We start from the raw sequence: 1088627 nt of genomic DNA, 5'->3' as shown, positions 1-1088627 counted from the left end.
AAGGACAGGCAGCGAACTGTAGTGGAACTAACATCAGACTTTAATGCTGAGTAGAGTACAAATGTGTATGAACACACGGTGCACCAAACCATCCCAATGATTGGCTTCCACAACTGACGACCCATTCATGTACCAATGTTAACACCACAACATCAGGAATTACGACTGAAATGGGCATTTGACTATCGGTTCTATATGTGGGCACATTGGCAGTGCATTGCATGGTTGATGGATCCTGATACCTTCTTCATCATGCTGATGGTAGGGCGCGAATCTGTTATCTTCCAGGACAACAGCTCCTTGACACATGTACTGTGGAATGGAGACGAGTGGGCAGAAGCTCCATTATGCTCTGGGTAGTATTCAAGTGGGCATCCATGGGTCCAGTGGAGTTCGTACATGGCACTATGACAGCCAAGGAGTATTGTACACTGATTGCAGACCACATACACCCCTTCATGGCGATTATGTTTCCCAATGGCAGTGGCATTTTTCAGCAAGATAATGTGCCAAGTCACATGGCCACCAGTGTGATGGAGTGGTTCAAGGAACACAGTGACGAGTTCCAGCTGATGTTCTGGCACCCCAACTCGCCAGATCTGAAACTAGTCGAACACATCTGGAATGTGATTGAATGTGGCATCAGAGCTCATCGCCCCCTCCCCAGAATTTATGGAAATTAGATTACTTGTGTGTGCAGATGCGGTGCCAACTCCCTCCAGCAATGTTCCAAGGCCTCATTGCTGCCATGCCAGAAACATGTCGCCACGGCCGTCCATGCCAAAGGTGGACTTACTGGCTATTACATAGATGGTCATAATGTTCTGGCTGATCAGTGTATGTGGCCTCCAGTAACTCTCATTGTGCTGTGGAAAACGCTTCATCGTTTTTTTCTGTTTTTCTTATTGTTAAACACCGCTTATCAAGATGTGGCCACTGACGAAAGTTTTGCAGTTGACTGAAGATTTTCACGTGGCATCATTTTTGTGGGATCTTAGTAATTCCAAATATAATCGCAACAAGAAGAAGTTGGTAATCGAAGAGCTTGTCAAAAAATAGACAACATCAGCAAGTGATATAAAAAAAGATGCTCCTTCTACTTTCACAGTCGAAACTAAATTATAGCTGAAATGAGACCCCTCCACAAAAAGCACACGTTTCCACCAACGTCTCCTCTTTCGTATTGTTTTCTTTTTTTTTCACTCCCATTATCATTGCACAAGCTGATAACCCAATAACGTCAGCCATATTTAGCAAATATCGAGAACAAGGCGTTTATGGCTGTAACAAGACGAAGTATCTAGACTGTCTGTATACTTTGTCTAGCTGCATGACTACAGACAGTCCCTTTACAATGTCTACCGACAATCGCTCGATTTTGTATACAAGCATGTACTTACTTTTACTCTCAGGACGGCGGCAAAGTGCGGGGCTGCCCGTGGCGCCCAGATGCTAAGGTGGCAGGTAGCGGTTCATGTCCCAGCGAAGGTAGAAACATCTGCATCAATAACGCGGCGCTAAACCACCTAAGCTCGATGTCACATAACTGCCCAGCTGTTCAACGGTAACGAACCAGTTTGGTCCCTTTTAAATACCGCTTCCCCCAGCAGATTTCGCGGTAAAAGCGGAGTTAGTGTGTCATGCCATGTAGTATGGAATCGGGTGATGATCCAGTTGTCGTAATCTGGCTGAAATAGTCCCTGCAAGCTGGCCCAGTGTCGGCAGTTGCGGCCTGTCGTCGCAGAGGCGTTGCCAAGCTGCTGACCATACAGCCTACTGGCGGTCACCGACCGACTTTGGCGGTGACATGATTTCGTCCTGGTGCTGCACTGCTGGTTCAAAGTACGGTTTCTAACATCACACTTTATAGTCAGTTCACGCTAGCCCTCAACGGACCATCAAGTCACATCACTGTGATGTGAAGGTGTATTCACACTGGTCGTCACATCACGTCAGTTAGCTTAAGCCTAGTACCGAACGGTGAAAGTGAGGTTATGAGATACCCCTGTGATACAAAAAGTCAGAGTAAGTTATGGAAACTGAGAAACTAGAAATGATAAACTTAATTAATGAGAAAACGAATTTTATAAAATATGTTCTTGATCAATTTTGTGTAGTAAAATACTGAGAAATGAAACAACATTTCAAAACATCGAAATTTATTTGGTATCGAAAACATACACTTTCAAACACATCAAGCGGTATTCATAAAGGAACAAATAGAGTCTGTTTGCCTTATCCAATACGTTTTTTTCCTTGCACAAGTAGCAACGTCATAAAGAACTGTGTTTCTCTCCTTCATTAGAGCTGACAGTTAAAATGTCATTTAATGAAAACTGCTACCTCAACTTACATTCTTATTTTTACACAGTGAAGGTGTCAGCTCTGTCCTGTTATTGTAAAAACTAAATAATTTTTCACTCTCAGATATCTGACAGTGCCTGTGAAACAACACTCAATGATAAAAAATATGCACGTCATCATGGAACATTTGCAATTTGCCTCGAAGCACAATAATAAAATAAAGATTAAAAAGATACAAAAGCACAAAATCCACTACAATAACGACGTTAGGTGTGGAGAAAATATGCTAAAATTCGAAGTTCACAGACGAAGAGACATTTTCCGCTACCAGCAGCATTCCCATCAAAACTTTCTTCCCGAAACCTCGACGGTGACGTGATGTGATGTCACAGAAGGACAAGGGCCTGTGTGAATATCACCCACTTGAAATGCATTGTGGAATGTTTTGACATAACATGGCAACAAGTGTGAATTTCCCTTTATATTGAACAAAAATAGAAACTAGAATTTAAGGTTACACTGAGGACGATGTAATTAAAGACAGAGCATGATCTTAGGTTGGACAAGGATGGTGAAGGAAACTGGCTGTGCCCTTTCGAAATCTTTCCTGTCATTTGCCATAGCTGAATCCAGAAGCAAATACAGTGCCACAACTACCTCACTTCAGTTTTACACAATATAATATGGGACTGAATAGATATAGTGGTTTAGAAGAATGAACTTTAACGCTATTTATACTAGAGCTGGTCAGTGAACTGCAACTCAGATCTTCGACTAGTGTACTCCCTCCACTTATCTCCAGCGCCATCAAAGGAGAAGAAACACATTAGGTGATCATTTGATGGAACGACAGCGAATGGACATAGGCAGGATGCTTTTTAATATACTTCATGCATCTTACAAAGAAACAGGTATGTTAAAGTTCACATAGATGTGAAGGCGAAATTAACAACCACATGTAGTGATAACTTTTATTTAGCAGATCAACATGAATGTGATTTGACAAGAATAAACATGTCATACAGTGAACAAATATCAAACTCCATGTATCAATAACTTTATCAAACCTCCAACCCCCCCCCCCCCAAAAGTGGAGAGCACCTAGGTTATAGGGATATGTGTGGCTGGTGTATGATGCCTGGGCATACAATGTGTAGTGCAGGACTGCATTACTTATGGAATAAGAGGATTTCTGGTGCACTTTTGATTACAAATTGATATCAAATTGACTGTGCAAAGTAATTAATTGATCAATTAAATCCTCCCCTCACCCATGATAATTTCATGTGCTGTCCCAGTTGGTATGTGTCCCATTCCCCCATCACGTTCTGTGAAATCGCTCAGTCAGTGTTGGACTGGGAGAAACTCATGACAGTCAAACACATTGCACTGAGCAATTTAAGGCATTGGAATATTGTTTAAACAGTTCGTGGGGGGTACTGTTTATTTAAGCAAATTGCGGAAGCCAAGGTATGCGGAATATTGTTTATTTAAACAATTTGCAAGTAGACTCAAAATAAAAATAATAACTCTGCACAGGACACTCTCCCCACAGCTACAAGTTGAAATAAATACCTCTTCTTCAGCTACAAATCAAAATACATCTAAAGACAGACAAAAAATATCTCTAAATATATCGCCTAAATCAACTAAAGCCAGTTGCACATACCGCAAATGGACTCTAAACCACTTCTGCACCCAATAAAAAGATCGTAAATACATCTAAATATTGCCTACAAAACAATAGCTCATAAAAAACGGCTCGCTGCATAATGAGAGCTGTAGTTTTTTTTGCAGATGACACAGGAACTACCACGTTTTGAAACGTTCGAGATGTGTCACAGGAAATAAATCATCTGAACAGACGCAGGAATTCGAAGCACTGTCCTAAAGATGAGAATAACCACCACGACACGCTGTTGTACCCGAAAAAAACACTTACTGTATTAATAATAATCACTTCACTATCATGCAACCCGCCGCCATGTGTGCGTGCTTTTGTGAATGGACTCGCTACCGCTGTCCGATACTGAATGAAGTCCCGGCCGGAAGTCGGACCCTGGCTGTTGTGACATCTCGGATCACGCCGCCGCAACCGTCGAAGACTTCCAGTACAAAGGTTTGCTGGACACAGCCCAGGCTCGGACAAAGAAGTGTGATGTCACGGATCACCCCTCCTTACAGTGAAACAAGCGATTTCTGGAAATTTTGGTCAAAGTTTGAATCTCATTGGCTCCTGAAAATACCCTTTGGAACTCTCCATCAACTGTCCTTCCCGATTGGGTGCCCATTCAAAACGATGCCCTCTGGTCGGCTGCCTTTGAAGTGCGGTGAGTCTATAAGCCACTCATCCACCTCCCTCATCCTCATTCTGCTCCTGTCCCCTGTGGACGCTATAGTTCTGTGTCAGTCAGTGCATGTCCGTATTTGAAAATGAAACGTAGCAGCAGCAACTCTAGCATTAGCGGAAAGTGCCGTAGATTTGTAGAAGACGAACTACCACATAAGAAAATAAATAATTTTCAGTGATCTGTGGCTATGATGTTGAAATTGAGAAAATTTCGAGTGTCAAATTCTACAGAGCATTTCTCGTCAGTAATTCCGTTTTGTTTTTTCTTTTTTTTTTTTTTGTCCCTCTTGTTACAGCACAGCTCCAGAATTTCATTTTGGAGTGTGAGGCGGGACTGGGAAAACAGGACGCTGGACCATGGCGAACTCTCCCTGTTGAGGTCCAGCCTCTCGTGGAAAATCCACAACCAGTACTGCATTGCTAGTATTTAAAAAAATTCATCGCAGTAATGTAGTTTGGTTTGATGTTCAAAATTTCTTATTTCTTGCTTGTTCTTGTTACAGCTTACATGGCGGAAATACAGGCTGATCTGGTGGCAATGTTGGAGGCTGGAAAGAAAAAAAAAAAAAAAAACAACAACAGCAGCAACACGGTGCGGGAAAGCCTGCAGCAAAGAATACTCAGCAGTAACGGTGGCATAGGTATAGAAAAAAATCTATCTGTAGTAGCTGTGTAATCTTACTCCATGTGTGTGTGTGTGTGTGTGTGTGTGTGTGTGTGTGTGGACTCGCATTCGGGAGGACGACGGTTCAATCCCGCGTCCGGCCATCCTGATTTAGGTTTTCCGTGATTTCCCTAAATTGCTCCAGGCAAATGCCGGGATGGTTCCTTTGAAAGGGCACGGCCGACTTCCTTCCCCGTCCTTCCTCAATCCGATGAGACCGATGACCTCGCTGTTTGGTCTCTTCCCCCAAAACAACCCTGTGTGTGTGTGTGTGTGTTTGTGTGTGTGTGTGTGTGTGTGTGTGTGTGTGTGTGTGTGTTTCAACATTCAAAAAAATTATCCCTCGTCTTGTTACATCAACAATTATAGAGAAGCTTGACCTGGTATGCAGGCAGCTGGAGACTTTTCACCAGCAGCAACAGATACTAGAACAGCCTCCAGCACACAATGAGACACCAGAACAGCCTTGTAAGTAGAAAAAAAGTTCTGCAGTGCTAAAATATTTGTCGTTTCTGTCTGTAGTGTAGGAGGTTTTTCTCTAACAAATGGGTATATATCTTTTTGTTGTAGGCGAGATGGGTGGGTGGCTCCATGCCGATTCTGACAAAGATGGGATCCCTGTATGGGTCAGAGAACAGAAGAGGTGCAAAGGCGCTGTGAACTGGTCCTTTTTAGAGGAGGATAACTTTCCTGAACGGGTGATGTAGACACACAGTGGTGTGGATGAAATGCTTGTGCCACGGACCTGGAGCAAAAAACGTATTTTTTTATACTCACTCACTCTGCTTATAACCACGTGATCGTCTGTATTTCTCTCTGGAAAGTTGTACTTAATTTTTTCATTATTCGCCCATCTACAGTGGTACTATATCCACAGCCACAGGACGTCATGGTGCAGATGCTAGAGGCAGTCAAACCAAGGGCCACGAAGCGTGGCCAAATGAGGCACACATCACGATGGACGGCGCAGGAAGCTGTCGCGGCCGCCGCTCACCCAGCTCTTGTCGCCGCTTCAGCACCTCTCTGGCATCAATGGATAGGTCATCAGGAAGATCAATGGGCGCCTGCCCCTCAAGGTAGTGGGTCAGGTGTGCAACAACAGCAACACTCAGAGCCATTACCACAGCCAGGCTGCTCACACTGGCCTGATCCAGTAAAACCGCTTCCACCTTCTCATCTACATCTACATCTACATCCATACTCCGCAAGTCACCTGACGGTGTGTGGCGGAGGTAGCTTGAGTACCTCTATCGGTTCTCCATTCTATTCCAGTCTCGTATTGTTCGTGGAAAGAAAGACACTCGGTATACCTCTGTGTGGGCTCTAATCTCTCTGATTGTATCCTCATGGTCTCTTCGCGAGATATACATAGGGGGGAGGAATATACTGCTTGACTCCTCGGTGAAGGTATGTTCTCGAAACTTCAACAAAATCCCGTACCGAGCTACTGAGCGTCTCTCTTGCAGAGTCTACCGCTGGAGTTTATCTATCATCTCCGTAACGCTTTCGCGATTACTAAATGATCCTGTAACGAAGCGCGCTGCTCTCCGTTGGATCTTCTCTATCTCTTCTATCAACCCTATCTGGTACGGATCCCACACTGGTGAACAGTATTTAACCAGTGGCTGAACAAGTGTACTGTAACCTACTTCCTTTGTTTTCGGACTGCATTTCCTTAGGATTCGTCCTATGAATCTCAGTCTGGCATCTGCTTTACCGACGATTAATTTTTTATGGTCATTCCATTTTAAATCACTCCTAATGCCTACTCCCAGAAAATTTATGGAATTAACTGTTTCCAGTTGCTGACCTGCTATATTTTAGCTAAATGATAAAGGATCTTTCTTCCTATGTATTCGCAGCACATTACACTTGTCTACATTGAGATTCAGTTGCCATTCCCTGTACCATGCGTCAATTCGCTGCAGATCATCCTGCATTTCAGTACAATTTTCCATTGTTACAACCTCTCGATATACTACAGCATCATCCGCAAAAAGCCTCAGTGAACTTCCGATGTTATCCGCAAGGTCATTTATATATATTGTGAATAGCAACGGTCCTACGACACTCCCCCGCGGCACACCTGAAATCACTCTTACTTCGGAAGACTTCTCTCCATTGAGAGTGACATGCTGCGTTCTGTTATCTAGGAACTCTTCAATCCAATCACACAATTGGTCTGATAGTCCATATGCTCTTACTTTGTGCATTAAACGACTGTGGGGAACTGTATCAAACGCCTTGCGGAAGTCAAGAAACACGGTATCTACCTGTGAACCCGTGTCTATGGCCCTCTGAGTCTCGTGGACGAATAGCGCGAGCTTGGTTTCACACGATCATCTTTTTCGAAACACATACTGATTCCTACAGAGTAGATTTCTAGTCTCCAGAAAAGTCATTATACTCGAACATAAGACGTGTTCCAAAATTCTACAACTGAATGACGTTAGAGATATAGGCCTATAGTTCTGCACATCTCTCCGACGTCCCTTCTTGAAAACGGGGATGACCTGTGCCCCTTTCCAATCTTTTGGAACGCTACGCTCTTCTAGAGACCTACGGTACATTGCTCCAAGAAGAGGGGCAAGTTCCTTCGCGTACTCTGTGTAAAATCGAACTGGTATCCCATCAGGTCCAGCGGCCTTTCCTCTTTTGAACGATTTTAATTGTTTATCTATACCTCTGTCAACTATTTCGATATCTACCATATTGTCATCTGTGCGACAATCTAGAGAAGGAACTACAGTGCAGTCTTCCTCTGTGAAACAGCTTTGGAAAAAGACATTTAGAATTTCGGCATTTAGTCTGTCACCCTCTGTTTCAGTACCATTTTGGTCACAGAGTGTCTGGACATTTTGTTTTGATCCACCTACCGCTTTGACATAAGACCAAAATTTCTTAGGATTTTCTGCCAAATCAGTACACAGAACTTTACTTTCGAATTCATTAAACGCCTCTCGCATAGCACTCCTCACACTACATTTCGCTCTGTGTAATTTTTGTTTGTCTGCAAGGCTTTGCCTATGTTTACGTTTGCTCTGAAGTACCCTTTGCTTCCGTAGCAGTTTTCTAACTCGGTTGCTGTACCATGGTGGCTCTTTTCCATCTCTTACGATCTTGCTTGGCACATACTCATCTAATGCATATTGTACTATGGTTTTGAACTTTGTCCACTGATCCTCAACGCTATCTGTACTTGAAATAAAACTTTTGTGTTGAGCCGTCAGGTACTCTGAAATCTGCTTTGTGTCACTTTTGCTAAACAGAAAAATCTCCCTACCTTTTTTAATATTTCTATTTACAGCTGAAATCATCGATGCAGTAACCGCTTTATGATCGCTGATTCCCTGTTCTGCGTTAACTGTTTCAAATAATTCGGGTCTGTTAGTCGCCAGAAGGTCTAATATGTTATCGCCACGAGTCGGTCCTCTGTTTAACTGCTCAAGGTAGTTTTCAGATAATGCACTTAAAAAAATTTCACTGGATTCTTTGTCCCTGCCACCCGTTATAAACGTTTGAGTCTCCCAGTCTATATCTGGTAAATTAAAATCTCCATCCAGAACTATAACATGGTCGGGAAATCTACTCGAAATATTTTCCAAATTTTCCTTCAGGTGCTCTGCCACAGCAACTGCTGAGCCAGGGGGCCTATAGAGACATCCAATTACCATGTTTGAGCCTGCTTTAACCTCCTCGCCAGAATCAGCGTCGACGAAAGGTATGTGTGTCTCACCACATATCCCTTTGCTCCTTGCCGCGTAATTAAATGGTTCAAATGGCTCTGAGCACTATGGGACGTAACATCTGAGGTCATCAGTCCCCTAGAACTTAGAACTACTTAAACCTAACTAACCTAAGGACGACACACACACCCATGCCCGAGGCAGGATTCGAACCTGAGACCGTAGCGGTCGCTCGTTTTCAGACTGAAGCGCCTAGAACCGCTCGGCCACTCCGGCTGGCGCCGCGTATTCAGAATAATTGCTGGAGCTCATCCAAGATCATCCTGCAGACACTTACTTTAAGGGGCTAGAGATCTTCACTGTAGCCTCACAAAATATACATATATATATATATATATATATATATATATATATATATATATATATATATATATATATTCACTTATGGAATTTGTTATTAACAAACCGAACGAATTCAAAAGTAATAGCAGTGTACATGGCTACAATACTAGGAGAAAGGATGATCTTCACTACTCAAGGTTAAATCTAACTTTGGCTCAGAAGGGGGTAAATTATGCTGCCACAAAAGTCTTTGGTCACTTGCCTAATAGTATCAAAAGTCTGACAGACAGCCATATAGCATTTAAAAGAAAACTAAAAGAATTTCTCAATGGCAACTCCTTCTACTCATTATATGAATTTTAGGATATAGTAAAAGGGTAATTTCCCCAACACCTACCACAAAAAATGTAATATTTTGTGTAATGTAATATCTTGTATAGACACCTTTTATTAACCTGACACATTCCACATCATTACGAAGTATCGTATTCATAATCTATGGAACAAGTACTAATCTAATCTCTAATCTAATCTAATCTTCCCATCTCCATGATCAACCAGATGGATCTCATCTCATAGTAGTATAATAGTGATGATCCTGTGGCTAGTGATAGTTCGCTCTCCTGTCCTTTTACTGAAGGACATGAGATCAGTGGCCTCATGACACTCAGTGGTTGCTAAAATCTTTAAGGGCGAGTTTCTTTCAAGAACTGGGAATCCAGCAGGAGCGTACCGTGACCCACCCAGTTTTCTGGAAGTGTGCCTTCCTGAGTTGGAAGCAGAACTCCTCAAAATTCTTAGCGATCAGTGCCGTTCTCTGCTGTAAGTTAATGCATCCACCCAAACAGCAAGGCAATGTGGAGGAAAATAGTCTTCAATACATCTGGGAGGGAGGGTGGGACCTGCATAATGGCGTGATATCGCAGGGCACATCAATCGCTGAGTCGTTTTGTGAATCCATCTTGAGCGCTATAATGGATCGGTATTTCGGGATGGAAGAGAGAAGGTCAGCTAAGGCTACCAGCTTAATACCGCACCTGGACGTCCACATATATGTCTGTGGTCCGATAAATGGAGGATTAAGCTATATCAAGGCCCCTAAAGATATAGCTGATAAGAAGGGATGTATTAATGTCATAAAGGAAAAGGATAAGGTTTCTTTTGCACGATTAATCCTAACTTGAGAGAGAAATACTAAACAGAATCCAGAGAATACAGGTAGATACCATGTGCATAAAGGTGTTATCCCCAGAGTGTATGACTTTGATGGTATTGAGTCGTCATCAAGATCCAGACATACCTAAATTTGAGGCACAGAATACCGGAATATCGGTTCACGTTTATGGTCTGGAGAAACACAAGTCAAATGAACAGCATGAGCAGGATTAACATACAGTCGTTGCCCCCCCCCCCCATTTCTAAAAATTTTCCAGCGAGCGTAAGCTATATGTAAACATGCTGCTGTTCTCCGATGAAGAAAATAAGAAGCAAGGAAATTGTCATTGCTTTTGGATCTTAGACATGTCCTGACTCCTTTTCTATCAATTGAGTAAGCACAAGTGTAAAAAGCATATTTGCTTAAGATGCCTCAATGCCTTTTCGACAAGTGACATTTTAGCAATGCATCTAGTAGGCTGAGTTCAAAGGGCCATGTTATTAAGCCTACTGAGGACATGAAATTCGTACAGTTTAAAAATGTTCATGACCAGGAGCAATGCCCGTTTGTGGTGTATGCTGGCTTTGAATGCCCCCTCGCTCCTGTGACCCACTATGAAGGTCACCCCACAGCCTCAGATTTTAACTTTACAGAAAAACACGTGCCACATACAGCTGCATACCAAATTGTACTGTCCCTATGATTTGAGTTTTAACTGCTACAAATATTATGTTGGGGATAATCCTGCAGTTTGGCTGCTCAATGAGCTCGAAAAACTTTCATTGGAAGTTGATAAGCTTTACAGCACCAGCATTCCCATGACCAAATCGAAGGAGAATGAAGATTCGTACAAGAGTGCAGTTGACTGTCATATTTGTGGGCTGTAGTTAGACTGGAATGCGGAAACTCCTCGTAGAGATCACTGCCATCTTATGGGACAGCTCACAATACATGCAACTTGAAGTACCAGTTACCGAGGCACATTCCCGTTTTCTTACCTAATTTAAGCGGGTATGACACTCACTTTCTTGTTGAGCACTTGGCTAATTTCGGTAAGAAGATGATCAGGTTGGTGTCCTGCCTGAGACTATTGAGAAATACATTTCATTCTCCAAACTAATGACGCCAAGAATTACGCCAATTTCCTTGACTCGCTACCTTTTTTGCAGGCACTACTATGGAGGATATACATATCACTCGAGCTGCATTTCCCGACAAGGAAAAGTTTCAACTTGGGACTAGGAAGGGGGTTTGCCTATATGAATATCTGGGCGGTATGGTGAGACTGAACGAAACCAGGCTACCCAACACAACTGTATTCTCCAGCAATATCACAAGAGATGCCATAACAGGTGCAGAGTCTGAGCATGCCATGAATGTCTGGTGGGAATTCAATATCACCACTGTAGGAGAGTATGCATGACTTACATGGATTCAGATGTGCTGTTGCTTGAGGATGTTTTTGAGAAATGCTAGAGTCTATGCATGACCACATAGTCTCTGGATCTCACCTTTTATTACATAGCACCAGGGTTGTCTTGGGCCCAATACTCAGAAAATGAAGCGCAACATCGAATTATTGACTGATCCTCACTTGTTTCTTTTCTTAGAGCGAGGGATCCATGAGGGATTTCGTTAATATGTCCATAGGCATGCCAAGGCAAATAACCCTGGATGGCTGACAGGTTCAATGCATCCCTTGATTCAAGTTACGTCATGTACTTGGATGTGAATAACTTATATGGGAACACCATGCAACAATCACTGCCATTTGGCAAGTTTCAGTGGGTGCCCAAAGACGAATGCAGGGGATTAGGTTAAAAAATCAACGGTATGGTGGCGGATTCTGATTTGGGGTGTATGTGGTGCAGGCAGAACTCACACACACTATTAGTTTGCACGCTGTGGATGCCGATTTACTAGAGCAACTAGTTCTGCGAGGAGCATCCACCCCAAAACTGATGATGAATCAGTGGAGATATCTTATTGATTATTGTAATCTCCAGCAGTGTCTCAACTTGGGGATGGACCTTGTCAGAATCATCTGGGCTATCTACTTCTGACACTCCCTCTGGTTGAAGGAGCACAGTGATCTGAATACGAGACAGAGAGCTTTTGAGACGTGAGACTTTGAGAGAGATTTTTATAAATTAATGAATAATTCAATTTTCGGCAAAACAATGAGAATTTGAGGGAATAGAATGAAATTTTGATTAGAACCGTATGCGGTGGGCGATGGAGCGTAAGAAAACGCATCGCCAGACCATATTTTAATTGGGGGAGGCTCAAATGGTTCAAATGGCTCTGAGCACTATGGGACTCAACTGCTGTGGTCATCAGTCCCCTAGAACTTAGAACTACTTAAACCTAACTAACCTAAGGACATCACACACATCCATGCCCGAGGCAGGATTCGAACCTGCGACCGTAGCAGTCGCACGGTTCCGGACTGCGCGCCTAGAACCGCGAGACCACCGCGGCCGGCAATTGGGGGAGGGGGAGTCGCAATATTCAATGACAACTTTGTTTCTGTGGAGGTTGCGAAGGTTGCAGTAGATTTCACAAAACTGAGTATGTGGTGATGTGCATACTAGACCTATACAAACTTCACATGTACTGATTCTACTATGAGTTTGCAAAAACTCATTTTGCAGATCCAGGGTTACTTTATGTGGATACAGATAGCTTCAGTATTGGATGAAGCACAGTGATCCATATGAAGTAAAGAGGCCCCATGGCAATGAATTCTAAATGTCCTCATACCGCCAATAGTCTTTGTTCCATAGAACAAGAAGATTATCGGTCTTATGAAAGACGAGGTGAATGGATTGACGATTGTGGAGTTTTTAGGTCTGCGTGCAAAAACGTATGCATATCACATATTGGAAGCTGCCACCAAGAGGTGGATTATGGGTGCGCGTCATGTGGCATCAAAAGCCCTCTTCACCGAAGGCTATTTACAGTGCCTGTACAGTGCTGTTTGTGGTGCTGCATTGCAGCCGCTACATATGGTGAGACAAACCAGTATTTGATCGAGAGGACATGAGGTGTACGCTGTACTGCGCTCTAAAATCGGCCTGTCGCCTCATGGCATTACAAGGGTCATTTGTGATGACAGGATTGAAACTCGCCCATATTCACACTATTCACTTGTTGCAAGAGATGAGGCAGGTGACTCTGACTGAGAAGGAGAGAATTAGACTGAGTGTAAATGTGACAGAACAGAATTGACCTTTACCATAGTGTATGTAATTGTGTAATATATATATTTGTGTGTGTGTGTGTAAATACTTATTTACGCACACTATGTGTGTACACGCATGTAAATATTCGCACACCATGTGTACTAAATAAAAATGTTTGCAAATATAGATGTACACAATGTAAGTGCTGATGAAGGAATAAATGTGTACAATTGTTAGAAAAATATGTACCTTGCATGTCAGAGGAAAACCAAATGTAAATCTTGTATCTAACACCTCATGTGTGTGTGTGTGCGTACACAGGCAAGCAAGCGCGCGCTTCTTGTACATCTGTAAATAGAATAGTTCTTAAGTTTCATCTGCTGCAAGCTGTCCATGTCAGACTAGTTTTAAGTGCTCATAGTTCACAGTCCATCAGAATTATTGTTCATCCATGAAACTGGTGCTCTTGGGACTGTGTAATTTAGTCGTAGTAAAAGTATTTCTGCATTACTTTTTAAGACTACATAGTTCACAGTCCTTCAGAATTGTTATTGTATAATAATGCACCAATTACGCAACTCTGCAGACGTAAATGCCGAACGTAATACAAATGTGTAAAAATAAATGTGCATCGAAATGCAAAGAAGACTTTGACAGTATCAAAGAGGCACTTATCAATGCACCAATTTTACATCAGCCGGATATGTCAAAGGATTTCTTTATTGCAACAGATGCATCAAATTATGGGCTCGGAGCATGCCTGTTTCAAATAGAAAACATCAACAACAAGCTAGAAGTCAAGATGATTGGATTTGCAAGTAGGATCCTAACCAAATGTGAACGATCCTAAACTGTGACCGAACTTGAGGCACTTGCCGTAGTATTTGCCTTTAAAAATTTAGATACTATGTTTACGGGGAACATGTCAATGTTTTATGTGACCACCAAGCTCTGAGTTTCATGTTAACATGCAAATTACTGCACGGGCGCTTAGCTCGATGGACTCTCGCCTTGCAAGAGTATGACTTTGAAATTAGACATGTCCATAGACCAGATAATGTAATTGCCGACGCATTATCTAGGCTACCACGAGGATTACCAGCATTTGCAGCTCTAGTAGAAAGTTCTACAGAATATAAAATTCTTCTTATAAAGGACAAAGCTAATAGACAAAAATATTTAGCGTTGTGGAAAAGGGTAAAACAATGTCAAGAAAAGGATCCGATATGGAAGAACATCAGGGATGCATTGTGACAGCAAGATGATAGTGCTTTCCACCAATATTACTAGTTGAACAATGACATTTTATTTTACAAATCTGACAATCCTAATAGTAGATGGCGAGTGTGCATTCCATCAGACCTGCTGGATGATTTAATTTGGTTAACGCATCGGGCATGGGGGCACTTCGGCATTATTAAGTGTACTATGAAGATAAGTCAGTATTGCTATTACCCAAATTTAAAAAGAAGAGTTCAAGAACTTATCAGAACCTGTAAAATATGCCAAAAGGTCAAACAGAGCAATATTTGCAGAGATATTGCACTACACCCTATTATTGCAAAATGTCCGCGGCAGATTGCAGCCATCAACATTGCAGGACCCCTACCAACTGCCAGAGGAGGAGTGAAATACGTGCTTGCAGTGTATGATTTATTTTCAAAATACGTGAAAATGTACCCACTTAGGGCACCGACTGCCAGTAGTATTGCAAAAAGATTGACAAACGATTACCTCAAATCTGTCGGGTGCCCATCGATGGTCATAACAGATAATGCCACGTATTTAACTGGAGAGAGGTGGAAGAACCTTATGGATGAATATAACATCAAACATGTTCTAATTTCAAAGTTTTCACCGAGCAGTAACCCGGTTGAAAGAACTTTCAGGGAACTCAACCGGTTCATTCAAACGTACGCCCACAACAGGCACACTAAGTGGGTGGAATACCTAAATAGTTTCATGGAAACGTATAATAATTTACCACATATGACAACTGGTTTCACGCCCTGTGAACTAATGAATGGACAGAAAAACGAAGTGGACGAATGGGTTAATCCAATACCGAAGATCGAAGAGGAGCAATTAACTTATCAGAAGAAACTAGATACAGCTCTACAGAATATAAATCGCCAAGCAGAGCTCCGCAAGGCGAAGTTTGACAAAAAATTTACTAAGACACAACAATATTGTATCGATGAGTTAGTATTGTTGAGGACGCATCCGAAGGCATCGATAATCAAAAAATAATAATAATAATAATAAATGGCAATTACTGTATGAAGGACCATATAAAATAGCTAATATCTACATCTACATCTACATTTATACTCCGCAAGCCACCCAACGGTGTGTGGCGGAGGACACTTTATGTGCCACTGTCATTACCTCCCTTTTCTGTTCCAGTCGCGTATGGTTCGTGGGAAGAACGACTGTCTGAAAGCCTCCGTGCGCGCTCGAATCTCTCTAATTTTACATTCGTGATCTCCTCGGGAGGTATAAGTAGGGGGAAGCAATATATTCGATACCTCATCCAGAAACGCACCCTCTCGAAACCTGGCGAGCAAACTACACCGTGATGCAGAGCGCCTCTTGCAGAGTCTGCCACTTGAGTTTGCTAAACATCTCCGTAACGCTATCACGGTTACCAAATAACCCTGTGACGAAACACGCCGCTCTTCTTTGGATCTTCTCTATCTCCTCTGTCAACCCGATCTGGTACGGATCCCACACTGTTGAGCAATACTCAAGTATAGGTCGAACGAGTGTTTTGTAAGCCACCTCCTTTGTTGATGGACTACATTTTCTAAGGACTCTCCCAATGAATCTCAACCTGGTACCCGCCTTACCAACAATTAATTTTATATGATCATTCCACTTCAAATCGTTCCGCACGCATACTCCCAGATATTTTACAGAAGTAACTGCTACCAGTGTTTGTTCCGCTATCATATAATCATACAATAAAGGATCCTTCTTTCTATGTATTCGCAATACATTACATTTGTCTATGTTAAGGGACAGTTGCCACTCCCTGCACCAAGTGCCTATCCGCTGCAGATCTTCCTGCATTTCGCTACAATTTTCTAATGCTGCAACTTCTCTGTATACTACAGCATCATCCGCGAAAGGCCGCATGGAACTTTATCTAATAGGTCATTTATATATATTGTGAAAAGCAATGGTCCCATAACACTCCCCTGTGGCACGCCAGAGGTTACTTTAACGTCTGTAGACGTCTCTCCATTGATAACAATATGCTGTGTTCTGTTTGCTAAAAACTCTTCAACCCAGCCACACAGCTGGTCTGATATTCCGTAGGCTCTTACTTTGTTTATCAGGCGACAGTGCGGAACTGTATCGAACGCCTTCCGGAAGTCAAGGAAAATAGCATCTACCTGGGAGCCTGTCTCTAATATTTTCTGGGTCTCATGAACAAATAAAGCGAGTTGGGTCTCACACGATCGCTGTTTCCGGATACCATGTTGATTCCTACAGAGTAGATTCTGGGTTTCCAAAAACGACATGATACTCGAGCAAAAAACATGTTCTAAAATTCTACAACAGATCGACGTCAGAGATATAGGTCTATAGTTTTGCGCATCTGCTCGACGACCCTTCTTGAAGACTGGGACTACCTGTGCTCTATTCCAATCATTTGGAACCTTCCGTTCCTCTAGAGACTTGCGATACACGGCTGTCAGAAGGGGGGCAAGTTCTTTCGCATACTCTGTGTAGAAACGAATTGTTATCCCGTCAGGTCCAGTGGACTTTCCTCTGTTGAGTGATTCCAGTTGATTTTCTATTCCTTGGACACTTATTTCGATGTCAGCCATTTTTTCGTTTGTGCGAGGATTTAGAGAAGGAACTGCAAGTCGGTCTTCCTCTGTGAAACAGCTTTGGAAAAAGGTGTTTAGTATTTCAGCTTTACGTGTCATCCTCTGTTTCAATGCCATCATCATCCCGGAGTGTCTGGATATGCTGTTTCGAGCCACTTACTGATTTAACGTAAGACCAGAACTTCCTAGGATTTTCTGTTAAGTCGGTACATAGAATTTTACTTTCGAATTCACTGAACGCTTCACGCATAGCCCTCCTTACGCTAACTTTGACATCGTTTAGGTTCTGTTTGTCCGAGAGGTTTTGGCTGCGTTTAAACTTGGAGTGAAGCTCTCTTTGCTTTCGCAGTAGCTTCCTAACTTTGTTGTTGAACCACGGTGGGTTTTTCCTGTCCCTCACAGCTTTACTTGGCACGTACCTGTCTAAAACGCATTTTACAATTGCCTTAAACTTTTTCCATAAACACTCAACATTGTCAGTGTCGGAACAGAAATTTTCGTTTTGATCTGTTAGGTAGTCTGAAATCTGCCTTCTATTTAACTTCCATATTCAGGGATGCTGCAACGGCCTTATGATCACTGATTCCCTGTTCTGCACTTACAGAGTCGAAAAGTTCGGGTCCGTTTGTTGTTATCAGTAGGTCCAAGATATCTCCACGAGTCGGTTCTCTGTTTAATTGCTCGAGGTAATTTTCGGATAGTGCATTCAGTATAATGTCACTCGATGCTCTGTCCCTAAACATCTGAGTGTCCCAGTCTATATCTGTTAAATTGAAATCTCCACCTAAGACTATAATACGCTGAGAAAATTTATGTGCAATGTATTCCAAATTTTCTCTCAGTTGTTCTGCAACTAATGCTGCTGAGTCGGGAGGTCGGTAAAAGGAGCCAATTATTAACCTAGCTCGGTTGTTGAGTGTAACCTCCACCCATAATATTTCACAGGAACTATCCACTTCTACTACACTACAGGATAAACTACTACTAACAGCGACAAACACGCCACCACCGGTTGCATGCAATCTATCCTTTATAAACACCGTCTGTGCCTTTGTAAAAATTTCGGCTGAATTTATCTCTGGCTTCAGCCAGCTTTCTGTACCTATAACGATTTCAGCTTCGGTGCTTTCTATCAGCGCTTGAAGTTCAGGTACTTTACCAATGCAGCTTCGACAGTTTACAATTACAATACCGATTGCTGCTTGGTCCCCGCATGTCCTGACTTTGCCCCGCACCCTTTGAGTCTGTTGCCCTTTCTGTACTTGCCCGACGCCATCTAACCTAAAAAACCGCCCAGTCCACGCCACACAATCCCTGCTACCCGTGTAGCCACTTGCTGCGTGTAGTGGACTCCTGACCTATCCAGCGGAACCCGAAACCCGAACACCCTATGGCGCAAGTCGAGGAATCTGCAGCCCACACGGTCACAGAACAGTCTCAGCCTCTGATTCAGACCCTCCACTCGGCTCTGTACCAAAGGTCCGCAGTCAGTCCTGTCGACGATGCTGCAGATGGTGAGCTCTGCTTTCATCCCGCTAGCGAGACTGGCAGTCTTCACCAAATCAGATAGCCGCCGGAAGCCAGAGAGGATTTCCTCCGATCCATAGCGACACACAACATTGGTGCCGACATGTGCGACCACCTGCAGATGGGTGCACCCTGTACCCTTCATGGCATCTGGAAGGACCCTTTCCACATCTGGAATGACTCCCCCCGGTAAGCACACAGAGTGCACATTGGTTTTCTTCCCCTCTCTTGCAGCCATATCCCTAAGGGGCCCCATTACGCGCCTGACGTTGGAGCTCCCAACTACCAGTAAGCCCACCCTCTGCGACTGCCCAGATCTTGCAGACTGAGGGGCAACCTCTCGAACAGGACAAGCAGCCATCTCCGGCCGAACATCAGTATCAGCTGGAGACAGGGCCTGAAACCGGTTCGTCAGACAAACTGGAGAGGCCTTCCGTTCAGCCCTCCGGAATGTCTTTCGCCCCCTGCCACACCTCGAGATGACCTCCCACTCTACCACAGGTGAGGGATCAGCCTCAATGTGGGCAGTATCCCAGGCAGCCACAGTCGTAGTCCGATCGGGGGATGCGTGGGACGAGCTGGTCGTCCCCGACAAACCCCCATCCGGACCCCCACAGTGATGCCCATTGGCAACAACCTCAAGCTGTGTGACCGAAGCCAACACTGCCTGAAGCTGGGAGTGAAGGGATGCCAACTCAGCCTGCATCCGAACACAGCAGTTGCAGTCCCTATCCATGCTAAAAACTGTTGTGCAAAGAACGTCTGAACTAATCTACAGAGAGTACAAACAAATCGACACAAAATTTAAACGGTTATTAAAATACAAGATTGCCTAGTAAATGCAGTAATGCTGCTAATTGCGCACTGCTGACACACTGCTTGGTGGCGGAAGGAGACTACGCGATTTTACACTATTTAGGTACTAAAACGCGATGCTACAACTCTCAAATACTATAATACGCCCGAAATTTATGAATTTGAACAATGCAAGTACCAAACACACGCAAAGAAATTAAGAATTAAACTAAGTAACAAATGAGTGAGCTAGGAGTATACGACTTGCTGCTGCAGCTGCTTATCCAACGGCGGCAGGGAGCACAATGGCTGTGACCAACCGGCACTGGCCGGTCAAAACAAAAACAGAAGACAGACGACTACGCGAATTTACACTATTCAGGTACTAAAACGCGATGCTACAACTCTCAAATACTATAATACGCCCGAAATTTATGAATTTAAACAATGCAAGTACCAAAAACACGCAAAGAAATTAAGAATTAAACTATGTAACAAATGAGTGAGCTAGGAGTATACAACTTTCTGCTGGCAGCTGCTTATCTAACGGCGGCAGGGAGCACCCACATGAGGGGTGCTATATACTAGAGGATGTCAATACAGGAAAGAGGAAAGGACTGTATTGTCATAAAGACTTAAAAGAATATTTGCAATAGGAAAACCAATTTAATGTTGGAATATACAAAGGAGCAATCAGAAGTGCAAGTGCACTACCACATAACTGTAAATATAATGTTTATGGTAAAATAATTAGCAGTAATAATTTGATAATATTATGTATGTATTAGTTTATAAGCTTTCATGTCAAGTATTACACTGTAATGTTCTTGAATTATTTGAACAAGGAGTAGAGAATCACCATAATAAATGTATTTTTACTCTAAAAGGGATCAATAACTTGATAAACACTTGAGTGTTATTGCATTAAATGTGAGGCGTTTTACCTTTCTATACGTAGGATAGAAATGATTAAAATGCTTAAATAATATATTTGTTCGTGTGTAAGAATGAATGTAACAAAAATATTTTCATAACATTGAGTCATGTAGTCCCACACACGTAGTGAGTGTTGGTGGTGTGTGAGCTGTGTGACTGGAAAATAAATAAATAAATAAATAAATAATAAAATAAACTGCTTTCACCACTAGTGAAGCGAAATCTAAATGTGTACTGATTTACGTAAACGGTTTCATTACAAAGTCATTTAAAATGCTCTTAAGAGCAACATTCCGGTTAGATAAACCGAACATGGACATCTGTCCCAAAAACATGGTAAATAACAATCCCAATAAAAAAAAGTAAAAAATAGAAATATATAAATATACGTATCTGTAATAAAAATGGAAATGTACTGTTATCTGGACAGTTCAGTAATGATCTCATGGTCAAGATAATGTAGCAGATTCTGAAAGTTTTATATTGTCTCATGTTTATGTGACAGTGTAAAATTTTAAATTTTGTTATTCAGTCATGGTAATATGAACTTACGTGCAAGTGTACCAGACCTCATTATTTGAAAAGTGTCATTTGCATACAGATTGTCTGTTAAGTACTCTGGAAAACTACTGACAGGCATCAGAACAGTGAAATGTGTTTCGCAGGAACTAGTGGACGCGTGAAGAACTGTGATTTACATTGTGAATAATGATGAACAGTGATAAAAACTGTGATCACGTAACCTTATGAACGCTCTTGGAGTGTCAAAGTTAGCAGCAACGCTATGAACGTTGAGTACTGTTGACTGTATTAATAATTAACTTGAACTGATGACTTTTAGTAGTTTGATATGAAGCGTCTCCGCATGCCAAATTTAATGTGACTGACTGTACAGCCAGCAGCGCGGCAAAACAATAATGCAACGTTGGCTACGCTGCGCGTCGCGAAAATATTTACATTCCGCTTAAGTAATCGAAGCACACTACAGACACTTGTATGATTAACGGTGCAGTGTTCAAAATGTGCATATTGTGATAAACTTACCTGTGAATCACTACATTGTGTTGAACAGTGTCAAAATAAGGAACATACTCCAAAAACAGTCTAATTCCATCCGTGTGAATGCGAGTGAAATGGACACTAATAAACTTTTCCACAGGATGAGAATAGTAATTATCTTGTCACTGATGCTTATATTTTGACATTTCATGTACCCGTCTTAAACTGAGGGACGTGGGAAAGGAGAAACAAGACCTGCTGCAGCGCGACTTCTAGCCAGCAGCAGATCCAAACCACGATACAGCCGACGGCAGCCGACGCCCCACCGACTCGGCCGGGGGCGGTCCAGCAGCAGCCACTACCTGTCTGCGGTCCAACGGCTCGACACGGGGGCGGTCTTACGACATCAGCAGCAAATTCTTATGGCATTCGATAAATGAGTGACTTTGGAAATTATGATATACCACCATGAAGAAACATTCATTATCTCAGATGCTAACAACAGAGTCATAAATTTGCATTTGTGAAATCTTCTCGGGTGATCAGCCGAGTAAAGGCGTCGTCTTCTCGCAACGTTTCGAAGGATTTCGTACCCATCATCTTCAAGCGAAGTGTCGAGATCCTGTTTTTTTTTTTTTTTTTTTTTTCCTTTATTGTAATTTTTATCACCTTACATAAGGCGGGCTGGCAGCAGCTGAGTACGCCGCTCTTCAGCCTTGAGATTTACAATAAGTAAGAAATAGAGGGGACACAGAGAATACAATCAAAAATGGCGGGCAAAACAATGTAGACACCAAAAAACAAAAAACACGGAGCCGTTCACGCCTGATGAGAAAACATCACTGACACTAGTGGACACGGCGCACAAAACAGGGACGATGGCGATGGTACACGTGAACAGTGGCGGCGTTCTGGCGAACAAACACTAAACACAAACGAAGACACACACACGAGACACTAATGGCGATGACCTCCGGCGCGCGAATGTTCACTATGCGTGTGCGAGTCCGGGGACCTGCCAAGAGAGGAGGAGGAGGAAGGGGAGTGGGAGAGCGAGAGGGGAGAGCAGAGATGCCACGGGCAGGGGAGAAAGGGGGGAGGGAGGAAGGGGGAGGGGAAGCCCGGGGGAAGAGCGGTGGAGGGAGGTGACGGGGAAAAAGGAAAGAGAAGGGAAGGGAAGGGAAGGGAAGGGAAGAGAAGGGAGGGAGGGTGCCTAAAGGAAAGGACACAGGAAGTGGGGGGGCAGGGTCAAAGTTGATAGGAGGGGTAGATGGAGGGGAGGAGGACATCATCAGGGAGGGGGAGCTGGCGGAAGCCACCTTGGGAGAGGGTAAGGAGGGTGGAGAGATGGAGACCAGGTGGGACGTGGGCATACAGGCGCGGCAGCGGGCGGGGGTGGGAGAGGATTGGGGAGACGAGCGGGTGAGGAGGGTCGAGTTTACGGGAGGTGTACAGGATCCGTATCCTTTCAAGGAAAAGCAGGAGGTGGGGGAAGGGGATGAGATCATACAGGATCCGCGTGGGGGAGGGGAGACGGATGCGATAGGCGAGGCGGAGAGCATGGCGTTCAAGGATTTGGAGGGATTTATAAAAGGGAGGGGGGGCGGAGATCCAAGCCGGATGGGCATAACAAAGGATAGGGCGGATGAGGGATTTATAGGTGTGGAGGATGGTGGAGGGGTCCAGACCCCACGTACGGCCAGAGAGGAGCTTTAGGAGATTGAGTCGGGAGCGTGCCTTGGCTTGGATTGTCCGGAGGTGGGGAGTCCAGGAGAGGCGACGGTCAAGGGTGACGCCAAGGTACTTAAGGGTGGGAGTGAGGGCGATAGGACGGCCATAGATGGTGATGTAGAAATCAAGGAGGCGGAAGGAAGGGGTGGTTTTGCCTACAATGATCGCCTGGGTTTTGGAGGGATTGACCTTGAGCAACCACTGGTTGCACCAAGCGGTGAACCGGTCAAGATGGGATTGGAGAAGGTGTTGGGAGCGCTGTAGGGTGGGGGCAAGGGCAAGGAAGGTGGTGTCATCGGCAAACTGGAGAAGGTGGACAGGGGCTGACGGCGGCGGCATATCCGCCGTGTACAAGAGGTACAGAAGGGGGGAGAGGACGGAGCCTTGGGGCACACCGGCAGAGGGGAAAAAGGTGTAGGAATCTGTGTTATGGACGGTGACATAGGAAGGACGGCGGGAGAGAAAGGATCCTATCAGACGGACGTAGTTAATGGGAAGGGCGAAGGTTTGGAGCTTGAAGAGGAGACCGGAATGCCATACGCGGTCATAGGCACGTTCGAGGTCCAGGGAGAGGAAGATTGCGGAGCGACGGGAATTAAGTTGTTCGGTAAGGAGATGAGTGAGGTGAAGGAGAAGGTCGTCGGAAGAGAAGGACGGCCGAAAGCCACACTGGGTAACGGGAAGGAGGCGGTGCTGGCGGAGATGCTGGTGCATGCGGCGGGTGAGGATAGATTCCAGGACCTTGCTGAAGACCGAGGTAAGGCAGATGGGGCGGTAGGAGGAGACGGCTGACGGTGGTTTGCCAGGTTTAAGGAACATGAGGATACGGGAGGTTTTCCACAGGTCGGGGTAGTAACCGGTGGACAGGACTACATTGTAGAGCCTGGCCAGAGTGGAGAGGAAAGAGACAGGAGCTTCACGAAGGTGACGGTAGGTGACACGATCGTGGCCAGGAGCGGTGTTGCGTTTCGTGCGGAGTGTAGCAATGAGATCCTGTGTAGTGATAGGGGCATTGAGTTCCGTGTGTGCAATGTTGTCCAAGTACTGGAAACCAGGAGCGAGGGGAGGGACAGATGTGTCAGTTCGATCGCGGATATCCGGGAAGAGGGAGTAATCGAACTGCGGATCATCGGGAATGGAAAATACATCGGAGAGGTAGGAGGCAAAGTGGTTGGCCTTACTAAGGGAGTCAGGGAAAGGGTGATCATCATGGAGAAGAGGATAATAAGGGGAGGGCTTAGTTCCAGTAAGGCGACGGAAGGCCGACCAGAACTTGGACGAGTTTATTGGTAGGGTAGCATTTAAACGGGTGCATGTCTGTCGCCAGTCCCGGCGTTTCTTAGCCGCGAGCAAATTACGAATGTGTCGCTGGAGTTGCCGGTGGCGTCGTAGTGTGTCCGGGTCACGCGTGCAGAGGAAGGCACGGTAGAGACGACGGGATTCACGGAGGAGGAGGACGGCCTGTGGGGGTAAGGTAGGACGGTGGGGGTGTATGGCGACAGTAGGGACGTGGGCCTCCACGGCCTCAGACAAGGTCTGCTGGAGAAAGGAAGCGGCATGGGTAACATCGTCAGGGTGGTGGTAGGTGAAGGGGTGGCTATCGACCCGGGTGGAAAGGGTATCCCGGTAGGCATTCCAGTCGGCACGGGAGTAGTCATGGACATACTTAGGGGGAGGGTCATTACGAGGGTCGGGGCGGGGGCGACGACCGTCTGAAACGGTGAGGAGGACAGGGAGATGGTCGCTGCCAATAGGCTCCAGGACATCCACCATTATGCGGCCAAGGAGGTTGGGGGAGGAGAGGATAACATCAGGAGTGGAGTTGGATTCGGGACGGGTGTGCTGGGGGATGGGAATGAGGTCGCCTTGAAGGGAGGAGAGGAACCGATGCCACTGCCGTAACTGGGCGGCGGAACGACTATGGATGTTAAGGTCGGCGGCGATCACGTAGGAGGAAAAGGTACGATCGACGTGGGAGAGGAAGTCGAAGGGAATAGGAGCGTTGGGGCGGACATAGATGGTGGCGCAGGTAACGGTAAGGCCGGGGAAGAAGAGACTAAGGATCAGGTGTTCGGTGGGGTCGGGAAGGAGAGGTTGGAGCCGAACGGGGATCTGGCGGTGGTGACCAATGGCAACTCCGCCACGCGCAATTGGGAGGGGATTATCGGAGCGGTGGAGGAGGTAGGGTGAAGTGTGAATGGTGTGGTGGCGTTGGAGGAAGGTTTCATTAAGGAGGAAGGCATCCACGCGGTGGGTGGCAAGGGTGTGCAGGAAGAGGTTCCTGTTGGCGGGTAGGGAGCGGATGTTGTTGAAAAGGATACGTTGCTGTCGCGCCATGATCGGGATTTAAACGAGGGTGTCAAGGCGGGAGAAGGTGAAATGGGCCTGGTTGTTGGAGTAGGTGGCGTACATCTTGAGTTGGAATACGGAACGGGCGGCAAGGGAGATCTGCTGGAGGGTGTGGGGGCGCTGAAAGGGATGAACATTCTGGAGGACGATGGTTAGGAACGAGATCCTGTGTTGCGCGGTCCTATAAAGGCTCCTGGACCAGTGACTGATTCCGGGCGCCGACCAATCAGGTACCTGCGGAATCGGCCGCCGCGCCAGTGGTGGGGGGGTTCGCGGCGCGGACCGGGCGTCGAGTCCCTGCCGGTTCCAAATACGTCTGTGGCCGCTACCGTCTTCGTGCCGGAGCGTTCTCATCTAATTTTAGTTATTGCGGGATTCCACGCTGTACTGAGTTGGAAACCAGTGTCTCGATTGATCAGGTTGCTGTTCAACCGAATTTCTACAGCCTCTTTGAAAACTGAATCCCAAAATCCTTTAGCGTCACACAGCTTCTTCGTACCCTCAAAGGGGAAGGTGTGTCCTTCGTTAAGGCTATGTTCCGCTACCGCCGATTTTTCTGTCTGACCAAGGTGTACATTTCTAATGTGTTCGGAGCGCCTCTGCGTGATGCAGCGCTGCGTTTGTCCGATGTATTTCATACCACATTCACATTCAATACTGTATACGCCCGGAGTCTGCAGTCCTAGGTGGTCTTTGACTGAGCCAAGTATGTCCTTAATTTTACTTGGGGCATGAAAAATTGTCTTGATGTTGTGTTTCTCCAGAATGCGGGCAATCTTGGCTGTTGGCGGTCCCGCGTATGGTAGAAATGCCAGGCATCTGGTCTCATCTTCTTCTTCTGGTGTGTCTACCTTCCTGCTCTTGTGTAGGGCGTGCGAGATTTGCGTCTCATTATAACCGTTGCTGCGGAAGGTCTTCCTTAGGTGTTGTAACTCTGCAGGTAGGCTGTCATCATCACAGATAGACTTGGCCCTGTGCACAAGTGTGTTAAGCACTGAGTTGCGTTGTGCTGGGTGGTGGCAACTCTGTGCATGAAGGTATAAATCCGTATGTGTCTTCTTCCTATACACAGCGTGACCCAAGGTGCCATCAGGGTGCCTCTTGATTAGAATGTCAAGGAAGGGCAAGCTTCCGTTTTCCTCCACCTCCATGGTGAATTGTATGTTGCTGTGTATGCTGTTGAGATGTCTCAGGAAGTCTTGCAGGTTCTCTCTGCCATGTGGCCACACGACAAAAGTGTCATCCACATATCTGTAAAAGGCTTTCGGTTTCAATGGGGCGGTGTCCAGGGCTATGTCTTCAAAGTGCTCCATGTAAAGATTAGCGATGCCTGGAGCTAAGGGGGACCCCATGGCTACACCATCCACTTGTTCATAAAATTTGCCTCCACACTTGAAGTAGGTGTTTGTTAACACATGCCGGAACAGCTTTATTGTGTCCTCACTAAAGCGTGTTTCGAGCAGCGCTAGGGAGTCTTCCAGCGGTACTCGTGTGAAGAGTGAGGTGATGTCGAAGCTGACAAGAAGATCTTCTTTATCCAGGCGAAAGCCTTGTAGTACCTCCACAAACTCCGCCGAGTTCTTGACATGGTGCTCACAGTGACCCACGATCGGTTTGAGCAGTTGTGCTAGGTACTTGGCTAAACCATATGTCGGTGAGTTGATGGTGCTCACTATGGGTCGCAATGGAACTCCGTCTTTGTGGATCTTAGGGAGCCCATATAGCCGTGGTGGTGCCGGTGCTCTGGGGTACAGCTTCCTGATGACGTCCTTTTCCAGTCCAGAGTCATTGAGCAAGGCGATGGTCTTGCGAGTCACGGAAGCTGTCGTGTCCTTGTCCAGTTGCTTGTAGGCAGTATCTTGTAGCAGTGAGTTTATCTTCTGCCAATAATCTTCTTTCCTCAGTATCACCGTGGCATTGCCTTTGTCAGCAGCTAGAACGACAGTGTCCTCATCCTCACGTAGGGCCTTAAGAGCCTTCCATTCAGCAGACGTTATGTTGTTCTTGGGCATTTTTGCCTTCTCCAGGACCCTGCACGTCTCTCTCCTAACTTCCTCAGCTGCCTCCGTAGGGAGGCCGCGCACGGCTTGCTCGATGCTGCTGATAATGTCTCGCTTAGGTAGTGTCCTGGGTACTGGAGCAAAGTTAAGTCCTCTCTACAGCACTGATATTGTGGTCTCGTCCAGTTCTTTGCCTGCCAGATTGATGACAGTCTTGGCATTGGTTGTGTGGTCGGCATGTTGCCGGGCTCCAGACAGTCTGGTGAACTTGCCACATTGTTTTTCCGTGGCTTTTCTCTTGTGGATCTCACTGCTTGCATATGTGTTTCCGTCGATCCACTCCCATGTGTGTGGTGGGAGATAGGACGCCAATCGAAGGTGTTGAGTAAGCAGCATCCTTGCGTTCTTATCTAACTCCTGCCTGGTGACCCGTATGTGTTCGCGCACCAGGGCCGCACCGGCTCGTTGTAGTATGCGTCTGGATCTTGTTGTGCTAACAGGGTGTCGCAAGTTGGCAAATTTCGGCAACACTTCTTTATCTCGACACCGTTGTAAGAAGGCCAGTCTGCTAAGCAGCTTGCCCGTCTTGAGTCGTAGTTTCTGTAGCATCTGGTAGCTGCGATGGATATCCTCCCCGTAGAGGTATGTTAAATGTGATTTGAGACTTTCTCGGCGTATTCCATTCGTGAAATCTTCTCGGGTGATCAGCCGAGTAAAGGCGTCGTCTTCTCGCAACGTTTCGAAGGGTTTCGTACCCATCATCTTCAAGCGAAGTGTCGAGATCCTGTGTTGCGCGGTCCTATAAAGGCTCCTGGACCAGTGACTGATTCCGGGCGCCGACCAATCAGGTACCTGCGGAATCGGCCGCCGCGCCAGTGGTGGGGGGTTCGCGGCGCGGACCGGGCGTCGAGTCCCTGCCGGTTCCAAATACGTCTGTGGCCGCTACCGTCTTCGTGCTGGAGCGTTCTCTTCTAATTTTAGTTATTGCGGGATTCCACGCTGTACTGAGTTGGAAACCAGTGTCTCGATTGATCAGGTTGCTGTTCAACCGAATTTCTACAGCCTCTTTGAAAACTGAATCCCAAAATCCTTTAGCGTCACACAGCTTCTTCATACCCTCAAAGAGGAAGGTGTGTCCTTCGTTAAGGCTATGTTCCGCTACCGCCGATTTTTCTGTCTGACCAAGGCGTACATTTCTAATGTGTTCCGAGCGCCTCTGCGTGATGCAGCGCTGCGTTTGTCCGATGTATTTCATACCACATTCACATTCAATACTGTATACGCCCGGAGTCTGCAGTCCTAGGTGGTCTTTGACTGAGCCAAGTATGTCCTTAATTTTACTTGGGGCATGAAAAATTGTCTTGATGTTGTGTTTCTCCAGAATGCGGGCAATCTTGGCTGTTGGCGGTCCCGCGTATGGTAGAAATGCCAGGCATCTGGTCTCATCTTCTTCTTCTGGTGTGTCTACCTTCCTGCTCTTGTGTAGGGCGCGCGAGATTTGCGTCTCATTATAACCGTTGCTGCGGAAGGTCTTCCTTAGGTGTTGTAACTCTGCAGGTAGGCTGTCATCATCACAGATAGACTTGGCCCTGTGCACAAGTGTGTTAAGCACTGAGTTGCGTTGTGCTGGGTGGTGGCAACTCTGTGCATGAAGGTATAAATCCGTATGTGTCTTCTTCCTATACACAGCGTGACCCAAGGTGCCATCAGGGTGCCTCTTGATTAGAATGTCAAGGAAGGGCAAGCTTCCGTTTTCTTCCACCTCCATGGTGAATTGTATGTTGCTGTGTATGCTGTTGAGATGTCGCAGGAAGTCTTGCAGGTTCTCTCTGCCATGTGGCCACACGACAAAAGTGTCATCCACATATCTGTAAAAGGCTTTCGGTTTCAATGGGGCGGTGTCCAGGGCTATGTCTTCAAAGTGCTCCATGTAAAGATTAGCGATGCCTGGAGCTAAGGGGGACCCCATGGCTACACCATCCACTTGTTCATAAAATTTGCCTCCACACTTGAAGTAGGTGTTTGTTAACACATGCCGGAACAGCTTTATTGTGTCCTCACTAAAGCGTGTTTCGAGCAGCGCTAGGGAGTCTTCCAGCGGTACTCGTGTGAAGAGTGAGGTGACGTCGAAGCTGACAAGAAGATCTTCTTTATCCAGGCGAAAGCCTTGTAGTACCTCCACAAACTCCGCCGAGTTCTTGACATGGTGCTCACAGTGACCCACGATCGGTTTGAGCAGTTGTGCTAGGTACTTGGCTAAACCATATGTCGGTGAGTTGATGGTGCTCACTATGGGTCGCAATGGAACTCCGTCTTTGTGGATCTTAGGGAGCCCATATAGCCGTGGTGGTGCCGGTGCTCTGGGGTACAGCTTCCTGATGACGTCCTTTTCCAGTCCAGAGTCATTGAGCAAGGCGATGGTCTTGCGAGTCACGGAAGCTGTCGTGTCCTTGTCCAGTTGCTTGTAGGCAGTATCTTGTAGCAGTGAGTTTATCTTCTGCCAATAATCTTCTTTCCTCAGTATCACCGTGGCATTGCCTTTGTCAGCAGCTAGAACGACAGTGTCCTCATCCTCACGTAGGGCCTTAAGAGCCTTCCATTCAGCAGACGTTATGTTGTTCTTGGGCATTTTTGCCTTCTCCAGGACCCTGCACGTCTCTCTCCTAACTTCCTCAGCTGCCTCCGTAGGGAGGCCGCGCACGGCTTGCTCGATGCTGCTGATAATGTCTCGCTTAGGTAGTGTCCTGGGTACTGGAGCAAAGTTAAGTCCTCTCTACAGCACTGATATTGTGGTCTCGTCCAGTTCTTTGCCTGCCAGATTGATGACAGTCTTGGCATTGGTTGTGTGGTCGGCATGTTGCCGGGCTCCAGACAGTCTGGTGAACTTGCCACATTGTTTTTCCGTGGCTTTTCTCTTGTGGATCTCACTGCTTGCATATGTGTTTCCGTCGATCCACTCCCATGTGTGTGGTGGGAGATAGGATGCCAATCGAAGGTGTTGAGTAAGCAGCATCCTTGCGTTCTTATCTAACTCCTGCCTGGTGACCCGTATGTGTTCGCGCACCAGGGCCGCACCGGCTCGTTGTAGTATGCGTCTGGATCTTGTTGTGCTAACAGGGTGTCGCAAGTTGGCAAATTTCGGCAACACTTCTTTATCTCGACACCGTTGTAAGAAGGCCAGTCTGCTAAGCAGCTTGCCCGTCTTGAGTCGTAGTTTCTGTAGCATCTGGTAGCTGCGATGGATATCCTCCCCGTAGAGGTATGTTAAATGTGATTTGAGACTTTCTCGGCGTATTCCATTCGTGAAATCTTCTCGGGTGATCAGCCGAGTAAAGGCGTCGTCTTCTCGCAACGTTTCGAAGGATTTCGTACCCATCATCTTCAAGCGAAGTGTCGAGATCCTGCTGCTGCTGCTCCTTTGATGACTTCCTCACTGTGAGGAGGTTCGGGTGGAAGTTTGTGGCCTGTTGGCCTTTACTCCCCTGGGAATCTCTTCGAATCTTCGTACTGTACTTGTAGGTTTTTCTTGACTGGCAAGGAGTGCCGATGACCTATCTTCTGTACTTGTCGGTATGACGGTTTTTCTTCTTCTTCTTGGCTGTTGCTGAGGGCTCTCCCTCGGTTGGGGTGCTGGGTACAGTGTGCCCTGCTTCTTCGTATTCTCCGCTGGCCAGAGCGAAGATAATGTAGCGCATTTGCCACTCGGTAAAGATAGGGTAGGAATTTATCAGGTTGTAATCCTCCCTAGAAAGGCCGACAAGGCCTTCTGGATACCCTATTGGTTGGTGTGGGGGTGGAGGTTTAGGACGGTTAGGTGGAAGGAAAGGGTAAGGGTTGTCGTGGTGGGGGTACGTGCCATCGCGAAGCGATGCAGCGATCTTCTGCGTAACAGCGCTTGCGCTGTACATGTCTGGAAGCGGGAGGAATGGGACTTCCTCCCACTCCCCTTCTTGCGCTGCTGCTTCGTGGTCCGTCTTGGGCTGTGTTGCCTCCCCTTCGGCAGGCACGTCGGTCTGCGTGGCCACCGTCGCGACCTTCTTCTCTCGTGGAGGAGTCGTCTGGGTGGCGGTGTCGACTGCTGTGGCGGAAGCTGCTTTGGCTGAGCGAAGCTCCTGCGTCAGCTCAGCAATCTGACGCCGAGCCTGGCCCAGTTCCGCCCGCATGATCGCCCTCTCTTCCGCCATGGCGGATTTGAAGGCGGACATGGCGTCTTGTACGGCGTCGTTAAGGCGCCTGGAGACGACGTCTTCTGTGCAAGTGACCACCTCTTCGTGTGTTGTGGTCACTTGCTTCTGCGTCTTCTTCTCCGGTCCGCGCCAGTTTCTTCTGTAGGCGCAGGAACGGGCGTTGGCCGCGTGTGCGCCACCGCAGTTGGCGCAGGTGCAGGGGACGTCCTTCTGCTTCTTGCAGTCACGTGTGTCGTGTGCTTGCGCACACTTCAAGCACGCGACTGCTCCGCTGCAATGCTTAGCCACGTGGCCAAGCTTTTGGCAGCGAAAGCACTGCAATACAGTCTTCCGCTTCTTCTTGCCGGATGTTCCTGCTAACGTGAGCAGCAACTCCGCCAAGGCAGCAGCTTTGCGTCCACTTCCGCGTCCAGGCATCTCGAGTGGCAACAGCGACAATCAGCTTATGCGCAACTCTCCGCGGCGTGAGCGGGAATGTCGAGATCCTGTGTTGCGCGGTCCTATAAAGGCTCCTGGACCAGTGACTGATTCCGGGCGCCGACCAATCAGGTACCTGCGGAATCGGCCGCCGCGCCAGTGGTGGGGGGTTCGCGGCGCGGACCGGGCGTCGAGTCCCTGCCGGTTCCAAATACGTCTGTGGCCGCTATCGTCTTCGTGCCGGAGCGTTCTCTTCTAATTTTAGTTATTGCGGGATTCCACGCTGTACTGAGTTGGAAACCAGTGTCTCGATTGATCAGGTTGCTGTTCAACCGAATTTCTACAGCCTCTTTGAAAACTGAATCCCAAAATCCTTTAGCGTCACACAGCTTCTTCGTACCCTCAAAGAGGAAGGTGTGTCCTTCGTTAAGGCTATGTTCCGCTACCGCCGATTTTTCTGTCTGACCAAGGCGTACATTTCTAATGTGTTCCGAGCGCCTCTGCGTGATGCAGTGCTGCGTTTGTCCGATGTATTTCATACCACATTCACATTCAGTACTGTATACGCCCGGAGTCTGCAGTCCTAGGTGGTCTTTGACTGAGCCAAGTATGTCCTTAATTTTACTTGGGGCATGAAAAATTGTCTTGATGTTGTGTTTCTCCAGAATGCGGGCAATCTTGGCTGTTGGCGGTCCCGCGTATGGTAGAAATGCCAGGCATCTGGTCTCATCTTCTTCTTCTGGTGTGTCTACCTTCCTGCTCTTGTGTAGGGCGCGCGAGATTTGCGTCTCATTATAACCGTTGCTGCGGAAGGTCTTCCTTAGGTGTTGTAACTCTGCAGGTAGGCTGTCATCATCACAGATAGACTTGGCCCTGTGCACAAGTGTGTTAAGCACTGAGTTGCGTTGTGCTGGGTGGTGGCAACTCTGTGCATGAAGGTATAAATCCGTATGTGTCTTCTTCCTATACACAGCGTGACCCAAGGTGCCATCAGGGTGCCTCTTGATTAGAATGTCAAGGAAGGGCAAGCTTCCGTTTTCTTCCACCTCCATGGTGAATTGTATGTTGCTGTGTATGCTGTTGAGATGTCGCAGGAAGTCTTGCAGGTTCTCTCTGCCATGTGGCCACACGACAAAAGTGTCATCCACATATCTGTAAAAGGCTTTCGGTTTCAATGGGGCGGTGTCCAGGGCTATGTCTTCAAAGTGCTCCATGTAAAGATTAGCGATGCCTGGAGCTAAGGGGGACCCCATGGCTACACCATCCACTTGTTCATAAAATTTGCCTCCACACTTGAAGTAGGTGTTTGTTAACACATGCCGGAACAGCTTTATTGTGTCCTCACTAAAGCGTGTTTCGAGCAGCGCTAGGGAGTCTTCCAGCGGTACTCGTGTGAAGAGTGAGGTGACGTCGAAGCTGACAAGAAGATCTTCTTTATCCAGGCGAAAGCCTTGTAGTACCTCCACAAACTCCGCCGAGTTCTTGACATGGTGCTCACAGTGACCCACGATCGGTTTGAGCAGTTGTGCTAGGTACTTGGCTAAACCATATGTCGGTGAGTTGATGGTGCTCACTATGGGTCGCAATGGAACTCCGTCTTTGTGGATCTTAGGGAGCCCATATAGCCGTGGTGGTGCCGGTGCTCTGGGGTACAGCTTCCTGATGACGTCCTTTTCCAGTCCAGAGTCATTGAGCAAGGCGATGGTCTTGCGAGTCACGGAAGCTGTCGTGTCCTTGTCCAGTTGCTTGTAGGCAGTATCTTGTAGCAGTGAGTTTATCTTCTGCCAATAATCTTCTTTCCTCAGTATCACCGTGGCATTGCCTTTGTCAGCAGCTAGAACGACAGTCTCCTTCATGCACAGAGTTGCCACCACCCAGCACAACGCAACTCAGTGCTTAACACACTTGTGCACAGGGCCAAGTCTATCTGTGATGATGACAGCCTACCTGCAGAGTTACAACACCTAAGGAAGACCTTCCGCAGCAACGGTTATAATGAGACGCAAATCTCGCGCGCCCTACACAAGAGCAGGAAGGTAGACACACCAGAAGAAGAAGATGAGACCAGATGCCTGGCATTTCTACCATACGCGGGACCGCCAACAGCCAAGATTGCCCGCATTCTGGAGAAACACAACATCAAGACAATTTTTCATGCCCCAAGTAAAATTAAGGACATACTTGGCTCAGTCAAAGACCACCTAGGACTGCAGACTCCGGGCGTATACAGTATTGAATGTGAATGTGGTATGAAATACATCGGACAAACGCAGCGCTGCATCACGCAGAGGCGCTCGGAACACATTAGAAATGTACGCCTTGGTCAGACAGAAAAATCGGCGGTAGCGGAACATAGCCTTAACGAAGGACACACCTTCCTCTTTGAGGGTATGAAGAAGCTGTGTGACGCTAAAGGATTTTGGGATTCAGTTTTCAAAGAGGCTGTAGAAATTCGGTTGAACAGCAACCTGATCAATCGAGACACTGGTTTCCAACTCAGTACAGCGTGGAATCCCGCAATAACTAAAATTAGAAGAGAACGCTCCAGCACGAAGACGGTAGCGGCCACAGACGTATTTGGAACCGGCAGGGACTCGACGCCCACTGCACTGCACTTTCCTAACGAGCGGTCCTATGCTCGTGGTTTGGCAGGGTGAGCGTTTATCGCTATTCCTGCAGAACATGTCTTGCTGAGATTTAGAGAACTGACTTACTTTTGAGCCGGCCTTTCGGATGCATGGCATCCTTTGACTGTTTCGAGGTTTTAGTCTCGCAACAGGTCAGGCCAACGTGTCGTCGGCCTGCGGTGGATGTTGTGGCCCAGTGCCTGTACGAGCCTGTTCTGTGACCTATTGGTCTCCTGGTAAAACTGTCTTGCCGTCTGACGAAATCTGTCCTTGGGCAGTGGGATCCCGGTCTGCTCATGTAATTGGGCTGTCGGGTAGCGCCATGGCAACCGGAGGGCGAGCCGAAGTGCCCGGTTCTGAACCCTCTGGAGCTCGGCAATGTGAGTCTCGGCTGCATTGCCCCACACCACGGCTGCGTACTCCAGTACTGGACGGACCAGTACTAGGTACAGGGTGATTCCGTGGCGGGGGGGAAGCGTCGAGGTCGGGTTAAGTAGAGGGTATAGGGTCCGTAGACGTCCCATAGCCCTACCCTTTATGTCCTGGATGTGTGGGCGAAACGTTAGCCTCTGATCGAGGGTAACCCCGAGGTATCGAGCTGTCTTGCACCACGGGACGGGGCCTCCCGCGATCGTGACCGGCTCAAGATCAGGTGGAAGCAGTCGTTTGGTGAACACGACTGCTTGGCTTTTTGCGGCATTGAATTTGAGCCTCCATTTTGTGGACCACCTTCCAAGCTCTTCGCAACCAAGCTGGAGTCGGCGCCTCATTTCAAGAACGTTCATGCTGCGGACGAGTAGCGCCGTATCGTCGGCATATAGCGCCAGCGACACTTGCGCCACCCGTGGAGCGTCAGCAGTGTAGAGGGAGTACAGCAGGGGTCCGAGTACGGACCCCTGTGGCACTCCAGCCCGAATTGGGCGTTGGGTGGACGCTCCCTCCTCCAAGCGCACGTGGAAAGTGCGGTTCTCCAGATACGATTTGAGTAACACCGCGTGTGGCGTCGGGACCCCGTGCACAAGAAGTTTGTACACGAGGCCGTCGTGCCACACCGAGTCGAATGCCCTGGAGACGTCCAGGAATACCGCCCCTAGGTATTCCCGGGTCTCCAGGGCTCGCATGGCCTCCTCCACTAGTCGCAAGAGTTGGTGTGCGGTGGAGTGGCCTTTGCGAAAACCGAATTGCTCATCTGGAAGCAGGTGTTCGGCTTCCACGTGCCTGAGGAGCCGCTTTGCATATATGCGCTCGAAAACCTTAGACAGCGTGGGCAGAAGGCTCACGGGACGGTAGGATGCCGCTTGTCTGGGGTCCTTGTTTGCCTTGGGGATTGCTACCACTTCCGCATGCTTCCACGCGGAAGGGTAGATCCCCGTACGCAGGATCATGTTGAATATGTCGGTCACGCTCTGGTGGGCCCCTGCTGGAAGATCGCGCAAGAGGATGCCGACAATGCCGTCATCCCCTCCCGCCTTTTTGGAGCTTAGTGTCCGCAGCTGCTCGGCCACTTCTTCCACCGATATCGGTTCGATTTCGTCTCCCTCTTCCCTGGCTGCCAGGAAAGTGGGCAGTTGCGTTTGAACTAGGCGGACGTGCTCCACGTCCACAACGTCTTCCATTGGGGTGAAAGACGCTGCGAAGTGGTCAGCCAGCACGTTTGCCTTTTCATCTGGGTGGCTGATAACGTCGTGTCCTACCTGGATAGGTGGGACGCGACGCCGACGTCTCAGGAACGACTTCGCGATGCGCCACGCATTGCCGTCTGCAGGGTCTAGTGTTGCCACTAGGTCTGCCCATTCCCTGTTGCGGTTGGCCTCCACCGCTGCCTTTATCTCGCGGCGCATGTGATTTAGGCGTGCTTTGGTGCGAGGCTGTCGTGTCAGTTGCCATTCTCTAAACAGTCGGTTTTTCTCCCTAATCGTCTCCCTGATTTCTGGCGGGAGGCGATGGGAGTGTACCGGTGGACGCCGTGGGGGCGTCGGAGCAGCTGCCTCCGCGGCCCTGAGGATTTCTTGGGTGAGGTGCTGCAGCGCAGCGTCTGTGCCGACTGCAGCAGGATCTGGTGCACCATCCAGGAGAGAGAGGACCTCCTCTTGGTAGCGCTCAGTGTTCATGCGCCTAAAGTTGGGGCGTCGTGGTGGAAGGGCAGCGCCAACGATATCGACTTCGTATATCACCGGCACGTGGTCTGAAGATAGCGCGCAGCGTGTCGAGGCAGAGATGTGGTGCCCAATGCCCTTTATCAGGGCAATGTCCAGCACATCCGACATCAGCCCTTGTCGAGTGGGGAATATCGTATGCTCGTATGGCCCCAGCGCTATGGCGTCGTTTCTCTGAGCAGCCCTGAGAAGGCGACGGCCACTGGCATTTGTGAGGCGGGAGTTCCATTCCGAGTGCTTCGCGTTGAAGTCACCCGCAATGAAAACTCGCCCACCGGCCGCCAGCAGTGCGTCGACATCCTGGTCGGAGATGATCGCCCGAGGACGCTTGTAGGCCGCAATGAAGGTGATCTGACCTATGGCTGTGGATACACTGACCGCTGTAGCTTCCATGGCTACGAGGTCAGGGAGGTGGATGGAGTGGTGCTTGAGAGTGCGCCGTACGTAGACTGCCGTCCCGCCTCCGGCGGTCGGCCTGTCAGACCGGTAACAGGCGTAGTTTGCTGCCCGGACTTGGACGCCGGGCTTAAGGTGAGTTTCACAGACTAGACAGATGTCAATTGCCTCTTCCTGTAGGAAGTCGCGAAACTCACCTTGCTGCCTCACCAGGCCGTTTGCATTAAATCCGCAAACTGAAAGACCAAGGATGTGCGGATTATCCATGGTGGTTTGGTGTTGGGACGGTACTGGCCTGAAGGGCCGCCGTGACTGCCTGGACAAGTATGGGCAGTTGATGTAACATCGAGTTTAATGAATGCAGAAGTGCATTCAGTTGGGTCCCATCCACTCCGGTGTTGCTGGGGTGTTCTGGGGCAGTCCTCGTTGTAGATGAAGCCTCCGGTGTGGGTGTGGCAGTTGCCACAGGTTCGCCCACCTGCGCCGCTACTTGCCTAGCTTGGGGGGGAGGGAGGGGGCGTTTAGGGCCCCTTCTGCTGCCTTGGGTGTCCGCAGGGGACGGTTGGGGGCCAGCTGTGGCAGCTGGCAGCGGTTTTACTACCGCAGGCGCTTTCGTGGGGTTGGGGGGTGGTTGCTGCTGCCGCTGGTGGGCTGAGTCTGTGCCCTTTGCAGCTGCAGCGTAACTTGTCCCCTGTTGAATCGGCCGTGACGCGGCTCTCCGGCCGCGACCACGATGGTTTGTTCTCCTGAACAGGTTGCAGCCCCTGTAGCTCGCTACATGGGGTTCGCTGCAATTGCAGCACTTTGGTGGCTCTTCTTTGGGTTTCTTGCACTCTCTACTTTGATGCGACCCCGCGCATTTCACGCAGCGGGCCGGCATCGTGCAAAAGTTAGCCACGTGGTCGAGGCCCTGGCATGAAAAGCACTGGGCCCTCCTTCCTTTTGCTCTGAGCGGCTCTACCTCTACGTTCACCGTCGCTACCGTCTTCAGTTGGAAGATTTTGCGTGCCTCAACGCTATCGACCAGCACGACCAGGAACAGAGGCATGTCCCTCCGCGTCCTGGGCGATTTCATGAGGCCCGCAGAGCGTACCCCGTATCCCAAGGAGGTAAGTTCCTCCTTGAGGTGCGATGGTTCCATACTCATGGGGAGGTGTCTGAAGACTACCTTTAGGAGAGGAAGTCGCTCTGCGTCGTGTGTGTAGCAGAACAGGCCCTCGTCCCTGATCTTTTTCATGGTAGCTCGGTAGTCTTCCATGTTGGCTAGCGTGATTCGCAATAGCTCACGCCCTGCTGTCTTGACCTTGGGAGGTGCGGACACACCTTCATTGAATTTGGCTAGGAAGGCGTGAAAGGTGCCCTTCCATAGAATGTTAATTGGAGGAGGTGCCGCCCTTTTTGGCGGAACGGTTGTTGCCTCCATGGCATCGTTCTCTGCCTCTGCCGGCTCGCGCTCGAACGAGTTTGCCGTCGGAAGCGGCTGCACCTGCTCGAGCTTTCTTGCTCGGGCCGTGTGCCTCCGCTTCGGGACGACAAACCCCTCTTCGTCTTCTTGGGCGGCGTCGTCGTCCGCTGTGGCGCCCTCAGGCGCGATTGGCTTCTTCTTCTGCTGGGACCTGTGGGCATAAGAAGAGTCTGCGGACGTTTCGTCGTCATCCGCTGGTCTTTTTCTAGATGGTACTGCTACTTCCATGGCTTCCTCCTCTAGAATGAGTGTCTCTAGATTTGCCTCTGGAATGGTCGCATCCTCTCGAGATTCTGCTGGCAGGTCAGCAGCCTCTTGATTGGCCTGTACCGTAGGGGGGGCCAGCATGGCGGTGGGTGCTTCGGACGCCACGCCTGGTGGCTCTGCTCCCTTCGGGGCCGCCTCCGGCAGTGCAGTGTCCTCTTGCGTGGACACGCCTGGCGGGGCTCCCGGCGGTACCCTGGCCTCTTCACTGGCTGCGCCTGGCAGTGCGGCGGGGAGATCGTACTGTAGGAACCTGATGTAGGCCCTTTCCGCGGCCTCGCGTTCCGAGGCGCTTTCGGGTTTGGCCGCGCGGTTTAAAACCGCGAAAAGCTCGACTGCTGTGAGTGGGCGATACCCTGGCGGAGGAGCAGCCGCGGAGGTCGGGGCGACGGAGGCCGCCGCCAGAGCGTGCTCTGACGCGGCGACCAACGCCGCGATGTTCGCAGCGATGTTATTGTCTTCCATGAGGAGGACAGGAACTCTTATCGGTAGGTTCTAAGCGAGTGAGCGCGGACTGGTCCCACGCGAAGGGGGTCCTGACTCACGGCGTGCCCTAACAGTCCCTAGGCGCAATACAAATTGATACTGATCAATTTGTATTGCAGCCACGATATCGGTAACACACAATTTTGCCGCTAAACGTACTCGCGAGCGAGTCGTTAGCTGGAGAAGTCCGCTACCGCTTCTGCCACGTGGCCACCTTCGACCCGCGTGCCTTGACAAAGGCGCGCGGAAACAAAGGCGCTCGTGAACAAAGGCGCGAGACGGACAAAGCGCTGCGGAGAGCCCAAGCGACCTGACGCTCCGGCGGCTCAGCGCAGACTCGGGGGTGGGACTCGACGCCCGGTCCGCGCCGCGAACCCCCCACCACTGGCGCGGCGGCCGATTCCGCAGGTACCTGATTGGTCGGCGCCCGGAATCAGTCACTGGTCCAGGAGCCTTTATAGGACCGCGCAACACAGGATCTCGACACTTCGCTTGAAGATGATGGGTACAAAACCAGGTCACCCACCACCTCCCTCCGATCGTCGCGGAGTTCACTCGGAACTACGAGGAACTCTTCGAAATGCTAAAAGCAGCAATCGGGGGAGGCAATTTCAAAGCAAAACCTGCTGGTGGTGACAAAATAAAAATAACATTACTCACACTCGAGCACTACAACACAACAAAAACACTTCTCAACAGCAAAAACATACCTCACTACACTTTCCCCACAACAAAAACACGAAACAGAAACATAGTCATCAGAGACCTACCGAGACGAGTGGCCCCCCAGGCGATCAAAACGGACCTGACTGCCCAGGGGTACATCGTCAAGGCGGTCCAACAGATGGGAAACATAGGCAGCAAATGGCCCCTGTATCAGGTCACACTGCCAGACGTCCCACAGAACAGAAGGGACATTAAGACGATCCTGGCGGTCCCTGTGACCACTGAACCACTGCGCCGCAAAAACAAGACGGTGCAGTGCTTCAGATGTCAGGGCCTCAACCACATTGCGGCACACTGCTCAATGGCAGTGAGGTGCAGAAAATGCGCCGAGGCCCATGACACACGAACGTGCAACATAAAACACACGGACCCGCAAATAAGGTGCGCGCTGTGTGGCAAAAACCACACAGCGGGCTACCAAGGTTGTGCGGTCCATAAAAGACACACACAGCAGGCAAAGGGCGGAAAGGCCGCCCCCCACACACGAAAAGAAAACACCATGAACCCATCGAGACACACAAGAAACCGAAACATTACAACACACACAGACAAGGCCTGGGGAAAACCAAGGCCGGACACACCGAGGGCGACATATGCGGAAGTGGTTTCTCCTCCGAGGAACCATGAAAGCGTGGCCCAATCACCACAACACCAGACACTATCACAAGAACAACACCGGGAAACACACAGCAACAACGACCAGGTCCACCATGACGGGGGAAGATCTAGGGAACCCCACACACACTCCCCCCCCATGGATCAGTTGTTAGGCGTAATGGTGCAGACCATGAACCTCGTCATGGAAATGATGAAGGAATTCAGGGAAGCCCAGAAGCAGAACACACAGATCCTCGTCGCCCTTCAGGCAACAGTCCAGCAGTCGCTCCCCTCTGCGACTTCCTCAGTAGTATCAAAACCCCAACATGAATAGACGACCGAATATTCAAGGCCTGACAATGTGCGTCTTTAACGCAGACGGCATTGTTAATCAAGAGGTCGAGTTCCGAGAACTCATGAAGGAGTTCTCCATCGACATATGCATGATGGGGGAAACCCACCTAAAGCCAGGAATAAAAGCGACAGTTCCCAACTACGTTACCTACCGTAAAGACAGGCCAACCCAAGGCGGAGGAGTGGCCATATATGTAAAAAGAGGGATCCCCCACCACCAGGTATTCTTACCAGCTACCAACAAAATCGAAGCAGTGGCGGTGGAAGTAACCACTGCCACTGGACCCCTAACAATTGTCGCAGTCTACCGACCCCCACATGACCAGATAGATGAGGGAGACATAGCTGCTCTAGGGCAAATTGAAGGCAAACTCATAATAGGGGGAGACTTCAATGCCAAACATCCTGACTGGAATTCTAGAGTAACCTCCAGAGCAGGCGCCAAACTGCAACAACTAGCGCGCACCCACCACTTCGAAACATGGGGTCCAGTCGAGCCCACACATTTTCCAAAAAATGGAGCCAGGCCCGACGTGTTAGACATAGCTCTCACTAGGAGGATCGCAGGGTTTGTGGCCGCAAGGACAATCAACAGAATGTCCTCCGACCACAACCCAGTGATTCTGGAGGTCGATGTGGGAGAATGGGTAGCACTCCCACGGTACCAGACGTCGTACAAACGTACAGACTGGGAGCGATACCAAGAAACTGTCGCCTCTGATATCGCTCGCGCTCCGCCACCTACTGCGGAAACAGTAGAACAAGCGCTACAAGACCTAACAGGCACCATCTTGCAGGCAGCGGAAGAAGCCACCCCTCCACAAAGGGATGGCCCTCCGCCGCAAATACAGCTCCCGGAACACTTGCTAGCTCAAATTCGACACAAGAACAGAGTGGCAAAAGAGTGGAAGATCACCAGAAACCAGGCCACCAGGAGGCTGCTCAATCGTCTACAGAGAGAACTAAAGGTAGCGCTCAATGAGCACAGAAACCAGCAATGGCAAAACCGCCTCACAGCTCTCAAAGTAGACGACCATACACTATGGCAAGCGACCAAACAGTTTACAAAACGACGCGCTAGGATGCCGCCACTGCATGGCGAGCGTGGACTGGTCTACAGCCATGCTGGAAAGGCCAACGCCCTCGCCGACTCCTTCGAGAAGCAGTTTCAAACGGCAGAACCCCAGGATGAAGAGCATGAAGAGGTAGTTAGTCGTCAACTGGCCGTCTTCCTCAATGCTGAGGAGGACCCAGAGGACGAACCCATACTTTTTGCCCCCGAGGACGTGGCAAGAGTAATCAGGTCCCTACCTACAAAAAAGGCGCCAGGGCACGATAGTGTCACAAACCAGCTAGTCAAAAAACTCCCACCCACAGCGATCACACACCTCGCGAACGTCCTCAACGAGATTACTCGTTCCCGTATTTTCCCAGCTTGCTGGAAACATGCGGAAGTGGTCGCGATACACAAACCAGGGAAAGACCCTCTATTCCCGCAGCACTACAGGCCGATTAGCCTCTTGCCAACTCTCAGCAAGATCTATGAGCGCCTCCTGCTAAGACCCATACAAGAACATATTACCAGAGAGCAAATTCTGCCGGATTTCCAATTCGGATTCCGGCAGAACCACTCTGCCCCGCAACAGGTCATGAGAGTGGTTGAAGCAGCCACGGAGGGCTTCAACCACAGAGGCTACTGCGGGATAGTGCTACTAGACGTAGCCAAAGCCTTTGATTCAGTATGGCATAGAGGGCTACTCTACAAGTTGTACACACAAGGGTTTCCTGGGAGTATAGTTCAGCTGATCAAGAGCTATCTCACCAATAGGACTTTCTCCGTCAAAGTAGAAACTGCCACCTCCACCAGAAGGCGTATTCGTGCTGGGGTGCCACAGGGATCGGTCCTGGGGCCCGTATTGTACAGTTTGTACACTGCGGACACTCCAACGGCCCCCCTGGTGCATACTGCGCAGTACGCTGACGATACAGCCTTCTACACGAGAAACGCGAACAAGGACCTGGTCATTCGTAGGCTACAAAGGGTTTTAGATGACACAGAAACCTGGGCCCGTCGCTGGCGCATCACCATCAACTCGGAGAAGACACAGGCAATGCTGATTACCCGCAGGCTCGGAAGGCGCGTACCTCCTCAACGTCCCCCCCTCCACCTTCACCTAAATGGAACCCAACTCCCCTGGCGCAGAACCGCCAAGTACCTTGGTGTAACCCTGGACTCTCGACTTACGTGGAAACCCCACATAGACGAGGTCCACAGGAAGGTCTGCGCCAGAATGTCCATCCTATACCCTATCCTGAACACAACCAGCTCCCTTCCTTGCCCAGTAGCAGTAAATGTATACCAGGCCCTGATCCGGCCGGTAATGGAGTATGCGTGCCCTGTCTGGGGATACGCGGCAAAGCAGCACCTGGACAAACTCCAGAGGCTGCAGAACCGCGCCCTCAGAAGGGCATTGCACCTACCTCTCGGATTCCCTACGGACGACTTGCACGCCGCAGCCGAAATCCCACTCCTGAGAGAGCGTTTCCAGGATCTGGCAAGGGCCTTCTATGAGGGTTCTTCCAGATCCGGAAATGCACTCATCCACTCCCTAGGTCGGTATGACATGTCCCGCGATAAGCATAAGCGCCCTATGACGATCTTCGACGACTAAGTCGAAGAGAAAAATCCCAATATCCATTCCCAAATCCTGCTCCTACCCAAACCACTACAATTATCTCGCCAAACCTCAGGCAAGTACCAGACTCACACAGAACAAACATCACATTTCATAGACACCAAAAAAAAAAAATACAGAAATAATCATACACACAAGTACACAGGGGAGTAAAAGCCGAAAGGCTACAAACTCCCCCTCACACTTCTCCAAAGAGGAGAAAGTATTAGATGTAAGCAGCAGCACAGGATCTCGACCACTACCACACCAGTCTGCGCTGAGCCGCCGTAGCGACAGGACGCTCTGGCTCAACGCAGCTGCTATCGTCTCGCTCGCGCTATTGTTCTCGCGCGTCTTTGTCTGCGCGCCTTTGTTAAGGTGCGTTGGTCAACGGCGTCCGCGTGGCAAAAGCAAAAGCTTGTCTCTCCTGCTGACTACTCGCACGCGGGTCGGTTAGCGGCAAAATTGTCGTGTTATCTGCTACTGGCTGTGGCACAAATCGATTCAGGAATCGATTTGCGTCACGCCTAGGGAACGTTAGGGCACGCCGTGATCCAGGACCCCCTTCACGTGGGACCAGTCCGCGATCACTAGAGTTAGAAATCTCCACCTTTTCTCTCTCAACTACAGGTGCCCCATGGACCCGAAAAATAGCTGCCTAACCGCCATGGAGGATTCCGCCCCGACAGATAGCGCTCTGTCGGCGGCAACTTTCGCCGCACTACCCGCCTCCGGCGATACCACGTCCACGGTCGACGCTTCTTGCGCCCCCCCAGGCTACCGCCCCATCTCTGGCGTTGAACTGTTTGCGATTATCAATCGCATGACAAAGCCAAAAACAGTCGAAGAACAAGAAGCCGCGGCAAAGGCGTACGTGATGTTCCAGCACTACGAGATAGCTGCCATCACGGGACAACAGCCGCAAATAGATTTCTCCATTCTGCCGGGTTTACTGCCGCGCTCGGCCATAGAAGAGGTGATTGTTCCGCCGGGAGCCCTGCCGGGTGTAGCAACTCAAGATGTTGCTGCTCCGGCGGAGGCGGCCCCGAGTGGTGTTGCGACACCAGACTTGGCTACTCAAGAAGCCAGTGCGCTGCTGATCGCCCCAACGGACAATTCCAGTCAAGAAGCCGCTAGTGCGCCAGTCCTCGCCGTGCAGGGACTGACTGACAGCGACCACCCAAACCCAACACGGCACCCAACAACGCCAGTTATACTAGAAATTCCTGAAGCCAACCTGGGGACACTTCTATCGGCAGAAATGCCGATGGAAGTGCAACAGGCATCACGGAAACGACCGGCCACCTCTGACTCTGAGGAACAAACCGCAGCAACCGCGCCTGAAGGGCGCCAAACAAAAAAGAAGGCTGCTGCTGCAGACGCCCCCACAGCGCCCCCTGCAGCCGAGGAAGACGGTTTTACCGTACCAAACCGGCGGCACACTGCCAAGCCCAAAAGGCTTGAGAAGGTGCTCCCCCCACCTCCAGCCACATCAAATCGGTTCGCAGAGGCAACCGAAGATGTCATGGAAGCGGAACCCGCCGCCCCAGCACGTAAACAGACTCGCCCCCCTCCAGTAGTCATGAAGTGGGACGATGAATTCATGGACTTCCGCCGCATGATTAAAGATGTGGCGGAAATAAAGTCATTCAAAGTCCAAGCGAATGACGTCTATAAGGTGTTCCCAACATCCATAGACGAGCACAAAAAGCTCATGGACTTTGTTAGGGGTCAGGGACTCCATTGCTATACCCACAACACCGAGTCCCTGAAGCTACTAAAGGTGGTTATACGTCACCTGCCAATCAAGATGGACCCCACCCACCTTAAACACGAACTCGCGGAGTCGGGTTTCTCCGCGCGCACGGTAGAATTAATGACATCGCCGCGCACGCACAAAAAGATGCCGTTGTTCCTTGTCGTCCTAGTGGACAACGAGGACAACAGGAAAATCTTCCAACTCGACAAAATTGCGGACATCGACGTTTCAGTCGAACTACTCAAGGCCAAAGGCAAGAGGCTTCAGTGTTACTCTTGCCAAGGCCTAGACCATGTTGCACACAACTGCACCATGCCCGCGCGTTGCGTGAAGTGCGCAGGTGCACACCAAAGCCGTGATTGCGTAAAAAAGCGCGACGAACAGCCCAAATGCTGCAACTGCAGTGAACCGCATGTTGCCAGCTACAGGGGCTGTAACGCTTTCAAACTCCGCAAGCGTGGCAAGGCTGCCAAAAAAGTGCAGCCAGGAGTCAGTTTTGCGTCCGTTGCCGGGAGACGGGCTGCTGAACAGCAGGCCCCGCCTCGCGGTGAACGCCGCCTACCCACCCGCAACCTGCAACCACCTACCATCCCACAGCCGGAACCCAGTACTGCTGGGCTGCCCCCACCGCCCCCCCCCCGACCCGCCCCGAAAATGGACAGGCTGCCCCTGCTGCGCAGACACCCGTCGCAAAACAGTGCCAGCCTAGTACAGCCCCAGCGCCACCCGCCCCTGCGGCCGCGAGCGCTATCACCGAAGATCTGCAGACGCTACTCCAAACATTAAACGGAATCATGACACAACTACCCAAGCTAGTCACCGCAGCTGCGACGGCCCTCCAGGCCATCGCCCAGCCCCCCAGTCATGGATAACGACCATACCCATGGCCTGACTATTTGCGTTTTCAACGCAAATAGTCTTGTACCGCAGCAGGGTGAATTTAGGGAATTTCTACACAACGAGGCAGTAGATATCTGCCTCGTCTGTGAAACATTCCTAAAACCCGGTGTGCACGTCAGGGTCGCAAATTACAGCTGCTACCGCACCGACCGGCCGACCCACGGCGGCGGAACGGCGGCGTATGTCAGGTCGTCCTTGCGGCACTACCCGGTGAAACTGCCACAACTCGAGCACATTGAAGCCACCGGCGTGACCGTCAACACGTCTGTCGGCAAGATCACCTTCGTGGCGGCATACCGGCCGCCGCGGGGTGTTCTGCAAGAGGCCGATTTCGACACCCTACTGGACATGGAGGGGAGGCTGTTCATCGGGGGGGACTTTAACGCAAAGTCCGCCCACTGGAACTCCCGCCTCACAAACGTCAGCGGGCGCCGACTTGAACGCGCCGCCCTCAGACACGGCGCCATCATTCTAGGGCCCTACGACCCAACCCACATCCCAGTGCACGGACAACCAGACGTTCTCGACGTTGCTATACTGAGGGGGGTCGATCGGTTTACGACTGCCGAGACGAGGACGGCTTTGTCATCAGATCACTTGCCAGTGATCTTCGACATAGACGTCGTCGGCGCGGCGGTGCGGGCCGGTCGTCCATCCTTCAAAAAGATCAACGTCGAGCACTTCCAAACCGAGGTACGGGAGTACCTCACAGAGGCCCCTGATCCGGAGGAGGTGGGGGCGGAAGCCGCCATCACCTCCCTAAATCAGGCGCTCCTGCGAGCTGCAGAGACTGCCACACCTGGTCGCACTCGTCAGCCGCAAGACAGGTCGCGACGCCTCCCGCAAGAAATACGGGAGCTTATAGTGGCGAAAAACCACCTCTTCCGCGAGTGGCAAATAACGCGACAGCCAGAAACGAAACGCCGCGTAAACCGCATGCGTCGTGCCATCACTGCGGCCGTCCGCGAACACCGCAACCAAGCATGGGCCGACCTTGTCGAGTCCCTCGACCCGGACGACGGCAGTGCATGGCGCGTCGTGAGAGGTTTTCTGCGCCGCAGGCAGCGCATTCCTCCCCTGAAACTCGGTCAGGACCACTTCTGCGAGCCGGACGCCAAGGCAAGTGTCCTAGCGGACACCTTTGAGGCAAACTTCCGACCCGTGGTAGAAGACATTGATGTGGCCCACGTCCGTCTAGTGGAAGAACGTCTCCCAGTCTTCCTCGACGCACGAGAGGAGGGTGACAGCATACAGCCCATCACCGCCGAAGAAGTCGCATTGCAACTCCGATCGCTCAACGCCCGGAGGGCAGGTGGCATCGACGGCATCCCGAACTCACTCCTTAGGAATCTTCCTCAGGAGTATGAGCAATACCTGGCCACAGTCTTTAACGAAATCCTTGCCTCGGGTGTCTACCCCTCGGTGTGGAAACATGCCGAGGTGGTGGCCATCCCGAAACAGGACAAGGACCCCCGGTCGCCATCCAGCTACAGGCCAATCAGCCTCCTTCCATGTCTCTCGAAGGTTTTCGAGAGACTTTACGTGCGGCGACTTCTACAACACGTGGACCAGGAACGCATACTGCCAGACGAGCAGTTTGGTTTTCGTGGAGGTCACTCCACGACCCACCAGCTGCTCCGCCTCGTGGAGACGAGGGAATACCTTGGGGCGGTATTCCTAGACGTCTCACGCGCCTTCGACTCCGTGTGGCATGACGGCCTCGTCTACAAGTTGTTTGTACTCGGGGTACCGACGTCACACGGAGTGCTTCTCAGGTCCTACCTATCTGGCAGAACCTTCCACGTCCGGGCAGAACAGGGAAGGTCCACCAACAGACCCATACGTGCCGGCGTACCGCAGGGGTCGGTACTCGGCCCCATACTTTACTCGCTCTTCACCGCCGACGCTCCGCGTGTGAACGGAGTAGAGTTGGCCCTCTATGCGGACGACACTGCTCTGTTCACCCGGAGCATGAACGCGCATACCATGGGGCGTCGCCTCCAGCAAGGATGTGAAGCGCTTGGTGCTTGGGCCACCATGTGGCGCCTTAAATTTAACGCTGGCAAGAGCCAGGCGGTGGCGTTCACGAAGCGCAGAGTGCCGCCAAACCTAGAAGTCCTACACATCGCGGGAGGCCCCATCCCGTGGTCAAAAACAGCGACCTACCTCGGAGTGAGACTAGACCAGCGGCTCACCTGGGCCCCACACATACAGTGGATCAGAAACAAGGCGATAGGGCGCCTTCGTGCACTCTATCCCTTGTTAAACCCGGAGTCCACATTGCCCTCACGTCACGGCATCACGCTGTATCTGACACTGGTACGCCCAGTGTTAGAGTACGCGGCCGTGGTGTGGGGCAATGCCGCCGACTCCTCCATACGAACGCTACAACGCGTACAAAACAAGGCGCTGAAGCTTGCGCTGGGCCTTCCCAAGTTCTACCCCACCACCTTTCTCCATGAAGACACGGGTATCCTGACGTTGCGGGACCGATTCCGAGTCCTAGCACGTCAGTTTTACCAAAAAGCGGGCCAATCCCGCAATCGGCTCATTCAGGGCTTGGGCCAGCAGCAACACCACCGACCAACTACCCGTTGGCCGGACCTGTTGCGGGAATAACCCTTCCCCCAACAACACCAGGACCCACGAGATGAACACCGAGAGGACCCCCAACAACGGTTAGGAAGTCTTTTCTAAAACATCTATTCCAGGTTCTGCAGGAACAGCACACAAGTGCTTACCCTGCTCACACACGTGCCTCAGGTAGGCACGCCAGTAACGGAGTCGGAGTCGGATCTCGACCACTCGCTGAGTAACAGTCGAGGGTTGAGCATCGCTCCTCTCACTCGCGTACTGTCAGCCATAGGCCCCCGCTTGCACGGGAGTACAAACAGGAGTGTACACCGGCTTTGTTTTTATTAAAACATTGACGGGCACTTGCGTCGAGGTCTTAGCACGGACGGCACTGGGAGAAAATTTTGCATGGCGTCGCCTGGCAGAGTTGTCGTGTCTTCTCGTCGTTGTGGTATGCCGAGCTTGGGTGGCGCCTTGGGGTCGCGGCGGTCTCTTTCCGCTGACGACACGAGGCGCGCTTTCTTGTTGCCGCGGGCCGCTCGGCCGGCCGTCTCGAGCGCATCAGCTGCCGCAGAGTCAGTCTCTGCCCCCCCCAAGGTTAGGGAAAACGTGGGCCAGGACCTGGGAGCCGGCCGCGGAACCGCAGAGAAGGTTTCCGCCGCCGCCGATCAGACCTCCGCGTCCACAAGGAGAATAGGGCCAGCAATGCAGCCGGGCCACCTAACGGTGTCAACGATGGCTGTAACTGGCACCCCCCTGGCAGCAACCCCCCTCTCCGTTCCGGACGTGGCAAATAACACAGCAAAGAATGCCACGCTACACAGAACACCAACATCCTCATACAGTGTCAGTACTTGCAATCCCACCCCTCCTAACCTCGTCCTACCCCCGCTCCTGCTTGCCCACGCCACCAACACACTACCTGAATTCCTTGAAACCATGAAAAATGGCAAGCAGACGACCCGCCTGCTGACCAAAATCCTCCCCAAACCCACCCCCTCGTCTCAGTCGTCCACCCGCTCCAAATACCTTAAATCCCCCCCACACAAGTCCACCACATCCAACCAGCGGCGTGTAAGAAAGGACAGGAAGGAGAAGCACTCCAAGGGGAAGAAGAAATCCACCACCCCCACCCCAACCACTTCCACACCCTCTGAGGAGCCAGCGCCCCCGACAGCACCCGTCGTCGCACTGGGAGGGGTCCAGGAAACACCGGCACTGGAAGGGAACCGCGTAACCGGGCAGGACTCGGATGGTTTCGTGCTGGCGAAGAAAACGTTTCGCCAGCCGAAGCTTCCGCCAGCCCGGGGAGTGGAACCCACCCCGAACAGGTTTCAGGCGGTTGCTGATGAGCCAGAGACAACAGAAATCACAACACAAACACAGAACCAAGTCGCCCACCACCTCCACCCGATTGTAGCTGAGTTTGCACAAAGCTATGAAGAGCTCTTCGAGCTGTTGAAGTCAGAAATCGGGGGAGGCAGTTTCCAGGCGAAACCTGCAGGTGGAGACAAGATCAAAATCACACTGCACACACTTGAAAACTACACCGCAGTCAAAACACTCTTTAAAAACAAAAACATACCACACTACACGTTCCCCACAACTAAAACAAGGAACAGGAACATAGTAATAAGAGACCTCCCAAGACGAGTGTCCCCCCAGGCAATCAAAACAGATTTGACTGCCCAGGGGTACGTCGTAAAGGCGGTCCAGCAGATGGGCAACATCGACAGCAAGTGGCCACTATACCAGGCCACACTCCCGGACATCCCTCAGAACAAAAGGGAGATAAAGATGGTTCTGGCTGTGCCTGTCACCACCGAACCGCTTCGCCGTAAGAACAAGACGGTGCAGTGCTTCAGGTGCCAGGGCCTGAACCATATCGCCGCCTACTGCACCATGCCAGTAAGGTGCAGGAAGTGCGCCGAGGCCCACGACACCAGGACATGCACACTCAAGCACACGGACCCACAAATAAGGTGCGCGCTGTGTGGCAAAAACCACACAGCGGGCTACCAAGGTTGTGAGGTCCACAAAAGACACACACAACAGGCAAAGGGCGCAAAGGCCGCCCCCCACACACATAAGCTAAACACCATAAAGCCCCCCAGACACACAAGAAAACCAAACACGACAACACACACAGACAAGGCCTGGGCTAAACCAAGGCCGGACACACCGAGGGCGACTTATGCTGAAGTGGTTTCTCCTCCGAGGAACCATGAAAGCGTGGCCCAATCATCACAACACCAGACACCATCACGAGAACAACACCGGGAAACACACAGCAACAACGACCAGGTCCACCATGACGGAGGAAGCTCTAGGGAACCCCACACACACTCCCCCCCCCCCCCCATGGATCAGTTGTTAGGCGTAATGGTGCAGACCATGAACCTCGTCATGGAAATGATGAAGGAATTCAGGGAAGCCCAGAAGCAGAACACACAGATCCTCGTCGCCCTTCAGGCAACAGTCCAGCAGTGGCTCCCCTCTGCGACTTCCTCAGTAGTACCAAAACCCCATCATGAATAGACGACCGAATATTCAAGGCCTGACAATGTGCGTCTTTAACGCAGACGGCATTGTTAATCAAGAGGTCGAGTTCAGAGAACTCATGAAGGAGTTCTCCATCGACATATGCATGATGGGGGAAACCCATCTAAAACCGGGAATAAAAGCGACAGTTCCCAACTACGTTACCTACCGTAAAGACAGGCCAACCCAAGGCGGAGGAGTGGCCATATATGTAAAAAGAGGGATCCCTCACCACCAGGTATTCTTACCAGCTACCAACAAAATCGAGGCAGTGGCAGTGGAAGTAACCACTGCCACTGGACCCCTAACAATTGTTGCAGTCTACCGACCCCCACATGACCAGATAGATGAGGGAGACATAGCTGCTCTAGGGCAAATTGAAGGCAAACTCATAATAGGGGGAGACCTCAATGCCAAACATCCTGATTGGAATTCTAGAGTAACCTCCAGAGCAGGTGCGAAACTGCAACAACTAGCGCACACCCACCACTTCGAAACATGGGGTCCAGTCGAGCCCACACATTTTCCGAAAAACGGAAGCAGGCCCGATGTGTTAGACATAGCTCTCACTAGGAGAATCGCAGGATTTGTGACCGCAAGGACAATCAACAGAATGTCCTCCGACCACAACCCAGTGATTCTGGAGGTCGATGTGGGAGAATGGGTAGCACTCCCACGGTACCAGACGTCATACAAACGTACAGACTGGGAGCGATACCAAGAAACTGTCACCTCTGATATCGCTCGCGCTCCGCCACCTACTGCTGAAACAGTAGAACAAGCGCTACAAGACCTAACAGGCACCATCTTGCAGGCAGCGGAAGAAGCCACCCCTCCACAAAGGGATGGCCCACCGCCGCAAATACAGCTCCCGGAACACTTGCTAGCTCAAATTCGACATAAGAACAGAGTGGCAAAAGAGTGGAAGATCACCAGAAATCAGGCCACCAGGAGGATGCTCAATCGTCTACAGAGAGAACTGAAGGTAGCGCTCAATGAGCACAGAAACCAGCAATGGCAAAACCGCCTCACAGCTCTCAAAGTAGACGATCATACTCTATGGCAAGCGACCAAACAGTTTACAAAACGACGCGCTAGGATGCCGCCACTGCATGGCGAGCGGGGACTGGTCTACAGCCATGCTGGAAAGGCCAACGCCCTCGCCGACTCCTTCGAGAAGCAGTTCCAAGCGGCAGAACCCCAGGATGATGAGCATGAAAGAGTGGTCCGTCGTCAACTGGCCGTCTTCCTCAATGCTGAGGAGGACCCAGAAGACGAACCCACAGTTTTTGCCCCCGAGGACGTGGCAAGAGTAATCAGGTCCCTCCCTACAAAAAAGGCACCAGGGCACGACAGTGTCACTAATCAGTTAGTAAAAAATCTCCCACCCACAGCAATCACACACCTCGCGAACGTCCTCAACGAGATTACTCGATCCCGTGTTTTCCCAGCTTGCTGGAAACATGCGGAAGTGGTCGCGATACACAAACCAGGGAAAGACCCTCTATTCCCGCAGCACTACAGGCCGATTAGCCTCTTGCCAACTCTCAGCAAGATCTATGAGCGCCTCCTGCTAAGACCCATACAAGAACATATTACCAGAGAGCAAATTCTGCCGGATTTCCAATTTGGGTTCCGGCAGAACCACTCTGCCCCACAACAGGTCATGAGAATGGTCGAAGCAGCCACAGAGGGCTTCAACCACAGAGGCTACTGCGGGATAGTGCTACTAGACGTAGCCAAAGCCTTTGATTCAGTATGGCATAGAGGGCTACTCTACAAGTTGTACACACAAGGGTTTCCTGGGAGTATAGTTCAGCTCATCAAGAGCTATCTCACAAATAGGACTTTCTCCATCAAAGTAGAAACTGCCACCTCCACCAGAAGGCGTATTCGTGCCGGGGTGCCGCAGGGATCGGTCCTGGGGCCCGTATTGTACAGTTTGTACACTGCGGACACACCAACGGCCCCCCTGGTACACACTGCACAGTACGCTGACGATACAGCCTTCTACACGAGAAACGCGAACAAGGACCTGGTCATCCGTAGGCTACAAAAGGTTTTAGATGACACAGAAACTTGGGCCCGTCGCTGGCGCATCACCATCAACTCTGAGAAGACGCAGGCAATGCTGATTACCCGCAGGCTCGGAAGGCGCGAACCACCCCAACGTCCCCCCCTCCACCTTCACCTAAATGGAATCCAACTCCCCTGGCGCAGAACCGCCAAGTACCTTGGCGTAACCTTGGACTCTCGTCTTACGTGGAAACCCCACATAGACGAGATCCACAGGAAGGTCTGCGCCAGAATGTCCATCCTATACCCTATCCTGAACGCAACCAGCTCCCTTCCCTGCCCAGTAGCAGTAAATGTTTACCAGGCCCTGATCCGGCCAGTAATAGAGTATGCGTGCCCTGTCTGGGGATACGCGGCAAAGCAGCACCTGGACAAACTCCAGAGGCTGCAGAACCGCGCCCTCAGAAGGGCACTGCACCTACCTCTCGGATTCCCCACAGACGACTTACACGCCGCAGCCGAAATCCCACTCCTGAGAGAGCGTTTCCAGGATCTGGCAAGGGCCTTCTATGAGGGTTCTTCCAGATCCGGAAACGCGCTCATCCATTCCCTAGGTCGGTATGACATGTCCCGCGATAAGCATAAGCGCCCTATGACGATCTTCGACGATTAAGTCGAAGAGAAAATCCCAATACCCAATCCCTAATCCAGTTCCTTCCCATATAACACCAATCTTTTCGCCTACCCCAGGCAAGTACCAGACTCACTCACAACAAACATCACAAGTCACAGACACCAAAAAACTATAGAAAAATCACACACACACGTTCACAGGGGAGTAAAAGCCGAAAGGCTACAAACTCCCCCTCACACTTCCCCAAAGAGGGGAAAGTAATAGATGTGAGCAGCACAGGATCTCGACACTTCGCTTGAAGATGATGGGTACGAAACCCTTCGAAACGTTGCGAGAAGACGACGCCTTTACTCGGCTGATCACCCGAGAAGATTTCACGAATGGAATACGCCGAGAAAGTCTCAAATCAAATTTGCATTTTCCAGCATATTTTATTACATTCAGGTCAAGCCTGACTGTTAAAAGTAGGTGACTGTATTTTCTTGAAGTCCCTTGGACGGTTTTATTCCCGGTTTTCCGAGTCTAGTGAACCCAAATGGGGGGGGGGGGGGGGGGGCGGGGATAAGTTAATCCGGGAAGTATCCGCAGCAATTTCCGAGATAATACAGTCACTGAAGTCATTTAAAGTACTCGATCAACTATAATTTTATCATGTCTAAAACAACATTGAAACTAAACATTAGGCATCTTGAGAGTAGCAAATCTACGTGGATTACGTGGACTGATAAAAAAATATACAAAAGATAAACTAATTTTTTTTCTCAGCCCAAGGGGCATTGTAACATCCACGAGATAAATTTTTGGCTACAGTGCGACGAGAGGAAATTGTGCCTCTAACAGTTATAAACATTATCTATTCGACGTATGAAAAAACAGTGAAAACGAATGAAAACGATGATAAATATTAATTATTTATATAATATTCTATGATTTAATTGGACATATCGATGTGTATCATACAAAGAAAATGATAATTGTAATTTCCTTTTAGGATCTGCGTCTGTCTTCCTTTGTTTTTACCTTTTGTTGTTTGGCTTTTGTAGGTTTCGGACGCATATCAAACTGAGGTCTGTTAAGAAACTGTAATTATTTGTTAATTATTGCTTGAAAATAGAGTTCATTATTATTATAAACATGAGTGAATAATTATTTGTAACTTGAATTCCTCTCTCAGTAAGCATTATCTGTGTTAATTATTTCTTTCCGCTGCAAGCAGCGCAGCCATTGATGATAGCGATTTGTATCGCGTTTTTGTCTGTGTTTTCCTTAGAAACAAATCAAATGTTTGCTGGATGAAGTCTAAATAGTGCACAATACGAAATTAGATTTTATAGCGTTTAATAATCATTTTAAATATTTACTTATTTGCTCTAACAATAGAAAGTCTCTATCAGTTGTCTGCCGCCATCTTAACAATTATCTCAGAGGCAAATTCAAATTACGCAACTCTGCAGACATAAATGCCGAACGTAATACAAATGTGTAAAAATAAATGTGCACCGGTGGTTCCGAACTCATTTTAATGAAAATTATTCGAATCAGATTGGTTCTTTAAAAACAGTGCTCATAGCACGATCGTTATAACAAACTTTTCTAGCTGATGTATGGAGCCGAAATTAATTATGCACGAGTTGCGAAGAATATTGTTTCAGGTAACATACGTCAGTGTAGTGCGCGGCTGATATTCGGTGGTTTTAATGATCATTTTGCTGAAGATAACTGCTTCCATCATAATCCATAGTTGTATAGAATCCGTTGTATGAACTGTGATTTAGTGACACTTACACAACTTACAGACAACACTTTAACACGACATTAACTTGGAGTTCTTTAGCAACTTGATCAAATCTTTAGCAGGGAGATAAATTATTTAGTAATTACTCAATGTAATAAAATAAGCTTATCATTTCCATTTACAAATTAGTTAAATACTAAACCACTGAATAACACAGCGAACGCCACATGCTGCAAGACGCCAGTGAGTGGGCAACAGATAATCACACAGTCATGTAGAACTAGAGCACACACTGCAGTGGGCTCAGGGAAATTTGCAAAGACTCAGATTCGATTCTCACTTCTATAGGTCCCAATTTAATTATCTCGTTCCGTTTTGAGCAGTTTATAACGATGATTGGTGCCAGCTCCTTGAATTTCTGTGGGTTGAGTAGACATCCTTCCTCTTCATAATTAGAAGCATGGAACCTCACGTACATGTCATATGCTAGACCATACACATTTCTCTCTTCCATAAGTCTGAATCGCAAATATGATGGATCTGTGTGTCTTCAATTGAACGAAGATTTAATAATCCATGTCCATCCACTTGGCATCGGGAGCAATGGATACTCAAAAAGCTCACATGAATGAAATTTTAATGATAGAAATACACCTCCATTCAGAACTTTTAAAAGGTTCAAACGCTGCTCATCTGATACAGTGATGTGTGGCATTTTCCGTATTATTTATTGATAGTGACCTCATTCTCCTCGTTAGCTCCTTGAATATATGAGTTGCTGTCAGATGTGCTCTACACTAGAAAACGTCCCTCTGTAATATTCATAATAACTCGCTGCATGTCGCCAAAGTACCCCATAAGCAGTTTTAGAGGTATACATGCAGTAAATCTTTTGCAAGCTTCCGCTGTTCTACCAACTGGCTCGTCCATGAACCATCTAGCATTTTCTAAATGGTTCAGATCTGAGGGAGATGCTGAGACATACGTTTCACGAGATGATGCTGTGTCTACTTTGCATGTGCAGTCAAATCTCAGTCCCATTAAGTTCATGCCATGTCTCATGAAACAGGAATGCTAAAGCATTGTATGTACCATCCTTTTTTCATAAATTATCCATCCAGATATATGAAACTATTGCACAGAAGGGTTGAAGTATATTGGTGTTGGATGACAATCCTAAGTTCATCGTTCTTGTTAAAATCTGTTGAAGCATAAGGTTTATGCGAGAAATATTCCTTGCGTATAATATGACTGTCATATTCCACCGGTTAGTTATGTTGAATGATGTCACTGCAAGCTTTCAGACCCACTGTTTTAAAAAAACTCGTAGTTCGCAGGTGTTATAACCTTGTTTTCTGTTGTGAAGTGCCACACTGTGGGATGTGTGCTGTGATTTTATACTTTATACCCATTCTGTTCTTGCTAACAATACAGGGCTGCCGCGATCCATGACTTGTTGAAGATCACCACCACTTCCGACTCCTGGAAAGTCCTGGTTGGTTGAAGGTCATCGTTGTAGCTTCCAAGTTTCTGCATGTTCGATGTCACTGCTATCCTGCTTTAGATGTAGTCATAAAATTACTTCCTCGCCCCAAAAGTCAATAAGATGATTATCATGGTCCACATTACGCAGCTCCAGATAGTCCAATGTGTGGACTGTCACTAGGAGGTACACACCGTTGCTTGGAGTCTCAGTTATCTTATACCCAGTTCCAGCTCATGGGAAGAATCGAACATTGTATGAATAATCTACTGTCGAGAGAAGAGTTTTTTGCAATGTTACATTCAACACGGATTGTACTGACAGGAAGTATATGTACCTACTGGTCGGGTATGTGAAATTTTTTAGGATCCTTCTTCAAAACCTGTCCTTTTGTGAAATCTAGTAATCGTCCCACTGAAACTTTTTGGTTAAGGCCAATCGGTGCATTCGCTGTCTTTATTTCAGATTTGAGTATATGATGTTTGCACATAGGACAATCGATTTTCCAGATGGTTTTAAGATATCGTTTAAATCATCTGTATCATATGCACCGGGTTCTATTGCCACATTTTATTTTCGTCCATCAATTTCCAGATGAAGTGTATTGTTAGCCTCTGCGATATTCGGAAAGCTGTTGTACCTCTCCAGTGCAACCAATGTAGTACTCCACATTCCATTGCTTAAATCAATCGGTGGGCAGTAATCTGTGGGTAATTCAGACGATCGTTCCTATAAAGTCAAAGTATGCAACACTAAATCAGAATCTCAACTGATGAGTGGATGCTTAATACATATATATATATATATATATATATATATATATATATATATATATATGCTTCTTCATATATGTTAGGGGAAACATAGATATGTTATAATTTAAGATTTGGCTGACTTAAGGAAGGCTGTGGTTTACGTACCAGTTTGTGCAGTTCTCTAACTACTGTCTCCATTCTTATTCGATTATACTTTTCTCTCTAAGCTCAGAAATTATTGAAACAACCTCGTTCGAATGAACAGTATTACTGGCAGCAGCTGATGTCATTAGCAGTCGTAATTCAATCTATTAGCTCATTGGGATCATCACAGTAAATATTATTCGGGGTCGATTGCTGACTCTTTTATGCCATATGTCAATACATCTACATCTACATGAATACTCTGCAAATCACTTTTAAGTGCCTGGCAGAGGGTTCAGCAAAACACCTTCATACTAACTCTCAATTATTCCAATCCCGCACAGCGTGCGGGAAAAAAACGAACACCTATATCTTTCTGAGCGAACTCGGACTTCCGTTATTTTATTATGATGATCGTTTCTCCATGTGTAGGTCGACGTCAACAAAATATTTTCGTATTCGGAATAGAAAGTCGGTGATTGAAATTTCGTGAGAAGATCCCGCAGCAACGAAAAAAGGCTTTGTTTTAGTAATGTCCGCCCCAAATCCTGTGTCATTTCGGTGATGCTCTCTCCCCTGTTTCGCGATAATACAAAATGTGCTTCCCTTCTTTGAATTTTCTCTTCAGTCCTATGTAGTATGGACCCCATACCATGCAGCGGTATTCTAAAAGAGGACGGACAAGCATACTGCAGGCAGTCTCTTTAGGAGATCTGTTACATTTTCTAAGTGCCCTGCCAGTCTTTGGTTAGCTTTCTCCACAACATTTGTATGTGTTCCTTCCAATTGAAGTTGTTCATAATTGTAATTCCTAGGTTGTTGTTGTTGTTGTTGTTGTGGTCTTCAGTCCTGAGACTGGTTTGATGCAGCTCTCCATGCTACTCTATCCTGTGCAAGGTTCTTCATCTCCCAGAACGTACTTCAACCTACATCCTTCTGAATCTGCTTAGTGTATTCATCTCTTGGTCTCCCTCTTCGATTTTTACCCTCCACGCTGCCTTTCAGTATTAAATTGGTGATCCCTTTATGCCTCAGAACATGTCATACCAACCGATCCCTTCTTCTAGTCAAGTTGTGCCACAAACTCCTCTTCTCCCCAATTCTATTCAGTAACTCCTCATTAGTTATGTGATCTACCCATCTAATCTTCAGCATTCTTCTGTAGCACCACATTTCGAAAGCTTCTATTCTCTTCTTGCCTAAACTATTTATCGTCCATGTTTCACTTCCATACATGGCTACACTCCATACAAATACTTTCAGAAACGACTTCCTGACACTTAAATCTATACTCGATGTTAACAAATTTCTCTTCTTCAGAAACGCTTTCCTTGCCATTGCCAGTCTACATTTATATCCTCTCTACTTCGACCATCATCAGTTATTTTGCTCCCCAAATAGCAAAACTCCTTCACTGCTTTAAGTGTCTCATTTCCTAATCTAATTCCCTCAGCATCACCCGACTTAACTCGACTACATTCCATTATCCTCGTTTTGCTTTTGTTGATGTTCATCTTATGTCCCCCTTTCAAAACACTGTCCATTCCGTTCAACTGCTCCTCCGAGTCCTTTGCTGTCTCTGACAGAATTACAATGTCATAGGCCAACCTTAAAGTTTTTATTTCTTCTCCATGTATTTTAATACCTACTGCGAATTTTTCTTTTGTTTCCTTTACTGCTTGCTCAATATACAGATATAACATCATTGGGGAGAGGCTACAACCCTGTCTCACTCCCTTCCCAACCACTGCTTCCCTTTCAAGTACCTCGACTCTTATAACTCCCATCTGGTTTCTGTACAAATTGTAAATAGCCTTTCGCTCCCTGTATTTTACCCCTGCCACCTTCAGAATTTGAAAGAGAGTATTCCAGTCAACATTGTCAAAAGCTTTCTCTAAGTCTACAAACGCTAGAAATGTAGTTTTGCCTTTCCTTAATCTAGCTTCAAAAATAAGTCGTAGGGCCAGTATTGCCTCACGTGTTCCCATATTTCTACGGTATCCAAACTGATCTTCCCCAAAGTCGGCTTCTACCAGTTTTTCCATTCGTCTGTAAAGCATTCGCGTTAGTATTTTGCAGCCGTGATTTATTAAACTGATAGTTCGGTAATTTTCACTTCTGTAAACGCCTGCTTTCTTTGGGATTGGAATTATTATATTCTTCTTGAAGTCTGAGGGTATTTTGCCTGTCTCATACATTTTGCTCACCAGATGGTAGAGTTTTGTCAGGACTGGCTCTCCCAAGGCTGTCAGTAGAGCTAATGGAATGTTGTCTACTCCCGGGACCTTGTTTCGACTCAGGTTTTTCAGTGCTCTATCAAACTCTTCACGCAGTATCATATCTCCTATTTCATCTTCATCTACATCATCTTCCATTTCTATAACATTGCCCTCAAGTACATCGCCCTTGTATAGACCCTCTATATACTCCTTCCACCTTTCTGCTTTCCCTTCTTTGCTTAGAACTGGGTTTCCATCTGAGCTCTTGATATTCGTACAAGTGGTTCTCTTTTCTCCAAAGGTCTCTTTAATTTTCCTGTAGGCAGTATCTATCTTACCCCTAGTGAGATAAGCCTCTACATCCTTACATTTGTCCTCTAGCCATCCCTGCTAAGCCATTTTACACTTCCTGTCGATCTCATTTTTGAGACGTTTGTATTCCTTTTTCCTGTTTCACTTACTGCATTTTTGTATTTTCTCCTTTCATCTATTAAATTCAATATCTCTTATGTCACCCAAGGATTTCTACTAGCCCTCGTCTTTTTACCTACTTGTTCCTCTGCTGCCTTCACTACTTCATCCCTCAAAGCTATCCATTCTTCTTCTATTGTATTTCTTTCCCCCATTCTTGTCAATTGTTCCCTTATGCTCTCCCTGAAACTCTGTACAACCTCTGGTTTAGTCAGTTTATCCAGGTCCCATCTACTTAAATTACCACCTTTTTGCAGTTTCTTCAGTTTTAATCTACAGTTCATAACCAATAGATTGTGGTCAGAGTCCACATCTGCCCCTGGAAATGTCTTACAATTTAAAACCTGGTTCCTAAATCTCTGTCTTACCATTATATAATCTATCTGAAACCTGTCAGTATCTCCAGGCTTCTTCCTTCTTCTTCTTCTTTCTTCTTTGCGGATGGATCACTTAGGACCACGCGTAATCAACATTTGTTGGCCTTCCTTTTTGTCCAGTATTCCTTCATAAACAACGAATGGGCTAGCTTTCGTTGTGTAGACCATGTATGTCGGTTAGTTTTTCTCTCTTCTTCCTCAAAACCCCGTGTGTTTGTGATTTTTCTGATTTCATTTCTATCATGTAGATTTGGAGACCCTAATTCTCTCAGGTCTTTTTCCGTCTGTTTGTACCAGTTCGCTCTTGTAGTTTTGTTCTTTAAAAAGTATGGATTTTGTGCGTTAACCTGTTTGAGTCCATTCTTTCTAAGTGCCCCATGCTTTGGATTCTTCTCATGCGCATTGTGTCTGTTATTTTGGAGATATTTTTATATATTTCTGCATTGGGTTTTGGATAATGTACCCCATGTTTAGTTCTTGGTCCTAGGATTTTCCTCATTATCTTACGTTCTTTCACTTCTAATTCCTCTTTTAGTGCTCTGTGTTGAAAGTTTAGTGTCTCAGATGCGGAGAGAGCTTCGGGTCTAATTACTGTTGTATAGTGTCGTATTTTGCAGTTCCACGAGAGACTCTTTGTTGTAAATATTTTTGTTAACTGAAACGCCGTCTCCATTTTCTGGACTCTTGATCTGACAGATTTCTTTTCATTACAATTTTCTGCAATCCATTCACCTAAATATTTAAATTCTTTTACTCGAGAGATGTAGTTATTACCAATTTTGAGATCAGAAAGTGCATCTTTGATGTAAGTCGTAAATTTTGTTTTTTCAAACGAAATTTTTAATCCTATTTTAGCTGCCTGTTCTTGTAATAATGCTAGCTGTTTCTGTGCATCGGTAATGTCTTGTGCGATCAGTACCATGTCATCAGCAAATGCTAAACAGTCTAATTCTATGCCCTTATGTCTTGGTCCCAGTCTGTGTGCTGGTGCACCTGCTTTTTTCCATTCTCTAACAACTTTTTCAAGAGCACAATTGAAGAGCACTGGGGACAGTACAGCCCCTTGTCGTACTCCTGTGTCTATTTCAAATTCTGTGCTCAATTCTCCCATAAATTTCACTTTGGATTTGGTCTCCGTGAGTGTTTCTTTTATGATGTTGTTGTCTTTTGATCTAGTCCAAATTCTGCTAACACTTCAAAAAGGCATTCTCGGTCTATACTGTCATATGCTTTTTTAAAGTCGACAAACGTGATGACATAACTTTTGTTTGAAGTACTATGTAAATATTTCATTGAGTTTTTCAAGTTAAGGATTTGTTCTACGCATGATCGACCTTTTCTGAACCCACCTTGGTATTCGCCTAGTTTTGAACCCAGCTGAGGTTCTGCGCGGTTTAGTAGGGCTTTAGACAGAATTTTGTATGTTATTGACAATAAAGAGATTCCACGATAGTTGTTGGGGTCTGTTTTACTTCCTTTTTTGTACAGAGGATGTATGATTGCAGTCTTCCAATCTTTGGGGATTTTTTCAGTTTTCCAGATTTCATGTATAATTTGTTTTGCAATAAGATTTTCTCCTGCATTTTTCCATAATTCTGCGATGATTTGGTCTTCTCCTGATGCTTTGTTATTTTTCAGTGACTGAATTATCTCTTTAATCTCTTGTAAACTTGGTGGCTTTGAGTCTGGGTTTCGTTGTGTACGATGTAACTCAAATTTTTCTGCAGGCTTTTCACAATTCAGTAATTTAGAAAAGTATTTTGCAAGAATTTCACAGTTTTCGGTGTTGGTATGAGCCATTTCCCCATGGTCATTTTTGAACTGGAGTGATGGAGGAGAGTACTTAGTTAATTTTTGTTTGAATACTCTGTAGAAATTTCGGGAATTGTTTTTCTTGAAATCATTTTCTTTGTCTTGCAATTTTTTGTCTTCGTGTTGTTTACGGACTGTTCGTATTGCTTTTGTGACTGTTTTCCTGGTATCTTTGAGATCTTCCAGGGTCTTTTGATTTTTGTTGCACAAGCAATTTTGTCACGCCTGTTGTCTGAGATTTATCAGTTGGTCACACTCATCTGTCCACCATGGGTGTTTACGTGTTCTTGTTTGCGGTGCTACAGTTTCAGCTGCATTTAAAAGTCCTGCTTGCAGTTGTTGCCAATTTTTTGGTTTAAATTTTGCGTTTCTTCTGTAAATTGTTCATTGCCATTTATCTTTTGTACATCATATTTACGGTGTGGAGATTTCTTAGTGAATTTTCTTTTTTCTGGAATGACATCTAGGGAGAATTTTGTTGGGTAATGGTCGGAATCTAGGTCTAGTCCATTAAGGACTTTAAGTTTCATGATTTCTACTGAAATTACGCGGGAGATCATTACATGATCCAACTGATATTCACCTAGTAATGGATTAGGTGAGATCCAAGTTTTCGTTTTCGAGGCTCTTTTCTTGAAAAATGTTGATTTGAAAAATAGGTCATGGTTTTTGCAGATTTCAATGAGTCGCATGCCATTCCGGTTGGTCTGTGTATGCCCTGACCATTTACCTACCCAATATCGATATTTCTTTTCTTTACCGATTTGTGCATTGAAATAGCCCATAAGGATTTTGACATGGTTATTTGGGATTTTTTGGAGAATATTATCTAATTGGTTCCAGAATTATTCTACTTCTTCTATTTTGTTTTTGTTAGTGATGTTAGTTGGTGCTGCATGTCCGTTGATTAGGGTGTATATCTTATTAGCTGATTTTATTGTCATCGTGGAGAGCCGATCCGAGTAAGATTTGAAAGTTGCGACTGAATCAAGTATTGATGTATCTACTATAAATCCAGTTCCAAATTGTGGACAATTTGCCATGGCTCGTTTTCCAGGTTTTCCTTTGTATATCCTGTATCCTTCCGAATCAAAAGGATTTTCATCTGTATATCGTGATTCCTGAAATGCAATAATTTTGATTTTACGTTCTCTGGATTTGTCCAGGATGTTTTTTAGTTTTCCCATTTTAAGAGAGAATTTACATTAAATGTCATTAGCCAAATTCTAGATTTTGGTTTGATTTTGTTATTACGGGGTTTTGAGGTACTCCGATTTACCTCCATGCACACTTCTGTGGTCTCCCCAGAATCCGAATAGACCACTTGCGGCTTTTCAACCGTGGGATTTGACCCACTGGGGTAATTTGTCTTTGAAGGTGCTGTATCCATGTTGATTTAATTGGACTGGGTTTGTGACTGAAATTGAGATTTCAGTCTGGTTAAGCTCAGAGTTCCACTTCTGAGTTTTATAGATCAGCCGCCACTAACATGTGGAACAGACGCTGTAGGGTTACCGCCACTAACCTGTGGGACCGTCGTACCCTTTGTCCAAATAACCTTGGACGATAGCTTTTATAGTATCCCAAAAAGCAAGGTTGCCTCTTCCGCCATTTCCGCCGTACCGATGATCTTCATCTCCGCCTTCACTGCCGTTGAGGTCTTCACCGTGTCCCTGGCAAGGGGCCCTCACGAGGTACTATCACCCATCTACCAAGGTTTTTTTATGAGGTGTTACTCCTCCCCCTCCTCCTTTTTCAACCGGGCTTGGGACCGGCTATGGCGGAGTTCAGGCTTCTTCCACGTATACAACTTTCTTTTATGATTCTTGAACCAAGTGTTAGCTATGAGTAAGTTGTGCTCTGTGCAAAATTCCACCAGGCGTCTTCCTCTTTCATTTCTTAGCCCCAATCCACATTCACCTACTACGTTTCCTTCTCTTCTTTTTCCTAATGTCGAATTCCAGTAACCCATGACTATTAAATTTTCGTCTCCCTCCACTACCTGAATAATTTCTTTTATCTCATCATAAATTTCATCAATTTCTTCATCTGCAGAGCTAGTTGGCATATATACTTGTACTACTGTAGTAGGCGTGAGCTTCGTGCCTATCTTGGCGACAATAATGCGTTCAATATGTTGTTTGTAGTAGCTTACCTGCACTCCTATTTTTTTTTTATTCATTATTAAATCTACTCCTGCATTACCCCTATTTGATTTTGTATTTATAACCCTGTATTCGCCTGACCAAAAGTCTTGTTCCTCCTGCCACTGAACTTCACTAATTCCCACTATATCTAACTTTAACTTTTCCATTTCCCTTTTTAAATTTTCTAACCTACCTGCCCGATTAAGGGATCTGACATTCCATGCTCCGATCCGTAGAACGCCAGTTTTCTTTCTCCTGATAACGACGTCCTCTTGAGTAGTCCCCGCCCGGAGATCCGAATGGGGGACTATTTTACCTCCGGAATATTTTACCCAAGAGGACGCCATCATCATTTATCCATACAGTGAAGCTGCATGCCCTCGGGAAAAATTACGGCCGTAGTTTCCCCTTGCTTTCAGCCGTTCGCAATACCAGCACAGCAAGGCCGTTTTGGTTAGTGTTACAAGGCCAGAACAGTCAATCATCCAGACTGTTGCCCCTGCAACTACTGAAAAGGCTGCTGCCCTTCTTCAGGAACCATACGTTTGTCTGGCCTCTCAACAAATTCCCATCCGTTGTGGTTGCACCTACGGTACGGCTATCTGCATCGCTGAGGCACGCAAGCCTCCCCACCAACGGCAAGGTCTGTGGTTCATGGGGGATATTTAGTTGAATTTACAGCCTTTAGATTTTACTGATTTATCGTTTAATCGAAGTTTAATGGATTCCTTTTAACACTCATGTGGATGACCTCACACTTTTCGTTATTAAGGGTCACTTGCGAAAATTTTCCCCATGAAGATATCTAAATCGTTTTGCAATTGGTTTGATCTTCCGATGACTTTAGTACTCGATAAATCATCTGCAAACGACCTAAAACGTCTGCTAAGATTGTCTCCTAAATCGTTTATATAGATAAGGAACAGCAACGGGCCTATAACACTACCCTGGGGAACGCCAGAAATCACTTCTGATTTACTCGATGACTTGCCGTCACTTAATACGAACTGTTACCCCTCTTTCTGGAAATCTCGAAACCAGTATTCCATATTCCATAACCCTCAGTTTCACTACAAATCACTTGTGTGGTGCAGTGACAAAAGCTATCACCAGTGCTATGTCGAACGTCTAATAATAATGGTTTTATAATGTCTCTGTATTTCAGAGTGTGTTGGTTTCCTGCTTTCCTGTATACACCGGTCAAATGTATTATTTCACTATACATCTCCAGATCTTTAGGTGAATAATTCACAGTTTTTGAAGGTTTTAGGAAAATGAGGCTCTGTAGACCTGGTGTTCTTTGAAATTCCGTGTCCCCTCTCTGTACCGTTTTTTCATTTAAACTTATAGGCTGTGTACCCAACATGTATGGCTTTTCACCACTGACAACGAATGTTGTTTCTATACTAGCATTTCTGTGATGGTTAACGGGGGAGTGCTGCGCCTCTGCTGTCGCCACGGCCGCTGCCAGTAGCTAGCAAATGGATCCCGGAGCTTTGCCGCATGCGACGTCCAGAGGACGACACTCTGCAAGAAATCTGCCGCAAAATGGTTACTGGATAAAAGTTTGTTATCGGTGTGATAGAAAGTGAAATAGATTGAATCTGCACTACCATTACATTCATGTCTTCAGCATTCAGTTGGAAGAGGCTAGAAAATTTTTTTTGCGCTAGCTAGTTTCGATCCACAGACATTGCAGACAGAAACAACGCACGGTACCGCTATACCATGTCTTAAACAGTGTGTGGTTTCTCTTATATGGGACAAGACTTCCTCCAGGAAGTGCCGCAGTCTACAGTGTTGCCAGATTGTGCACATTGTCGGACTTAGAGAATTAGCGAGTTGGCCAGTTTATTTGTCCCATGTCGCGATCGGCGCGGACTTAGCCTCTGCAGCGGCCGGCCACCGGTCGAGTTTTATGTCAAAGAGTGTACATGAGTGGAGAGAGGAAGTTGTTATTGAATGCCACTTCCTACGACTATGTACACGAGCCGGGAGAGGGAGTTGTTCAATCCCACTTCTGACAACAATGTACAGAAAGGGGGTGAGGGAAGAAGGTTGTTGTACCCGGCTTATGACGACAACGTACAGGTGGTCGAGAGGTCAGAACTTGTTAATGGGTATCCAGGCTGGACGTTAAATGACAAAATAGGATATTTGGTCAAAGGAAGAGAAAATATATTTCAGTGTATGGGAGGACGACGGTACAAACTCACGACAGGTCAACCTAATTTAGGTTTTCCGTAACTTCCCTAAACCGTTTAAGGCAAATGCCGGGATAGTTCCTCTGAAAGGGCACGGCCGACTTCCTTCTCCATCCTCCCCTAATCCGAGCGTGTGCCCTGTCCCTATCAACTCGTTGTCGACGGGGCGTTAAACTCTAGTCTCTCCAACGTACGGGATACGAGGACAAACAACTAAGTTTGCAACGGAAGGGGAGGTGATTCATTTTAAGCTATGTTGGTGGCCAGCCATGCGATGAGAGCCGGAGGATCTGCTCCCCGAAAAAGATGTCTGTTCTGCTCGAGGTCTGGATCACACGAGAGACTGTGTTCTGCACTGCAGAATCCTCCAGTGTACACACACAGGTCCTGTATCCCATGCACGCTATTGGCAAAAACCGATTGCGTTAATTATCTAGCAATTTTAGCGGGGGGCCTCAAGGCATGACTGGCACTGGGCACAACTGCCTCAGTCCTAAAAGACAGGTAACTTGTGTCACATAGGCATAGGGGAAGTTGCTGTGGGAGAAAATGGTTCAAATGGCTCTGAGCACTATGGGACTTAACTTCTGAGGTCATCAGTACCCTAAAACTTAGAACTACTTAAACCTAACTAACCTAAGGACTTCACACACATCCATGCCCGAGGCAGGATTCGAACCTGGGACCGTAGCGGTCGCGCGGTTCCAAACTGTAGCGCCTAGAACCGCTCGGCCACTCTGGCCGGCTGCTGTGGGAGGAAACTCGTAAAGATTTGACTGGGGCTTTGAAATAAATTTTTAAACCAATTCCCTAAATACTCCTTGACTACGGGCGACAGTCACCAGCCCATAGCTTTTTCTTTTCGGTTAGGACGTTCAATAGTCTCAGAAATAGTGAAAGAAGTGTGCCAGGCAATATGGACTGCTCTACAGCCGAAGTATTCACCTACTCCCACAAAGAGATGTGGAAGAAATCTGAAGAAAGATTTCTAGAACTGTGGGGGTTTCCGAACTGCCTTGGAAGCGTAGAGGGAAAGATTAAAATGCCCGAAGAGTAGTGGATCTCAGTTCTTCTGTTCTGAACAATTCTTATCGCTAGTTCTCCTGACGATCGTTGATCCATACTACAAGTTTACAGTAGTTGATATTGGAAGTTATGGACGTCACAGTGGCAACACTATTTTTGAGAATTCAGCTTCCTATCAAGAGTATATCGAGGGCAAAAGTATTCTACCTCCAAAGCCACTACGGGGACAGTCATCCCTGTTCCTCGTGTTTTCGTTGGTGAAACTTCAGATTTATTTACTGAGACGATATCCAAAACCTGCAGTAATCAACAACGCAAAGAAGAAGCAATTCAATGCCTGGCTCAGCCGATCACGTCGTGTAGTGGAAAATGACTTTGGTATGTTGGCAATGAAATGGCGCGTATTTTTAAGAGCCATAGAAACCGTTGTTGAAACTGCAGAACATATTGTTAAAGCGGCTTGCTGTTTGCACAATTACGTTCTATCAAGTAATAACAAAGAATACCCACCTTCTGAAAGTGAAGAAGAGTACAAGCCAATACATGCATTCGTAGATATTGGATCAAGGCCACCTATTACTGCAATTCAAGTTTGTGAACATTTTGCTGATTATTTCAACAGAAGATAAGCTACACGACATGGACATAAATTCGATTACCTCAGATTTAATTACAAATTATGTTATAAACATATTATTATGCGATTACTTTTGAATACCTACCAAGTGTTTCGACCAGTTTGTCAGCACAACGCATTTGTGTCAAAAGCAATGGAGTTATGATAAATGCGAAAGAGCCATTATGTGAGAACAGAAAGACTTGTAGGTTCTTTAGAAAAGTCAATGTTTTGTGTATTCCATTTACTACAACAATTGGTTTACAAAATATTATTATTATTATTTCTATACAAGTATAAATTACACAAGTATTTGCACCACCAAATGCAGCGGGCTCACGGAAATCAGCGTGGGCGGAATCTACTGAAAGACTATGAGAGACATGTGTTCGCTGTTGCTCATCGAACTCCGCGAGCTCAGCCTCCGCAAATAACTGTGACTGTTATACTTTAAACTTAGCTTGTGATCTAACTGTAAGACGTTTGTATGTTTTTGCATAGCTTAAAAATAAATGATCAACTACCTCATGCTTATCCTTGTACTGATGTTTCTTTTGCAAGTAACTAATTATACAATCAAAATCAGCACTTGGTCCCTGCTTTCTCATTTTTGTAGCGGTTGCCTTCTTTCGTGCTGAAGATGGTTCCAAAACCTCTGTGCATTGATCCTGAGATCCTCCTTCATACTCATGTGTTAGCAACTCTGCTGAGAAAAAATTAAGGAGTCTGATGAGTGTTCACCTGACTGTGAGTGTCTTTTGGTGTCACTTGTGACTGCCTCTCTTGAGCAAGGAATATATGATGTTGATCGTGCTTCCAGAGCACAGTCCATGAACCTCATGTGTTCACTCCACGGCCATGATCTGTACCGTTTCAAGCTCTGGCCAGTGGTACCTTTTACCATCTTCTTGTGTCTGACGTAGGCATCTCTCAAGTTCCTCCACTTCGTTTTCAGGGTCTCGGATGCAAATGAAAAAAATGTACCGGTAATGTATTCTTGTAGAAGGTATAAAGAAAACAATGATTGTGGCAGATATCTGAACCGGAAACAATTACATTCAAAGAGGTCTCTAATGTTAACATCATATGAAAATGCCTCTTATGACATGCTACTATTCCCATTAAATATGAAATTCTCTTTCCGTATATGGTCCTCTAGTATTGTGCATTCATCCTGTGACAGTTTTCAATCATTCTAGTCAGTAATTTTTTTTTTTTTCATCAAAGATTTTTTTCCCATACTTGGCAAGCTGACAAAACCAGAACGGTAGAATTTACACCTGAAGTAGAACATTCTACCATTTCATGGCAGTAAAACAAATGGGTATTAAAATATCGAACTATATAAGCAATTGTATGATCCATGTGAACCCTTAACAAGCTGAGCCTGTCATACCCATGGAGACATACACTGTAGTATCTCATAAGGCAATTAACTGCAGAGCAAGATATATCGCATTTTCAATAAAGAGCTGTTTCGTTGTTACTACAATATCACATTTGAGTAACAGAATACCTTTAAAGATAACTAAGCGACACCTCTGTGAAGAAACATACAATATCCTATTTCTGTGTTACCCATACAAAACTCAGTCGGCAAATTCTTTAGTGATTGTAAATGTTAAGCAAACAACAATGTTTTGGATCATTTGCAAAATTATGTGAAATATATTTCTCATAATGTCGGAAATATTACTTTGATTTGTATTATGAAAAAGTTGTGTGGAATAGCATCTCCTGTTATTGGCGTTAAAACATTCATGGGAATAACACACGACCTGAAAATATACGACGTGGGGAACGACAATTAATTTTCGTTTAAATGGAACACAATTTTCTCTTTCCACTTTCTATGTGTAGTTTTCCATTTTGATGGCATTGTTGGTTACATACTTCCAGATGCTTTAATTTGTAATATACACTAGATGAATTCCAGTACTTGATAATACACTTTACTACACTTTTGTTTCTGTGGAACTTAAAATTTTGCAAAAATATTTGCCATTTTGATACAGTTTAGCAGCTATATCCCTCCAAGCTTCAGCCTTCTTCAGAATATTCTTGTAAATAAGATCGCGTGTCTGATACAAAAAGTTGTACTCTCTCACCTCCTCTATAAGCCTTTCTGTGTCCATGATGCGTGCAGTACGAGCTGCAAGACAAAAACTGCCTCACGCCGCTGCTTCCTATGTGACAACAGAGCAGTTGAATGTGCCAACAGTGGCAAGCAGCCGTTCCGGCTTGCGGCGAATCGGTTAATTTGTGACAACCCGGCGGCGGCCGGTGCGGTAGGCCGGTTGCCGGTGCGTTAGAGCAGCACTCCCTTCAGGGTCGCAGGTTCGAATCCTGCCTCGGGCATGGATGTGTGTGATGTCCTTAGGTTAGTTAGGTTTAAGTAGTTCTAAGTTCTAGGGGACTGTTGACCTGAGATGTTAAGTCCAATAGTGCTCAGAGCCATTTGAACCATTTTTGTCGTTGAAGTATTTCATGCTCAGTTGTTGCGATAATAACTTTTTACCTCGATGGGAGTCTGTTTTTATTGCAAGGTCAGGCACAGACGGGAAGTCCGCGTCTAGGCCTTGAGAGAAAAGCAACAAACTATTAGATTGAGATCTGGTATTGTTTATCACAGTACAAGTGGGATTAGACGACTTGAGCCCCCAAGCGCGTACACAGTCGTAATTACACGATTAGCACTTGTGTTGCCGAAACACTGGGAAGCTGTGTGACTTGTCAGATGGCGGAACGAAGGGAATGAACTTTTTTTTGCTTTCTCTTTCTCTTCTTTCTCGTCCCTCTACAATCTCTTTCTCGACCTTTTATTCTTTTTCTGTTCAAGCCATCTGTTTTTCGTAAGTGGTAGTTGCCTGTAACTGATACCTCAGTGCACGAAGCTACGATGTATTATGTGATGCACTGTAGTAAGACTTATAATGACGAAGGATCTGTTGTATCCTTGTAAGTTGTTAAGTGAGGGTATAATGATTTAGGTTGTTGTCCTCTAGAGGGCAGGAAAGTTTTGTTGATATTAAGATATTTATAAAGTTATTTGTTGAGGTTATTTGTGAGCAGACAAGAGGCTATTTGGTTAAGATACTTAAAGGTAATTACGTGCAGGCAAGAGTTCCTGTGGCAGTAGTTTTAAGCGATGTTGTTTCTGTTGTGTAGATAATGTTTTGCGGTGGAAGTTGAGGAGGATATCTTTACCAATAATGTGCAGATGATTTATGTTTTACGGTGTATTTTATGTTGTCGCCTCCAGACGTCAGAGTAAAACCGTTAACCATTTTTCATATTACCTCGCAGCGAGTTTCCAATTGTGCCAATGTGTTTTTGGAGTCTTTTTAAGTTGCAGCTTCTGTCACCTGTGAAAGCTTGCTTTAAGCAGAGTTTGCATCATGCAAACATGTGGATCGGCACAGATGTCGCCATGCGATAAGCCAGCCTCAAAAACACGCAACCACTTCTCTTCGCTTTCTTCGTCTTGTCTGTCGTAATTAAGTCTGGTTTTCATGTGGTGTAGGTTTTCAGTGAGTATAGACAGTGTTGACCTTTGTACAAAATTGTTCCATCATCTTTTCAAAGATCTTTTGTCTACTGCCTGCGTTTTAAGTTGCAAATTTTCTCTACGAATTTGTTTTGGACATTGTACTTGCTCAGTTGATTAATTTATAGAGTATAAGTTTTACGTGGTTGTAAGTAAACGTTAATAGTTTGTAGGTGAAGGATGGCCCAGGTGTATTTCTATTTGTATTCTGTGGAGAGTTTAGGTACTTCTGAAGATTTTTGAGGTGCTTAAAGGTACACCTCTCCCATCTGCCGTGTAGATCTTTATCGTGTGATGAATTAAGCTGTTTGCATTATTCACCTTTGTTATAGACCTTGGATGTACTGTAGATCTCTTTTGTTGACAAGGATTTATGCATTAACTTTACGTTACTAAAATTTTTCTACAATGCTACTTTTTTACAAGCGAGCTTTGTTGAATGTTTCTTTTTGTTCGAATCGAGAACGTGCAGCCTCTCTTTGCAGTGTCTATTCTATCAGTCGTTTATTGTTCAATGGGTCGTTATAGCTTATTTCGAATTTTATCTATCTTTTGTAACTAATGTTCCACTGCTATGCAGGCACGGTAATTCCACTGACGGTTCAGAAGAATTTATTTCCGTTATTTTCTTGCAAGGCGCTGCTCATAAGGGTTAAAAATAACCGTGCGTTTTTAATTCTCATATACTCCGAACTGGCCGTTTTCCATCAGTCTCTCTTAATAGAACTTCCCTGACTTGTGCCCAGTGAAATTAACATTTACTTTTTTCTTACCTACGTGTTTTAAACGGTGTATTAAGTCCTGCATGACTCACTACCGGAATTTTCGTCGCCTTGGGGCGACTTTTTTGTAGTTTGGGTGCAGACAATCCAACGATTGGCCAGTGTTTTCTGAATTTTCTGAAAATCGACATAGAGATGGAAATTGTCATGCTGTTCCCGTTTGAAAATTAAAACAAGTATTGTACTAACGATCTGAACCGAGCTTTCTTAAACATTGTTTACAATGCTGCCTTGCATTTGGTTTAGTCATACAAAAGTTAATATCCCTTCAAGTACAAATTTGGTGCCGCTCTGTGCCGATTGTTATTAATTTTTAACCTACTGTCAGATAGCATTGTCTTCCTCTGTTTTTACGCACACTTAGCGTCGTACCGCTGGAACATATCACCAGTTCTATTTTCAAATACATTATGCGTATTTCAAGCTCACTTTAGCAGTGCTGCTGCAGAGCCATGCAGAGCCTGCCTTTCTTTACCTGAAATTTTACGAATAGAATGAGGATATTCTTAGTTGTTTTGTCGTGGTTGGTCCGGCCGGAGTGGACAAGCGGTTCTAGGCGCTTCGCATTCGGGAGGACGACGGTTCAATCCCGTCTCCAGCCATCCTGATTTAGGTTTTCCGTGATTTCCCTAAATCGTTTCAGGCAAATGCCGGGATGGTTCCTTTGAAAGGGCACGGCCGATTTCCTTCCCAATCCCTCCGTCTCTAATGACCTCGTTGTCGACGGGACGTTAAACACTAACCACTACCATCTAGGCGCTTCAGTCAGGAACCGCGCGACCGCTACGGTCGCAGTTTCGAATCCTGCCTCGGGCATGGGTGTGTGTGATGTTCTTAGAGCCATTTGAACCATTTTTGTCGTGGTGGACACACATTTTATTTGGCTCTTCTAGAGTTTTGTCTGTGTATTTCTCCATACCTATAACTTCGTTTCACAAGCTTATTTTATGCCACTGAAGGTCCGCTGGTATCTGAAAACTGTAAACTCTAAGAGCAGTTGACAAGACGGATATTTTCCTTGAACTTTGTTATTTTAGAAGAAAAAAATAAGGATGTAATCGACCCTCATTTTCAACTGATAATCCATCGAGTGAGTTCTGTTTTTGTCCTTCATTTTTTCTAGTTGTAATTTTAGTTTCGAAGGACAGTTTATTAATAATTATTGCATTGTAACAGGTTTGTAGAACGTCGTGGTTGAGTGACACTACTGGGGAAAATATTAAGTCTATGTTTTATTCTGAGAACTAGATGTTGTACTTTCTTGATGTATTTTCATACTGTATCTCCTTACATTAATGGCAGTTAATGTGTTTTCCTGTCAAAGGGACTTAGTTAGAATGGTATTGAATCAGTGGATTGTGGTTTTGCCTAAAGTTGGTTGATGAGGTAATGAGCAGTATTCTTGCATAAGGTAATGTATATTAACGATTTGGCACAGATTTGTTCCTTCGAGTACTTTTGCTTTATGTTCTTTTTGTAACTGTAATGTTGTGAGATGACACATGTTCATGATTTTATTTTGTGGTTCCGGGAATTCGATAAGCATTTGAAGTTGTGATTTTTCTGCAATTAATGAATTAAGTTGAAACTGTAATATGACTAAGAGGAGAAGGAGATTCGTGTTTAACGTCCTGTCGACGTCGAGGTCATTGGGGACGAAGCACAAGCTCGGGTTAGGGAAGGATGGGGAAGGAAATCGGCCGTGCCTTTTCGAAGGAACCATCCTGGCATTTGCCTTAAGGGGGGTAGGACGTCAAACGGGCCGACTTCGAGAAGGAGAGGCACCACAGGACATTTTAATTTGCTCTGTATAAATTTAAAAATAAATTCATAAAACTTTATCAGCATGACCAGGAAGAACTCAGGATTCACACTCATAGCAGTGGAAGTTCAAAAACACGAAAAAATAATATTTTTTAAATGTGAAATTTCATGATTTTTTTCATTTACTGTTGGCTGCATTTGTTGCTATAGGTACACTTTTCTTCATAAGTAAGAGAGATTCTTCGATGAATTTTGCACAGCTTACAAACCATACTTACAGGTGTATGAAACTCTAGAATGTATCTAATCCATGGAAAAATGAATGGGCTGTTACGTTTTAAACTTCGTGTTTAGAGAAAACTCGAATTTTATAGTTAATTATCTCAATTTTTACCACAGTTTTTAACAGAATTGGGAAATTCTAGAGTTTCGTACACCTGTAAGTATGGTTTGTATGCTGTGCAAAATTCATCGAAGAATCTCTCTTACGTATGTAGAAAAGTGTACCTACAGCAACAAATGCAGCTAATACCAAGTGAAAAAATGATGAAATTTCACATGTAAAAAAAATTGTTTTGTTATGTTTTTGAACTTCCTTTGCTATGAGTATGAATCCTGAATCCTTCCTGGTCATGCTAACAAAGTTTTATGAATTTATTTGTAAAAGTATAGACAGTGTAAATTAAAATGTCCTGTGGTGCCTCTCCTGCTCCAAGTCGGCCCGTTTCACGTCCTACCCCTGTTGAGTGATTTAGGGAAATCATGGAAAACCTAAATCAGGATGGCACAAATCGGGTTTCAACCGTTCTCCTACCGAATGCGAGTCCAGTGTGCTAACCATTGCGCCACCTTGCTCGGTTTATGACAAGGAAGCCCTTAGGTGTATTCGCTTCACAAATATTTTAAGTTATACCAGAACCTCATTTTGCAGTTGGACAATATTATGTGGAATCTTGATCTGCAACATACTAGAAATATAGAAGATAGCCATTCATCAAACCAATGTTTGTTGTTGTGCAAACCAGTAAATCAGTAACCACAACAACATATCAACCTTGTTAATTTTCCTTTGCCTCAATTATGCCTAATTAACGTACATGTAAAACTGTCTGCATAATTTTAACTATGTGATGTGGAAGCACTGTTACACCGTGAGGCAATTTAAAATGGTTTCAAGTGTCATTGCTTTTCTGAGATTTTCACTATTATTTGGCTGTACTGGCCAATACCATCAATGAAGTATCATAGTCGAGGCAGCGGCATTTTATCAGATACTGTAGGTATTTTATCTACCCTTTTTCGATTTAAAATTGATGAATAGCTTTGACCTACGTGTAATGTTGCACTGGTGCTTTCTCACTGTGTATTCCTAAGTATGCCATGTTCTGAAGGACTACTACTGTATGAGGTAATTTAAGGTGTCTTAAAGTGAGTAGGCACAATTTTAATATTAGCTGGCTTTGACGTGTAGCCGTTGCTCGCTCTCATTTAATCCGTAATTCCAATATCTTGTCGGTGTAAGAAAAGGTTTTGTACTTTTATTTTAACATTGGTTAATGAAAATAAAAGTTTTCGTGTGATTTGTGGTACATCATCTCTTCACCTTGCTAAATGCTTGCTACATTTTACTGAAACTGTGTTAATATGTTGTAGCCTGTCGGATTTTGTGCAGCTGCTACCCATAACAACAGCTGATGTAGCAAGATTTTATCTTTTGCTATTACTCTTTTTCAGATATACTTAATCCAGTTCTAACAGATGACAGGTGTTAATGTTGTGCAGGAAGCTCACTTATTATGTTTTTAACGAGGGTTGGAACTTAAATAGTGGCAACTATTTATTCACAACCGATACAAAAGAATTACATGTGAACTGCCTTTCGAATCACTGAAACAGTTCCGAAGCGAATGCCACGAAGTGGTTCCTTCACCTTCGGAATCAAATCAAAGTCACAAGGAATTAAGTCAGGGGAGTATGGCGAATGGTACAGTACTTCCCAGTCCTATCGACCGAACAGGGCAGCCACTGGTTGCGCTGTATGCGTCCGCGCATTGTCGTGCAAAATGATGGGTGGGTTGCGCAGAAAGTGTCGCCGCTTCTTTCGCAAAGCTGGTCGCAGGTGATGCTCCAAAAACGAACAGTAATACGACTTTAGTTCTTATGACTTTGATTTGATTCCGAAGGTGAAGGAACGACTTCGTGGCATTCACTTCAGAACTGTTCCAGAGATTCGACAGGCAGTAGACCGCCCCATTCGCACATCAAAAGAACAGGTTCTGCTAATGATACACTACGCCTTCCACATCGCTGGCAACTACTTTGAAGGACAGTAACAGGTGCGAATATGTAACTCTTTTGTATCGGTTGTGAATAAATAGTTGCCACTATTTAAGAATTTAGTATTCTGTCATGTTGTTGAATTTTATGTTTTGGTATTAGTTCCTCTATGTAGCAGTCAGATTCAAATTTGCCAGACAACACAAACAAGTACACATTTCTAGGAGCACCTGCAAACTATTAAAAGATCAGCGCTGATTCAGTTCGACCATTATCTACTTCGCATGCCACTGGGCATAGTATTGCAACAGTAAATTAATAATATATGTGTTTCCTGCACCTAACAAAAACGATAATAGTCCATTCCTCTTTTGTGGAGATCTCTGGCACGATTTTAACTTCCTTTATTTTAGGGTAGGATTATATGGAGAGTGATGATTTCAGTTATTACGGAAGGTATTGTATTTCTGCACAAAATTTAAATATTTAATATTTTGCTATACTTATCGGATGAAATTTGATAAACTTGACTACATGTAAGTTCACTCCCACTTACACTAAATGAAACAATTATAACAGATCCCTCCCATGGCTTTAAGGCCTCTACTACGGTAAATTGTCTTTCCAGGAAGTGGCTGACACCCTTTTGTAAGCAACATGAGTCACCACTCCTCTGGAAGAGAGGAAGGAATGTACAGGGTGGCAACCAGTCAAGGAGTATTTAGGGATTTAGTTTTAAAAAAATTATTTCAAAGACTTCAGTCAAATCTTTTATAAGTTTTCTCCCAGAGCAACTTCCGCTGTGCTTACGTGACACAAGTTGCCTGTCTTTCAGAACGAGGCATTTCTGTCCAGTTACAGGTGCTGAAAAGATACGCCATGAGCCCTCTGCTGAAAGTGCTAGCTAATTCACGCAATAAGTTTCAGCCAACAATGGACGTGAGATACAGATTACGTGTGTGGACGCTGGAGGATTCTGCAGTGCAGAACGCAGCTGCTTTTCTCTCTTTTTCTGGCCCAGACCCCGAGCAGAGAAGACGTCTTTCATTGGAGGCAGAGCCTCTGCTTCTGTGCCCCGTGGCCGGCTGTCAACATAACACGAACCGCCTCCCCTTCCATTTCCCATTCATTTAGTTGTTCGTCCCCCTAGACTGGCGTACACCTGGTAACTAGCCCCCTAGGGGCGCCCCTTGTATCCCATACATTGAAATATAGTCTCTCTCTTTGACCAAATTCCTATTTTGTCATTTAACGTCCACCCTGGACGCTAATTGACAAGTCCAGACTGTCGCTTTGCTTACACAGCACGTACCATTCGCAAAATCTCTATGGGTGAAAAACTCTCATATACACACATCAAAAAAATTTTGCGTCACACAGGTTCCCAGAACTCCCGAAGACAGACGTTGACTGTGGAATTTGTATCACAGACACAGTCCCTTTGACTGTTCAGAGATGTCACTAAACCCGCCCAAAGATGTAAACAACCATGCATGAGCAGCGCCTATTAGACGGAGGGGGTCCGACAGCCGATCCGTCCCAATCATTCCACCACGAAAGAGGTACACGGCTCGTGTTGTCTGTAAACCGTGCCTAGACGGTCAATACCGCGGTTCGATCGCGTCCGCATTGTTACTTTGTGCCAGGAAGGGCTCTCAACAAGGGAAGTGTCCAGGCGTCTCAGAGTGAACCAAAGCAATGTTGTTCGGACATAGAGGAGATACAGAGGGACAGGAACTGTTGATGTCATGCCTCACTCAGGCTGCCCAAGGGCTACTACTGCAGTGGATGACCGCTACCTGCGGATTATGGCTCGGAGGAACCCTGACAGCAATGTCACCATGATGAATAATGTTTTTCATGCAGCCCAGGACGTCGTGTTACGACTCAAACCGTGCGCAATAGGCTGCATGATGCGCAACTTCACTCCCGATGTCCATGGCGAGGTCCATCTTTGCAACCACGACACCATACAGTGGGGCACAGATGGGCCCAACAACATGCCGAATGGACCGCTCAGGATTGGTATCACGTTCTTTTCACCAATGAGTGTTGCATATGCCTTCAACCAGACAATCGTCGGAGACGTGTTTGCGGGCAACCCGGTCAGGCTGAACGCCTTAAACACACTGTCCAGCGAGTGTACCAAGGTGGAGGTTCCCTGCTGTTTTAGGGTGGCATTATGTGTGGCCGAAATACGCCGCTGGTGGTCATCGAAGAGACCGAAACGACTGTACTATACATGAATGCCATCCTCCGATCGATAGTGCAACCATATTGGCGAGGCATTCGTCTTCATGGACGAAAATTCGCACCCCCATCGTGCACATCCTGTGAATGACTTTCTTAGGGATAATGACATCGCTCGAATAGAGTGGCCAGCATGTTCTCCAGACATGAACCCTATCGAACATGCCTGGGATAGATTGAAAAGGGCTGTTTATGGACGAAGTGACCCACCGACCACTCTGAGGGATCTACGACGAGCCGGCCCTGTGACCGTGCGGTTCTAGGCACTTCAGTCTGGAACCGCGCTGCAGCTACGGTCGCAGGTTCGAATCCTGCCTCGGGCATGGATGTGTGTGATGTCCTTAGCTTTGTTAGGTTTAAGTAGTTCTAAGCCTTGGGGACTGATGACCTCAGATGTTAAGTCCCATAGTGCTCAGAACCATTTGAACCATCTATGGCGAATCGCCGTTGAGGAGTGGGACAATCAGGACCAACAGTGCCTTCATGAACTTGTGGATAGTATGCCATGACGAATACAGGCATGTATCAACGCAAGAGGACGTGCTACTGGGTATAAGAGGTACCGGTGTGCACAGCAATCTGGACCACCATCTCTGAAGGTCTCGCTGTATGGTGGTACAACATGCAAAGTGTGGTTTTCATTAGCAATAAAAAGGGGTGAAAATGATGTTTATGTTGATCTCTGTTCCAATTTTCTTTACAGGTTTCGGAACTCTCGGAACTGAGGTGATGCAAAACTTTTTTTGATGCATATATAGCTTAGCATTTGTGCAGTCAACTGGCACTAACTTTAGTAGAAAAAGGAATTATATTATTTGTGATACTTACGCATTACGCAATCCAATTAAATAGTAGTGTTCATTTTATTTTGTAATTTATTTTCCCTTCTACACAGATCGAGCTAACCACCACGAGCAGCAGACAGAGATACTGGACGCCACTACGCTTCTGGAAGTGAAAAGTGAAAAGCAAGAGATGAAAAGGAGAGAACGACACATGCTGTTATATCTAAAACACGTAAACAGTCTGAATTTTTTAATGTTCAGAATGATTTTGCCGAATATACAGAAAATGAAGTACAATAAACAAAAGCTTTAGTTGATTATGAAGATGACAGTTATACTACAGAAGATTCATCAGGGTATGCAACTTTTTCCGGTGTAGTTACGTTTTCCACAAGTGATACAGGAATTGAACAGACGGCAAGTCTTCCCAGTCCAGCCATATCGTCTCCAAACCAAACTGAATTGAAAAGCATAGGAAGTCCTATCGGCCCAGTGACCTCACCTTCAAGACAAAGAGAAGTGGGAAAGATGTTACAGGCTTCTGATGTTGCTGCATCTTGTACAAGTGGAACACAAAGTGAAAGTAAAATGTACACTCCTGGAAATTGAAATAAGAACACCGTGAATTCATTGTCCCAGGAAGGGGAAACTTTATTGACACATTCCTGGGGTCAGATACATCACATGATCACACTGACAGAACCACAGGCACATAGACACAGGCAACAGAGCATGCACAATGTCGGCACTAGTACAGTGTATATCCACCTTTCGCAGTAATGCAGGCTGCTATTCTCCCATGGAGACGATCGTAGAGATGCTGGATGTAGTCCTGTGGAACGGCTTACCATGCCATTTCCACCTGGCGCCTCAGTTGGACCAGCGTTCGTGCTGGACGTGCAGACCGCGTGAGACGACGCTTCATCCAGTCCCAAACATGCTCAATGGGGGACAGATCCGGAGATCTTGCTGGCCAGGGTAGTTGACTTACACCTTCTAGAGCACGTTGGGTGGCACGGGATACATGCGGACGTGCATTGTCCTGTTGGAACAGCAAGTTCCCTTGCCGGTCTAGGAATGGTAGAACGATGGGTTCGATGACGGTTTGGATGTACCGTGCACTATTCAGTGTCCCCTCGACGATCACCAGTGGTGTACGGCCAGTGTAGGAGATCGCTCCCCACACCATGATGCCAGGTGTTGGCCCTGTGTGCCTCGGTCGTATGCAGTCCTGATTGTGGCGCTCACCTGCACGGCGCCAAACACGCATACGACCATCATTGGCACCAAGGCAGAAGCGACTCTCATCGCTGAAGACGACACGTCTCCATTCGTCCCTCCATTCACGCCTGTCGCGACACCACTGGAGGCGGGCTGCACGATGTTGGGGCGTGAGCGGAAGACGGCCTAACGGTGTGCGGGACCGTAGCCCAGCTTCATGGAGACGGTTGCGAATGGTCCTCGCCGATACCCCAGGAGCAACAGTGTCCCTAATTTGCTGGGAAGTGGCGGTGCGGTCCCCTACGGCACTGCGTAGGATCCTACGGTCTTGGCGTGCATCCGTGCGTCGCTGCGGTCCGGTCCCAGGTCGACGGACACGTGCACCTTCCGCCGACCACTGGCGACAACATCGATGTACTGTGGAGACCTCACGCCCCACGTGTTGAGCAATTCGGCGGTACGTCCACCCGGCCTCCCGCATGCCCACTATACGCCCGCGCTCAAAGTCCGTCAACTGCACATACGGTTCACGTCCACGCTGTCGCGGCATGCTACCAGTGTTAAAGACTGCGATGGAGCTCCGTATGCCACGGCAAACTTGCTGACACTGACGGCGGCGGTGCACAAATGCTGCGCAGCTAGCGCCATTCGACGGCCAACACCGCGGTTCCTGGTGTGTCCGCTGTGCCGTGCGTGTGATCATTGCTTGTACAGCCCTCTCGCAGTGTCCGGAGCAAGTATGGTGGGTCTGACACACCGGTGTCAATGTGTTCTTTTTTCCATTTCCAGGAGTGTATTTTAACCGAATTGGTGAGTGGCCAAACAACTTTGACAGAGATTATTGGATTATGAGAGGAAGTACCGAAGTTCGGCATATGAACAGTAGTTTTTTGTCTACAATGAAAATATATGAGAAGGAAAATAAGGAAGGATTCTGCGGAAAGTCGTTTTTCAAGTATAAACATAAATTAACGAATAAAACTTACATGAGATATTGGTTGTGCTATTCAGAAACCAAAGGACGACTGTTCTGTTTTGTTTGCAAAGTGCCAGATTCTGACGGCTCGCCACGGTTTACGAAAGACCGATAGATGACTCGAAGAATGCAAATATTTTGCTGAAGAGACATGAAGAAAGCAGTTCGCATAGAAAAGCGATAATTTCCCTATTACTTCTAAAAAACAACTATTCATATGTCGATTCTCAACTTGTAAGCCAAATTGAAAGCGAACAAAAGAATTGCCGAACACTCTTAGAACGAATTGTTGCAGTTATAAGTTTTTCAGCCGAACCAGGGCTAGCGTTAGGAGGTAATGATGAAATTGTTTGTTCACCCCATAATGCAAATTATTTAGGGTTACTGGAATTACTAGCCAAATTTGATGTGTTTCTAATCCAACATATACGTATTCATGCAAATAAAGGAAAGGGACATACGTCATATTTGGCAAAAACAGCGTGCGAGAAATTTATCCATCTATTTGCATCAACCGTCCGCAGCTCGCGTTAGTGTTCTCGCTTCCCGGCGGGGTCAGGAATTTTTCCTGTCTCGAGATGACTGGGTGTTGTTGTGTCGTCTTCATCATTATCATTCTTCCCCCTTATGGTCAGAGGAAGGCAATGGCAAACCACCTCCACTAGGACCTTGCCTAGTACGGCGGTACGGGTCTCCCGCATCATCCCCTAAGCTACTCGGAGTAGGGGACCTCATCATTATCAATTGCATCAGCCATACTGGAACATATTATTTGCGAAATTAAGGAACTCAGATACTATGCACTCTGATTGGATTGTACTTCTGATGTATCTCATGTAGATCAAAAAAATGGTTCAAATGGCTCTGAGCACTATGGGACTTAACATCTGAGGTCATCAGTCCCCTAGAACTTAGAACTACTTAAACCTAACTAACCTAAGGACATCACACACATCCATGCCCGAGGCAGGATTCGAACCTGCGACCGTAGCGGTCGCGCGGTTCCAGACTGTAGCGCCTTTAACCGCGTGGCCACACCGGCCGGCGGATGTAGATCAACTGACTCTGATAGTGCGCTATGTCCTGTCATCCGGACCAGTGGAAAGATTTGTGAAGGTTTTGGATATGGAAGGTCATACTGCTGAACAACTCTTTTTTAACGGAGAATGACATTAATATCAAAGATTCTCGTGGGCAAAGCGATGGCAATGTCAGTAATATGAGTGGCAGGCACACCGGCTTAGAAGCACGAACTAAAGTATGCTTGAATATATTCCCTGTTTTCACATTCGCTAAATTTGGTTGAAACTTCCCCTTTTTGAACAATTTTACACGACTGTGCTTAAACTGACACACAATATTTTGTTAGCGCAACGCAATCTGACTTTCAGAATTCCCTACAAAAGAATGGCCCTGACTAACATTAAACTATACCTTTCACAAATCACTTACCTCACAAAAATCTTCGTTACTCCCACTACTGCAATACAGCAAGCGCCACTACTGCCAGCTAAATAAAAGATTCAAACTATGGAAGGCACTAACTACTGATAGGGATAGTTAGCAAATGAAAGATATTAATAGAGAACAAACAATGTATTTACCTTGATATCATCATATATAAATATAGCAGTTCATGACAAATTTCAAAACTCCGCCATCTCTCTCCCCACATCCACCACTGCTGGCGGCTCACCTCCAACTGCGCAACGCTATGCGCTGTTCACATCCAGCTGCCGCTGCCCAACACTACAATGGCAGACAACAATGCAAACTACCCACAGACTGCACACAGCACAGCCAGTGATTTTCATACAGAGGTGGCGTTACCAATAAAAAACCTAAACAGCCTACTTACATAGCCCCCATGCTACCCACAAAAAATTGTACAAATTCTTTTGGGCACTGGCCAATACATATTTGTTAAAATTTTTTTTCACAATTACAATAACAAAGAAATCAAATGCACACACTTATTGATACAATGTTGGTCAAAAGCTAAAATTTTCTTACAGTCCATAAAGACAGTCCTGATCGTTCATCACATTGCAGTGTTTTTCTCAAAGTCTGAGCAGTAAAAGAAAATGCACACGGAAGTAGTGGATTTCCATGCAGTCTTGAAGAAGTATCGTTGTCCTTCCAACGGAAAGACAGTGCTGACTCTCGACATGCAGACAGGTCATGGGCCACAACAGAGCAAACCCACAGCGGAGTCAGTCGACGTTTTGAAGAGTATTGGTGGGTAGGTCATCACAGAGCAGACCCACTGTAGTCCTGGTAGAGATTACGGTATTGGTGGGCCACCAGAGGTGCAGACCCAATGCAGTCCTTGTAGAGATAATGGTACTGATGGATCGTCAAAGACGTAGACCCACTGTAGTCCTTGTAGAGATAATGGTACTGGTGGGTCATCAAAGATGCAGACCCACTGTAGTCCTTGTAGAGATGGCCAGCAGCCATCTGTTGTGACTATGCAGGTGCACAATCACCATTGAAGAGTCTTGCGGATAATAGAGCAAGTCCATAACCACCACTTGTGCACTCACAAAGTTTTTGAATTGTCCTGAGAACCAGCAATGCTGTTATCTAGTCCCTTGCTGAATTATTAACACATGTGCAAACACTAACAGTCCCTACTTCTCACATATTCTCCATATACTATGACCAACAGAAATGTGTGCAGTGAAATGAATGCTTACAAGTTACTTAGTTTGATAAACTGGTGTCAATTACAATTTTATAACATAAGAATACAATTACAAAGATACAAAATACATCATTAAAGAACATAACAATACAGATAAAATTTGTAGTACAGGCTTTACAAAAGAATCAAAATAACATATACAACAGTGTTACAGGGATTATGACATAAGTAAATACATAAAAGATCAGAATAACTTTTGAAACATCAACTTTACACATGAGCATTAAAACAAAACAGAATAAATAATGTCTAAGCATATTTACAAGGTAAATAACATATTATTAATGCCAATTATATTTGAGGATAACAGTATTCCTCATCATAGTGAATGTAGCTTAGTATTAGAAAAATTCTACAACATAAGTCTTATCAGATAAACATATAAATACAGGAAAAACATAAATAAACAAGGGAACACAAACACATAGTGGGATAACACAAGGAAAGGACAGGGTTTCTTTTACTGCAGTATTTTGCAAACAAAACTTTCTTTACTTCTCGGAGATCTCCCTTCGTTCCTCACTATTTCCAAAAAGTCCTATCTATACCTGTTTTCTGTATTCTAACCATATTTCTTTCAAAATAATTATGGCTCATTGTACAATACTCATTTTGGCCCAAATCTTTTTTTATATACCTTGTCAATGCATTGCTTCCAATTCATCATAGTTAGTTTCTTATATAGTCTACCCCCTCTTAAGCTAACTTAAATCTACTGAGCTCAGATGCTAAACTAAGGGACGAGGCAATGCAGTAGCACAAAACAATTAACACAAACAGCAATGATCAAAAATACAAATGGCGAAGCAAGCAACATAAATTACAACTAACATAAGGCAATGAGCAGCAAACAAGAAAAATAAATCTGGCTTAGCAGAGTAACACAAATTAAAATTCAGTAGCACTATGCCTGGCAAACAGCAGCAGCAAAAAAAAAAAACTTATCTCTAAACATGACATAGCTCAAGCAGAAAAAATATTACACTAAAAATGGCCATGTCTAATACCTATGTCACATCTTAACACTAGAGTGATGCATCACGATAACTTACTCTACCAAAAAATTACCAAGTAGTTGAAAAGAAAGTTATGTATGCAGTTCCTGTTACTAGTCCCTTCTTATTGTTCTTTCCAGTCCAAGAGCTCCTTTTTCGAAGAATGTGGATCATAAAGTAATTATTTAATAGATCTGTTGACAGAAAGTGTTCACATTAGCAAATGCATTTAATTTTATTTTATGAAACCAATGCTGCAAGACAGCTGGAAACTAGATATCAAATGAAATAAGCAATTACGCAAACCAAAGCATAAAAATATCATTCAATAGTCATGTGACATTTCATAAGTTAGTAGAAATTCTCTCAACTCTCGTAGAAAGACACTTATCCTAATCAGGTGTGCAGTTGTAAGAATGTTTCCAAGTTATTATTAGCGTGTCGTATTTACGATGCTTTCTACAAAGGAATGTCAATAGCGAGGATAAAAATGGCCTCCCTTTTTTTTTCTACCACCTAATGGCTTTTTCTCAAGGCGGCTGGCACACCTGGCCGCTCACAACGAATTACGTCACGGTCACTTACCTTTCATACCGAAATATTTACGACAGCAGTTTTCGCTACAGTGACAGTCTCATATAAAAAATTCACAGGTCGAAAATTTGCGTTACGAATGTGTAGAAACAAAATCCTATAAATATAACAGTGTCCAAAAATTTTTCGCCGGCATTGTGATACATTCACGCATTTACACAATTTCCTACCTCTTAAAGTACGATTCTTGGTTTCCAACATCCTTTTTCACAAGTCAGTGTCCCTAACCGCTACTCATTACTCCTTACCATATTACACATATATATATTCGTCGACGCTTCTTTAATATTTCATTATATGAAATATGTAGCATAATCAAATTCCTCATATAGCATCAGCTTCTTGACCATAAACATACCTCAGCAGCATAATACACATCGTCGTCGTAAAAATAACATCATAACACCTCAGTCAACTCTCAAAATCGTCGTAGCTTCCTCCAATAGTTTCAAAACCTAAAAAAATTCTCTGCTCATTTCAATAGTGTCATCAACCTCAAACGTGCTTTAAAAATCATGATCCCATACCAAATACATCATTCAAAGCTCTCATAGTACCACAATGGCTCCGAAAAAATATGAACAGTTCACAAAGTACTGACAAAATACAATTTCATAAGTGTGAAATTATTCAACTGTGTAATTACGTAAACATCTGTCACTAATATAGTAAAAAAAAATGTTTGCTTCTCTCAGGTAAATAATCAGATAGCTGTGTAATTTGTGTGTTAGAGAAATATGGTACCGATGTGTAAAGTTGTATAAGCAAATACCACATTAGCTAGGGTTCCTTGTGCTTGCCAAACACATGGTACACAAAGTAAGCGTGTACCCCCCTGAGGATTAATGTAATTATACCCTGAGGTGTTACAGATTACAGCAATGGAATGAAATGTGTCACGGAAAACCTTTGTATCATTGTACTCCAAATATCTTTAAAAATAAATGTTTTAAGTACAAAATTAATCACTCAAATGCGTGTCCCGTAGCGCTAAATGTGCGTCTTGCTGTAAGATAATTCTGTGGAAGTGTCGTAGTTATCGTCCTCTGAAAGCTAAGTTCTGCAGAGGTCAATGTACTTACCTCACGATACACAAAATGAAATACTTTGCGAATAGATATCTTAGTTATTACGCTTATTGCCGTGATGAAGAAAGTACTGTGCTGTAACGTATTGTTGTGCTACGAAAAAGGCTGTCTCATTGTAGCTATACCAAAAAAGTTGCTACTAAAACACGTTTTACTTTCCAGAATAATGCAGAAAAACTGTGCAGATATAAAACAGAAACACTGCAAAAGCAACATTGTAAAGTGTCACTCATTAGTAGCGTCGTGATAAAATCGTGTAGCTGTCACATAAACTAACCACTGTGTCATCTGGTATCTCACTGAAAGTACTTTAAATCCAGAATGTATTTTCAAGTAAACCAAAATGTTGCATTAAAATCTCATTAGAAGTACCAGTATGTGTCCTAAGTATGTAAGCCTGATAGTCGTTATGTAATCGTGCAACTAACAAGCAAGAATGTACAAATACAACACTGTGTCGTCTGCTCACTATAACAATGCATTCGTAATTTTTGTTTAAATAAGTTCTCTTGGTTCTTGACTGGATATTTAACTTCAAACATTGTTGCATATTAACAGATTCTAATTCTGACAAAGCATACTAGTAATGTAAAGTGAAAAGTTTTATGGCAAAGACAAAGTTAAAAAGCAGATTATCTTTCAATAAACGGTTTTACATGTGAAATATGGTGTAAACCTTTACTCTTCCTAGTACGCAGAGTTTCAACTTGAATGCAATTGTCATGCGGTGTACGTCGGTAAAGAATGCTAAAATTTTTCTCAAGGCTAGCGTCTTATGTTATTTTTCTCGGAGCCAGCGGGCGCACGCGGCTGCCTGCTTGTGCGAGTCATTGTCTGTCTCTTTGTTGGCGCGCGTCGTTATTGGGATTTGGAGACCTAACTTCTACAAATTCACTCTGACGAGAAGGCCCTGCTCTGTTCGAATCCCGCCAGTTCTGATGCAATTCAGATCTGTCGTTACGATCATATCGTCTGTCGTCATGTCGATAGTTCCTGTAGTTTCTTTCTTGTCCGTCACGTGGTGAAGAATTTCTCCCTGAATCGTAACTGTGCGCTGAACTGTTGCGACAGAAGTTATTCTGCCTCCCTTTTTTTTTTTTTTTTTTTTTTTAATGAGCAGCTTATAGTCAAAATCATCGTGTCGGCGAGTCGCATATCGGTCATTGTTAAGTCGTGTCGGCCGTTCCATCTCAAAATTCGGTGCACATTGCCAGTTTCTTTCATAACTTCCGAAATGCCCTGTGTTATTATTTTGTGGTTGTTCCGTATTTCTAAGTCCCTCTTCCCGTGTTGGAGCGCGAGTGTCCTCTGAAATACGTAATTCTTGTATTACCTGTGTCAGCTGATCTTGTACTTCCCGGATTTCTCTTTGGTGTTGCGTATTAATTTGATTCAGATTTTGTTTCAGTTTCCTAATTTGTTCGCACTCTTCTGTCTCATTAAAGACTACCGGTTTTGTGTCATTCAGATTATAATCTACCTTCGTAGATAAATTATTGAACTGATCCGAAAGTTCGGCTACTTTCTCCGATAGTGAACACATTTCCTCAGTGTGTTTTTCTGAACCAAGTTTCAGAGTGTCCATTTGTGTTGAAATCGAATCTACTGTGTCCTTTAAGTTTTCTTGAGTTTTTGCAAGTTGCGTAACCGAATTGGTAGATGCAACTGAGTCAATTTTAGCCGACAAGGTCTCATGATTTTTATGAACAATGGTTTGCAGTTCTTTTATGGCTGCTTCGTGATTCTGTAATGCATTTTCATGCCGCGAAAAAATAGGTTGAAAATGCTCACAAATTTGAGTTTTTACGTCATTACAGACTTTTTGACATTTCGATTCAATGTTATGTAACTCAGTAGTTAAATCTTCACGTGTTTGTTCAAGAGTTTGTTCCAATGAGTCTAACTTTTGAAGATTTTGTTCCATTGTGTCTAACTTTTGAAGATTTTGTCCCATTTGTTTCTGATTTTGTTCCAGCGTTGTGTCTAACTTTTGTAGCCTTTGTCCCATTTGTTGCATTAACTGTAATAACAATGCACTGGTGTCTGAAACATGTTCCACAGTGCTTTTCGGCAGTGAAGTTGCACCGGCAACATTTACATTTTGACAAGCAGAAAATGTGTCTTGATTTATTTGCGAAAACGGTGAGGACCCAAAACCTGAATCTACAGTATTTGCAAAATTGTGTCCTGTCATTCCCGATTCCTGAGGCGAGCTGTTGCCGACCGATCGATCGATAATGCTTCCCTCTTCACTAATTGTTTCACTGTCCACGCCATTATTTGCCGCCCGCTCCATTTCCCTATGCACTATTACCAAATTACTACTTCGAACATCAGTTAATTCATTACTCGGTGGCGCTAACACACTGCTTTCGTTTTCACTGTCATTTCTCAGTTTACTTTGGAGCCTAGTATTACGTTTTTCACACGCCATTATTGTCACAGTATTTCACACGACAACACAGAAAAACACAATTTGAAGAGCAAAAATAAGAGAACACATTAACATAACACTGAAAATAATATCTAGTTAATTGCAGCTGCGAAATACTTGGTGCAAATGTACATGCATGCCACAACTGTTTTACTGTACAACAATGAAAAACTACAACTACAATGGAAATTCTCTCTATAATTACGCACTGGCAATAAACAAAAGCTACACTAATTACACAAACTACAAGAAAAAAATCAGAAGATTCCAGTAAGGTATCCTGGCAGGGTCGCCATATGAAACTTCCCCTTTTTGAACAAATTTACACGACTGTGCTTAAACTGACACACAATATTTTGTTAGCGCAACGCAATCTGACTTTCAGAATTCCCTACAAAAGAATGGCCCTGACTAACATTAAACTATACCTTTCACAAATCACTTACCTCACAAAAATCTTCGTTACTCCCACTACTGCAATACAGCAAGCGCCACTACTGCCAGCTAAATAAAAGATTCAAACTATGGAAGGCACTAACTACTGATAGGGATAGTTAGCAAATGAAAGATATTAATAGAGAACAAACAATGTATTTACCTTGATATCATCATATATAAATATAGCAGTTCATGACAAATTTCAAAACTCCGCCATCTCTCTCCCCACATCCACCACTGCTGGCGGCTCACCTCCAACTGCGCAACGCTATGCGCTGTTCACATCCAGCTGCCGCTGCCCAACACTACAATGGCAGACAACAATGCAAACTACCCACAGACTGCACACAGCACAGCCAGTGATTTTCATACAGAGGTGGCGTTACCAATAAAAAAAACCTAAACAGCCTACTTACATGGTCACCAAGTATGCTGCAGAATATTGTACAGAAGCATCAATTTTCTTTGATTTCCTTGAAAGCCTCTATTCATTTTTCCCGTTTCTACCTATCGATGGGGCCTTCTTTTGAAAGCACTGAAAAATGACAGTACCAAAATTCCAATTCTGAAAAGGTTATCGGACACTAGGTGGTCGGCCAGAGCTGGTGCTAACAAAGGTGCTTTTATTTGGTTTTCATACGTCAAACAAGCTTTGAATGAGATATCTACTTATATGTCGCAATCAGACTTACGGACTGGTTTTGAAAATGAATAAGTTGCAAACAGGAATGATGTGCGTCACATGGAACAGAATCCTAGAATGCTTTCAAGCGACTGACGTTTTGCTGCACTCGTCTGATCAAGATCTAAGGACCGGATATGCACTTTATAATTTCTTACATTAATATATCCGAGGAATGAGATTCACATTTTCAGAAATTGAGGCACAAACCAAATACCTGGCTAGCTGTGAAGAATATCCGCAACAAACTTCAAGATGACACAAGCGAAATACAAAGTACGACCATTTTAGTGGGTCAACTACACTCGATGAAGTTGTAGAAAATCAAACACCTGAGGAACATTTTGAATTTCAGGTGTTTACTGTGATAACTGACAATGTACTGGCTGCATTAGCTAAACGCATGAAAAATACTATCTCCTGACTAGAGGTTTTGGAATATTACAGGACATTAAATTTCTTACAGCCAAAGAGATCTTGAAAAGAACTCCTAATATGGTGAATGCTTACCCAGATGATTTAGAAGAGTCGCTAGGCGACGAACTGGTACAGTTTATTGAGCTGCTGAAAACGGATATCGCTGCTGCCATTGACAGAAAAAAGAACGGAGCTTTGGAACTACAAATTTACAAATTTTTAATGGAAACTTATTTAGGATCGTGTTTTCCAAATCTAGTAATAGCCTTACGCCTGTACTCATCTTTAATGATCACCAGCTGCAGTGGACAACGTTCTTTTTCAACGTTAAAGCGCATTAAAAATGAATTAAGAAATACGATAGGACAGGAACGTCTAAATGACCTCAGCATAATGAACATTGAATACTATTTACTCAGAGACATTGATCTAACTTGTATTATTTCTAAATTTGCCGAAATTAAATCGAGAAAAGTTTATTTGAACGATCCTGTTTTATTTTATATCCTAAACCATACGGCCTAAACAAACCAAGAGCCCCTTGTCAGAATTTGCTATAGGCCCCACGCTTACTTTGATTTGAGGGTGGAAGTGCCTCATGCTCCAATATATCGCGAATAGTTCTCTATCATAAGCACTTCATTTCATTTGCCCTAACTGTAATTTTTAGAACAAAAAAAGTTAACGGCTGTAAATTATAGCCGGCCGCGGTGGTCTCGCAGTTCTAGGCGCGCAGTCCGGAGCCGCGCGACTGCTACGGTCGCAGGTTCGAATCCTGCCTCGGGCATGGGTGTGTGTGATGTCCTTAGGTTAGTTAGGTTTAAATAGTTCTAAGTTCTAGGGGAGTTATGACCTAAGATGTTGAGTCCCATAGTGCTCAGAGCCATTTGAAGGTACGGGGGGGGGGGGGGGGCAGCAGCACTGCCTCTGTGAGGCTTGCCTTCAGATCACAGAAAGCTCTGTTCGTTTCTGGAGTCCATTTGAGCACTAATTTGCCATTCATGTTATGACTACAAAATTCGTTCATTAGAGGTGTTTGAATGGAGGCTGTAACCAGAAGATCACTGTGATAAGAATTCACCATGGTCAAAAATAATATTGATTGTAGGTAATCTGTTGATTTCAGTGGATGATGTAAAATGGATAACTTCTCTGGTAATAGGTGGATATCGTCAGCCGAGAGCCAATGGCCGAGGAATGTTACTTCAATTTTGCGACTGTCTTTTCTTAACGCTATTATGTGGCTATATAACCTCTATTGTACTTTGTGCACATGTGTATCATGAACCTGAGAGTGAGGAAACAATATCAGGATATCGCCCAAACATGCAAAACAAATGCCAGTCCCTGTGAAACTTCATCAATTAAACATCTGCAAGTGCGAGCAGCGTTTTCTGTTCTGAATGACATGAACACAAATTCAATAAGGTCACAACGTATAATCACTGCTGTTTCTTGTACATTCCTAGGCATTACTGGAATTTGACTATACGCTTTGTGGCACTCCAGAACCGTGAAAACTATTGCACCTTCCAAAGTATATAGGATTAGTAGGATATTAGGAACGGGGTATGTTGAATCATAATTTTTTTCGTTCTTTTTTTTTATACACGTGAGCTTTATTACGCAACGCCAAAGGTAAATTAACGATTTGTTTTGTGGCAAAGATAATGTTTTGATTCATCTACACCAGGGCCTCCCAACCTTTTCAGCTGGCGGACCCCTTCTTCAGTCGAAAATCCATGGCGGACCCCTAGTCAGTCAAGAGCACAGTAACTTTAAATTCCAGAGCAAAACCCATGGGAACTGAAAGCTTCTTAATGCAAGTGCCATGTTCCCAATGCGCCCCCCCCCCCTGAAGTATCAACAGTCTTTGGCTTAGAGATGAAAGAAAACAACTTGAAATTAACGATCCAATTTGAATTCCCACTGTATCCAGACACTTACTAGTGGATTTACTCCCTTTGTTCAACGTACTATAGCCTGATTAATATTACTTGGTAACTGACATTTCACACGTTGGAGCTGCCTTCCTCCACGAGCAATCGACGTCACGTCCAAACTGTTCGCTGTTGACAAGCTGCCGCATGTGGTCTGTTCACTTCCACTGTTTGGCTACTGTTGTGTAAGGAGTATGCATATTTCATAACAGTCATGCGTGTGTGTGTGTGTGTGTGGTTTTTGTGAAATCTGAAGGAAAATGTTCAAATGTATGTAAAGTCTATGGGACTTAACTGCTGAGGTCATCAGTCCCTAGTCTCACACACTATTAATCTAAGTTTAACTTCCGCTAAGGATAACACACACACACACACACACACACACACACATGCCCGATGGAGGACTCGAACATCCGACAGCGGGAGCCGCACCAATGTTTTGGTTTGTGTTGCCGACTGTCAAATACTATTGCCAAAGATCGAATGTTATTGCCAACTTTCGAGTGCTATACACATGTTTTTCACAGGAAAAAAATAGTGATGAATTTGATTTTCACATTTTTATTCGATAATATTACTCATTATTTTACACGATTTGGTGAAAGGTGGCCGCGGACCCCCTAGAAAGAGCCGGCGGACCCCAAAGGGGTCCGCGGACCACACGTTGGGAAACCCTGATCTACACGAAAAAAAGAAGAAATACGCTCTTCAGTTTATTAATTCCTGAATCTTCATCTGTTTGTTTCTATAAGTGGTAGCGTGCAGACGTATGCTTGGATCCGTAGTACCAGCATCGTTCAAAAAATTGTATCTCAAAGTGTTATAAAAAAAGTTATTAGAAAGGTAAAATTAATTTGAATATGTGAGAGGTGTGTCCCTGTCTGTTCATCATTTCCCCCACCGCCGAGATCCTGTATCAGGAGGTTCGGAGCAGACAAGAGGAATTTGCTCTAGCAGCGGAATAGCGATCCTGCATCGGGATTGTTATAATCAAGACTACGCACAATGGAATTAATGTGAGGCAGTAAGTAACGCAGATTATGAATATTGACCTTGAATGTATTGATACTGAAGGTCTTTTGATATTGGTATCAGTTAAAGTTTACCCAGGACATGTGAACAAATTTATAAATTACCTTCCAATTTCTTCCAACTATTATTTCCAATCAATTTTTCCAGTTATTCAAACAGCAATTATTAATCAGTTTCGATTATTTGCCCACCAACATTTGCCACTATTCAGGGGGAGCATGGGTACAGGATACCTGTATGGTACAGCTCTAGCATTAAGTCCATGGTAATCACCGCAGGAATGCCACTAGCCGCTCTTCTTGTGGATCAGATGTAGGGGAATGCCCACAGAATGTGTAAACAACATACAACTCGCGTTAGAACCATTTCCTCAAATATTTCTTTACTTTCTGTTAGGCACCCTGGTACAGTCCTACAGACGCATTGTGGAACAGGTGGACCTGGTGTCATACACATATAGTGCATGTTATTGTGCTTAACACCACCTCTGTTGCACCAACGAAAAATCCACAGTAACCACAATATTAGTGTTACGGCAGAGCTGTGTATTTACATTACCGACTCCTTTTACCATGCCAGATGCAAAATGTTCCTGAGTTCCCATCATCCTGTGACCATCGCTCCTGTTTATTAAGCAATGGTTCGTCGAGTCCACAGTAAGTGCGAAATGTGAAAGGAAATGTACACCTAAGATAGACTAAGTGAGGTCTGCAACCACAAAATTCCATTTGACATGAGAAGAAAAACCTGTAGCAATCAACAAATTCTTCTGGCCATGAATGAAGATAATAGAGTTGTTTACATCCATTTGATGTAGAGGCTGATTAAACGTTATATCAGTTGCACAGGGAGTGTGCTGACCTCTGAGCCGGTGTCGATAAAAAAACCAAACCAGAAATTTTATCAGAAATATGTAACTGGTGTGATGCTGTATTGCACACTGGAGTTAGTGGTGACTGAGCTGTCTGAGCAGGTGCTCTACTACTATAGATGGTGTGTTTGCTTTTGTACTGCGGTCTGTGACCAGTTGTGAGACAATGCTCCTTTTGTTGTTGGTGCTGTTTGTAGGTGACGTGGATTTGTCACGTCTAATACAGTTCACCCTTGCTATTTGGGCAGTTGCACAGTGCACTGCGCTTTCCACCTTGAGACCTAAAATGTCTGTGATATCAGCAGATGTCAGTAGAGCCCACCTAGACATGGCTGCAATGTTGAGACTGAGAATTAGAACTTCGTGAACGTGACAGTAGTAGGGCAAAGTTCATTTGTGCGCGGTTCGTTAGTGTGGGTAGCTTACATTCAGGGGGAAACTTGATCGATTTACGACCCCTTTCACCTTCTCTTAACCTATTGTTCTGTTAATTGATTTATGACCCCCTAGCAATAATCTTTCCTTCTGAGAAACACATCTACTCCTCCCCCTCCTCCTCTCCCACCCCTCTGTGAAACCTCCTCACCGATACAAACACACCTTTGATATCAAGTAAATCGAATAATTAATTAAATCGATAAATTAATTAACCCCTCCCCCTCTGGGAAACCACCCAACTCTCCCCTCGAACTCCCCACCCAATTCCCCTCCCCTATCTGGAAACTGGAGGTTAAAAGCACTCAGTTCTGAAGAGGAAGGATCTCACGACAGGAAATTCAATTTCATAGCAAAGGATATACTGTTTATTCATAAAATTCAATTCGCAGTGGTAGACTCTCTCCTGCTCACCATCACTGCTGTTTCGGAAGATACAGGTCTTGTAAAATACATTGAAAAGAAGTAATTAAATAGATCACTTTCTCTTCTGTCTGCACAAAATTGTGTCAACCTAACTCACCGCACGTAATCGCATTGTTAAAAATCTCTCTATCCTGTCTTTGCACCAACTGCTGGACAGATGCACCAGCTGCTTCTTGTATTTCTGCTCACTGGCCGCTTTGCCGAGCTGTGCCAGCTCCAGTGTCTGAGAGGTCACACATTGCCCACTCAGGCCCCGCGACCACTGTTGGCTGCTGCACCACCAGCCATCTCATGTATTACCACACACACAGTGCCAGCTGGTGCGGCGTGCAGAGTGGAGGTCGCCCTAACCCCTGAACAAAGTGTCAAGCGACAGCAACTCTTTGATATTGACGCCTGAGAAATTTCTGTCGAAACACATGCTCTCACCCCCACCCCCCATTCTCTCAAGTACCACTGCTGCGCCCACATGTGCTGTCAGTCGCGGCTGGGTCGAACGGCAAACAAAGCAGCGTTTACCTGCGAAACACCCAAGCCTTCCCCTGCACGTCATCATTCATTGCTGTTTCAGAAGATGCAGGTCTTGTACAACACATCGAAGAGAAGTAATTGAATAGATCGATTTTTTTCCGATTACACAAGGAATGCTATCATGGAACACTCACCACACGTTATTACACAGTCACTGATTGCACTGAACATATCTGGCGAAAAAAAAGCTACTGGTCACTTCACTGACTGTCGGGTCAATCGCACCACACCGTGCACACCAATCATCAGGGACTGCCGCAGCTGTGGGGCCACACCAACCTCCATAAACAAAGCATCAGGCACGAGGGAGCAGTAACTGCTGCGCAGAAGCAAACCCATTTCTGACGTTCTGCGCATGACGTCACTAAGGAACAGCTCTTGGCGCGCGCGAAGTGTACGTCTGAGCTTTGTGTTGTCGTGGTTCGTCCGTGTTGTGTTTCGTGCGTGTTGTCGTTTCGGTTTGGTTATCTTTGTGCAGTGAGTGTTTGTCCGAAGTATTAGAGTGTGTGGAAGCAATGCCAGGTTGTGCTGTTGTTGGCTGTAACTCTCACAATCGCAATACAAAAGGGACTGAAATAGTGTTGCATTGTTTCCCACGTGATGAAAGTCTGCAAAAGGTTTGGCTTTCAAAATGCTTTAGGAAAGATCCCGTGAACGTAGGGAACGCTAGAATATGCTCTCGTCATTTCAAGAAAACGGATTATATCCGGGACTTACGTTCAGAACTGTTAAATTTACCGCGGAAACTGATCCTTAAGAGTGATGCGTATCCGTCTTGCAATTTGCCTTGTGGTAGTAACGCCAGTGATAACACACCGATTGCAATAGAAGAAAGGAAAGAACATTTTAACAAACGTGAAATTCGTAGAAGAAGCCTAGAGACTTTAAAGAAGCTCACACCATTGAAGAGGAATGTTGACAAGTATACATTTACAGATGAAGTTCTTTGTAGTGATCCACATAAAGTCACTTTACAGAATTCTGTAGCGTCACTACAGAGGAGAAATGCTCATCTAAGGAACATGTGCATGAAATTGCGAGCACGTAATAAATATCTTAGAGGTCAGCTGTCCTCAATGAAACGACGTCTGCACGAAGAAGAATTTAATAAAAAGGAACTTGTGTCTCGTGAAACTAATCAAATACTGGGCAAAATATTTTCACCCAATCAAATTAGAAGCTTGTTGCATGGTTCAAAACGGGTTCGATGGGGCAAAGAGGACATTTGTAAGTCTATTACTTTACGTGCTCTGTCGCAGAAGAGTTACAATTTCCTCAGAGAAAAACTCGGATATCCTCTACCTGCAGTGTCAACCCTGCGTTCTTGGATTAATCGCAGTTTCAGTTGCCAACCAGGAATTTTGAAGGATGTTTTAGTGATGATGAAAATGCAGGCTGCAACACTGACTGACAGGGAACGTATTTGTGTTTTGTCATTTGATGAAATGAACATTGACAGTAGAATTTGTTACGATCAGCAAGATGACAGGATTCTTGGACCTCACAGTAATGTCCTTGTTGTCATGGTCCGAGGCTTGTTTGCAACGTGGAAGCAACCTATCTATTTCAATTTTGACGTTCAGATGACAGCAGCACTCTTGAACGAAGTAATTGTTTCCCTGGCCAGCATTTGCTACAATGTTGTGGCTGCAGTAGCAGACATGGGTGCAAAGAATAGTTCTGTCTGGAAGGAGCTTGGCATTACTCATGAAAATACTTGTTTTCCACACCCGTGTGATTCTCTGAGACGTGTGTGGGTGTTTGCTGACGTTCCCCATTTGCTCAAACTCTTAAGGAACCACTTGCTGGATCAAGGAATAATGTTGGAAAACAAGGCTGTGACAAAAACTGTGTTCGAGAAACTGTTAGTTCTGGACAGTGGCGAGATGAAAATATGTCCCAAGTTATCTCAGCAACACATTACAGTGAAGGGCAGAGAGCGACAGCGAGTACGCTTAGCAGCTCAGCTGCTATCAAATACAACTGCACAGGCGATTCGGTATTTGATGCCTGAAGAAGGACACGCCAGTGATTTCATACAGATGGTGGATGAGGCTTTCGATGTACTTAATTCAAGGACAAAAGAAAGTAATAAATCACTAGCCTGTGGATTTGGTGTCAATTTTCAAGCCCAAGAACAGTGCCTACGTAAATTTTCGAAGTGTTGTGAGAAGATGCGTGTTGGCAACTCAAAGCATCTCCTACCCTTCCAGAAAGGATTTTTGAAAACTGTTCGGTCACTTTTGGGTCTGTTCAGTGACTTAGCTGTTTATAATATTGAATATATTCTTACAGCAAGATTAAATCAAGACTGCTTGGAGAACTTTTTTTCTCTTATAAGAGGCCTTGGACGTTTTTATGATCACCCATCGCCAGTCGAGGTAAAGAGCCGGATAAGACTGTTGTTGTTGGGAGCAAACGCTCACGATATTCCACTTTCAAATGCATCGTCTGTTGAGCCAGATGAAGAAGGAAGATTCGTGACTGCAACTGTTTTTGGCAATATCCTGCCTGATATGTCTGAGGCGTTGGCAATGGTTGAAGGAGAGAAGGAGATAGAAGATTTAGATTTTGGAGTAGGAGAATCCGATGTGCCTCCAATGTCACTGGCTTCTGATTGTAGCACTGAAGGATTTAAATATCTTGCTGGATATGTAGCTTATCGATGCAGACAGTATGACAGATCACTGGCCACACCCACTGGAGAGTTACTGACACTGCCTGAGGAGACATCGAGAGGATGGCTGGGCATGGTTTCTCGTGGGGGTTTGCTTGTGCCTTCAGAAACGTGGCTCGAAACAATTAGCAGATTTGAGTTAATTTTTGCCCAGATCCATGGACACGACAGTTTGTCCAGGGAAACTGGTGTCATCAAGAACCTGTGCGCTATACTTACCGAGCGATTCCCCACTATTCACCCAGAAATCATTAAGATTTACGCTAGGACGAGAACCTTTATCCGACTGCGTTGGCTGTCTGCAAAGGACAAGTCGAAGAAAGCAGTTGCCGCTCAGCAACGGAAAGCAAGGAAGTGGTATTTGTCATCGCTTTAGAATGTAAATAAACATTATTTGTGAAAGTTAAATAATATATAAACTTAGTGATAGAAGTGAAGGTCCTCTGTGTGTTTCACAACTAGCAAGACTGTACACTGACAGTGTCAAGGATTGGCTTATTGTTTCCCACACTACATACCAACTTTGCTGAACGGCGGACTCGGTAAGTTAATTTACCACTATTTCCTGTAAATCGTATTTTGCAGCACTTTTTTTGATTCAATGCTCTTTTATAAAAGCGAATTTTAACAACTAGGGCAAACATTATACAGCCACCTTGATAAAAATATAAGCCAAGGTTTGAGGTGTGAGAAAATTAAGAATGTGTGTGTGCGTGTGTGTGTGTGTGTGTGTGTGTGTGTGTGTGTGTGTGTGTGTCAGTTCAGGTAGGTAATTCAAATGCTTCCTACAAATAAGGCAATTGCATAATTTCTTGAGTGAAAATGAAAGTGTTTTTGTAGACATGATGTAAACAGAATATAAATGAGCGTTACATAGAGCTTATCTACAAGTTAACACTTTTCCCAGAGCCAAAGTTAGAAAATTGAATGCTCATTTCGAACGTTTACTTCGTAGAGAACTGCAAAACAGACTGTACTTTGCACTTATTTTTGTATAGTTTGATCTATAGACGCTTGATTTTATTAAAGTCAGCACTCAGCAGTGTCTGTTTAAAAGCTGGACAAGTTACAGAATATAGCAGTAACTTTCTAGAAATAGCAGAATAACAATTTACCTTTTACTGTTTCTGTATAAACTGAAACATTTTACAAATACATCGCTTAAATGCGTGGGCTGCGTCTTGTAGCGCTGTTCAGAGGCAGCGGCGGTTCCTTCGTGACGTCACAGCCTCAGCCAATGGCAGGACAGAACGCTTACTGCTCAACCTTATTTTTTTACGGACCTTGGCATCAGGTAGCAGCATCACTTTGAAATTTGGTATCAGACTCACTTCCTGCTTCTCCCTCTCCCTCTCCTGATTTCTGTCTCAAGTGGTTGCTTCCTGTTAGTGTGAAGTATGCAAACACACCCAAACCAAGGTATCCATCCTACCCCTCCTGCCTTCCATCACCATCCCCTGCCCCTATTGCCAATCATGTAGACCTGGCGTTAGTAGTCGGTACATCCGTTTCTTCTCATACTTCCACTGCTATGAAACCTGTAGCAGATGGAACAAAGACATTCAAGAAGAAATGAACAAAGTAGTGGATACCTGGTAAACCACGAGCTGTGGATGTGTTGGAAATATTCCCTCACTCTATCAGACTGATTGACTAATTAATTTAGTCGATAACCATTGTGTATGTCCAGATTTTCCTTGCATCCTGTTGGTGGGTACTTGGACAGATATATTTGGCGGTATTCGATCCCACAACTGCCTGGTTTCCAAACCCTGCTCTTCCCTCTTCTGAATTTTTTCCCCTTGCCATGTAGTGGTGGATACTGGCACAGGTAGGTCATTTGCTAGGAAGTCCATTCCATTGGAAGTTACTGAAAATTTCAAATGTTAGCTCAGTCGGATGCTATTTTCCTTAAACAATCTGTGAGGAATTGGTGTTAACAATACCACTATCGGAAACAATAAACTGATCAGTCAGGACTTTGATGTTGTGATTGGGTTTTTAACGTGGTATATAATCCCTAGGTTGGCTTTTTCAGCTACATTAGGACGAATAAGGGTGAGGAAGGACCTGCTACATGATAGGATAGACACAACACCAAATATCAATGCAAGATAGAGTCCACTGCAATGTACTGAGAAGCACTAAACACAACATATTTAAACTACGATCCAAACCATAGTAGTAACTGTAATGGTTAGATGTCACACTCGTACATCCCGCGCACTCATGTCCTGATGACCACATGTAGTGCCCCAGGCCAGAGAATCGCGCAGCGCCATGTACGCGCCATGTACGCGCATCTCAGCGATCGCACTAGGTCTTCAACCAGTCTCAGCCTGCCAGAGACTAGCTCCCAACGATGGAGGGTGTCTGGGAATGATGAGAGTGGTAAGAATTCGGATGATATCAATACCTCCAGTGCCAAAATTTATTAGATACTGAATCCTCTCAAGTATCAACGTAAAAATCAGAGAATATGCACAACACACAAGATCACGAAGGCTGCCCTACATACACTGAGTATTAGATCGCTATTCACCCATCTAGACGGCGACGTGTTGTACCCCACCCGACCTGTTCACAAGCCTTGGTAACGGCTTGCACTTTAAATTGCAAATGTTAATCCGTTCTGGCCACTGGATACCTCGGACACACGCCCCACATACTTGACGGTGTCACCCCAGGAAACCTGGCATATATTTATCTCTGTAATTACAATTAAATATTACGATTGCAGCCCCAATCTGGTGACATTTGACAATGAGTATAGTATCAGAAATACCTCCTCCCGATGGCTGTGGCTCTGGGATGAAACCCACTTTGAAATATTAATATTTATGCGCTCCTTAAGACTGGATATAAGTTTCTACGTGAAATCTTTCATCCCCCTTACGGATATTGCTGCGCTGAAATCGCAGTTTTCTATGTCAAATCAGTATCTCCCTTATGATCGTACATAGTCATTTTCTTTGCACATGTTTGAACACTGACCACAGTAACTTTACATCCTAACAAATACTTATAATATCTGCTGATCACAACGATTATATAACACATCCCCTACTAAGTATAACACTTCGCCAAAAACTTAATTCTGGTGACACCAAACAATAATGAACGAAAATCCGCGATCGATGGACATGCTCCATTTGTTTTCTTGTGATTGATACCAGTGTGTCTTAGGAAGATAGATGCAATGACCATGTTACTGAAACCTGTCATAAAAAGTGATCGTATTAACCGACTGAAAGTGTGGATGCACTTCGCCAGTGGTGTAAGCTCGTAATAAAATCACCCTTCTCGTCGAATTTAGAAGTAGGGTTAAATGATTTATAAAAATATTTAATTATGAAAGCATTTTTAATGCTAAATCTTTCAAATTTGATGTTTGAGGTCTCAGAAATGAAAAAATTAGCGTTTCACAGTTTTCTTGGAAATTCATCCCCTAATGAGGTGAAATGGGACCAGACTGATTCACAGATTCATCATTGCCCAGCCCATTCCGCTACGGATTGAGACTTGGAATTAAAGGAGGCTGTGGATCTAAGATTGTTTACATGTCTTAAGAAGGGATTGTTCAGAATTCCACTCCTAAGGGGGTGAAATAGGGTATTAAAGGCCTTTTGAAAATATTTCGCTATTAAGAAACTCTGAAGCCAGAACAATGAAAATAGGTGTTTGGTTTCTTGGTAGAAATGAAAATGTTTCAGCATTTTGGAAATTCAACCACAAAGGGGTCAAATAGAGTGTGAAAGGTTTTCTGAAAATAAATGTTTATTAAAGAACTAGTAAACTATTTTTAAAGTTATCTATGAAAATTAGTATTTCACCTCCTGGTTAGAAATAAAAACAACACCCTTCAGAGTTCTTGGAAATTCAAACACTAAAGGGGTCAAATAGGGGATGTAAAGCTTTATGCAAATATTTAATTAGTAAAGCATTTTTAAAGTTAATTGTGTGAAAATGGTAATGTACCTGTTAGGTTGGCTGATGGAAAATTATTCTGTTACGTAGCTTAGTGCATATTATGCCAATTTAAATTCGGATTTTATTACAGAAGATATCTCAGGTCACCAATTAATTGCCCTGAACATTTGCTTGGAAAGAAAACAGTTGATGGAATAGACTCAGTTCAGGAAAAAGTAATGAAATTTTGATATACCTCGATAATTCTTGATTAATTCTGTAGGAGAAATGTTGGGAAATGTTGTTAAATATACTAAAAACCATATGTGTGAACTAACCTGGCCTAGAAGAGGCTCAGTAGAGAATTGGATAAATAGCAGGTGAGTTATTGAACACCAAGAATTCCTTTTACTGTACATTTATTTCATGACAAAATCTTGAAAATGGAAGCGCAGGAACAATTTATATTTAACGGAAAAACCTTAACCTACCAAGGAGTGTTGATTCTGAATATTGCTGTTAAAATGGTCTGAAATGCATACATCAGTAACACGATCATCTGAAACTGGGAGTCTCTGGGAAAGATCGATTACACGCACATACATTTGGACTAACAGAGAAAGAAGTCATTCAGCTATTTGATAAGGGAAACAAGATCTAAATTGGGTTTAGGAGAGAATAGCCTCAACGGTTGAAAACCTTAAACAGAAAATTATTATCAAATTTATAAGAAATTAGGTGAGATTGCAATTAAGAACAGTGAACAGAACTATATCCTACGAAAAATTCTTTCAAATGGAAGGAGCCACTGAAAATGAATAATAACCATGTGGGTACCAACTACAAAGAAAAACTGACATGGTTTCTGCATCGATGATTTCAGCCGTAAATAGAAATATTAAAAAAGGTAGGAAGATTTTTCTGTTTAGCAAAAGTGACAAAAAGCAGATTACAGAGTACCTGACGGCTCAACACAAAAGTTTTGTCTCAAGTACAGATAGTGTTGAAGACCAGTGGACAAAGTTCAAAACCATCGTACAATAGGCGTTAGATGAGTATGTGCCAAGCAAGATCGTAAGAGATGGAAAAGAGCCACCGTGGTACAACAACCGAGTTAGAAAACTGCTGCGGAAGCAAAGGGAACTTCACAGCAAACATAAACATAGCCAAAGCCTTGCAGACAAACAAAAATTACATGGAGCGAAATGTAGTGTGAGGAGGGCAATGCGAGAGGCGTTCAATGAATTATAAAGTAAAGTTCTATGTACTGACTTGACAGAAAATCCAAAGAAATTTTGGTCTTATGTCAAAGCGGTAGGTGGATCAAAACAAAATGTCCAGATACTCTGTGACCAAAATGGCACTGAAACAGAGGATGACAGACTAAAGACCGATATTCTAAATGTCTTTTTCCACAGCTGTTTCACAGAGGAAGACTGCACTGTAGTTCCTTCTCTAGATTGTCGCACAGATGAAAGAATGGTAGATATCGAAATAGACGACAGAGGGATAGAGAAACAATTACAATCGCTCAAAGGGGGAAAGGCCGCTGGACCTGATGGGATACCAGTTCGATTTTACACAGAGTACGCGAAGGAACTTGCCCCCCTTCTTGCAGCGATGTACCGTAGGTCTCTAGAAGAGCGTAGCGTTCCAAAGGATTGGGAAAGGGCACAGGACATCTCCGTTTTCAAGAAGGGACGTCGAACAGATGTGCAGAACTATAGACCTATATCTCTAACGTCGATCAGTTGCAGAATTTTGGAACACGTCTTATGTTCGAGTATAATGACTTTTCTGGAGACTAGAAATCTAATCTGTAGGAATCAGCATGGGTTTCGAAAAAGACGGTCGTGTGAAACCCAGCTCGCGGTATTCGTCCACGAGACTCAGAGGGCCATAGACACGGATTCACAGGTAGATGCCGTGTTTCTTGACTTCCGCAAGGCGTTCGATGCAGTTCCCCACAGTCGTTTAATGAACAAAGTAAGAACATATGGACTATCAGACCAATTGTGTGATTGGATAGAAGAGTTCCTAGATAACAGAACGCAGCATGTCATTCTCAATGGAGAGAAGTCTTCCGAAGTAAGAGTGATTTCAGGTGTGCCGTAGGGGAGTGTCATAGGACCGTTGCTATTCACAATATACATAAATGACCAGGTGGATGACATCGGAATTTCACTGAGGCTTTTTGCAGATGATGCTGTGGTGTATCGAGAGGTTGTAACAATGGAAAATTGTACTGAAATGCAGGAGGATCTGCAGCGAATTGACGCATGGTGCCGGGAATGGCAATTGAATCTCAATGTAGACAAGTGTAGTGTGCTGCGAATACATAGATCCCTTATCATTTAGCTACAAAATAGCAGGTCAGCAACTGGAAGCAGTTAATTCCATAAATTATCTGGGAGTACACATTAGGAGTGATTTAAAATGGAATGATCACATAAAGTTGATCGTTGTAAAGCAGATGCCAGACTGAGATTCATTGGAAGAATCCTAAGGAAATGCAATCCGAAAACAAAGGAAGTATGTTACAGTACGCTTGTTCGCCCACTGCTTGAATACTGCTCAGCAGTGTGGGATCCGTACCAGATAGGGTTGATAGAAGAGATAGAGAAGATCCAACGGAGAGCAGCGCGCTTCGTTACAGGATCATTTAGTAATTGCGAAAACGTTACGGAGATGATAGATAAACTGCAGTGGAGGACTCTGCAGGAGAGACGCTCAATAGCTCGGTACGGACTTTTGTTAAAGTTTCGAGAACATACCTTCACTGAAGAGTCAAGCAGTATATTGCTCCCTCCTACGTATATCTCGCGAAGAGACCATGAGGATAAAATCAGAGAGATTAGAGCCCACACACAAGCATGCTGACAATCCTTCTTTCCACGAACAATACGAGATTGGAACAGAATGGAGAACCGATAGAGGTACTCAAGGTACCCTCCGCCACACACCGTCAGGTGGCTTGCGGAGTATGGATGTAGATGTAGATTTAATAAAAATTCACTACACGAAAGACCAAAAAATAAAACAATAAAGCACGAGAATTTACTTAAGCAAGGAAGCTGGTTCAGTTGCTAGCATAGAATACTGAACTACGAACTCGCTTAACCAAACACGTGGTAAAGGCTACAAACCATGCACAAAGAGAAACTTTCTCAAATCTGCACAACACACGGTGTCCTTTACCTTTATGTGACTACCAAATATAAAAACCATATACACTTATAGAAATGAATTACACCGTTTATTCACGAATAGTCACACTCATAGATCCATGGGCCTTCATTCCCCACAACCCTAACGTTAAAGTGCCTGAAGAAAATACTGCTATAAATTACAAAAACAGTGAAATGATTCTCAACTCGTACCTATGGGAGTTATCCTGAGCCCGCATCTCGTGGTCGTGCGGTAGCGTTCTCGCTTCCCACGCCCGGGTTCCCGGGTTCGATTCCCGGCGGGGTCAGGGATTTTCTTTGCCTCGTGATGGCTGGGTGTTGTATGATGTCCTTAGGTTAGTTAGGTTTAAGTAGTTCTAGGGGACTGATGACCATAGATGTTAAGTCCATCAAAAAAAAAAAAGTTATCCTGATTTACTCCCTAGTGACTGACATCTACTAAGAAATAAATTAAGGATTCAGTTATGCTGAAAATTATAACACTAAGAACTATAACTAGATGTTACCTCTTCGGCGGTTCTGAGTGCAGTGAGGCTGCCTACTAGTCACCTACAGTCTCTATCACAGGCCAGAAGCCAGTGCACAGATAACATGCACTGTCTACCAGTGCCACCTTAACAAATGCAACGGATAATCGCTCGCCAGTGTCTCTCTGACCCAGAGTAGTTCTCCTTTGCTATACACAAAAGTTGGGTAAGCTGTCCCTACATTCAGAGAAACTTACCCAAGTCCAAAGACATACAGATACTCCAGCAGAAGACAAACACACTTCCAAGCAGACAACCAGAGAGGGGGAACAAGAAAAACATAGGTGAAAATGCAAATATATAATGATTGACTTTCTGTATCACATTAAACTCTTAATATGTATCTGCCTAATGTATAAAATGATTTCGACATGAAATACAATTCAGATATGGTAATTTAGTATTGAAGAATGACCATGGCTGCATAGCTGTCAGATATAGCATCCAGCTGATCATCTTTCTCTCAGTTTAAATGTATAGGAGTCCCCACACTTAAGTGATGCAGTTTAGAAATTTAAAATTGGGATCAATCCTGAAAGTCAATGAAGTGACATATATATATAGACACGCTTGATACATCCTGCCCACTGAGAGAAAAATGAGCAAGGAGTGACCTAGCCATGGAAGGACGTTACCAAGCATTTTTCTACTAACATACAACAGCATAACTGATGAATCAACAAAAAATAATAACAAATTTGTTAAGCAGATTGAACATATCCAACACATGAAAACTAATTTACATTGTAATTAATCACTAGTGTCTAAATTCTTTATTTAGCTGTGGTTTTTGTAACTGTGAAGATTAATTTAGGCTCCCTATCTGCCAGTGAAAATTATGCATGGTACATGATCAGTCCCATCCTTAATGAACAGTTAAACACAAAAATACCAAAGAAATTTATTTAAAGCCTGTAATAATAATAGAAATACATCGATTATATAAAACAAAAAATACTTCAGAAGAACATCAATATGCAGGCATGATGTGAATTGCTTTGGACCAATGACACACTGACAAAATCATAATAGTAATAAAATACATCGATTGTGCAACACATGATACATGAGAAAGAATGACACTAAGCAGGTATAGTACAAATTGCATTCATAGTCATATTCTATTGTAATTACAGTGAAAGAATGAACTTTATTTCACAACTTTTTCTAGTGTCTTATTCTGACTAGTAGTGATTTGCATGTCATTTTCTAGCACCAGTGCCTGTTTTTAGAGAAATCCTTTCGTTAGTAAAATTAAGTCATGAAAAATAGCAGAAAAATTATGTGTTGTGTGAAGTATAACATACCATAATATGCATAAACAAATGAAGAAATGTGGACTATTATACAGGGTGAGGCATTTAAAACTGTTTGTCGGAATATTTGGTGAAATACACTTCAGATTAAAAAAAGTGGTAATAAATGTTGTTCACCTAGAAGACGAACATCCATTAACATAAAGCTCGACCTCTCTGCACCACGCCCAGAGGCAGGAGAGCGGGTGACTTTGAAATATGAAATAGGAATCCCTATTGTTTTATTGCAGATTTGGATTATCCGTGAAAAAATGTGGAACTTTCTTTAGTTTCATGGTAAATGGCGCTGTAATCGGCACTCATGAATATGGGGTGACAATCGGTGCAAAACGGTACTATCTCACAAAAATACACATCCATTTAGGAAAATCAAAGTTCATTATTTGATACATGGGAGAATGCTATCACGTGACAATGTCTACCCTCCCGCATTGCATTCTTAGGCTATATTCGGCGTTACCCAGGAACGACGACGTGGACATAGTAGTAATCCCTTTGGGATGCTTGATTTTGATGAGTCCCCTTGCCCATCACTATCTCGGAGTGCTTGATTACTGTGAGTCAACTTGCCTCTCGCTATCTCGGAGAGCTTGATTACTGTGAGTCCTCTTGTCTCTCACTATCTTGGGGTGCTTGATTACTGTGAGTCCCCTTCACTCTCACAAGTGTTTCAATGCAGCAAATGTTCGAAATGTTGTCTGTTGTTTCTAATGCACATTACAATTCTGTGTCTGAATTACAATCCGACATGTATTAGTGTCTGTGCACTAATGTTTGCACATTCATTGCGAATTCGGTAATGCATATCTTCAGGGGTAGTTCGTACATCCATGTAAACTCTCTCTTTTAGCATCACCGCAGGAAAAGATCGGCAGAAGTCTAATCGGGTGAATGTGCAGGCCACGTCTGAGGACCTCATCATCCAATCCATCGACCTAGATAGTTTCGATTCCAAACTTCTCGAACTAGTAGTGACTAATGCGCTGGGTATTCATCGTATTGAAACCACATATCCAGTCTCGTTTGAAATGGAACACCGCCCATAAACATGGGTAAAACATTATCCACAATGTCACTGTACATTTGACCAGTCAGATTACCTTCTATGAAGTATGAACTGATTACTTGCATACCTAAAATACCGCACCAAACATTGAACAACGTGGGCGCTGATGTTCAACTTGTCTTACCCAATAGGGATTCTCCACTGATCAATAATACATATTATGTGGATTCACTCGACCATGGTTCGTAAATTTTGATTCACCAGAGAAAAGTATCTGTGAAATGAAATTATCATTGACTGCCAGTTGTTCCTGTATCCAGTTGCAGAAATTCAGGCGATTGTGAAAATCGTCACCATGCAGTTCTTGATCCAGCGATAAATGAAATGGGCGCCATTCGTGTGCATGCAGTATGTGTAGAACACGTCTTTGCGAAATTCCTGAACCTCACGCAATTTGCCGAGAACTAATGTGAGGATTTTCAGCAATCGCAGCTAAAACGTTCACTGTGTTATTTTCGTTTGTCACAGACCGCAGTCAGACTCTTTCTCACACTGGAGTCGCATTCGGGAGGACGACGGTTCAATCCCTCATACGGCCATCCTGATTTAGGTTTTCCGTGATTTCCCTAAATCGCTCCAGGCAAATACCGGGATGGTTCCTTTGAAAGGGCACGGCCGATTTCCTTCCCCGTCCTTCCCTAATCCGATGAGACCGATGACCTCGCTGTCTGGTCTCCTTCCCCAAACAACCCAACCCAGACTCTTTCTCTAGGTTTAACACTTCCCGTTTCAGTACACAGGTGGACAATACTGCCAAACGTAGTTGCAGACGGAACATTCCTATCGGGGAACAGAGTAGTATACCTTTGACAAGCTTTGTCAACATTTCTATGAGCCTCAAAGAAAACGGCAATGACATTGACCCACTCTGCTAACATTAATATCGTGGAGCAATTGCGATGAGATGTGTATTTTTTTTCTTTATTGTGATCTCATTCCCCTGCTCCATATGAGCAGGGGAGGGCTGTCAGTGGCACAATCCGCCGCTCTTCAGCCAAGTGACATGACAACTAAGACAAGAATAAAATGTTACATATAAAGCAATAAAACAGGGAGACGTAAAACAGAGTAAGGGGAGATAATGGAGGTAAAAATACACTGACATGGAGACGTTCATGGGGGGACAATTCTTAAAACACAAAGAAGACACTGACGGCACACGCACAGTTTAAAAGTCAGCCACAGCATTAAAACACTCCAGAACAATGCACTTAAAACCCAGTTGAAGCACACATGATGAATAATAAAACTGCCAGGTAGGACCTGCCAAGAGAGAGGCCGGAGAGGATGTAAATGGAGGGGCGAGCAAGGGGCAGCAGGGGAGGTGGCTGGATGAAAAGAGTATGGGCATCAGCGGGTAAACTAAGTGGCAGGAGGCTGGTGCGGCAGGAGATGAAGAGGGAAGACAAGGTAGGAGGGAGTGCAGAGACACTAAAGGGGAGCACAAGAGAGGGAGGGGGAGTAGGAGGGGAAAGCCACTCAGGAGAAGGAAGGAGGGGCAGGAGAGGGAGCCCTGAGGAGGAGGCAGGAGGAGATGGGGTTAGAATTGGTAGGAAGGGTAGATGTCAGGGCGAAGTTCATCACCCAGGAGGGGTAGATGGTGGAAGTTGCGTTGGGAAAGGAGGTGGAGGGTGTGGATATGGAGAGAGGGTGGGACACAACGGTAAAGGCGCGGCAACAGGCTGGGGGTGGAGAGGAAGGGAGACAACAGGGGATGAGGGGGATCAGTGCGGCGGACAATATATAGTGTGCAGGTGTGTTGAAGGAAAAGGAGAAGGTGGGGGAAGGGGATGAGGTCGTAGAGGATGCGCGTGGGGGACAGAAGGCGGATGCGAAAAGCAAGGCAGAGCACATGGCGTTCGAGGATTTGGAGGAGTTATAGAACCTGGGAGGGGCGGAAATCCAAGCTACACTGGCATAACAGAGGATGGGGTGCAAGAAGGATTTGTAGGTGTGAAGGATGGTGGAAGGATGCAGACCCCATGTACAGCTGGACAGGAGTTTCAGGAGGTGGAGTCTGTTGTGAGCTTTGTGTTGGATGGTAAGGAGATGGGGAGTCCAGGTGAGGTGGTGGTCGAGGGTGAGGGCAAGGTATTTGAGGTTAGGAGTGAGGTGGATAGGACAGCCATAAATGGTGAGGTAGAAATCATGGAGATGGAAGGAGCGGTGGTGCAGCCTATGATGATCGCCTGGGTCTTGGACAGGTTGATATGGAGGAACCACTGGTTGCACCAAGAAGTGAATTGGTAAAGGTGGGTTTTGAGGGTATGTTGGGACCGTTGAAGGGTAGGATAAAGGACTAGGAAGGCGGTGTCATCAGCAAACTGGAGGAGATGAACAGGCAGGGAGATTGGGGCATATCAGCAGTGTACATGAGATAGAGAAGAGGGGAAAGGATGGAGCCTTGGGGAACGCTGGCAGAGGGACATAAGGTATAGGAGTTGGAATTGTGGATAGTCACAGAGAAGGGACGATGGGAGAGGAAGGAAGCAACGAGACGGACGAAGTTGATGGGGAGAGCATAGGTCTGGATTTTGAAGAGGAACCTGGGATGCCAGACACGGTCATAGGCGTTCTGGAGGTCAAGGGAAACAAAGACAGTGTAGCGAAGGGAGTTAAGTTGGAGGGAAAGAATACTGGTAAGGTTAAGGAGCTGGTCGTCGGCGGGAAGGAATGCCTGAAGCCACATTGGGTAAGGGGAAGGAGGTGGTGCTGGTTAAGGTGGCGGTGAATACAGTAAGAGAGTATTGTCTCGAACACCTTACTGAACATGGAGGTGAGGCAGATGGGACGATAGGAAGAGGTATCAGAGGGGGGTCTGTTGGGTTTAGGAAACAGCAAGACACAGGAAGTCTTCCACAGGTCGGGGTAAAATCCAGTGGAGAGGAGGACATTGTACAGGGTAGCAAGGACAGCCAGGAAGGCTGGGGGGAATTCCTCAAGGTGGCGGTAGGTGACGCCATCATGACCAGGGGCAGTGTTGCGTTTGAAGCAGAGGATGAATGTGATCTCATGTGTGGTGTGGGAGTGTTGACGTCTGAGGGGGTAACCAATCCAAGTACTGGAAGCTAGGGTTGAGCAGTGGGACAGAGGTGTCAGTGCAGTCAAGGACGGTGGGGAAGAGGGAGTAATGAAAATGGGGATCGTCGGGAATGGAGAAGACCTCGGCGAGGTGGGAAGCAAAATGATTAGCCTTACTGAGATTGTCAGGGAAGGGTCGATCGTCATGGAGGGTGGGATGGCTACCAGTAAGGCGATGGAAGGCGGACCATTACTTGGAGGAGTTGACAGGGAGGGTGGAGTTGAAGTGTGTGCATGTCTGGCGCCAGTCCTGGCGTTTCTTTGCTGTAAGGAGGTTCCAGATGTGTCGCTGTAATTCCCGGTGGCGGCTGAGTGTATCCCGGTCAAGTGTGTGGAGGAAGGAGCGGTAGAGCCTGTGGGATTCACGCAGAAGAAGGACAGCCTGTGGAGGAAGTGTAGGGCAGTGAGGGTGGATGAGTTTGGTAGGGACATGAGCCTCCACAACGTCAGTGATGGTCTTCTGAAGGAAGGAAGAGGCATGGGAGGTGTCAGTAGGACGGTGGAAGGTGAGGGGGTGGCTTTCGACCTGTAAGGCAATGGATTCCCGCTAGGTATCCCAGTCAGCATGGTGGTAGTCATGGACAGATTTTGGAGGGGCAGCTGGGGGGCGGGGGGGGGGTGGCTGGTGGGGTGGGACAGGCAGAGGAGATGGTGAGAAGGACAGGGAGATGGTCACTACCAATGGGATCAATGATGTCAATGGCAATACGACCAAGGAGGTTGGGGAAGCGAAGATAACACTGGGGGTGGAGTTACTTTCAGGACAGGTGTGCTGTGGGAGAGGAACGAGGTCTCCATGGAGGGTGGCAAGGAACTGATGCCACTGCCGAAGGCTGGGAGGGTCACCACTGTAAATGTTGAGGTCAGTGGCAATCACATAAGTGGAGAAGGTACGGTCAACATGGGAAATGAAGTCGAAGGGGAGAGGAGCTGCGGGGCACATATAGATAATGTCACAGGTGATGGTGAGGGAGGGAAAAATAGGCTGAGGAGGAGGTGTTCAGTTGGGTCATTGAGGAGGGGTTGTGACTGGACAGGGAGATGCTTGAGGCGGCCTATAGCGACCCCACCTCGGGCAAGGGGAAGGGGATTGTCAGTGTGGTGAAGGAGATAGGGGCAGGTGCAGACAACATGATGGGGCTGGAGGAAGGTTTCATTAAGGATGAAGGAGTCAACCTGGTGATGGGTTAGGGTATGCATGAAGAGGTATTTGTTGGCAGGGAGGGAGTGAATATTGAGGTAGAGCAGACGATACTGGTGGCACACCAGGAGGTCGGAGACGGGTAGGAAGTGGGATGAGGAGAGTGGGGCTTAAATGAGGGTGTCGAGACAGGTGAAGTTAAAGTGGGCCTGGTTGTGGGAGTAGGTGGCGTAGGTGTTTAAGTGGAAAACAGAGTGGGTGGCGTGGGAAATCTGCTGGAGTGTGTGGGGGCAGTGAAAGGGGTGGATGTTGTGCAGGACGATGGTGAGGAACTGGATGATGTCTTCTGCTGTAGGGGCAGGGCGGAGGGAATTATTGGGGTGGATGGGCGTGTCGATGGGGCGAATGGGGACAGCGAGCTCAGGGTTGGTGGGTGGGGGTTTGGATTTGCGTTTGGAGGAATAGGTGGGGTGAGGTTCATTGCAGGTGTTGCAGGAAGGGGGAGAGGCGAGGTTGGGACACTGTTTAAGGAAATGGGAGGCTTTAAATGGGGGCAGGTAAGGGGTTCTTGCAGTTTTGGGTGAGGTGGTCGTTGTACAGGAGACAGTGCTGGCAGTGGTAGGATTGGGGAGGGGAACGGGACGGATCAACAGGGTGGCAGTAGTTGAAAATCAGGGTTCCCTGTGTGAGGAGGTGGTTGACGGAGAAGGCAGACTATGTAAATATACGTATGAGGAAGTAGGTCCAGAGGAGTTGTAAATACGTCAGGCTGAGCGGATTTCCAGGGTGGGATAGGTGTTGAGTTCCACCAGCACCTCAGCCTCTGTTACCACAGGGCTGAGGTTCGTGATCACGGCAGTGAAGGTTGGCGGACGACGAGGGGGTGGGGGCTGAGATACGTAGAGTCTGAATCATTGAAGTAACATGCACAGTCTGACCACAGACTGAGTGCGTGATCACAGTCTGTGCTTGATTTGATAGTGGGAGGTGTCACATGATGGCTTTATCAAAAATATCAAATAGTTACTTCGCCTGTCTTAATCGGATGTATTGTTTTTCAACAACTGTCACCTCGTTTCCATGTTTACCAATTACAGCGTCGTCTGTCATGAAACGAAAGAAATGTTTCATACAAAAGTTAATATTTTTCACTGAGAATCCTAACTGCAATTAAAAATAGGGGGTTCCTATTTAAGATTTCAAAGCCATACCCCTGCAGCCCCCCCTGGTTGGTGCAGGGGGGTCGAGCATTATGTTAATGGATGTCCCTCTTCACAATGAACGTTTATTACCACTCTTTTTTAATCTGATGTGTATCCCGCCAAATATTCAGACAAACAGTTTTAAATGCCTCACCCTGTATAGTATTGTGGATGATGACAACTAATGTTCTTCATTTTACATCAATCAAGAATTGCCCTAATGTAAAATAAATTGATCAGTGATTATTAAAAATGAATGACCTATGTGAGAATGAAAATTCACTGAAGTCTCTTTTCTTTACTCAATTTCTCAAGTTCAATCCTTTCATTCTAAAATATTATTTGAGATTTAGTGATTGTGTTAAGTGAACAGACTAATAGTCACTGTACACACATATAGGCTATTTCATTTTATTCCTACACTGAATATTTCACTCGTCACTTACACAACACAAGGAGCCTGGGGAGACGGTCAATTCTTATTGGAGTAATTGAGGGACAGCGGGGCTCGATGTCGCCACTGTCAGTGATTACTGCCATCGACTTGATACATTAACCACATCATTACTCCAACCTATTCTCAGATGACCTCCCCTCCCCCCCCCCTCCCGTATCTTTGTCCAGCCATTGTTTCACTGGCTCTTGTGGGAATGGCAGACGATGTTCGTGCGTTCAAGATGCATGCAGAGGTACATCAGCGCGCCATGTGCCATGCCTCTGAGTTGGAGAGACATGCCTGCCTTCAGCTCATGGCATGTGAGGTGAGTCACGCATAGCTGCTGGTCGCATTTATCCGACAACCACTGACATTCCATATATAGATGGGGTGTTGCGTCACCAATGAAGATAACGGAGGCACCCAATGTCGCAGATAACTCCTTTTAGTGTCACAGACTTATTCTTCCACACCCTAGTATTTTCTGGCCGTGTGGTAACCATGCATACCTCTCGATGGGAATTGCGTTTAGAACATCACGCACATGCGCTGCTCACATTTTTCATTTACTGTATATACACTGATCAGCCAAAAGATTATGACCACTGCATTTGAAAAGATAACAGAAGAATGTAAGCAGAGCATGGATTGGGGATCATCCTAGCGAAGATATGGTCTGAAAATTGAGATAACCGACTTTCACATAGATTATTATTATGCAGAGCCTGTGAACGAGTATCTCGAAAACGGCGAAGCTGCTCGAATGTTCATGTGCTACTGCCATGAGCATCTATGGAAAGAAGCAGAAGGACAGTGAGTCTACCACTAGGCACTAAATGGTTGGACATCCAAGACTCTTCACACAACGCAGGGTTTGGAGGCTTGTCTGCTCTGTAAAGTAGGACATATGATGATCTGTAGCATCTCTGCTGAAAAAGCATAATGCTGGTGCATGCACAAGTGTTTTGGAGCACACTGTTCATCGTACATTGTTGAACATGGAGCTCCGCGACAGACCACTCCTGCGTGTTCATGTGTTCAACCAATGACATCATCAGTCACGATTGCAGTTGGCACGGGACCCTCGGGATTCGACCTTGATCGACGAAAATGTGTCGTCTCTTTGAGTGGATCATATTTTTGTTTCATTAGGTCGATGGTCGTCCCCACAAACTCCATCATCACAGTGTACGGTGGCTCAAAACATATACTGCGATATGGATGCTGGCTGGTGGGAGGAGTTTTATGCGATGAGGGAGACATTCGCCTGCACTTGCATACGACCTGTGGCAGTAATCAAAGACATGCTTGATGTCTTCCCTGACGGTAATGTCATCTTTCAGCAGTATAGTTGTCTGTATCTCCCTGATATGCAGGATCAGCGATGTATTTCATTCCAAAGATGAATAAACAAGCTATTAAGCACATTTATCACAATATTTTGTGTCATCAGTGTATGACTGGCTACCGTTCACATCCATAGAATCATACTGCAGCATGTATGTAGGCCTTCCAAAAGCTGATTAGGTTTATGCTATAACATTAAAAAGGAAAGATACAGCATTGTATACTTTTTTTATTCATACAGAGAACAGTCTGTAGAAGTAAAATATATGAAAGAAAAGGCATTTTACACACTTAAGAATTTGAAAAGTGATTAAAAGTCTATAGAAATTACTAAATAAGTGAAAATACTAATCGTTCTTTCTTTCAGTACATTCTGTATTAGTCTTTGTATAGTGTTCTTTAAGTGTATAAAGTTTCTTACTAAGATTGTGTACTTCAATTTTTAACTGATCATTTGTAATTGTGATCCCATTAACAGCATACCTTGTAAAGTATGAGGGAAAATATAAATTTCATTTGTGAAGTTTCCAAAACGGGTTTTCATATATGTTTACATTGGAATTATGCGATAAATTTGGGCAAGTAAAGTAAATACTTCATTTAAAACACAGCCACTAATTTGAGCAGTTCCTTTAGTGTTATTTTGCATATTATGTAAGCATATCATATGTTACAAAAAGTTCATCATTTCAATACTATTTCATTTTGAAATAGATAAGGATGAATAAGGATACAATACTGAAGACAACTATTTGCTCAGATACTGTAGTTTTCATTTATTTAAGATGTCAAGTTTAAATGAACATTACATAAATTTACAAAGTTGAAAATTTGTTGTTTAAGTGGACTAAGATTGAAATCCATTGTCTAGTAATTAAACATTTCCTGATTATGATAACAGTTAGGTTTTGAAAACTCTTTCATTTGAAAAAAAAATTCAGAGATTACTATGTAAACAAAGAGCATAATCTTTGTTTTCCAGATTTTTGAAATGTGAATTCGAACGTTATTTAAAGACTAAACAGAACCTTTTGTGGCAATAAAACCATAAACTCTAAAAACATATAATTATAAAAGATTAATTATAAATGTATTACAATTAAAAGGCAGTAATTTTCGGGAAGCTTGTAGCACCAAATCCTAACCCACATACGGATGTGAAGAGGTGCCAGTGGTAGTTGTTTTAAGTTGCACTTAAGTCTGCGTTAGTTCCTTGTGTCAGTTGTTAATCAGCTTTAAGACAGGTAATCTGTTTCATTTGACTGCGACATGTGCATGTTTTGACTCTTTTAAGTTCACCTCAGCTTTAGTTATGTAAACATAAGATTCAGTTTTCTGTTATCAATATGTGCAATGTTCTGGATGTATACAAATATCTGTCAGTTACAACAGATGGCTACAAGACCACACTAATTGTTAGTGCAGCATCTATGTCCCACACTGCTCCCACCAGTATCATTAAACCCATACTTTCAAACTGATCATTCTCCCTGTGTCACTCCCCGTATTTTCGCGTGTTATTTCCGGTACCTTTCCGATGCCACACGATCTTGTAACTCATCCTACAAACTCCTCCCCACCCTCCAAACTTTCACTGTTCCATCCCAATTCGCACCCACTAATTCCACCTCATCATCACGTCTGCCGTCCCCTTTCTTCATACTTACCCATCCTCAGACCTGCTATGCACGCCAATTTTAGTGAGTTTTCGCCTTTCGCTATCGTCGACTCCCTCAGATTTCATATTGTTTCTCCCTTTTCCATCCGTTTCATCCTTCTCGTGATTATCACAAGTATTCGGGTGTATCTTTGCGAATTTTTTCGCACGTAATTCTACGTTATTTACATAATTTTTCGCATTTTTTTCCATCACCACAGATCTGTGTTCCTTCCATCTGCGTCAATAGAGAAAAGTTTCCTTGTCCCTAATCAGAACCCAGTCCTGCATACTGTGCCTGTGTTGTTGCTTGGTTCATGGAATCCCCCCAACTGGCATTACCATCAAATTACCTATCTCCGTCTGCCACTCCTCCTTCCACAATGACCTCCATCTGTCCAAGATTCTGCCAATCCTTAGCCATCACCAACATAGTCCTGTAAAACCATATTAACCAAGTCCAAAACTCCTTACAGTACCTTCTCTCCATCCGAAAAATTCTCCTGCTAAGCAATCCCAAATTCCTGGAACACATAACACACACTGAAACTCTTGCCCTCCAGGAACTAGAGCAACATCCACAATGCCACCTCAAAAAGCTCTCCACTCTGCTCACTTCCCACTCCCAACTCGTAGTAGCACTGTTCCCCACCTCTACAAGAACCTCCAAGCCTCCTTCACATCCCCTCATAACTGACAAACTCTGTCTCACAGATCGGTTACCTTTACACCATCCTCCAAAACTCCCTCCCACCACCACACAGAATACAGAACCTAAACTAATCCGAAACACAGTCATGAACCTTTCATTCAGAAGCCTTAGCCCCACACAAATATCAGTCCTTTCCAAAGGCCTCACCTTTTGCCCCACTCCCAAATTCAATCATGTAGTGCTTGTTAAAGATCTTCTCTTCTTGTCCCGGTCCCTACAGTGGAAACACTTTTTCGCCATCAATCCTATCAGACTCAACCAAAGACCAATGTTGAACCCTGCCTAACTCAGTTTATTCTCCCAGCCAACCAGGATCCACCCCCACTGCCTCCAAAGCACCCCCTGTCAACTTTCCAGAATTTCTTAACCTTGAACCTTGCCTGACCATCATTCCCAAATCCCTCAGCATGCAAACCAACCTTACATCCGCAAACACTGATTTTGACCGTATAATCATACCTGCAGACCAGGGTGCGATTTGTGCTTCTACCAGTGGGGGGGGGGGGATGTCTTAGGGGGTTAGTAGAATTATATATGTTACTAGCTTGGACCATGGTGTTACGCATGGTTAAACAGCTATTTATAAATAGATGTTAATGCCAAAACTCACTATTGACACGTATGCATTATCAGAAAAGCCATCCCTTGTTATATCTTTAAAAGTTCATTATAGGTAAAGCTTATTTACAAAATCATCTACATGCGGGTACAGATATATGAGGGGAATTCAAAACATAGAAGCACATTTGTGAACAGTTGTACTTATTCTGATGATAGAAAACTGAAACATATTAATAGTGTTAATAGTAAGACTTATTAAAAACTTTCAGTGTTCGGCTCCACAAATTTACATTATATGTAAAGTTTTACTCCAGTGTGTGGGAAATAAACATCCTAGGTTGGGATACATAAACTAAAACCAGAGGAGGGGATGGTCTGATGCAGAGGGGGGGGGGGGGGGGAATCTCCCCCATTCCCCCCTGCAAATCGCACACTGCTGCAGACAAAGCTTCCACCACTGTTGTTTTGAACTGCGAGGATCACCTGGCAGAAGGACTCCACCAGCTGTCAGATACATCCACCTACAAACCTAGGCACAATGAACCCATCCCAGGAATCCGTAGGATCTCCAGTCACCATCAAATCCTTAGGACCATCCTAGAAACAGTCTCTGGAGTCCATCTCTCTGCTCACCCCTACCACTCCCTGCACTCCTACCTTCTACAAGCTTCCTAAAGTCGATAAACCCAACCACCCAGGATGCCCCATTGTGGACAGTTACTGTGCCCCAACTGAAATGAAATTAAATGTCCTGTGGAGTGGCCCTTCCAGTGGGTAGACCTGATTTCCTGGTGCAAGTCTTTTGAAGTGACGCCAATTCGGCGATTTGCGCATCTAAGAGGATGAAATGATGATGATGAAACGACACAAACACCCAGTCCCTGAGCAGAGAAAATCTCTAACCCAGCTGGGAATTGAACCTGGGCCCCCCAGCGTGACAAGCCGGCGTGCTGTCCATTCAGCTATGGTGGCGGACTGTGCACCCACTGAAAGAATCTATTCTCTTGTAGACCAACACCTTCAACCTATTACCTGGAACCTGGAACCGCTCTTTAGAGAGTGGTTATACAGAAACGAGTATTAGATGAAATTCTGTAATACGAAATGACCTAAAAGCCAAAAAACGGTAGTAGTATTTCGAAGTAATCGTTAGTTAAAGTTTTACAAAGAGTAGATATTCGAAATACAGGGTGTCCGAAAAGACTTTCCCTGATTACATAAATTGATAACTCAGGCTGGAAGTAAGATACAAATATGAAACTTGTGTCGAATTGTTTACAACTATCAAAGTTTTTTTTCTGTTTTAGGTTCGGAGTATGTAAGTAGTGGATGAGGTGCAGTGCCCAAGAAGCCAAGGTAACCAATCAGGAGAAGGCACAGTGTGTCCTGTGGTACAATGAGACACAATCACCAACCACAGTGCAGAGACACTTCCAGACAACATTTGGAAGGAATCCACCTGATGTCAAGAGCATTAAAACCTGGTATGAGAAGTTCAAGAACACAGGATCGGTTGCTGACCTTCCGAGGTCTGGTCGACGAAGAACCTCAGCAGACAGGGTGGAAGTTGTAAGGCAGTTTTTTCGAAGGCCGAAAAAATCGGTGCGCAGGGCGTCACATGAATTACAGATGCCAAAAAGCTCTCTCCATGACATTTTACACAAACGTTTATTGTTTCGTGCATACAAAGTGCAAATCGTTCAGGCCTTGTTGCCCAATGACAGTACACGTCGATATGACTTTGCGGTCGAAATGCTGTCACGTATTGAGGACGATGATGGTTATCTCAGACAAATTGCGTTTTCAGACGAAGCAACCTTTTTTGTCAGTGGAGTAATGAATCACCATAATGTGCGCATTTGGGGTTCGCAACCCCCTGGCGAGGTCATGGAGTGCACCAGAGGCAGTCCAAAGGTGAATGTTTGGCGCGTGATATTGCACGATCGAATTATCGGGCCATTCTTCTTCACTGAGGCTACCATCACATCTGCAGTGTATCTGGACATGTTACAACTGTATGCTGTTCGTCAGCTGTTTCAGTATCACCTCGATGTCTTGTTTCAGCAAGACGGTGCACCGCCCCATTGGGGTTTGGACGTCCGTACCTATCTCAATATGACCTTTCCTGGGCGATGGGTTGGTCGTGATGGGCCAACGGTTTGGCATCCACGCTCTCCTGACATAACCCCATTAGACTTCGTTTTATGGGGTTATGTCGAGGACGAGGTCTACCAAACACGTGTACCAGACCTTGAAACCCTGCTGCAACGGATAACCACAGTCGTTGAATCGATCCCCCCAGTGATGTTGGCTAATGTGTGGACGGAAATTGAATATCAGCTAGATGTGCTACGTGCAACCAAGGATTCTCATGTTTGAAGTTTACTGATGTGTGGAAAAAAAACTTCGATAGTTTGTAAACAATCAGACACCAGTTTCACATTTGTATCTTACTTCTAGCCTGAGTTATCAATTTATGTAATCAGGGAAAGACTTATCGGGCACCCTGTAGAGTAACACAAAGTAGTACAAAGGGAATCCAAGGAAGACATAAGAGAGCTGCATTTTGTTTTGAATGTAATACATTAACCAATGTGCAGCATTGTTAGGTCTCTTGAGTTTTTGTTTTCTTCAGTGGCGAGTGTGTTCGCATTCTTTCGTGGTAGTCGGAATTTTGGGATTAGAAGGCTAATTAAATTGCAATTTTCGATCTGGATTGGACATTGGAGTGGTGGAGAATAGATTATAGTGGGATAAATTCAGAGATGGAGTCAATCAGAGGTTTTTGGGTGTACAAACATTGATATTCAATGGTGATTGTACGTGTTAAATGAAACGATATGATCGTATACTTACGACTGTTAAGAGATTTATTGACAATACAGAAACTTTTATGTTGAATTAGTACTTTATTCGCTCTTTGCGAATTATTAAAGAGTATTAGGAACGAAAATAGTTTGGACCTTATCACACTAGTATCTTTGCCACTAATTGCTAATAAACGAGAAGTGAAAAATAGTGCCTGTTAAAAGATTAAACTTGTGCTGAACAGACATTGAAAGGATTCAAAACCATAATTAATAACATGTTGTGAGAATTGAGGAGCTTAGACATTGTAAGGCCCAAAGACATATTTATAATTTATTGGACATTAATGGCAAAGGACAGTTTCATGGGAAAGCATATCTTTGGTGATAGGTACACGAAAGAATGACTGTTATCATACTGAAACAACACACACTAGGATCAACTCTCCTTTCATTGACCCCCCGGTGCCGTCTCTCATTAATTCAAGAACTTAATTGTGTCAATAAAACAGAAATATACGAGACATTCGGAGTGTTTACTAAATTTTACTATCAGCTAGTGCATAGACAATAATATATGTGAACATTCAAGGGTTACTGAAGGAAGCTGATAAACCTTTTTACAAACAGATTTAATAGGATTCAACGAATGCATACAGACTGCTAAAGTAACTAAATCAAATTACTCAGGGAAACAAATTAGTAAAAATAGACTGGAACTCAATTGATATCTTACTCCAGAGTAATAAAAAAACTGTCTTTGGATCCATTGTGGTTGAAAGGGTATGAAATATCTCTGGAAAAACGCGATCAATTTTGAACTGCTAGTTCACACGACAAGATTCACAATGTGATTCAGAGATGTTTTATGCCTGACCCACACGGCAGGGACTGGTTCTTAACTAGCCGGGACAATATATACACAAACTTTTGAGGTCAGCTCCACTGCCAGGGGGCAAACGGCGAAGTGAATCTGTGCAGTGACGACGATGGTGGGTGTGCGGGCATAAACCTACCTTCCTATATAAAAGTTACCACCAATTTCCACCACCAGGTCACCACAGTTCCTGTCTGTCTACCACACGGTGCTCTACTTGTGGCTATAGATGCCAATTCCCTTTACAAAAACATCCCTAATGCCCATGGCCTCACCGTTATTGAACACTACCTTTCCCAACAACTGACAGATTCAAAACCAATAACCTCTTTCCTAGTTACCATGTCTAACTATCTCCTCACCCACAATCACTTCTCCTTTGCAGGTAATACCTAGACAAATCTGAGGTATGGCTATGGGCACCCAAATGGCACCATCCTATGCCAACCTATTCATGGGCCATCTAGAGGAATCCTAAACCCCTCACCGGGTTCAGATTCATTGATGACATGTTTGCAATCTGGATTGAGGGTGCTGACACCCTACCCACAGTGTTCCAGATGATTAACAACTTCTCCCCCATTTGCTTCACCTGGTTCTACTCAACCCAACAACCCACCTTCCTAGAGGTTGACCTCAAAGATGGCTACGGCAGTACCTCCATCCATATCAAACCTACTAACCGCCAGCAATCCCTCCACTTTGACAGCTGCTACCAGTTCCATACCAAGAAGTCACTTCCATACTGCCTAGACACCCGAAGTCGTCGCATCTGCAGTGATGTGCGGTCCCTCTCGAAATATACCGAGGGCTCACTAAAGCCTTCAGGGTCTGTAATTATACTCCAAACCATGTACAAAAACAAATCTCCTGTGCCTTATCTTTCCAGTCTCCCACGACTTCCCAAAGCCCAACCATTCAGCCACAGGGGGGCATTCCCTCCAAACGCAGTACCACCCAGGACTGGAGCAACTGAATTACATTCTCCACCAGGGTATCGACTACCTCTCGTAAAGCCCTGAAGTGAGAAATGTCCTGCCCACTATCTTTCCCACTCATCCCACAGTGGTATTCCACTGTCCACTGAACCTACACAATATACTCGTCCATCCCAACACAACCCCTTACCTCATGGCTCAACCCCTGTAATAGACCTAGATGGAAGATCTGTCCCATACATCCTTCCACTACCAACTACTCCAGTCTAGTCACAAATATCACCTATCCCATCAAAGGCAGGGCTACCTGTGAAACCTGTCATGTGATCTACAAGCCAAGCTGCACCATTGTGCTGCATTCTATGTAGGCATGATAATAAACGAGGGTAACTGACAAACTGTGGCCAAAAATCAAGTGGACCAACCTGTTGCTGAGCACGTTGCCAAACATGATATCCTTCATTTCAATGACTGCTTCACAGCTTGTGCCATATGGATCCTTCCCACCAACACCAGATTTTCTGAATTGCGCAGGTGGGAACATTCCCTCAATATATCCTATGTTCCCATAACCCTCCTGGTCTCAAACTTCGTTATTCATTGTCCTCACCCAACCAGCCCCTTTCCTGTTCCCATTCCAGCACTACACAACCCTCATTCCACCATCGCACCCAGTCTTTTTACTTCTCTCCTTTTCTGCTACCCCCCACCTCTCCCCTGATCTCTGTCTAGCCTCCCGACTGCACGTAACTGCCCTACCCTCTCTCCACCTCGTCCCTGCACACTCCCCAGCAGCATTGCACTGTCCACCACCCCTACCCTACAATCCCAGCCCCTCCCCATCCCGGCCTCCTCCTTACACCTACCCATTCGCCACTCCCATCATGCACTGGTGTTGGTCCTCACAATGTGGCTTCAGTTGCCTGAGACTTGGGTTGGGTTGTTTGGAGAAGGAGATCAGACAGCGAGGTCATCAGTCTCACTGGATTAGTGAAGGAAGTCGGCCATGCCCTTTCAGAGAAACCATCCCAGTATTTACCTGGAGCGATTTAGGGAAACCATGGAAAACCTAAATCAGGATGGCCAGACATGGGATTGAACCGTCGTCCTCCTGAATGCGAGTCCAGTGTGCTAGCCACTGCGGCACCCCGCTCGGTTGCCTGAGACTGCAATCATGTGTGTGTTAGTTGCGTTTGTGTGTGTGTGTGTGTGTGTGTGTGTGTGTGTGTGGTCTGTTTTTGACGAAAGCCTTACTGGCCGAAAGCTTTACTTGTGACAGTATTTTTGTTGTGCCTATCTGTCACTCAGCATCTTCAGCATATGGTGAGTGGCAACTTTCCTTTTTGTAATATTTTACAGTCTATCCTTTTTTTCCATTGATTGATTTGTCAGTTACAATATTTGTGGATGTAATTTTCGAAGAAAAACTAAACAAAAAATGAAAATGCAGATATTGTGTTTCAGTCATCTGCATAAAAGACGCACACCACATGGATGCTGATGCCAATTATTAACAGCAAATATTATTCAACACCATGAAAAAAGAATAATACTAATCATAGTGTGTAGGCTTTCACGGCCGGCGTCTTCAGTAATTAAAACTTCCGGGCTTAGAGGCCGTGGTCCAATAGTAGAAATACTTCTCCCTGACGTTTCGTTGCCAGCTGCGGGCAACATCATCTGAGGTGAGTCTACGACTGGCTGCTAGGCCGTGGAGGTCCTGTTTATATAGATCATGTAGAGGGCGCCACCACTCGTCACGTGTTGTCAACAGTAAAACTATCTCTGGCTGGCGTCATTAGGATGGAAACAGCCAGGATACTGCATAAAGCTAAGCCACCTAGCAGTAATCTGTCTCAAAGAGAAAAGAAAGCATTACGGGAGATTAATGCGGACAAGAGTATTATTGTACTTTCTGCTGACAAGGGAAATGCTACTGTGGTGATGAAGAGTGAAGACTACCACAAGAAGATCAGTGACCTTTTGGATCTTACCACTTATAAAAAGTTGAAAAAGGATCCTACAACGAAAGTGTTGACACTTACCAATCAATTAATAAAAAAGTCTTCTATTCCTTCAGAGGATAAAAAAGATCTTTGCAAAATGGAAGCTTATCGTCCTAGATTATATGGGCTACCTAAGGTGCATAAACCTAATGTCCCACTGAGACCGATAGTAAGTGCTATTGGATCCCCTACTCAAGAGCTGGCTAGTTATCTTGCCACCTTGATACAACCGTTTATTGGAAAACTGATCATCACATTAAAAACTCTATGCACTTCATCGAAAAATTGAAGGAGATTACCGTCAGCCCCAGTGATATTCTTGTCAGCTTTGATGTGGTGTCTCTGTTCACCATGGTTCCTGTCAACGAAGCTCTTGCTTGCATAACTGACAAATTTCCTACTGATATAGTAGCTTTGTTTAGACATTGCCTTTCCACGACTTATTTTCAGTACAATAATGAGTTCTATGAACAAATTAATGGAATGGCAATGGGTAGCCCTCTAAGTCCAGCCGTTGCTAATATTTTTATGGAATTTTTTGAACAGCAAGCACTGCAGTCAGCCAGAAAAAGGCCTTTGAAGTGGTATCGGTATGTGGACGACACTTTTGTCATATGGAATCACGGTGAAGAAGAACTGCACCGTTTTCTGAAGCATTTGAATAGCATCAATTCAAAAATACAATTCACTATGGAGACAGAAAGTAATGGACAGATTAATTTCATTTCAATAGCATCAATTCAAAAATACAATTCACTATGGAGACAGAAAGTAATGGACAGATTAATTTTTTGGACGTCTCTGTAATTAAACGAGCAGATGGGACTCTGGATCGCAAAGTCTACAGAAAAGATATGCATACCGATCGTTATCTTCATAAGGATTCAAACCATCATCCCAGGCAGAAGAGAGGTATTATCAAGACATTGGTGGACAGGGCTAATAAAAACTGTGAGCCAGCTTATTTGCAAGAGGAACTAATTCACTTGCGAGCCGCTTTCCAGAAAAATGGGTACGCTGGAAAGGAGATAGATCGAGTACTCTATCCCAGAAGAAAAATGTCCGAAAACGTGCAAAAACAACAACTATCAGTGGGGAAAGTTTTTCTTCCATTCATCCACAATATTACGGACCGTATCGGGAAAGTGCTGGCCAAGTTCAGAGTTGAAACAATCTTCAGACCCACCAAGAAGATTAGTGAATGCTTAAGATCGGCGAAAGATGCACGACACCCTTTAGCTACTCCTGGTGTGTATAAGATTCCGTGTAGTTGTGGGAAGGTTTACATTGGAACCACAAAAAGAAGTATCAATACTCGCCTAACTGAACATAAAAGGAACTGTCGACTGGGACACACGGACAAATCGGCTGTAGCGGAACATGTTTTTGGAATGGGTGACCTGTAGAGCACACAGGACAGAGCTAATTGTCTCCACTGTGGGTGCACTGTCGACTGGGAGATTTGAATGTGGACCTGAATGGAAACTTATTTCAAATCCAAATGGCACATTTGTAGATATGAGTTTCTTATCAGAACTTTATCAAATAAATTTCCCCCTCGGCTGTTAGAAACCTGACACACACTATACAAAACATATCCTGTACTTCAGCACATCATGCACACTAAAAAAGTTTTTTTAATACACCATCAATTGGATGCAAATGGATAAAGATGGGGGAGTAAATAATAAAAAAATAAATATTACATTTAAAAAATAACCCAGGGATAGTTACCATAACTGCAATGTTTTTTATTTTGCAAATAACGTATTAAACCCATCAACAATAAGTGATTGTGTATACTGGTGACACATCTTTAATACCAAGTACTGATTCACTGAAAGACTTGGCATAAGGAACCTATAGATTATTGAAATAGTCGAAACGTATCTTAAAAAATCGTGTTCAGTAGCAGAAACATAGCTATTTACAATGACTTTCAGACAGAACAAAAAGATAAATTCCTTTACTGTTAACAATGGGGACTCATGTCTAGAAGAAGTGGAATGTAGAACATTTCCAAATTCCGAAATTGACGGTAGGAAAAATATTTGTGTAGGAAAGCCATATAAGAAGATATGCTCAAGAAATATAAACACATTTTAGTGACAAAAATATTTGATACGCTAACCAGCCCAAAATTATTCAATATATACTACTGGATTTCTTCCCAAGCTTATCATGTCACGAAAATTATAAAATTTGTGCAAGGAAGTCATCAGTTCCATAGAGGAAATTTACATCGAGGAAGTCCTGTAAAATTAAACTTCAAGATTGCAACATATTAATGGTACCTCTGTTGTAATATACACTCTAAGACAAAAAAGATGTTGCAGTTCAAGCATAGTGTGTTTGACTAATAATCAAAAAGTTTTTGGTCCTGGGTTCAAACCTTCCAACTGCTTATATTTTGAATTAAGGTTATCAGCAACGGCAGCCAATGACTTCTGGCATAAGAAGTCACCCCCATTCTGCCTATAGCTTTATCAAAGAGGATGGAGAAGAGGGCAGAGGTTTGGGGCACTCTCTTGCCCGTGTGATGGGAAACTGCCCATAAAAGGTGGAAGAATCAGCAATAATCAATGGCATGAGGATGCAGAAACCAATGGAGACCACTGCATTAAAGACACATAATACGTATGCTAAGGACATGGGGCCTGAAAAAATGTCATGATAATCTCTACATTGGCGAAAGGTCTAGCCCCCGTTTGAATCTCCATGAGGGGACTATCAAGGGGAGGTGACTATGAGAAAAAGACTGAATAAACAATGACAGTCTAACGTTCTACGATTTGGGGTTTTGAATGTCAGACATTTGAACATGATACGTAAGATAGAGAACCTGAAAAAGGAAATAAAGTGAAGCGCAGAGGCCCAATCTAGATATAGTGGGAGGGGGGGGGGGTTGTCAGTGAAGTGAAATGGAAAGAAGACATGGATTTCTGATCAGACAAGTACAGGGTAATATCAATATCAGCAGAAAATGGTATAACAGGAGTAGGATTTGTTATGAATGGGAAGGTAAGAAAGAGTGTGTGTTACTGTGAACAGTTCAGTGGTAGGGTTATTCTTATCAGAATCGAGAGCAAACCAACGGTGACAATTATAGTTCAGATATACATGCTGACATCACAAGCCAAAGATGAAGAGATAGGGAAAATATGAGGGTATTGAATGGTTAATTCAGTATGTAAAGGGAGATGAAAATCTAATAGTCATACGGAACTGGAATGCAGTTGTAGGGGGAAAAAGGAGAAAGGGTTTCTGTAGAGTTTGGGCTTGGTACTAGGAGTGAGAAAGGAGAGAGAATAATTGAGTTCTGCAATAAATTTTAGCTAGTAATAGTGGATACTCTGTTCAAGAATCACAAGAGGAGGAGGTATACTTGGAAAAGGCTGGGGGATAAGGGAATATTTCTGTTATATTACAGCATGGTCAGGCAGAAATTCCGAAAACAGATACTGGATGTAAGGCACACCTAGGAGCAGATATAGAGTCAGATCACTATTTAGTAATGATGAAGATATACTGAAGTTTAAGAGACTAGTCAGGAGGAAACAATGAGCAATGAAGTGGGAATCGAAAATATAATGGAATAAGGAGATATGCTTGAAATTCTCTAAGGCTATAGATACTGGCATAAGGAATAGCTCAGTGGGAAGTTCAGTTGAAGAGGAATGGACATCTCTAAAAAGGGCAATCACACTAGTTGGAAAGAAAAACGTCGGTGCAAGGAAGGTAACTACAAAGAAGCCATGGATAACAATAGAAATACTTCAATTAATCGGTGAAAGAACGAAGTGCAAATATTTTCAGGGAAATTCAGAAATACATGCCACTTAGTAACGAAAGAAATAGGAAGTGCAGGAAAACTATGGCGAAACGGCGGTATGAAAATGTGAAGAATTCGAAAAAAATCTCATAAGGACACTCAGCATATAGAGAAGTCAAAATAACCCTCAGTGAAATTAAAAGCAAGGTTGGTAACATTCAGAATGCAATAGGAATTTCACTATTACATGCAGAAGAGAGAACATAGAGGTGGAAACAGTACATGTACACTGAAGGGCTCTATGAGGGGGAAGACTTGTATGATGATGTGATAGAAGAAGAAACAGGAATCGACTGGGAAGAGATACGGGATCTAATATTAGAACCAGAATTTAAAAGAGCTTTGGACAACTTGAGATTAAATAAGGCAGAAGGCATAGATAACATTCCATTGGAATTTCTAAAATCATTGGAGGAAATGGTTACAAAATGATTATTCGTGTTGCTGTGTAGAATATATGAGACTGGCGATATATCACCAGACTTTCGGGAAAACATCATTCACACTATTCCAAAGATAGCAAGAGCCGACAAGTGCGGGAATTGTCACACAGTCAGCTGACAATAATAATATACAGAAGACCGGAAAAGAGAATTGGAGATTGTTTAGATGTCGAACAGTTTGGCGTTAGGAAAGATAAGGCACCAGAGAAACTGTTCTGACGTTGCGTTTGATAAAGGAAACACGACTGAAGAAAAATAACGACACTTTCACTGGATTTGTCGACATGGTAAAAGTGTTCGATAATGTAAAATGGTGCGAGGTGTTCCAAATTATGAGAAAAATAGGGGTAAGGTATAGGCAAAGGCAGGTAGCATACCTTATGTACATGAACCAAGAGGGAACAATAACATTGGAAGACCAAGAACAAAGTGCTTGGATTAAAAAGGTTTTAAGACAGGGGTGTAGTCTATTGCCCCTACTGTTCACTCTGCACATCGAAGAAGCAATGACTAAATAAAAGGAAGGTTCAAAAGTTGGATTAAATGTCAAGACAAAAGGGTATCTATGTTAACATTCACTGATGACATTGCTATCCTCAGTGAAAATGAAGAAGGATTACAGGATTTGCTGAATGGAATGAATAGTCTAATGAATACAGAATATGGATTGAGAGTAAATCGACGAAAGATGAAAGTAATGAGAAGTAACAGAAATGAGAACAGCGAGAGAACTGAGATCAGGAATGGGGATCACAAAGTAGTTGAGGTTAAAGAATTCTGCTACCTAGGCAGCAAAATAACCCATGATGGGTGGTGCAAGGAGGACATAAAAAGCAGACTAGCATTGGCAGAAAGGGCGTTCCTGGCCAAGAGAAGTCTGTTAGTATCAAACGTAGGTCTTAATTTGAGCACTAAATTTCTGAGAATGTACATTTGGTGTACATCATTGTATGGTAGTGAGACATAGACTCTGGGAAATATGGCACAGATGATGATTGAAGTCTTTGAGGTATGGTGCTACAGAAGAATGTTGACAATTAGGTGGACTGAAAAGTTAAGGGATAAGGACGTTCTCTGCAAATTCGGCAAGGAAAGGAACTTATGGAAAACACTGGAAAGGAGAAGGGACTGTATGTTAGAACATCTATGAAGAGAATAGGGAATAACTTCCATGGTACAAGAGGGAGCTGTAGAGGGTAAAAACTGTAGAGAAAGACACAGGTTGGAATACATACAGCACATAATTGATGACATAGGTTGCAACTGTTACTCTGAGATGAAAAGGTTGACACAAGAGAGGAATTCGTGGCAGGCCACATCAAACCAGACAGAAGACTGATGACTCAAAACTGGTTAGAAATTGACATTCACACAGGTATTAACAAAAAATGCAAAATTGTGAACTTTGGAAGCCTATGGACAAAAGTGTGACACAACAGCACCAATTTCACCACACAGCTGGCAAGAATAGTAAACAGGGGACATACCGATACCAGGACATAAATTATTTGTGAATTTCATTCTGTGTACTCAGTTGGACAGTAAGTTTGTCACACAGACAGGTGCATGAGTGATACATACAGATGTCAGCAGCTGAGAGAGGACATGTAGTTAGATTCAAAGAAGCCAGCTGGAGTAATTAGCGAACTGCTCGACATTTGAATAGGAGCGACGCCACTAGTCGACAATGTTGGCAGGAATGGATGAACCAAGGCATAAAACAGTGCAACAAAGGCAGTGTTCGACCCAGAGGGACAACAGAACATGTTGACTGAGCAATTGTCAAAGAGGCACACAGAACCCCGGATTCACCTTTATCACTGATCTGATGTGTAACTGTTACATCTATGACCAAAATGTCAATTAATAGGCAGCTCACAGAAAGAGGGCTGAGCTCAAGGTGCCTCTTGCATCGACTACCATTCACCTCTGTACATCAACAAGCCTGTTTGCAGTGGTGTCAGGCAAATTAGGGCTGGAATCTCATTGACTGGAGTAGGACCGCGTTCATTGACGAGTCACACTACGAACTGAGCCCTGATGGCCAGCAAAGACGTGTCTGGAGACGACTCGGACAGTGGTTTGATACTAACCTGATTCGTCCACCACATGGCCTGGCAACCTAAATTTCAGTAACGTAATGCTCACATACAGACGGCGAGAGTTTGCACTGGTTGGATTCATGCTTCCAAACTCCACCTTGGCAAGCAACGTCTTCAGGTCTTTCCCTAATTGAGAACTTTGAGAGCATTATGGGCAGGGCCCTCCACACAGGTCGAGATTTTGACGATCTAACACGCCAGTTGGAGAGAATTTGTCATGATATCCCTCAATAGGACATCCAAAAACTCTGTGAATCAGCGCTAAGCTGAATAACTTCTAGCATAAAGGCCAGAGGTGGACCAATGCGTTATTGACTTGCCCAATTTGTGAAGCTCTTTCTCTTGAATAAATCGTCCAATTTTTCGGAAATTGTAATCGTTTGTTTGTCTGTATGTGCACATCACACCTACAATTTTCGTTCCATTCAAATAATTCCTTCTTGCTGGTGGGTTGTCCATCTCTGCAGAAATAGAACCACTTCTTAGAATGACATAAAATTTGAACACCATGTTACTGAGGCAGGGGGAACATCATTGAACAAAAAAATAATAAGTTAACCAAATGTTTAGCAATAAATGGTACTGTAAGAGTCTTAATGCAAATTGGGCCAGTTACAAACGACAAATGAATTGCAAAACGACGACTACAGTTTGAGTTGCACATTACACTATCCATACTATTTAATGTGCATGACCACACAAGTTTGGTAGTCAACAATTGTGCCACTGTTAGTTAGGTAAGCCCGTCCACCACAGCAAGTTCATATGACATCAGATGAGGAAAATCTGTTTTTAATTGTCCTGGGCCAAAAACTGCATAAAAAGCGAGATGACATTGGTTTCTAATTGTTGTGAGACTGGCCCAAGACATGTTCAATGTGCTGTCCAATGTCTTCTGGCACAAGTTGAAATTGAGAAATAGCATGTTCCACAACAGACGAGTTTCTTGGGGGTAATGTTCAGAATGTGTTGTGCAATACGTGTGCTCAGTTCAGCAACGTTCTTAACTGGAACACAGAACACAACATCTTTCAGATAGCTGCACACCCAGAACTCACATGAATTAAGATCAGGTGATCTGGACAGCCAGGCTGAAGGGAAATAGCAACTATACTAAATTACATTATCAGGACTGTAGGGTTGGTGCTCAAATGTCTTCCACTTCCAGTGGACGAGGTGGTCACCCAGACTGACTGGCGTCTTGCGTAGACCTGTGACAAGCACTGAACTTGGCACATCATTCCACAATGGTAGTTTTTGGCAGACATGCTGTCCCATACACATTCTTCATTCTCTGGTACATGCCTCACACTGTCTGCCTTTTGGCAGCTGAGAAAAGAATAACAGAATAGTGGTCCTGTTTCGACAAATTTGGTAATAACATCTCCATAGCTCAAGTTTCCACGTTTACTGCACGCACATTGGAAAGATAGAAATGCCACATTAATCCCTTGCCTGCATGTCACTGCATATTGGACTCACGTTCTGCTGCATACATACTGCAGCAAAACCCACAAATGGAGTCTTTTTATATAAATGTTTATAATAAGTGATATGAATGCTCTAAATGTGAAGTGAATATTAAATTTAATAACTGCCTGGTCAATGCTAATTACTTGTATGTCATGTCACTGAGATATTTTTTAGACATTACTCCTTGTGGCAAAAGCAAACCAACTGAAACTCATTATAGCCATAATTCTGCCAGACATGGTGTTACTTAAATGTATATCAAAAACTCTAATACATAAACCCACCAACAATCAAAAACGTGTGAACTATATTCAGTTTAATAAAAAACAACTTAATATCTACAAAGACATTGTGTATAGTATAAAATAAATAAACAATCTTATCTTTCTGGGGAACTTTGACAATAATAAACAATATAGTTTCAAATTAAAATACATACATTGCTCCGAAATAAATATTCTATATTACAGTACATGTTTATTCACATAGCTTCATTATTGTCAAGACCACAAATATGAAAGATAAATTAATTACATCGGACTTATTTTGCTTATAAAGCTGTTTACAAATTGCATATGTGACTCTCTGGAAAGCTATCTTCCAACTTCGATTCATGAAAGACAATGAGCAAAAATTCTCTTCATCATAAAGATGGTCGTGACACGAATGATGTTGACACTCGATAGGTGAAACATTAGTTGGCAAGATAAAAACTGAACGAAAAACACCAATTAACGTTGAGATTTCCTCCTAAACTAAATTCCATTATCGCCACAGTTTGTCTTATCTCAGCTATTCTAGATATTATTTTATCAAGAAACACCTTCCTCTCCTTCATATATCGTCACTAAAAATCTGCTACATGCGACTTTTTCCGCACCTGAATTTCTCTCTTTTTTATCTTTAGATTTAGCCATTTTCCATTGTTTCAGTTTTTCGCAAAACTCAAGCTTGCCGAGTTTCCAAATTCTGAGGAACTGTAATCGGCTTCCGCTAATGGAGCACAAATTGTCGCGACTCGAACGCCAGATGCGAAGTTAAATCGAGTTACGCTCTGTTATTCCGCTTGCGCGTCCCGCGAGTGAAAAGTTACATCCTGGGACACTACTTACAAGTACAATTTATACCATGTAGTGTTTTGAAGACAGTAAGCAACAACTTCTGCTGATAGTACTTGTTTCTGGTACACATAGGAAGAAGAAACTAATTGCTGACGTATTATTTTCCAAATAAAATTAAGTCTGAACTAGACTGCAATACGCATTTTACACCTCTATTGTAGATAACCTATACAGCCTTCTAGAACGTCAATGATATTTATCGTGTATTAACCGATCAGTTCCTATCTTCGGCGTTGTGGGCTTTGGTTTCAGTTCAAAGGCCTTTAAAAGTGAATTGTAGAAAACGACTACTCACTACAGTGATTTATGCTGCTCCGTGTATTGTACTCCTGTAGAAGAAATATTATACACAGTATGCGAACAAATATCAAAGATAGTTCGATAAGAACCCGAAAGGTTTCTGCGATATTATTTGATCTTGACAATACATTAATAACTACCAGGAAAAGTGATCAGCTGACGTGTGAAAAGGTACAGTATTTTTAAACGAAAACAAAGACGCATCTATATACCGGTTGTTCGAGGTTAATTTCCAAGCGACTCTACACAAGGATATCGATGTTGTCCGATAATCGATAGATAGTGGCGGAACTCGCGTTTGAGTGCTAGAAATAACTCGACCACGGAAGCTGATGGAGACGCTATGGAAACTCTAGACATGTGTTCCAAATATAGACTTCGGGGCGACGGTCAATGTGTTTTCGAAAATAGACTGACTGATAGGCAGCTTCTGCTAGTCGCTTAGCGGCCTGTGACACGAAAATCGTGCTGCTGATTTCGTTTGTTTACGCAGTTGTTTCGAAGTGAAAGTTTAAGCAGTGCAAACGGCGAACTTGTGTTTATGTTCTTCACGTAGTTTCCATTCATAAAAGTGTGTGAATACTTCCTCCATCATGTCGGGAGGGGTTCCAGAATCTGTAAAGAAGTGTGTAGCTATTCTCAAGGCGTCCCAGAGCGATACTGAAAAGTTTGCTGCCCTTTTTATGGTGACGAAACTTGTTAAAGCTAAAGATTGCAATACTGCCAGCAAAAGACTTCTGTTTGAAGCAATTGGTTTCCCGTTCTTGAAGAGACTGTTGCTAAGCCCGGACGTTCCTGCTGATTGTCCACCAACTGTTTACAAGTCAGTGGCATTGTCAGTCTTGTCAAGTTTCTGCTCAGATGCTGAACTCGCAACTCATCCAGAGATGCTTGCTAATATACCCGTGTTCTTGGATATCGTGCAACAAGCAGATGACGACGATCTTGATGATAATCTGATGGTTGTAAATGAGGCATACACATGCCTTCAGCATATAGCTGCACATGAACCTGGTCAGAAAGCTTTGCTAGATGCTGGTGCTATTTCCAAAATGTCTGAGATATATTCGCAGCAAAGTTTTCAGACTGATGAAGCCCTTAGTATATTAGTGACTCTTGTTAGCTGTGTCGGGCCTTCTGCATGGGACAATAATCCAAAACCATTCCATGCGATAGTGACTAAAATAGCGCTAGATTTTGAGACTGATCATAGTGAGCGGAAGTTTGAACTCTGTGGGGTGCTTCAGGCCTTACTAGCTAATTGCAGGAAGGAAATAATTGCTGCAACAGCCACTGAGGAAATATGGCCTGGAACTATTCAAAAAGGATTGACAGATATTTTGTCTAGCAAAATAGGTAAATCACAGAGAGACCCTGCTCTTAAACTTGCTTCAGTCATGGTAGAAATATTGGGTGTTGAGTGGACACTGACAGATGAAGATAAGCCACGTCAGTTCTTTATGCTCTTGGTTCAACTTTGCTCAATTGAGGTTAGAATGCAACTTGAGGACCAGAAATTTCAGGCTATTATGGCCAATGCAGATCTTGTTTCAGCTTGCTTCACTGTGTTAGAATTATCTATTTCATTTGTAGCATCAGACACACTTGAACTGGAACAGAAAGAAAAGCAGCAGCTGTATACAGCACTAAAAGGTGCATTTGCAGCTGTGATGAATGTTCTTTTGCAAGTGTCAAAAGACTTTCCTAAAAATAAGGACACTTTAGATATAAAAGCAAAAATGTTTATTTGTGCCATGGTGAGAGTTTTGTCTGCTTGGCTTGCACAAGAAACCTCAGCCATGAGGAATGCAGTTTATACATTATTACCTTTTATGTTAACAATAGCTAATGAAACATTTTATGCGTACAGATCAAGATATCTGACTGAGAAGGCCCAAGCCTCCCAGTCAGGAGTGACTGATATGGCAGCAGTTCAGAAAGATCCAATTAGTCAAGCAAATGTATTGCGTTTCATGCTTCCAGCTTTGTGTCATTTGGCTGTAGAAGAAAAAGCCCGAAAAATTTTGTTGGATGTGAAAGAAGATGAAGTATTGTATGAATCTTTTGCATTTCATTGGTCAATTGTACACTATAAAAAGCCACCTGTCCCTAAATCGGAGAGGGGCAAAGTAAAAGGTCCCGAACCAGAGTTAGATCCAAAAACACTGGAGGAGATGAAGGATTCCAGAGCAGCCATGATTAGTATTTGTAATATTTTTATGAATATAACTGTATTAGAACCAAAACTTGTCGAAGAAAGTACTTTGTTTGCCACATTACTGAAATTTATTTTTAATAATTTACCAGAACTGAAAAACATACCAGAAAATCTGGTCCTTCATGGCAACATGGCAGTTCTTGGTCTTTTACTTTTGAAACAACAGGCTAAGAAAGTGAAGAAAAATGATTTCACCATCTGTCGGTATATACAAGCTACAATTCGTTTCTTATGGGATGCATTTAATGTAGATGAATCAAATGATGCCACCTCACTTGTTGTTACTATGGCATATAAGAAGTATTGGATAGAACTCATGGAACTGTGGTTTTTAGGAATGCAGACTATGAGTGCCGTGTTGGCCCTTGTCCCTTGGATATCTGAATTTGCAATTGAAAGTGGATGGGCTCAAGGTATTATTGACACACTGAATAAAGTTAAAACAGGTTCTCTACCAGCAAATACCAAAGCAGCATATGAAGATTTCCTTTGTCGCCTTGTTGATGCAAACAACAGTGTTGCAAAAGTCCTTAAGAAACATGATGCACTGTCAGTATGCAGAACCCACAGATTTATGGAACTTGGAAAACGTCTTTTTGGGGATTAGTTGTCAGTTACTTGTAACTTTGTATAACTAAATTGTGTTGTGTCTTTTCTATAAAGCATTTTATTTTCTTTGTTACTGTAGGCATTAATAATGGGAAATTACAAATTCTGTAAAAATAGTATATATTTTTGTATTACTTTTCAATTGTGAGAGTTTTGTGATAACATGTGGAGATCAAAAAAGTGTCATTGATTGTACTTGCTTATAAATTCCAACACAACCACAATGCTTAATTTCACAAGAAAAACTTCAGTCTGGCTACTTTTGGGCGAGTCCTGGAGTACTACGATCTATGCCACTGTTGGATAGAGGTATTTTATGATCAGATTGTATACTATATGGCATGGGGTGTAATTACAATATCTAGTGTGGTGAATTCTGTAGGAATTTTTTGGGTAACACAAGTGTGCTGTGATAATATGAGAAACACTTTCCATTGACTGCTAGCATGAGAAATGATAGTGTAACCACTCACATTATTGGGAAAAAAGCCTGTAGTCAATCCCTAGTATCCAAATTAACAGTCTTAATCTAATGCATTGAGTAAAATAGATAAACATAGAGAAATGAGCTGTATGAAATGGTAACATGAAACATTTTGGTGTTTACTGTTTAAAGTGGTTACTGTTATAGTGGAGGACAGACATGATGTAATGAAGAATCAGCAAAGAATAGAACAAGCATTACAGGTGATTGAGCAGTGAAGTTAGACTGTGTGTGAACACCAAGACCAGTGAAATTAAAAATGTAATTGAATTGTGTGAAAGTGACTATATTCAGAGGGGAAAAAAAGGGAGTGGCTTGTAAGAGGGAAACATTTCTCACCTTCATTTGGTTTTGTTTAATATCATATTAACAATAAAAAAGTATTTCTAGATCAAGATCAAGTCCAAATCTAGCAATAATGTGAATAGGCATGTAAAGTCCAAAATACAAATAATCCTAGGTATGGGTTGGGGGGTACAACAATGGAGGAGAAGAACGTGTACTTTTCAGTTGTCAGATGTAGATAGAAACAGTAAAACTATACACTGACTCTTGACCTTCCATTACATTTGGTAAGTCCATTAAGAAAGAAATAGAAGTGTAGTGACAGGCCAGAGAGTATCTCAGTAGGCCCCTTGCATATCAGTTCTTGTGAACTGATATTTGCAGCTAACAGTAAGGGGTATTTGCAGGTACTGGTCTTTTGTAATTGCTGCCGTTATGAATTGCATACAGCCACAGTTACAGATACAGAATTTCACATCACTGACTTTGTTCATCCCACCATCAAGCACTAGTGCAGAGTCAACACCATATGTAGCTGTTCTACAAAGACTTCATACCTAGTACACACAGTTTTCCATTGTGCTAATTATTTTCTCCAAAATTAGTTCGAGGAAGGTAAGAGACTACCTGTGCTATGTCTTGAATATTGTTGGGAAACTTATGCCTTAGAATTTGGCCTGAAAATTATTGCTTGATCATTTTAAGGTTCTTTTCCTTTACATAAATGACTGACATTTAGACAGACATGTTTTTACTTGCCAGCAATGACTACTGCCATTTTACCAAAAGTAATCGGTGAAATTAGAGCCTTCATTCCTTACTTTCTTAATATTGATGGATATGAAATACAGTAAAGGAGATAAAATACATCATTGTCAAAAAGGAGATCAGATCATTCATAAAGAAGATTAAGAAGTGCAAATTATATAGGCAAGAGAAATTTACACAAAGATTAGTTAACAAACAACACATGAAAAGTTAGTGTTAAGAAATCTGGGAAAGAGAAAGAAGAATCGAGGAGGTAAAGGATACTAGAGCAGCAGTATAGAACATTGTTAGATGACTAGATTTAACGTAGCATGCAAAGAAGCATGGTGCAATATAAACAGAAAAATGACTGAGAGCAGAAGTAATTAACACAGACAGTGCTTTGGAGACTGATTGTGACTTTGGTGTTGAAAAAAACCCACTTTAAGGCCTTGACTAATTGATATAATTATTTTTGTATAGTCTGTTGTGTTTTAGAGACTGCATGTATACTCAATTCAGTTTTGTACTAATTCTGTGAAGTAATTGACTAATTATTCAGCCAAAATTATGATTGTTGTAGTCCTTTAGGATTCATATATGTGCACTCAGCTCTGCAGTATTATACTTGCACAATGCTTTTCCTAGCTTTCATCTGTACAGCTACCATCATTAGCTTATGCTCACACAAAAACCATATATAGGGACTTTTATATGGGCAGTATATTTCATGATGTACTAACAATATTACTATGCCAAGCATTAAGCATTTAGATTAAATGAATACACAGTCACAAGACGTATATACTAGTGATACACATTTCTATGTAGCAAAAAATCTTTGTATGACTAAGTGATCTCTGGCACTGATTTCATCTCACTGTATTTGAATATTATGAAGGTCTGGAGGTACACATGAGAGTGCTTACAGGTACTTCACACTCACTGCCCATACAACACAATACTTTTTCACCACAATTGAAACTTTTTACATTCAGGTCCTCCACTCTGTGCACATACAGTAGTATTTTAAAATATACTTCTGTTCAGAACAGTAAAACTGCTGCATTCTCAACTCTTTTGTGCTTTTTTTTTCTTGTCTTCTCCATATAATCTCTTCTTTTTGCATCCAGCTCCCTTTTCAGACCCATGAATGCATTTTTTTTTTTCACTAACTGGAAAGCTAACATCTATCCAGTGTGCTATCAACTTACTTCGTAAAATCTGTAGTATCTTTTGGTGTTATATTTGGTGTGACAGTTAATGATGTTAGTGCGAGACATTACTGAAATATTTGCCAATGGACACTACCACCAGTACTGACTAAGGGTTCCAACTGTCATTTAATTGTGTGGAACAAATTCACAAATTATGTTTGAATTTTTTTCACTAGGCTCAGAGAAAAGTTTGAGCATTCACATGTTTCACAGATCATAATACAATCTCTCTTGAGGCCGTTTTAAAATTGCAGTACATTTACTTAGTGAAAAACATTGCAACATAGACCATTAACATGCTTGTCTTAAGATACTTTCTTTGGTTCTAAAGACAGGATAATTCTGTGCTTTCTCAGCATTCACAGTTATTTAACGTTTGTAGGTGAAAGTTAATGATGTATCTCAGATGGATTAATGAATTTCAAGCAGAGCAATATTGACTTTATTTATTCACTACTAATTAAAATTATTTATTGAGGCAAGTTAAGATGATGCAGTTGATAGAGAATGCATTTATTCCCAAAATAGAAACAACATACACAGGACAATGACTTCCCTTAATTTGAAGCCGCTGTGGAACCGTATATACAGGAGACTACTTATGATTATGCTCTCATCTTCTGGTAGACCTTTTAACACGTCAATTAAAAACGGTTCAGATCCTACATCACTGACAATATCCAATGATACATACAGATGTTTAATAACAAAAATGTATGTAACAAAGTTATACTGGATTTTTAGGAGGCATTAAGATAGATGCAAAGCATATGGGAAAGTACCTACATTCATAAATCATAAAGTTTGGTAATTTAGCAACTAAAGATTTTCTTGAGGGGATTGACTGATATAGTTTTGTCTCTAGAACAGATGAAGTTGATGAAAGCAAAGCAGTGTGAGTTACACTCTCCATCTTCTCTCATAAGACTGTGCTGCATAAAAAAGAGGCCATTAAGGATGCACTCAAATAGTACAATTGAATTTTCTCATTTTGAGAGTAATGAAAGTGTGATCTGTTTTAGTTGCTAAAAAACATTCAACAGGCTAGATGGCATAAAATGCAGGCGTTTCTTTATTTAAGACAATTAGTTTTGATGGACTTTGCTTATCTTCAGGTGTTAAAAATATGTTTGTTGTGAAAACATGTCCATTTCACGCTGAACTTCACACCAAGTTGTCACGTGGATAAAAATCAGCACATTCTAAAAGGTTTGTCATAATGCAACGAGCATCTGTGATGTATATATGAACACATTTTCCACAATAAAAAGATTTTTAAGACCTGAAGATGACAGCAAAGTCTGTCGAAACCTGGTGTCTTAAATAAAGAAATATTTTATGTGATCTAGGCTGTTGGTAGGGATTGTGGATAGGTGGTGCTCAGTGGGAATGTGGATTGGCCATGAGATGTCCGCACAATTGTGATTCTGCTGTGTCTCAGGTGGTGCTATGGTTGACATACCTGCCTAGTAAGCAAGAGGTCCCTGGTTCGAATCCTGGTCCAGTACACATTTTCAATCATCAACGCTGATACTGCATAACGCCCTGCTGCAGCTGTCAGCAGTGATCCCTTTCAGTTTACAGTACATGCTTGGCACTGAGTCGAATGATGGTCTCTGGTCCCTGAACATCGTATCTCATTTCAAATAGCCAAAGACTGTATCATTAGAGGGTCGAACTTATGTAACTGAACATATAAGGATGATGTGCATTGTGATTCAAATGAAATGCTGTAAACCATAAACGTTTATGTTAAACAGGGTCTTGAAATTTGACGTATTTTGCACTTGATTTAGAAAAAAGGAATTCTGTGAAATGACTTTCATCATAGCTGTATATTAGTTTTCTGCCTGAGAAACACTGCTCACCAGTTTAAGTGAACATGAACCAATATATACACAATTCAGTAAAAAGGATGCTGACATCCATATGTAATCTGGAAATGGCCACTAGATGTCATAAGAGATGGATCCAACAGGTGGAGAGTAATGTGTTGTCTGTGGAGAAGCAGCAACAGCAAGAATGGATGGGCCAGGATAGTACAGTGACTTCGAACATGGTAGTCGTCGGATGTTGCCTGAGTAACAAATCTACTAGGAAGATTTAAATGTTTCTAAAGCTGTTCATGTTGACTGACTGTGATGGGATTATGTAGTTGTGAAGTGGAAATGCGAAGTAACAACCACACCAGGCAGACTTCATGCACTGACAGACTGGGACCATCTAGAGCATTGCAGAGGATGGTCAAAAAAAAAAAAGAGAGAGAGAGAGAGGTCACATGATATCATTGGAAGGAATCACTAGTGAGGTACAGAGTGCTACCAGCAGAACAGCTAGCAGAATGACCGTGCGTAAGGACTTTAAAAGAATGAGGCACAATGGTTGAGCAGCTTCTCACAAGCCACACATTTTGTAGCCAATACTGACACCTGAGGCGGTGAAAAGAGCAGCGTCACTGGACAATGAATAACTGGAAACGAGTAATTTAAAGTGATTAATCATGCTACACTATGTGGCAATCTGATGGAAGTGTTATGGTTTGGCGAGTGCACGGAGGTTGCCTGCCATCAGGTTTAGTATGGTGTTATGGTAAGGGGACCATTTCTTCTTCTTCTTCTTCTTCTTCCTCCTCCTCCTCCTCCTCCAGACCCCCAACCTGAATCCAATCGAACATCTTTGGGAGGAATTAGAAAGTCGACTTCACTCCAGACCCCAGCATCAAAAACCACTACCTTCTCTGGTCTTGGCTCTTGGGGAAGAATGTACTGTCAGTTGCTCCAAAGACATTCATATGTCTTGTTGAAAGTGTCTACAGCAGAGTTCAACCTGGCACAAAGGCAAAGGGGACACACATCCATATTAATGTTTACTAATATGTGTTCAAATACTTTTGGTCAGATATCTACATCTTGCACTAACAATATTTTTAATAAAAGAAGAGTATATTCTTAAGTTGCCGAAACAACTGAATCGGGAATGGGCATGGAAGTCATCTGTCAACTATTGAAAGCACTGCACACATAATTTACCCCTTGTGCTTCTCCTCACATATATGCAAGTTTGTATACCAGCAATTCAACACTGAATTGCTTCACAAGCTAGATTCATACCAAGTTTAAGTCTAATTCATGACTCCTGCTGTTGACTTTGTGTGTGTCAGCTCTGATCTCTTGTCTTTCCTTTGGTAGCTCATGAGTGGAAAATCCTCATGCCACAATTGTTGTTTGTACTTATTTTTTACTTTCATTCTGTTAGACTTCCTCATATCTTGTTGCATTGTATGATATCACTAAGAGAAGTACACGGGCCAATTTATCTTATCCAGTCATATTGCATTTGGAAGTATGAAGATAAATCACAATAAACTAGAGAGAAAAAAAATGTGTTGAATGTTTCATTACCCTTTCCAGAAATATTCAACTCTATGAATGGTGTTTCAGATTACTGAATAATTAGTGTACTGTAGAGGAAAGAGTTCTGACTTTCTCACAAAATATTTAGTTTCACAAAAAATACTCTGCTTTATTTAGTTTGAGTGGTATGTGACTTCTTGATAGCAGGAAAACCTTTACGTCCCCCTCCTATAGCTGAATCCCACTATATTTTTATCTAATGGATCATTGAGAGCCATGCACAGGCAGTTATCAAGAAACAAGATGGGAGGATGTTCATTTGCCATCTGCATAAATGGAGCTTTCCACTAAAGTACTTTGTACGAAAAATGTAAGTTGTTCAGATGCAATGATACATTTATGAGTTATTTTCAGACCATTCAGGTATTGCTTTCAATGGAAAACATAGGTTTACTAAAGAATGGAAAAACTGCATCAAATACACTTCTGCGACAAAGTTATGATACTCTGGTAAAATCTGTCCCATTTCCAAACTGATCCGGTCTTTCAGTGTTTGGCACTTGTCATTTGGCTAAATTCCAGTGTCTGAGCACACAAAGCTCCTTGTTAATAAAGCAATGAATACTAAAAAGACCTCCAGTTTAACTTCTAACTTTATTGTTTAAATGAGTCCCAAAATTTTTCTAAAGTTGACAATCTGTAACATGTTGTTTGATAATGAGCACCTGCAGTAATGCAACTGAAAGGTGCTACATCTAAAAGCAGCTTTGTTACCCAAGTGTTATCTTGACATCACATACAGATACTCAAAACTGAGCAACAGAGGTCTGCATCTGACATTTATGCTCGCTCATATTGCTCAGTGAATGCAGTTCTGCTTTAAGTCTGGCAGATGTCAATACAATTGCTTTGGACATGGCGAGCAAGTGCACTCAACTTCCTTGGTGCTCGTTTGAGCAGGCTCAAATGGTCAAAAAGTCTACTATCCTAACCTCAGTGGCCACTCAGTTCCCCATTGTAGGATCATGGCGCATATATGTGAGATGAAGGGGAGTGTGAAAGCAACTCCTTTTCCTGTGAAGAAAAAAAAAATCTGAGGAATTAACAACTACATCTAGAAAACATTACTTGCTTTGTAGGAGTAAACTGCCAGCATTTGAATATGCTTTCACTTGTTGACAATCAAGGTACTAATGAATGCAAGGCATTGCAATCCTTTCAGCATGCATAATGCTTTACAAATGTGTTGAACACAGTCCTGAAACGCATTTTTTATGATGATTATTTGATAAATGAGTTTGCTGTAATTAATTCCACAACTTATGCTGTCAAAGATACTGTCCACTTTGTGAAGAAAACTGTTGATGTGAATTTGATGCAGATAAGCTTGAAGCAAGAAATGGACACTAGGTAGGCTTGCACAGAATGCTACAGTCTGCAGTTAGGCAGTATGATTAAATCATGGAAATGCCTCAGGAGTGAAGCGTCTGTCTTACCAACTTACTAGTTATGACAACAACACTCAAAAAGAACTCATCACATTCTTAGAGTCATTCAAAGATGCAACAGAAGTGCTGGAAGGCAAGAAGTTTCTAACAGTTCAGTCTTTTTTGTTACGGGTACACAAATTGAAAAGTCATTGTAACACAGGGCCCAAAGATACATAGGTACATTTAAATTACTGTGGACCCATTTTCTTGTTTAACAGATTCTGTGTGTCCTGCAAATGAAAACTGCAAAGTGCCAATTTCAGTGGCACAAGAATCTATACAGTACAGCACAACTATCATATTATCGTCTATTACCTGCGGATGCTACGGGTGTCGAATGAGTGCTGTCTCTGTTTCGTAGGGGAGATAGCTAAAATTCAAAAGTTGCACAGAAGTGAAATGTGTCTGTGATTGACCTTCTGATTATTGAAAATGGTCTGTTTCTGATAGGGATGGAACACTAAATACTGTGCATCAAATATGAGATGAGATTCAGTTCCTGATAAGCTACAACAAAATTATGACATGGCAGTAATATCTCACTGTTTTTATAATGGCCACTGAGAGAATGTCAATCATGCTCAGCAGTCAAAAAAATGCTCTGTTTTCAGAGTGACTAGATTGTGGACCATGTCATACTCAATCTATCGATGAAATTGACTTTTATTTAACCTGAATGGATAGTGGTGACAATGACGATCCACCTGAGAGGTGGAAGCATAACAGCAGTCTCTTTCCCAATTTCCTAATTTAGCAAGAAGAATGTTTTGTGTTCCAGTCTGAAATATGACTAGTGAAAGAAATTTCAGTGCAGCTTGGAACCTTATCTCGGATGGACGAAGTAGACTTGAAACAAAATGAGTTGATTTGCTGTAATTACACTAACAGGGAATAATTTGGAGGCAATTTTGTTCTTGTTACATTTCTAATTCCTTAGACGATCAAGTTCACACATGTACATTTGAATCAACTAAGCAGGTGGTGTTATAAAAAACAGGAATGCTCTATCAGTACAAAAATTGGTAGTTAAGTTTTCTAATGAAACTGCAAATGATTCCAAATTTCTGTCATTGCATGAAACAAGCTATTTTCTCTTATGGATCACAATGATGTTGCGATTAGACACTACCACCCACACGAAGTAGTAGGATGGAAACAGAGCAACAAGGGTATTTTTGTAACTGAATGCATTAGTAATCCTGAGAAATTCATCAAAATACTGTGGGAAAATTTTGTACCAAATGAGCTAGTGAACAATAATCAGATGGTATACTGTAGGACTCCAGAGTGTAGTGTAGTGCTGTGAAGCAGTTTGTATATGTTTATTCTTTCTCCTGTCTATCAATCCATAGTGCAGTATTGTGGAGCTTATATACATATATTCTCTTTTGCCAAAAGTATGTAAACCTTCTGAAAGCGCACAATTTTATTTTGAAAAGTTTAAGGATATCTTTTAAACCAATTCCTATTGCATTCTTCATTTTATTAATTCACACATATATGAATCACAAGCATAATCTTAATTTGATGTCTGTAGTGTCCAACGTGAAAAAAATTACAATGGCAATGAAGACAGACAATGACTGAAATTGAAGATTAAGTAAGGAGTATCGATAAGTGCAAAGAATTGATGGATATGTCAGCTGTCACAATAATGACTGTGGGAGGGGGAGGGAGGAGGGGGGGGGGGGAGAGAGAGTGTATACACTGAGGCATTCTTGCAAAAGGTTTCTTTAACAAAAGTATTTAGATAGCTAAGTAGGACAGTGTTTCTTCATAGACATAAATGTGACAGCGTGCCTCTACACAATTTTGTCTTCCAAGAGTGGGTTCCAGTAATAACTGTGTATGTAATATCTGTTTGCCATTCAGTCTTAGCTTGAAAAGTTTTTACAGTAGTGACTAAGCAGATCAGCACCTTCCTGAAAATTTTCTCTATTCTAACATGATATTACATACTTTAATATTACTCAGTTTTCTTTACATGTAGTATTCAGATCTGCCGAGGTCTTCTGAACACACACAATAAAATAGCAAATAATTCAAATTTAGGAACAAATTAACAGTTTTGTTTAACATTCACAAACTATGGATTTAAAAACAAACAAAAAAACCTGAATGTCATACTAGTTAGAAGAGCTTTCCTTTCCATGCTGAAAGCAATCCAGTTGTCTCCAAGGCAATTGAATTTCAGGTTCTGGGAGAAATCTGTAAGATGAAGTTTAAAGTCTACAGGCAACACACAAAGTACATTTTAAGATACACAGTCATGTCTTGTACCTGCCAATTTTTTGGCTAAAGCTGCATCTTGACGATAACATTGTGAGAAATCAAAGAGAAGGCTGTATAATAATCAGCTCAAGCAATGAGAGCGAAGTGGTTAGTACAGCACTTGAATGCAAATACCTCACTGGCTCACTGTCAAGTTTTAGAAAATGGCTCTGAGCACTATGGGACTTAACTTCCAAGGTCATCAGTCCCCTGGAACTTAGAACTACTTAAACCTAACTAACCTAAGGACATCACACACATCCGATATTAAAATTTGATTTGTGAATTACACAGAGGGGGGGAAAAACAAGAACAGACTGCAACACAGTATTATTAAGATCCGAATTAAAGACATATGATAGATAATAAAGCTCATGCAGTGTTATCTGGCTGCAAGATGATTCATATTTATTTTCAATTAGCTGAATAATTATTAAAACGCTCACAACCTTCTTGCCATAAAAACACAAACAGAGTCTCTTGCTCTAGTTTAAAAAGTATATCTTCTCCTTTCTGAGAATATGAAACAATCTTCCATCAAAAGCTTCTTTGTGGGGTCAGCTCTTTGCTGAAAATTTCCTCTATTCTAACATGATACTACATACTTCAATGTTACTCAGTTTTCTTTACATGTAACATTTAGATCTGCTGAGGTCTTCTGAATACAACAATAAATAGCAAATACAGTAATTCAGATTTAGGAATAAATTAACAGTTTTGTTTAAGCGTTACAGACTATGGACTTAAAAACAAACAAAATAATCTAATGCCGTACTTAGTTAGTGGGGTGTTCTTTTCCATGCTGAAAGCAATCCAGTTGTGTCCAAGGCAACTGAAACTACTAATTATAGAGAAACTGCTTATTATAGTTGTGAACTAGGAAGTAATAAACAAATGCCTTGTTTTGATGACCATCAAGCTCAAACCTTGAGTGAAAGGGCAAAAATGGGAAAATGAAGTCAGGAAATGTTGGTTCGCCATTCATAATACAGTCAATCTTAATTAATGGTCTATATTTAAATTTTTACCTACTCTGACTCAGAATAACATACAAGCTAAATAAACCACAAACACTGTAAATTAACAGGTTTCAGAATACTTACAAGAAGAATATGATGTACCAAAATCAAAAGCTGAAGCATACACACGTATATTTCTGAAGAATTTCCAATCTTGTCCAGAAAATAGTGACATGAGTCTTGACCAATGGCGACTCTTTCTATGGACCCAAGCACTTGGCTCTACATATGCACACATATCAGGTTGGTTGTTACTAACTGTCCTATTCTGTCAAGAATTTTCACAGCAAACAAAGAAACTATGGCATCTGTAAATCCTTAATAATGATAATTAATATGAACATTATTATTCTAATTATTATTACTAATAATGTATTTTCAATTATAATATGTAACTTTTACTGATATATTCATTGAACACATTTTAATTATCCATTACAATTGTTTTCAGACAATGTATACAGGATGTGGCTTCAATTAAGAATGACATATCTACTTCCTGGTGCTGAGATCTGGGCTTTGCTGCATAAACTTCAGTCTCAGTATCATTTAGGTTTGATTACAAATGGAACATCTCGTGCTCAGTGGGAGAAGATACAGGGATTAGGTCTTCAAAACTGCTTTGACTGTATATTGGTATCTGGAGATCTGCCTTGGGAAAAACCGCAAAAAGCAATATTTTTAGAGGCATGCAAACAGCTTCAGACAGAACCAGAACACTGTCTCATGGTTGGTGACAAACTTGAAACTGACATCTGTGGTGCACTGTTGGCTGATATTGGAACAACTGTATGGGTTCCACTTACAGGACAACAAGAACTGGATCCACGACCAGACTTCATACTGAATTCCATACTTGAGCTGCCTGAAGCTTTGCATATGCTTTCTGGATCAAAGGCATTTTCCTACTCACACAGATCAGTCCCTTCTCCTGACATAAAATCAGAAAGTAGTAATGTATGCAACAGCTTGAGCTAGCATAATGTACAAGTTTGAAATTTCCTGCCTCAGTGTTGTGTGTAAAACCAAATGTTTTTATTATGACTCTTGAGTGAATAATGAATTTAGGATTAAGCAAAAATAACGTAATTCAAGTGAATACTTTTACAGGAAAACTAGTACAACAAGAAAGACAACTGTACACTCCAAACTGTGAAACTTGTCCTACTGCCAAAGGCTAATGCCAAATCCATTAACTCCCTTGGTAAATTCGTGAGAATATTAGGCCCTGCAGAATTCTTACATTTGAAGCATACCTACTAAATCACATCACTCGTATGAAAATCTCACAAATGAAGATGATAGCTGTACTGTGGGTGTGTTTCACACTGGACTTTACAATCAGTTTTCACAGCAGCCAGCAACATGCAGTGATTGTTGTACACTGCAAATATTTGATATATGTCCTGTTACGATACATTTTGCTATTAAAAGCAATTTATAAAGTACAGTACCTGTACACTGGGGCTTTCACTGGATAACGCACATGTGTTTAGCACAGACTTATGGTTTGTGAGCTTTATCATGCTGTATGATTATGTGCAATACAACCTACCTACTTAGTGTAGATTAAACAACTTCAACAATCTGCACTGATGAAAGTTAGGTTCACATCCAATTGATTTACCACCGCAAGTAAGAAAATGTCAATTATCTTGACTACTCATACACGTCTCAGACTGTAGATCAGTGCTCCAGCCCTGATACCATGGAATACAACAGAATAAATACGAAGTGGTTCTCTGTGCTTTGTCTTCTGTTAAATCTCAAATTTGTTAGCTGACCTTGTGACCTTGTTGACTCCAAGTTTACCTCCATGCCAACAGTGATGCCTGCAGGAAAGTGTAAAAGTTATTTCTCACTCATTTTTCACAAGTCTTTAGTATACTGCTGTCAATACTCTTATATTATTTCCTTCTGTATTTAGTGGAACACACTGTATAGGGAATACAAATTTTAGCTTCCACAAAAATATCTTTTTATATTCAAAATTTTTGTAGTCCTGTTAGCAACTAATTAAACCTACAGTAGAATGTAGTTTGGGTGAGAGACACAGTAACTCTGCCCTGTTAAATGAGCTGATGTTCTCAAAGCATTGTAGTCTCTCTGTGTGCTGGAACTGTCATACTCTAGATGTTACAAAACATACTCTGACCAATCCTCACACTTAATCATTTGGGAAACAGTTCAGTTGGTACATGCTGCCTCATAAGGGCCTTCTATTTGGTCATAGGAAACAGGGTTGGAAGGTAATGTGAAGAGTAAAGAAAGTGTTCATTTGTGAATGTCAACCACAAAACTGAAAAACTTCGAACAAGTTAATGTGATACAGAAAACTGTGGCAATTGTTAAGTACCTATTATTCAAAACAAATGTGGCCTTGTTATTAGAAGAGGTGTATGTTTCTATACGCATAATTAATGTACGAATGGTTAACAAAATAACTTGATTCTTAGCAAACATTCATCAGTTCAAATTTCTGTCCTGCTTCTGAAGAGCATTATAAAATCTGGATTTATTTCCACGGGGTTGACACTGTTTCATGCACTGAAGTTGTACCTGAGCCACACTTTGAATAGCAGGCAGGGTGCTGATAACCTCAGTACTTAGGGTCATAAGTCCACAGAAACACAACTTTGGATAGCAGCATCAGTCATACTTTAAAATACTGCTTGTCACTAAAATTGTGTGTACATAGAGACATATGCTTCATTTTTTTAGAGAAGCTTTTTTGGGCTTCAGATAATTGCCTTTATAAGACAGCATGTCAACTTATTTGTTAAAAAGCAACAATTTTGTGTGTGTTTTAATTATTTCATCATTTGAGGGAAAAAAAATCACGGACCATTTGTAATTTCCTACTAGAAGACTGCATGTGCCTTTATTTATACAAAATGTTTGTAACAGAGTAATATGTTTGTTACTAAATTTGTATAAATATATTTATATATATTAACTCTTTTAAAGGTGTTTTTAATAAATGAGATACCAAATTTAATATGTTTATTTGGATGACACTTTCCCTTACAAATTTGTTTACAGTGCAAATGGAATGTTCACAGAGAAGAATGTTGCCACATTTCAAATATCGTATTCTATTTTTGAGATAATCTTTAATTCATATAATCATGTATTTAAATGAATAATATGGAATATCAAAATTAATTACTTTACTACATCTAACAGCACAGAGCAGATTTTCTACTTGCTGGAGGAGAACAAGTGCCAACCAACAGTAATATGTTAAAAGTGTTTTCTGTAAACAGTGCTGCAAGACTTTAATGTGTTTAAATAATGGCACCACAAAACTACCAAATGACGTTGTAATGAATATTTTTCACAGGCAAATAGTTTCAGTCAAATGACTATATCTTCAAAACACAGATTAACATTACATCCAGCTTAAGGGAGTTTGCTGAGCATGAAAAACACAATTGTTTTTTTTTTTTTATTTGCAGTTACTGTCACCTGCATTTGTGTCTTTTATCTGATACATTTTCCAGCAGTCACCAAGACAAAAACAGAAAGTCTTATTACAGAGTTAAGCACATGTCTGGCCAACACAGTACCAAATTTAATTTACAAGGAAACTGCTTTGAAACTTTTGTCATGTTATTCTGCAACTGAAAGCTGGTTGCTTGACTCAAAATAGTTGCCTACAAATAAATATTCATTACAACTGCCTCTGGTGGTTTCAAGACATCGTTCTTTAGTAATTTAATATCTTGTTTTAAAATAATTATTGAGGCATAGGACACCCTCATATTAGAAATGAGGGCAAGAGGAATCATAAAAAAGAAGTGTTTTTGCTGAATTTTCACATTCTTCATAGTGGAGAAATAGTTCAACCCCCCCCCCCTCTCTCTCTATTTTTCCTTTGTCTCTCTGCTCTGAAGAGTAACTTAGGCAAAAGTTGAAACCACTGCAGAAAACACTTACCTTTCATGAGTCTGTCCACTACTCATCTCCTTGCGTGTAGAATGAATGGTAGCTTTTTTTCTAAACCATTAGTTTCATATATTTCAAAGTTACCAATTATTATAGTCCTACGATAGCCATCTTCTGTATTCAAGAGACTATTTCTGCTTATTGCCAGTCAGGAATGCAAATTATTCATCCAAGTTTTATTAAAATAAATGTCCACAAAGGAATAGTGCCATAAATATTACTGGTTTCCACTGAAGCCCATTTAATATCTTTCCTCAAACATTCAGATGAAATGCATATTTAGATAGTGATAGCATACATAGTTCTGTAGAGACAAATGTATTTACTGAATTGCAGCATCATGCTGCAACACATCAAAACTATCTATTTATGTATTAGGGAAACTGGATAAAACTAGGCCCAGATTGGTCAGTATTCACTATGCAAGATGTCCTGGACTTTCTACATGTATAAGCTATACCAAATCAGTACCTATTGCATGTTGATGAATTTTACGTATCACATAAAGTTTCTTTGGCTTCTGTATGGTTACAGGTTAATGTTCTCTATTGCAAGATAACTTAAAAAGGGTACAAACAATGAATGATCAATGCAACAACTTGTACAACATAAACTGTATGCAATGAATCAACATAGAACGTCATAACAGTGCTGCACTGAATACAGGTAATGAGCGCATCAGCAAAACAGGAAAGAAAATGACTTAACAGGGTCTGATAAAGAACACAGGGCCGGAAGAGTGGGTCTCCCAATCACACAAATGCCTGTTCCTGTAAGGTGTTCAAGAGTTTCCATACTTAAAGTGTTCATTAAGAAGTTAACGACTATGGATTCACAGTGTAATGTAACTGTGGTACAGGGTAATGGTGGTGTATAAACCATTTGGTATGTCAAGCACCTGAAATTGTTGCACCTTTTCCAAAAATGCAATGGCATCTTTCAAGGTTAGAACACGGCTATCTACAATGCACATTCTGTACAGAAATTGTAGAAAGAACAGTGTATAGGCTTTCACCACCTTGAGTCTTTCTTTAACTTCATGAGATGCCAACATTACTGAGAAATAATTGAGCAACACGGAATAGCATGTTGGTCATGTAATACAAAGTGTACAACTTTGCTTATGCCGTTTGCCGACAGGTGGCGACAACGGTAAGTAGCAGTCGAAAGAAACAGATCGCAGACGTCAGGCAGTTAGCTTGGACCTCGGTCAACACAACCTCATTCAAGTATTAGTTGATTTGTGCCTGTATCATAGAGTTGTTCTTGATTGAAAATGTCAGTTTATGAGCCTAATTCTCGTCATTTTCGGAGGTGTTACTGTTTTGTTTCAATATGAAGGAAAGAGTGGCTGAGGTCTCATCAAATACTCTCAAGTACATATGGTAAGGACGCTATTAGTGACAGAATGTGTCACGAGTGGTTTCAACACTTCAAGAATGGTGATTTTAACATCGTTGACCGGCATAGTGGTGGAAGAGAGAATGTTTTCGAAGATGCAGAATCGGAGACATTGCAGAGTGAAGACTCACGTCAAACTCAAAAGAATTGGCACGATTAGTGAGAGTGACACAGCAAGTCATTTCAAACTGTCTCAAGGCTATGGGCATGATTCAGAAAGAAGGAACTTGGGGTCCCGTGTGAGTTGAAACCAAGAGACGTTGAACGGCGTTTGTGTGTTTGTGAACAGTTGCTTCAGAGGCAAAAATGGAAGGGATTTATGCATCACATTGTGACCGGGGATGAAAAATGGGCTCATTACGATAAACCTAAATGCAAAAAATCATGGTGATATCCCGTCCATGCTTTCACGTCTATGACCAAACCGAATATTCATGGCTCCAAGATCCTGCTCTGCATTTGATGGGACCAGCTCGATGTCATGTACTATGAGGTGTTAAAACCAAGTCAAACAATTACAGGTGCTTGTTTTTCGAACACAATTAAGGCGTTTGAGCAGAGCATTAAAAGACAAACTAATAAGGTACCTCCTATCCTACTGGTGAACCCTGACACAGCAATACATACACCTGCCCTGGCAAAATTATGAACACTTCAGGATGAGTGGCAGACCTTGATCAGGTCAAGCGTATATGGCCTGAAGGTGAATAATCCTTACCAACAGATGTGAGTAATTAATTGTTACTCATGACTCAGGTGAGCCAGCACGAATTACCTTAGCTCTTGGGACAGGGCCCAATCGTCTTGCTGGACTTGAGCTTGCACAAAGGACAGGACTGCTCATTGTTGGAGGTTCCAATGTGAAACAGATGATAGAAATCTCTCAGGGAAATAACAACTCTGCTGTGCATTCAGTACATATGCTAGGTGCTCTTTAAAGATATGTAGTACATATGCCAGGTGCTCATTAAAGATGTATAGGAGTTTTTGACAGCAGCTACTGAACACACTGGATGCAGTTCTGATCAATGCCTGGTGCAATCATTGGCAGCTGATCCTCAACACAAATAAATGTAGTCCATGTTAATAGATGAAAAGATACCATACTGTTTGAAATGCAAGTTGAAACTATTCCACTTGCTATTGTTCTACTTCTTTTATTAATAATTTTTTTATCCTTCAGCTGATTGTACTTATGAAAGTATGGTATATTTCATGTACATATTTGAAGTGGGTAATATTTTGTTTCATTGAAAGCTTTATTACTTAAAAGAAATGGGGAACTGAAATTGTTATAACAACAAGTAATGGTGAAATCTGAGTGAACCAATCAGTAGTTACAAGAATACTTAACCCAATCATTAGAAAGCCTTGTGACATTCTTTCTAGTAACCAGTTTCAGTTTAATTAAAACAAACATGAAATATATTCATAATCACAGATCAATCACACACAAATTTACTTTTGCCTACTGAGCCACTATGCTTGTTAGATTCCAGGATTCGACTATATACTTTTCTGCCCTAATGCTTCTGAAGCGGATAACACTTCATTATTCAGTTAAGAACTTAATTAAAAATTTGCATAAATTAACAAAACTTCATACATGGCAACTTCACCTGAAAGTACACAATTCAACATGTAGGTATACAGAGTGCTAATCATATCGTACAGAAAACTTAACGTAAAAAATAATGAAATAGCCACCACTTGAGGATTGGTGCTTGGCACCCAGAAACCTGTAATAGAAAACAGTTAAGACTAGCTTTTGAGCTCTTGCTCTTTTTGTTTTTGTAATAAGAGTACATATATTCACACATGCACCCAAGTGTACGTGCTCACAGTAGCGGCATGTCTTGATTACTGAATACTGATTATTGAAAGCAGTTGCCTGTGTAGATGGAGGTGGGGAGGGGATAGGGAAGGACATTTGAGACAAGGAGGGGATAGCAGGGTTGTGTGAGACAGGTCTTTTGTCACATTACTCAGCAGCTGCACAATAAGATGAAAGGATTTCAGAGGGGGAGGGAGAGAACGAAAGGAGAGGAAGGTGGTGATGAACAGTGGGAGAGTAAGGAAGAGGGGAGGAAAAATAGATGGACAGAGAGAGAGAAAGAACTCACATGGGGGGAGGAAGAGAGGTGAGAGAAAGCATTACATGATTTGGATGGGGAAAGTGTGTTGTGGACTGAAGAGAAAGGGAAATGGTAAGGTGAGGCAGTGGGAAACAAGTTAATGGAGGTTTAGGCCTGAGGATTGTGAGTGCGCAGGATATGCTGGAGAGAGAATTCTCAGCATCATAGTTCAGAGAAACTTGTGCTGGAAGAGAGAATCTAAATGGTCCATGCAGTGAAGCAACTGTTGGAAGTTATTGTCGCAGTGTGCTGCATGGTCGGTGACTGGATAGTGAAGCTCATAGTTTGCCACAATCTGGCGATGGCTGTTCAAGTGAGTGGACAGGAGTTACTTGTCACATAGAATGCTGTACAGTTAATGCAGCATAGCTGATATAACATAGCTACACTCACACATGGTGCTGCCTTTTGTTGGGTAGGAGGTGCCTGTGATTGGACTGCTGTGGCAGGGGCTGGGTGAATGTAAGGAACAGGTCTTGCACTGCGTCCATCACAATGGAATGATCCATAGGGTGCAGGATTGGGAGCAGGACTGGAGAAGTGATGGACAAGAATATACTGTAAATTTGATGGTCCACAGAACACTACTTTGGGTCATGTGGGCATGACAAGACATGGAGAAAGCCTTGGTGGAGGATGTGGTTGAGGTTTCCGAGGCCAGGTCTTGGCCTAGTTAATACGATTATTGGTGTCAGAAGAGGAGATGGTGCGGGATATCTTTTTATGTGTGAGCTGGATAGGATATTGTCTGTCAATAAAGGCTTTTGTAAAGTTATCCACTACAGATGCAGCATACACAGGTAACAGGACAGGAACTTTGGAAACACTTTCTTGAAGTGTCTTGAATGTAGGTTGGGAGATTACGGACAATGATTTGGAGGTGTTGGTCAACAAAGGCAGTTCTGTTGGAACATTGTACCAGCTGCAATGGGATGTCCAGTGGGAGGACCTGTGGGGTTGGGTTCATGGTGTTTGGGAAGTAGTTAAAGGTACCCCAGTAGCTGAGTGGTCAGCATGATAGAATGTCAATCCTCAGGGCCCAGGTTTGATTCCCAGCTGGGTCGGAGATTTTCTCCGCTCAGGAAGTGGGTGTTGTTTTGTCCTAATCATCATCATTTCATCCCCATCAATGCACAAGTTGCCGAAGTGGCGTCAAATCGAAAGACTTTCATCTGGTGAACAATCTACCCGATGGGAGGCCCTAGTCACACGACATTTACATTTTAAAGGTAGAAATCTGTGTGTGGGGGGAGGGTTCAGGTTTTGGAATGGAACTAAGGCCTTGAGAATCTGCTGAAGGTCCTGTTGTACTTCTGGAATGGGATTATGGTTGTAAGGTTTATATGCAGAGGCATCAGAAAACTGGTGGAGACCTGCAGCCACACAGTCACTACTATTCATGACAACTGGTACCATAGAAGTGATGTTGGACTCACTGGGGAGGGATTTAGAAAAGGGAGATGAGGAATTCCTGAAGGACAACATGGGATGATTGAGTGGAAGGGGAGGAGGGATCACAGCTGGAATAAGGGTGTAACAGTTTGAAACAGTTCCACACATTCCTGTTCGTTCTACCCTGCCAATTCCAGAAACTCTTCTTTGTCCTAGTAGAACTCCAAGCACACACCCTCCTTCTGAAATCTTGTCTGGTGCAAGAGACCCTGCCTGATGGGCTTATTACTGAAATTGACATCTCATGCTGCCATCCATCCTACCACAAGAACCTTAACCTTCCATCAGTCCCTCACGCTCACTAGTATGGTCCTTCGTATCATACTATCCAAACTCAAACCATACTTTACAGCCTCTATCCCTTTTGCAAAATCCTTTTACTCTGTGACTATAACTTCCTTAATTCTATTACTACAACAGACACTCTTGCCCTTTAACAGTTGGAAGCATTCCCAGCACTATATGAGGAAGACGTCCCAGCTACTTCTGTCCTATACCTGCATGGGATTAGCTATACCGAAGAAAGAGCCTACTACTCTGATGTAGCCCCTCACAACTCCCCAACCAGGCCTTGCTAGCTTACTCCACCTTCTATATCCCCTAAAACATTTACATGTACATCCACAAAACACACTACCCCTAACCACCCATTCTGTAACACTGCTGTAACATTTCTACCAATACTTGGACCCCTGCAGAAATCTCAGTGCTTTCTAAATGCCTCACCTTTCACCCAAACCCTAAATTCAACCATGCTGCACTTATAAGTGGCCTCCTTTCCTTTATCCGTTCTCTGCAGTGGAAACATTTCTTCATCATACATCCCACTGACAACAGCCAATCAAAAACTCGCACAAAACCTTGTTTAAAACAGTTCCACAACCTCTCTCAAAATGTGATCCTCCTTTCCTTCCACCCAGCCATCCTCTGGTTATCTTTCAGGAATTCCCCACCTGGTCTCACCTACCTTTCCCAAATCTCTCCCCAGTGAGTTCAACATCATTCCTATGGAACACACAGACCTTATTATCCTTCTCACAGACAAAGGCTCCAGCACAGTGGTCATGAATCATAGTGACTATGTGACTGAGGGTCTCCACCAATTTTATGACACATCTGCATACAAACCCTATGATAACGATCCCACACCAGAAGTCCAACAGGAATTCCAATAGCCCATGAACAAACCTCTGCCTTTATTGACCAACATCTCCAACCTGATGCCCGTAACCTCCCATCCTACATTAAAAACACTGCTCACTTCCTTCAGTCCCTGTCCACAGTTCCTGTCTCATTGCCACCAGACTCCTTGTTGGTCACTGTGGATGTAACAGCCTTATGCAACTACATCCCCCATGCCCATTGCCTTGCGACGTATCCCAATATCCTGCTAATACCAAACCCACCACTTCGTTCCTAATCCTCTGAGACAACCAAATTATTTCACTTTTGAAGGACAAATCTATAATCAAATCCGTGGTACTGCTATGGGTACTCACATGGCACCATTCTATGCTAAGTTATTCATGGACCTTTTGAAGGAATCCTTCCTATCAAGTCAGCACCTAAAACCACTTGTCTGGTTCGGATTCATTGATAACATTTACATGATCTGGACTCATAGCAAGGCCAACCTTTGTTCCTTCCACCATTTCCTTAACACTTACTCCCAAATCCACGTCACCTGATCTTTCTCAACTCAACGAGCCACTTTCTTAGATGTTGATTCCACCTCTCTGATGGCTTCATAAATACATCCTTTCATATCAAGCACACCAACCATCAACAGTACCTCCACTCTGACAGCTGTCATCCATTTCATGTCATGTGAGAAAGGCTCTTCCATACAGCCTCACTATCTGTAGATCTACAGTGGAAAGCTGGAGTCGTCATAATATACTGATAACTGTATCAGAGCTCATCTGTAAACAGATCTGCAACATCTCTTCCTCTGACACCAGTAACCCTGTCAACTAGCCACCAACCAGCACTCCTGTAATCACCCAGAATCACCCTTCCTCTGAAAAGCATAACCACAACCTTTACCATGACTCTAACTAACTTTCATCATGCACTGAGAGGAGGGACAGCGTACCCAAAGCCCTACCCACATTACCCAAAATAATGTTCTTCCACCCACCCATCCTACAGAATATCCTTGTCCATCCCTACTCCAATCCTGCTCCCAGTCCTGAACCCCATGGGCCATTCCCTTGTGGCTGACACAGGTGCAAGACCTGTCCCATATATCCATCAGGGTGCAAAGCGATTCTAAAAAAAAATAATAATTGCTCTGATTTTTCCAGGTCAATTTTTGTATTTTTCTAGGGCCTTATTGTTTTTAGTACCTAACCTATTCTGATCAGTTATATGACGAAATCTGCAAACTTTGTCAATTTATAGGAACATAAGGGTGGCTATACTCTGAGTTAAAAGAAAAAGACTTCAAATCAAAATGGTTTATTTTAACCAAAAAATAAAAATGCCATATTTACAGGTAACATTGTTAATAATAATATTTACATTGGGGACTATCAGCTGCTGGGAGCACACAGACATAACAATAAAGAGCATTACCTACTTCAATAAAAATTACACTTTTTAGAAATAGAGCTGAAATAAAATTCAAATTTCAACAAAGAAATAATGGAAGGAACAGTAATATTGTATTTTGATGAGGGCACTACCATGAACATTAAGTGAAGTCACAAGCAGGTGTTTTTAGTGATAGATTCTTCAGTCTGAGAAGCCTCTTTCTTAGCAGTATCCATGAGTTTTGTTTTCATACTTTTTAGCACTCTTAGCTTTTCTCTGCTCACATTCTTTTTTCTCCCATTTCTTTTGAGGACTTCTCAGCTGTCCTTTCCTTTTCTACTGTTTTGTTGTACCTACTACGTCCATTGAAAATGTTAGCAAATGAGGATATCAATGATGCAGAGTGTCGCCTCCCAACTTCCACCCACCTGTGTTGCACTGTTCCTGCCGCAGGCTTTAGTTCAATGTTAACTAAACCAACAACTGCATGCCAAAAGCCCAATGGTTGGCTGTTAGTTTTCTAATGACACTATTTTATGCCTACTACAAAAGATCTATAATCAATCTTATTCATACATAACAGCAATCAGATCGATAAATGTTGACATTCTATGTAATTTTTCGGTATATATGCAAAACACGATGTATTGTATGTGCACCGATCATGCCTTAGTATCCTTGGTTCACAATAAATGGATCCAGATAGGCTACAAACTGTCCTAAAAGGAAGTCTTTGTGATCACATCATTTTAGCAAACAAGGGCATACTTACATTTGAACAGATGTAAATGTAAACCACACCAAATGCACAGCTCCTTGCTGGTCACAGAGTGTAACAAATTCCACACATCAACAAACCAGGGAAGCACAGCCAGGCTGCAGAAAAAGGCCTGAAGCCATTCTGCATCAACAACAACAAATCTCTGCACAACTCATCTGGGCTCAGCCAGGCTGCCCTGGCAAGCTGGCCACTGCATTGGACTGAGCGAGGGGAGGGGGAGGGGGAGGGGGGAGGGAGGAGATGTCAAAACAACGGTGGCAGGTGCTCACACAGCACTGAACTGAGGGTGAAAGGTCAGTGCAACACAGTATCAAGCCAAGCAGAAGACAAACAAATGCCTCTGCCGAAAATAAAATCAGATACCATGCCTTTTCCATAATTTTTAGGCAGAAGGCCAAAATTCCCCGAGTTTCCAGAACAAAAAATTACCCTGAGTTTTCCCTATTTTCCAGGTTTTTCAAGACATTGAACACCCTATCCGCCCACCACTTTCTAGCACAGTCCAGTCACGCATACATTTCCTACCCAATAAAAGGTAGGGCAATGCGTTAGCAGCCATTTTATATATCAGCTCTGCTGGAATTCCTGGACAGTATTTTACGTGGACATGACATGTAACCAACTGTCCACTTGCACGAATGACCACTACCAAACTGTGGTAAACCACAAACCTGACAGTTCAGGTGCCAAACATGCTGCGCACCACAACACTAATGACTTCAACAATTGCTTCACAACACAGGCCATTTAGACACTTATTTCCAATTTCTCTGAACTACACAGGTGGGAATTCTCTCTCGAGCATCTCCTGCATTCTCACAGTCCCCCTGATCTAAACCTTCCCTAACTTGTTTCCCATTGCCTCGCTTTACCATTTGCCTTCTCACTTCTGTTCACACCACACCTACCCCACTCAGATATATCCCCCCCCCCTCACCTCTCTCTCCCTTTTCCCACCCCTCTCCCTTACTCTCTCACCTCCCTGTCTCCATTTTCATAATCTCCTCCAGCTCCTTTCCTCCCCCCTACTCTCTGAACTCCTTTCCTCATGTTGTTCAGCTGCTGAGTATCTGGCCAAAGACTTGCCTCACACTACCGTTCTACTCCTCTTTGCCTTGTGCATCCTTCCCTGTCCCTCCCCAACTCCAACTTTCAACAATCAATATTCAATAATCAGTCTTGCCAATACCAAGAACGAGTATGTTTGGGTGTCTGGTTGCCTGTGTGAATGTGTCTACTCTTAGCAGAAAAAGAACAAGAGCAAGAATGAGTTAGGAAGCTAGTGTTTGCTGTTTTCTGTTACGTGTGTCTGTGCACCATCCTCTATTGGTAAGTGGTTGTCTTTCCCTTATTCTACCTATTTTTCATCCAGGGATATCAGTTATTGCTGTAGTGAGAACTTTTATATTTTTTGAACAAATTACCCTTCAGTTAAATCAAGCCATTTTTGGAACCTTTAGGTCATATATTCTATTAAATTTTTACACAGCCATTTTATAAACTATAATGCAATTATCCACATCACAAAAAATCATAACGCCATTCTTTACACAGAACTCCCACCTCAAAAATCCTCAGTCTGCGTCAACATTTGTACAATCAACACCTCTGTGTTAAAAATTTTGTGCAAGACAGTCAAGCAATTAACATCTTTTCATCACTCATTGAGATCCCATGTCTAACAATTGCATAATTAACACCTCCTCATATACGTGTGTGTGTGAGAGTTTGTGGGTATCGTCAGGCTTACACCTCGACGTAAGTGTGCACATGGTTATGATAATGTTAACAGTTTTGTTGTATTTGGATCAATAAAAATCAGTGGCTCATTTTGTATAACAACATTTATTACAGCCTCCATGATGCTAGTATCTTATTAACTATTAACTTTTCTATTGTGAATGACGGGGTATGTATGTCATGTTTTGTGTTATTTTTGGTGGACTGTGATTTGAAGGACAATTAGGCTCACTGTCATTAGTGTCAGTACTACTACTAGTGCTAATATTGTGTTGAGAGTGAATTCAGTGGATTACAAGGTAATGTTAGTTGCAAATGAACTGAGTACAGACGAAAGTAATGCTTTGCAATAAATCTTCTGTATTTTACATCCACTGGTTTTGATAGATAGCTTCAACTACAATGAAGGGTGAATAGATCTCATGGCTCATGACAGACTATTTACTGTTCGTGTCGCTTCTTCTGCGTAATCTTTCATTGATTGAATCAATGCCCGTTTGTATTGTAATATACCGTGAAATTTTGAACATTCGCCAGTGCAGCGATAAACTAGTACTGTTATTGTCAGATGTGAGCTTAAACTAAATTATTGTCTTTTAAAAATTTTAAGGACAGCAGGTCTATCCTCATTCAAAACAATCTTTCTCTAATTTCATTGTCCAATTATTTTCGGACACTTAAACAACTATATTTTCGTAAGTTGGTGGTACGAGTGTTTTGGATACATAACTTAATTTGTAGCAAATCAGCATTTGTGGTTCACAGTTCAGTCAAAGTATACATCACCCCTGAATTTCATTGTATATCAATGCAAATAAACACGCATTTTTGAGAATTTTTGGAAGCTACCATCGTCTTTTGCATAATCTACGAGCAATCAGTGTCAGTGACTTAGTTACTGATGCAGATTTTCTAACTAATATTTTGTATTACATCTAGTTTTCCCTGAAAGAGGAGTAATCCTATATATTATCTGCATTTATCATAAATTATCTTGGTTTTCGAGTTTGCTAACAAGTATAATTAACATCAGAACGTTTTAGGAAACTAGTAATTTCTACCATAGGCTTTTGTGTTGCCTTAATAGAAATCTCATTTAAAATCCTTTGTTCACTGCCTTGTAATGCATTGCACCAGCCAGAATGCTGTTCCCAAGCAATGGAAGGTTTCGTTGACATTCGTAAGCTGCTGGAAATCCCCCTGGCTACTGTCAAACTATCGACAGCCTCTGCGAATTGGTGTGTTGGAAGAGCTCCTGAGAGTTGTGTACCTGTGATACCTATACCAGTGGTACCTCAAGTACTGTCCTCTCCTGTGGATCCTGTCTCCTCTGCAGAAAGTACAGGATCTGTCATTACCCATCCACTTGACTACAAATGGCGTGTCAATGGTAGATCTAGGCATCCTGTACAGAGTGGACGGGGACCACGGAGGACTCATGGTATTGTACCGATCCCCCTAACCAGTAAGTTTGAAGTGTTGTCTTTCACTGAAACTGAGCTAGTGGGATTCACTTCACCTGTTATGTCTGTTGTCAGGAGGAGTCAACCTCAAAAGGGTTGTTGTTGTGGTTGTTGTTGTTGTTGTGGTCTTCAGTCCAGGTACTGGTTTGATGCAGCTGTCCATGCTACTCTATCCTGTGCAAGCCTCTTCACCTCCAAATGATTACTGCAACCTACATCCTTCTGTATCAGCTTAGTATATTCATCTCGTGGTCTCCCTCTATGATTTTTACCCTCCATGTTTCCCTCCAGTACTGAACTGGTTACCCCTTGATGCCTCAGAATGTGTCCTACCAACCAATCCCTTCTTCTAGTCAAGTTGTGCCACAAATTCCTCTTCTCATCAAATCTATTCAGTACCTCCTCATTAGTTACTTGATCTACCCATCTAATGTTCAGCATTCTTCTGCAGCACCACATTTTGAAAGCTTCTATTCCGTTCTTGTCTAAACTCAAAAGGGTAGGGGTCTATTAATCGTTGTCAATTCAAATGTACAGTGAATCATGGTAGACCTTAGGGAAATGGCAGCAAAGGGCAGGCCAGGACATCAGGGGCACTCAATGTGTAAGTCTGTGTGCGTCATTCAACACATTGAAGAGGCTATTCCAGCAGCCATTAAGCGAATAGGGTTCAACCAACTGCAGATTGTGGCACACACTGGAACAAATGATGCATGTCATCTGGGCTCTGAAGTCATTCTCGGGTCATTCCAGCGACTGGCAGAGAAGGCTGATAAGACCAGTCTTGTGTGTAGAGTTTCAACAAAGCTCACAATTTGCAGCATTGCCCCAGAACTGAACATGGCCCTATTGGTTCTGAGTCGACCGGAAGGACTGAACCAGATACTTTGAAAGTTCTTTGACAAGCTAGGCTGCAACTTCCTGGACTTGTGCCATAGGGTTGAAAACTGCAGGGTCCTCCAACTAGGTCAGGTGTGCACTACACATCAGAGGCTGTTACTCAGGTGGCTGACTACATATGCGATGCACACAAGGTTTTTTTTTAGATTAAGTGACTCTCCATCCAATCCAGATAATGATGGCTGTAGGAAACCCAGAAGTATCAGTGTAGGATTGAAAGAAATGCCCCCCACTGATAACAGTATTAAAATCCTAATGGTAAGCTGCCAAAGCATACACAACAAAGTGCCAGAGTTTGAAGCGCTCCTGAAAAGCAGAGAAGCTCACATAATATTAGGTACAGAAAGCTGGTTGAAACCTGAAATTGATAGCAGTGACACTTTTGAGGAAAATTTAAACGTGTATCGAAAAGATAAGCAAATGAGAAATGGAGATGGTATATTTGTCACAGTGGACAAGAAACTCAAATCCAATGAGATAGAAATTGAAGCTGCATGTGAGATCATTTGGGCATGACTCAGTATCAGGGGTGGGAATAAAATGATAACTGGATCCTTCTATTGCCCACCAGACTCATCTCCTGATGTAACTGAAAACTTCAGTTCACTTGTACATAAGTTTCCCAGTCCTATTGTAATCATTGGTGGAGACTTTAATCATCCAATAATTAATTAGGAAAATTAAAATTTTGTTAGTGGCGGGCATGATAAGACATCCTGTGAAACTTTACTGAATGACTTCTGTGAAAACTATCTAGAACTGATAGTTAGGAACCCCACTCATGATGAAAATATATTGGATCTAATAGCAACAAATAGACCTGACCTCTTTGAGGATGGCCACATCAAAACTAGTATCAATGACCATGAAACGGTTGTGGCAACAATGACTATCAAAGTACAAAGGACAACTTAAACAAGCAGAAAGATTTATATGTTCAGTAAACCAGATAGTCAGTAATGTCTTACCTCAGTAATGTCTTACCTCAATAAGGAACTTGAAACTTTCAGCACAGGTCAGGAGCATGTAGAGGAACTCTGGCTCAAGTTTAAAAGAATAGTTGACCATGCACTGGATAGATATGTACCCCATAGAATAGTTCATAATGGGAGGGAACCTCTATGGCATATAGTCATTGTAAAGAAACTTCTAGAGAAACAGATTACTGCATAATAGGTGTAAAACAAAGCATAGGGCTATAGATAGAGAGATGCTGCATGAAACGCATTTGGCTTTCAGCAGAGCAATGTGTGATGCCTTCAATGACTATCATAGCAGAATATTGTCAAATGACATTTCACAAAATGTAAAGAAATTCTGGCCATATGTTAAGGCTGTTAGTGGTAGCACAATTAGTCTCCAGTCTCTAGCAAATGAGTCAGGAACTGACATTGAGGGTAGCAAAGCAAAAGCTGAAATGCTGAACTCCATTTTCAAATGTTCCTTTACAAAGGAAGACCCTGGAGAATTGCCCCAATTTAATCCTCATATCACCGAAAAGATTAATGAAACAAGTATTAGTGTCAGTGGTTTGAGAAACAGCTGAAATTGCTAAAATTGAATGAAGCTCCAGGCCCCTATGGAATCCTTGTCAGATTCTACACTGAATTTGCAGCTGAGTTAGCCCCTCTTTTAACTATAATCTATAGTAGATCCCTCGAATGATAAACCATTCCTAGTTGCTGGAAAAAGAAATAGGTCACACCTGTTTACAAGAAGGATCGTGGAAGTGATCCACAAAATTACCATCCCATATTCTTGACATTGATCTGATGCAGAATCTTACAACATGTTCTGAGCTCAAACCTACCACACCTACACTTATTGTCAAAAGTACAATCATATGGGGTATCAAGTGAAATTTGTGACTGGAGTGAGGATCTTTTGGTAGGGAGGACACAGCATATTATCTTGGACGGAGAGTCACCATCAGATGTACAAGTAACTTCGGGTGTGCCCCAGTGAAGTGTGTTGGGAGGCATGCTGTAAATGTTGTATACTGATGACCTTGCAGTCAATATTAATAGTAAAATCAGGCTTTTTTCAAATGATGAAGTTATCTATAATGAAGTACTATCTGAAAGGAGCTGCATAAATATTCAGTGAGATCTTGATAAGATTTCAACATGGTGCAGAGATTGGCAACTTGCTCTAAATATTCCGAAATGTAAAACTGTGCACTTCACAAAATGATAAAACATAGTATCCTATGACCATAATACCAATGAGTCACTATTGGAATCTGCCAACTCATAAAAAATACCTGGGTGTAACATTTTGTAGGGATATGAAATGGAATGATCACATAGGTTCAGTCGTGGGTAAAGCAGGTGGTAGACTTCTGTTTATTGCTAGAATACTGGGGAAGTGCAATCTGTCTACAAAGGAGACTTCTTACAAATCATTTGTGAAAACAGTTCTAGAATATTCCTCCAGTGTGTGGGACCTGTGCCATATAGGACTAACAGGGGAATGGAGGAGTGGCATAGAAATACTGAAGGAACTGAAACAGCAGACTCTTGAAGACAGATGTAAACTCTCCCAAAAAAGTCTATTCACAAAGTTTAAAAAACTGGCTTTAAATGCTAACTCTAGGGATATACTAGAACCTCTTATGTATCACTCATACAGTGATCATGAAGATAGTACTAGAATAATTACTGCAAGCACAGAGGCATTCAAACAATCATTCTTCCCGTGCTCCACACGTGAATGGAGCAAGAAAAAACCCTAATAACTGGTACAATGGGACATAACCTGCACCTCATGTTGGTTTGCGGACTATAGATGTAGATGTAGACAATTTAAAACAGACATGTGTCTTGCTATGACATTAGCAACTGAAAGTGAGTGAGTGAGTAGCAGTTCTCAAAAAGACATTTCATTTCTTTCTGCTTGTTTATATTCTTGAATGGATCTCTCTGCTCCTTGACCTCCAAGCACAACCAAGCTGTGATATCCAAAGAACAAGTGCTCTGTCACAGCAGAAGGAGAGGTTTATTCGCTGCCACACCTTGCCAATGTCTGGAATTGATGTGAATTACACTATATCTGCACATACATAAAATGAGAACATGCACACTGAGACTTTTTCCCCTCAACAACTACCTAAACAATATTTTCAGCTCTCACAAACATCATTCATCAGCCTAAGAGGATAAGAGTGGAACATTTTATTCTGAATAATCTCATGTTACACTACAATCCACAACAGAAAGCAAATACACAGACTGGTAATTTTTCAGTTCCTATATAAGACATGAACCCTATGCCCATGGCCTGGCTGCTACCAATCACTTTCTCTCCCATCAGCCTAAGAGGATAGGAGTGGAACATTTTATTCTGAATAATCTCATGTTACACTACAATCCACAACAGAAAGCAAATACACAGACTGGTAATTTTACATTTCCCATATCAGACATGAACCCTATGCCCATGGCCTGGCTGCTACCAATCACTTTCTCTCCCAATGTCCTATCTACTCAATGATAATATCTTCAGACAACCATGCTGGGCTTGTTGCTGCCATGGAAGGTGCCCGCTGCTTACAATTCTGTTCATTGCACATTCAAAACTGTTAGCATGTATTAAAAGGAATAAACAATTGTTGATTCAAATACAGCCACGGGTTTGTTGTCATTATTCAAGGTCCCTCAAAGTGGTATTCTGCTTATCTGAAACACACCTAATACAATCTGCTCCCCCTCACTGCCAAAATATCCTATCCTATGAGAGGTGTGACCACCTGTGACAGCAGTCAAATTACGTATCAGCTCTGCTGAAATTTCTGCACAGAATTTGATGTGAGCATGCCTACAAACCAGCTATCCACACAAAGAGTAGAGTTGAGTACCCTGTGGTGGACATTACTTCTCAATATTTGACTTGATGCTGAAGCCATCTTGAAAAGCTAAGTACAATTTTTAAACTAATATGTAATGTTGCCCACCTTTAACGTAGGAAATCATTGCTTACATAATGATGGCTTGCCTCCCTACTTTTTAAGTTAGCAGGCTGCACATTAAACTATAGAAGCAGGCCATATAAACTTATTCATTACTGAGTGCCTGAAATTATTTGATGACATTACCTTCTAGCAATGATGATAAAGACAGACACAATATATTTCTTGTTACATGGCACTCATTTGATATACACCTGCAGAATTCTGCATTTTCAAGTTATAATGTTGTTGTAACAAAGGTTTGTGTGATATAAAAATCACAAATAAAAAATTACTAGTAGTTTATTTACATACCTTTAGTTACAAAGTATTATATTACAAAATTTATGAAAATCTTTTTGTGTAGCTTGGCAAACGCTTACCAACTCAGCTACTTATTTATGCATTATGTCATCTTCGAGGTCAAGTTCATTTTTATCCCAATCTTTCAGTTTGACACCAGTCATAAAATCATCCTGTAATACTTTCCATGTTTGGTTTACAGAATCCTCCTTGTTCTCATTCTCTTCCTCCTGAAAAATAAGTATGTTCTGTGAGATGTTTTCGATACAAAGACATGATCAGCAACTTGATCTCTATATAACTTCCCCACAGGTGCAAATGCCATTTCTGCAGTTTTCTATTTGTGGTAGAGAAGTACCTTTTCCTTCAGCCATGACAATCGACACACAAAATTAAAGTAAGTAAACAAGTTATACAGTATCATTTCAACCAATGCAATATTTTCTGAAGTGGCACAGTCCACGAGAGGGTACTAGAATAATTTTACCAAAATTCTGTACCATTAAATTACAAGAATGGATGCTGTAGTCAAAAAGCTCTTTTCTAGTTCAACGTGCATGTCAACCATAAACATCAACAGTGAAAATGCATAACTGAAGGTAGAAACCTGATACTGTAGGGCTTTGTCATATGATTTTTCAAATGAAACATACATGACACTTGATCCAGCAGACATTTAGTATGACACACACAAGACTAGTGGCATGAGTTGACTAAGATGTGTAGGCACTGGTTTTAGGTAAACTATGGTAGGTGGCATTTGCTGTGCAAACGAGTGTGTGCATAGCCGCACTGAGCAGCTAATGCTTCATTCAGCCCTCTTGCTGGAATCCTAGCTGACACACATGTATTTTATTGTGTTCTTAATTTTGAATATTTGCACATTTGTAATTTTACTGAACATCGTTACGAAGTCTGTGTCTTTTGTACATCAAGTGTATGAATTAATATGTAATATAACTGGTTCATGCTTAGGGCTTTTAGGGCTGTAAGTAACAGGAAAAGGTGGAGGGAAGTGCCTCCATGCCTGGGAGGTGAACATGCCAACTGAAACAGTTGGAAAGAGTGAAGTCAGAACACCAATACTAGAACAAAGACACAGTCTGTGGATAGCCAGTGACATGGAAGCAACAGGAGAGAAGAGAGAGGCAATGTTATTACGAAACTGTAATGAATGAGCCTCAGATGGAGCTTGGCGTTTATTTACGGTTGCATGGTAGATAGTCATATGCCTTAATTTATAATTCTGTTGCCTAGAAGAGTTTCTGCAGGAAAAGCCACAGTTGCATAATTCTGGCCAGCACTTCCACCACAGCAGCTCAACTCTTTAAACACCTTCTGGCAATGTAATGCACTACAACAGTGTTGTTATGTTTGGACCAGTTTTTCTTAATGTGTTCTGAATGTGTTTTCCAAAATTTTGTGGCATTTTAGAAGTCCCTACCCAGAGGTGAATTATTTAGTCTCACCTGTATGCTTTGTTAGCTTAGTTGTTGAATCTCTGTGCTTTAATCTAATTTATTAGACACAGTTGTCACACTTTCATCAGTGTCTACAGTAGAATTCTGCAGTGGGTGTTGACAGTATTTTGCCTGTGTAGTGTAGTTTTCCAGAGTCTTTAGTATGCATAGGGACTGTGATTGCTCTGTGCAGATGCAAGCCAAGTTGGTGACAGTTCGCTCTCAGCTCCAGGCTGCGCTGACTTCAGTCACACAGCTTGAGACTGCAGTGTATGAGCATCACTGCTTTGGGCCATCCGTGAGGATCCAACTGATGTACAGTGTAACCCCCGAGTCCACTGATCAATCTGCACTGGTGGCCAGCCCAGTGACTGCTCACATTGAGGTTGACCTCTCGGTCGCACTCAAGTGGGAGGTCGCCTTGGGGCATGGCATGCTGTGAAAGAGTTCCTGAGTGGCCGAAGATAAAGCCTCACTGGTTAGTCTGTCAAACAGGTTTTAGGTGCTGTCTGTGGCTGACACTGTCCCTCAGCTAGATGCAATCGCTTATCCTTTTCAGAGGAAATCTCTCAGCCTGCAAGATCTGAGCAGTCACAGAGGGTGGGATTACTGGTAATTGGGACCTCCAATATTAGGTGCCTTATGGAGCCCCTCAGGGATGTGGCTGCCAAGGATGGGAAGAAAGCCAGTGTGCACTCCATATGCACACCGAATGGAGTCATTTCAGATGTGGAATGGGTCCTTTCGGATGCCAGGAAAAGCAGAGGATGTAGCCAATTGCAAGTGGTACTCACACTGACAACAACGACATGTTGCTTTGGATTGGAAGAGACTATCTCTGGTTTCGGTGGCTATCAGAAGTGGTAAAGGCTGCCAGTCTTGCTTGCAAGGTGAAAGCAGAGCTCACCATTTGCAGCATAGTCAACAGGACGAACTGCGGATGTCTGCTAGAGCCGACTGGAGAGTCTGAATCAGAGGCTCAGACGGTTCTGTGACCTTGTAGGCTGCAGATTCCTTGACTTGTGCCACAGGCTGGTGGAGTTTCAGGTTCCACTAAATAGGTCAGGAGTCCATTACACACAGGAAGTGGCTACATGGATAGCTGGAGTGTGTGACATGGGCTGAGCAGTTGTTAAGGTTAGAGGGTGTTGCGGAAACACAAAAAGGACTTCAGTATCAAAGGGTGCAGGTTGAACACAGTAAGAATATAGGTCTAGGAACCATTGGTATAACACTTGTAAATTGTAGTAGCTGTGTTGGTAAAGTAGAGCTCTAAGCACTAATAGAAAGTACTGATGCTCAAATTATTACATGGACTGAAAGCTGACAAGGTGGGGCTAAGTTCAGCTGGAATTTTTGTGGAGGATCAAACAGTGTTCAGAAATGATAGGCTAAATATAGTTGGAGGTGGTTTGTTTGTTGCTGTTAGTAGTTTATCTTGTAGTGTAATTGAAGTAAATAGTTCCTGTGAGTTAGTATAGGTAGAGCACATCCTTAGCAACGGGAATAAAATAATAATTGAATCCTTTTACTGACCTCCCAACTCAGATGATACAAATGTTGAAAGGTTCAAGGAAAACATGGGTCTAATTTCAAACACATACCTGATTCATACAATTATAGTGGTGACTTCAATTTACCCTCAGTACATTGGTGAAAATACATGTTTAAATCTGGAGATATGTATAAAACATCATCCGAAATTGTGCTAAACACACTCTTTGAAAATTATTTTCAGCAGTTAGCTCATGAGACTACTCAAATAGTACATGGTTGTGAAAACACATCTGACCTCTTAGCAACATATATCCTGAGCTAATAAGGAGCTTCAAAATGGATACAGGGATTAGCGAACATAAGGTTGTCACAGCAAGACCAAATACCATGACTTCTAAATCCTCCAAAAATAAATGAAAATATATCTATTCAAAAAAGCAGCTAAAAATGCACTTTACACCTCCTGAGATATACTCTCCACTCCTTTCATATTAACAATGTAAGTGTAGATCAGATGTGGCTTGAATTCAGAGAAATAGTATCAACGGCAATTGAGAGATTTATACTAAATAAATTAACAAATGGGAGAGCTGATGCCCATGGTACACAAAACCGGTCATAACAATGGTGCAGAAAAAATGAAAAAAAGTCCAATTTAAATGAATGCAAAATCTCCAAGATTGGCAATCTTTTACAAACATTTGAAATTTAGCAAGGACTTCAATACGAGATGTGTACAATAGTTTCCACAATGAAACTTTGTCTCAAAACCTGACAGAAAATGCAAAGGGATTCTGATCATATGTAAAGGATGCTAGTGGCAAGACACAATCAATGCCTTCTCTGCACAATAGCAACAAAAATACTATTGATGACAGTGCTGCTAAAGCAGAGTTACTAAACACAGCCCTCTGAAATTCTTTCACCAAAGAAGATGAAGTAAATATTGTAGAGTTCTAATCAAGAACAGCTGCCAACATGAGTAGCTTAGAAGTAGATATCCTCAGAGTAGTGAAGCAACTTAAAACACTTAATAAAAGTAAGTCTTCTGGTCCAGGCTGTACACCAATTATGTTCATTTCAGAGTATGCTGATGCAATAGCTTCCTACTTTACAATCATATACAACACAACCACATGCTCTACTTAAGACCTACACCCAAAGTCTGGAAAGTTGCAAGGTTACACTAATATTCAAGAAGCAATAGGAGTAATCCACTAAATTACAGGCCCCTATCATCAACACTGATATGCAGCAGGATTTTGGAACATACACTGTCTTTGAACATTATGAATTACGGTGAAGAGAAGTCAATGTAGATTTAAAAAAACATCTTTCTTGTGAAACACAAGTAGTTCTTTATGTACACAGAACAGAGTGCTATCAATAAGTGATTTCAAATTAATTTCATATTTCTAGATTTCCAGAAGGCTTCTGAAACTGTATCTCATGAGTGGCTTGCAATCAAATTGTGCACTTATGGAATATCGTCTCAGTTATGTAATTGGATTCATGATTTCCTGTCAGAGAGGTCACAGTTCGCAGTAACTGATGGGAAGTCCCCAAAGGGAATGTTATAGGGCCTCTGCTGCTCCTTACCTACACAACCAATTCAGGAGACAATCTGAGCACCCGTCTTAGGTTGTTTGCAGATGATGCTGTCATTTATCGTCTAATAAAGTCATCTTAAAATCAAAACAAATTGCAAAATGATTTAGAAAAGATGTATGTGTGGTGTGAAAATTGGCAATTGACCCTAAATAATAAAAAGAGTGAGGTCATTCACATAAGTACTAAAAGGAATCCATTAAACTTCAGTTATACGATACATCAATCAAATCTAAAGGCCTAAATTCAGCTAAATACCTAGGAATTACAATTACAAACAACTTAAATTGAAAAGAACACACAGAAAATGTTGTGGGGAAGGTGAACCAAAGACTGCATTTTACTGGCAGAACACTTAGAAGATGCAACAGATCTACTAAAGAGACTGCCTACACTACTTCTGTCCGTCCTCTTTTGGAGTACTGCTGTGCTGTGTGGGACCCTTACCAGATGGGATTAATGTAGTACATCGAGGAAGTTCAAAGAAGGGCAGCATGTTTTGTATTATCGAGAAATAGGGGAGAGAGTGTCATGGGGTGAACTTCATTAAAACAAAAGTGTTTTTCACTGTGGTGGGATCTTCTCGTGAAATTTCAATCACCATCTTTCTCCTCTGATTGTGAAAATATTTTTTTGACACTGACCTACATAGGGTGAAATGATTATCATAATAAAATAGGGGAATTCTGAGCTTGCACAGACAGATATCGGTTTTCATTTTTTTTTCATATGCTGTTCAAGAGTGGAACAACAGAGAATTATTGTGAATGTGGTTTGATGAACCCTCTGCCAGGCATTTATGTATGATCTGCAGAGTATCCTTGTAGATGTAGATATGTGCCAGGTATATAACTTTGAACGTGTCACTTCACGTATCTTAAGATGCTATTCCTAAATCACAAACAGTTTCAAGTGTTCACTGAAGTGATTAACTTAATTTAATACAAAGTTATATTTGCTTAGATTTACTTAAAGAACTAATGCTGAGTATATTTTATTTGCTATGCATATCTGAACCTGAAAAGTGTTTGGCAAAGTATGTTGTTGGCCATACTAGTTTAAGGGCCTCACTCATGTTCTAGGTAATATACTGAATTATAATAAGTGAAGTTTATTTCAATATAGTGTATCTATATCTTACACGATGACCCATAGTAAGAGTTCCTGCTAAAGAGTGTGTAGTAAATAATTTAACAGTTTTAGGGTACTTAACACTTTAGACAGTGTGCACATTATTAATCACTCTAAGTTCATTAAATGACATTTGGTTAAGGTTTATGTGCTTGTACACAGTGAAGGTTTGACTAGAGCCACATTTGCGTATTGTAATGGGTTCAGGGTACCCATGTGTTAGTCACTGTGTGGTTCAAAAAATCTGTTAATTTTCATAACAACAACACAAAGCACGAAACTACAAGGTAATAAATACATTTTTTTTGGAAATGAAGGCATTCTTTATGTGTTTCAGCCTCCTTAATTCAAAACTGATACTCACACAAATCACATACACTGGCAATAATGATAATATATACGAAAACACCATATGAAGCTCAGAAGTGGTGCATCGCTTTCAACTGTTCAACTGCACCTTCAGCTGTCACTGCCACAGTTGTAATCATATGGATGACTGCCCATAATCAAATAGTAAATGATACAAGTGAATCCACAACTGGCCTAGAGAGGTCATCTCATAACCACAGGGCACAACAAGGTCTGTGCTGTGTGCAAAGCAGCCCAATATAAGCCTTGTGTACCGGCCCCTCGGCCTCACTTATGTTTACTTGCTTATTGTATGCTCACCTATGAGACTGTATACTGATGTGTTCTATAGTTATGAGGCTTTGTACTGTTCTATACTGCATTTAGTGTTATTGTACAGTTGTTCATTTGGAAGCAGAATAAAACTTGGTTGTTGTTATTTCTGATACTGTCTCTGTACAATGTTAGAGCAATCACACAGCAAAGTGGAAAGAGACAGAATATTCTTGTCACCTCTGCACATCAAACTGGGCATAATGAAGCAGTTTGTCAAGGCATTACCCGAGTGTGACAACTGTTTCACATGTCTCTGTTACAAGTTCCCCAACGTGTCACGCTACATTGAAAGAGGGTGTGTTCACTGGTCCTGATATTCAGAAACTAATGCTAGACGAAGATTTCCTTCATTCAATGAATGCTGTGGAGTGAGAAGCCTGGACTGCCTTTAAGTGTGTGGTTTAAAACTTCATGGGAATTGCTGTAAGTGAGCAAGAGGGTGAAAGATTCCAAAAAATTCCATCAGCACATCAAGACCATGGAACAACGAAATGAGAGAACTTGGGATGTTCAGATGATGGGTGAGTACTGCTGGATGCTTCACCATGAGCACATGGAAATGCCCCATACGAGGAAACGCAACACCATGACAACTAAGAAAGTATGGAATGAATGAGGTTAGTGCATGTTTTGTACCACATTCTCTGTATTCATCTGTCCACTGTGTGCATATTTCAATATGTTGTTGTTTTAAATTTTTATCCTACTTTAGCATCATTCATGGGCCATATATTTGTACTACTTCAATATGTGAGATCAATATTGGCAAAGTATACAATTGGTGCCAAAACTGTGGAATATGATACTTTGAGCATCATTTTTGAGTTCAAGAGGCAGAAAGACATAAAGAAAATCTACGTTTCCTAAAAAAGTTCTTTCACTGTTACATTGTGTAATATATTGATAAAATCTATGTGTCTGTGTACAATAAAAGTTCAGTGATACACCATAAGAGATTCTGGATCCCCATTCGTTAATACTGTACTGGTCATTAGCCAATTGAAGCTCACTACAGAATATAGGGGTTATGCAGTTCATCTGCTAGTACAAGTTAGTGTGACAAAATTTACTGCTTTATACACGCATATCAATAGACCAATGCAAATTGAAGATAAATGACTGAGCCTGCAAGTGCATCCTCATCTGAATTTACTTTAGTTTTGCATTTTGAAAATTGAGGTAATTTAAAGTTCAGTGCTAAAATTATTAAGACTCGTTAAGAAATCATCTGCTCAATACGAGTTGGAGACTGTTTGTGTTTATATTGCCACATACAATTACTATAGCTGAGGAAGATTGGTTTGAATCCTATTATTGCTTCAGATAATTCTTTTTAATTTGAGGCTATGTTAGGAAAAAACTTCATAGTCTGATTGCTCAACCCATTACATGCATGTTCACAGTCAACAAAAAAAGCCCTGTAAAAGGGTAACATTACTAGGATCTCAGTAACTGTGGCAACTATGTATTACTGTAAGGTAAGTCGCAGTAACATAAATGCACCAGGTTAGTGCTATAATATAATCAGCAGGTGTGATATTGCTACTATTTTAAATTTGTTATTTGCCATTGTTAAAACAATGGTACCTCAGAAACTGGCCAAGTACTTTGTTTATGGCAAGCTTTAAAATAAAGACAGAGTCATTCTTAGGCATATCACTGACTGCACAACATTCAAATTTTACCTGATCATTTACCTGTAAAAAAGCTCAAAAGCTGGCTCATGTCAATTGGTGGAAGGAAATGCTGAAAAATTCGACTGAGGAAATGCAAACACCTTATATGCAGCATCATAACAGCAGACAAATCTCAGTTATATTCCTAGGAGCCAAAAACTGTTTGAGTGTGAATCGAAACTAGCAAAAGCAGTTCCAGGAAAATCCTCACTTTTTTCTTTTTTTAAACAGGACACTGTGACCACTGCTTTAGAAGATCGAAGAACAGTTAATGCTGAGTTGTATACACAACAATTTCGATGTCTCAAGTCACTCACGAAATAAATTTTTTTAAAAAAGAAATCATTTTTATCTTGACAGTGCCATTTGTCATACAGCCCAACAAACAATTAGTTATTTGATCATTCAAAAACATCAAATTAATCTGTCAATGCTCAAATTATCACTTAAAACTTTTTTTGTTTCCTTATGTCAAACAAAAATTGTGTGGTCGGCAATTTTCATTGCCTCAGGAAATTGGTAAATCCTTGCAAAATCATGTTGTCTTTTACGTACCAACATCAAAATGATTCCAAACTTGATTCATACACATACTAAAGTGTATAAATTTTGAAGGCAAACTTTCTTACCACTAAAATATCTTATTTTCATTGTTTTTGTAAAAACTTAGAAGGCTGCCCTCATAGAGGTTGCTGGGCAACACTTTAGTTAGTATTCCGCTCAACCATATTGAGGACTCACTGATAAATGCCGTAGAATTCCCTCTAGATGTTTTGCTCTATGTCCATTGTCTCAGAATTACTAAATATAATTGGCAGAGAATAATCTGTTGCCCACTAAGTAGATTGGTGCTCATATAGAAAGGTCATTGGCGGGGTGAAGCACAGTAGCAAGGGGTGGTGTACGACAGTCGTTGCGCAGCCTTTGTCTGCAGAGCGCACTTAGGTGTATGCAGAAAAGATTTAGCACTGATTTTCATGTTAGTTTTGGTATGGTGAAGATACTTAGGTATTGTGTTTGTTATTGGTGGCATACGGCATACACATCAAATAATATGTTACCCAGTGACAGCGATAATCTTCCGAGCATATAAATTATTCTAGGGAGACTCAGAAGCGGAAACAGTGGCCCAATGCCACATCATCATAGTGTGGCCAATTGCCAAAGTAGGTGACAGCTCAAGTGTGCACTGGGGGAAAAAGAAAGAGCGCTCACTGGTGCAACCACAAAGTATTCTCTCTCTCTCCCTCTGTGTGTGTGTGTGTGTGTGTGTGTGTGTGTGTGTGAGAGAGAGAGAGAGAGAGAGAGAGAAAGTGCAGAATACATCATGCACCTGCATTCGTAATGACCCATCACTACACCCAATGTGAAAGGTCAATATTGTAACAAAAATTGACTTATAAATTAATGTTTATTGATCATGGAATCATTAAAGTTGTTAATATTCACATAGGACACTGTTCAAGTTTAACTCAGTCATAATAAATCTTCTTGTGGGATGTGAGTTATGAATCAGGTACACTATGTGAGCAAAAGTATCTGGAAACCTGGCTGAAAGTGACTTAGAAGTTCATGGCACACTCCATTGGTAATGCTAGAATTCAATATGGTGTTGGCCCACCCTTAGCCTTGATGACAGCTTCCACTCTTGCTGGCATATGTTCAGTCAGGTGTTGGAAGGTTTCTTGGGGAATGGCAGCCCATTCTTCACGGAGTGCTGCACTGAGGAGAGGTATCGATGTCGGTCGGTGAGGCCTGGCACAATGTCGGAGTTCCGAAACATCCCAAAGGTGTTCTATAGGATTTAGGTCAGGACTCTGCAGGCCAGTCCATTACAGGTATGTTGTTGTTGTGTAACCACTCTGCCACAAGTCATGCATTATGTACAGGTGCTCAAATGTGTTGAAAGATGCAATCGCCATCCCCGAATTGCTCTTCAACAGTGGGAGCAATAAGGTGCTTAAAACATCAATGTAAGCCTGTGCTGTGATAGTGCCATGCAAAACAACAAGGGGTGCAAACCCCGTCCACGAAAAACATGACCTCACCATAATAGAGATGGGCAAAGTCGTTCATCCTTGGGAACTATTTCACTGGTGATCGCTCTTTTTTGGGAATCATTCATTTTTAATCATTCACCATGCATTGTGCTTGGTATATGGTTCTTATGAAAAATTGAAAATTAGTAGCATAGGTGGCTGAAGATGGAAGGTGCCAAGAGGGGGCACTTGCCTACCCCCTGGAGTACAGAGTTTTTATTCATAACAGAATTCTCACACACATGTAATTTTAGTGATTCTGCAAAACATCTCGTTTAGCCAACTGTAGCATTATACGGCTGATCGCAGTGAAATAATATAAGGAGGCGCATAAAAACCCGGTCCTGAGTACTGACTGCTTGCCAATTATGCACTATTTGTTGACGACTATGAGCAGAATAGATAAACATGTAATAATTAGGCAGTGAAGAAATAACAAATAAGCTAATGCAAACAACTGCTTCCAAACAATAGATGACGACTGGTAAACGACAATGAGCAGTCTAGTACTCGGGATCAATTTTTCGTGTGCCACCGTGTACCACTGAAATAATATTGTAGGAGTTACCATATTCTCTTTACAAAAAGTGACACCATACACTCAATTACGAACGCGGGCTTCATTCGGTTGTGAGTCAGTCTGCCTTTCATAACAATGAACACACTCTTGTACCTTGGATCAAAAAAATGGCCACTCGTGTGTGCCGTGCCGACGTCCTTTGCATGTGTAATCACAAAAAATCTTGCCTTTTTATAAGCATTTCTTCTGCTCTTTATCGAAATAGTGAAGTAAGCTGATATGCTGCTTTGTTACCTGAAAAGATTTATGTATTACATACTATGTAATTTTTATGTAATTTACATAATCATAAAATACATTTTAATTACCAGTCATGGACGCTGAATAGAATACGAAAAGAACCAGAAGTTCAGAGTTCAGAAAAGATTTGAAACAGATCTAGAATGGGTGTGCAAAGCTAATGAAACAAACAACAACAACTCAACACTGAACAAACTATGAGCATTCTGCAGTGGAACTGCGACTAGTGGCCATGCAAAGATGGACAAGTCTGGCCGAGCGAGACCGAGACAGATGGGAACGGGACCGAGGCTGGAACGAGACCAGTCGACGTGCCATTCAGGAACGATACCGACCATTTCCCATTCTACTATAAGGAGAGCCGAGACCGAGACAGACGGGAACGGGACTGTGGCTGGAATGAGACCAGTCAACATGCAATTGCAGGAACAAGACTGACCGTTTCCCGTTCCTGGGAACTGTAAGTAGAAACCCAAAGCCGCGACCAAATTGAACTATGAAAAGCCGTTCCTTAGAATTCGTTCCTCGCTCATTCCGTTTATTTTCGTGAACCATTCCTTTGGACCCGTTAGTTCGTGAACGACTCATCTCTACACCATAACACCACCACCTCGGAAGTTTACTGTTGGCACTACACATGCTGGCAGATGACGTTCACCGGACATTTGTCATACCCACACCCTGCAATCGGATCGCCTCATTGTGTACCGTGATTTGTCACTCCACATAACATTTTTCCACTGTTCAATCATCCAATGTTTATGCTCCTTACACCAAGCGAGGCATCAGTTGGCATTTTCTGGCGTGATGTGTGGCTTATGAGCAGCCGCTCGACAATGAAATCCATGTTTTCTCACCTCCCACCTAACTGTCATAGTACTTGCAGTAGATCCTGATGCAGTTTGGAATTCCTGTGTGATGGTCTGGATAGATGTCTGCCTATTACACATTATGACCCTCTTCAGCTGTCACCGGTTTCGGTCAGTCAACAGACAAGGTTGACCTGTATGCTTTTGTGCTGTACATGTCCCTTCAAGTTTCCACTTCACTATCACATCAGAAACAGTGGTCTTAAGGATGCTTAGGAGTGTGGAAATCTCGCGTACAGACGTACGACACAAATGACACCCAATCAGCTGACCACGTTTGAAGTCCATGAGTTCCGCAGAGCATCCCATTCTGCTCTCTCACGATGTCTAATGACTACTGAGATCACTGATATGGAGTACTTGGCAGTAGGTGGCAGCACAATGCACCTAACATGAAAACATATATTTTTGGGGGTGTCCGGATACTTTAGATCACATAGTGTATAATAATTATTCCAGTTGGAGAAAAGAACAAAGAAGAGGAATAAGGGCACGTTAATAAAGATCAAAGGATTCAAACTTCAACACAGGAATTTTCCCTCTCAGAACAGGGAAAAGAGAAAGAAATATAATAAAACAACAAAGTTTATTTTCTCAAGGGCAGTTTTCACAATGTTTTGTTCCTATCAGCTCGAATAACACGAGGCTGGGTGAATGGATGGAGCGGCAAGACAGTGCCACAAACCTTGGGGTGTCAGTAATTCTGTGGATATTTACATCCTTCAGTCTGTGGTGCAGCCCACCCTCTCCCACCCCATGCATTCTCCCAGTGGTGTCATTCTCACACAAGCAAAGAGAGAACCTGTAACTGCAGTTTAAATATCAATAACTTTGGAAGTGCAGTTCAGTCTTGCGGCTTACAAGGGTTGTCTAATTGGTACTTGCAAATCCTTGCAATTAGTAGGACATTCAGGTTTGAATCCCGAGTCAATGGCAAATATTTTCAGTTGTCACAATAAGATAACTTATTGGATAATAATTATATAGAGAAGAAACACATTATGGTGTACCAATGTGTGCAAAACTCTAACTTGGGTGGGACAAATTGATATTGTGGTGAACAGCAGATACTGACTGCGAGAGTCAGACGTTCCGTGCTGCCAACGCATCTCTGTGTCTTACCAAGCCATAGATTTTGTTTTATGGACTCTTTGTGAAGGAAATGGAGAGATCAGACATGTGAGAGAAGGAGAGAGATTGTATTGTTGTGAGATGCCATTACTGAATATAGTAAATGTTCACATTACCGAATATAGTAAATGTTCAAATAGTTTTTTGCACAAAAAAAAATCCAATAACTAACATCCAGTATTCAAGGTGTGTATATCTCCATAAAAAAATTAGTTAATTATTATGGTACAGGTATTACGAGATGCAGATCACTCAGAGGTGATGTTTGGAATGATAGTGCAAACCTGGATTTTCCATGATCATAATTCATTGAGAGCTTATCTCCAAATTACTAAACTTTAACTTGCTATATTGTTGGACCTATCATCCAGACTCACTGAACAACATAGCACACAGTTGTGCCGAACAATCTGCGTAGTGAGTAAAGGTTTTAGAGATTTCAGGTGGAGCAGATAACGACAAGGAATTTCCGCAAGATTGCCACTGTGGAATACACCTCTTGCTCTCGTGTGGTATTTAAAATGAGTTATTTATATTTTCCAGGTTTTCAGCAGAATAAAGATAAAAGGAAATAAGGAACTAAGCTAAACCAACTAAAATCAATAATTAAAATAAAAGCACACATAAAGAATATTTACTAATAATAATAAATAAATAAAGAATATTTTAATTAAAAAATAATAATACATTACTTTGGCATCTGAGTACAGGATGTCCAACAATTAGCAGTTGTTGTATATATTGTATTTCACTATTATATGCATTACTAATCCTTATATTGTGTGTGTGTTTCATGTACAATAATTAATATTGGTGGAGTCTGGTCGTGTGAGCTGCTCAGTTCGAATCCCCACTGCAGAAATTCACAAATCCTTTAACTTTAATTTTGGAACTAGTTCAGCTGGTGTAAAGTTTGTGGTCAAATGAGGCAAACTGTTCATGATTTCCTCAAAGGTATCTTGTTTGTTTTGCATGGCAATAAGTTCGCATAAATCTGTTCAATTCACGAAAAACCCTCTCAGTCAGGTTCGTGCTCAGATTATATTTGTAAATCAAGATTTGTGTTATATTTGCTAGGGTTAATGTGTGCCTCCACATATATCCGGTAAAATTTGTAGCATTGTCAGATAAAACTGCATTCGGCTTCCCAACGCGACGATTCAGAATTGGTGCTGCTGTAGCAGTTTTCATTCAATAGAATTTTACACGTTTGCTAAATACATCCAAGAAAGCTACAATATATTTATAGCCTCCTTTAGCCCTCGGTAACAGTCCACCGATATCGACTGATGAAATAGCTAGCAGTTTTTCAGGAACGATCAAATGTAAGAGGCCTTTACTACCTGTGTTGTTCGGTTTTGTTTTCTGACACACAACACATTTTCTCAGTACCCTCCATACTTTCCTACATAAATCTGCAAAGTAACAGTACCTTCGCACTTTGTTTGCATATTTCGTGACACCAAAATGTCCCCAAGTGTTGTGAGTATTCGTTAATAATGTTTCCTCATATTCTTTGGGTATACACACACATCAGTTCTGATTCATATTGCTCTGGTGATGAAATAGTACATCATTCACTACCTTATAGTACTGGCTTATTTTATCTACTTGTGGATCTTCTAATTTCTGTCTAATGTTTATCCACCTTGGATCACTTTGTTGGAGTCTCGTCATATCTCCACGTAACTCTAAATAGTATCTTCAGTTTATCTGGTCTCTCATCAGTAATACTGGAAACTTGTCTTCATTTTCAACCAATATGATGCCTTCTTCTAATTTTTCTGGATGACAGGATAACGCATCTGCTATAATAGTCTCCTTTTCTCGGATATATACACAATACTAAATCGGTATTCCTGAAGAGCAGCCGTGCACCTTGCTAATCTCACATGTAATAGCTTACAGGTTTGTAAAATGCTACAGCTTGATGGTCATAATATACTGTGGTTCTTGCTCCATATAAATAATAATGAAACTTTTTGAATGCTCACACTACTGCAAGAGCCTCTTGTTCTGTTGTAGTCCTACTAGCCAAAGCTATTGGGCAAAAGGTGGGTTTGCCATTTATAATTTGAATCTGGAACAAACTTACACCCAAACCAACAGATGAAGCATCAGTCATTAATCCAAATTCAACTGACATATCACGATGATATAGAATCTTCGCATTGGACAAAGCTTGCTTGATTGCTTTGAATGCTTGTTGACGTTCTTCAGTCCACTGCCAATGCACATTGTTGCTTAACATATTTAATAATGGCCCAGAATTCATCAACTAATCTTCAATGAAAAAATGATGCAAAACCTAGAAATCCTTTTAACAGCCTTTTTGTTCTAGGAACAGGAAAATTTTTTATGCACTGATCTTCTTTTCATCGGGTAAAATACCTCTTGAATTTATTGAATGTCCTAAGAATTTTATTTTCTCCAGGCAGAAATGTGACTTTTGTAGATTCACTGTTAACCCCACACTAGAAAATCTCTCTCATACTCATATCAGTATATTCATATGTTCTTCCCAGGTATCTGTAGCTATAAGGATGTCATCAACAAATAATGTAAACTGACTCCTTAGTTCAGGTCCTAATGCTGCATCCAATGTGGATATGAATACGCCTGCATTGATATTCAAACCAAATGGAAGAACCTTGAATTGATAACTCCTACCAGCATATACAAATGCAGTATACTTTCTTGAATCTTCATCTAACGTGACTGCCAGTATGAAGCACGAAAATCAATTGTTGTAAAATACTTCACTCCTTTGAACTTTTGAATCAGCTCATCTATATTTTCTGGGTGAGTACATGCTGGTACAATAATTGTGTTAATTACATGTACATCAAACACTAGACGTACTTTTCCACCTGGTTTTGGCACAACGAGAAGCAGAGTGCAGTAGGGACTGTTTGAAGGTTCAGACATATTCCAGTCTAATATCCTCTGTATTTCTTGGTCCACTGCATTGCATTGTTTCCAAGGAACGGGATAGAAACTATAGCAGTACGTTCTGTGTGGCTTGATGTTTAGATGACGTGTAAACCCTTGACGATACCTGGTTGCTCTTCGAATACTCTCGTATACTTGCATAATAGAGCAAACAATTGTGTCCTTTGCTCTTTCTTAAGGTGCTCTGGCTCACTTGAGCTCTGTTGTATCTGCTCGGACACTTCTACTACATGCATTACTCTAATCAGACTTGTCTTGAATTGGCAGTGCTCTTTTATTATTAATTGTAACTTTGCCCCTCGGTAATATCTTCCATGTTTTCCCTCTTTCCTTAGAAAGTCTACCTGGGCTAGGGCTCCGTCGATCCAAAAATTTACCTTCCCGGTAGAGAAGTCTAATTTTGCGTTCTTCTCCCAGATAGTCTCTAATCCAATCACACAGTTGACTATTAATTCATCAACTACTAGGAACACGCATGTTATCGCTGCATTTCCTAGATTCAGTTTTAGCACCATCTGCAACCTCACGGGTTGGGATCGCATGCCAAATGCTCCTAGTATCTCGCAGTGTTGTGCAGGAAAAGGCAGTAACTGGGTATTCTTCATTAATTTATTAAATAGATTCATAGATACTGCATTTAACGATGCACCCGTATCCAAAACTACTGTTTCTGGAATACTCTCTATTATAACTTTAATGCAGATGTGGGTTCTGATAAGTATTCTTCGGTAGATGTGGTTGTCTCAGCACAAAGCTCCTCTTCTATTAACTTTCCTTCATTATATCTCTCATACGAACTTTCTGCCCATAGCCCCTATGCCTTTCCTCGACCGCTCCTCCGGGGCACGATTCAGTCAGAATTAGTTTTCCGAGCGCGATTCCTTCGCATGAATCACACCCTCTCTCACTTCTCTAATAATTGGTGTCTGTTGTCTCCAGTCATTATTCACTGCACAGAAAACTGCGTCTGTCTGTTATTGTTTTGCCAGTTTGTAGTGTTTGGATCTACATTATATCCTGGATTGTATTGTCTATCATGTCTATTCTGTCTATTTTTGCCATAACAGACATTATTCGCATTGACACTACGCTGGTTACGATGTTGGTCATAATTATTAAAATGCTGCGGGGCGTGACTCGCATTTGTTTCTTGAATTAGCTGATTGCCCACACGGCTGCCGTAGGCATTATTTGCCTTCGAGTACGAGCCGTTTCTATCTGCTCTTGCCTTAATATCTTCTTGGATCAAGTCAGTGGAGTCCAAGACTGACATAAATTCTTCTAAATCCCCCTCTGATGCATGTACTAATTTTTCTTGCTTCTCAGCCAGAAGTTTTGCCTTCATAATCCACAAAATATCCTTATGTGTTATAGTCTCATCCCAGTATCTTGCTTTGTTTAAAAACTTCTCACAGTATCACCGTAGACTTACAGATTTTGCACAGAAAGGTTCCAGGTTAAATACTTCTTTCCTTATTCGTTCTTGCATGCCATGGGACCAATATTTAGCAAGAAACGCCTTCTCAAACTCCTCATAAGCCTTGCACTTAACCATCATATCCATGGCCCATCACCTTGGATATAACCTGAAACGTAGCTAATCTTTTGTGCTTCAGTCCATGCCCTTGGTAATACTCCACAAAATCCTCGTATGAATACAACTGGGTTTATTGATTTTTTGTCAAGTGGGAATGGCTGAAATTGCCGATGCTTCAACAATTTTTCTTCCAATAGCATTGCAGCATACACATTATTAGCTTGTGGCACTGCAAGCATTCCGTTGTAAGTTACATTTCCCGTAGACGAAGCATGTCCGTTATCAAAATGATTTGTGGCTCAAGACCTGCATTCGCTCCGTTTCATGCAGCTCATTTCTACAATCTTTTACTGTCCCTCGAACCTGTTGCACATCTTTCGAAATATTTTCGACAGAATGGACTATTTCATCCTTCCATTGTTTGAAATTCACTCCTAATTGTTCTTGTACCTCCTTAAGCTGTCAATAGGACATTTGCTTACTGCTTCTTTTATGCTTTCGTCTCCACACTGCATCACTTGCTGTTCTTTAGCAGATGCCCATTGATCTAGTTTAGCTGAGAAATATTGTTGGTGCTTATTGAAATTTGCTTGTATCAACTGATCACACCCAGAAACTATGCTAGTCGTAGTTTCTGTTAACTCTCCTATGGAAAATTCTGCTTCCTCCTGCTTCGATCTAATGGTTTGCATTTCTTGGGTAATCTTTTGAATTTCAAGTGGAAACTGCTTTTTCTTTTTCTTTGAGGGAATAGAAAGAAATGAATACATGGATTAGATTCCGAAGATACCACAACAAGAAACCCAATGGCAAGATAAGATTTGAAGAGCATTAATAAATCTCACTGAAAAGGCAAGAAAAAGGAAGATAGATTTTAACAAGAGGATATTACGAAGACAAATCTTTTGCATTTGGGAAAGATGGCAATTAATGTACAAAAGACCATTTGAGGTAATTAGGATACCACATCCATCAGCATATCTATTAGGACATCCTGAAACAATAAATATAAAGGGATTATATCCCCATCATGATTTAAAAAAGTTTCATTCCTTGACATCCATGAGCATATCTATTAGGACATCTTGAAACAAGAAATATAAAGGGATTATATCCCCATCATGATTTAAAAAACTTTCATTCCTGAAGGAATGGCAGAGAAAGAAAATAATTTTAACTAAGAATAACATAATAATTTTTTTTAATATAATTTCAGATAAGCTTAGGATGACTCAACAGAAATGCATATGAGATGATTCATAGTGATTATGTAAATATGTATGTTTTGTTTCAGCAACATAACTTTTTGTTTTATTAAGGAGAAGTTAATTATGATGTTTCTTAATTTCAGTTAAGACTATAATTATTAGTGGATATCCATTTCAGTTTTTTATGAAAATGTTAATATTAGGTACATGAGAATATTCACGTCAAGAGCATATGGCTACATATATTCAAGGCAATGGCATATGACTACAGATGATTAAATATTTTAAAGATAAAAGTCAGTTCACTTGGTGGAGTTTTTACAAAATTTGGGTGAGATAGATTACAAATGAGAATATGAGGATGGACAATTCTGAAACAGGTTGAGACAGACATGTGTGATTGTTGTGGGATGTTTGAAATTAAGTTGTCATTATTTAAAGTAAGAATTATGACAACAGATTAAGAGAACTGACTGGGTTGAATTTATATAGATTCAGCGGTAGTAAATAAATTTGTAATTGAATTCTGTTAAAGTTAGAATCAGTTTTGAAGACTGATGTACATGCAGATTAGTGATGTATACTGTGAACAAGAATGAACTTTCAATGAAGATAAGATTTGAAGAGCATTAATAAATCTCACTGAAAAGGTAAGAAAAAGGAAGATAGATTTTAAGAAGAGGATATTACGAAGACAAATCTTTTGCATTTGGGAAAGATGGCAATTAATGTACAAAAGACCAGGTGCGAAATAAGTTATGAACACTGCTGGTGCAGCATCATAAAAAGGAACTAGCGAAGAGATGCAAGGGCGATTATCTGTGTACTAAAGAGTAAAGGTATACTCAAGTGCGGTATATATGATAACGATTATTGTGCTTCATTAAAATAGTATTTGAAGACACTAAAGGGAATTATCAGCAGAGTTTACCATGGACAACATGAGTGTGTTGATACGGTACTCTGATATTCATAAGTGACTATATAAAGGAGAAAATTGGTAAATGTGACAAAAGACTACCCGAATTCTGTGTAATAAGATAGGGTACTACTTCTTCCGAATCTCTGAATTCAGATCAGTAGCGTGAGAATGAGAAGTATAGGTACTAACCTGTTCTCGCACAGCACTTTTCCATCAGTAATGATTAGCACTGATACTTGTACAGGGAGATGTTACACGTTTACACATCACCGCCCTGTGAATGGCCATATGAGGGTCTGATTCAGCCTTTCTTTTACCTGAGGATCAACCCTGTTCCTGACCATCCCTACCATCCCACACACAGTAGCAAAAGGGTCATCCTCCGTGTCTCCCCATACCTGCCCTGCAACTTCCATGAGACATCGTGCTGACACCGCTACCAAGATATCTTCACCTTTGTTTATACCTGACTCCATCAATGCAAGAATACATTATATAAAGACACTTTCAGATCTGTCAGTTGAAATTTTAAATAATTTTTGTAAATTACTGGATGGAACATACGGTTAACTTAGCCCTGTTCCAGGTTTCCCATGGTTTCCCTTAGGAACCCTCGCCTGAATGGGAAGGCTATTCTGATCAGAAGTCCATGGCCACATTAGCCATTTACAGAGTTACTTAAACAATTAATGTCAAATTATTTAACCTTATGATCAGTAGTGAGTGATTATTAAAGCTACTCAGATTACATAAGCACAAAAGTTGTCAACTGCCGCAAGCACATTCCACTCAGTAATATTGTAGTAAAATAGTTGTCATTTTTATTGTAATTTTGACCCTGAATTGTCTAAGGAAAGAAAATTCATGCCCAAGAGGGGCATTATAGTGTACCAATGTATGCAAAACTCTAATTTGGGTGCGACAAACTTAGATTGTGGTGAACGGCATATACTGAGTGGTGAACGGCATATACCGAGTGCAAGAATTGGACATTGCTTGCTACAAATGCATCTCTGTGTCTTGCCAGACCAAAGATTTTGTTTTATGGACTCATTGTGAAGGAAATGGAGAGATCAGACTTGTGAGAGGAGGAGAGAGATTGTATTGTTGTGAGATGCCATTACTGTATAAAGTAAATGTTTAAATAGTTTTTTCACAAAATAAACTCCAATAACTAACATCAAGTATTCAAGGCGTGTATATCACCATACCAAAATTAGTTAATTATCACAGTATACATATTACAAGACGTAGATCGCTCGGAGGTGAAGTTTCGAACGACAGTGCGAACCTGGATTTTCCACGGTCATAATTCGTCGAGAGATTATCTCCAAATTAATAAACTTTAACTTGCTAAATTGTTGGACCTTTCATCCAGACTCATCAAACAACATAGCGCACAGTTGTGCCGAATGATCTGCATAGCAGGTAAAGGTTTTAGAGATTTCAGGGGGAGCAGATAACGACAAAGAATTTCCGCAAGCTTGCCACTGCGAAATACACCTCTTGCTCTTGTGTGGTATTTAAAATGAGTTATTTATATTTTCCAGGTTTTCAGGAGAATGAAGATAAAAGAAAATATGGAACTAAGCTAAACCAATAACTAAAAAAAGCACACATAAAGAATATTTATTTATAATAATAAATAAAGGAAGAATATTTTTAACTAACCAATAATAATATATCAAAACATCCAATTAATATTTCTTTCTTTTCTTCAGCAAAAATAGCAAAATACTATTACAGCAAAAGAATGAAACCACTCACTGAAAACTCCAACAAAAATGTTTTGTAATCAAGGAATATGACAATGAAACTTTATCATATATTTTAAGAAAGAAAGAAAAGGAATAGAGATTACCAGCAAGAAATATATAGCGAGGAGGATTCTTAGTGTAATGCACGTTACAAATATGCAACTTCTGAACTGTGTGTCATTTCTGCCCCCACTGAATTTTGTATGATTGTATTTGTTTCATTTGAGGTTATTAGTCACAGGATACTGTAATTTGTAACAGCTTGCTTGTTCTTATGTTGAAAATTTATGACAAATCTATGCAAACAATGTTAAATTTAAGGGTGTGATAAGTATGGTGATGACACTGATACAGAAACTTCAGAATACAAATGCAACTAAGAACACTGCACTGTCCATGCATCCCTACATTCTCTGTTATCTTGAAAAACATCAGATCATGATCTCAGAGAAATCAGTCTGTTGATGGTCACACGAAGTGAACCATCTGAGAGGCAACATGCAGTGAATTCTGAAAGAAATTCAGCAACTGCATGCCCATGAGATGGTAGTGACTCATGTTCAAGTGAAGTGAACACTTAAAACCTCAAGAACTTGTCACTAGGAGAGTTTAGGAGGAAAAAGCAAGCAATGGTTTCAGCAACAGAAGAAGACTCACGTTCCTTTAAACAATTTCATCCACGAGTTAAACTGCTCTGGTACAAAGAAGCAAGAGCTATTTGAGAAGAAGCCAATCCATCCTCAATGAGTACTTACGTTGAAGTAACTGTGCTTTACTTCTTTCAAGACGCCATGGGAAAATAGTAATAGTTTACAATGAAGATAATGCAACTGATGCAGTACAATGAATCACAATAAAAACTAAAAATAGTTATTACTTGTACCGTGTAACACTGATTGCTTAACAATGTATGTACATCATTATTTCACTACTCTTCAGACTTACTTTCAAGTTCGATTTTTGTTTTGGTAAACAACTGTACTGTTATACCACATTGGGCTGTGCTTATTGTAACATCCAAAACATGCATAGCACATAGTGAAGTTTGTAAAGAATTTAAAAGTTAATTGTAAAGAAACAGGAATGATTTCTTTTAAGCAGCTGTCCTCTCACCTGTTTCCAAATCCACATTACCACACTCAATGTGCAGCAATCATCACAACATCCTTATGGATTCTTGCCATAAATTGGAGTCTGACATCTAAGTTCACCATATCTAGATTTATGTGATTAAATCACTCCAGACAGACATCCATCCATAGAGATTTAATAGTTGTGACTGATTCCACTGGCATCAACAACAGTGAAATAGACCAATACCAGGTCCTTTTGTATATTTACTCACATTATAGTGCATTATTCAGCTGCCAGTCTTAGTACCAAAATCTGATAAGCTTCAAGCATAACTGCATTTTGTAGGAGTTTATTTATAGTGTGACCTCCATACACTCATGTGTCAACTGTGAACAGCAGATTAATGTTAACTATCAGGTAGTACACACAGCTGACATATTTTGAGAATAGCATCAGTACAGAAGAGCGATGAAGAGTGTCCTCAAATCAAGAAACACAGCATAACATGGGCTCTAGTTTCTATAAACTTCTGGATATTGTGAGCAAACAGTGCAAGCCATTTTCAAACAATCTGTGTCTGAAGAACTTATATTGATTTGAAGAAAGAAATTTTTCAGTTGCCAAGGATGTATTGACACAAAGCACTAAATATGTTCCATTATTCTAATGCAAATTGACATCAACAAAGTAGGTCTGTAGTTCAGTGCACTTGCCATGCGAGACTTCTTAAAGACTTCAAGGAGTTGAGTCTTTTTAAAATCATAATGGATGTTCCATTGACCTACAAAAGTCTGTTTATAGAAATGAGCAAGTTCAACACTGACTGTAATTGGTATACCATCAAGTGCAGCAGATGTTTCTCTATCATACATTTTTCAGTTGTTGTTCAGTTCTGAGAATCACTTATTTCTATTTTTGTCTTTTTCACATCTTTGTGATGGTTGAAAATATGAACTTTGTTGTCTTTTCCTTTGTAAGATCATTTTGGAAGAGAAAAGTTAGTATTTTATCCTCCTTATCATCTTCCATTTCACTGCCATCATGATAAACACACAACTGTCTAGACAATTTTCATCAACTAGTAGTAGATTCTATGTAGAACCAAAATATTTTAGTGATTATCGATAATTCAACGAGTAAGACACTACAAAAGTGTTCTTAGCCATAGTTTCTCCTCACTTCAGAGCAATTGCAGCTTAATTTTTATAGTTTCAGATCAACAAGGTATACGAGTAGTGGCTGAAACATTAGTCTGGCACCTACAACACACCATGAAGGAATTATCCGAATAGGAAGGAATTTGGTAGACGTAAGGTACACATGCAGACAAGCAAATGATAATAATTTCAGAAAAACTGGATGATTTATTCAAGACAAAGGACTTCACAAATTGAGCAAGTCAATAACATGTTGCTCCATCTCTGGCACTTATGCAAACACTTATTCAGCTTGGCATTGATGACAGCATTGTTGGATAGCCTACTGAGGGATATCACGCCAAATACTGTTCAATTGGCATGTTAGATCGTCAAAATCCAAGCTGGTTGGAGGCCCTTGCCCATAATGCTCCAAATGTTCTCAGTTGGGGGAGAGATCTGAAGACCTTGTTTGTCTGTAAGTGTACATAACATCTACTGATTTCCATCTCATTTGGATAATTCCTTCATGGCTCCCCCATCCCCCTCATCCCATTCAGATAATTCTTCAAGGTGGTGGTGTTTCTGAGGTTTCCCTTACATACAGATATAAAGAGTGTCCCAAAATAATGTACACCCTCTTTGAAACAGAATATCTCTTTAATTGAAGGAGACAGAAATACAATTTTTATGGGTAATAATCTAGAAGGCGGTGAAAAACATAACAATGCTTTCTTTTGTTTCAGGGTTGTTAGCAAACATGGAGTTATCGTTTGAACAACAGAAATGTGTGCTAAAGTCTTACTGGAAAACAGAGAATGTACATGCGGTACGCCGTCATTGGAGAGTTGAATTTGGGACACCATCACTGACGAGTAACAATTACAAGAATCAGAGATAAGTTTGAAGTCGAAGGAATCGTGCACAATATGAAGAAGGGACATAGCAGATGAAAGGGAAGGTCAACAGACAATGAGAGTGTTGATGCAGTAATCCAGGCATACACACGATCCCCGAAGAAGTCTGTGAGGCAATGTTATCATGAGACTGGGAACTGCAGAAGCAGTGTTCATAGAATTTTGTGGTCTCAAAAACTTTAAGCCTTACATTCCAAGACATCTCTATCCTCTTAACGACGATGATCCTGAGAGGTGAAGCAAATTTTGTGAGTGGTTCATTAACAGATGTGAAGAAGAGCAACATTTCCAAGATCGAATTCTTTGCTCAGATAAAGCGACATTTAAATCTGATGGAACAATTAACTGCCAAATTGTGTGTACTGGGCCACGGAGAATCCATATGTAACTGAGCAAAGGCATGACAATCTACCATGAGTAACAGTCTGGTGTGGTCTGTCTTCTAGAGTTAATCGGGCCGCACTTCTTTGACAACACTGCCACGGGTGACTCGTACTCGGAAATGGTAACTCCTGGTCTTAGCGTTGTCTTTGGAAATGAAGATTATTACTATCAACAGGATGGGGTGCCACCTCACTTTCACTTGGATGTGAGTGCATTTCTCAATCATACATTCCCTGTCAGATGGATAGGACAAAGAGAGAATGTAGAGTATCCCACTCGATCTCCAGATTAACTCCTCTAGACTTCTTTCTGTGGTGTACTCGCACAGAAAAGCCTGTGATGCTATTCTGTTGGAAACAATAAAGTTGGCATTTCGCTCAATCGTGAGTCGTTGTCGATGGTGTATTGCGATGGACGGACACCAGTTTGAACATTTACCACCTTAAGTCAGACCATGAGGAGCCTAACACAACTCATATTGTATTTCTAATCCCTTTCATTAAAGAGGTGTTCAGTTTCAAAGAGTGTATACATTATTTTGGGACACCCTGTATTACAGTGACACTTGAACATACAAAACATGCTTACCTTCATATCAGCTTCAAATTTGGCTGAACTGCCTTTCCCCATTAGCACATCTAAGAAGGCCTTTTTATCAACAGACTTCATAATTTTATCTTTTTTAACTTCAGAATGCTTGACTTCTCTAAACTGCTCATCCAGCTTTTTCTGATGTTGTCGCACTGCATTAAACAACTGCACCACCCCTCTGTGAACAATATAGTATTAATTCAAATAAAAATTCTTAACTGAAGTTTGATCATTTTTCGTTAGTTAGGTAGATTAAAAAATACATTCTCCATTAAAATACACATTGACACCAAACCATTTATAAAGATTTTGATATAAGGGATGAAATGCTATTGGGTATAAAGACAAACCTTACTGTACATAAAGTATTCTGAAACTATACCTGGTTCTAAAAGAATGGAAGATACTATTCTGTAAAAACGAAAAATGATAGATTTATTTATTTTTGAAGGTCGAGTCCTGTGAATCCTTATAAAGTCACACAATTAATTGGTAGAAGAATACCAAGTAAATTTTCTATAGTCTCGGGTAATACTTCAAAAACCCACATTTCCTTCTTAGTGTCAATTTCAGATGTTATGATTAATATGCTATTTCTGCTGGAGCAGGCTTCTATGCATATTGCAAATAAGGCAAACTACCACAAAGACATAATTTTAAAGAGTAGCACCCTTACAATTGTAAAAGATTTTTATTACTTTTTTATTTGTTTACTTAATTTCATTCAATTGAATATGTATCTCTGCCGCAAAATTCCACAATTTACAGAAAAGAAGAACATAAAAAAGGTGTTTGACAAGGTAGTGATCTCCCCCCAACTGCCTTACAGTTGCATTCTTGAAAATACTGTCCAAATCAGACAGAAAAACAAAAACTGTTTAGCCCAATAAGAATGGGAAACAAATTTAAAGGTACCACAGTTAACTGACTAGCTTTGACATCTTTAGATGTCTTGTATTCTGCCACGCACCAGCATTGTTCATGCATGCCATTTGGACAATGTGAGTCATTATCTTCATTAGGTGCCACCAGAGACTTCTCATCAAGTGTAATGGGTCCAGTAATTACATCAATGGCCTACCCCTCCCATGGTCAGTTCCAGGCGTTCTGTCTGCAGTCTGCTCCCACAAGCAGTGTTCTCAGTTATTCCCTCTTTGATCCGGTGCACCAAGTCAAGTGCTGGTGTTCTGTCTTCAGTCTGTTGCACCTGCACCTGGCCTGGTGCACTGGACTGTAGAGGGAATGTCTAAGAACTTTTCTAGCAGAAGTGGACCACAGAGGGAACACCTGGAACCATACCAGACCAAAAACGGAACACCAATGAAAGAACAGTTGCACTTCAGAAAAGAATATGCAAATTTCAGCAAGCAACAACAAAAATGCCTTTCACAGAACAAAAGGAAACATTGTTCTATGATGATGTTGAACGCAGCGGTTTTGTATGCAGCAGAAACACAAGTGGCAACTTCTCAGAGAGATTTTGGGCAAAAAGAGTGTCAGATAATACTGAGAACCACTTACGAGAGCAGCTTTCATTAAACAATTCAACAAATAAATTTAGTGTAAATTAGAAAAGAATCACAAACATTTTTTAAAAAATATGCATGATTTTGTGGTTGCCTCAAATGAATGGAAGTGAATGTGGTGACTAAAAGAGTACTCTAAGTCTTTTGAAACAAAACCCAAACCCACAGTGTACCGGTACACAAGCAACAAAAAAAGGCCTCCAAGTATTCAAAATCAAAGTCTGAAGATGCTTTCAACAGAGATCACAAAGTGATAACAGCTAGAGGAATAAATCCAAGTGCCTCGGAGGTAACTGCAGCACGTGTTTCCATCACTGGCATGCTGTCTAATGGATCAGTAAAGACCTGACCAATGATATCTGAGTCTGATTTCATCTAGAGTTTTCACAAATCCCAGGTGACCAGATGTTGGGAATGTTGTGGAAAATTTTCAGGATAGTTGTCTTTATGTCAGGTCAGATGGCGAACAACCATAACCACCCCATTGGACTACTGTCCCTCTTATACGATGCTCCATTAACTAATGAACTGAAATTCTCCTATGGTTGGTGCCTCCTCCTTCCTGTTTTTATGGTTTTCAGCAGTGCTGGATCTTCCCTCTGCTTGGCAGCACGTCATTTAACATAGCGATGACTGGGATTTCATCCATGCTGCTGTGATTCGCCAAAGAATTTCTTGAAACACAGTTGGCCTCCATGTGTTTGCATCAATTTTTGCATACCATTGTAATGTTGTAGTCCTGAAACCTCAGTGCCCATCTCAATAGTCAACTTGTTGGATCCTTCAGGCTAGTCAGACAGCTGAGAGAATGGCGGTCTGTTAAGACAGTGAATGGTTTGCTAAATAAATATGACTAGGACTTACTGATCGTCCAGACTCTTTCTAAGTTGTAGAGTATTTTATCTCAGCCTTGGAGAGTACTCTGGAAGCATAAGCTGTCATCTTTTCACCACCTTACTGAATTTGTACTTGAACTGTGCAGATCCAAAAACCACAAGCATGAGTGAAGTCCTGTCTCTGCTTGCTACTTACACACTGCCAGAACTGGAGGAGATAGTGCCTCCGTAAGGATAAGGAAAGATCTTTCCTGCATCTCATTCCTGGAAAATATGGCGCCTCCCAGCAGTTGTTCTAGCAAGGGGGAATGTATCTTTGTAAAGATGACCTCTATCAAAAGCGATGAAGAGAGACTTTTTCAGAGACCTGCGTTCTAAACACACTTCAACACGGTTTAGGTAGCTTAGATGTCCTTCAAACGTCTTCTAAAAAACAACATTGTCATTCAGATAGCAAAGATGTTTCCCATTTAAAGTGTTGTAGCATGTTATCCATCGTACGTTCGACGATGGTTGAAGGATTACATGGTGCAAATAGAATAACTTTAAACTGACAGGCCATCAGGAGTAGTGAAGGCAGTCATTTCCCAAACAGCCCTAACAATCCCATTTGCCAGTAGTCTCTCTGTATGCCCATAGCTGAGAAATACTTTGTTCCTTTCAAGGACTCTAATGTGTCATCAACTTGTGGCAACAGATAGACATCTCTCTACATGAATTTGTTCAGTCATCGATAGTCAACGCAGGAGTGCTATGTGCTCTCCTCCTCCTTCACAAGGACCACAGGAGAGGATTAAGGACTCTCTGAATGTTCACAGGTATCACTCCTGATTTGTAAGCACCTGAAAATTGACACAGAACAGCTATCACACGTCGACGTTGCTCCTCAGTCAGGCCACATACTATTGGCGGATCGATAGCAGTTTCCTTCACTGCAATGTCTCGTCGTAGCAAAGAGTAGTTCCTTGTCGATAATACTACGCTGCCCCCCTAGACTTGTTTGGCTATCCCTAAGCACATACCTTTAGGGATGAGTTGTGGCTGTTCATGACAATTAGTGATCCAAAGTCCTCCTTGACAATCTACAATACCTACGATTATCGCAGGCATGTAGATTTCTTTGGTGAGCCTGAGTAGCTTTTGCAATCAAAAAAACTCCATAGTTGCACCAAGCACCTCAACTGATGACAAGAACTCATCTCGTTGATGATGGCCAGATAGCATCTGCAATGGGAACATCCCCTAGCCTAATCTTTGTTATGTGTGTTTGTTGGAATAGCTCTGTCAATAAGGAGCTCTGATCTTTCACAGTCTATGACTGCTTGCGATTTATGCAAGAAGTCCCATCCGATAATAGCATCTTGTCTATGTTCTGCTAACACAACAAAACTGAAAGGCTGCATTCTGACACTGATAGCTATTCTTGCAATAAACATTCCTGTCAGCTGGATGTATTTCCCATTTGCAACCCTCCGCACAACTGCTTTTGTATCACAGAACATAGTCTTTTTTAGATGACAATGATAACCATTTGACATTACACACAAAGAAACCCATGAATCAACTAGTGCCTGGGCAGGTCAGCTGTCAAAGACAACCTCAATGAGATTTCCTGAGATATTAGGGACTGTCATTCATGGATGATTTTCATCTGTGTCAGCTTCACCTCCATGTCACCTCACTTAAGTTTTACTGAAGCTGGGTGATAGGTGAATGACACGTACTTCCATATGGCAACACGCTGAGAAGTAACCTTGTCCAGTGTACAGTGATGGGCTTCATCACACATGTTGATTGTATATTGTTTGCAGCTGAGTGGTGTGAATAAAATTGTTGCGATAGTTCACATCTGATGCCATATCAGTAATTGAAAACTGCCTTCCCTCCTTTGCTGCAGTGTACAACATATCCAGGGATCCCGCAGGTGAAAACATATCTGGGTGTTGTTCCCAGGCCTCCAAATGCCTGTTTTCCTGTGGTGCACTGTACTTGGCTTACCTGTCAGTTGCACCTGTGTTGGTTCAATGCTGGGTGGTTGTTTGTCAGTTGCAGCATAAGTTTGAGTTGGTCAAGTCCATTCTTCATGGTGTGCTCGACTAGTGATGGAGAATGGTGCCAAAGATTGATACACACCTTTTCAACACTCTCTGTTGTCTCATGGCTGCTAATCTCCTGTATAATCAGTTCAACATTACTAAACTATTTAGTATATGAGAGAGACAAGCTCATAGTGGTCTTCCACAACTGCCACAGGGAGCACATTTGGCAGTCTTTCATCCCACTCTTTCTCATTTCACTGACATCACTTGATGAATTCCTCTGTAACTGTGACATCCTTTTATGAGAAGAGCTTGGTATTTGTCTTCTGCAACTCTTTTCATGAAGTGTGAAATTTTGTTGGCTTCTATCATATTCAGATTTATACTGCGGCATAGGGCCAAAACATTCTGTATGTATGACAGTGTCATTTCCTCATGACATTGGGTCTTATCTTTCAATTGTTCTGCCTCTAAGCAGATTTGCTGCTGGCTGTCACTGAATGTGTTTCTTCAGTTCGACCTCGAATTTGTCCCAACTATTAAGCTTCTCTTCATTGTTTTTGAACCAATGCTGAGCTGTGCCATACAAATAAAAGTATACATTTGCCAAACACACCATGTTGTCCCATCTACTGTATCTGGTGACTCGGTTAAATCCTTTCAGCCATTATGTCATATCCTGCACAATGTCTTTGAAAAACACTGATAGATGCCTGAGATGCAGCTCACTCACTGCTGTTCTGGATGCTATCTGTCTCCTGAATGTACAGATCTTAGGAACAATGCACTGCCTGTATTTCAGTTCCTCTATGTAGGTGATGGCCTTTACATTGCCTAATTGGAGCCATGGTGATGTAGATGTTTTGAAGTACCCGACATCTCCATCAAACAATGTCACAGACAGCAAAACCACAATCAAGTGCAAATAGGAAAGTAGGATCTTGGATTAAGGGAAAACAGTTAGCAGTGAAAGCACATTTATTACTGACTACAACGAACAGCCTGTGGTATAACAGGTTACCCCACCCTTTCCTTGAAATCAGATGAAAGATGTTCATGTAAAAATGTTTTCTACGTATTTAGCATCTGAAGAATATCCACTGTGCGTGCTTTGATTTTGATTTCTGCAGAGACAATGCAAGAAGCATGAGCACAGGACATTGGCAAGACACGATGCTGCCACGAATCTCTACCTGCTCTAGAGGTGGCATTTATACTTCGGTGTCACAGCTTGGCAGTGTTTTGGAAAGCGCAAAAGAAGCACCTTACTGACAATGTAAACACTCAGAAGAAAAGGAAAGAGTTAATGTCAGTCTCTTATTTGTTATTCAGAAATTCAGTTCAGAAATTTTGTTCTGAGTAATAACAGATTTCCCATCGAACATTTTACTGAATACCAGCTTTCTGGAATATACAGTGTTTGTATAAATGGCTGCACTCCCTGTCCAGGAACTCATTTCTGTTCTGCTTGAAGTGGTTTATACAATCACTGTATATTCCAGAAAGCTGGTATTGATGCAAATACTGATTGTAACAGAACATACAACCATTACAAATATAAGGTATTTCGAAGTAATTCCAGAAACAATAAATACTAAGTAACAACTAATTGCTGGTGGTCAGGTTTGAAATAACAACCTGCAGCACACCATCCAGTAACACATACCATAGCTCACAACAAGATTACAGTTTTCTAATTTCTGCATGTACATACCAGGTTTTAAAAGCTAATTAATTTTCTATATTATGTTATGCAAGACATAACAATTATCCCGTTACTTACTTTGTTGCTATCCTGGCTAATGCCTTTTCTCTATTCTTGTCCAAAATATGTGGTTGTACCCTGCCTTTGTTCTCCCACAGTTTCTTCTGCAGGATAGAAGAGTTGATAAAAGCTTTACAGGCTATATGTGTCATTCAAATATAAAATAAACAATAAAACATAATAAAACACACTCTCTCTCTCTCTCTCACACACACACACACACACACACACACACACACACACAGGTGTTATTCCCACATGGAATTTCCCCCCCCCCCCACCTCTCTCTCTCTCTCTCTCTCTCTCTCTCTCTATATATATATATATATATATATATATATATATATATAAACAAAGATGATGTGACTTACCAAATGAAAGTGCTGGCAGGTCGACAGACACACAAACGAACACAAACATACACACAAAATTCAAGCTTTCGCAACAAACTGTTGCCTCATCAGGAAAGAGGGAAGGAGAGGGAAAGACGAAAGGATGTGGGTTTTAAGGGAGAGGGTAAGGAGTCATTCCAATCCCGGGAGCGGAAAGACTTACCTTAGGGCGAAAAAAGGACAGGTATACACTCGCACACACACACATATCCATCCACACATGTACAGACACAAGCAGACATATTTAAAGTTTGGGCAGAGATGTCAGTCGAGGCGGAAGTGAAGAGGCAAAGATGATGTTGAATGACAGGTGAGGTATGAGTGGCGGCAACTTGAAATTAGCGGAGATTGAGGCCTGGTGGGTGACGGGAAGAGAGGATATATTGAAGAGCAAGTTCCCATCCCCGGAGTTCGAATAGGTTGGTGTTGGTGGGAAGTATCCAGATAACCCGGACGGTGATGTACTGGCCGTGCACCAAGATATGTGTGGATGGATATGTGTGTGTGTGCGAGTGTATACCTGTCCTTTTTTCGCCCTAAGGTAAGTCTTTCCGCTCCCGGGATTGGAATGACTCCTTACCCTCTCCCTTAAAACCCACATCCTTTCGTCTTTCCCTCTCCTTCCCTCTTTCCTGATGAGGCAACAGTTTGTTGCGAAAGCTTGAATTTTGTGTGTGTGTTTGTGTATTTATCGACCTGCCAGCGCTTTCGTTCGATAAGTCACATCATCTTTGTATATATATATATATATACACACACACACACACACACAGGTGTTATTCCCACATGGAATGTTTCCCTCTCACTCTCACTCTCTCTCTCTCTCTCTCTCTCTCTCTCTCTATATATATATATATATATATATATATATAGAGGGAAACATTCCACGTGGGAGGATGGATATGTGTGTGTGTGTGTGTGTGCGAGTGTATACCTGTCCTTTTTTCCCCCTAAGGTAAGTCTTTCCGCTCCCGGGATTGGAATGACTCCTTACCCTCTCCCTTAAAACCCACATCCTTTCGTCTTTCCCTCTCCTTCCCTCTTTCCTGATGAGGCAACAGTTTGTTGCGAAAGCTTGAATTTTGTGTGTGTGTTTGTGTTTGTTTGTGTGTCTATCGACCTGCCAGCGCTTTCGTTCGGTAAGTCACATCATATATATATATATAAAGGAAACATTCCACGTGGGAAAAAATATATCTAAAAACAAGGATGATGTGACTTACCAAACGAAAGCGCTGGCACGTCGATAGACACACAAACAAACACACACACACACAAAATTCATATATATATCTAAAAACACAGATGATGTGACTTACCGAACGAAAGTGCTGGCAGGTCGATAGACACACAAACAAACACAAACATACACACGAAATTCAAGCTTTCGCAACAAACTGTTGCCTCATCAGGAAAGAGGGAAGGAGAGGGAAAGACGAAAGGATGTGGGTTTTAAGGGAGAGGGTAGGGAGTCATTCCAATCCCGGGAGCGGAAGGACTTACCTTAGGGGGAAAAAAGGACAGGTATACACTCGCACACACACACACATATCCATCCGCACATACACAGACACAAGCGGACATTTGTAAAGGCAAAGAGTTTGGGCAGAGATGTCAGTCGAGGCAGAAGTACAGAGGCAAAGATGTTGTTGAAATGTGTTTGAATTTCGTGTGTATGTTTCTGTTTGTTTGTGTGTCTATCGACCTGCCAGCACTTTCGTTCGGTAAGTCACATCATCCGTGTTTATATATATATATTTTTTCCCACGTGGAATGTTTCCCTATATATATATATGATGTCTGCTTGTGTCTGTATATGTGTGGATGGATATGTGTGTGTGTGCGAGTCTATACCTGTCCATTTTTCCCCCTAAGGTAAATCTTTCCGCTCCCGGGATTGGAATGACTCCTTACCCTCTCCCTTAAAACCCACATCCTTTCGTCTTTCCCTCTCCTTCCCCCCTTTCCTGATGAGGCAACAGTTTGTTGCGAAAGCTTGAATTTTGTGTGTGTGTTTGTGTTTATTTGTGTGTCTATCGACCTGCCAGCGCTTTCGTTCGGTAAGTCACATCATCTTTGTGGAAACATTCTACGTGGCAAAAATATATATAAAAACAAAGATGCTGTAACTTACCACATGAGAAAGCGCTGGTAGATAGACACAATAAAAAGCGCACACACACACACACACACACACACACACACACACACACACACAAGCTTTCGCAACCTAAGGTTACTTCATCAGGAAAGAGGGGAGGAGAGGGAAAGATGAAAGGATGTGGGTTTTAAGGGAGAGGGTAAGGAGTCATTCCAACCCCCGGAGCAGAAAGACTTACCTTAGGGGGAAAAAAGGACAGGTATACACTCGCACACATACACATGTGATTTACCACGTGATTTACAAACTGACATGCCTACACTGTGAAGCCTTCTATGTGGGAATGATCAGCAACAAACTGTCCATTCGCATGAACGGACACAGGCAGACAGTGTTTGTTGGTAATGAGGATCACCCTGTGGCTAAACATGCCTTAGTGCACGGAAAGCACATCTTGGCACAGTGTTACACCGTCCGGGTTATCTGGATACTTCCCACTGACACCAACCTATCAGAACTCCGGGGATGGGAACTTGCCCTTCAATATATTCTCTCTTCCCGTTACCCACCAGGCCTCAACCTCCGCTAATTTCACGTTGCCGCCCCTCGTACATCACCTGTCATTCAACAACATCTTTGCCTCTGTACTTCCGTATCGACTGACATCTCTGCCCAACCTCTTTGCACTTACATATGGCTGCCTGTGTCTGTAGGTGTGTGGATGTGTGTGTGTGTGTGTGTGTGTGTGTGTGTGTATACCTGTCCTTTTTCCCCCTAAGGTAAGTCTTTCCGCTCCTGGGATTGAAATGACTCCTTACCCTCTCACTTAAAACCCATATCCTTTCGTCTTTCCCTCTCCTTCCCTCTTTCCTGATGAAGCAACCTTGGGTTGCGAAAGCTTGAAATTTGTGTGTGTGTTGGATGAAGACTACAAGCTTGAAAAATGTCTCACATGGAAATTGCATATTAAATTATGCTGAGTTTATAATTGAACTATGCCCATAAAATCCTGGAGTACTGTAGATGGTGGTACAGTCACAATCAATGGTACATTACAGTACATCTTCTACTCCTGTTATATTTCATAACTTCGGCAATGCATATTTTTCAATGTGAGATTACTGATTAATACCCATGTCTGCCGATCTATATTTTCTATATCATATTATTTACTATCTTTTATTCTGAAAACCTTTAAAAAATTATCCAACATTCAAACGCAAGAAAATGTAATTATATCTCAATGTACTAATTCTACATAATTATTTTCTGTGATTAAGAATCAATGTGAATCATACTCTGTGAACTGCCTATATAAACGTATGTCTGGTTTATGTTCACACTGCGGTGTGCAGTAGGAGCTGGTGGTGAGATGTAATGGACAAAAGTTGAAATGTAACTACATCTAATGTACCATTGTGAAATATGTTATTAATGTTTCATGGAATGAGAAGAAAGTGTCTTTGACTTTTTGAAAGTGAAGAATACACAGCAGAGTAACTTTACCTAGCGTTTTATTTTACAGAAGTTACATTTTATACCCGAAATACATTTTGTGAGATCAGCTAATCATCATTATCGATGAATTTATTGAATGAAGGAATTACACCTACTGACTGCAAGAAGAAGATTAATATAGTGTTGTTAAGCACTTACAAGACCCAGGAAACCTCTTGGTGATCTCAAATCCCATTTTCTTTTTTAGGACAAAGAGTCACTATAGCAACAGTTACTATGGTATCAAACAGCAAGATGAGTGTTGTTTTCACTGCTGACATTCTACAAAAAATAGTGTTAGCAAAAATTGGTCTAGGCTCCTTGTCCTGCAATTAACTATACTCAATTCTATGTTTGGAGATGTCTGACAGAATTGCGCCTCAAATTTATTTTGCCAGCTATTTAATGTTAAAATAGTGTGGATTATAAAAATTGGTTTAAGAAGGCTTATTATTTTAGTAACAAATATTTGTTTTCGTATTCATCGTGTAGGAAACTTGTGTTTATGATTCGCATGTGTTGTCTATATTTCTAGATACAGTGAAGATTTGTTAGAAATTAGCAGAGCAAAGTCACTACTCGATTTATAACAAAATTCACTGTCCATTTCTTGCAACAATTTAATTTTTATGGTGTCTCAAATGATTGGCAAGTTTGACTTTTCCAAGCTCATAATCACAGGTTTATACTGTCTGGTGGCCCTGCAAGTAGAATATACCAAATCCATTGTTTAACTTCAAAGTTCAAGCCCTTTAATTTTGTGACACACATATGACCTCTGACACGTATTTTTTTACTGATAAACAATTTTCAAGTCAGTCTGTCATCAACGCCTTCACAGTGACCCTGTTTGTAAGAAGAGGGCAATGAAATGGTATTTTGAAAAACCATCGTATTTGTGAATCTGTTGTTTCAAATTTCTCCACATTGCCATTAATTACTGCTAGCCATTGGTCTCACAATTTTTTTGGGATATTACACCAACATATGCAGCCCAGGCAGATAATCTGTTAGCAGAGTAAATTACAAGTGGCATCTGATTGGAAAGAGTGCATGTACTGTACATTCACAAAAAACTGTAACAGGGATTCTGATACAAAATATTACACAGAATTGAAAACACAGTGTGTGCATAGATACACTAAAGCAATTTAAAAGATGTTTAACAAGCGAGACATAGATTCTAAGTTTTTGTAATGGACAGAAATGTGCTAAGCTTCTGCCAAATAACTCCAAGCTTGGTACTTGCAATCACAGTGCAACGGCAATGTATGTACCAGTGTCTGAGTTTCTGTGTTTCTTTGTAGCAACACACAGAATAAGATGAAATTAATAGCATGAAGGCTTAAGTTTTCATGAGTTGTTGAAATTAACAACAGAGCACAAAATAACATGAGCTGCTGGTAAGATCGGGGTAAGCAGTACGGAAGTAAGATCTTTGATAAGATATGAAACAAATTAAAATTCATGACACTTATTAAAGTTATTTGGAACTTGTAAATTCCTGCATATTTAATTTGAGCATTGTGAATAATTAGTTGCATTCAGACACCAATCCAGATGATTACAGAATGATTATGTGCCAGTTTCCTTCAATTTAAAATGAAAAGCTGTCACATCTAAATATAATTGGTTTAACTCAACTAATAATCCATAACAAGTTAATTATTAGTATTACACTGCATGACCAGAATAAAGGAATATCACTATAAGTAACATATTTTTATCAGCGAGTAAGGAAAAAACCATGTGAACAGTTTCACAACGGCCATACATACAGATGAACAACTGGTTGGTTATCATGAATATACTAAAAAAAGAAAAGAGAACTGTTTAGAGATTGCAGTGAAGTTGCCACATGACCTGATTCCTATTACAGGTTATCCTGTCTACGATACAGTGGGATACACACTACATGATCAAAAGTATCCAGACATCTATTAGTGTATATTAAGCTTCAGTGTGTCCATCCTTTGCCTTTATGATTGCCTGACCTCTGCTAGGGATTTAGCATTTTCTTCAGCGTAATAAGGGGAACACAAAACACAGTCGTACCATAACACCACCTGCCCCACACTTTGTTGATGGCAAGTAACATTCTCCAGGCATTTACCAAATGCTAACCCTTTGAGCAAATTGCCTCATGGTGTAGTATGATTCATCACTCCAAATCACTCATATCCAATCAAATGCTGTCCAGTGGTGTCAGTCTTTACACCATCTCAAGTGTCGCTTAGTACTGACTACAAAAATGGGTGGCTTATGTGGAGCTGCTTGACCATGTACCTGATATTTCTTAACTCCGTACACACAGTCACTGTACTACCTGGTCAGCTGGTAGTGCCTTGGAACTTAAGAGTAAGTGCTTCCACTGGATTTAAGAGCACATACGTTGTCAGCGGCTTTCCCATTGCATGCTGCAGTTGGTAATTGTATCTGTGGTGAATGATGGGAAGTGGGCATGATGAATTATGAGTCACATGATTAAACCAAATGGAGGAAACAACGAGAAAATACTGTTCGATAAATGTCATCATATGGAGTTTACAAAATTATGTGGTCGCATAATGGAATATACTGTGCAAAATGTTGACATTTAAAACAGAGTACTCCACAAAATTTAAACTGTATTCTTAGGTTAGTACTTAACCACAACCTCAGAAATGGGACAATTTGAAAATACCCCACAAAGTTTTCAAAACAATCACTGCGCGATGCTACAGATCAGTCTGTTACCACAGCCAGGTTTCCTCCAGGCATATTCACAGGCTTCACCAACTTACAATGAAACTATCACACTGGAATATGAAACAATGTTCCGAGAAATTCTGTAGTATTCCGAGAAAAATATACAATGCAAGAAATACATACAAAAACAGGTAAACAACTTTTTAATCAACAACAGCCATATCAGTAATCTTCAATCTAGCACTATCCATGTTGAAAACAAAAGTAATAAAGCCATATCTTCTGCCGAAACAAGTCAATAGATTCAGTGGTTCTCAGAGGCTACTGTATACTAAGACCTGTATCACCTGATTGGTTATAACCAATAGAAACAAAATGCCAACAGCAGCACACAGCGGAAGCGCCACTGACGCCATAAGGGCACTTATCACTCCCACTGATTTCATGTAACTTTTACAACCACCCTCAACAATGCTCAGCAGTTCCTGCCCATCAGTACTTGAGGTCTGCCTAGTCTATTGTTGTTTCTTTGCATTTCTAAATATAAAATTAGGATCATGTGAATGCAAAGAGCAGAACATTGAAAATAATAGGGAGCTGACAACAATTTCCTTACTTTTAATAAATGTAAATTGGGCCTCACCTTTAACTTTCTGGAATCCTTCATAGCATTTTTCTCAAATTTTACAGTGGTATCTTTTTCTTCTTTCTCAGCAGTATCGGTTTCTACTGAAGGTTTTTCCTTTTTTGCAACTTGTTGCAGCTTCTTTGCTTTAGCTAACACAATGGTTTTCTTATTTTTTGGCTTGTTTGTCTTCAGGATCTTGGCCATTGCATCAGCCCAGCCAGGGTTCCCACCAATGACACCTGTCCCCTCGGTTGCACTGTTGCTTGTGTCTGTTCCACAGTCACTGTCATTAATATTTTCAGCCATCTCGTGGTCTTCATCAAGTGAAGATATTTCAGCTTCTTCATCTTAAACAAATGTAAACACAATACTAAGAAAAGCAGAAAGACAGAAAGAAAAGCACCAGTAATTCATGTGAGGAAATGAGGGCTCATAGCTCCGTCGTTTTTAACTTTTAAAGGTATGGAAATATAAATTATAATTTTACAAAAACAATGTTAGTAGATCAGTGTTTTAGAGCAGAAAGTCAAATAACAGAAAATTCACTCAGAAACTGAATCCTAGGTAATACACGAGGGTGCTTTCTCCCCCTCTCCCTTAAGTGGAACAAAGTCTAATTAAGAATTAATTATTTGCTCTGAAGTGAGGTACAAGCTGCTATGTAATTTTTCTGACACAAAAACACTACATGCTGAAAGGGATTCTTATATAAGAAAATGTCATGAAACATAAACAGCTTGCTGCTGTGTTTCATCAGCTTTTCGTACATTTACTTTCACTGTTTAAATTGTCCACTACTTGCCTGCAGCTACACCACTACATTCAAAATTGAATGCCACGGAGAAGCAGTACCTCTTCTTGCCTATCTATACTATTTTCAAATGCAGTGCGGAAAAAAGCAACTGTTTACCCTGTAAGGAGAAGCCTCTTTGGGGAGAAGTTCCTCGGATTCAATACCAGTCATCCCAAAGATGAATGTCTTTCCATACCTTCTCACAGTGAAGAAAGTTGAGTGCTTGTCAATGTATTCAATGTTAACTGAACACACCCAATGAGATTCACGTAGCTGTGCCTCCTTTCGCTTTCCTTCTCTAACGACTGCAACTTTGTAACAAATGCATATAAAGAACAATATTCAAGAAACAAATCCCTAGCAGTCTTACAAATGTTTTGCAATAGATGATCTATTTTTCCTCGTAGTTCTCCAACTAAAATGGACTCTGTCATTTTAATTGCTTTGAATGAATATAGGTTGAGGAGCATTTTTTTCCCAAGGACGTGCAGCCTTACTGTATGGTATTCTGGAGGTAAAATAGTCCCCCATTCTGATCTCCGGGTGGGGACTACTCAGGAGGATGTCGTTATCAGGAGACAGAAAACTGGTGTTCTACGGATCGGAGCGTGGAATGTCAGATCCCTTAATTGGGCAAGTGGGTTAGAAAATTTACAAAGGGAAATGGATATGTTAAAGTTAGATGTAGGCCTAATGGGAATTAGTGTGGTTCGGTAACAGGAGGAACAAGACATTTGGTCAGGTGAATACAGGGTTATACATACAAAATCAAACAGGGGTAATGCAGGAGTTGGTTTCATAATGAATAAAAAAATAGGAGCGCGGATAAGCTACTACAAACAGCATGCTGAATGTATTTTAGTAGCCAAGATAGACATGAAGTACCCATCTACCACAGTAGTACAAGTTTATATGTCAACTAGCTCTACAGATGATGAAGAGATTGAAGGAATGTATGATGCGATAAAAGAAATTATTCAGATAGTTAAGGGAGACAAAAATTTAATAGTTATGGGGGCTGGAATTTGACAGTACGAAAAGGTTGGGTTGGGCTGGGTTGATTTGGGGGGAGACACCAAACTACAAGGTCATCAGTCTCCGGCAGTGCCCTTTCAAAGGAACCATCCCGGAATTTGCCTGAAGCAATTTAGGGAAATCATGGAAAACCTAAATCAGGATGGCCAGACACGGGATTGACCCGTCATCCTCCCGAATGCGAGTCTAGTGTGTTAACCACTACACCACCTCGCTCAGTATGTACGAAAAGGAAGAGAAGGAAAAGTAGTATATGAACATGGAGTGTGGATAAGGAATGAAAGAGGAAGCCATCTGGTAGAATTTTGCACAGAGCATAACTTAATCACAGTTAACACTTGGTTTAAGAATCATGACAGAAGGTTGTATGGAAGACTTCAGTTAGATTATATTAGGGTAAGAGAGAGGTTTAGGAATCAGGTTTTAAATTGTAAGACATTTCCAGGGGCAGATGTGGACTCTGGCCACAATTTATTATTTATGAACTGTAGATTAAAATTGAAGAAACAGCAAAAAGGTAGGAATTAAAGAGATGGGATCTGGATAAACTGAAAGAACCGCAGGTTGTAGAGAGTTTCTGGGAGAGCATTAGGGGACGATTGACAGGAATGGGAGAAAGAAATCCTTGGGTAACAGAAGAAATGTTGACTTTAATTGATGAAGGGAGAAAGTATAGAAATGCAGTAAATGAAGCAGGCAAAAAGGAATACAAACATCTCAAAAATGAGATCAACAGTAAGTGGAAAACGGCTAAGTAGGAATGGCTAGAGGACAAATGTAAGGATGTAGAGGCATATATCACTAGAGGTAAGACAGATACTGCCTACAGGAAAATTAAAGAGGCCTTTGGAAAAAAGAGAACCACCTGCATGAATATCAAACACATAAAAACAGGAACACATGCAGTGAAGGGACTAAGACGGACAGCGAACAAGGAGAATGGCTAAAAGACACACCTGACGCAGTTCCAAATCCTCACATACAGAGGCAAAACAAGAGGAGAAGAAATGCACTAAAAAAGGAAAGGAAACACAAGGAAAAGAGAACAGAAACCGAAGGGAAACCAGGAGGTAATCGTGACTGGCGGACCTCTTACCTAAAACCTGGGTGAGCCAGTCACCCAGCAGCACATTAAAACCCTCTCCCGAAAATCCGAGGCAACAAATTGGACAGGACACAAAACCGTAAGACCTTAACCACAGTCATTGCGTCGTCTTGCAAAATAGAGGGCAAATCCGGTGGCAAAGAAACCACTGCCCTCTAGTCAGAGAATAAAAGACAGTCAAGTAACATGCGGTGGACAGTAATCTGGATGCCACAAGCAAGTGCTGCAGATTTGGGGGTCCTCCCGCCAGAGTAAAAAACCATGCGTTAAGGGACTGTGCCCGATGCGGAGGCGAGTGAGGAGAACCTCATCCCGCCTGCATGACTGGTAGGACGTACGCCATGGCCGCGTGGTGGCCTTGACCAGACGCAGCTTATTTTCACCGACTGCCACCCACTCCTCTTCCCATTGACGCATAACACGAAAATGCAGGAGAGAGGTAACAGCATGGAGGGAGAGATGGAAAACCAGTCCTAAGCAAAGAAGGGAAAGCAGAAAAGTGGAAGGAGTATATACACGGTCTGTATAAGGGGGATGTACTTGAGGGAAATATTATGGAAATGGAAGAGAATGTAGATGTAGATGAAATGGGAGATATGATGCCTGCATGAAGAATTTGACAGAGCACTGAAAGACCTAAGCCAAAACAAGGCCCCGGGAGTAGACAACATTCCATTAGAGCTACCTTGGGAGGGCCATCCATGACAAAACTCTACCGTCTGGTGAGCAAGATGTACGAGACAGCCGAAATAGCCTCAGACTTCAAGAAGAATATAATTCCAATCCCAAAGAGAGCAGGTGTTGACAGGTGTGAAAATTATCAAACTATCAGCTTAGTAAGTCATGGCTGCAAAATACTAACACAAATTCTTTACAGACAAATGAAAAAAACTGGTAGAAGCTGACCCCAGGGAAGATGAGTTTGGATTCCATAGAAATGTTGGAACAAGTGAGGCAATACTGACCCTCAGACTTATCTTAGAAGATAGATTAAGGAAAGGCAAATCTACATTTCTAGCATTTGCACACTCAGAGAAAGCTTTTGACAGTGTTGACTGGAATACTCTCTTTCAAATTTTGGAAATGGTACTGGTAAAATACAGGGAGCAAAAGGCTATTTACAATTTGTACAGAAATCACATGGCAGTAATCAGAGTCACGGGCACGAAAGGGAAGCAGTGGTTGAAAAGGGAGTGAAACTGGGTTGTAGCCTATCCCCAATGTTATTCAATCTGTATGTTGAGCAAGCAGCAAAGGAAACAACACATAAATTTGGAGTAGGAATTAAAATCCATGGAGAAGAAATAAGAACTTTGAGGTTTGCCGATGAAATTGTAATTCTATCAGTGACAGCACAGGACCTGGAAGAGCAGTTGAACAGAATGGACAGTGTCGTGAAAGGAGGATATAAGTTGAACATAAACAAAAGCAAATAAAGGATAATGGAATGTAGACGAATTAAATCAGGTGATGCTGAGGGAATCAGATTAGGAAACGAGACACTTAAACTAGTAGATGAGTTTTGATATTTGGGGAGCAAAATAACTGATGATGGTCGAAGTAGAGAGGATATAAAATGTAGACTGGCTATAGCAAGGAAAGCGTTTGTGAAGAATCGAAATTTGTTAACACTGAGTATAGATTTAAGTGTCAGGAAGTCTTCTCTCAAAGTATTTGTACGTAATGTAGCCATGTACGGGAGTGAAACATGGGCAATAAATAGTTTAGACAAGAAGAGAATAGAAGCTTTCAAAATGTGGTGCTGCAGAAGAATTTTGAAGATTAGATGGGTGGATCACGTAACTAATGAGGACGTACTGAATAGAATTGGGGAGAAGAAGAATTTATGGCACAACTTGACTAGAAGAAGGGTTTGGCTGGTAGGACACATTCTGAAGCATCAAGGGATCACCAATTTAATAATAGAGGGAAGCGTGGAGGCTAAAAATCGTAGAGGGAGACCAAGAGATGAATACACTAAGCAAGTTCAAACGGATGTAGGTTGCAGTAGTTACTCAAAGATGAAGAAGCATGTGCAGGATAGAGTAGCATGGAGAGCTGCATCAAATAGAATCTCTGGACTGAAGGCCACAACAACAACAACAACAACAACAACAACAGGTTGAGAGGCAACAATTTTAAAATCACTACACTTTATTACAATATTTTACATCAAATAAATAGCTGCAATCCAAAAACACTGTTAATTACAAAGGCTGTTAGAAAAGGGGCACATCACGCCCGCATTATGCCAACAGCAACTGCCAGCCATATCAGAAACACTCTGATTATAGCTTGATACAGGAAACTTATAAAACAAGAAGCGAGCTTACATTAACAACTAACATAATGATTTCACAAGCCCAGAATCTGCCCCAGCTCAGGACCATACCACAATGGCAGTAACTATAATTCATAATATATTTTTTCACAAGTAAGAAAATTTTAAAAATCAACTTTAAATAAAATATAGTCAGAGCCACAAAATTACTCAGCCATTACTTCACTTGGTTGGTTGGTGGGGGTTGAAGGGACCAGATTACTTTACTTGAAAAGGCAACACACACAGTAGCAATAATGTCCAACAATAAACAATTAGTGAACAGTTGCCATGACAAGATAATAGGCCAATGATTGCTAATTTAAGGTTACTGAATGAAAGCATATTTGATAAACTTGGCACACTTAAGGTAACTTAATAAAACAGAAATCAAACAAAAGCTTTAAAAACAACCCTGACACACATATGGAAACAAAATACCTGTTCTTTGAAAGGCAAGCACACTGACATACCAAATTCATATAAGGCTAATAAAGCTCAGTGCCATCAGAAGCAGGACAAAAATACTACAAACAAAGCACAGGCAATGAAAAAAGTTGTAAACACTTACAGATGCTCACACACATCATGCTGAAGCAAAGCTCTATACTGTTCAACTACGTAGAATAACTTTCCATCAGTACACAACACCTTCTCAACGTGACAGCAACTAACGGTGTTTTGCATCGATTGTATTCAATTTTTAGCAAGCCACAAAAGTGTCAACACATTGCAATGAGGAACTTACTTCACACTGAATGCTGTATTTCCATGTAAGCCCATGAACAACGGCTTAATAACACATCACACTATTGCTCAGCTACCACTTCTGTGTACTACAATTTTAAAGTACATTTCAGTGCCACTCCACTTCATGCCTGCTGTACAGTCAACTTTGGTGAAGCACTGCAATCCGTTTGATGGTGAACCGCCACATTCATTGGCCCATCTAATACTGTCTCCACCAGACTGCATTTTCCACCTATAAGCTTTGGTGCTGCACGCTCGCCGCCTCACGGTGAGTAATACTATGTGGGCAATGGTAAGACTCTGTAATCAATTATGGATTGTCTAAACATCCCACACTAAACGCACCCATAAGGCTTAATCTGACTAAACTGGACCTGCATTCGCTTCCTCGTTTTGGTGTGCTGCAGTCAGAAACTGACAGGAGAGATGTTTCCTACAGTTTTACATGGACCTGCAAAACTAGGGAGAATCTTCTGGGTAATGCCCTGACAGGCCTTGGTTTGAGCTCCAAAATTCTGCACATAAACCAAATCCCCAGTATCGAAACTACACTCCTGATGTAATTTACCACCTGGGCTGCTTCTGATGTGCATGAGCGATGTTTCAATATGCCATGCTCCACATAGTGTTAATATCTGATGAGTCAACCTTGTCTGGCGCAGGTCACCAATCATCTACCAATTAGAAAGTTTCGAGTTGACCGGGTAGCCCAACATCATCTGAGCAGGAGTAGTTCTATGGGCTTCAAGAAATGCAGTATTAAAGGCTAAACTCAACCATCTCACTGACCTGTCAAAACGTGACTGACTCTTAGCATGGTATATATTTAAGGCTGCCCTTAAATTATGGTTGATCTGCTCGGCAAAGGATGGTTGCAGATGATAAGAAATGGTAGTTATCTAGTTAATGGCATAATCAATGCATTACCTCTCAAAAGATGTAGAAAGGAAGCCAGCTGCATTATCGGAGACAGATTAAGCCTGACAGTAAATGTCATGTTAACAAGGAGGCTTATATGGTGCTTCCCCCCCCCCCCTTCTCTCCACACCTTTTAGCAGATGGGAGGTTGAGATGGTCCATAGTTGATTTCAGAGAGTTCTGCTAGAGACCCACGATCTATTGCTCGCTACAAGCTGACAAGGGTGCATCGCTGAAGCTTACAGGAGGAAAAGCGGAGGTAGGTGGAGACAGTAGCGGACAAGCAAGTAAATCTGGTGATTTACCACTGAGCAGATTGCAATGCTTCATCGAAGCTGAGTTTACGGCAGGCACAATGGGGTGCTGGATCAAGATTAAAACTCGGGACCTCTGCCTTTCGCAGGCAAGTACCATCTGAGCAACCAAGCACGACTCACGACCCATCCTCAAAGCTTTATTTCAGCCAGCTGTGAAGACAGGTAATGTATCATGCTCGGGTAGCTCAATCTGTACAGGACTTGCCTGCAACGGGTAAAGTTCCCAAGTTCAAGTCTTGATCCAGCGAACAGTTTTAATCTGCCAGGAAGTTTCATATCAGCACACACTCCACTGAAGAGTGAAAAATCATCCTGGAAATATTTAGCTTTTTTTTCACCAGTCACAATTTCTAAGGTTGTGGTAAGGCTGGACTTACTGTTTTAGCTTCAGTTTTTGCAAATTAAATAAAATACCATGTACCATCTACTCACATCTAACTCACAATTCACTGTGTTCACTTCCCTTCATTTATCACGTGAAATGTTAGCAACAGCAGTATGCAACACAAGCGCCATAATACATTGTAAGTGCACTTTTACTGAAGTACCAAAATATGTATGATTGGCCAGAATATTAACACAACAATGGACTGAAATACTACAGTTTTGCTGTTGACCTCCTAGCCAAATGCAATTGTGACGCATTCTTAAACCGTATCATCAATGAGGATGAGACTGGTACTCAACCTCTAGAAAGAGAAATATACGACATTACATGCAGCAATATTATTATTTTTGCTAGTATTGGAAAACATGAACTCTAGCATCCTGGAACAACTCTACAGCTCTAATATTTGTATGATATAGATCTTGACTTTGTCAGTATGCAAAAAGCTGACAGCGGGAAAATTACAGCACAACCTTGGGGTCAACGGAAGCGTCCGATTCCACCCGTCGGCTTTGACCCGTAATGTATGTCTGTTGGGGTGTGTGACATCACAACGGCACAGAGTTTAGTTTGTGTGAGTGGCGTGTTTGTAGGTGTCATTTTGATGTGATAGGTGGTGCTCTCTGCTGGTGTGTTTATGTGTTGTGTGTTAGGTGATGTTTTTGGTTTAGTTTGCAGATGTGTCGTGTTTACAGGTGGCATATTGTTATGGTCGGTGGTTCTCTCTGGTGGTGTGGTTATGGGTAGCATGTTATGAGGCATATAGGGTTGATTTGTGTGGTAGAATTGCACGTGTGTCGTATCAGTGGTGACTGCGCTTTCAGCGGAATATTTTTCGGTGTGTTAACGATTTTGGTTTTTTTATGTCGACATTATTGTAGTTCTTTTTTCTGTTCGTCGTGTGTGAATTTTAGTAAATTGCTTTGTTTATGTCTTTGCTAGGTATGGATATGACGGACAAGGCAAACAGTTTTCAGTTGTTGGCGATGATGGAGGCAGTGCATTGTCTCTAATAAAATTTCTTCAGCTATTCTGCCTGTTGTCTGAAGTCATGAAGTGCTCAATGTGTCGTGAAGAAATGAGGCTTACTAGTTCCTGCGCCTCAGAACAGACGGCTATATGTGGAGATGTAGTAAGGATAACAACAGGTCAAGGGAAGTGTTTGATTCTAATTTTGATTTTCTAGGTTTTTTATTTTTTATTTTTTTTAGGATTAAGTGTGGTGATTGTGAAATTTTTGAGATTGAAGGCTGTGGGGGTCTTCTTATTTTAGTGTTTTTTGTTGTTTGGTGTAGTGGTGTGTGTGTTTATATTTAGTTTGTCCCCACCTAAAAAACCCCAATTTCCCCTGCTTGTCCTGTTAGTTTCATTAAATTTTTGGAGGAATATCTGTTTGCTGGTTTTCTCGATCTATTGTCATGTTTACCTGATGACGTCATAGGAGCGGTATGGGAGTTGTGAATGGTCGTTTCCCCCATATTGGTGATGTCATTGGTCAAAGCAGAGGGATGGAATTGGACGCTTCCATTATCCCCTTTGTTTAAGCATATTACATAAAAACAGCAGCAAAATGAGCAATGGACGTTTTCAAAGTAGTGGCATTTCTCCCAATGTACGGAACCTGTCTAAAGGACTCTAGAAGTAGACACTTCAAATCCACTGGATGTGAGACTGTTTGAGCAAGACTCTGCATCAAGGCCTTCCATGAACTTATAATCGCATCTGTCTATAAACCACCAGGCTCACATCCAGATGTAACCAAAAACTTTAGAGAAAAACAGACTTAGCTAATACAAGCCATACTGTCATCATTAATCATCCAGTAATCCACTGGGTAAATCACAATTTAGTAAATGGTGAGTCTGACAAGACATCCTGTGAAATGCTACTTAATGCCTTCCCTGAAAACTACCTTGAACACATGGTCTGGAAGACTAATCATGATGGAAATATATTAGACCTGATGGCAACAAACTGATTTGATATCTCTGAAGATTTCCATATTCAAGCAGGTATCAGTGACCATGAGCCACATTAATATTTGAAAATGGAGTTCAACGTATCTGCTTTTCCTTTGCTACCATCACTTTCAGTTTCTGTGTCTAAACACTAATTTTGGTGACACTGACAGCATTTAAATACAACCAGAGTTTCACGATTTTTGAGAGAGCTTTGAAGGCACCCATATTGAAGCTGGTATCAGTGGACATGGGGCCATTGCAGCAACTATGATTTCTAAAGTACAAAGAGCAGCTAAAACGAACAGAAACAGTTCTATCATCAGCAAACTAGATACAGGTGAAGTAGTGTCATATCTCAATAAGGAACTAGAAACAACTTCTGAGGAGAAGCAAGCAGAAGAAATGTGGCTCAGTTTTGGAAGAATAGCTGCCCAAACATTCAATAGATACTTACCTAGCAGAATAGTTCACGAATGGAGAAACTTCTAAAGGAACATAGCCTACTGCGTGATAGGTGTAAACAAAGCACATGGCTATAAATAGGGGATGTTGAGTGAAATGTGCTTGGTTGTCAAGAGGGAAACATGTGAAGTCTTCATTGCCTACCAAAGCAGAAACTTATCAAAAGCTCAATCACAAAATCCAAATAAATTCAGGCCATATGTAACAGTTGTTAGGGCACCAAAGTTGGTGTCTAGACACTCATGAATGACACAGGAACTGAAATAGAGGGTAGCAAAGAAAAAGCAGATCTGCTGGATTCTATTTTCAAATGTTCCTTTACTAAGGAAGATTCAGAAGTACTTGCCTCATTTAATCTCCACACCACTGCAAAGATGACTGATGTAGATATTATTATAGTTAGTGGCACTGAGAAATGGCTAAGATTAAACAAGGCTCCAGGGCCAGATGTAATCCCAGTCAGATTCCGTTCAGAATTTTCAGCTGAGTTAGCTGCATTTTAACCATAATATACTACAGATTCAACAACCAGAAAACTGTGCCCAGTGACTGGAAGAAAGCATGTCACACTAGTTTACAAGGAAAATAGGAGAACTGATCCACAAAACTACCGTCCTGTCTCAACAGTGGCCATCTGTTAAGAGTATCCTACAGCAGTGATGGCGAAAGATGATCCCTGATAGCTGTAAGTGCTCTTTCCAGCTTTTAACTGTGAAGCACAAATGTCTGCAGGTGAAAACAACAGTTGTCTACAGAGTTGCAACAACACTGAGACATTGCCACAGACATGTATACAAAATCATATTATGTGACTGGCTGTGATACACATTTGAATCAGCCATGCGAAGCCTAGTCCAGCTGTTAGGGTTTTTTTTTTCATCGACTCTACTATAGAACCTATTCTGAGCTCAAACAGATGACATCCTCGGTGCCAACCGACATGGACTCCAACAATATTGATTACGCACAACCCAACTTGCGCTTTTGTCACATGACATCTAAAAGGCAAGAAAATGAGGTGGATCCAATATTTCTTGATTTCTGAAATCCATCTGACTCAGTATCACACCAACAAACATTCACAAAAGTATGGTTGTATTGAATACAAATAAAGATTTGTGACTGGACTGAAGATTTAATCGCTTATGACGTCTGCATTGAGAACTGGTCACAATTTTTATACAACAAATATTATATGGTATTAAGTGTACGACTACATTGTAAGACACAAAGAGGGATTTTAAAAACAAAACACAACTGTTTTTGCTTTCTGTGTCCACTCTACAGAATATGTTTTCAATATAGGAGGAGGAGGAGGAGATTAGTGTTTAACGTCCCGTCGACAGCGAGGTCATTAGGGACGGAGCACAAGCTCAGATTAGGGAAGGATGGGGAAGGAAATCGGCCGAGCCCTTTTGGAGGAACCATCCCGGTATTTGCCTGAAGTGATCTAGGGAAATCACGGAAAACCTAAATCAGGATGGCCGGACGCGGGATTGAACCGTCGTCCTCCCGAATGCGAGTCCAGTGTGCTAACCACTGCGCCACCTCGCTCGGTGTTTTCAATATATACACAATATCACAAAAAATCTGTAGTGTCCATGTGGAATGGGAAATCTATTTGTGGGTGAGGGTGTGGGATAGTAGAACATGTTTGTAAGGATCCCTGCAAGGCCTACAACTTTTTTGTGTGGAAGGGCTAGCAGCCATGAATATTGCATATACTAAAAGAAATGATGCTCTGAGTTGCTCTGTGAGGTCTGCTTGGATGGTGCACAGTCTTTGAATAGCAAAGATTGGATCTGAGTAACGTTGCAAAACATATTTTCACACTATAAGTGTACAAACCAAGTACTGGATAGTTTCATCACATATCGTTGTTAGGTATATCTCAAACATGCCACAGCAATGACATGCAACAACTAAAACAAAAATCAACAAAACGTACAATGCTTTCATGGCTGTTAAACATGTTAAATGTAATTTCTGCACAAGGCATACATGTAGCCACTATAGCAAGATACCACAAAGTATAATGGTAAAGAAAACTAAACAGAAAAGAGTTCCGTTTCAGATAGGCCTACATTTTAATGTAGAAGAAGCCTCACCCACAATGGAAAGCAAACAAGAGTAGAATAATGATCAAGATTAGATACGTGATTCTGAAATATTTTGCCATTTGACAGATTGTTTAGTGTACGCTCCGTTTACAAGACTGGACCTGAATGTGGCAGCAAATTATTTCATTAGAGAGAAAAGCAAAACAATGTGCCATTTGAGGGAACTTAAAAGCTAGATTAAATGATGTTTGGACTGTGGGAGAGGAGCTGAGTTGGTTTTCTGCTATGCGGACACAGATGTTGGAAGTGAAAAAGACAATCTACCACAGGATTCCTTTTGCACATGCATGGAAATAGTTGAGATATTTGAATAGTGGGGGAGTGTTGAGGGTTGCAATCCGAATGTCTTAAATTAATATTTTTTCCAGGCATAACTCAGTAATATTATCTGTTATTCCATTGTTGACAAGTCGTTCCAAGTTTACAGTTCCTTGTGCTTATACAGAGGTCAATAAATGTTATCTGAAGTTCATCACGCAAATGTCTATTATTACATATAAACTGATAAGTTGCGTGTCTGAGGAATCCCCATAGCGCTCTAAATTTATCAGTATTGGTCACAGAATGAAAAGCTGTTTACCCCGATATCTTGGTCACTTGAGGTGTGATAACTGAATTGCGAATTGAATATGCCCGGTTCAAATTACGAAGTTGTCAAGGATGCGAGGTTAAAATGATAATGCGTTTGTACTCTAAAAAAGAACGTAATTAAAATGGTCATATATAAGCTGTTTGTGTTCAGAACTGTAAGGTTTCTCTCCACTCTCTGTGAACGGTTACGTCAACATGCAGTTTCATAGACGTACCCTGCAGGAGTAATCATCATATACCTTCATTAATTCGTGGCTCCTCCACAATTTCCGAAAAGCTCAGAAACGTCGCCATGTTGAGTCTGTCAGTATTTCCAGAAATTTACTACTAATTCTTTTTTAATCAGTTAAGCTTATTTCACGCAGTACAAACACCAGAAGCGCTAACACAAACATAACGTTTCCACCAAAACAATCCCACGTGCAGCACTGTTGATGTTGACACCGTCGCCATAACACCAGAGCTTTAAAACGAAGAGTCGTAATCAAAGTTCGTAACACAACCTATTCTGTCAATTTGTCATATGAGCTTACGCAAGCAAGGAAAACTTGCACATACACCCTTTCACCATCTCCCAGAAACACCATTTGTGTTTCAAACCGTGCAAAATGATTTCCCACTGCCACAGTACTCAAAATGCTGAAATAAGTTCCGACGGAGTAAATGCAATTGTCAGAACCTAATTCAAGAGCTCACAGATGCGTTAACGAAAATAACTCGGCCCCACAAACACTGGATACAAAAATGTAGTTCTCGTTGAAAACATTTAGGGGCGTCAAACATGAAAGTGTTGTTAATACAGGACGACGTGGCGATTGAAAAGCAATTGAGTGAGTAAAATTATTTTTGAATTTCTTTTTAGGAATATTATTTACTCATTATCGAAAAGTCAAATACAAGTATGCGAGATGAAAGGGCAGCTCGGTTGAGATAGCTGGCAACTGAAGACCTTTTTACTATCGTTCTTAATTTTTATTTTATTTTCGGGCGGCTAATATGTTAAGCATTTTATAATATAAAAGTGAAAACTTTCTGAACTAACGTTTTATTAATTAATCAGAACGTGCATAACATGAACTACATACCCCAGAACGCATAACCACCACCGACTAATTACAACGCAAAGGAATAAACAAATAATACTGTCGAAATCAATTTGTGTTTCTCAACATGTCCCTTAAATGGACATAGACATACAGTACGAAGTATAAATATACATTCACTCTTTCACTTATTTCGCAAAGGCCGCAGTTGCTTGCATATGTTTCATGTCTGGCATTGCTTAGTGGTTTTGTGAAATCATCGGTCAACATTTCTTCAGAAGGCAGATGTTCTGCATTAATAACACCTGACTTAACGTGCCTTTTTATAAAGTGATACTTTGTATCTATACGCTTTTATTTATTTATTTAGCATGTATTACATTGAACAAGCAATATTGGACTTGTCATAAACAGAAATAGGTTAACAATGAAGTACAAAACTTAATCACACACAAAAATAAAACAGTAAATTTACATTTTGTCAAACGATAATCAGGTTAAATTCATCACTACTAAAAATAGAATTCATACAAAATAAACTCTATACAATAGGCTACAGTCCTATAAAGTGCAACATAATAAATACAAAATATAAAACTTCTCACAGTTCCTCCTTTGAGGTGGTTAATTCCCTGGTTATTACAGGAATGAGATTACATAAAATTGACAATACATTTACATTCTAGTTGAAGATATTGTAAGTTTTAATCATAATTAATAATAAATGAAGAGACTAAAGTATTGAAGTTTTAAAGGAATACATAATACATAAAAAAATAAAGGCATCTCAGAACTTTTAACAAACAAGGTCACTACATTTATTGTCATGATTAGTTTTCCATTTCTTTGCCTTGATTTTCATAAAATTCATTTACTGAATAGTAACATTTTTCAAGTAAGTATTTTTAAGTCCTAATCTAAATTTTATAATATCTCTTAAAACGTTAATGTGTTGTGGCAGAGCATTATGAAGTTTAACCCCAAAATATCTTACATGTTTCTGAGTTCATGTTCTTTTTGTATGTTCTACATGCAGACCTTTCTTGTTCCTTGGGTTATAATTGTGACAGTCAGCATTTGTGTGGAGATTGCTTAGGTTTGACTTGGTTACAAGTACACGCCTGAATATGTATAGTGAAGACAAAGTGAGAATTCCTAATTTCTGGAGCAGTAGTCCTCAATGAGCTTGTGTGTGACTATGTGTAATTATTCAAACAACCCATTTTTGTAGGCCAAAAATGTCTTTTAAACTAGATTTTGAGCTTCCAGAAAGTTATCCCATCTGTAGCAACACAATGAAAATATCCAAAGTACGCCATTCTGGTGTCCTTCGGAGTGCTAACATTTGCTGTAACTCTCAAGGCTGAGTTGAGTCTGTATGAAAGGTATTTAACATGGTTTTCCCACTTTAAAGTTTCATCTATATGGAGACCCAGTACTTTTGCAAACTGTACTCTGTCTATTTCACTACCATCCAATTCCAGGATAATCCCCTCATCCTGAATTATTTTTGCAAAATGTAAGTAATTTCTTTTCTTTGCATTCAGTGACAGTTTGTACGCACAGAACAAGGTCTCAATACTTTTCAAGAGGTTATTTGAAGTAAATAATTCGACCGAAAGTTTGTCAATAGATTCTTGTGTAAATGAATGGCTCCTTTATTATCACCATATACTCTAAAAGACTTTAAAACCCTCTTAGATCTCCCTCAGACATAAAGTGCCTTAACCACAATAAATCTTGAACAGTTGATGCCAAGGTCATATATTCAGCTTCACCAGCAGAAAGTGCAATGTTTTTTTGTTTTATACCAGACAATGAAATAAAAGAGTGTTGCATTTGTATGCGTGAACCAGTTACAGAGTGCCTCTCATTTATTTGATTTCCCTGGTCTGCATCACTGAAGGCCATTATTTCTATGTTAACATCTCCAGAAACTTCTAGCTTGTAGTCCATGGTTCCCTTAAAATATCTAAGCAATCTTTTTACTGACAACTAATGGATCTTTATAAAATAATGATTATAACTGCCAAATAAATTTACAGAAAAACACATAGGTCTGCAGACTTGGGGTAGATATAGAAGACTTCCTATTGTCTCTCAATAAGGTACATTAATATCACCTGATTCGACTGCTTTGAAGTCCACACCAAGTTCAAGTGATGTTGACACTGGATTGGCTCCACTCTTTCCAAATTCCACCAGAACTTCTTTTGCACAAGATTTGTGAGAGATCCAAATTTTTCCTATGTCATGATTGCATGTACTTTCCATACCTGCACATTGGCTTATCTGTTCTAGATCCGTCATCTCAAAAAATCTCTTCAAAAAACTTTTGAACTGATCCAAAACACTTCTGTAATTTGAGAGTAATAGTGTGTCATCGATATATAAAGCTATGATAGTAGTTTGGCTCCATTCTATGAAAATATGTAGATGAATCAGTGTCTGATCTGTTCAACTTCAGTTTTCTTAACACCTTATCATTTTTTTATTCCAACTCCTATCAGCCTGTTTGAGTCCATAAACAGTTTCTTCAGGCTCCATACTTTTCCAGAATGACATACATTTCTTCATTTTAGTCTCCTTAAAGATAAGCAGTAATGATCTCAATATGATCGATCTCCATATACAAGAGAAATGTAATGGATGCCTGTCTGATCACTGACTTGAAGGTTTCCTCATAATGAACATCTTGAATTTGACTACATCCTTGTACTAACAGGCATGCCATAAATGTTTCTTGTGTACTGCTAGCCTCAGACTTTATTTTAAAGCCCCCTTAGTCTTGAGTGGTTTGTGTCCCTTCAGTGTCTCCTGGATAGCACTTCTTCAGATGTGTTATTATGAACTAGAGATCCAAATTATTTCTTCTTTGCTTTCTTCCATTCTTCGTATTTGTACCTTCAGAGGCTTCTTTTACGTCAATGTCTTCACTTGGAAGTACTCCTTTCAAATAGTAAGTAACATGGTCAGGCCATGTTTTGAGTTTTGGTTCTCTGTTTTATCTACAAGGTGTAACCTCTTGAACTACACTATGTGATCAAAAGTATCCGGACACCCCCAAAAGCATACGTTTTTCATATTAGGTGCATTGTGCTGCCACCTACTACAAGGTACTCTATATCAGCGACCGCTGTAGTCATTAGATATCGTGAGAGAGGAGAATGAAGCGCTCTGCAAAACTCACGGACTTCATACGTGGTCAGATGACTGGATGTCACTTGTGTCATACGTCTGTACGCCAGATTTCCACACTCCTAAGCATCCCTAGATACACTGTTTTCGATGTGATAGCATAGTGGAAACGTAAGGGCACACGTACAGCACAAAAGCGTACAGGTCGACCTCGTCTGTTGACTTACAAAGACCGCCGACAGTTGAAGAGAGTCGTAATGTGTAATAGGCAGACATCTATCCAGACCATCACACAGGAATTCCAAACTGCATCAGGATCCACTGCAAGTTCTATGAGAGTTGGGCAGGAGGTGAGAAAACTTGGATTTCATGGTCGAGCGTTCCGATGGCAGGGTGTGGGTATGACGAATGCCCGGTGAAAATCATCTGAGAGCGTGTGTAGTGCCAACAGTAAAATTCGGAGGCGGTGGTGTTATGGTGTGGTCGTGTTTTTCATGAAGATGGTTTGTATCCCTTGTTGTTTTGCGTAGCACTATCTCAGCACAGGTCTACATTGATGTTTTAAACACCTTCTTGCTTCCCACTGTTGAAGAGCAATTTGGGGATGGTGACTGCATCTTTCAATACGATCGAGCACCTTTTCATAATGCACGGTCTGTGCGGATTGGTTACAGGACAATAACATCCGTGTAATGGGCTGACCTGCACATATTCCTGACCTGAATCTTATAGAACACCTTTGGGATGTTTGCAACGCCGACTTCATGCCAGGCCTCACCGATCGACATCGATATCTCTCCTCAGTGCAACACTCTGTGAAGAATGGGCTGCCATTCCCCAAGAAGCCTTCTAGCACATGATTCAACGTATGCCTGCGAGAATGGAAGCTGTCATCAAGGCTAAGGATGGGCCAACACCATACTAAATTCCAGCATTACCGATTGAGGGCGCGACGAACTTGTAACTCGTTTTCAGCCAGGAGTCCGGATATTTTTGATCACATAGTGTATGTTTTGATTCTCAAAACTCTCGTCTTGAGCTTCAATTTCTACTGAAGCCATAAAAGGGTTCAATATCATTGTCTTCTGGTTTAACTTCTTGTTCAGTTTTTGAAGTATTGATGTCCTCAAGAACTGCTTCTTGTCCCAGTCCTTAGTGACCTTAGGCCCTCTGGCTTTGAACTTGGAAAATTCTCATCATCCAGGAATTTTACATCCCTGCTGTCAATTATCTGGCCAGTCTCCCAATTAATGAATCGATAGCTTCTGGTTGCCTGACAGTAGACTACAAATATCAACTTCTGTGACCAATACCACTTCTTGTGCTGAGGTTTTGGAATGTGAACCATTGTACAGCCAAAAATTCTCAAATGTGATGAACAACGCTTTCTCCAAAGCCAAAGTTCATGTGGCTTTTTATCTCCAAGTATGGTGGTTGGTGAACAAGTTTATATATATATGCAGCTGTACGCACAGATTCAGCTCAATACTCCTTTGATGTGTTAGCATCGAGCAATATGGCACTAGCTTTTTCAACCAATGCTCTATTAGCTGTCTCAGCAACACCATTTTGCCGTGGACTGTAACATACTGTAAGCTGGCGGATGATATCTTCAGAAGTCAGAAATCTTTTTAGTTCATCATTGACATACTGCTTCCCACTATCAGACCACAACTTCCTAATATTTCTACCTATCTGATATCCAGCATAGCTCTGAAGTTTTTAAATATCTGTGTTACCTCAGATTTTTCTTCAAGTAATAAATAAACCTGAACCTTGAATAATCATCAATGAATGTGAGAAAATAACGGTTTTCACCAACAGATGTCTCCATTTGCCCTCACAAATCAAAATGTACTAAGTCTAACATGTGTTTAGAATGCTTTTTGCTAGGCTTTAATGGAGTACATGACTGTTTTCTCATGATGCACAACTCACAGATATCTTTAAATACAATATTTTCATTTAGTCCCGTCGAAACTTTGATAATATCAACACACTTTTTCGATTCATATGTCCTAACCTGCAATGCCACAAGAATCCACTATCTTTTGTACAATAGCACTGTTTCATTTCACTTGTACTCAAATAGTAGATGCCACTCTTAGACAATGCTTTGGCTGTTAGTTCACCTTCTGCATTGTAGATGAATCCATCTTTTTTTAAGTCACTTTATGCCCTTTGCTCACAATTTTAGTAACCGAGGGCAAATTTACAGCTGAGTTTGGGATATGAATGACGTCAGATGCTTCTACTTCTACTGTTTTATCGCTGGTATAGAAGGTTAGATCAACAACATTTCCAGTAGTCTCTGCTACTTAGTCACTGGTCACTGAACTATTACGTGACTTGGCATTATGAAGTTTCCTTCCATCGTTAGTGATGTGGGTCGAGGCTCATATACTTTTCGTGAGACTGTTTAACATCTGCTGCAAGAAAAGCTTTCTTTTGCTGTGACCCTAATTACATATCTATCATCGTTATTTTTTAAGAGCTTCCTCCTTTTCCGTCCTTGCTAGAACAATACTTAGCAATATGATTCGGTTCCTTGCACTTTTAGCATTTAATAATACGTTTCTTAGGCCTCTGCTTATTCGTATGTAGAGCGGGTTCTTCATTTCCACTGACGTCTTCAGGTTGTAGCAGTTTCACTTTAATAGAATCTCCCGTGATACACATGCCCCTGGTTTCAAGTGCCAGGATAATGATCAGGTAATCCAGTCAACAGCAAAGTTCCTATCGACTCTTCACCCACCAAGAATTTCTTTTAATTTAACTTAAATGCGGTTGTTGTTATTCGATCACAGTAGCAGTCCACAGACTTGCATTTATCTAATTTGGTTGTGATTAATGATCTCAGTAAGCCCACTCTACATCAGAGTCCTGAGTCTTCAAATGCTTTTTCCAAGACCATCCAGACTTCTGGTGCCATATTCGTATCTCTTATATGGGAATAATTCATCTTGCCCAAAAAATTTATAGTCCAGGAGAGTGCCTTTTTGTCTCTCTTCTCCCAAGAATCGTACCATCTCGCTGGATCCAAAGGAGCGTTTTCAACAACACTCCACAGTTTGCCTTCATGGCAAATTTCGGCGTCGAATAATTTTCGTTCCCAATCAACTTTTCACCATTGGAAGTCCATTTGGGGCTGTACAACTCATTTTTCGCTCTATGTGAGAAAACAATAACAGCAGCCTGCACACACAAATGATCAGTCAGCAAAAAAAAGAATGATTGCCACAGGTGAAACTTCCAAACCGGCTCTGAATTACTGCACGCAACTTCGATGTTAATACTTACAAAATCTTACTTTCACACCTGTACCTGTGTTCATAACTTTTTTGAGCCTTTTTAATATAAAAGTGAAAGCCTTCTGAAATAACGTTTTATTAATTAATCAGCTCACACATACTACATACCCCAGAACACATAATCACCACTGAGTAATTACAACACAAAGGAGTAAACAAAAAAAAATGTCGACACAGTTTACATATCACAACATAATGCAAGAACATGAAGGTACCACTTTATCGGGAAGTAAGCCTTTTGCATCAACATTTAAGTTTCTTTTTTTCATTTTTAGAGTTAATCAGTGGACAGCTAATTGCTGCTGTACATATAATTTTGTATACAAACATGGTGTGTTGCATGTTAAAATAAATACAATGAAATCAGATAATGTTAGTAATGCCTACTTAAATATAATGTACTCTTATGGCATGTCTTCACTTGCAAATCTCCAACTAGAATAACCATAAAATCTTCTACATTGATAGACCATGTAGCAACAAATATAGATAGGAAAAAATGCTATACAGGGTGATTTTTTCTACTGTACAAACTTAAGGGAGTGATCGATGAGAGGATACGGAACAAAAGAAGTCTAATGAACGTATGTCTGGAAATGCATGGTTTCCATGCTAGAGACCATTTTTTCAGTCATAAACTGTTACAGAGGCTGTGGTCTAGTACACGATGTACCATGCAGCCACAGTTACAATATGTGCTGAAAATTGTTTCCTTGTGTATCAACACACACATGTATGCTCTGTAGCATGTTCTGTCTCACACATTCACATCAGCCAAGTTGCATCCTAACAGTGTCAAAGGCAGAATGAATATGCTGCTTCAGTGTCTCCACATCTAAAATGGTCTCTGCAAACACGAGACTTTTGAGATTGCCCCATAACCAGAAATCGCAGAGATTCAGTGAATGAGCAGGTCCTTTGTCCGATCCATCGACCAGGGAAGACATGAATGAGATGCATGCCAATGTTAACAGTAAAATGGGCTGGAGTACCATCATGTAGCAGCTACATAACCCTTCGAATCATTAATGGCACTTCTTCCAGCAAAGGAGGCGAAGTCACCCACAAGAAACGTGGCGTGACATGCGACGTGGACAGAAGACTGGTCCCAAAATATGGTCGCCATTTATCTGGGCCCGCACTTCCAGCTGCACCATACTATGCGGGTTCTGCATACTCTCTCACAGATGATTGTTATAAAAGCTGAAGATACAACTCCGCACAAAATGTAGTCTCATCTGTGAATAAGATGGATGACACAAATCTCAGAATTTTGGTTCCGTGGTGAAGAAGCCATTGACAAAACTGCTCCCAATGTGGAAAGTCTGTCGCTAGTAAGCCCTGCACATGCTGTAAGTGATAAGGGTAGTAATAATTGCCAGGGATAATGTTCTACATGGTAATATGGCTTACCCTGAAGTGGCGGGCTAACTGCCTGGTACTGACACGATGGTCGCCTTCCACAGTGTTATCCACATTTTCCTCCAAGTCTGGTGTCCAAGCATTTCGGATACATCACTACTGATTTCCTGCTTCCTGAAATGACCATGTTTCAACAAACAGCGAAACACTGTTGCAGACATTGAATGTTGTGATTGTTGCCGACAGGGAGAGATCTCCTGATACAATTTTGCTGCCCACCACCCATTGACATTTTCCTTTCCATAAGTAAACGCCATTTTGGTAAGATCTCGATTAGAATATGGAACTATTGTTGCAACACTGTACCACATCCACTACAAGGTGAGTCAGCAAGAGAAGTGAATTGGACACAACATTACCAATTACTATGGCAGGAGAAGGCGCTAGGGCATGACATATGAGGAACAACACCGCCCCCTAGTAGGAAGCCATACATACTGTAACTGCAGGTGCATGGTACAAACGTATTTGATTGCAGTCTCTGTAACAAAGCATGACTGAATAAATGGTCACGAAGATGGAAACCGTGCACTTCTGGATATTAGTTCTTCGACCTTTTTGTCCCATATCGTCTCATCGATCAATCCTAGAGTGTGTACACAGTGGGAAAAATCACCCTGTATACATGTTCCGTATCTAGGTCTATCAAATCGTCTGTGTCAAATGTTTAAGCTAAATATTTATGTAAAAAACCCTCTTAAATTAAAAGTGTACAAAAGTGTCTTCTCAATGTCAAACCTGCATGAATTTTCACAGGTTGCCACAGGAAACTAAAATTGTAAATGAACTTAATACTTTTAGCCAAAAGCTGAATACATAGTTACTGAGTAAAAGCTGTTACAATGTGAATGAATATTTACAATAATTATAGATAGGCACTTAATATTCATGGATAGCCCATACATTAAGCAAAACTATGTGGTATAATTAGAAATATTGTGAGAGTAATTCTAATAACTGTAAAAATTGTAAGAATCAGTTATGTTTATTTACTAAAAACGCACTTCCACCAATCTATGGCATCCCTACAATTTGTATTGTTCTACAGATGAATAAATGACTCTATATATCTCTATTTAACTATTAGTGTGCAGAACAGTCATCTTTCATTTATTGTCCAAGTAAGAGTATTAAAGCCAATTCGCACTAGATGGGAATGGAACATCACATGAACCTCCAGTGGTATTGATGCTGGATGTTACATCAGTTTGCTTGGCCCAATCCTAACGTTAAAGATGAGGTACTGAGATAAGCTGGGTTCACTCACACAACGAAAACGTCGCCACAGCTGTAGTCCAATCCATGAACGATGGCGGTCGCCCACGTCGAGAATCGGTCGGGGGTTGCATTGTTGCTGGATCTAAGTGACAGTTGCGATACACCCGTGCTTTGTGCTTGATGTAAGTGCTTATCCTGCGAATTATGTCTCTCACTTGCTCGAGTAGAATTTGTTGTTTATCACTACCATCAGCTGAGACTACTTAAATGCAATAAAAATTTATTACATAACTCGCTATGATCACGTATAATGCTCCCATTAGGTATGACATTCATAGCAGAGCGCTCAGAACACTGTTCAACGCTCACTGGCTGTCAGATAACACATAACGTAGGTCCGCAGAACGAGTGTATACTCTACTGCCGTCTTTTGTGCCTCCAGCTACGATCATACAGTTGCCTGTGTATACACCACCCAGTTTTATTGGCGCTATTTAAGAGATGCAACTTCTGTCATGCCACAAAAAGTCCAGATTGCCTGTACTTTGTTGCGCCACTTCCCTTAAACCACTACTCCATGGTGGTTGTATTTCGAAAAACGAGCATCCTGTTACAGTTATCATTTTGGAGTATTTACTGTTGTGCTCCATTCGATTGCAGTGAGTTTTCATTTTATCACTGACGAAAGTGAAGACAGAGGTCGACAGGTGCACCTTCGCAGCTTCTGAAACTACATGAACAACAACCTATATTTAATTTGCTGCAGTGGAGTCTGTGTGTGTGTGTGTGGTTGTGCCGTGTGTGTGTGTGTGTGTGTGTGTGTGTGTGTTTGTGGAGGGGGGGGGGCGCATGCGCACATACAATATTTGCAAACTAATGATGTATCCCGCAATCTAGAAAGATTTTTGGAGGAAGAAATAAATAAATAAACTAACTTATTACTGGTCTGTAACCAAAAGAACGAGTCATATAAATTTCGTAATTTGTGAGAGCAAGCACCGTATAAATTGTTGATTATTTGCGGGAAATAGCCCTTGAGTTTGACATGGCAGCTCTTTAATTGAAAATTAGTTCTTGAAAATTCCTACATCAAGGAATACAATAAGATTCTAAAAACTTGGAACAGTGTCATGTCTGTAAATGATATTTACATGCCTGGTGTTGGTTAGTGTGCCATAGCAGACAGTATTTTCAACTATGAGTGTTTTTTTTGTGAATGTGTTTATCGCCTCTGATTTAGCCCTGTGCGAAGTCTGTTTTTGGATGTAGCATTTGGGTTCCATCTTCCTTGTATTTAACTCTTTTCACAACTCCAATACCATAACCTCCATTATAACACTGATACCCATGCTTGTAAATTCAACTGACGCCATTTTGAAAGCTGTAAATCTATATAGAATTCTTGGGGTGTGGGTGTGATAGCTCACCATGCCAATATGGAAAGCTACAAGCTATGGTGTCAAATTAGTTGCCTGTGTCAACCTAGCTTTACCATCTGTGATACAGAATCGAAAATGAGGAAGTAAAATCGATAAACTTTATTACTGGCCAAAGCAAACTTCACAATGAATATTCTTGATCAGTCTTATCTGGTAAATTTCCGAGAAGTGAAATAACATCTCAAAACATCGACATTCACTTTAGAACCCCAAAATATACATACAAACACATCAGACAATATTTATAAGGGAATATACTGAGTCTGTTTACCTTATTCACATCGGTTTCTTTCCTATGTCAGCAAATAACGTAATTAAAAACTGTATTTTTCTCCTTCAAAAGAGCTGACTTTTTCACTTGATAAAAGTTTATTTGATGACAATTGCTTCATCATACATAATGTAGTCACTAGCTCTGTTCTGTTATTAATAAAAATAGCCATACAAGTGCAATGTACAATTTTATAATACACAAAGTTTGAAATTTTACATTACTGTCATTTGCATGGCTTGTTATTGACCTTGTCCTTTTGACACAGGGTTCTGTATGGTAACATTTGCATATTCAGTGACACAGTTTACATTCACACAGAGCGCTTGGTTCATGATATGATATGTTGTTGCAAATAAGGTGGTGACAACCTATAGTTTGCCATTCTGGTGATCATGTGTCTCATCTCGAAGTTCTCTATTATCCACGTCCTGTGAGTTATGTCACCTGTGCTGTAAAATTCTGAAGACACATAACCCTTTCTTCCATCAACATTTTTAGCAGACATTTCGAAGCGTTGTTGTCGAGTATATCAGGTTTGTCCATAGGTCTTCAGTAACGAAGGATTTCCTTGCCAGCAGGTACACGAGTCTGGATCATGTAGTTTTGGACACTACAATCTTTTTTTTTATATATAGGTCGCCTTTACTCTTTCTAGTGTCGTTAAATTTTTCTCTATGAGATTGGTCCGAAGATTTCTATGCCACACATAAAGTACTGCCGAGATTTTGTTTCTAAATAGTGCCTTTGCTGTCTCGAGGCTGAGGGACCTAAGGTATTCTATTTCATGGGGGGTCATTATTGCTTGCATTGCTTTCTGTGCTACAAATGTTTTGAAAAATTTTGCACTTGTTTGTACCATGACTCCTACATACTTGAAGTCTGATACAGTTTTCAGTTTTCTCCCCTGTATGAAGATCTCAGCCAATGCAGCAGCTCTTCCTCCATTTCTGAGCATCATCAATTCTGTTTTTGCCACATTTATTTAGAAGCCGCTACCAATCTTCCATACTGTTTGTTGTTTCTTGCCGCTTTGCAAATGTCCTTTGAGCCTATTACAATATCACCTGCATATATGTATGAGATTATACTATCCCTATGGAGTATTCTTACAATTTCTTCTGCTACAAGGATAAATAACAGAGAACTCAGTGGGTCTCCCTTAACTACTCCATTTGTTTCGATTATAGGCTCTTACAGGGAGAGTTTATCTGAGATCCTTATTTCAAACAATTGCAGAAGTCCACTAAAGATTTTTGCCCATATGTTGTTTATGTTTAGTGTTTCCTCCAGTTTTCTTCATCATTACCTTTCTGTTTATAAAGTCAAAGGCTTATGCGAAGTCTATAAATACTAAGTAGAAATTTTTTCTCCCTCCATGGCCTACCCAAACGCTTTTTAGCAGGATTTCTACTGTGGATAGAGATTATCTTCCTTTCCTGAATCCCATTTGGTTTTCGCGGAGATGTTTTTTGCTTTATTCTTTACATTATTACTTTTGTGAAGATTTCAAATGGTTCAAATGGCTCTGAGCACTATGGGACTTAACATCTATGGTCATCAGTCCCCTAGAACTTAGAACTACTTAAACCTAACTAACCTAAGGACAGCACACAACACCCAGCCATCACGAGGCAGAGAAAATCCCTGACCCCGCCGGGAATCGAACCCGGGAACCCGGGCGTGGGAAGCGAGAACGCTACCGCACGACCACGAGATGCGGGCATGAAGATTTTGAAAGATAACTTTTCTAGTGCTGTGTCCCTGTATTTGCTAGGGTTCTTGTGATCTCCTGTTCTTATTATTGTAAAATCTGAATAATTTTTAACTTTCAGTTATCTGGCCTTGCTTATTGGAGAACACTCAATGGAAAAACTATGTTGTCATGGGACATTGGCAATTTGTCACAAAACAAAGAAAAGTAATAAAATAAAGATTAATAAGATATAAAAGAGCGAGATAACCTATAACAGGTGGTGAGTGCTAGGAAAATAGGTTAACTTTCGATGTTAGCAGACTATGGCAAGGTTCCCTGGCATCATTACTGTCAATACTTCCATCCCCAGAAACAATGATGGTGACGCGATGTGGCATGACGCAACATGACATTGACAGACTGTGTTAACACCACTGTTTGAAATGCACAGAGTAATGTTTTCACATGATGTGACATGACAGCAAATGTAAATTGGTATTTACTGTATTTACATGGGAATTTTATTCGATCAAGAGTAGCTATAAATCTCTGAGGGCACAAATAAATTTTCTGTTTCCAATCATCTTGATATATACACTCAATAACGGAAGCAAAATATTATCAACATTATACCAAAATTATACTTTAACAATATTGGCTGTTCTGAAATAATATGAACCTCAAGAAGTCTGCACTCTTTGTTACAGTGCATTCGAATACATTGTGACCCTCCAAATGAAGTTTGATACAAAAAAGTGTTTGTAAGGAATTGCTGAAGACCAGAATGAGATTCCTATCCCACACGCCAGTTGCCTGCCAGTGTGGTAGTGGGAGGATGCAAAAGAAAGTTTGTGTTTCCTGTGGAAATAGTGCTTCATGTGTAGAGATCACTGAATCCTGTCCATGAAAACATATTTTGACAGTGGCGTTGTGGACAACAGTTCTACATCTGTGGAGTGAGCATAATTTACGGTGTGCGTCCCCAAACTCAAACTAGAATTGTCATGTGACTTCATTATTACCCTCTTTGTTAACATTTTATATTGAGACTGAGACTTTAATACACACTTATTTGCCCTGTCACAGGAGGATAATGTATGAACTTGTTGTCTTCCATACTGAGTTGAAATAATATGATTATGGAAAAGGTGTTTTCACTGGAACGTTCTGCAAAGATCTAATATTGTTACCATACTAGTATATTACAGGAAGAGATACTTTTCAAAAGAAAGTACAAAAAATGTCTAATGTAGTTCTCATGCTAGCAGGGAGGCACTTTATGTGTTGAACAATACCGCAACCTCGTACAATAAAGAGTTAATATAGTATTTCTGAGTATATATCCTTATAAGAGTTACATAAAACTAATTGTGTGGCAGTGTGCTGCCAGCCAATCTCTTGAAGGTGTGGCTGTAAAGTACACAAAGGCACGAAAACTTCATAAAAATTATCGATACAAATTGGAATAACTGATTTTTTTGTTTATTGTTTCAACTGCAATTTGTTTACCGTTTCCACTGCAACTGGTATTTAAAAAATATGTGTGTTCAGGCATGGTAGTTTCCTCATGGTAGTTTCCTTTGTGTGATGTTAAATAAACAATTATTTTTGGCACAAAACACAACTGGCGACACCAATGTGATCATGAGTACATAAGAATCACTCCAATTATTATTCAATTTTACTGTGGCAATTTATATATGCTTTTTTTTATGCAAACCCGCCGCTGATGACACCAATACGGAAATATTCCATGTGGCAGTGAAATACCACTTTCTGGAGAAAAAAATGTAACGATACGGTTTGTCCTGTGGAGTTCCCATTTATTACTGCAAATATTAGAAATAATGTGACAAAGTCTCATTAATTTTTGTCATCACTTGATAGATTTCATGTCGAAATCTTCCCCATATACAGGCTTAAAAACGGGTCTTAATACAGAATTTGCTGAATCTATCACACAAAGTCAAAAAATTACTGACTGTTAGTATTAGGAGACAAAAAGCCTTCTACTTTGCTCTGAAAGGTGCGTTCTCCTACCAGAATGTAAGTAACTAATGATTTCTTAAGAGGTACAATTCTTCAACGAATGCCAACCAATGCACATTCTATACCAGCAGCTAGTCAAGGTGTAAATCTCGATGCATTGGGTTCTATGGCTGACAAAATGGTAGAGATTACAAAGCTCAGTCATTTCGTATGAAGTACGGAAAATATCTCAGCTCCACCTCAGGAAAACTTCTGGAAAGACAACTTTTGGTGCTAATGACCCAGATTTCGAAGCTGCGAACTGGGACACAGTCGAGAAGCAGATCGAAATCATCGTGGCATGCACAGGAACCTTCCATGCGTTTGTATAAATTCAAACAGAATGAGAAGAAATGCACACCACCGTGTTCATTTATTCCTCAAATGTCCACTAATGCTCAGACAGAAAACTAATAAAGGCTACTACTCATTTGGGGCGGCAAAGAATGAAGAGTCTGAATCATCTCGCTACCTGATTGTAATGCATAGCAACATTCATCTTCTTTTTCTGCCGTCTGCAGGGCAGACATTTCCGTATGGCCAGCAACAGTATTAGATCACAAAAATATTTTGAAACCGCAACTCTACTCTGCAGACGGTTCTATAAAATACACATGTTGTGAATGACAACTGAACCTCGATATAGGTCTCCAGAGAAGATTTCCACGACCATTTCTTCTGTCGCCTTATTATTAGTGCCGATGTGCCCCAGGGCAGAGTAATAGGTCCACTGCTTTTTACGATTTACATAAATGATCTGGTTGATGATTTTGACAATGGCATTATACCGTTTGCCGATGATGCTGTAGTCGACAGGAAAGTAGTATCAGACGAAAGTTGAGAACAAATCAATGAGGATTTGCAGAAAATAAATGCTTGGTGTAATGACTGGTAGTTATCTCTCAATATTAGTAAGTGTAACCTACAGCGTATAACAAGGCGAAAATCCCCATTGATGTACGAGTACAAAATAAATGTCTAGTCTTTGGAAGCAGTAACATACGTCAAGTATCAGGGTGTGACTATTCGAAATGTTCTCAAATGGAATGGTCAGATTACATCAGTAACGGGCAAGGTGAACTCTAGATTGCGGTTTATTGGTAGAATCCTGAAGCGATGCAGTCCTTCAACAAAGGAAATTGCTCACAATACGTTAGTTCGTCCAGTCGTATTGTTCATCTGTATGGGACCCTTACCAGATGGGTCTGATTCAAGAGACTGAGAAGGTCCAAAGAAGAGCGGCAAGATTCGTGACTGGTACATTTAGCCATCGCGAAAGCGTTACAAATCTCACTGAAAGTTTGAAGTGGGACACACTTGCAGATAGATGACGCGCTAACCGGATGGGGCTGCTCACTAAATTCCGAAATCCGACCTTCGCCGAGGATGTAGAGCATATATTATTACCACCAACCTTCCAATCACGCAGTGATCACCATACAAAGATAAGGTAAATTAGAGCTCGTAGTGAGGCGTTCAGGCAGTCGTTTTTGCCCCGTGAGTGGAACAGAGTGGGCGAAATGTGACTTTGGCGCGAATGTGCCCTCCGCCACACACCTCTTGGTGGCTAGAGGAGTATATATGTAGATGTAAATGTTTTGAGAAATTATGGTGTGTTCTTGATGTTAAGTCTCAAAAGTTACTCGAGCGAAAAAATTTAATCGCCTGTACAGGCTCTGCACACATACCTACTTTCAGTTTAGAGCTATTGATTTACCCACAGCACAAATACCGAAATCTGCTAAAGAGATATCCCATAATTCTCACGGAGAAGCCTAATTACGATCTTTCTGTAGTTAATGTGCAGCACACAATTAAAACAACGGGATCTCCAGTGCATGCACGTGCCAGACGCCTGTCAGCGGTAAAATTAAGGTAAAACTTGAATTCCAGGAGATAATCGGCCATGGGCTATGTCGTCCTTCTAAAAGCTGCTGGTGTAGTCCTCTCTAGCTCGTTCCAAATAAATACGGAACTTCGCGTCCCTGTAGAGATTATAGAGCTTCAGATGATGCCACAATGCCAGGTGGCTACCAAATTCTTCATTTACAAGATGTCAACTGCTAACTCTCCAGTATATAGATACTCTCTAAAAAAGACCTTGTCTGAGCGTATCACCACATTCCTGCTACGCCAGAAGATCTGTCTAAAACAACTGTCATCAAAGCATCTGGACTTTTCGAACGTTTGAACATGGCATTTGCTCTACACAATGGAGCACAAATGTGCCAACGATTCATTCACAGCACTTTGAATGATTTGTCTTTTGTGTATTGATATTTAGATGATATTCTCGTTGTTTCAGCGTCAGATGAAGAATATATCATGCATTTCAAACAGCTTCTTGAATTGATGGATAAACATCAGTCCATCAGTAATGTGGGAATATGTATTTTTGTAGAGAAACGGATATTATTCTTGGGTTATTGTGAGTCAGGTTGAGGGATTTCTACTATTCGGAGAAAAAGTGAACATAATCAAGGGCTTCCCTCACCCTAGAACATTAGCAGAACTACATACAAATGTAACCACATACTGCAGAAATCTATCAACCTTTGTTTAACTTTTGCAAAAACACCAAGAGGAAGGATAATTGCCCTGTTACACGGCCCAACAAAGCACACAAATCCTTCAAGAAGTTAAAAGAAGATCCAGCAAACGCAGCTCAGATTGCTCATGGGTCAATTGTCTTCCCTAAGTTATGATGGTTGGTTCTTCCGACTATGTCATAGGTGCTTCCTTATAACAACTGCAATGAGGAACACCTAAACCAATTGCATTTTTCTCCAGGTCTTTCATTGACACACATTGTAACTACCGAACCAAGTATTGTGCATTGTTGACAGTGTGTTCAGCAGTGAAACACTTCTGTTATCTTCTGGAAGGCAGAGAATATGCAACATTTACAGGCCAAAAGTACAGAAAAAGCAATAAACAGGCAACTACACAACCTGGATTTCTTAGTTAATTCACCACAAATGTTCTATACCTTCCTGAAGGAGAGGGTGTTCCTGCTGATATACATTCCAGAATTGCAAACGTCATATTGCCAGTCACCATTTCATATGAAGATATTTCAGAGCCACAAAGCAGTGATTAAGAAATGGCCAAAGTGAATAATTCAGATTCCTGTTCCCTAGCATTTATAACAATATTGTTATGTGATGGATCACGGCTACTTTGTGATCGTTTCACAGGTAAACTCAGGCCATATATTCAACATACTGTTAATAAGTCTTCCATGCACTACATGACTTGGCTCACTCTGCAATCAAAGGTAGAGTGGATAACGTCTCATTTGACCTTCATTGCAACAAGATGTAAACCTGTGGGAAAAGACGTAAGATCGCAGTCAACGAGCACAAATTTCAAAATATACAGGCGCTTATGACCTTGCTGTTTAGCGCCCTCGGCCCTAAATCATCATCATCAAAATATACAACCAGAGCGTGTCGAAATTTCAGAGAAGTGGTCTGTTGCTGCTTGCATAATCATATTCATCTAGTGGGACGAATACTTGCTTTCAAAGCTTCACCTGTCTCTTAACAATGATCGACAGGTCTACACTTGGTCAGACACAGTTCCACTGGAGGACACCTCTGCAGAAAGTGCTGCTAGCACTCTGTATTATCATGGATCACATGTTTTGGAGTTCCAGAAATCGTCATCACCAAGAGAAGACGACAATCTAAGTGCCAAATTGTTCACTCGCCTCATGATGATCTAGGTATTCACCGCATCAAGCGTCAAACAGCAAAGTGGAATGGTGGTGCCGCAATATCAAGGCAGCATTAAGAGTGCGACTCTCAGATGGCTGTGTTGCCAACTTACCAACAGTTTTAATGGATCTCCATGCTTGTGTGAGTCCAGACTACAAAACCACTATTGCAGAATGACTTACGGCCTGACAACTAGATTTACAGCTGATTCATCAGATTGCACAGCAGTGGAGCGTAACATTCCAACTGTCATTTTGAACTTGAAAATGTTCAACATCATGCTATAAATAAGACATGATGCATAGAGAAAACCCCTATAACATACAGGAAGTTGAGTGAAACAGTTTGAGTTTAACTGACAACGCCTTCTTTGATGAAGCTCAAAGCAAGAAAATAACTTTTGAGCGTACAAGTTGTGTGGGGAGATTAGAGTGGCAGTTCTCCGCCGCAGAGCACGTGACTGGCGTTTGCTACGGGGTGTGGCGAGCGGCTAGCGATTATGCGGCCTTGGAAAAACCCGAGTGGAAGCTTGGCAGGGGCGCGTATCACTGTGTTTGCGCACTTGGACGAATTTTTACACCAGATTAAAACTGATAGAAACAGAACTAAGACTGACATGGAGGTGTGAGTTGGCACTCCTGGACAGAAAAATATGTAAAGCTCAATTATCTATATGCACCATAAAATATGTTGTTGTTGTTGTGGTCTTCAGTCCTGAGACTGGTTTGATGCAGCTCTCCATGCTACTCTATCCTGTGCAAGGTTCTTCATCTCCCAGTACCTTAGTGTATTCATCTCTTGGTCTCCCTCTACGATTTTTACCCTCCACGCTGCCCTCCAATGCTAAATTTGTGATCCCTTGATGCCTCAAAACATGTCCTACCAACCGATCCCTTCTTCTAGTCAAGTTGTGCCACAAACTTCTCTTCTCCCCAATCCTATTCAATACCTCCTCATTAGTTACGTGATCTACCCACCTTATCTTCAGCATTCTTCTGTAGCACCACATTTCGAAAGCTTCTATTCTCTTCTTGTCCAAACTAGTTATTGTCCATGTTTCACTTCCATACATGGCTACACTCGATACAAATACTTTCAGAAACGACTTCCTGACACTTAAATCTATACTCGATGTTAACAACTTTCTATTCTTCAGAAACGATTTCCTTGCCATTGCCAGTCTACATTTTATATCCTCTCTACTTCGACCATCATCAGTTATTTTACTCCCCAAATAGCAAAACTCCTTTACTGCTTTAAGTGTCTCATTTCCTAATCCAATTCCCTCAGCATCACCAGACTTAATTCGACTACATTCCATTATCCTCGTTTTGCTTTTGTTGATGTTCATCTTATATCCTCCTTTGAAGACACTGTCCATTCCGTTCAACTACTCTTCCAAGTCCTTTGCCGTCTCTGACAGAATTACAATGTCATCGGCGAACCTCAAAGTTTTTACTTCTTCTCCATGAATTTTAATACCTACTCCGAATTTTTCTTTTGTTTCCTTTCTGCTTGCTCAATATACAGATTGAATAACATCGGGGAGAGGCTACAACCCTGTCTCACTCCTTTCCCAACCACTGCTTCCCTTTCATGTCCCTTCAACTCTTATAACTGCCATCTGGTTTCTGTACAAATTGTAAATAGCCTTTCGCTCCCTGTATTTTACCCCTGCCACATTCAGAATTTGAAAGAGAGTATTCCAGTTAACATTGTCAAAAGCTTTCTTAAAGTCTACAAATGCTAGAAACGTAGGTTTGCCTTTTCTTAATCTTTCTTCTAAGATAAGTCGTAAGGTTAGTATTGCCTCACGTGTTCCAACATTTCTACGGAATCCAAACTGATCTTCCCCGAGGTCCGCTTCTACCAGTTTTTCCATTCGTCTGTAAAGAATTCGCGTTAGTATTTTGCAGCTGTGACTTATTAAACTGATAGTTCGGTAATTTTCACATCTGTCAACACCTGCTTTCTTTGGGATTGGAATTATTATATTCTTCTTGAAGTCTGTGGGTATTTCGCCTGTCTCATACATCTTGCTCACCAGATGGTAGAGTTTTGTCATGATTGGCTCTCCCAAGGCCATCAGTAGTTCTAATGGAATGTTGTCTACTCCCAGGGCCTTGTTTCGACTCAGGTCTTTCAGTGCTCTGTCAAACACTTCACGCAGTATCTTATCTCCCATTTCGTCTTCATCTACCTGCTCTTCCATTTCTATAATATTGTCCTCAAGTACATCGCCCTTGTATAAACCCTCTATATACTCCTTCCACTTTTCTGCCTTCCCTTCTTTGCTTAGAACTGGGTTGCCATCTGAGCTCTTGATATTCATACAAGTGGTTCTCTTCTCTCCAAAGGTATCTTTAATTTTCCTGTAGGTAGTATTTATCTTACCCCTAGTGAGACAAGCCTCTACATCCTTACATTTGTCCTCTAGCCATCCCTGCTTAGCCATTTTGCACTTCCTGTCGATCTCATTTTTGAGACGTATTCCTTTTTGCCTGCTTCATTTACTGCATTTTTATATTTTCTCCTTTCATCAATTAAATTCAATATTTCTTCCGTTACCCAAGGATTTCTATTAGCCCTCGTCTTTTTACCTACTTGATCGTCTGCTGCCTTCACTACTTCATCCCTCTTCTTCTACTATATTTCTTTCCCCCATTCCTGTCAATTGTTCCCTCATGCTCTCCCTGAAACTCTCTACAACCTCTGGTTCTTTCCGTTTATCGAGGTCCCATCCCCTTAAATTCCCACCTTTTTGCAGTTTCTTCAGTTTCAATCTACAGCTCATAACCAATAGATTGTGGTCAGAATCCATATCTGCCCCTGGAAATGTCTTACAATTTAAAACCTGGTTCCTAAATCTCTGTCTTACCATTATATAATCTATCTGATACCTTTTAGTATCTTCAGGATTCTTCCAGGTATACAACCTTCTTTTATGATTCTTGAACCAAATGTTAGCTATGATTAAGTTATGCTCTGTGCAAAATTCTACAAGGCGGCTTCCTCTTTCATTTCTTACCCCCAATCCATATTCACCTACTACGTTTCCTTCTCTCCTTTTTCCTACTGACGAATTCCAGTCACCCATGACTATTAAATTTTCGCCTCCCTTCACTACCTGAATAATTTCTTTTATCTCATCATACATTTCATTAATTTCTTCATCATCTGCAGAGCTAGTTGGCATATAAACTTGTACTACTGTAGTAGGCTTGGGCTATGTGTCTATCTTGGCCACAATAATGCGTTCACTATGCTGTTTGTAGTAGCTAACCCGCACTCCTATTTTTTTATTCATTATTAAACCTACTCCTGCATTACCCCTATTTGATTTTGTATTTATAACCCTGTAGTCACCTGAGCTAAAGTCTTGGTCCTCCTGCCACCAAACTTCACTAATTCCCACTATATCTATCTTTAACCTATCCATTTCCCTTTTTAAATTTAATAAATAAATAAATAAATAATAAATAAATAAATAAATAATAAATTTAATAACCATAAAATATATAATAGTTTAAAAGTTATTGTTGTCTTAAAAACTGCCAATTTATGAAAGTTCGAAAGCTAATATCTCGGCAATGCTTTGGCCGATTATTATAAACAAAATGTTTACAGATGCGGCTAGTAGAGTTGCATCGAGCATTCATGGAGCATGTAGCAGAATATGAACCATTTTTGAATGTGGGATCGGAATACGATATTTGACTGAGAGAAACTGTGTTTTTGGTAATAAATAAATATAAAGAGTCGAAATAAGTGGCAGCATTCTAAAGTGTAAAGAGCTAGGTGTGTAATTAAGAATACAATTTTATTTGTTTATTTATGTTTAGTATGAAAAATCCAGGAAAAGCAAAATCACGCCACAAGAACATTATTTGAGAAAAAAACGGCGGCAGATACAAAAAATTGGCCTTTAATTGTTATTGCCCGGAAAATTTCCATATTTTCAATGTATCATATGTGTTTTTATATTTAGTTTTTGAATACTAGCATTCTTTTTTTTTTTGCAAACGTTGTTTTTATTTAGGCAGTCGTTTCGAGGGTGTATAGGGCGGCCATCTTTGAGGGTGTTGAGTTGGAGCGACGGTAAGAGCCGGACGTGCCACCCATCTGGGGGTAGTATTGGGTTGGTAGCCCCAATCGGAGACAAGTATGTATGTAGGGATGTTCAAAAACGATCAAGTTCACCGCAATATAGTGATTCAGGACAGAAGACAACATTTATTTTCTGAACTGTGGGTAGACTGTCGAGTGCTGTGATTGTGACATACGAATTTTTATAGTGAAGTGATGATGATGATGTTTGTTTTGTGTGGTGCTCAACAGCGCGGTTATCAGCGCCCATACAAATTCCCAACCTTTGCTCAGTCCAATATTGCCACTTTCATGAATGATGATGAAATGATGAGAACAACACAAACACCCAGTCATCTTGAGGCAGGTGAAAATCCCTGACCCTGCCATGGAGTAAACCTGGGACCCTGTCCTCGGGAAGCGAGAATGCGACTGCGAGACCACGAGCTGTGGACTATAGTGAAGTGTTGTACCATCAGTTACTAACAGCTATGTTTACGTAAAAGCCCCTCGGGGTGCATGTTCAGTATATAGTCAATAAATTGAAGACTATTTGTGGAAAATTAGAAATAAACTACTTATTCAAATTGTAAAGCAATATGAGTGACTCAGTATTTTAAATTTCGCCGCAATACCTGCCTGCATTGCCTTTTTTAATATTTCATTTCAGCTTGAAAATTGAGTTTATGGCAGGTGTGAGCTGGCTACCTATGACATCTTTGGGGCCATTCAATTAAGCCGAGTGTTGAGTGTAACAAATATATATATTTTCATGCCATAGCACGTGGAGGCTCGAGCTAACTATTCAGTCTAAACTAACTTTTTCATCAAAAATCATCGAACAACACCAAAACCAACTATGTAGATATTTTCATCATTTTCAGCGAATTTTTACAGTGCATTTTTTTTGAAGTGAAGAAGACTGGGAACAACACTTTGCCGATCATGAGCAGTACACTGAGTCTAATGTCGACCACCAAAGCTGGAGCTGAAGTGCTGCTGGCTGCCAAACATCGACGTGCCGACTCTGCTGCCACACTCAAGAGCTAGGGCCACTTCTGCTGTCAACCTGCAAGCCGTTCCACGCCACACCACACAGCACCTCACAGCATGGCAGCCAACAACTTCAGGCAGCAGTTGTCATGCAGCAGCAGTCTCAACGAAGCTAAGTGCTGGCAGCAGGCATGTTAATTTCTCAGTTTTCTGTCTCACAGCCAGTTTAGCTATGGAGTCCGAATTTAGCGCAGTGGTGATAAAGAAGTCAGCTAGTGATGTTGAGTCTGTAGGGAGTGGGAGTGATCATCAGAGCCCTAACAGACAAGGAGAAGAAGCAGAAGCTAATGTAATGGCTATGCTTACATTAATAATGAGCCAAATGGGGGAACTTAGAACTGAATGAAAAACTGATATGGGGGATTTCAAGACTAAATTAAAAACTGATATTTGGGATATGGACAGTTCTTCAGGGGCAAAAATCAGAGAATTAAATGATCAATTGGGGGATTTATTAGAAAAAATTGAGGAGGTAGAAGGAAATTTGAACGCTAAGATTGATGCAGTTGATGTTGAATTAACGGGTAGAATTGATTCAGGCAGGCATTTGTGTGACACAAGGAATGATGAGACAAGGCAAGCTCTGACTGATGTGGATTGGAAGATTGTGGCTAGTTGTGGTAAAACCAGAACTTTATTATTAGGTCAACTGGAAGGACAGCTAGCGACCTAAGAAAGGAAATTGAAAATGTGGCTGCTGTTACTGTAAAGAGTAATGTAGAAATTGACCAAGTTAACAGTAGATTAAGCAATATAGAATTATGTGGGACTAATGGAAGTATAGGGTGGCCTATGGTACAAGTGCCAAGCAGTAAGACTTTTCAGGGGAAAGAAGTACCATACTGTAGATTTTTTGGCAGCATGCAAGGATTGTTATATTGATGGTATGAGTGACAACAGCAAAATAAACTGGTAAAAAGATTGTTGGAGGGTTCTGATCAGACATGGGCAAATCAATGTAGTGAACAATTTAAATCATATAGCATATTTGAACAGATGTTTCTAAATAGGCATTGGAACCAAGGAAAACAACGCAGATCACAAAGTGATTTTTTGAATGGGCCAGTTTACAGAGGAGGTAGGCAGACTATGAGAGAATTTTGTCAGGAGGAATTAAGAAGGTTATTATATTTGGATAAGCCATTGGGAATTTTGACTGAGATTTCTACTCTAAGGAGGAGGTTACATGAAAATGTACAGTGGGAACTGACACTTTGTCCAACAGATTCTATAGAAAACGTATTGGATTTTATTAAGGGGATGGATGAAACTATGTGCTAAAATATAAACTCATGGGGTAATAATTCAGGAAATAATCAGAGAAAAAAAGGAGATTGAAAAAATAATGTGAGTTGGGGTAATAACTACCATAATTCAAGCAGGGAAGAAAATCAGAATGGTAACTGGAGAGAAAACAGAGAAAGGTTTAATGATGATGTCAGGTCCAGAGAGGTGCGTAGGGAAATAGAAACAGGAGTGATCAAAGGCCAATGCAAGAACAGAGCGATGGGAGAGGAGAAAGTAATGCAAAGGGACTACAGGGACAAAATTCTTTAAACTGATATTTGTTCGAAATGGGCAGAGGTGCACCACACAAGACAACAAAAGGTGTAGTGCTTACTGTATGGGCTGCGTAATTTCTACTAAGAAAAGATCGAAAAAAAGGACAATATTTAGAGGACTTCAAGAAAAATTGCTGGTCTACCTTCTAACTGTTTATGTTTTGTTACTTACAACCTTTGGCTAGTCATGTCAGCATCATGGCAATGCTGATGAATAAAGGTAAGTTTATTTCAGTTAGGGTATGAAGTGCTGCCACATAAGATAATGTAGGGACTCGTTCACTTCGATTTTTCTGTAATCATACGTAGAGTTTATTTTTGTGTATTGTTTCGTTTCTGGGAGCGCAGACTAAATTTGCGTTTTCTCCAGGTATTTGCGTTTTCTTCAGGTAGTTTCATGAATATTTCTTCTTACAAATGGGTGCTGTAGTTTCTTTCATTGGGGCGAATGTAGTGGCGTGGGAAATGGGGACATAAATGAGGCTCACCAGTGGTATTGTAGGATCTGCAGTAGAGATAGGAAAATACTGGAACAGGAAGGGAAAATTGCAGCTCTTCAAGCTGACCTAGACAAGGCAAGGGAGGATCTGGACAGGTTAAAGAGGGAGAAGGGTGAACAGAGGAGGGAAGTGGCAACAGGTAAAAGGGGGAACAGGCAAAGGAGAGCATCAGACATCTTTGTCATAAATCTTGAAAATAGATTTGACCTGTTGTCTCAGTCAGAATCGGATGAGCCTCATGTAGCTGAAGCTGTAGAAAGGGCACAACAAGCTTTCAAGGACTTGAAAAAGGTAGGGAAAATTGCAAAGAGAAAGAAAGTTCTGTTTTTAGGTAGTTCCCATGGTAGAGGCGTTGGCCAACTACTGCAGGAAAATCCAGAGTACCAGATCACAAACTTTTTCAAGCCTAGTGCAGATCTGGGTCAGGTAACAGAGGATGTAGGTTCTTTATGCAAGGATTTCACAAAAGAGGATGCCGTGGTTATAGTGGGTGGTTCGGGAAATAGCACTGACAGAGACTCTGAATATTCCATAGAGAGTGACCGGTGAAGATAGCATCAGCAATGAAGCATACGAGTGTGGGATTTGTGTCTGTGTCGAGACGCCATGATCGGCCTCATTTGAACTCTTTTGTAGGTAGGGTGAACTTGGAGTTGGAGTGGTTGCTTAGGACAGATATAGGGCACATATTGGTTTGATTCCTGTGGATGCTATCGATAGGTGGGACTACACTAGACATGGCCTTCACCTCAATAGGAAAGGCAAGGGAAAACTGTCTGGGTTGATGGCAGAAAACTTAAGGGGGGACACTGTCACAAGTGGTAAAATACCAGTGGTCACAGGTGTCAGAGGGATGCCTTTTTTAGCATAGGGAAGGGGGAAAGAAAACGAGTTTTAAGAGAGATTGGCAGACACACTCAGTTTGAGAAAACAGATGAACAGGAGTCAGATTTTAGCATACAACCTCCATTTAAACAATGTTTAATAGAAAGTAATCAGAAACTGCCAGTTCATCTTCGCCAAAGCAGTTATAATCCCATTAACATGCAGTCTCAGTTATCTTTATTACACGAGAACATTCCGGGACTTAGAAATAAAGCTAATGAACTACTCATTTGTATCGATGAAATGAATTCATCTAACCAAATTGACATAATCTGCCTCTCTGAACATCAAGTGACCACTGGTATAGATATGTTAGACATTTCAGTATTGAAGCTAGCTTCCTACTTCTGCAGAGTAGATATGGATGGAGGAGGAGTTGCCACATTTATTAAAAACTGTCATAAATTTAAGAACATTGACATTAATAAATTCTGTTTAGAGCAGCATCTAGAAGCATGTGCAACAGAAGTAGAGTTCCATAACAGATCCTATATAATAGTAACTATTTACCGAGCACCTGCAGGAAATTATAATTTATTCATAAATCATCTAGAAGCTCTTTTGGGTTATTTAACAGGAAGAAACAAAGAAATTTTTATTGCTGGTGACTTTAATACAGATTTTCTAATGCAATCTTCCAGTAAGCATTTACTGCAGTTAGTATTGTTGTCTTTCAATCTAACTCACACTGTAAACTTTCCAACTAGGATCACTAAATCCTCAAGGACAGCCATTGATAACATTTTTATAGACAAATCAAAGGAACAAAACCATATCATAAAACGTGTAATAAATGGACTATCAGATCATGACATGCAGCTCCTTATTTTAGATGTAAATTCTAAGCAGATTATCAAGACCGCTAAATCTGAGTACAGGAGAGTAGACATTCAACCAAAAATTGAGTGTTTTAGAAAACTACTCAAAGATATGAACTGGAAATATGTTTATAGTGCTCATGACATGAATGAAAAATATAACACATTCATGAACAATGTCAGTACCATGTTTGAAAACTGTTTACCTCTAAAAGTTACTCAAATTAAACAGAAGTCTATGATAAAACCGTGGATCACACAAGGAATAGAATTTCCTGTAAGACAAAAAGGAAAATGTATCTGACGACCAAAAATAGCTCCAATGCTGATGATTTAGCCAAATACAAGGAATAGTGTAAAATATTTTTAAAAAAAGTAATTCAAGCAATTCAGATATCTAAACAAATGCACTGCAAGAAGAAGATAGCAATGTCAGGGAACAAAATTAAAACAATATGGGATATAGTCAAAGAGGAGACTGGTAGAACCAGAAAGGGACAGGAGCAAATAGCACTAAGGGTAGATGACACATTAGTAACCGATGGGCATAGTGTGACAAATCTATATAACAAGTACTTTATATCTGTTACTGATAGAATGGGATTGCGAGGATCAGTAAATAATGCCCTTGAATATCTGAAACCAGCCTTTACAAATAGCTTCAGGTACATGAATACGTCACTCACTTCACCAAAAGAACTAACTTCTATAATAAAATCTTTAAAAACAAAGCATTCTAGTAGTTAGGATGAAATATCAACAAAGTTAATTACAGCAAGTTCTTGTGAGTTTAGTACAATTCTAAATTACTTGTGTAACCAGCCAATTATAACTGGGACATTTCCTGACTGGCTAAAATATGTAGATGTTAAGATAACTACAGACTGATTTCACTTTGCCAGCATTCTCAAAAATTTCAGAAAAAGTAATGTACAGGCAGCTTCTCAACCATCTGACCACAAATAACATATTATCAAGAACACAGTTTGGATTTCTGAAGGGTTCTGATATCGAAAAGGCTATTTACACCTACAGTGAAAATGTACTTAATTCATTAAATAACAAGTTACAAGCAGCAGGTATTTTCTGTCATTTGTCAAAGGCATTCGATTGTTTGAATCACAACATCCTTTTAAATAAATTTGAATTCTATGGTTTCATGGGCAGTGCTGCAAAATTGTTCAAGTCATACCTCGCTAACAGGAAACAAACGGTTTCAGTGCAAAGGGCTAGTGAATTAAATCATCAGTCATCATCAGAATAGGAAGAAATGACATGTGGTGTCCCACAAGGATCCATCTTAGGGCCATTGCTTTTTCTTATGTAGATTAATGATCTCTCATCAGTTACAGTGCCAAAAGCATAGTTCGTTTTGTTTGCAGATGACACAAGTATGTCGAGTGTAGTTCTAGAAAGATCTGCTAATGATATTTTCATGAATATTAATAAATTGTTTAAAGCCAACTCACTGACATTAAACTTCGAAAAGACTCACTATATGCAATTCAGAACCCATAAGAGGTTTCCACCTAGCATATGCATAAAGTATGAAGAATAGCAGATAGAAGAGGTTGACAGGCTTAAATTCCTGGAATTACAACTTGATAATAAATTCAGTTGGGAGGAGCACACCACAGAACTGCAGAAACGCCTTAACAAATCTGTATTTGCAATTCGAGTATTAGCAGACATAGGGGCCATAAAAATGAAAAAGCTTGCATACTTTGCCTACTTTCATTCCATAATGTCATATGGTATAATATTTTGGGGTAACTCTTCAAGTCAAACAAAAGTTTTCAGAATCCAAAAGCGTGTAATACGTATTATTTGTGGAGTAAATTCACGGACGCCCTGTAGAAACCTCTTCAAAGAACTGGGTATACTAACTACTGCCTCTCAGTATATTTACCCCTTAATGAAATTTGTCCTAAATAATATATCTCTTTTTCCAACAAACAGCTCAGTTCATACATACATTACCAGGAACAAAAATGATCTGCACAAGGACTTAAAAGCACTTACTTTAGTTCAAAAAGGGGTCCACTACTCAGGAACACTCATCTACAATGATTTTCCAGCAAACATAAAAAATTTAGCTACAAATAAAGATCAGAGCCTGAAAGACTTACTAGTGGCCAACTCCTTCTACTCCATTGACGAATTTTTTAATAGAAACAAATGATGTATATATTCATACTATTAGTATTGTTATTTTATCTTTTAAAAAAATTGACATGTTCCATATTCACGAGGATCTCCTCAACATGGATATGTGGAACGAAAAGCAAATCTAATCTAATCTACCATTGAGAAAAGCAGTTTCCACATCATACTACTTCATGTTCACATCATACATTCCTGCCAAACGAAAAGAATGCGAATTGACTGATACCAAACGAGAATTGAAAAGGTTTCTCCATAATAACTCCAGGTTTCTGAGTACCCTTTTGCACACAATCTAGCTTTGCATCACATTATGCAACCATCTGCTTTAATTTTAATTTTGTAAATCCACTTTGAACCAACAGTGTCGTGATCTACAGGTAGATTCACTAGACCCAGGTATTATGCTCATGTTCAGAAAAAAAGAACACCTTGAACGACTGAAGGTAGGATGTTCATATTCACAGGACATGTACATATTATTCTGCATAAATTATGAGCATTTTAGTCACCTTAGTTCAGCATGTGTCATGTTGCCTAGTAGGCACAAGGTCTGCCGTGGTCTCTGATGGCTTGTTCCATGTGTGATGGCACCAACACATATAAGGCGCAAATGGTGTTCTATGGTATAGTCATCTATGTTGTATTCGCCTGGTTCCCAAGTTCTTATGTGGTGGTTGGCATTGGGTCACAGTGCTGCACCCATTTTTTCACCATATCCCACACATTTTCAATTGGTAACAAGTTCGGTGAGCTGATAGGCCAGGGCAAAAGGTTGACATCCTGTGACACCAAGCAGGCAGGTGTTCATGCAGCATCGTATGGTCATGCATTGTCTAGTTGAAAAATGGCGGCTGGGGTGGTGTGCAGAAAGGGTATGGCTACAGATCGCAGGATATCATTCATAGAGGCCTCAGTGCCTTGGACATGCACCAACTATGATTTGTGGTAGTACCCAATAGCACCCCACACCATAAGGCCTTAAGTTGGCATTGTACGTCTTGTGCAAATGCAGTCACTGCTGCAAATCAACATGTGGCCATCATTTTCAAATAAACAGATTTTTCATTTGTCCAAAAACACTATTCCTGTCCCCAGTGATGTCGTTGCGTACACCATTGCCATCTACCATGTATCTGCACATTCAACAGAAGTAGGCAGAGAAGTGGACGACGTACACATAACCCATACCATAATAAGCGGCGACGGACTGTCAGCCCTGATAGTGTACAATATGTTACACAGCTCTGTCCTGCAATGCCATTCGTATTAGATGTCAGTTTCTCAGGCGACGATCTGGGTGGTAAACCTGAACCATCTTGTTGTATTCTACAGGCTTCTGTGAATCATTCTGCACACACCTGCGGCACTGCTGAAGTACTTCGTCTCACATGAGCAGCAATTTCCTGGTTGGATGCCTCACATTCTCTCATGTGAATAATGCGCCCTCTCTTAGATTCACTAATTTGGTGGTACGGTTCGCGCATATGTCTGTGAGGCATCCTGCACGTTTCCTCAAGTCACATTGATCCATTACCTCCAGTTTACACCGATAACAAGAGCTGCAGCCACATTTTACCAGTAGGTGGTCTTGCGTGGGGATTATGTCCTATCTCTAGTCGTTTAGGGTTATATATTTATTCTGAAAATGTGTGCATTTAGCGCCAATGAAGATATATCATCTTTCATTGCTTCATAACACTTTTCAGAGTCTCTGGATGCCATCGCCTCCCTGGAATTTTGCGGTTCATCAATGACTGCTGCATAAGCCACGAAGTTTTGGAAACAAAATGGAGGGCAAAGTTCATAACAGTTTCTAAGAGCCTTTCCTGACTCAGCAGCTTTCTCAGTAGCATAGGGTCCTTGATCTTGCACAAATTCCGCTTCATTTTCAACAGGCTGTTGCAGTTCACTTGCTTCTACATCTGTCAGGTAGTTGTACTCACATATAACGTTGTTGGACCTTAGTTCTGTACGATACTCTGCGACATTTCCAATGAAAACCACATGTCGCGAAACAGTTATCTTCCTTTTTAAGGATCATACAGCCTATAATTGTTACTGTAACTGCTGTAACCACCCATGCGCATCTTCTTTGATTTACTTTGAAATTTGAATCGAAACTGTCCGGGAGTATGCACAAAGTATTCAGCACCAAATCTTGCAATTACGCGCTTATTGTAGTATCGTCCAACACAAAACAGTTCCACTCACCTTTCTGTGATTTCTTCTATTGCAGTCATGTCCACACGCCTTCCCTGTTAGAAAAATGCGCAACGTTCGTCAGCTAGAAAAGTTGTAGCGGAAACTAACCGCTCTTCACATCTGTACTGACAGCATCAAAATGTTTTTCTGTATCAGGTTAGCTAAGTGATTAATTGAAAGACATTTTGCGAATAAAAGCTCCAATATATTGCGACTTGTTTGATACAAAACACAGCCAAGCCCTAGCATGTGTTTGTTACAGTTACATCTTAAGTTACAGTTTCGCAATTCACATGCACTCACACTCACTCATAATAGCCAGTTTACAGTAATTAATCAAACCAGTTACTAAAAGGATTAACAAACAGATTGTCTGTGAAAAAATGCTCTCTTTGTAGAATTTGACTACTACGGTCGCGCCTTGTATTAAGAAGCCACGCAGATTTTGCTTATTCAAACGCCACAGTTTACATATCAAAATCGGAGTTTCACTAGTCCATCTTTTCCACACATTTTCATCCACTTTGCGGCACTTCATGGTCAAGTTTCAAACATTAATCCGCAAAATTTTCACATCTATTCAGAGCTCCTTATATCCATGTTCAAACATGATCATGGTGGAGATTCGAACTGAACGTAGGTTTCACAAAGCAATTCTCTTAGCCTGGAAAATACGCGCGAACGTACTGTAGTCGTCTGCTTCACTGACACACATCAAGGTCAATCCAATATTAGTATTAAACCACGCAGTCCTGCATCTTTTACTTTTGATCAATTACAAGTTAATAGCTTTTTTGAACAAATCATAAACTCTGCAAATATCAGAATACCACCCTTTTTAAATAACAAAATTATCATTAAAATGTTTCTTGTTTTCCCAGTCCTATAAACTGGCTACTTGCACTTTACAATTTCCCCTGAACATGATTCACTCTCTCTCTGTGCACAGTTATCATACTAACTTGTACTCATTTAATAGACATAACAATATTAATTTTTATCTTACGTTCTATTCACACCATCACTCACACTAATAAACAAATTAGCAATAATTAATGAAAGTCGCAATAATCGCAATAAATACAGTTCCCAAAGATCCAGTTTTAATTACTTGATAATTTCGTAGACCATAAGATGTTGATACCTTTCAGCCACAGCTGAAACTACTTGCAGCTCACTATTGGATCCGAATGTATCTGTCACGTGATAATCGAGACTTACTGTACCTTTCTGCTCGCTTCCGTTTCTTATTTACATAGGCGAGATGCAAGGTGCCACACCTCAATCTCTTCATATGCTTCAATAATGTTTTCTTCGTGAACCATTTCTCACATAGCGCCTCCTCACAATTGGGCTTACATAGACAGTGATTTAATGTATAGACTGCCCGCAATGTGTCTGGAAGGCCAGAATCGATGAGCATTGTGTGAGCACCTTCCACTGTAGATCTGAGTACAACTAAACACATGTATGGAAAAACGGGCTAACCAACAAATGTAAAAGCTTAGTAGAAAGCTTAGAGATAAGGGTTGCCATCTGTTGCTGGATACGGGAACTATCAAAATAGACATTGGTCTAAGGATATCTATGGATGATACCAATGTCAACGATGGTTGTTCCCATACCTAGCAACAGATGGCAACACATGTCTCTACGTTTTTAGATTTGAGGGTTAGCCTATTTTTCTGCGCATGTCTTCAATTGAACTTACGACAGCGACGCCGTAGTGTGCTGATGTTGGCAATGACCATTGAATGCTGGGAATTCTTAATAACCAATCGGGACATAGATGCCGACAGTTGATCAGATTTTTGCCGGTAAGCTAATTTACGTTCACAATGAGCACAATTATTTTGATAAGGCCGATCAGAACTTTCAGTTCCATGAAAAGGGACAAACAATGGTCAGTGGTTTTAAATTCAGAACTTGCCTAGTGCACACATTGTAATGTGTATGTCTTTCACACAAATAGTAGGAGATCCTAAAAGTGTTCCACCAACGGAAAAACCTCTCGTAAACTGCTTGACTGAAGCGTTCATTAATGTCGTGTAAATACTACCGGGCATCACATGCATTATTTCTGTGTCTGTAGCAGAATGCGCACAATGTATTAGTGATATGTTAAATTTGCTACGAAAAATGATGCCTTTAATGTAGAATCACCAGACAGACAGCTCATGTAGAAACTGTCTTCGGAAACCTAATCACACACGATCACAGAATAATCCTGTCTGTTTTCCATCAATAAAAGAAGTAATACTATTCCCACTATAAAATCATATGTAGTTTTGCCGCAAAACTGTAGTAATTATTTTGTCATGACTGGGGAGACATAAGCAAAAAAAAAAAAACATTGAAAAGTTTGTGACAAGCAACGTTATAATCAACGGGACCCTAGAAATTCGTTACCAAGATATCACTACTCTTTGAAAACCCAACCATACAGAATGATGGGAATAGTCTTTTGTATTGCCCATAAAGTAAATAACTAATGGTGTTCCTGCTTTATGGTTGACAAGTTCTTGAATTTATCTTTGTCTGCCCAGTAAATTAATTATCCTCATAACGTGAACATTTCATAACAAAATGTATGTGTTAATATGAAGAGACAGGCATCAAAAGGTGCAAGTTCACTTAAAAGTCTCCTTGAAATGATTATGAAGTTGATCATTAAAAAACTCTGTTCCATTACCAGAACTAATAACTTCAAGGTTATTCCTTATATGCCTTTACACAAACTGCTGAAACTCTAAGAACACAGAAGAGGTATCACTCTTGGTCTTGAGGAAATATACACACCTATATGAAATACAGTCATCTTTAAATACAATAAAATAATTAGCTTGACATAACGAAGTGTGTGGCATCTTTCCACATACATCAGCATGAATAAATTTTTCTGGAACAAAGGCAAGAGTCTGAAAACTTTATCTAAATCCTTTTCTGTGCAGTTTACCATGCTGACTTTACATAAAGCATTTGATTTTATTTCTGGATCACATCACAGTCAGCTATTTTCTTCAAATTTTGGAAATTTATATGTCCTAACCACCTGCGCCGTAACAGACCTAAGTCAGATGATGCACAGTTTGCTTGTTCCACACTGCCCACACAAAATAACATTCTGTAACACTGATTTTCAGCTTTTACATCACTTGTCACTAGCCTCATACTAAGTACCTCAATCTTATTGTTGTTAAATGTGACTTCCAAACCTTTACTGGCTACCGCTCCCACTGAAAAAATGATTTTTCTTCCCAAACCAGGTACTTACAATGTTTTCGCAAGTGCGTGAGGTTCCCATACTCTATTTAGTGGTGCATTTAACTTGACTGATTCAAACCAGTTACATACAATGTATCCTCCAGTGTACAAGGTTCCCATACGCCATTTACTGCTGCATTTAACTTGACTGATCCAATACTTTCAGCGCAGGCAACTGAATTATGTCCTATCTGAACAGGAACGTCGAACAGCCCTAGTGGGTTAATCATTAAATACCATTCCTTGTGCGACCTCATTTGTTTGGAAGAAGCACCATCAGCAAGCTAAACATTATTACAATTAGCAGCCAAAATGTTCATGATTTCTGCAGTGAACGCATGTTTAGCTTCTTGGTTTTCTCTTGACGATTGCATCACTCTTTTCTTGCACTTTTATTATGACAATAATAGCATTCAACATTCATTTTATTCATAGAACTTTTGCTGAAATTGCTTTGCAAACACTGATCCTGATATTTATCCCTTACCATTAACAGCAGTGAAAGCAGTTTCCATTTCTTCAGTCTATGACAAACGTGCCTCTTCTTTCAGTAACTTTACTGGTAAATTATCGAAATTATATCTGCTTTGTTCAGACGAGTCCCAAGCTGTAACAAACAAATCATATTTTACTGGAAGTCCGTCTAAAACTTTGGCAATTTTGTCTGTATTTCCCACTCGTTCACCAACATCTGCAAGAGCTGTGCTAATGCTTCAGCTTTATTAACACTTTCTGCATACTATCATGGAGTGACATATTATAACTAAAGAACTGTTGTTTCAATGCTACTTTATTTGTTACAGATCGCTCTTCACGAATTGTCTTATGCCAATTCCACATACCGTTTGCTGTAGCACATGACAAGACAGTTTGCAACTGGTCAGATTCCATACCAGACGAAATAAAACGCACAAATTTTGCTTTAAGCTCATCCACAAGTTCTGGACATGTGTGCCTTCAAGTAGTCTTACTTTACTTCTGTCAGCGATGTGGAATAATTTCTCAACTAGGAAGATAATTTCCATTTGATACATCCATAACTGAAAATTATATCTGTCAAATTTTTTGATCTGTAAAGCTGAGTTTGATCCATCTTCTTCCTTTTCACATTCCAAGTAAAACCCTTGATGTAAGTGAACACAGTGTGGCGTGCAGTTAGATTGCAGTATTTTACAAATCGTGGGCAGGACTACAACAAAACCAATTTCTTATTATTAGCGTAATATGAGGTTTCATTTAATCGCTGCCTCTCCCAACTAAAGACAGTTATTCTGCTAAACAAATCTCCACCTGGGAGCGTGTAGCAATATTGTCTGTCAAGCAGTGTAAATGGTATTAAGTCCATGCACAAGAGTGATCTCATACAATTTACCGAACTGTTTTTCAAGGTGGCAAAACTTTTCCTTAGGCAGAATAAACAGGTCTTACACACAATACCACAAATGCACAACACTAATGTGTTCATTCTTGTCAACGAAATACTAGGGGTTCATACCTTAGCAGAGAACAATTTTATCACGTAAGATGCTGTTTGCGTTATATTTAGAGATTATTCACAATCTAAGTCGAATTCATTATTTCTGAGTGGGTTCTGGGCCACCAATACACAATTATTATGGTAAAAATTGACCATCAAGTTTCATGTCTGTTTAAAAGTATGATTTAAAGTTGCCGCTGCAGTATTTCACTAAGATGGTGGCTAACATAAGACAATCACTTATAGAATCTGGTTCAGGCATTGTTTTACTGTCAACAAATAATATATATCTTAAATCTTTTCTCTACATTTATTATATGCATTAACATTTAAAAGTATTTCTTAATGTTACTCACCTATTATTCTGCATTGACCAATAATGCATACTGAAGATCAATAGCGCTAATGGCTGCACTCCTTTGTAGCTGATCAGAAAAACTTAACATTTATATATGACGAGAAGGACAATGAAATAAAACTCCAACAAAGTAGATTCTTTTCAGTGACACAAACTCTGTTTCTGAAATATTAAATTAACAACAAAAAACAGTATTTTACCGACCTCAGTGCTTCAAGACATCAGTCACGTCCGATCATTACAACAGTTCGAATAAGAAGAAGGAATTATTCTAGAAGAAACATAGGTAGCAAAATATGGAGATTTTCATTGCTTTCTTCCATAGGCTTTGTCTGAGAGACAGGTTTTCACAGAATATTAAATTGTCACTGATAATAATTATTTATCAGTTTAGTAACAAAGACCTTTTCTATTAATATCTCGAGAATGTTCACTCAGATTCCACACACAATAATGTTGTATATTCTGAATAAATATATGCATGGATATTACAGCATGTTGGATACTTGATTGACGTGAAGAAAATAAAATGTTACCTCAGTAAATTAACAAGTTCTTCTGTGCCCATAAAGGCTGTAATCAAGTTATAACAACATATGATTAACGAGTTTTATTTCTCGAATAAAACGAAGGCACTTGAAAACTCATGACACAGAGCATTTCTGTGAAAAAAAAGAAGAAATGTAGGTACAGGAATAAAAGACCGTATATTGGTCAGAAGCGGCAAAGATAGTAAAACATCATGCATACAAAGACATTTTATCAGAATAGCAAACCACAGACATACATTACTAGACTGACAAAAGCGCATCTCTTACTGAAGCCTGACGTGTAGTGAGGTAAGATGGCGTCAAGATGATTGTGTATGATACTAATGATTTTCTGGAACGAAGAGATGCTGTGAGCTGTGCGAGGTCGTCTAAACAAGTTCAGCAGTTGAGCAAATATTTGCATACTAGTTGACTTTTCACACATTGTAGAACCGTGTTATGAAAAGAACAACAAGTTACATATACAGACGTTAGGCTGCAGTTTTCGTAATAACACTCAAATGAATAAAGACACATGTTATCAATGGCAGATAGCGCATCTAATTATAGGAGCATTTCCATAACTAGTAAACTATTCGAAGAAAAGCCAAAGTTGGCCAAAACTGGTTAAAAACACATCATTAAGCTACGTCTAATACGTGTAGTACAAAAACAAAAATACGTAAAGTGTTACTTGTTATGCTTGCATTGAGACACGTTACTTTTCTTGTATCTTCCGTCTGCTGTACGAAAAATTACAGCCATACACGACGCATGTACTGACCATTATGTCAAAACTCTTAAAGGTGGCGTACTTATATCAATTTATCACCGTTTATTACGACTGCTTTATCAGTAATCATCAGCTGTTTACACGTCCTTCGCGCCAGCCACTGTATTGCGATTCTAAAGATCTACTTCAGTGATACCAATGACAATTTATACAATGGTATCAGTCTAGTAATGTATGCCTGTGAAACAAGCAATAGTAAAAGTAACCACGTTCCGATTATAATCTGAAAAGCGCGCGTAAGTATCACAGACAGCGATTATCATCATCTCTGACTTTATCATGCGCTTTCCTGTGTAACACTCAGAGGTAACAGCGGTCAAATTTCTACTTACAAGGGGAGTCCGCCAATTGTGAAATTCAGATTCGATTCATACTGCGCATAATAAAAGCTCATGGCCAGAGGTGTAATGTGGCAAAGCACCAAGATGCACTTCTCAGACGTTTCGAGAAAATCGACAGTTAAAAGAAACCGTTGCGGTGAAATACTCTCTACGATTGATAGTTTTTTTACAGCGACGTGGCGCAGCGGTAAGCGCTCGGGTTCGTAATCCGAAGGTCGCCGGATCGAATCCCGCGCCGTGCAACTTTTTTTTATTATTTGTTTTTTTGTAATTCAAATGTATATATACACACACACACACACACACACACACACACACACACACATATATATAATTCCCGGCAATCAGTTGCAACAATTATGCATATAATAAGTTGTTGAAAGTCGTTTGTCGTGGAAAAATAAAACTTGAAATAAAACACAATATCACAAATAATATTCAAGTGGATACAATTTATTGATAAGTTCGGTATACACTCGCACGTAATTAACAATTAGTGACCAGAAGTAGCTGGAGTATCGCACGAACCAGAGTGATAGTTATCATAGAAACATGGAAAGCAGAAAACAGCACGACATCGAGCACATCTGATAAACGATGCGTTTTTATAAGAACACTTGTTTTTTAAATTATCTGTTGGGAAACACACCTGATTGACATTCTGAAAAATTGTTCTATCGTTCGTCAGGTTTGATGCATACCACGCGTATCGTATCATATCGGCAAAAATCGGAGAAGACAATTTGGTGGTGGACGATCGATGGATTGGATTTATTTCAAGTGTATATATATATATATATATATATATATATATATATATATATATATATATGTGTGTGTGTGTGTGTGTGTGTGTGTGTGTGTATACATTTGAATTACAAAAACAACAAATAATAAAAAATGTTGCATGGCGGGGGATTCGATCCGGCGACCTTCGGATTACGAACCCGAACGCTTACCGCTGCGCCACGCCACTATTAATCGCACCGCAACGGTGTCTTTTAACTGTCGATTTTCTCGACAACGGCTGAGAAGTGCATCTTGTTGCTTTGCCACATTACACCTCTGGCCATGAGCTTTTATTATGCACAGTATGAATCGAATCTGAATTTCACAATTGGCGGCCTCCCCTTGTTAGCTGAACGCATTGTGCTAAGTGCATTTAACGTTGATGCAGTGCAGGCACCACTTAATCGCGATTAAGCTTTAACCGTGATGAAGGGACCCTCTGTTATTTTGCGTTTTATTGATGGTGGTGCAGTCGACCATTAGTGTAAAACCAATAGAAGGTGTGTTTTTGTCTTTCTTCAATTTCCTGTATCCCCAAATTGCCTCGTTAATCTGGGTTTATTTTGTAACTCCCTGGGCAGACTATACCGACATCGATTAAATAGCAAGATAACCTAGGGTTCCAAGGTCACAGTTAAAACTTAATCCTATTAAGATGTCTCTTATGCTGCACCAGCGTTAAACGCAAGCTTGCAAGATACTTTCAGCTAACCCCAATTTAACCACAGTCAACTCCATGTGTTGTAGAGGAAACCGCTCATGATAGGGTCAGAGTTAATGATAATCGCTGCCTGCTGTATTTACGCATACCATATTCATCAGTTTTTTTGGTGTAACATGAGTGTTACAGTGCTACGGAGAGCAGTTAAAGAAGACCAATTTCTCAAAACTTGAAATTGATACCCTTGACAAGGGCACTTATCAACCAGCTGATGTGAAGAAAAGGGAAGTAGTTGAAACCCTGAAAGTCATTCTTCCAAAACAGAGGAATAGTGAAGGCTGCTCATGAGCCCAAAAAAGTAGGCCACATTTGGTCATGGTCAACCAGAAATAATATTATTACCTCAGACAAACGGTAATAAATACTCAGTTTCTGAGCTTTGGCCTCATCTTTACATTGCTGTACATCAGCTACGAGACTTTACCTGCAATGTGCTGGTACTGCTCGTCAAGATGACTTCCGCCTTCAGGACTGCTACCTGCCACTGTGAGTTGCCGACTATACAACTACTGATGAGAAGAGTTGGAGGCTTCTACCTCCAGCTTTCTGAACCAAATTGATGGTGTTTGGCGCACTGTCCACCTGTCACAGTACCTAAGAGATGCACTAACTGCTGCTGACTGACTAGTACTAGTCATTGACATTCCTAATCTTATTTGGTGGAAGGTCTATGCTGCTGCTCATCTCCACACCATGCAGAGCTGTTGAGAGATTACCTGAGCACATCTGATCAGTGTCTATGAGAGTCCTCTGGTAAAAACATATCTCCATCCTGGGAAGCAACCCCTGCTGTACAGGCTAGCCGATCACCAATGCAACCAGCCAGCCAGCTGCTTGACACCGCAGTTACGGGAGCTGGACACAGCAGTGCGAGTTCGGGCAGAGATTGCTGTGGTAGCATCAGGAAGTCCCAAAGCCATGCAGTGCACTACCCCTGGCCTGGGCGCCAGAGAAGACTGCTTTAATGTAATAAATTCTTGTTCCACTTATGTCGGATTGTTAGCATGCAGTGTACCAATGGACCTGCTCCACGGCACTCTTGCTCCTTTATCGCACCACAGTAGAGATCCAACCCGGAGCCATGCAATATGTATTGTATCTTACCCACTTGGCATTCACTGCATCTCAAAATTTGTGATTCCAGTTTAAACAGGAAGAGCGTATAAGCCATTGGTCTCCACTGAAGTCGCCAGAAAACTTCTTATTACAAAACTTATAGATGGCATCCGTAGAATTGCCACGTAGATTCAGATGATGATGGTCATCATCATCATCCTTGGTGTCTACCCACACTGAGAGAACAACTTGACATCTTTGACTTTCTTTTAACTTTCCTCTTAGTGTTGGTGGTAAGATTCCCCTTTTGCATTGCTCCTTGTTGTTGAAGCGTCACTTGAATAGCTTGTATGTTTAGAAGCATAAAAGATTTCCAGCTTTTTCTTTTAAGAAGAACTTTTCACATTTTCGGTTTTGAGATGGTAGTTGAAATTTTGGCACAGCTTTTATATCCTTAGGCGAGAGTGAGATGGGACCAAATGAGGAATGTGACTTGGGTTGAGGTTCACCTCCACCAGCAGACTGAATATGGGTGTCAACACTATATGAAAGAGGCCTAAATGCTAGATCAACTGTGGCTATATTTGCAAGCAGTTGAGGCCCACACTGAGCTTCAGGTTACACTTTTGTCAGTTACCGTTTGGTCCATGAATAAAACCAGCTTCTGTAAGTACTGAGTTGTTATAAGGATAGATACGAGTGCCACAGAAACCACTCAGTGCGTTACTCGTGATTGCTGCTCCAATGCGTACTTTGGTAAAGAGTGCAGCGACTTCATAGTGCAGCACAGTTCTAACCTCATTATTGGAAATCCGCTTGTCAATTTCTTGATTGTAGAAAGTTTGAAATGGCTTCGTGAAAGCAATATCCAGTAGATGCACCCAATGTGGGCTATGAGGTGGAAGGCAGACCATTATGATGTGATTTCCTGTAGCAAGATTTATGACTTCTAGGTTCCTTTTGTGTAACTGGGTCTTCTGCAGTAGGCTTCACAAAAAAGGCAAAATGCTTCATACACTTACAAAAAAGTCACATTGAATCCACACTGATGGGTGAATCCTGGAATAGCTCCAGGACGAGTTTCCTTTATTAGCTTCAAGTCCCACTTTTTCTGTGGGAAACTATCATGAGAGGGACATATTGTCTGGCAGCTGATATATATAGGCAATTGTGGTGGTAAGCTTTCCCCTCTCTGCTAGTGACTCTTTTAGACTGCCAATTTTCCTATCGTACAAATCACTTTCACCAGTTTTCTTTGGATGTTTGTGATTCCAGTTTCATCTACATTAAATTTTCTGGCAGGTTTGAACTTGATTTACCAAGTTCTACTCTGAAAAGGCAGAGACATGACCTCACTTTTTCTTGAGCTCTTGTCAGTGACTGTGGTGTTCTTATTGTTAACTGGGAACAATTTCATTTCAAAAACAAGTTCATCTACTTTCACCTGCCATGTTCACTGGTTTAGAAAAGACATAGGGCAGATTGTTCCTTAAGGCAAGTTGGAACACCATCCGCTTTACATCATTTCAAGTCAAACCAAAGAAATTCTTTTCCATTTCCACACAGTACTTGGTCAGCTCTTTCTCTACCTCAGGTATCAGCATTGGTTTCCTTCCAAGTTTCGTCTTTTCCTCTTCATTGTCTGCTTTTGCACATATTTTAATGTACTCTAGAATCATTGATGGGTATTTCAAGCATCTTTGACACACTCAGCATTTCTATACCTTTTTTCTTGACAGCCCAGCATGCAGCCACAAGGTTTGACAAGTATCTTCTCCTTTACCCTAGGCGTCTTGTGTATGAGCCATACAACAACAAAAATGAGGAATTTAATATAGTACAGTCAGTTTTAAGAAGAAAATGAGTTTGGATAACAATGAGATAGATCAATTAACAAATTAAAATAGGTGTTTCCAGTAACATTGAGGGGCAATATTAGGTCCAGATAAAGGGCAATATTAGGGACGCACTTCAGTCAACACAAACATACATGACAGACCTTCAAAACAACTTTTCTCACTATTATTAATACAACTGAAATCCTTATTTAAACGTACTTCCTAGAGATATAAATGAAATTATTAAATGTAAACACTTACCTGCTAGTTTCCTTGATTCACTGCAGTCAGTTAAAAATGTTTGACACGGGCTCAAACACTTCCGAAGCCATATTGCTTCCGCTATCACTCCACAGAAGCTTGCAACTGGCACTGGCTGTGGCACAACTGCAGAAGCTCAAGGCTAGTACAGCAACTCACAGGTTGCAGAGATAGCAGCTTGGCAATACGAGTAAGTGATATTAGGGGCAGGGGTTACATTTGGGACACCTACCCTGAATATATCAAAAAGCAGTACCTAATGTCCCCATCCCATTAATAGGCCTCTGCAGCATGCTCTTGAATTCAGATCACAAATAATTCACATTACACATTAATGCAACTGGAAAAATTTAGTTTGGCCTGATGAGGTAACACCAAAAAATGATCCCGTATGACCTTGTGGAATGAAAGTAAGTGAAGTATGCCAGCTTTTGTATTTATATAGATTACTTATATCTGACAACATCCGCATTGCAAATAATGATTTTTGTTTAGGCACTTCAGCAGTTCTGTGGTATGCTCCTCCCAGTTGAATTTATTATCAAGCTATAATCCCAAGAATTTAACACTGTCAATTCCTTCTGTCTGCTTGTCGTCATGTTTTAGGTACATGCTTGGTGGAAAGCTCTAAATTAAACAAAGTAGGCTTTTTAAAAAAAAAAAAAAAGTTAAGTGATAAAGAAGTGGTAATTAACCTCTTAATAACATCCATGAAAATTTCATTCACTGATCTTTCTAAAACTATACTTCATTTGCTATTTATAGTAATGTTTGCATCATGTGCAAACAAAATGAATTTGCCATCTTGTTTTGTTACAGATGGAAAGGTCATTGATGTACCGGGTGATCAAAAAGACAGTATAAATTTGAAAACTGAATAAATCACGGAATAATGTAGATAGAGAGGTACAAATTGACACACATGCTTGGAATGCTATGGGGTTTTGTTAGAACCAAAAAAATACAAAAGTTCAAAAAAATGCCCGACAGATGGCACTTCTTCATAATAAGCATAACAAACTAAGACAAAGCAAAGATGATGTTCTTCACAGGAAATGCTCAATATGTCCACCATCATTCCTCAACAATAGCTGTAGTCGAGGAATACTGTTGTGAACAGCACTGTAAAGCATGTCCGGAGTTATGGTGAGGCATTGGCGTCAGATGTTGTCTGTCAGCATCCCTAGAGATGTCGGTCGATCACGATACACTTGCGACTTCAGGTAACCCCAAAGCCAGTAATTGCACGGACTGAGGTCTGGGGACCTGGGAGGCCAAGCATGACGAAAGTGGCGGCTGAGCACACGATCATCAACAAACGACGTGCGCAAGAGATCTTTCACGCTTCTAGCAATATGGGATGGAGCGCCATCCTGCGTAAACATCGTACGTTCTAGCAGGTGTTTATCAGCCAGGCTGGGGATGATGCGATTCTGTAACATATCGGCATACCTCTCACCCGTCACAGTAGCAGTTTTGCTGTCCAGCACCATCTGTTGGACATTTTTTGAACTTTTGTATTTTTTTGGTTCTAATAAAGCCCCATGGCATTCCAAGCATGTGTGTCAATTTTTACCTCTCTATCTACATTATTTCATGATTTATTAAGTTTTCAAATTTATACTGACTTTTTGATCACCCTGTATGTAGGTAAAAGTAAGGGACTTATTTGGGGCCTTGTGGAACACCACATGCAAAGAGCTCCCAGTTGTGTAATGGCAGTTTCCTCTTGGCACCTTTTGATTCCGTCAAAGAATAAAATTTGAGCCATTTTACAATGTTTCCTGTTACACTATAATATTCTAATATACTTGAAAGGAGATCATGAAACAGATCTTGATTTTGTCAATATAAAGACATAAAAATTTTGAAGTTTTGGAGAAGAACAGCGCCTGAGTAGTCTAATAGGAGGGAAGATATTTTTAAGTACTGGTACCTGCTTTTTTCCTTATATACAAAAACATGCATATAGTAATTTTGAAGCAATTACCAGCATAAGTATATTAACACTAATCATAACTTATTGCCAGTATACTTTACAGAGGCAGTTTCATGATGGGATTTATGAAACATGCTGTATGAATCAACAGAAGAACAACAGTGATGTTGTCTTTTTTTATTATTCAGGTTGTCGCTCTATATTCTGGTCTAAATGATAACAACAAGGCCCTATGTGACATGAAAAAGGATCTGAGAATTGCTTAAAAACACGTAATAAAATATACCTTGCTAGCCACTTTCTGCAGATAATCGAATTCTCTAGATTGAAGGACTTTATTTTTTACTGCACATAGATAACTGTTGTTATATGTTAGAAATATATGTTTCCATTAAGTAATGGGAGATACAAATGTTCTATTAGTGCATGTGAGTGTTTTTAAAGTTCTAATTTCCTGTTAAATTTAACTTGACTATGCACAAATAGTTTATAGCAGTTTCAGAACTGTTGATTATCAACACAATTTTTGGTAACTGCTTCACTTTAATAATGCATATCTGGAGTCATTCCACACACCTGATGGGTTGTAAAGTGTATAACAAAAGGAAGTCACCACTCTCCTCTATTTCCACACTCCCTTTACACATCTGTTGATTTCTTTACTTGGACCAGAATCTATTTTTTAAACTATGCACATTGTTAATTTCTTATGTTTGCACAATTAAGAGGGTAAAAAGACAATTGTTAGCTTATCAAACATAAATTACTCATAGCCAGCTTCACTTTGCGAATAAGTAATATATGAATGTTTTGTGGTTTCTCCTGCTGTTAATTCATTAAACATTGTGGCCAAGTTCACTTGGTGTTCCCTCTCCATTAATGTTAAGGTTTTCATCACATAGGATAGTAAGATACTATGGCATAGAAATTGAAACAGCCAGTTAGTCTACAAAAACGGGCTCCATCATTAGTCATTTGGCTACATGACTTTCTCTCAACCACACACTAATGCACTAAAAAATTTACAACAGACCCTTGGACTGTCTGACACATTCTGTTCCTCACTATATAATCCTCCCCAAACTTCAGTATTCTTGCGTGCTTTATGCAGCTAAGTAACTAAGCATTTTATCTCCACAGGACATCCCATGGGTTATTCTGCCACAAAACTATTGGCTATGACAAAATCCTTTTGGAATTCGAGTTTTAAGAAATCTTAGAGATACATTTAGCAGTACCTTATTAACCACGATGGAAATTTTTAACCAGAATAAGCCATTCACTTAAGTCATTTCTGTACTTCCTTCACAAAAAAATTTACAGCTGGTACCACATTGAGTGACTATTGTATCAGTTTAGCAACTTAATTTTAACCCAGTATGCCTGCAATTCATCAGGGGGCATGTATGCACTAACACCATTTTACATATGCCTGTGTGCCTAAGGTGGAGCAATATGCAACATAGGATGCTATATTTGACAGAGAGTGGTCATGCAGCCAACACTTGCGTGCATGCATCTCTGCACCATTTCTTTGTGTACAGATACCATTGTGTAACAGCAGCCTTTAATTGTAAAACTCAATTGAAGATGGCTACTTGCTTGTCAGCTGAAATATTATGGCAAGAAATAGACATAATTTGTATGCAATCTTGAAATCTCTTGCTTTACTATTCTAGCTTACCTCAAGGCATGCTATGCAGCACAGTTTTCACAGTATAATAGAGTGCAAGAAAATCAAAATTTTATTTCTCAATACTTTCTTGACTTAGCTCATTGAATTTGTTTCAATGAGATCACATTTTTCCCCTTGGAATAAAAATTCATTTCCATTTATAAAAAATACAGTTTAAACCTCTTCATTTGATGATAATTTCTTGTCTCCATGCTATTATTTCACTTTTGGAAACTGAAAATGTCACAGGCAGCTAAATATAGGGAATAGGCTGGGTGGGGTGTATTCCATAGCTCCAAGTGAATATACTTGCCTCTACAGCGGCTTGGGTGTGATCATGATCACTGTGTTTGTGCAAGGACACTTTGTTTTTCTTGGCCACCTTAGTTTTAAATGGTCTATGAAAAACCGTAGCTTTGAACAGTCTATGAAAATGATGACTCCACATTTCATTTGCAGTCATTCAATGACACCAGAAGTCCTTGGATTACACTCCCTTTATTGAGTATTTGTCTGTGTCAACATACACAGTACACATCTCACACACATTTTTCACTGAGTGAAGTTGCAAGACTACCATGTGCTCTGTCTGCAGGAGATTACATATGATCCTAGAGTGAGTTTCTGGTTCCGGGCTCCTCAGAAGATCATTGGATATGTATTATGTGATCTATTTGCAGTAATGATGATTGTACAGTTGTCTTCTGTTCAGTGCCACCTCCTGTGTATTTAGCTGGTAAGTTACTTTAGGAGATTATATACATAAACAAATTGAAAACCCGTGATGGAATAAGAACACTATGTACCATAGATTGCAACTACACTATCTACCATAGATTGCAACTAAACACACAGGAGTGGGGCACTGAACAGAAGACAGGCACATTTAAAACTAGAACACACACACACACCACGGCCACAGCCTCTGTAGCATCAGGGCACAGTGGCCCGACTGATATATTACCACTGCATAGTACTCAACTTTGCTCCACTGATATGAGTGACAGTAATAAATTTTGATAGCTATGAGAAAAAACAAATATGCACTGCATTTGTTCATTTAAACAAAATTCATACAAAAGTCATTTCATTGTGATAACCAGTGGTCACTCCTATCACCAAAAATTTCCTACTACTTACCCAGCCACCAGTGTAAAACAGCCTTATTCAAATATCTTGTGTGTTACATCATTGTCAATAATTATCACTGAACTGAACTCAAAGGAATGGCACTTTAAACATTTTGTTTGTGAAAAAAGTGAAAACATTTTCTATAGACACCTAGTGTCACAATTTTTTCCCCATAAGTACGAGCAGAATTTGATGAGTGTATTCACTATTTGTGTCAAGCGTAGGGCAGTGCTTATGAGGTGAAGAACTTTTTTCAATATAACCAGTGGTACACACAGCTATGTTGGTACTATTTGCATCTTGACTGGAGTTGCATATGGACTCTGTGGTTTACATGCACCTAACAATCCTACTACTTGGTGTTATTTGTCCGTTAAACACTGAGTGAAGTTGCACGGCCACCATGTGCTCTGTCTGCAGGAGATTACATGTGATCCTAAAGTGAGTTCCTGGTTCTGGGTTCCTCATAAGAAAATTGAATGTTTATTATGTGATCTGTTTGAAGCACTGATGATTGTGCAGTTGTCACAGTCCACATGTGTGTCCTGATGTATGCTTGAGGACACAACTACTCCAGTCAAGGTTCCCTGATATTGAGTGCAATCTGTAAATGTGAGTTAATAATTGCTGGCTTCAAATCCCATTTCATTTCAGGATAGCTGTGCTATTAGCATAAATGGTTGCTCATAAGTGATGTAAATTTTTAAAATAGTGTTAACACAATAAGAGACCCTTTATGTTACACCCATTTTAAACCATTTAGTTGCCATCAGCAATCCTCTAAACAGGTTTAAGTTGCCAGTTTTATTTTTCTGTGACTAGACAATATAAATGAAGCACATAAAATCTAATGTTAACTCTTTATAGCTTGGGTTCACAGTCATGTAAAATTTTGTGAACATCATGCTCACTTCTGATTGTAAAATTATTTCATTCTACAAATATATAATTTTACACTTAAAAGGCAATCACAGTGTAATTTATGAATTCTGATAGTCTGTGCATCATCTTTCAATTTTGTGTCATTTATTGATGAGAAGATTCGAGGAGTCTGAAGATTGTTATAATTGCTTCTTCTGAAAATCTTTTATGTGTGTCTAAATACTGAACATACTTTTGCCATTTGAAATTACCTTTTCTGTGTGAAGTCGTCTTCGATAAAGTACATTTCTGCATTGGGTAGCGATGGCTGAGAGCACCTGGATGTTATTCCTCGTGAGTCAGCTTTCTGAACGTTCTGTAGCCAAGAACTGAATAGGTTTCTGGTAGGTAAGAAGTTTAAAGAAGGGTAGTGTGCCGTCTTCTTGTATACAAACGTTGAATTTATGGCTTATAATTCAGGTGCTCAAAAAACTCTTCCACAATCCCTATGAATGTATCTTCAATGTACTTTAATGGTAAAGGGATATTTTACACATCTTTTAGCATTAGCAGTTTCTATCAGCAAAATAATGAGGACTTTTGTGTGCAGAGAAATGTAACTGATAAGTTTTGATGGAATAAAATCTCATCAGTGATGATAATACTTCACTAACTATGCTTGTAGTTATTTGATGGTTTCTGTTAACTGCAGAAACCCACTTTGCAACATATTCCCAAGTTTTGGTGGTATTCTTTTATGGACATTTTACAATGTGTGAAAACAAGCAGAAATACCCTAGTTACCATTGCTCACTGTGCACTGGTAGACTGTAATATTAGGGACTTAATTGTAGAATGCCCTTCCTTAATTCGCCATTAAAAGTTTATAAGTGGATTAGTTACATAGAACTGAAAATTGTGAGATGAGGTCAAAGGGAATGATGAATGCACAATAAGTATACATAGTAACCATGCATTTATTCAAGCATGCATGATACTTTCTGAAATGGACTTTACTCAACCCATCTGCCATCAAGGTTTTCCTACAAGCCACTGGCTAGCAGTCTGTTATAATGGCTCAAAAAGATTAAGTATGGTAACGTAAGGTCTTCAGGATATAAATGATATAACTGTGTGTTGATTTTCTCTGTCTTGTTTAGTGTAACATGTAAACATTCATGGTGTATTTCTTAACAGATTCAACAGTCAAAAGCAGGTAAGTGCAACAATGCAAATCTTCATTCAATGTAAAAATAAATAAATAAATAAATAAATATTAGACTATGGTTCATTTTCCGAAACTGACGTAACTTCAGTAACAAATGACACCAACACCTATCACTTACCCTGAAAGCAATTATGTAAGAAGAACCATAGAGAGCAACAACATAATATTTTGAAGTGTACAAAATTATATTTTTTGGACTATGATAGTTCTCTTAAGAAAATGCTTGAACTCATTACATTAGCATCTGAGTGCACCAACACAACAATGAATTGTTGAAATCACAAGGAAAAAATTTAGAGATCCCACCACCCTCCTAATTTTCCAGGTTTTCCCTGTGGACATAATTATTTAAGTTATGTTTAGTCTCAATTGTGTATGTCTTTCATTATGTGACACTATTATATATACTGATCCAAACATTCTGAACACCTGCATAATAACCAGTATGTCCACCTCTGGCACAGATAACAGCAATGTCACATCATGGCATGAAAGTAATTAGGGCTTGGTAGGTTGCTGGAGGGAGTTGGCACCACATCTGCACACACAAGTCACCTAATTCCTGCAGATTCTGGGGAGGGGGCTGATGAGCTACAACGTCATGTACATTCACATCTCAGATGCATTTGATCGGGTTTAGATCTGCTGAGTTGGGAGGCCAGTACATCAACTGACATCAATTGGAACTTGACACTGTCTTCCTCGAGCCACTCCATCACACTCTTGGTCTTATGATATGGTGCATTATCTTTTTGAAAAATGCAACTGCCTGTGGGAAACATTATTGTTGTGAAGGGGTGTACATGGTCTGCAACCATGTGTATGATACTCCTTGACCATCAAGACACCTTGCATGAGCTCCACTGGACCCATGGATGCCTACATGAATGTTCCCCAGAGCTTAGTGGAGTCGCCACCATCTTATCTCTGTCCCGCCGCAGGTGTGTCAAGAAGCTGTTCCCTTGAAAGACAATGCATTTGTGCCCTCCCGTCAGCATGATAAAGAAAGTATAGAGATTCATCAGACCCTGCAATGCTCTTTTACTGGTCCAACATCCAGTGCCAATGGTCACATGCCCATTTCAGCTGTAGCTGCCGATGTGGTGTTAACTTTGACACATGCGTGGGTGGTCAGCTGCAGAGGCCCGTTGTTAGGAGTGTTCGGTGCGCTGTGTATTCAGACCCACTTCTGTCCAGCGCTGAAGTCTGATGTTAGTTTCGTCACAGCACACCACCTGTCCTATTTTACCAGCCTGCAACATCTAACACCTGTAATAACAGGTGGTCGCCCAACCCCACAATATCTAGAAGTGGTTTCACCACACATTGAAGACACTCACCAAAGATAGTTGTTCTCAAACACCTGACAAGTTGAGCAGTTTCCAAAATCAAAATGCTCATGCTGAGCCTCTGGGGCCATCACAATCTGCCCTTGGTCAAACTCAGACAGATAACGGGCCTTCCCTATTCTACACACGCACATGTGCTCACTGATACTACATGCACCATGCATGTGTCTGACTAGCAGTTATTCCTCGCCAGGTGATGCTGCTATCACCTGGATGGGTTTATATCGATAGCAGATCAGTGGTCATAATGTTCTGGCTAATCAAATGTACTATGCTACATATAAATTTTGGATCTTGTGGTTAGTGAATAGCACAATTTCTATATAAATTAACATTCCTATGCTGGAGTAAAGTGTATATTTAGTGTTTTGTTTACAAATTTGAAGAATATTTTTCCTCTCTTTTCATAGTACAACTGCTCTTTCATCTACTTTTCCTTTTGTAACTTGTTATAAACATTTTACAGGAATTATTGCATAATTTCATGTCAATGACTCATTCAAGAGTTGAAAAACATGCAAAGAAAAACCAGTTACAACTGAAGATGGATAGTAATTCTGGCTTCTGTGCTGAGATTATGAAGTGTCATACTGGAATATAATCAAATGTTAGTTTTCATAAAAACATTTTATTAGACTTTTTACATAAATATGGAGTTAAGTTGTGTAAAAATAATTAAGTCAAGCATCCTAGGAACAATATAAAACTGCACCAGTTATCTTAATACTGCAACAACACACAGCAGAAGACTGCAGAATATTAATACTGATTATGACCTAAAAATTAAAAATGTTCAACAAAGTCAGGACTGAAATCCTGAAAGTAAAACCGAAATAAAGCTAAAATGATAGCACTTAAAAATTACAGATATTGGTAAAACCATCCAAACTTCAAAAGCTGCCACTTAGTGTAAGCCTAAGTTTTCAGAATCAAAAGTTCATCAGGAATGGGGAGAGCATGAAATGACAGAATTAGTAAAATGTGATAAAGATAAGACTAAGTGGCACACAATTTATGACTAGATCCTGCAGGTACAATGAAGTAGAATATAGCATACAGTATTCAAATTCTTGGGAAGCATTACAATCTTCTGTCTACTGGTCATTCATTGATGGTCCCAGGAATCTCAATACTCTATGCTGTGTTCCTCTGTACTCTTCACCAATCTTTCCTCTCTTCTCTATGCTCATTTTTCTAAAATGTGAACCTATGTTTTCTGGTTTCACATTCTGCATCTTGTTTCTGATTGCACTTAACTTATGCAGCTTCCAACATGAAATAAGTGCTACTGGAAACTAAAGAGTGTAATGAAATGTTTAGTCAAATCGCAATCCTTCATTTTGTGAATACAACCATTTTAGAGATGCACGACACAATATGTTTTGTTTATCAAGGAATTCAGTGACCTGCCTAGTGATAATAGCACTCACACATCGCTTAACTTACACTCAGTGACCATTTCAGACAAACATAAAATTTGTGAACCTTCTGAATTTTTGTTTATAGAAGTGTGTGCAGTCTGATGCCCTAACTGCAGATCCATTAAATGCTCAATATCCTGCAGCTGACAATCTGAGTTGTTGTGGATAAGGTATCTACTGCTGTTACCTGTACTACTGCTACTAATGTTATTAGGATCATTCACACACGAAAACTTTCCTAATTGTTCATCTGTGAAGCCATCTTGGTCACATTCCACCTGAGACTGCAGTTTACTGTTTTTACATTCTGTATCCAAAGAAAAGTCTATTTTAAATGGATGTAACCACAGTTCCTCTTCTAAAATATCCTGTGAAGTAGTATTTGCTGTGAATGGGTATGCACACATATATTCAACAGCCATTTCAACGCCACTGGACAATGGAAAGAAGTAGTTCTCTGGATCAATGTCCAATTTTCTTAGCTCTGACCTGTATTCTTGCAGCAACAGGTCATCGTCAAACGGATCACATATTCCTGTCTCTTCAGGGGATGTCTTTCCTGTAATACTGTTTATAACAACATTACACTTAGGTACATTTGTATTTTTACAGTTTTTGTCCCTAACAAATGATCTGTAAGGCGGCTCCTTTTCCGGGAACTTCTCCTCATATACATCTTCATCCTCCACATCTAGCTGTTCCATCAATTTTTTCACTTCTTGAATCATCTTTACCTGTGAAAAGATAAAGATAGATTTAATTTATTACATGAGAAAAAAGGTACAGCAGAACATAAGGATTCATGCAAGAACAATGTTTATGCAAATAGGCTACCAGTGCAGTAAGTAGAAATAAAAATCTGTCCACTTAACAAAAAAAGATGGTACTGCCATCATAAGAAGGAGAATCTAATTACCTTACAATATAAACATGAGGTTTTGTTTTAAGACAATGAAATTTGTAGTATGTTCCATTTACAACAACAAAAAAAGGCTCTGAGCACTATGGGACATAACATCCATGGTCATCAGTCCCCTAGAACTCAGAACTATTTAAACCTAACTAACCTAAGGACAACACCCAGTCATCACGAGGCAGAGAAAATAACTGACCCCGCCGGGAATTGAACCCGAGCGCGGGAAACGAGAACGCTACTGCACGACCACGAGCTGCGAACTCCATTTACATAATTTAAATTGTCAAATCCCTGGCTAACAGGATGAGGATTTAAAAAACAACAAGTAAAATAAATGTGCTCCTGTGGACTGCTAGTTAGACAAGAAGATGCAGCACTCTTGAATATGCTGTGTCAAAAACAAACACGACTTGTTCCAAATACTCTGCATTCATTATACGAGGGCCGTTCAGAAAGTAACCTCCGGTTGATTTAAGAAAATACACCAAGTTAAATAAAAATATTTTAATATATACATCTTACAACTACATCTTTGCACTATTTTTCTACATAGTCTCCATAGCGATTGAGGCACTTATCGTATCTCTTGACAAGCTTTGGAATTCCTTCTGCATAAAAATCACCCGCTTGTGCCTGGAGCCAGCCTGTGAACTTACGGTAACCCAATCTTGCTGTCACTATCTCGTACAAGAGAGTCTTAGAAATCTGTGGAAAACCAGTAGACAACTCCGACATTGAGAAACGTCGATTTTCACGAACTTTTGCATCAACTGTCTGAACGAGTTCGTCAGTCACCAATGATGGTCTACCACTCCTCTCTTCATCATGAACGTTTTCTCGTCCACTTTTAAATAAACATACCCATTCACGGACAACTCCTTCACTCATAACTCTTGGTCCGTACACGGCACAAAGCTCACGATGAATAGCTGCTGCAGAATATCCTTTGGCTGTAAAAAACCTTATGACAGCACGCACTTCACATCTGGCGGGGTATTCTATTGCAGCACACATTTCAAACTGCCACAAAAACTAAACTAGCGCAGGTACGACGTTCACTCGACCACGGCTTGATGCCGACTGACCTGTTGAGTGCGTGAACGCACAGATGGCGTCGCTACTCCCCCCACAACCCGCACTGTGACCAATCGGAGGTTACTTTCTGAACCGCCCTCGTATTTGTTAGTAACAAGTGAATATTTGTTGAAATCTAACAAAAATATGTATAAATCAATAATTATTTACTAGCAGATAGTTACTGCTGGCACCATCATAAGGATTATCGTGGCTATCTCTAATACTGACAATATTTCAATAAAAAAATGTCATTTCTTCAGCATCAAAACAAATAATGAATAATTGGAATTGAGGCTGCTGTACACTAGAAAAAAGTAATATATCACCTAGAAAATGCTGATGTTATGCACTTTGTGGGCATACTTATCAGAGTAGTTGGTCACACTGGTTCTAATGATTTTATGAAATTTGTTGATTTCACTATTTATGCAGTCTCTGGCACTATCATGAAAATGAAACTAACAGTGACTAAAATCACGTAACATTGTAAATGTAGTAATTCAAACATTAGGTTGACACATGCATTCCGTGAGTGTATGCATTACAGCTGAATAGATTATGCATTAATCAGCAATATGTTTAAGACAACATTAAGAATGACAGTTTTAGAGTTTTTTTTATTCAGACTTCTTTTGTTAGATGACAGTGTACATAAATGTGATTATGCCACAAATGATGTAAAGTGTTGAATAGTGCAGCCTCACATATCACTTTGGTAAAGTGATGTTTCATCCAATGTCTACCTAAAAAAAAAAAATGATGGCTGCGACAGTTGAAAGTATTTTTATTAGTTAAGTAGTTTATAATCACAAACTGTTTGGAAGGTGGTTGTGGTGTTACTGCTTGTGCATGTAAACTGTTACAAATGGACCCCACGCATCTTCAAGGAGGGATACTGCTGGCAGTTTACATCCAAAATGGATATATTGAAGTTTACCGTGCATTGTGATATCGGGTGGTTTGGCAGTTACCCCAGCTGCTGCGGAATAGGAGGAATTGCCAAAGACAAAACTTTTTCAATTTGTTTTCAGATTTTAATTTTTCTGTTTCTTCTTGTTTTTTTCTTGTGCTTTCATACCACACTGGCACAGGGTTGCTGTGGCTCTTAATGGATTTGGCACAGGTAGCTGGATGCCCTTCCTTTCGCCACCCGTTACCTGCCCAGGACAGAATATGTGTTGGTTGCAGTGTTAATTTAGAGGAGGGGACCAAACAGCGAGGTCATCGATTCCATCAGAATATGTGTAACCCAACTGTGTGCACGTAGTGTTATTGATGTGAAAATGGACAAAAGTCTTCTAAATGTGCGAGGCAGACTTGGGTACCAGCCCTGTAATCACCTAGTTAGATGTGGGGAAACTGCCTAAAAATCACATCCAGACTGGCTGGCACACCAGCTCTCACTGTTAATTGGCAAATTCAATCTGAGGCCAGAATGCCTCCCTGTCCCAGAAGTGACACTTTAAACAGCGTGGCTTTCTGGGTGGATAAATTTCACTTTTGCTGCTTGTCAGGTTTATTTATTTTTTATAGCTTACCATAAAAATATTTACAATTATCTCAAATTCCAAAATAATATCCAAGCCACAACTGTAGTCTACTGATACCTGCATCACCACCATGAACTCTGTTGGATTACGAGGGAAAACTCTCAGAGGGTTCTTGAATTAAATAGTGAACAATCTGCTTCCCCGTGCCACAGTCACAACTTGGAGAAGTTATTTTCTTCCTTTTGTACAGAGAATTGGCACACTTTCCAGTGTTGACTCTTATTCAGTTAAGAATCAGCCAGATCTTTCATAGCAATTCAAAGCAAGGTGGGTGGTTGATATCCGTGACATCTTTAGTTGTTCTGCAGTAGCATTAATCTGCCATGTGAGTCTCCAGCCATTATCAATTAACATCACTGCAGTTGCTAGGGATGGGTGACGAGAGCGAAGCCTTCCTTTGCTAATGGTTGGAATATCCGAGTGAACAGGGAGATAAGAATTTTACTGTAATTTTTTGTGCTCCCATACAAGTGCACTTTCCTGCTGCAAAGATGGAGATGGGTAGCCATAAAGTTGGTGCGGGTCTGATTGTACTATTATAAGGTACATGATACGGTTGAACTGTGTGTCACCAAGTTATGTGCTCCCAAGGTGAGGAGAAACATTCCACAAAAAGGTGAACCAATCCCAGAGTTGAAAAAACGAACAATGATGCACAGGATCCCCATGATGATGTATCACACAGTTTCTAGAGACTGTTATACAAAGTTTTGATTTTAGCAGCTGTTCTTAATAGATGTTGTTTGTGACTGAGCATTCTATCAACTGTGATGCCTATACATTTTGCATTCCTGTTATGTCTGTGAGACAGTTCATATCACAGGTCAATGATGAAATATTTTAGTGGCAGCACTGTGCACCCCTTTTTGGGCTAAAGTCAACCTTAATGTGTAATAATAAATGTCATTTTTTCTTCTGGTATTTTAATTATACACATAATTGTTCCTTTTCAACTGTAGTTTGTTATGTACAACAAACTTCATGATACACACACACACACACACACACACACACACACACACACACTGTCAAGCAGTAGCCAAAATACCTACCTCCTTAACCAGATGCCTACAAGATAACCGTGGGTGCACCTCATACAATTCTTGTACCATGTTTTTGAGCAATGAAAATTGACTGAAAATATGCAACATATGTTAACTTAATAATTTCTCTCTCCCTAAGATTTGCAATGATTCAAAGTGCAAATGTAGCTGGCCTGAGTTGTTATAGAAGATCAAGAATATGTTTTTTCCACTTCAAATCCTCATCAATGTGAAATATGGGCACCTGAAAATTTTGAAGCTTTCACGCTACAGTCCAATCAAAATTGCTTGACAGTTGACCTCCACGCTTTGGATCTGGTTTCCTCGAACCAGAGCACTTAGCGTCACACCCCAACTGTTTTCCATTGCCAAACTGCCATAACAGTTGGTCGGTTCACTTCCAGTTCCTTGTCCAGCTTCCTTTCTTGTGTGTTCGGATCTCAAATCATGGGTCTGGCACTTTTATTTCATCACACACGATAACTGCATTGAAAACAACACAAACACACACACATATTTCATACGTGCCACTAAACAAGCACTACTTGATACTTCCATATAAGACCACAATTCCTTGTCAATACACAGTTATCGAAATCACAGCTTACACGTGATAAGCTTTGCAAGACATTACATGAAGCTGAATTTTTGAAGGCTGCTATTCATGATAGCAACCAGGTCAGCACAGTTATAGATATAACAACTTCACCCAGTGTTTTTAATAGTTTGCGTGTCATTTTCATTACCTTATTGACTTTTTTACTTACTCTTATTTTTCTTCCTATCAATCATTCCTTTTTCATTTGGAATCTACCTGTTCTCCTATAATCTGCAATCCAGTGCCAACATGGACTGCTTACTGGTTAGTAATGCAGCAGCTCGTGTAGCCAGTGTGAGGATAGTTTCAGGTAGCCAAAGATAGCGAGAAATTACATTTTCCTTTTAGTGCTGAAACTGAATTTTTTCTGTCTTGAGTTCACTCATAGATGTTAGCTTTAATCACCATGAACAAAGCAATTATGATTTTATTTCTGCCACAGATTGTTGACCACCATTTTCTGAGACACATTGCACATCAAGAGGTTGTGAGTAGTTTAGGACAAGAGTTTAAATACAGGGCTACAAAAAGCATTGCTTGATGCAGTTTAATTATTGGTCACTTAAAATCAGCTGTTGATATAGCATCTCACATTTCCGACATACCTTGTGGTGGCAACTTCCAACATTACTCCGCATTACACATTACCAGCATTTGTGAAGTGACCTGTCTTGTTTGTGTCACCTACAACTGAGCGGTAGCCGGCAGCTGACATGACAACACTGCAGCAGTAAGTGAAAGACATCAACTATCAAGTAATTTTAATAATAGTAAACTTATTTCCTCTGCTTGTTTTACATATCACTAATGTAGTATCACTTGAGGTGTAGAACTGAATACACTTCATCTTTTTAAAACTGAGAGACAGACCATTTGCATAAAACCATTCAGATAGTTTTAAGAACACACCACTTCTTTTCTTAGTGTATGTATGTTTGGATTGATTGCAAAATTTGTGTCTGCTGCAAAAAGAACTAATTGGGGAAAGTCATCTGAAGCTTATCAACCTGCTGGAACTGTTGGAAACCCATATGATTTGGAAGTGACAAAAATGACTTCAAATTATTTGCCTTTGGACATCTTTCAATACTAGTAGACAATAACAGCAATCAGACAGAAAAAATATCATGACAGACAACAGGGAAAGAAGAATGAGATTTTATGGGCATATCCACAGACTCCCAACAACAAGACTCACTCGGAAGATCATGATTTATGTAGAACAACTCAAAACCATTTCCTGGGTCCAGTAAGTCAAAACTGATTTAGGGAGGCTCATGTGAGTCCAGATGGGAAGTACTGCAAGAGAATTAAGTCACCACTAGACCAAGAATAAAGTGGACTGAAGAAAGAAAAAGAATCCACAGATAAAACATGAGAGCTGCTTGGACACTCCAAAGACTGAATCCTAATAGCGTTGAGGGATCTGATAGGGTCCAATCATAAATAATAATAATAATAAATTAAAAACAATAGTGGACATAAGATTGAACCTTGTGGAACACCATAAGTGATGTCTCGCAAGCCAGAAGACTCTCCTCCACATACTTTGGTTTAAGTATTAATTACAACTTTCTGCACTGTGTTTATCAGAAACAACATCAACTGATGGGCTCTACCTCACTATATTTAGGAGGATACTGTCATAAGCCATAGACAGGTCACAGAAAATACCAACGGGTGCTTTTTTGTTATTTCATGATTTTATAATTTTATGAGTGAACATGTAAAAGTAACTCTTAGTTAAGCAACTCTTCTGTAATCCAAACTTTTACTTCTCAACTCCGTGTTTACCACATCCAGAGTGTGTGTGTGTTTTTAAAGTTTCTACTTCTGTTCCATCAGGTCACTCCTGATGCTATAGTTTCTGTCTTTAGTGGGGCTGTTCCCTGCTCCGCCCACTATGATCATCTCATCCTTTTTGTCACAATCCTTACACAACTTCCCTACATCCTCTGTCACCTGGCCAAGGCTTGCACTTGGTTTCATGATACATGTGACATGGAACCCTGTCCCTAAATTGTTCTGTATCATCTGGCCTACAATCATGTCAGGACTACAGTTTAGCAGCACATTTTTTTTCCTTCCAATCTCTTTTGTTAGCAATCTACAGTTAGTTTCTACCAAAAGTCCACTACACCCTACTACGACCCACAGCTGGATGAGGCTCTTCCACCCCTACTTCCAGTAACAAGTCAAACTTGCTGAAAACTGTAAGCTCAAATGTAGTTGAAGATGTTAAAGAGGTCTTTCCATTTGTTGCTTTTTCCAATTTTCCACAGTCTTTCCCCTCTTCAACTTATTTCGTTGAAGTTTTGCGTGATCTAATTCCGCATGAATGGCACAAATCCTTGATCCTTGTTTAACGAAGCTCTCCTGTTTTTTCATAACCCACTGTTCCATGAGAGCCTCATTGAGTTCTCCATTCAGTTTCTCTTTATGATCACTCCAATGGAACTTCAATCCACAATGTCCAAATACAGCTGCCTTATTCCCCAACAGCAACGTCCAGAGTTATCATGCATTGCAACACAAATTTTAAATTTAAAAACTGACGTAAATTAAATAACACAGTTGAGACAACATAAATGTTTGCTATTTATGAGCTGCAAAAATTAGGCTTACAGATATACACTTCGGGTGTACGATATAACATCCAAACTTACTTCTTCCTGCTTAAAACAAAAACTCAACACTCACTTCACTGCAGTTCATGTTAATTAAATTATTCACAAGTAAATGTCATGTTCAATCACAGCTTAACATGAGTATTACTTGATATTTGACAATGTTTTTATTGGTAAATCATGGTCTACTTTACACGATGCGATACTACATGACAATTGACATACAAAACAGCATATAATGAAATCATCATTAAATTGTATGAAGTCAGTATAAAGAGACATGCCTGTATATAAAATCTGTTTCAAACAATTACTTTTTCCTGTTAAAGTTCCCATAAGAATAAATACACATCTGCATGGAATGGAAAATGCACTGTACTCAATTGTGTTTCACAAGAAGAGTGTGTACTTCCTTCCAGGGATTCCCATTTGAGTTCAAAGAGAATTTCCGTATCCTTGTGTGTTGATCAAACCTACCAGTAACAAATCTAGCAGTGTACCTCTAAATTGTTTTGATGTTTTCCTTTTACACTGACCTTGTGGAGAACCCACACTTGTAGTACTCAAAAATGGACTGCACAAGTGTTCTGTGAGCAATCTTCTGTACACACAAGCTACACTTTCCATGAATTTCACCAATAAATTTAAGTATCATCTTTTAAAGCCACTCCCACAGATCAGGATAGAATCCCTGTCTCTGTAACCTTCAGTTCCATCTTTCTAATTGTGCACGGTTCAACATTCTGAACCATACATCAGAGCTGGTCTTATCGCGTCTTTGTATATATCTTTCCTTCGACCTCTATAGGCATTTTTCGCATTGCAGATGACTCATGTTAGTGGCTTCCACTTCAACCACCCAGTTTTTATACAGTTTTCAATGTCTTTATCTCTAGAAGCTGTGGGTGTTATCATCATCTAAGGAACTTTAACTGATTGGATGATGTTATCAGTGCACGGTCCAGATGCTGTTACGCTTTCAAACTGATGACCATTCCTGAGAAGTTGCAATACATATTTTCAGTTTTGGCCCTTACTTACTGGAAGGTGATTGGAACCTGCTTTTGATGTTTACCGCTCTTTGAAACATTGTTCCACCAGCCTGTCTTTGCTAATATCTAGTACTTCTTTAGCTATTGTTATTATGTAGCTGCAGAAATCATCCCAGAAAGTATCAATGCCTTTCACGCAGATTACATTAAGGATTACACAATGCTATCTGGAAATTTTGGACAAATTGCACAATCATGTCAGACAGTCGTAAGTGCTAAATGCAGTCTATATTAAGTCCACTGATTTCAAATCTTGCAGGAGCATGTAGACTCTTGTGAAAGAATACTTATCCCTAAATTGTTACACACATTTCCTAAATAAATCTGCAAACACTAGCTTATTTAGGTGAAACAGCAGAATGTTCAGCAAGGAATTTTAACCAGGTCAACAGACTTTTTGAGTGAAGTCATGAAAGGAGTTCTCACTATGCATGATATGAGCAGACGTGTCTTCACCAGTGAACCGAGTGCCAAGTTTCATATTTTACACAAAGTCCAAGAAAAAGAAAAAGAACAACATGAATGTAGATTCCTTCTGCATATGCTGTCAGGAAAATGGGCACATAAACCAAGACTGTTAACTGATGATGAACCTGTAGGGTAGGTGAAGACAATGAATTGTTGCTTCTCCAGTGTGTATACGCAGACAAGGAAAAAAAAAAAAATTCCTGGATTTTTCCCGAATTTCCCAGTTAAAAATAAATTTTCTCCCGGGTGAAAATACACTTTTTCCGTGTTAAGTGACAGTATAATTTCCCGTGGAACTGTAAAAGTTATACATCCTTTGAATAGCTATGGTTTTATACACTGGCGTAGAATTTCTCGGCACTATAGGAAAAGAAACTTGGGAGGAGGGGGCGGATACATTTTGGAAAGATCGTTGATGTGTAGCAACACGTACACTGCACATTTTCATATTACGAAAGTATAAATGTGAATTCCACTAAATACCGCATGTTACTTTCCGAAGCATTGAAATCAAGATTGCGATGCACTTTTGTAAGCCAGTCACAGCTCATGTCATGTGATCTCTCGCCATCCGATGACAACGGATATTCAGAGCACAGGACACATGATGTCAGCCAACAGGAACATCACTGTTAAGTAGCATAAACACACAAATAGGAATAGTTAATCGTTTAAATTATTATACACAAGTGTTGCAACAAGGAAAGCAAAGTTTTCACGTATAATATTGGTCTCTAAGATTTGTGGGGACGTAGAACCACTGGCTCATCCCACAATAATATCGCTACCCTACGGCAGCGAAAACAGCTGTATGTTTACCAGATCAGTTCTCTGTAGTGCATGCTCTATGCTACACACATTGCGTGTACGCTGCGAGAATAAAAGTATTCATAGTAAGTGACGGGAGAGTGTGTGATTATTTATCATCATAATTACCACGCCCGTTCTCCACTGCCTATAGATTAAGAAGCTCCAAGAGAAGCTAAACTTTCACATATAATGTTGATCTCTTTTGAATGTGTTACACTTTGAGACACATAACACAAATGTAATCTTCTGGGCTCAAAAGTCTTCTAAATGGCCTGTCCTCAAAGAGTTGAATTTTAAATGAGAGTCAAATGCTCTGTGATTTAAGAAATCAGTTTCAGCAGTTGCCAGAGAGCGCCAGATAACAGGCGTCACCGCTCTTGTGCAGCTACAATGACGCAGGAAGCCCGTATGTTCGTACGTGTAACACATCTAAATCACTAACCGTAAACACAGGTCATGTGGAGACTACCCACTACAGCTCAGACTGCTCTGCGCATCTACCCCGGATCTACAGTATTTCCGAACACCCCCGCCCCAAGCGTTTGAGATAGAAGGCCAAAAATTTAAAAAAATTGACTTTTCAAGAAATGTTCATATTGTGGCACACATCTTTCTGAACAGTCTGGTACATAAAACACAAATGTTTGAGGAAATGTAAGACATGATATTTGGTCTTCAGTGCGCCAAAGCGCAGTGACGTTTCTTCTATCGCATGTCACTGTATTTTGCTCTGTGGAATTCGAACGTGTGCATTTTGTAATGGATGTCATCAAACTATATTCACGACAGTGGGAATTAAAATGTCCTGTGGTGCCTCTCCTGCTCCCAGTCGGCCTGCCCCTCTTTAAAAAAATAAATACAAATAGTAACAAAAGGCTGGTGTGATTTCTCAATCTGATTACGTCTATTTTGTCACTGTCTGCTAGATGAAATGAAATAGGCCTGTCTAATATTGCAGCAGTTGTAACATACACCAAATAAACGAGACTGTTTTGGTACAAATGGTCATTTTTATAGCACGACAGAATATAATTTATGAAGTACCAATATCAGATGCCTATTAGGCATACTACAAGCAAAAAGCTTTAGATTCGGAAATAGTTTTACATTTCATTCATATGCTCCAGCTTCTCAAGCGTGAGATCGAAAAGTAGTAGTACAAAATTTTTGTGTAAATTTGGAATCGTCATATTCTTCCATAATTTGTGTGGTGTCCCCATTTCTTCTCCTTCCTCATTCCAACAAACAATCTTGTCATCGCTAATTCTGTAATTATCCCTGCCAGTGTTAAAACTCATTTTCTGGATAGCTTCACTAACCCTGCCACAATCACTGGTTTAGTTATCCCGCATTTATTCTCTGATTAGGCATTATTACGTGTCCGTACAATGTGTTTTTCGCGCTACTCCCAGAATTGACCTTAAGCAGCTGCTAGGTGGGGACTACTAGTAAGTGTAGTGATCTGGCCAAAACTTTTCTGTCAAAATTTCATTTTCTTGGATTCAATGAGAAGATAATATGTAATCTTTCTTAACTGTTATTCCTGTTTATCGTTTATTTGCACTCTGGTAGTCTGAATCTATGGATTTTGCTAGTAATTATGACAAAGCTGATCATTCGCAAACCCTGTCAACCACATAACAAACAACGATTGGCTTTATTCCGCTCAGCTCATATAGCCCCGTGCGCTTTTGTCTGCAGGAAAGTTTATTTCTAGAGGCAACCAAGATTCCTCTGGCAGAGACATCACATACACTACGCATGCATTCAAAAATCAACTTTGATTCATTCAGAAATCAACTTGGAATATGTTTAAAATGTTAAGAAATCAACAGCAATGTGTTTCAAAATCATATGAATAATCGATATACCAACGTGCGCTGGATGCTAGATGCTTTGTGAAACAAGGTTTTTTCCCGTCAAGAATATGAATTTGGCGTCCCCTCCCTGAAATTGCTGCCTGTGACAGACATCCCAGTTTGCCCCTCAACCCCCCACTAAGGACCCTAGATCCAGGCTTCGTGCGTGTGCATGAACTGGTAGCTTGGGCGCATCTAAAATTTTTACGGGTAGCATCTGTCTGCTTGCTGCTACTGCTTATACAGCTAAGAGCCACACTTCAGGAGCCAGAAGCGGGTGAAGGTACTACTCATACACGACTCAACTGTGCATGCGCATGAGCCCGCTCGCAACTGCTCAAATGAATCTAATGTAAACAGTTGTGACGTCACGCTCATCGGAGGCAATCTGTTGTTATGAAGCATTGTTGTATATGGCGCATTTCCTTTGCAACTTAAGTTTTAATTTCGTAATTTCTCTCGTTCATGTTTTACTGCTGCAGTATTATTCTGTAGTAACGGGATACAGTAATATTCTTTCCACAATGAGATTTTCACTCTGCAGCGGAGTGTGCGGTGATATGAAACTTCCTGGCAAATTAAAACTGTTTGCCGGACCGAGACTCGAACTCGACACCTCTGCCTTTCGCGGGAAAATGCTCTACCAACTGAGCTACCCAAGCACGACTCGCGTCCCGTCCTCACAGCTTCACTTCTGCCAGTACCTCGTCTCCTACCTTCCAAACTTTACAGAAGCTCTCCTGCGAAACTTGCAGAAGTTTCAGTAATATCCTTTGTTAGAGTACTGGTTCTTACCAGCCAAAATTACAAACATTTAACTGAAAACTAAAACAATGAAAAATTCCGAATTCTAAAAAATTCCCGGGTTTTTCCTGGATCTCCCGGGTCGTATACATCCTGTTCTTATGTCTTAGAAGTATTCATCACAAAAACTTATGTTTCAAATGAGATAAGGCCATTTATTCCAAAGTCAAGGCCAAACACTTTCTTTCTGTGACAGACACAACGAGGCAAATAAAATTCAGATTTTTTTATAGCCCCAAGTTTCACAACGTCTGCAAACTGCCTGTTGAAATGTAACAATTCGTAGCAGTACACTTGCCTTGACATCTTTGCGAATACAAATAAATCAATATTTTTGATCAAACAAAAGAATTAAAAAATTGGTAGTTGCACCCAGAAAGATATAAGCAAGTATGTCCACTCAGCCACCAGGAAGAAGTAGTTCTGGAAGCTATAGAAAAAGATGGAAAAAAACACCATGAATTTGAAGTTGGAACGGGATTTTTGCCTAGACCATGAAATGCAGTAATTATCTGTAATTTCACACTTCTTTTATGAAAAAGATTTTTCCAATTATTATTTTTTAAAGTGCAACTCATATTTGGTTGTTTATCATGACATAAATAATTTATTTAGCAACATATTCCACATTTAAGATTTAAAAGACAAAGCGCATTAAAAAATTAGACCCCAAAAATAAATGTCTGTTGCAGGATTAATACAACTTGTTTAAAAGCTCTAATTTTCCCAAGAAAAAGAAGTCTATCTTGCTTTTAAAAAATGTAATTTTGGCAATGCTATTTCCAAAAATGTTAAGGGTTAAGTGTAAAGAGTCTCTGTTAATATCTGAAACTGAGCCACTTCTAGAACTATGGCTTTTAAAATAAAAGCATCAGGCATGTTATGTGATAATAAAAATTTGATTTGATTTGCCAGTTGAAAACAGTTTAAATATCTCCTGTACCAATTACATCATAGGAAAGTTCCTACCACATTTACTATGTCTACCATCAACTGAAAGTAAGAGAATGCTTCAAATGAAAGAGGAAGATTGTAATGTTTTTGTCATAAACGGGTGCAAAATTTTAAATACGTCATATTACACAGCATTGCTTCTAATCTGTCAAAATGGATGTTTCCAAACTTTTACATACAATGCTAAGAAATAATGGCAAGATCCTCAATCAATCCAAGAAAAAACATGTCACTGGTGGAGAGATTTGAAAGTAAATATTAGATTTTAGAATTATTTGCATCATTTAAACAATACTTCAATAAAAATAAATATGCCTGTTATAACATATTTATGTAAAGAAACAATATAACTTAATCTTTGTATGAAAGTGAACCACGTACGGAATTACTCTGTTAAAGAAAAAGAACAATGTGAAGAAGCAGGCAACTGGGATGCTTCTAAGTGGGATGGTGGAACTATTGCCACAGAACAATACTTTGTCAGTTGCTGTTCATTTCTGGGGTAAGGTTCAAAGCAAGTGTGTGAAAGCCCAGAAGATCATCATATCAGGAACCAGCCTTTTACTGACATAAAAAGTGATTTCCAACCAATCCCTTGCAGCAATAATGCCCTTGGCTGTGGGCTGTTTTTCATGCAAGAAACCATAGATAGGTTGCATCAGCCAACTGAGTGAAAATGGCCTGTTGGAATTTACCAGCATCTGTTGACTACAGAAGAATACTTGTTTCCTTCATAGTTACGAAGACTTTGGTATTGTATTTAGCACAATACCATAATGAGAGGAGGTCTAACTGCTATATTACTGCCATAGGTCAGGGGGAAAGGTTGTTATGTACAACTTTAATGGTAACTAAAGCCAGAAGAGTCACCATAGGTTTTGTGACAATACATTTTCATCCAGTACACATATAACCTTTAAGAAATACCACAAAAACATCATAAGGTCAGAAACATTACACCATGTATGGTTCACAAGACTACTGATAAGATTAAAATGACACACGCCATTTTAGCTACTGGGATATGGCAAGCTTCAGTCAACAGACAATATGGAATCTTTGTGATTAAACCTAACAGAAGTTATAACAACAAAGATAACTTCCTTCTAATCGTCTTTCAGCTCCTTGTACTTGAGAAGGAAAGTTTGTTTTGAAATGATGGGGCGTCTGAACAAGTCTCACATTTCTATTACAGCATCTGAGAGGCAAACTCAAACAATGGAAACTCCAGATTGGAATGTCAACTATGTAAGGAAAAGCTAAATTGCTACTCACTGTAAATATGACACGTTTAGTTGTAGACAGGCACAATGAAAGGACACTTTTACATTAGCTTTCGGCCAAAACCTTTGTCAGAGAAAGAAACACACATACAACCATTCAAACAAGCAACCACACCTCATGCACACATGACCGCCACTTCCAGCAGTTCGGACTGGAATGCAACAGTCTTGTAGAATGGAAGCAGCAATCTGGACTGGGCAGGGAAGGGGAAGGGACAGCAGGGTGGCAGGGATACAGATGGAGAAAGAGAAGAGCACTGTTTGGCATCGTGTGCAGGGACTAGGCTTAGTGACGGGAGGCTGTGGAAGTTGGGGAGTGGGGGGAGGAGGGAGCAAAAATGGAGAGGAGCGGGGAAAGATGGTCGGGTGCAGTGGCAGAGGGTGGCACACAAAGAGAGTGGAAGACAAGAACAGGGTGCAGATGATACGACAGAGTGAGTGGAACCTGTTGGGTGGGAGGTGTGGCAACTGTAGGCTGAGGCTGTGCAGTTCAGAAAAGCTGGTGGCAGATGGGATGATCCAAATTGGTCAGATAGTGAAGCAACCATTGAAATCAAGCATGTGATGTTCAGTTGCATGTTGTATCACATGGCGATCTACTTTACTATTGGCAACAGTTTGGCAGTGGCTATTCATGCTGGTGGACAGCTGGTTGATAGTCACACCCATATAAAAAGCTGCACAATGTTTGCAGCAGAGCTGGTACATGACACGGCTGCTTTCACAAATGACCCAGCCACTGATGGGATAAGCCTGGAAAAGAAATACTGGGTGGGTGCATTGGGCACGTCTTGCAACTGGGTCTTCCACAGAGATGTAATCACTGTGACAAGTGTTAGGCTGGTGATAGCATAGGGATGGACTAGGATGGTGGAGGTTGGGTGGGGGACGAAACACTATTTTAGGAGGGGTGGCAAGGATAACGTAGGTTGTTCCTTATTTAAGGGCTTGATGCATGATGATAGCTAATCAAAACCCTGATGAAGGATGTTCCAGCCTGGATTGGTACTGGGTGATGAAGGGGGGTGCTCTTTTGTAGCTGATTCTTGGGGTGGTGGAAGGATTGGGGGTGTGAGGGGAAACAGCGTGGGAGATGTGTTTGTGGGCTATGTCTGGAGGATAGTGCCTGTCCGTGAAGGCATTACTCGCAGCATACTGGGCAAGGGAGTTCTTGTCACTGCAGATACGCATATCCAGCGTGGCAGGCTGTATGGAGGGATTTCTAGATTTGGAAGAGATGTCGGTTGTCGAAATGCAGGTACTGTTGGTGGTTGCAGGGTCTAATGTAGACAGAGTTCTTGATGGAGCCATCAAAGAGTTGATCAATGTTCAGGAAGGTGACACACATGTTGAGGAGAACCAGGTGAAATGGATGGGAGAGAAGGTGTTGAGGTTGTTTAAGAACGAAAACAGATGTCTTGGAGTATCTTCAGCGACAGGAAATCCTTTGGCCAGTATGCTGATGGTCTCACCAAGCCCTTCACAGAAAGGCAGTGTCCCCCAATCTTAATCTGCAAACAGATCTCCCGTACCATTTCCCCTCACACCCTTCAATCCTTCCACCACCAACAAGAACTGAAGAATCACCTACAATGGAGAGCCCTTTTCATCACCCAATAGCACTCTGGACTGTAACAATTGAACCACATCCTTCGTCAAGGCTTTGAACACCTATAATGATGACCTGACGTTAGGGAAACCTACTCAAGGTCTTTCCCACCCCTCCTAAAGTGGTGTTCTGTCTCCTGCCCAACCTCCACAATATCCTAGTCCATCCCTATGCCACTCCAATTCTCAATCCTTGCCACAAGGATCATATCCCTGTGGAAGAACCAGGTGCAAGACCTGCCCAATCTCATCCACATTCCAGTACTGTCACAGGCTTATCCTAACCTATCACAGGCTGTCACCTGTGAAAGCAGCCATGTCATATACTGGGTCTGCTGAAGTCATTGCACAGCTTTTTATACCGAAGCGCCAAAGAAACTGGTATAGGTATGCAAATTCAAATAAAGAGATAAATTAACAGGCAGTGCTGCGGTCGGCAACGCCTATATAAAACGATAAGCGTCTTTTGCAGTTGTTAGAATGGTTACTGGTGCTACAATGGCTGGTTATCAATATTCAAGTGAGTTTGAAAGTGGTGTTACAGTCCGCACATAAGTGATGGGACTCAGCACCTTTGAGGTAGCGACGAAGGGGCATTTTTCTGTATGACCATTTCACGAGTATACCGTAAATATCAGAAACTGATAAAACATCAAATCTCTGACATCACTGCGTCCGGAAAAAGATCCTGCAAGAACAGGACCAATGACAACTGAAGAGAATCATTCAACATGACAGAAGTGCAACCCTTCCGCAAACTCTGGTACTGCGCATCGCGGATTTGGAATACGCGCCAGACGGCATGGATGTCGAAGACCCCTAGAGATCTCCGCACCATCGCGCTGTAAGCTGTGGCGGGCGCGCGCCTCCTGGCCCACGTTTAATGTGAGGGCGCCACAGTGGAACACATGGTCCCAGTGGCCAACAGCGGTGCCCCCAATCATGTATTTAAGCACCTGTCTCTCGCTCAGCCAGTGAGTCTAATCGTTGCGTGCATCTTGACATATTGCCTCGACAACAGACAGCTTGTTTACCGTTCTTTATTTTCATTACTAGTGGATGTCTTGCATTCGTTTGGTTGTCTCTGTCTCCCCATTGCTTCTTGCACGTTGTCGTCGTAAGGTCTCTCTCGATCGTCCGTCGTCGTTTTGTGTCCGTCCTTTCCGTTCGTTTGTTTGTTCGCGGGCCGCTCTCCATTTCGTCCCGCCGTGCTTTCTCAGCCACCCCGCAACCGGAACAGTCACTGTTACAACAAAAACTGCTGCTGATTTCAATGCTGGGCCATCAACTAGAGTCAGCTTGCGAAACATTCAATGAAACAGCATCAATATGGACTTTCGGAGCCGAAGGCCCACTTGTGTACCCTTGATGACTGCACGACACAACGCTTTACGCCTCGCCTGGGCCTGTCAACACAGACACTGGACTATTTATGACGAGAAACATGTTGCCTGGTCGGACAAGTCTCGTTTCAAATTGTATTGAGCAGATGAATGTGTACGGGTATAGAGACAACCTCATGTATCCACGTACCCTTCATGTCAGCACAGGACTGTTCAAGCTGGTGTAGGCTCTGTAATGGAGTGGGGCGAGTGTAGTTGGAGTGATATGGGACCCACGATACATCTAAATACAATGTGACTTGTGACACGTACGTAAGCATCCTGTCTGATCACCTGCATCCATTGATGTTCAACGTGCGGATGGACTCAGGCAATTCCAGCAGGACAATCCAACACCCCACAAATCCAGAATTTCTGCAGAGTGGCTCCAGAAACACTCTTCTGAGTTTAAACACTTCTGCTGGCCACCAAATTCCTCAGACTTGAACATTATTGAGCATATCTGGGATGCCTTGCAATGTGCTATTCAGAAAAGATCTCTAACCCCTCTTACACTTCAGGATTCACGATGTCAGTTCCCTCCAGCACTACTTCAGACAATAGTCGATTCCATGCCACATCATATTGTGGCACTTCTACATGCTCCTGGGGGCCCTACACAATATTAGGCAGGTATACCAGTTTCTTTGGCTCTTCAGTGTATATTTGGTAGGACTACCAACCAGCTGTCCACCAGGATGAATGACTTGCCACCCAGCTGTGGCCAAGAGCAAAGTAAACCACCCTGTGGCACAACATGCAGCCGAAGATAACATGCTTGATTTCAATGGTTGCTTCACTACCTGAGCCATCTTACACCGCCACCTTTTCTGAACTGCTCAGATGAGAGTTATCCTTACAACACATTCTTCGCTCCCGAAATTATTCTGGACTCAACCTACAGTAACAGAGTGTCCCTACACTCTCCATTCCCCCTGTCTTATCATCTTTTCCTTATTCTCATCTCCCACCCTCTGCCAATGCACTCACCCTTCTTTGCTACTCTCATTTTTCACTCCCTGTTCCCCTACCCCTCTCCTTCCCAACACCATGCCCCACAGCCGAAGGTCTAGTTCCTTCACACTCTGTCAGACAATGCTTTCTTCTCCCCCCACTTGTACCCTGCTATCTCTTCCACTTCTCCACCCCCTCCAGACTGCTTGCTTCTGTTTTATGTGGCAAATGCATTCCAGTCCAAGCTACCAGAGGTGGTGGTCGTGTATGTGAGGTGAGCTTGTGAATGTATGTGTGTTTCCTTTTCTGACAAAGGCTTTGGCTGAAAGCTGATGTGTAAGTCTTTTTCATTGGTGCCTGGATGGAACCCAATACGTCATAGTCACAGTGAGTAGCAAGAGAAAATCACTAATGGGAGACTGTGAGCTCTAACAACCAGTTAGGACATCTTAATTGGTCATTCTCCCTCGCCACACACATCCTTAGTGGTGCATAGTAATTCACTGCAGTCACATTCAAGAAGGCAGCAATTTGAGGAACGGCCATCCAGATTTAAGTTTTCCATGGTTTCCATACATCATGTAAGGTGAATGCCCACTAGGTTGGTTTAAATTGGTCAGGACCAATTTCCTTCTGGATCCTTCCCAATTCCAAACACATCCTTTGCCTTTAATGACACCTCTGTAAACAAGGCATTGAACCACAGCCTTCCATTTCTTTCTTTCTTAGTAGGAAAAGAATGGGTGTAATCATTAATACACAACATCCACTTCATTCAAAATGTTTTGAATATGACATCTGATAAGATGACAAATAGCTTTTGGGATCTAGAGATAAGTGATATTAGTAAGTAATAGAACAAACACTGGCTCAGAGGCAATGGTGTTCTTCAAGAATTTTTGAGGTATTATTTCCATGAAGATAGATACAGTGTCATATATTTATCTCAGAAGAAGAATGTCTTTCTTTGCAGAAGCCTTAAGACAGGAGAAACACACCTACACTATTTTCAACATAGGTTTCAAAGGAACGAATAACTGAAGACAACTGGCCAGAAAGGACTGTTGTGTGGTGTGGCAGACATCTAATCTCTATTCCACTTCTCTCCAAGTGTTTTGCAGCACCGCAGGTATAACGTTTGCAACAGCTACATGTTTGCCATGGTGCAGATCTGGCAAGTCTTGAACTGGTATCTGGTAGAATTGATTTTTGATAAATGTCAACAGAAAAAAATAAAAGTGGCATTATGTCTGGGCTTCTAGGGGGACAAGCAATAAATGGAGTATCTCTCCCAATCCAGAGATCAGGAAACTCATGATCCAAGAAATCCCTCACAATGTTTGCAAACTGGCATGGTATGCCATCTTGTTGCAAGATCACATCACGTCGAAGTAGTGGTACAACATACAGCTCCAACATGTCTACGTACGTTGTTGCGATAACTGTAGGCTCCACAAAGAACAGGTCTATAACCCTATCCTTCAACAATCCACACCACACATTCACTTTCAGAGAGCCACATTTGCACTCTACCACTACTTGAGACGGGGAGGGGAGGGGGGTTTCAGTTTCCCACATGTGTCAATTGTGTGTATTTACTATGCCAGAAGTGCGTAGTACTGCCGAAGAAACTGACACAATTGAGAAATGCTTCATTTTCATCCATTTTTGCCAGAATTGTCTCCACAAATGTTTCTGTCATGGGGTGTACTCAGGCCTGATTTTATGATGAAGCTGCAGTTGGTGTCCTCAGGCTTGATTTTGCGAAGAAGCTGCAGTTTTCACACCCAAAGGTGCAACCTTTTATGGATGACATCATGTGCAGTTGAACGAGGTAACTGTAATGGCCTACTTGCTTGTCAGGTTGACTTATGAGGGCTCCAATGGGACATGAATTAATTCAAAAGTAGTCTCTGGAACTGCATGCTCAACATGGTGGCCCAAAATCAAAAGCAAAGTCCCAATTTCCCAAAGCCACTTGTTCCCTTTCTTGATTGTTAAAATGGGAACATCATCAGTTGGCTACAGTCCATATTTATGTCGAAAACAACAACGTACCTGTGTAACAGACTTTAGGTGCATAAGAGAAAGTACCTTCTGCAGTCTGTAGTGGAGTCCACACAGCTGCTGACATGCGTTTATGTGAATAAAACAGTTACGCGCATGCACAAGCCGTACAAACTGCCACAGGCAAACACAGGAAATATTCTGAGTTACCATACTTGTAGACACAAACCGTCAATAAATATCTCAAATACCTTTCACATTATTATATCTTAGATTGTTATATGTTTAATCCAGACACCCTGTATAGGACTTGTTATTTCATTAAGCAACAGTAGAGATCTGATATGAGCCTCATAACAACAAATAATAATAATTGTGTGTGACTCAATGGTAAAGTGCAATTCTTTGACTGGACACCACTCAGACAGCTTGCATGTCCCTAAACTGCTCCAGTTATCAAAAAAGGGGACCTACAGTTTAACATGGAATCTGATACATGTGTCATTCTTGGCAACTTCTTACATCATTGGGAGGTAAAGATTAGATTAAAAGTAGAACGAAATTTCCTTTACTCTGGCCAGGATTCAACTCCACAACCTCTCAGTTTCCAGGGGTTTTAATTGATTCAAAATGTGAATACGAAAATGGTTTTTATTAATGTCTTTACTTATCCAGCAATCATCTCACAAAGATATGGAATTTGTCATCACAATACAATGAAAATAAATAGCTCACAATATACACAAGCAGAAGATATAACTACTATACTTTTAAGAGGATAACATAGGTGGTCAGCTGTGGTCTTGACAAAGGAACCATCATGAAATTTGCCTGAAATAGTTAGGAAAACCATGGGCAACATAGAATGGCCAGTCATAGCAAACTCCATTCACCCGAATACGAGGTCAACTTCTACTCAGGTGCAAAATATAAATGTATAACACATAATGAAAAATATGGTGAACATCTTACCTTATCCAGTTTGCCTTCATATTCAGACATGCACAGCTTTATTACATTCTTTATCCCACTGTTTGATAAAGTATTATTTTTTATTATTGTGTTTACAATATCATTAGTGAACTGGAGGGTTGCATCATTTCTGGAAAAGAAAATGTTTTTCATAATATGGTAGGATGACATGCATCTGCAGGTTAATTAAAAAAAATAGATACATAAATTGCACAGTTTGGTAGCAATGTCTTGCTATCTAAAAGATGAATGCATTCACACTAAAATCTTTAACTTGGCTGTGTTTCATTTGTACCATGCTAGTGTACATTGGGAATCTGCAATTGAAGAGAGTGTGGATTAATGTTACCTGGCGATGAAGTCAATTGGGTGAGTCTCCCATCCCTCTCCCCTCAAAGTTTCATAAGGGATGCTGAGATAATGCAAATTTGCCAAGGGCATTACTAGCTAAGACAGAAAAGGCAGCAGATGATATGGACTGGCATCCAATACTCCCACTCTCCCCCCCCCCCCTCCACAGCACACACACATAAAACCAGACCACCTTCAACACCAATTTTTCACTTCTGAAGACAGGAATCCTGACATTTAGAAAATTCTGAGTAATAAACAAGTATAGTCAACTCTAATTTACTCTATATCTGTGTGCCCTTAAACTGAACAACAAGAAGAAGTAATAAACTGATGAAATGTTGCATAGAGAGACAATAATGTGTTACACAGTAGAGCCTTGCTGGCAGACGGCCCATCACAAGGTTACCGTGAGTGAGGAAGAGCGCGAATGCACTTAAATACCGTAGCTGCCTACATGACAACTGAGTGAACACTTGTCCACAGCCATGTGGAGGGCACAGCCAAGTGAGTCCTTGTTCGTGGCACGCAGATGTCATGTGCTTGCAATTAACTGCACAAAGGTTGTGAGTTAGCAGTCAGAACATGCACAATGTGCTTCCCTTACAAGAGCTGGGTTAAATTTATTTGAATGACAAATAACAAATACAGACAAAAATTATTATTTTTTATTTGTGACAAACATATAGCAGTATTTATCCAAAACATTATTCACTTACAAGAGTAAAAACTTTTATTTGCCATCTGTGAATAAAAAGCTTTATGAATAACAGATAAACTAGCAATCCAATGATATTAATTGCTTCAATTCTATATCATTTATGTACTTTTTGTTGCTTTTAAATTATTTTTCAGAACAACTCATTCTTTCAAACATCTCACCAGAAACTTTATTTGATTTCCAAATACTTGCCACTGTGAAAAAGAAAATACATGCTACATATGCAAAGAGGATATTGGTGTGTTATTTCTCCCGAAAGTGTCTATTTCATGACAACAAATATTCAGCCATTATTGAGAAACCATCAATCCAGCTGCAGTTTTTGGTAAATAACTAGTTATGATTCCATGTTAGTTTCACTTCCCAAATCACATTCAAAATAAAATTTTCATTTCTTGTCGTAGCATTATTCGAAATGCTTGACCAAATTTCTTTGGCTATTAGATGTCTGTAGTTTGTTGTTAGCCTCCCTTGGTTTTGGGCAACAATACAGATGAACTATGGGCTAAATCTCAGGTAGGACATAGCTACAATAATTGCAGCTGATGTAGAAAAGTGAAAAAAGTCTTCCAATTGTCGACTGACACTTTCTTGATAAAAAATGTTGTCAATGTGCTGCAATATTAAGAACTTACGTATTCTAATCCAGCGAACCTTACAAAATTTTTGAGTATCAAAGTTCTGTGTAAATGCATAGATACATGGAAGATCAAAAAGCTATTCCATATTCAAACAGAAAGGTAACTCAGAGTTAATCCTAAAACACTTTTGGATGACTTTGGATGTCCAGTAGCGTTCAACAAATGTTTTAGGAGATTTTTAGATTTAGTGTGTTGATGTTTGTTATTGGCAACTGAGTTCTAACTTTGTTCACTCATTTTCTAGCACTATAAACATTAGCAAATTGTGTAATTATATTAATGAGACACCCCCACCTGACAGTGTTAGCAATCTTGGTACAATGGAGGAAAATGCTGCAGATTAAGTGTTTCTTTTGACTGCGTTCTTATATTTGGCTACTTACGTACAGTGCCCTTGCATGTTAGCAGACGGAAGTGGGAGGGGGGGAGGGAAGTACTGCCAAGTGCAGAGTCAGTGGAATTGGGCTGCATCAATACTGAAACTGCTAAGGCCATTCACCTATGAAGTATTTCTGTGTTGAATTTGTTCTGCTGTACAGTAAGTAAGGCTGTGCTCAACCCAAAGGTTAGTTTGGACACTGCAGTGCTTCACTAGGCATGGTGCGGTATATTCAACTTCCCCCCCACCTCTGAACCAACTTGTGCAGTTCAACATGTACTCCAAAACATGGTGCAAACTTCACTTGGCATTTTCTCATTTTACAAATGAAAGAAGATATTAGTAACAGAAAAAAAAAAACTGTAGGACCAATGGAGGATCAAACACAAAATTTTCAGTTTTGTAGACTGGAACTTAATGCACTGAGTCACATTTAGGAACAGTCAATTAATAAGTTATTCATATGTAGAAACTGCACTGAGTCAAGGGAACAAACAACTTCAGTACAAGAAGTAAACAAAGAATATAGAGTGGCATTCTATGTGATTCATTAAAAAAAAAAAAAAAAAAAAAAAAAAAAAAAAAAAAAAAAAAAGAGAGAGATATTTTTGAAAGCAATTTTTTTTCTTGTTTTTTCCCCAAAGACATATGATTAACATACTAGACTTAACAACATGCTTAAAAAGCTCCACGTCTTCATTTCTTATGAGCTATAACACCAATACAATGTACAATCAAACAAAGGAAAATCCAGGATGGAATGTAACAATATAATGAAAAGGATAGTTGCTACTCACCATATAGCAGAGATGCTAAGTAGCAGAAAGGCACAACAAAAAGTCTGAAAGTTAGCTTTCGGCCAACAAGGCCTTTGCAAAAAGTAGGAAACATACAAACATGAACACACACACACACACACACACACACACACACACACACACACACGACCTCAGTCTCTGGCTGATAGAGCGAGACTGTGAGCAGCAGGGCATTATGGGAGAGGCAACCGGGTAGGAGTAAGGAGGAGGCTGGGGTGGGCAGGGGGAGGGATAGCAGGGTGGGGTTAGGGATGGTAAAGTGCTGCTGGGAGCGTGCCGGGATGAGGTGGAGAGGGGGCAGCTAGGTGAAATCAGAAGGTTAGACAGAGGGTGGGGGGGTGGGGGAGAGAGAGAGAGAGAGAGAGAGAGAGAGAGAGAGAGAGGGGGGGGGGGGTAGTGGAAAGGTGAGAACTAAAAACACTGGGTGTGTTGATGGAACAGAGAACTGTGTAATGCTGGAATGGGAACAGGAAAGAGGTTAGATGGGTAAGGACAATGACTAATGAAGGTTGAGGCCACGAGGGTTATGGGAATGTAGGATGAATTGCACCTGTGCAATTCAGAAAAGCTGGTGTTGGTGGAAAGAGTCCAGATGGTACTGGCTACAGGCTGTTAAGCAGTCATTGAAATGAAGGGCATCATGTTGGGTAGCGTGCTTAGCAACAGGGTGGTCCCATTGTTTCTTGGTCACAGTTAGTCAGTGGCCGTTCATGCGGACATACAGCTTGTTGGTTGTCATGCCCACATAGAATGCAGCACAGTGGTTACAGGTCAGCTTGTAGATCACATGACTGGTTTCACAGGTAGCTCTGCCTTTGATGGGATAGGTGATGTTTGTCACAGGACTGGAGTAGGTGGTGATGGAAGGATGTGTGGGACAGGTCTTGCATTACAGGGACATGAGCTGTGATGCATGGGGCTGGTAGTAGGGGTTGTGTAGGGATGGATGGTAATATTGTGTAGGTTCAGCGGGCAGCGAAATACCCCTGTGAGAGGAGTGGAAAGGATAGTGGGTAGGGCATTTCTCATTTCAGGGCACGACGAGAGGTAGTCAAAACCCTGGTGGAGAGAGTAATTCAGTTGCTCCAGTCCTGGGTGGTACTGAGTTATGAGGGGAATGCTCCTCTGTGGCCAGACAGTGGGGTTTTGGGAGGGGTTGGGTGACTGGAAAGGTAAGGCATGGGACATATTTTTTTTGTACGTGGTTGGGAGGATAATTATGATCTGTAAAGGCTTCAGTGAGACCCTTGGTATATTTCGAGAGGGACCACTTGTCACTATGGATGCGATGGTGACGGGTTGCTAGGCTGTATGGAAGGGGCTTGGTAAGTTTGATATGGTCAGAGGTACTGATATAGCCGTATTTGAGGTGGAGGTCAACATCGAGGAAGGTGGCTCTTTGGGATGAGTAGGACGAGGTGAAGCAAATGGGGGAGAAGGTTTGAGGTTCTGGAGGAATGTGTATAGGGTGTCCTCAGCCTCAATTCAGATCACGAAGAAGTCATCAATGAATCTGAGCAAGGTGAGGGGTTTGGCATTCTGGGTGTTTAGGAACAATTCCTTTAGATGGCCCATGAAGGGACAGGATGGTGCCATGCGGGTACCTGTAGCCGTACCCCAGATTTGTTTGTAGGTAACGTCTTCAAAGGAGAAGTAATTGTGGATGAGGATATAGTTGGTCATGGAGACTAGGAAGGAGGGGGTTGGTTTGGTATCCATCAAGCATTGGGAAAATTAGTGTTCAATAGTGGCAAGGTCATGGGCATGAGGGATGTTAGTGTAAAGTGAGGTGGCATCAATAGTGATTAACAGTGCACCATGTGGTAAAGAGACAGGAACTGTGGGGAGTCAGTGGAGAAAATGGTTGGTATCTTTTATGTAGAAGGATAGGTTGTGAGTAATGGGCTGAAAGTGTCGGCCTACAAGAGCAACAATTCACTCAGTGGGGGCACAGTAATTGGCCACAATGGGGTGTCCTGGGTGGACTTTAGGAAGCATGTAGAAGGTAGGAGTGTGGGGAATGGTTGGAGTGAGCAGAGAGATGGACTCTGGGGAGAGGTTCTGCGAGGGGCCTAAGGATTTGAGGAGAGATGGAGTTCCTGCTGGATTTGTGGAATGAGGTCACTGTGGCAGGGTTTGTAGGTGGGTGAATCTGACTGCTGGCAGAGTCCTTCTGCCATGGTACCCTTGCACTTCAAAACAACAGTCAGCCTTTGTCAGCAGGTAGGATAATACGGTCGAGATCAGTTTTTAGGTGGTGGATTGTGGATCCTTCTGCAGATGTTAAGGTTAGTTTGCATGTTGAGCAATTTGGGAATGATGGTGAGACAAGGTTAGAGGTTAAGAAAGTTAACAGGGGGTGATTTGGGGGGCAGTAGGGTTGGGTCATGGGTTGATGGAGGATCAGGCAAGGTTCAACATTGGTCTTTTGTTGGGTCTGATTGGTAGCGTTGGTGGCAAAAAAGTGTTTCCACCGTTTGGTCGGAAGAAAGAATTAAGGTCTTTAACAAGTCCTGCACGACTGAATTTGTGGGTGGGGCAAAAGGTGAGGCATTTGGAAAGGACTGATATTTTTGTGGGCTAAGACTTCAAGAGGAAAGGTTCACAACTATGTTTCCAGTCTGTTTAGGTTCTGGATTGTGTGTAAAGGTGGAAGGGAGTTTTGGAGGGTGGTGTAAATGTAGTAGGTCTGGAAGACAGGGTTTGTCAGCTATGAGGTGACATGGGGGAGATTTGGAGGTTGTTGTAGAGGTTGTGGACAGTGGTACTCCAAAGTCGGAGTAGGAAGTGAGCAGAGTGGAGAGTTTTTTTGAGGTGACATTGTGCATGTTGCTCTAGTTCCTGGAGGGCAAGAGTTTCAATGTGTGTTACGGGTTCCAGGGATTTGGGATTGCATAGCAAGAGAATTTTACAGATGGAGGGAAGGTACTACAAGGATGCTTGGGCTCGGTTGATATGGTTCGCAGGACTATGATGATGATGATGATGATGATGATGATGATGATGATGATGATGACGACGATGATTTGGGTTAAGCAGGGTGCTTGACATCATGGTCATCAGCGCCCTCACAAAGTCAGCATGTAAATCTCAAGGGTTAGGACGGAGACTGTACCCACATGCAGAGCAGTTTATAATGTATTAAAGTCTGCTGCCCTTCCCCACCATCCTGACAGTTCACAAAATTTCACTAGCATAGTAACACTGGAATCGGTATATGCGAGGATGGTGGGCAGATTGCCAGCGAGACTGAAGGCTGCCCTAATATCAGTACATAGGACACGCGTAGCCACAATATGCAGAACTGAAAGTGGCAGACCACAAACTTCACAGACTGGTGGATCCTCCTGCCAGAAGAGGGAGCCATGTGTTATAGGGCTATGCCCAACGCACAGACTGGTAAGCAAAACCTCCTTCCAGCAGTGAGGCTGACATGAAGTCCGCCAAGCCTTTGTGGTCGATTTGAGCGACTGCAGTTTGTTGTCTGTCACCTGCAACCATTCAGCCTTCCACTGATGCATGATTGCATCTGTCAGAAAATGAGATGATGGCATGCAATGGGATGGGACACTGATGGAAAGCACTATCACAACATACTTCGTTGGTGGCTTTGTCAGCTATGTCGTCGTCGTCCTGTATCCCAATGTGACCAGACACCCAACAAAAGATCACCTCCTTGCCACGGTAAGGATTCATGAATGAACTGAATCAGCAGGTCTACAGGATACATTGGGTGAAGTGCTTGCGGTGCACTACGAGAGTCAGAACAGACAAGAAACCATGTACGGTGATGTCTGTGAACCCTCTCCAGTGCCATCAGATGTAAATTGTTGTGGAAGACACACTTTAGAACCCTACTAGGGAAAACAACAGAACAACTGAGAGCATTCTCTTGCTGGGATCCATATGTATAAACAACAATAAAACAGTGGTACATACCTAAAATGGATGAAAAAAACATGGAGTGCAAGTTTTCTTGTACAGTGTCAAGTTTAAAATCACTTTGGGCCTCCGAAGACGCCAAGGTGGCAATGAATTCCCATTCCTGGCTGTATATTTTGATGCCCAAGAGACCCAGAGCCTTGAGACAGTCTGTAGCACGTATACCAAATGGCTTTGTTGCATGGGGCCAATTCCTGAACAGCCGTTCAAAGGTGCGTTGGGCCACTGAACTAAAAGTCAATGCATGAGGTGATGCTGAGATTTTCAGCACCTGTTGAGCTAAAAGGATATTTTGCCGAAACCAGAGTGGTGGTTCACCAGCCTCTGCACACACACACACACACACACACACACACACACACACACACACACACACACACACAGAGAGAGAGAACTGGGCTGGTCCAAAAGGCTCCAGTCGATATCTGAATGCCCTGATGGTGGACAGCATCCAACATCCTGAGGTAGGGAAGGACGGGCCGGTCTGTAGACCACACTGCCATAATCTTAGCGTGATCAAACGAATGCCCTATAAAACTGCAGGAGGCGGGATCTGTCAGCTCCCCATGTTTTTCTGCTACAGCACTTCAAAATATTCAATAACTGGAAGACCTTTGTTCATAGTTCTTTCAGGTGTGGGAACCAAGTTAATTTCGAATCAAATAATAAACCCAAAAAGCGTACAGTGTCTTGAAAACATAAAGTATTGTCCCTATTGTGAGCACTGGTTGGTTAAAACTCCAATGAGCACGGTTAAAATTGACACATGTAGTCTACTTGGGTGAGAACCGAAAACCAGTTGTCCGGGTCCAGGTTTCCGGCCTCCTAATGGTCAGTCATAGCTGCCTCATCGTTGTTGTAAGTTGAGAGGAGGAGTAGAAGATTGCAAAGACATCCAGAAACAAAGAGCATTTGACAGGGCTCCTGACTGTGGAGGAAATGCCACTGATAGTGGTGGCAAACAATGGGAGACCCTTCTCCTGAACATAGCAGTCAGACATGGCATCACCAACGTGATAACGAAAACACCGGTTGTCAAGAAAGGATTGGATCAGAAGCGGCAGACGTCCACATAGTCCCATTCATGAAGTTGGCGAAGAATGTTGTACCTCCAAGTAGTGTCATATGCTTTTTCGAGGTCAAAAACCAAATGTTTTTGGTGTAAGAAGAATTCCTGTATCGCCATCTCCTGTAGAATTAAGTTGTCAAGGGTGGAACAAGGCGGCAGTTGACCATGCGTTCAAGACTCTTCCCATGCAACTGGTAAGGGCGACACTACGGTAACTGTTAGGGGTGCTACGGTCCTTGCCTGGTTTCCACAATGGTATTAATATTGGCTCCTTCCAAGTTGTTGGGTACTGTCCATCAAACCAGATCTGACTGAAACAAGAGAGGAACTGTCCTTTCATTTCAGGGCACAGATGACAAAGCATAGCATCAGGTGATGGCTGCAGACAAGGCTGATTCCAGTTCCCACATGGAGAACGGAAGGTTGTAGACTTCCTCATTATGCGAGAAGAAATTAAGCTTCCTCATCTCTGCAGTCCTACAGAACACCTGAAAAGTGGGAGCTTGTCTGGATGATGTAGCAACAGTAAAGAAGTGTTCAGCTAAAACCTGAGCCGTGTCTTCTGGCGTGTCCACCAAGACCCCATTACTTGACAAGGTCGTAAGGGGATGTGTACTGCCCTTGCCTGAAATCCACCTTATTGATTCCCATACTTGCGCAGTGGAAGTGGATTGATTACTGGAAGTCATGAATTCCTCCAGGAACCCCTCTTCTGTTCTTTTGTCACTCACCTCGCATGTGCACTCACAGATCTGAAGGCATGAAGATTGTCTGTAGTTGGACAGTGTTTGAAGTTCCGGAGAACTGTTTGTCTGACCCTGATTGCCAATCGACAGTTGTCATTCCACCAAGGTACAGGCTGTTGTCTGAGGTGGTTACTAGACCTGGGGACAGACACTGTGGCAGCCCGTTGGATCTCACAAGTGATATGGGCCACTGCCTCCTGTGCACAATCCTTTTGTTCAAAAATAGCCTGTTGACTGTACTGTAATCAATTTGCCCTTTGTATCACCCATCTGTGTGGTCTCCTGTTGGCCACCGTGCTAGTCAGCAGACAGATCCACATTGGGAAGTAGTCACTATAATGTAAATCTGGAGCCACTTCCCACTGAACTGAGTCTGCAATAGCTGGGGAACAAAAAAAATGTCAATGGCTGAAAAAGATGGTACAAATGTGGAAAAGTGTGTCATCTGACCTGCATTCAGAAGGCAGATATTCTCAGAATGGATGAGTCGCTCGATCATCTGAACCCTGTAGCAAGTGTTAGCTGAGCCCCACAGTACATTGTGTGCGGGAGTGCCTGGAAGAGTTCTGCCAGTGTGTCTGCATCCAAAGCATCATTAGAGGGCAGATACAAAGAACACACTGTGATATTAAAGGGTGCGAGAACTTTCACAGCAATTGCTTGCGTGGTTGTGGTAAGAGGGACTGGAGAGGAGTGGCATCTGTCATCAAGGAAAACAGCCACTCCACCTGTAGCACTGTCTCCAGTAGTATCATCCTTCCTGTAGTCCCATAATGCAAGTGTGTCAGTGACTTTAAGATGCATTTCTTGTAAGCAGATGCAGAAAGGTTTCTCCCGGACCAGTAGCTGCAATTCTTCCAAATGTGAGCGATATACATTCAAATTCCACTGCAACACCGAAGTCCCTGTAGAAGCCATTGTTTAGCGATAGTTGTTCTTTTCTTTCTCCCTCAGAGGTGGTGTTTTACCAGGGTGGTCAAGGGGAACGTTAGGGGGTTCCTTGCTCTCCAGTTCCTCTGACTGGAAGACCATATCCTCATGAGCATAGTGCCCATCAGAAATAGAGACAGCTCACCGGTCTACTGCTTTCTTGGACTTAGAACTATTTCTCAAAGGATGTTTGTCCTTACTGACAGGAGGAGGTGGTTGCCTGGGTTGCGAGGATGGCTTAGTTGGCTTCTGATGTTGGGTAGTGGTATGTGGCTTAGATGGTAAGCCTATTGCTGGATGGCTTCTGAATGACTTCAGTTTCAAGTGGAGCGTTTCCCCCACAGGTACATCGACAAGTGCATGTGCTCATACTTGAATCTGTGGTCTGAGTCTGTGTGGAGGCATCACATTTAGTGACTGGCGTCTTAAGGGCTGATGCAAAAGAAGTAGCAAAAACTGGTTCTTGCATAACTTTGAAAGCTTTTTTAGCTTCACATACGGTATACGTCTCTATACTTTCAACTCCTGAATTTTCCTTTCCTCATAGTAAACTTCACACTTTCGGCACCACACCGGGTGATTCCCGGAGCAATTTACACATTTCGGAGAAAGTGTACAAGAATTGCCTGACACATGAGCCGAGCCACACAGAGCCTTTCCATTTCAATTACATCCCATAGTAGTATGGCCAAATCTTTGACATTTGTAGCATGTATTGGGTTAGGAAAAACAGACAAACCTTAAGATGGATATAGCCTGCAAGGATAGTTCAAGTAATTCTGGAGTATTAACCGTGAGAATAAATGTTGCCAATTTTTCCAATTTGCCATTGACTCTCCTCATATAGTTATGCATTTCCGTGATGCCCATATTTTTCCATTCTTCACTTAACTGCGCAGGGTCCACCTTCACTATATCGGAGCAGGTAACCATGCCCTTACTAAAGTTAAGGGTGTTATGCAGCTCAGCCTCGACTGGGTAGTCACCTAAGGCCTTACGTCCCAGAAGCTTAGATATTTAGTTGGAATTAGCAGTTTCAACTAAAAGTGTTCCATTACGAAGTCGTTTGACACTTTTCAGAGACCCAGCAATACCTTCCAATGCCTTGTGAATATAGAAAGGGGAGATCTTCTCAAAGTTCTCCCTGTTCACTTGATTACAATGAAAGCGTTACGGCACACTAATGTTCTGTTACTATGATTCTGAGACTTCTTTTCGGGAGGACTGACCAACTGAGCTCTTTTGAGGAGTGGGTGTAGGTACTACCTGACGGTAAATCTGTCCCATCAGAAGTAGTAGTTTGATGAGACCATTCCATAGGGATCCCATGAGACGCTAGGGAAACAAAGGTCGACCCAGGCAGAAACCTGGAAGCCTTATACAACAGGGGGGCGGCAGATGCCCCAGAGGGTGCCCGCTAGAGATTGTTTTACCTCAACAGCCATTCACCTCATCAGCACATAACACACACCTTGAGGGCTTTTTTTATACAGGTGTATGCCTTCCTCATGGACCAGGCAGTAAAGCCAAGACCCCCATTCTCCGAAACACACAACATTCCACTGCTGCGCTGCACAGTGGTGGCTGAAGCATGCCCAGAGCTTATGGTGACAAGAGGGCTGGCAGCAGTTAACGGACTCCAGCTCAGGAACTCAGGGGTCGCCAAGCTTGTACTCGGCAAACGAATGTTGAGCCCCTGAGGGGAGGACTACGTTGGTGAGGGGCAAGCATTGGCAGAATCTGAACAGATGGAGGTCATTGAGGAAGGACTCAGCTGGAGGTAGGTAATTTGACAGTAAGGCCATTTTGGGGGATACCATGAGCCAAGCAACAACGCAGGAACAGTATGTGGGACTGGGTTCTAGCTAGAGATAAGGAAACATTCCTGTATTGGTGTAGATGGAAGGAGCAAGAATCCATGGTGTGGAAAAAATGCGTAAAAATATGTAAATAATGTAGAATTATGTTCAAAAAAATTCACATAAATACACTCAAATATGTGAAAAAAATTATGAAAAGAAAAAAAAATAACGGATGAAATAAGGGGAAACAAGGTGAAATATGAGGCAGTATGCCAACGGTGAGAGATGAGAACCAATTGAAATTTTTTTATATCAGTAAAGTGGATTGCAGGTTTGTGGGTGGATAAAGGTCAAACAGGAGATGGCAGAAGTGACTAGGTTAGAAGAAATTAATAGGTGTGAACTGGAATAGAGAGGAGAAGGAATGGGAGGTGTGGTGGGGTTGGCAGGACGAGATATAAGTTCGTGTGGCACAGGAAAGGTGCAGCAAATAACACACAAAAATATGCGAGGGTGACGCAAGGAGAATGATTAATATGAAGGTATATGATTAATTATATCAGTGGGTGTAGTGTGGGACATAAGATGCTGCATCAATGATCAGCGTGATCTTGTAGCCGACTGCTGTGCGCGGCTGAGACGATTGATACAGTGTGGCTCGTAAGTAGAGTGTGACGTGCAGTTTGTAAGGCAACAAGAGAAACACAGGAAAGAAGAGAAAGAAGGGTAGACACTGAGTATAGAAATGCATTAGAAAATAGTAACAAAGGAAAACAGTACTGGGTTACGATGGAAGAAAAGCCGTCAGGCAAAATCAAACAATTGAAAAATACAGGATGGACTGTAACAATATAATGAAAGGGATGGTTGCTACTCACCGTATAGCGGAGATGCTGAGTTGCAGCAAGGCACATCAAAAAGACTGTCTGAAAGTTTGTCAACAGAGGACAAGATACACTAACACACACATGACCACAGTCTCTGGCAGCTACAGCCAGACTGCGGACAGCAGGGCATTATGGGGGAGGAATTGGCTGGGGTAAGGAGGGGGCTGGGGAGGGCAGGGGGAGGGATAGCAAGGTGGGTCAGGGATGGTTAAGTGCTGCTGGGAGTGTGCAGGGACGAGGTGGAGAGTAGGGCAGCTAGGTGCAGTCAGGAGGTTAGAAGGTGGGCAGGGAGGGAGGAGGGGTAGCAGAAAAAGAAGGAACTAAAGAGACTGAGGAAGTTGGTGGAACAGAGGGCTGCTTAGTGCTGGAATGTGAACAGGGAAGGGGCTAGACAGGTAAAGACAATGAGTAATGAATGCTGAAGCCAGGAAGGTTATGGGAACGTAAGATATATTGCAGGAAGAGTTACCACGTGTGCAATTCAGAAAAGCTGGTGCTTGTGGGAAGGATCCAGATGGCACAGGCTACAAGCTGTGAGGCAGTCACTGAAATGAAGGTTGTCATGTTGGGCGGTGTGCTCAGCAACATGCTGGTCCAATTGTTTCTTGGCCACAGTTTGTCAGTAGCCGTTCATGCGGACAGAGAGCCTGTCATGCGCACCTAGAATGCAACACAGTGGTTACAGCTGGTTCAGAATCATTGACGACATCTTCGTGATCTGGATAGAGGCTGAGGACACCCTATCCACATTCCTTCAGAACCTTAACACCTTCTTCCCATTTGCTTCACTTGGTCCTACTCAACCCATCAAGCCACCTTCCTTGACATTGACCTCCAACTCAAAGATGGCTATATCAGTATTACCGTCCACATCAAATCTACCGACCATCAGTAATATCTCCACCTCGACACATGCCACCCATTTCATACCAAGAAGTCCCTTCTATACAACCTAGCGACCTGTGGTCGTCACATCTGTAGTGAATAGCGGTCCCTCTCGAAATATACCAAGGGTGTCACTGAGGCCTTTACAGATTGTAATTAACCTCCCATCATTGTACAAAAACAGATCTCCCATGCCTTATCTTTCCAGTCAGCCAACACTCCCAAAGCCCCACAGTCTGGTCACAGAGGAGCATTCCCCTCATGACTCAATACCACCCAGGACTGGAGCAAATGAATTACATTCTCTACCAGGGTTTCAACTACCAATCGCCGTGCCCTGAAATGAGGAAAGTCCTACCCACAATCCTTCCCACTCCTCCCACAGAGGTATTATGCTGCCCACCAAACCTACAAAATATTTTTGTTATGCCCACACAACCTCTGTTCCCAGCTCTTTGCCTCATGGCTCATATCCCTGTAATAGACCTATCCTATCAAAAGCAGGGCTACCTGTGAAACCACTCATGTGATCTACAAGTTAAGCTGCAACCACTGTGCTGCATTCTACGCGAGCATGACAACAAACAAGTTGTCTGTCTCCACGACACCAACAAACTGGGGCCAAGAAACAATGGGACCAACCTGTTGCTAAGCATGCCACTCAACATGACGTCCTTCATTTCAATGACTGCTTCACAGCCTGTAGCCTGTAGCCAGTGCTTTTCACCATATAGTGGAGATGCTGAGTTGCAGACTGCCAGAAAATGAGCATTCAGCCAAAAAGAGCATGCACGTATACACATGAGCACGCACGCGCCTCGCCCACTACACACACACACACACACACACACACACACACACACACAGTCTCTGGCTGCTGAGGCCACACTGTGAGCAGCTGCGCATGATGGAAGATGCAACCGGGTGGTGGAGTAAGGAGGAGGCTGGGGCAGGTAGGGGAAGGGAAAGCAGGGTAGGTGTGGGGAATGGTAAAGTGTCCTTTGTGGGAGCATACAGGGACGAGGTGGAGAGGGGGTGTGGTGGGGTAAAAAACTATATGTGATAGAACAAAAACAATGGTATTTTTGGATTCATGTGAACAAAGTCGATATAAAACAAGTGTCATAATCAAAAAAGGAAAATCATTGTTGACCTTTGTTATTTAAGTTGCAAATAATTTATATGTGAATAAATTAATTTGAATGATCTACTTATCCCAATAATTTTCCAGATAGAAATTTATTTGAATAATGCCTATCTCTGCGTACACTACACCTTGCACTTCATCCATTTTTCCAGTCGCTGCAGTTAATATTAACAACTGTAACAAGTCCTATTAGTACATTTGCCCAATTTACTTAGAAGATACTACATTGTACCTGGAATGAAGTTTATTTGTTAATTGTCAACAAATTTGACAATTATAATCGGTTTACATGGTCGTCAACATAAATCTTTTTTATTTGTTCTGTCCAAAATATGTCTAAATTTCAGTACTATTTTTACAGCAAACTGAAATGCGAGCATTATTTCATCAGATATTCTCCCACACTAATTTACCATCTCAAAGCTAAGTCAATGACCATCAGTAGCATTCAATATCAGTCATCACTTTAAATTTCACAATACGTGGTGACATTCAGTTACTTTGATAATCCTTGGTGAATCTCAGGTATGCAGCATACACTTTATCCATAGAAAACATGGAAAATCGACAGCTAAATAGAAATTCTGATTCTAAATGCATTCCAAAGCTTGTCGAGTCCATTACTGTCACCCGACTGCGATGAAGCCATTTATAGTCCATGTTTCCTTGGCCACATGGCAGGATCACTCACCTGAGTGCTTGTCCACAACATACTGAGAGATGAAACTGTTTCCACAATGCATGCAAAGTGAGTGATGGGTAACGGGTGCTGCTCACAAGGTTTCACCACATGGATGCTGTGCTCTATTACACAACACATTACTACAGAAGATATCATCAATGGAATAAGCCAAGTAAGCCTGCATTTTAGTATATTCAGACTCCTACGGCACACACTTACAGTTCACTCAAGGTTTTAAGGAAGAGACTATAGAGCAGAATTACAATTTAATGACCCTGTTTGAAATTTTAGGTGTAACCATTAGAAAATGTGGCAGAGCTCTGACTGATACAATTTATCTGGCATTCAGTTCCTGGCAGCTGTGGACCTGGATCAAAATTTACTTACAATTTAAAAATGTGCTGAATGGTATTCACTGTCTTCAGAAAATATATTTTTGCATTTGGGAATTTTTTCTTTCGTGGCATGGTCTTTCATGGTTCAACAAATGTAAGAAATTAAAAACTCTGCTTAAGGCGGAAGATGATGTGGGTGTCCAATGACAGTTGCAATTGAAGTAAATGTGTTTCATATTCAGACAATTACTCAAGAAAAAGCCAACAGCATTTACCAGCACATGCAGCAGCATTTACCAGCACATGCAGGGTACTTTTAGGATTGGATTAGCACCTCTCTAAGATCTTTAAATTAAGGACTTCATAGTAGTGAAGCTTGCAGAAAACAGAAGCCAAATTTTCTTAATCAGAAATAAATGTTATTTAGAGTTCTGTCAACAGATCTTTACAGATTTATCTACAGCACATCAAAAATGAAACTCATACCTCACAGCAAACAATGACTAAACAAATTTTGCCTACTGAGAAAGCAGCTGTTCTGCTTTTATGACCCTTGTCCAACAACATCAAGAGAGAAATTATTAAACAAAGGAGGGGACGAAAACCAAGCTCCGAGTCTCTAGAAATGACTATGTTCGCATAAAAACACCCCTAAAAAGGCGTTTCAGCAAGACTTTAAGAGACTGCACTTTTACAACTTTAAGAAACTACTTTGAAAAGAAGTGAAATTAAATTTATGATAAAGCAGAAACTTATGTAACTTTCCAAAAGTTGTAAGTGTTCCTTATACTAAAAATTATTATTGTAATGTGAAGTTTTACAAATCTGAAATTCAGGTATGGCTATGTACATATGCACACAGAGGAAAACACTATCAATATTACAAAAAAAAAAAAAAAAAAAATGCAACTGGAGTAAATATTATATATGCAGCATAAGGAACAAATGTTGCCACAATACATACATCATCTTACCTGTCATGATCTTGACCTTATGAAAGAGGAAATGTCTTTGAACAAGCACACACAAAATCTATAGAGTATATGTGCTTCATTCTCATAAAAATCATCACAAAGAACAGGATGAAGAAAAAGAAAATAAATGCAACAAAGTGAAGAATGAATGTTCATACCACTTTAAAGAGATGTCTGAAATTAAAGGAACTAATAGCAGGATGAAGAAGAATCCGCAAGTCTTATCAGTTTTTCAATAAAATTTTATGGCATGTGACAAGCCAGCATTCTTTTTCTTTTCTTTTCTTAACAATAATTTCCATCAACAAAAGAAGAAATTTTAATTGTCTTCTCCCTTTACAATACCCCCCCCTCTTCCACCCCCACCTCTCACTCAGAGATATGAGGAAGAACAATACACTAGTGAACTCTTAATCAAATTACAAAGTGAGCAAAATAATATCCTTCCAAAATTTTTTCACTCATCAGCCATACTTATGTTAAATAAAGCTTAAATCGAAATAAAATAAACTGCTTACATTTCATCTTCATTTCTTCTGATGATGGATATGTCACTTTCTTGATTTGTTCTTAAGTCTGTGTTGAGAGTATGACTCCTATTTTGTTCAGGACTAGACCCTCTACTTTCACCTGCTGAAGATATTCCGCCATTGTATGCAGAATCACAACTGGATAGCTATCAAAGGGGGGAAAAGCCAAAATTATATATTTTATCACATTATATTATTCTTGCAAAAATAAAATAAAAGCTATTTCACCCAGCAAAGATCATACTGTGCATAACAAATGGTATTAATAACTATGGGTTTTAAAATTAAAATCACACAACTCTTGCCTATTTAAACCAACTATGCACGACATATTTCCACTTTAACATAAAATTCTTTTAGGGAAAATATTATGACAGTAACGGCATTCTCTTTGGCAGATGGAGGTATATCTAATAACATATAACCTTAGGCCACATTAAAAAATGATTCTGCAGAAACATCAAGCATGTCTTGTAAGGTTCAGTACATGACCCACTTCTCTTCTTGACAGATATAAATCATTTATGAAAGACACAAAAGGACTCTTCAAAACCTATGGGCATGCTGATTACTCCAGTATACTGATAAATAGCCAGAATGCATTTGTACCAGAAACAGACTTGTAATTAGTTCACTGCAAACAGCCAATACTTCATCTTAGAAGCACTCAAGAATTCAAAATAAATAAAAATTACTTACAGGTACACAGTTGTGCAGAGAAACAGAAAAATTTGAAATAATTACAAAAACTTTATTTGATGCTCAAAACTGTGTTCTACAACAGTGGAAATGGCATTAGCCACCAATGTTTAAAAATTATGCATTTAAGGGCTGTCCATTTCACCATACACATTCAATAAGTCATTTCTTAAGATTTTGCACCTTGCGGCGCAATGTGTTCTCCGTTATTTTCACGATGTTTTCTTAAGTCTGGGCAAGGTTCTTTGGTTTCGTATGGAATACAGTGAACTCCATTTGTTCCCACAAAAAACAGTGACAGAATGAAAGGTGTGGAGATAGGGGTGGCCATGCGATGTCAGCATTCCCTGAAATTATGCGATCCTCAAACTAACGTTTCATTGCAGCCATAGAGAGTTGGGCATTGTGGGAGGTCGCTCCATCTCTTGAAACCTGGTGTGCCGAATGCCATGATCTGGAAGACAATGGATCTGAAACTCCAAAACTGTCACTACCATGTTGACAGGATGTGCTCACAGACCTAATACTGACAGTGGAGCATGCCTTCATCTTCAAAGACGTAAGGATCTCTCAGCCCACAGCATGACACTGCACCCACACAGTAACTTTAGCACTGTGTAACGAACACTGGTGAAGCAAAGCAGGATTTGTATGAGCTTAGTAATGCATGTTCTGCTTATTCACATATCCACTTGGGTGAAAATGGGCTTCATCTGACATCAAAAAATTTTCAGTTAAGTTAGCATCCTTTAACCAATCGTTTTTCACAAAACTGTAAGTGCAGTACAGAAGCATTAGGTTTCAGTTCTTGGGCAATCTGAAGTTTGTAACAATGAAATTGAAGTGTATGGAGTATTTTTTGTACACTCCGACATCCAAGACACAATGACTATACTATTTTTTGCACCAAACAAAGAGGACACCTTACTACTGCAGCTTGAACAGCGGCAATGTTGTCTGGGGTACATACAGACAATACATGTACACTGCGGTTTGTCATCCAAACAAGACACAGCCAGGGCAAAGGCACCACAGGCACAAACATGTAAGCTGGTGCCAGTGCCCTAGACACTCATCACTTGCTGGCCAAGTACAATCTGTCAATAACTGGGCAAAAAATGACAGAAGCCGACTCAGAACATAGAAGAGCAGCTCTTATCCACTTGGTTACAGATCATCATCCAGCACTGACTCTGACAAGTAAATCTTAGACGTGAATAGACAGTTGTTGTAAATTGCATTTGCTATGTACTGTGAAGTTTACCTACGATTATTTGCACTTAGCCACTGAGAGCTTTTTCTGTGTTATAATTGTTAGTTTTGTTTACATTTTAGGCATAAATTTCATGCAAGTGTAATCTTTATTTTTTTGACTAGACTTAGCGGTTCAAAGTTAAATTAATTCATGCCTGTCATATATAATTTAGGTAGTTAATTAAAACTTTCGAAAGTAACAAAGTTTGTTTGCATTAGTGTTTAGTTACACATTAGTACAGGCTACGAAACTTCAGTGCTCTTGTGCCAAGTTATTCTCTGCTTTTGTGTAAATTTTTCTATCAAAACATGTGTGACAAACGTGGTGGTTGCCATAGAAATCTGAAGGAGGGGGTTTTCTGTGAAGACTGTAGGTTATGAGGCGAACATAGCAGCAAGGAAACTGGGGTTGATAACGAGGTTCTTCCATGACAATGTAGGTTATGTAGAAAGGGCGGGCAAAAAGTTGTGCCCTTAAGGCTGAATTAGAAAATGTGAATTTGAAATTTTGTAGGCTATGTGAGTAAGAAGAGATGTGGTGCTGGGAAAAAGTAGCAAGCAAAGGTCGAAAAAGGGAAACTGCTGAAAAACTTTAGGAAATTTAGTTAGCAAATCAATCTGGCTTGCTACCTGAGGTAGTGGAGGAAGGGCCTCAGCCAGATGGTTGGGACCAAATCAGAATAGGAAAAGAAGAATTCTGCTTCTATGTAGCAGTCATGGGAGGGGTGTAGGCCAGCAGCTTCAGGGTACAGGGTACTAGGTCACAAGTTTTGTGAAACCAAGTGCTAGCCTTAGCCAGGTGGCAGAAAACTTAGGTCAGCTATGTAAGGTATTTGAGAAGGAAGATCAGGTAATTATAGTTGGAGGAGCATGAAACAGCCTGGCTACGAATCCAAGATACAGTATTAGGAGAGACCTGGAGAAAATAGGAGCAGAAACTGGGCACTCAAATGTGGAGTTTGTGGAGGTCTTTCAATGCCATGGTCGGCCCTGGGTAAGGAATGTTAACACAGAGCTGAACAGATACTCCAGACACTGGCAAAACCTCACATAAGTGTTGTTCCATTTGATGCTATTGGTAGGTGGGGACACCTCCACATGGCCTGCACCTAAATAGGAATAAGTGGGCCAAAGTTACACAAGGGATGATCCCTGTGGTTAATGGGACCAGGCAGACAGGTTTTTTAGGTTAAAGCCAAAGTCCAAACAGACAACATTCAAGAAAAATAGAATAAAAGAAGCTTCATGTACACTAAATAGGGATAAATCCAAGGGTAGTGTCAATTTACTTCATCAAAATATAGGAGAATAAAAAATAAAGTAAATGAGCTGTTAGTGCGTGTAGATGATCTCAAAAATAAGAATGGGACTGATATACGTTCTGTATCTGAACACCGTGTAACTGTGGGGCTGGAAAGTGTCAGTATAAATGGGTATAATTTAGCATCTTACACTTGCACATCTAGCAAGGATAAAGGAGGAGTTGCCATTTACACAGAATAAGGTATAAGTACAAAACTGCAGAAGTAAGCAAATTTTGTGTCAATCAGCACTTTTAAGCTTGTGCATGTGAACTACAGCAAGATAATGTAGTGTTGATATTAGCAACAGTGTACAGGTCCCTATTAGGAAAATCAGAGCTATTCATAAAAATGTTTGACTCCCTATTACGCTGTCTGTCAGGGGAAAAAAACAAGTTATTAATCTGTGGTGATTTCAATGTAAACTTTCTAAGCAATTCTGATACGAAAAGTGAACTAGAAGTGTTAATAATGAAATATAACTTAGAATCAGTGATCAACATCCCTACACGTATGGCTCAAGACAGTAGAACTCTAGTAGAGAATGTAGTTGTACACCAGAGGATGTAAAACTAACACACACTTTCCCTGTGACAAAGGGATAATTAGACCATGATACACAATTGATTAACTTACAAAACCTAGTAGGGTGTACAGTTCAGTAACCATTAAATAAAACCGAAAGGCTGGTCAACCCGTTATCTATAGAACACTTCAGAGAAAGTTTAAGAAATGTTAACTGGGGAGCTGTATGTAATGAGCCAAATGCTAATGATAAATGCAACATATTTCTTGATAAATTTATATCCATTTTTGAATGCTGTTGCCCCAAAAAATTACTGATGCCCCCCAAAAATTACTGAATATAACACCAAACAGTTTTCAAAGAAACTTTGGATTACTACAGGTATTAAAGTGTCTTCAGGAAGAAAATGAAAATTGTAAGACACAGCAAGAATTAGTAAAGACCCAGAAGTAATTTTACACTATAAAAATCATTGTAACATACTGAGAAAAGTTGTCAGAAAATCAAAAATAAGTATATTAGTGGTGAAATTAACAACTAGGGCAATCAAATCAGTATGGAATATTGTTAGAAGAGAGACAGGAAAAGTAACCACTGGGGTAGGTAGTACTACTATTAAAGAGAATGAGACCATCTTAAATGACAATACACAAGTAGCTAATGTATTTAACAACCATTTCTTAAGTGTAGGTGAAAAAATTTGTGAAAATAGTTTAAAAGAAAAAGCCAAGCAGTGCATGGAAGAGTCAGTTTTGAGAAATCCTTGTCAGATTAATTTTCATCTAACAACCTGTTGTGAAATAAGGAAAATCATTAAATCTTTGAAAAATAAATGTTCTGTTGGGGTAGATGACATCTCTAAAAAGGTATTACAGCAATGTGGAGCAATTACAGCTGATGTTCTGAGTCATATCTGTAATACATCACTAACTCAAGGCATTTTCCCCAACAGGTTAAAACATGTAACTGTGAAGCCTCTCTCCAATTTTCTACTGCAAGGAGTACAGTTCCTTCAATAAATGTAACACATCAGTAGAAGTCAGTAGCCAGGGTAGAGCATACTAAGTTTTTGGGTGTACATATAGATGAGAATCTTAATTGTAAATTTCATATTTTGGATCTCCTTAAGCAACTAGGTTCAGCAACTTTTGCAATCAGGATAATCGCTAATTTTGAGGATACAGAAATTAGCAAACTAACATAATTTTCATACTTTCACTCTCTGATGCCATACAGAATAATATTTTGGGTAATAACACAACACGCAGGCAAAAAGTATTCACTGCTCAAAAGAAAGTGGTTAGAATAATGTGTGGGGTTCATAGTTACACATCTTGTAGGCATCTGTTTAAAAGGTTAGGAATTCTTACAACAGCCTCACAGTACATTTTACTCAGTAATGAAATTTGTTCTCAATGACATGGACCAGTTTGAAAACAACAGTGACACTCATGATTATAATACCAGAAGAAAGACTTACACTATCCTTTACTTAAGGGGCGTAGGACCTATAGATTTATTATTCCTATTTAAGAATTCATCTACGGTATAAAAGGAGCTGTCAAGGAGATATGATTTCAATTTATTTTTGAAACTATTATTGCTGTCTGTCAGACATTTGATTTCTTCTGGTAATTTATTGGAAAGTTTTACAGTAGCATATTTTACCACTTTCTGTGCCAAAGATAGGTTAAGAAGGGGGTAGGACATCAAACGGGCTGACCTGGAGCAGAAGAGGCACCACAGGACATTTAATTTCCACTGTCTATACTTTTACAAATAAATTCATAAAACTTTGTCAACATGACCAGGAAGGATTCAAGTTTCACACACATAGCAGTGAAAGTTTAAAAATACGATGAAATAAATTTTTTTACATGTGAAATTTCATCATTTTTTCACTTACTATTGGCTGCATTTGTTGCTGTAGGTACACTTTTCTTCATAAGTAAGAGAGATTCTTCGATGAATTTTGCACGACGTACAAATCATACTTACAGGTGTATGAAACTCTAGAATCTATTTAATTTATGAAAAAATGAATGGCCTGTTACTTTTACAGTTCATGTTTAGAAAAAACTCAAATTTTATACACAATTATCTCAATTCTTACCACAGTTTTTAACAGAGTTGAAAATTCTACAGTCTCATACACCTTTCAGTATGGTTTGTATGCTGTGTAAAATTCATCGAAGAATCTCTCTCACTTATGAAGAAAAGTGTGCCTACAGTAACAACTGCAGCCAACAGAAAGTGAAAAAATGATGAAATTTTACACGTAAAAAATATATATATATATTGAACTTCCACTGCCATGTGTGTGAATCCTGAATCCTTCCTGCTCATGCTGACCAAGTTCTATGAATTTATTTGTAAAAGTATAGACAGAGGAAATTAAAATGTCCTGTGGTGCCTCTCCTGCTCCGTCGGCCCGTTTGATGTCCTACCCCCTTCTTAACCTATCTTTGGCACAGAAAGTGGTAAAATAAGCTACTGTAAAACTTTCCAATAAATTACCACAAGAAATCAAATGTCTGACAGACAGCAAAAATAGTTTCAAAAATAAATAGAAATCATACCTCCTTGACAGCTCCGTTTATACCATAGATGAATTCTTAAATAGGAATAAATAAATCTATAGGTATAATATATGCATTTTGTGCCATTTAAGGGAATGAGGTAGGTAATAAAAGTTTAAGCTTAAAAAAAACCTTGACTCGTGCGCATTTCTTATGCACTTGACATGTTCCATATCATAACGGTTACCATGAGATTGATCAATGGAACATGTAACTAACTAATTAACCAGCTATTACACGCAGTGTTGCAGACTTAATCATTCAACAAGTCACAAATATAAGTAAACCTTTCTAACTCATTTGTGTGACTTTGTTACTAATTTGTTGGAGTGCTGTAGAATCTTCGTTCTCCCATCCTGTTACCCGACCCTGAGACATAACTGTGTAATAGTGGCAGGGAGGAAATTGTCTTAGCAATGTTCTGCACCAGGAGCCATATCACAGACTCACAGACTTGGCCTACTGTAATAACAGTGACAATTCAGCCTCCACAGCAGTGCCAACGAGGCCTTTACAAAACTGGCGACAAGTATTTACAAAACCGGCAACGAGGTGGCAGATTCCCAAGCCAGAAGCAGTGGTGATAATGGCTGGCATGACTTTTGCTTCAAATTTACAGTGTTCTTATTTATCTTGTTTCTACTAACCCAACACTGCACATTTGATTTTATTTTTTGTTCTAGTTGTGGGAGCATGTCATGTGACGTCACCTATGCCTGCACTGACTTCGGCTCCAAATACACAGAACCTGCCAATTGTATCTGTTCCTACTGATCCATTGCCTAATGTGGATGTAAAATCACCACAGTATCTTAGGATTTTCCTTCAATATCAGATGCAGTCACTTCAGAAGCTGATCGAAATCATGACAATTCTTCACACATCAGGCAGCAGCTCAAACAATAAGCAGCACAGAAGATTTGACAGAGTATATTTTACAGTTCAGGGCCCACCTACCAGTCCGCCAAATATCAGCACTGTGACAAAGGCTTACTTCCTTTCCATCATTGGTGTATCAGTTTACAGAAGTCTTACAAAACTCTTCCCTACATCATGGCAGGAAGACGTCCCCTTTGCAACATTAGTCAGTGCATTAAATAAATACTGTGAAGACCGTAGCAACATTGAAGCTGCCAGGTTTAAGTTTCTTCATTTAAAGAAGCAGCCATGACAAACATATTGTCAGTGGGTGACTGAATTACAAAGGCTTAATGTACAAACGCAAGTTCCGGTGAGAAAGTGGACAATATTACAGTGACTATATGATCAGGGATGCAGTCACACAGAATGTGTCAGATAATAGGATCACAGAACAGTTTCTGAAATATTCTGATCCTGCTTTTGAGCAGGTATTGCAGATCATTGATTACCAAGACTCTTGTGATTTTGCTGTAGACAATTTTCAGTAGTCTGGTAAAGTTTGTGCTGCAGAACAGAAAGGCAGAAATAGCTCTAGTGCTACACGGTCCCATAAACAGCTACACTTGACGGCACACAAACAGCCTCACGCACAGAATGCCATAACACATCAACAGCTTAAGCGCAAGTCACGCTTCGCTCACCAATAGCGTGGTACAAAATCTTGTCCTCAATGCTATACAGCACATACATGTGAACACTGCCCATCACGCCAAGTCACTTGCTACTCCTGCCACCGAACTGGTCACGTACAAAGTTTTTGCTTAAAAAGACAAAAGTTCCCGGGTAACAATGTGAAACAACTGTGCCCTATTGTGCACGTGCATGTTGTAAATTCACAACAGGTTGCTCCCACGGAACTATTGTGTGCAGTTATTCAGATCACTAGTTGCCCTGTGTAATGTTTCTCTAATAAACTGTATGTATCTTTAATGATTGCAGGCCATACAGTAAAACGTCAGTTGGATATGGGTCCATCAGTGTCCTTGTTAAGCTATGAAATTTATGAACTGTTAGGCAAACAGAACCTGTGTCAATCTACAAATACGCTTATAGCGTACAATGGCCAGAACATTCCAGTGATAGGAACACTTAACATTGCAGCCACTTATCAGCATCTGCGGATGACAGTTTCCTTTTAAGTGCTACAAAGTAGACAATCACCTAATATTTTTGGTCTTACTGTTTGGACAAAACATTGTGGCCAATGCGCTAGCTGTGTCTCATTTCAATTCAAGTGAAAGTGTTGCTCAGCTCTGTGATGAATTTCAAGAATTATCCTCAGACAGTTGTGTATACTTATTCATCACCTCGCCCTCATGAACTCACGGATCGCTTAGGCACAGGTCGCTATTCTCCAAAAATTGACCTTTGCCATGTCTACCTTCAGATTCCTCTCGATGAATCTTCACAAAATATGTTCGTCATCATTACACATTTAGGACTTTTCAAGTTCCTTCATTTCCCTTTAGTAGCGCACCAGCACCTGACATTTTCAAACACTACCTAGAACAGTTGACTGCTTCCGTATCTTCATGTACAAATTACCTGGACAATATTGTAGTTGCTGGCCGCACAGCAGAAGAACATCTTACCAACTTGTGCACTTTATTTCAAGTTCTGTCTGGGGCCGGACTCAAACGTAATAAAGAAAAATGTGTCTTTTTTCCAGACGTAAATAGAATATTTCGATAATGTTGTAAATTCTCGAGGTGTTCATTCAACACAGGCACATTTGCAAGCAATACGTGATCTCAAACTACCTCAGAATGTCAAAGAATTGCAATCTATCTTAGGAAAGCTCACTGCCTTTGGCGTAAAATGTTCCATTTGTTTGGTCCTGAGACTGTTATATAGCCTTTCAGAAACTGAAAGCAGCATGGCTCAGTGATCGACGCTTGACTCATTTAAATCAACAAAAACCTGTCATTTTGGCCACAGATGCAACATCCTATGGAATTGCTGCTGTTTTGTTACAGCAGATTGTAACATCAGACAGACCTATTGCCTTTACTTCCAAGCTTCTGAACAAAGCTCAGCAGAACTATTTCAAAACAAAAAAGGAAGCTCTAGCCATTATTTTCCGAGTGACTAAATTTCACCAGTACTTATATGGCCAAAAATTCTGTTCGGTCACAGACCACAAGCCTTTACAGTCACTCTGCAATCTGGCCAAACCGATTCCTATTCAGTAATAGTAAATCTGGGCTCTTCTTCTCTCCCACTACCAGTTTGAGATCATTTATCGGCCTATTTTTAAGCAAGTGAATGCAGATGCTCCCTGACGTCTACCAATGGGACCTGATGCTGACTTCGACACTTCTGAAGCAGCATATTTCCAAACTGATGCATAAGAGACTGACATTGTTGAGCAGCTTCCCCTGGATTATTGCACAAAGTAGCACAAGCGACTTCTTTCGATCCTGATTTGCTAATTTCGCCCCAGTGCAATTCCACTGGAAGGCTTTATCACGCACATTGTTAGCCCAATTGTTAGTCAATATTTTGCATGTTGACATGACCTTTTGGTTGTTCACGGAGTCATTTTGCTTCACACAGAGTCACGACATTTGTGTGTGGTGATACCAGAAGTGCTTCAATGACATGTACTCAACTTATTGCATCAAGGTCATTGGGGTGTTGCCCACACAAAACAATTAGCATGCAGACATTGCACATGGGTTGGCATGGACATGAAAATAGAATGGATTTCTGAACAGTGTCAAACACGTGCAGAATATCAGGCCACCCCTCCACAGTGTTTTTTCTGAGTAGCCCAAGGCAGAGGCATCTTGGCAGCATGTGCACATAGACTTTTCTGGCTCTTATTGGAACTCACACTAGTTAGTAGCTGTTGATGCATATAGTTTGTTGTTCTCATGTCGTCAACAACATATTACTCCACTTTGCAAGCATTTCAGTCCATATTCCGATTGAAGGTCTACCTGAATTGCTCATCACGAACAACAGACCTCAATTTCCCTCTGCAGAATTTGAAGATTTCTGTACGGCAAACGGCATACGCCATCTCATCTTAGCACCATTCCACACATACGAATTGTGAGGCTGAACAATTTGTCCACAAGTTCCAATAGCAAATGGAGAAACTTCGTTTGCATCATCCATGCGAACAAACCTTGCTATGCTTCTTTTCCATTTATTGCTTTCAGCTCCACTACGGCCCTTTGCCTGCAAATTGTTACATTGGCAATGCGACCGCACGCTTTTGCATTTGCACCATCCCTCACTGTGCTTGGCACCAACAGACTTCAGTCAGCCAACATACTGGATTAATCAACCTGTGTTTAACAGAACCTGCGGCAGAAAGAAGACATAGGAGTGTGGCGTCATTACTAATTCACTTCGTTCGGTGTGTTTCAGATCCGAGGTCCCGATGGATTGCAGAAGCGGCCCCTAAATCAAATTCGCCCTTGTCGCTTGCATAGTTCTGCCACTTCTCATATGGTCACAGATTCCTGGCCTTCCAGGTCGACGCAAACTGAGCGTCATCCATCAGAGTGGGGTCATGCGGCACTGTTTCCAGACCTCAAGCCAATGGACATCAATCTGATGCCACATCCGTCCATTAGCGGATGTCTGGCAGAGCCTGCCACCCCACCACCACTGGATCAGCCCTGCGCCAAAGCCTACCACGTGGCCTCCAGTCAGGAAATACCGTTGCAGATTCATACCATCAAGAAGATGCCCTTCCGATGGGTGCTGGGATGGACCATCTGTGTCATTTTTTGGCCAGTCTTCCCTCGCAGTCTCAAGATGGATGTCGGGGTGCAAACAGCGATTCGGCATTGGCTACGGCAACGGTCATCATTCCAACACTGGTTCCAACACCCACATCTACCCCTCACTGTCGGTATGTTGCTCAGCTGTACATCACGATGGTGTAGTGGTTTGGGGAGGAGTGGTGCTGTGTCATCCGAACAACACACAGCCAAGGGAAAAGATGCGAGCTGGTGCCAGTGCCATAGAGACTCATCAACTGTGCGAGTTCCACCAGCACCATGGGTGGCACTGAGGATGAGGGTACCATCTTCACCTTGAGCTACTGACGATCAATTACAATTCCCCAGTGACCGGACGACAAAGGACAGAAGCTGACTCAGAAGACAGGAAAGGGGGTCTCACCCAATTGGTTGAAGATCAACGTCAAGGGCTGACTTAGACAGGAAATGTCATTTGATGAAGTCTTAGAAGTGAACGGACAGTAGTTGTAAATTGCATTTGCTATGTACTGTGAAGTTAACCTACCATTATTTGCACTGGCCACTGAGGGCCTTTTCTTGAGTTATATTACATGCAGTGTTGCAGATTTAATTGTTCAACAAGTCACAACGATAAGTAAACCTTTTTAATTCATTTGTCTGACTTTGTTACTAATTTGTTTGAGTGTTGCAGAACTTTCATGCTCTCATCCTGTTACCCAATCCTGAGGCTGTGTAATAGTGGGAGCGAGAAATTGTCTTAGCAGTGTACTGCACCAGAAGCCACTTCACAAACTCACAGACTAGGCCTGCCATAACAACAGTGGCAACTCGGCCTCCATAGCAGTAGCGATGAGGCCTTTACAAAACTGGTGATGAGGGTTTACTAAACACTGGACTTGATTTTCCCAACCCAAATCAGTCAAATGAAACTCCTTGTGTGAAATTTCTATGCACCCACACGCATAACGAACTGAGGGGCCACCACCATGAGGATTAAGTTAGCCAGAAAGCTCAGCTCTATTGGTTTTGCATGTAGATGTTTCTCACAGTGTTTTGATCTCCACAGAGGTTTGGTTGCACACTTTCACTCAGTACAGCTTAAAAGGAAATCAAAAAAGTATCTTTTGCACAGAGGTGTGCAGAAAGAATGTTAAGTGACATTGATAACCAAACATCTTGCAGAAGACCCTTCAAGGACCTTTGCATTTTTGCACTCATATGCCAATACATTTACTCGCTAATGGTATTTGCGGTTAATAATAGTAAAAAAGGAGAATTTAAGAATAACTGGGAAACTTACAAATACAATATTAGAAATAAAAATAATTTCCAAACAAACTATTGCATTCCTGTTCCAGCCTGACAATGGAGTTTAAAATTCTGAGCCTCAAAAATGAAATAACACAGTTAGTAGCCCCTCCCATAATTTATCATAATAGCAGGAGTTGGGAATGTAAACTCTAGTTAACATTAGTGTTCCTATTAAATAAGATTTTCAGCTTCTTCAGTATATAGAAAGTTGGCACTATTCTCTAAAACCAATAATTTGATACGACTTTCCTGAAGAAAGGATGATTGCTATGCAGAGGTGGTGGTCATCTTTTTCCCTGTAAATTATGATAATTTAGATTAATGTAGACCTAAGTAGGTAGCGAGGTGGTGGAGAAGTGTATCCTGTCTGACTAATATGTAATTCCAGTTCAATGCAAGTAACTGATTGGTGGTTTCCTCCTCGTGAGCATATTTATGTGTACAGGGGCACAAATTTTGTGCGCTACATCATTCTGTGACTAATTCCTTATTAAAGTACTTGTGTCATCATCACTACTTACCAACTGTTTGTGCGTAGTGTCAATTTCTCAGCACAAAGAAATCTAATCATCAAGCAACACAGTATCAGTTATTAAACTCACATTTCAATCTAACTGCATCGAAAACATTATTGCTGAAATGAAGGCTGTCATTGAGTCGCCATATACATCTAGCTGAATTGCAACAAGCAGAAAGCAGTTTTCGGTCATTACACTGTGCAGAAATCCAATATAAGTTCACAGATACCCTTTCTGCTCCAAATGTTAGTCTTCAGACAACAGAACAGAATAAGATTTTAGAAATGAACTCAACACATCACTAGAAACAAAACATGACTCAATACCCTTAGTCCAGATTAAATACTATCAATTTGGCCAAAATGAATGGAGTTACACTATTATAGCTGGAGACTATGAACAACCATAGGAAAAGTTTGGAAAACACCTATCTACATCTGATATAATATAGGCATACAAACTTCAGCCCAACTCATCATGCAGCCAGGAAACAATTCTCACCATAGTTATGACTGATCAGCAACATGCACTTGGGGTGTTTTCTTTTTCTTTTTTTATCTTTTTTTTTTTTACACAATTTTCTTGTTACATGAAAGAAAATATCACATATTTTTTAACATAACAATCACTACTAAGGCTGTAATCACAATGAACAACTTCAGAATTCCATTTACATAAGAAACTGGTGCCTCGTTTGACACCACTGCTGAAGAGTCATTTTGACATCATCATCAATGTTGTTGTGCTGGTTGCCTAAATGCCCCCCCCCCCCCCCCCTTAAAACTTCAGGAAAGGACGAAATCCTAAAGGACCTGTTTTCATATAAATTTGCATACAACTTTCTACTCCAAGTCATAAGAGACAATAGATGGTCACCCACTTTGGACTTTGTCATGAATATCTTTAAATACCCGAACCTATTTTCTTACCATTTCATCACCCATAGTGTTTTCTCCAGAAACTGTGTCGATGCATTTTGATCATATTCACTTCTTTTACATACATAAAACAAATCACTACATGTATTTCACACTCAGTGGGATTTTCAATTAAGTGTAATACTTTACAGAAGCACAAATAAACACCCAAAAAGATGAATGGTTCCATTATGGCATCTGTGGCCAGCCAGTAGATTCAAGTACTCAGCGAGCATGTACAGACTGCCAACAGCAGCATTGCAGTGGCCATATATAAACATGGTACTTATTTAAATAGCACACTTCATAGTTGTGGGTGGCTGTATTTGGGCATTTCCTTGAAAATAATCCACTAGCTTCTAACAGAACGTAGCTGACATGCAGTGCCTCCTGTGTAGCCACTCTATAATCTTTGATGGGCAATTGTCCACATCTTATATGATAGAATGTTGATAATTATTATGTAAATTGAAGGTGGATGGGGCAGAAAGGAAAGGGAAGACACTACTAATGTCAGCTGCATCTGGAATTTGTACAGAAACAGTCGCAACAAGTGAAAATGTGTGCAGGACCGAGGTTTGAAACCCGGATCTCCCACTAACTAGGCACTTACGTTAATCACTATGCCAGTTAACCACTATGACAACCAGACATAGTGCTTATTGCAATTGCATAGACTATCTCTGAAGTCCCTCAGCCAACCCACATTCCCACCTAGTGTCACCTATCCAGAGCCCATGTCCATGTCCTCCTTGTTCGCTACTTTGAGATTCCCACAGAAGGTCGAACGTTATTGTGCATTGGCACTGAAGGTGGTGGATTCATTGCCAATCAAGACATATTAATTATAAAGGGTGCGGCAGAACCAACTAAGCAGTTTCTAGTGATTACCGCTGGGGCTGTGGTGGGGGTAGGCAGTTGCGCGTGGTCTGCCTTTGTTCAGTCGTTGACCCCATTTCAGTAAACAACACAGTCTGGACCAGTGCACATCATGGCTTTGCCATTCACAGTTATTATGAAAACAACAGTTCTATGATTGCTACACAACGAGCTTTTTGGCGACAGTTCAACATTCCACACAAAAATGCCATTCCTAATGCAAACACAATTTGGTCTTGGGATCGGCAGTTGTAGGAAACTGGTAGCACACTAAGAATAGATACACATGGCCGACGCAGATCCATCAGAATGCCAGGAAATGTGCAGCGGGTGAGAACAGCAATTCAACAACCGCCGCAACGTTCTGTTCGATGACATGCTGTTGCATTTGGGATTTAAGACCGCAGTTTGAGAATAATTCTGCAATGCGATTTGAAGTTCCATCCTTTCAAAATAGTGATTGCTCAAGAACTACACCCAGCAGACTACGCCAACTGTCAAAATCTGTAAGAGCCAATGGTTGCTCAGATCTCTCCAAATGCAGCTTTCTTCAGTAGTGACAAGGCACATTTTCATCTTAGTGGGTGCATTAATAAGCAAAACTTTCGCTACTGGGGTGAAAATAAACCCCAAATTATTCATGAAAGACCGCAACATTCTCCTGAAGTGACAATGTGGTGTGCCATATCACAATTTGTGCATGGTAGGCCCTTACTTTTTTGAGGAGGAAGAAGTGACAGTGACAGTGAATTCCACACATTATGTTTCAATGTTGCAAAATTTTCTGCAACCCAGAATGGATGATATTGTTGAAGAACATGGACTGGGGGACTTGTGGTTCTAACAGGATGGAGCTACTGCTCATACAGCTCGAATTTCACTTGCTGTTTTGAGAGAAATGTTTCTGTGACGGCTGGTCTCTTTGAGGGGTGATGTCAGGTGGACTGTGCGGTCACCAGATTTGAGCATTTGTGACTACTTTCTTTGGGGATATCTGAAGGAAAAGGTTTTCAAAAGCTGCCCTCACACCCTACCAGAGTTAAAAGAGCGGATTACTGATGAAGTGAATGCCATACCCTGCGATATGTGTGCAAGAGCTGCTCGAAACTTCATGGATCGTCTGCAACAATGTATTGATGCTAACGGCCACCAATTTGAGGACATTATTTTCAAAACTAAATGAATGTAAAATGGTATATTGTACTAATTTAGAAAATAAAAACATTTTTTCTCTATACATCCAGATTTACTTTATATTGCTCCTTAAAACTGCTTAGTCAGTTCTGCCGCACCTTGTATGAATGCATGGTGTCTCTTCTTTTGGACATGTTAGAACATGACGAATTAATTATATGAATGCGTGATGTCTGTTTTTTTGGACACATCATTTCAGTTTTTACAACACAGGGAAATGTGTGGTACTAAAATGATTAAATTAGCAGATCATATTTCTAAATTTCTTTGTGTTGTTTAAGAATAAATATCCAAATCAAATGAACATGCCATGGTAACATGAAAAAGTTTCAATAATTGACAGATTTCCTATGAAGACAAAAATTACTTCAGCTTTTCTTTTTCATTCATTTGGGATTGAAACATTAACATAATGCAATACAGTAATGCAGGCACTATAAAATATCCACTAAACGTAATAATGAAGAACTGGAGATAAAATACCTCACTTGCCACTTTTCCCTTTCCTTTCCTGAATGTGTAATTTGGCAGGAACTGTACTTCTTGATCTGCATTCCAATTGCTTTGAGAATCAGAATCTGCGGAATAAGCTGAAGTCTGAGTCGAAATCTGGTCTACCACCTTGAATATAAATTAATTTTAAATAAACACATTTGTTTTAAATCATTGTTCAAGAATAATGTCTTGATAACAAAATAATGCCGATAAAGGACACATAACATGTTAAAGAGAACGCTTGAAAATTCTTGTAAATCCCCTGTATTCGAGGATGATAATTTTTTACAGGTCCAGCTTTAATTTTAATAGCTGCTTTCTGAACTCCCCAAAGTGAGCTACAAAATTTTCAAGATATCCATTAATATAAACGTAAATATATGATTACTTCTTGCCTCCTTTAGGTCTTTCATAGATTAGTCAGAAGTCAGGCTATTATTTTATTTTTAATGTACAGGATGTTTCACAATGTTTTGATGATTTCAAATTTGAATAATATGTGTTAAAAACAAGATACAGCAATGGTGGCACTGTCCATTAGTACTGCAGAGTGCCAAGTTTCATCCCATATGCAGGTCAGTAATCAGCTTCTACTGGTAGAAGCAACAGCATGCATTTGCAGTGGTGTGCTATTTTCGTTACGGTGAATCCAACGTGCCTTTCCTACAAATTTCAGGATTCAGCTGCGATATCCAATTGCTGTTCATGGAACAATATTGAGATTGACAAGAAACTTCCATGCAACTGTCAGTGCATTGAATCGAAAGTCAACTGGCCCCCAGAAAACCATCAGAAATCTCAAAATACATGTGTAGTAGTTTACCGGCAAGTCCCAGTCATTCGTTACAAAAACTTGGTTCCAACAAGATAGCGCGACATGCCAAACATCCAACAAGACCTTGCAAGTTCTCCATGAAACATATGGTAACCACATAATTTCCAAACATGCTCGTGTTGAATGGCCACCTAATTCAACTGATTTAACCATGCCAGACTTGTATTTATGTGGTTATTTGAAGTGAGAGTGCACTCCCTCCCTGGACAAGAAGCTTTTAACAGTTAAACGATGGAATTCACAATGAAATTTCCAGAATTCCAATTACAAATATGTGTTCAAAAAACTGGGTGAAATGCCTCAGTTATTGCGTAGCCACAATGGTCATCATTTGTCTGAAGCAGTATTTCATAAGTAAGCTTGAATAAGTCATCTTGTGTAAAATGATCAACCACGCTTTGCAATTAGTTTGTGTGTTTACAAATTTTAAATCATTAAAATATTGTAAAACAGTCCTAGTTTACAAATAATTTTGAAATACTTCACTATTTTTCTCATAATTACTCATGTAACAACAGTGCAGCATTAGTTGCTCAACAATAAAATGACACAACATTCACACACATTCTTCTGTCTTGTGTTTGATGTACATACAACAATATCGGCAGTTTACATGTTGTTGAGTGTGATTATGATCTTGCTGTTGGTAAATTTGTCAGAATAACTAATGCCCAAGGACAGAATATTTAAGTTGAAAACTTCAAGAAACTGTGCAGTTAAATTCCTGATCCATTTCTGAATGTTCACGTACAGATAAAGTTATCTTCATAAATGAAAGTACGAAAAGAACGGTTTTTAACTTCACTGACAGAGATGTTTCAGCAGAAATGATAATATTTGTACTGTAAAATAGCTTACTTAACTTTCATTAATTGTTACAAGAACAATTTATCCCAAAACATAAAATGTGGCATTTTAAGGAAGACACACCAACAACCACTATAAAATATTCAAATGATGAACAATCTTGTAGACTTCACAACTGCTACAGCCTCAACATTGTAATGTGATTAGGGGATGATCAAGAATGAAGAGTGAGCTAATACAGGTAATTCAACACAAATTCAGCAAAGAATCAGGTAATAGGAGAGTGAGGATGCAAGGAAAACAATTACATATGTAAAATGGGGCCAGCGGAAGAAAACAACGGGAAGTAAATTGATTCAGAAGAGCACAGCAAGAGAGAACACTGGAGGAATAGCAATAGTGTTGGAGGAATTTGGAGGATTGGGTGCAAAGGAGGGTGCAGGTGGACAACATTTGTGAGATATCAGGATAGTAATAGACTTAAACATGTGTACATTTCATATCAACAATATAGGAAAAGATAAACTGCTACTTACCGTAAAGAACACAATCAATTAAAAAGACACATACACTATGTGATCAAAAGTTTCTGGGCACCTGGCTGAAAATGACTTACAAGTTCGTGGCGTCCTCCATCGGTAATTCTGGAATTCAATACGGTGTTGGCCCACCCTTAGCCTCGGTGACAGCTTCTACTCTCACAGACATACGTTCAATCAGGTGCTGGAAGGTTTCTTGGGGAATGACAGCCCATTCTTCATGGAGTGCTGCACTGAGGAGATGTATCGATACTGGTTGGTAAGGCCTGGCATGAAGTTGGCATTCCAGAACATCCCAAAGGTGTTCTATAGGATTCAGGTCAGGACTCTGTGCAGGCCAGTCCATTACAGGGAGGTTATTGTCGTGTAACCACTCTGCCACTGGCCGGTGTATTATGAACAGGTGCTTGATTGTGTTAAAAGATGCAATCGCCATTCTCGAATTGCTCTTCAACAGTGGAAAGCAAGAAGGTGCTTATAACATCAATGTAGGCTTGTGCTGTGATAGTGCCATGCAAAACAACAAGGGGTACCAGCCCCTTCCATGAAAAACAGACCTCACTGTAACGCCACGACCTCTGAATTTTACTGTTGGCACTACACACGCTGGCAGATGACGTTCACTAAGCATTCGCCATACCCACACCCTGAGATCAGACTGCCACATTTTGTACCATGATTCGTAACTCCACACAACATTTTTCCACTGTTCAATCGCCCAATATTTATGCTCCTTGCACCAAGCGACGTGTCATTTGGCATTTACCGGCGTGATGTGTGGCTTATGAGCAGCCGCTCGAGCATGAAATTGAATTTTCTCACCTCCTGCCTAACTGTCATAGCATTTGCAGTGGATCCTGATGCAGTTTGGAATTCCTGTGTGATGATCTGGATAGATATCTGCCTGTTACACGTTACGACCCTCTTCAACTGTTGGCAGTCTCTGCCCGTCAACAGACAAGGTCGGCTTGTACGCTTTTGAGCTGTAGGTGGCCCTTCACGTTTCCATTTCACTATCACATTGGAAACACTGGATCTAGGGATGTTTAGGAGTGTGGAAATCTCGCGTACAGACATATGACACAAGTGACACCCAATCATCTGACCACATTCGAAGCAAGTGAGTTCCGCGGAACGCACCATTCTGCTCTCTCATGATATCTAATGACTACAGAGGTCGCTGATATGAAGTACCTGGCAGTAGGTGGCGACACAATGCACCTAACATGAAAACATATGTTTTTGGGGGTGTCTGGATACTTTTGATCACATACAGCTTTCGGTCACAGCCTTCATCAGCAAAAGAGAAACACACCATTTATACATACAAGCAAGCACACCTCATGCACATGTGACCACCAACTCCAGCAGCTAGGGCTGGAATGCCTATTTTATATATTTTTCGCTGCATTTTTTTGAAAATTCAGTTAACCACTGCCGTGAGTGATGTTCTGTTTACTTTCCTCCTGCTATATGAATTTTAATCTTCCACAATCTCAGTTTTCAATAGAGTGTAGTCTGTGACTTCTAAAATTGCTTAAACAGAAATGAAGTGAAGCTATAACAAATGTCATTTTCTGTTACATGTTTCTGTGCTTCACAATACCAGTCCGCTATGGCCAACTGGTTGCTTTTCCCTGATTTTACATGTTACGTAGAAGAGGCTATGATAATCCAAATCAAGTAAATCATAATCACCATTTAATTGCGAACCACAATTGCAGCACAGAAGATGCAAAACTCTGGTCTGAATCTCTGAGATTTTAAATAGTCTGCTGAAATATTACAACTGAAATGTTGTTGTAGTGGGAATTCAGTACAAAGCTTTTCAGCAAATTGCTGATGGATAATGACTACTTTTGTGACTGGTCTGAGAAAATTCTGAATTTAAAAAAAATTGTTATTCATTAAACATAATCAAATGCCTGATTAAGAACAAAACTGTACAGTGATAAGGCAAAACATTATGACCACTTCTCACCACAGGACTGAATGCTATCTGATGGTATTGTGGCACATAATGTGGTAAAGAAAGGTATGGAGCAGACACAAATGAGGAATCATTCTAGCAAAGAGACAGGCCACAAAGGAGGGAAATCTGCTAGCATAAGCAACTCTGGCAAAGGGCAGCATGTTATGGCCTGGTATTTGGGAACAAACACCTCGGAAATGGCAAAGCTGGTTGGCTGTTCACAGGCTACTGTTATTAGCATCAATGGAAAGTAGTTCAAGGATAGAAAGATCATGTTTAGACGACAAGGCATTGGACGTCAAAGCCTAATCAAAGAATGTGTAGGTCAGATGCTTGCCCACTCTGTAAAGCAGGATAGTTGACGATCTGCAGCAGGTCTGATGGCAGAGTACAATGCAGGTCAGTCATAAGTGTTTTGGAGTACATCACTGAGTGCAATTTGTTGGACTTGGGGCATCTACAGGCAGACGACCCCTGTGTGTAACCATATTACCCAACGACAGTGTCTATTAAATCAGGACCATGACGATTGGACCAAGGGTCAATGGGAATGTGTCACCTGCTCGGATGAATCACATTTTTTATTACACCAGGTTAATAGTTGTATCCAATTATGCCACCATTCAGGCAAACAGCTCCTCAAAACTTGCAATGTGCCACTGTCATAAGCCAGTGGGAGCAGTATTGTGCTAAGGGGGACATTCGCCTGGGTCTCCATGAAACCTGTATTGGCAACAGAGAGCACTATGAGAGCTGTTGATTACACGAACATTATTGCAGACTACCTGCTTCCCTTCACACTCGATACCTTCCCAAATGGTAATATCATCTTCAAGCTAGTTAGCTTTTCACACCATAAGACCAGAACTATGCTAAAGTGGGTTGAAAAAGGTATTACTGAATCTATGTTGATACTTAGGCTCCAAAATTCACCTGATCTAAAACTCTACGGATAGTATGCTTCTGGGATACTCTCAGGTGTCAGTTCTGCATCCAAAATCCACCAGCCTGTAATTTAAGGGAATTGCATAACCTCTGGTGTAGCATACCACTGGAAACTGGCCAAGGATTTGTCGAATCCATGTCATGCTGAACCACTTCTGTATTGTGTTCCAAATGTGGACCAATAAGCTATAAGCACATGGTCATAATTTGAAGTGTATGCACAACAAACCAGCCTAACACATAAGGCCAACCTTAGCATACATACATGTTCCCAAGCCCCCCTGCTGGCCAGTTGATATTCCAGGAAGGTGAACAGACTCAATTCATCATGCTGTCGGCGACACACACCCTCAGAGTGACATATTTTGAGATAGTCGCTGAGTGTCCCTTGGCTGTGCTTTGAAGTGTTTGCACGCATTTACAAGTAAACAATATTAACATGCAGAGGGTGATGAACTGGTGCCTACACATTCGTTATGCAGTTGCTAATTTTGTAGTACACGGAATGTGAGATGCTCCCACTGCACGTTGGAGAAGAAAACCAAGAAGGAAATTGATAAAGTGAAGGAGAAAGGAGAGGGAGAGATGTTCTTAGTACAGTGATCGGTGGGTAGCAATCACGAACTCAGCCAATCATAATAAAGCTAACCAAAGCCCTTGTCTTAAGTGAGGAAAGAAAGAGTACACAAAGTTTTTACATAGACATGGGAAATAAAATTGACAGATATTCTGCCGTAATTTGTGGACTGGAAGAGTCTTTCATCTGAGGCTGTGGGAGACAGTTCAAATCTTTGCTGGAAAGGTCAGTCAACAGCCATCACCAGAAAACAACAACTACACACTAGAACCTAATGACCCAGCTCAGCAGAATGCAGGTATAATATTTGCTTGCTAACCCGGAGCTAGATAAAGGAAGCTTACAGTTTAATATCCTATCGAAATAGAGGTCATTAGAGTCAGCAGAGCTGAATAAAGGATCTGGATGGTAACTGCTGTAGCAGCAGCATTTCTAATAAATGTCCAGCAATGTTATAAACTCCCCTATTTCCAAAATAATTCAAGCATGCTAAGAAGCACCAGGTATTCTTGTTCATCAGTGTAATTAACTGTTTAAAGTTACACAGAATACATGTTCTCTCTTTTACCTCAATTAAAATTTTCTGCACAGGTCCATTGAAAACCCTAAAAAAAATATCTATCTAGTATTTAATCTAGGTCTGGTGTCAACAGCAGGAGATAATACATACAACATACAGTTCATGGTAAGCATAGGGCAATCTCAATGCTAAAATTATTCCCACTGAGGTAACCAGAAAGGGTTATGTAATATTTATGCTCATCAGTGTATCACATCTGGAGAGGGAGGGAGGGAGGGGCTTAGAGGAAGGCAAGGGCATGCCAACTCCAATAGGACTATGCGCCTAGTAAAATACTATGTTGTTCAAGTGCACAACAACGACAATTTGTTACACATGCAGTTACTCCAAGTTGAGTAAACACACAAACATTTTCCATTTTAAAAGGTTGTTTAGGAGCTTAAAGACTTCAGATATGCAAGCGCGATTTCGGACATTTCTGTAATACGAACCTAAAATGCTAAAGTAATGGGTAGTTTGCAAATAAAAGTTGGACAAACTAACAAAGAGTGAGTGCATCATAGGGAATATTTAGCTTGCTCAAAATCAGAACTCATAAATTCTGTTTATTGTAAGTGATGATATTATTTGCAGAGACCTCATCAATACTAAGTAAAACTATTTGAACATTTTTGATACATGTTGTTTAGGATCCAATATAGAAACTATTAAATCTGCACTCTGACTGACAAAGTGAAGCAGAATCGTCAGAAAATAGTGAAATATGTCCAAGGAGAATTCGGTGAACACTATGGTTGCCAACTGATTTGGATGAATCCGACGAAGAAGACAGTGCACAGTGGTCAGACTTTGATTTACCGAGGCCCAATAATAAATTTGAAGGATCTCCGGGTCCAAACATAGTTCCCAAAGATACACAGACCATTGAGGATATTTTAGAATTATATATTGGGAATGACCTATTTGAATATATTAGCAATGAAACCAACAAGTACTACAGTCAAAATTGCAATAGAAGGAAACTGGATTTTAAAAAAAATGCCAAATTTGTCGACATTACAGGACCCGAACTTAGAAAATGGTTTGGGCTTGCTATCCTTAAGGAATTGTAAAAAAAGCAAGGATCGATGATTATTGGTCATCAAATCCATAGATAGACACACTGATATTTCGCAAAACGATGTCCCACAACTGATTCAGACAAATATTATCATTTTTTTCATTTTTCCGACAACAATAAGCAAGATGATGCCGACTGGCTTTTCAAAGTGCAATTTGTAATTGATTATTTTTCCAAAAAGTTTAAAGAAACTTTTAATCTAAGTCAAAACATCTCAACTGATGAAGGAATGATACTATGGCATGGAGAGTTAAATTTTAAAGTTTACTATCCATCGAAAATTACAAAATATGGCATGCTCATTCGGATGCTGTGTGATTGGAGTACAGGATACATTTCCCCATTCAAGATATATTCCGGCACTGGACAGCTTTTAGCAAAAACAGTGATGGAACTATTGACACCTTCTTATGGAAAGTGGCAGCACCTCAACATGGATAATTATTATAACAGAGTAGAACTTGCAGAGAAGTTACTCAAAAAGAAAATTAAGTTTGTGGAACGATACGGCAAAATAGAGGATTTCCAGAAAACGCAAATGTCAATGTGTTTGAAGCTTGTCGTCAGTGGAAAGATGAAGTACTCACGCAGGTATGGAGACCTTCGAAAACTAAAACAATACAAATGATCTCTACAATACATAATGCCACTTTGACTGACACTCAAAGAAAATGTAGAAAAATCACTTACACAATAAAAAACCTGAAAGTATATTAGACTACAACTAATATATGAAAGAATGGATCGGGCAGACCAATATTTAAGTTATGAGGGTTGTAACAAAAGTAATGTTCCCATATTTTTTACAAACAGAAGACATTGTTTATTGTTATTAATTTATACATTGTTGAAAAGTTTACACTTTTGTCTATTTTTCAACATAGTCTCCATTTTTTTCGACACACTTTTGAAGACAGTGCTTCAGCTTTTGTATTCCTAAGTTGAAGAAGCCTCCTGCCAACCCATTGAGGAGGCGTGTGACCTCCAATTGGACTTCACCATCGCTCTTGAAGTGTTTGCCACCTGTGTTCCTTCAGCTTGGGGCAGAGGTGATAATCGCTGGGGGTTAAGTCCGGGCTATACGGGGGATGGGGCATAACTGTCCACCCAAATTTCTTCAAAAGCTCCTGTGTTTGACAAGCGACGTGGGATCGAGCATTGTCACGTAGAAGCACTACTCCCTCCATCAGTCGTCCTCTCTGGCGATTCTGAATTGCTCACCGGAGTTTAGTGAATGTTTCACAATATCTGTTTGAGTTTACTGATGTCCCAGGTTGTATGAAATCAATGAGGAGTACGCCCTTCTGATCCCAAAACACAGTCGACATAACCTTTACTGCCGACTGCGTTTGTTGGAATTTCTTAAGTGGCGGGGAACCAGAGTGACGCCACTGAAGAGATTGTTGTTTTGTACCGGGGTGGGGGGTATGAAACACCCATACTTTATCTCCCGTGATGAAAGAGTCCAACAATGTCTCCTTGTTGCCTCCCCCCTCACACTGTTGAAAGAACCTGCGAGCACAGTCAAGGCATTGCTCCTTGTATCCATCAGTCAGCATCCGGGAGACCCAGCGAGCACACACCTTGCCATAACCCAATGTTTCTGTTAAAGTTCTTTCAATTGTGCAGTGGGAAGCTTCAGGAATTGCATTCAACAAGTTCATGGACAGTGACCCTCCGATCTTTGAGCAGCTCACTGTTGACCTTATGAACAATTGCATCCAAAACCAGTGGTCTTCCACTCCGTTCTTCATCATGAACTTCCAAGCGACCCTCAGCAAAAGCCCTGCACCATTTGTGGACATGCTAAAAGGACATGCCCTCTTCACCGTAAACTTCAGTCAGTTGCCAATGAATCTCCACGGGCAGTAACTTCCTTGCGTGGAGAAACCAGAGTACAGCTCGAAACTCACACTTGACAGGAGCGGTGATCAACACTTCCATCTCTGATAGCTGCCAAGCCAACACTGAGCGACATAGCGAATCACGGACTGATGGGCTCGAGAGTGGGGAAACCACTGCACACGGCCCTGTTGTCAGATTTAGCCTAGCAAATTCCCTCAAGGCTGTAGCTCATTAGAAACCTCACTTTTGGTACAACCCTCGTATTACCCTACATATAGAAAAACTTTAAAATGGTCAAAAAATGTTTGCATGTACCTCCTAAATTGCGCATTATTTAATACTTCCGTACATGGCAATATTTCAATACAGAATACAAGAGTCTCCGACATCATGATTTTTTATTCAAAGCGTCTGATTCGTAGATAAAAGACCATGCACCTGCATCTGAGCAAAACTTGGGGGTTGCCACTACATCGCGTACGTCTCATCATGATCCAGCTGACAGACTTTCTGGTCACATAAAGCAACACCAGCTAATACTTATTTCTGAAATGAATAAATGAAAATAAAGGAACTGCCATGTATGTTCCAAAAATAAAAAAAAGGAGAAAAACAAACTTAATGTGCAGGCCTTGTGGAGTTGCATTACATCTTGGAGACTGTTTTGCTGCATATCATACGAAAGAGAAATACTAAGTACCAAAGACAATGCAAATAAACAAATATATGCAACAAACAAATTTTGTATTTATTTACATATGTATATCTTCGAAATTTCATGAAAGTAGGATAACAGGGTTGTGAATTTATGACAACTAATGATGAGATTAGTAAAACTTAACAATCTATAATCTGCTGACAATGCCAAGAACGGCTGGCGTAAAACCAAGTAATCCGAATTAACGCTGCCGGCACCAAGTGAATACATTTGTACGAGACATGCAGACGGCAAAAGCGAATAAATTTGTATGAGACGGGCGGATGGCAAAGTGTTAAGTAAAATTCAACAATGGAAAATCCTGGATGGAATATAACAATATTATGAAAAGGATTGTTGCTACTCACCATATAGCAGAGATGCTGAGTCACAGATAGACACAACAAGAAGACTGTCAGAAAATAAGGTTCCTGCCAACAAGGCCTTCATTGGAGAGAACACACACACACACACACACACACACACACACACACACACACACGACCACAGTCTCTGGCCTCAGCCACTCCCTGGCTGCCGAGGCCAGAGACTGTGTGTGTGTGTGTGTGTGTGTGTGTGTGTGTGTGTGTGCGTGCGTGCGTGTGCATGCGCATGTTCTATCACCAACGAAGGCCTTGTTGGCTGAAAGGTCATTTTCTGACTGTTTTTGTTGTGCCTATCTATGACTCAGCATCTCTGCTATATGGTGAGTAAGTAAGTAATACAAGTAAGTAATATAAGTAAGTAATTAATATATAAATGCCTCAGGAGCACACATTCATTCAATAGAAGACAATGCAGGTCAGCTTACAGATGAGAGTTGTTAAAGGCTGTATTGTTTTTCACATTACCTATGAAAAACTCCATGACAAAAATGTAATAAGGTTTACGTACTTCACACCGCTCTTCATCGGCTTCTGCAAAGTCATTCTCTTTTACATCTGTCATTACTCTTTTGTGATGTACTTTTTTCCTCGGTGGGTAGTAAACTCTTAGATTCCGAATTCTTGGTTCGGCATCAGTTTTAAGAATTCTTGGCTTGAATGGTTTACTGGGTGAAATAAAATCTTTGCTGTGTACCTCCATAATATCAAAGGAACTTTTTTCCTGCAAACCAGAAATATTTTACATATAAAATCCACAAATTAGAGGTAAAAGACTGAAGTAAAAGCTTTCAATTGTTTTCCACGTAACTGAAGATAATGGCAACAACAGGCAGCAAAATTTTTAGTCAAAGTATTTTGTGTACACTGAAAACATTTTTTTAAATTTAAGTCTACATTTTAAAGTAATCCCTGTGCCATACTCTTTCAATACAACACGAAAAGAACATCACTGTTGTAATATATGTGGACACAATAATCACAGACAAGACTCGTTTTGCCAACTACCCTGTAGATGATATTATGTGGGTACTTCAATATGACAGTTTCAGGAGGGGGGGAGGGGGGTTTGCACTATGGTTGTGTAAGGAACTGGTCGAGGCAGAGGTTTGGGGCTGAACTACCTAGTTTATGACAGTGCCAGCTTAAGCAAGCAATAAAACAGTAACTGTTATCAAATGCTTTGCAAACTCCACTTTGCTTGGGGTTGTGTTTTGCTTCTAGGTTTCTTATTTTGAAAGAAGAGAAGATGCTAATCCTGATTCATCAAGAAGTTAAAGAACTACTCTCACAAAAACAGAAGGGAGTGGTAAATGCGTCTACGTAAATGTTATAGGAGTCCAAATTTCTCCTCATTTTGCTCAGTTTAGGGCTGCTAAGAATAGTGTTGATGATAAAACAGAATCGCTTTCCATCAAAGAATTTGTCAGCATTCTGATGAAGGCTAGTGGAAGCTGTGGAGTTGATGACAAATTCTTCAGAATTCTAACATGGTTGAACTAGCACCTCATTTTTCAGGGGCTGTTAATACACAACTGAATTCAAGTTCAAATTTAAGTGCTCATGGCTGTTCAAGCTTGAGCCCCAATGACCAACTTTTAGTGTGCCCAAAACTGAATCATCATCATTTATGGTATAATCAATCAAAGACAAATCTCATGTTGGCAAAAATATACTGAAAAATGAACGATGCAGGCACATAAAACCGCAGTCACAGAATTTTTTTGGTGTTTGTGACAAAACAGATAAAGCAACAAGTTTGAGGCAAAATGAAGGGGAGAAAACTTTATACAGTAGTACAGGATAGAGGAACAGGAGTGCTCCTACATGAAGAATAAAAGGAAGAAAGACATGAACAAAATTCTTAATTAACCGCTCATCTCTTCCCATCCCTCCACAAATGCAGAGTTCATTGTAGAGTTTGAGTCAGAAGGGTGAATAATAGATGGTTAAGGAATAGGCAACAAAGATCCCTGCTCAATGTGATGAACCATGGAAGAATCATTCTGTCAACCCCTTTCTGTCATAGTTCTGATAATCAATTAAAGTAGCATTCTTAACATATATTACCTTTTTATGTATATTTATACTATTCCTTTCTGATGTTTTATAACATGTCTTAGATTTTGTAATGGAATTATGGCAGCATTTAACATTACATTGTAGACTGATGGTAGACTGTGTGTTATGCTTGCAGCTCTTGGAAGGTCTCCTACACTTTGCATTAGGCACAGGCCTCTCTTCTTGTTGCTCTCTGAAAACATAGCAAAGTACTGTACAAGATAACGTTGTGCATAAGCATGTATGGCAGTTACTGTAAATTGGTAACTAGTAACAACAAAATACACTCCTGGAAATGGAAAAAAGAACACATTGACACCGGTGTGTCAGACCCACCATACTTGCTCCGGACACTGCGAGAGGGCTGTACAAGCAATGATCACACGCACGGCACAGCGGACACACCAGGAACCGCAGTGTTGGCCGTCGAATGGCGCTAGCTGCGCAGCATTTGTGCACCGCCGCCGTCAGTGTCAGCCAGTTTGCTGTGGCATACGGAGCTCCATCGCAGTCTTTAACACTGGTAGCATGCCGCGACAGCGTGGACATGAACCGTATGTGCAGTTGACGGACTCTGAGCGAGGGCGTATAGTGGGCATGCGGTAGGCCGGGCGGACGTACCGCCGAATTGCTCAACACGTGGGGCGTGAGGTCTCCACAGTACATCGATGTTGTCGCCAGTGGTCGGCGGAAGGTGCACGTGCCCGTCGACCTGGGACCGGACCGCAGCGACGCACGGATGCACGCCAAGACCGTAGGAGCCTACGCAGTGCCGTAGGGGACCGCACCGCCACTTCCCAGCAAATTAGGGACACTGTTGCTCCTGGGGTATCGGCGAGGACCATTCGCAACCGTCTCCATGAAGCTGGGCTACGGTCCCGCACACCGTTAGGCCGTCTTCCGCTCACGCCCCAACATCGTGCAGCCCGCCTCCAGTGGTGTCGCGACAGGCGTGAATGGAGGGACGAATGGAGACGTGTCGTCTTCAGTGATGAGAGTCGCTTCTGCCTTGGTGCCAATGATGGTCGTATGCGTGTTTGGCGCCGTGCAGGTGAGCGCCACAATCAGGACTGCATACGACCGAGGCACACAGGGCCAACACCCGGCATCATGGTGTGGGGAGCGATCTCCTACACTGGCCGTACACCACTGGTGATCGTCGAGGGGACACTGAATAGTGCACGGTACATCCAAACCGTCATCGAACCCATCGTTCTACCATTCCTAGACCGGCAAGGGAACTTGCTGTTCCAACAGGACAATGCACGTCCGCATGTATCCCGTGCCACCCAACGTGCTCTAGAAGGTGTAAGTCAACTACCCTGGCCAGCAAGATCTCCGGATCTGTCCCCCATTGAGCATGTTTGGGACTGGATGAAGCGTCGTCTCACGCGGTCTGCACGTCCAGCACGAATGCTGGTCCAACTGAGGCGCCAGGTGGAAATGGCATGGTAAGCCGTTCCACAGGACTACATCCAGCATCTCTACGATCGTCTCCATGGGAGAATAGCAGCCTGCATTGCTGCGAAAGGTGGATATACACCGTACTAGTGCCGACATTGTGCATGCTCTGTTGCCTGTGTCTATGTGCCTGTGGTTCTGTCAGTGTGATCATGTGATGTATCTGACCCCAGGAATGTGTCAATAAAGTTTCCCCTTCCTGGGACAATGAATTCACGGTGTTCTTATTTCAATTTCCAGGAGCGTACGAAAATTATACCATGAACAGACTAGTGAAGAGTGTGTTTTGTTTCTATCGTCCCCCTCATTCATAAAAATGGTTTATTTATAAATACAATTACCAATGATGAAAGGTGTAAGTGAATTTGTTTACCATATAATCAGTTCACAGCATAACTACATGCCTAATTACTAACAGCTTTGCCACAGAAATAATGCATAAAATATAAATTCTCTTTTAGTAATAAAACTATTCCGGCAATGACATATTTTCTACAGCAAATTGGACCATGGACCACTGGGTACTTCACTTCACAATGTGTGTTCAGACAGTTGAATGCCGCTGCACGAGAGAGAGAGAGAGAGAGAGAGAGAGAGAGAGAGAGAGAGAGAGAGTGTGTGTGTGTGTGTGTGTGTGTGTGTGTGTGTGTGTGTGTGTGTGTGTGTGTGTATCTCTTGTAACATCTAAGAGCCCTCATATTTCATATGGAAATATAGTAGGTTTAAATAAAGATAATAAATTTAAAAATACAACCAAAAAAAAAAATTTTAAATGACTGTACAGAAACTGAGATGATGTAAAGAACTGACAGATGTAATTTTAATGCAGAAAACATCCAGTTTTTGGAATCAATGTCTGCACAAAGGATTTTTATTTCTTGCAGATTAATCAAAATTTTAGCTAAAAGAAGTAAGAAGGTTGGTAGTGGTTGTGCTGAAACAGCTACTGAAATCAAATATGATGAGCTGTATTTACGCTGTTCAATGACTGAGGATGTGCATATGTCACACACTCCTCAACTTTTAAGAAAGATGTACTTAACAAGATGCTAAAGAATTCATCTGATCCATTATAAGAAAGCTTATTGTTTAACATCCTGTCCATAATGAGAACATTAGAGACAGAGTACTAACTTGGATTGCACAAGGAAGGGGAAAGATTTGCCTGTGTAGTTCAAGACAAACTGATTTATGAAAAACATGGGAAATCTAAATCAGGAATGAGGGAGAACAGGAAAAAAGCTTTGGGAAAGGTGGACACTGAGGCCTAGAGAGTTGCACAAACAAAGGATATATCACAAGAGACATCCCATGTGTAGATTCCTCCCTCTGATAGACACTTCAACTTCACATTCCCAGTGCTACACTTTTACTCCACCTGCTCTCCCATAAATTCCTTTCCTTTACTCTTACTGTAAGTCCTCCACTTTCTGATGTGATTTTGTCACAGAATTCTTCAAGCAGTTCCAATGCTCAACACATTTCCTGTTTGGTGAGTAATGAACTATTCTTGTATACATATTACATTTCCTTCCTCCACACATAGGTAACGCACATTTTCTTAATTTTTCCTAACCCTGTTCCTTCCACTCACCAGTCTGCACATCCTTCACTTTTTCACCACACACACCAGTCATGCTGCTGCAACAAGGATGGGGGCAGGGGGGGGGGGGGGGGGGATTTTGCTCAACTTTAGTGCTAACAAATCTTGTGTTCTGCTTCACATGTAATTACACTATTGTTATTATATGATAACATGCCTCTCAGTTTCTTTCACAATTTGAATGATTCGAACTTTCCATTTCAGTAGATTCATTTTAATTTACTCCTTTTGAAAAGTTAAACTTGATCTTAGTGTAGACTTAATCACAAACAGTACTTAAAAGTCTCCACTTTACAGAAATTGAACAAGTCCATTCTGAAAGTGTCTCAGTCACAATATTTTTAGAAAATGAATTATTGACAATAATACTTCTTGAGACTAAACTAATATGGTATGACAAAAGAGTCTCAGTCCCATGCTCACAAAGTGGAGTTACCAATAAATGTATTTCATAATTCCATGGAGAAGGGCCTCAATCTGTGACTGAGGCTGTTTCTGCTTACACCAGTGGCAGCTCTGAATACAACTGACTCACATATGTACTTCCTATCTTTTTGCACTTCTTATCTTGTAGGCTACAAGGGAGCGGATTATTGCTGTTTGCCATGTATTGTTGTGATCCAACACAGATTACTGCTTTTTGTGGAAAAAATAATGATGTAATGTGCAAACGGAGACATAGAAATTTGTCTTTAGATTAGTAATCAAAACGTCTTTGGTCCCGGGTTCAAATCCCGCTGCTACTTAAATTTTGATTAATAATCAGCATTAGCAGCCTAAGACTTCTGGCATAAGAAGTCACCCCTCATTCTGCCAATGGCCTTGTCAAAGAGGGTGGAGGAGTGGACAGAGGTTCAGGGCACTCTCTTGCCCTATGGGTGGAAAACTGCCCCTAAAGACGGGAGAAACAGTAATTATTTACAGCATGAGGATGCAGAAGGCAATGGAAACCACTGCATTAATGACACAAACATGTATCCATGGGACATGTGGCCTGTAGCTGAAGAAGTGTTATGATGATCTCTCCATTGGCAAAAGATTCCAGAATAGTCCCCCATTCGGATCTCCGGGCAGGGACTGCCAAAGGAAAGGTTACCATGAGAAAAAGATTGATTAATCAACGGAAGGATAACGTTCTATGAGTCGGGGCATGGAATGTCAGAAGCCTGAACACAGTACGGAAACTAGAAAATCTGAAAAGGGAAATGCAAAGGCTCAATGTAGATTTAGTAGGGGTCAGTAAAGTGAAGTGGAAAGAAAACAAGAATTTCTGGTCAAATGAGTATAGGGTAATATCAACAGCAGTAGAAAATGGTATAACAGGAGTATGATTCGTTATGGATAGGAAGGTACGGCAGAGAGTGTGTTACTGTGAACAGTTTAGTGATAGTATTGTTCTTATGAGAAGCGACAGCAAACCAACAACGATAGTTCAGGTATACATGTTGACGTCACAAGCTGAAGATGAAGAGAGAAAGAAGGTGTATGAGGATATTCAAAGGGTAATACAGTAACTAAAGGGAGATGAAAATCTAATAGTCATGGGAGACTAGAATGCAGTTGTAGGGGAAGGAGTAGAAGAAAAGATTACAGGGGAATATGGGCTTGGGACAAGGAATGAGACAGAAAAAAAGACTAATTGATTCTGTAACAATTTTCAGCTAGTAACAGCAAATACTCTGTTCAAGAATCACAAGAGGAGGAGGTATACTTGGAAAAGGCTGGGTGATGAAGATAGAGATTCTGAAATCAGATACTGGACTGTAAGGCTTACCTAGGAGCAAATATAGACTCAGATCACAACATAATAGTGACGAAGAGTAGGCTGAAGTTTAAGACATTAGTCAGGAAGAATCAACACGCAAAGAAGTGGGATAAGGAAGTACTACGGAATGATGAGATGCACTTGAACTTCTCTAAAGCTACAGATACAGCAATAAGGAATAGCTCAGTAAGCAGTACAGTTGAAGAGGAATGGACATCCCTAAAAAGGGCAATAACAACATTTGGGAAAGAAAACATAGGTACAAAGAAGGTAACTGCGAAGAAACCATGGGTACAGAAGAAATACTTCAATTGGTCAACGAAAGGAGGAAGTACAAAACTGTTACGGGAAACTCAGGAACAGAGAAATACAAGTCGCTGAGGAATGAAATAAATAGGAAGTGCAGGGAACCTAAGACTAAATGGCTGCAGGAAAAATGTGAAGACATCGAAAAAGAAATGATTGTCAGAAGGACAGACTCAGCATACAGGAAAGTCAAAACAACCTTTGGTGACATTAAAAGCAAGGGTGATAACATCAAGAGTGCAACGGAAATTCCACAGTTAAATGCAGAGGAGAGAACTGATAGGTGGAAAGAATACAATGAAAGCCTCTATGAGGGAGAAGATTTGTCTGATGTGATAGAAGAAGAAACAGGAGTCGATTTAGAAGAGATAAGGGATCCAGTATTAGAATCAGAATCTAAAAGAGCTTTAGAGGACTTAAGGTCAAATAAGGCAGAAAGGATTGATAACGTTCCATCAGAATTTCTAAAATCATTGTGGAACGTGGCAACAAACAACTATTTATGTTGGTGTGTAGAATATATTAGTCTGGCAACATACCATTTGACTTTCTGAAAAGCATCATCCACACAATTCTGATGATTGCAAGACCTGGCAAGTGCGAGAATTACTGCACAATCAGCTTAACAGCTCATGCATCCAAGTTGCTTACAAGAATAATATACAGAAGAATGGAAAAGAAAACTGAGGATGCACTACATGATGATCAGTTTGGCTTTAGGAAAGGTAAAGGCATGAGAGAGGCAATTCTGACATTGCGGTTAATAATGGAAGCAAGACTTGAGAAAAATCAAGACACATTCATAGGATCTGGCAACCTGGAAAAAGTGTTTGACGATGTAAAATGGTGCAAGATGTTTGAAATTCTGAGAAAAGTAGGGGTAAGGTATAGTGAGAGACGGGTCATATACAATATGTACAACAGTAAAGAGGGAATAATAAGAGTGGACGACCAAGAACGAAGTGCTCATAATAAAAAGGGTGTAAGACAAAGATGTAGACTTTTTCCCCTACTGTCCAATTTGTACATTGAGGAAGCAATGATGGAAATAAAAGAAAGGTTCAGGAGCAGAATTAAAATTCAAGGTGAAAGGATATCAATGACAAGATTCACTGATGACATTGCTATCCTGAGTGAAAGTGAAGAAGAATTACATGATCTGCTGAATGGAATGAACAGTCTAAGGAGTAAAGATTATGGATTGAGAGTAAATTGAAGAAAGACGAAGGTAATGAGAAGTAGTAGAAATGAGAACAGCGAGAAACTTAACATCAGGATTAATGATCATGAAGTAGATGAAGTTAAGAAATTCTGCTACCTAGGCAGTAAAATAACCAATGACAGACAGAGCAAGAACAGCAAGAGCAGACTCTCAATGGCAAAAAGGGCATTCCTAGCCAAATGAAGTCTACTAATATCAAATATCGGCCTTAATTTGAGGAAGAAATTTCTGAGAATATACGTCTGGAGTAGTGCTGTATGGTAGTGAAACATGGACTGTGGGGAAACTGGAACAGAAGAGAATCCAAGCATTTGCGATGTGATGCTACAGACAAATGTTGAAAATTAAGTGGACTGGTAAGGTCAGGAATTAGGAGGTTCTGTGCAGAATCGGAGAGGAAAGGAATATGTGAAAAACACTGGTAAGGAGAAGGGACAGGATGATAGGACATCTATTAAGGCATGAGGGAATGGCTTCCATGGTACTAGAGGGAGCTGTAGAGGGCAAAAACTGCAGAGGAAGACAGAGACTGGAATACATCCAGCAAATAATTGAGGACATAAGTTGCAAGTGCCAGTCTGAGATGAAGAGGTTAGCACAGGAGAGGAATTTGTGGTGGGCTGCGTCAAACCAGTCGGAATACTGATGGGAAAAAGAGAGAGAGAGAGAGAGAGAGAGAGAGAGAGAGAGAGAGAGAGAGAGGAAGAAATATGAGATCAAACAGGCAACACTGATAGCCAAGACTTTTATGAATTATAAGGGCACTGTAATCAGGTATAATTCTTTCCTTCATTGCTACAAAGACTTCTGTCTTGAAAACAATTGATAATGAAGCATGACTGAATCTATAATATACAGTGCTATTACAAATGATTGAAGCGATTTCATAAATTCACTGTAGCTCCATTCATTGACATATGCTCACGACACACTACAGATACGTAGAAAAACTCAAAAGTTTTGTTCGGCTGAAGCCGCACTTCAGGTTTCTGCCGCCAGACCGCTCGAGAGCGCAGTGAGACAAAATGGCGACAGGAGCCGAGAAAGCGTATGTCGTGCTTGAAATGGACTCACATCAGTCAGTCATAACAGTGCAACGACACTTCAGGACGAAGTTCAACAAAGGTCCACCAACTGCTAACTCCATTCGGCGATGGTATGCGCAGTTTAAAGCTTCTGGATGCCTCTGTAAGGGGAAATCAACGGGTCGGCCTGCAGTGAGCAAAGAAACAGTTGAACGCATGTGTGCAAGTTTCACGCGTAGCCCGCGGACATGCTGGAAAATTGGCTCATGCCACAACTGGAGACTGACAGCGCCAACTTCATCTTTCAACAGGATGGTGCTCCACCGGACTTACATCATGATGTTCGGCATTTCTTAAACAGGAGATTGGAAAACCGATGGATCGGTCGTGGTGGAGATCATGATCAGCAATTCATGTCATGGCCTCCACGCTCTCCCGACTTAACCCCATGCGATTTCTTTCTGTGGGGTTATGTGAAAGATTCAGTGTTTAAACCTCCTCTACCAAGAAACATGTCATAACTGCGAGCTCGCATCAACGATGCTTTCGAACTCATTGATGGGGACATACTGCGCCGATTGTGGGAGGAACTTGATTATCGGCTTGATGTCTGCCGAATCACTAAAGGGGCACATACTGAACGTTTGTGAATGCCTAAAAAAACTTTTTGAGTTTTTGTATGTGTGTGCAAAGCATTGTGAAAATATCTCAAATAATAAAGTTATTGTAGAGCAGTGAAATCGCTTCAATCATTTGTAATAACCCTGTATATCAGATGACAGAGATCACTATAAACAGAAGCAAAAGAAACAAGTTTCTTGTCACAGAAGCTCCGACAATGAATGTTTTTTGACTTTAAGACTTTCTGGCTGATTTTTTATAAAAAAAAACTTGCCCATCAGAAAGAGTTGCTAAGAGAATTGGCTGAAGGCAGCCAAGTGAAAGAAGCAAAATAAACTAAAATAAAATAGTCGCGCCCAAAATCTTTGCAGAAGATTCTCCCCTAATTTAATTTTTAAATTATCACTGTTCACAATTAGTTTCTTATCTACAAACACAATCATTTATTTGTTGTAAAGGCTGAAGAATGTTATCAACATTTAAGTGACATATAGGTACAATCAATATTTTCTACACCAAAGCTACCACTTTTCTTTTTTTTTTTATGTTGACTCACCTAGGCCTCCCCACTCTAACATCTCGGATTTCGTTAAAATTTTATGTGAACTTTCGCACATGTCCCCAATGAATGTTGGTAAAGTTTAACAATTGTTGAAGCATTACTGACTGACGTATTTTTATGCAAATCAAGCTTTAACTGATTTTATGGAAATTTGGAAAGCAGTATGTTATTGATATTTTATATTGGAAAATATATGTTGCTAAGTTTTTATGTCCAAAGTTTCATGTTTCTTATCGCTTTAATCAACAAGACATAAGAAGCCAAACTAAAAACTTTATTCACAGTGCGATTTTTCTGGCTACTTTGCCTTAATTCATGTAGCATTGTCAACCCTTGTTGGAAATTGAACTCACTGTTCTTGTGGAGCTTAAAACACATTGTTTAGAATGAGACTGGTTTTGAAGCTTCAACAGAAAACTGTATTTTTGAAAGAAGTGTTAAACACACCATACACCATATTTTCAACTTTTTACAAAACTCATCATCTTTCCAAAGAATTTGTAGATTATTGGAAAATGGTAGATGAATGAAATTTTATATTCCACATCCTTGTGCTACTGAGATATTGCATATTCAGTTTCACGTTCAGTATGCATTTACCTTACGAGACAGATATAAACATCCAAAGTTTACCTTTTTTGTGCCACGATTGTCACACTCAAATTTGATTCAAATTATCTCGCTTTGTTAGCCCATGTTTGATAATCAAATCCACTTTGTTTTGCAGATAGACCATGGTCTTTCTAATGAACCCAGTTTAAAGAGTAATTTATTCAGCATTGGAAAGTGGTACATAAATGAAACTCTACATTTGAGAATGTTGTATTGTTAGGTTACTGTATGCCAAGTTACAAGTTTGTCATACCATTATCTCCTGAAATCAAAAAGCCAAACTTTAAAATTTTTTTGGGCACCAATTTTTAGGGCAATTTTGTCTGAAATTTTCTGTTTGGAGAAATGTATGATACACACTGTGCTGTATTATAATATATTTATTCACTACTGGTTTCAATCATGGATCAACTTCACAGTGGAAAAATATCTACCTTGACAACTTCACATGGCATACATGCTATTTAACCAGAAAAGTATATGCCATTGCTGTAGTTCTTACCAAATCTTCAGTTTGCTTGTATCATATGATACTGCACTATTACGGCATTGCAATAGCAACATACGACTTAACTGTTGATGGTAGGTTCTGCAACTACCATGGTTGTAATGGGTAAAGAGACTCAGGGTTTGATTCCATAGAGAGAGCCTGTGTGTACATGATAAAAACAAACTGACCAAATGGTAAGAATTGCAGAATGATGTATACTCTCCTGGTTAAACAGGTGGACGCCATATGAAGTTGTTACAATATATATTTTTCCACTGTGAAAATGGTCCATGATTGAAACCGATAGTGGATAAACATATTGTAAGACAGCATGGTGTGTATCATGCATTTCTCCAAATAGATCATACTACTGATAGTAACTTGAAATTTTTTTTAGAATTTTCTGTCTGACTACAGCTCATAAAATTCTTTTCATTATTATTCAGACAATGGAAACTCCAGTATTCTTAAGAGAACACATAAAGTTGTACAAGATGGCCAAATTTCATTTCTTTCAATAAAATATTGCACAAGATAACAGCTTAAAGTTGCCAGAAATTCACACTCACTCTAAGCAAAGTTGCACATGGAGTCAATCAGGTGCCTGGATTTCGGCCGTATTGCTTCCATGAATGTTAAACTTTACCAATGTTCATTGATGACAAGTGTGAAAGTTCATATAAAATTTCATCAAAATCCTTGATGGCCGAGCAGGAAAATACCCCGAAATTAGGCAATTTAACATGGAATGATCCACATTTAATAACAGATTAATAAATTTTTTTTTTTTTAATTTCAACTACATGGCAGTGAATCAGGCCTTTCAAAAATGTACACACAATTATTTGCACTGTTTGCTGCGTGGTTGGTGTGTTACATTCAAAGAATAGAATATTATTACAAAAATTTTATTTTGATAAACTGTTTTTGTTTCACAATTTTTTTTCTATTATAATTACCTTCCAGAAATAGGGCCCGGGTTGTATTTCTCACAAGTATGTGTAAGAGCACTATTTGTTGTCTCAGATGAACAATGAAATCCCTGTCTGAGTGAACCATCAGAACTGAGTGGAGAGTGGCACTCTGTACTTGGTTTCTTCCCTCGTCGTGTTGAAGCACTACTGAACTTACTATGGGAAGGTGCTGATGTGTCTACCACCTTTCTAGCACTTTTTATACGCTTATAGTGCTTAGACATTTGCCAATAAATCATGTTCTGGCTGATGATGTCAGTCGATGTTGGTGCAAATACTAGAAGAAAATACAAAAACATGAAATCATACACAACAACATGCCAATACACGATTTGTATGCCTAATCATTCTTATCATTGTTTCTGCACAATGCAAGCAATGAGAAAGTTATTATTGCCTAAACAATGGTCTTGTTAAAAACTCGTAAATTGTTTTTAAAGATTAGATTAGATGTGCTTTTTGCTCCATTATATCCACAGCAAGGAGCTCCTCCAGGATGCAGAAAATGTCAGAATACAGAAATGCACAAAAAATATTTACAAAGAAAAACAAATATGCTAATCTACTTTACAAAGATTCCAAATGAAATGGTCCTCATGGATGTGGAATAAGTAAAAATTTCTACAATATATTTTCATTTAAAAAGATAATATCAAACTTGCTACAAAAAACATTTATGTTTAGAACATTGAGGTACATACAATAATTCTTGTTATTGTAGCCACGCATCAGCAAACAGAAAAATTATTATACATTTTTTGACATGGAAAACTTTATCTAGGTTTTATGAATTAACCCATTAAGAGGAACTGTACATTCGGAGTAATTCTTATTGAAGCATCTACATGGTTAGATATGTGTACGCACAGATACATAGCAGCATAAACCCTCACATATAGTCACACAGGAAGAATAAGTATAAATGACCAAATAATTCTTTTATTCAGCTGCCTGACCACCAGTGAAAACATAGGTAACCAACTACATTTTAACACATTTAATTTACTCAATCAGTTTAGGGGAAATTCTGATGCCACACAAAATGATAATATTTTCTGCACATTAATTTATAACTGGCTAAAACTGATGACAGAGACTCCACAAAATGAGGGATGTCAAATTGTTGGAAAAAAACTGTTGAAATAGGTTGTACAGTAATTTATTTGTTTTAAGAATCACATTCTAGTATATCACCTGGCTAGAGGTAATCATGTAACAATGGGTGTTGCCTCTGATGACTCACTCTATTGTTCTTTCCCTCAATTTTTGTGGTCACAGTTGGATATTTGACTTTACTTATGAAAGATTATTGTTGTGGCGGTATTACTCTTCATTTCCATATACTTCAATATCTCTCTTCCTACCGTCAAGTGAGGTGGCACAGTGATGAAACGAATACTTATATTTTGGAAGAGCGACAGCCAAATCCCTGTCAAGCCTTCCAGATGTAGTTCCATATTTCCCTTAAATCTATAAGATATTAAATGTCAGAAAAGTTCTTTGAAAAACATACAGTCTGCTTCCTGCATGAACCTTGCCCAATTTTAGCACATCCTCACTCTTTAATGACATCGTCACTAGCTCAGTGCTGAACTCTAATCTTTCTTCCATCAATAATATCACTGGATTTACATGTGCAACACGTGTATGGATATTTTGGATTTACGGTATTCTATTTCACTCTCTCTGCTGGTTACACTTGTTTAATGCTTGAAGAGCATTGTGCCCACGTTTAAACGCCAGTAATAGCAAATGTGATAAAACTGCAATCGTAACCCACATCCTTCTTGACACTAGATTTCTCTCACAACCTTCCTCATGTATAGCTCCCACTTGGCTTTTGTAAATATTGTAATACGAGGGGCATTTGCAAAGTCCATGCAAAATATTAACTACTTACTTGTTTGGGGTAAACTTTTTAATTTTTGAACATAGTCTCCTTTTAGACTTAAAAACTTCATCCAATGCTCTTGTAATTTGTTGATCCCTTCCAAATAATAGGAATTGTCCAAGTCTGCAAAATAGCTATTAATTGCTGCAATCACCTCCTCATTTGAATAAAATCTTTGGCCTGCCAGCCATTTCTTCAAACTGGGGAACAAATAGTAGTCTGAGGGAGCCAAGTATGGAGAATAGGGGGGATGTGAAACAATTTGGAATCTATTTCCATTAATTTTGCGACCACAACTGCTGAGGTGCATGCTGGTGCATTGTCGTGATGGAAAAGGACTTTTTTGTGGTCCAATCGCTGGCATTTTTCTTGCAGCTCGGTTTTCAAACTGTCCAACAACGATGAATAATATGCATCTGTGATAGTTTTACCCATTTCCAAATAGTTGATGAGGATTATCCCTTGCGAATCCCAAGAGACAGTTGCCATAACCTTTCCGGCCGAAGGAATGGTCTTCGCCTTTTTTTGTGCAGATTCTCCCCCGGTAACCCATTGTTTAGACTGTGGTTTGGTCTCAGGTGTATAGTAATGTCTCCATGTTTCATCCTGCAGATTCTTCCTGAACAGCTGCAAAACCATCCTTGCAACACTTCACACGATTCCGTTTTTGGTTAAGAGTGAGCAATCACGGAACCCATCTTGCAGATAGCTTTCTCATGTCCAAATGTTTATGCAAAATATTATGTACCCATTCATTCGAGATGCCCACTGCACTAGCAATCTCGCGTACGTTAACTCTTCTGTCATCCGTCACCATATCATGGATTTTATCAATGATTTCTGGATTATCACTTGTGCCTATATGGCCACTCCAAAAATTTTGAAACCACTTATAAACTGTTCTAATCGAAGGTGCAGAGTCACCGTAATGTTTATCAAGCTTCTCTTTGGTCTCCTGAGGCATTTTGCCTTTCTTAAGGTAATGTTTAATCACCACACGAAATTCCTTTTTATCCATTTTTTGACAATCACTCGACTTCCTCGATTCACACGAATACCAAACACAAAGAAATAGACCAATATGGCTGAAACTTGGTGTGCGTTCTATCCAAAGATGCTACTAACTAAATATGACCTTGATACGCGCCGGTGATGCCATCTCTCGGACTTTGCACGGACTTTACAAGCGCCCCTCTTACACTCATTTTCTCTGTTCTTCATTACCAGAATTCCAGACATCTTCCACTTTCTTGACTTATCATTCAAAAATGAAGTGTAATGCCAGAATTATTTAACAGGTGTCTTTACCTTTTCTACAAGCAAACCGATTACCCTTTTCCTATTCAGCTCTTTTTTTATAGCCTTCAGCGCCTCATTCTAGCCAGTTTACAGCAGAAGATTCCCAACTGATCAAATAAAAAGATCTCATATTTATCTCCTTTTGCTTTATTGGTGTGCTGTTGATAGTGTTTTCCTGGAAACTTAAAAATACTGATTATCCATTTCAACTTGTTCACTAATGAGATATTCATGATTTGGACTATCCTCATTCCTTCACAATCTCAACGCCTTCCGTCTCGTCTGCTTCACCTTGTCCCCCTCAATCCAGTGTGCCACCTTCCTGGACGCTGAACTCTTCCTCTCTGACGGCCCCACCCACACATCTGTCCTCATTAAACCAACCAACCACCAACAGCATCTGCGTTTCAACAGCTGCCATCCCTTCCACACCAAAAAATTCCTCCCATACACCCTAACCACCTGTCAACGGAGTATCTGCAGTGATAAGGTCTCGCAGAGGCCTTCACAGACAGGCAGTACCCTCAGATTTAGTCTGTAAATAGATTTCCTGTGTCATAACTCCACACACCCCCAATTTCCTACCACCCCAAGAATCAGTTACAAAGGAGTGTCCCTTTCAGCACCCAATACTGCCCCAGACTGTAACAGTTGAACCACATCTTTCATCAAGGCTTTGATTGTCTATCATTATGCCCTGAAAAGGGGGACATCCTACGCAAAATCCCCCCCCCCCCCCTCCCAGAGTGATATTCTGTCACCTACCCAACTTCCACAACACTCTAGTCTATTCCTATGACATTCCCAATCCCAACCCTTTGTCACAGGAATCATATCCCTATGGAAGACCCAAGTGCAACAACTGCCCAATACATCCACCCTGTTGTCACAAGCTTATCCTACCCCATCAGAGGTCAGGCCACCCGTGAAACCAACTATGTCAGATAGTAGCTCTGCTTCAATCACTGCAAATCTTTTTATATTGGTGTGACGACCAACCAACTGTCTGCCAGGATGAATGGTCACTGCCAAACTATGGCCAAGAGCAAATTTAACCACCCTTTGGCACAACATGCAGCTGAACACAACATGCTCGATTTCAATGGCAGCTTCACAACCCATGCTATCTGGATCCTCCCCTCCACTACTAGCTTTTCTGCTGCCCAGATGGGAGTTAGCCTTAGAACACATTCTCCATTCCCAGAATCAATCCATACTCAACCTATGGCAACACACTTTTCCCACACCCTCCATACAGCAGGTTTCACCACCTATCACCTCCTCCCAATTCATGTCCCCTAGGCCTCATTGTGTGACACTCTATGCCAACATATCTAGTGGTCTTTTCCCTTCCCTGCTCCTCTCCTTTTCCACTCCCCATTACGCCACCCTCCCTCACTAGCAGTCTCTCGACGCTCCGGCAGCCTTGTCCTGCCACCATCTAGTCCCTGCACATGGTGTCAGAGGTCATCGTCCCTGTCTCCGAAATCTATGGGAATTAGGTGACTTGTGTGTGCACAGATGTGGTGCCAAATCCCTCCAACGATCTACCAATGGCTCATTGCATCCATACCACGATGTGTCACTGCTCTTATCTGTGCCAGAGGTGGATATACTGGCTATTAAGTAGCCATGGTGGTCATAATGTTCTGGCTGATCAGTTTACATCATTTGCTTGACCCATTTTTTATTTATCTTCTACACAAAAAGTTATTTGGGATGGTAAAGACAAATTGAACATACTGTAGGCTCCAGTTGGTTTATTTTTCACACTAGAGTGAAGTGCTAACAGGTCAGTGGATAATGAAAAAGTTTAACAGATTAGCTTTAATATGTTTGACATATTTTTTTTCAGTAATGCACATAAACGAGATATTACTGTCAATCAATATAATGCAATGGTAGGCATGTTTTTTATTTCCAAAATAACACTACAAAACAAGGAAATATGACAAAAATGAAAAACATGGAACTTCACAAACAAGTCAACAGAAATTATCACATCCGGGAGAAAAGACAATTTTGGCAAAAAATAACACTAAAATCAGCCATAAAATATAACGATCTTTTCCTTTCCCTACTAATCAAGAACCTTAGTTCAGCATTTTTTCCCTCAGAAGTACCTTCCATAAGGTTGGCAAGATGTCTAATTATTTTGCATGTAATACTTGTGACAGTACTAGCCATACTACATATGCCAGAATTTGAAAATCCTGCTTCCAGCCACAGCATGGGAAGAGCACACAGTTACAAAAAACACCTGGGCTGCCGTAATGACTGGGGTGCTGTAGCACAGCTTGGAGTCAGTCAGCATTAACAGGTGTTGGGAGTCGGTTGTGCCTCTCAGTGAGCAGCGAGTGAAACATCAACTCTGCCTGCAAGGACACAGCTTGCATGGGCCAGGCTGGTGAGTGGCGAGACAGTGCTCTTAGCATTTCACCAGCTGGGCTGCCAGCCATCAAACATTTTTGGGTCGGTACTAATCTGAGTGAGTAGGCACAAGGGAGGATCCCAAATAACAGGATCTCATCCATGTACCCTGTGATCTTAAGCCCTTATGGTTCATTCTGTGGTCAGAGTAGGTCAATCTCAAAGGGTGTTGTGCGGACATTGGTATATTTCCGTGCTCTGTCAACCTCTCGCTAACTATTGCTGGCTTGACCTGTTGTGAAATTTGTTGCACTGTTTACTGGTGAGGCGTGTTTGTAGCAGAGACTTTTACAGCCGAAGAGCAGTTTGCAAGTAAGTGATCTTGTTGTTGTGGGTAGTTAACTACAATTTAGGCTTTGTGTAAAAACTGCTATCCACTGGTGGGGGTTGATTCTGTGTTCATGGGAGCAATTGGATCTTAATTAAAGTGGAGTAGATTCAGGGGTTGTTTATGGTCTTTTTGAATAGCTGAGCATAATATCATATAAGTATCACCCACCCTGCTGCTCTCCCCTTCGGCAGTAAATATCATTTGTGTAATCTATTGTGCGTCATTGGTATTTTGTACTGAGAATTCTTTACAAACGCATCATGTGGACGTGCTTGGCAGTGTATCTTAAAATTGTGGTATTATCCGTTAGCTGCTTTAAACACAGTTTTACTTTTGGTAGGAACCTTGGAGCTTCCCGAAATACAGTATAACCTCATTTGCGCAACCTCGCATAAGATGAACTTGCGGTTAACCCGAAAAAAAATATTGGTCCCACCAGGAATACATTAGTTCTTATGGTATGTTTTATCGGTTAACACGAATTTCAGTTCCTAGCGCAATTAAATTTCACTGTAACACAAACTTCTGACCTTAGAGTATTCTAAAGCATAATTTTTTTTTCCCGAAATGAATGTAGGAAATGTAGCTACAAAGCTAATTATACTTATTGTTGACTCGTTTTTAATGTATTGTAGGTTGGTAGCCGCGATTATCACCTCAACAATCAGCGTATGCTGTACATTGTAAGACATTCTATAATGTGTGCAGCAGCATTTAGGAATGTACTTAGTGCCAGATTTGACAGGTGTTCTGTTAGCTGTATCGAGTTGGAATACTGAATAAAAACTACAGTTACAACCGGTACCGTAGCACGCGAAAATGGCAAAGAGGAAACAGACAGCTCTAAATGTACAGTCAAAGCTTAAGATTCTAGATGAAGTGGACCATGGTACCAAGAAAACAGCAATTGCAGAGCACTTTGGAATACCTAAATCTACTTTACCTACAATTATGAAGAATCGAGAAAAGATTATTAATGCTGCGGCATCAGGTTCTGGAAACAAATCTAAACGACTTCGTACTGCCAAGTATGAAGACATCGAGACATTACTGCTAGAATGGTTCAGTCATATGCGTGCATCTAACATACCTTTAACTGGCCCAGTGATTCAGTCAAAAGCAAATGATATTGCTAAAGATGTGGGCACCGAAGACTTCTGTTGTTCTGCTTGTTGGTTGAATAGGTTCCAAAAAGAGACATTCAATTTCACCTGTACAAATTTGTGGAGAAGCAAATAAAGTTGATGAAGAAAGTGCGAATAGCTGGTTGCACGAATTCAACCGAGTGAGGGAAAAGTATGTCTCGTGTGATGTGTTTAAAATGGATGAAACTGGATTTTTCTACAATCTTTTTCCAAATCACACCCTGGGGATAAATGGTGATAAGTATCACGGTGTAGCACAAAGCAAACAACATGTGACTGTTGTACTGTGTTGTAATGCTGATGGCAGTGAGAAGTTTCGTCCCTGGGTTATCGGTAAATCCGAGAAACCACATTGTTTTAAAAACATAAATATGGACAGTTTACCTTGCATCTACTCTCACCACAAGAAAGCTTGGATCGATGGCACACCATTTTGCAAGTGGCTTCTTCGTTTCAGCAGTCGAATGGTTGCTCAAAATAGACATGTTCTTCTTACATTGGACAGATGTACTACCCATAACGTTCATGATCTGAACGTATCCAACATAAAGGTTCAGTTTTTTCCACCCAATGCCACAAGCTGCCTTCAGCCTTGGACCAAGGCATAATCTCTCTCATAAAGAGAGCTTATCGTAAGCGACTTGTAAGAGCTACAATTCGTGCTGCTGAAAACCATAGTGCAACCCCAAATTGGAATCTTCTTGACACAATAAAAGCCATCACAGCAGCCTGGAGCTCAGTATTGCCACATCATATAGGGAAGTGCTTTAACAGAGCTTGGAGACATAGCAACACTGAAGATGTCCACGAGTTAGAAGAATCCACTTCACCTGATGAATGGACAGTTCTGCAGGACGTTGCGAACCCTGGGATTAGTTTCGAAGAATTCATTAGTGTAGACGACGATGTTGCTGTATGTGCTTCTGTGGAATCTGATGTACCAAAAGCTGTGAATGAGGTGCAAGAAGGACCATCAGAAGAAAGTGAAGAGGAAGAGAATACAGATACCATTCCACCTACCCGTCAGGAGATGTTTAAAGCCTTGGACTGTTTAGAACAGTTCGCTTCAACATCCGACGTCACTGCTGGGTTTACGGACACTATCATTACAATTGGTTGTGAAATTACAAAATATTATCGTTCCCATGAATGTCAACAAAACATGACCGAATTTTTTCCAAGAAAGTAATGTACATAATTTGTGAGTACTTGTAATTTTACAATCACTTCATAGTGTACTGCTGTACATGTATACTTATTAAAATCTGTGTTTTTCACTTAACACGAATTTTTTTAAAACAAACTCCTAATTTTACGGTCCCTTCGGATTCGTGTTAATGAAGTTTAACTGTATTAATTGAAGCTGGAGGTTGACCAGCACTTGTGTTCTGGAACTGTAACATATGTAGGCTGAAAAATGTGGGTGGATAGTTTGTTTAATCATTTAGAGGTGTTAATTTGAGTGTGCTGTAACTGGAGCTTGACCAACCTGAATCTGTCAGACTTGGTTTATGAAAACTGTAAATTTGGAGCACTAATTTACTATTTTCATATTACAGTTTTTACAAACTTCACTAATTTTTTATTTTGTTAGGAGAGAGTTTTCATATTTTGTGGGATAATTGTTTGTTCATAATTGAGAATGATTTTAAATTGTGCACATGTCTCTCAACACAGCACCATCTCTCTCCCAATCTGAGTTCCTGCTACACTTTGGTAGCACAGTGTGGTTCAGGATTTGCATTTTGATGTGTCCGAGGCCATTTCAGGGACAAGCAAGTGAGCTGATGAGTAGGGTACCTGAACTGGGTGCTAATGTGGTGGAATCCGGTTTAAGGAGTTGTACGAACAATTCAATGAGCTATTTGGGCTGGTGCAGGAGACGAGTAATGTTATTCGTGAGACGATACTGATGAGGTACCCTTGCCCTCGCAGCCAAGAACTGGTGAACCTGTCAGGTGAGGCTTAAGGGAAGGGTTCCCTAAGACGTTTCCTAAAATACCAAATCCCGTGAGTGCACTTCTGCAGTAAGGGGAAGTGTTATCAGTTACATCTGTGGAAGAGGTTGGGCGAGCACTGCAATTTCTTTTTGGAACTTCAAGATCGGGTTGTAGCACTGAATTTAAGTGATAACATTATTGCCTGCTGTTGAGCCCTATGGTTTCTGGTAGGCTAGGGATGTTTATGAGACAAGCTAAGCATAATTGATTTTCATTTTTTTATTTAAGGTGTTCAATCAGTAAAAACTTCCTAGCGGCATGGACACACCATCAGTTAAATGAGAGAAAGTATATTGGCATCTAGTATGACGATGAATTGTTAGAAGATTATATGATGAGGGTACTGGATTTGGTACAGAGTATGTGTTTGGAATTCAATGAACAAGAGATTATGGCTGACATCTTGGAAGACTTGCAACTCAATGATTGTTGCAGGATTACCTTCCATACGAGATTGACCAGTTTTGAGCAATTAGTCATGCTGACAGGATGCAAACGGATGCTAGGGCAATGGTACAGTGTGACACAAGATTGGATGGTTGTCTGGTTTGGGGTATAAAGGGACCAAACTACAGGGTCATCAGTCCCTTTTTCCTGACGCAAGCAAGGCTCAAAGTACAAAAACACCCAACACTGGACCTAAAAAGAAAACAAATGGAACAAACAAAAAACGGGGAAAACATACACCACAAGGAAAAGTACAGAGTGGGCTGGCTAATCACAATAATAAAAGAGAATGAGCCAGGCACTCTGCAACACATTAAAATGTCCACCCCAAAAAGACAAGGCGAGGTGAGCACATGTAGGGAAAAGACAACCACCAAGACAAAGAAATGCAAAGAAAGTGCGACAGAGTTAAAAAGGAGGGAGGGTGGCGACTTCAGAGAGAAGGCTAAGTGCCCACCCTTAGATGGTATGATAAAATCCCCCCCCCCCCTCACGAATAAAACCTAAAACTAAATCTGCTGTCGAGGCACTGTTGCCCGACACCGAAGGTAGGGTGCTGGGACGGTTAAAAGTCCGCCACAGAGCGGCTAAAGGTGGCCAGTCCAGCAAGACGTGGATGGCCAATGTGGAGAACCACAGAGTCCCTCCCATAGGCCTGCATGGAGGTCTTCCACACATTCATAGTCTCCTTAAGGGGACACAGTTTGTTGTGCATACTGAGATTATGGCATTCCGTCTCCCAAAGATGAAAAACCTTGCGGCATAATAATGATCACAAGTCAGTTGCACGGATGCCGATCTCCAGAAGCGGTTTCCGTGTAGCCTGTTTGGCCAGCCTGTCGGCAAGTTCATTTCCTGGGATTCCGACGTGGCCTGGGGTCCACACAAACAACATGGAATGACTAGACCATTCCAGGGCATAGATGGACTCCTGAATGATTGCTACCAAAGGATGGCGGGAGTAGCACTGGTCGATAGCTTATAGGCTGCTCAAGGAGTCAGTACAGAGAAGAAACGACTTGTCAGGGCATAAGTGGATGCGCTCAAGAGCATGAGAAATGGCCGCCAGCTCTGCAGTGAAAACACTGCAGCGACCTGGCAAGGAGTGCTGTTTAATATGTCCTCCATGAACATACGCGAAGCCATCAAAATTCAGTGTAAACCACTTCATGGTCCCCGTACATGTCAAGGATCGAGAGGAAGTGACAGCGGAGAGCTGCAGGGTTAATTGAGTACTTAGGACCATGTGAAAGTTCCAGGCAAAGCTTTGGCCTATGCGTACACCATGGAGGTGTATGTGAATGGACCTCAAGTATAGGTGGTAAAGGCAAAGACTCCACTTTAGAGAGAAGAGATCGCATGCAAACTGCAATTTTAAGCCCTGAACTGCACCCCCAATGTGGGAGATGAACCACCATGGATGGGAAAAGGAGCCAGTAATTCAGATGCTCAGGAGAACTACAAATGTGTGAACATAACCGGCGAACAGTTGTGCACGCCTGACCAATGGATGGACTCTGGCCTCCACCAGGACGCTGGTCACCAGACTTGTCCTAAAAGTTCCTGTTGCCAGTTGAACGCCACAATGGTGCACTGGGTTGAGTAAACGCAATGCTGAGGGTGCCGCCGAACCATAAACCAGACTCCCGTAGTCAAGGCGGGATTGAACAAGGGCTCTATAGAGCTTCAGCAGTGTAGAGCAATCTGCATCCCAGTTGGTGTTGCTCAGGCAGCAGAGGGCATTGTGTTGCTGCCAGCACTTCCACTTCAGCTGACAAAGACGAGGAAGCCATGTTAATCGGGCATCGAAAACCAGTCCTAAGAATCAATATGCCTCCACTACAGTGAGTGGATTGTCACTGAGGTAAAGTTCTGGTTCCGGATGAACGGTACGATGCAGACAGAAGTGCATGACACACGACTTTGCAGCTGAAAACTGGAAGCCATGGGTTAAAGCCCATGACTGCACCTTGTGGATGGCTCTCCCTAGGCACCGCTCGGCAATACTGGTACTGGAGGAGCAGTACAAAACGCAGAAGTTGTCTGCATACAGAGAGCTAGAGCCCATGACTGTGCCTTGTGGATGGCTCCCTGTAAATGCCGCTCAGCAACACCAGTACTGGTGGAGCAGTATGAAATGCAGAAGTCGTCTGCATACTGAGAAGGTGAGATGGATGGCGCTACATTTGCTGCTAGACCATTAACGACCACTAAAAATAGAGATACACTCAATACAGAGCCCTGCAGGACCCCACTCTCCTGGATATGGAGGGAACTATGGGAGGCACCAACTTGGACACAGCAAGTAAGAAGCAACAGGAAATTTTGGATAAAAATCGGGAGAGGGCCTCGGAGACCTCACTCTATAGAGCTTCAGCAGTGTAGAGCAATCTGCATCCCAGTTGGTGTTGCTCAGGCAGCAGAGGGCATTGTGTTGCTGCCAGCACTTCCACTTCAGCTGACAAAGACGAGGAAGCCATGTTAATCGGGCATCGAAAACCAGTCCTAAGAATCAATATGCCTCCACTACAGTGAGTGGATTGTCACTGAGGTAAAGTTCTGGTTCCGGATGAACGGTACGATGCAGACAGAAGTGCATGACACACGACTTTGCAGCTGAAAACTGGAAGCCATGGGTTAAAGCCCATGACTGCACCTTGTGGATGGCTCTCCCTAGGCACCGCTCGGCAATACTGGTACTGGAGGAGCAGTACAAAACGCAGAAGTTGTCTGCATACAGAGAGCTAGAGCCCATGACTGTGCCTTGTGGATGGCTCCCTGTAAATGCCGCTCAGCAACACCAGTACTGGTGGAGCAGTATGAAATGCAGAAGTCGTCTGCATACTGAGAAGGTGAGATGGATGGCGCTACATTTGCTGCTAGACCATTAACGACCACTAAAAATAGAGATACACTCAATACAGAGCCCTGCAGGACCCCACTCTCCTGGATATGGAGGGAACTATGGGAGGCACCAACTTGGACACAGCAAGTAAGAAGCAACAGGAAATTTTGGATAAAAATCGGGAGAGGGCCTCGGAGACCTCACTCTATAGAGCTTCAGCAGTGTAGAGCAATCTGCATCCCAGTTGGTGTTGCTCAGGCAGCAGAGGGCATTGTGTTGCTGCCAGCACTTCCACTTCAGCTGACAAAGACGAGGAAGCCATGTTAATCGGGCATCGAAAACCAGTCCTAAGAATCAATATGCCTCCACTACAGTGAGTGGATTGTCACTGAGGTAAAGTTCTGGTTCCGGATGAACGGTACGATGCAGACAGAAGTGCATGACACACGACTTTGCAGCTGAAAACTGGAAGCCATGGGTTAAAGCCCATGACTGCACCTTGTGGATGGCTCTCCCTAGGCACCGCTCGGCAATACTGGTACTGGAGGAGCAGTACAAAACGCAGAAGTTGTCTGCATACAGAGAGCTAGAGCCCATGACTGTGCCTTGTGGATGGCTCCCTGTAAATGCCGCTCAGCAACACCAGTACTGGTGGAGCAGTATGAAATGCAGAAGTCGTCTGCATACTGAGAAGGTGAGATGGATGGCGCTACATTTGCTGCTAGACCATTAACGACCACTAAAAATAGAGATACACTCAATACAGAGCCCTGCAGGACCCCACTCTCCTGGATATGGAGGGAACTATGGGAGGCACCAACTTGGACACAGCAAGTAAGAAGCAACAGGAAATTTTGGATAAAAATCGGGAGAGGGCCTCGGAGACCTCACTCTATAGAGCTTCAGCAGTGTAGAGCAATCTGCATCCCAGTTGGTGTTGCTCAGGCAGCAGAGGGCATTGTGTTGCTGCCAGCACTTCCACTTCAGCTGACAAAGACGAGGAAGCCATGTTAATCGGGCATCGAAAACCAGTCCTAAGAATCAATATGCCTCCACTACAGTGAGTGGATTGTCACTGAGGTAAAGTTCTGGTTCCGGATGAACGGTACGATGCAGACAGAAGTGCATGACACACGACTTTGCAGCTGAAAACTGGAAGCCATGGGTTAAAGCCCATGACTGCACCTTGTGGATGGCTCTCCCTAGGCACCGCTCGGCAATACTGGTACTGGAGGAGCAGTACAAAACGCAGAAGTTGTCTGCATACAGAGAGCTAGAGCCCATGACTGTGCCTTGTGGATGGCTCCCTGTAAATGCCGCTCAGCAACACCAGTACTGGTGGAGCAGTATGAAATGCAGAAGTCGTCTGCATACTGAGAAGGTGAGATGGATGGCGCTACATTTGCTGCTAGACCATTAACGACCACTAAAAATAGAGATACACTCAATACAGAGCCCTGCAGGACCCCACTCTCCTGGATATGGAGGGAACTATGGGAGGCACCAACTTGGACACAGCAAGTAAGAAGCAACAGGAAATTTTGGATAAAAATCGGGAGAGGGCCTCGGAGACCTCACTCGTGTGTGTGTGTGTGTGTGTGTGTGTGTGTGTGTGTGTGTGTGTGTGTGTGTGTGTGTGTGTGAGCGCGCGCGCGCGCGCGCGCGCGCAAACGCATGCATGCATGCATACTCGTGCGCGTTTTGACTTTTTGGCCACAAGCTCACTTTCTGACAGTCTCTTTGTTGTGCCTATCTGCGACTCAGCATCTCTGCTATATTGTTAGCAGCATCTAACCTTTCCGTAATACTGAACTATGGTATACTATGGTTAAAAGATGAGTCAACTGAGCTACAAATTCAGTGTAGAATCGGACAGGGATTTGATTAGGTCCTGGAGCTTAGTTCAATTTTAAAAATTTCAATTGTTTCACAAATGCCACTGACACTAATACACATTTCATTCATTTGTGCAACGGTACGAGACAAACTGGGGCTACCCTCCAGGATTTTCCTTTGTAATAGACCATTTTAAAATGTGTTTCATACATGACTTTTATACATGAAAAGTTGTTTTTCTCCTTGGTTCCTTTATTCTTACTGAGCCTAAAGTGAGAGATATTTCAGTCGCATTCTTTATACAACAGTTCTTATGCACACCCTGCTTTAAAATATTACTTTTTTTACTCCACAGCTGATCAATATTAAGTTAAGCTATGTCAGTTACTCTTCATAAATGTAATAACTACTTCATGGTAATAATTATTGCCACAAATGGTCATGTGGTATTTATATAGCACATGATTCCCTTATATCCAGACAGCTGTTGACTCACCATTACTCTTTACTCTTGTAAAGCACTTCATGATTCAACGTATACAAAATCTGAAAGATGAAGAGCACACAATTAAAATTAATTTGGTCATTCTATCAACATATAATTGTTAAATATTGTTAATTTTAAATATGGCTTACTGAGTGGGTACAAATAGAGAAAATAAAAATAGACAAGGGAAACCAATAATAACATTTCTTGTATTGCATCATCCGTAACTAAAACGTAATAGGTGTGTATGATGAGGAAAAGAGATGACAGAACGGAAACTTTTTTTCAGGTGTAAAGGGGAAAATAAGCAGTAGGCAGGATTCCAAATATGCACAGGTTGCCATCTACATCTACTTGACTTCTGAAATTCACACCTAAGTGTCTCGCAGAGGGTACACCAAACCACCTTCAGACTACGAGGCACATCCACAAAGTAAGGTTCCTGATTTTTTTTCCTTTAAAGTAAAGTTGTGTTTAGGCAAGAAAATTGCACCTGTGCGGCAGATCTATGATATGACAATCAAATGCTGACCGGACAGACCCCAACTGGTGCGAGTAACGCTGAAATGGCGTCTCTTCCTCATTCTCTTGCCACCTGTGAGGTTTGGTCAGTGATAAGGCTCCTTAATGCACAAAACATTGCACCCACCGAAAATCATCTTCAGCCCTATCCGGTGTTCAGGCAGAACATCATGAGCAAACAGATGGTGCATAGCTGGTTTAGACTTTTTTCTGAAGGTTGTCAAAGTGTCCATGATGATGAGTGCAGTGGGTGTCCATCCCTCATCAATGACCATCTAGTTGAGCTGACGCAGCAGTGCATCCTGGAGAACCACTGCTTCATGATTACAGAGCTCAGCAGCCATTTTCCGCAAATATCACAATCCTTGTTGCATGAAATTTTTCTAAGCACCTACTGTTCAGTAAATTGTGTGCCAGCTGGGTGCCACAAAACCTGGCACCTGAGCACAAAATTAAATGCTTTGAAGCAGCACTGATGTTTCTCCAGTGGTATCATGACGACGGCGACGAGTTTCTGGACACGATCGTCACAGGCAATGAGACATGAATTTCTCACTTGACACCGGAAACCAACCAGCAGTCAATGGATTGGCATCACAGTGAGTCTCCGGTCAAGATGAAATTCAAAGAGACTGTGTCGGTCCCGAAAGACATGCACGGTGTTGTGGAACAGCACAGGCATTCTGCTCATTGACTTCCTGTCCAGATGTGAAACAGTGAACACTGACCGTTACGGTGAAACAATGCAGAAACTGTGACATGCCATTCAGAGCCAGAGGTATGGAACGCTTACTTCAAGTGTTGTGCTGCTCCATGACAATCTCGACCCCATACAGCTTGGCACACAGCAACGGTTTTGCAGAAGTTCGTCTGGGAGCTGTTTGATTGTGCAGCATACAGTCCTGATGTGGCTCCCTGTGATTTCTATCTTTTCTTGCACCCCAAGAAATTCCTGTCCTCTGGCCAGTGTTTTGACAACAATGAAGAGCTTAAGATGACTGTCACATGCTGGTTCCATTCACAGATGGTGGACTTCTATGACACAGGAATACGACAGTTGATCCCACAATATGACAAGTGTTTCAGTTCTTTTGGTGACGATGTCGAAAAATAGCTCAAACATTGCTGTAACTGTTACCAACAAAGTTTTTCATGCAACTTTGTTATCTTTGTTCTTTAAAAAAAAAAAAATTAGGGAAACTTACTTTCTGGATGAGCCTTGTATTTCTATAAGTTTCACACCCAAGCTCTGTGCAGGAAAACTGAATATTTTAATCTTTCCATGCGAACTCAGATTTCTCTCATTTTATTATGATGTTTATTTCGCCCTATGCTGGTTTGTGTCAAAAAATATTTTTGCAGTTGGAGAAGAAAGATGGTGATTGAAATTTCTTGAGAAGATCCCACAACAACAAGAAATGCCTTTGTTTTAATGTAACACACCCCAAATCCTGCATACGTCAGTGACACTCTCTCCCCTATTTTTTGACAATACAAAATGTGCTGCTCTCTGTCCTCCATCAGTCCTATCTGGTAAGGATCCCATACTATGCAGGAGCACTTCAGAAGAGGACAGATAAGCGTGTTGTAGGCAGTCTCTTTAGTAGATCTATTGCATCCTCTGAGTGTTCTGCCAATAAAATGCAGTTTTTAGTTTGCCTCCACACTTTCTACGTGATCAGTCCAACAGAAGTCGTTCATAACTGTAATTCCTAGGTACTTAGTTGAATTGACAGCCTTTAGTTTTGTGTGATTTACCGTGCAAACGAAAATTAGCACTCACATAGACCACCTCACATTTTTCATTAATTAAGATCAATAGCTACTTTCTTCACTATACAGCTATTTTGTATAAATTATTTTGCAATTGGCTATGCTCTCACACTGTTCATTATCTAGGATCGATAGCTACTTTCTGCACCATACAGCTATTTTGCAAATTGGATATGCTCTTCTGGTGACTTTACTAAATGGTAAACGACAGCATCATATGCAAACAATTTAATAGGGCAGCTCAGATTGTCTCCTAAATTGTTTATATATGTTAAGAGCAGCAGAACGTCTATAACACTTTCTTGGACAACTCCAGATACCATTTCTGTTTCACTTGATGACATTCTATCAATTACTACAAACTGTGACAGGAATTCACAAATCCACTCACACAACTGAGAAGATACTCCACAGGCACACAAGTTGCTTGTGAATCTAAAAACATTGAATCAAATTGAGATCCTGTTGACAGCATTCATTACTTCATCTAAATCACGAGCTAGTTGCATTTCACAAGAGTGATATTTACTTAATCCGTAGTGACAGTGTCAACAGATAGTTTTGTCCGAAGCACTTTATAATGTGTGAACACAATATACACTCCTGGAAATTGAAATAAGAACACTGTGAATTCATTGTCCCAGGAAGGGGAAACTTTATTGACACATTCCTGGGGTCAGATACATCACATGATCACACTGACAGAACCACAGGCACATAGACACAGGCAACAGAGCATGCACAATGTCGGCACTAGTACAGTGTATATCCACCTTTCGCAGCAATGCAGGCTGCTATTCTCCCATGGAGACGATCATAGAGATGCTGGATGTAGTCCTGTGGAACGGCTTACCATGCCATTTCCACCTGGCGCCTCATTTGGACCAGCATTCGTGCTGGACGTGCAGACCGCGTGAGACGACGCTTCATCCAGTCCCAAACATGCTCAATGGGGGACAGATCCGGAGATCTTGCTGGCCAGGGTAGTTGACTTACACCTTCTAGAGCACGTTGGGTGGCACGGGATACATGCGGACGTGCATTGTCCTGTTGGAACAGCAAGTTCCCTTGCCGGTCTAGGAATGGTAGAACGATGGGTTCGATGACGGTTTGGATGTACCGTGCACTATTCAGTGTCCCCTCGACGATCACCAGTGGTGTACGGCCAGTGTAGGAGATCGCTCCCCACTCCATGATGCCGGGTGTTGGCCCTGTGTGCCTCGGTCGTATGCAGTCCTGATTGTGGCGCTCACCTGCACGGCGCCAAACACGCATACGACCATCATTGGCACCAAGGCAGAAGCGACTCTCATCGCTGAAGACGACACGTCTCCATTCGTCCCTCCATTCACGCCTGTCGCGACACCACTGGAGGCGGGCTGCACGATGTTGGGGCGTGAGCGGAAGACGGCCTAACGGTGTGCGGGACCGTAGCCCAGCTTCATGGAGACGGTTGCGAATGGTCTTCGCCGATACCCCAGGAGCAACAGTGTCCCTAATTTGCTGGGAAGTGGCGGTGCGGTCCCCTACGGCACTGCGTAGGATCCTACGGTCTTGGCGTGCATCCGTGCGTCGCTGCGGTCCGGTCCCAGGTCGACGGGCACGTGCACCTTCCGCCGACCACTGGCGACAACATCGATGTACTGTGGAGACCTCACGCCCCACGTGTTGAGCAATTCGGCGGTACGTCCACCCGGCCTCCCGCATGCCCACTATACGCCCTTGCTCAAAGTCCGTCAACTGCACATACGGTTCACGTCCACGCTGTCGCGGCATGCTACCAGTGATAAAGACTGCGATGGAGCTCCGTATGCCACGGCAAACTGGCTGACACTGACGGCGGCGGTGCACAAATGCTGCGCAGCTAGCGCCATTCGACGGCCAACACCGCGGTTCCTGGTGTGTCCGCTGTGCCGTGCGTGTGATCATTGCTTGTACAGCCCTCTCGCAGTGTCCGGAGCAAGTATGGTGGGTCTGACACACCGGTGTCAATGTGTTCTTTTTTCCATTTCCAGGAGTGTATATTCAAAACTCCTACCACAAATTGTAATCTGTGATATGGACTTATATTCAGCAGACTGTCCTATTTCCTTTCTTGGGCATTGGTATGACCTGTGCAGCTTTCCAGTCTTTAGGTACACATCTTTCATCGAGCAAGCAGTTATATTTGATTGCTAAGTGTGGGGCTATTATATCAACATATTCTAAAATGAACCACACTGGAATAAAATCTGGACCAAAAGACCTGCCTTTTTTAAGTGATTGAAGTTAATATGTTACATCGAGGATATCAAGATCTAAATTTCTGTTTGCAACAATATTATGAAAGGAAAGTTGCTACTTAACATATAGTGGAGATACTGAATGACAGATAGGCACAACTAAAAGACTGTCACAATATAAGCTTTCAGCCATCAAGGCCTTTGTTGAAAAAAGGCGACACACACACACACACACACACACACACACACACACACAAACACACAAACACACACACACACACACACACACACACACAGACAAACAAACAAACGCAACTCACACCCAGAACCTCTCCCCAGAGTCCATCTCTCTGCTAATCCCCACCACTCCCCACACTCCTACTTTCTACATGTTTCCTAAAGTAAATAAACCCAACCACCCAGGACATCCCATTGTGGTCAGTTACTGTGCCCCCAAACAGAACCTCTGCTCTCGTAGACCAACACCTTCAGCCTATTTCCCAGAACCCACCCTCCTTTATAAAAGATACCACCCATTTCCTCCAACGACTCTCCACAGTTCCTGTCCCTTTAACACATGGTGCTCATCATAATTGATACCACCTCCCTTTACACTAAAATCCCTAATGCCCATGGCCTTGTCACTGTTGAACACTACCTTTTGCAATGCCCGATGGATTCCAAACAAACAACCCCCTACCTTATTGCCATGACCAACTATATCCTCACCCATAATTACTTCTCCTTTGAAGGCATTACCTACAATAAATCAAGGGTATGACTGTGTGCACACGCATGGCACCATCCTATGCTAACTTATTCATGGGCCATTTAGAGAAATCCTTCCTAAACATCCAGAATCCTACAGCCATCACCCGGTTCAGATTCACTGATGACATTTTTGCGATCCAGATTGAGGATGATGACATCCTATACAAATTCCTCCAGAACATCAAAAGCTTCTCCCCCATTTGGTTTACCTAGGCCTACTCAATCCAACAAACCATCTTCCTAGATGCTGACCTCCACCTCAAAGATGTCTAAATAAGTACCTCTGTCCATATCGAACCTACTAATCCCATGCAATTCCTCCACTTTGACAGCTGCCACCCATTCCATATCAAGAACTCCCTTCCAAACAGCCTAGCCACAAGTGGTTGTCACATCTGCAGTGACGAGATGTCCCTCTCAAAATATGCTGAGGGTCTCACTGAGGCCTTCACAGACCGTAATTATCCTCCCAGACTCGTACAAAAACAAATCTCCCATGCCTTATCTTTCCAGTCTCCCACAACGTCCCAAGGTCTCACTGCCCAGCCACAGAGGAGCATTCCCTGATAACTCAGTACCACCCAGAACTGGAGAAACTGAACTACATTCTCCAACTACCTCTCATCATGCCCCAAAATGAGAAATGTCCTGCCCACTATCCTTCCCACCCCTTCCACAGTGGTATTTCGCCTCCACCGAACCTACACAACATACTTATCCATCCCTTCACAACCCCTGTTCCCAACCCCTTGCCTCATGGATCATGTCCCTGTAATAGACCAACATGCAAAACCTGTTCCGTACATCCTCCCACCACCACCTACTACAGTCCTGTCACAAAAATCACCCATCCCATCAAAGGCAGGGCTACCTGTCAAACCAGCCATGTAATCTGCAAGCTAAACTGCAACCACTGTGCAGCATTTTATGTAGGCATGACAACCAACAAGCTAACTGTCCCCATGAATGGCCAACGACAAACTATGGCCAAGAAACAAGTGGACCACCCTGTTGCTGAGCACACTGCCCAACTCGACATCCTTCATTTCAATGACTGCTTCACAGCCTGTGCCATATGGATCCTTCCCACCATCACCAGCTTTTCTGAAATGCGCTGGTGAGAACTCTCCCTGCAATATACAGTGGCGGTCAAAATAATAGAGCCACCTGGCAAAGGTTTGGAATAAAGTGCACATTTATTACTAGACATGTTTGAACTATGATGGAAACCATTACAACCGAGTCACATTGTACTATAGTCAGTTATATAGATAACACAACACAAAATAATCAGTAATAATCAATAATATTCAAAAGAATACCAGACCACAGGGTCAAAAAAATAGAGCCAATTGAAACAAATGTATATTGTACTTGATCTCAGTCTTATGAAACGTACAGGAACAGTCTTTTTTGCATAGGACTGCATTAGTACTTCGTGGGGTAACCCTTATTTTTGAGGATTGCCCTGCACCTCTTACCCATAGAGTCTACTAAACGCCTGCATTCGTCACTACTGATCGCATACCAGGCTCTCTGGATTTCTTCCCACAGTTTTTCTGAAGATGTAGCTTTTGAGCGGTCAATTCTCTTGTCTAAGATCTCCCATAAGTTCTCAATGGGTGATGCGTCAGGGGACTGAGGTGGCCACTCTAATACTTCGATATTGTGCTCTTGAACAAACTGCCTTATGATCCTTGCAGTATGCTTTGGATCGTTATCGTGCTGAAATTTCCATTTCAGCGGCATTTCCTCTTCAGCATAAGGCAGCATCACATTTGCCAAGATGTCTTTGTACATTTCTGCGTTCATTATGCCGTTGATACGGTGTATTGGACCAATGCCGTACCACGAAAAACATCCCCATACCATAACACTTCCGCCACCGTATTTCACAGTTTTTAAAGTGTACTTGGGATTAAATTCCTGGTTTGGTGGGCGGCGCACATAGACTTTTCCGTCTGAGGCAAACCTATTAAACTTGGATTCATCGGACCAAAGGATGTTCCTCCACCAAGTATTAGGTTTTTGTTCATTTCTCCGGGCAAAGGCTAACCTTTTCCGAACATTAGCTTGTGAAACATGTGGCTTCTTTCTTGCAATGCGCCCATTCAATTTTGCAGATCTCAGTCGTCTTTGAATCGTTGAGGTTGATGGTTGAACATCATGTTCGTCGCTAAACAAAATGGCTTTCAGTCGTGGTGTTGACAAAAATGGGTCTTTCTTCACTTCCCTAGTGATGAGTCTGTCTACGCGAGGAGTAGTTACACGAGGTCGCCCCCTGTTCACCTGCGGCTTTGTTTGTTTTGACCGTCTCATGGCGTTCTGGACTCGTTTTCGCGAAACGTGCAAGACATTGGCTATTTTATTCATGGACATCCCACTTTTGAACATCCGGAACATTACTATATGCTCATCTTCACTGGTATGCTTTGCTCTGCCCATCTAGACGAATGTAAACAAAACCACACGTCAATTTACATACAAAACAACTGCATAAAAATCAATTTAAAGGCACATGTGTAAAGCGGCTCTATTATTTTGACCCATAAGATTCTTACCTTTATGCCTCTTTTCACACGTCTAGCTCAAACGCTTCCTTTCGGACGACTAAAGATAGCAGCAACGTCTTCCCTGATGTTGTCTACAAGGGACTGACAACACGGCACTCGTGGCGATTTCGCGAACTAATAGATATCCTAGTTCTTAATCTCGTCAATAGAGGTGGCTCTATTATTTCGACCGCCACTGTATCTATGTTTCCGTAACTCTCCTGGCCTCAATCTTCGTTAGTCATTTTTCTCACCCTTCCAGCCCCTTTCCTGTTTCCATTCCAGCACTACACAGCCCTCATTCCACCAACACACTCAGTATATTTACTTCTCTCCTTCTCTGCAACCTCTCCCCCCCCCCCCCACCTCTCTCCTGCCCCCCTGTCTAACCTCCAGACTGTACCTAGCTGCCACACCCTCTCTCCATCTCATCCTTGTGCGCTCCTCAGCAGCACTCCACTGTCCCCCACCCCTTCCCTGCTACCCCTCCCTCTCCCAGGCTCCTCCTTACCCCCACTCAGTTGCCACTACCATTATGCACTCCTACTGTTGCTCGCAGTGTGGCTTCAGCTACCAGAGGCTGCAGTCATGTGTGTGTCTGAATGCCTGTTGTGCATTTTTGTTAAAGGTCTTGATGGTCAAAAGCTTCTATTGTGACAGTCTTTTTGTTGTGCCTACCTGCGACTCAGCATCTCCACTATATGAGTAGCAACTTTCCATTTCATAATACTGTTACATTCTATCCTGGATTTTCCACTGTTCGATTCTTCAGTTTGCAGTTAGACTTTGTCTGAGTTCTGGAATATTTACTTCATCTTCCCTGGCGAAGGAATTTCAGAAAACTGTATATAATAACTCTGTTTTAATGGCACTGTCATTACTACCATTACTATTACGCAGTGAAGGTAGTCATTGTGTCTTACTGCTGGTGTACTTTAAAAACGACTGGAATCTCTCTGGATTTTCAGCCACATTCCAAGATAAAGTTTCATGGATGAAAGAATCTCAAAGTGCACACTAAATATTCAGCTTCAGTAAAACCTCATCAACCTTGGAGATTTTGTGTGTTTTTTTTTAATTTTTTATGCTTTTTCCATTGCACCACAATAGTGTTCTGAACTGTTTTATGTCCACTGGTGATCAGTTCCATTTCTTATTAATTTATTTGGTATAAATGATTAATGGATGTATAGTAGAATATCTTTGGCTTCCCTCTGATACCCATGCCTCCATCTTTGCTACCTTCCCTGTTTACCTTTCCCCTGTTGCTTCATAACTTGGGTTGTAACTGAATCCACTTTCCCTTCTTCCCCTTTTTTCCCCTCTCTCCTCCCTGACGAAGGAACAAAGTTCCAAATCTAGGATATGTAAATTTTCTGTTCTGTTTTGTGTATCTATCAGCTGTACTGAGCTGAGGTAAGTACTGGCCAGCCCCTCTCTCTCTTTGTTAGTATTTATTTGGTATAAATCAATTGCCGTCGAAACAGTTTCCTGGAATTTAAGCCATGTCTGATCTACATTTACATAGTTTGGAAGGAGTGTTGACTGTCTCTAATGAGGTTGCCAAGCAAATTTTTGTCCGCTTTTTTGCATTTATTTTTTATGGATTTGAATGTCATGGTATTCAGTCTTGCTAAAATGATCTTGTGGTTATTAATACCTGTATTCATCACGATGCTCCCTATTGTTTGCTGCTAAGAGATAAAGTATGATTCCACAACCACCCCATGAGACTGAAGCCCTTTTTGTATTTTCCTGAGATGGTCTAACCTAAAAAAAACTTCCTAGTCCATTCCACACAGCCCGACTACCCATATAGATGGCTTATGTGTGTAATGGACCTCTGACCTATTAAGCAGAACCCAATACCACAGCATTCTACAGCGCAAGTTAAGGAATCTGCAGCCTACATGCTCACAGAACTGTCTAAGGTTCTGATTCAGGCCCTCCAATTGGCTCTGTACCAAAGGCTCACAAATGATCCTGTTGACGAAGCTACAGATGGTACGCTCTGCCCTCATCTGACAAACTGTAAGACTGGCAGTCTTTACCACTTGAGATAACTGTTGGAAACCGAAGACAATCTCTTCCTATCCAAATCGACAGACATCATTAGTATTGACAAGAGCCACCACCTGCATCCTGTGCCCTTGAAGGCACCCTGAAAGATCTGTTCCACATCTGGAATAACTCTCTCTGAAATGCACACAGGGTTCACACTTTTCTGCTTTCCCTCTTAGACAGCTATATCCCAAAGGGAACCACTACACACTTAACATTGGAGCTCCCAGCTACCAGTAATCCCACTCTCTGTGAATGCCTGGCTCTTGCAGTCTGAGAGGCTTTCTCTGAAACAGGGCTCATGACTAAATCTGGCTCAGGATTTTTATCAGTCACAGATAGCAACTGAAGCCTGTTTGTCAGCCAAACCAGGACGGCCTTTTGATTGGTTCCCTGGAAAATCTTTCGCTCGCTGACACACCTTGAAACAACCTCCCTCTCGACCACTGATGAAGGATCAACCAGGTACTGACCTGGCCCGCAACAGTAGGGGACTGACTGCATGGACACTTGGGATGTGATGGGCATTTCACGGATCCCCATGTCCTGCCCCTGACACTGATGCACATTGTCAAGTGCATCAAATCAAATGTAGATGAAAAAATTACACCATTGAGGCAGCAGGTGAGAAGAGGGCCTTACAAACAAGTTATATAAATGTACTTTTTAGTCATAGATATCTTCATCCATGGCTTGAACAATTAATCTGGTAGAAAATTAATCTGATGACAACCTGCAAATCCTCATATGATATTAAATCATTATTTTTCTCATTCTTAAGAGATCTTAAACCACTATTTCTCTCATTCATTTTAAATGGACACTATATAATTGTATTACTTATATTCAGGAGCAAAATGCCACAAAAGAAAAAATAACAAAAATGTAACAGAATGCTTATTCCTATTTTCTACAGATAAGAGGGAGATAGCAAAAATAATCAGTGGAATGAAAACAAGAAATAAAAGGATTGGATGATATATTAACCAGAGTTATTAAGTACTGCTTACAGCATTTAGTAGAGCCCCTAACATTATTATATGGAACTAAGAAGATCTCCTGAATTCCTCAAAGCCAGTTAAGTGATTCCCATATACAAGGGAGGCAACAGGTATGACCAAGTAAATTACAGATTCGTCACTAAAACATAACTTTGGTCAAAAGTAACAGAGACACTAATAGAAGACAGACTGGTACACATCACAAAAAGGAACAAGATCCTTAGCAATGACGAACATGGTTTCTGTAGACATAGATCATCCACATCACCAACTGGAAATTTCATGAGGCAAATAATGACAGCATTACGGTAAATCACCAAAAGAATATTTGTAGTTTGTTCCTGAATCTCCAAACCTTACAATTATCATGATACACTGTTGCAAAAACTTCACCAAAACAGCACAAAAAAAACACAATTGTGTGTGGAAATAAAACAAAACTATCCAGCTAAATTTCAACAAACAAAATAGTGTGTGCCTCAAGGGTCAGTACTGGATCCACTGCTTTTCATTCTTTACATAAATGATACAACTACACCAGAGGGTGCAAAGGTCTGCATTAAGCCCATGATACAGGTCTTACAGCTACGGATGCCACTGAGAATGAACTGCAGAAAAACCTTGTTCTGAATATAAAAAATGACATCCAATATTGGGTGAATGGAAGCGTTCGATCCCACCCATCTGCTTTGACCCGTGACGTAAGGCTGTTGTGGTGTGTGAAATCACGACGGCACGGAGTTTAGTTTGTGAGAGTGGTGTGTTTGTAGGTGTCATTTTGATGTGATCAGTGGTGCTCTCTGGTGGTGTGTTTATGTGTTGTCTGTTAGGTGATGTTTTTGGTTTAGTTTGCATGTGTGGCGTGCTTATAGGTGGCGTATTGTAGCAGTCAGTCGTTCTCTCTGGCGGTGTATTTATGGGTAACATGTTATGTGGCATACGGGGTTCACCTGTGTGGTAGCACTGCACGTATGTGCTTTCAGCAGAATATTTTTCAGTGAGTTAACGATTTTGGTTTTGTTGTGTTGACGTTATTGTAGTTTTTTTTTCTGTTCATCGTGTGTGAATTTTGGTAAATTGCTTTGTTTATGTCTTTGATAGGTATGGATATGACTGACAAGGTCAATAGTTTTCGGTTGTCGGCATTGATGGGGGACAGTGCGTTGTCTCTAGTAAAATATCTCCAGCTATTAGGCCTGTTGGCTGAAGTCGTGAAGTGTTCAGTGTGTCGTGAAGAAATGAGGCTTACTAAAGTTCCAGTGTCTCTGACCAGGGTTGGCTATATGTGGAGATGTCATAAGGTAACAGGTCAAGGGAAGTGTTCGATTGCAATTTTGATTTTCTAGGTGTTTCTTTGTGGGAGGGTTAAGTGTAGTGGATGGTTGTTTCTGCCATCTTTGCGACGTCATGGGTCAAAGCAGACGGGTGGAATTGGATGCTTCCGTATTTCCAGTAAAAATTTGTTCATATATGAAATAAAAACAATTTACATGCAGGCCTATGTCAGAAGAAATGTTCACACTGAAAATATCAGCCTTAAAGTTGGAAACAGAAACTTACATAAGACAAAGCAGCCATGAGAATGTTGAAGAGAATAATTCAGTGATCCCAAAATCTTAATAATTCCAGCACATAAATCTAACTTAAAGAAGCTTCTCTCAATAAAACACACACTTCCTGTAAGAGAACAAATAAAACCACTTTGTGCAAGTGTACTGAAGGGAGTATCAGTTATTTACATCTTAAAGCTAAAAAAGTAGAAAATCTAAAACATACACAGGTATGGCATTAAATATGTGATAATGCAAACAAATACGCACAACAATAAATGAAACACTACATAAAGTAAATTAAAATAAGTTGCTAACTACGACTTCTGATAGTGAACATTAGAAAACTATGGAGTGGCAGATAAGAGAAGCAAGAAAAAACAATAAATCAGGTAAAAGAACAGGATACACAACATATGTTAAAACAAATGTGGACATTTTGAAGAAAATGTTGGCTACTTTCATTCTAAGTTGCATTACTGGGGGTGCTGCAGGACCATAATAGTGGGACAAACACTGAGCAGGGGTTTCTAACAACACAGTAGTAAATAAAGTCATTAATCCAATGTTTCTGATATATGTAGAGATCAGATCGACCTAAAAAACGTCATGAATAGTTCTTTTGAAGCAATTAAAGTAAATGACGCCTAAAAAACATTTGGCGCCAGTATTATTCAACAGTCACAAGTGGCAGCGAAATCTAAAAACCTTGTAAGTATATAAGTTTGGAACATACAGGCTACTATGTCACCAGTTCAAAATGGTCCCGAGTAAATGCACGTCAAGTCTCATCAGAGCATGCACAAAGAACACTGTCAGCAAATGTAATGTAAACTGTGGGTACATGTACGGTTGTACATGGGCATCGTCCTACAATCCACAAAAGGAATATATGTGGTAGAAACAAGTATCTCTCCATTATCGCGTTGTGGATCACGTTATTTCTGACTCTTACACAGTTTAATTATATACTGTATTGGCGTCGTCCTCCTCAGACCAACAAGACCTTACACGATGCATCGATAAGTACGTAAAAATGTTTAAAATGAAATAAGATATGCAGTAAAGGCACAAGCTGCTTTGCTACAATAATCAGTAATTTACAATGCACTTACAATTTATACCAATACCAAACACGCTTCGTTCCTTTTCACAACAAACCACGATCAGTAAATACCAATCCTTGACACTTGACAGAAACTTACACACAAGTCAGAGATATTGTGTTGTTTGAAACGAGCATAGAGTATGCGTAAACCAGCAAACCTGTTTGTCAAACGCACACGTGTCTAGCCACAAATTTGTCAAACAAGCCCGTAAACGTACTATCACTTTGAAGCAGACGCTGTTCGTGAATATTTTGACAGCAGTGAGAATTGCCAAAAATGCAGACAAAGCAGTCCAGGCATTGACTCTGACACTGTGTTTAAAGAAGAAGGAAGAAACAAGACGGTGATCCAGGGAATGACTTAAAATGAGAGAGACTTAACTATAAAAATTTTCTAACACAAATATTACCCTCTGAACCTGATGACTACATCAACTTTGTTCGAACGCACAACGAAACTCGTAAAAGAGCGAACTTGTCTGACACATTCGCTACGGATGGGTCGAACAAACTGTACACCTGCCAAGAAAGTGCGTCAATTTAATCTTCCTTTCAATCAGACTCATTTCGTGTATATTGTATTTTGGCACTAGTGGGAATGACTAAAAATGCAGAGAAAGTATTTGTAGCATTGACTCTTGCACCACAGACTGCGCTTGCACTGTGTTTAAGGAGCAAGAAGAAGAAAACAAGACGCTTGGTCAGCGAATTTCTTAAAATGAGAGAGAAATATAAACATGAAATGATGTTAACGGAAATGTTAAGCCGGGTTCACATTACAGCCAGTGGTATAGTGCAGTTTCATGTGTGAACTCCCAGTTTTTAGTCGGGCAACTTAAGAGACTCAACTTTTGTCACGCCACATAAGGTTCAGCTTGGTTGTACCTCAGATCACGTAAGAAACAGATTGACCGTCCTTACGGCGGAATAGGCAACCGTAAAAATAGTTTTCCCATCGGTCAACAGATGTCACAGGCGACGCTACAATGCTAACTGACCTGTCCATGTCGCGGAATTGGCAACGCTGTATCTTCGGTGACGTGAATGACGCTCATTTGCGTTCGGCTAGAGCGCTGCGCGCGAAATGCATTCGTCACACTGCTGACTGTAGCTCATTATCGGCTGTGGTTTTTCCCGAGTTTTCAATCTAAGAATGTTGATTGGCTCCTGTAATTCTACAAACCAAGTTTATTTCTCACAATCATATGCGAAATGAAGTAAATGAAAAGTAACACACAAACATTTCTCGCGAGTTACTGTTTAAATGCAGACTGTATTGCAGTCGCAAGGGTTTTATACTCGCCTTCCATGCCGTCGATTTTCTCTTTGCTATACAGCTCTTCTGATACGGATTATGGTGGTAAAAAGATCGCCACGTGCAGGTTAACACTAGAAAGTTTTCAAAATCCGCACTCGGTTATGATGCGAATTAAGGCTGGACATATTTCAGTGACAGTCATTCCAAATTTAAATTCTTTTACTTTGCATGTAACTTATCGTAAATGATATAAGAGTGGCACAAAACGATGAATTTTGGATTGTTGTTGAAAGGGGGCTGTAAACGCGGTAATATGCAAGTGAAAGCGTGTTTTTCGAGCATATTTTTGCAGTGTCAACTTTCGACACTTTCCTTGTCAACTCCTGTTAACTCAGACACTGCTCTGATTGTTAAACGGCGATCTTGTCGAACAAGTTTACCGATTTTTTCAATGTTTGCATCAGTTTTTGCTGACAATGGTCTGCCAGTGCGAGTGTCATCACTGGTGTCTTCGCGGCCATCTTTAAATCGTTTAAACCACTCAAACACTTGTGTTCGCGATAAACAATCATCGCCGTACACTTGTTGTAACATTACAAACGTTTCACTTGCAGATTTTCCTAGTTTGAAACAAAATTTGATGTTAACACGCTGTTCTTTCTGTACACTCAACATTTTCCGACGCACAGACAAAACGTCAACTACTTAAAACAGACGCCACGGGCAGACTGAGTGCAGGAGGCAGATGAAACTCGAGCAGTAGGCGGAGCGAGAGTCACGTGACAGGCCACGCGACTTTCAGCCTTATTGCATTCGTTTTATTGTTTCACCAGTACTAGTCCGGTTTTTTTCTAGCCACACCTCGTACATTGTGTTCCAGAGGTATATGGCACTTGCTCTTTACGAAGTTCATGCCTGATTACAGTTCGGAAATTATGATATGTTCACAACAGCGCTATAAAATGAACGTCAGCAGCCAAAAATGTATACAAACAAACAGTGACATCTTAGCAGAAATAAACACTACGATCAGTAGCCAGAGGAGAGTAACAGTTTTATCGCAGTTTACCACCACTCCTGGTAACTTTCCTCTTAACACAGAAGTCTCCACTATTAAGATGTGTATAAGTATCATCAGTCTGCTCTCCTCCTCCATAACATGCAATTTTATTGATTTTGCTCAGTACTCTTTTCATGTCTCTAATTTTACGTATTCTCAGTTTCCTTAATTTTGCTGGGTTTTCGCGATTTTACGTTTTTGATGGTATTTCCCTCAATTTTTATGTATATCACATCACTTTTTCGTGATTATACCTGATTTCCCACGAATTTCGCCGATTTTATGTTATCCATATTTTTCCACAGTTTTTCAAATGTACACAAATCAAAAAAAGTTTTGCAACACCTCGGTTCCAAGAGTTCCGGAACCTGTACAGAAAACTGGAATAGAGATAAACATAAACATCATCTGTGCCCTTTTTATTGCTCCTGAAAGCCACACATTACATGTTATACCGTCATACAGTGAGACCTTCAGAAGTGATGGTCCAGACTGCTGTACCTCTAATACCCAGTAGCACGTCGTCCTCTTGCACTGATGAATGCCTGTAGTCGTCATGGCATACTATCCACAAGTTCAACAAGGCACTGTTGGTCCAGATTGTACCACTCCTCAATGGCGATTCGGCGTCGATCCCTCAGAGTGCTTGGTGGGTCACGTCGTCCACAAACAGCCCTTTCCAATCTATCTGAGGCATATTCGACAGGGTTCATGTCCGGAGAACCTGCTGGTCACTCTAGTCGAGCGATGTCACTATCCTAAAGGAAGTCATTTACAAGATGTGCACGATGGGGACGCGAATTGTCGTCCATGAAGACGAAAGCCTCGCTAATATGCTGCCGATATGGTTGCACTATCAGTCGGAGGATGTCATTCAAGTATAGTACAGCTGTTACGGCGTCTTCTATGAGCACCAGCGGCGTACGCCGCCACCACATAATGCCACCCCAAAACAGCAGGGAACCTCCACCTTGCTGAACTCGCAGGACAGTGTATCTAAGGCGTTTAGCCTGACCGGGTTGCCTCCAACATGTCTCCAACGACTGTCTGGTTGAAGGCATATGCGACACTCATCAGTGAAGAGAACGTGGTTCCATTCCAGAGCAGTCCATTCAGCATGATGTTGGGCCCATCTGTACCGCTCTGCATGGTGTCGTGGTTGCAAAGATGGATCTGTCCGTGGATGTCGGGAGAGACGTTGCGCATCATGCAGCCTATTGCACACAGTTTGGGTCGTAACACGATGTCCTGTGGCTGCACCAAAAGCATTATTGAACACAGTGGCGTTGCTGTCAAGGTTCCTCAGCGCTATAATCCGTACGCAGCGGTCATCCACTGCAGTAGTATCCCTTGGGCGGCGTGAGTGAAGCATGTCATCGGCTGTTCCTGCCTCTCTGTATCTCCTCCATGTCCAAAGAACATCGCTTTGCTTCACTCCGAGACATCTGGATACTTCCCTTGTTGAGAGCCCTTGCTGGCACAAAGTAACAATGCGGACGCGATCGAACCGCGGTATTCACCTTATAGGCTTGGTTGAACTTCAGACAACATGAGCCGTGTACGTTCTTCTTGGTGGAATGAGTGGAACTGATCGGCTTCAGACCCCCTCTGTTTAATAGGCGCTGTTCATGCATGGTTGTTTACATCTTTGGGCGCGTTTAGTGACATCTCTGAACAGTCAAAGGGACTTTGTCTGTGATACCGTATCCAAAGTCAACGTCTATCTTCAGGAGTTTTGGGAAATGGGGTGATAAAAATCTTTTCTTGATGTGTATATATGGTCATGTTCCTGACATACCCATGTGCTATTTGATTTTCTACGAGAATATCTATGCTTCTTCTGCACCAACCCACTAAAAAATCCTAAGACTTGAGCTCTCCCCGATGGTCCACTTGCCTGCCCTTAGGATAGGACGAGCATGAAAAGTATGGTAAAAGTCGTTTCGTACCTATATGAAACTGAAGCCTCGATTTATTTCTAAGATTTGGCAGCGAAATGACCTACTTCGCATACATCTTCGTTCATCTAGACAAGAAGAATACCAAAACAGGTTTTCCATTGAAGGACATGTTACATCATACATGAGTTGGGAGTCGTCTGATCACTGTGGTTTGGAGATGTTTGCTGTGTAATCTACTGCTTGGACGTGTTATACCAAAAAAAAAGTGTCAGACAACAACACAGGGATCCTCTCTTGCGGCTGATAGTCTGTCGGATATGGTCCTCCTATGGTACAGGCGACGAGGTGCTACACTAGTCTCTCCAAATGACTTCAGTCACTGAGTGGATTAATACCAGTATATTTAATAGAATCGCCACATATTCTCGATATCAGCACACAGACGGTATTTGTTTTCGATACATATATTGAAAGACAGGGACACGGTAAAATCTTATCGAGTTCTCTGTCACATGAAGTTAGCAGAGCTCTTATAATTCGTAGTTTTTCTGTGTTGGATGGTACAAACTAACAATAACAGAGAGAATGTTTGGGTTACAGACGTGAATGCACCCTGAGAGGCACAGGTCTCCTTTGGACTGTAATACCTGTATGTAGTTAGGAGACACACAGCAGTGCAGTAGCAAATTCCTCATCCTTCTTTCAGTTCCCGTACTGTCTTTTACACTGCCTCATGTTGCAGGAAAAACTTCATTTTGGCGCTGACTTTACAAATCGTACACCATTGGCAGAGCTACGACATAATGTCCCAATTTCCGCCGAGTTGTCAAAAAAGACTATCCTGTAGCTATAACTCAGCTCAACCAGTTTCTAAATGAGTTGTAGAAGGTGGTAGATATAGCACTCCAAGACTTCAGCTCAGTTCGGACATAAATTGGAATGATTACATGGACAAAGCTGCAGGGAGGGCGGGGCAGAGACTGAGAAACAGTTACATGATACAGAGGGACTGTCTAAAACTACAGTGGAGTTTTGCTGTAGCAGACAGGTTCGAAAAAAAGCTGATTCGTTTCGAGATATGAGAGTGGCATGAATATGGTTCATCAGTGGCTGTGATCATCAAAGGACGTCTCCATAGTATTGAATGCAGGTATACTATGTGATCCAAAGTATCCGGGCACCTCTAAAAACATAGGTTTTTCATATTAGGTGCATTGTGCTGCCACCTACTGCCTGGTACTCCATATCATCGACCTCAGTAGTCATTAGATATCGTCATAGAGCAGAATGGGGTGCTCCATGGAACTCACACACTTCGAACGTGGTCAGGTGATTAGGTGTCACCTGTGTCATACGTACGTACGCAAGATTTCCACACTCCTAAACATCCCTAGGTCCACTGTTTCCCATGTGATAGAGAAGTGGAAACATGAAGGGACACATACAGCACAAAAGTGTACAGGCCAACCTGTCTGTTGACTGACAGAGACTGCTGACAGTTGAAGAGGGTCTTAATGTGTAATAGGCAGAAAGCTATCCAGACCATCACACAGGAATTCCAAACTCCATCAGGTTCCACTGCAAGTACCATGACAGTTAGGCGGAAGGTGAGAAAACTTGGATTTCATGGTCGACCGGCTGCTCATAAGCCACACATCACGCCGGTGAATACCAAATGAGCCTCGCTTGGTTTAAGGAGCAAAAACATTGGACCATTGAACAGTGAAAACGTTGTGTGGAGTGACAAATCACAGTACACAATGTGGCGATCCAATGCCACGAAGTGGGTATGGCGAATGCCCAGTGAATCTCATTTGCCAAAGTGTGTAGTGCCAACAGAAAATTCGGAGGCCGTGGTGTTAAGGTGTGGTCGTGTTTTTCATGGATGGGGCTTGCGCCCCTTGTTGTTTTGCATGGCACTATCACAGCACGGGCCACATAGATGTTTTCGGCATCTTCTTACTTCCCACTGTTGAAGTGCAATTCGGGGATGGCGATTGAATCTTTCAACACAATCGAGCACCTGTTCATAATAGACGGCCTGTGGCGAAGTGGTGACACGACAATAGCATCCCTGTAATGGACTGGCATGCACACAGTCCTGACCTGAATCCAAGGGAACTCCCCTGGGATGTTTTGGAACACAGACTTCTCACCACGTCTCTCCTCAATGCAGCACTCCGTGAAAAATGGGCTACCATTCCCCAAGAAAGTTTCGAGCACCTTACCGAATGTATTCCTGCTAGAGTGGAAGTTGTCATCAAGGCTAAGGGTGGGCCAACACCATATTGAATTCCAGAATTACCGATGGAGGACGCCACGTACTTGTAAGTCATTTTCAGCCAAGCGTCCGGATACTTTTGATCACATAGTGTATGTGGTTGAATGGATAGACTTGATTCCAAATCGCAGACAGCCTATCTACCAGAAATCGTATCGCTTTCAGTGACTCTTATGTGTGCCTGTAGAACGTTGGCCGCTTTTTATGCAGGGTGATAGTAACATAGTAGCTGTGATCGTGTTTTTAATAGCACGGTACTTAGGCGAAATGTATGTTACCTACAGTAGAGTCCTACTCTGGTAATCTTCAAATGTGGTTCTCAGTAATGTTCCATGAAAAGATCATCGTCTTCCCTCCAGGGATTTCCATTTGAACTACCTGGTGAGCATAATCTGACTATAGAAAAAGAAAAATTACTCGACATGCAAAATGACACTCACGGTCAATTTAATTAACTAGCCTATCAATATGATACCAGTGACATGCCACCTACCGGGTGGAGGCGATTCTTGACTTGGCGTTTTTTCCTTTGTGGTGATATCTTTTAATGATGTTTGAATCTCTCACCTACATAGGGAGAGATGACCATCATAATAAAATCATACATATTACTGAATTTGTAAAGTGATATGTAGCATGAACCCTATATTTACAACTTCCCTGTGCTGTTATCTTAAGAGAGAGTCCGAAAGTGAGGAGGCATCCTATGGTAGTGGTAGATCTTAACACTTCATCACAAGCCAAAAATTGGTTTGATATTCTAGTCCTACGGTGCAGAACGTGACAGATAAGAAAACATATTGTTCTACCTGATGTAAGAATAGTTAGACGGAATATAGCCTATGCCACAGTCCTGTACAGGATTTTCACAAGAAGTAACGAAACTTCAGTGATGTGAAAACGTATGTATTGCCTGATTTCTACTGACTTCGAAAATAACTCGCTTAAACTGGAGGAATCTATATTTCACTTTAGAATTTCGAGGTGCATGGTCAACAACATTGTTGCCTCAAATTGGGTAAAGTGGATTTTTTAGACTGCTGGATCTATGTCGGGGTGGAATTGTTTAGAACTGCTGTGTAAGTACAAGCTGCAGCTGCTTGCTCTGCAGCGGACCGCGGCTGGCTGCAGTGGTGGTCACGAGGAATTGGCAACCAGAAGTAACGAATCTGCTCAGCCTGTGAGGGCTACATAGTATGCTCCGCCCTGTGTGATGTTGCCCAAGGCAGCGAGGGCTGCAAAGTGACCGGTGAGCTGGGTGAGCGCAACAGAAGCGGACATGTGGGTGTTATGTGAGAGAAGACTGAAAATGATGGACGTTGGCGCTGCAGGTATTGATAACATCCAAATTCCTACCACTCCAATCATCCCTGGATGTCCTCCATCGCTGGGGGTAGTGCACTCTGGCATATACGTGCATCCAAGACTGCAGCTGTGGCTGCGGCAGTAATTTTCACCAACCTCTTTACGTGGCAGTCCCGGTTTACATGGAGATGGGCACACTGTATGTGGATTTTGGGACAGGAGCGCACATGGTGTGCATGTGTTTCCAACAATCTTTGACACCTAGTCATGACAACTACTGATATGCACTGGATCGTGGTTTAAGTGTGCCGTCTTTACTGTTTCTCAATACATCGCAGTAGGCTCTGTCTTGCAGTGGTATTTGCTGTTGTCTCTATTGTATCACGCACATTCCTCCCTCTTTCTGAATGTCGCAGAGAGAACCAATTTAAGGAGTCTACAGTACTTTTAAAAATGCTGTCGCAACATCAAATTCCCTTTTGATCAATTTATTGTTTCAAGTAGTTATATTGTGTGCATGCATGCGTTCTGCTGTGGGTCTCTCCCGGCTGGTGCGGATGGGTGCCATGCAGTAGATAGCGAACAGCTCGAGAATCCCGATCGTTAGTTTGTGTGATCGGTAGGATATTTTTTTCTATCAGACTTGTTTAGTGGAACGTTGTGGTGGGGGAGGGTGTTTGTGCTCTCAAATGTTGATGTGTACAAGATCTCGGATATATTTAGGGCTAATTGATTTGCTTAATGTTTGTGTGTGATACTCAAATGATGGAAATATGTTTTGTTACTAAAGAAGGAGCATTGTAAGGTGAAGGTGAGTATTATAAGTGATCTATTTGATTCCTGTAAATTTTTAAACAATTAATTTCAAAGGGTAGTGCCAATGGATTATTTCATCCTATTTTTGATACCGAAATTGCATCAGCTCTCCCTTTGTCTCCAGCATTAGCCAACAGGAACAACGTATTGTGAGGAGAGACGCAAAACTCCGTCTGCATATTTAGGGATGTCGGTTCACACAGACAATCAGGGAGTGGCCCCTTGAGAAAGACAGAGACAGAAAGAGCATCTGGAATTTCCCACTCAACAGAATGTAGCCACTTTATTCTTTGTTTGGGGGCTGCAAGATCAAAGGAGGCTGATATGTGGTCCATGGTTGGTAGTTTGTTGTGACGTGATCTGTAATTAAGACATTGGCCAGTTTCGACCTTCGTTGCTGTGCCCTGACGATAGAGACTTGCACGGGAGACCCCAAATGGTGGCTACTATACCACACTTCATTCCATTCATGATCTGTAGATCAGTTTTGCATGGTTTAACTGTCAGTGCAGTATGACTGCTGTATGTTTCTCGATCTGTACAAAATAGTTTTTCACTGAGATTCTAGTCATTTGTCCGTCTGCAGAAAGTGACGGTGGGTTTCGAAATATGTCATTAACTTTTAGATTTGTAATTGTGCTGATTTTTCCATCTGTGCTTAGACACCAGTATGCTTCGAAAAGTGAGGGAAATAGATAATAATAGCCTTAAGCCTGGCAGCAAAAATATAAAGTAAGCATACTCAGTGTTTCCAAGCGCAATCAGAATAGAAAAGAGCCTCAATTGTTTAAAAAATTCCATACTGCGATCGATTTCCTGAAAAATTGTTTATATTAATAAACTATGTTCCATACACAGTTTTGTATCTTGTAAATTGTCTAAATAAACAGTATTTCATACTCTCCAGTCAATTTCCTCCCAAGTTCTTTAACTAAATAAATAAAATATATTCCAGACTCCGCCTTGCATTGCGTAAATCATGTAAATAAACAATATTCCACACATTGTCTAAATTGTTTAAACAATATTCCATACACTGCAATAGATTTCCTGGTAATTCTTTAACTAAATAAATAATCTATGTTCCATACTCCACCTTGAATCCCATAAATTGTTCAAATAAACAACATTCCACACATTGTCTAAATTGTTTAAACAATACTCCATACTCTGCAATAGATTTCCCTCCAAATGACCGATAAATTGAGTCTTTTTTGCCGCCAATTTCGGGGAGGGGATGGGAGGGGGAGGGCTGGTAAGGTTTCCCAGAGGGACTGCAACTGCTGTGTTTGGATGCAGGCTGAGTTGGCATCCCTTCGCTCCCAGCTTCAGGCAGTGTTGGCTTCGGTCACACAGCTTGAGGCTGTTGCCAATGGGCATCACTGTGGGGGTCCAGATGGGGTTTTGTCTGGGACGTCCAGCTCGTCCCACGCATCCCCCGATTGGGCTACGACTGTGGCTGCCTGGGATACTGCCCACATTGAGGCTGATCCCTCAACTGTGGTACAATGGGAGGTCGTCTCGAGGTGTGGCAGGGGGCGAAAGACATTCCGGAGGGCTGAACGGAAGACCTCTGCAGTTTGTCTGACGAACCGGTTTCAGGCGCTGTCTCAGGCTGATACTGATCTTTGGCTGGACATGGCTGCTTGTCCTGTTCCAGAGGTTGCCCTCAGTCTGCAAGATCCGGGCGGTCGCAGAGGGTGGGCTTACTGGTAGTTGGGAGCTCCAACGTCAGGCGCATAATGGGGCCCCTTAGGGATATGGCAGCAAGAGAGGAGAAGAAAACCAATGTGCACTCCGTGTGCATACCGGGGGGAGTCATTCCAGATGTGGAAAGGGTCCTTCCGGATGCCATGAAGGGTACAGGGTGCACCCATCTGCAGGTGGTCGCTCATGTCGGCACCAATGATGTGTGTTGCTATGGATCGGAGGAAATCCTCTCTGGCTTCTGGCGGCTATCTGATTTGGTGAAGACTGCCAGTCTCGCTAGCGGGATGAAAGCAGAACTCACCATCTGCAGCATCGTCGACAGGACTGACTGCGGACCTTTGGTACAGAGCCGAGTGGAGGGTCTGAATCAGAGACTGAGACAGTTCTGCGACCGTGTGGGCTGCAGATTCCTCGACTTGCGCCATAGGGTGGTGGGGTTTCGGTTTCTGCTGGATAGGTCAGGAGTCCACTACACGCAGCAAGTGGCTAAACGGGTAGCAGGGGTTGTGTGCCATGGACTGGGCGGTTTTTTAGGTTAGATGGCCTCGGGCAAGTACAGAAAGGGCGACAGCCTCAAAGGGTGCGGGGCAAAGTCAGGACATGCGGGGAACAAGCAGCAATCGGTATTGTAATTGTAAACTGTCGAAGCTGCATTGGTAAAGTACCGGAACTTCAAGTGCTGATAGAAAGCACCAAAGCTGAAATCGTTACAGGTACAGAAAGCTGGCTGAAGCCAGAGATAAATTTTGCCGAAATTTTTACAAAGGCACAGGCGGTGTTCAGAAAGGATAGATTGCATGCAACCGGTGGTGGTGTGTTTGTCGCTGTTAGTAGTAGTTTATCCTGTAGTGAAGTAGAAGTGGATAGTTCCTGTGAATTATTATGGGTGGAGGTTACACTCAACAAACGAGCTAGGTTAATCATTGGCTCCTTTTTCCGACCTCCCGACTCAGCAGCATTAGTGGCAGAACAACTGAGAGAAAATTTGGAATACATTTCACATAAATTTTCTCAGCATGTTATAGTCTTAGGTGGAGATTTCAATTTACCAGGTATAGACTGGGACACTCAGATGTTTAGGAAGGGTGGTAGGGACAGAGCATCGAGTGACATTATACTGAGTGCACTATCCGAAAATTACCTCGAGCAATTAAACAGAGAACCGACTCATGGAGATAAAATCTTGGACCTACTGATAACAAACAGACCCAAACTTTTCGACTCTGTAAGTGCAGAACAGGGAATCAGTGATCATAAGGCCGTTGCAGCGTCTCTGAATATGGAAGTTAATAGGAATATAAAAAAAGGAAGGGAAGGTTGGTTCAAATGGCTCTGAGCACTATGGGACTTAACATCTATGGTCATCAGTCCCCTAGAACTGAGAACTACTTAAACCTAACTAACCTAAGGACAGCACACAACACCCAGCCATCACGAGGCAGAGAAAATCCCTGACCCAGCCGAGAATCGAACCCGGGCGTGGGAAGCGAGAACGCTACCGCACGACCACGAGATGCGGGCAGGAAGGGAAGATTTATCTGTTTAGCAAGAGTAATAGAAGGCAGATTTCAGACTACCTAACAGATCAAAACGAAAATTTCTGTTCCGACACTGACAATGTTGAGTGTTTATGGAAAAAGTTCAAGGCAATCGTGAAATGCGTTTTATACAGGTACGTGCCGAGTAAAACTGTGAGGGACGGGAAAAACCCACCGTGGTACAACAACAAAGTTAGGAAACTACTGCGAAAGCAAAGAGAGCTTCACTGCAAGTTTAAATGCAGCCAAAACCTCTCAGACAAACAGAAGCTAAACGATGTCAAAGTTAGCGTAAGGAGGGCTATGCGTGAAGCGTTCAGTGAATTCGAAAGTTAAATTCTATGTACCGACTTGACAGAAAATCCTAGGAAGTTCTGGTCTTACGTTAAATCAGTAAGTGGCTCGAAACAGCATATCCAGACACTCCGGGATGATGATGACATTGAAACAGAGGATGACACGCGTAAAGCTGAAATACTAAACACCTTTTTCCAAAGCTGTTTCACAGAGGAAGACTGCACTGCAGTTCCTTCTCTAAATCCTCGCACAAACGAAAAAATGGCTGACATCGAAATAAATGTACAAGGAATAGAAAAGCAACTGGAATCACTCAACAGAGGAAAGTCCACTGGACCTGATGGGATACCAATTTGATTCTACACAGAGTACGTGAAAGAACTTGCCCCCCTTCTAACAGCCGTGTACCGCAAGTCTCTATAGGAGCGGAAGGTTCCAAATGATTGGAAAAGAGCACAGGTAGTCCCAGTCTTCAAGAAGGGTCGTCGAGCAGATGCGCAAAACTATAGACCTATATCTCTGACATCGATCTGTTGTAGAATTTTAGAACATGTTTTTTGCTCGAGTATCATGTCGTCTTTGGAAACCCAGAATCTACTCTGTAGGAATCAACATGGATTCCGGAAACAGCGATCGTGTGAGACCCAACTCGCTTTATTTGTTCATGAGACCCAGAAAATATTAGATACAGGCTCCCAGGTAGATGCTATTTTCCTTGACTTCCGGAAGGCGTTCAATACAGTTCCGCACTGTCGCCTGATAAACAAAGTAAGAGCCTACGGAATATCAGACCAGCTGTGTGGCTGGATTGAAGAATTTTTAGCAAACAGAACACAGCATGTTGTTATCAATGGAGAGACGTCTACAGGCGTTAAAGTAACCTCTGGCATGCCACAGGGGAGTGTTATGGGACCATTACTTTTCACTATATATATAAATGACCTAGTAGATAGTGTCAGAAGTTCCATGTGGCTTTTTGTGGATGATGCTGTAGTATACAGAGAAGTTGCAGCATTAGAAAATCGTAGCGAAATGCCGGAAGATCTGCAGCGGATAGGCACTTGGTGCAGGGAGTGGCAACTAACCCTTAACATAGACAAATGTAATGTATTGCGAATACATAGAAAGAAGGATACTTTATTGTATGATTACATGATAGTGGAACAAACACTGGTAGCAGTTACTTCTATAAAATATCTGGGAGTATGCGTGCGGAACGATTTGAAGTCGAATGATCATATGAAATTAATTGTTGGGAAGGTGGGTACCAGGTTGAGATTCATTGGGAGAGTCCTTAGAAAATGTAGTCCATCAACAAAGGAGGTGGCTTACAAAACACTCGTTCGACCTATACTTGAGTATTGCTCATCAGTGTGGGATCCGTACCAGATCGTGTTGACGGAAGAGATAGAGAAAATCCAAAGAAGAGCGGCGCGTTTCGTCACAGGCTTATTTGGTAACCGTGATAGCGTTACGGAGATGTTTAGCAAACTCAAGTGGCAGACTCTGCAAGAGAGGCGTTCTGCATCGCACTGTAGCTTGCTCGCCAGGTTTCGAGAGGGTGCGTTTCTGGATGAGGTATCAAATATATTGCTTCCTCCTGCTTATACCTCCCGAGGAGATCACGAATGTAAAATTAGAGAGATTCAAGCACGCACGGAGGCTTTCAGACAGTCGTTCTTCCCGCGAACCATACGCGACTGGAACAGGAAAGGGAGGTAATGACAGTGACACGTAAAGTGCCCTCCGCCACACACCGTTGGGTGGCTTGTGGAGTATAAATGTAGATGTAGATGCAGGGCATATTTAATTAAGTGATCGATTTAATCAATTAGTCAATCAAATTGGTATCAAAAGTGTGCTTATATTGGCGAGGGGAGTTCTGTGAGTGATGTGGGAGGAGGAGGTGGAGGGAGAGGAGGAAAATGAGGAGGGGCACGGGAACTATAGGTAAGGGACCTGTCAATCAAAACGAAGGATTACCCCCAGGTTGTCACAGCCTGTCAATCAAAAGGATGGATTATCCCCTGGGATCTTAATCCTCTTAGCAGAACATTAGGTTAAGGACCTGTCAATCAAAGGAGAACAATAGGTTTGTCCCTGAATGTATACTTTCTCTGCTGTAGGCACCCCCCAATGTGGGGCAATGTCCTTATTGCCCTACTACTTATATAAACAGAGATCGCCCCAACATGCGTAACTTACATAGAATCTAGCTAATTGGTGGATTCAGTGTGAACAAAAAAGTATTCCTACCAATTACAGAGTATGGATATTAAGAATACTTCAATCTGATGTAGTCATGAGCTTTCTACTTAGCTTCTTACCAGAATTTCCTTATTAACCTTATTATCCTTCACATTGTAATTAGTATCAAATTGCAACATTCAAATGTTTGACAATACTTTACATGCATATCTGAAGCTTAAATTGCTCTTTGGAAGGTATCCTGTAACAGTCAGAGGCAAAGGTTTAACAAGATTCAAAACTACATCATCTTTGGATATGTTAGATATAATATTATATAGATAAGCAATCTGCTTTGTAGACTTATAGTTAAGGAAAATGTAATTTTAGGACTCACGAGTATCCAATAGTAGTCCACTTTTAGAATTTTGCGTCACCACATCAGTTTTAAGGACACCTAATACTAAAATTTTATTGTTTTTATACCTAAGCAAGTTCATTAAAGATTACCTATATTTTAGATAAAAACTTTGGTGCCAATATTGGGGGCACAGGATATCGCTACAACAGTCTTGCTTTCAGGGAAGTGAATGAGAGCAGTTTCAATTTCTCCTTCATATATTAAATGTTTGAGGCCTATTACCATAACGTTTGGACGTAGGGCTGAGTCTGGGTCATCTGAGTGGTAGTCTTGCCTGTTTAGATTAACATAAATAAGCCACATACCATGTATCCTTTGCTGGGATGACAATGACTTCATTCATTCGTAGATCAAATAATATGGACTGTCTTTTTAGATGCGGTGTATGCAGAGACAAACTCGACAGAGAAAGAATAAGCCTCTTGTTGACTCGTTAAAAAGGACTACACGTAATCACAGAACAAAACATAGAGTAAACAGGAACAGATAATTTGCTATAAGCTAAAAGCCCTAGAATTTGTAAACAAAACACAGAACTCATTGGGGACAGCACAGTATTAATTTGACAGCACGAAATCGAACACCCACGGCACGACACACGCCATCAAATACTCGCACACTACCCTTTACAAGAATGCTGGCATCACTCACTACAACAGTCCCCTGGCGGAAGCAGAACACCGTCAAGGAAGTGCTCCGGAAAGTGAAAGTTGAGTCCACAATAAGCCGCATGCAGCACACAATATGGAGGCAGCGGATGTGGCGGCGGGTGTATAAGCTGGCAAGGTGTGCCCAGCCAGCCAACGTGATGAAGAACATTGTACAGATGTAACGGCCGGTGCCGCTGCAACAGCGGGCGGGGGGCAGTTGTGGTGGAGCCACAGGGCGATGGACCCGGGAACCAGCGCAGGTGGAACGGCCGACGCCATTACGAAAGTGAGCGGAAGCAGTCGTGAAACAATCACGGAGCAACAGTCACAGAAACCACCTTGGTCGAGGTGACTGGCATCGCCGAAATGTCATACAATGGAGGTGCTGCGACACTATGTAAATGAGAATGTGCTATCACATGCATTGTAATGTTCGATTCAAAGTCCTGGAAATTTTCAGGCACGCCAAGGCATTTCAAAATTAACGATGTACATAAAGGATAGACTGCAATGTCTTTAACTGGAACAGGTGGCAGGCACTGTCCATGTAGTGGCTGTTGTTGTGCTGCCACGCTAGGTGGTGGGCATGTTGAACTGGGTTAGGTGGCTGCCAGCATAACCGGGCGTAAATAGCTGTTCACTTTAAACCAAGTTCGAAGGAAGTACACTTGTCCACTCTTAGTCGCAATTGGCAGAGTTAATGGACCCATTACACTTGCACCGAAAGTCACAGGTAGATGCATTGCGGCGTAAACAATGCAGTCTGGCACGCGATGTGAGTGAATGACGAAAACAAGCACAAATAAGGCTGGATGAGACGTCGACGGTGTCTCCATCACCACTGTGATAATCAAGGGAGATTAGTCAAGAGATAACTCACGTCGATATGAAATATACATTTATTGAACACTTGTACATACGACAATTATGGCTGTTACACATATCACGAGCAGAAAGTTCACACCAGACTCGCTAGTCCAAACAAAAAGGTTCCCAAAGATAGGGCGCAAACGCCAGAGACGCCACAGAACGGTACTTGGGCGTTTATGTTTACAATAGTAGAAAAATGTAAAATAAATGTAAATGATGCTTTGGTCCAATAGTATTAATTAAAAGTTAATGCTGTTCAAAATAAATTATGATCGTATGTTGATTTTTAAATAAAATATTACGGATTTTTTGAGCATGTCCAGATGCGTGCGATATATCTCGAAGTTGGTCCTGTACATATCGATTGTTTCGCCGCGACTCGCTCGCATCGCATCCGCTCGTTAGATAGCAACAATAGCAAAGAAGGATCAGTTCTTGAAATACAGTCAGTATGCGTCCCCATTTTGCAAATTTTTGGAAAATAATACAAGGAAGCTCCCCTTCCTAACTTCTACCAGATAGTATTCAGAAAATGATATCAGCATTCTAAATGTACCGATTTTTCACGTGGCCGGCGCTCTTCCTCGTAAGCGATATGCACAGGTTCGACTCTGAGATGTAATGCATGCAGTAACTACCCCTTTTTTATTATTTGATCTTGCATATTTCGACACTTTTCACGCATTTTTAAGCATTTTTCATGCACATTTGCACGCATATTTTAAGGTATTTACCATGCATATAATCCAATCATCAGCCATAGCATGATAGTTGGTAGTGGAGACAGGGAGCCAGGCTGGGGGGGAGGGTGACACCTTCATAATGCAGATCCAGGCTGGGGGGGGGGGGGGGGGGGTGACACCTTCATAATGCAGATCAGTATGGCAATTTCAGCTGGGGGATACATCAGTGAAACTAGTCACTGTCTTCCTCATTCGAATCATAGTACAGGGAACAGCAGGATGACAAAAGATCCCTTTCAAGATAATTCACTCGCACTACAAGCTTCCAGAACACAATTATTTCACGGTTATCCACTGATGGAACCGTTACTGTCTAGGCTGCAAGGAAACAACACCCACTTCAGCGCTTGCAAACAGAGTGTGATACAACTCCAGTTATAATTGGAGTTGCAACACTCTCTTTGCAAGGGCTGAAGTGGAAGTTGTTTCCTTGCAGCCATAACAGTAAGGGTTCTATCAGTCGATAACCTTGAAATAATCATGTCCTGAAAGATTTTAGCTGCAAGTGAATTATCTTGGAAAGGATCTTTTGTCAACCTGCTGTTCCCCATACTATCCTTCGACGATGAGGAAGACACTGACTAGTTTCACCGACACATGCCCCATCTGAAATTTCCATACTGAGCTGCATTATGAAGGTGGTGTTTTTGTGTAACGTTGTCTTGGATGGTGTGTGGATTGGTGCAGGCTGTAGCGACGTCAGCTATACTGGTGATGTCAGATGGGATTCAAGTGGGCTTGAGATGAATCACTGTAACAGTTGACAGTTTTCCGTGGAGTAAGATATCAAAGATGTTTTTGCCTCATTTTATCACTGTGACGTGCGTCTCGCGGGCCCCGAGGAATCGCTTCATGACGTCATCAACAAGGCTGAAATCGTGACAGCGCTGCCTGGTGACTAGACATGTAAACAACTCTGTTGACGTAAGTGACGTTACACGTTGGCTACAGTGTTTATACAGACTTGCCTTCAGCTGTTGTTTTGGAATGTCAAATCAATCCAGATTGTTTGAATGAAGCTTCCGTTAACAGAATAAAATGTAGAAAGAAGGTTTAAATGCGAATAATCTGTATTATGGTGACATGATAAATCCGCAGCGTAGTCAAGGTTACATATTAGAGCCGTACGATTGAAACCAACTCATTACAAATTATTGGTCGAAAGGCAAGATTCAAGATTCTTTATTAGCCATTGATCATGCAAGATGAAATAGGCTTCGTCAGTACATAAAATAATATTAATATTCCAGACACTATATATAAGGCATAGATATAATTAGCATATGAGTAACTTACAAATAACATAAACCTTAAGCAGGTGACTACAATGCTTAATACATATTCTTGTTTCAGATACATACAAAGGTACCAAAAATGAGTTACATTGTAGTAGCAAACACAGTAGTTACGCAACACATCATAACACTGGCAAATAAAGTAGTTACCTAACACAGTTGAAATACAAAGGTATTAGATATGAAATATTTTGTAACAGTATATATAGTAGTTAATTAAGTTAATTATGCAATTACAGGTTTATCTCTGTGCTACTCAGATCATAATATTCTTGCATAGAATAAAATGGATTGTCAGATAACCAATTGTACAAATTTTGTTTAAGAATTTTTGTGGGCATGTCCCGAGCAGATTGTGGTAGTTTGTTGAATATTTTTAAGGTATTCACTTTGTGTGAGTTACTACTTTTTGTTAGTCTGTGTCTTGGTATATCATAATCTGCCTTCCTTCTAGTGTTGTAGTTATGAATTTCTTCCCTGACAACACCTTCCATACCATTGTTTTTAATGTGTAACACACAGATATAAATATACAAGTTTACAATGGTCAACAGTCTTAGCCTTATAAAGAGAGGACGACAGTGCTCCGTGGGACCGACTTTACCCATTATGCGCAGCATTCTTTTCTGCATCAACAAAATTTTGTTACTGTGAGAGCTGTGCCCCCATATGAGAAGGCCATATGTAATATGTGACTGGAAGAGTCCACAGTACATTGTTCTCAGAAAGTTCATGCTAATCATGTCCCTAAGTTTCCAAAGGAGATAGGAGACTCTTGAAAGCTTTTTGCAAACCTGATTTACGTGTTCTTCCCAGTTAAGTTTGGAATCAATATGCATTCCTAATAGTTTTACAGTTTTGTTTTCTATGGTTTTGGGTAACCCTAAGAGAAGCTGTTGTGTTTTCTCTGAGTTACACAGTAATTTATTGGATGTGAACCAGTGGATGGCTGATTTGAGTGATTCCTGTGTGTTATTGTCCAAAGCTGAGATGTTCTGATGTGAGGTGAGGAGGGTTGTGTCATCTGCATAGCATATGGTAGTACTATTTATGTGATGAGGTAGGTCATTGATGGCTATGATGAAGAAGAAGGGTCCCAGAACCGAGCCCTGTGGTACACCAGTACTAACTGCTGCTACAGGGGAGTAATTATTTTTAACTGAGACAAACTGTCTTCTATTATGAAGATATGACTCTATTACTGCTAATGCTGGGTTACATACACCATAAAATTCTAGTTTTGCAACCAGGGTGCCAAAGGGAATGCAGTCAAAAGCTTTGCTCAGATCACACAAGACAAGTGACACCATATTCCGGTCTTCAAAGGCTGTTAATGTCTGGTCAACAATTTCCAGGATGGCCGCAGTGGTATTTCTGCCCTGTCGGAATCCGAACTGACTATTGCTCAAAAGGTTGTGTGTCTCAAAATAGCTACTTAATTGAGTGTACATAAGTGACTCAAATACTTTAGAAAATATTGGCACAATTGAGATTGGGCGATAACTTTTAGGAAGATGTTTGTCACCCTTTTTAAACACTGGAATAACTTTGGAAATTTTGAGGGAGTCGGGAAACACTCCTGACTGTAAACATTTATTAAATATGAATGCCAATGGTTTAGCGATCGAGTCTACAGTTTTTTTTACTATGTAATTGGAGAGCCAGTAGCAGTCCATACTTTTAGAATTTGAAAATTTTGTGACTGTTCTTTTAATCTGAGCAGGTGTGATACTATACCAGTTAAAGACATGATCTACTGGTGGAAGGGCATTAAGTAAATCGCTTGCAGATGTATCTGTTTTTTCTATCTTACTTTCAATTTCTTTAATTGAGCTAATGAAGTAGTCATTTAGTTCCCTTGGAGTGAGCTGAGTTTCATGTGTGTGACGTGTGGGATTTTCTTGTGCTACAATCTGCCATGCTGCCTTGCACTTGTTTGTTGCACCTTCTATGTACCCTTCATAAGCAGCCTTTTTTGTCTGTATCAGCTTAAGTTTGTAGAATTTTTTACATTTTTGGTATGCTGCATAAAAGGTGCCCTCCTGCTCTGATTTTCGTTTACATGCATTTTTATATGCTGTGTATAGTACGAGCATGTTTTTTCTTATCTGGACCAGTTCGTCTGTGTACCATTCCAGCTTTTTATTTTTATATGTTCCAGAAGAGTTGGTTTTAATTAGTGGTGAGCATGAATACCATAATTCTGTATAATTTTTAAGGAAGTTTTCAAAGGTAGTTTCAACATCAGACTTCTCAGATGAACACTTATAGACAAAGTCCCAACTTGCATCCTCTAGTATACGAATAAATGACATAATGTATTCTTCTTTTTGTCTTCTTACCCATGTCATATTGTGCACACTAGTGGAATTTGGTTGCTTACTAAAGAGATTGAGAAGCAATGGGTCGTGGTCTGCAAAGCACCCATTTGCAAGGCTAACAGTGTAGCTGCCACGGGGAAAATTCACAATAATATTGTCTATGCATGAATTTTTACGTGTTGGACACTGGATGGTACAGTACAGATTAAGGGACCTTAATAAATTAAGAAAAGTTCTTGAAGGCTCATTACTTGTGTTTACCATTTCTATATTAAGATCACCACATATGGCAATCTTTGTTTTATGCATTAGTATTTTTCTAACCAGTAGTTCAAATCTTTCAAAAAATGTATCAATGTTGCCATTGGGAGATCTGTATAGGCTTACAATTATTAGATTTTCATCAGTCATTTTTATACAACTAAATTCTGCATCTAACTCTGTACAGTAAGATGATACATCTATTTTTGTAAAGTTGAAATTATCTCTGATAAAGATCCCAGCCCCACCATTTCGCCTCTGCTTTCTGCACATTATGTCTGCAGTGACGTATCCTTGAGGTACAAACATATCTACCTCATTTGCAACTAACCAATGCTCACATACACATATTACATCAACATTCTTAATCTTACAGAAATGTTCCAATTCTAACATCTTATTTCTAATACAACAAATATTAACTTGAAGTAATGTCAGCATATTATCTCCCTTTTTGTTTATCTGGATACAGTTTGACTTTGAATCACAGTTTATATTTTTTACATTACCTACGAGTGGTGTGCTTGTCAGAATGTTGATCCCTATGTCTGTTATGGTGTGCTGTTGCTGATCTGGGGCCAACAAAAATCCTGACTTCTCGCAGGTGGTTGCCTCTTGTGAATTGGTCGGCTGCTGCTGGCTTCATTGTATACAAAATCCTGGTCCTTTAGCTGTTTCTTTCTTCTCTCTCCTCTCCCATATCTTGGCTGCAGGATCTCTGAAGGTGGTGCTTCTTCTTCAGCTGGTGGTGTCACAACTTTTTCTTCTGGAGGTGACAACACTGGTTCTTCTGCTGGTAATAACACTGATTTTTCCTTTATAGGGCAAAGTGGTGACTCTTCCTTTTCTTCCTTCACTGGCAGTGTTATGGGTGGATGTATCTGTTCTTGTGGTTTGTCAATTTTTTCTAATATTTCTTTGCACAGAATTGTTTTACCAAAATTGTTTCTGTGCAACCCATGCTTTGTAAAGTGATCTCTCTGAGAGCTTGTTGCATCAATAAATGTTACATTGGCGAAACTGCTACAGATCTTTCTAAATTTTCTATTTGTTCGAATAATTTCTTTATTTACGTATGAAGCTTCCATCAAGTCGTGTCTTTGTGGAATGCTTACAACATATACATCTGAATGTGTAATTTTCCCTAAGGTTTCACGTAGAGCCCTTGTTGCATTGACACTTTCGTTTCTATAAACGTCGTTACCTCCTCCAATAATGACACATTTCGAACCTTTTGTTACTGATGTTTCACAGTTTTTTAGCACTTCTCGTAGAGGAGCCCCAGGCTTGGTGGTTCCACTTACTTTTCGTTTATTTTGCATAGTGGCCATTTTACCTGCTAAGCCTCTTCCGTGGCTAGCTGAAAAAATGTAAACATCGCCCTTACTCTCACTTCGTGAACCATTTTGCGAAAATTTAGTGTTTTCTTCACTCTTCAGAGTATGCCCTAGAGACGTGTATTCATTTCTCTTATGTCCCTGGTTGTTCGTCTCTTCATACGTGTCTAGCAGCTCATATTTATTCCTTGTTTTTAGTTCGAAACGATTTCCACTTTGTTTCACACGCCTGTTTATTTTAGGCCTAAGAAAAGGCTCGTTTTCCACTTTTTGTTTTTGTTTGAGATCACTAATCACTGTTTCCAAATTATGTATATACTCTTTAGCGTACAATAAATCCTGTTCTAATGTGGAAACAACGTTTTCTTCTCGCACAGTATCTTGTTTTGATAAGCACATCGATCGCAAACAACAGCCAATTACACCACAGTCACATTTTGCGCTTACCGCAGAGTGATTTATAGCATAACACATATTACACATTGCGGACAATGTGTCTAAATGTTTTTAACGCATTAACTGCTGCTTACTAATGTAGGCTAACTACCACTGAGACGTTTGCAGCACGAATTTGTCTTTGAACCCATACCAGCAGTAGCAAATGCGGAAAAACGAATCAAATATGGTAAAGGATGCGTAGTGGAACGCCCATTGCATTTTTTTCAGTTTGTGTACGATATCTGTACGTAATATGCATCAAAACACGTCGGATTCTTGTTCATTTTCTAATATATGTTTTTTGGGGATGACCTAGTAGTTTTATTTTTTTTTATTATGAGAAATGCGTTAAATGTGGGAAATTATCGCTTTTCAACCTAATGTAGACCTCAGACTATCCTACAAATAAAGTTATTACTCCAGTCAAGGTTTCTAGGGAAAAGGGGGCGAAATCCAGTATAGTGCTCGTACCCAGATATGTTCTCTTGCCCTGTGTGCGTTACCGATATGCTTAAATTTTGATCGTTGTTTTTCTGTAAACAAACAGCTATATGCCAATCACATCTTCCTGTATGTAGTTTCTCAAAAATCCAGTTTATGTGATCTTAAAATAAAAAGAGCTCAATGAGGGAATATTAATAGATCGAAGCAATACTGACATCTCCAAATTGTAAGACTGCTATAGATGGAAGTCACTGATTGTCAGAGTGTGTCAGTGGAACAAAACATTTGAAGTAAATCACGAAGCTTTAGGTTAGTTCAACTATTACTTCTTAATGTAGTAGGCAGTCACAATTTTCTTCCGTATTTTTATGTATATACATACTACACAAGCAACCAAATGGTACCGTTCCACTCGCAAATAGAGAGAGGGAAGAAAGGCTGTCTATCATCCGAGCCCTGATTTCTCATGCCTTCTAAATTTTCTCAATAGTGTTATACAAAATAATACTCGCACATAGTTTGAAACTACTGGTAACCTATCTAGCATCCAGCCTCTGAGTTGCTTCAATGTGTTGCTTAAATCTGACATGGATCTCAAACTTTGGAGCAGTACTCATGAATGTGTCACATAAGTGTTCGATACGGGTGGTCTAAGTGATCTTCCCCTCATTTCCAGTCACAAAACATATTCATCTTCCCAGAGGAAGGAAGTAATGACCCTGAAAGCTAGAAATGGTTTTTTTATTCAAGTGCTGTTTCTCTCATACTTTGTACAAAGCATTTCAGAATTTTACAATGAGTACTGGCAGCTCTACATATAATGGTAACATTAAAACCCTGTTAATTTGAACCATAATGTTAACTATCATATGCATCCTTGAGTAAGAACATTACGTTTAATTATAATTATAGAAGGAGAGGCTAATAAAATAATTTTTTTACTTTGTATTTTATTAATATCTTAAGATTTTCAGTTTGCTGCCTGATGTCTTGCAGCAACCTCTTAAAGACTTTCAATCAGAATGTGAAATTCCATTTCCTTCCAGTATTTTGCAAGTTAATTTCACTGAACAGAGTAAAATTACCCCTATTATGGACAACAAATACTATTAGGGGGTAAATATGTTGACATGTAAGTGAAAGACTCCGAAGGCCCTGAAGAGACTTCTGTAAGAAGCTGCACTATCGATTTTACACAATAATTTTACTCACATGGATCAAAAGTTCTGTTAACTTGCCATATCAGATTTGAATAATATCGCAAGCTTTTCATAACAGCCTCCATCACCGTCACCAGTAATGGTACTGGTATGTAATGGTATGGTGTACTGTAGCAGCACATTAAAAGTGTTTCAATTGAATTGATTCTGCATTATCTCTCTTCCCCATGTCCTTGACATTAATGCTACCAAGTTATGTTCTTGTACAGTAATTAGTTTCCATGTTATTTTATTTATTTATCGTGTCAGAAGCAAACTAAAAAAAAAAAAACAATATTAGATACATTGCTACATACATACATTATGGTTTATAAATTAAACTAGTCAAGAATGAAATAAATGATTAGACACAGATTGTGTTGTCAAACATAAGGTAATTTTAATGTATACAGTGGATGCCCAAAAATTTGCAACGTCCAGTGCACTTTGTGTAGCGTTTACGAGGTCCTCCATGGTGCACACAGTTGGAGGTAATGTGCATTGTAGTAGATGTGTTGATGTCTGCACGGCAGCTCCGCAGTCACACTGGAGAGAGTCCACCTGGAAGCCCCACCCCTCCAGATTACTCTTGGATCTTGTGACAGAAGAACGCAGGCGGTTGAGTGATTTCAAAGTGGACCATTTCTCTGTGTGGCCTGGGGGAACTACTTCTTGCGGGATCAGCCACTCCTCCAGATGCTGGCATCTGACCTGCCATCTCTTCTCCGGGTGTTGATGTGGAGTGTCAGCGAGTGGTTCTGTACTGTGAAGGAAGCTCTTTCTAGACACAAGTCTTTGCTGTGCCGGTTGGTGGCCATGTAGTGGGTGGGCTTCGGATGTTAATGCCTTCTTCATTTCACTCCGTGCTGCTGTATCTCTTCGGATGTCCGGGGGGGCTATGCCGGATAAGCAGTACAGTTTTTCCACAGGTGTGGCTCTTAGACAACCCGTAGTGATACGACATGTCTCATTCAGAGCAACATCAACTTTCTTTGTATGTGTAGATCTGCACCATACTGGGCAAGCGTACTCGGCTGCAGAGTAGCAGAGGGCTAATGCGGATGTGTGCACTGTGTCTGGCTGTGCTCCCTATGTTGTTCCAGTCAGCTTCCTAACCACATTGTTCCTGGCAGCCACTTTTTGCTTTGTTTTTAAGCAGTGTTCCTTATATGTAAGAGCACGGTCCAGAGTGACTCCGAGGTATTTTGGAGTCTTGCAGTGTTCTAAAGAGGTTCCTTCCCAATCTATCTGCAAGGTTCTACTAGCCTGTCTGTTTCGGAGGTGGAAAGCACAGGTCTGTGTCTTAGAAGGATTTGGTTTCAATTGATTGTCCCTGTAATAGGCAGTTAATTCTTTCAGAGCATCAGTTAGCTTCCGCTCCACCCTCTCAAAGCTGTGATCTTGTGCTGTGATTGCTCGGTCATCTGCATATATGAAGCTTTGTGTTCCTTCTGGTAACGGCTGGTCATTGGTGTATATATTGAAGAGGGTGGGTGCCAGTACACTGCCCTGTGGCAACCCATTTTTCTGCTGCCTCCATCTGCTTCTTTGTCCTTGATATTCCACAAAATATCTTCGGTTCTGCAGAAGATTTCTAATTAGACAGGTTAGTTTATAGTCCTTGGTGAGGTTGTATAACTTCAACAACAAGAGTCTGTGGTTGACAGTGTCGCAGGCGGCTGAAAGATCTATAAACACCGCTCCTGTTATCTGTCACCTTTGGAAGCCGTCCTCTATATGCTGTGTCAAATTCAACACCTGTGCTGTACAGCTCTTCCCTTGTCTGAATCCTGCCTGTTGAGGGATCAGTAATGGTTCTATCATATCTGTAATTCTTTGGAGGATCAACCTTTCCAATACCTTATACAGGTGGCATAGGAGGGAGATTGGCCTATAGCTTTTGGGGTCATCCCGGTCTTTCCCTGGTTTATGTATAGCTATAATTTTTGCTTTCCGCCAAGATTTTGGTATCTTGCCGCTCTTGATACAATTATTCATTAGCTCGAGTAGCCAGCACTTTGCGCCTGGACAAAAGTTCTTGATCTGTTCACTTCTTATGTCATCTACCCCTGCTGCTTTTCCGACTTTGCACTTATTTAGAGCTGAGTCGAGCTCATTCAAACTGAATGTTCAAGACAGAGTGTTTCCCTCTTGTTCGGGCTCCCTTTCCAGGGTTCGTCTCCCGATTTTACTGGTATGATCAGGTTTACCATTTTTCAAAAGCTGGTATGCGATCTGGTCTGCCTTCACATTTGTATGCGTATTGGGTTGGGAGGGATCATTGTTAAGGTGTCGTAACAATCTCCAGGCCTTTTGACTACTTCTACTCATCTCACATTCTGTCATCAGTTTAATCCACTGTTCTCTCTTCACCTCAGAGATTGAGGAGAGAGTATTTTGCGCAGCCAGATAAGTCTCCTCGCTATAAGGGTTTTCTTCATATAGTCGATAGTATCCGTACAGCAGAGCAGCTGTTTCAGGTGTCACACCCTGCAGATACATTGCCCTACACCCTCTTGGAATTGATGCCCGGGAGCAATGTTTGACAGTTTGAACAAAGCTGTCATACTCTTCAGGAATAGGTCGCACAGACTTAATCTCCTTGTCCAGCATCTTAGCAAATTTTTTCCAATCAGCTTTCTTGAAATTGTATCTCCATTTGAAATTCACCTCCTGTGGCCTTATTGTTGGAAGAACTTGACACAGTAGTGGCCTGAGTTGCGTCTTTGGTATGGGCGAGCACACTGATTTGGAGCAAAGCTTTGTGATGTCTTCACTCACAAAGAGGAGGTCAGGGTTAAATCCACGTTGCCACCTGCCACTGTTGAAGGAAGGGGGGTAGCTTGCTGTCATGTATAAGAGACAACTGGCAGGATTCAGCCCAGGAGAGGACTGCCTCCCCATTTTCGTCATCTTCAGAGTATCCCCACAAATGACTATGGCTGTTAAAGTCACCGATTACTACAGACGTCTTGCTGTTATGGAAGTTCCTGGGTGGTGTGAAGGAAAATGCAGCCGAAGGGGGCTTATACACAGAGGTAGCCACGCAGTTGCTCAGCTCCACTGAAATGACTTCGATGTTATTTTCTATGGTGCAGTGAGCACTGATTATCTGAAGCCCTGGTCTTACAAATATAGCACTTCCATACTGAGAGTGCGGTGTTTCTGCAGCTAGTTTCATGCCCGGTATTTTTTGTCGTCTCTGTCGCTCATCTCTATGCATCTCTTGTATACACAGGACGTTGCATTTTTTGTCACGGCATAGGTTGGATAACAGATGTTCTTTGGCTGATGATATGCCTTCAATATTTATAGATATGATAGTTAAAGTTGGCTCTGATAAGGACCGTTTATTTCCATGTTATACCATGTTAAATATAGAAAGTTTAACTGTAACCAAGCAGTAGTTTTCTTTGGTGACAATATCAGTTCCAGTGCACAACTGAATTTAAAATTCTGTCTTGTGGGGTGAAAATCCGTTACTGCTGCTATCTTGTGCTGACAATGAGATGACTTTCATAGAAATACTGAGTTATTTCATTTGTAATACAGTTTCATAGTTTTTGTAGTTGCTCACGATCTTTACACTTGCATGCAATGGGTGTAGCATCAGCATACAGAACTATCCTTGAATTTGAGGAGCAGTATTTTGTCATTTACACAAATCAACAAAAGAAAGTATCCCAGTACAAAGTCCTGGGTACCCTGTATTACCTATCAGTAATGTTAGATCTGTGTGTGCCACTCGCCATCCTTATGAGTGAAAACTGATTTGTGTTAGATAAGGTTTTATTAAACTGTGAACAATTATCAGCATAATTACCAGCCGTTTTCCCTTAGTATTTACTATATCTCTCTACAAGCAACTGATAGAGATTAGCTAAAACAAATCTGTAATTTCAGATGGAGGTCTGTCTATATCTAAAATTATGTTTCCTTTCGCATCTACAGCTTATCGCAGAAAGTTGAGTAACACCTTCAAAACGTAGGAATTACATCTTTGAGCACAAATTATTGCCACTTTTTCCAACATTACCACAAGGTTTGATATCCCTACTGAAAGATGAGCAGAAATTCTTTGTTAATGGGTGCATAATAAGATTCTTTTTTGGTATACCAATGCTCAGTAATAACTGAAACATCTGGTTTATTAAAACATGCTTTGTTGTTGTTGTGGTCTTCAGTCCTGAGACTGGTTTGATGCAGCTCTCCATGCTATTCTATCCTGTGCAAGCTTCTTCATCTCCCAGTACCTAATGCAACCTAAATCCTTCTGAATCTGCTTAGTGTATTCATCTCTTGGTCTCCCCCTATGATTTTTACCCTCCACGCTGCCCTCCAATACTAAATTGGTGATCCCTTGATGCCTCAGAACATGTCCTACCAACCGATCCCTTCTTCTGGTCAAGTTGTGCCACAAACTCCTCTTCTCCCCAATCCTGTTCAGTACCTCCTCATTAGTTATGTGATCTACCCATCTAATCTTCAGCATTCTTCTGTAGCACCACATTTCGAAAGCTTCTATTCTCTTCTTGTCCAAACTATTTACCGTCCATGTTTCACTTCCATACATGGCTACACTCCATACAAATACTTTCAGAAATGACTTCCTGACACTTAAATCTATACTCGATGTTAACAAATTTCTCTTCTTCAGAAACGCTTTCCTTGCCATTGCCAGTCTACATTTTATATCCTCTCTACTTCGACAATCATCATTATTTTGCTCCCCAAATAGCAAAACTCCTTTACTACTTTAAGTGTCTCATTTCCTAATCTAATACCCTCAACATCACCAGACTTAATTCGACTACATTCCATTATCCTCGTTTTGCTTTTGTTGATGTTCATCTTATATCCTCCCTTCAAGACACCATCCATTCCGTTCAACTGCTCTTCCAAGTCCTTTGCTGTCTCTGACAGAATTACAATGTCATTGGCGAACCTCAAAGTTTTTATTTCTTCTCCATGGATTTTAATACCTACTCCGAATTTTTCTTTTGTTTCCTTTACTGCTTGCTCAATATACAGATTGAATAACATCGGGGAGAGGCTACAACCCTGTCTGACTCCCTTCCCAACCACTGCTTCCCTTTCATGTCCCTCAACACTTATAACTGCCATCTGGTTTCTGTACAAATTGTAAATAGCCTTTCGCTCCCTGTATTTTACCCCTGCCACCTTTAGAATTTGAAAGAGAGTATTCCAGTCAACATTGTCAAAAGCTTTCTCTAAGTCTACAAATGCTAGAAATGTAGGTTTGCCTTTCCTTAATCTATTTTCTAAGATAAGTCGTAAGGTCAGTATTGCCTCACGTGTTCCAGTATTTCTACAGAATCCAAACTGATCTTCCCCGAGGTCGGCTTCTACTAGTTTTTCCATTCGTCTGTAAAGAATTCGTGTTAGTATTTTGCAGCTGTGGCTTATTAAACTGATTGTTCGGTAATTCTCACATCTGTCAACACCTGCTTTCTTTGGGATTGGAATTATTATATTCTTCTTGAAGTCTGAGGGTATTTCGCCTGTTTCATACATCTTGCTCACCAGATGGTAGAGTTTTGTCAGGACTGGCTCTCCCAAGGCCGTCAGTAGTTCCAATGGAATGTTGTCTACTCCGGGGGCCTTGTTTCGACTCAGGTCTTTCAGTGCTCTTTCAAACTCTTCACGCAGTATCGTATCTCCCATTTCATCTTCATCTACATCCTCTTCCATTTCCATAATATTGTCCTCAAGTACATCGCCCTTGTATAGACCCTCTATATACTCCTTCCACCTTTCTGCCTTCCCTTCTTTGCTTAGAACTGGGTTGCCATCTGAGCTCTTGATATTCATACAAGTGGTTCTCTTCTCTCCAAAGGTCTCTTTAATTTTCCTGTAGGCAGTATCTATCTTACCCCTAGTGAGACAAGCCTCTACATCCTTACATTTGTCCTCTAGCCATCCCTGCTTAGCCATTTTGCACTTCCTGTTGATCTCATTTTTGAGACGTTTGTATTCCTTTTTGCCTGCTTCATTTACTGCATTTTTATATTTTCTCCTTTCATCAATTAAATTCAATATTTCTTCTGTTACCCAAGGATTTCTACTAGCCCTCGTCTTTTTACCTACTTGATCCTCTGCTGCCTTCACTACTTCATCCCTCAAAGCTACCCATTCTTCTTCTACTGTATTTCTTTCCCCCATTCCTGTCAATTGTTCCCTTATGCTCTCCCTGAAACTCTGTACAACCTTTGGTTCTTTCAGTTTATCCAGGTCCCATCTCCTTAAATTCCCACCTTTTTGCAGTTTCTTCAGTTTTAATCTACAGGTCATAACCAATAGATTGTGGTCAGAGTCCACATCTGCCCCTGGAAATGTCTTACAATTTAAAACCTGATTCCTAAATTTCTGTCTTACCATTATATAACCTATCTGTTACCTTTTAGTATCTCCCGGGTTCTTCCATGTATACAACCTTCTATCATGATTCTTAAACCAAGTGTTAGCTATGATTAAGTTGTGCTCTGTGCAAAATTCTACCAGGCGGCTTCCTCTTTCATTTCTTAGCCCCAATCCATATTCACCTACTACGTTTCCTTCTCTCCCTTTTCCTACACTCGAATTCCAGTCACCCATGACTATTAAATTTTCGTCTCCCTTCACTATCTGAATAATTTCTTTTATTTCATCATACATTTCTTCAATTTCTTCATCATCTGCAGAGCTAGTTGGCATATAAACTTGTACTACTGTAGTAGGTGTGGGCTTCGTATCTATCTTGGCCACAATAATGCGTTCACTAAGCTGTTTTGTAGTAGCTTACCCGCGTTCCTATTTTCCTATTCATTATTAAACCTACTCCTGCATTACCCCTATTTGACTTTGTGTTTATAACCCTGTGGTCACCTGACCAGAAGTCTTGTTCCTCCTGCCACCGAACTTCACTAATTCCCACTACTATGTCCAAATCATTGTGCTTATTTCCTAGGCTCGTAAAGTTTTGGAGGATGATCTTGGTTTGCAGGTTGCATTGTATCCACATATTTATTTATTTATTTTTTGTAACCATAAATATCCCCATTAAGCAAATCAGATGTGCTTGTCAAACTGGGAAAAGGAAACAAAAATACCACAGATGTACAAAATAATAATAAAAGGAAAGATTCCAAAAGAGTTCCTGACAGCAAAATGTAAAACTTAATTGTTTTTGGATATATTACTTCTTATATCCTTCATTCAAAAACTTAAGAAGGCTGTTAGTTTAGTGTCTTCAAGGCATAATGCTGTTTCATTGAGGATCGCAACAATCAAGTCTGAGATAGTAGTGTACTATGATACTACCTATGAAGAAATTGATGCACTGGATGTGAAGTGCACAGTTTAGTCTACCCAGCAGAAGATGGCTCTGCACTGTTCTATACCATCATGAATATACCTATACATTAGTGATATATTCATCACTGACAGAAAATTGAATAATCACATTTTTGCTTCAAGTTTCTGAAATGGCAGTTGATGAGATCATATCTGAAGATACAGCTATCAACCCACACTTTCAGCATGAGGTAGGACTAGCAATTACCAGAATTCTGAAATGTGGATCTTGTAAACCTAGAGTTGCTCTAGGAAAACAAGTAAGATGTGACACTTGTTCCAGATCAAAGATGAGAAAATAAAAGGTTGCTGTATTAGTTATAGCACACAAATATGCAGTGAATAAGAAGTGTGAAATGACTGTGTTCGCCGGCCGCGGTGGCCGAGCGGTTCTAGGCACTACAGTCTGGAACCGCGCGACCACTACGGTCGCAGGTTCGAATCCTGCCTTGGGCATGGATGTGTGTGTGATGTCCTTAGGTTTGTTAGGTTTACGTAGTTCTAAGTTCTAGGGGACTGATGACCTCAGAAGTTAAATCCCATAGTGCTCAGAGCCATTTGAACCAACCATTTTTTGGCTGTGTTCAAAGCTATGTAGACTTGTTTAATTCCTGGTTTAAGTAATTCACATTATTTCATTGCTGTTTCCTGCTGTCATCCATTAATATCTCAATTTCAACAACTACTTTGTTACTTTAAAACCTTCAACATGTTCTCTGTGGCTGACACAAAGGTCAATAAGAGCTACTAACACCATGCTTTTAAGTGTCATCCACAGTGAATGTGCAAAACAAGAACATTTTTGCAATTTAATTGAAAGTCCTAATTCAGCTTCCTTTTTCAGGCATGTTTATTTTTAAATATTAAAACTGATGAGAGTTTCATTACTAGACCACTAATTTTGAAAGCTGGATGACATCATCCCAGCACGGTAACAAAATGTGCACCATACACAACAGGTTAAATGCAATCTCTCCTCTCCACAAATTTGCACCTCAGATGTGTTGTATGTCATATAATACTACAGTTAATTTTCCATATATCTGAGTAAAACCAGTTCTTGCATGTCCAAGTTTATCTCATCTAGGCATTGCACCTTTCCCTTAACTTTAGTGTGCTTTACAATAAAATTTGTATGCAAAGTTTTCTGTGTAAATTACCTATTCTACACCTACAGCTAATGCTTGTATAATCCAGTGCACCATTCAGGTAGTTTACTTGTGTATCAATATAATTGTCAGGTTTGGTATGAAAGGGTTTCTTGAAATATATTCCCACATAAATTTTTTAGTATCTATTCTCAGTTGCAAAATATATTACGCACTGCCAGTGCCATTTCAATGCAAAAATTTTAAATCATGCTGGGGAATATACCAATAACACAGTTCCAGCACACCTCAGAAATTTGATTTTAGTTGCTTCAACCAATGAGAATTACGGACTAAGTCTTGCACTGCCCTGTTTTGTGTATTAACCCGTTGGCTGGCACGAATGTGCCGGTGGTCACAGCAGACTGCTCTGCTGGGGCCAGCAGTGATATGGTAACAACCAGGTATCAGCAATTTTACACTTATCTTACTGAGGAAAAATATTTACTTATATTTGATATTCTTTGCCATTTCCAGACTATTTTTGGGTGTACAGTATTTTTATTTAAATGTCTTACAAAACCAAACGATTAAATGATTACAAAGTTATTCATGAATTCATTTTTAGATACATACACTCCTGGAAATGGAAAAAAGAACACATTGACACCGGTGTGTCAGACCCACCATACTTGCTCCGGACACTGCGAGAGGGCTGTACAAGCAATGATCACACGCACGGCACAGCGGACACACCAGGAACCGCGGTGTTGGCCGTCGAATGGCGCTAGCTGCGCAGCATTTGTGCACCGCCGCCGTCAGTGTCAGCCAGTTTGCCGTGGCATACGGAGCTCCATCGCAGTCTTTAACACTGGTAGCATGCCGCGACAGCGTGGACGTGAACCGTATGTGCAGTTGACGGACTTTGAGCGAGGGCGTATAGTGGGCATGCGGGAGGCCGGGTGGACGTACCGCCGAATTGCTCAACACGTGGGGCGTGAGGTCTCCACAGTACATCGATGTTGTCGCCAGTGGTCGGCGGAAGGTGCACGTGCCCGTCGACCTGGGACCGGACCGCAGCGACGCACGGATGCACGCCAAGACCGTAGGATCCTACGCAGTGCCGTAGGGGACCGCACCGCCACTTCCCAGCAAATTAGGGACACTGTTGCTCCTGGGGTATCGGCGAGGACCATTCGCAACCATCTCCATGAAGCTGGGCTACGGTCCCGCACACCGTTAGGCCGTCTTCCGCTCACGCCCCAACATCGTGCAGCCCGCCTCCAGTGGTGTCGCGACAGGCGTGAATGGAGGGACGAATGGAGACGTGTCGTCTTCAGCGATGAGAGTCGCTTCTGCCTTGGTGCCAATGATGGTCGTATGCGTGTTTGGCGCCGTGCAGGTGAGCGCCACAATCAGGACTGCATACGACCGAGGCACACAGGGCCAACACCCGGCATCATGGTGTGGGGAGCGATCTCCTACACTGGCCGTACACCAGTGGTGATCATCGAGGGGACACTGATTAGTGCACGGTACATCGAAACCGTCATCGAACCCATCGTTCTACCATTCCTAGACCGGCAAGGGAACTTGCTGATCCAACAGGACAATGCACGTCCGCATGTATCCCGTGCCACCCAACGTGCTCTAGAAGGTGTAAGTCAACTACCCTGGCCAGCAAGATCTCCGGATCTGTCCCCCATTGAGCATGTTTGGGACTGGATGAAGCGTCGTCTCACGCGGTCTGCACGTCCAGCACGAACGCTGGTCCAACTGAGGTGCCAGGTGGAAATGGCATGGCAAGCCGTTCCACAGGACTACATCCAGCATCTCTACGATCGTCTCCATGGGAGAATAGCAGCCTGCATTGCTGCGAAAGGTGGATATACACTGTACTAGTGCCGACATTGTGCATGCTCTGTTCCCTGTGTCTATGTGCCTGTGGTTCTGTCAGTGTGATCATGTGATGTATCTGACCCCAGGAATGTGTCAATAAAGTTTCCCCTTCCTGGGACAATGAATTCACGGTGTTCTTATTTCAATTTCCAGGAGTGTATTTAACTGTGTAAAGGATAATTCCTGAAACAGTAATTAGCATTCTAGCTGTTCTTTTAGCCACAACTGTACAGATGCATATACTTCACATTCAAAGTTCCTAAATGCCTGCTTAACACATTGACTACCATGCTGCTCACAGCAGAGCAGGACATTTAATGCTGTATGCCTAACCTGGTGGTGAAACATCCATTACTAGTCATGTCAGGGTCAAGAAATGCAGAAGATAATCTCTCAGGGAGTACTATAATCTAAAAACGTAAAATTATAACTAAAAAGGTCATTTCCAATTAGGTCTACCAAGCAAATTATGCTTTCAGTCAGTGATTTCTTTTGCCATAAATGACTAGTGAACGCACATGTCAGAGGATGGTAAATATTCATACTTTGCCTCTGACAAGCAGCAAAGCCATTAGAAACAGCTATGCACATAGTCCAATTTATGTTGAAATTATCACCTGGGTATTTTAATTAAATTAGGTCTACTATAAGCAACATGATAAAGGAATCAACACACACACACACACACACACTGAATTAATTTCTTTATTAACAACGCTCGGATTTCCACATCACCATAGAGGTACCAAGCTTGATGCGTTACTCTTTTTTTTACATGGCGAGTTTCCCCAGTAGGCCTATAAACCATGAAACAGACAAAAAGCTACTTCTCGCTGTCTTCTCTTCTTTGGATTTTCACTTCAGAAACTGAAACATCCATTACAAAAACAGATTACATCACTGACAAATCTGGATTCAGTCATTGCAATTCATACCTATTTTACTGTAAAAAAATACTGACTATGATGAATGATGTAATTTTGAACATTCAAAAGTTTTCAAATGTGCAGGTTACTGACGTTAGAATACAGTTACTACACACTTTTTGATCAGGAAAAAGTTACGATGATTGCAACTTAAATACCGAAGCCATTTGTTATGAGAATACGCCATTACCACAAATAATCCACATAGATGCATTGAAAGAAACTTGACTGGGTAACATAATGCATCAGAATACTATAGGCACAAAGAATGAAATTTCTGTAGATTTACCATACACTTTACTTTTCTTGAGCATTATAAGATTACTAACGGAAGTTACTTACCGTCCATTATCTGGAATATAAACTATCCTTTCTCCTGTGCAAACATCTGCTTTTGCAGCAAGTATTATCAATTTTTTTCCGTGATTGAAAAGCTTTAACGCACATAAATCACAAAGCCCGCCATTATACACACACACCCACAATGCATTAGCATGTCATGTTCAAAGAATATCCGCGTTTCGAAAACTACCAGCGATATTTGGCTAGCGTGAGAGACGACGTCATGTCATGATGTGACGTCATGATTCCTCGGGGCCCGCGAGACGCTTCTATCACTGTGTGGGGCCAGAATAAGGTCGTTGCAAAGTAGGGCAGCTTGTGTCATCCCTCAACATGATGTAGTCGCAGTCTCTTAGGGCTCGATGCACAAATATTTTGTGTGATCTTTATGCCTGTGGGGACGATATCCTGAGGCAAGCAGTGTGGTGCTTGACCTTGTCGATTGGCAATTGTGTTTGTGATATGAAGTCCACCAGTAGTGATAGAGGTTGGCCATATAGAATTTCCACTAGGGAGGTGCAGAAGACTTTCTTATACACTGAATGCACACCTATAGCCCCATTGCAGGAATTCTGTCGAATCTCTCCATGATACACAAGTGCAATTTGAAGTATGTGGTGCCGATCTTCCACAAAGCCATTGATTTCTTGATCTAACTGAAGCGTTTGATACAGTAGACCACAACATATTGTTAAATAAGTTAGATGAACTGGGAATAAGAGGACTTGTGAAAAAGTGGTTCCAGTCATATCTAAAAAATAGAAGACAGATAACTGAAATCTCACATATTTCAAGTTGCTCAAACTATATTGTAAAGTATACTTCAGACCCAAATTATGTAAATATAGGTGTCCCACAGGGTAGTGTCCTTGGCCCAATACTATTCCTCATTTACATAAATGACTTCCCACAGAGCATCAAGCATGGCCAAACAATTTTGTTTGCAGATGACTCAAATGATCTAATCAGTGACAGATCACCAGATGCACTGAAAGAAAAAGCCAAACAAACACTAAACAGTGTACGTTAGTGGGCATCCAATAATAAACTAACACTAAATTTAAAAAAACAAAAGCTGTTAACTTCTATGTCTGCAAAAAACCACACTGTAACAACTTTAAGTTAAATGATGAAACTATAGAATGTGTAGACTACACAAAATTACTTGGTATGTATGTTGACTGTCAGTTAAAGTGGGAAGAACATATTAAAATACTTAGTAACAGAATCGCTACAGCATGCTATGCTCTTAGAATTCTGACTGCAGTGTGTGATACTACAAGTGTCAGATCTGTATATTTTTCTTATATCCACTCTGTTATTACCTGTGGAATAATATTTTGGGGAGTCAACAGTAAAAATATTGAAATAGTTTTCAAATTACAGAAAAGAGCAATTCGGATAATAACCAAGAGTGGCAGTACGGCTCACTGCCTTGAACATTTCCAAAAGCTGTAAATCCTAACTGTCCCCTGTGAATACATTTTTCAAAGTATTATGTATGTAAAAAAATATTAACTGCTGTATGAAAAATTCTTTATTACACAGCCATGAAACTAGAAACTGATACAATCTGCATCTAGAGAGGAAAAATAAAGTTAAAACTCAGCAGAGCTTGTTGTACAATGCCGTTAAATTATATAATAAATTACCCCAAAATATAAAAGATATTGACACAATTGGACAGTTCAAAACAAAACTAAAAAATTTTTTATTAAATAAAAGTTATTACGCAGTAACGGACTATCTGAATTAAAACATGTAGTGTAATTAAAGTGGCCTGCAATGTAATACATGAGGAAATAATTATAATATGAAATCCAGAATTGTACAGTACTATAAGAAAATTACATAAGGATATAAAACTAATATAAGATACCTCAAAAATGTGTGTAAATACCAATTTTATATGTATAAATTGTAGGTATATTGTATTGTATATGATTTTGCTGACGAAATCCACACTATGCAAATTGTTACATGGATTAATAAAGAAATCAATCAATCAATCAATATGCTGTGGTTCAGAAGCGCTGAACACTGCCCAAGTTGCAGAGCTTGGGGGAAAGCACCTATTCGAATTAATGGCACTGATCAGTTGTGACAGAAGCAGGGCAGCCAAAATGAGAAACCCTTAAGTGAACACATGCCCTCACCAAGAATTCTGCTATGGTGTCAGAGAATACATGCCTTCCACCCAACGGCTGGCTCAATTGATGGCCGAGAGATTGTAAAGGAAGCTTCCTGATTCAGGGAGGGGCCCGACAAGATCCAGGTGAACATGCTTGGAGTGACCCTTAGGTATTGAACAGTAGCTGTTTTTCAGCTGTGCATGCCAGCCTATTTTATAGTGTTGGCAGGCTGAACAAGCCAATGTTTACAATCATGTTTGACAATTAGCCATACAAAGTAGCCCATGACGAGTCTAGTTAACAACCCATGCAGTCAATCGAAAACAGTCTTCTGCATAATGAATGGGACGAGGGTTCTAGGGCGTCTCCATAACACGTCACATAAAATTTGAGGTGATGAACCAAGTACAGTGTGACATCTTTTTCGCAAGTCAGTTGTGCTGATGTGTAGGAGATCACAATTTTATGTCCTGTAGTTGTGCCTTGGTCAACTCATCATAATCAGTGTCCACTGAGAGTGCCGTGACCTGGGAGAGATAATCAATGATGACATTTTCTACACCATGAAGATTTTGGGCATAGATCAAAAACTGTGCAATATAATCTAAATGTCAAAATCCTGTGGGCAGCAGTCTTTTGATGTGTTGAAGATGGAGCTGTTGTAGACTGTAGAGGAATTCCACCCTGTAATAATATGTTTATAGTTGACTTGGTAGCACAGAGTCTATCTGGGACTAATCATTGCATTTTGTGGTGAACTGTGGGCTCGCTGTCGCATTAACGTTATGCTTAAATACAGTCACAAATGGGGGTGATGTGCAGGCACAAGAAAAATCGCTGGGTTGATTGTGTCAGTGATGGTACTGGAGCTGAATCTCAGTGTGTGCTGTCTTCATGATGATGACGTCAGAATGATGTGACCAATTGCGTGTGACGTGTTACAAGTAAGAATTTGCAGCACTGTGCTCATTTAGCTAAAACTCCAACTCCCGGCAGTCTTGGAGGATCTGCCAGAGATTATCATGTGCATTGACAGGATGAGATGGCTGCAAGATGGTACATGTTGAAGGCAGTTGTTCAAATGGCGGTGGTGTGCCAATGATGCCGGTAACAGACTCTCCACTGTTTTGATGTAGAAGAGTTCCTCATGCCAAGTTAGGAGAATGATGGAAATCCATTCTAGGTACATCCTCTCTGACATTGGCGTCTAAAAACTGCCACAGGAGCATGTCCTTCAACCCAAGATCCACAACCTAAGATGTTGAATCATAAAATGCAATGGAAGAATGGTGCGCAACACAAAGTTGGATGGCTGGCATAGTCCGCTCTGTCAGCAGTTCCTCATTGGCAGTGTACTTACTTCTGACCTGATGTTGATGAGAAAGTCTTGACTGTGTGAACGATATAGCACATACTCTGCCTCTGGCACGTGTAATTGGGGCAAAAGTAGTTTATCCCACAGGTTGTGGTTGTAGGCAACCTGTATTGTGAAGCAAACTGTGTTGTGTCTTGCTCTTGTTGTTGGCAGCTGGGAGCATGTTTGTTTTGACTGGCTGAAGTTCACTGTTCTCACGGTGACTAGGTGACGTAATCCTAAGCTGCATGCTCGCTCACTCTGGGCAACTCCGGTACCTGTGGCTGCTTGCTGCAATGTTATCCAAGGCTGGATGACAATGGTAATTTTTGTTCAAGAAATCCATCTGTTGTTGGCTCTGAAACATGGCTAAAAGTCTGTCAGCCAAAAATAGTATCCATTGTATCGATTCATTCTCATGTGAGATCATAGTCATCTGTAATTGTGTCAAAACCTGACAATCCACAGAGTCCATATTGCATGGTCTGACATGAGGAATGAGTTGAAAATGCATCTTGGTGCCTCATTGTAAATGACGTTGTGTCGTTGTTGTTCTGGTGTCCAGGCTAACCAGTGAAGTAAACTGCTTTCACTATGTTTTTTCTTGTTGATGATGATGTCGGTTTGTGGGGCACTCAGCATCACAGTCTTCATCGCCTGTACAAGTTCCAGATATTTCCATTTTTAGACTCAGCACTTCCCGAGTGATGCTGAGATGACGAGGAAAACACAAAGACCCAGTCCCTGGGCAGAGAAAATATCTGACCTGGCCGGGAATCGAACCCAGGACTCCATTATTCAGAGGCAGCAACACTAGCCACTAGACCAGAAACTGTGGACTTTTTCTTGTTAACAGCCAGACGTGCCTGAATGATTTCACTGATTATGTCAGCATATTGGCCTATGTGGCTCAGTAGTTTGACATGCTTGGAGTTGTCATGAGAATTGCTATAGGTGTACATAATACCCTTAATGATAGCAAACCAGATTTCCAGTTGTTCTGGGCAAAAGACTGGTGGTGGGTTCCCGGTCAAATAAAAATTCCTCAGAAATTTGGGCATGGATGTGGTGGCAAGGGAGGTAGGAGAGCAACGGGAGACGCTGCTACCCTGGTTCAAATGAGGCATGAAGGAAAATTTCATGTAGCTCCACAAGCCAGGCTCTGCATGACATCACGAAAAGGTTCGGTGGAAATGTTTATGATGCGGCTGGTGCAATAAATTCATATGTCTGTCTGTGGCAGTCCAATGAGTGGTGGCCGGCCGCGGTGGTCTAGCGGTTCTGGCGCTGCAGTCTGGAACCGCGGGACTGCTACGGTCGCAGGTTCGAATCCTGCCTCGGGCATGGGTGTGTGTGATGTCCTTAGGTTAGTTAGGTTTAAGTAGTTCTAAGTTCTAGGGGACTTATGACCTAAGATGTTGAGTCCCATAGTGCTCAGAGCCATTTTGAACCGATGAGTGGTGTCTTGTTGGTAGGAATGCGTGTTACACTCATCACTGAAACCGTGCAGAATGTTGGCAGTCACTAAGCATTGTTCATTTACACAAGGGTCATTGTTCCAACCAGCAGCACGTCAAAGAAAAGCATTGTTTTTGCATTTCACAGAAAATGTAGATTGCTCCCGTTGATTCGTTGCACTAAACTAAACACTAGGAAAGCCATTTCCTTGCACTTGGGTTTTGCCAGAACTGTAAATGTGTGATGGCTCCATTGTTGGTGCATAGGTGATGAGACGACGTATGCTGAGCAGTCAGTAGCAGACGTTCATCAAGGGGCCACCAATATGGAAAGGATATGGATAGGGAAACTCATAACAAATAAAGTAGGCAGAGAGTGAAGAGCACATGAACACCCTATCTTTCGATACCTTGTGGATTTATTGGTAATTTTTCTTTGATTGCTGTTAAACATAACACAGATGCTGCAATCTGAAAGATACGGCGCTTAAATCTACCGTACTACTGCCCCTCCACATTACATGAGACTCGGCATCAGGGTCGCGAGTACATTTTAAGGAACTTTTGCTCGTGCGCAGCTCGTGTAATGTAATTGCCTTATGGACCAAATAAATTCGGATTTGATAAACAATGTGCATGGTTCTGATGTGTACAGCTAGCCATTGCCATTCAACTAGAAGTTTAAGTCAGTGCCACCAGCTGGTAGCACACTGCGGCAGACTTTTATCCCCATTTTCTCAGCATAAATCCTGCTAGATAATAGCACACTCATCAGATACGCTAATTCACTCACTGTATACTGCAGTTAAATTAAATCGAATGCCAGTATACGTTAAAGATGTACTGACAGTAAACCTATTTTGTGGTTTTCTGCACAAGTTACAGTACATTAAGTTAAGAATTTTATCATGCAGTAACCATTTCAGGCACAGAGGATCGTAAGGGTCTAAAGCACATCACCACCATTTGTGAGATTATAGTATTTGTTCATGCTTCTGAAATCTGTTGAGGTTACGGTGAGAGGTCTATGCTGTAGGCCCACATTAAATTTATGAAAATTCACAAAAAGCTGTACCAGTGGTTGCTCTGGTATTCACTTAAATGTGGGATCGATGGCAGTATACTCTAGACCCTTATGGATTTCAGCACCGCATTTGTATGTGACCATGTTGAGTTTAATCAGTTCCTCAAATGTTACTTTGTTTTTGGAGGTGGTTGTTTACTGTGCGGGAATCAGCTTTTGTGTAAAATGTAAACAAGAACTATGTTGGAACTCCATCGTGTTACCTTCCATTCGGAAGGCCCAAACAAGAGGGACTTACATGCATTGACAATAGAAAAAAGTGCATTGAGAATGGCTAGCTACTAGCCAAAATCTAGATTTACATAATAAAATCTAAAAAGGATGACTGATAGCTGCACTCTATAATTTATATGTTGAAACTAGTTTAAATGCTAAGACAAAAGTAAAGTTGTGTCCTCGGGTAGCTCAGTCAGTACAGCACTTGCCTGTGAAAGGTGAAGGTCTCGAATTCGAGTTTTGGTCCAGCACACAGCTTTAATCTGCCAGGAAGTTTCATATCAGTGCACACTCCACTGCAGAGTGAAAATCTCATTCTGGGAACAGAAAAGTAAATTACCAGGAAAAGTTAGCCAGAAAGAAACTAGTACCTCCGAGAACAGGCCCTTTGATTGAGAGAGTGACAGACTCAAATAAGCTTGACTACAAGTGAACGTTTATCAAGGAAGTGTTTACTTAGAACACGTTGTTGTGTGGGTGCAGGGGAGGAATATCTGATTTTCAGCCCAGAAGTAAATTCTTGAACTAATATATCTGTTGGGAATCTTGTACATTTGTCCGAAAAAATGGAAAAGGACAAAAACGCCAACTAACACAAAAATGTGAAATAGAGAGTGGCGAAAGCTTACAGATTATTTTGTTTTTGTCCTAAACTGTACTCAATTATATGCAAAGCAACAAAATTCCACGAAAACAATTATTTCTTTTGTGGGGCAAGTTATGCATCTTCTTCTTCTTGTTATTATTATTACTGTTGTTGTTGTTGTTGTTGTTGTTGTTTGCAGTTTCTGTAGTTATATAAACTTGTTGATTAGCACAACTGCTGTACAGTAGATGCTGTTAATTTCAATCTCTCAAATTTATTCAAATCTAAAAATTTGTGAACACCCAGAATGTACACTCATGAGCTGCCACTGGGCATAGTATAGCTCTACACTGCTGACCAAAGAGTCTGCTTAGGTAATCAATGCCTGAGTCACTACAACCTTTTATTAAGTGAAAAACTAAGCTCTATTGAAACAGAAAAATATAGTTGCTTAAAGGTAATCAATAAGGTCAACAGGCTCTATGTATTCCCTTATAAATGCCGTTTGATGTGTTTGAATGTATGTATTTTCACAAGCAAAAAAGTGTCAATGTTTTGAAATAATTTTTCACTTCTCAGCAATTTAACATACAAAACTGGTCAAGAACACCAGTTATGAAGATTGCTTTGGCTATTAATAAACTTTATCATTATTAGTTTCTCAATTCCAGTATCATACTTCGGCTTTTTGGATCGCAGATTATATCTTATAATCTTACTTTCACCATTTGGTACGGGGCTAAGTGAACTGATGTCATGGACTACAGTGTGAAAACACCCTGACATTGATCATGACATGAGGTATAGTATGAATTGGCCTTCAGTATGCAAGTCATTATGGAACCATTGCAGTTTGGCTCAAAAACAAAGCAAAATAATATAAAGATAAAAAAGACACTAATACAAAATGAGTAAGTGTGGCAAAAATAGGTATACTTCTTCAGCAGATGGCAACACTGTCAAAACTTTCATCCTTAAAAACCTTGATGGTGATGAGACATGAAGACCCGTTGAAAGCCTATATGAAACCTGTTGAAAGCCTATATGAATGCTGTCATTTGGAATGCATTTTGTAATGTTTTGACATGACATAATGACAAGTGTACAAAAGATACCAAATGGAAAATCTTTTTATCTACTTGTTTCACAACTTGCAAATATATGTCACTTAAATGAATAGTTACAAAAATAAGTATATACTGCACACTTACAACTTAATTTACACAGGGTACAAAGCAGAGCAAAATAAATAAATAAATATTAATAAAACACAAGAGCTTAATGTACATTCTCTAAAATGAGAGACCATGGGGAAAATAGGTTAATTTCCAATGTTAGTACACAACAATAGATTTCTGTCCACCAATGCCACTGTCAAAAATTTGTTACCGAGAAACCTTAATGTTGACGTGATGTGACATTGGCAGCCTATGTGAAAGCTGCCACTTGAAATGAATTGTGGAATGTTTTGACGTGACATCATGTGATGGCAAGTGTGAATTGGCCTGAACTAAAACGACAGACTACTTTTAACGTCCACTACAGTACTCCATATTGTAAACTCATGCTGTAGAATCACGGTAATTTTTAATGATAAATATTGAACCTAATGGAACTAACATAAGGAAGTGAGGTTTTTGGGTGAGGACAAACAGAGCTAACACAACAACGGCAAGAACAGATAAATTACAACACATACAAAATTCAAAAACGACTAACAGGAAATAGAAGAAAATCAATACAGAAACACTAAAAGAAATCACACGACATACATACCAAAAACTCACAAAAAATAACAAAACTTGGAATCAAACACTAGAATTTACCTATATAGGTCAATTCTATTTGTTGATTGCAAAGGCTGTTATTTTCCACGTTTTTTTCTGTAGTTGTGTATAGTGCTTTCTTTTAGGATTTTAATTTTTGTATCGCTCTATGCATTTGAAATATATAGGTCAGTCCTGAATGGCAATTCCACATTCTCTAATTTTTCGTGATTTTTATTAGATGTTTGTTGTTATTTCAGAATAGTAATTTATCGGTATCACTCTTTGTACTACAGCAAAAACACAATAAATAACAAACATGATGCTGACAACTTTGAAAGCCCTGTACAGCTAAACTACAGAGAATGATACCAAAAAACTAGTCCTAAGAAAACTAACATAATACAACACAATCTAACAAAATGCAGTATCAAAAAATGTTCAGGTATGTAACAGATTGTAAAACATCAGTATAACAACAGAAAAACTACTTAAAACATAAGAAAAGTAGATTACTTACAAAAATAAAACTTATCAAATAGGTAATTCCAGATGAGTGATATGTCCAAACTGACATAAATAAAATTTAAAAAAAATGAAATATAATGACAATCAAAATATCTCAGACAATTACCCAATTTATAAAATGCAAACTGATGGTAAACACAGCAATTAAGAAAACGAAATGCTATCATACACCTCCCATTCCATCCAAAACCACACAAATAACACACTGCATAACCCCCCCCCCCCCCCCGCCCATCCCCTGAATCCACCACAAACAACCTCCCGAATCAAGCCAGCCAAAAACGTCCCACCCAACTAACCAAGAACTACCAAAGCTCCTACTGAAAAAAAAGGAACAGAAATCAACAAACACAAAACCCACCTACACTTACCTGACAGCCCTTGCAGATTTCTCCAACTAATTTTATACAAGCTTCAAATTACATAAAACACCGTCAGAATGCCCTTAAACTAGCAGTATTCATCTAAATGTTCCTGACGAAGATATTTCCTTGTCTAATGCTTCCAAACAACCCCTTAACGGTGTTAGTGCATGTCCAGTCTCATAATGCTTGTACTCTCCCTATGACTCATGGATCACTCCTAATGTCTTTAAGACTTTAATACAAGACTATAGCAATAAAGATGATGATGATGATGATGACATCCCATACTCCGAGGAGCATAGGGGACAATGCGGGAAACCCGCTCCGCCGTACTAGGCAAGGTCCTAGTGGAGATGGTTTGCCATTGCCTTGCTCAATGGGCATAGATTAGATTAGATTAGTTTTTCGTTCCATAGATCCGTACTGAGGAGATCCTCGTGGATGTGGAACATGTCACTTTCTTTTTCAAGCTGAAATAACAATACTAATAGTATGAGTATATACAATACATCATTTTTAAGCTGAAATAACAATACTAATAGTATGAGTATATACATCATTTGTTTCCATTAAAAAATTCGTCAATGGAGTAGAAGCAGTTGGCCACTAGTAAGTCTTTTAGGCTTATTTTAAACTGATCTTTATTTGTAAACAAATTTTTTATGTTTGCTGGCAAATTATTGAAGATGAATGTTCCTGAGTAGTGGACCCCATTTTGAACTAAAGTAAGTGCTTTTAAGTCCTTGTGCAGATCATTTTTGTTCCTGGTATTGTATGTATGAACTGAGCTGTTTGTTGGAAAAAGAGATATATTATTAAGGACAAATTTCATTAAGGAGTAAATATACTGAGAGGCAGTAGTTAGTATACCCAGTTCTTTGAAGAGGTTTCTACAGGACGTCTGTGAATTTACTCCACAAGTAATACGTATTACACGCTTTTGGACTCTGAAAACATTTGTTTGACCTGAAGAGTTACTCCAAAATATTATACCATATGACATTATGGAATGAAAGTAGGCAAAGTATGCAGACTTTTTCATTTTTATGTCGCCTATGTCTGTTAACACTCGAATTGCAAATACAGATTTGTTAAGGCGTTTCTGCAGTTCTGTGGTGTGCTCCTCCAAGCTGAATTTATTATCAAGTTGTAATCCCAGGAATTTAAGAGTGTCAACCTCTTCTATCTGCTCTTCTTCATACTTTATGCATATGCTGGGTGGAAACCTCTTACAGGTTCTGAAATGCATATAGTAAATCTTTTCGAAGTTTAATGTCAGTGAGTTGGCTTTAAACCATTTATTAATATCCATGAAAATATCATTAGCAGATCTTTCTAGACCTACACTCGACATACTATTGCAATACTTGTGTCATCTGCAAACAAAACAAACTCTGCTTCTGGCAGTATAACTGATGAGAGATCATTAATGTACACAAGAAAAAGCAATGGCCCTAAAATGGATCCTTGTGGGACACCACATGTAATTTCTTCCCATTCTGATGATGACTGATGACTTAATTCACTAGTCCCTTGCACTGACACCCTTTGTTTCCTGTTAGCGAGGTATGACTTGAACCATTTTGCAGCACTGCCTGTGACACCATAGAATTCTAATTTATTTAAAAGGATGTTGTGGTTCACACAATCAAATTCCTTTGACAAATCACAGAAAATACCTGCTCCATGTAATTTATTATTTAATGAATTAAGTACATTTTCACTGTAGGTGTAAATAGCCTTCTCAATATCAGAACCTTTCAGAAATCCAAACTGTGTTCTTGATAATAGGCCTATGTTATTTATGGTTGAGAAGCTGCCTGTACATTACTTTTTCTAAAATTTTTGAGAATGCTGTTAAAAGTGAAATCGGTCTGTAGTTTGATGGCATCTCTTTATCCCCATTCTTGAATAAAGGCTTGACATCTGCATATTTTAGCAAGTCAGGAAATTTCCCACTTATAATGGTTTGGTTACACAAGTAACTTAGAATTGTACTAAACTCACAAGAACATGCCTTAATTATCTTTGTTGATATTTCATCATAACCATTAGAATGCTTTGTTTTTAAAGATTTTTTATGGAAGTTATTTCTTTTGGTGAAGTGAGTGACATATTCATGTACCTGAAGCTATTTGTAAAGGCTAGTTTCAGATATTCAAGGGCATTATTAACTGATCCTGACAATCCCATTCTATCAGTAACAGATATAAAGTACTTGTTAAATAGATTTGCCACACTATGCCCATCGGTTACTAATGTGTCATCTACCCTTAATGCTATTTGCTCCTGTTCCTTTCTGATTCTACCAGTCTCCTCTTTCACTATATCCCATATTGTTTTTATTTTGTTCTCTGACATTGCTATCTTCTTCTCGTAGTGCATTTGTTGAGATGTCTGAATTACTTTTTTTAATATTTTACAGCATTCCTTGTATTTAGCTAAATCATCAGCATTGGAGCTATTCTTTCCTTTTTGTCTTACAGGAAATCTTTATTCCTTGTGTAATCCATGGTTTTATTATAGACTTCGGTTTAATTTGAGTAACTTTTAGAGGAAAACAGTTTTCAAACATGGTACTGACATTGTTCATGAATGTGTTATATTTTTCATTCATGTCATGAGCACTATAAACATCTTTCCAGTTCATATCTTTGAGTAGTTTTCTAAAACACTCCATTTTTGGTTGATTGACTACTCTCCTGTACTCAGATTTAGCAGTCTTGATAATCTGCTTAGAATTTACATCTAAAACAAGGAGCTGCATGTCATGATCTGATAGTCCATTTATTACAGGTTTTATGATATGTTTTTGTTCCTTTGATTTGTCTATAAAAATGTTATCAATGGCTGTCCTTGAGGATTTCGTGATCCTAGTTGGAAAGTTTACGGCGTGAGTTAGATTGAAAGACAAGATTACTAACTGCAGTAAATGTTAACTGGAAGATTGCATTATAAAATCTGTATTAAAGTCACCAGCAATCAAAATTTCGTTGTTTCTTCCTGTTAAATAACCCAAAAGAGCTTCCAGATGATTTATGAATAGATTATAATTTCCTGCAGGCGCTCGGTAGATAAATACTATTATATAGGATCTGTTATGGAACTCTACTTCTGTCGCACATGCTTCTAGATGCTGCTCTAAACAGAATTTATTAATGTCAATGTTCTTGAATTTATAGCAGTTTTTAATAAATGTGGCAACTCCTCCTCCATGCATATCTACTCTGCAGAAGTAGGAAGCTAGCTTAAATCCTGAAATGTCTAACATGTCTATACCAGTGGTCACTTGATGTTCACAGAGGCAAATGCTGTAAATTTTGTTTAGATGAATTCATTTCATCAATTCATGCATAAATAACATCATCCATGCAAGCTGCCCAACCAGTAGGATAACAGCCATTATTTATGTGTACTGCAATTGGCTTTGAGAGATGGGGAGCAGGATGGGTGGGGGTCATAAATCACGGGAGTTGGAGGGGAAGATAAATAAATGATAGGTCATAAATCACTGTGCAAGAACTCTCATACTCGCATTACCTTCAGACACAACTATGTAATGCAGAGTTCACCACTACATAACATGAGAGGCAGCCTCAACAGCATAAAAGAAATGAAGAGCATTATGTTGTCAGTAGAGAAGCAGTGACAGTAGAATGGCACAATCAGGAGAGCTCAGTGCCTTCTAATGAAGACTAGTCACTGGGTGTCACTTGAGCAAAAACAAATCTGCAAGGGACATTTCAATCTTTATATAGCTGCACAAGCCATCTGTTTGGCTCTTTACTGATTCTATAGCATCAGTAGTTTAACTGTCATTAGTCTCAATATTTTTACCAATATATGACATATGTAAAAGAAATAAGTAGATATTCTTCTATATTCAACTCTTTTTAATCAAAACTACAAATTACAAAAGGGAATATAGGCATGAGTACACCTATGTATGTGTGTACAGTTAGGTAAATTTTGTTGATTATGTAATTTGAATATCACATTACATAGTGACATGCAATTAAAAGATAGTAAAAGTACATTTATTTATTTATTAGTACATTATTACTAGATATTCTGGGCCATTTCTGGTGCAAAGTAGGTCACTGATGTCACTGACGATGGCATCAAAGACAACATCATTGATGACCTCATCAAATACATTGTTGATGTCATCATTGAAGAGTCATAGAATTCACCCCTCCCCCCAACGCCCCCCTTCCCTGATAAAGGCTGATTGCCCTATGTAAGCAATGGCAAGAAATTCAAATTTCACAGGAAATTAAAAAGTAGCCTAATTGCACTAGTGTGTTTCCTCTGAAAGTAGGTCTTTTGTCCTAGTATAAATTAGCAGAAAACACAAGATGATGCATTGTCAAGCTGGTTGGCTTGGAATACTGGCCCTGGCTCTACAACATCACAATCCGAGACTTGGAATACAGTGTGCGATTCGTGCTTTTACCAGTGGGGGGGATGTCTTAGGGGGTTAGTATAATTATATATGTTACTAGCTTGGACCATGGTTACCCATGGTAAACAGTTATTTATAAATAGATGTTAATGCCGAAACTCACTATTGACGTGTAGGAACTATCAGAAAAGCCATCCCTTGTTATATCTTTAAAAGTACATTATAGGCAAAGCTTATTTACAAAATCATCTACATACAGCTATATGAGGGGAATTCAAAAAGTAAAGGCACATTTCTGAAAAGCTGTACTTATTCTGATGATAGAAAACTGAAACATGCGTTATTTTTCTACGTAACCTCCCTGGACTTCAAAGCAGTTGTCCCGGCGTTTTACGAATTTTTTTTTTTATTATTTCATCAGAAAATACGTTTTTCGGTTGCATCTGTAACCAATTTTGCACCGCAGCTATGACATCTTCATCACTTTCAAATCTTCTTCCCTGTAGTGCTTCCGTTAAGGGTCCAAACATGTGAAAATCGCTTGGAGCCAGGTCTGGACTGAATGGTAGATGTTCCAGCACCTCGAATCTCAACTCCTTTATTGCGTCGGCAGAATGTGGGCGAGCGTTATCTTGCTGCAGGATGACATCTCTTCACAGTTTCCACGACGTTTGGATCTGATTGCAAGTTTTAGTTAAGTACGCAACACATCACATCCACCATACAATACAGACCTGGCTCTAAAGCCTCGTTTACGCTGGGGTGACGTCTTGCAACATTGTGGCATGCTACGGAAATGTGGCGTGCGTCGTCTTGTAGCATGCTACAACAGGCAACATTTGGCGGCGTATGTTGCATGCGGCAGGTTAATTTATACCAAAGTAACAGAATTTGTGCCACACGTGTGTCGGTCTTGCAGTTTAATGGATGATAAAGTGATCGCAGCTAACAACGGAAATGAAAACCAAAGGAAAAGAAAACTATGGTGGAAGAGAAGAGTATTTAAAGAAGGTCCATGAAATACTATCCTAGGAACTAGAAGCAGACGATGGTGCGTTATTTAGTAGTTTTATGAGAATGTCGGCTGAAGACTTGAATTACTTACTGCAGTTAACTACACGTCTTATTGTAAAGAAAGATAACAACTGCCAAGACAGTATTTCACCAAGAATTCGATGGGCCATCACATTATGATTTTTAGCCACTGGCGATTCATACAAGTCACTAATGTACTTATTTAAAGTATCATATTCTGCTATTTCCCTCATAGTGCCAGAAGTATGTGAAGCTATTTCATTAGTGTTGAAGAATTACATAAAGGTAAGCACCCAACATTCAGTACTGATTTCATTTAAGTAATGTTTTATTGGCATTTTTAAACAAATTAAAATGGATATTAAAGAACTGTTAAACATACTTATTTCTAAAATCGAATTAATTCAAGCTCTTCTGTTTCTGTTTGAACGAATTCGTCACAGTTATTATTGTCCACATATACAATTTCACAGCTAGGTTTTGCAACCAATGTTTCGGTGCTCGGAGTTTGCTGTTCATACTCCCCCAAGGCCGCTTTAAAAAGAACATTTGAAAATATGTGCTTGACATATGTGGGAGGTACATGTTCTTCAAGAGCTACATCGCCGTCATCTTTTGATACTGTGTCCTCTGTGTCATCAGTCTGAAAAAATAGGGAAAGTAATGAGTATGTTTTACTTTTCAGATTCCAAAGGATGCTGAAGAATGGCAGAAGGTAGCAAGAAATTTCGAAGTTAAGTGGAATTTCCCCCACTGCATAGGAGCCATATATGGCAAACATGTCCAAATTATGTGTCCTCCGAATATTGGAAGTGAATACGTCAACTACAAAAAAACATTCAGCATTGTCCTTATGGCAATTGTAGACGCAAATTACTGCTTTCAATATTTAAATGTTGGATGTCACAGGGACAGAAAGAGAGGGGAGGAGGAGATTGACTTAGAGGGGGACAGAAACTGACCTTAGTGAAGCGGAGAGTGATAGAGGTGGTAGGAGGTGATAGAGGAGAGAAGCAGATGGACAGAGAGAAGGGCAGGAGAAGATGGGGAGTGGGAAAAGAAGGAGATGGACATAAGGGGAAGGTAAAGACATCCAGGCATTGCCGAGTTTCTTTACCTCATTTATAAAATTAATAAATCTTCGTATGTTGTTAATTAACATCTTTGTAAATGATTCATGTTATATACGATACTCAAACTATACTAAAATATGAGATGCATAAAATGTAAAATTAAAATTTTTGTGTTGTTTTGTGCTTATTTTTAACACTCTGAAATTATAAGTGAATGTTAATTTGTTAAATCATCGTATTATGAGAAAGCCACAGCAAAGTGTGGCCGGTTCAGCTTGTACTACAGTGTATAATGGTCATTTTAACTTACAGAGTTTAGTTGAAGAGACGAGATGAATGAGACTGCTCCTGAAGATTCGAGGGTTTGCCTGTTGATTTGTCAAGGACGCTATAGTGTTGAGACTTGATCCTCTTTGCTGCAAATTTTTCTGCATCAAAGCAATGCAGTGGAGGTCCATTTATTGAAATGAAAAGTAGATTTGAATGTGTCGGAATTCGTAAGTGATTTCTGTGATCAGTCAGTGTTAAATTCATGGCACTAAATCCGCGTTCACATTCAGCCGTAGATATAGATATGATTTCCTTTATAGATTCGAAAATCTTTAATTAGTGACGCACATGTGCTTTCACGTAACTTAAAATCCACCTCATTACACAAGCAAGAAATTGACATGTCACCATAAAACACACGTTCATAATCATCTGAAGGCCATGTATCTGAATTTAATACGACTACATCCGAAAAGAAATCCAGGTCTTCAAAGCGGTTTTTTATATTGTCTACCAAAGACTGAAAAATTTCTTCCAAAACGTCTGAAATCTGTTATATTCATCACAAGATGGGTCTTTAATTAATACATCTTTGAATGTGCGCTTTTCCTCCAACTCTTTGTACTATCATCCTAATTCGTGGCGAGTCATTTGTTTTCAGTGTTTCAAGAGATCTTATAGCCACGTCAGTTTCCTGTTTCGCTTTAAGGACTGAAGAGTTTCTGTTCTGCATAAAGAATGATAATACTTGCAGAACTTCTGGGGGCTCATAATGCAAAACTAATTCGATTACAAGCAACCGCTTTGTGAAATGTTTTAGTAAACCTTCAAATTTAGATCCCTCCTGAGTTGATCGGGAACCATCATGTCTCAGTTTTTCAAAAAGATGGACAAGAGAGCTGTGACTTTCAAGAACAGCTCGAACAGCATTAAATGAGGAAGCAACCCAACGTACGCAAAAAATACAGCTTAGTTCTAATAGCTGCGAGGATAATTCTTGTGGAACACTTTGTAGTAGTCTCTGAGTTTTGGGAGTTCGAGAAAACGCAGAATGTAAGGAATCTAAAAACACTTGTATATGGTATACATCTGCTACATCATTCATAACATCGTGGACAGCTAATTCGATTTTGTGGTTCATACAATGAACGACAGTTAAATCCTTATGTAAATGACTACGGAGTAGAGCGGCTACGCCTTTGTAAGGTGCAAGCATTGTTGAGGCACCATCTGTTGCGATACCTACAAAGTGGTTTTTTAGTACATCATTTGTAATGCCATACTTTTCAAGAGCTGCTAACAGTGTGCTGAAAATGCATTCTCCTGTCTCGTTTTCTAATTCAACAATGTCAAAAAAATAATTGTAAGCAACTCCCTCAAAGGACAAACGTAAATATGTTATTAAACAAGTTTTATTGGAAACCGTTGTACTTTCGTCCATCATGATACTAAAGTTTGTACCCGATTCTACAAGGAAGTGAGCAAGATTCTTTTACATTTCTTCTCCTACAAACATAATGAAATTTCGGCATGCATGGTCAGAATGAAGCATATTACCGACTGATAAACCATTAAGCTTTTGTTGTTCGATTACTGCAGGATACGATTTGAATGATAATTTCTGTTTAGCTATTACATATGCAGATCTGAACAACGAAGCAGTTGCGATTACTTTTTCTTGATGCTGCTTTCCCCACAACTTTTTACTTTCACTCACGCATTTTTCTAAACTTTTCTTTTCTTTTATACTCATGATTTCTACGCACTTCATGTTTGGTTTGCACTTTGCATGATCCCCGATTTTATCATTTAATTCTTTGGCGTTATTAGCAGAAACACCAGCTAAAAATGCGTTATCGATATGCATACCTTCACTGCTTTCCACCTTAAGTTCACGAACTTGTGAACACACTGTGCATATTACTAAGTTTTTGTCATTTACGGACAGCCACGGCTTAGTCTTTTGCCAGTTTTGAATACGTGATAAGGCACCACAACTTCCTACTATAATCTCAAGTAGTGTGGTAACATTTAGTAAACAATTTAAGAAGCATTACCTTACAAGACCTTTCTCTTGGTACTTGAAAATGGCTCTAGAGCTGAAATCGCAACAGTGAAATAAATGAATAATAGCCGTCATCTAACTGCTAGGCCATCGGTCCCTCTAAATCCAGGTATATACTAGAGCGAACGAAGTGAACGAGTGTAAAATCTCGTTTACACTGCTGCAAATGAGTATACATAGATAATTCGCCAATGTTCATTGCCACTCGTTTATACCTGTGAACAAGCGTTTATACTGGAATGAAGGGAGGAGAATAAAAGAGAACGAGCATAGCATGCAAACTATAGACGCTGCCTATTTTAATTTTTTTTATCTGTGCGCTAATAATCCTCACACAGCTTTCACTCGAAAACAACACTACTTGTAGTAACAGGCCTGTGCGAGTGCGGATATCCCCAGTAATAACTGTGTTGCAGATAAAAGCGTACGTCTGTTGCGAATATTTGCGGGTTATCTTTAAACTGTACAAAGTAAATTTTTAACATAATTATGGTTTGCCATCTGTGGCTTTTCAAAGTTGACACCACCAAAATATGCTTGAAAAACACGCTTTCACTTGTATATTACCGCGTTTGCAGCCCCCTTTCAACAACAATCCAAAATTCATCGTTTTGTGCCACTCTTATATCATTAACGATAAGTTACATGCAAAGTAAAAGAATTTAAATTTGAAATGACTGTCATTGAAATATGTCCAGCCTTAATTCGCATCATAACCGAGTGCGGATTTTGAAAACTTTCTAGTGTTAACTTGCACGTGGAGATCTTTTTTTCCACCATAATCCATATCAGAAGAGCTGTATAGCAAAGAGGAAATAGACGGCATGGAAGGCGAGTGTAAAACCTATGCGACAGCAATACAGTCTGCATTTAAACAGTAACTCGCGAGAAATGTTTGTGTGTTATTTTTCATTTATTTCATTTCGCATATGATTGTGAGAAGTATCCCTACAGAAGAAATAAACTTGGTTTGTAGAATTACAGGAGATAATCTAGATTCTTCGATTCTCGGGAAAAACCACAGCCGTTCATGAGCTACAGTCAGCTGTGTGACGAATGCATTTCGCGCGCAACGTTCTAGCCGAACCGCGAACGCAAATCAGCGTCATTCACGTCACCGAAGATACAGCGTTGCCAATTCCGCGACATGGACAGGTCAGTTAGCATTGTAGCGTCGCCTGCGACATCTGTTGACCAACGGGAAAACTATTATTATGGTTGCCTGTTCCGCCGTAAGGACGGTCAATCTGTTTCTTACGTGATCTGGGACGGGAATCGAACATGGCAACCAGGGCATACTGGCACTGCTCTATGATGTCTCAATCCAGATTATACCTGTCAGGTTATTTATAATCATGTAGAATCCTGGTCTAGACTTGTATCCTGGTACATATTGTCCCAGAGCTGGAATACAGTTCATAGAAGTCATCAGAAACTGATAAATTTATTGACAGAGAGATCTTCAGGTAATTTATCGAACATCAATTGCAGAGCATTGGTCAAGTAACTTCAGTACATACAGAGCAATAATCATATAGTGCGTCTCAAACCACTGTTTGGTACATGCCATCATTCAGTAGCAAAGACTCAAAATGAGGCTGTATGAAGGAAGAATAATTAAAAATGGAGTTCATGTGGTATGGACATGAAGACTGCCCTACACCAGAGTGTGGAGAAAAACCTTCCAAAAAACCACTACACTACAGTGGAAACAATGCCTTTGGCCCAATGTGAAAAAAATTCCCTTGGATAATAATATAGTTATGCAGTTGGGCAATGTATTTACGATATGTTCAGAAACATTGAACATTCTGTTAAATAACAAGTTGGCAAAACAAATTTAATGTTTGCAATTCAACTGGATGAACCTAGTGATATAAGTAACCTTGCTCAGCTCATTTCTTTCACTCATTTCATTGATGAAGGAAACATAGTTGAACTGTCAATTGCAGAGAAAATTCCCTTAACTACCAAATGGAAAGACATTTTTGATGTAATAAACAGACACAGGAAGACTATTAATTTGTCGTGCTCCTTCAATGACAGGTTCCATAACAGCATACATCACACTGCTGGAAAAAAAAAAAAAAAAAAAACTTGATTATTACACTCTGCTTTCTATACTGCTTGCAGCAAAAAGCATTAGAAATGATTTGAAATCAGTTTTAGACATGGCTGTTAAAACTATATTACACAAGAGCAGGTCTCTCAGTTCAAGACTTCCCATTCAAATATGTGATGAGCTAGGAACACAGCATTATAATCTCTTCCTTAATCAGGAGTCTGTAGGCTATCAAGAGGGAAAAACAGGCATAACATCTTTCACATTCATCTTGTCTTTGATGATCAGTCATGAGTGACCATCAGATGTCTTACTAAACTGGCTGGTTGTTATTTAGACTGCCTCATCCAGGCTGAGATGAGAGATATGATACTGCATGAAGAATTTGACAGAGCAATGAAAGACCTAAGTCAAAACAAGGCCGTGGGAGTAGACAACATTCCGTTAGAACTGTTGATAGCCTTGGGAGAGCCAGCCATGACAAAACTCTTCCATCTAACGAGCAAGATGTATATCCTCAAACTTCAAGACAAATATAATAATTCCAAAGAAATAATGTGCAGACAAGTGTGAAAATCACTAAACTATCATCTTAATAAGTCACAGTTGCAAAATACTAACACGAATTTTTTACAGACTGATGAAAATACTAGTATGAGCCGACCTTGGTGAAGATCAGTTTGGATTCCGGAGAAATGTAGGAACCCATTAGGCAATACTGACTCTACAACTTCTCAAAGAAGATAGATTAATGAAAGGCAGGCATACATTTATAGCATTTGTAGACTTGGAGAAAGCTTTTGACAATTTTGAATGGAATACTCTCTTTGAAATTCTGAAGGTAGCAAGGATAAAATACAAGCCTATTTACAACTTGTACAGAAACCAAACGGCAGTTATAAGAGTCAATTGGCATGAAAGGAAAGCAGTGGTTGAGACGGAAGTGATAGAGGGTTGTAGCCTATCCCTGATGTTATTCAGTCTGTATACTGAGTAAAAAGTAAAGGAAACCAAAGAAAAATTTGGAGTAGGAATTAAATTCCACAGAGAATAAATAAAAACTTTGAGGTTTGCGATAACATTGTAATCCTGTCACAGGCAGTAAAGGACTTGGAGGAGCAGTTGAGCGAAAGAGACAGTGCCTTGAAAGAAGGATATAAGGTGAACATCAACAAAAGCAGAACAAGGATAGTGGAATACAGTCAAATTAAATCAGGTGATGCTGGGGAAACTGGATTAAGAAACAGGATACTTACAGTAGTAAGCAAGTTTTGTTGTTTGGGCAGCAAAATAATTGATGATGGCTGAAATAAAGAGGACATAAAATTTAGACTGTCAATGTCAAGAAAAGTATTTCTGAAATAGATAAATTGGTTAACACTGAATTTAGATTTAAGTGTTAGGAAGTCTTTTCAGAAGATATTTGCCTCATGTGCACGAGTTCATTTCGTAGAGAAGTGAAACATGGGCAGTAAATAGTTCAGACAAGAGAATAAAAGCTTTTGAAATGTGTTGCTACAGAATAATGCTGAAGATTAAATCGGTACATCACATAACTAATGAGGAGGTACTGAACTGAATTGGGGAGAAAAGAAATTTATGGCACACCTTGACTATAGTCTGACCACAAACGATGGAGGTTTGCACGTGTCGAGGCACGTATGGGAATGACATTGTTGATGATTGTAAGCGACAGTTGCGGCACACGCATGTGCGTGCTTTCCGTTTGAAGGAAGCGTATATCCTGCAAATTATCTCGCTTACTTATGCAGATTTTACCACTTACCACCACCTTCAGCAATGACAACTCACAAGAAATCAAATATAAATTCACTAAACAACTCTCTACAATCATGTTTAATGCTCACATTAGCTATGCCATTCATAGCAGAGCACTCTGAACACTACTGAATGCTCACTGGCTGTCGCAGTATGCATGTGCATGGTGTAGGTGCGTAGAACAAGCCTACACTTGACCACTATTGTTAGTGATTCCAACTACAGAAGAAGGGATCAGTTGGTACGACACATTTTGAGATATCCAGAGATCACCAATTGAGTACTGGAGGGAAGCATGGTGGGTAAAAATTGTAGTAGGAGACCGGGGTAGTTACTCGGAGATGAAGAGGCTTGAACAGGATAGAGTAGCAAGGAGTGCTGCATCAAACCAGTTTTCAGGGTGAACACAACACCACCACCACCACCACCACCACCACCAACAACAACAGCCATAGCCACACTGCCAAGTGCATCATGTATTGTAGACTAATTGAATTCAACTGTCATATTGGGACAGTGGATATTTATTTCATTACTGACTCTGAAGTTAGCAGCTGACTGCACCAAGTGCACATTTTCTAATTCAGCTCCCCATATCCCTTAATTGGCACGTTAATCTGATTTCAGTTATTGTAATTGAACTAAAGGAGAAGTGTTCTCTCGATGCTGTTAGCGGCAGATTGTGATGGCGGGGCAGATATTTATTGTTACTGACCTCCAAATTTGGGGGTAGTCAGAGTACAGAAGTGTTTAATATTTTTGTTTAAAGACTTGCCTGAAAGTGCGTTAGAACTACATTCCTAATGTCGGCTGGACAGACGTTAACTGTTATTTGTACCACAGCCACAAGTGTCCTTACTTCAATGAGTTGATAACTGGTTTCAGTACAAGACCTATGCATTTATCGTTCTCATTATGTAGTAATAATAGATACTACCTTTATCTTAACTTCTCCCAGTCCTCACACAGGTGGCTTCCTCTCATCCTGCAGTCTGAGTGACCTGCCCCTCCTTTCTCACTTTCTATAGCCTGTCCGTCCGTCCTTACTGCTGGAGAAATTCCGACTGGTGAGTATTCAAAGTGCAACTTATTTAAGGTGCACCATGAGAGTGCTTCTCTCAAACCGTTGAGATGATGATACACCATGTATCATCCAATTTGGCATGTCTGTATTCATGAAACTAATAAACTTCTGCAATGAATTTTATTTTTTGATCAATGGGAAACTCAAAAAGTTATTTTTCATAGATGTTCAATTTGCTCCCCTTGAGATGTACAGCATATATCAATGTGATTTTCAAATTGTTCCCACAGTGCAGCAAGCGTGTGCACAGCTGCTGTTATGCGATGTCTCAATTCATTCATTGTTGTTGGTAATAAACAGAGTATTTTATACCACCCCCCCCCCCCCCCCCCCAAGAAATAATCACTCACATTCATGTTCGGTGACCTTGGAGGGCAGTAATGTAAGGCTGAATCATTTGGTCCAGTGTGACCGAGCCATCGTCCAGTAACCTCTGATTTAAAAACTCCTGCACTTCCAGATGCCAATGTGGCAGTGCCCCATCTGATTGGTAAATGAAGTCATTTGAATCAATCTCCAAATGTGGGAAAATAAAGTTCTCAAGCATATCGAGATACGTACTTCCTCTAACAGTGTTCTCGGAAAAGAAAAATGGACGTACTCCTTTTCCTGTGAAACTGCGCAAAACACATTAAATTTTGGAGAGTCCCTCTCACATTACATAACTTAATGTGGTTGTTCTGTACCCCATATTATCACACTATTATGGTTCACCTTTCCATTGAAATGGAATGTTGCCTCGTCACTAAACACAAAGTGTGGAAGAAAACTGTCGTCCTCCATCTTGCCAAGAACAAAATTACATAACTCCAAATGTCGTTTGTCACCTTGACGAAAAGCTAGCAGTAGCTGAATTTTGTATGGTTTCATCTGTAAACGTCGATGCAGCATGCACCAGATGGAGATTGGAGGCATGTTGAGCTGTCGAGCTGCACAGCGAACGGATATCTGCTCACTCCTTGTGAAACTATGGCAGATACACTCAACATCTGTGTCAGACACTTGGGGACAGCCCAGCAATTTGCCTTTACACAAACAACCTATTTCTTGGAATTGTTCATGCCATTGTCTAATGCTCTGTTCTGCATGAGCAGCCACATCATACCTACTACGGAAGTCACGCTGAACAGTCATTACTGACACTCACTGCACAAAACGTAAAACACAACTTGCTTTCTGTTGTCCAGACACCATTTTTATTAGAACTGAAGTGGACACACACTGCTGCTACATAGTGGGAACTGTGTAAAACTTCAGAGTTTGCTTTTTCCAACAGCATGTTGTTCACACACAACTAAACTCACTCTAATACAGTCCTCAGTAGTCTGGTGTCTCAGTAATTTTTGTGCAAAATAAGTTGACACTCAGCACAGTGGTGGCTGATGGAAGTGACTGTAAAGGCATTTACCATTTACAGTCACTGCCATCAGCTGCTGCACCAAGTGTCAAGTTTGTGGGACTAGTAGTCAGGCCCATATCCGAAATGACACACAACAACGAATTATTATGTGCAACAATGTTGCTAGTGAATTACAATGCTATACTTATTTGAAATTATGGCAGTCTTCACAGTTCAGTATCATGTCTTCTAAAAGGAAACATGTCACACTATGCCTTGCAGACCATGTATCTTTGGATTTAATAAAGTACATCTGACACCTCAATAACCCAGCATTTCTGCAAATCTGGGACCCATATGTGCAAGGAATGGCCAGATTAGCAAGGGTCTAGTGTAGTTCCATCTTCTGCCATTAAGTAAAAATACAGTCAGTATGTGGTGTGGATGCAGGAAAATGAGACGAATGATCAAATGCATGGTAACAGTGGCTCTGGAAATTTATTAGTATATTGTCACAAGTTATAGCGTGTGTTCAATATGGTCTCCAAACTCAGCAACATGTTACATCCATAACATAGCATGTTCAATAGTTGCTCACAGAATATCCAGTGCACTAAGAGTGATATGTCATCATATGCTATGTTTTGGGTGAGCCCTGGTAGACACGATCTTTCAGATATCCCCACAATTGGAAGTCACATGGATTTAGGTCAGTGGATCTGGAAGGCTGCACATCTTGATATTGTCTAGTGATGATGCTGCCATTACCAAGAAGCAACTCTTTCACTTGGGAAGCGACATGTGGTGTTGCACCATCTTGCATGAAAATAGTGATGTGGATTCAGTTGTTCTCTTACGAAGGTGAAATCATGCTCTGCACAATGAGGTCACAATGTAACATGCAGATGTCACTGTAACCTAACAGGTCTGAAAGGTGTCATCTCAGCGAAGAAAAATGGACTGAGAATGAAGGAGCTTGTGAAACCACACCACAAAATCACAGATGATGATTGCAGTGGATATTCCAGCACACCATGTGAACATATGTGACAGTTCTGTGCATTCACGACTTTGTGTCAAGAGTAAATTGTGACTTGTCCATCGAGAGAATATTCCATAGCCACATGTCACCCACCTCCCTGCATGCCAAGAAACGAAGTGCAAAGACATGGTGTTGTAATCTATCTCGGGGCTTCATTTTGAATCTTTTGGGATACCAGTGTAAAATGCAATACAAAATCTTTTGAACTGTTGACCAGGTGAGAGAGAATTCCCATGACACAGTAATGGCTACAGAATTTGAAATGTTCTGCACGGCCAGTTATACCTACAGCAACTTCATCAAAAAACTGCTATGGGAATTGACCATCTACCTCTCTCTGCTGCACCACTTAATTCACTCATTTCTTCAAATTTCTGTATCATATTCTTTAGCCTATTTATTAATATGGGACCTCTTCATAGCTGTTTATTTCAGCCATATTTCTGTAATATAGTGGTGCTATTGCTACCATTCCGATAAACTAACTTTACCAGCAGTGCATGGTCTTTCTTCTCAACAGCCAATTTGTTTCATTCAACCTACTTAACCCTTTACATCAACAGTCACTTCAGGAAAGAAATCAACACACTTCACCAAACAACAAATGGCATATTGATGTCAAAAAAGGAAACATTTCACATGCTGACTGTTTGCATTGCCATATTTTTCTCCTGGTGACAGAAAGTAGAACTATTATTTTTATCCAGCATACTCCCAGAGCACACTCATTAATGAATATACATACAGAGTTTCAGCATCCTGTGATGTATACAGCCGCCACCACACAGAACACAGTCAGTTTGATTGCAACCACCGAGTATGTTTTCATTTCTAAAATCAACAACCATATAAACTGATTGTTAGTCACCACATAGACAAGGTGCTGAATCACAGCCAATAACACTGATGGAAAAAGAGCAAGCTAGAACTGTTCAGCTTTCAGACTACAACACACACACACACACACACACACACACACACACACACACACACACAAACCACTAAGCCCCAACTGCAATTACGCCTGCTGTGGGCAGCAATCTAGATGAGGATGACAGTGAGGATATCAGAGGAGAAGGGGGGAAGGTAGTAGGCTAGGGGTGGGGGAAGACACTAGTGCTGCCTGTGGGAGAGTGCAAGGATGTAATGGGGACAGGATAGGGCTGCTAGGTGCTGTTGGGTTTATGTGCTTCCTAAAGTACATCAACCCAACCCCCCATGTCACCCTACTGGGCCGATTAATGTGTCCCTACAGAGAGAAGCTCTGCCCTTGTGGACCACCACCTTCAGCCTATTACCCATAACCTGACCACCAACAAAAAGACACCAACCACTTCTTTCATGTCTTTCCTTAGTTCTAGTTCCTTTACCACGCAGCCCACTACTTGTCACTGTTGATGTCATCTCCCTCAATCAGGGTGTATACATGGACAAGGAAAAAAAATTCCCGGATTTCTCATTTGAAAATACACTTTCTCCCGGGTGAAAATACATTCTTCTGAATGTTTATGGTTTTATACGTCGACGTAGACTTTCCTGACACTTTAGAAAACGAAAGTCCGAGGGGGGGGGGGGGGGGGGGGGATCTTTGATGTGCAGCAGCAACATGTACGCTGCATATTTTTGTGTTACAAAGATACAAATTCGAATTCCACTAAACACCGAATGTTACTTTCCAAGGAATTGAAATCGAGATTGGGGCGCGCTTTTGTAAGCCAGTCATAGCTCATGCCATGTGATCTCGCCAGCTGATGACAGCATAGGACACGATGTAGTCAGCCAATAGCGAGATCACTCTTAAATAACGCGAACACACAAATGAGAAAAGTTGATGGTTTAAATTAATATACATAGTGTTGCTACAAGAAAAACAGAGGTTTCACATACAACCGTAGTCTCGAAGATTAATAAGCTGCAAGAGAAGCTAAGCTTCCACATATAATGTTGATCTTTTTTGCGCATGTTACACTTCAAGATATATCACACAAATGTGCCAGTCAAGTTTTTAATAACGACGTAAATGTCTGATCATCTGGGCTCGAAATTCTTCTAGATGGTCGTCCTCAAAGAGTTGATTTTTAATTGAGAGTCAAACACTCTGAGATTTAAGAAATTCATCGTACATTCTCGCATATAGTTCATCTTGTGTAAAAGGAAATTTGCTTTGAAAGTAATGCTTTTCAAACCACCATCCGCAATGCTTTCCCGTGACCTGTTAGAAACTGATTCATTTCAGCAGTTGCCAGAGAGCGCCAGATAACAGGCGCCACCGCTCTTGGGCAGCTACGGTGACACAGGAAGCCCATATGTTCGTACGCGTAAAACATTAAAAGATCTTGTACTATGTCACACAAGAAACAAGACATCAGAGGACACTTCAAGTTCATCGGAATTTTGTGAACCACACCTTAATGCATAATTGGGCTAAAAGTGCACATTCGTATGTCCAGATTCGGATGTAAATTTTCTTGAGTACCAGTACTGTATTATCTCATGTTTGGTTCTTTATTATGGCATAATGCCATGTGAGCTAGAAGATGGAAAACGTGAGCTTGAAATGCAGCGAACAGTTGAAACTAGCCAACAGTGTGAAATTAAACACTTCGTTTCAAATAAATTGACTGCCTCAGCACAAAAGATTAATAAAAGCCAAATCTCTTTAGCAAAGCGACAAAAAGGTGATTAATGCTTGACTGTCAGAAAGGTAGAAACAAAACCTGAAAATAATAACATATTTTAGCCTTCTGTAATTATTTGAACGTATTTTAATTCATTTGATAGCTCCTGGCCACAGAAATCCATTTTGTTTTCATTTGATGTGAGAGTAATAGATGAAGAGGAAATAGCAAAATCACTAAACATAAACACAGGTCACATGGAGACTACCCACTTCCCCACAACAACTCAAGACTGCTCTGTGCATCAGCCCCAGATCTACGATATTTCCGAACTGGGGCAATACCAGATAGTGGCGCCCAGCCACACGTCCATAGCCAGAAGCGGGAGAAGGTACTACCCATATGCAACTCAACTGCGCATGCACAACAGCCCGTCTGTGACTACTCAAACGAATCTAATGTCAACAGCTGTCACGTCACGCTCATCGGAGGCAATTTGTCGTTGCATAGTCTTTCTAAAGCCTTTGACACACATTGCTGTTGGCAGACACCTGTATGAGCACTATGTTTTGTTGTTGTATATGGCAGATTTCCTTTGCGACTTAAGTTTTATTTTCGTTTTTTCTTCCTCTTGTTAATGTTATGTTGCTGCAGTATTATCCTGCAGATGCAGGATACAGTAATATCCTTTGTTGGAGTATTGGTTGTTAACCTATTAATGGGCCATTTACAGGAATCCTTCCGAACCAGCCAGTAAACTAAACATTTCAACCTCATTTAGACTGAGTGATGACATCTTCACGAACTGGACTGAGGATGAGGACACCTTATCCCCATCCCTCCAGAACCTCAACACATTCTCCTGCTATTTGCTTCATCTGTCGTCCTCAGCCCAACAAGCCACCTGCCTCATCTAAATCAAACCTACCAACAATGTCTCCAATGTGACAGTTCTCACACATTCCACACCAAGAAGTCCCTTCCATATGACCTGTTCACCCATGGTCATCACATTCGTACTGATGAGCAGTCACTTCCAAAATGCGAAAGATCCCACTGAAGCCTTCACAGATCAAAATTACCATCTCAATTTTGTCCAGAAACATATTTCCTATGCCTCATCTCCCCAGTCACCTACCACCGCTGTACACCTACAGTCCAGCCACAAAGCAGCACTTCTCTTGTGACTTAGTACCTACTATGACTGGAGCAACTGAGTCAATATCCTCCCCACTATCCTACCAACCCCTCTCACAGTGTTATTCTGCCACCCACCCAACACATGCAGTATCCTTGTCCATCCTTGCTCTCAACCCCTTGCCTTATGTCTTACAACCCTGCAAATCCACCTAGATGCAAGGTGTCTCCTATACTTCCTCCCACTACCACCAAATCCAGTCCTGTCACAGGCATCTCAAAACTGGTCAAAGGCAGAGCCACCTGTGAAAGCAACCATCTACAAACTCTGCTGCAACTACAGTGCCACAATCAAGGTGGGCATGACTACTAAAAAGGTTTCTGTCTGCATGAATGGCTATTGCCATTCTGTGGCCAAGAAACAGTATGCTCCCAAGCATGATGTGTTTCACTTTATCAACTGCTTCACAGCCTGTGCCATATGGATTCTTCCTACCATCATCAGCCTTCCTTAACTACAAAGTGGGAATCATTTCCTAAACTCCCTGGCCTCATCCTTTGCTATGCTCTGTTCAGCATAAGAATAAACCTGATGTAAACAAAACACAAATGTGATGATTGGTCAGAAACTGTAGCACACATACACTGGTGGTGTTACACTCTTGGAAGGAGGCCCTTCTTATGTATTAGATATCTTATTACAAAGTTATGTTAAATGAAACTGAAATATTTTAATGTATTAACAGCCATCAAAATCTTTCTTAAATATTTTAATGTATTAACAGCCATCAAAATCTTTCTTAAATATTTTAATGTATTAACAGCCATCAAAATCTTTCTTAATAATGTACAATTTGCACCGTTTTTCTCCGAGTGTCGTGCTGTTAATACACAGTATGAAAATACTCCATAGGGAAACACAAGTGTGGTACACAGTTAAAAAGTGCCGAAATAGTTTGTTCTTAATATAAATTCTTAATTATCAGTATCTGCATTACTGACATTAAATAGAGTTTATCATTGTTACAGAATGTCATTTCAAAATAAACTTTCCAGAGCTGCATGGCAAAGTGAAAATACCGGTTGGACAAATGTGAGAATAACAACTTCACTATCTGGGTAGTGCTTTGTGTATGCATTACTGATCATCTGAGAATCTTATTATGGACTGCAAATCACATGTCGTTTAATGGGAGTCTGCATACTACACATGTTCTTCCAGAATGATACTTTTAATATGAAGTGGATTGTGCACTGTCATGAACTTTACTGATTGTAAAGCAGCACAAACAGACATACAAAACTTGAGCAGAAATCTTTTGTGTGTGTTGTTATACTAGCTGAGCCTATAGAGCATTTTCCAGAATTAATCCACAAGAATGCAGCAGTGTGTCAGCTGATGGCGCACACTTAACAGTTCTGTTGTTTCAGTTGCAGCTGGCTCACAGTTTCAACCATGCACAAATATTTGTTGATTTTAGTATTCAGTCCTATTAAACAGGTTTCAGAAACACAAATTTTTAACAAATCTGTGCAAAATTTTGAAGAACAGTGTTTCTGATAAGTTTTTTAAGTAATGTAGTATGCAAAACTGATCCTCTGTCTGTTAGATTGTAAAAATGTTAACCAACACATGGAAAACATTCATGTAGAGTGCAGGAGATACAAACCTAACCCTTATGAGAGGAGCATTTCAGTGTACCCACGGCATGTCAGGAGATTATCAAGCATTTATAGTTGAGTTTATAAAACATTGCCAATAGAAACTTAGGAAACATTTTGCATCTGCTTTGCTCTTCAACAAGAGGAGAGTGTTCCTTATAAGAAAATGATTTACCTTCAGGTATCAAAGTTCAGGCAAATCGATTCTGCATTGAAATATATATCTCCTGGTCATCCTCCTGCTGCAATAGGACTGGGAAATGTGATAGTCATGAAGGCTTTGATTGAGAAATGCACATTGGCATTACAATTATCTAACAGAAGTGTGAGAACTCTGCGGAGAGATTTGTGAATATATCTCCACAAAGCAGAGATGTGTGTGTGTGTGTGTGTGTGTGTGTGTTCAAATCTTAGAAGGTTCGGCACACTAAACATGCACAACTCCTGACACTGGCTCCAGATTGATCTATGGAACCAACATGCAGCATACAATACCGTAGTGAAAGTGTACTTTGTCTTTTTAATTTTGGTATGTTGAGTTCACACATTTTTGCCAATTACAGTGAACAGCACTATTTACTCTGTAAATAGTCTTCACTGGTTTGCCACCAGATCACATGCAAATTCCACAATATTTCCTCAGAGCGACTGTCCAACATCTTCAGGTGGTTCAACCTTGCTGGTGGCTAGGTACGACTGACAGTATCTGCCCCATTTCTCGAATGTACTCATGAAGTGATCCAACAGGTAGGATCCAGAGAAAGACTGTGGAACTCATCAGGAAGAGCTCGATTCCAGCAAAAGTCACAAAGGATTTGAGTCAACAGGCTGCAGTTCCTCCTAGACTTATGGCCTACCCAAGATCCATAAGAATGGGGTGCCTCTCTGCCCCATTGGAAGTAACATAGGAGCACCTACTTATTTTGTTGCCAAACATGTGACATCACTATTGGTACCTCTTGTAGGCAAGTGCGACCATCACATTCGAAACTCTGAAGATTTCATAGGTCACCTGAAAACTCTTAGATTGCAGTCATCGGATCTTTTAGCAAGTTTCGATGTTGTGTCTTTATTTACAAAGGTGCCCTAACAGGACTCTTTGGAGCTCATTAGCAACAAGTTTGAGGAAGACATAGTGTCATTATTTAAGCATCTGCTTACTTCAACATACTTCTTATTTCATGACCAATATTTTGAACAAGTGGACAGTGACGCCATGGGAAGCCCTCTATCTCCTGTGGTGGCCAATAATTTTATGGAGGACTTTGAAGAAAAAGCACTACAGTCAGCCACTCTCAAACCCTCATTTTCTGCTGCAGTATGTGGATGATACATTTGTGATGTGGCCACATGGACTTGATACTCTACCTATGTTTCTTCAGCATCTGAATTCACTCCATCCGAATATAAAATTCACAATGGAAGTGGAAAAAGATGGTACTTTACCTTTTATGGTGTTTTGGTACAAAAGAAAGCAGATGGAACCTTGGGACACAGCGTCTACCACAAGTCAACACATATCTGCAGGCCACAAGCTGCCATCATCCTGCACAATGCGGTAGTGCATTATGTACGTTAGTTCATAGAGCACATGTGATACCTGACCCTGTAAGCCTGTCGAGTGAAATACAACATTTGAAGACAGTGTTCCGACAAAACTGTTACTCTGAGAGACAGATACATAATGCATTCAGGCCCGGGCGAGTTCAATCTATGGAGCAGAATGAAGATACAGCTTTGGCCTCTTTGCTGTATTTTGGTGCCATGTCACCAAGAATCTGAAGAGTCCACGGAAGATATGGAATTAAGTGTGTTTTTCAAGCATCTGCAAAACTGAGAAACCTCTTGGGTTCAGTTAAGGATGACCTTGTCCTGAAGAAATGTGGTGTATACAAGATACCTTGTCAATGTGGGGCAGCGTATATAGGCCAGACATGCTGCACGGTACAAGAACGCTGCGATGAACATCAGCATCATTCACGCCATTGTCAACTAAAAAAGTCAGCAACTGCGGAACACTGACTGAATACAGGACATCGGATGATTTATGAAAAGACAGAAGTTTTATCCCTGGCATCATCTTTCTGAGAATCAAGATTCTTTGATAACAGGCCCATCATAATGTTGGTACAGTACGGCTGTTACTGAGTAACATCTGACTGCACTGTTGGCAAACACAGCATACAGCACACGTGCAGGTGAGCCTCACTCCTATTTTCAGCAGAGGGAGTTTGAATATGGCACCATCTATCTGCAAATCATAGCGAATGTGCAATTTCTGTGCCTGCGCATTCTTCGCACGTGCGTTCGAGAAATGGGGCGTCGACGTGTGGATACCGTCAGCAGTACCTAGCCACCAGCAAGGTTGAACCACCTGAAGATATCAGACAGTTGCTCCGAGGAAATATTGTGGAATTTGCACAAAATGATGCGGCAGCAACCCGTGAAGACTATTTACAACACATCCGCTGGGAAAACTTGAAGAATCACAGTATTTATTCTGTTAATAACATTTCCAGCCCACTTTAAGTGACAATCACGGTGCTGAAGACGTATTGCTTCAGCAAGATCATGCAAAAGGTCCCACATATTGCGGCTACCTTTAACTTTTGAGAGAAATATTTCCTGGGCATGTTTGTCTGGTGGGGATTTTGTTGGCCATATTTGCATTCCCCCCCAACACCTCCGCTCCAGGAACTTTTTCTATGAGGCGGATGGGAAGGGTTTATCTCAAAGTACAGGTATACAATGTACCCAAAGGAGGCAGTACCACAAAAAGTTGCAACTTTTACACCTCAAAAGGCTCTTAAGTGCATGAATAACAATCGAGATGAAGATGAATTAAATTAGCCTATCAATTTCGTGGCCAGGAATGGAATGTCGTTTTGGTAAAAATGTGTTGACATAAATGGCATTCTCTGTACTTCTCAAAATGGAAGTCATGTTTTTTATGGTATTTATTAGCTTTCCAAATGAAGGATTTCTTTCTGCATCTTCCTGTAGAACTACACTTTTGCATACACTTTTGATGGAGAATAGTAATATTTTTGAGTAAAATAAATGGAGAGGGATGTGTAAAACAGAAAAGAAAACTACAAATCACAATGACTTATTATTACAGTACTAAAATAAATGCATTAATGAGACAGGCCATTGTATAAGGCAATTTACAATATGCACACTTTTTTTTAAATATACATGAAAAACATTCAGAGTTATGTGACAATAGTACAAAATATGGGACAACTGTAGGACAATTTGCAGTCACGCTTATTACAAAAACAATGCGTTCGTGAATTTCTTTTACACTACTGCGTGCCATATCGCTGATTACACAGGAAGATACTGCAATATTAGCAGCAAGACAAACTTCACAACTCTTATTTATCAAAACATTTACAGTATAAAATACTCACACTCAGGTCAGTTGTAAACAAGTCAGGCATTCTTCTAAAACACACACACACACACACACACACACACACACACACACACACACAAAATGTTAAATCTGAATACCCATATACACGCACAACATGAGATCTGGACTGTTAGCACTGACAGTTTGGCCCCTATAATGCTAATGTGTTTTCATAAGTATGATGTGTGAATTTTTTGTCCAAATTTCTTCTCTCTCCATGCACTGACAGGTGAAAGACAGCCAGGTTTTAAAAAGCTGTTAAAATGTGGTATTACAAGTGGAAACTTACAAGTAGAGCAAGTTCTCTGTATATGCATCAATATTCAAAAGACAAATAACATATTCTCTGCAGATGGCACTGGCTTACATCTTAAGACTTAAAATATAAATCGCATTTAGATTAAATTAGAATACATCTGCCAAATTCAGAACTGAACCACAATTTCCAGTGAAGTACAACTTGTATGACCTACAACAAAACTGCAATCTATTTGATGGGAAAGTACAACTTAAAACAATAACAACAAGTTAGTAAATCACTTTCACTTTTTCAAAATAGTACATAAAACCTTTATATATACATAACGTGTGTCAGTCCTCTCCATTGGAATGTACGTACAATTAAATGCTGGAAAATTTGACAGAAGTTCCTGACATATGTTTTATATTAATTCACTGTTTGTAGCTGAAAACACTACTTAACTTGGTAAAATTTACTTTCTCTGCAACAAGCAGAATTGTGAATTAAGATTCAAGTCAACTGATTCAAAAGTACAGTCAACCGATTACAGGCACCTGAACTAGTTCAAAAATAATTTCTCACAAAAGCAGTTATTAATTTTACTTGTTTAACTGTGTTCAGATTTAATATTTCAACAATTTTAGCCATAGTAATTGTCACCATCATCATCATCATCATCATCATCATCATCATAATAATACTAGATTTATACCAAGTTGCAACAAATTAATGAATGTAAATATTTGTACTCAAATTAGAATTCTTGCAGAAAAATATCAATAAACATTGCCCACATTTTTACCAAAATAACTCAATGAATTAGTGTGATCCTGAAAGTACATTATTAGAATACTCAATTTAGTTGAGTCACTTAACATTCCTGTTTATTACAATATACAACAGTAACATGCCTTTGAATTAAAAATAACAGTAACTTATTGATTCTTTTATTTTCGAAATTCTGCCTGTAGTTAACTGATTACATTCCATTTTTTCCTCTCAATTATGTCAAAGTTAGTTTGAGCAACCATTTAAAAAAAAATTAAATACTGTCCACAAATATAGTTTTAAAGCATATATTTAAATTTTTGGTATCATCACACAATGTCCATTAAAAAAATTGCAAGTGCACACAAATATATGCTGCATGATATGCTGTGACTGTGTATGCTAAACTATAATATGTAGAAACAATAGTTAAATTCTACAGGCCTTTGTATACTAATTATTATGAATGACAAAGCCGTACACAAATTCCAGTATCAATTAAAAACTCACAACATTTGTGGCCTTCTTTTCACTTGTCAATGTAATAATTATCATGTTTTTCAGTTTATAAGGTGCTTCCTTGAAAATGTAAATTATCATGGGCATACTTTAATTCACAGAACCTTGTATTCTAATGTCTGTTTACAAACTTATGCCCTCATAAAAATTTTCAGAGTTATCTTGTAATCACAGACTCAGTCAATCAATCAATCAGTCTCTCTCTCTCTCTCTCTCTCTCTCTCTCTCTCTCTCTCTCTCTCTCTCTAACACATGATAATTTTTTTACCTTTCTTCAGTAGAAAATGAAATTATGAACTGCTGCATGATATTTCTTATCCAGCCTGTCTCAAAGCTAGTAAAAGGCACATAGCAATATTTTACTTTGTGGGAATCTTAATAATTACTCCAGAACTACCTAGACAACAGAGTGAGGAAACATATGCATTACAAATGTAACACATATCAGTTGTCCATCACTTGCAAACATAGTACTAACACAATGAAACAATACCAGGCATTATTCTGGAAAAAAGTGTATTTTACCCAACACATGAATTCAGACTTCTTACAAAGGCCTTTTTTCTGCTGTGAAAGTACCGATGACATGGGAATCATTCACTTGGTTTTGAATTTCCAGAGCAATAATTTTCTTCACTGTTATAAACTTGACCGTTGCAGTATTTTTCCCCACAGTAATACAAAGGATAGTACTTCACTAACAATGTCTTTTAAAAAATCTTCTAGTGTTCAAACTAGTCCACATCTCTTTTTATGCATGTTTATGACAGGACTGTACAGTCACTGTGAATCTGAAATGTATGAAACCTTTTAAAGATACCTTCAAGTTACCTGTCACATTTCTTTGGTATGCAAATGAACATCACATGCTACTGATTAACACTCCATACTATTTAAAAAAATCACAGTATCGTCTTCCGGTTTAAGTACAATAGAACACTTTCACACAGCAAATATGATAAATTCAACTTTTTATCAAAGCATACAGCATTCTAACTAATATTTCAATATAAAATACTGTTTTCAGTCAAACAAAATTTACTGAATCTTGTGCCTTAAATACTATTACTTCCTAACATAAAAGTTTGTAATTTGTGTCATCACAGTCAGTTCAGCTGCATTAATCCTCATTCATTAAATAAATTAATAAAGCATTCAATCTATGGAATGATCACAAAATAAATCTGATGTCGCTGTGCACAACAGCATTAAATACAAATATATTTTCCTAATATCGCCTGTAAACATAAAAACAAGAACAAACCTTCAAGTCCAACATTCACAGAAACTTTTTCAATACTTTAGTACACTTGACTTTTTTTTTTTAGTTTAACAACACTGTTTCACAACTGAGTCTCACAGTCAAGTGTTCTACACATGTACTTTAACTGTCTTACATAGGACGATGAAGATTTGAGTTGTGCAGTTAACATAATTATATGGAATGTTTACAAGCAAAATCTGCTGCTAACTTTTGGATTACTTTCTGCAGCGACATCCCAGTAACACAAATGATGTAACATTTAAAAATAACAACCATTATTCCACAGCAGTTTTGCCCCCATTTTTCACAAGTAATACACCGCAATTACTTACTATTTGGCACTTCATTCAATGTACCCGACACTTCTCATCATTTGTTTCTTCTTATGCATCAGACGTTAAAACATGCAATCTGTTATTGCACAAGTAGTATATAATTTATAACACAGAAAGTTTATGTTAGTTATCACTGAAATGATATGTCATTTCAGTACAACTGCAGCACCATAGAGGATGCTTGTCAGTCTTGATAAAAACTACCGGCTGGCCCTTGTTTACCACCAGCTTCTGAAGTTCACTGGAGCTTGCTGCCATACAGTTGCACCCATGGTCCCTACTAGCTGTGCCAGCCAGTACAAATCCCTGTTTCAGCACCACGATTCTGATGCAGGATTGTGGAAAGTATCATCTTCCTCATCACTAGGCTCTTCGCCATACATATCAGCCAATTTACGGAAACGAGGGCCGAAGCTGGAGAGATAGTCAAAATCGAGGTCGCCATCATCTGTGCCTGTAATATCCAGAAAGGCATTAACACAAGTCATTGTCACACCATTAAATCAATTATGAAGTTACTATGAAAAGCAACAAAATGAATGATGTTGGTATTTCTCAGTAATACATTCAACTGTACAGCAGCAATAACTGCTGCTGTCGGATTAACACGAACATTTTAACAAATAAGCATTTAGACCAGTCAATGGACAGTTATTCATTCATACAAAGAGTTCTAGAGTTGACAAACTGATCCTAACTTTAAAACATTAATATGTTCCCAATTTCATTAACAATTATCTGTCATTTATCTACTATATTCTGTCTGTGTTTGCACAGGCTGGTTTCTCAATTACACCTGATAATTGCTGTCTCTCTTCCACTGTTTGCTGAACATTTATGTAAGTTCACTAATCCAGTAAACTCTTGCTAATCTGAACCTCAACATATCAAATTTCTCAGTAAATCTAACTCATTATCTGGCCCCTACAAACAACCTCTGTAAATCAAATAAATGCCACATATTTCGTTACACTTGAGAAATAGAAGCAATTGTCCAGACAGAGTGATGCTCCAAACATGTTATAACTTTAAATTGGTGACTAACACTCGCCAATTGAACTGTGTCATCATTCGACTCTTCCTGATACTACGTTGTTTACTGAATGACACATAGTACACTACAGCACAGTACATAAACCTCTTGTACTGTGACTTCAAATTCGTCAAAGTGTTTGATTCCAATAGAAAAGAAGTAGGTTTTTGAGGCCATGGGCTGCAGTGGGAAACAAAAGTATGCAGAGAAAAACAAAAGTATGCAGAGAAAAACAAAAGTATGCAGAGAAAAACAAAAGTATGCAGAGAAAAACAAAAGTATGCAGAGAAAAACAAAAGTATGCAGAGAAAAACAAAAGTATGCAGAGAAAAACAAAAGTATGCAGAGAAAAACAAAAGTATGCAGAGAAAAACAAAAGTATGCAGAGAAAAACAAAAGTAAGCAATGCAAACTTTTGGGATGCTACCATCCACACTGTCAACACCACTAAAGCAGAAATATTATATTGCTGAAAATGAGCCACATGGAGGAAGGAAGTGGACCTGGCATGGTAAATTTCCACATTCTGCAGAATGCTTATGGAAGAAGCTTAGTCAATTTAGAGGAAGAAACTTAAATGTCTGAAGTTATACATTTAAAGAAAAGGCTAAATATTTCACTATTAATCTGAGCACTGAGAGGTTCACCATTAGTTGGGTTGACTCACTGACCTGTATGACTGCTGGCAAGTTACCATCCATTGATGTTTTCAATACAATAAAATGGGACATTTTTTGAGTGTCTTTGTGACTGAATATTGGCTTTCAAAGATGAATAATGTCACAGCAAAGAAGCTGCATGCTGCTTGAAGTGAATGTAGATATATCTCAGAACCTAAAATATCTTTATAGCAAAACTTGCTAATCCTTTATGTTTCCAGGCATCAAATCATTTCCTGTGTCTTATTGCTTCAACAAAAAGGTGCCAATGATGACAACTTTGTTCAATGAGTGGGCATTGAGCCTTGACACAAATATGAAAATGGAAGTCAGAAATCTTGCTTTTTCTGGACAATTGTACAGTTCACAAAAACCCATCACTTCTGCATAATGTGCTACCCCACAAACAGCAACTCTAAATTAAAACCACTTCACTTGAGAATAATTCAGAATTTCAAAATTTTGTACTGTAAAGAAGTGATTATGGTATTGGGTAGCACTTTGGATATTCAGATGACTAAAGGTGATATAAGCATGGAAGGATATTAACCTGATGATCAGCAAATGTTTAAAGAAATGTGGATTTATCAAGAAGCCACAGAATCAGTGCAACAACAGGAGAGCAGAGCAATTAAATTGCGTTTCCACAATACTTGGGGCTTTCTACCTAACTTAGGATAAAATGTAACATTTGACAATTTTATGGTTCTGATGTCATTTAAAATGTTGTGCATGTACATCCTTTGAATGAAGTAAATGATGCCATGTTTTCAGCTTTGATGATAATAGTCAATGCACTTACAAAGCACACTGGAAGACAGTGAAGCAAAAAAAATATCAATTTTTTTACAAAATAAAATTGTTTTAATATATATTTTTAGCAATTTGATGAACTTTTGTTTCAAATACTAAAATAAATAAAAATTAATATAATAGGTACAAAAATCAACTTTCATTTAAGTTCTACCTGTTACTTTCTGCTTCCATTTACAAAGAAGTATGTTATTAAAACTATGCTACTATTTTTTTTAACTTCATTTTTATTGGTGACAAGCTTTTTTTGAATTTTTCTTGATTCCACCTTGATTAATCAAAGTTTTGTTAAATTTATCTCCCAATTACTTCAACTTTTTCTGGGATTGCTTGAACTTGGAATTATCACAAGCCGACTGTAATTGTCCAAAGACACTTAACTACTTACACATTGTAAGAACAGAGATGTAGATACAATGAACACTGTAGATACCAAGCGGAGTAACAATTGTCAAATATATATCCTTACATAAAATGTGTGAAAGAACACAAATGGTATATCAAGCAAGAATGGAAACAGAAGTCATCAGCACCAATATACAAGAGTATGGGCTGACACCTAACAGTAGGGTTTGACAGAACTTCAGGCTGCATAGTTTTCAGTTACCTTCAACAAGCTTTTACTCAGTATTACTTCATTTTGCTATTTTACATGACTGTAAACAAAACACTGGCAATCTCAGCTCAGATTTGAAAGGCAAACTCCCCCCCCCCAGCATCCAATATATAAAATTAAGGATCATTTATTGTAACAGCCCCTGTGCCTCAATAGTTTTGGTTTTCTGAAGTATTTTGAGTGTCCAGTTTTCTAATGGATGTAAATCAGTATCGGCTTGAATGACATAGAATTAAAGAATAATTCAAGGCTGCACCTCACAACTAAACCCATGCATTTTAGGCCTGAGTTTGTCCTTCCTGTGTGACACTTTGAAGCTTTCTGGTCCAAAAAAGTTGACATATAGCATTTTTTAAAATAATACTCGACAGTTAATATTTGATCTACAGTGTGTCTGCAAATTCTCTCCACAGCGGCAATCTCCATGTGTCTTGCTTTGCAGAGCACAAAAAGTTGTTCAACATTATTACAATTAAAACAATGGAATTAATTAATTATATTAATTACAACTAAATACACTATACTCATCAATACCACAGTAGATGCTGGAAATGGAAATGTTTTCTTCTTTCTTGAACACATGGTTCAAAGTATTTACATTTATTTGTGAACACCTTTACTGATCTTTCACATGTAATCAAATGCAGATAATAAATTATTGCTGTCTTCTTTTAATCGATTGTATTTGGGTTATACTGATACACAAATGCTTTAGCCACATCCCAAAGGAAATAGTTGGGTGGAGACAGATCCGGTGAGCACAGGGGCCAGAGACCTTTCGTAATTACTCTGTCCCCAAAGATCTCATCCAAAAGTTGTAGGGACTGGTGTGCACTATCAGCAGAAGTGTTATCTTGTTGCAAGACTGAATGATCTCATTTTTATTTAGGAGGGCAATAAATGGACAAATTATCCTGGAACAATAGACATCAGAAGTGATGGTAGTATCAAAAACAATCAGCCCTATAATTCGTGCTCACATTATGGCAACCCACACTCCCATTTTCTCTGGGTTCAATGACATTTCTGTTAAGGCATGTGGATTTTCTGGCGACTAATTTTGTGAATTTTGGGAATTAATGTAGTCAGATATATGAAACCAAGCCTCATCATTGAAAAAGGTTCACTCTAAATCAGCAACTCCATGCATGTTAACAAATCACTGTAAACATTCACAATACACTATTTGCTTCATATGGTTCATATAATGTAATTGTTGCACAGCTGTAATTCTATATGCATACACTCTCGATTCTTTGATTAATGCCTTATGTGCTGTCATACGAGAGACTTTAGCCTCTTGCAATAATCTCCTCATTGATTTTCTTGACTCTGCAACACAATGCCCTAAATGTCGTCAAGCTTCCATTCTGGTAAAATTGTGGGCCTACCAGTTTGTGGTGCTTCATGAACTGAACTTATTGTTTGCAATTTGCTTACTGTGTCACAGTGTGGACACCTCAAAGCAGGAAAATGCCTCACAAGCTCTATTAAGTTTCCTCCTGCATGGAAAACTACTTCCAGTAACCCCACTCTCTCTGCAATAGTTAGCATTCTCACTACAATCAGCTTACACAAGAATTAGACAGCAACACAACCTAACAGCTGCAATGCACACAGAACACTACTACTCCACCCTACCACTGCAGGTTCACAGAACACATGTAGACAAGGCTTGAATGTGCTGCCAATGAAACACATCCCGCAAGGCAAGACACATGAGGCTTACTGCTGAGGGGGAGACTATGGATGCGTGGTACCTCAAACATCAACACACACTGCAAAAGAGCGAGGCTTTAAATCATCTGATTAATAACAATTTTGACAACAACAAAGAAAAGTTAAAAGTACTGTCAGGATAAGAAACTTATTTACAGACTAAAATATGTGGTGTTACATGTTAGTTGCAGCCATGGATTATACTTTCTTTAATAACATTTTGCAGCATTCTGACATGAAAATAAATCTATTGCAATCTCAACACAACCAGTTCTCAACTCCTCCCCCTCTAATGGAACCCTGGACCATTAATTAATTCTTCAATTTGTAACTTTAATTTATCCTTGACTTTCATTTTGAATATACCTCAATTTAAATTTGCTGCCCACTGTAGGACATCATAGCATTCTAAATATTCAACAACTGATAAAATTACTCTGACGATGGACAAATTGTCTGAAAACAGTAACAGCTAGAAAGAACAAAATTTTTAAAAATATATGCTGACTTGAGCAGTTGGTAACTCTTATAAAACATGATGTATCCTTCCAACTCGCTTTGTCATCAGATTTTGTAAAATTTGTCATTTTGAAACATTCTAGTTGGAAGCTCCTCCTCAGTTGCTGAATCTGCCGCTGGAAATCCATTTTCTGATAAATCCACCAAATGTTGGCTATTTTCTTTAATTAGGATTCCTGTTCTCATACTTAATAATGCAAGTTTTGGTTGCAGCCATAAAGAGAACATGAAATATGAGCATCTTCTGTGACTTAAGAAGTTGTGAGATGTTGGTGTCAAGAGTAGTACACAAGTCTAACAACAACATAAAAATGCACTGGTTCCATCAGACACTACAATTATGCTGGATTCTGTAAGTGAATGATATCACTTGACAAAGGGAAGGTAACCAGATATTCTTGCAATTAGTTTTCAGTTTCCAATCGATAACTGGCACCTGGGTTGCACAACACAACAGCCTTACGGGCTCATTGTCAAAGTGTTAAAAATCATTTCCTCATAACATGCAACTTCCTGCCCAGCATTCCTCAATTTACAAATTCATATAACAATCATCAGTATACAGTTTTTGTTGAAAAACTATTAGAGCTAACACAATGAAACTTTAGAATCATGAAAATGGATTAAACAACTGTTGCATTTTCATTTAATATTCATAGACACCAACAAATGTAATTACACTAGCCTCTACTCACCAGATGCCAATGATGATAATGAGCCTGATGAGTTACCATCACCCTCATATGCATAATGTCTGACATCATCAAAAGGCGTACTCTCTGGGTCATTGTCACAGACTTTTTTCTTCCCATCTAAGAATCCACATATATCTGGCACTTCATCTGGTGCTGTTGACAAAGTACATCGAAATTATTATTTCAGTAAAAAATTAACAACATTTGTATGGAACCAATGACTAAGAAATTGAACAGCTGTGTCACTTTTGCCAATGAAAAACCAAAATGTTACCTCTCTTCTTCAAGTTTTCCTTAACAGGAGCCTTGTCATTTGGACCTTGTCCATCATACATGAAACGTAGAACATTCAGATCATAACCTGTCATATCACCCTCACCACCTCCCTCATCCTCATAATTAATAATATTTTCTCTGATGTCATCTGTGTCTTTATACATGTCATCAGACTTGCGTCTCTGCACAACTACTGCCAGGATCAGAACTGAAACAAATTTATTTCACTATTAATTTCAAGGGGACAACATATCATATGTTACAATTACTGTTTATAAGCAAGGGTTGCAAACAAATATTTTACAAATTAAGAATAACCAATGACACCAAACCCCTTCAAATTTTTATTCTATGGCATATTCTACTTTTCTGTTAACATTATTTAAAATGTGTGCAGCAGTAGTATACTTACTGAGGAATATTGCAATACATATTAGTATCGCCACAAGGAAATTGGTGTTAATTCCAAATGAAACAGCTTTTGCTAACCCACGATTACATCCAGGATCCACATTTTTAGCATCACCTGGCATGCCCAAGTTGTATGTCTGGAAGAAAAGTATGAAATGCTTAGTCTCTTCATTCTACAAAGTAAAGATGTACTGAAACCACTAAATCAATATCTGTGACAGCATATATATAGACACACACACACACACACACACACACACACACACACACACACACACACACATTCAGGTATTCTGACACTGCTATCTTTCCCTTCTATTTATTTTCACTGTCAATATTTTTTCTTCTCTCTTTATGACACATGCTGTCTTACATAACAGTAGCTCACTTACCAAATATCCATTCAATTAAAATCACTCACACACACACACACACACACACACAAATTCCAGTGTGTGTGTGTGTGTGTGTGTGTGTGTGTGTGTGTGTGTGAAAAATGATTACTTACCCTCGTTTTTACACTGCACACCTCTTACACATCCCTTCAACAATTTGAAAACCTTCTCTATTACTGCATCACCCATTTCTTTCTAAAATTATTTCTATCCCTGCTTCTTTATTTTTCAATACATCTTCTATCACATTTTGTCCCCAATTACAAATTCTACCAGTCCAAAAAACTTCTCTTCATCATCATAGTTACGAATCATTTCAACATACTCTTCCTTAAATGTTTCCTAGTATTCACTCCCTTCAGTGAAAGCATTTCTTTGCTGCCCATCCTACTGGAACTAACAATGAACTTTATTTTGATCAGTTTCAGTCACCCTCCAATTATTACTCTTTCTACCATTGACCACACAATAGCCTTCCATGAACCCCTGAACTCCAATTTGGCTTCATTATCTTTTCCCATAACCCTTCTCACACAGCTATCATCTAAAATAAAATCAGTTCTGAACATATCACTCTTCCTTATGATAAGGGCACCATGAACCATGATAATTACTGGCCTGAGAGTCTCATCCAATTTCTGACCCCTCTGCTTAAAACCTAATCACTATGATCATATCTCACAAGCCCAAAATGGCTTCTAACTACTTCTCAAAACCAATCATCTGAATTCACCACCACCACCACCACCACCACCACCACCACCACCACCACCAACAACAACGACAACGACAACAACAATAATGCCTATATCCACTTTTACCTACTTCCAAAGTCAAAAATTGCAATTCTCTTACAGAAAGGTGCTTCACCTTCACCTACTGTCACCTCCAACCAATTGTCTGCAGTCCTAGATTCAAGAAACTAATCACTTCTGGCACTACATTTCCACAACCTCCATCTTGTTACCCCATTATATCAGATTTCTTGCGTCTGTCTGTGAATGTTATGCCCCAGAGCATAAACATCCCACATGTCCATGGCCTTGCTGCCACAGAATCACAATTGCCCTAATGTCTGGACACCTATCCAGCACTCCTTTCCTTACTCTTTTGGCGAAACACATGTTCACTCAATTACTTCTTGTCTGATGGCAACATCTACAAACACATCTGAAGAACTGATATGGGTACTCTTATCACGCCTTCTTGCATCCAACTTTATGGGGCATCTAGAGGAACAGCTTCTGTTCATTTAACACACAAAACACCTTGTCAGTTTGAGATTTGCCAATGACTGGTTCCACACAAAGGCCGGCCACAATTCTTTCTTCCAGAACCTCAGAACTAACTTGTGAATCCACTTTACCTGGCATTTTTCAACTCAACTTTTCAATCCTGTTTAATGTTGATCTTAATCTCTCTTAATACACCATAGAATTTACTGTAAATATAAAATGTACCAATCACTGACACTACCACTACGTTAGCAACTGCCACATTCCACATCAAAAGTACCTCACTACGAACCTTTCCTCTCACATGTGCTGCATCTGCAGTGAGAAGCAGGAATTGTCCAAATATACTGACTACTGGTTAGAACCTTTACAAACAGAGAACATCCTGGCCACCTGAACCATAAAAGTATCTTCTTTCATTCAGGCTTCAATCACAATGAAACCCCGCTTTTACACTTTTCAAGAGATTTCAAAAAATTGTGTAAAATGTGGGAAAATGTAAATCATGGGAAATAACATTTTAAGCTGTAAAAGTTATGTATAGGATACCCCCTGCATTTTCACACTTTATGTATGTGCACATAACAGGCATCAAAATACTCATGTCAGGGACTTGTTTATTATCTAACAATTGTTTATTATCTAATAAATCACCTGATATGGAAACTGATAACTTGGAAGCAGGAGCATTTGACTCAATTTCACATGTCATTATAGATGTTTTTGGAATGCCTGCAGCTGTCATTCATTATTTAAATAATGAAACACTGCATCAGTTACACATTTTTTTAAGGTTATCACAGTGCTTTTCGAGAATTTTTTCCTCCATATCAAGTGCAAATATTCAAGCAAGTATTTTGCGAGTTGTTTGCATATGTGTTGTTCTGCATCTCTTTAACTGTAGTTGTCTTTTTGAGGTTATCCGGTACTGTGCTTCCTAGTTATGTAGAAAGCCCCACACATTCAAACGATCACTCACACGTTTCTTGTGTAACATCACAAAAAATACATATGTAAATATTGCTCTTAACAATGAGAATAAATCCCTGAAACATGTTTTGCTCAGCATGAGAATATATGTAATTCACACCATGTTTAAACCAAAAACACTGGAACAATGCAAACTGAATGAAGGTGCCAACTAGCGCTACAAGCGGATAAAAGACAGAACACACTAAATATGGTTCGACAGAGGTGTGACGACAATTACAACAATCACAGAACTGCTCATGTGCTGCAGAGACAGTTTGGACATCGTTGTAATTGGTCAGGATACCTTTATTTGTACGAACCTAGTTACTCCTATCAGCCACCATGCAGAGCAGAGACTGGCAGTGGCAGGAGATGCAACACGAACAGTTCCAACTTTTACACATTTACCAGTTTAAAACCACTAAGTAGAGCACCCTGGTGTTAAACTACTTGATGGCCAACATCATGCCAGCATCATTTTACATCAGTTTTTTCCCCCCCACAAGCATTTTTTCATAAAGCCTAAATCCAGAAAAATTATAAATATGTTGACGCAAAATCAAATGTGAATTAACATTGTGGACATAAAACATTTGACAGGAGTGATAAAAAATGTTGTAAACAATGGGAACATGTTAATTCCATGAACGCAAAAGTGGGTTTATACTGTACGTCTCCTGTGACTCTGAGATGGGGGATATCATACACAGAAATAACCCTCCTCTCCCTCACTAACATTCTCTCACTCACCTGAAGTATCATGCTCTAAAGTTTGTCATACTTGCTGCCTACCCTGCTCCTGTAGGGATGAGTTAACTGCAAGACCTTTTCCATAAACCTACTCACCCACTACTTCCTGCATCAGTCGAGTCGTAGATATTTTCTATTCAATTAGAAGTAGGGCTACATGCAAAAGCAATGTCATCACATGACAGAAATGCTGCCATTATTTTGTGGCATAGCATATTGGTATGTCAACTAACCAGCTGTCTCTCCATATGATAGCCCACTGTGAAACTAAGAGGCAACCACCATCTCAACACCCAGTTTGCATGTGGTGCACATCACAACAATAACTTCAACAATTGTTTCAATAGTAGTACCATTTTCATCCCCCTGCACCTGCTCCATTTCCTCTAAACTGCATAGGTAATAACAGTTGTTCTACCACACCCACTGTCCTCACAGTCCACCTAGCCTAAACTTCCCCTAGTCCCTGTCTTCAGCTATATTGAAACCGTGCGTCTGTTTCAGGTTCCTCTCTGACATATCCTTTATTTTGCAGATGACCAGACATGCAGAAAGCTCAAAACAGTGCACATCCCACTGAAGAACGAAGGATTCATTCGGGAAACAACCCTTTGGGCCATTTCTCTTCCATATCACTTCTTCTTGGGGTGCTAGACATGTAAGACACGGAGGAGAGCTTCTGTGAAATTAGGGAAGTACGGGAGAGGTACTGACAGAAGTAAAGCTGTGAGGATATGTGAGGTGCGCCTAGATAATTCAGTTAGTAAAGATTGTCTGCAAAAGGGCAAGGTTCTGGGTTCAAGTCCTGCTCTACCAAACAGTTCTCACAAGTCAAGAAATAAACCGACTCCTTCGACACCATTTCCACAAATAAAGTATCAGTGACACTAAACTTCGAAGTAGCTGCTGTCAGTGTAATGTTCTTTTTTGCTCTCTGCTCTTACTGTCATGAAGCACCTGTTGAGCATTAAATTATCAAAATACATTTGAAATAGATCACATTCATTAATATATGTAGCTCTTTCCTCAGGACAACCATAACGACAACAGCCTTCCAAATAGTTCTCTTGGGCAAAGATAATATAATAGGAAGAATTTTTAAACTAATGGATGAAATGTAATTGGTAAAATCCATATATTACTCACCTTCCCGTTAAATGTAAGGTTACGAATGCAGCCACCAAAACCTTCCATTACAGGTAAATTTGTCCAGTTTAGTCTTGCACCAATCACAGTTAGGTCTGTAAAAGTTCCACCCAGCTGCAATGGGCCGTTCACATTGAGATATTCGTTTGGTGGTACAGGAGCTTTAAAAGACACACATGAGCTCATCTGGCAATGATCAACATCCAGCTCAATAGTCTGAAATAAATAAGGAAATCTCTATGAATGTGGTCAACAACTAAAATTTTATTTGAAATTGTATGGTAATAACAAACAAGTAAGGAGCCCTTAAATACCAATGAAAGCAACATCGGTGTAGAGCAACAAAACCGAAAGCCATCTCAAATTTTCCTCTTAGAAGAGGAGTATTTTCTGAAATCAACCCTGTGGTCAATAGTTACAACCACATGTTGCACCAGTATTTAAAGGGGAAAAAGGAAAGAGGATTTCTCATCCAGTCCAATACAGCTTTAATCTGATCTGCTTGATTCCAAATAACAAGTTTTGACCTTAAAACACCGATCCAAAAATATTACAAGTGCTTAGTCAAATCTCACTTGATTAATATATTCAGTGTAAGTATAGATCACAGAAATCATTTACAATTTACGTATTTAATTTAAAGCCATATTTAAATGAAAGAGTTTAAATGAAAGAGCATTCACATATGAAATGATTGTTCAGCAAAGCTAAATGTCAGTTTGGGCAGGAAAGGTGTGTGTGTGTGTGTGTGCAGTGAACAGACATTTTTGAGGGACAAGGCAAGGGTACTTAAGAGACATTATTATAACTTCATTAAATTACGTCATTCACAAATTTGCCACACATCCTATTTCACCAAAAGGCACCCATTAATTATTAAATTTATAATACTGCACCCTCATTTCATAAGAAATTTTTTAAGGAGATTTAAAACTTTTGTAGACTGCTTCCTATTGCTGTGGACATTTTACAATGGAATGCAATAATTTTGAAACAAGCAACATTCTACTGAGTCACATAATACTCACACTGAACTTTGAGAATATTATGAGAAGTATAGTTGCTACTCACAATTTAGTGGAAATGTTAAGTCACAGTCAGGCACTATGGAAAGACTGCTAAGCAAGTAAGCTTTTTGCCAAAAGGCCTTCTGGAGTGGACAACATATACATTCATGCAAACGCAGTTCACATACGTGACCACTGTCTCTGGTTGCCGTGTGTGTGTGTGTGTGTGTGTGTGTGTGTGTGTTTTTTTTTTTTTCACTCCAGAGGTTGTGCGAGTGTGCGAGTTGTCTACTCCAGAGGAAGACATTTCAGTCGAAAGCTTACTTCCAGAATGAGATTTTCACTCTGCAGTGGAGTGTGCGCTGATATGAAACTTCCTGGCAGATTAAAACTGTGTGCCCGACCGAGACTCGAACTCCGGACCTTTGCCTTTCGCGGGCAAGTGCACTACCATCTGAGCTTCTGTAAAGTTTGTAAGGTAGGAGACGAGGTACTGGCAGAAGTAAAGCTGTGAGTACCGGGCGTGAGTCGTGCTTCGGTAGCTCAGATGGTACAGCACTTGCCCGCGAAAGGCAAGGCAAGGTCCCGAGTTCGAGTCTCAGTCGGGCACACAGTTTTAATCTGCCAGGAAGTTTCGAAAGCTTACTTGTTTCGCTGCCTTTTTGTTGTGCCTGTCTGCAAGTCAACATCTCCACTATACGGCGTGTAGCAATCTATCTTTTTCAAATTACTGTCATTATTCAAGCACGGATTTTCCATTGTTTGATTTCAAACAGAACTTAGTTTGATCTTTTGATAGTTGGTCTTTAAAACTGAGACACAGAAAATTAAACTTTTCATTTTTTCCCTTTTTTGTTGTGCAATGTTTATTTGTATAAAAAGCCTCTGTAGCTCTGAAAAATAACTAGGTTATTTCTGTGAACACTATACAATATTTCTGGTCGACATATATGAAAGTTACATACTTCCTAACTCATAGATACTTTCTCATGGAGTGATGAGGTTGGTTGGTTGGGAAAGGCTGTGTTAAAAGGGAAGTCACTCAGACCTCAGGATGAGAGGGAACCACCACTTAAGACGAGTGTAGATGAATCTTAGTGGAAGGAATCAGAGAGACAGTAAGGACAGAACAAGAAGAAACAATAGATTAGCAGATTTGGGAGTGTGGGGGGGGGGGGGGGGGGAGAGAGAGAGAGAGAAATGAATAGTGCAATTATGAATTAGGATAGAAAAAAGAAGTCACAGTAAATGAAAATGAAAAAAAAGTGAGGGAGGGGGATCAGATAAAGGAGATTAAGTTCTGGAGGGTTTTGGGATTTAAAGATGTGTTGGAGTGCAAGTTCTCATGTGAAGAGTTCAGGGAAACTTACCAGGTGTGGTGGGGAGATCCAAATAAGCCTGTGTGGTGTAGCAAGCATTCAGGTCCTTCAAGTCTAGCAGTGGAGCATGTTCAACAACTGGCTACTGGGTGTACCTAAGATGGACTGTTCTACTATGCCCATTTATGCGCTTCGTCTGTTCAGTGGTGGTCATGTCTATATGAACATTGCACACTGGACACAAGTAGCTGATAAACAAGTCTGGCTCCACAAGCTGCTCTGCCTTTAATATCATAAGACTTGCCAGTGTTGGATCTGCAGTAAGTAGTAGTGGGTTGCTGCATAGGGCAACTTTTGCAGTGTGAATTATTGCACAGGTAAGGGATGGGTAGGGGTAATTGTTTGAGATTTACATAAGATTGTACTTTTTATTTTCATGTATTATGATATTTTCTTTTTCTTTTCTTTTCTGCAGTTTTCTGTCTTAGTTCTTAATTGCACCATTAATTAATTTTGTCATAATATATATTTACTTCTCACTCTGTCTTTATCTTGTAACAGAAGCTGGTACATTGCTTACCAATGTGCTATCTCTGATTTACTCTCCTGACAACTCCCGCTTCGAATATGCCTTGGGCACATGCATTCCAAATGCTGTTTTCAATGCTTGCCAAAAATAATATACAGGGTTATTACAAATGATTGAAGCGATTTCACACCTCTACAATAACTTTATTATTTGAGATATTTTCACAATGCTTTGCACGCACATACAAAAATTCAAAAAGTTTTTTTAGGCATTCACAAATGTTCGATATGTGCCCCTTTAGTGATTTGCCAGACATCAAGCCAATAATCAAGTTCCTCCCATACTCGGCGCAGCATGTCCCCATCAATGAGTTCGAAAGCATCGTTGATGCGAGCTCGCAGTTCTGGCACATTTCTTGGTAGAGGAGGTTTAAACACTGAATCTTTCACATAACCCCACAGAAAGAAATCGCATGGGGTTAAGTCGGGAGAGCGTACAGGCCATGACATGAATTGCTGATCATGATCTCCACCACGACCGATCCATCGGTTTTCCAAACTCCTGTTTAAGAAATGCCGAACATCACGATGGAAGTGCGGTGGAGCACCATCCTGTTGAAAGATGAAGTCGGCGCTGTTGGTCTCCAGTTGTGGCATGAGCCAACTTTCCAGCATGTCCAGATACACGTGTCCTGTAACGTTTTTTTCGCAGAAGAAAAAGGGGCCGTAAACTTTAAACCGTGAGATTGCACAAAACACGTTAACTTTTGGTGAATTGCGAATTTGCTGCACGAATGCGTGAGGATTCTCTACCGCCCAGATTCGCACATTGTGTCTGTTCACTTCACCATTAAAAAAAAATGTTGCTTCATCACTGAAAACAAGTTTCGCACTGAACGCATCCTCTTCCATGAGCTGTTGCAACCGCGCCGAAAATTCAAAGCGTTTGACTTTGTCATCGGGTGTCAGGGCTTGTAGCAATTGTAAACGGTAAGGCTTCTGCTTTAGCCTTTTCCGTAAGATTTTCCAAACTGTCGGCTGTGGTACGTTTAGCTCCCTGCTTGCTTTATTTGTCGACTTCCGCGGGCTACGCGTGAAACTTGCCCGCACGCGTTCAACCGTTTCTTCGCTCACTGCAGGCCGACCCGTTGATTTCCCCTTACAGAGGCATCCAGAAGCTTTAAACTGCGCATACCATCGCCGAATGGAGTTAGCAGTTGGTGGACCTTTGTTGAACTTCGTCCTGAAGTGTTGTTGCACTGTTATGACTGACTGATGTGAGTGCATTTCAAGCACGACATACGCTTTCTCGGCTCCTGTTGCCATTTTGTCTCACTGCGATCTCGAGCACTCTGGAGGCAGAACCTGAAGTGCGGCTTCAGCCGAACAAAACTTTATGAGTTTTTCTATGTATCTGTAGTGTGTCGTGAGCATATGTCAATGAATGGAGCTACAGTGAATTTATGAAATCGCTTCAATCATTTGTAATAGCCCTGTATATGTTTATTCTCTGCTGCATTTAATTCTTAACTTGTATTTAGCAATGTTTACTCAAGTGATAGAAACATCATGGCATCAATACAATTCAATCCTTAAATATGTTAATTATGATTATCCAGGAGTCTGTCATAATAATTTTATTACCGTTTTGCTCCAAAGAATATCAATGAAGTGAGGTTTTCCATCAGTTAGCTTCTGATTTTGTTCAACTGATACTGTTCCAGAACCATAGTCCATTAGCAGCCGAAGGAATCCATTTTGCAGGTATAAAGCCATGAAATCTGGAGGAAAAAAAAAAGCAGTTAACATATTTATCTAATCACATTGATTATGAACATGAAGACTACAAATCATACACAAATACATTTCAAGCTGGTTGATTTCAAATTTTCATCACTGGGCACATGCAAAAAACACTTTGTCAGTACTAATGCAGTTTATGGAGAATACATCATACTTTAGATAATGGCACACGAAAAAGGCCATAAATGTGTCAAACAATGACACGAAAGAAAGAATTGAACACCTTTCTGGAAACAGAAAAAAATTTTGACAACGGTTATAACTTTGCCTTTTGTTACTCACTATCACCCAGAACTTCAGTGCCTTAATAGATTACCCCACCAGAGCTAAAACCTTCTCAAGTAAAACCCTGAAATGATTATCTTTCCTTAATATTATCCACATACATGTAAATCTACACGTACATATATACTCCACAAGCCATCATACAGTCCATAGCAGAGGGTACCACATCTAAAAATAGTTATTTCCTTTCCTGTTTCACTCATCTCATCTTCATAATCCTTCTGCAAAATGTACATTGGCAGCAATAGAATCATTCTGCAGTCGGCCTCAAATGCACTTTCTCTAAATTTCCACAATAGTGACTCATGAAAAAAGCATTATCTTCCCGAGACACACTTTGCAGAATTCTCCAAATAAAATGAAGTCAAGCTTTTGCCTTTCCTACAACCAATGTGATGTGCTTATTCCATACCATATCGCTTTGCAATGTTACACCTAGATGCACAGCATCCAATACAGTGGACAGCTGTTAATGATCAAAAAAGTGAATTTTTCAATCAGTCCTGAGGGTGCAAATGCACACAATCCACTGAAGTGGGCACTTCCTACTGGTGTTGTGTCCTGCATACATGTGCAGCCTCACGACTGATTAAAAATGGCAGAGAAGTGACCATTAAAAGCTGTCTACTGCAGTGAAAAGCATACCACATTGGCAGAGTGTATGATTGGACATAGAAGAACTGTCTGCCCTTGGGCTGTCCACTATGTAGCTACTGTCCATACTAGAGCAAGACTCGAAAGATCCAACTGCTATACCATGTGGGCCATTTGGATCCTCTCATGCAGTGCCAATTCCCTGAATTATGGAGATAGGAACTTATCTCCAACATTTTATCTTGCTTCCCACCCTCTTATACTCCAATTAAAATTACTTTGTGATTGATTGATTGCAGTGGTGGGTGACAGTTGCCAGCATTAAGCCAGTCACATTTCACAAGGCACTGTGTATACCTATAAGAAAAACAGCAACACATCGAGCATATGGCGCTCAAGAAAGAAGTACAATTGGATGGCTGCTGGTCCCTACCACTAGACTTCCTTAAACATTAATAACAAAGTAATTTTAATCTGAGTACAGTCTGACTCCATCCTCTTTCTTCTTTCCTATACTGGTGTGCAAGATAATAATAATAATAATAAAATTCTTATTATTATTTACTTATTCATCCCTATCCCACCCCACCAAATACCTTCAACCCTGTTTTCTCTCTCTCTCTCTCTCTCTCTCTCTCTCTCTCTCTGCACTTATTTCTATTCCTTATCTGCAATAGTTGCCAACTTTACTTTTTCTCTTATTGCTCTAACCAGCTTTAATTCCTGCTCTGTTCCTTGTATCTTCTCCGAGTTTGATCTGGTACAGTGCTCAAATTCACACACTTCCTGACACCATTTTCTTCACTTTTGCCTCCCTTCTTCCTCATTCCAGATCTCGCTTCCCGCGTATGGGGTCCTGGGTTCGATTTCCAGCAGAGTCAGGGATTTTTCCTGCCTCGAGATGACTGGGTGTTGTTGTGTCGTCTTCATCATCATCAACATCATTCACCCTCATTAAGGTCGGAGGAAGGCAATGGCAAACCATCTCCACTAGGACCTTGCCAAGTACAGCAGTGTATGTCTCCCGCATCGTCCCCTATGCTCCTCAGAGTATGGGACATCATCATCATCATCATCATCATCATCATCATCATCTTGGGTGCTGGGAGTTGTGATTTCTGAAGGTAAGTAATGGCAAGTCCTTCTGCCAGCAATTTTACCCCATGCGAAGAGTTAGATAAGATAAATAAAGCTGTTATGAACTTCTAAACTTGATCACTGTCCTGCATGAATAAACGAATGAATATAAGACAACTGTCCTTTCTGTTTAACTTGCTGCACTTCTACAACATATACAGACCCTCTGCTCCTCTGACAAATACTTTTTCCACTACTTTTTAAATTCTGCATCTACTAATGCATGTACTAAATTAAGAACACAATACACAAAATGGATAATTGGTACAGTAAGGAAATACATTAATATATTCTAATAATATAGTATCATTCTACTAGGAGTTATCTGCTCCAGTCTTTGAAATTTATTTCAATGTTTCTCATGAAATAATTAATATTTAATAGATACCTCTGACATTATGCCCAGAAGTTGGAGTAACTGGTCCAACATAAAATATTAATCCATCATCCAAATGTGGTGTAAGTTCCAGTGAAATATGGCCTTGTTCACAAGCATCCAAGGATGGGTACAAAGCATAGCCATTACCGTAGAATCCAACAGAAATTATCTCACACTGTGGACCTTCAAAGCCTTCAAGACATTCACACCTGCAAAAGAGTTACCAAAATATTTTTCACTCTCAAATTCAGAGAGTTTATATTTTATTTAATTACAGAAACTCACTAATGAGCGTCCATCAAGTTCAGTATTAAAATTAAAGCAGAAATAGTATGTTGATGCGCAAGTTCATAGGGTTTTTCTTTTGTTTGTTGGTAGTGCAGCTGCTATGGGTTTATTTATCAACTGTCATTGTATGTTGTTCACTGTTGCCATCTGAGTTGTCATTTTGTCACTTTAAGATAGCAAGTGGAGCTGTGGATGCTATAAAATAGAGTGCCAAGTGGAGAAATCTGAACATTTCTAACGTATTCTTCTGTTCAATTCAGTGATAACAATAGTGGAGGCAACCAGAAACAGTTGTGTTATGTATACGGACAATGCAACCGAACGAAGCACAGCAAGAAAATGGTTTCCTTGTTTTAAGGAGGATCGTTTTGACATTAGGATCTCTCCAGGTTCAGGAAGACCTTCAGTGTTTGATGAAAATTATTTAAACACATTAATCCACAACGATCAATGTCAGTGTAATTGGAAACTGGCAAATGCGACAAACTGTGAACATCCCACCATCATGCGACATTTGCATGCAATGTGGAAGATTAAAAAAATCTGGGGTATGGGTATTGCATACTCTAAGCCAAAATTGCGAAAATCAGCAGACAGTCATATCTACTTGCTCATCATCAATTGGTTCGTGAAGAGCACCAACTTTTCCTATCCTGTATCATTGCTAGTGACAAGAAATGGTCTCTTTATGCAAAAATAAGGGAAGAAAAGGAATGGCTGAGCCCAAACAAAGCAGCAACTACCCATATGAGAACCTGCATGCACCCACAAAAGATAATGTTGTGTATCTGCTGGAACAGCAATGGAGTGGTGTGCAGGAATTGCCTCCCCAAGGTGTAACATCACTGCTAACATTTACTGTCAACAACTGAGACATCTTTCCAACACAAACCAAAAACTATGACCAGGGAGACTGCATGAAATGATGCTATTCCGTGATATATATTATATATATAAAAGCAAAGATGATGTAACTTACCAAACGAAAGTGCTGGCATGTTGAGAGACACACAAACAAACACAAACATACACACAAAATTCAAGCTTTCGCAACCAATGGTTGCTTCATCAGGAAAAAGGGAAGGAGAGGGAAAGACGAAATGATGTGAGTTTTAAGGGAGAGTGTAAGGAGTCATTCCAATCCCGAGAGCGGAAAGACTTACCTTAGGGGGAAAAAAGGACAGGTATACACTCTCGTGCGCACACACACACACACACACACACACACACACACACACACACACACACAGATATCCATCCGCACGTACACAGACACAAGCAGACATTTGTAAAGGCAAAGAGTTTGGGCAGAGATGTCAGTCGAGGCGGAAGTACAGAGGCAAAGATGTTGTTGAACAACAGGTGAGGTATGAGCAGCGGCAACTTGAAATTAGCGGAGGTTGAGGCCTGGTGGGTAACGGGAAGAGAGGATATATTGAAGGGGAAGTTCCCATCTCCGGAGTTGTGATAGGTTGGTGTTAGTGGGAAGTATCCAGATAACCCAGACGGTGTAACACTGTGCCAAGATGTGCTGGCCGTGCACCAAGGCATGTTTAGCTACAGGGTGATCCTCATTACCAACAAACACTGTCTGCCTGTGTCCATTCATGCGAATGGACAGTTTGTTGCTGGTCATTCCCACATAGAAGGCTTTACAGTGTAGGCAGGTCAGTTGGTAAATCACATGGGTGCTTTCACACGTGGCTCTTCCTTTGATAGTGTACACCTTCCGGGTTACAGGACTGGAGAGTAGGTGGTAGTGGGAGGGTGCATGGGACAGGTTTTACACCGGGGGCGGTTACAAGGGTAGGAGCCAGAGGGTAGGGAAGGTGGTTTGGGGATTTCATAGGGATGAACTAACAGGTTACGAAGGTTAGGTGGACGGCGGAAAGACACTCTTGGTGGAGTGGGGAGGATTTCATGAAAGATGGATCTCATTTCGGGGCAGGATTTGAGGAAGTCGTATCCATGCTGGAGATCCACATTCAGAGTATGATCCAGTCCCGGAAAGTATCCTGTCACAAGTGGGGCACTTTTGGGGTTCTTCTGAGGGAGGTTCTGAGTTTGAGGGGATGAGGAAGTGGCTCTGGTAATTTGCTTCTGTACCAGGTCGGGAGGGTACTTGCGGGATGCGAAAGTTGTTTTCAGGTTGTTGGTGTAATGGTTCAGGTATTTCGGACAGGAGCAAATTCGTTTGCCATGAAGACCTAGGCTGTAGGGAAGGGACTGTTTGATATGGAATGGGTGGCAGCTGTCATAATGGAGGTACTGTTGCTTGTTGGTGGGTTTGATGTGGACGGATGTGTGAAGCTGGCCATTTGACAGATGGAGGTCAACGTCAAGGAAAGTGGCATGGGATTTGGAGTAGGACCAGGTGAATCTGATGGAACCAAAGGAGTTGAGGTTGGAGAGGAAATTCTGGAGTTGTTCTTCACTGTGAGTCCAGATCATGAAGATGTCATCAATAAATCTGTACCAAACTTTGGGTTGGCAGGCCTGGGTAACCAAGAAGGCTTCCTCTAAGCGACCCATAAATAGGTTGGCGTACGAGGGGGCCATCCTGGTACCCATGGCTGTTCCCTTTAATTGTTGGTATGTCTGGCCTTCAAAAGTGAAGAAGTTGTGGGTCAGGATGAAGCTGGCTAAGGTAATGAGGAAAGAGGTTTTAGGTAGGGTGGCAGGTGATCGGCGTGAAAGGAAGTGCTCCATCGCAGCGAGGCCCTGGATGTGCGGAATATTTGTGTATAAGGAAGTGGCATCAATGGTTACAAGGATGGTTTCCGGGGGTAACAGATTGGGTAAGGATTCCAGGCGTTCGAGAAAGTGGTTGGTGTCTTTGATGAAGGATGGGAGACTGCATGTAATGCATTGAAGGTGTTGATCTACGTAGGCAGAGATACATTCTGTGGGGGCTTGGTAACCAGCTACAATGGGGCGGCCGGGATGATTGGGTTTGTGACTTTTAGGAAGTAGGTAGAAGGTGTCGCTGGGGTCAGGAGGTTGATGGAGCCAGGTGAAAGGTTTTGTAGGGGGCGGATTCCTTGAAGCTCCGCCTGGACATCAGGAATGGGATTACCTTGGCAAACATTGTATGTAGTGTTGTCTGAAAGCTGACGCAGTCCCTCAGCCACATACTCCCGACGATCAAGTACCACAGTCATGGAACCCTTGTCCGCCGGAAGAATGACGATGGATCAGTCAGCCTTCAGATCATGGATAGCCTGCGCTTCAGCAGTGGTGATGTTGGAAGTAGGATTAAGGTTTTTGAAGAAGGATTGAGAGGCAAGGCTGGAAGTGAGAGATTCCTGGAAGGTTTGGAGAGGAAGATTTTGAGGAAGAGGAGGTGGATCCCGCTGTGACGGAGGACGGAACTGTTCCAGGCACAGTTCAATTTGGATAGTGTCTTGGGGAGTTGGATCATTAGGCGTAGGAGTAGGATCATTTTTCTTCGTGGCAAAATGATATTTCCAGCAGAGAGTACGAGTGTTGGACAGTAAATCTTTGACGAGGGCTGTTTGGTTGAATCTGGGAGTAGGGCTGAAGGTGAGGCCTTTGGATAGGACAGAGGTTTCGGATTGGGAGAGAGGTTTGGAGGAAAGGTTAACTACTGAATTAGGGTGTTGTGGTTCCAGATCGTGTTGATTAGAATTTTAAGGTTTTGGGGGGAGTGGAGCTGTAAGTGGGAGATTGAGTAGATGGGAGAGACTGGGTCTGTGTGCAATGAGAGGAGGTTGAGGTTTGCTGGAAAGGTTGTGAAGGGTGAGTGAGTTGCCTTTCCAGAGGTGGGAAACGAGGAGATTGGATAGTTTTTTGAGGTGGAGGGTGGCATGCTGTTCTAATTTGCAGTTGGCCTGTAGGAGGATGCTCTGAACAGCCGGTGTAGATGTGGGAGAGGAAAGATTGAGGACTTTTATTAAGGATAGGAGTTGACGGGTGTGTTCATGAAGGATTAGGTGGGTGAGGGCAATGGATTGTTCAGTTTGGAACTGGTATAGGGACTGATGGAAAGAAGGGTTACAGCCAGAGATGGGAACTTTAAGTGTGAGGCCTTTGGGGGTAATGCCAAATGTCAGACAAGCCTGAGTAAATAAAATGTGGGAGCGTAATCTGGCTAGGGCGAAGGCATGTTTGCGGAGGGAATGTAAATAAAACTTAATAGGGTCGTTGTGGGGGTGACATGGTATTAGAAGGTGGAAAGTGTAACATGAGGCTGAAAAATATATGGGGAGAGATAAAGGTGAACTAGAAAGCAACCGGAGATCTGGTGTGAAAAAAGTCGAAAAAGTGTTGGTTAAAGCTGAGCAATGTTGATCCTGTGGTGTACTTGGGTTGGTAAACAACGATGTGCACAAAGGTTAGGTGGTTGTGTTGCCGCCAAAACACGTTAAAGGGTGGAGAAATTTGGGAAAATTTCGAAAAAACTGTGTGTAAATGTATTAAAAGGAGTGGTTTTGTGGTGGCAGATTATGAAAATGAGGGTAACAACTGGCTAACGTAGAAATAATGATGTTAAAACCTGTGGGAAGCGGCTAAAAATGATCAGTGATGTGGGAAAAACAGAAATGGAAATAAAGCGAAAGTTATTAGAACTAGCCGAAATGGTTGTTTAATAGGTGAAAGGAACTGTTTCTGAACTGGAAACAGTGGATTTTATAGCAGCGGTAGTGTTGAAAGCGGAAACAAATTTTTTCGTTATGGTTTGGAAGTGGGTTACGTATTATAGAGTATATATAGGCGGGATAAAATTGTATGGCAGATTACAGTAAAAAGGAGAAGGTTGGGGTGGCAAAGTCACTCTGCACCCACCTTATTGACCCGATCATGCACTCTCTGATCTTCGCCTTTTCTGCTCTCTATCAAAAAACCTTCATGGAACTTCAATTCTGGATGAAAATGTGCTTCGAACATGTCTCAACAAGTTCTTTGTTTTAAAACTGTAATATTTCTACAGTCATGGGATCAAGAGATTACCCCCAGTATTAGTAGACCGTTGTAAATAGTGAAGGAGAATGTATTATTGATGACTAATGTCTGTTATGTGTATCTGCTATGTTTAATACTTATGGCAACAAGCTACAACCTTGCACACCAACCTAATACTAATTCAGAAAAGGAGAATAAACAACTGCTTCAAAACTGTTTGAGTCATTCAGTGAAATTTCTAAGGAGTGAAGATATTTGCCTCGACCCACAGCCATCTGAATTCAATATTATTCCACATATCTGTGATGCTGTCTAGAGCAATATGATCTCTTGTACCTCAAATCTGCACCACTTGCGGGTTGCTGTTAAACAGTTGTGGATCAGCATGGCACCCAAACTTTTTGGCATTCTAGTTTGTTTAATAATATGCTCCGCTGATTACATTTATTCCACTCATTTACGAAATTCTTAAATGGTATGAAAGTACTTATCAAAGAGAAACTACTTCAATTTCTATTTGAAAACACTACCATTGTTGTCAGACATGATTTTTGTGAGACAGTGGTCAACGAAATACATCAAATGAACTCTTCAGTTGCAAATGAGGGCAACTATCAGCTGTAGAATGGAATCACAGCAATGAAAATTTGTGCCGGACCAGGACTCGAACCCAGATTTCCCGCTTATCGTGAGGGGTCGCCTTACCATTTGGCTATCCGTGCATGGTCCACGGTCAGACCCAAATTTCCATATGTCATCAACCATGCTTCTATGACCTGTACTCATACATCCATTCTGTATATTCCCGTACAGGTCAGATGTACTTTAAAGTCGCTTGCCCGGAATCGGCAGATAAATAGGATATTGCAGTGCCTGTGTTGTTCTGATTACAAAGCAAAGTTCCTTTGGACATGCATGCATGCATGTTCAAAGGAACTTTGCTTTGTAATCAGAACAACACAGGTACTGCAATATCCTATTTATCTGCCGATTCTGGGCAAGCGACTTTCAAGTGTAATGTCTGAACTGTACATAATGAATGTACAAGTACAAGTTGCAGACACATGGCTGACAGCATATTGAAGTTTGGGGCTGACTGTGGGCCATGCATGAATAGGTAAATGGTAAGGTTAGAGGGGAAACTGGGGTTCGAGTCCCGATCCTGCACAAATTTTCGTTGTTGTCATTCCATTCTACAGCTGATGGTTGTCCTCATTCGCAATTGCAAATTTATTTAATGTATTCCATAATGGCTGTAGTCATCGCAGTGCCTGTTCCTTAGGACATGCATGAATCTCCAAAGGAACTTTGCTTCATAATCAGAATAACATAGGTACTGCAATATCGTACTGGTCAATGAGTTTTACAGCTGTGTGTTTTCCTGTTTTCTGGGCCACAGTTAAATTCACTAGATGGTAGAGCAGATCTTTTTTCTTCTCATGCTGTATTTGTCAAGACCTATCATGGTATGAAACCCCACAAATTTGAAACTTCCTGGCAGATTAAAACTGTGTGCCGGACTGAGACTCTAACTCGGGACCTTTGCCTTTCGCGGGCAAGTGCTCTACCGACTGAGCTACCCAAGCATGACTCACACCCCGTCCTCACAGCTTCACTTCTGCCAGTACCGTGTCTCCTACCTTCCAAACTTTACAGAAGCTCTCCTGTGAACCTTGCAGAACCAGCACTCCTGAAAGAAAGGATATTGCGGAGACATGGCTTAGCCACAGCCTGGGGGATGTTTCCAGAATGAGATTTCCACTCTGGAGCAGAGTGTGCGTCAATATGAAACTTCCTGGCAGATTAAAACTGTGTGCCTTTCTTTCAGGAGTGCTAGTTCTGCAAGGTTCGCAGGAGAGATTCTGTAAAGTTTGGAAGGTAGGAAATGAGGTACTGGCAGAAGTAAAGCAGTGAGGGCAGGGCGTGAGTCGTCCTTGGGAAGCTCAATTGGTAGAGTACTTGCCCGCGAAAGGCAAAGGTCACGAGTTCAAGTCTCGGTCCAGCACACACTTTTAATCTGCCAGGAAGTTTCATATCAGCGCACACTCCGCTGCAGAGTGGAAATCTCATTCTCACCACAAATTTGTTGGTAACAAATTCTACCAACAAACAACTTTTTGTAGACCTTAGTGAATATACTCAGCTCCTTTAAGATGAAGGTGTGTGACTCTCGTACATGTTTCTAATTAATTATCCTGTAGGTCATCAATAAATTAAAATACAATTTGTTACCTTACTAATGTTATAGTGCAAAGGTTCACAATTACTCTCTTGACAGAACTAACTTAAATACACCTTCTAACAGGCTTAGTATATGATTTTTCCAATACTTTTATTCATATATACATACAAGAACTTTAAAAATGAATAGGACAGAAAATTCCTTATTACTACATTACACTAACTGAAGAGAACATATGTTAGAAAGCACAAAATGGGACAAGTTGGGTTATTCTTGAATTTGAGAACCAGCACATTTGTGCAAACCCAGTTAATATCTTTCAAAAAACTATCCCACACCTGGCTCATCTATTGCTACTTCTTTGCTCAACTTGACAGTAAACTTTCATCACCTGCAAAAGATTGCCTCTACCTACTGCTTCAAACAGTGATTCTTCATTAATATAGAATAAGAATAACAACTCAGTAATTATTTAATCCTGGGGATTGTTCTGTGGACTTTCTCCCAGTGCGCACAATGTAGTGCACGGGACTGTACCATGTATCATTTAAATATGTAATTTTTCACACAGCATATTTTAACAAGGACAGTCAAATACCATTGATGAAACACACCAGATTCACTGTAGTGATATTTTGGCCTTTTTAAAATGTTATTGCATGTTCCATGGGTGAAACTGAGTGTATAGCATGACAGTAGTGTGGTTGGGAGGGTTTTCTATACAGACTAATAACAAGGCATGTGTAATATAAACTAAACTGTGCATTATGTACATCAAGCAAATATTTAAGACAAATTACAATTCTAGAAAACTTAGATTAGTATCTGATCAACCTCAGAATATGAATCAGCTGTAGTTTTCATGCATTATCCTGAAGTTTATGCAGCAAGTAGAAAATAAAAGAAGTCTGTATCAGTTTGGTGACAAGATTTTCTTCCAAACATGAGGTAATACTAGTGTAAAATCATCACAAAGAATAAAGTCAAAATTTTCTAGCAATAATTTATATTTATTAGCCTGTTGAACACCATAAACAATTTTAGTTACAGTACTCTCTCTCTCTCTCTCTCTCTCTCTCTCTCTCTCTCTCTCTCTCTCTCTCTCTCTCTCTCTCCCTCTCTAATTTCTTTTCATAAGCTTTGAAGCAACAACATACCTTTCACCAACTGCAGTGCCTCCATTGAGGCAGACAATTCTCTCTGGTAGAACTGCACAGCTGCAAATGGGATCTACTACTGCCCTTACACCCACAAATGAGGATGTGTTTGTATACACAGCATATGGTTTATTTGTTTTGTTGAGAAAATTTCTACAAGACGACTCACAATATACTTTTTCTAATAAACATTCATCAATGTTTATCATCAGCATTTTCACGCCCAGGTCTCGTTCAATCTGAAAAAGAGAACACACTAAATTGGTGAACCTTAATAATTCAGTCCTCTCACTGGTCTCTGCAACTACCAGGCAGCCCACAACTTTTTCCCTTATTTTTATTCCATCTGTAGTGTGTTAATTAATGTTCTTAGATACCAAAAACAGATGCTATTATGAAAACTTTCATACAGGTCACAAGTGTTGCACGTTCATCTCATGAACACAAATATTTTCCAACTACTCTTATTACACTACATACATCTTGTTTGAGTAGTATTAAGTTCAGAACATACTGTTTAAACAGCATCACAAAAGTAATAAATTCAACATTTACAGCAACTGAGTCACTATTTATGCACTCTCTTTCCACTAACAAATGAATGTACTGTTTTAAGCACCGTTGTTTTTCTATAACTCAACCTCCACCCCATGCTGCTCAGAGATGTACGAGGTCTGTTCAAAAAATTCCAGAACTTCGTCCACAAAATTTTTCTATGCTTACCTTTTATTTGTGAATGGTCTCCTTCTAAATACTCTCCTCCACAACTGATACACCACTCCCTAAGATCATTTCCACTTCTGAAAACAGTCTTGTCTGCGAATTTTCTTTTATCTCATCTATAGTTGCAAACCTCCATTCTTTCAACAGGATTTTCAACTTTGGAAATAAAAAAAAGTCCATAGGGGCCAGGTCTGGAGAGTACGAAGGATGAGGCGACACACTGATTTTGTGTTTTGCGCAATTGCCACACACCATTGGGGATGAATGTGTAGGTGCATTATCATGATGCAAAAGCCGTAAATTGTCTCACCACATTTTCTCGCAGGAATCGCAACACACTCCGATAGTACCATCAATTGAACTGTTTGGTCCTGTGCTATGCATTCGTAACTGTAGAACCATATCTCATCACCAGTTATGAGTCTCTTAATGAACATCTCATTCTCATTTGTATGATCCAAAAGCTCTTGGCAGATTGTGAGGTGCAGGTTTCCTGTGCATTCCAAGATGCTGCAACAGGGTTTCATGACGTGATTAAACTGAAATGTTACATTCTTCTGCAATCTCTCTGATCAGTCTTCAATTGCCACACACAATTTTGCTGACGTTCCCGAGGTGAGCGCTATCGGTAGATGTCAAAGGGCATCCTGAATGAATATCATCTTTAACTTCCATCCAACCATTTTTAAACCGTGTGAACCACTCCGAACATCGAGTATAGTTTAAGCACTTATCATCATAGGCACTTATTTGGTGGGTGTCTTTAAAGGTTTACTTGAGTTTCACACAAAATTTAATGCAGGCGCGTTGCTCCTCTAACTCTGCCATCTCAAAATTCGTAAACTGTGCAACACATTGTTCTACCCAATATAGCACTGAAAAATAACTAACAGGCATAAAACAATGAAACTTCTGTCCGTTACACATTAAACACAGGCGTGTGCAGGGGTACCAATCACATTTTTCTCTAACGAACAACTGACACTAAATTACGGGTGTTCTCGAGTGTTTTGAACAAATCTCATATTTAGTTTTTTTATTACATCTAGTCGACCCATTCAGCCCTGAAACTTATATTTTTTTTAATGGATGCAACTGACAAATACTTTAAAATCTTGCCAATACCAGTTATTCACATTCAGTTCTTTTTTCCTTTTTTTTCCCCCTTTTACAAAGGGACATAACATAAAGGGCGCAAGCCATTTTTCTATCATGTGGTGAAAATCACTGTGAAAGAAGGCCAATTACATGTAACCAAGATATTCATTTCTGAAATAATTTCTCTGCTACGCATGCCTTGCCAGTTAATTTGTATTCAAAAATTTTTATTTTATTTTTAATTTCTCACTTTAATATTCCCCTACAACATTCAAGTACAATTCATTGTAGCCTACATCCCAAGTAAGATTGTAGCTTCAGCAAAGGTTGCTTCCTCCTATCGAACACGATCTTCTGACAATATGCCCACTACAAACCCACTGTCTGTCCCAAATAAGGAGTGAATGTGAGAGAGAAATAACATATTGCCTGTTGGCTACTGCCTGGAACATCAGTTCTAAACTGAAGACTCTATCTGGCCCTCCCTTTCAGCTAGCAATAATAAGATTCTTTCCCCTTTTTTTCCCTTCATATTTTATTCTGACATTGAAATTAATGTCATGACTATTGTAATGGGCTAACAAGACTTCACAAAACAACCTGAGTGGGCCCATTTGTTGTATTCCAAACAAGGAATAAATTCCTTTCTGTTCATGATAATCTATGTCTTATAATTCAATGGCCCCCAAGAGCATGCCCACATCATGGCAATCCTGACCAGGTCCCTTCTCAGGCTGTAAGCTGCCAATATGCAAGAATTTCAATTTGGAACTGCTATTGCCAATACAATGATGAAATTATAACAACTGAATCGTAGTGTTTGATACATACAAAACCATGAACAATTGAATTCAACGTAATTCAGTACATTTTATCTGACATAGTAAGAAAGTTCTCTATGCCTGCACTAACGTAGATCAACTTCCTTGTTTGTGTTTCTGTTCCCTTACTTCATCTTCAAAATCTCTTTTTTCCTTTAGCTTTTAGAAACACACAGCTCCAAAAGAAATGGTTCCTCCAACGTAAAATTTCTTTGAAATCTGTTATGTCAGAGTAGCAATAATAGCAGTAATAATATTAATAAAGAGGTATGAAAAGCAATCACAAAACATATGAACTATTAATTACATATCATACCATGCTCACCATAGGGAGTGCATAGTATGATATGTTTAAGTGACAAAACTAAATCTAAATATTCAACCTAAGTGCTCATCAGAAAAAACGAAAAAAGGGGAGGGGGGAGGGAGGAGGAGGACAGACTTTCATGCTACTGTTCCACCCTACTCCCCAAAAGTAGTCAGTAAGCAATAAACTCACCTCATCTTGATGCTCTGCCACTATTGCATTTAACCGTTCTGGTTGGTAGTAAGGTGACCCATGTGCTGAAAACCTTACATCTAATACATCCGTGCTATCATTGTGAGGTGAATGGAGAACTGTAAAAACATCCACATTTTCAAGGCTCACATTGAGGAATTTTGAAAGTTTTAACTGAAGCAGGTTCTTCATGCTGGGTTTCTGAAATATAAAAATAGGGTAGCATTAAAAATATGTAGTGCAGTATCATTTATGTAAGAAGTAGAAAGTGACTATCAGTAAAGCTGAATATTTTAGGGGTCAGTAAGCTGATTATTTTTAGATGAACATACAACAGAACATATCAATGACTTCTGGAGGCAGCACACACAAGAAAATTGTATTAATATAATACATTTCAAGATACTTCAGTTCAATATTGTAAGCAAGGAGCAATATCAGTTTTTAGCTTCTAAGACTCAAAGATCTGCCTAGAAGCAGTCAATTACAGATCTGTAAATGCCAAAATGTTGGGGCAGTGTGAGATATTGTTGCAGTGTTGCACAGCTCCCAATAATTTTACACTCACTTGCCACCTTCTCTTCTAACCTAATAATTTAATAAACCTAACATATCCTCTAAAATACGTTAAAATTGATCATCTGTGGTCATATGATGTCCTAATGGATCAATAATCACTACCGGCTTTGGATCAAACTCTACGGCTGCTTTTATTGTGCAACTACATAACAGGTAATAAATACCCCACAGCATTGTCTCGGCAGGGATGGGCCTAAGCCTGTACTTAGTAACAGGCAGAACACTTGCCAGTGTCTGTCCTTGGATGTTGCATTATACCAGCAATTCCGTAGGATGAAACAGTGCCAATTGCCCCCTCAGATTGCATCACTCTGAGATAATCTCAGCCCTGGTTTTGCCACCTCTCGCATTGGCAATTTCTTTACATGCCACTCATTATGCTTTATTTTCCAACCATAACTCACCAACTTCAGTATTTCACCAGGAATCATAAAAATTCTGATTCATACATAAATTTGCTACAAGGATAGAGTGTAGCCGGAAATGCTTTCTTCAACTGTAACTGTAAATCGAACTTACAAGGACATGACAGATTTCTGATTGTTTTATTTATGATATGTGAAGTTCAGAATTCAAATATTGATGTCCCAAAGCAGTTTCATGCAACTCTAAAAACTCTCAAGAAAATCAGTTTTGAAGTTAACCAAGTGACTTTAAATCATTAATGGTACAACAATTTTCAAAGTCAGTATGGCTCTATTGGGAGCACTCAAGAGGTAATTGCTGGATCGCTGGTTCTAGTCTCATTTTGGTCATACTTTTTTTGTTGCAAACCCATCCCCCACCCAAATTCAAATACCTATGTCATTAAAACATTAAATTTAAAGATATGATAATTAACAAATATTTCATTATCATTTTTATGAAAATTTAATGTGAATTGAGGGCAACACAATACTAATAGCACCTCTTTAAGATGACAGTTCAAACCTGCAGTGTGCTTGCTACTATTAGTTAGTGACAGTTGTGGTAACCGAGATCCCAGCTCTTACACTAGTGGAATTACCTGTGGAGCAGGCCACAGGGGCTTTCAGCAAATACCACTACGGTTTGAAAAGACACATCATCTTTTATGAGGGATAGCCATGGCTTTAGTAGCATTCCAGTGCAGCAGGTAAGTGTTCTGCGGCTTTGAGCATGAAAATCTTGCAAGGCTAAACCAGTTATTATTACCCCTCTATAGCGCTACTGACAGAGCCACAATGTCCACCAAAAATCATTCTACCATTAATGAATTAAAGTCCCTTGAGGAATTTCTAAGTCAATTTACTTAAGAATTTTTTTGAGAGTTGCATGAAACTGTTTTGGGTGAGTGATATTTGAGCTCTGAACAAAATTACAAAAATACAATTGACTCGTGTTTCTCTTGTTAGTGTCAAACCACCAGGTTTGGTAAAGAGGATGGATTATAGCAACACAGCATTCTTGGCTTTACTGTGGGTGTTATGTTTATGCTGACACACACCACACGTTTGAAATGACCAAGTGTTTTCATCTACATTTACAGCTACACATACGTGATTACTCTGCTATTCACAATAAAGTGCCTGGCAGAGGGTTCGAACCATCTTCAAGCTGTCTCTCTGCTGTTCCACTCTTGAACGGCATGCAGGAAAAACGAGCACTTAAATTTTTCTGTGCAAGCCCTGATTTCTCTTATTTTATCATGATGATCATTTCTCCCTATGTAGGTGGGTGCCAACAGAATGTTTTTGCAGTCAGAGGAGAAAACTGATGATCGAAATTTCTTGAGAAGATCCCGTCGCAATGAAAAAAGCCTTTGTTTTAATGATTACCACTCCAATTCAAATATCATGTCTGTGGCACTATCTCCCCTATTTCACAATAATACAAAATGAGCTGCCCTTCTCTGAACTTTTTCAGTGTCATCCATCAGTCCCACCTGATGCGGATCCCACACTACACAGCAGTACTCCAGAACAGGGCGGACAAGCACGGTATAAACAATCTCCTTAGTAGACCTGTTGCACCTTCTAAGTGTTCTGCCAATGAATCACAGTCTTTGGTTTGCCCTACCCACAACATTATCTATGTGATTGTTCCAATTTAGGTTACTTTTAATTGTTATCCATAAGTATTTAGTTGAATTTACAGCCTTCAGATTTGTGTGATTTATTGCATAATTTACTAGTTATGGAGTTTTTCAGCTTTCTAATGAGGAGAAACTAAATGCAAAGACTCTCTGAAGACCATCATCTGATTTAAGTACTGTACAAAATGTTAATACTGGAAATCAAAAGTTTAAGAGAACATTTAATAGGAATATTTGTAAAAAAAAAATTAATTGATTATGTGGCTGTGGAGTTAAAAATGCATATTGCTTAACAGAGAACTCCTGCAGATCAAAGCAGTAGTTACTGACATAAACCACTTAAGTGCCAAACTAAAGAAATATGTATCTTCAGCTGTTTGCATACAGAACTATTTCATACTGTCACTTTTTGGAACAGTCAATGTAGCTGTACAATTTGGTAGTGCAGAGAGAAAGAAAATTGCAGTTTATAACTAAGTAGTTAGGGGTAATATGTATGTGGTAAATTTTTATTAAAATAAGTTTGTTTCTGTGGTTCTTTTGAAGTGGCCTTAATTGGTAATGTTGAAACTGAATCACCATGAAACCTAGGTGTTTTCAGAGGTCCAAGTAATTTTAGCACCGAACTGGATGTTGCAGTGGAAGGTCATTAAGACAAAGCACCTTTGTTCAAATGAATATCCAAAACCACCCAAAATGAAAAGATTGGACTGCAGTCCTTGACAAGATGGTAAAGAAGTATTTATCATGATCTTGCCCTGCTAGGTAGAATTTTTAGCCCCAATCTGCAAACACAGTTTACGACTGGCAGAAAGACATCAGTAACCGGATACTGGAGGATGGCTATGTAAAGAGTGAAACTGCAAAACACCTCTTAGTCACAAAAATTTCTTTCCAGATGTAATTTTAATTATTGGCTGAATTATTCTGTGAATTTCCACCACTGGCCAAAGTTCTCTTCAGTCAGCTACAACACAGACATTGGTGTGTGTGCTGCATATAAGGCCGTGTCAGCATTCAATGTAAATATCACTAAGATCTAAGAAGAAATTAATCTCACCAGCAGTAATGAACCCAATGATTGCTCACTGAAGAAAAGGAAACTAGACAGGCCTGTGTGGAAAAGAGAAGTGAATGAAGTGTTCGACACCACTTTTCTGAGCTAGATAGTGTTTTAGTGTCTCAGGGCATCTTATAGCTACATCATTGTTTCTTCCAGGGAAGTTCCATTTACATTATTGGTGGTGGTGGTGGTGGTTAGTGTTTAACGTCCCGTCGACAACGAGGTCATTAGAGACGGAGCGCAAGCTCGGGTGAGGAAAGGATGGGGAAGGAAATCGGCCGTGCCCTTTCAAAGGAACCATCCCGGCATTTGCCTGAAGCGATTTAGGGAAATCACGGAAAACCGAAATCAGGATAGCCGGAGACGGGATTGAACCGTCGTCCTCCCGAATGCTTTACATTATTGTAAGTTGCCTTGAGACAGTGCATTCAGGGTATATCTTTCTGGATAACCTGAAACTACTTCATGAACTGTCTGTCATATATTTAGCACAAGGATTCAGGTCACTGTCTGGTGCTGTAAGTATAGTAGAGTTCATAACAACCAACAATCCAGAGATGATGATCACTAAATCTTTCAAGTTCGTGAAGCTAATTATTACAGTGATGTCAGTCAAAGCAGAAGGGTGTTTTTCCACTTTGAAAAATATAAAAACATTCTTAAGGAACTCTATCGACTAGAAAATATTTTAGTCTTGGGAAAGCTTTCTACTGAAAGAGATCTCATGATGGAGATTACAGATGTCTATTAGCAGGTTATTGATATGGTTGTACCACTGAAAAACAGGAGGGCAAAATTTCAAGAAAAGGTAGGTAACAAAAAGTGCGGTTATACTGTATAATTTGCTCCTTATTTAGGTGCTTTATATACAGAACGTACAGTAGTTTTAAAAGAAATGTAGTTCATTATTTAATGATATTCAATTTTAATTTTATTTCTATAAAATTCTCATATTTCTGTAAATGCATGGTGACTTTGTACCTTCATATTTTTTGCATGACAAGCACCTCTCTCACATCACATGACCTTCCTGGATTCACATTGGCTGATGGCAAAAGTTTGCATCTCCAATATAATACCCATATAAGAAAGCTATTGACTGATGTTACTGATGTTTTCTTAAAGCATGTGTTCTAGTGCTTCTGTAAATTGTTCTAATGGGTTTATTTCCCACTAGTAACCATCATAGTAATGAAACAAGTAGCTCCAAACAGAAAATAACTCCACTGAAAATGCTGCGTCAAGATCATTCCAGTAATTAATAATGAACACTTTAACTTTGTTACTTTTGTTTTATTATTGCACTTATATTTTTGTTTTGTGCACATGTGGACAGCATAATAGTCACAGCACATCTACAAATGTAATTATAATGAAGAACCTTGATAATCCAAAAGCACATCAGTTTGTGCAGTTTCAATTACAGGTACAAGTGCAAATGAGTACAAACCCCATTTGGTCCAGGAGCTACAAATTCTTCTGCTGTTACACCATAAAATCTAATTGAACCCGATTTGTCCACTGCTTCTTCAGGAATTTCTTTCACAGTGACATTTACATAAGCATTTACTTCATGTTCCTTCACAAATATTCCTTCTTCTCGCACCTGCAACATTTTGGAAAGGAATGCTATTGAAGTAGAATTATCATTAAATAATACCACTTTTTGCAGCACAAAAACATGTGCTACACAAGTTTACTTCACATTTAGTTTCAGTCGTTTACTGTAGTGCATTTACTTACAGTGAATTCTAGAAGATATTCTCCACCTTGTGTTCCAGCAAGCATTGTGATCATACCAGTGCCAGCGTCTAAATTGAAATTAGGATGTGATTCACCTTTCCACCTAAAATGTTTGTCAGGTAAATCCCAATCATCAGGGTCTTCAACATAAACCTGACCTATTTCTGTGTTTGGAGCCTCCCCCTGCAAGGAACAAAACCATGAGAAATTTGTAGCTTATTTATATAGCTTATGCACACGAACGAACTGTAGTTAAATCTGGCTGTTTGCTACTCTCACCTTATAATTGTATACAAAAATGGAACTTCTGCCCTCCTGCATAGCATTGTCATTGACATCACCTATTATCACTGTCAGTGTGCTTGTACCAGTTTGCTGAGGTTCTCCACTGTCTGTAATGGTGATTGGCACAAGGTACTTCTTTTTCTCTTCTCGATCAAATACCTTCAGTGCAAATAAACTGTTTCCTGCAATGGAAGAAAAGGAAGACATTATCCTATAAGAACAGAGTTCAAAACTTGCTATCATTATGAGGACTGCTTTCCCATATCGTGTAAATTAATTATACCTAGACATACCTCTTATCTCAAATTTTTCAGTTGTGTCTCTATCTGCTTCTACACTCATCCTGAAAGTAAATGGTGGCCCATTTTTTGGGCCATCGTAATCTGTAGCATTCAATGCAGTTATATTGCCAGGCTCTTTATTTTCTTCCCATATAACTGGCTTAGCCATGCTGAGGAATGGTGCATTGTCATTAATATCTATTAGGTTAATAATGACCTCTGTAATTGATGATTGGGAAGTTGGTCCACCACCTTCATCATCTGCTGCTATCAAAACCTGCCAGGCTTCATAGCCATTGGGTGGATCTCGGTCCAAAGGCTAAAAACAAAAAGTAACAGTTTTTTTTGTGAAATTTTATGCTTTACATTTAATGTGTCACTAACAGTACATTAAAACAGTGGAAATTCCAGGTAAGAATATCAGCAATGAAGGAAAAGACAGATTGCTACTTATCATAAAAAAAGACACTTGAAGTTGCCGACAAGCACAATCAAAGGCACAGCCTTCATCAGTAAAAGAGAGGCACACACCATTCACACAGGCTCAGTGTCAGGAGGATGTGGGGCAGGGAGGTGGAGAGACAAGGAGCAAAAGAGGAGAGGAGCAGAGCGGAATGGAATGGAATGGAGCGGAGCGGAGTGGGAAAAGATGGGCAGGTGCATTGGCAGAGAGCTGCAAATAAACAGGGTGGAGATGAGAATGGGTAGGAGATGATAGGACAGAGGCAGTGGAAACTATTGGGTGGACAGTGTAGGTTACCGTAGGTTGAGGCAGGGATAATTTCGGGAGCAGAGAATGTGGTTTTAGGATAATTCCCCATCTGTGCAGTTCAGAAAAGCTGATAGTGGAGGGAAGGAACCGGATGGCTCAGGTAGTGAAGCAGCCATTGATATCAAGTGTGTTGTGTTCAGCTGCATGTTGTGGCACAGGGACGTCTACTTTGCTGTTGCCCACAGTTTGGTGGAGGCCGTTCATCCTGGTGTACAGCTGGTTGGTAGTCATACCAATACAAAAACCTGTGCAATGATTGCAGTAGAGCTAGTAAATGACATTGCTACTTTCACAGGTGGCCCAGCCCCTGATTGTTAGGATAAACCTTTGACAGGACTGGAATAGGAAATGATGGCTGTGTGGATTTGGCAGGTTCTGGACCTGGTCTTCCACAAGGATATGATCCTTGTGGCAGGGGGTTGGAATTGGAAATGGCATAGGGACAGATTAGGATATTTTGAAGGTTGGGTGGACGATGGACCACCACTTTAGGAGGGGTGGGAAGGATCTCTGATGTAGGATGTTCCTCATTTCAGGGCATGATGATAAGTAATCAAAGCCCTGGTGAAGGATGTAGTTCCTTTGTTCCAGTCTGGGGTGGTATTGGGTGATGAAAGGGATGCTCCTTTGTGGCTGATTCTTGAGGGTGTGAGGAGAAATGGCCCAGGAGATTTGTTTGTTGACTAGATCTGTGAAGACCTTGGTGAGCACTTCAGCATACTGAGCAGGGGAGTATTTGTCACTGCAAATGTGCCATTCCCAGATGACCAGGCTGTGTGGGAGGGATTTTTTGGTGTGAAAGGGGTGACAGCTGTCAAAATACAGGTGCTGTTGATGGTTGGTGGGTTTATGTGGACAGAGGTGTGCATGAAGTCAGCAGAAAGGAGGACGTCAATATACAGGATGGTGGCATGCTGGGTTAAGAAAGACCATGTGAAGCAGACAGGGGAGAAGGTGTTGAGACTGAAGGAACAAAGACAGGGTGTCTTGTCCAGAGTCCTGGTTATGAAGATAACATCAATGAACCTGAACCAGATTACGGGTTTGGTGTTTAGGGAGGCTACGAAAGTCTCTTCTAGATGGCCGATAAAAAGTTTGGCTTTGATGGTTGGCATTTGGGGCCCATGACTGTGCCGCAGATTTGTTTATATACCTTCCCTTCAAATAAGAAGTAGTTGTGGGTTACTATAAAGTCAATAAGGTGTGCAAGGAATGAGGTAGTGAGTTTGGTGTCTGAAGGACATCAGGAAAAGTAGTGTCCAATGGCAGCAAGACCATGAGCATGTAGGATGTTTGTGTAAGGGAGGTGGCATCAACAGGGGCAAATAGAGATCCAGGAGGTAAAGGGGTGGGGATGGTGGAAAGTCGGTGAAGGAAGTAGTTCGTGTCTTTGACGTGGGAGGCTAGATTATGGGCAGTTGGTTGGAGATGTTGATCAATGAGGGCCGAAATTCTTTCAGAGGGGGCATAATAACCAGCCACAATGGGGGCCCAGGATTGTTGGGTGTGTAAGATATCAAAGGGGTGAGGAGGAAAATAGATTCAGAGGAGATGTTCTGGGAAGGGCCTAAGGGTTTAAGGTGGGATTGGAGTTTGTGTTGGACTCCGGAATGGGATCAATCTGGTGGAGTTTATAGGTACACGACTCAGTCAATTGGCAAAGACCTTCTGGCAAGTAGTCATTGTGATTCATAAGATTCGTGGTGAAACCTTTGTCTGCAGGTAGGATGATTAGCTCAGAATTTGTTTTGAGGTTGTGTATGGCTGTTTTTTCTTCTACTGAAAGGTTGGTGTTCTGAGGAAGGGACCTGGGAAAGGATGGTGAGGCTAAGTTGAAGGTAAGTCCACATTAATCCCACCAACCACCAAGGAAGGTTACCAGTGGCTGGTTAGTTGGGAGGGGTGAAGTACCATGTTTAGATGGTGGTATGAAATGGAGGAGGCATGGTTCAGTAGTGGAATTAGGGTGGTTCTGGTTGGAGGGATTGGTGGCACAAAAGTGTTTCAGTTGCAGGGATCGGGAGAAGGAGAGAAGGTCTTTGACAAGTCCAGCATGGTTAAATTTGGATGTAGGGCTAAAGGTAAGGCCTTTGGCTAGAACAGACTTCTGTGGAGCTGCTGGATTTGGTGGATAGGTTAACAACAGAGTTATGGTAATGTTTTGGTTTCCTATTTATCAACTTCTCATTTGAAGGGAAGGTAAATAAACAAATCTGTGGCACAGCCATGGGCACCCAAATGGCACCCTTCAATGCCAATCTATTTATTTATTTTCTGTCCATATAACAAAGTTTTCGGACATTGTCAGGAAAATTTAGATTACATTACACATATACAGTAAAATATTTACATTCCTGCATAACAACATATGGATCGGACACATGTCTGTACACATTATTTTTCGAAAGGGCACTACAAGTAGATTCCTCTATAGTGTAACACAATTTAGCTTATATTTATAATAGTACAGTACACATAATACAGTGTATAATTACATTCTTTCATACCACTGATAGATCGGAGACATTGTCTATATACACTGTTTTCCAGGATGGCACTACAACTTAAAGTGCTCTATAGAGTAACAACACTTCTCTATTAATAATTGCTTCAGTCTACTCTTTAGCATAATTAGATTTACTTTCTTGAGTTCACAGGGTAGTGCATTGTAGAAAATTGCTCCCATTCTGTGTGGGCTGTGGTCCATTGCCTTTTTATTGGTCACAATTCTATGAAAATTTTCCCTTCCCCGTGTATCATAGTTGTGTACATTACTGTTTCTCATATTAAATTCAGGATTTTGTTTCACGAACATGACTGTCTGCAGTATATACATGGAGTACACTGTATGAATTTTATATTTTCTAAAGATGTCTCTACAAGGCTCTCTCTTCTTTACCTTGGCTACCATTCTTACTGCCTTTTTTGTAATCTAAAAAAGTCTATCTATATGAACTGCTGATGCCCCACCCCATATCTCAATACCATACTGAAGGTGCGGATGAATTAACCCAAAATATATTTACCTTAAAGTATCATGGTCCAAGAAGGCCGAGACCCGTGTCAGTAGATACACATTTCTACTGATTTTCTTGCAAACATTATCTACATGGTCTTTCGATGACAAGTGTTCATCAACAACGATGCCCAAAAATTTATGTGAATTTGCATATGCAAGACCCAATGGGAATGTAAATACAGTATCAGTTATGGCATCATTATAACTGTGGATGAACTTCATTATTACTGTTTTGTCTTTATTTACAAGAAGCTTGTTTGCTGTAAGGTATGCAGACAGAGTATTGAAACTGATCTCGGTACTGTTAGCTGCAGACTGCATATAACTGCCACAGCTGATGAAGGATATGTCATCGGCATAGCTTACAACCATGCAATCTTTTTATGGGCTGTCTAGAGGAGACCTTCCTAGCCTCCCAAAACACCAAACCCCCAGCCTGGTTCAGGTTCATTGATGTTATCTTCATTATCTGGACTCGGGGCCAAGACACCATATCTTCATTCCATCACAGCCTTAACACCTTCTCTCCCATCCACTTCATGTGGTCCTCATTAACTCAGCACGCCATATTCTTAGATGTTCACCACCTCCTCTGTGATGGCTCCATCCGCACGTCTGTCCACATTAATCCCACTAACCACCAGTGCATTTTGACAGCTGTCAACCCTTTCACACCAAAAACTCCCTCCAACACAGCCTGGCTATCTGAGGATAGCCCATCTGCAGTGACAAATACTCCCTTGATCAGTATGCTGAAGGTCTCACCAAGGCCTTCAGAGACAGGCACTATCCCCCAGACCTAATCCACAAACAGATCTCCCATGCAAATTCTCCTCACACCCCCAAGAACTAGCCACACCCAGTACCACCCCAGACTGGAACAAATGAACCACAACCTTCATCACAGCTTTGTTTACCTATCATCACATCCAGAAATGAGGGACATTCTACCTGAGATAGTTCCTGCCCCTCCTAAAGTGGAGTTCTATCATCACCCAGCCAACCTCCACAACATCCTAATCCATTCCTATGCCATTCGCAATTCCAACCCCCTAGTCACAAGGATCATACCCTTGTTGAAGACCCAAGTGCAAAATCTGCCCAATCCACCCACCCAGCACTTCCTATTCCAGTGTTGTCAAAGGTTTATCCTACCCCATCAGGGCCTGGGTCACCTGTGAAAGCAGCCACATCATTTACCAGCTCTGCTTCAATCATTACACAGGTTTTTATTTTGGTGTGACTACCATCAGGATGAACAGCGTCAACCAAACTGTGACCAAGAGCAAAGTAGACCTCCCTGTTGCACAACATGCAGCTCAACACAACACACTTTATTTCAATGGCTGCTTCACTACAGAAGCCATCTGGATCCTTCCCACCACCACAACCACCAGATGTTCTGAACTGCACAGATGGGTGTTTCCTAACAACACAATCTCCGCTCCTGTAATTATCCCGGCCTGAACGTATGGCAACATACTGTTCCCATACCCTCCACTCAACAGTTTCCACCCTCCCCCATGTCCTATCATCTCCTCCCCATCCCCATCCTGTTTATTTGTACCCCACCATCAATGCATTTGCCTGTCTTTTCATGCTCCTCTCCTCTTTTGCTCCTTTTCTCCCTATCTCCCTGCCCCACATCATCCTGATGCTGCGCTTGTTGGCATTCTAGTCCCTGCACACTCCTCCAGAGAGCATTCATCTCTATCTCCACCTGTACACCACCCTTTCCCCTGCCCAGCCCCCTCCGGATTGCTGCTTCACCCCATGTGATGTTGCATTCTGGCTCAAGCTGCTGGACCCCCTCGCGCGCATGCGATGCTCCACATCCTTGACAGTTCAACCTTCTAGATTATATCTATGGAACATGGTGAATGTATTAACTGAGCTTCAATATTTATTTCTATGCATTTCAGATTGCCTCCTAAAAATGTGTGTGAATGTCAGAATGTATTTTCATTCAACTGCAGTGTGTGCACTGATATGAAACTTCCTTGTAAATTAGAACTGCTTGCCAGACCAGGACTTGAACCTGACATCTTTGCCTTTCGTGGATAAGCACTCTACTGACACAGTTATCCAAGCGTGACTCACGACCTGCTCTCACAACTTTACTTCCAGCAGTACCAGATCTACTTTCCAAACTTCATGGAAGTTCTCCTGCACACCTTGCAGGATTAGCACTCCTGGCAGAAACGATACTGTGAGGACATAGCTTAGCCACTCCCTGGGGGACTGTTTCTGGAAAGAATTTTCACTCTGCAATGGAGTGTGTGCTAATTTGAAGGAACCCAGGTTCAGGTCTTGGTGTGGTACACAGTTTTAATCTGCCAGGAAGTTTCATATGTGGGAAAAGTTATTTTATTGATATCAAACATGTTAAGTCATATTTAAAGAACATCGTATCATATTCCTTCTTCAGCCAAGACAAACAGGCATTACACTAATAGGCAGCATGGTTACTTGTATGTATACCTAATTTATTTTTGGATCAATTAACATACCTTAAGGAGCATCAGGCACCCATCTTTATCAATGTCCAGCAATTTTTTCTGTTCATCCTTGAACACAAAATATACAATATTTTGAGGAGCACTTCTGTCCGCTATGTCGGGGTCGTATGCCTTCAACTGAAAAAATTTGAGTATTAAGATTCATAATAATACAAAATATCTGGTTCAGTCCTAATATTCATGAAGGTACTTACTGTGACCAAACATTTCTCATCTGGAATTCTTTCTTCATAAATTTCTATTTCTTTCTCATATTTCTCAAAAACAGGTGGGTTATCATTTACATTGTCAATTAAGACATTGACTGTAGTGTAATCCTCATACACACCATCAAATGCACGCACAAGAAGTGTATACTGAAAAAGAAGTTGTTAATGAATTAAACAGTTAAATTTTTAACCAATCATTTCTCAAGTAAAACGAAATGTGATAAGAATAAATGCTTGCCTTTGTAGTCCTCTCGTAATCTAATTGGGAAGAAACTCTAATTTTACCAGTGCGTGGCTCAATTGTGAAAGGATTGTCATCCTTTTCACCGATGGCTGTGTTGTTTATGATGCTGTACATTACAATGGAAGCTGTAACAATTTTTTGTAGTTTATAATAAATGCCTTAACTATTAATTTGTGCTATAATGTTTCTATACTTCCACTGTAAATGTAAAAGGAAATACCTGTGTCATTGTCAATAGCCTTCACCTGAGTAACCATGGAATTTATATTTGCATCTTCCTCAATGTGTGCTGTATACAGCTTGTGTTCGAAAACAGGTTGATTGTCGTTTTTGTCAGCTATCCAAATCTGAAACTGTTGCTCACCTACAAAAACAGATATTGGTTTCCAAATTATTCAATATGTAGCCATTTACCTACTAACTTTAGACTCACCCCTATTAGTACAAGGAAGATAAATGTTGCAGATTCAGTTCACCTGCCACTGGTCTTACTTTAACTACTGAAATTATTGAAAAATCAATGTTATAATAATAAAAATTAGTCTGCCTATTCATGTATGTAATCTAATGTGAAAATAGTTCATCTGATGGTATTTTATGTTCTGCTAGTATCTCTCACTGTTTTCTTTACTTGTACTAAATGCCAGTTCAACAGTTTCATTCAAAGCAGGCAAAAAAATTTCAATTATAGTGTAGCAGGGCATTTTATCAAATACTTGATCAACTATTGATATTTGTTCCAGTTGAATATTCTGTGGTAGCAAGTATTTGTCATGCAATATGTAAGACATTGATTGATTGATTAATTAATTGAGACGGGTTATGGGACAATATGACAAGGTCATCAGTCCCATAATTCCAAAGTGAGTAACAGAAGAAAGAGGGTCTGCTAAAAACGGACGGATCCAGTCAGGGGAGTCAAATTATAAAATAACGATCATTAAACACACACAGTAAGGGCATAAAAGGTGAGACCAAATTTAAAAACTGGAAAAAAGGGAGGCGGTCAAGACTGTAAAGGAAGTCCCAACCACCATCAACCTACCCCTGCTCCAAAACTAAAGTAAAGTAAAGTAAAGTAAAAACCACTTTCACGGAGGAAACTGAGGACCAGTTCAACTATCTGTGGATCATCTGCTAATTTTAAATTTAAAGGATCGGGGAGACTATACTTAACACGAAGGGCTGAAAGAAAGGGACATTCCACCAATATGTGAGATATCGTCAGTCTGGCTCCACAGCCACATTGTTGGGGTAGATCATTATGTAGGAGGAAACAATGGGTGAGCCAGGTATGACCAAAGCGTAAACGGCATAAAACAGTGGACTCCTTCCAAAAGGAGCGGAAGGAAGACTGCGAAACTGCAGTAGACTCCTCGATTGTGTGGAGTTTATTACTATGAGCAGTACCGCTCCAGATGACATTCCACTTTTGGGCAAAGAGGGATTTGATGTAGATCCATATATCCACAGGTGGAATCGTGATAGGAAAAAGGGTCTAAGTATCTGCTTCTCTAGTTAAATGGTCAGCCAGTTCATTCCCTGGGATGCTCATATAACTTGGGACCCAGAGAAAGACGACTGAACAGGCAGCACGCTTAAGGGCAGAGAGAAGGGAATGGATTGCAGAGACCAAAGGATGACAAGACTAGCATCGGTCAATAGCCTGCAGGCTGCTCATGGAGTCTGAACAAATTAAAACACTGTGGAGGGAGACCTGAGAAACAAAAAGGGGGGGGGGGGGCCCTGTGAATGGCTAGATGCTCTGCTGCGAACACACTATACATGACCCTGGCAATAAATGGTGTTCAAAGCCAGTAGGGCATGTGAAAGCATATGTCACCTTATTGACTGTTTTAGAACCATCAGTGTAAAAGATGGTGGCACCCAGGAACTCTACAAGGACGGCACAGACAAGATGCCGGGAAACCATAGGAGCAATAGAGGCCTTAGGACCCTGGAATAGGTTGGTCCTAATCCATGGTCTAGGCAGCATCCAAAAGGGAGGGGGGGGGGTTATGGGAGGAAAGACATGTGCGCAGTCCAGTGAGTGGAGATGGGAGATCCTGAGAGAGGGAAGTGAGACACATGCCAACTGGTGATCCCACCCGTGGCCAGGTGTTCTGGGTGTTAGGGAGGGAGGCATGCTTAGTGGGTGAAGAGCACAGGGTACACAGGATGGTGAGTGAATTGGCGAATGCATAAGAAACAAGGAGTTGGCTCTGTCAGATGTCTAGAGTGGGAAGTCCAGCTTCTGTGAGGAGACTATCAACAGGACTAGTGCAAAAGGCACCAATAGACAGATGCACCCAAAATTATGGACAGGGTCAAGGAGTTTGAGAGTGGAAGGAGCTGCTGAGCCACAGTAAAAATGGAGAAGAGTGGTACAGTTGGAGGCGGAGAGCGTTAAGCTTCCACATACATGTACACTCTATGGTGAATGTGGGGCAGCCATGTCAGCTTGTTATCAAAAATAAGGCACAAAATAGGGGACTGTGCTACAACGTTAAGGAGCTGGTTGCCCAAATAAAGTTCTGGATTGGGGTGTGCTATTGGTCGATGACAAAAATGCATAACCCGCGTTTTGGAGGGAGAAAACTGGAATCCCATGCAGAGGCCTGTCAGTTGACACCTTGGAGCTGACGCTCAGCAGATGCTACCGAGTGGGAGCTGCACCAGATGCAAAAATCATCGACATAAAATTCCGGGGTAACCAGAGGGCCTTCAGAGGTCACAAGCCCATTGATGGCAATGAGGCGGCATGTGACAATTCACTGAACCCTGTGGGATACCATTCTCCTGAATCTGAGGGGTGCTGAGTGAAGTGCCAACTCTAAACTGGATGTGGCTGAAGACCCTGAGGACCTGTTGCCTCGAGGAAACATCCAAGTGTTGGATCGTCTGGTTGTGGATGGAATCTGGACTTGGGGCTGTGCCTTGTGAAGAGCTAATTCCCATTCAGTGAAGAGAGCATTATAGGGCTCAATGTGGTGCAGCAAAAAACAGAGGGGGGGGGGGGGCTCAGCTCAACTCTGTGTTTCTGCCAGAGAAAGGTAGTAGGGTAGAAGAGGACAATGAAGCCGTCACAAAGCTTGTTGCGAGGTGTTCTGCGAGGACCAATGCATCAGTGCACAGAGCACCTTGGAGGTTCAGACCCTGTAAGGTTGACTGTCACTGGTGGGCCAGAATGCCACAGATCTCGTACCAAACCTGCACTGAAGAGGCATACATCATCAGGGACAAAACATAGTGGTCGCAGCATTCATTTTTACTCTGCTTAATAAGGTAACAAGCCTTAGCCCTGAGACACTTAAAAGTGAGGACGTTGGTCTGTGAAGGGTGTCGCTTAAATCGTTGCTGCGCACATCGGCAGTCCTGGACAGCGATTGCGACATCCTTGGTCCACCACGGTACTGGTTGACAACGAGGGGGACCTGTGGATAGGGGGACAGCAGTGCCAGCAGCATGAAGAATGATGGCAGAGATGCCTTTCATGACTACATCAATCGAATTTGAAAGGGAGGTGTCAAAGTGCATAGCAGATGTATATAAAGGCCCATTGGCCCTGCAGAATGCCCAATGTGGGGGGGGGGGGGGGGGCTGTTTGCCTGGCGGCAGCAGGGGAACGATAGAATCACTGGAAAGTGGTCACTGTCACAAAGGTCATCAAGGGATGACCAATGTAAGGAAGCCACGAGGGCAGGGGAGGATATCGTGAGATCAATAGCAGAGAATGTGCCATGAGCAGCACTGAAGTGGGTAGGGGAACTGTCATTGAGGGAGGGAGGCAGACATTGCAAATGGTGATTGGCAGAGTCGTTTGCACTCGGATCACTATCGCTTCCAAGTTGCCAAGGTAGACATAAAAAGGCCGAGGAGGAGGTCACCGACAAGGATGGGGTGATAGCCACAAACAAGATGTCAGACTCAGATTGCGCGGGGGGGGGGGGGGGGCTCCTCTTTCCAAGGTGGAGGAGGGCAGGGCACAGGAGGGCTACAGGGTTCTGCAAGATCTGGAACCGAAAGAGAGCGGGCGACCTTGGGGTGCACAGATGGTGTGCCCTGTGGTCGAATGGTGGTAAGAGTCTTCTGGCCTGAGAGACGCTGGGGAGAGGGGCCCCAGGGAGATTGATTGCCAGTGATGCCGAAGAAGGGGGGACACTCCTTCGCTCGAGAAGGGGGAGCGGCTCCCTAATGGGAGGTCATGGGAACTCCAGAGGAGGGAGAGGGGAGAGAAGAACAGGGCTGGGGTAGGTACAAGAGAGGAGGAGGAGGAAATGAAGTAACAGAGGCAAAAGGTGAAGGAAATGACACTGGATGGAGTCGCTCATACTTTTGGTGAACCTCAGCATAAGACAGGCAATCCACGGATTTATATTCTTCGATCTTCTTTTCTCTCTAGTAAGCTGGGCAATCTGGCGAGCGAGGGGAGTAGCAGTCAGCACAATTGACACACACAGGTGGCAGAACACAGGGGCTTCCCTTATGGGGTGAGTGGGCAACTCACCACACAAAGGGTCCGCTGTAGAGCGGGAAGACAAATGCCCAAAACACAAGCACCGAAAGCACCACATAGGTGGAGGGACGTTAAGGCTTCACGTCACATCTTTAGCACATAACCTTGTCCTTCCATGGGAGGGTACACCCTCGAAAGCCAGAATGAAGGCACCAGTATCGGTGCGGTTGTCTGTGAGACTCTCCTGCAAACGTCAAACAAAATATACACCACACCACTCCACATTAGCCCGGCACTCCTCATAGTTTGCAGGATGTGGTCCCTATGAAAAATTACTCCCTGGACCATATTCAGTGACTGGTGAGGAGTGATAGATACCAGGATACTGCCAAGGCAATCACAGGCACCAAGAGCTGTGTATTGGGTGGAAGAAGCAGCTTTGATCAACAGGGAGCCCGACCGCATCTTACTAAGAGACTCCACTTCACCAAATCAGTCTTCAATATTTTTGATGAAAAACAATGGCTTTGTGGCAATGAACGGATCCCCCATCTGCCCTAGTGCATACAAGGTAACAGGGAAAGGGTTTCATTCCAAGACAGCGAGTCTTGCCCTCCTCCAATGGGGTAGCCAGGGAAGCAATGGTTCCCGGGTCAAACGAAGCAGCATTCAATGATCCTTCACCATTCAAAGAGATGGCCGTTTGAGAACAGCCAGATTTTTTCAGCTTGATACGCTTCATGTGCTAAGCATCTGCCCTGATAACACCCACTCCGACCAGGGGCTCTTCCCCATGGGCACCACCCAGCCACATCAAGGGCCGTCTTGCTTGGCAGCTGTTGCTGGGAGTTCTGATGCTCCAAGAAGATAAGCAACCACTCCTTGCCATACATGGGGAGTGAACAGCTCAGGTATCAGTAGTGCGATTCCTGTGTGTCAGGGGGCTCAGTCATATGGGTACATAACAGCCCCACAACACGGACTGGCAACATGTGCTGCTCACCTAACAGGGTGGAAGGGGGCTGCAGTGGGGAAGGGAGAGACGAAGGAAGGGGGGAGGGGAATCCACACCTGTGGATGCTAGGGAGGGAGTTCTATCCCATACTAAAAACAGGGAATTTTGAAGTTGAGGTCAAACCTCAAGTGGGGACCTACACTCCAAAAAGGATGAAAGAATAGGCAAAAGGATCAAAAATTGCTACCAATGCCAGAAACCAGGTAGATAGCCAGGTCAACAAAAGCCAGAACACAGAGAGGGGAAGCAGGTGGCAACAGGGAAGGAGTGAGGAGAGGGTGGGAGGACAGGGTGGAGGAAATGCAGCCAGGGAAGGAAGAATTGGCTGAAATAGCTCGGGGCCCTGTATGCACCAGGCATGAACTGATGAAAGAATCATGAGCCCCCTGGGGGGCAATGTATAACAAAGGAGCAGATTCTATGCACCTCAGTCTGCGCCATAACAACAAGGGCAGTGACGAGCCATCAGGTGATGCTGATGTTCACTTGCTGTTCGAGGCTTTATCTATGCTTTGGCAATCTGAATTTGAAACGTCATGGACAATAGCCCAAAACAAATGAATCATTTTGATGTTAAAGAGAACTTCGATGTGCAGCCTAATGGTCAGGCATTATGTATTAGTAGGTATTAATGTCTGATGTTCAGACACTAAAGCTTCTTTAAATACAGATAATTATGAAAGAGTTAGCAGTTGATTTAACAGCTCAAAGCAGTCATTATGATCCAACAATTCAGCATCACACAGCAAGGACTGAAGTCCAGAAGAAAAGCAAATTTGTACACGGCAGTGGGACAGGATAGCTGGACCCCAAAACAATTTCTCAAAGCGACCTTTCATCAACAAGATTTATAACAGGTAACTGGCAGATCTGACGGTGAAAACATATCACGTGCGGACAGCAGTTGAAGTATGCCACAAAGAAAAGCCCTTCTTATTTTTCACCATACAATTTATATAGGCCATGGACAGTCACTTTAAAATAAACTGATTCCAAAATTAGTATCACATAGACCCATCGTAACTGTTACTCAGGGTGCTTCCTTACTGAAGCCTGTCACCCTGCTTTGTTGTGATTTGTGCAACAGTGGGAGCCTTGACCACAGTGCGAAAAAGCAAAGTCAAACAACAAGATAGACAGATAATGTTAGGAACACTGGAAATTACAAGAATGAGTTAAGTGTGGCACTGGAGTGCAGACGGAAACAGAGCACTCACAGGTGTACACAGTAGACATTCCAGGCTTTTCCCATTAGTTCATCTGTAAAGATGATGATAATTCATTCTGTTGGTCAAACACTGTGCATGTCTAGTGACATGGCTTTTTAATGAGAAGTTTTGCTTCATAATATATACAATGAAAAACTGAAGAATCACTTCATAATCATTGTTGTCCATGTCGTATCACTGGCTGTAATGTACATAATAAGTGTGCTTAATGGCCTCGTAAAGAAAACCAATTGGAATCAGTCACACAACAAAATCTGTGTAGTAGTTTCCTACAGAGAATCTTAACATTATCCAAAATTAACAAATACTGTTTCAAAATGTTGTTCTTTCATAATAATATAAAAAGGTAAAACTAAGTCCTTGTTATTAATATGTCAAACTACTTTTAAAATATAGAAATATATACCTTTGTTTGGTCTACCATCTAATAATAATGCAGATGGTGAATTGTCATACGCCAACACTTTAACTAAAAAAACTGTGTTTGTTTCTCTGTCAAAAGACTTTTTTGTTGTGATGTTTCCAGTTTTTGGATCAATACTGAAGAGATCAGTGTTGTCATCAGCAAGTGCATATGTCACCTGTAACATGAAGAACATATACATTTACATTTGAGGAAGTGAAAAATATCAAGCCATTGTATTTCAGTCCCATTCTCACTTGGTCACCACTCCTTAAACAAAGTTGTGTTGTATACCTATAAATTCGGTACCTTCTGTCCAATGAGAGCTCCATCTGAGAGAGTGAAGTCTATGAGTGAGAGATTGAAAGAGGAAAAGTGAATATAATAGCTGGGACAACTTTAAAGTTCCAGATTTTCCCCCTATTTTTCTGCCACCAACTGAGCAGCAAGTAAGGTACAACCCACTTCTCAATTTACAGCAAATAATACGTGGATTTCATCATTTATATATTGTTGTGTCCTGTCCAAATCAAGGCATCTTTAAAGTGGACATACTCATCCATTAGTAAAAGGTATGTGGTCATTAACTGTTAATTAGCCATTGTTACCATAGTTCTGTTGATGTTTAATGTAACATACCATATGCCACAACTCTCTGAAATTAAAAAAAATAATGCAATCTGCTCATGGCATACAACAGATGATGATATCTCTAAGGCTTTAGAACGAAGAGTCTTCTATCTGAAAACTGTAGGGAAAGGGCTGGAAAATCAATTGGAAAAAAGAAAAGTTGTACCATTTCAGTAATCAATAGGGAGAAAAATGGAAAGAAGTAGTTAAATGTAATCTAAATAACTGGTTATCCACAAAAATTAGGCTACTTTCACTTTCTGCTAGATGAATACATAAAATGTATTTTATAGCAGTAGTCAATGGAATCATTAGTTTCGAGTGTATCAAGTGTTTAACATATTAGTATTTCTTTTGGAAAAGACATACCATAGGTATGAGTGGAAATGAGGATAACTGGAAATTCAGTACCAGAAATGGAAGAGAGAACCAAGATCCATTAATTGGTGAAATAGCATACTTAACAGAGCTTACTAATTTCTACAGATGTCCTGAAGCTACTCTGCTTGCTGTAAAATATTATGTAAGGAACAGACTAAGAATAGAAGCTTTGGAAAGAGTAGTGGTTGGCCGAGCAGACCAGCAGATACAGTCAATTGAAGGACTCAAAAAAAGTGAACATTAAAATTATGTCGGTCCAGTATAATGCATATAAAGTGATACACTTATGAATGCTGTGTGAAGAGCAATACGGACAGATTAATTATGTTCATGAAAGCAATGGTATATTATAGAACTATCTGCATTTCTTAAATCTGCTGAACATCATTTTACTTGCATTCAGTCCCCTCCTTTCTTTTAACCAAAGTTAGGTGCAACTTGGCTTTCAACACTTACACTTTTTCATCCCATTTTTGTTTATGTCATATTATACAACTTCACAAAGATTAGAAAGGAGGTCTGTAAAATACGATACTATCAATCATATGGACAGTTTTTCACTGTGAATCACAGTTTTACAATAAGACAATGAAATTTTAACTATTGGTCAGATTTAGTTTATCTGATGAAACTGCTATAATGAGTAGGTGACTGGGTAAAATTAAGATAATATACATCATTAGTAAATTGGGGGATATAATTATGCATTTTGGATATTTCAAAATTTGTATTACATTGTTTTACATATACCGATAATTTAAAATGGAGACTACAAAAGGACACCACAATCTTTACTTCACATTACACCACAGACATCTGGATTTTAAAAACCTCAAAAGACAATAAATGGAAAGAAACTTAACAGGAACCAATCCCTATAGCAAGTTTGATTATTACTTGCATTTAAGACATAAGCTAAAATAAACTCTATGGGCAGTGAATCATTTGCTGACGTAGCAAGAGTCAGAACCTATATTTCAAGATTATGTTTATTTCTTTAGATCCACCTGTTTCCTATCATTTGGTTAAATATCCATTTCAACAGATTGTTTCTGCATGTTATTAAATCTAATTTCAATTAATAATAATGAAGTAGTGGTGCTAGTAAATACAAAAAGCAATGGTAAAAGAGAGAAGGGTAGAAGCTGAAGCAACTAACCTCAACGCTCTTAACTGCCTCTACATTCTAACAAAAAGTTATTCCTGTGCAACGCATAAGCTGAAGAAAGCATTTCACTCAACAGATTGTTTCTGCATGTTATTAAATCTAATTTCAATTAATAATAATGAAGTAGTGGTGCTAGTAAATCCAAAAAGCAATGGTAAAAGAGAGAAGGGTAGAAGCTGAAGCAACTAACCTCAACGCTCTTAACTGCCTCTACATTCTAACAAAAAGTTATTCCTGTGCAACGCATAAGCTGAAGAAAGCATTTCACTAATCTGCTTCATTAAGCATATTACCTGATTGTGTGCTTCTGTGCCATCAGCATCGATTGCCTTAACTTGCAATACAGGTGTACCAGGTGGCTCATTTTCAGAAACATATCCCGATTCAATTTTTCTAAAAATAGGCACATTGTCATTAACATCCAAAATTTTAATGGTATATCGCTGCTGATGTGCAAGTTGATACTTGTTCTCTACACGAACAGTTAGATGGTATTCTGTTATTGTTTCATAATCTAGTTCTTTCCCTGCTAGTTTAATGTAGGCCTTATCCTTCTTTGCATCTGTCTCCAGGCGAAATGTGGGAACTGAATTTGACTGCTGTGTTTGTCCACTAACAAGCAGAAATTGTAATTCGGGAGAATTGGGAATATTTGATCTGAAAACAAACAAATTCTGTGAATAAAAAGTTTCATTACAAGCAAATGATTGTTTTTTAAGTGTATCCATTGCAACTTAAGAAAGGTCATGTATCTGTAACAATAACATGGTAATCATATATCTTTTTAATTAGATTATGAATTATATATTACATGTAAATAACAATAAAAGAGAAAAGTTATCTACAAAAGGAAATATGAGCACTGTGTTATTAATTAAGGATATAAACTTATCTCTGAAATATTTCTATTCATTCACTACGTTCTATAGCCTATCAAGAGGAAGAATCTTCTGGGATGTGCAACAAGTCAAGCATACATTTACAAAAGAGGAGCTATTCTTAGTAACTGTATCTGCTGACTGCACTAACAATAACCTATTATACTGCTTAGTACGATGTGTGTTAACATGAGGTAATTGTATCTTAATATTACTGGCAGTAAAGTTGCTACTAAGAAAATATAGGTCCCGTTTACTCTCTAATATCTTCCACTGGTAGCTTAGTATTTACTATAATATATTGGTGGTTTATACGTTACTGATGTTTGAGACTTTAAAAGGTTTCTGGAACCCTATAGTATCATTTTATTACAGCACCCATGTCTGGGTTTCAGGCAGGATCCCCCACTTCCTTCGAAGCTGAGGTGCTCTTGCAATACTGTTAGCGAGCCTATGAAATGCTGTTCAAGTTTAGGGGGAATAGCAAGTGGGCTGAGGCATGAATGGGAATGGGGATTTTGGGGGGAAGTATTGTTAGGGTAGTCCATACTGTCGAGCAAAGCCACTGCACCAGGGTAGTGTAGTGGTTAGCCCATCTGAGTTGTGATCAGAAGGCCCGGGTTCAAATCCTAGCCTTGGTGCCAATTTTCGTTTGTGCTGCAGTCTGTATATATACAATGAGACATATATACGATGAGACCCAAGTGTCTTCCAGCGTATACAATCTTCAAATAATGTAGGAGAGTGCAGCTGGGTGACATCATCGACAACCACCACTATTTTGACAGTTCTGCCATTTCCAATGCATAACTACAGGCAGTAATCGCTATGCAAGAGGATTTAAAACCTCAATTTGCGGAAAGACTACAGAAACACACATGGCCACACACCAACCCTGTAAACAGTAGTGTCATCAGAAACCAAAGATGACTGACATCAGAAGTTATAGATAGGGAAATTAATAATCATGGGTGAGGTAGCATTAACTCTGCCCTCTGTTATTTGAGAAGTGAGAGAGCACGATTCCATGCAGAATTTAAACAAAAACTACCACCTCTATTTATAAGATTACTTGCTAATTTAATTTCAAGCATTTTCTTAATAACACTATCTAAACAATTGGAAGTGCATGACAGAATCCTGTGTTGCTGTATTCCATAGGGTGATTGACAAGACAGGGTTCTGCTATTGCACATGTGCTCTCCTGTTGTTAAGTGTGTGTGACGCCTATGCTCAGCATACTGGTCTTACACAGCCCTGATAGTCTGGCCCATAGATGACACAAACCAAGATCATTCTTCACAGAAACTTAAAGAACCTTGTCTTAGACAGACGTCAAAAACACGTTTCGCATCATATTTCCACAAAATATGATCAACCCTCTCCAAAATGCTCCCTGTATATGGCAAAAAGACAGTAGACTTTGGTGCCACCTCAGTGTTATAACCACTCACTCAGTGCACAGTTTGTTCATAGTGCAATGCACATCTGATCTGTCTTTTACTACATCCATTCTAACCAAACATGACCACCAGATGGGTTAACTCGGCTGACAAACTCTCAGGATCTGAAATGAAGTGGACCTTGTGAACCAAGGTAAGAAGCATCCCTTGACAACTATCAGAATGCAGATACAAGTCAGTGTGAGTGGAGTTCCTATAAATGGCACGTCTCAATGTACCATCAACCTTCCTCTTACTAAACACATCAAAGAACGGAAGACAGCTATACTTTTCCACCTCAAATATGAAACAAATATTTGGGAAGGTCGTTTTTTAGGATTTTCTCATCTGTATTCCAAGTAGTCAGTGAGTCATAAGACACCCTGTGAAAAGGTCGGTATAAATTTACGAAACACCCTGCCGCTGCTTTTTGTGACATAGTGTGGTAGAGAGAATGGGGCCATTGACTGTTCATGACCACAATCCAGTGACTGACCTTCCCTCATGTTTCTAATCTCCACTCCTAGCTTTCCACCCTGCTACACCCACAGACAGAACTATTTACCCCTTAATATGGCTCTGGTGATATTTGATGTGGTACAACATTTATTATTTGTTCTTAACCCACTTCATTTCCAAATGAACATTAATTTAATCCCTTACGACAATTGCGAATTCACATCATACCAGTACTGAGCTAATAAACGGAAGGTTAGCTGTTTTTGAGTGGCTGCGGCTGTGCCAGTAGATGCTGATTCTTCATAAAGCCAGCAACAATTCTGACAAGTGCTTTATCCCCCCCCCCCCCTGGGAAAATTTAAATAGTTTAATTCTGTACTGGGAAACATCTTCCAAACAAGATTTGGTTTTCGAGATAGTCAAGAAAAACATTAAAAAGTTACCTTTAAATGCACCACTGATCAGGATCTTTAGTATGTTATTCATTATGCTGGCCCCTACTACTTTACAAAAATTTGGGGCTATGTGAAGTTTTTCCCCTAATTTTCCTTCATTGACTGGACCACTGGAGAAACAGGGCAAGCTTACGAAAAAAATTATTTTTTTGTTCTATTCTGCAAATCACAGGTCTGCTGAAAAATATTTTTGCCATTGACAATAAATACAACTACACAGCAAATGTGCTGATACTTGGGCGTAAGAATTCTAAGGTTCTTTTACAGGCCTCTACAAGCAGGGCAGTATTTGCTTTTATCAACACAAACTACTATATTGTTATTGCTAGTGCTATAAGACCACAACTGTTCATACCATTAATTTTAATGTAACATCCCACTTTTTCTGATAACCTTGAAAAACACACCAAAACATTATTTGTTCTAAAACCCAAACTGGGAGTGTGTAAGATTAATTACAGAATAGCACTTTTGTTTAAATGTAAATCAGAGCTATTCACTCTTCACAAAGCTAATTAACATCTAAAATATTTTCAAGGAAAACATGAATCATCTTTACTTAACACAAATGTTTTTGAATTACAAGACCAGCAAATTTTAAAAAATAAATGACTTACTGGGCCTTGATGGTAATAATAGGAGCACTGAAATCCGAATAGTTCTCAGGTATTTGGTATACATTATCAAAAGGATCTGGCTCAATTGTAGGGCTCTTCTTGTTAGTCTCTACAACAACTATCTCCAGGTCAACAGTTGCCGATAGTGGTGGGACCCCATGATCAGTTGCCTTAGCTACCAATCTGAACGTGTAGCCTATGTCTTTCTGGAACATATTTATAACACGATTCAGCATTTGTGTGCACCAATAAATTCAGTTGTGGAAGTTATGAGTAAGTATCTTACATCATTAATTGGACTATCCAATAATATAACGCCAGAACTTCTATCAATGCGGAAGTATTTTCTGTCAGTTGGCTGTTTTGGAGCAGGTTCTAGATCATACGATACAATGCTGTTGTTTCCATCATCTATGTCCAGTGCTGACACCCTCATCACTTCCTGTCCAAGCTTCAGATCTTGAGGTGCAGATTCTTGGTAATGCTGCAAAAAAAATTAAGTAATTTTATTTATTAATTGCACAAAATTTTCAAAATTAAATGTAAGACTGATACCTTGGACCAGAACTATGATAGCTATTCAACTGGTGAACTATTTCAAAAAAGTGAAAACAATGCAATTGGTGCCTTTCACACAAAATAAATTTAATATTTTGGCAAACCCATACTCTGCTACAGCAACAATGCAAGTAGTGACTCACCCTGGCTTCGCACAGGTGACATGCCCTGGCTTTGCACAGGTAGCTATCACGTACCTGTGGCTGGACGACTTGCCTGGCATAGCAGTAATTTTGCTTATGGGCCACTGTGTTAGGTTATGATCAAAATTCACAGAACATTGTTAGGTAACTGAATAACATCAGTTTCATGTAACTTTAAATATTTAAGCAGCATACCCAGGAAAGCTCTCAGGATCTACAAATATTATCTGTTCCATGTTTAATATGGTACTCACACCCCTTGAACAGTAACTGTGCACCAAAACACATCTGTACTCATTTGCTTAATATCCAATACAGACTGCATCACAGGTCATTTAGGAAGCCTGTGGTAGCCCTGTGGGAGCTTACGCCAGCCTCTCTGTAGCAGTAGCTCATGGCGGCATCATAAGGTCACTAACAAAAAATTTTATTTACTGTTTGGATAAACCACAATGAGTACCAAGGATGTCTTTATTTTTAATTTGTAGGTTTGCAGTCTCTACATTTATCTCTGCACATCATAATGGATTGCTCTTTCAAACACTAACACCTGATTTTGGTCATACATTAAACTTTATTTTAGTATATGGTAGTATTACTTTGCATAAATACAGAGTGTGTCCAAGAAATAAGTTGAATAAGTCCATAAATAACAATTTATTGAAAACAAAAGTATGAATGTTTAGTATTTTTCAAAATAGCACCCTTGGACATCACTTCACTTCGCTTCGTCCAGTGATTCTGCCAGCACTAATAGGCTTTCTGGAGCATGTTCGGTCCTTCAATCCTGTCACACCAGCTTTCACATCAGCTACCATTCCAAAATTATGGCCCTTTTAAGCTTCTCTTTATTTGAGGACACAAAAATAAGTCTACCAGTGCCAGTTTGCGACTGTATGGTGGCTGGGGCAGTAATGCCCCACTGCCTGGTCAGGAACTCGCTAACAATGAAGGCAGTGTGAGATGGCGTGTTGTGATGATGAAGTCCCCAGTTTCCAATGATATCCTTCCTGAAGCAAAGCACTCGGTTTTGGACCCTTTCAAGGACTTGCAGGTAAAACTGGCTGTTGACAGTTTGGCCCTGTGGCACAAACCCAGAGCGGATATACTATTGGAATCAAGAAAGAGGCCAAGCATCGCCTTCACCTAGGATTTTGCAATTCTTGCCTTTTTTTGGCTTGCTTCTGGAGTGACACTCTCAGAGCCTGATTTCCCTGATGTAACAAAATTTAATGGCATGCCACTGTTCAGTGGATCATGGCCTTTCGTTCTCTTAATGCATCACTTGTACACAGGTACACCCTATGAGCAATCTGCACTGGTCAATGGCCAGCAGGAAACGACTGAGGAATGCTGTGCCTTCCCAAGACTGTCCCCCACCAGCTTTTCTCTCACCTGTCACAACACTGCAGTCAACCGGCGTGCATGTAATATATGGCCGATTCTGCCTGTCACTCTGGGAACGTGTGGCAGAAAGACCATAACCAACATCTTTTTCCTGTGTGTCACTTCACCGAGTGTTTGACTCTGTTATACTTCTAATACAACTGGTGGAGTACCCATTGATCCTCAGACAACCTTCCAGGTGTGGCATTTTGTGCCTGAGGTGTTGCATCTCACATATTCGTCTTGCTCACATTAGAAGCTTATTAATCATGCCTCTTTTCTGACTCGGATGGTGATATGACAGTTTGTGCAGATATTCGTGCATGTGTGTTAGTATTCGATACACACTGTGTCCCAGGTTTTCACCATCCCTTGCGACCAGCTACCTAGAAATTGTAGTTGTCTGTCCTTTTCTACTTCCACGGTAAATTTTATGTTGGCATGGATGCTGTTGAAGTCACAAAGCTGTTCCTCAACAAGTATCCACATAGTGGAGATACCATCGATGTACCTGTACCATACCTTAGGTTTACAAGGTGCTAAGTCCAGTGCCTGTGCTTCAAAATATTCCATGAAGACGTCCGCTACCACTGGACTAAGAAGACTACCCACGCTGAAGCCTTCCAGTTGTCCGTACAAGTTGCCATTCCATGTGAAATAACTTGGGGTGAGACATGCATGAAAAACCTTGCTGTTGTCTTGCAACCTAATTGAACTGATGTGCTACAGAGTGTCACTGAGTGGCACTTTGGTAAACAAAGAAACAACCTCAAGCTGACCAGGATGACATTTAGTGCAAGTTTTAGTTTCTTCAGCTTCTCAGTGAAATATCCTGATTCCTTTATGTACATGTCTATCTTACCCATGTGCATATGGAGCAGCGAGGACAGGTGTTTTGCCAGTTTGCATGTCAGTGAGCAGGGAACAGTAACAGACTCAGTGGAACACAATTCTTACAGATTTTTGGTAATACATACAGCGTTAGGTGGTAGAGCTTCTGTGTTGCGCAGGTTCTTCTATATGCCCGCCAAAGTGACACTTCAGAGAAAGGAATGTAAGGTATGGCCTTTTAGCCATACGTTCCCTGAGAGAGAGAGAGAGAGAGAGAGAGAGAGAGAGAGAGAGAGAGAGAGAGAATTGGCCGTATGCTGCGCACACATGGCATAAAGACTATTTGCAAACTGACAAAGAAGACCAAAGAGTGTCTCAGATCAATAAATAAGGAAAGAGACCCACTCGCAGTGTCAAGAATATACCACATACCATGCACATGCGGAAAAGTTTTATGTTGGCATGACTGGATGACACCAGGAGCACAGAACATAAGCGACATGGCAGTTTGGGGCAGATGGAGACATCTGCCATGGTAGAGCACGCACTGTCTGATGCCAACCACAGACTAAAATAAGCTAACATGGGAGTTCTGGCTGTAGAGAAGATCTATCAAACGTGCTTGTTCAGAGAAGCTATAGAAATACACAAACATGAGAATGGCTTCTACAGGAATGCTGTGGCGAACAACAGTTGCAGGTAGCAAGAGGAGAACTGTACCAGAAATGACTGCAGAAAAGCCCTTTGACGTTGGCACACCAGATTCATATAATCTTCGGCTGCAGTCCACCACTGGCAATGGAAGGTGAAGTTTTGACAATGCCAGTCACTTGTGCTGACGAAACATCAGAAAAATCATGAGACAGATGTCAACCGAAGAACCCGAGACAGAATCCAACAGGCAGTTTGTCAAGAAGTGGCCATGACAGTCTTAACAGTTTTGAATCACCTGTCTGCCATTGCCTTAAAATGGTGTACTTTCCTAACACGCAAGTTATAATATGAAAATAACTAAACACAAAATGCCTTTAACCACCAATATGACATATCCTGCGATTTTATGACATCAAATCGTACCAATAGTGACACCTTTTCGAGAAGTCATCAATGCGCTGGTGCTTTGGAACATATAAGTCATAACAAAGAAAAAACTGAAAGCGATAAATGGACACTATGTGGCACGTTGCCAAAATAAACTTTTTTTGTGTTTCACTTGAGAAAATAGTTCCTCAACGTGAAATTACAGAAAGTGATAGCTCCACGGTAACCTTAGCTAACTCGTCCAGTGTGAAGTCGGCTTAACATTGAATGAATCACAGTGAGTTCTCACCCGATCAGGATGTCTAATGAATTCTTTGGAATGCTATTTCTGTTGACATAAAACCCACAGAAGTTCAAAAGTGGATCAATCAAGGAATTAGCTGCTGCTATCCTAGAGGTTAACAACAGTAACAGAGGCAATGGTGCCATGAAGTAGAGAATTGTGAGACAGCATTAACTGCCAGGCTGCAAACTCAATCACTGTATGAACATGCACAACCATGAGAGAGAGAGAGAGAGAGAGAGAGAGAGAGAGAGAGAGAGAGAGAGAGAGAGAGATTTGGATAAACTAAAAATAATAATGTGTAGCGCAACTGAAAGTACAAAATACATGCAATAATATAACACAGCATTCAAGTGAAATCAAAAACAACCACACTCTCAAAGACTACAGCAGCTACAATTTTAAAATAGCAAGCAGAAACTAACGAAAATGTAGATCGACACACCTTCCATCCTGATCGACGCAAGTCCTGTCAGAAAGTCATTAAAAAGTATTATGTTTAGTATATGGCAAAACCAAAACTGTTAATTCTTTTTAAAAAATGATTAAAATTTTCATCTGTAATACTTTAATAAAACTTACCACTTTATCAAACATGGGCTTGTTGTCATTTATGTCTTCAATCGTTACTTTTATTGTGCAGACATCATCAAGCTGTGGTAGACCATTATCAGTAGCTCGAACAGTCAAGTAAACTTCTTTTTCACGGCGTGGCTCATCTCGATCAAATTGCTTCATGGTGCAAGAGTGAGACAACATGCATGTTAATAAAATAACTCTATTATATTACATCTGTATTACAAAAAACATAGACAATACATTATTTACTTGGCTGGTTCTGATAATCCCTGTCGCTGAATCAATTGAGAACTTCTCCCTGTCATTTTTTGTAGTTACAATGGAATATGTGATGGTGCCTCCTGATTCAAGAGGGTCTCTGTCTTCAGCTTTCACCTGAAAATAATTACAACCCTCATTACACAATTATCTATAAAGATGCAATCAAATGACAAAGTTATCAGCTAAGACACCTTCTCACAACAACAACAAGCCTTTTGGTGATAAAGCATTTTCAAAGTATGAACACTGCCAAAGGGTAGTACTTTTGTTTTGTGTATACAAATTTGTAGGAGGATAGTTTGTTGGCAATTTTGTTAACTCCTGCATACAAGTGGCACAGATTCTATTAAAAATAATTAAGAACTTTATCTACTAAAGCTATATTAAGTTATATTCCTTGGCAAAATATTTTTCCATTGACAACTTCTGGGCAAATGCATTTCACTAAACAGATTGGAATATAGTATGACGAACAAAGGAACAAATAAAACCAATCAGTGATTGAGCTAATATTTAAGTTGTCTTATACAAACCTGTGCAACATATGTTCCTATATCCTGCTCCTCTTTGACAGATGGCTGATAGTTTGAACAGTTCGTAAACATTGGTTTATGATTGTCATGTACAATCAAAGGAACCTGAAAGAAACAATAATTATTAATATGAAACGCGAACAGCAAGGTTAAATTATTAACAACACTGTTCTTACCATCACGGACATTTCAGAATGTAGGCCTATGTAATAAACTTTCATTTTTGCATGTTATTAGTTGTAAACTACATTAATGGAAATCACTCACTGTTGGTGCCAGTGTCATTCTGTAATAGAAATAACACACAACAGTCAACAAATTATTAGAAATATCAAATATAGGTACTCTGATCGTGCCTTAAATGGAACTGGTGGAGGACTGTGGTGCACCCTTCTTCAAGGTATATACACAAATTAAAACGAAAACATTTGTTTAACAGAGACAGTCATTGGGAAAAAAATCTATAAAGATGCAATCAAATGACAAAGTTATAAGCTAAGACACCTTCTCGGGCATTTTGATTGCTTTGGTTATATATTATGAACGCATTTCATATGTCAAGTTACACTGACATATGGATAGTATTTTTCCTGATCTAAGAGAAAATGAGATGCGGGGTTCGGAACAAGGAATCTTCACCTACAACTGAAAGGCGGTGCATGGGGAGTAACTTCCACACCCTTTGTGCAGTGCATGCAATACACGTATGTTTCATGCTGCTTATGAAGCCTCTACTTCATTAATTGTCATCTTCTCTTTCCAAAGATGGGTAACAGAGCAGCTGCGAAACTTAGGTCTGAACTGGTTAATACCTGAATTCACCACAAACGACAGATAGCACTCCTAGTGATTACAACAGTGATTCTGCATAGAGAGCTAGTTGTAGGAATTTCCCCTACATCAAACGAGAGCTTTACTAATTTCTTTCCCTATGTCACACCAGAGCTAATTGAAGCTCTTTGACCCAGAATACAGCATTATTCTCTGAACACTATACGAGGCAGCAAAGTCTATGTGCAATTCTTGGTGTGTCTTTTACTGTGGTTGACTACATCACTAATATGCCGAAAATAGTTTTAATCATTAACAGGAAATACAGAGTGCATTCCATAAGTAATGCGACCAATTTTTTTCTGATGCAACGGTACACCACAGCGTGTTGTAACCGGCTGGGCTAAGTGGAGGGGGGTGTTAGCTTCAAAACGCTCTTTGTCTCATTCGGCTGCGAGCTGCCGGAGAGTCGCGGTTCTGTAAAACCCGAGTTTTGAGTTTATGTAAAATGGCGCACTTGGATCATTCTGTAGAGCAATGGTACGCTATAAAATTTTGCGCTAAACTTGGAAAGTCCGCCACCGAAACGTTTCCATTACTTCAGCATGCCTTTGGGACTGATTGTTTGTCCAAATCACAAGCTTTCCGATGGCACAAGTCGTTCATGGAGGGCCGAGATGAGATCACCGACGAACCTCGCAGTGTACGGCCATCAACCGCACGAGTCGACGAAAATGTGACGATTGTGCGAGATTGTTTGAATTCAGATGGCTGAGCCTTCAATTGATAGCACAAACTCTAAACATGTCAAAAACAACTGTTTTCCGCATTGTGACCAAGGGGTACCATACATTGGTTGCAGGCCACGTACACCTCTTCATGATTATCATGTTTCCCAAGGGCAGTGGCATTTTTCAACAAGATAATAGACCATGTCACAAGGTCTGGAGTGTGATGGGCTGGTTTGAGGAAAAACGTGGCGAGTTCAAATGGACACATCTGGGATGTGATTGAACGTGGCGTCAGAGCTCGTTGCCCCTCCTCCCCGGAATTTACGAGAATTAGGTGCCTTGGGTCTCCAGCGACCTACCAAGATTTTTGATTCGAGGGATCGATGATGGATTATAGTTAGAAGATGGCTAACTCCATCCCATGATATGCTGGCCCCAATGCTGATATTGTGTTCCAAGACGGCAAGGTCCCTATTTACACATCTATCATCATCCAGGACTAGTTTTGAAAGCACAATGACGAATTGTTGCACCTCCCGTGGTCACCACAGTGACCAGGTCTCAATATTATGAGACCTTTATGGTCTACTTTGGAGAGGAGGGTGCGTGGTAACTATCTGTCTTCATTACCATTACCTAAACCTTCCATCATTCTGCAGAAAGAATGGTATAAATCATCATCATCATCATCATCATCATCATCATCATCATCATCATCTTCTTCTTCTTCTTCTTCTTCCGCTTGTGCCTTTATCCTGCAGTTTTCGCAGGGTCCACATTGTTACAACGGATTTGGCATGGTTAATTTATAGGGGTGGCCGCATGCCCTTCCTGCCACCATCCTATACCCCCTGGGACGGAATCAGTGTACCCCAGCTGTCTGCATGTAGTGTAAACCAAGAAATAGTGCGAACGTGTTACAAATATTTGTGAGTCGTGTAACTGAGGCAGGACGTGGGGACAAGCCCGGTATTCACCTAGTGGGATGTGGAAAACCGCCTAAAGCCACATCCAGGCTGGCCGGCACACTGGTCCACGTCGTTAATCCGCCGGGCGGATTCGTTCCGGGGCCGACGCGCCGACCCGAGTCCAGGAAGCAACGCATTAGCGCTCTTTTTTTTGGCTAACCTGGCGGGTGTATTATGTGTATGGTAATGTGGTTTTTTATGTTTCCGTATTTTTATCGACCTCCCGTAACTAAGCCGTTGATGAGTCGAACTATTAGAAAGCAAACAGAATGTATTACTTTAGGGGCATTTAATAATTAGCCAGTATAGGCTAACTCCCTTTAAAGCCACTATTGCTACTACGATGTACACTACAATGATAATTTAAAGCTAGTTCCACCGTGCCGATGGTGGCGACTGAGGATACTGTATGGACGACGGTACTCACAGCGTCTGAGGGATCTGCGCGCGGCACGGCGTGGTGCGTAGCAGATTTCTCCGCCAGATGCCTCGAGTGTCGCAGCTTGGCGCCGCTCTGCCGCGCGCGCCGTTGCTCCACTCCTGGAACTGAAGAGACAGACAACGACGTGAAACTGACTGCTCAATGCACAAATAAATTCAAAACAAACTCTTCACACTGTACTCGAGTCTTTATTGTTCATGAATTACGAAACTACTATACTAACGACAATTTTGTTTCTTATAAACACCCTTTTATTAAATATAGTTATTATTCATCCAAGCTAATTTTACAGCGCAATATTCTCTTACTGCAGATGAGCAGAGATAGCTGTCTAAAGCACTGTAAGGATGATTCCCAACTACGGAGCCCGTAGTTACCATGTATGACATGTATGACATTGTGCCAGAGGAAGAATGTGTGTGTGTGTGTGTGTGTGTGTGTGTGTGTGTGTGTGTGTGTGTAAGCGAGGGCTCTAAGGTGCGCACTTCCCTTGTTCGTATCTATTAGGATCAAGTTTCTCTCTAAAACCAGCTGTGTTGACATAACCACAGCGATCGGACTATGCCAATGGAAGACAGAGGGAGAGAGAGGGGGGGAGGGGGAGGGGAGAGAGGGGGAGGGGGGAGAGAGATGGGGGAGGAGGGGAAGGGGGAGAGGAGGGGGAGAGTGAGGGGGAGGGGGAGAGTGAGGGGGAGAGTGAGGGGGAGGGGGAGAGTGAGGGGGAGGGGGAGAGTGAGGGGGAGGGGGAGAGTGAGGGGGAGGGGGAGAGTGAGGGGGAGGGGAGGGGGAGAGTGAGGGGGAGGGGAGGGAGAGAGTGAGGGGGAGGGGAGGGGAGGGGGAGAGTGAGGGGGAGGGGGAGAGTGAGGGGGAGGGGGAGAGTGAGGGGGAGGGGGAGAGTGAGGGGGAGGGGGAGAGTGAGGGGGAGGGGGAGAGTGAGGTGGAGGGGGGAGAGTGAGGGGGAGGGGGGAGAGGGAGGAGGATGGATGATGGGGAGGGATGATGATGGGGAGGGGGGAGGGGTGAGAGGGGGAGGAGGTGGAGAGGGAGACTATGCCATTGGAAGACAGAGGGGGAGAGAGGGGGAGGGGGAGAGGGGTGGGGGAGAGAGGGGGGAGGAGGGGAAGGGGGAGAGGGGGGATGAGGGGGAGGGATGGGGAGAGGGAGGGAGAGATGGGGAAGGGGGAGAGAGGGGGAGGGGGAGAGAGGGGGAGGGGGAGAGAGGGGGAGGGGGAGAGAGGGGGAGGGGTGGGGGAGGTGGAGAGAGGGGGAGGGGAGGGGGAGAGAGGGGGAGGGGAAGAGGGGGAGGGGGCGGGGGAGAGAGGGGGAGGGGGGAGGGGGCGGGGGAGAGAGGGGGAGGGGAGGGGGAGGGGAGGGGTAGAGAGGGGGAGGGGAGTGGTAGAGAGGGGGAGGGGAGTGGTAGAGAGGGGGAGGGGAGTGGTAGAGAGGGGGAGGGGAGGGGAGAGAGGGGGAGGGGAGGGGTAGAGAGGGGGAGGGTGTGGAAGGGACAGGTCTAAGGTGCCTACTTCCCTTACTCGTATCCATCATGGTCCAGTTTCCCTCTAAAACTAGCTGTATTGACATAATCATAGCGATCGGACTTTACGTGTGTGTTGCACAGCATTTACTCCCAAGGAACACGCACCTGGAGACTAAAATTTGGGCAGTGTGCCTGCCGGTACATGCCCATCAAAATCAGCAAACTTGCCATTAAAAATGTTCGCACTCAGTTCTAAGAGATACGGCCCTTCCCTACTGCAGTCCTTACAAGCTCGTTCTATTTCATACAGCTTTACAATTAACGCCCAGATGTGTAATAGCGTGACTTTGTCAGTCAGCACACTACTAATGCTGTGTTCGAAAATTAGCGGTTTGATTTTCCTACTCATCTGCATTAACTTAGATATTTCTGCAATTAGAGCTAGCTGCCATTTACCAAAGTAACTAGAAATTTTATCTAAGTCATCTTGTATCCTCCTACGGTCACTCAAAGACGACACCTTCCCGTACTCCACAGTATCACCACTATATACACAGTAGTCAACTGCGCTTTTTCGCAGTCACTTGGGAACTTCGCGCTTGGCGAGAGATACGCGATAAATGCAAGGGGCCAGTGCCCTTGAGTACTCTTTGTAGAACCAAATTAGGATTCCACCACGACGTGGCGGCCTATTAGCATCAAACATTTCAGTTGTTTGTCTGCGCCAGGGATGCTTAGAAGGATTCGAAAAGAGGGATTGACTTCATAAAACTGAAAGGTTTATTGTGTCCAGTACAAGCGACGGGGTGCGCTGCTTACGTTTCTAAACACGCGTACTGACGTCCACTCTTTATTTCAGCTTTTTTTAAATTTTTCTGAGGTAGCCACTGCTTCCACCGATCTTTCCTTACGAGTTGCTTCTATTATTGAAAAGTTCTCAATCCAATTCATGAACACTACAACATATAGTGAATTTATCGAGCTTCTCGCGGCACGCGGGCACTTACCGTCCAATCAAGCCTTACATCCAGCCACGACCCCCACTACTTGCCCGTGCGGTTCTGGGCGCTACAGTCTGGAGCCGAGCGACCGCTACGGTCGCAGGTTCGAATCCTGCCTCGGGCATGGATGTGTGTGATGTCCTTAGGTTAGTTAGGTTTAATTAGTTCTAAGTTCTAGGCGACTGATGACCTCAGAAGTTAAGTCGCATAGTGCTCAGAGCCATTTGAACCCACTACTTGCCTTCCGCGCCACCCGCGGTTGGGGGCAAACCGAGCTTCTCGATCACTGGGGGTTCCCCTGGCAGCTATGCTGCTGCGCGATGCGATACGTGTAAGGTACCAGACATCAATACTCAGAACGTAACTTACGTAAGCTTGTAGGGGGGTGAGTGGTATCTTACACTAAGAGGAGCGACGCGTAGTTCAGGCGCTCCTAAATACGATGACTTTTTATTGGTAATGTAAGACGGTAGTCGCAAATAGAGATGAGGGGAGGGGGAAATAGTGCATGTAAATGACATTTGATGTGGTGTTATGAAGATGCGGTTTACATGTTAATTTATAAATGAAGTGACGGCGCTATCATTGATCGAACGTTGCCGAATGACTGACGAAGGTAGGCGATGGCGTTTAGCGCGACCAAGCTTAAGTCGCATTCTAGGCGCTTTTCGAGTCAGCAGCTCTTCCCGTTCGATATTTGTTACAATTCGACAGTATGTTTATGTTCCCACACATGTTAAAGATATTCGTCTATTTTGCTAACATACTGAATTTCTGTGAATTTTGTGAGAGGATGCATCCTATAATGTAACAGACTGCCACATATTTTTGAGTCTCATACCTGTTTTCCGTACCGACATCAAGAGGGAAACAAGCTAGTTTTATTCTGCTTATAGGCGACTCAACGAGCTACATAAAAGCAGTGTCGACAACAATTGATGTCCCATGGGCCTATTATTTCACACAGCAAACTCTTTCGCTTGCTTACGGGAAATGTGGATAGTGTAATGTGACTGGACCGTGTATACACCTCGATGTAGCCTTACATGGGTGTAATGTGTGTTTTAGATGGCAAAGGTGGTCTCTCGCCACACTTTGCCCGAGCTCCCATACCAAAACACTTAAGCAACCTCAACAACCTGAGGTAGACAGTTCGCACATGTTGCTATCACTCTGGTTTATGCAGCACTTACAGCGAAGTGCGAAACGAAACGGACGTCTTTTACAAACGTGCTTAGTCAAATAAACGGAGTATACGGGAACGCACCCGGAAAATTAGTGCTGGTGTTTCTGGTCTTGGGGAGAACGCAGCACCGCTAATCTCTTTATCAACAGAAAAGAATTATCACTGCAAGCAGAGCAATGCGGTAAAGGGAACCGATATCAAATGGCCGGCCCAGCCATATATCTCACGACTGTTTAATTAAGCTTATCCTGTACAAAGGGACGCAAAGGGGAGGGAACCAACAGCATAGCTGTGAATCGCTCACCACAAAGAAACGCATTTAATGCATAACGGCTGCCACTAGTGGCTCCTTTTCTTTCCTGTGTAATTAATTGGACTCTGGAGCGAACGGCGATTTACTGTTGTAATAAAAAAAGCATGCGCCATTAAAAAAATACTTCCCTCGACAGGGGGAATGGATTTATCTGCGACAGTAGGAAATTTGGTCGCAGAGTCGCAGCAACGGGGGCCTCGAAGAAAGAACGTTGCTGGCGCGTCCCCCTTTTGGAAAGAAGTCATCGCCGACTATGATTGTTAAAAACTGTTCGATCATGAACTCGACTGTTGCACTTTTGGCTTTCCGGTCATTCTAAAGCTGATACAGTGAAATTTTTTTTGTCCTCTCGTGCCAAAATACTCTGTAAATATTTGAAAAGTTCGAACGATCTCCGAAATTTTGTTGGTGTACTTCGGATTCACCGTTTATAATTAAAGTCCGTTCTTTGCAGCTTAGCATTTTGAAAATCTTGTTTAATTACAGTCCAAGACCGCGGCTAAAGGTTAGCAGCGCTGCCTCTAGATAGGGGGGTCCTGGGATCGGCTCTCCGTCGGGCCGGAGACTTTCTTCGCTCAGGAAATCTGGGTGGTGTTGTCTTCATTCCTTCATCTCATCTACATCCCAAAGGCACGTAAGTCACCCATGTGGTGTCAAGGAGACTTCTATCAGGGGGCTCAACAGCCCCAGACGAGAGTCTACCGGCCAATAATGACATGCGATCATTTCATTACACTCTAAAGCAGGAAAGAAAAGTAACAGCAAGAAATGCTTTCTCGTTGGAAACAATGTTCGCGATATCTTGGGATTTTTGGCTAATGCGGCAACAGGGTAGCCAGTAACGGAAAGCACAAACTACAAACGCCCACTTGAATGCGGACAATACTGACAGATCTCCCACGTTTTCTCCGCGTGACTGTTAATGATATACTTCTCGGTGTTCACCGGAGTAGTTGTTTCTATTGTAAGCGCAATATTTTGACGACCGACCCATTCGACTCCTTCAGGTGTTCCGTCGATCATTGCAGACGATGGCTCTTCGAAATCAGCGGAAGGAATCACGGTACTCAAAGAATGGGTATAATGGTCTAGTGCAGGGCCGGCCAGAAATTCTGCACGCGTGCGGTGCTCCTGCACATGTGCAACTTCCGGGTCACAGCGTGCACGCCGCAGCCGTCAGCGTTCATGTAGTGCAGGTTTCTACGCACAGATGTCGCTTTATCCACTTGCTGGGATACTCTGTACCGGGGCATTCTAGTGCTCTTTCCACAGCTTGCAAGCCAACCATGGGAAGGTATTTCGCGTATTAAACATTTAAAATACTGTCACAGCCTACTCATTGAGACGTCTACTTTTATGTTAACAGTTTAACCCAGTAAGACAAGTAATACAGTTAACAACCGTGGGTTTTTATTAAGGCAGCTTGACTGACGGCACGTAAATACGAGTAATGTTTTTGATCTAGTATTTAAGAAAGAGAGCACTTAGCGACTTCCAACGAACCTTATTCATGATTTCAAATAACATTAAACTAATGCAAGGTTTCCTATAACTAATTCTCGGTGCTCTCAGTTACACCCACATAATTTCTGTCTCACTGACCTCTGAACAGAATGATAACCGCAGACCTCTCGATGATTACCTGTTATTTCAATACCATTATTGCTACATCTTTCATCAGCTCCGTCTGAAATCTGCATAATAACTGACAATTAGATGAATGTTACGTTTTATCGACTTCAGCTGAGCGTAGACCATCACACATTAAAAAAAAAAAAAACCGTAAATGTAAGTATACATTGGAACAATCGGTTTAATGACTAACTTTCCTGATAATAATGTAACATGGAGCAGAATGAGGCACTAATGCATAGTTAGTAAACAATAATTTTTAATTACGAAAGGAATAAATCCAAACACGTTTATCACTGGTCATGAGAAATGATAATCGAGTTGATGTGTCTCATCCATTTTCTTAAGGACATTTAATTTTGCTTGCTGTTCTTCACTCTTGAGTACACTACACTCGTCTTTGTGATATGTATTGTAGTGTCTTTCAATTGAAAACTTACGCTGGCCGCCTATTATTCGGCGGCGTAGCAAACACTGAGTTTTCACCAACGGCTACAAAAAAGAATTGCAGTTCCCAGTCATTTTTAAACGACTGAGAACATAGATCTCCCGTCCTTTGCTTCTTCACAGCACCTGCCATTTCTCAGTACTTCTCTGTTAAGGTTACGGTTACCAGGGGTAAACGAGACTGGGTATGTTGCGCTCTTGCTTGTACCACATAAACGGGGAAGTGAAGCCGCCGCCGTTCATTTAGGGCACATGTCTAATAACAGATGTCGCTGTCGCACATGTGCAGCACTTCCGCACGTCTGCACAATGTGCAGCGTTTGGCCGGCCCTGGTCTAGTGGCTCCTCATAAGCCACACATTTCTGCATTCAATGCTAAGCTACGCTTGAAGTGGTGTGAAAAGCGACGCCACTGGTCATTAGCTGGCTGGAAACGAGACATTTTTAGTGATGAACCACGCTATAATCCAATGGATTCGGCGAATGCCTGGAGAGCCGGTCGCTGTGGCCGAGCGGTTCTAGGCGCTTCAGTCTGGAACCGCGCTGCTGCTGCGGTCGCAGGTTCGAATCCTGCCTCGGGCATGGATGTGTGTGATGTCCTTAGGTTATTGTTTTTCGTGGGTACGTTTGTGTTCCCCTTTTGCGCTTAAGAAATTGGTAAATACGGTTGGATATGATTAAATTTTCAAACACAGTCTACTGCCTACAGAAGAAGAAAAGTTAGAAGATGAAGACTTTTTTACCAGCATGACAATGCCCTCTGAGAAAACAGCGTCTGTGAGGTAATGTGTGTACAATAATATACCTGAAGTGGACTGGCCTGCCCAGAGTCCCGACCTGATCCAACGGAACACCTTTGGGGTAAGTCAGAACGTCGACTTCGCTTCGGAAGCCATTCCTCTATCTGAATTCAGACAAATAATTGCTGTCAACGCTTTCGTATAAATCAGCTGCACAACGATTGGGATTCAAGCACGATATCCAGTTTATGGCGCTATACGATAAGCTCGTTGATTCGGAAAAAGCGTATGGGGCCTGAAGATGGCAAAATGAATTGCCGAAACTGGTTGCTTTCGAAATAAAATAAAATCTCAAAGTGTACGGCTGTTGGTAAAGTTTACTGAATTGAAAACTCATTGAAAGTGTGCCCAGTAGAGTTGAAGGTGTCATGGAGAACCCCCCATAACACTGAGTTGACAGAAGTCATGGAATAGCGATACGCACGTACACATATGGCGGTAGAATTGCGTACGCGTATAAAATGGCAGTGCATTAGCATAGATGTCATTTGTACTCAGGTGACTGTGAGGTTTCCGACGTGCTTATGGCCTCACGAGGGGATTAATAGACTTTGAACGCGGAATGGTAGTTGTAGCTAGACGCTTGGACATTTTATTTCGGAAATCGTTAGGGAATTCAATATTCCGAGATCCACAGTGTCAATCAAGAGAGCGACGAGAATACCAGATCAGGCATTACCTCTCACCACGGGCAACGCAGTGGACGACAGCCTTCACCTAACGGCCGACAGCGGTGGCTTTTGCGCAGAGTTGTCGGTGCTCAGAGACAATCACTACTGCGTGAATTAACCGCAGAAATCAATGTCGGACGTACGACGAACGTATCCACTAAATAGTGACTACATCGGTTGGACCACGGACGATTGGAAAACCGTGGCTTGATCAGATGAGCCCCGATTTGAGTTGGTAAGTGCAAACTGGTGGTGGCTCCGTAATGGTGTGATCAGTGTTGACATGGAATGGACTAGGTCCTCTGGTCCAACTGACCCGATCGTTGCCCCGAAATAGTGATGTTCGACTACCTGGAGGCCATCTGCAGTCATTTATGAACTTCCATGTTCCCAAACAACGGGCCACATTTGTTCGCTACTGGTTTGAAGAACATTCTTGAGATTTCGAGCGAATGATTTGGCCACGGAGATAGCCCGACACGAATCCCAATTAACATTTATGGTACATGAACGAGAAGTCAGTTTGTGCACGACATCCTGCACGAGTGAAACTGCTGGACGACTATAGACGCAGCATGACTCAGTATTTCTGCACAGCACATCCAACGACTTGTTGAGCAAAAGGAAGTCCGACACGATGTATGGAAATATCTCATGAATTCTGTCACAGTTGATACCAACTAACAAAAACCGGTACACTTTTTTATTACTGTGCATCGAATGGAAACAACAACTCGGTTGAAAACCAGAAGACCAGCATTATCCAATTTCGTCACAAAAACCAGAGAGATGGCGACAACAGCGTGGAAAGAAGGAAAGACTGAAGCATCAGTACTGATCGTGTACAATGCGCGTTTCAGCTTGGTACTCGCTTGTTAAAGAGTCAGGCTGGTGGATCATAAATCTGCGAAGTCTGGACGAGGTGATCTCCCGGTCTGTTAACAGCAGTGCTTAATTATGGGAGCAGTCTTGGAAACGGCGCCAGAGAAGTTTGGACACACCAGAAACAGCCCCGGCTTAATCTCCGGCCCGGAAAGCTCGGCTGCGGCGAAAGACGTATGGCTGGCTGGGAGTCGCTCCTCGCGGCCGCGTTAAGTTTTAATGCCGACGGAGGCGGGATCTCCACCAGCTGCCGGCCAACGGCGCGCACGCGTTATCCGAACGATGGACGCTACTGGAGATAAACGTCTGGCGGCGAGTTTTTGCGAGGTTTACGGCTCCCGTAAGTCGCGCACCCGCCGCAAAATGCTGCCGAAGCATAAAAAAAATAAAAAGAAATTAACCGCTGTGCGCGTTGCGTCCCGTTATGAGGTACGGCTTTCCCTCGGCGTATCTCGGTGCCGGTCGAGAAGCGAGTGCGCTCTCGCGAGCTTGCACCTCTCCGCCCCCCCCCCCCACCCCAACCGCCCCCCACGCAATGTCTGCGTGCACACAACATCCTAATACTGACGATTTATTTTACAGCTGAGCCGCGATGGACAATCCTGACAGCGCTGCCAGTTCGTTACTGTATTCCGTGGGACCGCGAGAGGTATGTAGGTATACGATAAATAGAGGCCTCCGAGATAAAAGACGGTGGTAGAAAGAGGGCAAGGAAAGAACACAGGAGGGAAACGTTTGCATAGAGGGGTCCTCGTTGTGCGAATAGATTGCCTCGGAAGCGAGCAACTAACCCCTCGAAAGAATTATCCGCATCACTCAGGAGTGAAAATCCCACAAGGTACAGGACTGGACGGGACGGAGAAAGGTAGGGCCACGGAAGTAGTACTAGAAAGGAGCAAAGACCATGGCGTTAGTCAACGGTTGGATTCCAGTTTGCTGATCGCTCGAGAGGGCCCGTTCACACTGGGTAACAAGCAGTATCGGCGATATTTAATGCAACTATTGAAGGAAGAAGGTTGAGGGAACCAGGTCGTGTTCAAATCAAACCAAATTTGAACTGTGCATGATTTCGTCGAAGTATATTACTTATATGCCAGTAGCATTGTTACCACTATATGTATGTGAGTTGAAATTTAAAAAAAAAAAGTAATATCTAAACATTTGTCAAACCTTTGACTGCCGTGATTCTAGTACTTTTTAATGGAACTAATTTAATTAATCTCTATACCGAGTTTCATTGACGTAAGATATATGTATTTCACACAAAATTGTACCGAAATCCAAAAACTTCATACTTTCGGGGAAAATGCACTTGAAGTTTTACTTCAATCTTTTGAACCTACATCCAAGTTTAAATTCGCCAGGTCCATAGCTGTCATCGTTCCGGGTTTCTGTATCCTGCATATGTTTGGAAGCCTTCTCATGAATTCTGGTATCTCTCGTCATCGGTAGGATTGTTTTCTCAGCCTCCCGCAAACTCAGCTTGTCAACTGACAGAAGCGCATTCTCAATTTCCGCCACAGATTCTGTGTCCGTAACACTGAAAACTTTCAGCCTGCTGGCTGGCCCGTCATTGAATCACAACACTGCATCCATGACACCACTTTATTTGGTTTTTGGGGTCCACAAATAATGTTTCAGGCACTCATTCCCACACACTGTTATTAAAACATTTGATGAGATTTTGACCAACTTTCGGTACATAACACACTATAGATAGTTTTCATTGACTTCAGTAGGGGATTGTTATTTCTATATTGATCAATAATGAAACGTAGATAAGTTTTATTGACATTAGTAGGAGATGGTTATGTCTACATTCGTCACCAATTACACTAGCTCCCTGATAACTTACACCACGACTACCGGACATTTGGACACAGTGAGTGACAGGGGTCCGCTGTTACCTTAAAACTTATTCCTACTATTAAATTCCCTTATTTTGCCCATATTTACGATCTGCACGAATAAAATATAACTATAAACACAAGAAGATTACTTCCTAAAATCAAATACTATTTCCAATCACTAAAACGAGTAAAACGAAAACAGAACCATGAACTGATGTTCACTTGTTACTTACAGTCGCTTAGCACCAGGCTGACCAACTTGCAAAGCAGTGATCGAATAATAAATAGATTAAAGACAGCCGGGATAAACACTGCACAGTTGACAGCAGACGGAAGGGAGCGTGTCGCTGTTTAGCAAATGCTCGTTCTTTCTTAACATGGGCCAAACATACAAAAACCATATATATTCTGGTTCAGGAAGGACTGCGGTGTAACCCAACAATTTTTTTAAAAAAAAAATGTTATTTCGACGGATTTTCACTTTCTTGTTCCCTTAGAGCAACGACATAACTTCAGTGTTGGATCTATTACATTTCTGAAGAAGGTAAATTTCACCTACAGTAATACGAAATTTCACCATTCACCTCGTGTTTTGAATGGCAATGAGAAAACTGTTTGGCTTTTATTTTAATTATGTTCTTCCTACTATTAAAAATTCAATAATTGTTAACAACTGAATACGATTCGGTCCCCGCTACTGCAACTTTAGCGATGTTGTGTATCATTAATTCTCCTGCCGATAATGGCATCACGCAACACGCTGGCATACCACTTGCTCGTGAAAAAATCCACACTCATCGACAGTTTGATTTTGTTTCCAAGGAATTGTTTCGACTTCACTTAATGATTGCGTCAAAAATATCGCCTTTTTGTTGGGATTGGCTGGACAGTGCTTCATGGTCGCAGTCTATCTGAAAATTTCATACTGTTAAATACCCGGCATTTGACGAGGCTTGAACGTTCCGTGGCTCTAATTTTTTAACTGTTCCGTTTCCTGCTGTCTTCTTTCACAAGGACAGTTTTACGAGTTATCAAATTAAGTGTATGAACAACTGTTACTGAAGACAGTTCGCACCTACCCACTTAATAAAGGCAAGGCTTCTGGTCCAGATTGTATACCAGTCAGGTTCCTCTCAGATTATGCTGATACAATAGCTCCATATTTAGCAATTTTATACAACCGCTCGCTCACAGAAAGATCCGCACCTAAAGACTGGAAAACTGCTCAAGTCACACGAATACCCAAAAGTGGAAGTAGGAGTAATCCGTTGAATTACAAGCCCATATCACTAACTTCGATTTGCAGTAGGGTATTGGAACATATACTGTATTCGAACATAATGAAGTATCTCGAAGAAAACGATTTATTGACTCCTAGTCCGCACGGATTCAGAAAATATCGTTCTTGCAAAACACAACTAGCTCTTTATATTCATGAAGTAATGAGTGCTATCGACAGGGGATGTCAAGTTGATTCCATATTTTTAGATTTCCAGAAGGCTTTCGACACCGTCCCTCACACGCGTCTTCTAACCAAACTGCGAGCCTATGGAATATAGCCTCAGTTGTGCAACTGGATTCATGATTTCCTGGAAGAAAGATTTCATAGTAACAGCCGGGAAGTCATCGAGTAAAACAGAAATAATACCCGCCGTTCCCCAAGGAATTTTTATAGGCCCTCTATTGTTCCTGATCTATATTAACGACACAGGAGACAATCTGAGTAGCCCTCTTAGATTGTTCGCGGATGGTGCTGTCATTTACCGTCTTGTAAAGTCATCAGATGACCAAAACGAATTGCAAAATGATTTAGATACGATATCTGTATGGTGCGAAAAGTGGCAATTGACCCTGAATAAAGAAAAGTGTGAAGTTAGTCATATGAGTACTAAAAGAAATACGCTAAATTTAGATTACGCGATAATGCACACCAACCTGAAGACTGTAAATTCAACTACATATTTAGGGATTGCAATTACAAATAACCTAAATTGGAACGATCACATAGATAATGCTATGGGTAGAGCAAGCCAAAGACCTCGATTCTCTGGTAGAACACTTAGAAGGTGAAACAGGTCTACTAAAGAGACTACTTACACCACGCTTGTCCGTCCTATTCTGGAGTATTGCTGTGCGGTGTGGGATCCGCATCAGGTAGGACTGACGGATGACATCGAGAAAGTACAAAGAAGGGCATCTCGTTTTGTACTATCGCGAAATAGTGGAGTGCCACAGACATGATACGTGAATTGGTATGGCAATCATTAAAACAACAAAGGCATTTTTCGTTGCGACGGGATCTTTTCATGAAATTTTGATCACCAGTTTTCTCCTCCGATTGCGAAAATAATTGTGTTGACAGCCACCTACATAGGGAGAAATGATTATCACGATAGAATAAGAGAGATCAGCGCTCGCACAGAAAAATTTAAGTGCTCGTCTTTCCCGCTCGGCATTCGAGAACTGAACGGTGGAGAGACAGCTCGAAGGTCGTTCATTGAGACCTCTGCCAGGTACTTTATTGTGAATAGCAGAGTAATCACGTAGATGTAGATCGGATATTTGATGACACTACACGGTCAGTTACACACTTTTCCTGACGACCGACTCCCCGAAGAAACAGCACGGCTGCGCTTTCTCGGTGGCGTGGAAGGTCGTCCACTTCTGCTCCACTGGCGACACCGATGGCCGACCGAAACGGCGGCTCCTGCCGGCGACTTTATTTCCGGTAAGGGCTCCTGAGAGGCGCGTTCCAGCGCTATCTGCTGCTCTATAAATACGTCCGCGTATCGGCTGCCGCTGGACGCGGCGACGTCGACGACCGACGTTCTGACGGAGTCCTCGGACCACAAGAGGCGCAGCCCACAGCGGGCGCGGATCCGGGAGGACGGCGATTCCAATCCCCGTCCGACCATCCAGATTTGGGTTTCCCGTTATTTTCTCAAATCCCTCGAGGTGAACGATGGGACGTTTTCGTTGAAAGGGCACGAGCGATTTCCTTTCCCATTCTTCCCGAAACCGGGCTTGCACTCTGTCTCTAATAACGTCGTCGTCGACGGGACCTAGAACTCTTTCAATCTTCCTCCCTTCGTTCCTCTGGAATCACACTAGTACATCTATATCTACATATATACTCCGCTAGCCACCAAGCGGTGTGTGGCGGAGGGCACAATTAGCGCCAAAGTCATATTTGCCCCCCACCCCTCTGTTCCAACCGAGGATCGCGCGAGGGGAAAACGACTGTCTGAACGCCTCAGTACGAGCTCTAACTTCCCTTATCTTTGAATGATGATCATTACGCGATTTGAAGGTTGGTGGTAATAATATATGGTCTACATCTTCGGTGAAGATTGGATTTCGGAATTTAGTGAGCAGCCCCTTCCGTTTAGCGCGTCGTCTATCTGCAAGTGTGACCCACTTCAAACTTTCTATGAGATTTGTAACGCCGCTCTTCTTTGGACCTTCTCAATCTCTTTAATGAGACCCAACTGGTAAGTGTCCCATACAGAAGAACAACAATCTAAAGACTGGACGAACTAACGTATTGTAAGCTATTTCCTTTGTTGAAGGACTGCATCGCTTCAGGATTCTTCCAATAAACCGCAATCTAGAGTTCGCCTTACCAGTTACTTGTGTAATCTGATCATTCCATTTGAGATCATTTCGAATAGCCACACCCAGATACTTCACTGATGTTACCGCTTCCAAAGACTGATCATTTTTTTTTGTACTCATAAATTAATGGGGATATTCGCTTTGTTATACGCAGTAGGTTACACTTTTGTTCACAACTTTCCTGTAGACTACAGCATCATCGGCAAACAATCTAAGGCCGCGCTGTCAATACCATCAACCAGATCGTCTATGTAAATCGTAAAAAGCAGAGGAACTATTACGCTGCCCTGGGGCACACCTCAAGTTACTCTTGTTTCTGTTGAAGTTTCCCCGTTCAGGACGACATACTGCTCCCTGTCTGTCAGAAAACTTCCTATTCAACCGCATATATTATCGGACAGACCGTAAGCGCGCACTTTTTGTAGCAACCGACAGTGCGGAACTGAGTCGAACGCCTTTCGAAAGTCGAGAAATATGGCATCAACCTGGGAACCGGTATCTAGAGCCTGTTGTATATCATGCACGAAGAGGGCCAGCTGTGTCTCGCATGAGCGCTGTTTCCTAAAACCGTGCTGGTTCCTGCAGATGAGCTTCTCAGAGCCTAGAAAGGTCATTATGTCTGAACACAAAATATGTTCCATGATTTTACAACAAATCGATGTCGGTGAAATTGGCCGGTAATTATGAGCATCCGATTTTCTACCCTTTTTATAGATTGCTATGACCTGGGCCTTCTTCCAGTCCCGTGGAACTTTCCGCCGTTCCAATGATCTCATAGCTGACGGATAAGAATGGCGCTATATTTGAAGCATAGTCAACATAAAATCTTACGTGGATACCGTCTGGGCCTGATGCCTTTCTGGCGTCTTAAGATCTTAACTGTTTTACAAGGGGGCGTTCAATAAGTAATGCAACATTTTTTTCCCTCGCCCAATTAAGGTTGGAAAAATGCGGAATTTGTTGTGGGGCATCGTTGAGTATTCCGGCTTCAGCCCCCATACGATAGGTAGTGGCGCTATGCTATGCTATGCTATGCGTGGCTTTTGTAACGGAGGTGCGTTCCAAGACAAGGGCAAAATGTCACAGAATCCTCCTGCGAAACTTGCAAGACTTCCAGAAGTGCTAATCTTGCGAGTTCCGCAGGATAATTTCTATAAAGTTTGGGAGGTAGGAGGCGAGATACTGGCGGAAGTAACGCTGTGAGAAGGGGTCGTGAGTCGTGCTTGCATAGCTCAGTCGGTAGAGCACTTGCTCGCGAAAGGCAAAGGTCTCGAGTTCGAGTCTCCGTTCGGAACACAGTTTTAATCTGTCAGGAAGTTTCATATAAACGCACGCTCAGCTGAAGAGTGAAAATTTCATTCTAGTTGAAGTCTTGATATATACTATACCACTGGCATCAAATGCTGTACTATTTGGCAGCATTTGTCGGTATACCAAATCTAAGCGTATGCACGGTGAACAACTATTCCAACCGATAATGTTAATACTCCTACAAAAATCATTGCCTTTATAGTGATTTCCACTACTGTAGATGTAGAGAAACCTATATTGTTGCATTCTATAAACTGACAGTGCCCTATCAACATTATAACACGCCACATCAAAGCAATTAACATACTCTACAATCAACCACTAAAATTTTATACTTACTATGTTTATACTTATGCTTGCCTTAGCTAACTCTGCTAATGACTTTAGGTCACCAATAGAACACGGAAGAAAGTTCTGTCGTTTTGTCCTATTTGCGCTGTGTATTTATCCTGATGAGCTTTGCAACTCAGTTGTACACTACTCCTGAAGTCGTAATGATGGAATTATTGCACTACAGCTGCATCTACGTCATACTCCTCAAGCCACCTAATGGTGCGTGGCGGAGGGTACTTTCGGTACCACTATGTGATCCCTCCAACCCTGTTCCACTCGCGAATAGTGCTTGGGAAGGATGATTGTCGGTAAGCCTCTATATTGGCTCTAATTTCTCAAATTTTCTCCTCGTGGTCAATATGCGAGATGGACCTAGGGGGAAGTAATACGTTGACTGACTCCTCCTGAAAAGTACTGTCCCGAAATTTCAATAGTAACTCTTTCCGTGATGCCGGCCGGGGTGGCCGAGCGGCTCTAGACGCAACAGTTTGGAAACGCGCGACCGCTACGATCGCAGGTTCGAATCCTGTCTCGGGCATGGATGTGTGTGATGTCCTTAGGTTAGTTAGGTTTAAGTAGTTCTAAATTCTAGGGGCCGATGACCTCAGCAGTTAAGTCCCATAGTGCTCAGAGCCATTTAATCCATCTCTCCGTGATGCACAACGCCTCTATTGCAACGTCTGCCAGTGGAGTTTGTTTAGCATCTCCGTAACGCTCTCTCGCCAGCTGAACGATCCCGTGACGAAACGCGCCGCTCTTCGCTGTATCTACTCTACCTCCTCTATCAGTCCTACCGGATAGGGAACCAAGATAGATGAACAAATCTCAAGAATCGGGCGAACAAGCGCCTTATAAGCCACTTCTTTCGTGGAAGAGTTACATTTCCTTAACATTCTTCCGATGGATCTGAGTCTGGTGTCTGCTTTTCCCACTATCTGTTTTGTATGGTCATTCCACTTAAGGTCGCTCTGGATAGTTACGCCTCGCCAGCTGTTTGTCATCAATAGTGCAGCTGTACAGTAGTGGATTTCTTTTCCTATGTATGCGCAATATGTTACATTCATTTACGATCAAAAAATGGTTCAAATGGCTCTGAGCACTATGGGACTTAACTGCTGAGGTCACTACTTAAACCTAACCAACCTAAGAACGTCACACACATCCATGCCCGAGGCAGGATTCGAACCTGCGACCGTAGCGGTCGCGCGGTTCCAGACTGTAGCGCCTAGAACCGCTCGGCCACATCGGCCGGCATTTACGATCAGGATCAATTGACAGAGTCTGCAAATTCTTACTATCTTCTGGCGTTGCTACTTTGCTAGAAGGGGAGAAAGTTCTTTCGCATAATCTTTATAGAATCTTATACCTATCTCATCTGGTCCTGAGGCCTTTCCACTACTAAACTAAAGCAGCTGCATCCCGTCAGAAATGCTTAACATTCTGGTGGGAACAACCCACGATTCGCAGGTATTCGACTAGCGAAGACACCGCAGTCTGCGACAGCTTCCAAGTGGCGCGACGGCGTGCTGTGGGCGCCATGTTGTCTGAGTGACGGCGTGGAACGGAATCTCAGTCGGTGGCACGCTGTGACATCGCGCCCGCCACTCAACCTGGTGTCGGCAATAGCCGTGACTCAGCCGACAGGAATCCGCCGGCAGCAGCAGCACCCACCCGCCGCCTCGAGAACCGGCTGATGACCGACGGCTTCTCAACAGCTCACCCACGACTATTTTCATGCAGTGAAATTGTTATCCCACAAAACGACTGCTTTTCGTGTAGATGTAAACACCTCAAAGACTGGTAGGATACACCTCTCCACACAACTCCATGCCGTGCAAATATTTTCATACACCCGGAACGAGAGAACCGTATACCGATTTGAACCTGCAAACTTTGTTCAAGCGTTAGTCTCCTCCTACCATTTTCATCCCCCCCCCCTCCAACACACACACACACACACTTCTCTCGATTACCAAACAGGCGATTGCTTTAAGACTCAGTATATGTCGCAACAATCGAGCCCTTCCTTTGATCAAATTGTGCCGAAAATTTCTTTTATCCCCAACTCGAACCCACAAACACTAGCAACACACACACACACACACACACACACACACACACACACACACATACATATGCGAGGTGTGTTCAGAAAGTAACGGGAATTTTTCTTTTTCTTAAACTATCTTCACTTAACATCAACTTCTACCCCTTCGAAGTACCCCCCCCCCCCCCTCAGTTGCGCCAGTGCTTTTTCTAACCTAGGAAGTACTTCTGGAACTCAGCGATTCTGTTTTAATCTCATCAATGGTGGCAAAACGACGTCCTTTCATGGTTCTCTTCAGCCTTGGGAATACAGAGAAGTCCCAGGGGGCTATCTCCGACAAATACGGTGGCTGAGGTAACATTGTTTTGTTTTTTGCCAAAAAAATCACGAACACGCATCGAGGTGTGAGCCGGAGCATTACTGTGGTGCAATTCCCACGAGTGGTTTTGCCACAATTCTAGTCGTTTTCTTCGGATTGCTTAACGCAAACGGCGCATAACTTCTAGGCAGTATTTCTTATTGATCGTATGACCACAAGGCAGGAACTCATTATGCACTATTACACTATAACCGAAGAAAACAATGACGCCCACCTTCACATGTGATCTGAATTTTCCAACTTTTTCGGTCTTCAGGCAGTTTCTGTTGGGACAATTAAGTCTTGGTTTTATACCCATGTTTAGTCACCTATTACAACCTACTTATCAGTGGTGGAACGTTGTCGACTTCATTTAGCAGTTCTTAAACGACGTCATTTTTGGTCGAAATTCGATGATTTGGGAACGATCTGTGCTGCTACATGTTACACGCCCAGAACACCGAAAAAATTACTTGGCATGAGCCAAAGTATATGCCAGTGTCATCAGCAATCTCTCTGATGGTGATTCGGCGATTTTCCATTACCATTTTCTTCACTTCTTCCACGCTGTCATTAGTAATTGATGTGCTAGGGCGTCCACGACTGTCGTCTTCAAAGTCTTCTCTATCCTCTTCGAAATGTTTATACCACTCGTAAACTCTTGTCTACTCGTAGCAGATTCGCCAAAAGCCACATTCAACATTTCGAACGCGGTGTTGTACTTCAATCCATTTTATTCCATTTTCAAGCAAAATATAATGCAAATTATTGGATTCATCTTTTTCAAAACTAAACGTCAGGGATGTGTGTACCAACAAGACGAAAAAAATTTTTTTTTTTAAATCTTACATATAAAGCATGCGAAGTTAAAAAATCCAAGTCACTTTTTGATCACACCTCGCACAATGACAAATCACAGAAGGGAAGCACACACAAATTAACACACAGAGTGGCAAAAATACTAAAAAAAATAACAGGGCCTTCATATAGCGTATAAAAGCTGCGCAGACTGTCGAAATAAAACCTAAGCCAACAAAGAGTCAAGAAAGACAAATTCCAAGGATCAGGAATATGCTAACTTTTATGTACAAGTAGTTGCTGCAGTATACATAAGTGTGACGTGTAGGAATTTTAAAATACGATACAAACAACACATCAAATGTTGTAAATATGAAACAAATCATTCCACATTTGCAAAACTGTTCAAATATCATAACCATCATCCTGCCAACATATCGAAATCGTTGGGACAAGCAACCGCAACAAATGCCATATACCAATGCAAGAAGCACACGGGTATCGAGAAGGCCACAGCAGAGAATAATGATGAAGTCCCATTCTCCGTAACAGAGCGTAGCGGACGATGCGGGAGACCCGCACCGCTGTACTAGGCAAGGTTCTAGGGGAGGTGGCTTGCCATAGCCTTCCTCCGACAGTAATGGGGATGGATGATGATGATGATGATGATGATGATGATGACAACAGCACCGTCATCTCGAGGCAGGTGAAAATCCCTGAAGCCGCTTGAATCGAACCCGGGACCCTGTGCTCGGGAAGCGAGAACGCTACCGCTGGCAGCAGAGAATAAACATGCGATAAATTAACTTGACATATCTAAACTTAAAAACATATCTAAACTTAAAACTCCCTGGTAAACTTTATAACAGAAATTAAAAAGTAATTAAAAAGTTCTTTCGTACATACAACCATGTCAACTAAAACACAACACACACACACACACACACACACACACACACACACACACACACACACACACACACACAGCTGGACGGGGTGTCCGAGCGGTTCTAGGCGCTACAGTCTGGAAACGCGCGACCGCTACGGTCACAGGTTCGAATCCTGCCTCGGGCATGGATTTGTATTATGTCCTTAGGTTAGTTAGGTTTAAGTACTTCTAAGATTTAGGGGACTGATGACCTCAGAAGTTAAGTCCCATAGTGCTCAGAGCCAAATTTCATTTCCTAGTTCTGCGAAAAATAAATTCCGTATGGCATTTAGCGGAAGAAGACAGCTGCACCTGAAAGAACACATGTAGACAAGCATCTAAGAAATTTGCAAGCACAAATTTATGGAATAACTACGTTATTGGCCAGCAGAAGTGCCAGAACCCTTTATAATCCCTATAATGCCCAAAATATAAAGCAAAATAGCCTAACCACAAATATAAATGTTTCAGGCTACTGCAGATGCATTGCAAATAATAAATGTTAAACGCATATGGCACGAAAAATGTGATTAGAGCGATCTAAAGTAACGGTTATCAACATAACAATGCAGTATCTCTTCGTCAGTTATTCGCTCTAAGCACCTAATGTGCAACATTGTTCTGTAGTCCCAGATCTGGAAAGCTGTTCTCTACTTGTCCGAACTCCTTACCCTCCACGATTCACTTCGTAGAGGTCTACAAACCAGACAAATACCTTCGGAAAGACTTCCTAATATTTGAATTTGTATTTGAAGTGTTAAAAATTACTTGGAGACTTTTTTCTTGCTACTTCCAGTCTGAATTTTGAATCCTGAAATTTAAATCCTCCGTACTTCGACTGTTGACAATTATTTTGCGACCAAAGCCTTAGGAAGCGATAATTTTGACAAATATAATTTGGGTATATATAGTTCTAAGGAAAGTTGTTTAACACGGACGTGATGTCCTGTCATCGACATTTTTTTTTCTAAAAAATGTGGACATACCCTGCATTATTCAATGAAAGACGAGAGGAAGTGTACCGATAATCTTCGTGAATACTTAAACAACACCGAATGCCATGAAGTTGCTGTCCGAATCTGACGTCAGAGTTCGGCAGGATGCAGATCTGTCTAGAGGTTGGGTGGGAAACTTCTTCCTGGCGTCGTGTCGCCGTGTGACTGACCTAGCTAGGGAACTGTTCTTTCTGAAACAGTTTGCTCCTTATTAAAGTAAGACCCGCAGGAAGGCGTCTGACATGTCGCGCGATTGGATCTGCCAGCCCGGCGGGACCTACGTCTCGTCGTCAGTCAGCTCCGCTATATATGCCGTGTCGACCATCTTGCGAAATTGGGTAATACGGTAGCGCGCATGCGCGGACGGGCGCAGTGCGTGACGGACGAGAGCATGCAAATCAGGCGATACTCCGGAATTAACATTTCATACCGCTGCTTTACGACGCCCGCTGGCAGTAAAGTTTACAGTTCGCCCCGTCAGCACAACGCAGCAACGCTGCCTAACTCTAGCAGTCTCCATCGGCTTCCCTCACTTCCGCCTTTTGGTCATCTCAGCTGTAGTACTTCGCACTCAATTCATGGTATGTAAATAATGTTTTTAACTCATATTTATTCGGGTAAACTACTGATTCCACACAGTAACTAGATCCGAACCCTACAATGCTTTACTAGACATGTTCCTATTGAAAACTGCAGATGAAATTTTAACTAAATTAGCCTCTGGCTGAAATGATGGTTTTTAATCTCTTCTAGATTGCCAGCCCCATCCTGAGTTCACACAGAAAAATTTTCCAAAAATTACATCACGTCAGTGCATTAAAACATAACAGCATTTCTCGCATTGTGTATGTTACAAGTTGTCAAACCCACCAGACATAGATCAGATTTAAGTTATTGTGCTCCAGTCTGATTATACATGAAATTATCGTTTCTTATAGTCAAGACAAAAAATTAATCATATAATATTCGTATCTTAGAAGTGTTTAAGTCACTGTATAACGATGGCAAAAAGATTATATTTGACTTAAGATCAGTTATAGTGGGACTGAGCAGGGCACTCTATACAAGTATCGAACATTAACACCGTTAAAAAGAAACCTCTATGATAAAAAGGAGTGAATATTATTCTGAAAGGGTGCCGAGGTATTTATTATATTTCATGCCCCATGGGTCTTTTACTGAACAAGTGCTCATAGCTCTGAAGTTAGGGATTTCAGAGCCCATGTTTACAGAACAATTTTTCCTTGTTTTGGTCCATACGACCTCCTCCCAAAGCATGGAAAGCAAAGAGCTTGCAGTAAAATAGTCCACTGTCAGAAATATCATAACGATTTTCAGCTATAGCTTACGACTCAGTCATTGTCGGACCAGGATCCCTTACCTCGAATTGATAAATTTAGCGCTCTCTATCATCCCTGAAAGTTTGTAATAGTCGAACACAATATTACTGCGCTTGGGAGCGACGGCGCTTCGGTCGGTTTACCTCGAGTTTTTATCGTGACATTTCACAAGGACACAATGAGTCACTTGACAGTATATGCACAACTGTCTTGAATTCATTCATAATGCGATGAGTTTTCCTTAGTCACCACTGTACTTGTTTGCAGTAACGTCACGGCACGTTTCCGATAGCAGCCACGGCAGACCAAGTGCAACAGTATCGTGTTCAGGTAATAACATAATCACGCAATCACCCTGTATAACATGGGGTATCCAGCTTCTATACCCAGTACTGCAAGGAATTTTTCCATTTGCAGGAGGCTACAAAAGGATTCCAAACTCTTTGAAGTCTGAAAGGCAGACTGAAGCAGGAATAGAGAATACAGTACTATCTTGGGAGACACTACAACACAATCAGTTTGGCCGTCACCCTTCAGGTTTTGGCAACCGGTGATCCGTACCGAAGTTTGATGCACCTCTTTAAAAGGCACTTCTCATCGGCACGCCATATGGTGCCATAAGCCTGCCACACTTTGGTATGGAGACTCTAGGTATTAATTAAGGTAATTTTGAAGTTACAATTGGATTAGATATACTCTTGGTTCCGTAAATCCGCAGTGATAGTATCTTCAATGATGAAGAACACACAAGACAACAACACGTGATACATATTTACAAAAAAGTGTTACGCTAATCAAATGTTAATGTTTTATTATGGTTCACCAGCACACAGAGAACTATGACCATGTAAATGCAATGCATCTACGACCACAGTTATGGGACTTAGAAAATAAAGTGTACATACATCGCAATAAGAAGAAAGGACAGTTCACAAGTTGCTGCTCAATGAAAACAGACAATATAGAGCCTACAAAAATTTACAAGTATTATCATCTGCGGTAATGAGCCATAATTGTATTCAGCTTAATTTCTAACATGAGGGTGAAAACGAGAATGTCATTCAGACTATTTTCTCTGTATAAACGAATTTCTACGTCCCGCAATTCTGGTAGTAGATTTACTGCGTTGATGAGATTCATAGCTCTCTCTTTACTCGTCTTATAAGGCAATAAGGGAATGGGATGCATCAATGCACAGCCTCCAGTTTTCGAATTGAAGTGATAGCATTTTACTCTAAGAAATACGGCAACCAGCCACTGGTAGCCACTAGCCACTCACATCGCGGGATCCGGCGCCGCAGCCCTATCGGCTTTAGGACAACAGCCAAAGTTCAGAGTGAGGAGGAAGCATTTAGAGTGTCAGAAACAGCTGTACGAAATTACTACGAGGAGGACTACTCGGGCAACACGTCGGCAGCTACCTACAACAGCTTGCTGCGTCAGCAATATTACACGGCTATATAGCATATCGCTGTGTATTGCAGCCACACTGGATCAATGTTGATGGCAAAATTATTGTAGCAGCACATTGGCCATAAAATATGGCCCGTGTAAACGAACTTTTACACGGCGATTCCAATAGCAATGGTTTGAGATAAGACTGCTTCGGCAGGAAGACAGCCCGCATCTCGTGGTCGTGCGGTAGCGTTCTCGCTTCCCACGCCCGGGTTCCCGGGTTCGATTCCCGGCGGGGTCAGGGATTTTCTCTGCCTCGTGATGGCTGGGTGTTGTGTGCTGTCCTTAGGTTAGTTAGGTTTAAGTAGTTCTAAGTTCTAGGGGACTTATGACCACAGCAGTTGAGTCCCATAGTACTCAGAGCCATTTTTGAGCAGGAAGACACGTTTCCCTATTAATTGGTGACACGCTCCCTGCAATCTGCATTCATGGCCGCGATGAAGTTCACCACCAGCCTCTTTCCCCTCCAGCGTATTAAGGATGCTAATCCCGACTCATCGAATTAGTACAGCCTGTACGCTCTGCCTGGGGAGGGAAAGAGAATGACGCACTTCAATCTGAAGTTTCGAGGCGGTTAAGGAATACTAATAAGGATCTCCTTTCTCGCAGAACAACGAAAGCACTTTTGTCTACTTTCACAAAACTATTTCAGCACGATTTTTATCTGTAGTGGGTGTTCCATTAACTCTGATGACAAAATAAGCTTGTAACCGCCCAGCAGATCTGGTGCACAATTTTTTTTCTTCACTTCTGCTAGTGTGTGCATTCGAGCCTCACACATGACCAGCAAGACGTTTCAGGCGCCTCTTAAAACACTGTCAATAATATTGTCAAATACTCATTATGTCGCCCGACTGGCGGCGCATACTAACTTATGTCAATACTTGTATTATTGATGACCATATTCTCAATATTATTGAGCGTGTTATATCGAGTATTGACAGTTTGACAATATTTGCCACTGAGATTGTGATTAAGCTTCATGTAGTAACCACACGGCGCTGAAGTGTGCGCTATTTGTTTCCACTCATTTTAGTTCCTTTTTATATGTTCACGGATCACTACTCCACTTTCTAGAATGTACAAAAATCGTTGAATTTACCGGGTGCTACAGAAAAAAAAAAAACAATCAATGTGGACTCAATATTCAATGGAATATATGGAATTTTTTTTAATATAAAATATCGCCTTTAAGATTTACTGACAGACAATATTTTCTAGGACCATGCAAGAGTAGTCGTCTTATTTACGACTTTAGGATTGTCACTGGAGGATTCACTAAGTCATAAGCTTACTCTATTAATATGACAACAGAATATTAGCTTGCTGAATTGCACAGCAATGTGGGAAAACGCTTCTACTTGGAAAAGAACATCGAACACCGACAAACTTTAGGGACAGATTCCTTACACCGAAACATGAAAGAAAATGTCTACTATCAAGTGCTCTGAAGTGGACGATTTAAGTGATATGAAAACTTGCCACCTTAATCCATTTTGAACTGCTTACTGCAGTCAAGCTTTGCTGTTCCCCACAGGCGGAAGGGTGGGGGCCGGAGGTGAGGCGAGACGGTACCCGACACGTGAAGGAATTAACCGAATGGAACGGAAATCGGTAGATCTGATGTACATCTACAGATAAATTATTACAATAATTTCAGAAAAAAAGGACGATTTATTCAAGAGGAAGAGCTTTACGCAGTGAGCAAGTCAACAACGCGTTGGGCCCCTCCGGTCCCTATACAAGCAGTTATTGCGTTTGGCATTGATAGAGTTGTTGGATTATCGTGCCAAATTCTGTCTAACTGGCGCGTTACATTGTCGAAATATTGAGCTGGTTGCAGGACCGTTCTAAATTGCGGAAAAAATCCGGCGACCTTGCTGGCCAATGTCGGCTTTCACAAGGACGAACACAAGCAGTAGAAACTCTGCCCGTATGTGGGCGGGCATTATCTTGTTGAAATGTAAGCCCAGGATACCTTGCCATAGACTCTATGGCGACTTTTTTAAAGAAAAACATTCAATGTCAACATTACTGGAATTTATTAGTGTCTTCCATCCACACAGTTTCCAAATTTACATAAATTTGCCCGTGGCTTTTTTTTCCGCTTTTGGCACTACTTATTTGTGTGAAAAACTTTCTGCAAAACGAAACATGCAAAAAGTATTTACAGATCAAAATTAAGTGACGAGCATTTGAAGTCGCTGATGATTATCTCTACCAGTAAACTTAATCCACAACTGGAGGTAATTATGAAAGGAAAGTTACAGCTACATAAAAGTCACTAATAATCACTAAGATGTTAAATTTCTTTACGTGAATAATCTAACATTGTGAGTTTAAGATATAAATTAATTACAATTATTTTTATACATCAGTTACAAATAAAATATCCAATATCATTATGTACACCAGGTATTGTATTTTGTTTTAATTGCCTTTAAATAAAAATATTTTATACGATTTACTTGCTATGTGTATTTTACAACGTAAAACAAAAAAGTGAAACCTCGCTTAAGAAGCATCTTCCATAATGATTGATTACTAAGGCTAGTCGCCGAAGTGGCGTCCATTTGAAAGACTTGCACCAGACTCGTGAGTGGAATAAAATGCAAAGAAATTTTTTACTTAAAATGTTTTCGACAAACTAGTCTGTTAAGCGGTCTTTTCTTTTTCACTATCGCGGAGAATTGTGTGTCTGTTTATTGTTGATAGCCACAAGTTTAACCATGACCTTCTGCGTTGTAAGGATACAGCTCCGACAATGTCGCGGTGTATTGGTCGCGATAGGCCTCGAAACTCAGTTGTTGGCAGTATAGGTACCACCTCTAATATTTGGCGGGCCGGATACCGGGGATGTCCGGCCGGCTCCGGCTAACGCGAGTCGGTTTCGGCCCGCGGGCCGTAGTTTGGAGACCCCTGCCGTAGATCAACAAAGCGGTACGTAAAATATTGTCGACGTACCGCTGTGGTGTAAGGGTGCGGGGAATGACAAGCAACGAGGACCTGCTATGAAAAGAAATGGCAGCCAAGACCATCACTCATGGTTGTCGGGCCGTAGGGCGAGCGACAGTCAGGTATGTATCCCATCGCTGTCAGGAGCGTCTCAAGACACTTTCTCGCTCGTCATCAGGGCTCAATTCGAAGCGGGACTCATCACTGAAGACAATTCTACTCCAGTCAATGAGGTTCCAGGCTGAAGACGTGTCTGGAGACACCCCCGACAGCGGTGGGTTTCTAACCTGACTGTCGCTCGCCCTGTGGCCCGACAACCATGAGTGATGGTCTTGGCTGACATTTCTTTTCGTAGCAGGACTCCTTTTGTTGACGACGATATTCTACGCCCAGTTTTGTTACCCTTCATGGGAAGCTATCCTGAGCGCTTACATGTCAGCATGCTAATGCCCTCCCGCACACGGCAACTGTTTCTACAGCTTGTCTTTGTGCTAGCCAAACCATACCTTGGCCAGCAGGATCGCCCGATCTCTCCCCAACACAAAACATTTGGAGCAGTACGGGCAGGGCCAGATTGGGATTTTGCTGATCTAAGGCGCCAATCGGACAGAAATCGGCATGATATCTCTCAGAAGGACATTCAACTACTTTATCTAGCAATTCCAAGCCGAACAGAAGCCTGCATACGGGCTAGAGTTAGACCAACGCAGTACTAATGACTTGCTCGATTTGTGAAGCTCTTTCTCCTGAATAAATTTTCTACTTTTTCTGAATTTGCGATCTTTTTTCTATGCGTGTATATCACATTTACCGATTTCCGTCAGATTCAGATAAATGCTTCGCGGTGCGTCTTCGGTCCATTGCGTGCGTGATCATCATTCTCTGAGATTCAGTATTTGCGTCACCTAAAAAAATTAGTTCTTATGGAGTGACAGGTCTTGTAACTGACCAACGCGTTTATATAAAAAGTAAGTTTACGGACTTTCCCCCCGAAAAATATTTTTGCAAACGTCCATGTTATTCCCTCTACAAATGGTTCAAATATCTTTAAGCACTATGCGACACAACAGCTGAGGTCATCAGACTTAAAACTACTTAAACCTAACTAACCTAAGGTCATCACACACATCCATGCCCGAGGCAGGATTTGAACCTGCGACCGTAGCGAATTAGCTGTTCCCTCGAGACTACAATGAGTCCTGTCAAACAATCTCATATCTTAATCAAGATGTGCTCTAAAGGTATTTGATTCAGTACGTCTTCATTAACTACTCTAAAGGTATTTGATTCAGTACGTCTTCATTAACTATCAGATCTATCCATTAATCTTTAGCATTCTTCTTCTCTAGCACGATATTTCCAGTGCTTTTGTTTACTTCACGTTTCACATTTTCATAACACTTCACTCCACACGAACACTTTCCACGTAACACTTACCTCAATATTCGATGTTAAATAAATTTTATCTTTTCCAGATAGCATTTATTTTATTGGTTGTGTAGGATTATATATAACAGATTATGGCTCTTAGGAAGGCATGCAAACTAGCACTTCTCGCGTTTTATTGGGACAGAGCACAGCATTAAAGGAGGGGAGGGGAGGGACGGGACAAGGGAAGATAATTTAACTTACTGTCTTTAAGCACTGCACAGCTGTTCACGCAATTTATGAGCGGGTGGAGAAATATATTCTAGCACAGCATACTATCAGCAGAAAATTAACATAAATGAAAGGTCTGAAACTACCCTTAGCATACACTGGCCCAGAAATTCCGCCAATAGGAAGGCACTTCCGCAGTGAACAGCAGCTTACAGCAGTGAGTAGTTCTACTGCGCGGTACAGCATAGTGTGGAGTGGGGAGAATAGACAGCTAGTCACGCCCGAGCTAACAAGCACGTGCTGAGTGCAGCCGATACGAACATGAGCGTATTTCTCCGACAATGGGCGCCAATGCTATCGCGGTGGGGATTGGTAGCGGTGCGGGGCGGGGGTGGGTGAAATGGGGCGTGGCTGTAAGGCGACGCTATACGGCTTGCGGTTTCCGGGACCACCGCTTCCGGACCCAGGCACACAAGAGCGTCCCCGACGCCCACGATCCAAGCGTCTTCGTCACTGGCGAAGTGGGCGCAGCACCTTGCACTGCACTATCAGTCGGCAAGACAATATAGCCCGCCACTAGTCTTAGCAAGAGAAACTTGGGAACCTGCATACGAAATGGCGTCGTGCAAACAAATAGCGTCTCGTTTTATAAAAGAGGGGGGGGGAAGGGGGGAGAAAGAGAAAGAGAGAGAGAGAGAGAGAGAGAGAGAGAGAGAGAGAGAGAGGAGGGGGGAGGGAGGGGAGCACTGTTGAATTTATTATCGTCCCTAAGCGTTCTCAATTCTCTTTCACTTTTTGATTTTACGTGCCAAATAGACGGCTACTTTCGAAAACCTGCTAGGAGCCTGGAAAACTTTCCACTGAGCACTCGGCTTCTAGGTAGAACGAGGAAATCTTCATACTGTTAGTCTAATGTGGTCAGTCGACTACAACTTCAGCAGTAAAAACTTTGTTGCAGTGCTAATAATTCTTTTGCTGGGTTGCACTCTGGATGTTTGTGCTAGAATAAGTTTTTTGGAGATAAATATTAACCACGGCGAAGGCAAAACCCAAAACCAAACAAAATGAATGGATATACTGGCTGCAATGTTTGAAGGAGCAGGGAACTACTTGCACCACATGGCTCTTCGCAAGATTAGTTCTCTCTTGCTACTCCCTATATAATGCCGCTCGAGAAAAAGTTATTGACAGCAGTAGTCCAGCATACTGACATTGTCTGTTACGTCAAAACTGTGAGCTCCTTAACCATTAGCGACACTAGTATGCATAATAACTGCAATCCTTCAAAACGTGTACTCTTGGGCGAATATTGTACACGGACAGCCTGCTACATGACAAGGATGGTGTGCCCCCGTTATTTCGATAGCTCTTGGAGAATTTCGGTCTTGGGAGTCCGACGATGTACGAGCCTCCAGTTTAAGACTTGCGCCGCGCTCTTGTATGTCCGGAACAAACCTGTCGTTGCTTGTTTATCCGTCTTCCTCCTCCTCCTCCTCCTCCTCCTCCACGTCGAACAGTGTACATTACGGCGATAGCGTAGTGATAGGAAACGTGATAAAGGAATGCCGCTGGTGTTCCGTTGCTACGAACTTCACGCAGCCCCGCCTTTCGCCGTTACTGCTTCACGATATGAAAGCGGAACTGCGGTCTTCTGACAATTCAACGCCTCGTAGCTAAACCTCCCCATCTGACTTGAACGATTTCCACCGCAATTTGTTTGAATGTGGGAATATGTGAAAGTCAACGATTGGAAAGTTTGGTAAATTGGGATGTTCCAACAATCCGTACTTCCCTTAGCAAAACAGTTTAGCAGGCACATTTGGTGTCCTGAAAGTAGATTTTTCTCCCTTTTGCAATTAAATCTCAAAATGTCTTCGTCGACTTGCGCTAGTGCCCGCCAATTACTGCTTTTCTTTATACACACAGTATTTTCTACGTTCCCAGAAAACATTGGCCATTAACTTTCGGCACAGCTGAAATTTATGGGCCTGATCCGTACAGCCATCCCCTTCCTCAACGATGTCTTACGGCGTGTATGGAGAGTATTTTGACACTGCTACTTCTCGCTTTTTCTGTTCCACTGGCGAATGTTGGTAAGCCTCTGTATGACCTTCACGGTCTTTTCGCGAGTTGATTGCTAATAATTTAGATGAGCTTCAACAACTTGTCAACACAGTAGGCGATCGCAGCAGCAATCTAGATCTGAATACTAACAATAAAAGGTAGGATTTTACAACTGTCACACGAGAGCCCGACTCCTTCACAAATCTAAATCTACGATTCAATGGCTCCTTAATACCAAGTACCGTGGAACATGGTTCTGTGACGAATGGAGAACAGACGTGGAGATGATCTGTCGGACAGAGAAAGCCAGTAACGCCTTCACGAAATTTAAAGAAATTCTTTCCAGTACAGACCAAGCCCTAAACCAGAACGTAGGAGTTCGGTTTGTAATCTAGCTTTTGTTTCTGTACAGTTCTGAAGGATGGACACTAAACATGACAACAGCAAGGATGAACGAGGCCTTTGAAAAGTCGATTTACCGCAGAATGCTTCAAATACGCAAAACGAGAAAAATGTTAATGCGTAAAAGAAAAAGATATTGCATACCTACGGAACACCAAATATATGCTGGTTCCACAGTTGATAACAGAAGGGAAGATTACGGAGAAACAGAAAAGGGTGAAGAAGAATGTCTTGGTTAGATAACGTGAAGCAGGGCACAGTATTACCAACTACAAAACAACTGTTACACACTGGAGTTCATAGTCGTGTTTGTCGATTACTCATGTCCCACCCGCTCTAATATCGGGGAACAAGACCAGATGGCTAATCTTTAAAACATCTGCGATAACTGAGTCTAAGTAATACAAATGCGGTGCCCATTCCGAATAAAGCATTCTCATTATCCAGCTTTCTCATAGTCCACTCTTCACGTAAAATGTAGTCTTCTTCCTGATTAGGGTTCTGTAGCATCTTTCACTGACAACACAGGTTCTCAAGGTTTTCAGCTGCCTCTACACTATTGTGATGTACTTACAGAGGACGTAGAGAAACCCATTTATGTTTGAAATCACTAAATAAACTGACGCTGAGTGCTCCGGATAAAAACATACTTTGGAAGAAATTTCGCTGGTGACAAATTGTCCAAATTAAAGAATTTTATAAAGCATGATTTTTTCAGTTTACACATTTGAAGAAAACTCATGCAACGCGATCACTTGCGAAAACCGTATAAATGTTCAATAAATAAGTAAGTAATTAGAGTCTTGGCACAAGGAGACTTTCCAAAGTTGATGTTTCGTCGGGTATTGAAATGGCTCATTTCGTTGCCAGCTTTCAAAAAAGTAGAATTAAACAGGTGCCTCACCTCCGTCTACTATATTAAACCAGGTGATCTGGCTCTCTCTCATGAACAGCCAGCAGTGAATTTAGACCATCATTTATGAGCAGCAATGATATAAATTCATTTCGCGTAGTACAGTATGTAGTCTGGAGTCTTCATTACCTCTATAAAGAGGTCTAGGTAAACGCGGATTTCTTTCTTCCTATAATTCGATAACTCTCGACTTTCGAACTTCATAGAAAACGAGAAGACGGTACATGTAACAGAAAAGATGTGTCACTCAGAAGTGAGAAACGTTTGGAATTGTTATGCACACTGGAACGGCTCTATAGGGTGCGAGCGCTAAAAGAAATTAAATCCGAAAGATTCATTACCGCTCCATGTTTTAACCCCTTACCGCATAATGTGCCAGATATGGCACATACCACTTTTCTCTTTGTCAATCTCATATCTGAGAATATATTTCCAAACTGCATGTTGGGACAGATATGGCACACAGTCAAGAGCAGCTGTGCAAGTAGTGTATGCCATCTGTTGGGAGAGTAAGGAATTACGTGTTATGAATCTTTGCTTTGTGTTGCTAGCTGTTTACATCCAAGTTTGGCCACACAAACAGTTGCAATCAGGTACAGTAAACGATTGATTTCAGTGTTTATATTATTTGCAGAGGAAAAAGGACATCTGTGGACAGTTATAAAGAGGTAAGTTTATATATTTGTTCATTAGAATACATATAATACTGAAAAATTGGTCTGTGATGGATATGGCACAACATGCAGTACGGTCCAATCGAGTACGTGGTTGCATGTTACCTAAGGAGGCAGCAATGAAGATGAATGGTCGAGGCAGCATGGAGGAAAAGATAGCAACAGTAGACGGTGTGCAACTGTCAGTAGTCTCCTGCTTTGATAATAAGTAGTCAACACTTTGTCAACTTACGTTGGATGCAAACCAGAAGGCGAGATCAAGAGGCTTTTCAGGGAGGAAAAATAATATAAAATGATACCTTGTCCACACTCTGTGATCTACAATGACGACATGGGGTGCGTCGATCTATTAGATTCTATGCTAGGATATTATAGAATTCAAATCAGATCAAAGAAATGGTACTTGAAGATATTGTTTCATCTAGTTGACTTGGCTTGTGTGAACAGCTGGCTGTTATGGAGAAGAAGAAATACAGACTACATGTCCCTTGTTGATTTCAAGGTCGCAGTTGCAGAGGCCCTCTGTAAAATTGGGAAATCCTTATCCAAGAAACGTGGTAGGCCAAGCAATGAAATACAAAAACAGCTTGACTGCAAGAAGAAGGGAGGCCCTACAGCAGATCTTCCACAGCGTCATGTGCGACTGGATGGGATACATCACATGCCTATCTGGCTGGAAAACCGTGGTAGTTGCAAGTATCCAGAATGCAAGGGAAAATCCTATATAGCGTGTATGAAGTGCAGTACAACATTGTGCTTGAATAAGGAGAGAAATTGTTCCATCAAGTTTCATAATGAATAGAGAAAAATGGAAACAGAATGTGTGTTAGTTTCTCAAAATGTGTGTATTGTAATGAGTAGAAAGTGTAATTGTTTACATAAATACAGTTCTGCTAATTCATGTACATATCTTACTGTGTATTTTCCACATTGTGCATCATCAATCCCAAAACTGGTATCACATGGTATTAGTCGTTACTGCATGCTGTCCCATATATGGCACAAACCCTTAATTCTAACATAACCGCCCCTACATAAGATTTAGAATTTTTTAAGCATTTTTTTTATGAATTCAGAACATCGAACATAACATGTAACATTTTTTTCAGAAAAATAAAAAAAATCATGCAGTAAGGGGTTAATTCCATTAACGCGTGTATTTTACTTCGGTTAAGTATAACTACAAATCTGAAAGCAACACAGGAAGCAGCGCGGACACGGGAATTACAACCCTAGCGCAAACTATGTTCATATAAATAGCACGTTGTGTCACGTTAAACACGTGTTCTCTCTCAAAGTTAATTCTCGTACAGAGACAGGAGCTACGAAATCGAATGACCATCGTGACTGACGAGGATACACACTCTGAGTTAATACAAGAATACATAGTACGCTTCCTCAATTTGTAGCGAGTCTTTTCAAAATGCACAAGCTGCTGGTGGTGGTGGTGTTGTTGTTTTTGTGTGTGTGTGTGTGTGTGTGTGTGTGTGTGTGTGAGTGAGTGAGTGAGTGAGTGAGAGAGTGAGAGAGTGAGAGAGAGAGAGACGTGGTGGGGGGAGGAGGCAACTACCGGAGACTTTAGCTAGGTTCTCGTGTGGTGAGAATGCTCAGTAAAATTCTGGTGATGAAAAGCTTGGCTTCTTCCCGCAACGACCCAACAGGCTCACACGTGGACTATTCGACCTCGGGAGGAAAACGCATTTGATTGTGTGTGTGCGTAACAGTCTCTGCTATGTAGGCCCGGAGAAAGGTACTCTTTAGCAAAATAACTGTCGGGAATTTCTCTGTGCAGTTACCAGCAATCGCTTCCAGCAAGCCAGTTGGCCGTCCTTCCTATCGTTTTATTTTGTATTTCCTCATCCCGAGGGAGAACAGTATGGCAGCAATATTGGAATCGGGAAGTTGCGGAACGAACGCTATATTGTCAAAGTTAACCCCGTCGGCTCTCCTGTTGGGCTATGAACGAGTCTCCAGAAGTCCGGCCAAGCAGCCCGCAGTTCTGCCCCAAAAGCGCCGCTGTGTGTTACCGTACGAGACGAAACTTCTGAAACCACGGTTAAAACACTGACTTTGTGTTAAGTGATCGTTGCAACTACTCCGCAAAATAATTTGGAATTGCAGTACATTGTTTCTATGACCAAAACTAGGGACAGAAAAAACCGACCGGTTAAAATCGATACATCTATTCTAGTTCTGAGTAACCGGTATTTTTCGGTATTGGTTTGGCCTCTTGTTATAACAGCGTTTTTTATGTTTACTAATAGCCGGGTAAAAAACAGGCATCTCAATTCGCCATTGCAGCAATGCTAAAATTTTTGTTTAAAATATGTTTTTTAAACGAGTAACATTTATTCGCAAAATTTCCATTGCTTCGAAATACTGGATAATTATTGAAACGGGGGAAAGCAATCGCCCTATTTTAATAACAACGCCCGTAGTTAGAAACTAAACCATGACATAAAAATCTATACAACACTGCTGCGACAATAGTTCAGCTGTTGCCGTGTGACGTGGCCTATTAGGCGGTACGTGTGTACACGCATTGTGCAAGATTTCCCCCACAATCTTGTCTGTACCGTAGTTCCTCGCTTATTTCGAACTTGCACACAAAGTTTGTAGCTCTTCTACTGAGCACAGACAAAAGAATTCCCCTGGCGTCTCTGCTGACGTCTCGTACTGTCAGACTTGACCACTGTCAGCAGACGGGCAAGCAAACATGGTGTGGCGTCTCTTACGCCGTCGGCACACGGACTGTGCTGTCGAATGCCAACGTTGAGTGTGTCGTGTTCATCGTGCTGCTGAACGCCCTGAAACGATGCGATTTGTGCATACGGTACGTGATTCCCAACGTGGTATACGCGACCGCAGCGCGCTCCAGCGGCAGTTGTCGGATGTATCTGACTCTTAAATCACAATGTTTCTTTACGATATGGACAAGCGTAAAATTCCTATATTAGCTCTATTAAAACATACTTTCCTCCCTTGTTCACACGCTACTCAGGTTGTTCTGTCTGTATGTTATTTTGGGCAAAAAGTAAAGTACCATGTTCAGTCGATAAAAACAGCGGCTTATAATTTCGATTACAAATATTGCGATACAAATTTACAATAGTTCTTCAAAGATAAAATTATTTCATCATTCTCACTTTTCAGTAAAAGGTTAAGGTCATTTTTACTTGATTACTGTTCCTGCTTAACAGCAGAATCTCGACATGTTGTAAGCGCGTAAAGTCAAGCGCCGGCACGCCACCCGGGAACGTTAGAGAAGAGTTGGTTAACTTTACTGTCGTTTTTATAGTTTTTCGTTTGTACATTCTTTTCTTTTTTCATTTTTCCCTTATTGATGTTCCTCGAACTAGCTTCCATGGCCATTTTTCGTCTTTTTCGCGGGTAAACCATTGCGGGACAGGCAAAATAATTTATATCTAGCGTCAACACATCCACTGATTATGAGTTCAAATATTAAAGAATGGTATGTCCCTCGTTTCTGAAGGTATTTTACGAAATTCTGTTTGGTTTACCTCGGCAGCTGCGGGGTCGGCACGCAAGATTGCCACGCGAAGGAGCTTGTGTTCCATTCCCGACCAGGAACAATGGTCTATTTGCTTTAAAGTGTTAAGAACGGGGAGAGGCACATCAAACTTGAGCATCATATAAGAAGGATACATCCGCAATGTTTCTTGGAAGAGAAGGTAACTTTGGCTGATATGACTTTACTGATATGCTGTACACTTAGGATAACAACTGAATCCTTAATTTTGTCGTTATTCGACGGTGAAAAATTGATACCAACCAAAAGTAACGACGCAGGAAAGTCGTCAACTTGTGACCGTTCGCTCTCGCTGTGGCCACGCCCATCTGCTTCAACTTGGCAGTTTTGCTGGAGACAATGAGACAAATACCTGCCAGAGCCTCAATCGCGATCTCTTGCTTTGGTTCAAATGGCTCTGAGCACTATGGGACTCAACTGCTGTGGTCATCAGTCCCCTAGAACTTAGAACTACTTAAACCTAACTAACCTAAGGACATCACACACATCCATGCCCGAGGCAGGATTCGAACCTGCGACCGTAGCAGTCGCACGGTTCCGGACTGCGCGCCTAGAACCGCGAGACCACCGCGGCCGGCGCGATCTCTTGCTTCTTCGCTTCGTTAGAACTTCTCAATCTTTATTCGATGCCTTAATTTATTATTGGAAGTAATAGCAATACAAAATCTAAAATCGTTTATTTCAGAAACCGGTTATTTAAACGGTCAAATAAACACTGGAGACGAAAAGAACCGATGTAGCCGAAAACCGATTGTTTCTGCAATAACCACCATTCCTGCTGTAGAACGCTACCGAAATGGAAAATGGCGATGTTCCCAGTTAACTTGCCGCCTCAAGTTCAGTTAAAATCCCAAGCTTTCGATGCCTGCCTTCACCAGGCACCTAGTCTGTCGTGGCTCCCACTTTCATGCACAAAGGCCGGCATTTGATTACGTCACGGAGATGGCGCACGGTGAGATCGAGTCCCCCGCGTACATAAATATTATTTCTGATCGCCGTCCAACGTCGCTTGCAGCGCCACCGCTAGCATCAGGCGAAGTCTTCCCTGCATCGAGTGCTCACTTCCGTGCGTAGCCGGTGTCTCCACTGAACTTGCTACAACAGTCGCAATTGGATTATGTGATAAGTTCAATAGATTCACCGGGCACACACTTATTTGCAGTTCATGGAAGCGTGTGTTTGGTAATTATAGAAAACAGCCGAAGACATAGTTTACCGCCTTTTAGTGGTGGCCTGGCATCCGATGCTGGAGAGTGAGCATAGACACATTCTGTGGACGCAGGTGGCGCCATCACTACATCCACCATTTCCGTGACGTAATCTAGCCAATCCGATGCCGGACCTTGGGCGTAAGAGTGGGGGTCACACCGGTTTCACGACAGTCAAACTTTGCCCCTGACGACGATAATGCAGGTGGTCATCGAAAGCTTGGAATTTTATCCCTAGGCCCACGAGACGGAGAGGCCGCGGCGCGTATTCCACAGCACATTCTTACCTGTGCGTTTAAATGCATGCAAGCTCTCTGCACATGACAAAGTTAAGCCTTTAGTGGGAACCTTCTCGTTGACATATTGATATCCCAGTGGGCCTTATACGGAACCGGCGATTCCTTAAGTATGGCGGACAGGGCGACAACCGTGACACGTTCGTTGTGGGGCACATGTATCTCGTGGGCACCGATTTTATCCGAAATGACGCGGCAGACTAACCCAGACCTCTGTTACAAGTGGTGTTCCACAAGGTTGTATGTTAGGGCCCTTGTAATGTATATTGAACCGACGGAGAGGCTTCGTCCTGCCGTAGCCATCAGTGGTTCACAACGCCACTACAGGCTACAGCAGTCCACCCACCCCACCGCCGCCCCAGTGAACAGTCATAGTAGTATCTTTCTTCTTCCAGATGAAGAACAATAAAATTTACTTATATTTTTCTGCGATAGTGAAATCCAAACTCTGAATAAAACTACTACAAATATGATGAATAAGATAATGTGAAATAAAAGCTTGTACAAAAATAAAGCCTTTCAGAGATTCAGGCACCAAGCTAGCACTCATCCATCATATGTATATTGCTCCGACTATGGAAGAGTTGAATTGACTTCACTACAGTGCAATGAGAACACACAAATCTAAGTCCATACAGTGCACAACACTGAACAACATGATTTTTACTCACCTGTACCAACCTCTTTCTCTCTCAGTAGCCACTTGCAACCAACGTCCTCAATTGTATGCTGGATGTATGCCAATCTCTGTCTTCCTCAACAATTCCCTCTAATACCAGGGAAGTTACTCCCTGCTGTCTTAACATATATCCTTTCCGCCTGTCCCTTCTTTCTGTCAGTGTTTTCCATATGTTCCTTTCCTTTCCTATTCTGTGCAGAATCGGATTCTTTACCTTACCAGTCCATGTAATTTTCAACATTCATATGTAGCAGTACACCTCAGCAAATGCTTTGATTCCTTTCTGTTTCAATTTACCAGTCTCTGACACAGAACTATACAATTCTGTGCTCCAAACGTACGATCTCAGAAATTTGTTCCTCCAATTAAAGCCTACGTTTGATGCTAATAGACTTCTCTTGTCCAAGAAAGCCCTTTTTGACAATGTTAGTCTGCTTTTGATGTCCTCCTCGCTCCAACCGTCATGAGTTATTTTGCTGCCTAGGTGGCAGAATTTTGTAACTTCGCCTACTTTCCGATCATTAATGCTGACATTTAGTTTCTCGCTGCTCTTTTTTCTGCTACTTCTCATTACCTTTGTTTTTCTTCCATTTACTCGCCACACACATTTTGTTCTCATTGTACTGTTCGTTCCATTCAGCAGATCCTGTAATTCATCTTCACTTTGAGGATGCCATCAGCAAATCTTATCACTTATATCCTTTCATCTTGAATTTTAGTTCCATTCTTGAACCTTTATTTTATTTTTGTCATTGCTTCTTCGATGTACAAACTGAACAGTAGGGGCGGAAGTCTATATTTCTGTCTTAAATCCTTTTTAATCAGAGCACTTCGTACTGGATCCTCGTCTTATTAATCCCTCGTGACTCTTATACATGTTGTATATTACCCTGCTCTCCTTATAGCTTACCCCTAGTTTTCGCTGAATTTCGAACATCTTGCACCATTTGACGTTGTCGGACATTTTCTCCGTGTCGTTAAATCCTATCAACATGTCGCGTCTTTTTTTTTCATTATCATCCGCAACGTCATAACTGCCTTCTCTGGTGTCTTTACTTTACCTAAAGCCAAACTGGTCGTTATCCAACACATCTTCAATTTTCTTTTCTATTCTGTTGTATATTATTCTTGTCAGCAGACTGGGTACATGAGCTGTTAAGGTGATTGTGCTATAATTCTTGCACTTGTCATCTCCTGCAGTCTTCGGAATTGTGTGGACGATATTTTTCCGAAAATCAGATGCTATGTCACCAGACTCTTACATTCTTCACACCAACGTGAATAGTCGTTTTGTTGCCACTTCCCCAAAGGTTTTAGAAATGTCGATGGAATGTTATCTGTGCCTTCTACTTTATTTAAATTTAAGTCTTCCAAGACTCTTTCTGATTGTAATACTGGATACCCTGTCTCTTCTATATCGCCTCCTCTTTCTTCTTCTATAACATCAGACAAATCTTGCCCCTCATAGGGGTCTTCATGTACACTTGCCACCTATCCACTCCCTTCTCTGAATTTAAGAGTGGAATTCGCATTGTACTCTTAATGTTCCCATCCTTGCTTTTAATTTCTCCGAAGGTTGTTTTGACTTTTCTATGAGTTGTGTCAGTCTTTCCGAAAATAATTTCTTTTTCGTTTTCCTCACATTTTTCATGCAGCCATTTCATCTTAGCTTCCCTACATTTCCTATCCGTTTCATTCCTCAGCGTCTTTTATTTCTATATTCCTGAATTTCCCTGAACATTTTTGTACTTCCTTCTTTCATGAGTTAACTGAAGTATGTGTTGTGTTGCTCATGGTTTCTTCGCACTTACAGTCTTTGGACCTATGTTTTTCTTTCCAGTTTCTGTGACTGCCCTTTTTAGAGACGTTCATTCCTCTTCAATTGTACTGCCTACTGAGCTATTCTTTATCGCAGTATCTGTAGTCTCTGAGGACTTCGAATGTATCTCTTTATTTCTTAGTACTTCTGTATTCCTTTTCTTTGCGCATCTATTCTTCCTGACTAGTCCCTTCGAACTTCAGCCTACTTTTCATCACTACTAAATTGTGATCCGATTCTATATCTGCTCGTGTGTACGCCTTACAGTTCAGTATCTAATTTCGTAATCTCTCTCTGACCATGGTGTAATCGAAGTGGAGCCTTTTTGTATCTCCCGCCCTTTTCCAAGTATCCCACGTCCTCTTGTAATTCACAGAGCAATTACTAGTTGCAATTTATTGCAGAACTCAAGTAGTCTTTTTCCTCCCTCATTTCTAGTACCAAGCACATATTCTACCGTAACCGTTTCTTCTACTCCTTCCCATACAACCACATTCCAGTCCCCCATGACTATTAGACTTGCATCTACCTTTACGTACTGAATTACGCGTTCAGTATCTTCATATTCTTTCTGTAACACGAGTGTATTGTACACGTTGCACGGGAGGAGGAAAAATAACAATCGATGTATAGGTCGCGCTCGACTTCCTGGTTTCTATAACCTAGGATATGTATAGCTATTTAAAACGACTGCTGAGCGAAGAACTTCTCACCATTGGGAAAAAAACGAAAAAACTGAAATGGCGGGTTTTCAAAACAAACATCTTAGTTTTGACGATAATTAGCCAAAAAACGTGAGAAATGACAGAGTAATCAGGAGGCGGAAAAAAGTGTAAATTCTGGAGTCTCCATTCTTAATCGCAAGAGCTGGCAGGTGTGGTACGTTCAAATCACTTTTTTGTCAGTAATTTTACCAGGTATGACGTTCGTGTCGAGCGATGCAGCCATATCCAATTAAGCACATAAAACCCAAATGAGGACGGCCAGTAGAGATCTGAACCGATGTCCTCCAGAAAGCAAGTCAGCGCACGGCGCCACCTCGCTTGGTAAGTTGCTTCCGTAAGGGAGTATTTTTTTTTTATTATAATTAACCTTTGGGTGATAACATTGCGATATGCTTTATAAAAAAGTATGCGCGCACACACACACACACACACACACACACACACACACACACACACAGAGAGAGAGAGAGAGAGAGAGAGAGAGAGAGAGAGAGAGACGCAGTGACATGACAGATTCATTTCACAGAGGGCGCCGCCCTATTTACACACAGGCGGAGGCGCTCCAATAAATTGGAAATGGCCCATGAGCGAGAGCGCGCGAGAACGAATGGCGCCTCTCCTCGACCCCGTCCAACGCCATTTTCCGCGAACGGCGAGCGCAGTTCTCTCTTCACCCGAGACGAGGGGTTTCCGTCTCCGCCAGATCGGGACAGAATATCTGGCAGAAGGAACCAACCATTCACTTCCTTTTATTCTGGCATATGCTGAAGAAACGTAAAAATAATATTTCTGCCATTTATTAATGCTGATGCAGCTTGTCTACCATAAGACAGCCACTAGTAAAAACTGAGTTGTGGCTAAGCCGCGGCTACAGCGGAATATGCGTTTGCTGCAAGGACGGTAAAATCCGACCGGTTCAAACTGATACTGGTATTTTAGTTCAATAACCGGTATTGTTCGGCATTTCTCTGGCCTCTGTTATAACATGCGTTTTTTTTATATATTTTACTAGTAACCGAGGGAAAAGGTGAAATACAAATTAGCCATAGCAACAGCGCGAAAATTTGTAGTTTTTAAGTAAACCGTTTTTGAAATAAAGAAGTAATTTTCATTCTAAAATTTCAATTGGTTTCAAATCTTGTGCTATTACAGAAAACGTAAAAAACAATCAGTGTTATTTTAATAAGAGCCGACAGAAACGAGCAAAAGATACACGGCATAACAATTGGTACAGGACCGCTAAGACAATTACGTCTCTGTTACCCTTTGTCAGGGCTTACGTCACACGCGTGCGTGCAGCAGAGCAAGACTTACCCCCGCTGTCCTCGCCGGACTCCGTTGCATTGGAGAATGGCACTAGTCCTTGCCTGGGAACACTGTTACCAAGTGGCGTAGCAATGAAGTACATCGTTTCATTTGATCTGCTTGTAGCCCTTGAAAACGGACGTCTTGCCGGCCGGGGTGGCCGAGCGGTTCTAGGCGTTACAGTCCGGAACCTCACGACCGCACGACCGCTACGGTCGCAGGTTCGAATCCTGCCTAGGGCATGGATGTGTGTGATGTCCTTAGGTTAGTTAGGTTTAATTAGTTCTAAGTTCTAGGGGACTGATGACCTCAGATGTTAAGTCCCATAGTGCTCAGAACCATTTTTTTGAAATGGACGTCTTAGCACGAAGAACAGACTTCTTCAGCTTCAGTTTTCAGCTTTTAGCAATGACTACTCGTAATGCCTAAATACTGCTGTGATCCTCTATTACAACACGATTTTTGCGCAGGGTTTTAAAAAATCATTAGAAGAATTCTAGTCATTTTTTGTGGTATTCATCCATTTGCCACTTTTCGAGAAAGCAGCGAACGGTAGACGGACTAAGTTTTCTTTCATGTGCGTACTTAATTTAGTATTTGAATTGTATGTATCTTGAAACAGTATCAAAATTTTTCAATCTTTGTTCGATTTCTATGTTTATTACAGCACATAATACGAATAAAAAAAACCACAATACCAGAAGTTTCGGAGATAACCGCCATCCCTACTTTGTTGTGCGTCACGAACGACACAGAACAATGAGCAGGCCATTGGGACTTTAATTACTGCGAGAGTTGCACAATATCAATTTACAGTTTCAGTGACTTTTTACTTAAATGCCCCGCCTTGTTTCAAATGTTCGCGCGATCATCATCATCAGCAGCAGCAGCAGCAGCAGCAGCAGGTGGATTTCGAAGTTTTTATATCTTGGAATGTACTCGTGGCACGCACATGTGACTTCTACTTGGTACGAAGCGATGTGGGAAGAAGTATGTGTCTTTTTGCATTAACGAAAAAAATGTTGTAGTTAGTTACAGAACTGAAACGCCTTTTATATTCAGTAAGTGCGGCTTCTGTTATATGCAGAAACATGTGAAATATGCAATCCGTATGGCGTCCCAAGAGGAATGGTCAATAATCAGAGATCCGACAGGAACGGTCATTTCAAGCGAAAATGGCTAGTGGATAGCTTTAAAACACACACCTAATATGAGCTGTGACCACCTTTTCATCTTCGCTACTGTGAAACATGCTTTTTCTAATGAGTAAGCGCTCACACCTATTAAGGTATACATTTTAGAGTCCATGTTTACTAGACTTTTTTCTAGTTTTGGACCATACCACAACCTCTCAAAACATGGAAGAAAAGAGACTGCAGTAGAAGAGACTTTATCAATAACGAAGAAATGCTCACAAGTCTTACAAGTGTGTATTTTTGAGCCCATGTTTACGAGACTTCGTTGCCTCGAAAGATCGTTCCTGTCATACCGCTGAACATGCATCATTCTTCTTTGGCCACCGTATAAAAAATGAATGGAGGAATAAATATGTATGTATGTGTGTGTGTGTGTGTGTGTGTGTGTGTGTGTGTGTGTGTGTGTGTGGGCGCGCGCGCAATCAGTCACTGTCTTGGACAAACAGTCCATTATGGACGAAGTACGTACAGGGCGAGGTGGCTACGACACGCCACCCCAATTATTTGCAGAACGCATAAATATATTAGGTGCGGTTTTCACTAGGTTATAGCTAACAGTGTGGCGAATTTTCTGACAAGTAATTTTTAATGTTTAATGAAGCAGTATTCTTTTCTCTGAGCCATTGGGCAGAGGAATTCATACCTGTCAAACTTCAAAAACCCAAAAACAGGAGACTCAATCTTAAAAAGCAGGAGATACGAATGATAAAAAAAACTACGGTTTATTTACGGTGTAATCCCGAGACAACTGATGCGACTCTTTTCCTATGACGTAACAAAGCTATACAGCGACTATACAAACAAATGAAAATACCAGAACTACCCAGAACGTTGATACTCTTTATCTGCGTTCGAATCCTGCCTCGGACATGGATGTGTGTGATGTCCTTAGGTTAGTTAGGTTCAGGTAGTTCTAAGTCTAGGGGACTGATGACCTCAGATGTTAAGTTCCATAGTGCATAAATCCATTTGAACCATTTTGAACCTTATCTGCGCCGTAGTCCACATAATCGATACTGGTCTGCGATGTTTTCTGGTTTTAAATGAAAAAGTATCGTTGCAGTTAAACAATATTCGCCATACTGTTTTGAGGCAAACCAGAAACGCTTGTGAACATATGCTCTCTGACTGGCTCTCCGGCGTATAATTCTATCAATTTTTTTTTTCCTTTTTAAGTCTCTGAGGTAGTATCTACTTTCCCCCTCATAAACCGCGCGCCATTTCCCAGTATCTACAAACTTCGGTATGTATACCAGTCAAGTACGACTCATAAGCGAACTTGGTACACATCACTGTGGGGGTAAGAAACATCTATCTATCTTAGGACATACGACGACGTAAACACTGAGGTGCATGACAAAACTGCCGTAGCACACATGAAGTTTAAATACATTTATTCTTTACCATTTTTTTTATACTCCTACATTCGAGAAATCTCCTCTTGCATCTGGCAGCGCTTTTGACAGTTTTCAACTGGCGAAAACGGCTGTAAGCGAAAACGATATCCGACTAATGCTCTATGAAGAGATGTTGCAACAGATACATTTACAAAACCGGGAGAAACAGCTGCGCCCATCGTACGGAAACAACTGTCCGCGATCATCTCAAAGGTGTGTTCACGAATTCATTGAAATAAGGTTTTGCTATATTACATTACAAACACTGCTCAGTTTTTGGTTTAGTGCCTAATAGAAAATCGACAAAATGAATAATGGCGCAATACCGGGATTGTTATGTAGTAAAAGAGTAACCGAGCACCGCCCTGCTGTTCCAAATGTGAGGAAAGAGCAAAGACAACCACAGTTCCAGCCCTCTGCTTTTACCTGGTGTACCATGCGGGCAGAACAGTATTGCCGACGCTCGTGAAACAAGAGTCCACTGTAGTCCCTCGTGAGAATTCCAATCACGCCCACCTACCACTCAACTGCGGAATCCCCGGCCCCATTCCTACGCACGAGTGAACATGCTTGGCATGTGCCACGATGAACACTCGGAGTCCCGCTTTGTATTGCTACATAAACAGATGCCATCCGCACCGGACAAGGCGAACAATAACCTGGTGACAGCGTCGGTCTCTCAGGGGAACGCGCCCACCAGCGTATTCAAGCGACCCTCTCAGCACTAATCCGTGAATGGTGGAATGTCGCACAACAGCAGCACTTTGAGACTAAGCACTATTACAAGACTGCGAAATCTGTAGTAGTAGCGCCATTCAATTCCGATGTCGCAGGCCCACAGCAATTGAATCGTTTAGTTTTAAAACCCAGCCAGTCATTCTCCCTGACAATTGCGTTTTATGTGGCTAAATGAACATTGAAAGGCAGATACCTCATTATGTGTAGACACACTGTCAGGGTGCTGTATACAATAGCTGTAATGGGATCATCAATATCTGCTTTGGTTTTGGAACTCCATCAAGTCACTGACTTCGGGTATTCTTCAACGGAACAGTATTTTATCGCTGAAGTGTGTTGTCAGCATCAACTGCTGGTAACACTAATTTCAGAAATATTCCTGAAAATGTAAAACACACACCATTCTACGATGGGTGCTCTGTCCAAAATAGGAATAATACTATAGTGAGAATACTTCTTGCACTTGTCTGACTTGATTACAAAAGACGAAGGGCCGGCCGAAGTGGCCGAGCGGTTCTAGGCGCTTCAGTCTGGAACTGCGCGACAGCTACGGTCGCAGGTTCGAATCCTGCCTCGGGTATGGATGTGTGTGATGTCCTTAGGTTAGTTAGGTTTAAGTAGTTCTAAGTTCTAGGGGACTGACGACCTAAGATGTTAAGTCCCATAGTCCTCAGAGCCATTTGAGCCTAAACACGAAGTACTACACAGCCAAACCGTATAAAGATAAGCGAACAACTGTGCGAGGCAGTGGGTCTATAAAATACAACTTGTGTGTCATTACAATAAAAGCCTCAAATTAATGCAACGTAATAAAGGTTCCCTTGGCAAATACCTTTGCGAAGGGATCTATACAGCTAACGTAAGAGAAAAAAATGGTTCAAATGGCTCTGAGCACTATGGGACTCAACTTCTGAGGTCATTAGTCCCCTAGAACTTAGAACTAGTTAAACCTAACTAACCTAAGGACATCACAAACATCCATGCCCGAGGCAGGATTCGAACCTGCGACCATAGCGACGTAAGAGAAAGGTAATCCTTTACTTCTAAAATATTGTATCGTGTATCGTTCTTGGATGACTGTATAGACAATTATTTAGCGAGCCACTTACATAGGTACCACATCTCCGTGAAAGTTTCTCACTTCAGCCACCAGCCCTTGCAAAGCGGTACAGCCGGCGTACAGTATAACTGAGACTGTGCAAGTTAAGTTAACCCTTACCTGAATTACCTTAATGAATCGGCGCGAAGGATTTCCTTCTACTTCTTTTCCGTTAATTTCTTGTTGATGTTGTTCCTGGAGGCAATTCTTGTAGCATATAGAATTTCTTAAGAGATGCAAGCGGCCGACCTGTGATTCCAAATTGAAGTGTCGCTAGTTAATACACTTGACGCAAGAACCTGATGGAAGGAAACTCAAGCAGGAATCGCTGAGGAGAAGGCGACTTTAAAAGAACGAGGAACACTATTGAGAAAATTTAGAGAACCGACATTTCAAGCTGACTGCAGAACGATTCTACTGTCGCCAACATACATTTCGCGTAAGGACCACGAAGATGAGGTACGAGAAATTAGGGCTCGTGCGGAGGCATAGAGATAGTCTTGTTTTCTTTTTCTCCTCATTTTATTTGCGAGTGGAACGGGAAAGGAAATGATCAGTAATGGTACAGGGTATCCTTCGCCACGGACTGGACGGTGGCTCACGAAGTATGTATGTTGAATTCATCATCACTGACACGAAATATTCCAGAATATTCAGATTCTACCGAGACTGTGTGTGTGTGTGTGTGTGTGTGTGTGTGTGTGTGTGTGTGTGTGTGTGTGTGTGTGTGTGTGTGAGCGCGCGCGCGCGCGCACACACACACACACACACATTTCTAAATTCCCGGAAAGCATTTGAAACGGTGTACCATTGCAGACTAAAACGAAGATACGACCGTATGGAATAGGTTCTAAGCACGACAGCAAGGTCTTCAGCGCCTATGCGAAAACCGAGGCAAGTGTCAGAAAAAACTCGAACCAGCAGTATAAAACAGCACGGAAAACAAGGTCGAAAACCTTGTATGTACCCACACAGAAGCATGAAACGAAGTATCATGCCAATATTAACACAACAGAAGAAAGGGGAACACGGAGGTAAAACAATTTATCAGATGGACTTGGCTGGCTGGCCGAAAAAGGAGAAGCCAGCCACTGCCGTCCATAGAAGAGCCTGTTCGATAGTTGAACGACGACGTGTTTGTACGATTCTCGTGCTCGGACGATTTCTTGAACGCGAAATTTAAAACTTCGGCTGTCGTTTTGCTGTCTTCAACCAACGAACGACGTGATTGGAAACGTTGGGCTCACTTACCAATTTTAATTAGGACCAGGAATTTCTGCGGTTCTCGGAAAGATATTTTGCTCAGGTATGATGAGAAGGACAACCCAATACCCAATCCCCGACAAGAGAAAATATCCGACCCGGTCGGGAGACCAGTTCGCGTCCCTAGCGTGGCGTTCAGCCGAGCTGAACAGTCTGCTATGGAAGCATAGTTTCTAAATAAATTTCGGCGCGACATGATACAAGCATTCCTGAGTGTAATAATGCCCGCTAGCGTCCTCTGAATCATTTTCGCCAGTCACATTGCGCCGTACGGCCGCACTTTGGTAAGTTCCTGTGCTGACTTCTGGCGGCGCCGTCCAGGCAGTAGGCGGCGTGGGCGTCGGCCTGCCACCTGCGCTGCGCCTTGCCGCCTTACGACTTACGACTTCCTGGCCAGGAGGTGGGAGAGGGGGCCAATTACGCGACACCGCCGGAAACTCTCACCCACCGTTAATGGTCCCGCCTCCACGCCGGACGCGATTCACACACCGCACAATTTTAAAAAGGCTGCTACTTTCCAGCCTTCCTTCCTTCCTTCCGTTCGTCTTTCCTCACGAGAAAGAAACAAGAACGAAAGAACTGTTACGAATTACGTATGTTACCAGATTCTCTATGTCCGTAAAGACAGTCCACTCAAACTTACCTTGCAGAATTTACTTTTTCTTGGAACTGTGTAAGCAACTGTAACCACATAATATTATCAAATTTACATTAAAGAGACAGAACATTGTTTTAGTACGATGGAAACGCTCCGTCGACTGATACGGAAATCCCTGCAGAGTAGACGCTAATGAGAAAATTAGAAGAATCGGAATTTGCTGCCAACTTCAGGACGAACTGACTGCCGCCAATAAACAATTCGCGTAAGGACTGCGAAAACGAGATAAAAGAAATAATCCCGAAGAAAGCAGACTTCTCAGCCAAGATCGCATTTGTGAAAACTTTCCGACGAGTGTTCAATAACTATTGTAAAAGACTGTCTTTTTCTCGGGCAATTTCGGTTGAAAAAATGCGGAATTTGTTGTGGGACATAGTGGAATCTTCTCGCTTCAGCCCCCAAAGTTTTATGAAGTTCCGATAGGTGGCAGCTCTACATGTAACCTTCAAAATAGCTTCTGTAACGGAGGTGCGTTCCAAGCAGTTTCTTTTGGCGGAAAACTGAAAGATCCCTGATATTCATAGGCTTTTGCAGAATGTCTGCGGAGACTTGGCAGTGAAGCAAAGCACGTGAGTCGTTGGGCGACGCGTCTGTCATCCTCGCAACAAGGCCGCACGAACCTGTCCCGCCCGGCGGCACCAGCCGTCACTCCGATAATGTTAAAAAATGTGGACGGTCTCATTCGACGAGATCGACGAATCACAATCGAACACCTCGCTCCGCAACTGCTAGTCTGTCTGTACTCAGCCGGCCGAAGTGGCCGTGCGGTTAAAGGCGCTGCAGTCTGGAACCGCAAGACCGCTACGGTCGCAGGTTCGAATCCTGCCTCGGGCATGGATGTTTGTGATGTCCTTAGGTTAGTTAGGTTTAACTAGTTCTAAGTTCTAGGGGACTAATGACCTCCGCAGTTGAGTCCCATAGTGCTCAGAGCCATTTGAACCATTTTTTTGTCTGTACTCTCGTCCACCAGTTGGGGTTATAAAAGGTGAGTGCCTGCAGGCATCCTCGCCGCCTAATCTGAAACCATAAAGAGCATCTGTTTCGCCAATGAAGGATGCACTCTGCGAGAAGCAGTATGTGGACGATGCGGAGGTTGTAATTGCAACGAGACGTTGGTTCCGACGTCGACCAATAGAGTTTTGTAGGTAAAAGAGTGGGGAATATTAGTAGATTGGAATCCTGAACGAAACCAACTTGCTTTCAGGAAAAAACAATTGCCTTACTTGTTGAACGACCATCGTATTTACGATGGCCGGTTTCGGTAAACAGAGTTACCATCATCCGATCTCTGAATCGCGTACAAACAGTGTAAAACTTAGTACACTATGAAAACTAGCGTATATGTCATCAATATAACACATATTCAATATTAGTATGTATAATAATAATACAGAATGAGATTTTCACTCTGCAGCGGAGTGTGCGCTGATATGAAACTTCCCGGCAGATTAAAACTGTGTGCCGAACCGAGACTCGAACTCGGGACCTTTGCCTTTCGCGGGCAAGTGCTCTACCAACTGAACTACCCAAGTACGACTCACGCCCTGTCCTCACAGCTTCACTTCCGCCAGTACTCGTCACCTACTTTCCAAACTACACAGAAGCTCTGCTGCGAGCCTTGCAGAACTAGCACTCCTGGAAGAAAGGCAAAGGTCCCGAGTTCGAGTCTCGGTCCAGCACACAGTTTTAATCTGCCAGGAAGTTTTAATAATAATACCATCTATGTATTATATTTAAGACATGTTTGCTAGTTTTGATAACGTAATACGATTTTGCGCTTTTTATACAGTATTTACAGACCAGATGATGGTAACTCGTCGTTTAGCGAAACAGGTCATCGTAAACAAAAGTTTTACAAACTTGATTTTGGCTGAGAAGTTATCTTTCTTCAAGTTGTAAATATTCAATTCGCCACTTACTACTCAACATGAAAAATTAAAACAAATTAGGACTCATACGGAGGTATAGACACAGTTTTTTTCTCCTCGTTCCATTCGCCAGTGGAAAAGGAAAGGAAATGAGTAGTAGTGGTAATAGTCCCCTCCGCCATACACCATATGGTGGTTGGCGGAGTATCTACGTAGATGTAGACGAAATGAAACTACATGTGACGCAGAAGCTGAATAATGAACCGTGTCCATCGCGCGTCCCTCCGCGCTCACATCGGGCCAAAATGTCTTCGTTAGAGTCTCCTGATTACGAGGGCCCACACGGCAACGTGAGAGCGCGGCGGCTCATTCGGATGCAGCCGGTGTGGCCGCCGAGTAGATCTTCCCACACGCGCGCTCGGCCGGGCACTATCTCGGAGCTGCGACCTGCGCCCGCAAAATTAAAATAAATATTAAATTTAATGAGATACTGCGTTTGATAAAACTGCCGGTCCCGTCTGAGAGCGCGCGCCCGGTATGAAATTTTTTTCAGAATTTTTAATTAGCGCGCTGCGGGAGCGCGACCGGACAAAGTGCAGCCAGCGGCCTGACCTAGCCGGCCGAGTCATCGCGAGCAGACAACGGCTGCCTATGGGACGGGCCGGACCGCCTGCTGCCCGTCGGTCACCTCACGCGCTGCCGGCTCGTAGTGTACGCGAATTAAAATGTTAATTAACGCACGATGCTCTGTGCAAATCCACTCACACTACCTCACAGCGTAATTCCGGCCCAACACCGGACACGCCTCAGGCAAGTCTTCCGAGGACGGAGTTAGTGCATTACAACGTAAGAACAGCTCGCATTGCTGATAAACCACGCGAGGCAGCGGCCAGGATATCATCCTAGTGCGACATGTCAAACCGCTCTAACGAGGGGATTATCTTTCTTTCGCTTATGCCATAGTCCCGCAGCGATCGCAGGGTCGGCGTGGTTAGAACTGATTTGGCAAGGTTAGATTTAGGGGTGGCCGGATGCCCTTCCTGCCGCCATCCCGTACCCCCGGGGATGGAATCAGTGTACTCCAGCTGTGTGCATCTAGTGTAAATCGTGAAATAGTGCTAATGTCTGTCAAATGTCTGCGACGCGTGGAACTGAGGCGGAACGTGGGGACCAGCCCGGTATTGACCAAGCGGGATGTGGAAAACCGCCAAAAAACCACATCCAGGCTGGCCGGTACAACGGCCCTCGTCGTTAATCCGCCGGATGGATTCGATCAGGGGCCTGCGCGCATACCCGAGTCCAGGAACCAGCGCGTTAGCGCTCTCGGCTACCCTGGCGGGATAACGAGGACATTATCTGGCAGTCGGATATTTTATTTAAAAAGAATGTTCAAATGTGTGTGAAATCTTATGAGACTTAACTGCTAAGGTCATCAGTCCCTAAGCTTACACACTACTTAACCTAAATTATCCTAAGGACAAACACACCCATGCCCGAGGATATTTTATTCTTTTTAAAATATTTACGATACGCGAAGTTCAGAACTCACTATATTAATCCTCCCAAACCAGTTCGACACAACTCTCAAAAATTCTCGGGTGAATCGACTTTGATGCTTTAGCAACACGAGCGGCCGAGCTGAGACCTCTGCGTGAAGTCAGGACTGCTGTTGGGAACCTGTGAGGCGTCTTCGACTCTACGGAAACATTACTAATGTTCAGCAATTTATTCTCAATGCTTATCAGCCGTCGTCCTTTCGCACCAGTTTTGGCCGTTGCTCATTCAGTCTCTTTTTGGTTCTAGCAGTCGGCTGTCGAGTCAGCTCAGTGGTTGTACGCCCCGACGAGGTTTAGCGAGCCCTGTAGCGCGGCGGGCAGGGCGGTCGCTGTGCAGGTGGAATGGTGTCAGACTGGCAATTTCCTCGGTCCCACACAGAATTCTATGATGACCATTCAATCAGTCAACGTAAGAACAGCTCGCACTGCTGATAAACCACGCTACCCCTAGTAGGTTCCAACACCCGGAGGCGTCTGAATGTTGAACAGAAACGTGGACCCCAAGAGGCCCCCATTGCTAGCTTCTATCTTGGTGCCGGACAGGTACATATGCTGTCAACCAAAAAAGTGTGCCTTCTGATTTGACTGCAGGTAGCTACTAGTAATAAATGAAAAATAAAGTACGCCATCATAGTGACTTTATTGTGAACAAACGCTGAGTCAAGGACGCCTGATACGACAGAGCATCCAACCAGTGACAGTTCCATACGCAGCGAATGTCTGCGAATAGAGCCGTTATGCCAACGTGGAAACCACGAAAACTGCAGAAGAAAAAATTTTACCCAAATTATAGCTGTACTGCAGATCAACAGTAGTATGTGCTATTACGAAAATAATGGCAGCCCACTGATGATGACGAAATTTAAACGGAAACATTACGTTACTTGAGGTATGTGCGTGAAAAATGTGATGTTGGAAAAGGCAAACACTCCAGTTTTACACGGATCCAGTTATGTAGCAGCAGTGTGCGCCAAATCAATTCTAGGTAAGATGATGGCTGGACAACAGAAAGTGTTTCGTGTTGTAAGTTTTCGCAGTGCGCGTCAGTAATAACTGTTCAACCTGACTTCCGTACTAGGTATGGTGCGGATCCTCCTACATCGCAGAGCATTAGACGACAGCACGAACAATTCCGAGAAACAGGTAATTTGTGTAAAGGCAAATCGCCGGGCCGTCCCCGTGTGTCTGACTCAGACGTCGGACGTATCCGCCATAGTAACACAAGGAGTCCGCAAAAAATCAGTTCGCCGTGCAGCTCGACAGCTCAACATGCTCCCGATATCCGTCTGGCGTGTGTTGCGTCGACGTTTACACATGAAACCATACAAAATTCAGGAACTGCAAGCTCTTCGTGAAGGTGATAAACAACGTGTTGAGTGCCGTAATTTCGTTCTTGGCTAGATGAAGAATGACAGTTTTCTTCCACGCTTAGTGTTTAGTGACGTGGCAACATTCCATTTATATGGAAAGGTGAATAGTCATAACGTGAAAATATGGGGTACGGAAGAACCATATGAAACTGTACAACATGAGAGGGACTCTCCAAAATTTAATGCGTTTCGTGTAGTTTCAGGGGAAGAGATGTATGGTCCATTTCTCTTTAGTCTTTACCGAGAACGAAGCACATATCTCGATATGCTTGAGAACTTTCTTTTCCCACGGAGACTGATTTGAACGACTTCATTTATCAAGTGGCATCTGGAAGTGCGGGAATTTTTACATCAACGGATTACTGAACGATGAATCGGTCGCATCGGACCAAATGATTCAGCCTTACATTAGTGGCCTCTAAGGTCACCGGACCTGAGTGTATGTGATTATTTCTTGTGGGAGTTTATAAAAGACTGTTTTTCCTTGCCGGCCGCGGTGGTCTCGCGGTTCTAGGCGCGCAGTCCGGAACCGTGCGACTGCTACGGTCGCAGGTTCGAATCCTGCCTCGGGCATGGCTGTGTGTGATGTCCTTAGGTTAGTTAGGTTTAAGTAGTTCTAAGTTCTAGGGGACTGATGACCACAGCAGTTGAGTCCCATAGTGCTCAGAACCATTTGAACTGTTTTCCTTCATCAAAAAACAAAATTCATTGTGTAAATTTATTAGTTTCAGAAATATAGAAGGGCCAAATGGGATGATTCTTTTTGATACACTGTGTATTCGTATACAACAAACGAGTTGATTGCGTTGTGACGTTGCTAAATATGATACTATCGTGGCAGGTTAGGTTGTGATCGCCTCTTGCGACGCGGCCAGAGTTGCCTCCGGTAGTACACAGCCAGGTACACGGCGCCTCCCGGAGAAGGCGGAGTTTCCTGTGCCCGCTGATAGTCCGGTAGGCTGGCTGTGTTTGCCGAGCTTGGTCCACAGGAAACACCCCGCAGCCTACGGCGCCATCGCCGACCTCACAGTATCCTGCGGCCGCACGCCTACCAACTAAGAACACCTCTGCCAAATGTGCCTTGCTTCCTTTCTAATTATTTATTTATTTTGCGGAAGGGGATGAGTCCCTTAAGGACTGCGCAATCCTCTGTGCACAATATTTTTCTTTCTTTCTTTTGCGATGTGCGCATTTCATCATTTCAGACCAATCGCTGCATTTGGTATCCCGCGAGGTTCAGTGCTTGGCACCTTCTTGTCTTCGTTCATTATGTATGGTTTCACGTAGAACATTCAAGATCACCTCAGAAACTGTAATATTTGCTGATGACACAAGGATACTGATGAAGGCTCCAAAAATATCGATGTCAGACAAAGCCACCAGCATAACTGAACCGACTTACACTTGGTTCACTATCAACAGCTTAACCCCTTTGCCTTCCAAAGACCGATATTATGGGATTAGAAGCAAATAATAATGACTTAGAGTGAGGACACACTCTATGAGACTCCATATGCGACCTTCCTACGTATACACAGGGCAGGCTGAGATGTCACCAGCGCATGGTTAGATTAAGCAAAAGCTCAGTTATGCCTGTTTTTTAACTTACTGACCTGCAGCTGGATTGCTACTGTACTTTGCATACTTTCTCACAGTACTGACAATCTAATGGTATTTGATATGGCTACGAAGTCTTTCGCGACGTATTTGTTGAGTAAAAATCTCTCGGTGTACATGCCGCGTCAAATCAGGATAAAACTTCAAGCTTTCGACCACTACCTCCATGGTCGTCGTCAGGGCTATAACTGACTGTCGTGAACTAGCGAGGTTCCCACTTTTATATGCAAAGGACGGCTTCTGATTGGCTGGAATACGTCAGCGATATGGCGCGTAGTGAAGTAGTGCCCTCTATTTCCATACTTCACTACGCGCCATATCACTGACGTATTCCAGCCAATCAGAAGCCGTCCTTTGCATATAAAAGTGGGAACCTCGCTAGTTCACGGCAGTCAGTTATAGCCCTGACGACGACCATGGAGGTAGTGGTCGAAAGCTTGAAGTTTTATCCTGATTTGACGCGGCATGTACACCGAGAGATTTTTACTTAATGGTATTTGAGGTTATAAAAAAGGCTGAATTTTAGGGCGAAATTCACAACCCCAAAACCAGGAGTAAAAATAATTTCCATACTGCCTATGTAACCCCTACCTAAGCCACCGAATGGAGTTTTATTCTCTGTGCAACAGTGGACAAAAATATACAGATAGACATCAGGCAGGAAACTAAAAATAACTATACATTCACAAACTAAGAAAAATACCTACTTCGCCATTCTTTCCACAATTTATCAGAATTCTTGACTTGGGAATGTTAATTTCACTAACTAATGTTTAATACAGTGGTATGTTAGCTTTTGGCCAAAAAGCTGAGAAACGAAATCCTAAAAGAAACGACGGAGTTTAAGAATTCACATTTCTTCACCAATTTTGTTTGGATAAGAAAACACACGAAAATTAAATTCATATTTGAATCTAGGCACTAGGAATATCACTGTAACTGTCAATAAAATTCTTATGGGTTTGTGACCGCAGGGTCAATGTGTACAATTCTCCGACGTTTCGGTCACTGTTGCAAATGGCCTTTCTTACGGTGTTTTTGCTAAAAACACCCTGAGGAAAGCCATCTGCATCAGTGGCCGAAATGTCGGAGCATTTTACGTCTAGACCATGCAGTCACAAACCTACAACAGCTGAAGTGCTCTGACCATAAGGGCCTGAAGCACATCGTCGTCGAGCCGACTTTTCATGACTATTCATACACACATACACAGCTCACCGTACGATCAACATATACCAGATGCACGAATAAACGCTACAATCTCACAATCTACGATGATGTGGTTTAGGCATTTACGTTTCTCAGCGCCTCAGTTTTACTGACTGTGGCGGGTGGCCGTGGATTTTAATTCTTTAAAAAAAATTTGTACTGTCACTGTTAACGTAAAATTGTCACATTACCTCATTTTGCAATTTATTTCGTTGACCAACATCACTGATGTGGTAGCAAGATGTGCAGAAGATACTGAGAGAGACTGACACTATCACAACAGACATATCGACAGTTACATCGAAACAAGGTTTTTTTTTTTTTTTTTTTTTTTTTTTGAGCCATCTTGTCTTTCTGGACTGCTGTGTTGACTGTAATATCGTGTTACCTTCGTAAGTTTGAGGACAATGGCTAACAAATTGAAAAGAGCCATAGAAGCGGAGCTACCTAAATTCGTCATACCAAGGCAGCCATTTCACCACGACAAAGTGAGTGATTATTTAAAAAATGTTCATATGAACAGCACGCCAACATACAAAGATGACACTTTATGGTCGCAGCACATGCCAAGGCTATACAAAAAAACTTTAATATCTTTCTGCATTTGTATTAAAAGCTTTTGTACAGCCACTGTAATCCAATAATCTCTAATTTCGGAATATGCTACTAATTTAATAATGTAAGAAGCCAACAAATTTTTTGACTGGTAACTGTATTTGAAATACCTTTTCATTTTGAAACAGTCACGTTCGATTAACAGCCACTATGACGCTAAAATGAACATTTTAATTTTTTTAATCGATATCGGACGTAATAAATTATTAACAAACATTTTAAAGGTCCCTACTTCAGTAAGGTAATATGCCGCTTTTTAAAAAGGACTCGTTCACCATTCCTGAATGTTCTCAATTATGATGCGATTATTTGTCATTTGTGTTGCCGCTGTGTCCGTCGCTATTTTACAACTAGCTGCAAACGCCTTTAATGACTGTGTCTGAGATGTTGCGAAATCTAGAGTCAAGTTTGCAAGAACATCTCCATTCCAGAATTTCTTATTGGAACTAACTAATGCTTATATATTACTAACAATTTCAAATAATTACGTAAAATCTGACTTGTCTACATCTTCAGTGCAGAAGTGTTTGCAAGCTGATTTCCTCTTTGATGACGCATAGCTACAAAAGCCATTGTACCTTTGCATGTTTTACATCAAGTTTGTTATTACATTTTAAATGAAAATGTGATGACATTTTTTTTTTTTTTTACTTGTCCATCATTGGGGACCATTCCAATTGGGATCTGTTGAAGGTACACTAGAAAACCTTTTTTCTCTGTAAATAAGTATTGTGACATGTACTACACATACTAGAGTTGGACCGGTGGAACAGTAAGTACGTATGATCTCTAGTTTTCCTCTGCCTTTGGCTAATGAGGTTGGATGCTTATGCCACTCTGCTATTACTTTCCCAAGCATGCAGTCTAATGAGGAAACAGTCCAACATCCCACATACAGGGTGTTTCAAAAATGACCGGTATATTTGAAACGGCAATAAAAACTAAACGAGCAGCGATAGAAATACACCGTTTGTTGCAATATGCTTGGGACAACAGTACATTTTCAGGCAGACAAACTTTCGAAATTACAGTAGTTACAATTGTCAACAACAGATGGCGCTGCGGTCTGGGAAACTCTATAGTACGATATTTTCCACATATCCACCATGCGTAGCAATAATATGGCGTAGTCTCTAAATGAAATTACCCGAAACCTTTGACAACGTGTCTGACGGAATGGCTTCACATGCAGATGAGATGTACTGCTTCAGCTGTTCAATTGTTTCTGGATTCTGGCGGTACACCTGGTCTTTCACGTGTCCCCACAGAAAGAAGTCACAGGGGTTCATGTCTGGCGAATAGGGAGGCCAATCCACGCCGCCTCCTGTATGTTTGGATAGCCCAAAGCAATCACACGATCATCGAAATATTCATTCAGGAAATTAAAGACGTCGGCCGTGCGATGTGGCCGGGCACCATCTTGCATAAACCACGAGGTGTTCGCAGTGTCGTCTAAGGCAGTTTGTACCGCCACAAATTCACGAAGAATGTCCAGATAGCGTGATGCAGTAATCGTTTCGGATCTGAAAAATGGGCTAATGATTCCTTTGGAAGAAACGGCGGCCCAGACCAGTACTTTTTGAGGATGCAGGGACGATGGGACTGCAACATGGGGCTTTTCGGTTCCCCATATGCGCCAGTTCTGTTTATTGACGAAGCCGTCCAGGTAAAAATAAGCTTCGTCAGTAAACCAAATGCTGCCCACATGCATATCGCCGTCATCAATCCTGTGCACTATATCGTTAGCGAATGTCTCTCGTGCAGCAATGGTAGCGGCGCTGAGGGGTTGCCGCGTTTGAATTTTGTATGGATAGAGGTGTAAACCCTGGCGCATGAGACGATACGTGGACGTTGGCGTCATTTGGACCGCAGCTGCAACACGGCGAATGGAAACCCGAGGCCGCTGTTGGATCACCTGCTGCACTAGCTGCGTGTTGCCCTCTGTGGTTGCCGTACGCGGTCGCCCTACCTTTCCAGCACGTTCATCCGTCACGTTCCCAGTCCGTTGAAATTTTTCAAACAGATCCTTTATTGTATCGCTGTTCGGTCCTTTGGTTACATTAAACCTCCGTTGAAAACTTGGTCTTGTTGCAACAACACTGTGTTCTAGGCGGTGGAATTCCAACACCAGAAAAGTCCTCTGTTCTAAGGAATAAACCATGTTGTGCACAGCACACTTGCACGTTGTGAACAGCACACGCTTACAGCAGAAAGACGACGTACAGAATGGCGCACCCACAGACTGCGTTGTCTTCTATATCTTTCACATCACTTGCAGCGCCATCTGTTGTTGAAAATTGTAACTACTGTAATTTCGAAAGTTTGTCCGCCTGAAAATGTACTGTTGTCCCAAGCATATTGCAACAAACGGTGTATTTCTATCGCTGCTCGTTTAGTTTTTATTGCCGTTTCAAATATACCGGTCATTTTTGAAACGCCCTGTATGAATTTCTGCCGTCGAATGTAAGCAGGAATGGTATTTCAGACTTTTCTGTTCTGGCGCGCACACGAGATAATATTTCACGCCTTTTTGATGTCGGCAGCAACCCGCAGCTTATTTGTGGGCGTTTGCACAGCCAGCAGACGTATCCGGGCCTGAATTAGCCAGGGGTCGTGACGAGACAGGGCACGGCACGGCTGCTCCCAGCTTTCATCGGCTCGGCCCACATTTTCATAGCCGAGCCGTTCTCACTGCGTCATTAACTAGTGAGGGAGCGCGTGATGGAACACGGCGAGCTAATGGCCGCTGCCGCCCCACATTGTCTACTAATGGTCCAGACCGCGACAAGCCGCGAGCGCCCGTAAATTTCGCTGACCGCGGAAGCGAGCAAACCCGGGCAAGGACTGACACACTGATGTAGCGACGTCTTCGCCCTAGTCCCGATTGTAAAGAAACGAAGTATCTAGCAGTGCAGGCAATCACGGCTGGTATTTGATGGTTACGGTGTGTGGTGGAGGTTATTTTGTATACCACTGTTACTTTCCCGTTTCTGCGAATGGTTCGCGGGAAGATCTAATTTTGAAAGCCTCCGTGTGAACTCGAATCGCCCTAATTTTATATGTCGTGGTATTTTCACGAAGTTTACTTAGGAGAAAGCAATACCGGGCAGTTAAAAAGAAACAGATTTCTATTGTTTGTTAAAATCTATAAAGAGACAGAAACACATTGGGTTGTCACTGGATAGAGGAACGTTCAATGTTTTCCCACAGCTGTGATGATCTTCGTTTATAGCAAACTGGCGATCACCCACAAGAGAAATCAGTCCGTGTGTTGGAATTTGCGAGAAGTCAGTCCACTGTTCAAGCGCAACGTACATGCAACGCTGATGCTGCAGTTTTACTGCATGAAAAGCGAAAATGTAGTAAGCGATAAAATCTTTTCTTTCATCATTTTGTGGGGGTTGTCAGCGAGTAGTAGTTCCATAAAGATTTTTTGAAGTCGCTAGTGCTCACATTCTGAAATACTGGATGCATAAAATCTGCGTATTTGCGCTCCAATTGTTGCACTGCTTCAAGACAAACACATAGTTTCTAACTGAAATACTTCTCTTACTGAATTAAGCTTTTAACATAAGGTTACACCAAATGAGTGGATTAGGAGAGCATTTTAAATATTTAAATTCGGTCTATAATTACGGGAAATATTGAAAATCAAACTTTTGTTGCCCCTAGAAGCAGTTAGATAGACAACCTGCAACTGGTTAAGGATTGCAGGATAGTCACTTAGCACTACAAATTTTTGGGGCCAGAACTGATTAACCCTAGGACGCCTAAGGGGGGGGGGGGTTCGTTGAACCCACAATTTTTTTATGTCCCCTGCTTTTGCCCAAGTAACTTTCACACTGCATATTCCCTTTGAGTTATTGTTTGTTGGCTATTTTATGAAACGTTAGTGTCAATATATTTTACAGAAAATCCCTGCTTGGAAAGAAAAAATATATAAACTTATTATGTGTCCAACCCCCCCCCCCCCCAGGCTTCCATGCTATAGAAAATTTCCCTTAGTAGGATTTCGTATTTCTCATCTCAACAACAATGCAAGTTAGTTTCTTGTTGGTTGGTATTCTTGATATTCACAACAATCGGTTTACTTTCAGAGGAATTAATTGTTGATGTCAGTCTTATTTATCTTGTAAACTTGCAGTGAGTGAATGCAGTTCCCTACTGTTCGCATCCAGACTTAGAAATGACTAAAAGAATACGTGACTCGTCTTTAGAAAGAGTTCTGAATGAAATTTTAGATGAAGATTTTAACTCGGGGAGTGAAAGTGAATATGAGGATGGTGTTATGGAGTATGATTCAGATCGGGAAAGTGATGTGGATGTTAGAGAAGATGAAGATAGCGCAGCTTAAGGCAGTGACCATCAGGATGTTGTTGTAGCCAAGTCTGGAAGAAGGTACGTAACCACACAGCCTAGAATTCCTCGGAGGTCTGTTGCTAATATAGTAAGAGAGCAGGCAGGAGTAACTCCAGCTGGTGTTTGCCATTCACCTGGAGAAGCCTGTAAGTTACTTCTTACGCCTGACATCATGGATGTTATAGTAAAACATTCAAATGAAGAGGCAGTTAGGCGGAATGTTACTTTGACTAATGAGAAAGAATTGTATACCTTTATAGGAATCCTGATACTTACGGGGACAAATAAGGACAATTCTGTCATCAGTGTACACGATCTTTGATCAGACCTAATGGGTCGGCCAGTTTACAAGGGTATTATGGCAAGAGAACGTTTCAAGGAACTTATTGCAATCATAAGGTTTGATGACAAAAGTACCCGCCAGCTAAGAAGGGAAGAAGCAGACAAGTTCACAGCAATCCGTGATGTTTTCAACGAAGTGAAAGATAGGTTTCCACTACTGTATAAACCAGGGGTCCACATCACCACTGATGAGATGCTCCGCTTGTTTAGATGGCGCTGCCCCTTCAAAGAATTTATGGAGGATAAACCGGACAAGTATGGCATCCTTATACGCGTGATGTCCGATGCAGTTGATAGATACGTCTTGAATATGGAACCCTATGCAGGCAATGTTCAGAATTTGTCGAAAGAAGAACGGGGTTCAGCAGCTGTCGTCAAACATCTGGTAGCACCTGTGAAAAATACTGGTCGAAATATTGCTACGGACCGATACTACACATCAGTGTATTTGGCGGAAGAGTTATACCAAGACTACAAAGTTACTACAGTAGGAACTCTCCAGTCAAACAGGAAGCATATTCCAGACATAATGAAGAACACGTCAAGTTGAGAGCTATTTTCATCAATGTTCTTGTTCACAGACCCATCAACAGGTAGGCCTCCTGTAACTATGGTGTATTACATAGCAAAAACGAAACCAAGTAAAAACTTACTGATGTTGTCAACAATGCACCAAGATAAAGGCACTGTTGGAGGAGAGAAGAATAAAACCGAGATAAATGCATATTATAATTCCACTAAAGGTGGAATTGATACCATTTATCAAATGGCACGTATGTACACCTGCAAGAGTGGAACAAAGAGATGGCCTCTTTCTGTATTTTACTCTCACATCAACATTTGTGCTATCAATGCAACCACCATATTCATCCAGCGACAACCAAGTTGGAATGAAAAGAAACACAACAAACGGAAACTTTATCTTCTGCAAGCTGGGATGGAACAAGTGAGGTAGAAGAAATAAGTGCCAATGCAAGAGGGTTATCTAACCAAACTGTTCAATCAGTGGAGACTATTCTACAAAAGAAAATCAAAGAAGTGACAACAGAAGCACGTCAGCCTCCTGCAGGGAAAGGTCGGTGCCATATTTGTGTAAGAAAAGCTAAAACAAAGAAGCAGAAGTACAACAATCTAAGTAAACCAAAACAGTATTGTGGAGTGTCATAATATGTGTGTAACACACATTCAGAAAAAATTGTGAAGTGTGTCCCTTGCCTTGAAGTTGTATATGAATACATCTGTATTTTGTATTGTAATATGTCAATTTTTTATTCACTCAATCCAATATTTATAACAATTAACAACATTTATAAACCGATGCCTTAGTCAAAATACATAAACCATTTTGAAAGTTTTAATTTTTCGTCAGTAATACCTGTGGGCTCGCCGAACCCCCCCGCCCCCCTCCTCCCTTACGCATCCAAGCTAGAAAAAAAGGCTTGGGCGTCCTAGCGTTAACATTCACGTAACAAAGAGAAGATCACCAATCAGTTGTCAAAAATTACTTACTACAGCCAACTGAAGCAGTAAGTTATCTTTTACTATTATTTATTTTCGTCACATCTGTTTGCGTCGTCAATCGAAAATGGGGAACTGCCATGTAAAAATAATGATTGACTACTATTTTAATTACTGGAGCTGACCACCAGAGCTCGGAATGCCCCGTTCTTTCAATACGGAAATCCTATTCCCCTTCTATTGACAAACTAAACAAAATTAGCATTTTAATTGCACTGACATTAAAAATGAGCAAAACCAGACTGGAGTTGATGTGACACCGAGCAGAGCATATTTGGAAACGTAAGCTGGTACCGGTACTCAAATGTATGGTTCTCTCGCACAAAAACAGTCACGATTAGAAGTGTGGCACTCTTATCAGATATACTGCTGTGACATATTAGTGACCTTTCCCTTCAAACTTATTCCGCCTTATAGCGGCAGCAGGAACAGAGCATACAGAGCTTTAACATGGCGTTTCATTATTTCCTAGTCCATCGCTTAGTCAGCCTGGTTAATAAACTGGCGGCCGTGTCATCGGTGACAGCTGATCGAGCGTTCTACGCGGCGCACGGTGAGATCTTCCGTCACTGGTTCGGCGCGGTGGGGGGGGGGGGGGGGGCAGGGGTCCTTTCATTTAGTAAATACGTCGGGCCGTGCACTGTGCTTCCCACGAAATGCCTGCCACTCCGCCGTCACATTACCGATATCCCACGGACGGCTGCAGTCGATGGGCAATTCTGTTTTAAATATCACCTACAGTCAGCCGGCTGCACGGCAGCGCTAAATTACGAGATCTGCAAATTTCAGGTCTAGACAACTGGCCAATTAGCTGCAATTGCAGAGATGCTCCTCGTTCAGAACAGACGAAACAGTTTGCAGGATAATTCATTCTGGTATATGAGGTTACACGTTTCGGATAACTTCTGTTTATGATCCTTAACCGTTATCCAAGTCTTGCTCTCACAATAAAATATACACGTACATGATGCTCACCGGGGCAGAAAATAAGAAGAATAAATTATCAACAGCAGGCTTATATTTTGAACTTAAGCAGAACTTTGAATAGCTGGAATCAAATTCTAACGGAATAAATTCGATGTCAGCTCATCTGTAACGTTAAAGGCTACTTTCACTGGTTTAAGAAGTGACTGACCATCGAGTCAATTAAACAGATTTAACTGCAAATATACAAGATCATGAGCTGACCAGCGTTCACCTACGGATGTAAACCCTAGACATTTATGGGTACTGACCTGAACGCGACCTGTTGCGCAATATTTTTGGAGTAGATCAAGACGTTGATCGTACGAGAAGATTCTAAACAATTGCTGTGTTTCACTAGCCTGTACATTTGACGCAGACAGAAGAATCGTAAGATTAAGTACAGGATCTAGTATACATACGCCGAATAACGACACGCACAAAATAGCCAATATTAAATCTTCAAAATATCCACTCATCAAAGTTACTAGTAAAGTCAGGCTGAACGGATTAAGTACCAATACACTGACTACGGACCCTCTTCAAGATGCAGGGGTTGGGATAAAAAAATGTGACAACATCGCGACAAATGTCTGCTTGAACGTAAATGCAGGTGCTATCCAAGCCTACAGGTTACGTTGTAGTATCTGACCACAAACGACACCTGTGCAGTGTCTTCAATACGTCCAAAGTACCAGTGGTGGGAGTTGTGAGTGCAGCTTGTTGTTGCTTCCCTAACGACGAAGAGTCCAAGAGTTATACAAGGAAAGCGGAAAAACATCAGCAGCTACGTTGCAACGCGGACAAAAATGTGGGTTGAGTAATCGTTACAGACGGTCACTGATGAGAACCATGGCGAAAAAAAACAGAGGACGACAGCTGCAAAAGTCACTGCAGAACTGAATGTCACACTCGCGAACACTATCAGCATCAAACATCATGAAGGGAGCTTCTTGGCAGGAAATTACGGAGCAAGCTGGAATTTCAAACACAGTCATGAGTGATGCCACGAAATCTGGACTACGGAGCAATAGAAGAAACTAATTTCCGTCGAATGGGCCTTGTTTCACTTAGTTTCCAACTTCTGCAGAGTTATGTCCCAAGAGTGAAACATTGCGGGGATTCAGTCACGTTTTGGGCAGCCGCATCATTGTATTCCACGGGTCGCTGCTAGGTCACTTTAGTGCCACGGCTTGTTTAGTGTCCGTTTTGGCTGATCATGTCCATCGCATGGTATATAATGTTCGTTCCCAAAGGTGATAATGCGTTCCAAGACGAGAGGGCCTCTGTTCACAGAGCTCCCGTCTTCCAGGACTAATTTTTGGGATTACGAGGACGGATTATCTGATCTCCCCTGATCACCAGTCAACCAGATCTCAACATCAGTGAGCCTCTGTGGTTCACTTTGGACAGAAGGGTGTGTCCACTGTCCACCTCAACCACTGTTACCTGAACTTGACACTATTTTTGTAGGAAGAATGGTATAATATATCTTCTAAAACGACACAGGACCATTATTTATCCACTATGAGACGACTGAAAGCTTTTTTTAATGCCAGATGTTTTCGTATACCGCACGAGTCACGGTTTTCTTGCTGTTTCCGTATTTCTGGCCAGCTCCCATAAAATCATAACTTTCAATTTTCCAAATTTTAGTACAGTTTCTCGCCACTTACAGTTGTCCAATGCATAAAGAAAACAGCAGAAGACTGAAGGAAACATACACTAGTCTAGCCAGGAACAGCAATCATCTCTTATAAGAAAACGAAAAAATAGGAATTAAGAAAAAAAAAAACTAATATCTGCAACATAATCACAGGCGTGGTTCTACAGAAGATTCCCTGACAAAAGTCAAATGCCAGGATTCTAATTTACACCCTCAAAACCGAAACTAAAAATTTAAAATTTTCCATTCACCTCATCTACAAGCAAATGGAGCCGAAACAGAACAACCAAAAATATGGCTGGGAAAAAAAAACATAAGCTCATTTTGCCAACACTCTCCCTTCAGGAGCGAAAATGAAAGATTAAAAACACACACACACACACACACACACACAGGCGCGTGTCTTTACACGCACGTACATAGCCCGTCATTTTAAATATACTATACCTCGCGTGTATAACACACACAATAGTATTACGAAATCTGAACATGGCAACCTGCCACCGAAACCATGCGAAAATGGCTTTCTTCGAAATCTATGCACACCATCTGTCTTTCCTATGATAATTACGACAGCAATAAACGTTTAAAAAACTATAACCACAAAAATTTTAGATTAATTGTATTACGAGAGTGTAATGAATTAGTGTTCCCATGACTAATCCATTACATCTCAGTTTCAGCTTTTTCCTGCTTTGTTCCTCGTCTTGTGTCGCCCTTGTGCTACAAACAGTAAATTATGGCGAAAATTAAAATTTCAATTTCCCCTTTACCACTGGTCGGCTGTGCGCTGTAACACGGCACGCGTTACGCAATTGTTTACAGAGTTTCGATCAAATGTCATTAACGACTGTATACATTATGCACGGTGTGCCATCGGGCGCACGATTAATTGCTCGGTTAAAAATTCCGTCAGTTTTAATCAGACAAAATCTTCGGAACAGAAAGCTGGACAATTAAATATTTACTGGGAGCTGAAGGAGACAGAGAGAGAGAGTTAACAGAAAACAGGTAAGAATTCCCAAGAGGCGCTGTCGCTTCAGTCCCTACACGAACAGAATAGCAATTACGTCGGGACGAACGGCTGGTATTAAGAGAATAATAAATTTGCCGCCGGTATGGTTCTCTGCCGTAGACTGACTCCTAATAAAACTGTTTGGTACAGTCTTGAGCTCCAGTTCATCGTTCCTTGATAGGAATACATGCTGGAGCAGAAGTAAACACGGAAAGATATGAAAACGAAGACTGCTGAGAATATCAAGGGGCACTGTCCTGCTGGAAAGGTAGTCGCTTTCGACATCCTCAGGTGCACGAAATAACTTCCGCATGAAGTTATGGGATACCTAGCGTGTGACTTATTTTCAAGAAACTAAATCTTTCTTTAACATAAATCAGATGTTTAACGTAAGGTTTCTATATGGTAAATGTCATTCTACACGGAGAGAAATCTTCAGAGATAAAAGTAAATTCGGGCATTTCGCAAGGGAATGTTACCGGAGAATTACTTTTAACAATAAATAAGCGACACTAGTAGACAGTGTCTGAAGCTATATGAAGTTTTTCCGTGGATGACGCTGTTACATTTACAGAAACACTAAGGCTAGAAAATTTTAGCGAAATGTAAGGAAACACGCACAGGATCGACACTTCATGCAAGGGTTGGTAATCAACACAAATAAATGTGAAGTACGATGCATAAATAGCAGTTCGACACATTACTGAATTGTTACACGACTGCATCTCTGGAACTAGTCACATCCATAAAATATCTAGGACATGGCTACAGAGCGATTTGAAATGGAACAATCACGTACAACAACTGGCAGGTAAGGCTGCTTAACGGGCCGAGATTCCTTCCTTCCTCCCCCCCCCCCTCTCTCTCTTCCCCTCCCCCTCCCCCCCCCGCCCCCCACTCCCACGGCCACCGGAGTTCAGTTCCTACTGCGAGTCATCACTGAAGACAATTCCACTCCAGTCAATGACAACGCAGGCCGAAGAAGTGTCTGGAAACGACCCGGACAGTGGTGGGATACCATGCTGACTGTAGCCCACCATACGGACCTTTCTACGGTGCCATTTCATCCCACAGCAGGTACCCTTTGGTTGCCATCCGCTGCACACTTACAGCACAGTGGTACGTCGACCATGTTCTACGTCTCCCGTTTTGTTGCCCTTTATGGCAACCCATCCTTGAGTTATACTTCAGAACACAATACCCGTCCGCACAGGAAGAGTGTTTCTACTGCTTGTATTCGAGCTTGTCACACCCTACCCTGGCCAGCGAGGTCGCCGGATCTCTCCCAACTGTGAACGTCTGGACTATCATAGGCAGGGCCCTCCAACCAGTTCGGAATTTTGACGATCCAACACACCAATGGCACGACATTCCTCGGACACAATTAATGCCAAGCCAATTAACTGCTTTCATAAGGGCCAGAAATAGACCAACGTGTTACTGACTTGCACAAATTGTGAAGCTCTCTCTCTCTTGAATAAATTATTTTGAAATTGTGATCATCTGTTGGTATGAACATGTACATCACAACTACGGATTTTCGTCCCATTCGGATAATTCCTTAGTGGTGCATCTTTCTTTGTCTTAGAGTGTATTATTCGAAGCTTTTTTTCGTTATTTATATAAAGTCAAGAAACAGCTTAATCGACATATGAAACTGTGGACCTGCTATCTTGGGCGACAAAGGAAAAGTATACCCACAGGATTTACGAATCTGAGAATCTGCGCTGTTAGTGGCGGCTCGAATTAACGTCACTTAAGGCAAGCCAGACTGTCTTTTTTTCTCACGCTGCGGGCGCAGCGCCGCCCGCCTCTCTGCGGTGAGGAGTCGCAGCCGGAGACGGCAGCGTGTCGCCGAGGTCAGCGCCTCTCAAATCGGGCCGCAGTAACTCAATTGGCGGCGGAAGGCAGCGGCGCTCATACAGGCAATTACGGCGGCGCGAGGTTAGCGCCGAGCCCGCCGCTGCCCGCTGGCTGCGACAGAGAAGGGAAGAGGCGAGAAACAACTCTAGCAAGTATCCTACCAACTTGTTGCTTCATGACGACACAACACATCAACAACGAATAGCAGATTAATCGATTTATTTCCTCAAAGTAAAGCTTTCGTCAACCCAAAGGTTCGTCTGACCACCACAGTGCCGTGCTAAAGACGTTTATTTTCGGTGCTGATAAGCTCTTGCCTTTCTCCGACCTTTGCAGCCATATATGGGGAGGGGGAGGGGGGGCGGAGGGAGGAATGAATCCACAGTTTACTGTAGACTTATCACCGCGGCGTCTCTCGAGGTTTTCCACGTTAACGCAGTCAGAGGCGTTAGGAGTTACAGACAAAAATATGAAGAGTAACTGGGGACCGACTCGAGAATACTGGATCTCAACCGCTGAGTCACCAAATTACTATTTCCTGCTTTTGCGGCCGGTCGTTGTGGCCGAGCGGTTCTAGGCGCTTCCGTCCGGAACCACGCGGTTGCTACGGTCGCAGGTTCGAATCTTGCCTCGGGCATGGATGTGTGTGATGTCCTTAGGTTAGTTACTTTTAAGTAGTTCCAAGTCTAGGTGGCTGATGACCTTAGATGTCAAGTCCCATAGTGCTTAGAGCCATTTGAAGCTGCTTTTGCCATGTTAATTATTTATTCCCACCTTAACGTGTCCAAGATATTCTTACAAGTCCACAGTGAAGTAGCGGTCCTCTCGCTGACTCACTTAGTCTTTCTTTCCTTGCTGTGGGTCTATCACACCGGCGACACTGACAATCGTAGTTCGATCAACAGTTCAGCAGCATCTACGTTGTTTGGCTGCTAATGGGGTTCGAATGGTTCTAAGCACTATGGGACTTAACATCTGAGGTCTTCAGTCCCCTAGACTTAGAACTACTTAAACCTGACTAAACTAAGGACATCACACACATCCATGCCCGAAGCAGGATTCGAACCTGCGGCCGCAGCAGCAGCGCGGTTCCGGACTGAAGCGCCTAGAACCGTTCGGCCACAGAGGCTGGCGCTGCTAATGGGGGATATCACTTAGAATAAACTCCCATCCATATAAGAATCGTAACCGTATCTCATTTTGTTTCTTTAACACTGACTATCAAAGAATGTCTACATTTTTGTGGACCCCTCTGTGCACAGGGTGATTCAGCAGCTCCTACCAATGTCGTTTTATGCAACGCGCATATTTAACGAGGCTCCAGTTCCTTAACGATACATTTCCGAGGGGTTACCGAAGTGAAAGACAACAGGATGTCTTTGTAAAAACTGAGGTGTCAGGGAGCTGTGACTGACTTCGATGCGGACACTTAAGGGCCGAACTGGACTTTAGACGGAACGTGTGCCATGTGACTAAGAGACACGCTGAACATTTGCGAACATTACACAGAAAACGTTTTGAGCTGCTCTTTCTGTACATACAGGGTGAACATTAATAATATCGACAAACTGCAGGGACGAATTCCTGACTCGAAACGGAGGAAAAAAGGTTCTTTGAACACGTTTCCGGAAATGCATCGTTGCCACGGTAGATAGCAATGACGAATGACATTTCCTCTCACCATATTCCGTGTATTCCCCGTGTGTTGCAGACTGTGTCATTGACGCAGCGTACTGTAAGCAGCAGAAACGTCCAGTATTCGTGTCAGGAACAAACTGAGAAGGTGTTTTTTGTACCGCCAAGCAGACGGAAACGGTCGAGAGGCAGCACGCCTATACCAAAACATGTATCCTCATAGGCACCAACCACATCACACATCGTTTCACGCCCTCTTTAGGGATTGGTCCTTTCAGACAGTCAGGGAGTCGCCGGACAGAGCGTATACCAGATCCGGAGGACCGGGTTCTACCGGATACTGAGACGAACCCCAATACAAGCTCCAGGCAGGTGGCCCGCCAACATGGCGTAAGCCGAAGTACGATTCTGCTTACTCCGCATGACAACCACCACTATCTCTATAACCTGCAACGAGTGCAAGGATTATCGGCAGCGGATGTCCCTCTATGGGCAGGATTTTGCACCAGACCCACAAGTATGGGATTTCTGTCATCAGTCCTCTTTACCGAAGAAGCAGCGTTTACCAGAAACGGCATCATCAATCTGCATAATCGTCATCTGCGGGCTACAGACAAGTCTCCGGAAAAGTTTGAGGAGTCTCACCAGCATCGGTTCAGCTTCAATGTGTGGGCAGGGATTCTTGGTTATCACATACTTGGTCCAGTTATTATTCCACAACAACACCTCAACGGAGGAACATACCTAGACTTCCTGCAGAATACTCTGCCTGGTTTGCTTCAGCATGTGCCTTTGTCAATACGACAGGTTAGTGCTTGCTGAATGACGGAGAACCACCCGACTTGTGCATTACACTTCTCCAAGGAGACCCTGTACGAAGGTCTGCTAGATCACCCGAGTTAAACCCCATGGACTTTACCTCTGAGGGCATCTGAAAAGCGTGTGTGCTGAACCAGTTCCTGATGTGCACGCCCTTCAACAGCGTGTTCACGACGCCCGTGACACTACTCGGAGAGGGGCCAGAACTTGCGAAAGAGTGCAGCAATCCATGATGCGACGTGTGAACCTTTGCGCTGCATCCCATGGAGGCCACTTTGAACATACGTTGTGACGTGAATGCGATGCAGCTGTGTACTGTATTCCGTGTGAATAATCGTGTATTTATTTTCACGTGACACACACACACACACACACACACACACACACACACACACACACACACACACACACACACACACACACACAAACCTGTTTATTTGGCCATCAAAACCATTTTCATATGAGACATTCAAAAGCACCTCCACCCCTACACTCATCCACCGACAGGCAGGATTTCTAGTTGAGTTTGAGTGTGTGAGTCAGGGTACTTTTGAATGTCAATTTTGTCCGTTTCTCTTGACTAACTCGAAAACGTACCCAGTATAAAATTTAACCACGTTAAATTTCCTACAAATAGGCTCGGTTCATTCTCTATGACTAATAGGTTGCGCGCTGCGAGCTAGAGAATATGGAAACCTTACACGTGGATATAGAATTGCGGATTGCATGAAACGACCCTGGTTTGAGAAATGAAAGTGTGAAGGCCATTTTGAATAACCCTGTACATGTGTGCATCATAATTTTTAATCCGTGTCATTCAATTTTGCTGAGCCGGCCGCTGGTGGCCGAGCGGTTCTGGCGCTACAGTCTGGAACCGCGCGACCGCTACGGTCGCAGGTTCGAATCCTGCCTCGGGCATGGATGTGTGTATTGTCCTTAGGTTAGTTAGGTTTAAGTAGTTCTAAGTTCTAGGGGACTGATGACCACAGCAGCTGAGTCCCATAGTGCTCAGAGCCATTTTGAACCAATTTTGCTGACTTTTCCGGTACATACGGATTTCCGATCATCCACACGATGTTTGGTCGCACCTAGTCGGGATAGACGACGTTCCACTGTGATCCGTACCACGCGAACGGTACAGAGGTGGTGGGCTACAGCTGGGATGAAAAATACGTCAATAAGACATGACGTCCGATTTACGACTAGACCAGTGATCTTCCTACAACATACTCGGCTGTTACAAGGCTGGGTGACAATGCTGATAACTGCTATTTTCGCGGTTAGCTATAAAGGGCGGTTTACGGGTCATGGAAACGAATACTCGATGTTGCTTACTAACTTACAGATTATGCAGAAATGCAATGATGTTCATCAATTTTCCGCATATTTGCGCAAGATCTGCTGTACCCACACAACTTACCTCGTCTATAGAATGCAAATGTCCCAGGACTGTTGACTGGTCACCGTTCATCACCTGCATTAAGTATCGGGCTGACTGACGAGGATTGTCACAGATAAGAATGCAGATGATGTTCACCGTAGCCCAATCGTCAGTCCTACTGGCTAATTACACGATACTCTCTGCAGATTCTATATCTTAGCTGGCAAGCCGCGCTTCAAAGATACTTGCGGAGAAACTTCCTGTCGACAGGAATGGAACTTATCCGGATATGACAATGCCACCTTCTATACAGCAACGGTCGGGTTGGCAAGAAAATGACAACCAGGAAAAGATTCCCCACGAACCACGGCGCCTCTGAACAAGTCTCGAGAAACAGCGTGCAACAATCACGAGAAAGCCTGCAGTAATGGGGATAAATTGTGTAGTAATAACATTTTGCGTCGATTCTGTCCCCTGAACACGAAGAACTCGCGCAAGTATTATAACTTGGACACAGCTATCGTATGAAAGGTTTATTCACATTAAACCATTACCTGTTTTTAATTTTTTTAAATCTTTCATCGGCTACATTGGTTAGATTTTACTCCACTTTGGTTACAAACACGGAGGACTGTTATAGCAATTCTGACACAAAGGACTACACACCTCAGTCTTACATGTTGAGGTCAAAACTGGCAGTCCCCAAATAGAGCAAACTCGTAGAAGGAAGGAAGTATTTTACGGAGCGACATTTCAAATCCCGAGTAACAGACGTGAAATGGTTAACAATTTCATATATATATATATATATATATATATATATATATATAAACCCAAAAAGACACTGACTACCAGCAGTAGGTCTACGTCGCTGACGGTCGGCGGGCCAGTGAGTCTCTCGGCTGCCTACAGATGGCAGCGTCGTTCTCTCCACTGGAGTCGTGGAACCGGCCAAAACGCGATACCGCCGCCCGCTTCTTTGTATTTTTCTCTCCACCTGTCGAGTTGCAAAAGTCGACGATGTCTTTGACATGGCTTTCTGTCTGAAGTCGTCCGGCGTTCTGCCAAAACACCCCAGAAACTGCCGCCGTTATTACATAATAACAATTTATTTCATTTCCGTATATACTAGCTACAAAAGTGTACAGAACGGATCTCCGGAATGTTAGTGACCATGCAAGCTGCTTAAGAGGTATTGTACTCACGAACAGCCTTCATTCATTCACTGTTTACACCGTCCGGCCTCTTGTGAATGCCATGTCCATTTTATTGAAATCTCCTATTAAGCTGGCCTCCTTGTCTTCTTTTCACGTGTATGATTTTGATTTATTGATCTGGTTCTACAGAGAAACACTATTTCCAGGTTTGTTGAGTTGATGGCTTGCTAACTATTAATTCTTCACTGTATATTGTGTGTTCAAAATCTCTTAGATAATTAGTTCTCAAACGATGTCTCACAAGACGCTTCTTCCATCAACTAAACCTGTCTACTCTTTACAACCGTTTTCCTGAACTGCCACCATACAACTCTTCCAGCCAAATGCGAGCTTATACATGCACTCGAAGACTTTAGCAGTAGTCAGAGATTCGATGGAAATGTTTAAATTTTTTGGATAAATAGACATTTAAATATTGTGAAAAATTCTACGCAAATTACTTAACAAAATTAGTGTACTTATGATTTAGTTCATTTTAATTAAACAATGTTAAATTTGTATCCAATAAAAGGGTAGTTCACAGACTACATAAAGATCGATGTTTGTACAGATTTGCTATTTAAATTTGTATGAAGAGATAGATACTCGCAGGTATCGTCCATTTCACAAAGTAAGTTAGTAGTAGTAGTAGTAGTAGTAGTAGTAGTAGTAGTAGTAATTACATCACAATGTGCATACTGGCGCTTAAGCTTTGCCGTGGATTAGTACTCTGAGTAAACAGACCCGTAAATTCGATGACTCAGAATATCCAGCGCACCCCGTCATCCCAAGTATTTCATAAATGGTTAAAAAGATAGCTGCATGTGGTGAAGGGAATTCGTTGTTTAGCAAACCAATTTCTCTACCGTCTATAATACCGAAAATGTTTATAGTATTTTGTTCCGCGGTTGCATATATAATGGTTAAGAAAAAATTCGATAGGTTGCGCCATTTCCCAGTTACTTAACACCGAAGTTAGCCGATCATGCCATTGCGCGCGCAAATTCAAGTGGCAAAATTAATGTCAGATGTTCTCATAGCGTAGACGATAGCGCACGAGACTGCTGTCTTTGGTCGGGTTCGATTCTTCCTACCATCCCATGTCCAATTCTTGTATCGATCCCTTGTTCAGCTTTAGTAAACCAAACGAAGACCACATATGGCGACGAAGTCTCTGGCTGGCCACTTTAATTTGCGCGAGCAACGGCGTGAATTGCTCATTTCAACTCTAAGTAACTCTGAATCGGTGCAACGTATTGAATTTTTTTCTTGACAGTTATTTCTCAACACAACCTACCCTGCAATGTCTTTACAAGTATTTCCGATTGTTTCTCACCACCCTTTAAATACTCAGCAAACCATTATAGTGTATGGTCCTCTTCCACACACGTACTGAGCGCGGTAGAAATTTCTGTGTATGTCCCTCAGTACGTGCGCTGATCTCTAGTATCTTACTCTCAAATCCCTAAGCGAGATATACGATGGCGGCAGCAGATTTGTCGCGCAGCCTTCCTTGAATACCTATTCTCCAAGATACCCCAACAGGATTTCGTGAGATTTATGTTGTCTTTCTTCTAATGGTCCCTTTTGAAGCCTTCCTAGCATTGTTGATAGACTTTCATATGGGCTATTCCGTCCTGATGGGATCCATGCAGTGTCTCTGAATTCGTTCGATGCCTATTGAATAAAGACTTCAGACGCTGGAACAACACTCCGAAACTGGTTACAGTAGGGTCTTGTAAGCAATTTCCTTTGCAAGTGTACGGCTAACGAATCCGAGTCTTCCATTCGCCTTCCCTACTACTGATTTTTATGTGATCGCCCTATTTCATATCGCTTCTTAGCATTTACTAACACGATACGACAAGCTGAAGCTACACACCACTAATCTTGTAATCGGATACCATTGGGTTGTTCACTCTGTTATATCGGTATCTTTAATTTATCCACACATTAAAAAGAGCTGTCGTTCGACTCAGCAAACGGAAAGTTTGCTGAAATATTTCTGCATTTCCAGCCAACGATAACACTTTTGGCAACAAACTAAACCAACAGTAGGATAAAAAAAAACCCGTTAACTTATATCCACTTTCCAATGACAAGTTATTGGTAAGAGGAGTGCAGGAGTGTACCGATGGTCGGTGTCTGCAGTTAAACTTATTTCATTAAGAGACGAATGCCGTTCAAAAAATTAGCGTCCTGTCCAAATATGGGGAAGCTACTAGCCAATGATACAGGAAACGTGCGACAAAAGACCATTCCTACAAAGACACAAAAATCTACTGAGTAGCAACTAGAGGCTGTACATTAAGCAACGCTTCAGGTCGGCTTCCATTTGCCACAGTTGGCAACCCTTTGCTAAGGTGTGCACAGATAAAGCGCTAACAGATAACGCCTTCCTGCACGACACGCTCTCGTGCACTCTGGGATGGGGCTTTGCACCTGGTTCAAAACCACTGACGCATACTGCCAACAGAGGACATACCTGAGAAAATTACGAAATATTTAACTTTTGTGTCAATGGAGACTACAGTATCTTTATCTCGACTAGTTAGTTTCCAACTGCGAACTTACGTTATGTATTAAGACTTACGCTTCAGCTGCCTTCCACACACGCCGTATCTTTTGTATCGCAGGTCCCTGACAGACAACGCAAGGCACTGTCAGGCCAAAGGGACCTAACCGTGGAAAGGAGAGAAACTACAGTCTGCCTCCCAGTTCATTCGGAGCCACAATCTCAAGTAGATCTTTGTCAGATTCCCATGTGCGTGCTCTGCGGCAAGTACAGATACCTGTACAGCTGTATGATTCATGCTGCTAATAGATGGAAATGATGCGTGATGAACTGGGAACTAAGTTCTCGAGAACCAAACAGCATTGAATACCCATCCGACAACAAACAAGTTTTCCCAGGTACAGTCTACTTTAGGCTGCTCCTCCAAGTAAGCCACCTTTACATAAATGAAGCAAAGCAACAAGCAAATGAAACTATATGGTTCTACAGACCTTTTGAACTCTCAAAACATCTATGATGTATACACTGATGAGCCAAAACATGATGACTACCAGCTTAACAGATTGTCTGTCCGTCTTCGGAACGAAATACATCACTGATTCTGCATATCACGGATCCGACGGTTAGTTTGTAGGTTTGTGGAGGCACGTGGCATTAAATGTCTATGCACAGGTCATGTAAATCGCGCAAATAACGAGCTGCTGATTTGTGCACGTCATGATTGCGTCCGATAGCGACCCATATGGGTTGCACAGGATTTACATCAGGCAACCGAGACATCAACGTGAATTCATTAAATTGCTCCTCAAACCACTGTAGCACGGTTCTGGCACCAAGACACGGACAATTATACTGCTGAAAGATGACATAGCAGTCGAGGAAGGCATCAAGCATGAAGGGATGCAGGTGGTTCGCAACTGTGTCAATTACTACCACAGGTCCCATGCAAGCTCAGGACATTGTCTCTCATAGCATAAAACGCTTCCCACCAGCCTGCATCCGTGGCCTACTGCATGTTTAGAGATGCCGTTCACCTAGATGACGACCGTCGACCTAGTGCGGCAAAAATGTGATTCACCCGAAGAGTCGACTAGTTTGCATTGACCGACGGCCAAATTCCGATGGTCCCGTGTCCACTACAATCGCAATTGACGATGTCGTTGGGTCAACATGTGAACATGTAGGGGTGCGGAACTCCATGTTCAACAATGTACGATGAACCTTGTACTCCGAAATACTTGCGCGTGGACCAACATTGTGCTCTTTCGGCACAGATACCAGACATCACCTTCTATTCTACTTTACAGAGCAGACAAGCTTCCGAAATCCATGTTCTGCGCAGACTCGTGAATGTCCAACCGTTTAGAGCCTAGTGGTAGTTTCACTGTCGTCCTACCTCTTTCCGTAGATGCTCAGGACAATAGCACATTAACATTCGACCAGCTTCGCCGTTTTCGATAATTTGATATACTCTTTTACATGCTCTGCGAAATAATAATCTGCCCTTTGCCAAAGTCGCTGACCTCAATGGATTTCCTTATTTGCAGCCCCTACCTTCGCTAGGGCGATCTCCCGTCCGCGTATACTCCACTTACCACATGCTTTTGTTACCGCTTGAAGAGCCCGCAACGCCATCATGTGGCATCCAACGTCGCGGTGTGCAGTAGTCATAATGTTTCGGATTCTCAATGTACAACCAGACTGAAGCGACGAATGAAAATTTGTACCAAGGTCCGGATTCGAACCCGGCTCTTCCACTCATTAGGCAGGTGCAGTAGCCACTTTGTCCCCTTGGTACGGTGGCCTTGCACGACTGTACGGATTACCCTAGCCCGCCTCCCTTCTCAGTCCGTTCACGTCTGAGTCCGCTTGGTATTCCTCCTTACTCTAACAGTATAACAGAGGCTCTACAACTGTACTGGAATAGCATATATACGTCATGTATGTTTGAATAGTATAACAGAGGCTCTACAACTCTACTGGAATAGCATATATACGTCATGTATGTTTGAGAAATGGAAAGATCTGTGGAATCAAATAGTTCAAATGGAACTTCTGGTATGATTCAAATTTGAAGTACTTATGTAATGATAACATAAAACGTATACAATTTTCTAGGCGTGCAACACCTCTCTACAGCAGCAGCACCTGCGAAAAGCCTCGTGGAACTATTAGGTCAATTATTGCTTGGGCACCCTTCCCTTCGCTCCACTAGACAGCTGCATCACTGTATCTCTATCACTGGGTAGAAGTACCACTTTTGTAACAGAGGTGTCTGACGTTGAAACATGCTTCTTCCTTTACTTTTAATTTAAGTTATCAATTCCTGATCACAAACCTTAGTTCAGTTACTTGAATTTCTTTGCGTAATGTACTTTGCCACTAGGAGAAGAAGAACTGTTCATGTATTACTGATTTTGTCCAAACATGCATTTAATCTTCAATGACACATTAGGTACAACAGCAACTTCTTTACAACCATTCCAACTTCCACCGCACAGAAGCACAAGAACTCTCTTTAAGTACAATATGAAGCGTGAACTCTCAATACATGCCAAAACCAGCACAGGTAAAGGTGACCACAGATGCTAATATCTCATCGCAACTCAAAGGTGCTACAACTATACATCAATTGTTTATACCGAAAAATACAATCTACAAGTGGTAAACATGTTAATACATTTAGACTCCAGAAGTTCTTTATATCTGAATCTAATATTAATTTAAATAGCAATAAAAATAGATTTGAGTCATTCCAGAATTTCAAATGGAACTATACAATTCCACACTGATCAGCCAGAACAGTAGAAAACCCGCCTAATAGCCGGAATTTCCATCTTTTCCGCGGATAACAGCGGCAAAGCTTCGTGGAATGGAAGCAATGAGACCTCGGTAGGTCGCTGGAGAGAGTTGCCACCACGCCTGCACACCCAAGTCACCCAAATCCCGTAAATTCCGGTGAAGGGAGCGATGGGCTCCCACGCCACGTTCAATCAAATCCCAGATGTGTTCGATCGCGTTCAGATCTGGCGAGTGGGGGGAGGGGGGGGGGCAGCAAATTAGTTGGAATTCGTCACTGTGTTCCTCGAACCACTCCATTACACTCCTAGCCTTGTGACATGGCGCACATATTACTGAAAAATGCCACTTCCCTCAGCGAACATAATAGTCATGGAATGGCGTACGTGGTCTGCAACCAGTGTACGACACTTCTTGGCAGCCACGGTGTCCCTGGACCCATGGATGCCGACTTGAATGTTCCCCAGAGTATCATGAAGCAGCCGCCTCTTGTCTCTGTCCCGCTGTACAGGTGTACAGGTGTCGAGGATCTGTTATCCTGCAAGCCGACGGATGCGCGTCCTCCCATCGGCATGATGAAGAAGGTGTCGGGATTTATCAGACGTTGCAATGCTCCGCCACTGCGCCAACTTCCAGTGCCGATGGTGACGTGCCCATTTCAATCTTAGTTGCCGACGTCGTGGTGTTCACATTGGCACGTGCACGGGTCGTCGGCTCAGGAGGCCCATCGTTAGGAGTGTTCGGTGCACTGAGTGTTCAAACGTACTTGTACTCTGCCCAGCGTTGAAGTCTGATGTTAGTTCCGCCTGTCCCGTTTTATCCATCTGCCCAGCCTACGACGTCCGACATGCGTATTGAGGGGTGGCCGCCCAACTCCACAACGTCAGGACGTGGTTTCACTTGGTTTCGCCATGTGTTGAAGACATTCACTGCAGCACTCTTCGAACATCCGACACGTCGTGCAGTTTCCGAATGCTCGTGCCAAGCCTCTGGACCATCACACTCTGCCCTCAGTCAAACTCAAGATAGATCTCGCGCCTTCCTCGTTCTATACACGGATTGCACGCTCACCGACACTAGCAGTCATTCCTCTACAAGTGACGCTGCTGCCGCCTTGACAGACTTATATCGATAGTAGGTCGGTGGTCATTATGTTCTGGCAGATCGGTGTATATGCTACATCTACATTTATACCCCGCAAGCCACCCAACGGTGTGTGGCGGAGGGCACTTTACGTGCCACTGTCATTACCTCCCTTTTCTGTTCCAGTCGCGTATGGTTCGCGGGAAGAACGACTGTCTGAAAGCCTCCGTGCGCGCTCTAATCTCTCTACTTTTACATTCGTGATCTCCTCGGGAGGTATAAGTAGGGGGAAGCAATATATTCGATACCTCATCCAGAAACGCACCCTCTCGAAACCTGGACAGCAAGCTACACCGCGATGCAGAGCGCCTCTCTTGCACAATCTGGCACTTGAGTTTGCTAAACATCTCCGTAACGCTATCACGCTTACCAAATAACCCTGTGACGAAACGCGCCGCTCTTCTTTGGATCTTCTCTATCTCCTCCGTGAACCCGATCTGGTACGGATCCCACACTGATGAGCAATACTCAAGTATAGGTCGAACGAGTGTTTTGTAAGCCACCTCCTTTGTTATATATACAAAGACAGTAACTTGTTCTCGAAAGAACAGTTATTGTTGATGACCGTGCAGCTTTTCCCTGAAATAAATGATGACTAACTGACAACCTCAGCTGCAGATAGGTGTTGTTGTTATACCTCGATGTGGACAGCTGAAAATGTGTGCCCCGACCGGGACTCGAACCCTCCTTTGTTGATGGACTACATTTTCTAAGGCCTCTCCCAATGAATCTCAACCTGGTACCCGCCTTACCAACAATTAATTTTATATGATCATTCCACTTCAAATCGTTCCGCACGCATACTCCCAGATATTTTACAGAAGTAACTGCTACCAGTGTTTGTTCCGCTATCATGTAATCATACAATAAAGGATCCTTCTTTCTATGTATTCGCAATACATTACATTTGTCTATGTTAAGGATCAGTTGCCACTCCCTGCACCAAGTGCCTATCCGCTGCAGATGTTCCTGCATTTTGCTACAATTTTCTAATGCTGCAACTTCTCTGTATACTAGAGCATCATCCGCGAAAAGCCGCATGGAACTTCCGACGCTATCTACTAGGTCATTTATATATATATTGTGAAAAGTAATTGTCCCATAACACTCCCCTGTGGCACGCCAGAGGTTACTTTAACGTCTGTAGACGTCTCTCCATTGATAACAACATGCTGTGTTCTGTTTGCTAAAAATTCTTCAATCCAGCCACACAGCTGGTCTGATATTCCGTAGGCTCTTACTTTATCAGGCGACAGTGCGGAACTGTATCGAACGCCTTCCGGAAGTCAAGGAAAATAGCATATACCTGGGAGCCTGTATCTAATATTTTCTGGGTCTCATGAACAAATAAAGCGAGTTGGGTCTCACACGATCGCTGTTTCCGGAATCCATGTTGATTCCTACAGAGTAGATTCTGGGTTTCCAAAAACGACATGATACTCGAGCAAAAAACATGTTCTAAAATTCTACACAGATCGATGTCAGAGATATAGGTCAATAGTTTTGCTAATCCAGTACAACTCGCAGAGCCTCTGCAATGCTGTTCGAACTACGGGGAATACCACGTAGACTCAGACCTGAATGGGAACTTGCATGGAGGAGGGTGTCGTGTTGGGGTTGTCCGTGCAGTTGTGCGGAGCCATGGTGATGCAGTGGATACTGCATCTCCCTAATGAGTGGGAGACCACGTCTGAAATCATGCCTAGGTACATATCTTCATCGTTACTTCATTCCGCATATATATTTCAGAAGTTGCTCTCAAATTAAAGCGAATATAACTTTTCTCATTTTAAAATTTTTTCTTACCATACATCTGAAGTATATTTGTACGTAAGTGAAATAATTTTCTTTGATTTGTCATATGGTAACAAAGAAAACCAAAATTTATATGATGTCTTCAGTATTTTTGCGCATGAGAATAATTTGACTGAGTGTATCGGATACTCCAAGTGTCCGCATGTATCGAGAACTCCGATTGTTGTGTGTATAGCGTGTTCCGGTTTGTGGTGAAATAGGGTTACAGACTAGTTCCACAATAACGCCTTGGCATTGGGAGGGACGAGAAGAAAAGTATGCTGGCAGGCTTTGGGACGCGTAGGCGTTGCAATGACATAGAGGGGGGCCTGTCTCAGGCGAGCCGAGGAACGGCCATCGCCATCGCCGGTTTGAGTCAGCGACCCGGCCTGTACCGTGCCTAATGGGGCGTGGCGCGCCATCCATTACCAGGGACACGGCGCGGCGTCACCTGTGTCCGTGCGCTCCCTCGCTCACATTCCCGTGGGACGCGAAGCCCACAAGACAAGCAGGCCTTCACCGCGCTGCGGAGACAACGTCCGTTTGTTTAATACTAGCTTTATTCGGAAACGAGGTTGCGCCTGCCATATTTCAAAAATAACAACTGGCAGCGTTCAGCCACTCTTAATCGTACTTACTCAAATCGATAAGGCGTTTTGAGGGAGAATGCTCTTATCAGATTATCAACACACTACACACATGGTTTGAACACTGGAACTCTACAAAACGATTCGGCCCTTAATACCAAAACACTCAGGCTGTGTCGCCACCAGCTGCGGGCAGATTGTTGGTTGGTTGGGGAAAGGGGGGGGGGGGGGAGCGCCAGCAATAATGATTCAGATAAGAGAAATAAATTGAAGGAAGGTAAAGTACCCCCCTCCTCTCTCTCTCTCTCTCTCTCTCTCTCTTTCTCCCTTCAAGTATTAATCTGTGGCGAAAGGAACCTCAAGTGACCACTCGCCAACCCGATGAAGGGCTGAGACAGATGGCAACATGTGTGTCCAGTTGGCGCTTGTTTTGGAATACAGGAGTAATTGCATCCTGCTATGTGCGGTATGCTATGCTCGCAGCCATACCTGGACACCACCGGAAGCATCAACTAGATTCTATTGGTGTCCACAGCTGATGAGGACACGGCTTGGTCCGTGTTTACGGAATGTGATGCAACGGTTCAAGACCGAAATTATCTCAGCCTAAAGTGCGCGTCATTTACGACGGCGGTCGAGTTTAGGTTCGTTCTGCGCATCTGACGTCACAAAACACAGTCAGCCAATGAACAGAGAACGATGTTGCCAGAGCTCGATTGCAGTGCAGAACACGCACAAGTGTCTTCAGTTTTAGAAATGTTCAGCCATTAATAAAGTAATTAAACAAAAGCAATGTCTTGATAGCAGACTTCCTTTTATAGAAAGTTTGGAAAAAGCATTCTTTATACCAATTGCTTCATATTCTATTAATTAATTAAACCAAACAAGCAATAAGGCTCCTAATTCAGGCCATAGCAAGGAAATTCATTCTCACTAAGCGCTTTTTCGCTATAAAGAACAGCGGTAATTCTTTATTTCCTACTGTACTTCGACGAAACGTGAGTAATTCATAGTCATACCAACAGTGTTTGTTGGTATTTTGCGTGATATTTTAAACTCCTCCAGGAATTATATTAAAAAATGAGTTCCGTTAGCGTAATGGTTAAGGTGTTAGGCTGCCAAGTGAAAGGTTTTGAGTTCGGTGCTTAATATTTTCTTTATTTAAAAACAAAATCAAAGTGTCTTACTTCATGAATTTTATTCGTTTGAATGTAATTTTTTGAAATTTCTAGTGGCAACTAAAATCGACCATACGGAACATATACGCTGTGGACTTTTACCTCTGCAAACTCTTCAAAATTTCGTGCAATGGTTTACTACAGCTAATGCTGCACAATAACTGCGTTGAACTTCGAAACAAAATTAAGTCATTTATGGGGGGAAGGTATCAGTCAAGAAGATGTGTAAAAATCAAATTTTTGGGCCAAATAGTTTTTGTGAAATCGAATGATAGTGTGTCAAAGCAGTCGAAACACCATCTGTCTGCACAGGCGAGCAGTGCAGTGATGCCAAAATGGCGCACATCGCGGAATGCGGGGAACACGTCTCTGTTGCAGCGAAAGGGTTAATGCGGCCGTGGTGGCTTTACTTCATAAACTGCGCGCTCCCCCCTAAACGTAAGTTTGCGTACTATGCTGTACTATGGCGCTGCTTTTCTTGGCGCTTGCAACTGGCAACGCAGCAATCTGCCGCGTCTGGGCGGGCATGCGCGAACCGCCAAGATAAAAGAATTGAACTATAGTATTCACAGTCCAACGTGATTTTATAATATTTTACTTCCTGAATGCCACAAATGTGATGTTAGTGCCTGAGTCTTTTAACCATGTGCCTTGACTATTGACAACCTGGTGATGAGGGAGCACTCTCCTTCGAACCGCGTTGTTGACGCGTGTTAATCGCAATTAAAATGATTGAACGTAAACAAATATTTTTTGCTATTCGTTTCAGCCGCGGTAATGTCGTCTGGACACAAAGATAGTTTCTCACTTTCGAACCCTAACGAAGTGCTAAAGCCCGTCGCACAACAAAAGCACAACATTTTCTATCCGCATAAATCCTTCACTCTACATCGGAGTTTGCAATGTTATGAAACTTTCTTGCAGATTAACACTGTGTGCACGACCAGTTCGTAAGCCTGGTTCGAGACCTGGTCCGGCAGTTTTAATCTGCCAGAAAGAGTTAATTCCCCATATTAATGGAGGCTACCACTAGGTTACCATTTCGCGTTATAACTACTGGTTGGTTCAGTCGTCGTAGGGCAAGCAGATGCCAGGCCGAGGCTTACTGGAGATTCCTAGCAGAATGCGATTCGTTCACGAATCGAATGGCTTTCTTGTTAGTCTCATGTTGTTACCAGGGGGTATTAATACAAGGTAGAGAAGATCCAAAGAAGAATGCCACGTTTCGTCATGGATTAGGTCTAGCAAGAGCGAAGCTGTTTAGGAGAACGCTCTAATAACTCCAGTGGGGAAACGCTACAAGAGAGGCGTCTAGCACTGGATTTGTGTTTACTGAACATTCTCAGAGCGTTCGTTCAAGAAGAATCAAGCAACATATGCATGTCACAAAATTAGCACGATGAGAAAACCAAATAATTAGAGTTCATATAAAGACTGACCGACCGCATTTCTTCCCACGCTGCTTTTGCAAATGAAACAAGGAAAGGAAGGTGGGATTTTATCTATCGGAAGAAGCCTCTACCACACGTCGTAAGAGTGTGTAGGTGTAAGATGCAACGTCTGACGAGTTCAAGGTCTTCAAATAGTAGAAATAACGGCACAGAACAAAAAAAATTTAAATAAATAACGAGCAATTAACGGAGCTAGGTACTAACAAGGAGAACTTAAGACAACAAACAGAGAGCCCACGTATGGTGAGGAGAAAGGAATTTGGGCGCGGAGGGGGGGGGGGTATATAAACGAGAGGTACACTTAGAGCTGCAAGGTTTTGTATGACCCATCCGTTCCTAACCCGGAACAAAATTGTTGGCATAATACATTAGGTGCACTAATATAAAGTTCGAGTTTTGAGCCAACTAAGTTCGTTGAAATAGCGCTAAAAGTTTCCATGAGTGACACTTCTATTGAATGACACTCGTCGAAACGTCTGCCGCCATTTGGACGAAATTACTCGGCTCAAAGCCTGAAGCTTTATATGGATTCAACTCACCAACAAGGACATCATCAATATCACAGAAGATTGGGCTTTAACGTCCCGTTGACGACGGTGATATTAGGGACGGGAGAATGGGACACGCCACAATAGGTAAATTACCTCTGGTGAGTAATGAAGGAATGGCGTCGACCAATTACTTTGAATGTGAATGCAACTGGAAGTATAACACGGAAATAATGCCACGATCAAACTATGATGAGGTGAACGTTTGGCTGACTGATATAAAAAATGTGCGACTATTCCTCACGGAACTAAAGCGGAAAGATAAATTGTTCTGCACCGAGAAACAAGAGTTTGGTTCAACTACGTTCATTACAAGTATTCAGAGGCGCGTGTGGCAAGTACGTGAAGGGCCATTAAAATGAAACAACGGCATCGAAGACTAATTCAGCTGCCGACTACCTGTCTGGGAGGCAACAACCGTCAGCGACTGCTTTCTCCACTAATGGGGGTTCTTTGAAAAGCCCTGAAGGACACATTAATGACTGTCACAGAAACACTGACGTCGCTGCCGCATTCCACGGCTTCTCGCTTGCGTGCTGTACTCGTTGCCTATCTTATACATTCAAAAGGGACGACTGAATGAACTGTTATTGACAGTTCCGCGACATCTAGATTACTGAAGACTAGCCACTAACACAGTTAGATTATGATACGATCGATTTGCTGCCACCGCCACGTGTGGCTCAAGAGAATAAGATAAGGAGGCATTATGGCGTGTATAGAAGCATACAGACCAGTGACGGCTACTGCGTGCCAAGCTTCACGCGTGCAGGGTGTGTGAAGCGCTCGCCTGTCTCTGCGTTACTCGGTCCTCCTCGGAAGTAACCGGTACAGCTGCACAATTATTTGAGTACTGCGGAGTGGCGTTTTCGATCGCCACAGCTCTCTTCACGTGTGCAGAGTTGTGGTGCCAACGCTGTTTACCCTTTGCTATTTGTTCGCGCTATGGAAAGAACGTGCACAGGTACAAAGACTGTTTGCATAAAAAATGGCAGTCTTGCAATCTATAGTCAGAAGCCTTTAAGAATTAATGGGAATTCTCAACATATATAATGGAGTCGCCATGCGACGGGTATTACCATGCAGAAAGAAAGAGCAGAAACTTAGAACTCGCAGATGGTATTCATTATTCTAGACATTGTGCTAAATGTGCTGGCATGGAGCAAGCGAAGAAACTAGTGGTACGAATGGAAAAATTCTTAAATCACACATATAGTTCCACTATCGGTTGCAGCAATTGTCGATGGAAGTGAAAGACAAGTAACGAGACTACATACAGGGTTATTCTAAATGATGCCCCATTTTCAAAACTTCGTATTTATTCAAGTACAAATCCAAAATGAACAAACTTTATACTAATGAAAGTACGAAGTTTCAATTTTTTTTCTTCATAATGTTGACTGCACGGTAGCAGTAATTCGGTTCCGCAGATCGTTCAGAGTGGTTGGCGGAGGTGGGATGTAAACAACTTCCTTCACACACCCCCATAAGAAATATTCGCAGGTTGTGAGATCAGGAGATCTCGGCGGCCAGAAGTGCAGAGCCGGGTGCTCGAGTCCCCTGCGACCGATCCAGCGCTGTGGAAGGGAGTCATTCAAATAGCCTCGTACATCACGCTGCCAATGGGGCGGAGCTCCATCCTGTTGGAAAATGAAGTCCTGGGAATCTTCCGTAATTCGAGGGAACAGCCATTGTTCCAACATGTCCAGATACTTGATTCCCGTTACAGTTCTTTCTGTAAACCTCTCTACGGGATACGGCACAGAACACGTTGATCTTCGGCGAGTCTCTTTCGTGTTGCAATGAAGAATGCGTATTTTCTCAAAAAAGAGTTCATATGGCTCTGAGCACTATGGGACTCAACATCTTAGGTCATAAGTCCCCTAGAACTTAGAACTACTTAAACCTAACTAACCTAAGGACATCACACACACCCATACCCGAGGCAGGATTCGAACCTGCGACCGTAGCGGTCGCGCGGTTCCAGACTGAAGCGCCTAGAACCTCTCGGTCGCACCGGCCGGCGTATTTTCCAAACCCCATATGCAAACATTGTGTCTGTTGACTTTTCCACTAATGTGGAACATAGCGTCATCGCTAATGATTACACGCTGTAGAAATGCGTAACCCTCCATCTTCGCTAGCACATAACTACAAAATGCGAGATGCTTCTCTTTGTCGTTGGGGTTGAGAGCCTGCACAAGTTGTAATCGGTAGGGCTTGTACAGCAAACGCCGTCTCAGAACTATCCATAACGACTGGACTTCGCAACACAAATCTTTCTTGAATTCGTCGGACATCATCCTCTGACACACACGGTCGGCCTGTGCTTTTTCTTTTGCACACACTCCTAGTCTGTTTAAATTGCTTAAACCAACGGCTAATGCTTTTGCGAGTTGGTGGTTGAATACCAAATTTTGTACGAAATACCCGCTGCACTATAGTTTGTGACTCACTTTTCGCGAACTCAAGAACGCAGAAAACCTTGTGCTTCACAGTCGCCATCTCACTCACAACTGACAGTGGAACAGAATGACGGCCCTATTACCGCGCGAACTCTACCGGTCGCTTCTGAAACCATCAGCGCCCGCCTGCCGCCGCCTGCCAAAAACTTTGAAACTTCCTCTTTTAATTGATATAAAGCTTGTTCACTTTGGATGTATAGTTGAATACATACGAATTTTTGAAAATGGATCCAACATTTAGAATAGAACTGTATTATTGAGCAGTAGGCTAAGTCAGGGGGCATGCTTGGAACGATTTTTCGATTTAAAATCCGCTATAGTTGAAAGGAGTGCAGGAACGAAAATTAGGACATCCCGAATAGATTTTAAGTGGGCTCAACTGCACACTGTGTACAGTAAGAAATTGCAAAGAGAGAAACATTTAAAAACATGGGAGAGAGACACTCACAAACAGTCCAGTGGCGTAAGCTCACTGGCGTTATAGAAAACTTGAGGTTTCAACGATAATTTGGTAAAGGACTTTAGAACACTGCCACTCCACCTATTTTTCGAGACCATCTGCCGTTTCACTTCAAAGCACTCCTGTGCATGTGCAGATGTAACTGGTTGATTTGCAAGATAATTCCCATTTTCAAGACAAATCCCTTTAGGGTTAAACTGTCCAGGATGTATTTCTACACTGTAGTTTTTAGGTAGAGTTTCCACATCTCTATAACGAGGTTACAAAAGTGCTACATTTGTGTGTAAAAGACTTTTTTCGATTATGAAACTAAAAAAAGCACGATTACGTACCAAACTGAGTGCGAAAATCTGTGAAACTGTGTCTGTCCGTATGCCGACAGTTTGTGCAAGCTCAAAATTATGTCTTCAGCATGCAAAAAATAATTAAACAACAATGAAAAAAATTTTTTGATCTGTTTTGTTGAGGGATGTGAAATATAAAAGAAATGTCGTATGCAGTGATACTGCACCTCCATTTAAATGTGGCACATTCGCAGTTCCCCCTCTTTGTGCTCAGACAGCATGGTATGGTGGTGGGGGAAGTGTGCCAGCCAGACTGTATGGTGGTGGGGGAAGTGTGCCAGCCAGACTGAGCGCTATGGCACTCCTGCAGGACACAGCTTTTACTTACGAGCCGAACTGAAGACCTCAGTGCGAGAAGGGGATAACCCCATTTTTTCCCTTAGCCAGTTTTTTCAAGCTGTATAAAGAAAAGAAAACTGCAATTCCTTCTTGTGTAGCTACAAAAGAACCTTTAGACTACTATCTTCCCCGATGGTGACGGCATTAACTAACGTCATAAATTTCCATGTCGCAAAGCACTCGATTCTCACTGGGGACGAGAGAGGCGAAAACCACCTTCATCCGGTCATTTAGGTTTTGGACGGATTCCTGAGCAGTATCGGTACTGAATGGTGTCATTCAAATATTTTCAGAATAACGCAATGTATGTGCGACGGTTGACGGCATAAAGATGGATGGTCAAAATACGAAATTAAAAACTGAACAAAATCGTACAGAAAAAGATCCATTACGTGTAAAAGTGAAAACATGTGCATTAATTACACGTGAAAGAAACCACTGTAAATGTGGTATCACAAACTATGAAAATCTTTAAAAAATCACTGCTTTTTGAAGTACTGAAGCAGTGGAGAACTGTTCTACTTAGCTCATACATAGTGCGGTAACAGTGTTGTGAAGCTATCAGTCCCTCACGCGAATCTTTTTTATGATTCACATTACGGAACCCACTGCGTTATTCAACCAGTGCTCATCAACACGGAGGACAGAAACGACACACAAGAGAAATCCTGCGCCACGGTGCGTCCACACTGACGTAACGCAGTAATCAGCAATGCGTATAATGATGGTGACAGCAACACGCGTTCGCGTGAACGTATCGCCTGAGCGCTACGCCAACTCTGACAGGGCGGCAGGGTGATGGAACACCTGACACACGAGCGCGCTCACCGCCCGCGGAAAATTATTTACAGTTCTGGGATTTCGAACTCCCCGACGGCGCGGCGGTTTCAAAACACACCCCACTTTGGGCACGCACGGATCAATTGCAGACAGACAGACATTTCCGGTGCACTGACGAGCGAGACGACACGGATAGAACAGTGACAGCCATCAGTTTGGGCCCATATTCAGTGTACCGACCCGTGTGCGCGAAGGAGAGCCCCTTCTCGTGAATCCTTTAGCTGGTTACAGCAGCAGTACGCATTTGCAGACGGTAACTAAACACGGATAATGAACAGTACAGACTGAAGTGTACAGAAACTTTTGAAAAGTGGTGTCACAGCAGAATACTGAAGGTGAGATGGACAGACAGGAAAAAAACCAATTTCAGTGTTGCTTCTTTAATTAAATATCTAGGGACTGCAATTACGAAGCCGGCCGAAGTGGCCGTGCGGTTCTAGGCGCTGCAGTCGAACCGTGAGACCGCTACGGTCGCAGGTTCGAATCCCGCCTCGAGCATGGATGTGTGTGATGACCTTAGGTTAGTTAGGTTTAACTAGTTCTAAGTTCTAGGGGACTAATGACCTTAGAAGTTGAGTCCCATAGTGCTCAAAGCCATTGTTTTGTAATTACGAACAACTTAAATTGAAACCATCACACAGAGAATGTTGCGTCAAATGTGAATTCTTACGTTTTCGTTTTATTGGCATAATACTTAGAAGGTGCGACGAATCTTGTAAAGCAGGGGTGCTGACCCCGTCGATCTTTATCGACCGGTCCATCGCAGTGGCTTTGCGAGTCCATCTCTCAAAACTTTAGTTCGAAATCTGTTCAAATGAGCTGTTTTTGTAGAATACCAGTTCGCTGACGATGAGTGTTTCGCACAATATCTGTAGGGGATAAATCTGACAATCTTTCGTCCCCATTTGCATTTCACCGCCTTTAACGCTCGCGTCAAGTAACGGACTTTGCTCCTGCATGGTGAGGTTACTACTCGCCAACTGTAACTCGGCGCGTTGTGACCGGAGAGAGTGCTCAGGGTTCGCTGCGGTGTGAGGTGCGGGAAAGGGTGGCGGGAGGCAAGCTCCGCCTCCAGTACGCGACACAAACCTCCGTTCTCGAACTTGTGGATGACGATGTAACAATCAGTTAAATACTTTGTGCTATCGAAAATGAGATTGCTGTTTGTACTGACATGTGAAATAACCGCCGTATCACTTGTTTTCGAAACAACTGTGATCAAAACAGCACAACAATACACCACAGCAAAGGCAGGTACCCCACGAAAGTGTTTTCAACGTGTATGATGGTGTATATTTTAATTTTTGTCACATGGTATTTTGTGCTTATACCTTTATGAATTTCAATATCAGAAGATCTCTAAACTGATCATACTGAAAGTGATAGATTTCAAGCCTGAAAAAGCTGAGCGTCCCTGTTCAAAGTAGACTGCCTACATTAAACTTGCCGTCCTCTTCTGGAATATTGCTGCGCGTTATGGAATCCTTGCCATATAACACTGACAGAACAAATCAAAAACGGTCGTTGAAGGGGAGCTCGTCTGGTATTATCACGGAAATGGGGGGGGGGGAGGGAGAGAGGGATTAAAACAAATGGCTTTTTCGTTGCGGTGAGATTTTTTTTAACAAATTTCTATCAGCAACTTTCTCCTCTGAATGCAAAAATATTTAGTTGACTCCTCCCAACATAGGGAGAAATGGCTACCGTAATAAAATAAGAGAAATCTGAGCACGAAAAGTTTTAGATGTTCATTTTCCCCATGTGATATTCGAGAGCAGAACTGTTGAGAAATTGTCCGAAAGAGGTTCGATGAACCCTCTGCCAAACACTTACTTGTCTGTGGACTGCAGAGGAGTCATATAGATGTAAACACCGCATACAGTCAAAGACGTAACATATTTATGGCACAACTTGTCTCAAATACGGCATAGGTGGTAGGACACATTCTGGAGCATCACGGAATAGCTAATCTGGCAACTGAGAGGGAATAGTTAACTGGCAACCGAGAGAAGTGTGTGGCGCATAAATTGTAGAGGCAAAGGCGGTAGTACCCAGAGTAATCGGACGTGGGCAGCAGTGACGAATCACAGATGAAGAAGCTTGCGCAGAACAGACTAGCATGGATAGCTGCATCATACCAGTACGTGGACTTAAGAGACAACACAAAGTTTCAATAGGGGTGAAAGGGCGTCGGATTGCAGTTGGCGGGTAACGGTAATTTCCGTAAGAGGCCGAACTACGACGATTCATCACCACCCACTGACTGACACAGGCCGTGATCTACAAGCTGGGTAATTAGTCAGTCCACCATGTTCCAAGAACAGGTTTCTCCTCGCTGACTCACAGTCCGTTGTCTCTGATGACTCGTTGGTCAGAGCACGAACACAGTAACATGTGCTTATGGCCTTCACCAGTTATACGTACGCTGAATCGGACTCTAACGGCTGTTTGTATCCAATGAAAGACAGTGCCACAGATTTGCCACAATTATCGTATATACACATCATCTATGGCAAGTTTCTTGTGGTGGACATTTTTCACAGCAGCTACATATAAACTGTAATACTTAGCAATAAATCGTCTTTTTGAATGCTGCACGTGAATTTTTATTTATACACCATGTGTAAGGTGTCAGGCAAATCCAACACCTTCCATGAAAACCCTGACATGATAAGCAAATCCAGTAGTATGTCACATACCTCCGAATAAATCGTGACATTAAATTAACCAAAGTAATACGAGTAACGAGTGAGCAAATGGAATACCACAGACTAACACAAGAATGCCTAAATGCATGTCATACCTTCCCACCGTGGGACAGACGCAGTTCCGAGGGGAGAAACGAGAACAGAAGCCGAGAGCAGAACCGTGTTAAGCTGGAAGGCCCTACGATAAGTGACGGACGGACAGCCACGTCGCCAGCTAACCGCTAGGCGGCTAGGACCACACCACCCGCAAGTTTTAGCGTGAGACTTTTTCGCGTCTCTGTCACGTCAGGACCACCCCCCAGCCCATGTTAAAAGATAGAGCCCTCCAAAAGAACAGTATAGATGTTATGATAAAACTAAAGGACCACACCAGCTACAAGTTTTAGCGTAAGACTTTTTCGCGTCTCTGTTACGTTGCAAACTTTAAAAACATTGCCCCACCACGAAAAGTATAACGTTTCTCATTGGATAGACAGAATTTTTGTAGGCGGAGCTTAAGGTTAACATTGAGAGCCTGATTGGTCAGATGAAAACACAGCCAGACAGTTTTTTTTAAACCAACTTCGGTAAATTGTAGTAAGGAGAAGTTAAGAAGAGTTGCTTCCGAGACAGCGAGGTGAGCAGAGCTGTGCTGCCCGCCGCCCCCTGACGAACACCGACAAGGTAATGAACGCACGCGATGCCGCATTTTTGAACGCATAAGGCTTCACTCGGAACTGCAGAAGTCTCATCTGTTACATCCCCTTTTTGCGTAATACTAGTGTCTATCGTCAATTAAAGCTCATGGTGCTCACATTTGCCACTTGAAGTAAAAATCTGAAACGCGATGATTTTTCTGTTATATAGTTATTGAGAAGCCACATCAGCCACTGTAATTTACGACAAGTTAGATAAGTAATTAAGATAATTGAGGGTCACTGTAGACCATTTTGATAGTTTTCTCTCTTGTGAAACTTAATTTAAACCTAGATTATAGATGTGATATGGCATAGGTCATCCTTCGATCCATTGTAGAACTTGGAAACCCATTCAGGGAATATTCGTTCACATTTTTGTTGAACGCAGTTGGTTTTTACCATCCTGTATTAAAACATTTCCTTTTATCAATAGTGCAATTTATAAACAATGTTTTGTGAGTAGAATAAAATTTCCAATGGTAAACTTAACTGCTTTTTCGACGTTATTTTACCAGCTAACTAAAAATAGGAAAGCCTTGAACCCCTTCCACTAAATTTAGTTAGTATTAAGATTCTTTTACAGGGAGTGCAGTGGAGCTGACGCTGAAATCATTAAGTATTTGGTTATATCATCGCTAGTCTCACTGAACTCTTCTGAATTCTACATGTCATGTGTGGTCTGGCGTCTCCTTACCAGCAACAGGTCCCAGGTTCAAACTAGTCAATTCCCTAAAAAACACGCTCAGAGCGTCGTTGCGCGAAAGTGGTAGGGAGACACGATATAGAACAGACAGACACCACGCAGAATGTTAGACATGCAGTATTTCGCCTTTTTCGACAAGCCATTTTCACGGGATCTCCTGGAATATTAACGTCATTTTTCGTTTTACATACTGGCTTTTAGATTTACAACATTTCACGTAGACATTTTACAGTAAGACTACCTGACAAACCTGGCACTGACCAGGTTTATTTTGCTAATTTTCTATTAGAAACAGAAACAAAAAATGAACTGTGTTTGTAGTGTGCCATCTACATCTACTCTGCAAATCACATTCAAGTGCCTGGCAGAGGGTTCATCGAACCACCTTCACAATTCTCTATTATTCCAATCTCGTATAGCGCGCGGAAAGAATGAACACCTTTATCTTTCCGTGCGAGCTCTGATTTCTCTTATTTTATCGTGGTGATCGTTCCTCCCTATCGAAAAAATTCATTTTACGTACGACGTGTCACCAAAAGTAACGAAGTTTTGGGCTTTATACACCCGACCTGAAATTTTTTTTTTTATCTTGTTGGTACACGTGTTCCTGATGCATGTTTGCATTTTCAGCTGTTTCGAATATTTGGTTTATTGTTGACTTTGGTTCTTGGCGAATCTAATACGAGTAAGTCAAGATTCTACGAGGGACAAATGTTTCATAGAGAGTCGCACTAGCACATCAGTTACTGACGACAATGTGGAACAAGTACAGAAAACGGTTCTGGAAAATAGCCGAACCACCATCAGAGAGATTGCTGATGTTGTCGGTATATCCTTTGGCCAGATCAAGCAATTTTTTCGGATGTTTTGGGCACGAAACGTGTAACATCAATGCTTGTTACGACACTGTTGCATTTCGAACAAAATCGACGTCGCGTAGACATCGCTCAGGAACTGCTGAATGACGTCAAAAACCGCCAAGAACTTCTAAAGAGGGTTGTAACAGGAGATGAAACATAGGCTCACATCTCATTACTTATTCGTAATTTTTTGGAAAAGAAAGAAAGAAAAAGTAAAGTAAAAGAAAGAACGTTGTGTTGCCTCCGCCACCGTGTTCGCCGGACAGGGGCCCTCTGCTACTCCTTTCTATCCCCGAGGCTGAAGAGAGCCATGAAAGGACGTCGTTTAGCCGCCGCTGATTAGATAAAAACAGAATAGCTCAAGGGGCTGAACACTATAACGGAGAGGGAGTTCCAGAAGTGCTTCCAACATTGGAACAAGCGCTGACACAAGTTTATTACATCTGATTATATCTGACGGGGATTGCTTTGAAGAAGACAGAGTTGACAGTGATGAGTAAATACAGTTTCTTTAAGAAAAACAAAAATTCCAGTTACTTTTTGAATACACCACGTATTCGTGTAAATTATGCATGGTGTGAGATGGTGAAATGATCCCGGGCAGTTTCTGTACGCTGAGCGCAGCTGCTTCGCTTGTCTACAACGCGATATTCTAAACGACTCCATGGCAACGCCTCTTCATAGCTCTACAGATGGCTCTTGTTTTCGCCTACAGCCGTTTGCGCTTCCCAGTTGAAAGCTGTCAAAAGCACTGCCAGGTATCAGAAATTTCCCTAAGCTGACTATTGCACGAGTGTTTTAGTCTTGAAGAATAAATATACTAAAACTTTAAGTATGATGCGGCAGTTTTTCACGCACCTCAGTGTTTATGACGTATCTCCTGAGCTATGATAGGCAGTTGGTTCTTACCCTTACAGCGACTGTTGCCTGACATAAAGGGATATGTTTACCAAGTTTAGTTGAAATCGGTGGAGTGGTTTAGAAGGAGTAGAAGGAGATGTGGAAAACACACACACACATTTTTATAACATGTATAGATGTAAAGGTACGTTTCGTTGTTAGTATTTTTCAGTTCATAATATAATATTTACCTTAACTGCTTTAAATCTAAAAACGAGCCGCGCGGGGTAGCCGCGTGGTCTAGGGCGCCTTGTCACGGTCCTTGTGGCTCCCCCCATCGGAGGTTCGAGTCCTCCCTCGTGCGTGTGCGTGTGTGTGTGTGTGTGTGTGTGTGTGTGTGTGTGTGTGTGTGTGTGTGTGTGTGTGTGGGAGGGGGGGGGGGGGGTCCTTAGCGTAAGTTTTAGATTAAGTAGTGTGTAGGCTTAGGGGCCGATGACCTAAGTAGTTCGGTCCCATAAGACCTTCCCACAAATTTAATTTTTTTCTAGAAACGAACACGTGAAAACGAAAAGCCGTGTAATATTCCAGGACACTCACTGATAATGACATGTTAAAAAGGCGAAACGCATCAGAACGTATACAACTTTCGTGCAGCACGCAGAAAGGCGTTTTCTCGCTAGCTAATGCAATTTACATAATGTATATCTGATTGATTTTAAGTAAATTTACCGGACGATAATGGAGAAATAATCTTCCGTAATACGTGGCGAGAAAGATCAATGAAAGTGAGTAATTACAGTTATTTGTGGATTTCTACTGTCTAGGAAAACGTAAATAAGGGCGCCTGGATTGGAAATTTGCTCTTGACGAAAATGGTCAGGAGAGGATGCAAATACAGTAACAACCAACCGCCAGCTCTCGATTGCACTAGCGGAGATTTGCACAAAAGGGTTTAGCAAAGGATCAAATTTCACGAGATAATCCGTTCGAAAGCGGCCAGTTAAAGACAACGAATGTGACTCTTCTGAACTATTTGTTTGCGGCCTGAGGAAATGAACCTGTAACAGAGTTCAGTAACGGAACCCGACGTGGATACCGGACGGTGCAACCTTACCACAAGTTCACGCGAAAACCTATTAGCAAACACTGTGCCCAATTACAATGTATAAGCGAAGCTGTTGACGGCAATTCGCTCAACAGCGCTAACATGGCGCGGCCCGGAAGCAGCAGTGTCTGAACAGAGCACTCGCTGTTTAGGCCGAACAAAGCGTTTCCTTCCGTCCCTAGGTGGAGCATTTCTGCACGGGGCGTTGTCTGGGCTGCAGAGGAAACCACAGAAATGCCCATTCCGTCTCCAGCAATGATTTTCTGATTAAGATGTTTCCCCCAACACTAGAGTATTTTTATGCACATTGAGCTCCTCCAAGTCAATACGTCACAACGCTGCCTGCTGGGCGGTTTGCACACTACGGCACAAGCTCTAGAATCCGGTCTTATGCGATCATTTTACGCTTGAATACGGTAGTCTTGTGTTGTTTTTGCTGCATCAGGCATCTTGGCTGCGAGTGGAACAATTCGTGTCTGACACTTGTCGGAAAATGGCAGAGGAGCAGTGAGGCAACAAGGTTTCTTTGGAGTCGTCCGGCATTTGTGAGCGAGACAAATTGAAACTGACAGTGAAAGTGCATCATTAAGAGGCAGCTAAGGATATCCAAGGGAACTGTACTGCAGTACTAAACGCAACTAAAAAAGACTATAGTGACTGTTTCAAAACACTTTCAAAACGATTTCTGCTGTTTTTATTCAGAGGGAGACCATTTTATGTAAATACTGTGATTTTGTGAACATTTACTTGCTATTGCCACAATCCTAATGGAACTGGGCCACACAGTGAACGCTGATGATACAGCGATTGCTAACCAATGTGAAAAGCTTTGAGGAAGGGAGATGAAGCTGGCAAGAGCTCTCTAAAACTTGTCAAAATACTGCTGCAACAAAAGCTGGAAAAGACAAGTTTTTGCAATTCATCTACGAAATAGAAAAGCTAAAAAGAAAGTAAACATCATTTGCAGAAGAGAACAACGCCCAAACGCTTGTGAGTAAACATGGACCATGCCCTTCCATTCAAAGCCCTCTGAGAAGAAACGAAGCTACAATACATCATCAACCGCAAATTTATCCGGATCACCTGTGGGCGCTTATCCGAAAGTGGTTCAAACATATGTCCTCGAACAACCTTTCTCCGCTTCACAATATTCTGCACCAGTTGGAAAAAATTCTTCTCTACACCAAGACAGAGCTTGATGCTGACATCTGCAGAAACTGTTACATCTCCCTGAAGTCTCCGAGTGGAACTGTGGCGATATTCTCTGCCTCAAACACATCGAAGTCAAGGAGGAACTAGCCGCTAAGTTTACACCTTTGACATGGAAGACGCTAAACAAAACAGGAACTAGAGTGTCACGATGCAAAGTCAATCTCGGGAATTGGAGCTTCAGCAGTGGTGATGAACTTTGCCAGTGGCGTATCCTTCAGACCATCAACTCGAGCCAGTCTGCAGCAAACGGCCGGATATATGTGCAGTGCCAGCGATCTTGATGTAGCTAACAAAGCACTAATCAAAACCACCGAATACTGGTCCAAAGAGTATGAAGAGAAACATCTTTATTTTTTTTAAATCTGCCCGTCTGTATTTTATAAATTCTTGATGTACATATTAGTCACTGGATTTTTTTTATTCTAAGTACGGGGGGTGTTCAATAGGTAATGCAATATTCGTTTCCTGAAAGCAGATTGTTTTTATTTAGGATTTCAATACATCATATTATTCCCCACTCTTTCCGCTACGAAACACAGTTTTTCAGCATAATCTCCGTTCAATGCGACGGCCTTACGCCAACTGACTGCGAGGGTCTGTATCCCCGCATGGTACAATTCTACTGGTCCACGACGGCGCCAACGTCTTGCTGCAAGTGCAAGATCCGGGCTGTAGGCGCACATTTTTGAGCACCCCAATTGGTGGACGCGTGTGTCAGCACTATGAAGGATAGTGGAACGATGTATGGAGTGTAAAAGTTGGAGACGGTGAACAAAACTAGTGTATAACAAAACAACCGTCATCAGCCTTCGTGTAAATCTCTATGCTAAAGTATCCTGTGCAGGTGTCTTCATATGTGCATAATTTCTACATCCCACATGCATTCGAATCTGATCACTGTATTCAAGTCTTGAGCCCCACCCTCTACAATTTTTAGACATTAGCTATCACTTGATTCCTCAGAACATCTGCCATCAATGTATCTCTTCTTTTAGTCAAGTTATGCCAAAAAGCTTTTTCCTCCACAAATCAACTCAGCATATCCTCGTTAGTTATCTTCGGCAATGTTCCACAACGCCACATTTTAAAAGCTATTCTCTTCTTGCTTGTACAGCACATCATTCACTCTCCTCTTCCATATAAGACTATATTACAAACACTTTCAGAGTTGTTGACATTTAAATTTACATTAAATAACATATTACCCGCAGGGAAGCTTTTCTGGCTTTTTCCGATCTACATTTTATGTTCTCTTTACCTTTCCCGTTGCCAGTTATTTTGCCACCAAAATAGTGAAAAAACTCTTCTACTAGTTCAGCGTCTCACTGCCTGCGCTAATTTCCTCATCACATGAATGTCACTTGATAGCACTTCATTATCCTCGCTTTATCTTTATTTATGTCCATCTTAGAAACTTTTCTCGAGACACTATCCATTTTGTTAATATATCTTCCAAGATATTTTCTGAGTTAAAAGCTTTTTTCTTTTTATCTTTCTAATTCTGAAGCCAAACCGTGCAAGAAAGAAATGTATTTTCATTGGAGCCGACGATCCCTTTAGTTATTTCTTATGATAACGTCAAGCATTTTTCCCAATTTTAACGCGCATAATTACCGTTTATATTCACGTCTCGGTATTTACGACAGCACAGAATGCTTATTTTGAGCCTATTTATCACCCACTTGGATTTTTTTTTTTTTACGAAGGTCTTTCAGTACGTAATTCTTCACATTTTCTCTGACAGCAGGGTGATTTTATTCAGGATTCAATTACACCATATTATTCCCCAATCTTTCGGTTATAAAATACATTTTTTTCAACATAATCACCGTTCAGTGCAACGACTTTACGCCACTTTATTGTGAGGACCTGTATGCCTGCATGATGGCACTCTACTGATCGACGTAGGAGCCGAAGTCTTGCTGCATCAATAACCTCCCAATCGTCCACACACCGTTTCCCGACAGAGTGCATTCTTCATAGGGCCAAACAGATAGAAGTCTGAAGGTAGGAGATCCGGACTGCGCGATGGTTGAGGGAGGTCGGTCCAATGAAATTTTGTGAACCACTCTCGGATGAGCACACTTGCATTTTCGTGAAGAAGTTAGTTCGCATTCCTATGGCGACAAACAGACTGAAGTCTGTTTCTTCAAATTCCTGAGGGTAGTACATTCACTTCGGAGTTGATCGTTGCATCATGAGGGATGCTATAAACAGAATAACCCCTTCAAAGTCCCGCAAGACCGTTTCCATGACTTCACAGGCTGAGGGCGAGGCTTTGAACTTTTGCTTCGGAGGAGAGGTGGTATAGTGCCTCTATATGGATTGCGTTTTGTTTCGGGTTCGAAGTGATGTACTCTTATTTCATCGTTTGTCACGATGTTGGACAAAACATTGTCACAACAAGCAGTTCCGCACAGGTGGTCCTTCGTTGCTCTTCATGGACTTTTGTCAGGAGGCGAGAAACTCAGCGGGTACACATCTAACACAAACGTCCAGTTGTACAGCGAGGTGTTTCATTTTGATCCGTCAACCACCGCGAATGAGAGAATCAACAAGTTCCAACACTGCATTAGTCACAGCTGTGTGCGGCCGACCGGCACGCGGGGATCGGACAGGTTTGCGCAACCTTGCTGCGATCCCCAACCACTCACTGTACTTCTGTTCATTGCCAGGTATCCGTAGAGATTCTGTAAGCGCCTATAAATACCTGCGATGCTCGGGTTTTCTGCCAAAAGAAATTTAACAGTAGCTCTCTGCTTGGAAGGCAACTGCCTTGCCGCAGTGGATACACCGGTTCCCATGAGATCACCGAAGTTAAGCGCTGTCGGGCGTGGCCGGCACTTGGATGGGTGACCATCCAGCCGCCATGCGCTGTTGCCATTTTTCGGGGCGCACTCAGCCTCGTGATGCCAAATGAGGAGCTAATCGACCGAATAGCAGTGGCTCCGGTCAAAGAAAACCATCATAACGACCGGGAGAGCGGTGTGCTGACCACATGCCCCTCCTACCCGCATCCTCAACTGAGGATGACACGGTTGTCGGATGGTCCCGATGGGCCATTGTGGCCTGAAGACGGAATGCTTTTTTTCTCTGCTTGGAACGTACTTCCATACAGACGCCATTTAGAAGACAACATATAGCGTCGGCAGATAGCGGGCCTTCATGAAACTACACCGTCTGAAGTGGGAATATTCCACGATATCCCACAACGCACTCCGCATTTTTTCAATCGAAATTGGCCGAGAAAAAAAAAAATTGTTATTTATTGAACGCTCCTCCTACTTTACGCCTGCTTTTTACTCTAGTTTCTCTGGGATTGATTCTTTGTAGTTAATTAAGCTCTGTACATTGTTAATGATCTACTATTACTGTAATAGTTTCTTGTCCTGGAATAGTAAAATAAATATCCTTACAAATTTGTTCTGATAAAGATTGGGGATGTAATAGTGGTTTACTTTGACAACGGAAATTAGTGCGCCGGAGATTCATGTTATGGAAATAAGGTGTCATCTTTCCCCAAATAAATCGAGCAACGTGCCACACACGCTGGGCGCGACAAATCTTGGACGCTGATGTTGACACGAAGTGAAATTATTGATGAGGCAAAGAAGAGCGGCCGTTGGCGCGGCAAGGCGCCGACGTTACGGCCCGGCCTCCCCGCTGGGACTCTTCCGCCGGCGCTGGCCACCATCAAATATTCATTGGCGGACTGGCCTTTGAAACGGAGCATGAAAGATTCGGGTCACGAACCGCGGCCGCAGCAAGCGCCGACGCCGGCGTGTCAAGTGCAGCCACAGTGAACGGCGATGACGCACTTTGCATTGCCCATCCGCCGCGGCGCAGCCACAACAATGCAACAGAGCGACGCTGTGGTTCCTACACGACAGCAGAGCTACCAGGGTAAGTCATCAAGTTTTAACTACCATTTCGAAAACTTAAAGTCACGCAATTACAATTTTGTTTGTGTAACTGAAAAACCTGCGCAATATTGTATACAGTATACTGAAAACCCCTCGCCATAGTGCTGCAGCTGTAAGTAGGCTGTTTAGGTTTTTATATTGGTAACGCCACGTAGCGCTCTCTATGAAAATCACTGGCTGTGCTGTGTGCAGTCCGTGGCTGGTTTGCATTGTTGTTCGCTATTGTAGTATTAGGCAGTTGGCTGTTGGCTGTTAACAGCGCGTAGCGTTGCGCAGTTGGAGGTGAGCCGCCAGCAGTGGTGGATGTGGGGGGAGAGATGGCGGAGTTTTGAGAGCGGATGATCTGGACGTGTGTCCATCAGAGACAGTAAATTTGTAAGACTGGATGTCATGAACTGATATATATATATATATATATATATATATATATATATATATAATGACTTTTGAACATTATTAAGGTAAATACATTGTTCTTTATCAAAATCTTTCATTTGCTAACTATGCGTATCAGTCGTTAGTGCCTTCAGTAGTTAGAATCTTTTATTTAGCTAGCAGTAGTGGCTCTCGCTGTATTGCAGTAGTTCGAGTAACGAAGATTTTTGTGAGGTAAGTGATTCATGAAAGGTATAGGTTATTGTTAGTCAGGGCCATTCTTTTGTAGGGATTTTTGAAAGTCAGATTGCGTTGCGCTAAAAATATTGTGTGTCAGTTTAGTGTTGATCAGAATAGGTAAAGAGCGAAATGTCTGAATACGTTCAGTTCTGCTCAGCTGTTTGAAAAGCAAATAACGTAAGGGGTTTATCAGCACAGTAATTCATTAATTTTTCTAAGGGAAAGTTTCACAGCACGCCGCTAAATGTGCCAAAGGAAATAACGCAGTACGCTGATACAGTGACGATGAGCTGAGTCATTCGTTTTGGCTCTTCCACCGGTTTGCTGTGGTACTGTGACGCACCGATTTCAATATACAATGACGGAAAAAGGAAATCGCAACACCAAGAAGCAGTTGTGCGACAAACGAAAGTTGGCAGGCGTGTTTCTACATCTGCCAGACGATGTAATAGTGTATTCAAGGCCGGCCGAAGTGGCCGAGCGGTTCGAGGCGCTACAGTCTGGAACCGCGCGACCGCTGCGGTCGCAGGTTCGAATCCTGCCTCGGGCATGGATGTGTGTGATGTCCTTAGGTTAGTTAGGTTTAAGTAGTTCTAAGTTCTAGGGGACTGATGACCTGAGAAGTTAAGTCCCATAGTGCTCAGAGCCATTTGAACCATTTTTTTTTTTTTTTTTGTGTATTTAAATTTCGCGCTAGTCGCGTAAGAGAGGCGTTAGTAGAGCCACAATGAGGTTGCAAATCAGGTTTGCTTTAAATACACGCTGTAACGGCCGTGAACGTCAGTTGCCTTTGAGATATGAAGTGGTGAGCTGATGTTAGTGAAGAACGACTTAACGGCGACAAAGACGCAATTAGCAACAACTCACTGAGTTTGAACGAGGTCGTGTAACAGTGCTACGAGAAGCTAGATGTTCCTTCCGAGATACTGCTGGCAGCGATGGACATGTGACGGTACGATCGCAAGAAGACTGGGCTCCAGACACCCACGTGGCACTACCGACATGAGACCATTGTGTTCGGTGTATGGCTCTGGCGCATCGTACTGCATCTGCAGCAGCTATTTTAACAGCAGGTGCCAACACAGTGACACAACGTATCGGTTACTTAAAGCTCAGCTCCGAGCCACACGCCCTGCTGCGTGCATTCCACTGATCCCAAACCACCCCCATTTGTGACTTTAGTGTTGTCAAGCGATAGTCAATTGGAGGGCGGGGTGGAGGTCTGTTGTGTCTTCTGATGAAAGCTGGGTGTGCCTCGGTGTCAGTAATGGCCATGTGTTGGTTACAAGGGGGCCAGTTAAGGGCCTGCAACCAACCTGCGTGCGCCCTAGACACACCAGACCTACACATGGATTTATGATCTGGGGTACGATTTCGAAGGAAGGAAGCGTCCCGTCGAAATCGAGGTCATTAGAGACGGAGCACGAGCTTGGATTGTGCAACGAAGGGGAATGAAGTCGGCCGTGTCGTTTCAAAGGAACCGTCCCGGCATTTTCCGGGCGCTATTTAGGGAAATCACTGAAAACCTAAATATGGATGGCCTGGCGCGTGTGTGGACTGTCGTGGTTATCCCTCGCACCTTGACTGCAGATTTGTAAGTTAATCTGGTGATGGACCTTTTGCGCTGCCATTCATGAACAACATTCCAGGGGCTGTTTGCCAACTGGTTGACGCTCGCTCACATACCGCTGATGTAACCCAACATACTGCACAGTGTGTCGACATGTCTCTTTGGCCTGCTCGATCAGGTCTCCAATCGAGCAAATACGGGACACTGTCGGACGACAAGTCCAGCGTCATCCTCAAACATGTGCAACATACATGGAGGCAGCCCCACGAACTGACATCCGGCACCTATACAACGCAATGCATGCCCGTTTGCGTGCTTACTTTCAACATTCTGATGATTACGCCGGTTGTTAAATGCACCAGTATTTTACATATGCAATGCCTTTTCTCACGCTTACGTTAAGCTACGATCTTGAAATGTTAATCAAAAAATGGTTCAAATGGCTCTGAGCACTATGGGACTCAACTGCTGAGGTCGTAAGTCCCCTAGAACTTAGAACTACTTAAACCTAACTAACCTAAGGACAACACACACATCCATGCCCGAGGCAGGATTCGAACCTGCGACCGTAGCGGTCGCGCGGTTCCAGACTGTAGCGCCAGAACCGCTCGGCCACTAGCGGCCGGCGAAATGTTAATCACTCAAATATGTTACCTAAACAAACATTTCCGAAATTTCGTTACTCTACATTAATTATGTTTGGCGCTGACTTTTTTTTCCCTCAGTGTATAAAGAAATTCATCGAACATATATTCTTATTGCACTGAGTTTCATAATTCTCTTTACCAACAGATCACAGTACTCTTTAGAGCGAATAGTGTTCCAATACAACGTTAAAAAAACTATAATTTCGAAAGGATTTCGTGTTCGCTACTTTGGTACAACCTAGAAGGATAACCTTACATAAAAATTCAGCAAACACGGTTAGTGGTCGCTGCTACATGACTCATTTAGTATTACGTTTTTGGGGAAATCCGAGTGCTGTGACAAGAGTCCCCCCCCCCCCCCCCCATAGAATCCAATTCTAAAGCTTGTGTAACGTTAACGGGCCACTCCCGTTTCCCCACTTGTTTGCTCCTGCTTAGCGCATGTCCCGCAAAGTACAACTTTTCTCCTCAACGCGCAAGTCCTACGAAGTTTTCTGGGAATTGTTTGCGAAGAAGAATGCGTATTAACGTAGATCAAGCTGAACCGGCCGGCATCCAGGATATCCGGTAATTGGGATTCCTAGCGACCGTGGCCCGCGGCGGGCGAGCATTCCAGCGACGAAATGCCGCTGGTGTTTACCGTGCCCTCTCATCTGGCGCTTTGTTATTTAAATCCATTGCGCGCAGCCGTAATACCGCAGCGCACCAGCCGGCTATGGACCGGGCGTTAAAGGGCAGTACATCACGCCGATGGCTGCCCCCCGGCACACTGCAAACAGCGCCGATCCCAAGTCAAACACAATCCTACGGCATACTTTGCCTCGCGCAGCTTTCGGGGACGACTTCCACAATACGACAATTTGCTTTGCGGTAACGAGCAACGCTGCGCACAAACGCGCGATTCCAACTGCAACGATTACGGGGAGCGCAATGGCGGATTACTCATGCACCACTGTTGTAAACGAGGAACAAAAGGTTTTCGTCCCAAATCTTGTTGGCCAAAGGTCTTTTTGGTAACAAAAGACATTTGTGTATTTCACTTGATACTTACATTTGTTTATGAAGGATTTACTGCGGTCCGAAATTACACTGCGGTGACAAAGGCATGGAATCGCGATACACACTAATGCAGATGGCGGTAGTATCGCGTACACATGGTGCAAAAGGGCAGTGCATAGACGGAACTGTCCTTTTCACTCAGATGATTCATGTTCAAAGGTTTCCGGCGTGATTCTGGCCGAACGACGAGAAATAACAGACTTCAAACGCGGAGAGCCAGATCCATAGGACATTCTATTTCGGAAATCGTTAGGGGTTCAATATTCCGAAATTCACAGTATCAAGAGTGTGTCGAGAATACCACATTTCAGGCATTACCTATCACCGCCGACAACGCAGTGGCCGATGGTCTTAACGACCGAGAACAGCTGCGTTTGAGTAGGGTTGTCAGTGCTAACAAACAAGCAACAATGCGTGAAATTCTCGCAGAAATCTATGAGGGACGTACGACGAATGTATCCGTTAGGACAAGGGCGGCGAAATCTGTTGTTAAGGGCCTATAGAAGCAGACGACCGACGTGAAGTGCCTTTCCTAAGGGCAGGTCGCCTGCAGCGCCTCTCAGGGGTTCGTCACCATATCGGCTGGGTATTTACATCATGTCGGTTATGATTCGCACAGGAAGTTCGAACACAACCTGGTAGTAGGAAACGTACTATTTATAGACTTATGTGGTAAGTGTATAAGACATGAATGGGAAGGCTGTCGCATGCGTCAAGCCGAAGGATCACAGTAATGTTATTTGTTATAATCTACTAAAGCTTTTGTTACATGCATCTCTGCTGACCCAGGCTAACTATATGGACTGTTTTTTTTTTTATTAAACATTACATTTTAGAACACGTTTCACAACTTACACTTCATTGTTATTCTTAGACGGCCATTCCGGCAGTTTGTGTTCCACTGTGTTCTTTTCTCTCCTGAGAGTCTACATTTGAGACTGAGTGCTTCATGCACTGGCCTACTATCTGCAGTTTGGAAAATTGAAGCCACCACATCTGCTCTATTCGCTAGCCCGATTCCAGCGACGAAAAGGTTTCCATCTACTTGTGACCACTTGCTGGCATTTTGGCGCAATAAATGGTAATATTAAAAAGGCATTGTGGAATTTACATATAAGGCCAAGTCGGTAGCCACGTCCTTAGTTAGGTGGTACTTCGATAGCCTACCTAGATGTATAGCGGTGACAGTAAAATATTAAAGGTGCGGTACATGTAGCGGAATGATGGCTGACCATCAGCGATAAGAAAGAATATATTTATGTTTTGGGAAATACAATGAAAAATAGTAACTTGCTTTGAGGCAGATGATATTCTTCCAGTAACAAACGAGTACAGCCTCCCTCATCACACCAAGTGCCGCGGGCATTAAGACAGGTTAATGATGGGATGTCCCCCAATTCATATCAGTGTATGTACCGATGGAAATGGATGCACGGTCTTTAGTTATTCAACATTTGAAAGTAACGAGCAAAATGTTTAATTTCAAATAAATTTATAGGCTCGATTGTTCAAAGAGCTTTGAAATAATCGAACTGCCAAGTAATGTACAATACTTAGTTCGTCGTATAGTCGTCCCGCCCTTTAATATATTTTGCACATTCAGCTCAACTGTTGTCGCAATCCAGCGAGGGTACGAACTTACAACAGGTGTTTCATTTTGTTTAACATATTAATGGTGACACTGTCCTCCTCCTTGAGTGCTGATTGCCCCTTATGCTGATGTAGCCACTGGAATCAAACGAATTTACGGACACCTTCCGATTCATGGCGAGGAGCTGGTTTGCCGGCCGCGGTGGCCGTGCGGTTCTGGCGCTGCAGTCCGGAACCGCGGGACTGCTACGGTCGCAGGTTCGAATCCTGCCTCGGGCATGGGTGTGTGTGATGTCGTTAGGTTAGTTAGGTTTAAGTAGTTCTAGGGGACTTATGACCTAAGATGTTGAGTCCCATAGTGCTCAGAGCCATTTGAACCATTTTTTTGAGGAGCTGGTTAAGACGGCAAACAACTCAGTAGTTGGTATGGATATTTCTGTGGGTAGCAAGAAGTATCCACCATGCACAACCACCTCTTTCTTAAATGCAGGCTTGGCAGAGAGAAGACAAACACACATACACACACCGCCCGAAGAAGCACTGAACGCCCAACGGTACAGACCTAAGGCGTCACAGAAGGCGGATACACAGGAGTATGTGGTCAGCAAACCGTTGTCAGTTTTCGTGACCGGTGTCGCTACTTGTCAGTCAAGTAACCCCTCAATTGGCCTCAGAAGGGCTGAGTGCACTCCGCTTGCCAACAGCACTGGCAGACCTGGGCGGTAGCCATCCAACTGCTAGCCAAGCCCGACAGCGCTTAACTTAGGTGATCTAACGGGAACCGGTGTAACCGCTGGGGCAAGGCCGTCGGCCCTCTGCAGGGATGCCTGGTACCATTGGAGCCAAGTGTGAACACTTGGGAACCCCCCGGATAGCCGAGCGCGTTAATACGCCCCATCCAGGTTTAGGGGAGATAAACCTGTCTTGGATCGGAACAACCTCTTGGATTAACGATGAGAGCAGGTGAGCGAACAAGCATGGTTGTGGTCTTTAGGCGGTTCCCAAATCCATGTAGGTAAATACTGACCTGGTACCCAACACCTGCCTCCGATGAATGATACGGGAACACTTAGAAAACGTTCTCACGCTCGAACAAGAGATACGCTCTAGACGCATACAGATTACGTTCCAGGGTGGGCATCGACCGCCAGTTGTGACTAACATTGCCAAAAGCCGCGTAACAATATAGACCCTGTAGGGAAACTGAAAAGCGAGAAAGGAGGAAAGCTTCTCATTAACCTGAACGTAGCGGTTACTTGATCTTCTTTGTGTGAAATTATCAACCGCCCACTTTTAACGGAAGTAGTCCTGTTCTCCTGGCGTGAGCTTAGGAGATAGGTCTAACAAGAGAAGGACACGACATTCGGATTACGGACTTACCTTAAACTTTGTACACTTTCGATAGTGCTGTAGGACAACATACTGAGCAAGAAGTAGTGCGTAATACTTGGGCGGTTTTGAGAAAATCACAAGAGAAGTTCTACGCGTCGATGATGTACCTGCACGTTGCAGCTATGAGCACGAGCCGGCGTTGGTGAAGTGGTTAGCGCTGAAGCTCCGCAATCGGTGGATCGCTAGATCGAGCCCCGCTCATGGTTTTTTAATTTATATTTTTTCAACGCCAGTAATAATATTTTGTACATACTACATCTGAAGGATATGATAAAAAGAGGTGTATCTGCATGTACTTTTACTGAATTTCCAATGTTATTTCGCTGTTTATTAAATTTTATTATTACAATGAATATTATGCGAGTTTTATTTCTACAGGAAGGTTATAAACTTTATAAAACGCCTTCAGGCTTTTCATATTTAAGTGACAACGAACGATAAATATATTGCCGTGAAGATGCAATTAAAATACATTCCACCGTGCATCGCCAATTATCGGCACCAATATTTATGAAAACGTTGCGTTACGCACGGTTTGCATCCAAAGGATGAGAATTTTTTCAAAATGTCGCCGATCTTTGTTTCTCCTTAGAAACTCTGAAGATCGCATTCATTCAATGTTGTGAATATCGTTTTAATTTACATTTTTCGTGTCTTTCATGAAAAATACCACCCTGCAACTTGCAATGTCGAAGGTGCATCCGACGATTAATCGCACATTAACGATTACATGTTCTAGTATATTTTAAGTCATTGCATTACGGAAGAAAGTTATTTACACATTTATTTATCGATGTCTTCTGATTTGGGCTTTTCAAGCCTTTCCCACGTCCCTGAAACCTACGACTGCATTTCGGCGCGTCATGGTGCAAAGGAGGTATTCTCCGTGCCTTACACAACTGCAGGTATGAGGGGGGGGGGGGGGGGCGGTCGGAAATCAAAAAGAGGCACACATGTCAAGGAAAACTTTATGCATTTGGTCGTTTGCTTGTCGATAGTTATAATATTTGTTGTGATGACAATAATTAGGAAGAAAAAAAAAAGGAAAAAGAAGGAAATACAGTAAAAGTTAATGCCGATGCACGTGTCTTATCACATTGCCTTTCAGAGGTAACAGGTATAAAATAAAAAAAAGATAAATTTTTAAAAAATGATCCACCGATTACGGAACCTGAACGTTAACAACGTAACTGCCGCCAACTCGTGCTGAGGGTAGCAACGAACCGGTACAACATAAGATGCCTTACTACTTGCACATCATGTCGTCCTAAAGTGTATGACAAAGTCTGAAATACATCCGTGATCCGAACGTCGTGGCCGCCTCCCGTAAAAGTACAAAGATAGAACAGTGAGTTAGCAGCCTGCTATTCCGTGCAGACTAGCGCGCAGCCCCAGCAAGGCGTCCGCGGCCGGCAGCGCACACGGCCGCGGAATTGAAATGATAACGAGCGCGGCCAGCTCGTTCCCGTAATGGGACGGAAGTGCACAATTAAAATTCGGCCAAGTTGATAATGTGGCGAATCCCGCTACGGGCACCGCGCGGTAATAACATTAACCGCTAATTGTGCTCGGGCACGAGTAACCGAGGATCGAAAATCGATGCGGCCGCTCCGCGGATTACCGTCGCGGAAGATAGGAGGCGGCAGGCGAACCAGAGACAAAAGAAAGAGGGCGGAAGCGCCTCTGCACTGACGCCGGCAGCAGTGCGGGACGCAATGTGCTTTCCGGCGACAAACGCCACAGCACGGTAATGATAGTCGCGCTTCGAGATTTGGTGCAGCACTGCCCCAAAGGCTAGAAAAATGGCTTCAGAGGGGCCGCGACTGTGGCACCACGAGGAAACAGTAATCTTGGTTCGTAATTTTACCAATACAGCACTGTCTATAGCACGCTTTTTTTTAAAGTCCTTTTTCCGCCGAATTAGGTCAACTTCACGTCTAAAATATGGAGAGGATGATAGTTATCACCAAGATCAGACGGAGCACGCTGACATTTTTCTACGAGCTAATGCCGACGATGACTACAGCGCCCGGCACTCAGACGGGTATGAGATGACATAACGAAATGAAACCACACGGAGAGAAGGGGTGGGGGAGGGAGAGGGGGGAGAGAGAGAGAGAGAGAGAGAGAGAGAGAGAGTTGTTATGTTAGTTCACTGATTACAAAACCGAGTGAAATTCACAAAGAACTTGGCAGTATGACATTGCCCCTGTTTGCCTCCCCCCCCCCCCCCAAGCCAGGATGCACGCACTGATTCGGTTGGGAAGGATCTCAAAGACACCGTATCCTCGGCCTGAGAGAGGCTGGCGCACAACTGTTTTAACTGGACATGTTATTTTAAACTGCGGGCAACCGCGGAGAAACTTCCACATTTTGAAAGAAATATTCCGCACTGGCTGTAGAATACCTTCCTGCTTGTGGCGCGTTTCTGCTACCTCATTAGTTTTAAATAAGGACTACCGCTTTTAGCGCGCTATTTGTTTACAACATGACGCGAATGACGATGAGTGGCTGTAAGGCGATGCCCTATTAAAAAGAATAGTTATCAGCTGAGGATCGTCTTTTAATGGCGCGCAACCGACAGTGACTTTTAGTAAAATGTATGCTACAGCCAATGCGGATTATTTCTTTCAAAATGTTATAACTGGTCCTTGATGATATCCTCCGTTCTGACTAATGGGCAATAAGTTGATTGTGTTTTCTTTTTTTTACGAAAAGATTGTTATTTAATTGGATTTATCTGAAGGGGCTTAGGTGTGTCTCTTGTGCTTACTGTGGTGAAGAGCTCTGTGCGTGTATTACTGTTTGATTTGGACTTGGCTTGCTTAGGAGATTCCTTCGCTGCGCAGTTCCCTACCTGGCAGACCACCTCGCCTCGGTTGCTGGACCTCGGGGGAAGGGGTGGGGGTGGGGGATGACCCGGTGCTGGAGTGGCTGTGTATCGCCGCGTGCGTCTGCTCGGCGAGGCGCGACTCCAGCCTGCCGTTTGTCGGCCAGCGCGAGGCCTCACAACGTCACTTACCTCTGCGGTCACCTCTCGTGCCGCTTCGTCACCTCCCTAAGTCGAGTTTGCCTTTCCTTCTGTAGCCTTTAGCTGCTTGTTCCTCAGTGCCTCACGTACTTAGATTCTGTCTAGCCCCTTGATCGTTAGTGCCGATTCAATCCCGTAATATTAAGGTCTCATTGCCCGTGAATCAGACATTTGTCACTCATCTGTAGTTTTGCAAATTAATTAATCCTCTTAAAAGAGACGCTTCATAAATATTGTTGTTCTGAAATTGTTTAGGAGCTCACTACTAACTTGGTATTCCTTTAAATACAATTGTAAGTCTTTCTATCTGTTGGATTTTTTAATTTCAGAAGTTATTCAATATTGAACATTTTTTCAGCACCTTACGTCGATTCTGCAGTCGTTCTAACTATCATTCATCACTGTCTCAAAAATATTTAAGTTTTTATGCTTCGTTTTAAAAAAAATTGGATCGTGAAGCACAATATTTGAACTTTTAACGTCGTTAACTGTTTTACAATTGTTCGATGTCTTTGGGCAAATTAGTTCTGCTTCAGTTGTTAAGAACCTCCTGCTCCCCTGAATGATGGAGCGCGCGCGCTGTGGGCCACCAGACCGAGTGCGAACAGTTCAGCCCGTTTACAAGTTAGCCGTGACGCGTAAACGAGTTTGCGAGCCGATGTTTGAACAGCAGGTTAATCCCAGTGAATAGTAGGGCCTTGATTAAATTATCAGCAGCAAGCAGCTGTGCTGGGACAGCCGAGATCAATGCTCGCTCGCATTGGGACAGCGCACAGCACGCGCCGCAACGCAATCAACTTGTCTCTCTTTATTGGTTTAGATAACCATGGACCACATGAAATAACCTATATTTTTTTCTTCCTTTCTAGTGCTTTTTCATTCCTTCCTTTTGTATTTCTCTTTTCTGTCCATACTGCCCTTGTATTTTACTTTCTTTTCTCCTAGAGTCCCTTGAAACTTTTCATTTTTGCTCTGAACTTTTCTCTTTCTGCTATCTTGTCATCCTGTATTTCTGTTTCTCTCACGTCTCCTTGAACTTCTTTGAGCCAAGTCATTTAGGTTTTGGGTTTCTGTCAAAGAAGTTTAAAAAATTCTTTTGTCATCTTTTTATCTAGCTGTTTTCGGTGTCCATAGACAACTCTTCTCTTCCTCATTGATACTGGTTCCATTTTTTTTCACAATTTCTTTATTAGTTCTTAATTTCCATTTTCCATTCTTAATTTTGGTCACAAGACTTTGCCGATTATTTTTCTTTGCTTCTTTCCTATTTCACACAAACTGTCTGGCTGCATTTAACGAGACGCATTCGGAAGCATAAAAGCATTCTGGTTTAATGACAGTCTTATTGTGCCTCAGTTTTGCATTTATGGAAATAGATTTCTTGTAATACTGATCTTTTGTTGTTTAAAAGCCTCCTCCATTTTCCTTGTCCCTGCTAAGTTTACTTCTTTGTCCAGAGCACCTGACTGTATTATTCACCTAGATATTTTGCTTTTCTAGCCTTTTTAATTCTTCCATAATCAATTTACAAGTCAATCAGATGAAACTGTATCTTCTAGAGGCATTAAGTCTTAAATTTATCTATAATAAAGAATACTCAGTTCTTTTCAAAGACTTATCTGTAATGTTGCACCTTCTATACGTTCAGCTAAAATGGCAAGCTCCTCTGCAAAACCGAAACAATAAAAATCAGATTATTCCCTTTTCTTCCAATATTGTCCGATTCCTGATGGCGAAACAAAATTTTCACAGACGGTATTTGGCGATGGGGGGGGGGGGGGAGGGGGGGGGGAGATTCTCGCTGATTGCGTGGTTGGTGATTTCCGGCGGTTTGATTAGTGTGAGTAGGCTACATGCTGGCATATGCTTTCGCACTCTTCTTCCTCTCGTCGTAATACAACACACACACACACACACACACACACACACACACACACACACACACACACACATTATAGTACACTGTCCTTCAAACAACTTTCACACATCACATGGAGAAGTCCAGTATGCGGAAGATGAAAACGGCGATTTGGCGGCGCTTTTTTTCTTTATCATTTTTACCTCTTTTCTCTCTATTCTGCGTGGACCTAAAGACAATGTGAGTTCGTTCTATCAACGCAAAGGTACCAACGATCAAAACCCATCAAAACTTAAATCGCTTACATAAAACAGCCCAACTAATCACAGTAAATGGAACAGCTTTTCAAATTCTAATGTTTCGGGGATCAAGTTATGGGACATATCAAGGGGTGGAGGAACGTGACAAAGTTCATGTCCGCTTTGATGTCATCGGCAAACCACAAGCGCTTCAAAAGATTCAAAATCTACGCAGCAGTCGTCGCAATGGAACAGAATGATTTCATCTTGACCAAAGAGACCAATACTAAGACAATTTTCATCTGCTTCTCTGATCATAAAAAGATTGTTAGCAAGAAAGTACTCATTCCAGATGAGACGGTAAATAAATTGCTGTCGCGATGTTTTACGAGGTTTAAATGAGAACTCTATGACGTGTGGCGCGCTAAGGACTAGGTACTTTCAGCACGACAGCGTACATAATGCAACAATATTTTTAGATAGAAACTAAACGGTGAATATATCCTCAAGCATCATTGTCAGCAGGCAACGCCGTGCGCTGGTGTGAACACTTCTGCTGTTTAAAACCTGTATAACAGTTAATACGACTCGTTAATATACTGGTGAACTTCAGGGTATCACCTCGATTACGTCTGTGAGTTTGTGTTTCGTTTTCAGACTACTAACTACTGCATTACATGTATATTGCTTTGGTTTCCCGATGATTTGTGTGTATTTCGCTTTTCTAACTCACCGAAATTCTTCGCACTGCCATTTGGGTTCGAGCAGAGCCACGATAAAGACACCACGGAGTTTCTGAGCTCACAAAACGACGGAATCTGCAGTTGGCCTACGGATCTCTCCCACGCAACGGCCTCCCACAATCCAAGTTGCTAGGAGGCCATTGTGTGGGAAAGATGTGTAGATCAACTGCAGATTCGGTCGCTTCGTGAGCTCATAAACGTCCGCCGTGCCTTTACCGTGCTCTGCTCGAACCCAAATGGCAGTGCGAAGAATTTCGGTGACTGCCGCTTCCGAAGTTAGAGAAGCGAAACACACACTAATCATCGGGAAACCCAAGCTACTGATGGAACTCCGTGACAGATCATTAAATGATCCTGATATACTGTATCATACGTATTCCGAAGAGTGAACACTTGTGAAGAGAGGTCTGAAGGTAATCGGGTAATCGAGGAATGCGCACTAATTCTTTCCTGTCTCTGCACAAAGCGCAATCAATCTGCTATGGCGCAATTCATTCCACAGCACAATAGAGGGGGGGGGGAGGGAGGGAGGGAGGGAGGGAGGGAGGGAGGGAGAGAGAGACGAGCCACCATTCCCTGTTAATACTCACGTCATGACGTGCTACTGCTCTCCAGACTGTTTTTTGTTCGACGGGGCTATTCTTACCTGTAAAAGAAAAGGCATTATTAGAAACACGAAAACATCAACTTAAATTTACAGATAAACTTAAGCGTTTTCACAACAGCACCGGGCACCACTCACTCGCCCAACGGCTCTCTCAAGTCAAAGGAAAAAAATCCTTTGGAGCGTCCAAGGTTTACCGACAACATATCACTGTAAATCAGTTTTTGTAAAGCATGTATAAAGTTTAGTACCCGGCAGATAGAAAGGCGAGGAACCAACAGCGAATGTAACAGGAAGAACATACCGTGCGTCATGAACTGGGATTCGAGCTACCGCATTTGCTAAAGAAACTGCAAAATTTACCACGCCACATGCGTCGTACTACAGGAGCAAACTATTACTTCTTATCACGCTAAAACGGCAACTGCTAGGAAAGAATTATGTCCACAGATTTGGATATTTACGAAAAACTTCACAAAAGAGGAGTGCGCAGTGGACATTTGACAGCAGACATGTAAAATGAAGGTAATTTTTAATTACTTACATTCGTCAATTTTGAAGAGTGCGGCAGTATTTAATGAACTCAATACCTCACGGCTTGAAATTGTTATCTCGCTGCGTGAAGATGTCCCGATGCACTGTAGGACTTTCTTTAATTGTGTTTGCTAGAGGACAGCAGTCTGCACGGGCTATTTTCAGGTCGCAGATTACCCAAGGAGAGCCGACGACTCACCGATCCGTCAGGGAGAGCAAATGCGCATTTGTTCGCCAGCAGTCTGACGAACCGCAACTAAGCGGCAGCTGAACGGTAAATAAGATGCGGAAGAATCGGATGATAAGTGTTGCATAGCTGCCGTCGCGTCCGCTACACTGCTTTGCCGGGAAAACACACCCTTTCGCCATTCGGATTGTGCCACATGCTTTTCTCACAAGATCCTGTAACGTTTGCACAATGTCCATGTATTGGGCATACGCCAATGTTCTTAAATGTCCCAATAGGCAGAAATCCAACGGAATCACGTCCGATAAACGGGGAGGCCATGCTACTCGCCTTCCTCGACAACTCCATCGCTTACGGAACGCTGCTGTGAGATACTGTCTCACGATCCATACGAAATGCGGTGGTCTTCCGCCGTGCATAAAGCTCAGTCATTGTCTTTCTGCAAAGATGACGTTCTTCAACAGCTTTGGTAATTCAAGGTGCAGAAGTCGATGACACACAGCACATGCTCAATTGTAATTCAAGGTGCAGAAGTCGATGACACACAGCACATGCTCAATTGTAATTCAAGGTGCAGAAGTCGATGACACACAGCACATGCTCAATTGTTAAAGCATATAGCTCCATGAGTTTATCACCTAACAATTCATGCCAATACACTGATACTGAAACGATCCTGATGCCTCCATAATTACTCGAGGATTTTCATCCTCTCGCGCTTGCATATTGGGGTAATTTACAATGGCTTCTCTTGCGTAATTTTTATAAGTGGTGCAGGATTCAGGTAACTTGTCACCCGTAAAAGGATTCATATTCCAAGAGCTATCTGTTTCCGAATATGTAATTAAAGGAACTTTTCGTCCAGTAGGAATACGTGACGCCTTTTTGGCTCAAATTGTTCAAATGGCCCTGAGCACTATGGGACTTAACATCTGAGGTCATCAGTCCCCTACAACTTAAAACTACTTAAACCTATCTAACCTAAGGACATCACACACATCCATGCCCGAGGCAGGATTCGAACCTGCGACCGTAGCGGTCGCGCGGTTCCAGACTGAAGCGCCTAGAACCGCTCGGCCACTCCGGCCGGTATGACGCCTTTTTAACACCCACTATATAGTGTGTGCTATTCAACAAATCTACATTGGAAACTGCTATCCAAAGCACGATGTGCCCCCAGACGTTTGTACAGGACAGTACCCATACGAAAAAAAAACGCCTCTAACTGAATAAAACTGTGCAAAAGCCACATACCAAGTAATTATGAAAGTGCCTTATACCATTAAACGCTTCAAATGAAATTTGACACTTGGTTACATCCCCCCCACCCATGACTAACGAGAGTGTCAGCTTCACCGACTCTACGACGTTTTCTTCCACGTTTCTATGATAATCCAAGTGATTAAGCATTCCAGTGCTGCGCGCAAAATCTCACACTTTCCCTGTGTTCTCGTGGAAGCGTCCCGACACACGAGCTATCGCCATCAGAAGGATCGCATCATTTTTACCGATGTCCCTGCACGCGTCGCTGGTGTCAAGAGATGTAAATTTGAATAGCGACGCCTCAGAAGCGGCTTTAATTGGGACTGGCTATACAGGCGCCGATCCCGTAACAAAGAAGGAGAAAGGGGCAGGGTGGAGGGTACGGCGAGACGCCAGTGTAGGGGCCGGATCACTGGAAGCCAGCCAAGCATCACAGTTTAACAACCGCATCAACACAGCCCACGGCACGCGCCACTGCGCGCTAAAACAAATCGCCGCCCAACGCGCATGCATCGGTAGGTAACAGCCGCCTAACAAGCGCCGCGACAGGTGAGCGCACGCCCGTCTACTGTGACAAGTCACGACCCGTCCGTTCCTCCCCCACCGACCATCTCCATACGCGACTCGCGAAAATTAATTTCGCTAACGCGCAGGGATCTTCGCAGTTGTTGGGAAAAGAGAACGGCCGGTATACCGCTGTCAATGGTGTGAGGCAGACTGCATTGACAGTAAGTCATTCATTTCGGGACTACACACGATTTTAGTAGTAATGGAACAGTGGGTCACGCAGCATCGCTTTTCCACTTCCGATACCTTGGTCCTGTCGTGACGTACCGTCGTCACTAATACCGTCAGATTTGTCCGCTCGGAACTTTTTCTTCTGACGCTCGGAACTTTTTCTTCTGATGGTATTTACTTAAAACATCCAGAAGCTTCAAGGAATTGAAAGTTGGAACTAAAGAAGTGGTGAACACTTGTTGGCCCAATTTATGAATAAATTCTGGCAGAGAGCATTCGAGAAAATGTAGCCCACTTGGATGACAATTTTTCGTAAATGACCTTTGATACTGCATAAATATACTACTGCGCATCTGAAAAGACTGTACATGACCGGCTTATTTTCTGCTCTACTTGCGATGCAATATGCACGAGGTGCCCTTGTTACCAATACTTTTGTATTCCCTCTGCGTAGAATAGCGTAATATGGACAGGAATAGATTATGTAGAGTGCGAGTACAGGATTGGCTCTGTTAAGTTTCTACATCAGCAAAACAGGACACAGAGCTGCCAACTTCGTACAACGCAATTTAACTTGGTCGAGCAGCAACTTCTTGTTTCTATATTCGCCGCAATTTATATTTTATCCGTCGGCTCATGCACGTCTTTACGGATCCATGGCAGAGGCTCGCTGATAACCTGCTACCTGACTTCTTTCTGCTGACACTATCTTTCTATTCACTCTCGCTTCTGGATGTAAGATCTCTGTCCTGCAAATCTCTCAAAAAAATGGTTCAAATGGCTCTGAGCACTATGGGACTTAACATCTGAGGTCATCAGTCCCCTAGAACTTACAACTACTTAAACTTAACTAACCTAAGGACATCACACACATCCATGCCCGAGGCAGGATTCGAACCTGCAACCGTAGCGGTCGCGCGGTTCCAGACTGTAGCGCCTAGAACCGCTCGGCCACCCCGGCCGGCGCAAATCTCTCCCTCGTCTCTTTCCTTTAAATGTTTTCCACTTACTACTTATCTATCGGCTTCTCTCATGGCTCTGTTCCTCATCGCTGTCAACGACAAGAGTTCCTGCAATATGGCTAAGTGCTAGAAAACACATTTTTGGTCAGAATAGATTCGAATATTGCTGAACTTCTCACCCCTACATGACACGAACTTCGCTGTACATCATCCGGCTCGTCTACAGAATCAGCAGTGCCTTCAGCTATCACTTTCCACGTAACATTGTAATTCGACCTGAACTTTTAATTAATTCCATTATACTACAAATTTATCAATACATACATACATATTGAATTAACAAAATTAGCTGTTCTTTTGAACACTGGAGGAAGAGAAGAGAGGAGGGAATAGCTGCAACTAAACTCTTCCAAAACACAAAATAAATACTGGCATCTTTCGAAGTACGAGGATTGCCCAGAAAGTAATGCAACGCAGTTTTCTTTTTCAGCCGAAAACAACGCTACGAATGCGTAACGTTACGTATGTATTATTTGTAGTCCCCTGATTGGGTGCGCCAAGCTTCCGTCGCTTCCGACAGATAGCGCAGCTGCAGGACAGTTTCAAAATGGCGTCTGTAGGTGATTTACGTTACAAGCAACGTGCCGCCATGCAGAGAAAGAAAGTGTGGGGGTTATTCACAAACGCTTGTGGGAAGTCTATGGTGCATCTGCTGTCGAGAAAAGCACAGTCAGTCGCTGGGCACGGAGCGTGAGCATATCATAAGGCGGTTCGACGGAACTCTAAAGAGTTGCATCGGTCGTGGAGACCATCCACGGCTGCCACACCTGACCTAGCCCCTCGGACTTCCACTTGTTTGGGCCATTAAAGGACACCATTCGTGAGAGACATTATGAGCACGATGAGGAGGTGATTCATTCCGCCACCAGGACAAGGATTGGTACCGACAGGGCCACCACGCCCTTGTTTTGCGCTGGAGGAAGGTCGTAGAACAGGATGGAGACTACGTGAAAAAACAGGGTGTGTAGATAAAACACTGTTCATTCGTGTCTTTTAATTCTCATTATGTTCAATGAAGGATTGTTGAAGCAAAAATGCAGTGCATAGAGTCCTCCCTCTGGCATGGGTGTGTGTTGTCCTTAGCGTAAGTTAGTTTAAGTTAGATTAAGTAGTGCCTAAGCTTTGGGACCTATGACCTCAGCAGTATAGTCCCTTAGGAATTTCCAAATTTTTAGCAATGCATCAAATTTGTAATTTTACAAAATTAACTGAGATAGGATAGAAAGAAAAAAGCTCTGTAACGTATTTACGCAAAATTATAGATACAATTTCATGCTTCTACTTTTGTTATCTGTAATGAAAGTACACAAAAAGCGATTTATGAGAGGAAAACAGTTTGCTATATGAACTAGGCGAGTAACGAAGCACCACACATCAACTTCATTTTCTGCCAAGGTCTGCAGTTTCTCTTACTCCACTAGGTCCCGCATGAAACGATGTATCACAGTTGGAGGCACGAAGAAAGTCCCGAGTGATATATTTCGTACAAGTTTCGATACTATGTATTACGTAGTGTTTTGACACTTCCTCATCTCGGCAGGATATACTTAGAAAAATAATAATAATAATTATTATTATTATGAAAATTTAGTCACCGTGTTCATCGGATTTCTGTTGAAACCCTACGCACTTTACAACAAAATTTGCAAACAGACTGACGTGAACACTGGTTAACGTGCACCAGTTTGTTACCAGGAGTGTGCGGAATATGCAACTGTGAATATCTGTTCTTTAGAGAAATATCGACTGCTTTTGCTCGCCAAGTTTCGAAGCTTTTAGTTTGAAATGAATGACTAGTGCTGCCACGCAATAGCACCTGCACCCGGCGCTAACAAGCGTTTCAAGCAGACACAGCCGCGGGCCAACATCTGCCCGCGGCCAGGGCGCGGACCGCCAGCCCCAAAAGCCGCCCCGCCAGCAGACAGCATGTGCGGCGCTTACCCACAATGCACCGCGACCCGTCATTAGGCGCCATTGTCGCGCCATTGCCGATAGCACGGCCCGGCGGCACCATTGTGCAATAACTTGCCCGCGCCACCTCTATTAATCTTTTTAATTGGGCGCCGCCGATTCACGTGTTCAGCCTGGGGCACGACACAACGCTCTGAAGAAATAAAGGGCGAGCCATTCAACTTTTATATCTGGCGCTGTCTGCAGAACTATGGGTGCAACCATCACGTGCATCGTTCCAGCGTCGTTCATCTCTCTTACTGGAATATGTACACAAGGACCTCTCAGACTTACGCAGTCCAGTGGTATACAACCTATATCATAAGTAATAGCAGTAACCTACTCGGCTTAAAATATACGAGAGTAAGAGATAAAAAGTTTCAATAAACACAGATCCGCAAACCATTCATTCGCGAGATTACTGCCAATGTATGGTTACGTGCAGGCACTTCAGTGTGAAATGTTGTCCTACAGAGCACAAATGTATTTGACCTTTTAAATTGTCCATTATGTCTGCATGTAATGGTATTCAAATTTCATTCACTGTTTAGCTGGTAAAGTACGTAAAAGAATGTCCCAGTTACAAATTTTAATAGTATCATCTGCAAGCGTTGTTGAGTGTTGGTTCAGCGTCACAACTGAAGAGTAAGTCGAGTATTTTGAGTATGATTCATTATTGCAACTTTCGAACCACTTAAAAGATTTTGTGCAGCGACGCTGTTTGGATTGTGATGTTTGTGAAAATTATACACGCAGTTTGCTCATAATTATCTTTTAGGTTAGATACGATCCAGCAAGTTGCTAAATAAGCGCTGAGAAATGAATTTTACACCAGCTTGGAAGAACAGAGATTAGATAAACGGGGTTTGCTTCTTAAGTGCAGGCTTCTTACCTGAACACCACCCAGATGATCCGAATGTGAGATGCGATTCGTCATTTCGTGTCCTCTAAAATGTCACTTTTTGTCATCGGAACACAATACAATTCAGCATTCTATATAAATTACAGTGTAGATTTTCAGCATGTTAGTCTGATCAATGGTTAAAAAGGGAATGATATGGAAGAGCAGAAACTAAAATACAACTTCTGAGGCTGTAGTATGTGACCTTTGTTCACAAGAAGAAGCAGTCAAAACCATCCTACACTGATCAGAATCCTCTACGCGTCCAAATCCCCACAAGCCACAAAATATTTCGATTGCACGACGTGTACATACGTTACTGGTTTAACGTGAATAATCGAGCAAGTCTCACGAGGGTGGTGAGAGATGTTTGGAACGAGGTTAATTGGGGACTTTTACAGGAACGCTTAATCACTCTGAGGTGGAATTGCCCAGTTTTAAAAAGTAATGGGGACAGCGGCAGCTTGCGTGCCAGGAGCAGGTGGCGACCACCCCACGGTACCTCAGGTGCTTCCACGACCTGCGTCCTCAAAAAGCTGGTCTGCCGCTATGATGCTGCTAACATTAATCGCGTGAAACATTGTCTTCTGTCTCTCATGCATAGTGTGTTCGGCGTACTTTATAGCTAATTTATCAACAAAGAACCACTGAACAGTAAGCTCTAGACATTTCGTGGCCATGTTTGCCTTCATCATCGAGATGGTTCGAAGGTCGAAATTCCGTCAGATTTTTTTTAAGGTTCGGCTAAGGCCAAAGCTATGTGGACGAGACGGAGTAACCTATAATCCTAGCTAATCAATCGGAAACTGACATCTACATTCCTCACGCAGACACCGCAGGAGTTTTTGTGGTGTTCAGAAACTTGCAGTGAAAATAGTTGTTCGTAACCCTGCACGGATTTATATAATAGCACCGCACTCCCAGCGACTAGTTGCACTCGGTAAAGAAAAATATCGTGTCCCTGGAAGTATCTACCCCGCCAGATAGCAGTGGCTCAGAAACAGGCTACTGGAGGGATAAAAAGTCGTAAAAAACAATATAAAACAACTGGTCAGAATCTCCATACAATTCATTCTTCATAATTCTATAATTTAGGTATTCACGTTGAAGAATGAAATGCATAATATGACACACACACACACACACACACACACACACACACACACACACACACACACACACACACACACACACACACACAGAGAGAGAGAGAGAGAGAGAGAGAGAGAGATCAAACGTTTGAATTCTCGAAGACGATTTACAGCAATTCCTATTAGCCAACAGCCGTCCCACCGAAATACGATCATATGCACTGAGTTGACAAAAGTCATGCGATACCTCCTGATATCAGCCCGGATCTCTCTTCGCCAGGTGTAGTGCAGCAAATCGACGTGGCGAGGACTCAGGTCGTTGGAAGTCCTTGCAGAAGTACTGAGCCATGCTGCCTGTACAGCCACCCATACTAGCGAAGGTGTTGCCGGTGCAGGATTTTGTGCGCTTAGAGCCATTTGAAGCTGCTTTTGCGATGTTAATTATTTATCCCCGCCTTAACGTATCCAAGATATTCTTACAAGTCCACAGTGAGGTAGCGGTCCTCTCGCTGACTCACTCACATAGTCTTTCTTTCCCTGCTGTGGGTCTATCACACCGGCGACACTGACAGTCGTAGTTAGATCAACAGTTCAGAAGCATCGACGTTGTTTGGCTGCTAATGGGGTTCAAATTGCTTTAAGCACTATGGGATTCAACATCTGAGGTCATCAGTCCCCTATACTTAGAACTACTTAAACCTAACTAACCTAACGACATCACACACATCCACTACCGAGGCAGGATTCGAACCTGCGACTGTAGCGGTTGCGCGATTCCAGACTAGCGCCTAGAACCGCTCGGCCACTCCGGCCGGCCAACGCACTGCCCTTTTATACCTTGTGTACGCGATACTACCGCCATCTCTATATGTGCAAATCGTTGTCCCATGACTTATCACCTCAATGTGTTTACAACAAGCGCAAATACCTTAATTAAACTGCCATTGACCTTGACGTCTTCCTTTTGGAAATAGGCGTTACGGAGGGGACAGAGGCACTCGAGGTTGTCTACTGCGATTGCGACAGTAAAAACAGAAAATATCAATAAAAATAAGCGCTGCCCTTCTCTAATGCCTAACTGCAATTGATAAGCCAAAGCAGCAGTGTTGAACCACCTATGGGGGACGCAACATCGTTGACACTCTGCGTGGCAGAGATTTGAAAAGTCACTGATAGGCTCCCAGAGATGTGTGGCACCGGATGTCTATGCGGAGGTCACGCAGTTCCCATAAATTGTGGCCGTTCGTCTGCAGCTTTCGCCCAGTAACGTACTACATGTCTTCCATAGCGTTCGGATCAGGCGGATTTGATGGCCAACAGGTCACTGTGAGTTCACTACTACGCCCCTCAAAACGCTGTAGCACGATTCTCGTCTTGTGGTAAGGACAGTTACCTGCTGGACAACGCCATCACCGTCGGCCAACGTCTGATATCGATGGCTTCGCGGACTCCACTGCCGGCGTACGTATCGTTTGCACGTCTTTTTTCGGAAAAAATTCCCACTCCTAGGTTAATCACTGCGTCTGTCCTACCACATGATGTCTAGGCGCCCTACTGCTGTTGCCGCCATCTGAAATACACGAGATACGGCCCACCACGTGGAAAGAACGGACCAGTTAGGGGAGATCCGGTCCCGCGCAGAATGGTGTTGAAGCCGTTGGGGTAACGAATTCTGCCCCTCCCCTCGTCGCAGCATGCGAGGAGAACGCGTCAGGTAGGTAAGCCTGCGGAAACCGCACCCAACAGGTATGTACACGCCCCTCTTGTTCCTTCCCCACTACCACAGCACTTCGACCAATCCTGTGCATCCGCGGGCGACCTGAGCTGCCTGCGCAAAAAGGCACGCGCGTTAAGTACTTAATCGCGGAGTTAGATGCCGCGTACGTCTCTCAAGCTCGCCTACGGACTTCCCGATGAGGAATTCCCGCCAAGTAACAACGTATGCATATTTATGAGGCGCGCCGTCTGAGAACCTGTGTTTGCAGCAGCGCGCTTAGCACTCAGGATTAGTTTATAGGTCGGCGCACACTGCACGCACTGTCTTTCGGCCTCCTGGCCAGGTTTCGTTTCGGTTCGAAAGTCTCCTCGCTCAGCGGCGCGGCTCGTGGGATTAGTCATTGTTCTCCGGAAGCTAGCGTTCCCCTCCGCTTCCGTTCCTCGGCAGACGTTTAGTGGATGGCTGCACCGCTACACTAGAGCCACTTTTGTTCCCACACTCTGAAGTCGCACCCGTACAACCGCTCCCACCGTGCTTTTTGAAGCGTTTCTACTATCCTCGCGATTGACGTTACCTGGGCCTTGGGAGCTTACCGAGAAAATGTTGGGCAGATTTTGGAAAGTGACGTCGTCGTGAGTTCGTGTAGCCAACGGATTTGAAGAACTGGAGATTCGGGCAGGCCACGGTACGGACTAGCAGAACATTTCAGATTGGAACACCTGTACCATCCTCCTGGGTTTCGGTTGCCATTCGGAAGCGACTGAGAAACGCCTGACGGGTGATTTCATTAACCGTAATGATGGTTTCAACCATCACAAAATGAGGAATCCGGCACTGGAAACGGTTAGCGCACTTAACGACCTACTGCATCTCTCGGAAAGTGATCCTCATCGCTTTAATCACACAGTTTGTTTGCGAAAATGGTAGCGCGAAAAAAATCGCGAACAAGATACCGGACTCTCAGATGGTCTGGACAGCGAATTGATAAAATAGCACTACATATGCTGACAACGATCTGAACTACGTAACAGTAGAAGTTACTCGTTACCAGTATCTTCATCACACTTTCAATATAGTTGAAGTACAGCGTAATTCCAGTTCGTGCGTGCATAATATCCACACCCTCGATGTTGTATTGAACAACATTACTCTGAAGTAATGTAATTCATCACATAGGTTTCAAAGTCGAAATTCATTTCGTAATTTCATTCGGATGGAAGAGGAGATATTTTCGAAGCTACTCGCCCATCACTGGAACAGATGTTTACCTGCAATATACTAATGAGCCGGCCGCGGTGGTCTAGCGGTTCTAGGCGCTCAGTCCGGAACCGCGCGACTGCTACGGTCGCAGGTTCGAATCCTGCCTCGGGCATGGATGTGTATGATGTCCTTAGGTTAGTTAGGTTTAAGTAGTTCTAAGTTCTAGGGGACTGATGACCACAGATGTTAAGTCCCATAGTGCCCAGAGCCATTTTTTACAAATATGAGGTAGTTCATAAAATCGAGAGAGGTATATATCTTCACACAGTTTCATAACAGAAACGATTCCCGAAGTGTAACTTTTGTTTACACTGTGACAAATGCAGTCACGTTGAGATTTCTGAGCAAATATTCCAGCTGGTGGCCTATGCAAGAAGACTTTTAACAAATAACATCGACTGTTGCAGGTAATACTTCTATTAAATTAATAAGAAAATCCCAAAAACTTATAGAAAACTAAATGTGAAAGAAACTGGAAGTAGCTAGACACAAACCTGCTTCTTTTCTATTTACAGTTCACGACGCCATCACTTACGCTATGGCTTCGACTTAGCAGCAGCAGCACATAAATTACAATGCACACCGTGTCTAAAGCGTGTGACTATAAATGTCATTATTCGATTTGTAACTATGACAAATTATACCAAACACGACGCGCTTCTGATAAAGCACTGTGCTGTACAATTAAGGTGGTATACTTCCATAGCAAACAAGTTACGCAGAAGCATCAAATACGAGAAGACGCAACTACTGACATGTAGTTTCTTGTCATTTTATTCTAACAAATCTTAACTAAAACGACATGTTTTCGACAGATGCTTAATATGCTGGTGCTTTGAAACTCTTTATATTCATATATCGTACACCAATTCCGTACAACTTAACACAATATGGCCTCTACTAAATACTCTCTCATTGGCCACGTTCCTCTCCACATGGAAAAAACCGACATAGCAGTTCAAAAATCCGACATAGCAGTTACTTCCTTTCACGCTTCACAATATAGTGGAGTATGGAATTACACGCCGTGACTTCGTCAGCTCCTTGTAGAAATATGGAATACCAAAAGCCGTAATTATAATAAAACAAAGTAATTACTTGACCAATTTCTACAGTACATTTCTATCCATGAGCCCAGTGAATATACACGGTAGCTCGCCTGACGCGCTGAGGACTGGATTTCGTCGTCGTCGTCGTTGTTGTTGTTGTTGTTGTTGTTGTCTCAGTCCTGAGACTGGTTTGATGCAGCTCTCCATGCTACTCTATCCTGTGCAAGCTTCTTCATCTCCCAGTACCTACTGCAGCCTACATCCTTCTGAATCTGCTTAGTGTATTCATCTCTTGGTATCCCTCTACGATTTTTACCCTCCACGCTGCCCTCCAATACTAAATTGGTCGATGTCTCAGAACATGTACTACCAACCGATCCCTTCTTCTAGTCAAGTTGTGCCACAAGCTCCTCTTCTCCCCAATTCTATTCAATACCCCCTTATTAGTTACGTGATCTACCCATCTAATCTTCAGCATTCTTCCGTAGCACCACATTTCGAAAGCTTCTATTCTCTTCTTGTCTAAACTATTTATCGTCCATGTTTCACATCCATACATGGCTACACTCCATACAAATACTTTCAGAAACGACTTCCTGACAGTTGAATCAATAGTCGATGATAAATTTTTCCTTCTTCAGAAACGCTTCCCTTGCCATTGCCAGTCTACATTTTATATCCTCCCTACTTCCACCATCATCAGTTATTTTGCTCCCCAAATAGCACAACTCCTTTACTACTTTAAGTGTCTCATTTACTAATCTAATTCTCTCTGCATCACCCGACTTAATTCGACTACATTCCATTATCCTGGTTTTGCTTTTGTTGATATTCATCTTATACCCTCCTTTCAAGACTGGATATCACCCTTCAATTCGCATAGTCGCCTGAAGACGACGCTAATGCAATGTCGAAACTGGTCGCGCAGTTAATATATTTTATACAATAAGTACGGCTGTTGACATTCCTCATTTCTGCAAGTTTATGACCAGCCGTAGTCCTACGTTCACTTCAAAGATTGATCATCTAAATCATCAGTTCCTCGTCTACGAACGTTTTCACGTCACGTGAGAGGATGCCTTTGGACAGTGGTACTGTTCCCTGTCGACTAGAATTTGTCACACATCCTTCACAGAGAGCGTAACGGTAGCATACCTCTCCCGCTCGAGTAGTATTCCTTTCACTATGATTATCCGGGTACGAATATGCAATTTCCTCGCCCTTCCCTACATGATGATGATGATGATTGGTTAGTCGGGCGCTCAACTGCGCGGTTATCAGCGCCCGTACAAATTCCGAACCTTTGCTCAGCCCAGTCTCGCCACTTTCATGATGATGATGATGAAATGATGAGGACAACACAAACACCCAGTCATCTCGAGACAGGGAATCGAACCCGGGACCCCGTGCTCGGGAAGCGAGAACACGACCGCGAGACCACGAGCTGCGGAGCCCTTCCCTATACAAAAGATGGACGGAGTTACTTTGCCGTCAGTTTTTACGATTCGCTCCGAAAATGACATTGGTTTACAGCCACACTGAGGGAATAGTCTGAACACCACGCAGTACCTAGGTACGGTACAAACTGCATACAGAGCTCCCTCCCCCCCTCCACATCCTTCTTTTAGCCATATACCTCATTTGGCTGAGAGTGGAGCAGAGCGAGTCCCAATTGGGAATACTTGCGACTGACTACGAAGCCACACGTGGCGGAAACGACGTTCCCTGTGTTTCTCCGCCCAACAGTCTTTCCGACTATTCGCGAGAATACGCGACACTAAGATGATTAAGGGAGGACGATAAGGATTCAACGTCCCGTCGACGACCATGTCATTAGTGGCGGAGCAGGCGTTCGAATTAGATGACTATATGGAGGTGAATCTGCTTTGCCCTTCGCAAAGGAATTATGCTGTACCTGCCTCGAGATGATCGGATGGGGATTTGAACGGCGGCCGTTCTGAATGGGAATCCGGTTCAGTGGCTGCCCCCGCCGTCTGGAGCGGAGGTGGCGGCAGGAGGTCTGGTGTGGTGTGGTGGCGTGTGTGGCGGCGGTGGCCGCGGCCGCGTCTTCATTTCCGGCGCGCGGTCGGCCCATTTCCTGGCGACTTCACTTCGGGGTCCACCACAGGTCACTGCCCGCACCACAGATGCGCCCAACTGGGGCATCGCGCCATCTTTTCCGTCCCTCATCCGCGAATCTTTGCTGCTACTTCTCAAGCGCTTCTCGCAGTACAAAATCGAACACAACAGTCTCTCTGTAGACAGATGCAACGACCACCTTCAATTACTGTCTACTGCCGCCACATCTGCGTCTATTTTAAAACTCGTCAGTGCAGGGGTGGCATGATCTTTCAGATCACTTTTCTCACACGCGAAATGACTGTCTTGAAGGGTTTCAGCGGTATGTCGCAATTCTAATCCAACGTCACTTACAAGCCGAGCCGTGCCACTCAGCTACATACAAAACACCTATAGACAATGCACACCGTTCAAATGGCTCTGATCACTATGGGACTTAACATCTATCGTCATCAGTCCCCTAGAACTCAGAACTACTTAAACCTAACTAACCTAAGGACAGCACACAACACCCAGTCATCACGAGGCAGAGAAAATCCCCGACCCCGCCGGGAATCGAACCCGGGAACCCGGGCGTGGGAAGCGAGAACGCTACCGCACGACCACGAGCTGCGGACGATGCACACCGTACAAGACGTTAATTTTCCACTCGAACAAAGGAGGACATAGTTCCATAAAAGATTTTTTGAAATGTTTCTTTTGGTTTTTAGCTAAATACAGGATCAGGTACGCCCCATCCTATTGGGAGCCCGTATGTCTCGCCAACAGAAAGCCTCGTAATTGGAGGAAACTAACCGCGATTCTGTTGTGGCGTAACAAGACAGCTACGCCACACTGAAGTAGCCGAAAGGCACGCGTTACTGACGCAGGCTAGAGATAGGTCTGAAACAGGATACGTAATGAATGCTATAAAGAAAAGTACGTAGCTCCTGGAGTACTTAACTTTTAATCCATCCTTGTTGTATACATCGTTCTTGATGAGACATGCTTTATACGATAAGTATCAATTACTATGTAAGGCTAATGGCGCCTTGCTAGGTCGTAGCCATGGACTTAGCTGAAGGCTATTCTAACTATCTGCTCGGCAAAGGAGCGCGGCTTCGTCAGTGTAGTCGCTAGCAAAGTCGTCCGTACAACTGGGGCGAGAGTTAGTCCGTCTCTCGAGACCTGCCGTGTGGTGGCGCTCGGTCTGCGATCACTGCCAGTGGCGACACGCGGGTCCGACATGTACTAATGGACCGCGGCCGATTTAAAGCTACCACCTAGCAAGTGTGGTGTCTGGCGGTGACACCCCAGATTCTATAGAGGCCCGGTTTCTCCTTGAATCGGAAGAAGAAAGAAAGGAAAGAAACCGGAAAGGCCTAGGCTGCCAAGAGCTTTTCCTTGGTTGTAAGGCAAATGTCGAAACTGGGATTCGAGACCCATTTATTTCCAATTAGGAATCCTTTTTCTATACTTTCAGATCGCGTGGTGTTTGGCAGAAAAGAACTGAAAATTTATTATGATTCAGCTGTGCAATACTCCACTCTGCCCCTAGAACAAGAGAATGAAAAACCTTTCAGCATTAAGTTTTTATTAGGTCGCTTATTCGTCTTCTTTTATAGGCACAAATCCTGCAGTTGATTTTAATTTAAGTGACTTGAAACTTTGAACACTATATCAGAACTGGACGGTAATAGAATATTAAATCGCTTTCTTGTGGGTCTGTTCGGCAGGGGTGGCTGCAAAAATCTTAGTTGCCCTGCAGGACGGCATTTTGTGAGGGTAGTATCGGAACGTGTTTGTGACAGGACGGGCACGGCTGAGCACAGAGTGTGAGTGTGAGAAAGAGAGAGAGAGAGAGAGAGAGAGAGAGAGAGAGAGAGAGAGAGAGAGAGAGAGGCGGAGGAGGCGATGTGTGCAATTCATGGGCGAAGCTTCAGGTAAAAAAAGCTAGTGTACACTGAGCGTTCGAAATCACTGTTACAAATTTCGGGAACTTGTCGTGCGAAGTAAGTACATAATATTCTGAATAGGGAGCGATGTCCGGAATCTTGACATTTCCGTGCTACAGCCGTTTGAAAGCATGTTTTCTAGACAGGCGTGCAACAGGGAAATCATTGCCGGGGATGGGGGTTTACGCCGGATCGTCTGATGTCATTTGACGTCTATCCTACCTCACTGATCTGCTTTGAGCCTCATTCGTCTGTGAATATTAGATCAACATGATGAAGTACATGTTTACAGAATACACCGAAAATAACCTTCTGAATGGCGAAGTTCGCGGTAATGGAAGGACTGTTAGTCACCTTCATCAAGATCGTTCTCCACAACGTCCGATTCCCGTCGCATACCCTTTCCACAACAGTTACGCAACGGCTACGAGAAAGGGTACCTTCAACCGTTTGCAGGCGTGACTGGTGCTCCAAGGAGAAGCCGCAGACTCTAATTGGAAGAGGCCGTACTGTATCGCGTTGAAGGGAACCCATCAAGGAGTACACGAGACATTTCTTTGGCTATGAATGAGTGAAACTGTTAAACGAGTGATGTACTGTGTCACGCCTGATCAATTACTTGTAAAACATGTCTTCAAATGGTTGTAGCACGGAAACAATGTCTTTCCGGACTCGGATTCAAAGCCGGCCGATGTGGCCGAGCGGTTCTAGGCGCTTCAGTCTGGAACCGCGCGACCGCTACGGTCGTAGGTTCGAATCCTGTCTCGGGCATGGATGTGTTTGATGTCCTTAGGTTAGTTAGGTTTAAGTAGTTCTAAGTTCTAGGCGACTGATGACCTCAAATGTCAAGTCCCATAGGGCTCAGAGCCATTTTCTTCTGGATTCAAATCCAAAATATTACCTACTCACTTTCCTTTACAAGTCCTAGAACTTTCTAACGGGATTTTACAACACTTTGTATAAATTATTATTTTCATAAAAGGTATAATCGTATTTGAAATCCACTGAGAAATCCAAGTATTAACGCATGAAGTGTGTACTGCATGCGCCCCACGTTTTTCGCTATAAATCTTGTTGAGTTTGCCATAGCTATTAAAATCTCACTATCACAAATTTTCAGGTCTATCTCCAAGGGGTTAGGAATCTTTGTGGGGCTAGGAGAAATTATTTTATAGTTACTATTCTCATTTAACATTCGTTACATTAAAAATTAATTTTGTCCAATAACTATTTTAAAACTGAAAAACCCTTAAATCGCTTTCACTTCAGATGCGAGCATCCTTTATCATTTAGCTACAATATAGCAGGTCAGCAACTGGAAGCAGTTAATTCCATAAATTATCTGGGAGTAGGCATTAGGAGTGATTTTAAATGGAATGATCATATAAAGTTGATCGTCGGTAAAGCAGATGCCAGACTGAGATTCATTGGAAGAATCCTAAGGAAATGCAATCCGGAAACAAAGGAAGTTGGTTACAGTACACTTGTTCGGCCACTGCTTGAATATTGCTCACCAGTGTGGGATCCGTACCAGATAGGGTACAGAAGATGCAACGGAGAGCAGCGCGCTTCGTTACAGGATCATTTATTAATCGCGAAAGCGTTACGGAGATGATAGATAAACTCCAGTGGAAGACTCTGCAGGAGAGACGCTCAGTAGCTCGGTACGGGCTTTTGTTGAAGTTTCGAGAACATACCTTCACCGAGGAGTCAAGCAGTATATTGCTCCCTCCTACATATATCTCGCGAAGAGACCATGAGGATAAAACCAAAGAGATTAGAGCCCACACAGAGGCATACCGACAATTTTTCTTTCCACGAACAGTACGAGACTGGAATAGACGGAAACCGATAGAAGTAGTCAAAGTACCCTCCGCCACACACCGTCGGGTGGCTTGCGGAATATGGATGTAGAGGTAGATTTCTGGGATGTTTCCTTTGGTTGTAAGGGAAACAGTAATGAAGTCATATATCCTTTTTTCCCAACTGAAATCCTCTGTTTCACAACCAGCTCGTATCTGACCAAAAAAAACTGAAGTATACAATGGGTCAAATTATTTTTGCATTTTTATAGCTTTTCCACCAGTAGCGGCAGTCAACGATTTTTATGTTTTCATCTTTATATCGGTTCAGCACTGTGTGAAGTCCATTACAACACGTAACTTATTAGCAAAAGGTGGGGTTCCTGTGCAGAATATTGCTGCGAGAATTCTGTTTTCCAACAGCGAATGTATTTTATGTGATGTGTGTCGAATTACTTTTTTTTTTAGATGTGAAGATCAGACATTAGAAAACAGTAATCTAAAAATAAATGTGATTTGGAAGACAGTAAGAACAAAATGTAAATAGAAGAAAAAGAAAAAAAAAACAGAGATCATGGTCAAATAGTAACGGTCACAAGTTAGTACTCGATAAAATTTCTGCCACAGACGATACTGTAACTAGCACATGAGAATGAAGTAACACCTCAAGTGCTGAGGATGTGGACCCTGGCCTTTCAGTGAAGGCGTCTGGCGTATTTGGCTCGGCCACAGCGCTGCGCCGAGACAAAGAGCTGAGCTGCGGACACCTGCCGCTGCCGATGCGGCTGCGGCTGCACCTGGCGGCTGGCAGGACGGGACCACAAAAACTCGCGCCGGCCGGCGCCCACGTCGAGACAACACCACACGGGGGCCCTCTGCCCCCTGCCCTCCAGCCCTATCTGGGCCACAGTCGCCCTTCCGGCCCTGATTGCAGCACAGCACATCTCACAGTACGCGGCACACCTGCTCCGGAAGATTCAAATTCTCTTTGTCCTCTGCCTTACGACTGGCGCTTGCTACAACAGCTTCCTCAAATTACACGCTATTTTTGGAATGATGACCTAGCGTATAGGGTCTGTAGCTCTGCCGGGCTTATCGTAGACGGAGCACCTGTGCACAGAAACGTGACAGCGTTGGCAACATACAAGAAGTGCAGGTGGATTTGGGCAAGATCAGCCACAAAATCAGAATCAGGGAGTGTGAAAGGAAATTCTAAGAATGGCTGAAAAATGCTCATTGTGTTATTAAGACGGAACTGCTCAAGAAACAGTAGTGGATGACACCACAAGAGACGAGTTACTCGCAAAATTTCCTTTTCCACTTCGCGGAAAAAAGTTAAGGAAAGCACGACTTCCTCGAACATGGCTTTCACGCAACGCGTAAACATAGCAATGCTGAAATCTGAGAAATGCAGGATCTGACGGTGGCGTCTTTCCTCTCGCGTACCATACGTGAACGTGAAGGTGCGGTGGAGGGTTGGGGGGAGTGTAAGTGAAGTGGAATGTGTGTACCAGCACACACTGCACTGCGCCTTGTGGAATACAACGAAGGAAAGCTCCGCGTTCTGGTCCAGACGGGCCAATTGAGACCTTTCGGCCGATCGCCGTGTCATCCTCTGCCTATGGCGCCATTCCGATAGGCTGTGGAGCCAGCACACCACGCTACCGGCCAATGTCGGCTTTCGCGACCTCCGAGACGCCACCTCTCATCCTAGTAGGTTCTCATTTGGCATCGACACTCATCCCACTGAGGAAAATTGCTGCCAGCACAGGGAACCGAACTCAGACTTTGTCAAATTGATATAAAGAGAGTGTTCTGTATTATCAGATGGAGACGGTGTGGGTATGACCATAAGGAACACAGAACCAGCTAGAACCCTATTATACGCACTACGAGAAGGCAACGTTCTACGTTCCTTATGGCCATGCCCGCATCGCTTGCAGCTGATAATATGGGACACCTCGGGCGCTAGCTAGTTCCCTGTTCCTTGTAATCGTTCCCGCATCGTCAAATTGACAATGCCTCTAGAGGAATCTAATTTATTAGTGAATCGAAAAACGGGGACAGGCTTCCAGTGAAGTGAAAGACGGAGAGGCGCTTCAGGGCACCATCAAATAATGTTGTAGACGCAATTTAATCACCCCGAGGATGCGTCTAAATTGGGCTGAAACCTGTAGTTTTTAATAAAAGAAACTTTCTATAGCCAGACCCGATCCTTTTACCTTCTTATAAAAAAAATGTGGATTTTTGCTGCTGTTGCCCGCAATTCAAAGTAGTGATATATTTGAACTTGCACCGCAAACCAAAGGACTTTGGCGCTGTGGAGTTACTTGTGTATCTCAACGACAACGATAGCCGAAGCGTTCAGGAGATAAACGAGCGTAGTTATCCGCATCAAAAGTTTTGGGACAAAAACATACACTATGTGATCAAAAGTATCCGGACACATGGCTGAAAACGACTTACAAGTTCGTGGCATCCTCCATCTGTAATTCCGGAATTCAATATGGTGTTGGCCCACCATTAGCCTTGATAACAGCTTCCTCTATCGCAGGCATACGTTCAATCAGGTGCTGGAAGGTTTTTTGGGGAATTGCAGCCCATTCTTCGCGGAGTGCTGCACTGAGGAGAGGTATCGATATTGGTCGGTGAGGCCTGCCACGAAGTCGGCATTCCAAAACATCGCAAAGGTGTTCTACAGGATTCAGGTCAGGACTCTGTGCAGGCCAGTCCATTACAGGGATGTTATTGTCGCGTAAGCACTGCGCCACAGGCCGTGCATTATGAACAGGTGCTCGATCGCGTTGAAAGATACAACCGCCATCCCCGAATTGCTCTTCAACAGAGGGAAGCAAGAATGTGCTTGAAACATCAATGTAGGCCTGTGCTGTGATACTCCCTCACAAAAGAACAAGGGGGGTGCACGCCCCCTCCATGAAAAACACGGCCACACCATAACACCACTGCCTCCGAATTTTACTGTTGGCACTAAACACGCTGGCAGATGACGTTCACTGGGCATTCGCCATACCCACGCCCTGTCATCGGGTCGCCACATTGTGTACCGTGATTCGTCACTACAACAACGTTATTCCATTGTTCAATCGTCCAGTGTTTACGCTCCTTACACCAAGCGAGGCGTCGTTTGTCATTTACCGGCGTGATGTGTGGCTTATGAGCAGCCGCTCGAGCATGAAATCCAAGTGTTCTCACCTCCCGCTTAACTGTCGTAGTACTTGCAGTGGATCCTGATGCAGTATGGAACTCCTGTGTGATGGTCTGGACAGACGTCTGCCTATTACACATTACGACCCTCTTCCACTGTCGGCGGTCTCTGTCAGACAAAAGACGAAGTCGGCCTGTACGCCTTTGTGCTGTACGTTTCCCTTCAAGTTTCCACTTCACTATCGCATCGGAAACAGTGGACCTAGGGAGGTTCAGGATTGTGGACATCTCGCGTACAGACGTGTGACAGAAGTGACACCCAATAACCTGGCCACGTACGAAGTCCGTGAGTTCTGCGGAGCGCCCCATTCTGCTCTCTCGTGATGTCTAATGACTACTGAGGTCGCTGATATGGAGTACCTGCAGTAGGTGGCAGTACAATGCACCTAATACGAAAAACCTACGTTTCTGGGGGTGTCCAGAGACTTTTGATCACATAGTGTATCAATGTGAATCACATCGTTAGCTGTTACGGAGTATTATTTTGGGAACGTATGGGTATCAGCCGCAGTCCCACACCGGTCATCAGCTGCTTCTGTCGAAGCGCTGGTCACCTGTTTGTGCACTCGCAGTGAGACGCGGGAGCCGAGCCACAGACGCCCTCGGCGCTTCCGGCAGCCGAGCGCCGGCGCCGCGCTCCCGCAGGGAGAGCCACTGTGGGTGGTGTCCATCCGCGTCGCCTCCCAAGTGGCTGGCGCGGTCGGTCGCCAAGTCGGGCGAGGCAGGGGCGTTGGCGCATGCGCACGAGGCTCCGAAAGGCGGACGCGCTGGGCCGGAAACCCGGCGCCGGCTTCCTATTATGCAAATTCGTCAAAGCTCGGCCCGCGGCAGCTGCGCCTGGACCTCTCGCGCTGCCACGGGGAAAGGCAGCCGCGGTACACCTCGGCGGACACACTCGCGAGGAAACACCTTCTCCACTGTTTGCAGGCGTCGTGTGCGCAGCCTGCCTGAAATAATTTTACAGCAGAAATACACTGTAACCGCGTGTTTAGCTGTATATCGTATCGTCACCTCCTTCAACTCCGTCTCACACACGCATAAAGCTTAAAGGACCACCAAAGCTCACTGGATGCAACACGCCATCACCTGAACCTTTCAACTGCCACCAACGTATATATTCGTGCACAGTCGTCGTACCTCCAGTGCTATCAACGTAAATAGGTGCGAGGCGTGACAGGAATGGAGCCTCTCGAGGTTTTCTTTGTAAACGCACGCCGTAAAACTTCCTGGCAGATTTAAATTGTGTGCCGGACCGAGACTCGAACTCGGCACTTTGCCTATCGCGGGCAAGTGCTCTACCAACTGAGCACGACTCACGCCCCGTCCTCGCAGCTTTACTTCTGCCAGTACCTCGTCGCCTACCTTCGTGCTTGTGTAACTCAGTTGGTAGAGCACTTGCCCGCGAAAGGCAAAGGTCCCGAGTTCGAGTCTGGGTCCGGCACACAGTTTTAATCTGCAAGGAACTTTCATATCAGCTCACACTCCGCTGCAGAGTGAAAATCTCATTCTCGTTATATGTTGACAATTTGTACACAAGTCCACCTCACTCTTGCATGAAAGCATAAATGATGCAGTAGGCATATTGCCTGTGAACAGGAAAGATACGCCAAAACTCGGAAACTAACTGCAAAGAGGTGAGATGGAGTTTAGATCAACAGATATTTAAGATAGTTTTGAAGGTCATGAGAAAAACGTATCTATGCTGACGACAGGCCATACAGCTACAGTGAAATCAGCTGTCAAAATTAAGTGCCAAACCAATACCGAAAAATTAAAACCGAAGTGTGTGTTGGGTTACACGACTCTCAGCCAGACCCGGACTTCCATACAACGTGAGCCATGGGTCTACGTCCTGTACTCTTACATCCATTGTGTATATTCCTGTACACGTCAGAAGCTGTACTTTAAAACCGCTTTCAAGGTATCGGCAGGCATGGCCAAAGGAACTTTGCATCGTAATCAGAGTAACACAGGGACTGCAATATCGTACTTTTAACATTTGTTTAGTACCGATGTACCGCTGTCACGCAGGTTGGCAGCTAGTCAATAGTCTTCTGATTGGTTTCCATGTTTCACTACCATGCGATGTCCTGTTCCAAATGTACATTCTCAGAAACTTCTTTCTCAAACTGAGGCCTATGAATGATACTAGCAGACTTCTCTTGGCCAGTAATGCCCTTTTTGCCAGTAATAGTCTGCTTTTTATTTCCTCCTTGCTCCGTCCGTCATGGGTTATTTTGTTGCCTAGATGGCAGAATTCCGTAACTTCATATACTTCGTTATCACCAATTATGATGATAACTTTCTCGCTGTTCTCGTTTCTGCTACTTCTCATTACTTCCGTCTTTAATAGATTAACTCTCAATCCATATTCCGTACTCATTAGACTGTTCATTCCATTCATCAGATTCTGTAATTCTTCTTAACTTTCACTCTGGATAGCAATGTCATCAGCGAATCTTATCCTTGATATTTTAATTTCCGTTAATGCTTCTTCGATGTGCAGATTGAACAGCAGGGGCGAAAGACTACATTCCTGTCTTACGCATTTTTTAATCCGAGCATTCGTTGTTGGTCTTCTACTCTTATTATTCCCTCTTGGCCTACTGTATATTATTTTTCTCAGTATTTCGAACATCTTACGCCATTCTACATTGTAGACCACTTTTTTTTTATACGTCCCCTACGTACGTCAAGGTGGTGAAATATGGCATTGAAAAAATTTGAGTTTCATGTTTCTGAATAAACAACGGTAACAAAATGGTTCAAATGGCTCTGAGCACTATAGGGCTTATCGTCTGAGGTCATCAGTCCCCTAGAACTTAGAACTACTTAAACCTAGCTAACCTAAGGACATCACTCACATCCATGTCCCCAGGCAGGATTCGAACCTGCGACCGTACGGGTCGCGCGGTTCCAGACTGAAGCGCCTACAACCGCTCGGCCACACTAGCCGGCAAACACCGGTATCAGATATATAGAAGTCTATTACACATTCAGAATAAATTTATTCGGTAAAGACTTATTAAACAACCCACGATGAGATCTGGCATTAAAGTAGACATTCCATGGATTACGGTAAAATTAAGATACTCGCCACAGCCTCGTCCTACTGGGGTATATATAATTTTTGAAGTTTTAACGTGCTCAGATTTAATTATTTTATGTTTGAAATTCTTGAACATTATTGTAGTAACTTTTGTAAATCCATACAATAAAAAAATTCTGCATGCACTTTTATTTTGCGGACCAAGCTAAGTGGATTTTGAAAAAAATTGAAACAAAAATAAAAGACTTTTTCGATCAATCTGGGTGCACCGTTGTGTGTGTTAAAACAGACATATCTTTTATTTAAAGGTTTTTTGTATCTGTTACCGTTCAGACTGTATTCATTCAAAAATATGAACTGTATATGGTCGCATGTGCACGTATAAAAAAGTGTGTCTCCTTTATTTTGTCTTACAGTAAAACACATTCGAAGCCGATCAAAACTAAAGCGTATCCCTTTGGAAGGTTTACATGTTAGTAAACCCGGACTAGACGGAGTGAACGCAAATGAAAAAAAGAAGACCTTCAAAACTTTGAATCTCATATGTAAAAATATCGACACTTTAGGTTGTTTTTGGGGCGGGGAGGCAGCTTGGTGTCTCATTACTTCCAGCACTACCCTCCCCCTTGAATCTGCGCCTGGTTATCAGAAGTCTGTGTTCTCGTCTGGTAGGGGCTCCGCATACTATGGCGACGGAGACGGTGTATTGGGAGAACTGCTACACGCTGTACCGCCGAACTCTGAAAATTGGGTCTGCAGAAGACTTGACAGCTGACGCGGAGGCGTCGCTGACTGCGGCATATCGTCAGCCGGCTGCCACGCGGAGCGAGGGGTCCCGGGTTACGCCCTCTGGCAGCGTGGAAGAAAAATCGCCGACTCGACGGGGAGCACGCTGTGCGGGGCGTTTCACGCCCTCGCATTGATGTAGCACACGCTCCTTGCGGGGGCGATTTATTAACGCTGTTATAACGCCAATCCATCAGCCGGCCGTGATTAATGCTTCGCGGCGGCCGCTGTTGTACTCCACCACCACAACCGGGGCGGCTGGGCGGGTCGAGTTTTGATTGAACCGTCACAGCGGCGCGGCGAGAGCCCTGGAAGCCCCGTTGCAACTCTCATTATCATTAACATTGTCGTCGTCATCAATGTAGCGTCACAGATTAGGAGAAGCTGTTCAGGGCTGCAATAAAGAGCAAATTTCGGTGTCAAGTTTCTTATATTTATCGTGCGGGCTGTTGTGTTTTCTGAAACCACATTCACATACAAATCCAAAGGCAGGGTTCTCAAGGACACCGATCTACAGCCACAACGCTAGTAACCTCGTGTACGATGTTTATTTTGTTGACTGGGACGTGTCGGGCGCGTCTGCCGGCTGCGCAATGGTGTCGTAACAGAATCTTAACACAGGAGGCCAAAAGAACGAACGAGCTGGAAGCTCAGTTTATCAGACGATGTGAGAGGGAAGCGAGGAACAACTGATTCAGCACTTTGACAATGGGGCTGAACGGACAGGACGGTCTCCTGTAACGAAGCTAAATGTAGTAAATTCACCTAGAGATGCCGCAAGAACGCATTTTACGATGCAAACTTCATATAAAGCAACTTTCTGAATCCCTGAAGTTATTAAACAACACTAGAGCAACTAAGAGCGCTGACAGGCTCAGGAAATATGAGCACATTCGGTCACGAGAGAGAGAGAGAGAGAGAGAGAGAGAGAGAGAGGTGTTGGACGGGGGAGGGGGAAAAGGAGAATCACATCATCCCATGCTAAAAATCCTCCGCTCTCCTCGACTTCATTTTCAGAGTGAGGTCACTCCATCTGAATCACAGATGCCAGTGGGACACCAGGTCTATTAAGCTGCAAGATACTCTGGTGAATTCGAACTGCCACCAAGTCCAAGTTCAAATCCGTCCGACCGCAAGCCGTAGGCCTGCCGGTCGTGCTGACATGAGGAAAGATTCCAACCGATTTCTCATACACAAACAGCAGTTGACCGGCGTTGCCTGTTGAAACGTTGTTGTGATGCCTCGTGTAAGGAGGAGAAATGCGTACCATCACGTTTCCGACTTCGATAAAGGTCAGATTGTAGCCTATCGCGATTGCGGTTTATCGTATCGCGACACTGCTGTTCGCGTTGGTCGAGATCCAATGACTGTTAGCAGAATATGGAATCGGTGGGTTCAGGACGGTAATACGAAACGCCGTGCTGGATCCCAAGGGCCTCCTGTATCACTAGCAGTCGAGATGACAGGCATCTTATCCGCATGGCTAACAGATCGTGCAGCCACGTTCGATCCCTGAGACAACACATGGGGACGTTTGCAAGACAACAACCATCTGCACGAACAGTTCGACAACGTTTGCAGCAACATGGACTATCAACTCGGAGACCATGGCTGCGGTTACCCTTGACGCTGCATCACAGACAGGAGCGCCTGCGGTGGTGTACTCAACGACGAACCTGGGTGCACGAATGGCAAAACGTCATTTTTTCGGATGAATCCAGGTTCTGTTTACAGTATCATGACGGTCGCATCCGTGTTTGGCGAAATCGCGGTGAACGCACATTGGAAGCGTGTATTCGCCATCGCCATACTGGCGTATCACCGGGCGTGCCATTGCTTACATGTCTCGGTCACCTCTTGTTCGCATTGATGGCACTTTGAACAGTGGACGTTACATTGCAGATGTGTTACGGCCTGTGGCTCTACCCTTCATTCAATCCCTGCGAAACCCTACATTTCAGCAGGATAATGCAAGACCGCATGTTGCAGGTCCTGTACGGGCCTTTCTGGATACAGAAAATGTTCGACTGCTGTCCTGGCCAGCACATTCTCCAGATCTCTACCAATTGAAAACGTCTGGTCAATGGTTGCCGAGCAACTGGCTCGTCACAATACGCCAGTCACTACTCTTGATGAACTGTGGTATCGTGTTGAAGCTGCATGAGCAACTGTACCTGTACACGCCATCCAAGCTCTGTCTGACTCATTGCCCGGGCGTATCAAGGCCGTTATACGGCCAGAGGTGGCTGTTCTGGGTCCTGATTTCTCAGGATCTATGCACCCAAATCGCATGAAAATGTAATCACATGTCAATTCTAGTATAATATATTTGTCCAATGAATACCCGTTTATCATCTGCATTTCTTCTTGGTGTAGCAATTTTAATGGCCAGTAGTGTAGTAGTTCATGTCTATTTATAAGACACAGGGCATTCAGTTTAGCTTAAAAGGTCTTGCGAAGAAACAAGTCAGAAAGAACTGATAACATTCCTTTAAAATTTCTAAAATCACTGGGCAAAGTGGCAACGAAACCACTATTCCAGACAGTGGAGGAAGCTGAAAGACTGGAGGCAAACGAATAAATTTTCGGTAGAATAACATTCGTACAATACGGAAGGTGACAGGGGAAGATAAACGCGACAACTACTGCACAATCCGCTCATTGGCTCACGCATCCGAGTTGTTGACGTGATTGATAAACAGACGGTTGAAAAAGAATACTGAGAATGTGTTATATGACAATCAGTTTGGCGTTTTGAATGGCACACGCACAAGAGAGGCCGTTCTGCTCTTGAGCTCGATTAAGGACGTGAGGCTAAAGAAAAATGAGGCACCTTAATAGTATTTGTCACCACATAAAAAGCGTTAGACAATGTTAAAGCGTCGCAAGACGTTCGAAATTCACAGGAGAAAAGGTGCAAGCTACAGACACACAGGTAGTATACTACACATACAAGAACCAAGACGGGGAAAAATAACAAAGATCAACAGAGCACTCCGGCAAGAATAAAAAAAGTGTAAACGAAGGACGCAGCCGTCGTCCCCATTATTCTGTCTATACATCGAAGAAGCAATGGCAGACATAAAATAAGGTTCAAGAGTGGAATTAAAATTCACTGTGAAAGGATATCATTTATAAGATTCGATGATGAGTTTGCTATGCAATGAACAACCTCAAGAGCACAAAATATGGATTGAGAGTAAACAAAAGAAAAACGAAAATGATGAGTAACAGCAAAGATGGGATGGACACTATGAACTAGAGGGAAGAAACAAGTTGTGCTACCTTGGAAGCAAAATTATGTAGAACGGATAAAGCGAGGAGGATATAAGAATCAGACTAGGACAGACACAGAGGGCATACTAGGTCAAAAAGAGTCTATCACTATCAGACATCGACCTTAGAGGAAAAAACTGCTAAGAACGTACGTCTGAAGTGTATCGTTGTATCGAAGTGAATGATGGAGTGTGGGGAAGACGTGAAAAGGAGACAACAAACGCTTGACATGTGTGTTGAAGATGATACTGGAAATTAGTGAACGAGATAAAATAAGAGATGATTTCTGCAGAGAATAGGCGCGGAAAGGAATAATTTGCAAACAGTAACCAGAAGATCATGACTGCGTGATGGTGCATTCGTTAAGACATGAGGGACTGTATCTCCCACTTTATTACAGTGATGCTGATGAAACTTATTTAATTGTCCTTCGTAGATAATTCTTTCTTGGTCAGTAAACTATTTACAATGCAGCCTTTCCTCTGGAATGCACTATGGTGTTCTCAGAGATGTCGTCGGGGCATTCTGGAAGTGTCGGCGGTACAGTAGCGGATCATTTCTGAACGGGTTGGATTTTTTAAAAAATCTGATGAAGGATCTGGAAACCGTCTCTTTAGCTTTCACTATTGTTAGGAGTATAATGAATGTAATTATTTACGTACTTTTCGGAGGTAAATATTTAACTGTGATGCTGAAATTATTTCGGATTGCATTACGTGCAAATTGCGAACGCACACGTCGGAAATTACAGGCCTGATTATTAATAATTTGTCCGCCGAGGGCGAAAACGCAGGAACACTACCCTGACTGTTCTCGCAGCACAGATGCGTGTGTCGGAGTTGCATATACGGCAGGGGCTACCAGCGAAAGGCTATTCAGGTCATAGATTCTTGTAGTCATCTGGGTGCTCATTAATGAGACTTATGAAACTTTATCGAAGTGCAGCACGCATCCTTTTCATGAATTGCGGCGGAAAATATTCAAGTCACCTGAGGACATTTTTAAGAAGTCAAAATCGGTAAACATATTCGTGTGACGCCAGGCTAGGAAGATTCAGTGAAGTAATTATGTTAAAAAAACATTCACTGTGTGCCTCTTACGCAATATGGCTGGTTATGGTTTCCACTTTGGTTTTCTGCACGATATAAAATTTCGAAGAATCGATTACAAATTAGTTTATGCGGTAAATTATTCCTCTTTGCGACTATTCAGAAATGGAAAAGCTATCAGACATGAAAACACTAATTTTCAAAACTTCTTGAACAAAACTGTAAGCAATACGATTTTCAAGTAGTTGAGAAAAAAAATGTTATCTTCTTTTCCCTTCCGAAGACACACAGAAGGTGCGTTAATCACCTTAATTATTCAGATTTAATTTGAATGGCACATTCAAGCTTCAGAAACGAGGTTTCATACAGTACGACAGGATGTAATACTCAGAACATTCCCAAGACATAAAATAAAACGCAGGAGAAGCGAGGTTAGAGGTTGAGGTCCTGTAAACATTACATTAGAGGCAAGGAATAAGAAAGAAAACTTAACAGAATGCTGGCGAATTCCTCACTTGCGTCTGAAAAACAATAAAATGTACGTGAACTGATAATAACGGTATCATCATCCGCTGCCTTGTCTTGACACTATCTCCGTCCATAAGCCAGCAATGCTCACAGGATGAACTCGTTATAATACAAAGTTTCATTGACACAGCTTCGAGGCGCTTCATAAATTTGTGTTGGAATTACCACACCGAGTATGCGTCACTGAAGTAATTCATCGAAACAGTGTGACGTTAATACTACGGAAAATAACAGTCATAACTCAACCGGTCCCTAGAGAACGAATATCTTCTCTGGCCGACTTACTGGACAGATGAATAATCGCTTCCAGAATCTATTACAAAGGTATCGACCTTCCTAAGCGGAGCTGTCTGTTGTGGCAAAACAGAGACCTAAACTTAGACCTGTATCAATTTCGCGGGGAAAAGTGTGTCAGTTTGAAGTGACAACGGTTCTTTCTGAGTACAGGATGCACGAAACCATCAGCGCAATAGCATTTTCTGTTGGCACTGATCGCAATACAACCCATATGACATTACGTATCTCGTCAGCACCAACGTTCACGCTACATTATAGCACCTATCATACGATAACGCATGTCTGGCTGACAGTCTTTCCCAAACTGTGTGTAGTGATTCAAACTGCATCTGTGCCTAATGCGCGACCGTGTTTGAGCAAAGGAACTGTTGGCAGGAAATTATGACTAACTGCACTGGTCAATTCTAGTCTGAACAGATTTTCTGCATATAAATACAAAAAGTTCTCCATATTGCTGAGTGTTGTGTTATAATATGCGCGAGAATAAACAAAGACAAGGTGTGTGAAATACATTAAGTGGCTCTATTTCACGATGGAAATAAAAAACACACCATTACTTCTTTAAAAAAATGAGAATCTTCCGTCAACTCAGAAGTTTAACACCAATTGGCGTAGTGGTGTCAGTTACTCACCGAGGCCAAGACAGTTCAATCTGCACGCCACACTTGTGTTTTGGGAGCCAAGCAGAGTGTGCTTGTAAGGTTTATCAAGGAGCTAGGAACTTAATCTGAAGTGTACTCTTTCGGAGCAGCTATCTTGTATCCAGAACGGACAACAGGGGAAGACGAGTTATTCAAGACACTGCATGCATGCGCGTAAGCAACCACTCTCGCAGTCGAGACGATGCAGCACTTCGGATGGGTACTTCCATATCATAAAAAAAACACACACACACACACACACACACACACACACACACACACACACACACACACACACACACAGAGAGAGAGAGAGAGAGAGAGAGAGAGAGAGAGAGAGAGAGAGAGAGAGAGAGAGAGAGAGGGGGGGGGGGGGGGGGGGGAGCGCTGATTCTGCTTTTGAGTCCTAGTGCTATAGCATGAAAGCCATAGTCTACATCCGATAGAGTAGGGACGAAATACCTATAAAAACGGACAGGAGCTGCCGATAAAAACAGAATAGCAGTGAAGATAGTACAGCACTGATATGACAGCACAGGTACAGCTGCCGTTCGCATAGACTAAAAAAACCAGCTACTGTGCGTCAATATGAAGCTTTGGTCGCTTTGGTCACTTTGGTGCCGGTATCTCGAGATGGAAATCTCTCCCATTCTCTGCCCTTGTAACAGGTCTATGTAATTCTCTAAGCAATAGCAGTGAAATGTGTAGGAAGTGATTCGTTGCCCATGGTCGCAAAACTATAAACCCGGAGATGTTCAGTGTAAAATGCTTGCAGTTCATGGAGAAAGTTTTACAACAATTGCCTTAGGAGATGTTTGGGGACGAACTACATGATTTACATGATCACGTAAGTTGTGGAGGTGTTAGTAACCGATTAACTTGTGCATTCCAAACACGCAAGTGGTCATACTGTTTCGGCTAATTCAGCGGATTTCAGAAGATGGAACGCTTCACATTGCGCCGAAATAAACACAAACTGCAATCAAAACGAGTTGGTCAGAGTAAAGAATCTACCGTGCTCTACATTTAAACGATACCATTATTACGTCCATGACCCATGTTTTTAGACTTTCTTGCCATCGATCATCGATACACTTGCTGTGTATGTTCTGTTCCAAGCAACTTTTTTTTTAGATTGGGAGAGAGAGAGAGAGAGAGAGAGAGAGAGAGAGAGAGAGAGAGAGAGAGAAAGTGCTCCACGTAACTTCTCAAATCAGTTTCACTTCGGGACATAGTCTACTTGTTGCAAGCAGCAGCGAGAATAATTACGTCGCCGTGGAGCTTCCGGTTGCACACAGCAATCCGGCGCCTGAGATAATGCAAATGAAGTAATTTAGCCTACCCCGATGCGGTGGGAAACGACCAATTTGGACCGTCGGGGCGGTAATATCGACTACATCTGCGCTGCGCATACGCAAATTACAATCAGGAACAATAATTGAAACACAATATTTGCAACAACTCCCCTCTATCCCTCTCAGCGCCAGTAATCACATTTTCGCGGGCAGCAATTTCAATGCGATAATACAACTAGCGGAAGAATTATCCTGCTCTTTAGAGGCGCAGCGAGAACTCGATTATATTATTAATTCAATCACTAAAACAGCCACGATTAGAAAATATTCATTACGGAGAGCCTCTGGCTTGATTCATGCGAGACACGTTCAAAAATTGCAATTACGTATTAAAAAATATTATTCAAGGCATTCTGAATCGTATGAAACGGGGGCTTTACGGAAAATGAACGTGTAATTACAGCTTCGTTCACGGAGCGGTGGAAATCCGGTCGAGTAATGCGCCATATGAATCCAGTTGGTTTTCGTCCCGTACGCCACTACTACAGGAGCAGACAAATTTTTATCGTCACGACGCGGCTACGCCGTTAATACTTTTCATTCACCTCTGTCAACGTAGTGCCTTGCTTGCTGCCGCTCAACCACTATCCTACTCGTGGCACGATTCTGCTCTTTCCTTCATTTCAACTATGGACTACCGATTTCAGCGCGGTGTGTAGTATTTTACGGCCAGTGTCGATCATTTCATTCCAAAATTTCGAAATTCGGCTGCGATTGCCCGCGATTAGAATATCTAGCCTGATGATATCCTTAATGAGCAGACAGAATTGGCTAACACTTCTTTCCTGAAAAGCTTCCAGTAAGTACTTTCTATGTTCCAATATAAATATTATTCGTACACCTATCTGCAGATCAAGTAACTGATTTTATAATATTGTGTGTACCTTTTCAAATAGGACACTTCTTGCCCACATTCTTATCTCTATCGTTGTATGAAATAAGTCTGTAATGCTATAATTCACAAAATCCCATATATTTATCGTTTCTGTCTGCATTTAATTCCTAGATTTAAAACATTTTTCCAATCTAACACACCAGTACCTTCCCAAAAAGTTCTATGTTTTGGTATCATTGCACTGCAGCATCACTGACACTCATGTACTTGGAAATAGCTTTTTTGTTTTCGTATGTTGTAAATCAGTACATGTGGTGCACAATGAAAATTTGTTTTATCACAAAACAGAAGTGGTTTGCAACGCAGTGCAACGTTTGTGACAGTGAAAATACGAACATCCTTGAAAATGTAACCATTGCAAGAAAACTGCAGAAAAACAAATGTGCCAGGACGTTTCACGTTAAGTTGCATTCCACCACAAATATATAGAGCAACAATTCTGGTTACACGTTTTTAACAGTCAATTATTGTTTATCCTGAAACGACTCACAGGAAATCAATGTATGATTTGATTTAATGAACGCGTCAAAAAAACCGTCTGATGATAAACTGCGAAAAATTCAAATCTGTAACGGTACTTTTTGAAACTAACCTAAAACAAATTTGTGGCTGGTTGCTGTACATCATCAACAAAATATTGCCTTTCTTCAGTCGCATACAATCGGTCCTAACTTTGATATTCACATAATACGGTATTAATAGCAAATGGAGCTTGAGAAATCAACAACATTAAAGATGTTCCAGAATTATGTCAATATTGCGCAGCGAAATAGGATGTTTCGGGACTGGGTCAATGAAAAATAAAGTTAAGATGGTGGTTTTTAATGCTTTAGGCGTTCTACATTGTCTCCCCCCATTTGAATATAACATAGAATGTTCATATAGTCATGTAAAACTATCATAAGTCCTTTTTTGGGATGTTGGTCAACTCGCGGGTCACATTGGTTCGAATGTAGGTTATTGTGTCAAAGCATTGACTATGTGGTCGTTTGTTATACATTCATACTGGTAACACAATGTCCCGTCACTCGTAATGATTTTTTCGTCAGAAGAATTGTCCGCGTTTTGAATTTTACTCATATCGCGGCAAGCGTTCGCGAATCTTGTTTTTGTTCGGGATCCACGGTCCACGGGACAAACATTCCGCACATTTTTCTCCAAAATATTCTGGAGAAAATCTTCAATCCTTTATCTAGAGATGTTGCTCCACTGTGATTCGTGGCAACACTGACACATTAAGGCCGCCACTTACCACCGTTGGTTCAAGCTGGCACCGTAGTTGCTAAGCTGACGTCGCTTGTACGCCAGGAATGAAATCCGTCTTGGAACTTTTAGGGCGGGCAGCATGTAGGATGCCATCATTAAAACCGAGTAGTTTCGTCCTCCTGAAGAGAATTGCTGCAAATACGGTCGAAACGTCAGTTTTGTTTTATAGTTCCATCTGAGTTTATCGCCACCTCCAGTTGCTTTACTATTCTTGCTCTAATGACTTTTGGTAAAAGGTCAGTTAAATATTTCTTTTAATCTACATTTACATACACGCTCCGCAAGGCACTGTACAGTGGCAAGGTGTACTAATGCTGTACATTTTCTCTCCTTTTTCTTGTTACCATTCAAAAACTGTTCAAATGGCTCTGAGCACCATGGGACTTAACTTCTGAGGTCATCAGTCCCCTAGAACTTACAACTACTTAAACCTAACTAACCTAAGGACGTCACACAAATCCATGCCCGAGGCAGGATTCGAACCTGCGACCGTAGCGGTCGCGCGGTTCCAGACTGTAGCGCCTAGAACCGCTAGGCCACTCCGGCCGGCTTTGTTACCATTCCTATGAACTATACCGATCTGTTTCGAGCCTCTTAGCTGACCTCTGTCCTCGTTCGTTGTTTGTTGTATTGTCTACTTGATAATTTTTCCGAACACTGGAACAATACCCGTAGCGTCTGTGATGCGATTGCATTACATTACAGATGCATGGCACTTTCCCAGGTCCTTTCCAAAAAATCCAGTCCTCCCTACCACTGACTCACGTGATTGACGTATTTCATATCACCTCTTAGTATTACCTCTGAATACTTCCACAATGTGCCGTGTTCAAGCTGTTCAGCATTAATCTTGTAGTAATCAAGTTCTTTCTCTTTGTTATAGGCACTGACTTACATTTATCCACATATTACACAACACGAAAAATTTGTCTATGTCTCTCGGCGGCTCGTCCAAATCGCCAGCGAGCCCTTTCAAATAGGAGTTATATACTGAGAACATTGTGAGTCCTATTACGCTCCTTCGGGTATATCTGAAACATGTAACGTACTGGATTCTACCAGACAAATGCTCAACGAGTCAATCACATCACAGAAAGTACTCCGGAATCTTCATTATAGTGGTGTGTAAGTCCGGGTACGTCATGTGTTGCACGCAGAGATGGAGAATACTTTGCGGCGGTGTCCGTCTGAAGTTCCATGCACTGACACACTGGTGCCTGACAACGCTGTGGTAAGCGCTACAAGGGGCCACTGTTCCTGCTACAGACACTCATTCGAACCATTTGCAAGGGATGGACAAAAATATGCAAACACATAGAAACACCGCACTGCGATGCATATTATGATGTCGGAAACCCGTTGCATTCGAAACAGCTTCTAGTCGTCTCGGGATGGATAAATACAGGTCCCGTATGGTTTTCAAGGGTATATTATACTCTTCTTCCCGCAAAATAGTGGCAACTTCAGGTAACGATGATGAAGGGGGCCAATAACATTGGTGGCCAGAAGAGATGCGAGAATTAAATAAATGTCGTGTGACTAGGGCCTCCCGTCGGGTAGACCGTTCGCCGGGTGCAAGTCCTTCGATTTGACGCCACTGCGGCGACTTGCGCGTCGATGGGGATGAAGTGATGACGATTAAGACAACGCAACACCCACTCCCTGAGCGGAGAAAATCTCCGACCAACCGGGATTCGAATCGGGGCCCTTAGGAATGACATTCTGTCGCGCTGACCACTCAGCTACCAGGGGCGGACATGCAAGACTTCATCGCCGTGCTTATAAAACAAGTCCTGGACGATCCGAGTTGTGTGAACAAGGGGGTTGGAACACAGCATCACCAATGGGGAACAAAGACTGCATTATTAGGTGGACGTGATCAGCCAAAATGGTCACATAATATTTAGCAGTAATGCGACCTTGCAGATTAACAATGGGGCACATGGACTACCAGATATGCCTCCCCAAATCATCACCCCCCCCCCTTACACGCGCATCTTCATTATCATGATTTCCAACAGCGACGAGTGGATTTGGAATCCCAACTCGCCCTGCAATTTCCTGCTTATGGACATCCATTCATTCTTGTTTTGGCGCTGAAAACATTCGCGAGTGCGACATTTAGTTCTGCAGTAAATTTTGCAGCTGTCAACATCTTATTTTTTTGTCACCATTCTCCTCGACGATAGTCCGTCACGATCACTCAACACGTACTTTCGTCCGCGTTGTTGACTTACCAGATGACGTCTTTCCACTTTCCCCTACAAGCGGTATAAATCTTCCATACTGTGCTTCTTGAAACGCCGAACACTTCGGCTGCCCTGCCTACGGAAAGCACCCACCATAGGAGCACCAACAATTTGTCCACGATCGAATGCACTGGGCTTCAACACACGGCGCTGCCAACTACGCAGAACACTGTTCTGTTCGCGACTGACGCTTGCGAAGTACTGCGGGCGTTGCATAGGTTCTGGGTCAAATGCAACAGTGCAACCACCTGGCTTCGCTAGCATCTGCACTTATGTTCAAGCATTCGTTTGTCGAGATGTTTCCTTAATTTTGGCCCAACCACTGTATATAGCAGTACTCTAAAGACTTTTGCTGTCGCTTCTTACCAGTAAACTTTTGTCAGCTATGCGTTTCTTCTGAACACTTCAGTGGCCAAGTGCTTCTCAAAACATAACCTACCGCGAAAATCCACGCTAAATGTTCTACGCACAATCAGTAAACGCACACCACACACAGACGCGGGAGAATTCACTACTGGCTGGAGCGTCACGCGGTACCCTTTACCCTGCACTTGCGCATCACCGCACCGTACAAGCGTCTTCTTATGCACTTACAGCTCTACTGTGTGGTGCAGTATCACAAGCCTTTCAGGCAGTAAAGGAAACAAAAGCTAAATTCTGAGTTGGTATTAAAATCCATGGAAACGAAATAAAAACTTTGAGTTTCGCCGATGAAAGCAAAGGACTTGGAAGAGCAGTTGAACGGAATGGATAGTGTCTTGAAAGGAGGATATAAGATGAACATCAACAAAAGCAAAACCAGGATAATGGAATGTAGTCGAATTAAGTCGGGTAATGCTGAGGGGATTACATTATGAAATGAGACACTTAAAGTAGTAAAGGAGTTTTGCTATTTGGGGAGCAAAGTAACTGATGATGGTCGAAGTAGAGAGGATATAAAATGTAGACTGGCAATGGCAAGGAAAGCGTTTCTGAAGAAGAGAAATTTGTTAACATCGAGTATAGATTTAAGTGTCAGGAAGTCGTTTCTGAAAGTATTTGTATGGAGTGTAGCCATGTATGGAAGTGAAACATGGACGATAACCAGTTTGGACAAGAAGAGAATAGATGCTTTTGAAATGTGGTGCTACAGAAGAATGCTGAATATAAGGTGGGTAGATCACATAACTAATGAGGAGGTATTGAATAGGATTGGGGAGGAGCTTGTGGCACAACTTGACTAGAAGAAGGGATCGGTTGGTAGGACATGTTCTGAGGCATCAAGGGATCACCAACTTAGTATTGGAGGGCAGCGTGGAGGGTAAAGATCGTACAGGGAGACCAAGAGATGAATACACTAAGCAGATTCAGAAGGGTGTAGGCTGCAGTAGGTACTGGGAGATGAAGAAGCTTGCACAGGATAGAATAGCATGGAGAGCTGCATCAAACCAGTCACAGGACTGAAGACAACAACAACAACAACAACAACAACAACAACAGAGATGTGCATACCCTGTGAGTTATGTTAGCAGTAGTGCTCATTCTCGCAGTTTAGCGTCCCACCAGGGCGAGAAACGTCTTTGTTGCACCAAAGAAGGTCCTCGGACCAGAAAATCAACATTTGGCCGCAACTCAATGTGGAACTAACGAGAGGACAGGGGGCAGGGGCAGGGAGCTTTTGTGTTTGAGCGCTACTGGAAACCAAACAGGCGGGCAGCAGCGGTGCCAGCGCAGCAGCCGCCGCCGCCGCCGCCGCCACACAAAAAGCCCGCCTACCTGGCTGGCCTTGGGCGGCGGCCACGCGACCCACGGTCAACGCTCCCGACCTCTTCCGGACACCGCCGGCCGCTGCTGCCGCACCGAACACACACCGACGCGAACAACCACCCGTTTTGGAACCATCTGCCCTCATCCTCTACCGCACGACAAGGCCATTCGCTTTCATTGTGGTTCACTGGAAGATTCGCTTGCACCGAGGTCCATGTCGCAGACGCAGCTGGCCAGCTATTTTTAGCTGAGCTTGCCAGCTGGAGCCGGCGCCCCAAGTTACCTTGACCGTTGGCGCTGCTGTACAATAAATTTCTTTCAGTCCTCTTATTACATCACAGCATGTCCCAATAACGAACAATACTCAGTTATACACTGAGCAAGCAAGAATAAGAAATCAGCAAGAAATTTGGAGAAGGTATTATTCATGGAGAAGAAATACTTTCAAGGTTTGCCGATAGCCTATAATGCTGTTAGAGATGTCAAAATGGTTCAAATGGCTCTGAGCACTATGGGACTTAACATCTGAGGTCATCAGTCCGCTAGGCTTAGAACTACTATACCTAACTAACCTAAGGACATCACACACATCCATGCCCGAGGTAGGATTCGAACCTGCGACCGTAGCAGCAGCGCGGTTCCGGACTGAAGCGCCTATAACCGCTCGATCACAGCGGCCGTCCGTCAGAGACGTCAAAGGAATTTGAAGAGCAACTGAATGGAATGGATAGTGTCTTGCAAGAAGGTTGTAAGATTAACACCACCAACAGTAAGTCGAATTAAATCAGGAGATGTTGAGGGAGTTAGATAGGAAATAATTTAATGTGACTAGAGTTTTGTTATTTACACTACAAAATAACTGTCGCAGAGAGGACATCAAATGCAAGTTATCAACAGCAACATTAAGTTCGTGGAGGTATGTTTCGTCTGTACAACTAATCGAAGGCAGTTTGTTTATTCACACACAGAACGTGACATAAAAGTTATCAGAGTGAATAATCATAACAAAAAGCTCCTGACATTCCAAGGCAACTTTCACATACAGAGAGCCATTGCAATGGTGAAGGAGGTACTCAATCACAAAATCCATATAAGCAAGAACTCTCTGACCATGCTAGCCACCAAAACAATAACAAACAACTATCCGAAATGTAACCAGAATAAAAAAATTAGCGAATCACACTCACTATCACACACTCACTATCACTCACTCACTATCACTCACTCACTATCACTCACTCACTATCACTCACTCACTATCACTCACTCACTATCACTCACTCACTATCACTCACTCACTATCACTCACTCACTATCACTCACTCACTATCACTCACTCACTATCACTCACTCACTATCACTCACTCACTATCACTCACTCACGCCGACCAAATGAAAAATGTCAAACCACACACAGAACACAGCCAAAAAACGACAGACACAGAACGACACTTGGCAACACTACACACCGAAAATACACATATGATGATCACAAAATAAGAAGTGCAAGTGATATATAGAATGTGTTAAATCAAATGTGGGTGAAAGAACTCCGGAAATTGGCCAGCTAGAGCATGGAAACTAACGACTGATTGCACCTCCAGACTACACGCATGAGTTAAAAGCGCTGGAAATCTTAAGTAACACCGAATGATAATTTCACATCACCAAACTGACTTGATTCTAATTTAAAAAAAAAGAGTAAAACATGACAAAATGTATCATAGCAACATACTGGAACTATCGCATAATACGTTTATTATATGTACAAAAATAACATGTATTACAGGCCACTTAATATGCTTCACAAATGAAAGAAGCGAAACGCGCACGGCAATAAACAAACTGCCTTCGATTAGTTGCGTAGAAGGAACGTACCTCCACGAATTTTAAAGCCACCAAGGAAAGACGGAAAACAGAAAAAATGACTAGCAACATAAAGGTTTCTGAAAAAGAACTAAGCTCCACCCGAACCGGCCACGGAGGCCCAACGGTACCGACCGGCCGCCGCGTCATCCTCAGCCCATAGGCGTCCCTGGATGCGGATACGGAGGGGTCGGCCGCATGCCAGTTTACGAGACCTTCTGAAAAAAGAAATTTATTACTATCTAATAAAAATTCAAGTGCTGCAAGTATTTTATGAAGGTATTCGTCAAGACTGCAGCCTTATACGGAAGTGAATCATACACAACAAGCAGTTGCGACGATAAAAGAAGTTTTTGAAACGTGATACTACAGAAGAGAGATGAAGATTATATATGTAGTTGGAGAAACTCATTGGGAGGTACTAATCGGATTGGGGAAAGAAGAAATTTATGGCAAATCTTGACCAAAAGGATGTTTCGATTAACAGGATACACAGTGATGGAGTTTGGTAATCTGGCTGGTGGAAATCAAAGACGGACACCAAGGATGGACAAATGGATGTAGGTTGCAGTAGTTATTCGGAGAGGCTTGCACAGGACGTACTAGAGTGGAGAACTGCATCTATCCAGTCTTTGCACTGGAAAAAAAACTCCAGCCTTTCTCTCGTCGCTAGTTGGAAGGTGGTGTCTTTCGCTTACTTTTCCTAATGCCTTGTCAGAAAGTTAGTTTCCGCTCAGTAATTAATTTTTTGTTATTATTTTGGGCAGTAGTGAGAGCTTCCTTTCCTTAACTGATTTAACTATAGCTGTTTTTCCTAATTGTTGTACCCACCCCTTCTTTTATTTCCTCGGTACGAAATTAAATCCCCGTTAACACAGTACAGTAGCACACAGGTACATCAACCAAAAGAAAATTGCACAGCCTATTGATAAACAGCAGCGGAAATGTTCAGTTGCGACAGGGCAGTACATATGACTTGTTTAGCTGTCTGTAAGCTGCATAATGTAGCTATTTGTAGAACTTCGCGCGTTCCCGTCACACTGGTACTTTTGTTATCTTTCACTTATTCTTACGGTTCTTCTATGATGTTGCTAGCGGCTACAGAGAAATTTGGATTTTTCAGTAACACTGTAATTCCAAAACTTTTATATTTCTATCAAATAATAAGCAGGGACAAAACTGAAGAAAAATACTGCCATGTTGGTTCTACAAGCTGTCGGACTAACATTTAAGGACTGAATGCTCCGAGACTATTACTACACTTGGAAAGCACAACTCTCTAGATGGAGAACTGTGAATCTTGATGAAGTATGTTCAGTTGTTCGTTTCTTCTGATCATGTAGGCAACTGAAAGAAGAGATATTTGTGTAAATAATGGATAAAACGTTATCACGCACGCTGAGGTACTGATGTGTGTTGACCTCTTACTAGAAAATGCAGAGCAAAACTATGTTTATTTATGCGGATTTTTTACTTTCCGGGAAATGAGAACCGTAATCAGCAAAAAAGGAGAATGAAAATCGGAACAGGAAAAACTGAACATTTATTCCCAGAAAGTGAAATGAATGCGGGTGATACGAAATAAAGTCTCTTTGAGATGAAATTTTGTAGATATACTGCGCGTTCCCGGCCAGTAAAGATCGATTCACACATGACCTAACGAAACTACACATCAAAGCACTCTACAGTTTATTTGAAATTCTCGGTAAGAAGAATATCACGCTGGCATTCGTAGGTGGTATGGTCTCGTCGTCGTTTGCTATCATCGGAACTTTATCTATTGTCGTCGTCCTCACTCCTGTTGAGGTAGTGGATTATTCATTGATGTACAACGTTGTTCTCCCCAAGAGCCAAGCCGGTCTGAAATTTCCAATTCTTTTTCTCCTTTAAGAAGACTGTAACAATCGAAGCCGATACAAAATAAACATCAAATTCTACAGTCGATGCTACGAATGCGCTTTCTCCAGATTATTTACCAGCTGTCGACAATCACCTACGAAAATCTTTAATGTGAAGTTGGTTTGTAAGGAAGTAAAACGAATAATGTTTTTTTCTGAAGTATGTATCATTATAACCCTAAGGCCATTACTTTTTGAATGATTTCCCGGGGATTCCTGAGAACTTTAAGATCCATTAAGAGGTCTTCGACTCCTGATGAAACGTGTGACTCCGTGTACACCAGGGCATTGCTTTGGTCCTCAGTTCTTCTAGATTCATTCCAGTCCTTTGTTCTGAGCATTACAGTTTTCTAGCGAGTCTTTTGTTCTTAGGACGTGCCCAAAGTACATTACATTTATGAGCAGTACTTTTACCTCCGATGATTTTTTTGGTTTTATTTTTCCACAAACCCTATTTTTTTACCTTTCCTATCCACAAAAGCTTTCTCGAAACACATTTCAAAAGGACCTATTTTCTTGCTATCCATTGTCTTTATTGTCCACTACTTTCCTGCGTAAAAAACTATGGGAAAGATCAAAGACGAAGCCGTTATTATTTTGGGCAGTAGTGAGAGCTTCCTTTCCTTTAGCATCTTAACTGATTTAACTGTAGCTGTTTTTCCTAATTGTTGTACCCACCCCTTCTTTTATTTCCTCGGTGCAGGAGCTGCTTTTTTGTTATTGTAATTATTTATCGACTTCAGTAATACACCTAGATCGTTGACATCAGTCTGTTGTAGAATTACAGAACCTGCTCTGTGCTCATGTGTTATGTTTTCGGTGAACAGAAAATCATCTCTGTAAAAAAATAACATCGATTCCGCAAAGAGATCTTGCGAAAATCAGCTTGTTCTGTTCTTCCACGAGATCCATAGCACTCTATACATGGGGGCGCAGGTAGATGCTGCGTTCGTTTGACTTCAAGAAGGCATCTGACACCGTCCCACACCGTTGGTTAGTAAAAAAAAAAATAGAACATAAGAAGTACCGGACCATATCTGCGACATCGAAAATAGTTCAGAGAAGGGTACCTCGTTTTGTACTATCGCGAAATGAGGGAGAGGGTGCCACAGATATGATAAATGTATTTGGGAGGCAGTCATTAAAATAAAGGTGTTACGGCCCTGTCTCACTTCCTTGGGGCACTCGGGAAGTTCCCTTTACATCTGACGATTTTGTACTGATATGAGAGAGATGTTGACTTCTGCCTGCAGAGGTGTCTTGTGACCATCTACATCTACATAATTTCTCTGCAGTGCAGAATTAAAGTCCTGGGAGAGGGTTCAAATTCAAAATGGTTCAAATGGCTCTAAGCACTATGGGACTTAACATCTGAGGTCATAAGTCCCCTACTTTAACATAAATAACCTAAGGGCATCACACACATCCATGCCCGAGGCAGGATTCGAACCTGCGACCGCAGCAGCAGCGCAGTTCCGGGCTGAAGCGCCTAGAACCGCTCGGTCACAGAGGCCAGCGGAGAGGGTTCACGAAGTACCTTTAAGCTATGTCTCTACCGTCCCAGTCTCTAACAGCATGCGGGAAAAACGAACACGTAAATCTTTCCGAGAGAGCACTGATTTCTAGTATTTTATTATGATGATCATTTCTCTCTATGTAGGTGGACGATGTACTGACCGGCGCCGGCGTCAGTGCAGCAGCGCACCTGATGATGGCAACGTGGTCGATTGCCGAAATATTGTGTCCTATGAACACTCATACCAGGCTGTTCACCCGAGATTTATTTCGTCATAAAATACGCCTGGAGAAATTGAAGAATGGTATCACTATTTTTTCCAGCATACATTTAATGTCTTCTCGACCGACTGCTGTAAGTGTTGTGTCACCCGCATCTGTTAAGTGACTGATCAAGTGCCATATATTTCTAATTTAATCTGCAGGCCCCATTACGTACTCACGGTACGAAGCGATAAGAATCAGGAATTGTGTTCCGTAGGTACATTCAACCGAGCCGCTGGACAGTGCTGCCCTTGTAAGTCAAAATAAACATATCTGCCGTTTTTCATGGCGCGCAGCTACGAGCCAAGCCAAGCAGACTGATAAGGAGTCCATTTACACGTGTTCTCTACCTCGTCGCGGCTTGGAGACATGGCCCACTGGTCACTGTCCCTCAGACACTTACATCTCCACAGAGTACAGCTCTCACCAGTGACTCGGTCGAATGCAGCGACCGAACAGATACTATACATCGCTGTCTGATTCCTTCCCCTATTCCTGGTTGGTGTTACGTAACATTTTTTTCTCCCATTTACGAATTTGTTGCTCTTTGTTTCGCAACTGAGAGTGAGTCACGACCGCGCACTACCACATAAGGCCTGCTGTGGGAGAGCGGCGGGCACAGGCAGTGCGCGAGGCAGCAGGCGCCGTCGACGCAGCCGTTGCGCCGCGCCGTGCCGAGGTGCGGCGAGCTGAGCTGCGGTGCGGTGCGTGATGCGTCACCACCTCCGAGCGCTGCCTTTGTCTCGCCAGGAAGCGCCTCTCACCGCCGCGCCGACAGCCAACCGTCATCAAACAGGCTGCACAACGCCTCTACCTCGTGCATCACCATCGATAAACCGCCGCTCCGTTAACACACCCTGATACAACAGAACTCGTCTGGCTTCACTTATCTAGGCCCTACATCTACATGGATACGCTGCAAATCACATTCAAGTGCCTGACAGAGGGTTCATCGAACCACTTTCACAATAGTTCTCTATTATTCCACTCTCGTACAGCGCATGGAGAAAAAAAAAAAAAAAAAAAACGAACACGTATATCTTCCCGAACGAGCTCCGATTTCCCTCATTTTATTATGGTGGCCGTTTCTCCCTATGTAGGTCGGCGTCAACAAAATATTTTCACATTCGCAGCAGCAAGTTGGTGATTGAAATTTCCTGAAAAGAGTCCGCCACAACGAAAAACGTCTTTTTTTTTTTAATGATGTCCATCGCAAATCCTGTATCATATAGGTGACACACTCTCCCCTATTTCGCGATAGTACAAAACGTGCTGCCCTTCTTTGAACTTTCTCGATGTATGCCGTCAATCCAAACTGGTAAGGATCCCACACCGGGCAGCAGTATTCTAAAAGACGATGGACAAGCGTAGTGGAGGCAGTCTTTTTAGTAGATCTGTTACATTTTCTAAGTATACCACCAATTTCACGGATTCCTTTTAGCACTCATGAGAATAACGTCACACTTTTCGTTGTTTAGAGTCAACTGCCAATTTTTGTACCACACACATCTTTCCTAAATTGCTGGCCGCGGTGGTCTCGCGGTTCTAGGCGCGCAGTCCGGAACCGTGCGACTGCTGCGGTCGCAGGTTCGAATCCGGCCTTGGGCATGGATGTGTGTGATGTCCTTAGGTTAGTTAGGTTTAAGTAGTTCTAAGTTCTAGGGGACTGACGACCACAGCAGTTGAGTCCCATAGTGCTCAGAGCCATCTGAACCATTTTTTCCTAAATCGCTTTGCAACTCGTTTTGGTCTCGTGAAATTTGCAAATATATGCACTTCTTGCTAACTGTAGCTCCGTCCGCAGCTGACTGGTCGAAAATCTGTTACGACTGAATCGTTTAAGGTCTTCAGGTCTAGACTTCTTTACTTAAATTATATTATCTTAGTTGCGATACGAAGGCAGCGAACACAAGAGACCACTTCGACAGTGTGGTTGGATAAGAAACAAATTTCTTCAAAGTGGCCAAATCAAAGTGGAAGTGGTACAACCTCGCCTTCTTCCGTCTTCTGTACCGGCCCACAGAGCAAGCCACACTCTGACACAGTCCAGCGAAGGGACCGGACCGAAGTGTGCTCAAAGCGGGGCAGCGGTAAATGATTTGTTTTAAGAACCGACGTGTCGACCTTTCGTCCAATAATGCATTATTCGCCCACTTTCCTATGGAACGTACTGGTAAAAAAGCCCAACACTCGAGTGTGGTGAGTGGCTACTCCGATGGTGTACGCAGTTTGTCGATTTTATGTTTCAACTTTAACCTTTAGCAACGAATTACATTTTTTTTTTGTTTTGGAAATGAATGCGTACCGCGCTGCTTGCTACTTTGTAATGTAATGTGCGAATGTCATAGGCGTGCTGGATTTCGCTTCTAGGGTTTGTGAAGATTAATGTCTATATATATACACACACACCTGTGCTCTACGCACCAACGTGGCGGAGTGGAGCAGTAGGGTACGCAATGTATCATTAACATCCAAGAGACACTCCAGCACCATTAGGATTAAGTTCGGTAAATTTGATCGAAGTTTTGTAAAAAATCTTCTGTTCTTAATTTCTGTTTGCTCACTGAGTATACTGTTAGGATGTTTACGTACATGACTACGTGTCGATCACTACAAGGATATTCGTTACTCTGACCTTGCGTAAAACCGTAACGATCCGACCATATTAGCAAAAGCATTGGATGACATCCTCTCCACTAAAAAATGTATTTATCGGTGGCGTCGAAGACCTAAAGATGGACAACGCTACTAGCCAAACGCACTAAGTGCAACGGGACTGTTACTGAATTTCGCTTCAGTATTAAAATGGATAATCTTACAGTATTTATGCAGAGATGACAAAGTCTTCACAATATATACTACCATTCAATATATTTCTCGGAGCGTTTACTACTAGGACACTCATACAGTACAGTCGAGTCAAATTAAGGATATCCCTGAACGCCTGGCAGCCCTTGTAACAGCCTTCAACTGCGAAGTGCAAACTACTGTAGGCGAAAACAGTAGTCCTTTATAGTGCTAGGAAGAGGCGCGTGGTCATAGAGACGGTTACAAAATTGCGTTGTACAAACGCGAAGCAGCTGCGCCCAGCGTACAAAAAAATGTCAGAGATATTGTTTCCTACATTTGTACGTTATGCATATTTCTTTGCACGATTTTTTTCAGAATTTCAAAGGTATTCTCATGAATACAGAGAAATAAATTTTTTTCAATACTTCACTACAAACACAATTCATTTTCTGTTTTCGTTTCTAAAGGAAAATTGTCAAAATGAATACATGGGTAAAGCCGGGTTTGTCATCTAGTACTTACATAAACCTAACTTTTGTACTACAACCACTGAGCGTTAGTTCCGAATAGCAGCAATAGTACCGCAGCTTAATAAATACGGTTGCTGCAATTTGGGTGTAGCTTCTTAACAATGGTCTTAATACGAAACGTGAAATGTGCAACAGTGCGACTGTTATGCAGTCTTTCCTCCAATACGAAGTTGTAACTAATTTGATGTATTTCCGGAGTTTGAGTAATGAAGGCAGGATCAGAAGGCGTTGTCGGGCATCCTGCGGCGGTGAAATGTGAGCCGTGAGGCACGGACGGAGGGGGTGGGCGTTCGGTCCAACCACGATCCGAAGCGCCTGTCGCGGCTCCAGTTACACGCGGGGACGCGTTTCCCAGGCGACCGCGTCAGCCGCCTCTCATTATGGCCAACACCTGACGCTCGGCAACCAGCCCACTTCTGCTGCCGTAGCGCCACGTATAATGACGCGCAACAGAAGCGTATCGCCCTGCCTGTACTGGGGGTACGGCACCCAGCAAGACGTAGGGATATAATTATCCGTCTTGCATATACCTGTTCTAGCCACATGCAATAGTCACCGTCCTCTTTGCCCTGCCCACTGCAGCCACTCTTATGTGTGAACGGCCATCACGACAAACAAGATCAGCTGCGATCACAAATAGCAGGTTCGAAAGCGATTTACGTGTCTAGTATAACAAGCGCCAAGACACTGAGGAGGGAGGCGTGCTACGGAAGTCCAAGCAGAGCCACTATGCCAGGATTGGTTAGTGGTGCGGCGGCGCAGTTCCTTCCGTCCCTTTACGACGAACCTGCACCTACCTGTGAACATTCTCTCAGCATATCATCAGTAGGAAAGCCGAGCGAAACCTACTGTACTTGGACGTGAACCAGGCTGCAATTAAAGTCACTAATCTACGTTTCGGGAGAAAGTTTTCACACGAAATGAAAGGTTGGAAATTTTGTCCTTAATATATTATGAAACTTAGGCGAACAAGATCACTGCCAAGCCCATGCTAGTCTTAACACAGTCACTCATAATCCCTTTCCCTCACATTAGCAAGTTAATGGTGTTGCATTTCCCGAAAACGTAATAGCTACAAAAATACCGATTGTTTTTGTTTGAGAATGCTCGCCAAATATTAAGTCTGACGGTACCTAATGCAGTCACAGTTTTTGGCCACCGACCTGCTCAATACGTCACGCGGATTTTGTCTTTTCTTGTCACAAAAATCACTTAAAAATTCCGAAATCTCTACAAACCCATCGGAATAATTATGCCGTCACTTTACACCACTTTTGATGTATGAAACACTGCTAGATCCGGCAACTTATCATTTACATGGGAACTACTACTACACACGTCCGTACTGTTTCATGGCTAGGCTCCGACTCCTCTCTAGAATATTTTAAGTCTTCCCTACCAGGAGAGAAAAGGCGCGCGAAGAATATTGCTTTATCATTGGTCAGTTTTACTCAACAGCCAATAGCAAAACAACATTCTCCCGCGTCAGTCCGCGCTTTTCATCAATAACCAATCACAAAATAGTAAACCTAACGACTGTACTTCTTACCAACGTAATTATCTAATATGCTGACTATTGTTATTTATACCTGAATTAACTTTCCCTTTACCATAAACTTACTTTACGAATCTATTCTACAAAAATCCCCTTTGTCCACACCCATACTTCTTCGAAATGTTCCCACAGTAAATCCCACTACATAACTTGTTTAACAATTATCTTCATATTAACCTTAAACCACACTCACGCATCATTCATACCGCTGAAACACATTTATAACATTTTACAAAGACAAAAAGACATAACAACACTTTATGAAAATACTAGAACAGTTTATGAAAAACATTCTATTACTTTAGAATTCTATTACTTTGTGCTCTAGTGGGCACAATCGAAACAAAATCACAGTCCCCTATCCAATACTGTCCTCTATCGGCTGTACATAAACTACGTGCGCGTCCAGTCTCGCGTCACCATCTGTCACTATGCAGCTCTCAGACACATCTCCCACTTAACCACCTCCAAGGCAGGATCGGTATACGGCGCTACGCCTCAGTAGTTAGCACATCTGCCAAGTGAGCAAGAGACCCTGGTGAATCCCAGCGTTGGTACAAATCTTTATTCGCCGCTTCGATCAGCGTATATACAGCGAAGCATAAGAAGGGTAGCACTGTTCCAGTTGTACCGTTTAATTTTCTCACGCGCATCTGGGTTAAACTGCCTAACTAAGCATCTGCTTTGGCCAATGATTTAATGGTAATGGCTGCTGTGAAGTCACTACTAGGTTGTATTTTCATTTAAATTTCTTTACAGCGTTGTACTGACGGTCGTATTTTCGTTGTGTTCCTTGGTTACCAGAGATCTTTTCTTTTTGCTGGGTATGAGAAACAAACTGGTGTCTTGTTTCGTTGGACATTCTAATGAGTCTTAGATTTGTCGGTCTTTTTCTTTGCGATTTCTTAAATTCGGACGTGGATCATAGTCTGCAACGCAGCTATAAACTCTTTTTTACGATATGACTTTCGTTCTTTCTTCCGTCGTCGGGATGCTTCAGCACGGAAATGCGGAAGTCAGCTCGAGCATCATCCTACAGTAGACACATCTAAATTCTCCTGGCTCGTCCGTCGTCTCTGAGCTCCTGTAGCTGCTGCGGCCACAGTCCACGAACTCTTAGCGCCTTGAGAGACAAATTACGCGACGTATAGCATCTGAAGACTTCTTACCATTCGGCGCAACCGGATAATTTCTAGACCCTGCTACACCTTCGCTATATAGCTAAGTAAGGATCACCAGTCTCGCTTAGACCCACGAAACGGGGTTTAAACAGGCGCTTCCGCAATATAACTACTCCACACTGTGCAGCAATTTAACTGCTCTCCAAAGACTGTCCGAGCACTGGACTGGACAAGAAACACCGCAATCAGTAACCGCACCGCCACCAACCGGTATCTCCTATCTCTTCTGTAAACAACGCAGGAACGCAGTCTACAGTCACCCTTGCCAAGTCCGCTTCGTCCATCAGACATCGTCTCCAGCTAGCGATACTCCAACTTTGGTAGGCCACCTCCTAGTTAACAGTCCGCGCACGTTCTCTAACACCAAAACTTCAACTCGAAAACAACCAATGGATTAAGACGTTACCACACGCGCGAAAGGGAATGCACTTCTGATCTTATCTTTCCAGATCTAGAGGCTGGCTATGAACTTCCAAAATACGCCTCCACCCCGTAGCGCTCAACTCACCGCCTGCACCCTATCACTACCACCGACCGACCGGCTGCCCGTAGCCCCACGACATTATTTTCACATGCTTACATTTCGGCCACTCGCCCTCCAGAGCAGAAACTGGTCACTTCGATTAGCCATTTCCTGCTGACGCTCCGAGTACATCTGTAAAATGCTACTGGTTGTACACACTTTCAGAGTTTGTTTTCGCAACGGGTAGCCGGAATCGCCAGCCACTGTGGGAATCACCTTCCCTTGGCAGAACACCCCGACGGGCCAGCCCAGCACCAATTACCCGTATAGAGAGAAGCCCGACCTTTATCTCCAGATTGGAGAATAGCCGCACATTCACGGACACTGGAAGACTAGCACGGTCACACGGCAGCACTTGGCTCGGAAATAATCAGTTACAACATAACCCTTCTTACCACCAAAGACACGATTTCCAGCAGGGGAGGCAGGGCCACCCGCAGAAAGAGCAGAAATGCTTCGCCTGTGACGCGCTGTGGAACGACGACTGGCCCCACGAGACGATTTCCAGTAATCCACGCCGGCACAGTACGGTGGACCGATGCTACTGATTCGCTGAGACATATCACTAAAACATTAGTACACCGAACATTTACACTTGCCTGGTATGGTCTCACATATACCTTCAATCTTTGAAATCTACACTGTCAAATCTCTTATCTCCACTTTCAAGTTGGTGTACCTAACTTAGAACGTATTTCCAGCCATATGTCCGTATGACTTTTTCTGCTCATTATTCTTCCAGAGTCCATTTCACGCTCCTCGCCTCCATTTAGCCAAATAAATTTCTACACACGGTGTTTAAAAATTCCATGCCCAAACTAACTGGGATACTGGTGACAAAAACAAATACATTCCCTAAAGCAAACAGATGTTTGAAACCAATATTGCGTGGCCACTGAGCATGTGTAGGTAATACACGAGTGGAGGAGACGAAAGTCTTCGTGACCAGTCACAATTCGCATGTATGACCGGTTGAAAACGCACGTGTTACAGTTGTGCGAGGTCATCAGAGACGTTTTACAGTAAACATGTGGGTCAACACCGTGGGCGACTACTTGCCTGCCCGCCCCAGGTGGTCAATGTACGAAATGTTCTTGGAAGTTCACCTGCCGACGTCATTGGAGGAGTTAAACCCCCCACCCCCCACCCCCCCGGATATCTGGAGGAGGATGCGTTTCCAGCATCATGCGGCTAATCAGTACGAATAGGCCGGCTGGAGTGGCCGCTGTGGCCGAGCGGTTCTAGGCGCTTCAGTCTGGAACTGCGCGACCGCTACGGTCGCAGGTTCGAATCCTGCCTCGGGCATGGGTGTGTGTGATGTCCTTAGGTTAGTTATGATTAAGTAGTTCTAAGTTCTAGGGGACTGATGACCTCAGATGTTAAGTCCCATAGTGCTCAGAGAAATTTGAACCATACTACAGTGTCTCAAGATGATAAAGTATTACAGTACAACCATTTTGCTTACTCCAGAGATGATTCTGGAGTAGTTAAGGGTAGCCAATGGATTAATGAGCTTGTATGTCATACGTTAATACTGCTAAACTGTGACTGTTATTCCATGTTATCCGTCAGTCCCACCTGATGCGGATCCCACACCGCAAAGTAATACTCCAGAATAGGGCGAACAAGCGTGGTGTAAGCAGTCTCTTTAGTAAACCTGTTGCACCTTCTAAGTGTTCTGCCAATGAATCACAGTCTTTGGTTTGCTCTAGCCACAATATTATCTATGTGATCGTTCCAATTTATGTTATTTGTAATTGTGCTCCCTAAGTATTTAGTTGAATTTACAGCCTTAAGATCTGTGCGATTTATCGCATAATCAAAATTTAGCTGATTTCTTTTAGTACTCATGTGAATAACTTCACACTTTTCCTTATTCAGGGTCAATTGCCACTTATCGCACCATACAGATATCTTAGCTAAATCATTTTGCAAGTCGCTTTGATCATCTGATGACTTTACAAGACGGTAAATGACAGCATCATCTGCAAACAATGTAAGACTCCTACTCGGATTGTCTCCTATGTCGTTAATATAGGTCAGGAACAATAGAGGGCCTGTAACACTTCCTTGGGGAACGCCGGATATTACTTCTGTTTTACTCGATGACTTTCTGTCTATTACTACGAACTGTGACCTTTGCAACAGGAAATGACGAACCCAGTCGCACAACTCAGGCGATACTCCGTACGCACGCAGTTTGGTTAGAAGACGCTTGTGAGGAACGGTGTCGAAAGCCTTCAGGAAACCCAAAAATATGGAATCAATTTGACATCCCCTGTCGATAGCACTTACTACTTCATGAGTATAAAGAGCTAGTTGTGTGTCACAAGAACGATATTTTCTGAAACCGTGCCGACTATGTGTCATTCAGTCATGTGTTTACAATACGTAGCTTCCGGATATGAAACATGACCGATTCATTTGTAGTTCGTTCAGAAGAGTTTTATTCCGTTCCTTCCGTTTACATAGCGTTACGGAGCAACGTAGGGTTCCTTGTAATCTGAAAAACGTTCCGCTCCGCCGGCAGAGGAAGCTCGCCGATTCCGGAGACGCGAGCGAGATTTTCCACCTGTGGAACCAGCAGCCACGGCACGCACGCACGCAGGACCGCCATCGGCACGCATGCGGGCGTGCGGGCCTAAACACGTTAGGCGCGCGGCTCGGCGCCACGCCGCTATTGAAACTTTCGGCTCTCCGCTTCCGGCGGGCGCTGCATTATTCATCGGATTTAATTCGCACGGCGTATGGAAGCCGCGCCTTCGGAGCCCGCGCGACGGAACGGGCGGCAAAGCCGGCATTAATGTCGTTTGTCGCGCGCTCCGCCTCCCGCTGCTGGCTGACGCAGAATCGGCCTGCTGTCGGCGCCGGCTCGATTGAGGCGAGCAACGCGGCCGCCGCCGCCGCCGCCGCCTCCAGCACGTTACCCCCGAAATAGGGGGAAGCCCTACTGCTACTCGGCTGAACCGGATGTATTGCTTGACGAGCTGCTAAAAACCGCTTTTTTTTCGGCGATTCGGAAATGTGTGTGTGCGAAATCTTATGGGACGTAACTGCTAAGGTCATCAGTCCCTAAGCTTACACACTACTTAACCTGAATCATCCTAAGGACAAACACACACACCCATGCCCGAGGGAGGACTCAAACCTCCGCCGGGACCAGCCACACAGTCCATGACTGCAGCGCCTCAGACCGCTCAGCTAATCCCGCGCGGCCGCCGATTCGGAAAGGTGTTGACTGCCACAGTGTACCCGTCACTCAGGGGTGAATACAGAAGTCTTGATTGTTTTCTTTACAAGTAGTGTATTTCAACAATGATCATCTTCAGACACTGTGGTATACTGGCTGTTCTAGAAATGTGACGAACTTCGAGGGGTTGTATAAGGTGTCTCCAGTAACAAATCGAGAACAGGAACCCGTGTTAGTAAGCTTCATCCGACGACGTTACAGAGCGTTGAAGTTATAAGCGCCAGCGCCTGCCACTAGGCCACCCGTTCGACAGCAAAGGTGACTTTGTACACTGACGGAGCGTAGGTGGAACGTCTCGCGGCGTCGCTCATTATTCAGTCAGCCTGGCTGATTGCTGTGATCTCCAGTGAAGAAGATGGAGCTAGCTGCTGCGTCCATAGGTCTGGTCTCCTATTAATGCGATGCTCTGTTGCCCCATTGGATGATGGTTTGGCTCAAATGGCTCTGAGCACTATGCGACTTAGCTTCTGAGGTCATCAGTCGCTTAGAACTTAGAACTAATTAAACCTAACTAACATAAGGACATTACACACATCCAAGCCCGAGGCAGGATTCGTACCTGCGACCGTAGCGGTCGCTCGGTTCCAGACTGTAGCGCCTAGAACCGCACGGCCACTCCGGCCGGCGATGATGGTTTCGGATACAAGATTTCACCTGCAGTTTATTTTTCTCCTGTATGCGGAAAAATATTGGAGATTTTAGATGGTTCCCAGAGGAAAATAAACTGCAGATGGAAAACCGTGTCTGAACGGTCCTCCAATGTGGCAACAGAGCATCACATTCATAGGAGATAAGGCCTGTGTTCGCAGCAGCTATGTTCATCTTCTCCACTGGCAATCAGTCGCTATCAATGAATAATAAGCGACACTGCGAGACGTTCCGGCCATGGTCCGTCGGCATACAAAGTCACGTTTGCTGCCGAACGGGTGGCATACTGGAAGGCGCCAGCACCTATAACTTCCACTACCTGTAGCGTCATCCGAAGACGTTTCCAGACAAGGGTTAATATCGATTTGTTGCTCAAGACATTCTCTACAAACCCTCGAAATTTTTCGCAACATTTTTGGAACACCCCATATACATAATATCTGAATCCACTAAATATTTAGCTTAATGGGAAATCAAACAATAAGTAAGTGCACACAGCGACGAAAGTGTGAAACTGCTTGCAGGAATGCAGCCGGGTGACATATTCGGCAACCGCCGATATTTTGACAGGTGAACTCTTGCTCATTTTTGGCGCATAAATGCGACGATAGAGGACTTGGCGAGGAAATTTAATCTTTCAGTATGCGGGGACACGTCGACTAAGAACCATAATATCACACATACAGGGATACCACACACACACCACAAACAAATAGTGCCACCGCTCAATAATGGACGACGAACGTCACAGGTTATCGATAGCGAATATTAAATTACCAGCGGACGAGTAAACAAAATTATATCTGCTCCCCTAGTCTTCGACCCAGGAACTAGCACGAGCCTCAGTAGAATTTCAGCAAAAACCACTGCTTCAATTTTTAATGTTACTTGCTAATTTAAACTAACCTGTTTCCTTAATAACTCTGTTCAAATAGCACTAATTGCGCGCCACAATCCCTGTGTCATTATCTTCCACAGAATGACTAGTGCCAAGGCAGCGTTTCCTGCAGTAGCAGTTCTGTAGGCTATTTTAGGAGTGTCTGACACATTCAGCACACTGGCCCCCAACGTCCTGATGGCCCGACCAATTGACAATTCCATGAGATACCGTACACACTGGCCTGAGGCAAATACGATCATTTACAGACCCGTAACAGCACCCTATCTAATAGGGCGGGTGAGAAGCACACAACAGTGTTTCAACGAAAGAGGACAAAGCGTGCTCGAAACGATACCTACGTACGCTAAGAAGGATGCCACCTTTATATTTTCATCAATCAGCCGATTCACGGTCGGTGGGCAGCATAACGCGCAACTTACCTGATATGTCTTTCAAGGCATCGATTTTGGCCTTGAAACCTGGAAATGATGGGATGTGCACCTATTGAAATGCCTATGGTTCTAGCAGATGTCACGCAGCTGAAACGCTGTAAGTTGTTGGAACATTTTGTACGCCGGGTGAAACGCAAGTTTCATAAATGGGGAAAAGTACACGCAACATAAAAGGTATCAATTATTCAAATTCAAACAACTCAAAACAGTCATCTCAGGAAGTTGTTTAATGCGTGAGCTCTTTGGACACAATGCCAACTAGAAATATCTTGGCGTTTATGCGGATGCCAACGGACATAGAGCCTCCATACAGCTAACGTATTAACAGTTTCCAACTACTGGTGTTAGTTCTTATGCTTTTACGAGGTTTAGCTCGTTTTCGTTTGACATAGGTTCGTCACATTTTATGCTCAGAATATGGAAATGACAGTTATGCAAACGAGTCCTATAAAAAAGAGGGTTGACAAAACTATGGACACACGAGAGACATCACCTAGCATACAGTCATTCCTTGGGAAGTCTACATCACTGAATACTTTATTTATGACGCGCTTCGAGTAATCATAATAACTGTGACAAAATTTACACACAAAAATTAAAGAAGTTTATATATAAATATTACTAGAGCAAAGTATATACATGAACTCTTCTAATTCGTCTTTTGCGTAAATTTTGGCACAGCTGTCTGAAGACGATTACTCGAAACGCCTCATAAATATTTAGTGATAAAGACGTTTCCAAAGAATTACCATGAGCAAAGTCTGGATGGCCGCATAGCTTACAAATGGATAATTTCATCAGTCAATTGCGCCAACACATTACCATGTCTAATATGGTGTACGAAACCCGTTGGCATTCTAACTAGCTTCCAGTCGATTCGGAATAGATGACTACAGGTTCTGTACGGTTTTTAAACGAATCGTACAACAATCTTCCTAGAAAGTAGTGGCAACTTCAGGTAACGATGAAAATTGGATAGTAGTCACGCGCCCTTGTCTCCAAGAGTGGACCACAAATTCTCAATAGCACTGAGATCTGGTAACTGGGGTGATCCAGGGAGGTGCGACAATTCATTCTCGCGCTCGTAAATGCAGTCCTGGACGATGGGAGCTGTAGAGCAGGAGGCCAACATCTGAGGTCATCAGTCCCCTAGAACTTAGAACTACTTAAACCTAACTAACCTAAGGACATCACACAGATCCATGCCCGAGGCAGGATTCTAACCTGCGACCGAAGCGGTCACTCGGTTCCAGACTGTAGCGCCTACAACCGCTCGGCCACCCCGGCCGACTGCAGAGTAATCATGGCGTCCATGGGGTACCACGATATGGCTGCCCAAAACGTCGCCGAACCTCCGCCATGCTACACTCTTTGAACACACACACTTCTCCAGAAGTTGGAAACACTGAGAAACATGACTCATCCAACCAAATGACGCTCTTCCATTCTTACACAGTTCTGGTTTCCTGTTACGGGCATTTTCGTCACTGATGTGTGGTTTCGGAATTCTAGATCGCCTTGCAGTTCCCAGCATATGGAGCGCAATTCTTGTTATGGTGCTGGAAGGAGTAAGACATTTAGTTCTGCAGTGCGTGCACTGAGCAGGTAGGAGGAAGCCCCACGCACCGAACTGCAAAAGTACGCCAAGAAAAGTTCATCTTTTCCTTGAAATCTCGGGTAAAAAAAGGCAATATCTTTTCACTCTACATCTCCTATCCACCTTCTACAGTGTGTGTGCGTGCGCGCGCGTACGAACGCTTGCTTGGCCGTTCTCGAAAAAGACTGCTGCCGTTACGCAGGATCAATGTAGTGAAAGTACTGAACGGACTATATGAGACCATCAAACACTGCTACTTACTTCACTGACAGTTGATAACGTGTCCTCATTTGAGCGTACATACCTTACCTACGATAAACAAACGAGCAGAGAGTGCGTATGGACCGGAACCTTCTCCTAATACTGCACTCTGTGCCTCCCTCGGTTTCCCTTTTCCATTCTGCGTACTCAGCATCGACTCCGCTCCGCTCGCCCGTTTATTCTTTTGCGGGAAGGAGCACCGAGGAAAGAAAGAAGAGAAAAAAAATACGTGTGACGGTGCGAATGAAAATATGGAAGATTGAAGCGCAGAGGCAGCTCGGCTCAGCTGAGCTCACTGGAGAGGGGGCGGGATTTGCATTCCCATTTGCGGCTTTGCGGGGCGTCAGGTTACTGTGCCCGCCCTGTGGGTGCGCCGGCATGCGGGCCGCACCTGGCGCTGACGCCGGCGCCTCGCACGGGGATTCTCGCCAGAAAATACGGCCGGCGCGAGCTTCAGCCGCCTAGTAAACGGCAACAGCAAACCGATCACGCGTTAACAGAAGCTCTACGCACAGAGTGCCTACTACTAATCGGCCAACTAGTGACCCCACCGTTTGAAAGCAATGTCGGCACTTTAATCTTGATGAAAATAACTGCGACATTCATAAATCAAATGAAATCATGAGTGTAAGAACACTATACACACTTAGCAATGTAACGTACATCTTAAGTCAAAGAAAGACAGAAAGAAAGAAAGAAAGAAAGAAAGAAAAACGCACTGCGAAGGAATTATCCGAATGGGACGAAAATCGGTACATGTGATGTACATTTACACAAGATAAATGGTCACAAATGGAGCAAGCCACAACTTGTTGGTTCACCTGTTGCCCTTATGAAAGCAGTTATGCGGCTTGGCAATGATCGATAGTTGTTGGACGTCCTGAATGATATCGTGCCAAATTCTGTCCAACTGGCGCGTTAGACAGTTAGAATTCCGAGCTGGTTGGAGGGCCCTTTCCACAATGCTCCAAAGGTTCTCAAATGGGTAAAGATCCGGCGAAATTGCTCGACAAGGTACCGGCTGGTAAGCACAAAGACAAGCTGTGGAAACCCACACCGCCGGCCGTTGTGACCGAGCGGTTCTAGGCGCTTCAGTCCGGAACCGCGCTGCTGCTACGGTAGCAGGGTCGAATCCTGCCTCGGGCATGGATGTCTGTGATGTCCTTAGGTTAGTTAGGTTTAAGTAGTTCTAAGTTCTAGGGGACTCACGACCTCAGATGTGAAGTCCCGTAGTGCTAAGAGCCATTTGAACCATTTTTAAGGAGATACCGAAAACACCAGGGGAAAAGAAATCTTTGGCACAACTTGACTAAAAGAAGTGATCTGCTGACAGGACACGTTCGCAGCCATCCAGGCAAGACCAATTTAGAACTAGTCAAGAGGTCAATACAGTACACAGGCTCACAAGGATGACAGGGAAAAAAAAAACTTGAGGAAAAGTAACAGGAGTTGCCCATTGCACATTTAATTTGATCCGTACTTGGGACACACTCGGTTCCCGTCAGTGACCGCCACGGACAAGAATATGAGAGGGTGACCCATATTTTTTCAGTGGAGTCCTCTTGCAAAATTCTCTGTTTGTGCTTGTTAACGCCTTGTGCGGTGTACATACAACTCTCAGCTGTCACAAAGCAGGTACTATTTTCGGAGTGATTCCAACTCGTTTACGTCCTATTCAGTTGCAGTCCGCAACGACGGGATTTTCCGAAACAGTATGTTGTTCGAAGTTCTTCATATTCCATGCATGAAACGCACTCGATTGCCCGGTTTAACACTATAAGACTAACTGCAGCTGACTTAGATAACACTGCTACCACTGTTGAAACTCCCAACAAATTAAGGTAAATTTGTCAGCTGAAACATGTTCCGTGGTACATGTTTCTCTGGATTATGGGAGATCTTTCAAGTACTTAAGCATGACATCAATCCGGCTATTGTTGTTGGCCTCACTCGATTATGAGAACCAAGTTACTACGAACTACAGTCGATTATCTTCGCGAAAATTGGGGCGCCATTCTCTCCGAATCTAAAGTCTTTGCCAGTGCAGTTAATACCGATACTGGTGCCCACTTCATAATGAAACCAGGTATGAAGCGACAGATGTAAAACCAGAAGATTTATTCAAATTAAAAGGTTTTTGTCATAGTTCACAATCTAGTATCTAACTTCAAAATCTCACGTAAAGCAGTGGTGATTATAGACGAAACATTTGGGTTTTTATTGAAATACACAAAGATAGGGTTGATTTAGTGGAAGGTACCAAATTCGGCCGTGGCCTTTCAAAGGAACCATCCCCATATTTGGCTAAAGCGACTTAGGGAAATCACGGAAAACCTAAATCAGGATGGCCGGACGCGGGATTGAACTGTCGTCCTCCCGAATGTGAGTCCAGTGTGCTAATCACTGCGCCACCCCGCTCGGTACACAAAGATGACTGGTGATCCGGTCACTGGGGCAAGCATGAATACCATAATGATGTCACAACAGATTTAGAAGAATGAATTAAATATTGGAAAACTGTCCATACTTCCAGCTATTTATATTTGATTTGAAACAATTAGACCTCTTGAAAAAGAAGCACGAGCCTAAAATTTCAAGCTCGTTTCCGAACTTGTGGAGAGCTTCGAGTATTTTTACACTCTCCCATTGCTGCAGCTGAAGCAGAAATGTCGTTCAAGACTTGGGCTCGTGTTAAAAACTGTCACAACTACGCATCAACATCGTCTCACAGACTTGTGGACCTTGACAACTCAATATATTTTGGCAAGACAACTAGAGTCTGATGCTGTGATTCAAATGTTTGCAGGATGAAAGGCTTGCAAGGCGCCACTCACAACGCTACAGACAAACCCGTCGTGGTATGCTACCCGTTCCCCAACTCGTTGCGGTTCACATGTGAGCGCGCTGATTTCTGTTTACTTAAATGTCGGGTAAGCCAGGGAATGGACACTATATATGGCAGTGTTACTGGTGCCAGAAATTTCGTCAATTTACAAAGCATTACAACACTTAGCCTTTTGTTTTAAAGTGAAGTTCAGGTAAATTAAACCAATCTAAAAAAATAGAATCACATTGTGCGTATATACATATTGCAGTAATTCATTATTGAGTAGCATCTGAAGTCAAACTTCATCAGTCGTATCAGTCTTCTATCTCCACGTGCAGGTCTTGGTCGAGCTATCATCCAAGTTCTAGGGGACTCACGACCTCAGATGTGAAGTCCCGTAGTGCTAAGAGCCATTTGAACCATTTTTAAGGAGATACCGAAAACACCAGGGGAAAAGAAATCTTTGGCACAACTTGACTAAAAGAAGTGATCTGCTATGGTGGTCTTGGGTTCCCAGTAACTGTCTTCATCAGTGCTTTTCAAACCGATTTATTACTATTCTTTCAGTCTCCTGCTTCATGAAAGCGTCACGGCGCAGGTATTGTTTCGCGATATAATTGTATTTAACCTTAGCACACTCATTCAAGATTGGTGTGTTCTTTCAATAGCTGCATTGTGAATTTGGAGACGTGGATTCTGACAATTTTCGTTTCTCTACGTTCCATATGGTTTTGATTGTAATAGAACATTTTGTACAAGGTAGGGTTCTGAAATAAGAGACGGCAAGAAATTTAACATTTTTCTTAATAAAGCAATGTCAAGTAATGCGACATTTAGAACTTGCACTGGGGTGAAGGAAACTGTACAGTGCAATAAAAGTGCTGGAAGAACCTCATTGCAAAATAAGGGTGGAATTCAGAGTACGATCTTAGCACTAACATGTCACGCAAGTATGCTATAAGCTGTTTTCTTAGTTTGAATTTATTATACACAGACGGAAAAAGTCTGAACGCGACCCAGCAGTCGTGCGACATAAACGAAAGTTGGGAGGCGTGGAAGATGATGTCTGTTCAGATTTCGCGCCAGTCGCAGTAGAGTGGCGCTAGTAGCACCACTATGAGGATGCAAATTAGGTTTGCTTTAAATACAAGCTGCAACGGTCGTGAGTGTTAGTTACCTTTGAAACTGGATGTAGTGAGCTGATGTTAGTCAAGAATGCCACTATCAACACCTCAGTGAGTTGGAGGTCGTGTAACAGGGCTACGAGAAGCTGCATGTTACTTCTGCGGTATCACAGAAAGACTTGGCAGGAATGTACCCACTGTACATGACTGCTGGCAGCTGTGGTACGAGAGAATGTACGGCCGCAGGAACACCGGGTTCCGGGCGGCCACGTAGACTACGGAGGGAAGAAAACATCGTGTTCGGCGTTTGGCTCTGGTGCATCTTACTGCACCTGTAACAGCAATCTGAGCAGCTGTTGGCACCACAGGGACACAACGAACTGTTACAAATCAGTTACTTCTAGGACGGCTTCGAGCCAGACACCCTCTAGCGTGTATCCCAGTGACCCCAAAGCAACCATTTGGGGATCTCGATCGCGTCAGGCGACAGCTCTTTGGAGCGCAGGGTGGAGGTCTGTTGTGTTTTCTGATGAAAGCTAGTTCTGCCTCGGTGCCAGTGATGGCAGGTTTGGAGGGGACAAAAATGTTAACGGGGACAAAAATGTTAACGGGGACAAAAATGTTAACGGGGACAAAAATGTTAACGGGGACAAAAATGTTAACGGGGACAAAAATGTTAACGGGGACAAAAATGTTAACGGGGACAAAAATGTTAACGGGGACAAAAATGTTAACGGGGACAAAAATGTTAACGGAAAAAAAATGTTAACGGAAAAAAATTACACGATGGAGGCACGAAATTTAACTTCCACTGTCAGTTCTGTAATTAAGACACCTGCCTTTCCGCACTTTCGTAGAAAAACAATGTTACGAATTTTAATACCCGAAACTAAATCATGTCACAGAATTTATTCTGTGAGTCATAACAACAAACTAGCTTCAGTAGTTCATTGTTTCCATGATAACATCTAGAACAAAAGAATAAAAAATATAAATGATGAGCACTGGCTCTTGTACAGGAAAAGATGCAGTTGCAGACACTGTGTTTCTGGTAAGTACTGTTTATGTTCATGTCCTCTACAACATAAAAAAATAGGAACAGTTACTCTCATAATAAATCTTTTCCTCTCCATCGGAACAATTCGTGGTTTCTTCGGCGGCATCTGCTTTCTAAATACAATGCGATGATACCTCATAGTCTGTACAGTTTCCTGGAATGTTTACAGGATCTCTAATACAGGATAACAGAGCACCCAACATACAACCGAACGTAGTGTTGGATGATACAAGTGTATTTACTATAGCTCACTATGGTTCAAGCTAATTTGCAATGAACAACTCTTTGTTCGCTCGAATTCCACCGGAAATATTTCGTGGAACTTGTAGCGCCATTTTATACAGTGGTGAACATATGTTTAGTAATAAATAGTAATTATACTTATTGAAGATTCCATCCCAATGAGTATTTTTTGTGTATTTCCAATATTACCCAAATTGTGTTACGAATAAATCATGTCAAAGCTTCCTTAAATAACAATGAAATTGGACTGCTATATTTGAAGATAGGGTCTAGACCTACACTCCCCGCCGGGGTCAGTCCTCGCTGTCAACGGTCCTGCATCTAATTAGCCGGCCGTTGTGGCTGAGCGGTTCTAGGCGCTTCAGTCTGGAACCGCGCGACCGCTACGGTCGCATGTTCGAATCCTGCCTCGGGCATGGATGTGTGTGATGTCCTTAGGTTACTTAGGTTTAATTAGTTCTAAGTTCTAGGCGACTGATGACCTCGGAAGTTAAGTCGCATAGTGCTCAGAGCCATTTGAACCATTTGCGTCTAATGAAATGAAATCTGGGAGCCAATACGGAGGCTTACAGACGGTCAGTTCTCGCAAGCACGATTAGCGAATGGAACGACAAAAGGGGGAAAAAAAGGTGGTAACAGACGTAGCTTTCGTCACACACCGTAACTTGGTTCGTGGAGTATACCCGTCATTGTAGGTAACCACCGTCGCTGTACGTAACCATACGCAGAGGGGGAATGAAGTCGATCGTGTCTTTGCTAATAAAACAGGCTGATATTCGCCTTAATCGTTCCACAGAAATCATGGAATATCTTAATCTGGATGGTCAAATGGGATTCGAACGCCGCTCTTCTTGCGAAATGGTTCAAATGGCTCTGAGCACTATGGGACTTAACATCTTAGGTCATCAGTCCCCTAGAACTTAGAACTACTGAAACCTAACTAACCTAAGGACATCACACACATCCATGCCCGAGGCAGGATTCGAACCTGCGAGCGTAGCAGCAGCGCGGTTCCGGGCTGAAGCGCCTATAACCGCTCGGCCACCACGGCCAGCTTCTTCTTGCGAAATCTAGTCCAGTACCGGAAGAACTGCTCTATCTTTTCACCTTGAGCTGTCTGAATTACTGTGACGCCACAGTATCGTAAATAGTATGAGTAACTACGGTTCAGGTAAATGGCAGCTTGATTCCTCATACCCGAACTCACGCGAGGAACACAGTGATATGCTGATGTTGGATTTAGGACACTCAACATGGCCACGAGCGCCGTTACCAGACATCAAGAAACATTTCGCATTTGGAGAGTATCTGTTCGCACTAGCGGAACTGGTGCTACGTCGACAAGATGTGTTCTTCGTTTTTGCAACACTAGTTTTTTGTCTAGACTGCGAGTTTATAAAATATTACCGGTTTCGATTGTGCTGGCAATCAGCAACAGATCATGAAATATCGTTACCGAATGTAATATGTCACATGTTGTACACTGAAGTAGTTCATCATGCAGGATCTCACGTGTTACAGTCTGTAACGACGTTGTGTGGTCTGAGGAAGATTACTAGCACAATCGAAACCGGTAATATTTCATGAACTCGCGATCTACACAAAAGTTATACTAAAAATCAAGATTGCTGTTTCACATTCTGGACCATGTCAAATGATGTTATTGATAATACAGTGTATCATTTACATTGTCATATTATAAAACCTACCAACCGTTTGCGGAAAGAGAAGGAAAATATACACCTAAAATTTGTACTGTCTCCACGGCGGGTGGTTTATTGCTGGGTCACTCCACGCATACTGTCATCTTCGTAGTCAAAGAAAACTTTGCTACTTTAGGGGCTCGGGTGAATAAAAATACTAAAGCTGTCTGTTACATGTGGACGGCTGTCCACTGACAGGTCGTGCGAAATTCGAAGTCAGTAAATTCAGTCCTGAGTTTTATCGCAAAGAAATAGAACATGAAAACCACACTAAGAAATTTACACACCTTCGCAATACAATTATCGATCGGCCTTCGCTACAGTCTGCTTCAGATTGAGTTGCCCAGTGTAAGTGCACAGGGTCTCCCTAAGTCGACAAACTCATCCCCGTTCCCCAACGTGTAAGACGCCAGAGAGATTCGACAGAGGCTTTGCCGTCTGTATGTATTCCATTACCGTCAGCCATTGATCACTGCAAACCGTCGACAGAGCGGGTGCCTCGGCCGCCGTCGTGTAATTGACTAATACGGCGCGCGCAGGACAACACCGCCGGCAGCTTCATTATTTCGAGCCGTGTATTAACTGGCCGGCGAGACGGTTAATTCCGCGGCTTTCGCCCAAACCGATTAGATAGGCCGGCTTTCGGTAAACGTTTGTCTGCCCTCAGAGGAGGATCCGCGGGAGCGCAGCTGACAGGCGGCGCTAATCGAGTGCCGATAGGCGGCGCTTTGGCGGAAGAAAGAAGTGCGGCCGCGCTGGCAGGTAATTCAATAACGAGGCGCGTACCGCGGGTCGCGGGCTGCGCGCCGACCGGTCAATGGGCGCCGCTGTCAAACCCAGGCGCGGCCGTCGCGGGGGAAGGCCACAGAAAGCGCAGCGGCTGATTAATCCCGCGTTTGGTGGCCACCTGCGCGGAATCGCCGGCTTTTCCGGCCTGTACAGGCGCACCCGGCCGTGAAACTGCCCCCAGCTGCCCGCACCTGCCCCGGAGCACTGATTGCCGCCTCCGCTGGATTACTCGCTAAGCCCCCACTGTCCTAGACTTGCCTATCTCTCTCTCTCTCTCTCTCTCTCTCTCTCTCTCTCCCCCTCTCTCTCTCCCCCCTCTCTCTCTCCCTCCCCCCCCCCTTCTGGGGTGTAGGTGGGGAAGGAGGGAAAGGCGGTGGATACTGTCCCGTAGGGGTGGGAAAACCGATAACGGTATTTTAGTTCTGAATAAATGTGATTTCTCGGTATTTGTTTGATCTTGGTTGTAGCTGGTATTTTTTACTTTTCACTAATAACCAAGTAAAAAACCAAAACATTAATTAGCCAACAGTCCTGAAAATTATTCGTTTTTATATAAACCTCGTTTTTGAAGAGTAATTATGATTCACAAAATTTTCATACGCTTCAAATATCGCGTTATTATAGAAATGGGAAAAGTGATCAGTGCTGTCTTAATAAAAATGGCGAGAGAAACGACCAACAAACACGTAGCATAAGAACCGGTGTAGCACTGCTGTGAGAACAACGTCTCTGTCGTCTTGATTAAACTGGCAATGGAATAGCCGAAAACAAATTGTTTCAGCGATAACCGCCATTCCTACTGTTCAAGAGTAGTGTCCGAAATTACTCATGAAATTTCAAAATGAGGAGCGACACGAAAACAGAAGCTGTCGAGGTGTGGTGCTACAGAAGAATGCCGAAGATTACATGGCTAGATCGCGTTTCGGAGGTTATGAGTAAAGTTAGGAGAAAATGTTTTGGTACAACCTGATTAGAAGAATGAATCGGTTGACAGGGCACTTCCTGAGACCTCAAGGAAGTAATAGAGGTAAGTGTGTGGGGTGAAAGCTGTAGAGAGACAGACATGAATACAGTAAGGAGATTCAGAAGGATGTAGTTTGCAGTTATTCGTAGATGAAGAGCTTTGTCAGTCTTTGGACTGAAGAATACCGACACGAACGACAACAACACGATAACATCGAAGAAGCAATGGCCGGAATTAAGCAACGACCGAAATTAAAAGTTCAGGAATGGGATCGAAATTTTGGGAGAGGTGACATCAACCATAAGATCCGTGAAAGTGAAGAAGAAATGCGAGAACTTTTGAATGGAATGAACAGTCTAACGAGCGACCACTGACAACTGAGGTAAACCGAAAAAAAGAGGAATGGCTGACATGAGATTAGCGACATACTGAACGTCGAAACTGAGTACCACGAAGCAGACGAAATGGAAGAATTCTGATGTCATCGAAGCTAAATAACACATGATGGCCGAAGCAAGGACGCCGTAAAAAGGAAAGTAGCACAGGCAAAGGGAGCGTTCCTGATTAAGGGGAGCCGGAGGTGATCAAATCCAAAAAATTACTTTTTTTTGCTACCGAAAATTAATTGGAACATTCCTCTTTAATGTAAACTTTGAATTATTGTTCTACTCGCCCTAGAAGTGGAGTTATTACCATTTTCTCCCAATTTTCTCCCACGCCTGCAGAGGAAATGGGGGGCCGCTGAATGCATCTAACACCCTCTCGTGACTTCCTGGCGAACTGCTTGGGATTTTCTCGGCCTGTTACGCATACAGCGCCTTATGTTACGCATACAGCGAGTGTGCAAGGGTTGGCTACATTGTTTTCTGTGACAAATATTACCCGTATTTCCTTACAGCTTACTCATATTTTCCTCAGAATTTCGAACATCTTGCTCCATTTAATATTGTCGTACACTTTTGTTCTGGTTACGATGCCACGTTTTAGTAACCGTGTATATAAGAAGAGGAAGAACGTAGGGAAAAGAAAATTAACACTAATACCAAGTTGCGATACTACAATGAATAAGAGCGCGGAACATCGTCTCTTTGCTGTTTACCGTTTCGAATTAGTTGTGTTGCGCCTGTTGTTGGTAGTATAATACTTCTTGTGTAAAGCGGGTAATATGCAGTACGTACAAGAATCAGGAGGGAACAATAAAACAAATGTCATGACTAAGCACAGCCAGAATTGTTACACAAATGTCTACACGGAAAGACGCAGAATCCTAATGAGAGCGTAAACAATTTGATTTGGAAAGTGATTCCTAAAAGGGTGTTTGTAAGCATAAAAACACTGCACTTTGGCATTTATGATGCAATAGCAACCTACAACCAAGGGAACAGTGTGAAGTGTGAAGTTCTGAAGGCATTAGGATTTACAGCTGGGGTGAACACTGTACGAGCACTAAGAAAAATTGACAGAGAAAGGATGAGGAGCAGAAAGAAGAGAAAGGCATATGAAGTATGATGGAACAACAGGCCAGAAAAGAAGACAGAAGAGAGAGCTTTTGGAGGATGAAGAAGAAGACCGTGATAATCCATCCTATAGTGCAGGAATGTATTGAGAAACTTTGATAGCCATTTCCCGTAAATTAGAAATTTTCGAATATAAGGAACATTCCCTCAAAATCCACTCAAGCTAGAGAGATTAAATTTTTATACAGCACTCCTAGTGGTCAAACTTACATTGTAACACAGCCATTTGGCAATATGCTCAGTAGTTTCATTTCAGTTTAATTATAAAGCAATTATTTGTAAAAAAATTTGGGTCATTAATAAAAAAAATAACTGGAAGGAAACTAGAAAAGATACTCCAAAACCCCTCTGTCATAACTGCAATACTAAACCACTCTATATGTAAAAAAAATTCAAATTTTTCTATTTGGTAGTTTATTCATAAATGTTCCTCAAACTTAGTGATTTTAACATGGGCAGCATAGGCACCTCCGGCTCCCCTTAAAACAAGTACACTAGAATCGAACATTCGCCTTAACTTGAGGAAAAATGTCAGAATAGACATCTGGAGCACGAAATTCCACAAGTGAATCACGGACTGTCCGAATCCGGATGAAATTTTAAACCCTAATCTTCCTTCCTGCGAGTGAAAACCGGAACAGATGAGAATCGAAGTGTTTGACATATGGCGTTATAGAAGAATGTTGAAATTATTTGAATTAATGAGATAATTAATGAGGAGTTTCTCCACAGAATGGGCGGAGACAGCAAATTTGGCAAGAAGGTAGGACAGGGTGGTAAGACGTGTGTTAAGATATCAAGGAAGAACTTACATCGTACTAGAGGGAGCTATAAACGTTGGAAACAGTAGAGGGGGAAGAGAGAGACCGGTGAACACAGAGAAAAAAAAAAAAAAAGAAAAAAAAAACTGAGGAGGTTGAGTGGAAGTGCTACTCTGAGATGATGAGGTTTGTACATGAGTTAAATACGAGGCGGGTCCCACAACACTAATGATGAAAGGAAGACGTGGTAAGACTGGGGACAATACAGCAGCCCCAGTAGCACAAGTCACTAACGAGAACTAATGCACAAAGCAAGGAACACTATTCGACCTGAAAAAAATATAGCCTCTTTCTCTTAAATAACCTACAAGTAATACAATGAATGGCGACTGTTCATGAAAAAATGAGATAAAATATGTGGTCGAAGGAAGTGTAATAATGCCGCTGTTAATATTTGCGACCATTTTTCTCAGCTACCAGTACCAATTTCCAAGTACGCTTTATCATATAGATAAGAAAGCCCTCTTTTGCAAGAATAAATTTCAGTTCCAAAGAAAGAGGCTTCCATAGCTTTATGATAAAACACAACTGAAGTTGTAACTACCGTTAAAGTATTGAATGTATAAGATTATCAAATATGCAGGATTTCTACCTTGGACTGTTCTGCTGCGGTGCGGGTAACAATTGCATCACGGTGTGGCAATGAAACGGCGAGGCAACTGAAAAACTACGATACTAAAAAGTTGAAGTACGCGCCACAATACGATTCTTGCGCGTAAAAGGTTACAGCAAACAGGTTGACGGTGAAATTCTGGGGGTATACAGGCCAAACGCAAGTGTCGCGTCCGGCCGCAGTGAAATTGTGCCTACAATTTGACCGAGGTCGCACAGAGGAAAGGGTGACGCCGATGGGGAAGTAAGCCCGCCGACGTCGACCGCACAAGACAATTTTCAGACAATCGAGGAACACATTCAAAGCAATCAAAAATTTTCCAATGGAGGACGTTCACACACCGGTTCTCTAATAGGTTCATGACTGTTCTTTACAGCAATTTGTTGACTACGTTGAAAGATAGTGTCGCGTATATTTGTTACTGAAGCGTTGAATGATGGTTACTTGGCCGGCCATAATGATGTGTAAATTACTTTTTGAAGTCACCGGTTTTATTTCGTAACTCGGTGGAAACGCCAAATTTAATCATATGCAGATGTAATTTGAAATGGTTAAACGAAAGATGTCACACACACACACACACACACACACACACACACACACACACACACTGTACTTAAATGACGTCACACCCACACTCCTACTGATAACACAGAACAATGTACTTAGCACAGGGTAATGAAATATGATAAAATGAATGATTTACCTTCGAAAAATATAGAGTTGAAATTATTGTTTGACAAAAATATATTTTGTGTGTTTCCTGTCAGATTTAGTGTTGGTGTAAACGATATTCTCAAACTAGCCTCATCAGTTATAAGCCGGGTGGTTACGACTGAAGTTCGGCTACACACCGGAGACCCAGAGTGAGGGCTGTAATAATCGTATGGCAGCGGAACTTGGTAGATACGCTCAAGGCTTTCGAAAATATTTTAATTTCAAGTTTGATGTCAGATAATAAATGACAAAAGAAATTTTTTCTTGTCATATACTTATAAATTTACAATTGTCGGACTTCATCTGCACAGTGAAACCTTGCTTATTGCAAAATTCCGCGATACTAGACCAATGGAAGTGTGTAGGACTATTTATTTTGATAGCCCTACTCACTCCCATTGGTCTAGTATCACGGAATTTCGCAAGATGCAAGATTATCGAAATTAATGGCCGCATATTTTGATTGCACTGATTTAGAAGCTTTGCCAGGTGACAGTAGGCTACCCTGTGAACAGTCGCACAGACACATCGGCCAACGGAGTGATCCTGTAAGAGTTCCGTTTTTACCAACTGAGGCACTGAAACCTAAAAATTGCAATTTTGGTCGGTCTTCGATAAATTTCTAAACATGCCGTTGCCCAACGATAACAGGCGATTCCAGCAGAGGGCTTCGCACGATTCCGCTAGCAGCCTCCCAAAGTGGCCCCGGAGCGACCTCCGCGGCCGTGCTGAGTGTCAAACCGCAGTTGTCAGCGCCGGCCTCGCTGACAATCAGACGCTATCTGCTGTCGAGCCCACAAAACGGCGCTTCCGGTTACTAAAGAGGCCGCGCAGGGCACACAAAATGGGAAGGGCTCAAAGCGCTCCCAAAAAAAGAAAAAGAGTAGGACTGGGCGAAAGTGAACGAGCGAGTAGCGCAATATGTTTGAGCGCGATTGTGAGGGCTGAATACAGGGACCGCCGAGACGCGGCAGCAGGCATTGACAGGCCGCTTCTGACAGAGCGGCGGGCACTCACTCTGTATGTAAATTGACGCCGCGCTGCGCCGCCCCGGGCTACTTAAAGTGTCGTGTAGCACAATGCGAGCTGCGAGCTGGGCCCCGCTGGCGGAGGAAATGGGCTTACTCGCGCGCGGGCGGAAGCCGGGGGTGCGTAGCTGCCAATTACTGCCCCCCCCCCCCCGCCCGGATCACCATATTCTTCCATTCATTTAAATAAACCGGAGAACAATCGCAGAGCGGCCCTGCCCCTGTCGTTCTCCTAAATGGACGTCCCTGTCCCATCAGCGGCAGATCTGCGCCCCTCCACAGCCGCTGACCCTTTTTTTTTCGGCGGAATGTTTTTTTCATGCCTGCAGGCCGAAGGAGGTTTTCTGTTTATTGCAAGGGTGGAGACAGCAACGGGGATAAAAGTTTCACAGCCACTCGTGATTTCGTCGCCTGCCTCCGTGGGCGACGGACAGCGTACGCTAAGCGCAACGCCTCGCGTCCCCTCCCACACACCACTACCCCCTCCCTGCCTGCTGGCCACCGTGCCCACGCAAAAATCTATTAGCATTTGACAGCAGCTTCGTTCTAGACTCTTCCAATCAACAACTTCGGGAGCCTACGTTTAATCACAATGCCTAGCAATTTAAAGATAAACTCATGGAACAGCGTATTACCTAACCTAGTCCACAAAGAATGTTTTGAATGCAGTTGCTCAAGCAAAGTTATTACAAACGTCACCGCGCCCCTCTCCAACTTTCACAAGGAAAATACCAACTAAATCTGCCTCTGTCGCTTTCATTTGTTTTGAGGCAACTGCAAATGGGACGGAAGCAGAGATAACAATACTCAACCGTGCTCCTAATGGATAGTAAAACATAGCTGACGAGACAAATGAAAGCGCTACATAAAGTCACGAAAAGTGTAAGCGTTACGTCGCAGCCGCGAGAGATGCGATACGTTACGCAGCGGTGGTCCTTGCCTTGAATTAATTTACCCTGGCAATTATAGGACGACGTACAGTACAACGTCGGCTCTATTCAACGGTCCATCACAGGAGTTTTCAAACAAACAAACAAAGCACTAGAATGAGATTTTTACTCTGCAGCGGAGTGTGCGCTGATACGAAACTTCCTGGCAGATTAAAACTGTGTGCCGCACAGACACTCGAACTCAGGACTTTTACCCTTTCGCGGGCAAGTGCTCTACCAACTGAGCTACCCAACCACGACCCACGACCCGTCCTCACAGCTTTACCCCGCGAAATGCAAAAGTCCTCAGTTCGAGTCTCGGTCCGGCACACAGTTTTAATCTGCCAGTAAGTTTCAAACGAGGCACTGTAAGAAGTGAAAACCGTATGCGACAATTAAAAAGAGCTGGCCATCCAACCACAGACTTTGGTTTATAACGTGACTATCGCCTACTGAAGCACCGAGGCACTCATCGATAACACAAAAGATTCAGTCATCTGTTTCTGGATGTTCTAAGTTTTGGACATAAATAATACAGACTGCCCACATAAAGTCGGTACGCCTCACGTAATGGCAAATCATCTTTAGCCGAAGTTATAAACAGATAGCTGCATGTTTTTTTAACGTTACTGTTATCTTAAAGCGTTAAACATGGTGCGTCGCCAGCGACCGTTACAAGGTAAAATTAAAACAATTACAGCCCGCGGTTGCAAAAATGAAATCTTTTTGACCTAGGTTTCCGCCACTTCTAAGAGTGCCTTCAACATAAATAAAACATTTACAAAAAATGGTTCAAATGGCTCTGAGCACTATGGGACTTAACTTCTGAGGTCATCAGTCCCCTAGACTTAGAACTACTTAAACCTAACTAACCTAAGGACATCACACACATCCATGCCCGAGGCAGGATTCGAACCTGCGACCGTAGCAGTCGCGCGGTTCCAACCTAACTAACCTAAGGACATCACACACATCCATGCCCGAGGCAGGATTCGAACCTGCGACCGTAGCAGTCGCGCGGTTCCAACCTAACTAACCTAAGGACATCACACACATCCATGCCCGAGGCAGGATTCGAACCTGCGACCGTAGCAGTCGCGCGGTTCCGGACTGCGCGCCTAGAACCGCTAGACCACCGCGGCCGGCAAAACATTTACAACTGGCATGTCACGGATAAAATAAATATGAAGCGATAACGCTTAGGTCACAAAATATTAAAATAGAAAAGCTACTAAGGGCTGCACCACATGTCGAACTGCGATAGCATCAACTTGTCTTCTATGTTTTCTATTTTAATATTTTGTGACTAAAGCGTTATCGCTTCATATTTATTTTATACATGACATGCCAGTTCAAATGGTTCAAATGGCTCTGAGCACTATGGGACTCAACTGCTGTGGTCATAAGTCCCCTAGAACTTAGAACTACTTAAACCTAACTAACCTAAGGACATCACACAACACCCAGCCATCACGAGGCAGAGAAAATCCCTGACCCCGCCGGGAATCGAACCCGGGAACCCGGGCGTGGGAAGCGAGAACGCTACCGCACGACCACGAGATGCGGGCGACATGCCAGTTCTAAATGTTTTATTTCTGATGAAGGCACTCTTAGAGGTGGCCGAAACCTAGGTCAAAAATACTTCTTTTTCGCGACCGAGGGCTGTAATTGTTTTAGTTTTACTATTATCTATTATTTTTCCGTTAGTTCGCTGTTAACTGAATCTCCGGCATGAGGCGTACCAGTTTTATGTTGCGTACCCTGTATAATAAAAATTTTCAGATCAGAGCTGCAGACGGGCAATGCATTAAATGCAACAGCGCCATCTGAAAATTTGGGCCTGATAGGGACTCGAACACGGATATCTCCGCTTCTCTAGAGCGGCTGCCTCCCGACCAACCCAAATTCCAACATGCCGCCCACTACAGGTGTTGTGCCCCCCGTCCATTACCCCCTATTTGCTCGCAGTTATTCAGCTGAGTCCCGAAAAGGTTCGGATAAGTGACTGCATCCGCACAGAAGGTGGTATTTCGCCGTCAAGTGGCGAGTATAATGTGTTTGTGGTGTCTCTCACTGGTCTGAACCGTTCTAGAGAAGCGGAGCATGCGGGATTCATTTCCCTGTCCGACATAGCCGACGTTGTATTTAATGCAATGCCCGTATGCAGCTGAGATCTGAAAACTTCTAAATATTCTATATATCAATCATACAAATCGTTTTCGTTCTTTTAGACAAGTACGAAAGATGGGATACCACACACACAAATATGTTGAATAATCTGTTGTAGCTGGAAATTTCTGGACAACATAAAATCGTCAATAACGTTAGAAGGCGTATGGGTACAGAAGGCAATCGGAAGAAATAATCATATCGGTGACAAAGTCTACGCGTAAATCACGTAAAATGGCTCTCTCTTCCCGTAATAAAAATTGTCACGGTGAGGGACTCCTCATGAGAGTTATGCAGAGAGGCCTGGAATGTTAAAAAATTCAAGCGATGGCACAACTGAAAAGAAATAAATGGCGGACTGCAGGGAATTTAGTCACATTCCTAAACACTTCGGTTAAGTCACGGGTACAAACACAAAAATAAGAATAGTAATATTATAAAGCATTTACAGGCATACGGGATCCTACACGAGCAGTTAATTCCGTCTGTCGACACATTGTATTACACTTGTCACTTTTTTTTAACCCGAGGCAACCACGGTTCTGCACAGTAACGAGTGAGAGATCGGTAACATGCATCACTTAATGAAAGATCTCTTCGGCGTGAATCAGTGCGACAGCCGAAACACCACGTGCAAACAACTGAAATGTTGAGTTCCGGGAACTAAACGCAAGAACACGCATTTTGAAACAACATCTAAATAAAATCACATATGAAATGACCTTTGGCTCGAGAACGTTATTTTAGCATGTGACCCAGCTGTGGTAAAAATCTTTTTCTTTTCTTAGAAGCACAGCTTTACTACGTTCTGAAAGATAAAGGCTAAAGCTTCATGGCAAACAAACCGCCTGTCTCCATGGTCTGCGACTCACTGCGAATGACGTCCTCTTCCTTCAACGAATGGTGGGTTCTGTGTCTGACTACTATTATTATTTATTTTTCTCTAAATGGGACAGCCGTGCGAGATATTTCAGAAAGGAATCATGTAAACGTCAGTCCTTTTCTTATTTCATAATTACAGGGCTACGCACGAAGAAACAGCAGATTCCGTTCGAAAAATCTCAAATGGGAAAAAGAGCTCTCTTGTTAAGTGTTTAATTTTCACTGTCACTGCTGTTATCGATAGGTAAATTCAGATAAGGTCGAGAAGACAGGACGAGGCAATTTGGGCAGAAATTACGGAGGACACGCTACGCGCTCCCCGGCTGGCTTTTTTATATCGCTTTTAATAGTCGCTGCTTGAGAGTGGCGGCCACGAGTCGCTTTTAAAAGGCTGCCGTCCGCCAGCATTGGTTTTTGTCACAACTTAATAGGCTAGCAGCGGCCTGGTACTCCTTATCTCGCAGGCTCTCCTGGCTTCACACAATTTGGTGGCCGGCAACACGTCTGCGTGACGGATGTCACCATAAGAATCTGGAGTTTTTTCTTACTCAAAGAATACACACGCGGCACTTTTCCTGTGCTCTGGAATGGGACAGCTACTGATTTAACGCGACCTTGAAAGATATTTGCTTTTGTTTATTCCAAGTTTCATTTTCATACAGACAACGAAGAACGAGGATAGGATTTCTCTCTTTTGGTTCAAATGGCTCTGAGCACTATGGGACTCAACTGCAGTGGTCATCAGTCCCCTAGAACTTAGAACTACTTAAACCTAACTAACCTAAGGACATCACACACATCCATGCCCGAGGCAGATTTCGAACCTGCGACCGTAGCAGTCGCACGGTTCCGGACTGCGCGTCTAGAACCGCGAGTTTCTCTATTTTGTCCACTGGCCTGCTATCTAGGAGCTTTTTAACGAACAGCTCGAGAATTACATTAGCGTTAATTACGGCTTTTCCTCGACTCATAGGAACTCAATAAAGCGTCATTTATTTTCTGGAATCTAACGATCTTCATTCATGGTTTTGTCTCAAACGCCCGTCAATCCTACTTAGAAGTAGAGACATGACGAAAGTCTTAAAATTAGAAATGCGCGAAAATATGAAGTACTACTACTGGTCAACACTGCACAACACTAAAGTATTGGGACAAAGGCGATTGTGACATTTTTGTTGTGCGGGTTACTTACATTCATAGGCAAGCATACATTCAGGGACAAATTATATCCGCCCCCCTTCCCCTTAACGTACTGTTACGCTACTTGATTTATGATCCCCTTCACCGTTCTCGGAAAAGGCGATCTTCTGACACTTTTTTGTTACTCCTCCCCAGTTCCATTTAAGCTACTTTTCCCCTCATGAGAAATCCCCCCCCCCCCACCCATCTCTACTCCCACCACTTGTGGATTAGCGGGAAAAAGGTTATGCTGAGTGGCTGGAGAGGACAGATGTCATGACCCAAAACTCAAACCGGCGTTAGTTACATTGCAGAGGATACAACAATACATTGTTTATTTATAAAATTCACTTTGCATATTCTTTATTCCATCAGTTTAATTTAGTTCTTTATTTAATCCTCCCCTTCCCACCTCCAGTTGCGGATTGGCGAGAAGAAGGCTGCAGAGGAAGATGCCGTCTTTATTTTTAGCGGGAATGTATTCAGTTGAAAAGATGTTGTTTTGGACACAAAGGAAATTAATGTACTTACTTACCTTTATGCTGCTTCTTCAAGGTACAGGCAGATGAAGGTCTTGGTTGCTTTTGGCGCTTAATGGTTCTTTCAGAAAATGACTGCGGATGCTCTCACACACATCTCATATCCCTTGACAAGGGGAATGGTCCCTATTGATTCCCAGGGAACAAAACCAGTTTCACGTGTCCTCATTCGAGTCCCATACACCAAGGTGAGCGCCTCTGGTTCACTCAGTTGGGGTAGTGGAACAGGACAGAGTTGTCTCCTTCACTGTGGATTGACTGGCCATTTCAAAAAACGCTAACAGCTCCACCACAGGCGACAGTCTCTATAGAGTTGCAAAATGAATCATCAATCCATCCTGATACATCAGCATTATTTTCTGACAAGTATTCCTCCTATGCTCGTCCATTATCACCTTCTGCCATACCTCGTGTAGGAGGTCTCAGCTGCATGCTTACCAGTAAAGCACATATTACACTCCTCTCTGTTCAAGACCGACGTCTTGTCAATTGATGCATTTCCTGTCCTCTGCAACCCTTTCCCCACCAATTCACAAATGGGGGTGGGAAGGGGCCGAGCCCTGTTTCCCGCAAACTGATTAAATAAAGAATATGCAAATTTACTTTTATAAATAAACCAAATATTATTATGTCCACTGAAATGCAAGCAGCTGATAATAGATGCAGAGGTGACATATCAAGCTAAAACTAAACAAAGGTCGCTACACTACGCATACATTGATTACCAAAAAGCTTTTGATAGCGTACCCCACTCATGGTTACTACAAATATTGAAAATATACAAAGTAGATCCTAAACTGATACAATTCCTAAACATAGTAATGAAAAATTGGAAAACCACACTTAATATCCAAACAAATTCAAATAATATCACAGCACAGCCAATACAGATTAAGAGTGGAATATACCAAGGAGACTCATTACGTCCTTTCTGGTTCTGCCTTGCTCTGAACCCACTATCCAACATGCTAAATAATACAAATTATGGATACAATATTACTGGAACATACCAACACAAAATCACACATTTGCTATACATGGATGATCTAAAACTACTGGCAGCAACAAATCAACAACTCAACCAATTACTAAAGATAACAGAAGTATTCAGCAATGATATAAATATGGCTTTTGGAACAGACAAATGTAAGAAAAATAGCATAGTCAAGGGAAAACACACTAAACAAGAAGATTACATATTGGATAACCACAGTGACTGCATAGAAGCGATGGAAAAAACAGATTTCTATAAATAACTAGGATACAGACAAAAAATAGGAATAGATAATACAAACATTAAAGAAGAACTAAAAGAAAAATATAGACAAAGACTAACAAAAATACTGAAAACAGAACTGACAGCAAGAAACAAGACAAAAGCTATAAATACTTATGCTATACCAATATTGGCCTACTCATTTGGAGTAGTGAAATGGAGTAACACAGACCTAGAAGCACTCAATACACTTACACGATCACAATGCCACAAATATAGAATACATCACATACATTCAGCAACTGAAAGATTCACATTAAGCAGAATGGAAGGAGGAAGGGGATTTATCGATATAAAAAAACCTACATTATGGACAGGTAGACAATTTAAGAAAATTCTTTCTAGAACGAGCAGAAACTAGCAAAATACCCAAAGCAATCACTCATATAAATACATCGGCTACACCACTGCAATTTCATAACCACTTCTACAACCCTTTAGATCACATAACATCAGCAGATACGAAGAAAGTAAATTGGAAAAAGAAAACACTACATGGCAAGCACCCGTATCATCTAACACAGCCACACATCGATTAAGACCCATCCAACACATGGCTAAGAAAAGGCAATATATACAGTGAGACGGAAGGATTCATGATTGCAATACAGGATCAAACAATAAACACCAGATATTACAGAAAGCATATTATTAAAGATCCCAATACCACAACAGATAAATGCAGACTTTGCAAACAACAAATAGAAACAGTAGATCACATAACAAGCGGATGTACAATACTAGCAAATACAGAATACCCCAGAAGACATGACAATGTAGCAAAAATAATACATCAACAGCTTGCCTTACAACATAAACTTATAAAACAACACGTTCCCACATACAAGAATGCACCACAAAATGTACTGGAGAATGATGAATACAAATTATACTGGAACAGAACCATTATAACAGATAAAACAACAACACATAACAAACCTGACATCATACTCACCAATAAAAAGAAGAAATTAACACAACTAATCGAAATATCCGTACCCAATACAACAAATATACAAAAGAAAAAAGGAGAAAAAATTGAAAAATACATCCAACTGGCTGAGGAAGTCAAGGACATGTGGCATCATGATGAAGTTGACATACCAATTATACTATCAACTACAGGAGTCATACCACACAATATCCACCAGTACATCAATGCAATACAGCTACATCCAAACTTATATATACAACTACAGAAATCTGTAATTATTGATACATGTTCAATTACCCGAAAGTTCCTAAATGCAATATAACACATACCGTACAGTTAAAAGGAAGTGACGCTTGATCAAGGTCCGCGTCACTTTCCATTTTTTACCAGACTTAACGTCTGAGAAAGTAAAGAAATAATAATAATAATAATAATAATATGTAGGCGCTAGAACGGTGCAGTAGCCATTACAGAGTTACTGTTGTGTTGCACTGTCAATTATTTCGATTATCTGTCGCAAAGTGAATAATGAAGCAGTTTGCGGTCCATTATGGGAACTTCGTACGACCCAGAGAAGTCATTTTCATAAAAGATTTGAATATATCTTATGTATATATGTCAATTTCACCGTCACACATTTGTTTCACGAGCTGTGACCCCCGCCCAACACATTCTGACGCGAGGAAATTCTAGCTTATGAAGAAACACACTTTGTAACTTACGTAATGAGTTTAGAGTGTTACGAAATAGCGGTAACAGTAATGGTATGTGAAAGTAATTTAGTTTCATGATCAAATCACAATTGCAGCCAGTTGCTTTTACCTCTTAGAAAGCACTCCTCCGGGGATAATTAGTGTCAAGATGGGAACCACGGCTGTAACAGCATCTTACACTGATTAATTTTAAGTATGAGAACAATGGACGGAAATGAAACACACACACGCTAAAAGGTCTTAAAAGAGCAACATGTGTGAGGCTAGTGTCCGCAAATTGCGGCATGGGCTGTGGCAAAGATACCTTGATAACTACGCGCAATCGTCTGTCTTGACTTCATGCATGCATTTAATGATGATGCAGTAGAATGTAGAGGTCGGAAAAGTTTCGCATGAAGTGTTAACTGAAAATAGTTTACTGGTACGTATAGAACCTGGATCGTTCGGATCGGAGAACATAGGCCAAATTTATTAACAAAGAAACTAACATATCGTCTCCTGGCCTTTTCTGTGGCTATTGTCTACGACAGTGTTGGCTTACTGAGGGAAGGAGGCTTTCTGCAGCTCGGAATCGATGCGCTGGTCTCTCCCTTTCCACGAAGGCCAACAAAATGGGGTGTAAAATATCGTCGACGTACCGCTGTGTTCTAAGGATGATGACGCGTCCTGCTATGAAATGAAATGGCACTCCAGACCATACTGGCTGTCGGGCAATATGATCAGGTTGCTATCCCAGTGCTGTCCACGGCGTCTCTACACATTTCTTCGCTGAGCACTGGTGCTCAAGCGGAACTCATCGTTGAGGACAATTCTACTCGAGTTAATGAGATTCCAGACCGCTGAGATGTCGGGAGACGCTCGGATAGCGGTGAGACACCAACCTGATTGCCGCCCGTCATAAGGCCCGACTATCAGGAGTCATGGTCTGGGATGCCTTTTTTTAAATAGCAGAACCCCCTTAGTTGTCATCTGCGGCACCCTGCTGAACAGCGGTACATTTATGCCTGTACATTCTGGAATAATAATAATAATAATACAACAAATATACAAAAGAAAACAGGAGAAAAAATTGAAAAATACATCCAACTGGCTGAGGAAGTCAAAGACATGTGGCATCAGGATAAAGTTGACATCATACGAATTATACTATCAACTACAGGAGTCATACCACACAATATCCACCAGTACATCAATGCAATACAGCTACATCCAAACACATATATACAACTACAGATATCCGTAATTATTGATACATGTTCAATTACCCGAAAGTTCCTAAATGCAATATAACACATACCGTACAGTTAATAGGAAGTGACGCTTGATCAGGGTCCGCGTCACTTTCCATTCTCAACCAGACTTAACGTCTGAGAAAGTAAAGAAATAATAATAATAAGCCCATCCGTCTCTTTCTATTCACACAAGCGAATAATTTCCTCCCCCCCCCCCCCCCCCCTCTCTCTCTCTCTTGCATTTGCGTTCCGGTGACATTCGAATCTTACAGCGACAGCGGAATTAATGTCTGCCTTTCCATTTTGATCGCATTCTAACGCCCTCCAATCCTACGAGATGTTTCAACAAGCCACAAGAATCATCATATCACTGTAGTAGCATTATCAAGTAATCCTGAATGCAGCTATTGAACAAAGCGTATATTTTAGTGTAAACTATCGATCATACGAGAAAATAATGCCTGCCCCTATTAACTAACAGTTTAAAAAAATGTGTGCGAACTTCGCAATGGACTGTATGGTAATCATTAGCCGGCTCCTCTAGTCGCCCTGAAAGGAAAATCACAATGAAGTGTTATAAACAACACCTACACGTCCCAAACAAGTAGAATGTACTCTATGCTTCGAGCACTGTCTTTGAACACCGAAGGATGAGTGTTTTAAATTGGCACCGCCCCTCTCAGAGCTTTGTATACGAAAGTCTGCCGGCCGGAGTGGCCGAGCGGTTCTAGGCGCTTCAGTCTGGAACCGCACGACCGCTACGGTCGCAGGTTCGAATCCTGCCTCGGGCATGGATGTGTGCGATGTCCTTAGGTTAGTTAGGTTTAAGTAGTTCTAAGTTCTAGGGGACTGATGACCTCAGATGTTAAGTCCCATAGTGCTCAGAGGCATTTCAACCATTTTTGAACGAAAGTCTGGATAATCGCGCACTCCGAAAGAGCGTGGAATTTACCAAACAGTGGTTTGTATTTGAAGCGTGTGCGCTACGAGCAGGAAGCTATAAATGCAGGCGTGGGAAGGCGGTGAGCCTGGGAGAGGGTTGTCCCAGACGAGCCGGTCTCTGCGGAAGTATCTCCTGGAAGGGTTGCAGCCGGGAGCTGAGAGGGCCATAGCTTGCCGGCTGTGCTCTAGCAGCGGTTAGTGTCAGCGCGGCCCGCTGCCAGATAAGGGCTGACTGCGCCGCGGCCAGCCGGTATAGAGCCGAAGGGCTGCTCAGCGTCACGCATCGCGCCCTGCCCCGCCTCGGCCGCGGGTCCTTCGCCGCTGCGGTTCCGCGGCTGGTCGATATGCTATTAGATATTAATCGCATCGCATCCCGAGCCGTCCGGTTTAATCACGGTCGCGCGGGGCCGGAGCACGCAGATTCGGCGCCGCCAGCTTACCGACTGCGGGCCTTCTGCTCCCCAGGGGGCACTCCACCCTGTCGGCGACCTCGAAATGAATTTATAATGGCGGCCAGCTGACGACCGGCGCTAATCCCTCCCTGCAGAATAGCGGACAGTCGTCAGTATCCGGCCGTAACAGTTCTCCAGGAACAGCTCGAACCCTGTTCTTCTGAACAACTGCATTTAAAATGGCCGTCCGATGATTACTATCTCGGGACTTGAGTTCGCGTCGTCCGCGCGTTTGCTGTTGAGCAACTCAGAAGGCAATCAAGGCTCCCATCTGAAACTACGCGTACTGGTTACAGACTACAGTTATTTGTAAGGGTTTTTGAAGCTAATATCGGGGTTGGGACCTATTTCCGTTGTAATGCGAGTGTGCTCAGCTTACAGTGAAGGCTACCCAGGTGTCAGTGCAGGAGGAACAGGGAAGAGGGAAAGCGGGAAGGAGTGGGGGTGTCATAGTTCGAAGTCTCGTCGACGGTGACATCCGCAGCGGACCATCATGCCATTCAACTCAAGTGAATGAGGAAAACCACGTAACACCTACACAGCTCAGCCTCTCACGCAGGAGTCCACAGACTCTTAGTACGGGACACGTTTGAAGAATACTACAGGGACACGCTTAAGTGCCTCCGAAGTTTCAAAAGGCGACTGCACAACAACGCAAGCCACACGGGAAAGAGATATCAGTGGGTACAGCCTCCCTCAAACGTTTCCCTACCTTCCTGCTCCATCGCGGTTGCCTCGGGAGAACAATCTTGTCGATACCCCTTAGTACAAACCCGTTCCTCATTTTTTCTTCAGGACCTTGATGCGACGCATAAGTTGTTTTGAGGATCTTTCAGGAGTCGTAATTCAATATATTTCATCCGAAGTTCGGGAAAGGACTCTCCATCCACTCTGTATCGTCATCCATCGCAGCCCGGTCATTTTCATGAAGATCAAGCATTAGGCGAGACGACTAGGGCCGTAGCTCCTCTTTGATTTTTCCCTATCTTTTCTGTTAATTATAACCGGTTAAGCTCTCATATAATACAAACAATACTAACATTAGTATTTGGACGTCGGTTTTGAAATCGATCTTTTCGAAATACCGTGACACGAGCCTTCGCGGCAGCTGTATACAGGGGTGTTACAAAAAGGTACGGCCAAACTTTCAGGAAACATTCCTCACACACAAATAAAGAAAAGATGTTATGTGGACATGTGTCGGGAAGCGCTTAATTTCCATGTTAGCGATCATTTCAGTTTCGTCAGTATGTAGTGTACTACTTCGATTCACCGCCATGATTTCATACGGGATACTCTACCTGTGCTGCTAGAACATGTGCCTTTACAAGTACGACACAACATGTGGTTCATGCACGATGGAGATCCTGCACAATTCAGTCGAAGTGTTCGTACGCTTCTCAACAACAGATTCGGTGACCGATGGATTGGTAGAGGCGGACCAATTCCATGGCCTCCACGCTCTCCTGACCTCAACCCTCTTGACTTTCATTTGTGGGAGCATTTGAAAGCTCTTGTCTACGCAACCCCGGTACCCTCGCTAACGGAGGACATTTTGAACATTTCCTGTAACAAAGTGTTTGAAGTCACGCTGGTACGTTCTGTTGCTGTGTGTTTCCATTCCATGATTAATGTGATTTGAAGAGAAGTAATAAAATGAGCTCTAACATGGAAAGTAAGCGTTTCCGGACACATGTCCACGTAACGTATTTTCTTTCTTTGTGTGTGAGGAATGTTTCCTGAAAGTTTGGCCGTACCTATTTGTGACACCCTGTATACGAGGCAGTTTAACCTTCTACCGCACCGTACATCGACTCCTACGTAACTGATGTTCGTGACGGGCAGGGGACAACTGCTGATTGTGTGGTCACGCGATATTGGGTCTTTTCTTCTATTAACATTACACGCCGACATTAGCGATATATTCCGACGACAACGTCTTAAAAGAAGGTACTGTATACTTTTGATTTCAGCTGCTTTATCAATATTTACGAAGTTTACCATGCAGTGTGTAGCATCAGCTTTGGTAGCCTCCTCTTGCAACTTTGCACAAAGCTCTAGATTATCGCCATGTCTGTGCCTTGTATCAGTGCTGGCGAAAGGTTGGAAGCTGTGTGTCTTCACACACACACACACACACACACACACACACACACACACACACACACAGAGAGAGAGAGAGAGAGAGAGAGAGAGAGAGAGAGAGAGAGAGAGAGAGAGAGAGAGGGGGGGGGGGACACGAACCACTGCTATACTAAACGCTGCGCAACGGAAATATATAATTAATGGAAAGATATCTCACTTCTCATGTAGACATCTTGGTCGCGAAAATTACCTGAAACAAAAAGAGAAAGCATAATTACAAACTGCAGTGCAATTTTTACACGTGATTAGACATAGATTAACATTACAAAGGTGAGCGATACTTTACTGTCGTAAGTTATAAGGATTCATGCAACTTACTACACCTTAATTTTTACTCCCGATTACGGTAACTTGATTTCTGAGGAGTTGCACGCCTACAGAATAGCCGGCGAAGGTTTCTGAATGCAGTTTCCAATTTAGTTAAAGTGGGTCACTACGTCCTCCACTACCAAGTTCCTGCACTGGCCTCAGTACGTATGAGTTACGAGCTAGAGGAACTCGTTCAACAGCAACACTAATGAAATAAATTTCTGCCAACTGCAAATTTTGTTTGACGAATTTAAGTTTCAAACATAAGTTTCAAACATGGAACGTAAACTGATTTATTTAATTTTTTTCAGTTTAAATTAAAATACGATAAGTTCAATTTTGTTAGGCCAGCCGCTGTGGACGAGCGGTTATAGGTGCTTCAGTCCGGAACCGCGTTGCTGCTACGGTCGCAGGTTCGAATCCTACCTCGGGCATGGGTCTGTTGTGTTTTCCTTAGGTTAGTTAGGTTTAAGTAGTTCTAAGTCTAGAGGACGGGTGACCTCAGATGTTAAGTCCCATAGTGCTTGGAGCCATGTAAACCATTTCAGTTTTGTTTGTAGTTGATTCCAAGTAATTTAAAGATTTTCTGAAGACAAATGCTTTATGATACAAACACACATTCAGGAAGTTCAGCACTTTTGGTCCCAACTAATCAATACATTCCATTTGAAAATATATAAAAAATGCGTTTTCGAAGGATGACAGAGTTTCTTTGTTATTGCGTGTTTGGGTCTGTGCGCAGATTGTGTAAGACTGCTTCAGTTTCATCAATTTGTAGGTAGTAATCAGCCAAGATCTCAGCTGATTTTTTTTCAAAATGGTATGGCGGCTAAGCGTAACACATGCCAACAATTAGTATGCGAGATAGCTATTCTTCCGGCTTACTGCGCTGTATCTTTCGAAATAACGTGCTGAGCGGAGAATAATCACGCACGTAATTCTACCTTTCGTAACACTACAATAACCAGTTGCCTCCGTAACTGTTTTATTTTATTTATGTACTATTTTCATTTAGTCTGTTACCGTTATAAAACGGTATGCCTTATATTATTTACTGTTGCATTTCGAAATGCGTTCCTGTCCTGGTCTGTAACATCTTGTCTAATAGCACATTCCCAGACGATGTGATCCGGGTTGCCGATTGCTCCACATTCACAAGTGTCTGTGTGGTGCGCTGTCGTATTATTACTGTATACCTCCTTTGGTCGCAAAGATGTATATTGTTCTTGTTCTTTCTTAAGAGTTAGGAATGAACTGGTAGGTTCTTCTCCCTGTTTCTGCCCTGTCACAAATTTCTTGCCTGCCTCTGTTTCCTTATTCGATACGGTTTTTGTGCCCAGTATCTCCTCTTCATATTCGCGCTTTTTGAGCCAGAATTCTGCACCTCTCTTCCTTACTGCTAGGTCTAGAAGTAGCACCCCCTCATATCAACAGCAGCGCCTCAGTCGGTGTTGTTCTACGTGCGCCTGTCGGGCGCTGAAGTACACTCTGTGCTCGCTGTAGAGCCTCTGCTGCCCTTACCTTAACGGCTCTGTCCGCCCAAGCGCTCGAGCACCCGTAATCTACACTACTTGCCACTAAAATTGCTACACCAAGAAGAAATGCAGATGATAAACGGGTATTCATTGGACAAATATATTATACTAGATCTGACGTGTGATTACATTTTCACGCAATTTGGGTGCATAGATCCTGAGAAATCAGTACCCAGAACAACCACCGCTGGCCGTAATAACGGCCTTGATACGCCTGAGCATTGAGTCAAACAGAGCTTGGATGGCGTGTACAAGTACAGCTGCCCATGCAGCTTCAACACGATACCACAGTTAGAGTAGTGACTTGCGTATTGTGACCAGCCAGTTGCTCGGCCACCATTGACCAGACGTTTTCAATTGGTGAGAGATCTGGAGAATGTGCTGGCCAGGGCAGCAGTCGAACATTTTCTGTATCCAGAAAGGCCCGTACAGGACCTGCAACATGCGGTCGTGCATTATCCTGCTGAAATTGGGGTTTCGCTGATATCGAATGAAGGGTAGAGCCACGGGTCGTAACACATCTGAAATGTAACGTCCACTGTTCAAAGTGCCGTCACAGCGAAGAAGAAGTGACCCAGACGTGTAACCAATGGCATCCCATACCATCACGCCGGGTGATACGCTAGTGTGGCGATCACGAATACACGCTTCCAATGTGAGTTCACCGCGATGTAACCAGACACGGATGCGACCATCATGATGCTGTAAACAGAACCTGGATTCATCCGAAAAATGACGTTTTGCCATTCGTGCACCCAGGTTCCTCGTTGAGTACACCATCGCGGGCGCTCTTGTCTGTGATGCAGCGTCGAGGGTAACCGCAGCTATGGTCTCCAAGCTGATAGTCCACGCTGCTGAAAACGTCGTCAACTGTTCGTGCAGATGGTTGTTGTCTTGCAAACGTCCCCATCTTGTGACTCAGGCTGCACGATCCGTTACAGCCATGCGGATAAGATGCCTGTCATCTCGACTGCTAGTGATACGAGGCCATTGGGATCCAGCACGGCCTTCCATATTACCGTCCTGAACCCACCGATTCCATTTTCTGCTAACAGTCACTGGATCTGGACCAACGCGAGCAGCAATGTCGCGATACGATAAACCGCAATTGCGATAGGCAACAATCCGACCTTTATCAAAGTCGGAAACGTGATGGTACGCATTTCTCCTCCTGACACGAGGTATCACAACAACGTTTCACCAGGCAACGCCGGTCAACTGCTGTTTGTGTATGAGAAATCGGTTGGAAACTTTCCTTATGTCAGCACGTTGTAGGTGTCGCCACCGGCGCCAACCTTGTGTGAATGCTCTGAAAAAGCTAAACATTTGCATATCACAGCATCTTCTTCCTGTCGGTTAAATTTCGCGTCTGCAGCACGTCATCTACGTGGTGTAGCAATTTTAATGGCCAGTAGTGTACAATAGCGAGTAAGATCGTGTTGTGATACGTCCTTATTGAACTTAGTGGCAGCTGAAAACCTCTTTGGTCAATTGTTACTACTTTATTTAGTATTTTAACGCCTTTCTAGCACGCGGTTTCTGCATGTGTATAAAAAGCTTTGCTTTTCGATGTTAATTCCAAGGTACCCACATACTTCTTTTATTCACTGACACCGACATACCAATGGAGCAATAAGACCGGCTTCATTCGGCGCGTTCCTGTTGAACGTGCACGGCGGCAGGTGTGGGGGCTGCGCCGATCCGATCCAATGCTCAAGGATGTCCGCCGCGCCGGCGCTAATGCCTGCCTGGCACGGCACGGCGCACCACAGCACGTGTTGCTTACGTAAGCCCCAACTTCCTCCTCCTCCTCCTCCTCCTCTGCACAACAAACGCCGGCATCAGTGTGCTAAGCCCGTAACACGGTCACCGGGATACACACTGCCACTTTTTTTAACGCCTAACGCTATTCTGACACTCTAAACCGGTACAAATTTCTCCTATGTAGTGGCGATACGCAGTGAGCATCACGGATCGCGGAAAAAACTCCACAATGCGTTTCAAATGGAAGCGCCAACGCCGACCGTCAACGGAGCGAAACGTCACCGTCAAGGTTCCTATTCGTCACCAGTGAACATGGTATGTTAGACTCTTACACACTCTACTTCCCCTGTAAGTGTTCTCAAATATCTGTATGCGAAAAACCATCTGGATTTTGCAATACCAATACCTGAACAAACAAAAGAGCTACACATTACGTAAATAAAATCACAAATAGCTAAATGACAATCAGACAGCAAGCTTTACAAACGAGTGAAAATCGAAAGTTTACTCTGTAAACAATCCTTAAAATCTTTTACATTGTTTATCAATTAGTAGGATATCAGATGCAAAGGATAAAATCCGAGGCGCAGTGTAATTGTTTGTAAATGTTGCTTAGACCGCACTTCTCCAATTCTTTCAGTTCCCAGCAGCTTGGAATCTTCGTCATGCCTTCACAAGACTATACGTTATGAATTTGGTACGACTAGCATTTCCAATACGTTAACGCCGACAGTTATGTATCCTCAGTTGCACAGTTCAGTACCGCGCTAAACGGCGAGACGCTGTATCACCGTTCCATCTAATGTGAACACAACACCATCTGGCGCCGACAATGCGATCCACTGACAGCCGACGTTAACTGTTCTTTGCACTTGCTGTGGAGTGAAATAATGGTAAATTTAACACACTCCAGTTCGAGAATATGAAATAGTCACCTGCAATTTCCGAAGATTGTATTTCAATCAATGTCACTGGGTGCGCCTAGAATGGTCCATCGTTTGTGTGTGTGTGTGATTTAATTACTTCTTGCGATTGTTGTTTTTGTTCTGCACCTATTTCGACTCCTTAATCGGCCTTCCCTTATCCGGACCAAGATAATTCGGTGAAGAGACACTCTCTTAATCAGTGAATTTTTTGCCAAGTACCCAACGTTATAATTAATGGTTGACCCCGCTGTAGGGAGGAGATGTAAGCCAGCAGTGAACAATATGATACATGATTCGCAAATTTACGTGTGTACGTTAGCACCCAGCGCTGTTAGCTCATCAGCTATTACTTACAAATGTAGCAGAGTGACTGCATGTTGTTATCGCTCTTTCGGAGAGATGACGTGGTCGGCACAAAAATTGTTCAAGTCTCCAAACACGAGCTGCTAGACAATTATCTCGCCAGCTTCCTGCCGTGTCCTAGCAGTTTGCGAGAACGGCCCGTGGTCTCTTTCTGTGAGAAGACTGCGAATCACGGAACGGGCAAATGGGCCTAGAAGGACTAATTGAATGTGGGCCGTAAGGAGCAGGAGACGCGGGCCACTTGCAGCTCTGTGTACAGCGTCAGCATCTAGGTGGCTACTAAAGTTTCCGTTCGGTTCAGTCCGGTTCCGTAATCATCCTAATGACGCTGTTTCGTTTACGTTTCGACCTATTGTCTTCCCTGCTAGGTACTAGGGAAGCCTCCTAGGACTGAAAGAATTCGTTCAGCCTTAATGACCTTGTAAGATAAAGCCATTTCAATGACGAACACGCAATTTCCTTGCAGGGTTTTCGGAGCAGCGTACACCAACTGGTGCTTCATAACTAACCCCCTTAGCGACAGACGGCTTTTACGGAGGGCAACTTGAAATATGACACCGCCTGGTAGTGAGCCAGTGCCGGCCGACTTGGCAGTGATCGCGGGTAATGCCTGCTGGGCCATTAGCAGGGATTCGGGCCGGAGCATTAGGCAGCTGCCGACCTTGCGACCCCACAACGGGGGGCAGCCGCGGGGGCAGCGCCGACACCGCAGCCATTGTGCCCACGCAGGGGGGCTTCACACAGAGGGGACCTCTCGCTCTATCGAAATCCCATTTTCGCGACGACTGTATGGTCAGTCTGTAAACTGAAGGGCGGGCAGCGCTTGTAGTGGGGGACCTAGCCTTGCCAGAAAAACGCTGCAACTACTTTACAGCATGGCGATGAATCAATTCTCTCGGTCCGTTTCGTGAGCTGAGCTATCAGCGTGGCAGACTGCTCGCCGAGGGGGCCTCGGTTCGATTCCCGGTCGTGCCGCAGGTCTTGTGCACTCAGGAACTGGGTGTTGTGCTGTTTTTACATTGTATCGTCGTAATTCACACTGCACTGTTGAGAAAGCTCTATAGGCCTGTACCAGACGCCAATACATCTTAAACAATCAATACCCCGTCGTAGTGCAGCGCAATGTGCAGTGATTGGCGTATAATGTGTTTGCGTGGTGCCGGCCGCGGTGGTCTAGCGGTTCTGGCGCTGCAGTCCGGAACCGCGGGACTGCTACGGTCGCAGGTTCGAATCCTGCCTCGGGCATGGGTGTGTGTAATGTCCTTAGGTTAGTTAGGTTTAAGTAGTTCTAAGTTCTAGGGGACTTATGACCTCAGATGTTGAGTCCCATAGTGCTCAGAGCCATTTTTTTGTTTGCGTGGTGTTTACCCAAGTTATATCAACTTTTTGTGTCCAGTATAATGTTAACGCATTTACTGGAAAATAGACGATCCCAGAGAATGGTTACAGACATCGTTGCCGTCGTTTTAAAACGTGCATTGAATAAGGGTGGGTGTATCCGATTTAAAACAGCCTATAGCTGCTTCTTATGACGCAGCTTGGAAGATTGGGGACCCGGCTGCTCTCTTCAGTTTACATACTGTACTCCCAGTACCACAGAAACACCGTTTCTCGCCTGTGTTTTATTGTGTATAGGCTGTACCAATGCTGTTATGCGGGTATTTTGTAGGCGCGCGCGAGTGCGTGGGTGTGTGTATGGACAGGTGTTCTATGTTCAGTTCAGAATGTGCGCGCGCACGATCTCTCTCTCTCACACACACACACACACACACACACACACACACACAGTGAGAACTTACTTTTAAATACAATGTAACTAATGTCCGTAACTCTAATCTTCCCAGCCAACAAATCGCCGACGATGTACTAATTTAAGATACCTACTTCTCTATTGCGTACATGAAAAGTTGAGTGGTGGGGGCATTACGCAGTAGTACAGGGCAGTATCAAACGACGAACCAAACAATGGCATCTTGATACTGTATCTTTCAGTCGTTTGTGATAGGCTGTTTGACAGTTTTTTGCGGGCGACATAACGCGACAATCGGAAGTATTATGTTAGCAAAAGATAGCGAATTTTACCCGGATAAGAAATGGTCAGAAGCAGAATAAGTGCCTCAATGTAGATCATATACCCCAGTGCTGATAACTGTCACTGGAGGCAAGACCTAGAACTTCTGGTTTGGGACACGTAAGCCGAAGCTGTAGAAAGCTCTCAGCCATTACACGTCTTCCTCCTCTTGCTGTGCGTTTTCCACCTTTACTGGGTTGCTGAGTAGTTTAAAATTAAACTTCCATCGCCAAGGTTTGTGTCCGATCTATTCCTACCTACAAGCAGGCAGTCTGCTGTGAGGTAGCGGGTACTATTCCATCTAATAAATATTAGAACAAACCAGGAAAGAATCTAAAGGACCCTGAGAATGTCTGACCAAAGAGATACGGTAATGAACGCGAGGTGAACTTCAACAATTCTTCCAGCAGATCCAGGACGAGATACTGTGTTCTGATATACAATTCGTTACATACAAGGGAAAAATGATGTACAATACATTTCCTTAGCGAAGATTTGCTCTCGCGTCCTGTTCGAAAAAGCATGGTGATCTACTATACTTTATCCAAAACAAAAATAGCCCTTCCCACTTACATTTCTATCGCACAGGGCCGATGAAACAACAAACGCCACTTGTTACAACCCAATGATTGTAAAATACTAGAAAGGTGTAAGTGGTAGCTGTCTTCACATCTGCAGCGTCTTGAGTTTCAAGTGTCAAAAAGCGTTTACTTTTCTGTTCGATGCAAAATAAAAAGGCTAGGCATCGTATGTTCGAAAGCTACTATGATGTAAACACATCAACAGTGGGTGACAGGCGCTTCTGCCTCACAGAACATTTGTCACGACAGTTCGTCCGGGTAATGTGGAATAGAACTTAAGCATCATATCCTAAGTCATTCGACCAAATACACCACAAGCAACATTAGCTGCCTATGCGGTCGATCGCCGTTCCACAATACAAATTGTTCGCCTCACCAGCTGCCGGCGTGATTCCGGCGTTCAGCACGACTGACGACTCCGCTCTTCTGCACAATATTTGAACTACGAATCGTGCCACCTTCACCAGGTACGGTAAGTTAAACACGAGATGCCTCACAGTCTCATTGAAATCCAGTGTCAGGAATAACAGCGACAGCAAATGATAAAAATGACGTCATTAACTGTCGAGATGATCTGCAGCAGGATGCTGTTAACGGCTTGGCTGAACATTTTGGAGCACATCATACCTGTAAATCGGCGGGAAACATTTCCGAAAGCATGTATTATTCAGGCCGATTTTCTGCGAAAATAGGGGAGGAAGCCAACATATTGCACACGATCGATTAGGCGAACCCTTGGTGAACATTCGCTTTTCCCATTCGAACCAAGAATGGGAAGAACTGCTGGTAAACCTCCGCAGGAGCACTGAGTTCTCTCATTATCTCGTCGTGTCTTTTGCGAGATGTATAGGGTATTTGACTATGATTCATCTTGTATCACATTCGCAAGACGCTTTCTGCTACATGAATCAAAATAGAAACTAGGTGTTCATCTGGCACATAAACAATAAAAATCATTTTTTTTAACAGGGCGCAACGCCACTACATTGACAACGGCATGTAAGAACATATTTTAACAGTACACTATCCGTGAGCTGTGAACGAATCTCGCATTGCAGCATTACCACAAAGGTCGCCCGATTTTTGTCAAACACTGTCAGTGAACGTTCCGTCGCAGCTGCTTTTGGTGCACAGCGATGCCGCATACCAACATTAGTGAACGCGAGAAAACTTGTGTGCAGAAGTGGGGGATGAGTTTGTCCAGCGTCTGTGCATCCTATAGAGGGCAGATTGGAACGTTTGTGGAAGACAAATGAAAACTGTGATCGTAAACGTAACTGTAGTAAGTGATTGATGTGGATTCACGTCTAAGATATACGTTTCTACTACGGATGTTCCTTTTGAAACTGTAAACTTCAGTCCTAAACGTAAATTAAAATTTACCTCGTGTTTCTATCTTCATTAATGTAGAAAATAGTCTAGTGAAATCGGAAAAATCTTTTTCAACAGGATGTATTTGGGGAGAGGTGATCTTTTCCTTAGCTCTTCTCGGGCCGAATTATCTCGGCATTTTGAAAGTAAGGTTCACAATAAGGTTCTCTTCTGTAACGTCTGCAACTGCAGTCTCATGAGCATCTCTAGTTTCGAATCCGTACGCAACGAAAGGCGCCCCTTTTCTTTGAAACTTCTGCATACACATCTTCGTATGTCAATCCTACCTGCTAAAGGTCACAGAATCATGGACAATACGAAGTATGTCACTTCTTTTGAACGCGCCATCTCCCGCATGTTAGTACAAGATCTTAAACCAACACGCCACCTGACCCAGTGTTCACTGCGACCGCCGCCAGAGCAAGGCAGTAGCGCCTAGCGTGCTGCGTAGTCCAGACCAGACGGCTTCGCAATGCTTGCAATAGAGAACATAATGATGCGGCGCACGAACTGCACACGCGGCACTGACCAATCAGGCCAACAGCTGTGACGTGACGTCAGGGAAATCACGCGGGTATCGCGCAGTGAAGAGACGTACCACTCGCTGTCTGCACACGCTGTGCCGTACGCAAAGTACTGCACTATGTAGCCGGAATAAAACAACTCTTGTGACTGGCAAATTGCAGTAGCAGCGGGGCAGTGTTACCGACGTGCAATCAGCCACGCTTGACGAGGATCTGTACGTACCTACGAAACGGGCAACACAACAAATACACCGAGATGGCAAAAGTCATGGGATATCGATATGTACATATACAGATAGCGGTAGTATCGCATACAGAAGGTATAAAATGACAGTGCATTGACGGGGCTTTCATTTGTAATCAGGTGATTCAAGGGAAAAACGTTTCCGACGTCAGCATGCCGCGTAACGGGTATTAACAGACTTTGAAGACGGAATGGTAGTTGGAGCGAGATCCATGGGACATTCCATTATGTAAAGCTTAGGGGAATTCAATATTTCGAGATACACAGTGTCAAGTGTGTGCTGAGAATAACACATTTTAGGCATTACCTCTCACCATGGCCGACGGCCTTTACCTAGCGACCGAAAGCACCGGCGAATGAGTCAACCGAGAGCAGTGGCGAAAGCAACACTGCCTGAAATGACCGCAGAAATCAATGTGTAACGTATGACGAACGTACCCGTAGAACAATGCGGCGAACTGGACGTTAAAGGGCTATGGCAGCAGATGACCGACGAAAGTGCCTTTGTTAACAGTACATCACAGCAGCGCCTCTCCTGGATCCTGGACGACTGGAAAACCGTGGCCTGGTCACACTAGCCCGGATTTCAGTTACTGAGAGCTGATGGTAGGGTTCGAGTGTCGTGCAGAGTGCACGAAACCATGGACCCAAGTTGTGAAGAAGGCACTGTGCAAGCTGGTGGTGGCTCCATAATGGTGTGGGCTGTGTTTACACCGAATGGACTGGGTCCTCTGGACGAACTCAACCGATCATTGATAGGCATTGGTTACGTTAGGCTACTTTCGGACCATCTGCAGCCATTCATGGACTTCGTGTTTCCAAATAAGGATGGAATTTTCAAGGATGAGAATGTGCCATGTCAATCGGCCACGATTGTTCGCGACTGGTTTGAAGAACATCCTGGAAAATTTGAGCGAATGATTTGGCACCCAGATCTCCCGACATGAATCTCGTCGAACATTTATGGGACACAATCGTCAGGTCAGTTCATGCGCCGGCAACACTTTCGCAATTACGGACGGCTATAGGGGCAGCATGGCTCAATGTTTCTGTAGAGGCATTCCAACGACTTGCCGTGTCCGTGCCACGTCCAGTTGCTGCACTACGTCTGGCAACAGGGGTCCCACACCATATTATGGGCTACCTCACGACTTCTTTCGTCTCAATCTACGTGGCGCCCGAAAAGAACTATAGTCGGTTAGTCGCTGGCTCCTACCACTCGACTCGCCACAGCGTCTAACACAGCGGGTAATTTTAATCTGAATACTGCAGGCTCAGCTCTATGCTGGGCGGACAGACGATGCTGTTAATGGAGCCTCCCAACCCACTCAGTCCTCTGTCCGACAATCGTGATAGTGCTTAAAAGTTCTGGATCAGTCCAGGTTCCTTAACCAAGGCCACAACTAATCCCCTATCTTATCCTGGAACACATTAACAAAGAAATAAAACTGAAGTATATTATAGTATACTGTGGTGTTCAGACAGACAGATTTACTTTTGTTGACTCTTCAGACGTAGAAACATGACTGTGGTGGTAGTGACGGCGGGTGTGGAAGGAAATCTTGTTGTGCTATTTAATGAGTGGAAGTTGACTTGAGGTGGTGCTTAATGAAATCAGGGACACTAACTACAGCACTTCAACCTCCAAAGGTTATGCCTATTGACAACGAGGTCTTTTTCTGTAATACTACAATACGGCACGTTGCTGCTGAAGGTATCTGACATGGATTCCACGCTAAAATGTAGATTCCCTTTCCCCAGCGTACGGACATTCAAGTCGCCGAAATAAACTTAGGGCTTTTATCTCTGGTTTAATCTCCCATTTTTTCTACTTTAATGCCGGCCTCTGGTGCCCGAGCGGTTCTAGGCGCTTCAGTCTGGAACCGCGCGACCGCTACGGTCGCAGGTTCGAATCCTCCCTCGGGCATGGACCTGTGTGATATCCTTAGGTTAGTTAGGTTTAAGTAGTTCTGAGTTCTAGGGGGCTGATGACCTGAGATGTTACGTCCCATAGTGCTCAGAGCCTAATGAAAGCGGTTTCCAGCAATTTTCTTCTTCAAGTTTCTTTTCCCATTCTTTCATGAATATCTAGTAGAACTTCATTGAACAACAAAGGCGATAACTCATCACCTTGTCCAACCCCAGTTTTTAATCTCGAATGGTTTTGAAATTATTATTATTATTATTATTAACGCACATAATGACATCACTATGCTGAGTTTCGTACTTAAGAGTCTGACACTTCCAAGCGTCTAGGACAGCACTGAATCATGGGCGGGCAATTCGAGCATATCCTAGTGAAGTGGCTTTTTTCAGTTGCCAGATGGATATTGTTTGCAATGGCAAACGTTTTCAAGTGCCCAGTAAGATCTTTTTGGCACTGCTCACAGTGCGCCCACAACCACTGGGACCAATTTCTTGGTTTACGCCAAGGTCGCTGTATTTCGAATGTCAAGTCCCTGTATCTGGCAAGTGCTTTAAGTTGTTTATTGTCAATTCTATCAGATGGGATAACAGTACCCACAGTAATTTGAAATGGTTTTCGACAACTTTTTATGGCCTCTGGTCCACCAGTTCCTTGCCACTTGCGGGCAGTAATTTTGGCGTAAGTTCCAGTGAAACATTCGTATGAAAGCTTCACGTCTGTACTTGTAAACTCCCTGAGAGATCCTTCTGCAACAGCCCCAACTTCTTGCAGTGTTATCGTTTATCTGTTTTGCATTCAATCTTTTTCCATCTTCTCCATGCAATGGTTTACTGCACAGACTGCCAGTCCGGCATTCACTATCTTTCACATTTGCCAACGCATGGTTCTCTTCTTCCACCGTCTGCCTCACTTGCAAAAGTCTCCCGCCTACTTTGCTGATCTGGTAGAGTCTGCCGAAGTCACTGCATAGGTTGTTTCGTAATGATATAATATTACCAGTAGCACGTTACTACACTGTAATGAAGGTAACAACTTTGGTTTCAACCGAGTTCAATCAAGAATTAAAACGCATTTTTATCTTATTGTTAAGAAGCAGTTGGGGACCGGGACCGGGAAACGGACCTTTTCGGTGCAGCAGACTACGGAAAACGCTTAGTCGCGTACGCGTTTTTCCGACACGGTAACATACCCGGCGAAGCGAGTCCCCACAGGTCTAAAATGTGGCTTGAAGCAGCAGCTAACATCAGCAAGCTGTGCAGAATGAACACAAGTCCAGCATTTAAATTTTAACAGTACCTCGCAGCTGCGAATGATGAATGCACGTCCGGAGATGGCAAAGATTTCGCTAGAATGGCGCTGCTCCTTGTGTGCAAGCACGGGACAGAATGCAGCAACAGCGGCGGCTCTCTCAAATTCTCGCAGCCCTTTTGCTACTTTTAAAGCTGGACTGCGGGACATAAAATGTGTAGACCACGATGAAAGTTCTGTAGCCACAATTTATGAAGCGCTCGATTCCCATCGCTGAGAGAGCTCCTACAATCGGCCGATACGCGCTGTAAAAGAGGCCTACAGTCGTTTTACTAGCTATTACGACGGCATCAGAAGCTTTTAGACGTCTATGAAACACAAAAGGTTTTGTCCCGGCAAGGCGCTCGCTTCGCTTCAGTAAAGATGAAATGGATATAAGCAGCTACAAAAAACTTCTGATAAATGAGTGGTAAGAGGGAATGAGAGACATCTAGAATAAATGAGACGCTCTTAAGCAGCGAAATAGGATGTGACAGTTTTTTCGTTAGGCTTAACACACTGCTAAATTTTTCCAAACTGGTCACCATTATATTCTATACTGTACCCTTTTTTCTTTCCTGGTCCGGGAACATCGTCAGTCCAAAAACAAAGCGCCTTTTCTTAAAATTAGAGACGAGGACACAAAAAGTTTCTACATTTCAAGGGTATAACAGGACTACAGTTATAGCAGGTGCCAACCGAGGACTAAAGTGTATCAATTATTAATTCTCACCTGTGTTGCAATGCCAACGAAATAGAAGAACATCGCAAGGAGTACGACGCTATTCGTAATTTTATACAACGGGATATAATGTAACACAGTGTAGTAATTAGATGACACTACTTACACTGTGTACGCGTGATTTCGGAAAAAATACAGTGCGCCTTAATTCATTGAAACCACGAGATTTATTTACCTGAACGGTAAAGGAGAGTTCGTTACATAATTTTCTTTCAACTAGTACATGAACGCCATTTGTAAGGCAGAGAGTGCCTAAGCGATTACTGTATTTCCTGACACGCCCAAAAGCCCGTATTACGCCTACGGTGAACTGCAGCATCGACTGCAAGAGTTGCTGAAAAATATTTCTGATGATAAAATAATGCCAATCTTGACCATGAAGCGCCACACGTTCATACGTGGGCTACAAAACTGAACTCAATTGTGGTATGAAGCTTCTCTTTGATCCGAATTATCTAACTGTGCCTACGTTATCACAGAAACGAAATGCTGCTCTTGTCCGGGACGACTATTTGGAAAAGTAATATTTGGAACAAATTTGAAGTATAATTTCTTTTATTTTTCACATTACCGGTTTCGGATATTGCCCATTGAAGTGTGTCTCTAGTAACAAATGTGCCTATGTTACTACAGAGACGCTTCAGACGGTTAATGCCCGAAACCGGCAGTGTGGAAAATATAATAAAAATTATACGCCGTCTGGTGGAGGGATCGACTCCCCACCAGGCCACCCCGATTTAGGTTTCTGCTTGTGGCGAATACAGAGACGGATGCATCGACAAGACTAACTGGATAAATGTTTCAAGGATTCGTTGCCACGTCAGACTTGTATGGCATCGCAAGCATCTGATGACTTCCTGTAGGCAGTGTGGTACTCAACTGAGTTGGCCGAATTATGTTATGGAGATGTCAGTGAACTTCCATATGCACACTAGCGATTATGTTAACGTCTATGAGGGAAGAACTGCGGTAGCGTTGTTTATTTCGGTAGATGGTGGATGACCGCTCATCTCTATGTTTGCTTTCCATGTCAAGTGGTCTTTTCCGTGCACCCTAAGTGTACAGTAACAACAGCTTCTACCGTGACAGCGGCTACACCCTTCGCGACACGCTGAAGCGTGCGCTTGGTGCTGACAGACACAAATAAGCGAAATCACCCAACCGCCTACCGAAATCAATATCGCTACATGTTCTTCCATCACACATTTCGTAATCATCTCTGGTAGTATACGAAAGTTCCGTAACGTCTGCATAACATAATTCCGCCAGCTACGTAAATTACCACCGGCCTACAGGTAACTACTGAGAATGAAGAGAGAGGAAGTCGTCAAAAGCTTGAGACTGCTTACAAACCTGATGTGACAGGAACTACATGTAGTGATTATGTATCATTTTCGCCGCAAAAAACTACTTTCGTAAGATCAATTTGAGCTGCGCGCCCCAGCAACTGCCTCGAATCGAGGGCTTGTTAAAAAAATCTAACCACCCTCCCATTACCTATCCACAACGAACTTACATGTCAATGTCCATATGAAATGGTAACCCGCCTTTCAGTGGCATGTAGATGCCAGACGCTGTGCACTTCCATCATTGTCATAAAAAGAAAAAGAAAAAAACCGAAAAACCCTGCCAAGTTTGTCCTTAGTACACGTCGACTAAAATTACGAAAATTTATACTGGTGCAGCGCATATTTTTCCTTCCGTCTATTTTCGTGCGCCGAGAGCGCCTTATATCGTAAGCGAGATAAGCAAAGCCGCCCGGGCCATTTCCATCGCTGCTTCTTATCGGGCGCTTTCCTCGCCGGCGAAATTACATATCAAACCCAACTGCTTCCTGCTCTACACGCCGCTAGGAGCACCGGTATGAATATTTAATGCGCCGTCCGGTTATTGGCATATTGATCAGTTAATTTATGCCTCCCTGCGCTGGCTGCCTGGTCGCGAGTTGCTGAGAAACTGTTATTGAAATCCCTTTCGGGTGAGTCGCGGGCTGAGCATAAAAGCTGCCGTCCTGCAAGCATGCAGACCTGCAAACACGACGGCCGTCGCCCAGCTGCTGCACTGCACCTCTGACGCGAACCAGCACCAAGCAAATGAGTTTCGCTGCGAAGTAGAAACGCTGCTGAAAAGGTGACGTCGGAGACATACTGTACAACGAACTCATTGGCGTAATAAAAGATTTTGAAACGACGGTAACTGGTAGAGGGAGAATAGGACACACAGTTGCTGGCATAGAGGTGGTGATTTAGAGACTGAACTACTAACTCATCACTCCTCCGTTTCCTAAATCAGGCAAAGAGAAATATCTCTATCATTCAATGGCTAACACGGGGCTTATTCCTGGTTATTTACCTGCTCCCTGGGACAACAAAAATTTTTGGTTTTGGATATTTCACGTAATTATTATTGACCGAAATTACAAATTTAAAGCGTCTGTATAACACACTCATTAAGAGATATAATACTGTGTTAAAGATTAAACACATTAAGTCAAGTGTGATTATATCCTGGAGCAAGTTAATTCATGGTGAGTAAATATCTGGACTTTATTCATCCGTTGTTTGAGAATGAGAGCACTTCGCAATATCCAATAAATTTCAAACTTTTGCGAAACTTTTTCTCGCAATACCGCCAGCAAAATGATGAAAAGAAAAAAGTTTATCACTGATTACGGTTTCGCTATTCTTGCATTACACCGATTTAATTCTCGCTTCTTAACTACCAACTGTAAGGGATCCGTGATCCCACAAGCATAGATGCTAGTATCCGACGCCAAGGTCGACAGTAGACAGGGGTTGATTGTCGAGCGCTGCAGGAGGCAGTGAGACTAGTGTCGAGTGAGGAGTAGTAGTACTGGAGAGTGGCGAGTGAGCGGTGGTGCGGGAGAGACAGGCAAGAATGGTGGTCGAGTGAGTTGTAAACGGAAAATTCACCGCAGTATGACGAGTGTGCACGTCCCCCTGATCGTCGTGAGGTTGACCCTCACTAATACCGATTCGCGAGTGATATGAAACAGAAAGTGACAAGTGCCGAATAACGTGTTTCGCGTCAACCGCGTCGGCCAGCAACAACCATGGATTGCAGTGAGGATTGTTGTGAATGTTAACCATCAGCATTGCGTGTGACGAAGTACTGAAAATCAGCAACCAATAAAAAGATACAACCGTAATTAGACGTGCAAGGTAAAGGTAGCAACTGCCTCAGAATTTGTGTGTTAGTAGGAAATATATATATTTGTACATCGCAACCTTTGTGGTCCTTAATAATAGACAAACTTTCGATCATTCCACTATTCAATCTCAGAACAGCCGCACTCGGTTGAAATACCCCCGAAACCAGCAGAAAAACCGATAGCGTTTCTTCCATTAAGCACACGGTCATATAATAATTAACTGTTTGGCGGCTTCGGCAAATTACTCAAAACCCAGTAAAGGAATTTAAACAGGGGTGTTTCACAACACAATTCGCAACACGTCTGGCACACAGTAACCATACATACCACTGAATTTATGACGTTTTGAGAAATATGACATTCTACACGCAGGAACTAGATTCTTTTAAGGTATCGGAAAAGCAGCTTTATTGGTAGTGAGAGACAAAACGAAAACTTTTTAAAAAATTTATAGCTCTATTACTTTTTCAAAGTACGCCACTATTCTTATCGTCAGGATAAGACCGTGACTGCTAAAATAGTTTTTTTTTTCTTTTCTAACACAGTCGATTATGTTTACAAAAGACTCGTTTCGACCGTCTTGCACAGGTGTGACAACCTTTATTGGATTTTTATGCATTGTGGTCTGTATTTCATTCCAAACTAGGCAAAAGTTTTCTTGTGTAGCGTGCGAAACTTCAGGAAGAGAGAATTTTACGGAACTATGACTGAAAGCTGCGATTGCGTTCATTCTTCAGACAGATCTAAACACATACTCTCAGCTAGTTCCCATTGCAAACATTACAGGTAAATTCAACCAGCTCTTCGGTACTCAGCAAGTGCAGCCTTAATGTGCCCTTCAGTATCGAAAACGTCGATGCGTTTAAAGGGCGTAAGAAGTACAAAACTGTTTCAGGGGCGCCACACCAAGACTTCTCGGTATGATGGCGAGGCAAGATGGCGCTGCTACGAACCCGTCTTGTGAAGTGAACTGAATCCATCAACTGCCGAAAACTCTAGAGCTTAATGCTTTTGCTTCACTGGCGCTTCTGATGAAGAACGTTAATTACTCTTAACTTTATCCCAACTTCGTGTTGGGCTCGCTCCACGTCACTGGGAGGACCGGTTCTGTGAGTACAGAGTTGCTGGCATCTCGCGAGAAAGCAGTACAAATGAAGGCAGGCGGCGGGATGCACTCCTCAGATGCAAGACCTAGTGGTGAGCAACGATGTCTGACCTATTTACATGCGGGTCGCCATTGCACGATAAGACCGAAAGATTTAACTTTTGCGAAAAGAAAAAGGAGAGCTATTAATACAGATGTTGATGAAACAGTGCAACTACAACCTTTAGTAGCTTGCAAAGGCGCACTTCAAATTGTTTACTTAGGCATGCTGCTTCACTTATCCTAGTTGCTTTACGAAATAAGACTTCCTGTTTAACGAAAACTGTGTGCGAATCACGACACGAAACCGATCATTATCGTTGGTGCGCAACATTCTACCACCGCTGACATCAAAACACGTCTGTCGGCGTGTTTATGTGAATCGAGATCGCAGCATATTCTTATGATTTTTTTTAACAGCGAAAAACTTGTAATGTGATGTTCTTAGGCAACAAGACATGTCTTTATAAACCGGCATCAAGCGGCCGATGTTGCCGAGCGGTTCTAGGCGCTTAAGTCTGGAACCGCGCGACCGCTACGGTCGCAGATTCGAATCCTGCCTCGGTCATGGATGTGTGTGATGTCCTTAGGTTGGTTAGGTTTAAGTTGTCCTAAGTTCTAGGGGACTGATGACCTCAGATGTTAAGTCCTATAGTGCTCAGAACTATTTTTATAAACCGGCATCTCTTCCCCAGGAGGGGACCCAGCAAAGAGGAATTTCTAATGCCTAAATTAAATTGGATACGAAATACACAAAGACAGTTGTTAGAGATAAAGTACAAGCTCCAACTGTATACTGGGTGGTCCATAGATCGTGACCGGGGCAAATATCTCACGAAATAAGCGTCAAACGAAAAAACTACGAACAACGAAACTTGTCTAGCTTGAAGGGGGAAACCAGATTGCGCTATGGTTGGTCCGCTAGATGGCGCTTCCATAGCTCGAACGGATATCAACTGCGGTTTTTTTTATATATAGAAACCCCCATTTTTATCACATATTCGTGTAGTACGTAAAGAAATATGGATGTTTTAGTTGGACCACTTTTTTCGCTTTGTGATAGATAGCGCTGTAATAGTCACAAATTTATGGCTCACAATTTTAGACGAACAGATGGCAACAGGTACGTTTGAACCTTTTATTTCGGTTGTTCCAATGTGATACATGTACCTTCGTGAACTAATCATTTCTGAAAACGCATGCTGTTACAGCGTGATTGCCTATAAATACCACATTAATGCAATAAATGCTTAAAATGATATCCGACACCCTCAATCCATTTGGCAATACGTCTAACGGCATTCCTCTCAACAGCGAGTAGTTCGCCTTCCGTAATGTTCGCACATGCATTGACAATGCGCTGACGCATCTTGTGAGGCGTTGTAGGTGGATCACGACAGAAAATACTCAACTTTCCCCACAGAAAGAAATCCGGGGACGTCAGATCCGGTGAACGTGCGGGCCATGGTACGGTGCTTCGACGACCAATCCACCTGTCATGAAATATGCTATTCAATACCGCTTCAACCGCACGCAAGCTACGAGGTGCGGCTAGAAAAAAACCGGACTGATGCTGGAAAAAACATTTATTTACAATTATTTACAATTTCATGTTATCTCCTTCAATGTACTCTCCTCCTCGGTCTCTACACCGCTCCATACGAATTTTCCACTGTTCATAGCAATGCTGCAGATCATTTTCGGTAAGTCCATACATTACATCCGTCGCTTTTTCTTTTACTGCTTCAACAGTCTCAAATCTAGTTCCTTTCAAAGCTGACTTGACTTTAGGGAAAAGAAAAAAGTCACAGGCGGCCAAATCAGGTGAGTAGGGTGGATGATCTAAGATGGGAATGTTGTGTTTTGCCAAAAACGTCTTCACTGACAACGCACTGTGAGCTGGGGCATTGTCTTGATGAAGGATCCATGACTTTTTTCTCCACAAATCGTTCCGTTTTCTCCGTACTCGCTCACGTAGGGTAGCCAGGACGCTAATGTAGTAATGCTGATTCACTGTTTGTCCCTCTGGTACCCAATCAATGTGCACAATCCCTTTGATGTAAAAAAAAAAAAAAAAAAAACAATCATCATTGCCTTGAATTTCGATTTTGACGTTCGTGCTTTTTTTTGTCGTGGAGAACCAGGAGTTTTCCAATGCATCGACTGGCGTTTAGTTTCGGGATCGTAAGTAAAAAACCACGATTCATCGCAAGTAATAACATTTTGTAAGAAGGTGGGATCACTTTCAATGTTTTCCAGGATGTCAGAACAAATCATTCTTCGGCGTTCCATTTTTGAACACACTTTGTTCATGTTGAAACTTTCATGAAGAATCTGCCTAACACTTTCATTGTGAACTCCTGTTAACTCAGACACTGCTCTGATTGTTAAACGGCTATCTTGTCGAACAAGTTTACCGATTTTTTCAATGTTTACATCAGTTTTTGCTGACAATGGTCTGCCAGTGCGAGTGTCATCACTGGTGTCTTCGCGGCCATCTTTAAATCGTTTAAACCACTCAAACACTTGTGTTCGCGATAAACAATCATCGCCGTACACTTGTTGTAACATTACAAACGTTTCACTTGCAGATTTTCCTAGTTTGGAAGAAAATTTGATGTTAACACGCTATTCTTTCTGTACACTCAACATTTTCCGACGCACAGACAAAACGTCAACTACTTAAAACAGACGCCACGGGCAGACTGAGTGCAGGAGGCAGATGAAACTCGAGCAGTAGGCGGAGCGAGAGTCACGTGACAGGCCACGCGACTTTCAGCCTTATTGCATTCGTTTCATTGTTTCACCAGTACTAGTCCGGTTTTTTTCTAGCCACACCTCGTATGTGCCGGACATCCATCGTGTTGGAAGTACATCGTCATTCTGTCATGCAGTGAAACATCTTGTAGTAACATCGGTAGAACATTACGTAGGAAATCAGCGTACATTGCACCATTTAGATTGCCATCGATAAAATGGGAGCCAATTATCCTTCCTCCCATAATACCGCACCATACATTAACCCGCTAAGGTTGCTGATATTCCACTTGTCGCAGCCATCGTGGATATTCCGTTGCCCAATAGTGCATATTATGCCGGTTTACGTTACCGCTGTTGGTGAATGACGCTTTGTCGCTAAATAGAACGCGTGCAAAAAGTCTGTCATCGTCCTGTAATTTCTCTTGTGCCAAGTCGCAGAACTATACACGAAGCTCAAAGTCGTCGCCGTGCAATTCCTGGTGCATAGAAATATGCTGCGGGTGTAATCGATGCCCGTTGGGCATTTTGCTCACAATAACCATACATCAATACGATATCGACGTTTTCCGCAATTAGTAAACGGTCCATTTTAACACGGGTAATGTATCACGAAGCAAATACCGTCCGCACTGGCGGAATGTTACGTGATACCACGTACTTATACGTTTGTGACTATTACAGCGCCATATATCACAACGCGAAAAAAGTGGTCCAACTAGAACATTCAGATTTCTTTACGTACTACACGAATATGTAATAAAAATGGGTATTCCTATTTTTAAAAAACCCAGTTGATATCCATTTGACCTATGGCAGCGCCATCCAGGCCAACCATAACGCCATCTGGTTTCTCCCTTCAAGCTAGACAAGCTTCGTTGTTTGTAGTTTTTTCGTTTGACGCTATTTCGTGAGATATTTGGCCCGGTCACTATCAATGGACCACCCTGTAGCTGTAATACAGTAGGAGAGCCTCTGCAATGCCGTTCGAGTTCAGGGGAAGTGTCAAAGGGGCTGAGGCATGAATGGGAACTTGGATTGAGGGGAGAGGCGTGCTATGGCGGTCAGTACAGCTGTGCAAAGCCACCGTACCGGAGTGGCGTAGTTGTTAGCGCACCTGCATAGTGAGCAGGAGGCTCGGGTTCGAATCCCCGTCTTGGTGCGAATTTCCATTCGTCGCTTCAGTCTGTATAAATACATAATTAATCATCGATATTTCTCTTTAGCAATGGGCTGCCTCAACAAATTTTTGTCCTTTAGCGGCAAGCTACGGTTACGTTTATAAAAGTTGGAGGGATGTACCTGGAAAGGAACGACAAAATGCTCGAGTGATACCGACTGCAAGCAGACCCAAAACTCTACCTGCTCCTGAAGTGGTCACGTTCACGCGCTGTCACTTTTCGATACAAGTCAACTGCGCGTGGTGGTCATCATTCGGTGAAGTCAACTATGCGCGGAGAAAACACAACTTAAAGTTGGCACTCTAACATTTTCCCTCCAATTCTCAGGGACTTTGCTACTGATGAAAATGGGCACAACTGACTAACTGCCTTGAGTCTATCTACTTCAAATCAGACACAATGATTGACGGTTGAAACATAATATTCATGTTGTCGCAAGGTCTTTACGTTTTCAGTTAATACTTTTTCGTACGTAACTTCCGTTTTATCATGCAATGTCTGCGGAGTTTGCTGGCCAGCGGAAGTGTTTAAACTCAGAAGAGTGTTCCTGGAGCCACTCTAGAAATTCTAGACGTGCGGTGTCCCATTGTCCTGCTGGAATTGCGAAAGTCCGTCGGGATCCACAAAGGACATGAATGGATGCATGTAATCAGACAGGATGCTTACTTACGTGTCACCTGTCAGAGACGCATCTAGACTAACTGCACACGCCCACACAATTACAGAGCTTCAACCAGTTTAAACGGTCCACTGGTGACATGAAGGGTCCAAGGGTTTATGAGATTGTCTCCATACGCGTACACGTCCATCTGCTAGATACAATCTAAAACGAGACTCGTCCGACCAGGCAACATGTTTCCAGTCATCAACAGTCCAAAGACGGTGCTGACGGGCCCAGGCGAAGCGTAAAGCTTTGTGTCGTGCAGTCATCAAGGGTACACGAGTGGGCCTTCCGCTCCGAAAGGCCATATCTACGATGGTTCGTTGAATGGTTCGCACCCTGAAACTTGTAGATGACGCAGCTTTGAAAATCTTCAATTCATCGCTACCTCGGCGATGCTGTGTCCCATCGCTCATGCGCCGACTGTTCACACCACGTCTAAACTCAGTTAAATCTTGATAACCTGCCACTGTAGCAGCAGTAACTAACAACTACGGCAGACATTTCACACAGCACAGTACTCTGAGAAAGTGATTAAATATACTACTGCTACCAACATTTGAATCAAACATTACGAAGTAGGATAAAACATTCGCGCGAGGCCACCAGTTTGCTGATGTAATGCTGAACCTGCTCTTACGCAGTTGGGTAAACAGTAAATCTCCTCGCGCAGAATCGGTACCCATATAAATTAATTACGTAACACCCTATTTTTCTAGGCGATTATTAGGTCTATGTGAATACGGCTCTTATTAATCAAGAAAGATAATTTAAGGTATTTTATAACACATAAAAATGAATGTGTCATTAACAAGGGCGACTGCAGCAACCCGTGAATGGATTCCACATTCGGGAGGCGCTGGCCGAGCACGAGACGTTTCCTCACAAAATTAAATATGTCACCCTCTGCGCCGAATTTTGAAGGCAGCCCACGGCGGGAAGACTCGCGGATGTACGAGAGAAGCATGACAAATTTCAGGCGGCGCGGCGGGCGGTGATTGCAGGCGCTTGTCCGTGCTTAGCGACAGACAATCGACACAATTTGGCGCGCGGGTCACATATTGGCCGCTTGGGTCCAGAGGAACGCGGCCCACCCCACAATGCACCGCGCGGATCGACGCATGACGCGCGGCCACGGCCTCGCTCTCCATCCGTCTCGCCAGCGGGGCATCTGTTCCGAGGACGCAGTGATTTATCGCCACTGTGGCGCGCGCGAAGAATGCGTCCGTCACGCAAATGGCGAGAACAAATCGCATCCGAATAAAAGAAGGTGGGCAAGTGGCGTACGTCGTGTTTACACTAGCGACCGCCCACACCACCGCCGCCACAAATTAAACTGCCCAGTAGAGGGAACGCAACGCGCCGCGGCAGGACGCAGTGGGAAACGGACGCGTTGACATAGGTTTCACGGTGCATAGTAACTGGGCGTTTTATTTCCATGTGTTTACATTTAACGCGTTCGCATCTATAGGTATAAACAAAGCCAGAACTGCGCTGCACTTTTACACATGTGTTGTAAGTGGGTCAACGTTTGGACGGAAATATCACTTAGCCGAGACAAATATGAGTGTGGTTGTACATCTATTTTCTATTTTTCCAGTCAACGAAAGAAAATTAGGGGAAAAATTCGCGTAGTCGCGAATGTTTGTCCCGTGGTAGGAGCGATATGACCAAAGTACTAATAATCCTGACCGTAGGGTGTTTGAGCGTGTGGGTGGGGGGGCAAATAATGCAAAGGTTTCCGTTTTTCTTGGATAACTTGAAAACCGAGGATTTTACTAGAATGTTTCTCGGTACAAAATTAAATTACTGTACATTAAATTTCCTACAAAAAAGAAAAAAGTGCCGTTTCTCTAGGAGAAATAGTATACATGTTTTACACAATTGAGTGCGAGCAGATTGTTAAAAATATTTTTTCAGTAGGCTAACATTCTTTTTCATTGATAAACTAAGTGGGTTACTAACAAATATTGAGTGTGTGTAACATGTAGGGCTAAGTGCAGTAGAACCGTATTTAGGGATACATTTTCTGCGGGTGTGACGTGTTGGACGGGAGGGATGTGTGCAGGGCGGACGTGTGAGGGAAGGTAGGTGGCCATGCACACACCTCTCCTTCATAGGTCTGCGAACCGAAGAGCGATCACTAGAGTCCCCACTACGTCACAAAAAGCAACCAAACTGGTGTTTCACAAAATTGACCTTTCCGCAGCTCGCCTTACCCAGCACTGGCGACGCAAAGCGCATACCTGCCCGGTGATGTTTATTTTCTACAACGTGCTGTAACACTACATGGAATACAGGTGTGAATTACCAATAATGCTGACGCAGGTCCGAAAGTTTTCTGCGACCGAAAACTTCTCAGTCTCTATTCAGTGGTCCACCACGTATTGTTCAACGCCTCCAACTTGAAACCTTGTTTGGAAACAAAGTATAACGTCGCAGGTAGCTCCGTTCAGAGAGAGCGTTTGAAAGCTTTTGAGTGACTCTTCCCCCTCTATACGGTATTTCATTCACGCGGGATATTTATAGACACGACGGGGTTCTTCTTACCTTACTGAACCTCCGGTGTACTTTACTGCTGTAAGCTGATGAGTATGCTTCATTGTACCACTATAAGCGAACGGCACGTGAACGTACACAAAACCAATTACATCCTCGATAAGCTCCGAGATCAATACACCGACATTAGTGTAGTACACGGAACGATCTGCTGTTAATATCTAAAGCAATTAAACAATATTAGCTTCGTGGAAAGAACTTATTACTTCCAGCTCTTTCAGAGTAGGCAACACCAATTCATCGAACAGCGAGTTTGTTAATGTAAACATTAATATAAACAAATGTGAATAATGTGCCAACATTTAAACTGCTTACGCTGACTACGGTAAAGAGAGAGAACATTTCATTCATTTTGGACGTTCGTCTATGATACTGCGAGACCTTAGGCTGTGTAACGAAGTACAAGCAATAAGAGATTAAATTTAAGATCTCTCTCGTGTTACCGTTCTCGACGGCGTGGAATCAACCTCAGTGAACGAAGACCGCCGGTCGGTGTGGCCGTGAGGTTCTAGGCGCTTCAGTCTGGAACCGCGTGACCGCTACTGCCGCATGTTCGAATCCTGCCTCGGGCATGGATGTATGTGATGTCCTTAGGGTAGTTAGGTTTAAGAAGTTCTAAGTTCTAGGGGACTGATGGCCACAGATGTTGAGCCCCATAGTGCTCAGAGCCATTTGAACCATTTGAACGAAGACCCTCCAAAGTAAGTTAACACATGAGACGGGAGGCCGTGCGTGCACACCACTACTGTTACGTCGACTTTTCTCTCTGCACATCTACACATGTAACTAAATTAAAGCCCTCAGGCGCGTTTTTCTCTCTGTATGCGAAGGATTATCTCGGAACTACTGTAGGGATTTTCATATGATTTTGACTAATACACACACTCATTCACGAGGAAGATTTCTGTAGATAATTCATGGCCGCTGAGCCAGCCAAGTAGTGGCAGGTCTCTAACTGACCTGAAATCTGTGGCCAGTTTCGGCTCGACTAAGCTATTCGATTGTAAGGAAGCCCACACAGTCCTTCAGTTGCCGTAGAGATTTCCTAACAGGTGTTATTTGTGCGCTTCTTACTGACTCTACTATGTACTTAATGATTAACAGAAAAAAATCAAGCGGTGTACCATCGCTCGTAAATATATAAAGAACATCTATCAGTTTCCATCTGTATTCATTGTGCTGTTTCTAACATTTCCATTAGGTCAGAATGGAAGTACATATTCCGCTATTCCAGAAAGGTTACTTCCACACACGCACAAACTAAGGGACACGTGAACAGTTGGTTTAAATTAAAAAGAAAACTTTTACGCATTACCAGTTTCCCCAACAGTTGACATTCGTGTCGTTTCGTGAAAGGAGGTCAAAGCAGGAGGAGTCGATGCGAGCAATTCGTCTTTGGGGAAGACGCTGTACAGTGAAGCGAAGCAGTTCTTTCAAATGCGTGAGGTTGGTCCTTGTCGACAGCAGTTCGCAGAACTCTGTGCCACGCCACAGTAAGAAAGATTGTGGCTGTGAATTCCGTAGTAAGCAGAACGCAGCTCATTTTGGATTCTGGAACAACGCACACCCATTTCTCCGTTCATCCCTCCTTTCCTCAACAAAGAAAGAGCGCGCGCGCGCGCACACACACACACACACACACACACACACACACACACACACACGTATATCCGAATCTATCACACTACGTCTTCTACTGTTTTGCTACGCAACAATTAGTTTGAAAGAAACCACCTGTTATACTGGACTATATCTTAAAACGTCAGTATCTAAACCAGCATTATATATACTCAGTTTTTAGTTTTATTTTGTACTGGGGGGGGGGGCGGCAGGCAACAGACTTGACCAATCTGCAATCATTTTTCTAGAGAAAAACTGCCATACTTTACGTCAGCTGAGCTGTGACGCGACACCTCATTAAGAGCAGCAGGACCATCTATTGTGAGCTAAACCGTTCTCTTCTTATGTTACACTAATAGTTTACCTTCCAATAAACACTCTAAGACGGTACATTTTCTGGCGTTCGTGCGCCGCCGCGAGAATAACTCAAATGCGTGTAAAATCATGCAATTATAGGTTTCAAACACACTTTGCCAGAAATACGAGTACGAGACCTCCAGAATTCACCTCATAACCCGAGATGTTTCAGTACCGAAATTCGACGACAAAGTAAGCTTTAGCACACAGTTCGCTTATGCCCCGCGTATGCTTGGAGGCACTCTTTGAATTAAGTATTACTAAGTTCGGAAGGTTGACTGTCATCTTCATAGTAGGTTGAGGGTACCGAAGGGTCCAAATTTAGAGAGAAGGTGTACTTAACACAATGAAAATGACCTGAGACGCTGCTTAGTCGAATGGTAAATCGATGCGATTTCATCTGTGATCTTCACACTGCAAATAGTTAAATAACTGTGCAAACAGCGTGGATCGCTGCTATACCGATCGCAGAGTGATAAAGTTTTCATTGCGTTTGCCGCAGCAATACATAAGAACAATACATATATGTGTGGTGCCTATTCTGTCGGACATCCTGGACAGAACAGGATACTCCGATAAAACCACACACACACACACACACACACACACACACACACACACACGAGGGGGGACGGAGGGGGAGAGCTCATGCTAATTTCAGTGCAGATCTACACTGCGTCCCAATTCTTGCGGGACTCAGCCGAAAGCTGCTAGTAAATGGGATAATGGATGGCAGACTGGACGTTACTAGAGCGTGACAAGTTGAGAATTCGGGTCGGATAGAAAGCCTGTCCGGATGGCCAAGGCGATTAAAGGGCTAGCACGCGTATAGCGGAACATTCGATTTCGAGTCCATGTCCGGCAAAAATTTTCCACTTCTCTCCCTTGAATTTATTTCAACGCAAAATTGCGGTCGATGCCTTCGTTCGTCTTAAAATGTTTTATAAACGGCAAGCGGTTGTGTTGTTTAACTACCGTGCCTCCAGCGTAAGCTGAGATCTGTGGAGCAGCGAACAGTGTATGCGTGACTGTTGGTGCTACTGCTGCGCGATGAATATGGAGCGGCTGAGTCGCAGTAATTAGCGCCACAATTAGCCGCTAGGTGGCAGACCAAGCAAGTGAGCGGTGATTACTGCCAAAAGCCCGACGTGTCCCTCTCACGCACCGCACCTGCTCCGGCACTACCGGCACCTGCGATTGGGAGCTTCAGTATCACTTGAGCACAGATCAGTTACTGCATTACATTCAGCTTCTGCTTCTGGCACAAGTGTTACCTATTGTGGGTCGCTACCCCCGTTCCCTCACATCCCTGCCCCTAGCATCATTTCACTCACTGAATACCTTTCATCGTAGTGACAGAGGCTTGTATAATACTGCAAATATTATGCCTCAACAAAACCACTCTACACGGATACAAGGCGGGTAGTTTACGTCCCCTATTCCGTTATGGTATAGAGCAGTAGAAAAGTACACTATGTAGGTACGCATCTCGATTTCCAATAAGACGTGTTCGGAAAGCGAGATACACAATGAAAGCAACATAGTTGCTGGACAGTCTATCCACAATGACGATTTTCTAACTTCATCCTAGAAGGTTACTGCCAACAATTTACATTTAATCGGTTTAACTTATCTGAATGGAGGTTCCCGGCGAAACACCGTAATAATTTAAAATTAACTTATCTGAGAATCGCTGCTGCACTTTCGTAAGGACTACGCTTCTAACAAGATGTTACAAAATATCTTCGACTATTTCGTCAGACTGACTTCATGAACAGTCCATACATTGGAGCAGTACTGTAAAACATATTGCTTTAAGCCTCATATTCAATATTTGCCTTCCCCAGAAAAAATTTCACACTATCACTCCATTTCGAACCACCATATGTATGAGACGGGATCTAATCACAATCTAACTGTCGGCATGTCATTCGCCAACCATCATCATCATCATCATCATCATCGCACAATGGACTCCTAAACACAACAGAATTATCAATGAGAAATTATACTGCTGTTGACACTACATAATAATTCTTGGTAGTAACGAGGTTAGCGATCATACGAGGTGTAGCTATAAAATTACGGCAATGACGATGCCACACAGTAAGTGTATACGCCAAAAATGAACGACGAATAGCTATGCAGCGTGAAGCTTTCTCAGTCGAATGCGCCATCTCTGGTGACCGTAGACAAATAACTGTGGCGTGGTCTTTTTTTTGTATGAGCTGTTATTTTGTTTTGCCGAAAAAATTTAACTATAAAGCAACTAACTGTCCGTGAAACTTGGAAAAATTGCTACTGAAACCTATCTTTTACTACAACAAGGGTATGCAGATGACAATTTATCACGTACGAGTGTTTCTGAGTGGTTCACGCGTTTCCAAGATGGCCGAGAAGACTGAAGATAACTCGCGAACGGAACGCCCGTCCTTCAGCATAAAAATGAATGACATATCTAAATAATATGTAATAAGATTCGATTTGACAGTCGGTTGAGTATTCAATGACTGCTAAAACTGTGGGAATTGCCAAAGAATGCGAAAGGCAAATTTTACATAACCAATTTTACATCAGGAAAGTGTGAGCGAAACTGATGCCGAAAATTCTGACTATCGAAGAAAAAGCAGCTCGTGAAAATGTTTGTACTGACACGTTGAATACCACTGAACAAGATCCTAATTTCTTGGAAAGCTTGACAACATCTGATAATTCTTAGTTTTCATTTACGATTCAGAAACTAAGCACCAATCCATGAATTGGAAGAGCCCAGATTCACCTAGAGCGAAAAAAGTTCGAATGAGCAAATTAAAGATTCAAAAAGATGATTATTTTCGATATTCGTAGAGTTGTTTACCTACAGAGGGTTCCTGAATGTTTATAAACACTATTGCGTTGGCTCTTGCACAAGTTCATGAGAAAATAATAAAATATCGACCCCCGGAAGACCAAGTCATGGATTCTGCATCAAGACAACGCACCAGCTCAAATTGCATTATCTGTTAAGAGGTTTCTAGCGAAGTACAATATCCCAGTGTTGGACCACCAACCTTATTCGCCTGACCTAGCATCACTGGCATTAGCCAAAAATCTGCACTAGAAAGAACTAGACTCTCAGTCCGTTCTGGCAGTGAAAGAGAAAGCGAAAGCGGCACGCGGCGCTCAGTAGCTCACAGAGGAAGACTTCCAGAACTTTTTTCATCAATGGAAATTCGCATACAATATAAACTGGAGTACTATCACCTTTCACTCATTTTCGTACGATTCATATATTTTAGAACATATTCTTTTTCCGTTCACGTCTTCCGTACTGCGGCAGTGCGTCAACGGTACTGGATCAGCATTATGTTAGTATTGAAGGCACATCACACGCAAAACAAATTGGAACGTGACAATTACATGAATATCTGAAGCCAACAAAGCGTCATGTCAATGCAACGACATTACTGCCAACTGTACTTCTGCAGCAGGTCGCTCTATTACATGGGGATATATTCGGTACATCCAGCCTGTAGTGGACTGCGACATGTCCACGGACTACAGCTGTCTTCATTGACTTGCTCGTATTGCACAGAGAATGATCAGTGTGAGCATGGCCCTAGAGCTGACACCTACAAACGGTCGTGACACGTGCTGATGACGCCACGGAATGTGTGTAGTCTGCATGTGATGTTCCAGGACGAGGACGTAAGCTTATTTAGCACTGCTGAACAACCTGAGGGCCTTTGAACGAAAGATCCACGAAGACGGTGGGTATACGCTTCCCAGTTAAGAGATAACGATAACCTGGACGCCGGCCGAAGTGGCCGTGCGGTTAAAGGCGCTGCAGACTGGAACCGCAAGACCGCTACGGTCGCAGGTTCGAATCCTGCCTCGGGCATGGATGTTTGTGATGACCTTAGGTTAGTTAGGTTTAACTAGTTCTAAGTTCTAGGGGACTAATGACCTCAGCAGTTAAGTCCCATAGTGCTCAGAGCCATTTTTTGATAACCTGGACATCGCAATACACTGTTACGCGTGTGAATTTCTCGCTGTCCGAGGCTGGTCATGGTGAGGTACACACCCCACCCTTCACACACACACACACACACACACACACACACACACACATACACACAGACAGAGAGAATCAAAACTACAGCTATATCACACTGATCGTTCCAATCGCTTATCTGTTAGGTGGTTCCGCCGTGCCATATTTTTACCATTTAGGGTAGGTTCTTTACGTCGCACGCTATGACTGTTACACATACAGAGAATATGAAACAAAGTTTCCTTAAACTATACTCTCTCTGCTGTGGTTATATGTCAATAGTTATCAGGTTTTCTTGAAGTATCGTCTCAGTCCCAGCAGACACGTTACAGGAAACTACAAAACATCATTTTTCTCCACGGGAAGACACGATAACTTTGGAAGACAATAACCGTTGTTAATTTAACGGCAAGAAGAGAAAGAATATAACGGTCTGCCTCACTATTTTGGACCCATACATTCAGTTGAGGCATGATTCACAGGTCATCTAGAGAGATAAAATAAAATTTAAAAACTGTGCTGTAATTTACTGTAGCATCCTCGCGTTGCGAGCAACTGCACTTTGAAGTCCTAGTTTTGTCGTGGTAACACTATTCGCTGGTCGGCCGAACTTTCTTCTGTGGCAAAATATCGTCAGATTAGAATCGCTAACAACTACGAGACTAACAATGCGTAAGCAATGGCTGAGGCCACAAAGAATAGTTCGTGTCTCTACCTGTTTGTCGCGCAGTATTTGCTTTGTCTGTAAAGCCGTCGTACCGGTGTAGGCGCACCATTCTTACGAATCAGTTTGTGCAAAATTATAAATTGGTATAGGCTAGGGCATTGATTCGGGTGTCACTGTCAGAATTTGCAGGACACTACTAGGACACAAAGCTAGATAATGAAAAATAATAATCGCCGAAATAAAAGTGAAAATCGGTATTAAATTGAAAATTAATAAGTAATGAAAAATGTGACTCGTTAATATGTGTGCATTTATAGGAAACTGAAGTCAGAGGAACTTGCGTCGAAAGGAATCAGAAAGCCTAAATCTCTAGAAAGTACAGGGCAGAGCGAATACGAGGGCTACGCCAGCGCCGAAACGGCAGAAACCGAATAGGTAGGTGGAACACAAAAAATGGTTCAAATGGCTCTGAGCACTCTGGGACTTAAACAGCTATGGTCATCAGTCCCCTAGAACTTAGAACTACTTAAACCTAACTAACCTAAGGACATCACACAACACCCAGTCATCACGAGGCAGAGAAAATCCCTGACCCCGACGGGAATCTAACCCGGGAACCCGTGCGTGGGAAGCGAGAACGCTACCGCACGACCACGAGATGCGGACGGTGGAACACATGCAGGCGTCGTTCGAATGCAATATAGATAAGTTTTTACGGTCTGACGATAATTTATGGATATGTAGTTTTAGCTTGACGATGTCCACTGTGGACAAACGGTAGTTACTGTTATTCTGAAGGAGGTTGGGTTATCCCGACTGAAACCTAGGAAAATTCTAGGTAAACGGCGCAACTGAGGCTGTTGATTATTAAAATTAAAATTAATATTTGTACAACTGCTGACAGGACCGCGAAATGTTGAAGATATTCAATATAGGAAACAGTTATACTATAAACACTGATGGTACGGTTTCAGTGTGATCTGAAGGTGGTTAAGGAAACGTTTTCACGAAAAATCTACGGCCCGCAGCCGCACTGCGCGCACACAATTCTTTTTCTGGAGCTGAAGATGACTTGCGCACCTGTTTGTAACCGATTATCTGAATAAAAAAAATAGTGTGTTCCTTAGAAACTGGCAGGCAGTGTACAGTATCACAATTTGCGGTCCCATACAACACTGATGGGCTGCTCGCCGTTCAAACTTACGCACACTGCTCTGCCCTTCGCGAATTATTCTGCAACACGAATCCCGGACACGACAGCCGGTCGCCCCCTCCCCAGACGGCAAGAGACCCCCCTCAAAAGCAACGGCCTGACGAGCAGTGACGTACAGCATGTCGCCGCGCCAGCGTGGAGGGGAGCGAGGGAGGATAATCCAATCCCGCAGTCAGGCCGCCCCGCGCGAGGCAACCGCGAGGGGACGGTAAAAAAGACGGATTGTGTCGCGAATTACAGGGCCAGTCGCTTTTGTGAGCGGCCTAAAAGGCCACAACGCCAGCCAGCCAACACGACTAATCCCGACGGGGCATGCGCTGCGGAAACCCGACCGTGCTGCGCCTTTCATTAGCGGCCCGTGGGACCGCGTGGGCCCGAGGGCGACCGCCCCGCACAAAGGTGGCAGCACCGGCGCCGCTGCAGCTACTTGTTCCGCCGTTTAGCGGGCGCGCCAACAGCTGGACACAGCTGTGACCCCATCTGACCGTACACACACACACACACACACACACACACACACACACACACACACACAGAGAGAGAGAGAGAGAGAGAGAGAGAGATCTGACCGTCCACACACACACACACACACACACACACACACACACACACACAGAGAGAGAGAGAGAGAGAGAGAGAGAGAGAGAGAGAGAGAGAGAGAGGGAGGGGGGGGGGTGTTATGGAAGCAGGGAAAGTGGGAATAACTGTTGCAGACAGGTCTACTGACGCGAATACCTATTCCAGTAAAAGCTTTTGTTTCCTCGCCGGGGCGCTACTGACGCAAGACTCGACGTGCCGCCCCAGGTGTCACTAGCCACGCCTCACGCACAATACCTCTGGCTCCCTCTCCTAGGCGTACAACAGGTATGACTCTGCACTGTACACTAAGGTCCTGAAGTCTTGTCACTGCCTCTCTTTTGTGGTCATGATGGGTACTTATACTCCCTAGGCCTTTTCTTTCTTCTCAGATGGCGGACCCAAGTACCTACTGTGTAGAAGAACGTATTCTGGTAAGTGCGTGGGATAATGAACGTGGACACACCGGGAAAATATAACCGGTGTGCAACTGAAATTTGCGGCACGATTCCTTCAAGAAGCTCCTCAAATCGCACCATACTGCGATGGTAAAAGAAACTTCAGAATCGGGTCCATTTTAGATCGAAAGAGGACAGGTCGACCATCAGCACAACAAACACATGCAGCAGTGATGGTTTCTGTGACGAAATCGCCCAGAAAAATCACTGTGGGAAAGATCAGCTCAACTTAGAATTAAAATGACTATGCTGACACACATTAAAAGAAGATTTGGTAGTACAATCTTTCAGACCATTCGTAAATGAGTTGTGCGATGAAGACATGTGGCGAAGACATGAAAGTTCCACAGCGGGGCAAAGTTTTCTCCTCAGAAGAATGTGCGATTTATCGACGTTGTCGGAATAGGGGCATTTTTCTGGAGCAAGTAGGGCCCACACTTTTATGAAGAGTAACAGAATAATACCCCACATTTTATGATCTGCGCTGCAATGTCCAGCAGGCATCTCATAGGGCAGTATTTCTTTGGCGGTTCAGTGAACCAACACCTAATTGCAAATGTCGTGTGTATGATTTATTCCAGAGTTCCAGAGACTGGACATTCCTGGTGACCGTTGGTTTCAACAAGACGAGTTCCTACCCACTACGCTCTCCGTGTCCGACAATTCTTGGATGAAGTGTTACTCCACTAGTGTAGAGGGAGAGGATCAGTGTATCGGCTAGCGCTTATCGAGGGACCTCCGAGTAGTCCAGATTTGACGTCATGCGACGATTCCATTTGGGGTATAAGCAAGTAGTATGTCGCGAGACAACGACACCAGACAATTGACGAACTGAAGCAAGTTGTCAGGGAGGCGTTCAAGGAAAACACACTGTATCTGCTTTGGAAAATGCATCAGTTTGCGCCGCTACAATGATGGTGCCATTCTGATATCCTGTATCACTAAACAAGATGGAAAGTAAAGTATCAACGTTTATGAAAATGAATTTCTGGTACAAATCCGTGATCGCTTTGAATATTTTGTGAATAAAATTCGTCTACATCGCTATTCACATTTACTTTAACTATTATGCCTTTTCGGTACTATCATCATCAGATATCAAAAATCTTAGATCTTGCAGAACAAGTTTCAGTGTCTGTATTAAAATCTTCACGTTATCAGGGCATCAATATTTTCTTGTTTTCCACGGTCTCTGACTGGTCTTCGGCTGCAACTTTCTTAACTAAGGTAAATGAACTTGCCCCGAGGACTGCTTTTGCTTTGGAACCCCATCTCTAGCCTAAGAAACCTGGTCTGCTGAGCTAGATATAAATAACTGAAAGAGTTCGGAACTGTCCAGGAAAGCAAGGTTTTCATTTTATCTTTTCTCCTTGTGCAAATTCTGGTCATTAGCATGTCTCTAAAGAATGACACACTGAAGAGAAGACTATCATTGCGGGTTTTCAAATGCCTCAACAATTGCTGTGACTGTCCGTCGTTTACTTCATACCTCGGACATTTTCAATGTATCTGCTATCGTCTGCATAACAGAATGGCGACTGTGAAACGTCTATCTTTATTTAGACTTTATTATAATTTCTAATGTTTCACCCTTCTCGTCCCTCTGTTATGAAACATTCCAATCACGTCCACAGTTTCACATTTTAGCATTATGTAGTTCTTTATCACTGTTACCATACGTTATGCCGATGTTCACTTAAGCAGATACACTACGTTTAAAGTGATTTGATACTTTGATCCCATGTTCGAGTGACAGATTGAAACGTTAATGCTGATAAAGAAAGCTGCCAAGTGAGAAAGGCCAGATCGACTTTATAAAAACTAGAATCGTTCTTAAATTATTTGCCTGCGTTGATTACCGTGTTGCAACCCAATTGCAGGTCCTGACGCAAACTGATGACAGTATTTCACCAGACGGAGCTACTGTGAACTAATCGACAATTCTCAAAGAGAATACAGCAGAATGAAAGAATTCCAATAGCCATCAATCTCTCTCTCTCTCTCTCTCCCCCCCCCCCCCCCCCCCGATTTTCTAACTGTGTAGAGCGTACTTTTTACTTCTCCACTGTAGTGCCCATGATGTACAAAAATGCTTTTCGCTTCATAAAATGTTTTAATCATAGCGTTTGTTCTTTCCTCCAGTCGAAAATTCTGTTCCTTAGTTCACGACACCTGCTCTGGAAACGAAGAGGAGGATATGTGAGTGACGAATCGGAATAGACTTCGTGTCTCGTTCTTTTTACAAGAAAGTTAATTTAAAAACTACTTGTAGCAACAGCAGCAGTGGCAAATCGGCGGGACAGGAGAAAAGCTATTCCTGGTAGCCGGCCGAGACCGTGGTAATTTACCATCTCCTAAAATCGAGTGACTGATGTCGAGAACTCTTTCTTTTGTTTTATTATCCTGAGCCTCTTCAGGAAAGGCACTGGCTTTCACTCTCACGGAGAGGTTAAAAAAGAAAGAAATACCCTTTCAAGTTCTCTTTCACGTAAACACAAAACGCCAGCAATAAAAGCAAAGCCGGCGCGGGCCTTTATGATCTGTCGCGTCGCGACAGACAGCTAAGCAGCTTGCTCCTGCCTGCTCTCTGTAGCACCCTTGACGCAGAAGTGGCTGCCCGTTTACGAACTGCTGGCTGGCCACTGCCTCCTTACGTGCGCGACTTCGTGGGTGCACTTCGGATAAAATGGTTCCAGCTCTTATAAAAGCCGAACGCATAATAAAGTGAAGGTGTCGGCGGAAAAAAGTGCTAACCCGCAACAGCGTATTTTCTGTTATTGCATGTTGTGAGTTTCATCAAATTCTGAGGCGAGAAAATACGTACATAATACAGGGTGTTTGAAAAGGAATGACGTGATTTAAAACTCCATATTTATTGATAAAAACATATTACAGACATGGGATAAATTGCAAAATACCGCAAGCTCTACAAGTGTTTTCTTTGAAGTCAGTACCGCCATTAGACTGTTGTTTATTTACAGTTTTACATTTACACTTACACAATCAGGATTTCGGCTTCAAAGTGCCGTTATCACGTGTTTTAAGTGTTGCAAATCGCCTGGGATGGCATACTGTCGTATTAAAATCCACGATCAGACTTATTCTCTACCAGAAATATCGACTCTTAAGACAATGTGTGTAATGCACTTTGAAGCCGAAATCATGATTGTGTAGGGGAAATGTAACACTGTAAATAAACAACGGTCCAATGGCGGTACTGACTTTAAAGAAATATGTTGTGACTAGGGCCCTGCATTATGAAAAAATTATTCAAGTTTTTTGCTATGCTATTACAAATGCTCAGTGCGGCCACCAGCAGTAGCACGAACAACATGTAGACGACAGCTAAACTCGTCAAACTTTACACAATGTATCTGCTTGTACAGAAGTTACGGCAGCTGGTAGTCTGTTCTTCACACTTCTACATCACGAGCTAAAAGAGAGATGAACACACTTCCACGTATCAACACAAGAAAAAAGCACATAGGGTCATCTCTGGCAATCTTGCAGACCAAGACTGTAGGGCGGTGTCTTCGTGTCCCATGCGCCCTATCCTGTTGGAAAATGAAGTCACCGGACTACTCCTGAAGTTGTGGACAAGCTAATTCTGCAGCATTCGAAGAAATCTCGACGCTGGATAGGACGCACGGTACCGCGAAACGCTGTCCTCCATTGTTGCCCTCCAAGATGACCAGACATGAATATGCAATTTTTTCCTTTTGGCGATATGGGAGGGAAACTGTCCATCTCTCCATTAAATCTTGACATAGAAGTGAAGTACAGAGTATCACCCGCAAAAGCAGATACATCGTGTAAGGTTTATGATGAATTTAGCCATCGTCTACACGCTGTTCGTGGTTCAAATGGCTCTGAGCACTATGGGACTCAACATCTGAGGTCATCAGTCCCTTAGAACTTAGAACTACTTAAACCTAACTAACCTAAGGACATCACACTCATCCATGCCCGAGGCAGGATTCGAACCTGCGACCGTAGCGGTCGCGCGGTTCAAGACTGAAGGGCCTAGAACCGCTCGGCCACAACGTCCGGCACACGCTGTTCGTGCTGTTGCTGCTGGACACACAGGGCATTTGCAACCGCATAGCTGAAACTTTACGATTTTGAGAGTATTTTGCAATGTATCACATGTTTGTAGTGTGTCTTTATCAATAACTAACGGTTTTTGAAATCACGTCGTTAATACAGAAGACAGAACATATTGAATTACTTGGAACCGGCAAATTTCACTCTCTAATATGCAACAGGCAATGTGATCAGACTAGTCGTTACTAAATTGAGGTTAACACTTCATTCCCCCATAAATTACCTCCGAAAGACTAAGTTAACTCATGAAGAACACCTCCGTAAAATTTTCGTAAACAAGCTGGGCCTATCACAACACCTTAAAACTATCGCCACATTCATTTGAAAGTCACTTAAAATAGAGGGTAGTTCTGCCGCTGACCTCCGTCTAAAGATAAAATGCAGTCTAATAAAATGTGGCACACAGTGATCCTTACGCTACAAGCACCACACACACTGGAGAGTCCTCTCGCCGGAGCAAGAAGCCATGCGTCATAGGACTACGGCCTATGCCAAGGACATCATTCACCGTTCGTGCCTGAAAGGCGGTATGCCAGGACTGCGTAGCGTGCCCTACTAGCTGCAGCTTAGTATCCATCACTTCCAGCCACTCGTCTGACTGCATCGCAACTTCCGTAAAGTCTCCGCTGTATTTACAGAAAATACAACAGAATTATTTTGTTAATGTATTCATGTGTTGTGTAAGACGTTCGCGCGTAACTTGTTCCATTCTAGACAAATGAATCACACCAGTGTGGATATTCTGGCAATGAAAAATCTAATAAACTAAATTTATGTCAAGCATTTGAGCATCATGCCAAGAACGCCTGAAAAAATAAATTTCAATACAGCCAGTCTCCGTTAAGTTCTAGGCAACAGAATTTGTCTTCCGCATTCAGTAACACGTCTAGCAGCACCACTGTTACCCACGAACTATACACGCCTGTCTCCACATCTGAAGACCGTTACGACCTTGAAGGACTCAGTCTCTTACAATATTACAGTACTGTCCTCTGTAACCCCAGCATCGTGTCTCCGCATTAGCGCGATACGCTGCGTTCCTCGTGCCGTTTCACCGGCAGCCCAGACGGCTGCACGACGAGATGAAAAGTAATGCTCCGTTCGCCACGGCCGTGACCGCGGCGGTGTCAAAAGGATTCCACGCCAGATAAAAGTTCTGACGGGTGCTTAACCCTGCGGGTCGACGAGGCATTCCAGAGGTGTGGCGGGCGCCACAGAGGAATGCAGAGCCGCTGGCCAGAGATGTCATCTGATGAGGTCCAGAGATAACGGCATAAACTGTGGGCTGCCGCTCTGCTCGCCCGGGAGGCAGTCACAAAGGCGGCCAAGGCGAACGCAGCGCATGCGACCTTTCAGGGGACAAGAGGGTCAGCGCACCAGCAGCGCTCTCTATTCACGGCGAAATCTCGTTTATGGAACGCGGCAAATGAAACGCTATTCTGTATTCATTGGCTCGCTGGCTGGCGCGACATCGGCTTCGTAGCTCCGCTACCAGAGGGCAGACGAGGTTCCAGACTCCCAGCAAAGGCTCTCGATCGCCAACGTCTTCCGCCTATATAACATTGCATCGACGTATACGGGAGTTATCGTTTCTCCTACAGTCAATCAGGATAACTTTTTACCAATCAGAGTATCTGTGTACCACTTTTCTTTCAGTCGACTGCTGCTCTACCTTCTTGCATTATTTTCAATACAAGTAACAGTTTTATTACCTCTGCGATTTATAGTTAGTATTTCGGTGGTCTTTCCAAGTTCCTTCAAGCTCTTAGCGTTCTGATTATCCTTTAATTGCGTTGGCTGTGAAGAGAGGGTCTAGCGACAGTGATTTAAGTTGAAAAGTGTCAGGTCGATTTAAACACCTTGATACTTCAAAAGTAAACCTGCAGAATGTCGGCAGTTCGTATCGTACCAATGTGTCACTAATAAATATAAGTTTAACGATTTTGAGCGCCAGTGACGGTAGGTGAAGATTCTAAATGAGGCTACCAACGCTTCCGACACGTGCAACCATCTCCTGAGTGTTCCGTGTACTTCAATTTTTTTTTCCATTCATGTAAAAAGTTATTCAAGCACTGAGGGGTTAACACTGTTTGTGTCTACTTCTTATTGACATGTTATTTCCGTCTTGCACGGTAAATCTACCCGGAGCATCACATACAGAAAGATTTTTAAGGCTTTAAATTATCCTGAACGACAATGTAACTGTACGATCATTAAAACTGAAATTTTACTCTAATAGAGCGTAGTGAATACGCATTTTAAGTTTTCCAAGCACTCGGTAACTACAGATATATAATGTTACATGTCTTATGTGATGTGTAATTTATTTTGTGTCCAGTATTTTCACGAAATGGTATCAAGTTACTCCGATTAAGTATACTTCCTACGATCCTTCTACCTTGTTTCTGAGAAAAGCGATGAGCCGTCACGATGACAGACAAATTAGTTAGAGTACACGGTCTGAGCAACACTGTCGGTTGCTACAGGCTGTTACGTCTCCAGCTAAATGTAGTTCCTGTAGCACAGTAAGCAAATCACTTTACGTACCTACGATGTATAGTCTTGCACTGTCTCTCGAAAGCAGTCAATCTAACTCCTAAACTAAAAGTTATTCATGTTCTATGAAAATGGTTGACGTTAGCAACAGTATTATCATTTAATGACAGAAGGGCTGAGGAGGTAAAAATTATCAGCACGACGCTTTTCGGCACCATCGTCAGATGCATTCCAGTCACACGACGCTGTAGGTTTATCTGAGTGTGAGAAGAATTATTTGCTGAGCGGGACAGTGAGGGTATCTAATAAAATTTAATTCTATACAGAGAGAGTCATTAATTTTCTATTCTATTCCTATATTTAAATGATTGATATATTTACTTACACTTATAGCAGAAATTTATATGACGTACAGAGCACAGTAATAAACACACGACCATCACTTAAAATATTTTCTCATTGAGATGTTTGCATTCCAAAGACAGTTAACTGCTACGATAAACTTATTTCACTTGTTAAGATAGGACAAACAACACAATCTTTTTTATACAAGCATTTATAACTTTTCTTCATTGTGTTCCAAGATCTGATAACTTACAGAAAGATTCCAACTGTTTTTTTGGGCGTAATAAACTGCCACTTCAGTGAGCAGGCTTGACTGTAAATTTCAGTAAGTCACATCATTTCGACGCGGAAAGCAATGTGTCTGTGTTCGTGCCTAAACCAGATAATTTCTTTTGCGTTCTTTCGAGTCATTTATTTTATTCGTCTGTTTAGGACGTGTAGGACGTTATCTCATTCACAGATTTTTTTAACGCCACAAACGACACGACTGACTTATTACACCTTCACTTAACATTTTCGGTCCGTATACACCATAAATATCTGGATAAACGTTAGCAGCTTGGGCAGTTTTGCATCCTCAAACCGTATTGCCGGGCGGATTTCAAATTTGGCAGATTTTAAGTCCCAACGCTCAACTTGAACCGGCAGTTGCAGGTGAACGAGTAGCAATGCCTTCTCGGGCTTCCAACCACGTCAAATGGTTAAAATGCCACTAGCTTTCGAGCAAGCACTTCTTGGCCGTTGTCAAGTGTAATGACTGCCGACGGGCTGCTGGTAAGCCCTTATTTATTCTAGATGGCGGCTGTGACGTCACTGGTGCTCGCAGCAATGCCATATCTGGGCGTACGTTGGCGCGCCCGATGCGTCGGCTTCAACCTCGTCATGGCTGGGTCGCTAACCGGCAGGAGCGACAATGGCCAAGGAGTGCTTGATCGAAAATTCGCGCCATTTTAACAACTTGACGCTGCTGGAAGCCCAAGAGCATTTTATTCAATGTTACCGCCGCGAGACACTGCATTCTTATTATGTGTGATTAGATTTTAACCGTCAGATGCCAGACAACAAGGCCACTCCGTGGCGATATAAAACCTCTTAAAGATTATCTCTTGGAAAATAAAATTCACGGACGGTTTAGGTCTCTGCAGTGACTTCTAACATGACAAAAACTTATTCTGAGTTTTAAGTAGGACCGGAGTTACGTCTTTTGCTAAAACAGGCCGAATTTCCCGCGTCCGGAATAGATACCGACTTGAGAGCTGCCGCTTTGTTCAGCGGATGGGACGACGCGGTTCAAGCCGACATCAGCGCTATCACTGGGGTACTCGTGCTTTGCTAGCGGGAGCTGTCCACCCCGGTAGCTGTAAACTGCCAACTGCTTTGAATTGCGCTGAAGTTACAGCCCACTTCTTGTTCGACTTTGCTTTCAAGTATGTTTTGAAAAAAAGCTTTTTACACTGAGCCAACAATGTTGTTTTTTGTATCCCATCATGTATCGGTGAAGTTACGCCATCGTCATTTTGTTTTCTTAAAAGCACGGGTTAATGACGTCCGTGAAACTGACTGTCTTCTGCAATGATGCTGATATTTTTCTGCAGTTTGCGTTTTTGTGGTTCCCACGTTGTTACAACCTCTAGCAAACTGTACTCAGAATCGCAAACATTGTGTGCGATCACGCCAGAATCCTTCTTGCACAAGTTACTTCAAACCGGGCTACAAGCGCACTGTCTCACCGTGTAAGAAGTTTTCTGTTCCCAACCACTTCCGGTTCTACTTGGAAACGGAGGTCACTTCATGTTTAGTCTCCATGTATTCATGGAAAATTCTTAGTATTTCAATGTGTGAAATGCTGCATTTTTCATTTTTTGTTGGCTTTACTGCAATATACAAACATCTGCGATTTTGTAATTAATGACAGAGATTTATATAGAGCTGCCTGTTCCAGGAGAAATGGTCACTATAGGGGAACACGGCACGATCATTCGAAGCAAAAAAGTCCAGTAAATATGGAATCAAAAATACATACCTGAAGAGCTATGAGCACTTTTTTTCAGCGGAAAAGATGTGCTTCATAGCACCGCAGATTAACAAATGATCATAGCTCTTAAGGAATGCATTTTGGACTTTTTGCTTCCAATAACCGTTCCTGTTATATCCTTGAATACTGAACGTTCCTCTTGGGACACCCTGTGTAGCTAATGTCGAGTTTTTAAAACCAAATTTTTACTTTTCTTGCAGTTAATTTACGCGGAAGGTCACAAGCATTAAACATCACTCACAGTACACGTTGAAAACGGCATACTTTTGAACAATAACAAACTGCACACCCGGGGGTAAACCGGTTCGAATCATGGTGGTGGAAAAAATTTTCACTGACGCTATTTGGCCGGCAAGGGTAAGAGAGGTGGTGGCACAAAGTTCGTTATCACCAGACACTGCGCCAGTGTCCTGGTTTAAATTCCAAACCTCTCCGTAGTGTCTCGCGAACTGAGGTTATGTGACCCTGTTGATGGCGATCCCTCCGTCAGATGGAGAAATTAAGTTTGGCGGCCGCTTTCGCGCTGTGTTCGCGAGAATTAGGCAGTGTGCTGGCATAGGGTGCCGTCCTCTCCCTTCTCTCATAATAATAACGAAGAGGTTGAAAACCCAAGATCAAGGGCTAAAAAACCTTTATTTGCAACTGGTTGGCTCATGTTTCAACCTCTTCAGGTTACAGTTGCTGTTTCGCAGTCATGGTTCAGATTTTTAATAATAATAATAATAATAATAATAATAATAATAATAATAATAATAATAAACATAATCATCCAAGGCAAACGCTACACACACACACACACACACATGTATGTATGTATGTATGTATGTGTGTGTGTGTGTGTGTGTGTGTGTGTGTGTGTGCGCGCGCGCGTAGCATTACGAATTTTGTAAAGGAACATATAGCAAATAAACAAAGAAAAAGTCATAAAATAAAATGCACAATATCGCAGTGCCTACGTGCCCGAAGGAACACGGCCTCGTAATTCGAAACAACAAAGGCCGTGCAATATCGTATTTATCCACCGACGCCAGCAAAGCGACTTTCATGTTAGATCAGTCCTGTGTACGGAAATACAGCTTAATGGTAAGGCGACCGCTCACAACAAGTAGGAAATCCGAATCTCGGTCCAGTACATGTTTTCACTGTCGCCATTCCATTACACAGGTGAACGTTGTTCAAATGAGAATACAACGGTATTATCCATATAGTCAGTAGAGATAATACTAGAGATCACCCACAGAGTATGCATACTATTTGTGACTGACAGCATGAAAGTTATTTCATAAACCAACCCACAGTTGTCTCTCAAAATGCTATCACGATTTGTAACAAAAGGGCTTTGTTCGGCGCTAATGCCTACAGAAACGAGAAAGAAGATCAAGGAAGACTTCACGAGGAACTCTGGGGAGCGCCGATTAGCGTCTGCGGGAACAATAGAAAGCTGTCGCTGCCGAGATATAAAGCGCAACACAAAAATGGAAAAATTGGTTGCCGTCCGAAAATCGCGCGAGGGGGAAAGGAGACGTACGGTTAAAATAAAACAAAGAAAGTGGGGGAGACGGCGTAAAGAGTTGCCGTTAGAATTGGGCCCGCATGCGAGTTAGGGCGCGTCGTGTTTAGACGGCGGGCAGAGATTGCTGCAGGAAGCGCCGCCTATTGTCTCGGCATGCGGGTCCCACAGCTGCCGCCGCCACAATACCTGCGACATGTGTTCCTTCTCTACACAACGCCCCCACTCCGGAGCCACGGCCACGAAATTGGGCGATATACAAAAAGGGGGCGGGGGCAGGGGGAGAAGGCTGTTCCTCGAGGGGGCCCTTTCGATACAAAGTAAAGACGTGGCAGCCGCAGAGGGTCGATTCTAAGGGCATAATAGGCGCGCCGGCAGGGGGCTAAGATAAGACGGCCGCCACTCGAGTGGAAGCCAGGCCCGGCCGGGGATTGTGGGGGACCCACACAACAGGTGGGCCCGCGGCGCCACAATGCGCAGCCTAATTTTCTTTGCGGCCAGACCGCGCGCCCCGAAAACGTTACATCCCGTGACGTCTTTGTCGGGCGCCGGCTGAGCACACACAGCAACGGATCGCGTTAATTGTGCCTCGCCGCAATCTAATCCAATCTGCGACAGGCCGCCTGACAAAGGAGCGCGGTCTACATTGTGCGCACACCGAGGTCTGCGGTTGCACACCGGCGGCCGCCGTTTGCCTATCGAGCGTTCCCCCAAACCACCTTAATACGTCTCTGATAGGAGCTACCGCTGTTCTGTCCTGCGCCTCCGGAGATGCGGAACAGATGTCTTTTTTTCACTTCCACTTTCCCAACCACAGACTCTACTGCAGCGCTAGTCACGAAAGTAGATATGTCCAAGTCCAGTCGCTTGTCTTACGAAGTTAGAGATGTGCGATGATTTAAAAAAAAGCAAACCACCCTTGACCGTATTTTTACGGTTCCGTACCTCAATCGGTAAAAATCGAACCCTTATAGTATCACTTTGTTTTCTGTCTGTCTGTCTGTCCATCCGACTGCTAAAAACTATTTTTCTTCAGGAGCGAATAGACGTATTAAGTTGGGATTAATGTCACTCACTAGGGTTTATTATCGATTGGCGATGCGAAACGCTTAAGCTTTTTTCAGTCAGTACAGTCAAAAGTTACGGTCATTTCTATGACTTATTTCAATGGACACAAAAACCCTCATCGAACCCCACAGGGTGCTTCCCGTTGATACCGAATCATGAAATTAGGCAACAAACAAGGCTGCACAGTCCAAAAAACTCCGAAAATTTTTAATTTTTATTACATTACAAGAAAAAAAAATTGTCATTTGTTATCAGACATCGAACTTCAAATGACAACAAGCAGCAGTTTCGCGTTTCAGGCTGATAGGGTCGCTATGCTAAAAATCAAACATCAGGCAAAGAATGATTTTACTGTTTTTATAACTCGTTTCAGAATTTATCCATCGTCAGGTAATGCTTCTGGACATCTGACTGTGGATAAAGTCCGAAATGCGTCATACGAGCAATGAAGTCATTCTTTGCCTGATGTCTGACTTTGAACATCGCGAACCAGTCAGCCACAATAGAGAACTACTAATTCTTAAAACAGTGGCCGCCGTTCTCCTGCACAACCCGACGTCGCATTTATAGTACTGAAATTTAAACACACTCGAAAATCCGGTAATCCATGGGACCAGTATCTTCCAGCACCAATGTCAACAACAGGCAAAAATGATCCAATTCTCGATTCCCGGAGTGAATGGATTGTATATGTAGATAATTAAATTTGTGCAGAACCCTCAATGCGCGAGTCCTACTCACACCTGGCTTTTTTCTTCTTTTTTTTTGTGAATGCTGCATATAGGCGATGCTGAACAAACCACATCAAGCATCATTCAGATGTAATTACACTATATGACCGAAAGTATCCAGATACCCCCCTAAAAACGTACGTTTTTCATATTAGGTGCATTATGCTGCCACCTACCGCCAGGTACTCCATATCAGCGACCTCAGTAGTCATTAGACATCCTGAGAGAGAGAGAGCAGAATTGGGCGCTCCGCGGAATTCACGGGCTTCGAACGTGGTCAGGTGATTGGGTGTCACTTCTGTCATACGTGTGTACGCGAGATTTCAACACTCATGAACATCCCTAGGTCCACTGTTTCCGATGTGATAGTGAAGTGGAAACGTGAAGGGACACGTACAGCACAAAATCGTACAGGCCGATTTCGTCTGCTGAGTGATAGAAAACGCCGACATCTGAAGAGGGTCGTAGGCAGACATCTATCCAGATCATCACACAGGAATTCCAAATTCATCAGGATCCACTGCAAGTACTATGACAGTGAGGCGGGAGGTGAGAAAACGTAAATTTCATGGTCGAGCGGCTGCTCATAAGCCACACATCACGGCAATAAATTCCCAACGATGCCTCGCTTGGTGTAAGGAGCGTAAACATTGAAAAGACAATGGGAAAACGTTGTGTGGAGTGACGAATCACGGTACGCAATGTGGTGATCCAATGGCAGGGTGTGGGTATAGCGAATGCCCGTTGAACGTCATCTGCCAGCGTGTGTAGTGCCGACAATGAAATTCGGAGGTCGTGGTGTTACGGTGTGGTCGTGCTTTTCACGAATGTTTGAACGTATGCCCGGCTAGAGTGGAAGCTGTCATAAGGCTAAGGGTGGGCCAACACTATAATGAATTCCAGCATCACCCATGGAGGGCGCCACAAGCTTTATGCCATTTCAGCCACGTGTCCGGATACTTTTGATCACAGGGTACTTTAATTATGACTATCTACTTCTGTCATACTATCATCGGGCCATAAGGGACATGTTTATTTGTGGATTCCACATTTCCAGTAAGCAATCCTCTTTGAAATGCTCCATTTTGGTATAGCTTGTTATATCACAATTATTTACTGCTTCAAACATACATTTTATTTAGTCTTTTTTGAACCGAGAACACAGCGATACAGAAAGCAACAGGCATGAACCAATCTCTTATCAGAATATTTTGTATGGAATATGATGGACCAATTTTCAAAAGGAAATTCTTAGCTACTAGACAAAAATAAAATAAAAACTATTGTTAGAAGTAATTCTGTATTTACATCCAAATTCTGCACTGAAGTGGATGGCAGAGGTTGCGTCCAATGTACCAGTAACGAAGGCTTTTTCCCGTTCCTTTGCTGTATGGAGCGCGGGAAAAATGATTGCTTGAAAGTCTATGTGCGCGCTATAATTGCTCTAACCTTGCCTTCGTGATATGCATGCGAGCTACACGTATGGCGTTGTTCCAGATTCATCAATTTAATTTGGTTCTAGAAACTCCATTAAGTATGCCTTCACGAGCTATTTTGCGTCTATCTCCAAGCGTGTACCCGTTCAGTTCCTTCAGAATCTTCACAATGCTCTCTCACGGGTCTTACAAACACGTGAGCATCCGTACTGCCGCTTCTCTGTATACGTTCAGTATCCCTTATTAGTCCTCGTCCGACATACTTCAACAGTTTACTCGGATGGGTCGCACGAGTGTTTTCCATGCAGTCTCCTTTGCAGACTGACAGCACGTCCATAGCGTTCTCCCAATGAACGACAATCTGCCACCTGCTCTTATCTACAACTGAGACTATGTGATCGTTCCATTTCATACACCTAACGAATCGTTACACCCAGGTATTTGAATGAGCTGACCGATTCTGGTGTCATAGCCATGGGATATCGTGGGTCCTTCGTTTTATGAAGTGCACAATTTTACAGTAATGAGCATTTATGGGAAATTACTAATATTTGCACCACTTTGAAAACTTAAAGATCTTTCTGAATATTTGTGCAACTTCTTTCAGACCGTGCATTACAGATAAAATGCCACATCTGCGAAAAGTCTGAAGTTACTAGGTCATCAATATACAACATGAACAGAAGTGTCCCAAAATCCCCCTCTGGGGCACATCACAAGTCAATTCTACACTCCTCGATGACTCTCCAAGATACCTTTCTGCGTCCTCTCTAGCAGATAGTCATTTTCTTACTTCAACCTGCGATCAACCTATAAGCATAAAAATTGTGACAACGAGTTCCTTTGCGACAGATTTGTTGTATTAAAAGTTGTTGGTACACTTTTAGTGTTAATGCTCCACAAAAAGCCAAGCTTCCTACAATATCCACCACTGTCTTAGTCAGGGACCATGAGAAAAAGATTGAATAACCAATGAAAGAATAACGTTCCAACAATCGGGGCGTGGAATGTCGTAAGCTTGAGCGTGATAGGGAAGCTAGAAAATCTGAAAATGGAAATCTAAAGGCTCAATCTAGATATACTAGGGATCAGTGAAGTGAAGTGGACAGGAGACAAGGATTTCTGGTCATATGAGTAAAGCGTAATATCAACAGCAGGAGAAAATGATATAACGGGAGCAGGATTCGTTATGAATAGGAAGGTAGGTCAGAGAGTGTATTACTGTGAACAGGTCAGTGAATTCTCATCAGAATCGATAGCAAACCAAAACCGACAACGATAGTTCAGGGACGACGTCACAAGCTGAAGATGAAGAGCGTGAGAAAGTTTACGAGGATATTGAAATGGCAATACAGTACGTAAAGGCAGATGAGACTCTCATAGTCATGGGGGACTGGAATGCGGTTGGAGTGGAAGAAGTAGAGGAAACAGTTACAGGAGAATATGGGCTTGGAACAATGAATGAAAGAGATGAGATTGAGTTCTGTTATAAATTTCAGCTAGAAATAGTGAATACTTTGTTCAAGAATCACAAGAGAAGGTGGTACACTTGGAAAAGCCGGGTGGTACGGGAATATTTCAGTTACATTACATCATGATCAGACAGAGATTCCGAAAACAGATACTGGATTATAAGGCGTACCCAGGAGCATATATAGACTCAGATCACACTTTAGTGGTGATGAGTAGTAGACTGAAGTTTTAAGAGATTAGTCGGAAAGAATCAGCATGCAAAGAAGTGTGATACGGAAGTACTAAGAAGTAACGTGATACGCTAGAAGTTCTCTAAGGCTATAGATACAGCAATAAGGAATAGCTCATTAGGCAGTACAGTTGAAGAGGAATAGACATCCCTAAAAAGGGCGACAACAGCAGTTTGGAAGGAAAACATATCTACAAATAAATTAACTGCGAAGATACCTTGATAATAGAAAAATATTTCAGTTAATCGATGAAAGAAGGAAGTACAAAACTGTTCAGGGAAATTCAAGAATACAGAAATAGAAGCCGCTGAGGAGTGAAATAAATAGGAAATATAAGGAAGCTAAGACAAAATGGCTGCATGAAAAATGTGAAGAAATCGAAAAAGAAATGATTGCGGAAGGACTGACTCAGCGTATAGGAAAGTCAAAGCAACCTTCGGTGAAATTAATACCAAGGGTGGTAACATTAAGAATGCAACGGGAATTCCACTGTTGAATGCAGGAAGAGAGTGGGGTTGTAGGTGTTACCTAGAGATCAAGAGGTTGGCAAAGGAGAGGAATTCATGACGGGCCGCATCAAACCGGTCATAAGACTGACGATTCAAAAAATTTCTGGCAGATGACGTGACATTGTAGTGTAACTGGTCTGGAGTTCTTTGGGTCTCCCCTTTCTTGCCAGGATTTAGCATGGGAACTACTCGGGTCTTCCGCCGTATATTTGAAATTTGGTATCTGCTGCTCATACAGTTGTTGAAGAATTGGGGAATCCACTTCTTTGTTGTTAGACCAAAGTGCTTTATTTGCACCATTCGAGTATCATCGAAGCCGAATAGTATCATCGAAGCCAGCTAATATCCTATTTACTCTGTTTCATAGTATTTTTTTTTTAAATTCAGCAACGGTGAATGATGATTTAAGATAATTATTCTACTCTCCGTATTCTGTTAAATACAATGTGTAATTACTTTGCTTGTGTAAAAAAAAATTCACCTTCCACGAATTTCTTCTATGACCTCATAGGAACTTCCAGTGAGCACACAGTTAAGAAAGTAATGAAATTAATTTTGGCACCATATGCCATCATTGGCCTATGGTGCCACAGGGAACGTAAATTATGTCCGATCAATTCAGTGCGTGGCAGGTCGCATAGGGCAGGCGACAAAAATTCAATTGGTCACCGTAAGAAGAGAGGTACGCACACATTCCCGTTTTAATTCATTCTCCCAATCATCAGTGAATAAATGCCCGTGGACTATGGAAGCTCAACGTACTGCCGAGCCATGAAATGGGCTTTGGGAGCTATAAAATTACACACGAAAAGGTGCAGAGGAACAACGGTAATAGCTTAAAATGAAATGTTCGACAAATTAAAATATATTAGTCTACATCATATATTAACGTAGTGCCCCGAATCAGGCCTCCCATCTGAGACAGCTAAAAAAATACTGCAGGAAGATGAGAAGTAGTTTGGAAAATGGTGAGGGTAATGGAATGAACGTGGTTCGTCAGCTGTGCCTGCGTGATGAGTCCGTGTCGCGGTCCTGTGTATTTAATGGGATTTGTTTACATGAACTAGCTTCCTCACCGCACTCTCCTGTGACAACTTTCCTCCAGGAAAACTTATCCAGTTAGTGTTCATTGAATGCCTTCTTCGTTGAATGCCGTTTACAAAAGAAATGGATGGAGGTTAGAGATTAACGGCTATCATTAGACGTCATCGACAGATATTTTGTGTGGTACTAAAATGCATAACAAAAATGACGTAATTGCTACAAAGAGTACCAGGATCGGTCATTCCTGAAGTGTATCTGTATGTCAGGTCAATGTGCCGCACTTTCGAAGCCACGAAACTAAACATGGCGCAATGGAACTTACTTAAATTAAAATACCACTTCTTACGTCTTGGCCATCTTGGTGATGAAATTTACCTGAAACAAAAAGAGAAGAATATTACACACTGTATTAATTTGCTTACCGCCAAAATATGATTGCACATATTAACAACACAACAGTTAGCCATCTTTGTTGCCTTTACACTGCATTTCATTAAAGACTCCAGCTGACAACGCATACCAAACTTTAACTTTTACATTCAGTTGCAGTAGTTTAATTTTTAAACAGAAGCAAATTTAATAGGATATTAAAACAATTGAGTAGAATGTGAATAGACGGTGGTGGTGGTGGTGAATAGCTGTGTATTCGTTCCGTAAACTTTGGGCTACGCCGGGCGACTGCTGCAAAATTTAGGAGGCTGACGTGTGGGGGCCGCCTATTTCGGTGTTAACGACCTGCTGGGTCAATAGAAGCCCGTCAAAAGCTCCACGTTCACATCCCTCGGAAATTCTAATTAAATAGTTGTGTGGCCTCCCAGCATGCGTGTTCTGGCACACACATGCCGCTCGCAGCGTTACGATTCTGCCAAATATTTCTTGGCCGTATGTGTCCAGACGATATTTGCCACCATAAATGCATTAAGTTATGTGTGACTTAAAACAGAATATAGTGACATGGATAACTTTTAAGAGTCCATTCGGCCCGTTTAATAGGTTGAGATAACCTGGAAAAATGATAATGATGATGACTGGTTTGTGGGGCGCTCAACTGCGCGTTTATCAGCACCCGTAAAAATTCCCAAGCTTCACTTTCAGGAATGATGATGAAATGATGAGGACAGCACGAACACCCAGTCATCTCGAGGCAGGTGAAAATCCCCGACCCCGCCGGGAATCGAACGCGGGACCCCGTGCTCGGGAAGCGAGAACGCGACCGCGAGACCACGAGCTTCGGACTGGAACAATGAACTCCGAAGTGGATGGAAGATTAGAAACATCAGAAAAAATGCAAGGTTTTTCATATCAGTTATTTAACCTAATTTTCTGGTATTCGATTACCAAAATGCATTTACTTCTGTGAATTCTGAAGTTTTCCTTCAGAGACTACCGGAAGATAACTCCCATATAAAACGATGTCACTGAACTTGTCATTAAAATTGGCAAAACGTTTTATGTATTCACGAAATTCCTCACAGGTCTTCGTTCGGAAACCAAATGACTATGAGAGGGATAACAGAAATCCACAGAGGTAAATGATACAGTAATACATTGTTAAAAGATGTTATAAATGTAGCATCGGTGCCAATGATAATCACACGAAAATGTTGTAATCAGTATTTAGAATATGAGTAATGCTTTTCTATATACGCTTCTACCAAACGCAAGCTCCCATTCACTTTCGAATGCGTAACTTTTATCTCCATTAACGCTGTTAAAGTCCCATTAATTTGAAGCGTGCAACAGAATCCATAACCACATAAGTACGGTCATGTACCTACTGATATGAAAACGTATCTTTTTGATTTATGTGCTCTATCTGCCACTAGTGTTCGTTGTAGTGTTGGAAAAGTGATGGAAAAAAATTTCACGTAGATGCTACCGCATTCAGATGGAATATTAAAAATACGTATATGGCACTCTGAGACCCTTACCACCAGTCAGAACAGAGAAGCTCAATTTTGTGACACAGCTGAGAAACGTTTTTAACCCCTTTCTGTTCAAGATAATTGTGAAAATAGTCAAATGGTTGAAATGGCTCTGAGCACTATGGGACTTAACATCTATGGTCATCAGTCCCCTATAACTTACAACTACTTAAACCTACCTAACCTAAGGACATCACACAACACCCAGTCATCACGAGGCAGAGAAAATCTCTGACCCCGCCAGGAATCGAACCCGGGAACCCGGGCATGGGAAGCAAGAACGCTACCGCACGACCACGAGCTGCGGATTGTAAAAATAGGCCTGAGCATTACAGAAGAAAGAGTCCAATACATTTTACTTAACGAATTACCTATAATATATTGGGCAAAATGGGTGCCACGTTTGTTGAATTCAGAACAACCACTACCGAAACAGTTTTTCTACAATATTTAGAAGATTTTAAAAAGAATCCAGAATATGATGATTTAACGCTACAGAAATGAAACAAATCAGTGGGTGAAAACGTACGGTCGTGGGCCAGAAAAGCAAAATCTGTTTAAACTACTGGACAGGTTGTTTCTGAGATGCAGTATGAATCCTCTTTATTGATTACCTTGCAAACGGGTAAAACACTACTGCTACTGGAAAATATTGCTCAAGCTGACCGACTAACTAGGTGAAAGTTAAGTTTAAAGCGGCCAAGACTGCAGTATGGGTAGACTTTATCTTTCGTCAGGATGACCTGCCAACACATGTGTTTTGAGAATAAAAAGCTACGAGTGTAAGTGGTTGGACTTTTATACCCATGTGGCACGGTCGCTTAGTAGCTAACAACGGGATTACACAAACCCCAAGGAATCTATCCACAGTTGCTCATAGAAATTTCATGTCGGTTCTTTCACGTCTGGAAATGATTTATTAACGTGAAAAACGTGAATTGTACCGTGGTTGGAAGTCCCCCCCTTATGCAAGTGTAGGTCACTTACAATGTTCGAGGTGACATGGTCATGCGCCGTCGAACACAGCTTCACTTTAAGCTCCCCAGATTTGTGATCCTCCGACTTCCACCTATTTCCACACCAGAAGAAATCCTTTCCGTGGACACGTTTCTAGTCAACTTACGAATCATACCCTACACGGGTATATTCCAGGACTTCCAGAATCTACCTTCAGAAAAGGGATCGATGAAGTGCCATGACCGAAAAGTAGACTACGTCCCATGATCGACATCTACGTCTATACTCCGAAAGCAAATTTTCGATATGTGGCGGGTGTATTTCTTTGTTACTATCATCCTCCACAGCTCCCCACTCCACCGTTTTTCACTGTTCCTTCTCTGAAGGGTGCGAGGAATGAACGACTGTTGTTAATCCTCCTCATGGTCTTCAGATTTTCTTGTCGTAATCATTTCGTGATACGTATGTGAAAGGAAGCAATAAGTTGCTAGACTACTGTGGCGTTTGCGGCTGGAGTTTATTGAGCATCCCCGTTACACTCTCGGCCGACTAAACGATCCCGTGCCGTCTTCTCCATCTCTTCTATTAATCCAACCTGATCCCAAGCTGCAGAGCACTACCCTAGAACCGGTCTCGTTTTCTAGCGCATGAATTAGATTTCCATAACGTCCTTGCGAGGAGCCTGGGAACTGCTTTTTCTAAATTTTGCTTTATGTGGTCATTCCACTTTATGTCGATACTGGCGGTTATTCCGAGGCATACTGTTCTTGTTGCCATTTCTACTGATTTGTCGCTAACAGTGTAATCAAATAGTAATCGATCTTATCACTATTTATGGGCAATACGTTACGACGTTCACAGCCAACTGCCAGACCCTGAATCAAAGGTCTGTCCTCTGCAGGGCAACAGCATGGCGTTGCAAGTGCAACTACTCACAGATGTTCAATGTGGGCTGTGACTACCGCATGCCAGCGAAACTTTGTAGTCTAATGTGTTAGTGCGGAATCTATTTACGCTGAGGAAAAAAGCTTCCAATTTTTAGCCACCATGTGCAAACCTGGCGCTGAGAATGCAAGGAATGTTTCCATATGTAATGGTTTGGGAACGGGATATGGGATAAAACGTCAAACAAGTGACAACGGCATTATGTTGCATTTATTATTAACCGCAGTTACATAACTGTGGTCTCGCGGTGGCGTTCTCGCTTCCCGAGCACAGGGTCCCGGGTTCGATTCGCGGAGGGGTCAATGATTTTTACCTGCCCCGAGATCACTGGGCGTTGTTGTAGCGTCATCATCATCATCATCATCATCATCATCATCATCATCATCATCATCATCATCATCATCCATCTCCATTACGGTCGGAAGAACGCAACGGCAAACCACCTCCATTAAGAACTTGCCTAGTATGGCGGTGCGGGTCTCCCACATCGTTCCCCTACGCTCTGTCGAGAAGCACGGGACTTCATTTCATTTCACATAATTTGTACAATAAGCACTGGAGAAGTTGACGAGATGCTGTACGTCGCCAGATTTGCACCTAGTGGCGAAAATTGGAACTGTCTCTTTCCGCTAGAGTATGGGTTCCACTTCAAAGCATTATCATTCGCTGGCGTACGGTAATTACAGCCCACACTTTTATATCCCCGTGAGTAGCTACACTTTAAATTACAACCACACGGTAATAACTGTACTGTAACAGTACCCACGAAATTACCTTTCCGTCTCTCTATTTTGTCCTGAATCCAATGACGAATGTGCTCCGATACTCGGTAAGCTTCTTTTTTTTTCACCTAACTACAGTGCAAATGTACAGTGCTTTGTAGAAGTCTAGGAACACGGAATGAACCTAAGCATCTTTGTCTATGGCACTTTGGATTTCAGGGCGAACGGAGCGAGCTGAGTTTTCCAAGTTTAAGAACAGGAAATCAACTGTAAACACCAGAAGACAAGATGAAATGCAGAAAGACGACGTGTATCTGTGAACGCATAATCCTGGAAACTGGCATGAAATGCAATGACTACATTATTTACCATACCACACTTGGCAAGCCGGTTTAAGTGTGAATATGGCCAAATCTTTACAGACATCGTGCAAAATTACTTTAGGTCAACCATAAGAATAGTAAGCAACAGAAACATATGCTTCTTATGGCTGAAATACTGTAATTATTATCCCTCGTTTTCAGTCGAGTGGCTATCAACTGTAAGCAATTTTGAGATGACTTCGTCACGAAGACTTGAGACACAGTGGCTTTTGCCATTTCATGTAAGAGATTTGGTTCTGTCTTTTTATTTTACGATTATCAGGTTCCCTTGATATTTAATAACACTTAGGACTCACAAATACATGAAATATTTTGTAAATGACGTAGAAAAAGAAAACAATCAACCTTATGCCACATATGAGGTTAAGTGACGATTGACTTTCTTGCCGCTAGGAGTACTAGCCTTTGTTTAACTGTCTGACAGAACTGAGTGTCGCGACTACACTAGTTAAGAATGTGGTATACGTGAGACGACTGTGCCGGCCAGAGTGGCCGAGCGGTTCTAGGCGCTACAGTCTGGAACCGAGAGACCGCTACGGTCGCAGGTTCGAATCCTGCCTCGGGCATGGATGTGTGTGATGTCCTTAGGTTAGTTAGGTTTAAGTAGTTCTTAGTTCTAGGGGACTGATGACCTCAGAAGTTACGTCGCATAGTGCTCAGAGCCATTTGAACCATTTTGAGACGACTGTGGTCCAGCTGGAAATGCCTGCAAGGGGCCGGTAAAGCACAGTCCTCGTCAGGATACAACAGGGCACGGCGCCTGCCTGCCAGCCGAGATCGGCAGATGGCGCGCTCGATACTGATTAACGAACTCGGGCTTGGCAGTCATTACTTCCGGCTCCGCGCAGACGCGCTCGCAACGGCTTCCCTCCTCCCCGATCGCAACCAAGTTTGTGTCGTCTCCGCCGCTCCCACGGCTGCAACGTTTCCGCACCGCGGCAGCGCAATTTCCGAGGCGTGCGCAATGTACTGAATCTTCAGCTGTGTATCGTTACGGCAACTGCCGGGCGGGCTGCTGCCTCGAGAGCAACTCATAAATACGGCTCTCGTAGTGCTAACCGGGAAGTGCTCGACGAAAAGAAAGACTAAAACTACCGTTTAACGTAGTAGAACCAAACTAACAACTACGTTCCTTTACCGCTGCCACCGCGGGCTTGCAGCTAGAAGCTTATTAACTCGAATTGTACGGCGTCGTTAGACAAGAAACTTGGAGAGACCCGAGACCTGGTAATGTTCTACTACTAGACAAATGAGAAAAACTGAAGCAAGCGCGAAAGATACTGAGGAAAATGGCAAGTTGAAAGGACAACTTGTAAAGAAACCAAACTGCTGTTATACACTACTGGCCATTAAAATTGCTACACCAAGAAGAAATGCAGATGATAAACGGGTATTCATTGGACAAATATATTATACTAGAACTGACATGTGATTACATTTACACGCAATTTGGGTGCATACATCCTGAGAAATTAGTACCCACGACTACCACCTCTGGTCGTAATAACGGCCTTCATACGCCTGGGCACTGAGTCAAACAGAGCTTGGATGGCGTGTACACGTACAGCTGCCCATGCAGCTTCAACACGATACTACAGTTCATCAAGAATAGTGACTGGCGTATTGTGACGAGCCAGTTGCTCGGCCACCATTGACCAGACGTTTTCAATTGGTGAGAGATCTGGAGAATATGCTGAAATGTAGGGTTTCGCAGGGATCGAATGAAGGGTAGAGCCACGGGTCGTAACACATCTGCAATGTAACGTCCACCGTTCAAAGTGCAGTCACAACAACGTTTTACCAGGCAACGCCGGTCAACTGCTGTTTGTGTATGAGAAATCGGTTGGAAATTTTCCTCATGTCAGCACGTTGTAGGTGTCGCCACCGGCGCCAACCTTGTGTGAATGCATATCACAGCATCTTCTTTCTGTCGGTTAAATTTCGGGTCTGTAGCACGTCATCTTCGTGGTGTAGCAATTTTAATGGCCAATAGTGTAAGTGTTCAACAACATGAAAGGGAAGCAGTAGTTGCAGCCTATCTCCGTTGTTAGTCAATCTGTACACTGAGCAATCACTAAAGGAAATCAAGCACACATTTTAAAAGGGAATTAAAGTTCAGGTAGAAAAGTAGTAAGTTTGAAGTTTGCCGATGACGAGACATAATTCTGTCAGAGATGGCAGAGGACTTAAATGAGCAGTTTCGAGTTTTTTTTTCTTTTCTTTCTTTTCCGTTTGGGGTTTAAGGGCGCTCAACTACTGAGGTCATTAGCGCCCAGTCACAATTGTTGGAGCACATAGAATCTAGTAAAACTCGGGGGGGGGGGGGGGGGGGGGGACACCAGAAAGTTCTTACAAAGATGCAGATAAAATAGTGAAAGAGTTAGATGTCTTTGGACAATCCAGTCAAAGTAATGAAACGAAGAACACGAGCAGCTGCTCGAGCGTCATCAGCTAAAATATCCGGTAAAGTAGATGGCATAAACAGGACAACACGAGATTGACTAAAGCGGGGACACGACAATAAAACATGGCGCACTGTTAATGCTTGACCACAAGGGCACTGCGGGGCTGGGTCACCGGAGAGCAGGTAGCGGTGGCTAAACCGGCAACGCCCAATCCGCAACCTGGTCAGAAGGACCTCTTCTCGCCGAGATGGTCGGGAGGAGGTTGTCCAAGCAGTTGGGAACAGTTTTACTGCCCGGAGCTTGTTTCCTTGAAGTGAGGACCAAGTATCCCACCACAAGGACACAAGCCTCTTACAAACAACCCCACTAACGTCAGATGACGGGACACAATGGGAGGCTGGCCGAGGCAGGAGGACTGCAGCCTTGGCTGCAGCATCAGCAGCCTCATTCCCAGGCACTCCTACATGGCCGGGAACCCACACAAAGGTGACAGGAGAGCCATCTGCAGCAAAAGAATGGAGGGACTGCTGGATCCGTTGCACCAAGAGATGGACCGGATATGGAGCTCCAAGGCTCTGAAGAGCACTGAGTGAATCAGAGCAGAGTACATACGATGAATGGCGGTGGCGGCGGGCATACTGAACGGCCTGATGGAGAGCAAAAAGCTCGGCCGTAAAGCTGGAACACAGGTCGAGGAGCCGGTGTTTAAAGGTGACGGCTCCGACGACAAAGGCACAGCCGACACCATCGTCAGTTTTGGAGCCATCAGTGTAAATAAAGGTGTGACTGGCAAGTCGCGCACGAAGTTCGACAAACCGTGAGCAATACACTGCAGCCGGAGTACCCTCCTTCGGGAGCGAGCTGAGGTCGAGATAAATATGAACCGGAGCCTGGAGCCAAGGTGGTGTCGGGCTCTCACCCTCTCTGAAGGTGGTAGGGAGGGCAAAATCCAATTGTCGAAGCAGGCGACGAAAGCGGACTCCAGGGGGCAGCAGGGCAGACACATACAACCCATACTGACGGTCGAGAGAATCGGCGAAGAAGGACTGATAAGAGGGGTGGTCGGGCATTGACAACAGCCGGAAGGCATACCGACAAAGCAGTACGTCGTGTCGATAGGTCAATGGTAATTCGGCAGCTTCAGCATAAAGACTCTCGACGGGACTAGTGTAGAAAGCTCCGGCCGCAAGACGTAACCCCCTATGGTGGATGGAGTTGAGACGGCGTAAGAGGGATGGCCGAGCAGACGAGTAGACGAGGCTCCCATAATCCAGCTTTGATCGGACTATGGACCGATACAAAAGAAGCAGGACAGTGCGATCCGCTCCCCAAGATGAACCACTAAGAACTCTGAGGACATTAAGGGAACGTGTACAACGGGCAGCCAAATAAGAGACGTGCGGAGACCAACAAAGTTTCCTGTCCAGTGCGAGCCCTAGAAACTTAGTTGTTTCCACGAATTGGAGAACAACGAGACCGAGATGTAAGGATGGCGGAAGGAACGCTTTATATCGCCAAAAGTTGATGCAAACCGTCTTCTCTTCAGAGAACCGATAGCCATTTGCCACACTCCATGAGTATAGGCTGTCTAGACAACGCTGAAGGCAGCGCTCCAGGAGGCATGTTCGCTGGGCACTGCAGTAGATCGCGAAGTCATCCACAAAAAGAGAGCCTGAGACATTAGGTGGAATGCAATCCATAATTGGATTGATCGCTATGGCAAAAAGGGCTACGCTCAAGACGGAGCCCTGAGGCACTCCGTTCTCCTGGAGGAAGACGTCGGACAATACGGAACCCACACGTACCCTAAACTTTCGATCTGTTAAAAAGGAATCAATAAAAAGGGGCAGGCGACCGCGTAGACCCCACCTGTGCATAGTGCGGAGGATACCTCCTCTCCAACAGGTATCATAAGCCTTCTCCAAATCGAAGAACACAGCGACCGTATGGCGCTTTCGCAAAAAGTTTTTCATGATGAACGTCGACAAGGTCACAAGGTGGTCAACAGCGGAGCGGCGGCGACGAAAGCCGCATTGAACATTGGTAAGTAGCCGTCGAGATTCAAGAATCCAAACTAACCGAGCGTTAACCATGCGCTCCATCACCTTACAGAAACAGCTTGTAAGAGAAATGGGGCGGTAACTAGAAGGAGGGTGTCTATCCTTCTCGGGTTTGGGTATAGGAACAACGACGGCGTCACGCCAACGCATGGGGACTTTACCTTCGGTCCAGACGCGATTGTAGGTACGAAGAAGGAAGCTTTTGCCTGCCGGAGAAAGGTGTGCCAGCATCTGAACGTGAATGGCATCTGGCCCCAGAGCAGAGGACCGGGACAGTGCAAGTACACGTTCGAGTTCCCGCATAGTAAAGGGGCATTATAATTTTCCAGATTCAGCGAGTGGAAGGAAGGTCGCCGAGCCTCTTCTGCCTCTTTCCTGGGAAGGAAGGCAGGATGGTAATGGGCAGAGCTTGAAACCTCCGCGAAAAAGCGGCCGAAGGCGTTGGAGATATCCACAGGATCAACAAGGACCTCATCACCTGAAGTCAGGCCAGGTACCGAGGAGTGGGCCTTAATCCCCGACAGCCGTTTCATTCGCCGACGAGAGGCCAGCTGAGTGCCTGGCAGCAGAGCGTCTCGGCGAAACTGAGGAGCAGCGACTCACGGATGGAGCGTCAGACGAAACGCGCCGAGGTGGAGAGGGGGATAAAGATTTCTTCTTGGAGGCCTTCTTGGAAGTCCGATGAGGCACGGGGATGGTGGGCTGGACCCGAAGAAGGTCCTCACGCGCGGGGTCCGTGTTGGAACGCCGGACCTCGGAAGCTGGGGTCCGGAACGCCTGAGAAGAGGATCGCTTCTCAGGCGACGGAGGGGGAGGAGGAGGAAGGGTGGTCCCCGGGGCAGAGGGGGCAGGGGCCGCGAGGGAGGAGGATTTGGAAGGGAGGGATTTGGGAGGCGGAGGCATAGACCCCGGATGGGGTGAGGAGGTGGAGGGGGGACAGGAGAGGGGTGAGGATACTGTGGAAGGAGTGGACACGACTGAGGCAAACGAAGTTTTCAACGTCACGGGATGGAGGTGGTCATACTTCTTCCTGGCCTCAGAATAAGACAGGCGATACAAAGTTTTTAATTCTTGAATCTTCTTCTCCTTCTAAAGATCTACGCGAGTGGATGCCAGGACAATTGACGCACCGAGGTGGTGGGGTGCATGTATGTTCCTCACGAAGAGGACGTCCGCAATCGCCACAAAGGGGCTCAGCCTCACACCGTGACGACATGTGCCCAAAGCGCAAACACCGAAAGCAGCACATAGGAGGCGGGACGTAAGGTCGCACGTCGCAGCGGTAGCACATCAGCTATACCTTCTCCGGGAGAACGTCCCCCTCGAAGGCGAGGATAAAGCCTCCGGTGTCGATGCGACGGTCTTTGGGGACTCGCCGGACGAAATGCACGCCTCGGCGCTCCAGGTTGGCCCTGAGCTCCTCATCAGATTGCAGCAGGAGGTCCCGATGAAAAATAACCCCCCTGCGTCCTATTCAATGCCAGATGCGGGACAATGGACACTGGGATGTCCCCTAGTCGGTCGCACGCCTGGAGCGCCGCCGACTGTGTGGCGGAGGTGGTCTTTATAAGAACGGACCCCGAACGCATTTTACTGAGAGCCTCGATGTCCCCGAAGATGTCCTCGATGTGCTGAACAAAGAACATGGGCTTGGAGGTGGCGAACGTCCCCCCATCGGTCCGAGAACAGACCAAATAGCGGGGGAAGTACTTCGCCCCAAGCCGGCGGGCCTGTCCTTCCTCCCAGGGAGTGGCCAAGGGGGAAAGGGCAGGAGAACCAGAACCAGAGACAGTACCTTTCTTTTTAAAAGACTCGGCCGCAGAGCGACCTGATACATGTTGACGTTTCATCTGCGAAACGTCCGCCCCGATACCATCCACTCCGACCAGGGGCTCTCCCCACGGGCGCCACCCAGCCTCAGCAAGGGCCACCTGGCAGGATGACCGTTGCCTGGAGTCCTGATGCCCCAAGGAGACGGGCATCTACTCATTGGCCGACGTGGGGAGGGTGCAGCTCAGGTATCGGCAGTACGATCCCTGTGTTGTCAGGGGGCTACAACCTAGAGGGTACATGACGACCCCACCACAACGGGATGGCTACCGTGCTGGATTTCGGGTGCCATGGAAGGTCCATCATGATCGTAGGTGCAGATGGGGACGCACTATGGGCGTAACTTGTGCAACCCATCAGGCGTTTAGGCCCAATTTGAGGAATAGTGGGCGTGGTTACAACGCCGTTACAATGCTGAGTGCCAAGGTCTTAGTGCACTGAGGACCAGTGATACACCACGTAAGGCTTCCTTCCCCAAAGGGCTCGTACTTCTGTAGAATTTTGAAAAAAGGAGGTCAAACCCCAAGGGGGACCTACTACTAGGAGGCCGAAACAGTTGAAACTCCTTTTAGTCGCCTCTTACGACAGGCAGGAATACCTCGGGCCTATTCTTACCCCGGACCCGCAGGGGGAGCAGTTTCAAGTAATGGATAACGTCTTTAAGACACGTTATGCTTTAGATAAAAGAAAAACAAGGGCCATTATTAATTACGTAATTAGACACTAAAAGTAGTAAACGAGTTTCCTATTTGGGCAGTAAAATAAGGTGAAATTAGATATAAAATGCTAACTGACTATAGCAAGAGAAACGTTTTCGAAAGAGAGATTTATTTGCATCTAAGTTCAAAATGTTTCAAATGGCTCTAAGCACTATGGGACTTAACAGCTGGGGTCATCAGTCCCCTAGACTCAGAACTACTTAACCAACCAAAGAACATCACACACATCCATGCCCGACGCAGAATTTGAACCTGCGACCGTAGCAGCAGCGCGGTTCCGGACTGAAGCGCCTAGACCCGCTCGGTTACAGCGGTCGGCTACGTCTAAGTGTCGGGAAGTCTTTTCTGAAGGTATTCGTAGGGAATATAGCTTTCAACGGAAGTGAAATGTGGACGATAAACAGTTTAGATAAAAAGATAGAACAAGCTTTTGAAACGTGGTACTACAAAAGAATGTTAAAAATTAAATTGGTAAACTGAATAACAAATTAGGAGGCACTGAATCGAATATGGGATCAAAGAAATGTATGGCACAATTTGAAGAACAGAAGATATTCGAATATGCGACATCTTGAGATATTTAGCTACCGTCAATTTGGTAATGAAGGACACTGTAGGGGCGCAAAAATCGTAGAGGGAGACCAAGGAATGAATACAGTAAGCAAATTAAAGTGGATGTAGGCTGCAGTAGTTATGCAGAGACGAAGATACTTGCTCACGAGATTATGTCCAGGAAGTGTTCCGACTTTCGTGGCTACTACAAATTAATCGACAACAGGGAAGGAAATCCGTCTTCGTCTCTTCGCTTGACTCTAGTGACTTAGAGAAACCGCAGAAAACTTAAACCAAATACTGAGAAACACTTTCCGCAAAAGTATGATTCCAGTATCTTAACCACAGTACCAAATCGCTCGCTCGCAGTTAAGCGTTCAGCGTGGTTCCTCTTAGCTCTGCACTCGCTCCAAGTTTAACGGAAATGGAGTATACTCTTTTCTCTTGAATGTGGTATGTCAACGAAATGTCTGCCCATGCTACATTTTACCTGTGAACAAAACTTGTGGTAAATAAGAAGTTACTATTACACCAGCTCGTTACATTTGAACTTGTCAATTGTAAATTATTTGGTAGGTGTGGAACATTGCCCACGTAACGTATCTCGCGAGAGGGGAGGAGAAGCTAAGCAATGTATAGATGACAGTTATACGCAGAGTCATCAACCCGAAGGTTGGGTTGAACAGAACATTTATTTACTAGGAATGTACATATAGGAAGTGATGTGCTCTTGCCTGCTTCCGACTTACTCTCCTTCCGAACAGCCCTTCGAAGGCCTAACGGTAGCGACTGACCGAGTTGTCATCCTTAGCCGACAGGTGTCACTGAATACAGATATGGAGTGGAAATGTGGTCAGCACACCGCTCTCCCGGCCGTTGCCAGTTTTCGTGACCGGAGCCACTACTTCTGAGTCAAGTAGCTCCTCAGTTGGTCTCACAGGGGCTAAATGCACCCCGCGTGTCAACAGCGCTGGTCACTCATCCAAGTGTTAGCCCAGCCCAATAGCGCTTAACTTCGGTGTTACAAATACGATAAGGCCGTTGGCCTCCGACTTACACAGGCAGTTATGTCAGACTTGCAATTTACAGGGGAAGTCGTGGCACACAAAGTGGAAACCAAACATGGTAGCTAAGATCGTGGCGTCAGCTAATAATGTGTGCATTAACTGGGAGTAAGCAATTAATGAAACTGTAATACTAGTCTTTTATTTTATCGAATAACTTATCTGCATAACGGTACGGTAAAGGGACAAACCGAATACGGTATCCTTGTTTTCAACAGACTTGCTTTGTTCTCCGTAGTGTGGAGGCTACAGTCTTCATCCGGCCCTCATCTACGTTTTCCGTTGTTTCCTTAAACTGCTTCAGGCAAATGCAGGGATGCTTCCTACTGTAAGGCACGGTCGACTACGAGCCCTATCCTTGTCAAGCATGTAAATGCTTAGATATAAGAATTACGTTATCTTTGTTGTCCTTAAATCGTAATAACAACAAATGTCCAATATCCTTGTGCGGTGTGTCTGGATGAATACTACTACTACTACTACTACTACTACTACTACTGCGACGTGGACTTCATGCCACAGTACAGCTCGTCATGTTTAACAACACGTTAACGTGTAAAAATGTTTTAAGTGACGAATGTCTTAGAACCAATCAGCGATTCGTAGACTAATACTTAGCCACTGAGGCGCACTATTGAACAAAACTGCGGGTATAAATTGGCATTAGCATTAATGAAGCAACCGCCCCGACCTAACTGATATCACAATGGCAGCATCGTAAAAATTAAATGATGCACCGAGAAGTCCTCGAGTCGCACCTACTTGCGAATGAGACTTCACACCTGAACCAACGCACCACTACGATCGGTTATTTCAGAGAAGGCTTAAAATATGCCATCATCAAATATGCAACAATACGAGCCAACTTCCTATTAGCAGCTTATAGAGGTAACTTGGCTGGCCTCTATATTGAAGAAGTTTGCTTGTAGTTTTAGGTGCGCAGACGGAAGTGCTTCTCGTGTGCTGGGAGCGGCGGGTGCGATAAGCGGCGGCAGGGTGACAGGGCCGTTATATCTTGTTTGCACACCGTTATCGCGCTGAATCACCGCCGCTTTCACGCCAGTATAGGCGGGGCGGGGTGCGTCCCGCGGCGGCCATCAAATATTCACCTCGCACCCGGCTAAGCCCTCGCGAATCTCCCAAAGAAGCGCCCGCCATCAGCGACGCACCTTTCTTACCGCCTCGCGCGCCACGGGAAGAACACGTCTACTGCACAATCCATTAGCACTCTACTTGGTCGCCCTTGATCCCATCTCACTGATTTTTTTATTCCGGGAAAAAGAAGTCTTTTCCCCACTGAAAACTCTTGACCATTACGTGGTCCCTGCTGAACTGGCAGTATGGTCCAAGTACCAGCTAATAGCGACTTCCGTCTACGAAAACCAGAACTTTCCGGAAGAATCACTAGGCACTGTTTCTTTGACCATCGAAATTACCGTTTACCGTAGTTTTCCAGTCGATTCTTGGTGCAGGATTAACAACTGACCCTCAATACAAATAAACGTGAAGATTTGCATGTAACAAGGCAGATCATACCACTTCAAACAATCACTGGAAGAAGTCACATGCATAAAATAAGTAGCGGTATGCGTGGGACCGACTATATTAAATTGGCAGACGCCGGACGGAAACTGGAAGAATCGTCTTCGGAAGTGTAGTCCACTCACTAAGGAAGTAGCTTACACAACCCTCGTTCGACCGGTTCTTTAATAATGTTCGTCAGTGTGGGATCTCTGCGAGGTAAGATTGTTAGGCTCAGTGAACTCCAAAAGCACACGCTACAAGACAAGATTTGTGCATCGCAGCGTGGTTTACTGTTAAAAGTTCCCAGGGCATACATTCCTAGAAGAGTCAACAAATATACTGGTTCGCCCTGTCTCGTGGAACGACTATAAAAGCAAAATTTGAGAGAATGAGATTTTCACTCTGCAGCGGAGTGTGCGCTGATATGAAACTTCCTGGCAGATTAAAACTGTGTGCCGGACCGAGACTCGAACGCGGGACCTTTGCCTTTCGCGGGCAAGTGCTCTACCATCTGAGCTACCCAAACACGACTCAGGCCCCGTCCTCACAGCTTTACTTCCGCCATTACCTCGTCTCCTACTTTTCAAACTTCACAGAAGGTCTCCTGCGAACCTTGCAGAACTAGCATTCCTGGAAGAAAGTGAAAATCTCATTCTGGAAACATAGCCCAGGCTGTGACTAAGCCATGTCTCCGCAATATCCTTTGTTCCAGGAGTGCTAGTTCTGCAAGGTTCGCAGGAGAGCTTCTGTGAAGTTTGGAAAGTAGGAGATGAGGTACTGGCGGAAGTAAAGCTGTGAGGACGGGGTGTGAGTCGTGCTTGGGTAGCTCAGATGGTAGAGCACTTGCCCGCGAAAGGCAAAGGCCCCGAGTTCGAGTCTCAGTCCGGTACACAGTTTTAATCTGCCAGGAAGTTTCAAAATTTGAGAGATTTGAGACCACACAGTCTTACCAACGAACTGTTTCCCGCAAGAGGAAGCGTGGGGGGTGGGGGGAAGGGTAGCGGCCGTTATACACGAAATCCTCTCCGCCATACAACGTAAGGTGAGTTACGTAAATGTACTCTGAGTAGTGAGATTATTTTCATAATACCAAGGCCATTTCCTCGTCCGCTTTCGTCCAATTCGGTTCCGTTGCTTCATTAGTTTACCCTCATGGATGCTCAAGTTATTTCGTGAGGTAAGTTATTCCGTGAGGTATATGCTCTCAGAGGTACAGGTTCCAGTTACTACGCGTGGCTTTATCGGTTCGGTAATAGTGTGTATTACAACCATTACTTAACGCGTAATTGTTTCATTTATCGCTATTTTTATAACCAACTCGTTGGTATAAAAAGGATGCAACAGCATCTACGACAAAATCAATAGATGATTGGTTTTAGTTCATCAGGAACAACAAATCGTTGGTGTTATCCCGAAGGTAGCCAAAAACTGCGAAGTTGGTGTCAGGACACACGGGCACATGCGGATATTGCGGCCACACAAACTAGACTGTATTAAAACTCGTTTTGTAAATCAAAACCGTCTTTTTCTTTCTGTAATTTATTTTATTTGTTCGAGACGCTCTTCACCTTTCACTTTAATGCATTTTCAGTGAAATACAGAACGATACAGTCTTGATATGATGGCAACGTATACAAACTTGTTACTGCACTAAGTTACTGAATTAAAGAATCAATATCATGGATTGCGGGTTAGTATCACATGTCAAGCATTGTCTTGATAATTCACGTCTAAACATGTCAACTCAATCACTATTAATTTCCATCTTTAGACTGAAAGATTTTCATAGCCTGTTGCATAAAGTAACTGATAGAAGTATTGTGTTATCAGTAACAATAATAACAATGAAGCAATAATTAGTCAATAACATTAAGTCAAACGAGAAATATAATTAAAATGTAAGTGAATGGCTGGAGCCAACCTCTATGACGGATGAGTTTACGCTACGCCTTAACAATATCAATTTTAAAGAACACTGCATGGTTATATTACCAAAGGCGCTACATGCAGGTGAATCACAATGAACAAACGAGGAAGGTACGTCAACGGGAAACTGATGATCAAAGAGATAAATATATTGACGAATAATCTTGGGCTCTGACCAATAGCTGATGACTGATTTGTGGGGCGCTGAACTGCGCGGTCATCAGCGCCCCTACGAGGTCCCAATTTTTTCACAGTCCAATTTTTTTCACAGTCCAATCTAGCCACTGCCGCGAGTGGTGGTGATGATATGACGAGGTCAACACAAATACCCGTCCTCGGGCAGAGAAAATCCCCGAACCCGGGACTTCGTGATCCAGAGGTGGCACCGCCAGGCACTAGACCACGAGCTGCGGACAACCAATAGTGGGGTGAATGTACACAGTAGAACAGTCTTTAACTATATACGAACGAAAGGGGCTGCCTTACTTTGATACGAGGTCCAAATGAATCCTCAAAACAAGTCCGCGGAATTACGATAATGGAGATGATGAAAGAAAAGTACGGCTTCGATGGCAAGCATGTATTTCAATACACCCACTAACGAAAATAATTTTTCTTTACTTTGATTATTCATCGAAATGATACAGGGAAACGCCGCCGCCTCGTAGATCGCTAGTATGAACTCTGGTGCGCTTGGGTCTTGTGTACCCTCAAATTCGACTCAGTACCCCCTCAAAGTTATTCTACCCAGCCCTGTAATGCTCAGCCTCCTTCTGCAGTACCCCATTTCAAAAACTTGTGAACTGTAGCGTCTACGTTCCACTCCCATAAAGGCTACATGACAGAAAGGACTTCGTAACAAATTCGTATTAGATGTTAACCAACTCCCCTTTTTCACCAATGATTTTTCTTGCTACTGCCGGTCTGCATTTGATACCCACTGTATTTCGGCTATCCTAAGTCGTTCTGCTGCACAAATAGCCTTACTCATCTACTACTGTCAACATCTCATTTCCTAATGTGGGTCTCTGAACAATACCTTATTGCAGTCAATTACCTTGCATTACCCGTGCTTTACTTTTGTTGACGTTCATGAACTGAATGTAAAATGATAATAACGACAATATTGGCAGCAATAAAAGGCTATTTCTCAATAATTATCACAATTTGTTTTAAGGACTTCAGAAATCAATCACGTGAGCGCTGTTATGCAGATAAATGATTGGGACTAGTGACACGTTTCAGTTATAAGAACGTTAAATTTAGAAGAGTTCATTTTTCTTCGCGTCGTCTGTGGGCAGCTGGTGACCTATAGAGGCAACAGCTTGACTCTACGGTGGGAAGAGGTCGCTACAGAGGAACCGCAACGTAATTTCCGGTCCGAGTAGTGCAGCGCAGCGAGGACAAAGCACCGGAGCGCTCCCCAAACGGAGCCCCAGGGCTTCACCTGAGACTATCTGGCGCGTACCTCAGATAACGAGCTATCTGCAGCGACGACATCTCGGCGCCTGGATGCGACCATCTCACAGAGAGCGCGTTACTGGTCGTCGCCGGTCACTGGCCGCGCAGGGTCACACGTCACTCTGCTGGAACAGTTCCCCCTTGTAAGCTGACTATACAGCGCCGAGCAACGAACTTACACAGCTTCTAAATCGAAAGCTTTCTAAATTCTTTCTCTGCAGCCTGCTCCCAAAATATCTAGTACCGGGGGCCACTCGACTTATTCCATTGTCTCACGGTTGCTTACGTTAGGGCCTATGATAAAGCAAATTATCTGCTTACCAAAGGACTCCCTCAAGTATCCGTTCTTACACTTCAAGTTTCCAATCTAAATACCGCAAGCGTAGAAAAAACAACGGTCTATAGAATTCGACTATGAAGATGACTGGATGACAATTTTCCTCCATAAGGGCATGGAAATATCGGACGAAGGATTTAAGCATTGTTGCATAATACTATCGCGAATGGTGGCTTCAAGTTAGCCTAGTCAAACCCGACGTCGATTTTTCCACTTGAGTAACAGATGAGGAGATCGTTTTGACGCAGCACGCCACGAATTCCTCTCTTATGACTGTCTAAATCCCAGAGAAGAACGAAACGTCCTCAATTATTTGTTAAATACAGTTCTTCTTCCGTTTTTATCCCTTACATCTCCCCTAAGTTCCATGGAAGATGTTCCTTCAAGTCGTAACACAAGTCACGTCAAAGTTTGTCATTCGCCCTGCTATGCTGCCGCAGGACTGTATCACCAGTGTTCGACTACAGGTTATAGACTAGGTAATATTTCCTCTGCATATCTTTGCTACCATGGTCTATGTAACTAGTTCACCTTACTTCAAAGGTAAGTGACTGCATCCTGTGATTACCTCAAACTTCCTCAGTCACTACTGCCTCCTTTATTTTCTCTTTATCATTAATTTCCCTCGTATACAAGGATCCGGTCAATGAATTTTTGTTAACATTTGATGCTACTAGATACAGTAATTTATGTTTATTGCTGTAGGATATAACACTGCATTATCTGCTTATGTAGCTTCGCAGCACGACTACCCAGTATTTAAACAATGCAGAGGAAACAAAACGGGTCCGGCAGAGCTCTGCTGAGAACAAGCCGCGTGGCATAATCGCTATCTTTATGGCATACCCGATATATCAGCCATGCGCCTTAGCGGTAGATAATAATTTACCACCATCCACAGGAATGACTAATCGTATTACGCTCTTTATTAACATTATTTTGCAGTGTCTTCTTCCTTTCTTATAGTTTATATTAACATAATTGTTCGATCTTAAATTTTGTGAAACCTCGTTGCATCATTACAGTAAATCCCTCAAATGGACATTCTGCTGACCTACCTCCACACAACATTACAACTACCTGAATAGTTTTCAAATTCTCCTATATAGTCCAACAATACCTTTCACGCACTCGGGGGCCACCTATCGTGAGAGCTACGTTTTGCTTAGCAAACGACTGTGACTAAAATTAGTCTGATACATAATTGAATGTTTGTCCCTATTTCGGCGAGATGAGATCACAAAACTGTCACTATTTTTTAATAGATTACCTTATCATATCTCTCTCTCTCTCTCCCCCCCTTGACACACACACACACACACACACACACACACACACACACACACACACACACAAAATGGTGGCACGACACATTTTCTTCACAGGCCCATGATTTTTCCATCGATGTGTCTGTTCAAAGCGGGCTGAATTATAACACAAACTTAAAAAAAACTTACAAATTACACGGCTGTTAAACGAAATCATTTGTCAATTATGACGATCTGAAAAACAAACTCTTAATACCATCAAGAGCAAAATATTAGGAACAAAAACGCAGTTCGTTTTTTTTTTTTTTTCAATGATTAAATACGAAATTTTTGTACTCAATAGTGATAGGATAACCCATAAACGTGAAATCTCAAGCTTGTGAACGTGAGTTAATTGTGTCCTGTAATTACTGCAGAACATAAATCCTTCACAATCACTACTGTACTGCTGCTCAACATAAAACGAAACTTCAGTGCATGTTAAGAATCGATTTTAGAGTACTACGCCGTTTGAAAAGTTCGATGACGTGTTCCACCATGGGTATTATTTCGCGAAGTTTGAAGCACGTCAGAGACAGTCAACACTACCATTAAACGTTGTACGATTTTCGATGTTGTTTTTGTCGTCGTTGTCGTCTTCAGTCCTGAGACTGGTTTGATGCAGCTCGCCATGCTACGCTATCCTGTGCAAGCTTCTTCATCTCCCAGTACTTACTGCAACCCACATCCTTCTGAATCTGCTTAGTGTATTCATCTCTTGGTCTACCTCTACGATTTTTACCCTCCACGCTGCCCTTCAGTACTAAATTGGTGATCCCTTGATGCCTCAGAACATGTCCTACCAACCGATCCCTTCTTCCTGCGAAGTTGTGCCACAAACTCCTCCTCAATTCTATTCAATACCTCCTCATTAGGTATGTGATCTACCCATCTAATCTTCAGCATTCTTCTGTAGCACCACATTTCGAAAGCTTCTATTCTCTTCTTGTCCAAACTGTTTATCGTCCATGTTTCACTTCCATACATGGCTACACTCCATACAAATACTTTCAGAAATGACTTCCTGACACTTAAATCAATACTCGATGATAAATTTTTCCTTCTTCAGAAACGCTTCCCTTGCCATTGCCATCTATATTTTGTATCCTCCCTACTTCGACCATCATTATTTTGCTCCCCAAATAGCAAAACTCCTTTACTACTTTAAGTGTCTCATTTCCTAATCTAATACCCTCAGCATCACCCGATTTAATTTGACTACATTCCATTATCCTGGTTTTGCTTTTGTTGATGTTCATCTTATATCCTCCTTTCAAGACACTGTCCATTCCGTTCAATTGCTCTTCCAAGTCCTTTGCTGTCTCTGACAGAATTACAATGTCATCGGCGTTTTCGATGTAAGCAGCACGAAACTCTGTTCTTATTTCAGAAACTTGTTTATGATGTTTGAACTATCGTAGGGCTTTAACAAAGTAAATTATTTAATTAAAAACTTTTTAATAGGACGCGTTATTTAAACGTACAAAAAGGTATAAAGTAGTTTCTCCCAGCCCCAAACAGCTTCCTAACCGCACACAGATAGCCCTGGAAAATTGGGCTCGTGAATTTTTAATAGATGTGACAATACTTTTAAAAATTAAGACGAAAAATTCACCTGAATTACTAACAATTTTACTGCAGTACAAATGACATGAGGTGCTGCGTGATTTTCCTAAACGAGTTACGCTTATACCCGGCCACTACCGTCTATCGCCCGCCCGCCGTTTTTCGTTTTAAATTTTACAGGCATTGTCATAGCTATTAAAAATTCAGGTGCACAAATTTTCAGGACTGTCTGTATTTGGGTAAGAATCTACAAGGCGGACAAATTACTTTATACTTTTTAGCCTGTTTTAAGAATGTACTGTAGTAAAGTTTTTTAATCACTTAATTTTCTGGTTTTTAGTTTTATGTGCGCGAAATTTTTCAATGGATTTCAAAATTTTGTTGAGGTTACAGCAGCGACGTGGTAAATTTGTGGTATGTTTCAGTTTCCCTTGACCTGGCCTTACCAGGTATCATCCTTGCCGCGTAACATTCGCGACTGGAACAGGAAAATGGAGAAATACTGGTACACGAAATATCCCACACCACGCACCAAACAAGAACGCGAGTTAATATTGCATTGTCATCATGTTCTGGGCTATGGTAGTTTCACGTCTGTAGATAATCGGGGAAGTTAGTTTGAAATTAACTGCAAAATTTGTACCGAAAGGACAAGAAAGCGACCTAATAAAAACGCGTTAAAATGGTACTTTCCCTTCTCGTATGGCAAAAACCACCAACCTAAGAAACATTGTGATCTACAAAAACAAACGAACAGCTACCTGATGAACTTGTCTGTTCGAAACCGATAACGGGGTTTCAAATGTCGACTGTTCCCATAACTAACTACGCCTGGCAAATTATTAAATCCAGCAATTAAGTGTAGAGCATAAAAGCTGCAGGGTGATCTACCGCTTATGTTACTCGTTGGAAAACGTGTGCTGCTTACTACGTCGTAAGAGTTTATTCACCTCACGTAAACAAACTTTTAATACTGGGCTTTATAGGTAAATGCAAAGATTTTCGATTACAGCCAACGTTAAAATTAATATCGTCACAAAAGCTACGGTAAACCCTGACCGCGTTTACATTATCATTTCCATCACTGGGGCGCCAGGGTGAGTAAAAATCACGCCACACTTCCAGTATCGCTACGCTAAAGTTTATTACATGTCGTGTTCTAATCTTGGACTGAAATTTTCTGACCATAATCTAGCCTCCAACCTACCCCCGAATAAAAGAAACGTAGTTAATCATGTCAAACCGGACATGCAACGCCGCAAAAGCGATACACCACTTTCTCGGCCGAAAGGGTTTTTACCTATCACGCGGAATACAGAGCTGAAAATACGAGGAAACTGCTAGACCGCACACAATATTTTATTAGTGGGTCACCGGCTTCAGATACGGTCCGCTGCCTCGAAAATAACCGGACAGGAGACATCGGCACAGAACCGGGGAGAATGGCTCCTTGCGTCATGTGTCAGCGAACACGGCCACATTTAGCGATGACGGCAGCTCCAAAGGCGGAAGACGTCTTCCGCAAACAGAAAAGAATGCCGTGGGACCGACCACACAACGGATGTTCCATCCAGATTGCGTGTTCCCCTTCGTATCAGCTAACGGCTGTCCGCGAGCACAAAACGTTTGCTTCTCGGATGTCTGATACACGGAAGTGACAAACGCGCGACGAATTTCAACTGAGCACTAGTAAAATACATCACACATCTGAATCTAGCTTCTTCCATAGCATTTGATAAATTATTGTTGGTGACCGGTGAGGTACTGCTTATTGCTCAAGATATTCTCGTTGAAGGTAATTCAGCTGACTACCAGAAATTTATAACAACATTAATCAGATACCGACACGAGGAAGGAGCTTGTATACTACGTTTATAACTTGACGTCGACGTTAATTTCTTCGCACTCCTATATTTCTTGAAAAAATAGGATTGAATCTTGAGACAAGATCGAGTGAAAGAACAAATCGTCCTACAATTCGACAGTTTTGGCAATTGCTGATGTTACGAGAATGTTACTTCTCCGTCGAGTGACTTCAGTATTTCAATGAAAACATTCTGAAATTCATCCGTTGAAGAGGTACAATGTGAACCTGGAGTCGTTTCTCCTTTTTCGAAGCAGTCATCAACCATGACAAATGGAAAAGCCTTGTGCTGATCATCTCTTAAATTGCGATCTCTACTGGACGTCCCAGAAGTTCATTAGTCTATCTCGAATGGCCGCACAAAATTCCTCCCAACTTTTCACTTTTCTCCAATTTCTGCTAACATTTATCCATTGAAGCAGTGCTGCTTTACAAGCAGTATCTCCTTTTGAAGAAGAATAGGGTACTACTCGTTGACTGTCTTTTTATGAAGTTTCAACAAACTTAAACAACCAGATATCTAAGATTGTATGAAAATGTATCTTGTAATTAAAAAATTGGCCAGGTGCGAGTATGGTTCGCGCAGTGAGGTTCCGCACCAATTATGTTTACAGACAGTTTATCTATTCCGGGAATCGATGATACTGACGATTTTTGCCTGTTATAGACACTGATAATGGCAATATATCGGTTGCGGCGATTCCACGACTTTCGAGAATGTTTTAATTTGACGTATGAAGAGGGATAACAAATCACAAAAAAGATTTCTTTGTGATGTAATTACGACTTAACAATTTCGAATTTTTTCTCTTTACTTGCTTCTTGCCAAAGTTCATAATTCTAGATCACCCTGAAGTACATTAGAAAGTGTGTTTTGGAATATCAGAATATGTGACATGAATGGCCGTATCTTTTGATTGAACTGACTTAAAAGTTCAAAATTTTGACACCACTTAAGGACCATAGACCTTGATACGCGACGTAAATTTGAATGCGATACGTCTACTCTTTCCTGAGAAAAACGATTCTTAACAGTCGGACAGACAGACAATTGGACAACAAAGCCATCTTATAAGGGTCCCATTTTTACACCTTGAAATACGGAATCCTGAAAAACAAACAAAAACACAATCTATTGCCACAGTTATTTACTTATCGAAGTCCCCGCGTACTAAGATCTGTACGTATACTCCGAAAAATCACTGTTTGTGCGTGTTTACTGAATGAAAAAAAGACACCTCAGTTCGCCATAACAGGACTAGTAAGAGAAGTCTGCTGACTACAGTAATTACGGTTTTTCTACCAGAAAAATCAATAGTTTATCCACGCCGTTGTATGGTTCAGCAATCCGTCTTTGTTTCAGTTCGCACAAGCACTGCTGTTCAGAAGTTTACTCCATGACTTTCGTACTTAACGGAAATTTGTATATTAATCTGTAGTTAATACACGTATGAAAGTATGGTAATTAGTAGTATACTATTGAAAATAAAAATAAATGTTAAAAATTCACGTCGAATGTCTGACACACATCGCGTCAAATCGTCTGTAGGTGGATGAATATCGCCAAAAATATGCTGAGGCTTACGCTCTAGATTTTTGTCGTTTGATCTGAACTGGCCTCTAGGTTTTGTGGCACTAATGAATATTTATGCCAATTAAATAGGCCATGGAAACTGTAAGTTGACAGTAAATACCAGATGCTTCATGCCTAGGTATAAAAATACAGCAGTTCTAGACCACCACGCTGCCACGCATGTAGTTGACATGCACACTTACAACACTAAACGTCGTCGTTTAATAGCCAGTGGAAACTGCTGTACTTGTCATTCGAGTCTTATATAAACATAGCAGCCGGCCGCGGTGGCCGAGCGGTTCTAGGCGCTTCACTCCGGAACCACGCGACTGCTACGGTCGCAGGTTAGAATCCTGCCTCGGGCATGGATGATGTGTGTGATGTCCTTAGGTTAGTTAGGTTTAAGTAGTTCTAAGTTCTAGGGGACTGATGACAACAGATGTTAAGTCCCATAGGGCTCAGAGCCATTTTATAAACATAGCATCCAGTAAATTTCTATGCTAGCAGTCTCATGATAACCGACTCTCTGTACTTTCGTGCTTAAGCTAGCAACAACCAATAATATAACAGCAATAAAGTAGAATATTTGGGACACCAAGTCGATACACGCGATTAGATGAGTACACGACAGCCAACAGAAATATGTAGTTTTACTTAAACAATAGACAAAGGAAGCAATGGGTCAGTAACGAACAGTTTAAGTCAATATGGTAAGCTAGGTAAAGCAGTGTTTTTATTTTGCTATTATCCGGAACCTACAAGGGGTATGCTCCGTTATTATCGGATTTAATTTTAAGAGTCGCCATCTCTTTACCCTCCACCCCCACGGGTCGGAACTGGTGTACCTCAATTAAGTGTGGAATTGTGAGAACGTTACTATTTGCGAATCGTGTAATTGAGGCGGGAGGCCAGGTATTGACCTATTCGGATATGGGAGGCCGCCTAAAACCATATCCAGCACACTCGACCTCGCCGTCAGTCCGCCGGGCGCATTCGATCTGGGATCGGCACTCTAGCCTGAATCCTAGAAGCGCCATCGTAAGATGCGCGACTTGCCGGACGTGTTGGAAATAGAGTTATGCTGTTTTTACAAACCGTATATACCGAGAATTTGACGTTATGTTGTTCGGCGGTTCCTATGCATCAGTGTTACATCCGCAGTCCAAATGACTTCGAAACGAAGACTTGTTTCATGCAGGTCACGACGTCAGGCTATTCTGTGCAAGCCTTCTATCTCCGAATAAGTACTGCACGCACATCCATTGGAACGTCTCTACTGTATTCATGCCCATACTGCCTGCTACAATTTTTATCCGGTCCACACTTCCCTCCATTACATAGTAAACGATTCCTCTATGTTCCAGGATGTGTGCCACCCACCAATTCCTTTTTTTTACGACAAGCTGTGCCATTAATTTCGTATTTCCTCTATTCGATTCAGTATCCTCTGATTAGTTATTCCAGCCACCCATCGAATCTTCAGCATTCTTTTGTGGCAACATATTTCACAAGCTTTTATCCTATTCTTGTTTGAATGTTTATTGTCCACGTCTCACTTTCATAAAAGGCTACATTCAATACAAATGCCTTCAGAAACACTTAAATTTATATTTCCTCGCTTTCACGAAGGATTTCCTTGTTATTGCCAGCCTGTACTTAACATACTTTCCATTTCAGCACTGATCAGTTATTTTGCTCCCAAATATAAAAACTCGTCTATTTTTAGCGTCCTTCCATCAACTGATTTAATTAGATTACATTCCATTTACCCTCGTTTTACTTTTGCTGTTATTCCATGAAACAACCTCTTTTCAACTGTTCTTGCAAGTCCTTTGCCCTCTCTAACGGAATTACGGTATCTTCCACAACTCGCAAAGTTTTCTTGTCTTCTCCCTTTCCAAATTTATCCTTGACGTCCTTTACCTGATGCTTATTATATGATCAGTGGTAAGACTGTGTGCGGCCTGGAGCAGGATTTTACTGGACTAGGCGTCATTTGCGTCCCGCGAGGGGTATACAGGGAGGTAACGACAAACCCGGAAGAATACACAGCGGAATGTTTACTTCAGCGTGAAAGTTTAGGACGATCTGTAAGTAGTTTGCCGTGCAGTTGACTATAACGGAATTCAACAGCGTTCATGAGGTACGAGGATGAAGTGCACCAGAAGGGCAGGATCGGGCAGCCGCCTGCCTCTGCTTGTAATGGCGCCCACGATCGCGTCCCACGCCACAACTACGCCTCCACGCTGCAGCCAGCGGTTCCAACAATGAGGGCAGGCTGGCACGATCTCTGCCGGCACTGGAAGACCGTCCTTTCCACATGACAAACACTACTCACAGTATACTTATATGGATATCGTGTCAGTTTTTTCGGACATGTCCGAAAGAACAGACACTATATCCATATAAGTATATCGTTCTGGCGATAACGCCCATAAACCTTCCTCTTCTGTGCTTATGCACACATATTACCCGAACTCTTACGGGACTTGGTAAGAATGTCTTCCACGAGTAATGAGTGTGTTGGGTAGGGGCACTACGAATGTAGTGTGTTGACATATATATAGTGGAGAATGTGGGTCTCCCGGGACGCGTGCGCGAGATTGTCTCTGCAGTCGCACTATCCTCCGTGCCCTCGGTGGCTCAGATGGATAGAGCGTCTGCCATGTAAGCAGGAGATCCCGGTTAGAGTCCCGGTCGGAGCACACATTTTCACCTGTCATCGTTGATATATGTCAACGCCCGTCAGCAGCTCAAGGTATTAATAAATAATTCTAACTACTCACAGTAGCTCTGAAAAGCAATTTCGGAAGCTCTACACAATTTACATCTGCAGCTGACATTAACGTTGTCTTGACTCGAAACGTTGCCAGATCACAAATTTAGTAAAGTGTGACAAGAAATGGAAGTCGGATCGGGCCAGTTACGTCATCAGAAAGGGCTGTAGGCATGTTCGTTATTCTGATGTAATACGATACTTTACATCTGAAATATGACGCCCCACACAGCTAACATATACCTGTCCATGACAATCGGTACGAACGTTAGATGCTGTTCAAATCTTTATTGTTGCTACCAGTTCCGACTGGTACTAATATTAGCACCACCGCCCGGCGTAAGAAGTTTTTCAGGCACATTATCTGTATGGATACATTTCCTCTCACTCCGCATAACGTAAGGAACATTAACTAAACAATATAACTTAAACAGTGTTCATAAGATCCAATGTGTCAGTAGTGTACGACCTCTGTAGACTTCTGAACTGTGGTTGAGATAGCTAACAGTGCTGATGTTCCCACAGGTGCTCTGGCGGAAATTAGTGCTCAGACCCGCGATTCAAGTTTAAGCGTCCATTTCGCGCCGGTTAGGAAAGGAAAGAATTGTTCTGTTTCTGACGGTTAGTAGCTGCGCAGAGCATTAAAAATGAAATGGAGCAGAAGTGCTGGTCCAATGAAAAATGGAAATTTATTCACTACGCAAAGTCTAACATTTTCAACACCATTTCGTCCATGCAGGACTGTTTACTAGAAATACGCGACTGTTTACAACATAAATTAAACAGTTACCTAAGGACATCACACACATCCATGCCCGAGGCAGGATTCGAACCTGAGACCGTAGCAGTCACGCGGTTCCAGACTGAAGTGCCTAGAACCGCACGGCCATCGCGGCCGGCTCCAGTATAATGATCGACACAACTATCTTCGTAGCAAACAAAATCGCAAAGCAGATGACTGGCTGCAGCAAGCAGAAACACCTGAGAATGAATGTGAAAAATTAATTTTTTAAAGAAGCCACGGCGTGGATGCTAACAAGTTTTAGCTAAAGCAATAATGAGCGCGGAAGTTTGTACAACGACGTACTACCGTGTGCTGTTATTCTTATGTAATGTAATGTACAGAAACTGCTGCACTCGCATAGTACGGAGCAAGATTCTGCGTTGCGATTTCAGTAAAACTGTGGGAACCATAGTTTAAGCTTAATCTCCCCGTACCACGGTTCATCGATACGTACGAAGGAACCATGGGCAGAAAAGTAGGAAGATTGGGTTTAACGCCCCGTCGACATCCGAGGCCATTAAAGACGGAGCAAAAGCTCCGGTAGTATCAAGGAGTGAGAAGAAAATCAGCCGTACCCTTTCAACGGAACCATCCCGGCATTTGCCTGGACTGATTTAGGTAAATCATGGGCAATCTAATTCAAAATGGCCAGACGAGGGTTTGAACGGTCGTCCTCCCGAATACGAGGACAGTGTGCTAACCACTTCGCCACCTCGCTCGCTTGGACCACATGCATGACGAAGTATCTTTGTTTCCCAAGAATAACTAATTCCTTTTCCACGAAGTAAACATCATAAATAAGACCGAAAATAGGGAAAACATCAGAAACAGCCTATCGACCCGGTGAAAAAGGAAATCAAATCACAATAATTAAATCTGTTTAAGTTTCTGAGAGAACAATCAAGAAGGAAAGCTACAAACTTACCACTGTTCAGGCTGTAACTAAAATTACAGTAATTCACCACCCTAAAACTGGGTTTGATTTCTCAAGAGCGAGGTATGGTGACCTCAACCTGGAGCTTTTTATTTCGGTTCTGGACACTTCATGCATAATCTTTGCTAAATAGCATTCATCTGATTGGAATATATTCGCCAGATTATGTATTTTATACTGTGTCTTCTTAGCAAGCCTCGAAATTATACATTAAATCAAATTGTTTGTCAAAGAATATCTACCACATTCTGAGAAACAACATACAGCACATCATTGTACATACATGAGCCCCAATTTGGAACATTTGGGAGTGGATTTCAAATTCCAGCATTTGAGTTACAACCATGAGAGAACTACGGGAGATGCTGGTCAGTGCCGGGGGCTCCCCCTGCTCGAGGTTCGAGTCCTCCCTCACGCATGGGTGTGTGTTTGCCTAAGAGTAAGTTTAAGTTAGTTTAATTAGCGCGTTAGACTAGCGAACGATGACCTCAGCAGTTTGGTCCCACAGAACCTTACTGACCCATACAGTATTTGTTCATGCATATACACAGTACAGTCTATGACTTTCTCGTTGACGGCGTGTGTGGCGTACCTAAGACGCTGAGGGATGACAAAGCCGTTAATGCAGTGAGTAAAAAAAGTCTATGCTGAAACTGCGAGAGCCGGCGTTAAGGCAAAGAGGACCAAGAAGCCGGCGCGTTTCCGAGTAGGCGAGGGCTTGCAGTGGTTGGCAGTAACGGTCTGCCGGCAGCGTCCACGCTACGCCCACACACGGGAGATGAGAGGCGCCGCTGGACGGTTGCGGTCGCGCGGTCAGCGGAACTGCGGCGGCTTCCTCTGTCACCGCCGCGTGGGCGGTGGGGGCGGACACGCCGGCAGCCTCGTGACGGACAACCGGAAGGCGCTGCTCCTAAGAATAACTATCCCCGCCGCGACGCGCCGGCCAACGGAAGCCGGCAACAGTTCCGTAACTGGGCGGGAGCAAGCGCATCCGTGAGGCCCGTCTGACACTGAGCAAAGTCTGCTATGTGGCGCGGTTCACTGTTCAGGGGCAGTTTTTCTCACGTTTCTCAGATCATTGAGATACACAAATAAAATCATTGAGATACACAAAATCTTCGGGCCAGGTTCACTCACAGTCACTCCACATTAAAAATACACTGGGGGTATAGGATTCAGCCCAAACTTCAACGGAAACCTGAATTTGTTTCCTCCTGTCTTCTTTCTTACTCCTCTTTACTCCTTCAGAGAAGCAACACCAGGACGTGTTTTGAATAAATCTGGTTTTCTTTTCCAAAACACAGACGTATTTACGAAGATTCATCTCATTCACTTTTACGTTTGAGTACCAGTTGTTTCTGTCTGAATCCACAGTTCTGTTAGTTATTTTTCATAAGCACCACTGCCTTTAGCATGAAATCAGCGATGCTGTTACAAAGACAGAGACGTCTAGTGGTACACTGAATTACTTCTATGAATGTAGTGCAATGTAGCAGTCACTTAGAGCGTTCGAAACAACATTCGGCGCGGAAATGTGCAATGTGATTGTAGGAGACTATGACAGGCGCGATTTCTCTCTTTTACTCATACAATGAACATAATGAGGTGATCACTGCCGAACGTTGTTGTAACGTAAATGTGTGATGTACCACTGCTTTTATGAATGGCTTCACAATGAAACTGCTGGGGCAGTATATAGTTTTGATAAAACTTTATTAAACTTGACACATATCTGCTTATTATTACGACTACAATTTGTTTCGAGCATTATGAGTCAAATGGTTCAAATGGCTCTGAGCACTATGGGACTTAACATCTGTGGTCATCAGTCCCCTAGAACTTAGAACTACTTAAACCTAACTAACCTAAGGACATCACACACATCCACGCCCGAGGCAGGATTCGAACCTGCGACCGCAGCAGTCGCGCGGTTCCGGACTGAGCGCCTAGAACCGCTAGACCACCGCGGCCGGCATTATGAGTCCATGGAAGTTTTGTGATGAGAGACTGCGTGTAGGAAAAATGCGAATTTGCTTTCAAATATATAACATGAAATGAAGTATGGCTCAAAACTGTGTGTCCTACTGGTTCCACAGTGAACAACCTCCTTAAAGCAACAAATTGTTTACTTTTTGCCAATTTCTTCCTAGATTCGTTGCTTACTACGATGATAAAGGATGATTTTGGAAAAATTTTAAAATTATATTCGAAAGTTAAACAACCTCCTTAAAAGAACTGAAGATCTTCTATTTACCAATTTCGTCTAATATTCACTGCTTACTGTGATAAAGTTTAGTTACGCAAAAAAAGACTTAAAAATATATTTTTTCGTGTTTTTGGGGCTCAGAGAGTTAATGCAGTTGAAACTGTGACCGACTCCTGAATCAGTGTAGCAACTGAGGGCCAGAGAGATAAACAGCGTATTAAAAAGTCCATTTTCGGTACAAAAATATACGTGTAATTTCTTCACTTCTGTTGTTGCGACACACACACACACACACACACACACACACACACACACACACACACACAACTTTGATAAAACTGTGTGGCGAACCGAGACTCGAATTCGGGACCTTTGCCATTCGCGGTCAAGCACGACTCACGCTCCGTCCTCAGAGCTTTACATCTGTCAGTGCCTCGTCTCCTACCTTCCAAACACAGAAGCTCTCCTGGTACTGGCAGATGTAAAGCTGCCGTCAGCCGTGCTTAGGTAGCTGAGATAGCAGAGCACTTGCCCGCAGAAGGCACAGGTCCCGACATCGAGTCCTCCGCTGCAGAGTTAAAATCTCATTCTGGACACACAACATTCCTCGTTTTACCAGCAATAGATCGCTCCTGAAAAAATTACATTTCTCTATCACAAAAATCTGAGGTTACTTTAACATCGCGGCAGGTATGCAAGTTTCGCATATTAACCATATGGCAAAATACTTTCACTCTTTATGTGCTATCATTTGCCGAAACCTCTTTTCAATACGTCAAACTGTTCATGAGATAAAGGTATGTCCTGGATATTTGATTGGGTCTTTACAGCTGGCACCCGGTCGAACTGAGTTCTTTACGAACATTCCATTTTCTCGAGTTGAAAGAATAATTCAAATATGTTAACTACATTTCGTATCCAAAAATGTACTCCCTAATATGCACCGAACACAGATCCAAAGCGACCCCTATTTTTCACTGCAAACTATTCGAATTCCTTGCAGTAGATTACTCAATCTGCCAACGGCCTGCCACCGTTCCCGTCTGTTCACCGAGGTTAAGCGCTGTCGGGGTTGGGCTGCCACTTGGTGAGTGACCGATTTGCCGAGCATTACTGGCAAAGGGGGCGCACTCAGCCCTTGTGACGCAAATTGAGGAGCTACTTTATGGAGAAGTAACGGGTCCGGTCGCTAAAACTGACAATGGGCGGGAGAGTGGTGTGCTGACCTCACGCCCCTCCATATCCGCATCCAGTGACGCCTATAGCCTGAGGATGACAATTGCGGTCGGTCGATACAGTTGGGTCTTCCGAGACCTGTTCGGACAGTGTTTACGAGTTTTCTTTTTAGTTTATTCAACCTCGAAAATCACAAAAACTATGACCATTAACGAAGTCAAGGGCAGTTAATCACAAAGCTGACGACTGGAGCTGTGAGATTCTCGAGAACTGAACTTTTTTTATATCGAATAGTTTCTTTAAAATCGTTTCAGAAAGGTTACTAAGCAGCCGCCGAACGCATGAAATTCCGCTTCGTCTCGCTGATTAACCGGTGTTCTCGGAGAGTTCTCGCCTGGCAGATTGTGACATCAGATGTCAAACAGACTCTTGACTGGCCACCGCAGGATTATTCGCAGTACTTTACAAGGAAAGTAGCACTCGGGGACATCACGGAAAACCTGCGAATCTTGCTGCAAAGACCTGTTGGGCAGTCGTCGCGTGAACCAGCAAGCAAGCTTATAGGTAATCTTGCGCCGTGTGAGACTGGCTTTACGTCTCGTAACAGGTAGTCTCAATGCATACACTGCACTCGGGTCACTTATTTGCAACTCAATATCCACTCCTGACCATTAAACGGCTCAGAGCTGTCGTTACGCACACCACTTGCATGTTTCTGTCCTCTCCAGCCTTTTACTACAGTATCACCTGAATAGAGGCATGCTTTCGGGGCCGTAAATGTACGTCACTTTTCCCGACAACACTGCTAGACGAGAACTTCATCCCGGACCAAAATTCGAATACGGTACCTCCATCTGTAGCGCCACAGCGGTTTTACTAGGTTCAAGAGGAAAGAGTGCTAGCAAATGTCTGTAAACAGATCTTGTGATACGAAGCGCACTCTTTCCATCATTTCGCACTGTCGCTTGGCTGGCGGAAGCCTATCATCACTGTGCGCCCACGATTTTCTATCGGAAGGAACTCTACAAATTTTAACGAGACTAATTACTCATAAAACTTTGGAGAGTACTCAAGGGAGTATTACACGACCGACACTGTACAGGTTATGTATCAATTATATATTTCTCGACGTCAACGAGTCTGTATAACTATTCACGGGCGAAGATGATGTAAACAGAAGAAGAAACAACGCTGGGAAATCGCAGCGAAATTCAGGACGGCAGCGACTGGCAATTGACAACATAAATGTAATGTATTCTGCATAAATAAGCGAAAACATCGTTTATTGCTGTGATTACTGCGTTGGCGGAAAAATGAGTGGAAACAGTAAAATATCTAGAAGCAACAACTGACAGCAACACGAAGTCGAATGCCCCATTTAATTAGTTGTCGGAAAGGCAGATGCCAGGCTGACGAACAATGGAAGAGCGTTAAGGAAATGCACTACAGTTGCGATTCCAAGTACAGGAAAACGAATTGACGATGCCCCTGACTGACAGCGATGTATCGTATCCCAACGTATGTATCGGCAAATAACGGCCGACGCTACAGCGCTGCATCGCAACTACTCGTAATCTGCACCGAAAATTTAGCGCTGGAGAAACACTTAAGAGTTTAAAACATCACGCTCCGTCTTTCAATGATTGGCGTCTGAAAACACCTGATACGTTCATCTGACAAAATATTAGTCAGACTCCAACAATACCACACCTATCGCTCTGGAGCGTAGTAGATGGCATAGAGTTAGAATCAGGCGGCATGTGACCCTCCCCCACCGGGCGTAGGCGATGGTACTTTAGTGTATGTACGGGGATGGAGAAAAATATGGGAACACCAAAAACACATTACGATGCCTAACAACGTGCAGGCCAACAGATGGCGTTCAAAAGAGCTTCCAGTGCTCTCGGGATGGAGATTATGATTTCACCGGAATCTTATACAATTCTTTCGGCAAAATAGTAGCAAGTTTAGGTAATGACGTGGAGGTGGGTAACGATCACGCATCTTTCTTTACAAAGCAGACCACCAAAGCTCAATAATATTCAGTTCTGGCGACACGTGGCCACCGGAGATGCGACAACTCATTCTCGTGCTGATAAAACAAGTCCCGGACGATGCGAGCCGTGTAAACAGGGGGCTCTGTCGTCTTGGAACGCAAGATCACCCTGGAGAACAAGCATGGCGCCATGAGATGGATCTAATCAGACAAACCTTTGGCAGTAATACAACCTTGCACAGTAATTATTGATCCCATAAAACACCACCACGATATGGCTGCTTAAAGCATCACCATGCCCAAGCCGCGTTTCACTCTTGCAACGTAAACTCCGCCAGAAGTACTATATGGTGTGAAACAAAACTCGTCCGACAAAATGACATTCTTTAACTGTACCTTTGTCCAGGTTTAATGCCCTACGGGCATTTGAATTACTAATGAGCAGCTCTGGAATTCCAGCTCGCCCTGCAATTTCCCGCTTCTGGAGCTTTCTTCGTATTGGTTTGGTGTGATGGGATTCGCGAATGCAATGTTCAATTGGCAGTCACTTATGCAGCTGTCGTCGTGTTATTTTTGGTCACAATCCTCTTCAATGACCGCGTTGTGACCTAGCGGATGATGTTTTTAGCTTTCCTTGTATGTGGCATAAATCGTCGAACAGTGCCTCCTGAAAGCATTCGCGACTACGCAGAACAGCGTTCTGACAACGACGGACACTTGCAACGTATTGAGGGCACTGCAAAGACAGCGTTCTTGGTGAAACGCAACAGCGCAACCTACAGGTTTCGGTAGCATCTGCTTTTATGTTCAAGCATGCATTTGACTGTTTTCACATATTTCTCTTCAACCTCTGTATGTGCCTGTCGGTTGTATGGAGTTAGAGCAGTAAGATGACTCAATGTGAAGACAGTGGCAGAAAGGACCTAACATGTTTGGACGTATCCATGACTACATCTTTAATAAAGCTCCCCGATTTGTTGGCTCCTCAATGCGGACTGCCCACCGTGTATATAAGAGGGTAAGCACTAATCGTCGTAAAAAGATCCTGACAAGGACTGCGATTTGTCTCAGAGCTGGTCAATTACTGTCGGCTTCAAACCCCCAAAGGAATTGATGCTGTCAGTGAATGCAAGCCCATCTCAACCAGTTTCCTACACAATAGCGCGAAAAGAGCTACAAACACTGAACATTTTTAGTCCAGTACCTTGCAAGAGACTAGTACTGACAGCGACTTATTAAACTGTACGTCTCAGGTGGCCCTTGCAGGTAAGACCATTGAAAGTCCCACTCATTCAGATTAGCGATGACATCAGCCGGAATGCTTACTTCAACATTCTCGCTGACAAAGTGTTTTCCTTGCGTCTATATGTGTATGACAGGCATAGTGAGTACATTACCATCTTCCAAAATGACACCAACCATGTTCACAGGGTTGTACGCAGACGTTCTGAACAACTCTCTGGTACCCTATAAAGCCTCGATTGGCCCGCTGAATCATCTGGAATTAATCCCACAGAAAAAGTCTGGGAGTATTTGGAACAGCTGGTGGAACATTGCAATCACCATCTCCGTGATTAAGTAGTTCTACGGGATCTAATCACCAATGATTGGCTTCACCTGGGTATGGCTTACTTGATAGAACTTATGGGCACACTACCTCGCCGAACTGTGCCCTTTAGCACGGCCAGAGGCAGTGTTCTACATCTGCATTTACTTCGATACTGCGCAAGCCACAGTAGGTGCGTGGCGGAGGGTACCATTAGTAGTCATTTCCTTTCCTTCCTAGAGCGAGGGAAAAACGACTGTGTATGCCTCCGTGTGAGCCCTTATTTCTCGTATCTTATCTTCGTGGTCCTTACGGTAAAAAATAAATAAATAAATAAATAAAAACATAAAAATAAAAAAAAACGTGGCTTTTCTTCCAGCGATTTCTATTTGATTATGCGTAACACTAACGTTTTGTTCGAACCTACTGGTAACATACCTAGCAACCTGCCTCTTCTGAACTGCTTCGATGTCTTCCTTCAATCTGACCTTGTACTGACCCCAAACGATCGAGCAGTACTGAAGAGCAGGTCGCGCAAGCGTCCTATATGCAGTTTCTTTACAGGTGCAACACTCTTTCCTAAAATTGTCCCAATAAACCTAAGTCGACCATTCGCCTTCCCAACCAAAGTTCTCACATGCTCGTTCCATCTCATACCGCTTTGCAACGTAACGACACCAGTAATATTGTATACGAACATTACACGTTTCATCTTCCAACTATCCAAATCAATTTTTCCACATTTAGGGCTAGTTGCAACCAGTCTAAGTCGTCTTTTATCTTCCTACAATCCCTCAACTTCGACACCTTTCCTTACACCACGCATCATTAGCAAACAACTGCATATTGCTGCCCACCCTGTCCGCCAAATCATTTATGTATACAGAAATCAACAGCCGTTCCATCACACTTCCCTGGGGCACTCCTGGCGATAACCCTTGTCTCTGATGAACATTCGCCGTCGAGGGCAACATACTGGGTTCTATTATTTAAGAAGTCTTCGAACTACTGTCATACCTGTGAACTTATTCTATAGACTCGTACATTCGTGAACAGCCTGCCATGGGGCACCGCATCAAATGCTGTCCGGAAATCTAGAATTATGGAATCTGCCTCTTGCTCTTCATCCATAGTTCGCCTTATATCATATGAGAAACGAGCAAGCTGAGTTTCGCACGAGCGATGGTTTCTACAACCATGCTGATTCGTAGACACAAGCTTCTGAGTTTCAAGACGGTTCATTATAATCGATCTGATATGTTCATGGATTTTGCAGGAATCAAAAGTTACGGATACTGGTATGTAACCTCGCAATTTTATTGGTCTGTTCTTTTACCCTTCTCATATACTGGAGTCACCGGCGCTTTTTTCTAAGCGCTTGAGACTTTGTGCTGGGCGAGAGATTCATGATAAATGCAAGCTAGGTAAGGGTCACATGCTATAGACTACAATGTAAAATCTGACTGGGATTCCAACCGGACCTCGTGATTTATTTGCTTTCAAATCTTTCAGTTGTTTGTTTACGCTCATGGCATAAGCGTGATGCCTACCCGGGTTGACCAATTTTTTCCAGACAAAGGCCTCTATTTTAAATCTTTACAGCGGAAACGGATTGAGTATGAGAGAGAATGTAGCTTGCAGTGTGTCCACGGGGGAAGAGAGCAGTCGCGCCCCGGCCTTATCGTGGCGCTGCTTCGGGCCAGTCGTATCTGGGTGACACGTCAACCCAGCTGACGGACGTTATCGGCAGCCGGCGGCAGGCTCTACACTTGACGGATTACTCACAGCTGCCTCCGCTACACGGAAATTCATTACTTCGCCGTGCTCCACCACCATTGTCGCCATCTGCGGTTGTAATCTCTTCGCTATTTCTGCGCAGAAAAAAAATGTCCCCAGTGACTGCGATTTGCACGGATATCAGAACTACTCGCAGACATGTCCAGCGCACATCCCTGTCAATGAAATGTTCTGAAAACTTATGCGGAACTGAGAGTAAAGTGCTATTGGCGCATTCTGCTCAGTAAATTGAGGTGTCAGGTGTCTGCGAGCTAGTGGAACGATCCTCCACCTTCGAACGCGTAATCTAAGTGTGACGTAAATGGTCGAGCGCATCTACGGTGGCAACAATCATCACTACAGGCAGAATCCAAGCTTGGACCGGACAAGAAGGGGGAAGAATATCGCAGCATTCGCCCTACGGCTTAAGCCATTCAGGGAAATCAAGGAAAACTCAGCTGTATAGCGAAACAGATTTGAACTTCGTTTCTCAAGGATATGAGTTTCGTACTTCAGCCACCAGTCGAGATGGCGCAGTGGTCAGTGCTTCAACCAACAAGGGAGGTGAGGCAGCAGCAAAGACATGGGACTCTTATCTGGGAGGATGATGGCGCTAATCCCCGTCCAGCCAACCCCATTTGGATTTCTTCACGATTTCCCTAAATAACTTACGGCAAATAAAGGGATGGTTTCTTTGAAAGACCACTGTCGGTTACCTACCCTATCCTTCGCCAACGAATAAATGTACTACGGCTCTACCTGATGATGATGTCCCATAGCCGAGCAGCGTAAGGGGTCGATGCGGGAGACCCGCACCGCCGACTAGGCAAGGTCCTAGCGGAGATGGTTTCCCATTGCCTTCCTCCAACCGTAATGAGGATGAAGACGACACAACACCACCCTGTCATCTCGAGGCAGGCAAAATCCCTGACCCCGCCGGGAGTCGAACCCGGGACCCCGTGCGCGGTAAGCGAGAACGCTGCCGCAAGACCACGAGCTGTGAGCACGATTCTACCTATCGGGTGTTTCCACACTTGGTTTCGTGACATCTTGAACTCTGCTACGGACATTTACAATTGTCAATGTCTGGGGAGGAATAGCAGCCCACTCGTCGTCAACAGCCGATCCTAGAGAAGGTATTTAGGTCTGGTGCTGGGGTGTGGAGTGAAGATACGTTGTAACTAACACTAAAGATGTTCCATTTGGTTCAGGTCGGGACTATGGGCAGGCCACTTCATTTCACGAATGTCACTGTCCAAGAACCACTGCCTCACTGACGGTGCTTTGTGATAGGATGCAGTGTCATGCTGGAAGAAAGAACCATCGCGCAGGAACCGTTTCTTAACTGTACATACAACAGAATACCCCAAAATGTGTTCATATCCATCGGCATTGATTGTTTTCTCGAGAGCAATATGGGGGACCACAGCCTAACGATGAATAACACCCAACACACCAACAGTGAAGTACAGAGTAGTTGGTACTACGGTGTGTAGTACCAACTACTCTGTACTTCACTGTTGGCACCACACATCAAGGTAGGTAACGTTATCCACTATTCGCCAATCCGAAACTCTTCCTTCGGATTGCCATAGGATATAGCGTCATTCATCACTCCAAATTATTTGTTTCCAGTCATCCACTATCCAGTGGTGTCACTCTTTACTCCTCAAACGTCGCTTGGAATCCACAAAAGCGTGGCTTATGAGAGACTGCTCGACCACAGTGCCCCTTTCTTACGCACTGCCATTGGACTACGGCAGAACTGTGGGACTCACTGGTGATTACTTCCACCGATTTCACGCGAACATTTATAACTACCCTTAGCAATGCTCTGTCCGGTCTTTGTTCAGCTGTGGTTCTCGCATTTCCAATTCACCATCAGATCACCAACCGCCGACTTGGACAGCTTAGAAGGGCTTAAATGTCCCTGACGGGATAGTTACTCATGTAACAATCTCTGAGTACTCCACGTTCGAAGTCACTGAGCTTTTTGACCCATTCTGCTGTTACTGCTTCCGACCGATAACACAGAACTACACAGCTCCTTTTATACTTCCTCTCTCTCTCCCGACTTGGTCGAACTTACCGGTAACTATTGTACCAACAGGAAGTGCTTCGGTATATTCACTGTACTCCGACCTGTTGGTTCTCTCAGATACTCTAGGAATCCTCGAGAATAGGTTGAAGTGTCCTGTACATGGTCTCCTTCATAAAGGCTCTTCGCTTTCCTAGAATTCTCCCAATAAACCGAAATTGACCATTCGCCTTCATTACAGTCGATCCTACAAAACATGCTCATTCCATTTCATGTCGCTCTGTAACGTTATGCCTAGCTTTTGATCGACGAGACTGCATACCACTAGCGTTATATTAGATCATCATACATGATTGACTGAGCTATGTCATCTGCATTAATTTACTTTTTTTCTGCATTTAGAACGAGCTGCCGTTCATCAGACTCAATGCTAATACTGCCCAAGTCATGCAGTAACCTTTTACAATCAATCAGCGACGATAATTTTCCCTACGTTAAAGCGTCAGTACAAACAGTACTAACAGTCGTAGATCATTGTCCACTCCATCCGAAAGATCATTTATGCGTAGAAGGAACAAATGCAGTCCTGTCAACTTCTGTGGCACTTCCGGCGGTACCTTCGTCGCGCTGAACACGCGTCATCCAGGACACGTTGAAGTGTAAATGTGTGTTTCTGGCTGGGAAAGTCAGCTCAGAGGTCGGAGAAAGGCAATGGCGTATCATAGCTACTAAAGCACTGTGTTGTTTAAACCATCTGCCTTCAGGTAGACAAGAGCGGCACCTTCTTGTTTGATATTCAAGAAGGAATACTCCAAGGATGATAATGTGAAAACTTTAGCATTTTGTTGCGTGATACGTTTCCGAACACAAAGGGGAAGTTGAAAAGCAGTGTTGTCTCCTGGCAGATAGGCAGGCCATTGGAGCAGCACGCGAAAAGACAATTACGTCCGCTACAGAGACAAGGCGGATGGACAGACAGCAGCCACCGGAAAGGCACTGAGCGCAGAGTTTCGAAACACTGCCGTCCTGATGCGGTGCTTAGCGCTTGAGCAATCCGCCGCTGTTTACCGCGCACCACAGCCGCAAGGCCACAAGATGCCGCCGGCCGCGTCAGCTACACCGTCGTCATTGCTCTGCGCCCTACAGCGTTCATCTGTAACCTCCCTGCATTTCTCAGCAACAGATCACAACTCGCAGGTGTTTCCTCCTCCTCCTCCTCCTCCACCCACTCCCAACGTCGATTCAGTTCTCTCCTCCCATATTCAAATTTTCTTCTCTACACTCTGATTACCTCCGATGCACCCAGTCTCCGGCACATTTTATTTTCTACATCCTTTCCCGTACTACTACTATCATTTTCCTCCCCCCTCTGTTCCATTTGCCAACAGCGTATTGGAGAAAGAGACTGCTGATAAACTTGCATCTGAATAGTGCTCATTTAGCGAGACATACTTGGGAGAAAGTAATGAAATGTCGTGTGACGAGGGCCTCCCGTCGGGTAGACCGTTCGCCTGGTGCAAGTCTTTCGATTTGACGCCACTTCGGCGACTTGCGCGTCGATGGGGATGAAATGATGATGATTAGGACAACACAACACCCAGTCCCTTAGCGGAGAAAATCTCCGACCCAGCCGGGAATGTTGCCAATTCTTTTTCGACCGTCTTAGAATTTCAGTAGTAACCTTCTCGGTGATACTTTTCCAGCGACTGCCGCCACTGGACTCCGTTAAGCATCTCCGTAATGCTCACGTGCCGGCTGAAAAATCCCGTGGCGAAACCTGCTGCTCTTCGTTGTATTTTTCCCTCTCTTTCGTTAACCCTACTCGGTAAGGGTCCCAGACCGGTGCGCACTACCGAGGAATCGGTAAAACTTTCGTGGGTGGATAACATTTCTTCCAATGAATCTCTGCCTTGCATCTGCTTTTCCTACAATTTGTTTTATGGGGATATTCCACTTTGGCAGTGTCCTCCGGGGTCCCTTGGGTTTTTTAATGATTTTTTTTTCTGTTCCTAGTGATTTTTCACCAGTAGCATAGTTTCCGTCGATGCTACAGAGATTACTGTATTGTCTAAAATATTCGCACTTCCATGCTTCTGCGAGGGACAAAATAGCTAATCGCGTCTCCCAAAATTTATGTGTAGATGTTCACCCTCGACGTAATTGCCCCGGCCGTTTAATCCCTGTTTACGAGAGCATTGAAGAACCTAATTGCTGTTTATAAGACCATTTGAGAAGGAATCGGCTATTGTTTTGGATGGCCACTTACGAGGAACTAAATCTTCCTCCGTTCCGTGGCAATTTTTGACGTTAGTTCAAAGTGAAGAAACAAGACCTCTCCCTGCTCAAGTCCGTTTTAGCGTTTAGAGCGCGCTCCCGCTCCCTCTCCCATTAACGCTGCACCACTAGTTTTCAGTACTTCAATTTTTCCCTCATTGTTTTCTACTTTCAGGGAATTTACGAGGTCATGAACGTCGCCACTTATACAGAGATATGAATGGCTGTTCCTGTACTGAACACAATAGATATTAGCAGCTTCTTCGCCTTGAAATTAAATCTTTTTTATATATTACACTGTTGATGCAGTAATAGCAGAAGACACGAACTTTCCTTGTTTGTACATACGTGTGAGCAGCACACTTTTTTCCGAAGATCAAATTTACGATCTTTGTTAAAGCTGCTTTGACAGTACGACGCACAGCTGGAAAGTAATGCTTCAGATTTTTTGATGTGAAAACTCTTTGAACATTCTAAATCTTTACTCTTATTGTATCCATATTTATTTTTCAACATTGTCACCCTAGAGGCGAACATATTTTTCTAAACGAGACATCAGTTTGTTGACACCATCACTGTAGAATGTTTGTCGACGGAGTCACAATCTCACCTCCGCTTGCGCTATCAAAGTGAAGTCCTTGAAGGTGTTCTTTAAATTTTGGAAACAGATGAAAATCGAGTCGCGACTTGTCTGGGGGATGATCGACGACATTGAATCTAAGGCGTCGGATTGTTGCAGGTACAGCAGCGCTCGTTTGTGGTATGGCATTGTCACGCTGAAAGAAAAGATACTCGTTGCGTGGAAGAACTCTTCGAATTCGAAACACTATTACTGCACGCCGTTTCTGACACACCGGTACACTTAAATTACACACCGTCATGCTACACGCTACAAGGAGCACTCTTCTTGCGGCAGAGGGGGCCGGTTGGTTGGTTGATTTGGGGGAGGGGAGCAAACTGCGACTTCATCGGTCCTATCGGATTAGGGAAGGATGGGGAAGGAAGTTGGCCGTGCCCTTTCAGTGGAACCATCACGGCATTTGCCTGGAGCGATTTAGGGAAATCACGGGAAACCTAGATCAGGATGGCCGGACGCGGGATTGAACCGTCGTCCTCCTGAATACGAGTCCAGTGTGCTGGCCACTGCGCCACCTAGCTCTGTGGCAGAGGCTGCAAATATGTACCAGGAAGATTAAAGGTGTAGAATACAGATCAAAATTGGTTTGCTTTAAAAAGTTTACACGTACGAAATTCTGAGTCATTACATTTCGGCACGCCCGGCGTTTATTTTTAAGCACTTATACACATTCAAATGTGATTCGGTTTATATGTGCGTCCACTTCCGTGGGTGGTGTTCGACAGCAGTAATAAAAGCCACAGAGAGACAAACTGACAGACCACATAAAAATATTACGTGGTCTCACACTCTGAAGAACGTTATTATATTGTACGTAACTGTCAGTCTGTTTGGTAAAGATTTTGTTTCATCCCAGCAGCTTCTTTCCCGCCTTCTTGTTGAATTCAAGAGCGGGACAGTGCAGCAGCTATTCGTGTCAAGGACTCTACTCGTGGATACGTGCGTCATCGCTTAATACCTCCAGCGCTCACAGCCACATTGCCCTCCTGTACGATGGAGTATGGAAGCATACTGCAACATTTGAAACAAATACCACGGCGATGAATTGAAAGATTTAAAACAACAAACCCCTTTCACATGTGTCTGCACCTGCTTAAAATGTTGGAGTATTTTATCTGTTACGACCGACAGCGACACAGAGGTGTCGCAGTGAAACGCTCGACTCAATGCAGACATGCCACAATCGCAAACTAAAGATACAAGTCAGGCTTTGCAACTAATGCTGCATTCCCTACAAGTGTATTAGCACGCAGCTACAAATATCGTTTGGGGGCAACGAAGGAGGGAATGAATTATGTAAAAAGGGAATGTCCGGCGCCCTCTCTTCGAAATAAAATGCCCTACCTGGAGATCAATATGCAGCGGATTTGAAAGTCTTTGCAGGTAACGTCCAGGGGTGATAAGAGTACGCCATGGGGAACAACTTTTGTGAGAGGAAAAATATTCGCCGTCGCTTCCCGGCGACGCTAGGCATCGTTTACTGAATTCACCGATCCTCGGACAACGAGATTTCACAGAACCAGAAGGGTCTATTAAACGGTGTGATGCATCTGCATAGCAGCCGCACTAAATTGACAGCGATTTTCAACAAGGAAACCTTAAAAATGAGTATCTAAGATGAGAGAGGTACACTTAAGAGCCAGAACATTGTGACTACCACCCTCGACCTACTATCGATATAAACCCGTCTAGGCGATAGCGTCACATGGCGAGGAATGATTGCTACTCCGACACACGCCACGTTGTATGTAGTATCAGTGAGCGTGCTATCCTGGTGTACAATGGGGAAGGCGTGAGATTTGAGTTTGACAGAGGACAGATTACGATGGCGCGGAGGTCCGAGACAAGCATTTAGAAAACTGCACGAATTGTCGGGTGTTCGAGAACTGATGTGGTGTCTTCAACACATGGAGAAACAAACGTGAAACCACGTCCAGACGTCCTTGGGTTGGGCGCCCACCTCTCATTACAAATTTCTGACGTCGTAGGTTGGGCAGAGTTGTAAAAGAGGACAGGCGACGAACTGCGGCGGGAGTAGTATCAGACTTTAATGCTGGACACAGTACAAGTGTGTGTGAACACACAATGTAGCGAACACTCCTAACGATGGGCCTCCACAGCGGACGACAGACTTATGCTCCCATGTTAACACCACGACTGAAATGGGCACCGGACCATCGCCACTGTGCAAAGCATTGCATGGTTGATGAATCCCGATACCTTCGTGCCGATGGGAGGGCGCGGATCCGTTGTCTTCCAGAGGAACAGCTCTTGGGCACATGTACAGCGGGATGGAGACAAGTTGACGGCGGCTCCATTATGCTCTAGGGAACATTCACGCGTGCATCCATGGGTCCATTCGAGCTCGTAAAAGGAGTATTGTACATTGGTTGCCGACCACGAACAGCCCTTCATGACTATCAGATTTCCCGAGGGCAGTGGCATTTTTCAGCAAGATAATGCACCCTGTCACAACGCCTAGTATGTGATGGAGTGGTTCGAGGAACACAGTGGCAAGTACCAGTTGATGTGCTGACACCCCCCCCCCACCCTACTCGCCAGATCTGAACCCAATCAAATACATCTGGGATGTGACTGAACGTGTGGTCAGACTTTCATCGTCGCCCCCCCCCCCCCTTTCCCTCCCACCGTCCGTCCACGGAAGTAGGTGACTCGTGTGCAGATGCGGTGCCAACTCCTTCCATGTCGAGACGCATCGCCGCTGTTATCCGTGAAAAAGATGAACATACCAGCTATTAGGTAGGTGGTTATAGTTTTGTGGTTGATCAGTGTATTTCAGAAGCTCGGTTTACCCCGTTTCATGCAGAGCAAATGAGTGGACTACAGGCAACACACTTCCCATGCAAGTGCAGCGGAGTGTCTACGCCCTGCCGCCTCTCAGGGACAAAAGCCACTATAAAAAGAAGCTTACTGTCGCCAGCCAACGTCAGCAAACATTAAGTTGTTCCCCATGCCGTGACCTATCACCCCTGGAGGTTTGATGCAAAGACTCTTTCGACCCTAGAAAATTGCTACACACAGGTACCTGTGTCGTGGAAGTAAAAATAAACCTGTATTCCACAAGATCATCTTCAACTTCTACAGGGGGGCGTTCAGTAAGTAATGCAATTTTTTTTTCGGAAATCAGGTTTGTTTTGTTCAGGATTCCTGTATACAATACTATTGCCCACTCTTTTGGCTACAGAAACCTGTTGCGGTAGCGTTATCGCTTCTCACGCCCGGGTTCCCGGGTTCGAATCCCAGCGGGGTCAGGGATTTTCTCTGCCTCGTGATGACTGGGTGTTGTGTGATGTCCTTAGGTTAGTTAGGTTTAAGTAGTTCTAAGTTCTAGGGGACTGATGACCACAGATGTTAAGTCCCATAGTGTTCAGAGCCATTTGAACCATTTGAACAAAAACCTGTTTTTCATCAATCTTCGTTCAAAGAGAAGGACTTACACTACCTTACTGAGAAGGCCTGTATGCCTGCATGGTACCACTCTCCTGGTAGACGTCGAAGCCAACGTCTTGCTGCGTCGTGCACATACTGCATCCCGTGGAATACATCCTTCATTGGGTCAGACAGATGTTTCGCGTTTATTTCACAGAAATATTTTTTTAATGTTTTCTACGGGTTAGTCTCTTTCATTCTATGCTTCACCGTAAGTGCCCATTTAGGCCCTCATATTCCTTAGAGCGCTCGCTAAAAGCAAACGGTTAAAGTCACTTGTGGTCAGATGCAGCAAGAAGCACACATCGGTACTGCACGTGCCGACTGCTAAAAGAAAATCTTCATTACTCTGCGGCCGTTACATTATATACCTGGCAGTGAACAGCACGCAAAGGAGAAAACTGTCAGTACGAGTGAAAAAATGTGAGCAGACGGCAGAAGGGAAGCTTCATATTACTTCGAAAATAATTTCTTTCCAATTATGAATACTGGTTACGAAATTGAGGAGAAGCGAGGATAATTACAGATTGCTACTTGAACTTATACAACTAAAATTAAGGACGCAGGACACTGTGCTGACAACGGCAATTACTTCTTCCGAGAAGTTACCGGTTACTTGAAGATTACGTGTCACCGGTGGATCTAAGTCTGAAAAAAATTCTTTCGGTATGTGGAACATCGGCATTCTCACCGCCAGCACCACTTCTCGTAGAGATCTCTACAGCATGTCTTTCTTGACAATAGAGTGGCGCAAATTTCCTCGTCATCTGCTTCACTGTTATCTGCAGCCTGCATACTTCGTTCTTTACTGTAGCGTGTATATGTTTGTGCCTGTTGTAACAACCTGTGCTTTTGACGTCTAACACGGCTTCAGTTCAAATTAATTATCCATTTAAAATTCTCGTGTGTTCTTTTCACTAAGTTACCACTTCCTTCCTTCTCATCGGAATCACTTTGTCAGCACACTGGGCAGCTGTGAAGCGCCAGCTGCGGACTTCACCGCTCGGAAACATAGTTCGGTTTCGTGTAAAATGCAGCAGCAAGGAGAGGGTGGCAGGTTTCGGCGGCCTGCGTAGGTCTGCAGACCCTTATTCTATGAGAATAGGAACGTGTAAAACCTAGTATACACGTAACGTTTCTCCACCTATCTTACACAATCGTGCAAGACTGACCCAAATAGCGCAATTCCACTATTTAAAATAATAGCTGGGACTTTAGCGTCACCGAGCGTGGAGTGGCGGCGGAGCTACGTTCGAGCTATAAGACTGACGTGCGACTACATGCATGCACAGACTTGTCAACAGTCTTGCATGTACACAAAGCTCCACCACATCAGTCTTTTGTGACTTTACTACACTTCTTTCAGTTCAGGCAAGACTGAAATTTCTGTCCACAGGTATCATCTTATTTGATAAATGTGGCATGATCATGCAAGACTGACGACAAAAAGTTGCGTGTAGACCAGGCTTATCCAAACCAAAACACGTTTCGTAAATATGTAGGCGGCGCAAAACGTTTTTACGCGCAGTTTATATTAGTCTAAAAGCGTACCTGCCCAGGGGGCATCGTTTAAAGCGATCTCGTTGCCGGAAGTAGCTGCAGACGTATGAAGGGCAAACACGGTGGCCACTTTAACGCGTTGAACATTTGCGGCTGTGTGCAGCCAACAGGCGGCCGCGTATTTTTTTTTTTATTATTATTTTCTCGGCGGCCCCCCGTGAGTGCGCCGGTGGCGCACTAATTGTATTACTGTCGTGCCAAATCAAACACTCGTTCTCCGTAATTAGTTTAGAATACGAAATGCGGGCCGCCCATATGGCAGGCCATTAAGTTGCGCGCAGGGGGCGGAGCGCAATGCAAACCAGCTGTCTGCCCCCTTTGTACACATGCGGCGAGCATTAATCCGAGGTGGAGGCCTCCGAGAACTCGGCAGCCCGGGGCGTGGCGGCGGAAGGGTGAACCTGGCTCTACTCTAATGTCTTAAGCAAATCTCTGACCGGTAACAATGTGAGTGCACGCAAATAATCCAGTCACTGCCAAGTGCAATCCTCACTGACGGGCGCACGAACGGCATATGCGCGGTATACTCACTTCAGATCAGACCGTGTAATTAAAGCACTTGCTTTGAAAATTCGCTCTGTTCACTGGCCGAAAACGATGACAACTACCAGAGACTCTCTTCGCTATATACGAGGCTTGTTCGTGAAGGATAGGGAACTGTGTAATTTCGTCGGTTATATTACTCCGATTCGTGAGATTTTTCGCCGTTGGTGTTGGTAAACACGTCTGAAACGCATCCGTACAGGTAATCATTTTCGATGTTTAGTCTGTTGTTAATTGTCAAGAACATTACATGCGTTTTCTTACGAGTTGCAATTATTAATTTATTTTAAGAATGGGTATGAGATTTTCTATTAAATGCAGATTTATCATAAAAAGTGACATATATATACATATGATATAAACCCCGCAGCCATCGTTGCCCGAGACTAAGGCCGTCGGCACACGCACCGTGCATCCTAACGTTGAGGGTGCCAAGTTTCCGACGTCATAGCGTGGAACAGCACGTTGGGGAGTCTTTCCGAACGTACAGGGCAGTATCTGGCATGTCAGGTATTCTGAGTGTACGTCTGAGCGTTGACCAATGAGATGGCACAACGCCACTACGTCACATTCACGCCATCTCCCTTGAGCACACAGTTGTGCAGCGCCACATTGGCATTCATTTCAAGCCTATACGTGTATATGCCGTGTTTGAGCACCAGCAAATTGAGAATCACTCGGAAAACTATGTGATTCGTTGCAATAAAATGAAGAACATCTTATTCATTGCAAAAGTATTATTGTAACTTGGGTATTATGAGAGGATGCCATTTGAAGGCAATCGCACACACTGAGGATCCATCAAAAACGCATTGTTCTTGGTAAAATTTGTTATAATTAAATTTCAATTAGTAACATAGCTACGGTTAAAGCTTTTACAAGTGGCAAGATGGTTGGATTGGCTGTCAACGGTTTGTTGTCGGTTTAGCGTAGTAAGTAAAGTTACTGGACTCCTAACCAAATACGTGAAGTGGTGGTGGTTAGCGTCTCGCCATTGGCTTAATCTACAGGACAGCTTGCGCTACTTGTATAAAGATACTTTGCTCCTTTTTATTTTAAGTATCGTAATTCTTATCTGCTACTAGCTAGGAACAATGATCGAGGAAGAATGACCTTCGGGTTTTACTAAAATGAGGGAATGATGAAATAACGTTTATGTGAAGAACTATTGAAAAATTGTATCGAACTGTTTGTAATGGAACTTTTATAAGCCTGTGTCCTTGTTCATTGGACAAGGTAATTTCCTTTCTGTCTTAAAAAAATGTACATAGATATTGAAGTTTTTATTTGTGTATACTGCATATAGAATAACGTGACTAGCGTATGGACAATGGAGGAAACGTGCCTTTTAATACATCAAATGGTTCAAATGGCTCTGAGCACTATGGGACTCAACTGCTGAGGTCATTAGTCCCCTAGAACTTAGAACTAGTTAAACCTAACTAACCTAAGGACATCACAAACATCCATGCCCGAGGCAGGATTCGAACCTGCGACCGTAGCGGTCTCGCGGTTCCAGACTGCAGCGCCTTTAACCGCACGGCCACTTCGGCCGGCCTTTTTAATAGAGCTAACGTGAAATTTTTACGCGCTCGTTTAGTAAACAATGTAATTTACGAACTGGAAACATCCCACAACTACCGCTGGAGTGCGTTGCGATCGCGTATGCCACGCTGGGTCCCACGCACCGTATGCCCAAGTCGCATCGTTTGCGAGCGTTCAGCAGCACGTTGAACTCGGCTCGTTCAACGTTGACTTGGGACAGGATGGTGCATAAATTTATTACTTTTGTGCTACTAACCCTATTCGCAACAACCTTCGCATTAAGTATCTACACATGCCGCTACAAGCACATGAAAAATTATATCATGGTACCGCACACATTTCAGGAGCTACGACATCATAAGCACAGATGTGCATAAAAATGTCGCATCATGTATAGCGTTTTAATTTATTTTGTGTTTACAACTAACACTATTTGCAAAAAATTTCACAGAAGAGTATCCCAACGAAGTAGACCCAGATACGAGGAGGAGGAGACGGACAGAGAAAGAAAAAGAGAATGAGGGGACGGAGAGAGGTTAGAGGAGGTGGTGGGCAGAGAGAGAGAGAGAGAGAGAGAGAGAGAGAGAGAGAGAGGTCGTAAGTCAGAAAAGAGGCTCGACCTGCAATACTTTTCCCTTCATACTGACACAAACAGTGTTCAATATGTGACCGTTATAGTGGCTGAGTTGTCGCGAGTAGATTTAAGTCTGCGTCTTGACACACGGCGTCACCGTACGTCACATATCTGGAACAATGTGTCCCCGCTGTCTCTGATTTTGGCCCGGACAAAGACTACGGTCCTATAAAGAACTCCCAGAGGCACATGTTCCAGAGGTCGTGGCAGCGAACTTCAACAGCCATAAAACTTTTCGCTAGTGTCAGCATAAAACGCGAAGCGATCGATCGGAAGGCCGTCTAGCATGCACAACGACCAGCAAGTTCGTCGGAAGAACGGTACGGCGGTGCTGGCGCGCTTGCTCAATATTTATTCTGGGGAGTTTCCCGCCCTCTCTCTGGGTGAGCGGCGCCCAACCTTCAGGTAAAATCGGTGGCGCTTCTGGGTGGCTAGCGACGCCCCTGCACACGTTATGGCTGAAATATGAGTTCGAAGACGCAAGTTTTCTCTCATTTCCCGAAACTAATTTGCTAAGTTTCCATTGCTTCTGAGTTCGAAGAATTGCTTATTATCTTCTGGTTTAATAGTGGAACTCCAGATTGATTGCAGACAAAATGAATTTTTTATGTGAGTACGATTCCTGTTAGTTCTAAGAGGGCATGTGGTTCCGGATACACACAAAAGATAGCTATGTACATTAGTAACTTATATTAACGAAATGTAAACATCATAGGATCCAACTGTTTCTCCATAAACGAGTCACACACACACACAGTATTGTGAGTAGCAGTACATAACTGCATTAGGAACATCTCTTCATCAGAGTAAAAAGAAAAAAAGAAAAAAACACGGGAGAATCCACTTCCATATCCCGCGGACACCCCAGGGTACTGTCCAACTGTGTGAACCCAATGCTATCTGAATGAACGGAATGGATGAATGGAATGAAGACAAACACAAACTAAGGGTAGAAGTAGATTAAGTTGGAGGAGGAGCGGGAGCGATGTAGAGAAAGAAGAAATGCAGACAGAAAGAAGAAGAAACGCTATTCAGAAAGAAGAAACGGAGGAGGAGGAAATTAGTGTCTAACGTCCCGTCGACAACGAGGTCATTAGAGACGGAGCGCAAGCTCGGGTGAGGGAAGGATGGGGAAGGAAATCGGCCGTGCCCTTTCAAAGGAACCATCCCGGCATTTGCCTGAAGCGATTTAGGGAAATCACGAAAAACCTAAATCAGGATGGCCGGAGACGGGATTGAACCGTCGTCCTCCCGAATGCGAGTCCAGTGTGCTAACCACAGAAGAAACGATGTACAGCACGGGTTCCCAGATTTCGTCCCTACTTAACTACCACTTTGACCTTTTTAGATATTTGGGCGTACCCAACAGCTTGTTCACTTTTCGATAAAACCTGAATTGGGTGACTGTGGGCGGTGACGAAGGTTGAGCGACGACTGCTAAGGAGGGGGGAGGGTGTGACGAACGTTACGGCGGGAATAATTTTCGCCTCTTGCTCAGTGCTAACACATATACGGTTTCATTGGTTCACGAGCGTCGCGTCGTATAACGTTGTGGAAGCTGCACAATATTGTGAACGAGACAGCTGATCGTCATCTTCAGGTGCTTACTGACGTGTTGCTGCAGTGGCTTGCCAATGTATACGCTGTCTCGCTAGAAAAGCGCAGGCGCGAAAGGGCCGGCTATGACATCATCATAGACGAATCACAGAGCACGGCGACATTCAATGCCCACTAAGAGAAACGGCCCGCGGTCTTCGCAAACCGCGACGCGGGAAAAGCACGGCCTCAAATCGCGGCTGTATGTGCGCGCGCGAGCAGAGCATCGGCGCTCAGGTTGTGTGTCCGGACTCCGATTCTGCGTTTTAGTGTTGACTGGTGTTTCATCGTCTGCGGCCGACGACGCCTTGGTAACGCCAATGCTGGTTCTCATGCCTTGCTGAGCTGAAATCCCGTGTGTGTATTACTCAGCTTGTTACTTACACGTATTTCAACTGTTTCTTTAACGACGTTGTCCCAGTACGTGGATGCGGACGAGACTTTAATGGCTGGCCGTCTGCTGTGACGTCTATGTTCAGGGCAGCTACCCGTAATGGTGCGACACTTCTGGCCAACTTATGATTTCACAAACTGGCACGGGATCTTGATATATATCCCTGGTATCCTCAGCCCTAGGTTGTCTTCAACAGAGCACGGCATCGTTTGCGCTGGAGGGAGGAAGACATATTTATTTGGTGTTTCTTGAACAGCCTGACTACCTCAAAGCACACGCCACCTACATAGGGTGGAAAAGATCCTCGTGGAGTTCTCTGTTTCTTCTGGCTGTTCTTAGGTGCAGGCTGAAGTACATCAGGAATCTGTTTATCAGAGTACTCGTTCCGTATAAACACAGTTCGAAGATGGCTGCTAAGTTCTGCTGATAAGCTCCCTGCTCTCTGAGATAAATCTAGCCCTATGAACGAGGGTTCGTAAAACGCCACTGCACTGAGATGTGTGACGGCAGCTCGTAGCTCGAAGATATAGATCAGTGCACGTTGGTTTTCGAAACAGGTTTGACCCAAGGAACTGTCTTCTTTTCTGCGGATCAAGACATCTAAAAAAGAGAGAGCTCCATTTCTCTCCACTTCCACGGCGAAGGAAATGCTCAGATGGAGCGTGTCAAGGCGTTCTAAAAATGCAGGAAGTGTTGTGTCCCATGTGGCTATACCACGAAGGTGTCATCAACATATCTCCGGAGACATTTAGATTTCAACATCGCTGACTGGAGTGCTTTTTCCTCGAGGTCTTCCATAAAAATGTTGGCTGCTATGGGAGGCAAAGGTCTACCCATAGCAACGCCGGCAGTTTGGTCAAAATATTGTTCATTAAAAAAATACTAAGTCGAGGTAAGCAGATGTCTAAATAGATGTAAGATGTCCTCCTCCAACTTAGATCCTATAAGTTGTAATGAATCCACCCGAGGTACTCGAGTAAACAAAGAGACCGCACCCAAACCCATTAATACTTCAGCTGGATCGACACGCAAAGTCTTCAGTCGCTGTATAAAATATGAGTTTCGAATCTTATGTTCACATTTAGGGCTCATAAGAGAGGCCAGATATTTTGCTCCGTAAAATGTTGGGGTTCCTATATTGCTCTCAATGGGGCGAAGTGGGTGTTGCCGAGCTGTATGATGCGTCTACGATGACATTACAGCCCCACCCCTCGGCGCCTGCGCTTTTCTGGCGAGTCAGCGTATTTACTGGCGAGCCACTGCAGCAACAAGTCAGTAAGCATCCGAAGGTATCGAGCAGCTGTGTCGTTGAAATATTGCGCAGCATCCTTAACATTATCCGACGCGACGCCTGTGAACCAATGAAGCAATTATTACGTCGGGAAACAGCACAACACATATAAGATTGTTCTGTGTACAGTCTGCGGTAAGAAACTTCTTAGCAGATTAAAACTGTTCTTCCAGGAGTGCTAGTTCTCCAGATTCGCAGGAGAACTTCTGCAAAGTTCGGAAGGTAGGAGACGAGGTACTGGCAGAAGTAAAGCTGTGAGGACGGGGCGTGAGTCGTGCATGGGTAGCTCAGTGATAGCGCACTTGCCCGCGAAAGGCAAAGTTCCCGAGTTAGAGTCTCAGTCCCGTACACAGTTTTAATCTGCCACCAAGTTTCATATCGGCGCACACTCCGCTGCAGAGTGAAAATCTCTTTCTGGAGTCTGCGGTAAATCCATTTTTGACATTATACGGATATTGCTTTTATCAATCAGTTTTCTCACTATCATATTACTTTAACAATAACGTAACGTAATAGAATGATTTTACTTATATCAGTACGCGTTTTGTTTAGCTGTACGCGCACCACCTGGAAAGCTTCTTTGATACAGAGAAACGAGACACAATCCAAACACAAAATGAAACGGCGATTTCTTTTACCTGCAAGAAGCACGCGTCTTTTTGTCGTGCGACGCTTACAGAATACGAATGTGGCGTCCAACGCGCGGCGCCGGCCGCGACGTGTGACGACAGGACGTGGAGAGCCTGCGGGTGGTCGTAGCGTGAGCAGCGCGGGGAAAAACACGGCAGCGCGTCGCGTGACCGTATTCTTGTCACCCAAATTGCTCTAATACTACATTCTCTTTGGCTTGTTGGTCGGGGAAAAAACGCTGGATTAGAGGGGCAGTATGTGCGACTAAGGGTAATTTTAAGCATTACTCTGCTGCCAGCATTAACGTTCCAACATGTTTAGAGGATCCGCGTAATCTATTATTTAGGGTGGTCTGCCAGCACACCATTTATGTACAACTCATGTTGCTCACACGCTGCTCACGCCGAAACACGAAAAGGACGTTGCTTGATACCACTACCGGTATTTCCAGAAGTTTCTGAACTAATGAGGGGAAAATGCAGAATATATTATATGGGCTGTAACGACACACAATGAACTGAAGTCAACCTATTACAAATACTTATTTCCGTTTTATCCAGACTTCCCTGTACATTGTTATCGTATTTCCACATCATTTATTTTGTAGTGTCTCTTATTTCCGAAACATTGCTTTCGACAAATAATTTCTCCTCTTTCCTCTGGTTAGCATGCAATCATCACACATTAAAAGTTACTTTTGAATACGGCCCGTACTTTAATCTCATGCCAGCAGCAAAGGCGATTTTTTGACCTTATCTCATCATGTCACGTCTGCTCCGCGGGAAATTTAAATTGCTGTATATACAGGGCTATTACAAATGATTGAAGCGATTTCATAAATTCACTGTAGCTCCATTCATTGACATATGCTCACGACACACTACAGATACGTAGAAAAACTCATAAAGTTTTGTTCGGCTGAAGCCGCACTTCAGGTTTCTGCCGCCAGAGCGCTCGAGAGCGCAGTGAGACAAAATGGAGACAGGAGCCGAGAAAGCGTATGTCGTGCTTGAAATGCACTCACATCAGTCAGACATAACAGTGCAACGACATTTCAGGACGAAGTTCAACAAAGATCCACCAACTGCTAACTCCATTCGGTGATGGTATGCGCAGTTTAAAGCTTCTGGATGCCTCTGTAAGGGGAAATCAACGGGTCGGCCTGCAGTGAGCGAAGAAACGGTTGAACGCGTGCGGGCAAGTTTCACGCGTAGCCCGCGGAAGTCGACGAATAAAGCAAGCAGGGAGCTAAACGTACCACAGCCGACGGTTTGAAAAATCTTATGGAAAAGGCTAAAGCAGAAGCCTTACCGTTTACAATTGCTACAAGCCCTCACACCCGATGACAAAGTCAAACGCTTTGAATTTTCGGCGCGGTTGCAACAGCTCATGGAAGAGGATGCGTTCAGTGCGAAACTTGTTTTCAGTGATGAAGCAACATTTTTTCTTAATGGTGAAGTGAACAGACACAATGTGCGAATCTGGGCGGTAGAGAATCCTCACGCATTCGTGCAGCAAATTCGCAATTCACCAAAAGTTAACGTGTTTTGTGCAATCTCACGGTTTAAAGTTTACGGCCCCTTTTTCTTCTGCGAAAAAAACGTTACAGGACACGTGTATCTGGACATGCTGGAAAATTGGCTCATGCCACAACTGGAGACCGACAGCGCCGACTTCATCTTTCAACAGGATGGTGCTCCACCGCACTTCCATCACGATGTTCGGCATTTCTTAAACAGGAGATTGGAAAACCGATGGATCGGTCGTGGTGGAGATCATGATCAGCAATTCATGTCATGGCCTCCACGCTCTCCCGAGTTAACCCCATGCGATTTCTTTCTGTGGGGCTCTCATCAACGATGCTTTCGAACTCACTGATGGGGACATGCTGCGCCGAGTGTGGGAGGAACTTGATTATCGGCTTGATGTCTGCCGAATCACTAAAGGGGCACATATCGAACATTTGTGAATGCCTAAAAAAACTGAGTTTTTGTATGTGTGTGCAAAGCATTGTGAAAATATCTCAAATAATAAAGTTATTTCATACAATGTAAACTTTCACGGCCGGTATTGTCCTCACTAAACTTCCGGGCTGATAGGCCGTGGTCGAAGTATAAAACTGTCTCCTGACGTTTCGTCTCCGACTGCGGGAGACATCCGCTTTACCTCCGAGGATGTCTCCCGCAGTCGGAGACACGTCAGGAGACGAAACGTCAGGAGACAGTTTTATATTTCGACCACGGCCTATCAGCCCGGAAGTTTTAAGTGAGGAGAATAAAGTTATTGTAGAGCTGTGAAATCGCTTCAATCATTTGTAATAACCCTGTATGTAGGTGCTCCAGATTCGGAGCTCGCTCGAGCATACTGATCTGTGCTAAGGCCGCATTTTAATTTGTCACTAAAACAGGAAGGGTAAGTGAAGGAATCACCCGAGAGAAGCTGAAAACTTTATGAGCATTCCTCCCGTGACACTTAAGATCTCCGCCCACATGTTTCCACGGTTGTTTCGACTAGGCTACAGAAGCTTCGTCAGGAAGCCCTTACACCCTCCATACAATTCCGGTCTCTCCCCATGCGATTTCCGTATTTTTGGTGTCCTGAAGTAAGGCATACGTTGTCATCGATTTGCTCCGGACGAAGAGGTCCACGCTTGGATACCATCATGGTTCTGTACGACAGTAGATTGGCCATTGCTTACTTTCTTCCATCTGTCGCATGTTCACTGGACTGCTGCTAATATTTCACTAATAATAGTGCTGTCAGTCGGTGTGTGTGTGTGTGTGTGTGTGTGTGTGTGTTATTAGCTGACAGTTGGCACTGATTTACATCAATGAGACAAGTCAAAAAATTGTACCGGAACGGCAGAAGGGTTCGAATCCAGGTCTGGCTGAAATTTTCAACTTGCCCCATTGACAAAAAATTTTACTCACTGGCAGCTTAAGTCTTTTTTAATTCATCTGTGTCTTGATTCATGTGGCTGCAGGACATGTCCGAAAGAGAAGACACTACGTACATACAAATATATCCTTGATCTTAGATCAGAATTAAGAAAGTCAGTGACCCTTATTGTAGTCGTCGCAGCCATCGTAGTCATTCCGAAGACACATGTACCCAGGAAATGTCAGCGGAGGATAGCTACCACGCACCCCCACCCCGTACCACCCACAAAAAGAGATCCACCCGTCAGACAAGCAGTGACTGTTTGAAGGAAGTCAGAACACGTACTGGGTAGTGACTGGCAACAAGTGTACCGCTAGCCTATTGTCGTGATATCTTTATTTTTTTCATTCACCACGACACTAAAGGTTCCCATAAATGAGCAGACTTGTTTGTCAAATTCCTCCTTATCAAGCCGCGGATTTGACGAACCCGAACACGTATAAACACAGTTTATCAGTTTAACCGCATTTCGAGGCAGGCGCAGTTCGTGCTCGTATTTTAACAATAGCGAGAATGGTCACAAACGCAGACAAAGCATGTGTGGCATTGGCTGACACTGTGTTTGAAGAAGGCGAAGAAGAAGAAAACAGGACGCTGGTCCAAGGAATTGCTTAAAATGTGAGAGAGATTTACCCTTGAAAATATGTAAAGGAAATATCACTAAGAACCAAAATTAGAGAGAAATACACACATGAAAACCTGTTAATGGGAATGTTACACTACGAACCTGATGACTACATCATGAGTTTCTTAGCCCTATCACAGAAGAAGAAGAAGAAGACCTATTCTCTTTTACTTGGTCCTCAAATTTTTCAAGATACTACAACGTGGGAGCATATAGCGCACATCGTGCGTGGAAGAACTTTTTTTTAATTTTTTTTATTTCATTGGACTGCCGTTTTTATGTTATGTGCCAAAACTGATTTTGTTCATATTCTCTTTTCGCATAATATATGTCTATCAATCAGGTAATTGCCAGTGCTGTTATCTTTTTATCCTTGACTGTAGTTTCCATAGTTTGGAAACTCACGAGACAAGAAGATAAATTGTAATAAAACAATTTTTCACGACAAACGCAACATACGGCATATTGTCAAACTTTCCGCCAATCAAGGTTTCTCGCAAACACGTCGAACACGATGTATGCTCGACGCTCACTTTAAACAGCACCGTACATGGTCAAATGTTTGGCAAACACAGTAGAGTTTGACAAATTGTTTGATCATGTACGGGGGCCTTAACACAAACTGCTACCCCGGCCCTCTTCCCCACCCCTCAAATCCAAGGTGCGCTCTTGGTTACAGCCTCTTCTGATGAGTTAGCCCTGAGTGCTCCCTTGTTACCCTGCTGCTGGTCTATATAATACACCGTAACGGAACACAAACCCCTGGATCGTTTGTTACGCTGTAAACTAATGAACAGGGAGTAATTCGCAAGCGCACTCTCTGTTAAAAATAATACGCGGTGTTAAGAAACAAATACGCTGTGGGATATTACGACGGCGAATGCTCCACATTAATAAGTACGCTAACGCAGTTTAAAAGTTGAGCAGTAATTAAAGCCATTTTTCAGCCGGAGTTCCCGCGGCCACGCAGTGGTTCAAAAGCTCGCTCACCCAGTACAAGGAGTGTCGAGAAGGGGCAGCCGTACTGCGAAGCTGTGCATTGGTCGTAAGGTTGTTCTACTGTTCAGGGCGCGGCGATCTCCGCACTTGCTATTCACTGCACCTCCGGTACGATTCCTACCATGACCTTTTCATTGTGTGACGGCTTATTTACAGCCCAGTGGGAGCGGTATGAAAGTTAACGCTACGCTATAAACCTCTACAACTCCAATGTGCCAAACGTTAAGGCTCTACGTTTAATTCGACAGACGCTAATAAAGCATCAAAAACACTCACGTCGATGAGAACAATTAAGATGTTAGTCAGTTCTGAATTAGCGTCAGAGCTCCGAACGTGGTAGCTGCGGCACAATTTGTGTGCGGGCGGTGGTTTATTACAAATATCTTCTGTGCAATGAATAAATTCAGTTAATATTACATCAAAACCGTTTCGCTTTTGTGACAGACTCAAGTCACTGGCATACAAAAATATGTCAGTATAACTGGAAAATGTGACGTCCGATTGCTGCACGATTTACTTACAGGTAACCTATTTTAAAATTAGGTTTATACCAGGTACGTTCCCAAAGTTCACATTCTGTATAGATAAATATGTTTTACTTACTACTTTATTTGCTTCTGCTTTACGCAGGGTGTACAGAAACGCCTCTAGGAGAAATTAAGGGTGCGAATTCTCACAATGCGAGAGGAAAAATTTTTTGTATACACGTTTGTCTTCTGTTCTATATTGAACGTATACACATCCCAGCTGTTTGCAACTGTCAGTTCGTAACAATGTTCACCAAGTAATCAGTATACTGGAACAAAGAAAATTAGAAACTTCTACCTCTTGCTTCTACAGATGCACAATCTCGTCGGATCATGGGCGGTCACAGTCTTTCAAATATTTCGAATAATCTGTAAAATTGGGAAAAATCACATTGTACAGCGATCAGCTGTTATTAAAAACATTACCTATTTATACGAAGTTCGATTATTGCAAATTAATCAGACAGATAAAATATTTCTATCAGAGTCGTACATGAATTAGAACGCAGTATATGTAAGTTCAAAAAAGCACACTAAACACCAGAACCTGGTATATAAAATATAAACATCCTTCACAAGAACCAGTGTCATCAACAATGGAGCATAATACAGAAAATGAGACGCTGAAACTGGAATATGCGTTTCGTTATTTGTGCAGCAAAGTAACTGGCGATGGCTGAAGTAGAAAACGCAGACATAGCAAGAAACGCTTTTCTGTAAATGTGAAAGTCAAACATCTATCGAGCGAGGTGGCGCAGTGGTTAGACACTGGACTCGCATTCGGGAGGACGACGGTTCAATCCCGCGTCCGGCCATCCTGATTTAGGTTTTCCGTGATTTCCCTGTATCACTCCAGGCAAATGCCGGGATGGTTCCTTTCAAAGGGCACGGCCGACTTCCTTCCCAATCCTTCCCTAATCCGATAAGACCGATGACCACGCTGTCTGGTCTCCTTCCCCAAAACCAACCAACCATAAACATCTAATATTAACTTAGCTATCTGATATGCGGTGCTGCAGAAGAATGCTGAATATCTGATGGGCTGGGCGAATAACTAATGCAGAAGCAATTAATCGAACTGGAGAGAAATTTATGGCACATGAAGACTTAAAGAAAGGGAAGTCTGATAAGAGAGACACTACACAAAAAAAAAAAAAAAAAAAAAAAAGTTCAAATGGCTCTGAGCACTATGGGACTCAACTGCTGTGGTCATAAGTCCCCTAGAACTTAGAACTACTTAAACCTAACTAACCTAAGGACATCACACAACACCCAGTCATCACGAGGCAGAGAAAATCCCTGACCCCGCCGGGAATCGAACCCGGGAACCCGGGCGTGGGAAGCGAGAACGCTACCGCACGACCACGAGATGCGGGCAGAGACACTACAGTATGGGATATGCATCAGATAGTACCGACGAACGTCATCTAAAGATTTCGGAGGAGGGCAGGTCGGTTTGGATTATCGCGAATTTGGGGTGGCAATTAATAAAAACAGGCGTTTTTCGGTGCGGCACGATCTTATCATGAAACTTAGATCACCAACTTTCTCCTCAGAGTGTGCCAATATTTTGTTGGTGCCCATTTACATGGGGAGAAATAATGCTCATAATAAAATAAGAAAAATATAAAGATCGCCCGAGAAGTTTAAGAGTTAGTTTTTGCCGCGCGGTATTCGATAGTGGTATTCAATAGGTTGAAGGGGTTCAATAAACCCTCTGACAGTTATTTAATTGTGAATTGCAGAGTAATCAGGTAGATACACAATTTAAGTTGCAGTAGCTAAGCACAGATAAATGGCTTTCGTGGGTTAATATAATGTGGATAGCAGTATCAAACTCGTGTTCCAACTGAAGACGAAGAACTGCTCATGCGTTGCGCAAACTGTGCTTGTAATGCAGAACTACTGATCAAGTAATAGTACTCAATAAAGCTTAACTCTTGAGGACTGATTTAGATGCAAGTAAACTGCTGATAAACAGATCGTTACATAATGACCCTGAATTTCCTTACTTTGTCCGTCAGGAGTAATTCACGAAGGGGGACATGAACAGTAAGAGCAACTTTGAATTGTCTGATTGAAAAACTCTTCAGTGGCCCTTATTATGTTTCAGCCCTTGATCTCAGAACTGCTCTTGCTGACGAACAAGGAACTTAACTCTTTTAGAGAACGAGGTCGGCTGAATCAGACGCGCGTTGACGTGTAGCTGGGAGCGACTCAGCGGCCGTGACTCGAAAAGCGGCTGACAAAACGGGAGTAACGTTAGCGGCAGCCGGAATGTGTAAACTTTCTCCGCTAGCTGGCGGTGACGCTGCAAGAAACAGAGGCGTTCCTCTTTGTGCTGCAGGCTCTCTTAGAACACAGCATCGTTGAGTCCAGCGCAAACGTAACTATAGTAACAGCGGCCTTACTGTAGACACTGTCATCAATGAATCAACGTTGTCTTGATATTTTCCATCAAAAAGAGCGAGAGAGAGAGAGGGGGGGGGGGGGTAGTCGTCAAAATTTTGACCGTCTCTCTCACAGTCTCTCGGCTACAACTGAAACGCCAGTGATAGCTATAATACAAGCTGTTTGTGCTCGGTTACGTAAAACAATGTATATTTTACACGATGGCAAATCGACAAGTGAGTAGTTATGAAAACATGAACCGCCAGTGGTCTGTTCCCACAACTAGTGTTGTCCAGAGGAAAGGCGTTCTAGGTTGAGGCTGTTCCGTGGTGGGGTTAGAATTTCATCAATATGAGGCTCCCGTAACTGCAGTTTCTTTGACATTTGTTGACTTACATAACGAGGTCACTACAGAAGAAATCGGTTCGCAGAAGCAGTAACATGTATCAATTACGGAAGTATTCAATCTGTAATTGGGCACGTCTCGTGCAAACAAGAAAACGGACAGCTAAAGGTCACGGATTTTTCCATCGACCGCCGCCGCCACCACCCAGCGGACGACGGCTACAAGCAAACGTCAAGTACAAACGACTCTTTGGTTGTGGAGTACCTGAAAACGTGCGCGCGAGCAAGTGGCACATAAGAAATCCGACAGTCCTGCGTTCGACACCTCGAACGGTCCTTAGATTTTTCTGACAACATGACGATGAAAATGCTTTTTCGCAGCAAAAAAGCGTTGCTCCATGGTTCGTATTCCATAATGAGTTTTTAATCTGCCCATACCTACCGTTTATTGTATTAAGGCACGTATACACAGACCGCGGCAATCTGATGGCGAACCGGCCCTCATGGTTCGTTGCAGCACTTTCTTCGTTTTTCCTACTTGTCTTTTATTCTCTCCCGAAACAGAGCAGGTCCTTTTAGACCTTCGTTCTTTTGAGCCCAGTCTAAATGATACTGGACAGGGGAATCCTAATTCGGAACAACAACTTGTCTCACGAAACGATGTTTTTGAACTTGAGGTCCTGGGTCCTAGAGAGTCTGTACACCCCTAGTCTATGGGCTCATCACTGTCTCTGGTGGCACTAACGTAAGAGACGGTACAGCCCTGTGGGTTCGAAGACCTTCCGGAGCACTGACAGCTGTACGTCTACCACCTCTTACAGCTCGTAATTAATTCAAGGTTTTTAAACGAATTTTTTAGGTGTATCATTGCAAAAACCCGACTATTTTGATTTATCATTAATATGCGTAACATTTTTATAGGTTCCATCGACGGCAACAGGTGTCAGTTTACATTTATACAGTCATGGTACTGCTTGGGTATCCGGCACTGCCTGGGTATGTGAGACGTTCCCGTAGGGTGTCCACTGGGGGCCGAACAGCACAATAGCACCGGCTTCGGTGTGGGGCGGCGGTGAGGTGGGTGGACTGCTGTGGCCTGCTGTGGGGTTGTGAACCACTGAGGGCTTCGCGCGGGACGAAGCCTCTCCGTCGTTTCTAGGTCCCCGGTTTAACACACACGCACACACAATACATACTAAAAACGGGCCGAGCTTCGAAATTTATTTTCGTATTTACCTCAGTTCTCCGATTCATTTCAAATCGTGAAATAATTTTGACACAATGTACAATTATACCCCAAGCATCTTGGGCTTCCAAACTTTCTACTGCGAAACGTAACGAGTACACGCCCCAAATCTCGTGAGTGCAATCATATTTGCTCAGCCACTCACACGACAACAGACATTACGCACAAGGTTGGCACCCGTGGCGACACCTACAACGTCCTGACATGAGGAAAGTTTCCAACCGATTTCTCATACACAAACAGCAGTTGACCGGCGTTGTCTGGTGAAACGTTGTTGTGATGCCTCGTGTAAGGAGGAGAAATGCGTACCGTCACGTTTCAGACTTCGATAAAGGTCGGATTATAGACTATCGCGATTGCGGTTTATCGTATCGCGACGTTGATGCTCGCGTTGGTCGAGATCCAATGGCTGTTAGCAGAATATGGAATCGGTGGGTTCAGGAGGGTAATACGGAACGCCGTGCTGGATCCCAAGGGCCTCCTGTATCACTAGCAGTCGAGATGACAGGCATCTTATCCTCATGCCTGTAACAGATCGTGCAGCCACGTCTCGATCCCTTAGTCAACAGTGGGGTACGTATGCAAGACAACAATCATCTGCACGAACAGTTCGACGTCGTTTGCAGCAGCATGGACTATCAGCTCGGAGACCATGGCTGCAATTACCCTTGACGTTGCATCACAGACAGGAGCGCCTGCGATGGTGTACTCAACGACGAACCTGGGTGCACGAACTGCAAGACGTCATTTTTTCGGATGAATCCAGGTTCTGTTTACAGCATCATGATGGTCGCATCCGTGTTTGGCGACATCGCGGTGAGCGCACATTGGAAGCGTGTATTCGTCATTGCCATACTGGTGTCACCCGGCGCGATGGTATGGGGTGCCATTGGTTACACATCTCGGTCACCTCTTGTTCGCATTGACGGTACTTTGAACAGTGGACGTTACATATCAGATGTGTTACGACCAGTGGCTCTACCCTTCATTCGATCCCTGCGAAACCCTACATTTCAGCAGGATAATGTACGACCGTATGTTGCAGGTCCTGTACGGGCCTTTCTGGATACAGAAAAAGTTCGACTGCTGCCCTGGTCAGCACATTCTCCAGATCTCTCACCAATTGAAAACGTCTGGTCAATGGTGGCCGATCAACTCGCTCGTCACAATACGCCAGTCACTACTCTTGATGAACTGTGGTATCGTGTTGAAGCTGCATGGGCAGCTGTACCTGTACAAGCCATCCAAGCTGTGTTGGACTCAATGCCCAGGCGTATCAAGGCCGTTATTACGGCCAGAGGTGGTGGTTGTGGGTACTGATTTCTCAGGATCCACCCAAATTGCGTGAAAATGTAATCACATGTCAGTTCTAGCATAATATATTTGTCCAATGAATACCCGTTTATCATCTGCATTTCTTCTTGTTGCAGCAATTTTAATGGCCAGTAGTGTAATTCAAGAAAATTGTGTTCAGACACAATGACCTCTCTGGACTCTGAGAAGCTCATCTGCAGAAACCAGCACGGTTTTAGGAAATAGCCGTCATGCGAGACTCAGCTGGCCCTCTCTGTGTATGATATTCAACAGGCTCTAGATAACGGCTCCCAGGTTGACACATGCGGTTGGATAGAAAGTTTTCTAACAGACAGACAGCAGTATGTGGTCCTGAATGGGGAGGCTTCTACAGAAACAACCGTAAAATCACGTGTGCCCCAGGACAGCGTAATAGGTCCGCTGGTTTTTACGATTTACACAGACGATCTGGTTGATGGTATTGGCAGAGGCATTAGACTACTTGTCGATGATGCTGTAGTCACAGGAAAGTAGTATCACAAGAAAGTTGTGAACAAATAAATGAGGATTTGGACAAAATAAATGCATGGTGTAATGACTGGTAGTTATCTCTCAATATTAGTAAGTGTAACCTAGTGCATATAACAAAGCGAAAATCCCATTAATCTAAGAGTACAAAATAAATTCCCGGTAACATCCGTCAAGTATCTGGGTGTGAAATGATCTCAAATGGAACGATCAGATTACACAAGTAACGGGTAAGGCGAACTCTAGACTGGGTTCATAGGTAGAAACCTGAAGCTTACAATACCTTCGTCCGTCCAGTCTTAGAGTATCGTTCCTGTGTATGGGACCCTTACCAGTTTGGTCTGATTCAGGAGATTGAGAAGGTCCAAAGAAGGGCGGAAAGACTCGTGACTGGTACATTTCGCCATCGCGAGAGCGTTACAAATCTCATAGGAAGTTCGAAGTAGGACATACTTGCAGATAGACGACGCGCTAAACGGAAGGGGCTGCTCACTAAATTCCAAAATCCGATCTTCGCCGAGGATGTAGAGCATATATTATTACCACCAACTTTCATATCGCGCAGTGTTCACCATTCAAAGATAAGGGAAATTAGAGCTCGTACTGATGCGTTCAGACAGTCGTTTTTTTCTCTTGCGCGATCGGTGAGTGAAACATAGGGGGAGGGGGGAGAGGGGGAGAAATATGACTTTGGCGCGAATAGTGCCCTCCGCCGCACACCGCTTGATGGCTAGCGGAGTATGTATGTAGATGTAGAAGGCAGCAAAAGAACGAAATGAGTCCAGTTTGCGAGCGATAGGTGGCTCGCGTATCGAGAAAATAGCGGCCAGACTTATACTCGTGTGTGATCTAGAAACAAATTTACGGCCCGAACTGTGCTCGCCCTTTGTTTGAAAAGTAGTGTCATTTTTATAAAAAAAATCCATTAAACATGTGATTTACATCTTGTCTGAATGGTAAAATTCTGCTAAACTGACTGCTACGGAATCGATTAAAATATTTTTTTGTTTATTTTAGTAATATCACTTTCGGCTTTGACAACATTTTCAAATTATTGTCTCAAATACATCTAAGTGTAGCGTAAGACAACCATAGGTTGTTAATTCGAAAGCTTAGGGAGAGGGCATATGGAATATAACCCATAAAAATGGGCATAGTTTCATTTATCGAATCAGTCACATAATGACAAAAAACATAAAGGCTTGAATGGTATGAAGTAAAATTCAATAAGTTAGCTGTAATTAATTGGAGGGGATACAATAAATAGCATAATATAACGTTGTATCGGATTACTGGACTTCACAGTCAAACACGTGATGCACATATCCTGAGTAGCAGTCATGTAGCACATCCCTTAGGATGCTCGACAATGTGCACTGGTATCTAGCGGCCAAATGATCATTCAGGCAATTTGTAGTGGCGGTTGGCCTTGTCGCAGTGAACATATTAATGGCAGTGTTAGGGGCTTTGTATCCTAGCCATCTTGGCTAATAATTGTTAGTGACAATGGAAACATTGCAGTATACCGTGGTACAATAAGATTTTCGACAACTATCTGTAAAGTCTGTAGCGCTAAGTACTGCAAGTAATTCAGATTTTTTTGTGCATGGCATTCAGCCATCTCGTGTTAGTAATTAACGGTACGTCTCAGCCTTACGTATCGTAAGCAGCATACGTCCACAAGACATCGCGTCATCTGCCGAACCTTAAGCAGTCGGCACACGGGGCCTGCATCCGAATGCTGAGCGTGCCGAGTTTCCGACATCATAGCGTGGAATAGCACGTTCGGGAGTCTTTCCGAACGTGCAGAGCAGTAACTGGCATGTCAGATATTTTTAGCGTGCGTCTGAGCGTTGACCAATGAGATGGCACAACGCCACCTACGTCACACGCACGCCATCTCCCTTCAGTACAGAGTTGTGAGGCGCCATATTGGCATTCATTTCAAGCCTACACGTATATATGCCGTTTCTGAGCACCAGCAAATTGAGAATCACTGGAAAACCAGTAGTTAACTTGTGATTCGTTCCAATAAAATAATGAGAAACGTCATATTCGTGGCAAAAGAATTATTGTAACTTGAGTATTGTGAGATTAGGCTATTTGAAGGCAGCGACACACTGAAGATCCACCCAAAACGCATTGTTCTTGGTACAATTCGTTATAATTAAATTTCAATTAGTAACGTATCTACGATTAAGGGTTTCAGCACGGGGTAAGGTAATATGATTAGACACATGGGGTGTGTTGCTGGTTTAGCGTAATGAGTAGCGTTACTGTCTTGTATGCAATTGATTATTGGGGCGGTGGTGGTTCGCGTCTTGACACTTCCAAGTTTTTTTTTTCCTAACATTCGCGTTTTTATTAGGTTCTGATACTTTATTATTAGTTTAATGTAAGTGTATACCATAATATTTGATGTTACGTAAATACAAGTTCACCTCTTTTTGAGGACAGCTTGCGCTACTTGTATGAAGATATTTTGCTCCTTTTTCTTTTGCGCTTCATGATTCACATGTTGCAATGATTCTGCTGCTGGGTAGGAACAGTGATCAAGTAAGACTGACCTTGGGGTTTTACTAAAATGTGGGAATGATGAAATAATGTTTATCTTATACAGAGAAGTATTCCAAATTTGTACCGCACTGTTTGTAATGGAACTTTTATAAGCCTGTGTCCGTATTGATTGGACACGATACTTTCCTTTTCGTGGACGATGGAGGAAATGTGCGTTTTAATAGAGCTAACGTGGAAATTTTCCGCGCGCCCGTTGAGTAATCAGTGTGATTTACGAACTAGAAACATCCCTGAACTGCCGCTGGAGTGCGTTGCGATCGCGTATACAAAGCTGGGGCCCACGTACCGTATGTAGAAGTGGCATTGTTCCTGAGCGTTCAACAACAAGTTGAACTTCGCACTCTCAACGTCAACGTTCGACAGCGCGGTCCGTGTGCCGACTGCTTTAGGTCGTAATGCAGCCGGAGTTCTCGTCCACCGTGAGAACCTCCCGCCGACCAGCTGGCTGCAGCGGCGGCGTGAATATTGCAGCGAGGAGCAGCAGGAACACCAGTGTCCAGGCTTCCAATAGGAATGCCGTTCGTCGCGTGACCGCGCGCCCCCGAATCCCCGGAGACGCCTGTGCGCGTAATGACTGACCCGATTCTCGGCGGGGTCGCGGACGAGGCGCGGTAAATATTTAGCCGGGCGCCTCGGCGCGCTGGGTGCGCCCTCGCGAGGCCGTCCTGAGCGGACTGGCGCGTGTCGGCAGCCTGTTGGAGTGGACAGCGAGAGCTCGGCTCCAGCGAGCTGCCGCCTCGCCTGATTAAAACATGCCGCCGCTGATTGGAGGCGCGTGTCGCGCTCCGGACCTACACGCCCGTTCTGTCTCCGCTCCACAGCGCTCTTCCTCCTTGCTCTCCAGCGCAACCACTGCCGCCGCGTAGGGACGTGCGGTGTTAGCAGATCGCCCAGCCGGTTTAGGTTTCATCATCGACCCCAAAACATCGATGTCAGGAAATAACATTACAGATACAGGGAGCGACAGAAATACCTGACGGTTTCCAAATAAAAGTACCTCTAATGTTTATAAACATTTTGCGTGTTTATTATTTATTATGAACTGAAAAAGATGACAGCTAATAAACAAGTGAAAAATGTAAATAGCATAATATAAGAATATACAGCCTACAGTTGCAGGTTAACTTTATCGTTTACCTAGGTTTCAACGTTAGTAATAACGTCTTCTTCACAACCTGCAAAAAGTTAATATTCTGATGTGCTAGTAAATTATATTAGATATGGTCATCCTACAGGATGCAACGTGTAGTATTTTATGTAATACACGAAAGCTACACCATTTCAAGATATCATTTACTTAGGCGGCCATTCCTCAGCATACATTCTTCAAGTACGTAGCAAAGCTGTCAAACACTTTACTCAAAATCTAATTTGGTGTAGGTGAGATTACTTTCTTATACACTGAAACACCAAAGAAACTGGTATAGGCATTCGTATTCCGATACAGAGATACGTAAACAGTCAGAATAAGGCGCTTCGGTGGGCAGTTATTAGATCGGTTACTGCTGCTACAATCGCAGGTTATCAAGATTTGAGTTTGAACGTGAGGTTATAGTCGGCGCACGAGCGATGGAATGCATCTCCAAGGTAGCGAAGAAGTGAGGATTTTTCCCGTACGACCATTTCACGTGTGTACCGTGAATATCAGGAATTCAGAAAATCGCAGCCGGAAAAATATTCTGCAAGAACGGGATGAACGACGACTGAAGAGAATCGTTGAACGTGACAGAAATGCAACTCTTCTGCAGATTGCTATGCTGGGCCATCAAGTGTCAGCGTGCAGATCATTGAACGGAACAACATCGATATGGGCTTCAGAGCCGAAGGCCCACTCATGTACCATTGATGACTGCACGACACACAGCTTTACTCCTCGCCAGGGCCCGTCAACACCGACATTGTACTGTTGATGACTGGAAACATGTTGCCTGCTCGGACAAGTCTCGTTTCAAATTCTATCGAGCGGATGGCCGTGTACTGGTGAGGAGACAACCTCATGAATTCGTGGAGCCTGCATGTCAGCAGGGTACTGTTCAAGATGGTGGAGTCTCTGTAATAGTACGGGAGTGTGCCGTTAAGAGTGATATGGAACCCCTGATACGTATAGATACGAGTCTGACAGGTAATACGTACCTAAGCATCCTGTCTGATCAGCTGGATCCATTCATGCCCATTGCGCATTCCGACGGACTTTGGCAATTCCAGCAGGATAATGCGACACCCCACACGTCCAGAATTGCTACAGATTGACTTCAGGAACATACTTCCCGGTTTACACTCTTCCGCTGGCTACCAACATCCCCACACAACATTACTGAGCATATTTGGGATGCAATCATTCGTTCCGAAAATCGCTGACAGCGTAGCCGTGAAGCTTATGCTTTTAACAATTGCAGTTTTATATGGGTGAAAGTATAGCCCCTCGTGCAGTGGTGTTCTCACTGAATGGTCGGACATTCGAAGAGCAGCAGATTGTCTATGCATGTGTCGATGCAGGCTAGCAGTCAGCACGGCTTGTCTCAAACGCTCAACGTTGTCCGGTGTCCTAACTGACCTTTTGGACGTCCTTTAGGCTTTTGTCTTAACGTTGAACCAGTGGATCTTAAGATCCTGACGCATAACTTAATCGTGTTGGAATTTGCCCCGTACTACTCCCTTGAAAATATACAGCGAAATTGAGGTGGTATGACAACAGAATCACCACTTCTAATGTAAGTCCCAACGACGAATGCGCGACACTCACTGGACCTCTGCTCCAAGGCAACAGAAACGGCTTCGGGTAACCTTGAGCTGTGCACGACCGAAAACAGTAGGGTATTTCTGCCGCTCCCGGTACATCTAACGTCATACATATTAATCAATAAATACACAAATTATTAATACTTGTTATCCACACTGCAAAAATAGTTTTTGTGAGGAAATTCTCTATTAGCGCATTGCACTGTTTACAAAAACATACCCTGCTTTCCAGAACACTTTTTGAAGCTGGCGATACAGCTGTACAGCTCAAATATTTATATTCCGTAGTTACTTATGGCTTTGGATAGGTAGTACCTTTATTGTGATTCCATAGTACTATGGATCTTGAAGAAACATCAATTACGTATGTGCCAGCCGGTTTCCTTGGTCCAATATTTTTCTTAGTGGCCAGTCTCCAAAATGTTAATACGCGAGTTTAATTATTTATAAAAATTTGACATTATTATTACATGACACCAGCAATACCAACAACTTGTCTCTTCCCTTTGGCATTCGTAATTGACAACGTGTTAATGGGAATGTCGCCTGATAGAAGTTTTATAATAATAATAATTATTATTATTATTATTATTATTATTATTATTATTTTGTATATGCAATTCTTCGAATCAATAAAACAACATGGGGGCGCTGTAGACTTCATAAATACGGCACGGCAACACAATAACTACTCGAACTCCGGGGAAAAGACATTTTCGACAAATGATTGCAGAGAGCGTGCGCTGTTGAAGTTCACAGGTAACTAGTATTCCTAATTCAACTGTTGAGACTATGTGCCTTTCGAGGAGCCAAAGCCTGTAGTATCTGATGACTTGGCTAATTTGCCACTTTAATTAATTGCTTTCCATTTCGGAAACTATTTAACAGCTATTTCCGTGACGAGAGGTCTGTGAGAAATACGAATCACCAATATATACTCTTTTGTCTTATCTCACATTAAATGTCGGTTATTTTCTAAGGATCAAGAAAATTAGAAGCAGCATTGTATATAGTTAAGCACCAAATATGGTCAAACGTACTAAAACATAAAACTGTAGTATATATCGCAGTGCGGCCAAGCCATTGTGTAAGCTCACTTGCACGTTGACGGGAGCTCCATTTCCCAATGTTTTGGCTCTCACCTGTTCGGCGGCTCGCCGCTGGATTCCACGCAAAGCCGCCGGCTGACCCACAATAGCTCTGGGCGTGGCGCCACACACACACACACACACACACACACACACACACACACACACACACACACAAAATCCTATCAGCTGATGTGAATACCACCGAAGCGTTGGCAGGACACACTTTGCCAAACAGCCACGTGCAGCTGCGGAGAGCATCCATCGATTGGCGGCTAGATGTGGCCAACGCCGCGCCACCGGCACTCATTTTTCCGATAGCGTGCACTCCTCCATTACTTCTTTTCTGGCGGCGCGCGGAAGCGTCACCGCCAGATGTGCCGGACCGTACATAGCCTATACGCGCGAACCGGGAAGAACAGTGACCGAAACAGACAGACAGAAACCCACGCGTACAGTTCTCATTCTTAATGTACCAAACAGATCTACATACGCTCGATTCCGGACAGGTTAGTAAAGAGTATTTTCCTGTACAGTTGAACTGTTTTCTCCTCCTCAGACCTGCTCCGACCTCCTCAGACTGGCCGACTTCCGCCTACAACGTGGTAGGAGGAACGGTCTGTGACAGTGAACATGTGATCAGCAATTCCTCCAGCGATTATTACCGGCAGACGAATCCTAATGAAGCAGCTGTTCCTCTAGTCAAGCAACTCACAAGCTTCACGTGTCTGAATGGAACCCTGGCAAGACCTCCCTACCTTTACTGGGAATGGAACCAGAGTCTTTCCGCGCAGAAGCCGTGACACTAACCACGCATCTACGGAGACGGTGCGTTTCCTTTACCAAAGTATTGAGCTGCTTTGCTTCTTTTGTATGTGGTTTACGCTTATTTTTAGCTTTTCATGCACATTTATTTGAAGGACACCATGGTCGCCTTTGATTGTAAAAATATGGGAATTTGTGGCTGTGGTGTCACCGCCAGACACCACACTTGCTAGGTGGTAACTTAAATCGGCCGCGGTCCTGTAGTACATGTCGGACCCGCGTGTCGCCACTGTATAATCGCAAACCTAGCGCCACCACATGGCAGGTCACAAGACACGGAATAGACCTCGCCCAGTTGTACGGACTACATAGCTTGCGACCAGACGTACGAAGCTTTCCTCTCATTTGCCGAGAGACAGATTGAATAGCCTTCAGCTTAGTCCATAGCTACTACTTAGCAAGGCGCCATTTGTATCAGTGCTTATAGCGTACTAATATTCAAGAGAGATGTATTCCAACAAGAGAATAAAGTTAAGTATTATACAACTATGTACTTTTCTTCTTATTCATTAATAAGTCTCATGTTCCAGAACTTCAAGCCCGTCTGCGTTAGTTTAGCGTGCACCTAGCTACCTCATTGTGTCTATGCTTTCTGAAATAGACACAACATTATTTGGCGACGAGGATGGGATGTATTAATTCGTTTGTGTCATGGCTTCGCCACAATCTCCAGATGTACTGTCCGAATTTTTTCGCTTGCAGAATCAGCAGACGCAGGCGTTATTGGACGCCCTTGGACAGCTCGTCCAGGGTCAACGTGCGCTACAAAACGATGCGGCAGCCGCCGCTTCTTCGCTACCGCTGCCACAAAACGCTGTTGCACCTCCCTTTCGGCCATACGTGGCGGCCGACGAGACCTGGCAAGAGTGGTCTCGCCAGTTCCACTTTCACCTAGCAGCATACAGAATACAAGGTAATGAGCGGCAGCCGTTTTTGCTTTCTTGTGTAGGTGTGTCTACCTACCGTGTGATTGTGAAATTGTTTCCCCGACGCGACGTAGCAACTCTGTCCTACGAAGAAATTTTGTCTGCTTTAGATGCCTATTTCAAAGAAACAGTCAATGTAGTTGCACAACGGTATACGTTCTTTCGTACAAAACGTACGGCCGGTCAGACTAATAGGGAGTGGGTTGCAACTTTGCAAGGACTTACTAGGGAGTGTGCCTTTGAATGTGACTGTGGCCTCCCGTATTCAGACACTATGGTGCGTGATGCAATAGCACAGAACGTTTCTGATGTTCGCATACGGGAACAGATTTTGAAACTCGTAAATCCCTCCCTTCAACAAGTGATAGACATATTGGATAGGCAAGACACACTTGACTTTGCTCAGGACTCATTTGAAACTTCGCCAGCCGTGTGTCACATTAACCGGCCCGCCGGCCGCGCTGCCCGGGACGCTACACGGCCCTCGCGCCCGTCCGCACAGCAGCGGCAGCCTACCTTGCAACCACGTGCGCCGCGTAAGCCAGCAAATGCAGTGAAATCATGCCCGCGGTGTGCAACTAGACATTCGCGTGAAAATTGCCCGTCACGCCAAGCTATTTGCTTTTACTGCCAAAAGAAAGGACATGTTCAAAGTGTTTGCCAGAAAAAGCTTAGATCAGACAATCACACAAATTCCAGGCCTTTTGCTTCGCGCCGGAATCGAACCCAGGACAATCGGGCTCGTGGACCTTCGCCCATGGACATTCATGTAGTTCATTCCCACCCGTCCAGTGACACTTTAGCTAACAGTGACTGTGTTCGTCCCACAAACAGTGTGCGTCGACGTCGCAGGAAATCACGTAAAGTCGCAAGTGCTTCTGTACCTGTATCAGTTCAAATTGCATGTGACAGTCGCTCTTGTCAGCAGGACAATAAACTTTTTGTGGACTTAGACTTTGAAGGCAAAGTGATACCATTCCAGCTCGATACCGGAGCTGCTGTTTCATTGATTAATCACGACACGTACAAACAACTGGGCAAACCGCCATTGCGTGCCGCCAATGTTAAGTTACATAGTTACTCAGGACAGCATATACCTGTGTTAGGACAGTGCAGCCTTATTGCAACTTACAAGGGACAAACAAAACTTGTATCATTTTACGTTCTTCGTTCTTCTACTGCAGTGAACTTGTTTGGTTTAGATTTATTTCAATTGTTTAATTTATCTATAGTAAATCAGGTCCTATCAGTGAATCAGACTGTGCCTTCCGCCAGTGTTTCTAGTCTTTGTGAAGAATTTGCAGACATTTTTGCACCGGGCCTTGGTTGCGCTAAGAACTATGCAGCATTTGGAACTGAAAGAAAACGCGCAACCAAAATTTTTCAGAGCGCGCAATGTTCCCCACGCATTGCGTGATGAGGTCGCAAGAACATTAGCCGATTTAGACTCTCAAGGTGTAATTGAACGTGTGCAGGCTTCTCTCTGGGCCTCACCCTTAGTAATTTTGCCAAAACCTTCCGGAAAATTGAGACTTTGTGTGGACTTCAAGGCAACTGTGAATCCACAACTTGTGACTGCTACTTTTCCTTTGCCCCGCCCGGAAGATCTTTTTGACAAACTGTGCCCGGGAAAATATTTTTCCAAATTGGACCTAGCAGATGCGTACTTGCAAATACCTGTGGACGAAGAATCCCAGCGCGTCTTAGTGGTTAACACGCATCTTGGCTTGTATCGCTTCAAAAGACTGCCATTCGGGTGTGCATCCGCACCTGCTTTGTTTCAGCAATATTTACAAACTATTTGTGCGTCGGTCCCTACTGCTGCGAACTATCTGGACGATATTGTGATCTCAGGACAGACAGAAGCAGAACATTTGCAAAATCTCCGAACATTATTTCAGGTATTGCGTCAGAATGGTCTTCGCTTGAGGAAGGACAAATGTGTGTTTTTTGCTCGGGACTTACCCTACCTGGGGCATGTCATAAATGCCCAAGGTATACATCCGAGTCCAGAGCACCTCTGTGCCATACGGGAATTACCTGCTCCGCAGAATTTGAAACAGCTACAGAGTGTGCTGGGTAAAATTAATTATTATAACAAATTTCTGCGAAATGCTTCTTCCATTTCAGCTCCGCTTCATCGCTTACGCCGTAAAGGTGTTCCGTTCGTCTGGACGACGGAATGCGAACGCGCCTTTCGCCAGTTGAAATCGGCGTTACTTTCAAATACTTGCCTTACGCCATTCGATCCCCGAAAACCTCTTTTGTTGATGGTAGATGCATCGGAATTCCGGATCGGTGCTGTGCTTGCGCACAAAGATGGCTCGCATGATCGCCCTATTGCCTTTGCGTCAAAATTGCTCTCATCTGCGCAAAGAAATTATTCACAAATAGAGAAAGAAGCTTTAGCTCTCGTGTTTGGTGTTACCAAGTTCCATGACTTCTTGTATGGTCGTCACTTTACAATCATCACGGACCACAAACCTTTGACATCGCTTTTTCATCCGAACAAGCCTGTACCTCCACGTACAGCGCAGAAATTCATTCGCTGGTCACTTTTTCTCTCGCAGTACCGCTACGATATCTTGTATCGGTCCACTGCTAAGCACGGAAACGCTGATGCGTTGTCCCGTTTGCCTGTTGCTGTGGATAAAGCATTCGATTCTTCCGAACTTGCTTGCATGTTCATTGATTCGGAAGCCGATGCCGTGGTCGAATCGTTTCCGATTGATTTTCGTCGTGTAGCTACAGCCACAGCTGCTGACCCTGTCCTTGCTACTGTTTTGCGTTTTGTTGATACGCAATGGCCCTTGTCAAAGTCACGGATCGAGGATCCTTTGGTTCGCCGTTTTTTTGCTCACAAGGAGAGACTTTTCGTACGACGTGGTGTTTTGTTGTTGCGTTCCGATAATGATCAATCCCGAGTCGTGGTCCCACGATCGTTACAGTCCTCTGTCTTAAAGCTTCTTCACCAAGGACATTGGGGTATAGTGCGAACGAAACAACTTGCTCGTCAGCACTGTACTTGGTTCGGAATCGATGCTGCGATTACAAATATGTGCTCCTCTTGCGTGGCGTGTGCCGAACAACAATCCGCACCGCCGCGGAAATTCTTTGCCTGGCCGAAAGCCGCTTCCCCTTGGCAACGCTTGCACATCGATTTTGCTGGTCCATTCTGGAATGCTCGATGGTTGGTTGTGGTCGATGCTTTCAGTAATTTTCCTTTTGTTGTACGGATGTCTTCCACGACGTCTTCTGCCACAATCCAAGCCTTGTCTGCTATCTTTTGCATTGAAGGTCTTCCGCAGACTATTGTTTCCGACAATGGCCCACAATTCATGTCCGCAGAATTTCAGTCATTCTGCAAAGCCAATGGTATTCAACATCTGACTTCCGCGTCGTTTTCGCCTCAGTCAAACGGTGCCGCTGAACGATTGGTCCGGACTTTCAAGTCCCAGATGTTGAAATTGAAAGAGTCGCATTCTCGGGAGGTCGCTTTGTTGCTCTTTTTGTCTTCGTATCGCTCTCAGCCCCGCGATGGCCGCTCGCCGGCTGAATTGCTCCATGGTCGATCTCATCGCACCCTGATGTCTTTGCTGCATCCGCCGCATCAGGTTCCTGTGCAGCGGCAGACTCCTGTTTTTGCTCCTGGCGACGTTGTCTATTATCGCAACTATCGCGGTTCACAGCGTTGGCTCGCAGGGCGCATTCTTCGCTGCCTCGGCCGCGCGATGTATTTCGTTTTGGGGGCCTCTGGTGAGGTGCGTCGGCATCTCAATCAGCTGCGCCTCTGTCGTCGCCTGGGTTCTGCCGCTCCCCGTATGCTTTCAGCGACGGTGCCGTCAGATCAGCGCCCTGGGGACCCATCTACTGGCTCGCCTCATCCCCAGGTGTTACCGACGCTGCCTTCCATTTTGCCTCATGGCGTCGCGCCGCAGCCGCCGCCCGCAGCGGACGCTTCGCTGCAGCCGCCTGGCGCCTCCCTGGGTCACGCGCCGCCGCTCGCTTCCCGTGACCAGCCGTCCTCCGCCATGGACCTCTTGCCCGCTCCGGACCAGATGTCGTCTTCGCCCGTCGGGTGCTCCGACCACATGGAGGTCGACCCTTCGGCCCCTCTTGTCTCCTTACGTGCGCATACACCTCATGTTGACGTGCACCCTGGACTAGGTTTGCAGGCGTTTCCTAGCTCCCCTCGGACCGAATGGCCGGGTGCGGGTGGCACAGCCTCGCCTGTTGTTAGGCTCCCCACCTCATCGCATACGTCAACATGGGGTCCTCCCCACGGCCGGCGGAAGCCTTATCTCACGACCGTTCGCCGATTTGCGGGGGAGGAATGTGGTGTCACCGCCAGACACCACACTTGCTAGGTGGTAACTTAAATCGGCCGCGGTCCTGTAGTACATGTCGGACCCGCGTGTCGCCACTGTATAATCGCAAACCTAGCGCCACCACATGGCAGGTCACAAGACACGGAATAGACCTCGCCCAGTTGTACGGACTACATAGCTTGCGACCAGACGTACGAAGCTTTCCTCTCATTTGCCGAGAGACAGATTGAATAGCCTTCAGCTTAGTCCATAGCTACTACTTAGCAAGGCGCCATTTGTATCAGTGCTTATAGCGTACTAATATTCAAGAGAGATGTATTCCAACAAGAGAATAAAGTTAAGTATTATACAACTATGTACTTTTCTTCTTATTCATTAATAAGTCTCATGTTCCAGAACTTCAAGCCCGTCTGCGTTAGTTTAGCGTGCACCTAGCTACCTCATTGTGTCTATGCTTTCTGAAATAGACACAACAGTGGCAGTACTGAGAGGAGTACTGGGAAACGTGTGCTCCAGCACAAGACGAAACTTTAAAAACTGGAATGTACATATGTCATTATCACATCCACATGCTGAGCAACGTTGTTTCCATCCTTTAGATAAATCACGACACTGTACTCGTGCAGTATATTAATGACAGTGCTTTGAGGTGATTTACGTACAGGAATACAGCAACGTTAAATACGCAACGTATAGGTAGACGTCGCGACATATAGACCTGTACGTGTCAAGTTCTGACATGGGCTGAAGTTCAATTTTCACAGTACTCCTCTCCATAATAGCAACAGTGGATTGAACGAATAAATATTTAAAAAAAAATGGTTCAAATGGCTCTGAGCACTATGGGACTCAACTGCTGTGGTTATCAGTCCCCTAGAACTTAGAACTACTTAAACCTAACTAACCTAAGGACATCACACACATCCATGCCCGAGGCAGGATTCGAACCTGCGACAGTAGCAGTCGCACGGTTCCGGACTGCGCGCCTAGAACCGCGAGACCACCGCGGCCGGCTAAATTTTTTTTTTTTTTTTTTTTTTTTTTTTTTTTTTTTTACAGTTAACCATGATGCTCTTCAAACAGTGATAACCTTTAATTACACCGAACATTGTGTATTACTGTAAGAAGACGCTTGTTAACGTTTGCACCTTAACTTTTTGTAGAAAAGGTGGGAAGTAAGTCATATGTTCAAACACTGTCTCCACAAACCCGTAACCATAATTACTCTACCACGCAAACATTTGGGGTTACACTCGTCTCAACGTTCCCGGAGGGGAGGGGTCCACTGGGGGGGGGGGGGGGCGAATCGCACAATAACCCTGGGTACTGTGAGGCGCGGCGGTGGGGTGGGTGGACTGCTGTGGCCTACTGTGAACCACTGAGGGCTACGACGGGACAAAACCTCTCCGTCGTTTCTAGGTCCCCGGTTTAATACACAATAGAAAAGTCATATGTTATTCACGCCAAAGCTGATGGTATGAAGCAATGTCCTCCAAGTTATTCGATACATGCATAACAATTAAAGGGAAGATGGTTGAGCTGTAGTAAAGGACGGAAGATTAGAGTACAACATCTCGTCGACGACATCGTAATTACAGCTCAGCTTGGGGAAGGAAACCGATCGTGTCTTGTCAATGGGCCCATCTCAGCATGCGCGCTTACGCGATTTCGGGAAATTAAGGAACCCTACGTCTGAATGGCACATGAGGGTTCGAAGAGACGGTCTCCCAGTGCGCACCTCAGGTCGGTCTCTCACAGCAGAGCCGGAACTGTGCATCTCCAGACATCATTACTTTCACGTTGTGGCCAGTTTCGGCATATTTGTGGTATGTACGAAGTGTGTGTGATTTGGGGAACACGCGTGATTGTTCCTACTAGTGAATCCCGGGTGAAATTACTTCGATTTCTTAGGAACCAACATAAGTTTTTATGTAATTATTTATAAATCTTAACGATTTCTTAATTCAGTTCTGTGGACTTCCATTAGCAGCGATGTGGGTGCTACGTTATTTTTACTGCACAGGGTGCTACTACAATTTTTCACTCTGCACACTTGTCGTTCTGGCACTGCGTGGCACTAGGAGATGATCTGTTGCGTACTAGGTTTGCTTCATGCAGGCGGTCGGATACTTATATTTCTTATACGAAACGAGTTGATAAACAATAGCGAGAGGCGACGGAGAGCACTGCTGCGCAAGGCGTAGGCACAAAGGCGGGCACTAACGCGAAGAGCGATGTCGGCCGACGGGCCAAGTATTGGGCGGCCTACCAAAGAGGCGGGCGAGGAGGTGGAGGAGCAGAGTTAATGAGCGCCTCGCCGGCAACGGCTCGTCTAATGATGGCTCCGGAGCAGCAGGAAGGAGCTGCAGTAATTGAAAGATCGAGTCGGCCGGCAGGGCGAAAGGGCGCCGCACCGCGGCACGCATGCTTATTCCTGCACGACTCGCAGCCGCCTCGGATGCAGACCGCCGTAATTGGTTAAATCAGAGGGGCCACAAGTCGCCGCCGTTTTGCAGGACTGCGGCGAGACGCTACCAGGCTGGGCCCCAGCGCGGCGCCTAGAACTACAACGATACTACTGTAGTACGACCACTACATCCTTGCAGTGGGACTGGTTTGTTTAATCTGATACTTTACACCGGGTCACAGCATGCAAGGTGAGCACCACTGGTTACAGCTGTTTGCTCTGCACATCAATGGCTACGTATATGGAAGGATATCACAGCTCTTGGAATCGCCAATGTGGGTAGGGCTTGAAGCAGCTCTCCACACTACAATACTCTGGCCAGGTCGTCTCACCTATGCCTAAGTACCCATTTGAACCTATTTACTACACTCATACTTCGGTCATACTCTACAATTTTTACCACCACCGCTCACACAACTTTCCATCACTACAGAAATTTTCCTTCGTGTTTGCCGGCCGCTGGTGGCCGAGCGGTTCTGGCGCTACAGTCTGGAACCGCGCGACCGCTACGGTCGCAGGTTCGAATCCTGCCTCGGGCGTGGATGTGTGTGTTGTCCTTAGGTTAGTTGGGTTTAAGTAGTTCTAAGTTCTAGGGGACTTATGACCTCAGCAGTTGAGTCCCATAGTGCTCAGAGCCATTTGAACCATTTTGAACCTTCGTGTTTCAGGCCGTGTCTCAAACTTGTCCCTTCAAGATGTGACAATTAGATGCAGCGCCTCGTCATTAGTTACTCGATCTTCCTCTTTTCATCGTTCTTCCATAACACTATGTAATATTTCTGGCTTATTCAGCCATCATATTAGGCTCCAGGAAGCTGTTCCCAGGGCAGTGGAGATGGAAGAAGCATAGAGATGGCGCAATGTGGGATGAGGTACCGGTGACAGATGTTAGATTCGGTACCATTCCCGTGAGAAAGCCCGCCTGCATGATGCTTCTGCTCTGTGATTGGCTGCTGTGTTCGGCGGTAGGGCGCCAAAACGTTAAACTTTAGTTGCTATTATTAATTAAACCTGTCATCAAAATTACTTCATTTTTTGAATAAACATCTCTCAACAGCCGGCTATCAATCAGTCATTTCAAAATTACTAAAATGAAAGTATGACTAAAAAGTCTAACGATATTACTGCCGATGCAATTCAGTGGCGTTCGGGTCACGCCTTGCTGGCTTGGCGCGCGAAGTGTCTCGGGCAGTCCGGCTCTCCAGTTCTGACCGTTCCAGTAGACAGACATGTTGTCTGTAATAGTAGTATTTCATTCATGTAATTTTATTCTCCAGTTCTGGCGGTTCCAGTAGACAGACATGTTGTCTGTGGCAGGATGTATTTCATGTTATTTTAGCCAGATATAATGACTGTGGAAAGATATGTTCAATATGTTGTGATCAAGAAGAGTTTCTCGCGTCTATATCAATAAAAACGCCAGTGGATTCCCAAATGAGTTATAGTTTATTCGTAGCAGCAGTCCCTTACGAAGTTAATTTCAGCCTCAAGAAAAAGAATCCTCGACCTGCGAGCTGTTTTCTGCACTGGGGACATCATCATCATCATGAAGACAGCACGTTAGTGAAGTGTACAAGAACTCATGTATTCCACACAGGGCAGTGGAAACAACTAGGCACCTCACGTGGACTGCATGGAAGTACAAATGTGCTCAGTGACACGTCATCTGCAGTAATGCAGAGGAGGTAAAGAAGGATGAAAGTATCAATACTATCTCACTTTCATTCCTTTTTTTCTTGCCGTAACCATCTTTCAAAAGCTTCTACCTATTCTCGTTGGTACTGTTCATCATCTACATTTCATTTTCGTACTAGACTAAATTTCACACAAATATCTTCCTAAAGTTTAATATATCACAAAAACTTATATTATATAGCCATACGTGGACGTCTTAAAGTAACATCTGCCCCCAGTTTACGAACATTAGGTGGCACCACGCCCTTGCGCATGTCTTTCCATTGAGCGCCACTTCCACGACTTCCGTGTCCTTAAAATCGAGGGCACCCGATCATTCCCGGACGATCACCCATCCAAGTGGAAGCTGGGACCTCTGAACTGTCACACGAACTGTGCACAAGGGTCACAGTGACTCAGTTCTTTGCTGGAGAAACTGCTGAATCTAGAATAATTTACAATGAAATTAAATTCTCACATACTAAAGGCATTTTATTTCACCCGTGTACTTATTCAATCAATATTAGTACCAATGCAACCAAAATTCGAGATAAAGAAAAAACCGCCTAGGAAGCTTCCCAAGTATGAAAGTTTATAAAGTGATCTCGATCTAAAGATCTATTCGCTGTTAAATTAAACGAAGGTACTAGCCATTTAATGAAATGCCCATATTACACCAAAATTTTGAGATTTTCTCAACTCTTAATAAAACCATTTATTCACTACTTGCGTGCTCTTGAAATATGGACTGCAATGTTATGGGCAACTGGACGGCCTCTTCTGTTAGGGACAGCTGTGTGCCAACAACGACCACTCTTACCGTGGACGATTGCATTTACTTCATATATTCGGCAGGCGCATCAGCCTCTGTTCTCAGTTTCATCGGGAAACGTCTTACAAATCGAAATGTCCGTCCCCTACCAGGTCTCACTCAGTGTTGAATTTACATTGGTGACGGCTGGCTGTGTTGTGCAGTGGCGCAAGCGCAGTAACAAACATGAAGACTTTTGGGTCGGAATGACCATGATGTACACTCGCACGGTAAACGTCGGTGTTCGAGCGGGAAACAGTGTTTGCAACGTGACAAGCCCGTTGGCACGAACATTAGGTTTGTGAGCGTGAATACCGAATCAACTTAATTGATGTAGAGGGGCTATGAAAAGAATGGATAGGGAAGGGAAGAAGAGACAACATGCGGCAACTATCTCCCCAATAACTAAGTTTTTTGCAGGTCAGTTCCCAATTTATGAATTGCCACGCTTTCACATACTGCTGTGACTGATCATAGGGAACCAAAACACCACTACTGTATTTGGTGAGTATGTTATCTTCCAAATATAGACCTTTCCTGTTGTATTTGATTCGAGTGATACGTTTTTTAACAGGCCTTTATTCGAATACAGACGCAGAGTGATTTCCAGTGGAATGACATATCTAAGCTAAGGGATATCTCAATGTTGTGTCTTAAGTATGCTTGTTTTACGCGTCACTGACGGAGCCGAACCTCAGATTGACTGGAGAATGCGGAAGGAAATAGACCGTGTCGTTTCAAAGAAACCACCCTGGAATTTGCCTGGTACGATTTAGGGAAACCACGGAAAACCTGTGGCGGATCTGAACCGTCATCCTTCCGCATTTGAATCTCGTGAGCTAGCGACTTCGCGGCAGCTGCTGTAGTAGAGGTTGAATTTTGCAGAGAAAGAAGACACATTTTTGTTGTATTTTACAATAGTTTTCACTTTTCATTCACCCATATGGTAAAAATTCCTTGGGGTGGCGGTGTCGTCGAAAATTCCGCGCCATTTCGTTGCAATGCTGATCATTACGCCCGTGCCGAAACGCAGACCATATTTTTTTGATATATATGCTCATACAACGTAAAGTACCACCAAGACGGCAAAACTTTTTGGTGTGTGAGTGGTGTTTTACATCATGCGTACACATATACAAAAAAAAATGCTTCATACAGTCTTCGCTTCAGCGTGAACATAAGCAGTCAGTATGGCAACGTCACCACCTCTCCAAGGAATTTTTGCCATATGCGGGAGTAAAAAGTGATAACTATCGTAAACTACAACAAAAATGTATCTCAACGTAGGAAGACTGGTTCATGAACATGTCGATTCGAAACCGGTAATGGCGCTATTTACCTGAATAAATAGCATTATAGAAAGTGCCTGTTTGCCGTTAACTTCTTTGCGAGTATCACCGTGGAATGTCGTGGCGGATGAAAACAGTGTGCCGAACCGAGACTCCCAACTCGGGGCCTTCATTTAGAAACATTCCCCCGGACTGTCGCTAAACTATATATCCGCTGTATCCTTTCTCACAGGAGTGCTAGTCTTGCAAGTTTCGCTACAGAGCTTTTGTTGAGTTAGGAAGTTAGGATACGACGCATTGGCGGAAGTCAAGCTATGGGGACAGGTCATGTGCGTCATGCTTGGGTAGCTCAATCGGTAGAGCACTTGCCTGACGAAGCCAAATGCGGCGAGTTCTCGTCTCGGTCCGACACAAAGTTTTAATCTAGCAGAAAGTCCCATATCAGCGCACACACCGCTGCAGGGTGAAAATTTCATTCAAGAATCTATCCGCATTGTGTACACAGCCATTGTCTCCCATATGATGTATATAAAAGCACAGTTGACGACTTTTCAATTCTAAAGGCTATGCTACAATTCGAATCCGCCATGAAATCAGGCGCTGTGTCAGATATGGAACCTGACGCACAGCACGAAATAGTGTATATTGCAGCGAACACATTCTGTCGTGTGTCTGGGAAGCCTGGCTTGGAACGGGTCCTTCGCGATGAACCTGCTGCGACCGGGCGGCGCGTTAAATGGGAACGTCGCTTGCAAGGCTAGGCCTGAGTCAAAGCTACGCTAGGCGTGATGTGGCGACAACCTCGGCAGCTGTGACTGTGCAGCGCCGTCTAGGGGTGAGCTGGCTGGCTGCGCGCGCTCACACACACACACACACACACACACACACACACACATCCCAAGTACCAGCCGCCTGCATGTACCGGTGGTTCCAACACTATCACTCACTGGACGGAGCGTCTTTTGGACAATCGCGAAAAACCTTGTCACTGGTGAGCCTTGCTTGTATGTTTTACCAAAGAAACGACCATTGTAAGTAGAGGACTAATGTACTACGCGGACGTGTTGTCAGTGTGCGCCTTTAATGCTACGGCAACCACTCCACCTCCCCACAACCTTAATACCGTCAACAGCCACAGATTCTTTCTACCTCTGAAGCATGAGTGCTATGGATCCGTCCTTGGCAAATTTTACGTCCATCCACACTTCACAAAGCACAAAAATAACCCGACGCATGAGTGACGCGTTTCTACCGTAGTTATCTAAATCAGCGAAACTCATCAATCGAAACATCAATGCGCACCTGATTCACGAAATATCCCTCTTCCACACATACATGTCTCTCCTTAGCGATAAAAATTTTAAAGTGCAATTCTTACACAGCGTTGTGAGAACTATAGAACCTTTCTGCTGATTTCACATGCCAGCACGATTCTACTAAATCTCGTCCACGAACATCGGAGATCCTAATACGAGAGCAAGTTGCGTTCCTGCATAATAAAGGAACACGACAGCAGATTCCGTATCTCTGACAGTTAATTGGCAAAGAATTCAAAGCCCCCATAGTTCTTTGTTTCCTGATCTTAGGCATGGATTTCGACTGCATTCCTGGAAAAACTGGCGTAAGCTAGCATAAACTAATTACAATTACGAACAATTTAAATTGGAAGGAAGGCTAACCGAAGACTGCGTTTTATTGGCAGGACACTTAGAAAATTTAACAGGTCTAGTAAGCAGACTGCCAACACTACGCTTGTCCGTCCCGTTTTAGAATGCTGCGCGGTGTGGGGTCCTTACCAGATACGACTGACGGAGTACATCGAAGAAGTTTAAGGGCAGCACGTTTTGTATTATCGCTAAATAGGGCAGAGAGTGTCACCGACATGATACAAGATTTTGGATGGTCGTCACTAAAGCAAAGGCTGTTTCGTTTAGGAGGAATCTTCTTACGAAACTCCAATCACCGACTTTCTCCTCTGAATGCGAAAATACTTTGTTGACGCCGACCTACATACGGAGAAACGATCACCGTGATAAAATAAGGGAGCTCGCAAGGAAATATATATGTGTTCGTTCTGTCCTCGCGCTATAAGAGATTGGAATAATACAGAATTGTGAAGGTGGTCGACGAACCCTCTGCCAGGCAATAAAATGTGATTTGCCGAGTATCCATGTAGATGTAGGAGATTATGATAACTCCTTGAGTTGAGTCACTACCAGCTGCTGATGTACTATCAGAACTGGAAGATGTTTATCAATTCGTCTACCAGGGCTCAGAAGTTCAGAGAGAGGGTAGCTCTACAGAGGATATACGACTTAGGATTGTTCTTTTTAGGGATGCTGCATCGAAGCAGGCAGTGATTTGGAAAGACCGAGCCCTAACCAGACCTAGGAAACTGAGGTTGGTGAAATCTCTGGTGTTTCCAGTTTTCTTTTATGGCGCTGAAACGAGCACAATAACTGAAGAGGACCGCGAAAAAACTGATGCTTTTGAAATGTAGACACATAAAAGGTTCCTCTGAGTACCATGGATGGGCAAACAGACCAATAAATGAATTCTTCAAAAAATCAGGACGGAGAAGAGGCAGGCCAGTATTTGTTTCCAGCGAATCCTGCAGTTCTTGGGTCACTCAATTCGACGACAGGAGGATAACTAGGAAAAGTCGAAGGAACAAGATTGCAGGGAAGACCACCAAGACGGTGGATGGACCAGAAAAGTAAGACGACATACCAAACAAAGAGCCAGCCACTCCTAGATAAAGAAGACCCGGCAAACTGGAGACAGACAGTTAAAAGGACTACGTAATGAGTCACCAACTTTCAATTACGAAAGGCTGAGTGCTGTTGTTGTTGTAGTTGATCTTGCGACGTTACATAGGAGCCAGTATACAATTCACTGTCGCTGAAGCCCTGGCCGCAACTAACTTGGACGCAACAACAAAAAATTAAGTGGTTGGTAGGCTTAATAGCCAAATGCTGCAATTAAAAAGCTATCCGTGTCTGTAAAACGTTTTATTCGTAGTTTCTGTACAACGCTTTAATGCTCTCGATCCCGTATACGCCTTATCAAGAGATTTGTGCGAACTGCAATACGGTATTCAGCGACAGTACAGCAGTGGGCTCCCGGCAACTGGGCTTACATTTTTCGCAGACCTCTGTGGTGTTGTTGAACACACGAGCGCGCTTCCTCCGGTAGCCCGGGGGAAAAGTTGCCGGCAGCGGGCGCAGATAAACAACGGACGAATCACGGGCGGTGATTTATTGGGCGGTGACTGCTGGCGTGCGCACCAGTCGTCCGTCACCGCGGCGAACGCGCGTTCGCTGCCTTGTTCGCCTGCCTCCGATTCCGATCGCAGCGCACCGCACTCCGTCACCGGTAACAGCGCAACCCCCAAGCGACGACGTGACGTTCGTGCGTGCGTACGTAGCCACAAAGTTGGGCCGCTAACAGCCACGGCCAACCCGGCGCAGCGGCTGCTTTGCCAGCGGAAGAAATATGACTCCATCGAGTTACAAATATACTACCAACACTAATTGCACCAGCTGATTAGATCTATCTGCTCCACACCGTTTTGCAACTTCACTTTGAAGTGCCTACACGGACGTTTCAGCGAGGAGATGTGGTGGACGAAAAACAAATCTGCATTACCAAAAATTAGAAGCTGAGTCTGCTTGTTACACTAGTGTCAGTTACTAGCGCTCCCAACCATTCACGCGCAATAGCCATCACATTCATTTCATTCAACTTGGAGAACACGGCAAATGCCATCATCCAGGAACTTCGCTCAGTGGAAGAGGAGTCAAAATAAGCGAACACGTGCCTTTCGGCTTGTCCGTAGATACTAGACCGTCACTGAAGGAAAAAAAGGACAGTCAATGTTTTCGAAATATTTTCTTGGTACCTAGTGTGCCTTTCCGTGCGATAATTTCAAACAGCACAGTGATTGGCGTCGCGTCGTCTTAATTTTGCGCGCCGTGTTTGAAACACTATTACTGTTCTTATTCAACTTGTTTTCATTTATCTACCCATGTCCGTAGAAGATTACTACACGGATGTTTAGTATCAGATTGGGGATATAATGGCGTTAAATTAACTGTAAAATTAAAACTGGATTTCAAAATAAGTGTCACGCATTTATTGTACAGCGTGAGTCAAAAATGGCTTTAAAACATCGGAATGATACAAAAATTTATTGATATAACGTACAGAATCGGTAGATGTGTCATTTTGTAACAAACAACCTCAACTTTCACGAAAGTCAATTGTCATTTTGGTTCGAAGCAACCACCACTTCTGATGCGGCATGCATCCCAGAGGTAACCAGTTTCTTCCCACACTCGTTGCAACAAATAGCGCGCAACTTGTGAAACGGCAGCGTAGAACCGCTTTTTCAGCAAATGTATACTTGCAATATACATTAACTTCGGGGCTGTCCTATCATGTTCCAGGATGGCATGTGGGTTTTCGCTGCTCCATGTTCTGCTGTTGAGGGTGCTCACCATTCCACTGATAGGAAACGTTAACTCATCGCTGAAGATTACTGTTTTATCTGTATAATTAATTTCCTGTGCGTCTTTGAATATGTTTGGTTCCAAATGTAAATGTCTACGCAGCACTCGCCCAACAGTGTTTTGTCGAATGTCAGTCCGCAGTGGCCGAGCGGTTCTAGGCGCTTCAGTCCGGAACCACGCGACCGCTACGGTCGCAGGTTCGAATCCTGCTTCGAGCATGGATGTGTGTGATGTCCTTACTTTAGTTAGCTGTAAGTAGTTCAAAGTTCTAGGGGACTGATGACCTCTGATGTTAAGCCCCATAGCGCTCAGAGCCATATCTGAAAGCCAGTCTCGCGACACACGCGTCGCCGTGATTTTTGTAGACTGCAGGAAAAGCTCTCCCTAACCTGTTCGACATCAACGCGCGGGCGACGTGACGATTCATCATGTCGCAGTGAACAAGAACGTCTCAACAACGTAGTTGTTCAAAGAGAAAATTGTAGGCCTGTCTGGAGCTCCTTTCGCGTATTCGTCACAAAATTTACGCCAAATGGTTGAGTGAGATTTCTCTTCATGAAACAAAAACACACAGCGAGCACGCTCCGCACCAATGATAGTAGTTATTTTATCTGTGCAGTACGCTGGCTCTGCTGGTAGCGGAATGGAGTACTGATGGACTACATGAATCAAATTTGAGATTGTGGCTCTCTGAATAAATTTCTATATCCTTTTTGACTCGTCCTTTTTATGTTTGAATGGTAAGTTGAGAGGTTAAGATCTTTCCCAATTCTCATATGTTGACATTTCATTCCGAAATCAATACTTGTATTAATTCTTGTATTTTGTTCATACGCTTATTCTTCTGCGTGATTTGGAGCATTCCCTTGGACGATAGTAGAAACCCTCGAAACATACATTCCGAACACCGTGGGCATCGTGCAGCGGCTGGTATGCGACGGTGACATTTCTTCGTATAAATCTTACTCGGGAAAGAAACATCGTTAACATCTGTGAAGATTTCATGCGTTGGCAACAGTTTCGCGGGAAGCCATGCGTTTCCGATAACTGGTGCTTCGTTCATATGACGTACACCTAGTAAACGAATAAGGGCATATCAATACACACTGGAAAACATTCGCGTAGTCATCTTCTACAGACAAGAGCACATAAATTAAAAGAGTAATAATTGGGTTTCGAACACGGGCGCTAAATTAATAAGCCCCAACGCTAAGCTCTGTGCCACCATTCGTCTGAGGATATCGCGCAGTAAAACGTACACAAAGTGGGAAATATCTCTAAAACTGACCGTCGTTTTTTCAGAAACGATCGATTAGCTACGGATAAGGAGAGACTCGTGTTCGCTTATTTTGGCTCCTCTTCCGTTGAGCGAAGTTTCTGGGAAATCGGGTTGTGGCACTTGGCGTGTTCTTCCACCCTCACTCCACTGACATCTTCCATGACGTTTCTCCCCACCTCAGTGCCACTTGTGGCTTTTGGACGCACATCAGAAAGTGACAACTGATAAGTAGGATGGTACTCACTAACAAGTAAGGCGCAGGGACGTACCTGAAACAAAGAGAAACGAAGCTGTCAGTACCTTCAATTAAATAAGATAAACAGTATAAAATGAAGTATCTGTTACAAAGTAGCCTCGGTTCTGAAGATATGAGCAAATAATTACCACACACGGCAGAAAAGAGCCTCGTTTAAAGTCATAAAATTCTTCCCGAGCTATACACCTCTTCCAGGACTGATACTTCGGGATGTAATGAAGGTCTGTCTTTCGTAGCACATACAGAAGTATTCTTTCAAGCTACTCATCCCTAATGCATACCTGGCAGTCAACGCGACGACAGCTGTAGTTTTCGAGTTACCTACACGAAAGAAATTGTATGGCAATTTCACATCGATAGAGCCCAATCGTTCTGACATTACATAATCAATACATTCTTGAATTTCTTTCTTGGTTTATTTCTTGTTGAATACAGCGAGCGTAAATAAATGACAACCAATGGTGCGGTTTCTCCGTCAATCAGTGCTGTTTTGATAGCACAATGAACTTCTGTGGGGATCTGTAATCGTCATAACAAGGAATCTGTCGATTTGCAGTTTACAATGCAGAAGTTATCAGTTAATGACAGTAACTACAGCTGTTTCGTACAGCGGCGAAGTACGCTGCGACATGTGGACAGAAAAGTGTTAGGCGCTGAACTATTGACGAATGCGTGTAATTTCGTGCACTTCACAGTGCCAAAAATAACGTGCGATGGTGAAATTCTGTCTCTTAACGGCACTGAGCACTACATGTCAATAATACATTTACTACACTATCAACAAAAATTTATGTTCTATGGTCTTTTAATATACTCTGTAGCACTCCTTAAGAATAATAAAAAAAGATTAACATCAAAAATATGCGACAACCATAACCTACGACGCTTCTTAGAACAAAAATGCACGTAGTGACTTCAACAGCTTATTTACGTTGGCTGTGGAAAGCTTAACGCAGATGCTTAAAAGCGGAAAACACACTGCAACAAAATAAATACTAGTGCAACACCTGCAAACCGTTTCCGGTTTATATACGAAATCAGCTAAAAGCTGAGGAGTGGTCACTGGCATAGCAATATGAAGTGCATCTGAACTTGGAAACTGAAGGCACTGCACAGTACTCGGGAAAAACCGAAGTTTCCATGTTACACATTTGAGATCTCTCCTTAATACCCAACTACAAACACTAAATGACTCTACGTGCAACTGAATCGATGCAATAATGTGTGGGGGGAAAATATGTGCATGGGTATTTGCTACAGTATAAGCATGAAGTAACACGAATTGAGAATAATATTCCAGTATAAAATTTATCCTGGCGCTTTGAGATTTTCCATGATTCTTGCAATGTTACAGTGCAATAATGAATGAATTTCGATATGTAGATTGCGTGACTACTATATTAAAACGTACATTGATTATTGATTGTATTAGGTCTTCAACTTTGCTTGCGCCGTTTTGCAATGGATGGCATTAGCTGCGAGTAGTGGTGCTGGTAGTACGTCGAGTCATAGAATAAGCTTAGGTCCTGTAAACGTAATGCCATCAAAATATTAGTCGATTTGTGATTGCATCAGAAATTTATCCTCGACTGAAAGTGTCAACTTACGAGCCCAATTCTCATTTGCGAGAAGTTTTAGTTTTCTCCTCACAGTACAGCGAATATACACGAAAAGGTGATTTTTCAGTACAACAATGCTAGATTCCACGTCGCAAAATCTGTCAAAGTATAGTTGGAAACGATAAAATGGAAAGTCGTTACCCATCCGCCGTATGCTCCAGACATTGATCAATGGTACACGGGCTGGTTGACTAGCGCCTCTGATCATACGAATTAGTGCAAAACCGGCTCCTCAAAAGACGTCCAGTTCTCCCACGACAGGATTCGTACGCTGTCCGAAAGATGAGAAAAATTAGGTAGTGGCCGGCAATGGTGAAAAATTTTCTGTATGTTTTCTCATAATGTCAATGAGCAATGAATGGGCAACAGATTAAAGAGCGACGTACAATGTTAGGAACTTCAAGTATATACACTACGTGAACTTTAAGATTTGCGTACGTCAACTTTATTGTGTTTAAGATATGTTCAATGAACATGAAAGCAAAGAGAATGCACGAACATGCAAATGCGATGGAGAAATTTTGGGATCCACCATTGTGCAGAGAACACGAGGACAATGATCAGCCAACAGTACAAACATTTGGGCACAAATGTACACCACATGTACAAGATCATCATGTCAGAAGTACGTTGCCCAAGAGAAATGTGATTGTCACAAAGTGGTCATTCGGTGGTGAATGGACTATTTTAAATTATGACTGTGGGAACGTGGAATGCTTCCGAGGAAGTATCGCCTTCAACACCTTGTTCAGAAACTTATTGCTGTAACCTTCACTATGAGAATGATCAACATTGTCCCTGATAGTGAAACACGAATGCTTGTTTAGTTTGCTTACTGCTTACTTTCGGTCTATTGTCTCGAGTGGGGTTATATTTTGGCTCAAGTCCGTGCACTCGCCAGGAGCTTTGTTAGCGCAGAAAATGGCGTTCAGTCTGATCTACGGTGTCAGATCGCGAACTTCGCGTGGGCTTCGTTCAGATGTCGCACAATTCTAATTCTGCCATATCTATATGCATATTTTCCATCTTGGCCATCGTAGATGGCAATAATAACTCCATTCAGAAGAAGTTCCAACATTCAGTGAACACTACATGGAAAAACGATATGTACTTGGATGGAACTTCTTATTGTAAACAAATGTGTGCACTTTTCAAAGGTTTTCGTTTCCAACAGCCTTCCAGTATAACGTAAAAAAATTGAGTGATAAGCCCCTAGTACTCAAATCCAAGTTCAAAGGTTTCCTTGTCCCACAGTCCTTGCAGGTACTCGCACAAGTTTAGAAACTTTTTCTGTTGCATGTTATTTACTCGCATACGTATCACTATTTTTTTGTTCTATTAATTACTAGTCCTTTTCGACAGCTTTGCTTATGTACGCGTTCAACATATGTTGCACCCATCTCCTCCCCCCATTTCTCTGTCCACCTCATCCTCCAGTCTTCCATTCCCGTCTCATCTCTCTGCACTCCATCCTCTCCCTCCATTCCCCAATCGCGCCCATCGGCAAAACAGGTCATTAAAGTAGGCCAATACATTGGTCACGTAGGGCAGCCTGCATGTCTGGACACAAGAAGGGAAAAAAAAAAAGTTTTTGCCCGTGTCTCCGATATTATTGGAACGACGAGATCATAAACCCCACAGCAATAATAATCGTGATGTTTACTGTTTGCCTGCCGACTTCGGTTGAAATCCAGGAGCTAAGGTAGAGGTGCTGACATTTTGTAAAATTTCTAATCGACGTTGTGAAGTGCGTACTGACACATTCCATGACCAAACTGCTCTGGATGGCATGATATCATGCATGATAAATTGAACAATGTGTGCTTACCCAGCCAATTTGCAAGGTTTATGAGCATTCGCTTACGTGACACAGGTTTAGGCGTAATAGATTACATATTAGAGTACTTGAACCCAGCTTGGAGTACGACGTATGCACGACCACGAAACTGTTTTCCCTTCTGCAATGGAAAGGAAGACAGGGATGGAAGGTGAGCCTTCGACACAAACCACCGGCTCGTCTCGGCACTGCGGCCCAGCTACTTGAGCCAGTCACGCGTCGCGACCCCTGCAGGCCAACACTCGCCATAAATTGTGCTGCCATTACCGAAAGGCATTCAGCTGAAATAAAGGACGCCCGTAAATTACGGAGAGCAGACATGCATTTTTCAGTTCCTTTATTCAGCGCGAACAGCGGACGCACTCGCAGCAGCTATCTGTCAGGGGCAGACAGGACGAGGAGAGAACTAAGAACGATCGGACGGCTCTGAAATATTCCCGCACTGCGCGATACGGGTCGGCTGAGTGCTGCTGAGGATTTTTAAGATATATTCCGCCATAAATTGCCGCCGTTTCAGCGGCCGCGACGTCGAGGAACTCTGCTAAATCGCACCCCGTTCAGTTTCGACACGAAAAATAATAAAATATGTTCCAAGTTCGAGAGAAGGCGAATGGAAAACGACACTTATCCACTGGTTCATATTCACAGACGGTACTCTCATTCTTACACTTACAAATCATTCAGGTGGTATGATATTTACCGCCCGAATGCTTTCTGGAATACGTAGCCATGTGCGTCTATACCATTAGACATAATCTGTGCGATAAATTCTATCGTAAGTAACTACAGTATGATAATTATTGAACTATATGAAATAAAATCATCGTAACTTCTGAACGGTTTGCGTTAGGACGTTCAAACGGCTCAGTTGCTCACGGGACGTGATGGGAATTAGTATGGTTTGGTTTAGCAACGAATCCACTTTCATGTGGATGGGTTTGTCAATAAGCAAAATTCGCGCATTTGACGGACTGAGAATCTGCATTTCGAGATCGAGAAGCCTCTTTACCCTTGAACGGTGACTGTGTGTTGTACAGTGTCCAGTCGCGGAATAATAAGAACGATATTCCTTGATGGCACGGTTACTACCGAACGGCACGTGAAGGTTTTGGAAGATGATTTATCCAAAGTGACCTTGAATTTGACAAGACGCGGTTCATGCAAGACGAAGCTCGACCCCATCGAAGCAGGAGTGTGTGTGACGTCCTGGAGGAGCCCCAGGGACCGCATACTGGCTCTAGGGTATCCAGAGGCCACTGGCATGGACCTCGATAGGCCGCCATTGTCTCCGAATCTGACCATAACACACGGTTCCAAAACTCATTTTTCTTCCTTGCATACTCATTGCCAAATACCAAAAGCTTGTTCTTGTTCGCTTCATGTACATACAAGTCCGCTTCCAGTGATATCTAGCGGCCAGTTCCGCGTTTTGGAGACTTGTCCGGGTACTTCTGATCAGGTGGTGTGTATGTGTATGACGTATACACGACGTAGACGTGTTTCAGAGCAATCAAAGTTGAAAATGACCCAGGACTGAAATCTGATGATCGTGTGAAAATAAATGACTTACCATAACACAGGCAGGGTGAAAAATGGAAGTGTCTTTCAGTAAAATGGCGGCAGTGAAGACCGACAATCTTACTCTTCATTAACGTTTCCTGGAAAGAAGACTCGTTATCTCCGATGATCCCCACCTAAACTCGCGAAGCGTCTCTCTAACATTGCCGTAGCTTCGAACAGCCGGTAGCACACTTCGAATTGTTTCGATGTTCTCCATTAAGCCGACCTACTGGGAACTCAAATGGATGGGCCGACTGAAGGTTCGCAAGCAGGATGACACTGGGTGGAATGCTAAAATCACAGTAGCTACAGTCTGGCACGTGGGTGGGAGGGGGGGGGGGATGCAGCGCAATGGTATGGGGATGAATGGAAAAAGTGGTTTGGGTGAAGTGGCTTTCGTGGATGACAACATGAAGTAAGTCTATAAGAATATACTACAAGAACATCTGCAATGGCCGGCCACGGTGGCCGTGCGGTTCTGGCGCTGCAGTCCGGAACCGCGGGACTGCTACGGTCGCAGGTTCGAATCCTGGCTCGGGCATGGATGTGTGTGATGTCCTTAGGTTAGTTAGGTTTAAGTAGTTCTAAGTTCTAGGGGACTTATGACCTAAGATGTTGAGTCCCATAGTGCTCAGAGCCATTTGAACCATTTTTGAACATCTGCAATGAGACAACAAATATTAATGGGAAGAAAGAAAAAAAAACATATATATGGGAGCTGGATAAAAGTCCTCAACTCCTCCTCTCCACTGCCTCTGCCAATTTCCCCCTCCACTTTGTTCGTCCATCTCTTCCTCCTCCCTTCTCTTTCTGCCCATCACCTCCTTCCCCCTTTTTCTGTCCATCTCCTCTTCCCCCTGCTCTCTGACCTCTGGCCTTGTTTATTGTTACTGCAAATTCAGATTCTGCAGTAGTATTCTGATCACAAACCAGTAAGCCATAAATACAATTTTCCTGTCAGCTAATCTTTGACTATTTTATCGTGTAAAGTTAATTGTCTCTGAACGTTTATTACAGTAACGTGTAAAAATTTGAAGTATATCGGAAAGGTACATTTGATATTTTACTAACCATGTTTCTCCTTTTGTACTAAAAAGAACTAGGTTGGTTGGTTGGTTGGTTTTGGGGAAGGAGACCAGACAGCGAGGTCATCGGTCTCATCGGATTAGGGAAGGATGGGAAAGGAAGTCGGCCGTGCCCTTTGAAAGGAACCATCCCGGCATTTGCCTGGAGCGATTTAGGGAAATCACGGAAAACGTAAATCAGGATGGCCGGACGCGGGATTGAACCGTCGTCCTCCCGAATGCGAGTCCAGTGTCTAACCACTGCGCCACCTCGCTCGGTAAAGAACTAGGTATCAAACAACACGCTCGTATTAGAATTCAACATTGTGTCAAAAATTCAAAGTAACCGTTCAAGATATACGCTTTTGAACAAATGAAAATTTACATTTTGATTTATACAGACAACAGTCCTAAGCGTACCTCTGAAGCTGCTGAGTTATGGATTTCTTACAACACGCCACACAAACTCAAAACACCACCTCAATCACACGACTGGAGCCTGATCGAGAACACCTGTTAACATTAGGAAAATAGGATCAGGAAACACCACATCACAAGTAAAACGAGACAAAGATGTTATCCTGCCGGAATGGTATATGATTCGGACTTGACCAGGGAGCACACACATTCAATACGAAGGCGTTTGGCAGCAGTTAAGAAAGGCAAGTCAACCTAATATTGGACAGTTATGTTTTGATTGACTAAATACTTACGTCTGACTTTTGGGACATCATTCAGTTTTCATTGTGAAAATGTATTTACGTTTAAAATAAATACATGTGACATTAAAAATGAAATAAGGGAGTGAGGAGAGTCATTTGTTTAACTGGGTACGTTTTGTCGGTTCAATATCCTCCTTTAGTAGTAGCACACAGCTGACATTTGATTACTTGTGACCGCCTCTGTGCCACAAGGAGCATTCCCTGGAGTGCCATCAGCTCCAGGCAGGTGGTACGGGCTGGGAGGCGTCGACGCTGAGTAGCGCCGCAGAGCAGAGCCAAGGGCGAGATTGCAGGGTGCGCCTATTAAGAGCGCCGCCTTGCTGATTGAAGGCGTAATCCCGCGGCCCGCGCCGGAAACACGGCTGCCATTACCGCGCAGAGCTTGTAAACACGTCGCCAGGTGCGCAGGGCTTAGCGGCCACTCAGCGCCCAACTTCAGCCGCAGGCGCGCTTACCGCCGAGAATTAAAAGCTCTGCTTAGCCGCAATATGTGCTGCTCCGCGCCGCACCCACCAGGTGTGAGGTGCGTCCCCACAATACTGACACAGCTGCGTCCTCTGTTCACTCTCGTCCGCCTCACACCTCTCGTACGAAAAACAGCAACACCATCCATTTTCCTACCTTCTGCTAAGTTGGCGTAATGGAATCATCGCTGAAGCGGAAGTGCATTTTGGGCCACCGTAACAGTAACTACTCCCACTACCTTCCTCGTTGCCGGCCGGGGTGGCCGAGCGGTTCTAGGCGCTACAGTCTGGAACCGCGCGACCGCTACGGTCGCAGGTTCGAATCCTGCCTCGGGCATGGATGTGTGTGATATCCTTAGGTTAGTTAGGTTTAAGTAGTCCTAAGTCTAGGGGTCTGATGACCTCAGATGTTAAGTCCCATAGTGCTCAGAGCCATTTGAACCTTCCTCGTTTCAAGAGTGCACGTGCCATCATCCGATTTCCCACAAACTTCGCTCAGTGGAAGAGTGGTCAAAACAAGCGAACACATGTCTCGGCGTATGTCCTTTTTCGCGTCGCAGCTTTTTAATTTTACGCTCCGTGTTACAAATCCGATCGAAGTGTTTATTTATTTTATTTTCATAGTTTTCATTTGTGTATCCGTAGAGGCTACTACACGACCGTCTTTTTGCCAGAATAGGGCTTACAAGGACGTTGAATTAATTGTAAAATTTAACTAGATTTTATAGTATGTGTGACATTTATTATATACCTGAGTACGGTACGTTGAGGGGGTTACAATCTTTTTAAATTCTCGTATTCTGTTATTTCATTATCAAATAAATTCTTGCACGATTTCTTTTATTTTCTTCATATATTCATTCTTCAGTAAGATTTGGTGCATTTCCCTGGATGATACTGATCGTAAAAACATTCGAAACACAGAAATTCCAGACACCACGTGCATCAAACGAAGGCTGGCTTTCCAAAGCGACTTTTCTTCATATGACTCCCACTACTGAAAATTTCATTCGTTGGCAAATAATTTCGCGGCAAACCATCCATAACGGATTACTTTTCCGAGAAATGGCGGTTGCAATAGATTGTGACTCAAGATACAAGACAGGAATCTCACCGAAAACAATTTCAGATAGTTTTCTCAATTGTTTTTTTAATTAATTCACCTGACAAACAATTAGTAGAGGAATAAGGATAAAGTTATATCAACATACATTGGAAAACATGCCTTTCGTAATCGTCTACAGACATGGGTACACAACTGAACAACAAAAGTAAAAGTAATAATCGTGTTTAGTTGACGAGGCGCACATCAAGAGGCTGCGACGCTAACTACTGTGCCACCATTTCGTCTGAGGATATCACCCCGTAAAATGCACATGAAGTATCTCGAAAACTTTGACCGTGGGAGAGAGAAGGAGGTCATCGTTCACCGTGATAGTATATACTTCTTTATTACGACCAGTCTCCTCCTGAAACTAGCATCAGGTATCATGAGAAATTTAAAACAATTTACAAGGGGATATAAAATCTGTGTTTATTATCGGCTCTTAGCTGTTAACTGCGACGTTTTTATATTCTTACAACATGTAGGACACTACTTTCATAAAAAAGTGTGTTACTGAATACATCGAAGGTTCATGAAACGTTAATTTCACAAAATTCACTGAAAAGCAATAAAATCACTAACAATTGCTTTCAATCCTATTACATGAGTACGAAAAACACTGATGGACTGTTTCAAGTAACTGAGACGTTGCCATTAAGTTGAACATCCGAAACATCGCAAAACGTTGGGAAAGAAGAACATCTTTGAACTTTGTGGAATAAGATGCTTTTGTACTGCCGCGATATAGTCGACAGATACTATTCCGGAGAACTCTAGCAATGAAATAGCTTGTCTGCAATCACAGACGTCCGCAGCTCGTGGTCGTGCGGTAGCGTTCTCGCTTCCCGCGCCCGGGTTCGATTCCCGGCGGGGTCAGGGATTTTCTCTTCCTCGTGATGACTGTTTGTGATGTCCTTAGGTTAGTTAGGTTTAAGTAGTTCTAAGTTCTAGGGGACTGATGACCATAGATGTTAAGTCCCATAGTGCTCAGAGCCATTTGAACCAATCACAGACAATTCCGTATTCGTCAACTGTACGAATGTGCTATTGTAATTCTAGTCAACGAATGACTATTTTTTCCCCATAACGTATCGACGTAGATGACGGATTTTCAAACACTTATAAAATCAGCTTGTATTCTACAGAATTTCGTAAGAATAAATTATGGGTCACGAGTCTAGCAAGAAATGTACGGATGCCTTCTGCAAAACTGTCGCACTGTTGCAATCGCCGGCCGCAGTGGCCGAGCGGTTCTAGGCGCTACAGTCGCAGGTTCGAATCCTGCCTCGGGCATGGATGTGCGTGATGTCCCTAGGTTAGTTAGGTTTAAGTAATTCTAAGTCTAGGGGACTGATGACCTCAGATGTTAAGTCCCATAGTGCTCAGAGCCATTTGAGCTGTTTCAATCAGAGCTGATATGAGTGAAATTCAAGTTGGAGTTTATTTTTACTAACCACTTTTTACTTTGCAAGGTTCAACATGTTGTTGTTGACAAAATGTTAACTACAATGTCACAATGTCTGAACGAAAGTAATTAATTGCGACACATCTTTTCTCAATTTTTTCTAGTCCCGAACAATTCCGTCCAATTTCGGACGACTTTGGAATTGTAAACACTGCGCCCTATAGCTTCTCTTTCAAGCTGCGGTGATAGTTTTCTTGAAATTTTTTGCATCGATCTAGTTTATACTTACATAATTAGCCCTTCGGTAACTGACTCCTCGATCGAATAATGCTCACAGCAAAATAAAGCTACGTCATTAGTTCGCGCGGGCCCTTATCTGTGGATACGATTCATTCTACCTGCACCAGCGACTATCGCGCCGCTGAAGAATTACGGCCGATTTCATCTTTCAAAATGCCGCCGCGGTGGATGGAAAGTTATATGAGAACCAAAACAGAGATCTTACATAATTGTGTTTTATAGTGAGCGTCCGTTCTTTTAACCTCAATGGAAGGAACGGGTAATGCCTGTTTACTAGTGACTTTCAGTGGCGCATATAGCGCCGGTTGGTTAAATAGTGAGAACTGAGTTTTGTAATTTGAGAGGATTTCTTAAGGAGGAGTCCATATTTTATTTAATTTTTGCGTCATATAGTAAAATGAAACAGAAGTGAAAGTTTACTCTAGCGTTAAGCTCATGTAATTAACTGATGTTCTGCGAAATTTTTGTATATGCAACAGTGTAAATGGTATCTTGTTTCCGTTTAAGTCTAATTTCTATTTTAAGATTGTTCCAATGGTACTTGCCCGAGGGGGCGCAGCTGTAGGCGTTATATTGATTTGAATTGTAGAATATATTGATTAATTATTGTGTATTTTAATTATAATAAAATGCCAGTTTGTAATACGTATGGGGATCAATTAGCTTGTAAAGCTGAACGTAAATTGTCCTTCCTACTCTCCGTCTAATATTTCCCTCTTTTCATTAATGTATGCTTGAGATGCTTAAATACTTGTTACCTGACATTTACTTATGAGAGTTCAAGTTCTAAAGTTTATGCTAGAAGAGTCTTTTCAGAGCAATGTTACGACATTACGCACAGGATTTTAGTAAGTCTACGGATGTGTGACTATTACTACTTGTATTTAAGGACGAGCTGGAAATTCCATTTCTGAGCACCAAATGTCGACAACAGGACAACTCATCTTTAGTTTCTCGCGTTGGTGATTCACCATTGTCATGGAAACTACAGGACAGTTTAAAAGTAACCTGGCGGGCACAGTAGTTAAAAAAAACACAAACGCTCCGGCTGAACTTCAGCGACGGTTCAGCGTGTGGTCTCAAGTGACGCCAGCAGAAGGCGACGGAAGTAAACGCGTGGATCGCACGCGGCCAGTGACCCTGCTAGTCTAGGCCGCTGCCAGCATCGGCGCTGAGAGGCGTATTCAGGCGGCGTCTCTGCTCACTTGGCAGCGACGTCGAACGAGGATACGGAATGAGAACCACTGGCAAACACACTTGGACGCCAGTGTTGTCTTTCCAATCGACTCGCACATGCAGTTCCCTCTGCACTGTGAAAATAACCGGTTGATGTTAGGAAACAGATATGGGATACTTTTCCTCTAGTTTATACTGACAAAGAACAGAAGCAGTGACAAACCAAGAAAAATACAAGGGGTACTGAAACAGCAGTACAAAATGCTTTGACGCACACTGTACTGCTCCTTCAGTACTCCTTGTATTTTTCTTGGTTTATTGTCACTGCTTTTGTTCTCTATTTTCCACAAACGTGAAACGAAGTAACATAAAAACTATGTGCTGTAGCCCACGCACGCACGCATGCACGCACACAGGTATTACGATCTATTACGTTCGTCTCTCAATGTAGGTGTCGTGTAGTACTCATCACTTGCGTTTCTAACACGATTAACCACTATCATCTCTAGTTATGACAGCAGATGTATAGAACTATGCTTTTTAAGTCCTGGAGGGAAAGTTTAGTATCACATCCGATAGTTAAAATATCTTCAGGATTTCATTGCGGATAATATAGCGTCTATCACAAAAAAAGAAAACAAAAAAAAAAAAAAACGGTCAAAGCATAAAGTGCAACCCGTGGTGTAGTAGCGAATACTATCTGACCGATAAAGTTAAGGGCAGAGTTTTTTTGGGAGTCCTGATTACGCTACAAAGCGTAAAACAGTAACTGGCATTTGCTACCACAGTCTTCCCGAGCAAGTTCTACTATATGGGAAAGGACACTTGTGGAGAGGTCTGGGATGCAAACACAAAATTTGTAACAGGCACCTGAGTACACAGGTTGTTTAAGAATTTGGAAATTTCGCGAACGTTAGCACAAATTCATGAAGCATCCACTGATTCTCGGTTCGTAAGACGCTTGTGACGGCAAATAATGTCGAGCTCAATGAAACGTCAGGGCAGCAATAGATTCCTGGTTTATGGTGTTTCCCTTCGAGGCTCGGCATCAACGTTACTCGCTCTGACTTGTGGAAATCACTTTCAGTTTTGTTTGGACACCATCTCTTGAGATTGCACCTGCTTTTGCTTTATTTCGGTGGTTGTTAATGGCCGCAGCTGTAAATAAATGCAATCGGATATTATTTAATGGGAGAGAACAATTCACACACAGGAATAGAGGAGAAGATACGGGAGGTGTGACCATGTGCCTGATCACAACGCCATGTACCGGTTTCTACTTTTTTATGCAGTTTGAGGAGTAATGGGTTTACATTGAATTATAGTCACTGTTTATGGGACACAAATTTGGACCTTACGAAGTTTCAGTTCACACGCACACTTGTGACTGCTTTTTAATACTATTTACTCTCTTGTATCCTTCTAGAATATTCCGCACGAAGATGACTACAGAGTTAAGCACATTTGTGTAGTGTGTACAAAGACCGCATGATTTAAAATACACCCCCATGTGAAATGAGGTTCAAAATAGTTCAAATGGCTCTGAGCACTATGCGACTTAACTTCTAAGGTCGTCAGTCGCCTAGAACTTAGAACTAATTAAACCTAACTAACCTAAGAACATAACACACATCCATGCCCGAGGCAGGATTCGAACCTCGGTTCCAGACTGTAGCGCCCAGAACCGCACGGGCACATCGGCCGGCGTGAAATGAGGAAGATGATGAAATGGGTACTGAGTGTTGCCGCCATTGCTGGCTATAACGCGGCTGCACGCATCGCCATTGAATCGCAGGGACTCTGGGTGTGTTATTGGGGTACAGCAGTCCATGCTGTTTCCACCTATCGCCAAAGCTGATCTGGTGTAACAGTGGGTGGGGTACCCCGGCCCAGTTGTTCCGCTATCACAGATCAGACGTTTCCGATCGGTGAGAGATCAGGAGAAAAGGGAAGCCAGGGCAGCAACGCACGTGTGGTCGCGCATTATCCTGTTGCCACGTGGCCGTCGGCAAGCTCCGAAGGTATGCGAAGGCGACAAGCTCCAACAATTCAAAGATATAACTCAGGCTGGTTAGCGTACCGGCTGTGAGTACTAGGTGGGTGGGGGAGTGGAACTCAATACCACCCCAAATCATAAAAGGGACTGCAGGACCTTTTGGTGATGTATACGGCAACAGTTCAACAGACAGTTACCACGGTGTTTCCAGACTCTAATGGGACCATCGTGGTGGTGCAGGCGAAGTTGGGATATGACTGAAAACAATGTCTTTGCGTTCGGTTTGGTATGTCAGTCGTTCATAGCACCACTGCCAGCGCAAACACCTGTGGCGCTGACTCAGTGGTAAACGCAGCAATGGTCGCCTTGCAGACAGTCCACTCTGCTGCTAACGACGTCGAATGGTGCTTGTAGCGCAGCAAACCGAATTCGTTGTAATTTGGTTCGTAATGTGGCAGAGCGATCCGTCACTGCAATGCGCACAATATGTCTGTTCATCACGTATAGTGGTGCAACGAGGTGGGTTCCGTCGGTCCGTCGTTCCCTCCTGCATCCAGCGATCACAGATCCGTATCACAGTTACTTGCTTTGGACAGACACGATCAGCGATTTCTCTGAAGGTTAATCCTTAATACTTACAGGTGGCGCTACTGGCGCCCATGCTATTCTAATCATGGGCATCTCTCATCGCCGCCGCTAATGCATGCTGCAAATTTCAACCGATTTTGATACTTCCTTCAAGGTGTGTAGCTCTGTCAGCTAGGCTACGCCGAGGAAATTCCTCTTTCCTCAGGGCTTGGCCCACCAGCAGGTACGCAATTTTCTGTTCATGTAGTTAGAGTCAACTGAATGACGTCGACTAAGTCGTCGCACTTTTGGCTACCTCACTATCGCTTGCCGGCGTTTTACGACAAAATAACTTCTCACTTGGAAGCGGCTGCAACTAGTCACGTGACCAGTCCACCTGGCTTCGTCTGGTAACGCGATTTGCCGAGAAACGTGCAGTTAACTCTGCAGACGCGAGACGCGACTCGCTGTCTGAGGTGGCCGCCACGGCCGCCAGAGCAACGAACCTGGTGGCCGTTGCTCTGCGCGCCCGCGGCCGTTCAAGGTCACGCGCCGCATTCAAACCTGTGCCGCGCCGTGTGTGTGTGTGTGTGTGTGTGTGTGTGTGTGTGTCGCTCACGTGCTGCCGCAGACTGAGATGCAGGTACGCAAAATCTCCCAACGCCGGACGCGACGCCCAACGAATACTGAACGCTTCTTTCTGTCCGGACGACGCGCAAACATTTGCCCACGAGCACTCTGGCGCGCCAATAATTCAACCCGACGACCGACAGCTGCGCTCTTCGGAATATTCAGTGACCGCGCGTGACTCGGAAAACGTCCATCTCAATGTGAAAACTGAATTACCGTAGAAATGGCGGTAGGTGGGAGGGCGGGTGGGGGGGAGGGGGGGTTAAGCAAACAGGCGACGTCTGGAGATACGCGCTCTTTCTGCAGTTGCACGTGGGACCGACACAGAGAGTCCGCAGACCACCGAAGTCGGCCATCTTTTCAAATAATTAGGCCGGTGCGCTGCCGGCCTCAGTGCAACACCAACACCTACAGAGTTCGGACGACTGTTGGCGGAATTCAAATAATTTTGCGTTCTCAGGCGAATAAGGTGACGTTCCCATACGTGAAATATGGATCGCGAGAATGTTTCGCGCAAGAAAGATAGAATTTGTGGCAGTGTTGTTGAAATATGAAATATATATTACACATACGTAAATCAAAATTACACGATTTTCAATTAACCGATTGCGTAAACTGAAGGATGCAGATAATTAGTGAGCAAATTCAGTTAAAAACTGTAGCCTGATCATCGTATTACTTCACCACGGTTAGTGTGACGTGCTTTAATGAGTAGTGCTGGAATAGCATTACAGTTGGTAACAGACATCAACTTCAGTTTTTTGAAGAAGGTATTAAACAGAACGAATAAATATTGTTACCGCATGGTTATGAATAGGCTCTATTCCATTGAAAATTAATTTCTGAATTTAGACTGCTTTTCAGTGTACCAAAGAAGCACGAGTTTGTAATAAAACTCGTCTCTGTCATCAACCATTCGTAAACGCACGATACGTTCGTTGCAGTGCCTGTGTTGTTAAGAAGAAAGATGCAGTGTTCCTTCCGACAGTTGAATGACGTCACTGCCGAACCGGGACTCCAACCCGGACTCGGAAAATGCATGAGTGTCTCAGGGAACATTTCATCGCTCTTAACAACGTAAGCACTGCGATATCCTATGTATCCGCTGATACCAGACAGTAAATTTCAACTAAAATGTCCTCCCCTTTACAGGAATTACATAACGTGTGGTGGGTAGGAGTGCAGCTTCTCATGCAGGAACGAATAGAAGTTTGGAAGTGGCCACGACTGGTGCAGGTATAGCCAAAGCGGTTAACGTACCGCTCGTGTAAAGCGGGAGATTCAGCTTTGAGTCCCGGTCTGGCACATATTTTCACTGACGTCATTCCACTGTACAGCTGATCGTTGCCCGTATTCACAGCTGAGGAAACTGGTTACTATTCGTCACGTTCTTCTCGCGACAGCTCATTCACACGCACTGGGCTTTGTTTTAACAGCGAAATCCGCAATTCAGAACCCTTCTTAAGCACAGAAACGTCATTGCATACAACATGCCGAAAACCCCAAAGAAATCGGACGCACCGTGAGCATGCCGTCGGCCGATGTTGTCGGGCGACCTCTGACGATGGCATCTGGCGAGTGTCGTCGGGCTCACTGTGGCCGCAGCCTGACAGAACAGTTCCTAATACACTCTGAAGTAACAAAGAAACTGGTACAGGCGTGCGTATTCAAATACAGATACAGAAACAGGCAGAATATGCCGCTACGGTCGGCAACGCCTATATACGGCAACAAGTGTCTGGCGCATTTGTTAGATCGGTTATTGCTCCTACAATGGCAGGTTATCAAGATTTAAGTGAGTTTGATCGTGGTGTTATAGTCGGCGAGCGATGGGGTAGAGCATCTCCGAGGTAGTGATGAAGTGGGCTTATTTTCCTGACCATTTCACCGTGAAAATCAGGAATCCGGTAAAACATCAAATCTCCGACATCGCTGCGGCCGGAGAAAGATCCTGCAAGAAGCGGGCAACGACAACTGACGAGAATCGTTGAACGTGACAGAAGTGCAACCCTTCCGCAAACCGATGCAGATTTCAATGTTGGGCCATCAACAACTGTCAACATGCGAACCACACTCGTGTCATCATCATCAGCCAATTCAATCATTAAATGATGTGGCCTCTTCGAGTCGTGGATTCAGGTAGGCTTTCAGCAGTCTTCTCCAAGTGGGACGGTCTTGGGCAGTTCTCTGCCAGGTGTTATCAGCGATCTTCTTGATGTCTTTGTCCCATCTGTCTGGTGGTCTTCCTCTAGGCCTCCGGTGCTCTCTCGGACTCCACTCCAGTACTAGCTTCGTCCATCTGTTGTCTTTCCTTCTTGCAACGTGGCCAGCCCACTGCCATTTCAAGGAACCTACTCTCTCTAAGATGTCATTAACCTTCCTCACAGACCGGATGTCATCTGCCCTTTTCCTGTCCTTTCTGGTATAGCCCAGCATTGATCTCTCCATGGCTCTCTGTGCTGTCCTAAGTTTCCCTTTTGTGAATGAGTTCAGTGTCCATGTCTCGCAGCCATACGTCATCACAGGAAGAATGCATTGATCAAATACTGCTTTCTTCAAATTTACTGGTATTTTTGATCTGAACACTTTTGAATTCTTCCCAAATGCTTGCCAGCCAAGCTTGATGCGTCGATAGATTTCTGGCCTTATGTCTCCCTTCATATTTATAATCTGGCCAAGATACACACTCGTGTACTCTTGATTAATGCACGACACAAAGCTTTACGTCTCGCCTGGGCCAGTCAGTACCGACACTGGACTGTTAATGACTGGAAAGGTGTTACCTGGTCGGATGAGTCGTTTCAAATTTTATCGAGCGCACGGACATATAAAGGTATGGAGACAACGTCATGAACCCACGGACCCTGCATGTCAGCAGGGGACTGTTCAAGCCGGTGAAGGCTTTGTAATGTTGTGGCGCGTGTGCAGTTGGAGTGATATGGGACGCCTGATACGTCTAGAAACGACTCTGACAGGTGACGCCCATTCATGTGCACTGTGCATTCAGACACGTCCACAACTGCTACAGAGTGGCTCCAGGAACACTCTTCTCAGTTTAATAACGCGCTGGCCACCTAACTCCCAGACATGAACGTTACTGAGCCTGTATGGGATACCTTGCAATGTGCTGTTCAGAAGAGATCTCCACCCCCTACAGATTTAGGAACAGCCATGCAGGATTCATGGTGTCAACTCCCTCTAGCACTACTTCAGACATTAGTCGAGTCCGTGCGACCTTGCGTTGCGGCACTTGTATGTAACAGCGGGGGCCCTACACGATATTAGGCAGGTGTACCAGTTTCTTTGGCTCTTCAGTGTAATACGGCTGGTATTCTGGAAGTCTTAAGGGGGCTCCGGAAAGGCTCAAAATCATGAAAAGTTCAATTTTTACTTTTTTGCGTTTTCTGAATCTGCAGACTATTACCTTTTAATAGATATATAATTTATTCAATTCCGAAGACTAGAACTATTTTTAAATATTTTTTTTTGAAATGTGTTCTACATGGGCGTGACCCACTGTGGCGCTGTTAAACTGCTGTCAAATGGTATTATTAACGTCCGTGTTCATAAGCATAGTCTGCCTCGTGCAATAATGGAGGTGATAAAACCTATTTTCAGAGACTTAGCAGCACCTGAACTGTTGAAAAAGTGTATTCACGGAAAAACTCAAACCCCAATGAAAGTGTAAATAGTGTTATATGGTCGAGAATCCCCAAGACTGTATTTGTTGGAATAGAAACACTTCACTTTGGTGTGTATGATGCTGTTGCGACTTTCAATGATGGTAACATTGTAAGGTGCAAGGTATTTAGAAATATGGGAATGAAGATAGGTTCTAACATGGTACGAGCGATGCTTGCTTTAGACAAGGAACACCTTCGGGCTGCAGACAGGACTGTAAAGAGTCTAGAAATACAAGCAAGAGTAAACAGGAGGAGGAACAAGAGGAAGCTGGAGGAGGAGTTTGCAGAGGATGAAGATAATCCATCCTATGGACCTGGAATGCACTAAAAAGTTAATCCAATCTTTGTCGCTCGATTCCCAAAACTTTTATTTTCTCATACTAATTACATGTTTTCTAAGGATCTTCCAAACATATTTGTTTCAAACTTACAGTAAATGTTACACAGCACCTTCTGCATAATTTAACACAGCCTTTTTCCAAAAAACTGTATATTTTTGAATATATAAATAAAAATTGCAAAAAATGTTGTGAATTTTCATTACAATTGAAAAAAAATCATCTTTAATAACTGAACTAAAATTTTGTAAAATCCCTGTGTTAAGTTGTAGGCCATATTCCAATAAATAATCTGTAAAAAGTTCAACTTCCTACCTCAAATACTTTGTGAGGAAAGATGTAATTTATAAGCGTTATTTTAACATTGCAAGTATAGGGCGTTCCGGAGCCCCTTAAGCACTTGTACAATAACATCCCTTAAGCACTTGTACAATAACATCATGATTCATAGAAAGACTGGTCACAGGAATCGCTCACAGCATGCCACGTTATTAAATTCAGAATTAATTAATTACGAAACGTTCATCATATGGCAGCAGTACATTATTAAAACAAATTACCGACGATCTGTTGGGTATTTTTCAGTGTCAACGGTGCCCTATAGTAAAAGCCAATTTTAATAGTCTTAGAAAATGGGATTCACGGTAATGGGTAATTCAATGCATAAAACAAGGTTAACTGTATGACCAACGTACTAACAGTGAAATTTTTCTGGTTTTACACCAAAATTTTTGTTTCCGACCAGCACGAAATATTCTACTGTATTTGTTTTCGTTGCACTACACGTTTTTGGCACGGCAAACGCCGGATTGCTCAACTCTAAGACATGAAATCGGGCATCATTTTCACTGATCTTACTATCTCTTGACTAATAAGCTTAACGGCTTTTAACCCGCTGCGTACGAAGACGTCCCGTCGGCTACCTGTATACGCCAACAATTTCGCAATCAACGGGCGCACGCCTATTGTTGCAGCATATGGCTGCTGATTCGGTGTAAGCGGAAGCACGTACTGCTGCGTCACAGCCACCGCCGAGGTGTAGACTGGGAATCGGTGCAGCTGTATAGCACGGCAGTGCCTTTGTCCTGGAGTTGCGAGTTTGTGTTCTTGCGAGGGCAGCGCGCCACGCCCCCTGGCCGCCGCTTACGACACCCACGCCGGCCGTCCGCAGCAAGAAGTGGCTCAGGGGCCCGCCGCCACTCACCCCCCGGCCATTGATCGCCGTCCTGCAACACGCGGACGCGTCGCGAGCACCAACAGCACAGCACAGCACGCCCCGCCTGACAGCCCAATCGGACCGCCGCAGTTCCTGCCGGAAAAAGTGAGGAACACGAGCTACGAAACGCGCATGCCACGGCCAGGTGTGTCGTCTTCCGCGAGACAGAATTGGGTCACCGCTGCAAATAACGCCTGCCGCTGCTGCATAAAATCCCACAGTCAGTCACTACTGGAAACCAGACACGAAACAATTCTTTTTCTACTCTTATACCACGCTACCGCATCCATCTCGTGTAGTGTGACGAGGGACTGGGAACTTTCAAACTGGCTCACTTTCCGCCTAAGCGATTGTGGGCAAGAAGTCTGAATAATAATCGTATACTGTTATGTTTGGTTTTTGGGGCGCTCAACTGACCGGTCATCAGCGGCCGTACAAATTCCCAACCTTTGCTCAGTCCAAACTAGCAATATCATGAATGATGATGAAATGATGAGGACAACACAAACACCCAGTCATCTCGAGACAGGTGAAAATCCCTGACCCCGCAGGGAATCGAACCCGTGACCGCGTGCTCGGGAAGCGAGAATGCGACCGCGAGACCACGAGCTGCGGACTGGTGTACTGAAGTAATTTTATATGTATCCAAACTATGTTATTTGTGTATTGGAGTATCATATGAAACACGTATTTCACAAATGTGTTTTTATTTGTTAGGTCGAGCGCACGAGCGGCGCCTCCGACGGCAGAAACCTCCGTCACAAGGGACGAGGCAGCCAGCGATCGCAAGATGATGACTCCGTTCAGTGTCGTAGCCTCTGACACTACGGAGTACTTCAAATTTCCGCTGTAAAACTTTTTTTCTTTTAAACTGAACAACTAATACGTACCAGGTAATATTTGATTTTGACGTGCTTCACTCTTATTTAATGGATGGAACCCATGCACTGAAAGTAGGTGCGTTGTATACCGTATCTTTATGGCTTGCGAAGTGATTGAAGGTGGTAATGATGCTTTTATGTGATATGAACTAAGACGAAATCTTAAATCATGATAATGAGAGCAAAAAGGGAGATGGTCAAAACCACGAGACACAACTAGAGTAACTTGCAATTTTCAGGCCAGGTCTGTTTGGAACATAAGCCTTGCCATCTAATCCTCTTTTCCCACAATCTTCCTGTGTTCACTTTGGTACACCAGTCCTCGCCTCTTGTATCAACATACTCCTCCACACCCGCAGGCGTCTGTCCCTTTGTCTTCCTCTTGGCAATTTGCTTCTCATCTCCATTTCATATATGGTCTTGGGAATCCTCTTGTTCTCATTTCTCTTCGAGTGCCCATACCTTGAGATGTTTGTATCATGCTCAGCAAGTTTTAGTCTTTCACTATTTCCTTACCCTTTTATTCGTCATTATATCTCTCTCCTTGTTACCCCCATAGTACTTCTGTGGAATGTCACTCCACATTGTTGTTATCCGCTTACATCTCTTTCCTTAAATTTTCAAATACTTGGTAAAATTTAGAAAGAAGCACCTAAAACTGGGGTTCCTAATATTTCTTAGATCGTTATCCCTGGGTGCAATCAGACCTTCGCTCAACCAGTCTCCTCCTCCTCCTTTTGCTCATATGACAAACTTTAGCACCTAACTAAATTGCAGAATGAAAGCCTTTCTTTGAACACTTATGTTTATAAAGATGAATGATATTTAGAGTGTGAGTAGATAAGACTATGCGAGGGACACGTAACCTTCACATGCTACTAATTGAGAAAAAGTGATCGTTCATAACTTATTGATCAATATTAGTCTTCCGAAATTGTGATAATACTAATCATCTTTTGAAAATAATTAAGCTTCGTGAGTGGAACAGAATCGAAAAGTTTAGTTTTACCCCTCACAAAATTTTATTTTAAGACATATGTGATTAAAAAATTAAAATTAAAAACGAAGGTCACAATTGGTTGGTGGGTTACGGAATAAGAAACTTGGGGAAAAATTGGCCCCATGACATAAATACATGGACCATAGCTTGTACGGGCCCATATCAATCCTGTCCTGGGAAGATCAGATCTACACTTAGGCATCTTTGATTAAGCGAGTCGAAGTTGCTGGTGTGCAAAAGTCCGCTATGCTAGAAGGGTGGTTCTAAGCGCCCGCCGTTGGCTTTGGCACGTAAAGACGGTCAGTTCTGCCGAAGCCTTCTCAAAGAGAAGATCGCGAGCGCGCACGTTCCGCGTGCGCCTTGGGGGGACAGTTCACCCTCCAATGCTGTCGTAACCATTAAATCTGATTGCTCACTGAAACTCAGTCAGCCAAACTATACACGCTGGAGCAACATTGCAAACCTTATACGGGACAGATACTCTGACCCAGTGACAAACGATGAAAGAAGGTCGGAGGCATTGCAAGTGTTTGGGAGGCGAAGAGTGTTTGGAAAGACAGGGTGACGACGACAACGTGTTGCAAACAACTGGTGACAACAAGAATGTGTTAACCATCATAAGAACAGAAAGAAGAAATTGTCAGGCCACATCTTGACAAGGTAGTACTTGCTTGAACAAGGAACTGAAGGAATGGTAATGGGAAATAATAACAGCAACAAGAAGAAGAAGAAGAAAACGACACTGAAGTGCAAAGCTCAAGAAGGAAAAAAGGTAGAAGTGGGAAAGAATCATGCTTGCACCTGCTGCAAGGCATACTAATAATGACGAAAGGAAGAAAGAAACAATCACCACCACCACCACCGGAATATGGCAACCGTGCAGTGCTGTCTTCAATGCAAAGTCCTACAGCAACCTTAATCAATTGATGATGAAGAAAAAAAACCACCAACATCAATTTAAAGTGCTGTGCTGATCTCGATTACTGCCTAACTGCATATGTCTGCAGATTAACTATGCTTCATCTAGATGGGTAGATCATGTAACTAATGAGGTACTGAATAGAATTGGGAATAAGAGGAATTTGTGGCACAACTTGTCTAGATGAAAGGATCGGTTGGTAGGACATCTTCTGAGGCATCAAGGGATCACGAATTTAGTATTGGTGGGCAACGTGGAGGGTAAAAATCGTAGAGGGAGACCAAGAGATGAATACACTAAGCAGATTCAGAAGGGTGTAGGGTGCAGTAGTTACCTGGAAATAAAGAAGCTTGCACAGGATAGAGTAGCATGCAGAGCTGCAAGAAACCAGTCTCTGGACTGAAGACCACAACAACAACAACATGTCTCATGCATATGAAACTGCACTTGTGCAGAACACATGTGTGAGAACTAGCACGACATTTTTCGCTGACACTTGGCAGCAAAAGAAATTAGTGACTTATGTGTTGTAAATTACAGGAGTAGTACGGTCAGGTGAACGGCCAATAGTTTGACTAAAATCCAGCGAAGAAATCCAAAGTTGGATTTCAAATCTGTCATGTTCGTTTATGACATTTGATACCATTTAGTGTGTCTTATTTACTGAGTGATAAAAGCTTTGTATCCGCGACATAAAATGGAACACGCATTCTAAACAGACAATTCCCTTAGTTGGATAACGAAATAGCCGCAGTTTTATTCTGACTTATCGAGCGGCGTGCTGCATACATGTACCCGCAAACAAACAAAACAAAATAATTAGACAAGGGATAGTTAAAACTTAGTGACTACCCCTCGCATGCTAAAGCTGTCGCAGCAGGTGTACAAGGGTGGACCTCTTTTTTTACTCGCAGGAGCTCGGCGTTATTCGTAACTTAAGAATCTACCTAATCATTCCAGCGTCATGCAAAAGGGAGTGTTTTTTGCGTTTGAATTAACGACTAGGTGAGGTGCGACGCTTTGTTCGCGTCTGAGTTCGCTCACACGACACTTGCCAGGACGCGGCCGCTGGAGGCAGCAGCCGGCTACCGCGCGCAGCTGTGCCGGCGAGGCGCCAGCCACTTCGCAGTGATCAAGGAGCGGCTCGCGGTAGGCGCGGATTGCCCGCGCGTCGGCCAATTGCCGGCCGGGCCCTGCCAACCTCTCAAGCGCGGCGATGGCAGAGGCAGCGCCCGCGGCGGAATGGCGCCTCCTGGTCCACGGCGGCGCTCACACAGCCCCATTCAACCGCTGACGCACGTTCTGTCACGTCCGGGAAGCGCCTACACACTACACACGCCGCACCACGTCACGACGCGTCAGATAACGCCCGCCGCGGCTCTCACATTCCTCGTCAAGGCGTCCATTAATACTGCAACCGTTATTTCGTCTGCTTGCGCCTGCGTTTCAGTAGCTCGCCCCCCCCCCTCCCCTCCCCGTAAGCGGTCAATTTCGATGGGATGGGAAAGCGTACTGTATATGACCTAACCAGCAACAGCGTTAACTAATTGTGGTCACATTTACGTCCCAAACAAAGTGGTGCAATGAGAGATCGCTATGAAACACAGTTTCGCGACTTGTTATCACAAAGCCTTGAAGGCTTGCAGTTTGTTCTGTTGAGTCATCGGTCTTCTGACTGGTTTGATGCGGCCCGCCACAAATTCCTCTGCTATGAGAACATCTTTATCTCCCAGTTGCACATGCAACCTACGTCCTCAATTATTTGTTGGCTGCATTCCAGTCTCTGTCTCCCTCTAGCACCATGAAAGTTACGCTCTCATCTCTCAACAGGTACGCAATCATGTTAATCCTCCTCCTTGTCACGGTTTTCCATATATTCCGTTGCTCGCCGACTCGGCGGAGATAGGTCATTTTGCTGCAGAACTCTTAACTTCATCTACTTCGTGACAATCAAACCTGATGTCAAGTTTCTCGCTGATCTCATTTATACCACTTCCCATTACTTTCGAACTCTTGATACTTTCTTTTATTTCCATCACTGCTTCTTCGATGTATAAACTGAACAGTAGGGGGGAAGGGGGGGGGGGCGAGAGATTGCATCCCTGTCTTACACCCTTTTTAATCCGAGTACTTCGTTCTTGGTCTTCCACTCTTCTTGTTCCCTCTCCGCTCTTGTAAATATTGTGTATCACCCTTTTCCCCCATAGCTTACTCCTATTTATGTCAGGATTTCGAACATCTTGCACCATTTGATATTACTGTACGCTTTTTACAGGCCGACAAATCCTATAAACGTGACCTGATTTTACTTTAGTTTTGCTTCCATTATTAACCGCAACGTCAGAACTGCCTGTCTGGTGCCTGTATCACCTTCACTGAAGCTGAACTGATAGTCATCTAACGTTATCACCAATTTTCTTTTCCATTCTCTGGGTATTATTCTCGTCCGCAATTTGGATGCACGAGCTGTTAAGCTAATTCTGCGGTAATTCCCGCACTCTACGGCTCTTGTAATCTTCGGAATTTTGCGGATGATTTTCCCAAAGTCAGATGGTATATCGCCAGACATCATTCCACACACCGAAGTGAATAGTCATCTTATTGCCACTTCCCCCAACGATTTTAGCAATTCTGGTGGGATGGTATCCACCCCTTCTGCCTTATTCTATCTGAAGTTTCCCAAAGCTCTCTTTAAATTCTGACTAATACTGGTCCCGTATTTCTTCTACCGTCATTATATTTGTTGGCAATGATTCGGGTCAGGTGGTCTAGTGTTAAAAACGCTTTCCTGGAAACCAGAGACCGCGGGGTCAAGTCCTGGTCGCTTTTCTAGTTTCCTGATATTTCCTAGTTCACCTTTTCGACCACGACGGCAAACGCTTCTGAAGCGTATAATGTTTCTGGCTTGAGGACGGTGTTTTAATGTATGATGTATTGGAGATGCTTCCAGCTTCACATTGCTCTAGTCAACTTTTGATTTCTCTATTCGTGAGCTTCATTCTCTATCCCATTTGCCTGTTTGATCACCCCAAGATAGTTGAATTTGTTGGCCGGCCGGAGTGGCCGAGCGGATCTAGGCGATACAGTCCGGAACCGCGCGACCGCTACGGTCGCAGGTTCGAATCCTGCCTCGGGCATGGATGTCTGTGATGTCCTTAGGTTGGTTAAGTTTAAGTAGTTCTAAGTTCTAGGTGACTGATGACCTTAGAAGTTAAGTCCCATAGTGCTCAGAGCCATTTGAGCCATTTGAGCCATTTTTGAGTTGAATTTGTTAACTGCCTTGATCTTTCCACATTCTCTCGTGATCTTTTTCGTCTGACGAGTGGTCTGTTTTCCCAAGGAGATGTGTTGTCGCACCTTTCCAGCCATCTCTGTTAGGGCCTTCATTTGCTTACCAGTGACCGGGTTAGCTCCGAGTATTGCCAGATCATCTGTGAATGACGGAAAGCCAATATAGTCCTTCCGTTCTCGTTTTTGGCCTGATGTTTCTGGCCCGATGGTTAATGAAGTCCCTCTATCTTCAATACTTGTTCCATTTCTTGGCAACTTTGACCAGTAGCATACTGAACAGTAGGAGTGAAATACCATCCCCCTGTCTCATTTTTGCTCTAATCTCTTAAGACTTTGGTACCTCTCCCGTGAATTTTATTTTGGATTTTCTGTTTGTTTGATACGGTTCACTTTCTCGAGCCCCCTCTATTCAAGTTCTTGGATCACTGATTGTCCATATATAGTCTTGTATGCCCTAGTTGTAGGTCCATATGCTCGCTCTTCTCATCGCCTGGCATCTTAGGACTTCCTTTAAACAAATAATTTGTCGATGAGAAGGCGAAAAAGATGACACTACTGGCGGAAGTGACGTAAAGTTACAAGCAACATAATAAAAAGTCGATGGTGTGCGAACTACAGCAAGAAAGGCACCTCACTGACCGAACATAGAAGCAGGTTTCAAGTATCTACAGGGAATCACTTTAACATTAGGACAATGTGATATGTTAACCTTGCAGCATAATAACGTTATTCGTAACAAAACAAATATATACCCTAGTATTGTATTCCGTGATGTGTCTCGTAAATAACAGCATAAACTTTTAACGCACATAAGTTCTTTTATAATACTATTTAAATACAACTCGGTCCTACATTCACGTTACTTTAATATTCGGACACTTTGCAGAACTAATCATTTCAAGACAAGATTTTTGTGGAATATTAAATGTTTCAATATCTTGTCGGGTAGCCATTCTGTTTTATCACTTCTCTCAAACGCTGCGGCATACTGCAAAAGATCTTTGTTAAATAGTCCACATGTAGACTGTCCCATTCTTCTTTTAATCGACGCTTTACAGTTTCCTTAGGCGATATTGGCGTTTTTCTAGTACGTCGCTGCAGTTCTCCCCACGCATCCTCAATGGGACTGGGATCTGGTGATTGAGATGGTGGTTGACACACTTCCGGGCGATTGTACAACAAATATTCCTGCACAATGCGAGACTTATGTTCCGGGTCATTGTCTGGTAAAACATGAACGTGTTTGGTATCTCCATCGTTTCAGCGCTTTTCCGTAAATTGTTCTTTAATATGTTCAAATAGACATATTTGGATACCAATTCGCTCGCTCCAATATCGATATACAGCCCCAGATAAGAACGCTACCACCTCCATATGCTTTACAGTCGGTTTAATATTCTTCGCTCTTCTTCCGCCGCACCATGCTTCTTCCATGCGACCCGAAAGCGTTAAATTTACTTTCGTCGGTAAAAATGATGTCGTTACACCATATTTAATCCTTCGTAATAAATTCCCTGGCAAAGTACAATCTCTTCTTTCGATTCTGTTCATTCACCTACGATTTCTTCCTGGCCACTCTTTCCATTGTAGCCATGCTCTGCGAATCGTTTGGGGATGTACCTTCCTGCCAGTCCAGTTTAGCAGCTCACGAGCTAATCTGGGTGCACTGAGTGTACGATTCTTCTTTATTTTCTGTCCAACATATTAAGGTTATTCACTGTACAAGCAAAGTGCACACGATGAATATCCCATTGACGATGAGAGTAAACGTCTTATTAGGCAAAAATTTGTGATGTTATTGTCAATACAAATAAACGACACCACAGCTTTTGTTGCACACAGATGGACTTCATTTTAGCAAAGGAAATGAGAAAAATTATTCTCTCCTTACCATTCGGTTCCGAAAGTTACCACAATAAACAAGTTGACATGTATACGAACGAGACGACGGTTTTAAAAAAGGCATATTGCATTAAATTTTTACGAATAAATGGAGCATCGAAAGTACGGTGCCGACAAAGTTTAACCAATTACTTCAAAATAGTTAATTCCCTTTAAGGATGAACCGTTCGCACCCCACCGTAGACGAAGGTTTGTGCAAACTTATGCAACTAAACTTATGGAAATATCTACTTTCAGAACTGGAACCGGAGTCTCTGTCTTCGATAAATGTGTAAGGTCAGATGGACATTTCAGTAATTTCCAAGTTACATGTAGGTTTAACGTCTTGTGAAAACGTTCGAGAAAGTGAGGTACTCAAGAGTAATCTCACTTTTAAGCAGAAACAACTTACTTAGCACATCACAGTTGTGACTCCAGAAGGGTTGCTCGGATGAGAATTTTATTTATAGATTCAATCTACAAATATTACAAGTCTTAAATAACATAATATCGCCAGTTGGTATGTTTTCTGATTTTTCCAAGTCATGTGACTGTGTTGATACTGTTACTTAGAAAAAACGTTTTCCATGGAACTGATGGCATTATATACAACTAGTTTGAATGCGAAACGTTTCTGTTTTGCGGGCGCTTCTCATTTCTTATATATGTGAACGACATTTCACTTAACACGAATCAAGCACAATAGGTAATTTTTGCAGACTATACTAGTGTTCAGGCACTACTGCCCTTCGTATAGTTGCTGGTCTTTCAAATAAACAAATCAACTTCCTCACATATTTTGCATATTTCTACTGAATGTCTTATGGAATAATGTTCTGGGGTAACGCAATAAGAATAATAAGATGTCCTTACCAGCGATCGTCATGTTGGCACTTGTTATCAGTTATATGGTGTCTTTCGTGAAAGTAGTCAGGCGCATTTTTTCTGGTATTTCGACATATTTGCAGCTTCATTTTTCAATGTATAGCTTGGAGTCAGACCGAAAAAAATATTCCTCTTCGCACCTTTGATGCGACGTTTAGTATGGACGCGAAGCGTCGGTTTGTTTTTCCTTACAAACAAAATGATTTTTAAATCTTGATTTTAAGAGCCTATTTGATAGAGCGATCCCAGTAACATAACAAATCTGCTATGTATCAAAGTTAAGTTTCAAATCGAACCTAAAATCATTTCTCCTGCACAACTGCTCTCATTCCTTGGCTGTTCATTAATATTAACAACAATTACGTATATGTATATCCTGTAAACTGACTTTTTTCATATCATTTCGATAAAAGAAACGTTCGAATGATGTATTGGACATGTAATCATGATATAAACTAAACTAACGAACTAACTAATGCGTGGTCATTAGAGATAGAACAGTAGCTAAATTAAACACTATGTGGACGGAAATAGGCCCTTTGTTTTTTGAAAGGTATTATCGCGGCATCCACCGTAATTGTTTACGACATATACCGGAATACTTAAATCTGGACGAGAAGGCGTGGGTTTTAACCGTGGTAGGTTAATTTCAAATAAATACTTACACGAGCTTGCGTATTCTAGAGAAGAGAGAACAGAAAATTACCACTAGACCGAAAGAAAATGGTAATGGACGGCGAAATATAGTAATATCTGTGAACGATCCACGGAAGATGATTGACGAAAAATGGAAAATTATTATAGAGATAAAGGAATACGTAAAAAATCAGAATTAAGTACGAATGGTGTTAGCCGACATGTAGAGTGCTGGCTTGTTAGGCCGGGGAAGTCACTTAGAACTGGATGAAATAAAAATACTGTGACTGACGCAGTCCTCACAGCTCAGTTCATAATGGATGGAATTGTTATTCAAATGAGCCCACGGTCCCCACACCGGGTTAGGCTTGCTGACGTCAGCCGCTCAAGAGACACAGGACGTTCCTCCAACCGAAGATCGTGACACGAACAGATTGTTAATAACATAGTGCAGCAAAACATATTTACATTGCCTACACAAATGTGTCCGTTCATACGGGAGCAAGCATTCTGCTCAGCTGCGCGGCAGAAGGGATTCAGAAACAGATGCGAAACTAAATTAAAGCGATGCGATTTATTGTTTACGTTTTTAATTACCTATCTTCGACAACACACAAAATTGCTTTCCGTTTGTTATACGTAACACGGACTGAAAATCCAATCAAAAGAGTATCCTTACGAACTGTTTAAATTGTTCTGGCTATTACAGCAATCAGATAGCGCAATGTCGTTACATTTGGGTTTGTTCTTTGCTGTAATTTCTAGAACTAAGTGAACTTTGGAAAACTAAGTGTACGTCGAATCGCAATATAGTTTTGAATACTGTGCCTCAAATATAGTACTACTGCTTCGTGTATAAGGAAAACAAATGTAACCTACCGTTAACACAGCCTACAGTGATTTTTACGGCCTCGATGGAACTGCAAAGTGGTCTTAAAGTCAACGGTTGCTTTGAACAAACCACTATGTTTTACAATCAGAGGTGCACTTATTTTACTAAGAGATTTGAAATTACTTGCCGAGCCACTGTGCAATTTGCACTTTTCAATCGCCATGATGTAATTAAACCTGACAAGGGCATGTGATAAATTCGAAAAATGTAAGCTGTTCCGTATTCACAGTTTAGGCAAACCTGTTATTCCCACAGATTGAGACTTTACTGGCTTCGAACAGGCGACAATAAAATAGCAAGTAATTCCGTTTCGAATGTGAAGGAATTGTTGCTTGTTGTACAGTACAACTGAAGACACAGTACGTTAGACGAAGTATGAGAACAAGAATTAATCGAAGCGCAATAACGGGATTTTATGAGGCAAAAACTCCAAAAAGTAGCCTATGACTCAGTATAAAATCGCTTACGGAAAGGCGATAGGTAAGCAAGATTATGGAGACTACAGCACTGACGCTTGCATCTCAATACTTTCTTCCTAATACAAGACTAAGAGGTACAGGTTAACAAAAGGAAGAGGTACAAGTCATTACGGGTTATGGAATCCTATGAAACTGTTAAATAGAATTATTTGCGTCTCCCTCTCCCATTAAGTATTTCCATTTCAATTTAGCCAACTTAATACAGAAATGTCTTTGAAATATAGGTAGCGGGTTGGCTGCAGACAACCTTATTTTCCTTATACTTAACGCCGATATAGTGTATACAGTTTAGCAGAGTGAATTTTCCAAGCTCAACAGTTCATTTAGAAAAACGTTCACCGCATCGAAAATGAGTCAAAATCAAGACATTTGCTTGCTATATACAAACGTCAAAACGGTTGGGAAACACAAATGCGCACTAAGTATGAATACAAGTCTTGTACGCGTTTCCGAAACTCTTCCGGGAAACGGTACGATTAGTTAATCCGTGCCAAATTGATCAGTATACTGCACATCGAAGTAAGTGCATAATATAAAACATAGACGCATGTATTGGAAGAATGAACAGATTTGATACATACAATTATCTGGCGCACGCTTTATTAGAATACTTTTGAAATTTAAGAACCGTAATTTTATTTTAGTTTTCTTCCCGCCGATTGGTTACATAATTATGTCGCCATTAGTGTAATTAGGCTACTTATTTACGACCACGTCCTTGCTGCCTGTAGAGGACAAAACTCTAAAATGGCCGCAAAGCGTTCAGCATGACCAGATTCGACGTCAGATGGCTGTAGAATCTACTCCCTCAAGTCGCACAATTTGTTTAATAATTAGCCGAAACCGGAAGGAGATAACCAGTGCGACAGAGTTCGAAAATAATTTGGATAATATATTGATGTTATTTACGCTTCTGTAGCTTCATACAGAAGGAAAGCGCCGATCGAAACGTCAGTCTGACAGCCACTGAGGACGCATTTACTGCTCTCCGGCCACCGGCAGCCGGTTGGGGGGAGGAGCCTAAGCAGCCAGTGACGTCACGTCAACACCAGCGCCCCAGCCCTGCCCGCGGCCGGCTGCGCTACATTCTCCCGTCAAAAGTTCGCTAATTAGTTTAGCGAGAACGCTTCTCCCACGGCGCGATAAAATTTCTTCCCGTTGTAGCCGCTCGCAAGACGTCAATTAGAAGAGCAAACACCATTCCAGATGGTGCCCGGGGCCTCCAATCTCTTTCTTTTTTCCAACTCCGGCCTCCTCCACCGATAACTTCAGACACCAGCAGGCGCAGCTTAAGAAATATTGCCTGTAATCTTCCCGTCAATCACTAGGGCAGGGTTATTTTCAGAAACTGGAACTGCTACGACGTTAAGACTGACACTGCCTATTCTCAAATATTTTGCGTGCTACTTTGAAGCGTATTAATCAAATGCCACAATGCTCTACCTTCAAGCGTCCAGTGAGTTGTTGCTTCCATTCTTCGTAGTGTTAAAGACAAACTAGGTCTCCAAAATCCTGCTGTGTGCGCGGCATTCTTTGCGAATGTCGTATGTCTTACGTGGCGCAGACATCAGAACAGTCGAGGAGACGAGCGAGAAAACAAGCGTCTTTAAACACAGAAACAATCACGCCTATCAGCTGTCCCCGAGCACTACACGAAACGAAATATGATGGGACCCTAGTATCGTGGAGCAAATGCGAAATTTCTGGGACAGCATAATCAAGGAGTCTTTCGAGGTAAAAATGTGGAAAAAAACATAATAAACAGGGACAGATGTTTCAATTTAAAGACGATTTGGCGTCAGGCACTCAAATTTCTTAAGATGTTCCCAGGCAATACATCCACCAGATCTGGGAAACGCTGAACGAATATGCATTTCATTTCACGGAACATCTCATCTAAGGCCGTAGTTGGCATCTGGAGTCGAACTCAGCTACACAGAGCTATTTTCGGACCTGCAATAGACCACAATCTGAACTGACTGTAGGCAGCGAGTACATCACAACTCGCAGCATCTGACGAAGACGGCTTTGTCGGTCGTCGACACATCGTGCATGAAACGGAACTCGGCAGAACGCCTAGAAGAATAGCATAAATCAAACTCCCCTAAAAAACATGAGGTATCACATTAGACATAGACAACGTTTTTTTCACTTTTTCATCCGGGGGCGAGAGGGGCAGATTCTACACAGTTCCATCTTCCCCATGGAGTATTATATGAATAAAATGAGAGGAGCCATTTATACCTACAGCTCTGAGTGCGATCTTTCGTAACTAAAAACCACCAAGGTCTCCCCCTCAGTTTCTGTAATAGTTAAAAGTGGTAAATACCATGATGACTAGTATTAATCTGCTGCTGGCAGACATCTTTTCATGATATTTAGGATTACAAAAACGAAGAGTGATATATTTATTATCTACGTATGGGAGAATTTATTATGTCCCTGATTCAAAGGAGGTATGCAACTGCTCCTACCGATGGATTTTATGCAGCTTACAATGCCTGCAAGTAACACAAGCAATATTTTTATTTTCTCTCGCTTGCTATCCGCAACTATCAGTCCTACCCGGAAAAAAGAACAGCATCTTTTTGTAGGAAATTTAATGCACTTAAATTTTTTTTTTACTAGGTTATGTTTTCGCTGGAGGCCAAGGTTTTCAAGTTGTTGAAGAAAAATGTTTTTGCAAGTGGCCATGCGGTTCTAGCGCTGCAGTCCGGAACCGCGGGGCTGCTACGGTCGCAGGTTCGAATCCTGCCTCGGGCATGGATGTGTGTGGTGTCCTTAGGTTAGTTAGGTTTAAGTAGTTCTAAGTTCTAGGGGACTGATGACCAAGATGTTAAGTCCCATAGTGCTCAGAGCCATTTGAACCATTTAACTTTTGTTCGTTTTTCTTGACTAATTCGAAAACTATGCCCTCTAGCGAAACAGTACAAAATTCATCTATATCGAATTTCCTACAAAAAGGTCCTGTCCGTTTTTTCCTGTAGGACAAACAGTTTGCATGTAGCAAATGAAATAATATGAAAAACTCCCGTGTGGTACTTGAATGTGTTTTAGGATGCATAAAACCCAGTAGTACGAGCAGCTGAACCAGCGTGTATACTACTTGATACCCTGGATTTTTAAATTTTCGTGCGAATTATCAATTGGGTTTCTTTAATTAAACTTTACATAAAGACGAATGAAACACCGTAGATTACATTGGTACACCATGTACCCTCTGCCACACACCGTAAGGTGGTTGCAAAGTATAGTTGTTGATCGCAAGATGGTGTCGAAACAAGAATATAATACGAAAAAGGAAAGTATTGTACGGAGAAAGTAGAGTACATATATCTTACTTGATAACATAGAAAAACGGTCTTCGGAATTTTCTAAGTCCACATACTTTTCTTACAGAATCAGCGCTGTGAATACCACCTGACTATTTGACTGTTGTCACTTAACAGGAGACAAAGCAACGAAGTCGTAAATCAGAGGGCTATCATATCTGCGAAACGCATCGCAGTCAAGTATCCCATGAGAAATACGAATGACAGGCACATATTTACAGTCCGACATAGCCAAATATGCATTGTTAGATAAGTATCCTCTCGAAATTACACGAAAATAATAACAAGTAATGTACAACCGGAATAAAAACTGGTGCTGCAGATATCCTAACACAATGGTCCGACATGTACAGGAAAAAAAGAGAATCACCCAAGCAGTGGTGAAATTGTCTGTACGAACATCTAGTTCCACACCTCTTGCTGAAACTTTGCTCCCGAAACTTGGAGAACGAAAGGAGACGGAACCTAATGCCGAAGCCGTAGCATTTTCCTCTAGAGTAAGGAAACTTTGCAAATCAATTTAGTTGGCGCTAGTCGTAAGGCTTCGTAATGTTGGCTTCTCGGGTTAAAGCAACGCTGTGAACTTTAGAAAGCGGCCACGCCTTACACAGATTCATTACAGTTCGCACATGGAGCAGAGCGATACACGGTATCTCACATTACAAGATCGTCTCGGGTAATGTGAGCGTTTCACCAAGAACGACAAACAGCATCGGTCACCCGGGAACAAAGCACCACAATAGTTTGAGACATAAACGGAAGTACTTTGTTTCTCATCTGGAATACAACAGACCGAGTTGGGCCTGAGTACACTTTATTCGAAAGAAAAAGAAAATTAATGAAGAAAAAAAAAAGAAAGAAAACAAAACAACCTGAAGCCATTTCACGGATCAGCTAGAGGCGAGTGCTTATCGTATGACGATGAACAGTGTCGCTTTTTTAATCTATTCCAAACTTTTCGTTGATGAACATCAACTATTCAAGCTAGTGTCTTAACAGAACATTTTCCTGTCCAACCAGAAATGTATGTTAGGCCTAAATGCTGCTTTTAAGATACAAAAAGAATCACCAGACAGTAACAAGTCTCAGTTCACAGCTGAGTACCATTTAGAGCAGTACATTCTCATCGTCATGCAGTAATAATCGTGCAGTGTACCAGTATCTTGCTCGTGTGGCACTACAGCCGAATTTAGTTTTAGACTGAAGGAAAGTAGTAGTAATCACAGCAAAAAATTTTAATGTTCAACAGTAACTGAAAGTACACAAGCGGAAACAATTCGATAAGTAGCTACTTTATTTTTACCGTGTAGATAAAAAAATCCTTCTTTTGGAACAGAAAGCTTATTCGGTTTCGAACCAAACATGTTCCGCTTATTCGTAATAGGTATGATCAGTGGTCTGTAACATAAAAGAAAATTATTTAGTGGTATACACACGGTGTACATCAACTACGGGAACACTTTCAATTATTTAATGCACAAGAAGCAAACATTGTACATATATATATGTCATTTTGAAGAGAAACCCTGAAAGCTTTTTTTTTTTTTTTTTTTTTTCTTCATGTATACCACTACAGTGAGTTTGGTAATTTGCCGATAGTCAGCGCTAGCCGCAAACATGGCGAGTTCAGGTGCGGAGCGAGCTGTTTCATGAAATTGCCTCGCCGATAACCAGATCTCACTCCGTGTGTCTTTTTTCTGTGCGGACACATTGAAGATCTGGTGTATGTACCGCCTCAACACGTGATGTAGCAGAGCTCCGGGAGAGAATACAGGAAGCGACTGCCACAGTCGCTCAAGTTTCCATCGGCCGTTCTATGGGTGCTAGGTGCACACAGCACTGGGTTCTAGAGATAGGTAGTTCGCGAACTAACGGGTCCGAAAGAACAATTCACCAAGATGAATGGAAGGTGCGAATCTAAGGAACGGTCTTTCATAGTTCACTTCGGTCGCGGCTTTCCCGGGGAACGGGAAACGGTCGGTCTCGTTCCCGCAACGGCACGTCGGCCGGTCTCGTTCCCGTCTCTCTCCCTCGTCCAGACTCGTCCTTCGCATGGCCACTTGGAATTCCACTGCCGAATGCTCCTACTTAGTTCAGTATCGAGTTGTTGTTCGTTTCGTTCGCTGCGCACGCCCAGTCTAGATCTGTTTCAAACATTTTTTGAACTCTGGACTTCTGATTCTTTCTGTACTCTATTCAGCGTCCAAGACCGGTAATTAAAAAGTATTTTATAATTACGTAGACTACATAAAAATTAAGTGTTATGTAATACATACATCTTTTCGGGTAACAAAAGGGCGTGTCAGCTTACTACATTATTACACTACATCGGCACGGCACATACGAGTGGCCATTTTTCCGTCTTTCTTGATATAAGGTAAAACAACATGTTCACTGTTATGGAAGGCAGACCGACTTACAACCGAATGAAGCCCGCGCTTCATAATCGAGTGTCTGGTGTCACATTTTGTAAAGAGAATATGATAACTCCTACAATATTATTTCAGTGGCACAGGGTGGCACGAAAAATCGGCCCATAGTAGTAGACTGCTCATCGTCGCCCAGCAATCGTCATCCATTGTTTCGAAACAGATGTTTGTCTTGGCTTATTTGTTATTTCTTTACTGCCTAATTATTACTCGTTTATCTATTCTGCTCGTAGCGGTCAACAAATTGTGCGTAATTGGCGAGCAGTCTGTACTCGGGGCCGGTTTTTGTGTGCCACCTTATATTATTCCACTGGGAATCAGCCATGTAACACTACAGTTGGCTAAACGCGAGGTTTTGCAGGATCACGAAAACTACTTCTACAAGTGTGTGCGAATTCTGTAATTAATAAAAACTCTGTACTCCAAAGGGGAGGCAAGCGTCCCCTCTTGGCGGCTTCCATTTTCAGTCACCTATGCTACTGTTCTCAATTTTAATAAGAACCATATACCATGCACAAATGAACGGTGAACGAGTAAAAAAGAACGATTCCCAAAAAAGACCGATCATCATGAAATAGTTCCCAAGGATTAATGCGTTTGCCGGCCGTGGTGGTCTCGCGGTTCTAGGCGCGCAGTCCGGAACCGTGCGACTGCTACGGTCGCAGGTTCGAATCCTGCCTCGGGCATGGATGTGTGTGATGTCCTTAGGTTAGTTAGGTTTAAGTAGTTCTAAGTGCTAGGGGACTGATAACCACAGCAGTTGAGTCCCATAGTGCTCAGAGCCATTTGAACCATTTTGATTAATGCGTTTGCCGCTTTCTACTGGTGTTTGTGCCATTTTTATTTTTTAATACAAATTTGAATTGCCAAGAAAAGTTTTACACAGCACGTATTTCGATTTATTACTACTATCTGGCAAATATTTAGCAAAATGTCCTAAGTTTATACTGCCATTTTTTTCTTCTCTCTAGACTCCAATATAAACTTCTCAGAATTTCTTCAGAGGCAGCAGGACACTGGGATGCAGTGTCAACATGTATACAGCTCTACCATACGTACTCAGAGTGGACAGTACCCTCAAACTCAGGCAAACAAAGAGTCACATGCTCACCTCTACGCGTTTAGATTCCGTCGTAATTACTGGTCTACCGTTCTCGTTTTGTCTTCAATCGATCCGTACTCGCAGAAACGGACGATTAATATAGCTATTGCTGAATTTTTTGGCATTGCTAGATGTTTCCGACGACATGAGTCTATTCGTACACATCAGCACTGCCAAAATACTGTTCAACAATGAAAACTCTTTGCTCTTGGGAAAACTTTTAATGTTTACATATCAAACAACCAACTGCGCAATATTATAGACTTCATGTGACGTGTAGCCGGCACACTGGCGTCTTCGTTTGTTTTACCTGCGGTCTTATATTGCGGTGACTGATCGAACGAATACAGAACATCATCGAAAACTACACTACTGGCCACTGCTACACCAAGAAAAAATGCAGATGATAAACGGGTAATTCATTGGACAAATATATTATACTAGAACGGACATATGATTACATTTTCACGCAATTTGGGTGCATAGATCCTGAGAAATCAGTACCCAGAACAGAACGCCTGGACATCGAGTCAAACAGAGCTTGGATGGCGTGTACAGGTACAGCTGCCCATGCAGCTTCAAAACGATACCACAGTTCATCAAGAGTAGTGAATGGCGTATTCTGACGAGCCCGTTGCTCGACCACCACTGACCAGACGGTTTCAATTGGCGAGAGATCTGGAGAATGTGCAGGCCAGGGCAGCAGTCGAACATTTTCTGTATCCAGAAAGGCCCGTACAGGACGTGCATTATCCTGCTGAAATGTAGGGTTTCGCAGGGATCGAATGAAGGGTAGAGCCACGGGTCATAACACATTTGAAATGTAACGTCCACTGTTCAAAGTGCCGTCAATGCGTACAAGAGGTGACCGAGACGTGTAACCAATGGCAGCCCATACCATCACGCCGGGTGATACGCCAGTAAGGCGATGACGACTACACGCTTCCAATGTGCGTTCACCGCGATGTCGCCAAACACGGATACGACCATCATGATGTTGTAAACAGAACCTGGATTCATCCGAAAAAATGACGTTTTGCCATTCGTGCACCCAGGTTCGTCGTTGAGTACACCATCACATGCGCTCCTGTCTGTGATGCAGCGACGAGGGTAGCCGCAGCCATGGTCTCCGAGCTGATACAGTAGTTCATGCTGCTGCAAACGTCCCCATCTGTTCACTCAGGGATCGAGACCTGGCTTCACGATCCGTTACAGCCATGCGGATAAGATGCCTGTCATCTCGACTGCTAGTGATACGAGGCCGTTGGGATCCAGCACGGCGTTCCGTGTTACCCTCCTGAACCCACCGATTCCATATTCTGCTAACAGCCATTGGATCTCGACCAACGTGAGCAGCAATGTCGATAAACCGCAATCGCGATACGCTACAATTCGACCTTTATCAACGTCGGAAACGTGATTGTACGCATTTCTCCTCCCGACACGAGGCATCACAACAACGTTTCACCAGACAAAGCCGGTCAACTGCTGTTTTGTGTATGAGAAATCGGTTGGAAACTTTCCTCATGTCAGTACGTTGTAGGTGTCGCCACCGGCGTCAACTTTGTGTGAATGCTCTGAGAAGCTAATCATTTGCACATCGCAGAATCTTCTTCCTGTCGGTTAAATTTTGCGTCTGTAGCAAGTCATCTTCGTGGTGTAGCAATTTTAATGGCCAGTAGTGTATTTACAAAAAATGGTTCAAATGGCTCTGAGCACTATGGGACTCAACATCTGTGGTCATAAATCCCCTAGAACTTAGAACTACTTAAACCTAACTAACCTAAGGACAGCACACAACACCCAGTGTATTTACAGACAAGTTTATTTTCATGCGAGCGAATTTTTGGTAATATTGTAGTATGTACCAAAATGAAACTAAACACCGCAAGTACGTAGGCGCACTTACTACGTTTTTACCGAATGGGTTATGATTAGATTCTTTACTGTAAAAAAATTGCATTAGTGAAACAGTGCCGCTGACCAGGCGTCTATAGGAACGCCACAGATGGACTCTTTTGTGAGTATACGACGCACAGCGCCACAACACGCAACGAGATAGCAAACGCAAAGGGAACGGGATGATGGGTGGGGGGAGGGGGAGGGAAAGTACCTGCGCCAGTTCGACTGGCCGGTGATGGGCAGAGTTTCTGCCGAATCAAAGCAGTGTGCCGGCAAAGCTTTGGCGCGGGCGCACACATACGCACATACCAGCCCTCACTCCGTCCGTATAGCTCCCCACACGGCGTAACTTCGACCGCTACCGTATCTCTCCCGTGAAACTACCATCCGTCAGCAGAAACGTCACGAAAAAATACGTCTCTGTGCAACCATGTCACCAGATAAATGACTTGTCACTAATGCCTACACACATTTTCTTCTTTTGATCGAAACTTCAGCGCGTTTCTATTATCGCTGATATTACAAACAGTATCTTTTCTTTCCTACAATGCGTAAATATCACCGCTGTGATTTTCAAGCGCTTTCTCAAGTGTAGCGTCGCTCTTTACGCCCATAATCGGAGAAGGAGATACTAATTCCAGCTAGTACTCTGGGGAGACGGTAGCGGGGCTTCAGTTCTATAAAACTGCTGATAACAATTGACAGGGCATACGACCCAATTTCATCTTTAGCCTGCATGTTTTATTATTGTTTCCTCACGTTGTTGCCATCGACAGGTGGGAACATTCACAAAAAGAACTTCCTAGAAAGCTATAGAAAGTAGTTATGTGGTAAACCAGTTTCACCAAAATCTCAGTTTCTGGACAATACGGTAACTCATTTGTTCACTGAAGTATCCCAGGGTCGAATCGCTCAATCGGAATACATGTTTTAAAAATACGGGAGGCCAGTTGTTTACCAGCCATCTATATCAATCTGTAAAATCCGGCATTTAGGTACAAGCAACGATTTAAAGGCAACGAATAGGCAGTTTCATGGCCGTAGTCCCGTAACGGTGCATTTCCGACCCATTTCGTTATCTGGAAAATTCTGCTCAGTTCGACGTCCCATGCCCTGCTCTGACCTTAGTAACAGGTGCTTTTTCTTCCTTCCTTATATTATTTCAAGTAAATATTTAGCTTTTCCCAAAGATCACACTTATGATTCAAATGGTTCTGAGAACTATGAGACTTAACATCTGAGGTCATCAGTCCCATAGAACTACTTAAACCTAACTAACCGAAGTACATCACACACATCCATGCCCGAGGCAGGATTCGAACCTGCGATCGTAGCGGTCGCGCGGTTCCAGACTGTAGCTCCTAGATCCGCTCGGCCACCTCGGCCGGCCATACAATTATCACTCAGTTACGTCATGCAACTGACATCTCCGTATTTTAAAATTATTCTGTTCAGTTTCAGCCATTTCATATGGAGTGCTTCCTTTATCAGCTTTTCTTATAGTCGGTTTACTCATTGCTGAACATCGTGGCCCAGTTTCTTCACTCGTTTCTTAAATAACTGAATCTTCGACTAGACGTCTCCATCCACAGCGATCTTCAGATGTTCTCATTATAATATGAAGAGATATGTCGATAATCTTCTCCTGATCCAACCATTTATACGCTACTCTTCCTCGCGGTCTTCGATTTTGCCTTGCAAGATCGTCTTCTATAATTTAACAGAGGGAGTCCGCAGACCACCGAAGTCGGCCATCTTTCCGTCTTGCTGACGGAAGAAACCAGTGAGCAGTTGGAACCTTCCTTTCACATGGTGTGGATGCAAAGTCGGTTATTGTGCGAATTATTGTTTGTTATATAATGCAGACATTTGGCAGGGATCTGAAAAATTTTCTTTTCAGCTTCTTACTAGTTTACAGCAATTTCACAGTGATATACGGAAAGCAGTGTCCCCAGCGGAGAGAACCACGGCAGGAGTGGAAAGACCTAAGGCCTTCAGAAAGGGAAAATTTCACCCACGAAACGATCCGATTTTTCATGAGGTTCCTGTGATATTCTCCTTATCGACAGCAATAACGGCTTGGATATCAACGCTGGGGTTACACCACACCTAAGCAATGCAACCTGCACCTTTGGTGTTGGAAAGTTCTTTGAAGGAACTTAAGGAAATGTGTGGGTCAAGAGTGTGATGCGCCAAATATGGACACACACACACACACACACACACACACACACACACACACACACAAACAAACACACACCCTCTGCGCCGGGTCTGCATTCATTCAGTACAGAAAGAAGAATCCAAAGCGCAGCTACGAGATCAGGAACAAATACGCCAAGAGACATATAAAACCTTTAAAATTCAGTTTTTCGGAACTTCTCTACAGTTCACCGCCACATGTCAAAGCCAATGCATAAAGAAACCAGACGAACAATACAACGAAATAAAACTGCAAACAGGATTAGTTAACAACATGTACAATCTCTTACAGTAAAGAAAAACTAGTAAAAAACAATCAAACCTCATGTCCATAACACAGTCGCAGGTGAATGTCGGGATGAAGTCATACCCCTTAAAAAATAAAATCAGGAAAGAACAGATGAAGTTAAATGTCTCATTTTTTCGCATCATCATCATCATCATCATCATCATCATCATCATCTAAGACTGATTATGGTTTTCAGCGTTCAGTCTGGAGCTTATCTTAGGAGTCCCTGGTTTGTCAATTGGAGGTGGGGCTCCGTCACCTCCAAAGGTCCGAGGCATTTTGCTCTGATTGTTGCCAGCATCATATTTAAAGTGCCAGGTAAGCAGGTTGCTAGCCTTACTTGCCCCGGGTCCCATTGGGTTTTACCCCTAACGGTTGAGGGACTAACCGGTGGATTTGGTAGTCTTTGCCGTCTGAGCACAAAGGTGACCACGACTCAGAATATGTCCGAGATGCCCAGCCTTATTCCAAAGTAACTGGTATCCTGACTGTCAGGACCACTTACTTGGCCACTCATACGTTGCCCGTGGTTCATGAACTAGGACATGACAACAGGAACCCACACCATGAACCTTTACGAAGAAATGGAGTCCAAGCAAACAGGCAAAACTACGGGTGGAAGGAAATAAGCTCTCCCCAGTCGCCCCCCCCCCCCCTCGCTCCCACCCATGAGGGAAGCGAATGAAAGAATTAAAACAGTATAGTCAATTATGTGGTGCATTTATGATCATCTTTTGGGAATCTACTGAGAGAGAATCCACCCGTCGGCAGTCAACCTACGGTCCGTAGGATGTGTGTGAATCCGCCAGCAATACAGTGGCATTGCACCCGGAACAGCGCCAAGCAGAGTTGTGGGGCGCGCTGCAACCGCAGCACGGCCGGCTGGTCCGCTACTCGCTTCGTGAACAATGCCAACGCCGGGCACGTCCAGCGGGGCAGTAGCGGCGCCGTCCAACCCCGCACAGCAGAGACGTGTGGGGAGCTTCCGTGGAGCGCCCGCAAAAATCCGCCCCCTCCCCTCGACGTACCGTATGCTAGCTGGCTGGCTGTGCCTGTCAAACAGATTGGCCGGCAGTCGGCACGCCTCGGCGCCCCGATATTTTAAGGAATAGTGCGTAGACGGCCGGAAGGGAAGAGGCGACCTTATCCGCCCTCCATGATTCGCAGCGTAGACAGACACCTAGCTCCTCCTCTCCTGGTATTTGAAGCGGTCTCACGCACAAGCCGGGAGCGTCCGGCAGGAATGGTGTCGGATACTGGCGAATGAACAATTCTCCGTCTTCAAATCGTGCTGTTTTGATTGGGAGCGCCTACATGCAGACAGAGGAGTGATGAAATTACAGTGACGTTTTAGAAAAACAAAATATATTTTCTGTCTCTGCACAATACTCCAACCGAGAAGTGACCAAGTTTTCGTCGGGTGCTACGACACTCAACATCCTACAAAAATAATTTCCAACGTTGGCTTTTCGGCCTGTTATGCTATCTTCCAGTAAAAGCTCACTACGAAATGCGTCAATGCATTGCTGCTTCAAAGAGGGCACTAGCTTCGTGACAACTATGTTTACATATTTAATATTTTAGGAAGACTGGAAACTTTATATTTCTATGTTTACTAGCGGAGAATCTGGCGTTGCGCGGGTATGTATTTACCCCAATCTCCTCCTCCTCCTCCTCCCCCCTCTATCCACCTCCTGTCCCCTCTCCTATCTCCTCCTCTTCCCTTTCTGTCCACAATCAGCCTCCAGCTCCCTCCGTTCGTCTTTTCCTCACTCCTGTGTGTGTCCATCTCTCTTTCGCCCCTTCTGTCTGTCATCTCGTCCTACTACCCCCCCCCCCCCCATCTCCATCTCTCTCTCTCTCTCTCTCTCTCTCTCTCTCTCTCTCTCTCTCTCTCTCCCCCCCCACTTTATCACCTCTACCCGACCAGGAAATTGGAGATTCTCTCCCCCCCCCCCCCCCCCCCAGCATTCCTTTTTTCCCAGTAGCACGCGTACCGACTTTGGTTGAAATCGATCCAAAGCTTTGAAGCGCCTGTTTACCAGTTGCGTTGCCCATTTATGCACATGTCCCATACATTTCACGCCAAACGACATAGTTCGCACGTGTCTGTACTCACATTCGCCTGTATCTGTAGCGAATATCGCCGTGCAGTTTCGTTTCCATGCAACTCCGTTTTTATGACGTCATATCTCCTGAATTATGTGTCTCGCAGTTACATAATTTTGCTGTTACATTCAGCGGAATGTAACGCCGATATGCCATCGCAGTAAATAGAAACATTTAATAGTAGTCCATATGGGAAATGTTGTCGTTTCTAAAATATCACGCGACTATGGAAACAGATAAACAGAAGGTATGTAACATGTGAAGGTATGTTTTACAAAGTTTTGTTTATTTGGTTGCAAGTGAAATTAGATCTTGATGCGCAGTATAAAGCTTTTCTCTACGGCAGCGAGCAGGAATGCAGTTAAGTACTCGCCACTGGCCGTTCCGACAAATACAGCAGCACCGGCCACATGGCAAATGCTGCGCACCACCAACGAGTGGGACTAAAAATCTGAGCTATGCGTATGAAGGCGGAAAATGGATCTACAAGTAACAGAAGAAAAAGCAGCTGAACGTTCAGAATGTAGTCGATGAAATGGTTGTATTGAGTAAGATAATTATTACGCCAAGTGAAGAAGAGTCTAAGTCCAAAAGCTTGTTGGCACAAATAACGCCTACACGAAGTAGGTGTACTCAATTCATTCAACAGACAGTCACGGAGTTCAACATCCGTTGAAAGTGCATTAATTAGTATAGGCCAGTACAGGGGGTGTAAGTCGCGACAGATGATTCTCTAGCAACGGAATAGAAATCAGCGAACTGCCGAGAAAAGCTGTTGGCACGAGTGACTTTCTTACTGTTTAGGCAGCATAGTGGAGTGATTCAGCAGCAATGTACACTGCGTTTTAGAGGCTGCCACCCAAGATGACTAAATGATAAATCTCTACGTACGTATTTACTGCACTCCTATTTTAATTACACTGAACGTGACATTTTACAGTATTAATCGATGACCGACGTAATGCCAGTTCAACAACATTCGACGATATCACAGAGGTTTGCGAAATGAGCGTTCTGAAACTTAGCGCACTGCAAAGTCAGTCGACGATAGGGACCGGCGAAGTTCAACACTGAATCACTTGAGGTATTTCTTTTTCGTTAACAAGTGTACAACATTATAAGCGCTTAGAGCTGGTCACTGTTAAGATTACGTAAGATTTAATGCGATATTATTAACAGTGGAATACAATGATCGGCCAGAATATTATGACCTACGACCTACTGTCGATATAAACCCGTCCAGGAGGTAGCAGTGTCACCTGGCGAGGAATGACTGGTAGTCAGAAACACGCATGGTGCGTGTAGTATCAGTGAGCGTTCTCTGTGTGTAGAATGGTGAAGGTGCGCGATCCATCTCATTCTGATCGTGGTCATATGTGGTGTGGTGGTGCGGAGGCTCGGCACGACTTGCCGGGTGTTCGAGGAGTGCTACGGTGTCTTCAACACGCGGTGTAACCATGTCCAGACGTCATAGGATTGGACGGTCACCACTCATTACAGATGTTGGACGTCTTAAGCTGGGCAGACTGGTAAAACAGGACACGCGGCGAACTGTGACGGGACTATCAGACATTAATGCCCGGCAGAGCACAAGTGTATTTGAACACACAGTGCACCGAACAATGGACCTCCGCGACCGACGAGCCATGCGTGTGCCAATGTTAACATCACATCAGCAATTACGACTGAAGTGGGCACGTGGCCATCGGCACAAGACGTTGGCACAGTGGAAGAGTGTTTCACGGTCTGAAGAATCGTGGTACCTCCTCCTCCATACCGATGGGTGGGGGTGAATCCGTCGTCTCCCAATGGAAGAACTCCTTGGCACCTGTACTTCGGGACGGGGAAAAGCTGGGAGCGGCTCCGTTATGCTCTGGAAAGCGTTGACTTGGGCATCCGTGGATCCAGTCAAGCTCGTGCACGGCACCATGACGATCAAGGAGTATCGTACTCTGGTTGCAGATCATGTACACCCCTTCATGACGACCATGTTTCCCGCCGTTAGTGGTATCTTTCGGTGAGAGAATGTGTCATGCCGCAAGGCGAGGAGTGGAGTTGTTCGAAGAACACAGTGGCGAGCTCCAATTGATGTTCTGCCCTCCATCTCGCCAGATCTGAATCCGATCGAACACATCTGGGATTTGATTGAACGTGACGTCAGAGTTCATCGGCCCCCTCCCCGGAATTTACGGGGTTAGCTGATTTGGTTGTGTAGATGTAGTGCCAACTCCCACCAACGACCTACCAAGGCCACGTTGCTTCCATGCCACGACGCGTCGGTGCTGTTATCCATGCCAAAGGTGGAAATACCGATTGTTATGTAGCCTAGATAATCATAATGTTCTGGCTGATTAGTGTATATTATGAGCAGTATTGTTGCGGGGAGGACATATTTGTAACAATGTTTGAGTTCACGGGAACAACACAGTCGACTGCTTTCAATAAATGATATCTGGACGGCACACCTCCATTATTTGGACATAACTACTCCAGAAACCATTGATCGCGGAGACACCTACGTAGAAACTTCTATTACAGCCAATTAGTTTTCTGCTTCTTGTCCCTTACAGAAGAACAACTAAGTGGTACGCATGCTACACGCCAGCTGAGGATTCACCACAGGTTGGTGATCCGTCCACACAGCAGCTTCTCCTATCCGACGTGTAGGTCATAGTAACTAAGTATAGTCAGCGGCTAAGGTGGGACAGATCCTTGACCAACCACTGTGATGGCCAGTATTACTTTCCAGAGTAATGGAATCATCGATCCACTCCGATTCTTGGAAAAATATTCTGCCAATCATGCTAGGGCAGCTCGTGGTCTTGCGGTAGCGTACTCGCTTCCGGCGCACGGGGTCCTTGGTTCGATTCCCGGCGGGGTCAGGGATTTTCTCTGCCTCGTGATGACTGGGTGTTGTGTGTGTCTTTCATCATCATTGACTCGCAAGTCGCCGAAGTGGCGTCAACTAAAAAGGACTTGCAATACGGCGGCCGAACTCCCCCGCACGGGGCCTCACGGCCAACAATGCCATACGAACATTTCGTTAATTTTCGCTGCAAACGCGAGTTAGCGGACTACGCTGTGCTTAGTGCGTGTGCATCTACGGAAGCACAAATAACACTAGTTAACCATAGCTGATACGTTTTGTGTAGCAGAATATGTAAGCACCTTGTATACTGAAACATTATACCCATTAAACTCTGTGTTGTCCGCTAACTTAAGCTATTAACGAGCGAAAATGAGTCGAAGCCAATTAGCTGTCTTCAATTCCTCTCGACTCATACAATGCCATTATCAACCTGGGCAAGAACTAACTCTGAATACAGTTACACCTCTTTAAGTTTCTGTGTATGAATAAAACTTATGAAAACCCACAAAGAAAGAGGAAACAAATTACACTATTATGATGTTCCTGTTGCACTTAAGCGTAGACGCTTTAGATCAGCAAATATAATTTCCAGGAGCCAAGTGACACTTTCTTTTTCCATCGAAAACACCTTCCAATCAAGACTGTACGAAAGAAATCTACTGCAATATATTTTTTGGAGGGAGGGGGGATAGTTTGGGCAACTTAAGTGCAGAGCACTGTTCTTTCCAAGGCATCACGACACGTATTTGAATTTACTGCTGGGTATGTGTTCAGTGTATCGTGGTATAAGTGTCCTCCTTCCCTGTAGCCCAGCTTTCTTCTTTCCGTTTCCACACGTGTCAGAGCTAGTTGTTATTTAAATTTACATTTACATTTAAATTGAAAAATAATCTGATACATAGCTCTTCATGTGTGTGTATGCGAAGTTGTTCCTATCACACTGCAAATGCGACGATGTTAATCGAAGCGCAACGTGCTACCACTTATTTCAGACAGACATGCAATACAGAGAGCATTTCGTGTTATTGTCTTACTCTTTCTCGCAACAAGAGATAAAGAGTAAGGTCGAGGCCAATGGCCTGTATCACCCAAGTCGAAAGATGGACGCTAATACTTCACCCATGATTTTGTTGTGGTGTGCGTAAACAAACTCTGAGTCTGAGCTATTATTATCGCGAGTAGTACCGACCCAACAATTGTTGAAAGGAGTCTAAAGAGATAGGAAGCAGCCGCGCGACATTAAGAGGTCGCAGCCTGCCGTTATCGTCTACTCGCGCCGAAGGAAACTTTGGTATTAATTGACAATTTTTGATAATTTGCCTTTTTGTTTTACGTAATTGTTGCTTGCTTGCGCACTGCAGGGATTGTCAGGTTTATGTATACATACACCGAGAGTATTACTCCCACCTTTGTTGTTGCCAGAGACGTATCTATTAAGTAAAGACATTGTGGAAGATTTGTGTAAAGTTTTTCAGTGTTTAAATTATCTATTTCGCGAATGTAGTTAATTAAAGTATTTATTGGTTTCTTTCATTTTTTACACCGTTTATGGCAAGTTGACCAAACCCCTCCCGATCAATCAATTTCCATATTAAAAAAATATAGCAGCAGTTGTTGCGGTTATTATGATCATGCACTGCACTTTGCATGGATCGCAGTATTCCTTTTGAAATATTTTTAGCATATTGCTGATCACGCAGTTGCAGCGGCAAGTATCAATTGCGTACGGGAGCATTGGAGACCGGCTGTTAGATGATGATCGAGAATATTTTAAAATTAGCAATCAGATACTTGTGATTTGATTTCGTTATGATTTATAGGAAGAGTAATTAATTTCCGTTTCTTCTCGTTCTCAAATTCTCTTATTCTATTACTGTCACAGATGCAACGTCACACATTTCCGTGCGTCTTTCAGCAAAACTAGTAATAATTTAAAATAATTACGAACTCGTTTCAAACGGACTTTCACAATGAAGTACACGGCAAGTGAAAATCAGAAATGACTGGACCCGAACAAAATCTTTCAAGGGTGGCGGCGGTCCTGCATGAACTGACTCCAGAGGCCAGTCTGCCAGACTCAAAAAAGGTTCAAGCAGCCTTCTTTCTTCCTAGGACTAACATGTGACAACATTATTTAAACCAAATGTCATTTACTTATTTAACTTTTACTGATGAAACGGCTCACACCAGAACTGATTAACGTATCTCGGGAAATCTATTTCTAATATCTCTTACTGTTCAATTGGGTTTTAGTGTCGACTGCAAGGAATGAAGATATCAAACAACTGAAAACAGTTTCAACAATTCGTGTTTCTCGTTATAGGTAGTGCAGATTTTTGTTTTGTAAAACTTATTTTTCACTTTCTGATGTGTCGACGCGTTCTTGAAAAATATCTGTGACTTTATGGAAATTCCAATAAGTGTCACGAAAACAACGTCAACAATAAAGTGAAGATCATGAGACGAAAAAAGAAAGCGGGGGCGGGGGGTTTGAGTGCTGCTAAAGTCACTGCACAACTGAATGTCACACTCGCGAACTCTGTCAGCGCCAAAACACGAAAGGAGATCCATAAGCATGGAATTGAAGGGCGAGCTCTAATTAAAAAAAAACACGAGTGATGCAATTGCCAGTAACAGAAACACGTGGTGCCGAAGTCATAAAACATGGACTGCGGAACAATGGAGGAAAGTCAATTTGTCAAATGAGTCTTGTTACACACTGTTTCAGCTCCTGGCCGAGTTTACGTCCCAAGAGCGAAATATGGAAGGTGGTATGGTGGTGATCTGGGCAGCCACATCGTGCTATTCCATGGGCTACATGGTTACTATGCAAGTTCGCGTTACTGTCAAGGATTCTATAACCATTTGGGCTGAACAGGTCCATTTCGTAGTACAATGTTTCTTCCCCAATGGTGACGTCGTGTACCAAGAAGACACGCCAGTGTTTACACAGCTCGCATGGTCGGACTCGTTTTGTGAGCACCAGTATTAACTGTCGCAGGTCCCCAGCCGCCGTATCCGATGGATCTCAATATTATTGAGAATTCATTATTGAGCCTTTGTGGCCTACTTTGGATGTTCAAAATGGTTCAAATGGCTCTGAGAACTATGAGACTTAACATCTAAGGTCATCAGTCCCCTAGAACTTAGAACTACTTAAACCTAACTAACCTAAGGACATCACACACATCCATGCTCGAGGCAGGATTCGAACCTGCGACCGTAGCAGTCGCGCGATTCCGGTCTGACGCGCCTAGAACCGCTCGGCCACCGCCTACTTTGGAGGGTAGGTTGAGCGATCGCTAAGCATCATCACCGTTGTCACTATTTTGTAGGAAGAATGATTTGAGATTCCCTTTAACTACAAGTCCCTGTGTTTATCCAATCCCAGACGAGTGTACGCTGATTTGAATATCAACTCTTACAATGTATTAGGTACAGTAATGTGTTGTAAATAAGTTATTTAACGGTCGGTTTCGTAGCCTGTAAGCCACATTATCAGGCTAAACACTGTGAATCATGACGTTAAAGTTGCAACTTACGCAGGACCGAACATTCCTGGTCTAGGAATGAAGATGCAATTAACAGATTGTCAGGCAAGCGGGAAGTATGGGTCCACGGTTCCTCAAGCATGCCATGAATCCAAACGGACGACAGTAGGCCTAACACATTAAATATAGGGGTGCTTTAAATACAGCAAACCGCAATACTGTGATGCAGGCTTGAAAGCGGCTATGGGCTAGTTAACCGCTTATGTTCGGCCTACTGTCGTCAACTTCCACTGATGGCACGCTGGAGGAACTTTGGATCTACACTTTCCGCTTTCCTTACAATCTGTTAATTGCATCATTTTTTCCTAGACCAGGAACGTTCGGTCACGTCCATCTTACAACTTTAATGTCATCATTCACAAAATTTTACCCGATGATGTGAATTCTAGGCTACAAAATCGGTCGTTAAAAACTTACAAGAGCACCCAAGCGATTATTATTCACGTTATCTACTTATGGCAGCGACCGTCCCACATACGGGATAGTGTGTTTTTTGTGTTTCCACGTCTTTCTCCAACTCTTGTGTTGAGGATGGTGCGAATGCCGCCATTTAAAACGCATTATGGAACGTTTTGACGCTCCGTTCTCTCCCGTTCCGTCAAGTGTTAACCGATCCAAAACTATGGTTCAGTAGGAAGTACCATCAGTCCTGCACTTCACAGAGGCTTGCAGAATTATGGATGTAGACGCATTTCCGCCAGCGAGGTAACAGCGAACACGCCCCCGTGTCGGCAGACGGCGATGCTTCACGCAGGCGCGGAGTGCCGGCACACGACAAGACGCTGACACCCTTCGCAGCCGGGAGTGGGGAAGAAACGCGACGCGGCGACGGTAATACGCCGCAAACAATTTTCCGCAGCCGGGAGAGTGATGGCCCGGCGCGCCCTGATTCGCGGCTCGTGTAATGTGGATTTATGCGGCGCTGAAGTTGCCGCGCCGAATATACGCAGCCCGGGCGCGCTCCGCTAAGCGGGATGAATGACGCCGCCGCTGCCGCCACCACCGCGTTCCCACCCAGCCGCCGCCAAATTCCCCGCGTACCGCCGCCTTAAGCTCGCCGCCCGAGCCGCGAAACGCCAATCGCGATTCGCGAATGCAGCTCTGCTTTCATCCGTTTGTGCTCACGACACAGGGCTTGTCAGAACCGCTGGTGGCTGAGAGCAAGGACAGGAGACTGGCGCTCTGCCACGCACGACTCTTGAGTACGATGTAGTCGTTATTGCTGTTATTGCTGCTGTTGCTGTCGAAGACTTGTTTCATGCAGCTCTCCATGCTACTCTTATCTAGTGCAAGCCTCTTCGAATAACTACTGCAACCTAGCAACCAACATCCTTCTGAATCTGTTTAGTGTATTCACCTCTTAGTGTCCCCCAATAATAAACTGGTGATCCCTTCACGTCCCACGATGTATCCTACCAGCCGATCTATTTTTTTAGTCCAGTTGTACCACAAATGTATCCCCAATTCTATGCAGCACTTCCGCCTTAGTTACGTGATCTACGCATCTGTACTTCAGCCTTCTTCTCTAGCACCACATTTCGAATCCTTCCCTTCTCTTCTAGTTAAACTGTTTATCATCCATGTTTCACTTCCGTTCATGGCTACACTCCAGACAAATACTTTCAGAAGAAATACTTAAATCTATATTAGATGTAACAAATTACTTTTCTTCAGAAACCCTTTTCTTGCCATTGTCGGTCTACACTATATATCATCTCTCTCCTACGAACATCACTCACTTTGCTGCACAAATAGCAAAACTCATCTAGTTTTTCAGTCTTTAGTTCCCTAATCTAATTCCTTCAGTATCACCTAATTTACTTCGACTAGATTCCATTATCCTCGTTTTGATTTCGTTGATGTTCATCTTATATCCTCCTTTCAAGCCACTGTCCATTCCGTTCAACTCCTGTTCCAAGTCCTTTACTGTCTCTGACAATTACAATGTCATCGGCAAACCTTAAGGTCTTTATCTCTTCTCCCTGAACTTTAATTCCTATTACAAATTTTCTTTGGTTTCTTTTACTGCTAGCTCAATGAACAGATTAAGTAACATTGGGGACAGGTTGTAGCCCTGTCTCACTCCCTTCTAAAGCTGTGCTCCTCTTTCATGCCGCTCGACTCTCTATAACTGCTGTCTGCTTTCTGTACACGTAATGAATAGCATTTCGGTGTCTGTATTTTACCCGCCCTATCTTCTGATATTCACAGACAATACTCCAGTCAGAAATGTCAAAAGCTTTCCCCAAGCCTTCGAATGATATAAACGTAGGCTTGCCTTTCCTTGCCCTATCTTCTAAGAGAAGCCGTAGGGCCTATATTCTCTCGCTTACTCCTACATATTTCCAGAACACAAGCTGATGTTCCAGTAAGTCAGCTTCAACAAGCTTTTGCAATCGCCTGTACGTAATTCGTGTTATTATTTTGCAACCATAACTTATTGTACAGATCGTTCGGTAATATCCACACCTGTCAGCACCTCCTATCTTTGGAATTGGAATTATTAGATTTTTCTTGACAGACTGTGGTTATTTAACCCGTCTCATACATCTTTCACATCAGATGTTACAATTTTGCTATGGCTGACTCTCCTAATGCTATCAATATTTCTGACGGAATGTAGTCTACTTCTGGAGCCTTGTTTAGACTTAGGTCTTTCAGTGTTCTGTCCAAGTATTCTCGCAGTATCTTATCTCCCATCTCATCCACACCTACGTCCCCTTCTATTTCTATAAACTTTAAGGCAAGTTCATCTGCCTTGTACAGGCCCTTTACATACTCCTTCCACATTTCCCTTCTTTGCTTAGGACTGGCTTCCCATTTGAGTTCTTGATATTCATCTAGCTGCTGCTATTTTCTCCAAAGTCTCAATTTTCGTGTAGGCGGTACCTATCTTTACCCTTGTAAAATATGTTTCTAAGGCGCTGAATCTAACTGTGGAAAAAATAATCTTTAGACACAATTTGCCCAAAGGAAGGGACAGGTTGACAGGACACAGCCTGAGGAATGGAATCAAGGTAATTTGGAGAGAGAGAGAGAGAGAGAGAGAGAGAGAGAGAGAGAGAGAGAGAGAGAGAGAGAGAGAGAGAGTGTTTTACACCGAGACCAAGGTTTGGACAGAGTGAGAAGGTCCAAGCGGATGTAGGTTGCAGACGTTATTCAGAGATAAAGAGGCTTGCACAGGATGGACTAATGTGGAGAAATACATCAAAACAGTATTCGGACTGATGAGCACCACATCCAGCACCAGCAACAACGACGATAACGATTAAATGTGGGCAACTGAAATCGAACTCGATGGCGTCTTTCATAGGGAATTAAAGAGTCTGGGGGGAGCACAGGAAAAAAAGAAAGAAAAAGAGTCTTCGACAGTTTTATGTATAATGGCTTTAAATGCTTACTATTTCTCCAAATTCGCCTCCAAACGTAAGTCAATGGGAAAGAATAATTTCATTAGACATCATTATAGAAACACAATTAAAGAAGGGTTAATTTTTACCTAGCTGTATGTTAGCTAAAACAATTTCACAGGAGTTTTAACAACCTCAACGAAACGTTTAAATTTCTTGAAGGACACCATTTTGACTTTTTCAGCGTGCTAAAGAACACACTTTCAGATTATGTTTAAATATGACAGCTGAAGAAGTCTTCATGGCGAGTGAAAAAACTGGCTAAAATGAGTGAGCTTTTTGTGGAGGCCACTAAAAAAATGAAAGATAAAAACCGAGAGCCACTCAGGACTGGAGTGTCAGATGAGCATCTTGCTTTCGATTAAAAATCCTTCGCAAGAGGACAAAAAAGGTGAGCACATAGCTTCATAAAAACAATTGAAAAGCTACTTAACGAAGCAGTGGGTCCGCTTCCAAAAGCTTTTAACACTAGTAGCCGGGAGTATGGTGCACCGCCGACACTCGCTAACGCTAAAGCGTTGGAGGCGGAGGAGGAAACAGCGCTCTGTCGGGCAGTAAGTCTGAGAACTACGGAGCAGTGGCGGACAGTTTACAACAGGCCTTCCAATACCTACTAAATTACGATTTTCGCAAGCGTGTTGCACGCTGAAACATTTGGGTAGGTGGATAAAAGCGAAGTTTCTCTGTATGAGGCTATTATACAACCGTAATGTCACCCACACAGAACGTCGATTCAGGAAGGTAATTCAAAACGGGGGAGAGGGGCTGCTGCAAAATCACATGCTTTCAGTCCCCATCGGTATCCATTGGACAGTGTGGGGCAGGTCTAAAATTAAACAAAGAAAATTTCATTCCATTTGCTCCTCAGTATTTTTCATGTGCCTCTGGTAACTAGTCTTAGAGCAAGTCTGTAAGATTGCTGCACTGTAACGTATCTGCCAAAATGCTGCGTCATATTAAAATGCTTCCCTGTGACTAGATGCGATTCGTACGCTATCCGCCAAAGCCACGTAGTAAATCGAGCAAGTTGGATACCTCGCACCCGAGGTATTTACGTCTAATTTAATTATCAGTGGTTTATTCGGTAATTCTCTCGATTTACAATTCTTCTATTCGCTAATAATTCGAGTCACTTGTTATGTATAAAATCGAATGAGGAAAAGACACGATGTCTAACCTGCCCGTTGGAAGGGCTTTTTCCCTACCAGAGGCTGTTGTTTATTATTCTGAGAACAAAAAAATGAGGATGTATTTACAGATTAGTAGGGGGAAACGCCGCTCGTTAAGGCTGAAAGTATGACACACGTATTACATGCAATCCCCAAGCTCGTTAGCCAGCTGAATGGCGAAACGATTCATGCTGGCGAGGAAACAGTATGTGAGAGCGGCCGGAATGGGAATAACTTCCTACTGGAACTCTAAGTGAATACTAAGTCGAAGACATGTGGAGCAACCTCTCTGCATCGACCGTTCTCATCTGCGACGGAAGGAAAAAGGGGTACTAAGCCTGTGAATATTACAAACAGAGCACATGAAAAAATGGTGAGAAGATATATAGTTTGAATACGTACTACTCCAGGGAATTGTTAAACATTGAGTTTTTACATCAGCATTACCACATCGCTTGAGTGGCTTGCACTGAACATTTCGAAAATCCTAATGATTCTTCGTAATCCATGACTGACTGCAACATTATGGATGAAGCTTGTCACCTGGGAGCACCTTTCATACCATAAGTAACCAACCCGACACAGTAAATAGCTATTCTTAAATAACAGGAAAACCTATTAACATCAAGACAGACAAGTAACCCTCGCAACACTTTCACGGAAGACTAATATCTGTGCACTTGACACTGAGACAGAACGCAGGGAAAGTATAATTTTGGGAAAGTTCTTTGATATTTTAATGGCTCATGAGGATGTTCTGAACTGCAGTTACGAACATTATGAGCATTTACCTCACTACTTAGATGAAAACTTGCATAATCACTGAAGACACGATCAAGAAAGTAATCTTCCCGCAGCAACACTTCACTTGCAAAGTTACAATGTACAGCATAGTTATCTGGCTGTATAGGGTGTACAACCTTCCACACTTATCTTTGACAACTGAAGATCAAGACTTGCTTTCTGAACAGATTTCTTAGGACTATGACGGTAAGATGATGTGACCATGTCAACATCCGCTTGCGACATTGTTGCTCGTCCCTTGTTTTTCCCTTTACATACACATCCAGTAGTTTCGACTGACTATACCACCAGTGGATGTTTTTTCCACATAGCGTATCGCAAAAAAATTTTAAACGAAACACACACTGAACTGAATTTATAGAACACTAAACACTTTACGCTCATCAGTCGCTATTGTGTATATGGGGCGAACGTGGCGCTGCAAGCGGAGAAACAACAAAGCAGTACCCGTACCTGTGGTTCGCTAAAACTGTTGGGAGCTACTTTCTGATTGTGACCTCGTACCAACTTTCTAGAACGCTTACAGTTGGAACTACTGTAATATATAACTGGGACGGTCTTTTATGGATACTCTGGATATATAATTTACTTCTGCGTCAATAGTGCTCGTACCTACAATTTCTACGCGAAACTGTTCTTACGGACGACATCATTTGCTTCTTTTCCTCACAATGATATGTGGAATATAACACACTGTAAGCATGATGCAACTTGACAATGGCTAAGAGGTCAAACTGCTAAATAATGAAACAAAGTGTTTATTTCAAAGTACCATAATTACTATGCAAGAACAGGGCTATCTTTACAAAATCTGCAGTGTCGGAGGGCCTAAGCATGAATATCATTGTAAGTTATTAAAATGATACGACGAATCTATACCTGGAACCGACGTGTGCTCCGCAGAAGTTAACACACGTACTTCTGATAACAGTTTACAGAATGATGAACTGAACTTTAAGATGATTAGACACGTAAGCAGGCGAAGAATGATGAGCGAGGCGACGGAGGGGCGCAGCCCACACCGTCGGCAAAGTAATTGCGACAGACACAGCGAACAGCATTCTGGAGCCAGTGTGTCACACAGAACAGCTGAAGTTCAACATTCCTCTCATTTTACAAGACACCGATGCCACGTACGTGTGTTATATCGTAAAGATGGCAGCGAGCGCGATCAAAATGAAACTGCGCAGCCAGATGCAACGCACACGATCGCTGTCTCCTACCTGACGGCCGACTTGGTGGGAAGTGGGTCACATCTGCAGGAAGGAACAGCGATACACCCCGGGAAACAATTTCAGACAGCACTCCAAATTGCCGCTCCAAAACTGGAAGAGGGGGGGGGGGGGGGGAGCGTCGCTGCGCAGCCTTTGGAAACAAAGTCGCCACAACAAGTTTCGCCGCAGTGGTTTCTTTTATTTGGCCGCACAGGAGGAGGGAGCGAGCTACTCCAGAGCAGACATCTGCTGAGCAGAAGTAAAGCCACAAAAATGAAGAATTCCGTGTGAGCGGGGGCGCAGTTAAAAGTGGGCCACGGGGGTGGCTCCGGAGGGCCCTCTGGTCGCGGGGGCGGCATAAATAACGCAGTCAGGGGAGGAAGGAGGGGAGGGGGAGAGGCAATTCCTTCAGCGCGCCGTCAGCCCCCTGTCACTGCCTCCACCAGGCGCCAGGCGCTGCAGTCTCCGCTCCACGCCAGCTCTCACACTCAGCACGCCGGCCAATTACACCAGCTTGTTTACGACCTTATCTACGGCCTACTGAAGTTTCGTTCCCACCTTGTACAATGTCACTTCTACAATACTGTAGACTGAAAAAGTGAAAAGCTTAAAATGGAAATTTCACAATGTAAGTAAGAAAACAGGAAAAAACCATTATAGCTTCACTTGACAAATCAATTCATTCGAATGAATGCAAATTATCATATTACGGTATAATGATAATTTTTACTTTATGGACCGTCTGACAGCAACTTAATAAAACACAATTTTAGTGCCATAAGCGTTTCGCCTTTATTTTCTGCAAGGCATCTTCAGTGGCCTGGAATACGTAAATATATTTGCTATTTAATTTACGTTTTGGTCACTGTACCTATAGGTTATAAACAGTTCTGGTGGTTGGTATTTCCTAGTAAGTAGTAATATTCTGAACTGTACTTACAGTTGCGTGGACGATTTCCTACATACTACGCTCCTGTTACATTTTTGGTGTCGCTGTTGTTGTTGTTGTTGTTGTTCTTCTTCTTCTTCTTCTTCTTCTTCTAAATGCCAGTTTGCGCTTTTCCCCCCACATTTCACAGCACTATGAAGTTAACATTTGTTTCGAAGCAATGTTTTGGTTTGTGTTGCCGACTGTCAGATGTTATTGCCAAAGATCGAATGTTATTGCCGAATTTTCGAGTGTAATTATTGATGTATCTGTGATCTGTTTGTGTATGCATTTGTGTGTGTGTGGGGGGGGGGTGTCCAGAAGGCGCAGGGGGAGGGGAAGAGTTTTTCTTCTGGTTTTGTGAGAGGGACGATTTTTTTAAATATAATTTCTTTTATTAAGTGTAGTAGGGAGCCTGTGCTTATGTGTGTTTGTTCATTTATCACATGTTTGTTTTCAGCGATGGCTTTTTGAATGTGGAAGTTTTCTTGCAATTGTAAAAGATGTTTGCCATGGTTGCGTATTCTCATTATTTTCATTTCTTGTTCCATGTTTGTAGGATAGTGGTTATGGTGTTTTAAATGTTCTGCAAATATGGAATGGTTTGTTTCGTACTTCCAACATCTGATGTGTTCCTTGTATCGTGTTTTAAGATTCCTGCATGTCATGCCTATGTATACTGCATCACAACTTTGACATTCGAGTTAGTGTTTCATTCAGTTGCTGTCAGACGGTCCTTAAAGTAAAAATTATCAATATACCGTAATATTACACGCAACTGAGGAAGACAGTACCACAAGAGTTGATGTCAAGTGATCATAGTTTCACTTAGTTTGTAGTGACTGACACAAAAAGTGTTGCAGAAGTGTAGTAAGTTCAGAACTGAAAAACGTAATTATTTAAACATAAATGATTTTTTAATATACTACTTTTAAATCTGACTTAAGTGTATAAAATAATTTCTCTTAGTTCCATACAGATTCCTAACTCCTCACATAAGGGACAGAGGTAGACCAACGCATTCTCGACTTGCTCAAAAGCTCTTTCTCTTAAATAACCCATTTTTTCTGACATTGTAATCCTTTATTGGTCTATACTTTTACATTGTATCTACCGCTTTCCGTCCCATTAGGATAATTCCTCCGTGGTGGATCTTTTTTTAGTTTAAATGTAAAATATTGCGCATACATAGGACAAGAAATCCATTGCTCTACAAGTACACTAATGATAAATTGGTGGAAACTTGTGTCTACCGTAAAATATCTGAGATTAACTATGCAGAGCGACCTTAAGTAGAATAACCACATAAAACAGTAGAAAAGCAGATGCCAGATAGATTCGTATAACTAATTTTAAGAAAGTGCCTTGCAGAACACTTATTCGACCGGTTCTTGGATATTGCTCGTCACTCCAAGACTGTTACCACGTACAACTAACAGGGGTAGGAGGGAGGGGGGGGGGGGGAGAGGGAATGCAACGAAGAACTGCGCGGTTCGTCACGAGATCGTGTAGTCGGCGTTAGTGTTACAGAGACGCTCAACAAACTCCAGTGGCAGAGGCCAAACGAGAGGCGTTTGCATAACGCAGAAGTTTACTACTAAAATTTTGAGAGAGTACTTTCCGGGAAACGTCGGACAACATATTGCTTCCTCTCATATACGTCTCGAGAAATGACCACCGAGATAACTATAGAAATTAATGGTTCAAAAAATTGTTCAAATGGCTCTGAGCACTATGGGACTTAACTTCTGAGGTCATCAGTCCCCTGGAACTTAGGAACTACTTAAACCTAACTAACCTAAGGACACCACACACATCCATGCCCGAGGCATGATTCGAACCTGCGACCGTAGCGGTCACGCGGCTCCAGACTGTAGCGCCTAGAACCGCTCGACCACTCCGGCCGGCAATTAAGGGTTCACACTGAGATTTACTGACATTCGCTCTTCCCACAAGCCACTCGCGAATGGAACATGGAAGGGAAGGAGAATACGGTAAGTACCCTCCACCACACATCCTCAGGTGGTTTTCGGAGTATTGATGTGGATGAAGATTTTTTATGGGTAAAATTCGTTGTATGTGGGAAACCAGCTCTTCGCACAACCCTAAATCTGCGGTATAGTTTTTCATAAATTTACAGCGAAGAATAGAAATGTCGTTAATCTGTCAGAAGTACGCAGTTTTACTTTATGCTAAAAAAATTGAGGAAGACTAAAAAATATTCCTGGTTTTTACTTTTACACACACACACACACACACACACACACACACACACACACACACACACACACACGCGCGCGCGCGCGCGCGCATATATATATAAAATGTCTGCGTGCAACGGGCCTGAAATCGTAAAGTTGTCGGAGAGGCGCGTTAAAAATCTGCCCATCACAGACAAAGTGAAGAGCAGAGACGTAAACAGCGGAGCGGTTGAGACTACCGTGCTCGCTGCCTCTCAGCGAGCTACGTCACAGCAAGGGGGCCTCCCACGGCACGGCACACAGGCTTCCCACGAACGTGGAATGCGGAACGTCTGGCTGTTTCCTTGTTCTGCTGAAAGGCTCTGCCAGCCGCAAGGGCGTGGTACGAGGTGGAGGGGGGGTAGGGGAGGGTAAGGGAGGCACAGGCGCACCAGACCAGACAGCAACAGCTCGCCGGCCAATGGCGGAGAGCGGCAGCTCAGCTGAGGCGGCTGCCCGCCTTGTTTCCTCGCGGACGCAGCGCCAGCCGTAATTGTGCCACGCAGCGCTGCGAGCGGGCGCTCGAGGAAACCGACCTCCTGAAAGTTACAGCTTCTCCTCATAAAAGCCGCCACACAAAAGGGCGACACGCCGCTCCTCGCAGCGGCGGTTAATTTCGCTAATTTGTTTCGAGCAAACTGCATTTTTGGGTGCCGCAACATACCTGCATCAATACCTAACTCTGACGAGTTTCATTTTTATCTAAAAAGCATTTTCAGTGGGATTTCCAAATTTCACAAGTTTTTATTTTATAACCGTTATTTAACGTATTTTTCCCCGAATTGACACGGTGAGATCATGGCTATATAAAAATACAGGTTAATCCTATAAAAAAAACACCGGAAACGGGAAGCAGCCGCTATGAATAACGCTTTTTTATGAAGCCAACTGACGTCGTTACCAGTTTCGAAACGACAGGTTCAGTCTCAAGAGTTGTTCACGCTTAAAATTACAATTAATGAACGCTGTACTTGCAACGTTAGCTGTTTTTCGTGATGGCAAAACTTCCTCGGACTGGTGAAATTTTACATCAGAGAATGAGAGAAAAAGACTAATTTACAGTGACTGTACCTAACAATGAGCAAAAATGGAAACAACTTCCTCAGAAACTTCCTGGCAGATTGAGTGTCGGACGGAGGCACTAACTCTAGACCCCTTTCGCGGGCAAGTGCTGTATCACCTGAACTATGCAAGCACGGATTCATATCATCACAAACTCAGCTGCAGAGTGAAAATTTTCACTCCGACACAATTAAAAATTTATTACAGTTCTATTCAATAGAGGTGAAATCTGAAGTTCAAGAAAGTAGGACTCTTGCCCTCCTCTGGCTGACAACTATTAATTCGATAAACTATACTCACTTTTGCTGTCTCGCTTTTGTTAAGTCAGAGATAAAGAGTAACGTTGTCTGAAGTTTTGAGAAACAGGGCGGCCAAAGCTGTAGGTAGTGCTTGAAAAGTTAATTGCTTTTACTTATCAGGTTCAAAAATGGTTCAAATGGCTCTGAGCACTATGGGACTCAACTGCTGTGGTCATAAGTCCCCTAGAACTTAGAACTACTTAAACCTAACTAACCTAAGGACAGCACACAACACCCAGCCATCACGAGGCAGAGAAACTTATCAGGTGTAAGTTAAATGCTGAGTGTATATTTTATGTGGTTTTTAATTTGTATATACGCTTGCAAATGACAATAAAAACTTTATAAATTTATTACATTACTGTAAAACTAGTGCGTTTAGAGCGTAGTTTTTCAGAGCTCAGTGTGATTTGTAAAAGCCTTGTGAGACAGTTAATATATAGTTTTTATTTTATGAAACTATAATTTTTATTAACTGGTATGTTACATAAAATTGGAAAGAGAATTTAGATGTGTAGACACCATTTCGAGGATTAATCTTTCTGCAAATAAGTGGCTAATACCGATAGAGCACGGTACAACCCTGCAGGAATGTTTGGGCAACTGATGTCGCACGTTTATTATTATTATTATTATTATTATTTCTGTTGCCATTATGTGGAGAAAGAACACAGGCAAACACAAAATGGGAACGAAGTATAGGATAGGTGGTGGCGATAACGACGGAGATATCAGCTCAGTTAAGAAGACCGTAAGTGGAAAGTTTGTAGTGATAACTTCTGCTCGAGTTGGCGAACGTTTGAGGAAAGGATGTGCTGCGGAAAGTAAACCAATGGGGTGTAACTGGAGCGGTGGCGGCGTGCAGCGGCGATGGCATTCCGCGCACTAACGGCGGCCGCCCACGCCACGCAGTTAACTTTAATGTCAACAGATAGCGCGACGAACGCAATTTGGCTAACGGGCGCGCCGCGGCCCGCGAACTCCCGGCGCGGCGCAGGCGTCACCATCGCGAGGAAGTTACGTTCTCTCGTCTCGACCGAGGAACTGACGGTCGCGGTTTCTCCCGGTATAATAGCCGCCATGCGTCTCGACGAGTCGCGGTCGCTGCTGCTAGCATCGCAGTTCCGTACTGTTCGATAGCCACGAGGCACGTCTGGCTGCTCTTTCTGGAGGGTTCAAAGCCAACGTCGCAAATATACTTGGTGCACACAGACTGTTCAGATGCATGGTTTGACACTGGTAGGTAGTAGTCTCCAACATTTTGAGATCGAGTAATTTAAGGCTCAAGTTTTAGACATGTCGTGTGTCTGGGACATTTACTTTTGCACAGTATCAGATCAGGTTCTGAATAGTAAAAGCATTGCTAGGACAGTGACAACGTAAACAAATCATGTATACATTTCATTTTCTCGTTTGCAGTATCATGCGTACGGGAACAGACAACCGAAACTTAAAAATAAAACCGAAGTTACTCAACAACAACCGAGGTTAAACTCTCACAAATTTGTACGTGACAATTTGGAAATGATACGAGGATGAGGCCTGCAATCCAGAATGTTCCTTCGAAGGATAGGCACTGCCGACTGTGGCATCTGGGCCTATTTCGGAGACAAATACTAAGCTTCAACCTGCCGCAGATTCTTCTGCCCCTATCGGTCCAGCACGCTAGGTATTAGCTGGTTATCTTGACAGCGTATACTTTGCGAAGAGCAAACTTAGCCGCATTGGTCAGTTATCTCGTCTGTTCCTGAGCAGAAATGACTGTGTAAACAAAATGTACATAATGACAACAACGTACCAAGGAAAGTGGTCCTGTAATTTACGCCTTTTAAAGCAGCACGAAACTGAAACGGAAACGGAAATTGGCTTGGTAAACGGCGACATGAAATGAGCGAGATGGACTGAGCAGATTACATGTTGCATTCATGATGATAAATTATCTAAAGGAAAATGACAAAGAAAGAAAGAAGCAAACTTGGACGGGAAAGTTGTACATCTTAATGTATGGAAACGACCTATATCCAGCAATCGTGATAAAGGGACGATTAATAAATCACTACTAAACTGAAACGAGAGAGAGAGAGAGAGAGAGAGAAAGAAAGAGAGAGAGAGAGAGAGAGAGAGAGAGAGAGAGAGAATATGCGTACGATTATTGATTATTACATACGTTTCGTGTTTTTCAATACCCCATATAGCGAATTACACTTTTTACTAAGGTTCCACTTCCTTATCTTTGTTATGTCTGCAGTTTTGCCCCCCCTCTCAAGCACTTCTTCCTGGATTCGCTAGCCTACACCCTTCGACCTACTTTCAAGCTCAATTTTTGTTTTTTTCCTCCTCTGCCTTTCGGCTTGGCACCTAGCCAGTACTCTTGTCCTAAATGTACGTCTTTCTAACGTTTAGGACTAACTTTCTTAACCCATGCAACCAACGTCTCCTGGCGGAAGTATCTGACTGCTTCGTTATTCTCTTTACACTCGTTCTACATATGTATTCATGAGGAAAAGAAGGGTGATGTTTCTCGGTATTTGAAGCAACAAAGCAGCTACGAGAATGTGGAGAGAACTGTTTCATTCCGGAACGTTCTAATTGGTTTTTCTTCAGATTGTCTTTTCCAGGACCTCTGTAATCTCCATGCTCGATCCTCGACTTCGATCTGCCCCGTCACTTTTCAAATGCTGCTGACGAGATCGAGGGAAGGATCTGGGTTTGCCTTCAGCGTTACTGACGAGTGCTTCCTCGCTGAGTCCAGAGCTCTAATGACGGGAGTAGACGGCCAGCCTCTCAGGTACGTGTGCGTTGTTGACGACTCTAAGCGCACCAGAGAATTTCCGCCCACATCTCAGCAGCTCTGACCGTTACTTGTGTTTGGTACTTCGCCTGTCGCGATCTCGTTTTGCTACAACAATTTTGTGTCTCACTGTTCATCAGGATTATCATCACAATGATTTTCTCATCTTCTATTCTAATAACTGACAAGGCGTTGTGGTTGCATTGAGAAAGTCATGGAGATAACTAAGAGCGACTGTGAAGATGAATTAGTCCATGAGCACGGAAATGATATCTACTCCATAGGTTCGACAACTAAGAATCCTAGGCCTTCTACTTAGTATGAACAGGCGATATAACTGATGATTCTTCCGAACGCGTAAAACCTGGAAGTGATAGTAGCTTTCGGAATGGGTTACCAAAACAAGGTCAGAAAGTACGTTGTATCTTCGTAGATCTGGAACTATCGGAAATCTGCGCAGAGTCTTCAAAGTTAGAAACAAATCTGTACAACTACCACTACGTTTCTCTCGGCACTGAGAAAGCTCAGATCCACAGAAAGAGACATCACAGTAAACACCACTGAAATATTGGGGATTTAACCACATTCTCGGAGTGACACTTGTGTGGTGTGACGTCTGCCTTTAATACATGCTGGAAGGCTGAAAAAATTACGACCAGCGAATTTTTTATGAATATTTTATCTTGCTGGTTTGCCCACCTTCAATGACGTCTAGGCTGGGCTGGAATGTGACAGTTTGATTGTGAGTTAAGAAGCCTACGAATGCGAAACCACGAAACTATCTGAAGTGCCTTGGGTTCCGCTGAATTTCAAAACATTCCACTTTAGCCCAAGTGTCAATCTGCGCAACTGTTACGTACACGAAATATTTAACACAGGACGAGACAGCCCACTCCAATAGCGCTAACCCACTTAGAAGCCCAGACGCTGACTACTTAGCGCAGGTAGAAATGTTAGGCGGAATTCACACTTCTCATCATGTCACGTCACGTACACAAAGCATTTCAAATGGCGGCGATCACACAGGCCGTCAACGGACCGTCAAGTTACTTCAGTTATCGTCATGTCACCGTTAAAGTTTTTCGGGAAGAAAGTTTTCATGGCGTCGTCATCTGTTAACATCGGAAGGTAACCTAATTCAAATCGTTCAAGTGGCTCTGAGCACTGTGGGACTCAACTGCTGATGTCATAAGTCTCTAGAACTTCGAACTACTTAAACCTAGCCAACCTAAAGACATCACACACATCCATGCCCGAGGAAGGATTCGAAACTGCGACCGTAGCGGTCGCGCGGTTCCAGACTGTAGCGCCTAAACCGCTCGGCCACCTCGGCCGGCGGTAACCTATTTTCGCTGAACTCAATCGTGTTACGGTTGTGGATTTCGTGCTTTTGTGTCTTCTTAATTATCTTGCTTTGTTTTCGTAACAAATCCTAATGTGCCTTGGCGACTAGTTTATTTTTTTCCCCCTACTGAATGTTCTTTCATACGCGAGGTCAAATATCTGCAACCGAAAAACTGTTTAGGTTTTGCAATAAAAGAGCGTAGCTGATGCCTACACTGTATAACTTAAGAAGACACATCAGTTGATAAAGCAGTTTTCATTAAACAACATTTTTAACCGTAGATTACTAAACCTTCGTAAAATTTACGATTGCAGTTAATATCAGTTCGCGGTTCCTGTCAATCCCGTATCGTCAGTATACAGTGGGAAACATTCCCTCCAGTATAGCGTTGTATGTGACATACCATTGGAGACCAAATAATTGTAATTAACTAGTGCATAAAATATGAATTATGAGATCCTTTGAATAAAATATGGAGTAGTAAAATTGATGATTCAGTAACAATGTAAAATTTTCCCCTTTAGTCTTTTATGATTAATTGAAAAAGTAAGCTCTAATGAAAGAGAAAAACAGTTGTTTATAACGTTATTAGATTCGTAAAGAAAAAGCACAATGAATTTGGTAAACAGGCCCTTTTTATTTCCTTATAAATAACTGTTGTCTGATGAGTTTGTATGTATTTATATGTCTCCGCCAGCAAATTAATGTCGATGTTTTTAAATGTTTCTTATCCCAGCACTTCACAAAAACACCGTTTGTTCCAATTGACTTTTAGCTATCACGAATGGTACCTCATAACCTCACTTTCACCGTTCATTACTGGGCAGCGAAATGACGTGGCGTGACGTTCTGTGTCAATACAGCCGATGTGCCAGTCCGTAGTCAATTGGCCACATGATAGCCGCAGACGTGCTTGCTAGAAGGTCAGCGAGGTTCTCCCCTTGCGTTTTAACTGCTCTCGGAAAAGACAGGACGTATTTCGTTTGAGCTGGAATCTGTGCCGCTATTATCCCCATGCGATTGGTAACCACGTCACTCATTCTTGGGAGGCTCAATGCCCCTACATCATCGAGGAAGCACCCGACCAACAGGCGGTATTTTCCTTCGAGTAATTAACTACAAAGCACGAGGTGTGCGCACGTTTTATCCTAGGATGTCCCCTTTTGGCAGTGCATTACTCACGGCCTTATCAGTGTTAAGGATTGCGACACGAGACGTAAACAGGGATCAATAGCTAGTTTACGAGCGGAGCGCACGCTGTCGTAATCAGCAGCGAAGGCGCCAGGTGGTCCGCAGCTGTCCCTGGGTTTTGATGGTCGCGTTGCGCCACGTCCGCCATTCTCAGTGGACACACATTGCCTGCCTGCACCCGTCCGTACACCCACCCCAAACAACACAGCACTGCTGTCTGTATGTGCGCGGTATTTGCTGCTATCTCTCACGGTAACAGCAAAGAATCACTCAGGCACATGTATGACGTAGTAAACAACTGCGTACAGGCAGTACGTTTAACGCTTCTAAAGTCCAATAAATACAACAAAGTACCGTGCAGCTGCCACTTGGTGCAAGTCGTCCTGATTGACGACTCTTCAACGACTTGGGTGTCAGTTTCGGTACTTACTTTATTCAAGCAGGCATACTATTTGGTCTCAGGAGGCTGAATAGACCCCTCTCCAGACTCTTCCATCTCAGAAAAAAAATCTGCTTAAGTAATCACCGGGAGTCGAACCCAACTCTCCCGGTTGGTAGTCACCGATGCTAACCACTCTTTTCCTCCATCTGTTTCTTCGTTGTTTCTATTCAGCAGTTCATGTACATACACATTCCGCAAAGCACCATTATCCTCTCCTGTTCCACTCGCAATTACAGCGAGGGGGAGACGGTAGTCTAAAAGCCTCAGTAAGAGCCCTAATTTCTCGCATCTTGTCTTCATGGTCCTTAAGCGAAATGTACGTTGGCGGCAGTAGAACTGTGCTGCTTTCACCCTGAAATGCCGTCTTCACTCCAGGGATTCCCATTTGAATTCACGAAGCATCACCCTTATACTTGCGTGCTGAACTTATCTACCAGTAACAAATCTATCACCACCTTCGATGTCTTCCCGAACACTAACAGTATGAAGAATGGGTCGCACTAGCTTTCTCCAAGCCGTCTCCTTTACACATAAGCTACAATTTCCCAAAATTCCTCGGCGAGTCTGATGTGCTCCTTTCATTTCATACAATTCTGCATTATTACGCCTAGATACTTAATCGAAGTGACTGTGTCAAGCTGCATCGTACTAATGACGTATTCTAACGTACAATATTGTTTTTCCTACTCGTCCGCCTTGTAAGTTACATTTTACTGTATTTACAACAGGCTGCCCTTCATAGCTTTCATGCATATTCTCATAGTCACACAACCTCGATACCTTCCCGCCTATCAGACAGCCATACACTGCTGCTCACCCTGTCCCTGAGATCAATTTATGTATACAGCGAGAAAAAGCAGTCTTATGACACTTCCCTGGGGCACTCCTGATGATGCACTTATCTCTGATGAATCCTCGCAGTCGAATACCACATGCTCGGTTCTATTACCAAAAAGTTCGAGCCGCTCACATATATGGGAACCTATACTGTATGCTCGTACCTTCGTCAACAATCTTCAGTGGGACACGGTGTCAAACGTTTTGGGAAATCTAGGAATACGGAAACTGCCTGTTACCCCCGATCCATGGTGTGTCGCAAGAAATCTCTCTTATTTGATCTATGAGCTCTTTATTCTATTTTTATTGCAGTAGGTTCACAGCCCCTGACCGAACACGCCGAGCTACCGTGCCAGCACTACCAGACCACAAAACAGCCCTCCAAGACGAAAGCGTCTGCGTGCCTCACCAGATACAACTGCTGAATGGTAGCTAGAAAAGCCTGAGTTTGTTTCTTGGAGACAAAATTTTACTGTATGACGGATGCGTCCTGAATGCGATCACGTCTGTCACCGTCCAGAAATTATCAACTGATAAGCATTTTGAGGCGATAGAGAATGGTTTCGCTCCAAGCTTGCTGCGAGGAGGCGCTTTCCGTATGATAGTCCATGGCTCCCCAGAATATCGATGTAGATCATATAGTCTTCAGGCTTCAGTGGATGTACACTGTCACCGAAATATCTTAAGTGGGCACGTGAAATATGCTTTTGGTGCAAGGGAAACAGTGTAAGCCCATATTACATCGACAAAATTTCAGAGGTTGTTGACGGATACTTTGTGAGTATGCCTTACGAAGAACCCGTGGCTCATCACAGAGCAATACTTCGGTTTCTTAACCCACTTCATTCGTGAAAATATATTCCCAACAGTGAGGACCAAACAGTACAACACATTATAAAGAGTAATGCTAAAACTCTTGAGAAGAAATACGTACACCTTTACCAAAGTGAGTCCAATCTGTTATGTCAGTGTGCAGCACAGTATGTAACAAAAACACAGCTGCTCCCTTTAGCGTATTGCTGAAAATGTCTACCTAGATTATGACAACAGTCCACACTGAAGCACCCTGGACCGACTTGCCCGCTGGAGAATCCCGCGAGTTTGGCTTAACTACATCCGGAGCTGTGACTATCTCAGCAATCAGGACCATGTAGAGTATCGATATGAGGCTCGTAAACCAGAATCTTCACAAGTTGCCAGAAGTATCAGAAGTTTATGGGTGTTGCGCCTGGTGACCTTGCTGGCTATGGAACAGAGCCACCACGATCATAAATCAGTCGTTTTATCAAAATTCAATTACTATGTACCGAAGATCACGGGTCTCTTAAAATATCAGATCCAAATTCTGAAATTTTGTCCGTGAAGTTATAGTTTCATAATGTAAACTTACGGGGCAATGAAACTATACCGAAAAGGGAAGGAAATTATACTGGAGGGGCGAGGTGATTAGGGCGGTGTATATTACTGGGGTAAGATCGCTTTTCACAACTATATTTTCCCTTTTCCGCATCCGAAGAGTACTGCTGTTTGAGAAAATGTTGCACCATTATGTAGATCGCTTCGGACGGAAGAGAAACAGCAAAATTATACTTGTTATAAGAGAAGGAGGTGTTAAAACGGGCACAGGTCTAAATAAAGGGAGGTGTTGCAGACTGGTAGCCACGATTGTAAACGGTAGTATTTGCTGACGGAAGAAACCAGTGAGCAGTTGGAACCTTCCTTTCAAATGGTGTGGATGCAAAGTCTGTTATTGTGCGAATTATTGTTTGTTATATAATGCAGACCTTTGGCAGGGATCTGAAAAATTTTCTTTTCAGCTTCTTACTAGTTTACAGCAATTTCACAGTGATATACGGAAAGCAGTGTCCCCAACGGAGAGAACCACGGCAGGAGTGGAAAGACCTAAGGCCTTCAGAAAGGGAAAATTTCACCCACGAAACGATCCGATCCGATTTTTCATGAGGTTCCTGTGATATTCTCCTTATCGACAGCAATAACGGCTTGGATATCAACGCTGGGGTTACACCACACCTAAGCAATGCAACCTGCACCTTTGGTGTTGGAAAGTTCTTTGAAGGAACTTAAGGAAATGTGTGGGTCAAGAGTGTGATGCGCCAAATATGGACACACACACACACACACACACACACACACACACACACACACCCTCTGCGCCGGGTCTGCAGGAGACTTATGTTTGCGATTTCTGTAAATAATTTCTGATTCGATGTTCATTTAAAAAACTTACATAAACAAGCTACTATTTTTAGATTACTCTGTGTTCTAAAGTTTTACCTAGCTTCATTAAAAGATTTTTTTTTTACTTTTCGGGCAGCGCCCGTATTTGCACCAGATTTTTGAAGTGATATTTTACAAGTTTTTGGTGAATCTTCATTTTTGAATAAATATAACTGACGTTAATCATTGTTTTGCCTCCTGTTATTTAAAAAATGTTATAGTTATTAGTGGAAGTAAAGAACTTACAATTTTCCTAAAAGAAAGTACTTTTAAATTAAAAGATTTTGCCCCTGATTACACCTTGCAATCTAATAGATGCCTCGGAAGATGGTCAACCGACCAAACATTTGTAAAAAAAGTCTATGAACACTGAACCGATCATAAATGATAAAGCAATGCTTGTATACGGGAATCACTGATTCATATACGGTGTTTCTTTTGCTGTACAGCATTTTGTTTCCTTTTCGGCGGCTCTACCTTCTGATACCGTCTTCCAAACTTTGGCTTCTTCTTCCACGCGGCGCGATTGCCCAAAAAGTTCGGGAACTTTAGCGACCGTTATACGTTCCCACATATGTTATCAAACCACCGATTACCATTATCATAAACTCGTCTTATGTAGTATTAAGGAGTAGACACATTTCATTCAATCGGATTACGAAAAGTATTACGCCAGCAGCTTCTACAATATTGTATCTACTGCTTGTGAGTAAACGTAAGACTATTTTTACTGATCCAAAATAGCATACATAATTTTCTGAGAGGAAAAAATGAACGAAGGTGAAATGAGGATGGTGTGGATCTCCTCTGCTTCACTGATATTGCTTTGTGGCTCCGTGCGCAACAAATACGAGGGTTAAATGTGTGTGTTACATGCGTGTTGGTGGGCCCGTGGAGCTAGTTTAGCGTTTCGTACACGAGAACAAAATGGTTCAAATGGCTCTGAGCACTATGGGACTTAACATCCTACGTCATCAATCCCCTAGAACTTAGAACTACTTAAACCTAACTAACCTAAGGACATCACACACATCCATGCCCGAGGCAGGATTCGAACCTGCGACCGTAGCAGTCCCACGGTTCCGGACTGCAGCGCCTAGAACCGCAAGACCACCGCGGCCGGCTACACGAGAACAAAGCCACCGAAACACACAAACACGAGTGAAACATAAAATAAAAATAAATATCTGCAAACAACGGCCACAGTGTCTGGTTTGCAGAACAAGTGGTCACAAGTTCGAGCTCCCGCTGCAGAAACCAAGCGTTCAAGCGTTTAAACAGAACACTTCGGTACTTTGTGGCGTGAATCGTTACCGTAACAACTAACAAATGTTGATATTCCTGCATCACTTTTAATTTGAACTGGTAACGAGAGCTTACAAATCTCGCGAAAACGAAGAAAAAAATATTGAGACTGAGGAGGGGAGAAATGGGAAAGGGCGTGGATTCCTTGCAGAGTGGGATAAAAACGCCTCGACATCAGTGTGAAGTAGCTCAAGTTATGCTTTCATCTATGTGCAAATGAGATGATTCCAGCTCGCTGAATATGCATCCTCGGAGCATTGGAGTAGGCACGGCTGGATCAGTATGCCAGTCGCGGAGCCGCTCCAAGTCAAGGCAAGGGAGAAAGTCTAACCGTCCGTGTACCTCGCCAGCCAGGGATCCCATTTCCGGCTGCAAAGAACACACGCCCATAAAGCATTGTCTCGCTGCACTACATTACGCAGCAACACGACAACAAAGCCAATGGGCCCGTTGTTAGTGTGTGTGTACCGCAACTGGGCAAAGATGTATCTGACAATGGCTTTGTTTAAAGGATCATTCAAATACTCCGTTTCATGTGGATGAAAAACGTCGAGGAATTTTAACAATATTTTAGGCCAACAGTAAATATTCCAGTGAAAATGTGAATTTCCTCATACTCTATCACATAACTGCCTTTGACGTTCAATTCACGTACAATCGATTACAAGATTATATAGTGAGGCACTGCACGAGCCTCAAAATCTGTCGTCGTTACCATAGAGTTCGTCCAGAACAGAAGGGCGCCATGGGACAACCCGCCACAGTGTCGAATTCGGCACGCCACATGACACCTGACCCTAACAGCTGCACATCAATTTTCCTGCCGAACGCTCGTGGGGTATCACACACTTAATGGCACCTTGTGAGGCTATATAGTAATGAAATGAATGCAATTTAATGAACAAATGCAACGTATTGCGTGTATGTAGACAGAGCCATACTGAATTATTACACGACTGCAGAACAATAATTGAAGACAGTCAGTTCCATACAATATCTCTCAGCATACGTAATGAGCGATTAACCTTAAATTACTAAACCCTAGTAAAATTTACGATTGGAACAGGATATAAAACAGAACATTTTGTCCTTAATTTGGTATGTAACATACCACTTGCCATCTAATAACTGCAATTAACTGAGGTATGACACACAAACTAGTACAATTTACGATGGTTTAGTAGCAACGTAACATGACCCCCCCCCCCCGGTCCCCCTTTTCGTGTTTTAGGATTAACGTGGAACTAGTCGCAGGAAAGGCGGATCCAAGAGAGATTTATTGGAAAATCCTACGAAAATTTAGTCCGCCAAGAAAGGACATAGCTTACAAAACTGTCATACAATATTCTTCGGCAGCCTGGGATCCGTGGTGGTGGTTGTTGTTGGGATGTTTAAGGGGGACTAAACGGCTAAGGTCATCAGTCCCCCATTCCAAAAACAGGCGAGACAAAGGCGCGGAGCAGATAAAACCCCAAGTGGAGGGAGACCCCCCCCCCAGGCACTAAAGAACACAAATTATCCAACGAACACTACAGAAAAGAAGAGTTCAGACGAACACCAAACAGAAAGAAACAGAAGAAAAGAACATGGCCGGAGACTGGTTGACTGACCACAAGAACAAAAAATAGGGAAAGAGTCAACCATCCGACGACACAACAAAACAGCAACAAATATTGAGAGACACGAGGACAAAAGACACAGAAAGGGAAAGGTGCAGGACCCCCCTAAATCGAACCATAAAAAGGACTACCACGGATAAAATGTAAAACATTGTCACCCATGGAGGCATCGTCGGATAAAACCAAAGCCAAAGTGCCCGGGAGATTAAAAGATTGCCGGAGTGTGCGCAGTCGAGGACACTCCAGCAAAATGTAGCCGACCGTCAGCCGGGACCCACACCGACACAGGGGGGGATCCTCCTGACGCAACAGATGGCCGTGCGTCAGGTATGTATGGCCGATGCGCAGCCGACACAGGACCACCGAGTCCCTGCGAGAAGCCCGCAGGGAGGAACGCCACACATCGGTCGTATCCTTGACAGCCCGCAGTTTATTCGGGGCTGTCATGCCACGCCACTCAGCAGCCCACATCCCAAGCACCTTACGGCGCAACACCAGCTGCTGGTCGCGAGCCGTAAGGCCGACCTCCAAAGCTGGGGCATCTATCGCCCCTTTGGCCAGCCTGTCAACACGTTCGTTCCCCGGGATGCCAACGTGACCTGGCGTCCAAACAAAAACCACCGAACGACCAGAGCGGGTAATGGTGGAAACAGACTCCCGAATAGAGGACACCAGAGGAGAAGAGGGATAGCAGCGGTCGATGGCCTGGAGGCTGCTCAGGGAGTCACTGCAGATGACGATGGACGTACCTGAGCAGGAACGCATATGCTCAAGAGCGCGCAAGATGGCCACCAGCTCTGCAGTAAAAACACTACAGCCAGCTGGCAAGGAGCGCTGTTCAACATGGGCAGCGTGAGCAAAAGCGTAGGCAGTGCGACCATCAACCAGGGAACCATCGGTGTAGACAGGCTCACAGCCCGGAAATGAGGCGAGGAGCGCAAGAAAACGGCGACGGAGGGCCACAGGCGGAACCGAGTCCTTGGGTCCCTGTGCCAAGTCCAGTCGGACGGCCGGCCGGGGCAAACACCAGGGAGGCGTAGGTGCACGGACCCGGAAGGGAGGCAAAAGAGGGAATGACCCCAGTTCGGACAGCAGGGACTGGACGCGGACAGCTATGGAAAGCCCAGACCGAGGTCGCCGTTCGGGCAGATGGAGGACCGTGACAGGGAAAAGCAGGCGACGATTGGGATGGCCTGGCGAGCAATGAACGTGGACAGCATAGTCGGCGAGCAGTCGACGGCGGCGAATCCGCAGCGGGGGAACCCCGGCCTCTACCAGTAGACTATCCACGGGGCTCGTACGAAATGCGCCAGTTGCAAGCCGAACCCCACAGTGATGGATGGGGTCTAACAACTTCAACACTGAGGGTGATGCAGACCCATAGGCCAGGCTCCCATAATCAAGCCTGGACTGCACAAGGGCCCTGTACAATCGCAACAGCGTGCAGCGATCCGCACCCCAAGATGTGTGGCTGAGGCAGCTAGGATCCGTACCAGGAAATAGAGAAGATGCAATTCCTACAGGACACAACAAATATTGTGCTTCCTCAGACATGTAACTCGCGAAAACACCATGGAGGTAGATCAGACACATTCGAGCCCCCAAGGAGGCTTCCCGAAAACCACTCGCGACTGGTACGGTAGGAAAAAAGAAAAAAAAACCAGGTGCAAGAGCCCATATGGATTGTCCTACTCACAATGGACTCACTGGTTAGAGAGAGAGAGAGAGAGAGAGAGAGAGAGAGAGAGAGAGAGAGAGAGGGAACGTTTACAATTAGAAAGTGAATAGAAAATTAATTTAATCACCAAACTCGTTATTTTTATATTCACCATTTTGTTGATACATACCCGTGCCGCATATCTGAGGAAATCTGGATTACTCACTCACCTGAAACAAAGAAAGATCAATTAGGTTAGCTTTTTCAGAATGGTAAACAGTGTATCGATCTATAGAAAAGTATCTTATTTTTATCTGAAGCACATTTTAACATGAGTGCTACCCAACTTCTAGTTCACTCCGACTTTAAACGATTGTTGGAGATAAATCTTGACTATTGAATCAATAGCTCTTAATGCTAGAAAAACCGAGTCGAATTCCATTTCCTGAAGACCTGAATTTTAAAAGCTGCAGAGCACACAAGCAAGTACTAAGGTGGAAGGATGCATGGTGTTGATGTAGTGTTCAACATCAACATTATAAGACCGGTTACGACGCCTGTTTGCTACTTGCTTTGCCTTCCGCATTCACGCATAAACAGAAAATCTTACTCCACTCAGGAAAACCAATTGACGAATAGATACGATATGGCAACATCACACACTTCTAGACTTCTACTGAGAACAAATGGCAAGATATTCGACAATACATTCATAGATCAAATAAAAAACTGTCAGTCTTTTGCGTCTGTCTCCTTCGGCGAGAATCACATTCACCTTTTCATTTCCCCATTCTCCGACGGAGATTAAATGTTTTAAGACTGGAAACATACTGTTTCATACAATCCAAACTTTACATATAGGCGATACAACGGGAGTCCAGCGCCATCAAGGCAAGACGTCCGGCCGTAGAGAAACAGGGGAGGGGCGCAAATGCGGTGCTAAGAAGAATGCAAAGGATTACACGGGTAGGCCTACGTCGCGTAAATAATAAGGAGGTATTACATCGGATTTGGAAGAAATTTATGATGCAAATTTACAGAACACATTCTCAGTCATCAGGGAGGGGGCATATGGGGAGTATGAACTGTAGAGGTAGACCACGGCTTTACAGCAGTTAGGACATTCAAATTGTTATGATTTGCTGTGGTTACACGGAGATGATGGCGCTTCATTCATACGTGTACAGCTACATCAAAATCTTTTCGGACTGAAGACCAGTTTCTACGACGGAAAGCTGAAAAGTGTTTTTGGATCGGCACACATCGTAGATATAAATTACATTTAGTTTCTGTTACATTACACGTACAGGAAGGAGGGAGTGACGCAGTGTTGCAACATAAACCCCAATGTCACGGAATCAGTGTACTGCGCAAGGAGAGAAAGGAGAAATTTGGAAAGGGGATTAAAATTAAGGGCGAAGAAGTAAAGATTTTGGTGTTAGCAGGTCACATTTTAATCCCGTCGAGACGATAATGGACTCGGAAGATTAGAGGAACAGACAGACTCTTGGAAAGAGTTTATGACATGGGTGTCAACAAGAAGCGCAGTGGAACGTAGGCGAATTAGACTAGACCGTCTACCATTAGCAAAAACTCCGTATAATTACTCAAGTCCCGCTGAAGACGCCTCAGTGACGAGGTCAAACATTTCGAAACAAGTGTTTACAAAGGAGCGTCGTCAGTTTATTTATTATGGTCTGTGTCAACAATTTAATTTTATCTACGTAGTCTGCAGCTCGTAATTACTGTTGCACTCAGTACTAGTCACTAGAAAGTGGGACACTCTCTCTTCAGGTTTGTTAAGTTCTGTCGAATTTTCATTCAATAAAGTCAGCTTGGAACGTAGCTTTCATCTCTTCGCTTTTACGACGCGGCTACATTTCTCTTTAACCTCTCCCGGCATTACGGGAACGTAGCAGGGATGAGAGAAGAACGCCGACAGTTTCAGTCTGAAGAAGACAATTTCTGGCCAACTATTGTCCGGTCACCGGCGACCCGGTTTACGGCGTGAAACCTGGCAACAGCAAAAACTTAATTAAAAGCTCCCTCGCGACAGATTCAAAGACGAGGAGGAGCAAAATTAATACTGCAATATCATGCACCACCGCCCTGTTTCCCAATAACGAAAAGCATTCCTTTCTATTAGCACGCAGAACTGTTGTAATTAACGAGATAATACTTCCGTTAGAAAGGATACTGCAGAGGTGTGAGTGAGCATTTCTATTGTTTTGGCACTGCAGACGGAGTGCTTGATAATAGACGAGGAAAGCAACGTTAGTAATTCTCAAAAACTACAGAGGTTAGGCAAAACTTTGGAAACACGCGAGAAATGCATGCTTCAACATACACGTATGAGTCAGCCAGGCCTGCGTGATTCGCTGTTTTATTTCACCACGAAAGTCAACCGTACAATGTCTTCATTACGTTGCAAGTCTCAGTCGTTAGTTCACGATGTAGGAGCTAAGAGTTCGAAAGTGGGCAAATCTTTGGTGGGTGCTTCCGAAACCGAGGTAGCCGAAGTGTGTCGTGGTTCAAGAGGAATCGTATTGAAGATACGGAAAGTGGAAAACTGTTCTTCGTCAAGTCACAGCGCGTGCGTGCTGAGTGATCGCGACGGATGGTCAATGGAGAGAATTCTAACGGAAAATAGGAGAACGGCACCTGCAAGGCCCTGCCAGCACGGAAATAACGCGAAGGGAAATCCATAGGCAGGCACTTGCAGGGACAGCTGGAATTCATCAGCGACGCAAATTTTCGTATGGGACGCAAATGTTCGTATGGGGTAACGCAGAGCCGAATCCATAAAACGTGAACTATGGAGCAATGGAGCAAAGCCACTTGGTCGGATGAGTCTTGTTTCACACTGTTTAAAACTTTCGGCAGAGTTTACGTCGCAAGGGTGAACCACTGCGGGGGTTCGGTGATATGGTCAGCCACATCTTAGTATTTTATGGGCCGCATGATAACTCTGTAAGGACACATTACTACCAAAGACTATGTGACCATTTGGGCTGATCATGTCCCTCTCATGGTACAATGTTTGTTCCCCACTGGTAATACTGTTCCAAGACGACGACTCTTCGCACAGCTTGCATCGTCCCTGACAGGTTTTGTGAGCACCAGGACTGATTGCCCCATCTCCACTGGCCATGACAGTCATACCTCAGTATTATGGAGCCTTTAAGGTATGCTTTGGCGCGAAATGTGTGCGTTATCGTTATCCACCTTGTAAGAGGTCCATGATTAAAGAATTTGTTGCTAGCGCACTCGAACAGATGTAATTTCGATGGATTGCTGACGCGCTGCCTGCGATATGTAAGCTATAAGAGAATCTCAGACCAGAGAGCAGTGTTGTATGCAGTAAGAGCAGTGTCTGTAGCAGTAGGAGTGAAGTTGTTGCTAGCGAGCTGTCGTGTGTGTCGAGTTGGCTGGGCCGGTCGTGTGGAGCGATGGCAGAGCCTGAGCGTTGTAGTATAAGGTAAAAGCAGCCTCGCGCATATGTAGATTGTTATATCAAGTCTCATGTAAATGCTTTTAAAAAGAAATCTCTTAATAATCTCCCTCATAAAAAGTAACTTTTGACACTCATTCATTTCAAATTAAAGAATCTACTAATCTCTCCAGTCCTTGGTAATCCCGATTATTGAAAAGAAAAAGCAGTTGTTTCTTTTTATACATGACAAATCTATCGGCCAGCATTGCACTCGGCTGTGCCAGAAAAAATTCTTATAGGAGCAGATATATATGCGTTATCCGGCGACCTTGTTGAGGTAAAAATTTTCAATTTATTCAGAATGATCTTTCAGGGCCATGACGCAGCACTGCTGATGTCCAAAATTTACCAGTTTAAATTCACAGTCATTATTGGAAGGTTATAAGTGATCGACAATTTTATTGAGAGGTTAGTCACATTGTATTATTGGTAGGTTACGCTAAATGTCAATGTTATGGCTATATTTTTTACTGTTGGGAGGTTACACTAAATGTGAATATTATTCATATTATTTTACTGTGGGGAGGTTACAACCTCCGTCATCTTTACCATTATCTTGCAGGACGAATGGTACAGGACCTTATTTATCAATTCCGAGACTGGAAGCTGTTTCGATTACCCACTTACATCTGTTCTGTTGTATCTTTTGCACACCCCTTCGTGTGGACATAAGCAGCTGACTGAACGACTATCGCCGAACTGTGGTCAGGAACGGAGATGACCATCCAATGGTGGAACACAGTGATGAGTACAACATGCTCGATTTCAATGGTTTGTCAACTTGTGCTACACGCGTGTTGTTCTCTCCTGGTACTACCCCCTCTAGAATTAAAAAATTGCAACTTACAACACCAAAATTAGGTCGCCGGCAGCTGAAGCCTATTGTATGCGTTGCATTTGTCTCCGAAGAGTCCCGACAGTAATTAGTTCCTGACGCCAAATATTTGAATCTATGGCCGTTTGAAGCACAGCAGGCCGTCCATCACCCTCACATGGTGCTGCAGAGGCAACGTCGCGGACGTTTGTCAAACACCTGCGGTCGTCTTCTGCGGCGCTTTACGCACGCGGAAACATTGTCTCTGCTATATCAAAAATACACCCTAGACACACCTGACCTCGGATACCGAATTCTTGCGTTATCTCCGACACAGTACGAGACTTTCTTCTTTCGCCGATTAGCACATTCAGAAACAGGGCTGCCACGTTCAGTACATAGCCGACTGTAAAAAAACAGATGTCTTGGCTGCACTCGTGCCATACGCCACAACATTCGGATGTCACACTTGGCAATTAACGAATGGTGTAACCCATCCAACGACTGTTGTCCACTGGTTATTTCCAACCTTCTATGCAACATTCACGAATAGGAGGATCACTTCGCGAAATATAAATCAGGATAACTAGGTTGCTTGACATTTATCGGAATGGCTTCTCTCCGAAATCTAACAAATACCTCCTCTCTTGTAGCGTCTGTCACAGCGTATTTCCATGACATTTCTCGCGCTTGCTAAACGAACCCTTGACGTAAAGCACTGCTCTTGCGTGAGCCACCTCTACTAATCCTAGCTGTGGCACGATCTTCGATGAGCAATACTCTGTCTGGCCACATGTGCCTAAAATTCTGCAAATAAATTTCGGTGCGTCATGTGTCTCGCGCCACATGCATACTTTTCGAGTTATTTAATGTAATAAAAAATTTAAAAAACCGTAATGTATTGCCCAGATAAAGGCGGAAGCACATCTTTATATGGGTCAATTGGCTGTCCACGTACAGAACTGCATTTGATTCTATCTTTAAATCTTCGTGCACTTCGCTACAGTTTTTCTGAAACTGTGGCCTATTGAGAGGTTTTTAATCTAATCCAGGACCTGGCGAAAGTCTAGTTATTAGAAATTTAAACCCCTACCTCTCATCCCCTTGGCGGCCAGATACTGGTGATGACAATGTATTTCCAAGAACCACATTCTAAACCGCTACATTCGAGTTGAGTGTCATAAGGATCAGTTAGTGATTTCGGCTACCGAGGTAGCCATTGGCGATTTTTTGTGATTATTATTATTATTATTATTATTATAGGACGTTCAACTGCCTTTATTATCAATGCCCTTACTGGGTATCAAAATACCCAATTCGTGGTTTCAACGATGTCTGTTCTTAAGAGAAAAATTGTTGCGACGATTCATCAGATTTCTTCAGAACCCTTGCTCTGTAGATAGAAATACACTATGTGATCAAAAGTATCTGGACACCCCTATAAACATGGGTTTTTCGTATCAGGTGCAGTGTGCTGCCATCTACTGCCAGATATTCCATATCAGAGGCCTCAGTAGTCATTAGATATCGCCAGAGAGCAGAATGGGGCGCTCCGCCGAACTCACTGAGATCGAACGTGGTCAGGTGATCCGTTGTCAGCTGCGTCATACGTCTAACGCGAGATTTGCACACTCGCGAACATCCCCAGGTCCGCTGTTTCCGATGTAATAGTGAAGTAGAGACGAAGGGACACGTACAGCACAAAAGCGTACAGGCCGACCTCGTCTGCTAAGAGAGACCGCCGACAGCTGAAGAGGGTCGTAATGTGTAATAGGCAGACATTCATGTACACCATCACACAGGCATTCTGAAGTGGGGGAGGTGAGAAAACTGATTCCATGCTCGAGAGGCTGCTCATAAGCCAAACATCATGCCAGCAAATGCCAAACGATTCCTCGCTTGGTTCAAGGAGCCTAAACATTGGACGATTGAACAGTGGAAAAACATTGTGTGAATTGACGAATCCCGGTACAAAATGTGGCGATACGATGGCAAGGTGTGGTAAGGCGAATGCCCGATGAACGTCATTTGCCAGCCTGTGTAGTGCCAACGAGGCGGTGGTGATACATGGTGTGGTCCTGTTTGTCATGGAGAGGGCTTGCACCCCTAGTTGTTTTGCGTGGCACTATCACGGCACAGGTCTACAATGATGTTTTAAGCACCTTCTTGCTTCCCATTGTGTAAGCACAATTCGGGGATGGCGATTGCATCTTTCAATACGATTGAGAATGCACGGCCTGTGACGAAATGGTTACAGGACAATAACATCCCTGTAATGGACTGGCCTGCACCGAGTCCTGACCTGAATCCAATAGAACACCTTTGGGGTCTTTTGGAAAGCCAGCTTCGTCCCACGCCTCACCGACCGATATCGATACCTCTCCTCGGGTCAGCACTCCGTGACGAATGGGCTGCCATTCCCCAAGAAACATTCCAGCACCTGATTGAACGTATGCCTGCGAGAGTGGACGCTGTCAACACCATATTGAATTCCAGCATTACGGATGAAGGGCGTTACAAACTATTAATCACATTGTGTATGTGGTAAGTACATATTAAGTAACTTCAATAGTTTGCAAAGAATGTGTTAGTGACACGCTGCCTCTTGTGAGAATGAAATAACAGGAGCCGAGCCACCCACTGCGGGCTCATTTACTTCCTCTTCCCAATTTAGGTAGGAGGCTCCGTTGGCAGTCAGGATATTGGCTCTCCGGCGAAAGACGAGGACTGTCCTACGTCAGTATATGACTTTTGTATTCCCGTTGAATACAATACAATGAGTTTTTTTTTTTTTTTTTTTTTTTTTTTTTTCCTCTTCAAGAATCAGTCCAATAACTTCCTGAGCTCATATGTAGTTGTCTGTTCAGCAGACACTGTTGTGTATGTAACCCCGAACCGAAGGTTTAAGTAAGACATCTTTCTGAGTTAATCTCGGCATAATATTGTCAGCACGTGTGATTTGTTCATATTAAGCGGTTGCGTGGCGGGGTTCTCTTTGGGGCAATGAGCGCGTGGCGTCCGCCACCAGGCACGAAGCTAAACCCAACTCGCCGAGTCACGGCTGGCGAGAGCCAGGCGCTGCACTGAGTTTATTATTCATCCGCAGCAAAGGAGGGCGGGGGGAGGGCAAGCGGGAGCAGCACAGGCACGGCACACACTTTGCAGCCCGTCCTCATTGATTTTTGTACACGCGTGGGATTCCGGATACAGTGTGTCTGCCTATTGATGTCCTCCGGGTCTCAACTCTTCGTTTAGCAGTTATTATTATGTGACACCACTTTTTTAGGCCAGTGGAACCATGACAACTAGTAGCTACTGACCACTAGCGGCCCCCTCCACTGTAATTCCGGCCTTTCCTGGCTTTGGGGCTAACGCTGCAGCTTACGCTTCTTTTGAGCTCCGTTGTCTGCATGCTACTTCTAGTTTGTGATTATACAGAGCAGAAAATGTTCGTTTTTATTGGTTTTAAGTCTTGATGAGTCTTACTCTCAGTTGGCAGCACTAACAGTGGAGGGTACGTAAAGCTTGATTTTTTTGGGGGGGGGGGGGTGGGGGGGGGGGGGGCGGGCAGCGAAAAACGGTGCAGTCGTTGTCGTAATACGGAAAGGGGCGATGTATCTGACGTCCTAATGGGCACGGTCATTGGCTTTCGGACCAGGGATGAAACTTTCCGAAACTGTTCACGTGCAGCCGTGGTTCAAGCATACCGTGCACTGTAAAATGGTGCTATCCAATACCGGCGCCGAGGCAGTTGAAGTGCACCACGTGTCATATATCTCAGGAATAAACGACGGTTGCGGAGGTGTGTACGAGCGAATAGCCCTATGAGGCGTTTTGTATTGCCTCGGCACGATGGCATCTACCAGCAGGACAATGCTACGTGTCACACAAGAGCACAGAGCACCAGGATGCGTTCACAGTGCTCCCCCGACTCTGGCCACCAAACAAACCTCCGTCCCCCCTCGCGTTTAGGGCCGGAGAAGAATCTGGGGAACACGTCGATCGGGCTGTTCTGGAGACTGACCCTCAAACGAGAAACCTAGAGGAGCTGCCCGGGGCACGGGAGTCGGCGTAGTTCTTCATCCTTGTCGCTACCTCCTAGGACCTTACTGTCCCTCTCCCTAAACATCCACGCAGCAGATGTTGGTTTACTCATCCTTTTCATGGGTGATCACAATGTGACTGGACCGTGTATTACTATAGTCATCTTTCGTATAAATCATAAACAATTGTACAGATCAGGCGTAGTGCATTATTACTATGTATTTTCGCTTCAGGTCACATAATGGCATCATTACCAGTTTCGACTTGTTGCCAAATCGTCATCGTCAGATTACCTGAGTATGTTTCCTGAATATGTTTCACAGTAACTAGACAACGGAACAGACTAGCAGAGCCGCTCACATTGTCAGTTATTTTTTCGTGTGACTTTACTTTAGGTGGCTTACCTATGATAATATGGTAAAGAGGGCAATTTAGAGACTGACCCAAAGGGAAAAAATTAGAAATGAATGGAAAATTAGGCCGAAACAAGGAAACAAAGTAGGATGAACAAAAAAAAGAATACGCCCAAAAAATGACAAAGACCTTTGAGGGGAAAAAATTTTAATCCTCCATTCTGGTGGAATTGTCACAGTCATTACGACGTAATAATAAATATTTACAGCTAGTGATTAACATGGTAATAGATGTTTCGTACGAACAAAATAAAAGCTTAATGAATTGTGGAAGTGCAGTAGGTAACAGAGCTTAAAATTCCATTACGAAAATAAAGGCCGTATGGAAACTTTTGTGTAATTGTTACCCGATCACGTCGCACGATTTAAACTAAGGCTTTACGTTAACCACGACAATTTGCTAATCTTTCCCTCGTCATGGGGACTCTACGCACCTCGTTGGAGTAGTGGTCCTCAGGCTCTCAGCAAGTTACTTTAAATGTTACGATCGACTGCAGAGTATAGCTTTTTTTTTTAAAGGGGCTTCCATTCATATTAATTCAGTTCACAGACAAGTTACGGATGGTTAACAGACACTATCTAAAGCAGTCGCTCGTAAACATAAAGCACAAATAAACGATAAGCTAAGCATTACTTCGGCTGAGATATGCGAAACAGAAGCATACAGATGGGAAGAGGAATCTCCCGCACGCTGCCGCTGACAGTAAGTAAGAGGCGTCAACGAGGTTCTGCGTTCCTGAAATTCCGCTGCTAGTAATTTGTGGGCATGCGTGTTGCGGAAACAACGAATGGCCCCACAGCACCGTTAATGGCCTCAGCAGAATACATAAATAACGTAGAACACGCGGATACTGAATATGCGTTAACGCTACTGTCCGCACAGCAAGCAGCAGATGTGACGCGCCGATGGTACTCTATCGATAATCGTTTACACGTATTTTGCGATATTTTCCATTACTTCACCGAATCACTCGTACGCCGTTAAGTTGCAACAGCGATTGCTTCCAATCGTTAGTTCAACTGAAGCAGTACGAATGGAAAGTTTTACTGTATCCTTCCACATTCTAGATATTTTTTGTAAGGGGGCGATGTCCTTCCGCTTGCAGGCCAATTATAAGCCCCTAGTACTGTGTAGAACTTACTATTCAGTCTCTCGTGGTACACGAAAAACACCTTTTATTTTGAACACGAGTTTCTGACTACTGGTTGAAAATCTACAGCACATACTATTCAGAATTATTCAAAAGAGTTGGCGGGAGTTTTAGTCTGCACGCACAACTTTCAACTGGGAACCTGTATGCCCAGGACGAAACGCTGCAGAGTTGTTTCTTCTCTTCTCTGTAGGACGTTGAATGGAAGAGGGCTTTAGGATGCAAAAATGCAGAAGTCATAAGCACCCAAGTCATGACTCAGAATTGACATTTTCCTAGGAAAACCATTTTGTGGTTCTTAAATTAGCTGACAGAGGTGCCTAAACGGCGTTAGTAGGTGGGTACGGTATAATGAACAAGTACAGTGAACCTCGAACAATGGTTAGGAAACAACCATAGCAGAAAGATGAACTGAACTGCCACAGCGACCCTCCTTTTTAAGAAAGGGTTCGATACAATTTTATATGAGAACATGCGTCCACGGCCGAAAGTTAAATCTCTTTCGCCGTGTTACGGCGCGTGAGAGGTAGAGCACATTCTACAGCCTGTGCTGCATCTGTTAAGCCGTGGGATAGCTCATATGCCTACCATTAAAACGTGAAAGTTAACAACTGATACCGGGTTAGAAAGTGTCACACCGTCAGTGACTCGTTAACTGAAACTCGCCGCTTAACAGACGCCCACTAGTAGTCTAGCTACAATTATTCAGTCTGTACGAGATGGACGAGGGGAAGTCGCCCAAGCTGTGGCGAGTCTCCTGGAGCTTGTTCTCATGGTGACGATGTTTCCCCGTAAAGCAACGACCCGGTGAACGCCAATGTTCATTTATGCATATTTCATCGTGTCGCTGATCTGTTTAACATTTCCTCTACTCTGCGCCTCTGAACACGCTAAATTGCTAGTAACTTACATGATAGTAATGATAGTTTTTTCAGGTGTTCCAACGAGTTGTTGTTTCCAGTTTCCTGCGAACCGGTAGTCTCGTTCCGATGGTGCGAGCTGTGTTCTGATGTGTACTATGGTCGGCGTCCAAACGACGAGCACACGCAGTACCACTGCCAGTAGCTCCTGATTCTACCGTCGAAACAGAGTGTAGAAAAACCCGAATACTACAAAACAATACTATTAAGTCACGCCGACGTGGCAAGTTCAGTGAAGTTACAATCCTGACGAAACTACTGTACGAAATCTGTTCGAATTCACCGCTTCACCTCATCCAACGCGCGCTCCCACATTTTCCGCTACCGCGGCAAACCCAGTGGGCGTCAGAACGGCTTGTGTAAACACCTTTAAGTTCTTGCACTCTAATTGATTGTAAACTTGTCGTGTATGTAACAAAGAGGACACAATGAAGTTGGGTCTAAAGTGCCGTTCTGACAGTGGAATACAATTTTACGCATTCAATCTTTAACGTAGAAAACTAAGGTAATTTATACTAATCAAAAAGTCTGTTTTTAACGAAATCTCGTTTAAGTATAATGGCACCTCCGCAAACAAATTATACTCTGAAACTGAGTGTGCGATGTTGCTAACCATGTCGATAGATGAAAAAAACGTGAGACGGTCAAGGACTCGACCTTTCGCCTCATGCCAAATGTGATAACCAGTCATATTTTGAAGGTAGAATCAATTACCGCTAAAGGCTATCATCGGAAGTCTATTTCCCGCCCAATGCACAGTGTTAACCTCCCAAAAAGTTCCAAAATAAGATTTTGCTGCTGACCACTTTAATTTTTTTACAGATAAATAAAGCGTTCATTTTGGCTTGCTGCAGAGATTTCTCCTCATTACACCGCATAATCTGATTGGAATTTCTGCGCGTTTAAAAAGAAGAGCACTGCTGATGAGAAAATTAAAAACAAAAAATAGGGACGTCCCATAAATGACTAGATAAAACAGAAAAGGTGAAGTGAGACGCAGATTATGGCATATGTTTGTATTTTTGGTGTTAATTTTAATGTACTCCTGTCACTTGAAAATTATATAGAGTATGTCTTTTTACGTGGCATGCTGTCATGTAGGATACATTACTAGTCTTTGAATTGTGTCTCTTTTTGCTACCCAAAATTTCACGATTATTTGCACTCATGTGCAACGTTACTGTTCCTTAGATAGATGTTGTTTATTTCTGCAGAGTTAAGACCGGGCTGTGCTTTGATGTTTTGATATCAGTATTGTTTTAATTTGGTTGCTTTTTAATACGGATGCGTCTGTCTTACTGCATGATGTGCACCCTTTATACTGTTTCACTGCAACTATCTAAACGGTAGGTTACTTAGAAAGCACTAAAATTATTCCCCGTGCAACGCTGGAAAGCCGATTGTAATGTATGTTCAATTTATTAATGGAGAAAGCTCTCCCTTTGTTGTGTCGGCTGTAACATTTTTAAACTGTTTATTTCTTTGTTATAAATTTTTCTGGGCAGTTTCTTTTTCCGCTTTTTTACAGATTTGAAGATGGTTGTTGTACACAACCGTATCTTCGTTCAATTGTCCAATGTAAACTGTGTTCCAGACAGTGAAAGTTTCTGTATTTAAAAATTTTAATAACTATGTAATTTAGTCGCTGTCACGTCCTGATACGGTGTTTCTTAACTAGACTACGATTTCCTACTCGAAAATTCTTTTTATAAACGACGGAGTCAACATCACGTTTTATTTATAGTTATTACCCGTTTCGATTGGACTGGGCCATCTTTAGATTTGACACTAGAATAGAGAGAAATACGATTATTTTATTTATTCCCTTGGATCTAAGCTATTTACACTAAAAACCAAAATGTACCAGCAGGCGTTAATAAATATCTATAATTAGACACGAAGATCAAGAAACTTAATATGGCGATAAAATTAAACAGAAGATGCTAAAGCCTGTCTACGTGACCTGGTAGATTCGCGCATTTGTCTTATAAATAGGGGGCATTGAAGTGAAATCCGGCAACAATTTTACTAACTCAAAAATGTAGTTATACACAGTACACATACTCAAAAATAGTCGCCAAAACTGTTCGCACATTTATCCCATTGCGACACTAGCCGGTCGATTCCATCCTTGAAGAAGCTAGTAGGCTGCTGTCTGATCCAGGACCCAGACACACACTTCGTCGTCCGTTGCGAATCTATGTCCGCGAATGGCTTAGAGGTCAAAACACATGAAAGTGCCGCGGTGAAAGGTCGGGACTGTACGGTGGATGTTCCTGCGGTGTGATGACACGACGAGCCTGTCCAGGAGGAGCATCCGTCTTGCAGTGACTCGCGCCTCTCAAGGAACCGTCTGCGCCATTCCACAACACTTGAACGACTCATCGTACACAGCATTCATCCGTCGATACATTTCACGGCCTCCAACTCCCTCTGCCTCTCGTTGTTCTTGCTTACTTGCCTGACGTTCGGTAGTGGACGATAACTTGGTGTGACGACCTTCTCTTCGGCGTGAAACCACACTGGCGCCACGCAACATCAAACGGTGCGCACGCATCAGTCTCTCTACCAATAGATGGCACCGTCATACCCGCAGTTATGTGGCGCCAACTTACGTGGAAGGCAAAGGTAGACGCACTGAACAGGTTACATTTGAATGAATCTCATGTATAGCTTATATGACAGGGAATAACGTAAGCATTTATTTCTGTTTATCGTAGTGTTATACCAAATGATGCCCTAATTCGGCCGAAACAGTTAATAGATACATGCCTGTGGAACTTGTAAAATAATTAAACAAAATCGCTGACTTCACCGGTAAGAAAAACATCTATACCGATTTCTGCGCAACGTACAGCATCACACCGAGTGGTCGAACGGTAAGACTACGGAAATATGATCTACGATGTAAGAAACTACAGAATGTACGCTGTAGCAGAGTCCGAAAGGCATCGCACAATACCGATCTCCTACGCCTGCGGAAGATAACATTCCTGCCTTACTTCTATTACACAGAAACTGGGCTACGGTTCATTAGTGTATTGCTTCGATATTCTCTCTGAGCGGTACAGGAATAGTATTTAATAACTGGGTCGTGTTGGATGGGGAATCTTATTTCCGTCCTCACTGGAATTAAACTGTCCTCGTGTTGCAGCGCCGTCAAAGGTCACGCTGTCTGGCTCAAGTAACAGAATTCTATCGGTCCGGGAAGAGAAGGTGGAGTGAAGGGGTTGGGGGTGCGAGGGAACCAGGCTGGAGTGGGGAGAGCGCCCCTCGTCCAGCGCTCACGCAATGTGTAAACATATCCTTCAAATACACGATGCTGGTTTATATTGATGAGGGGCACTCAATATGTAATCAAACTTCTATAGCTGTTCCTGAAGTGCTTTAATATCGATCTGTTGTACGTATCTCCCGAGACGAAAAGCTATGGAGGTGGTGCTGGTGAGCAGGCGGCTTGGATACCAATTTTGATAGTAGAGCGTCGTAGAAGTCTTACTTCACCTAAAGAGGTCCCCTGAGGTCATCAGTCCCCTAGAACTTAGAACTACTTGAACCTAACTAACCTCAGGACATCACCCACATCCATGCCCTAGGCAGGATTCGAACTTGCGACCGTAGCGGTCGCGCGGCTCCAGACCGTAGCGCCTAGATCTGCTCGGTCACTCCGGCCGGCGGCACCAACTAAGTTTCTACGTATAATTTTAATGTATCTCCTCGTTACTAAACCACAGACTGACATACCTGTTACATAATTATAGAACATCTCTAGCTGCCTCAATTTGTTACTGCAAGCCTTCTTTCTCCCCCTCCCTACGTCCATTACACAGCCAACTGCGCAAGAGCATACTCTCTCTTTGGAGAATATGTGGCATATTGCAAACCGACTGAAAATTCACGAGACTGTATACCGTATGTTCCTTATAATAATGTTGGGAACTCACTGCCCAACTGTAAATATGAAGAAACACTGATGTCGCACCAAATAATCAACAAAATTACCTTCAGAAGTCAGTTGTAAAAAAGGAAGAAGAAGAAACAAATAGATTATTAACTAAGAACGGAAGAGAACTTACACCATGACGCACGTGACCGCCGCACACCTGTGCACCAGGCTACGGGCAGGCGACTGCCACACGTGAAGCAGAGACATGGTGTGAAGCGGTGGTACAAGGCAGCCGCGCGCGAAAACTAGCGACCGTCGTACTGCGGTCGTAATTGAACTTACAAAACTATTTAAACTCAGGCGGTTTATTGTCTGATTCAGCTATGCCTCAGTTGCAGGTGTCCTGTTAACCAAATTTTATGTTTTCAATTTTATTGTACCATCTGAAACACACAGCTCTCTCTTCGTACGTTAAACCGCAACCACTGCGTCATACGAATATCGCACTGGGAGTAACGGAATTAGTGCTGTATTCAACAGTAGGAAAGGATTCTCGTAGCGTGAGGGGGAATTCGTTCCGTGACAGCGTAACAAACGACTTCCACGTACTGGGTGCGATAGCCTCTGTGTCACCACAAATGAGATGTCGCTCTCGGGTGTAATAGGACTATTACAATGGCGCATCACTGCTTTCGCTGCCAACTAACATTCCGACCACAGCTATTAGCTACGTCCCAGTTTAAGGGTCGTCGTAATGCAGTAACACCAACAACTTTCTTCCATGCATCAGATGTGTTTGCCTGTTTCAGATGTCGCAGTTTAACTTTCTAAACAAGTTACAACAACAATTACAGAGTTTTACAGCTGTATTCTACACTTACAATCCGTAAGTCACAGTCCTGCTGCCTTCACAGACGATACGCGGAAAGGAAGAGTAACAGTACCTCTCAGACGAGCACAAACATTTCTAGTCTTCATCCTCGTGAACATTACACGCCACGAAGCTGTGAGAAAATAATATTTTCCTTTAGGCTTATTGTAACATTTGCTCTTCCACTTTTGAGACAAAGACTCCCTGAGATGTCTAACGCTTTTCTCTCTGTATCTTTATTCGAGTTAGTTGAATATTTTCCTCTGACGTTTGCCGTGCACTTTAACACCGTGAAATCAATCGAGTTACCGTAGATCTGCCCCACAGCATTCGTATGACGTTGCACCCCCTTTGACCTGGATGCATGTACTTTCACTCCGTGTAGGATCCCACACGCAGGGGAACCTAATCTAAGACAATTCTTTGTGACAGGTGGGACGGGCGCCACAGTGCTTTAGTGTTATTACAAGGACTGGTAGTATATATAACGAGTGCGAACAGCATCAGACGTTGAGTAATCATTGTGTTGGACACAGGGATGCCGCATACTCGTTAGGGTTTGGTAACATTCTCTCTCCCAAATGTCCAAATGGGACCTCATTGTGCGCTTCTCTTTGGCCAGCAAAATTCAGATTAAGGGGCATTCGGATGTGACATTAGGGGCCAGCCAGACATCAACTGCATCCCAGTACTAGCATCCAGAAAATCGATGCTTGGTTTGTCTGCCAGCTTATCTCAGGAAAAGATACAACGGATTTATGACACCCTTCCCAATCGTGAACGTACATGCATCCAAGTCAAAGGGGTTGCAACGTCATACTGGAAAGTGTGTTCATAGTGCGAAATCTCTTTTAAATCTGACTCGATTCGTGACCACTGAAATAACATTACACAGTTTCCCAATCCGTGAACATATATTAAGTTTCCTTCTCCCCTTCTGGATTCTCCTTCCATTTTAGTATTTGTCGACTGTAGCGCCACTAACTGTGGCTATATGACGTAAATATAAATCAGACTACACGAAAGTTTTGAAGTTCAATGCCGGCCGGTGTGGCCGAGCGGTTCTATGCGCTTCAGTCTGGAACCGCGTGACCGCTACGGTCGCAGGTTCGAATCCTTCCTCGGGCATGGATGTGTGTGATGTCCTTAGGTTAGTTAGGTTTAAGTAGTTCTAAGTTCTAGGGGACTGATGACCTCAGAAGTTAAGTCCCGTAGTGCTCAGAGCCATTTGAACCATTTTTGAGGTTCAATTCTCAGTCGGTCGTACAATGTCTCCTGTCCAATGTAGCTTCTTTCACTTCTAGGAACGATTCGTTTAATCGGGAGGGGGGGGGGGGGGGGGGGAAAGCTCTGTCCTGTGATTCGGAAACCATGCTGAACGGTAGGTCCCACTGTGTAACTGAATTCACAAAGCAGAAGAAGGCAAAACATATCATCTAGAACCGGGAAAGGACTATTAAACCATTTGATGTTCTAACATTTAGGCTCAGGAGAGTTTTATCTTTTGTCACGATGGACAATGGAAAAAATTATCACCCTTTTTTTTTTAATTTTATGCGTATGCCTATTTCTCGCGTGTTCAGTAGTTGCAGAGTTCTATACGGGACAAGTTGCAAAGAGACAGCACGTGCAATGTGCACTTTAAACTTTTCAATTCTGTCGTAGCTGACGGATTCAACCGAAGAAATGTTCCGCCTGACACCGTACACCCGGCCCAAGGTTGGCAACGTAATGCAGCCGCGAGCACAGACCCACCTTACCCCACCTGCGTCATGGGTTCCGCCAGTCCTGCCTTGCTCTGCTCTCAGCCTGGAGTTTCACTGAGAATGACAATGGGCCAGAGCGTGGAACCTACTCTGCAGGTAATATTTACTAACACCGTCGTTAAACGGTAACAATCCTTATCTAATCACTTAGAAAATCCCATCTGACAAACTGGGAAAGAATGAATACACGCATATCTATTGTGGAACGCATGGAGTTGTACCGTTGAGGGAATGTCAAAAATTTTCGAGCGCTGGAATTTTTGTTTCCCTATTGAAAAGTGAAGCGCACCGTGTAGCTCCTTTTTTCCCTTCAAAATGCAGCATGTATTATCAACTTCCGCGGAAAAACATCAAAAGCAGAGATGTCAGACTGTGGCATGCAACAACTAGTTTTCTTTCCCGTCGATTACGTACAGGGGAGTGTACACAAAATAAGGAAAAACCAAAAACACATTACAGTAAACCAGATGACATTCTAAACAGATGTCAGTCGTCTCGTATAAATACAGGCTCTGCATAGTTTTCAAGGGAATTTTATACCATTGTTCCCGCAAAACAGTGGCAAGTCCAGGTAACGATGATGAGGGTGGAGGGCTATCACACACCCCTCTCTCCAAAGTACACCACAAGGGTCTAATAATTTGAGATCTGCTGACTGTGGTGCTCACAAACTGATTCCTGAACAGTGGACCCTGTCGGCTTGCAACACAGTATCACCACTGGAAAACGAACAACGTACCATGGGATGGACACGATCAGCAAAAATGGTCACATGATCACCGGCAGTGATGTGACCTCGTGGAGGGACCATGAAGCCCACGGGATAATACGAAATACCTTAATTCCATTGCTTGTTTTATAGCTTCGGCACCACATTTTCCTTTTAGGTGCACTTCATCACTGCTTAGTGGTTTTGGAATTCCAGCTCGCCCTGCAATTCTCAGCTTATGGAGCTCCCTTCGTGTTGTTTCGGTGTTGCCAGTGTTCGCTAGTGCGACTCAAAAATGGTCCAAATGGCTCTGAGCACTATGGGACTTAACATCAATAGTCATCAATCCCCTAGAACTTAGAACTACTTAAACCTAACTAACCGAAGGATATCACACAACACCCAGTCATCACGAGGCAGAGAAAATCCCTGACCCCGCCGGGAATCGAACCCGGGAACCCGGGCGCGGGAAGCGAGAACGCTACCGCACGACCACGAGCTGCGGACCCAGTGCGACTCTCAATACTGTAGTAACGTTAGCTATTGTCGTCCTCTTATTTTTCGTTACAGTCGTCTTCAATTACCGTTTGTCGAGATCATGCACCGCACATTTTCGTCTTCGCGGAGATTGTTTTTCCGCTCTCCATATCTTCGAAGTGGTGCCTCTTCAAACACCAAACACATCGCTTTCCTTGGTTACGAAGCATCCAACATACGAACACCAACAATGTGCCCATGTTCGAATTCGCATACCTCCTGCATGATGCACTCTTAACTACACAGAACCGTGTTCTGACCATGACTGACACTTGGAAAGTATGAAGGTAATGCACAGGTGCTGTTCGTCGTAAAATACAACAGCACGATTTGCAGGTTTGGGTAGCATTTGTATTTATGTTGAAGCATAAATTTCTCGCTGTGTTTCCATATTTTTGTCCGATTCGTGTATGTACGCCGAAGAACATACTGTATAGTCTTACTTCACGTTCGTTCTCGAGAAATCCCACTCAGAAACGTTTCGTGAGTTGCGTGTAGGCAAATATAAGACTGCATTACAAATCAGATTGCTCTAATACTGACATTGCGGAGTGCGTTAATAGGTATTATCCAGCAGTGCCTAGTATGTCTTTCGATAAATAAAGTATAATTTTAATTCTTGTTTTTACCAGAAGGGGAAACAGATTTCAAAATTTCGCTGCAGAGCGTTGAACACATACAACGGAGGGCGGTTAGTTTTCGATGTCTCTTCACTGTTGTCATTGGAAAGTGAGCACCACGTATGCTTCACTAGGCTGGGGAAAAATGTCGCTCACGACGCTTGCTACGTGTTCGTATGTACTACACAAGCCATTGTATGTTTCGTGGTGGAGGAAATTCGGTGTACCCATGCCCCCCCCCCCTCTCTGTTTGCTGTTCCAGAAGCAAACGGTCCGAGGAAAGAAAGATTGTTGTTTGCTTCCGTGTTATCTCAAATGTGCCTTACTTTCCTTAAAGGTCTTTTCGCGAGGTGTGTTGAGAAATTTAGGGAATTTTGTGATTTCGTGTACTGCAGTAGTCAGATTCTCGCGTATTTATCGTTGAAGTTACTCAACATCTCGCAGAAGTATCTGTACACTGTTGACCATCTCTATGTTTAATCTGTCGTCAGCGGTCAACCAAGTTACATGTTTTGCTAGTATCGGCGATTATTTATTTGACGAAAACGACGAGTTCCCTTGACATCTCAGCATGAAGCGATGCTGGCGTATCAAGCGACTCTTTGTCGTCGGATGTTTTGAGTATAAAACATATGATGTTCCAAAACTGCTGAATTTCCAACAAAATAAGCGGAAAGTAGAAGTTGCTAGATGGACCTTACAACGCTGTAGAAATACTAATATCGTCGAAAATATGGTTCAGCTGTCCGAACGGAAGCTAGACAATCGCGGTCAAATGCGAATGTTATGCTCGCTGTGTTCTTTGACTAACTGCGTCCGTGCCAAAACGTCTATCATCAATCAGAACCACTTACTAGTTCAACGGCATTTGCTTGAAGCAACGCAGAAAAAAAAACCTGGCTTGTGGCACAATGATTAATGACTTTTTCATCACGATAATACACCTGCTAACACTTCATTTCTTATTCGTAAATTTTAGTCAAAATTTACACTAATGGTACACCGGCCAATCACCACCCGTCGGTCCATGTGTCCTTTTTCTTTCCCAGAAGTAAAGGTTAAAGGGCCTTCGTTTCAGAATGCTATACGAGATTATTCAAAAAGCGTCGCTAAGCGACCGAAATGCTATCCAAAAGTCCGGAAGTGTTACGGGGAATGACAAAAGCGTAAACTCAAGTAAAAATAATTCAGGGGGACTACGTAAAAGTGTGTAATATTGATGTAGAGAAATTCCTATCAAAACATTATGTTATTTTTTGGACAATAAGCTACTAGACTCTTCTGGGAACGTACGCTCTCTGCTACACCTTGATTCGGAACGCCTCTGCTGCAGCGTCCGCCACTGGAGTTTAACGGGCATCCCGTTATGCTTGCACGCTAATAAACGAACCGTCCCTGAATCTGCTCTCTTCGCTCTGCCCTAAATCTGCTAGGTACGGTCCAAACATTTAAGTTTCGTACTACACTTCTTCAGGATTCTTCCTTAATGAATCTAATACCTGCCTATCCGAAGATTAGTTTGAATTTTTTGCTGATCTTTCGATCTCTCCGTACACATATTCCAAAGTATTTAATGGACGTGGTTACTAACAGTGATGTTTATTAATCGTTTAGTCAACCAATAACGCCTCTTTTTGCTGATTAGCAGGCAATACGTTACATCCATGCATTCAGCAATGGAATCCCAAAACAACCAAGATGGAACTGCATACTGCTTCACTCAACTATTGCGCCAGACACACTGTCTTGGCCATTACTGTCTTGGCCATTACTGTCTTGTTTAAGTGGCCAAGACAGTAATGGCCAAGACAGTAATGGCACTGCTCATCAACTACAGCAATAAGGAAACTCGATGTAAATGTTGTATCTCGATCACTAAATACTTTTTACGAAACTGCACGAATTTTATTTTGCGTGAATGGAATAGTTTTCTCTCCTTTACGGACTTTGCCTACGGGACAAACGTTCATCGGAGCGGCAATTTTTCCATTGAGACGTCTGCGACAGGAGTGTCGCTTGAGCCGGCGCGTCATCTTTGGGAAATAAAAATTCAGTTGGCGCTAGCGTTAGGAAATATGGTATTACCCCCGCGGTCGAGTGGGTCATGAAGGCGACACTTACGGGCGCCTACGAGGGCCATCGACTGGGGCGGAGCAGACAGCTACAAAAACAGACGCACCCGAGCGCGCAGCACGCGAGGGCCGGGGCTCATATTTCTCGCGAACGGCGCGAGACGGGGCAGTTAGTTTAAATTTATTATGAGCGCCGGGATTGGAAGCGCTCAGTCACAAGCTGTCCGGGTCGGGGTATCGGCCGGTGGCTCCTGCGCCTCCGCCTCCGCCCCGCTCTTCCCCCGGCAGGCCATTAATCGGCGTCAGCGCCGGGTCGCGGGTTATCACGCGTCTGACAGCCGCCCGGGCCCTGCAGCGGCGTCACTGCCACGCAGACTTACGCACCAGCAGACAGTCCTTCGTTTTGAGCGAGGGCCCAACGCCTTCTGCTGGTGCTGGTTTTGTTGTCTATTCTGTGGCATAATCGTGTACGGGAACAGTCTCAGCTCTACTGGCCACTTACAAACGCAGATTTTTCTCTACGTTAAGATTCGTTTGACCACGGAGGGCGAGTTGCTGTGGTGCAGGACGGGGAGTGGAGACGGCTTAAGTCGAGGGGCAGGAGAGACTGGTTTGAGACATCTCAACGGCATGATTACAACCGCCCTTGTAGAGGATCAACTACACTGAAGAGCCAAAAACTGGTACACTTGCCTGATGTGTAGCGCCCCCGCGAGCAGGCACAGTGCCGCAATACGACGTGGTATGGACTTATGCCTGAAGTAGTGCTGGAGGAAATTGACACCACGAATCCTGCAGGGCTGTCCATAAATTCGAAAGAAGAGCACGTCTGGGCCAGCAGAAGTGTTTAAACTCTGAAGAGTGTACCTGGAGACACACTGTAGCAATTCTGGACGTGTGGGCTGTCGCATTGTTCTGCTGGAGTTGCCCAAGTCCATCGGAATGCACAAAGTTAATGAATGGAGGCAGGTGATCAGTCAGGATGCTTACATACGTGTCCCAGGGGGCCCATATCACTCCGACTGCACATGCCCCACACCATTACAGAGCCTCCACCACCTTGAACAGTCTCCTACTTACAGAAGGGTCCATGGACTCATGAGGTTGTTTCATTACCCGCACAGTCCATCCGCTCGATGCAGTTTGAAACGAGACTTGTCCGACCAGGCAGAGGTGTAAACCTTTGTATCGTGCTATCAAGTGTACACTAGTGGGCCTTTGGCTCCGAAACCTCATATCCATGATTTTCGTTGAATGGTACGCACGCCGACATCGTTAATGATCCAACATTGAAATCTGCAGCAGTTTCCGGAAGGGTTGCACTTCTGTCACGTTGAACCATTCTCTTCAGTAGTCGTTAGTCCTGTTCTTGCAGGATCTTTTTCCAGCCGCAGCGATGTCGGCGATTTGATGATTTACCGGATACCTGAAATTTACGGTACACTCGTGAAATGATCGTACGGGAAAATCCCTTCATCGCTAGCTCGGAGATGCCGTGTCCCATAGCATGTGTGCCGGATATAACACCACCTTCAAACTCGTATACATCTTGATAATCTGCTATTTTAGCAGCAGTAACCGATCTAGCAACTGCGCCAGATACTTTGTCTTATACAGGCGTTGCCGACCGCAGCGCGGGAACTGCCTATTTACATATCTCTGTATTTGAATACGCATGCATATACCAATTTCTTTGGAGCTGCAGTATAAATGCTTAGTGAGAATGTTGTTTCTTCTTGAAATATTCATCTTGACACAATAGCCCACATACATACATTAAAAGACTTGCTGGCATTAACACAATCAACAGTGGTTGCTTCTCAATATACAAAAATCGATAATAAAGGAAACATTGGAATGTCCTTAGAACCATAAAAAGATTCATTCACTTTCATTCGGATCCCCTTTCACTACGAACACCAGAAAAATGACAGTCAGAAACATCCCCTTTCACTACAAACACCAGGAAAATAACTGTCAAAAACCTCCGAAAGTATTTGAGATTCCTTCATTTTCCTTCCGTTTTCTGAATAGCCACCTCTAAAAGCAAGAGATAATTCGAGACGAAAACAGCAACTATTTTAAATATCAAGATAAATCTAAATGCTACATAAACGAAACGAACATGGTGACATTGTCTCCAACACGTAAACAGAACAAGTGGTTAAAATAAATCACAGCTAACAGCATGTGCAGACAGGGTGTAGATTACTAGTTACGTCGACATTCCTTCGCAATGGATGGCGCGCGAAACACTTGAAAACTCGGGATCCGTCTGCAGTGTGTTAAAATTGCAGAAATATAAACACAAGACCACTCTAAAATATATATTAAAAGAGAAATGGGCATGCTGTGAAAACTGTAAAACTGTGATTCGCAGGAACGCAAAGATGAGCCACATCAAACATGACCATGTCCAATACAGCACTACAGTGTACTAACCAATCGAAACGCCGGCCGCGGTGGCCGTGCGGTTCTAGGCACTTCAGTCCGGAACCGCGAGACTGCTACGGTCGCAGGTTCGAATCCTGCCTCGGGCATGGATGTGTGTGATGTCCTTAGGTTAGTTCGGTTTAAGTTCTAAGGGACTGATGACCTCAGATGTTGAATCCCATAGTGATCAGAGCCATTTGAACCAATCGAAACATAAAATTCGAGCTGGATAATAACATGAAACTACTGTTCTTACACGTTTATTACTGGGAACACGTAGATTTGCAGCTGATTACTCGCCGCTGCTCGCTTACTTATAAACACATACATCTTTTAACGAACCCTTACAACTACGCCAACAACAGTGCCGTCATGTAACTATAAAGGGAACTAATTCATCAATATTTCAAAGGTCCATCATTCCATCAACAATATTATCTCTTAACAAACATCGATACAAAATTGTCATCTAAAACACGTATCCGCGTAATGCTAATTATTGAAAATGGTATACTTTGGTATCTTGGCCCCTTAAAATAGTAGCAGATTCCGCTCCACTATGTGTGAATAGCTCAGTAGCCTGTCTTGAGAGGCTGTTATCTAGAGGTCCACCAGTATTAGCGTTGTACGGCGGAAGTCAAACGAACGTAGGGCTACTTCACAGTGCCACAAGAACGAAAGCCCCAGTTCCAGCTGTTTTTGGATATCGTTGTCTTGTCTCGGATCGTTTCCCAGTCGACAGCGAAATGAAGGGGCAAAGATAAGAAAAAGTGCGGTATGTTACCAACCACTTCTGGCACTGTGCGATATGTTGTTGCTGAACTATGGAATGTACGCGCATTCTGTGTCTCAGTTCCTTCCTTCGTCTACCTCCGCTGCTGTATTCGCGTGGGCGAATTAATTTTGGAACACTAGGCGCCTACTGCTTGCGGTCCCTTTGAGGGCGCTGTTTTCCACTTCCGCCACGAACAACGACGCGCTGCTTTATCCTCGTATTCCGCGAACAGCCACCTGCTCTGACACTGGTAGAAGCATGATGTCGCACGGGCCAAGTAGCTGAAGAGCGGCGCCTCTGGCAGGGAGAAGCCTGCGGGCTCCGGCGGCGGAAGCTGCTGCGGCGCTGACGTCACGATAGACGCGAGCGCGACGGAGGGCGGAGGAGGATTTATTTCCCGGGTCAAGAGATTAAGCAATCAATCAGGGCGCGGTCCGCGCCAAATAGCCCTGCGACAGGGCCGCCAGTCCGAGACGCTCACGTCGTCCCACGTGCGTGAAGTCCCACTTCAGCAGGCAGTCGCGTTCTTAGACTGCAACTTCGAAACTTGGGTGCTGCGCGTCTGTACAGCATCTTCCGATTCACAACTCAGTTTTTCTAACTTTCTACATCGGCAAAATAGACATTTACTTTCTCCCAATGAGGAGAAATAAGCAGGCAGTGCAGCGTTTTCAGGCTTGAAAGGATACAATGACGTGACGAAAGTCAGGGGAGACCTAGTAATATGTTGTGACCTCCTGTCGCCCGGCGTAGTGCAGTAACTCCAATTGGCAAGGACTCTAAGTCTTTGGAAGTCGCCTGCGCAAGAACTAGGCCATGCTGTTTATATAACTGCGGAAGTGTTGCCGGTGCAGGATTCTGTGCAACAATGCTCGACGGGATTCATGTCGGGCAATCTGGGTGGCCAAAACATCCGCTCGAATCGTCCAGAATGTTCTTCAAACCAATCGCAAGCAGCTATGGCGCACAATCGACCATAAAAATTCTACCTTGGTCGTAAACGTAACGTCCATGAATGGTTGCAAATGGTCTCCAAGTAGCCGAAAATAAGGACTCCCAGTCAATGGTGAGTTTAGCTGGGCCAGAGGAACCTGTCCGTTCCATAAACCACACCATTATGGAGCCACCAAGAGCATACCCAGTGCCTTGTATAGACAACTGGGGTCCGTGGCTTCGTGGGGATTGCGCACCATCTCGAACCCTACCATAAACTCTTACAAACTGAACTCGGGGCTCATCTGACCAGGACACGGTTTTCCAGGAGGTTAGGGTCCATCCGATATGTTTACGAGACCAGTAGAGGCTACAGTCGACATCGTGCTCTTAGCAAAGGCACTCGCGTAGGTCAAGTCATCTGCTGCCAAATTTCGCCGCACTGTCCTGTCGTACGTCCCACATCCGTTTCTGCGGTTATTGCACGCAGTGCTGTTTGACTGTTAGCACTGACAACTATATGCAAACGCCGCTGCTCTCGGTTCTTAACTTATTGCCGTCGGCCACTACGTTGTCGTGTGATGAGAGATAACGCCTGAAATTTGATATGCTCGGCACACACTGACACTAAGGATCTCGGAATACTAAATGATTTTCGAAATTTTACGTCCCAGACGTCTACTAGTTCGAACTACCATTCCCGTCGCGCGGCCGTAATCACATTAGAAATCTTTTCACATTAATCACCTGTTCATGTAACTATTGTAGTAGCCTTTGTGGACACTGTTGGCATTGATGACAGCTTTAGACGTCATGGCATTTGAGTGAAAGAGGTTGCAAGTAATATCTGGTAAGATCTTCGACCATTCCTCTAACACCGCCGTCTGAAACTCCCGCTTCCCAGAACAACATTGTTTTCGAAATTTTGTATCCACGTATGGCCAAAGATACTCTATCGAGTTAAGATCAGTTCCCTGATGGAATGAAAAACCAGGGATTATGTAATAACCACTGCCGAGTTCTCTGAGCCGTGTATCTAGTGTCGCTGTCCTGCTGAAAGTACAAGTCATCAAGACCCAGTTAAGTCATCAAGACCCAGTTTCTGTGCGTTGCTACGTCAATTGCCTCGTAACACACTGATATATTTATGATAATCCAAGGCACCTGCAATAGTGGCCAAGTCACCAACACCAGAAGCTGCCATACATCCCCAAGTCATTACGCTTCCTCCCTGAAGTTTTACTGTAGGCAGGACATGTTGTGATTGGCGTTCTGTATTTGGTTTGCACCACACTTTCCGCCAGATACAAATAAGATGCACTTGGATACGACAGGAAATGACACAGTTTTCCAAAATTCAATCGATTTATTGACATAATCTTTGGTTAACTGCAAGCGTTTACTTACGTTGATTTCCAAAATCGATGGCTTCTTTCTCGGAGATTTGCTAAGAGTTTCAGCTGCGTCCGAAACGTTCCTAACAGTTTGAGCACATAGGAGTTTGTTGAACGTTTACTGATTGTTCGATACAAACGAACTTGCACTTTGAAGTTCTCTTGAAACTTCTTGATAATTGCCCGCACTGTTTTATAATTAACAGGAAGTCCTTTACCAATCTCACGGTAACTTTTACTCTGCGAATGCTATAAAACCGCCTTGTTGTGGAACGACAAGGAATGTTCTTTTCCTTTCCGACTCCTCGTGACAACTGAATACCCCATACACTGGGCGTCAGGCAAGCGACGGAGCTTCTGTCAACTCCGAGTGCACAACTCTTGCACTGTCTGTGCATCACAGTAATAAACGTCGTACAGTGTTCCAATGCTTCTTTGAGCAGAAGAAAACCCTCATTTAACTGATTACATATGTTTCTTTTAAACCCACATTTAACTGATTACTTACGTTCGAAGGAACAGACACCACGTATTTTATGTAACAGATTCGTTTCGATGTACAATGAATACACCACCTTCAGCGCAGATGCACATTACATTCGTCCTCCTGCGGGAATCTCAAAGTAGCGAGCATGGAGGATATGAATGGGGTCTGCGGATAGATGACGGTAGGTGGGGATGTGGGTCGACTCCGAGGTGTGCCGAGATGATTTTAATACACAAATGATTCCCTTTATTGAGTCACAGTTAACGGTACACATGTAATATTCCTAATATTCACACATTTTGCATTACATGCGAGTAGGTGTCACTGTCAATACTTTTTGGTGCCACTGTGGCTGTTGTGGAGATACACATGAAAGTGGTTGCCGTCATATCGTGGCAGTCATCCCTCTCCCTTTTGTTTATACTTCTGGCCGACTGCTATATCAAAGCGTTCCGTAGGAGTGCCTCCGCTAAGGTGTTTCAGGTAGTGAAATTGCTATAAAAACGCCGACTGCTGATTCAACCTAGCCCAGATGCGCTCAAAATCGCCCGCATAAACAGAGGGTCTGCAACATCCACCAGGAGCGCTGGGCAATCATCTCCGCGACTGCCCAGCACTTGCGACGGGGGATCCCCGAGCTGGGAATTACACGAGCGGCCGCTGGGCGCCCGCGGCGCTAGTGCAGCCGCAGTCTCATTACCCGCAGACATCAAACGGCGGCCGGCAGCCTGCGCCCCTCTAATGCAGTTTGTTGTGTTGGCACACATCCTAGCCGCTACACTCCCTACAGCTGGCGTGCAGCAAGCTCGTCCCAACTAGAACACGAACTCAACATCTGCTATAATTCACGGAGCGCTACTTCCCCACTGCGCTGCATGTACGTAACGGCGTTACATCTTACTTTCATCTAGGGTAGACACAAGCAGACGGTAAAAATTGTCCAGGTGCGAGAACGATCCGAGCATTCAGGGCTCCCTACAAAATTATGTAAATAGAAAGTTCATCCATTCCGGGAATCCACTATCTCTACCATTTTTGCCTATTACCGACACTGATGCTTTCGGTCCCTGAGATTCCAAGACTTTCGAGACTCTTTCAATTTCTATGATAGAAATGGGACAGTCAGGCACGAGGCAGGCCACCATTATTATAACAACCCGTAGTTCTCCATTCGGGGTCACTGGTTCCCAGCGGTAAAAGTCAAACATCAGGCAAGGAATCTATTTATTCGTATGACGCAGACTAATCTGCGAATGTTAGTTAAGATACAGCTTGAAACGCCGCGCCATTGCTATGTGCAGCAATCGCTCCAGGATATTAAATGATGGATTAATTGCCGGCCGAAGTGGCCGTGCGGTTAAAGGCACTGCAGTCTGGAACCGCAAGACCGCTACGGTCGCAGGTTCGAATCCTGCCTCGGGCATGGATGTTTGTGATGTCCTTAGGTTAGTTAGGTTTAACTAGTTCTAAGTTCTAGGGGACTAATGACCTCAGCAGTTGAGTCCCATAGTGCTCAGAGCCATTTGAACCATTTGATGGATTAATTCAGAAACGTGTCATATGAGCAAGAATTTTTTTCTTTTAATTTCAAGTTCGACGTCGGATAGTAAGTGATAGAAAATGTAGTTCTTCGTGTGACGGGATTACAGATTAACAATTTTAAGATTTGTTTCCTTTATCTGTACTGTGAAACCTTGCTTCTTGCCATATTTCATCATTCTTGGTCAACGCAAAGTACCCTATAGGTTTCGGTGAGTGAGTTTGCGAGTGTTAAAATGCGTGACAAAATGACCATCTGTTGACTGAATTGACTTTGCAGCTTCAATTTCTTTTACACCGCCCAGGTAGTTGCCGATGTCGTGGAGTTAACATTGGCACATGCATGGGTCTTGGGTTGTCGAGGTCCGTCGTTAGGAGTGTTCGAAGCACAATGTGTTCAGGCACAGTTTTACTCTGCCCGGCACGTAAGTGACGTTGGTTCCGCTACAGTTCGTCGCCTGTACTCAGTTTCCGAAATGTTCGTGCCGAGCCCCCGGCCATCATATCTGCCCTCGGTCAAACTCTTTGATAGATCGCGCGTCTTCTCCAGTCTACACACCGACAGCACGCTCACTGGTACTACGAGGGTTGTTTTTTAAGTAAGGGCCGTTTTTATTTTTTAAAAGATACAAATACTTTTGTAAAAAACTTATTTTCTGATTCTACACACTTTTACCTATTTTTCTACATAGTTGCCTTGTTTATTTAAGCACTTGTCATACCGTACAACTAAGTTTTTAATTCCCTCTTCAAAGAATTCGGCCGCTTGCTCCTACAGCCAAGAGTTCACGGCCGCTTTCACTTCATCGTCGTCATTGAAGCGCTGCCCGCCAAGATGGTGTTTCAGGTACCGGAAAAGGTGAAAATCGCTAGGAGCAAGGTCGGGGCTGTATGGTGCATGGTCCAAAACTTCCCAGCCAAAACAATCAATCAAATCCCGAGTCTTTTGAGAGGTGTGAGGCCTAGCGTTATCGTGCAGGAGCAAAACTCCTTTTGTCAGCATGCCGCGCCTTTTGTTTTGAATTGCTCTGCGGAGCTTCTTTAGAGTTGCACAGTAGGCATCTGAGTTGACTGTCGTTCCCGTGGCATAAAGTTCACTAACAAAACCACGCGCCGGTCCCAGAACACTGTTGCCATAATCTTGCGTTTTGACAGCGTCTGTTTGGCTTTGACCTTGACGGGTGAGGTTGTGTGTCGCCATTCCATCGTTTATCGCTTGCTTTCTGGAGTGATATGGGATACCCATGTTTCATCTCCAGTGACAATTTGACTCAACATGTCATCCCCTTCTTCCTCGTAACGAATCAATGAAGTGGCAAATCTCTTCCCTTTGTGGTCCTCTGTGAGGAGTTACCCACCGAGAACAGTTTCTTAAAGTTTAGCTTTTCAGACACAATTTTGTACAAAACCGATCTTGAAACTTGTGGAAATTCCAAAGAAAGAGTGGAAATTGTGGATCTTCTGTCCTCACGAATCTTTGTTTCGACTGCAGCCACCAAATCAGCAGTGATCACAGTGGGCCGGCCTGAGCGTTCTTCGTCATGGACGTTTTGACGGCCATTTTTAAACTCTCTAACCCATTGACGCACTTTACCTTCACTCATTGCATTCAAGCCATAAACTTCTGTTAACTGACGATGAATTTCTGTAGCTGATAGGCTTCTCGCGGTCAAAAAACGTATCACTGACCGTATCTCACACGCGGCGAGCGATTCAATAATCGTAAACATTATAAAGTAGCACAGCGATGCGTACACGTCAGCTACAGAGCTGCAACTTGCATCAGTGTGAACGGGAAGGATGCCGGCAAGTGGCGCGGTGGCTTGTTGCGGCGTCCGCGCGAACTACGGGACTATACGCGCGAACGGCCCTTACTTAAAGAACAACCCTCGTACATGCACCGTGCGTGTGTCTGACTAGCGCTGATTCCACGCCAGGTGACACTGCTATCGCCTGGACGGTTTTATATCGATAGTATGTTAGTGGTCATAATGTTGTTGCAGATTAGTGACGGTACGTAATATGTCAACCTCACGCAAATACAGGTGCAATATTACTGTAACTCTATGCTGCTTTTGATATTCTGCAGATATATATATACGCCTCAAAATCAAAATGAACAATTATTATGAACGAAACTGACGATTTTTATTTACATTTAACTACATCACTCGCGTTGAAGAACAGCTTATCCCCTGCAAATGTACTACTTTTTAACAGCATTAGCTTTCAAATCCAAAGTATTTAACGCACAACAGCAATGTTATTAATTATACAACGCTATGCTACTTTTTTAATTACACACTCATTCGTATGATTCATTTACACTGAATTCGTGAATCACAACATGATTTAAGACCAAAGGTATCACTGGTACCAGCTACATATTGGGAACCGCAGCCTCGAAGGCGACAACAAGCAAATAGTAACTTCGGACTACGTTGAGACAAAATGAAGACAAATTAGAAAAAGGCTTAAATCGTATGTTGAAGCCACACCGCCTTATACTAATGGCGCGAGCTGTAAGTACGTTGAACGAAATTCGCCATGCTCAATTTTAGAGCTAGTTTCTGAATCACTTGCGTGAAATCTACTCATAAGCGAGGAAATCGTGTGAAGATCGTGCGAGAGGACGTAGTTTTATATGCACTACTATTGCTACTACGCAGTCCTCTTAGGTGAAGTAATGCCATGGAGCTGAATTTAGAGTCCCGACCTCATTAAAAGGGCACTGTTTCGTATCGCACGTACAAAAATTGGGTGCAATAAGTCGAAAAACCAAGCCAGCCAAGTCACAGTTGAATTGCGCAACCTCGGAGCTTCACCTACATTTACGGATTCCGAAACAGCGAGCCAACGGCAGTGAGGTTTGTGCGCTTATAATGCTGTATGCAGCCACTGTGACGTAGCTTAATTATCAAATTCATTTCCCGAAATTAATGAAGCAGTTGTTCTGATTTGCGTACACATTATTATACACCACGCGGTGCGTGGGAGAGGGGAGGGGGGAGGGGAGAGAGGGAGAGGGGAGGGGAGAGAGGGAGAGGGGAGGGGAGAGAGGGAGAATTCACTGCGCTTGCCGTCAATTTACAGTAAAGGGGCACTCCGTGACGCCTATTATACGCACGAGACTTTGCTTGCTCCCGGGCTCTGTGTGTTTCCTCGCGATAAGACTAACGCGACCACTGTACGTACACTTCCCGCTCAAAGAATAATCTCTCAGTTGAAACAAACTGCTTCCGCCAAAGTCATTTTACATCAAGGCAAGCTATCTCTGGGAGCAAATCAGGCAACCCTGACAACGGCGTTCGCCGCGCAAAATCGTAGATACGGTATCGTTAAGGAGGAGATTGAACGTCTAATTTCCCGACTGTACCGAGGTCATCTGAGTCGAAGCCATCGCCTTAACTCCAGAAATGTGAGTGAACTGCCGCAGTTAGCATTCTCCGGGAGTGATTTGCCATGGAAGATCAAAACTTCAATGCCTGGACGAGAATTTGAACGGTCTGCCCGGATAGGATTGCACTGTCTTTAGTCACCGAGTCACACGGTTCGTCCATCATTACAGGTACTTTTAATGTTAGCGCAGGTATCGATTTGTGGATTTATTTTCGTGACAAGTTTGTGATGTTCAAGACGTGGCGTTTATCAGTTCGTTAATAACTTCCGAGGCGAGGTATAGAATATTTAATAAATATGTAGGGCTCTGTCACATCCAAGTAGATAAGTTTTGCAGTGACGCTACAAGGGGATTGTAACGTCAGTACCTGGATCCTTCCAGAAAATAGCATCACCTCTTGCTGGTGTGTAGTGACGTCGACTAATGTGAGGTTTACCATTTATGACTTCACAGGTTGATGGAGTGGAAACGTTTAAACGGGATTGTGACTTCACACAGTAATTACCATTTTAAAAAGGGAGCTATTTTTTCGACCCTGAATGCCACGTGACCTGGAACAGTTGTTCGATGTGGAATGTGGCAGGATGGAATTAGACTCGTTTGGAGAGAAGATTGTCCCAATTTGTACGACAATATCCTGTGGCCAGTTGAAGCGGTATATCACGTTGGAGGTTTCGTGAACTGTATCAATTGTCGTTACTGTTCAAATCTGGATACAAATGCAACTGCTGAATAAGTGCAATTACGACCGAAGGTAAACGTCTGGTATAGGTTGACGTCGAAGTAGTGTCATTGGCCCCATACGTGCTACGCGACACAACGAATGGAGTGCTATACTTGGCGGTGCTTCAAACGTACGTTTTGGCTGTGGTTCAAGAGTGGAAAAAGAAAGGGAACTGTTGTTCATGCAAGACGGAGCTTCGCTCCACTACTTACTTCCAGAGAAGAGAATGGCTTGACGATTATTTCCTTGGCAGAGGGATTGACCACCGGGTACCGACAGAATGGTCTGCACACAACCCTGATCTAATCTCCAAGTAACTTCTTTCTTTGCGTTTGGGCTATGGAATAAGTGTGTAAACTCTTAAATTCTCTGTTTTGGTACTGTAAGGGGGGCGATCAAAAAAGTTTCCGATCGAAGCCCGCACAGTCTAAAATCGGTACACCAATCAAACAAAACCGCCGCCAGCAGTGAAGCAGTCATGCCACCGACGCACCAGACTACCCGTTTGGTGGAGCACCCCGTCCCGCTGTGTACAGAAGTCCTCGTCCGGCAGGCATCGTCGACGCTTCAAAGACTTTTTTTAAGGGTCCGAAAGCGTGATAACCGCATGTGGACAGATCAGGACTACAGCGCGGGTCCCCCACTTGAGCTGGCGTAACTTCTGCGTTTTTCGTTTTCTATATGGGGACACGCGTGCTAATTAAGTGGCAGCACCTCATATGCAGTTTTCGACAGGCACGCTGCCCCATGCACATTCTTCATTCTCCGATGGATGCATAACAGAGGTTGTCCTACGGCAGTCAAGATGAGAATAACAGCACCTTCGTCCTGTTTGGTCGCATTTGGCAATAACGTCGCCATAGTTCACGTATCCGCATTTACCGCACGCACGTCGGAAAGAAACGAATACCACACCAATACCTTGTCTATATGCATGTACGAGGGTAATCCCAAAAGTAAGGTCTCCTATTTTTATGAGTACATAGACCTGTTTATTTCTACAATGGTTTACATCAGTTTATAGCTTTAACATTTAGCTATTTTTTGACAATCACCATTTCTGTCGATGCATTTTTGCAGACGCTGTGGCAGTTTTCGTATGCCTATGTCATACCAGCTCGCCGCCATGCTGTTCAGTTATTTATGAACATCATCTTTCACCTCGTCGTCGGAGCTGAATCGCTTTCCGACCAAATTTTCGTTTAACCTAGGGAAAGGTGATAGTCACTGGGCGCCAAGTCAGGACTACGGGGTGGGTGGGTGTTTATGTTCCACTGAAACTGTTGCAGGAGAGCAACGGTTTGCCAAGCGATGTGTGGGCGTGCGTTGTCATGGAGAACGTGTACGCCCTTGCTGAACATTCCTCTTCACCGGTTCTGATTTGCCCGTTTGAGTTTCTCCAGAGTCTCACAGTACCTGTCAGCGTTAATTGTGATCCCAGCGATTCGGCTTCGACGACGAGGTGAAAGAAGAGGTTCATAACTTTCTGAACAGCATGGCGGCGAGCTGGTATGACATGGGCATACAAAAACTGCCACAGCGTCTACAAAAATGCATCGACAGAAATGGCGATTATGTCGAAAAATAGCTAAATGCTCAAGCTGTCATTTGGTGTAAACCACTGTAGAAATAAACCGGTCTACGGACTTATAAAAAAAATAGAAGACCTTACTTTTGGGGTTACCCTCGTACTTTTACAGTGTGAAGAAAAATTCGCGCGTTCGGACTTCGCAGCACGATTCTTCACATACCAGCAACACAAAAATCTCTCTCGCAAAATTTCGCCCTTACCATATCACCGGCAGTAAATGGACGTTAAAGATTAGCAATCTGGCAACACTGCAATCACACGAACTACTTCTGTCAGGAAGTGGTGCTGTGCAGTTGATGCAGCGGTCTAATACAGATATGATTTTATGCATATATAGACTGCAGCAGCAAATTAAAATTTGTACGAAGGCCGGGAATCTAACCAGAATCTCGTGCTTACTATATAGGCAGGTGCGTTAGCCACAAAGCCATCTTGGCACAGCATTTCACACAACTGCACGGTTTACCCTCACAGATCCCAATTCTCATTGTCGTCGCAGTCTATATTTGAAGTACGCCTTACACATGAACTGAATTGCTGAGGCTCACTCGCTGCATCGGTCTATATTCGCATTGCACTAGTACCGCGATTTTTTGTTCAAAATGGTTCAAATGGCTCTGAGCACTATGCGACTTAACTTCTGAGGTCATCAGTCGCCTACAGCTTAGAACTAATTAAACCTAAATAACCTAAGGACATCACACACATCCATGCCCGAGGCAAGATTCGAACCTGCGACCGTAGCGGTCGCCCGGCTCCAGACTGTAGCGCCCAGAACCTCACGGCCACTCCGGCCGGCGATTTCTTGTGTTTTATTTACGGAATCAGAGTACCTGATGGAAGTGCAGAAGAAACCATGGACAAGCTGCTATGAACTATAGTACCCACATCTACATATACGTATACTCCGCTAGCGGTGTGTGGCGGAGGGCACAATTCGGGCCAAACTCCCCTCTGTTCCACTCGCGGACCGCACGAAGGAAAAACGACTGTCTGAACGCCTCAGTACGAGCTCTTATTTCCCTTACCTTTGAATGATTATCATTACGCGATTTGAAAGTTGTTGGTAATAATATATGCTGTACATCCTCGGTGAAGATTGGATTTCGGAATTTAGTGAGCAGCCCCTTCTGTTTAGCGCGTCGTCTATCTGCAAGTGTGGCCCACTTCAAACTTTCTACGAGATTTGTAACGCTCTCGCGATGGCTAAATGTACCAGTCACTAATCTTGTCTCTCTTCTTTGGACCTTCTCAATTTCTTGAATCAGACCCAACTGGTAAGGGTCCCTTACAGACGAACAATAAGACTGGACGAACTAACGTGTTGTAAGTTATTTCCTTTGTTGAAGGACTGCATCGCTTCAAGATTCTACCAATAAACTGCAATCTACAGTTCGCCTTACCCGTTACTTGTGTAATCTGATCATTCCATTTGAGATCATTTCGAATAGTCACACCCAGATACTTGACTGATGTTACCGCTTGCAAAGACTGATCATTTATTTTGTACTCATACATTATTGGGGATTTTCGCCTTATTATACGCAGTAGGTCACACTTACTAATATTGAGAGGTAACTGCCAGTCATTACAAGACGGATTTATTTTCTGCAAATCCTCATTGATTTGTTCACAACTTTCGTGTGATACTACTTTCCTGTAGACTGCAGCATCATCGGCAAACAGTCTATGGCCGCTGTCAATACTATCAACCAGATAGTTTATGTAAATCGTAAAAAGCAGAGGACCTGTTACGCTGCCCAGTGGCACATGTGATGTTATGGTTGTTTCTGTTGAAGATCCCCGTTCAGGACGACGTACTGCTCCCTGTCTATTAGAAAACTTTCTATCCAACCGCATGTGTCACTGGATAGACCGTAAGCGCGCACTTTTTGTAGCAAGCGACAGTGCGGAACTGAATCGAACGCCTTTCGAAAGTAGAGGAATATGGCATCAACCTGGGAGCCGCTAGAGCCATTTGTATATCATGCATGAAGAGGGCCAGCTGTATCTTGCATGACCGCTGTTTCCTAAAACCGAGCTGGTTTCTGCAGATGAGCTTCTCAGAGTCTAGAAAGGTCATCATGTCTGAACACAAAATAGGTTCCATGATTCTACAACAAACCCATGTCAGTGAAATTGGCTGGTAATTATGTGCATCTGATTTTCTACCCTTTTTATAGATTGCTATGACCTGGGCTTTCTTCCAGTCCCGTGGAAGTTTCCGCCGTTCCAATGACCTCTGATAGATGACAATTCAGAGAAGGTAGTAAAAAATTTATCGTGCGCCGAAATTTCTTAAAGAGTACGTTTCATCTTTTTTTACAGTACGTACTAAGAAGTATTTCAGGTATCAAGCTGTAAGTAGTGAGAGGCGCTAATTAGAAGCGAGATCGCCTTCAGGGTAGGGAAGATCTGAAAGACGATGAAAAGCACCACGCCGCATAAGCGGCAACTGCAAGACCCGCCGAATGCGCATGAAGTTCGGAAACTCATCTCGGGAAAGCGGTCCTCTAACTCCCACCTCCAGCTGTGTGTGTGTGTGTGTGTGTGTGTGTGTGTGTAGGGGAGGGGGCGCAGCGCATGCACAGTATCTGCGCGTCCAAGTTTGTGGCGCGGCCCGCAGTGACGGCTGGGGGACTGGCGAGGCGCCAGGCGCGCGAAATATTGCTCTCATTAACATGTTCGGCACCAGTCCCTGCCGTCCAATTAGCGAACGGAAATCTGGTTAACACCGTAAAGCATGCGCCGGCGTCTCCTTTAAATGAGCCAATTATCATGCAGTCTGGAGCTAACACAGTGTCGCCTCGCTGCCTGACCTCGTCCGTCTGTGTCCAGGCGCCGAAGCGGTTTCTGGTTTATTTGACGTGTACCCCCTGGAAGATGCTTATTAAGGAACTAGCTCAAACACTTAACTAGTCCGCTATTTTCATTTCCGGATAGCGAAACGAACGCAACACATACATCTCACTCCAGTTAAATGTCACCACCGTGTCTGTAAGAAGCATTCTTGTTACAGCTCAGCCAAGCTCAGTTGCTGCCTTGAGATGAGAGAGGTTACTTTTCTGCGCGGAAGAGGAACAGCAGCACTTTATATTACATTGACGACTTCAACAGGGGGTTGAAACATGTGAGGTAATGGCGGCGGTAAAAAAAACTGCCCTTTCTTTCCGTAAATTCAGACTAGGAGAGCGGCAACTGCTGCAAAACTTAGGACCCTTACGTTCGATATAACTCTATACTAGGTCTAATTGAAATAAAGATCTCTAGAAGGAAAAGATTTTTTAATTACTTTTTGCTGTTATGCGACTTCACAATGAACGACTCGTTTAAAATATCCAGATCTTTTATAGTTTTGTTGTTTTAGTTAGAGTCTCATACGTTCGTCGCATTTATTAGTCAGAATCCCATAGATTCGACTACAGCACCAAGCCACATTCCAGAGACTCAATTAAAATCTAAACGCCTTTACTCGGAAATCCGCATTATATTCAATGCTTACATCCAGGAAGCTATAGACCAATTTTGAGAAACTACTGAGGTGGAGATGAAAATTAATGGGCAGAAGATAGACATGCTACGTTATGCGGATGATATTGCTATAGTGACGGAGACAAAAGAAGATGTAGAGGAAGTCCTCAGAACAATGGAAAAAATTCTATGCAATCAGTATGGAATGAGAATAAACAAGAAAAAGACTAAAGTGATGGTATGCAGTACAGGAGCAGAATATGAACCTCTGAGAATGAGAATTGGAAGAGAGGAGCTGGAAGTGATAGAGGAATTTACTTACCTGGGAAGCAAAATCACAAGAGATGGTAGAAGCCGAAAAGTAATTGCGACCAGAATACAAAAGGCCAAAATTGCATTTAATCGGAGAAGGCACTTGCTCACCAGCAACAACATCAGTCTAAAAATAAGGAAACGTATCATGAAAGGTTTCGTTTGGAGTGTGGCCCTATATGGATGTGAAACTTGGACAACTGGAAGAGAAGAGAGAAGACGGCTAGAGGCCCTGTATATGTGGTGCTATAGAAGGATGATTAAGATCAGCTGGAGAGACAAAGTAACGAATGAAGAGGTGTTTAGCAGAGTGTAAGAAACCAGATCTCTGTGGAGGCACATCCAAACAGGAAGAGAGAAACTTTTAGGTCACATCCTACGACACATCATCATTGGAACAATAGCAGAAGGAGCTATTGAGGGAAGGAATCGGCGGGGCGACCGAGGATATCATACATGCAACAAATCATGAGTGACGTTGGATGTAACACATACGCGGAAACGAAGAGGAAGGCAGACAGAATAGAGGAATGGCGTTCTGCTGCAAACCAACCTCAGGATTGAACACTAAAAGAAGAACAATGTGCGTATGTCTGTGTAATTTATATCAAATTATTGCTTCACTGTACCAGAAACACATTGTGAAGCTTGTAAGGGTATTGAAGGGTAGGTTGTGCTAAGTAGTAATTGTTAAGAGAACAATCCGATAGTTGCGCCGTTTCCGAGTTAATTAGCTTTGAAGTTAGCCAATCAGGCCGTTACGCGCGCTAATTTAAGCAGCTCGTCAGAGACATTGTGGCCAATCGTAATAATCTTGGTTTTCTAAAACTGAACAAGAGACCTATACAAAAATTGGGCGTGGAACAGTAGTAGTGATCGAACGCGAGGCAAACGCTGAGCAGATTCGTACGCTATCATCTATGCTGCCGGTCCGCTTGAATTTGTGGCGAAACCGCCTGATTGTCTAACTCCATTGCTGATTACAGTAACTCGGAAGCAGTATAACATAACGATTTTTTTTCTTAGCAATTATTTCTCAGCACAATCTACCCTTTCAGACTGTTTCTGACCAACCTCTACAAATCTGTATGTTTTTAGGGTTCCCAACATTGAGGTTATTATCGCCCTCACTAAAATATTCCGAGAAATAGCCTGCACCTCAGGGAAGAGTGGTTTAGTCGTATCTCCTGTACCAGTCCTAACTGACAGAACCCAGATACTCGAGGATCGGGCGAACAAGCGCCTTATAAGCCATTTCCTTCGTTACATTTCCTTAATATTCTTCCGATGAATCTGAGTCTTGTGTCTGCTTTCCCCAGTATCTGTTTTATATGGTCATTCCACTTAAGGTCGCTATAGATAGTTACGCCTAGATATTTTACGGCAAACGCTGTCTCCAGCTGTTTGTCATCAATACTGTAGCTGCACGTACTGGATTTCTTTTCCTATTTATGCGCAATATTTTACATTTATTTGTGTGTTTCAGAGATTTTTGACGATTTCTTGGCAGAAGTCAAGTCTCTTGCGAGTTCTTCCGAGCAACCCTCAAATCTCCGAAATATACTAGTACATTTGAGTTGTTATGCGTATCAAGGTGGCTGGCTAAACCACTCTTTCCGGAAGTATACTCTATTTCCCGAAATATTTTAGAACGGACGATAATGGCCTCGCTGATGAACAGCTTAAAAACACACAAAGATTACTACGATCCTGTAACGAAGCGATAGAATATTGAACGAGTATATCTGAGGTATTTATATTAAAACAATAAATAAACACAGACTGCCAAGTGTGGCTGACCCTGTGAGACGTCAGTGAACTAAATGGCAGTCCACTATCAACAACATACCATGTGCGTTAAGTAGTTTCAGAATGTACATATGACTAAGAAGGGAAAAGTTCATCTGAATAACGTGGGAAACATAATGAATCTTTATTTTGCGCACCTCAAAGTTTCGTTTGCGATATGTAACACAAAAAAGCAGACTATTTTCGATGTACAAAGGCATGCAGTTGTGACACTTGGTAACGATGAGTAGGCAAAGATACCGAAATGATAACTTACACAACAATTCAGAAGCAACATTCTACCCCAATTCCCCCGACTGTATGATATTTCACGAAGGAGAACCTCAAAGACTTGTGCAAACGAACGAGAGAAAAAGGCTTTATTTATTACTGTCCCTACCTCAAGCCGTTATCACACACGTATTTAGGTATACCAGCTAACGACGCATCTAAAGCCTACGTTAGTGAACAGGTTTGATTCTAATAGCTATTCGTATCACCTGAAAGTGCTCGCGAGTCACCATGTTCCCTCGAATCTCGTCCCCTCAGATAGAAAAGTTTCTCCGCTAATTACTTTGCGCTGGGAGAGCGTTAAAAACAGTGTCCCCGCCTCGGGAGCAAAAGCGTCGCTACTGCTCCCAAGCGGAAAGTGACTTTAGCACTGAGGTGTTTATTGCACTCTTGTGAAAGAGGCACGTCGCTGCAGGCCGTGCGCGCTTAATGAAGTGCAGTAGTTAAAATTCCATGTGCACTGCTGAGAGAATGCTGCCTCTGGCGCCGGGTTATAACAGTACGCGCAGCTAATTCGTCGCGAGCCTTTGGGGGTGCACAATCTTCATTCCATCAAAAATACGACACGTGTGCACGAAGCTGTGTGACGCAACTGCGCGAAGTCGCAGGCGCATCAGCAGCTTGAGCGCACCAAAGAATGAGCAACAAAGCAGGCTTTCACACTGGGGAACAATGCCCTGCATACTACTGAGTCGGCTGGCGTCCGATGTGCAAACTCGTTCCCAACTTCTTGCCGTGTTCGCTGCTCAGACACCGTAACCGGTGCATCGTACGTACCAGTCTACTCATCAAGTAGTCTCCGCGCGAACACCCAAATTTAAGGCAGAACAGTTGGTCAGCTAATTTCATACGCAGCAATTGATTATGTAATGTGCAACAAACGCAGAATCACAGCGACCCCTGTTTTTCATTGCAAACTTCTTTGAATTCCGCGCAGTGCCCTACTTCCACATAAATAGCGAAATAACTATGGTGATTGACGAAATAATGGTATCATCATCACGAGTCTGACACACAATGCTATAAGTAACGCACAAATGAAAAGTTTTTTACCGACATCGGTCACCGTATCCTGCATGCAGCCTACTTTCTAACCACGACAAAAAATTAAAAAATACAAATTCCGTTAATTTTCATTCACACCATAGGTTTTAAAGACGTGAACTTCAAAATATGAGCATGAGAGTTCTTGCGAAAAGTCACATTCATACTAAGACCTAAATTTCCGGCAGACAATTTTGTAGGTAGGGCAATCACAACTATAACCAGTCATGTTCGGTATTAATAACTGCTTCATCTGCATTTAGTGCCCTGACAGCCAACGCCGAAATCTGTTTTGTAAAATAAAACTAAATACAGCAGAAACGGTTATTAATAGCCAAGGTGACTAAATATTATGGTAAACTTTTATTGAAAAAATTGAAGTAGTGGAAAGACATAATTAGAAACAAACCTTTTTTTTCAAAATTTGGAACTATCAGTAACGATATTTTCGAAATGTGGGCACAAAGAACAACCCCCCCCCCCCCCCAGTGTTGTGAGGGTTAAGAACTGATACTTTCTGAAGTAGCACAGCATTTGTAATTGACCAAAGAACAGAAATTGGATTTTTTCTTATTTTAAAAGTGACGTGTGTAATTTGGCTGTATGGACGAGAGGTAACTCTGATCATCGTGGCTGTACAGCACCTGAGCTTCATCCACAACCTTTTATCGTGCACGCGAACGTCTTCGGAACGCTTAGAAAAGTTCCATCTGGGGTTACCCTCTCCACCACGTTGTCATGGAGCCCTGAGGCGATGTAATGTTTCCCAGCTCTTCGCAAGAAGCTGCGCCTCCTCGTGATCCCATAAGCCGCTCGCCGACTGCGTCGTGTTACAGCTGGGAGCCCGTGATACACGAGCCGTCGCCTCCGTTACGTTACGTTACGTGCTACAGCGGAGAGCAGAGTGCTGAGCGGAACACATTTTGAGTATGAGCCTTAGCGCGCGTCGTGCCCTCATTAGTGTGGTTGGAGGGGGTTGGGGGGAGATGGGAGGAATGGAGGGGGATGATGGGGGGAGTTAATGGCGCGCGCGTCTTGCGCGTGGCGGCCACGCATTAGCGCAGCGCCAGCCAGAGCCAGGGTCGAGCTCAGATTTGCCTTAATTACATTATGGCCGGCACCTCCGCGCCAAAATGCACTCACGCGATGGGCGCCACGAAATCTGAAACCTACGCGCGCGCGAGCGCGCGCCTACCGCCCCAGAGGTGAGCCGTCTCCTCATCTTTCGAAGAGCAACGGCACACCAACCAATGGCGACCGCAGGTTTCGATGTAGACGTGCTCACTAGCATCCATCCACTGTATGCCGTTCCCGTGTTGGAATCGCTTTACTGCTGGTAATATAATCTGGCAATTACTTTCCTGTCCGCCGTCCAGATTAACTACGATTGGTGTGGCTGCTTTCCCTTTCTCTCTAGATGTGTCCTTTGGCGTCTGAGAAAAATCACGTTCACAAAGAAAACATCACTACATTCTTGATGTAAATCGTGCCATGCAAAGTATCTAACTTGTAATGAAATACAACACGAAAGATGAAAACCAGTCGTGGACGAAACGTGACCATACTACAAGACTTATAGCGTATACAAGAAATCGTGTTTATAGATTCCGATTTCAAAGCAGTCACTCAAGCGGAACGAGTTAGTACTTGCACAATTTCCATAATTAAAATTGAAATGTGTGAATTTTATTTTTGAGTCCTCAGTCTTCTGACTTTTCATTTATATTTGCTCGTCGTATCCGAACCTGTCTTCCCCTACAGCTCCCTCTAGTATCCAGATTTCCTAACATCTTCTCCCTTCTTCTCGTCAGCGATTCCCACACATTCCTCTCCTCGTAGATTCTGAGGTTCTGACCTCTTCATTCTTTGCTTGGGAGTCCACCTAATTTGCAACATCCTTTTGTAGCACTACACCTCAAATGTACCAAGTCATTTACACAGAAAGCTTGTTGTATGTTATTCTGTTGTAATTGTGTATGATTTTTCTGAAATTTATCCCGTATCTTCACAGGGTCGGCAGAGTAATTATTGCATTAGGCAATGTTGTGATAGAAATGGTCGGATGCCCTTCCTGTCGCCATCCCCCCCCCCCCCCCCCCGGCGCGCGCGTTGTGTGCAACGAATATTTGTGAATCGTCTTAAGTCAGGCGGGACATAAATACCAGTCCGTCATTCCCTGAATCGAATGGGGGATCCGGACCCGGTTCATCTCCCAGAATCCTGTAGGTGGGGTGCTAACACGCGCTGCTACCCGGGCTGTTCCTGTTGTCACCCTGTCAAATGTTGTAATTCTTTAAAAAAGAATCAGACAAGAAAAATACGTGGGTGCTACGAATCGAAATGTCCAGGATTCGATTCTAAGCTGGTTTCAGGACTTTTATGAACGTCACATACTTCTTTCATCTTAGGCAAGAAGTTAACTTGAAAAATCGAAACCTACGGTGGTACGCAAACTTCTGAGAGTATGTCGTCCCGCGCTTAGACCATTGGGCCTGATCAGAAGAGAGTACGTGTTCCGGGATTCCTGCAGACAGTTCTCCCGTTACTCAGTGTCGCCTTGCTAGGCAGAAACGAGTCCAATACCCGACAAGGTAAACGCCTTGGCGCTACCTGGGACGGAATCTGTATCTTCACTCAGTCCATGAAGCGGAGCCGACTGAATACCATCTTTTGGAAATGTGTCACATATTTTGCAAGGTGCCAGTATTTCGCACCTGTTTTCCTTATATCTTTCTGGGGGCGGGGGAGTAGACTAAGGAACCACGGATTCAAACAGGGGCGAACATTCGGACAACAAGACCAGTCGCTTGCCGGTAGCAGAAACTAGAGATAGCGATGTCAAAAAGGCCTGTTTAACAGCGTTAAACGACCGTAAGGCAGAAAATATACAGTATTTACATTCACTCTCGTTATGTCAATATCGGGCGTCCACATTTTACAGAATTTTTTTCCGAGTGTGTTTAACCTTGTTTTGATGCGACTGCTGTGTGTGGCCAAAGAGCATTTATTTACAAACCTGTGTGGCGCAGGAGCAGCAGAGAAACCAAGGCCCGCAACGGCGGACAGACGTAACAGAAGTAATATTTTTCCGGGCTGTTCGAAGAAGTGAATATGATTTACGAGGAAATGCAGCCGTACAGAAGCGGCACCGAAGTGGTCACTCTGCAGTGAATATTACACACTGCCACGTAGCACAGAAGCAAACTGCTCTACTAGGACTGAGCTGAACCGCTTTGGACACACTATCTGGCTATTCTGATTCACAAATTGGTTTATTTACCTAGTCGTAGCATTATTCGCCTGTCAGAAATCATCCTACGTTCCGTTGTGCTTCTACATATACATCATACTCCGCAAGCCAACTAATGGTGTGTGGTCATGCGAAGAACGAGTGCGGCCGAGGGAGACTCTGTACTGAGTCGAGCACGAGACCGAGGCTGGAACGAGAACTGCGGAAGTGACCGCCGCGACCGAAGTGAACTATGAACCGATCGTTCCTTGGAATTCGTTCCTCGGTCCTTTCGTTCATCTTGGTGAACCGTTCCTTTGCACCCGTTCGCTCGCGAACTGCTCATCTCTACACGGCATCAACGTGAGCGCCGTTGTCCACTGCGCTGAGGATCTCAGAGGAGCAGAGCGAGCTGAGTTTCGCAGGATCTTTGTTTGCGGAATCCATGTTGATTTTTATAGAGGAGAAGTTAATTTTCCAAGAACGTCATAATTCTTGAGCATAAAACATGTTCCATAATTCTACAACAGATTGACGTCAACGATGTAGGTCTGTAATTGTGTGGATCTGTCTCACGGCCTTTCTTAAAAACGGGAATGACCAGCGCTTTTTTCGAGTAGTTCGGGCGGTAAGTATATTGTTTTAGTCACAATCACTGAATACGTTTTACATCGCCACTCTGTATTGGCCACCATCGTAACGACTGAAACCAGCAACAGATGGCCGCAGGTAATGCTTTGTCCGAGCCTGGAAACGTGCAAAGGTCGGCTTCAGTTAAGCCGATAGCAGGTTCATTGAGTTTGACTCCCATTGTAGCAAAAAATTTTAATTGCCGCGGCATATTCAACATTGGTGACAGTTGTAACCCTTTTGAAACAATTCTTCGTGTGTTGTTCTTTATGGTACTAAATTCCAAGTAGTCCATCACGATGTTAATAATAGTGAATAGAAGGAGTAGCTAGTTTTGTCTTACAAAATAAGTTCTATTTCACTCATATCGATCCCAATTTCCCCTTTTAATTTTTTATTGCAGTTTTTCAGAAAAGCAGATATAGTTTCATAATCATCTCTGTAATTAATATTATTAGGTAATGACACGATTCTTCGATACGGCTCCTTTAAGTTTTTAGTTATTCATGCAAGACAATGAAGCTCGTCAATCAATACCGAGGTAGTATACAACTAAATGTAACATCGGGAAAGAAATGGTTGAAGTGCTTCACACGTTTGTGGACTGACAACTAAGAACCACAAATAATCACTACCAATGACTTTGTAAATCTGATAATGGAAGAACCGTAAAAAGTGGGCCAAGAACGCAAAAACAAAAAGTTACCGGGCACTGCAAATATAAGCACGTAGCTGATGAAATAAACATTTGATCAACCAGAAGCATAAACGACATAAGTTTTCTGGGTATGGTACCGCGTCATAATGTATAAAAATACTGCTGCTGGAGAAAAAACCAACGTTTTGGCCACGGTTGCAGCGGCCTCCTCCTGGGTCTACTTTTCTCCAGCAGTAGTATTTTTATACATTATGGCGCGGTAGCATACCCAGAAAACTTATGTCGACTGACTCTGGCCGCGGAAGCCTACGCAATTACAGACGCAAAGACTTAAGTTTTATAAATGTTTGTTGGCCGTGAAGACATATGCCGTACGAATGGAATGGCGCTTCCGTGTGCCCTATTTACAAGGAAGGAAATAAACCAAATGCGCAAATTATGAATAATAAATCAGCTAAATTCCTGTACGCGATACTAAAATCATAAATAACAAATTAATACAAATAGTGAAAGCATGTGTATTAAATACAGGGTGTACATAAAGTCCGGGAACACTTTCAATTATTTATTGCACAAGAACTTTACATTGTACAGTTGTCATATATTCCATTTTGAACAAAAGCTCTGGAGAAAAAAAAAAAAGACACACACACACACACACACACACACACACACACACACAGGGAGAGAGAGAGAGAGAGCGCAATCATTCGATGTGCGAACCGTGAGTGACCCGGCAGGCGTCAATACGGTAATCAAATTGAAATTCTTGCCATACCCGTCCCAGCATGCCATCGTGGACTGTGGCAGTCGCTTCCCGTATTCTCTCCCGGAACTCTGCTACACCACGTGATAGAGGCGGTACATACACCAAATCTTTAATGTGTCCCCACAGAAAAGACACAGAGTGAGATCTGGTGATCGAAGAGGTCATTTCATGAAACAGCTGTCCCCTTCTGTAGCAGGACTTCCCACGCTGTCATCGGTGCCATTTCGAGTTCACGGGATGCAAGATGCACCCGTATTTCTTTGGACTCCTTATGAATGTGTCTCGTAAGTGCTCCACATTCACTTCACTCACACAAGGATACCCGCATCTCTTTGCCGGGCAAAAGCAACCCGTTGTAACGAATTTGTTGTAAGTGGTAAATGGCCTTCCTTGTTGGTGGCTTCTTACCGTACTTGGTTCTAAACATCCTTTTAACTGCTGTAGCACACTTGTTTTTGTCGAACTCCGACACACACAGAGCTCGCTCCGCACATGAGCTCGCCATGTTTGCGACTAGCGCTGTCTTAACGGCAAATTACCGAACCACGCTGTGGCGGACACATGTAAAAACTTTCAGGGTTTCTCTTCAAAATGGTATGTCTGATATTTGTACAATGTTTGGTTCCTGTGCAATAAATAATTGAAAGTGTTCACGGACTTCATGTACACCCTGTATATAACATGGTATTAGCAATCATGTTCTGACTGACATTTAACTCTGGTACAAGGAAATGAAAAACGGAGAGAATTTAAATTTGCATTTATGTTTTTATCGATTATGAAAATGTGTGTGACAACGTAAAATAGGAAAATGTAATGGCATCACTTAAGGAAATGGGAGTTCCAGCACAGCAGCACGAAAGAATAAGGATCAGTACTGTACGGAATGGAGTAGTATATATTTATATTAAGTCATAAATGGTTGATTATTTTAAATGAGACTATAAAGAGTGATTATTTTAATTTCACAGCGCTGCTGTTCACTGATAATCAGGTTGTAATAGGCGAATTTGAAGAAAAGGTTCAAATTGCAGGACGTAACGTGGATAAAATGGCCGCCTTACACGGAATGACAAATCAACATAAAACAAAAGTAATGGCGGTTTATGGATTGAAACTCTTTAACAGCCAACATTGTTACAGATGGACGAATAAACATCTGTCTTCTCCACTTCAGCCATGATCATGTATTTTGCTGCGCAATAATGGAACTGTTGGCCGCAGAAGCATTACTCACCATCCTGTCAAGTAAGAAAAATGAGGTGACGAAATTTTCTTTCGTCATCCGATTCGAACTATCCCAACTCCGAGGCTGAACTGAACTGACATGCACGCATGTCGGAAGAAATAGGCACCGCGGCGACCACAGCCGTTATGAACGCGTATGTGCACGCGAGTGCAACTTGTGACTGTGAAAATTGGGCCTGGCTGTGAAACGTGTTCGGATAGCCCAATGGTAATCGACCGCTCGTGATAGGAGGGAAATCCAGGTTGAAGTCCCGGTCCGGCACAAATTTCCATCACCATTCCATTGTACAGCTGATGATTGTCGATACCGCAGTCCAGTTCCTTCGAACATGCATGTACACTACTGGCCATTAAAATTGCTACACCACGAAGATGAGGTGCTATGCAAATGATTAGATTTGCAGAGCATTCACACAAGGTTGGCACCGGTGGCGACACCATCAACGTGCTGACATGAGGAAAGTTTCCAACTGATTTCTCATACACAAACAGCTGTTGACCGGCGTTGCCTAGTGAAACGTTGTTGTGATGCCTCGTGTAAGGAGGGGATCCCAACGGCCTCGTATCACTAGCAGTCGAGATGACAGGCATCGTATCCGCATGGCTGTAACGGATAGTTCCAGCCACGTCTCGATGCCCAAGTCAACAGATGGGGACGTTTGGAAGACAACAACCATCTGCACGAACAGATCGACGTCGTTTGCAGCAGCATGGACTACCAGCTCGGAGACCATGGCTGCGGTTACCCTTGACGCTGCATCACAGACAGGAGCGCCTGCGATGGTGTGCTCAACGAAGAACCTGGGTGAACGAATGGCAAAACGTCATGTTTTCGGATGAATCCAGATTCTGTTTACAGCATCATGATGGTCGCATCCGTGTTTGGCGACATCGCGGTGAACGCACATTGGAAGCGTGTATTCGTCATCGCCATACTGGCGTATCACCCGGCGTGATGGTTTGGGGTGCCATTGGTCTCTGTCACCTCTTGTTCGCATTGACGGCATTTCGAACAGTGGACGTTACATTTCAGATGTGTTACGGACGGTGGCTCTACGCTTCATTCGATCCCTGCGAAACCCTACATTTCAGCAGGATAATGCACGACCGCATGTTGCAGGCCCTGTACGGGCCTTTCTCGATACAGAAAATGTTCGACTGCTGCCCTGGCCAGCACATTCTCCAGATCTCTCACAAACTGAAAACGTCTGGTCAATGGTGTCCGAGCAACTGGCTCGTCACAATACGCCAGTCACTACTCTTGATGAACTGTGGTATCGTGTTGAAGCTGCATGGGCAGCTGTACCTGTACACACCATCCAACCTCTGACTCAATGCCTAGGCGTATCACGGCCGTTATTACGGCCAGAGGTGGTTGTTCTGGGTACTGATTTCTGAGGATCTATGCACCCAAATTGCGTGAAAATGTAATCACCTGTCAGTCCTAGTATCAGATATTTGTCCAATGAATACCCGTTTATCATCTGTATTTCTTCTTGGTGTAGCAATTTTAATGGCCAGTAGTGTATGTGGGAAGGAACACTGCACCACACTTTTAAACAACACAGGCACTGGAATATCACGTAAGCATAGAGACGGACTTTACATTGCTCACTGTTCTAATAGCAAAACAGAGTAAAGAGTAAGTTCTCTCTGCCTGCACCGGTAAGACCTGTGGCAAACGGCAACAGGGCAGGGAGGTGCGTAGTGGGCTATCCGGTCGCCGATGACAGCTCCAGTTGCAGTCCGGTGCCCCAAACACCGGTGACGGAACCGCAATTTGCGCCTCCTGTTTCCCCGTCGCTCCACAGACTGTCAACACTTCAGCACTTTTCCCGCTATTGCGACTTGTATTCTGCTACTGGCAGCCGCCTGTCCGCGAATTTGCCGAACTGAAATTTGCACTGGAACAGGGCGCTAAAGAAATACGAAACCTGACGGTTTGACGCCGATGTCAATAACGGCCGCCGACAGCTGTTCCCACGCGAAATGCCCCGATATTCTGCCGCGTGATACTTTAATTAATCCACCGACAGATCCAGATTTGCCGCTTTACCGCTTCAGCCTGAAGATATGTTATTGAAGCTTCCCTGAAGCCTGAAGTATGGTGTGTAGAAGTTCACTGACACTGCGGGTATTTAAACGAGGAATCAATCTGGGTGATAATTGCATTTACATTCACTGAGACGACCTGCGAAGTTGCTTCTGCAGGAATTCTTCAGCGACATACGTCATGTTTTTACCTTAGTCATTCAAGGACCACATTTTTAATTCCACACTGAAATTATATGTTGTTACACATCCACTGCAGCACGTCTGGGATGTCTTCTTCCTCTGTGATGTTGATCCTTGTTTATGCCCGGCGTATGTAGCTCGTCATGGTGGCGCACAAAATGTCTATCAAATCAATGAAAGAAAAAAATCAACAGCGTTCAGATACGACGAACACTGTGGGCGTTAATGGATTAAAAATTCACCAGTAAGTCGGTTATTGAGCAAATCCAGGTCTTCGTTAAGGTAGTGTAAAGGTATTCTACATTATCGTTTACGTTACTGTAATCCAATGTTTGTCCTCTCTTGGAAAAAGAAACGGCCGCAGTGATTTTCCCCTCAGGCACGAAAGCGAACTATACTATGGTCATCATAACAATAAACCAGATGTAAGAAAACAAACGTGATGGTGGTCGGCAGTCGTAGCACACGTACAAGGGTGTTTTAACGAAGCTGGAGGTAGGTCTGCTTATGTATTACAGGTTATCTTGTTACTATGAAGTTATTATAATGTATTAACAATCACCAACGGTTTTCTCAATCACACTGTAGCTATGCACTTTTTATTTAAAAATCGTGTACAATCGCAGTCTCTGCACTGTTTTGTTCTGATAGTTGCGCTGTTGATACTTGTGAAAATGGCTAACGCTGCTTCCGCTCCCGGGGTGAAACGCACGTGGAGCACCGTTAACAAGTGGCGAGAAGTTCTCAATAGTTTTGAATAGTTTACAGAGGGGGAAAAAAAATCGGCTCTGAAATTCCCAGAGAACTTCATGAACTACACTTCAAGCGTTCCTCTGAACAGTAAGTACAACTGATTCGGTGGCGTTGTAGAATCATAATTTGCTGAGGAAGTGAATCGTACGTTTAAATGTTTCTACGGTCTTTTTCGTTGTATTTGGAATACTTACAACTCTTGAATATTAAATTTATCACATATACTGTAATTAACACACATCTAATCATTTTATACAAAAATGCATGTCGTCTTGCTTTTAATTACATATTGCGAGGAAATTCCAGTTTTCACTGCAAATATATATTTGTAATTATCGACATTTAATACAAGGTTGTTAGAAAGAAAAAGGTTACTTAAATTAAGAAGACAAATTTTTAGGATAAAAATGAAAAAATCAAATACTAAAGAAAGACTATGTTCAGTGTTATACATCACGGATGTTTTACACGAGCCAGAGTGATAGCGACGTAAAAACATGGAAAAATTTTCCAGCCGTAGCCTACACCAAACAAACGCAGCATTTTTACAGATGCCACCGTACTTTTGCAGTATTAACCCAACAGAGCTGATGTGGAGCTAAGTTAAGGGATTTGTCGCGAGAAATGACAAGACACTTAAGCTACCAGGCTTACTGGAACTGATGACACACGAAGCTTCGTCCCGCGTCACGGCCTGACGCTGTCAGGATGCACAACAGACGTCCTAAAGAAGAGCAGAAAATGGCGCTTCGGGAACTCTGTAGTTAATCGACTCGTTATCAATGTAGCAGATGACCGTTCCAGTACTGAAATGTATTTCTTGGATTCGGATATGGAGGGACTTCAGAGATTACCAGACGAGATACTATGTTCAGTGACTTCTATTTGAACTATACGTTGAAATCCGTGGAATACGCTGTTGAGTCACACATCGTGGGCGGAAAAAGTTACCCTGTGTTTACGTACAGAATTAATCACCCTTGTTTTTAAACACAATACTATGTTAGCTAAGAACGGGAGCATGTTGTGCTTTCCGACTTGTCGCGCAGCTATTGCTGGCGTTTTGCGATTGCCGTCTTCAGGTTACATCAAGTGCTCTTGTTATCCGTATGAGATCTATATCTCGATGTTACATTACTGTTAAAATTTTAATATTGGTGCTGCTGCAGTAGGCATTAAACTTTTTCTGCAGCAGTTATTAGTGAAGTTTTCGAACAACTGCTCGAGCGAAAATTCTCCGTTACAACTCACCAACATCAAAGGATCAAACTTATACTGTAGTGTGACAGCATCGATGTCATGGAGGTATCAAGATCACCTGGAGATGGGAATCACGCCGACATAGGGTTACTGTAATAAAGATATATAATCGAACATAGCAGCATCTTGGTCTCATACATATACAGTGTCCTTGTGTGACTTATGCTACGCTGTGGGCCCAGATGGGTCCAAAATATATATACATGGTTTTAAGGACTGGCTCACTTTTGTATCTTGCTGCTAAGTATCTTTTCCCGTGATGACGAACAGCTTGGAAAAACGTCTAATCTTCCAGTCGAATGAAATTACGAAACCAATCTCGATCCCGAATCTATGTGATGAAGCATATTATTTCAGAGTGATGGTGATGTTGGTTTGAGGCGCTAAACATAGTGACCATCAGCACCCGTACATGTTCCAATCTTTCCATTTCCAGTCTCGTCACTACCTGAATGATAATAAAGACAACACCAACACCCGGTCTCCGGTCGGAGAAACTCCCCGACTCGGCCGGGAATCAAACACGGGAGCCCGTGATCACCACGCTAACCACTAGACCACGAGCTGCTGACGTTTTTACAGTGTCTGTAATCAATCCATCCAACATCGAGAAGGTGGATATTATGCATGCGCAAACCGATTTTAAACACTTTCCTTAATTGTATTCAATTTAAAACAAAGTGGGATGAACATCCAGTTGAGTTAACCAATAAACTCTATCAGTAAGTCTCAGATCTTTGTACAACATGATGTAGTGTTCTTAGGTCAAGCCACAGAGACCAGAATTTTTTTCGTGATTTTCTCCGCTCTCCTTCCAGAACTGCTAATAGTGTTAGCGCAGCTATTCCATGCGCGTGTATTTTCGTAAAGAAATTGTGTCGTTTGTGAACCAAATTAAGCCGACAACGGCCGCCGGAGAGCGTCGAGAGCGCGAATCAGGTTAACGAGCTCGTACCGTGTGCCAACAGTGCTGTCTCTCAGTAGGTCGGATTTCCCGTTCGCGTCCACGTGAACGTTATTTGCCTCGTCCCGTGTGAGGACGACTTAACGGCAAAGTGGCAAGTAAGCTGTGTCGCCGACTGCACAGTGGCTCGCACAGTTATTTACGTTGCTAACCTGACAAGAGGGCTGGAAAGCGAGCGTCCCTTTTCCCGTTGCCATAAGCACGAGCGAAGCGAGAGCACCCCGAGTATTCTGCCGCGGTGTTTGCACTGTCTGCGGCAGCGGACGCGGGCGCTCTGTGCCCTGCCTACGTCACGCCTCGTCACGGCGCTGTGCTCGCGCCGTGTAGCGGCCAGCCGAGCGTCACGCACGCGTGGTGCCACGCCGCGCCTCTGTCAAAACACGACCTACAGCTCTCTTCGGCAGCTCGCCGTATCTGCGGCCAACACGCCGCGGCCCAGCCATTCTAGTACGCGCGGATCGTCACGGTCAGCAGTACCAACTGTACACCTATTATTATTGCCCGCCTCCATTCAGTGTGAGGCTATACGGCTAAGCTCGTTATATAGGCAGCCTGAACCGATGAAGTCTTTCCGCTGCCTGACATTCAACTGTCACATACTCAAATACGTCGACGCTGTCGCGTCCCGCCTGAAGACCAAGCTACAGCTCTCCAGGATAATCTGTCCTTTGTAATTATCTTCAACCCTGCATAAATACAGTACGTAGCATCTACTTCCTTCGTCAGAGAAGTTCCAGGACAGTTTTTTTCAGTCTTCTGGCCGATTTGACACGGCTCGCCACGAACTCTCCCTCCTGTGCCAACCTCAAAGTAAACTAGCAATCTACGTCCTCAATTATTTGCTTTTTTTTCATTTGTTTACTAACAGCTGCTAACACGGTTGCAGATGACATGATGTATGCTGAGAATAAAAGGAAAAAAAATAAAAACAGGAAATAAGGAACATGCCATAACATACAATAAATAACGTAGTATAAAAGTATCCACAGAAAACTATATTTCAAGAAACCAACAGTAAAAATGTAATGTTTTACTGTATGTATATGTAAAGAATCCACTGATGATGGCGATATTTGTCGCCGAAACTAGTTAGGGGAATAAATAAGTAAACCAAATAAAGTGTTTTGCATCAAGGCGGTCACTCAGTCCCCAGACTGTTGTTGGAGATGCATCCCAACCTCAGTTTCCCTCTACAGTTCGTACCCTCTGTAGCTCCCTCTAGTGTCACTGAACTTATTCCCTAATGTCTTAACCGATTACCTATCATCCCGTGCCGCCTTGTAGTCAATTTTTTCCATATACTTGTTTCTTCGCCGATTCTGCGGAAAAACTCCTCATTCCTTACCTTATCACTCCACTTAATTTTCAACATTCTTCATCAGCACCACAACCCAAATGCTCTGAATCTCTTCTGTTCCGGTTTTCCCGAAGTCCGTGTTTCATTATCATACGATGCTGTACTCCAAACTTACATTCTCAAAATTTCTTCCTCAACTTAAGGCCAATGTTTGATATTAGAAGACTTCTTTTAGCCAGGAATGCTCTTTTTGCCTGCATTAGTCTCCTTTTGATGTCCTCTTTGCTCCGTCCATCATAGGTTCTTATGCTATCTAGATAGCAGAATTCCCCAACTTCATCTACTTCGTGAACATCAGTCCTAATTTTAAGTTTCCGCTGTTCTCACTTCTGCTACGTCTCATTACTTTCGTCTTTCTTTGATTTACTCTCAATCCATATTCTGTACTCATTAGAATGTTCATTCCATTCAAAACATCCTGTCATCTTACTTCACATTCACTGTGTATCTTTTCACCGATATCCTTTCCACCTCAAATCGTAATACCACACTTTTGGACCTTGGTTTTATTTCCATCATTGCTTTTTCAATGTACAGATTAATTAGTAGGGGGCGAAGACAACATACTTGTCTTACACTCTGAGCACTTCGTTCTTGGTCTTCCACTCTTACGGTTCGCCCTTAGTTCTTACACGTATTGTATAGTATCCATCTTTCCCTATAGCTTGCTCGGATTTTTCTCAGAATTTCGAACATCTTGCACCGTTTTACATCGTCTAACCCTTTTTCCAGGTCGACAAATCCCGTGAACGTATCTGATTTTTCTTCAGTCTTGCTTCGATTATCAACCGCTATGTCAAGAACTGCATCTCTTACATTTACCTACCATAATGCCAAACTGATCGCCATCTCAATTTTCTTTTCCATTCTTCTGTATATTACACTTGTCAGCAACCTGATGCATGACGTGTTAAGCTGATTGTGCGATAATTTTCGCACTTGTCAACTCTTCCAATATTCGGAATTCCGTGGATGATTTTTCCCGATTGTCTGACGGTATAACGCGTCTCATATACTCTACATGCCAATTCGTATAATCGTTACGTTACTGTTCTCCCCAAAGATGTTAGTAATTCCGGCGGAATGTTATCTTTCCCTTGTACCGTATGTGTTATTGTTACAAATTTAAACATTCCTTTGCGCCTCAGAATGCACCCTATCGACCCATATCTTCCTTCTAGTAACGTTGTACCCTTAAGCTCCGCATCTGCATCTATACTCCGCAAGCCTCCTTACCGTGCGTGGATGAGGGTACTTCTGGCGACAAGTTGTGTGTTTATCTTTTCCAGTGTTTTCTATTTATTAAATATCGTGCGTGTTTCTGTTTAGAGGTGTAAGCTCGCATTTTTAAGTGTAAATTCGGGCAGTCTGTAGCCAAGTCTTCATTTCTTTTGAGCTACGAAGCTTGTTGACGCCTCAACGTCCATTGGTGACACATCAGGAGGGTAACAATTTGGATTTGTATGCTTTTATAGTTTACTTTCCAGTCTTGGTAGGATGTGTGCGTGCCGCGTGCGGAGGCGGGATGAGATGGTCGCAGTTCACTAACAGCTGAATGCGCAGAATGTGGCGCGTCGAAGCGGACACCTCAGGTGTCGTTTCTTTCGCCCACCGGTTCTGCTACAGAGGCACCTCCTGGTGTTCTCGACGCGGTGATCCGCCATCACAATGGAGTAAGTGACGGGTGGTAGATGATCTGCGTCGCTCGAGGCGGAGGGCCAATGTGGAGACTCGTCGTAAAGTCTCACCCATTCACCCAGGGAGGGGACAGGTGGCCGCTCTTTCAGCAGGGCCCGAGCAGGTGCACGGAGGCAGGGGTTTCCTAGTTATCAGGTACTGCAACGTTAGGCGCGATATGGAGCTCCTTAGAAACATAGCGTTCAGGATCAGAAAGAAAGCCGATGTGCAGTCAGTACCTCACCCGAGATGTAGAGATTATCGAGCGTGCAGGGCGCAGTAGGCTGCAAGTTGTGGCACCAACGACGCCCATCGCGTGGGTTCTGAGGCCATCCTCAGTTCATACAGGCGGCTGGCGGAAGTTGTTAAGGCTGTGCCCTCACTCGTGGGGCTGCGGACAGAGCTCGCAAATTGCAGCTTTGTCCCCAGAGTTGATGGGGGCCCTTTGGTTTGGAGCAGAGTTAAAGGTCTCAAACAAAAGATTCGTCGACTCTGCGACGATCTTGGGTGAAACTGCTTTATCGGTTGGGGATTTGTAGGGCTCCCCTTGGCAGGTCTGGGGTGCACGAAACAGAGAAACAGATACTAGAGTCCAGAATGAGATTTTCACTCTGCAGCGGAGTGTGCGCTGATATGAAACTTCCTGGCAGATTAAAACTGTGTGCCCGACCGAGACTCGAACTCGGGACCTTTGCCTTTCGCGGGCAAGTGCTCAACCAACTGAGCTACCGAAGCACGACTCACGCCCGGTACTCACAGCTTTACTTCTGCCAGTGAGTCGTGCTTCGGTAGCTCAGTTGGTTGAGCACTTGCCCGCGAAAGGCAAAGGTCCCGAGTTCGAGTCTCGGTCGAGCACACAGTTTTAATCTGCCAGGAAGTTTCAGATACTAGAGTATTTGTGAAGTGCACATTAGGTTTTTGCAGGCTACGTGGTAGTTTTTAGGTACTCTGATGAACACTCGCCAGTCGACAAGCAGAATAAAGACATTTCGACTGTCAAACTCTTACCAGTAAATTGTCGAAATATTCTTAACAAAATTCCCATATTTACTGCCCTCCATGAAAGTTGTCGAGCTCAAATTATTCTTGGGAGCGAGAGCTGGCTGAAACCCGAAATGGAAAGCTCTGAGTCATTCAGCCAGCCATGAAACATATATCGGAAAGGCGGATTAGAGCCCACACAAGGCTGTGTTCACCGCAGTAGCCAAAAATAATGTCTATCTTGAGGTCGAATTTTATTGTAACAGTGAAGTTATCTGGTCACGTATAAAAAGTCTAGGTGAAACCAAATTTATTATTGGGTGTTTTGCCGGCCACCCGATTCTGCCGTCACAGTTCTAGTCATTCAAAGAAAGATGATGGTCAGTAGCGCGTAAAAACACCATGCATCACTAGTTGGAGGAGACTTCAACCTACTGAGTAACCTACCTACCACGATTCTTCACACTTGTTCTCTGTTCCATTCATGAACGGTGCGTTGAAGAGTAACTGTCGATTGTGAACTTCCGTTTTAGCTCTCATTTTTAAGATTTCTTGTAATCATTTCGCTAGACGTATGTGCGAGGAAGTAATGTTTTGCCCGGTTCTTTTTCTGGAACGTACTCTCTTGAAATTTGAGCAGTAAACCTCTCCGTGGTGCGCAGAAGACCGCTGAAGACTAGTACTCGTGTTTCGGGTTCCCGTCCGACGGTTTAAATCCATCATTAGAATCGCAGCAGTAGGTCAGTTGCGCGAGGATTAAAATGGCCCCGAAAATGAATAAACCATGATGGTTTACATATTCATTCATCCAGAAAAAGCATGCGAATTGTTATCGATCTCTATCTCGATCGTTTGGAATGATTACACAGATTGTGCAATGTACCACCATTTTACACCAGTTTTTTCGAATGGCGATTAGAATGTTAGCAAATAACGATAAACCACTGGGAATACAAATGAAGGCTAGCAATTTTTGTCTGTCCTTTTCGCCTTCGCCACAACAGTTACTAGTACGCAGCAGCTATCTTCAACGAAGAACGCGCTTCCTTGAGTTAGGCTGCAGGCAGCCGAACGGCAGTGGGACACGTTTCGTCGTGCGAAGCGTCCAGAAGCAGCTGACCGCTACCTACGTGACCCGGTTGATATTCTAGTTTGACGCATGACTCATCTGCCTCGCGAAGTTGACGTCGTCAACTGGGCGGGTGTCCGTGACTTACCACGCATGGGTGCGTCGCCTGCATTACGTGGCGCACAGCAAACAGCATTCGTCACGTTCTGGCGCGACTCATTCATTAATGGATTTGTCAGTGTGTTAAACTATACCAATACGAAATAGTTTACGCATTTATACGTATGTTATCGCGATGTCAAGAAGTAAGAAGCAAGTAACTGAAAATCTATCATTCTGAATATTTTCTTTAGTTGAGCACTTATCTACTGGGTGTTCTCGGAAGTGCGTGCAAAAATTAAGAGGATGATCCACCGAACAATTTGAGACAGGGAACCTGGGGTCGGAAAAGCAAGCTTAAGGCGATAATTGGAATACCATCACATTACTGTATACTTTTTTATTTGCATTAGTTAACTGCTAATACCTTCATTGACACAATGAACATACCAATTGTACTGTATCTTAAAAAATGTGCTGAAACTGACGGCGATCAACTTCAATGCAAGCATGACATCGGCGAACAAGATACAGACGCACCCTGACAAATATTCCTGGTGTGTTTCGAATCACATCCCCGGCAGCTACAATTCTGGCAACTAATTCCATCTCCGTATCAACAAGTGACTTTAAATATCCCCATGGGAAATAAACAAGGGGATTCAAGGTCAGGTGACCTCTCAGGCCACAGAATAGGACCTCCCCTTCCAATCCAGGGAGCAGGAAATGCTGTACCGGTGCTGCTCCATCGTTTTGGATTGTACGTCTTTGAATAGCGCTGGGTCTGTCGTTGAAATATTACTGTATCTCATTGCTACCGATCAGAGCCCCTCGGAGAGCATTAAAGATAAACACCAGTCCTAATTGCCTGATTGTAAAGTGACCCGTTTCCAAATTACATACAGAAATAACCACTATTTCAGTATACATATAATTCGAAAATGATGCTTTGCTGATTAACATTGTTCTTATGAGAAAAGCACAATATAAATGTGAAATTAATACTGTAATTAATCGAAAGAAATGTAGCACATGGTCAGGATGTACCAGTAGACCTATCATTATAAAATTACTACAGCAAATTAAATAGAACATATAAATAAAGCACGTTAATTGAATCTCCGATATATGTTAGCGCTAAAATTCAGGCACTAGTTGATTTGTTATAAACAAATTTAGAAATGTAATTGTTACCTGTAACATAGTTAGTCAGAAAATGTTATATTAATTCATAACAAAGTTGAAAATAGGTAAACCTTGTTCAGCACAGTGATCGTAAATTTTTAGCGATGTGTATCTCATATTCGGTTTAACTTTTAATTGTGATTTTACATAAAATTGTAATTTTCATTGTCTGTAATTGTTAACAAAAGTATAAATATAGGTCACGCAGGCGCCTTGGGGCACTCGTTTTTTGGCTAGGGTTGCGAGCAAATGTATTGTAGGCTCACTCGTTTGTTGATTGTTGTGAACACTGTGTCGTTTGATGTCAACTTTGGGCACATGTGATGTAACCGGTACAGTTCACCAGGCTCGGACACCAGAGTTGGTGTTAAAACTGCACTGTACTTTGGAATTTATTTGGGAGTCTTCCGCAATCCTTTTCATAGGCTGCAAAGCGACGAGACGAATCCAGGAATTTTACAACACCCAGAGAACTAAACAACTCTCACTGTTGGTAGAATTTACATGAAAACAACAGCACATCGACTGGGCATTTCACTCAAAAGTCAAAACATTTGCAACGCGGAGGTGGTAAAATACAAACATTTTATCGTTGATTCATAGCATGTTCTGTCATGCAACGATATAAATGAGATACGATACAACAGAGCCACCTCATGGACAAGTAAAGAAAACAAAACCTCCATCATGACTTCTTTGTAACCAGGCTCGTCTTCCTTGTTTCCTTGCAGGAAAGGAAGAACGAATATGTAAACAGCACACTACGTGTAAACTTGTACACATGTTAGTTGTAAATAAGCTGGAAAACAGTAACGCTAGACAAAGCAGTAGACTGGTTTACTTCCATATCTTCTAAGGTGGCTTCTCCGACCCCAAATTCCTCAGTGGAGCATTCTCCGTGTCCTGTTACATGTTATATTTTTGCACGCTCTTACAGAAACTTTCAGTATAATACTCAGATACTATCCCGTACTAACTACCATTTGCAGGTTGCCAATGTAACGGCTAGCGGGAACAACGAAAACGGCACTTTCAATGTTCCGCGTAATTTTTGACCAAATTTAAAATTGTAAGATGCTGTGGTAATCTCATTAAGAGGTAAAGATTTAATACAGAAAATTATTAGAGTTAGAAACTGCGTATACGTCTTGAGGCAGCCTGATGGTGCGCAAATACCTGGAATATACCCGTCCAATATTTGAGAACGGCCGGCCGTAGTGGCCGAGCGGTTCTAGGCGCTTCAGTCTGGAACCGCGCGACCGCTTTTTTTTTTACCTTTCAGAAAATTCATTCAACAGGTCATCCTAAATCCACAAACAATCCACTATTTTTACAACATAGAGAAGGCATGAAGTGACTGGGGGAAAACTGAACAATCCAGTTCTCGAAAACCGGTTTCATAATGACTACGTTTACATGGGTTATCAAATCTGCTTTTCCGTAACCGCTTTCCATATACCGCTACTGACTGGCCTTATGAACACTCCAATACCGAACTCGGAAACCTTGATTTCGCTGTTACATGTCAGGTTCCACAACTGGCTTTTAACTCCGTGTAAACCCTCTCTCAAATGTGAGTTGTCACTAGTTGCTGCTTTTGCTTTTTAAATTATCAGATAATATGAACGAAGCCGTTTTACGCAGGCTAATGTAAACAACAAATATTGGACCGATCACAATGTTTGGCTCTTCCCTTTTTTGACTGAAGGGAGGTACACCGTATCTTTATGACGTGGAAGAGAAATATGCTGACCTATAAACTGAATTACAAATAAACTCCTTAGCAACGAACGTAAATACTGTGCGGTTGGCTAATCTATAATTTACCATTTCTACTCTCGCTTCGAGTGCCAAAGGCACTCTTACACAGTCAATGACTGCCGACAAACCATTCGCTGATTCCGTGTATGAAATTAGGAACATCTCTTCACTCAATAGCAAATGTTCTAGCCGCTCCAAAATGACAAAATGTTGACAAGGCAATAAAGTTCTGAAGGGTTAATTGCCAACAATAAGACTAATAAATCATTTTCCTGAAACAACTCCCTTCTTCCTTCAGCGACATCGAAGAGGAAAATATACTCGGTCTTAAAAACATTACCAAGATGCTGGAAACGTCACTTCATCGAAATGAAGAAATCGGAAACGCTGATTGAGACACTATCCGTGTGAAACAATTGACGCTCGAAAAACCCATATATGATCGGGTTAGCAATACATATTCCGGGCTAAAGTGTGAACAGGACACCAAAACTCTGTTTCCGCAATTTGGTTTTCGTCTTTCGCAGGTTATTTAGCATGGAGACTTGGTGATTGTAGCTTTGTGGTTGTACACTGTTATGGGAGTGAGACAGGGTTACAGCCTCTCCACAATGTTAAACTAACAAGAAATCTGGAAATATAATAAAATCTGGGGAGAATGAATTTGAAAAAGTAACTGACGTTTGCCGATGACACTGCAGCTTGTCAGGGACGGCGAAATACATGGTGGAGCAGTTCAGTCTAATGGATAGTGTCTTTAAAAGAGGTCACAAGATGAAAAAGATAATGGAATGTAGTTTCTAGTTAGTAAGGAGATGTTAAAGTAGTTATAGTGGAAAATGAAGCACTAAAAACAGATGATTTTTGGCATTTGGGCAGCAAAATAGGTGATGGGCGAAGCAGAGGACGTAAAACAAAACGCAAACTTACGACACAACCTGAGTAATGAAGTAAGAGACAACCAGCGGAAAAATGCTCCCATTGGAGCACAAAAATGCGAGAATGTTCCCGTTTATTTAGAAGACTGACTGAAAAGTGAAGCATCAGCTGCCTCATTCTACCTTCCTCAGCACCTTTAAAAAATTTCCCAAAAATTTTGGAATGCGAACATATTCGAATTTTTTTTTAACCTGCAACTCAATTCAAACTCCTACAAACTACTCCAACTGTAACTCACTCTCACACTCACTAGTCCACCGCTCTAAGCTACTCACATCCATCCACTGCCAGCTGCCCTTTCTAACTCATTCATTCTGGCCCAGCTTCTCTCTCTTTTTGTCTCTGTCATAGCCTCCTGTGTCACAGCCATTGCCTCCTCCGTTATCTCCTGCTACTACAGCCTCGCTGTCTCTATCTTGCCCTCCCTTACTGTTGTCACATTCATTCCTTCCCACTGTTGCTGTCTGTTCTCACTGTTAACTATGTCTTTCTTCCTAGTTCTCATATAAACTGTCTCTTATTATCACTGGCTCTCAGCCACTTCCACTTTCTCTTACTCCTCTTCGTCCCTAATACCGCCCCCACGGCACTATGTTGTTCAGTCTTTACCTAGCACTGTCCCCCCCCCCCCTCTTTCTTTCACACAACCACTGTCTCCTTCGCTTTCTGTTAACACAACCACTGTCTACTACCTTCTAGTACTGATTACTTTTCGGTCTCTCTTCGCCACTTGAGGCAGCTGGTAAACCACTTTTCAGTCTTAATCCTTTAAATAAACAGGAACATATTCGCATTTTTTGTAGGGGTAAGAGCATTTTTCCGCTGGTTCCCTATTTTCCCTGCTGCGGTAGAACATATTACTCATACGAAAGGAAACGCATTCGTCAGTTAAATTTAGATAGTTTACGTATGTGAAACTGAAATAACGCAAAACTAATTTTACATCTCAGACCGGATTTTAGGCGCACAAAAATTTTGTATGTGCTTCGGTTCTACAACAACATGGTGTTCCCAGATAATAATGAAGACACTTTACAGCGTATTTCTCCGAACTGCGTCAGTTTATGAACTGCAATTTTGCCTCACACCGGATTTTACGTGTGTATTTTATCAGTACAAGTTGGGTAACTTTGAACCTCTGATTCTTGGAGACAGATAAAGATATCAGGAACATTTTAGTTAGAGATAGGGATCTTACGAATATAACGTAGAAATTTCAGCCGTTTGCTGTGCGTAGCCATCTTTGAATCCTCTACTGGTTTTTGATCCGCTGGTGAATATAGTATAAAAAAAACCGTTTTTGGGGTTTTCCGAGGAACCGTCCATTAATTACTGGTGCCTTCAGAAGTCCTATAAAGCCCACCTCAGACAACATCATATGCAAAAAAGAACCAATCGATTTATTCCAGGAGGAAGAGTACAATCTTCATACTTTGACCCCGTCCTGTAGGGCAGTGACACTAGGTCGATTCTTCTGTCCCTAGCCCGAGGGTTACCCAAAACACTATTTTACTGAGGTACGTGCACCGGAAAATTCCGTTTTTATTCGCGACGTTTTGGAACATATTAGGTACGTTTGCTGACGCATTCGTACCACTTGTGGTAATGATTGGAAGTGGGGAAAGGGGCGTTCGGTAATATCGGAGATGTTGACATATGTATGAATGCAGTAAGCAGGGTCCAATGGGTGTGGACTGCTGTAGTTCGACATGACGAGGAGTGAGTAACGTGGAAAGCCGAACGAAACCAGTCCGGACTGAACTCCGCAGCACAAAAGATACACACGGCGGTTACTTCCGCGCCGCTGTAGTGCTGGCTCACCGCGCGCCAGCTCACGGCGGTGCAGCTATGCACAAGTTGCAGCTCCGGAGGCCGCGTGGGTAGAGCTAGCTGCGCGCCGCCGCAATCTCAGCATTCCAGGCGAGCGGCCGCGTCGACTGAAGAAAGACGGGCTGCGTTGTCTGCGCATGTCACGAGCGCCGTAACCGGCGGCTCGCAGCCCAACCCGCACATGATAACGGCTCTTACCGCATCGTGCCGCCACTCCCCGAGGAGCGTAGGACTCCGGCCGTGCTCCCATTACCTGACAAGAGGGCCTCTCCACAACACATCCAGAGTTCGGTTTTCTCGGTACAACGACAGCCGACATTATACTCGAGATGGCTGGCGGAAGCCAACTCAAAGGACTTAAAAATGTTACCAGACTACTTAATGGCTAGCTTCTTGACCTAAAATGAAACACAATGTCATGGCCCGTTGACAGAAGATTTCAAGGAAGATTATGTAAGTAGGAGTCGTTGGCTAAGTAGGCCTCAGATTACAAATCCATTGTTACGGGTTTCAATAGTGAGTTGGACCTTTTTTTCATTTCCTCTACTTCTGACAACATATGAAAAAGCACAAAGTTACAGTTGTGTGCACAAAGAACTGTAAGGTCAGCGTTTATAGAACAATCTTGCCTCCCCCCTCCTGCTCCTCCTCCTCCCTAAATACCAGACTAAATCAGCTCAACGGTCGGTGGAAGGCAAGGCCATACCAGCTGTTATTGTACTGAACCAAACAGCTTTGACTTTACGGACGATAAAATTCGAGACGGAGCACAAGCCACGATGGTCGAAGGACGGGAAGGAAATCGGCCGCGTCATTTTCACAGGAACCATCCGTGCATTTGCATTGAGCAGTTTAGGATAACCACGGAAAACTTAAGTTTTGGGGGATGGACACTTTATTTCAACCGACGTACTGCCGTATTCAAATGCCATATTACATCGCCACTTCGCAGTAAGTCCCTCCGCGACTGAGCTAACTGATACGGTCGACAGGTGCAAGTGACAAGTTGGGCTCCGTAAGTATTCGTAGCTAACGCTCTAAAAATCGTTGCAGGTTTTTGCAAAGTATCAGGCGAATGTCTTAAGAGAGTTTGTCATTTCAAATATTGCAATAATTTGGTTACAATTGCCCGGGATGAAGCCGCATAGAAGACCTACCACGCTGGTCGTCTTCGAATTGGGTCGATGTATCACCTCTTGCTTTACAAGCGGCATGCACTAATTTAACTTTGGAGGCTGAATACATTCTCCTGTTCAGTAGTAGAGTAGAAATGAAGGAATGGTTAGCATAACGTTCGTTATCGCAAGTTGCTAGCCTATGCCCCGGCTGAATACAAAGTCTACCTGCAGTTTTTATGGGCGTGTGGTTCAAATGGCTCTGAGCACTATGGGACCTAACCGCTGTGGTCATCAGTCCCCTAGAACTTAGAACTACTTAAACCTAACTAACCTAAGGACATCACACACATCCATGCCAGAGGCAGGATTCGAACCTGCGGCCGTAGCAGTCGCGCGGTTCCAGACTGTAGCGCCTAGAACCGCTCGGCCACTCCGGCCGGCCTACGGGCGTGTGGTCATGTGCTACTAGCGTTCTGCAAATGAAGCAGTTGTCGTCTGTGGTCTCCTTTGTTCAATTCCGAAGCACCAGGTATTAAATTATTAGGGGCATAGTTAGGTTTCACTCTTCTCGACCATGTTTCGCGTGGTCTTAAACGTGGAATTTTCTTACGAAGAGGTCTGATTGAAATATTCTTGAAAATTTTAGCAACAGTGCACCGACTAGACATCATCCTTGAAGGAATGAAAAACGAACACACGTACATTCATAACAGAAGGTTTAAAAACTAACCTGCAAATTGAGTCTCGCTCTTAAAATGCCACTGTAAGGCTTCGACAAACTGAGCGCTTTGTGGTGCGCTTGGCGTTTGAAGTATAATCTAAAATCTATTGTTCGAAAAGTCTACACGTGATACTTGGCGAAAGGCTCGGGGCGTTGAAAGTGTAGCTGAAGGCCAAGATAGAGAGCGCGCCTACGTCCGCCTAGCAACGCTAACGGTTACTGTTAGTGCAACGTATGGCGGCTTTGCCACCTATCCACACGAAGGTTAACGGCTGACCTTTTCTAGCGGCTCTCCTGCAGACTTTCTCAACCCCCACTGCCTTCAGGCAACACAGAATCTAGGGTGATATGCCGCTTCATGAAGAAACATACACTCGTTTGAACTCTTAATGCAAGGAGGCAACAACGAAAACCAATACGGCGTTAAGTACCCACCCATTCGACGTACCCATTACCACAAGAAATGTCCTTTGTTGAAAACTTAATGCTTCTTTCTGAAAATGCGGGGCTCGAGAGACCGGTATATGCGCGCCTGTCGCATCGACCCCTGTAACTTCACACTGGCTCTTTCACATCTAGTGACAACTCACATGGCACGTACTGACGATTCAATCGGAAGATCACTGGAAGTAAGTTACGTCTCGGCTCGAGACCAGGTCCGGGCCACATTTTTCTTCTCACGTATGACCGTACGTCACAGACAGACCTTTCCTTGTGCCAAATGACCAAAATTCGAACCATTAACTGCTGACTCCAGAACTACTAACTCATCGAGATTTCGTTTAAGGTATCACTGTCGATTAACTGTTACAAAATGAAGAAAAATTTACTTTATTCACGACGCCGTTTACACTGGCGTGATTTTGAAAGGAAAAAAGACCACAAAGCCTATAATTTGCTAGGACGTATCCAAAAATACTGTAATCTTGGTCACTGTGGACTAAAATGTTTTGTCTAATACTTCGCATCGAACCCAACTCTGCTCCTATTTTATCGATCGAGTTTGCGCCACTTTTAACCTACTGTACACAGATGGAAGGCACGGGGTTCAAACACACAATCCGCCTTCTAGAGGCTTCCTTCATCACTTAACGCAATAGGTGGGATGACTTCTTCCATAACGTTGTGTCCAAATTTCTGGTGTCCCGTGTCGATTCCATGTTCCTCGACTTTTGGAATGTAACTGACAGTTCTCACTGTCGTCCTGTGACCAAAATACGAGCTTCGGAAGTATCGGTCCCGGACACGCCACTCCTGAGGGGCTACGTGGGTCATTCGGAAACTAAAGGCCGTTTTTTTTCTACCGAAATTTTTATCTGATATAATGAAACGGAACTTATTTTATATACAATCTAATACCCAGTCACCGTTCCAGTTTAGACGCTCACCGTACCGTTTTACCAGCTTTATATCTTCTGCATACCCATTTGCCGCCAAGTTCTTGAACCACTGATGAACAGTTTCTGTGAGTTCTTGATCACTTCCGTAGCTTTGTCCACTCAAAAAGATCTTTCAATTTGAGGGATAATCGCTTGGGGGCTAAGTCCCGACAGTATGTATAGTAGGTTGCCACTGAAACAAGTCCGGTGTCACACCCGCTGCATGCGGACGTGCATCATTATCGAGAAAGAGGATGGATGACTCCCACTGGTTAGCATTCCGCCCCCCCCCCTTTTTTTTTAATGGCGCGGCGAAGTCCTTGTGGCGCCTGACAGTTGGAAGCTGCATTTATGGTCTCACCTCTACGCATGTAGTCTATGGGCAGGACACCGTTACAATCCCAAAGCATCGTAGCCATACCCTTTCTGCTGCTCAAAATTTGTTTTGCTTCTTTCGGTTTCGTTGGGGATTGCGAATGATGCCATTCCATTGATTGTCGTTTGCTTCTGGTGTGAAATGTGATATCCAAATCGTATCACCAGCAATCACGTTATTCAAAAATTCATCACAGCGACTGAGAAATGCCAATGTAACTATTTGTTTGGTCTTGTGTTCATCTGACAAAATTCGACGAATCCACCTGGCACACACTTTTTATGTTTCACATCTGCATAACAAGCTCGTGGAACGCATTTCTTGCAATACGTAATTCATCCGCGTACCATTACTATGTGATCAGAAAAAGGGATGTTGACTTGAGAAATAATAAACTGAAGCGCCAAAGAAACAGGTATTCGCATGCGTATTCAAATACACAGATATATAAACAGGCAGGATACGGCCCTGCGGTCGGCAATACCTATGAAAGACAAGTGTGTCGCGCAGCTAGACCTGTTACTGCTGCTACAACGGCACTTTATCAAGATTTAAGTGAGTTTGGGCGCGGTGTTATAGTCGGCGCAAGAGCTATAGGACACAGCATCTCTGGAGTAGAGATGGAGTGGGGATTTTCCCGTATGACCATTTCACGAGTGAACCATGAGTATCAGGAATCCGGTAAAACATCAAATCTCCAATATCGCTGCGGTCGGAGAAAGATCCTGCATGAACGGAGCCAACGACGACTTAAGAGAATCGTTCAACGTGACAGAAACCCAACCCTTCCGCAAATTGCTGCAGATTTCAATGCTCGATCATGATCAACAAGTGTCAGCGTGCAAACCATTCAACGAAACATCATCGATATGAGCCTTCGGAGCTGAAGGCCAACTCGTGTACCCTTGATGACTGCACGACACAAAGCTTTACGCCTCGCCTGGGCCTATCAACACCGACATTGGACCTTTGATGACTGGAAGCATGTTGCCTGGTCAGACGAGTTTCGTTTCAAATTGTGTCGAACCGACGTACGTCTGCGGGTATAGGGAGAGCCTTATGAATCCATGTCAGCAGGGGACTGTACAAGCTGCTGGAGACACTGTAAAGGTGAGGGGCGTGTGAAGTTGGAGTGATATGGGACCCGATACGTCTAGCTATGACTTGCCAGGTGACACGTAAATAAGCATCTTGTCTTACTGCCTTCATCCATTCATGTCCATTGTGCACTCGGATGGACATGTGCAATTCAACCACGACAATGCAACACCCCACACGTTTTGAGCAAATCGGGGATGCCTTGCAACGTGCTGCTCAGTAGAGATCTCCACCTTTCGTACTCTTACGGATTTATGGACAGCCCTGCAGAATTCATGTTGTCAATTCCCTCCAGCAATACTTCAGACATTAGTCTGAGTCCATGCCACGTCGTGTTGCGGCAGCTCGCAGGAGCCCTACACGATATCAGGCAGGTGTTTCTTTGGCTCTTCAGTATATATGATACAGAGGTTTTCCGTAAGTTATTCTTCAACGCCCTATTCGCGATTGGAACTGTGAACGGAAGAGAAGACAGTGATACCAGAAATGCCCTCGGCCACGCACCGTGAGACGGCTCGCAGAATAGTTATGTCTAGGTAGATAGAAGGTCTAGTTCCGTCTACCGGCGTCTCGAAGGCATTTACAGCGCTAAAATAAAACATCTCTTCAAAGGCAAAAAAACTGGGTCCCACATTCGATTCTTAGCTGCTTTAGGGCAGAAATTATTGGCACGGACGAAATACAATAAATATTTTTGTTTTAACACGCGATGCAAAAATTTTTTTCTGTTAAGTGGCAAAGCCCAATAGGCCGCGCGTATGAATGGCGAGATAGGCGGCGTGAAACCGTACAGCGCCGGAGTTTGATTCCCGGTGGGTGACAAATACCGACGCACGCTGCGCTACAGCGCTCGGGATTCACAGGGAACACCCGTCATTTGCACTGCCGCTCAGGCACCTGCTGCAGTGCTACCAACCCGCGCAGCCGCGCCCGCCAATTGGCACGTCGGCTGCGCGCGGAGGTCGTCCACGGCCCTCGGTTTACGCGTATTAATGTCGGCGGCATAACGAGCTCACGACGAGTGCCGTTAATTGGAGAAGCAGGCCTAAGGTAGCGAGCGGCCGCCCTGAATCGCGCCGAACCAGCACTCTGCGTAATGAACGCGGATTGGGCGAACAAAGCAGTGCCTTCCCCGGCCGCGTCTTACTGGAGAGCTGCGCCGAGCAGGCCTGGGGGCGCGCCGTCTCATTCACGCAGACAGCGCTCGCTATCCTTCAACGCCATCTCCAGGCATCCACGCATCCAGGCATCTGACGACACGTCGCTGAGTACAGCGTTTGATTGCATTAAGGATACACGAATCAAGAATGAGAGAAAAAAAACTTTTCCTTTCCTAGTGCTGGGTTATTCCTGGATGTTTCGACAAATATCTTATTGCGCTGGCGTTCATTAATCTTGCGCGGTTTTCCACACGCTTCTTACCTCGAGTATTCTTCCTCTTGCAACTACATGCATATTCTTATTTTATCCGTTTCAAATGTTTTCGACTTCCTCCGATTTTCCCCCCAGCCGACAGTGTGCGACATTCTAGCGACTTTATTTCGAATAAAAACTGGTGTAGCATATGGACGTACAAGAGAAAGTCCCTTTCAGTTGTACAAATGCGTATTATTTTCCATATAACTGAAAGAAAATGAAGAAACGGTATACTAATACTTTCGAATTTTTTTCGATTTCAGCACTCGCACCCCAAATTTCGAAGTAAACGGATGCGAACTATAAGCAGGGTATTTAAATATAAATAACATATGTATGTCAACACCTGCTACGGTCAGTAAGAAGTATATAGCTGATGTAATATGACGGTCACGGAGTTTATTCAGCTCGTTTTGGTGCAAGAACAGTTGAGAGTGAATGAAATGGTGCGCAGAACTGTAACTGCAAAAGAAAAGAAAACACGCCAAAGATGCACAACTGGACGGAAGATGGGTAGGTACAGGACATACACAATCGCTATTTGTGGGAAACTATTTTCAAAAGTAAGTATATTCTCTACGATTACATTGTAGATGACATTTTGCAACCTGTAAAAGGCGTACAAGCCGACCTGCAGAAATTCATTTTAACAAGTTATGTAGTTGCAGGTGGGCAATCGAAACAAAGTAAATAAAACACATGTTATAGCATTATACGTACACTGGAAAACAACCATGAACACCGTACGACATTTTACAGAAATACATAGAGACTTACAGAAGACACATAGGTGTCTAAGCACGTTTGGGAGAGAAGAAAAATGAAATACAATTTACACAGTGTGTATGAATTCGTTACCTTTAATTGCGAATAGGATAAATAACTTACATGAATGTTTGATACAGCACTGAAGATCAAGTTTTAGTCCCGAGTAACACTGTTTGTTCATGACGTTCCCGGTAGATGGCATGCTCGAATGAGAATTCCAATGTTATCGCGGAATCGTATAATGGCACGGAGCATGCACTGTGTTGTTCATGGTTTCATAAATCCAAATATTCTGCTACAGTTGACAGACAATTCAGGTATAAATATCGCAAGCCATCACCTTAAAGATAATCCGCTGTTAACTGCTACAATCAATTCACCGAAACTGGCTGTTAATCACATAGGGCGCCGGGTTAGGGTCATGCAGCAATTTATAAAGGTCGCTAGTCTTACTTTCGTAAATAAAAGTTAATTAGTTAATTACCTTTCCCCCTATCACAGGTGGCCTTTTTGTAATTAGTTTATAAACAGTCTGTATGTAGAGGGTGAGATTTTAAAAAAATCCAAATTTAAAAAGCAAAATTACGCAGCTTACTACCAAAGTGGAAAGGCAGCACTGTGTAGCCTATCTGCATTTGCTACCATTTGCTTCCGACAATTTACAGGAAACCTCGACCTAGTCCCTCTTTTATTATGAAGCTGGGACGCCGTTGCCTCTCACTTGGGTTCGATGGGAGAAAACTACTCGTTCAAAATGGTGTACTTCTGCAATGCTTTTTTCATACATATCAATGCTATTTCTTCTGCACACTGGATTTTCTTTATCGTAGTTGCAACATCTTATACACACTAATTAAACAGAAAGACATTAAGCACTGGCCCTTGAGGGAGGTCACAGTTTGCGGTTCTGTATCGACTAGCTTTTCCAGTCAAAAAACTGGAAAGCTTCGATCACAAAGCATGTTGTGACACGTGAGGCAATACTGACCCTACGACTTATCTTAGAAGAAAGATTAAGGAAAGGCAAACCTATGTTTCTAGTATTTGTAGACTTAGAGAAAGCTTTTGACAAGTCTGACTGGAATACTCTCTTTCAAATTCTAAAGGTGGCAGGGGTAATATACAGGGAGCGAAAGGCTATTTACAATTTGTACAAAACCAGATGGCAGTTATAAGAGTCGAGGTACTTGAAAGGGAAGCAGTGGTTGGGAAGGGAGTGAGAAAGGGTTGTAGCCTCTCCCCGATGTTATTCAATCTGTATATTGATCAAGCAGTAAAGGAAACAAAAGAAAAATTCGGAGTAGGTATTAATATCCATGGAGAAGAAATAAAAACTCTGAGGTTCGCCGATGACATAGTAGTTCTGTCAGAGATAGCAAAGGACTTGGAAGAGCAATTGAACGGAATGGACAGTGTCTTGAAAGGAGGATATAAGATGAACAACAAAAGCAAAACGAGGATAATGGAATGTAGTCGAATTAAATTGGGTGAGGCTGCGGAAATTAGATTAGGAAATGAGACGCTTAAAGTGATAAAGGAGTTTTGCTATTTGGGGAGCAAAATGACTGATGATGGTCGAAGGAGAGAGGATATAAAATGTAGACTGGCAATGGCATGGAAAGCATCTCTGAAGAAGAGAAATTTGCTAACATTGAGTATAGATTTGAGTGTCAGGAAGTCGTTTCTGAAGGTATTTGTATGGAGCGTAGCCATGTAAGGAAGTGAAAAATGGACGATAAGTAGTTTGGACAAGAAGAGAATGGAAGCTTTCGAAATGTGGTGATACGGAAGAATGCTGAAGATTAGATGGGTAGATCACATAACTAATGATGAAGTATTGAATAGAATTGGGGAGGAGTTTGTGGCACAACTTGACGAGAAGAAGGGACCAGTTGGTAGGACATGTTCTGAGGCATCAAGGGATCACAAAGTTAGCATTGGAGGGCAGCGTGGAGGGTAAAAATCGTAGAGGGAGACCAAGAGGTGAATACACTAAGCAGATTCAGAAGGATGTAGGCTGCAGTAGGTACTGGGAGATAAAGAAGCTTGCACAGGATAGAGTAGCATGGAGAGCTGCATCAAACCAGTCTCTCGACTGAAGACCACAACAACAGCAGCAGCTCCCGTCATGGAATTACATCAACGAAGTCTGGCATTAACGCTTCTCTCCATACTGTATCTAAGCTGCCAAATGCTGAAGTCGCTTAGAGGCCGCTTTCAAATCCAGAGTCAATGAATGTGTGACCGTTAGAACTCTGCAACTCCGACTAGTTGGAATGTCGTGCACATACAAATAAACTAGAAACGGAAACCAGCACACTTTAGACGGCAACAGAGACGATTGTAATACCTCACACAGTAACTTCTGAAACGATCAGGTCCTAGTATATGCGTTCAAGTTGTGAACCTGGTATCATGATCTTCACAACACTAGCTCTCAAAAATACAGCAGGCTGTGTGAGTGCCGATGGTGAAGCTACCGAGAGGTCGGCCATTGTGCAGGCAGGCAGGTAGGTGGCGACAGACGTTCAAGGTCAGCCGGCTGCAGCCAAGGCCGCGGCAACCTGCCCCGCTGTGGCCAGGGAGCGCACACGGGGGACAGGGGCAGCGAAGGCCCGCGTGCCATATGTCGCCCCGCTCGGCAAACATCTGCAGCCGAACAATGCAGCTCGCGACACTCCGGCCCGCCGCACACAGCAGGTGCACGAGCTGCGCCAAGCACGAAAACGTGACAGCATTTCTCATAAAAAAACGACCGTGTCGGGAGCTCTGGGTTACCTAGTTTGCCCCCAGAACGAAACTTTCTCTATGCAGCGGAGTATGCGCTTACAGGAAACTTCCCGGCAGATTAAAACTGTGCCGGACAGACACTGGAAGTCGAGACCTCTGCCTTTCGCGGGCACGTGCTGAACTAATCGAGCAAGACTCACGATCATTCACCACACCTTACAGCAGAGTAAAAATATCGTTCTGGAACATCTCCCCTGCTGTCGATAAGCCCAGTCTCCACAATATCGCCCCTTCCAGCAGTGGTAGTTCTGCAAATTTCGTAGGACGTCTTTTGAGAAGTTTGGTAAGTAGGAGGCGCCAGGTACTGGCCGAAGTAAAGCTGTGTGGGCGGGTTAAGAGCTGTGCTTGGATAGCTAAATCGGTGTAGCACTTGCCCGCGAAAGGCAAAGATACCAAGTTCGCGTCTCTCTCGGACACAGCCTTAATCCGTTAGAAATTTCACTTCAAAAGAGCCAACAGATTTCAGAAACAAAAGATTTTTGATGAAAATGAGAACGTTGACAATTTGTTCAGCACAGGAAGATGAATAAAACTGAAGCCTTCCTACATATTCTCGAAAATTTAAGTGTGCCTAGGTCGGAATTTTAACTTCAGAATGTAAAGTGTCAAGTGACGATGTAACACAGGGTCATTCGAATTCTTTTGTCAATAGTTCAGATACTTCTTTGTTTTCTCAGCGGTTTCGTTTTAATATAAAAATAAGCTGTATATATCTCGCTTCGTGTCTTTTTTTCTATAAAGTGCTAACATTATATCATTTAAAACTCTCCGTTTCCTCTAGCTACTTTTCCTTGTTACTCATCGCCTTTACTTTGGTTTTTATTAGTGAAAACAGTATTTGCTAGTAATAGCAAAGAATTTGTACAATAATTGCATGTCTAATTCCACAATGTAAGCCATGTTTTTATAATACGAGATGCAGTTTTTAAATATGCAATAAACAAAAAAAAATTATCAGTGCTGCATAACTTACTAATTCGTCAGTTAACGGAGGAGTCACAATTGGCCAAAACAAAAACGAAGTCATAAAAATGTTTACACATCCACAATAACATATAATTAAGGTAAATACACAATACTAAGGCGACAATTTGCCACACTAGAAAAAAAAAAGAGCTCTCTCTCTCTCTCTCTCTCTCTCTCTCTCTCTCTCTCACAAAAATGGCTCTGAGCACTATGGGACTTAAATTCTGACGTCATCAGTCCCCTAGAACTTAGAACTAGTTAAACCTAACTAACCTAAGGACATCACACAGATCCATGCCCGAGGCAGGATTCGAACCTGCGACCGTAGCGGTCGCGCGGTTCCAAGCTGTAGCGCCTACAACCGCTCGGCTGCCCCGGCCGGCCGCACACACACACACACACACACACACACACACACACACACACACACACACACACACACACCGTACCAGTACACTGGTCTGAATCTGTCAAGCTAAAGCCGCCTTTTCGTAGGATGTCATATCGGAAAGTGGGTCCGATTTGTTGCATTACCCATCCAAGCCCATGCTGACATAGTTTATTTAGCAAGTAGCCGTGAAGCTGTGTGTTTCCGATTCGGTCGTAACTAAATTCAATCGCCGCTCCGGCGCTCCCACATCGGCTGTAAACTCAGACTGCCAAATCCATCAGTGCTTTTATTTTTTATCCGCGCCGTTAGGCAAAACAGTTTCAGATCGTGCTGATAATTCTCGCCGCTGCTGTTTTGTATGCGGCTAATTTCATGTCGCTCCCTGCGGGTCACTTGGTGTTTGTGATTTTCGTTTCGACATGTGATAGGCTAGTTTAAAAGCGCTTTCACACGAGCTTTCACGAATGATTACCTCGAAAACGGTGGCTTCAAAGTTGAACCTTTTAACGATGTTTTAAAAATATGGCTTTTTCTGGTTAAATAGGGAAGATGGGAATTCTTATACACAAATTTCTGGCTACAGTGACGTAAGAAGTACTCTGTTCGTCGTGGATATCATTCCGGGTCATGTCACGTTTATTAAGGAGATATTATCCAACACAACACATCCTATAGCCAGAGTTCAGTCGTTGGGGTTTGAGTGTACATCGTCTTTAACTTTCAAAATTTTCAGATTTGAAGCATAAATGAAAAATACTGCCAATGCTGCAGAATTGTTTTCCGTTAGTAAAGATTTATCGCTAGAGTAGTTAAATTTAAACCAACATTTCGCCATGTAGCAAACCCTCGTCTGCTGCAGGTAATGTGAACTAATTTGTTGGCGGCAACTGATGGAAAATACATTAATTGATTGTTCATAGTCCTCGAAGCAGAAGACCCAAAGTTTCCAGGTAATAGAATGCACATCGTCACCTGTGTTGTGGAACTTAAAAAAACTAGTCACTCAACCTAACACTACATGAATCATCATTTTGCATTATTATTAACCGACATGTCTCATTTCTATCCCGTGTGACTTGTATTCGTCATCTGCAGTACATTTACAATTACTGCATTTCCTAATTGTATTACTTTTGATACGTTGGAAGCAAAGTAATTTATATGGCAAACGAAGTAAGATCATATAAAGCAGAGTAGTATAGATAGAGGGCATTCTTAGCCAAGAGAAGTCTGTCTGTACCAAAAATCAGACCTGATTTAAGGAAGAAATTTCTGAGAACGTACGTCTGGAACAATACTACACTGAAGCGAATGAGAAAACAGGTAAAGAAGAGAATCTGAGTGTTTGAGACGTGATGCTACAGAAGGATGTTGAAAATTAGGTGGACTAATGATTAGGATTCCGGGCATTCTCTGCAGAATCAGAGATGAATAGTACACAGGGAAATAATGACAGGGCAGGACGTATGCTAAGACACAGGGAATACCTTCCATGGCACTACTAGGGAAGACAGACTGCAATTCGTTCAACTAACAAATGAGTTAATAGATTGCAAGTTCTACTCTAAGTTAAACAGGGTGGCACAGGAGAGTAATTCGTTGCGGGCCCCATCAAACAATCGGAAGATCCATGATACACAGACCACCGCTCCCTCTCCCCACAAAAAAAAGAATCAAAGAGATTAAAATGCGAACTAGATGGCCTTGCGAAGCACTGATGTGGAACAGAGTTAAACTTGCTGCAGCGCAGTGTTCAATTACGAATGAACTCGCAAACTGCGATGCTCCCGCATCACCTGTAGAATATTTCAGAACAAATGAAACACTGTGCCGGATCAGGGCTCGAACCCTGTGTGGAAACGCAATAATACAGTGCGAGCACAAGAGAGGGTAGACACCAAGACAAATGGGGACTTCGGCCGCTCCTTGAAACGTGCTCGGAAAGCCCAAGTGGTTAAGGCGACAGCGGGAAATTGGGGTTGAGTTCTGGTCTGGCACAATGTGTGGACACTTGATTGCGTATTAATTGAATATAAATGAAAATAACTACGACTAATCAATCTTGGAAATAAGTATTTTAAAAATTACTTACGAGAGTTATATTTATTCATATTCAATGGATCAAACTATTCCCACACAGAAGTAAGATTGTTATATACAAAATGTGTCGTATAAAAAATCTGTTGCACTTTAAAGACGCTTGGGTCATGAATGAAACTAAAGAAATTGTTGTGCGAGTAAGTTACATGAAGGTTTTCAGGTAGAAGAGCGCTTATGTACATTTCGAAGGATGAGTCCCCTGCGCTTAGGACGACGACAAATTTCTGCGACAGTTCTCAATCTTGTTTTAACACCGAGAAATTTTTGTGATTAATACAAGCAGGATCAGATTCACACTCGGCTAAATAGTGTCAGCTAACAACTGTCAAAGAAAAGCATTCAAACAAAACAAAACTGGGCTATAGCAAAAATGGAGACTATACTTATTGAATTTCGTTTGGTACAATCCGTAGGTGTTATCGTTAGGTTACAAATATCTTCCCAATAACGTACACTATGTGATCAAAAGTATCCGGACACAATCAAGAACATACGTTTTTCATATTAGGTGCATTGTGCTGCTCCCTAATGCCAGGTACTCCGTATCAGCGACCTCGGTAGTCATTAGACATCCTGAGAGAGCAGAATCGGCCGCTCCTCGGAACTCAAGAACTTCGAACGTGGTCAGGTGATTGGGTGTCACTTGTGTCATACGTCTGTACGCGAGATTTCAACACTCATGGTCATTCCTAGGTCCACTGTTTCCGATGTGATAGTGAAGTGGGAACGTGAAGCGACAGGTACAGCACAAAAGCGTACAGGCCGACCTCGTGTGTTGACTCCCAGACTGCCGACAGTTGAAGAGGGTCGTAATGTGTAATAGGCAGGCATCTATCCAGACCGTCACACAGGAATTCCGAACTGCATCAGGATCCACTGCAAGTACTACGACAGTTAGGCGGGAGGTGAGAAAACATGGATTTAATGGTCGAGCGGGTGCTCATAAGCCACACATCACGCCGGTAAATGCCAAACAACGCCTCTCTTGGTGTAAGGAGCGTAGACATTGGACGATTGAACAGTGGAAAAACGTTATGTAGAATGACGAATCGCGGTAAACAATATGGCGATCCGATGGCAGGGGGTGGTAACAGTAAAATTCGGAGGCGGTGGTGTTATGGTGTGGTCGTCTTTTTCATGCAGGAGGCCTGCATCCCTTGTTGTTTTGCGTGGCACTATCACAGCACAGGCCTACATTGATGGTTTAAGCACCTTCTTGCTTCGCACTGTTGAAGAGAGCCGGCCGCTGTGGCCAAGCGGTTCTAGGCGCTTCAGTAATGGACTGACCTGCACAGCGTACTGAACTGAATCCTATAGAACACCTTTAGGATGTTTTGGAACGTCAACTTCGTACCAGGCCTCACCGACCGACATCGATACCTCTCCTCAGTGCAGCACTCCGTCAAGAACGGGCTGCCATTACCCAAGACACTTTCCAGCACCTGATTGAACGTATGCCTGCGAGAGTGGAAGCTGCCATCAAGGCTACGGATGGGCCAATACTATACTGTATTCAAGCATTACCGATGGAGGACGCCACGAGCTTTTAATTCGTTTTCAGCCAGGTGTCCGGACACTTCTGATCACACAGTGTACGTACAATTTAAGCTGGTTATTACGTACGTTTAACACGTTTTAGTCACTATCATTAGGTCATTTAAATTATAATCTGATTTTTTTAAAATTGTAATTTAAATGTAACAGTACTCCCTTGTAAATTGAAGTGGTGGGGGGCGGGGAAGGGGGGGGGAGAGAAGAAAGGAAACGAACGAGAAGGAATTCATTGTATCAGTTGCATCGGAACTTTATTCGGAGTCAGCAGAGACGAGAGAAAATGTGTGCCGGATCAGGATTCGATCCCGGTATCTCCTGTTTACTAGGTGGTTGTGTTAACCACTGCGCTACTCGGCACAGTGTGTATCGCAATCGTGAGGACTGTTGGGGTACGCCGCTCGGCCAATCCCCCACCTACCATCACCTATCCGCAGTCCCCATCCATGTCCCCCTTGCTCGCTACTTTTGAGATGCCCGCAGGGTTCGCACGTGATTGTCATTCACAGTGAAGGTGGTGGAATATTCATAGCCCATCGATGTGGAGCAATTACGTGAGTACTTGCTGTCTGTTCTTTCAAACATATCCGAAACAGCAGACACCACACACCCACATAACTACTCCTCTGCTTAATATCACCAAAGTGTTGCGAGAAGAGAAAATACCAGGTCTGGTGTTAGTTGCGGATTTTGTTTCGTGACGGTATGTACAGTTTTGGGCAACTAACGTTATCAGGAGAAAGAAAACTGGCGTTCTACGGATCGGAGCGTGGAATGTCAGATCCCTTAATCGGGCAGGTAGGTTAGAAAATTTAAAAAGGGAAATGGATAGGTTAAAGTTAGATATAGTGGGAATTAGTGAAGTTCGGTGGCAGGAGGAACAAGACTTTTGGTCAGGTGATTACAGGGTTATAAATACAAAATCAAATAGGGGTAATGCAGGAGTAGGTTTAATAATGAATAAAAAAATAGGAGTGCGGGTTAGCTACTACAAACAGCATAGTGAACGCATTATTGTGGCCAAGATAGACACAAAGCCCATGCCTACTACAGTAGTACAAGTTTATATGCCAACTAGCTCTGCAGATGATGAAATTGATGAAATGTATGACGAGATAAAAGAAATTATTCAGGTAGTGAAGGGAGACGAAAATTTAATAGTCATGGGTGACTGGAATTCGTCAGTAGGAAAAGGGAGAGAAGGAAACGTAGTAGGTGAATATGGATTGGGGGGAAGAAATGAAAGAGGAAGCCGCCTGGTAGAATTTTGCACAGAGCATAACTTAATCATAGCTAACACTTGGTTCAAGGATCATAAAAGAAGATTGTATACCTGGAAGAATCCTGGAGATACTAATAGGTATCAGATAGATTATATAATGGTAAGACAGAGATTTAGGAACCAGGTTTTAAATTGTAAGACATTTCCAGGGGCAGATGTGGATTCTGACCACAATCTATTGGTTATGAACTGCAGATTGAAACTGAAGAAACTGCAAAAAGGTGGGAATTTAAGGAGATGGGACCTGGATAAACTGAAAGAACCAGAGGTTGTAGAGAGTTTCAGGGAGAGCATAAGGGAACAATTGACAGGAATGGGGGAAAGAAATACAGTAGAAGAAGAATGGGTAGCTCTGAGGGATGAAGTAGTGAAGGCAGCAGAGGATCAAGTAGGTAAAAAGACGAGGGCTAATAGAAATCCTTGGGTAACAGAAGAAATATTGAATTTAACTGATGAAAGGAGAAAATATAAAATTGCAGTAAATGAAGCAGGCAAAAGGGAATACAAACGTCTCAAAAATGAGATCGACGGAAAGTGCAAAATGGATAAGCAGGGATGGCTAGAGGACAAATGTAAGGATGTAGAGGCTTGTCTCACTAGGGGTAAGATAGATACTGCCTACAGGAAAATTAAAGAGACCTTTAGAGAGAAGAGAACCACTTGTATGAATATCAAGAGCTCAGATGGCAACCCAGTTCTAAGCAAAGAAGGGATGGCAGAAAGGTGGAAGGAGTATATAGAGGGTTTATACAAGGGCGATGTACTTGAGGACAATATTATGGAAATGGAAGAGGATGTAGATGAAATGGGAGATAAGATACTGCGTGAAGAGTTTGACAGAGCACTGAATGACCTGAGTCGAAACAAGGCCCCGGGAGTAGACAACATTCCATTAGAACTACTGATGGCCTTGGGAGAGCCATTCCTGACAAAACTCTACCATCTGGTGAGCAAGATGTATGAGACAGGCGAAATACCCACAGACTTCAAGAAGAATATAATAATTCCAATACCAAAGAAAGCAGGTGTTGACAGATGTGAAAATTACCGAACTATCAGTTTAATAAGTCACAGCTGCAAAATACTAACGCGAATTCTTTACAGACGAATGGAAAAACTGGTAGAAGCGGACCTCGGGGAAGATCAGTTTGGATTCCGTAGAAATGTTGGAACACGTGAGGCAATACTAACCTTACGACTTATCTTAGAAGAAAGATTAAGAAAAGGCAAACCTACGTTTCTAGCATTTGTAGACTTAGAGAAAGCTTTTGACAACGTAAACTGGAATACTCTCTTTCAAATTCTGAAGGTGGCAGGGGTAAAATACAGGGAGCGAAAGGCTATTTACAATTTGTACAGAAACCAGATGGCAGTTACAAGAGTCGAGGGACATGAAGGGGAAGCAGTGGTTGGGAAGAGAGTGAGACAGGGTTGTAGCCTCTCCCCGATGTTATTCAATCTGTATATTGAGCAAGCGGTAAAGGAAACAAAAGAAAAATTCGGAGTAGGTATTAATATTCATGGAGAAGAAGTAAAAACTTTGAGGTTCGCCGATGACATTGTAATTCTGTCAGAGACAGCAAAGGACTTGGAAGAGCAGTTGAACGGAATGGATAGTGTCTTGAAAGGAGGATATAAGATGAACAACAAAAGCAAAACCAGGATAATGGAATGTAGTCGAATTAAGTCGGGTAATGCTGAGGGGATTAGATTAGGAAATGAGACACTTAAAGTAGTAAAGGAGTTTTGCTATTTGGGGAGCAAAGTAACTGATGATGGTCGAAGTAGAGAGGATATAAAATGTAGACTGGCAATGGCAAGGAAAGCGTTTCTGAAGAAGAGAAATTTGTTAACATCGAGTATAGATTTAAGTGTCAGGAAGTCGTTTCTGAAAGTATTTGTATGGAGTGTAGCCATGTATGGAAGTGAAACATGGACGATAACCAGTTTGGACAAGAAGAGAATAGATGCTTTTGAAATGTGGTGCTACAGAAGAATGCTGAATATAAGGTGGGTAGATCACATAACTAATGAGGTATTGAATAGGATTGGGGAGGAGCTTGTGGCAGAACTTGACTAGAAGAAGGGATCGGTTGGTAGGACATGTTTTGAGGCATCAAGGGATCACAAATTTAGCATTGGAGGGCAGCGTGGAGGGTAAAAATCGTAGAGGGAGACCAAGAGATCAATACACTAAGCAGATTCAGAAGGATGTAAGTTGCAGTAGGTACTGGGAGATGAAGAAGCTTGCACAGGATAGAGTAGCATGGAGAGCTGCATCAAATCAGTCTCAGGACTGAAGACCACAACAACAACAACGCAGTTCGGGTGTTGAGCAGGTAAATGTGAGCCACGGTAGAGAGAGAGAGAGAGAGAGAGAGAGAGAGAGAGAGAGAGAGAGAGAGAGTAGCAACAGAGATGGTAGGAACATCTGGGAAGATACCGAAATTGTGTGTTCGAAGAACAGCCAGTGACGGAGGAACTGTGAAGCAGAGTGCCGAACGATTCTACTGCCGCCAACACCCATTGCGCCTTAGGACCACGAAGATGGGCCGCCGTAACCCGTATGGGTACAGCAGCATAGGAACATCCGTTCTTCCCACCTTCCCTGTAGCAGTTCTGATTTGGTCTGCCGTCGGTTAATCTCCGTCGCGTTTCTGCGCGCCCTCGCATTTTTCGTCCTCATTTCCAGCTGCCCGGCGGCAGGTGCAGTCTGTCCCAGTAGATGAAGAGCGCCCTTCAGCGCGACGCACTGTCTGCGTCCAGCAGGCTCTGGCGCGGTCCGGCCACTGCGCTAAATGGCCGCTCCGCGCGCCCCTCGGCCGTGACTTATGCGGGGCAGAACCTTGGCGCAGCTCCAGACTGCGCGTATAATGCGCTGGGGAAACGCACAGAGCATTAAGGCGTGCGCAGTCGCAGATAACAAGTCTTAATGACACTCTCTGGTCCGCCGGCATTCAAACAAGTGGAGCTCCTTTGTTCCGCCGCTGTGGGGCAGCACCTTCGCGGCGCTGCGCCGGGGACCTCGCCCTCGTCCGCCTTTCCGCCGGTGCGGTTTTCTGCCTCCTAATTTGTATGAAAACTACTCTCGCACGAGGATAAATAAAAATAAACACTGGCGACAAACACAGATGAAACGGCTTTGCATTCATCTGATTAGTTGCCACCTCCAACAAGGTTTTTTTTTTTCAATATTTTTAACGATATACTTAACGATTTTACCGGCCATGATGCCGTTCTACTACGTAACCCTCACTTCATTCGTTGACGCCACGTTTCATCGCTCTATTATTTTTTCTTATCGTGACGTGGGATTTATTTTGATCATTTTATCTTCCTTTTCGCAGTAATGTCTGCATGCGTGACCACTGTTGCGTGCGTTCGACACATACGAACCAACTTTTTTTTTCCATCTCTATGTGACAGTGTAATACCCGAAAAAGTTAATTATTTACGCACTTCTGAACGCATGATATTAATACGCAAAAATTTAAATTGGTAATCAGTTACTTGCGGAGATATTTTTCCCCTATATACCAGGTGAAATCCAACACAAAGGAATTACAGACATTGGCTGCAAGCGGGCATTGATTGAAATCGAAGGACAAAGTTGAAAATTTGTGGTGGACTGAGCCATCCAGACACTATGGACACTGCAACTGCACGGACTACCACAGCACTCCTGTCAGATCTAAATTCTCAACTTATCCACAAACTACTAATGTATTGTCCCTAGCCCATTTTCATTACTCGCAGCAGTTTGCCGATTCCGGAAAGAGTTCGATCCTGGTGTGTGTCCGAAAGAACAGACACCATATAAATGAAATATGTAAACTATGTAAATCTCTCATTGCAGTACACTATCTTTGGAGAGCACTTGCATCATTAAGTTATCGGTTCAGATCTGGTGTTAGCCTGAGTTTGTTGCGGGTGGTAGATACGTGATAGTTAAATGTAGTATGTGAAGAGACGTGTTGAAAATCTCCCTTTATTTTTGGAAATAACCAACGAGTTCATGAATTTCTCTACTGAAACTTACGAGGAAATGGTTTGAGAATGAATCTACGATTCCTGGAACACTATTCCAACGAATAAAAATTTTGCAACACTGATTTCTCTCAATCATTTGGTTTGTATGTACAAATTATCAGTTCTGTTGCAACAAGGAAGCACTCAGCCATTTTTTTTTATAGCTGGGTGAGGAAAGAATACACTAACTACTCAATCTTTCTCTTCTCAAACAATTTTTCTCTCTATCACCCTTCTATCATTATGTTGAACATATACAAAAGTGACAAAAGTCAAGGGGATAGCGATACGCAGATATACAGCTGGCGGTAATACAGCTTTCAAAAGATATGGAAGGGCAGTGCGTTGGTGAAGCTTTCATTTGTACTCAGATAATTCATGAGAGAGTGTTTCAGACGTTATTATGGCCGCACGACTGGAATCAACACACTTTGAACACGGAGTAGTAGTTGGAGATGAAGTATGGGACACGCCATTTCGAAAATCTATACGGAATTTAATATTCTTAGATCCACGGTTTGAAGAGCGCGCCGAGAACAACAAATTTTGGGCATTAACTCTCACTATGCGACACCGCAGTGGCCGATGACTTTCACTTAACAACAGAGAGCTGAGGCGTTTGCTCAAGTTGTCAGTGCTAACAGACAAGCAACACTGCGCCAAATAACCGCAGAAATCCATGTGTGATGTACGATGAACTTATCCGTTAGGACGGTGCGGCGAAATTTGGCGTCAATGGGTTATGGCAGCAAACGACCGACGCAAGTGCTTTAAGTAACAGCACAACATCGCCTGCGGCGCGTCTCCTTGGCGCGTGACCAATCGGTAGGACACTAGACGAACGCAAAACTGTGTCCTGGTCAGATGAGGCCCGACTTCAAATGTTAAGAGCTGACGGATGGGCTCGGGTGTGGCGCAGACCTCACGAAGCCACGGAGCCAAGTTGCCAAGAAGACACTGGACAAGCTGACGATGGTTTTACAATGGTGTGGGCTGTGTTTACATGGAATGCATTGGGTCTTCTGCTTCAACTGAACCGATCATTACCTGGAAATGGCTATGTTTTTCTACCTGGAGATCATTTGTAGCCATTCATGAACTTCATGTTTCCTAACAACGATGTCTTGTCAGAGAGCCAGAATTGTTCGCCCTGTGTTTGAAGGGGAACATTCTTGAGAATCCGAGCGAATGATTTGGTCACCCAGATCTCCCGACATGGATCCCATCAAACAGTTCTGGGATAAAATCGAGAGGTGAGCTAGTGCACAGAGTCCTGCACTGGCAACACTTTCGATTATGGACTGCTGTAGAAGCAGCAGTGCTCATATTTCTGCAGAGGAATTCGGAGGTCTTTTTGAGTCCACGCCACGTCGAGTTGCTGCACTGCGCCGAGGTGGTGGTGGTGGTGGTCCGACACGGTATTAGGAGGTATCCCATGACTTGCCATCTCTGTATTTCAGTCTTACAGTAATTTGTGGTTCTCGCTTCCCGCGCCCGGGTTCGATTCCCGGCGGGGTCAGGGATTTTCACGGCCTCGTGATGACTGGGTGTTGTGTCATGTCCTTAGGTTAGTTAGGTTTAAGTAGTTCTGAGTTCTAGGGGACTGATGACCATAGATGTTAAGTCCCATAGTGCTCAGAGCCATTTGAACAATTTTTTTTGTAATTTGTGGAGACTTTCAGCTTCAGAAACTTCCGCCTCGATTTCCTATAGTTAAACTTTGTCTTTATTATTGACCTATGTTTTCATAAGCGTACAATCCCCCATACTTCACACATACAAACAATGGTCAGTTCTGTGTGTGTATAAGAAGAATAATAACTACGTTAGTTACTACGATTACAGAGATAATTCAGTTATTTCGGGCTGTTAAAGAGTCATTCCTCTCTTCGTTCCTGTTCTTTTCACTCTGATGGCACATCGGAGTATTAGTATTCCATGAGGTGTCGTACAGTAGGCCTACCTACCACTCAGTCCTGGTCCACAATGCCTTTCAAGCGGTGTGTACAGCAGAACACACACTTACTCGCTGGACCAAAATTTTTCAGTTCATGACCATATGTACACTCGTCTCTTCTTGGTAACTCTGTACTGTACTTTGTTAGCTTTAATGTCTGTTGTCCTCAATGCAGTGGAGGCTTGTGTACGGCACAGTACTCAATACTGATAACTGTCTTCAGTCGATGACAGCTAACTTTCACTGCACTTCTGAAGTATCTCCAGCTATTACAACTTTAACAAGAATCAGTGCTCTTTTTCACTTCTTCTTCCAATACTTTCCTATTTACGATGCGAATCAAGTAGCTGCTCTCTTCTGTACTACAACCATTGACATTGTTTATTCTAAGTTGTCTGCGAATGTAAGGAGTGAATGTACGTATAGTTCGCTATTTTGTGCCTACTCGCACAAAATTTTTTGCATGCTGCTCGGGAAACTAATGAGTCCAACAAACTCACGCCCATTGTGAACGCGACCTTCATATTGTTATCTCTCTCTACAGTCACAGTCTTATTTCACCTCTCCTTGTACAGTCTCAAAACATTCAAATGCAAAATCATTTACGCTCATTTTTGAACCCGCGCCGGATGAGAAAAATCAGGCGAGAGATCCAGGTGTGGGAGAACCGTGCAAACTGGCTGACAGCTGCCAGGCAGCGGCCGTGAGAACTGGGCCGTCTGCTCGGGAAAGTGCCACGCCCTCCAGCTCCAGTTTGCTGCGGAGCTGCTGCTGCGTTATCCACGCACACACGCAAATACATCTTCCTCACACAGCAGTCAGCAGTGACAATTATTGCTAAGCGTTACTTGTCACGGAAGGACGTCGCCGTCGTCGTCATTAGCGGCTGAGCGCACGCCGCGACTGTGGAAGGACGCTGAAGAAACCTGCCTTGTGAGTTTTCGATTCCGGGAGTGAACAGTATTCTAAATCCGAATGGCCAGTACGGGATTTGACAAGCCATCCTATCGAATGCGAAACCAGTGCTTTACCACTGTATCTTCATTTACTTCCTTAAGTTATCAGCATCATGTACTTTATAGTGTCACAACGCCAACTAACAATAGCAAGCGCTTCCTTAGGTTGTACGAAACTATTGCTACGAAACTGTCCGTAATTAGATATCATGGATGTGTCAACTCAAAAGACTGTTACCGAACACTTAAGTGCCACACATGTAGAAATAAAAGAAACATTTCATTGAGTCCACAACGACAACGTGAGTGACACCGGGTGGTTGTCATTCAAGTACAGCTACTTACGGAGGCCAGTGTGGACTGTTATTATCGCCTGGCAACGGAACTTCGTAGATATGCTAACGCGTTCATGGGGAACAGATAGAGGGGAAAAAAGATTCCAATTTTTGCCATCGGCTACAAATCTGGCGCTCTGAATCCAAGACTGACGTATATAAGCGCTTATCAACGGGATGTGGGCACAAATTGGAAAACAAGTGAATAAAGTGTAACGTTGGTTTTATTATTACCCATTGTGCGTGACAAGTAGTGATTTCCACACGGCTGCGCCGTTCCAAAGCAGCAATCACATGCTATGCAAGGAGGTCTCCATAACGTCAAGACTTCACGGTACACCCGACAACCCTTCTGGGTGAGTTATCTTCAAAGAAGGACGGAACCGAGTATAAAGGTACTTGCGAATCCAACCAACTAGCGACATAGGCAGAGTGCGACGGATCTTCGCGCACAATACGTGGTCAAACAGTACCCGAAATCCGCAGTCCTGTACATTCATTGCACCTTATTGTGTAAAATGTGGTTCACTATCTACACTATGTGATCAGAAGTATCCGGACGCCTGGCTGAAAATTACTTACTAGTTCGTGGCCCCCTCCATCGGTAATGCTAGAATTCAATACGGTATTGGTTGCCCCCTTAGCGTTGATGACAGCTTCCATTCTCGCAGTCATACATTCAATCAGGTGCTGGAAGGTTTCTTGGGGAATGGCAGCACGTTCTTCACGGAGTGATGCACTGAGGAGAGGTATCGAGGTAGGTTGGTGAAACCTGGCGCAAAGTTGGCGTTCCAAAACATCCCAAAGCTGTTCTATAGGATTCAGGTCAGGACTCTGTGCAGGGATGTTATTGTCGTGTAACCACTCCGCCACAGGCCGTGCATTATGAATATGCGTTCGATCGTGCTGAACTATACAGTCGCCATCCCCGAACTGCTCTTCAGTAGTGCGAAGCAGGAAGGTGCTTGAAACATCAGTGGAGGCCTGTGCTGTGATAGTGCCACGCCAAACGACGGGTGCAAGCCCCCTCCATGAAAATCACGACCACACCAAAACACCATCGTCTCCGAATTTTACTGTTGGCACTGCACAAACTGACAGATAACGTTCAGCGGGCATTCGCCATACCCAAACCCTGCCATCGGATGGCAACATGGTGTACCGCCATTCGTCACTTCACACAACGTTTTTCCACTGTTCAATCGTCCAATGTTTACGCTCCTTACATCAAGCGAGGCGTCGTTTGGCATTTACCGGCGCAATGTGTGGCTTAAGGGCAGCCGCTCGACCATGAAATCCAAGTTTTCTTATCTCCCGCCTAACTGTCATAGTACTTGACTTGGATCCAGTTGCAGTTTGGAATTCCTGTGTGACAGGCTGGATAGATGTCTGCCTATTACACATTAGGACTCTCTTCAAATGTCGGCGGTCTTTTCAGTCAACAGACGAAGTCGGCCTGTACGCGTCCCTTCACGTTTCCATTTCACTATCACATGGCAGGGCATGAAGTGACGTAACTAAGTTCTCGGTTATCTACTGTAATATTTCGCGACTGGCATTGTCGAAGTTTTACTTGCTAACGCCACACTATCTCTTAGCCCTGGTGTCGCTGGTCATTGTCTACTCTCTGGACCAAAAGCCGATCGTCTGCAGATATTCCAATATTTCGCTAGGGCCTACTGGCTTCGCTATCTCCCGAAACAAAGCATCAGCCGTGGACAGCTTCATCCCTTTCCAACGTCATCCACTTTACCCTTTTTATATACGACAGGACTTCAAAAAATACGATATGCATTAATATAGCAGGCCAAGCAATTTTTACTGAAAGCTGCAATTCCAGTTCGCAGCGACACATACATGACATTTCTGAACTCAGCAAATCTCTGTAAGCAAAGGTCGGGACGTTCGACCTTCAATTCCTTCTTCGAGCCGTCAGTCTTCTTACTGGTTTGGTGTGGACCGCCACGAATTCCTTTCCTGGGCCGAACCTTTTATCTTAGATTAGAACTTGCATACTACATCCTCAATTATTCGCTGTATGTATCCCAGTCTCTGCCTTCCTCTACAGCTCCCTCTAGTACCAAGGAAGTCATTTCCGAATGTCTCAACAGACGTCCTATCATTCTGCCCCTTCTTGTCGATGTTTTCCTTAGATTCCTTTCCTTCTATGGAGAATCTCCACATTCCTCACCATATCAGTCCATAAAATTTTCAACATTCTTATGTATTAGCACATCTTAAATGCTTCGATTCTCTTCTGTTTTCGTTTTCCCACAGTCCATGTTTGACTACCATACAACGCTGAGCTCCTAGATCGTTCGTTCAATTCAAGAGATGGTGTAGTAGTTCTCTTTCACTGAGAATAGGGAATAAGCTTATCTTAACACTGATACCCTTTCACCTTCAATTTTAATCCCTAGCTTGAATCCTGGATTTCCGTCATGGCTTCTTCGACGTATTGATTAAACTCCAGGGGCGAAAGACTACTATTATTCCGTGCTCTTCGTTCTTTGTCTTCCTATCTCATTGTTTCCGCATAGCTTATCCTATTTTCCTTGCACCATTTTACATTGTCGAACGCTTTTTCCAGGTCGATAAATCCAATGAACGTGTCTTGAGCTTTCTTTAGTCTTGGTTCCATTATCAACTGCAATGTCAGAACTGCCTCCCTGGTGCCTTTACCTTTCCTAAAGGTCAACTGATCGTCATCTAACAGATCCTCAATTTTGTTTTCCATTCTTCTGTATATTATTCTTGTCATCAACAATTACTGAGCGATAGAAATCGCCTCCTCGGTCAGGGAGCCATTCGAGAACCGCTCAGTGTAAGTCCTCACCGTTGGAAAATCTGCGACTGCTGCGGATCAGTTCCTAGATTGCCTGGACGTTGTCGTGGCCAAAGTCGATGGTGTTTCTTCCCCGTCACAAAGACCCAAGTCATTGCGGTCTTTGTTGATTTGTAGGCACCATCTGACTATGCTTATACGCGATACTGTATTTGGCCCATATACCCCCGGAATTTCACGGTGAACCTGTGCGTTATTTAGACATTTTGCCCTAATGGAATCTTACTGTCACGCGTTCTCCAACTTTGTAGTGCGTTTCCTGTTTCATTCCGATACTGTGATGCACCTCTTACGCGCACTGCAGCAGAACTTTGCATTTTCTCTCTTCTCTCGTCGCGTAAATGGTCTGATCATGGGACAAGTGTAACGTATTTGTTGTGGTACCTTGGTATACTGTGAAGGGTAATGGTCCTCTAACACTTCCTTGGGTTATGCCAAAAGTTACCTTAAGACGAAACTTCCTGGCAGATTAACACTGTGCGCCGGACCGAGACTCGAACTCGGGACCTTTGCCTTTCGCGGGCAAGTGTTGTACCAACTGAGCTACCCAAGCACGACTCACGCCCCGTCCCCACAGTTTTACTTCTGCCAGTACCTCTTCTCCTACATTCCAAACTTTACAGAAGCTATCCTGCGAAACTTGCCCGCGAAAGGCAAAGGTCCCGAGTTAGAGTCTCGGTCCGGCACACAGTTTTAATCTGCCAGGAAGTTTCATATCAGCGCACACTCCGCTGCAGAGCGAAAATCTCATTCTTCTACTTTCTGATTACCCGATATCCGTGCGCCCAACTTTTGCCCATCAGCTGATGGTGAAGTACGGATCGAACGCCTTCCAGTAGTCAATGAACTGGGGCAACAACCTGGCCGCTGGTATCAACTGCCTTCAGCGTCTCAAGTGTTTAACATAGTAAACCGTGTATTTCTGAATATTTGTTCGGCCGAAGAAGTGAGCTGGAACTCGAGTTGCCGCCGCTGCTAAGCCAACGCGACATCGATCCTGAGAGGGTGCCCGATGGAAGGCGCGACCGCGCGCCATTCTCGCTGGCGGCAGGCGGCGTTTGATCTGTGAAGCAGCAATAGCGCGCTGCGGTGCGGGGCGTGGCCAGCTGCGGCCGGAGCACAAGCTGCCGACACGGTCACCTTGCCTCGCGACAGCCCGCTCAAAAACAATTAATAGCTACTCGCATCTCCACACCAGAAAGCTACGATTTTTCTGGTGCGTCCCGAATGGCGCTTCCTTTCTCACTGTCTGCAGATCTCCTGTTTGCTCCAGTTTTGCCGAGTTGGTGTACTTTTTCCCGCCCAGTGGTAGCGTTTCTGGCTTCGCTAGCTGCGTTATTCATAGCTGCAAGCTGAGATGTCTGGAAGGAAGGGGTTAAGCGTGTCGGAAATTAACAGGTCTGCTTCCAAGATGTCCGGAGGCGTAGCGGATAGCCCGATACCGTGACAAACTAAACGACGTCCGTGGCCGTAGGAACGCGGCGCGCTTACAGCTTAGAGTACCCCAACTGGTGGACGTGTCAGTCAGCACTATCAACAGAGACGGCCAGATGTGCAGCGAGGTGTTTGCTTCTGATCCGTCGATCATCTCGAACGAGTGTCCGCAAGTTCCAACATTGCAGGAGTCACAGCTGTGAGTGGGCGGCCGGCACGCGGGAGACGGACAGGTTCGCGCGATCTTGTAGCGAAGACGAGAGATGCCTCGCCCAACGACTCTCGCGGATTTCGTTCACTGCCAGGTCTCTGTAGACATTCTGGAAGTGCCTATGAACATCTGAGATCCTCTCTATTTCCGCCAAATGAAACTCATGACAGCTCTCTGCTTGGAAAGCACGTCAGTTGCAGGCGCTATTTTGAAGGCTACGTATAAGCGCCCACTACCTATCGTAACTGCATGAAACTACTGAGGTTGAAGCTGGAATATTCCACAATGTCCCGAAACAAATTCCGTATTTTTTCAAGTGAAATTGGCCGAGAAAAATGTGCTGCATTACTTTTTGCACGTCCTCCGTTACAACAACTACAACAACAATAATAATAATAATAATAATTCATAACATGTAGGCTTTCACGGACGGCGTCTTCATTAGTTAAAACTTCCGGGCTGAATTGCCGTGGTTCATATATAAAACTACTTCTCCTTCCTGACGTTTCGTTGCCTACTGCGGGCAACATCTTCCGACGTGAGACGGCGACTGGCTGCTAGGCGCTAGAGGTCCCGCTTATACAGTATAGAGCGCTTAGATAGCGCCACCACTCGTCACGTGCTTTCGACTTTAAAACTATCTCTGGCTAGTGCCCCCTCTCTCTCTCGATTACACGTAATCGATTGTCACTTCGTTGGTGCAAAGTCGACCGCCATGTCTTGTTTAGTTCTAATTCTTTTTTATTAAAATTATTTTCGTGCTTGTAGATCTCTATAGCTTCTCTATACATGCGGGTATAATAATGTGAGGTCCTAGGTATCACGTTTGTCTCAGTAAATTTTATTTCGTGATCACCGTCCTTGAAAACGTGTTGGGACAAATTGACAAATCAGCTGTGGCGGAACACTTTTTCGAAGACGGTGATCACGAAATAAAATTTACTGAGACAAACGTGATACCTAGGACCTCACATTATTACATCCGCATGTATAGAGACGCTATAGATATCTACAAGCACGAAAATAATTTTAATAAAAAAGAAGGATTAAAACTAGACAAGACATGGCGGTCAACTTTGCACCAACGAAGTGACAATCGATTACCTGTAATCGAGAGAGATGGCACTAGCCAGAGATAGTTTTAAAGTAGAAAGCACGTGACGAGTGGTGGCGCCATCTACATCTACATCTACATCTATACTCCGCGAGCCACCTTACGGTGTGTGGCGGAGGGTACTTATTGTACCACTATCTGATCCCCCCTTCCCTGTTCCATTCACGAATTGTGCGTGGGAAGAACGACTGCTTGTAAGTCTCCGTATTTGCTCTAATTTCTCGGATCTTTTCGTTGTGATCATTACGCGAGATATATGTGGGCGGTAGTAATATGTTGCCCATCTCTTCCCGGAATGTGCTCTCTCGTAATTTCGATAATAAACCTCTCCGTATTGCGTAACGCCTTTCTTGAAGTGTCTGCCACTGGAGCTTGTTCAGCATCTCCGTAACGCTCTCGCGCTGACTAAATGTCCCCATGACGAATCGCGCTGCTTTTCGCTGGATCATGTCTATCTCTTCTATTAATCCAACCTGGTAAGGGTCCCATACTGATGAGCTCTATATAAGCGGGACCTCCAGCGCCTAGCAGCCAGTCGCCAACTCATGTCGGAAGATGTTGCCCGCAGTAGGCAACGAAACGTCAGGAAGGAGAAGAAGTTTTATGTACAGACCGCGGCAATTCAGCCCGGAAGTTTTAATTAATGAATAATAATAAAGTTGGTGCATGTGGGTCTAAAATACGATCTGCAAGCGTCAGATTGATAATTGCAGCAGTAAAGTTCACTCAACAGACAAGCGCCGCCTTCTCATAGTTTAAGGTTGCCAGTACACTGTATTTGACCTGTGAAGCATGAATATGATTGCAGCACTACGCCATGTGACCAGTATGTGTTAGCAAGCACACCCCCTGTTATCATACCAAAGAAACGGCAATATCGCAAAACAGTTTCCAATATTTCATTACTGCGTATAACTTCTCTATTTACTTTGACCTGACTTTCTATCGGCCCCTATGGGGCACAGGGCACGCAGGATCTCTCTCAATCCGTCTGTGGCTTGGCTATTTCCCGGAAATACAACCAGTTCTTGCCAACTCTCAATTCCCCTTCCGTCGTCCTACTTCGTATACATCCCTGGGGATTCCATTCCGATGCCTCCTTCCAGAATGCTCCGCCTGACTTTCTCAATGTGTGCAGCAAACACGTCCATTTTCTCCGACGTATTTGCCCTTAAATACATATGCGGATTGTTTTCTTCCAGAGCACTTCATTAGTTTTTTTTTTTTTTCCTGGCCACCAGATATTCATAATGCACCATAGACACCTATTTATGAAGCTCTCTATCTCTCATGTTATATTCGTATCTACTTTGCAAAGTTCACAAATATAGAGAACGGCAGCATTCACAGTTGCATGTGATGTTTGTTTCGTTTACCGAATACAACTCTATCAACGCATCATTTGCATTTGTGGTTCTTCACGCCTTCTCGAGCTCAGTCACCACACTATCCACGCGCAAGAATGAGCTGACAGTGTCCACCTGTTGCTCTTATGTTCCCAGTTCTACTTTACTCTTATTTCCTTTCTTTTACCAATATTTATCCTGAGGTATTTAATTTCTTGGTGAAAACCATTTCACGTCAGGTGACTTTGAGCCTAATAAATAATGCACAGCGATCGCGAGAAATATTTATGTACCTTGGCTATGTTATGTCGTCGAGTGACGATAGTCTTTCAAGTCGAAATTCATTGAAATTGTTTAAAAAATACCACTCCCAGCCGAAGCAAGCTTTAGGTATCATCTCATTTGTTATTACGGAACGTAGAATGAATGCTGGGATTGCCTAAGAACTCCGTACGACTGCACATCTTAACTAGTGTCACGTGAGCGAAGACGTGGATGTAGATGAGACGCCACAACACACCTGACCTCTTCTGTCCTTCCTGTATTCAAACAGTCTTGACCGAGACTACTCTATGGCAGAGTAAATATTGGCTACTTCGAAAACTAAGTACTGTACATTGTAAGTAGTTGTGTTGGAATTTTTTGACTAAGGTTCTCTCCCCTCTTCTAGCCTTAATCCGTTCTTCCAACCGTTCCAAATTCTGGTATTGGAACAGTTTTTGAGAAGCTCACTCTCATTACAAGAATTTAGGAGCATATATATTTTTTTAAACTTGTTTCCTTACGCAGTACGAGACGGTGCTTAACCCATTGTTAGTGGTGAAATGTCAACATGATAATGATGGCCGATTCTGTGGCTGAAAGTCAAGATAATCCGGAGGAGGATATTAGGGCACGCGTCTAGCCCGCTTTGAATTTTAAGAATGCTCCTTTGTTGCCATCGCATCTGATGCAGTAATGAATTAGTGTTTTCAAATTATTTCAATGGCCCGATGTATGTTCTACAAAAATAAGCCAGACTGAAATGCTGTCAAGACTGAACAGGAAACAAGTTATCTGCAGTATATGGAAGAGTGGAGAGAACTGGCTCTCGCTAACGCTTTCCCTTGGGCACGCGGAGTGTGAAGTACGGCTTAGCAGAGCCGAGTATGGGTTGGGGACACCCAGGTAAACGGGACATCGGTGGCCGCCGGCGCATAGCGACCAACCGCAGCGTGGCCCTACTGAAATCCACTAATTGCAGCTACATTCCGAATCTTTGATTATAAGCAGATGCAAGTCTACAACATTCCATTCTCAATAGGCCAGTAACACTTTAACAATGACAGATTTGTTTCATTCCTGGAAGCAAAATACGCGGAGATCCTCAGTGTGTACGTACCACATTACAGCTCATTCACAAAGTTTACATTAAGTCAGTCTGCATACAAAAAGCAGACTGCGAAACCACTAATCCATACGGTAGCTTAAGGCAAGAATGTCAATGCCAGTCTTTAGAGAGCTCCTGAAGGGCAACGCAAATTTCTACACACGGCAACAGAAACTAAACAAATTATTGAATGACTGGGCACCAAACAAGTAACACTAAAAGTTGTGTGTGTTACAGTCCTATAGACAATTCCATCTTATGATGCGGTCCTTCTCGTCGGATGTAGTAACATTAGATGCGCACGAAGAACAGTATCAATATTTCGACTTACAAATTCAAAATAAATGTTAGACCTAGTTTATCTTAATGATCAAAAAATCATTCCAAGTTTTCGCTTATCTTATTGTTAGAGGAGGAGGGGTCATGGATAGTCATATGCTTTATTGTATGTTTCTTGAATTAACAATCTTCTTTTAGATAATACGAACACTCGATTTCTACCACAAGATTAATTGCAAGTGCGCATGTTATAAGCTCCCACAACGACAGAACATATATATGAAATCAGTAGAACACATTCATATTACAGAGTATGTAGTAACTGTGTGCTCTTAGCTTAAGCTTAGTCATGTGGATTAACAGATTACTCACGCTCAAATGGAATTTAAACAAGCTATTCTTGTTGGTTTGTGTTCTCTTAATAAGAATGTAATTCACATAACATCTCCACCTACAACTTCTGTAGCTCAACTTTGGCTGAGTAATGTCAGGGGGCTAAGATGATGAAAACTGATGGAGCGGAGAAAATTCCAGATGTAATCTAAGCCTACGATCTGCGGCCTAGTTTGCGGATAGCTTCGAGGCGGGAGTGGAAGCAGTGATCCGCCCTTTAGGAGGCAACGACGCCATCTGCAAATTGTGGAGGAGAAAAAATTTTAAAGTTTGTTGGAATTCCAGAACACATTTTACACACACACACACACACACACACACACACACACACACACACACACACACACACACACGTGAAATTCAGTCTCATACTGTGTATTATTATTATTAATACTGTTATTTCTGTTTTTTAGTTGCTTGCACTCTTGGCATATCATGGTTCCATGTTTCATTATTTCGTGTTGTTTTCTTTCAATTAGTTCTGTCCGCACTGTGGCATGTTCTACGGGATATTCAAATGAAATTAATAAATAGAACAGATCATCGCTGCACTCACGCTCACGGTTTTTGTTATTGCTACGCTGTTCACTGTCCTCTCCGTCTTTCGGCACTGCTCCATCGATTTTTCATTATTCTACAATAAGCGAAAAATCCTCTTCAAAAACTAACCCCTGCACAGCTGCGTGGCGCACATGCGGACGGCAATGACGGCGCTTTATTAATGGCTACTATGTAGGCCGACACAGGAAGACGTGGGGAAGTCGACAATGGCGATGTGCTTTCCCAAACGAATGACGTGGTGAAATCGCAAACCACCAGCTTCCGTGCTTGATGCCGCGGTGGCTTGTCTCGTCTTTACCCTGTCGCAATTCCTACTGTCAAAAGTAGCGACTAGCTGTGCAGAAAATTCCGCAGATAATGCCCCGACTCCCATATGTTTAGCGTCAGCACGCGCCATTACTGCTGTCGTTCGGTCTGTGCCTGCAGCCAACGCGGAAACTGTTGCGTGAGATATGGTGAGGTCAGGTTAGGACAAGACAGGAGTCCTGTGACAAACCTCAGAGAAACCATTTAATTTGCAAACGTAACTGCGTACTGAACGACTAGAAATATGTATATGCGTACATTCGGCAATCATACGTGCACAGCCTTAAACTCTTCTAGCTAAGTTTAAGAAAGATTCTTCTAAACGATGAAAAGCAAAGTAGAGACCAAAATGAGGAGGCAGAGAAAGAAAGAAAGAAAGAAAGAAAGAAAGAAAGAAAGAAAGAAAGAAAGAAAGAGAGAGAGAGAGAGAGAGAGAGAGAGTAAATTATGCTTCGCGATCGCTGTCGTAATGTGCATAAAAATATACCGATCTTCCAGCTTATGTCCATTCTATTAGGGAAGTACAGTAGAGATTTTATACACCGAGGTGAGAAAAGGACAACGTCATGGGATACCTCCTTACATCACGTTGGATATCCCTCTGCCCAGCATAGTGCAGCAACTCTAAGTGGCATGGACTTCTCAAGTCGTTGGAATTCCTCTGCAGAAATGTTTAGCCGTGCTGCCTCTAAAACGAAAGTATTGCCGGTGCAGGATTTTGTGCACGAACTGACCTCTCGATTATGTACCATAAATGTTCGATGGGATCCATGTTGGGTGACCAAATCATTCGCTCGAATTGTCAAGGATGTTCTTCATATACATAGCTAACAGTTGTGGCCCTCCGACAAGACATCGCTGTTAGGGAACATGAAGTTCATGAATGGCTACAAATGGTCTTCAAGTAGGCGAACATAATCATTTCCAGTCAATGATCTGATTTCGACCAAACACGTAAACATCTAAACACAGCCCACACCATATGGAGCTGTTATCAGCTTCAGCCTACACCATTATGGAGCGAGCTATCATCAGCTTGCACAGTGCCTTGTTGACCGCCTGGGCCCATGGTTTCGTGCGGTCTGAGCCACACTGTCCCTACCATCAGCTCTTACCAATTAAAATCGGGAGTTAGCTGAACAGACCACGTGTTTCCAGTCTTCTAGGGTCCACGCTCTTGACACAGTGGGTCCCCCGAAATAATAAATTCCCTAACGATTTCCGAAATGGAATGTCCCATGCGTCTAGCTCCAACTACAATCCCCGTGTTCGATTTCCGTGGAGCAGCCATAGTCACGCCGAAAACCTTTCACAGGAATTACCTGTGTAAAAATATGAGCTCCACCAATGTACTGCCCTTTTATACCTTGCGTAAGCGAAACTACCGCTATCTGTACCTGCATATCGCTATACCATGCCTTTTGTGTTCCGTGGATTCCACAGAAGCTGCTATCGAAACGCTGATCCGTTGTCTTTATTTAAATTTGTCTTCATTTCACTAAATAACTGCTGTCGAACGTTGGGGTGGTTCCTCCAAGGCTATTTATTTACACTTAGTTGTTCCCTAATTACTTAATGATTGTTGAGGCGTTAAAACCTGGCGTTCCTTCATTTTTCTTCATATCATTCTGCGTTTACAACTTCGTGTAAACGTTCCCATTCATTCCCAAATATTTTGACCAGGATCTTTCGTGTACTAAAGTCGTTCCAGATAGAGGATGTAATATAATATTTTGGCAAGAGAACACACTGGACCAAATATGCAAACAACTCTAAAGCAGTGACAATATTTCGGATAACACACAATAAATTTCACGATACTGGACGGACTGTTGCTGGAAATTAAATTTGGCATTGTATACGGGAGCACGTGATCTTGTTTGTTCTGAGGTGTTGAAAGATGGCTAAACTGAGTCACAGCGCCAGAGATTGCGCCAAAGATTGTTATTCCGCCGCCTCCACTGGTGCAGTAGTAGTTCAGAGGTTGCCGTGGGCAGTGCTTGTTGAGAGGATGTCGAGAACAGTACTAATTGAGCGCATGTCGTGTACAGTTGTTCTCAAACTGCCTATTGGCTTCTGTCTCGGGTTCTTCGGCCGACGTTCATCTAATGATTTTTCTGACGTTTCGCCAGCGCGAGTGGCTGGCATTGTCAAAGCTTCACCCTAAATTGCCGGTGGTGAAGTTTTGAAAATGCCAGCCACTCGTGCTGGCGAAACGTCAGAAAAATCATTAGATGAACGTCGGCCGAAGAACCCGAGACAGAAGCCAATAGGCAGTTTGTCAACAAGTGGCCACGAAAGCCTTAACAATTTTTAGTTGTTGTTCTGTTGGACGAGACAGCAGATGCTGTTCGGTTGGTGTAATGTATAGATGGAAGATGTTGCAATGATCACAGTGTATTTTTCGTCAATATATATGGAGGTAAAAAAAAAAATTTCACATTTCCTTAATGACAATGCCTCTTAGTCAAAGGTTCAGTCAACAAAGCATCTGGCTCGTGTTCATGTGTTAGACTTTTAATTCTGGTTTCTACGTGCAATTACAGTATTTCTGGTTTTCCGATTACTTCATTGTAAATGGTGTTTAAAATATCTTGTCGTATTGAGGAAGAACCGTGCCAGCTACATGTACGTTGAATCACACTTCCACACACAGAACAGTTACACTTGGGCTTTGTTGTTTCGTAGCTTTTATAGTTGCAGGGGACGTAATTAATCAATTGTGTTAACGGAAATTTCCTTTCATTCTTTGTTGTTACTCCATGCAGTCAGATTGCGTACTAATATTAGTCAGGGCCAACTGGTTACGAGACTTCGTAACCGGACACACAGCTACTAAAATTATTGTATAATAATTAAGCCCCCATGCAGTGTTTCTATTAAAATGATGATCACACTAAATACAATGCCAAATCTGGCCGGAGTCTAGTAGCAAGGATTATCATCACGACTGTAAAAACGAAAGGAAATGTGCAGGAACTACCGTTATTCCACTGATCGACCACAGTTGGTTCGAATCACTTGAGCCTGAAGCACAAGCACAAAAGGCAGTTGCTGTGATCTTAACTTGGTGTGTACACAATAGCTGTGGCGCATTCCCGTTTAAAAAAAAAAGGGAGGTGGGTATATTATTTTTCATATATACTTATTTTTCAACCTTATACATAATAGCAGTTATGGCATTTCTCTGTTCTGATTATCTCCGTCAGTATATTTAATGCGCTAACTATGACTTTAGCAAAAGGAAAGTGGCGCCATCTTTTAACTAATCCTACAGAATTTTCCACGATTACCATCAGGTTTTGATCTTTAGTGTTATATTCCTCGAGAGCTCTCTTTTCCTTTTCCTCTGCCAGGAAATTGGACGCAGTGGAACCCTGGATTCCCAGCGGGAACCAATAAGGTTCAGATGTTTGCGAGTAAAATGTTTCTTCTATTTTACGCTATACTAAGCAACACACACACACACGCACACGCACACACACACACACACACACACACACACACACACACACACACACACACACACAGAGAGAGAGAGAGAGAGAGAGAGAGAGAGAGAGAGAGAGAGAGAGAGAGAGAGGAGGGGGTTCCGCGTAAATCTCTCACAGGATACGTTATCCAGAATGTAAGCTGCAAGTTGCTGGTAGGTTGGCAGGCGTGTGGCCGCTAATCCCGGTGCTAAGTGCGCCGACACGGCGGCACCGACAGCGGCCAGTCTGAGCCCGGAAACGGCTGTACAGACGCTGCCCGCTCTGCGTGCTCCCAAACCGAACACAGCGCCATCTCCTGTTAGCACAGCGGCAAAAAAGCTACTTTCTTTTTCACACGTGTAACTGAAGCACAACAGATATCGGCTGGACTAACTGATATAGTGCTTTCCGATACTGCCCGGTATTTTCTGGAATACAACGGCGACGGAACAGAGCAAAACGAAAGAATCTGGAAGTGGTAAAACACAACAAGGTTAATTATTAAGTGGTCCGTTCAAATAGAAAGTGAAGAGCAAGTGATCTTCTAAATCCCTTGCTAGAAGAAGTGACATGTTGCAAAGAAAGGCATACATAATGGGTGCGCAAGTGGGTTATTTCCAACCGTGAACTTCTAGTGGCAGGCAGTGGAAAGAGGTGGTTGCATTTGGTGGCGAAGATCTGAATACACGCCAAAAACTGGGTGCGGTAGGTATGGGGAGAAAAAATTGTTAACTTGGTATACGAAGAAACTGTAGGCGTAGTAAACTGATGAAGACAACCCGAACTGAAAAGATATCCACCAATGAGACAAACGTTAATGTTCGTGGCACTATTCGTAGCCTCGTGTCTCATTCAGCCGCACCATTCCACTCACGAAATCCTTAGACAATACTGCATCCAGGAGGCTTACGCAAAACGTGATCAGTGTCTTCCAGTACAATCGTCGGTGTATTTCGTATCGAAGAAATGGAACAGCTGAACTGGGCGATGGAAACTGAATGGAATTCCATTCTAAGCTGCTGTTTACGGAGGAGGAACAGTGACCAATCTGTGTCCATTCCTTCAGGGGGGTCTCCCTTCCTGTATGTCCATCATGCCTGTAGAAGTATATTAATTGCATGTTTGCGTCTGTATGACTAACATGCCATATTTTATGCGGAAAACGGAGACGATACAATATCCTTTACTGGGCAGAGGCGTTTCGGTCTTCTTCATGCGAACAGATCCCACATCTTTTACGTTAACTTCAACAGCAGACAGTTGCTGTATATTCAACACCACCACCTCGGCTTGGAGATGATGAAAAATCGTCGGGGTCTTCTTGAAAGAACCGTTGTAGTACTTCCGTCTGTATTTGTGCGGAAATTATGGACTCAGACCTGTACACGCTGACATATGAGTCGTTCGCTTTAGCATCGCCAAACAGCAGTCCCATTCAAAAAGTATTACTGATTTCAAATGCATGCTGCTATCTGTTTCCTTAACTTTGTAAGCTTACAATCCTGCTCTTTAAACTAGACATTATGAACAAAAAACGGCGGGGGGGGGGGGGTGTATTGGTGCAGGTAATATCATTAAAAACCGTTACGGGTCTCAACAAATAGACTCACAACAACCAAAAATTTTGCCGACGACGACTGTCTTAAAAACTGGGCATCATCATCATCATCATCATCATCATCATCATCATCATCGTCATCAGGCGCTGAAGACTGTACATTCCAGAAGCTGCACGGCCTGTCACGCGTATACCCACAACTATCTAGAACTAGGTTTCATTGCACGACGTCCGGCAACCAACAGAGGAAATCCTTTCCGCCGAGTTTCATCTGGGGGTGGATCCCGCTATACTGGAATAACAAGTTCCTCCTGCTTTGCACAACAAGTTAACCTTAGAACAGAAAAGCACGTTCAAGGTACCGGTTAGGAACTTAGTTAGCGCAATGTTGTACAGTCAATACGAAGAAACAGAACGTATTGCTAATGGATGTGTCGTGTAGTCAGTGTTTGGGTGAATTTATACTTCATGTCCATGTGTCTTACACTATACACAATACCTCAACATGCAGTCTCCACCACCCATTTCACAATAGTTTCTGTCAAGAACTGACGTTGTGGCTATTTATCAGGCAACAAATCCATAGGTTTTGAACTTAATTTGATTCAGTCCTGCGATATTTTCTGCCACTTACTGCTTCTTACACCTCTCGCAAGTGAAAAACCACCTGTTGTACAGTGGTTCAAGCCCATGGTAAACAGTATTCCCCCTGTAACTTAGGTATGGGAATCTATTCAGCTATCGGAGGAAGGGAAGGACATCCAACCTCGAATGATACCACACTAGGAACACTGTGGTGCTGAAACAAAACAGAGATGACAACTTTCATCTTTACCATCTCAGCAGCTGCGGCACACAACACGCATGGATCCGGCAATTCCTACGATACTGCTGCCAGAGCCCTGACAACGAACGGCGAGTTCTTGCGTTTTGTCTCGGTTAGGAAGACTATTTTAAGCATTTCTGTCTCATGTAATTTATTACATTCAAACTTAGAGTATACTCAACAACTCTGTAGCAAACTGAGTGGATAACGGTGTGTAGTTTTGTGGTTCCTGTCTGATATATGAGCGTCACCAGCAGGTTCGCGATAAATGCAAGCTATGAAGGGGCAATACTGTGGAGTACTCAGTGTAAAATGTTATTTGGGGGTGGGTTCACAACCCCCTATCCTCCGCGCCTGTCAACCACTGTACTTGAGTGCGAGCCGAAACCCTGCAGGATGCGGCAAGGCCGCTAGTTTGCCGTGTCAGGCAAGTGCATCGCCAGCTTGTACCCAGCAGCGCCTGCAGGCAGAAGCTCGGCGCAGCGAGGAAGGAAGCCATCCCGGGAGAAAGCCCGCGGCCGCAGCAGCTGAACCGTTACCTGCTGGCGGCGAGGAGTGGGGGAGGCACAAAGGCCGGCCGAGGCGCACATTCCAGCAAGCCGATGCACCTCCTCAACTGCTACATTCTGCCTGCAAAAGCGGCCTGCCTTTCCCCAAAAGTTGCCAGCGTGCCGGAAAGGCGGTTCACGGGGAATAACTCAGTACTTCCGACATCTGATCGAAAAAAATGAAATTTATAATTAATTTGGAGAAATCCCGCTTCAGTTGCACCAGGACCGGTTTCGGGATTTCAAAATCCCATCTTCAAGTGTATGAAATTACTGCATTTTAACACACAACATGCGGAGCTCCAATCACTACATATTGGCAGCTGCCCGCCGCCAGGCAGCCGCGCGATAGAAGCGCCAACCATTACTGTTAATTTCCACCAACATGTAGTGACTGCATCTCTTGCACTGACTGGGCGGATCCCAAGTTATGTGTTACCAAAAGTAATGATTCATACACCTGAAGACGGGGCTTCAAAATACCGAAGCCGGTCTAGGTTTGAATAAATAAGTAGTACAACTGAAGCGGATCTCTCTAAATGTCCTACGTACCAAATCTCGTGGAAAAAAAGGACTTCATATTATCTCTCCTGACGAAAATAAATTTGCTTACATCGTATTCAAATTTAAATGTTAGAAAGTGTTCTCGAGCTATTTATCTCGAGTGTAATCTTGCACAGAGTTGCAATGCGGACGATTGGCGTTTAAGACAAAAGTGGAATACAAGCTTTTGATATGTGATGTTACAGAAGACTGAAAATAACTAGTTGGCTAGATCAAGTAACTAACAAAGAGACATTGATAGCACACACTCCGAGGCACCAAAGAAAGACTCGTCAATTTGGTAAGGAGGGGAATCTGGGGTGTAGAAGTTTTAGTGCAGGTATGAAGATTGAAGATACTTCCACAAAACAGGCTGACGTGGAAAGTAGCATCAAACCAGTGTGAAAGGAACAACAACAATCATAGTTTCGTTTTGGAACTGTAACGGCAGCCATGTTTCCAGACTATTTTACTACTTCGAAAGTTCGTCAAAAATATTACGCGAGCAGCCGTTATGCTATTAAGATTTCGCCGTCTCGTAGATAATGAGGTTCCACGAGCACTTTTATGTTTACTATGTATATATGTAGTGTGTTTTTTCGAACATGTTCGAAAGAACAGACACCATTTTGATCCAGTAGCCACTATGAACTAAGACACAGAGGAATTACAGACATTGGCTGCGAGTGAACATTGATGTAAGACCGGAAGAACACACCACACACAATATCCAGAAGAGTCCAGAAAAATGTAGACACACTTTGATAGTTAATATCTTTGCAATTTTGCGCGGTAGCGTAGTGCATTGTTTTCTCAACAGAGCTTGACGAGCATTTTCCAACAGACGACAGTGCAGCAATGACTGAAGTATGATTGTCATTTGAGCAACGCAAGGCCGTACTGGAAGTACGGAAACATGGTGGAGCTACAACAGCAATGGCGTATTGTGTACGGAACTGAGCCATGAACACGTACAACAATTTATCGTATTTGGGATAAATTTGAAGCCGACGGTACTGTTGAGGATGCGCATAATGAAAGATCTGGCCAACCAAGTCCAGACTTCGACGCTGCTGTGTTGCCAAATTTTAATATGTCGCCTCAAAAATCTGCGAAGCAGTGTGCACGAGAAGGCGGGTAAGCCAAATCAAGAGTGCGGCGAATTCAGAGGGTTAATAATAATGTGTGACTAGGGCCTCCCGTCGGGCAGACCGTTCGTCGGGTGCAAGCAAAGTGGAAATTGTACATTCCAAGATTGCTGCAAGCTATGAACGAGGACTACCCAGATCGAAGGATGTAGTGCTGCGAGTAGTCTGAAATCATATTCGCCAGGATGAACGGATTGCAGGGATGGTTATCTTGACTGACTAGGTGCAATTCAAACTGAATGGTACTGTAAACCGCCCAATTGCGTGTACTGGGTTCCTGAAAATCCTCGCGATGTCTTTTAAGATACGGTGGTCAAGGAAGGTTATTTCAAATTAACCCCGCTCATGCGTATCTACCAGCCCAAAACCCCTCTACTCCATCGAAGCAGTTTCGCTACAAATTCAAAAGTAACTACAAGATGGGCGAGAAGTCATTGTACCCCTGTAATTCCTGTTTAGTATCAAATGATTTTATGCAGGTTGCAAGCTATGTTACTTCTTATCACTTGTTGGTATTCATGTTTACGTAATTTCGCAGTCACAGTCGAGTTTTAATCTGATGGCATGGCAGATGTGGCCGATCATAGGTAAGCCATTGAGGAGCGCTTACTGACAAATGCGTGGGTGCACGAAAGACAACATACCGGGCGGAAAATGAGAGATTGTGGGAGCATACAAGATTAAATAATGCTCGATCGCGAAATGCAACACTTCTGGATTGGGAAAGATGTGCTTTTCACTTTCGGTTGTGTTAAAAGACACGCCGTGGGTGGAAGGAAGAAGACAGGTGAAGACACATGTGCCAGAGTCTCTGCTTCGATTTAACAATCTGCTACCAAGTCGACACGTGAACGTGCTTCGGAACACGTATATCGAGGACAGCAATATGAGGTCACATGAGGAAGACGTTTTTGATCGACGTTCGTCCACCAATCACAGACCGAAATTAGTGAGTTTTAGTACGCCGTGCTTTCTTAATTTCCAAACGCTGTGAGACGTGCCGAAGTTATATTTTCTGATGAATTTGCCATTTATCGCAAATGACGTGCTAGAAATATTGTCGTTTGGGACAAAAAGAATTCTTATTACAACAATCAAGTTAGAAAGGAACCCCCTGTAAATAATGATGTGGGCAGCGATGACATCACATCAGCTTGGTCCGTGCTTTTTTTGAAGCAACTGTCAATGGCGGAAATTATTTACACATGTTAAATCCTGGTTAATACCTCAGCTTGAGGAAAGGAGCTGTCTCCTTACGCTCTTACAGTGCTTGAGTTCCTACACGAACAGTTTCCAGGATGCTGGATCTGTCGTGATTCATCAGCTCCCTTCAAATGGGCACCAGGAAGTCCTTACCTCCGCAACCCAAAAACCCGTTATGCCGATGCATCTGCATATCGTTATGCTACAAATGAACTGTGCAATGTTGCTGAGGATGATTTTGCACGATAACATCGGACATGCTCAAAATTTTGTCGGGAAGCATTTGGAGGCATAGGGAAATGTGTTTACAGTTCGATGGGAAACATACCGATAAATTGCACATTTAATACGTTTCAGTCTGCAAACATGGGTGCTGTTATAGTTCCAAAACGAAACGATGATTGTTGTTTTCTTGTTTTTCCTTTTAGACTGGTTTGGTGCTGCTTTCCACGTCAGCCTTTCATGTGGAAGTATCTTCAATCTTCGTACCTGCACTAAAACTTCTACGCCCCAGATTGTGGTGTATCCGATAATTCGTTTACGAACATCGGTCGGAAAGGTCTGACCTTAAGGTCTTTATCCTGTGACCTCTCATTGTTGTCCTTGATGTACAGAGTTCCGAATCACGTTTACGTATCGACTCCATAGGAAATTGTTCAATCGAAGCAGGGCTCTGGTACGTGTTTCTTCTTCTGTTCAAAATTGTTCAAATTGCTCTGAGCACTATGGGACTTAACTTTTGAGGTCATCAGACCCCCTACACTTAGTACTACTTAGACCTAACTAACCTAAGGACATCACACACATCCATGCCCGACGCAGGATTCGAATCTGCGACCGTAGCGGTCGCGCGGTTCTAGGCTGTAGCGCCTAGAACCGCTCGGCCACCCCGGCCGGCTCTTCTTCTGTCTTCTTCCTTTCCACTCCGCGGTCTGCCTTCTCGCGCACCCTGTATAGATAATCTGATACAACATTTTATATAAATGTGACAGAGAGATGCTTACTGTATTAAGGAGTCTGAAGATGGCACAATATACACCGAATTCAATTGTAAATAAAATAAGACCTACAGATACTACATAAGAATATAGTTAACAGCTGTGATCTGAAAATGTGCAATTTCTTGTCTCGGACGGACGGTGTTTCCACTTTCGCTCCTGGGCTACGCAAAGTGACGGCGCGTTGACGTTCATCTTAGCGTGAACACACACCAACTGAGAGCGATGTCGCCTTCCGCACCACGTGACTGCGTTTACGCTGGGCCGCACGCTGCGACCGAAGGCGAGGTACGGCGCATTCCGCCGGCGTGTGCGGCCTGCCCGGGAACAGGAAGAGGAACGCAGGAATTAAAAACGGACCCGCCCGCTGGCACAGTCAGATGGGGCCGCCACTTAACCGCAGACAACTGGGCCGGCGCGACGCCCGGAATTTCGCAATAAAGCGTCGGGGACGGCGGCCGGAGGCGGCGCCAGATTCCCAGAGCCGGCAGGCGCCGCCCGCGACCGCAGACGCCTAATTGCGCCCCAGGTCTCGCCGGGGGCGTTAATTGCGAACCCGCCGGGGTTGCGCCGATTTTGTTCATTCCGGCGTCGCCGTCACATTACGCTCAGCGCGCCTGATTAGCGCTCCTGCCGCTTCCTGCGGTTCGGCGCTGCTCTGCCAGGTAATTGCTTGTCTCTTACCTGCATCACCGAACGCTACGACCTGCAAACAACTGTGTCACTGTCGCGCCGGCCGGCTGTACACGGTCTCTGCTCCCAGACATACCATTTATTAGGATGGTGCATAAGTTCGTAGCGTATTTGTTGTTGGTATTCCCGTTGATATGGATTTATTTAACAAGCCATTTTTTATTTGTAGTTCACTATTGTTTTTTGAGTTTATATGTTATTTTTTGATTTGGAGATAAATCAGTGGAGCTGTGGACTCTAGAAAATGGAGTGCCAACTGGAGAAATCTAAACATTTCCGACACATTCTTCCGATTCGCGTTCGGTAGAGGCGTGATGTCAGCGGAAGCAACCAGAAACATTTGCGCCTTGTCTGGGCATAATGCCACTGGGCAGAGCACTGCAGGAAAATGGGTTTATCGTTTTAGGAAGGATCATTTTGCCATGAGTCAGCCTCCACGCTGATGAAGACCTTCGGGGTTTGATGTAGATGTTTTAAAAGCATTTATCCATAATGATCGACGTCAGTGTATTCATGAAGTAGCCAAGGTGATGGACTGTGATCATTTCACCATCGTGTGACAATTGCATGCAATGGGTAAAGTTCAAAAATCGGATTTATGTGACCGCATGCTCTAAGATAAAAATCACAAAAATCATCAGGCGGCCATATGTTCATCTCTGCTTGCTTGTCTTCGATTGGTTTCTGAACAACATTGACCATTCCTATCATTTATTTTTACGGGTAATGATAATAGGTGTCTTTCTGCCAAAACAACAAAGCCACGGTTGAGCCCAAACAAAGAAGCAACTCCCAGTACAAGGACAAAAAAGTTCTACAGTTCTCAGCACAATGCGATGAATGTTTTGTAATCAGTGTAGTACGGGAATAAACAAAAGAGGCTGTAGTGGCAATACGCGGTACCGAAGAACAGTATCATTCTCTAAGAACGAGAATTGAAATGGAGAACAGAGTAATTTATGTATTTAGGAAGCAGGATCACTAGAATTTTTTTTTCATACTGTGGGGCCACAGCCATATTACATATTCAATCAAGATGGTATACTCAGTGATAAAGCAGCAGGCTTTACCAGAAATATTGACCCTTAGACAATGTGTCTAATAGTGTATTTTAAATAAGACAGTATGCCATCTAAGGCACTGTATAACACTTAAAACACTTGATAATGGCACTTTGAAGCCGAAATCATGATCGTGTAAATGTAACACTGCAAATAAAGAACAGTCTAATGGCGGTACTGATTTTAAAGAGGATCACGAGAGGTGGTAGAAGCAGGGAAGAAATTGTGTGCAGAATACACTAGACCGAATTGCATTTAATTTGAGAAAGAACGTACTTGAAAGCAAACCATCCGTCTCGAAATAATATGGATCTTAAAAGCATTTGTTTAAAGTGTTGCCGTGGAAGCGTGTAAAACTTTGGCAGCAGCAAAAAAGTAGACGTTGACAGCGCACAAGAAACCAGCTCTCTGAAGGCGCAACCAAACTCATAGGACATATTTTCCGGCAATAAGATATCTGCGACAACAGCAGAAGCAGCTACTGAGAGAACAAACTGACATGGTCGACCAAGAATGTCAAGAGGAATGGAGGGTGCGCTACGTACGGTACGCGGAAATGAAGAGGCAGACAACAGTAGAATGGCGCACTGCTGCAAACCAATCACACCTTGTACACCGAAGAAGAGGAAGATGACGATATCATTAGTCATCTACCCATCTACATCTAACATTCAGCACTCTTTTGTAGCACCACTAAGCTTCTCTTCTTGCTTCATTTGTTTGTCGTTCACGTTTCGCTGGCTTACCGGGCTACAGCCCATACATACACCATTAGAAAAGACTTCCCAACAAATTTATATTTTGTGTTAATAAATTGCTCTTCTTTGTAGAACGCTTTTCTTACTATATAGTACGTATATGGGCGAGTATTTTTGTTGCCCCACTAATGCTACTATTGTCGGTTAAAACAAAAGAGTGTGATTTTTAAACGAAAAACTGTTTTTTTAACGGTATTGGAAAGCTCTTGATCTACATCTACATCCATACTCCGATAGCCACCTTATGGTGTGTGGCGGAGGGTACTTTGAGTACCTCTATCGGTTCCAGTCTCGTATTGTTCGTGGAAAGAAAAATTGACGGTATGCCTCTGTGTGGGCTCTAATCTCTGATTTTATTCTCATGGTCTCTTCGCGAGATATACGTAGGAGGGAGCAATATACTGCTTGACTCCTCGGTGATGGTATGTTCTCGAAACTTCAACAAAAGCCCGTACCGAGCTACTGAGCGTCTCTCCTGCAGAGTCTTCCACTGGAGTTTATCTATGATCTCCGTAACGCTTTCGCGATTACTAAATGATCCTGTAACGAAGCGCGCTGCTCTCCGTTGGATCTTCTCTATCTCTTCTATCAACCCTATCTGGTACGGATCCCACACTGGTGAGCAATATTCAAGCAGTGGGCTAACTACTGTAACCTACTTCCTTTCTTTTTGGATTGCATTTCCTTAGGATTCTTCCAATGAATCTCAGCCTGGCACCTGCTTTACCGACGATCAACTTTATATGATCATTCCGAGATAATTTATGGAATTAACTGCTTCCAGTTGCTGACCTGCTATATCGTAGCTAAATGATGAAGGATCTTTCTTTCTATGTATTCGCAGCACATTAAAGTTTTCTACATTGAGATTCAATTGCCATTCCCTGCACCATGCGTCAATTCGTTGCAGATCCTCCTCCATTTCAGAACAATTTTGATTGTTACAACCTCTCGATGTACTACATCATCATCATCATCATCATCATCATCATCATCATCATCCGCAAAAAGCCTCAGTGAACTTCCGATGTCATCCACAAGGTCATTTATGTGTATTGTGAATAGCAACGGTCCTACGACACTCCCCCCGCGGCACACCTGACATCACTCTTACTTCGGAAGACTTCTCTCCATTGAGAATGACATGCTGCGTTCTGTTATCTAGGAACTCTTCAATCCAATCACACAATTGATCTGATAGTCCATATGCTCTTACTTTGTTCATTAAACGAGTGTGGGGAACTGTGGTCGAACGCCTTGCGGAAGTCAAGAACACGGCATCTACCTGGGAACACCCGCGTCTACGGCCCTCTGAGTCTCGTGGACGAATAGCGCGAGCTGGGTTCACACGATCGTCTTGTTCGAAACTCATGCTGGTTCCTACAGAGTAGATTTCTAGTCTCCAGAAAAATCTAGTACAGTGATACAATGGTTGTTAATGCTGGCATTTAAATTTTTCTCAGAAAAATTCGATGCATGTGGAAAAATTCAAAGACAAGCCGACCGATATCAACTCTCGTTTGAAACGGGTCATTTCCCACAGCGTTCGGCGAGTGCCGGTCGCTATTGTGGGTGACCGTGCCAGTCTGCCAGTTTCCGTGAATGTGCTGCTCTTCTCCAGGCTGGAGATAAAGGGCGGGCTTCTCTTAATCCGGCTAACGGGTGCTGCCCCAACCGACTGGGTGGGCTGCCAACGCGAGGGCTTTTCCCACAGAATGGCTGGCGTTTCCTGGTACCCTTTGATAACAAATTTCTGAAAGTGTAGACAGACAACAGCAGGTTCGTTTGAGCAGTTGCCAGAGAGCGCTCGAGTAACGCCGTACAGCGCATGTTCAGCTACGATGACGTAGGCAGCCCGTGCTTTGTGTTTGCTCTGCTCGCACGTTTTTCGTCACATTTCTGTTTGGAATTTCATCACGTGGCCATGTGCAGCCCTGCGGCATATTGAGAGGACGTAGGAAGTTGTACCTGGAGCAATTGTATCATATCCTACCCCGGTAAGGAATTCTAACAAGGAAGCAGTTCTTGGCGTATTATTCATTTCAAAATTAGACTCTACAGCGCAAAGTACGCTAACATTTTGCTATGAGGTGACTAACATTTTTTTTTTACACCAACTCTAAAATGTGCAACAAATTAACAAGGTTGTCTTTGAGGCAAAGAACCTGTACAAATGACAGTTTACGTTCTTCTCTACGAATAAATATAAACCGATGTGTGGAGTTAAAATGATAAAGCACGGTATGCTGCCAGTCTACAATTTAGCGTAGAACGGCGTTCCATAAATTTAAGACGAATACAGACGAATGCAACACAAAGAAATAACGTCCAGCCTAGAGGAAGTACTACACAAATGTCTCCTGATCGAAAATCATCGTGTTTCACAGAAAGCAGATTTGAAAAATTCTGCCAAAGCTGTCAATATATTTGAAACAAAATATTTAATTCAAAACTACTGACCATAATTGCCTTCTTAGTCAGTTTCAAGCGAATATTTACGAATGTTCGTACGTACATAGCATTTAGCAGTAAGAGATCTTACGGTGTTATAAATGAAAAAGGACATCAGAGACTACTCCAAGAGCATCGGAATTCTGTAAAGTATACTAAAATGCTTAATTCGGGTTCAAGTGCACACTTTTATGTCCAGATTTACATTGAAGTACTTGACATTCGGCTTTTCTATGTGATTTCCGGGATACCAATTTTCTTCGAGCGCCAGTACTGTATTATCTCATGTTTGGTTCATTGATACAGTATAATGCCATTCGTGCCAGAAAATGAAAATATGCATTTGAAATTGAAGTAAATTGAAGCTAGCCAATAGTGTGGAATGAAACACTTCGTTTCAAATAACCTCACTGCCTAGGCGCCGAAGATTAATGAAAACAAATTTCTCTTGCAAACCGACAAAAAGGACTTATGTAGACGATTAAATAACACAAAATCAGAAAATTGTTAACTACTAACTTAATTTAGTCTTTCATGATCATGGCAATGTATATCAATTCATTTGATGCCTTCCGGACACAGAAATCTGTTTTGTTTTCATTTGAGCGGGAACTGTAAATTAAGTGAGAACAGAAATATCACGAAACATCGACATGGGTCACGTGGAGAATGACACCCCACTATAAATTAAATCGTTCTGCACATGCGCGAATCCGGCAGCTTGAACACGTTAGAAAAATTTTTCCGGGTAGCATTTGGCTTCTTGCTGCCACTGCTCATACGGCAGCCAGCCACTCTTTAAGTAGCCTGAAGCGGGAGAAGGCACTGCTAATCCGCGAATACAGCTCTGCGCATGCACAGGAGCCCGCTAGCAACTGTTCAAATGAAGTTAGCACTTTACCGTTGTACTCCGAGCTTTGGTACGAAATGGCCGATGTCTGTGACCACTTTCTGCTCTGGAGGCTGATTGGCCGAAATGTCAGTACGTGAAAATAACGTCGTGGAGCTGTGGCGTTTCTCTAGATGTGGAAAGGTAAGAAGCGTCCCGAATGGTACACCCTTTAGAGCGCGTGGTAACGTCTTAATCTGTTGCTTGTTTTAGAGTTGAAGGTTTGATGCTAGCGAGCGTGTACTGACTTAACTAGGCGACGGCATAACAGAGCGTGGAACGATGGGCTACGTAGAGACGTCGTCTGACGGACGAAGCGGACTTGGCTCGGCGTGACTTGGAGAAATGACGAAACTGGTTAACTGCAGCTGGATTTAAGCCCCGTTTCCCACGATGCCAGATCCCTCGGTCACTGACTCTACGCACAATAAATACCAGTATCTAGACAATTGCATCAAATCTTGTTTGTTATTCGTTGCACTATGCGATCTTTGTGTTTCAAAGTAAGTCTGTAGTTTTACGAAACAAATCAACTTACGAGCTATCAGAATTTGCCGATTTCTTATACTCAGAAATTATGTGTAAAAATTCTGAGCGCCCACGTGACGACGGACATAGTTAACCGCAATTCTATTATTTAAAGTGGATATAATCGAATTAGCATCAGTTACGAGGCAAAAATGTGTTGCAGTCGTCTGAAGGAATATCAGCACCTGGTATGACCTTTGGCCGAATATATCCTTTGCGCTTCCATAAGCTCACTGCGACATTCCTTACTGTGGAGGTATTTTGTTCTCTTTTTGCTCCTCCTGAGAGTTAAGCATCTCCTTTAACTATTACCGTGCTCCGAATGACTGTACAAGCTTAAAACGTTCTCGTAAACTGCTCAACCTGTATAGCATTTCCAACATTTTAGCCGAAAATGAACGGAACTGAGCTACAACCAGCTCGCACCATTTCCTCTAGCGCATAAATTTTTAATTCGCATCTCTCTCTCTCTCTCTCTCTCTCTCTCTCTCTCTCTCTCTCTCTCTAACTTCTGCTCATTTCATGATTTGGTTTTCGCACGTGATGATTCCAGCTAGTGCTTTTTTATCGAAATCGCGAAACTGTTTTCGCGTTCATTTTTATCGAAATTACGGACTGCAGCTTTGAGCTCTCCAGTTACAAAATATTTATTGGCAAAAACAAAAACAGAGCGGCAAGCTTCGCATTATGAAATCCCTCTATACTGCACAGACGACAAAAAACATGCACGTAGAACATTCGCAAATTATTGTGGGGCCAAATACAACGAACGCTACATTCTGTTTGACTGGACTGCACTATTTAATACGCAGCTACCTGGGAGAAATAGTGCCGAAGTAAGCAGCATCAGTTTCACAAGCGAACAACTGAAGACGGAAGCAAATGTTGGAGACGGACAAAAACATAAACGCCCGCAGGTGCCCAAATTACAATATCCCCCCCTCCCCTCCACGAGAGTGTAGAACTGCCTGAAACACTGCTGCAATCCGAGCTGCAAAACCGCAAACTTGAGCTTGCAAGTTTTATTATTTAAAACGGTGCGGACACGGACCGAAATGCTGTATGTAGGGGGCGGAGAGGCACTCATTGGCTAACGTGTGTGGTCGTTAAGAGCCCGCTACACACACACACACACACACACACACACACACACACGCACGGAGAGAGAGAGAGAGAGAGAGAGAGAGAATCTGCTCGCCGCCACCATGCAGCCGTTACTGTGGAATTTCTTTCCTACTTCTCGAACAGTTGATGCGCCAACTGCCAGAAGGAAAGAGCGCAGTCTCCATCTCTCGCCCTTACTTTAAGGGATTTAAAAAATTGCAGTCTCTCTTAATTTACAGCACATGTGACAGTTTTCTGAAACTACGCTGAATAATTAGACACATGGCACAAGGAAAGTTAATAGGGGGAAAGAAATGACCACTTCCAACACAGTCTGGTCACTTTACTACCACGTGGCTTCCGTTATTTGACGTAATAAGGGTCCAGTGAATAAAAGAGTGATTCAGCCATTATTACGTATGCAATTAAACAGAACAGCAAGTCTTGTCTTTAAAAAAATTATTTTTGGTATTGCCGCTTTCAGCAATTTCGTCTAAATTATTCTTCGCAGTAGTTAAGAGCTGACTGACACACTCCACTGAGAAAAGTAAACTCAACACTGTTAAGTCAAAGTATTAGAAGTGCCCGTTGCTTGGATTCCAATCTACGGAGGTCGTGAAAAAAGAATTACTAATTCTGCCAGAGACCGTAAACATTTCCAGTCAATCACCACAAGCAAGTTTTAAAATTCACGTTACCTTCGTGTTATAACGCACGATGTTGGTCATTTCTTCTTAACCTAAAATATTTCCACAGCAAAGGAAAGAGTGTATAGGAGAAATCAGGACTTCCAGCTGCCTATTAGCTTCTCTAGAACGATTGCCTCCACCTCCTCGGCCATCCGCACACGCTTCCCGCCCAATTCAAATTTTCAATGTAGGCTTAAGCACTGCCCCCATTCATTCGCTCTACTACTCGTAGCATTCGCTGTCCCGCAGGGATTATCAATCTGTGTACGGTTTCACTGCGTGTCTGATCACCAGGCGACGGATCAGAGTAAAATTCCCGGTACACTTCGTTGATGGGAGAAGTGAAACGAGGTGCATCCAGTACCGTGAGGCCAATAGAGCTACTTAAACGAGCAGTAGAGCTTCAAGCAGTTTGCTGACCTCATATCCTTCATAAGGAATCCCAATCGTACTGTACCATTACATTCTTCTTTGAAGACTACCTGTAACACATTTAAAAAGCATACGGCTTCGCTATAAAAAACACAGTCGCTTAGATATCTTGGTAGCAGCAACCTCTCCCTTTTTATTCACTGTCACTTTCCTGAAACGACTCATCAATCTCTTCCGAATGAATTTGTGGTCTTATAGCGCTCGCAACTGCATATTTGTTATATCTGACAACCACTTTGTGAAGTGACGAAGCAGCGATGTTCTCTTCAGCATCCGTGGGTTATCCTGGTTTTGCTCCCAGCACGGATAGATGCACTACTTAAATTAGCACAATCTAGGTTTGTTGGGCGAAGAACGAAGGGTTTTCGGATCGAGGTCGACAACATGTGCAGTAGACATAATTAAATAATCGAAAAAGAGTGTACAATAACGAAACTCATTTACAACTTACTTATCTTATCAAAGCATTCGATAATGTTGATACAAACTATTGTGCACTGTGAGGGAAAGAGGAAGTCGACGGCATCTAACTTTCAAAGAGTCTATAAAAAGCACACGACTGTAATTTTAGATATAATTAATACTCTTAACACGTTTTGTAACCACAGATAAACGAGCCAGAGAAGGGTGCAGCTTCTCACACACAAGGTACGGGGCCAGTAATTTCGTTACGTTTGGACGTTAGGACCTGCGTAAGTCCTGAAAGGTTACGGAAAAGGCTACGAACTGCTATATATGTTCCCGAATTTATGCTCCACTTGAAGGCAAGATGGAATCTTATTATTGTAATATACTAAAGCCAGTACTTGACAAAAGTTAACAGTGCAAAAACTGAATTACAAAAGAAGTTTCCGTAATTTCGTCCCCCACAAAAATTCACTGAAGTAAAATCAATTTTTCCTTTCTAACATTGCCAGGCAGTTTCACTACTATGAATCACTTGAATGTTATGAATGAATGATCTTTTCGAGTTCTTTCAGTCTTCCAGAGATGTGTACCATATGAATTTTTAAGTCTGTGTAGATAAACAGCATGTTTCTGTAAAGCAAGCCATTTCGTGCGTTTCCCATGTCAAAAACAAAGTAAAGTAATTTTTATAAATAGCAAATAAAATTCGTGTTAAACAACAGTTCCAAATTTCGTTCCGAGGAGGTAAACGGAACTGCACCGGGGACGAAATTACGAACATCCCCAGATTTCCAGAGTGAAATTTTCACTCTGCAGCGGAGTGTGCGCTGATATGAAACTTCCTGGCAGACTAAAACTGTGTGCCGGACCGAGTCGTTGAGCACTTGCCCGCTAAAGGCAAAGGTCCCGAGTTCGAGTCTCGGTTCGACACAGTTTTTATCTGCCAGGAAGGTTCATCCCCACATTTATTACATCGGCCGCTATAGCAACATAAATCAAACCCTTGACTATAACGATTGCACACCAGTAACTGCAACACACGATTGAAGTACTGCCCAGAAGTTGAACCGAAATCAGTGCTCACTCTAACAAGGGAACCTCCCCATCGCACCCCCTCCAGATTTAGTTATAAGTTGGCACAGTGGATAGGCCTTGAAAAACTGAACACAGATCAATCGAGAAAACAGGAAGAAGTTGTGTGGAACTATGAAAAAATAAGCAAAATATACAAACTGAGTAGTCCATGCGAATATAAAGGACAGTATGAGCTCAGGAGCGCCGTGGTCCCGTGGTTAGCATGACCAGCTGCGGAACGACAGGTCCTTGGTTCAAGTCTTCCCTCGAGTGAAAAGTTTAACTTTTTATTTTCAGTTTATGTGACAAACACTTATGTTTTCATCACTTTTTTGGGAGTGTTTATCACATCCACAAGAAAACCTAAATCGGGCAAGGTAGAAGAATATTTTTACCCATTCGCCAAGTGTACTAGTTAGGTGAGTCGACAACATATTCCTGTCATGTGACGCACATGCTGTCACCAGTGTCGTATAGAATATGTCAGACGTGTTTTCCTTTGGAGGAATCGGTTGACCTATGACCTTGCGATCAAATGTTTTCGGTTCCCATGTCCTTTCCCACGTCCTTTCGTCAACTAATCGCAAGGTTTTGCGGTGCGGTCGCAAAACACAGACACTTATTACAGTGAAAAGAGACGTCAATGAACGAAAGGACAGATCATAACTTTGCGAAAATAAAATTTTCAGTCGAGGGAAGATTTGAACTAAAGACCTCTCGTTCCGTAGCTGCTCACGCTAACCACGGGACCATGGCGCTCCTGAGCTCACATTGTACTTAATATTGCGTATCTTGCATATGGACTACTCAGTTTGTATATTTTGTTTATTTTTCATAGTTCCACACAACTTCTTCCTGTTTTCTCGATTGATCTGTGTTCAGTTTTTCAAGGCCTATCCACTGTGCCAACTTATAACTAAATCTGAGGGGGGTGCGATGGGGAGGTTCCCTTGTAAGAATTCCAGGCTATTAATATGACTGCTACATTAACTCACCTCAGCATAAAAAAATAAATTCCTTCGTACAAGCACGCTACACGTGCTCCACACAAGAAACTCTGCAGCTAAACATTTGTCCCCAGCTGTGGAAACCGAAAATTCCTGCGCGGGACGAAATTAGGAGCGGGTACGATACTAGGGCCCTTAACCTATTGTTCAACAGTTATTTAGGTGTCGCAAGCCGGAAATGAAAGATTATAGGGAGACAATTAAGATTAGCAGAAAGCCCCGCTTGCATTGTCTTTTAGCCGAGCGAGGTGGCGCAGTGGTTAGAACTGGACTCGCATTCGGGAGGACGACGGTTCAATCCCGCGTCCGGCCATCCTGATTTAGGTTTTCCGTGATTTCCCTAAAGCGCTCCAGGCAAATGCCGGGATGGTTCCTTTCAAAGGGCACGGCCGACTTCCTTCCCCGTCCGACTTCCTTCCCCGTCCTTCCCTAATCCGATGAGACCGATGACCTAGCTGTCTGGTCTCCTTCCCCAAACCAACCAACCAACCATTGTCTTTTATATAGACACGACGCCCATTGCTGACTGAGAATGAAGATTACCGACAAAACATTTATTAGGTACGATTTTGCGAAGAGTGGCGTTTGTTGATTTCAGGAAAGAAGACCAAATCAATGGCTTTTAAAGGAAAACACCCTTTGCGGACAAAAATTATGATGCGCAACAGAATAACAGAAGACGTCAAATATTTCAGCTTTTTAGGTTGGGACGTCAACATGTGAGTACGAGTACGACGAAGATTTTAGAAATTAGCAAGTCTGGAAATAGAAGTGGAGCAATAAGGGGAAGCTGTAAAGAGCTGACGGATTTTAAAATTAGGAAATCAATAAAACAATAGAAAATAGGAGAAACTGGAACGAACATCTAGAAAGATTACCTCTCCAGATATGACGATTTAACCCAGTTGGGAGGAGTTAAGAAAGGGTACCATAACAGGCGCACAATAAAGCTTAATACTTGAAGTGAAGATCATGATATACTGTACGTACGTTAAGGGATGCGTCCTCTAAATTCTGACCCATCGTTGTGTTTGCGCGAGGTAAATAATGCCAGCAACCAGCCCCACTACGACATTCAGTATGTTCAGAGGACTGAACTGGCTCGTTCTTCACACGTCTCCTTGTTTGTGCGACACTTCGATCGAGACGGGGCCATTGCGACGGCTGGACATGAATCTGAAACACGGACGGCGACCGAATCTGGCAGCGCGCCAAGATTCCTCACCAACCCCTGTCGCATTCGAGAGAGACACGACCAGGAGCTTCTACTGCTCTCACACGGAAAAGGAACACCGCATAGGCGCGCACACATTCCCGCCGACAAACCGTGTCAGCAGTCCACGTTGAAGAGGGCGCTGAGTCTGCGTACGCCGAATGGAATGGTAGCTAGAAGAACGTTGAGGATCAATGGTAAAACTATCAGGGGAGTTCGAGAAGAAACGAGCCGGAGGCTGGACTGCGCAAACCGGTGACAGGAGGGTAGTATCGCTGCGTGTGTAACGAAGTGTGGTTCCGACCAGAGCATCGACGAATGTCACAAGTGTACGGCGAACACTGCATGTCCCTTGCAAGGGTCAAGGCGTGGCACAAGCGCTTCAGGGAAGGACGGGTGTCGTTAGCCAATGATGCACGGTCTGGAGGACCACACTGCATTACCGATGATATCGTCCAGCTGCAGCTGGTGGATGCACTCATTACTCAAGACCACCGAGTGGCAGTGAAAGCCATAGCCGCCTTGGTCGTATTGAGTGTCGGAGGTGTTGACACCATCATAAAGGAACGACTGCACATGTGCAAAGTGTATGCCCAACGGGTGCCCCACAGTCTTCAATAACACAAGGAAGCATGTCGAATGGCCCAGTCTTGCTCATCTGCAGCGCTATGGTCGGGAAGGGAATGCATCCCTGGCACGAGTGGTGGCTGAAGATGAGTCATGGTGTCATCATTTCGAACCAGAATCAAAACGACAAAGTCTCCAGTGGAAGCATCCAGGGTCACCACCACAAACAAAAGCCAAGGCCATCCACACGAGTGCAGGGAAGGTTATGCTGACGTTTTTCATAGACCAAGATGCCCCCTTCTGATTCACTTCCTGCAGCACGGGACAACAGTGAATGCCCAGCGTTACTAGCAAAACTTGTTCCACGACAATGCAAAGCCTCATAAGGCTAACACAGTCGCGACACTCCTGCAGAAACTGAAATGGGAGGTTCTCGGCCACCCTCCATACAGTCCGGACCTCTCTCTGTGATTACACCACTTTCGGTCCCCTTCAAAAGGCTTCGAGGGGGCAAACGAGTCACCTCGGACGACGACGTCTAGCTGTACGTGAGGAACTGGTTAACATCACAGCCCTGGGAATTTTATGAGAGCCAGTCACCGCCTTGTTTCACAGTGGGACAAGTGTCTCAACAGCCAGGGTCAATACTCCTAACATACTGATACTGGTTCCTGTAATTAAGCCTCCAGTTCGTTTTTTTTATTTTTATTTTTTTAACGCCCTTTATAAAATGGAGCTAGAGAGTGAAACAGATTACCGTGGCGTAGTGAAATATAAAGCAGTTAATGATGAAGTCTGGTCTGCAGATAACGTTTTGTTGTCCATCTTGAACGATCATGCAAGGCTGAAGACAAGACTGACACATATCTCACAGCTACCTTATTCAAACATTCGCTCAGTGTTTTGCTCAGTCGTTCCGAAACAGTTATCGTGGAAGAAGTGTTAGTGACGACGGTTGCACTATGTGCTCTTAAATTGAAAAAAAAAAAAAAGTCTTTACGGTGGTCCTGGTATTGGTTATTGAAGAAAGGGACACGGTCCAATGTGAATGTTCTCAGAGAACTAAAGCAGGAATCAGTTGAGTTGCGCAATTGCCTACGTATGGACGTTTGTAACCGCAGAAAATGAAAGGGAAGCCCCCACGAGAGACTCACCGCAACGTCAAGGATTTTAGCAATTGGCAGGGGCGACAAGGACGTCGATTTGCCTAATTTAGTATGAGGGGCGCAATAAATAATGGTTGTTGGTCACGAAAATTACAAGTGATTTTTAATACTTCACTCCCTTTCAGAATCTCTTATGCATGTCCGTCATCTTCCACATTCAAGAAGGAAAGTACATGTAAGTATCACAAAGAAGGTTTATATATTTCTTTCGATTCAGATACATATCTTATGGACGCTTTTATTTTCACACTCTCTTTGCTGTAAGCTGTTCTAAACGAGTTGCTCTTTTTTGGGGACCAACTATTTTGTTGCTTCACGAACCAGTTCATCGTACTGATTAACTATCGCAGCGTATGTCTGGTTCTTGTCTCGGTTGCTATAATCCTTAGATTTTGCTTGCCAGAGCCAAGTCAGACTTTGGTACAACTCTCTGTATTCCGTGACAAATTCGCGAGTCCAGTATCGTACTACTATGCACGCAACAAAATGACAGTTGGAATCTCTAGCGTCACCAAGGGTAGACTGGCAGCAGAGCTTAGTTCGAGCGATGAGAGTGACGTGCCTGTTCATGCACCGACTTGTCAGCAGTCTTGCATGTACACAAACCTCAAGCACATCAGTCTTCAGCGACTTCGTTAAACTTCATTCAGTTAATTCATGACTGTGAAAGTTCCATCCACACGTAATGTATTTGACAAATCTGGCATTATCATGCCAGACTGACGACAAGCGTTACGTGAAGACCAGGCTTTAAACGCAGTTTATGATCATGACAGCAACAAATGTTCCTGCGTCCTTCGCTGAACCCCACTGTAATCCCATCATATCGAATTTAGTATATTAACAGCTTAATTCAAACATCGCGGCACTGAGTAAAATGGAAGTTCTGTGTGTTGAGTGCTTGTTTTACTGAGAAAATTTGTGAATGTTTCTCAATACCAGCAATGTCGACCCATTTGTCGAGGCCAGGAGGCCTGCTGCATACACTCTCAGTGGATATCAGCACATACGCGCAAAAACAAAATACCAGACGGCTCCCCTGTCAAATTCACGCTGGCGCTGCTTCTCAGAGGTTACTACTTTCACGTAATTTCCTGCTCTGTTCGTACGTTCAGTGCGCTTCCGTGTTGCAGCAGCAACAGGCAGCTGATTACGCCAGTCTCTTTTTAAACGTGGGCCTTGTTCGAAGGGCTACAGCACAGGTAGATGCTTCGCGGATCGTGCCCGTCAAAACAGTGTTCACAACCCTTTCTCACGATCTGTCCAATTACCGGTACACACAGGCACTAGCCTCTTTGAGCGTTTATTAAATCATATTTAGATTTAATAACCCTTCTCTCAGGCAGAAACTAAATAAGTTTATTATTACTTTTAATTACACACAGACCGCTTGAAGTAATTTATGTTACCACATTATGAAATTCACTATTACGTTTGGTGCAATTTCGACGCCGCTAATTCAGTCAGTGAAAGCTGACAGTAGCCCATTCATTTACCCAACCATGTACAAAATGTTCCGATGATTCTGTGGTGAGGGAGAAGCCAAGAGTCTTGGATGAGACTAAACGTAGCAACACCGAAATTAAATTGGAGAGAGGTGCTTCACAGGTGCAGAATCAAGACCAAGCAGTATTAAAACCAGTATATACTTGCCTGTTAAAAGGCGTTTGCGGTACTGACCCTCATGCTTTAGTAACAGCCACGTAACATATATATCAGTCCACTGCGAGCTCCATCACAAGTACACTACGTGATCAAAAGTATCCGGTCACCTGGCTGGCTGCCCGCATCTCGTGGTAGTGCGGTAGCGTTTTCGCTTCCCACGCCCGGGTTCGATTCCCGGCGGGGTCAGGGATTTTCTCTGCCTCGTGATGGCTGGGTGTTGTGTGCTGTCCTTAGGTTAGTTAGGTTTAAGTAGTTCTAAGTTCTAGGGGACTGATGACCATAGATGTTAAGTCCCATACTGCTCAGAGCCATTTGAACCATTTTGTCACCTGGCTGAAAACGACTTCGCGGCACCCTCCATCAGTAATCGTGGAATTCGATATGGTGTTGGCCTTGACGACAGCTTCCACTCTTGCAGGGATAAGTTCAATCAGGTGCTAGAAACTGAGTGCTGCACTGAGGAGAGGTATCGATGTCGGTCAGTGAGGCGAGGCACGAAGTCGGCGTTCCAAACCATCCCAAAGATGTTCTATAGGATTCAGGACTCTGTGTAGGCCAGTCCATTACAGAGATGTTACTGTCGTGTAAATACTCCATCACAGGCCGTGCACTGCGAACAGGTGCTCGATCGTGTTGAAAGATGCAAATTTCTCTTCAACATTGGGAAGCAAGAAGGTGCTGAAAACATCATTGTAGGCCTTTGCTGTGATAGTGCCACGCATAACAAGAAGGGGTGCAAGCCCCCTCCACGTAAAACACGACCACACCATAACATCGCCGCCTCCGAATTTTACTGTTTGCACTACACACGCTGGCAGATGATATTCACCCGGACATTCGCCATACCCACACCCTGCCATCGGATCGCCACATTGTGTATCGTGATTTGTCACTCCACATAACATTTTTCCACTGTTCAATCGTCCAATGTTTACGCTCCTTACACCAAGCGAGGCGTCGTTTGGCACTTACCGGCGTGCTGTGTGGCTTCTGAGCAGCCGCTCAAACATGAAATCCATGTTTTCTCACCTCCCGCCTTTCATAGTACTTGCAGTGGATCCTGATGCAGTTCGGAATTCCTGTCTGACGGTCTGGATAGATGTCTGCCTATTACACATTACGACCGGCTTCAGCTGTCGGCAGTCTGTTAGTCAACAGACGAGGTCCGCCCGTATGCTTTTGAGCTGTACGTGTCCCTTCACGTTTCCACTTCACTATCACAACGGAAACAGTGGACCTAGGAATGTTTAGGAATGTGGAAATTTCGCGTACAGACGCATGACAATTGACACCGAATCACCTGACCATGTTCGAAGTCCGTGAGTTCCGCGTAGCGCTCCATTCTGCTCTCTCACAATGTCTAATGACTACTGAGGTCGCTGATATGGAGTACCTGGCAGTAGGTGGCAGCACAATGCACCTAATGTGAAAAACTTACGCTTTTAGAGATGCCTGGATACTTTTGAGCACATAGTGAACGTTACATGTAGCGCCACTAGTAGAAATGCAGTCTTAAGAAACATACGTAGTTTAAAGCAAACGTTTCGGAGACACTGCTCATTTAACTCTTCACAACACCTGAAGTACTTCCAATCACTGGTGCTTCATTTGAAGACACTCTTACCGTCCTCTCCTTCATGTACAGTACTGACTGAAGGTTTCGATACTCTGCATAAATACCCATTTCCTTAAAGAAGCCTGCTACAAAACTACAGCTTATCAATGGTATATTATTTGTAGAACATGCAGTACGCCCTTCGACCTCAGCTGCCTGATCACTCCGAAAAATTTGTGTCTTTTGCACAGCGGTTAGTAAGATACAGAAGATAGAGCGGCACTTTTCGTCACGGGCTCACTTGGTCCGCGCGAGAGCATTATATAACTGCTCAACGAACTGCAGGGGCAGTCGCTACACGAGAAGCTGTGTGTCATGGAGAAGGTTGCCGTTCAGATTCCGAGAGCCTACGTTCAAAGGGAAGACTGTCAACATATTATTTCCCTCACACCACACACATAAGGAAGTGAAACATTCAAGAATGGAAGGAAATGAGAGGAGAGATTCCTACCAGAGGTACTGTCGAGGAAGTTTCCGAAGGCGTAGTTTTAGATGTTAGAATACGTAGTTTAATCTTTATCACCGTACTACAGCACAGGAAAAGGATATTCATTTGTATGAAGACTTTAGGAAGTAACTTGCTGCGTCAACAATGTAAAGCCAGCTCTATTCGAGATCTCTTGTGAACTTTCTCCGACTGTTGCGTTAACCCTAGCAATAGCAACACATTTCCCACAACACGCATTACAAATGGAAGGGTGGGCAAGGGTATTTTATTACTTTATTGACACCATAAAAAATTTAAAACTGCTTGGACGCTTTTGTCTTATATTAACAACACACTTTTACAGAGGTGTAAGAAGCCGAAAGTTTGTTTTAGCACACCCTTAGCAATATCAACGCACTTTCAATTACGTGGAGTCATATATGAGCCTCACAAAAAATTAACAAACGCAAATTTCGTTGATTATTGTTGATTTTTGCTCGCAAAATACTTTTCAAAGAAATACCGGTGCTTAAGTAAAGTCTGGAACCTGAAAATGTCGAATATAACACTCAGCGGAGAAAATGACGTCAGATATCAAGACTTAAATTTTTGGGGTAAGTTTTACTGAAAACAAAAAAAAAAGAACATATGGAATCTGGTAGAAGAATATTACAAACAATATTTTTCCAAAATTTCAAAATGTAGACTACAATATTTTCAAAGAGTGGGCGTAAAGAACCGCTCCCTGGTATTAAGATGGTTAATATTAGAATTACGCTCTGTATCCGTATGAAAGTTGCTTTACAAGTCTCCGTAGCCAAATCGTCGGCGTCGTTGCCTTCGGTGCTGAGGACCCGGATTCGGTTCCCAGCACCTCAAATTTTTCCCAGCACCTCAATTTTTTCCAGACTGAAGTGTTTATAACCTCTCCTCCATACCGGCCGGCTCCTGACGTTCTTCATCACGACAAAATGCAAGGGTTTCCTGTCACAACGATATGTGTAGAAGCGGTTTATGAATAACAGGAACAAGTTTTATGTTCGACGAAGTATTGAAGCCACGTTTGATATCTGATTTACGGTTTTTGTTGGCAGAACTGCGTTTCATGGCGCTATTTAATGTATATTTATTATTTTCTTTATTTTTATTACAACATCCCGTGTTTCACATGGCAAATCAATTTTCAAATAAAACCTGAACTATAAATTGACAGTTTCAACTAACAGCAAAAGGCTAATTTTGCTATAAATACGGTTTTATTTACGTTGCAGGAAGGAAGATCACAAACAAAAATGTTACGTAGATCACACAGGCCATTGTAATGGGTGTTTGAAAAAGAACTCCCTAGTTTTAAGTATAAATTTAATGGGGAAATTAATGAAAAATTACATCAATTCAGTACGTATCACGAAAGAGAATTCCTTGAAATTTTGTTTAATGTTAGTTGACTTGCCTTGCACACGTCGAGATGATATTCCACTTCTCGCCAGGTACTCGTCAACATTTAAGGTGTAACTGTCCCAACTGCCGCGACGATTGTTTCCCGTAAACGACTGACTGATTTTTTCACTGTAAACATTATTTATGTAGCCCCAAAAGGAAAAGTCTGGTGAGGTTAAGTCTGGGCTTCGTGTCTGCCGAGTTGATGTGCACACACTCCTGGACTGAACTGAGGGAACAGAGGGAAAAAAAACGGCACTGGTGCCGGCTCAGTCAGACCTGCCAACTGCAGGGGAGCCAAACTTGGAGAGTTGATGAATCAAACATCACAGACTGGAATAGTGTATGTCACGTTGTACAGATTCTGGGACACATTAAATCTAGGAAGTTCTTTTTCAAACACACTGTATAGCCTCGCTCAGTTTCTGGACGGTTCACCGCTTCCGGTTTGTATGGAAATCTAATGAAACAATGATCACATGTGATCCGTTATGAGGCAAGGCCCGATAGGTATGCAACGCACGTTAACATACAGTTAACTCAGGTACGACCACAAACGGCTACAGCTACTAGCAGGGAAGCTATCGTGCTCAACGCTTACTTATGATGGTGTACGCTAGCCTGCGGAAGTTTTACAACTCTACACAATACTAATCTTCCTGTGATCTATGCACTTGGAATGAGAAGGAAACCGTTACAATGTGAAAGACTAATATTAGCACTGTATGAGGACTACAGTTTACTTTTATTAAGTTGGCAGCTCTCAGATCCATCAACTTATACATGTTTCATATAAACTAATTCCATTCCCAGATCGTTAGTGGATATTGCACTTGTTTCTAGTTGTACGGGAACACGCGGCCACGAAGGAGTGCCTCAGTCCACGAAAGGCTCCTAGGGCAGTTTAAGAGCAGAGAATCTGCCGGCGCGGCATTGTGCGAGGATAAATTATTTAGCGGGACTGGAGCACTTTCGCTGCGAGTGCCATTAGCTGCCGGCGGCAACGTCTCTGTGTGCAAGTTTCTGGCTGTGCGGCCAGGAAATTGGGTGGCCCGCCAGCGGCACGGCACTGCGGCCTATGCCAACTCGCCTACCCTGTCCCCAGTAGCGCAGCTAGAGGGGCTGCCGTCACGGCCAGCGACAAGCATTAACTTCCATCGGTATTTCGTGCTCCACTACCAGACGAAGCAGTTTCACGCTTTTCCTTACAATGGTACTGACAATACTTTCCCAGAATGGAGATGGCACAAAAATACACTCTCCGTTACAGATCGAGCGGCAGCTTGCGGAATGCAGATTTGCCAGCAGCTCCGAAAAAACGATGCACGACACAAGCGAGTTCTGGAAAATGATCAAAAACAATGCAAGATAGCTGGTAACCTGACGCAATCCATGTATACACATTTTCTTTCCGTTAGCTTAGAGTTGCGTGTCTACGAGGTCACAGAAGAATACTCTTATCTTTGCTTCTTATGTTTGCAAAATGGTAACGTCTCAAGAGCGTTACCCTTGTGCGTGTACACAACCTGATCAACAATATCCGAACACCCCTATACAATGCGGAACTTACCACTAGATGTCACGAGAGTCGTACCCGGAAGTATGAAAAAAAAGTCGGGGATTGTTATCAGTACAGAAACTGTAACAGCAGAGTGGGTAGGTCAGAAGGGCTTAGAGACGCAATGCCCGCCAAACTTCGACAGAGGCCGTCGAGCACAAAGGAAGATGGTTGCAACCACATGGAAGCCAGCGGAAAAAGTCACTCGTGAATTCCGAAGAGCCACTAGCAGTCAAGCCGGCACAATGACTGTCCGTAATAGGTTAACAAAAATGGGGTATAATAGTGGAGTTCCTCGTAACTCTCCCACATTCCTGTTGTCAACGCTAAACGACGCTTGCGGTGGCGTAAGGATCGACGCCAGTGGACAGTGGATGACTGGAGACGAATGATTTGGAGGGATGAATCACGTTGTACTCTGCGGCAGTCCAACTGAAGGGCTTGGGTCCCGCAAATGCTTGGAGAACGTTACCTGCCATCATGCGCTGCGTCAACAATGAAGTATGGAGGAAGTGCTGTTACGGTACGGAGGAAGCCTGGTTAGGACGATGATTAACTTTTAGTGGTTAGGAATGGGCTACACGCTGAAGGATATAAACACATTTAACGGTGTTGTGTAATGCATACAGCAGAGAAACAGTTGGGCGACGATGACTGTATCAGCATAGCAATGCACACCCCGTCACATAGTGGAATCTGTGTGGCAACGGTCTGCGAACAATAACACTCCTGAAACGGACTGGCCCACGCAGAGTCCCGACCTGGACCCAATGGAACGTCACTGTGACGCCGAATTCGCTCCAGACGGCAACGTCCGCCATTACTACCGTCTTCAGTGTCGGCTCTTTAAGAATGGGGTCATTCCTCCACAGACATTGAGACCTCACTGAAAGTGTCCCAGTAGAGTTCAATCCGTCATATATGTGAAGGGTTGGTATGTCCCGTATTAATGTGCACTAATATGGTGTCTGGATGCTTCTGATCATATTGTGTGTCTTCCTGCTAGGTTATGGTATGCCCGTTCTCTTAAAATTCATTCGACTATATGATTAAGGACCATTATATTTGATGTTTTGTATTGTGTTACAGTTTGTGTGTATTTCAAGCACTCATTTGCCTTCACAGTCGAAACGGTGCACTAAATGAAGGTTAATCCATCCAATGGCAGCCATTGTGTCAGAATATTATCGTTCAGAACAGTGTGTCAAATACAGAAAGTAGCCGGCCGCAAGACCGAGCGGTTCTAGGTGCTTCCGTCCGGAACTGCGCTGCTGCTACGGTCGCAGGTTCGAATCCTGCCTCGGGCATGGATGTGTGTGATGTCCTTAGGTTAGTTAGGTTTAAGTAGTTCTAAGTTCTAGGGGACTGATGACCTCAGATGTTAAGTCCCATAGTGCTTAGAGCCATTTGAACAAAAAAGGAGAAAGGACGTTTCACAATACATGGGGGAAACTTCTGCACTTCCCAAACGGAACGGAAATTTAATGGAAATGTTCTCTGTACTCCTAGAACTTCCGAACCGTCGATACAGGCAGCAGCTGAAAACTAACTTGCTAAAGCTGAAAGTTAAATATCAAGAGCGAGGGGCGTTCAGTAAGTAACACTTTTTTTTCCTTCTGAAAGCAGGTTGGTTTTATTCGGGATTCCAATACACCATATTATTCCCCACTCTTCTGGCTACAAAACTCTACTATTCAACCTAATCTCCGTTCAATACACCTCCTTAGGGGGAGGTCATGTTTGCCCGCCTGCTACCCCTCTACCGGTCGACGACGAAGTCAACGTCTTGCTGCATCAATAAACTCCCGGTCGTTCACGCAGTGCGTCCTCCACTGGGTCAAACAGATGGAAGTCGGAACGTGCAAGATCAGGCTGTACATTGGATGAGGAAAAACAGTCCAATGACTTGGACGAATGTGTCAGCACTACCGACAGATAGGTCCAGTTGGTCAGTGTGGTGTTTGAGTGTGATACGCCGATCACCTCGAATGAGAGTGTCCGGATGTTTCATCCAACACTGCAAGACAATCACATATGTGAGCGGCCGGCCGGCATGCGGGAGATCTGACAGCTTTGCGCGACTTTGGTGCGATGATGACAGACGCCTCGCCCAACGATTCAACGTCCTTTTGTTCACTGGCAGGTCTCCGTAGATACTATGCAAGCTCCTGCGATGCTCTGGTTTCCCGCTAAAAACACACAAAAAACAGGCAGCCCTCAGCTTGGGACACTATATATAGCGCCGCCACTTATCGTAGCTTCCTGAATCTATAGGGCATTATTCCACGATGTCGCACAACAAATTTGCATTTTTTTTCCAACCGAAACCGCCCGAGTAAAAGAAGTGTTGCATTACTTATTCAACGCCCTTGTACAAGAGTGGAAAAATTGACGCTAACAACAAATTTTAAGAGGTATTTTTTTTAAAAAGGCTGATTTGCACAATGGCTGCGTTTCACTTATCTGCTAAAACAATCTGTTTCGATCAAATAATTTAACGTATTTGAACACTATAAGGGCAAAAATCACAGGCTATGGCTCGTCCATTATTTGACTAATACTGATAAGACATACAGCCACTAAAAAACAGATTGAAAAGCTACAAATCATCGCTTCCTCAAAATAACATCAACGTTTTATTGATGTATTCCAGTTTCATTACTTCTCCTAATGCCACTGAGCTAAATACATCACCGTATCACAAAAAAAGTGATGCTTCAATGTCTCTTCATGTCAAGATATCCCTCGGGCTACTACTTGTTTACGAAAACCCACCTGATTATCCTAAGGAGATGCACGGGCCCATCTGGTGATGTAAGATGCTGACGTGTCAGGCACCGGTACAACGAGATACTGGATTATTGTTGAACGAAGAGCTGCAGAAAAATTTATTTTTATATGCTGAGATTAAGAGGGGTTTTCGAATAAGTTTGAAGGGCCCTCGAAGTCGTTCCACTTCTCGGAAATAACGAGCCGACACCTAACCTCCCATTCCAGGGGTAGCCCGCTTTGTGTTTAGGTAAGCGACAGCAGAGAGACGCGAGGAGCTCGCTGCTCATAAAAGCCGCCCTTATTATTAAAGTACATAAATATTTGCTGCAGCTAAGTCCACCCCCAGGACGAGGTGGAAAAATTACGGCCACGCCGCCGTTGTTAAGGGCGCCGAGTGCCATTCATCACGGGGCGAGACTCGAAAAAAATTTACATTCGCGGAGCAAAAAGCGCGGCGCCGACTGGCGTTAGTATTCCGCTGCGCCGCTGGAGGCGCTTAGCGCGCTGCCCACGTCGCGGCGGGCAGGAAGTCGCAGCGCTAAACAACACGGAAAGGAAGTAGCTTACAGGGCTACGCGCCCACTCATTCGGAAAAGCCTGCACAAATTCTTACATCACAGAAGCTTGCAGTGCTATTCTCGGAGAGCAAGCGAGCACAGATGTGAACTGAAGGAACGTGCCATATCAGAATCGCCTGGGACAAACTGATGGGGATGATGGAGGAGCTCGGTGCAGAGAGGGTGTTAAAAGGTGACTGGGCAAGGGAGGGGGCTGGGGTACGTGAACTGAATGCCATGCAAATGTAATGCCAAACTTTTAGATTCTGCTGTTCCTTTCTGAATAATAACTGGTCAAACCCTGCAAGTGTCAACACACACGTATCGCTCCGACGATTGCTAGTTGGTTGTAACGTGACTTAAACCAAGAACGGAAAGAGCTATGATGCATCTCATACATCGAGGTTATTACAGGCTTACGTGGACAACTGATGCAGGAAAAAAAAAAAAGTTTAATCATCATTTCATCTTATCACCTTCGATACGCATGTCTCCGATTCTTCTCCTCTTCAAGGAGCAAGCCTACAGCCTGTTACGTCTTCATTGATGACATTGTTTCTCGGTCGCCCAACACTTTTTCCAAACGGTTTTTAACTGACTACTTGTTTTAATAATATTAATATGTCTTTTCCCTTTCTGTTAATATGTTTTCATTTTATACAGTATGTATTTTGTTCCCCTACAATACGGTTTTGTATTTGACCTCACAGGATACATCCCTTAAGTTTCATTACAAATTTCATTTAAGCCGACTATATTCTCCTTTCGCCTTTCTAGGGAATGTCTAAGAATCGTCTGGTTTTCAAAATTTATCAACAAAGTGTTACCATCGTGCACTATTTCTGTGACCTTACCGACATGAGAATATTTAAGAGCCCTCACAGATTTCTTACTCAGCAACGTGAGCATCAAAGCCCATGGCGTTCCCAGACCACTATGAATACGCTCATACGCTACCATGTATAACTGTATCAAATTGAATTCGCTGCACCGTCTGAAGGCTACGGTTTCATGACTTCCGTCTTCACCCCCTCCCCCTTCTCTCACAGCACACACGAACGCACGCACGCGTCGACAATATCCGGACACATTACCCGATGCACTGCCATCCGCTTATCTATGTGGGCTTCGCCGTCATTATTCCGAATATGTAGCGATAAGAACGGTCACGACCGAGCAGCTAGCTAATGAATCGCCTGCATACAGGCTATCAAGCAGGAAGAGATATGAGCAAGGAATCCGACGACTTTCACGCTGAATCAGAGCGGTATCGACGGAACGCCGCAGCTGTCATCACATTCCTCACCCCTAAGAACAGTGACTAACAGCCGCGTCCTAGTGACGACTGAAACTACAGACTTTTTAACGTGACTGGATTCTAATATTACCGTCATCCTGATAACATTCTGCTAATGACACATGTGGAATTGAAAGCCAATACTAACAGGTCGTCTGCTGACCTATTCATCAACGATGTAGCCTACTTTACTGATGACCGGTAGTTTTTAGCAAGTGTGTTTGTTGTGGTATTAGCGACCTATGTAACTAGGTTACATTGCAATCTAATTATACTGTATTCGCAAAGAAAGTTACAGCAACTTTCTTTGCGAATACAGTATAATTATATTGCAATGTAACCTAGTTACATAGGTCGCTAATACCACAACAAACACACTTGCTAAAAACTACTGGTCATCAGTAAAACATGATTTATCGCATACTGCGTAACATTCTTTGCTCCTAAGTGAGTCTATGTCGTACACACCCACCCTTTTTCACTTAAAAATCTTGTAAGTACTTAGAAGGGTAAACAACATAATTCGAATGCAAGATAAGTTAGTCGAAAAATTTAAAAGTTTTTTGTTTTTCATTTGTAGCTTTACGACCCTCAATGTGAAATGCCTTACGTCAAAGTTATTCTGTCACCACTAATACTAGGAAGTCTCCTCTGGCAAATTTCTTATTCTCCCTTTCTTCTCTATTATATCATTTTTGATTTCCAATTAACAGCACAGAAACTATGTGAATGAAATCTGCACCGGAGGGCAATACACTGGTCCTGAAATGCGTCATTTATTATAATTTCATACGGATAATTGTTACTGAACTTGTTTTCGGGTATTACATGTACATGCGATAACATTTGGTCTTGTGGTGATAACACTTTGTTGTGAATGAAAACACACACAACACTGGTACAATATCACACTAGTGTTGTGTGTGGTTTTTAATTCATAATGATTCAAATATTCTACCCAGGACTGATGGAACAGTCAGTCAATGCAATACTATATATCTTTACAATTTATATCTTTACAATATATATCTTTACAATATATATCTTTACAATATATATCTTTACAATTAGGTTAGCTTAGATGAAAGAAAATATTTTCTAGGCACGTTTCTCTCTGTAAAGAATCTGAGAAAAGGGAACTTCCATTTTGGTATCCTTAATGCTTCCAAGATCAAAAACGTAGCGTTCTGTGGAAAGTAAATCCAAAATCTCACAATAAAAGGCAACACAGAAGAAAGTAAGTCGTTCTCCAAATATTAGACATCTTTTGGACCAATAATGAAACTCAAGGCGCGAGATAATATCCAGGATTGAACAGACTAGAAAATAATCAACCTGCGAAAAATCTTCATGAGCTCACACTTCAGTTCGAATTGACAAACAGAATGATTCGCAGCTACGTATTCCACAGACCTCGGAGCGAACGTCAGTACTGAAACACAACTTGTGGTATCTGAAATGTTTTCGCACTGCCGACTCCTGTGTGTATCATGCATATTGATAATTTCTACGTGGAAGTGCTTCATCAGATGTAAAAACAAAAGAGAACTGATTACAGGGTGGCCCAAAAGTCCATTAACATTTGAAAATGCAATAACTTACGGAATGAATTAGGCAGAGAGGTAAAACTGAAATGACATGAGGTTTTATTTAAAACAAAAACAAGTGGAAACACCGGCCGACAGATGGTGCTGGACAGCAACACGTCAGTGACGCCGCATGAGAACAGCGCATAACGTGAGCTGCAGTGAGACAGGGATTTAGGTCCCCACTCCTCACTGCCAGATTGTTTGCTTGTGGGGGTAACCGAAGTCCCAAGTCTACATCGCTCGTCCGACCACATTAGAGATGCTGAAAGTCAACATCCGATGGCAATTTACAGCTGTACCTACTGATACGCTACAAAGCGCTATTCACTACATTGACCCTCGCCTAAAGACGTAGTTTAATGACGGTCTTCATGTTGAGAATGTATTATAAAGGACGTCTTTCTGAAAATCGTGATGTTGATTATTGCTTCTGTATCCTGTGAAGCGCCATCTTTTTATCATAACGTGAACTTTCTTTCGGTTTAAATAAAAGTCCATGTCATTTCAAGCATGTGTGTCAGTTTTTACCTTTCTACCAAAATTATTCCGTTAAGTATTGAATTTTAGAGTGTCAACGGATCTACGAATTGAAAAAGGTGTAACACTAGGGATATATGTCGAGGGGGTCAGAGGGGTTCTTCAACTGTTGCCAATAGTGGTTTGAAACTGCGAGATTGAGAACCTACTTGAGGGAAGCTTTGTCTCGAGTTTGTACCTTAGGGTCCCGTGTAGTGCACAGAAGTAACGATTCAGCTTTAGTTCGGGGACACCTCTACGCGATGCTTCTGATTCCGCTTATAAAGACCGATACAAACGGAAACATTTGTACCTGTATGCCATCTTTTTAATGCGTCAGCATTCTAAAAAGCTCAAAAGGAGAAGTAGATCCCGGGCTGCTGATATCCATGCTCCAAAATGGATGTTTTAGAACGCATTAAAGGTTTTTTTTTACAATAGGTGAACAATTCGGGAAGAAAAATTAACCTTCCTCCTACAAGGTGTACTATCAGGGCACGCGTTACAAGGCCGTGTCGTATACGACACTAGGGCAAAGAACTGTTTTTACTTATAACTTAAATTCATTTGTTTTACATATATAACACACTAGCGCTGTTTCTTGTGCAAACGAAAACAAACAAGACGTATCGGATCTGACACAGCCTTTTGGTACGTAGTAAAATGTCATCTTAACTAAATCTCTATGGTCGGCCGAAGTGGCCGTGCGGTTAAAGGCGCTGCAGTCTGGAACCGCAAGACCGCTACGGTCGCAGGTTCGAATCCTGCCTCGGGCATGGATGTTTGTGATGTCCTTAGGTTAGGTTTAACTAGTTCTAAGTTATAGGGGACTAATGACCTCAGTAGTTGAGTCCCATAGTGCTCAGAGCCATTTGAACCATTTTTAAATCTCTATGATTTTCGGCCGGAAGTTCTCAAGAGTAGTTTGCAAATTCATGCTTATATTGTTGCGGTTCTTCCTGCGTTCTCTCCCTTTCTCTGAAGAAAATTGTGGCAATACACAGCTTCAAGTGACACTAACGTGTTCAGGACTTGAGAACATAGGTACGAAAAAAACGCCGGATGCGTGTGTTTACTAAAGCCTGAAAATGTTGTCAGCATCTTGCAGCAGATCACAACATTTATAAATTGTCGAAATCGCAACAGTTGCAAGTTTGCCAAACTTATATAAGAGTTGCATGTTTTATTTTGTGGGAGTTGGGTCTTCAGTGGGAAGGTACCTTTAGTGTCCGATTTCTGGGAAGAGCTGACAGTTGAACGAGTCGCGGAGTCTGAACTGTAGGCGCGTTTAAGCCGCGCAACCGCTCGATTGTTAGCCGTCCGCGCAGTTGCGACAAGCTGACGTTTTCGGCATGGCTATTATGAGGCGGGCGGCGAGAGGACAATGGAGCACCGGAAACTTTGTGGAAGCGGCGGCGCCTGCCTGCGTCCTTTAGCTGCAGCGTTGTACCGGGGCTGCGCCGCGCTGGCCGGATGTGGCCGGCCTTCCTGGGCATCAGTCAGCTGCCTGACTCACGGCTACGTCACGGCTTGCGCAAACTAGAGGGGCCTTCCGGGAACGACAGGTACCACTTAAAGACTGTGCCCGCCTTCCCTGTAAGTATACTTAGCGTCGCACGTCAAATGCACAGCATTAGGAAACCGTCATGTTACTGGAAAAGAAAACACCGGCACTGACGGGCGGTTCACTCTGAAACGGGATTTTTGTATTTTTTTTTTTTAATTTATGGTACGTGAAGTTCGGAATTCAAATATTATCTCCGAAATAGTTCGATACAAATCTCAAAACTTTCTCGAGAAAATCGAGAATGTTTTTTTCCCACAGTTCTTAACATGCGAGAGCAAGGTCGATTTTCATCGACAGGCTGAGGTGGAATCCTCGTCTGCCTCCTGACGCAGATTTCAAACAGAGGTGCATTTCCGTGAAGTTATGGGGAAAAAAATCAGTAGCGCTCGAGAATGAGAATCGCTGGTTCGAGCTTTGTTTCGATCATATTTCCGTTCAATTCCGAGTACTTACGTCATTTAAATGTAATATTCTTCAAATATACGCTAATTAACACACTTAATTGCTATTTTTATGAAAATGTGCGTCTGATTTCTAATTACACATCACAGAAAAATCCTGTTTCCATTGCAAATATAGTACAATTTCTTAATGACTGAACTTTTCTAATATGCTTAAATTTTAAAAAATTTAAAATTAAGTTCTCTCACCCTTTCGTATTTTACGCTTCACGGAAACGTTCACGGGACATGCATCTTTGTTTAAAAATTTCGCAGGGCTTGAAGTCTAACTCCTGCCACACACGTGGTAGGCGAACATTCCACTAAGCAGGCACACCTCTCGAGAAAAACTGATCTCGCCTTAGAATATTAATCGGACGGTCGGGAAAGTTCACCGTCGGTTTTTTTTCGAGAATTTTCAGAGTTGCAAAGAACTGCTCTTGCTTCACGTACCATACAAATACAAAAATGCAGAAATTTGACTGTTATGTGGTCCTATTATGAGTGGCATTCGAAGGACGCTTTTGGGTTAAACATATTGTCTTGTCTGTAAAATGTGCGTAGACAATATTCCCTCAAATACTGACATCGTCGAGAGAACATACTGTGACAGAACTACTTCACTTGGTATGCAAGGTATATGAGATAAGCTAAATACCATTCTTATGAATGTAATGAAGCCAACTCCGATGAAGGCAGGTTGTAACAGGTTTGGTTTGCGTAGAACCATAAATTTAAAGCGCCAGGGTCGCGAAATACTTAAATTAGTAAAAATCAATAGCAATAGTATCGGTCGCATTTTCAGTCGCAGTTCTGTTGTACTAAGGTGGCGCGGGATGCGACGACGGTGCATAACAACGGCACCGCATGTAACACCGTTTCATCTATACCGGTAACCAAGCGATACAATTGTCCGAACGAAAAGGAGTTACTTTAACACGCATGCAATCTAATGGAATGTGGTTGCAGAGCAGCCGTTACGCCCATGCGAAACAAGGCGGCCCGCCGACGGACAGGTTGCCTACCTGCTTCACTGGATCCAGATCCTCCACACGATTGAACAGTTTTGTTCGTATGCGACGTGATGAGATGAATTCGCTCTTATCTGGCGAGAAAAATAACACGCAGTGACAGCTGAAGAAGAGATTCAAATCGAAAGATCGCGGCCGCGTACGTCACCATTGAATCCCGCTGCGAGCGGCGAGTCTACTTTTCATAATGATCAATTCACAGACGTGACAGCTGTTTCGATTCGTGGCCGTGAGAAGCGAGAAAGGAGGCGCTACGTAAATCACACGAGAACAACCCCGCATCGGGCGAACGCGGGCGCGGTGGGTCGCCGCTGCCGGCTGTGGAGCTCACGGCAGGCAGCAGCGGCCGAAGGAGAGTCCTGTCCGCTGCCACTAGCTACCTCCGAACAGGCTGTGGTCTGGCGTCCTGCACATCAATGTAATGCTCCCAGAAAACTGCAAGAAGTCTCAATGGTTACTAATGAGAAAAAGAAACTCGACAACTAACCAGTGTCCTCCACACAATAAATAAAAGTGAATCTCTCTCAGAGGTTTTAGCCCCTTACGCTACCCTTTCTGTCTCGTCTAAAATGATGTATGAGTAAACTGCAACAAAGTTATTTCACCTGTACCTTATTGGGGTACTTGGCGCTGGCCAGTAGACAACGAACCAGCTTTTGACATTTGTGACCTTATATAACAACACCTGTGGGGGCGGATTAACGTCAAACACACAATCAGCAACATGTCAACATTAAATTCCTCTGGGAGGGAATGTGCGTGCTAAACAGTCTTACATAGTTCGAAAGTAACTGTTTATATATTTGACAGAACGGTTTTTGCGGAAAACGCGCCAATTTCATAATCAAAACATGGCGATTACGTCCAGAAAAAAGTATTGTTTTTCGCCGCTATCCCGGTGACCTGACTACTCGCATTGTAACTTAACTGTATTGTTACATGCTAGCAAATAAAAAGAATCTGTTTCCGTTATTAACGCAATGGAACACTTGTCTGGGCGTTCATTAGCAGTTTGTCTAAATAATATACAATACAGGTCGCACTATGTATATTATTACTTTACTTACACGGGAACATTTTCAATAAGGCGAGAGCGTCAATACTGCGGTAAGAGTAAAATATGTAGCCACGATTGTAGGAGATCGTATGGCGTTTTCCTAATGGTACTTCCCTTACACCCGTATTACACTGTAAAAGACCTTTGTCAAACATCTATAGAATCTCTGATGGTGTACTTCGGTGCTTTTACCATGTCATATAAAAGAGATTGGTCCTAGCTTTTATAAAAGATTTGTCAAGTAAGTCTGGGCATTATAATACGGGCCTTGGACATGGTTGGGAGGACAATCGTCGTGGTGTAATGGGCGGGGCCATATGATGAACCTTGAAAAACGATGCAGCCGATGAGATATCCTACTCAGAAGACTGATAAGCCTGTATTCGTGAAACATGCGTTCCTCAACGACTTCCAGGAACCAGGGACACACCGTCATTCGAAGATTATTGCGAAACTCTTGAATCATCGGTGCAGAGGGTAAAAAAACCTTACGTTTAAAGAATCTCAGAATTCCATTATCTACTGCTCATTTCTGTAAAATGAATACCATTGGGTAAAAAATCTCCAAAATTTTGGCATCCCTTTACTGAGTGTTTTAATGCTTCTGCTGAAATAAGCGGAATATTTTATTACTGTCCAAGGTTTTTAAACGTGATTAAGACGCTAAGTTCTGCCAACGGATCACAAGTCGAATTCATTTTAATCTCGACACTCTGAAAATAATAGAGCATATAAAGTCGCAGCGAAAGTAAGAACACGCAGTAAGGATTCTTGAGGGCTCGGGTCGGTTGGCGCCTTGGCTGTCCAGCTAAGGCAACCTGTCAGACGTAGGTGTGGCGAGACTCAAGCGTCGCACAAAAAAAGCGCAGCTGACCGCAGAAGAAGAAGAAAAAGTGGACCATCTGACAACACTTACCTTGTAAGGAATCTTCCCCGAAAACAAGCCAGCAACACACGCACAATAGCAGGAAAACCTGCGAGATTTGTCCACGTCGCATGGTTCTTGACCTTCCACAACGCACAATACAACCGAACAAAAACAATACGGAACTGTCGAAGTGGTAAAAAAATCACACAACACGCAACAGTAGTCTCCTAGATCTCACGAAAGTTCGCTGTCTATGTTACAAAGTTCGTAAGAGCTGCCGCCAGCACACGTATCGTTGTGTAACAAGACCACCGAATGTCACGATCTACAAACGATGTCACGTCCGGACAGTGGTAGTACACGTCGGCTTGTTCTGTAATGCGTCATCACTTCCGGTGAGTAAGAGTCTCCAGCCGGTTGCACACGGCGACTGTCCTCGCTTCGCTATGCGCGACGTGTTCCGCACCGCGCGGCACGGCGACTGCAGCAGCGCAGCCCACACACACACTTCCTCACCGGCGGCCGGCAGCAGACTGGCCGCTTCTCGCGTTGTGAGGACACCGTTCCGCCAGTCGGCGCCTTCGGCATTCTCCGCCCGCGGTCGGGCACGCTCGGCGGGCCCACCGTTCTCCGCGCCGCTGTTGGCAGCAGAGGAGCGCAACCTTGCCGACCTGAGCGCGAGTCGCCGGCCAGCATTTTCTGGCTGCAGCGCTAATTGAGTTAGCGAATCAAGCCAGTAGTGAGTCTCAGGGCGACGGTGGGGACTAAACTGTGACGGCTTGTCACAACACAAGGGAAGAAATGACAAAGGCAACAAACCTGCAGTACTTTTCTTCTCTTTCACAACAGGAATGCGACGAGATTGTACATTGACAGAAAAAAGAAACAGCGGAAGCGTCTGGTTTTGCGTAAAAAACCTGGAAGTGTACAGTCGAGCATAAATTCGCTGTTTCAGATTACTAGAATATTTTATCGCACGATACAGTTGTCCCAAATTTTCAGCCACGGTTAGTGGGTGGGTTGATTTTATGATATGTACAGTTTTGAACTGCAAGTAGATTCCCATCCTCCTTAGCATGACTTTTGTCAGTCTATTGATAGCTGTAGTCATATCTGTATCCATTGGACACCGGGCCACGTCAGCATATGGGGTAACGAACGCGCTGACCGGCTTGTCAAGAACGTATAACGTATCGCACCCATTCAAATATGCATCCGACGCTGTGATTGCTATTCGCGGCTTGCAGTTAATACTAAAGAAGAATAGCCAACGTCACGTAATGAGAACAGAAACTTGAAACTAGCTTGGTACTGCGCTATCCAAAAACACATGCCTCATATCTCTTCGTTTCTTAAATTTGGGCTTAAGCCAAAGAGATCGTCACCAATAACAGATAAATAGCGGTTCACACGGAGACGAACAAAACGAAACACTTGTTGAAGTTAATATCCTCTTCGAAGTGTGGTTACTGTATAGATGATGACGTCCTCCATTTTCTTGTTTTGATTACTGTATAGATGAAGACGATGTCCTGCATTTTTTAAAAATAGGATTATGTAAAATACCTATATAAAAACCATACGGCGGAAACACTACAAGACGAACTCAAAATTGTTGAATATATCGAACTATCAAACCTGTAAACGCATTTTTAAGTTAATTACACTTTTAAGAGGGTCCTTAATACGTGGTATTTTATGAAAAAGCTGAACTTTGAATGACTCGATATTCATTGCAATCATCATGAGAAAAAAAAGAGGATGAAGTTAACTTTCAAGGCCAGGTCATGAGAGATGATGGCAGGCGAAAAGTCTTTATGTGAGACTATATGAATGTGTCTCGAAAATGTAGTTCTTGGTTTTCTAATGAATTTGTTTGTATATTCTTCGTGTTGATCAACATTACCTAGGACTGTACTAATTACTTTCTATAGCATTCATGCTTAGGTCATCTGCTTTTCTTCCGCTGTCGTTTTCTTGTTACAGCCAACGTAGTGATGTTTCAGCACATTGCCTAAGTTTAGTGCATCTGTATGTTGTGGTGCCTTTTTACAATCACATTTTCCTCTTTTTTATTTTTTTTCTTTGTTATCTCTCGACCGATTTTAAATAATTTTATTTCGCACTGTCTTGATATCGATTATGGATTTTGTATTGTGTCAATTTTGCAAACTCGTATTTCGAGCCATATGCTGGTTCCATCTGGTTAATACCAGTTACTACTGAATCTGTCTTTTCTGCCAGGTCACTGCGAATGAGTGAGAGTCTCATTTAGTACCTGGTGTAGTTACGTTACTAACTCTGTAGGCGTCCAGTGAGTTCTTCACTCTCCCACGATTTTTTTCGGAACGTATTTAAAGAATAGCCAAGGGGGAGGTTACCATGAGAAAAAGATTGAATAATCTACGAAAGGATAACGTTCTACGAGTCGGGACGTGGAATGTCAGAAGCTTGAACGTGATAGGGAAACTAGAAAATCTGAAAAGGGAAATGCAAAGGCTCAATCTAGATATAGTAGGGGTCAGTGAAGTGAAGTGGAAAGAAGACAAGGATTTCTGGTCAGATGAGTATCGGGTAATATCAACAGCAGCAGAAAATGGTATAACAGGTGTAGGATTCGCTATGAATAGGAAGGTAGGGCAGAGGGTGTGTTACTGTGAACAGTTCAGTGACCGGGTTGCTCTAATCAGAATCGACAGCAGACCAACACCGACAACGATAGTTCAGGTATACATGCCGACGTCGCAAGCTGAAGATGAACAGATAGAGAAAGTGTATGAGGATATTGAAAGGGTAATGCAGTATGTAAAGGGGGACGAAAATCTAATAGTCATGGGCGACTGGAATGCAGTTGTAGGGGAAGGAATAGAAGAAAAGGTTACAGGAGAATATGGGCTTGGGACAAGGAATGAAAGAGGAGAAAGACTAATTGAGTTCTGTAACAAGTTTCAGCTAGTAATAGCGAATACCCTGTTCAAAAATCACAAGAGGAGGAGGTATACTTGGAAAAGGCCGGGAGATACGGGAAGATTTCAATTAGATTACATCATGGTCAGACAGACGTTTCGAAATCAGATACTGGATTGTAAGGCGTACCCAGGAGCAGATATAGACTCAGATCACAATATAGTAGTGATGAAGAGTAGGCTGAAGTTGAAGACATTAGTCAGGAAGAATCAATACGCAAAGAAGTGGGATACGGAAGTACTAAGGAATGACGAGATACGTTTGAAGTTCTCTAACGCTATAGATACAGCAATAAGGAATAGCGCAGTAGGCAGTACAGTTGAAGAGGAATGTACATCTCTAAAAAGGGCCATCACAGAAGTTGGGAAGGAAAACATAGGTACAAAGAAGGTAGCTGCGAAGAAACCATGGGTAACAGAAGAAATACTTCAGTTGATTGATGAAAGGAGGAAGTACAAACATGTTCCGGGAAAATCAGGAATACAGAAATACAAGTCGCTGAGGAATGAAATAAATAGGAAGTGCAGGGAAGCTAAGACGAAATGGCTGCAGGAAAAATGTGAAGACATCGAAAAAGATATGATTGTCGGAAGGACACTCAGCATACAGGAAAGTCAAAACAACCTTTGGTGACATTAAAAGCAACGGTGGTAACATTAAGAGTGCAACGGGAATTCCACTGTCAAATGCAGAGGAGAGAGCAGATAGGTGGAAAGAATACATTGAAAGCCTCTATGAGGGTGACGATTTGTCTGATGTGATAGAAGAAGAAACAGGAGTCGATTTAGAAGAGATAGGGGATTCACTATTAGAATAGGAATTTAAAAGAGCTTTGGAGGACTTACGGTCAAATAAGGCAGAAGGGATAGATAACATTCCATCAGAATTTCTAAAATAATTGGGGGAAGTGGCAACAAAATGACTATTCACGTTGGTGTGTAGAATATATGAGTCTGGCGACATACCATCTGACTTTCGGAAAAGCATCATCCACACAATTCCGAAGACGGCAAGACCTGGCAAGTGCGAGAAGTATCGCACAATCAGCTTAACAGCTCATGCATCGAAGCTGCTTACAAGAATAATATACAGAAGAATGGAAAAGAAAATTGAGAATGCGCTAGGTGACGATCAGTTTGGCTTTAGGAAAAGTAAAGGGACGAGAGAGGCAATTCTGACGTTACGGCTAATAATGGAAGCAAGGCTAAAGAAAAATCAAGACACTTTCATAGGATTTGTCGACCTGGAAAAAGCGTTCGACAATATAAAATGGTGCAAGCCGTTCGAGATTCTGAAAAAAGTAGGGGTAAGCTATAGGGAGAGACGGGTCATATACAATATGTTCAACAACCAAGAGGGAATAATAAGAGTGGACGATCAAGAACGAAGTGCTCGTATTAAGAAGGGTGTAAGACAAGGCTGTAGCCTTTCGCCCCTACTCTTCAATCTGTACATCGAGGAAGCAATGATGGAAATAAAAGAAAGGTTCAGGAGTGAAATTAAAATACAAGGTGAAATGATATCAATGATACGATTCGCTGATGACATTGCTATCCTGAGTGAAAGTGAAGAAGAATTAAATGATCTGCTGAATGGAATGAACAGTCTAATGAGTACACAGTATGGTTTGAGAGTAAATCGGAGAAAGATGAAGGTAATGAGAAGTAGTAGAAATGAGAACAGCGAGAAACTTAACATCAGGATTCATGGTCACGAAGTCAATGAAGTTAAGAAATTCTGCTACCTAGGCAGTAAAATAACCAATGACGGACGGAGCAAGGAGGACATCAAAAGCAGACTCGCTATGGCAAAAAAGGCATTTCTGGCCAAGAGAAGTCTACTAATATCAAATACCGGCCTTAATTTGAGGAAGAAATTTCTGAGGATGTACGTCTGGAGTACAGCATTGTATGGTAGTGAAACATGGACTGTGGGAAAACCGGAACAGAAGAGAATCGAAGCATTTGAGATGCGGTGCTATAGACGAATGTTGAAAATTAGGTGGACTGATAAGGTAAGGAATGAGGAGGTTCTACACAGAATCGGAGAGGAAAGGAATATGTGGAAAACACTGATAACGAGAAGGGACAGGATGATAGGACATCTGCTAAGACATGAGGGAATGACTTCCATGGCACTAGAGGGAGCTGTAGAGGGCAAAAACTGTAGAGGAAGACAGAGATTGGAATACGTCAAGCAAATAATTGAGGACGTAGGTTGCAAGTGAGATGAAGAGGTTAGCACAGGAAAGGAATTCGTGGCGGGCCGCATCAAACCAGTCAGTAGACTGTTGACCAAGCATCGAGCGCGGGATGACCGACTGCTGAAAAGCTTCCCTATGCGCTGTCCAGTTCTTGGAGGTTCCTACGGCAGCGATAGGTACGAGACGGCAGCTTGTTGCTAGACTCCTAATACTGGGTTCTGAAATTCTGAAAGATGGGCTTTCGTGAGGTACTTGGCATCTGACTTCAAGCGTCTGTCAGTGCAAGCCTTTCAGTTTCTCCGTGACGCTCTTCCGCGTGTCAAACAAACCTGCTGTCATCATTCGTGCTGTCCTTCTTTGTATACGTCTAGTATCCCTTGTTACAGTCCTATCTGAGTTCCACACACTTGAGCAATATTATAGGACAGCTTGTGGGAGTGTTTTGTATGCTGTCTCTTTTGCAGATTGCATTTTGCCGGTATCCTACCAATGAATCGAAGTCTAACACCTGCTTTTTCTACGACTGAGCCTATTTAATCGTTCCAATTCAGATACCGACAAATTATTACACCCTGGTATTCAAGTTGATTGATTACAACAGTGACTCACTGGAAAAATAGTCATTACACTGCCCTGCAAAACTTAAGGACAGGTTGGATAAAATAACTTGACACTACCTACTATGTGGAAATGAATTAAATTGTGGGAGCATGTTGCCAAAAGTCTCCCAGTCGTTTACAGAAAATTGGACGTCACATGGCGTAAGGTCAATGTGACTACAGAGCGAAATGGGGCTGGCCCCGCAATACGAGGCTTGACAACGGTCAACTACAGCAGCAAATGAATGCTTCATTGTGCAGCAGGCAAGAAGGGACCCACATCAAACAACGGGCGCAATTGCAGCCACATCTAACATGATTGCAAGGCACGCAATCTTATGCTTCCCATTGACGCTGTTACTGCAGACGACCAGTACACTGTGTTCCGTTGATACTCACACATCGGCGGCGCCGTCTACGTTGGTGCCAAAAGCACAGGGACTGGAGCAACGAGGAGGAGGATCGCATGCTATTCTCGGATGAGAGCAGATTCAGTCTGAATAATGACCATGGAAAGTGGTTCAAATGGCTCTGAGCACTATGGGACTTAACAACTGAAGTCATCAGTCCCCTAGAACTTAGAACTACTTAAACCTAACTAACCTAAGGACATCACACACATCCATGCCCGAGGCAGGATTCAAACCTGCGACTGTATTGGTCACGCGGTTTCAGACTGAAGCACTAGAACCACTCGACCACCCTGGCCGGCAATGACCGTGGACTCCTCCTTGTATGGTGCAAGGTGGCGTGATCTGCTGACCTTCATTTCTTACATATTCCGACCTCACCATCGTATTCTGCGTATCAAGACGTTTCATTCAAGCCCAAACTGAATAGTGTAGTGTCAATTTTGCATCTTTCCATTTAATCGCTATGCAAATCTAATAAATAAATTGCAAGTGAGCACCGAGGTTAAAAGTTGAGGCTGGCGTACACAAATATTCAAGACACGTTGGCCACAGGAGTATTTGTTCGCCGGAGGCAACCAGCCAGCTGGGAAGTCCGTAGGAGGGTGGGTCGAGCGCTGGCCGGCCGACCGCCCAGGGACCAAAACAGTTTTTGTCAGAAAAAAGGGATAATGGCCTGCGTGTTCACCTTGGAAGCAAAACCCGCTGTATTGTTGGGAGAGCCCCAGCATATGCATTTTTTTGACGGACCTAGTGCGCAGTTTCAGAGTTCTTACAAGTGAACAGTAAACGCCTAATGCAATATTTCCGGATTGGTCGGCTTAGCCATTCTCCCGTTTGTAAGAGTAACGCTGATTTCTGAGCGGGAGGAGTGAGGGAAAGACAGCGGATGATATACCCTTTCGCTTTTTGCGTGGCGGGAAGTCGTCCCAGTGACGCTCTTGTAGCGGGAACATGTAGCGTGAGCGAGTGCGCACGTGCATGTACGCAGAGAGCGAGGAACAAAGTCTCTACTCAGTACTGCACTGAGAGAGCACCTCTGTCGCTAGTGAATCGGAGTGATACTCTGTACTGAGTCGCTCTTGATTAAGCGTTTCTTCACTGTGTTGGCCGTGACACTTAATGTGCGGTGTGAACACAGACAGAGTATTAGTTAGCACCTGCGAGCGAACATGAAGTGGCATTGTGGTGGTCTGGTTATCTGACTGGTGTACCATGCCAATAGTTAGACTAGGGGATGACAGGAGTCCTTGACTTCATCAAGGCGTAGTGAGAGTTCGACTGGCGAAGATAGAAAGAGATAGTTTTGTTATTTTTCAGCGGTGAACGACGCAGGCAGTGCACTACAGCATCGGCAAGCCCCATCTTTCCTCCATTAGAAATAACATACATCATTCACATCACTCCATTGCATTTCTCATGGGACAGCCTCGACCGTACTTAGTAAAATTGAATCGGATAATTATTCAAGTTGAGTAGTCGCGGCTCTCAGCCATTGTGCCGAGTAAATAACATTCTTAAAGAAAAGGGATAAAAAAAAGCATTCCCACACTTTGTATATAAATGTCATTAACAGGATTCATATTCAGAAAAGAACCCAGAAATTTGTGTATCAGTTTATAAATAAAAGTTTCATTTGATTTTTCTTAAATTTTGCAATAAATAATATTTTCCGTTCGTTTAATGTTTTTCTTACGCTAACTAGCAATGCTCCAGTACCCAAGTATCCCACTAGTTACGTAAGAAAATAGAAGATTTTTGTGTCTTTTCCTTACAGCGGACGACTCCAGAAGATATTTATTGCTGAAAGTTTTTCAGGCATTTCTTTTTGGTACGTTAGTCTGTCTGACTTCTGTAGTAGTGTGGGGTGGAAATTGCTTCTTGCAGGAGCCAAACGCTACTTGTCAGATCAATCCGTTGCGCAACTCGCCGACATAACACCCACACACTGACAATGGGAAGAGATGGGAACACGTAATGCTTGCAGAAACATTGTCGAACATGATCATTTTGGTAGTCCATATGTTATGGTCTGGGCAGGCACAATGTTGCATGGTCGTACTGACGTCAAAATCTTTCAGGAAACTATACTCAACTCTTTTTTTTTTACGATTAGATTAGGCCATTTCATTTTAATGGGTGACAGCGCGCGACCATATCTAACGGCACAGGTGGAGGTGCTCGTGGAACGAGAGGATATCTGGCGAATGGACTGGCCTTCCCTCAACCCCAACTTAAACCTCTTTGAGCACGTGTGCTCGGGAGACGTTACGTCCATATGCACCAACAACCATCCAGCAGCTGTAAATCGCCCTGGTGGAAGAATGGAACATCCAGCCATAAGAACTCCTTACGAACGTTGTGGCCAGGACAGGAGCACGTTTCAAGCAAGCATTGCTGCTCGTGGTGATCACATACTGTTAAGAACTATGCCTCGCTTTTTATAATGTCCAGGGGACCATCATAAATCGCTGTGACTTCAGTGTAATTATTGTCTTTGAATAAAAGTGTCATTTATGTTTGTCTCGTTGCGTATCTCTTTCATTTGCCTTCTTCTCTGCACTGCACTGCACTGTACTGTACTGTACCGCAATGTAGCGATTCTTTCCATGTATGGTCCAAGTTTCTTCGAGATCTATTGCTCGGCAGTGACACATAAGTTACTTTCGTGCTGAAGCTTTGCACGCCAGTGTAGGATGATACTTTTTCTTTTGCTATTGTTAAATGCTGAGATTTACATTTCTGGACGTTTAAGGGAAGTTGTCAATCTTTGCAACACTTTGAATTGTTGTCTGTGGAGCTATTCTACGACATACCTTCATTATAGACAACTGCACCATCTGCTTGTGGTTACTATTAATATCGGCTTGTTGGTAACTAACTTACAACATGAACAACGGTAGTCACGAAACACTGGCCTGCCCACTGCCTTGAGCCACGTCTGATGTCAGCAACAACACCCACAGCTGTATTAAGGTACATTTAGTACGTCACCGGTGTTTAACGATACTGTGTAAACAGGAGACCTTTCTGGGACATGCATGCAGCCACATGAGAGGTCACAACGATCATTTCGTTCAGCCTTACAAAGAAAGAAGCAACGACCTTGCCGCAGTGGATACACCGGTTCCTGTCAGATCATCGAATTTAAGCGCTGTCGGGCGTGGCCGGCACTTGGATGGGTGACCATGCGGGCCACCATGCATTATTGCCATTTTTCGGGGTGCACCCAGCCTCGTCATGCCAATTGAGGAACTACTCGGCCGAACAGCAGCGGCTCCGGTCACAGAAAACCATCACAACGACTGCGAGAACAGTGTGCTGACCACACGCCCCTCCTATCCGCATCCTCAGATGAGGATGACACGGCGGTCGGATGGTCTCGATGGGCCACTTGTGGCCTCAAGGCGGAGTGCTTACAGAGAAAGGGATACGAAATATTTAAGTAACTCAAAATCCAAGTGCAGATACGGACTGGAAGAGAGATACAAAACAAACGACTGTGATCACAGGTGCATTCCATAAATGACCTGTTACATCTGATAGACAAATTTTACCCTTAAGAGTATTTTTTGCAGAAATTACGAAGGGACCCACGTACTCTCAGGAGAAAAAAACACCACCGGATTAGAAGGTCCACATAATTATCAGTTTTCTGGAAGCCGAATTGGTAAGGTAGTCCCCCGCGGCGGGTCTGTTGAAAAAGTGGTCTTTAGCCTTGTTTCGCAGACACACTTCGTTGCTTTTCGTGGGAGTGCTGATTTGGCAGCTCCCCGGGATGTCTAACTTAAAGTGTCAGGGGCTGCCCTGCCTCCCCGTCTGAACAGAAGCAGCAGCGACAGCGCCTCCTCCCTAGTCATCTTTGGCATTGCCGCTATAGAACAGTCTCTTTCTGAAGTAGTCACACTATCACTGGCATTTAAGTCCACCGCCGCCTCAGTTACACAATATTCTAGATTTCATTACTTTGAAGCCAGACGTGTGTAATAAATATACGATAAGGATCCGTGTGCATATTAAGAAGAGGCACGCCACGATCAAGGTCGCAGTGACACCACGTGCTTATTTCCGGATCTGCGGACGTTGTAGCGACTGTTCTTCAGTGTGCCCGCGTTCTCGTTTTCCCGTGTCAGTCTCTCTCTCGTGGCTTATTAGTTCTGTGTGTGTGTGTGTGTGTGTGTGTGTGTGTGTGTGTGTGTCCTTGCTTGGTTCTCTCTTAATATCTCGAGTATTTTTCCCGAAAGGCTGGAAGAACCCTCACTATTATTTCATTCGGTCATTATTTCATTCTGTCATTTATGTTTTCTTTTTCTGTGGTTAGCTAGCCTGTGTGTAGATTCATGGCTCTTCCCACGTTGTGAGTGCTGTCTCGCTTTTTCCGTTGCGAACAAATCGAGGATAGGATCAGTGTCCGGAAACGTCATACAACAACGCTACAGAGTGTCGAAGCTGTAGGCGCCGGCGCCTGCAACAATGCCACCCCTTCGTCAGCAAACGTGACCTTGTAAGCTCCAACGTCTCGCAATGTTGTTTGTTATTAGCAATCGCGACTGATTGCCACGATCTCCAGTGGAGAAGATGGAGCTTCTGCTGCATCGGTGGAAGACGGTTTCGGCCACGGGTTTCCATCCACCATTTATTTTTCTCCTGGAGCCCTCTAAAATCTCCATGGAATTTCGATATACAGGAGAAAAATAAACTGCAGATGGAAAGCAGTGTCTGAAATCGTCATCCAACAAGGCCAACAGAGCACCGCATTCGTAGGAGACAAGGCCTTTGTACGCAGTGGCTAGTTCCATCTTGTTCACTGGCGATCGCGGTAATCATTCGCGACCACTGCATAACAAACCGTTGGATGACATTTCCGGACTCGGGTTCCTGTCCCCGATTTCTTACTGAAGACACCCTCTACAATCACTCGAAGGTTGTCGCAACATTTCTGGGACACACTTTATAAAGTTTAATTAGATTTCAGCGTCTCAGTTGCTTCTGTACCACTTCCCCCTGTTAATAAATAATTTAATCAGTCCTTACCAGATAAAACACCTACATTCGTTTATTTGATCCGATGCTGACTGTCAAGGCGACAGGCAGCATTGCAGTTTAAATACTGATTTATCTGCAAAATTGCAAGAAGGAGTGATCGAGTTGCAGATAAGTTTCTAATCAATTACACCACACCTTCTCATTTAGTTACTCTCGTCACAGAGAGTGTTGAATCAACTATATAATTTCCCTCAAGGCTTCACCGGCCTGGATCTTCTTAATTATTTATTTCTTCAGGCGCTACAACCTATCATAACATAATAATTTAATTCAGCTATAGTTGTTCTTCATTAACATATATCAGCTGCAGAGCTGAAGATTACTTATTCATCTGTCTGTCTCCATCCAAGGCAACATACTGCATCTTCCCTACCAAAAAATGCTCAGTCAAATCAGAAATTTCATTTGGTGCTCCATGTATTCGTACGTTCATTAAGAGGCATAGCTGTGCTACCGAGTCAAATGTTTAACGGAACTCAAGAAATGCTGCATCTATTTGACTGCCTTGATCCCTGGCTTTCATATGTCATATGAGAAAAGCATGTGTTTTCGAAAGACATCCCGGTTTGGATGGTAATGTTCATTCTGTTTGAGGTACCTCAGAAAGTTCTGTTGAATCCTCGTTAGCCCCTCTGTAGAGCTGTACTATGGGAAGCAAGTAAAGGATGTCGGTTGGTGGCCAGTATCAAATGGTTCAAATGGCTCTGAGCACTATGGGACTTAACTTCTATGGTCATCAGTCGCCTAGAACTTAGAACTACTTAAACCTAACTAACCTAAGGACATCACACACATTCATGCCCGAGGCAGGATTCCAACCTGCGACCGTAGCAGCGGCGCGGTTCCGGACTGAGCGCCTAGAACCGCTCGGCCACCGCAGCCGGCGTTGGCCAGTATCCTCGTTCTATACGACAACTGCACGCAGTTTGTGAGGTAACGGGCGAGTTGTGGCGCCCTGAAAATTTTCTTAGTTCGGAGTAGGCGTGGCCGCACGGGCCGCTCGGCAAGCCGGGGCTCGTCAGCAACCTCGTGGTGCAGAACATTAGCCGGAGCAGGAGGGGTAGCCCCAGTGCGTGGTCCAGGCCGACCGTGTGGCTGGGAATTCCTTGTTGACGCTGTGTCGAGGGTTGGGCTTTGTGTCGATGAAGGAGATTTGTATGCTGGGAGTGCCAAAGATGGTAGACTTTGTGAAACCTTAATGGCAGATATTTCACAGTTCATGTAGAAATTAATGATAGCTGGAGGAATCATGATACCTTAAAAAGGAACATGTACACTACCATTATTTGCACGACGATTCTGATGGTGTAATCAGATTTTCAATAGCTTTATTAGTTTAAAGTTTAGTATCTGACTAAATTATACAACTAACACCTACCAATGAATTTCAAAAACCTAAACGGTTCAGCCGATTTTGTCGATCGAAGTGTCTTTGCAAAGCTATTAGTGTAAACCTAAATTGGTATGAATTACAGGCATGTAACTTTGAATAGAGCATGAGTTATTGGAGGTCAAAGTGGCCATTACTATTGATCGCTTCAGGCCATAAGTACTCCACAGTTACATGAAAAAATGGAAGCAGCGTGCTTAAAATATATTTATTCATCTATGTCTTTGTTTATATCCACTGTTCATGAATAAATTGGACAAATATTCACTGTGTTATAGAAAGCACACAGACATTACGCTACTGGCCTACTTTTGTTTCTATTCCTTTGATATGTTTATTTGATTTGTTTATTTATTTGATAATGTGTCTTAGAGCGTGTTTATGGTCTAGCCGTAGGAATATTTATTTAATTTCAAGTTATTTAAATGTAAATCCAGTATTTCTTATGTGTTTCAATACGTTTGTGAATGTGCATTGGGTTGGAGACATGGCGGGAGCGCTTTAGCCAATTACAGCGCTCGTTACTACGGTAGGCGATTACCAAAGTCAGT

The 1088627-nt window shown here is 43.0% G+C and overlaps 5 protein-coding genes and 1 pseudogene across 5 annotated transcripts; 3 read left to right on the top strand and 3 right to left on the bottom strand.

Annotated features, from left to right (window-relative positions):
- Positions 1 to 136520: 136520 nt before the first annotated feature.
- LOC126259240 (N-acylneuraminate-9-phosphatase) lies at positions 136521 to 153228 on the top strand. Its single transcript, XM_049955866.1, has 3 exons — positions 136521 to 136708; positions 150299 to 150473; positions 150682 to 153228. Exons 1-3 carry the CDS (start codon positions 136544 to 136546, stop codon positions 151206 to 151208), a joined length of 867 nt encoding a protein of 288 aa, XP_049811823.1. The 5' UTR covers positions 136521 to 136543; the 3' UTR covers positions 151209 to 153228.
- LOC126259234 (neurochondrin homolog) lies at positions 136767 to 139669 on the top strand. Its single transcript, XM_049955855.1, has one exon. The coding sequence runs from the start codon at positions 137131 to 137133 to the stop codon at positions 139360 to 139362; it is 2232 nt and encodes a 743-aa protein (XP_049811812.1). The 5' UTR covers positions 136767 to 137130; the 3' UTR covers positions 139363 to 139669.
- A 17588-nt stretch (positions 153229 to 170816) lies between the features above and the next one.
- On the bottom strand, positions 170817 to 223018 carry LOC126236760 (RRP15-like protein). Its single transcript, XM_049946314.1, has 5 exons — positions 222699 to 223018; positions 209715 to 210046; positions 202412 to 202497; positions 196225 to 196405; positions 170817 to 171064 (listed from the first exon to the last, which is right to left on the bottom strand). The coding sequence occupies exons 1-5, from the start codon at positions 222751 to 222753 to the stop codon at positions 170927 to 170929; spliced, it is 792 nt and encodes a 263-aa protein (XP_049802271.1). The 5' UTR covers positions 222754 to 223018; the 3' UTR covers positions 170817 to 170926.
- Positions 223019 to 275309: 52291 nt separating this feature from the next.
- On the bottom strand, positions 275310 to 382487 carry LOC126259225 (spermatogenesis-associated protein 7 homolog). Its single transcript, XM_049955842.1, has 9 exons — positions 382385 to 382487; positions 368827 to 368876; positions 354092 to 354383; positions 343475 to 343658; positions 341916 to 342128; positions 331153 to 331290; positions 314840 to 314997; positions 298013 to 298142; positions 275310 to 276782 (listed from the first exon to the last, which is right to left on the bottom strand). The coding sequence occupies exons 2-9, from the start codon at positions 368855 to 368857 to the stop codon at positions 276054 to 276056; spliced, it is 1875 nt and encodes a 624-aa protein (XP_049811799.1). The 5' UTR covers positions 368858 to 368876; positions 382385 to 382487; the 3' UTR covers positions 275310 to 276053.
- Positions 382488 to 452499: 70012 nt separating this feature from the next.
- On the bottom strand, positions 452500 to 1075972 carry LOC126259220 (DE-cadherin). Its single transcript, XM_049955830.1, has 26 exons — positions 1075510 to 1075972; positions 520319 to 520437; positions 517422 to 517526; positions 516877 to 517002; positions 516631 to 516780; positions 512093 to 512290; positions 511807 to 512012; positions 508249 to 508612; positions 505780 to 505954; positions 498894 to 499037; positions 498668 to 498798; positions 498415 to 498576; positions 498212 to 498337; positions 491923 to 492229; positions 491624 to 491811; positions 491345 to 491527; positions 491052 to 491207; positions 485907 to 486107; positions 482766 to 483004; positions 474225 to 474424; positions 471662 to 471798; positions 467164 to 467379; positions 462667 to 462802; positions 462253 to 462462; positions 461979 to 462131; positions 452500 to 456378 (listed from the first exon to the last, which is right to left on the bottom strand). The coding sequence occupies exons 1-26, from the start codon at positions 1075589 to 1075591 to the stop codon at positions 456236 to 456238; spliced, it is 4557 nt and encodes a 1518-aa protein (XP_049811787.1). The 5' UTR covers positions 1075592 to 1075972; the 3' UTR covers positions 452500 to 456235.
- LOC126209052 (5S ribosomal RNA) lies at positions 620639 to 620755 on the top strand (annotated as a pseudogene).
- Positions 1075973 to 1088627: the final 12655 nt, after the last annotated feature.

The sequence above is a fragment of the Schistocerca nitens genome, chromosome 1 (assembly GCF_023898315.1).
Source record: "Schistocerca nitens isolate TAMUIC-IGC-003100 chromosome 1, iqSchNite1.1, whole genome shotgun sequence".
Taxonomy (NCBI): Eukaryota; Metazoa; Arthropoda; class Insecta; order Orthoptera; family Acrididae; genus Schistocerca; species Schistocerca nitens.
Note: the sequence above shows the minus strand (reverse complement) of the source record. Positions and strands in the feature narration are given on the sequence as shown.

What these genes read in the sequence shown, in the direction of transcription:
- LOC126236760 (XM_049946314.1), bottom strand. Translation starts at nt 222,753, where the DNA reads ATGGCGACGTTTCTGAGCTTTTCGGAAATTGTGGAGGAGCCACGAATT. An exon ending in AGGATTCCAGAAAGTTAAAG is followed by an intron (nt 202,498 to 209,714) that starts GTGAGGCCCAAT and finishes TCTATCCTGCAG; the next exon opens with AAGAAACTGTGGGAGAACAA. An exon ending in AATTTGAAGCTGATATGAAG is followed by an intron (nt 171,065 to 196,224) that starts GTAAGCATGTTT and finishes CTTATTTTTCAG; the next exon opens with GAGGAAGAGAATGAGAACAA.
- LOC126259240 (XM_049955866.1), top strand. Translation starts at nt 136,544, where the DNA reads ATGCTGCTCCGTGTATTGTACTCCTGTAGAAGAAATATTATACACAGT. An exon ending in ATCAGCTGACGTGTGAAAAG is followed by an intron (nt 136,709 to 150,298) that starts GTACAGTATTTT and finishes GTAAATTAACAG; the next exon opens with GTTTCAGAATACTTACAAGA. An exon ending in TACATATGCACACATATCAG is followed by an intron (nt 150,474 to 150,681) that starts GTTGGTTGTTAC and finishes AATTGTTTTCAG; the next exon opens with ACAATGTATACAGGATGTGG.
- LOC126259225 (XM_049955842.1), bottom strand. Translation starts at nt 368,857, where the DNA reads ATGAAGTGCTTTACAAGAGTAAAGAGTAATG. An exon ending in TACAAGAGTAAAGAGTAATG is followed by an intron (nt 354,384 to 368,826) that starts GTGAGTCAACAG and finishes ATTTTCTTCTAG; the next exon opens with TATTTGCACCAACATCGACT. An exon ending in ATGAAGGCAAACTGGATAAG is followed by an intron (nt 276,783 to 298,012) that starts GTAAGATGTTCA and finishes ATCTTTTCACAG; the next exon opens with GTAAAGATGATTCAAGAAGT.
- LOC126259234 (XM_049955855.1), top strand. Translation starts at nt 137,131, where the DNA reads ATGTCGGGAGGGGTTCCAGAATCTGTAAAGAAGTGTGTAGCTATTCTC.
- LOC126259220 (XM_049955830.1), bottom strand. Translation starts at nt 1,075,591, where the DNA reads ATGCGACGTGGACAAATCTCGCAGGTTTTCCTGCTATTGTGCGTGTGT. An exon ending in TGAAAAATTTGAGATAAGAG is followed by an intron (nt 491,812 to 491,922) that starts GTATGTCTAGGT and finishes CTTCCATTGCAG; the next exon opens with GAAACAGTTTATTTGCACTG. An exon ending in AATATCTTCTAGAATTCACT is followed by an intron (nt 491,208 to 491,344) that starts GTAAGTAAATGC and finishes AAAATGTTGCAG; the next exon opens with GTGCGAGAAGAAGGAATATT.